This window comes from Manis pentadactyla, chromosome 8 (assembly GCF_030020395.1).
Source record: "Manis pentadactyla isolate mManPen7 chromosome 8, mManPen7.hap1, whole genome shotgun sequence".
NCBI lineage: Eukaryota > Metazoa > Chordata > Mammalia > Pholidota > Manidae > Manis > Manis pentadactyla.
The window spans coordinates 81,972,790-83,126,222 of NC_080026.1; the positions used below are offsets into that span (position 1 = coordinate 81,972,790).

Sequence of the window (1,153,433 nt, forward strand, 5' to 3'; positions counted from 1 at the left end):
TAACCCTATAGAAAAACAGAGTTTACAAAGAAAGAAATTTAAATGTCCCTTACATATATGAACAGAGGCTCGGCTCAACCTCACTCATGCTAAGAGAAATGCAAATTAAAACTCCACAAATAAACCTAAGTGAGTATCAAGTTAGTGACTTGGTCACACAGAAAGTAACATTGTCAAAGGACTGAAACATAATAATCTGAGTGCCCATCCTCAATAAGGTACCCTAAGCGTTAGGCAGAAAGACAGAAATGAACGGGATGAAAAGGAGAAAGGGCCCCCCAAAGATGACTCAGGGAGTTGATCAAATAGAACCAGAAAGCCAGAATGACTCAAAGAGTTAATCAGATGAAGCCACAGAGTCCAAGAGTGACTCAGGAAATGTCCAGGGTCCCCCAGATAAGATACATCATAGGCACAGGCACAGCACAGCCCCTGTCCCATTTCACCAATCAGAACAAGCTGAGAGAGATGATAGCTGTCAATCAAGGACCTCTCTGCCCTGCCAAAACCACATAAAAGAAGCCTCAGAATGAGCATCCACATCAGCCTGTCTTATTTGAGGCAGGCCCGCTCTGCTGCTCTATGCAGAGTGTATTAAAACTTACTTTGCTTTCTTGACTGTGGTCTCTCGTCTCACTATATCTGACTTCCTGCCACACCAAACTGAGTCCTTTCCTTCCAACATAAGGACATAAAGAACTGCAAAGCAATCTTAAATTGTTTCAGTAATCATGTTACTAGTAATAATATCATTATTTTGAAAATGTTGCATACAGGATAGGATAGGGAAAATATTATTATTAGAAAAATCAAGATTTTCAACATCTAAGAAGTGTTTAAATATAACATCAGTGAAGTTAGGTAAAAATATGTGATCCTCAATTTATATTAGAATTATTGATACTAACTCATAATGCATTTTCTATTGGAAAAAAAGCAAAAATACCTGTTTTGTAAAAACAGTCTCCAATCCACTAGCAATGAGCACCCCAAATGCCCAGACTGTGGTCTAAAAACCACCCACGAGCTCCTTGGAGGAATGGCTAATTTCAGACCTGGGATAGAAAATATACAAGATGAGCCTAAAACATCTTGTCATACCAGGAAGCAAAAAAACTAGCAAAACTACTGAGTGGTGTCACTAGGACTCAGGAGTTAGCTTGATGGGTAATTCTGATCATCAAAAAACAATTGCTGGAAACCCCTCATCCCCCTCAAATTAAAAATCCATGACTTTGTAATGATTTCTTCCCCCAATGGGATGAGAGGGTCTCATTGGTGAAATTTGGAGGCCAGAAAACCAACTAATTTTTCTGAAACTGGTAAACAAAGAGAAAGAATCAAATACATATCTTGGTTTCCCTGTATCCACTGTTACTGAGGAAACTGATAGTTGAAAAGGGGAATCTTCTCTTTAAAGAACTATGTCAGTCAATAGATGAAGAAGGAATGGTAGAATTAGAGTATCATGATTTTGCCGCCTCTATTATAATAATGAGCATAGGCAATGCTCCCATATAGCTGGAAAAGCCCATAGGTGAAGAAACCATTATGAAGAAATTTATAATGGATGATTATATTGGACCCACTGCTCAATCTTAACACACACACACACACACACACACACACACAAAAGGGAGACAACTAGACATTTAGAGCACCCTGATGGAAGTACACATCCACCAGTGAATTTTTCTTACCAAATAATCAACCCTGAATGTGATCAAGATATAACTACTACCAGTTTCCAGGTAGTACTGGGTCCAAAGAATATATTAAATGACACCAGGGGGGTACAATCAGCAAAATCCAGAATGTGGGAAACTCTATAGTACAAATAATCTGATGTCTTCAACAAAGTAAGCAAAGGAAAATCTTTAAATTAAAAGAGATGTAAGATTCATATCATCTAAATATAATGTGTAGTAGGAATTTTTAAGTATGTTTTTGGATGGCAATATCTAGAATAGCACTGCCCAATAAATATATAATATGCACCATATGTGTGATCTTAAATCTTATAGCCCTCAGTCCTGCAGGAAGCTGTAGAACTCGGTTGGTGCTTCAGGGTTGTCCCAAATGAGTCAAGGAGGCCATTCATCAGTCACTGAGGCCAAGGTCTCTGGCATCTGGCTTCCCTTGAGAAGGGAGTGTAATCCCTTTAGCGGTAGGCAGTTCCCGGAGCAGGCCTCAGCTATGAGCCCTCAGCAGCCAAGCTCAGCCTGTGGAGGACCAAGTACTTAGGTCCTGAAGGGATGTCTGCGGGGAGTACACCCCAGCATGCACTACAACAGCAAATGTATATACCTTTTTCTTCCCCAGGGCAATCTCATAGATAGAATAGACCTTAAAGCACAAATTCTAGAGTACCATGGAATCTACTTTTTGCTTGAAGAAATCACTTGAACACAAGGACTGCATTTGTTTTGTTCATCACCACTACCTCAGTGCCTTTGTGCCTAGTACAGGGGGTGTGCTAAATAACAATTTGTTGAATGAATCCATAAGTTAACAAGTACATTTTTAAAAGTGCTCTCTGGATTTATACTTAATTGAATAGCAATTGCTCCTACTGAAGCGTGAACTTCCTTGGGGAAAGAACCTTCCTTACTTTTTTTATATTTCTAGCATCTAGGATAGCCTCCAGGAGTGATTTGCTGCCCCCTACTACCACCACCACCACCAACACACACACACACACACACACAGACAATTGTTTGCAGAGCAATAGTTTGACAAAGGCCCACCCATTTACTAGTGAAACAAGAATCCAATTTACTATATATATACACATACCATTTTATCATATACCTCCTACTTTTTATGATATCAGGGTTTATATTCTAATATATCACTTATAAGAGCAGGAGTCCAAAATAATTTCTATTTTTAGAAACTACTACATGCTGGACATTTTGCATCTATTATTGCCAAACCTTCCCACAGTAAAGCTTGCTGATTACAAAAGTGGAGCTCAGGCAGTTTAACAAGCCCAACTAAGATTACCCATCTATGCAGATGGTAACACGGAGCTAGGAGGTCAAAGCCTGCTCTGTTGGACTCCGGATGCCAGGCTTCCTCCTCTGTGCCAGGCTATTTTCCTGTTACCTCCTACCCCTGATGCCCACCTCACCAGGCCCCAGGCACTTACAACAGCCTTCAGCACTCCATCAATGTCCTGGGGGTATGCTCCCACTCACGGAACTGTCCAGACTAACCAGGCTAACCAGACTCAACTGCCATTTCCTTTACCACCTAGAGCCATGCTCTTCCCGCAGATCCCTTGAGGAGGATGGGGGCAGGCAAATCCCTGTAAGGTGAAACCAATAACCCACAAAGGAAGTCCACCTCAAGCTTCTTATAGAAGCCCAGATGAAAGGAGGCTTCCACTTAACTAAACAAAACCCTGAGGTTTTCAGTTTTCAGGTATTTCTGCAAAGACTGTGATGCCCCAAGTCCTGAAACAAGGTTTTCCTGAGATGTTTCACAGCTGTTACCTCAGTAGCAGTAATGAAGACATATGTGTTCCTCTCCCTCTCCCTCACCCTCCCTCTCCCCATCCCCGCCCCTCACACACGCATACCTTCTCCCAGGTTTCTTGAGGACATCCATTCCCCAGTTTCATCAGAGTAGGCTGCCAGAGAGAGAGATGCTTCTGTTGTCAGCTTCCCTTGGTTCACACCACTTCCCAGGGCTTTGAGAACAAGTTATAGACACAGCTCTTGTCCCTGCTTATGCCTCTCTGCTAGTGACTGCTAAAATGCCCCTTGGTAGTTACAGATGTTTTCCATCTTGGACAGATGAAGGTCCCATATATTAGTGCATTTCACTGCACAAACCAACACTACAGTTCTCTCCAGGGACCTGGCCCATCCTGACTCTGGGAAGCAAGGCACATTCACTGGCGTCAAATGATTCTTCCATTGAGCCCTTGTTCCTGCTTGACCTTCAGGGAGATGCATTTTCTTCAGGAGGTGATCCTGCCCAGGAGTTCTCAGAAGGCACCCTCCCAGCAGCCTTAGAGACCATGGGCAAAGGAGCAGCTGACCTGGCCCATCACCTCTGAGAGGCTGATAGAGCCAGTCCCACCTGGTCTTCTCGCTGTTATGAGCTACTCTTAGAAAGGCCGATGAGCGCTGTACATGTTCACAAATTTTCTAATCTAAGATGGAGGAATAATGACTTGCCTCATCACAACAGGAACTTTTCCAGGAAGAAAAAAGAGGCATAGTTCTATGATTGTGTAGCTTTAAGTTGACCTACAGCAGGGCAGCACTTTGACCACCATTAATTATTTGTTATTGAAAACATACTGTTTACCAGAGATTTTAGACTAGAAAAAAATGGATTAGATTTTCAAAATATGTATGTATATATATTTGCAAGGAGAGAAAACAAAAAGTAATGACTCTTTAGGACAAGGAATGCATGTAGTAAATGTTAGGCTGGAGAAAGGAAAAACAAGGACATGCAAACAGAACAGAGAGATGCCATAGGGGGAGAACAGACCAGACCCCAAAGTCCATGCCGTATATGGAAAGGGGACAGCTCTCCCTGAATTCCATCCTGATGTGCCAACTAAGACCCGGATGTCAGCCTCCTCCCTCTTGGAAGGAAAAAAGTTTCTAGTTGTCTATTATGTCACCTTTAGCCAATCATACCTCTCCACACCCCCTAGGATAGCTTGCCCACTCCTCCCCCTCCTAATCCCTTATAAACCCCCCACCTCCCCAACCAGGTGTGACTTCTCTGGCCTCTGACAATAAGGCCACAGAACCTCACCCGGGGGTATTTAAATAAATTACCTGGCCCTTTGTTGCCTCTCTTTGCCTGTTTATTTCGGCTAGAATTCATCTTACAGTAAAAAGCAACTAATGTGTCTGAGAACTGCTAGAAATAGAATCCCAGACCTGGCAAGGAATTATACTCCTTCAAGAGTAAATCTCAGGCTTACTGGGAAGGCCTAAGGGCCCTGAGCTGAAGCCAATTAGTGCTCAGTAAACAAATAGGAGCATTTTGCTTTCTGCCCAATTTCAGGCCCAACTTCCAAGTAGCTCAGATGATGAGTTCTTAAGAAAAAAAATAAAAGTTCAAATTCCCATAGCAGTTTAATTTACAAAGTGAATTCTATTTGATTTGTGGAGGAACAGCATGTATTTTGTTTTTTGTGTCTGAATGGAAATTCCAGAAAAATGTGCTGAGTCATGAATCCCTAAGGATAAAAGATTTTGAGAAGAACACGCCTGGGGGAGGACAGGGGCTTTGACAGTTGTACAAGTTAGGGATGACAGAAGGCTCGTTATTCTTCTTCTAAATGAGGCCCTTCAATGCCAACATTTACCCCACACCTGTGCCCAGGAACACTTGATATCTCCCTCAGGTATTGAGAAGTCACACACTAAAGAAAAATGGCACAACAAAAAATAATAATGATAGCCAATATTTACTGGACATGATCCAGGCATACATATGCATTATCTTATTCAATTTCCACAATAGCCCTATGATGTGTTTGACAAATGAGTAAACTGAGACTTTGAGAGGCTAGGCTGATGCTCACAATCACCCAGCCACAGGCACCGGCCCAGGAATTACAATCTTAGCAAGTGTGTATACTGCATCTCCAAATATTACCCGTTTATTCATAAATCTCTCATCATTTTAACCAGTTGTGGTTAAACTCCTTACTTAAAAAGGCATCTTATTAACTGGAATACTTCAGATGCAATTGACTGTGGAGCAGAAGGTCCTTAGATTGTTATTAATGAGGGAAAAATTATATGGCACTGCTGATGTAAATTGCATATTTTATGTGTTTAATGTAACACTCCTTCTAAGTAAAAGAAAAATCGACATTCTTCCCTTCAAAATAGAGCCCTTCTATTCTTCCTGAAATGTCCTTTGTTAAGATAATCCTATACTGATTGCTAGAAGTTGAGGCTCCCTGAGGTCATGCGACTTCCAGCCAACGCACCATTCAGTGATGACCTCCCAGGGCTGGATCTTCTTGGGAATTGATCCCTATGGGGCCTTTAATGTTGGTGGCTGAAACTTCTCACCTGATGACATGGTCACCCTGGAGAAAATTAGGTCACCAGCTGGCTCCTAGGAGGCTCATCAGAGAGACAGAGAGAGACAGAGAGACAGAGGCAGGAGGCTGCAAGGAAGAGCGAGATGTGTAAACAGGGAGGAGGGCCTCTAATAAATTTACTTCACGTTTCCCCAATTCAGCCCCAGGCTGAGTTCTTAGAATGCTAAAAAATATCTTTGAGTCACAAAAGAAAGATTATATGCTAATCAATATCATTTCACTGTGTTGAAATTTTAACTGTGTTTAAAAATGCTAATTCTTAGGTAGTGGGCAATTCATGAATAATGTTTTATAAAAACATGACCTCTCTAGTCACTAAAGGATTTGTTTTATAGCCAACTCCACCTAGGCCCCATTTTCTAGCCATGCTAGAAATCAAAGGATTTACTGGAAACATTTCTCACTGTGCTTTTGGACATGTAAAATACTTTTATGCCTCACATATACATATATAAAGGATATGTTGTTCATATCATGACAGTTATGTTTTGTTCCATAAATGAGGATCATAATCCCCATCTCATGGGGGCTATTATGAGTGGCAAATAATATAATGTGCTTGGAACACATTAAGAATTCGGTTAATAGTTGGTGAGATCATTGTTAAGAATCTTAAAGAGGCGTTTGTCCCCTTTACTTCAAAAGGAATCTGTAGGACTGATATGTTAGCTTCTTGGAAGGCAATGGTCAAAATAATTTAGCAAACTGACTTTTGAATATGCTGATATCCAATCCCCAGATTCCGGGGTCTGAAGTGCACAGGAGGTAATTTATATGTGTACATTCATGTGAAGCATCACTGCAACTGGGGAGAAGGAGGCCTGGCTAAGAAGGGAAAAGGCAAACACACCAATGCAAAAGAAACTAAAAAATATTTTATTGTAACTTAAAATTCATTCCGTAGACAACAGATAATGCACACACAGGATGACATTAGTAGACTTTTGGGCAATTATCAACATGGATGAATGCGGGGATGTCATACATTTAAACTTTTTCAGGTTATTGGATTTCCTGAACATGTAATGGCAAAAAGGAACTTTCAACACAAAAACACTTACATTTTTATAAATGTCACACTGACTAACCTTGACAGTGACTAAAGAATGAGGTACAGAAAACTTTCCAGAAGTCTGAGTATGGAGCAGAAGTCCAAGGTGCTTTGGAGCCCCGTTACTGTGTTATTGAGTAGGATTAACGGTTATGAAATTCCCCACACTCCAGGTTTACTGGAGTAAAACATAGAAAAGCACTATTACCTACCTCACTGAGGTGTTGTGGGGATCCATGCTTATAAAGTGCTTCAGGCGCCTTCGAAGAAAGGCAACATAGAAGTATAAAATAACCTTACATATTTCAAAAGAAATGAAAAGACAATTTTGGCACAATAGGAAGAGTGCCTCCTATTACTTGGCTATTTATTAAAAAAAAAAAAGACAAAACCCTTATTGTTCTTGTGTTTTTCAGTGAAGAGAACAAATGTTTCTCTATTGCCAGTCTTAAAACAATCATTCTCAACGCTGGCTGTGCTATCAGAATCACTTGAAGAGTTTATTAAACATATAGATACTTGGCTCATAGCCTAGACCTACAGAATTAAAATTTCTAAGAGTAGTAGTACTCAGGCAACTATATGTTTCATAAGACCTAGAGGATTCTGATGCTAACAGTTTAAAAAACATTTCTTTGGAAAAATGTCAACTGATTAAACTTTGATTTTCTTCCTGGAATATTTTTCTTATGATTGAATAAAATTTGATCAGGTTATAAATTTCTTATTGCTCTTTCCCTTGCCATGTCCCACATAGACACACACGCAAACTTTTTAGTTCTGCCCTTGAATTAAAATTGATAGTGGTAAAAAAATCTGATAGTAGCAAGTAAATTCTTCATCATGAAGGTATGCAAGGCTTATAATTCATCCCCACTGTGGCCAAAGCAAATGGATGTTTCCCATTTGCCAAAATGGAATGGTTTAAATATGCATTTCCAATTTGGAAACAGGTAAAACCAGCACTTCATGGAAATAGCAACTGAGTAGATGCTGACAGACAAAAGTGAGCAGGTTATGCCAGCCAACCATGAAGAAAGGCTACAGAGGCTACTCTGCTTGGAGATTGCCTGCATCTCAGCAAAAAATGCCTTAGGAATTGAAATGATTTAATCTCAGTGGGCACCAAACATAGGGTGCTTCATCAAGGTAAACAAAATAGAATAATGAACTAGTGACTATGATTTAAAATATCTGTTTTAAAAAATGATCAGCTTGCTCCATGGCAATTCTTAATGCTATTTTAGTAACCATTTTCATTTCCTGGCTGGCTTGAAGTATTCTATTTACTAGCTAGTCTAACACAGAGAAGAGTTAGTCCTTCATGGCCTTCACACATATCATGCTGCTTGCATCAGTTTTAAAATAGATGAGTCCCCTCTGGTGTCTTGCAATGCAACTAATAGAGTCTGCAGAGAAATTCTATTTCTTTGCACAGAGAAAGTCTTCTGAGGCTGGCTGAGATGTTCACAAAGTCAAAAATCATGAATAATAGTAAAACAGAAGAATCCTGCTTCTCGGAAAAGGAAAAAAGAAAAAAAGAAAGGAGATAGAGGCTATACATATAATAGATAAGAAAATAAGATATGTCTTTTTAAAAAAATTCAAAGTCAGCCACAGTGAAATTGTGCTATAGGAAAACAGTAGAGTGTCTTCCAATATTCCTCTAAACATTAGAGGCAACTTTGTACAAAAAGGCCGTTGGAGCTGGCCTGGGAAGTTGCTTGTTGCATGTATTCCAGAAGGGCAAGGCTGCCAGCAGCAGAATAAAACCTCCCAGCAGGACGCAGAAGCCACTAAAATAAAAGGCAATGTCATAGGTCTGGGTCCAGTCATAAAACCAACCTGTAAAGAAAGGAAGAAAAAGTGAATTTGATAGAGCATGAAGATGAAGTCCACACCCTAATCTTATCAATGTGATATACTCTTAGGATTAAGATATACGTTATCCCACCTTTCTGAAGTGTCCTATTGGGGGTTAGCAGAGGAGAATTTCTCAAATATTTGGACAAGAATAAGCAGGCACTTGGAGTTTTTCCCAAATAAAAGAAGAACACAAATCCTTGAGCTTTTTCAACTATATCAAAGTGCTTTTGAATAAATAATTACCATGAGTTATCTATGCAGATTTATTTTGTGCTAAACTGTGCTACTATTACCATCTGAATTTCTATATACAGGGATGTTACAAAGAAGGAGAGTAAAGTGAGTTGACTTTAAGATAGCTTACCAACAATTGGTGGTCCAAGACTATTTCCAAGTCCAGCAAAGAACATTAATATCCCATAAGCATGGGCTAACTTTTCAATTCCCACAGTCTTTGTGGTCACATATGGGAAAATAGACCAGTTACCAGTAAGAAAACCTAGGATCCCAGAAAGTATTGCCAAGGTGACATAACTTTTGGCCAATGGAATTGCACATAAGGCCAGGCCCATGATTATTAAGGTAGTTATATAAAGATACAAAGTATTAATCCACTTGAAGTCAGCCAGTATCCCTAAAAGGAGTTTACCAACTGCTGTCATAATGCCGATAATGGAAATAAGAGGCATAATCGACTCTTCTTCTTTCACGTTTGAACTTCTTGCTACATCTTCCATAAGTAATGAAGGTGGAAACCCTCCAATGTCAAAAAGAAAGATAGCAATGAAAAGTGCTGAAAATACTTTGTTTTTAAAAAGAGACGCAGTTTCTCCACAGTAGTTTTTATATAATTGCCACTTCCTCTTGGCAAGCTGTTTGCAAAAATAGGTCTGTTCTGCAACTTTCTTTTTGTATGTTTCAGTCTCTTTCATGCGTGCCATTGTTGCTGGGTTTTTATGAAGCAGACTCTCCTGTTTCCAGTCACCATTGGCTAAAGTGCTTTTGCCTATTTCCTCACTACTGTAGTTCTTTTCAAGAATATTTATGTTTTCTTCCGGGCTCTTTTCTTTTTCATTGTAAATGGAGTATCTATCTGGTACATTTTCCAGAGCTGTTTTTTCAGGCAAAGGGCAATCAGAGGACTGGAGGGGTCGCATCAGACTGCCACAGGCTAATATATTTAAAGCTAAAGCACCCACAATCAGCAGGCATCCATCCAGTCCATAGAACTCAATCAGCAACCTCTGCAGAGCAGCATATATAAAAAGTCCAACACTTGAACCTAAAAAGGAAATGGGAACTGTTCAATCTTAATCTCTTATAATTTGGGGATCTCAGAACAAGCATAATTGGTACCACAATCCAATTTCTTTTTTACACTGGCATTCATGTATGCCTTCATATTAAAATCATAGCAAGAATATTGAAGACAGCGATAATAGCAATAACAGTAATACTGATAGAATATTTAAGATTCGCATTCATAGTTCAGGCACTGTGTTAAGTCCTTGCCATTGCACCATTCTGTTTAACCCTTACAATGATTCCTTTGGGTAGGTCCTATTATTATTCCCAGTCACCACATGAAGTGACCTGGTGCTAGAAAGGTTGAGAAATTTACCACAGATCACAAAGCTGTACATGGCACAAGGAGGATTCACTCTCAATCAGTCTGACTCCAGCAGTCCATATTCTTAACATATTCTTTCTGCAACTACTTTTTTTGCATTTCTTATGTGCCAGGCACCATATTATATATTTATTTCCATTTGAAAAGCAAATTTTCATATTTTATTTTTGAGATGAAGAGTATTTTAGTTTCAAGATATTTGTAATAGTTGGATAGTTGAAATCCATTGCTGAATCACCAACATGAATGATTTGCATTTTTAATGAATTAAGAAAACTGTGAGAAAAGCAAAGTGAATTTGGCCGGGTATTTAAATTACAAAGTATGCCTGGTTTGCACATCCATGCAACACCCTGAACATGCCAGCTTTTTAGCACAGATCATACAAAACACTCTGGAATGGCAAGTTATAACACACCAATTAATGTGCAGGGTTCTCATCTGGCTCTGATTTCAGTTTTTTAAAAGTTGAGTATTTTAAAATGTAAACATCATTGAGAAATGCCATGTGAAAAACCCAGAAAGAAATAAATAGATCTTAAAAAAAAAGTCTAATTAGGCTGATCATATCTTTTAAATGGTCTATACTAAATTGTATCACAAATCAAACAGGATGCCATGCTTTCAGTAAAAACCCATCTTATCAAAAATTCTTACAAATAACCAGATGGCTCTTTGAGTTGTAAGAAAACATTTTTCTTTGGGGCCACAGTTGAACCTTTCTAACATTTTAAAAGTTAATTCCTTCATTCCTGAAGACAAAAAAATATCAGTATGCAAATGTTAAGTAAAAACTAAGGTTAACATAATGGCAGCTAAAATAGTATCTTTTTGTGGCTACTAAGAGAATATCTTTTTTGCTGCTAGTACTTTTGAGAAATAATAATATAGACAAATCTAGTATTTCCCATAACTTTTTTAAAGTGGTGCATACTTCAAAAGTTAAAAGCACTTCAGAAAACAAACTGAAAGGATTGAACATAGAAAGACTACTTCATTACTTTTGTACTGTATGCACATCTATTCACTGTTATTTCATATTTTTGTCCACCATTTCTTTGTACAGATTCGAACTAAGTGCCATATCATTGGATACTTAAAAATACTGTTGGTGCTTTGAAAATTCTACATTTTGACCTTAAGTTGAGGAAATAAACAATATCCCCATTGCTCACCAGCCAAGTTTACCTGTCAACATCATGAAATATGAGGGAAACATATCTCATCAATCCAAAAGATGTTCATTGAACACCTACGATACGCTAAGCATATGACAGGGCAGCAAAATCAAATTGCATGTTGTGGACTAGTTTCCACAAGAAAGCAGCCACTGCTTAGAAAGATGCAGGAATTCCTTTGGGGCAATGAAGAGCAATTTAGAACTTTCTTGTGCAACTGTGTACCTATAAAACTATAATTTTCAATCTTCAAAAAGAAAGTCTCAATTTAAAAATCACCTGTGTAAAGGGAAAAGTGAAATAAAGCACTAATTATGCTTTCTATATGTCTAAATTACACATTATCACAAAGAAGGAAATTACTAATTGATTTCAGAGAATCTGAAACAGTAAGAGATACACTCATGCTTTGATTTACTCGTTAATACCAAAGGTCAATAAACTTTTCCTATTAAGGGCCAGAGAGTAAATATTTAAGGCACTGTTGACCATATAATCTCTGTTACAAATACTCAACTCTGCACTTGAAGCGTGCAAGTAGCCTGAGAAGAATGGTAAAGGAATGAGCATGGATGTGTTCCAGTAACACTTTATTTATGGCCACTGAAATTCTAATTTCATGTAATTTTCATGTCACACAATATTCTTCCTTTATTTTTTTTTTAAAATATACAAAAATGTAAAACTCATTCTTATCTCTTGAACTATCTAAAAACAGACAGTGACCATACTTGGCCCTTGGGCATTAGTTTACCAACCCATTCACCATGAAGCAAGACCGCACCCCTAAAACCTTTGCTTTATGCACATGTTTCTTTTTTTCAACTAGACCACAATATATCAAGTGTTTTTTTTAATTTTTGGTTTCTTTTCAATTAGAAAAATATAGTCTACTGTGAGTTTTGTTTTACATATCATCTCTTTCACTGAAGGTGGATGTTATAGACCGAATGTTGTGTCCCTGTCAAATTCATATTTTGAAACCCTAACCCCAAATGTGATGATATTTGGAGGTGAGGCCCTAAAGAGGCGACCAGTTCATGAGGGTGAAGCCTCTATTAAAGGTGACGCCAGAGAGCTTCCTCATCCTTTCTGTCATATGAGTCATAGCAGAAAGTCAGCAGCCTGCAGCCTAGAAGAGGACCTTCACCAGAGCCCAGCCATGCCAGCACCCTGATCTCAGGCTTCCAGCCTCCAGAGCTGTGAGAAATAAATGTCTGTTGTTTATAAGCCACCTCGTCTATGGCACTTTTTTCAAGAAGCCCAAATGGACTAGGATAGTGGATCCATGCTTCTCCCCGACTGTGCCTCACCTCGCTCCCTGTGAGGTGAAACTGCAAAATCCTTAATTCTGCCACATCTTGACTGTCCACAGGCAATCCACAGCCCAGGGCCTTATACCCTCCCTCCTCTCTAGAGTGAGTGACAGGCAAGCACCAGTCTTTTACCACACAATTTCCAAGATTTTCAGTACAGATAAATTGGGCATTAAGGGAAACCTAGGTGGCAGTTACAATGCTAACACCTGTAGAGTCCTTGCCACATGCCCTGCACATATGCTCCTTCAATATTCCCAGTATCCTGATGTGATGAGTGCTGTCCTTCATCTCAATTTGCAGTTCAGAAAACTTAACAGTTAACTTAACAGAACAGTGAAGGAACTTGTCCATCACCAGACAGCTAGTGGGTAATGCAGGCAGGATTCAAAACCAGGAGGGCTGGCCCCAGGGTTTGTGCTCATCACTACATTACAGTGTAGGTGCAGCAGGGGAAAAGCATCGCAGAGGGAGGACCTGTTGTCCTCTAAGCTGCCATGGCTGTTCTCGCTCTCTCTCCTACACCTGTGGGAGAGCCCGTCAGCTTCTTTAAACTGATTCCAACTGCTCTGGATTCTCCATCTTCTGTTTTTTTTCTGTTTCCTCTCCCAGCTCCGCATTTGCCATGTCCTTGGACTCTGGCCTTGTCCCCTCATAAGCCATGACTTACATTTCTTAAGTAATGGCATTGCTTCCTTAAAGTGCCTTGGGTAAATAGCCAGCTCAATTTAATGCGATCTGGAGTCACACAGGTGCCACTGGGTCGGCCTCAGGAACAAAGCATAGTTTGGATCCTGTGGCCACATATACCACTGAACATACTCAGCGCAGCTGACAGTCTGACTTCCCAGGAATAACTGTTCATAAACAAGTAGCAGAGGTAAACTTATAATACTTACTAAACTTGGCAGCTTTATCTCCTAAGCAAACTCATAAAATATTGGGCCACAGAAAATTTTGAGAAATTCTCTAAACAGCTTAGAAAAAAATCTATCTGAAAAGTGAAACACCACTTTAAACTATTGTAGAGAGTCCAGAAGGCTTTCATATTTACATTTCCTCCCACCCCAGAGATAATCTCTTGTTTATTAAGGGAATAACAAGACTAATCATGTTTGGATATGGCACCTAGGCCAGTGAGACATATTCATAAGTCAGTACTTCGGAAAAATTTAAAGTTCTACAATAAATATAGATGGAGAGATGTCAGCATCAGCCTTTCTGACAATGACCTTAAGGGTCTCCATTTTCCTTCCAAACTTTCTCCAGTGTAAGGTGCTCTCTGCTTCCCTTAGCAAAGCTTTCACTGCCATGTGCCTCTCAATTCACTGGGCCTTAAGCTTTCCTTTCCTTTATTATATTGGATATCTAATGTCCCAGATTTTTCATATATGTATCTTAGGGTTTTTTTTTAAGCTATGCTCAAATTTATAGTGGAAAACAAAATTGCCTTCTAGGAATAGAGTTAAAAAATTGTGCTGAGTGGTAGTTGAGGAATGGTTGGTTAAACATCTGTGCTTGGCAACTTTTAACTTTGATTAGAAGGCTGAATGGTGACAGTGCTGTACTTATTTTGAAAATGTACCTGTTGAAATCAGGCCAAGGGCAAGGCCTCGGTGGCTGTCAAAATACTGGCATGTAATGGTCACTGTTGCAGTGTATAATAAACCACATCCGAGACCTAAACATAAGAAGACATTGCATAAATTAAGACACACTATGTTATATTGCTGAAAAACAAAAAAAAAGGCATAATAAAGTATCTCCAATAGGACATTCTGTTACTGACTGGCTAAAACTCCTTCAGTGTCAGTTGTGCAGCTCCAGTGGACACATTTGGGCAGACTCAGCTTTCACTCACATACTCCCTAAAGTCAGGGTCAAGTAAAAAAAAAAAAAAAAATCCAATTCCTAAATCATGAATGAATACTGCAAATTTAAATTAAGACTTTATAGGAAAATAGAGAAAATGGTTAAATCACACACCAAATAGCAAAATTCAAACTTGCTCATTCAATACCTCTGTGTCTCTTCCAAGTCCTTGCCCTCAACTCAGTGTTTTCCTTCTCAAAGTCTTCTAAACAATTTTATACATTCTCTTCATCATTTCAAGCTATGTTGCTAGAGCTTGGAAGCTTGTAAAACAAAGGTGCTTGGGCAGGTCCTCTGGGGTTCTCAAATCACCCATCACAGTAAAATGTATATATATTTATACGTTTTATCTCTTAGGCATGCAAACTACCTTATTTAGGAGTAACAATGCCTTTAAGTATATTTGAAAAAAAAGGAGGAAACAAATACAATAAAATATTAACTGTTAAGTGTAAGAGGTGAGCATTTCGTTGTTTGCTATACTATTCTCTCCTTTTCTATAAATTTGAAATTTTTTTGTAATTAAAAAAATGCAACAAAATTTCTTTTTCTTAAGACTCAAGAGCAATATTTATTCCCAGATCTTCTCCAAGGCTTTTGTTTATTAATCTTTTCCTCCCAGTGATCAGTACCTGATAACCTCAGTTTGTTTTCACAAAATTTTCCTCTGGCTGTAACTCATAACTTTTTGCTTTTCTTTTATAACATCCTCTTGAGGATTTGAGGATCACTTTATAAACAACACATATAAAAATCACTCAGTAATCTAAAAACAAATTTTACTCATGGCCCCTTAGGTGAATTACTAAGATCATTTTCATTACTTTAAATTCATACTGGGACTAATTAGAAAGAATGCATGGGCTTAACAAGTATATTGCATAAATATTTTAGGAATTTAACATTTGAAACAACCCAGGACTCAGATACATTCGTGGTTACCAAAAAAGTTTTCTTAAAAAAATGAAATAGAAGAAAACAATTACATTTTTAAAAAATATTTTAAAATGAGCACACTTTTTGTATGATTTAGGGAAAAATACTATCTCATTAATTTAAACATGAATTGGATTGATTTGTAAGTTGTCATTATTTGTAAGGATACTTCAAGATATGAAATAAGAACTGTTTCTGAACTGTGAAGCCAAAACAATGTCACCCTTAACTGAAACTTCAGAACGCCTCTGGAGGGGGAGTGGATTTCCTTTCCTGTGGTTTGATTGTCAGGACTCTGTCAAATGTTAGGCACTGGGACAAGTAAAAAAAATAACACTCTGATCACTAAATGTCAATGCCAGAAAAGCTGAAAGAGCAACTTTTAAACTTTTAACCTTAGACCAAAAAGAAAGACATTTTTAAAAATTACTTCAAGGCCATGGGTTTCAGATAAGCTTATCTCATTTGTTTTTTAATGGAGCAAAAATTTGAACTGGCTTTTCCTCAAATATTTCAAAAACCAGAATGAAGCATCATCCATATCAGGATGACTTTAAACCAGAAGTTATTAAAGAATCCCTAGAGTTCCCAACATCTTTTACCAGAACCCATGAATTCAAAACTATTTTCATAATACTGTGGACCCTCCTTACTCAGTTTCACTTTCCAGAGTTTCAGTCACGCACAGTCAACCGCTGTCAGGAAGCAGACGATCCTCCTCCTGACATGTCATCAGAAGGTCAATAGTAACCTAATGCTGTGTCTCAGTGCTTATGTCTTTCAGCTCTTCTCATCACATAGGCATTTTATCAACTCAACGTTGTCAAAAGAAGGAGGGTGAGTGCAGTGCAATAAGGTATTTTGAGAGAGAGACCATATCCACCTAACTTTTATTACAGTATATTGTTACAACTATTCTATTTTTAGTTATGATTTTAAGCTACTACTGTGCCTGATTTGTAAATTAAACTTTAGCATAGGTATGTATGTATGTATGTATGTACGTATAACTTGGAACATATCAGTCATGAATAAGGGAGACTCTAATACTAACATGTTCTCTGCTGTTTTCATTGTGCTTACATTTATGAAGATGGTACAAAAGAGATAGTAAAACTGCAAGAGCTTTAGCACAAATCAAGGTATTGGTGCCAATCTTTTCACCTTAAATGCTTCATCACCACACTCTTACAGTAAAAACAACAAACTTTTTAAGAAATGTTTCATCTGAATTATGACAGTTGCAAGGAAAAGCACTTATGTGATTGTTTTAGTAGCCAGCTAAAAGAGACACTTTTTCCATGTGATCCTGTTTGTATTTGAAAGGATGCCTGACAAACAATGTTTACTAAGACTTAAGTTTTTGACAATATTTGCTTGAAGACACACTAACAAAGGAAACAACTGAAAGTACTTGTTACCAATGATAATTTTGAGTTTTCTACCAAAATTAGAATTTTGGAAAACTGTGTCCATCACCATGAATTTGACAGTTTTCTAATACATAAAGATTTTGTTGGTGATACTAACAAAAGTGACTTTTGACATATAAGGAAACAGCAACATTTTAAGTTCTTGCATAACTCAGTGAACCAACATTTTTCAAATAATCAATTCATGGTATCACAAAATCAGGCTTTAATGAAGATCAGTTGAAAGTACAAAATAAATGGATTTAATATAACAGAGTATCAAAAGCATATTGATGTGGCATCAGGTTCCACATTGCAATTAACCTTTGGAAAAACTACCACTTACTTAGTTTTGGTAGAATATCTACAGTTATCTGAAAAGGCTAGTAAGAACTCCTTTTCCAACTACATCTTTGTGTGAGACCAGATTTACTTTATACACTTAAATCAAAAAAACATATTGCAGCTGATTGAGTATAGAGCAGATATGAAAACCAGATGTCTTCTCTGAAGCCAGACATGACAGAGATTTGCAAAAGTGTAAAACAGTGCTGCTCTGATCAGTAAATTTTGTTTTGTTTTGGAAAATAATTACTTTTCATAGTAAGTATGTTATTTATATTAACATGTACTGGGCTTGTATTTATCTTGATGAATTACTAAACAAATATTTTTAAATTTCTCAGCTTTTAATACAGTACATTTTAACAGAGTAATATCAACAAGTATAATCCATAGAGTCAAAAGCATCTTGGGACCCTAAGTAAAAGAACATAAAGGGTCCCAAGAATTTAGAGGTTGGAAGCTACTGCCTTAAAGCATTTCTTGGTCTCCAATAATTTTTTATCAGATTCCTACTAGTGAAAAATTTCTAAGCATCAACCTCCAGTATAAGCATAATAATTTTTATACTATCTCTAACAATTCAAAGCATAAACAGTAGTAAAATACAATCTTTTCTCTTTAACAGGCAAACACTAGATATATTTGCATGTTCTAATATTTCCTTTTCACACCTTATGCTCCATTTCACACCTCTGGGTGAGACTGTTAACTTCAGAGGCCTCCCTTCCCTCATCTCCTAAGATCAGACCAGACACAAAGGTCTTTATCAAACCCACTGCCTAAATTATCAGCCTCCTTCTCTCTCTCTCAGCACTGGAACTGCCTCAGTTCACTTCCTCGTCTTTTCTGATCTGAACCACGGCCTAGCTAATCACTGTCTCAGCCACCACTACTTTTCTGCCAATCTGTCTCTAACCTGCTATCATAAAGTTCTAATCACATCACACTCCTGCAGTAAAGCCTACATAAAACCCTTTTTCATCCTGCCTCTGTAGCACACCATGTTTTGACATATTTGCAACTCCCTACACGACTTGGGCATTCCTTAACCAATTTTTTTTAAAAGACTATTATGCATTGTATCCCATGCCTCTGAGCTTTTGAGCTCCTAGAATGTCCTCCCACCAGACCCTCACTCCCTTGCCAACCTGTGCCCATCTGACCACTTCCTACCTGTTCTTCAAGACCCAGCTCAAGTATAAATTGCTACATGAAGCCTCCTTCAGCAGCCCTCTCACCCACTTGTACATACTATACCAGCACTGAACATTGGTTTCATTTTACTACTGCTATTGTTTTCCTGAATTGAGTAACGTATCTACCAGCATACTCCCCCAACAGGACAATAAGTGACTTGAGGGCAGGCTGTGTCTTACTCATTCACGTATCCTGGTTTCAGGTCTGAATCCTGGCACAGAGCATGTGTTTTTTAAAAGTCTGCTGTATGAGCCTCCCCAGAGAAGTCATTCTATTACCTTTTCCCACACGTCACATTTGACTTCCCCAGTTTTAATGGCTAATTTCAACCACTCCTATCTCTTTTTATTCTGTCCCTTTCTTGCATTTTTCTCTTTTTTGTATCTCATTTTCTCTGTGGATATAACAAACATACACACCCACTATAGGTATGTGTGCATATATGTGTGCAAATGTTTCCACATATTTTAAAAATAATATCTTTTGATCTGCTTTCCAATTAAATGATGCTGGTTCTTTACTTAGACCAAAAATTAAATCTTGCTTTAAAAATATTAAACTATTTTTAGTTTCACAATAATTCATGTGATAGGATCACATCATTAGAAATAAAGAATTAGAATTATATGGTTCGAAAAAAAGTTACAACGAATTTACAACTTCTGTGCCCTATAGGATGATGCTTTAAGCAATCACTCGGAACTGCCTCATCCTTCTCATCATTGTCTATAAACTAAAAAAAAATCTAGATCAATTAAGCTGATATGAGAGTTATAAGTAGATAACATAATTAAATTAAAACATTCTAAAAATATAAAATGCTTCTAATTCAGAATATATAAAGCAAGCATTTCTAAGGAACTAGCATATGAATAAAATCACACAAAATGGAATTTTGATTTATTTTAGGGAGACAAGCAATAAAATATTTGAAATCATGTACATATTTAAAAAGTGTCTGAATTATCTTTAAATATATTTTCATTACATACATATTTTTGTGTGTAATTGACAGACAACTTTCGAGCCCCTGTGCTTACATATGAAAATTTCTCGCTGCAGCAATATTCTTATGAAAAGGAAACATTACACTAGCAGAACACTCTAAGATGGCAATCTTAAAAAGTGATCAAGGTGAAGCTACAGACCCAGACTTTGTGTTGGGAAAGAGGAGGAGCGCCCAGGGCCTCTCCCTGTTTGGCCACTGGAAGTGGTTCACAGCGTGGAGGCCCCTTTGTCCTGGGCAAACCGTGGCAGCTGTCACTGAGGTGCGAGGACTTGCCTCATGGTCATTTGGGGGAATTCTCCTTCTGTATGTTCTAGAATAAGCTTTTGAACAATTCTTAGAAGAGCTGAGCCAATATGATTTATCATCCTAACCAAATTGCATATAGTATTCCAGAAATATCTATTTAGGAAATGAAGTTGTAAGAATGTAACTTAAAATGATGAAAAAGATAAGTAATTTTAGAGTATCCCAAATTAGGTACTGTATGTTTCTAGCTTAACACATCTGCATAGAAAGTTAAAAAGTACACCCAGTTGGCTAGCTTTTTGATTGGTGTGGCTCTAAACATTATATGCATAACGTGATTACCGTGAACATCACATTGACTTAAGAGCACAGGCTTGGGAATAGGGCAGGCTTTGATTCAACGCTATCACATATTGGCAGGGTGACTTTGGGAATTTGAGAGTTTGTTTAAACTCTCTAATTATTAGTTTCCTTATCTTTGAAATAATCTCACAGAATAATTAAGAATTAAGAGACATAAAAAAATACAAAAGATTTAGTATCTGTACTTGGAATATAAGTACTAAAAATACACCATTACATTGATATATTTTTTTTCCCTTTTCATCTGAGTACTATGGTGTCATGTAGATACAGCCTCAACTAATTAGAAAATCATAGTTCCTTATTATAACTGAACATCCATGAAAGATGAAAGACTATCTTTAATGATATAACCATTAAAAACAAAACAAAGAAAAAAAAAGGCTCATAAAACCCTAACTGCTAAAGTGAATGTACAGGAAAGGACCTTTGTCTCATCTGCCATACTTAGAGTAAGAGAACCAGATTATCTGTAAATGCGGTTTTTTCCCCTGATATCAATGGGTGATTCAGATACAGTCCATATGCAGATATTACCAAGAAAATGGAGGAGAAAATTGACTTCTTCCAAAAGTCAAGATGACAGTAAGAGAAAAGAAATCTGGTAGCTAAGATAACATCACACTTTCAAGATGATATTCTTTTAAATTAAATGATGAAACAGAATTATCCCAACTCTTTTACCATAGTATTCTTTTGATATTTCATGTAGTAATTAAACATACCATACAACTTTGTTTTCTTTTTCTAAATTCTAAATCTTCTATACAAATACTTCTCATTTTAAAAAGCTCATTCAGCAGCAAAAACTGCTGCTGTGGTCTTGAAATAAAAGATAAGAAAGGAATTTAAGGGGATGGGAACAAATATGTATTAAACACCTCTTTGTGCCTCTCTATATACATTATCTCATAAACATTCACAATATCTCTGTGAAGTCATTTTAGGCCCACTTCATAAAAAAGGAAAATGGAAGCTCAGGGAGATTGAGTATTTTTCTGAGGTCACAAACCTAATAATATTGGCTCTGCTAGCTAATATTTATTGCATTATCTCATCATCCACAAAATCCTATAAGATGGATGCTATTATTATACTCAATTTAAAAAATGACAAAACAGAAGTTAAGTAACTTGTCTGGAGTCACACAGCTGGCAGGCGGATCAGGTCAACCCTCATGGTCCCACCAGGAGACTGCTGGCTGGCGCTTGCTCCTTCCCTCTGCCATACTGTCTATCTTAAGAGAACATCTAGTTAACTCTAGACAAATCAAAGTGCTTAGAATACAATTTCGCACAGAACTTGTGCTCGATGAATGGCATCGTTAGACTGAATGTTTTTTGTTTTTTCTAAGGAACTCATAATACAGAAAGGAGAATGGGTTTAGATTATGTAATAGTTTCCGGTCACTTCCTTTTCAACTGGATACTCTATTTCAAATGGTGACAGAATGGAAATAGTATCCCATTTATTTATCCCACAAATATTTTATGAGCCCTATAGTATGAGTTTACTGATGAAATAAAACCCAAAAAAGTCAACCAGTCTAAGTTAATAACCTGCTAGCAAGGACTAATTTTCAGAGAATAATTACCAGAGTGAGCAATTTTTTAATTAATTGAAACCCAACTCAATTCTTTTATTTCTTTTATTTTTATTTATATTTTGCTTGACTTCATTTAGCCCTCACAAGACCTATCTTAGGTAGATTTGTTAGCCTCCCTTCACAGAGGAGGGGACAGTCATTCATGAGATCAAGGGGTTTGCTCAAGCTCACAGAAACTATGGGTCCTGACCCAAAGCCCTGTGCTCTCTTCATGAGCTGACAATTTCTTCTCAGTCACAGGGATTCAGGACCTATTGCCAAATCAGAGTTATCGATAGTCCTTGGACCTGAGCTCTTTTTTCTGTCCCAGACCCATTAACTGAAGGTGAGGTCTGGATTCCAGGAGGAAGGATATTACAACAAATGCTGAGACAAATATATAGACAATGAAACACTGACTCTTTCCCCAAAGATAACTACAGCCACTTATTTAGGTAATTGCACACAAGGGACAGTAGGACACCTTTTGAGCATTTTTGGATACACTGTTGGAGCCGGCTTGTTAACTCAGGGCCTAAAGCATGTACATGACCTTCCCTTAGTGTGGGGTCATATAGGAGTCAGGAATATATGGGATCATGGCCCAGGTCTGGCTCACAGTGGGTCCACATCCAATGGTCATTTCCCTGGTCCCTGATACTTAACTGCAGCACACGTACATGGTAACTGCCATAACCCTTTATAGTTGTTCCTTGGCCTTGGAGTATGAGTTACCATAGTAAGGAAAGCCCTGTAACCCCAATACTGCCAGCAGCAGCCAAAGAGTAGACTAAGACTAATATCAAATCCTATCTAATAATTGAGTGTCATGAGTTTATACAGGTGGGGAGGGATGGCAGGGTTAACTTTTAAAAGTTTCCAACAACATATCCAAATCAAAATCAGTTTCACAGGTTGGTAAAGCTCTCTTCATTGCTATAGAAATTTTGAAATTTAGTTATGGGAGTTAATTTTCTTTTTCTTTCTATATATATCCTTAATATTCTTCCAACACAATAAAATGTATGTAAATCTTAGACATATAGTATAAGATAATTTTTTTCTTTTTAAAAATTCATTTTTATCTCTAGGTAATGCAAATGCTATTGAGACAGGGACCATGGGCTTAGACAGAATAAGGTGAGGGCCTCTGAAAAAAGCAAGGTAGGAAAATCACAGTCACAGCAATGTAACTACATGCAAGGAAATCCCCTACCAAAACTCTAACATTAAGCTCTAAAGTCATTCTTCAGTCAGATCAGTTAATATTTCCCAGATAAAGAAAAGTAGCATTTGTTCATTTGTAATTATGTGTAAGATTCACCTTAGCATGCTAAAAGGCCCACGCCTATGTGCTGTCTTTCCTCCTTCAGACCTGATGAGGTGATTTGCAACCTGGGCAACTAATTTAACATGCAGGCCCAGCTGTAAACAACATAGTAAAAGGCAGGAAGAATTCCACTTTAAATAAGATTGCACTTTAATACCCAAGAAGTTAAGAAGTAGGATTCTTAACTTACTCTTTAGCAAACAATACCTCAGCCCACCTTGGGTGGCTGGGTAGGCAGCCTTGTTTGATATGCTCCCAGACCAAGATGCTGGTATCTCAGGGAGAAATCAGAGCAGGAAGTTGCTTGTGTTAAGTTAATTCTAAATATTCAGGGACCATTTAACAAGTCCACACCCTTAAGCCCTTTATAATGTTCTCAAAAATCCTCAACTCCCTATAAAACCCCTAGACAATGCACCACTATAGGCTCTCTTGTCCCCTCCTGATGTGACCCAGGATCTCTGTCCTCTCACTGTATCTCTCAATAAAAACCTCCCTGGCTCTCCTACATTGGGTGTTCCTTCTTTGACTCTGCAAACAAGAACCCCGGTATCACTATGGTATCACTCACTTTTCATCAGTTCTTAAGCCAGTAACAACTTGGATTTGTACTCACAAAGGCTGTACCTAGATTAACCTTGAAACCATGTGTAGGAGTAAAGTCCCTTGAAATTTTGAATGTGTAGTCCAGACTTTAGGGAAAATGCCCAAATCATACCAATGGGATAATGATTTAATTTTCTATGTACAAAGGGGCTTGTCCTAAAGGAATCAGCCATTGTTTTTGCATAAACCCAGATATCTACATTTTTATTTTTATGATTTTAGACAAGAATGCAAAATAATTATTCAACAAAGACTCTCAAATTTTAACAGGATTTGCATCTACAGATTCAAAACTGTATTAAGCAGGGAATAGAAAATATCAAACATATTCTACCTGTTCTCAAAGAAATAACATGTGAACTGCTTATTTAGATTTAGGTTTGAGTAGTATTAGGGTATATACTTAAATTTAAAATGAACTTTACGATTCTAAAAGCAATGAAAACAATTACAAAAAGGTAAAGAGGTCAAGCTCTACTCTGAGTAGATTCAACCCCAAGTGTCCTTGCTATGTGGCTTTAGTTAGTAATTTCAGTTCTCTTGAGTTTTACATTCTCTCTCCATAAAATGGATTCTTGTAAAAATTCAATGAGATCAGATAGAGCACTTAGCACATAGTAAGTACTCAATGAATATTCACTGCTATTATTTCTATAATCTATTATTAGAGAAATAGTCTCAAGTTAAAAAAAAAAAGATGAATATTGGTAGTCAACAAAATTGGACTCTTAGACACTATGAAAAAAACATTGAAAGCTGGAATCATCATTTTGAAATTCCTTATCAACAGCTCTTAAGAATATTGAGACTGGTGATGTTTAACATTGAATCCAATTAGCACAACAAATCACAAAAGCATCCACTGTACAACTGTCAGTGTTCTCAGGCCCTGAGCCCATTACTTTTCCTCCCCTGTAACCAAGAGTACCATCAATCGTTCCCACTACTCAGGCTTTAAAAAAGTAATAATAATTCCATGTCTTAAAATCTACTTTTTATTTCTGCTGTGACTTTGTGACTTGGGACCCTGGAAAAGCAGGATGTTTAGAACACAAACAGCTCAGAAGAGGGCTGTTTAACCACTCCCTAGGAAAGAGACCACTTCCTAAGTCAGTGAGAAGTGACAGATGTCAATAACAGATAAGACTCATGCTTCCCCCGACTGTCTTTCCCATTTCATGCTTTAGAGGCAAGTGCTGAAACGAAAAACCTTCCTGTGCCTTGCAAGAAATCATAATGTGCATTGTTAATACTTATTTATCCTTTCAAATATTTTGAATCACCAGGCAGACATCTTACTAAAGCAACAATTTTTGGTGAAATGGTCATTGAAAGTTAATTATAACTGAGGATTTTCACTTCTTATATTAACTGAATAACAAATCTAACATTGATAAAAGGATGTTTAACTCTTCGACTTAGAAGGTGACAGTGACCAGGTTTCTTACCTACTACAATGCCATAGGAAAAAAACAGAAAGTAGATATTGGGAGCAAAACTGCTCAACATCAGGCCTCCGGCTACCATAAAGCCACTGAAGATCGTCACTGGTCTTGCTCCAAATGAAGAAACACAGAGGCTGCAGACAGGACCTAAAATAATACATGAAACCTTCACTTACTTAACAATAATTTCCTTCCCACAATCATATGGTCTACCCCATTGTAAGCTTAAAATTATTCTTTCCATCATAAAATAACAACACTAATAATAAACATCTATGTGTTTACTTATACGCCAGACACTATGTGAGAGATACTTCCCATAAACAATTTCATTTCATTTTAATCTCACTGTAGCCCTGTGATACTATTGTTATCCTCATTTGTTGATGAGGAAATTAAACTTTCAGGATGGCAAGTTCATGCAATTAAGAAATGGGTGTTCTGGAGTCTTACTCAAATTTGAGCTCACCTACTTGCCAGAGTTTGATTTCAGGCAACTTATTTGATCCATCTGTGCCTCAATTTCTTCACCTGAAAATTGGAATAGTAATAGTACCCACCTCATAGTGTTTTTGTGAGGACAAATGAAGAGCACAGAGGTAACGCAGATCACAAGGCCTGGCCCAAGTAAGCTAGTCCTGTGGCCATGAGAGTGGAAGCAGCAGCCCCCAGAGTTGTGATAGAGGAAGAAGTGAAAACCCAGGCAGTCTGGCTCCTGAACCCACCGTCTTAACCGTCACACTATTCTGAGGATTTCTGTCTCCTGCACGTTCCGTCCACCTGCCCTACCCAGAGCTCCTCTCCAGCACAAGGCCGGTCATATAACTGGTGCGGATGAAAATGAACTTGATGATTGACTGAATACAACAGAGGAATCAGGTTGGGGTGAGGGGATTACAGCCTTTCTAGAGAATATTCTGACAGGGGGGCCACAGGGAGAAGGACCTTATCCATCCAGGTATGGGTCTGTCAGTAATAACTGTCCTGCATTCCACCCATAACCTGGAATTTTGGGGAAGTGTACTGGAGACTGACAGGTAAAAGTGACCATTCCCTGGATCTGTTTTATGCATACAAGTTCTATGCATCTGTTCACATGCATATACAACTGCTCACGTAACAGGACTTAAGTGATTGTGCAAGTTTTCCCCACTAGCCCTGTACCTGCGAAGTAGCTACAACTACAGAGTTTAGCATATTAGAAATAAAAGGACATGGAGGATTATTTATCCTAATAGTCTCATTTACATGGAACTCAGAGAGGTTGTCCATGTCCATGGTGGAAGAAAGAGCCCAGGATTTGAAAGCAAAGGAAAACACCCCTTCACTGAGTTGACAACAGCCTTCAAAGTGTGAATTACTATCCCCAGCTTTTCAAAAACACACTCCCCAGAATAGCTAAAGACAAATAGTGTTCGCAATAATGTGGAGAAACCACAACTCTCAAAAACTGCTGCCATCATCTCCTAAAGCTGAATGTAGCACACCATATAACCCAGAAATTTCACTTCGATGTATGCATCCAACAGAGACACATATGCCAAAAGTGATATACATAAATGTTCATAGCAGAACTCTTCATAGTAGGCCAAACCTGGAAACCCAGATGCTCATGAGCAGTGGAATATATAAATAAAATCTGGTATATTCATACAAGGGACAATTGTATGGAAACAAGAATGATCTACAACCACACATAGCAACATGGATGTATCTCACAAACATGTGGAGTGAAAGATGTCCAACACAAAAAAAGTACACACTGTGTAATTTCACTTACAAAAAGTACGAAACATACAAAGCTAATCTATGATTAAAAGTCAGGATAGTGGTTATCTTTGATAGCAGACAGGGAGTTACAGCCAGAAGGGAGCACAGTCCATCTTCCAGGGCACCACTCACATTCTGTTTCTTGATGTGAATGTGCTTATTATGTGGGTGTGTTCAGTTTGTAAAAAATTCATCAAGATACACTCTCATGATATGCACACTTTTCTGTATATACCTTTTACTTCGATTAAAAAAGATTTTAGTAACCTTGGAGAAATGATGTTAGTATCATTGTAAGTGGTAGAGCCAGGATCCAACTACCCCAAGCCCAACATTCTTGCCAATACCAGAGAATCTCTTAAGTGCATATTTAAGACCAGGTTTTGACCACTGAGACACCATAGGGGTCTCACCCCTGTGACTCTCCCACATTCCTCCCTGGTCATGAATTGGCCCCTGCCATTTCAGGCCATCTTGAGCAAGCTGGTATAGAAAAGCAGACTAATGTATTTTTACAACAGAGGGGGATATTCTGTGCCAGTGTTTTAAAAGGAAAATTCATTGAAAGACCAAATTTATCATCCAATAGTTGAACTGTCTGTACATCCAATGAGAATTACTTAGATACTCCAAAAATAAAAATGATTTTGAGTCATATTTCATAAATGAATATCTGACTTCATAAAGGCATGACCCTTCCTTCTCTATTGTTTACCAAATTGTGTTGACATTGAGAGTCAGTGTTGAGAAATTTAATAAGCACAACAGAATTGAAATACAGATTATTACTGGCATACTTGATAAGTTTCAAGTGCCATCTTCAAAGTAAGATTTTAATCTATGCTCATTAATACATGTTAACTCCTCGAGGAGACCCAGAGTTTGGGGAGCTAGGGGTGGGGAGGAAGAGTAATAATTTTCATAGCATGTACAAGCAAAACCACTATTTTATAAAACATGTAATATTATTATCAATTATTTGATAAATTCTTAAATAATTTTTGCCCAACACATAATTCTTTGAAAAAGAAAATTAAGCTTAAGGAAGATTTGAGCAGAAATTTATTGATAGATAAAAACAGCAAATTGAAACTGTTTTTTAAACTTCTCTATTTTCACAGTCACCTGCTGCAAACTTAGAGAAAAATAACTTGAAGTCAGAGATTAAAGACAAAGAATTCTACAGCTAAAGGAGGGCTTGGAAAGAGTCCCGAACACCTCATTTTAAAAATAATGAAACTGGAGCTCAGAAAGATCCTGTAAATTGGCCAAGAATCCATAGCAAATCAATGACAGCGCTAAGGCCAAAGCAGCCCCAAATTCAACCCAACTGAGTATTTCAATTGGCACCTTCATTTGTTTCCAGATATCAAAATATTAGTAAAGAACACCAACTACTTTTGTTAGTATTTTATGTTTAAGCAGTTTTATGAATTTATGACAGATGAAAACATAACACTTGTGCTCATTTTGGAGTTTAAAAGTTTAGAGCAAATTAGTTTTCTTTCCTCCTCAGAATCTAAATTTTTAGATTCTATTTACATGGAGCTAAAACCAAAATAGCTCCATATTTCATCAATAACTGGAAGTGACTGTTAATTCACAGCCTTAAAACATGACGCATTTAGGTGTGAGCTCTTTGTAATCACAGGCAAGTTTTCCAAGCTGCTAACCCATAGTTTTCTTCCCAGTACTGGACTAGCTTCAGGAGGTGAATTAAATGAAAGGACTACTCTCAGGGGAGATTTCTTATGCCTCAGGTCTTTCACTTTGCAGAAGGGACCTTGGAACAAACGTTAGTTAACCCATCATATGAACCAGTGATTCCACCCCTTGGGACTTATAAAATTTTAGAAAAAGGGAGGGGGAGACCTTTATCATTCAGTTGCCAATTTAATATTTTAACAAGTAAAGTCATTTTTTTAAATGTAAAACCATCATTTATTACTACCATTTCATTAAAGAAGAAGGAATATTTTAATAAAAAAGTGAGAAGGATAAAATTGCAGAATAAAATGTGATACATACACACACACACACACGATATCATTGCCTTTACATTTATTTCTCTTTAAATGAACATTTTTCTTGAACTTACAGTTGTATGTACATTGTTGTTTAGGATTATTACATTATTACTATCACTACCTTCTATTTGGGAGACTAATCTTGACTGGTTGATTGAACTAAAAATCCTGAACTAAATGGTAATTAGTAGAGCTGGCAGTCAGCACAGAAGAATGGTCTAAGGATGGCAGGTGACAGTGCAGGGCACTAAGCGGTGAACCACTCTAGCCTTTCTAGGCAATGGAACTCTGGGGTTAAAAGATGTTTTACTCTCCTGCATGGTGGCCTGGCAACATTTTTTGCATGATGCTGACACTTTTACTCAAAATGGTGAGAACCTGTGTATCAAAGAGAAAACCTATAAAACAAAGTGAAGAGTGAAGAAAGGAGGATAAAGATGGGATTTTGAGCACTGCAACCTCTTTACTACAAAACAAAAAATATAAAATAATTTTTTAATTGACATTTACAAATCAGACTGATTGATATAATTTTCAGCCAAGGAGAAAATGATAAAGGAATGAAAATGGAACTCCAACTGAAAATGTGTTTTATTATGGTCACTGGAGAATTCAGAAATGAGAAGAATAAGTTGTTTTAAGGAAGCAAGAAAGATCTACAAGAAAGTGATGAAATTGTTTCCTGTGGCCTCTAGGGTAAATTTAATATGATTAAATTTTGCTGTCTGTTAAATTAGTATGGAAGAAGAATATACTTCTTAAAATTTAGAAGTATGTTAGTAACATATTTAGGTTTGGGTTAATCAAACAACAAAGTAAATATTTGATCATTGTCACTCCTTTATTATTTACCAAGCATCCAACTAGAGTAGTGCTACACAATGGAAACACAAGGAGTCACCATGTGAGCCACATACAGAATTTTAAACTTTCTAGTAGCCACATGAGAAAAATTAAAAGGTAAAATTAAATTTCATAATACATTTTATCTAACCTAATATATCCCAAACATTATCATTTCAACATTCAAGAGCATTAATGAGATATTTTACTTTCTTTTGTTTTGTACTGTTTTACTTTTTTGTTTGAAGTCCAGGGGGAATTGTTACACTTAAAGCACATCTCAGCTTGAACTGGTCACATTTCAAGTGCTCAGTAGACATTTGTGGCCAGTGGCGACTGTACTGGACAGCACAGCACGGGAACCTCATATAATGGTAGAAGAGAATACAGAGAAGCACACGCAGCCCAGGACCTAAACCAGAAGGCAAAATAAGCACACACCAAGAGTTAATTTAAAAACCAAGGCCATGGGCATGAGGCACCAAAAGAAAGGTTCAAATCGTGTGTTTTGCAATTTCCCAAAAGGGGAGCCCCATGGGCCGAGGAACAGAGCTTTGACCTGGGCTATGAAGTATGGTTATGTCAACCAAAGTGAAGAAAACTTATTCTAAATGGAGGGAACAGAAATATAATGTGGCTTTCCAATTAGTTATTATACGGTAGTTTAGGGAAAGAAATTTGGCACTTTGGGAAATAAATCAACTTCCATGCACTTCTCTCTCCCAGAAAGTTTCAGAGTCCCAAGAGTAGTAGGACGGCAAGGCCTGCTGCCTTGAAGCTGAAGTGGGCTGATGATACAGTAAGAAGTGAAACAGGAGGAACCAGGCTCTGTGCCTGCAGCACCGTAAGGACTTCCTGACAGAGCAGGCTCGGCCCAGGAGAGTCCTGCCCCTCTACCTGCAATGCAGGGAGCCCGACAAACTGATAGGCTCCTCACTCCTTGCTCCTGCTGAGACCGGGAATCTCAGGTTCATCTCCCTGAGGAAGAGAAGGTCACGAGGACCTACACCCCTCCAATCCTTGCTCGCCTTGTCTACTGGTTGGTTTGGTGACACACAGAGATGGCACAAAGTTTACCCAAATCCCAGTTATTCTCACCAATCCTGGAAATGCCTAGCACACTGGGAGGCGGCCAACACAACAGAGTCCTTGTAGAAACAGAAATTCAGTCCTACTTGAAGGAGTTAAATTGGGGGTAAAATTGTTTATCTATGCTCAAACTCAGCTCCGCCAGCACTCAGAACCCACTCAGCAAGTCAGATTGGCTATACTGACTCACTGTACTAACCTGAGGATAGATTTACTGACTAATTATCAATCTGAAGCCCTTTGGAGAAATTTATGAGCAAAAAAAGGGAAGTGGGGAGAGAATTTTAAATCTGCTTGGAGTACAAAAATAAAGAACAAAAGATCTCCTGCTGTTTCAGCAACTCTACTCTAAAAAAACGGCCCCACCCTTCTTGAATTTGAAGAATGGTGACTAACCAAAGTGTGCTTTAGCTCATCTTAAAATAGTGCAAGGCAAGGAGAGCCCTCCAGTTCAGTCACCTTCCATTCCTCCCAGATCAGTCAGGTTCAACTAGAGAAACGTAATCAGGAGATATGTGTTAACGAGACTTATCAAAAGGAATTGGCTTACCCGACTGTGAAGCCTGGCTAGGCAAGCACAGCACCCATCCAGCAAGCCACAGGAAAGGCAGGTTGGAGCTCTGCGGCAGGCTGCAGCTACAGCTTGCAGGTAGAATTTCTTCTTCTAGGGAAGCTCATTTCTGCTCTTAAAGTCTTCTAATGGATTTAATGAATCAGTTCCATCCAGATTATCTAGGATAATCTCAGTTACTTAAAGTTAACTGATTATGGACTTTGAGCACATCTTCACAGCAACCCCTACATTAGCACTTGAATAACTGGGGGATATGTCGACACAGATCATCATACCTTCCAACACAACCCTCCTTCTCCAGCCAGAACACTTATCTGCAGTGCAGACCCCAGGCCTTCATATACAGAAACTCTGCCTGGACTGCCTTCTCTCTGATCATCCACCTTACATGGCTCAACCTCCTGTCTAGCCCACCTCACAACCTATCTCTGTAAAACTCCGGGGATTGCCTGGCCCTTGCTATTCTCCTTGTTATTTGCGAAGTCTCAAATAACCAATAATCTTTTTTTAAAATATCTGTCTCTTCCCTGCGACTGCAAATCCCTTATAAGCATGGATAATATCTTTTATCTTGGAATCCCTAGCACGGAGGAGACTTTATGGATATATGTTGTGATAGAGAGCTCATTTACAATGTAAAATTCAAAGAGGTAGGATCCATGACACCCAGTTTCATTCATGCCAAATATCATCTGGACAAATAATTCAGCCAAAAGGAAGAAGTAATTTCTCAATTACTCAAGTTTCAAAGGAAAAGAATTAATAATTACGATTATGAGGAATGTAAAGTTAAGAACTGCATGTCTTGCATAGTTCTAATATGCTGTGAGCTACTGCCCAAATCTAGGCTTGTCAGAGACGAGGTGTGGGCCTTCCAATTCCAATCTCCAGATGCTTAGGCACAATCTTGGCAAATTTCCAGTTCTCCTTCCTGCTGACCCCCCTGGAAATGTCTTTGTCTTTCTTATTGAAGGGTCCCTTTCTTTAGCAGGTTCTACAGCTGGGTTGGAACTGCTCAGGAGAATAATTTTATTTGTGGGTGATTCTTGTTCTCTAGTAACTAATATTGTTGTGTACCTACTATCCATTAAGCACCATCTCAATTATTCTACACAACAATCATATAAAGTTTTTCATTTTAACCTTTAAAATCTCCAATTTAAAGATGAGGATAGATCCACTCCTAGGAATTTACCCAAAGAAAACAACTTCTCAGATTCAAAAAGACACAGGCACCCCTATGTTTATCGCAGCACTATTTACAATAGCCAAGATATGGAAGCAACCTAAGTGTCCATCAGTAGATGAAGGGATAAAGATGTGGTACATATACACAATGGAATATTATTCAGCCATAAGATGAAAACAAATCCTACCATTTGCAACAACATGTATGGAGTTAGAGGTTATCATGTTCAGTGAAATAAGTCAGGCAAGAGAAAGACAAATACCAAATGATTTCCCTCATTTGTGGAGTATAACAATGAAGCAAAACTGAAGGAACAAAATAGCAGCAGACTCATAGAATCCAAGAAGGGACTAGTGGTTACCAAAGGGGAGGGGCAGGGAGGGCGGTTGGGGAGGGAGGGAGAAGGTGATTGTGGGGTATCATGATTGGCACACATGGTCAGTGTGGGATCACGGGGAAGACAGTGTAGCTCAGAGAAAACAAATAGGGACTCTGTGGCATCTTATTACACTGATGGACAGTGACTGCAATGGGGTATGGGGAGGGACTCGATAATAAGGGTGAATGTAGTAACCACATTGTTTTTCTTGTGAAACCTTCATAAGAGTGTATATCAATGATACCTTAATAAAAAAAAATTAAAAATTAAAAAAAAAAAAAAGATGAGGATAGATAGGTAGATGAGGTTAACAGGTTAGAAAAGCCAGACCTTGGGAGTCACACTTCTTCTTAGTGAATGTGCTTTATTTCAGGCAGGTCACTAAACCCTGAGGACAATAATGCCTACCTCAGTGCACTGTTACAATCATCAGCCAAGATCAAGTACGTGAAAGTAGCTGGTTCTGAGACAAGCACACAAGGGGATTTTCAGGGACAAGTATAAGAAATGTACAATTTGTATGTTGCCTGGCAAATGCACTTATTCTTCTGTACCTTGTTCAATGGTAAAGCTCCAGAGGTCAGATCTCAGAACTGAGAATGGCACCTACTGTGCCTTTTCTGGACAAAACTGGGTAAAGAAAATAACTCTTGTTTCTCAGATACGATAAGGCCTGCCTGCATCAGAATATTCTGGGGAGCTAGTTATAATGAAGACTCTTGGGGCAATGCTCATCCCTCCCACTGCACTGATGGGTAGGAAACTGGCATTTAGTCCAGCTCAAGTAATTCACACATACTCCTGAATGTAAGAGCAAATATATATATTTATATATTTACGTATGTAAAGCTCCCTTTTATCTAAAAGGTGTATGTATATAAATATGTATATTTATATGTATAGCTTACCTTTTATTTTTAAAAATGCAAAGATGTCTATTTATGTGTTTTTCTTCATCAGAACCAGAATCATTGGACACAATTTATTTTTCATGATTTACATGGCTTAAGCAGTTCCACATTGAGGCAGAAATCTACAATAGCTCCCTTTATAAGCAAGTCAAAACAAATTCTATGTTGGAGAATTATCAAAAAGTGCAAGATTGAAATGCAACAAAAGAGGGCTTAAGCCAGTGGTAGTTTCCAACTGAAAATCACTTTGGGGGCTTTAAAAAATGTCATGTATGTGGGTCCCATCAAAAACTGACTGAATTAGAATGTATGAGGATCAAATCCAGGCAACAATATGCTGACATTTTTCTAAAGATGATTCTATCTCCTGGCTAAGAACCACTGATAACCATCTGGGTCACCAATATGAGATACACTTTCCTCATTTCTAAGGTAGTATTGATCTGTTTGTTTCTCTGTACAACAAAGTTGTTAACAAAGTAAAGGGCTAATGTGGTTCACACATTGTTAGACCCCTCTTGCAAATACTAGTTTTCAGGATTTGTCCCTTAATTTTTGCTATGAAGAGCCCAGGTAGGCCAACATAACATATGTTTAGTGGACACCAACTGAAGTATACACACATACACAAACCATAAGTGGTAGCTCTTCAGCCATCACTTTTTTCCCACCACTTCCTCATTCTTGAGCCCTCCTTATTCTGTGTTCATCTTCAAAAGCTTTGATTAGCTGGTTCAATGCCACCTCATTTTGCTGATGACACTGCAAGTTAAGTGACTTGCATAAGATCACTCAGCTGAACAGTGGCAGAGCCAGAACTTGAATTAGCCTGACTTCAGTCTCCTGACGTCAGCCTCTGATGTCCCTCGCCAGAATGACAATGGGATGTGGGATGCTCTCTCTCCCCAGCTGCTGCAAAGCAGGGCTGGCTTCATAGGCTTACAACCTGTGCAGCTGCACAGGATTCAGCTCTTAGAAAGGCCATGCACTTGATTTACTGCTCTGTGTTGCTGTCTTAAAATTCCTTGTTTTCAAACAAGGGGTTCTGCATTTTCATTTTGCACTGGGGCTCACAAATTATGTAGTTTGTCCTGCCTATAAATTAAGGGGGCTGTACCTGTTCTTGAAACAGTGAAGCTGGAGAAAGCACAGAGCTACAGTTTCACTTTCATAGTCTCTACCTCAGCTTGGACCAAGAGTGCCCCATCAGTTTTTAAGGAAATCTCAGCTTTCCTGAACCCTCAACTTCTACCTGGACAGAATTGTGAAAAGAAGCTTTGTTCTCTGAGTATGTGCTATTTGAGATAGTGTTGCAATTATTCTTTGACCCTTGCTGGAAGGCAAGGTAATTAATTACACGTCTATTTATCTTAGTATTTGCTAATAGGAATGGTGATTACTTGGAAAACATTAAAAAAATTCTCTCCTCTTCATACCAGACCCTTTTCCAGAAACCAATATTTTCAAACCCCTTTATTAACCTATCAATTATCATCCACTGTACTTTGACAGCTTTACAAACAGTCCACATGCTTTCAAACAAATCTTAGGCAGACTTTTCCTGTTTATCTTGAACTCATAATGACAGCATTATTTTCATTTGTTTATGTTTAGTTATCTGACATGGCCAGATGATCCAGCATTGTTTTTCAAGTCTTATTTTTAATTCAACAAGATCAATTCAACAATACATCAATTAGAAGCAGTTGTTTTTGTTTTGCTTTGTTTGTTTTAAGAAGAACCTTGTAGTGATTAGGAAAGACAATATATTAAAAGAAGGAATAGTTAACACATTTTGTTCTCCTGAAATCTGAACTGAAAAATACTTTGCAAATCACCACATGCAATGTCCGTATTTTCCCCATAATAATAGAGATTGTGATTTGCTTAAAGAGTCATGCCAAGTTCACAGATACAGGAAGAGACCCCAGGCTACTGACCACATCAAGGTTACTATCTTAACACATCTGTGCTTAAATAGTTCCAAGTCAGTTAAATTGATGATCAACAAATATTATTGCAGAGTTCAAACTACAGTTGACCCTTGAACAATGTGGGTTTGAACTGCATGGGTCCACTTACACACAGGTTTTTTCAATAAATACAGTACAATACTATAAATGTACTTTTTTTTTGGTTCAATTCAGGTCTTCATTCAAAGTGGCGGGAGCCTCTCAATGTTCTATGATAACTAACACCTTAACCTCAGGATATTTAGGGAAGCAAGGAAGTTTGGTTTTTCTTAAAATACTAAACATTCTGGCTGACACAAGTACTAAGGAAAAGGCACAGCACCTGATGTGACAACACAAGGCTATGCCCAATGGGCCATCGTGGGCCTCAGGCAGGGGGAAAGGCCAGGGCCCATGGGGAAAAAAAGCAGACCAACCTGACAGACTCGCTCCTCATTTTAGGTGGCCACCGGCCCAGCAAAAGGGGGATTTGAGAAGAACGGGCCTGCGGCTCCCCTGAACTGCACCAACGCCTGTCTGCTCGTTGCTGCAGAGAAGGGAAGTGAAAGCAGAACAGCTCTCTGCCGGGGCAGGGGGGCGTGACCGGGCAGTGACGCCCAGGCAGCCACCACCGAGCAGGAGGGGTCACAGCAGCCCAAACCTTACCTAGCCCCAAACAAAAACCCTTCTCTTCCCTCTCGGCAAACAGCCTCACACTTCACCCGGTCAATGTCAGGTGCTTTCTTTTGAATGAGAGCTTCTGCACTTGCTCCACCAGGTGAACCTTTCACTTGTCCAGATCCTGAGCAGGACTCCTTGGCCAGGCTAAAGGGGTCCTCCTGCTCCTCCGTGCCGCGGCTCTGCCTGCGCCCCGCTGTGAGCTCTGCGATGTCAGGCCGGCCAGCGTGCACAGGAGGAGGGACCCCACCACCGCCTCTGCTCACCCGGGTTGCTCTGGGCCTCCAACCCACAAAGCAGCTGCAGTGGCCGAGGCCCGGAAGAAAACCCCCAGGCGGCTTCTTTAGGATTTTCTCAATAACATTTCCTTTCTCTAATCTACTTTATTCTAAGAATATATACTACAGATAACACAGTGTTAACGGACTATTGATGTTATTGGGTACAGCTTTCTGTGAACAATAGGCTATTAGTAGCTAAATTTGGGGGACAGTCAAAAGGCATATGCCGATTTTCACCTGTGCAGTGTCTGTGTCCCTAACCTCCTGCGTTGTTCAAGGGTCAACTACATTACTACAGAAATTGAAATGTCAAATGATTTTAATCCTTAAAAGGAAAATAAAAACCCCTCTACCATTCTCTCTATAAACATGTTAGGAATCACTGCTACGACATATGTCAACATTTATCAAGAATATTACTTTCAGAGACATTATATGAAAGTCAGACAAAATACATCATATATATGTCATACATAACACTGTATTAAAATCCTTAATAGCATCATCACTGTGAGATGGGACTACTGTTTGCCATGTCAAATATTCTTACACAGGTGACACAAATGCAGAACATGAGACTTGATCACAGTGTATCTGAATCAGAGAGGAGTCATTATGAATCGTATAGAAACTGCTTATAAAACTGCTGATCATTTGGTCCTTCAGTTATCAGAATTCATTGAACATACCTGGATCGCTGCCCTCATCTCCCTCTGTCCTTTTTACTCATGGGAGAATGTGTGTCTCTCACTAGACTACGAGCCTCTGAAAAGCAGGAACCGTGTTTTTGCTGCTCATCCTTTCATATCCAGCATCTAGCACACAGCCTGGCACATAATAGCAAATAAATGAATATCTTATAGAATTCCTGGATTTTCACATAGACTTATTACAGCGAAATGGTGGTTCTACAATCTCAATGAAAACAAGAAAATATGAATTATACTTTCTAAAAAAGGCTTTTATGCCTTGCACCATGTTAATGATTTAGCAAATCTAATTAGATGATTCATGAGTGAGAAGTATAGAGGTGTGCACTTACTTGCAAGCAAGCCAACTCCACTTGCAAGGGATCCAACCCAGGCTGTTTTTCCTTTCCCTTCACCAAAGGTGTCCAGCCATTCTATGTACAAGACTCCAACGGCTAACGGAGATCCGTAACACAGAAACTGAGTGAAAAAGGAGACAAGCACAATCACCCAGCCCCATCCACCATCTGGTGACTTTCTAAATTCCATTGTCAGGTGAGATCAAGGAGCTGTTTCTCTGTAGGTCTAAGCAAAAACAAACAAAAAGAAAAGCATATTTAGAGTGTAGTAGGGCACAGTATGTTGGATTAAAAATATCTCCTCATAAATTAAAACATAAAAAGTTCCTCTAAAAATATACATGGAAAAGTGTAAAATATCACTGATATATTAAGTTAACTTTAAAATTTTTATTAATGCTTTGAATAAGTAATACATCCATATAATTCACACACACACACACACACACACAAACTAATTATAAAAAGGCACAGAGTGAAAAGTCTCCTTCCCAACCTTGTCCCATTCACCAGGCTCCCACCCCTACCCAAGCACAGAAATCACTGGTTTGGGTTTCTTGTTATGCATTGGGCTCCCCAGGAAGCAGACTTAGTAAGAATGTTAATTAGGACTGCTCTCTTCCTATGGAAGAAGGGCATGGAAGAGGGACAAGATATGCAGCTATGCAATATTAGGGGAGGGGAATTCTAAGTCTAGATGACCCTTCAGAGTTGCTTGAGTTGAGCATGAGGACCTGGCCCTTCACATCCCCATGTTAACCATTTGCTGGATTCAGGCCCCCCAGGAAGAGGGCATGACCTTGGTGAGGTGGTTCTTTTCAAATCAGGAATCATCCCCCATAGGGGCTGTCAGCTGAAGGTCCTCTGCCAGCAGTCCTCTCAGCAGTTGGGCAAAGCATCTCATTCCTGAAGGGGGACTAGAGGGGAACCGATAGCACCACAGTGCTCACCAACTTGAATGTCTTCCCAGTTTCTTTATGCATATACAAGCAAAACCAAGCAAGCAGTCTTATATTTCTTTTTTGACAGAAAGTAGCATATTGTATATTCTATTCCAAACCTTGTTTTATTCACTTACCATCTTTGACATTTTTCCGTATCAATACATAGGGAGCTTCCTTAGTCTTTTTGAAATAAACACAAAGTGTCTCACCATTTGGCTGTTTATTTGTTTACTTATTGAATAGGCAAAACATGCATGTTTCAAAAGTGAAAGAAAGGATGAAAGGTATATACAGTCAAAATCTACCTATTTCTTACCTAACTCCCCTATCCTTCACAAGTAACCAATACTTCTTATTTCTTTCAAATCCAACTAGAGTTTGTTTATGCATACATAATAAGCTGACTATGACACAGATTTCCTCTAATTTTTATTATGTTATATACATTGGTATGTTTCTTACTTTTTTTCACTTGGCAAATATCTTAATATCTTCCACATCAAAGCATAGTGACCTTCCTCATTTTTTTTTTTTTTGCTGCTTTATGCTTCAGTATAGGGCTTTCTCTTAATTATTTCACCAGTCCCAGTGGTTTATAATGAGAAACAATGACCTTATATATATATACACTGCCTTTTTGCATATGTGCATACCTTTTAGGAAAAACCCATAAAAAGAATTGCTGGGTCAAGAGACATGTACATTGTAATTGTACTTAGTATTACCAAATTGGCTTCAAGGGATTGAACCAATTTACATTATCCCCAGAAATTTTGGATGTGCTGTGTAACTTTTGGGTTTTTGACAATTTGTTGGTTTGAAAACAGTGTTTCATTTCTCCTCATTCTCTGAATTGTGTTGTTTCATAGGTAAAAAGCTGTTTGTAATTCTTATCTAATTATTGGGTTTATATGGGTCTATTTCTGGGTTTTGGGTTTTCTATTCTGTTCCATTGATCTGTCTATTCACTCACCATTAATGAATACCTTAGTTTAATTAAGGCATTTTTTAAGTCTTTTCAATATATTTTAAGATCTAATGGGACTACATTCCTTCCCTCTCCATCACTGCACACCTTTTTCAATATTTTTTTGGCTCTTCTTGTTTGTTTACTTCTTTCAGTGTACTTCAGAATCAGTTTGTCTGGTTCTTAAAGAAATCTGATGGTGTTTTCAATTAGGATTGAGTTAAATTTATAAATTGATTTAAGGAAAATTGATCCTTTTATGATGTTGAGTCTTTGTAAGAAAATGGTGTGCCTTTCCATTTATTCCAATCTACTACTGTGTTCTTAATGTTGAAAGTTTTTCCTAACATTTCTTTTTTATTTAATCTTTAGGCATTTTATCCTTTTTCCTAATATTATAACTGGAGTTATTTCTTTGACTTGTCTTCTGTTTGTATGCATAAAAGCTATTGATATCTATCTGCTATTGTTATATCCTATTACCATACCAAATTCTCTTGTTTGCAAATTTTTGTGATTCTCTTAGGTACATACAATATATAACTCAGTACAGTTATATAATCATCTACAAACAGTGATAGTTTTACCTCATTTTGAATTTTAATACTTCTAATTTCCTTCTTCTGCTTTTGCATTTAACAAGGCATCCTGAATACTGTTAAATTATAAAAATAAACATCTTTGTCTAGTTCCTAACTTTAGCAGAAATGCCTTCAAATGCCACAGTACTGCCTCTGGGGTTTAGATAGATTTATTTCACCAAGTTAAGAAGCATTCATATTTTCTAATTTTGGAGTATTACTATAAAGAATGCCTATTATATTTTATCAAATGCATTTCCAGTGCATAGGGAAATGATTATAATTTTCTCCTTATAACTTTTAACATAGTAAAATCTATATTTTTTACTATTGAACCATCCTTGAATTATTGGATTAAATCTTTCTTGGTTCATGTACTCTTGATTATGTCAGTCTAATATGGGGAGGGGGGATTTTTAAATTCGTAAGTGAAATATGTCTGTTTTTGTTTTTAATTTTTGCCAGGTTTTAGTATCAAAGTGATATTCTAAGAGAATTTGAAAATGTTCCTTCCTTCTAAATTTCAAAACAGTTTACATGGCAATGGATTTGGAGGCCAAAGGCCTGACCTCCCTACCCACAACAGGGCCTCCCACTTAATCCTGCAGGTGTCTGTTCATTGTGACAGGTTTACAATCATGTTCAACAGTCTTCTTCACCCACAGATTTTGCCAAGTCATTCTCTTGGCTGTGATTTCATCAGATAATAGGTAAAGACGGTAGGAATATCATTCATCCATTCATGCACATCCCTAATTAGATGGTGAGGCACTTGGCTACCTTAAGAGAATCACAGTTACACCATCAATTTACCTGAGCTTCAGTGAATTTCTTTACTATGACACTCAGAACACTGAGCAAAAATCAGTCACCACCTGCCACAGGCACTGGTACAAATTAACTTTCAATATTTCTTTTTTTTTTTTTTTTTTTTTTAGATAATTATTTTTTATTGAAGGGTAGTTGACGCACAGTATTACATTACATTAGTTTCAAGTGTACAACACAGTGATAAAACATTTATATACCTAATTCTAGGTTCCAGCTATCACCCTACCAAGCTGTTACAATATCTTGACTATATTCCTTATGCTATACATTTCATCCCGGTTACTTATTTATTTTACCATTGGAACTCTGCCCTTTTTTTTTTTTTTTTTTTTTTGTGTGAGGGCATCTCTCATATTTATTGATCAAATGGTTGTTAATGACAATAAAATTCTGTATAGGGGAGTCAGTGCTCAATGCACAATCATTAATCCACCCCAAGCCTAATTTTCGTCAGTCTCCAATCTTCTGAGGCATAACAAACAAGTTCTTACATGGAGAACAAATTCTTACATAATGAATAAGTTACATAGTGAACAGTACAAGGGCAATCATCACAGAAACTTTCAGTTTTGCTCATGCATTATGAACTATAAACAGTCAGTTCAAATATGAATACTCATTTGGTTTTTATACTTGATTTATATTTGGATACCACATTTCTCTCTTTATTATTATGATTTTTAATAAAATGCTGAAGTGGTAGGTAGATACAAGATAAAGGTAGAAAACATAGTTTAGTGTTGTAAGAGAGCAAATGTAGATGATCAGGTGTGTGCCTGTAGACTATGTGTTAATCCCAGCTAGACAAGGGCAATAAAACATCCACGTATGCAGAAGATTTCTCTCAGAACGGGGGGTGAGGTTCTAAGCCTCACCTCTGTTGATCCCCAATTTCTCACCTGATGACCCCTCTGCGACTGTGCCTGTCTTAGGTTGTTCCTCCCTTGAGGAATCTTACCCGTCTCTGGCTAACCAGTCATCTTCCGGGGCCATACAGGGAGATGTAAAGTTGGTAAGTGAGAGAGAAGCCTTATTGTTTGAAATGGTTAGCTTTTTATTTCTTTGCATATTTATGCCCTGTAGCTTCTATGCCCAGCATTTGTCTTGAGGTGTCTTTACCACTTGGAAGAATTATGATACTCGGTAAATTTGATATGAGGCACGAATTCTATTTAAGGGTTGTAATTAGGAATCAATATTTCATAACTGAAAACTAAAAGATGTTACAATTTGTGCACAAAACTGCATAAAATTTAGTTTTAAAAGTCTGATCTCTCAAACCACATGATCATGTTGCAGACAGAATACTCCAAACTTCCAAAGAGCAAAATCCTTTGAAACAATCCAGTATGTCCCTTCATCAGAGTTTACCCTCTCCAGGACCTATGCTATTGTAAAAGTAAACAATATAATTCTGGCCCTTCTAATGACAGTTTAGTACTTTGCAGTATCTGCTCAAAATCCCTTTTAAAGAAAATACAGTCTTAATTCCCTAGACTAGATAATATATGATATCAATAGCCAAACATGTAATGAGACTAAAAGTGTGTAAAAGAACAAATGCATATGACATTGTCCTTCATGTAAATCTTCAAATACAGCACTTCAGGGAAAATAATATTTACATAGGCATAGCACCACAGTCATGAATAAAGCCAGTATTTCTGAGGAGGGGGAGGCACGAAAGGGTGAAGAGTATCTCCCTTGTCAGTTTTCAGATCTAAGTAGACAGAAATGCCTTTATACACAAAATACCTTTGCCATGCTTTGCCTTGGGTGACATTTCAACACACAGGACAGGAGCCAGAGAAATATTGCTCACGGTAAATATTTGGGAGAGCAAATCTTTGAAATACAAAGCTCCCATGTATATAAACTCTGACTAGAAAGACAAGTTTTTATAGAGTTGGCTAACAGCTTCTGACCTTTAATTTTCTCATAGTTTGAGATACATGTAGTCTCAATAGAACATAGAAAATGTCATTTAGTGAGTTTTTTGTCTTCTGTCAGGATAACACCTTTTTCCTTTAGTTTCCCCTTTTTCCTTAACTTTCTCACCTGTAATTTCTCTGACAGTCTATATTCTGGAAGGTGATTTCACAAGTAGACTAGCCTTCAATCCCCCCTTTTATAATGGTACCCAGTTTCTTTTGGGGATTTGGGTCTTCCTAATGGGTAGATGGCTGCTGCAGCTGTTAATCAAGTTTCCTTGATCTTGGTCCATAGAGTGGCACCTGACTGGCACAAGCAAGGCCAGCAGGACTCCTCTTCCAGGATCCTGAATCTTGAGTGAAATGTTACAAGGGAAAAAAAACATTTGGTGCTTATTGATCCCAATGGCAGTGCACTGAAGAGAATCTCTGTCAGTTCCTACTACTCAGCTGCTAGGGATACCCAAGCTGTTTCTCCAGCCTTCCATTTTACTCTGTAAGCTAACTCAGTAAGTTATTTTCTTAAGTTAGCTGATATTGGTTTCTTTAACTTGCAACAGAGCATATGGTGAGTGTGCAATAATTTTCAAATTGATTATTTTACCCCTCTATACCTGACTTGGTCCCATTTGGGCCAAAGGTTAAGCTTAGGAGTATAGTCTGACCACATAATATAGGAAATATAAATGTACCATATCTCTTTTTTCTGAAAATTTCTTATTATTCATCCTTCTTCATATCTGATAATCCAATATGGTAAAATCTCTTTTCTGGCATTCTTTTAAATAAAAACTCTAAATTAACTGAAATTTCCACTAAGCCGACTTATCCTAATATTTATAGAAACATAGCATTACAAAAAATGATCTGTATTCAAAAAAGTTTTTGATCACTCTCAATTTAAATTACATTGCACTAGATACCAAAGGAAATCAGAGGAAATACAGAACATGGTCCTTGCCCTCTAGGAGCTAACCCAATTAGGAAGGTAAGATATATATACATAAGAGAATATATAATTGAATGCCAAACAGATGGATGGATATGAAATGTTTAGAAGTCAGAGGGAAATGAAAGCAATCAATGTGGGAACAGGAGTGGAAGGCCTTATGAAGTTGGTTGATTCTAGAGAACAATGGGAGATTCATGAAAGGGTGGCTCGGGCAAAAGGAACAGCGTGAAGATGGGTGTGGAATCAGGACGGGCCTGATAGGTTTGGTGGAAAGTAAAGAGGGCGGGTCTTAGAGGACTCACAGAGGAAAATAACATTAGAAACGTGGCATTTCCCACTTGAAATTTAAGAAGAAGAAAGTGTCCTGTGTTTATAACCCCAAGATAGGGTACTTTTCCACTTTACATAATAAATCCTGGCATTAATGACCCATTTATATTACCTAAGTGGTGAATTTTTTTCCTAAATAACAGCAAGATCTCTAAGCAACAGAGAGTGTCATTTTATTTGGACGAGTGTTCTATGAGCATATTCAAAGTGTTAGGTTCTTATTCATATACCTATATGGAAATACACTACTAAGAAACGTACACATTACAGTATATTCTAGAACATTCTTTGAGAATTTGGAATCTCTTAACCAGACTATTAACAAACCCAGATTTTGCCCAAGACACCTTATAAAACTCAAAGTTAGAAGCCATTTTGAGAGACCATAATCTAGGGCAGTTTAGTCACACTACAGGGTCTAACAGAATGTCACAAAATTAACAGTAACATAATTTAAGTGTATTTATCTTACACTTAAACATTAACTATGTTCCACGTACCATAAACCTCCCTTGGAGAGGAGAGGAGAGCATAAAAACTAACCATAATAAAGTATCATTGTTCAACAAGTTAGATCATCTTCAGGATAAAGGAAAATTTATCTCCTAAAGCTAGAATTTGTTTTGTTAAAAGGAAAATAAAGTTGAGCAAACTCCAAGACACTTCCTTTGGAAAATAAAAAAGACTATTGATGAAAGTCTACATGAAATTCATGCTAAAGCTTTTAAGCTCCAATACCTTAGATTGCATTTAGTTCTGATCAAGTAACACCAATCCTTTGTTATTCCCTCAACTCAACACCAGCTGAAATGTGTGGTCTCCTACATGCAGGATGTTAGAATTGCATATTTGACATTTATGAACATTTAATGGTGACACAGAAGCTTTCTGTTCCTGTAATGTATACATATGTACTATACTATTTTTTGGCAAATTCCAAGAGATTGACAGCTGTTTGATTTTATTACCAGTTGACAGTTCCCACTTGGCCTTTGTTCCCCACAATAATCACTCCCTAATAACCCCTTGAATGTTATCTATAAATACTTCGATAATGATTCCTAGATGTATATTTCATTTGAATTATAGAAGGAGGTAAAAACAGAAAAATTTTATTTGAATCTCAATCACTGCCAAATTACTTGGTGCTGAAGCCCTCTATTTTAATAAGAGCTTAGGATCATTTGACTTCATCCTGGGAAAAAAAGGTTGATTCCAGGTTGATTTTTGTCTTGATCTGGTAATCTGTGAGGTATGTGAAAAGCCTAAGTCTTACCAGGCTTCACGACCTTCCTTCAGTTATATTTATGTCACTCATTATATGAAAGGCTCTAGACCACAGACCAGCATTGGGAGAATTGAAACCCTCATACACTGGCTGGCGGGGATGAAAAGGAAAATGGTTTGAGGGGTGGAAATGGGGAGTGACTATTAAAGGACAGAAGGTTTCTTTCTAGGGTAATGAAAATGTTTTAAAATTAGTTTTAAATATTTTAAAAGTAGATTGTGGTGCAGTTTACACAGTTCTTGAATGAGATTCACTGAACAGTACCATTAGATTGGTGAATCTTATCATATGTGAATTATATTTCAATAAAGTTGTTAAAATAAAACACATTCAAAAGCTACTGGAAATTGTTTCGGTTCAGTTCCAATACAGTTAACAAGCTTCATAAAGAGCAGACCTGCTCTGCCACATCAGCTCTTGTGTTAATACTGCTCTTTCCCTACTGTGGCTTCCCCCACCCCCAAACATCTATCATTTATTCTCCACCACTACAGTTTGGGTAAAAGGATTCTGGGAATCGAGAAAAATCATTTGGGAGTTCTCATAAAAACATAGGTAAATAAATCATTCTTTGGGTGTTCCAGTAAACATGAAGATAAGCAAATAATAATTCTTTGAAATTCTGGCAAGATAGAGGTGAACAAATATACTTTAATATGTATTGAAGCTCATAATTCAAACAAAATTAATTAAATTTCACTTAATGGAAGACAAGCATCAGAAAGGTAGTTAAGCTGTACAGTAATCATGCCTGTTTCTCATTCTGGATCTGCCTCCTATCTGCTGTCACTCCATGTTTCCTTTCACTTTCCTATTTCTGAGAGTTTCCTTTAACAATGTTTGAGAGGTAGAAAATGCAGTTATCTGTACTCATCAGTTACAAAAGTGTCAACACGCTTATGACTGATTTTGGATAGCATAAAGTAGCATGAAGCTTTAAAATAATGTAAGTTCCTCTGGATCAAAGACATAAACTTTCAAGCAAATCTGACCTTTTGTTGAATGATATATTAGCAAACATAGTCACATTAACACTAATGTTAGTCCTTTAAAAGTTCTAGTCACTGAATTAATTTTGTTACTTTCTATTGACATTTTGTAATCATGCAGTTTATGATTTCTTGTTTAAAGCAAAATAAATTTAGTTATATATCAATATCACATTTTGAAGGAAAAGAAAAAGAACTTGCCTTACCTTCTAAATAAACAAACTCCTTGTAAAATCATATTGAGTCATACTCATTATACACACATGCACACACACATACTTCTAGATCTGCAATTCTATAGGCATTTTCCACAATATGAAATAGATGTAAAAGGCAGTGAACTACAAATGATAATTTTAGTACAACTGCAAATCCAATTGTTGTGGCCTTAGTCATATTGTCTCAGAAGTCAATAGAAGATTAATCTGCTTCAGTCTCCTGGTGCATTAAATATTGAAGGGGAAAAAAAGCCAAAATGAGGATATAAAAAATACAAATACAAATCCTTATACAAAATGAGGATATAAAAAAAAGTTTATACTTTACAAGTTAATGCTACCAGCCAAAAAAGTGGAAACAACACAAATGCCCACCAACTGATGAATGGAAAGATAAATGTGGTATATCAACCCAATGGAATATTATCCAGCAATAAGAAGGAATGAAGTGCTGACATATTCTACAACATGGATGAACTTTACAAACTTTATGCTAATGAAAGTAGCCAGTCACAAAGACCACATATTACATGATTCTCATGGATATGAAACTTTCAAAATAGGCAAATGTAGATTAGTAGTTGCCCAGGCCTAGGAGGTTTGGGAGAAAATGGGAAGCAACCTGTGATAGGTATGAGTTTTCTTTTGGGGTGATGAGAATGTCTCAGAATTGATCATGGTGATGGTTGCACAAGTCTGTAAGTATACTAAAAACCATCAAACTGTAACCTTTAAATAGATGAATTATTGAGTATGTGAATTATATTTTTAAAAAGCTGTTATTAAAAAATCACTACAAATTCCAACTATATACATTTGTAAAAATTCATACTATACACTTATGATTATTGAATTTATTGTATGTAAACATTACTTTACTAAAGATGACTTTATAAAGAATAAAAAGTAATGCTATAAACACAAACATGGTTACAATGGCCATATATATGGCCTGATTTGGAGGTAAAATCATTATCTGCTTGAGGCCTCTCATAAACAGAGGTCCATCCCCCAGGCCAATGGTCCTTTCCCACCCATGCCCACACATCCTGCAATGCCCCCGCCCACATTTTTAACCTAGAAACAGGTTTATAGCAGGACAATAAAACCAAGAGATTATGTGTTGCTTATTTCATTTGCATTCTGGTTCCTCACACAAAAGAGTAACAGAGAGCAGAGCTTCTATTCGGGAGCCAGAATGACTACACATCATAAAAGAAGAATCTGTATGAGAACAAAACATAAATTCAGCAATGAGAACACAAAGCCAAAATAAACATCAGTGATCTTTGGCTGTTCTATGTACATATACAAGAAGGATGTAAAGAAAATGAAATGGAGCAAGTTAACAACATTTTCAATGGCTTAATAGCTTCCCTTTTCTCCTCTTAGTTTTTACCATAAAGATGGGGCAGAAAGAAAGAGGACATTTTTCTAGTCTCTGGTTCCAAAATGGTAGGAACTGAGTAATGGTTACGATGATGAGCTTCATTATTACATTATATCTGGGTTCCAATCCAGGCTATGCTACTTACCATATGTTTTTGAGCCAAATATTTAATGTCTCTGGGCCTCAGTTCCCTCATCTATAAGATGGGATCACAGTGGATTTAAAGTGCAAAGCTCAGTGCTTAGCACACAGTAAAAAAAAAAAAAAATTAATCAATGTTAGCTATTACTTTAATAACCATAAGGGACTTCTGGTTAACTTGATAGCCATTTTCTAAGCAGTAGTTACTAGTTAAACCAGAGTTCTACAGCACCAATTACTAAATCATTTAGAAATCTAGGGCTTCTAAGACGTTTTTAGTCTTTACTTATTTCTTATCACTTAGAACATTTAAACCAAGGCCTGGATATTGGCAGATTATAATTTGGAATAATTCAAAAGTGGTGTTTATGGCTAGGATTTGATACCCTTTCAAGTTTCAGGCCCAAGGACTAAGCATTGTCAGTGTGTTAGGAATCTCAAGACTGCTCTGGGATGGAGCCTGACCCTATCATTCTGATGTGCAGGCAAAGCTGAGAATCGCTACCGTATAGGATAGAAGAGCATCCTCTGACCAACTGTCCATCTGCTGTTCCACTGGAAGGACCCAGGTGAGGGAGGGAAGAAGAGAAAAGGCAGCTGGGGGCAAAGGGGGTGCCTGGAGTGCATGGAAACTCTTCTGCCCCACGCCTACGCACCCCAGTGCAGCAGCTGGCATCGGCTGTTCTTTTAGCTCTATCTCTTTACCTCTGGACTGTCAAGAACAAAGCAAAATCTCTCGATTATCACATCTAGGTTTCAAATAGACAGAAAAGCAAAAATTCTTATAGGAGTGATGACCATGGCAAAAACGTTTTTCTATAAAATGTTTGGGAAAATGTAAAAGGGGACCATTGTCCACGAAACAAAATTTAAAATATGACTACATCAGTTTATCTGCAGATTTGCAAAAGTATTTTTAAATGAAAATAGTGGAAGTGGTCTAAGGAAGTGTATCAAACAACTAAAAAAAACCCAACAACCTCTAACATGCTAATACACTGAGTGAATTGAAAGATTATGGAAAAAGTAAGCATCTCTCTCCTAAGAGTCAAAACTTGACAAAACAAGAGAGCAGAATAATTGGACCTTCTCAGGAGAGCATGACTTTTATTTTTCTCAGCACTCTGGAGAGCAGAGGGAGCACAAAGGAATGGCCGTTTGTCTGCCCCGTCTTGCCTTGTGATGTTTGGCTCTCTCCCCACTGGTGGTGGCCATGCTGTTAACCCCACACTTTGATGTGGCAAATACCCAAACTCTGTTGGCTGGTTTCTGGCTAGAGAATGAGCACAGTTTCACCCTTGCAGCTCCAGGGAAGTAAGTACGCACCATTGCCAGCCAGAAGAGAAAAGGTCTGTTCCTGCCTCTTTTCCATTGTGCCAATGGCCAAGCCTGGGCACACTGCCTCTAGAGAATCACTCTACCACCCAAAATGCCATCCTGCTGTACAGAAGCCCAGGGAAAGACCCGGGGAAGAGCAGCTCCAAGAACCTCCAGGCAGCCAGTGCCAAAAGGGCCGCCCCTCCTCCCTGGGTCCACGCCGCATGCCCCAGCCAGCCTCTGTCGTCCCCAGTAGAGCAGGCATGAGGTTGGCTGGTGAAACTCTGAGAAGATTCTCGTGGTGATGATAGCGCTGATGATGGTGGTGAGAATTTAAATAAAGCCATCAACCTAATGATGGAGTCACCTATTAATTTTGTTCAAATTAACAAAACAACCTCTCAGTTTGGGGAAGGTGGTTGGGGAGAAGCTGGGATCTTTTGGTGATGGTATTATGTGGTTCCAAAGAATGGTTGGTAGAATATCCACTTTTTTGGTATGTCAATAGTTAGAGTTACATGTAAGTACACACACACGGAGATTTATATCTGTACATACATGAAGACATATGCTCTAAAAAGTTTAGCATAATGAGTAAGAGCCTGGGCTTGAATCCTAGGTAACCTGAGTGCATATCCAGCTCTGGTACTGGGCAAGAAGGTGACCCTTAAATATCTCTGTGCCTCGGGGAAGGCAGTATAGCACAGAGAAGACTAGTGATTCTATAGCATCTTACTATGCTGAGGACAGTGACTGTAATGGGGTATGTGGTGGGGACTTGATAATGGGGGGAATCTAGTAACCACAATGTTGCTCATGTAATTGTATATTAATGATACCAAAAGAAAAAATAATTTCTCTAATAGTTAAAAAAAATCTCTGTGCCTCACTTTCCTCATGTATGAAGTAGGGGGAATGATAGGATTTACTTCATCAGACTGTTGAGATGATTAAATGAATTCGTGGATGTAAAGCATTTAGCCAAGCAATCTCAATAAAATTATTATTATTTTTTATCTTTTTGAATATAATTACTTGTTTAACATTTTTTTTATCTTGACATAGATCCCTCAAAATCTGAAAGTATTATCCCTATGTTCCAGCTGGCCGGAACATCCACACCTCCCCTCCTTACCTGCCAGAACTGTGCCCACACACACAGACACACACAGACACACTACTACCAAATTCCACCATCAAAAAAAATAGGATATGGAAATGGCATTTTTCAGCATCTCCGGTAATTTCCTGACAGTAAGAAAAAGCCAGCAAACAGGAAGAGGGGAGTGTCAGTGAGGAATGGCCATGGTGACAGGTCTGCTCCTAGGTCACCAAGAACGCTCAGGTCGCTGACGGCCAGGAGAAAACAAACAGGGACACTGCATCCAAACCAGGTTTGCTGGTGCTCCTTTCTTTCATTTCTTTCATTCTCTCTTTTCTCTCCATTTCTTTCCTTCCTTTTTTTCTCAACTCAGGAAGCTCCCTAGCTTACTAGCACCCCTTTCCCAGATGCTGTGGGACAGTTATTGTGGTACTGTTGGCATTAATCGTCAGAGCTAACAAGGGCTGCAAGCAACTTTAGAAACAGCAGCTTTGTCTCTAAAGCACTGCATGAAGTCATGGCTGTCTTTGCATTCTTCCCAGCCCAGTCCCCTTCCTTATTCCAAAGACTCCTAAGATCTTCCTTTCTAAACTAGTTCTCAAGAAAACTTGGTAACTCTATGTGCATCCAAAGGGCAAACAAATAACCCTATTTCAAGGTTGTACCCCACATGAGCATGTTTCAAATCAGCAAAGCACCCACGAAGACCTGCAGGGAATTTGACACCTGGCTGCCCAGCAGAATCACCTTGGAAGCTGAAAAATGACCAATGCCTGGGACTACTCAAGACCAATGAAAACAGGACCTCTGGAGTTAAGGCCAGGTTGTTAAAGGGATCCACATGGTTTCAGTGTGTGGTTACTGGGTAAAAGGAGCACTACAGGTCACTTTACATAGTTGTACGTCCTAGTGTGCAGGCATGAAATGAAAGACTTGACTGAGCCCCACCAACTTTCTTTAGCCTTATCGAAAGACTGCAGACATGCAAAAGGTGGAGTTTGAAGCCTCCATCCTCAAGCCTGAACCTCTCTTCAAAACTCCAGATTCACATTTCTAAACGATTTCTCACATTTTCTACATCAAGCTCTTACCTGGATGTGCTCAGACCCCTCACACTGAGCATATCCATGATTCTTCCTCCTGAATTTCATCTGGAAAACTAACATGATCATACTTCCATTTGCCCAACCAGAAAGCCTCGTCCTCCTCTGCTCCCTGCTCCTCCTTCCCATCGTCCCATACCAACCAGCAACAGGGCCTTCAGACAGAGCTCTGCAATCAGTCTTCTGCTCTGTCTGCTCTGCGAATCCCTGGGCTGTCCCAGCTACCTACTTATGGCCCCTCTGCGTACACTCTCCCTGCTGCACTTCACCTCTCAGGCTGTTGCCAGTCATCTCTCCAAACCATGCTTCTGATCGCCTCAAATCCTGCTTCCAACCTTTCCAATTTTTCCATGGTTCCTTATCACCCACACCTTATCCATTAGCAGAGCACAAGTTTTTGTTTAATTTATTTTTAAACCACTCAGGAAAGTCAAAGATGATTGTTCCTGTCCTCATGAAACTTACAGCCCTTCATCCATGAGTGATGTTATTCAAAAACTGTAAATAAAAATGAAAACATTAGTTTTATAAATCCATGTTTTGCCTGTATGATATTAGGCATTGAGATATTTAAGTATGCAACTTGTTACCTGATTCTGTTTTCCTCTAAAGATTTGCAGTGATCCAGCCCCCAGCCAAGACTAAGATGTCCCACAAACCTGTGCTCCCCCAGCCACTGTCACAATTCAGTCCTAAAGCCATACTCTTTCCCTCCTCTATGCCTTTGATTCCTTTGTCCCCACCAACTGCTATAGAGGGCTATAATGCCTCTCTCCAACTTGCCTACTGACAAACTCATGCTTTTCCTCCAAGATTTAGCCTAAATGTCTCTTCCTAGTTGCTGACATCCTGACTCTTCAATAGTTAGTCATTCCTCTTCTAAGATCTCACACCAATTCAGGCAATCTTACTATTATAACACTTATCACAACATATTATTATTTGTTAAGTTCTCTAACCCACATGGCTATCCCATATCCCTAGCACTAAGAATTGTGCTTGGCTCAAAATGAAAGTTCAACAAATCTTTCTGAAATCAATGAATGAATGCACAGAAATTCTACTTACCTAAACCTCCTGTATATTAAAATTATAAATCCAATATCTTTCATTCCACAAAATGAATTGAGTGCATTTAGAACATATTGTGCATTTAGAAGAAAATGAAGTGAGTGCATTTAGATGGTATTGTGGAGAGAAGGTGATATGGTGCCTGCCTCCACGGAGCCTAGAGCCTGCGTCCATCATTAAATCTGAAAGGCTAGCCAAATACATGGCTAAAAATCAAGAAATTGCTTTTCTAAATCAAAATTTTTTACCCATGTAACATCAGATGGTATGTCTTTAATGATTGGATTGTTAACTTACTCTTTCAGATCTGGTTTTAATGTTAAATATCCAGACATGGTTCACACACTCTGTGAAGTGCGAGGGAGGGTTGACTCATCGCTGGAGCCAGGACAAGGACACCTTGGCTCAGTACTGTCATTCAGAGCCTTCTGTCTGTCCTTTCACAACCAGCTCAGTCTCAGTGATATATGTGGTTTCCCTGAACATGCCATTCTTGTTGTATTTACTCACATACTTCTTTCCCATTGTCAGTATCTGCTCTGAACTTTTCAGTTACAGTCAGGCTCACTTGTTTGTAAAATAACTTCTTGACATAAATCAAAGAACACATCTTAGCCAGTTAAATCAAATAAACCAGCTTTAAAAAAATTCACTGCATAGTTATCCTAGGAACCAGAGATATTAGAAATGATTTGGGATCACAATCATACACAAATCCATTACATTTGTCTTCATTTTTATTTTGGGGGTCCATATAAATAAGCTTTTTAAAGAAAAATCTAAATCGCTGCTTTGATACAATTTCACTAAACTAAAACCCTTAACTTATTCACCTAGTTGCAATTCAAGGAGATCCCCAGATAGCTCTATGTTTAAGAAGAGAGACAGACTACATGGTGAAATCATGCCAGGATAATGATGATTTCTTTGTCTGAGTACCATAAAGTCAAACCTATAAATACACCTTGTCCAAGTGGAAACCAGGATCGATTCCCCAAGCTGGTTATCTCACACTGGGGTGAGAAGGAAGAGCAGGAAGGAAAATGTTTAGAAAAACAGCCCTGGGTCCTGGAATTCAACCACACTAATTGTCTCTGAAAAGGGATAATTAACACAAGTTATTAATTTCTGGGGCCTCTGAAGTATGTCAACAGTATGGCCATGGAAAAAGGATATTCTTTGAACTTAAAAGCCTTATGGATATATTATAGTCCAGCACTTGCCAAAGAGCTCCACCAAAGCCCTCCTAATTTAGATATGTTGAGTACTGGAATCTGTTCTAGCCAAGGAGAAGAAACGGGTTAGAGACAGCATGGGTGGAGGGGAGAATCACTGAAGCCTGAAGCCAGAAGGAACCAGGGAAGTCATCCAGCAAATGGCAGCTCAAGCCAAATCTGATCTCTGGACCTCCAGAGGTGTTTTGTTTGGCCCACCCAATTTTTGTTTTATTGTATTTTTAGCAATTTTGAGTGAATTACCATGTTGTAAAACTGGAAGCTTTCACATAAACATCTGAATTTCCGGATTCTCTGGAAAAGTCAGATCTGGCAACACCAGGCCCTCCTTCTTAGTAACAATTGGCTGGAACTGAGTACCTCTGGCCCTCACTTAATGGGCATGTTCTCTCCAGTTCCTTCCACTCCCTGACATCTCCCCGACATGGGATGGAGACTGACATGCATTTAGTTTCACCTGCGCTCACTGCCAAACCCCAGTCTGCTTTGCTCAGCTATGATGCCATCTCCCCCGGGGGAACCTTACAAACTTGCTGCCACCAATCTTCTCAATTCCTCAAATTTCCTCATGTGTGTGAGGAAAGTGAGCTTAGAGACGTCACGTGAGGGGAGAGACCAGTATCAAGACCCCTTACTGACGGAGCCAGTGAGCAGTCACTTATTTCCAAGCTCTGCTCTCAGGCTCCAGAGAGAAAACAGTAGAATTTTAAGCCAATCAGAGCCTGAGAGAAGCTGAAAAGATCTAGAGATTTAACAGAGTTAAGTATAGGCAAAATGAGGGCCAGACCCTTAGATACACGTTGGTTTAATCATCTCCCTGGATCCCACACTCAGATCATGCTCCCTATGCTGCCACCATCTTGTTTCAGCTGATATCTCGTCCACACATCCTATATCCCACAGAGCTTGGCCCAAGCAGTAGTAGTGTTCTGGTGGAGAAACCTATGATGTTGCTATCTACACTAGCATGTAGATAGCATGTTCTTTTGCTTAGTATACACTTGCATAATTTACACATGATTATTCAGAGTCCAGTCTGTTGTCTGAATATACACTTCAGTATGTCGTGTACAAACCAGTATATTTGCTATACCACTGTCTGAATAAAAAAACAAGACACAAGACAACATATGTGGGATGGTGAAATACAAAAAGATCTGATGCATTTGGGGGGTTTATTGGCAATAATGAGAAAAATATGTGAAATTGACACTCTTCCAGAGGATCTGGCAGGTCTGGTCTTTGTATTTAATGAAGTTACATTTGCTAATGTTTTTCTCATCCCATATCCCATCTTTTCCCAAAGAGCTTAAGAGTTTCTTTTCATAAAAGTCAAGATCATTAATAGTTTGAAGACGTGTTGAAATATTGAAATAGGTTCCATCATCATTAAATCTGTAAAGTAAAATTAATCAGAATGGGTAATTACAGCATGACTATAGTTAACATACTGTATTATATATTTGAGAGATGTTGAGAGGAGGTCTTAAAAATTCTCATCACCAAAAAAAAAAAAACCAAAAACAAAACTGTAACTTTATGCTATGATGGATGTTAACTAGACTTGTGGTAATCATTCCATAATATACACATATATCAAATTGTTATGCTATCGTATAAGTAACATAGTGTTATATATCAATTAAATATCAATTTTAAAAAATATAAAATAAAATCAGAATCATAGGAATGACACTGCAAAGAAAAAAATAGAGAAACACTCTTCCTCCAGGTAGCAGGCCCAGTTTCTAACTACTCTTAACAAAAGTTATGGATTATGTCATTATTATGTGATAGCACCATAGTTCAAGACAGACTTCTTGGGTTCCAATCTTGGAACCATTATTTACTTAGCTGAGTGAACTTATTAAAATTCACAGCCTAAAATAAAAATTATGCTGCCCTAGGTAAAATAAGGTATGTGGTTCACTTGAAATATCATGTTTAATAAACATTGATAATAATTATTATTGTTATTGGCAATAGAATTTAGAAAGTGGTTTTATTCAGATTATTGCCTCAAGATAGTGGACTATCCAAAGTCTTATTATTCATACTAAGAGTTGTTATACTGTAAGATTGCAGATATGGGGGGAAGAACTATTGGATTTAAATAAAGCATCAAAGAAGGCTATTTGGAACACATTGCTCATTTACAGTAACATTTATAGGAAGCAAATATCTTTTGAAATTTTATTCATTTACTTATTTTAGGAGGCAGCTTACAAAACTGAACCTTAAGGTGTAAACCACAGTTAAGGATGCTAACACTGTTGGTATAAGAATAAGAATAATATTCAATCACATTTTAATTTCTTAGCATGGTTTGTCATATTCTCCATAATCTAGCCCCATCCTACCTGCCATCCTTCCCTGTCTTAAATTCCAGGTTCTAGCCACTCCACACTGCTCTGCTTCCTTTGAACACGCCTGACCTCCATACCTCTGTGCTATTAATCCCTTGTTCCAACAGGCCTCCTCTCCATTAAGGAAATCCTCTTCCTTCTTCAAGTCCCAGCTCAAAAACTACACCTACCACAAAACTTTTTTCAGTTCTTAACTTTGAATGAATCTCTCCTTTTCTCTCCCCTTCAAGAGCACACTATTTATGTTGCTGCCATATGATTCCATTTATGCAATCTTGTCTTGCAGATATTTGTAAACATGCCTCTCTTCCCACTAGGCTAAACTCTTTGAAGGCAGGAATCATGTGTTCTTTCCTTGAACTCAGTTTTAGGTTATAGTTCATTTTATTATCCATAGAAATACTTTGATGCCTACAAAGACCCTCCCATAGAGAATGCCAACTAGTTCAAAATATATTCACTCTTGCAATCTTTAATTAAAATTAAAGCCACTAATTGAAACGTTCTTGGAAAGCTGCAGTTATATAAGCAAGACACTGTTTCTTTTGCACCTTCCCACTTTTTATACACAGTTGCATTCTATGAATTAAGCTCAAGAGCTATCTTACTTGAGACAAAGACTATGGAAATTGGGGGTTCAAAAGATTGTGGTGAGGAAATAAAGCTGGAAAACCCGGACACATCTGTCATCCTCCAGCTCTAGTTGCATGGCCAAATCCACCCCAGAAGCCCCAGGGTCTGCCCTGTTACAGATTCAGACACCAGCCATGCAGACCATCACCACCATCTCTTCAGAGTCATAGAAGTTAGAAAAGATTTTCTAGTGTACCTGCCTCTCCATATCTTTTGTCCTGCCCTGTATTCATCCTATAGATTTGAAGGGTCATTGTTACCCCACTCACCTACACACAAAAGTCAAGAAAAAGAAAAATGTTCTCAGTCAGTCAATGGTACTAAAAGCATGAGTTGTTGCAAAACTGCAAGTTCAACTATTTTATTATGTGATTTCCACTTCCCAGGGCCTAAAAAAACCAAAACAAAGTAACTTATTTCTGGAGATGATATGGGTATTAACCCTGTTACCTGCATTCACATGTTTTTTAAAAGAAGCAGTAATTATATAATGAACAATCAGGTGCTTTCACTTCGGAATCCTCTCTTTCTCAGGCCCGTGCCTGAACCAGCCAGAACAATGTCTCGGAGCTGAAGCCAACCCAAATCTAAGAAACTGTTAGGACATACCAAATTAACAGAATTTGATTGAACAACTGAAAATCTTACTTTGTTGGGGGGTAGGTGGTGGTGGTGAAAATCCACCTGCAATCTGAACTACTATCCAGGTAATTCAAATTTTTTTAAAACACCCAAACTTCCTTGACCCAGGGAATTGGTCAAAAATTTTTATATTACAGAACTTTCTACATAAATAACAGAGTTAGTGTAAATCCTGCTGAGACCTCCGGGACAGATTGGCCTGTGCTGACCTGACATCCCAAGAAACATTGATTTGTTTTTTGATGACCACGTTTTTAAGTGGTCATCAGCTCCTTGCAAAGCCTCAGGGCGCTGCTGAAGCAGTAGTTTACAGAAGGCGGGAGCTACAGATGGAGCCTTAGGCACCAAGTTGCCTGATCGATGGCCAGGCAGCCGAGGCGCGGGTACCTCGGGCGGCGGTCACGGATACTGGGCTCGCGCGCTCGCCCCGGGCCGACCCAACGGTGCTGCACCTGGCGCAGCAGAGGAGAATCCCCTAGCCCCGCGCCTCCTTCCCAGCCCGCGAGCTCCCGGGGCGCCGCAACTCCGACCCTCCCGGGGGCACCTGCGTGCACCGGCCCCCAATCGGGGCACCTGGCGGCCACGCTGCCCTCTGGGAATTTCGAGGGCACCGGGCTCCTCCGTGACCGTCTTACTCTCCTCTGTCTCTTTCTTCCAACGCCATGCAAAATGCCGCCCTCAGACTCCTGGGAACACTTGCCCATGACGGAGAAGCACCCATCAAAAAGGGGGTGGGTGTCAAGGGGTGGGAGCGAGCGCACCGAGGACACTCTTAGACTCCCCGCTAAAGAGCCCCGTTCCAAACCGCTTCGCCGCCTCCTTCTACTGGTCAGAGTCGGAGGAGTTAACCTCTCGCCTCAGGGAGGCTAGGCAGTTCGGGTGGGTGGCCGCCGACCCTTGGGACCCACCCCGCGAGCTGCAGCCCTTTACCTGGGTACCGGCCTCAGCGGGGGGCCCCGGGACGCAGCACGGGGCGCAGTGCCCCGGGCGAGCCGGGCGGTTGGTGCGGTGCGGACCGCGGCCGCCGCTCTCCCCTGCTGCTCGGAGCCTGCCGGGCGGCTATATATCCGGGGGCCCGGGCCCGGCCCCGGCCCCTGCCGGAGTATTGGGCAATCGGTCCCGCTACACGCGGCCCCGGAGCCGCCACCCTCTGCACCCGCCGAGCCGCGCTGCTGCGGCCGTCACAGGGAGGGAGGGAGCAGCCCCCTCCGCTGGGCTCCACCTCCTCCTCCTCCCTGGGAAGTTATTCCCAGTGTTTTTGCCCCCCTCTCTCTCTTCTTTGCGGGGCACCCTGGCCAGTCTGAACCGGTTGTGACTGCGCGGGTGGCTTGGGGGGAAGGAGGAGGAGGAGGACGAGGAGATGGAGATGGAAAAACAGGCTGTAGGGGCGCTGCTCCTGCTCTCGCGACTCGGGGCCGGGCCGGGCCGGGCGGAGGGAGGGCACTGCTGGGGCCACCAAGGCCGCGGGAGAGCCGGGCACCGCGGGCCAGGCGCCCCCTCGGTGACCACGCGCGCGTCCCGCGGCGCCGCTGCTCCCCTGCCGCCCTCCGCGAGCTCGCGCCAGCCGGCCCGCCAGGGACTGTGCGCTTTCGGGGAGACGAGGTCTGGAGATGAGTGCGAGTCGCCCCTGGTCTCCCAGGCTTCTGGGGCCGCTGGGCGCCCTCCTGGCCGGAGCTGTATACCCAGCTGGCAATGATCCCAGGGAAATGGGCACCAGAGCTCTGTGGAGTCGGGACTCCCGGGCAGTGAGGGGTGAGAATGCCAAGTGCCGTCCTTTGTGACAGCTCCACGGAAAAGGAGCGCGCCCCGCAGTGCGCACAGCGTGCAGGCTGAGCCTGAAGACTGGCGGTCTGTCGCGCAGGTGGACTGCTCTAGTAACACACTGACACTTCCGTCTTTAACTGAGGGGTACTGGGCGTGGGCGCTGTGATGGTGGGCACGGAATCCCCACAGAGAGTCACTGGAGCGGCTGGCGACGGAGGAACCAAGGGCGCACTGGGAGTGGGAACCCCCTAAAGTGACACGCGCTTTTTGTGTTCTTGTGTGTATATTTACTTCTGGGAAAGGTCCGCCTACCTTCCGCTAGCTTTTCGAAGGGGGCTAGGGCCAGCCATCACGGGGATGAGAATTCCCTTTATACATCGAACGCCTCTGGATACGACCGAGGCGAAGACCCTGCACATGGCAAAGGGTCGGTTTCTGAAATCCAGATTACGCTGCCTCAGTTTTCTCGTTTTGCTCGCATCATGAAGTCTACGTGAGATCAGAGTTCAAAAAAACCTATGGACCTTGGCCACACATGTCAAGTTTTCTTACAGATATTAAAACGTCTGCTCATCCTTTTTGCTGCACACCATTTCTTTCTACCCAATTTACTGACTTGTAGGTTATGGTGAAGAGAATGGCCAGTTCTCCTGATATTATTTTGTTTTGTCCTAAGGGGGATAAAAATGGGACTAAGTAACAGTAAGGATGGAGGATGGGGAGGAGGAGGTTCCAGGAATAGTTTGTGGAAGGAAAATTGGAGAAGTAATGCTGTCTACACCATCAAAAACTTATTTTCTGAGGAGAGGGGATACAGAAGGTGTTCTATTTTTGACCCACTTTGTGGTTACTCAAGTGTGTTTACTTTTGTAATAATGCCCTGAATAATTTATGTACTTTTCTCTATATGTTTTAATCAAAGATGTTTTCAGGAAGTTTTTTCTTTGACTTAAATATCCCCTAACGATCAAAGTAAATGTCACCTTGATAGTTGCTCAAACCAATCATTGTATAAAAAGTTATAGTTTGTGGACAAGGAAATCCTGCTTGAAAAATATTTCTGTGTTTACCAATTAGTTTCTGAAATTGCCATGTCCCTGTCCTCATCTTCGCCAAGTTTTCCCAGATTCGTTTACAGAATGTGCATGGCCAGCACTCCCACGGCTGCTCAGGCCAGCCTGCACGTCGCAACTCAGAACCGGAAATGAGCTCATTCTTCCCCACAGCATGGTCCCAACTTCAGCATTAAGACTGGATCCCAGGGGTCAAAAACTCAAGTGGATGGGGGTCCAGATTGATAATGTAATGAATGAAGTGGGCAGAAGGCAGCCTAGAGAATTTAGAGAGGATGGAAGCCAGCTCTGGGGGCAGTGGCCGCTGGCTTAGGGTATTAATGCCACGCTGGAATGTGAAAATGGCCCCCACCCCCTTGTGAAGGTTCATTGTTCAGTCACACCTTAGCAGAGCATTTAGAGATGCAAGAAAACTCAGAAGTCTACTCCAACCCTGACACTAGCTGTGAATGGAATTTGACCTAGAGGAGTTAGGGATGTGCTCCTAATCACCCCCCAGAGCAGCGGTAGGTGGAGAGCAGGCTGGCAGACACAAGACTAAAACCGCCTCCCTACCATCCAGAGTTTTTGTCCCCAGGAAATGCTTGGGGGGTGAGGGTCAGGTAAGTTTAGGTTGCTGGCTTTCCTGCTCTGTGCAGCCCGTGGCCTTCAGGTCTCTACTGGGCCCAGAAGTCAATGTGCCTCAGCAAGATGGTGAGAAAGAAAACGGCAAGTCATTAAATAAGCTGGATTTACATGAAAGTTCCTTGGGAAGAAAGAAACTTGAGGGAAAGTATTCAAAGGAAAATTGATACAGAGATGATGCCCTAAACAAAGGAGTGCTGTCTTTGCCTTGTGTTAGTGTATGGAGGATTGATTTATCAAGAGGTATGTGATTTGAGAAATATTCTAAGCACCCCCCCCCTTCCTAGACCATTTGCTGTCTCAGTCTTTTAAAGAATACAAAGGAGAATTTAACCTAAAATTGTTCTGTGATTCTTATCCCAACAAGGAAGCCAGAAACACAGATGGGAGGTGAAGGCATAGGTGGGTCGGGGAAGGATGGGCCGCTTGCACAGTACCTGAGTCACCAGCGCCTGCCCAGATGACCAGCCTTTCCTTCCTGACATATTACACCAGGGCAGGTTTCTTTTCTTTTGTACATGTTGTTCTTCCCCTGTTTATGAATGACAGCAAAGCTACATAGACACTACCCTTTACAATAAACACGATTAAAGAAAAGGGAATTCAGAGTTTTTATAGCAGTTATCTCAGAGATCTAAAGCTCATTTAATTAATTCCATTCCATTTACTCTAACAGATAAAAGATCAGGAAATAAAAGAAGTGATAAATTATTCCTTCTCATACTTATAGAGCTTTTGCTTAAAAGGTCACATTTTCAAATGTTAAAAATGACCTTAAAGGCATACTGTACCCTATTTTTATTTGCAGTTCTCTAGAATGTTGTTTTGTTTTTTTCTTGCCTTTACTTTCTTCATGCTAACTGGCTCAAGTGATTTTTAATCTTAGGAGCAGGGAGGAAGAGGATAAATGCTTTTCTTTGAGAGCATGGTGATTGCCAAGAATTATGCTGTCTCATTCACCCCTCAAAGCAATCTCATGTGGTTAAGAGTTGCTACCTTCATTTTACAGATAAGGAAACTGGAGTTCAGAGAGGTCAAGTTTACTGCTGAGCCACTTAATCGGTAAGTTATGGAGGAGGATTCAGGCTCTGGTTGGCTTATTGCTAAGCCTGTGATCTTCCCACTGCATCTTAGAAACTGATTGAAGACTAGAGCTAAAGCTAACACCAAGGACAGATGTCTCACATGTATTAACTCATCTAAGGCTCACAATCAACCTAAAAAGAAGGTGCTATTATTATTATTATTATCTGCATTTTGCAGTGTATCTCCATTTGTAGGACTTGTGATATCTATAATGTTCTCATTGTCTATTTGCACAGCAAAACTATAACCCCCGAGAGGTATCAGATCCATCCTGTTCATCAGTGTTCCCTAGAGCACAGGGGCACCAACGGAGTAGAACTTTGCTAAATGAGGTTTTGTAATGGAGTAGAACTTTGCTAAATGAGGTTTTGTTGAATGAATCAATGACCAAATGAACAAATGAATAAATGCATACTCAAACTGTCAATAATTTTTTTGCTACAGCAGAGCATTGAAAGTCTTCAGTTGCCTTAGTCAATCAATCTCTATTCTACTCTTTTATTTATTCAAAAAAATTGACATATCGTATCGTATTAGTTTTAGTTGGATATTTATATTCATTATGAAATGGTCACCAAATAAGTCTAGTTACCATCTGTCACTATACAAAGTTGTTATAATATCATTGACAATATTCTCTGTGCTGTACGTTACATCCCCATGTCTTCTTTATTTTATACCTGGAAGTTTGTACCTCTTAATCCCTTCCAATGATTTCACCCATCCTCTTTACCCCCTCCCCTTTGGCAACCATCAGTTTGTTCTCTGTATCTATGAGTATGTTTCTGTTTTGTTTTTAGATTCCACATATAAGTGAAATCATTTGGTATTTGTCTTTCTTTGTCCAATTTATTTCATTTAGCATAATACCCTTTAGGTCCATCCATGTTGTCACAAATGGCAAGCTTTCGTTCTTTTATGTATATATATATACCACATCTTCTTTATCTGTCAATCTACACTTTCCTGGTGTCCACAATAGTTTAAGGCCATTTCCCACACTTTAATTCACTGATGGAATCATGTATGTTACAAATTCAGCTCCTATGATCTATGATGTGAACATACTGATAACAGATTACTAGAGAAGGGTTTTCTCACAAGGGGTGTCTGTCAGGTTCAAATGTCCCAATGGCTTCAATTTCTTCTTGTGAAAATACAGGTGGAATTGATGAATATTATTTTAAAATAAACATAAGACCATTGAGTTGAATTTTGTTATGGAAATAGTGCCAATTTTTTAAATGGTCCTTTGCCTAAGTATCTGACTTATGCATATTACATAGCAAAGTTTCAGACAGTTCCAAACAGTATTTCAGTTCCAAACGGTAAGTTTGCCCCTTCTTCTCTTCTTCATTACATGATGTAGGAGAAAAGGCATGACCTTTGCCCTATGTACAGGGTTTTCTGTAGCCCCAAATCTGTGGATAGTCCAAATACTTTGCTCCATGGTTTCAGCAAGTAAGCTTTTTTTTTTTTAATATGGTCACCTAGCTCTGTTTAACATGCTGCAACTTTGGTTAACTGGGTATGATTCAGAAGATGTAGTTAACCCATGACACAGAAAATTACAAAGAAAATATACACCCTTGAAGGAAAAAAGATAAAGTCAAACATGTTCCATAAGAGTTTGAACACTAGACTGAAAAGTGGTTACTGCTCTTGGACCTTAAGTAATGAAGGGAAGACCCAGCATTGCCAATACCTGGGAGAGCAGTACCCGCAAAGGAGGGACCACCTGAAGGGTTCTAATTTTACTGCCAGAGACAGAGTGCCAAAATGAGCATGAGCCTCTCTCCCTGCTCCCAAATCTCTTGGTGTCACCTACCATTGACCAAAGCCAAGCAGGAGCCAGGCACTAACGGAGCCCAGGAAATGCTGCCCAGAGGACAGCCTCCTAGGCACAGGGCAGGGCACAGTGGGCAGAAATTGCACTGGGTTGGGGAGAGTGGCAAACAGAGAATGACTAGAACCACCAGGCATTGTGCTAAGCACTCCATGTATATGTGCTGTATGCCTACCACCCACCCCATTACCACCACTCTCTTTTACCAAGTTGTATTAAAAACATTTTGAAATTACTTACCTACTTTTTAAAAAAGCATAGTAAAATAAAGGCTCTGTGTTTGTCACAAGACTTGGTGATCATCAGCAACTCTACTTTGATCAATTTGCCTTAATCTCATCAGCAAGTACCTTAAAGTTAATCTCATGCATTTGTTGTTGATTCTATGACCTACAACTTGTCATCAATTTCTTGAATTCTGCAAATGTGTAACACCTGTGGTCTAGTACATAGATCCCCATGCATGAACTACAATATATACTGTCAATTCCTTTGTTCATTTGTCAAATGATCCTTAATCACTTATTTTGTGCCAGGCATTATATGAAAACAATGGGTCTTGCAGTCTTGGGAGGCAGATTGACAGGTAAATAATTACTAGAATGCACAAAGTACCTCAGCTGAGGTAACTGTGCTGTGTTAAGGGAACAGAGATGGAAAGCCTGCTTGAGTTGAGAGGGAGGCATCCCAAGACAGAGGAAGGAGGATTTGCAAAGTGTGATGTGGTATGATATGGAGTTACAAAGGATGATTACAAATGATTAAAGGTAGAAGCATTTGTGAGAAGTAGAACATAAACCAGAATAGGACTTTGATTGTGAGCAACAGTTGCCATCTCTTGTCAGGCTGGCAGAAATGGAGAACTGGACAGGACTCAAGTCCCTAGAGATCTAACTGGCAGGGGCTATGTAGCCACATCAGGAAATGAATGAGCTCTGACTATTTCCTCCATCCTTCCAGGATTTTCTTCAATATTCTAAGTCCCAGAAGAGAAAGTGTGACTGACCTGGCTTGGGCACTATAACCATCTCTCAGGGGGAGACAGTGTATTTTGAGAGTACTCACCAGGGGAGAGATAACTTTCCAAAGCAAACTGGGATGTTGACTGGCCAACACAAAAGCAATGTCCTCCACAATGAGTTAAGCCATGTGAGTTCTTGTCTCCATATGAAGGCTTTATCCACGAAGCAAACAGGAACCACTGAAGGATTCTAAATGGTGGGATGACATGATTGGATTTGTGTTTCAAAGTGATCACTCTTACAAACCACACTGGAGAATGTTTTGAAAAGGATACGAGTAGAAGTCTGATTTAATAGCTGAGGCAAAATTAGGAAGATGTAAAACCTATAAAATTATGAAAACATAGGTGGATCAGTTTGAGAGAGTAAGAAGCACTATGCAACTGATAGATAAAAAGATAAGTAAAGAAGAAAGATTTGGGATGACTTCCAGTTTTCCCACAAAAGCCTATAAAGAATTGCTGGACTGTTAAAGAAGTAAGTCTCCTACTGCAGGATCCTCTAACATAGTACAGATTTCAAATGTTGTATCTCATTGTTCCAATAAAACATAAAATATTTCAAGAAACTCCCTATATAAAATATATCTCCAAGATTGATTTTGCAGTTGTAAGTGGCACAAAATTCTTCTGTCAGATTCAAAGTTCTTTTAGACATGATCATTTAGATACGATCATAGGTGGGTGTATGTACGCAACAGAAGCAAAAAGTGGGAAACCTGGTCAATACCAGTATGAGTAGCAGTGCCTCCAAAGTAAACACTAAAATTTCACTGGAAATAGGCCTGTTCTAACCAAGAAAAATCAAGGTGGATTATTAAGCTAAAGAGACCTTAGAAGGAAGGGGCCAGATCCTTTTGGCAACAAGCAGCAAACAGCAATTAAATGTCAGATGTACAACAAGCTCAGACAGAGGCATGCCAAGAGCCCTGGCATTAATAATCAAATCCATCACTCTGTACTTAGAGAAAATCACTACACTTCTAAACCTAAATGGTACAACCTACAGAGCAAACACTTGGATGATCACACAGAATCTGGCACCCACCAAGTGAAAGCTGAATTAATTTTCATCATGTATAATGATAATTTCCTTCCATGGAGCCTGGTCCTCCAGACATCCTCGGGGGCTCAAAGAGGCTGCTTCTGGGTATTTCAACACTCCCGGGATACTTTGTGCCTTGATTATTTCTCTTGACCACACACGGTCATGAATTATTCTTTTGAGACTGCTGATATGAATCAGAATTTTAGAACTGGAATAGGCCTTGCAGATTAGCAGGTACAACCTCACAATCGATGTAGTATTTAATCTACTAATTTTTCAGATGAAGACACCAAAGCTCCAGTAGGTTCCATAAGAGGTAGAAGGAGTACAGGATAAGAGCACTCACCCTGAAGCCAGGAGTGCCTATTAGCTTTGTGATCTTGATGAGGTTCCTTATAGTCTCTGTGCCTGTTTCCTCACCTGTAAAATGGGGAGAATAATATCCATCTCATATGACAGTTGTGAAGAGTCAGTCAATTAAGCCATATAAAATGCTTAGAATAACCAGTGCTATGTCAGTGCTTGTTTTCAAAAGTATAACAAAGAATTTCAACTAAGGGTCTGATCCCACCTCTCCTGTACATAGTTGGAAAATTCTTCCCATTGACAAATTTTAAATGATTATGAATGTTTGTCACATATAATATCCTTTATGGGTATCTTGTCAAAATGCACGTCTGAATTCTTGAGATTCATTCAAGAAGAGTTTCTGTAATAACAGGCAGTTATGATAACCAGTCCAGGAAATTAGCCAAGTCCAGCAACCAACTAGGTCTAAAAACCAATCTTTTAACCAAGAAAGCTTAAGTCATTTCTCAGGTGTCAACTTGAGTTCATCTTCTGTCAACTAGGATCCGAAGGAGCTAAAGGGCTGCATTCTGACTCAGATGTAATTCTGGGAAAGGCTGTTAGTTCAACTTTACTTTGGCCAGTCAAGATGATTTTTCAAAAGGTTCTGTAGCCAAAAGCATCACAATACCCCAACAAACAAGAAATGAACATTGCTGTGGGGTGTGAAAAGAAATACTTAATGGAATTCCAATCACGCTAACAACTATAGTCTCCAACAAGTTTGAATCACTAAGTGCAGCCAGGACATTTTATAAGGAGCAGTGTGCAGCTAAGGAATACCAAAAGCCAAAAACTCCATCTGCTATGTTTATGAAAAATGAGCTGTAAGAATCATTTGTACTACACAGTATTTCTCCAATCACCAACTAATAAAGTGAACCTCCTAAAATATACAGCAGGGAGGAAAATACCCAGCCCACAACCACACCTGGCTTAGAGTATTATATCCAGTGAATATTAGTTGAATTCATCTAATCTCCATCAATGTAAAAGTATCTCATGTTAACTTGGATCTTTAGGATCTGACCTAAGGTATTTGAAGGAAATGTGAAGAATTTCTTAGGTAATTAACATTTTTATGTGCAAGGGGTAATAAAGAACCCAAATAATATACTGTGATTGCTAGGTAGCATGAAATAGAAATTTAAAGAAAATAGATGAAGGTCTTAAAACTCAAGTCAAATTAAGAAGAGAGCAAATGCTCTTATCTTTAACCTTTATTTCATAATCTACCTATTTAAAATTTGAAATCCTCAGGATTACCAGGGTGACGAAAATGTTCTTTTTCCCCTAGAGATTAAGAGAAAAGCTTTTCAAGCACTGTGGATATGGGGCAGCTGCTTTGTACAATGCCTGGCAACTCCTTAAAAGTTTACAAGCATAGATACCATAGTACCTGATGATTTCATTAATGAAATTAATACAAGATAAATGAAAACACATGTAATCACAAAATAATGTGTAGATAAGTGTTCATAGCAGCATTATTCATAATGGCCAAAAAGTGGAAACCATCCAAATGTCTGTCCACTAATGAACAGGTAACTAAAAGGTGGTACATCCATACAATAGAATATTATTTGTCCATAAATAAACCAAATTCAAAAGGCTATATATTGTATGACTCTATTTATATGAATGACCAGAATAGGAAAATATATAAAGACAAAAAGTAGATTAGTAATAGCATAGGGCTGGTACGGGTGGGAGGTTGGAGGGCTGGGGGTCAGGGATGGCTGGGGGAAAATGGGGAGTAACTGCTAATGAGTACCAATTGGTATGGGGTTTCTTTTTAGAGTGATGAAAATGGCCTGAAATTGATTGTGGTAATGGTTACAGAACTCTGTAAATATACTAAAAAAAATTGAATTGTACCCTTTAAGTAGATGAATCATATGGCATATCTCATTAATTACACTGATTGAATTATATTGAGTTAATTGAATTATATCACAATGAAGCTGTTATTTTTGAAACCACAGAAGATGCAATATTTGCCCTGCTTATGATTTTTTAAAAACTCCCCTAGAGAGAGGGTTCATTATTTAATGTAAGTTGTGATGTGTGCTGTTATGAAGAACACGGAATACCAGATGTTCTCACACTGTTTCCATATTTTGCCATGAGAGAGTTACCCTAACCATCCAGTTGCGGGACAAATGTCAAAGAAGTTATGTAGAAGCTGATTTTTATCAATCCTGAAAAATTAACTCCCCACTTGTTCACTAAGCTGTAATCACACTGGCTTTTCTAATGTTTTGCTGAGCTCTACCTACCTCAGGGCCTTTGCACCCGCTGTCCTCTGCATCTGAATTCCTCAGTCTTTCCCCAGGTCTCCACAAGCTGGCTCTTTGGCAGTTAAGCCTCTGCTCCAATGTCACCTTCTCAGGAAAGGTTTCTTAGATCCTCCTAGTTAAAATATTCTTCCCACATAAGATCTCTCATTGCTCTGTTTCATTTCCTCCACAGCACTTGGCACCATCGGAAATTCGCATGTGTTTATCAGTTTGTTTTCTGCCTTCCTCACCAGAAGGCAAGCTCCATGAGGACAGGGACCATCATATTTCCCTGTGCCTGCAATGATATCAGATAAGTAGTGAGTGCTTTATAAATATTTAGTGAACAAATAATCTCCGTGGTGCAAGTCATAATCGACTTTGTAAACAACCCCCAAAAGGTCAGTCTCTGTACCTTGAGATCACACCTTGTACAAGAGTCCAGGGACACGGAACCTCCAGAGAATAGTGTGTAGCCACCTCTTGGCTGAAAGGGCACATGGTTCAGGCTGGAAACCCAGTTGGCCACCAAGGACTTCCTGTGCTCTCCTATTAATCTTCTCTCTCGCCGTGGTCCCAGGTCAGATGGCAGAGCATGCCTTTCCTGTGGGACTATAAATAAGCTGGTGCTCCTTGCTGACCCCAGGCTGGCTTAAATGGCAATTTGCCTTCAGCTTGCTCAGTTAGTAGGACTGCTCCCAGTAAGGCCAGCAAATAAGTCATGCAGACAGCAGCCCAGAACAAAAACCTGGTGGGTGTGGTTGCACAAACTCCACACTTTTAAGACCCTCTCTCAAACCTGGACCCCAGTCTCTACAGAAGCAGTTCATCTCAGTCATGCCCCAGAGCTAGGAACTGCTATCTGGCTTATTTTTCTAAGTTAGCTCATTCAAGCGAATACTTAATCACTTAGTGCTTCATAAACTATAGAGTACTTGTCATTCAAAAGATGTTTTTCTTAAGCCCAAGCAATTGGCACATTTGCCAGAATGTCACTTGTGAGTTCCTTGGAAACATATAGCTCAAAATGGTATGTGAGAGTTTTCAATTATTAAAAAATTCACATTAAAATGATTTTATGGACACAACTTAAATTTCTTTGTACATTGACTAGAGAACAATGATCTGAGACTTCCTTTTATAAAGCCTGACTTCACATTTGGTAAAACAAAACAATGGGGCTCATGACTGAACAGTATGTATGCCATTTTATTACAGACTGATGTCTTAGAAAAGAGAAAGAGTTATCTGTAAACTAAATAGTCACATGCAAGATTTTGTGACACAATAGGGTATATACAGCAGGTTATATTTTACACATTGACTCCCTGAGTGTAGGATTAGGAAGCTGCTTCCTAGCGCAAATGTCCTGCCATCCAGTGAGGAGGGAGTGAGATAATTAACTTCCCCTGCTGGATATGAGGCAAAATGACTAAATGGGGAAGACCAGGGCTCTAGAGGCAGGCGGTTTTGAATTGAGGGTCTTGGTTCTCTCATTTCCTAGCTGTGTCACCACAATCAGGAAGTCCTGTATGAACTTGGGCATTTTACCTCATTCCTCTGAGCCTGCATCTCCTCATTAGCAAAATGGAAATGCTTCATAGGTTTGTTAGAACAGACTAATTTACCTGTATGCAAAACACTTAGCATAGTGCCCTCAATTCCAGATATTACCATTTATAAATAACAAGGATTCTAGCAGACATTTTCTGACCTCTCTTTGCAAATTCACAATAATTTCTTCAAGGGACCATAGAGTGGGAATGATGCACGGCCATCTGCGTTGATTCCAAGAGAGATTATGCAATTAAAAGCATGTAGACTCTTGAGCTCATGGCCAGATAATGCATATCTACTTGTGGCAAGTTAAGAAACCATCCAGTTCAGTTAGGGGGTTGGTTAAACCAACACATGTGGACATTAAATTCTATGAAAACCCACAGAAATCCACCTGAAGAAAACATATTACCTAACCTGGGTTGCATACATATATACATGCCATGGATATTGTTGCCATTTATGAAAACAATCATTTTTCAATTCTACTGAAGTTAGACACAGGTCCCTTACCACACAGAGCTACTCCTGTCTTCTTGATGTTTATAGCAAGGTCTTAGATTTCTGTAACTCCTGTCTGTTACATTTTCATGTAAGTTTCAGTCCAGTTCATTTAACATTCACAATATTTCTATATGACATGCAAAGCAGATAGTGTTAATGCCATTTTTGTTTTTTCTTGGTTCTGTTTAAACGGACAAGGAGTATGAGACACAGAGAGGTTAAGCAACTTACCCAGAGGTCACAAAGCTGTTCAGTAGCCAGATGGTAGGAACACTTAGTCCAGTGAGCTTCCCCTAACAGTGCTTCCCAAACTGTAGTGTGCGTATGAATCACTAAGGATCTGATTACCACGAAGATTCTGAATTCAAGAGTTCTAGGGGGAACTAGGATTCTGCATGACTAACAAGCTCCCAGGAGTTGCTGCTTCTGGTAGTCGTTAGAACATCCTTCTCCATACCCCTCATAACACCCCAACATGTCCATCCTAATACTTCCCCCACTTACAATTGTACCACTTGGGTGTTCATTCATTTTCCCCACTAGATTATGAACTCCATGAGAGCAGGAACTATGTTTTGTTCTCTAGTTTGACCTGGCTGCCTAGCACCATGCCTGGCAAAAAGGAACAGAACAAATATTTTTGAAGAGTGGGAAAAAAAACAACCTATTTCCAATTATAAAGTCACAACACTTGCATATTCAGACTCTGATTACTTAGTTAAAAAGAATATTTATCAAGTAGCTTTTGTTGTCTCAAGTCACATTATGATAGTTAAAATTTCCAGGTCCCAAAATAACATAACCAAAAAAAGGGCTGCAGAGCCCACCAGTTTAGACTTACATCTCCTACAGAACTATGCTGGGGGCAGTGGAACACAGATACATGCTTGGGCTGGGATGGGTTAATGTGAGGTCCTTTTAAGGGAGGACGTGTAGCCTGAGGCTCACTACCAGTCAGCTTGAAGCAAGCCTCACCTCCTCTGCTCCCACCTGAGGATGCTGGCAACTCGTCTGCAAGGTTATGGGTTTCCACATGCCAAGAATTGTGCTGAGTACTCTGCACTAGTCATCTCATTCTATCCTCTCTACAAACCTATGACACAAGCACTTAATTTATAGGTAAGGAAGCTAAGACATAGGGTTATTAAACTGTAAGGGGTGAAACACCAAGATTTGGCCCCAGGCAATCTGGGTTATGAGTCCATCCTTTTATTCAGTGTCTATCGCCTACAAGCACACAGGAAAAAGAAGCAATTGCCTGAAGATGGGTGTGACTTTACTCCCTTGTCAGTAACCTGACAAACAGAGGGAGCTGCGGAGAAACCCATCATGTCAATAGGAGGTGACCCTTTATCCAAAAGGAAGGATCTGACAATATATTGTAAAAAAAAAGAAGTAGGATTTTCTGTTACAGCAAATGTTCCAACAGTTTGATTCTGTTTGGCTTATGGGTAACTAGATAACACTGCTGCTGGCAGGCTAAGAAAGAGTAATTTAAGAAAGAAGTCTCAAAGGTCCGGGATTCCTTTCATCCTTTATTGGGCCTCTTATGAAACATTGCATTAATGATTGGGCCAAATCCGAGAAGATGGTCATCACGTGGAAGAAATCAGGATTTTGTGAAGCTTGTGTGTCCAACATAAAAAGTTGAAAAGTCTAAAGGACAGAGAGACCTGTCTTCTAAAAGGTTAAAAAGCAGATGTTCAACAGTTGTATTTTAACATTGTCAGAAAGCAAGGGAATCAAGAAAACAGGAAGAGACCTCATGATCAAACTGGATATGAGAAAAGGGTGCACGATCTCTCTCGTTAAAGATTTTTTAATGTGGAATAAGAAAATAAATAATAAAATGAATTCTAAAACACAGTCATAGGATCTCGAACAAAATATTATTGTGAAAACAAGTTGAGTTCTACAGATTGGTTTTTAACCACTCTTGTCTTAATATTTACCTTTGGGGGCAACATGATGTTGTAGATTGTAAAGCCCCAAGACCTGGTTCTGCCACTTTCTAGTTATGGTTTCAAGATAGCATAATTCTTCCAAGATTCAGTTTCTTCATCTGTAATATGCGGACCACTTGGTGGGATTATTATGAGTCCTAAGTTAAATGACATACTGTGAGCATTTAGTCCCTAATAGAAAACCAACACAGGTTGTGCCCTGTTTTCTCTCCACTCTTAAAAGTTCTACTTTCCTAAAAGAATCTCTTTTAAGTATTTCTATTCCTAACTCTAAGTTTCTGTTGGTAGAAACATAAAATCACCTAGAATTAAGAAAAACAATTTACCTACACACAGATGAAATATTATGTCTGAGTATAAACTATTGGTATGTCCTATGGAAAGATTGTCATATGTTAAGCTCATTGTGTTAAAAGTTAGAAACATAAAATTTCACATAGGTATGCATCCTTAAAAAATCAACTTCACTCATAATTATACCCTCACATTTTAGTCAAGTAACAATAATATTAAAAATAAAGAAGTTTTATGACTCAGTACTATAGATTTTGGGGGAGAAAAACTTCACTTCAATTTATGTGAATGTTTTATAAACAATATACAATATTGCTTTTATTGTAACTGTTGGTTTCTAGAGGAACTGGAGATGCCATCAAATTAAAATCACCCTATACATTAAGCTACAAGTTTTTATTCACTGGAATTCAATATGAAATTTACATGTAAAGAAAGGGATGTTAGCTTTTTAAGAAGTTATAACAACACACATTACAGATATTAAGTCAACAAATATAACAAACAGAATTTTTAAAAGTCTTCCCACAATTTCATCTTCCAGATTTGCAGGAGTAGTAGTAGAAATTAATATCCAGTTTTTACACATCATATCCAGAATGCTACTGCTCCCTAGGAAAAAAAGAAAAAAGAATCCTTAAATGAACATGTTTATAATTTTGGTTCTTTAATTTTAATCTAGTATTTTCACTATAAAGGGTGATGAAGAAATACCTTTCAAGCAGAACTCTGTATGTATTTGCAGCCAACCAATGAAACAAAATATTATCCACCATTCATCTTAACCACTTTAAGTTATAATAATGGATTTATCTACATGCCAAACTTACCTTTCTTTCTAAAAGAAACATTTTTGGCATCAGTGAAATTGCCATTCTTCTAACCTGTATAGTCAGTATTACCGGGACGTATTTGAAGACATGAAAAAAGGCAGGTAATCAAAAATTTTAAAAATCAAACAACAAAAAGTCTTTTCCATTTCCTTGATCTTGTCCCAAGAAGATCTCTTGTATTTTGGTCATTTAAGACATAAAACATTTAATTTCCTCCACAGTTTTGTGTTAAGCAGTTTTTAAAATAGTTTTTCTTTAATTACTATGGAATTTTAAAAAGTATTTATTTGTGGTCTGCTTAACCCGGTTGGAACGTTTTACCAAATGCTTGTCAGAGTTTACAACCATTCTTAAGTCTTTTTTTCAGGAAAGCAAAGTCAAATAAGTAACTTTCAAAGACTTACATCAAAATCCCTTATATATACTCAATCCTCTTTAAAGCAACAAGATGGAGGCAGGAAAATATTTTCTGTTTTCACTCAAAAACCAAAAAAGGCGGGTTGAGCTTTAAGAGAAAGGGGAGAGAGATAAGATTTATACTCCCACTTTTAGCAATTTTGATTCATCTCTGTAATAACTAGTCCCATTCCTGGAGGAGAGAATGACATATCCCAAATTATATAGCCATTGCTGGCAAAGTAAACACCAAGAATTTACCCCACATTCAACAGTTCCTTTTGCCTATGATTCACAAACAAGGGGTAAGAATAACATATGAGTTTGCAAAGTGCCCTTCCCTCCTCCTATAACCTCAGCCTCCAGCTTGGGCTTCTTTAGTCTGTACTTTGAAGGGTACCTTAAATTTTCTCCAACAACAATTAAGAGAGAGACTGAAATAGAAGTGAGAGAAAGTCCAGACAACTGGTGGGGACTGAAGAGTAAAACCCATTTCTCACCTGATTAATCCCACGTAGTGGTAGGTAAGCCTGCTCTTTGCTTTTCTCTCTGTCTTCTCTTGCTAGAACAAAGTACATTCAGCACAGGTGGTCTCTTAGCAACCTTGGTTCCTGTGTCAAAGCACATTAAATGGTTTTATTGGGTAGGGAGGTACTGTATGAAGTGAAGAGGCCAGAAGCCTGCATGGAGAAATTCTCAAAGAAGTCTGGAGGGAGATGCTGAAGAGTGGAAAATGTGATGCTTTACTTTCCATTTATCACAGAATTGTACAGCTAAAAAGTGAACCTTTAACAAAAAAGTTAAGCTGAATTCTAGGACTTTCCTGGCAGTGCGAACATTCACCATGTTTTCAAAATAATTCTTGAGGGGGAAGGGAATAGGAGAGATGTCTAAAGGTGCATGTTTGCAACTAGTAGATAAATAACCTGGAGATTTAATACATAGTACAGTGGTTACAGACAATAAAACTTTATTATAGACATTAAACTTGCTAAGACTAGATTTTAATTATTGCCAACTGGAAGAAATTATATTCATACGATGCAATGGAGGTGTTAGCTACTGTTACCATGGCAATCATATTGCAATATAAATGTATCAAATCAATGCAGTTGTTCACCTTAAACTTACACAATATTTCATGTCAAATATAGCTCAACAGAAAAAAATAATTCCCTAAAAGTTATTTTAAATATATTTGCTTCAATATCTTCCATGACAACGAGCAAAACAAATAAAACCTCTCTGTCTCCGTAAGACCATAACTCATGAGATTGTGTCTGTTATAAATTCTATACATTTTAAGATTCTTTATCACTTTCCCAAACAAATTAGAAAATGGAGGAGTGAATTTATTGCAAAAGACCAGGCTTAAAATTCAGTTGCAAATGGAAGATTATTTATCCAATAAAATGATGGTTATTACAACCCTGAAATTATAGAAATACTACTTACAAAATTACAATAAAATATGATTGAAACCCATACCTTATGACTACCCATTACACTCCTATGTATATACCTTAAAGAAATGCATGGATATCTGTACCAAGACACATATCAAAATATTGTTTGTAATACCCTCAACTTAGAAACAACTCAAATGCCCATTAATAGGTGGAAAGATGAAGTCATGTTGTGGAATATTATACAATAATGAAAATTAACCTACAGCTACCTATGAAAATGGGGGTGAATTTTACAAATATAATATTGAAGTCTTAAAAAGCAAGGCACAAAAGAAAACACACAATATAAATGTATTTATGTAAAGTAGAAGAACACAGAGTTAAAAGTGCATGGCTTAGGGTTGTGTATATGGTGCCCATGATGTAGGTAGTAAATTTACTAAGAAAAGCAAAGACATTGGCTACCATAAAATCAGGATAGTGGTGAATTTAGAGAGGGTAAGAAAAGGGATGTGTGGGGACAGGGAGCTCCACCAGTGCTTCATTTCTTGTCCTGACTGGGGGGTACACCAGCATTCACGTTTTAACTATTTGTTAAACTCCACATGAAAGTTTTATGTGCTTTTCTATATGTATGTTAGACTTCACAACAGAAATATTTAGAAAAGAAAGCAGAGAAATACCTACAAATATCAATAGTGGTCATATTGGTCGAATTTGGGTGGACTATGTGTGATTTTTCTCCTTTTTTCATTTAAAAGGATGTCACTTATGTAACTTCAGAAACTGAAGAAAGTAAGTCCTGTAACTGCTAGTCCTCTTCATATTTTTAAAAGTTATGTATGCTAATTTTGTCAAACCAATCACTTTAACAAAAGTGAACTCAGGAAGCTTAAATGATCATGTAAGTTACATATTTTCATTATGATGTTTCATTGATGAATTTAATTTTCCTTGAGTTCATATTAAGTCTCTTTGCAAAAGAAAATAGTTTATTTCATTCAAAATGTTCATGAGAAACAGGAATGTGGGTGGTTCCTACTTGGTTCTTCTCTCTGATGTTAGATATGTTTATAGATCTGAAAGGACACAGATTTATGTCACAAGTTCACTAACACACTCAGATTTTATTGTACATTAAAATTATGAGTGTCACCATACTTTGATTTACATTCTGCCTTATCAGTTACTTCCATAGTGAGAAGCTTGGTTTTTCATCGGGATTAAAGGGACATTCTTTTGTGGGGAAAATTATTTAACAGCAGCAATTTCCAGGGAAAAAAGTTCTTAAAGTTTTTATTGGATAAAATACACACCAAAAATAGAAATAAACTTCAAACAAGTTAGGACACTTCTAAAAGTGTGATAGGATGTATTGAGTGTGACTCTCTCAAGACTGTGGTCTTCTCTTGAATGTTGTATTTAAAAATCATAGCTAAAATACCAACTGCAATTTCTGATATAGCACATCCTAGGTTATTTTGGGGCAAATGTATTTCACATTGAAATTTCAGATGGCCGCAAATAATTGGCCTTCCCTTTTGAATGCCTTTGTTTTATTCCTTTTCCTTTATTTTATAGAATGTCTGAAAATAGAATAAATACTCTTATATCTAGTTTTTAAAATTCATCTTTGTTTTCTTTTGACTCCATTCAAGAGTGCAAATAATTGAATTCAAATTTGCCTGTTCAGCATTCATTGAATGGTTGAATAGTGGGATCCCACGAAGTTAGACAAATGCAGAGGAGGCAGTAACCTTTGGCCTCTGAGAGTGGAACTTCATTATCCTCTGTTCTTTGCCCTGCCGTCAGCTTGTAGGCCCTTGCCTTTAAAGGTTTTACACTTTTATACAAAACAGTGTTTCTCAAATCAACTCTGACTCTTGGGTCCATAAGAACAGTGCATATGCTAAATGGCTTAGTCCCTTGGCAAAAAAAAAAATGCCAAGCAAACCAAAAAACTTCTATTATATAGAAGTATTACTAGTACACCATTATCACAATTTCTCTCAACCTCTCTTATTTCTCCTTATTAGGTGTGGATTCTTGGCCAAGACAAAGAACAGAACATACTTTGCAAAGTCTCTTTTCCAATCAAAAGAAAAATACTTTTTATTGGATTCAAGTTTGTAGTCTTAAACACAAGTCACATTTCAAAAATATTTTCTTTTTCACAAGAATTTGCTTATCTACTCCTTGTTCCCTCCATATCTGATGGTCAAGATAATACTGACAAAAGTTCCGTAGAGACACGTGTTGCAAAGTGAGACATTATTGAAATTTGCCCATTTCTGCTTAACAAGTCACTTAAGCAAAGTGCAATAAGTACCGTTTATTGAGGGGTTTGGGTGTGCCAGGCGGTGACTAGCACTGCTGGGACATTCAGGAGCTGCCCGAGACTGCTCAGTATTCTGAGCTAGAGCTTAGATTACACGCACTCCAGACTCTAGTCCCCATACGCCATCCTCTTTCAACTGCATTTCAACTATGTGGATTTATTAACATTTTCAAATCAAAAGTTACTGTTGAAAAGATCTGTAATACAATGGAAATTGACTATACTGAAATGAAAAAAGCTACTCCTCCTTTTCAGTCCCGACTCCTTATTGCGTATGTGAACTGCTGGTTGAACAACAGGATAGACAGTCTCTCAGTCACCCCTCTGAGCCTCATAACCCTGAATTTGCCAGAATATCTCTACAACAGCCAGTGGTTAATCTATTCACATCAAAACAATCTAATCTTTGTACACAGAACAATCACAGGCTACTATTATGAACTTACTGTCTAGCAACCAGGTTTGCTCAAAGTCCAGTTTTTAAATCTACTTTTTATTAGTTTTTACTATCTACAGTTTTATTCTTGCTTATTATTAATCTGTCACCCACCTACAGATCAACTTATGACTGACAAGTTTCTCCTTGACCTCCTTAATATTAACTAGGCAGAGAAATAACAGGAATGTTTCCAGGACATGATGGGTGAGAGAGGGGTTTGGAATCAGACAGATGGGGTTTGACTCAGATCTGCTGCTTTTCCATGAGACCTTGGATGAGTTACATTAACTTTCTATGCCTCAGTTAGCACCTGTATAAAATTGGGATGATAATTATAGTATCTACTTCTTAGGGTAGTATGAAAATTAATGAGATAATACTTTATGTAGCAAGTAAACATTTAATAAATGTGACTATTATTAGTATATTACCTCCTAGATGGTAACCCCTTGAATGAATCATTCTCAGTTCTTCTTTAAGCACATCAACATGTAACTTAAACTGTCACATGTCTACTCATCCTTTGAAACCCAATATTACCTCCTCTGTGAGCCATCCTGACTTCATCAGGCAGAATTTATGGCCCACTTGTCTACAACATATTGCAACTCACCACTGCAATAAAGCAGAAGCTTTCTCCAAAGATGGAAAGTTCATTTTGTTCAAATGATAATTACAAGTCAAATACATATATTAAGCCTACGTTTCCCAGCAAATATTTTACAAATAAAATCCCAAGAGTTGGGTGCTTTCTGTTTGTCTCCATGTGAAAAATGTCTCTCCCATAAAACTTACGCTCAATAATTATCTTTTAGAAACTTGAGAAATCACTTGGAAATTATGTTTTGTTGATGTTTTTGTTTTTGTTTTGCTTATAATTAGGAAACCCAGGGAAGTTGTTAGAAGGCAACAAAACTTTGACACTGTCCCTGGGGGGTTTTAGGACAGGAGTGTCCTGGTGGGAAGGCTACTGTTTCTAAGGCATATTGGAGATTTATCCTCTTATGACTCCAGAAATGGATGCTGGTGGGCAGGGCAGTAGACATAAACTCCTCAAATTTGAGTCAGTCAGAAGTTAACTGGAAACTCGGGCATATTCAATGATAAATGGATTTTGTGTGTTCTGTAAGTTTCTACAATTTGAGCTCAAGTTCTGTTTTCTGGCCTAATTAAGGGTCCTTTAGATTCTTCTGAAAGCTGAATTATGTGAGAAAGGAAATTTAAAACATATCTGAAAAATTAATTTATTAATGATATGAGGCTTGTACGAGAGAAGCTTGAATGAGGATGATAATTAAATGGCATAGGATTTACACTTAAATGATTGCAGGCATGATGATTATACTGTGTTTCCTGATTAAGGGATGATTTCAAGGAGACTTTTCTCTTTGCAGCTAAGAAAAACAACAGTAGGAAAAGGTCTGAGATATTACAGAAATGTTAGTGCTGGGAAAAATACTTGACATTTTGTAAATGTCTTATTTGATAAGCAAGGCCCAGAGAACTACAGCGGCTTGCCTGAGGTTACACAGTTATTTTCCTGCAAAGCTACGATCATAATTGCCTTAGTAATTTTTTGACATTTATGACAAACTGGATTCTGCATTTCACTGGACTTGGCTATTTGGAGATACACTGATCACCTCCCAGCTGTTTGACTCAGGCCAGTGTAAAATAAAGAGAGAGTCCAGGATAAAGTCACAACAGAAAACTGGAAGACTCAGCAGAGGAGACTCAGGAGGCACAGAACTTGACCTAGTGGACTTCTACTGAAAACAAACACGTGTGCTTTGTTACAGATGGTCGGTCAGCAAGGTGAAGTGGGGAGAGACTACATGGTTTGGAGCCAAATGGAACTGGTTTTAGGTCCTGGTTCTGCCTGGTATTAACTCTGAAGCCTTGGACTAGGCACTTAACCTCACCTACTACCTCATCTGGAGAACAGAAATATCTGCCTTGCAGGGGTTTGAGAGGATTTATTCATAACTACCATTAAGAAGGACCTACATACACTTTGATCTGAATTTCATAAATTCTTGAGGGATGAGTTATTTAACACTCCAATTTCCTTAGTTGGAGAGACTTGAAGACCAGAGAGGTTAAGTAAGTGATTCAAGGTCACACACTGGGGATGACCAGTGATTTGAATGGAGGTCAGTTTGTGTCTCTGGATTGGTAAGAGCTATGGTATCATTGCAGTATCTCAGGATTGATAAAAAGGTAAGTCAAGATCCCAGCATGCTGCCTGGCAGGCGATAAAACAGCGGTTGGTACAATGAAGCAGCAGAATTGGAAGGATGGCCACTTCCCTGAAGCCCAACCACGGTGAAGAGAGATGAGTAACTCCGGTGGATGAGGACACCAGTGAACTTAAAAAATGGAAAGCACTGGAAAGTTACACAGACCTGTGGGCAGGAGGGCAGTGGTTTGCCTGGAAGCACTGAGGACCTTCCACCTGATCTTCCATGGGGCAGGGGGATCCCAGACCTGTGTGAAACCACTCTACTTCTCTTCAATTTCTACTTCTCATGCTTTCTTTCTATGTCAACACCTGTCCAGTTTGGGCCTTCCTAGGATGTCCATGACCATGCCTCAAATGTTTTAAGTAAATATTCTGGCCCTAAAATGAACTAATTTTCTACACATTAACAAACATCACCTCTTAATTATCTATTAACAAGACGCCTGAAGCTGAGATATCCCACTGCCACATTCCTGCTCCAAATAGGAGATTGAACATTGCCACTAAGATGAAATAAATTACTTGGTTACAAGCACTTAACATTAGGAAATATTCTAGGACCAAACTAATCAAAATATTATCTGCCTTCTCCCTGCCAAGTCCCCCAGCCTTCTCCATGAATCACAGCTGTAGTGCACTCTTATAAGGCCAGATGAACTGCCTGGAGCCCTGGCTACAAACCAGCTTTGCAAGATTTTCAAGAGGAAGCTTGAACACAGCAACACTGTCCACACTTGTCCTTCCATAGTATGAGGAAGCAGGAGTGGGACTGAGAGTTTATTTGTTAGACTTTTGTTTTTTATCTGCAGAAGTCATATATCCTAACAAGGTGGAGAACAGTGGAGAATCTCTGGACCTGACAGAGTTCTGAAATGCATTTGGCAAAATCTTTTCAACTACCTTCTTGGCCTGCAACACACTGCATAAATTCACTTCTGGGGGTGATTTTTTATCCATTAAGATATAGAGTTGATTTCTGAACCTAGCTAAATGTTATTAGAAAGTAGGTTGGAGTGAAGAATTTCAAGTTAAGTGAATGTCTGTAACCTCTTTTAAGGCAGAATTATATTTCAAGCATTTATTACAGGGCTTAGAACAAAATAGGTGCTCAATAAAAAAATGGCAGGGTGGGAGGATGAGATGCAACTTTAAGGTGCTGTTTTATGCCTCACAAGCACTTGAACCTGGGGAGGGTACTGAATTATTTTTTAAGAATGTGCAGCTTTCCAAGGGGAACTCTGGCCAACAATGCCCATTTTCAGGGAATAAGGTTTGAGCGTAAAGACCCGGTGGAATCCGGGGCCTGTCTGTACCCTGCCTGTACTTCTCAAACAAGCCTTTTCTGACATATCAGAGTATTCATGAAATGATTTATTTCTCCTACTATATTTAGAGCTTATTGACCCCTTACCAACCTAGTACTGTGTCTTGCACACAGTAGTAATTAAACAAATGTTTGCAAAATGAAAGCTTATAAAGGAAAACAAAATCTCACCCTACCTGCTGGGTTAAAGGGGAACACTTAGGGAAGCAGGTCCTCTGAGACAACCCTCCTTTCTGTCCGGTCCAGTTACAGAATTGAATCTAGCAAGGGTGAAACCAGCCCTTTAGAATCATAGAAGCACGTAACTGGAAGAAAAATCTTAGAATGCTGATTATAGTAAAGCAAGTAAGTTTATGAAAATAGTAGCTTATGCTTTGAAATTGTTTTGGGAGATCATCATTGATTTTAGCTGTAGACTAATGTCCAAAACTGTTAACTATATACCAACCTCAATGCCTCAAACCTCAGCATTCGAATGGCTTAACTGTCCTAAAGAAGAAGTTCTTAAAAGCAGTAAAAACCAATAATTGTGTCTACAGTTTAGTGTTTCCCATCAAAAATCACATTGGAACTTTAGATTTGAATTTGAAACAAATCAGAGATGATTAAGAAAATTCAGGACAAATTCAAATGAGGGATTTCAAAAATAATGTTACCATACTTGGCCACTTATATACATTATGAGTAAACCCACTGCCCTGTATAACAGGTTACAGTTCTCATTTTGCCAGTGAGGAAACAGAAGCTCAGAGAAGTTGAGCACTTGCTTAAGGGCACACAACTTGTTAGCAGTCCAAGCCCGGGCTCCACACCAGGCCAGCATCTGCCTCCTTTCAATTCACTGTAATGCCTCTCTTACACATTTTATTTTGAAGGCTGATGCACGTATTTAAGAGAATTGAACACACACAACAATGCAGAAAGCTATATAAGTCCCCTGTCCTCGCGAAGGACGGGAGTGTCAGGCTCCAGCTCTGCTCAGGGGGTCAAGCAGCGCACAGGCTTCCGTGGGCTTCAGGATCCTCCTTTTCCAGACAGAAAGCACAGTGACCTACTTTGCAGGACTCTCAGCAGCAACCCTCCTAAAGAAGGCTGCAAAGACACAGCCTTTGGCCAAAAAAGAAGGCAATGAATTGGTGGAAGACAACAGGTGCCCTCTCTGATCCAAATCTCAAACACGGAAAGCGACAAGGCCCAAGTCTCCCTGCATATCCTTTCCATTTGTGAAATTTCTCTTTGAAATCTCTGGACTCAACGTAGAGAGGAAATGCCAGGAGACAAGAATACCAAGTACAGCTACAAGGCTTGGTCAAGTAATTTAGATATTATTAATACCTGGCTTTTTTCCTCCTGCTTTTATTTAACCAGAAGGAAATGGAAGGAAGAGAACTCCAATTCATTAATCTTTCTTACATTCAGCCTTATAAAAATTGGAAAGATGTTGAAATGCAGGGAGGGGAAATAGGCTTTATGAGTCTAAGTTTTAACTTACTATATTCTCCCTTTACCAAACAGGAGTTTTGCTAAACTATTCTCTTACATAAACACTTAAAAATGCCACGTATTTTAAAAACCAAAACTTACTGTTTAGGGGTTCAATAAGCAAAGTCCAAAGTCAAGGAGATGATCTCTCTCTTTTGTGAAAAACACCATATGCTCCTAGGTGGAAAGGGAGACTCACTGGGCTGTTATTAATAACTGACTTACAGCTTTATGAAGAAACATGAGCCAGACTGTCATGGGAGGAGGCAAGTGGAAAGGAATTGACAGACACAGGTGGGATAAATTATAACAAAATATACTTAGGTTCACGCAGAAGCTCAAATAACCCATGAGAAGGGTATTACCCCTCTGACATTGATAGACCCTTATGTCAAATGTTCTAAATGTTTAACAATCAACTAACAAAAATATCCTTAATGTTTCACTGTCTTGAAAAATACTGTCACTCATTTCACATTATACTATCCTTTGTTCTTCTGAACAATTCTTTTCCATGGATATCTGAATCTCTTCAAATTTACACATTTTGCCTTGTCTACTTTGATTTCCCCTGTTTTAAAATATATAAATAAATGGATTTTCAAACGCACCTTCTCTATTTTTTGAGATTTGTTTACCTGTGAGCCTATCAGTCTTTCTAGAGCCCAAAACAATTCCTGGAAAAGTGTATGCATGTGTGTCGGGGGAAGAGGTGGGTCTTGGATGGTATCATACATAAAGGGAAACCTGTAGAACTGACGTGCGAAGAACGGAAGTATAATCATGACAGCTACTGGTTTGCAATAGGTCCCCTCTTTTGAAAAGCTGTATTTAAGTCTATGCCTCCCCACCCCTGACAATTGACATCAAATTGTTCAGATCATTAAAAGCATATCTTCAGACCTGACATATTAAACACTGGCTCTGTCTGTCTGTCTGTCTAAAGTGTTAAAAAGAACTGATGATCAGACAAAAGTTACTGAAATATGTAAAGATAGAAACTGAAGAAATCAAATGCTTGCCAAATTGCCTCATTTTTAAGGTTCTAGCTTCGGGTCACCTTGGCTCAAGCCTGGTAACTGTTCTTTTTTTCAAACTAACCCCTTTTCAACAAAATGCTGGGGGTCCTGGGGGTGCTGGGGGGCACTGGGAACACCTCACTGCGAATCTCAAACAGTGGAGTAGTATTCTGCTGAGATGATTATTAAAAAGAGAGGAACCAGTTTAATAGGTGGGTTAGGGGAAGTAGAGCAGGTACAGGGCTTTAAATTTTTTTTCAGAGTCCAGTTGTAAATTTTTGAGTATTCACTGAATATATATGTCTTTATAGAACATATTCATGTACTATGTAAATATATTACGTACATCATAAAACACAAATAGAAAATTGTAAAAGATGAAATTAAAAAATAAATGGACATTTTAACACTGTCTTAGCACTCCCAATGGGTCATTTTTACTGGTCCCAGACTCCACTCTGCAATGACTAGGGAGGGGTTCAGAACCCTAGCTCCAACACTTATAAACTGTCGTGGGTTGAATTGTGTGCCTCAGAAAGATGTGTTCAAGTCTTAATACCCAACACCTGTGAATATGGCCTTATTTGGGACTAGGGCTTTGCTAATGTATTCAAGTTAAAATGAGGTCATACTGGATTAGAGTGGGTCTTAATCCAATGACTGGTGTCCTTTGTAAGAGGGAAATTTGGGCACCAAGGCGCATACAGGGAGAACGCCATGTGACAGAGGAAACAGACACTGGAAGGATGCATCCACAAACCAAGGAATGCCAAGGATTGCCAGCAACCCCAAGAAACTAGGAAAAGACAAAGCCTCACACCCCCTTAGTGATTTCAGAGAGAGCACAGTGTGGCTGACATCCGAATTTTGGACTCCTAGTTTCCCTCATTGAGACAGTACATTTCTGCTGTTTTAAGCCACCAAGTTTGTGGTCATTTGCACAGCAGCCCTAGGAAACAATACATTATTTATGTGATGAACATTAACAAGATGATGTTAATCATGTGACTTGTACCTCAGTTTCTTCAACTGTAAAATGGCAATTGAAACCTCCACCCAGTGAATCAGGTGATTTTGAGAAATAAGTGACACAAGGCATGCCATGTCCCCACCATGATGCCAGGAACATACAAACCATAGCTCTCACTTATTGAACCTTTATGCATGAGGATAGTTTGAACTTCGGTGGAGCCCTCCTTCCAAAGCTCAAGGCACAGACACTTACTGTCAGGGTGAGGACTGCAGGAGCGGGAGAGAGCAGGTGCAGAGGGGTGATAATGTTGAACTTCACCTGCGCTTCTTGGAGGCAGAAATCCCCTGCCCCAGTGTATTCCAGGAAAGGGCTTCCTGCAGAGACCCACCCTTCCTTAAATGACTCAAGTAAGTCTGGTGATAACTCTCTTGACCTGTGACAAGGCCAGACACATATCCTCTAAATTCCCATTTTTGGTTTCATAAATGATCAGTTGAAAGTTTGCCCCCACTGACCAGTCTGGCCCGAATACCCACCACCAATCTGCCCTCATCAAACTCTGCTCAAGCTTCTTCCCTCCGGAATGTGCCCTGGACTTCAACACCCCCTTCAGTCTGAACCAGCATCGGAATACAGAACTGCCCTTCCTTCACGGGCTCTCCCAGGAAGCTGAGCACAAAGACATTCCCTGATCAGTGGTCCAATCCACTCACCTGTCTCCCAACTCTCAGTTCTTTCTAGCTTGGTTTACTCCTCTTTATAAAAGAAGAAGCACTTTCTGCCTGATCTCTGAGATGCTTAGAGATCTTGTGGTCAGAGTGTTCTCTGAATTGAAATAGTCACTCCCCAGTAGTATGTCTTTTCTTACAATATTTAAAAAAATTTTAATTGTAGCAAAATATATACCATCAACTTTCCCATCTTAACCATTTTTAAGTTCACACTTCAGTAGTGTTAAGTATATTTACATTGTTGAGCAACTGATCTCCAGAACTTTGTCATCTTGCAAAACTGAAACTCAGTACCCATTACACAGCAAATCTCCGCTCCTCCTTGCACCTCCCCAACCTTGTGCCTCCCCAGCCCCTGGCAGCCACCTACAATAGTCTTTTCAAATAAAGTCTCTTCTTACCAAAATCTGGATGTTTTTGTTTTTACAGTTTCCTGGTGCCATATCTCAGATGGAGAGCTGACCATTCTGGGGACCTTGGATCCACAATGGTGAGTCACAACGCCTGAGCCCAGTGCTCTAGTATTTGTCTGTTGTAAAGTGCTAAGCAGTTACATCAATTTTTTTTTTTCAGGCAGAGAGTTTCTCTGGCTCTTCTGCAAGGCCTCTTGTGTTTTCCCTTTGTTTCTCTAGTGGAGAGTTTCCAAGGCAGTTCTCTTGCTTCCTCAGTTGAGGACTGAGCTAGGGAGGATTCTGTAGATCAGGATGGTGCAAGGAGAGTTAGAGGAGAACTACAGAGAGTGTTCTCTCTCCTGCCTTCTTTAAGGACTTGTGTCTGACTTAATTATCTAGTCCCATAGCTTGCGAGCTAGTTTGTTTCCTAGGGCTGTCATAACAAAATACCACAAATTAGGCAGCAGAAAACAATAGAAATGTGTAGTCTCACAGCTCTGGAAGCTTGAAGTCTGAAATCAAGGGGTCAGCAGGGCCATCTTCCCTCAGAAGGCTCTAGCGGACAATCCTTCCTTGCCTTGTCCTAGCATCTGGTGATTGCTGGCAATCCTTGGCTTATACCTGCAGAGACCCTATTTCCAAGTAAGACCACATTCACAGGTACCAGAATTAGGACATCAACCTACCTTTTGCGGGGGACACAATTTGTTCCATAACAGTAATTCCCTGTCTTTCAACCCTCCCTCCTCTTCTCCCAATCACTACATGATTTGCCATTAGGGCATTAATCCAGTTTAATATTGTTGGTTTAATAAAAACAGCTGTCTTCAAACAACAACAAATGTTGGTGAGGTTGTGGAGAAAGGGGAACCCTCCTACACTGCTGGTGGGAATGTAAAATAGTTCAACCATTGTGGAAAGCAGTATGGAGGTTCCTCAGAATGCTCAAAATAGAAATACCATTTGACCCAGGAATTCCACTTCTAGGAATTTACCCTAAGAATGCAGCAGCCCAGTTTGAAAAAGACAGATGCACCCCTATGTTTATCGCAGCACTATTTACAATAGCCAAGATATTGAAGCAACCTAAGTGTCCATAAATAGATGAATGGATAAAGAAGATGTGGTACATATACACAATGGAATATTATTCAGCCATAAGAAAACAACTCCTACCATTTGCAACAACATGGATTAGCTAGAGGGTATTATGCTCAGTGAAATAAGCCAGGCAGAGAAAGACAAGTACCAAATGATTTCACTCATATGTGGAGTATAAGAACAAAGAAAATCTGAAGGAATAAAACAGCAGCAGAATCACAGAACCCGGGAATGGACTAACAGTTACCAAAGGGAAAAGGACTGGGGAGGATGGGTGGGAAGGGAGGGATAAGGGGCGGGGAAGAAAGGGGGCATTACGATTAGCGCATTACGATTAGCATGTATAATGTGTGGGGGGCACGGGGAGGGCTGTGCAACACAGAGAAGACAAGTAGTGATTCTACAGCATCTTACTACGCTGATGGGCAGTGACTGTAATGGGGTTTGTGGGGGGGACTTGGTGATGGGGGGAGCCTAGTAAACATAATGTTCCTCATGTAACTGTAGATTAATGATACCAAAATTAAAAAAAAACAGCGTCTTCTAAGTTATCAGAGTCAAATGTAATACAAACATACACTTTATTCTATTTGGATCTGTTCTTCCTAAATTTATACAGGTTCACTGACAGAGTAAAGTAGCATTATATCCACCCATTGTTTAAGATTATGAAACTGTCAATATGTGTTCAGCCAAATTTAATCCTTATTCAGACTTTACTTCAGTAATAATTATGTTTTCTAGAAGACAGTCTCCAGTATCTTTTGGTGACTTAAAACTTATGCTACATCATTTCTAATAAGATAAAAATACTGAAATATACTTATTAAGCATAATTTTAAGGCTCTATACATATTGGTCTGTGAATGAATGTGTTAATTTTTACCATGATGAGAAGTTGTACTGTAAGGATGTATATGGCTATAAAAAGTTGTGAGAGGTATATTTATGAGCTCTGCTACAAAATGTAGACAAATGACAGTCAATTAACAATTACCCACCTCATAGTTATCTCTGAGAAATAGAAGTTTGTGGTTAAGAGTTATGATCCACATATGTGAATGAGACTCTCTGGGAGAAATAATTGCAGAGAAAAATAACTTTGTATGCAAGGTATTCAGGGTGTGAATTTGTTAAGGGAATGGAGAGTAGCTCTGTCCTAAAGTAAAATGACCAGTTGTTCCAGAATGAGAAAGAGGAATGTGTAGGACAAAATCTGAATGGACATCGAAAGTTGTAGAAAGTTCATAAAAAGGGAATTTTATTTGTCATGGTCAATGCTAAGAGATGATGGGTTTATTTATAAAATTTTCTTTAAATGAACTTAAGAATCAAATATTACATTAATGCAAAACTAAACTCATTTCTCTCTGCTAAAAGTATTCTTGGATTATTGATCTGTTTCTTAAGAGGTTGTGTAAGGTTTTTCTTTGCCCTCTGAGAAATCTGTCTAAAAAGCAAAGATTCTGTGTCTTATCAGAATACTTCCCTTATCAGAATACTTTATCATGTCCTGGATTACTTAAAGCCTTCTTCTTTTGGAAGAAAAAATGTTCTTTACAGTCATGTTACCTCCTATTTTTTAAGTATCTTTTTTTGTCACTTTGATTTTAGATTGATTTTATTTTGTTTTGTCAACTGCATTTTTTTTTGTAATGGACTCATCAAATCTTTCACTTTTAAAATGATCGTTAGTAAGCTAAGCACAGCTGTTTTAAGTCTTTCATCATCTTCAGATAGTTTTTTGTTTAACCCTGATGCTTTCCTGAACGTGTCTGCAAATCACCTATAGGCCGGAGTGCTTTGACTTTAACCTAGGATGGTCTCCGAGCCACATCATGTGTTAAGCCATAAACCTTTGAAGAGGGTTAAGCCAAGATTACCACTGGACTGAGTCAGGATTTCCAGCACTCTGATGAGGAAGCTAATGGGTTCATGAGACTGGTAACTCAAGATGGAGAGGAACAAGAATTACATTAAACTGAATGAGCTGATAAGGGATGATGTGGGTTTTGTTTGGAATGTTGCTACTTTAATATTCTGTTTTCTGGATACAAGGAACTCTTTTCTTTTTTCCCTTAAGCTAACTATGACAATTTCAATGACTCTCCTTTCAAAAAATATACATGAAGCATTTATCTTTTTCTAAGCTCTTATTGCCTATTTTATTTTCATGGCAACATAATCATTTGCATAGGTTCAATAAGAATCTGACCTCCTTATTAACTGGATACAGTAGAAAATATTGGTTATACAACAAAGGCTTTGTCCAAAATGTAATATTTGCAAATGAATCAGATATGACCGGTTAGTTTTAAGGAACTTAGGTTGACTTTATGAAGCCAATACTTACAAAGCCCTCTTGGGAAAGCCAGCTTAATATCTGGCTTACAGGGTTCCCAGCCTTACATGTGATTAAAATGTTCTCTTCTTTGGCAGGTCCAGGAAACTTGGCTATATGAGGGACTTCTGGAAGAGAGGAATTCACCCAAATCTATGAGTAATGCAGGTGAGATCTGATGGTGAGTTCTTGGATTGGTTTCCCAGGCTCAAGAAGTTTTTAAAAATCCATTCTGAGATTCCTTATGAAAACTTGCAGCAAAGCAAACATTAAAAGGCCTATACATTAAATTGCCATTCCTTTTACTCCTGTGTAAATAATCAGACCATATCTAATGAGACCAGTTCATTTCATAATTAAAAAAAAGCTTTCTTTATGAGTATCTTTGATTAAAAGAGGGGTAACTGTAGAGACAATTTTTGTGTTTCAATGGAGAAGGATAGCATACTCCAAGGCTCCAAGGGTTATCAGATTTTGGCTCTGCTCATTGTTTTTGAGCTAGTTCGAGCCTCTTTGTAAATTACAAGTAACTGACAGATAGGAGCATCTGTAAATTGAATTAAATCCTATCACCCTGTACACATTGTCAAACCTTATTAAATTCTTGCATTTTTAAATTTTCCCTCAGTATCTGCCTACAACCATCCAAGCTAACATTTCCAAGTGTTTTCCCTTCCCTCTTGGTGGGCATCACAAAGAACTAAAATACCTGCCCAGATCTTTGCTGGTACTCTGGGCGGCCTTATAGCTGGTTTTTCCCCCGCACGGGAGGAGGTACTGCGATCTAAAGCCCCAGTGACTCAATACGTACCTCGCCCATCCCCACAGCAGCCCTTGCAGAGGCCAGATTTCTCCCTGGAAAAGGCACTGTCTGGGCTACCAAAGTAGTCTGGAAAAATGCTCAGGCCATGCATGCCCTTGCATGAGAAACAAGCAAGGATGTGTCAGCGCTGCCAAGGACACTGAATCTCAGCCTCAACAAATCCAGTGGGCGGTGGCGCTGCATTAAGAGATTTTCCTCATGTACCTCGGGAATCCGCTGGTCTGAATATCACCAGAGTCTAACTCCTCCTGACTCTTTACTTTGATAAAACCATTTATATGAATAGTTCTCTTTTTCATTCTAGTCATCCCTCTCATAAGGTGCCTAATCAGTAGGACTCTGAAACAACTCATCTTAGCCTCCACCTCTCAGCAGGTGGTTCAACTGATTTTACAGGAACAATACTCACAAGAGTCCTCAGGAGACTATTTCTTAGGTGCCCTTCCCACTCAGGAGATTTAAGATCACTTCTGAGTAACTTCCTGATGAATGACTTTTATTCATCTTGAACAGAAAGGCAGACTGACAGCAATTTAAAAATTGTTTTAATTGTGGTAAAATATATACATTAATTTACCATCTTAATTATTTTTAAGTGTAGAGTTTAATAGTGTTAAGTACATTCACATTGTTGGGCAATCAATCTCCAGAGCTCTTTCATCTTGCAAAACTAAACTCTATACCCATTAAAGAGTAACTCCTCTCAACCCCTGGTAACCATGACTCAGCTTTCTGTTTCTATGAATTTGACTACTGTAGATACTCATGTAAGTGGAATCATACAGTATTTGTCTTTCTGTGACTGGCTTATTTTTCTTAGCATAATATCCCCAAGATTCATGGTATTGTAGCACATGTCAAAATTTCCTTCCTTTTTAAGGCAGAATAATATTCTGTTGAATGCATATACCGCGTGTTGTTTATCCATTCATCCATCAATGGACAACAATGTTGAACATTACCTGAACACTATGCTCCCAGAAAACAGCACTTAAGCTATCTTAGCCTTATGTGCTCCAAAATGGCTTACGGCAAAGAATCACCCTTCATGTGACTTAGATAAGACCTGTAGATGCCTCCTTGTTTACCTAGGACAGGACCAGACACAGACTCTCCAAGTTCCCCTTCTTTGACTTATAAATGATTAGCTGAATTATCTGCACTGACCAATCTGGACAAATTCCTGCTAACATGACCTGACAAAATATTAGTTTTCTCCCCTCTTGAACTTTGACTCACCTTCAACCTGAGCCAGCATCAGAACACTAAACAGCTTTTTCCGACCACCCTTGTCTATACGAACTCTGGAGACTCTTGGAGATCTTCTGTTGGGAGAGTTCTCCCTATTGCAATAGCCCCCCTCCGTCTTTCCAAACAAAGTCTCTCCAAACCTTAGTCTAGATGATTTTTACTTGACTGGGGTTAGTGAGAAAGCACTTAGAGGTGCACCACTAGATTGATGGAAACCCTGAGGACCATGGATTTAGTAATTTCTTTGTCCCATTTTAAGGTAAGGAAGTAGAGATATAAGAAGGCTAAAGGTCTTACTGTCAAAATACCAAGGGCAGAATGAGGAATCCAGGTGCTATCTCTGAGCGCACAGAAGAGAGTGCTCTTTCCAGTACAGACATGCCCAGTCCTGACCAATGTTCAGCTGTGGTGAAAAACATCCTTCTAAGAAGAGGTAAATGGATCCAAGTGTGAAAAAAAAATAAGCAGAATACCCAGAGCATCAGGGAACCCCTTTCAGTCTGTGAAAATGAATGAAAATCACCCCAATGAGAACAAACAAAGGCTACTATTTACACAGAGCTTACTCGCAAGGGAGTTGGCCACCATTTGGGAGAGACTCAAAGGCAAGAAGGCTGGGGATGCTTCAGAGTGGATAACAGGAAAGGTTTCAGGTATGCCTTGATGTGAGGCTGTTGGCATGGGAGCATGTAGGCAGGCTGACTAGAAGAGGGGCAGCCTGTGTAATTGGCTAGGGATGTATATTGGCTTTCTCCTGTTGGTCATCAATTAGTAGTAGATGCAATAACTAGGGAGGCTGCTCATTATCAATCGAGATCTAGCTGTCTGGACCAGTCACAAAGGGGCTGTGATTTGGTTTCTTGGTTATTGTTGCTAGTAGGTTGGCTTTCTGGGCTCGTCCTAGGTCAGAATTCTGTTTTTATATATAGCCTGGCCATTGTATACTCCTCTCAGGTTTCTACAGGAACCCTGGCTTGTAAGAGGCTTTCAGACATCAGACCAACCTTGCAGATGATTCTGCCCTCAGGCCAGGAATGGTAGCAGGAGGCTTTCCTCTCCTGTAGGAGAAGAAGCAGACAGTGGTGAAGTTTGCTTTAACTGCCTTCCCTATCACCATCTCTGTTCACCAACAGGTGAAAATCAGGCCTGAGCATCATTTCTGGCTTCTCATGACTCTCATGCAATTCTAGACTGACATCTTCCTGTTCGGTTTCTTTTCTTAATGTGGTTCATAGAATTTCAGAGGAGCCATAGGATTTAGTCATCACCCCACCGCCCTTACACTTAACAGATGGTGAGACAGAGGCCCAGAGATTCCAGTATCTGGATTCCAGTATAATGTTCACTGAGACCTCCTTGAGTCAGGCAGAATAGATTTGACACCCCTAAGGAGTTCATTCAGCCAAGTGCGTGGGATGGTAAATAAACACATAAAGCAATTTTCTGAAAACTACCATGCATTGTCTTGACTCTGAGCTTATCAATGCTGTGCCTTCTGTCTAGAAAACCTTCCCTTTTTTTAATTCCTCACTGTGACTTTCTTTCCATCCCTGAGTTCCCAGCTGCAACACTATCTCCTCTAGAAATGCTTTCCCCGCATTCCAGGCTGGATTCCTCCACTTGTATGTCCTCCCAAAGGCCCTGGGCTTACCTGCCTGGACTGCTCATGCGAAGCTGCTTCAGGACTCTTGCCTCTTTTCCCCAAATTGATCGTAAGATCCTGAGAACCACTTCTGGATCTTGGTTTCCACTGTCTGTTCCATTCCTAACAAAAAGCAGCCCCTCAGATAATTGGAGGTGTGCACAGAGCACAAGGGCAACAGAGGGGCACGAGGTGGGAAGACTGGCTGAAGGAGAGGGGATGCCAGGGCCAAGTCAGAAAGGAGAAGTAGGAATTTGCCAAGGAGTCAATGGGGAGAGGCATTCCAGGCAGAACTAAGAAGAGGAGCAAAACATAGGGAGGACAGGGAGCTGATCTGGGTGGGCTAAGAATGGCATGTAGGATAAAATATGAGGCAGAAGTGGCCAGAGATAAAACCAAGACTAAACAGGGACCCATAGAAACGAACATTCTGCTTCATCGCTTTACTAGCAGTTTAACTCCAAACTAGTTATTTAACCTCTCTCTGCCTCAATTTTCTCACCTGTAAACTGATCATAATAGTCATCCTCATGTAAAGTTGTTGCGAGGATTAAGTGAGTTAACATGCATGGAATATTTGAAGAGCACAGAGTAAGAACTATGACAGTGCTTGCTGTTTTTATATTATGTTAAAGACTTCATCCTATTAGCAAGAGGGGCCTATTCTAAGCAGGGCAGGATACAGTCAGCTTTTGTTTAGAAAGATTTGTGGGAGAGAGGTTGGTAGAGCAGGATCTGAGGCCAGAAAATAAGGCAAGAAACCATCTCCTACAACAGTCCAAGGAACAATAAGGACTGAGCTGACTTGGAGTAGAAGTGCAGAGGACAAGATGGGTTAAGCAACATTTAGCAGGTAAAATTGGCCGGATTTAGTGTCTGGCTAGAATTGGGTAGGGAGAGACTACAAAGTCCTAGACACCTTCCACGTTTCTAGTTTAGGCAATTTGGGTGGGTCAAGTACAGAAAGGCAAGGATTTTGTGAGCTCATCCTGTGTGTCAGGCATGGAGCTAGACCCTTGATGCCAAGATATGCTGAGGATCTGGTCCAGGACCACAGGAAGAAAGCAAGTGGCTGAAGGAGACTTGAAACTGTCTGCTGATGCCCAGTCTATGCACTTTACAGCACACCCCAAATTGAAGAAGTGGGTCTTTCCCAGGGATATGATTTCTGCCTCTCACATCAAAGCCCGTAACCCTTAAAGAGGACTGACAAGGAAAATCAAGAAACTAAAGGAGGTGGGAGGGTGGGACTTTTGAACTCCTAGGGCATTCCACATAAAAAATATACGTGTCTTGACTTAAGTTGCTTCTCCCGGGAAAACTCCTTTTATTCCATTCATTTAGATGTAATACATATAACACAAACTTTAATATTTTGCCTCTAGCATCCATTTTTATTGCTGGAGGAGCATCTCACATTTATTTCTTAAATTTCAAAAAGGGTTGTAGTTTAAAACTGCAAATGAGGGTAAGAAATGAAAAAACAACATCCTATGGAGTTAGGTATTTAAGGTGTTTTCAAGTCTTTTTTCCCCCTAACTTCATTCCAAGAAGCTGGTTTGGATTTTTGTTAATATGCAGAGACTGGCTTGATAAATGTATGTTGAATGAAGGAGTCAGTGAAGTTGGTAAGAAAACTAAGCAAATCCTCAAACTATGAAATTTAGGAACCAACACACTTCCTTCTCATAAGCCCAGGGCCCGTCCAAGTGACCACAGGGCAGCAGTGGAAGGAGGCATTCATTCAACTCCAGGCTCTGCACATCCCTCAACAATAGTGTATAGAGCCTTGTTCTCGTTGTCACTCAGCAAATGCATAGGGTCCACGTGAGCACAGCTTTGTTTGCGTAAGGGAGGCAGGCTTCTTGTAGGAAGGCTTATCCAAAGCGAAGGTAACTGGCAGCAGGCAACTTAAGGGCTGTCCTTCAGTCCTTGATAATATTTACCAGGAAGCTAACTTCCTGTCGTTAATCAGCCCAGTATTTTTTAAAAGATGAGAATGGCTTGGGCATGATGGGGTACAGGGGGAAGGAAATGACAAAGAACAGTAATCAAAAACTGTTTCCAAGGTCTCTACCCCATCCAGCTCAATTCTGACTCAGTTTCAATTTCTGGGCAAGTTGGGGAAAAGTTGTATGGCTGATAAACAGGCCAGAGGAGGAGAGTTCTGTTCACTTTTCAGGACTGACTGATAGGTCATTGCATTTTCAAGGTGGAAACTTGATAAGAATCAAGCACAAACGTAATTCTTAAGAAATCACAGCATTCCAAAGGAGGTTACATAAAACTTGGAAGAATTCAGAAAGGTAATAAAATCTTAAATATTTTAGATGCAGCATTCATATACTACTACTGCCAAGAAAAATAAAATAAGTGGGTTTTGAAGAATACAATTGTCTTTTTTTAATTGCACTTTAAGAAAGTGAATCTTGAAAGAGAAAAATTTAGAGGTCTGACAAGCTAAGTTGACATCTATCATCAGAATTTATGACAATCCAGGTGCAGTAAAGCCATGGAATACAGGAATATATAATAATATTTCTCACATATTTAAAGGTTTAACTTGTCCTAACTTCAAAATGCCTTTTCAAAGAGCTTCATATATTGTGACACACTTATTCTACACAAGCCTATGAGGAAGATGAGAAATTGGACTATGAGTGGTTATGCAATTTATCCAAGGACCTAAGTGTTAGATTCAGAATCTGGAAGCAGGCACTTAGTTTCCAGGGCCCATTCTCTCACCTACACTCTCAAAACATACATAAAGAGCTACAACAAAAATATGTTTTGATGAAAAAAAAAAAGAAGCCACACCTAATCAAGCAAATAAGATATTCTCAGGAAATCACAGCTGGACTGTTTACTCTGGTCACTCTGCAGCCAGATTTGACAAGTGGGTAAATCTTGAAGTAAAATTCTCAGAAACCAATTAACCTTGGGAGATCAAGATGGCTTAGTGCTAGTGCCCTGTTTACATAGTGGCTGAACTTTGCTTCAGAGCCATGAACCCCCATCCAAGCTTACAGATAATTCCACTTGTCATGCGAAAACAAGCAAAAATGCAACTCAGGGTATGGGCTCATAGATATTTCAGTTCAACCTGGCTCAGAGTTCAAAATGTGGGTATTTTCTCCCTAACCTTTGGAGAGACTCTTGAGGCATAAAAAAGGCAAATAACATGGATAGCCTGCTCTTGGAATGGTGATTTATTTAAGAAAAAATGGTAACTTCTTTAACAATTGAGGCTTTTAATGCCAGTTTAAGGCTCTTGTTTTCCTAAAGCACAGAGAGAGAAAAGAACATAAAAAAGCACTTGGTTTTTAACTGGCTTACAAATAAAGTCCTTTTCTTCCAAGATGCTACAATTCCCATTGCAGTAAATTAAACTCTGGGTAGCTGAGCTGAGCTAATCTCTGAAGTATTCTCTTTATGTCCAGGGAAACCACAGACTTCTTTTCAGATGAGGGGATGAAATTTGAAGACAGAGTTCTTCAGATTAGGACGGTGGCTGGAAATCTGGGTACCCGTAGAATTGAATCAAACTTGCTAGTTCCATGGCTCCGTTTTCACTGTCCTAGACTATTACCCAGTCAAATTAACAAAGTCTACCCTTGTGGAGAAGCTAGGAGAGTAGAGAATATTAGAGGTTTCCTTCACCCTACATTTCTTTACATTTAGTTTTATTAAACCATTGGTTGAACAGCCAAGACTTAAGATGTGATGATCCTTTTAGAGAAGGTCTCAGAGTATGAGAAATGTGTAACCTATGTGGCCATTTAAAAGTTTTAAAATTACTATCCTTAAGTGCTGACCTAGGACTAGTGAGAAAAGCGAGTTAGAAGCAGCTCCCAAAGGTCTGAGTACCTTTGGGCATTGAGCACACCTCACAGCCAGACTTTCAGAGGACTGACCCCTTACTCTACATCCCACCTTGGTTTATGCCCGATTGTGTGACCCAGCCTGGGGTTACACATTCTATAATCTGAAAGGCTTATACAATGAGTCATGAGCACTAACATGACACAGAGAAAGGCCAACAAGTTAAAAAGCACCCCAAAGTTGAGCCTCATATTTCTACAAAGAGATTGAAAAGCCAAAGTAAAATAAAGCCCAATTATTTCCTCTGCTTCATCTCATTCTTAAACTCAGGCATACTCACGGGGGTCTCACCTGATACTCAGTTAAATATAGATGATTTCTGCAGAAACCTCATTACTAATGTACTTCTTGGGGACTCCCAAACCTCTTATGGCCCCGAAGTTCCATAAGATCATCCCAAAAGGTACTGATAGCAACATTGTATCTTGACTAAAAATTAGAACCCCAAGGAGGACTGCAAGCTGTGGCTCTTCCCAAGCCAAAGGGAAACCCTCAGGCCTGATTAGCTGTGGAAATGTGTATGTGGAGGGGAGGGGAACACAGTAAAGATCATTCTCTTGTGTTTAACTTTACTGGGATACCAATCACCCTGTTAGGTGGAAAGATAGACGAGCACCTGGGAGAGGGGGAGATAAAGTGCAAGGAAAATCTGCCCAAACAGCCGAGGTAGGTGGACCCACGTGAGGACAACACAGGCTTTGCAAGGAGATGACTTCTTGCCTATTGGACCAGGCCAAACTGGACTCAAGGCAGGTGCAATGGAACAAAACTAAGAACCACCCAAACCTCCTCATAATCTTGTTAAATAAAATTGTGGTTTTGCTCCCCACTCCCCACTTCCCCACCCCCCACTGCCCCATGGACTTTTCTGTGTGCATTCTGGGAAAAGACAAGGGCACCAAGGGGAATGGGTGTAGAACTAGAGCTGTCAATCAAATGACCTCACCCTCACTCAAAAGAAGTCCCTCCCAGCCAGGTGGTGATAAAGAGACCCTCCCCTAAAAGTTCTGTGTAGTGTCTACCTTGACTCTGGTCCATTCCTCTCTTGGAGTGTATTCAAATAAAACTTTCATTCTGCTTTGCTGCTGTGTCTCTGCCTTTCAATTCTTTGTTTAGGTGCGGACAGGAACCAGGGAGAATAAAATTAACCTGGAACAACTCCAGTCCAGTTACCCAGATTTCACAACTCATAAACCCATAAGCTGTGCACAGTTTGGAGCAACTTCTCACCATGTTTCTCATATTGGAGGGTTGTATAAAACATCCTGCCTTCCTGCAACAAATAGAATTTTCTCTGGTGGCATCTCTAGCACTCTTTCCCAAAACTCCCTTCTTCCTTTCCATCCTTGAAATCTCTAGATACCCTCCCCTTCATTTCTGAATATTTCACTATGAAAATCCTAGATGCACAAAAGTAGAGACTAGTATAGCTAACTCTCACCTAATTTAGGCAACTGACGTCCTGCCCATCTTATTCTCTCTGTACCCACATCCATTCCCCACCCCCATGAACAATTTTAAAGCAAACCCAAAATACGATATCATTGCCTTTGTAAATATTTTATCTTTGTCCTTCTAAAAGATGCATATCTTTTAGAAATACTGTTTTTATTTAAAGATAAGAAACAGACTGAATGCATCTTAGGCATCACTAAAAAGGAAAAAATAGCAAAGTAAGATTAAGAGATTTGGAGATTCCCATAAAGTCATGAGTCAGAAGAGGCTTCATCCACTTCAAGCCCGCATCTTCTGCTGCTTGTTCTGCTCTTTTCCAGCCGTACCCTGTGACGGCTCAGGCAACCCCAATCAGGGCCCTGCTGGCTCTGCTGAGGAAGCATTTGAACTGCTGCTTAAGGAAAAAGCTCCTCCAGATACATAATCTGACTAAAGCCCTGTTTCATGGTCAGCCTAGAATTTTCCCTCAATGGATTTTTGTCTCTGTGGCCTTCCCAGCACCTTCATTCCAAGGTCCTGGCATTTCTCATGGGTTTGGAGCCCAGATTCTCAGGAAAATTGCCATTGGCTGAGATAAAAACCTAAAAAAATAAAATAAAATGGAACTAGCCACAATACCATTATCATAACTGGAAAAGAAATTAATGATGATTCTTTAATACCTACTATCCAGGGAATGTTCAATCCATTTCTCCTTTGATCCAAGCATTGCTGGTCTCTCAGGTGCTCGGCTGAGTGTGGAGAGTGGCAGGCCTCTTTGCTTCTGAGCTCACAGTCCCCCAACACATATATACACACAAATAAGTTGAGTACCTGTCCAAACAAAGTTACAGACTTTCCTTCCCTCAAATGTGAACCAACTCCCTGTCCCACTTCTTTGCTCCTATATCCTCAGTCACATGCAGCAGGTTTTGTGGCAGCTGCCCATCACCACTGCTCTGGGATTCCTCGAGTTTGTGAGGACTGCTTCGCGATGATACACTCCCTTTGTCCCTGCCTTGCTAAGATCACACAGTCTAGAGCCAGATGTTCTGGCCATACCACTTATGGCATGATTCTGGGCAAGTCAGTTAGACTTTATATGTTTCATTCAGCTTACAGTCTGGCCAAGACAAAGAGGAACGAGATGAGGGGCAGCCAGCCTAGCCTAGACTGCCTACCAACAAGTACAGCCAAGCGGAAAATGGTCACCAGCACAATCCTCAGCCCCACTTGTAACATTTACGCTTCTGCGGAATGAAGTTCTGGCCTCCTGTCCTGGCTGGCAACTTGGGTGATGGAGAGGATGGTAGAGTGGGGTCCGGGAGAGGGGACTGCACTGCTTGAGGATGGCTGAGAATGCTGCATGCAACAATCTTGCACTTGTCACATGGGACCCTTCCCACAAGAGCAGCTGCCTCAGTTGCCCTCAGATTCCTGAGGGAGTCTTACCCAACCTCTTGTCCTTTGCCAAGTCCAGATCCACACTTGCTGAGCCTGCTCAGGGTTGAGGGCCCCAAAATCAATCATTCCCCACTGTCACCACTGCCCTTGCAATGGGGTGTACAAACACCACAGCCTTCTGATGTAGGCACATCTACTGACCCCTGGCCCAGAGGTATCCTACAACTGGTTCAAAAGGCTCGCAAGATCCAATTGCTAAATTTCCAGGTATTTTGTGAGCTGGTTTGTTAAATACAGACACTATGAAAAATTAAACTATATCAGCTTATATAATATTAAAAGTAATAAGTACTCAAATTACCCCACTTCCTAATTGTTCTACTACTATTATGCTTCTAAGGTTATTTACATCCAATATAATCTGCATGGTGGAAATACTATAAAATGGTGGGCTTCTGCACATCTCCTACTCCAAGTTCAGTGACTTCACATCGGTGGTTTGAAATTAGCCATGGTGGGGAATATTTACATGATGAAAATTGGCAAGCAACACAAAATGGCTTATTCTTCCCAGAGAGCAGATCGTTAAACACTTATCAACACACTTCTGTCTGACTTATCTTTTCTCTGATTCTAGACCCATGGGCAGGGCCATCCTCAACTCAGCCTGCTGAAACCATGCTACAGGTTGAATTGGGAGAGAACAAGGGACAAATGAGACATTATCACAGCGAAGAGAATCCAGAAACACTTCAATCCTATCTCAAATCTTGGCGAACCTTCCCAGTAAGGCTCACAAGAGATTTATTTGCCACAGTCCCTTGTGTGTCTACATACCACCACCAGCTTATTATTAGCTGGACTTGTGCCGGGACCTTCCGGTGCAGGTGTCACCAAAACGGTCAGTTTTCACCTCTCTCTCCCACACTCCTCCCCCTTCTCTCTCTCAGGCATACACACAAGCTCTGGTCATAGCCATATTCCTTCATTCCTCAAATACCCTATGTCAGGGTTCACAGACTCAAAAGCCTTCAGGGACCACACTGTGATAACGGATATGGTGGGCAGAGTGACCACCATGGTTCTGAAGAGGGGAAGGTGTTCTCTGCTCTCCAGTGCAGCCACTGCTCAGTCCTGGCTGATTGGGCAATGGGTGGGCCAGGCCCGGCTGCCATCTGATTTTTCAAGAGAAATTAAGAACTGAATTTCTTTAAGTAAAAATCCCCCTCACCTTAAAATAAAAATTATTTTAACTTTTCATAAATTGTAACTATGTGAAGTGATGCATGTGTTAACTAGCCCTATGGCAGTAATCATTTCATTTTATATATATATATATATATACTATCGTTACAATGTATACCTCACCTTTGCACAATGTTCTATACCAATTATCAATAAATCTGGGGAAAAAAAGAAAAATAAAAAATGCTGTATTTTTCTACCCCGGGAAAAAATTTGTATTTCATGAATACTTCAGGTCACAGCTAATGATGGAACATATTTACCCCTAGTCCACCTGTAGCAGACCCGATGCCACACACCACGCCCCGCTGGCCTGCCTGCACTCGCCGTGAACACTCATGCACCTTGCCGATGTGCCTCATAGAACACAGGGTGGGCCACTCTTGGCTCTGCTGCCTCAGGCTTTCAAGGAAGCCTCCTGTACAACCCAGAAAATCAGGACGTGGGAGTCATTCTCCCCAGGGGCACCTTTAACAAATAGGTGAAAGGAGCTGGTGGATCCTAGTCCTGGCATTCCTGTCCTTCAGTGGGACGGGTGTGAATGAACCACACTCTAAATTATTCCTTGGGGAGAATTCATGGGCTTGAACTCTAGCTGCCCACAACGCGCTAACAGGCTCATTAACACACTCTTCACTGGTCTGCTTTCTCCACATTCTCATTCTGCTTCCCGGAATCACCTTCCAAGAAAGCTCCCTGCACCCAAGTCCTTGTCTGCTTGTTTTCAGGAATCCAAATAGTCACCACTTGTATCCATGCCCTTACCTCCACGTTTTCACCCACAGCGCTCCCTCCGTCCCAGACACCCTTCACCTAATTCCTACTTGTTCAATAATCTACTTGAAGATCAGTCTCTCTGGAGTTTTCTCTGACCCCTCCTCTCCTCTAACGCTGTGCTGATCCCCGTCACACGTACCGCTCCTGTAAACCATAAGCCCCGAGAAGAAACGGCAGTCGTCTCTCCCCTGCAGTCCCAGCACTGTACACAATGGCTGGCCTAACTCCTAACTTAAAAGTATTTGTGGAATGAATGAAATATTAGAAGTAGTTAAGAAGTTATAATATGAAGAACCTTATACTCTCAAAGTTCGAACAATATTTTCATTGGATGCTAATGATCCCAACCTCATTCCTATTTTATAAGTGAGGAAACCACAGCTCAGAAAGCTGGACTTGGACCAGACTTGAACTCACAGGTACCTGGCTACCTTAACCTGAGGCCCAGTGCCCAACCTCAAAGTGCCTCATAGGAGCAGTCAGTCAGTTCCCAAGGTTCGTAATTCCTGGGGAGTGGGTCACTGGAACCCAGGCAAAGCTGTCCCCCTGCGAGGAGGGTCTGATGAAAGTAGGTCAACGAGGCTTATCTTGTATTTCAGGAGCTGCCTTTTAAAGGTACTTTTCAATAGCACAAATGCAGATCCATAAGAATTAAAGCAGGTATTCTTTGTTGTTTTGAATTTCAGATATTGTATTTTTTTTCCCTCTAGAAGTTCAATTTGGGTCTTTCTTATATTTTCCATTTTCCTGATCATGCTCATGCATTCTTCTGCCTTCTTGAATATGTGGAGAATGCTCCTAATAGCTTCGTTAGCTAATTAATGAGCATCCTTGTCTACTAATTGTCCTCTGCCTCACTTCTGAGTCTGGCTTTACCTTCTCTTTTTTTTTTTTAAGATGAAAAATTTTATGACTAGTTAAGTTCTCTTTTCGGTAATTAGTAATCTTGAAATTTGGACTAAATCATTAGGGTGTCAGAAAATACAATCTTTAGAGGAAGATGTTAATGTATTTAATTCAATAGCATTCAGTGTAATAACAGCATGAAGGGTGATAAATAAGACAGAACAGAAAACTTTAAAGGACAGGAATTCACTCTTGTGTCAAAATAACATTAGACATAAATCATAATTTACCAAACACTATTTTTTTCCTCTATTTCCTAAGAGAATGTTAAGATGTTTGGGTCTGGATTAGATATTAGTGACTGAATATGACTGCTTCTCCCCATGTATTTAATTTGAATAGTCTATACATTAAAATAATGACCCAGATTTACATAGTTTTACACAATTTTTTAAACCATTTCAATTTTAGAAGCACCACGTGGACACATAGCCTCCACAAGGTATTAAAAGAAAAAAGATGAGCACATGCAGCTTAAACTTTACTCACTTGTTGTTTAAGTGCTTTCTTTAGACCTGTTTACTTCAACTCTACGTGAAATAAGAATGGCTACCCCCATTACACAGAATAGAAAACTGAAGCTGGCAGATGGGAGTCAAGACTTTAATTCAGAGGTCCTGGAAATATCCATGGTCGACATTTTCATCAAATACTAAACCTAGCTGCCATGAGTAGAGAGGGGCATTTTGAGATTTTGGTCACTTAGCCAGATGAATGACCAAATTAGAAACTCTTCATTAACACTATTTAACACAGAATCTTGCTGAAGCCTGAGAGAGTCAAGGCTCACTCAAGGTTTATTTAACACTCTTACACAGAAAAGGGCCTAAACAGTTTTGCATTCATTAAGATGGTATCACAACAAGGTTCTTGAAGACAGTATTTCTAAGGCTATGCTCCTAAGATAAGATCCTACTAAGTACTTTGCTTTTCCCCACAGAAAATGGTCTCTGAACTGCTAAGGGCTTACTCAGTTCACCTAACAAGCCATACACTGTCCCCCAAACAAGTCTAAGATGCCACTCCAAATAGTCATTCTACGTTTCTTCCTAAACGAATGGCTATGGAAGGGGCTAGGCAGCGTCTTACTGTGTGTGAGGGACTGTACTTAGTAGAGCCTTTCATCTCAACTTCTCACTTTGGCAAGGCATATAATATTCTTATTTTACAGGTGGGGAGCTTAAGCTCCAGGGAGGTCAAGTAACTGGCCCAGCCAGAGAACTGGTATTCAAATCTAGAACTTATTCTAAAACCATGCTTCCTACAAAGTAGGAAGGGAAAATCAAGCAGAGGGAGTTTGAAACTTAAGAATAAGCTTACCTATATACAAACTATAATATCCAAAGACTGAATATAAGTGTGTGAATATGTACCATGAACATGTATATATATACTTGTTTTATATCTAAGATCAGAAAAAAAGAGAGAGGGTTTAAGGCTCAAGAGGTCCATTTAAAAAAATTATCTTTATTTAGGTTTCTGATTCAGCACATGTATCAAAGACTAATCAACATAAAGTAAATAAGACATTAATTGGAAGTCTTACATCTCTCTAAACTCTGACCAAGTATGTCAAGATTGCCACTATTACCAGAACTCCAACCTAGTCAAGTTGTAGACAAGCTATCATGAACAACATACAGTGTGCACGGATATGCAGAAGCAAAAGACATGCTAGCACTTGGCTCTCCTCTCTTCCTTGTTGATGTCTTTCCACTTGACAGTCCACTTTTGCTTTCCAAGCTGAGTTCCAAATATAGTCCCAAGAAAGCTCAGGGTCAACCTGATCAAATACTCTTTTGGAAGAATGCACTCTTAAACTCTTGTGCCTGCAACTTTGTTTTTGCCAGGATGAAGTTCAGATCGAGATGTACATACAATCTAGATGATGGTGCAGACCAAGTCAAGAATAAAGTTGAGCAGTAACCCGAGTTAAGGCATGAATGCACACACGCACGTGCACACACACAGCACCCACACTATCACGGACATAGGATTCCTTTCACTGCCTATGGAGAGGCAACCAGGGCTTGGCAGTTAAACCACAACTGCTGAGCATTCTGGAAAATGCTTCCCACAATTCTATGCTGACAGCTGTGTGTGTATGTTTCCTCAAAAAATAAAGAAAAGAAAAACTTGACAAAAAAAAAACCCTAAAAACCCCTTAATCTCTTACAATGGCTCTTAAGCATGGAACTCATGTAGCAGCGTCAATGGCTGGCTCTTTAATAATTTGGAAATAAAAGGTTGTTTTACTATGTATTTCTTTGGTAGTCATCACTACAAAGTTTTCAGTGTGGTTACCTATTAAGACAAGTACTAGACAGAAGATGGAGTTACACAGAAATATTTCTTCTGTACTGGAAAGATAAAAATACTGAGCTCTCAAAGCACAAGTCACTCTGCTTTTTCTTGCCTTATTGGGCACCCTCTACAAGCAAGGCTTCGTGCAGGAAAAGTTTGTGTCTACCTAACAAAGGGTGATACATGTTCTAGTTGAACAGTTAATAAAAATTCCTATTATCAATTATTTCTGCTCAAATCAGAAGCCACTTACTAAGGAACAGCAGCACTTGGTGTCAAAGCCACACTCTGGTTATACATTCATTCCATGGTTGTGGTATCTCAGGACCTCAGAACTTAAAACTCCTTTACATTAAAAAAGGAACAGGTTAAATTAAATCTTAAACACTTCCACCATCTGCCAAAATTCTAGGATTCTGTGCAGAATGCCAGCCTGTTTGATAAGAGAAAGCAGTTCAGAGCCCAGAGAGGTGTCAGGTATTAGGTAGGCTAATTTGGTTTTGTAAAAAAGGCATGGCAATCTGGCAAAGGAGTACTTATCCCATTAGCAGCACAGTGGTAGCCAAGGGTCTCTGTCCGTAAGACAGGAAGCTGAAGCTCCTGAAGCTACCTTTGCTCCCACTTGCCTTTGGAATGGCTACTGGTTCTACGAAGGCCTTTGGGGAGTCAGTTCAGGGTTACCCTGGCAAGTGGGCAACAGGAATGGCAGGTCAGCCCGTGAGAAATGCCCACAGAGTCAGCTTTCCATGGGCGAAGGGCTCATGCCTTGATGGGCTAAGGTTCTGAACCTTGTGGGTCCCTGGTAGCTAAACAATTGTCAAGAGATCACCCTAGCAGGTACTGCCCAGGTGTGACAGACTCCACCTGGGCTCATAAAACACTTTAGAAAGACATGGAACAGCATCAATTCAAAATAGTAGTGTTTGTTCTGTCAATTCTGAAATGTCTGCAGGGAGAGGTAACTAGATTTATGTTGGAAAAGGAGCTGTGATTTACTCCGAAATGAAAACGACTAGTTTAGGGGAAGCAGCACTGCATTTCTGCAGTCTGAATGCCAAGAACCTGCCTCGAAAAGGCATCTTCTCAGGGACTGTTTGCGCCAAGTGCTTTTTCGTTCACCATATGGCAATGTTTTGACTTTTGTGCTTTCAGGAGGTAACTAAATTGACGGAAGTGGAGAGATCATTACATAAGGACTTCCCTGTTTGAGTGCAAGATACTACCCAACAGCCCTTAAATCCGTCCTCTCGTAAACTATCCTTGTAAACATACACCGAATTTCTCCTATAAAAAAAACCAAGAATGCACCATGGAGGCAAAATGTGTTTGCCTACTCTCTGAATTCCTTGGACTGGCAATGTCCCCAGAGGGACAGTGAACTGCGAGTGAAATTCCCGGGTTTCCTATCATACCATCTGATTGAATTAAAAAACTAAAGTCTAAAGCTATAATTACATGTCAAACTTCTTGCCAATATGTGAGAACTGTACTATGATTACATATATTACATAGGTATTTTAAGTAAAATTTATAGAGACGTATGATCTCTCCCAAATGACTGAGGAGTGACATTCTCCATTTAGGGGTGGAAGTAGGAAGAGGTGAAAATCCTATTGTTGCTTTTACTCTCAAGTTCTTAAAATGCTAGCCAAACACTATTATCCAACAAGACTTTTTTCATTCTGTAACTCTTAAATATGCATTTGAAGGCAAAAATGGAGGTTTCTATACTGTACAATATCAAATATCTACAATGTTATGGTTCCTTATTTTTTAGGAGTGTGTTCAGTAAAGAGCTAGCTATTAGAGATGGTTGTCACAAAACATGGACTCTTAAAAATTACTGATAAATTAATTTTCAGTTCTCTGATTATATCCAACAGATACACATTCTCATCATAAAATATACATTCTCTAGTAAGTTATTTTCGTCCACAGCATATATAAATATGCAAACACAGGTGGTAAAAATCACTTTACTACGGAAGTACAAAACAGTAACTGCTGAAAAGCAAAAATAAAGATGTTGCAATTATGAAGAAAAGAGCGACTCACAGTGTTCCACTTCAAAGTGAAACCAAACAATTTATTTGTGCTAAATGAATGGAAATAATGTATTCAGAATATACTTCTTAGTACACTACACTTGCTTATACTGGGCGAAATAAGCAGTCATCAATGCTAATGTGCTGCTTTCCTCCACATGTCTGTTTTGCCAAGCGATAAAGTATTCTGTGGCCATTATGCCAAGATATTCCTATAATGTTCATTTCAAATAGTATTTTCTAATAGTATTTTGCACCTTTAAAATATTTGTTCGAACTTTATGTTAGAGGAACACAAAGAATAGAAAGGGAAAATAGCTGTTTTTTGTTACAATCACATTGCCTTCCGCAGCAGAAATCAAACAGCATGTTCTAATCAGCCATTGCAACCACTAGTGCGGAGGACAACATTAACTCAGAGGGGGCCAATATGGGTAGATTAACATTAAAGATAAAGAAAGAATGACGTCTTAATATACAATAATTATCCATCCCATGTATGCAGAAAAGGTACAGCCATACGATCCATTACCTTAGGCTATCTGTTTCATCAGAGACACGGATGTTGAGAGATACTGAAAATAACCTCTAAAAAGTGTATCTGTAGAAAGCTCTCTTAAACGATACATTGTCTTGGGCACTGATCCGTCTAACTTTCCAACCTACACTGAAAGCTAGATCTCCAAAGGTCTGAATTGTAGTGCTAAATTATTGGTATGTTTGGTAAACACCATTATAATGGGGGTGGTGGGGGTATATAATAACCCAGAATTTTTCTGCAAATTTATGGAAAAAAATATAAAAAAGATATCCCTTTTTATTTTACAAACCTAAAAGCCAGGAAAATGAAGCTCTGGGGCCAAGCAAAAATTGCCACTGTTGCTGAATTACCAAATATCGAATAGCAAATGTTCCAGCCAGGGAATGGATGTACATGTAGATTCAAGTAAAACACTGATGGAAAAAGTTGTCTGTTTAGTGTTGTAGACCCACAACACCGGCTGCGTTTCTGACAAACATTTACAACACAATTTAATAGTGAAGCCTAGATAACCTCAGTGCAAATAAGTCAGATCCAAATATGCCAGGGAAGGAAGCCTTTGGCGTTGAGTAGACGGCTCCGCTGTACGAGTCCCAGCGTGAGATTCAGACTAAGCACATGCATTAAGGCTGGGGCGCGGGATGCACCGGATGTTGCGGCGGCGCGGGCTGCGGGGCGGCCGCGGAGGGGCCCGCGGGCTGCACGGGAGGGGGCGGTGGCGGTGGTGGTGGCTGGACTGGAGTCTGTGTGTTGGGAGACGGAGGCGGTGTGGGCCGTTTGAATTTGTCAGGACTGCTGCTTCTCCGTGGTGAAGGCCTCTGTAGAGGAGACAGGATGCGTCAGTCTGGGGATGGGCAGCTTATTTCTAACACAGCCTGGCTTGGAGCTGAGGCTAGTGAAAAGCTGAACCAGTGAGGACGAGAATCTAGCGATTTCCTTGTCTATTCCTATGGGTTTCTGAACTAGAAATACACATTTCAACAGGGTAGAGTTTACACCTGCACCTATGAAAAAAACAACACAGAATTACTATGAAACTTGCTTTATGGGACTTAGGCCCTTCAACACCAGTCCTAAAATTTAAAAGCAGCAGTCACCTCAACCCTGTAAATCTGTCCATTTATGTCCCCAGTTCCTTCAACCATGTTCTCAATATCCTGAGAGCTACAGCTCAACCAGAAGCATTTCTGCTTTTACGTTAAGTCCATCAAGCTGACCCAAGAGCTTCAGAAATATCTTACATGCCTTTTGTAGAACAGGGGTCTTCTTTTAAAGATTTCCTTCTTGGAAAAACGCTCAATTTCTCTCCTATTCTCAAACCCTTACTTAGCTACATTTCCAACTGCTCTATTAGTCAACTAAATAACTGGCTCTAAAGAAAAAACTCCCCTGAGTAGAGTCTGAACCTGGTGCATCTGAGGTTTCTTCTTAATCCAGGAGAGAAAATTCTGAGTGAAACTAGAAACAAGGCTAATTTCAGGAAGTATACTGAAGTTCAGTGAACTGTGAAGGTACAGACAATAAATATTTTAGACATTATGGCAACAAACAATAATTCATGATGGCAAGTAGCTGGCCAGCGTTCAACTGAGGCATTAATCAGAGGTCCAATTACATTTCAAAAAAGGCACTTTTCACAGAAAGTGAAGTTGGAATCTTGCCTCCTGGGAGGGGTTTTAATCTCAACACTGGAACTCAGTGTCAAACTGTTGGGAAGTCACTACAGTTTCAAGGTAGACTGATGGGGGAAAGAAGAAGACAGGTAAACGTTCAAGTGCATCAGTGCTGATAGCCCAAAGAGGACCAGTTGCTACCACCATCAGGAAACCCCCTGAAGACTTACCGTGATACCATGGGATGCTCCCATATGCTGCACATGAAGACCTGGGGAATTGTAATAAGACATTCCGGCTCTAGTCAGTGAAGTCGGTGGCGTGAAACCAACTGTGTGACTTGCATATGAAAGACCTGAAAAAAGTATTATTTTGTATTCAGTTAATCTGGTGTCTTCAACCATCTATAAGGTTTTAAAATGCACAGGTTCTCAGTCACCCATAAAAATGAAATTGAGTAAGAAGAGTTGTGGGCTTGTCAAAAGGCCTGCTGGATAACAAGGGATATAAAAGTCAAGTCCTGGGACAGAACAGAAAGCCCAGAAATAAATCCAGACATAAATGGTCCAATGATCTTCAACAAAGGTGTCAAGATAACACAATGGGGAAAGTGTATCTAGTCTCTTCAATAAGTGGTGTTAGGAAAACTAGATACCCATATGCAAAAGAATGAAACTGGACCCCCTATTTTACACCATACACAAATGTCAACTCAAAATGTACTACAGACTTAAATGAGACCTGAAACCAAAAACTCCTAGAAGAAAACACAGAGGAAAAGTTTCATGACATTGGTCTAGGCAATGATTTTTCAGGTATGAAGCCAAAAGAACCACCACAGAAGCAAAAACAGACAAGTGGGACTACAGCAAACTAAAAAGCTTTTGTGCAGCAAAGGGAAACAGTCATCAGAAAGGTGAGCTCTGGAACAGGAGAAAATATTTATAAACCATTAATCAGATAAGGGATTAGTATCCAATATACATAAGGAACTCCTATAATTCAAAAGCAAATAAATAACCTGATTAAAAAATGGGCTAAAGACTTGAATAGACATTTCTCCAAAGAAGACATACAACTGGCCAATATGTACATGAAAAGATGCTCAACTTCATTAACCATCAGGGAAATGCAAATCAAAACCACAATGAGGTATCACCTTACACTTGTATGGATGGCTATTATTAATAAAAGAAGAAGAAAAAGATAGCACTGGCAAGGATGTAGAGAAATTGGAACTTTTTATGCACTGTTGGTAGGCATGTAAATTGGTGTAGTCCTTATGGCAAACTGTATGGAGTTTCCTCAAAACCTAAAAATAGAACAACCATATGATTTCAACAATCCCACTTCTGGGTTCTATCCAAAAGAATTGAAATCAGGATCTTAAAAGGAAATCTACACTCCCATGCTCATAGCAACATAGTTCACGATAGCCAAGATGTAGAAACAACTTAAATGTCCACCAACAGATGAGTGGATAAAGAAAACGTGGCATATACATACAATGAAATATTATTCAGCCTTTTAAATTATTTTTAGAGAGAACATGGATAAACCTAGGACATTATGCTAATATAAGCCAGTCATAGAAGGACAAATACTACATGATATCACTCATATGAGGTATCTAAGTCAAACTCATAGAAGCAGAGAATAGAATGGTGGTTGCCAGAGGCTGGGGGTAGGAGGAAGTGAGGAATTGTTCAATGGGTATAGAAAGTTTCAATTAATGGGTCTAGTAAGTTCTAGAAATCCGCTGTACAACATCATGCCTATAGTTAGTCATACTGTATCACATAGCTAAAGTTTTGTTAAGGAGGGCAGATCTCATTTTAAATGTTCTTCTCCCAATTAAAAAAACAAAATCATGCCTTGCCAGGAGTCCAAATGAGATGTAGTAAAGTAGTAGAAAGACATAAAAAGAAGAATAAGTAGGAAATAGAGTAAAGGGGTAAAAATCATATGCCAGTAAGGCAAAGTGTCAAAAGATGCATCAACAATAATGAGACAAAACTTTTATGCATGTATGTGCATGTAGCAGCCATAAAGGTAAGCAAAAATCACCACTGAGAACTTTGCAACTTCAGGATAGTCAATGAAGAAAACAAAAGCCCTATACATGTCCATATAAAAAGGCTGGTATTTAAGGAAAAAACCGCCCCAGCCCACTTCTACATAGTCTTCACCTGAGACCCTAGAATCATCTGCAAAGTGTTTTAAAGGCACACATGCCTAGACTCTACTTTCTATTATATTGTTCTCAGTGGGAATCCAAACAGCTGTATTTTTCATTCTAAAAGTGGTCATCACCCAGATGCTGCCTCAGCAGCCCTGGGCACCACTTATTTCTCACAATGTAAATGTAGCTATCGACACCTTTGAGTTCCCAGCATCTACCACGGTGTTTAGCACAAAGTAGTCCCATATGAATAAACCAACTGACAATGGAAATAAAGGAGCAATTTGGGGAGTCTGAATAGAACTATCTACTGTCAATCACTTTGCATCTCAGAGCAGCTGTTAGATGCCAAGCCATGTGAACTCCACTTACCTTTTGAATTGAAGATGCTTTTCTATACCCACTTTTGGCCTCCACGGCTGGGACATGCAGCCACTGACTACCATATTAGTTGCCCAGTCCCAGAATTTGTGCCCTCAACACCAGTGTTGAGTTTGTTTTATTTCTTGGTTTGACTATCAATGAGTGCTGCTTTCCATGTGACCTGTTTTCATTTCCAATTGTGGATTTTGGGTTTGTTACAAAATGGAGGTCTGGTGTAAAGTTCAAGTCTTTGGGAGCTAGGTGGTCATTTAGTGTGATGTTTATTTGTATCACAAGGACTTTGTTCAGCTTGGGGATGGAAGATGTTTTCTTCAAACAACTTTGGGAAATACAAACCTAATTCTATTTCTAAGGAAAGTGATGGCATTCAGAAAGGCTATGAAAGTGGATCCTTATCTCCAGATAGAGAAGCTCAAGGGGTTCAATTCATAATAAGAAAAACAAGATCTAGCCTATTTTCTAGTGCTTACAGGATTTATTATTAAACTGCTAATCAAAAATCTTCAAAGACTCCCTATTGCCTACCTAAATAAAGAAAAATTAAGAAAAATTTCCCTTTTTTTTGACTATCATAAAGGCTCTGCATTTGGCTCCAAACTATCCCCTCTATTAACATCTTATGGTATGGTCCATCCATCACAACTACCACATTATTAACTATGCAGGTCCACACTTTATCTGGATTTCCTGAGGTTTTACCTAATGTTCTTTTTCTATTCCAGGATTACAGTTAGGATACCCTGTTATACTGAATTGTCATGTCTCCTTAGGTGCATCCTGCTGAGATGGTTCCTCGATTTTCCTTGTTGTTGACTACCCTGTCAGTTCTGAGGTACTCTGATCAGGTATTTTGTAGGCAGACTGTCCCTCAATTGGGGTTTGTCTGATGTCTTCCACATGGTTATACTGGGGTTATGAACTTTTGGGAGGAAGACCACAGAGATCATCATATCAAAGGGTATGTATTACTGATATGTCGTACTGTTGGTGTTGACCTTATTACTTGGATTGAGGTACTGTTTATCAAGTTTCCCCATTGTGAAAGTACTTTTTCTCCTCCCTCTCCCTGTTGTGTTCTTTGGAAGGAAGTCCCTAGTACAGCCCACACTTAAAGAGTGGGGAGTTATTTTACTTCCTTGAGGGCAGAGCACCTACCTAAATTGTTTGGAATTCCTCTGTATGGGAAATCGTTCTCTGTGTCTCCCTTTTTTATTCAGTCAATCATTTCTATCAGTATGGACTCGTGGATGTTTATGTTTGGGTTATCATCTAATATTTCTTTATTTTACTGCTCAAATTGCTCCAATTTTGGCTTTTGGGAACTCTTTCATTAGCTTCTGTGTCTCTTTGACATGTTCTCATCTTTTTGTATTTTAAACACTCCTAACTCTGGCATTACCAGATTTTCTTTCCCAGGTTCATTTTATATAGTCCCTGTCTCATGCCCTATGAACATCCATTTCTCCAAGGATCTCTAGTTCTTTTTCACTAGAGAATGGAATTAGAAACCAAGATCTGGGCAATGGGCATGCTTGTTGCTTATGGGGTGTAGACCTTTTTTTTCTTAAATTTATTTTTATTAAGGTGTCATTGTTATACATTTCTATGAAGGTTTCATAAGAAAAACAATGCGATTGCTACATTCACCCATATTATCAAGTCCCCACAACATACCCCATTGCAGTCACTGTCCACCAGTGTAGTAAGATGCCACAGAGTCACTACTTGTCTTCTCTGTGCTACACTATGTAGACCCTTTTTTAAACTTCATTATTTCCCATTCCTGATTTAGGCATCAATATAAACTAATTTGGAATGTCTTTTTTTCTTAAGGCTACAGAAAATAATGGACAACCTGAAAAACAATCATTGAAAGTAATACACTCCCCATATGTAATCCACATACATAACTCCACATAAAATCCAGAAGAGCTTTCCTAAGTTTTAGGAAATGTATCTTTCAATCAGATTCTGAAATAGGACTTAAAATAGTTTTAAAAATTGGTAAAAATGCAAGACTGTCAATGTTAACCAAAAATGCTAAGAAGAAATGGAACAAGAGCCTAAATGCTTACAATGGAAATGAAAACTCTATTATCTAAACAACATAATTTTACTTAAGAAAGTGGTTTGATACTCTTAATACTGAGAACCACAAATTTTTCCAGTAAAAACTAAAGTGAAATGAAAACTTGAAAGTACAGGTTTTGCTTATGTACTATTACAGGGCTGCAGTGGACTGTTTATGGCTAAATGGGAGATAAAATCTACTTTGATGATATTACAGAACTTAAAATACAAAGGTTCTCACAAAGGCTGGCTGAAAGAAAAAGTCTATTACTTATCCTATAGTTTACAGGAAAACTGAAATAGCTTATCTGTACAAGCAGGCCCCACACTACAGAGAGAGGTATGTGCAAACCAAAATAATGGACAGAGAACATGTCTTCCTGCAGAATACTTGTTACAACAGAAGTTAATATTACCAATGAAAGTCTGACTTTTTTCTTTATTTAATGACCACATTACATTTAATGAATTGGAAAATACATTACCTCTAAAGATTTCTTTGGGTTTAAATAAATCAGAGAACATTACTTTATAGTTAATGTGAATCAGCATCACCATCAACTATAAAAGCTACCTTCCATCTTGCTTCTATTGCACACCTTCCTTTTACATTAATAAACTAGAAGGTAAAGAAGACCTTTCTCATGGTAAGGAAACCCAAGTGCCATTTGGGGAAAATGGAGAGGCAGCTAGGAAGAGAAGCTTTCAGAGAGACTTACAGGCCACTGGAGAGCAGGAGACACAGATTCAGGAACATCTTTTGAGCAGAAACAAGGGATGATGGTCATGCCCATGACCCACAACAGAAAGTGCTTTTCTAGTCTGCAAACATCCCCTCCACACCCTGCTGAATGCCAGGGAGCCCCAAGTGGACAAAAGCTGCCACGCTGTGTGAGGGACTTTGATTTCTCCTCTTAAGAAAACAAAGTCGGAGGGGGCGGAAGATGGCGGCGTGAGTAGAGCAGCGGAAATCTCCTCCCAAAACAACATATATCTATGAAAATATAACAAAGACAACCCTTCCTAGAATAAAGACCAGAGGACACAGGACAACATCCAGACCACATCCGCACCTGAGAGAACCCAGCGCCTCGTGAAGGGGGTAAGATACAAGCCCCAGCCCCGCGGGAGCCGAGCGCCCCTCCCCCCAGCTCCCGGCGGGAGAGGAGCAGGCGGAGCGGGAGGGAGACGGAACCCAGGACTGCCGAACACCCAGCCCCAGCCATCCGGGCCAGAGTGTAGGGCCCTCGATAATGGGAAAACAGGGCAGCAAGAACAGTGAGCAGGCACTGGAGGCTGGGCGACAGAGGACATAAGAAAAGCGCGCGACCATTTTTTTTTTTTTGCTTTTTTGCTGCTTTGTTTTGGCGAGCGCTGTTTGGAAGTCTTAAAGGGACAGGGACCCCAATATTAGGGAAACAGGGCAGAAAGACCGGTGAGCAGAGGCCTGAGGCTGGCACCGGAGAATAAAGAAAAACGAACGACCACCTTTTTTTTTTTAAATAAAAAATTTTTTTTTTTTTAATTAAAAAAATTTTTTTTCTTGTTTTTTTTTGTGGTCGTTGTTTTGTTTTGGCGGGTGCTTTTTGGAAGTCTTAAAGGGGCAGGGCGGGCCACTTAATCCAGAGGTAGGGAATCCGGGACCTCTGGGCACCCTAACCCCTGGGCTGCAGGGAGCAGGGAGGCCCCTTACGGAGATAAATAGCCTCCCAGCAGCTCCTGCTCCAACGCGACTCCACCATTTTGGAGTAGCTGCCCGAGCCAGGCCACGCCCACAGCAACAGCGGAGATTAACTCCATAGCAGCCGGGCAGGAAGCAGAAACCCTGTCTGCGCGCAGCTGCGCAGCACAAGCCACTAGAGGCCGCTGTTCTCCCAGGAGAGGAGGACCACAAACCAACAAGAAGGGAAGTCCTTCCAGCCGTCACTCGTCCCAGTTCTGCAGACTATTCCTATCACCATGAAAAGGCAAAGCTACAGGCAGACAAAGATCACAGAGACAACACCAGAGAAGGAGACAGACCTAACCAGTCTTCCTGACAAAGAATTCAAAATAAGAATCATAAACATGCTGACAGAGATGCAGAGAAATATGCAAGAAAAATGGGATGAAGTCCGGAAAGAGATCACAGATGCCAGAAAGGAGATCGCAGAAATGAAACAAACTCTGGAAGGGTTTATAATCAGAATGGATAGAATGCAAGAGGCCATTGATGGAATTGAAATCAGAGAACAGGAACGCATGGAAGCTGACATAGAGAGAGACAAAAGGATCTCCAGGAATGAAACAATATTAAGAGAACTGTGTGACCAATCTAAAAGGAGCAATATCCGTATTATAGGGGTCCCAGAAGAAGAAGAGAGAGGCAAAGAGATGGAAAGTATCTTAGAAGAAATAATTGCTGAAAACTTCCCCACACTGGGGGAGGAAGTAATCGAACAGACCATGGAAATACACAGAACCCCCAACAGAAAGGATCCAAGAAGGGCAACACCAAGACACATAATAATTAAAATGGCAAAGATCAAGGACAAGGAAAGAGTGTTAAAGGCAGCTAGAGAGAAAAAGGTCACCTATAAAGGGAAACCCATCAGGCTAACGTCAGATTTCTCAACAGAAACCCTACAGGCCAGAAGAGAATGGCATGATATATTTAATACAATGAAACAGAAGGGCCTTGAACCAAGGATACTGTATCCAGCACGACTATCATTCAAATATGACGGTGGGATTAAACAATTCCCAGACAAACAAAAGCTGAGGGAATTTGCTTTCCACAAACCACCTCTACAGAACATCTTACAGGGACTGCTCTAGATGGGAGCACTCCTAGAAAGAGCACAGCACAAAACACCCAACATATGAAGAATCGAGGAGGAGGAACAAGAAGGGAGAGAAGAAAAGAATCTCCAGACAGTGTATATAACAGCTCAATAAGCGAGCTAAGTTAGGCAGTAAGATACTAAAGAGGCTAACCTTGAACCTTTGGTAACCACGAATTTAAAGCCTGCAATGGCAATAAGTACATATCTTTCAATAGTCACCCTAAATGTTAATGGGTTGAATGCACCAATCAAAAGACACAGAGTAACAGAATGGATAAAAAAGCAAGACCCATCTATATGCTGCTTACAAGAAACTCACCTCAAACCCAAAGACATGTACAGACTAAAAGTCAAGGGATGGAAAAACATATTTCAAGCAAACAACAGTGAGAAGAAAGCAGGGGTTGCAGTACTAATATCAGACAAAATAGACTTCAAAACAAAGAAAGTAACAAGAGATAAAGAAGGACACTACATAATGATAAAGGGCTCAGTCAAACAAGAGGATATAACCATTCTAAATATATATGCACCCAACACAGGAGCACCAGCATATGTGAAACAAATACTAACAGAACTAAAGGGGGATATAGACTGCAATGCATTCATTCTAGGAGACTTCAACACACCACTCACCCCAAAGGATAGATCCACTGGGCAGAAAATAAGTAAGGACACGGAAGCACTGAACAACACAGTAGAGCAGATGGACCTAATAGACATCTATAGAACTCTACATCCAAAAGCAGCGGGATATACATTCTTCTCAAGTGCACATGGAACATTCTCCAGAATAGACCACATACTAGGCCACAAAAAGAGCCTCAGAAAATTCCAAAAGATTGAAATCCTACCAACCAACTTTTCAGACCACAAAGGCATAAAACTAGAAATAAACTGTACAAAGAAAGCAAAGAGGCTCACGAACACATGGAGGCTTAACAACACGCTCCTAAATAATCAATGGATCAATGACCAAATCAAAATGGAGATCCAGCAATATATGGAAACAAATGACAACAACAACACTAAGCCCCAACTTCTGTGGGACACAGCAAAAGCAGTCTTAAGAGGAAAGTATATAGCAATCCAAGCATATTTAAAAAAGGAAGAGCAATCCCAAATGAATGGTCTAATGTCACAATTATCGAAATTGGAAAAAGAAGAACAGATGAGGCCTAAGGTCAGCAGAAGGATGGACATAATAAAGATCAGAGAAGAAATAAATAAAATTGAGAAGAATAAAACAATAGCAAAAATCAATGAAACCAAGAGCTGGTTCTTCGAGAAAATAAACAAAATAGATAAGCCTCTAGCCAGACTTATTAAGAAGAAAAGAGAGTCAACACAAATCAACAGTATCAGAAACGAGAAAGGAAAAATCACGACGGACCCCACGGAAATGCAAAAAATTATTGGAGAATACTATGAAAACCTATATGCTAACAAGCTGGGAAACCAAGGAGAAATGGACAACTTCCTAGAAAAATATAACCTTCCAAGATTGACCCAGGAAGAAACAGAAAATCTAAACAGACCAATTACCAGCAATGAAATTGAAGAGGTAATCAAAAAACTACCAAAGAACAAAAAACCCGGGCCAGATGGATTTACCTCGGAATTTTATCAGACATACAGGGAAGACATAATACCCATTATCCTTAAAGTCTTCCAAAAAATAGAGGAGGAGGGGATACTCCCAAACCCATTCTATGAAGCTAACATCACCCTAATACCAAAACCAGGCAAAGACCCCACCAAAAAAGAAAACTACAGACCAATATCCCTGATGAACGTAGATGCAAAAATACTCAACAAAATATTAGCAAACCGAATTCAAAAATACATCAAAAGGATCATACACCATGACCAAGTGGGATTCATCCCAGGGATGCAAGGATGGTACAACATTCGAAAGTCCATCAACATCATCCACCACATCAACAAAAAGAAAGACAAAAACCACATGACCATCTCAATAGATGCTGAAAAAGCATTTCACAAAGTTCAACATCCATTCATGTTAAAAACTCTCAGCAAAATGGGAATAGAGGGCAAGTACCTCAACATAATAAAGGCCATCTATGATAAACCCACAGCCAACATTATATTGAACAGCGAGAAGCTGAAAGCATTTCCTCTGAGATCGGGAACTAGACAGGGATGCCCACTCTCTCCACTGTTATTTAACATAGTACTGGAGGTCCTAGCCACGGCAATCAGACAAAATAAAGAAATACAAGGAATCCAGATTGGTAAAGAAGAAGTTAAACTGTCACTATCTGCAGATGACATGATACTGTACATAAAAAACCCTAAAGACTCCACCCCAAAACTACTAGAACTGATATCGGAATACAGCAAAGTTGCAGGATACAAAATCAACACACAGAAATCTGTGGCTTTCCTATATACTAACAATGAACCAACAGAGAGAGAAATCAGGAAAACAACTCCATTCACAATTGCATCAAAAAAAATAAAATACCTAGGAATAAACCTAACCAAAGAAGTGAAAGACTTATACTCTGAAAACTACAAGTCACTCTTAAGAGAAATTAAAGGGGACACTAACAGATGGAAACTCATCCCATGCTCGTGGCTAGGAAGAATTAATATCGTTAAAATGGCCATCCTGCCCAAAGCAATATACAGATTTGATGCAATCCCTATGAAACTACCAGCAACATTCTTCAATGAACTGGAACAAATAATTCAAAAATTCATATGGAAACACCAAAGACCCCGAATAGCCAAAGCAATCCAGAGAAAGAAGAATAAAGTAGGGGGGATCTCACTCCCCAACTTCAAGCTCTACTATAAAGCCATAGTAATCAAGACAATTTGGTACTGGCACAAGAGCAGAGCCACAGACCAATGGAACAGACTAGAGAATCCAGACATTAACCCAGACATATATGGTCAATTAATATTTGATAAAGGAGCCATGGACATACAATGGCGAAATGACAGTCTCTTCAACAGGTGGTGCTGGCAAAACTGGACAGCTACATGTAGGAGAATGAAACTGGACCATTGTCTAACCCCATATACAAAAGTAAACTCAAAATGGATCAAAGACCTGAATGTAAGCCATGAAACCATTAAACTCCTGGAAGAAAACATAGGCGAAAACCTCTTAGACATAAACATGAGTGACCTCTTCTTGAACATATCTCCCCGGGCAAGGAAAACAACAGCAAAAATGAGTAAGTGGGACTATATTAAGCTGAAAAGCTTCTGTACAGCAAAAGACACCATCAATAGAACAAGAAGGATCCCTACAGTATGGGAGAATATATTTGAAAATGACACATCCGATAAAGGCTTGACGTCCAGAATATATAAGGAGCTCTCACGCCTCAACAAACAAAAAACAAATAACCCAATTAAAAAATGGGCAGAGGAACTGAACAGACAGTTCTCCAAAAAAGAAATACAGATGGCCAACAGACACATGAAAAGATGCTCCACATCGCTAATTATCAGAGAAATGCAAATTAAAACTACAATGAGGTATCACCTCACACCAGTAAGGATGGCTGCCATCCAAAAGACAAACAACAACAAATGTTGGCGAGGCTGTGGAGAAAGGGGAACCCTCCTACACTGCTGGTGGGAATGTAAGTTAGTTCAACCATTGTGGAAAGCAGTATGGAGGTACATCAAAATGCTCAAAACAGACTTACCATTTGACCCAGGAATTCCACTCCTAGGAATTTACCCTAAGAACGCAGCAATCAAGTTTGAGAAAGACAGATGCACCCCTATGTTTATTGCAGCACTATTTACAATAGCCAAGAATTGGAAGCAACCTAAATGTCCATCAATAGATGAATGGATAAAGAAGATGTGGTACATATACACAATGGAATACTACTCAGCCATAAGAAAAGGGCAAATCCAATCATTTGCAGCAACATGGATGGAGCTGGAGGGTATTATGCTCAGTGAAACAAGCCAAGCGGAGAAAGAGAAATACCAAATGATTTCACTTATCTGTGGAATATAAGAACAAAGGAAAAACTGAAGGAACAAAACAGCAGCAGAATCACAGAACTCAAGAATGGACTAACAGGTACCAAAGGGAAAGGGACTGGGGAGGATGGGTGGGTAGGGAGGGATAAGGGGGGGAGAAGTAGGGGGGTATTAAGATTAACATGCATGGGGGGTAGGAGAAAAGGGAGGGCTGTACAACACAGAGAAGGCAAGTAGTGATTCTACAACATTTTGCTATGCTGATGGACAGTGACTGTAAAGGGGTTTATAGGGGAGACCTGGTATAGGGGAGAGCCTAGTAAACATAATATTCGTCATGTAAGTGTAGATTAGTGATAGCAAAAAAAAAAAAAAAAAAAAAAAAGGGCAGTTCCTGTGTGGTAACCTCCAACAAGCTCTACACAAGGGTATAAAGGGCATATAAAAGTGTAGGCAAAGGGTCTGTTTGTGTTTATACAGAGGATCAAAGCCTAATTGGGCTACCCCGAAAATGAACTAAGATACGATATGAAAAAGAACTTCCAACATCTGCACCCTCTGGAAGACTCATGCCAGAAGATGATCATCAAAAAACCCCAACAAAGATCCACGCACTGCTACAGCTGTAGATGCACTCATCCCACCAGTTCCTGGACCTGCCATGGGAATGAGGAAGGAGATATCTAAGCTGGCCTGTGCATACAGTAAAACAACAAAATTGGACTGGATCTATACTGTTGGAACTCAACCAAGAATTTGGAGAAGTGCAAATTGTAGCGCTCCAAAGTCTTACAACTACAAACTATTTATTGTTAAAAGAACATATGGCATGTGAACAGTCCCCAGGAATGGGTTGTTTTAATTTGTCTGATTTCTCTCAGACTGTTCAAGTTCATTTGGACAATATCCACCATATCATAGATAAGTTTTCACAAATGCCTAAGGTGCCTAACTGGTTTTCTTGGTTTCACTGCAGATGGCTGGTAATTACAGATATGCTTTGGTTATGTAACTATACTCCTATTATGTTAATGTGTGTGTGCAATTTAAGTAGTAGCTTAAAACCTATACATGCTGAAGTTACTCTACAAGAAGATAGATATATCAAAGAAATAATCAATCTTCCCATGTTTTCTTCCGCCTGCTACTTCTATAGCTTTTCTTCTTCCTTCCTAATTACAACCCTTAAATAGAATTCGTGCCTCATATCAAATTTACCGAGTATCATAATTCTTCCAAGTGGTAAAGATACCTCAAGACAAATGCTGGGCATAGAAGCCACAGGGCATAAATATGCAAAGAAGTAAAAAGCTAACTTTTTCAAACAATAAGGCTTTTCTCTCACTTACCAACTTCACATTTCCCTGTATGGCCCCGGAAGATGACTGGTTAGCCAGAGACGGGTAAGATTCCTCAAGGGAGGAACAACCTAAGACAGGCACAGTCGCAGGGGGGCCATCAGGTGAGAAATTGGGGATCAACAGAGGTGAGGCTTAGAACCTCACCCCCCTGTTCTGAGAGAAATCTTCTGCATACGTGGATGTTTTATTGCCCTGGTCTAGCTTGGATTAACACATAGTCTACAGGCACACACCTGATCATCTACATGTGCTCTCTTACAACACTAAACTATGTTTTCTACCTTTATCTTGTATCTACCTACCACTTCAGCATTTTATTAAAAATCATAATAATAAAGAGAGAAATGTGGTATCCACATATAAATCAAGTATAAAAACCAAATGAGTATTCATATTTGAACTGACTGTTTATAGTTCATAATGCATGAGCAAAACCGAAAGTTTCTGTGATGACTGCCCTTGTACTGTTCACTATGTAACTTATTCATTATGTAAGAATTTGTTCTACATGTAAAAACTTGTTTGTTATGCCTCAGAAGATTGGAGACTGTCAAAAATTAGGCTTGGGGTGGAATAATGATTGTGCATTGAGCATTGACTCCCCTATACAGAATTTTATTGTCGTTAACAACCATTTGATCAATAAATATGAGAGATGCCCTCACAAAAAAAAAAAAAAAAAAAAAAAAAAAAGGACAGACTTCCAATGGTAAAATAAATTAGTAACCGGGATGTAATGTATAGCATAAGGAATATAGTCAAGATATTGTAACAGCCTGGTAGGGTGATAGCTGGAACCTAGAATTATGTATATAAATGTTCTACCACTGTGTTGTACACTTGAAACTCATGTAATGTAATACTGTGTGTCAACTACCCTTCAATAAAAAATAATTATTAATAAAAAAATAAAAATAAAAAATAAAAAAATAAAAAAAAAAAAAAAAAAAAAAAAAAAGAAAACAAAGTCACAGTGGATAGTGCTGGGTGGGATCCTAAACTCACAAAACAAAGCCATTTCTTCCTCATGCCTCACTGCAGCAGCCTATATTACTGTGGCACTTCTCCTTCATCGACCCGACGGGTGTCCCTTGTTTTTAATGATTGTGACAGACAGAATGAGATGTCATTCTAAACCTGAAGCTGTTTTAACTTTCCCAAACCACAAAACCTTCATTGCTGCCACCCTTCCACTCACCTCACTTTATTCTGCTGTGAAACTCCTCCTCCCCACCCCACCCCCACCATCCCCCCAACTGTTTAAAATCTGTTTACCAGCAAGCACAGAAAATCAGTCTCGTCATTTCAGTCACAAGACACGATCCTTTGGCCTGCTACCTTTTCTTTCCTCCCTCCACTCCACTGGCCAGCCCCCGACCCCTCCCGCTTCCTTTTTCTTCCTTGCTGGATCATTTACTTGCCCTCCTGGCCCGAGAGCCCCACGCTGCGCTGGCACTGAGCCAGAGACCCCGGGGAGAGAGTTTTCGGGGTCAAATGAAGACAAGTACGCCTTTGAGGGCAGAGCTTCTGAGGAGCAAAGCCAGATGCAGAAGCCAAGCCAGTTCCTTGTTGAATGGCCTGCCTACTAGGGCCGAGTCCCACTCACCAATCACTGGAAATACTGGGAGGCAGCTTGCAAAGAACACAGGTTTTGGAAACAAGACATGCCCCGCCTTGCCACTTCCTGGCTATGTGGCCACTCTGAATCGCTGCTTCCTCAATTTTAACTTGGGGAAAATGTTACGTGAATTATTCTGAGGAGAAAATGAGATAGTACACGCAGGACACAGGGAACCCTTAACAGCTGTGCTATGGTGCATCTTAGAAATCTACTCAAGGCTTCTTGGCAATCCACTGGCATTTTAAATCATAGTCAGAGACAGTCTTTTCAAAAAGGTTTTCTTGGAGTTAAATTGCTTTTAGGTTAAAAAAAAAAAAAGAAACAGAAGAAAAATACCACCTGACATTGTAACATTTGTGCTAAAAAAATTTCAAACCAAGATTCATTCTTGATAGTGATTTGTTTTTAATGTTTCTAAAAAACACATGGCTGTTCTCTGTTTACAAGATTTTTATACGCTCCTTAACTCTGGGGGATGCGTGTTCTCAGCCCAGGTAAAGCCAAGTAAGAGATTCTAGAAATACTGCAATTTTACCCACAGCTACAAGGAAACACATTGGGGATCACTATTAAACCAGTGACAGAAGTGGCCGAGAACACATACTCACCAGGCGATATGGGCCTGCTTGAACTCGGAGATGGTGTGTAAGGAATCGGGCTGGACACAGTGCGAGGTCTTAATCCTTGTGCAGACATCTCATTAAAATACCTAAGAGGGGCAGGGGGAAATGATCAGAACATCTGTGTGCCAACAGCTCTCTTTAGGGAGCTCCTGTGAGAGAATGTTTGGGGTTCATATCTTGAGGTCAAACTCCCAAATGTCCAGAGAGTGATGAGGCAGCCAGAAGACATGGATAAAATGGACTCCAGAGGCCTGCTGCTCCACTGCTTGGCAAACCTCTCTCCCAGGGGTACAGGTTAGAGAATCAGGATGTTCTAACTCAGGATGGAGGCCTGCTGACAGAGCTGCACCACACAGCCGGGAGGGCTGGGCTTTTCATCACTCCACACAGCTATGCAGAAAGGTGCCTCTGCTGTCCCAAGAATTACAGACATGTCCAGGATACTGGATACATTTAAACTGTTATTTGAAACTCAAACCCAAACAAGCCGTCTGAATTTTGTGTCATCAAATTAAAGCTTAAAGATACATATGCCCATGAACTGGATGTCAAGTGTTTACAAGGCAAGCCTTATTGAACAGTCACACATCAGAACGTAATTAAAGACCCCAGCACCGAACACTGACTGCAGGTCAAGTCACACCTGGCCACAACACATCGTGTCTGATTTCTCCTGGACTTGGAAGTCATATCAGACCTGTGAATCCTCAAGTGTGATTGACAGAAACATCAGCTTTCACTTTGTGAACAAGCAGAGGAAAATTTCTGCTTGAGAGACGTGCTAATAAGCTAAACTTCACCGGCTTATGGCCAAAGGGAGAAACAGCCGCATGGGGGGTGGGGGCATCTTTATCCCAGGGGAGATCTCAGCCCTGATAGTCTCAGTTCACAAGAGGAACTTTAACATGGCCATTTCTACACTGGTTTATTCGACTTAAAGAGAACCAAGCTCCCAAATTTGACATGCATAACTCAAGTAGCCTTACTGCGAAGGATCCCTTCCCTCTTTAGAGCAGCCCACCATACCCACATCACAGTGGCACCAGGCTGAACTCCTTGTATTGTACATCCAGCTAGGCAGCTAAGACCGCTCCTTGGTCTTAATTTAAGGAATAATCACGTTTGTAGATGCCACAAGAGCCTACTTGCTCTCTCTCACATGTGGCATCATTATTCCCAGCAGGTACAGAGGTTTTATTGGTTGCTACGCTCTATCTGAGAAATTCTGACCTTCAGAAGATGAGGCAAACCTTCTGGAGTGAATACCCACTCTGGAGAAAAAAAATTTTACCTGGAAGGTAGAAGTAGCTTTAGTATTGTCACTGGAGTAAGAAACTGTCCTTCAGAGCATGTCTTACTCAAAATGAAGTACAAGGTGCTATGGGGTTTAACACACAGTCTTCTATACTTGTGAACAAGCAGAGGAAAATTTCTAGTTGAAATTAGTATTCTAATTGATGGTTTTAGTCAAATGTTTTTAGAGGATAAGGCTTTCAAAGAAGATGGGACAGTATCAGAAAGAAATCAATGAAATTCAGAGTTAAAGATGATAGTTTTATAATACAAACAAAAGAGAAAGAATAATCTTTATTTTTTTTAAATGAAGCATATACACAACCCATTATTGTTTTTATAATTTTTTTGAATTATAAAAATATAGACCTTCATTATAGAAAATCTCTGATTTTTCTTGAAATGTCAATACCACTGTCCACAGCAAACTGATCGAAAATCTCGTCAGCCCCCTGGGTTTGTTTAGTAATAGGAACAGATTTCTGGCGTGCTAATACTGCCTGCAGGCTTGCAAACTGCGTTTTGGCATCAACAGCCAGTACCACTCAGCCCCACCATTAGCAGACCCTGGGCTCAGAGACATGTTGGACGGGCTCTGGAGGAAGCTTGGTCCCACTCCTCGCACTGAGATATCAGCTACGTAACGCCAGGGCATCTCTTCTCCAGGACAGAGAACCTCCTTGCACAAATGACCTGGCTCTGAGAAAGGCTAATTCTCCAACTGCTGTGTTTCTCTGCTGATTGAACAATGTTTTTCAATCTGGATTTGCTGCTTATCTTAATGATCACCTTACTACCAAGTATTGACTAGGTACAGGATAGGGGAAGGGTGGAGGGGGGTGGGGGGAAGGGAGAGAACCTGGATGGGAGAGAAATGTTGATAGTATTTCTTCTAGTTAACCTAAGGAGACTTTCCTGTTTCAGCCCATTTCTCAGTGGGACAATGAAGAGTTCTGATACTGAGGCTTGAGCAGGTAAATGTTTTTTTTACATTCATTTTATTTTTAAGAAGTAGCTGCAAAAAGGCTCCAAAGTCACCAATGAATTAGGCAAGGTATCCGGCTTTCCACCCCAACCAGCTGTCTCCAGCTGATTCCTTCGCTCTCGGTCTGTATTTATTTCCTCAGGCTGTACTATGGCTTCCTTATCTGTACCTCTGACTTAAGGTGCTCCCGTGTTTTAAAGAGACGTAATATAGGATTAGGCAGACTCACAAATAAATGAAAACTGCCTCTCTGCACATAACCCTGACTTCATCTCTGTCCCCACCAAATAACTTGGGAAAGGCAATTTTTTTCATCTTTTTGTGTAAAGGAAACTGGCCAATCTGCTTCCTTTGCCCTGTTGTCAGCACCTACGCTGATCCCGGGGTATTCACCAGCATGGCAGATCCACGTGTACGCCACCACCTTCCACATGCAACTGGATGTAAAGAGCCCTCCCGGAGCCTGGCTTTGTTTTGGTTTGGTTCTGGGTTTTACAAGGGCTCATAAGACACAGACACACCTTTCGTCATCCATTTCCAAGCTGGACTCGCTCTCGGAGAGTTGTCGACAGAGGGCTTCTCTTCTCTCCATCTCTCTCTGCAGCTTCCTCTGCAGCCTCAGGTTCTCTTCCCGCATGTGACGTTCCTCCTCCAGATACTGCGCCATTTTCTCTGAGTCTGAAAAGCCAGAGTTCTCAGTTATGTTTGTGCTTCACGCAGTTGTGCTTGCAACTCAGAGATGATGGTATCCAGCTCCCATGACTTGGGAGGCAGGATCCTCATGCTCTCACACAGAGATCTGATTTAAAGTTCACCCCTAGTATGAAAGTTTACCAATGATCTGCATTTAGAAAAAAATATGTAGAGTGGCACCGGGAGTCTGGGCCCCTTCACTCCCACTGATGTGCCTTCTAAAGTGCTTTAAGTGGAAGAGGGAATGCGGGAGCTGTAGCTAAGGGTGGACTGACCAGCCACTGGAGCCTCCTACACAGTTGGGGCTCCGAGGGGAGAGCCAGTCGGGGAAATCGGTTCTGCCCAGGGGCTCCCTCTAGGCAACAGACACAGGGCACCTGTCACACTCATCAGCTCACCCATGGGGCACTGCCAACAGTGAGCTAAAACACACTGAGCAACAGTTTCTGTTCACAGAAACAGGAACCAAATAGAATTCTGTTTATAAAAACATAGTAAACAACTTTGGATGAATACTTCCAGTAAGTCTAATTGTTGGCATGTGTGTGACTGTTTCTCTGCCTCTCCGAGCCAGACAGCAGGTAAGGACCCGTATGCAGTTAGGCACTGGGGGCAGCATCTTGCTTATGACAAACGGCGCCCCTTCTTCAGGAGCTGTGCTGTGTGTTGAGGTCTCTGCCAGAGCATCAGTTTCCAGGGCCACAGCTGGCTCTGGGCTAGACGCTGGACCTGGGCTGAGCCCGTCAGATTCTCTCTCCCAGGAATCTGGAATGTGGACGTGACATTTCATAGGAGTCTAGACGCTGTTGTGCTGGGTTCCCTACAGCTTTCACAAGGCCCTTCTGAGATTACCCTACAGGATTTGGTGGTAAACTCCAGCACCATTCCAATAAATAGTAAAACACAGTCCCCCCCACCCCCTTTCCTGCTTTACCTCAGAAACAATCCATTGTTACTAAGTAACTACAAAAACCGTAATACAAAACTTAGTGTCTACCCATCTTCCTGCTTCTTTCCTTTTCCCTGTCAGCCAATGAACCTGGGAAAAGCAAAATCTCCACCTACTTCTCTTCTGTAAAACTCGGAGTTGGCCATGACCACAATCTAAGAGAGTCCCACGAGTTACCACTCCATGTTATTAGCCTTACTACATTTAAGAAAAAAGGAAGGAGCTGAATGCCACACTGATCATTTCTCTACCATGAACTGACCCTACCTCAACTCCCAACTCCATCAAATTAGTTTGTTTTCAGCAACATTATGAAGGTCTGGTGTTTTAACGAATAATGACTTTTAATGATAAGTATTCAATGATCTCAAGACAGCATCATTCCAGAATATATAAAAGCTCTTATTTTAGAAATTCAAATAAAAATACCAAAACTATTAAAAACTATTATGTGCTCTAAACACTAAACCCTGCAGTTGTTTCCAATATAATCAGAAACCCTGCTGTCTAATCCAGATGCAAAAATCTCTTTAATTGAAGGCATGCTGGGAAGATATTTACAAAATATACTTTTAATACAAATGATTTAAATTATTTCCTCCCAAATATGCAAGCATGCAGAATTTTTCACTAGCTCTACAGGAAGCACTAGTTTGGCCCTTTGGAGTACTTATTGTTTCTAGAACTAGAAGGGCAGCTGTCAGAGCAAGTTGCCTTTCTTTTCCAAAAATAGGAAAGCTTCAGAGCACTGAGGATTCATGAAGCTTTAAGAATCACCATTTATGAGAAAACACTGTCTTTCAAAGAAAGTGGAAATCCTTTAGCATCTAGGGAAATCAGCAGAGATCCTTAAGCAACGATCTATAGACATGAATGTCAGTCACCTGGAGTAACGGCTGGAAGACTTGCTGGTGGTTGAGCAACTAACTCTGAAGCCAAAGGTATGAGCAGGCACTAGGCCTAACACCTCTGGGTGTTTCAGAGCTGGGCACAGATGGCAGGGCTGACACCATGGCATTCCTTGGCTGCCCCCTGCTGGCACACAGCTACACCTGATTTCCAGAGACTAGCGTCTTTGAAGCTCTTACCTTCTCTCACAGAGCCCCCTAGGACTTAGGGGCCACAGCTTATGTTTCCCCATCTTCAGCCATCTTGCAACATTTAGCCAAAGACAGGATCAACTGAGGGTGACTTCCAGACAGACTCCTGCGAGGTGGTTCCCACAGGATCCAAGGGTGGCCTATACATTTTGCATTCTCTTTCAAGTTTATGGTTAGAAATACTAATGCCCAGACCGCACCCCAAACCAATTAAGTCAGAATCCCAGAGGATGAAGCCTCTCCACTGGTATACTGAAAACTCCCCAGGGGATTCTAATGCTCAACCAGAGCTGAGAACTGCTGGGAGAAAAGGTTCAGTTCAAATTCTGGCACATCCCAAGGAGGCCCCGGTTATCTGACCGAAGGAAGAGAAAAAGCAGATGATGAGGAAAACTAACTAACCCATCCCCTAAACCCAATCCAAACCAGCTGTGAGGAGGTAAGTGCCCCCGCCCTCCCCGCTGCGTCTGCAGTTCAGCCTTCTCTGTCCTCACAAAATCAAAACAGCACTTACAGACACTCCTGTTGTTACCTGCGGTCTCTTCAAAGACCATAGTACAGTGGAAGGAATCAGTGGGAATGAAAATTTCTTCTAAAAATTTTGTCTGGGGCACAACAAGGCAAGTACACATGACCAAGAAAAATGTAAACTGACAGCATGGGGAAGAGTTCACAAAGGTGTGGCAAGAGACAATTATCCCACACAGAAAAAAAAACAAAAACATCCTAAAATAATTAATATTTAAGAACTCATTGATTTGTTTCCATGGAATATATGAAGTGGCTCTCAACCCAAGGTATACATCACAATTACTTGTATTAAATCAAAACTACAGAGGACCAGGCCCTACCCATCCCTAAAGCCAGCCCAGAAACCTATATGGGGTTAGACAGAATAACAGCAAGTCTACTTCCTGGAATCTATCCTAAAGGTGTTCCTGCACAGGTACCAAATGTTGTGAACAAAGAGGTTCATTGTGGTTGCATCAAAACCAAAAAGGGTCCTTTATATGGGACTAATTAACTAAACAATATGTGCAGCAGTCCCCCTTTATCACAGAATAACCTCCCCCTGCAGAACACCCACATTCTATTCCTTGAAGCCTGTGAAAATGTCACCTTACGTGGCCAAAAATGACTTTGCAAATGTGTTCAAGTTAAGGACCCTGAGATGGGAATTTATCCTTGATCACCTGCTGGGCCTGATGTAATTGCAGGGTCCACTTAAGGGCAGGCAAGAGGGTCAATGAAAAGGAGACGGGATAAGGAAGCCAAGCAGAAGTGATGCCAATGCAGGCAAGGGGCCCTGAGCAGAGAACGAAGGCAGCCTCCGGAGGCTGGCAAAGCAAGGCAATAGGTTTTCCCTTCTAGCCTTCTGCAAGTGGCCAGCTCTGCTGACACCTGCATTTTAGCCCAGTGAGACCTCATTTGGACTTCAGACCTCCAGAATTTTAAAGTAATACATTTGTGTTATTTTAAGCTACTAAATTTGTAGTCTTCTGTTACAGCAGCAATAGGAAGCCAACACCCCATGTTTTTTAAACTTTCTAAGGATAACCTTGATGTACCAGCCTAGATGCACTACTAAACTAGGACTTGCTATGAAATTTAGAGAAGATGTTAAGGTAAGAATCACTTAGGTTCTAAATGCACACTGTTTCACTCAGCAAGTCTACTTTCTGGAATCTATCCTAAAGGTGTCCCTGCACAGGTACCAAATGTTGTGAACAAAGAGGTTCATTGTGGTTGCATCAAAACCAAAAAGGGTCCTTTATAGGACTAGTTAACTAAACAATAGTGTGCAGCAGTCCCCCTTTATCCATGGGGGACATTCCAAGACCCCAGTGGGCACTGAGGATAGCACTGAACCCTCTATGTAAGGCCTTTTCATATATATATATATATATATATATATATATATATATACACACACACACACACACAACCCTATGATAAAGTTTAATTTATAAAGTAGGCACAATAAGAAATTAACAACAACAATAAAACAGAACAATTCCAACAATATACTGTAATGAAACTTAGGTGAATATGGTCTCTTTCAATATATCTTATTGTATTGTACTCATCCCTCTCTGATGATGTGAGGTAAAAATATGCCCACAGGATGAGATGAAGTGAGGTGAATGATGCAGACATGACACAGTTAGACTCCTACTGTCTCTCTGACTACATCAGAAGGAAGACCATTTGCTTTTCATCTGACCACAGGAGACAGAAACTACAGAAACTGAAACAATGGAGAATTTGGGACTGCTGTAGCCATTATAATTAAATATTCTACAGCCCTTAAAAAGGGGAGTAAGGCAGCTCTGTAAGTACTGGCAAGGAAAAAATTGCAAGATTCAGTAAGTGAAATAGAAAAATGCAACAGACCATGCTCATTGTGCTATTTGTAGGTAAGGAATACATACATGTATATCTATCTGGAATAATATATAAAAATGCATAACTGTGAGATCACAGGTGAGAGGGAGACTGCTTTTATCTCTGCATACCTTTCACTACATTACTGATTCAAATAAACTCAAGCAGCCAAGGAGACCCAAGCAAATTAGGCACAATGACCTAATCCAGTATTCAGAAATCTAGTCCCTTTGTTTCCCAACTCAACATCTTGACTTTTTCCAAAATATGTATACATTTCAAAAGCAGTTATTCCTCAAGTATCAGGAACATATGTCAGCTGAGGCTGAAATTTTATGGTAAGGAAATAAACACTCTGCCTGAAAGCCCCAATGGGACATTGAGGACTCCTGCAATATTTTTGTCAGCACAATCCTAGAGACAAACACAGGGGAGAAGACTTAGAATAATACTTGTGATTCTGCACCCTCCCGGCATTATATGAATTATTTTCTAGAAATATTAGAAGCTCCTTGCCCAAACCTACTATACTTTCCCAAAAAAATCTATTCCAGGATGATACATAAACTTACATAAACATGTACTGGTAATGGAATACTGTATGAATTTGATTCGTTCGTGCAAATTCAATGGTGAATATCCGTAAAACCCTGTATTTGGGAAATGGATTAATTCTCTGGGCCAGTGAAACCAGAGGCTACATACGTTGTAACTGAGCGGCTCTCAGTTGCTTCTTCAGCCTCTCCACTTCATTCTTTAAAAACCTGATGTGGCGCATCATGTTTTCCGGGGAATCGATCTCCATGGAGATGTCTCTAGGCGAAGGGGGAGCAGATACTGGCTGGTCTAATTTCTCCTGCAGGATTCTTCATTGAAAAGAAAAATTCAAACCATGAAAAACAGTTTGCCTTTAACAGACAAAACAACATACCAGCTGGAGGGTTGTTTTGATAGCAAGCTCCTGTTAATCGCCAAAATTCACAGGGTTGCTTAACTTTCTCTACCCCATTCTACGTTAGCTTCTGGTCCTCCTTACCTGGTATTCAGGTCAATGGGCAGAGCTGAGGGCTCCACCCTTCCTTTTGTCTTTTAAATGACTACTCGTAATTAAACATTACTGAAAACATGTCAAACATTTGCTTCTAATTAGTATGCCTGCTGCACAGTATGCAATCAGAATTACGTGATGTCTAAATACTTGATATGCTGTCTGAGGGAAAAGAGAGAGGCAGGAATTCCATTCTCACACTTTCAGGTGAAACTTACCAACTACATACTCTGAATTCCTTTGGAGGGTGGCATCATATGAAGAGACTCGACTTCTAAATTTCACTCCTGAAAAACCAATTCCAGGTGTGCAAACTGGACTAAAGGCCCTTTGCTTCTGGCCATTGCAAAGGTAAATTATTGGGTTAGTAATCAGTGGTGCCACTTTCTCTACCAACTTTCATTAGTTGGAAGCACATAAAATACTAATCCAACAGCTTTTAACCTACAAAATGACAATTTCATATCATTTAACACAGTAATTTGGTAATATACATAAAACCTCCAATTGCATTCTGCAAAGGAAGATGGGCTGGTGGCAGATCTCTACATCCCCTTTTATAAGCTGCCAGGGTTGGCTTGGTTTAGTTTCCGACTTTCTACCTTTGAGTCTGGCCAAGTGCAAACTGTGAATTTGAGGCCTGTCCTTGATGAGACAACTAGTATGCTAAATATTGCAATGGTCCCTATGTTTATTAGGTTAAGTAACCTTTCATACTTCTACTTAAAACTACCATTACAATAATGCAAAGCATAACTGACTCAAGTCCAGCTTGATAGATACACCTCTGATTTTCACTTTTCTTAAAGCCTGTGATATGACTGTATTTTGCAAATCCTGAGATGAACACCTATTCATCTAAAAAATTTATGGATGTGCATCCAAACCAAATCCTTACAGCAAAAGGACTCTGGCTAGCTATCTAAAATCCTGGTGAAGTAGATTAATGACCATTTTCAAGAAACTCCCTTTCTACACAGATACACCCATCTTGCATACAGACTCTCCCTGCCACCCTTCAAGCCCTGCTCCTCCCACCCCTGAAGTATGCAGTACTTTAAAATATAGGCCTGAAGGCGTCTTGCACAAAGAGGTTCAAGAAATGTTTGCTGTTGAATAACATTTCACATACACGGACAATATATTTAATACAAATAATCCTACCCTCAAGTTTGTACAAGTATTTCTTCACAGCAAGTTTAAAACAAACAGATGACAATTTTTGTTTAAATCATCTGTTAAACAGATAAACTCTCAGCAGCCTAAAATCTCCTAATGAGATGGGTAATAATTAACGATATATAACACATACCCTAAGCACTTCAGAAAACAACTGTGGAAGCCAGTTCAATAAGGTAAAAAGTTGAAACTGAGCAATTTAAAGGTGTGCAATAGCACATTAATTTCTTCATAGCCTTTAGTACAAAATGAAAATAAATTCTACTAAGATGGTAAGAGAGAAGCACAAAGAGGTGACAAACATGAAAATGGTTCAAAAGGCTCTAAACATTTTTTTCATTTGAAAATTTTAAATGATGTGAATCAACCGAGGAATTTAAATGTCCCATTGTTATTCCTCAGTTACACCCAGAATAGCACCCTTTGAATAAGCGTGCACACACACACACAAACACACACACACACACACACACCACATACTGAACAGCAAGACTAAACAAACCGCTTTTCAGCTTCAAGTTTATCCATCCTTTTCCAGAGACGATTAACAAGTGCTTCTTGTTCTTGTTCCAAAGTATTTTCAAGGTCAATCTTCTCTCGTCTCAACTAAAGGAAGGAAAAAAATTTTACTGAAAATAGTAGGCCACTTAGACTTTGTTAGATTTTTTGATTGGACCCCTAGACCACCTTATTTGAGAAAACTGCACAGAAATGGCTGATTTTCTGACACATATAATAAGTCCATGTAAGGTCTTAAACTTTAATGGAGAAAACCAAGTCAGTTTCTTTCTTTGATGTTAAAGCTTAATTGTTGTCTGGTACGTGAATCACATTGCTTGTTTCAGCATTTATTCAAGGACATGAAAACTCTTCTTTAAAAAAGGTTTGGGGGAGTTCTGCTTTCATCACACCAGAACTTACCTAGGTTTGTCCCCCTAGTCCTGCTTATAGTTCAACCTTAAACCAGAAAAGTTATATTACCACTTATATAAATAATTCAAATTCTCAAACACAATGCTATATACTGATTAATGGATGCACATAAATATGTCCTGAGATATAAAAACATGCACGAAAATGATAAATACCAAATTATAATACTGGTTACCTCTGGGAAGGTAGGAAAGAAGGAAAATTTGATTTGGGGGAAAGATACGTAGCTGCAGGGAGAACCCCAAACTGCATTCTACTTCACAAAAAGAAGTAAACATGGAAAAATTCATTTAATCAATCAGTACTGAGCAATATTAAAATATCAGAAGCAATGCCACACACTAGTTAATAGGGAAGAAGCAGGGAACCAAGGAGTCAGAAATTTTTGCACTCATGGAACTTACATTTTAGTGGAGTTGAGAACAAATGGAACTGATAAGTTATATACTTCGGTAAGGGTGAAAGAGATACAAAGAAAAAGAGGTCTGGTGAGAGGGATACAAAGTAGTGATAAATAGATGTCACAGTGACAGGTAGAGGTGTTATATCATTGTACTTGTCTGTATGTTTGAGATATGACATAATTTTAACATGAATTCTTTTTAAGAAATAGAGGAAGGCTATGTGACTGCCCCTATACTCTCTATTCAACCAATAGCAATTCACCTTTCCAATCACTGAGCCAACAAATTATCTTTGATTGCACAGCTGTAAAGATGCCAGCGTGGCAGACTTCACATTTCCATAGGCCACAGGGGCAAGCCCCTCATTGTCAAAAATCCCTGTATATATGCAGTAAAGGGAGACCAATACCATGTGTAAAATGTCATCTTTTAAAGCAACCAAAGCAGACTTCACTGAACAAGTGAATGAGCAAAGGGCACATCATCAACTGAAAATACAGCTTCAAAATATTTCCTTTGTTTGGGGTTTTGGGAGGGAGTGGGGAAGGGGTGGCAGGAAGTCAGAATTAAGTCAGAAGCATTTTGTGCTGTGACTGGGAGCACGCTAACACACAAATGCTCCTCTGCACATGAAACAGTTCCTACTTGCAGCACCAAGGAGACACCCCAGAGCACCTCACAGAATTCCTTTTAAACTTTGGGATGCTCTAGCTGAACACATTTTTGACCAAGTTTGAAATACGATCCACAGCCATTTTTTTTAAACAAAATTCCAAGGTATTTATCCTCTAAGGACCCTGTTTACCATGTTTAATTAAAAGCATTATAAGGGATACTTGGTAAGCAAGAAAAAACTCAAGCAAGGCAGCATTTTGTAGTAGAGATGCTAAGCAGAGAAACTTATGCCCAATTACTTTTAGAGTCTTGCATAATCCTAATCAATAACCCTGAAAAACGAAATCAAGACAAAGCTGCCCTTACCCATGTACAATGTGCTAGGCATATGGCTTTGAGCAGGTCCACGCCTGCTGTGAGCCTCCATGTCCCCATCTATGACCGTGACTTCTGAGGTCCCTTCCCTGTCATTCTTCGTCAATCTCGGATGGCAGCTGCCTTCACAGTCTGAGCTAGTTCAGTCACAGATTTTTTAGAGCAGAAGCAGCAAGAGAAATAATCTAAATCTATCCTTTCATTTCAGAGCTGAGAAAACCACTGGCCTAGGAGATGAGGTGATTCATCTGGGACTATGAGATGACAGGCAAAGTGAACGACCAGGGTAGGAATGGGTATCAGACACCATGGCAAATGCAGCAGATCTGGAAGGGCAAGCCAGATTTGGGGTAAATTACGCTGTGCTCTGTTCCTTTGCCAATGGCTCCTGGAGAAGCAGAGGAAAGGGTAGATTAGTCTGAGAGTATGCAGAAACACGTAAGAAAGCAAAAGAAATGGGTTGAAAATGTGCACGATCTCAGCTTCTTTTTGGCACCTGCTGGTAGAGCTACCAGCTTATCAACTTATTGCCCACTTCAGGGAACCAAGGCTTCCTGAAGGTGGAACTTGGGTTTACTGGACCAGTGTGCTCTACTCACTTCCATGAAGCAGACAACATAGGAGGCTCTAGCTTAGGGCATCTCACCACAGAGGCCAGTGGTGCTACCGGAGTCCATACGATCTTGAGCCTTAGAGCAGGGTTTCCTGTCTTATTTTATCAGTTTCAAAAACCTTAACTTTTCAGCATTGCTGAGGCTCTCACTGACATTAAAGGGCAGAGAAGTTAAAGGACATGGTATTAATTATGATTATGATTAACTCCCCCTTAAGTTCTTTATCAGAGTTGCCCCTCCACCTCCTTTCCTCCTATTTCCACAACCTATGTTTAGAGCCAAAATACACGTGCCAGTTCTGCCAATTCAGACAAAAGCAGTTTTTCAGTGCTTGCATTACCCTGGTATCAAACAGTCCTCAAACCCGATGATGTATGCTAAGTTTACAGAGCAGCTGTAGTTCTTACGTGAATGGAAACATCAGCACAGTGACACATGCTTTCCTTATGCTGGTCTTTATCTGTAATACTCTCCCCTATCTCCTTCCTAATAACTGATCACTTTTTTAATTCAATGTTCATGCAACAGGCACCCACTCACCCATCGCCAAAGATCAAATTTTCAGGCCAACCCAAGCCCCTTCCAACTGCCCCCTATGTGTGCACCAATGGATACAGCTGATTTGTAGAATATTCATTTGAAAAGACTGCTTTGTAATTAAGTCAGTAAAATGGCCTGTCAATTTTTTAAATTTTTCTTCAGTAGCTCTCCCTTCCATTGCAGGTGAATTAATGTCACACCAAGAGTTCATATTATGTTCCCAACATAAATACAGAACTTCTTCAATGGATAAGCTTGGTATATAAAAATACAGCTCGTTCATTTGAATTCACAGCCCATCCTAGCTGTGTCTTCTCGGTGGGCTGTTACTGACCACCAATAGGGGGCAGCCGAGAACCAGCTCTAGCGCTGCTACACTTCTCACAGTACCATTTTCTCACTTAAAGAGAACTATGACGCTGGGGTTCACCCAGAGGTGCACGAAAGGAATGCTTGGCAAAAAAGCCTGAGAAGAACTAAAGCCGAACCACTGTGCTCAACTATAGAATTTTGAATGGTTTTAATAGATCTCTTAAATCTACACTGAAAAGTTTTAGTCTGACTACCATATTATATTATCACCATTCACATGAGAAGATATATTTTGAACCCTAAACATCTGACTTTAAAAACAAACTGGGAAGGCAGCCCATTAACCAAGGTAGGGAACAGGAAAAATCCATGTAATCAGAGATATCATATAAACACAATACAGCCACAAAGTTTGTTACAACATATAGTAAAAAGCACTTAGGATGAACATGATATAAGGTGCATCTAGTGTCTAAAAGAAAACACAGTGGAGTCCTCTAAGACTCTAAGACCTACATTAACCAGACTCTTAGTTGGCTAGATTTTTGTTGTTGTTTTAAAGAAAAAGAAGTAAATCCTAAGAAAATAAATGGGTGTTGGGGATTAATAACAACAATTCCCTAAAAAACCTTCCCAGCTAGATAGTATCTGAAGGTCACGAGTAGTTCAGCTCAATTTCCTATCGATTTATTATGTAATGCCACAGATGTTCAAAGTGGCGACCCTGGATGTATGTCAGAATCACCTGGGAAAATAAAAAGCACAATATTCAAAATATGCCAAAATCAAAGTCAGGAAAATGAACAGTTTTTACAGTGTAGCGAATATGTCCCTCCGCCCACATATTGAATTCTAAATCCTCAAAGTGATGGCATTTGGAGGTGGGGGCCTTTAGGAGATAATGAGGCTGAGCTGATGCATGAGTATGGGGCATCCGGGATGGGATCAGCGTCCTCTCTAAGAGTCCTGAGAATCCATGCACCTTGCTCTCTGCTCTCCACCACAGGGGGCTCCAATGAGAAGCTGCAGTCTGCCACCTACCCGGAAGGGGAGCCTCACCAGAACCCATCAAGCTGGTACCCTGATCCTGGACTTCCGGCTTCCAGAACTGTGAAAAATAAATTTCTATTGTTTATAAGCCAGTCCATTATTTTATTTGTTACAGCAGCCTGGATGAGCTGTTAGTTTTTGTTTCTACAGCAAGAGACAATAAAAGAATCTTACCTCATTTCACTCTACTTTGCCAATACATCTGAGTCAATCAAGGTTTTACGTATACATAGGAAAGAAGCGACTCATAGGATTTCCCAGGGGGCTGTTAAAATGTATCATGTGCAACAGACATGAAGCAGCCAAGAACAACACACAGTGGTCCCTGCTCTGAGGCAAAGCCTTCACAGATCAATGCAACAGACACAGCAAGTAAAACTTAAACACTGCCTCTGTTGGTGTTCAGGCCATCAGTGGCACTCGCTCGACCCTGGCAATTCTCCTCCAAGGCTGGAAGACATTTGACCCTTGTCTTCTGGGAAAAAAAACTTTTTAAAAGAAGTCTGCTAATTTGTGTTACAGATGAGTTAAGACAGGTGCTCATAGATCACAGAGCCCCTGAGGTACCTCTTTGATTAATTAAGCTACAGCTGGTTTCAGAATTAAAAACAAGTTCTAGGTCATCACCATGGCTGGTATAATGCTGAGCACAGAAAGAGCCAATGGAAATTTGTCAGTGAGATCAAGAGAAAAGGAGAGAAATGTTAATCAATTCATATCTAGAAGGCCAAAAATTACAGTCAAAAGAAATGCATGTATGTACATCAGAAATATATTGATGGAGAAAAAAGAAAAACAGGCAAGAAAATCATAAGGAATTACATAATAAGATAAATAGGGTTGTCCCTCGAGCCAAAGTAATGTTGGTGATAATTTACCTTCCTATCTTTTCCTGCCCCCACCTAACTTTTTAATGACCGTTTACTATATTTGTAACAAAAATATTTAAGATATCTTATCTTAAAAACTGATGATTTCCTAATGTAATTTAATAGTATATCCATTAATTTAGGATGTTAGTTTATAGATATTAGAACAGAGAATGAACCAATAAACTCTTAGAGGATAAATGACAGTGAAAGCATAGCTACCTGGAAGGATTTTCCAGATAGCCCATGGTCAACCTGCTTTACCACAGCTTACAACTTTTTTCTTCTCAAAAATTATGTTCCCCTCCTACACTGCTGGTGGGAATGTAAATTAGCTCAACCATTGTGGAAAGCAATATGGAGGTTCCTCAAAAAACTACAAATAGAAATACCATTTGACCCAGGAATTCTACTCCTAGGAGTTTACCCGAAGAAAACAAGATCCCAGATTCAAAAAGACACACACACCCCTATGTTTACTGGAGCACTATTTACAATAGCCAAGATATGGAAGCAACCTAAGTGTCCATCAGTAGATGAATGGATAAAGTTGAGGTGGTACACATACACATGAAGTATTACTCAGCAATCAGAAACCAAATCCTACCATTTGCAAAAACATGGATGGAGCTAGAGGGTATTATGCTCAGTGAAATAAGCCAGGAGAAAGACAAGTGCCAAATGTTTCCCTCATTTGTGGAGTATAAGAACAAAGAAAAAACTAAAGTAACAAAACAACAGCAGACTCACAGAACCCAAGAAGGAACTAGCGGTTACCAAAGGGAAAGGAGATGGGGAGGGCCGGTGGAAAGGGAGGGACAAGGTGACTAAGGGGCATTATGATTAGCACACATAATGTAGGGGGGGTCATAGGGAAGGCAGTATAGCACAGAGAAGACAAGTAGTGACTCTATAGCATCTTACTATGCTGATGGACAGTGACTACAATGGGGTGTGGGGGGACTTGATATTATGGGTGAATGTAATAACCACAATGTTGCTCATGTGAAACTTTTGTAAGATTGTATATCAATGATACCTTAAAAAAACTGCATTCCTATAAAATTTAGAGTTGTTTGAAATGGATATAACTTAAGGAAAATTTTAGTATCTAATTAATATTAAAATGTGAAAATGACACTATTTCAGTTTACCAGCTCAATACATTTTGCTTTTGTTCAATGATGTTGAGAAACAAAATGTTTTTATGAAATAGACACATGTACAATTAACTCAGATTTATATGGTTTCTGGATCTTGAAGTTTTCATCACTTTGACATAAGCACAAATCTGCATACTGGGTTCATAATTCTAGGGGACCCTTTTACCAAATAACTACCATTGATGGAAAGCAGGCATCATACAAAGTATCAGGTATACATTCTTTGCTACACTAAGAGTAAGTAGAGAAATCCTTGGGAAGGAAGTGTGTATTACAAATACACTGCCACACCACTGGCTACCATTATTCCATTATCTCAAATAAGTTTCTTTAAGAAAGTAATGCTAGGGAAACTTCCCTTGATGTGCTTTATCCAAAAAGTTGCCTTGATAAAAGAAATTGTTTCTAGTCATTACCACCCCCACCCCCCACCCCCGTTTCCTTATTACAGAGAATTGGATTTCATTAGCTACTCATTCACTTGCCCTGTATGTTCAGCTAAAGGGAACACCTTTCCTAAGTCATCAACCAGATTCTTGTTCTGGTCATGAAGAAAGAGATTTCATGCATTTCAAAATTATAAGCAACTAGAATGTCCAGTACGGTATCCCTGGATTTTACTGCCCTTTCTGTAGCATACCAAGGCCCTTTGATTTCCCAGGCAAAGTCTTTCCCCCAGTGCATGATCAGAAACACACACTGCTGGATCATGATAAGGGGCTCTGCTCTTTACACAGTAAATACATTTTGAATTTCTGCCCTGCTATCATGTAACATCATCTGTACAAACTGATCCACACGGCGAGTGTTATCTGGTGCTTCAAAATGAAGTCTGACAAGATGGAACACAGTGAGTTTTTATACTTCACTGAAATGGGGACGAGGGAAGGAATTCTGGGCTTTTGGGTTTTTTCCCACATCTTGCAAAGAGACTTCTCTATGTCCCTGACAGAGGTCACAGTCTACTTTCCTAGATCTGGAGTTGGGGCCTCTCAGCTGGCTTTACAACATCCTGACTGCTCCCAGATTACAAAGCAAATCAACCGAAAAGAGAGAGTGCTGACGCTGCTTTTGATAACTTGAGTATTGCCGCTGGTTTGCCTGCTTCCAAGGCATAAAATCCCACTTACTTTTCAGCTGTGCTCTGAGGCTTTTTCCCAACCTCCCCAGGTAAGCACTAGGTAGAATGCTTGTATCCAAGTTTCTCAGGCAACCCAGACATTCTCAAGGATTTGCTACAATCAAGTCCCCACCAAGCTGACTTTAGGACAGACTGTGATGATGTCCGGCTGGGTCACAATGCAGCTTGTCTAATATGCAGACAGAGACTATAAGTGTTTTATTAAAAAAAAAGAATTAAAAGCAGGGCAGCAAATTATGATACATTATTGTTTTATAAAAAAGGAAAGAGGAAGAGAAAGTGAAGAAAATGTATGAATAGCAGTTCTTTGGTTGGGGGGGTGGGAATTACAATCTAGGTAATGTTTTTCCATTTTAGTACTATGTTTTCCAGATTTACTTGAAAGAGCAATGGATTATTTTTATAATACAAATGTTTATTAAAAAGGTTTCAAGACTTTCATAATTTGAGATTAGTATTTGAAATCAAACTTCAAAGTATGCATAGGGGTCACTAAATCTCATCTTCCTAACATAAGTGAATGCTCGAGGAACATGATTGTTCTTTGAAAAAAAAAAATGGCACATAGAAACCAGCAGATGCTAACCGGAGCTACTACATACAACAAATTCCTCCCGCTGCCAGAATCTGCAAGGGCAGCTGTTAGCATGAATGGAATTCTAACATGACCCAGTAGGCCTCACTACTCATGAATTTAAGAAATACCTTGTTCCCCAGTAACAAAAAAATCAAACAAGGATGCCACCAGCCACTCAGTTCACTGCTAAGATACAAGGACTCACATATTATCTGTGTAACTCACTAGCATCAGATATTATAGTTACTAAACAAGTAGCATCAAAATTGTATGTGGACTGGTTGTGATGTCAGTTTGGTTTGTATTTTGAATCAATTACCTTCTGGCCAAGTAAGGCAGAAAAGCCACCTTGTATCCTTGTCTAAGAACCATTGTTCTAAGAGATGGAAACCTAAAATTTTCCTTTATTTCTGATAGAACTTAAATGCTTCCTTGTTTTAAAAAGGAAAAAAAAAACCAAAAATTAAATTTTGTCCTGAGGATTGAAACTCATCATTCTAAACCCCAGCCTCTGTGATTTGCTACATTTATAGATGGTAAGAGATACTGGGATAAGTGGCTGTGACCGCTGCAGTTACCCTTGGAAGCTGAGGTCTTGTCCAGCCTCTGTAGCCTCCTGATGTTGTCTAGTAGTTAAAGGTAAGCACTGGGCACCATTAGCACTAACATGTGCCCTGGTAAGGCTATGCGGCTGCCTTCTATAAGCTACACACTGTAAAGACCACCTTTGGTCCTCAGAGACACCATATATGCAGATTGCTACAGCCCCTTCCCTTTCCCTGCCCAGTAACAAAGAGGAGGGACTCAGCTTCACGTCTTTATGAGCTCTTTTCTGTGTTCTCAGCATCTCCACTTCTGCAGTGTCTGCACCCACATATTCTGCGCATTGTCTCTCCCATTTCTATCTCCTTGAATATCTGCTTTTCTGCAACAAGGCTGGACTTAGATCTACTCAACCTGTGTGTGTCAATTAACAAGCAATTAAACCAGGTGCCAAGGAGCTTCAGGTCCTTCTCAGTCGGTCACAGGGGCAAGGGGCTCACCAAGGCGGTGACGCTGCCCTACTGCACAGAGCATCCCTTGTCACTGCCCACGGGTCCACAGCCCTGCCTAGACCAGGCCGCACAAGGCCAGGGACCTAATGCCATCCTCTTAGCAGAGTCTGTGGCAGACAGCAGGCACAAAACAAAGGTGTGCTGCATCACTGTAGGATGTGTGCCATTCAAGCACACTCACTGCACCACGGGCAAAAAAGAAAATCAACGGAGCCACGTCACCAGTGCCACAGGAACATAAATTGAAGAGACCAGGTCAAGGAGGGTGGAGAGACATTTAAGGCTCAATGCATGCTAATTTTCCCAGAAAATGTGCAAAGTGCCACAGAAATGAGATGGAAACTTTTCATTATTAATGGCAGCAGCTACAATTTTTGGACAGCTTACTAGATGTGAGTCACCAGGGATACTGTGATAAGGTCAACATTGTGCCTTCGCCCCTTTACCTTACAGGGAATTTATAAGGGAGAAAGTGTTTCCTGATTGGTTTTTGTGTACCAAGTGTACCATGAGAAGGACTAAACATTATGGAAATACTTTACAGCACAGACCCCTAACTGACTGGAGGAGAAAAGTAGGTAAGACTTGAACACAGATAGGGCAGAAGAAACAGAGCCATAGAGATCCGGGGGCAGGAAAACATTGGGCACCTCAGAGCATGTTTTCCAAACTGCAAGTCATCACCCATTACTGGACTGTGAATTAGTTGTGACCTCCACTTTGCTTAAAATGAAGTACGATTGCACAGAAAATCAGTGCAAAGCTTGTTTAATAAAACTTGTCCTGGTCACATATATGGTTATGAAACATCAGTGTACTGGGTTACCTTACCACATAAATGGACTTCTTACTCCTGCAGTTCACTTTGGAACAATTCTGCATGGGAGGGATGAAAGAATTTTAGTATGTATGGAGTGTGAGGAAAGGCAGGATGGAAAATTATTTCTCCCAAGAAACCTGTGAATTAGATATTATGTCTGTTTCACAAAGGTCAAATTGTTTGCCTGAGGTCAACACAGTTTATTCAGATGGAAGGGAGATTTGGACCCAGAGTTCCTCAACACCTGGGCTAAGGTAGTGTCATTATAAACGATGCTAATGAAGGAAATTACCATTCCAACCTGAGATCCAACTTTAGATGTGGGTGTCTGTGCTCTGGGAGAGGGGGATATTTCTCAGATAAGAGAAGATACCCCAAATTCCAGCAACAACTGAGAAAAGTACACTGGGCCAGAAAAAAATAAGGTGTCTGGTACATGGCTGGCAACCTGATCAGCATGTAAGTGTTAACTGAAGGACAGGACTAAGTCTCCACTGGTTTATTCCACTGTTTTTCTTTAGTACTATCTGTGGGTAAAATAGCAGTTATTTCCAGAATCTCTCATCTGGCCTTAGTTCATCTCCATATCAATAGGTGTTTCCTAGGGGTGGAGAGAGGTAGTCCATCTTCACATCAATAGGTAATTACAAGGGCAAGCAAGGACATACCTGGACTTGAGAGACTGAGTCGGGTCCCCCCCTTTTTTTTTCTACACCCAGGTCGCAAGAGACACTGGTAAGAAATAAATGGGTTTCTCTCACTTTATTTCTCCCTTGGACTGATTTTGGTTTCAAAGGTATTTTGCTCTGGGATTTCCCCCTGGAGTTACACTATCTAATAATGTTTAAGTATCTAGTCAATTGGTTTCCAGCCACTGTTTCCTTCTTTCCCACAATTTTCTGTACCAATTGCACAGAAGGCCCTCATATCTGCTGAGCTGAATTCCACTTAATAAGCCAATGTGTGTCTTTTAACGCTAGTTATCCTTCTCCAGAGAAGAAAATCCTCCCTAGTTGGCAGAAAACACTCAGATCAAAGTTTCCAGACAAAGAGAATACTCTTAAGTTTTAAATGTTCTTAGAATCACCTAAGAAAATGTGAATACCAAATAAGAGATAATAGGGACCACATGTTTAAACAAAAATCTTCAGTTAGGGTTCATGGGCAGTGTACACCAGTTTTGTTAAAAAGAGCGAATAATAGAATTACAATCATGTTGACTAGACTAATCCAGTTTATTAGACTAATACTAATTATTAGTGCTACAAAGACCTCAAAATTATAAATTCCTGAACATATTTTACACTACTTATAAGTTGTCTTTTGGAGCTAAGAATTCAGAATGCTAAATAAAAACCAAATGGGTAACTAAATAAATGGTTAGGAACTCATTAGTTGTGTGACTTGAGGAAGCCTACTGATCTCTCTCTGAATTTACATTTCTGAAACTGCAGTGTGAGCAGCCCGGGCCACTAACAAGCCAAACCAGTCTATCCCAGAGCAGCAGCCAGTCCCACCAGGCCCCTTCCTCTGCAGTGAGATCTTCCGGAAGAGGACACAGGAGCAGGAATCTGTTGTCCCAAACCCTGGAAGCAGATCTGATGTCCCTGCTCTGGATTTTCTCATGATTTCCCTACTGTCACATGTTCCCACTAGGGTCTTGGAGGCAAAGGTATTCTTCCCCACAACGAGGTACTCCAGCTCCCAAATCCTATGAATAGGTTGCGTATACTGCAAAACACCAACACAACTATTTTTGGCAGATACCCACTTAAAAATCATTACAACCCAAGCTAGACCTATGAAAACAAATGTGTTGTGGCCAAAAAATCCCTGGCAGAAGATATTTCAATATCCTTTCTGTAGGTTCAATCCATGAGGTTCAAAAATGGATTGTTTTTAAATTAATAGCAGTAGCTCCCTCATGTTGAGTGCTTATGCAGCAGAATTATGCAAACCACCTTACACTCTCTCACATTCATTGTATCTAACACAGGTTTGCTATCATTGCCATTTTACAGATAAGGAAACTGAGGCTCAAAATGAACTGGCTGGGACAACTGGATAGCCACATGCAAAAAAAATGAATTTGGACCACTATGTCATAACATATATAAAAATTAACTCAAAATGAATCAAAGACCTAAATTTACGAACCAAAAGTATAAAATTTTTAGAAGGATAAATCTTCATGACCTTGGATTTGACAATGGATTCCAAGATATGGCACCAAAAGCATAAACAACAAAAGAAAAATAGATAAATTGGAGTTCATCAGCATTAAACTTCTACACTTCAAAGGACATTATCAAGAAAGTAGAAAGAGCGCACACCAAACAGGAAAAAGTATTTGCAAATGATATATTTGATAAAGGACTTGTCTCTAGAATATACATGGAACTCTAACAATTCAATAATAAAAAGATCTCAAATGGACATTTTTTCCACAGAAGATACATAAATGGCCAGTAAGCCCCTGAAAAACAGCTTAACATCACTAGCCATCAGTGATGTGAATGTGAGATATCACTTCACACTCACCAGGATGCTATAATCTATAGTGTAGCCACTCTGAAAAACAGCCTGGCAATCCCTCCAAAAGATAAAACTAGAGCTACCATTTAACCCAGCAATTCCACTCCTAGGTATATAGACAAGAAAAATGAAAACAGATGTCCACACAAAAAATTATACAAGAATGTTCATTCATAATAACCGAAAGGTTGAAACAGCCCAAATGTCCATCAAATTTTGAATGGATAATCAAAATGTGGTATATCCGTACGGTGGAATATTATTTGGCCAGGAAAAAAAGCCATTGTGTTGCATGTACTAATACATGCAACACAATGGCTAAAAAGCATTACGCTAAGTGAAAGAAGCCAGTCACAAAAGATGACATACTATATGATTCCATTTATATGAAGTGTCCAGAATGAGCAAATACATACAGACACAAGGTAGAGAAGTGGTTATTTAAAGGGAATAGAGGACTGAGCATGACAGCTCAAGTGGACAGGGGTTTTTTTTGTGTGTGTGTGAGGCAATGAATTATTCTAAAAATTTATTGTGATTACAATTACACAACTCTGGATTACTAAAATTCATTAAATATACATTTAAAATGGTTGAATTTTATGGTGTATGAATTATATCTCAATGAAGCTATCCCCCCCACAACCACCCAACAAAAAAAAAAAGTAAACTAAGGTATTAAGCAGAGGAAACAGATCCACATCTGGTTCAAGTCCAGGACCTGAACACTATTCTGTACCGTCTTCTGCAACACAAATGACTGCTCTCCAGTCACCTGTCCAAATCCACACTCACGCTCCTCCAACAAAGCTGTGGCAGGCCATGAGACATGTAGGGTAATTGCCTTCAAACAGAGCTTAAAAAATATGGTTACTGGGTGGGGGAATAGGCAAAACAGGTGAAGGGGGTTAAGAGATATAAACTTCCAGATATAAAGTAAGTCACAGGGATTAAAAGTACAGCATAGGGAGTACAGTCAATGGCAGTGTAGTAATGTGGCATGGTAACAGATGGTAACTACACTTACCATGGTGACCATTCTGTAATGTACATCGATGTTCAATCACTGTGTTGTACACCTCAAACTATTAAAAGATTATGTCAACTATACTTCAATAAATGTATGTTTATTGCCAGACAGAAGAACAAGGCATGTACTACATAGAAATCATTATAATGTTTAGTGTACTACATGCCTTTCCTCTTCTGGTAATAATCTATAGTACAGGATATATACTATAAACTATGACACGGAGTATATAGTTCAGTTGATAATCCTAACAGATGACCACAAGAGAGGATCAGATCACATCCTTGGAAATGTCTAAAAAGAGAATTATTTCTATGGAGGAAAAATATATTCCTCCAGACATTAACTAAAACTATTTGTAGCTAAACAAAATGCAGAGTAAAATCTCCCAACATTTAATCATTCTGGACATACCCAAAACAAAGGGGGTAAATTTTATGCCAAACTTCTCCAACTTAATTAACATAGGGACTTGGTATCCTGGATCTGAGGCTTATTTCCAATATAACGTTTTGCAATGCACATATTCCATTATGAGAATGCATTTCTTTACTGTTGAGGTCTGAAGTACACCAAGAAAGTAGGGCACGAAATCATTATCTAGGAAAGAATATGTGTTTTGGACATCATTTTAAAGGGGTTCAGTTAACGCCTCCAAGAGCCTGAAGATGGTGCACCAACCCATCCTCTCCCAGGGACCTTAGAAATCAGACTGCGCTCCTGCCTTGATGCTAGGCCACTATCTCCACCTTGTGGCCACAGCTAAACCCTGGAGGTCACAGCCCCAGTCCCAAGGCTCCTTAGGAGCCTGTGAATAAATCAGAGAGAAACTATTTGAATTATTCACAACCGTCACCATAAAAGCCTTGGCCAAGGGAAGTTCTAGTAACACCAACCACTGTGAGAATTTCACTGGCCGCCTGGGTAACCCTTGACTAACAGCGTACTTGGTGCACCAGGGCCTTGAACAAGAATCTTCAGATTTAACTGGAACAGAACTGTTTATTACCTATCTTAGGAATTAAATAGGTAAATTTTGGAATAAAATGTTTTTAAACTTCAGGTGGGTGGAGAAGTCTTCTAAGTTTAGACATTGCATTTGAATACTGAAGGTAAATGGTAAGAACATATTACCCTGGATAGGTACAAAAAACAGCCAACCTTTGAAAATGGAACTTTTTTCTTCTTTTACCAGGAAGGGATGGAGAAAATTTTCAGGGTCATTATTCATAGTCTTAGAAAATGCAGTGACATTCCTCCCTTTGATATAGGTAGATGGCAAGGAAAAAAATGAAAAGGCAGTTAAAAGAGTTTCTAAAAAATCCTGACTTCCTCTCAAACTTGACATGCCCATCACCATTTCATTCTCAGGTACTATAATGAAACTGGTGATTTAAGAACTGGTCAGCATGGACTAAGATGCAAGAAAATATCCCAAAGTTGGGATAAATCAGATGACTGCACGAAAAGCTTAGCCAAATCATCAAAATGGCAATCAGGATCCAAATTAAAAACAGCTTCTCTCTCTGATTTATTCACAGGCTCCTAAGGAGCCTTGGGACTGGGAAGATCTTAATTAATATACTGAATTTCACATGGAAACCAGATAGCAAGCACTACACTATGGTCAGCCTATTAAAATTTGTCATAAGGAAAGTAAAACTTGTGGACATCAAGGTGGGTTAGAAGCATGAGGGAGCACCTAGGTCAGGGATAACAGGTACTTCTGACACAACACATTGGATGGACTGTTAATGGCTGCCCACAGTTGTGTGTGTCAAAGGAATATAAGAACTGGTCTGGACTCGCAACGCAAGGACCGTGCTCAAATGCCAGTGTCTGCCAAGGGTGACGGATGAAAGCATTGTGTGCTATTACTTTCCACCTTTTGCACCATTTTAAGCCTGCCATTCCTGATTTTAGTTTGTCCTTTTCTGTTTACAAATGGAAAACTTGGGCCCAGAGGAGTTAATGCCAGGTCATATAGCTACCTAGGTGCCTGAACCATGCTGAGCAACCCAGTCTACAACTCCACAGCTGTATCAACAAACATAGCTGGGAGAAGATAGCATTCATATAAGGTTGCTAGTAATTCAAAAACGAAAAATGGGATTTGTTCTGAAGAACCCTTGAAAGAAAAGTTTTAGTTCAACACTGTCTCAGGAACTTTCACAGAAACTATCCTGTGGTTAAAAACACATTCTTCCCCCTTTTCAAAAAGAACCTAACATTTCCTGCCCATAAATCAGCACATCACAACATACCTCTTGAAACTTTATTAATCGTGGTTAAAAAAAGAAAGGGTGTGAGAGGGTGTCAGGTGCGATGTAGACCTGTCAATGCTCACTTCAGAAATGAAGTCTCCACTGTGGGAAGAAAAGACTGAAAAATATTTCTCACTTACATTCCTCAGGGTATCATAAAGCTTGAAAGAACAGGTTGATGTGAGGACAAAATAGAGAACTGTAGATTCTTACCTGTTCTAATGTCAGCTGCTTAGAAATGGTATCATTCTCCAGTTTTTTAATTTTCTTCATCAGTTTATTGACCTGGAATTCCTGCTCCTGCTCCAGATGCTGTTCTAGTTCAGCTTTCTCATGCTGCAACTGAAAAATGAAAAAAAAAAGCAGATGTAGAAATCAAGACACTCAAAAGCCATAGAAATACTGGCTCCAAAAGCTTATTCAGACTGAGTTAAGAGATAGTATCACAAAAGTTAGATTATTCATTCCTGCTCATATATCCAATGTACCCCAGGTAACCTGCTCCCAGGGTCCTCTAACCTATAGCCAGAAATCATAGTATGTATACACAGGCACTTGAATTTAGCTAAAAGGCCGAGAAATGATAGGGCAAAACTTTTGAGTATCAAATTCTGATTAGACACAGGTGTCAATTTTTAAAAACATCTGAGTAGTGCCTCTGCAGGGAGGAATTGGGAGGTTAGGGAATGAGGTGAGGAAAGAAACTTAACTTATACATAGATTAGATAGATAGATAGATAGATAGATAGATAGATAGATAGATAGATAGATCTCCTTTGGTACTTTTAAAATTTTATACCATTGGACATAAAAACTAATAAAATAAACACAGAAATTCTGCACTATCAGTTTTTATTAAATAAATTACAGTTTACTCAGACTTACATAATGTAGGGAGGGAAGAGATGTTACAGTCACAGCATACACTATTCTGAAGGCTGTTTCTCAGTGTACTAGTAAGCATGCTTTGGCAAAAATTAGTACAATTAATTATCTCTCTGTAATGAAACCATACATACAGCACCTACATCTTTCCTAAAAACCAAAGGAGATGGCCTCTTGTTTGTGTACTTAAAATATAAGGTTATGTATGGTATCATTGGAAGAGGAAAAAAAATTCAATGTACTCCAACTTTCAAAACCAAAAGGGAATAAAGGAAATGCAGTAGACATATGACATCCAGGGTTCTCATTAACAACTGTGCCTTTTTTCCAACATTCTCAATGAGGGGATTCTGCTGATCCATAACAGGGGCTAGAGGGAATGACAGTCACAGGGTCCAGTGTTTTCAGAACAAATGGGAGAGGAAGTAAAAGCTATTAAAACCAATGAAGCTTACACGGTCTTTTTTGAGGTCTAAGATGACACCATTCCCTAATTTTACCTTCAAAACTGCTTCTTCAGGCAGACACTATGTACCAGATGTTAGGCAGGCATGGCCACCCATTATATATGTAACAGAACAGGTTACTGGACCAAGGTAATTCAACTGGGAAGCAGCAGGGCTTGAGACCCAGGCCCTGCTCTGAACCCAAACCAGGGCTCCCCCACTATCCCAAGCAGACCTAAGAGGGGTCATCTTCAGGCTCCTCTGCCACCAAGGCACCCTTGGCATTTGGGGAGTCAAATGATCAAACACAGAAAACAATAAGCTATGCGTGCTCACCTCTGTCTCTTTGTAAACCTGGCCCAGGGTGCGATGAATAGATAACAGAGAAGGCTTGACCCAGCCTGATCAACCCCAAAATGGCTACAACTAACACCTCCTCCTCTACAACTGACATAATTTCCACTGCTCTGAAAGCACTGGAACTCTTGGCCCCCTCAAAAAAGTTTAAAATCTGAACATAGTCTTCTAACACTGGAAATGTTGACTAAACAGATGCTATTTTTCCTCCAACTGTTTTTGATGTGCGACTCCAAAAAAAGCTGGTCAACCTTGCAGGGACCCAAAAAAAATGCAGCTGTGAGGAGGTGCTTACAGTGACAATCTATTTTTAGCTGGCTCTATAAACTCACGTTCTGCAAGACCACACAGTAATTAAAAGAACTGAAAGGAATGGACTGAGAACAAGAAGAGTTCTCAGCATTTCAGACGCAAAAGACCTCAATGGGATGAACATCACTTATGAGAAAAGACAGCAAAACCTGTACATCTTCATCTAACACTTAAATCTGTAAACATTACCTGTGTGTCTTACACCTTTGGGTACTATGTTAGAGGTAGGGGAAAATCTGCAGTTAACATATTATCCTTGTCCTGAAATAGTTTATGAACACCAAGCTTAAATGGTATCTACTGGTTTTAGAAAAATGAACTTTAGTGTTAAGTCCTTTAAACCATTTGCATAGCTTTTCTACATTAGCTGTGCTTGACTCTGATAGGTTTTCCATTGCTGCCATTTTACTAGAAAGAATCCCCCCTCCTTTTTCTAGTTTTAGCATTAGGCTTTGGCCCTGAGGTAAATTAAAATAAAGGATGCAATCCAACATTGAAAAATCACTTGCCCCAAGCAGTGTCTGTCGTAGAATGTTCTCTGAGGAAAGGTAATGTTCTCGCCAGCTTACAGGACAGGATTCCACATAGACAGAGGGTCTAATGCTGGGACTATCTGATTACATATTTCCTTTAAGAATATAGATCAAACTAGTAATAACATCTATAAATGTGCTCAATTTGAAGAGGCTCTTCCCCTCAGGAGCTATACCCTAAAAGGAAAGTGGAGGGCTGTAGAAAAGCAGAACTCAAGTGAGGCCCCTGGGTCACACTAACCCATTTGGAAAATAATTAAGCCACCCTGAGATCTAACTTGGTTCGCCGAAGATTTGTAATTTCCATTGTCCCCAAAAGGCAGGGCTCAGGCATACAGCTTTGCTGCCTGTTTTGTCTGCCAGCTCTCAGGTGACAGGTAATTTAGGGGCAGGGCAGTTTCCAAACAGACTATAGACAGAAAACAGGATTCTTCTTTGCAACAGAGAAACCACCAAAAAACGGGAGAAAGACAGAAAAGCAATATAGACCGCCCCCACCCAGACACACCCAAATAATCAGATGAGAATTCAGATGAGGAACCAGCAGAGCAGGGGAGGCATCTGAGGAACTAATAACCAGAGAGTCTGCCCCATAATAACTGCCTGAGAAAAATCCAGAAATTGTCTGTTATAAAGACATACCATATAAATTCAAGCCATTTGGCTCCCAGGGGGCTTGAACCAATACCACCAGTCCACCTGTCTGTTTTAAAGCTGTAGCTCATGACATGACAAACAAAAACCTAAACGGAAGCCTAGTTTATTAGGTTGACCCAAGACTAGCTATCAGAAACTCCAGTTTCATCTCTCAGGAGCATCTTCAATGTGGACATCAAATTCAAGGCATGATTTTAAATTTCTAATCAGAGGTCTTAATGCTTTATGAGCAATTTTAAATCTTCCAGTAAGGCCAGAGATTCTGAACTAGAACAAAATCATTCAAATTAAGAATAGTCAAGCAAATTCTATTAAGGTGTTTTTAAGGCAAAAGTGTGAATTTATTTCATATATCTAAAGCAAATTCCTTAGGTAGATTAATTTTTTTTTCAAAATATAAATTTTCTGAAAATATACTTTCTGTAAAGTCAATCACAAAGAGTATATCAGTTTTATAACTCTTAACTTGAGTAATATATTGTTAACATTAACAAAAAATAACCCTGTAGACTGAAAATTATATTATATAACAGATGATTTCCCCCACCTAGTAGCACATTTTCAGTGGAATTAAAGTTATATAAAGATTTGTTCCTTAGGATTCAGCATGAAAAATATAATAATTAAAAATAACTGCAAAGACATAAGCAAAGATAAATTCTGGCTACTAAAACTTGAGCATTTTCTTACTTCATCCACTCATTACACACGGACTCCCAAAGCAAACTTCCAGGCCACTAAAAAACACAAGTGTAGCATTAATTTAATATGAAACAAGCTAGCCTTAAACATCATTCAGTTACCAAAAATTGTTGTTTTTCTTATAATATACAAAGGCTTTCTGGAGCCACTTCTGTGAGCCAGCCTCTTACATAAGAGATTCAAGAACTCCTCACTGAATGACTTATTCTGGGCAAAGTTCTCTCTGGCAAGTAGAGGCGTTGAAAGCTAACCACCTCGACAGTCAGCACAGGTGCACATGTAGGCTGGTTGTGGAGTGAGGCCTCTTACCCAGTACACCGCAGATGTGCGAAATCCCAGGAGGGGCAAAGAGTGTTTCTAAGTCTGGGTGTTGTCAGTCCAACCAATGCCAAGAGAGGCAAGCCTTCGGGCACCAGCCCCAGGACTCAGCTTTCTCAGCGCAACTTGAGAATAAACCCAAGCTGACCCTACCTCACGTTTTCTAAGTCAACACTAATATTTCTGTGTACCACCCACAGTGCCACAAGTGACATCTCTGGTTTACTGACAATTACCAAGGACTAGTGCTCTCTGCATGGGGCCGAGTAAAGGCCACCATACGACCATCAGTACATTAAGCCATTGGATTATCAAAAACAATTATCATGTTATTAATACAGGCTTTGAAAAAAGGTTCAAAACCATCTCTCTCAACACTGAGTCTCTTAAGAACCAACTTTTTAACTGCTCAGCAGCCTGAGCAGAAGGTCAGTCTCCCACCTCAAACTCAGGTGTATACCACCACTAAATGCCTCTTGGGCTGACACTTATTCCCACCTCCTAACTCCCTCCTATTACTGGTACCTTTATTCTCCATCAACAACTGTCTTTCTTATATTTTTTATATATACAGTCCCTCACCAAACAGCACTACATCAGCCTCTGTAACACTTGTCAAACACACCCTTTTCTTGCTGTGCTCAGAGCCCCAATCTACTTTGAGTCTTTTATGGTTCCTCACTGGGCCAGTGCCAAAGCCTTCTAATGGAGCTCCCCAGACCCAGGGTTTCATCCTAGTAGGAAAGTCCTATGACTTCTACACCCTGCTCAAACCTTTCAACCTTTTTACTCGGCTCCCTACTACCAGCAGAGTTAAGTTCAAACTTGCTAGCATGACATTCACGTCCTTTCATGATCCAGCACCTAAGCAAGTTTCCCACGCTTTCCTTGTGCTATTTTCACACTCAGCCCAAATGACAGTCCAAGGTTTGCAAAATAAATTCCTTCCGGGTTCAGGCATCTAGCAAACAAAGAATGGATGGATCCAAGTACAGGGAGTGGTAGTAACTGTGGTTAAAGGCACAGCTCATGTCTCTTTCTATAGTCTTTTCCTACAAAAAATTAATATAAAATTGAAGCCCATCATGATAGGCAAAGACTTCTGGGGAGCACTCTGGTCCAGGGGCTTACAGACTGCAAGCCCTGCTGGTTATAGTGGGCCACTCTAAACAAACTGCCCACACTTCCTGCCCCCAGGTCCCACACAGCACCCTTTGCCTAGAGTGCTTGAATCCCTCCTTTCAAATTACTGAACCTGGGTCCAGCTCAAAGACCTCTTCCACAGCGCCTCCCCACTCCCGGCCTTTACGCCATGATGAGCATGTTGCACTTTGTGTGCATTTTCATTGTGTTTCTCGTATCCTTTCTATTAGTTACTTCTAAAAGCAGCGAATACCTAAAGCATTAAGTACTATGTACTAAGCACCTTGCATACATTAATGCATTTAATCACCATAACTCTATGGCAGATCTTACTGTGTGAACTTTACAAAGGACAAAACCACAGCTTAGAGAGGTATGATAACCTGCCAAAGTCATACTGGTAAGGGGTGGATCAGGGTTAAAAATCCAGGACTCTGGCTTCAAAGCCTCTGGCCTTATCCCTGATGTGTGTTGCACCTTTGAGCACCAGGGTATATTCTCAACCACCCTCAGACTGCAAGTCCGTGAACAGGAGTAACCAGGACTTATTTAGTAGTACACCAGCGCATCTTGAAAATGCCTTATCTCTGCAAATACTGGCTTGGGTAGGGGATAATAACCTCACTTGCTATGGACTGTTTCCCCCTAGATTAAGTCTCAGGATAAGCAAAACAAGTAGGCCAGTATAAAGGATACCATAAGTGTATATATGTACATACAATACTCTCAGGTGACCATCACCCAAATCAAGAGAGATGGCACTGCCAGCTCCCCTACAGCTTGGTGCCCTTCCAGATCAGAGCCCTCCACCCACTACAGGTAATCACTCTCCTGATTCTTACGGAATTCACTACCTTGAATCTTTTTTCTTAAAACATTGTATTGCCTATGTATTTATTTCCAACATTAACTTTGCTTGATTTTGTATTATTTTTTCTCTAGCTTTTTCTGTTAAATAATCTTGTGATTTCATTCATCTGTTACTGAATCTAATTCTGATTTGTATTTTGCTTGCCTTATATCTTGTTGGATGAGTGTATCGCATTTTATCCACTCTACAGATGAGGGAAATTTGGGTCATTTCTAGCTTTTGACTATTATTAACAATGCCACAAAGAACATCCTTCTACACATGTGCTGCACATGTACACACATTATGAAATACATCCAGGAGTGGAGCCAGTGGGTCACAGACAATGAATATTTACTTCACTCAGAAATGCCAAATTGTTTCAAAAATGTTTGTAACCATTTCCATTCTCTAACAGCATGCACAAGAATTCTCTGGTAATATCTTGCTGTGATTTTTTTCACCTTTCCTGATCTACTAGCAGGGTTGTGTACGTTTTCATTTGTTTACTGGCCACTCAGCCATCCGCTTATGTGAAAAGTCTATTCAAATCTCTGTCCATTTTTCTTATTTGTACGTTTGTATTGGTTATGAATGTTGCAAATATCTTCTCCCACTCTGGCTTGGAAGTGGCCTGTCCTTGCATTCTCTTTATGTTACTTCCTAGGACATGTATTTGATCATCTCCTCTAGGCATTAATTAATGACAACACTCCCCAATTTATATCTCTAGCCCTGACTTCTCTGTTTAGAGAACCTCTGTTCAGTTGCCTATTTGCTATCTCCATTTCGACGTCTAGACATCTTAACTGAACTTCTGACTTCCTTGATCCAAGGCCTGCACTTGCTGTTTTTCTGTTTTCCCCATCTTAAAGGATAGTAACTCTACTCTTCCAATCATTGAAACCTCTGAGCCTTCCTTGATCCTATCTTTTGCTCACACCTATCCTTCTAATCCACCCTCAAATCCTATAGGATATGTAAGATAAATTCTAGCCAAAATAAGTAGGCAAAGTGAGGCAGCAAAGGGCCAGATAATTTATTTAAATACCCCCAGGTGAGGTTCTGTGGCCTTCTTGTCACAGGCCAGAGAAGTCACACCTGGTTGGGGAGGTGGGGGCTTATAAGGGGTTAGGAGGGGGAGGAGTGGGCAAGCTATCCTAGGGGGTGTGGAGAGGTATGATTGGCTAAAGGTGACATAATAGACAACTAGAAACTTTTTTTCCTTCCAAGAGGGAGGAGGCTGACATCCGGGTCCCAGTTGGCACATCAGGATGGAATTCAGGGAGAGCTGTCCCCTTTCCATAAATGGCACGGACTTTGGGGTCTGGTCTGTTCTCCCCCTATGGCATCTCTCTATTCTGTTTGCATGTCCTTGTTTATCCTTTCTCCAGCCTAACAGTATATTCCTTCAAAATACACCCAGAATCCAATGGTCACCGTTTTCATTGCTATCATCCTAGAACAATCCACCCAGTCTTTTGGTGTGGATTATAGAGTATCTTTGTAATAGATTTTCCTGCTCTCACTTTGGGCCCCACTCCATAATCTCTTCTTAAAATAACAGTCAAAGCAAGATCATTTCACTACTTGCTTACCTGCCTCCCCAACCCCACATAGCCTCTTCCTGCAGAAATCCACACGGCTAGCTTCCTCTTCTCCAAAATTTTGCTTTGATAGTACCTCAGTGACTAACTTATTTAAAATTTCAACAGCTCCATACCCTTTATAGTGTTCTATTTTTTTCTGTAGCACTTAATACATTCTCATGGTTTCTGATGCTACCTTTTAAATATTTACATTTAACTGGTTGCTAGTACACAGAAATACATTTTTTAATTCTAATTATTTACCTGTAAGTTCTTTTAAAATTTTTTCAATTACACAACCATAAATAAGTGGAAATCTTAGTTCCCCCTTTCAATCCTTGTATCTTCTATCTCTTCCATGACTTTCTGTACTGGCTAGAATCTACAACGATGAACATGAGTAAATGTAGCAGGCATTCTTCTCCTGTTCTTGATTTTAAGTGGAAACTCACTAACTTGTTGGAATTAAACAGAATGTTTGGGTAAGCTTTTTGTAGACACCTTAGGTTTAAGTTCTATTCTTGGTTCGCTATGATTTTACCATGAATTGTTACATTTTATCAAGTGCTTTTTCTCCATCTAATAATAGATTATAATATTTTCTTTTTATTCTGTGAATGTGACAAATTACACTTACTGATTTTCCATTGTTAAACTAACCTTGCATTCCTTGTATAAATCCAACCTGGTGATACACTATTCTTTTAACATGTCGTTGGATTCATTTTCCTTATATTTAAGATTTTTGCTCATTGTTAGTATTTCACTGTAATTTGCATTTTCTGTACTGTACTTGTTAAGTTGGAGCATTAAGATTATGTTAAGATAAAAATAAGCTGGGTAGCTTCTTTTTTTAACTTTGAAATTGGAATTATTTCATCCTTGAATGTTTGGTACAATTTTTAGTGAAACCATTTGAGCCTGAAATTCTTTTGCTAGGAAGGGCTATTTATCCTTGATTCAATTTCTCTAATGGTTAAAAAAACTCATGTTTTCTATTTCTTCCCATCCAGTTGTAGAAGTTATGTGTTATTCTAAGAATTTGTCCATTTCATCTAAACTTTCAAATGTATTGCCATGTAGTTATTCATGAGTTATTCACTTACCTTCTGAATGTCTGCAAGAGAAGTTGTGACACACTTCCTGTTTCCTCACAAAGATTTCAAGCTTGGCTTTTATTTCTTTGAATGTGTATGTAGTAAGCAAGGCTGCTTTGTAGTTTGTGTCTGATAATTTCATCTAAAGTATCTGTGAAGTCCATTTCTGTTCTGTTGTATGTACTGGTCTACATTTATAAACTCTCCATGTGCCTGGGCCTCCTTGTGTGCTGGACAATGTATTTGAAATTTTTTGTGGCCTACGGTAGTGGTATCTTCCTCCAAAAAAATCCCATTTTCTTCTGCCAGGCGCCATAAATCCGGGTCTACCTTAATCCTAACCCAAAGCTTCATGTTCTCTAGTTCACCCAGACAAAGCAAAACTGGTTTACTGTCATCCTGAGGCTATATAGCCCTTCATGATTTCAGCTTAACGTGGGGGGAGGGGGTGTCCCTGTCCCCACCTTGGCCAGCCCCCAGCTTTGCCTTCTGTAACCCCAGCTCCACACAACTACCAAAAGCACAACTCAGTTTCCCAGCTCTTTTGCAGGGAACAGCAAGTGCTCTCCAGACAAAAAGCAGCCTTGTGGGGCCTGGGGTCTTCTCTCAGTTCCCTTGCTTCCCCGGATCTCCCTGCAACAGTTCCTCACTGTCTTGTTAGAACTTTAATGCTTTTAATAAAAATGTAAAAACATCCCACCTAGCTTTTATTCATTCTCAGTGAGGTTTATCTGAATCATTCTACTCTGTCATTTTCTAAAGGGGAAGGCACATAGAACTTTTGCGAGGGGGAAAAAATAGTTAGGTCCTCCCAGAAAATTATTTTTTAAATGTTATTTTCTTGTCAGCATTTTCAACACCGAGGCCAAGCCCTCATTTCTGCGCAGAAGGCTGCAGGACAACAACAACCTTCCCATCCATTCAGAACACCTGAATAAAGGGCTAAGTTTGAGTTTACTGGATTTCCAATAGCATGATGCTGCTTAAAGCATTAACACCCCTAAAGAAATATGGTTACAAGGAAGGTTAAGAAAAGATGCTTCACAAATAAGATAAGTCCTTGAGGCTCTGCAGTCAGCCTACTGCCTTGAAACAACATTTTGTAAAGACTAGCATTTTCTTCTTCTGAGACATAATGTTTAGCCCAAAGAAAGAATTCATTCTAAATGAGACATGACTGAAAATTAAAATAAAAAACCACATTTTTCTCATCTAGTTTATGAACAAAGAGGAGGGAAAAGGAATGTGAAGATAATTAGCAGCAGGATATAATTGCATTTTATAACTGACTGGGCTGACTATGAACTGTTTTGGAAATAAAAAAGACCCTACCCAAGAAATGCAAGACATTGCAACATTTGTAACTGCAAAGTTTAAAATAATTTGAAAAGCATTTTCAGGGATGGTAAAGTGCATCTACGGCAGAGCCAGTATCCTGCAATAACCAAGACTCACTTTTTCAACTAGAAATAACAAGGCTCACCCCTAACTGTGGTGAATAAAGCAACCTCTCACACCATCTTCATATAATTATTTCTAATTTCATTTTCATTTTACTTTTATTTTCTCTCTACCTATATTTTCCTACATTTTGTCAAAGAAGCCATCATGGGAAGATTCTAAGCCCTCACTCTTGCCCTTACATTTTTGGGAATTCATACAGGTACACCAAATCTAGCCATAATGTCAACAGTCACATACACACTGTGAAAGAAACTCAGTCAATTTCTTAAGACTAAGACCTGCGTAAAGATACTGTATTTTTCTGTCAATTATGTTGAACAGAGAGCTTTTTGGAAAATTCTAGCTTATAATTTGGCCTCTGGTGTTTGCAGCATTTAAAATGCATTTTAAAAAATCCCAGGAGCCCTTTGCACATGTAAGGTGAACACAATGTGTAAGCCCCTTGTTGCGCATAAAGAAACAAAGGTAACAGACAAAGCTAAGGTTCAGATAATTTGGAATGAAGAAAAAAATAGAAACAACAATAATTCTACCCCAACTACTGGATGAGAGCAAATTTTCCTGACCAGTATTAATAGCCCTGAAAAACTAAAAACCAGTGGCAAGAGGGTCACTGGTCTTGCCACATTAATGAAAAACATCACTTCAGGGCTTCTTCTTCCTGGCCATAGGGAGAAACAAGTTTTCATCTGAGTATCTGCAATAGCAGTCTTAGCCTACGTAGCCGTAAAATTAACTGAATAGTTTCATATGTATTTATTGCTCTGACGTGTGATTCTGCTGCCTGCAAAAATGTAGTCACTTCATTGCTATATCTCAGTGACTTGGAAAACTTGGGGCAAAAAAGGCAGCCTCAGATTCTGGTACATGCTTAAGAAGGGAACTGGGAGTCTACACTCACTTCTGATGCCTGCAGACACACCTGCTACCCAGAGACACAGTCCTTCTGGAGTTAGGGAAGTGTGCACTCCAGAAAACCAAAGACAGAAGATGGAACTGTAAGGAGAAACTACTCCAGAATTGAAGAAGGAGAGCAAGAAGGTAAATTAAGTGGCAAGCCTTAATGAACAGGCAGACTCAAGGACTTACTGAAAGTCTTCCTGTTTTATTCCTGTGCAGAGATGGAAAAATTAAGCTGTTGCAGGATATCCCCCTCTGAATTGCTCTGCTAGAAATCATTTGGTGGTGGCAGCTTCCTCCCAAAACTTCCTCCTTTTCCTTTATGTATCATCTTTCCAAAGATGCTAGGAAACTTCAACTACCTTAATCCCAGGTGGCATTCGAACCTCAGGGACCAAGTCAATAATAATAAAAATAAGCCACATAACAAGACCTCCAGAACACTTTTATTCCCTAAGTCATCAGTAAGAATGTGCTCCCTGCCTCCAATAAGCAGATGAGTATAATAATTTCTATTATAGCCATAGTAGTATTATTTTCTGAGGTCCATATCCAATTTCAATTGTGAATCAAAGTACAAAATTATGAATCTATTTGTTATTCTAGGATCTGAAATTTGAAAGTGGGATTAGACTGAAAAGAATCATATATATATATATATATAATACCCAATACTCTTCTTATCTCAGTCCTGTTTCAGAGTTTTAAAAAAAGAAAAAAATACTAACTTTTGGCAGTGGTATTAGCTGAGCAGAGGCAGCAACTTGAGCAGGGCTGCCCAAGAGCAGGAAGTGAACTTGATGCATCAATCAGGCTTACATACAAGCAAGTGAGAAAATCCAATTGCTAAAACCATTATCACTCTCAGCAACAAGTCTTCCAGTTGGCACTGGTGATTGGTGGTTAACAGGCAGAGGAACTAGGGATTTAAAAAGATGTTTCAAGACTGAGGGCCAGTAGAATGAATCTTACAAAGACTGACAAGACAGTCAAGCTCATCATTAGACCTTTCTAATTATACTAGGTCTTAATGATCTGGGCAGTCTAGAACTTTCTATCCCTGCAAATGAGCCTGACTCTGCAGGGGGCTTCAGTGTACTGCTGTCCATGACACACAGATGCAACTACCATTTCAGGTCTCTGAGCTCTCAATGTTAGGAGACACAGAGAAGGTTTCAAAAGATTAGTACAACACAAGCATCAGAATTTAAAACTTCCTTTCTAGGAAATAAAATTTTTTCTAATTACAAAAATAATACATGTTAGACTCATAGAAGTAACTGGTGGTTACCATGAAGGAGGGGTTAGGGTGGGTGAGTGGGATAGGTGAACAGGATAAAGGGGCACAGAAATTATCAATAATAATAATATAAGCTGATCACAGGGATGGTAGTCCAGCATGGAGAATACAGCCAATGATTCTATAACATCTTCCTAGGTCAACAGACAGTAACCGCACTGGTGGGAGTAAGGATTTAATAATGTGGCTAACTGTTGAACCACTGTGTTGTATACTTGTAACCAATATAAGACTGCATATCAACTATACTTCAATATCAATTTTTTAAAAAGTAATACATGTTTTACAAAATGAGAAAGGGGCACAAGAAAATTAAGGTAACCTATAAACTCTGCACCGAGTATAATTATAGCTAATGTTTTAGAAATAGTTTTAGGCTTACTTTCAATGTACATGGTATATATCAAATTCTGATGAAGAGTTCGCTCACAAAATATTTCTTGTATATTTTACTTACAAATTATGATTAAACTACAACCTCTCTTGAAGGTATTCCAGAGCTGAATTTAGTTCTGACAAGAGGCTGGTGTTGGACTTAGTAAGTCCTAGGACGTTCTTCTCAGAATAATTCTCACCAGTTAGATAATGAATCCCACTGTGTAGCCTTAGAAGGATGAAGATTTTTCACATTTCACAAAATGAAGATATAATTTTGTCCTCCTAGTGGATATATAGAAAAGCTGCATGTATTTTTTATTTGTTTCAGTGAGGATGAACATAGTTGGAGTTATTTCCTCCATCTCCCAAACTTGATCTGCTAAAAGGGCAAAGGGATTTCCTTAAATAAACTTGATTCTGTTTTTAAAGGTACTCGATACTAGCTTGGTCCTGTAGCAGATAGTAAGGGAGCTGTCTCCTCCACAGCAATAATCTCATTTTGTTCTCAGGCCCAAAGAATTCCTTTGAAATGCACATAAAAGCATTGTCCAATCATTATGAGAAACAACAGCTAAAGGCTAGTGACAAAACCAAAACTGTTCCATAAATAGCCTTTCAGGGGCCTTTGGGTGAAAAATGTTGAACACTCTGATGGTGAGCAGGTCAGCTGACTCGCACGTCACCAGTGACACCTGCAGCACAATTGTTCGTGGCAGGCTTTTCATAGCCAGGTCCTATCCAGAAGCAAACATAGTCAGAGTCATAGCAAAGTAATTACACAGTTGGGAAAGTCTGTTGGTACCAATCACTCTGAAGATCTTCCAGATGGAGATCAGTTCCTGCACACTGGGTGGCAGAAAATGTGAGCCTTCAACAAAGGACTGGTTGAAATCCTTGACTAAAGCCTGGGGGTTGGGCTGAGCAGGCCAGCAGCCCTTCCCTGCAGCTATGTCTGCAACCGGCTAAGAATAGAGGAAGGCTTCCTGGGGATTTACCACAGAATGGCATGTTGTGATACCTGCCCTCTCAACTGGGAGATCACCTACCATGCCACAGAACACATACAGCTCTAGAACTTGCCAGAGACCTCAACCTCAAACTACCTGCCATCCCTCTCCTTTGAAAAGCCTAAGAATCCAGAGCAGGGGGTTAGAAATGGGGGTGGGGATGGGGATATGGGTGTGGGGTAGGGGTGGGAAAGGCATGAGAAGTTATTGTTTAATGGGTACAGAGTTTCAATTTGTAATAGTTCTGAAATGAATAGTGGTGGTTGCACAATAATGTAAATGTACTTAATGCCAGTGAACTATACACTCTAAAATGGCTGAAATGGAAAATCGTATGTTTTGTATAACTTACTACAAAATATATACATAAAAAGCCTAAGGGCCAAGCTGGTATTGTGAGATTGTCTCAAAGATAGGCTAACCATCCATTTGTCCACATCCTCCAAGTTAGATCACTAACAAGCTACAGACCCACCTAGAGGTACCCAAAGGGTAGCATCATACCTTGATACTTGGTTTGATCTGAGGGCAAACCTAAGACTTGGCCACACCAAGTCTAGGGCTGCACATTCTATACTACTTTTGGAGAAGACAGTTTATTATGTTTATTCAGTTTGTGCATTATTCAGTCTCTTTGTAAAATCCATGCCCCTCAAAAAATTTTTAGTTTTTAATATATGAAAAGTTTTTTTTCTCCTGACCAAGTAAACTACTTTTTTAGATAGAAGAATTATGAAGAAAAATCACTATTTTTCTCCAGGTTACAGATTTATTTATAGGATGCTCAAAGTTTAAGTTTTAAGTTCAAACCCTCTTATGCCAAGGGTTGCACATAGCTCTTATGTTTTCACTTAGTTTCTTACTTTAAGGGACATCAATGTCTTTGGAAAATAGGTAGATTATGATAATAAGTAAATGAAAGGCTGGTTATAAACTACAAACTACAAGACTATGCATGATGAAGATGAGTCTTTAAAGGGAAAAGGAACATCACTTGCCTAGGTCCTGACTGCTTTATAATGTACTTCATACTCAGAGACTCCCAACACAAACAACCATGTAAGCTGAAAACAAAAAATGTTGCTTGTAGTTAAAAATTAGGGCACCTGATTACACACTAAACTGAGCATAACAAACCATAATTGCATCCCTATAGTTCTAGAAGCAAAATGCAAAATATGTCATCTAATGCTGCCAAGGTGAGATACAGTCAAAGGTCAAACTAACCTTCTCCCTCTAAATCAGAATGCACATGAATAAACAAAAAGGTTCAGTGCAGAAATTCTGCCATGAATCTCTTCTACACAATGCCTGGGTACCTCTATTCTTCACATTTCAACAGCTACCATGTAAATCAAAGTTTGTGCAAGACTGAAACAGTTTCTTTATTCAGTACTTAGAAAAACAAAAATAAAAGAAGGATGGGGTAAAAGTTGCCTGGACCATTTTATAGTCTCTATACCAAAGCGTCTGGTTTTCTCTTGCAGGATTACCTATTTTGGAAGGTAAGAAAAGAATTTAGGTAGTTTTTAAAAAAGCTTTAAATATCCTTTTATTATAACACTAAAATATATACTGTAGCCAAATTAATGAATGAAATTTTTAATGACACCAAGGAACAGAAAATACAAAGGAGTGTTTGTACCTTTCACAGCCATCTCACAAAATGGTGATCATGGTCCTCCTGGAATAGATTTATTCCTGCTCACTATTTTGGACAAGCTATGTTAAACAACGAAAATGCACTATCTTATATATTCTTAAGTTCATACTAGGTAACCCACAAAATATTGGCCCTCAACAAATTTTACATCTGAACTTTACCATTAGGGTTTGGGGAAGTTGGGGGAAAAGAAGGGGAGCAGAGACCCTCTGAATTAGAAAAACCAAACCTTCCTATGTTTTGTGTAGTGTCTTCTTCTACATACTAATAGCAATTAATATTAAGTTTTTTTAATGTTCAGTTTTAACAGCAGTCTGATATTTGTTCAGTAACATATCACCCATTTGACCACAATTGCTTGTAAATTTAATTATGGATCACAGATACTGGTATTTCCCCCGCCCACCCAAAAATTGACATTTCACTTTATATACTCATATTTTAGTAGAGCAGGCCCACTTCTGGCTGCCAAAAAAAATGTGTATGTATTCATGAGATTTAATACAAAAGGAGAAAGAAATCACACATTTGCTGTCAATCCTCGTTTTTCCAAAATACTATACCCAGCATTTACTTGTATGCTAAGGCCTCAGGCTCATCAGCAATTGCCTGACGTGCTCAGGGTATAAAAAATCTTACTTTAATTTGTTCTCCATGTAAGAACTTGTTCGTTATGCTTCAGAAGATTGGAGACTGATGAAAATTAGGCTTGGGGTGGATTAATGATTGTGCATTGAGCATTGACCCCCCTACACAGAATTTTATTGTTGTTAACAACCATTTGATCAATAAATATGAGAGATGCCCTCACAAAAAAAAAAAAAAATATATATATATATATATATATGTAATATATATATATATATATACACACACACACTTCTAATTGTAAAATAAATAAGTAACCGGGATGTAATGTATAGCATAAGGAATATAGTCAAAATATTGTAACAACTTGGTGATAGCTGGTACCTAGAATTATCATGTATATAAATGTTGAATCACTGTGTTGTACACCTGAAACTAATGTAATACTGTGTGTCAACTACCCTTCAATAAAAAAAAAAAATCTTACTTTATCTAAGCAGATGAGCAATGGAACCACAATCCTGAGTATTCACTGTTGCCATCTTTACCTGGTATTTTTAATCTCCAAAGAACTCAGCTACAGCCTCATCAGTGAATATCTCAAGCAAAGTGCTCTATCAAAGTCATTTTTTCCTGGAGAGGAAAACAGGCAGGGAAGATGAAAGGAGAAAAAAGATAATTTACCTGCATCAATTTTCTGGAGAGCTCATTAGTGAGGAATTCTTCTTCCTTCTCATAATTTACAGCCAGTGTTTCTTTCTCCTTCTGCAAAGCCTGAATTTTCTTGAATAAAGTGTTGCTGATGAATTCTTCTTCCTGCTCAGCCCTGGCTTGCTGTTTAAAAAAATACAAAGAGAACAAGAAAATATATATTAAGGAAACAGGAAATTTGCTAATTGAAATACAGTTCTTTTTTCCAGAGAAGGCCCCCATTTTAATTAGAGTTCTATTTTTAACTACGAACCAACACACCCCAAGAAGCATAAAAGGGAATTAAGTAGCAACCAGAAAAGCAATCTATTACTCTAATGGCTTCCCTGTACTATGTATGGACCCTCTTCTTAAAGAGATACTTCAAAGAAATTAACCGAGATTATTTGGCAGTTTTAGGGAGCAATCCCAAATCAATCACCAGAATACAGATATCTCCTTCTCTTATGGGACATAGATCCAAATCTGGGGTATGTGCATCAGTTCATGATAACTCTGCAAGTCATAACATCTCAAAGGTTTATAGCATAAGTATCTAGGCAACATAATTACTAGGGCAAAGTTCAACTAACTTTATTAAAAGTAAAATCATGTCATGTCCTTAGGATGTTACTGAAAGGGTCTAGACATGCAATGTGAAAAGCAATATGGATTCATTTACATGTTCATTGAATAGTTACTGGAAGGAAAAAAACCAAATGGCTAAGAAGTAGTTATTGCAGAATAGCAGGAATCCAGGGGTAAAGGGTAAGGGTGGATGAGCACAGTCACATTTTTTACTTTATTTACTTTTCTACTGGGAAATTTTTAGAGATGAGAGCAAAGACAAGCATTACGAAATTTTAAAAAACAGAAGAAACTGGGACCTGGCATAATTTAATGGAGATGAAAATATTTTCCTGTAGATCCTCCAATCCCCACCTATATTTTAACAGAATAAGCAGAAAAACCTAACCACCCGTGAAGGAAATTAATATTTTCAGAAAGAGAGTACTTGTTTCAAATAGATTCAATTCTATTCAAAGCACATTTTAAACCATGACATTTTGATGCATTAATCCCCCCAAAATGCATTCCTGTTTTATCTGCCAAATGGAGGGAGCTCCTTTAGTGCCAAGCCTCCAGGACCTGTCACTGTAATAATACAAGAGCCAGAAGGGTAGGAGACAAATGAACACCTGCCTTAAACAATTACCACCTTGTACTGTAAAAAGTCTGACAACCACTCCCAAGTCTGGTGGTTTAGATTTCTGTACATACTCACTAGCTCCCCAACACCCGGCCCCTAATAGCCGTGGTTTCTGGGGAGTCTCTCCTTCCTGCTCCCCATCACCATGGCCTAGAGGAAGTATGCCAATCTCTGGAACTGCTTACCAAGCAATTCTACAAGAGTGCCACATGTAGTACTTACAAAGAAAATAAGAGCTACATAAAAAATGGAAACTTTGGGAGAAGGTCCCACTTGGGATAGGCCAGCTGAGCTGAGCACCAAAGGACATCACGGCTAATAAATTTTTATTACCAGCCAAGAGCACCCGTGAGCACTCCTCAGGCCCCCAGTGCCAGGGACTGGGGAGTGGGTGGGTAGGGGGTAGGAATGACTGCTAATGAGTACAGGGTTTCCTTTTGGGGTGATATAAATGTTCTAGAATGAGTGCAACAGTTTATACCACTTTGTGAATATGCTAAAACCACTGAACTATACACTTTAAGAGGGTGAATTTTACAGTATGTGAATTATCCCTCGATTACGAAAAGGAACTCTGATAATTCCCTTACACCTTACTTACTTCCTTAGCACTTCTCATGTCTTACTCTTTCCACTATAATCAGGGAAACTGCTAAGGATTGATGCTCCTTCTCCCCCTTTAAATCAATCCTCACTCACCTTCAAAACTCACATACTTCACATCTCACACTAGGGCAATGGGCAGGAATCCAAAGTATTTATGAAAGCATACTTGGCATGTATCTGCATCCAGCCCCACAGTCTATTCAAATTACCTGTTTTTCTGGTTTTGACTGACAAAGTCCTATATGATTTGAATTCTGATTATTCTAAAAGTTACAGAACAAAAAGATCGAGAGAAACTCTAATGCTTTTGCTGGTGATTCCACACTTAGAATTCAAAAGGTGTTTGCCATAAATTAGTATCATTATCAGGTAAGACTCAACTTCTCACACATTGCCAGACCTTCAATATTTTAGACGACTAATAAATTTAATCCCAAGCAGTAAAAGAGAACCAGACTCAGTAGACTACCTTCCCCCTTGCACCAGGGCCTTGAAGTGCGAGGCTGAAAATAAGAGGCGAGGCCCTAACAGTTTATTAGCGCAGTTTCCGCCCAGCCCTTCCCTCCCCCATTTTCTCTAGCCATTAAGTTAGGGGTACAACAGATTTCAGTGCAACATAAAACAGAACTCTGAGACAGAAAGTAGATCAGTGGTTGCCAGGGACTGGGGAGTGGGTGGTAGGGGGTAGGAATGACTGCTAATGAGTACAGGGTTTCTTTTTGGGGTGATGAAAATGTTCTGGAATGAGGGCTAACAGTTTATACAACTTTGTGAATATGCTAAAACCACTGAACTGTACACTTTAAGAGAGTGAATTTTACAGTATGTGAATTATCCCTCGATTACAAAAAGGAACTCTGATAATTAACAGGGTCTGTTACTTCACAGAGCACCTGGTTTCCTCCGCAGTTCTTTCCAGCAAAAGCAGCACAACTGAGAAAGGATGGGGGCAGGGAGATGCTGAAGAGCACGAGGTCTGCTCTAAGTGCCTTCGGAAGTAAGCGACGTATCACCGGTTGCAAGGCTTGAGCAAACAAAATTATTCACCATTTTAGAATAGCCACTTATTTCTAGGCAAAGCCCATTAACAGAAAGTGCCACTCTCAGGACCCTGGTAACACATGAGGAATTGTTCTGTGGAAGCTTGTTAAAGCCTATCTAACTTAAAAAGGGTTAACAGGTCCTCACACAAGTCTCAGGCCTCCTTTAAGTCTTTGCTACTTCTCAGTTCTAACTGGGGCTGTTATTCTGCCTCCTACACCACCTGACCATGCACAGAAACACCATAGGAAAACAAGAGTACAGGTTCCCCAAAACATAAAACCCTGGTTCACCATTTTCCTAACTGGTCACAGATTTTAAGAACAAACATATAAATGAGGACAAAAGGCAAGCCTCTGAGAAAAAAATGTTTAAAAGATCAGATCCCGTGTACTGCCAGCGAGGGTACGATTATCAGAATACGAGCCATGCATCCCAGAAAAGCAGTCGGCATCCATGCTGACTTCTCCCTGCAGCTTTTTCCCCATGCTACGTGCACTATCAACTCAATCTTAATCCTGGTCCTGGCTTTTTCATCCCCTTACTCCAAAACAAGCCCTTTTATTCAAAGTGCACAACAAATCATCTTTCCAACTTATTCCCCCGAATGACACCAAGAAACTCGTCGACGGTGGCCTGGGAGCAAAGCAGCCAGCCCCCGTCACAGTCTGCAAAGCCCTGGCAGGTGGACAGTGGAAGTAAAACAGGCTACCTTACAAAATCTCATCAGTTTTATCAATATATTTCCCTACATTTTTATCTGAAATGCTCAAAAATCTCAACATACCCAAATATATCCAAATTCAAAAATAAAGCTGTCAATTTCAAAAGCTAAATAAAAGAATCAGCGTTTACCTGTAACTCTGTAAACTCTTAAAAGAAATTGTGAACCAAAAAATTAGGAACTCTTGGAAGGAGGAAATCTTTTCTTGGGATTTTGCATGTTTGCAGAGTTGAATTCCAAAAAATAAAAAAAATAAAAAAACAATTATATTTTTATATTCAATATGATTCTAGGCGCTATGTTTAGAAAGAGAGTGAATTTGGTACGACCTTATTCACTAATTAGTTCGGCTATTTTGCCCCTCACCCAGCAGTAATCATTCAATGTCTGTTGGACTACAGAATAAAGCATCTCTCCTTCATTCATTTCCCATCCTACCAACAGTCCAATAAAAATTAAAATTAAAAAAAAAAGGAAACAAAAAAGAAATGGCAGGGGGAGGGGGGAGAAATGTACCAAGTCCTCTGGGAAAAATAAAAACCAAAAAAATTATTAGGAAAAATTATTTTATCTTGAGTCACTACATACTTAGGCAACCATAATTTTGTGAGTAAAATTTTCTGTGGATAAGGAAAACAGTTCGTTCTGACCCACTGCTTTTATGAACAGGGCACAAAATTGATGAGATTCCAATATGATTAGTTAGTGTTTCTGTTCTTTATCGGTGACATTTTGGAGATCAAGGGTTAGTACAGAAAGGAGAATTCAAAAACTTTCAATAGCACTCACTGCTGACCAGAAAAACCAAGTGCCCGAATAACCAAAATCATGTAGGATGATGCAATTCATGATCTGTCAAGCATAAGAAAAAGGTCAGTTTCCCAAAGTAAAAAATAAAGCAGTATCTATTTGACAGCAGCCAGTAGGTAAAGGATATAATCAGGAGGAAATTCAAGTTACTATCAAGATAACACATTTGCATTTGTTTGCAGAAATTACTTCTAAGTTGATTGCTGACTTGTTTTAGTAATAAAAAAAAAATCATAAAACTAAGATACCCTGAAGCTCTAATGCTTCAGAATCCAGACAGGCTCCAGTTATTATTCTAATTATTTAAATTTAGGAATCTATTTAAATGTATTATTCTAATTTAAATTTACTTATTCTGTTCCCTCAGACACTTACAATTCAAATTTTAAGGATCTCAACATCTCAGTTTGAAATAGTATCTGAAACCAAATTGTTACAATGGCAGGAACCACCCAACACAAAGCCCAGCAACTAAAATAAACACTGTTCTTTCTCCAGTGTCATTTAGGAGGCACACCACTGCACATGTGGATTGTTCCGGGAGATGTTCCTCATGACCAATGGCTGGTGTCTCTTAAATATCCATCATCCTAATGGGTCTATCAACCCAAACCACTATCCTGCGTTGATTCTACACTGTCTGTTTAACATATAAATACCAGTGGTGCAGGGGTGGGTGGCAGGTGATACAGAAGACAAGCCCATAAAAACCTTCGTTTTCTTTTCTTAGAAGAACTAGGGAAATGATTATGATTTCAATTACATGCCTGAGAATTACAAGTTTCCACTTAATCTCTAGAAGCAGTAGTTTCTTTATGCACTTCCACATACCGCACACTAGCTTATAATAAAAGCAGTTAATAGTCAATAAATTAAAGCACTTGTTTATTCCAGTTCCAGTATTGCCAGCAAATCACGAAGTGCTAGGCCATTGTCACAGGACTGCAGAGCAAGAGAGACACAATAGCAACAATGGGTGACTTTCAGGACAAGAACTCAGAGAACCTTGGTGGTAAAAAGGACCCTAACAGTTACCAAGTTTCGTCAACCTGTACTGCCTCTCAGACCAGCTTAAGGGAACACCAGCCCTCACCACCAACCTACAGTGGAGCAACACACATATCCCTCTATGTGTGTATTATTACCCATGGCTAGAATACAGATCCTCATATATACCTCAGCACCTGAATTCAGCACCTAAACTGGTCACACGTGGTTCAAGAAAATGCATCCACTGATCCTTTAGTTGGATACAGAGCAATGAGAAACTGCTAGAGAGAAGTTGCTAAATGTTTATGCTGGAGCATTGATTATGAATTTATCTTTTTGTGGGCCCGGGAAAATGAGAATACTGGCCCATCCACCACACTTTGAGTATCACTGGCTTGGCATAGGATCATATACACTATCAGACTGCCTGGTTTAAAGGTGGCTGTGCCCACCTCTAGCTGTGTTACCCCAGGGGAGTCATGTGACCTCTCTGGGCCACTGTTTTGTCCTCTGTAAAGTGAAAACAATGGCACGCCCGTCTGGGTTGGTTGTGAAGATAAGTTCAAATAATTTACATAGTACCTTGCATGAGCAAGCACTGTAAAGACTTACAAAAAGGCATGCGGACGAGACATGTACAGGAGGATACAAAAGAAAACACTCAAGTTTTCTAGAATCTCCCCTCATTTAACTAAAAGGTGAAACGGGCAGAATTATGGCACTTCATAGGAAAAAATATAGTGGAACTACTTAAAAGAGTATGATTTGTATGTACTGTAATGAAAAGGTTAAATGAAGTATCAACGCTGGATATATAAATACACAGAAGGTGGAAGGATTCCATATTGAACTCCCAAATAAAACCACACATCAAGGACACAAACCATTATGAGTAAGTTAACAGAAACAATCTATTTACAACCCCACACAGATACACTACCTTCACCATCAGCAAAGGCTTCAGATATTCAAATTCTCTTAAACTATAAAGTGATTTTTATCTAAAACATTACAAAGAAATAAAATATGGTGGATGAGCAGCAAAAGACTAAAAAAATAGATCAGGCAGGTTTGAAAAAGACAACAGAACTTTCTGAAATAAATGTTTAAATTCACCTTTCAATTTCTATTTCAGTGCCAAATTCAACACAGCCAAATAGCAAAGTAAAGACTGCAAGAAAGACCTAAAAGTTAAATGAAACTGTAGCACAAAGATACAAGAAGATAGAAAATGTAAAAGACATTAATAGACACAGGAAGGAAAATAAAAAGATTTAACACACATCTAACTAAAGACTAAAAAGAACAGTAAAGGGAAAACAAGAAGGAGAATATTTAAAGAGACAATGGCTTTAATTCTACCAACAAACACAATCTGAGAACATCCCACAACTAATCAAAGACATGATGAATCTATAGACACAGGAAGCACAAAGAATGCAGGGGAGTCCATGCCTAGACACATTTTAATAAAACTGTACAACATTAAGACAAAATTTTTAAACAGTCTAAAAGACAGATGGTCCACAAAGAAACAAGTAGATAGACAACCATTTCTCAACATCAACGGGGAAAGGAGACAGTAGAATATCCTCAAAATGCTAAGAGAAAATAACTGGAAAACTATACTAGGATAACATGAAAAATTATCTTTTGAGAAAGAAGCAAAACCTACATTTCCAATATAATCCAAAATTGAGAGTTTATCACCAACAGACCTACATAAGAGAGCCTCTACAGGACAGACTTATCACAGAAGAAATGTCTACAATGCACAAGGGAATGGTTAGCAAGGACAGTGAAAATGTAGGAAAATCTAACAAAGATAACATCTAATCTGTGAAGTCAGAACTAAAAAACTGAACAATCATAGCATAAGTCAAAGGGGAATGGTGAGAATTAAAATATTCTAAGGCCCTTATATTTTCTAAAGAAAAGATCAAATATATTTAATTATGTGTGGCAAAATTTCAAGGACAACGTGCAAGAAGACAGAAATGGAGAATATTTAAACCAGAAGTAATTTTTAATTTAAAAAGGCACAGAAAGATGGTAGAAAGAAGAAAGACGTTATCAGTAATCACAAGGAACACAAGTAAACTAACACTGCCAGACCATGACTAACATAGATGGTTATAAGGATTAATGGTAAAGAAAAAAGATACACCATGCAAACAATAGCTATCCCCCCACATAAAAAAAAGGGGGGTTATATTAAATATCCATCTTAGAATTAAGGATTTTAGGAAGCTCTAGCCAGCACAGAAAAAAAAAAGGGAAAAGGAAAAACAGGAAGATCGGCAAGGAAGAAATGAACTATTATTATTAACAGCATTATTTAAAAACTGTAAAACTATACTGAAAATTCAGTTAATTAGAAAAAAGACCAAGACTAAGTGGCATTTTGTAGAAACCAGCCACAAATAGAACACAGATTTCAAAAGTTATCATTTAATAGTCACAGAAACTTTAAGGGTCTTGAGAATAAATCTACCAAAAAATGTCAAAGATCTCTAGAAGAAAGTAAGTCTTGACTGAAATATACTCACTATACAAAAACAAATGAACAGATATACAAACTTATTAATGCAGAGATGTCAGTTCTTCCCCAAACAGCCCTGAATTCAATGCAATTTAATCAAAATTTTATCAACAGTATTTTTCAAGACACTTGACAAGCTGATTCTAAAATCTGTGTTAAAGTACGAGGCCAAAAAGAGGCAAGACTCCTGAAGAAGACAATCAGGAGGACACTTGTCCTACCACAGACAGATGCTTATTATAAACTATAGCTATTACCTCAGACACTGCTGGGGAGAACAAACATAGAATGAGGCAACCACTTTGCAAAACGGTCTAGCAGCTTCTCAAAATTAAACCTGGAGTTGCCATCTGACTCAATTCCACTCCTAGGTATATCCCCAAGAATACTATATTCATGTAAAAACTTCTATGCAAGTGTTCATAGCAGCATTATTCATACAGGCCAAAAAAATGGAAACAACCCAAACTGATGGACAAAAATAAGATTCCATTTATATGAAATGTCCAAATAGGCAAATCCAAAGGGAGAGAAAGTACTTTAGTGGTTGACTAGGTTTGAAGGTAGCGGGAAATGAGAATTGACCACTAATGGGTGTGGGTTTCTTTCTGAAGTGATAAAAATGTTCTGCAACTCTGTAGGGTGACATAAACCTTTCTAAAAACTACCAAACTGTACACATTTTTAAAGCATGAATGTTATGGTATATGAATTCAATCTCAAAATAACAGGGGGGTGGGGTGTCAAGCCACTCTGGGAGAAACAGCAAATCCCCCAATCCCCAGGACCCAGGCTTAGGACAAAGGTCCACTGAGTGGGGGTGGGGGAAGGGCAGAGGGGATCCAAGTCAGAGATTGGCCACAGAGGAGGAACGGTGTGAGAAGACCATGTCTCCATGGTCCAGGAACACAAACCTTCCTAAGACTAGACCAGAGGGCCTGGGACCACCCTCTTCCTCTACAATAAGAACCACCAACAGTGGTCTATTGCTGATGGGCAAGGGCATGAAGATGACCTGCAGTCCAGGCATTCAGGCACTGCAAAAAGCTGAGAAGGTGGACAAGAACACTTTGGAAAGTGGGTTACCACAGGCCCCAGTCTAAGTACAAAGTGACAGCAGCCCATCGCTAAAGGAATTTCAAGCTTGTGGCACAATGACAAAAATAAAACCAACACAAAACTCAAACCTAGTTCAATTACTGATTAGACTGACTCAGTCCTGCACCTAACAGAAGAGAGACATGCTCATTTCTGGGCATAAATATTATTTATCTCAGTCTTCTATATACAATATCTGCATTCAATCAAAAATGACAAAAATCATAAAAATGCAAAAACAGAAAAATCTATTCAAGAGACAAAGTAATCAACAGAAGAGACCCCAAGATAACCTAGATGGAAGAATTATCATACAATTATTTAGAAGTAACTGATTAAAATGTTAAAGGATGTCATGGAAATGTTGGACAACATGCATGAATATACAGGGAATTTCAGTGAAGATGGAAACTGAGTTACATGGAAATGCTGGGAATTAAAAAAAACATGAATCAAAGATGAAGAATCACTTCAGTGGGATAATCAGTAGGCTTGGGCAATTTAGGAAGACTCATAAAAGTGAAGGTAAGCCAATAGAAATTATCCAAACAAATAAGAATTGGAGGGGAAAAAAAAAAGAATGGGAGGGAGGGGCAGACCATTCATGGAACAATATCAAATGGTCTAATAGTGTAACTGGCCTCCCAGGAGAAGAGAAGCAGCAAGCCAAAAGAATTATTTGGAAAGAATGGCAAAGAATTTTCCAAACTTCACAAAAACCAACTATAAATCCGAAAAGCTCTGAGAGCCCCAATCAGGACACATAGAAAACAACCACAGAAAACAGACACACATCCCTAATAATCATATCAAACTGAAAAATCAAAGAGAAAAAGAAAATCTTGAAGGTAGAAAGTGAAAAGGACTTCATAAAAGTAAAAAGGAGGGCCTCAAACTGCAGGATACTTGCAATACATGTAACAAACAAATGAATGGTATCTGGAATATATAGACAACTACTATAAAGAAACAGAACCTCCAAGAGAAAAATGACATAAGTAGGAATTTTAGAAAAATTAAGATCTGAATGGCAATTTAAAGATTTTCATAATCAACCTCATAATAATCAAAAAGGTACAAATTACAATCATTTTCTATACCCTAGATTAGCAAAAATTAAGAAGTCTGATAATATCAAGCATTGAGGAAGCAGACCAGTTAGAATTTTCATAGAATGAAAATGGAAGTGTCAATTGGTAAAGTATTTTGAAACATTAAATATTCTTATATTCTGCTATGTACTGATTCTACTACAAGGTATATGCCCTAGAAAAATCTGTACAAGGAGGCAGTTCAAAAATATTCATTGCATTTTTTTTCTTAATAAGTAAAATACTGCAAACATCCCAATAACCTAATCAGAAGAGAAATATATTCATATGATATATTAAAAAACATTCATTCACGTGTAACAAGCAGGTGAATGAATTCAGGAAACAATGGTGACTGAAAAAAAAATGTTGCAGAAAAATACATACATTCTTATTCAAACTAAAACAACAAGCCAAATAAATGATATATTGCATAAGGATACATTTGTGAGATAGGAATGAAGGTCCTGGGTGATGCAATGGTATCAGTACCATTCTTCTGCTTAAGTTGAGTGGTGGGAATCCAGGGTTTTTTTTTTTTTTTATCATGTTGTATAACTTACATGTGGTATATGGTCCATTTGTTATTTTTGTTTGAATAAAATTATTATACAATAAAAATGTTAAAAAACAATGTTTATATATCCATGGTGGATAAGTCATCTTAGTATTGATACATGCTACAAATGGATAAACCTCAAAAACATTGTTAAGTGATAGAAGACCAATGCAAAAGACTATATTTTATCTGATCTCATTTACATGAAATGTCCAGAATAGGCAAATTTACAGAGGTAGAAAGACCAATGGTTACATAACATGGGGGTAGGCGGGGAGGAATGAGGAGTGACTGGCAATGGGTACATGGTTTCTTTTTGAGGTGGCAAAATTTTCTACAAGATTATAGTGATGATTGCAGAACTCTGAAAATATACTAAAATCCATTAAATAATACACTTTAGATGGATGAAATTTATGGTATATAAATTATATCAACAAAGCTGTTTTTAAAAAAAGCATTCCCTTTCTCTAAATCATATTATTAGAAATAACTGCGAAAAAATGTTAAATGGCATTAGATAGAAACAGACTTAGAAACAAATCTGTATCATCATTAAACGTGAAAAAACCCTAACTTTATATCACTATAACAATTAACTGACTTGAAAATAATTATTGGGCATGTCTAATATTTATCACTTTGTTAAGTCTAGAAGAATTGCTAGCCCATTCTTCAAATGTCTGCTCTACTACAGGATATTGACCGGCCCCAACTTCGGTGCCCTAAAGTTATAAATGCTCTAATTTAAAAGTTGGTTGTTAGGATAACATTTGCTACTCCAGCAACGTAAATTGTGGTTAAATTCCCAAAACCAGTTTTCAAAAACTCATTCATATCAAGATGCAACTAAAAAGAAGTAGCCTGAATCTGGATTCTAAAACTGTAAGATCCTATACAAGAGGAATGAAGGGAGACGTTTTCCCCCTCCATATGGGGCCAATTTAAGACAACTTTTTTCAAAACCTTCTTTGGTATTTTCTCATTTTTCCTCTCAGAAATCTTCATCTCCTACTGCTATACTTACTAGATTGGTGGTATATTCAAATTGCTTTAAATCCCTACCCCAGTAGAGAATAACTCCCAATCTTTTCCCCAAAATGAATCATATCCCCAAATCAGCTACCTTCCTTCCCTTAAAAAACAAAGCTGTGAGCACCCTAACAGCCCTTTCAGCTGACAACTGAGAAGAAGCAATCGGATTGATCTAAATGATACTAAAATGCCAAGACTTTTTCTCTAACCTTGATTTTTTTCTTTTTTTAGAGGATGGGGTTGCAAATTAGGATCCCTGCCTGAGCATTTTTATCCAGAAGTTCATTCTACCAGTGATCTATTGTTATAAAACAAACCATTCCAAAATATAACACTTATCAACAACAGGAAATACTATTTTCATCAACCCTGGGTTGATTGGTGATTCCTTGGCCAGTTTCCCTGTGCTCACTCACGCGGCTGAATGCGGCCGGAGGTTCACCTGAGCCAGGTCATTCAGATCAAGGAGTAAGGAAATAGACCCCACCTCATAATGGGGAGGAGCAGTAAAATAGTGTCCCTGTGATTGTCAGTTGATCACATTCAACCAAGACACTTCCCTTTTTTCAAAACTTCTTGCCTTCTTTTGAAGGCACAGATTTCCTAAAATTTTGCAGGGTTTTTCTGTAACTCATCGGCCTGTGAGAGAAGCAACTCTAGAATTTCGTTAGTCCTTCAGGCAAGCGTGAAGTTAGGAGGACTATCCGCATTGCTAATAACCACATCGTGTAGAGTTAGAAGCTTTTTCTTTTTGATTTTACATAAAACATTTGTATTGCTAAAACTCATTTCCTTGCTTGTTGACAGCACTAAAGAATGAAGAGTCTCACAATGGAGTAACAACTCAGTTTCCTAAAACTGAAATCGGTCCTGCAGTGTCAGGTGGGTAACCTCCTCAAACCAGTAAGCAATATATAAATATGAGTTCAGACAAAAACTGTCTGTGTCTACGAGTCTCAAGCCACACATTTATAAGAAAGAACAAGTGTCACAAATTAGAACAGAGACAGACAAAGGAAGAAATGAGCACATCGGTTTTCTGTGTTTAGGATTCACAGCACTGGTTAACTTAAATCCATGATCTTCACATTGATGCAGTTCCTACCTCCAGGGCATGCCTTCGCTCAGAAGCCATGAGGTGAGCTACCCATCACTCTTGGAAGATGGATTCTTAAAACTGAGGCCTCATTTTTTCACAAGAAAACCACCGAAGCCAAGCCCTCTATTCCTCCATCTATCCCCAAACACCCTGAGGTTTCCAAACCTGGCGCCAGGGCAGTGACAGAGGCCTGGAGAACAGGAATGTGAAATGTCTGCAGTGGGCCATGCCTGGAAAGCAAGTGTTCCTACTCAGTTGCTGCCTGGGCAGAAGGGGTCATGCAAGCCCAGCGTACACAGAAGAATCAGTAGGTAAAGTGACCTCTATGGAACAGAAAGGCAGGCCACGCACAGGCAAAAAGACAGGAATCCACCTCTTCTGCTCTTCTCCCCACAGGTACATTCCCAAAGACAGAGATGAAGGAAATGAAAAACGACAGAGCAAAACAAAAATCTGAGCAAAGAACAAACTCACTGGCACTCGGGTTCACCCTGCAGGTAACACTGACTGCAAATGGATATCATTCCTGATTGAATACTGGCCATGCACCATTCGCCATGTGCCTAACTCGAAGTTTCCTACCCCAAGAACCCTGTTTTCTAAGCATATCCCCATTATTTCTGACATGGGTAGGGGTGAGCCTCAGCCCTACTCCAGAAGGCATCCCCATCTGCTTCCCCCGGAATAATAAATAAGTTTAGTGTATTATTAATAATAATCAGAACAGTTGACAAGTAGAAGCAGCAACTACAGTCATTAGATTTTTAAAATTTAATTCAACACATGGGACAGAGCATCTCCTACATGGGAAGCACCATTGAGATATGCAGTGAATACCACAGACATCGCCCCTACCCTGAGGGGTATATAATCCTCCTAGCAATTAAAGGAAAGTAATGTCATTAATCCATACATTTAGCAATTGGCCTTGGAATGATCTTGGCTGCATAAAATAGCCTGAAGAATCAAGGGATTCAAAATGAGATTATGCTGTACATTTTAAAAAGCTAAGCATTTTATCCACCAGAGTAACAGAAGAAATGGACTGGCATATAAGCACTCAAACACTTGCTGAATAATGAAGAACATAAACATATGCAAATATACAAACTTTATATTATATACATGTACATATATACATGTGTAAATACACACAAATATAAAACAATACATACATATGTGTGTATATCTATGTGCACACATGTATGTATTTATAAACAAATATTTAACTCTATGGACTCTATTCCTATAATAAATTATAACGGTAGTCAATGTTTAAGTACTGATTATATTTGTGGCATTATAGCAGGCTCTTCCATACATTTATCTCATTTAACCCACAAATTGGCTCCATATATTTCAGCCCCATATCATACTTGGGGAACAAGGGTTGGGGAGAGGTCCTACAAACTTGCACAAGGATCCAAGCTACTAAGTATCAAGGCTACCTACCATCAAACTTAAACCCTGGCTTGGCTCCAAAGCTCCTAGACCTCTATGCCCTCCCCACTTTTCCAATAACCATGCCTTCCAACAGTCCAGGGATAAAACATCACACTGCAGAAGCCAAACCCACTGACTTGCAGCTAACGTCAACATGATTTGCATGATTTGTGCTGTCACACAGCATCTCATCTTTGGGAGGAGCTACCCTATAATTTCCTTTCCCAAACACAGTAACCAAATGTGTGGTGACTGGCAGGTAATCTTTAAGAACTGCTGAAGAGCTCCTTTTGGCCAGTACCGTCACTGCTGCAACGAGGAGACTGCGTATGTCCTGACGGCACACACGCATATGTGTTGTTCGTGTATGTTGTCTGCAAGCTCTGGTGATTCAGCTGTACTCACCTGGTCTTCTCCCCTCCTCTTTCACACAGCAAATAAAGGTGTGACGTGTCAAAGAGGACCGTGGGGGCAGGGCTGCAATAAGGCCAACGAGGATGCGAGTTCACGTCTGCAAAGAAACTGCAGGACAAGGAGTCGCCCCCTCTGCATGAAGGAAAGCGTTCACATAGCAAACAGAACTGCCATCCTCCAAAGGCAGTGTACAAGGTTAGTCCTTGGCTGGTGACCGGGAACTTGGATTTGGGAGGATTCCTAACCCCTCATAAAAGTGGCTCAAAACTTGATACACAGTATGGCCTGTGACAAACACCTGCTTTCCCTTGGGAGTTTGGAACTGAGATACATGCTAAGCAGAGTGTCTACAGGTCAGTCCCGATGAAAACCCTGGGTGCTTCGTCTCCAGTGAGCGTTCCTGGTGGGCAACATTTCCCATATGCTGTCACATCTTATTGCTGGGGGCATTATGTATATCCTGGGTGACTCCACTGGGAAAGGACTCCTGGAAACTTGGGCAGGTTCTGCCAGACTTTGCTCCATGCACCTTTCTTTGCCCTGTGCTAATTTCTTCTGTAGCCTTTAGCTATAATAAACCTTAGCCATGAGTAAGACTACATATTGAGGCCTGTGACTTCTAGCAAATCATCAAACCTGGGGGTGGCTTTGGGGACCCTCGACACACCCTATATCTAAAACAAATGCCCTTTCATAAGTCACAGGACACCACAGAAAGAGCATACCTCACACCTATCATGACCTACTGATCTTAGTGTGGTGGTATAAGCTGTAACCCAAAGTCTTGTACTTAAGTACAACCTGATTATGAGGGTCACGAGACCACGTCGCCAGAATAATCTCCCCAGATGTCCAGATTCAACCACGTACCTACTTACCAGCTCCAAGTTCAGATCATAAAGGCACCTCAAACACAACCAGCCCCAAACACATCTCTTGAGTAAACCTTGGTTTTCCTTTACCTCATTGCTTTGTGCCCATCAATCCATCAGAAAGCCCTGTTTCTAACTGAAATAGATCCACAATGTTTCTTTCCATTCTCCTCATTGCCTCTGACCCAACCACCATCATGTCTTACCAGGCTTACTACAGCCACCTAACTGGCCCTGCTGACTCTGCCACTCTTGCTCACATAGAATCTATGCTTCACTCTGCACCCAAAGTCCCTTTAGAGTGTTTTTGGTGTTTCCCTGAAGAGATCAGAAAACCGATCACTTCAGTTCCCTGCATCAAGCCCTCTGGTGGCTTCCCATCACATTCAGCAATCGTGATTCCTTCCCAACATCAACCAGCCCTCCCATGATCGAGCCCCTGCCCACCTCTGCCCCCTATGCTCCTGGGTCTGGCCACCCCAGCAAATGTAGTCCCACACATGCCCAGCTCATGATTCCTGCTGTGGGACTTGGGCACTAGCTAGACCCTCTGCCACACAGAGAGCTGGTTACCTAACTTCCCATCTGCCCCAAAAGGCTGTCTCTGCCAGCAAAGCTGAAGCCAGCCCTTAGTCTCTTGTCATCCCGCTACACTGCATTCTTTCCATTGGAGTCTCCACTGCCAGAGGAGTTTACCTTTCTGCCTTTCTTTTCTTTTTTATTTTTTACTTCATTGTCTCCCTGTCACTCCTCACCAAAATGTGAGCTTGTGAGGCAGAGCCCATACTGATGCAGCTTCAGGGACTAAGAACCACACCTGGCATATGGCAAGCACTCAAACACTGGATAAATGGGCACTCGGTAAGATGTTAGAAAGCCTTCTCTTAATCTCCCAACCTTTGCTCCCTCTCCTCCTCTGCTGGTTAGCTGATGGTCAAAGCACTGGGTCAGGTTCTCAAGACAGAAAAATGATTAAGGTACTGTCACTGCTCTTGGAGGAACTACAGTCTAGTAATTACAGACTCTTCTCAGCCTTTCACACCCCCACATCAGCTTTCAACGATGCTGTCAATACCAAACCAGCCCTGTACTGGGCAGCTCTAACTTCCATTCTTGCACCCTATCACCACTGCGGGTAATGTGCGAACTGTAGCAGATGCTGTGTGACCCACCCCCGGGATTAACTTTCTTCTACCTCCTTCTGAAAGCAGGACCTGCTCACGTTCTAGCTGGACACATGACCAGCTAGACTACATTTTCCAGCCTCTTTATCAGCTAGGTGAGCCTATAAGATGAATTTCTGGTCAGTAGATGGGAAATGGAAGTGGCATGCCTGCAATTTTGGAGTCACAGCTTTAAAAAGGAAGCGGCTGTCATCCACGCTCATTCCTCCTCCTTCCCACAGGTTGGGATCAGACCTGGCCGCTGTGAGTCAGCTCCTACCACACAGGCAAGGTTAACCCCGCAGGAGACAGCAAAACAGTGAGACGGGAAGACCCCAAGGCCAGAGAACAACCTCACAGGACCTGCGGCTGCTAAGTGAGAGCAAAAGAAACTCGGAACCACTCAATTTTGGGGTCTCCTTTTCAGCAGTCTAGCTTCTGCCCTAATTCAATTCCTGAAATGCAAACTCATCAGTATGAGAGGAGAGGTAGAGCTAAGTTTAGAAATTAAAAGCTGCCCCAAGATACAGTAAATTAAAAAGGCAAAATGCTAGGGTATGTGGGGGGGACTTGGTGAAGGGGGGAACCTAGTAAACATAATGTTCTTTCTGTAATTGTAGATTAATGATACCAAAATATAAAAAAAAAATGCTAGGGTATATGTATTATGATCCCATGAGTAAAGTTTTAACAAGGATATATAAAACACATTCATTTAATAAAATTACTAGTTTATTATATACATATGAATACCATGTATATAAATATTCTTTAAATTAAGAGAACTGTGCCCAAGTAATGCTAAAAGTGCCCCCAAGTTGTAGGCAAGGGATTCCCAAAGCCCATTGTCAAGACTACATTAGCATCACCTAATATTCATTAAAAAAAAAAACATAAACTACTGATGCCCTGTCCTTCCCCCAACACGCTGGGCCAGCTCTGAGGGATGGTGCCTAGAAGCTGTGACGAGCAGCCCGGCTGGTGAGCCGGGAGCAGGCGACAGGACGTTGTGCTGGCCATCCGGACACCTCGGCTCTGATCCTGGCTTTGCTGTTAACAACTAATTAACCTTCGCAAGTTTCCTTCTTCCCTCAGCCACAAACTTTTCACCCTCCGTAAAATGTGAGATACTGTAAAGCCCCCTTTATGACACAGCAGCAGAGAAAAATCAGTCACATACTCAAGAGGAACTCTAGGGAAAAACTGCTGGCATCGGAGGACAGTGAGGCCAAGGAAGACAGCCAGTCAGTGGGGAAGTGGAAACTAAAACCCACTAATCTCCCTCTTCCCCATTCAGTGCTCTTCCTGTATTATCATCCTGCCCTAGAGGGCGGGGGTGGGTCTTGCCCTGCTTTGAACAGCAACTCCAATGAACTATTCCCCAATACAAGGGAGTACACTTCTACCCAAAAGTAAAGGGTCCCTGGATCAAGGGACTTAGAGGGTAAAGAGGGAGGAGTAACGATGAAAAAAAAAGAATAGATCACAGAAAAGTAGAAAATTCCCAAGTACAAAACAGGTAAGTCTATTATAAACTACTAACATTGTTATCTATCCCTTCTTAACTCTATGCTTGTACATTTGACAAAATTGGTTCACATTATAGGCACACTGTACCCCTTCACCACACTTATTACACTGTAAGTATTCCCTGTAACTAAATATTCCTCCAAAACTATTTTTGATATCACAAATAACCTACCTATCTCACTGATGTGCCCAAATCATCTTGACATTCCAGATGTTTCCAATACCTCTGCCATAAGAATCGTTACAAAGAACAGCCTTACACAATGTCTGATATATACTAGCTAGATGTTCCTTCCAGCAGATTCCCCAGCCTTGGGCTTCAGTATGGAGTTAAGATGTGGGATTCAGGCAAACTGCTTCCTACATTCACAGCTACAAAGCTGTGTCTGTCTCCCATACAGTTGGAGACAAGAAAGTGGAGCCAATTTTCTCCCTGTTCAATGTCTGCTTGCTCATTCAAAGGTGTCTAGGGGTTTGGCTCTATGCTGACTTTCTCTGGAAGTCAACGCCTCTGGAGAAGGGAAAGACATAAAGCTTTGGTTGAATGGGAAGACAGACTGTGATTTGGGAGTTGCTGATGTACAGAGATTCTCCGTTTTTCTGTGAGGGAGGAGGGAGAGAAGGTTTATCTTTCAGCAAGGGTTTAACAGACAGCATACGGTTTCTATTCCAGTAGGACATGTGGATAAAGCGATCAAACTACAATACTTCCTTGATACCCAGGGCTGAGTCTGTGCATCCAGTCACAGGATAACTTCCCACACAAGCAAAGTAAGAAAAAGAAAACATCAGATAGTACATGAGGAGTAACTCTCCCTGACAGAATTCCCAAGAAAGCTCATTAATCTGCTGCTAGGAATTAAGGTGTAAACCTGGCACAGGTCCTCAATCCTTTGAACGCAGCTCCAAATCCAAAAGACTCTGAAAACCAGAAGCTTGCAACCATTTGGCAGGAAGCCAACCAGCCTGACCAGAATTCTTTTGGTGGCAGGCCTAGTCTGAAATGACCTGAGGCTGTTTTGCAGTTTTATCATCAGTCCTAGTGTAACTGCTGACATGTTTCGCTGATGTGTTTGACGAGGGACTGCTATTCCAACCCACTGGAGGCGGTCTGTTATATGGGGCATGTGCTCTCTAGGACCTTCCACACCTCACCCAGTTAGGGATTGAACTGTGTCCCCCGCCCAAAGGGAATATTGAAGCCCTAACCCCAAGTACCTGTGACTGTGACCTTATTCAGAAATAGGGTCCTTGCAGATGTAATCAAATTAAGCTGAGGTCATTAGGGTAGGCCCTAATCCGATAGGACTGGTGTCATTTATAAGGGAAAGCACAGCTGCACACAGGAGATACTGTGTGACTAGAGGCTGAGGCTGCACAGCTGCAGCTGCAGCCAAGGAGGGCCCGAACCACGAGCTGGCAGAGGCACAGAAGGGTCCTGTCCTAAACACCTCCAAGGGAGCACAGCCCTGCCAACACCTTGACTCAGGTCTTTAGCCTCCAGAACTATGACAGAATAAAGTTCTATTGTTTTAAGCCACCCAGTTTGTGGTGTTCTGTTACGGCAGCCCTAGGAAATGAACACACCCCCATCCTAACTACCAAAAACCTTCATTCTAAAATACATCTGGCCCCATAGATAAGGGACTGAAGTGCCATCCATCTGAATGTAAACAATCAATTTATCAGTAACTGGAGACCAGCATGGACAGAGTGATGCCCCTCCACCAACCCACTGAAGATACCCACGTTCTAAATCCAAGACCTGGGAATACATTACTTACATGGCAAAGGGGAATTAAGAGATGGAAATCGAGTTGCTCATCAACTGACATTAAAATAAGGAGATTACCCTGGGATATGTGGGTGGGCTCAATGTAATGAGAGCAGCCCCTTAAAATGGAAAATGGAGGCAGAGAGGAGGTCAGAGTGATACCACATGAGAACAGCTCATCCTGCCATTGCTGGTTTTGAAGGCAGAGGAAAGGACCACCAGCCAAGGAATGCAGGAGACCTCTGGAAGCAGGACAAGGCAAGGAAATGGACTCCCCTCTAACGCCTGCAGATGGAAGGAAGCCCTGCTACAGCTTGATTTGGGCCCGGTGAGACCCATGTGGGGCTTCCAACCTACGCAACTATAAGATAATGAATTTCTGTTGTTTCAAGCTACTAAATATGTGCAAACTCATTACAGCTGAAACAGGAAATGCAAACAGTGATGTTAGCTGAGTCTAACAGTGGAATATTTATGCTGCCATAATTAAGAACAAGTGACAATTGTCGTGATATATGCTCATTACGACAGAACAGGCTGGGAGTAACAATATGATCCCAAATGTGCTTCCTTACAAGATTCACACCACCCCTCAGATGCATTATAAATGACTAAAAGCACACAAACCAGGGCGAGAGGTGGTTCTGAGGGATGAGGACACAGTCTTTGTATAGTGAACCTGTTCCTCAGTTTCTACAATACTTATTTATCATCAGAAAAAAAAAATATTTAAAGCCTTGGAGAGATCTGCTCATGTAGGGAGGCTGTGAAGGGCTCCTCAGCGACTCAAGCAGGTAAGACCTGGGGTGGACAAACTCTTTCTGAGGGATAAGGAAAAACACATGGAGGGAAAAAGGAGGTTCGAGAAGCACAGAAGTTCTAAGATTCCTGTCCAGGTGAACTTCAAGGACAAAAGCCTTTACCTTTTTCTGTCTCCAAAGGCTGTGTCCCGGGCAAAAAGCAAGCACTTCAGGAATTGGCAATTCATTTGAAAGCTGTTAGTCTGTTAAAAATTACTCCAAAGTCCAAGCTGTATCTCCCAAGATATCAAAACCTGTTGGTTAGTTCTCCAATTACAACAAGGCACAGTTTGAGTGAGTGGTCTGCACACTATTGTTTCCTCAAGCCTGAATATTTCTGGTGGGTGATTTTGCAGAATGCAAAATCTTTTGGGAACACATATATCATGGTAGGGCAAAAACCCTTGCACTCACTCTGATGTTTAAGACTTGCAAAGACACCAAATCCGCTGAAACTGACCACCCAAAAGCTCTGACCACTCTATGCCTGCCACATGGCATTCTGAATGCATCTGGTGTCATGCTAGGAACATTGCTATTTGGACAAAATCTGGCACTATATACTCCTACCAAAATACTAAAGTAAATTCTGCAATCCTGAAAAAATAATGGTTGCTTACAAAAGGAACAATTTCACAATGCCAAGCATGTGTGTGAGCTGTGGGCACACACAGACATGAATGTGTGGACACACCTGTCATGTTTTGAAAAGCATCACCATTGATGTGTGACATGCCCAGCTGCCTCACTAAACAGGTTATGTGCCACCACTATTCTCCCATCACGAAAGCTTTTGACATTTTTTAAAAGTGTCTCTTATATAGAAGGCATACCAGCCCCGGGTGTTTTGGGTTTTTTTGTTTGTTTTTTTTTACAGGCACATTCCAAACTTAAGATAAAGATAACTGCCATGTTATATAACTACACTTGTTAATTAAAAAAAAATATATCAATGAGAACTACCTGAAAATACCATGCTTCCAAAACTGTACAACAAAAGGCCAAACGCCACTTTTATATAGTATGTGCACAGAAATAAGCAGAATAAGTATGAATACAGTAATAAATAAATATAAAGGATTCCCTAGCAGGGTTTATCTCAGGAATACGTAGAGAGGTCAACACTAGATGATAAATTATTGTATTTCACTACACTAAGATTTTTTAAATATCATCCTAACAAATGCAAAACATTTGATAAGATTCTGTTCACACATGCTAGCAACAAAACAAACATCCTGTGTCCAAACTTCTCTCCAAAGCTTTCATCAGACAACATATTCAAGGATAAAACACTAGAAGCACTCCCATTAAAGTTGGGAACAAGAGAAGGATGCCTGTGGAGAATAAAATCAATGATTCTATAACATCTTCCTATGCTGACAGATAATAACCGCACTAGTGGGGGTCAGGATTTAATAATGTGGGTAACTGCTGAACCACTGTGTTGAATACTTGAAACCAATATAAGATTGTATATCAATGATACTTCAATAGAAAAAAGATAGAAGGATTCCTGCCTGCTATCATCAGTACTATTCAACATTATACAGAACATCCCAGATAACACAATCAACAGAAAGGAAATATGGGACGGGGAGAGGTGGTGCTTCTTATGTTCAGGTTAACTTCCAAGGGCAACATGTAAGTGGGAAATGGCATAAAGTTCCTTTGATTATGACTCAGTTGAGAGACAGTTAGGTAACGCTGTTCTATTAAAAAACATGCCCGGTGCAAAGTGACAAGGAAATATCAGTAGCCAACTGAGGGCAGGAAAGACTGAGCAGGGCCTGCAAATAAAATGCTCATGGAGTAAGAGAGTGGAGAAGCCAACACTGTTTAAACCAGCACTCTTCTGTTTGGTAGGTATAAACAGCTGAACATGTTACATCAGTATAAGTATGACCTCATTCTATGGTAAGAAATTGGAAGATACTAGAAAAGAGAGGACACAAATCTGTCATTCCAGATGTCATCAAGTGCAAGAGAATGAGCCAGTAACTGTTCAGCAGGGAGGTAGAAGCCAAGCAACATATCAAACACACACAAAAACATTTTTCCTAAATTTGAGAAAGCAAAATAGAAAAAAAATCCTACTCACAGTGGCAGGAACAAGGCACCTAAGGAAAAAGAATGAGAACCTGCAAATCTCATATGAAGGGACGTATTTTTAGAAACCTCACCAGAGGGTTTCTAAATAAAGAAAGAAATATGTACTTTAATAAATGGATAAACAGGAGATTTTTAAGAAATAAATTCTCCCCAATCCAAAATCCCCACAGGATTTAAGGGAAGTGACATGTGGGGAGAAAATCATAATGGCCATGACAATACTGGAAACAAGGCATCAGTACTCGCCATAGGGCATAAAGAAACTTACTGTAAAGTTATAATACTCAAAATAGAGGTATTAACACAAGGAACACAGAGATCAAGGTATCAGCAAAGTGTACATGACTAAATCTGGGTATTTTTGGAATTTAAATGCCAGTTCAAAGCATTTCAATGGGATAAATAGCCATATATTTCAATAAAAATAAAACTAATGCCTTAAAACATACACGAGAAGTACTATACTTGACAGCAAAAATATCTACCTTCTAGCTCCTCTTTTTTTTCACCCACTTGCATTGGTTTGAAGCCCTTATTCAACTCATCCAAATACTCCCCACTATCTTTTTCCCTTCCTTTTCTTGAATATTGTCAGTCTGCATGTAACAAGTTAAACTCACTGTTCTCACCAGCCAGTGTCACATTCTGCTCCATGAAACCAGATGAGAATTCATATACAGCTGCAGCTCACAGATAAGGCTACATTTACAAGAACTCCAGCAGCAAAAAGGAGGTGCCAGAAATCAAGAGGTTAAATGTTTGTTAGACAAGAAAATCAGAAAAGCATGTGCCAGTCAAGTCCCATTCCCAGCCCATGTGAAAGAGTCAGGAACCTACGGTGACCCAGCACGTGACACACAAGCCCCTCACTTTTCACAACCAATCAGAACACAGGGCTTGCCACAGTATGTATCTTCTACTCAAACCCTGCTTTAAAAAGCAATCACAATGACACCTGAAACCAACATAATATTGTATACCAACTATATATTTCAATTTAAAAACAAAAAGCAATCACAATGAGGCATTTCAGTACCTCCATGGGGCACCCCTGGATGAAGATTTCTTTAAAAAAAAGATCCCCCTCTCAGATAATTTTTTTCTTTGTATGCAAGGAGTTGGTTCACAACTGTGACTGCTCATTTAGGCCAAGCCATGAGGAAAGGGAGGACAAAACGTGGCTGGGAGTGCTCAGAGGGTAAGCACGTCAATGGTCTTGCCCACCTGGAATCCTCTTCGGAAGCAGGTGCAGTATAAATTAGCAGGTATTATCTCATTGTGAGATGGAACCACTGCACCACAAGGGGCCATTAAGAAATTTGGGTCACTGTCTTAATTACCCTCAGTCACCAGGTAAGAAGAGAAGGGCCAAGTTCAATTAAGCAACTGCCAAAGGTCCGTATGACTTCACAAGGATTACCTAAAACCTCTAAAAACCAATCCACCCAGAGCAACACTAGTCATTTAAGAAGCCTGAAAACAAGCACCTAAAGGGTAATGTTCTAAATATACTTTCTGCTCAGAAGCCCTCTTTAGTATCTTAAGGAGTAAGTATCTACTAAAGGTCAATCCTATTTTAAGAACACCCATATTATAAAATGTAGATTTATGAAAAACAGAAGCCTAGAAATTTTCCTTAAGGGAAAAAAAGAAAAAACATCAGCAACCCCTGATATTCAGGAGCTGATGTGCTGTTCACAGCTAAACCTCAATGTTATTACAAATGGATAGGACACTTAATAGCTAGGTCACGCTGTTCTCCTACAGGACATAAACAATCTCACAGAACATTCACATCAAACAAGGTCACTCTGAGACCACGACAATAAGACAAAACAAGATCACTGTGAAGCCCACAACATTCCCCTCTATAGGCTAAATGAGTGGCTTCTTTACCAATTAACAGCTTTCTTCTGACTAATCTCTCCTTTCTACAGATAAAAGTCATAGACATACCCACTCACAGACCTGCCCTGCTTTTTAAAAAATACCCAGTCTAGAGAGAACCTGTACTTTCATAGACCCTCCCAAGATTACCCAACCAAAACCCCAAAATTACAGCAGGTTCTTTTTAGTCCCTTCTTACACTCCAGGGGGTGTTCTTCCCTGCAATGAGTAATACACTGTATTCACGCAACGACAGGCATGTTCCCCATGATCTTTGGCTAAAGAACACAAATTTCACCTTGCAAAGTTCCAGTTTCTTTTCCCATCATGATTCCTACATGTGCTTGCATTTTGATAAAACCAAATTTAACTTCATTTCCAAACTAACTTTTCAAGATCCTAGTTATTACATAAAAGCACATTATACCTCTAAGACAAAACATCTCTGGCAGTGACTCTAAATGCATCCAGATTTTTACTCTATTCTTTTAAAAATATCAAGAGGCATTTCTCTGTTAACATAGAAAATCCTTTATACCAAGGACTCTGAAAATACAGACAACTTTTTCTCCTAAAGTTCAAGGCATAGCAAACTATGATGAACCTAACAGACTACATTTTCCAAACTGACAAGTTCTGAGAATACCAGCTGTACACTAAGGGGTTTGTACGGCCCTTTAGTATAAATGGTTTCTCTAGACATTCTAGGCCCTGAAAACCAGTCTCAAAAAGGAAGAGATCAACAACATGCACAAATCTCACAGACATAATTTTGGCAGGAGAAGTCAAACATGGACAGTATAAACTGTAGGATCCCAGTCACACAGAGTTCAAAGTCAGGGCAGTGGTTATTCTTGGAGGGGCAAAGACTGGAAAGGGGTGAGCAGGGTCCAAGTGTTAATAATGTTCGTTTCTTGATCAGGGTGCAAGTTATGCAAATGCCTGCTATCTGAAATTTCATAAAACCACACACTCAGCGTATACATAATTATGTAAGTTATACTTTTTAAATTTTTTTTTAAAAAGGGGACAGATGAAGATGTAGCACATCCCAGCGCCATCTCCACTTAACTGTGACTCTAGAGGTAGCACCTAAATGTCCACCAGTTAGGCCAGTTTTTTAACTGCCCTGGGCTCCATTTTCTATCTGTAAATGAGGATAACCGCTTATACCCAACAGGGCTCTTCTGAGGGTTACAGGACATAATGCTTGTCCCTAGCCTGGTGCCTGGTGCACAGGACATGGTAACTCAACCAGACGGATGACCTGCCCCCCAGTTTCTGTCCAGTTTCCTTTATACAGCTCGGGCAGGGTGGCCACCTCTGACATGATTGGAGGAGATGGCACAGCACAGATAAATATCAGACTGACCCCTTCCACACTGCCTTCATCTCCTCCCTCCCCACCCAGGGTCCTCCAGCCGCACACACCTTCTGACCACCTCCACATACCCAGCATTCCAGGTAATACCCACATCCATTCTGCAAACTCCAACAGCACTGTCTGTACCATTCAATCAGTACCCTTTCTACTATCTTCACTTTGTTCTCACAGATTTAACCATTTAAGGGGTGCTCACTTCCCACCACTGTCATCAGTCCCTGGTGCCCAACATCCCACCAGCGCAAAGCAGGCAGAGCTATTCCTCAGAGAAGGTCAGAGCGTCAACTACCCCAATGAGAAGGTGACACAGGAGCCCCCTCTGGGGCACAGGCGTGTGCCGGAATGTGACACATCCTGTAAGAATACAATAAAAATGCTTTCAAATGAGGGTCAAGGCAGAATATTCAAAAGAAAAAAGAAAGCACTAGGGTTTTAGGTGGGGGAAATTCCATCTGCTTTGTCTTGGTATCCCAGAAGCAGCATAATGAGGCAAGCCAATTCTGACCCATTCCTCTCTCAGGGGTCAGCTGAGGGCCAACTGCAATTTCAGATTCACTTTGAGCTCAATTTTATGTACCAATTCATTTTAAAATTCACCAGAGTTCTTTACATTAATATATAAGATTTTAAAAGTGGAGGAGGCATGGATGATGAGAGAGGAAAAAAACAAACCTAAGAGCCAAATAAAGCTACAAGTTACAGACATGCTCTTATACAGGTCCTATGCATTTTGAAAATCTAGTTCTGAGTGTCCCAGCTGTCTAGCAGTTTTTGTTGCCCAAACACCGAGGAGCTTTACTTGGTGTGAAGACCTAAGAAAACAATTTCTTCTGTGTATACCTATAAGGGGGACACTGGGTGGGCGGATGGCAGCCTCCAAACACTTCTCACTCCCACGTCCCTGTTCCTGGGAAGTGCACCCTGAATACTTAGGAATGAAGTGACCTGGTACCTGAAACCTGCTTTCAGATGGTTGGGCAAAAGGAAACAGAGAGACAGAGAAAGGGATGGAGGAAGGGATAAGTGTGTCTGATGTTAAAAACCGGTGAATTTAAGTGAGAAGTATAAGGGTTTTTACTGTAGCAATCCTTCTACATTTTAATTGAAAAAAAAAGTATTTAATTCAGTAGAAAAAAGAAAATAGGGAGGATATATCATTATTACTCATAAAGAACAATGAGTAACAGGGACTCAGAACATCTTTCAAGTTAAGTAATCAGCTGGGTCCACTGCCCACTGAAGTCTCTCTCATCTCCATTTCTCCTATTAGCAATAGCCCTCAGAATCCTAGTCTTTGAGATGAACACCATGTGTCTTTGCAATGACCACACAACATATTAGTTCTGAAAGCGTAAGCGTAAGTAAGTTAGTGACATGGGATACTGGAAGTTGGGGGACAAGGAGCTAGAATGGGAAATAAACTCTCCCTCTTGCGGCTTCCAAGTGAGATCATAGCATCAATACCTTGCAAACGATGAAAGGGTCAAAAATTAAGAGGTACTCGGCTGTAGCAGACCACCCAACTATCACAAGAGAAAACTTGAAGCGGTGGCTAGTACCTTTCATGAGAGCCATCACCACCCTTCCGAAGGTCTGTATTTAGAAATTCAAGCTTCCCCTTTTCTTCTCTTTGCTCTTCCCTATTCTATCAACTGAACCCACGTACACATACGGTGAACGATGGGGAAAAAAAAACAACTAATTAGTAAGTTCTATGCAAGTTGCTTGAATTATAAATCCTGTCCAACTGGACCACAATATTAAAAGCTGTGGTCTTTTTTATTGGTTCAACCTACCTAAATTGGGATGAACTCAACTGATCATGCACTTAATGAGGATATCCACCTTACTCTAAAACTCCCTAAAATAATTGAGAACATGGGGCTAAGAGTCCTATCATGTGAACCAATGGTGATTAGGGTAGAGCCTGTTTTAAGAAACTGAATTTATATACTTTGAACACAGTACACACCAGAAAAAGTTTAATGTGTTGTCAAAGTTCAAAACCTCAACAGAGATACCAAACTTTGAACAAATTTCCTAAAATTTCCTAACATTTTACAAAGAACCATCACCTTCTTATGTGACCTGAGGGAGTGATCCATGATGGTGGAAGACACGTCTTCAGTAGTACCCGAAAAAGAGTCTTGAAATCCCCAAAATCAACCAACTGCAGATTCTTACTAAAAGGAGACTTTGGTAATAAAAGTCATATATCTTTGTTCTCTCACCAACTACTAGGTAATTTAGGCAAAAGAAGAGAAAAAATTATATAATATGCACATGGCAGGTATTTCTAAGGGAAACCAGTCCTTTCAAAATTCAATAAAGAATTAAAAAAATGTTTCCACTTAAGGTAGAGAGCTCTTTGTTTCCAGCCCAGGGCTGTTACATCTCTGCACACTGGTGGGTTTAAGGCCATAGATGAAGACAAGCAGGAATATCCTACTGGCATTTTCCTCAAAATGTTTTCTCTGTTTTTTTTCCTCCCCATTCCATGATTAAATAACTGCTCATGTTTTAAAATCCAATGTGGCAGAAAGATTTACTGCTTGTTAAGGAAACCTCCTACTTGGCTGGTGACTGAGCAAGGAATGAAGGTGTAAGGACTATAGATACACAGTAAAGGTAACCAAAATGGATTTCTCCCTTCCTCCCCCTGGTTCACATTTCATTCTGTGCCCATTCTAAGTTGAAAGGTGAGTAGCCCATTCTTTGCTACTGTTATCAGGACAAGGGAAAGGCCAAAACAGACAAAAGGGTAAAAGATGACAATAAGCAAGAAAAGACTTAATACTGCCCAAATGAATACAAATGAGAAACAAATACTATTGGATAATCGTTGGACCACTGCATTGCATATTCAAAACCAATATGAGATTGTATATCAATGATACTTCAATTTAAAAAATAATGCTGATGCTCAGACCCTAGACAAATTAAATAAAAACCTTGGAGGCTGGGGCAATTGATATAGTAATTAGCTTGATTGTGGTGGTTATTTCACAACGTACACATACACCAAAACACAAGTTGTATACTTTAAATACATTCAGTTTTTCTATTTGTCAATTTTACCTCAATAAACCTAGACAAAAACAAAAGAAAAACAAACAAACAAACAGTATTTGAGCCAGGAATTCCACTCCTAGATATTTATCCTACAAATAAATACAAATTATTGCTAAGATTTCTGTTGAATTTTCTTTTTTTTAAAGGATGCTTATTGTGACTCTATTTATTGTAAGGCAACAACTGAAAACAATCAAAAGAGGAAGAGTTAAATCAGACAGTACTCCCATTTCATGGATACTTTAAAGGGAGCCCTTCGAAAGAATGAGGTAGCTCTATGCCCACTGACAGTGAAAAAACAGCAAGATACAGAAGAGCAATGGGAGCAATCTGCTCTCATTTCTGTGTACTTTTTTTTTTTCTGTGTACTTTTTAAAGGGGGACAAGATAGGCCCACACCTGTGCCTGCATAGAGTATGCCCAGAAAAGCCCAGAAAATGGCTCAGAAGTAATTAGTGGAAGACAAGCTGGGGTCAAGGATAAGAGGGACTTAACTTTCACTTTTGTATGGCTTGAATTCCAAATGCATAATTTTTTAAATGTACCTTTGCTGAAAATATAAACCTATTTATGTTTTTCAGTTTTAACACAGGACCTAAGCATATTGTATTGGTGAAATATACATCAGAGAGGATCTCCACAAAGTGAGCAACAGCAGAGGGTTCAGCGCTAAGGACAAGAGATGAGCAGTTAATAGTATCTAATGATGGAAAGGAGTAAAGAAAAAACAGAGAAGACATTCTGCCAGTAGGATATTCCTGCTTGTCTTCACCTGCAGACAGAAACCTACCAACCTGCAGAGATGTGACAGCCCAGGGCAGGAAACTAAGAGCTCTGAACCTTCAAGTTGCTAAGTAAGCAAGCCCTGTTCCAGCCCCTGTGACCTCTGCAGACCAGACCACGCCCTAGATAACCTGATTATTCTCTATTCACCTTCACAGGCAGCTGATCCACACAAGAGGGGTTTTTTTCTACACTGACCCCTGCCTATCCAAGACTATAGTATTAATTGTTCCTCTTCACTCAATTTAACCTCCTCTGGCCCCAGCTTCTGGCCCACTTCATTACCAGCAAATCCACCTTTTCTTTCCAGCTCCCTTTCCATCTCCAACATAAGCAGCCAGAAGTGAAATGTACACCAGACACTTCAGAGTTAACTACAACACAAAAATGCACAGGTTCCAATAAGGCAAGGTGTAGAGTCTGACTCCCTCCAGGTGTAATTTAAAGGACTCCTGGACACATTAGTAAGATACCAAGAAATCCCACTGAGGACAAGCAGAGTCTACCACCTATGGATCTAGGACTCTATAGATGTGAGAAGAACATACCTCTACCACCTCCCCCTTTTTTCTTCCCTTGTTCAAAAAAAGCAAAGAATGGGCTACTCACCTTTCAATTTAGAATGGGCACAGAACAAAGTGTGAACCAGGGGGAGGAAGGGAAATAGCCATTTTGGTTACCTTTACTGTGTATCTACAAGTCTTCACACCTTCATTCCTTGCTCAGTCCCCCAGCCAAGTAGGAGGTTTCCTTAACAAGCAGTAAATCTTTCTGCCACATTGGATTTTAAAACATGAAGACTATTGTCAAAACATATCCTAATGAAAAACTAAAAAATAATGGATTAAAAAAAAAGCCATTTTTGCAGGCCAAATTTATTCACCTGAAGAAAGTTCTAGATTGGAATAGTCACTGGAATGAATAAAAACCTATTTCTAACTTAAAAGGCACATATGCAAGCATTGCTCCTTTAATTAGATGTTCTAGATACTAAAGGATGTACAGAAGCTGTAGGATTATAAGCACAGACAAGGACTCAGCAGATCCCACATTCTAGAAGACACTGTCCCCTTTTGTATGGCACTTTGAATAAATGCTACTTCACAAAACTCTCAAGTAACAATTTTTATACATAAGATTTATCATACAAATCAGGGAAAAAACCACACAGAACATATTTCAAATTTTAATCAAAACACGTTTTCTGAGGGAAGAAACAGTACAGAGTACAAAGAACACAGCCTACACACCAGGAGACCTGCATTGAAGTTCTGACAATTTACGTCTTGCTACCAATGTGGACTTGGATAGGTCATTTGATTTCTCTGGTCTAGGACTTGTAAAAATGGGCATTAGACCAGCAGAAAGTGACATTTACGTTATTCACACCTCAGGCATTTAAGGACAGCAAGAGAGAATGCTAAAGAGTAGGTCTCTTCCCTTCAAATGGGTGTCCTACATATTTTATTAATGGTTCAAGGGTTTATTTGCAGTAAAACTCAGTAGAGTCAGAAGACTCTAAAACCCTATCAAAACTGGCCCCACCTACTCCCAGATCCTTCCTCAGGGCACATCCAGATGGTACTCTGACCACACTCACCTTTCAGTTCCTCAAACTTGCCTTGCTTCTGCCGCTTTCGGGATTTTTGCATGGCCTGTTCCCTTGGCCAGAACATGCTGTTACCAATCCTCTCTCTGCATGGTTAACTTTTATTCATCAGTCAGACGGTGGCAGCCTAAATATCACTGCAGGGAACTCTCCCTGGCTGTCCAAATTGAGTTCCATTTCCCCTATCATATCCCAAGAACCACCTGCATATCTTTCAAAGCATCATCTATCACAATTTGAATACTGTAACTTGAAATCTGTTGCCTGATGTCTTATTTTCCCCCCTAGAATACAGGTTCCAAGAGGCAGAGACTGTGCCCTAGACTCCAACACAGTACCTGTCACGCAGAAAGCCTCAGAAATACTACAAGAGTAACAAAGATGACTGGCTAGTTGGTTGATATGGAAGAAGATTAAATTTAAAGTTCAGAGCTTTAAACCTATCTTTGAACAGGGGAAATGGAAAATACTGCAGAGTAAAATAAAACCACCAGATAAACAGAGTCTGAAACCAACCAGGAGAGAAACAATTCCAATTAAACTTATGTCCATTTAAGAAATTCTAGAGAGAGAAAAAGGCTACAATAGTAGTGTCCAATAAGCTAATAACTCAGTAATTGATCAATTTATCAAAGTTGTGTCCTAATTCAAGATCTTATATAAAGTATAAAACGATACTGTAGAGAAAGATGAGAGGAAAAAAAAACAAATGTTCCTATAATACTCACCTATGAATTCAAGTAGTTTAATGCAATTTAAAAGAATATCTAGCATCATTACCTCTATGACTTCTGAGTCTCTTAAATACACTGTATATCATTTAAACAGAAACACAAGTCTGCCCTACATTCTTTTCAAAAGAATAAATACACAGCAAACTTTCACCACTAAGTTTACCATAACAGTATGTCCTACAGAGTAGAAGTAACATTAAAAAACATTAAGAACTTCATTGTGGCTTAAAAAAACCCACTAAAAACCAAGTCCAAAAATAAATGGTGAGTATGAAATTTTTCTGTGACTCAAAATTAGAAAAACAGGGCAAGTCTCTATGTAATATATACAATGCTGAGAAAAATGAGTAAGAGAAAAACCAACTCCCAATAGACCACTGAGAAATACTATGAACTAGGCATTTACAGAAATGGAAATACAAATGCTCTTACAAACATATAAACAGATGCTTGCCCACCCCACCCCCTTGAGAGAAATGCAAAGACTAAACTAGTGACACAGACACCATTTTTCATCTATCAGATTGGCAAAATCCAAGTTTGATGAAAATGGGATAGATACAGGGCCACAACAGTCTCTTACATTCTGCTAATGGAAGTACAAATCAGTACGAGCCCTGTTAAGGGGAATTTGGCAACATCTATTCAAATTACACATATATAGCACATTTGACCCAGCAATGCCACTTCCGGTAATTTACCCAAAAAGGCAGTATCGTCAAGGAAAGGAATGCCTCTACAGTCAACTTACCTGGCTACGAATTCTGGCTCTGCCACTCATTGGGATGTGACTCTGGGCAAGTCATCAATCCTCTCTGAGCCTCAGTCTCCTCTTCTGTAAACTGGACATATTAATACTGGCTCCCTCACAGATGAGGATTAGGCCAATACAAGGAAAGGACTTAGTAGAGTGGCTGGTACATAATATGCACTAGGTACACATTAGCAAATTCAATGTATCCCTTTAGATAAACTCACCCACATATAAAATGAATCTATGTTCAAGGTTACTGTAACACTGCCTCTGAGACCAAAGACAAAAAATTAAATGCCCAATGGTAAGCAACAGCCACACAATGGATTACTATGCAACTGTAAAAATGAATGAAGAAGTAATCAACATACTATTATGGGAAAATCTCCAAAATATAATTCAGTGGAAGAGAAGAAAGGCACAACAAAGAATCATTTGTACCATCTTTCATGTGAAAAGGGAAGAGTATACCATGAGATGCCCTTTCTATGCAAAAAATGCAATTAAAAAAAAAAAGAACATTTTAGGCAACTGTATGACATGCTGCAGGTGTTAATGCCATGGTAATCACTGCAATATTGTCTATCAAATCAACATCTTGTACAACTTAAACTTACACAAAGTTATGTTTCAACTGTATCTCAATAAAGCTGGAAAAAAATACTAATGGGAAAACAAAAAGAAAAAGGAAGCTTTTTTCAAGCCTCCAGTAAAATTAATATGTACTCACAAAAATATAGACCACTGATTCCCAAACTGTTGCTGGCTCACAAGCAATTTTAGAATTACCTGGAAATCTTTAAAAAATACTAATGCCTATAACAATGAAGCAAAACTGAAGGAACAAAACAGCAGCAGACTCAGAGACTCCAAGAATGAACTAGTGGTTACCAAAGGGAAGGGGTGTGGGAGGGCGGGTGGGGAGGGAGGGAGGAGGGGATTGAGGGGTATTATGTTTAGTACACATGGTATGGGGGATCACGGGGAGAACAGTGTAGCACAGAGAAGGCACATAGTGGATCTCTGGCAACTTGCTGCACTTATGGTCAGTGACTACATTGGGGTATGGGTGGGGACTTGATAATATGGGTAAATGTAGTAACCACATTGTTTTTTCATGTAAAACCTTCATAAGAGTATATATCAATCATACCTTAATAAAAAAAATTTTTTTAATTAATACAACCACACAAGCTTTATAATTCTTAGTAATGCATCCATTTAGTTTCAACCTATTGTGTCTTCATATTTAAAGCATGTTGCTTGTACTATCAAATAATGGAGTCTTGCTGTTTTTATCCTATTGGATAACCTCTGGCCTTTAATTGGAAGATTTCATTCATTTAGGTTCGATGTAATTTCTGATACTGTTGGATTTAAGTCTATTATCTTGTTTGTTTTCTATTATCCTCTTTTCTTCTTTATTACCCCTTTCCTGACTTATTTTAGGCTAACTGAATAATTTTATATTTTATTTCTTTTATGCTTTTTTTAGCTATAACTTTTCATATTGCTCTAGGGATTGCGATATGCATCAACTTTCCAGAGTGTGCCTAGAATTAATATTAATATTTTACCGCTTCAACTAAAAGGTAAATACTTCAAAACAGCGTAATTCCACTTAACTTCCTTCTTTGTCCTATCAATGTTATATATTTCACTTCTACCTATGTTATAAACTCCCAAGTACAAAATCATCATTTTTGTCTCAAACAGCTGCTTTTGAAAGAATTAAGAAAATAAAAGATGGTTTTACATCTAAAAAAAAAAATACTAATGCCTGGTTCCTATCTCTACATACTGAAGGATGTGACCCCAGATATCATGACTTCTGAAGTTCCAGGTGATTCTGATAGACAGCAAAGTCTGGGAACTACAGACTTTAAGGTGAAAGGCTACAGAGGCCAAATTATTCCCACAAAGAGAAATGGCTGCAAAAATAACCGAAGTCCCAAACCCTCAAGTCAGCAGCCCACTTTAAACACTAGTTGACATAGACAAGTGAGAACAAAGTAAAATAATCTGGACCATCCCCTGGAGGATAATTCCAACAGCTGGACTGTCCACATTTCTTTTCCTAGACTTGTCCCTGCCATAGCCCCCGCTGAGGCTTCCTTACCATGTGTACTGGCCCATTTTGCTGAGGCCCAGCAAGTATCTGGATAGCTTCTGGGAAAAGGAAATATGCTACCTGTCACCTCATTCTCCTTCATGAATTACTGTCAAAGCCATTACTGTCCCCTTTACTCACCAGACCCCTTTTTCCTTCTCTGCCAGGGAACCCTGGCCTGGGCATCAGGCCATCCACCTTGCAATCCCACCTGTCCCATTTTCCAACCCTGTTCCATGGCCAATAATTTAATAAATTCCAGCTGAGGCCCAGATCCTTTGTTTTTAAGATGAGGCTCCCACCACCTACCCCACAGACTTTCTGTAAGACTCAAGGGAAATAACTGAGTTGAAACCATTTTCTAGATGCTGCACAAGCTGTACATGTCAGAGCTGGAGATTCTGGTCAAACATGCTCATTTGTCTACCTGTCCAGAAGACATCGTCTGCACGCACTGCCCACAGCTTCCTGTCTGGTGCTCTCCAGGCCTGTGTGGCTTCACACACAACACTGCACCAGCCTTTTCTAGAAGCCCTAGATGCCAGCCCAACCTCCTACAGCATGATTCCTCCAGGATGCTCATCAGACATCTCCCAGCTAAAAGCTCCAAGAAATGGTTCACTTCGGATTTCCTTGCAGCAGAGCCACAAAAGCAAGGATTCTTACCCCACATGCACAAGGCGGTGACCTGAGCTTCATGCCACTGTGTGCCACTGGGCCCAGAAGCCAGTCAGAGAGCATACCTTCCCAAGAGCAGAACCAGCATGACTGATATGTTTGGGGCACTAGTATCAAGTAACAGGGCAGCAGGTAAAAGTCCCAAAGCCTGCTGTCAGCACACTGGTGGGGAAGAGGAGATTTAGAGCTGGGGCCAGCAGCCCCGGTGCAGAGGGGTAAAGGCTTACAGCAGAGGTGAAGTAAGGGTAACACATTTGATTCCAGAAACGCCTCTGCTGTTCACTTTTCAAACACAAATTCACTAGGGGACATATTACTGTTTTCTTAGATGTAGTGTGTATGGTGGTTATAAAATCCTTACCAGAGGTACAAACTGAACTATTTATGGATGCAACATTTTCAAGATGGATTGTGTGTTGACAGCGGGTGAAGCTGGGTAGTTTGTACATTCACTCTCCTTTTGTGCTTGCTTGAAATTTTCCGTAATAAAAAAAGTTTAAACAAAATCCTCTATCATCATAAAAATAAATTTCACAGCAGGGGAATGTGAGAAATATATTCTAACAGCATGAGCAAGTGCCAGACTTTCGGGGCTAGGATGCAAAGCCACTAAGCCACCAACCTGAGCAGCTCTCTCCTCCCCAAGGCATCAGCATCCTCATCAGAGCCCTGGGGCGTGATGAGACCCAGATGCCAAATGTCACCAGCACTGGCCATGAACTCCTTTCAGGGCTGGCGAGGCCTCCCAAGGTATTTACCAGTGGTAATGATACTGGGTCAGAAGCAGCTGGTCTTGATATTCGGGGTGCAGTGTCCCACCTTACCTCCCAGTTTCCCACTGTGGGAAAATTCGTATCAGCCATAAATGACAATAGGGCCACATGAGAAAGCATTTTATGGAAAGGGGCTTCTGAGGCAGAAGAAAGGGAAGGGAAAGGTCTCAGTTATCAGCTCAGCTCCCCATGGCTGCAGGGGGGACTTCAGGAGGAGCCTGCAGTTTCAGACGGCCGTGGCTCTGTCCATGCAGTTCCTTCTCTCCGGAATGCCCTTCACGCACATCCTCCTGGGGAAATGAATGCCTACAAGTCCTCCAACATTCTGTCATCTGTGAAGTATTCAACGTCTGCCCATGCCAAACACAGCTATTCCATTTTCATTTATTCCTGAGCCAGTCCTGGGTTAGTCTGGCCCGAGATCCCTCCACTGCCCTTCTGCTCTGCAAGGTAGCGGTGACCTCCACAAGATACATCTCCCAGCCCCCTGAAGTCAGCTAACTTCCAGCTGGGTTCAGTCAGGGAGGGGCACTGGCAAGAAACTGGAGGGTGGGAAGAAGGGAGAGTGTTTCCTTTCCTCTTCACCTTGGGCCGCAGGCCTGTCTCAAAGCCCGCTGTGGTTCCTGGGTGATGCCTGCCTTTGTGCTCTGCGAACACCACCTCCTCCCTCTGTCTTTGAGGTGAGGTGTGGGAGTGCTCTCCTGCTGTTTCAAACCCCTGGGCTGTCTCCATGCACCCCTTCTCAGCAACTTCACCACTGGGACAACCTATTCTCTGTATTAAATTCTCTCCCTCTCACTCTGCATGGTTTCCTGGGTGATTCCTAGGTGATCAACTTACCATCTTCCTTCAGCCACGGTGTGGTCATTGCTTACTCACTCGTCCCTCCTACCAGCCTGAGCTCCTTCACAACAAGCCCAAGGTCTTCTCAGGCTCTGGCCGCCCCAAGCCCAGGACAGGGCACTCGGTCTTCATACCCTGCCCTGCTCCTAAAGGACACCCCAACTATATACAGAGAGCTTGCACTTAGTAGGGAGCCACAGTCTGTTGAGTTAAATGAATGCCAAGGATACCTCATAATCTGTGAAAGTTAGAGGAAGTCCACAGGAATAGAAAACTCTTGGAAACATCTTTAAGGGACAGAAGGAGGACCCTTTTAAGGGGAAACTGATTATAAAGATTCACTACCCAAGGATTAGAGCAACTGCCCAGATGACAGGGCAAGGGATTGGACTGTAAATTTCAAAAAGACAAACAAAACTGTGTTAATATTCTGAACTTCTACAAGGAATTTCATAGGCCCTCACAGATACACGACACAGTGATTAAGAACAGGGCCTCCACAGGCAGGCTGGCAAACCCCGGCCCCGCCACCTGCCACCTGAATGACCCTGGCAAGCGAACTTCTCTGTACTGCCACTCTCTCAGTCTGCAGAGTTGCAGATAATTGTGCCCTCTGGTTTGGTTTCAAAAGCAAAACCAAACAGTGCACATTAGCTTCATTAGTCATTACCTGCAGCACCACTCCAGGGGTCTCAAGCTCAACGCCATCAGAACAGGAAGTAAAAAGGCGTGTAAAGCTGCAGAGGTGAGAAGCAACAGAGAGAGGGGATGCCCAACACAAACTAGAGTGTCAGGTCTTTCCTAAGACATTCTCTTTCAAAGGTCTTTGAAAACTGAAGACAAGCTACTTCCTTGGAGGCCAAATGCAGGCTTGCCAGTTTGCAATCTCTGAATTCTAAATGAGCCCTTGCAGTGAACTGAGGGGAAAACTGAAGCCTCAAACCAAAAGGATGGGAACTGTTGCCACACAAGGAGAGAAAGGCCCAGAAGCCCCATACCCTTGTGCCATTTCAGGCTCAGAAGAAAAGGAGAAATGAAACAAGGGCGTTGGTAACATGTGGCCAAAGAAAGGGAGACACCTGAGAGACAGAGGCAAAGATGGCTTCCAGAGAGGAAGAAATAAGGAAGTCGATGGTGTACGGGCAGAAAAAGTGAAAGCAATCTGAGAGAAGCTTGAGGAGGGAGAGAGGTGACCTGGGAAGACCCCGAAGAGCCACGTGAAGGAGAGGACACTGGGCTGGCTTCATGAAGGAGGAGAGGACAGAAAGGAAGAAGATGGGCAAGAAGCAGACTCATAATCACTGGGTAAGCAGGGAAAAGGAGAGTGTGTGCTCAAAGGCACCGTGAGGGCTTTCCTAAGTCGTATGGTTTGTCCCCTCACCTGAAAGCTAAGGTATCACGATTCCTTTTTAGAGAAGAAGGCATGGCGGCTTAGCAGCCAGGTAAGATGCCATAATAGCACAGAGCTAGGAGGAGGAGAACTGAGATATTTTTTTTAAGTCTTATGGGTTTGGGGATAGCCAGATATAAAACACAGGATACCCAGTTAAATTTGTATTTCAGATAAATAAGAAATAATTCTTTAGTATGCATAGGTTCCACGCAACATTTGGGACATATGTATACTTAGGAATTATTCATTGTTTATCTGAAATTTAAATATGGCTCCTCACCCTTTTTATTTGCTAAATCTGGCAGCCCTATCTGGATCCCATGTCTCTCTGCCTTACACTAAGTTCTCTCAAAGAACCCTGGGTGGAAAAACAGAAAGGAGTTAATCAACAGAACTCAGAGGAGGGATAATTACACAGAGGGCCTAATAGCGAATGCTAATTTGCAGCCTATAAAAGTAAAATTGTGAAAACAATAAAGGTGAGCAGTGTAACCCACAGGGATTTGGGAACTAGAGGAAGAATACACTGTACTTATGAAAAGCAGCAGAGCCTACTGGTTTTCATTTGTGGTCTAATACATGAATTCCATTTGCCTTTTCACATCACCCACCGGACACCAAAGGCCCAGAGCTGCAAGGCTTCGGGCCAAGAAAGAACCAACCAATAAGGGATTGAGAGCCATCAGTGCGGACCTTCCGTACCTGAAAAAGAATGGGAAGGCATTCCAAGTAGCACAGGAGGGAGGCAGAGAGAAACCGAAAGACACAGGTGACAGCAAATGAGGTCAGGGCTGCCCTGGGTTCAGGAAGGCTGGCTTTAACCTGTTTATTTACAACACCACCTGAGGCCTGAAGCACAAACTGTCCCCCTTGTCCCCTCATCATACCAAGAGTCATCCCACCAGAACAATAAAACCACAACAGTGTCCTGGTAAGAGTGTGTTCCTTCAACCTTCAGCAAGTCCCCAGCTACCATTTCTACCACTAGAAAGAGATCCAGAGGCAACAGGGAAAAAACGGGTCACTTGAGGAGTTCCCTGAAATCACAGACAACTGGCCTCCTATAGACCTGCCCCTGGCTCAGGAGCTGGGCTGTGCTTCCATCATTTGGGCCCTGCAAGTCTGCAACATCAGTCAATTTCAAAGACATTCAGGTTTTGTTTTCTGTTCTTTAGACCAGCAGTCAAGCAGGAGCGGCACCTGTGTCTCGCCATCAAAGTCCACCCTCTGGAATCCATACCCTCAGGGAACAAGGTCAAAAGTCACAGGACAGAGAAGCAAGCTTTGAGCATCTGCTGCCCAGTGCTACAGACCGAAACTGAAGAAGCACATGCTGGCTCTTTTTTCAATATAGAATGAAAACAGCCCTATAACCAACCTACGAGGAAAATGGATCTTTTAGGAAACGTGTTGGCCTCCTGCTCTCCTGTTACTTTTACATTAGCCACACAGGCTGGTTTAATCCTGACGCCCCAACCCTAGGACGTGGGCAGAGTTCCCAGGCATCCCCAAGTGCCAGAGAAATCACAGGCCCTGAGAAGCCAGGCTCCAGAACTCCACCGAAGCTCAGAGGCTCTGAAAGCAATCTAACTTAAGTAGTAAGGAAGCTAGACCCTCTGTTAACTGAACCCACATTCTGTAGGGCCTGGTGCCCTTTCACAGTGTCCCAATGCCCAGTGATCAACACTGAGACAAGGGGGTGGGGGTGCCCAGGGGGCAGACACTGAAGCCCAAAACAATTCCAGATACTCATGCAGTGGAATACTGCACAGCAATAAAAAAGAAATACCTCTATATGCAGCAACATGGATACTGTTTAATATTAGTAAACGCATATACTGGGATACCACATTACAGAATCCAGATACACAGGGAATACACTCTGTACAAAGTCACCTACACTAAGTTTGAAAATAAACAAAGGAATATGTAGTGACAGAAGCCAGAACAAGGTTACTTTTTGGTGGGTAATGATTGGAACAGAGTACAGGGAGCTTCAGGGGTGGAAGGTGCTGATAATAGCAGGTGTGATTCACTGGTGAATTTATTTGCAAATTCATTGAGTGTTTTTCAATACATTTGCACATTCAAAGTTTGTGCAATTTACTGTAAGCATGTTATACTTCATTAAAGTTTATAAAAAGTAAACCTGAGCACCCGCCAAAGTAAATTCCATGAACTTTATTGAGCAACTACTGTGTTAAGGCTGTGGGAAAATGAAGTTTCTTCAAATGGCAGGGCTTTTATGTGTCAGTCACGATGCAAGTTACCTCCAGATGGCCTGCGTTCAAGTCCCTGATCTACCACTTACTGCAATCTTCCAGGGGTTGCTGAGACGCCTGCACCCCCTTTCTCCATTTGGGACACAGAGATAGCAACACCAAGGGTTGCTGTGAGAATGAGATGAGCCCCTGAACATAAGGTGCTTAGCACTGTTCAGGGCACACAATAAGCTGGAACATGTAAGCTATTATCGGAATAAGACACATCATCTTATAGATGACAAATGATAAAGCACCCGTCCTCAAATAGTTTAGAAGAAAAACAAATGTCGGTGCTAAGCAGCCAGAGCAGATTATTAAAGTGCAGAGAGGCTCCTATGCTCCCCACTCCCTCTTCTCTAGTGAGCCCCTGGATGGCACCCAGGGAGCAGAGCCCACCAGAGTTGCCCACCAGGCCTGACTCTCCTCCCCAGTTTTTCTTCTTTCCGCCAAGCCGACTCTGCCCAAGTACAGGAGAAATGTCACCACCTCCACAGTCAACTTCCTCTAGATGAACTTCAATTTGCCCTTCATGTTTTAGCTTAAAAATATACCTCCTAAGAAAGGGATCCCTCCTCCAGTATGGTCCCCACTCCCAGACTGAATCAAGGCCCCCTCATAACCGACTTCTCAAATGCTGTTTTATAGGGCACACTGCCTGGCACACAGTAGATAATCAATATATTTGTTCAAAAAAATCCACTATTACTGTGCTAGGCAGACTATTTTTAAGTAGAGGTTATAACACAAGTACAAAGAGGCTGATTCTGGACTGGGATGGGGGCAGGTGCGGTGGGGAGGAGCCGAGATGACTGGGCACTGAGCAGGTGGCAACCTTCCAGGGCACACTGGACAGGGCATGGGATGCAACAGACAGAGCCCGGAACTGGAGGGCAACAGAGTCAGAAAGGGGTGCACAGGCTGGCCCTCATGCACTGAAGGCACCCTCCCCATCCCTGTTTATTTTCCAAGGCAGGGAGTTTGCCACCCTGGAAACACTCCCTGAGGCCTGGTATCCTGGGAATTGCCTGGTGATGGGGCAGCCCTGACTACTCTAACTGAAGGAACACAGCAGTGTACCAGCTACTCAGAGAAAAACACCCACAACTTAATGAAGATAAAACTGTTCCTAAATCTATATCCCACCCTCCCACAAGCTGTGCTTAAGCTCTTAAGACCCGCCCAGGTTCAAATTCCAGCCCCACCTGATAAGCCACGGGATCTCAGACAGGTTAAATAACCTGTCTGGGCCTAAATCTGCAAGTTTATAGCTATGTGTAACATAGTATTGATCACACAGGATGGTGGTGAGGATTAAATAAGATGATATATGCAAACCCCGCCCAAGAGTACCCATCCCACAGTAAGCAGTGGATAAACATCAGCTGTTAACACAGCAACTTAGAATGCTTCAGAAGTGAGGTGATGCTAGTAAATAAGAATTGTTTTTCGATTCTTCAAGCTTTCCTTGCCTTCAGACTTTCTTAAATTATGGTTGATTCAAAATGCTATCAAGGAACGTAAACACTTAACAATACATTTCATTAAAAAAAAGCAAAAAAGCAAAAAAGCAACCCTCATCTATTAAGGCCAAGTCCTTTCACTTTCATGGAGGACAAGGCTTCACTGCGGATTGTTCTCTCCCAATGTTCTTCACATCTGAATGCTGACTCTAAATGCAAATTAGGACAAACTGTACCAAGCCCATGGGCACGGGACTGAGGTGCCATACATGTTTGTTGAATGAAAGAACCTTATGCAGGACAGTCAGCAGGCAGTAAGAATTGAAGTTGGAGCAAGATATTAACAGCACTTGAATTATGCTTTAGGTCCAAATTCATAACTTCAACACCAGAACTATTACATAAAAAGCAGCTAGCTGCTTTTGTAGATAATAGCAAATTTTTCCTTTAAAAAATAAAATTGAAGTCACTAGGACTAGAGATTACTAGTGGCTGGAGGTAGGGGGAAATGGAGTTTCTATTTGGGGTAAAGAAAAAATTCCAGAAATGGACAGTGCGGATGGTTTCACAACACTACGAATGTACTAAATGTCACTAAATCTGTGCACTTAAAAATGTTTAAAATGGTAACTTTTACATTGTTTATACTTTACCACAAAAAAAATTGTGAAAAAAAGGTCACTGGAGTAGATGAATGGATAAAGAAGATTTGGTACATATACACAATGGAATACTACTCAGCCATAAGAAAGAAACAAATTCTACCATTTGCAATGACATAGATGGAGCTGGAGGACATTATGCTCAGTGAAATAAGCCAGGTGGAGAAAGACAAATGCCAAATGATTTCCCTCATTTGTAGAGTATAACAATGAAGCAAAACTGAAGAAACAAAATAGCAGCAGACTCCAAGACTCCAAGAATGAACTAGTGGTTACCAAAGGGGAGGGGTGTGGGAGGGCGGGTGGGGAGGGAGGGAGGGAGAAGGGGACTGAGGGGTATTGTGTTTAGTACACATGGTGTGGGGAATCACGGGGAGAACAGTGTGGCACAGAGAAGGGACATAGTGGATCTGTGGCATCTTGCTGCACTGATGGTCAGTGACTGCATTGGGGTATGGGTGGAGACTTGATAATATCGGTAAATGTAGTAACCACATTGTTTTTTCATGTGAAACCTTCATAAGAGTGTATATCAATCATACCTTAATAAAAATATATATATATTTAAAAAAAAAAAAGGTCACCAGCCCTCTTTTCTAGGTACCTAAAATATTTCTCAATAAGCTACACGGATTCAAGGTTCAAAATGATGGGAAACAGTTAAATACTTCCCAAAGGACATGGTACCTTACTAGGTAGTGATCTGGACCTGAAGAAGTCAAAATCTCTACTTTATGAAGTATATATTTAAAATCATTGTCTCTGGTTAACAAAGATGTTAAAAATCAACCAGCCGATTTTTTTTCCCTCTATCTTCAGTGTTTCTATAATCAGGAGCTACTACACAAAGCAGAGACATAATGTTTTGACTCTTAGCAAATGTCTTTGTTTAGATAAATTAAGGCCTGTCTAGTAAAGAACCCTGCCCCCCAAAAAACAATCTCAATAGAACAGAAGTTATTACTTGAGTTGGTATATTAAGATAATTGAAAAAAAAAACACACCACTTACATGCAAATAATTCCATGAGTTGAGAAGCTCTTTCTATAATTAAACACCAAATCAATTATTTTTTCTCAAAAGACTATTTTAGCCCTTCTAATTCAACCTAAAAAGCTGGTCGCTCAAAAGACTGTTTCACTTATGAAAGTAGTACATGAAGTGTTTAATGAAGATGGTACTAGATTTCTAAGAACTTTCTTTAGCTTAGCCACACACCATGATTTTATTCTTTCACCTTCCTCTTTCCTTCTATGGAAAACTTTTTTGAATTATGATCTACATCTGGCTGAACATCCCAACTCTGCTACTCAGTACACCAAGTGGCCTCAGTTGCTCCAGAGTGCCCTGAGATGCCCTGGAGGGTATTAACCAGATACATACCTGGCATCCACAGAGGCTGCTCAGATCTGGAACAGATGTTTGTAAGATTATCCTGTCAATCAACACTGTTTTTTTTTTTTAACTGGAATTTCAAATTGCCCATAAACTAGTATCCCTAATTAACTTTCATATAAGAAATCATTGCTTTTACATTTTGGATTAATGAGTTAGGAAATTCAGTCTATCCAGCAATATTCCATGAATTGAACATGGGTGGGCCCCAGAGTACAACAGCAATAGAGGAAAAACCAAATAGATCATTTTGATCTAAAGGCAAATTATGAAATTAAAGCATCAATGACATCTCTTTTCAATCATCACCATATAAAAAAGAAAATTAAGAAACAAACAGAAAGACTTCTGGTGCCACCCTGACATAGACAAATTGAGCAACAGCTCTCCCCAACTCTGCCTTACAAAATAAACTGCAAGCTAATTAAACTGAGAGTGAATATGACACATTGTTTCCCTTAAAGGTATTCCCCCAGCTAGGGGCATTTCATTTTGAAAGGTGGAAGGTGTAGCCCTCCCTGAGAACCCCTACAGCAGTCAGCCTGAATTTCCTCTCTTGCTCCCCTGTGTATGTTGCTTGTATCTGTGTCTCACAACTGTCTGAACTGACAAATATTGGAGAGGGAAGTACGGTTCCCTTGCTCTGAATTCCCTACAGCACGAAGCCAGGGCCAAGCTGAATGAACGTGTAATCCTTGGTAGGGTGCTGGAGAAGCCCTTACATTCCTTTTAGATATTTCAGAGTATCTGGCACACAGTAGGCCGTTCATAAGTACTGGGAGGTTGAATCCTGCCAATTTTAGGCTGTATTTATCACATGTCATTTCGTGCCTTACTGAGAAGGCAAAAGGGGGAAGGGAGGGGAATCACAAAAAATTCCCCAGCATGAAACAAGTGAGAATTATAATGAATTTTAATCACTAAACTGTGCCTCATACATCACATCTATGGACCAATAAAAAGGGGTGAGAGTTAATTCTAAATAACTGTAAGAAAATAACTTTTTTTTTTTTGATACAGCATTCTTCTAAAAGAGAAGGCCTACACAAACTGATGTTTGCAATTTACTGGTAGGAGCACCGGGAGAAAATGCACAGCTGTGGGCTTGACAACCATAAAAGATAAGAAAATCTGACAGTCTTGAGGAAGAAGGAAGAGTCTGTAAATTAACACCACTCCAAGATGCTCTTGATTAGAAATATTTTCCAGAGCATTAGTTGGCCTGTCAAGAAAATGTCAACCACCACTAAGCAGGAACACACTGAACCTATGAGCACTTACTTCACCAGCTTTGGCAATAATTCAGTCTATCTAAAAGCAACTACATTGTGATGGAAAACAAAAAGGAACACCTACCCACTGAGGGAAGGAATAACTATGGGAGGGAACAAGGAAGAAGACAGTTACTCCTTGCTCAGCCTGACTGCAGCTTAAAAAATCAGATTAACATTTCTAGGTGTAGAGACAATTACCTTTGCAAAGTGAGACGTAAGGAGAAAAAAAGAATGCAAGTACACTGTGTATGACACTGTATCACACACACCCCGCCCCTGCCAAACTCTACTGTGCAAGCCACACGTGGCCCTCTCCAAGGACTCAGCAAGTCTCCCCATCCTGTTTGCAGACACTGTCTCAATAGGAGCTTCAGGTCACGTGCACTGATGCATCTCCCCATAGGATGGTCCATAGTTGTTTCCCAGGAGGTGGCTGTGGGGCATTTCCACATCAAAGAAAGTCATAAGAAGTGGAGTGATCTCTCACACCAGTTAGGAAAGCCAATATCGAAAAGACTAGGAACAACAAATGCTGGCAAGGAAGGGGAACCCTCCTACACTGCTGGTGGGAATGTAAACTAATTCAACAATTGTGGAAAGCAATACGGAGGTTTCTCAAATAACTAAAAATGGAAATACCATTTGACCCAGGAATTCCACTCCTAGGATTTACCCAAAGAAAACAAATTCTTAGACTCAAGAAGACATATGCACCCCTATGTTTACTGCAGATACGGAAGTAACCTAAGTGTCCATTAGTAAGTGAATGGATAAAGATGTGATACATATACACAATGGAATACTATTCAGCCATAAGAAAGAAACAAATCCTACCATTTACAACAACATGGATGGAGCTAGAGGGTATTATGCTCAGTGAAATAAGCCAGGCAGAGAAAGACAATTACCAAATGTTTCACTCATCTGTAGAGTATAACAACAAAGCAAAATTGAAGGAACAAAACAGCAGCAGACTCAGACTCCAAGAAGGGACTAGGGGTTACCAAGGGGGAGGGGTTACAGAGGGCGGTTGGGGGGGAGGGAGAAGGGGGTCGAGGGGTATTATGATTAGTACACATCGTGTGGGAGGCTCATGAGGAAGACAGTGTAGCACAGAGAAGACAAGTAGTGACTGTGGTATCTCACTACACTGATGGACAGTGACTTCAATGGGGTATGGGGGAACTCGATAATATGGGTGAATGTAATAACCACATCGTTTTTCATGTGAAACCTTCATAAGAATGTGTATCAATGATACCTTAATAAAATAAATAAATAAATCCAATTTTTTTCCTGATAAAACTGAAAAAAAAAAAAAAGAGAGAGAAGTGGAGTGATCTGTCACCACTACCAAAACTGAGGTGTCAAATCTCAAAACTTACAACAGGGTCACTTTTTCCCCTAAACCTTGCTCAAAAACTTTTGTAAAGGTGAACGTGGAGAAACTTCGTCCCCTTTCAGAGGTGAGATGTATCATGAGCACCTAGATACATGTAACCTACATCATCATCTATGGTTAGAAGGGCTTGAGCACACACTGATTACAGTGGCTCCCCCAGCATGTAATAGTGTATCCATTCAGCCATCCCGTCAGCTTAACCAACTAGGGTGAAGATGGTGTTTACTGGGGTAAAGGGCACATGCAGGAAAATGGCTCTGAGCACAAGGTCAGGAGACAGTATTGGTGGCCACACCCAGTGAAAAACATAAAACATCTGATCACCCAAAGCCTCTGAAGTCAACCCAACATACCCCTGAGTGTCTACTGCATGCAAGGCACTAAAGAACAGGAGTCACCAAGGCAAATTCTGCCCCAAAAGGAATTCACACATCTACCAGGGAGACCTTTGTGAGGTGGGATTTGGGAAAGAGTGACGGATGGGTCCTGTAGGACCACATGAATGGGCACATAACCCAGTGTGTGGCTGGCAAAGGGCAAGTGCCAATGCACACTGGAGCAGGGGTGGGAGAGGGGGTACAGTCTACTGGGAGTTACGAGAGGAGTAGAGAAAACAATTTAGGGGCAGGAGGTACATCCTAGAGGAGCCAGGGACTCCTACTGAAATTCTAGGAACTAGCATTTGAGAATGTGAGAGGCACATCTGTGAAGCAAGCAGGGGCCAGATCATGCAGAGCCTGGTAAACCACCAGAAAATTTACTGGAGGACAATGGGGAGCCATTTAAAGTTTTTAAACAAGTAATAGCTATTTAAGAAACCAAGTCAGTCTCTCTGAATAAGAGTCACCACAAACCAGATACTAACGATTCTCTGAACTATTCCCCATCCCTGGCAAAATATATAAGGAGAACATTGTATAACACTGTCACAATCTCCTCTAAGGTTTTGTGGGGTTTTTTAATCAAATGCAAACAGATTATATGAAACACACAAATGTGAAGAACTTTATCTGCAAAATAAATCTAAGAATAGCTTCCTTAAGAAGACTGGACTTGTGTAAAATTAGACCTAACTGTGAGGTCATACTTTCCTCAGAGTTGTGTCTACAGTGGTGTTTCCATAAGAATCTAAGATTTTATTTTTTTTAACACAGGAAAAAGAGACACACACTACACCTCTTTACAAGGGCAATGTTGATCTGATAGCTTCAGAGAGTCTGCCAAAATGAAGTCTTTAGAAATGGAAAATAGCATATTAGGCTGCCAGAGTAAATAATAGAAAATCCACAGCATTAACTATAGAGTGGTTTTTTTATTCGTTACTGAAACCATTACACTATCGATGTTCAAAATAGCCAAGTTTTATAATCATGCCATATCAACATGTTGTTCTACTATAACTTCAAAACAACTTTGTCTTTCTCTATGTCCCTAAACTTCTCTAATGAAGAACTTGTAGTTAGAAAAAAGGCATTTAAATACTAGTGATTTATTAAAGGCCTTTATTTTCCAACCAACCACATGCTGAAGGCCTGAATCAGTCTAGAACAGGCACACTCCTTACAGAACTGGCCACACCAGCTGCAAGGCCCTGCTTACACTCTAAGAATACCAGCAGCTCGTGCAGAACTTTGATGCCATCCAATTACTATGCACAACTGCATTTCCTCACCTTCTCCAAGACCACCACCACTACCTCTCACTATACTGAATCAGATCATCTACTATCACATTTTCAGCCACAGTGCAAGCCAGCTCTATCTAGCCTAGCATCTAAAAGCTGCTCAACAGGATGACTGAGCATTTGGTTTTTGTTTATTTTCTCTGCTCCAAATAAGAAATTATGATCGATAATCAGCAGCCTGGTTCCACTGCAGTTTTACTGGGAGAAATTGGATCATCATTCAAACACAGCATTCCACTTCTACACCCCAAATAAAACACTCTAGGGGCAAGCTGTAACTTCCAGATGCACCGGGTACTTGGAGGAAGGGCCTCCCACAGTTGATTCTTGCCCACAGATGATGTTTACCTCTATCACACAGATGCTGAGAACACAGACCCACAAAACCAGTCCTTTATTACATGTGTAGCTTGATTGGAATATGACTTATATACCAAAAAAGAGACAGAAATGACCGTTAAGAGCTTCTACTGACCTTTGGACTTGGCTTAAAAAAAGAGGGCACAATGAGGTATCAGTACACACCTATCAGAATAGTCAAAATCCATCTACTACTGTCAGTACAACACCAAATGCTGGCAAAGTTGCAGAGTAACAGCAACCCAAGCTCACTGCTGGTGAGAATGCATAATAGCACAGCCATTCTGGAAAGACAGTTTGGCAGGTTCTTCACGAAATTAAAGATATTCTTACCATACAATCCAGTAACTGTGCTCCTTGGTGTATTTATCCAAATGAGCTGAAATCTTCTGTCCTCAGGAAAACCTGCCCACAGGTGGTTACTGCAGCCTTATTCATAATTGCCAAAAATTGGAAGCAACCAAGTCTTTTCAGTAGGTAAATATATAAATAAATGGTGGTCTATCCAAACAATGGATTATTATTCAATGTTAAAAAGAAATGCACTATCAAGCCATGAAAATACATGGAGGAAACTTAAATGCATATTCCTAAGTGGAAGAAGCCGATCTGAGAAGGTTGCAGGGCTGTACAATTCCAACTGTGTGACATTCCGGCAAAGGCAAAACTATAGAGACAGTAAAAAGATCAGTGGTTGTCAGGGGTTATGGACAAATGAAAAGGCAGAGCACAGAGGATTCTCAGGGCACTGGATCTTCTCTGTATGATGCTACAATGGTAGATATGCACCCTTAAACAATTGTTCAAACCCATAACATGTACGATACACCAAGAGTGACCCCTAATGTCAACTATGGACTTTGGCTGACTATGATGTGTCCATGTCGGTTCATCAGTTGTAACAAATGTCCCACTTAGGTGGGGATGTTGACAGAGGAGGAGGAGAGAAAGGCCAGGCAGAATAAGGGAAATCTGTACCTTCCCTCAGTTTTCCTGAAAACTTAAAACTTCTCTAAAAAATAAAGTATGTTTACAACAACATGGATGGAGCTAGAGGGTATTATGCTCAGTGAAATAAGCCAGGCGGAGAAAGACAAGTACCAAATGATCTCACTCATATGTGGAGTATAAGAACAAAAGAAAACTGAAGGAACAAAACAGCAGCAGAAGCACAGAACCCAAGAATGGACTAATAGTTACCAAAGGGAAAGAAACTGGGGAGGACGGGTGGGAAGGGAGGGATAAGGGTGGGAAGAAAAGAAAGGGGGCATTACGATTAGCATGTATAGTGTTGGGGGGGCATGGGGAGGGCTGCAACACAGAGAAGTCAAGTAGTGATTCTACAGCATCTTACTATGTTGAAGGACAGTGACTGTGAACTTGGTGACAAGTAGTGATTTTACAGCATCTTACTATGTTGATGGACAGTGACTGTGAACGGGGATGTGGGGGGGACTTGGTGAAGGGGGGAGCCTAGTAAACACAATGTCCTTCATGTAATTGTAGATTAATGATACCAAAATAAATAAATAAATTTTAAAAAATTTAAAATAAAATAAAGTATGTTTAAAAAGAAAAAAAAGGGGTGGGGAGCATTTCTCTCTTCTCCAGGGTGTGGCTAAATAGCAACATACCTCCCTGAACATGTTCTGGGAATACGAAAGACATCCGTATTCACCTTTAATACTCAAGAATATGAAAGTTAATATTATAATTAAAGGAAAAAATAAGAGCCAGGAAGGCAGTAGGCTTCTGGTGCCATCTTCTCTTCAAATCAACTAACATCATGAAATAGTTAGCAAGGCTTTCACTTAACTGAATATCCAGGCCTTGTCACAAACCTCCTAGGTAGCTACTAGGAAAGGGCTCTCCGCCAAGTTGACAGGGGTTGTGCAGCTTAACCCTGACAAACTACAACATGGTGCTGGTCAATGGACTCCTGACATCCACAGACCCAGTTCACCTAGTCACACACATTTCTCCTCCTACAAATGACATACCTGAAAAGTCAAACACCCCAACACAACCTGGGTCTTAGGCCAGTTAATAAAACTCACAGAAGCTTAAAGGAATCTCTTTTCTCTGAATCTGCCTTAGTAACACCTGCCAAGTCCTAGGAACCAAGTAAACCACAAGCATTCCTACCTGTCTCCCTGACTATATTAATCAGAGACTAAAGAAACAAGGCCTGTAGGCCATCACCTAAACAATTTTAAAACTTCACTCAGTAAGGCCACAGAACATTTCACAAAGTATATTTGGCTGGATGTCAGTTTTAGTGGAGAGCAAGTGCTAAGAAATAAAGCCACCACCTTACATATTCTTCAAATCAAGTGTTCAGAAGGCCTCTGATCTTATACACCAGGAATGAACATGTTTGTCCATGCAAAGCCAATGTGTCTGTGTACAATTTAGACCTACTTATAATATGGTCAAGTGTCAAACAGATAACCCTTTCACAGCATCCCCACCCCACCCCCATTCTCCCTCCCAAACAAAAAACAGCCCAAGCTGCTCACTGTGTGCAAGAGGCTAGAGATTCTCTTTTATATGTTTTAGTACTTGCCCGTAGTTCCAACCCTCCCATTTACTAACTCGAACCTTAAACAAACTGCTTCCACCAACTTCCCCCTCTACTTAAACCCCCACTCAGCAGAGATATCTCTCTCCACCAAGAAAGCTACAGAGGAGGCTTGGAAGTGTCTTCCTCTGCAAATTCCTCCTCCTTCCTACCAAAAGGGCACTTCAAGAACTTTCCAGTCTGGAAACAGGTGAATGCTGCTCCAATTCCATTCACCAGGACTGGATTTGAACATGCAAAGTGTCACCAGGATTGGATTTCAACATGCAAAGTGTTTTCCTACAATCAATTTCTATTTAGGCTGCCAATCACACTGAAACTTTGGTGGAAATGTGATTTCTAAGCAAATTCATAATGCTATCCAGTTCCCGTGAATGAGCTAGTACTGGGGGACTTTTTTCAGTCCTAGTATGCCTGAAGGGTGCGTCCGGAGTGTGGGTCCTCCTCCCCAGACGTGAAAAAGGAGAGTGGGTGGTTGTCCCAACAGCCCTCTCCCGCACCCCGTGAGGGGCCTGGACCCCCGGGGAAGACAGTACTAGCTCACACGTACACACTCCTCCACTGAAGATTTTTTCCTAGCACAGGGACACTCTAAACCTGCCCTATTTCATCTGTGGACTGCAATCTTTGACCCATCCCCAAATTCATGCCTTTTTGTCCATCTAAAGGTTCGGTCTAATCAGCAATTCTGCAGCAGCTACCAGGCCCCTGGAGCAATCTTTGACCCATCCCCAAATTCATGCCTTTTTGTCCATCTAAAGGTTCGGTCTAATCAGCAATTCTGCAGCAGCTATGGTAATTTATCCCCTTGATTTCTTGACATTCTCCTCTCTCGCCTGGCTGGGAAACTGTTTTGATCTTAACAGAGTTGTCTGTATGGGGATTCTGCATGTTAATAATGTGGTTAACTGACAGGGATGTTAGGTGAGAGCACACAATATACACTTTTTCCAGTTACGTTTAGCCTCATTACAGGCTACGGAGGCCTTTCAAAAGGCCTGATAGACTAGGAGGGAGAACTACAAATCTAATCTTACCCTCTTCGAGGGAGCCTCGGGGTCCAGGGGGAAACAGGACAGACTGCTCTCCCATCAAGTACCTGGACTCAGAAGCAAAATACCCCCTAGACACCCCATCAATGAAGCAAACACCGTACATCTTGGTCAGCAAAGGAGTCAGTCGATACCGTTAAGCCTGTCCAGGCTTCCATACCCCTTCACTCTGTCCAGGCCAGTGTAAGATACAGCATTTTCCCCGCTGTGTACCGCCGCCGCCATCCCGCCCCCAGGCAATGCACGGACTTCCAACCGAGGTGGGAACAGTGGCTCCGGTACCCGCCCTTCCATCTCAATCCTGGCCAGAAAACTCCACTTCCCGGATTCCCGGCACTCTCTCCCGCCCCCACCCCGGGCGATCCAGCGAGAGCCGTCCTGCTGCCAACGAAGTGCCCAGCCCAGCTGCGCACCCCCCGCACCCCAAGCCAGGCCCCTGGAGCAGGCCCCAGCTCCCTCCCTCTCTCCCAGCCCACAGCTCCCCACACTCCGGACGCACCCCTAAAGCATACTAGGACTGAAAAAAGTCCCACCCCGCCCCCCAGCCACACCGCCAGCCTCCAGCTACGCCCGGGAGGGGCCTCCTCGCCAGACGTGAAAAAGGAACGTGGGTAGTTGTCCCAGCAGCCCTCTCCCGCACCCCGCGAGGGGCCTGAACCCCCGGGAAGACAGGCCTGCGCAGCCCCAAGGGGACACCTCCCTCTCCCCCACCCTGCAGGAGCCGGCAGGGCTTGGCAGGGAGTGAGCTCGCTGCGGGTCCCTGCGAGTGGGGAGCCCGGGGGCTGCCCGGCTCGGGGTGCCGCCTCCCCGGAGGCGGGCGGTGGTCGGCGCTGCGGCGCACCCCCGGGGGCACTCACGATGGTCACGCTGGCTTTGCGCAGGTCGCGGTTCTCCTCCTGCAGAGCCTTGCACTTGAGTTTGTAGGTCTCCAGCTCGATCTTCAGCACCTTGTTCTCCTGCTGCAGCGAGGCCAGGCGGTTGGTGAGCTCCTCCAGGCGGAACGGCGAGATGACAATGCCCCCCGACTTCCCACCGCCGCCGCCTCCCCCGCCACCGCCGCCCGAGGTCGACGAGCAGGACGACTGCATGGCGGCCGAGCTGCCGCTGTTGCCCCCCGCCCCGTCCGTGTCGCTCTCACTGGCGCTGTCCGCCATGGCCGCGGCGGGCTGGGGAAAGGAGGAGGAGGAGGAGGAGCAGGGAGGCGGCGGCGGCGGCGGAGCCGGGCTGCGAATGAGTGGGCGCCGGGCGAGGACCGAGCAGCGCCGAGCTGGGCGCCTGGCACCAGGGCGCAGACTCGGAGCGGCGGCGAGAGAAAGAGAGGGAGCTTCCCGCTGCCAAGAGACCTCCTCTGCCAGAGAACAGAGACCCCGCCCGGGCTCGGGCAGTATTGCACTGGGGCTCGCTCCCGCCGGGCCTGCGCGCTCGCTAGGCCGCCTTGCAAAGCCTGCGCAAGGCTGTGGGACCCGCCCGCCGCCGCCGCCGCCGCGCGCCGTCGGCCAGCCGGCTGGGGACGCGCTGGCACTGCCGGAGCAGCGAGGCCAGGCCAGCCTCCGCGCCAGCTGCTTGCCGGCCGCACGTGTTCCGAGGGAGGGCCTCCCTGCCCCCTAACCTAAGCCCACTGCCGCTTAGCCTCTTCCGGGCTCGCGCTCGCCCCTGCAAAAAAAAAAAAAACCCAACGCCCGACTAGCTTCGCAGGTGCTGGGGACACGTGGAAAGGTCAACTCTGTTCCAGCGTCCAGCCCCCCGCCGAGTCCTGACCACCACCACCCTTCTTCCACAGTCTGTGTGTGCTCGTGTCTCCCTCTGTCTGTTTCAAATATACAAGCAGCCCTTTCAGATATATCTTCTCAGTGAGCTTGACTGGGAAGCTGTGGATAGCGCTGAAAGAACAGAAAGTTCCCCTGCAAGAAGCCGAGGTGGGTGAAACAACTGCAGTCACAGGTTAACCTTGTTAAGAAAGAATTTGCAGAGGAGGCCCGCGCTCTTTTCTCCTCCCACTAATAATCTAATAAGCCATACTGTACTCAGTTGTTTAAACAAGGTGCTACTGTTTTTCTTTCTGCACCTTGCAAACAGTGCCAGGACCTGTCACGCAATGGAATTAAGACACTAACATTTATCTAATCCAAAAAGAGAAACACTTTCTGTGGATTAAAACATCTCTCAAAATGCCGAAGTTCCAAAGTAAGTGCAGATACAGAAATAGGCTATATAAGTAATGATTAAGTGGGAATATAGTCACCCTTCTTTACTATCATCTTGCCCATTCCTAGAAAATATTAATAAGTGAGCAATAAAACATAAATTACTCTACTGTGGTCTAATTCAGGGTTCCAATTTTGAAGCATCAGAAATTCAAAATAAAAACTTATGTGCCTCCTCTCCTCTCCCAAAGAAAAGCTTTCAGGAAATTGGCCCAGCAGGTGAGAGGATTCTAAACATCTTTACACTGTTGACTCAAAACAGCTTTCACTTGTGTATAAAAATTGGAAAGTGAAACTGACCAGCTAGTTTTATTATCCAAGCTTAGTAAATAGGAGGACAAACACGTGGAAACAAAATAGACTAAAACAAAACAAATCCCCAAAAAAGATGTCAAATTGTTTCTATTCTTTTGAACTTTTGGAAAAGTTTCTATTGCGTTAGGAAGGATAAAGAGGAGGCTTTAATGATTTTTATTCCCACTCCTCCATTGTGTTTAAATCTCAACGTGATCTAATGATTAAGCTGTGATTAAATGGCTAATGGAAACTTGTTCTTGGGAATAAACTACCACTCCAGGTGTTTCAAATGACATCATCTTTACCAAGATGGCTGCTTCCAGCAGACATCCCAGAAAGGCCAACTGCAATTAAACCCCAAATTTCTCCTAGCTATTTTTCAGTTTAGTGCTAGAAGACTTCTGAACTTAGTAACTGGTGGTGTGGCAAGAGAAAAAAAAAAAAAGTTGGATTTGCCTTTCAGAACCATACAGCCAATGTAAATAATTCTGTCCGAAGTGATCCACTTTAATCTCCAGTGAAACTTAATTTGTATCGCTGACTTTTCCTTCTGGGTATCTGGTACATGAGACAAGCAGCTCATTAAATTGGGAACGCCTTCTGGAAAACTCACATGCTGGGTGAAATGGAAGAATAAAGCTAACAGAGAGCAGCACCACAGGGGAAACACAGATTTAACAGCATTCTTTCCACTTTATTCAGCACTGTGATAGAATCTTAAGAGCTGTCTGGTTTCCATACTTTACAAGTTTCTATTGTTCCCTATCCCATAGTATCTTAAAGACTCCACTTTTACAGCTATTGCAACAGAAACATTCCTTCCAGGCAAAGCAGGGGGAAAGTTAGCTCTCTCTCAACTTTATCATCAACTAACTGCCTGAGAAAGGCCACTTACTGCTTGAAGTCAGCAGAGGCGTGCGGTTTAAAGTGCCTGAGTTTCTTAAAGGGCACAGTTGCGGAAAGCTTTAAAATGTCTTGGTTTTGAATAGGATATGGAGGAAAACTGCATTTTGACATGGTAGTTGTAGGCAGCAGAACTTTAGGGTAAAAACCATCTCCTAAAGCCTCCCTGCTGATACAGATGGGAATAAACTGGAGAATATTTTTCACTGTGGTTTATATTGTTATTGCAAAGCAAAAGCATGTCTAATTTTCTACTTCTTGTAAAAGTGATTCCCCTTATAAACAGACCATTTATCACAACATTCGTTCAGTAATAGCATTACAATGGAAATACTAGTTACAAACCAATAATATCATTATAAAACTCCTCAGTTTTCTGGGGGAAATGAATCAGAAGAATTAATGGTAGTGTGTGCTGCCTGGAGGAAGAAGAGACAAATTTAGATAATCATTTCCATTGGAGAAATAATGAAATTTACCTTTGTCCTAAATTCAAGCTGTAGAAATATAACAACCAAGGAAAATAATATCTTATAGTCTAATTTAAAGGCCCAACATCAATATCTCTATCTAATGCCATTTCTGCAGCTGATTTACTCTATGGCCTCAGAAGTTTTAATAATAAAATTAAAATAATGCCGTAAGTCACAGGGAAATTTACTGTTTAATTTTTAATGGCTGTACATACCTAGTTACACTAATGTCAGATATGAGTGTTTCATTCAAACTCTAATGGATTTGGTGGTTGCAGGACTCACCACCACAGTTTTGAAAAGAATGGGAGTGAGCAGAGAATGAGCTGCTATCACAGAGCATCAGGATTGGGATAGAATCATAAGCCCACTTTGGAGTGGCTTTTCTGGCAGCACACTGATTACAGGCCACAGAACCATCACAAACCTCCGTCTGGTTTCATATTCCCAGTGTCAACTAGCCAGGAGATCCTGGATCCAAAGAACCACATCTATACTTCGTACTATTCCTTGTCTTCAATCATCCCATTTCCTTAGCATGCTTTTTTCAATATTTTACACTTACTAATATCAAACTAGCTTTGCATATGCAGTGTCCTACCCAGAAAAGAGATCATGACTACAAGATTAATTACATATCTCATCTCTATCCTCCCATTTGTGTTCACCCATTATTGGTTCACAGGAATCAAAACCATTTCTTACAAATAGGAGTCTAAAGAAGTAAGTCATCAGCTAAAGTAAACCAGATGAGAATCACTTGTAAGAATTGCAACAATGAAAAAATAAAACATGCTTTATGTATCTGGTGATTTGGCAGCCTACAAAACCAAAAACTTGTCTTGACACAGATAATACAGAATTGCTTACCAGGAAATGCTTTTTAAGTCCTACTAACTGCACAGTAGTGCTTGGAAGAAAGTGAAATGAAATCCCAGGCTCCAAAAGCAAAGAGGAAAACTGGAAACAACCTAAATATCCATCTACAATATAAATCCTGTTATGTTCATGCAAAGGAATAATATTCAGCAATAAGAATCAACAAACTACAACTACATGAAACAACATAAGCAAGCCTCACAAACATAATGATAAGCAAAGGAAGCCAGACATAAAAGAGTATGTGCTGTAGGATGGCATTTATATAAAGTTCAAATAATAGGCAAAATTATGATTCAAATAATAGGCAGAATAATGATTCTCCTTGGGAGGAGATAGTATTTGGAAAGAATACTAAGAGATTTCTAGCAACGTTCATTTTCTTTATCTGGGTACTTGTTACATAGCTATGTTCACATGTGTGAAGGTATTGAGCTATACATTTATGATCTATGTACTTTTCTATATTCAATAAAATGTATGAATCAAAAAGAGGCAGTGCACTATAAACCAGTGTAGTATACCTGGCAGCTGAAACTGAGGCAGCAGCATTGTGGGTCTTGTTAATCATGATATTTGTACTTAACATCAAGGATAGTACTTATGAGGCAGACAGATGTAACTAAGACACCCACAAAATGCCAGACCATCAAACAGCTACCCTGCACCAAAAAGTTGAACTCAGGGGTGGGGAGTCTTCCTACCAGCAAACAGGAAGACAAGGAAGCTTGTTTGCCTGGATTCAGAGTTTTTTTAAAAACTCTTTGGAAAAGTTATAATCTAGACCTAAGCCTCATGGAATTAGAGACTTTACATATATACTTCATGTTACCTATATGGTCCAGAAATCCCTAAGATGACATAATATGTTAAAAGTTGGACTGGCATGGTGTGGGGAAGTTGGGGTTCCTATGGCCAGGATCCTCACTGAACTTAAACCACCTGATGATGTAATTGGCCTCCTGCTGGGCTGCCGCTTCCACACCTTTAGGCAATAAGCTATTATTGTGCTATATAGAGAGCTCGGCCCAGTGCTCTGGGTGGAGGCAGAGACGATAGTGCTCGACCTACCACCGGAGAACAAGCCGGGTAATAAACCCTTTCACCCCAAAGAACTTTTGCTGTCAATTTCTTTGGTCACACTGAATCCATAGCAAACTTGCCCCTGGCTGAAACCCATTGGCAAGACACATGGGAACTCTGGCTGATGGAAATGTTCTTGATCTTGGCTGTAGTGCTGGTCACACAAATATAAACATTTGTCAAATATCATCAAACATATTTAAAAACGGTATTTGTACTCTATGTAAAATCCAACCAAAAAAATCAACTGACAAAAAATAGTTGGTAAAGGAATGGTAATGCCCCTAATGTACCTGGCAGAAGCTAGCACAAAGTCACTCTGGAAGCAGTCTCAAAATAAAGGTGAGATTACAATTAAAATTAAAAACACACAGAGAAATTCTCCATCTTGAACAAAAATTAGCAAACAATAAAGAACAGGATGTTATTCCTAGAACTTCAGTTAAGACAAATGTTGGGTAGAGCTGGATTAGATAAATTAATTATGTTTAAACTTAATTAAAGCCATAAGAGAAGGACTAGAAAGCATAAGACAGTAAAACACAGCCAGAATGAAGACAGAACAATCACAAAAGAACCAAACAGAACATCTGTAACTTAAAAATATAGTAGGTTAAAACCCATTAGCCAAACAACACAAATACACCAACAGACAAAAAAAAAAAGCCAGCTTTATCTAGCTTGCTGCAGCAAAAGGAGAATAGACATTAGAGCAATTGTGGGAAATATAGGATTTGTGCTTGCACTGGTGATTCTAAGCAGGGCTTAACAAAGCATGGGGCAGTTCTGGATCAGGTGTTCTCAAGAAGTGGAGGAAATTCAATGCTTACATATCTTGATAATTTTCATCTAAGAAGCATGATATTAAGCAGGGCTAGAGTTATCATTGGCAAAGAAGCAGTAAGCACTCATATTAGTTAAGAAGGATGTTTAGTTATTTTTGTGGCTACAAAGTGTCCTTTCTGTCTTGTTCTGAACACCGACATGGTGGAGTCTTATCTGATCATTGTTTTTACTCTATTAGCATTGTCTTCTTTCAGTTAGGAACACCTGAATTGCCACTTGAGCAGTTTTTTAATTTTATTAAGTCCTTAAATTTAAAAACATCTAGAAGTATATTAATTAGCGGATGGACACAGCTGAAGAGAGAATTAGAAAAGTAAAGGATAGATCTTAGGAAATTAGAATGTAGCACAGCGACTTACAGAGATATAAGAGACTTAGAGGATAGAATGAAAGGTTGTCTTGCCAATGGGTTTCAGCCCTGGGCAAGTTCGCTATGGATTCAGTGTGACCAAAGAAAATGACAACAAAACATTCTTGGGGTGAAAGGGTTATTCCCAACTTTATTCTCACAGTGGCAGGTTAGTCACTAAAATCCCATTCACTCAGAGCAAGTCTGCAGCAAGCCAGTCTCTGCCTCTGGGCCCCTCTGTTTGCACAGCTGTCCTCTGGGCTTCTCTGCACAGCCATCCTGCACAGCCATCCTCTGGGACTCTCTGCACAGTTGTCCCGCACAGCCATCCTCTGGGCCTCTGTCCTCAGTGCTGCCACCACTCCAGCCTCTGCTCTGCTCTCCTGCAGCCTTGCAGCCCTGCCACCATGTTGTGCCCAGAGCACTGGGCAGAGCTCTTTATATAGAGTCAACAGCCATGTATTGCCCACAGGTGTGCAGTAAGCTAGTTAACAAGGGCCAGTGAGAATTCTGGCCACAGGAACTCTCATTTTATCCACAAAGGTCCAAGTACATTTACTAGGTGTTCAGGAATTAGAGAATAAAGAGGAAGAATGGAGAAGCAATATTTAAAGTGATAATGGATAAGGGCTCTCTATACTTAATAGAAATATGAATGTCATATTCAGGAGGTAAAATGAGAATGAAATAGGAAAAATAGAAATAGAGATATGTCAAGAGAAATTCAAACATATACTGGTAAAAATTCTGAAGAACAAATGCAAAAAATAAAAATAATCTTATATAAAACCAGAGAGAAAAAAGAAAACAGGGATTACCTACAAGGACAATTACCTACAATTAGAGAATAAACACATTTCTTAATATCAACAATAGAAGCCAGAAGACAATATAGTAATAACACCAAATTTCTAAGAAAATAGTACTAGGAATCTATGCACAGCTATATAACTATTCAGGAATAAGACTAAATTAAATATATTTTAAGAAAATTACATTACCATTAACAAATCTAGCTGAAAGAATTTCTAGATGTTTTTCTAGAAGGAGCAAGATGTAAGAAAGAACTGTGAGCAAAAAAACTTGGAAGGAAAATGAGTACATCTAAACAAATACTGACTATATAAATATAAAATAATAATGATGAATAATGAGAGCTTTAAAGCTGACAATAGTTATAATACTATATCATGGAGAGCTAAAATACTGGAAAACAATAATGGGTAGAGAAGAATTTCAGGTAAAGCATTTTAAGGACTTTTTTATGTTCAAAAGGAGAGTAGAGATAATGAACCCCTTATGTTTTTTTAAGTTGAGTAATGCATGTTAAAATTTTAAAGTAAACTACTAAAGGAAGAGAAATGGAATTTTTAACTTTCAAATCAGTTAAAGGAATAAAAGAAAACAGCAAATACTTGCTCAACCCACTTAGAGGGTAAATAATATAAAAAAAGAAAAGAACTAGAAAAAAATCTGAATAAATAGAAAGCACATGCATACACACAAAGAATGTGGAAATTTATACAAATATATCAGGAAGCACAATAATTGTAATTGAACCTATCTATTAAAACACAGAGATAATCAGACTGGAAAAAAAGAGAAAAAAATCCAGTCATATTTTTTCAAGACTATAGGACATTAAAATGAAGGATTTACAAAATTTGAAAGCAAAGAATGTAAAAATTTACATTCTACAAATACCTACCAAAAGATAACTGGAGAAGCTATATTAAAATTGGCCCCTCAAAGAAATCAAAAGTGCTATAAGATATAAAAGAAAGTAGACACCTAATAATTAAAATAAAAACCAGGAAAATATAACAATTAAAAATTTTATGCACCTAGTAATATAGCCTCAAATATATGTATTAAAAATTAGCAGAATTATAAGGCTACATTGACAAATCCTCAATCATCATAGGTGATCATAGCACATCTTTCTGTTCAAAGATTAAGCAAATTAAAAACCAAAAAGAATGTGGAAGATATGAACACAATGAACAAAATTGATCAAATGTATTTCTATTTCTATTTTTATTTATATAGTCCTGCACCCAATTACAGAGTAAGTATTCAGGCACACAATTTACCAATTGACAATGAACTTGGCCAAAAAGCATGTCTGACCACATAATATCTCGTATTTATTAGATGCTTACTCTGCCAAGCACTGGCTAAAAGCTTTAGTGCATCACAGGCACTAACTTGTTTAATCCTCACAACAATTCTACTTGAGTTATTATCCTTATTTTAAAGATGAAGAAACTCAGGCTACAAGGATTAAGAAAATTATCTGAGTTCATCAACTGATAAATTGAAAGACTGGGGTTCAAAGTAATGCAGTCAGCAGACATGTGCTTTTCTTTGTTTAAAGAGAAAATTTTTAAAGTTTTTAAAATTTAAAAAGAAAACACATAGTCTTAACATCCTGAATTAGTAAGTTTTTCCATTTGGTCATATTTCTTCTAGTATTTTTCTTTTTTCTTAAAGATGTAGAAAACTAAGTTAAGTCCCCTTTAACAACCACTCAGTTTGATTTCCAGCCTCTTCTCCATGATAGATATATGTCCTTTCAGTTTATATTTTATACGTTTATAATGGCCAATACTTGCCACCATAAAATGTTTAATATTGGTTTTGGTGAATAGGCATATGCAAATGTGCACATTTCTGGGCATCAGTCTTAACAGTTAAATGGAGAATGCTGAGAAAAGCATTTGAGTAAGAAAAAAAAAAATAGCTCATGGTATTGACCAAGTAACAGTGAGAAATTTATTGAGGTCATATCATAAGCTATATGAGATCAAGTGACTAGAGATGTAATTTGAGACCAGATTTGATGCATTTTTTTTATACCACAGGAATGAGTTTAGATTTCATCCTGTAGGAAATAGAGCAGTTGTCTTTTTCTAAGGGGAGTCATACATTCAGATATTTTAAAGTAAAACAGAAACATCATGTTTCACCCCAAATAATTTTCCTACATAACCATGATATAATTACGTCTCTGATAAAATTAACAGTAATTCCCTTATTATCACACAATACCCTACTGATACAAAATCTTCCCAATTGTCTCCAGCATGTCTTTTATAACTGGCTTATTCAAACCAAAAGCAGCAATAGAGGCCAGATGGAATCGAAGACCACATATTTTTGCATTGATTTGGTTCTTTTGTCTCTTCAGCCTCTTTTATTTCAATAAAGCCTTCCCATTATTTTTTTCATGTCACTAAAATACTGGAGACACTTGCAGAATATCATTTCCAGATTTGCCCAATTTTTTCTTTTATATTGTTTTAACATGTTCCTCTGCCCATTGTGTATTCTGAAAACCAGAATTTAAGCTTATTAGATTCAGGTTAGACATTTTGGCAAGAATTTTTCATAGGTGATGCTATTGTTTCACACTGGATGACCTCAAGAAGGACATGATGTCTGGTTGTTGACTAAAAATATATGCTGAGGTTTAGCCACTGAATTGAAGTGATGACATCAAGCTTTCACCACTGCCTTTTGCTCCCAGCAAATAATTGATGGGATGATATCTTGGCAATGGACACATTGTCATTCTGTCTCCTGTTGAGACAGGGACCATGGGTTTAGACAGAGTAGGGTGAGGGCCCTTGGAAAAAGGAAGGCAAGGTAATTATAGTCAGAACAGTGCAACAATATGCAAGGAAACCCCCTATCAAAACTCTGTGTTAAGCATTAAGCTCTAGAGTCATTCTTCAATGAGATCAGTTAATATTCCCCAGATAAAGGAAAGTATCTCAGCACAGCCCATATTTGTATTATGCTAATCATTTGTAAGATTCACTTTAGCATGCTAAAAGGGACTTAATGTCTCATCAAGGACAAACATCCTAAGACCACTTTTAGCAAGTCCACACCCCTAAGCCCTTTATCACATTCCCAACAATCCTCAACTTCCTATAAAACCCCTAGACAATGCACAACTATGGGCTCTCTTGTCCCCTCCTGGTGTGAGCCAGGAGCTCTGTCTTCTCACTTTAGCTTTAAATAAAAGCCTCTCCTCTCCCTGGCTCTCCTACCTTGAGTGTTTGCTAAATTCATTCTTTGACTCCGCAAATAAGAACCCCAGTATCATTGTTATCACTTGCCCTACTGGTCTCAGCATACATGGATGGTCCCAGTTTCCATCAGTAATTTCTTGAAGTGTTGCAAAATGGTAATTGTCTAGTTCTATTAAGACAGGGACAGTGAGTGTAGTCAGAGTAGGGTGAGGCAGGGGGTATTCCTAACTCTCTCCTAACTTCATCAATTTCACGGAACCCAATGCTCACCACCGCAAGGTAAGAGACCTATGCTTCACTCATATTCCTGACTAAATGCTGTACTTTTTATCTCATAAAAATGTATCTGGGCACCCGTTAGCCACTTAAAAGATGATTAGCATCGGTTACCAGTCTTAAGTCTCTGGTGAAAGGTTTCCCGGTGTCTGCCGCTCCTTGATCCCCCGCCCCTGGACGGACGGAAATGTCGGGGAGTGGCTGAGCTGATTTCCTACTTTCCTATCCTAATCTGCGGACTCCGAGGGCAGACTGGACTAGTAGGCAGTAGTCCTGAGATCTTGGCTCCAGCCGATTGATCCATAGGGCTGAGTAAACCTCCGGCTAAGATGCTGCCTAAGCGAGAGTCGCAGATAAACCCCCCGACCTCTTGTTTCACAGATGAAATTTGTTATAGTGGGTGACTAGCTAAATCCCAAGCAGTAGCATAAACTGGTGTTTGAGTACAGACACCCCCTTCCATAACTGTACATGTAAATAGCCCCATTTAAATTCTAGCCATAGCTCTATTCTATTGTTCTCTCTTCCTTGGAGGCAGTCTTCCTGGGGCTATGGCATTTCCTTATCTGCAGCCCAAGTGGACTATGCTAAAGCCTGTGCAGAGAAACTAGGGTCTGGATCAGGACTCCTAGAGGCATAAAGTAAGAGCATACTGGTGAGGTTCCCACTAGATCCAGGGCTCTGAAGCAACTCTTGCTTAGTGGGAACGCAAGAAGGGAATCAAGGCAAAGTACAGGCCACGCTGGGAAGGAGTGGTTAAATCCTGTAGGCTTGGCAGAAGAAGTGATTGACCACTGTCACCCAGGCTCCAAGGTGAGGGGACGCCCTCACAGAGAAAAGGCTCACTAAGTGTCGCACACCTTGTCTTTCTCTCTTCCAGGTGGAAGCTTTCTCTTCAAGTTTAAAGCCAGACACAGCTCTAGCTTGCATTCTAAAGAACTGGGAGCAAATTTGATCCCCAGAACCTGAAAAAGTGCTTTATCTTCTGCACACAAGACCGGCCTCAATAAAAGCTCTCTAGTGGAAAGGCTTGGCTCCTGAGAGAAATATACAATATAAAGTTATGCAGCTAAATTTATTTTAATGCAAAGAAAGAAAATAGTCAAAAGTCCTATAAACTACTACAATATAAAACTAGTTTTCTAAATTATTTTGGTGGAAATCTATTCTACTTATTGGGTTCATCATCTTCAAAAATTGAAAGGTTTTTAAACTAGACTCCCTGAAACAGAAGAAATTTATCTTCTGCAATACAGCCTGGCTTTAAATGACTGGAGCTAGAATTGTACTTGCATTTCATTTCCAGCCACCTGGAGACACACAGTCCCTATCAGTTCAGAGCCTTCATAGGCCCGGTCAGTCTGGGGCCATCTAAACTTTACCCAGTGATATAAACTGCTCGCCCGTAGAGTGTATTCTTGAAAACTAAATTACTTTTAGTCAAATAAGCTAAAAAGAAAAGCAATTAGATATCAGTAACTGAAATCTCTGTATCAGTTTATCTGTCTGTGTATATGTTCTTTTATGAAAAATGTTGCTAACTGTAGTCATTATGTCTCAATCTGTATGTTTGTGTGTCTAAGCATGTAAATGAAAATTTTTTCTATCTCCAGATAGTATTAATAAAATTAATTTAAAGACAAGTGCTTGTGAAAATTACACATTCTAAAATTTCCAGAAAATTCTAATAGAAAATACTAAGCATTAATGCTAATTTAAGTTGAACTGAAACAGACATGTCCTTATGGTTATCAGCTGCCTAAGTTTACCTAAAGTCATTTAAGTTGATGTTATCTGCTAAATCTTTTAAGAATAAAATGCTTAGAAGCTTAACTTTGTCTAATATTCAGTGAAAGTTTTGTAAGTAAGCTGGCATAGTTGTTAAGAATGAGTGAACTAAATAAGTGTAGTAAGTGAACACCTTAATAATTGTGTTACAGTGTGTATACCTACTTACAGCCTGAAAATTTTTGTGATAACCTAAAACCTTAAAGTTTTGCTAAGTTAAAAATAAACGTTTGTGCTTAGTGAGAGATTGTGCTGTAAAGCTCATAGTTACAAAATTATAAAATGTATTCATAAATTTGTCAAAGATTGCTAGTGTAACAGTTTACAATAGCCTGCTTCTCAGTGTTCACTAAAAATTAAAGTACCTAATGGTTTTCAGTTCTAATTAAAACTACTTAAAATAATAAAGAAAACATTTCTGCATGCTAAAGAATGTATCTTTTGATAAAAAAAAGTAACTTTGTTCTAAAGTACAGCTGTTTATTTAGAGAGAGAACTCTAAATGTAAGAAGAAAGTTATAAAAAGTTCATAGAAAAATTTAATATAGTCATGCTATATAAAATTAAAGCAAATGAGTCTCAGTATCAAGCATACAACAAAATTAGAATTTTGTTTTCAGTTAAAAAGACAAAGATTTCTTAACTGTTAGTCTGCTCTTAATATTGAAAGATTGCAAAAGTTCTCTAATTGTTTTATCAAAGCAGTTTCTCATGCTTAAAGTCTCAGTAAGTTGTCAGAGTATTTTAAAAAATGAGATCTTAATATTAAAAGGACTAAAAGCTAAACTTTGCTAACAACTGTGTAACCTTCTTTATTTGCCTTTGAAGTATTTTGTTGTCATTCTAGTTAAATAAATAAGTATTGCTTCATAGCAACCTATAATCCTATTTAAGCAAGTGCCAAAGAAACTTTCTTCTAACAACTTCCCAAAATCAAATTCAAAAAAGTACTTTTATCTTTAGTTAACTCTGATATTTTCCAAAAAGCCCCTAGAACATGTCAGAAGAATTTTTTCTCATTAGAGAAAGTATTTAGCTAATTTAACTTATTTATCTAATATATAATTACCTGCTTAATTACCTGAAAAGCACTGTCAAAGAGAATAATGCTATACTTTGTTACTGAATGTTTTGTGTTACAGAAATATCCCCATTTCTTATGTCAACTGTCTTACAGTAAGCTCTCATCAGATCTTTAACCATTGTCATTTGTAAGTCTTTTGTCATTTATAGTCACTGTTTTATTACCCCTAAACTAGTAAAGAACTAGATTTAAGCAGAACAAGTATTAGTTACATAAAATTAAGTAAACTAAAGATGATTTTGTAGCTTTATGTTTCAAATGTTGCTGATAGTGTTTTAAGCTTTTTCTCTTAAGCTGACAACAGTTTATTAAATAACTATCTTCATAAGCAGAATTGAAACTTATCTTTCTCTCTACCTAATCCCTCCAGAATTTAAAAACTCTCAGTGACTATGTTCATATTTCATAGCAGTATGTTTATTTGCATAAGCTCAATAAAAACCTGCTTTCCTTGTAAGAAGACCAATTAAAAACACAAATTATACTACCAAAGCTTTGACTAGAATGTCATACCTGAGAAACACGTGTGTAAACTCAGATATGAACAAACAGCTTTAAGGAACTAAAGTTAACTTCATAAAGCCAACAAAGCCCCTTAGAAGAACTAGCCTAGTACCTTGCTTACAAAGTTCCCAGCAGCCTTACCAGGTGAGTAGAAAAAGTCACTTCCTGGTAGGTGCAAGAACCTCAAAAATATCTTAGAAACCTCAAAAAGAGGAGAATTTGCCCAAATCTACAAGTACTGCAAGCACAACCTAATAGCAAGTCTAGCTTAGCTTTCTAGCCTTGAAAAGCCTTTAAAAGTTCAATCTAAAATTCCTTACAAAAAGTTCCAGCAAAGCACATTTAAAAGAGCCTATGTAATCAATTGCTTTTCTTGCTGCACTTATGCAAATAATAAAGCCAAGTGTTGCTTCTAATAAAAATGGAAGTAATTTTAGAGAAAAGTATTGTTTCAATAATGCAGCCTTATCCATACTATATCCTAATACTAGTATTTAAGACATAAACTAAATCTAGAATTCTAGCTTCTTCAAAATATCTAGCTATAATTTTCCAGATGTTTTAATTTTCTATCATTTCAATTAAAGTTTTACTATTTCTAGTTCTCATATTCAATCATGCATTCTTAATCTCATCAAGTTTGTCCTTCCAAAATAAAAAATCCAACTCCAAATACTGCCACTTAACCTAATAACACAATTTGTTCTATCTTGCCTAGAAGCCTCAAAACTGCAAATAAGTAATAGAAATAGAACCTAGAATAAAAGTGCCAATCTTCCGAAGCCCTCTCAACTGACCACTGATGAAAACCTAACTGCACCCCTTACTGCATCCCCTCTCAGCATGAAGCAGCCAGAGCGGTCATCACCCCCTTTCCCTAGCAGCAGCCAGAGTCTCTATCTGTAGAGGGGGGAATAAGACAGGGACAGTGAGGGTAGTCAGAGTAGGGTGAGGGCCTCCAGGAAAACCAGGGCAGAATATCTACAGTCAGAGCAATATAACAATGGGCAAAGGAGTCCCCATTGAAACTCTGTTAAGCATTATGCAAAGTCAAAGTCACACTAATTCTCTAGGAAAAGATACCTAAGAATATAGACATCTTCAGTGAGATCAGTTAAAGGTCAAAAAGCCAGGAGCAACTTGGCCTGGAATGTTTGAGTGTTCTGCAAGGGTATCAGCATAATCCGTGACCCTACTGTCAGCCCTGGCAGTCAGACTATGACCCAGCCCACCTTGAGGGCAGGGCAGGTGATGCAAGTCCACACCCCTAAGTTTTTTTCATGTTCTCAAAAAATCCTCAACTGCCTATAAAAGCCCCTAGACAACGCACCACTATGGGCTCTCTTGTCCCCTCCTGGTGTGAGCCGGGAGCTCTATTCTCTCACTTTATCTCTAAATAAAAGACTGTACCTTGCTCTCCTACCTTGAGTGTTTGTGAATCTCATTCTTTGGCTTCGTCAACAAGAACCCTGGCATCACTATCATTTCTTCTACTTCTGTATTAACTATTATTCTTTTGTAAAGAAGAGCCTTTTCACATTCACTGAGATTATTTCGTTGCCCTGATAGACAATTCCCACTGGAAAGGGAAGATGCCTAACATGCCTTAACAACCATGATCTCTTTCCTCTCCAAACAATATCAAGCTATCTGATCATTATGCAATTTCAATGAGAAATTATTAACAAAATATAAAAAGATAATATGTGTACTTAGATATTTAAAATAGTTTCTAAGTAAATTGTGGGTCAGAAGTGAATTAAATATGAAAATTAACAGACATTTATAACAATGATAATTTAAAATCTACCCATCAAAAAAGTGTGTTGTAGCTAAAGTATCAAATTCCCAGACAGTGAGATTCAGCTAAAAAGAAAAAGATGAAGGTAGATACAAGCAATTTTATGGAAAAAAATTTAAAGATTGGACAAAAATGTACAATTTTTGTAGAAAAAAATAATTTTCCAAGAACAAATAGAGAACTTGAACGTAACCACTGAACAAGAATCAGAAGTTTAAAATGTTCCTCCAAAAAATAAACCTCTTCCTTGAGGTCTAAGGGATTTATAGTAGAGTGCTACCAAGCAATCAAAGAATAAATAATTCCTGTCATATACAAATTGTTCCAGAAAATAAAAAACAAGGAAATAACTCACAACTATTTTATGAGGATAATAAACCTGACACTCAAACCAGACAAGGACAGTGAACGCGAAAAAAAAAGAAAGGAGAGTTAAAGGCTATTAAACTGCTAACTATTCACCAAAATTGTTCTCTCCTTTTTTAGGCAAACAACCGGACAATATCTCTCCTTTGCAGTAGGTGTGGGCATATGACAATGTTCCCCAGAGTGGAATGTAAATGGAAGTGATGTACGTCAGCCACATATGGAGAATAAAATAATTCGAACACATTCCTCCATGCTCTTTTCCTTTATGACTGACTGTAATGGTGACTCCCTGGGTCCACCATAGAGGACCCAAGTTCAAAATGGCAGAGCCCCTGTCAGCCTGGGTCCCTGAAAGACTACACATAGCAGATAAGACATTTGCATCTCATATAATTGACAGAGGATTAGTATCTGGAATGTATAAACAATTTCTACAAGTGAATAAGAAAAAAGACAATTCATTAAGAAAAAAAGGCAAAGGATGTTGATCAGACAATTCAACAGAAGCAGAAAACCAAATTGGCAATAAATAACAGAAATTTCAATCCCACTAGTAATAAGCAAAATCCAAAATAATACTGCAGTGATACCCTTTGCATTGCCTTCAAATTGGCAACAAAATTTAAATCTAACAAAAGCAAGTTTTGGTGAGAACATGAAGCAATTAGAACCCTCTTCTCATTCATCAGTGATAGAAGTATAAACTGGAGAAGAATTTAGTAATATCTGATAAAGTTATAAATGCATATTTCTTATAATGCAGTAATTCAATTCTTTAGTATACATTCTAGAAAATAATCACACATGTACACAAGGAAACATTAAAAAGAATGTTTGCAGAATTGTGTGAAAGAGCAAAACAAAGGAACAAATGTTCATCAGTTGGAGAGTAGATAAACTCATTCTCTATAGCAAGAAAAATTAATTCTCTACAGCAATCTGTATCAACATGGATAATTTTCAAAAACATCAAGGGGAAACAAAACAAGTAGCAGAAACATAGTACCTGTGATACAACTTACAGAAAGTTCAAAAGCAGGCAAAACAATGATCATTTGTCAATACTTACATATGTAGTAAATATATAAAGGCATTTATAAACATTAAATTCAAGATAATAGTTGCCTCAAGGAAAGGAAAGAAGATAACAGAGGATTTCAGCTATATCAGCAATGTTTTGTTTCTTTTAAAAAAATACACACATATAAAGGATTGGATATTGTAAATGTAAAAACAATGTTAAGATTGACAAGGCTGGATTGTACGTGCCAGGCTGTTCAATACTTTTCTGTATGTTTGAAATACAATTGATCCTCTTTATTCATGGATTCCATATTTGCAAATTTGCCTACTGCCTAAAATTTATTGTTAACTCCAAAATCAATACATTGGTGCTTTTTGTGGTCATCTGCAGACACGGGCAGTGTTGAAAAACTTGAATTATCTGATAACTCATGCTCCCAGGGGAGGTAGAAGAAAGCAATACTCTGCCTTTTGTTTCAGTTCTTATAATATAAAAAGGGTCTGTTCAGGATCTCATGATTCACATTTTTGAGCTTTTTGTTGATGATTTCACTCTAAAATGGCCCTCCAGTACAGTGCTGAAGTGCTGTCCCCATTTTGTAAGCGCAAGCAGCTGTGATGTGCCCTAGGAAGAAAATATGTATGTAAGATAAGCTGTCTTCAGGCATGAGTTATACTCCTGTGGGTGAGTTTCGTGTTAATGGGTGAACAATATATATTGAATAAGGTGTCTTTAAAGAGAAACACATATAAAAAAAAGTTGTATAAGGGGCGGAAGATGGCGGCGTGAGTAGAGCAGCAGAAATCTCCTCCCAAAACAACATATATCTATGAAAATATAACAAAGACAACCGTTCCTAGAATAAAGACCAGAGGACACAGGACAATATCCAGACCACATCCGCACCTGAGAGAACCCAGCGCCTCATGAAGGGGATAAGATACAAGCCCTGGCCTGGCGGGAGACGAGCGCCCCTCCCCCCAGCTCCCGGCGGGAGAGGAGCAGGCAGAGCGGGAGGGAGACGGAGCCCAGGACTGCCGAACACCCAGCCCCAGCCATCCGGGCCAGAGTGCAGGGCCCTCGATACTAGGAAAACAGGGCAGCAAGAACAGTGAGCAGGCACTGGAGGCTGGGCGACAGAGGACATAAGAAAAGCGCGTGACCATTTTTTTTTTGCTTTTTTGCTGTTTTGTTTTGGCGAGCGCTTTTTGGAAGTCTTAAAGGGATAGGGACCCCAATACTAGGGAAACAGGGCAGAAAGACCGGTGAGCAGAGGCCTGAGGCTGGCACCAGAGAATAAAGAAAAACGAACGACCACCTTTCTTTTTTTTTTTTTTTTAATTAAAAACTTTTTTTTTTTTTTAATTAAAAACTTTTTTTTTTCTTTTTTTTTTTTGGTGGGCTTTGTTTTGTTTTGGCGGGTGCTTTTTGGAAGTCTTAAAGGGGCAGGGCGGGTCACTTAATCCAGAGGTAGGGAATCAGGGATCTCTGGGCACCCTAACCCCTGGGCTGCAGGGAGCAGGGAGGCCCCTTACGGAGATAAATAGCCTCACAGCCGCTCCTGCTCCAACGCGACTCCACCATTTTGGAGCAGCTGCCAGAGCTAGGCCACGCCCACAGCAACAGCGGAGATTAACTCCATAGCAGCCAGGAAGGAAGAAGAAACCCTGTATGCGCGCAGCTGCACAGCACAAGCCACTAGAGGTCGCTGTTCTCCCAGGAGAGGAGGGCCACAAACCAACAAGAAAGGAAGTCCTTCCAGCCGTCACTCGTCCCAGTTCTGCAGACTATTCCTATCACCATGAAAAGGCAAAGCTACAGGCACACAAAGATCACAGAGACAACACCAGAGAAGGAGACAGACCTAACCAGTCTCCCTGAAAAAGAATTCAAAATAAGAATCATAAACATGCTGACAGAGATGCAGAGAAATACGCAAGAGAAATGGGATGAAGTCCGGAAGGAGATCACAGATGCCAGAAAGGAGATTGCAGAAATGAAACAAACTCTGGAAGGGTTTATAAGCAGAATGGATAGGATGCAAGAGGCCATTGATGGAATTGAAACCAGAGAACAGGAACGCATAGAAGCTGACATAGAGAGAGACAAAAGGATCTCCAGGAATGAAACAATATTAAGAGAACTGTGTGACCAATCCAAAAGGAACAATATCCATATTATAGGGGTCCCAGAAGAAGAAGAGAGAGGAAAAGAGATGGAAAGTATCTTAGAAGAAATAATTGCTGAAAACTTCCCCACACTGGGGGAGGAAGTAATCGAACAGACCACGGAAATACACAGAACCCCCAACAGAAAGGATCCAAGAAGGGCAACACCAAGACACATAATAATTAAAATGGCAAAGATCAAGGATAAGGAAAGAGTGTTAAAGGCAGCTAGAGAGAAAAAGGTCACCTATAAAGGGAAACCCATCAGGCTAACGTCAGATTTCTCAACAGAAACCCTACAGGCCAGAAGAGAATGGCATGATATATTTAATACAATGAAACAGAAGGGCCTTGAACCAAGGATACTGTATCCAGCACGACTATCATTCAAATATGACGGTGGGATTAAACAATAACCAGACAAACAAAAGCTGAGGGAATTTGCTTTCCACAAACCACCTCTACAGAACATCTTACAGGGACTGCTCTAGATGGGAGCACTCCTAGAAAGAGCACAGCACAAAACACCCAACATATGAAGAATCGAGGAGGAGGAACAAGAAGGGAGAGAAGAAAAGAATCTCCAGACAGTGTATATAACAGCTCAATAAGCGAGCTAAGTTAGGCAGTAAGATACTAAAGAGGCTAACCTTGAACCTTTGGTAACCACGAATTTAAAGCCTGCAATGGCAATAAGTACATATCTTTCAATAGTCACCCTAAATGTTAATGGGTTGAATGCACCAATCAAAAGACACAGAGTAACAGAATGGATAGAAAAGCAAGACCCATCTATATGCTGCTTACAAGAAACTCACCTCAAACCCAAAGACATGTACAGACTAAAAGTCAAGGGATGGAAAAACATATTTCAAGCAAACAACAGTGAGAAGAAAGCAGGGGTTGCAGTACTAATATCAGACAAAATAGACTTCAAAACAAAGAAAGTAACAAGAGATAAAGAAGGACACTACATAATGATAAAGGGCTCAGTCAAACAAGAGGATATAACCATTCTAAATATATATGCACCCAACACAGGAGCACCAGCATATGTGAAACAAATACTAACAGAACTAAAGGGGGATATAGACTGCAATGCATTCATTCTAGGAGACTTCAACACACCACTCACCCCAAAGGATAGATCCACTGGGCAGAAAATAAGTAAGGACACGGAAGCACTGAACAACACAGTAGAGCAGATGGACCTAATAGACATCTATAGAACTCTACATCCAAAAGCAGCGGGATATACATTCTTCTCAAGTGCACATGGAACATTCTCCAGAATAGACCACATACTAGGCCACAAAAAGAGCCTCAGAAAATTCCAAAAGATTGAAATCCTACCAACCAACTTTTCAGACCACAAAGGCATAAAACTAGAAATAAACTGTACAAAGAAAGCAAAGAGGCTCACAAACACATGGAGGCTTAACAACACGCTCCTAAATAATCAATGGATCAATGACCAAATCAAAATGGAGATCCAGCAATATATGGAAACAAATGACAACAACAACACTAAGCCCCAACTTGTGTGGGACAGAGCAAAAGCAGTCTTAAGAGGAAAGTATATAGCAATCCAAGCATATTTAAAAAAGGAAGAGCAATCCCAAATGAATGGTCTAACATCACAATTATCGAAATTGGAAAAAGAAGAACAGATGAGGCCTAAGGTCAGCAGAAGGAGGGACATAATAAAGATCAGAGAAGAAATAAATAAAATTGAGAAGAATAAAACAATAGCAAAAATCAATGAAACCAAAAGCTGGTTCTTCGAGAAAATAAACAAAATAGATAAGCCTCTAGCCAGACTTATTAAGAAGAAAAGAGAGGCAACACAAATCAACAGTATCAGAAACGAGAAAGGAAAAATCACGACGGACCCCACGGAAATGCAAAGAATTATTGGAGAATACTATGAAAACCTATATGCTAACAAGCTGGGAAACCTAGGAGAAATGGCAACTTCCTAGAAAAATATAACCTTCCAAGATTGACCCAGGAAGAAACAGAAAATCTAAACAGACCAATTACCAGCAACGAAATTGAAGCGGTAATCAAAAAACTACCAAAGAACAAAACCCCCGGGCCAGATGGATTTACCTCAGAATTTTATCAGACATACAGGGAAGACATAATACCCATTCTCCTTAAAGTTTTCCAAAAAACAGAGGAGGAGGGGATACTCCCAAACTCATTCTATGAAGCTAACATCACCCTAATACCAAAACCAGGCAAAGACCCCACCAAAAAAGAAAACTACAGACCAATATCCCTGATGAACGTAGAGGCAAAAATACTCAACAAAATATTAGCAAACCAAATTCAAAAATACATCAAAAGGATCATACACCATGAACAAGTGGGATTCATCTCAGTGATGCAAGGATGGTACAACATTTGAAAGTCCATCAACATCATCCACCACATCAACAAAAAGAAAGACAAAAACCACATGATCATCTCCATAGATGCTGAAAAAGCATTTGACAAAGTTCAACATCCATTCATGTTAAAAACTCTCAGCAAAATGGGAATAGAGGGCAAGTACCTCAACATAATAAAGGCCATCTATGATAAACCCACAGCCAACATTATATTGAACAGCGAGAAGCTGAAAGCATTTCCGCTGAGATCGGGAACTAGACAGGGATGCCCACTCTCCCCACTGTTATTTAACATAGTACTGGAGGTCCTAGCCACGGCAATCAGACAAAATAAAGAAATACAAGGAATCCAGATTGGTAAAGAAGAAGTTAAACTGTCACTATTTGCAGATGACATGATACTGTACATAAAAAACCCTAAAGACTCCACCCCAAAACTACTAGAACTGATATCGGAATACAGCAAAGTTGCAGGATACAAAATCAACACACAGAAATCTGTGGCTTTCCTATATACTAACAATGAACCAACAGAAAGAGAAATCAGGAAAACAACTCCATTCACAATTGCATCAAAAAAAATAAAATACCTAGGAATAAACCTAACCAAAGAAGTGAAAGACTTATACTCTGAAAACTACAAGTCACTCTTAAGAGAAATTAAAGGGGACACTAACAGATGGAAACTCATCCCATGCTCGTGGCTAGGAAGAATTAATATCGTTAAAATGGCCATCCTGCCCAAAGCAATATACAGATTTGATGCAATCCCTATGAAACTACCAGCAACATTCTTCAATGAACTGGAACAAATAATTCAAAAATTCATATGGAAACACCAAAGACCCCGAATAGCCAAAGCAATCCTGAGAAAGAAGAATAAAGTAGGGGGGATCTCACTCCCCAACTTCAAGCTCTACTATAAAGCCATAGTAATCAAGACAATTTGGTACTGGCACAAGAGCAGAGCCACAGACCAATTGAACAGAATAGAGAATCCAGACCTTAACCCAGACATATATGGTCAATTTATATATGATAAAGGAGCCATGGACATACAATGGCGAAATGACAGTCTCTTCAACAGGTGGTGCTGGCAAAACTGGACAGCTACATGTAGGAGAATGAAACTGGACCATTGTCTAACCCCATATACAAAAGTAAACTCAAAATGGATCAAAGACCTGAATGTAAGCCATGAAACCATTAAACTCTTGGAAGAAAACATAGGCACAAACCTCTTAGACATAAACATGAGTGACCTCTTCTTGAACATATCTCCCCGGGCAAGGAAAACAACAGCAAAAATGAGTAAGTGGGACTATATTAAGCTGAAAAGCTTCTGTACAGCAAAAGACACCATCAATAGAACAAGAAGGATCCCTACAGTATGGGAGAATATATTTGAAAATGACACATCCGATAAAGGCTTGACGTCCAGAATATATAAGGAGCTCACACGCCTCAACAAACAAAAAACAAATAACCCAATTAAAAAATGTGCAGAGGAACTGAGCAGACAGTTCTCCAAAAAGGAAATACAGATGGCCAACAGATACATGAAAAGATGCTCCACATCGCTAATGATCAGAGAAATGCAAATTAAAACTACAATGAGGTATCACCTCACACCAGTAAGGATGGCTGCCATCCAAAAGACAAACAACAACAAATGTTGGCGAGGCTGTGGAGAAAGGGGAACCCTCCTACACTGCTGGTGGGAATGTAAGTTAGTTCAACCATTGTGGAAAGCAGTATGGAGGTACATCAAAATGCTCAAAACAGACTTACCATTTGACCCAGGAATTCCACTCCTAGGAATTTACCCTAAGAACGCAGCAATCAAGTTTGAGAAAGACAGATGCACCCCTATGTTTATCGCAGCACTATTTACAATAGCCAAGAATTGGAAGCAACCTAAATGTCCATCAATAGATGAATGGATAAAGAAGATGTGGTACATATACACAATGGAATACTACTCAGCCATAAGAAAAGGGCAAATCCAATCATTTGCAGCAACATGCATGGAGCTGGAGGGTATTATGCTCAGTGAAACAAGCCAAGCGGAGAAAGAGAAATACCAAATGATTTCACTTATCTGTGGAATATAAGAACAAAGGAAAAACTGAAGGAACAAAACAGCAGCAGAATCACAGAACTCAAGAATGGACTAACAGGTACCAAAGGGAAAGGGACTGGGGAGGATGGGTGGGTAGGGAGGGATAAGGGGGGGAGAAGTAGGGGGGTATTAAGATTAACATGTATGGGGGGGTAGGAGAAAAGGGAGGGCTGTACAACACAGAGAAGGCAAGTAGTGATTCTACAACATTTTGCTATGCTGATGGACAGTGACTGTAAAGGGGTTTATAGGGGAGACCTGGTATAGGGGAGAGCCTAGTAAACATAATATTCGTCATGTAAGTGTAGATAAGTGATAGCAAAAAAAAAAAGGGCAGTTCCTGTGTGGTAACCTCCAACGAGTTCTACACAAGGGTATAAAGGGCATATAAAAGTGTAGGCAAAGGGTCTGTTTGTGTTTATACAGAGGATCAAAGCCTAATAGGGCTACCCCGAAAATGAACTAAGATACGATATGAAAAAGAACTTCCAACATCTGCACCCTCTGGAAGACTCATGCCAGAAGATGAGCATCAAAAAACCCCAACAAAGATCCACGCACTGCTACAGCTGTAGATGCACTCATCCCACCAGTTCCTGGACCTGCCATGGGAATGAGGAAGGAGATATCTAAGCTGGCCTGTGCATACAGTAAAACAACAAAATTGGACTGGATCTATACTGTTGGAACTCAACCAAGAATTTGGAGAAGTGCAAATTGTAGCGCTCCAAAGTCTTACAACTACAAACTATTTATTGTTAAAAGAACATATGGCATGTGAACAGTCCCCAGGAATGGGTTGTTTTAATTTGTCTGATTTCTCTCAGACTGTTCAAGTTCATTTGGACAATATCCACCATATCATAGATAAGTTTTCACAAATGCCTATGGTGCCTAACTGGTTTTCTTGGTTTCACTGCAGATGGCTGGTAATTACAGATATGCTTTGGTTATGTAACTATACTCCTATTATGTTAATGTGTGTGTGCAATTTAAGTAGTAGCTTAAAACCTATACATGCTGAAGTTACTCTACAAGAAGATATATCAAAGAAATAATCAATCTTCCCATGTTTTCTTCCGCCTGCTACTTCTATAGCTTTTCTTCTTCCTTCCTAATTACAACCCTTAAATAGAATTCGTGCCTCATATCAAATTTACCGAGTATCATAATTCTTCCAAGTGGTAAAGATACCTCAAGACAAATGCTGGGCACAGAAGCCACAGGGCATAAATATGCAAAGAAGTAAAAAGCTAACTTTTTCAAACAATAAGGCTTCTCTCTCACTTACCAACTTCACATTTCCCTGTATGGCCCCGGAAGATGACTGGTTAGCCAGAGACGGGTAAGATTCCTCAAGGGAGGAACAACCTAAGACAGGCACAGTCGCAGGGGGGCCATCAGGTGAGAAATTGGGGATCAACAGAGGTGAGGCTTAGAACCTCACCCCCCCTGTTCTGAGAGAAATCTTCTGCATACGTGGATGTTTTATTGCCCTTGTCTAGCTTGGATTAACACATAGTCTACAGGCACACACCTGATCATCTACATTTGCTCTCTTACAACACTAAACTATGTTTTCTACCTTTATCTTGTATCTACCTACCATTTCAGCATTTTATTAAAAATAATAATAATAAAGAGAGAAATGTGGTATCCACATATAAATCAAGTATAAAAACCGAATGAGTATTCATATTTGGACTGTTTAGAGTTCATAATGCATGAGCAAAACCGAAAGTTTCTGTGATGACTGCCCTTGTACTGTTCACTATGTAACTTATTCATTATGTAAGAATTTGTTCTACATTTAAGAACTTGTTTGTTATGCCTCAGAAGATTGGAGACTGACGAAAATTAGGCTTGGGGTGGATTAATGATTGTGCATTGAGCATTGACTCCCCTATACAGAATTTTATTGTCGTTAACAGCCATTTGATCAATAAATATGAGAGATGCCCTCACAAAAAAAAAAAAAAAAAAAAAGGACAGACTTCCAATGGTAAAATAAATAAGTAGCTGGGATGTAATGTATAGCCTAAGGAATATAGTCAAGATATTGTAACAGCTTGGTAGGGTGATAGCTGGAACCTAGAATTAGGTATATAAATGTTCTACCACTGTGTTGTACACTTGAAACTAATGTAATGTAATACTGTGCGTCAACTACCCTTCAATAAAAAATAATTTAAAAAAAAAGTTGTATATTGATGGTTTGATGAAACTATTTTGACCCAAGGCTCACTGGAACCTAATTCTGTATTACCTTAAGAACAAAGAGAATAGACCACAACTAGCATGATAAGAAGAATCAGTTGTATTTAATTAAAAATATTATAACAGGTATTTCCAAGAAAGGTTCAAGCTGTGGTATCTTCCTGATAAATATATTTTTTAAAATATTTTTTGAGGAATGCAAATAGAAGAAAGAAGAGGGTTTTCAGGATGAATACAATCTACCTACAGAATGATTCAGAACATATTTCTTGTTCTAAAATGTATTTTTATATTTTTATTATACTTTTTATATTTTTGAAACTGGGGTGTAGTCTATAATCTATGTGTTCATTTAATATGGAAGTGTTCTTTTTATTCCCTTCAAAATGTTATTAAATTGATGGTAGATTTTACTATTAGTGGTGGTTTAGAGTATAAGAAATATGGTGAGTTTAATTAATGCTGATAAGCTTTCTTGATATCCACTGATTTCAGAGAGAGGTGAGCATATGGTTGGTGATTAAGGATATGCCCCGAATGTTCCATCTGAAGCCTCTGCCAATCTCTGCCTTATTTGGGCAGTGGATGTCATGAAGCTTCATCACAGTATTTCCCTCATCTCCTGAAGGAAGACATAGGAGGAAGGAGGGACCAACCTGTGAAGAATAATTATCTCAGGTAAGAAAGGCTGAGGGATGTGTCAGCATTGGGGAATATCAGCAGATTAGTGGAAGAAGGAGAATAGTTTCTTAAGAGGAAGAAGATAAAAAAAGGAAGGTAAAATGGCACGCAAGCCAAATCTTGAAAGGTACCTGGTTATACAACTTTCGATTTTGGAACCATGTAAATGTTTTGCATAATTAAAAAATAAAACAAAATGTTTTCATTTAAAACAAATGAATTCCTACAAATTAGAAGTTAACTCAAACAAAAGAATGCAGGAATCCTCTGTACTATCTTTGTAACTCTTCTGTAAGTCTAAAATTATTTTGAAACAAAAAGTGGAAAAAAAACAAACTGAAATAAAGAATCTTATTTATATATCAAGTGGATGGCACAACCACAGAGAGAAGAAATTTTTGAGTGTCTATATATAATAGGCAGAGCTATAGCCCCTCAAAAGATGTTCTTTCTCTAATCTCTGGAACATATGAATATATTACATTAAAATGGCAAAGGGGGCTTTGCAAATGTAGTGAAGAGTATGGACCTTATACTAGGGACATTATCCTGGATTATCCAGGTTAGTCCAGTCTAATCACACAAACCCATAAAAACAGATAACTTTCTCTGACTGGAAACAGAAGTGATGTGACAGAAAGGGAAGTCAGAGAGATTCCAAGTGTGAAAAGGATTCAGTCTACTGTTGCTGGCACTGAGATGGAAAGCCCATGTACATGAACTGGAAAGAGCCTTCTAGTAGCTAATAGTGGCCCCATGCTGACAGCCAGCAAAGAAATGAAGGACCGATTGTATACTTGCAAGGGATTGATTTGTACAACTGGAGTGAGCTTGGAAGTGGATTCTTCCCCAGAGTCCCCAGATAAAGAATCCAAGCCAGTCAACACTGGTTTTGCCCTTGTGAAACCTGAAGCATAGAAACTTGTCAAGCCATCTTGGACTGTGAGATGACAAATTTGTGTTGTTTTAAGCTGCTAAATTTATGGTAATATGTTATGGCAGCAATAGAAAAGTAATACACTATAAGACACAATATTTTGGCTGTGTATTCCTGGAGGGATATATTGTTAGGTCAAAAAGAATTACAATAAGTATGCAACTTCATACTAAGGAGACTTATTCTTAGTAATTACATTGGCATTATTAGTTTGAAACTATTAACAGATATGTCAGTCATAGTTCAGTCTCAACTTGGGATAATCTGAGGACAGTTTAATAAAAAACACTGTAGAGTGTAAAGAAGCACAAAGGAGTGCAAGGGGCCTACCACCCCTAGATCTGAAGGGAGCAAGGGAGTCAAACCTGGAACCTCTAAGGGGAGAGCTGTGGGGAGGCAGCACCTCACAAAAGCAGAAAATATTTGTTGAATGAATAAAATAATTTGATTAAATAGCAGATCTGAAAAAAACTGTTCATGTGAAATACATAAGCAGGAAAAACAAGAGCTCTATGGATCTAATGCACTTTCTCTAACCTATTCCCTAACTCCATCTTGATGCCTATATATGTATTTTTTTCTTAATTGGGCCTACTAGTCCCAGTTACTCATTCCCCTCTAATAAAAACATACATCCACTGCTTTAATACTTACATTTGCAATGTCATTATCCCATGAGCAGAATGTACTTCCTGTTACATTGACATGAGCAGAGAGCTTTAAAGGTATTCTCATGGTTTGGGCTTAGTTTTTCACTCCTGTGATTCACCAATCATTGGCAGCTATAGGTTCAAAGAGAATGTGGAGCATGTGGAATGGAACTAAACCCAAGTTGCATCCTTGAGTCTGGAGCCTCTATCCAGAGCTGGAATACAGCGAAACCCAGCTGAATCAAGCTGAACCCAGAAAAGCACAACCAGACTAAATCCTGAACAGAGCCAGAGCCTGCAGCCAGCACCCCTGCTCACCCTGTGACCCACCGCCAATCTACAAGCTCACTCACATCAACTCAGAAACATTGTGCTGGAGATTCTAGTCAGAGCAATTAGATGAGAACAAGTAATAAAAGGCATCTGGATTGGAAAGAGAGAAATTAAAACATGTCCATTCACAGATGACATGGTCTTTTATACAGAAAACTCTAAGGTATCCACTAATAAATTATTAGAACTAATACATTCAGTAAGTTTGCAGAATTCTAGACAGATATATAAAAATCAGTTGTATTTCTATACACTGGTAATAAACAAACCACAAATGAAATGTAAACTCCATGTACAGCAGCATCAAAAAGAACAAATACTTAGGAACCAATTTAACAAAGGAAGTGTAACACTATACACTAAAACCTATAAAACCTTATTGAAAGAACCTAAAAAAGCCCTAAGTAAATGAAAAGACATCCAACTGATTGGAAGACAGTATTTAGCGACACTCTCCAAATTCATCTGCGCATTCAATGCAATACCTAGTAAAATCCTAGTTGTCTCTTCCACAGAAATTGTCAAGGTGATCATAAAATTAATATGGAAATGCAAAAGATCCAGAATACCAAAGCAGTTTTGAAAAGAAAAACAAATTTGGAGGACTTGCAATTTCCAATTTCAAAACTTACTACAAAACTATAGTAGTCAAGGCAATATGGTATTGGCATAAAGATAGGCCTATAGCTCCATAGGACAGAATTAAGAATCCAGAAATAAACCCTTATATTTATGGTCATTAGGTTTTCAACAGGGGTGCCTAGAGAATACATTATAGAAAGAATTACCTTTTCTACAAATGGTGGTGGGACAACTGGATATCTATATGTAAAAGAATGAAGTTGGACCTTACCTCACACCATGAATTTGGATTAGACACTGGTTTCTTAGACATGACAACAAAAGTACACATGCCATAACAAAAAAATATACAAACTGAAATTCGTTAAAAATTTTTAAACTTTCATGCTTCAGAGACACCATCAAGAAAATGAAAGATATCCCACATAATGAGAGAAAGTATTTGCAATTCATATACTGATAATGGAATGAGTCTACACTATATAAAGAACTCATACTACTCAACAATAAAAAATAAATTACCCAATTAAAAAATGAGCAAAGGATTTGAACAGACATTTTTCCAAAGAAAATGCACAAATGGCTAACAGCACTTGGAAAGATGCTCAATATCATTAGTCATTAGGGAACTGCAAATCAAAATCATGAGCTACTATTTCATACCACTAAGAAATAAACAAACAAAAATACATAAAGTGTTGGTGAGGAGGTAAAGAAAGAGGTACTTTCATATATTGCTGGTTGGATTGTGGAATTTGCAGCCACTTTGGAAAACAGGTTAGAAGTTTCCCAAAATGTTAAATATGGAGTTACTATATTACCCAGAAATTCCATTCCTAGGTGTATACACAAGAGAATTGAAAGCATCTGCCCATATGTAAACTTGGAAGCAAATGTTCATAGCAGCATTATGCATAATAGCCAAAAAGTTGAAATAAGCCAAATGTGAAAGAACAGAATGGATAAATAAATGTGTTGTATCTACACAATGAATATTATTCAGCTATTAAAAGGAATGAAGTACTGAGACATACTACAACATGGATTAACCTTGAAAACATTATTCTAGTTTTTGACACAATTATGCAGTTGTTCAAGGTCACTTATACAAAAAGGAAGACTTCACAGTTTGTTTTTTAAATTCATGTCATGTGATGAACCAGTGATCACAAAGGCTTCTGTTGAGCCTGAGTAACCATCTCATACAGGTTTGTTATTCTCCCTCCTTCCCTCCTTCCCTCCCTCCCTCCCTCCCTCCCTTCCTTCCTTCCTTCCTTCCTGTTTGAAGTTTTCACTCTAAAGTTTTAAAACATTTAAAATAGACTGTACAATGAACTTCCTATTTATTTGCAAGTACAGCAGATGGTCAGACATACCCATCATCTACTTTCAACAGTTACCAACACATGACTACTTTTTTTTTCATTTATAGCCCCATTGATCCCTGTGCTAGGAATGGTAATCGGAGAAGTAAATGTGAAGACAGAATAAGATGGACAAGAGATATAATGAGGAAAATACCTCTGAGGGGAGAGAAGAAGGGAGCCAGAGGAGGTTAGGAGAGCTGTCAAACTACAATGCAAGATCTAACCCTGGTGGAGAAGAGAAGAGATGAGGCAACACTGGATACGAAAAATATCAAGTATTTTTAAGTTTTGCAGTTTTAAGAAATTTTCAGCAAACCTGATGGGGAATTCTTGAACCAAGGTGACATGTCAAATGAGTCCCCATTCTTCTAGGAATGGGCCTACCTTAGATCTCTGCCTCACTTAGTCTGGCTGGGAATACTCATTGGGAAGTATGGCCTCAGTGTAAAGTGGAGGCGAATAGATTTCAGAGCTCAGTTTAGTTGGTTGCAGTTTTCTACATTCACCTAGTGTTTTCAGAGACAAAATTACAGAAATAAGATGCAAATGTTGCATTATGCTTAAATCATTCCCTAATAAATCAATTGCATTGGAATAAATTCTTTTTTTCAAAACAAACATTTTAGCAGAATTGACAGAATAACAATGTTGGGAAGTCCAATCCAGGGAGACCTACCTGTGTCCTTGGTGAGACTTCAACCCAGGAGATGATTCTTGACTCTGATTAAGAAAGAATTCACAAAGAAATACCAAGTGTTGGTGAGGATGTGGTGAAAAAGGGACCCTGCTAGGCTGTTGGTGGGAACGTAAATTGGTACAACCACTATGGAGGTTCCTCAAAAAACTGAAAATAGAAATACCATACAACCCAGTAATTCTACTTCTAAGAATTACCCAAAGAAAACAAAATCTTGGATTCCAAAAGATATGTGCTTCCCTATGTTTATTGCTACATTATTTACCATAGCCAAGATACAGAAGCAACCAAAGTGTCCATCAATAGATGAATGGATAAAGAAGATAATGGTACATATACACAATGGAATATTAGTCAAAAAAGAAAGAAATCCTGCCATTTGCTCAACGTGGATGTACTTGGAGAGTATTATGCTAAATGAAATAAGCCAGGTGGAGAAAGACAAATACTATATGATTTCACTTATAGGTGGAATCAAAAAACAACAAAAAATGAACAAAACAGCAACAGACTCACGAACACAGAAGTGACTGGTGGTTACCATGGGGGAGGGTTTGGGGTGGGTGGGTGAAATAGATAAAGGGGATAAAGAGGCACAAAATCTCAATCATAGCATAAATTAATCACAGGGATAAAAATTCAGTATAGAGAATATAGTTAATAGTTCTGTAACATCTTTCTATGTTGACAGATAGTAACTATTCTAGTTGGGGGTATAATTCAATAATGTATATAACCATCAAATCACTATGTTGTACACTTGGAACCAATTTAATATTCTATATCAATTATAACATTGTAAAAAATATATCAAAAAAGAAAGAATTCATGAGCAGGTCGAGCAGGTACAAGCAGAGTAGTTTAATAAAGCAAAGTCCTCGAGGGAGGAGTGTGGGCTTGAGAGGTGAGCAGTGTGGTGGGGTTTGGGCTGGGTGCACTTATAGCTGGAGTTCAAGCAGAGGTAGGCTGTTCATCAGAGTAGGTGGGGTTTTTTCAGGATAGGGAGATGATTTCCAGGAAATAGGGGGGTGCTCTGTTTTTGTCCTTAGATGGTCTGCCTTGGCACTGTCATGGTGTCAAGGGGTGTGATTTTTAGCATACTAATGAGCATATAATGTACTTTGAGGTAAAGTCTGAGTCTACTTCTCTTCCATGTTGGAACCAGACAGTTTGGGCCAGTCTAGTTTTTATATTCTTGTTCTCCACATCCAGAGAGAACAGTTTACACAAAATGTTTAGAATGTAAACAAGCATCTAGTCGAATGCAAACACCAGCCAAATATAAACAATGGCCAAAGGCCCCCTTTCCCCTCCCTGCTCATGTCTGGCTACCTGCCTATTCAGGAGCAAAGGATAGATGTCTCCAACTCCCCTTCACGTAGCACTAAAAAATACATTGGAAAGCTATGGAAGACTGGTGGATGACTTGACTCACTCCCACCTACCACCATGATCCCCAACCTGGGAAAGAGTATGTGCCATGGATGATCCTGGGTGAAATTCAATCTTATTTCCTTGATGTGCATGCATTGATCAATTTTGACATGTCTGTCAGGAAGAATGAGGTAGAATCAAACATGCCTTTAATATTAAGCTTATTTGGTCAAAACTGAAAGGGAATTCTCTAGAGAAGTTTGTATCATCTAGATGTCACCTTTATCCTTTGGTGTTTTCAAGTTGTTCACTGTGAGCACTTTATTTTTTCTTGCTTTTCTCTTTCCCCGAAAGGATATCAGTTTTAAAAGAAATTTTAGTAAGGTCCTCAGGAATGGCTAACCACTTAGGAACACATTTATTTTGTCCAGGGAACTACGAACCCAAAGTTTTAAAGGCCTTGAGTTCCTTATTCCCCACAAGAAAAAAAACAACAACATATAAATATTGGCAAAATCAGTACAGTATTCCCTTATGAAGAAAGTTTCTTCATATTTCTGTGATTTGGGAAGTACAGAACAGATAATGGTATTGGGTATTTAGGTTTTAATTTTATTGTGATATGTATATAATTTTAGGTGCCATAACATTCCCTGGAACTGGAGCTTACTCCAATGTCATTGTAGCCTAGTTCAAAGTAAATTTTAGGGACAATATGTCTTCTCTACTGAAATTTTGATTTTTTGAAACTATATGAAGTGATGAATTAATTATTAAAGAAATACAGTTCATTTTTTAACCTTTGTATATATATGTATATATATATATATATTATTTTCTCCCACAATTCTTTGTGATTTGACTTTTTAGGTAAGGTGACTTTATTGGACTATGAAGGACAATAAATATAATTTCAAAGGTAACAATTTTACATCTTTGCAAATCAACCTCTACTTGTTCTAACTGGTTATTCATTCCTTTAATGAAGGATATCCTAATATGATTCTTAGAGTAATGTTTGCAGCAGTAGTATGTGATAATGAGTTATTAGGCACTTAATTACTGCTCTTTGAAACTGTTATTGAAGATGGTGAATTTTCAGTTTAATTCTTATGTAATGATATTATAATTATAGAAATAAATTACATTTTATAGTCAGTAATTAAAATTCCATTTTCCTCTTCTTTTATTGAGAAGATTAGAAACAGTTTCTTGCTTTCGGTTTGAGAATTTTTACTCTATTTCAAAGAGTATTTTTACTCTATTTCAAAGCCTCATTTTTTAATTAAAAGGAAAGAATTAGGCATTTACAATGCCTTTTTGAAGAAAATATAGTTCAGCCTCAGTTAATGAGGATAAATGCTCCTTTATAAAAGAATATCAGCTAATAAATGTAGAAGAGATGACATAATTAGAAAATCAGAACTCTGCATCTCCCCTGCCCCCATGAAATAACTGATGTAGGCAAGGGTCATCCATAGGTGTTAAGTAATTGGCTGGAAGGTTGTTAAAAAACAGGATTGTCTCATGATGCCAAAGCGTATCTCTCAAATAAAGGAAAAAAGTGCCTTTACTATGAAGCAACCTGATAGTCACCACCTTAACCAAGTAATCAAACTTGGAAACACAAATAACGGGATAGGCAGATATTGTATGTCTATTAATAGGGTGCAATATGACAAACATAGCACCATCTATAAAGCATATATACCACAAATGATTAACCCAAATCTCCACTAGGTCTTTAGATCTAATTTCCAGTTAATAATAAACACAGGTGATAGATGATCAAGTTGAACACACCATAAGGAAACAACAAATCAAATCCAGAAAGTGGATGTTCTATAATACAACTTACCTGATCTCATAAAATACTCAATGTCATCAAAGAGTTGGAACAATATTCTAGGGTAAAAGATATTTAAGAGACATAACAGCCAACTATAATGGATAGATTTGATTGGTTTCTAGTACAAAAAAACCCAGCTATGACGGAAGACTTTTTAAGATCGTCAGAGAAATGTGAATTTTAACTGGGTGTTGGATGATATTAGGGAATTGGTGTTAATTTTTTACATATGATAACAACATTGTGGTTATGTAGGGTAATTTTATTATTTTATTATTATTCATGCTAAAGTATTTAGAGGTAAATTGATATGTTGTCTGCAACTTCTTTTCAAATGGTTTAGCAATATATATAAATATAAACATTTAAAAAGATGCTAAGAGGGGCGGAAGATGGCGGCGTGAGTAGAGCAGCGGAAATCTCCTCCCAAAACAACATATATCTATGAAAATATAACAAAGACAACCCTTCCTAGAATAAAGATCAGAGGACACAGGACAATATCCAGACCACATCCACACCTGAGAGAACCCAGCGCCTCGCGAAGGGGGTAAGATACAAGCCCCGGCCCCGCGGGAGCCGAGCGCCCCTCCCCCCAGCTCCCGGCGGGAGAGGAGCAGGCAGAGCGGGAGGGAGACGGAGCCCAGGGCTGCCGAACACCCAGCCCCAGCCATCCGGGCCAGAGTGCAGGGCCCCCGATACTGGGAAAACAGGGCAGCAAGAACAGTGAGCAGGCACTGGAGGCTGGGCGACAGAGGACATAAGAAAAGCGGGCGACCATTTTTTTTTTTTGCTTTTTTGCTGCTTTGTTTTGGCGAGCGCTTTTTGGAAGTCTTAAAGGGACAGGGACCCCAAGACTAGGGAAACAGGGCAGAAAGACCGGTGAGCAGAGGCCTGAGGCTGGCACCGGAGAATAAAGAAAAATGAAAGACCACCTTTTTTTTTAATTAAAAAAATTTTTTTTCTTGTTTTTTTTTTTGGTCGTTGTTTTGTTTTGGCGGGTGCTTTTTGGAAGTCTTAAAGGGGCAGGGCGGGTCACTTAATCCAGAGGTAGGGAATCCGGAATATCTGGGCACCCTAACCCCTGGGCTGCAGGGAGCAGGGAGGCCCCTTACGGAGATAAATAGCCTCCCAGCAGCTCCTGCTCCAACGCGACTCCACCATTTTGGAGTAGCTGCCCGAGCCAGGCCACGCCCACAGCAACAGCGGAGATTAACTCCATAGCAGCCGGGCAGGAAGCAGAAACCAGAAACCCTGTCTGCGCGCAGCTGCGCAGCACAAGCCACTAGAGGCCGCTGTTCTCCCAGGAGAGGAGGGCCACAAACCAACAAGAAAGGAAGTCCTTCCAGCCGTCACTTGTCCCAGTTCTGCAGACTATTCCTATCACCATGAAAAGGCAAAGCTACAGGCAGACAAAGATCACAGAGACAACACCAGAGAAGGAGACAGACCTAACCAGTCTTCCTGACAAAGAATTCAAAATAAGAATCATAAACATGCTGACAGAGATGCAGAGAAATACGCAAGAAAAATGGGATGAAGTCCGGAAAGAGATCACAGATGCCAGAAAGGAGATCGCAGAAATGAAACAAACTCTGGAAGGGTTTATAAGCAGAATGGATAGAATGCAAGAGGCCATTGATGGAATTGAAATCAGAGAACAGGAACGCATAGAAGCTGACATAGAGAGAGACAAAAGGATCTCCAGGAATGAAACAATATTAAGAGAACTGTGTGACCAATCCAAAAGGAACAATATCCGTATTATAGGGGTACCAGAAGAAGAAGAGAGAGGAAAAGAGATGGAAAGTATCTTAGAAGAAATAATTGCTGAAAACTTCCCCACACTGGGGGAGGAAGTAATCGAACAGACCACGGAAATACACAGAACCCCCAACAGAAAGGATCCAAGAAGGGCAACACCAAGACACATAATAATTAAAATGGCAAAGATCAAGGACAAGGAAAGAGTGTTAAAGGCAGCTAGAGAGAAAAAGGTCACCTATAAAGGGAAACCCATCAGGCTAACGTCAGATTTCTCAACAGAAACCCTACAGGCCAGAAGAGAATGGCATGATATATTTAATACAATGAAACAGAAGGGCCTTGAACCAAGGATACTGTATCCAGCACGACTATCATTCAAATATGACGGTGGGATTAAACAATTCCCAGACAAACAAAAGCTGAGGGAATTTGCTTTCCACAAACCACCTCTACAGAACATCTTACAGGGACTGCTCTAGATGGGAGCACTCCTAGAAGGAGCACAGCACAAAACACCCAACATATGAAGAATCGAGGAGGAGGAACAAGAAGGGAGAGAAGAAAAGAATCTCCAGACAGTGTATATAACAGCTCAATAAGCGAGCTAAGTTAGGCAGTAAGATACTAAAGAGGCTAACCTTGAACCTTTGGTAACCACGAATTTAAAGCCTGCAATGGCAATAAGTACATATCTTTCAATAGTCACCCTAAATGTTAATGGGTTGAATGCACCAATCAAAAGACACAGAGTAACAGAATGGATAAAAAAGCAAGACCCATCTATATGCTGCTTACAAGAAACTCACCTCAAACCCAAAGACATGTACAGACTAAAAGTCAAGGGATGGAAAAACATATTTCAAGCAAACAACAGTGAGAAGAAAGCAGGGGTTGCAGTACTAATATCAGACAAAATAGACTTCAAAACAAAGAAAGTAACAAGAGATAAAGAAGGACACTACATAATGATAAAGGGCTCAGTCAAACAAGAGGATATAACCATTCTAAATATATATGCACCCAACACAGGAGCACCAGCATATGTGAAACAAATACTAACAGAACTAAAGGGGGATATAGACTGCAATGCATTCATTCTAGGAGACTTCAACACACCACTCACCCCAAAGGATAGATCCACTGGGCAGAAAATAAGTAAGGACACGGAAGCACTGAACAACACAGTAGAGCAGATGGACCTAATAGACATCTATAGAACTCTACATCCAAAAGCAGCGGGATATACATTCTTCTCAAGTGCACATGGAACATTCTCCAGAATAGACCACATACTAGGCCACAAAAAGAGCCTCAGAAAATTCCAAAAGATTGAAATCCTACCAACCAACTTTTCAGACCACAAAGGCATAAAACTAGAAATAAACTGTACAAAGAAAGCAAAGAGGCTCACGAACACATGGAGGCTTAACAACACGCTCCTAAATAATCAATGGATCAATGACCAAATCAAAATGTAGATCCAGCAATATATGGAAACAAATGACAACAACAACACTAAGCCCCAACTTCTGTGGGACACAGCAAAAGCAGTCTTAAGAGGAAAGTATATAGCAATCCAAGCATATTTAAAAAAGGAAGAGCAATCCCAAATGAATGGTCTAATGTCACAATTATCGAAATTGGAAAAAGAAGAACAGATGAGGCCTAAGGTCAGCAGAAGGAGGGACATAATAAAGATCAGAGAAGAAATAAATAAAATTGAGAAGAATAAAACAATAGCAAAAATCAATGAAACCAAAAGCTGGTTCTTTGAGAAAATAAACAAAATAGATAAGCCTCTAGCCAGACTTATTAAGAAGAAAAGAGAGTCAACACAAATCAACAGTATCAGAAACGAGAAAGGAAAAATCACGACGGACCCCACGGAAATGCAAAGAATTATTGGAGAATACTATGAAAACCTATATGCTAACAAGCTGGGAAACCTAGGAGAAATGGACAAATTCCTAGAAAAATATAACCTTCCAAGATTGACCCAGGAAGAAACAGAAAATCTAAACAGACCAATTACCAGCAACGAAATTGAAGAGGTAATCAAAAAACTACCAAAGAACAAAACCCCCGGGCCAGATGGATTTACCTCGGAATTTTATCAGACATACAGGGAAGACATAATACCCATTCTCCTTAGAGTTTTCCAAAAAATAGAGGAGGAGGGGATACTCCCAAACTCATTCTATGAAGCTAACATCACCCTAATACCAAAACCAGGCAAAGACCCCACCAAAAAAGAAAACTACAGACCAATATCCCTGATGAACGTAGATGCAAAAATACTCAACAAAATATTAGCAAACCGAATTCAAAAATACATCAAAAGGATCATACACCATGACCAAGTGGGATTCATCCCAGGGATGCAAGAATGGTACAATATTCGAAAGTCCATCAACATCATCCACCACATCAACAAAAAGAAAGACAAAAACCACATGATCATCTCCATAGATGCTGAAAAAGCATTTGACAAAGTTCAACATCCATTCATGTTAAAAACTCTCAGCAAAATGGGAATAGAGGGCAAGTACCTCAACATAATAAAGGCCATCTATGATAAACCCACAGCCAACATTATATTGAACAGCGAGAAGCTGAAAGCATTTCCGCTGAGATCGGGAACTAGACAGGGATGCCCACTCTCTCCACTGTTATTTAACATAGTACTGGAGGTCCTAGCCACGGCAATCAGACAAAATAAAGAAATACAAGGAATCCAGATTGGTAAAGAAGAAGTTAAACTGTCACTATTTGCAGATGACATGATACTGTACATAAAAAACCCTAAAGACTCCACCCCAAAACTACTAGAACTGATATCGGAATACAGCAAAGTTGCAGGATACAAAATCAACACACAGAAATCTGTGGCTTTCCTATATACTAACAATGAACCAACAGAGAGAGAAATCAGGAAAACAACTCCATTCACAATTGCATCAAAAAAAATAAAATACCTAGGAATAAACCTAACCAAAGAAGTGAAAGACTTATACTCTGAAAACTACAAGTCACTCTTAAGAGAAATTAAAGGGGACACTAACAGATGGAAACTCATCCCATGCTCGTGGCTAGGAAGAATTAATATCGTCAAAATGGCCATCCTGCCCAAAGCAATATACAGATTTGATGCAATCCCTATGAAACTACCAGCAACATTCTTCAATGAACTGGAACAAATAATTCAAAAATTCATATGGAAACACCAAAGACCCCGAATAGCCAAAGCAATCCTGAGAAAGAAGAATAAAGTAGGGGGGATCTCACTCCCCAACTTCAAGCTCTACTATAAAGCCATAGTAATCAAGACAATTTGGTACTGGCACAAGAGCAGAGCCACAGACCAATGGAACAGACTAGAGAATCCAGACATCAACCCAGACATATATGGTCAATTAATATTTGATAAAGGAGCCATGGACATACAATGGCGAAATGACAGTCTCTTCAACAGGTGGTGCTGGCAAAACTGGACAGCTACATGTAGGAGAATGAAACTGGACCATTGTCTAACCCCATATACAAAAGTAAACTCAAAATGGATCAAAGACCTGAATGTAAGCCATGAAACCATTAAACTCTTGGAAGAAAACATAGGCACAAACCTCTTAGACATAAACATGAGTGACCTCTTCTTGAACATAACACCCCGGGCAAGGAAAACAACAGCAAAAATGAGTAAGTGGGACTATACTAAGCTGAAAAGCTTCTGTACAGCAAAAGACACCATCAATAGAACAAGAAGGATCCCTACAGTATGGGAGAATATATTTGAAAATGACACATCCGATAAAGGCTTGACGTCCAGAATATGTAAGGAGCTCTCATGCCTCAACAAACAAAAAACAAATAACCCAATTAAAAAATGGGCAAAGGAACTGAACAGACAGTTCTCCAAAAAAGAAATACAGATGGCCAACAGACACATGAAAAGATGCTCCACATCGCTAATGATCAGAGAAATGCAAATTAAAACTACAATGAGGTATCACCTCACACCAGTAAGGATGGCTGCCATCCAAAAGACAAACAACAACAAATGTTGGCGAGGCTGTGGAGAAAGGGGAACCCTCCTACACTGCTGGTGGGAATGTAAGTTAGTTCAACCATTGTGGAAAGCAGTATGGAGGTACATCAAAATGCTCAAAACAGACTTACCATTTGACCCAGGAATTCCACTCCTAGGAATTTACCCTAAGAACGCAGCAATCAAGTTTGAGAAAGACAGATGCACCCCTATGTTTATCGCAGCACTATTTACAATAGCCAAGAATTGGAAGCAACCTAAATGTCCATCAATAGATGAATGGATAAAGAAGATGTGGTACATATACACAATGGAATACTACTCAGCCATAAGAAAAGGGCAAATCCAATCATTTGCAGCAACATGCATGGAGCTGGAGGGTATTATGCTCAGTGAAACAAGCCAAGCGGAGAAAGAGAAATACCAAATGATTTCACTTATCTGTGGAATATAAGAACAAAGGAAAAACTGAAGGAACAAAACAGCAGCAGAATCACAGAACTCAAGAATGGACTAACAGGTACCAAAGGGAAAGGGACTGGGGAGGATGGGTGGGTAGGGAGGGATAAGGGGGGGAGAAGTAGGGGGGTATTAAGATTAACATGTATGGTGGGGTAGGAGAAAAGGGAGGGCTGTACAACACAGAGAAGGCAAGTAGTGATTCTACAACATTTTGCTATGCTGATGGACAGTGACTGTAAAGGGGTTTATAGGGGAGACCTGGTATAGGGGAGAGCCTAGTAAACATAATATTCGTCATGTAAGTGTAGATTAGTGATAGAAAAAAAAAAAAGGGCAGTTCCTGTGTGGTAACCTCCAACGAGTTCTACACAAGGGTATAAAGGGCATATAAAAGTGTAGGCAAAGGGTCTGTTTGTGTTTATACAGAGGATCAAATCCTAATTGGGCTACCCCGAAAATGAACTAAGATACGATATGAAAGAGAACTTCCAACATCAGCACTCTCTGGAAGACTCATGCCAGAAGATGATCATCAAAAAACCCCAACAAAGATCCACGCACTGCTACAGCTGTAGATGCACTCATCCCACCAGTTCCTGGACTTGCCATGGGAATGAGGAAGGAGATATCTAAGCTGGCCTGTGCATACAGTAAAACAACAAAATTGGACTGGATCTATACTGTTGGAACTCAACCAAGAATTTGGAGAAGTACAAATTGTAGCACTCCAAAGTCTTACAACTACAAACTATTTACTGTTAAAAGAACATATGGCATGTGAACAGTCCCCAGGAATGGGTTGTTTTAATTTGTCTGATTTCTCTTAGACTGTTCAAGTTCAGTTGGACAATATCCACCATATCATAGATAAGTTTTCACAAATGCCTAAGGTGCCTAACTGGTTTTCTTGGTTTCACTGCAGATGCCTGGTAATTACAGATATGCTTCGGTTATGTAACTATACTCCTATTATGTTAATGTGTGTTTGCAATTTAAGTAGTAGCTTAAAACCTATACATGCTGAAGTTACTCTACAAGAAGATATATCAAAGAAATAATCAATCTTCCCATGTTTTCTTCCGCCTGCTACTTCTATAGCTTTTCTTCTTCCTTCCTAATTACAACCCTTAAATAGAATTCGTGCCTCATATCAAATTTACCGAGTATCATAATTCTTCCAAGTGGTAAAGATACCTCAAGACAAATGCTGGGCATAGAAGCCACAGGGCATAAATATGCAAAGAAGTAAAAAGCTAACTTTTTCAAACAATAAGGCTTCTCTCTCACTTACCAACTTCAAATTTCCCTGTATGGCCCCAGAAGATGACTGGTTAGCCAGAGACGGGTAAGATTCCTCAAGGGAGGAACAACCTAAGACAGGCACAGTCGCAGGGGGGCCATCAGGTGAGAAATTGGGGATCAACAGAGGTGAGGCTTAGAACCTCACCCCCCCGTTCTGAGAGAAATCTTCTGCATACGTGGATGTTTTATTGCCCTGGTCTAGCTTGGATTAACACATAGTCTACAGGCACACACCTGATCATCTACATTTGCTCTCTTACAACACTAAACTATGTTTTCTACCTTTATCTTGTATCTACCTACCATTTCAGCATTTTATTAAAAATAATAATAATAAAGAGAGAAATGTGGTATCCACATATAAATCAAGTATAAAAACCGAATGAGTATTCATATTTGGACTGTTTAGAGTTCATAATGCATGAGCAAAACCGAAAGTTTCTGTGATGACTGCCCTTGTACTGTTCACTATGTAACTTATTCACTATGTAAGAATTTGTTCTACATGTAAAAACTTGTTTGTTATGCCTCAGAAGATTGGAGACTGACAAAAATTAGGCTTGGGGTGGAATAATGATTGTGCATTCAGCATTGACTCCCCTATACAGAATTTTATTGTTGTTAATAACCATTTGATCAATAAATATGAGAGATGCCCTCACAAAAAAAAAAAAAAAAAAAAAAAAAGTATGACAGACTTCCAATGGTAAAATAAATAAGTAACCGGGATGTAATGTATAGCATAAGGAATATAGTCAAGATATTGTAACAGCCTGGTAGGGTGATAGCTGGAACCTAGAATTATGTATATAAATGTTCTACCACTGTGTTGTACACTTGAAACTCATGTAATGTAATACTGTGTGTCAACTACCCTTCAATAAAAAATAATTATTTAAGAAGAAAAAAAAAAAAAAGATGCTAAAATTACCTGTTTTTATATATTTATATTTTATATATTTAGATATATATATATACACAAAATACTTTTAAAGTACAAAATGTAAAAGAAATTGCTGAATATAAATAGTAGGTGTATGGATAATTATTGTACTATTCTTTCAACCTCTGCATATTTAAATTTTTCATAAAAAAACATGGGAAGCAGAGAAAGCTTCAAATTTTATTTCAATTAGCTGGATGTTATTTTCTACAACTAATGTAATCATATCAGAGACTTAAGAATATGTAGAACTTCAGCTCCAAAGAGATAAAGTGGAAGAGGAGTAAAAGATTTAGTTTCTTAGCATCACACACAACATGGATCAAGCTTCTTGCCTAAAACCAGAAACCTTATCTGAACTGAGATAGTTTCTGGAGTGCTATCTCAGGGCAGGTGCCCATGGGAAGAAAATAATTCTCCAAGATACTAAAATTATTCAATAATATAAGTTAAATAGACAGGAAGGAAAGACAGGCTCAAGACTCTGAGATGCCACCCTAAAATGATCCTACCGTCATGGTAAATACTGAAAATCCTAACCAGCTTTGATTTGAGAAAATCCATAGACATCATTAAAGTTTATTGAATCCCTGAGTGAAAAAAGCTTCGATAACATTAGGTTGAGTCCTATGAAATTGCTGGTATGTGACCATTTACAACCAACAAAAATGGAAATTTGCTAAGGTCAACTTATTACTTGACTCTCCTCTACGCCTGACAAAGGGTCACCCATTTCATTTGCAGCCAGCCCTCTTAGAATAGTCTTTTTTTACCCAGATGAAATTGCTACATAGCACCACATCCTCTCTCTGAAGCTGGTGTGGCCCCTGACTCTTCAAATTTTCAGGAGCAGTTATGCTTCCCCAAGTTTTCCCCTTCTCCATGTTAAGCAGTTATGGCTCCTTCAGCCATTCCTCATTTGCTACAATTTGGTTCTTTCATTACTGTCTTTGACTTTCCTCTGGAGAAGCTTCCATTCTTCAATGGCCTAGAGCTCCTCAATTTTGGAGCTGTTGACATTTTGGATCAGATAATTCTTTGTTGTGGGGGACCATCCTATGCATTGTGAGTAATTTAGCAGCATCTCTGGCCTTTCTGAGCTAAATGCCTGTGACACAACCCTGACCCCACTCCAGTTGTGACAAACAAAATCATCTATGAATGTCCCCTAGGGACAAACTTGCCCTTGGTGAGAACTACTGGCTCAGCCACTAAAGAAGAACAAAGAAGAAATTTCAAATGTGACACAGATTTAAAGTTCCTATTTGAAAAACAAAAGATGCTTGCACTTTGGGAAGAGCAGATTGCTGTCCATAATAAAGGAAGGATTATTAATAGTTCAGAAGGGAGAGGATGAGGATGAGAGTAGGGAGAGGAAGCTGTTAAAAAATAAAATTCAGCTGAGTAAATTTGAAGATCTAATTGGTTTTTTTCAATGATCCATGAGTTGGGTAACATCCCATCAAGCAAGCAGAAAGAAGCTCCCAGGAGCTATGCAAAATGGAAGACTTTTATAGGCAGAAATGGGGTGGGACAAGGAAGAATTAGTGAAAGAAAAGATTGTTTCAGGCAAGGTCACCTTCCTTGGGGGAAGTGTTTGTGTGGGGGTCTATCATGTAGATTATCTCACAAGCGCTGATCGGGAAATTCCAGATTCACTAGTTAAATATCGCATGCTTTCAATTAAGTCTTGGTTTGCTGTTTTTGGGAGCAAGTGTTTCCATTTTGGATCCATTCTTTTCTAATTTTTCTTTTTTTAATAAAGCATATCCAGTCCTGATATTTTGCTGCCTGAAGAGCTGTCTAGTTTGTGATTTTAGAATCTACTGCCACATTTAATCCGTAACAGACTTCAGTGAAATTTACTATGTCCCGGAAGGCTTTGGGTCAGGTTGTTTGATTTGTGAACTTCAGCAAAGGATTTAGCTCCTCATCTGGGTTGATGTAGTGCAAAATACAAACAATTTATGCACTATAGGAGCCTGGAGACAGTGGAATCAACTGAATTCTCGTAGATGACTGTCTTGCCAATGGTTTTCAGCCCCGGGCAAGTTCACTATGGACTCAATGTGACCAAAGAAATGACAGTAGAACGTTCTTGGGGTGAAACGGTTATACCCAACTTTATTCCCACGGTGGCAGGTCAATCACTAGAATTCCGTCCACTCAGCAGAGCGAGTCTGCATGCAGCAAGCCCGTCTCTGCCTCTGGGCCTCTTCCCCCACAGCAGTCTCAGTCTCTGTCCTCTGCTCTGCTCTCCTGCTGCCTTGCAGCTGTGCCACCGTATTGCCCACAGCATTGGGGAGGAGCTCTTTATATAGAGTCAGTAGCAACATATTGCCCACACATGTGTAGTGAGCTAGCCAACCAGGGCCAGGTGGAATCCTGGGCACAGGAACCTTCACTTTATCCACTATGACTTTGACTTTCCTTGAGATGTGGACAACAGTTTCAAACAAATCTGATCAGGTTCTTAAGAGACTGTGCAATCCCAGCTGACATCTGTGTATTGTGTATGTCCTAAACATCAGAACAGGAAAGGATGATAACCTCTCATGTTTTGGACATCTATTGATATACTCCAGTATTTCTCTCCAGCCACATTGCAATGGTGAGTTCAGCACCTGTGTAGTGTGTATGAAAGAGTAGTACTGATTTTTAGAGTTAGACTGCTTGAATTCAAATCATAGCATTGTCACTTTACCTCTACCACTAGGTTATGCTAGTTTACGTCTTTTAAACTTCAATGTCCTCATACTCTAAAATAGAATAATACTGTCTAGCTTATGGGGCTACCTGTGAGGTTTAAATGAACTTGTACATAGAGCATAGCAGAATCTGAAAAAGCATAAGCACTCAACAAATGTTTGCTACAATTAGTTAGTCCTTACTCATTTAAAAGCATATTTTCTTCCACATGTGTTAACTCTCCTAATTCCCTCATCACAGGCTTCTGTTTTTTGTTGCTGTTTGGATCTAATGCAGGAATTTACTTTCATCTCTGCTTAATTTCATTTTGTTGAGAATCTGGCACCCAGAATCAGATAACTTTGTTTTCAATTTCAACTCTACCTACCTCTTACCAGAATTATAAGAATTGAATAAAAACAATGTGTGGTCAACAACTAAATCACTGGTTCTCAACTGGAGGAGATTTTGCCTCCCAAACTTGTGTACAATAAGAGCCTGGAGACAGTGGAATCAACTGAATTCTTGTAGATGACTGTCTTGCCAATGGGTTTCAGCCCCGGGCAAGTTCCCTATGGATTCAATGTGACCAAAGAAATGACAGTAGAACGTTCTTGGGGTGAAAGGGTTATACCCAATTTTATTCCCACGGTGGCAGGTCAATCACTAGAATTCCGTCCACTCAGAGCGAGTCTGTATGCAGCAAGCCCGTCTCTGCCTCTGGGCCTCTTCCCCCACAGCAGTCTCAGTCTCTGTTCTCTGCTCTGCTCTTCTGCAGCCTTGCAGCCATGCCACCGTGTTTGGCATGGCTGTTTTTCAGTTAAATTTGGCAACATTTGGAGATAATTTTGGCTGTCACACTGAGAGATGTCACTAGCATTTAGTGGGTAGAGGCCATCAATGCTGCTAAAACATCTTACAATGCACAAGACACCTCCTCACAGCAAAGAATTATCCATCCCAAAATGTTAATGTCACCGAGGCTGAGAAACCCTGCATTAAACTGCAAATGTCAGTTGTTATCTGTGCTAGCACCAAACAAGCCTATTGAAATAATTTTGAATCCCAATTCTTCTACTTTAGCTCCTCTTTGCTGCTTTAGATTATGCTTACATTTGCTCAGTGCACCATTTGCATCATCATCCAAATTATTAATAAAAATTAATAGTCAATAGTCTAAAAGAATGAAGTACTCTAGTCAGGTTACTATTGAGGCAGTATACAGTATGCATGATGGTTAAGTATGAGTGCACAGGTATGGATCTGCTAGAATTCATGTCCCATCTCTATCGATTACTAGCTATGTGACCAACCATGGAAGTTCAATTAATGTGCACCTCAGCTCCCTCATTTGTAAAACAGAGAAATGGTAATAATATTCCCATAGAGTAGTGAGGATTAAGTTGGATTACAGTAGGTAAAGAATTTAGTCTGGTGACTAGCCCATAGGAAGTATTCAGTGTTAATCAATCATCATCACTAATTGAGTGAATATTCTTCAGCTGTACTTGTTCAGGAGTTACATATTCTCTGCTCTGTACCCTAGTCCAAACCACATTTCACCACTTTGTCAAAATAATATTCTGATACTACTTGTTATATGGTTTCTTGAAATTCTCTCACCATACACATTTTATTAAAAATATTAACTCTGATGACATTTCTGTGTTTCTTCTATTTTGCTAAGACCACTGTCAGTACTCTAGAAATCTGAGCTCTGATTACCTTAAATGTTCCCCTTGAATTGACTGTAGATGCTTTCTAATTTATTAGTTAAAATTCTGTTAAAAATTTGAGACAATGCATGTAAATCACTTATTACCATACTTGCCACATCCAATATTCTAAAAAATGCTAACTCATTGTTATTAATGATAAATCAAAAACTCTAGAGACCTGGAGAGCTCTGAAATAAAAGGGTTTATTGAGTCTTTACAAAATCTAGCCAGAAAAAGGACTGAGTCCTGGGATAGGAAATTTCTGCCTCACTGGCAGCAAGGCTAGTGAACAGAAACAACTTGCCTGCCAGACTCAAGAAGAGCATTTATACATCTTGTTACAAACAGACGTGAGTGCTCTTGGTGAGCTGAAATAAAAAGTCTTCACCAGAAGTAGCTGTCACAAAGAGTAACTTTTATTTGCCGCAAATAAGGAGACCATAGGGAATCATTTCCAAAGTCTCTGTCTTGCCAATGGGTTTCAGCTCCAGGCAAGTTCACTATGGATTCAGTGTGACCAAAGAAATTGACAGCAAAACGTTTCTTTGGGGTGAAAGGGTTATACCCAAGTTTATTTCCAGGTGGCAGGTCAGTCACTAGAATCCTATTCACTAGGAGCAAGTCTGTATACAGCAAGCCAGTCTCTGCTTCTAGGCCCCTCTGTCCTCACAGTTGTCCTCTGGGCTTCTCTGCACAGCCATCCCACACAGCCGTCCTCTGGGCCTCTGTCCTCAGTGCTGCCACCACTCCAGCTTCTGCTCTGCTCTCTTGCAGCCTGGCAGCCCAGCCACCATGTTGCATGCAGAGCACTGGGCAGAGCTCTTTTTATAGAGTCAACAGTCATGTATTTCCCACAGGTGTGCAGTGAGCTAGTCAACCACAGCTAGGTGAGAATCCTGGCCAGAGGAACTCTCATTTTACCCACAGTCTCTTTTATTGGAACTAGGATATGAGTATTAAAAGGAAAGGTTTTGTAATCACATGTAAAAGCAGGTGTGAGCTTGCAGAGGTGCAGTTTGAAAACATGTTTCTACATACATTATTGTGCCTAGCTTTGTGTTACAGCTGCCTCCTGGTCAGGGATTTTATTATGATTAAGAGGCAAAGGTAACTCTGCACACTTCTTGGTTTATCTGCGCAGGTGTAGCTCCTGTGGTGTGGACCAAACTGGTTTAGATTTCTTCCTGGAACTTAACTGAAAAAAACAACTTAGAAAGACATCAGGTTCTTTGGAAACCCAAGGGTCTTGAAACAGAAATGGATCAAAACAAACTTTTGAGCTGCTCAGGGCATTAGCCAATGACAGTCTCATGGAAAGAAAGTTGTTTGAATTTATATTGGCTATGAATAAGGAAAGCAGGAAAGGGGTATATGTGAAATGGGGAAAGTCCAGGGATTGGTGATTACCGCATAGAGTAGGCTTGTTTGTTAGGTGATGGTCAGGGACCGTTCACGTGTAAGAGGGATGTAGTGGTTCTGGGGGCCTTCTAGGTAATTGTTGAAATGACTTCATTCAGGAGCATGGAGTTTCTGATTAGATTGCAGCCCTTAGCTATTGACTCATTATCTTCCCTTGTCCCTCTTCCTCATTCTCCAGCCCTCCTGTCACTTAATTTTAGGATATCTCGTAATTTTTTCTTATCATTAAAAACACAGTTCATTGTTTATTTTTTAAAGATCACATTTGGTCATAGTGGATGTCTCAATCATAGATATACAGAATACCAAGTCTTCTTTTTTGGGAGGCTGTCAAAGTATTTTGTCCATATTGTTTGCATGAAATATCTTTTTCCATCCCTTGACTTTTAGTCTGTGTATGTCTCTGGGTTTGAGGTAAGTCTCTTGTAAGCAGCATATAGATGGGTCTTGCATTTTTATCCATTCTATTACTCTGTGTTTTTTGATTGGTGCATTCAGTCCATTTACATTTAGGATGATTATTGAAAGATATGTACTTATTGCCATTGCAGGCTTTAGATTCGTGGTTACCAAAGGTTCAAGGGTAGCTTCTTTACTATCTAACCATCTAACTTAACTTGCTTATTAAGCTATTATAAACACAGTGTGATGATTCTATATTTCTCTCCCTTCTTATTCTTCCTCCTCTATTCTTTATGTTAGGTGTTTTATTCTGTACTCTTTTTGTGTTTCTTTTGACTGCTTTTGTGAATAGTTGATTTTATTTTTTGCCTTTAGTTAGTATTTGGTTGGTCTGCTTTCTTTGGTGTGATTTTATTTTCTCTGGTGACATCTATTAGCCTTAGGAGTGCTTTCAGCTAGAGCAGTCCCTGTAAGATGCCCTGTAGAGGTGGTTTGTGGGAGGCAAATTCCCTCAACTTTTGCTTGTCTGGGAATTGTTTAATCCCTCCTTCATATTTAAATGATAATCATGCTGGATACAGTATTCTGGGTACAAGGCCCTTCTGTTTCATTGCATTAAATATATCATGCCATTCTCTTCTGGCCTGTAAGGTTTCTGTTGAGAAGTCTGATGATAGCCTGATGTGTTTTCCTTCGTAGGTGATCTTTTTTCTCTCTCTGGCTGCCTTTAATACTCTGTCCTTGTCTATGATCTTTGCCATTTTAATTATTATATGTCTTGGTGTTGTCCTCCTTGGGTCCCTTGTTTTGGGAGATCTGTGGACTTCCATGGTCTGAGAGACTATTTCCTCCCCCAGTTTGGGGAAGTTTTTGGCAATTATTTCTTCCAAGACACTGTCTATATCTTTTTCTCTCTCTTCTTCTTTTGGTGCCCCTATAATGTGAATATTGTTCTGTTTGGATTGGTCACACAGTTCTCTTAATATTCTTTCATTCCTGAAGATCCTTTTATCTCTCTGTTCCTCAGCTTCTCTGTATTCCTGTATTTTGATTTCTATTCCATTAACAGTCTCTTCCACCTCATCCAGTCTGCTCTTAAGTCCTTCCAGAGATTGTTTCATTTCTGTAATCTCCCTCCTGACTTCATCCCTTAGCTCTTGCATATTTCTCTGCAGGTCCATCTGCATGGTTATGACGTTTATTTTGAATTCTTTTTCAGGAAGATTGGTTGTATCTATCTCCCCAGGCCCTCTCTCTGGGGTTGTCTGGGTGATTCTTGATTGGACCAGATTCTTCTGCCTTTTCATGGCGATAGAGGTAGTTGTAGGCAGGTGGTGCATGTGTCAGCTGGGAGAACAAAGTCCCTTCCTGCTTGCTGGTCACCTTGCCCTTCTCCGCTGCCTGTGTTGGTTACATGCACACTGAGAGCAGCCTTTGGATTAATCCCCTGAGCTGCCACGGGCAGGGCAGCCCTCGGGGTAGCCTAGAGCCCTGCAGGGAGTGGCAGGTGCATCAGGTGTGCTCTCCTGTGGGAACGGTGACCCTTTGTGCCTGCCCCAGCCTCTCTGTCTGTGCCGGGCAGCTGTGTGCTGAGAGGAGACTCTGGGCGGTTGCTGTGGGTGCGGCTGCTCTCTGGCTGCTTGGCCACTGTGGCAGGGCAGCGCCGGCTAGGGAGAATGAATGGAAGGCTGCTTATCACTGTGAGGGGCTTCAGGGCTGGGTTATCCCCCAGGGGGTTGGGGCACCTGAAGTTCCTCAGGATTCCCAGCCTGCTGGGCTGAGTGTGCCAGGACGATTCCGTCCAGCTGTGAAGCCCCTGTCCCTTTAAAACTTTCAAAAAGCACTTGCTTTTCTTTTGTCCCAGGGGAGCTGGCTGTGGGGACCTGCTTGCAGGTTTTACTTTTCCATTTCTCTGATATCCAGTACACCATGTAATGTGCATCTGTGCTCCAAGCGCAGATTACTCCGGCTGTTTGTTTGGCTGTCCTGTGCTTCCACTCCCTCCCCACTCTGATTCTTTTCCTACTGCCAGTGAGCTTGTGTTGGGGGAGTGCTCAGGTCTGTGGCTTGGTATCTCATCCTTTTTGTGAGATGCTGAGTTCTCACAGATGTAGATGTAGCCTGGCTGTTGTGCTGTATCTTCTGGTCTCTCTGTTAGGCATAGTTGTATTTGTTGTATTTTCAAAAACATATATTGTTTTGGGAGGAGATTTATGCTGCCCTACTCATGCCGCCATCTTGGCTCATCCCATCAAAGTACTTTGAACCACACGATCACCAGCCTGAAGGAATTTCCTAGTTGAGAGAATTGCTTGCTTTAAGAATCCTTTAGGAAAGCAGCCAGGGTGTCCAAGGATCAGATAAGGTAACATAAAGCAAGGGTCACTGTCTAGTGATATAGCTTGCATGATGAAGAAAACAGGGGCTGGCAATGATGCCAGTCAGCCTAAAAGGGCCCCATGCAAAGACGAGATTAGGAGAGGTGTCAGGGTCAGAGTCCGAGCTATGTCTTGGAGCTCCCGTGACCCCATGTGGCAAGCAGCTCAGTGGTGGGAGAGTGGGGACGACAGCCAAGGCCCTCAGAGAACTGCGTAGGTGCAGGCCCGAGGGGCAGACCACTCCCAGAAGGCCCTGGGGCCCAGAGCACACCGGGAAAGATGACATTGCTCCTTCTCTGGTTCCTCACAGTTAGGCACAAAACCGCTTTCACCCGGGTACTGAGGTGGGAGAATGGTGAGTCACTACCTGAGTATACTTGCAAGTGAAAAATAGGCCACAAGGCAAGTACTCGAAATTCAGGCCCATCCCGTGAAACAGGCGTGGGGAGGACTGGCTGGCCTGCTGACTGCCGACAGCTGATCCCTCAGGTGCAGGTGGGACGGGGTCCGGGCGGGGAGCGTGGACACCTCCAGCAGTGACCGTGATACGCCTGATTCTGGCCTCCTGAAGAGCCCAATTTTAATTTTATTTTCTTATTGTGATAAAGTACGCATGATATAAAACATAATTCTAACCACTTTAAAATGTTCAGTTCTGTGTAATTAAGTATATTTACAACTAATTTTTATTTGTTAAAGTCAGTTTTAATAATGAACATCTCTTGAACTCTTACCATGTTGTAGAGCAGCATTAAAAATAAAACTAAGTTCTCACGGTGGATTACAAAGGAGTTACTTGGACCTTCAGGAAGGATTGGACTGTACTCATTCTTTACATAGGTATATACGTTGATCACCAGTTGGTCTACGGGCAATGGGGAAGCATATCAGTTGGCTCATGGAAAGTGAGAGTGTCTTTTTATAAAGAATTGTAGCATTGCATTAGGTAAGTTATTGTATGGAAGTTACATACATATAATTTTAAAAGAATTGGTAGCTGAGGGGCAAACAGTGCAGACTTTAAAATGCAGTTCTCAAGTAGCCAGTTTGTAAGATCTTAAAGGGCTGAGGAATATTTGAATATTGCCAAGTGTAGGCAATTAGTAAAACCAGGCTGAAGGAACTATAGGTAAAGACCTAAAGGAAGAGACGAAACATGCATGCAGGGTAAATATCTGAGGGATGGGGGAATGTGCCTTTCTGGCACAGCAAACAAGTGCAAAGGCCCCAGACATTACTGATCCTGTGTTTGAGAAATAGCTAGGAGCTAATACAACAGTGAGGGAGAAAGAAGTACAGTGAGGGCAGAGAGATGAGGGAGACCGAGAACACTTGTATGACACCGGAAGGATTTTAGGTTTTATTGTGAATGAGATAGGAAATCATTGTAGAGTCTGAACAGGGGTTACATTGCTCTGGGAAGAAAGTGGATGAGGATATAGCTGAGACAAGAATGGCCATGCATTGATAATTATTGAAGCTATTCTCCCTTCTTTTGTATTCGTTTAAAATTTCCCAGAATAAAAATTTAAAAAATCCCTTCAGCTGCTATGTAAAAGTAATTGGCAGAGGGGCCAATGCAGAAGCAAGGAGGACTAGTTAGTTAGAAGGCTCCTATGGTTATCCAGAGGAGAATTAATGGTGGCTTGGGTGGCTATGGTGAAAGTGTTGAGAAGCGGGTGGGTTCTGGATATATTATCAAGGGAAAGTGAAAAGGTTTGGTTAATGGGGTTGGATGTAGAGTGGGAGAGAAACAGGAATCAAGGATATTGAAGCAACTGGAAATAAGGAGTTGTTATCAACTGAGATGGAAAAGAATGAGGGATGCAGTGGATGATCAAAAGTTCAGTTTTTAGTCTTGTGAAGTTTTAGAAGCATATTAAAGTACAATTGACCCTTGAACTATGTGCGTCTACTTATGCATGGATTTTTTTCAATAAATATGTAGGAAAATTTTTTTTGAGATTTGCAGCAATTGAAGAAAATATTTTCTTTTCTCTATCTTTATTGTAGGAATAGTTGATAATACATATAATTGACTGTTTATATGTTAATTGAGTGTTTATATGATAGATAAGGCTTCCAGTCAACAGTACACTATTAGTACTCAGTTTTGGAGGGTAAAAAGTTGCATGTGGATTTTCAACTTTGTGGGAGTTGGTAACCCTAACCCCTGTGTTGTTCAAGGGTCAAGTGTAAGAGTAACTGTCAAGTGTCAGGTAAACAGATATAAGAATCTGAGGTTCAGGAGAGGTCAGGTCTAGAGATAAGAATTTGGAGCTAGCAGTGTGTAGATAGAATAAAAGCCATGAGACTGGATGAGATGATCATCTCTAATTCTTTAATTCTTTTGAAAAACAGACCTTCCTCCTACAAAGCTCACACACACACACACACACACACGTGTGTGCGCAAATTGGTCCACTGAAGGTAGAAACAATAGACTATCTAAAAAATGACTGTACTCGAGCTCTGAGTGCACACATATTAGTCACTTTTGTCGGGGTTTCAAAGTGTCATAATAAATTGTATGGTCCTAGGCCACACTAAATGGAGTCCACCTGTTCCGGCAGCATGAAAAGAAAGAATTTCACATCTTAAAGGGTACAGTGGAAGATAAATGAAGTCATTCTCTTTTTCGGTGTCAGTAATCTCAGTGGTTCTATTGAATATAAATTGTTTAGTTTATTAATATGCTAGTCACTCTTCTATTACTCTGCCAATGAAAGTGCCCACAATTATTGAAGCCAAAAACCATGTGTGAGGGCTAATGGAGTAAGATTGTGCTTCCTGACTGGGCATGCTAAGCATTATGCTCCATGGGGTCTTCTAGATTTTCCCCACAGATATTTATAGTGTTTTCCCAACTAGCTGATAATTATAATCAACAGAAGTGATTCTGGGGACTCTTTACAAAACTCTGAGTCAATATGTCTGAGGTGGAGCACAGAAATTAGTATTTTTAATAAGTGCCTGTGATTGGGAAACATGGCTAAGCAAACTATTTTAGTAAGCATTTGATTTCTTCTTTCTCCGTAGGTGTGCTTCCATGCCCCACTTTCCTGTCCTAGTACAAGGTGTTTTTTGCGTCTGCTTCTCTTTGGCAGTTGGCAGCAGGGAGCTAGAATCTGAGATGAGTTGCTGTGGGCTGTGGAAGTACTGGGTTCAAGTTGTGGAGACTCCTCTTACGCTGATCCCAAAGTCACTCTCAGTGGGGTCACTTGACATAAGGCTAAGTTTGTCCTTGAATCTAAGCCTCTTCAGTCAGTAGGCCTCCGATAAGGTTTAGATTTTAAGACTATATTAAGAGAAAAAAACATGAACACCGAAAAATAAGAGACTTCCTGTCTTGTTGAGAATTCTGCCACTGTGGCCCTCTGGAAATCAGAGAGGATCATTTTTATATTTCAGGAAAATGAATTGGAAGATAGACAAAATAGAACAATTTTGAGATTTTTACTTGTTTAAGGAACAGGGTCAGGTAATTTTCTCCCATTCAAGGTAATGAACCTTCTGAATTCTACCTATAGATTTGGAAGTGTCTGTGGACCTCAAGTTGAGAATGTCTGCTTTAAATATATTCTCCACAGTGAAGCCAGAGTAAAAATTTGAAAAATACAGATCAGAGCATATCACTTTCCTGTTTAAACTCTTCAGTGGCTTCCTCTTGTGCTTAAAGGCCAGGCTCTTGGCACTCTCCTCCCCTTGAGTGCTCTGTGATGGGTTCCAGGCTCATCTTTCCACCCTTACCTCATGACTCCCTGCGCTCCCACCGCGCTGTAGGGCCACACTGGCCTTCTTTCCGTGCTTACCTTAGGGCCTTTTGTTCCTCCCTTTTCCTGTTCTCATTATCTTCCCTCAGTCTCCACTAGGTTGATTTCATCTTCACAATTTAGTCTCAGATATAATATCGCCATCTTATTTTCTGTGTAACATTTATTACTAGCTAGTATTTTTCTGTTTATTCCCTCTGTTTACTTGTTTATTGTGGGTCTCATCTCACTACAGTGTAACCTTTTACCAAAGAAACTTACCAGATTCATTTACCAAAGAAACAGCTACGTTTAGAACAGTGCTTGGCCTAATGTGCCCACTCAGTAAATATTTGTTGAATCAATAAATGAACAAACAAGAGAGGCGGGGCTGATAAGGACCAGATCAACAAAGGGGTACGGCTTGGGGATGGGTTGGTGAGATTGGAGGGGAGGAGGACAAGGCTTGCATGTTTGCCTTTATACTCTTTCCCATGGAGAAAGGAAAAAAATGCTTATGGGTGATTTTAAGTTTACTTTTTGTATTTTTACATATATTCCATATTTTCTAAGCTCTACATCTTTTTACTTAGAAATTAGAAAAGTAAAAAAAATGTAAGTAGTGACTAGATATTTATCAAAAATTGCATTTTTGGAGAACCCTGGCCTCCATATTCTGGCATAAATACCATTGCTTTTGTTTTCTACAAAGGACTGAGTCATCTATTTTGGTGTAAAGCCATATTTCAGAATATTTCTGAATAGGTATCCGTGGGTTTTCTTGGCCATCACTAAGGAAAAGCATAAGATTTAGATGGTCTCTGTGGTAACTTCCTCAGAGCCAAGACTTATCCTTGAGGATAGCATCAGTGGCTATCCCAGCACTGTAAGGTTTTTGGATTTCCCTCTGGTTGGGGAGCACTCTGTGGGTTTGGTTAACCGAGCACCTGTTCCCAGGAACTGTCTTTAGCCAAAGACTTTGCTTTATAAATGTGCTCTGAATTGAAACTGGGGAAGAGTCTGTGTTGAAGCTGCTTCCTCGTTTGTAAGATCCTGCCCCCACTACACAAGTCCCCTCCTTTCAGAATCATACTCATTCCTTGCTCCTCAGAGAAGTTAGCCCTTACATGCAGTGAAACTTGAATCCTGCCTCTCATTAGCCCTATTTCATTCTGCTTTATAAGTATGATCTTTACATGTCTGTTCTTCTCGGAAATATTAGATATTCTTATGACCACTGTTCTACTGTTTTATTTTGAATCTACTGTTTAAATGTAGGAATACAAAGTACCACAGAAGTGAAGACATGAACTGTGCGTGAAGCAAGCTTGAATGATTCTGAGTTGTTAAGAACTTATTCTCTGCAATGAATGCATGTAGCTGAGTCTGTGTGTAGTGGGCTAATAGTAGAAGTGAAGTTCTTTGAATTAACTTCCACATAGAATAAAATGTTTTTTACAGAGAAATTAATAAAGATGTGCTAATTTGATACTTACAGTGTTAGCACAATTCAAGAATAATAGCAGTTGTTTAGAATAGAAGTGCTCAAACTTACTGGTCTTAGGACTTGCACTCTTCCAAACTGTTGAGCTCTTTGCTTCTATTTATGTGTTATATCTATTGATATTTACCTTATAATCAAAACTGAGGAAAAAATTAAACATTTATTTTTAAATTTAATTTCCATATTAGAAGTACTTAATAAATCCGTTGCACAACATACATAATACACATTTATAAAGATAGCTAATTTTCCAAAACAAAATCTAGTAGTAAGAGTGACATCAGTTTACATTTACGCAGCTGGAGTCTTAAGTGCGCTTCTACATCTAATCTGTTGCAATGTGTTGTTCTAGTTAAAGTATGTGAGAAGAATTTGGCTGCATACAAAATACATAGTTGAAGAAGAGAGGGTATCTTAATAGACTCTTTAAATAATAATGATAGATACTCTTCTTTGAAACTACACCAGAACTTGACAGGAAGTAGTTTCTTACAGGTTGGTTATAATGTGTTCTGAAACCACATAAATGAACTCTCATACTCTGTTATATTGAAATCTGTTGGTCTAGGTTACATTCTGAATGAATCCTTTTACTCATTCATGACTTTGTAGCACTATGCATTGGTGATTTGGAAAATATTACTTTCCTGAGTTAAAGCAATTTTTCTAAATGTTGACACATTTCCTTTTGTAGTAGCAAAAACACCACATTTGTTATTATCACCACTGATCTCAGAAGTCTGTAAGCTCACAGAAACTTCTGCAAGTTCACAGTAGCAAGACACACATTTCCAACATTCAATTTTGGTTTGAAAGTTCAGGTTTTAAGTAGCAAATTTTTAAGTTGTTTTCCCTGAAATGCTAGGCTTATTTTGTTCATTTTCAAATAACTAGGTCTGAACAGCTATAGACCATGAGTTGTATTTTTCATGTAAAACGGCATTCCAGACAAAACATAGCTAGATTAGCTCACAATTCAAATAATCACTAATGCACTTTTTCTTGAGACAACGGAAGTGCTTTATTTCCCTTTTCATTGCATAAGAAAGATGGGTGCTCAAGAGTCAAGATTTAGTAAAATGTTTTCTATTAGGGTTATTCTGGAATAAAACTAGTTTTTTGTTGTTGTCAGTAGCTGTGAGTGTATATAGCAGTGAAGAATTCAATGCGTACCCATATAGTTTGTGCCACTGCCTTGACTGAGGAGTAAGCAATTTTACCGACTTGTCTCTGGACCATCAGCACACATAGTCAACACAGTGAGAAAGCAAATCAGGTTTCGTATTATTTTGAAAGTATTTTTACCCCATAGATTCTCTGAAAGGGTCTTAGGTTACTCTCACTCTGTACATCATAATTTAAGTTCAGAACTTACACCAACAAAAGCTGTTTTTCCAGATGAATATTTTATTGTGACATTGTTTAGAATGTCCAGTGCATGGAAATAAAGTGCAGACTGACTTTTAGTCAGTTTTTTTATTGCTTTTGCATTCTCCACAGACAATACATCTTTCTATTTTCTGCACCCAAGGCAACTTTCCCGCTGCTCTGCCCTTGGTACGCCCCTGGATGGTTTTTGTGTGTGTGTCTATGTATATATAAAATGTACTTTTTCCATATTGAGTTCTTTATTAGATGTATTTATTACAAATATTTTCTTCCAGTCAGTGGAGTCACTGGTTGGTCTTTTCCTTCTTTCAGTGGTGTCTTTTGACGAACAGAAATTCTTTTTTGGAATAAACTTCATTTTAGAGTAGCTTTAGATTTACAGAAAAGTTGTGAAGATAGCACAGAGTCCCTGTATGTCTGTTTCCCCTAACATTAACCTTTTACATTACCATGGTGCATTTGTCACAACTAGGAAATCAGTATGGATCCATTACAATTAAACTCTAGACTTTATTAGAATTTTACTTGTTTTTCTAGTGTATAACTGACACATAATATATAACATTAATGTCCTCTTTCTGTTTCAGAATTCAATTCAGGACATATTGCATTGACTATCCTAGTGTCTTCTGTTCTGTGACAATTTCTTTATCTTACCATGTTTTCAATGACTTTGACAGTTTGACTGAGGAGTACTATTCAGCTATTTTGTAATATGTATCTCAGTTTGGGACTGTCTTGATATTTCTCTCATGGTTACATTGGTGTTAGTGGCTCTGTGGGAAAGGCCACAAAAATAAAGTGTTGTTATCACATCATCCAGGGGTATATGCTATCAACGTGACTTATCACTCCTGGTGTTAATCTTTATCACTGGGAAAGGTAGTGTTTGCTACGTTAAAATTGCTCAACATAATAGCATATTTATCATTTTGTAGACAGTCCTTTATATATTTTGGAGCTATAATATTAGATGTATATAGATATAATGATCTCAATGTATCTTCCTAATTAATTGAAACTTCGTTATTACACTATAACTATTTTCTACTTGGAAACTATTCCCTCCTCTTTCCTAGATGATTTTTTAAAGAGTAGTATTTTTTTCCTTAAATGGTCAGAAGAATTCATCCCTGAGACTATTTTGACTTGGTGTTTTCTTTGTGGGAAGGTTTTAAATTAAGGATACAATATCATTGATATTTAATTTCATTCAGATTTTCTATTTTTGTATTAGCTTTGGTAAATTACCTTTTTCAAGGAATTTGTCCATTTCATCTGCATTTTTCACAGCTTTATTGAGATATAATTAACATGCCATAAAACTCTTTCATTTAAAGTGTATAGTTCAACTTTTTAAAATATATTCTCAAAGTTCTGCAACTAATTTTATCACCACAACCTAGTTTTAGAACATTGCCATTCTCCAAACAGAAATTTCAGGCCAGTTTGCAGTCATTCCCATTTCCATCCCCAGGCAACCACTGAATTACTTTCTGTCTCCGTAAATGTGCCTTTTCAAGACATTTTGTGTAAATGGAGTCCTATAATCTGTGGTGTTTTATGTCTGGCTGCTTTTACTTAGTGTATGTTTTATAAAGTTAATATTGTTAACGTTCATTTACATTGAAGCATTTATTAGTACTATGTTCTTTTCTTTTTCTTTTTAAATTTTTATTGAACAGCATACATATACACAGAAGAATGAATATGTTAAGCATAGTAAAATTAAAAAATATATATAACATAATTTTAAAAATCTTGTTTAGTTGATATACAATATTATAGTGATTTCAGGTGTGCATTGTCCATCAGTGTAATAAGATGCTATAGAGTCATCACTTGTCTTCTCTGTGCTATACAGCCTTTCCTGTAACCCCCCTACATTATGTGTGCTAATTATAATACCCCTTAATCCCCTTCTCCCTCCCTCTTCACCCACCCTTCCCACCCCTTTCATTTGGTAACTGCTAGTACCTTCTTAGGGTCTGTGTCTGCTGCTGTTTTGTTCCTTCAGTTTTTGCTTTGTTGCTATACTCCACAAATAAGTGAAATCATTTGGTACTTGTCTTTCTCCACCTGGCTTATTTCACTGAGCATAATATCCTCTACCTCGATCCATGTTGTTGCACATGGTAGGATTTATTTTCTTCTTATGGCTGAGTAATACTCCATGTGCATATGTACCACCTCAGCTTTATCCATTCATCTACTACACTTAGGTTGCTTCCATATCTTGGCTATTGCAAATAGTGCTGTGATAAACATAGGGGTGCATGTGTCTTTTTGATTCAGGGATCATGTTTTCTTTGGGTAAATTCATAAGAGTGGAATTCCTGACTCAAATGGTATTTCTATTTTTAGTTTTTTGAGGAACCTCCATATTGCTTTCCACAACAGTTGAACTAATTCACATTCCCACCAACAGTGTAGGAAGAGTTCCCCTTTCTCTTCATTCTCGCCAGCATTTGTTGTTCCTTCTCTTTTGGATGTTGGCCATCCTAAATGGTGTGAGGTGATATCTCATTGTGGTTTTAATTTGCATTTCCTTGATAATTAGTAATGTGGAAGATCTTTTCATGTGCAGGTTGGCCATCTGAATTTCTTCTTTGGAGAATTGTCTGCTCAGATCTTCTGCCCATTTTTCAATTGGGTTATTTGCTTTTTGGGTGTTGAGGCATGTGAATTCTTCATGTATTTTGGATATTAGCCCATTATCAGATAAGTCATTAATGAATATATTCTATCATACTGTAGGATGCCTTTTTGTTCTGTGGATGGTGTCCTTTGCTGTACAGGAACTTTTTAGTTTGCTGTAGTTCCGTTTGTTCATTTTTGCTTTTGTTTCCCTTGCCCGAGGAGATGTGTCCAGGGAAAAGTTGCTCATGTTTATATTCAAGAGGTTTTTGCCAATGTTTCTTCTAAGAGTTTTATGGTTTCATTACTTATATTCAGGTCTTTGATCCATTTCGAGTTACTTTTGTGTATGGGGTTAGACAGTAATCCAATTTCATTCTCTTACCTGTAGTTGTCCAGTTTTGCCAACACCAGTTGTTGAAGAGGCTGTCATTTCTACATTGTATATCCATGGCTCCTTTATCATATATTAATTGACCATATATGTTTGGGTTTATATCTGGGCTCTCTATTCTATTTCATTGACCTATGGGTCTGTTATTATGCCAGTACCAATTTGTCTTGGTTACTGTGGCGTTGTAGTAGAGCTAGTTTGTTAAAGAATGCTGTTGGTATTTTGATAGTCATTGCATTGAATCTGTAGACTGCTTTAGGCAGGATGGACATTTTAACAATATTAATTCTTTCTATGCATGAGCATGGGATGTATTTCCATTTATTGATGTCTTCTTTAATTTCTCTCATGAGTGCCTTGTAGTTTTCAGGGTATAGGTATTCGCCTCCTTGGTTAGGTTTATTCCTAGATATTTTATTCTCATTGATGCAATTGCAAATGGAATTGTTTTCCTGATTTCTCTTTCTGCTAGTTCATCATTAATATATGGTAATGCAACAGATTCCTGTGTATTAATTTTGTATCCTGCAACTTTGCTGGATTCAGTTTTTCTAGTAATTTTGGAGTGGATTCTTTAAGGTGTTTAATGTACAATACCATGTCATCTCCAAACAGAGACAGTTTAACTTCTTCTTACCAATCTGGATGCCTTTTATTTCTTTGTGTTTTCTGATTGCTGTGGCTAGGATCACCAGAACTATGTTGAATAAAAGTGGGGAGAGTGGGCATCCTTGTCTTTTTCCTGATCTTAAAGGAAAAGCTTTCAATTTCTCGCTGTTAAGTATGATGTTGGCTGTGGGTTTGTCATATATGGCCTTTATTATGTTGAGGTACTTGCCCTCTATACCCATTTTGTTGAGAGTTTTTATCTTGGATGGATGTTGAATTTTGTCAAATGCTTTTTCAGCATCTATGGAGATGATTATGTGGTTTTTGTCTTTCTTTTTGTAGATGTGGTATATGATGTTGATGAATTTTCAAATATTGTACCATACTTGCATCCTTGGAATAAATCCTACTTGATCATGATGGTGATCTTTTTATGTATTTTTGAATTCAACTTGCTAATATTTTATTGAGTATTTTAGCATCTATGTTCATCAGGGATATTGGTCTGTAATTTTCTTTTTTCGTGGTGTCTTTGTCTGGTTTTGGTATTAGAGTCATAAAATGAGTTTGGAAGTATTCCCTTCTTTTCTACTTTTTGGAAAACTTTAAGGAGGGATGGGCATTAGGTCTTCACTAAATGTTTGATAAGATTCAGTGATGATGCCATCTGGTCCAGGGATTTTGTTTTTAGGGAGTTTTTGATTACCAGTTCAATTTCATTGCTTGTAATTGGTCTGTTCAGATTTTCTATTTCTATCCTTCCTTGGAAGGTTGTATTTTTCTAGAAAGTTGTCCATTTCTTCTAGGTTATCCAGTTTGTTAGCATATAATTTTTCATAATATTCTCTAATAATTCTTTGTATTTCTGTGGTGTCCATCCTAATTTTTCCTTTCTCATTTCTGATTCTGTTTGTGTGTGTAGACTCCCTTTTTTTCTTGATAAGTATGGCTAAGAGTTTATCTACTTAATTTTCTTGAAGAACCAGCTCCTGGCTTTATTGATTCTTTCTATTATTTTAGTTTACCCAATTTTATTTATTTCTGCTCTGATCTTTATTATGTCCCTCCTTCTACTGACTTTGGATCTCATTTGTTCTTCTTTTTCCAGTTTCATTAATTATGACTTTAGACTGCCCATATGGGATTGCTCTAATTTCCTGAGGTAAGCTTGTATTGCAGTATACTTCCCTCTTAGCATTGCCTTCACTTCATCCCACCAATTTTGTGGTGTTGAGTTACTCTTGTCATTTGTCTCCATATATTGCTTGATCTCTGTTTTTATTTGGTCCTTGATCCATTGGTTATTTAGGAGCATGTTGTTAAGCCTCCATGTGTTTGTGGGCTTTTTTGTGGGTTTTTTTGTAATTTATTTCTAGTTTCATACCTTGTGGTCTGAGAAGCTGGTTGGTACAATTTCAATCTTTTTCAATTTACTGAGGCTCTTTTTGTGGCCTAGTATATGATCTATTCTTGAAAATGTTCCATGTGCACTTGAGAAGAATATGTATCTTGGTGCTCTTGGGTGGAACGTTCTATAGATATCTGTTAGGTCCATCTGTTCTAATGTGTTGTTCAGTGCCTCTTTCTCCTTACTTATTTTCTTTCTAGTAGATCTGTCCTTTGGAGTGAGTGGTGTGTTGAAGTCTTCTAAAATGAATTCATTGCATTCTATTTCCTCCTTTAAGTCCATTTGTTTCACATATGTAGGTGAACCTGTGTTGAGTGCATAGATATTTATAATGGTTATATCCTCTTGTTGGACTGACCCCTTTATCATTATGTAATGTCCTTCTTTGCCTCTTGTTACTTTCTTTGTTTTAAAGTCTATTTTATCTGACACAAGTACTGTAACTCCTGCTTTTTTCTCCCTATTAGTTGCATGAAATTATCTTTTTCCATCCTTCACTTTTAGTCTGTATATGTATTTGGGTTTGAAGTGAGTCTCTTGTAGGCAGCATGTAGACAGCTCTTGTTTTTTAATCCATTCAGTGACTCTGTCTTTTGAGTGGTGCATTCAGACCATTTACATTTAGGGTGATTATCAGTAAGTATGTACTTATTACCATTGCAGGCTACAGATCTGGTTACCAAAGGTTCAAGGGTAAGTTCCTTACTATCTAACAGTCTAATTTAAAGACTCACTTAGTATGCCATTAGAATCACAATCTAAAGGTTCTTTTTTTTCCCCCTCCTTTTTCTTCCTCCTCCATTTTTAACATATTAAGTATCATATTCTGTACTTTGTCTATCCCTTGATTGACTTTGGGTGTGGTTGAGTTGATTTTACATCTGCTTAGTAATTAATTGGTCTTTCTTTACTGTGGTCTTACTTCCTCTGGTGTTAGCTATTTAGCCTTAGGAACACTTTCATCTATAGCAGACCCTCCAAAATACACTGTAGAGATAGTTTTTCGGAGGTAAATTCTCTCAGCTTTTGCTTATCTGGAAATTGTTTAATCCCTCCTTCAAATATAAGTGATAATCTTTCTGAGTAGAGTATTCTTGGTTTGAGGCCCTTCCGCTTCATTGCATTAAATGTATCATGCCACTCCCTTCTGGCCTGTAAGGTTTATGTTGAGAAGTCTGATGATAGCCTGATGTGTTTTCCTTTGTAGGTGATCTTTTTCTCTCTCTGGCTGCTTTAAATACTCTTTTTCCTTGATCTTTGCCATTTTAATTATTTTATGTCTTGATATTGTCTTCCTTAGGTCCCTTGTGGTGGGAGATCTGTGTATCTCCATGGCCTGAGAGACTTTCACCTTCCCCAGATTCAGGAATTTTTCAGTAATTACCTCCTCAGAGACACTTTCTATCCCTTTTTCTCTCTCTTCTTCTTCTGATGTCCCTATAATGCTGTTCTGTTTGGATTGGTCACACAGTTCTCTCAATATTCTTTCATTACTAGAGGTCCTTTTTCTCTCTGTGCCTCAGCTTCTTTGTAGTCCTGTTCTCTAATTTCCATTTAATTTACTGTCCCTTCTACTTATATAATCTGCTTTAAAATTCCTCCATTTTATGTTTCATTTCAGATACTGTATTCTTCAATGTTTGTATCTCATTCCTGAATTCCTCCATGAATTCTTGAATATTTTTCTGTAGCTCCAGAAATGTAGCTCTCTTTTCAGAAAGAGTTTTTGTTGATTTGTACTTTTTCTTTAAATGGGCCATATGTCCCTGTTTTTTTTGGAATGCCTAGTGATTTTTTTTATTGATAACTGGACATCTGATTTCAATAATGTGTTAACTCTGGAAATCAGTTTCTGTTCCCCAGGGCTTGCTGTTTTTGTTATTGTTTTTGTTGTTTTAATTGTTGTAGGTAATCTCTGTACCAAGAATTAGCCTGAGGTGTAAGCTTAAGGTCTTCCTCAGTCTTTTCTGAGTGGATACCTTTTGCTAGGCATGCACAGACACCTCCTAATTTTACCTGTATATACAGTTGCTTTTCAATGACCTTGTCTTTAATGTCTGCCACCCATAAAGGAAGAAGAAAAAATGAGTATGCCAGTCCTTTAAATTCCCTAACTCACTCAGAAGCGGTGATCAGTGATCAGAGCACAGATGCCTGATATTTGGAGAACTCGGCCTTTTATGCCCACTGTGATTCTTGTAAGCTGTGTGCTAGTTGATCTGAGAACATGGTCACAGCTACCTGCCATGGGGTTAAGTGGCTGCTACAATACTAACAGCTGAAATTGGCCAAAATTAATCACAATTTACAGTCCTTGGAAGTTGTAAGCCTTCAGTAGACTTCAGAGTTCCCAAATTGTTGTTTACATCAGAGAAATTCTGCCAGTGCAGTTATTGTTTAGGTGGAGAGACAGATTCCTGATGCTTTCTACTCTTCCATCTTTCTAGATTCCCCTGAAGAAGATATTTTGCAGTTGGATTTGTATGAAGGAAAGAGTATTTGATGTTTGAAGTAAGAAGTTTCTAATGTTTTAAAAGCTGTCTTTGTTTGAAAACATGCCTACTTGATGCATTACATACATAACTTAATCTTCACAGTAACATTGAAAGAGATTATTATTCCCTTTTATAGATGAAGAAATTGGGGACTGGATTTTGTGTGGGTGTGTATATGTCACTTGTGGGGAGGTCTTCTTGTGCTTGCTTTTCTCGTTTTGCCCACACTACCTACCTAGGATGCTGGATCAATTTACAGAGTCAAAATAACAGAGGCTCAGTCAGAATTAGTTTGTTTTTCTCTCACAGTGATGCAGTGGTAGGCAGATGGTCTTGGATTTGTAGGCAGTTTTGTTCTTTGAGGACATCCAGGGACCCAGGTTCCTTCTCTTTTGTTGTTCTACCATTCCCTGGGAGTTTACCCTCATCTACATATTTGAAACTGGCTTTCCAGCATCCATGGAAGAAGAAAAAGAGAGTAGAGGCTAAGTGGCTCCATTTTAAGATGTTTAAGAAGTTGCATCCATCCTGTCTACATCCTGTCTCCTGTTATTTAGGTCAGTCATATGGCCATGGCTATGTGGAATTAATGCTATTCTATGCACTCTTTAGCTGGGCAGGGGACTTATATTACAAAAATATAGAAGGAATGCGTGGATATTGGAGAGATATGTAGCAATATCTTCTTCTCTTTCAGTTCATACCTCTCCCCTCAAAGACATGCCCCATCATTCTCGCTACTTAAGAAGAAAAGTGAGTCTTTGTTGTACAAAGAGAGCTCATTGGACTTTGCAGAAAGGCATTGCTAATAGTTTGGGGTGGGTCTGATGGTGAACATCCTTGAAACAGTATGTAAGTCCTAGGAACACACCTGGAGGCAGGGTAGGTAGGTAAACTGAAGAGGTGCTGACAGCAAAATTTGGCTGCTTTGTAAAGAATTGCCTAGAGCAAGTTCTTTGTCTCAACCTTGGTTTAATTCTAAGTTTAAGCCTAAAACCATTCTGCCAAAAACGTATTGTTTTCACTCTAATGATATGAACATTTGAAGTCAATGCAATGCACTTATTATGTAGGGATAAGTGCATTATTTTTAAAAGTGACATTGTGCTTCATAAGGCAAGTTCTACTCCAGTATGTGCCAAAGTAAATAGTTCACTTGTTAGAAATAAAGAGCCAATATATTTCACCCTTAACTGAATTTAAGTGAAGTAAGCTAAAATTCCTTTGTTCTTGCCAGGACATTGATATGTATTTTAAACTGCTTTTCTGTGCTGTTGATATTTTGAGTGTGTATGACTCTTTAAACTTGTTTGCTCTTGTCAGTAAAGGTTGAAGCAGTCAAGCACATTAGCCTTCTCTATTAATCTTTCACATACAGAGGAGCAAGAAATCTAGAGACCATTTTTATTTCCTGGGAGCTTTATTTCTAGGTCTTTTATTTTATGTCTGAAAGAATGGTCTTTGATTTCCTCTAAATCAAAAAGAAATAAAGTAAGAAGTTTTGTAAAGGATTTAAATGCTACTGAAGCTGTGTTCGTGGCCTGTAAAAAGGCATGGGGAAAGAGCACTGATCAGTCTGAGTTTGATTCTGACTTTGCTGCCTACTAGTTGTGTGAATGGGTTGTTATTAGAATTTAACCATAGATACTGTATTCTTACTTTGTGGCCTTAGTGAAGTCACTAAAGCTTCCCATGCCTCAAGTGTAAGATGGGGTACTATGGAGGGATTTTGAGAGGTAAAAGTTTTTAGAACAGTGCCTGGCACAGTAAGCTCTATAGAAATGTTATCTGTTGCCGCTTTTTTTAGGAATATGTAAGAATCACCTCTATGCATTGGGCTTGGTTGTGACACTGGCAACATAGGAAGGGAATCAGCCTCCAGCCTGGCTGTTAGTGCAGGCTGGGATTCTTACTGGCTCCTGCAATTGTGGAAAGTGCTGTGGAGGACTACTCAGGCCGGAGCTACACTAGTAACCTTTTAAGGTAACTACTGGGGATGCATCTGAGAAAATAAGTGACACAAAGTTTTGCTGAAAAACGAAAAAAATAAAAATCTTATAATGAAAATGTCTTCTTAAGGGCAAAATGCCACAAATGTATAAATTGAAGCAATGACAGAAACAGATTCTGGTGAAATCTATTCAGTGATTAATTGTATCTCTTTTTTTAAAGTCTTTAATCATTTTGTTTATTTTTTGTTTTGAGTTTTATTTCTTATAGCCCTTAGTAATGTAAGCCCCATCCTCCTCATGTGTGTAATTTGTTTTCCTTCATCTGTGAAGAACTCTTCCTGGGATGAGGGGCTCAAACATGATTTTACAGTGATACAGCTCTGCATGTTAACAAGAAGTAGTAGACAAAAAAATTTCACAGGGAACTCATCAAAGATTCTCTCTGGGGAAGATTTCACTGAATACATTGCCCAGATATGATCAATTCTCTCTGATCCCTCCCCACCCCCTGCACCAATTTTTTGTGCTTTTCAAATTCAGCACCTTCAAGGACATTTAGTTCAAGAAACAGGGGCAGAATTTGATTTTAGAAAACATATTTTTAGCTCATAAAACTATGTCATCATTTCCCTTTTTAACTGTCTTTAGTTCTTTCCTTGATCCTTAAAGAAGGTGTAGATTTATCATTACATTTTATTTGTACTTTTCTTCATCACACAGACAATAAATTATTGAGAAGCCATTTGGTCTACAAAAATGAGTTACAAGACCCATCCCCTTCCAGCATGCTGCTTGGACTGACTCCAGTTGTTGTGAATTGATAGGGTCCTGCAGTCAGAAAAACAAAGCAAATTCCTTATTATTTTGTTCTTAGTCCTTTCTAGGGCGATAGGAAGGCCTGATGGACAGTCAGCTCTTGGATGCCACTGAGGGCCACAGATAGAGTGAGCTCTTTTTATCACCTCAGCATGATCATTTGTTCTTCTGGGTATTATAGTTCAGAGATTTAATATCTCTGTTTTAGCGAGTTCTTGTTTTAGACTCCAATCAGAGATAGTAATAGCTTCTAATAATTGGCAAGCTTTTTAGTTTTTCTCATACTTTACTATAGTCATTCTTTATCCTTGCATGGATCATGTACCTCTTTGAGACTTTTATGTTACAAACTCTCTTTGCTCTCCTCCACCTACACTTATGCACAAACACACAAAAAGACTCTAAGGTGTTCACAAATTCTCTGACAATTCAACTCTTCAACTCTTTACAGGTCCATGAGCCTCACTGATTAGATTTTCCCTGTAGTTTTTAAGCATATGTTTGATAATTTATTTCTGTCTCTTTAAAAAACAGAAGATTCCTTATTACACTGTGGCCTTTTATGTGGTGGTAAAATCAGCTCAGGATTTTTAAAAATAAGATATTATTTTATTTTAGGACACCTGTCTTTCTTAAATCTTAATGTTTTGGAACTCAGATTTAGAATTAGACACAGGTACTTCATACTCCAAAATCTGCAAGGTTTTTTTTTTTTTTTACATGCAGGAAATTCCAGGATAAGTTTAGCTTTTCCTAAATATAGATATATTTATTAAAAAAATTTTTTTTATTTGAATGTATTTGAGCTCATCTGTCTGCAATATAATATAATGCCAGTTATTCTGTCCACCTAATAATCTTCTAGCACTATATTAAGTTTTATGACAGCCATACCTGTTCATATGTTTTTGGTAAACTATTGCTAACTTGTTTGAGCTGAAGGTGTGAAGGATTGCTTCTCACCCATTATCTTGTATGTACTTCAGGTGACATTGATAGAATCATCAGTGTGGTTTCTAAAAGGTGCTTTGCATTGGCAGGCAGTTATGGCTGTCTAAATCTTGTTTTTCATTACCAGGCAGGAAATGTTTAGCCTCACAAGTGCTTCCACTTAGGTGCTTCATTATTCAACTTAATGTTTTATGTCTGAATATCATATACTTGGCTGCCTCCAGACTTTGGATTCTATCATGAAGATTGGCATCTGCTTTTTGCTATTGCTCTGTTGATCTGTTATAGGTCATTACCTCCCTTCTCTGTCCTTGCTGTGAATGGTGCCATCAGGGTTTGTTGACAGAGGCAGCAGGGCCTCGTCCTCTAGTGCATAATCATTATAAATGTAATGGTTACTATTCCTTTGGCACAATCAGGTTACCTAGTCACTCTGCTTTGTGTGATGTCAAGTTGATACAATTCCAGTTTTCTATGACCTAAAGATGTCTGTCCTTTCTGTGGTTGAACTAACCTAGTGAGTTAAGTCCATGGCTTAAGATTCTGGGCTTTGGGTTTAGGTAGATGTGAATTTAAATCTCAGCTGTAACACAAGATAATTCTCTGAGGCACATACTACCTCTCTTGCTGTGCTTTTCTAAGATTATAGATATTACCAGTAAAATATATCTTAGGTGCTTAATAAATGGTAGCTGTTCTTACTATTATCTACTGGCTATAATCCCTACCTCTGAAATACCGAAGGGAACCAAAATATTTTTCGTTTTGATTTGCACAGATGCAAACTAGCAGAATATTTGATGTTGAGCTGGGAAAGCCCATCATGGTGAGAGACAAAGAGAAAGAGAGAAAATAAGGGCCTCTCCAATTGTAAATGCAGTTCTCATTTGGAACAGTGCCTCTTTGGAAACATGCAGTACAGACTTATAAGCACTAATCATCCAAGGTGAATACTTCTGCTATTTAGAAAAAAGGCAAGTGAAGTGAGGAGATCATTAGTTATAAGTAGAAGTTCTCACTGGTTAAAAAACAAAACCCTCCAATCTAATGTACCCAAGAGTGCAAATAGACTGTCTGTAGTGGATACAGTTAAGGAGAAAATGATTTCTTAATATTTTGCAGCTTCACAGCAGACATAAGGAAAAGAATTAAAAATTTTTCTTAGTGGGGGAAAAAGTATACCATTCTTATCAGAATGCTGCCCTAATTGAGGTTTAGGATTGATTGCTTGGTCATTGAGATCCTGCTCTGCTTTAGAGAATTAGTAACAATCTATCCTGCACACATGGAATAGATGATGAAGCTTGTAGCTAGGCTTCATCAGACACACTGTTCGTATCATGAAAGGTAGACTCAGTACCACATCTTGGAAAGATTTGGGGCAATTCTTGTTAGAACTTGCATATGAGGAAGCTGTCTGAACCTGTTTTCACTGTGTCCCTTATCTGGAGGAGAAAGGGGCACTGTGGAATTCTGAGGGTTTAAATAAGGTCTAAGACTCTGACTCTGCTCCACTTTTAAATTAGGTCTACTAAGTTTTTATTTAATATAAATGGTCTCAACACTTTTGCCAAAAATCCAGGTGCCTGCTTGAGGAACAGTTTTTTTTTTCAGTGTTGCTTAACAGTCCCTGTTGAAAAGAGAATGTATGACTGGGGACTCAGATTAGATGGAATGTTGCATTAACATTGGCCAGGAATCCTGCCCCACACTTAGCTCCGAGGACTGGGACAGGTGGTTTCACACAGGCAGCTCAGCTGGCTTATTGCTGAAGAACTGAAATTCTAAAGCTTCTGGCTGACTGAGCTGTTGCAAATGGCTTCTTTTCTTCTCACCTTGCTCTATAGTTCACAGAGATGCAAAGTCTTACTGTCCTGTAGGGTCCAGGGATGCTAACGTTAATTAGTTAATTAGGGAGGGTCTGCCAGAATCATTGCATATGATTGTGCAGGTTGAACAGGGCACAGCTCCAGAGGGGTGTTTGTCTTGTCAGTGGGTTCCAGCCCTGGACAAGTTCACTATGGGTTCAGTGTGACCAAACAAATGACAGTAGAATGTTCTTGGGTGAAAGGATTATTCCCAATTTTATTTCCACAGTGGCAGGTCAGTCACTAAAATCCTTTCCACTCAGAGTGAGTCTGCATGCAGCAAGCCAGTCTCTGCCTCTGGGCCCCTTTGCCCACACAGCTGTCCTCTGGGCCTCTCTGTCTGCACAGCCATCCCAGTCCTCATCCTCAGTGCTGCCACCACTCCAGCCTCTGCTCTGCTCTCCTGCAGCCTTGCAGCCGTGCCACCATGCCACCCAGCATTGGGCAGGGCTCTTTATATAGAGTCAATAATGACATATTGCCCACACATGTGTAGTGAGCTAGCCAACCAGGGCCAGGTGAGAACCTAGCCACAGGGACCTTCATTTTATCTACACTGCTGTTCCTGTAACTTCAGTGTGTTTGGTGCTCCTGGAGTTGAGCACAGCAGAACTGCACAGAAGCCCTAGTATCTGCTTGAAATGCAGAGTGGCAGGGTTTGGGGAAAATTCTAGGAATTGTACTTTATTTCTCTTTTTCACAGCTGGTTCCCAGAAACCTTGATCAATCAGCAACAGTACGGTCCTGGCTCAGGGCCAGGCTGCTGAGATTCTGCAAGGTTCCTCACAACCTTTCCTTGGTGAATCAGCACCCTGGAGGAGTTGGATGGCTAAGGCTCCTAAACTACTAGCTGACTGAGTAGGAGTGGAGGATGAGGCCAGCTTGAGATCTGTGATCAGAGCTGGCCTGAGGCAAGGCTGCCCTGGGACTGGTTTGCTTCCAATAGCTTTCCACCTGCTTTTTCAAACAGGGTTCTTCAGGTTAGAAGAGATAGAAAACCACTTTAAATGGCTTAAGTAAAAGTAAGATCTATTGGCTCAGTTTACTTAAATGTAGGAGTATGGCTAGCTTCAGGGGCTCAAATAATATTATCAGAATCTTGTATTTCTCTCTTCTCACCTCCTCTTCTCCATCCATCTCTCAGTTCTACTTTCCTCTGTGTTGACCTTGTTCCTAGGCCTGTCTTCTGCATCTGCTGGTCTCTAGCATTTCCAGGCTTAAATCCTACAAGTGTAGTAATTCACTTGCAAGGGAACCCAAAAGCTCTAAGAAAAAAACCACCAAAAAAACAACTTATACCAAATCAAACATGTAAAAAAACAATGAAGGATTGTGTCTCCATGGTCTGGTTTGGGTTATAGGCTCATCAGTGAATCAATTGCCATAGCCAAGGAAATGGAATCCTCTGACAGACTAGGCCTGGGTCATGTGTCCATATGGTGGTTAGGGAATGTCCATCTGTGGATAAAATGCAGGTTCCTGTGGCCAGGATTCTCACCTAGCCCTGGTTGCCTAGCTCACTACACACGTGTGGACAATGCATTGTTATTGACTCTATATAAAGAGCCCTGCCCGGCGCTCTGCTTGACGTGGTGTTATGGCTGCGAGGCTGCAGGAGAGCAGAGCAGAGGCTGGAGTGGTGGCAGCACTGAGGACAAGGACTGGGCCCAGAGGCAGAGACTGGCTTGTTGCATGCAGACTTGCTCTGAGTGGACAGGATTTTAGTGACTGACCTGCCACTGTGAAAATAAAGTTGGGTATAACCTTTTCACCCCAAGAACGTTCTACTGTTGTTTTTTTGGTCACATTGAATCCATAGTGAACTTGCCTGAGGCTGAAAGCCATTGGCAAAACACCATCTCCAACCAAGTAGATTCTGAGGGATTGAGGAGTTTTCTCCGAAGAAAAATAAAGGTGTTATCACTAGAAGGAGGAGGAATGTATGTGTGAGTGCCAAAACACGAGTTATCAAATCAGGCCTTTTCATCTCTTCCTGCATCTATCATACAGGGACAGTGACCCTCTCCCCTGTGGCCTCTACTTATCTGTACCTTTTCTGAGATATATTTTCGTGTTTTGGGATAACCTCTACCATTCATTAAACTGGCTTTTACCAAAATGTTTAAATGCCTTGCAAATGCCAAACCTAAACAAACGTGTTTCTGCCTCTAACTTACCTGATCTTTCTATAATATTTCATACTATTGACATCTGTCTCTGCTTAAAATTGTCTCCTCTGTTGATTATTATGTGTGCACTATCCTTCTCTTCCTATCTCCCTGATTCTCATAAATCTCGTTCAATGACAGTGTGCTAAGTTAATTCACAGATGTGTTCTATTAAACCACTAAATTTTCTTAGCCTTACTTCTTTGATAGTCCTTAGATTAGCACCTGTCTCTCTACAGCTGTTTCACTCAGAGCCTCATCATCTCGCCTGTTGCCATCCTTCTACTAGCTCTCTTCCTCCCAGTTTACGCTTCTCTAATCTATCCAGGCAGCTGCGTCCAGGTCCTCTCAATTCCCTGTTTGAATCCCCTCTGTTGTTTCCCACTTGCCTGTTATTAGTAGTAACAGGACCTCCACTGATTGTTCCTTGTCCTCTCATCTCATTTCTTCCTTCCATCTGGATTTCATCACTTCACACATCTTGTAGATCCCATCACACAGTGCATGTTTTGGTCCTACATGCTTTTGCACATGATCTTCACTTTGCCTTAGATGCCCTTCTCCCACTGGTTTGCCTGGGAGTTTCCTACTGTTCTTTAAAACCTTCAGACACTATCTTCTCTTGGAAACTTTCTTCTACACCCTTACTACCTGACTGAGCAGAATAAATCACATAATATTCTGTATTAATTTGTACATACTTCACTGCATGCAGTATCCTGTATTTTAATTACTTATTTACATATATGTATTTTCTTAAAAATAGACTGAATACCTTTGGGTTGGACCTGTGTTTGGTGAGAGCCTGAATCAATTTCCAGCGCTCAGTACTGACAGACAAATAGTTGCTTCACAGTCTCTGTTGTCTTTCTGGCTGCTGAAGGCATTTGAGTTTCTGTCCAAACTTTAAATAAACTATGAGGATATAAGCTTCTTGAAGGTAGTAACCTGTGTTTTATTCACTATGCTTATCAGATAGTAAGATCTCAGTGAATAAATTGATGAATGAATAGATGAATTAATCCATTTGGTTGTCCAGAAGCACCTCAACTTTCATATATAGTCTTTTGTCACTCTAGCCACTTTGAGCACCAAGAGAGAATTTAGGGGGGCATCCTGTAGTCATCTCTAAGAGGCAAAACCTTGGACCAGAAAACAAGTTTTTTGATGACTCAGGCTAGGCTCATTCCTACCACAACACTTGAACTCAGTCAGTCAGTCATTCATCATTTCTTGGTGAGATTTTGGAGGCTTTTGCTTTTAGTACTGTCAGAATTTTCAACATTGTAGACTAAACCTCAAGAAAACTGATCCAGGCAGATGGGCAAACAAGTTCCAGAAGCCGCATGGGCTGGGAGTGCCTTTTTATACTTTTCACACTATTGGGAATGAAAGAAAATGCATAGGGAGAGAGGGAGAGAGAAACATAGGAAGAAAGATGTGAGAGAAAAGAGTAACAGAAACCATAGGTAACACTTTCTTCCTTTCTCTTTCTAGCATACCTCTCCCCAAATCTCCTAAGGCCTTTCTGGCCTTGTTCCATAGTTCGTAATTTCCTTTCCTTTGTTTCCACACACCCATTAAATCTGTGCCTTTTGTTGTTAGCCTCCTGAAATTCTGTGAAGGTGCAAAGTATATAAACCACGTCGCAAAAGAGCACCATCTGTGGGGAACCTTTGTATTTTGTGGGACCTTCTGTTTGATGAGTCCAGTAGGAGCTGGGGGTTCCATCTCCAACTGTGCAAACTGTAAAGGCTGAAATTTTTTGACCCTTGGCTACTAGGACGCAACCTGAATTCAAGCCTGTCAGACAATCTCACGCTGAATTTTGTATCTAGAGTGACTGTCACAAAGAAGCAAGGACAATTTTGAGCTCATCCCACTGCCAGCCTTTGGGTTGGACCTGCATAGTGGTGATGCTGGGTGTTGTTGGTGTTTGCAGGCTTCCATTTTTTATTCCTAATTGCTGCACCCATTCTTGTAACACATGTCCAATAAAGTGGGTGCCTTGATCACTCTCAGTCACCTGCAGCCAGCTGTAGGCTGCAAAGAGATGCTCTAGAGACCTTTTGGTCATTTGGTGATCTGCATGATGTACAGGAAAAGCAATCAACAAGCCAGTAACTGTGTCCACACAAGTAATAGCATACCAATATCCTTCTGATATGGGCAGAGGCACATTATAGTCTATCTGCCACCTGACAAGGGGTATCGGCCCCTTTACTATTGTCCCATGTTGCTGCGGGACTCTGTGTAAGTCCCTCTTAGAGCACACAAGGCACTCCTTCTGGGCTCTGCTGACCTCTTCAAAGGTCAATGGCAAATCCCACTGATGGCTACAGCCCACATTTTCTTTTGTCCCATGTACAACAAACACTAATGTAACCATTGGGCCACATCAGAGGCAGGCTTTCCTTCTAGCCAATGCACTTGGGCCAATGTGTTCGCTTCATTATTCCCTGGGGATGCCAAAGGCAAATGGCCAATCACATGATATATGGTAACAGTCTTAGTCTGGCCAGAGGCCCATAGGTCTTGCCACAACTCTTGCTCCCAAAGGGGTGAGTGACCAGCCACCCAGTTTGTGTGGTACCGTGTTGGTAGCCACAGGGTCAAGCCCTAATAGACGACCCAACTCTCAATACAGACAACTATAGGAGAGGGCTCCTGGGTGATCATGAGCCCTGCTGCCCACAACTCAGCCCATTGGCTGCTCTTCCCTTCTCCATCCTCCATTCATATTGTCTCAGTCTTAGGATGGAAAGCCACAGCCCTCCACTTTGGGGGCTTCCCATGACTGGAGACATCTATATGCCAAGCATCTTCAGGTATAGGGTCCTTTCCCTCCTGATAAGGACTCTTGGCTACCAGTAGCTCAAAAGCAAGTTCTTCTTGCTTTCCTCTGGTATATGTCTAGTAGAGAGGGCACTATGCTGCTGTAAATATGTGCCCCATTTGGTGTCTGTGTAGGCATCTGTGCCATGCCTCTCTGTGGCCTTTGGGTCCTGTCTTGCACCCACCTTGCAATGGGATAGGTGGTTATTACCTTGGTCAGAGCTGTTCCAGTGATGGGCTCCATAGCCAGGAAGGCATGGTACCCAGCAGCCAGTTGCTTCTCTATCAAGATGTACCAGACCTCTGCTCCTTTCCATAGTTGTGACCAGAATCCAGTAGGTTGCTGTGTCTGTTCAAGCTGCTGCCAAAGGCCCCATCCATAACCATCTTGTTACATGAACCTCTAGCTCACAAGCACGTGGTGAGTCCATTACACTCAAGGCCTGTGTGGCCTTGACTGCTCGCTTAGCAGCAGTAAAAGCAGCTGCATGTGTCTCATCCCAGATTCACCTGATGCCCTTTCAAACCAACTGGTATAAGGGCTTCAGAATTTGTGGCAAGTGTGGGATAAACAGTCTTCAGTAGCCCAAAAGACACAAAAACTCTTGTAATACTGCCACAGTGGTAGGTAGGGGTAGGGAAAGCCTGGACCTTGTGTATGACTGCTTTAGGAATAACTTTAGTTTTACCTGAGCAGACAACCCCCAAGAATTTTACCGACAAACCAGGTCTCTGAACCTTGGTGCTATTCACAGCCCACCCAAAGAGAGATGGGGGAGCTGTATGGAGCACCAGATTTCTCATTCCTTTGGTGAACAGCTCCTCATCAGGGCCCTGGGGGTTCATATTATGGACGATATTTTTCATGCCCAGCTCCTGTAACAACTGCTGGAGCTCAGCATACATTTTCCAGTTAGTGGGTAAGTATGGTAAATCACCCTGATTAGGCCAAACTGCCCTGATGGCTGCTGTCAGCCAATCCAGAAACACCTGATTCCCTGTGTGACAGGCACTTGGCAACCACTGCCGGAGGGAGGGGTGAGTTGTCAGGGAAGCCAGTCTACTCATATCAGAGCCCACCATGACAATGTTTTCCAACCCCATCTCTAAGAGATGCAAAAGCCACATAGGCAGAGGTTCCGGTGGCTTCTGCTGAAACTGGATGCTCATGTCCACCAACTCATTCTGGGTATAGAGGTGGAGCATGGAGCACTCCACAACCTGGGGAGTGAGTGGCTCCTCCCCCTGAGGAGCCCATGGTGGTTGTATTTTTATTTTTTTAATTACAACTGGCAGGCCTTTAATACAGGAGAGGCTGGTGCCTCGGGTGTTGATCTCAGCTACAGAGCAGCCCTTGGCCACACCCCCAATCCTCTCCCAACATCTCCTCCACCATCTCTAGGGCTCAAGGTATGGCTCTTTCCTCCACCTCCCCCATGGCCTCCTGCAACATGGATTCTCCAGCTGCCTCATACCTTGCTGCTAATGTATCTTCCAGGAGTGCAACCTGTGTTCTCAGTAACTGTCTCTCTTTCTTAAGAGCATCCCATCTCCTCCAAGTGATGCTGAAGTTTGTCTCTCTCTCCTGATGAAGTCTCTCTCTCTCCTCTAACCCTCTCTTGGGGAAAAGGCATCCCACAATTCCAGCTGCTACAGGGCCACTCAGGGACTCTACGCAGTCTTCTATCTCAAAGAGGGCTGATTCTGAAGCATCCGGTGTCTCCCCCTCTCCCAATTCTGGGGCAGGCCCCACCGCTCTAGGAGGTACTTTACCCTAGACCAGTTCCCCACTAGGGGCTCCCCAATTGGAAGCCCTACAGATAGGGGGCTCCCAAGTGAAGCTGCACCCTCTCCTGCTGCAGCCACTCAGGCCTCCCCACCGTCCACAGGGGGGGTTCTGGGCGTCTTCCCTCCATCTCTAGAGGCAGCCTGCTCAAGGGTTGCACCCATGTAGACAGATTTCAGGTTCAGAGCTCCTGTTGATTACTGTCAGATGTAACTCCAGGGAAAAGGCCTGGGGCAAAACATCTTTGAAACTGAAATCAGTCAAAGGGAGGAATGAAGTGGGAGAAACCTGTTTATTGCCTACACACAATTGTTCACTTCTCTCCAGTGTCTTGCAGGATCTGGCTGCAGAAAAAGGACCCCACCCAGCCTCTCTGGTGTAGATAAGCCCTCACTCACCCTTGTAATTACCTGTTGATATGGAGATAGACTATTTCTTTCCACCCCTTGGAATCCCTATTGATCTGGAGATGAACTAAGGCCAGGTGAGAGATTCTGGAAATGCTGCAATTTTACCCACAGGACCAATCTCTTTTTTTAAGAATGAGTCTGACTAGAGGATTATTGGTTTTTGCTTATCTTTTCAAAGAAGTAATTTTAGTTTCCTAAATCTTTCATATATTTTTTAGTCTCTATTTTAATTAATTTCTGCTCTGATCTTTATTATTCCCTTGCTTCTACTAACTTTGGGCTTTGTTGGTTCTCCTTTTTCTAGTTCCTTTAGTTGTAAAGTTATGTTGTTTATTTGGGCTTTTTCTTATCTCTTGAGGAAGGCCTGTATTGCTATGAACTTACTTCTTAGAACTGCTTTTGCTATGTCCCACAGATTCTGGAAAGTCATGTTTGTTTCCATTTTCACTTGTCTCAAGGTAATTTTTCATTTCCTTTTTAATTTTTTTTGTTGACCTATTTTCTATTTAGTCTCTATTTGTTTGTGGTTTTTCCAATTTTCCTCTTGTAATTTATTTCTAATTTCATACCATTGTGGTCATACTGAAAAAAATGCATGATTTCAGTCTTCTTAAATTTATTGAGATCTGTTCTGTGGCCTAATGCAATCTATCCTGGAGGATGTCCCATGTGCATTTGAGAAGAATGTATACTATGCAGTTTTTGGATGAAATTTTTTGTATATATCTTTTAAGTCTATCTGGTCTAATGTGTCATTTAAGGCCAATGTTTCCATATTGATTTTATGTCTGGATGTTCTATCCGTTGATGTAAGTCAGGTATTAAAGTCCTCTACTATTATTGTATTACTGTCTATTTCTCCCTTTATGTCTATTAATATTTGTTTTATATATTTAGGTCCTCCTATGTTAGGTACATGATTATTTATAAATATTATATTCTCTTCTTGGATTAACTGTTTTATCATTATGTAATGCTCTTTGTCTTTTATTGCAGTCTTTGCTTTAAGGTTTATTATGTCTGATGTAAGTATGGATACTTCAGCTTTCTTTTCATTTCCATTTGCATGGAATATCTTTTTCTTCTCTTCACTTTCATCTGTGTGTGTCTTTAGATCTGAAGTGAGTCTCTGTAGGAAGCATATAGATGGGTCTTTCTTTTTTATTCATTCAGCCACCCTGTGTCTTTTGACTGGAGCATTTAGTTCATTTACCTTTAAAGTAGTTATTGATAGTTACATACTCATTGCCATTTTAAAAATTGTTTTCTGGTTGTTTTGTAGTTTTGTTTCTTTCTTCTCTTGGGTTGTTCCTTTGTGGCTTGATGGTTTTCTTTAGTGTTATGTTTACATTCCTTCCTCTTTATCTATTTTATTGTCTCTATTTGAATTTTTGGTTTGTGATTACAATGAGGTTTACACACACACACACACACACACGCACACACTCACACACACATATTGATCTATACATATAGCAATCTTTATAAAGTTAGTAATCACTTAAGTTCAAATACATTCTAAACTCACTACATTTCTATTCCCCACCCTTACTTTTTATGTTTTTGGGTTCATATTTTACATCTTTTAATTTTGTGTATCCCTTGCTTATTATAGTTACAGTTGACTACTATTTTTGTCTTAGCCTTGTTACTAGCTTTTTAAGTGGATGATTCACTGCCTTTACTGTATGTTTGCCTTTACCAGTGAGATTTTTCCTTCCATATATTTTATGTCTAGCAGTGCTTTTCTTTTCTGCTTAAAGAAGACCCTTAACATTTCTTGTAAGGTTAGTTTAGTGGTGATGAACTACTTTTATTTTTTCTTCTCTGGGAAACTCTTTATTTCCCTTCACTTCTGAACTACCTTGTTAGGCAGTATATTCTTGGTTCTAAGTTTTCCCTCTCAGCACTTTAAATATATCCTACCACTCTTTTCTGACCTGAAAAGTTTCTGCTGAAAAATCAGCTGATAGTTTTATGGGGTTTCCCTTGTATGTGACTGTTTTTTTTTCTTGCTTCCTTTAAGAGTCTCTAAATTTTTCCATTTTAATTGTGGTATGTCTTGGTGTGTATCTCTGAGCCATCTTGTTTGGTACTCTCTGTGCTTCCTGGACCTGGATATCTGTCTCCTTTCCAAGGTTAGGGAAATTTTCAGTCATTATTTCTTCAAATAAGTTTCTACCCCCTTTTCTCTCTTTTCTCCTTCTGGGACCACTATAATACAAATATTAGTGTGCTTGACATTGTCCCATAGGTCCCTTAAACTATCTTCATTTAATCTTTTTTTCTTGTGCTGTTCTGATTGGGCGAGTTCCATTATTCTGTTTTTGATATCACCGATCTGTTCTTCTGTATCATCTAGTCTGCTGTTGATTCCCTCTAGTGTATTTTTAATTTTAGTTATTGTATTCTTTGGGTCTGATTGGTTCTTTTGTATATTTCCTAATGCTTTGTTGTAGTTCTCACTGTATTTCTCCAGTCTTCTCCTGAGTTTGATGGGCATCTTTATGACTATTATTTTTGAAGTCTCTATCAGATATCTATGTTTTATCAGGTCCCCTCCCCCTACTCCCTACCCCCACCCTCCTGCTGCCACTCATGTAAACATCCCTGGCTTTATCTTGTTCTTTTGTTTGCAACATATTCCTCTCTCTCCTCATTTTGTTTAACTTTGTTTCTATAAATTAGTCAAAACAGCTCCCTCTCCTAGTCTTGAAGGAGTGGCCTTGTGGAAGACATCCTCTGTGTAAATTGCATGTGCTTCATGACTTTAGCAGACTGGCTGGTGCTGGACTAGGCGTGGGTGTGTTGGGGTACATTGCAACTGCTCTAGCAGTAGGGGTCCTGGGTGTGCTCTACCCACCCTGGTGGTACAGTTGGAGGTGAAGTGGGCATGGGGTGGGAGAGTCTGGGGTGCACCATGCTGGGCTTCCCTACCACTGGTGCTGGAGTGAGTGCAGGCTGGGAGGGCCCAAGTTACACCACACTGGGGCTTCCTTGGCAATATGGCTGGAGCTAGAGTGGGCATGGGCTGGGGGGCACTGGGGCACTCCATACTGTGGTTGCTCAGTGGTATGGCTAGAGTTGGAGTGGGCACAGTCCAAGGAGTCCTGGGTGCACTACATCAGGGCTGCACTGGCAAGGTAGTTGGATCAAGGATGGGCTGGTAATGTCCGAGATTATGACAAGTCAGGGCTGCGTTGGCTAGAGCTGGAGTGGGTCTAGACCTCCCTTGGGAGGATGGCTGGAGCAGGAGTGAGCTGGGGGTGGTCCCAGGGTATGCTGTGCTGTGGCTGTCTTGGTGGGACAGCTGGAGCTGTGGTGTGTACAGTCGGGGGGGGCGGTTCTGGGGTGCACCATACTGGGGGGATGTCTAGAGCTGGTATGGACTAGGGTCCTAGGGTCATACTGGGGCAGCCCCACCATGCCAGTTGAAGTGCCTAGACCCTGTTCCCGTCTGCACTATCAAGAATGAGAGTGAATGTAAAATATGGTGCTCACCAGCACTTCTGATCCTGGAGAGAGTCCCATTAGTTCTCTGCTAGTTGGGCTGATGCTCTAAAGTTAGTAAGTGGATTTCCTTTACTTACGGTCTAGTTGTTCTTTAAACTGTTGTTTTTTCACAGTGGCCCAGGGCAGGTGAATCTGTGTAAGGGTCTCTTAAGTGATATCCCTGACCACTGTAAGTTGCTGTGTTGGGAGTAGAGTGCCTGTGGTTACAGTGTCTCTGTATCTATGTGGTTTCTCTATTGTTTGTTGTGCAAAAGCTGTTCAATCAGCCTTTAGTTCTTCTTTAGAAGGAATTGCTGTATATTAGGTATAGATTCAGTGTGTCTGTGGGAGGGGGTGAGTTCAGGGTCTTCCTATGCCACCGTCTTGGATCACCTCTCATCCCCTTTTTGAAGCAATTTAATTTCTCTATAAACAGTGTGAAACATATGTCTTTTATACAAGTAGTTTCAGAACAATTATAATGGGGCACATTTAAATATAAAGAATGTCTTTTACTCACCATCCACTTGTTTCCTGTTCCCCACATATCCGTTTTGTTACTATCCAAGCATGCTGTGTTCCTACGACAGCACAAGGAACCTTTAAAATTTTTCATTTGCTATGTCTTCACAGGTGTTCAGTCTGAGTCTGAAGGTCTGTAGTAATTTAATTCCTGGTTAAAACTCTGTCTGTGATTAAAATAATAATACCATTACTGGAGAAGGATTTTTACATATATATTGAGTTCTCAAATACCCTTGCAAGGTCGGTTAGTATACCACCTAAATATGGAAAGATAATTTGCATAAGATCACAGAGCATCAGGATTTGAACCCATGTCTGTTACACTGGGAAGCCTATACCTGTTTCACTTCACACTGCCTCTACTTGCTTGATGTCTTCAGGAGAATTTATTTTTTGAGACATAATTGACATATAACATTGTATTAGTTTGAGGTGTACAACATCCTGGTTCAATATTTGTATAGATTGTGAAATGATCACCACAGTAAGTCTAGTTAACATCTGCCATCATACATAATTACAGATTTTTTTCTTGTGAAGAGAACTTTGAAGATTTACTTTCTTAGCAACTTTCAAAGATGAAATTCCGTATTATTAACTCTAGTTTCCATGCTGTAAAATACATCCTCAGGACTTATATATTTTATAACTTGAAGTATACCTTTTGACCATCTTCACTCATTTTTGTCCACCTCCACCTTTGGCAACCAGCAATCTGTGAGTTCAGTTTTTTTTTATTCCACATGTAAGTGAAGTCATATGCTATTTGTCTTTCTTTTTCCTGACTTATTTCATTTAGCATAATGCCCTCAAGATCCATCCATGTTATCACAATTGGCAGGATTTTTTCCTTTTTATGGCTGAATAGTACCCCTTTGTATCTACATGTCATAGCATCTTTATCTATTCATCCATCAGTGGACATTTAAGTGGCTTCCATATCTTAGCTATTGTAAATAATGCTGCAGTGAATATGGGAATATAGGTATCTTTTTGAATTAGTTTTTGTTTTCTTCAGGTAAATATACAGAAGTGGAATTGCTGGATCATATGGTAGTTCTATCTTTAATTTTTTTGAGGAATCTCTATACTCTTGTCCAAAGTGGCTGTACCAATTTATAGTCCCACCAATAGGGCATAAGTGTTCCCTTTTCCAATATCCTTGCCAACATTTGTTATTTCTTGTCTTTTTGGTAATAGCTGTTTTAACAGTGATATCTCATTGTGGTTTTGATTTGCATTTCCCTGATGACTAGTAATGCTGAGGACCTTTTCATGTACCTGTTGGCCAGTGTATGCCTTTTCTGGAAAAATGGCTGTTCAAAATCTCTGCCCAATTTTTAATCTGATTGTTTGGGTTTCTTTGCTATTGAGTTATATGAGTTCTGTATGTATTTTGGATATAGATTTGCAAATATTTTCTCCCACTCATTAGATTGCCTTTTCATCATTTCCTTTGCTGTGCAGAGACCTCTATGACAACAGGAAAAATTCCCTTTAACCAGTACTTACATTTTATCACTCTGTTATTTTTAAAGACTTAAACCAAAAAACAAGGAAAATTTACAGCACCTGGAAGCTAGAGAATGGGGAGAGAATAAACTTTAGAGCCTAATGTCCCTTCTTGCTCCTATTGACTACATAGTAGCAAAGAAATAAAGGCAACAAAGCACTGAAATTAAGAATGCCTTGTCCCTTGGCCAAGATGATAGACACTTGTGAAAAGCAAACAGGCTTTGAATAATTCTTAATAAAGCCACCATTCAGTGTTAATGCAGTACCATTAAAACAACTTGTGTTGTTGAGGTACCTTGTGCTTGGCAGAGGACTTGTGTCTGAAACAGTGGTGCCTTTAAGATGCTCCTAGAGTAAAAGCTGCCACTTTTGAAGGTGGTATAGTAGAGAGAGGCCCAAGCTACAGAGAAAGTATTTGACAACAATCTTGAATCCAGTTTCCTGATTTGCCTCCTATCCCAACCAGGTGCCTGTTTGCCAACCTCAGCTTTGCCTCAAAGCCTCCCAGTGTCATGAGAATACCAAATTGCCAGTGCTGATGGTGGCCTGGACCTTGCTGCCTTTGTTGTGAGATGGTCTCTCATATATACCTGTAACTGCATGCTCCCGGCTTGGACTTCTGCCCAGCATGTACATGGAAGAAGCAGCTCCCCATTTTAATACCCTATTTGATTTTTGTAGGGAGTTCACTCTCATTTATGACTTGGTAAGCTTTGAACTTTAATATTATTTTGGATGATCAAGAGGTAAATAAATCATCCAAGAATCAAAATCTTTTTGTATTAATCTGTTGGCACAATTGTGCGCCCAACTCATAAAAGAATAGGTTATGGTCTCAAGTTTCCCATGACTCAGCCTCCACCCCTTACTCCAGATACACACATTTTATACCTTTGCAAACAGTAACAAAAAAGAAACTTCTCTTTTCTCGAGGAGCGAAGGAAGTGGATTTGGAGAAACAGGAATGAGATTGGAGACGATTGTGTTAAGGGGATCTTCTTGCTTTAGAAAAGGAGTTAATGACTGTCCAGAGAGAGGTGGGGCAGCATAGTGGAGATGGGTGGTTTTCCAGCAGGATGCTCGTTTTTCATCTCTGGGCTGGGCATGGAGGCCCCTTTGTTTAGGGGCAAAGGGGGGAGAAAGGGGGCTGCTTGGAGGCAGTGGGGATGGAGCTGGGACTACAAGAGTCCCCAAGTGGATGTCCCCTGGCCTCTGAAGCAGCATGTAACATTCTAGAGCATGAAGGATACTGTGACAGGCCTCCAACCTACACCACTGCTCTCAAGGGCCCAAGTGAAGTATTTTCCTCTGTTTTACCTCTCGGCATAATACATGAATAATGAAAAGCAGGTAGCATTTATGGAGCACTGTACTCTGTGCCAGATACTTTTTGAAGTGGTTTATGTGGGTGATCTCATTTCCACCATTTTGGGTTGATAAAACTATCATGCACATTTTCCAGATGAGGAAATATAGAGGTTAAGTAAGGGGCCCGAGGTCAAATAACAAGCACAGCATAAAATCATATGTGCACATGGAACTGCTCTGCATGTCCTGAATATCTAAAATTTGGAAACTAGTCTCTTCTTTGTCTGAGTAGTCATTGACTAGACTACTATCTAGAAGGCTGTGCAGAGCAGGCTTTACACTGAGCTCAAGTGCCTATTGTGAGCCACATGCAGTCTTGAGTGGCATTCAGGGCTCTTCATGGTGAGTTCATCTTTCTATCCTTGCTTCCTCTTCTTTTTCCTCAGGTTCCGACTGGAACCAACTTTGTCCAGTCTTCGAGGATGCCTTTATCCTTAGAGGCTCTTTGTTCCTTTTGCCTAAGTCTCTTTCTTCATGTGTTAAAATTTTCCTACTCATTTCTTAAGTCCCAACTCAAATGCTGCTCTTTCACCAAGCTTTCCTTCATTTAGCTGGTGTTTGAGTGCCTAGTTAAGTGCAAGACTGTCTGCTGGGCCTTCTCCAGGTCACTTTGTCAAGTGTGATCCTGAGATCATGATTATAATAATATAATAATACTATAGTATTACAATAGTCATAACAGCAGCAGCCAACACATGTAGCATTTACTGTATGTTAGGACTGTTAATGTGCTTTATACACACTTAATACACAGCATTCCCCATATTGTCTTATGTTCTATTTAAGAACATGTCTTGGTTTTCTGACAAAATTAAAGCTTTTTGAGTCCGTGGGTCCTGGCTCTTGTTCATTTTTATTTTTAATAAATAGCTATATCTGGGACATACATAGATATCTAAGACAGTGACTTGGACATAGTATGAACTAAATAAATAGCATTAGAGTTGAATTTGATATATACTCATACTTGAATATACCCATACCACATTTTTATCCCTCATATAAATTTCCAGCTTCTCTTGAAAAATCAAAAGAGCTGACAATTCTGGGCCTGCATTCCTGCATTGTAATGTTTTCTTAGAACTAACCAACCACTGTGTTTTTAGTTAGGGTATGTGAAGTTTCCCACAGTCCCTACTACCCTATCCCTTGCCTCAGGTCCCATAGTATCTGATTTTGTACCTTTGTGAAGCCAAAGGAGAATCTAGATTATAGTTTGCAGGTTGGCTTCTCCAGGGTAGGAAGCACTGCAGCCTTTATACAATGAAGCCATTTGGGCAGTCTGAGTAGCTCTTTTTTGTCACTGTTCCACCAGCAAGATTTGTGTTTCAGCCAGAAAGATGGCTCATTTTTCTGGCACCAGTTTCATGGCTGTGCTGTTTGGGTGATTCAAAGAGTCATTTGAAGATCTGATACTGTGATCCAGACCAAATAACTTTAAGCACCTTCCTATCACATGACCTTAGCACAAGATGGAAAAACACTGTGATGGTTCCTGACATCTCTATTGAAGCTCTCATAAAATGCTGTGGAGGGGGCCTTGAGTTAGGACACTCTTCTAAGGATTCTTCACTGGGGGGTGGAAGCACAGCAACCCTCAAGGCAAGGTGAACTCTTTCTGACACTTAATGATGAGTCACTGAAGATGTTGCTGTTTTTCCTGACATTGACAGATATAATCCTAAACCATACTGTTCGTGCTTGCCTCCATCCCTCATTTATTTACTCAACAAATGTTTGAGTGCCTACTAGTAACAGGCCTTGTGCTCAATGCTTAGGATATAGGATATGTATAGTGTTTATTGTCATTGAACTAAAGAATATGCTTAGTAATATAGTTTGTTTACATTCTGAATCAAGTTTCTTATCTCATTGCAGACAGGCAAGGAATAATTCTCAGATTAAGACCAGTCCATGGATTAGACTTTATCACTGGTCTGCAGTGTAGTGAGGGAGAATAAGATGGCATGAGATGTGGCTGTAGAGGTAGGCAGGAGCCATATTGGCCCAAATGCACAAGTGAAAATGAACTCTTCACTAGAATGTGGTAAAATTTGAGTTAAAAAGCCAAGTAACTCCTTCAAACCCTTGAGAGTTTCAGAATTTGAAATAGAGAACAACCAACCTGCACTGTGGTGGAATGCTGGTGGTCCTTCAGACTGACTCAGGAATTAAACTCTTTGCTTATGCACACCAGCTTCCGAGTGTGTAGTTAAAAATCACACTTCAATACATTTGTATAGCATGATCCAGGTATGTGTTCATTCTACAAAAGCCAAGGGCCAGTAACAGAGGTTGAAGACTGGTGGCCCATAGGCATTTGTTTGATCCACACGGTGTTACTGAGAAGAAAACCAAATTAATTGCCAGCATTTAAAAAACTTGAAAATCTGGCACGCTAGGCTTATATTCTCTTTGGGAAGGGAATGTGCTTACCCAGTACCCACCATCCCTTAATGTCTTCTGCCTGACTTGTATATTAATCGTGGGTTATGCTGTAGTAACAAATGAATGAAAAGTTTCAATGGCTTACTGGCAAGGTAAAATTGCAAGTCCATTGTGGTTTTGTTCCACATCATTTTTCACTCCAGTATCAGGCCAGGGAGCAGTCTTTCTGTGGAGCATCACTGGTACTAAAGTAGAAGGAAAGAGAGTGTGAAGAAAAATGTACTAGCTCTTAGAGCATCTGCACTTCTTTCATTGGCCAAGGCAAGTTGCACTGTGACTGCAGAGGGGCTGCGAAAGTGTAATCCACTTGCAGGGGGAGGCAGCCAATAGTATGTACAATATAGTCTACCACAACCCTTTTGCCTAATTTAATGGGCCTGCCTGACACCCATAGATATTTGAGAATATGACCACTTTGGCCCGTGGAACTTGAATATTCAAAGTCTGGTCATAGTCAAATACATGAGAGTTACTCTAAAGTTTACCACGGCTACAGCTGTCATGCCGTGTCTATATTCCTTCTCTTCCTTTCCCATCCCTTTCCCCCTCCCCTCCTTTCTCATCCCCTCCACTCTCCTCCCTTCTCCCCCGCTCCTCTTCCCTTCCCTTTCCCTTCCCATCTATATGCCCGTGAATGGGTTAAGATTTCACAGGTTGTTCCTTAGACACCCTTTACTTCTTACTTTAGATTCTACCCAGGCAAGGCGCACTGACCACGATCACAGTGTTAGTGAATCAGGCTGTGGGGCAGCAATGGCTCTGTTCTTTACTGCACCCAAGCACTGACCTCCAGCGGGTGAGGTGTGCACCCAGACTGAGCCATCAATGTGTAATGCAGCATAGCTGAAGTCTGGTGGGATTTAGCCATAGAGAATTAGTAAACAAATAGACATGTGAAACTGAGTGTTTATTACACCCAGTTCTGCTCTTGGGACTATGAAAACACAGTGCTTGTTCTTGAAGAGCAAGGAGATATTCAGAGAAACCATCAAGAATATAGACTTAAGTGCTCAATTGTATGATACTCACTTAATTTACCTGAGTTACCAGTGTGTCTTTGGCATCAGCAGAGGAGTCTTTGTGAAGAAGTCAGAATTATGATGGACTTGATGTATGGAAAGTAAAGTACATTATGCTTGTGTTCAAGGTTTCAACTCGTGTTACCTAAATCCAGAATCTTTGGAAGTGAGATGAGCAAAGTTTTCTATTAAAATTGACATTTTTGTCAGGCCTTGAGTCTCAGTTGTGAACCATAGGTGTGATTTGAAAGTGTAATCGCTGCACTCAGCAGCCCCAGGGCTGTTCCCTTCCATCCTCTTATCTTCCTTGGTTCTCAGCATGCATTACTTATGTGCTGCAGTAGTGTATTTTCCAAAAGTCATTCTAGGGTTTTCTTAATTGAACATCCCTAACTTAGATTTCACACAGGGGCTGTTTGTGTTCTCCTCACTTTGAAGGTAGTGGGCAGGGAACTGATGCATCATGTGTCTAGGAGAGCCCCTGAAAAGTAGCAGGCATTGAATACAAGTTGAATGAGATGGATGGATTGTGTTGGAGAACCACAAGATCCATCTTTCTCTTCTCAGTCATTCCTTTATTCCACTTTCCTGTTCGTGCTGAGAAACAGGAAGAAAATGAGATAGCCATTTGTTTTTTTTTTTCTTTTTTTAAATTAAGGTATCATTGATACACAGTCTTATGAAGATTTCATATGAGCAACATTGTGGATTCAACATTCACCCATATTATCAAGTCCCCCCCACACATCCCATTGCATTCACTGTCCATCAGTGCAGTAAGATGCTATGGAGTCATTACTTGTCTTCTCCGTGCTATACTGCCTTCCCTGTGACCTCCCAATATTGTGTGTACCAATTATATTGTCCCTTAATCCCCTTTTCCCTCACTCTCCACCCGCCCTCCCCAACTCCTTCCATTTGGTAACCACTAGTCCCTTCTTGGAGTCTGTGAGTCTGCTGCTGTTTTGTTCCTTCAGTTTTGCTTTGTTGTTAACCTCCACAAATGAGGGAAATCATTTGGTACTTGTCTTTCTCCACTTCGCTTATTTCACTGAGCATAATGCCCTCTTAGCTCCATCCATCTTGTTGTAAATGGTAGGATTTGTTTTCTTTTTATGGCTGAATAACTTCCCATTGTGTATATGTACCATATCTTCTTTATCCATCCATCTAGTATGGACACTTAGGTTGCTTCCACATTTTGGCTATTGTAAATAGTGCTCTCATATAAATAGGGGTGCATATATCTTTTTGAATCAGGTATCTTGCTTTCTTCAGGTAAATTCCTAGGAGTGGAATTCCTGGGTCAAATGGTATTTCTATTTTTAGTTTTTTGAGGAACCTCCATATTGCTTTCCATAGCAATTGAAACTATTTACATTCCCACCAACAGTGTAGGAGGGTTCCCTTTTCTCCGCATCCTCACCAGCATTTATGTTCTTGTCTTTAGGATGTTGGCCATCCTAACTAGTGTGATGTGATATCTCACTGTGGTTTTAATTTGCATTTTCCTAATAATTAGTGATGTGGAGCATCTTTTCATGTGCATGTTGGCCATCTGAATTTCTTCTTTGGAGAAGTGTCTGTTAGATCCCCACCCATTTTTCGATCACGTTATTTGGTTTTTGGGTGTTAGTTCTTTATATATTTTGGATGTTAAACCCTTATTGGATGAGTCATTTATTCTCCCATACTGTAGGGTGCCTTTTTGTTCTACTCATAGGGTACTTAGCTGTGTAGAAGCTTTTTAGTTAGATGTAATCCCATTCGTTCCTTTTTGCTTGTTTCCCTTGCCTGAGGAGGCAAATTTTTTCAGGAAAAAATTGCTCATGTTTATATTCAAGAGATTTTTGCCTATGTTTTTTTCTATGAGTTTTATGGTTTCATGACTTACATTCAGATCTTTGATCCACTTTGAGTTTACTTTTGTGTATGGAGCTAGACCATAATCCAGTTTCATTCTCTTACATGTAGCTGTCCAGTTCTGCCAACAACAGTTGTGGAAGAGGCTATTTCCCCATTGTATATCCATGGCTCCTTTATCATATATTAATTGGGCATATATGTGTGGGTTTATATCTGGGCTCTCTATTCTTTTCCATTGATCTATAGGTCCGTTTTTGTACCAGTACCCAATTGTATTGATTACTGTGGCTTTGTAGTAGAGCCTGAAGTCAGGGAGTGTAATTCCCAGCTTTGTTTTTCCTTCTCAGGATTGCTTTGGCTATTCAGGGTCTTTGGTGTTTCCATATGAATTTCAAACTATATGTTCTAGTTTGTTGAAGAATGCTGTTGGTATTTTGATAGGGATTGCATTGAATCTGTAGACTGCGTTAGGCAGGATGGTCCTTTTGACAATATTCTTATCATGAGCACAGGATGTATTTCCATTTGTTGATGTTTTCCTTAATTTATCTCATGAGTGTCTTGTAGTTTTCAGAATATAGGTTTTTCACCTTCTTGGTTAGGTTTATTCCTAGGCATTTTATTCTTTCTTATGCAATTGTAAATGGAATTGTTTTTCTGATTTTTCTGCTAGTTCATCATTAGTATATAGGAATGAAACAGATTTCTGTATATTAATTTTGTGTCCTGCAACATTGCTGAATTCAGTTATTAGTTATCATAGTTTTGGGGTGGATTTTTTAGGGTTTCTTATGTACAATATCATGTCATCTGCAAACAATAACAGTTTAATTTCTTCCTTACCAATCTGAATGCCTTTTATTTCTTTGTGTTATCTGATTGCCATGGCTAGGACCTCCAGTACTATGTTGAATAAAAGTGGGGAGAGTGGGCATCCTTGTCTTGTTTCTGATCTTAGAGGAAAAGCTTTCAGCTTTTCGCTATTAAGTATGATGTTGGCTGTGGGTTTGTCATATATGGCCTTTATTATGTTGAGATACTTGCCCTCTGTACCCATTCTGTTGAGAGTTTTTATCGTGAATGGTTGTTGAATTTTGTCAAATGCTTTTTCAGCATCTATGGAGATGATCATGTGATTTTGGTCCTTCTATTTGTTGATGTGGTGTATGATATTGATTTTCGAATATTGTACCATACTTGCATCCCTGGAATAAATCCCACTTGATTGTGATGATCTTTTTGATGTATTTTTTAATTCATTTTGCTAATACATTGTTGAGGATTTTTGCATCTGTGTTCATCAGAGATATTGGTCTGTAATTTTCTTTTTTTGTGGTGTCTTTGCCTGGTTTGGTATTAGAGTGATGCTGGCCTCATAAAAAGAGTTTGAAAGTATTCCCTCCTCTTCTACTTTTTGGAAAACTTTAAGGAGGATGGGTATTAGGGCTTCACTAAATGTTTCATAAAATTCAGCTGTGAAGCCATCTTTCCAGGGCTTTTGTTTTTAGGTAGTTTTTTGAATGCCAATTCAATTTCATTGCTGGTAACTGGTCTGTTCAGATTTTCTGTTTCTTCCTGGGTCAGTCTGGGAAGGTTGTATTTTTCTAGAAAGTTGACCTAGGTTCTTCTACATTATCCATTTTGTTAGCATATAATTTTTCATAGTATTCTCTAATAATTCTTTGTATTTCCATGGTGTCTGTAGTGTTTTTTCCTTTCTCATTTCTGATTCTGCTTATGTGTGCAGACACTCCTTTTTTCTTGATAAGTCTATCTATGGGTTTATCTATTTTGTTTATTTTCTCAAAAGAACCAGCTCCTCATTTCATTGATTCTTTCTATTGTTTTATTCTTCTCAATTTTATTTATTTATGCTCTGATCTTTATTATATCTCTCCTTCTACTAACCTTTGGCCTCATTTGTTTTTCTTTTTCTAGTTTCATTAATTGTGACTTTAGACTGTTTATATTGAATTGTTCTTGTTTCTTGAGGTAAGCCTTTATTGCTGTATACTTTCCTCTTTGAACTGCCTTTGCTACACTGCACAGGTTTTGGGGTGTTGAGTTGTCATTTTCATTTGTGTCCATATATTGCTTGACCTCTGTTTTTATTTGGTAATTGATCCATTGATTATTTAGGAGCATGTTGTTAAGCCTCCATGTGTTGTGGGCTTTTTGTTTTCTTTGCATAATTTATTTCTAGTTTCATACCTTTGTGATCTGAAAACTGGTTGGTACAATTTCAATCCTGAATTTACTGAAGCTCTTTTTGTGTCCTAGTATGTGGTCTATTCTTGAAAATGTTCCATGTGCACTTGAGAAGAATGTGTATCCTGCTGCTTTTGGTTCAAGTGTTCTGTGGATGTCTGTTAAGTGCGTCTGTTCTAATGCATTGTTCGGTGCCTCTATCTGCTTACTTATTTTCTGACTGGTTGATCTGTCCTTTGGAGTGAGTGGTGTGTTGAAGTCTCCTTAAATGAATGCATTGAATTCTATTTCCCCTTTTAATTCTGTTAGTATTTGTTTCATATTTAGGTGCTCCTATTTTGGATGGATAGATATTTATAATGGTTATATCGTCTAGTTGGACTGATTTCTTTATCATTATATAATGTCCTTCTTTGTGGCTTGTTACTTTCTCTGCTTTGAAATCTATTTTTTTCTGATATAAGTACTGCTACTTCTGCTTTTTCTCCCTATTATTTTTGTGAAATATCTCTTTCCATCCCTTCACTTTTAGTCTGTGTATGTCTTTGGGTTTGAAGTGAATCTCCTGTAGGCAGCATATAGATGGGTATTGCTTTTTACCCAAGCTGTAATTCTGTGTCTTCTGATTGTTGCATGCAGTCCATTTACATTTAGGGTGAATATTGGTAGATATATACTTACTGCCATTGCATGCTTTAGATTTGTGATTACCAAAGGTTTAAGGACAGATTTCTTACTATCTAAGAGTCTAATTTAACTCCTTTATTATGCTATTTCAAGCACAGTCTAAGGGTTTTTTTTTTTTCTCCTTCTTTCTCCTCCACTCTTTATATATATTAGGTGTCATGTTCTCTACTCTTTGTGTATCCCTTGACTGACTTTGTTGGTAGTCAATTTAATTTTGGATTTGCTTAGTAATAATTGGTCTACTTCCTTTACTGTGGTCTTATTTTTTCTGGTGACAGCTTTAGCCTTAGGAACACTTTCATCTATAGCAGTCCCTTTAAAATACATTGTAGAGATGGTTTATAGGAGGTAAATTCCCTCAACTTCTACTTATCTGAAAATTGTTTAATCCATGCTTCAAATTTAATTTATAATCTTCTGAGAAGAGTATTCTTGGTTGGCAGCCCTTCTGTTTCATTGCATTAAATATATCATGCCACTCCCTTCTGGCCTGTAAGGTTTCTGCTGAGAAGTCTGATGATAGCCTGATGGGCTTTCCCTTATATGTGATCTTTTTTCCTCTCTCTGGCTGATTTTAATACTCTCTCTTTGTCCTTGATCTTTGCCATTTTAATTATTATATGTGTTGGTGTTGTCTTCCTAGGGTCCCTTGTTTTGGGAGATCTCTACTTCCATGACCTGAGAGACTATCTCCTTCCCCAGACTGGGGATGTTTTCAGCAGTTATTTCCTCAAGGAGACTTTCTATCCATTTTTCTCTCTTCTTCTTCTGGTACTCCTATAATGTGAATATTGTTCCATTTGGATTTGTCACACAGTTGTCTTATTATTCTTTCATTCTTAGAGATCCTTTTTTCTCTTTGTGCCTCAGCTTCTTTTTATTCCTATTTTATAATTTCTATTTCATTTACCATCTCCTCTACTTCATCTTATCTACTTTTAAATCCCTCCATTGTATGTTTCATTTCAGATACTGTATTTTCAAATTTTCTCTTTCTTGAAGTCCTCCCTGAGATCTTGAATATTTTTCTGTAGCTCTGTGATCATGGTTATGATTTTTATTTTTAAATCTTTATCTAGAAGATAGGTTTCACTTTGCCCTCTTTCTGGCCTTTGAATTCTGTGTGTACAAAATGTTTTGCTGTTTCATTTTAGTGATTCCTGTGGAATAATAACTTTGTGAAGGCAAAACCCTCTAGTACCCAGAAGCTCTACTCTCTGGAGCTATGGAGCACCTGGAACAATGGTGGGGGTCACACAGTTGAGCAGCACCAGTGCCTTCCAGGAGGAAAGAGCTCTTTCCTGTTTTCTGGCTGCAGTGCCTGCCTCCATTGCCAGGTCCAGTGTGCTGTGCACACAGGGAGGAGCCTCTCCATTATGCTTCTGTAGCAGCCTTAGGCAGGGCCACCCTCCAGCTGACCTGGTGTGATGTGGGTGTAGCAGGTATGCAGACTGGTGCTTTCCAGGAACAAGGAGTGGCAGGCTTTGTATTGTAGAGTCCCCTCTGGGCTGTGTTGCCAGCCAGGAGGATGGAGCGCTTGAAGGTCCTAAAGGTTTCCAACCTTTTGGGATGAGTGTGCTGAGACAATTTTACCCACCTGTGCTTTCTCCAGAGCACCAAACTCTGTGTCATCTTTGCCCCTTTAGCAACCCTTTTGCTATTGGGGAGTCTTTCAAAGTGCCCACCTTTTTTTTTGCCCTTGGGGGCCAGTCGTGGGTACCTGTTCTCCACAAGTGGCTGGAATCTCAGTCTCTCCAAGTATTCTGCCTGTCTTTGCTTTTCAACCCTGCTAATCTCCAGAGCATCATGTAATTTGGGTTCGTGCTCACAGAGGTCTCCAGAGGTGGGTATTTAGCAGTCCTGGGCTTCTACTCCCTCCCTGCTCCATTTCTCTTCCTCCCTCTTGTGAGCTGGGGTTGGGGGAGGGCTTGGGTCTTACTGGATCATTGCTTTGCTACTTTACCCTTTTCTGTGGAGTCTTCTCTTTTCCCCAGATGTAGGCAATCTGTTTTGCAGTCTTCGGATTGCTCTTTCAGGATTATTTATATTTGCTGTATTTGCATGTTATATATGTTTTTGGGAGGAGGTTTCTGCCTCAGTTCTCACACTGCTTTTTCCCCCCTTTTTGCCATAACTGTTTTCTTACCAAAAAGAAGTGAAAATTTAAGCAGGATCATATTAGTTTGCCTTCTTCTTCTTCCTAGTCAGATCAGAGACTGGGAATAGAAATTAATAAAGTAGATTGGGTTCTACAGGCCAGAGGGGAAGGAGGGACTGTGGTGCACAATAAAGCACACACTTGTCCACAGGTGTCATGTATATGTTGTTTTGCTCCAGTTGGTTGTCATAAGGAGTTTCAGAAACAGTATTGTAATGTCTTCAGATTTAAAGAGAATTCACAATCCATTTTCTTCTAAGATCTTCTGACTAAAAAAAAAAAATGTGTTGGTTATCTTTCTTCAAACTGTATGTGGTCCAAACAAAGTATTTCTGCAGTCTGGATTTGGCCCAAGGGCATCAAGGGTATAATTTCTGGATCTTCTGGTCTTTTATGAATCTAGCAAACAGCAACACCATGGGTGAATCTTGAGGTAGTCAAAACTTTTGAAATAATTTGGATATCATGTTTAAAAGAGAGGACACTAAGGTGACTTGTTTCATAGAGATGAGGGTTTGTGATGGGTTCTCTACACTCCTGCCCGGTTTCTCTGTGGCCTGTCTGTGATGAGGATGAGGACAATGGCTGATGGCCATGGGAAAGATGTCAGCAGGGCTACTGAGGTGCTCTTTGTTCATGAGGTTTTGGTATATTCAAACACAGTTATTTAAGACTTTGTGGCTAACAAGGGGATTATGCAACTGGAAAGAGCCAGTTAAGTATGGTGGCACAAGTTTAGCTCTTGGTGATTCAAGTCATTAGAATCAAAAGCTGTGATTTCCTTTATATTTGCTGTATTTGCATGTTATATGTGGTGCTTTTTGAGTTGAGTAAACACCTCAAGTGTTAACATTTCCAAGAGGACATCCTGGGATTCCTCACCAATTCCAAAGGAGTTCTAAAGCAGAGATGAACAGAGGATTCTAAAGACAGTGAGAACCACTAGGCCACAGGAGGTACCCCAGAAGGAAGAACCGTCAGTACTTTTTCTTTTAGACATAGCCACTTTTTATATATTTTTTTATACTTTTATACTTATCCACTTTTTTCAAATATAGCTTTTTCAAGTTGTATTTCTAACTTGGTTTAGCCTGGAAACAAAATGGTGTACAAGATGGTGCAGAGAGGAACAGTTCCCATTTATTGTTCCTTGCCCTTTTTTGTTTGTTGATTGATTCATTCATGAATGCAGGAAATACTGGGTGCTTACATACATATATGAGGTGTCAGGCATTATTCTAGGTATTGTGTGTATAGCAGAGAACAAAACAAAGGTGCTGCCCACAGTAGTATGAGGATCTGGTGCTGTGCCTCACATGTTGGAATGCTTCTGGAAAGCTGGCAAGTCATCTTTCCCAGCTCTCAGAATTATTCCCTTGCTTGAGTTAGATGTCAGAAGAGAAGTGGCAATTGAGGTTGTTGGGGGAAATTAGGCAGGGAGATAACCTATATTTCTGGGGTATCAACTGGAAGTTCTAAGGTAGACCTGGAGAAAAAGTCCTAATGGTTCTTGCTTCTGGGGTACCTCCTATGCCTAGTGGTTCTTCTCACTGTTTTTAGAATCCTCTATGTTCATCTCTACCTTGCCTAAGAACTCCTTTGGAATTGGTGAGGAATCCCAGGATGTCCTCTTGGAAATGTCAACACTTGGGGTGTTTACTCAACTCAAGAAGCACCATGGGGTAAGGAATAGAATTTCTTCACTCTAGGTTCCCCTTGTTGTACATATTATTTGTTGCTATCAGTTTGAATGCAGCAGACATAATAAAATTTCATTTTGCACTATTTTGAACTGTCTGTATTTAATTCTATTATGTAAGTGAAGGCTTTTGGGCCTATTACCAAGGATAGGACTCACCAGAGTCCACACTGCTATTTATTTATTTTGTATTGGCACATGGTTAGCCAGGTAACCATGTAAATAAATTATACCATTGTCTTTTATCTCTATTATTAAAGATCTCTTGTAAAATTTGGCTCAAATCTCAATGTTAGAAATGTTACTCAATGTTACTTCTGGACTATTTGTCATCAACTCATGGAAGAGAAGCAGTGCCTTATGACTAGGAAACTACACCTCTTAACATGCCAGGACCTCTTTAACAAATCAAGAATACTAAGACTCACCCAGATAGGAAGTTAGCTTTTGGATAACTGGCCTCTTTAGACTTAAGGGATAAGTTATCCTTCTTATGATTTATATTTCTGGGCTTCTCACATATTCCTACAGCCAAATGTGACCTGATGCTCATAATAATAAAGGCAAGCAAACAGCTTTTTTGTTTGTTTGTTTATTTATTCTGGAGGAAAACCTTAGTCTTGATGGAACCCCAGGGTGATACCACAATGAACATAGTGGAACATCAGGATGCCAAGGCAGAATTTATTAGTAGAGGAAAGAAGGCTGGCTGCTTATGTGTTCAGTGAAGTAGATCCTTCTTAGAAATGGTGAAATAACCCTGCACAGTATATCGCCGTAACTTGGCAATAGTGATAATACATTTTAATTCCACAAACTCAGGAATTTTGTAGGAATATAAAATTGAAAAACAGAGCAAATATCAGGAATCTATCAAACACAGTTCCTTTTTTTTCTTTTTAAATCTTTTACAACGTTAATCAAGGAAAAGCTTAAATACATTTTTATGAGCCAGCAAGCCCAAAACTATATTAGGAATATATAATGTACACCCTCATTCAATCATGCATACATATATAAACATATACATATATACATATATGCAAATAAAATACTGATTATCCTATTTGGATACTTCTCTTTAAGTAATTTTATGAATTTTTCCTTGACCTGAAGCTTAGCCCATCATGATATATCCCTAAAGTCAAAATTTCAGTTGTAAAAACATAACCATTTAATACCCAGATAAGGATAATTCATTGAATTACTAGTTCAGTATAAACATCTTTTGTCAAGACTATGAGTCAGAAATTAGTAACTCTTAGATGGGAAGTTAGGATACCTGGGTTCTGATCCTTGTTTTCCAAAGAGGCTTTGGAGGTAAGTTTTTTTTTTAACCTTTTAGGGGTCTTAGCTCATCATATGACTTTGGTGCAGGGATAGGGCACGTTCCATTTACTTGGGATACCATACAAATGCAGTCTAGCTCCATTCTTTATGCAAAGTAGATTCATTATACATGTGTTCAGCATTGATATTGAATCCTTATTGGGAGTAAGTCATCCCATTTGGCAATCTTTAACAAACAGGCAATATGTGACATAGCCAAATGGCTCTAAGCACCCGCTTACTAAAGGGACTACTACCAAAGATAATACCTACCTCATAATGTGGTTATGAGGACTGAGTTAATAAATGTAATGTACTTAAAATAGAGTCTAGTGTAGAGTAGAGTAAGCACTACAGGGTCAGCACTGGTCATGATGGTTGCTACTATCACCACTACTTTGTGCTGGGCTCTGGACTTGAATGAAAATTAAAACAGCCACGGTCTTTGCCCCTGTTATCATGTAGTGTCTGACTGCAAACTCCAATGTCTACCATAAAACAAACAATTGCTTTATGGACTAAAAGGATCTGCAGGCTGGATGGCTTCTGGAGGTGCCTGTTGACAATCCCTGGACATGTGTCTGTGCCAAGTTCCCACTTCTGGGGGTCAGCCTAAACCTGATGTGGGCAGGGATCACTTCTCAGTTAACTCCTAATTCTTGGCTCCTCCACAAAATACACAGAATTTATATAAATTGGGAGTTCATGAGGCAGAACTGAATGTTAAGGACTGTCATCTGTTTAGTGACCACAGAGGCAGAATCACAAACAGTGAGGGCTCGTGTGGCCAGATAACAAGGAGTTAAGACAATTACCTTTTTGCCAGAGAACACAAGGACACTGTAAAGCACAGATAGGTGAAGAGTTTAACACAATTTATTTTATGCTTAAATAATTGACTAGGTCATCCAGTGTATGGTTTTTTCATACATATGTCATTAGAGCTATGTGTCAATGAATGCTGATTTTATATGAATATAATGAACAAGTAAAAGAATTTCACCAAAATCCAAATAAAAAAATGCCCTTTAAAACACAGCAGCCTTATTAACCTAATATGACACTGCTAGAATGATTACAAATGATTGGCTTACAGAAAGGTGTCTACATCTTATAGCCAGTACACAATACAGTAATAATTTTACAGCGTGCTGCCATTCTACCAGCTAAGGATTTCTGTTCAGTCCATTTTAAACACCCCAGGCAGGGGCCTCTTATGAGCACCATCCACCTCTAAAGCGGCAAGCATTACCCCCTTTTAAGTACTAACAGCAACCCCCCTACCCCCCAAAGCAACTACTGTATAGGTTTTTTTTTTTCTTTCATTTTTTAGGTCATTTCATTGAAAAATTGGCAATAGCAACAAATATTAGATGAAGGGCTTTGTGTTTACAGATAAAATCTTTTGTGTTGCAGTATACTGTAGTGTTTGCAAAATTGGAAAAGATTTAATCAAAATAAGGTGATACACATGCATCAAAATATTAGTATTCTGAAGAAAAATGTTTTTCACAGAACTACAGAATTCCTCATTTTGGGAATTATTTAAATTTGCAGATTTTAAAGATTTTTCTTTTAAATCAAGCTAGCAGTTTTGCATATACAAACATTATAATTGCTAATATACAAGAATCAGTGAAGAGCCCCCCACCCAGAACCCCTTCTTCCTCTTCTAGGCTGAAGTCACTTGAGACTCCTATTATGTTAAATGCATCTGCAATATTCTGTTTGTGTTCTAAGAGGCAGTGCCTTATCAACATTTATTTTATTTTTCTGTTAGAATTTATACAGTGTTATTATTTACAGCAAAACTATAGATGTTTTAAAAAAGAAACAAATAGTGTTTATACCCTGACAGTTTGGGTCCAAGAAAAATAAGGCGAGCTGTTGTGGATTTAGTATTTTAGTGTTTCTCCGTGATTGGATCATCCCATTTCCTTCTGTCACTTATGGCGGCAGGAATTTCTTCCTTTTTTAAGTGACACCAAATTACTTACAATAAACTGTTAACAGCATGGCTTCTTGGATATACACTGCATTGCTAATTGCATACACGCCAGTCCTGGGAATGAAAGGGAATTTCCATGCTCTGTAAATTGGCTCATGCTAAATTAAAATGTGGGTGCTTTTCTTTTTCTTTTTGCATACAAAAAATCATGCCACTAAAGTGTGGAAGCAGCAAACACACACCCCCGTCGCTGTGATTTTTACTTCCTGCTGACATATCATCCATGAATTTCTCAATACTGGCAGTAAAAACACGATCCTGTGGAAAGAGAGACAGCAGGTAGTGAGTTTAGCTTTCTGTCTTTTTCTTTCGTTGTTTCAAGAGAACTTTACTAAGCCTTCTTGCCTTTCAACAGAAAAGACTCAGAAAGTGGGTACTCTCTACTTAGTAAGGGGGTTGACAGAGGCTATCTGCTAGATTTCTTCAAGGACAAACCCTGGAGGTATTTAAAAGCTGTTTGATGGCAGTGACCTTTCCATGGGACCCTTTGATCTCCACAGAACAATATTTACTTATTTGTGGTTTTAGAGGTTGAGTCATAAAGACCCTCTTCTAGTTCTGTCTCTGATACTCAGGTACTCAAGCGAGAGCCCTTTACAGCCCTTTGGACTTAGTCTTGTAAAATGAGGCGGCTGACAGGTGCTCTTTGAGATTTCATTCAACACCAAAACATCAAGGGTCTGGCGTTTTCACGGGCACAAAGGGCCAGGGATATGGGGTCAGGATAGAGCATCTCAGTTATGTCTGCTATGCATGTTTTATAAAAAGTTCTCACACCCTCCCGGAATGCAACTAATTTTTTAAAAAGGGAGAACAATGTTATTACTTCATTACTATGAAGTTGCTTTTCCATATGCAAATTGAAATTAAAGACTATGTTCTACCATTGCAAAGGATACCTCCTTTCCTCTGCCCCACATCAGTCATGACAGGATAAGTTAATTTGAACTCTTTTATGGAAGCTCCACTAAGGTCATCTTGGCCTTACTGGATAATATCTGCATAAAGTATCTGTTTTATAACCACTCTTAATATGTCAAAAGCAATCAACGTCTTTATACATTTTTTTAAGCTTTTTTAAAATTAAGGTATTATTGATATACACTCTTATGAAGGTTTCACAGGAAAAAACAATGTGGTTACTACATTCACCCATATTATTGAGTCCCCCCCATACCCCATTGCAGTCACTGCCCATCAGTGTAGTAAAATGCCATAGAGTCCCTATTTGCCTCCTCTGTGCTATACTGTCTTCCCCATGATCCCCCCAACACCATGTGTGCCAATCATAATACCCCTCAATCCCTTTCTCCCTCTTTCTGCCCTCAACCCTCCCCTTTGGTAACCGCTAGTCCCTTCTTGGAGTTATACTCCACAAATGAGGGAAATCATTTGGTACTGGTCAGTGAAATGAGCCAGGGAGAGAAAGACAACATCTTTATACTTTTGATGAGTATTCTTCTTGGTATGAACTCCTCCATAAAACAGAGTTTTCCCCATATAGGCCTTCCTCTGTATTCAATGTGAAAATGTGACAAACTTGATTGCCTGCCTGAGAACAAGACATAGCCCCTACAGAAAACCCAAGTAAGGCACGAACAATTTTAGGAATAACCCTGTTCACTCACCTATAAGCAAAAGACACTTTTTGTGTGTCTAGAACCTTTAGAATTCTGCATCTGCTGGGGTCCAAGCATGTTCCCAGTGATCTTAAGTTTGTTTACTTGCCCCAGATAAGTTTCCTTCTCTTTAGATAGATCACCCAGGATACCTTGGCTTATATAAACATGTTAGGACAGCACTTCCTCTGTCTACCTCACTATAGTTCTGGCTTCCTTTTTTGTATTAAAAGTGCTACTGACCTTCATGCTCCAGGTCACTAAAACTTGGAGCCAAGAAAATCAAAGTATCAATTCCTTCTGGGGTAATTTCAACACCTCCCTCCCTCCTGTGACCATGCAGAGGTTCCAGAGAAGGAAAGTGACTCATTTGGGCAGACCATGTTCCAGAAGGTAGGCAAATCAGGGTAAGATAAGGATTTTCTCACCTCTGTTATTATCACTTACTCCTAATCTTTCAGGCACTAGGGTTCTTAGATGGTCCTCTGATAATGTTAGCCCAGTGCTCTCCCTGTTTCTTAGGGAGACTTCTCTGCAGTTTTCTCCAATTGAACCTATCTCCTTAACTTTGTACAGCTTAATTGATATATGTAAGTAATAACTGACATAGCTTGATACCATACAATCTCTTCTAAATATAGTTTGATAATTTTTTTTAGTAAATTTATTTAGATGAGCAATCATTACCATAACCCAGTTGAACTTTTTGTTTTGTGTCATATCTTCCAAAAACCAATCCAACTTCCTGGGTTAATCTTGCAGTAAAAAGCAAGGTTTTATCATCTCAATGCAAGTGAATGTGACCTTTCTAGAAAGAGTGGATATGCTTCTATAATTTAAAAAATGCTATTAATTATGCCCACTTACAGTCAGGTATGATTTGGGTGATAGTTTTTTTAAAAAGTTGAGTTACTTCCCCTTAGGATAACTCTCATTCTCGGTCATGTAATCAGAACGCGCTGGCCCCGACCACATGTGGTATAGGAAGGTCATTCACTGGACAGAAGACCTAAGGTACAATGTTCTACAAAAAGCATGAGAGCCTTGGCTGAGACTGTACGTATGCCTTATAAAAGTTGACACTCTGTATAAACTGTGATGAGAGCGCCATCTGATGGAAAGGTGTGAGGGCAGGAGCAGTCATGATGACATTTCAGGAATAGAATTTGAGTCCTCTTCCCTTTCTAGGTTTAGTTAAAGGATCTGAGATGGAAGCATCTGTATGTAGGAATCTATCTTCGGGTTTTGCATGCCTTTCAAACCCAAATGCAGTAGAAACCAACTTAGAAAATGGATAATTTGTTTTAGTCATTGACCTATAATTTTTAAATTTAAGAAACACTTAAAAACATAGAGAAACAGCTATTCAATGAATTTTCATGATGTTGATGACTGCTCACTGATTAGGGTGGTGGCTGCTGAAGGTTAGTGAGCTGTGGCAATTTCTTAAAATAAGACAAAAATAAAGTTTGCCCCATCGACTCTACCTTTCACTAATGATTCTTCTGTAGCATGCGATGCTGTTTGGTAGCATTTTAGCCACAGAACTTCTTTCAAAATGGGAGCCAGTCCTCTCAAACCCTGCTGCTGCTTTTCCAATGAAGTTTATGTAGTATTCTAAGTCCTTTGTTGTCGTTTAAACAATATTCATAGCATCCTCACCAGTAGTATAGTCCATCTCAAGAAACCACTTTTCTTTGCTACATCCGTAAGAAGCAACTCCTCATCTGTTCAAGTTTTATCATAAGATTGCAGCAAATCAGTCACATTCAGGTTCCACTTCTAATTCTAGTTGTCTTGTTATTTCTACCACTTCTGCAGTGATTTCCTCCACTGAAGTCTTGAACTCCTCAAAGTCATCCATTAGGCTTGGAATCAAGTTCTGAACTCCTCCTCCCATTAATCACAATTTTTAAAATTCATTTTTTATTGATGTATAGTTGATATACAATATTATATTGGTTTCTAATGTACAAGTGATTCAACAGTTATATACATTATTAAATGCTCACCCAATTAGTATAGTTACTGTTAACATAGATATTAAAGAATTACTATGTTCTCTATGCTGTACTTTCATCCCCATGACTAATTTATATTATGATTGAGATTTTGTGCCTTTTTATCCCCTTCACCTATTTCACCCACCCACCCCAAGCCCTCCCCTACAGTAACCACCAAGTCACTTCTCAGTGTCTATAAGTCTATTGCTATTTTATTTTGTTTTTAGATTCCACATGTAAGTGAAATCATATGTTATCTTTCTCTGCCTGGATTATTTTACTTCATGTAATACCAAGTTCATCCATGTTGTGCAAATGGCAGGATTTCTTTTTCATGGCTGAATAATGTTCCATTGTATATATGTATCACATCTTCTTTACCCATTCACCTATTGATGAGCACATTGGTTGCTTCCATGTCTTGTCTATTGTAAATAATGCGGCAATAAACATAGGGGTGCATATATCTTTCCGAATCAGAGATTTTGTTTTCTTCAGGTAAATTCCAAGAAGTGCAATTACTAGGTCATGGTATTTGTTTTTATTTTTTTGAGGACCCTCCATTCTGCTTTCCACAGTGGCTGCACCAATTTACATCCCCACCAACAGTGTAGGAGAGTTCCCTTTTCTCCACATCCCTGCCAATGCTTGTTATTTCTTGTCTCTTGGATAGTGACCATTCTGATTTGTGTGTGGTGGTGTCTCATGGTGGTTCTGATTTGCATTTCCCTGATGATTAGTGATGTGGAGCATCTTTTTATGTGCCTGTTGGCCATCTGTTTGACTTCTTTGGAAAAATGTCTGTTCAGGTCCTCTGTTCATTTTTTAATTGGGTTATTTGCTTTTTTGGTGTTGTCATATGAGTTATTTATGTATTTTTTATGTTAACCCCTTAGGAAATATATCATTTATGAATATATTTTCCCATACTATAGGCTGCCTTTTTTGTTTTGTTGATGGTTTCCTTTGCTGTACAGAAGCTTTTTAGTTTGATGTAGTCACACTTGTTCATTTTTGCTTTTGTTTCCCTTGCCTGAGGAGACATGTCCAGCAAGAAATTACTCATGCTTATGTTTAAGAGATTTTTGCCTGTTTTCTTCTAAGAGTTTTTTATGGCTTCATGTGTTATATATATTAGGTTTTCAACCTATTTTTAGTTTACTTGTGTGTATGGTGTTAGACAGTAATCCAGTTTCATTCTCTTGCATGCAGCTGTCCAGTTTTCCCTCCCTGCTTGAAGTGAGGGAGTGTGATACCCCCACAAATGTTCTTAATGGCATCTGGAATGGTGAATCCATTCCAGAAGGTTTTCCTCTTACTTTGTCCAGATCTGTCAGAAGAATCACTATATATGGTAGCTATAGCCTTACAAAATGTGTAAGACTTGAATGCCAAAATGACTCGATCCACAAGCTACAGAATGCATATTGTGTTAGCAGGCACAAAAATAAAAATCATTGTACATCTCCATCAGAGCTCTTACTTGATCAGGTACATTGTCAATAAGCAGGAATATTTTGAAAGGAATCTTTTTCTTTCTGAGCAGTAGGTCTCAACAGTAAGTTTAAAATACTGAGTAAACCAGTTGTAAACAGACGTGCTGTCATCCAGGATTTGTTGTTCTACTTAAAGAGCACAGGCAGAGTAGATTTAGCTCGATTCTGAAGTGCCCTAGGGTTTCTGGCATGGTCAGTGAGCACTGGCTGCATCAGTCTCTCATGACAGTCAGCCTCTCCTTTGAAGCTAGGCAGTGACTTTTCCTCTCTGGTATGACAGTCCTAGATGGCATCTTCTAACAATATAAGGCTGTTTCATCTACACTGAAACTGTTGCTTACTGCAGCCACCTTCATTAATGATCTAAGCTAGATATTCTGGATAACTTGCTGCAGCTTCTATGCCACCACTGGATGCTTCATCTGCACTTTTACGTTATGGAGATGGCTTCTTTCCTAAAATCTCAAACACCAACCTTTGCTAATTTCAAACTTCCCTTCTGCAGCTTCCTCACCTCTCTAAGCCTTCACAGAATTGAAAAAAGTTAGGGCTTTGCTCTGGAGTAGGCTTTGCCTTAAGGGAATGGTGTGGCTGATTTGATCTTTTATCCAGACCACTAAAACTTTTTCTTCATTCAGCAATAAGGCTCTGTTGCTTATCATTCATGTGCTCCCTGGAGTAGCACTTTTAAATTCCTTCAATAACTTTCCCTTTTCATTCTCAATTTGGCTAGCTGTTTTTTGGCCTAACTCAGCTTTCGACATGCCTTCCTCATTAAGCTTAATCATTTTGAGCTTTTGATTAAGGTGAGAGATGTGTGGCTCTTCTTTTCACTTGAATACTTAGAGGCTATTGTAGGTTTATTAACTAGCATAATTTCAATATTGTGTCTCAGGAAATAGGGGGGGTTCCAAGGAGAGGGAGGGGGATAGGTGAACTGTCAGAACACACAGCATTTATCAGTTAAGTCTGCTGTCTTGTATGGGCAGTTTGTGGCACCCCTAAACAGTTACAATAATAACATCAAAGATCAGTGATCACAGATCACCATAACTAATATAATAATAATAATGAAAAAGTTTGAAATATTGAGAGAATTACCAAAATGTGACACAGATAATGAGTAAATGCTATTGGAAAATGGAGTTGTTGAAACTGCTTGATGCAGGGTTGCTGCAAACTTTCAATTGATAAAAAATGCAGTATTTGAGCACAGTAAAATGAGGTATGCCTGTATAGAATTAGTCTGTTTTTTTATACTGCTAAAATATTCCTCAAATCTGCCCTCTCCTTTGCATTCTCTCTGCTCCAGTTCAGACCCTCATCTTTATCTCATAACTGAGGTCTTTTGTTTAAACTGTTCTCAACTAACTCCCACCACTACAGCGACCTAAATCACATCTGATCATATTACTCTTCTACCACAAGACTTCCAGGAGTACCCCAGTGTTAGCAGGAACCAAACTTCTGAGCACAGAACATATGCTCCTCCATACTGGTGTCTCAAATCCTACTCTTCCTCAAAACCCAGCTCAAATATGCGCTTCAAGAGGCTTTGCAAGATCTCCTCTGTTAGAGTTAATTACATCTTCCAGCGGATTCCCTAAGCATTTTGTAAATATTTCTTATTACAGGTACATATTTTGATGTGTGTTACTTATGATCATGTTTGCCTCTTGGACTGTTAAGTTATGGTGGAAGCAGTTCCCTCAAAAGAGTGGCAGACCCTTAGGATAATATCTTAAATCATTATACTCCCCTCACTACCTACATAATGTGTGTTACAAGCTTTGTATATAGTAGCTAAGAAGTAAAGGGGCTCTAAATGTGAATGGTCACATATTTACAAAAGATTATTACCTAATAAACAATAAAGGAAAGTTTCTTTCATCCACTGATATTAAATTGCTTGGATTAAAAATATTTTGAGGTAAAATTGAACAAATATGCTAGAGGGCTGACGCTGAATATGTAGATGATCTTAGATCAGAAGATACAGAACAGCTTAGAGATCTGTAGGAAAGAAGACAACCTGTGGGGTCTGTGTCCTCACCTGTTAAATGGGGATGATGAAAGACCTAACCAAAAGGGCTGGTTGTGAGAATTAAATGAAGAGCACCTGTGAAACACTTGGAAGAGTATGTAGAGTCAATATTATTGTTCCCTGTGTACTCTACAGTTCTTGGTAGTTTTGTCAATGCATTACATACTGATGTGTTTAGTTATGATTGGTTACCATTAAATCTCCAGCATGTAAGGTACACTGCCAGTGTTGTTTACCAATGATTTCTCAGTGTCTACGCAGAAAGCCTCACAAAGAGGAGGTAAAATAAATCTTTGGGTGAATAAACAAATGATAAGGTTTTTTGGGAGGGAGTAGTTAAGAATTTATCTGAGCCTTAGTTACCTCACATACTAAATTAGGAGCAAGAGACTAGATTTCTCAGTTCCTTACCTCAGCACTGCAAACATGAGGATTCTGGTAATTGGGGAACAGCAGGTGTATGAAAGTGAAAACTATAATCTGTTAGCTCCTTATTATTTTGACCTATGGGGTAAGAGAACTGTTGGTGAACAGCCCCAAAGAAATCACCTGACTTTACCTTACAGACTCACAGAGAATTTTCAAAGTGCTATCTGCTTTTTCCCCTCAAATGGCCTAATTGTAAATATGTAGAAAGGAATAGGACAAAGATTTAAGAAATGTTAAAGGAAAATATTTGTGAAGAAAAGTTCAGGCATATTTAAACAAAGCTCATTACACATTTAAGTAAAAAATAGCATGTTAACCTTCTATTTAATTTGTTTTAGTTTATATATTATATAAAGTAGTGTATAGGGTTTCAATTATTTAAACTTAGCAACCACTATATTTCAATTGAAACTATATTCTCAGATGCTGTTCTCCTAAAATGATGAAAGGCTGGATCAATACAAATCTCAGAGTACATTTGTAAGAATTATTTGTTGCCAAATAGTTTAGATTGTATGATGCTACTGCATTTCTTATACTCAAAAATTACTGCTTACATTTGATTTTGCAGACATCATTTACATTTAAATTACTGACTAATTTGTGAGGAGAAAGTTTGTGGACTGTGAACAGGGTCAATTTTAGTGTACATATGCATACATAAATATAAAACTACAAAAAATTTGGATATTAAGAGCTGGAATTCAGTGTAAAACAGGAGGAAGATCTAAACCACTTGTTTAGTGAAATTAGAAGTTTCACGGAAGTTAAGTCCTGTTACTGATGGGAGGACACTTACCTTGCCTAACCATTAACTGTTATGAGTGAGTCTTCTTTTCCACATACCGGATTTCTTTCTTTGTCTTCACCTTGTAACCTTCTCCCTGCTTTAAAAGGAACACAAACATTAAGATTTTGCAGTGAAAAGGTTTTAGTTTAAAAGCAGTTCTCATTCTGGTCCCTTGAGGCTGGATTAAGATAAGGGAAACACAGTTTAAAGCACTTTGTCACTTTATATCCAAAAATACACACCATCTATTTGGCTTAACCACATAGCCTAGCATCAAGGCAAGCTACAGAGAGCCCCATCAGTAGGAAGACAACATAACTGCACTCGCAGTAATGCAGTACATTAGTGATTAGTGATAAATAAAAAAATGAGCAGCCTATCCAGTCATATAGTAAACTAGAAGAAATTATCACTAAAACTGTCAAGACACTTCAACATTGATAATAAAACATATTAGTAATTTATGCCTTTTTAAGTTAGTAGAATTTTAAGTGATCTTCTATAATGAGACTGAAGTTTCTTAGTAAAGCACTGATCATGAACTTTATATCCAAAAATACACACCATCTATTTGGCTTAACCACACAGCCTAGCATCAAGGCAAGCTACAGAGAGCCCCATCAGAATGAAGATAACATAACTGCACTCGCAGTGATGCAGTGTGGAACTGTTGATCTGAGAAGACTTTTAAAAAGAATTCTGGAATTACCAAACCCCTCTTACTCCAGACCAAGCAAACACCCATTTTCCATAAAATAAGACCTCTTTTCCCTGAGCACCAGGAACACACTTCTCTGAGGGCAAAGTTGTACAAACACTCAAGTTTTCCCTATTTATGATGGAAAACACAGAAGCCTCTCCAGTTTTCTAATTTAGTTCTCCTGAGAAATTATCATTTCACTTATATAAACACTATGAAACTATGAAGTTTCCATTTTTAAAATGAAAAGAATAAAGATCTGAGAAAAGGAAAGAAATGAAAAGATAACCAGAGATGTTTTCTCTAGGAGATGGAGATTCGTTTGTTAAAGTACACTACTTAGTGATAAGTTTGGTTCTTTAATTGGACATTGGAAATGGGCTTTTATAAACCCAAAGAGGAGACCCCTCCTTGAGTCAAGATGGGTGAATTGGATTTCCCTGTAGAATATATTGGAAAGGGAAATGTATAGACTTGATATAAGGATCTTGAACTGAGCTTTTCGCCATTCTAACACTTAAACCCTGTGCATCTGCTAGAAATGACTGCTCTCCATCAAGTGCTGTGCATCAACATCCCAGGGAGGCACTTGGCTGCAGTTAAAGCACTGGGTGGGTGCTAAGACACTGTTGAAGAGTTTAGTGATGATAGTGGGTTTTTACTTTCTCTCATGTGCTCAAACCAGCACATTGTAATCTCTGTGGAAAACTCTGAAGAAAGTAGTAATATATAATGTTAAGAAATGTTAGGAAGAAAAGTCTGTCTTTGGCCCTGATCAAATGCATATCAAAAGCAGCAAACACTTAAAGCTGAAACACTGCAGAAGCCAGCCTTTTAACAGCATATTCTACAGAATTCACAAAGCTTTAATCTTCTACTTTCTCTTGGCAGTCCCTCTCCATTACCATGTCGTCACGTTTTCTCTCTGGTGGGGTAACAATTCGTCTTATTACTTTCCGAGTGATCTGTAGGAAGCAATAGTGAAAAGTACAGATTTTCCATTTTCTGTTTCAAGAGGTGACACTACAGCAAGCAAATAGTAGAAAATCTAAATTCCAAAAGAAGCATGAAATATCAGTGATGATTACTTTTCTTGTGATGAGATTGCCTTCTTCATCAGTAAACTGTTCTTCTGTCACAGATTCTCCAGGAATATTTTTTGCTTCCTCTCCCTAAAGGATGTGGCATACAGATTAGCAACATACTGAATAGATCACCACACCACGCCATACACCACACACATGCTCTGTGGAATTTTAGAAAAAAGAAGGTATAAATTCAACTGGCAATTCCATTGCAAGGGGAAGAGGCTGACTCCTCTGATAATTATTTAGCAGTCAATAACAGTCAAAGCATTAAACCTCAAGTATGTACAAGAATGATGGTTAGCAACAAACTCCAAGATGGAAGAACTTGAAAATATATAATTAGAGAAAGCAGTTACATATTTATCTACAAGTCAAAAATTTCACGTGTTGAAAAAAATTTTAGCCAAGAATTAGAGCTTTAAATAGATCATCTCATTTTGAGTATAGGGTTTCTTTGTTAGTCCTATCTTAAGTCATTTTTGGATTGTATTTTGTCTAATTTGAATTAAGATAGTACCTTAGTTGGGATGTTATATTTATCATGCTTTGTTAGTTTCATTTAAAAATGTATTTATTAAGGGTAATATTTACATTTTTTTGAAGGACTGTGATGATAAAAGTTCAGGCTGCAGAGAAAATCTTACTTTTTTTTTTTTTTTTTTTTAAAGGCTGAGCCTTTCATAGGTCTTTAATGAGAGTAAGTCTGATGAAGTACAGTTTCAGAATACTATCTTCAAGTGAAGGAATCTTACGTGATGACTGGCCATCCAATTTCCATTGCCAAAAACAAAACAAAAACACCAGTACTAAAGGAATGTAAGATGATGATATCCTTTTCAGTTTAGTGACTGTTACCTGACTGAGAAGAGGAAACTGTCAAAGATCTTCCTCTGGTGAGTTTAAGAAATGGAATAAATTCTTAACTCTCCAAGGTTGGTTCATATTTTCCTGCTCATAGGAAGCTTGGTAGGTTTACATGGCTCCTTGAAATCTATTAGTTCTATGATTGTGTAATGAGAAAAGCCACTCAGCAAAAATAGGACTGTATTTGCAACACATTTTCTTCCTCACTGGTATTCAGCTTTAGATTAGCACCACTTATAGTTAAGGGTAAAAAGGACAAACATCCAAGTGCAGACCTGTTCTAGAGACCTACTGACCTGTTAGACTTCTTGTTGAATAGGTGACCTGAATAATGCTATAGTATGGAGTACTATAGTTATTGCACATCTGTGTTTTATTTTTTGTTTTTAGAGAAAATGGCAGATCACAAAGAAGACAACTCATTTCTGAGGATTCTAATTTTCAGTATTATTGTCATGGAAAAGGTGAGCAGCTCTGATAATTTTATCAGTGCCAGCCAATGGTGAGAAAATCTGTGATTGCTTTAAGTCACAACCAACTGAAAGACTGTTATGGTTTAAAATGACAGTAACAACTAAAACACTATCTTGTTTTGCTAAAAAATTCTGTTTTCATTCTTTCATTTTACAAAATGACTCTGTATTTTTATGGATTGTGGGTTTAAAGGTCACGACAATGGGTGGGACATATTTATTTTACCTCACTGTGGTATAGATATGGGATGAAAATAAAATAAGATGTTACTTGCTGCTTATGTTGAGCTCATCTTGAATCTTGCTTATGATTAGTTTCAACTGGCCCAGTTAAGAGAGGGAAGGAAAGCGGAAAAATGTAGAGGCCTCATGCCTAAGCACACTCAACTCTGCAGTGAATTTTTGTGGGAATCTTATTTATATCTCCTGTGGTTGGTTTCAGATTTTTGGAAAAAAATATAATTTCCTTTTATCTTTAAAGTAAAGGAATAAAGACAGCAGAAAAGCCAATAAAAGGTCATGAAGGTTTTGCTATAGTTTAAAAATGAATAAATGAAATACTTTTGACGTAACCCTTGAAAAAAATTAATGTTCAGCTTTTTGAGTGTTAAGATAACTGGAGGATCCCAGGAAAATGCCAGTAAATTAGAATTCTATTGGGTATGTTTTGAATTCACTTTTTTGAGAAAGATGCCAATTAATGGGACAGTTTCTGAAAGGAATGTGAGATAGGTATATTTAGAAGCAGAATGAATACATATACTGATTTATACCAGTAGCCTTGGAAAAAAGCAGAGCTCTATTAGAAATCACAAGCTATACAAATTGTTGAGGTCTATTCTGGTATGTAGGCATTTTGATTTGTTTTTCTATTGAAAATTCATACACAGGTGGAGATACATCTCTTAAATGGCCATTAAGTATAGTCAATTAGTGCTTTAATAAGATCAAAATAAGTTATCTGATTATGAAGAAACATATAATGGAGTGGATAAAATAGACTGGAAAGACAGTAAGGAATCACAAAAAAAGTTTAAAAAAAATTCATCCATTTTTAATTCTAACGAATGTATTAGAGAATGAGTGGAACCAAGGAGAATCCTTTGGTGCCTCTCTTTAGTGAGAGAGCATAGTTTCTAAAGTTCTTGAAAATAGTTCATATTTTAAGTAAAAACACTCCGCTGGTCTTGGTGACATTATTTTTGACAACAGCCCCTCGCCCTTTTCTTTCCCATTTCAGAGGAAAATTAAAGCATATCTGGTCACCAGTGAAGACTAACTGCACTTCCCTTTGGATCTCTGCTGGGAGCACTGCCTTTTATGATTTTTATTCCTCTCTCCTAGAGTGGAATAATACTAGACTGTGTGTATAGTAAACCCCCATTTTTATATTCTGGGAAACCCACTTGCTGGGGATGTGTGCATGCATGTACATTTTATATACTATTTATATATGTATATAAGTCATCTGAAGCATGTGAACAGTGGTTACCTCTGGGAAACGGTAGACTGAACTCACATACTTTTGAAATAAGAGTTTACATGTACGTTTTCCCCAAATCAAGCAATCGAAAAGTTCAACTGTAGAAAAGAAATACAGTTTAGCTATAGAGTAAATATTCAGTTACTTCAATCTTACCAAAGTTCACAACAGTTTGGCTGTGAGATGGTTTAAAGTTTACCTTTGTAATCACTGAATTTGCTAAGCAAATAATGTAAACAAGCTTGCAGTTCTGGTTAAACTGCTTCCAAGCATTTGCAACCTCTGTGATATTATCAAGTTAAATGAATATGCTTATAGAAATCTAAAAATTTCCAAAACAAATGGGAGAGTTTGTTAATTTCACTCATTTCTCAAGGATTTCAAAATATTACTTGTAAAAAATAAAAGTAAAATGAATTTATCTACACATGAAATTAACGAGAAAAAGCATAAAATTGTACTTTCATCCCGTTCCTTATGCAAACTGAGTGGCTAAGAAGACTGACTTGTGGTAATGGAATCCAGAGCACTCCTACCTGCTTTCACTGAGTTCCCTGGGAGGGATGGGACAACCCCAAAATGGTTTTCAGCTCAGAGATTCTGAGTGCAAAGGGGGTTACTATGACAAACAGTATGCATATGCTGGACTGCCTCCATGAAGTAGGTCAAATTACTGGCATTCCGGCCAATCAAATAGTTTTCCTGGAAAGACAGGCAGTGCTGCTTTCTTCTCTGCTGCTGCAAGGGTCTAAATGGCCAAGTGTCTAATTAAGTCAAGGACAAGTTATTCCTTCTAGGAATGAGAAAGAATATACTATTGTGGAAAAAGCAGGTAGAAGATACTTCACTAGGGGGATATGGATTAGATTCTGATCCCAGAAATGCTATTGCCTTGTGTGATTTTGGGTAAACTGACTCATCTCCAATACTCAATTTTGTCATCTAGGAAGGCTAGTGATTTTAATATCGATGATCCTTTTACATCCTAACATTCTCATTTGATGTTTTGACATAGAGAGATGGTTTCCATGTCATATTTATCATACACTACTGCAGTCTCAGTTCTTCTTTACATTAGAAAGATACCAACATGTAAAGAGAAAGGCAACAGCTGCCCCAAAAATTTGAATAGAAAAATATTAACCAGAAAGATTCTTATTCATAAAGATTTTTTGTTATAGCTTCTAATTAACTCTAGTTATTATTTAGCTTTTGATTGCTCTGTCACATGTAAAAGACATTTCTCAAAGCTTGTTTGATGTTTATACAATGTTCTTCTCAGTTATAAAACCCATTCTCTGATGATTCCATTCAACTTCCCCAAAATTACAATAACTTCAAGAAGATGGGGACTTGGAGAGAATGCAGACTCCTCTGTTTTATGAAGCCTATAACATCATAATGTATTTTGGTCTTTTAAACTTAAGCTCTTAATAAAAATGTTAACACAGTATATACAATTAATCATATATTAAGTTCAAATGTATGTGTTTACACCACTACTTAAAAGCTAACTTGCTAAAGCATGTCTAGAATTTTAGGAGACCAAAAGAAATGACCCTCAGTGACCTGTGGGGGACAAGGATTGATGTTTTTATTGTTTTTGTATTCTACCTAGTAAAACTTCTTTACCCTCTTCCTCCCATATTTTTTGCAGGATTATGTTTATTTTGTCCTATATCTAGAGGAGCATCAACTTCAAAAATGAGCAGCTATTATAAAGGAATGAGGTGGATGCAACATGAATATGTCATAGGTTAAGCATAAATGTTGTATGTCTGTGCTTCTTCTAGATGTTTCACCTTAAAATATCATTTCTTGAAGACATAGATTCTGGAAAGAGCAAAGAGAATGGCTTTAACGCCTTCAGAAAAACTAAGTCAAGTATTTCTTCCCCTTAATCCCAGGGAACGTGTGGGAGTTACCTGAATAGTTGCAAATGTGCTAGATACTAATAGGTAATTGTGTTTGCCTGTATGGAATTTTCAAAGAATTAATTCATGCGTTTTTTGATAGCTGCCTATTGAACTCAAGGTTGATTTGGAGATGGTTTAAAATTTAGACAAGGACTTCGATTCTTCCTTAATGTTTCCAGAATCTTAGAAAAACTACTAGAGCAGATTTGTCAGATTTTCTTCTCATCTGATTTACATGAAAAGTACAAGCTGCAGGATTAAGAAACTTTGGATACCTAAGCCAACTTCTCTGCTCTCTTTGGGGTCTCCTGACACTTTAGAAATGGATGACAGATTTGATAAGTGATTTTCAATCAGTATGTCCTTCCTTTCTTTCTCTTCAGAGATGCCAACCAAGAAGCCTTAAGTTATTTGGACCACATTCAAAGGCCTGTGTATTGAAAATGGCTTCTTAGTTTCTGCGCTCAATTATTCTAACATCAAGAAAGATCTCACTAAAGACAGAGTAATGAAGACAAGCTGCAGACTGCGAGAGGCATTCTGCTGGACCTTACTGTGCATAAGGTCAGGGCTTCAAAAGGCCTTTGTCAGGGAAATCAAGATTTATTCACAGTGTTCAACTGTGTTGTAACAGGATGGAATTATATTTTTCACTTATAGTAAAAATTACTTCTTATACTTAAAAATACAGCCTGGTTTTGTTTGTTTGTTTGTTTTTGTATGTTAGTTAAATCTAACTTATTTCAGAAGGTTTTGCTTGATTTGCATTATGGCACTTATAACTGTGCCAGGCTGTAACTCCAAATTCTCACTCATTGATTGGTATGAAATGAAGAACTGGTTTTCATCTAAGGCAGTAGGAATTTGAGACTGAGAATGGAGCCTTTTAATTCTTTCATGTTCTTTCTTCTTCATCTTACCTTACACCTCATTATAGCTTCTGAGGTTTCAATTGAACATTTCATTTGATATGAACTGTTCTCTCACTAGAATCTTTGTTCACACATATAGTACCTCTTCAGGGAACACAGAATACAAATGCCAAGAATTCTCAGATAAAATTACAACTGCCACATGTCAAACACAGGCCTAAACACAATACTCACTACCATGCAACATGACTTTTTCCTTTTGGTGGCTGTTTTTATAAGCTTTCAAATGTGCAAGGAAACATATACAGAGCCATTTAGTTACCAAGCATGCTGAATTTTCAAAACCACAAGATAGGACTTCCTAATAATACAGCAGTGCCACACAATGATCTGGCTACGGGATACCTTTATAATCAAACGCCGGCGAATAACACGGGTAGTGACTCTCCGTTCTTCCTCTGAGCTTGCATCACTCTCACTGTCTTTCAAGTCCTGATAAATGCATTTTTAGTATAATTTTACCATCACATTTAAAATAAAAGATATTCTGAGAAGGGAAATCAAAAAAGAATTACTTTTACTTGTTGGTTTTCTTCCTTAAGGAAAATCATGATGTAGATTCATGAAAATCTTCAACAAATTTCAGTGGAAGAAAATTCTGAGGATGAGTTTAATCGAAGTTGCTCTGTGTATTGTATGTGTGTGTGTGTGTGTATATATAGATCAGGGTAATTAAATTACATATAAGTTTTAAAAAATAAAAATCACAGAAACTTTGGCATCAAACTACATACTATTACTAGTCTGAAGAAACATCAATATTCATTTTTAACTAAGTCTATATTTGACTTGAATGTATAGTTTGAGCCATGTTTATGTGATCTATAGAAAGAGACATAGTATTTCTGATTTTTATAAAATTTTGGTCAGATTTGACAACTTTGTATCAGCATAATTTGTCACATGGACTAGCTAGTTGGTATCTATTATATACTTGGTACTCAGTAAGAGTTTACTCAGATGAATGATGTAAAACATGCAAAAGCTTGATGTCTTAGAATTGTTATGGAACTAGAACAGAATAATCATTTGATAGATCATAATATGGTGGTTTGGACAGGAATACAGTAACTGCACAAAATGTTACTTTTAGGTAATAAGGATAGCAATAAGGAAAAACTGCTAACTGGCAAACTGTTTATAATTCAAAGGGAAAAATATCTTTGGGTTCTTCTTAAATATCATGGTGAAGAGTATTTACTGAATGATTTTATTTCTAAATTTTAAAGGTAGAATTCTGAAAATAATTCTAGAATTAGATTTGTTACCCAAAATCTGATAGTTCTGGAGATAGAAGTTATAGTTAATATCCACTTGAAAAAACACTGGAAGTATTGGTAAAAATAGGGGAGAAAAGTAAAATTATTACAGGAGGTATGAAATGTTAGTCAAATAAATAATAAAGTAGTCCATTTTCCACCAAAGGTAAACTTACTTTATTATTTTAAACTTATTTACGGTAATATCAACCTTAATTTGGTAGGAAATTTCATCTGAACAAAATACTCTAGTGAATAATATGTTGTCATAAGAAAATAATTGCCAAATTTCTTACTCCTTGCATATTGGCTGCTAACTTTCTTACTACCTTTAAATTTTTTAAGAAAAGAACTATCAATTTAGGACACTTAGAATGATTAAGTATTGTGAAAAGAGGCCCTACAATGGCCAAAAAGGCAGAAAAATGTATAAGGAATTCATATTGTTAAAGAAAAGAACGAACTAATCAGCATTCGGGGATTAATAGATAGATAAGAGAAATTCAATCTAAATTATCCATGCATGGAGCATTAAACAGGGGAAGTTTTTCACTTGGGTAAATTTAAAAGCAGAATAACATTTGTTATGCAAACACTAACAACAAACCAGATGTCAGTTATATCATCATCTTATCAAGAATCATCTGAGACCAGCCCCTTAATAGGAAAAAAAAAAGTGGCTATTTGGCCAGTGTGTCAGTTTCCACTCTCTCCCTGGAGTCACTGTAATCTTAGTGTAGGGTGGAGAGAAGATGGCAGTAGAATCTTAATCAGGATTCCCTTCAGAGTTCGCTAGGAACTAGCAAAGAGTATAACTAGGAGACCAAATGGAATTTTCTCAGTTCTCCTTGCCCTAGGTTGCTTCATGGAAAGACGTGGAAAATAGCAGAATTTTACCTTGTAACAGCAGGCAGTCATCCTTTTAAGAGCCGCACCCGGACTTTTGACCTGATTTTTTGGGGGACAAAAAGGGGCTGTTTTCTGAGATCACAGATCAGATGACCTAGATGATGCTACTGTATTATGGTCTAGCCACAAAAGACAACATCCTTAACATCTTTGGATTTTTCGTGAGGTCAGGCCCATATCTCCTAGAAATTTAGACTCCATTATACATTTTGATGCTCATGAAGCCATTTGCATTATAGGAACAATGACCAGTACCAAAGGCACAAACTCATTCATAAGAAATCTTGAACACATTTTCTAGTAATAATAGTTTCCCATTACTGATGAACTCAGCTGAATTTCCATTCAGGATTAAGATTTTTCATTTTCAAACCTTCTTTATGCCTTTTCCCTTATTCTGCAATGGCCACTATTTTTGCACATGTATCACATGGGAGTGTTTATTTATAATTTACTTTAAAAACTTCTCTACTGATTTTTAACAGGCTTATGCAGAATAAATTTTCATAGTTAAAACATCACTATGTTATTGCTTTTCCCTATATTTTGTGGACCCAATTTAAAAGGCAACATCCAAAGTCATACTGCTTAAATATGCTAGGAGTTAACTAAAAGACAAAAATCAATATTCAAAACCACATTTGTCAGGAAGGAAGTGAAAGAAAGGCCTGAGAATTTTACTTCCTCTCACTTTCCCTCCTAACAGGCTAGAAAATGGTCAAAAGGCAGCCTGCGGAAGGGAAAGGAAAAGATATGATTAACTGATAAGTCACTCCTGAATGATTGGGAGTTTACTGTAATTTTTTCTAAACCTCAAATTAATCATGGACTCAATAGTTTAGGTAAACTAAATGTTTTAGGGAAAACTGAAGTGCTACTATTCCAAAGACATGTAACTGAATCTACATATATTGAGTGGTTCATGAAAAGACACAAAAATTGAGAGAATAAAAAGCAGTCAAAAGCACAGGAAATAGAGCTGATTTTTATTATCTCCATCTATGAGTCATAATTTCAGCTTAAGATTTTTTTTTAATATCTAAAAATGACAAACCTCAAAGAATTAAAAAAAATCTATTAGACGATACCGCAAAAACATACAAAGAGCAAGCAAATTATTCTATGACACTAAGGTTTAAAAATTCCTAAAGTGACACTTTAAATTTCTAAGTGATATTAACCAACAGTAGTATTTACACACCTTATTTTAGGCTTGGGAACTGTTCCTTCAATTTTTAAAACTCACTTTCCGACAACAGACCCTATAGAACATTTTAGATGGTTCACATGCTATAAACTCTGTTATGCATAATAACCAAAAAGGCTCAGAATAATTCCACTTTTATTTTAGGCTTGGGAACTGTTCAATTTTTAAAACTCACTTTCCCACAACAGACCCTATAGAACATCTTAGATGGATCACATGCTATAAACTCTGTTATGCATAATAACCAAAAAAGGATCAGAATAATTCCACTTTCATAAGAAAGACGACAAAATTAATACGGGGCCTCAAGCTATTTGCCAAACATCTCTGTAGTTCTTTTCCCTCCTGAAAATGGCTACATGAGATGCTTATTCCTTCTTCTTACCCAATGAATGAAGGTATGATAAAATAGCATACATTTTACTCTACTTTGTTTACCTCCACCATTAGTGTTATAATTTTCAATCATGCATTTATAATTTGGAAATAGAAAAGAGCCTTGAACCCAGTGCTACAAGATTAATCGAAAGAAGTGAAACATCAGTACTTTGTTTAAATGACAGCCTACTGGGTAACTAGATGACATACCTTTTGTTCAGACCCACTGGATCCCTCTTCTTCATGGAGGTTAAGCCTTGGCTTGCCATCTGCAGGAGAAGTCCTACTCATCTTTTTCATACTGACAGGCACACAGGGTTTAGGCTCTTCTATTACAAACATGCTAGTTTCTTCCAGAGCTTTCTGATATGCTGCTAATGATGATGCTGGCTCCTCCATACGACCAGATCCATGTATTTTTGGTTTCAGAGTTTCCTTAGCACTCTGTTTTCCTATGTCATTTTGGGATTCTGGAAAGTAAGATTTTGTCTTTGCTTCTGGAGTGGCTTCTGCATGGCTTCCATTTGCTTCAAATTTTCCAGGTTCTCCCTTGAGATATGAGGTAATGGAATCTCTACACTGGTCAGGGCTGCAAATGATAAATTGTGGAAATTTACAATGGTAACATATGGCTGAAAATGGGCTTCATAAGCACTATATTTTAAACAACTATGTTTTAAACTGCTTTTGAAGGCATAAGATAGAAAGGCATGAAAAATACAGTCGCTGGATTTCAAAATCAGGGGCTTTCATGGGTGTGGGAGTGTTAAGGTGAGGAGGTGCTACACAGGTGCCAGGCATCCCCTGCACTCCAACTCCTGACCTGGCTGGCTGTGCTGTCATTGGCTTTGTTATGTCTAATTGTGCTTCTATAGCTATTTGCATTCTGTATCTTAGGAAGTAATCCTGAGAGATTCATGGACATATCCTGAGTTTTAGATCCACCAGTTCAAAAGGGAAGATATCTTAAAATGTTTTTATATTGCCAGTGAAAACATTGTTGACAGAGTAGAGAGTAAATTCTTGTGATTAGGGCTCTGGCATGCCTAGAACCCCAAATCCCAGTCTTCGTATACGTTCACAAGTGTGAATCCTGCCATCATGCTTTTCTAACCCTACTACCCTTATTTAGTTCTCATCTTTCTCCCCTCCTGACCTCTGCTGACTCTCACTGGTCAGGGTGTTGGTGCTTGCTCATTGCTCTTACTTCCTGTGAGGACTGTGTTCCTTCCAACTATTCAAAAACTTTGTCTTCCAAAACTTTTAAATTGATTTCTAATTTTTACTAGTTTCAGAATAGACTTTTATTTGTAAACTTTTTATTATTTTGTCAGATGTCTTTGCTTGTCATCTGTAGAGTTCTGAAGGTAATAACTACTGCAGTGTTTTATATGTGTTATACATATATATACATTGTGTATGTATTCTTGTAGATACAATTCTGATTAAATACATTTATGAAAAAAATTAACAGCATACCCTATTCTTTTTGTGGAAGGACAAACAGTCCCAGCATACTGTGAAGATCCTATAGCATAACTATATTTACCTCTATTTCTTACTTTGCAACTGTAAATTATGTGACTATATTGAACGTAGACACCAAAATTAGTACTATCTGTTGTCTTTGCAATCATCTTTTTGGTAGGATGTTACCGTTCCTCAAAAGGAGTCTTGCAAACTCTCTCTTTGGGAGTTTTTGTTGAAGAAGCTTATCAACAATATGAAAATATGGTTTTGAAATGACCTCAGTTTTTGCATCCAAATTACCACTAGTTGCCACCAAAGTAAAAAATATTTGTTTGCTGTGTGCATCAATAAAAGTAATGCTAACCATTATCAAGAGACTATTTGTACCAGTCATTTGGTAGGTATGCTACAGGCTTTCTTTTTCAATCAGTAAATCTGTTTTAGGGAAGTAGTAGTAGTTTTATTTTTAAAGCTTGGTAAATTAATGTTCTTTGAGCTTAGGAATTTATCTGAAGTCACAAAATGCAAACCTAATGGTGGTGAGAGTTGAACCAATGTCTGGAGGACACTAGACTCTCACCTTTCTAGAATAAGGCCAGTATGAAAAGAACAAGATTCAGAATCAGGGAATTATTTGCTAATAATCAGATTTCTTTCATGGCAATATTATTTGGAGTAAAGAGTTACATTTGCCATGTTGCAAGTTATGTAAAATGTTTATGCAGAAAAAAAGGATATATAAATGTTAAGTGTTTTTCTTAGTATGGTAAGAGGACAGATGACTTTTCTTTTTGCTTCTCTGCATTTTCTAAGTCAAAACATTTTAAAAAGTGTATGTAAAAGAAATCAACAAAATTGTAATGGTGATTATTGCTAGAGGATGGAGTTGCATTGATTTTTCAAATCTGTATTTTAAAATTTTACATAATAAGCATATTTATGTTTGAAGTCAGGCAACAGTAGAAATGTTTATATTTCTAAAAGACTTGGACTTTTATTTACTACATTATTTTGAATAAGCATTAAGGCTATGTGCAAAGAATAATATAAGAAGTAATAATCTAGAAAAGAGTAGTCTTCTACAGTAAAAATATTTGGCATGTATGTAAAAGTTTTTGCATTTTATTTCAGACTAAGAATTATATTTTAGTTTAATGGAACTTTCCATCTCCAGATTAGCAGAATGAACCAATCTTTAAAGCAGGTTATTATCCCAAAACTGGAATGGTAATCTAGGAAGAGAGTAATTGTTAAAAAGCATTTATTTAAAATAAATATTAACATGTAACCTGTGTTTCACTTTACTTTTTCTGAAGCAGAGCCATACCTGTCATGCAGTCGATCTAGTAACCCACCAGTTATTCTCCGAGCTTGAGCAGGGGACTCTAGGTTTCCACTTGGTATCTCATTCTGCCAACCTGTAATTGAAGACATTTCCAGTTCTGCTTGCTGAACACGTTTAAGAATAGCCTGTACTTTTTCTTCTGTCATCTCCTCAGACTCTACTCCTTCTTCAAGTTGAATGTCCTCAAACAGAGATTTGAGTGTTTCTTCCGTCATCTCCTCATCAGGACCAGATTTTCCTTTCTCTTGCTGCTCAGAGCTTACTCCTATTTTCCTAGTCTGTTTCATTGGCTCTGGTGGTGGGACCCCAGCCATACTTCCGAGGTATTGAGAATACTCACTCAGACATACAGTCTCCAAATGGCTCTCATCTACATCCACTGCTTCAGGCATTTCTGTTAAAGGCATTGAGTCATCAAGTTTGCTGTCTTCTAAGGAAGTGTCTTCTGCAGTTACGACTGGAGGTCCATCTGCTGAATGTGCTACGTTTCCCTGGGAAGGTACTACCCCATCACTCAGTCTACTGGGGGTTCTAAGGGGAGATTCTATGCTAGAAATATCACTAAAATAATCATCTTGCTGGAAAGGGGTGGGTGGTGTGTAGTGCAACCCTGTGGGAGTTTCCAGTTCCACTTGAAGGGAAGGATAACCTATGGAAGACAGTACATTTGGACTGACTGGAATGAATTAGAGTACATCAAATAAAAACACATGGAATGACTTAAATTATATCAGGTGTGAAAATGTATGATGAATTACAGAATGTTGATAATTAGTACAATTAAATGTAATACAATGAAATAAAAGACTAGTATAAACTATAATAAAATAGAATAATTAAGATATAAATAGTTTCTATCAGTTTTGGTAATTTTAATTATTTAATAAAATAAAATTTTAATAATTTTAATAAAAAATAATTTTTAGTATATTTGTCTTAAATATATAGACTAATTTAATCTGATATAAATTTAATTGTCATTATATAAAATACACTTATTCCATGGCCAAATTTATTATCTTTCTACTTTTAGCATGCAAAATCCATATTGTGGTGGACTGAATACAGCAAGGCACAAGAAACCAATTTTTATGATTACTTATAACTTATTCTCAAAACTGTATGTATGAGCAATGCTACCCAATTCTAATTCTTACTTTTCCACATGAAATTTATAGCAAAGCAAAATAAATTCAATTTTTGTAAAGAAATGATTATTAGATTTTAGAGCAGTAGCACGAGGGGAAAAAATCTAAAAAGATATTAGGCAAAGGATTTAAAAAGCAGACAAAGTAGGAAAGAATTCACTTGGTTTTCAGGCATCATAATGTGACAGAGGTGAAAGGGTTGTGGGGTACATGGAAGTCTTGGTGGACGTGGTGATAGGGGTCCACTCAGACCCATGAATCAAATAAAGAGAAAAAAATGATACACAACAGAGACAGGAGGAAAACCATCTGCACAGAGCTTCCTGCATGTTCATGGCAATGCTATGCAACACAGAGGTTGATTAACCAGCCTACACAGAGGAGGAGGAGGGAGCAATTGTCTTGTTTTAAACTTGGCTACATGGATGAAGGGAGTATTTTTCTCCTTCAGCCGAGAGAAAAGTCAACAAGAGTCTGGTCATGGTGAGGAAAGGAAGTTTCACGAAAGTTCAACGAAGAGGAGTGACGGGAAAAAAAGGCAACCAGGCACATTTTCTGAATTACCAGTCTACAAAACTAAAACGTCATTTTCCCATCGGTCCAAGATAAATACCAGTTTAACGTCTGTTGTAAATTCAAATAGCTATAGGTAAGTGAATGTTTCGTTACTGAAAAGTTGGCTAAGATTAGATGAGTTTTGCAATCTGTACAAGTGAGATTTGTTTCATTCACACATCACTAAATTTCCAGATTTTAAAACTAAGGAATATAAAATATTAAGATGTAGAAAAAAAAAGCCCTGGTGAATTTATTTAATGATATTCTGGTTTTAAAATGTTAAATGAAAATTTCAGACTTATTTCCATTATTTTCTCTTGATCTTATTAGAGCTACTTTTCTTAAAAAATATTTCCCATCAAAGAATATTAAAACATTCTCTAAACTGTAACTTGGCAATATTTCAGAATTTGATGTAATACCAGTCTATCTTTATTCAGATGCAAAGAGAGTTTGGTTACTGATATATGGTCTCACATACAAGACAAAACCTTGAAGAGAGCTTTTTTCCAGGGTTCTATGGTATATATAAAAAGAAACCACTTTAGCATTATAACCCATTATGTTTATGGTATATGGATAACAAGATATGCTTTAAAATTTCTGTTGACTTTAGTAACAGAAACTTTCTAAGAATTGTTCTTTTACTACATAATCTATGCAGAATCAGAAGTTATTTATTCTTGTTAATGTAACTTTGCCAGATTACAAATAGAAGAAAATCACTATAAAATTTTTCAAAACTTAGAAAAATTCCCTTAGCTCCTCTCCCTGTCTCCACACCATAGTCATGTTTTACTCAAAATTCGTTATAAGGATAAAGTTCCATTTGTGAAAGAAGGCAAGCATCTTGAAAAACATAGTAAGATATTTGTTACACTTTTCTTAATAATTTGATGAAAACAAACCTCAATTTACATAATGAAGAAAAGATGACATACATAAATTAATGTGAAAGAGGAATTATTAGTGACATCTATGCTCACTGAATTAAGAAGTTATGCTTTCTATATATGATAGACCAAGTCGGATTTTTCCAAGCAATAAATGGCAGCATATGAAGTTAAAATAATGCTAAATAACTAAAGCACTTTTTTGAGAGATACATTAGACTTTTTCAGTACATGCTTAAACCTGACCCAGAACCTTGCTTATGTAGTGAAGCACATATATGAATAAAAGAGTTCACTACATTTTTAGATTAACATGCAAATGACAAAAGTAATGCATTCTCTAGATACTAACTTTTCTTCCATTTGGTCATATAAAATATTTGAAATAACCAACTCAGTGAACTTCTGCTCTGCTACCTCATTGTATTTTATATGACATTTATCGTTTGTTTTGTCAGAGTGTTTATTTGTAGACTCCAGCAGATAAAATACTATGAAAATGAGAAATTAAGCAAATCACAATTTAGTTAGTTTTAAGTGACTGCCTTGTCCTACTGCACTTTCAAATTTTATCAAATGATTAAATAAATATGAACACTAAATTCAATTACCATCAACAGGGTCATGGAAAACATTGTTCTCATCTGCAAAACTTCTGGTGCCTGAAATATTTCCATAATCAAATATTGGTCCTTCTAGCAGAGTCACTATATCTATTCGATTAATTTTTGTCAAGACCGAAGTTAAGGCATCAGCTGAAAAAGGAGAAAAAAAGATTGGAAACCCAATGACATTAGTCACCATCACAATATCCACACACAGGCATGACTTTCTTGCCCCTCCGACACTTCTTTAGCTCCTCTGTACCACAGCTGTGCAATATCACTATCCAAGGGGCTCAGAAAGCTCACCACCATGGGAAGACATGTTAGGGTCAGAAAAATCACTTTGTGGAGCTGTGTGTGATGACAGCAATACTGATGCCATTGTAAGGTGCAGAGCAATTGGGCCTCAAAGTAAGTAGACTCCTAGTTATAAGGGGATCTGTTAAAATTTTTACATGTTCCTCTCCTTTTAGACTGTTAAAATAGGTCACCCACGTATTTGAGGCTTAGTATTTTAATCACTAACTAAGGCGTCAGGCTGACACAGGCAAACACCCACTTACTTACTCCACATTGTTGTGGGTTGGCACTTGTCATAGTATAGTACTGCCCACCCCACCCAACCTCACACCACCCAACCCAACAATATTAGAGAATTTCCTGCTATCACAGACCAGCTGCACAACATGATCTGAGCCTATTCTTCTTTCTCCACCTTCTTGTGTATCAATCTCTAGCTACAGAAGTAACTTCAGTTTTCTGACTACTGCCCTATGACTTAACTTACAATTATACATTAACTTATAATTCAGTTTTCTGACTACTGCCCCATGACTTAACTTGACTTATAATTAAAATTATATTTTAATTTTTGATGGTCACAGAGAGAACCACAGACAAAATGCAAAAAGTTCTCTACTACTTGCTTTCTGAAAAGCTTCCTAAAGACCTAAGTTTAGAATAGTAGCAAACAAATATAACTTCAAAAGACTTGCTATGAGCACTGTGATTTATCAGCAGTAGGCTCATCTAAAATATTGGATATGTGCAGTTTTGAAAGTTAAAGTAATATAATTTCAGCATACTTGTAGCATTTTTTCCGTCTCTGGTAACCCATTTTTTTAATAACATGAAGCTTTGAGAAATTAAAGAATTTGGATTTTCCACACGTATTTGATTGATTTCATCCACTGAAAAATTCAGTTCCCTTGCCAGTTCTGTGGAAAAGAAAAAGAGTTATTAAGATTTCATATTCTACTTTTATCACATGTATTTCATAATAGTAACACTCAACTGTTAAAAAAAGGGAAAGGAATTTTATAATAAAACCAAAGTCTAGCCTTGGGCATTCATCTTTATATACTTGATTTCACAGAAAAGTAGTGATCATACACAGCGAGTGACTAAACGCTCTGGAGGTAATTACTTAACTGCAATGAGAGTCCCTTTAGAGATTGTTTTATATTCTTGATATGTCAAAGAGCTGGGTTCTTTTAATTCAGCCAAATGATTCCCTGCAATGTGAGCAAACTTCATACAAGATAGGTAGGGATCTGCACTTCACAAATATGGCATAAGAGGTGCTGGCATGCTTTGCCCTAGGCAGTCTTCATCAAGTACATAGTATTTTACTCGGTATGTCTCTAAGTTCCCTGAACTCCACTTGGTAGGTTAAATGATGACTCCAGGCCAGATCACTGTTTCTGGTACACTGCCACTTGTGTAAAAAAGTAAAAGCAAGCTAGCTTTCTGTCTAAATTTATAAACCCACACACTCACTCTAGTTAAGTGCACAGTGTTTGTGTCCTTGGAAAGATACATAAGATAGGAATATTAGTGGCTGCCTTGGGAGAGGATAATTTAGGAGTCAAAGATGAAAGAAGACTTACTTTTTACTGTATATTTTTATGCCATTACAAAAATTTATTGGGTATGTATTTACCCTAAATGGTAAGAAGAAATGGGAAGAAATCCTTCCGTTGATAAGGAATTGGTTGAGATTCTATCCTGCTTAAGAAGTATTTCCAACAATTTGGCAAAATGCATTCAGAGGCTTAAAAAAGTCCATATCCTTTGACCAAGTGATTTCACGTCCAGAAATCTATCATGACAATACACAGGGTTGGACACAATGATTTAACACATGAGTGTTCATTTTAGGCTTGTACTAATGAGAATTGAAAATAATCCAGGTGTTGAATCAAAGGAGAAGAGTTAATTAACATAATGCAGTGACTTGCAAACTCCTGATGACAGCCTTCAGTTAGAAAAGACTGTATATCATGGCATTTAAATAATGAAACCAGATCTTCATAGATCAGAACTGCCTTATTACATGTAATACATGTTTTCATCTCCATTTTGTTCCATTTAAAAACAAAAAATATGAGCTGATTTCATGACTCACTCACTAGTGCACTGTGACCCACAGTTAGAAAAATACCATTGTAAAGTTATGTCTGTTGGATGTTATTTACCCATTAAAACCCAGATCAGAGAATATTTTGTAGAAATGTTGAACTACAAAGTAAAAAAAATTACATTGTATATATAACATTTTAAGAGCTTTTTATAAAAAAAGAATAAAAAAAAAAGAATAAAAGTACATTAAGATGTTAATGAGTGGTCCTGAGGGACAGATGTAAATTTTGGTTTTCTAAATGCTAAATTTCCTAATAATCTTCATTTAACATATTGTAACTCAAATGAGAAAAGCTAAATTTTAAGTTCTTCATTGCTTAGTGTTGCAAGAGACAATGCTCCCTACTACCCATAAAGCCCTCATGATCCAACTGTATTCTTTCTATAGAGACTCAATGAAGAGCAAAGACACACTGTCACTAAGAATTTTACAGTTTTATGGCTTTATGTTTGGGTATTCTCATGTCACATGTTCTCAAAAATTTAAGGACTGAATCTTAAATTTGGTTGATATTCTATCTAATAATCTAATCTAATAGTTTTATGGGCATATAATGTTGCAAAATAAAAATTTGTTCCAGTATATTTTCAGATTATACTGTTCAATGTTAAAATGTAATTATTAATTTTATGTTAGCAACATTTATACATAGTGAATTGCTATTAACTCTCAACAACCTGGAAAAGATTACTCAGACCGCCTGTCTTTTTAGAGCTCCACTATGCTCCCGTTTATTAGCATTATGCCTAAGAGGAGGATTTAATGTGTTCAGATGGGTGGGACTTAGGACATTCAAAGAAAAACAATTTAGCTGACCTTGTTTGCAATATTCTAGTTTCACATTCCCTTTTAATAGTGGAGCTAATTATTTCCCTAGAGTAGAATGTATGTTGCTGATGGTATGCCAAGATGACTTTAGAGAAAATGAAATACCTATTATTGTTTAAAAAAGAAAAAACCCACTCAACCTATAAAGCTTAAAATTTCTCTGATTTAGTTGATGTAGGAATTGGGGCCCCAGTTAACATCAAAACTACAAAGCAGAATTATCCAATTAACATAGAACCTTATTTTCACCTTTAAAGAAGCAAAATACTATCTCTGGGTAATATCAGTAATTATCTCTGGGTAGCTAGAATTATAGGTGATAAAAAATTTTTTTATTTGTTGCTTATTTTTGTCTTTTTCTTTTATAATGAGCCACTTGCGTGTAAGACAAAGAAATTAAGCATCTGCATTTGTTTCATTCAGGAGTATACACACTTACCTGTCCAACTAAGTCCCAGGTGATCGGCTACTATTGCCATCCTGATATCTGTCCGTTCACATGGACTCTGAGGACCTACGATTCACAATTTCTTAATTAAAATAATCATCAAGAAAGATACAATAATGGAAAATTACTTTTAGCAGTACTCAGATTTTACAGAGACTAATGCTAACACTGTACACTTAAATGTGTCCTAATCACCTACATGAACACTTCTTTTTTCACATGGCTCACTTGATTTTCACCTGCATCAGGCCAAATGTCAGACTACATGGATGCTCAATGTAATGGGATTGAACATGCTGACAAGTTAGCTACTTAACAACAGTTACAGAATTGTTGGGCTGGTGCAAACACTATGATGGGGTTTCAACAGCTGTGCCTGTGCTTTGACAGAATCATATTCATTAGCACATTAAAAAAATAGTTGCTCATCTTGAATGACATCAATATCTTCAGCATGCTTCCCTAGCTGTCTACAGTGTAGTTTTGTTAAAAGGAAGAAAGAAGAGTATAGCACATACAGATGACAATGACAGAATGAGAAACTACGGTTAAGTCACTCCACAGGCAATCACAACAGGTCATGCACTAGAGTCTACAAGTTGGAAAGTGTTTACAAACTATGGTCGTTCTCCAGGATGTGAGCAAAGAGCGCTCAAGAAACCTGACTGCCTTCATTCTCACCAGTCCGCCTACTGCTCCTTTTCTCACTGCCGGCCTTTTCACTCTTTGATTTTAAAGGCGCTGCCTCTGTTTTCTTATCTCTAGCAGACTTCGTTGTAACTGAAGGCGGGCCACCCCGGGAAGTCTCGGACAACGATGTGTTTCTTGAGGTACTGTCTTCCTCATCGGACAGCTCGGACTGCATCTTTTTGTCTTCTTCAGAGAGGCGGTCCACAAGCTTTAAGGTCTCACCACTAATGCCCTTAAAATATTCAATGGAATGTTTACATACTTCCTTAAGCTGACTCTTCTTAACTTTAACTGTTGTGGTGGTGGTGGTGGTGGTGGTGGTGGTGGTGGTGACACAGGTGGCTCTTACCTTTACTGGCAACTTGGATGGGAGCTGTTTGGCCTTGCCTTTTTCTGCCTGCCCTTGCTTTTGTGAGGCATATGTTTTTCTAACTGAAACTGTGTCATCCCTGTGTGTGTTTTTTACTGGGATTCTGGACTTTATATCTACACATGAAAAAGAGGTAAGCATTTTGGTTTTCTCAGACTGACTAACCTGCTTCATTTTGCTCACTTTAATGTTTGGCGTATGAGTTGGTGGGAAGATAACTTTTGGTGAAGTGGCCTTTATGGGAAGCTTGGATTTTTGCCTAATTCCTACTGATTGCTTTGTCTTTTCCTGCTCTCCAGGAACTTTCTGCTTATCTCTTACATAGTGTCCTTGTGGCACCCCTGTCTTTTTTCCTGATGAGCTTTTCACTGGAATAGCTTTCTCTGTGGTACAAGTGGGTGCAGAGTCAGAATGTTCTGTCAGACCTACATTACTTATAACACTATCTGTCTGCATAGTGGATGAATCCAAATTGTTGTTGTTGTTAAAGTTATCTTTTTGGAAATCATGTTTTTCTTGGGGCCTAGTGCCCATGTGGCTATTGGCTGCATTTGAAATCACTGTTGCAGCTTCATTCTCTAACCCCTGGCAGCTGGCCAGCACAGCTTCTATCTTATCTGCTACTTCTCCAGGGCCTTCTTTCTTCATGGTCATGGTAGATGCAGAAATTCCCATCTTTATAGGCGTGCGCAACTTGGGGTCAACTTTGGAGGTGTTACTGGCTGCTGCTTTCTCCAGGGAGCCACTACTGGAGGGGGCTTCCTGACACTCTCCGCTGGTCGGGGCGCTGGGGTTAGGTTCGACTGTAGGCATCTCTACATTTCTCTCTAGACTGTTTTCTACAGTGGTGTCCCCTGACTGTGGCTGTGGTGTGGCAGTGACCATACTTTTATCCCCTTCCCCCTGGTCCCCTGACTTCCCTTCAGAAGTATGCTCACCAATCTGGAAAAATTGGAGCCTTTCTTCAACAAAATCCCTCTTGCTCATGTCAATTGCACCACTGCGAGTCATCTCAAACATTTTTCCTTCATGAAATGGGAAGGGGTTAGGCTCACTAGTTGGGGTACTTTCATCAGTTGGTGTTCTGGCTGGCGTTGTATCAGGGGTCGTTGCTGGAGAATGGTCTTCCACAGCCAGACCAAATGGCTTAGTTTCATCTTCCCGGGATTTACCGTCAAAAACTTCATCGTCCCCTCGGTTATTAGACCAAGGGTCAAAATCTAGACCTTTGGTAGCTACTGTTTTAAAAGGAGTAGCAAATTCTTCATCTACTTTGTAACTGAAGTAAGTATCAGGAAACACTGATCTGTCGGGATGTCTGCCTTCTAATGTGAAAAACTGGGCCCCTGACTTCTGATCAGTTTTGTCAGGGGTCTTTTCAGACGAAGAACTTTTAGAAGGTGGCTTATCTTCATCTGGTCCCATCCTTCCCTCCTCCTCAATAACTTCAAGTTTGCTTTGGCTAAAGGAGCGATCAGCTGGCTTCAGAATACCCTCTGTGGTCCACACATCTTTCTTAATTTCCATGGCTTGACTTGGGAGTTTAGAATCACTCTCTGTCAAGCCGTCATCCTCATCTTGCAAGTCGTAGCCGTCCAGAGAGTCGATCTCTGTGGCATCTGTATCATGAGAAAACTCTGCCGTGGTAGCAATGGAGCACTCCGTGATGGACTGGTCATTGTTCCCATTCTGGGCAGTTTCATTCTGAGGTGAATCAAGGCTGAGGCCAAATTCGTTATCTTTTCCAGATCCACTGGTTTCCAGTTCTTTCTGGTCAGAAGGCTTGTCAGCAGAAGGTTTGGATTTTGTCATTTCTTTTTGTTCACTGTCTACCTCCTTTAATTTAAAGGTATATTTTTTAACTGGGACTGGTTGATAAATAGATTCATCATCGCTCGAATCACTGACGTCTGCCCCAGGAGGAACTGGTGAAGGTGGCTGCACTCTGATGACTGGTTCCGCCAGCTGGTACTTGTCATGCTCATCTTGCAGATTGACTTCAATCATGTCAACCTCTTTTTCAGGGACATAATGATGTTTCTTATCTGACTCGATCTGGTCTTCATCCAGTGGTGGAGGAGGGGGAAATTCAATATAGGCAACTCTGTTATTTTTAGATCTTTGGTTAGAGTCTTTGCTCACACTGTTAGGCATTTCACGCTCAACTGTTTCCTCCACTGTAGTCTGCTTTAAGGAGGCTGACTTGGCCTGCTCCTCCTCCTCAGATTCCTCAGAAACTTCGGGAATTGGGCTGGGTTTGCCTGGTATATAAGCTATGAGCGAGTCTGGTGTCTTAGACGTAAATTCATAACTCACTTCCTCTGAACTGGGTGTTTCTGGGGTTAAAGGGCTTTTCCCAGAACTGTCTAGAAAGGAAACTTGCTCTAGAGTATCATCTTCTGGACTACCTTGGGGAGAAGGAGGCTGCTTTTGCTGTCTAGTTGTATAAAAGGTCCCCCTGGTCTCTTGGACTGTCTTACATTCCTGACTTACGATCTTTTTTACACTTCCCTGTTGTATCTCCTTTTCATATTGCTTCCCCACCTGTACGAAACTGACATAAACTGGTAAAGTTTTTATCTCTTTCCCTCCCTCTGTCTGGGCTAGTGGTGCAACTTTTTCCAATCCATCAATGGGACTGTGGTCAAATACATCACTAGAGGGAGATTCCTTTCCTGGGCTAAACTCTAAAGAATCAGGAGATTTGGTGGGGGAGGTTTCCGTGTCATCGAGAGGTGGACATAAGCCTACATAACTCTGATGTTTGGAAACTCTGCTGATTTCTGAATAGGTAACTTTTTCATCTTCTATAGAATTAAAGTGCTGTGTCTCAACTGTCTCTTTACTCAGACATGATTGGGGTAACTTTTGTGATAGTTCATGTTTTGGGAATGTCGGCTGCTCGCGAAAACCATCAGGAATATGAGAAGACAGCATTTTCCTCTCATCTGCAGCTCTGACTGGGATGTGTGACATGGCGGGACTCTCACTTTTCCTGGAAGGTTGTTCAAGAGGTCCACCTGGGTGTTCTCCTTCTTTTACAACATATTCCCTGTATAAGACCTTTTTGGAGGGAGATTTTACAGTCATTTCCTTAATTTCTGAGAGAGAACCATTTGTTAACAATTGGTGTTCTCTCTCAGTCACAGACACAACTTCATTTCTTTGATCAACAGTTTTACTCTCAGGGTGACCAGTGTGATTCTCTCTTACATCATGAACAAGCACGTGTGAAAGTTTTTCTTTCTGTGGCTTATTGTTAATGGCTCCAGAACTTTCCCATGTTCTAAAGACCTTTCTGTCCCATGGTCCCTTAGTTGCTAAATCTGAGGTTACATGACATGCCAAGTCTTTAGCCTGTTGCTCAGAATAAGAGTCAGGCATTGCTTTACTTGACATCTCCGTTCTCTGTTTTCTCACATCGTCAGAGCCAGAATCATTTACAATAATCTCATTGCTTTGGGCACGCTCATCTTTAGCTTTCAACAACATAAAGTCATTTTGTACAGACACATTTTCTTCTGAGAGGTCTATGGCCTTCTGCTGTTTTTCTCTAGCAAAAACTTGGTAGACAGGTAGCTTGCTCTCCTGGATTTTCTTAACTGGGATTCTGGATTGGCCATCAGGCTTTTTGTCCTCTTGAGACATGTCCTTAATTTTTGCCTGTGTGCCTTGTTCAAATTTTAGTCTAATGGAACTGAGTTTAGACTGTTTGAGCTGAAACCCAGACTGGGGCCCTTCTGGTGCTTTGCTCTGTGAAGTACTTTCCTTGGCTTCCTTGGTGGACCTGCTGTCCTGAGTCTGCCGGGGAAGATCCTTGTTCTCCGGACTGCTGGGCACACTGGATGCCTTGCTCTCGCTGGCTGTGGGGAGGCCTTGTCTGTCACGGCCATGCTGCCTTGCCTTAACCCACTCATCACTGGGTGCCACCAGTCCTGGCAGCAGGGCTGTGTCAGGGCTGCTACCAGTAGAGCATGAAGGCGAGTACTCTTTGCCATTTTGAGGGCGTGGCTTTTTCTCTGGGGACCGCAGCTCATCGTTTAGCTTTTCAGTTTTGTCACGAAAAAACTGTGACACTTCAGTCAGTTTTTCTTCAGCTTCCTTCACAGTCCTGTCCACCCTATCTTCATATATCAATTTCTCTCTACCTCTGTCTAATCTGTCCTCAGTAAAGCGCATCCACATGGCATGTTTTGGACTACTAACATCGCCAGAATAGTGCAACACTGTCACTTTATCAAAATGCTCATCTTTAGACACTTTACCTACACCATTTTCAGATACATCTTTACAGATTTTGGAGAGAATTTCTTTTTTGGGGGCAGTGACTACTTTTTCTCTGGACCGCTTATCAGACCCCTGTAACTCTGAGCTAGGGGGTCCTGCATGGTCTGTAACTGATTCCTCAGTATCAGACTGAGATACATCTAGCTTTTCTGACAGAAGCATTTTCTCAGCAAACCTGTAAGACTCCCCTCTTAGTTCTGACAACTCATCGTCATGGTATTCTATTGAGTGTTGACTCAAAAGCTTCAATGTTTTGTAAGAGTCATCAGATATGAGCTGAGCAGAACTAGGGCGACTATCTTCTTCTTGGGACACAGGAGTGTTTACTCTGGAAGACTCCAGATAAGAAGGCAATGACTCTTCAGCGGTAAGTTCCTCTTCTTCTTGCTGACCCTGTTCCTCTGAACAAGGAAAAGCATCGTGTTTTTCTGGCAGAAAATCTTTTAGGTTAATATCTCCCCGGGATAAGTCTTTCTGATACACATACATTTCCTTTTCTGGATGCTTTTTGGTTTCTCTAATAATGACTTCAGTGGGCTCAGCTTGGTTACCTTTTTCGATGTGGACTTCTATTATACGCTCCAGTTTGGGTTTCATTTGGTTGTCCTTCTCTGCATGCTGGGCTGAGGAGTCAGCAGCAGACTTGGGACCATCTGGAGACACTGCTGACTTATGTTCAAACAGACCTGCTAGTTCTTTGGAAGGATCCCGCCCGGACTGAAAGGCCTTCATAATGTCATGGACGGACATGGTTTCTTCGATCCTCTCAGAGGCACCTTCACTGGCTGGTGGAGAATGATAAACCATTCTGGTGGTTGTGGTTATGTGAGTCTCTTCTTTAACACGCATGCCTTTGCTCAATACTCGATTGTGGTCATCTTCTTCACTATTGGCTTTCATCTGAAATGCTTTAACTTTTTCCTTAATACTGGAAGTGGTGGGCTTTGGTTCCAGTTCCATAAAGGTAGGTGGAGGTTTGGGTGACACAGGCTCCTCTGCCTGGGCCTGGGGAGCATCTCCAGCTGAGGGCTCATAACTCCTGATGACATGAACCACTTCAGTTCTTGTTTCTGTGATGACAGGAGGGATGGGGACTTCATGGAAAAGTGGCTTTGGACCAGTGCTTTCAGCGCTTTGGGGGGCTGAAGGTGTTTTTTCACTTCTTGTTTCAAAGCCACTGTCAGACAAGGGACTTTTATCTTGGTCATGTTGAGAAAAGTCGTCTGGAGACTCTAAAATGGTATCTGTTCCAAAAAAGGAATCAGCCATTTTGCATAACTCTTTCTCAGAGGTGGAAGGCCTCATGGAGGCTGGAGGCATTTTGAGTTTGTGTTCCTGCAAAGCGATCGCGGGTTTTAGAATTCTTTTCTGTCTCTCTTCACCATCCTTCTTTGCATCCTCAAACTTGTACTTTAAGTTGGTCAGCGAACTGCTCCCAATATCATTTGTCAGGTAATCAATAACTTTGGTCAAGTTGTAATCCTTTTCAGAGGTGGCCTTTGCTCTTCCTTGCACTCTCTCAGGCAGAGACGGAGAATGGCTCGCAGCGGCTTGCTGTCGTGCTTCCCTTAGTTCTTCTGAACTAAATTCTATCCAGTCATCTTCAGGAGAATGTCCTTTGTCACTCTTTGGTGATTTGGGTGGTCCTTTATTATCTACACACACATCTTTTTTAAGGATTTCACTGACTTTCACTAAGTCTTCCTTCACTTTCTCAACAATTCTGAAAGGTTCTTCGTCATCGATCCTTCCCTCCTTTGGGGGCTCAGGGCGGAAGGGCTTCTCCTCAGGCACATCCGTCTGCAGTATGGCAGTCATTCGCATCAGGTCCTCTTTCATTTCAGCCACATCTTTTAGTATCTCCTGACTGGAAGATAAAGAAGATGCTGTAGACAACTTAAGGGCAGAGGGTGCAAGGAACATGGATGATTTAACTGGAGATGAAGTTCGATTGAAATGGGGCTGAGGATGCGTCTCCGTAGTCAATGTTTTAATGGGTGACAGCAAGGCTGCTGCTGATTTTGTAAGTGAATTTGAGTCTGGAAGTTTCTTTAATGCTGGTTCTGGCAAAACATTGACTACAGAGTATACTGGTACTGTTATTATTGATGAAGTTACAGATGAGGTAGTTGCAGATATTGACGACCCAAGAGATGTATAGAGTGCACTTGCGGAAGGAGTTCTTAGAGACTGAAAAGCTGATGGTGCTGAAGAAACATAGGACCTGAGTGGGGAAAATGGCATTGCTGTTGTGGTAGAAAACACTTTCTCAACCATGTCCGTGGCTGCATTAACCACAGAGCTCACAGAGTTTGTAGCTGTAGAAATTTTTTCCTGTAATGTGGCAGTGACTTTGCATCCATTAATCAGAGTTGAAGATGATGGATATTTCAGAGGGGAAATAGATCCATTGACTAATGCTACCTCTGCATGTCCAGGCATCTGTTTCACAGGTGATGAGAGAGAAGAGGCCATGGTAACTTTAGCTGATGAAATGACATCAACTGCTGCTTTGGCTGGCGACGCCACTGACTTTAAAGGTGAAGATATGAGTGGTGCTGCTGATGTGATAATTGACTTAAATGGCAAACTTGAGGAATACATGTTAATGTTTGACTTGGGGGAGGCCGGGGGTGTCATAGTAATTGATGACCTCTCCAGGAGAGACCCTGCTGTAGTCACAGGAGAGGTTCGAGAGGAAAATGTGGAACTGGATGCCAGCCCTTTTAAAGGTGAGGCTTCCGTGACTGCGGGAGCTCTAACCAGGGTACCAGAGGGAACTTGGATATTGTACGGAGATTGTGACACCACTGTTTTTATTGGCGAAGAAATTGTCCGAAAGGATCTAATTGGAGATGCCACATCACTAATGGATTTAACTGAAGATGTAGTTGACGCGCCTAACGTGGATTTGATTGGAGAAGGAGTCGAAACAGACCATATTGATTTTAATGGAGAAGCTGACGGAGTATTAGAGGAAGAACTTGATAAGGAAGTGAAGCCCGACTTGGCTGGCCCAGGCACTGTAATCGGAGCTGCTGTCCAGGACTGGTATGGTCTTGTAGAAAAGAATGGCTTGTATGAGTAAGTGGTGGGGAGGGATCTTGTTGCTCCTGCACTCCGTTCAACTGTTTCTTAAATTTTAAAATGAAATCAAACACAAAATCAACAAAAATGGTTGAGAAACAGAGAGACCAGAGAAAAAAATTGGTCAGTAAACTTTGAAATATTACAGAAGCAAGTACAATTGTTTGCATGATTTAAGAGTGGAAGAGGCAAAACGAACAATTAAGTAAAAGAGGAAAAAAATTTTCTACATACATAACTAATCCAAGGTTAAAAATAAATTAATCAATAAAAAACAGAGCAATGTGAAATGAAAGACAGAAAAAGCACATTGCAACCAAATAGGCCAACAATGAAAAACAGAAAACATGAGGAAAGGATGAGAAAAATAACCACAATGGAAAACTGGTCCCTTACTTCCTATTGACTTTCTTATGTGCTGGTTTTGAAATATCAGTAGCCATTCTGTTTTGCCTGTACAGGTACGTGTTGGTTTTGTGCAACCAGGTAACTCTTGTTTTAGTAATTTCTAATGTTCCCTCTCCTTGAACCTTTAGGTGACACAGATTGCACCTACTTAGAACCATAAATTGTGAGTAGCTATACATTAAATATCTAAAACTGTTTTTTAGAAAACCACTCAAGCCTATTTCATGCAGATTCTAAAATAACTTTTAAGTGACAGGCAACTGATGTGCAAACTGTGAAGCCACTGGATTTTAAATCTGTATCTTCCATGCATGATTCGGTTATGCTTCACACCCATAAAAAGCCAATAAGAGCAAGAAATTTTCTGAGTCAGAACTTCAAAAGAAAAAAACAAAGAAAAGGAATGTTTGCATTTATCTTTTCCATGCAGTATATTCCTTTGGTGAAAAAAAAAAGTATGAAATGATTTTTAAAATGCATGTGTAAACACATACAAATGGGAAAAAACCCAGAAAATATGTTTCATGGTTACCATAATAAGCAAGCAAAGCAACTGAAAACATTTTTTCATGCACAATATATCATGGCAAACAAGCGATTGAAGTAATACAATTTTTATGCCATATTATGCACAATATATAAACTTTAAAAATACTTCCACAAGAGTATTCAGAAAGAAGAGTACATTTTTTCCACGAGATGTGGAGTCTTGGTACCTTTTGAGATTTTAGGAAAATATTTAATACTGCATATTAAAAAAAAAACATCTGCAACTAAATATATCCATGTCTGGTGTTTTTTTCATTATGCATGAAAAGCACATAGTTCATCTCAGATTTTTTTTCATAATCTATTATACTTTTAATTCTCAAAAGGTATCACAGGGAAAATCTACAAAGCACAATCATAATTTTAACACCCCATATTTAAGTGTCTGTAGCAGGATATAGTATATATCTGTATGTATGTTTATCAGTGGCAAAGGTGCCAAGTCTGGTGCCTTCCCAGAATATTCATGGGACTCAAGATACCCCAGACTCTGAAGCAGCCATGAGGCAGACCTATCACTAGGCAAGATGTATTTAATACCAGCATTCTTGGGCAATGGGACAAAAACCACACAAACGAGGTAAGCACATTGCCTCGGGAAGAGCAAACGCACACTCAATCCTCTCTACTTCCACAACGCTGACAGACAAACCGAGCTGGCCAGAGATCTGGGATGCCTGCCAAGGGCTAATGGTCTATGTCAAAGTTGAGTACAGTCTCACTCCCAGAAAGCACTGGTTCAGAGTAATAGTGAAACGCGAAGAGGAAATGAGAATCTGCTTCATCTTTTATGCTCCTCTTCATGCTCTGCTCGTGCCACTGCTACAATCCAGTCCTTGGATTAGCAGCTACTCCCACAAGGGTGAAGATTTTCATTCCTAGTGTACATTTAAATTCAAATATTCAGAACATGTCTTTTTCTAAACTTACATAATATTCTAAAGAAAAGTGGAAGAACGAAGGAAAAACCCATTCTTTACCCCTCCTAGCCATAATTCTCAACATTACATTGCTTAACTCCTCTGTAAACTCCACAATGCAAATGGAAGGTTTAGGGCTTCCTTCAATTCAGTGATTTGGGGTCAGTCCAATGTCTCAAGAGAATTTATTTTTATAACCACCAGAAGCTGGCAGAGCAGCTCTACTTTACCACCAAAGGCTGGCTCCATCAAGCAAGTAAGTGTTATGATCCATGTCTACAGTTTTATACTTGGTAGGAAGCAGCCAATTTACTGATCAGTTACACATTTTATGCTTTAATGACACATATTTTGTGATATACTTTACAACAAAGGGAATTTCTGGATGTCAGGCACTGAATTAAACCAGAATTATTTTGGGGAGGTTGGTTGGAAAGGACAGGATAGTGATAGAAAAGTCGTATTGACTTGGAGTTCTAACACCAATTCAGGGGCAATGACATTTCCTTAGGTGTCTTTTAGTCACTTCTTAGTCCATTTAATTCCTCTATTTACCACCATTATGCTGCCTTTCATGAAACAGAAAAGTACCCTCTTCATTCTGTCAAAAGTCAAGGAAGACAAGCTATATACACCTTAACAGAAGCTAACCAAAAATAGCAAAACTTTCATAAGGGGTAAAAATTCAATTGACTTAGCATATATCTGACCTTGCAACTGCCAAACAAATAACTTAGAGATCAGAATTAGATGGGAGCTCACCTACCCAGAGGTGCCTCTGACCTGAAGTCCATGGAGCCTGTCCAAAGCTTAAGGATGTTACCTGGGAGTCCCAACCAGCTACCTTAGGAGAGCCTTAGCCCTGGCGCAAAATAGTATCCAAGGATAACTTCTATCCAGGAGATTTAGTTGTATTTAGTATAAGTGAAAAACCATCTAGTTACACACAAACGAATCTTCCCTGCTTTGTAGCAGAATGGCAGTTAATTTTAGCCCTTACAGTCTTGGAAGGCATTTATGCTAGAGGAAAAACTTAAGATCTAGAACATTCATGCATATGGTAGGGTTTGATTTCTCTTATGCTTCCTCTTTTGCTTCTGAATATAAAAGCTTCCCTAGTAGGCAAGGAGCTATAGATTCTAGAAGATTACGTGAACATCATGTGAGCTAAGCAGTAGAGTCATTTCCTAGCTGGACATTTATTATGCTACGTTGGCCCACAGAAATGAATTCAGGAAAGGTGGGATAAACCAAAGTCATAGATCTTACTAATAAATGTCCAATCCTTCCTGAACTCAAGTAATTGTAACGGAAAAAATCTAGAAATGATTCACTAATTTAAAACTAATTTTTATATAAATTCTCCTCTGCTAGTTAGAGCAGCACCACTCCACATCAATCATACATAGTGCCTCTCTCAGTACTCTTAGTTCCTCCAGGTGGAGGAGTTATCCTGAGGACTGTAGTGATCACCAGAGGTGATATCCACAGGATGATGGAGGGGAGACAGAATGAATGAATATGAGCGAATGAATCTATACCTCGATACTTGTAAGCCAGTTAACAAATTAACAATAACAATTAACAATCATTGAGGGAAGAGGGTTTAACCAATCTAGTGAAGACTGGCTTTAGAACTGATATTTAATAAAGGGCAGGGAGAATGGGCAGAAGGGTGGGGAGGGACAGAGAGAGGAGGAAGAAATAAGAAAGAAGTACTACCTCAAGAAGGTAGAAAAATATAATTTTTGCAAAGTGGGAAGAAAAACAATCAGGACTAAGATATAATGACCTACCTATATTAAGAGAAATGAAATGACAACCAAAGTTATTTTATCATCCTTTCTACCATCTTGCACACATAAAAGTATTCTCTCTTTTGAGCACAGACATAAAGCAAAATTGGTACAATGTTAGCTCCCAGCATAGTTAACAATCAAAGTGAAGTCAAGATTTTGAAAGATAAGTAATAGATGTTTCTAAAAAAAAAAGACAGATAACAGTTTTAAGAAAACCTGTTTTGCTATGATTGAGGGGTGTTTGTATCTCCTGTTTTCAACTATATATAATATATTACTTAGATTTCACGAGAAAGTTTTCCTGCAGGCAGTTTTTCTTTTGCCATTAAGTTTTCAAATGATCCCCAAATGTATAGAAAAAAATGTCTCTTCTTATAAAAACCCACAAAGATTAGTAAATGTGTTAAGAAAACTCACTCATTCCAGGCTCAGTCAAGTAGCTGTAGCGCTTACGTAAAGCTAAAGATGCAAAGCTCTGTCTTCTATCTGTCTTCTCAGTCTGAAAAAGAAAACAAAACAAAAAAAAAAAAGGAAAGACTATGTCCAGCTTTCTTATGACATTTTCATTGTTTCGAAACATTTTGTAGGATGGCATGTTGGTATTCTTGTTTATCCATATTTTTCTTCCTATGGATTTTTCTTATGAAAATGTTATTTCTATTGTGATTCTACAAGCCCACCCCATTGTCTCAACCAAATAACCATCATTTAGCAAATATAAGAGCACCAACACAGCAGACTACAGGGAACTACAAATAAAAAGACAAGCATTACAGAGACTTCTGAGGCTGAGCAGTCAATTTTCCCAAATTCATTCATATTGAAAGCACATATATCACAATGTACACTCACTATATGTGAGTACATTCAAGGAGAAAAGGGCACACAAAGTTTATTCTAATTATTGCATTTGTATGTTCTGTATGTTAATAGGTATAAAGTGTAAATGAGGAAATTAAAAACAAGTTAATGGTTTTATCTGAAATAATGTTACTGAGTCTTAAGGTTGTTGATTCTTCTTAACGTTACTGAGGTGTGAGTTTTAAAAATCCAGTTATATAGCTTGGAGAAATATTAGAAGACAAAAGGAAAAATTCATTCAAAACTTACTTGTCAATTATGTCCTTAAAAAATGGCCAATTTCTTAAAGTCGAATATCAAACATTTATCAATAGCCATTAAGCATATATTTTTTAATTAAGTGAAGCAAGTGTTGATTTGTACAATAAAATTTCATATACTACCCATGATCTTGATTTAAAAGCTGTAACACAGTGGATACTAGGTTAAAATATGTACAAATGTATATTTATACATGCCAATCTACCACATTTTAAAATGTTTCAGGAACTTTAGTTCCTTTTAAAAAAATCATTAGCTGAATTATAATCTTATTGAATGTACTCAAGTCCTCTTATGTATATGTGTAGGAAGATGGAACCATTAATATATACTCTTTATCTCACTTAAGCTAAGATCTGCAAAAGTATACATTTCCCACACTTCAACCCTCTGCAACTTCTTTTATATACAGAGATTCAATTTCTATTCTATGTTTGATAGAGTAAAAGCAGAAGTGTTCATATTACCTCATCATCTTGATCTGACTCTGTCTCCTTTTGGTTCCAAGATGCATTGCAGAGACAAGGAATATTATAATGGACAGCAGGGAAAAGAATATCAGGATATGAAAAGGACTGAGTAGGGGGCACAAAAACGCAGGCTGATTTAAAAGAAAGCAAAGCAAATCAAAAGAAGCCAACAAAAAATATCAAGACCTGTACATTCATGGCAAATTAATGTGTGACATTACTGAAAGCATAAAAATCTGTGAACTACCAGAAGCAGAAGCAATATACAGAGGACTCCATTATACAAAAAACCATAAGATTTTAACAGCACGTAACAAGACTTAATTAATCTACACAAGAAGACTACTAAAAAGTTGTTTCAAGAGCTTTAATCATGTTACAAAGCATTCCTTAATTGTATATCAAGGACCCATACTTCTTCAAGATCAGGGAAAGAAAGTTAAAATAAACCAGTATTTAAAAATACCTTTTTATGTGCTGGCAGAGTGATATTTAAGTTGCAAACAGCTGTTTGAGGCAGTCCTTTTGTTGTCTTTGGTTCTTTCAGAAAAGACAGACGACCACAGGGCTCTTGGCTGGTGTCTCTAATCTAGAAGAATTTCGGTAGTTGACAGTTACAGAAAGAGACTTTTCAAAGGATTCCTGTCTATATATGAGTTAAGTATGCTTGCTTTATGGAGCCCTTCGAAAGGCAGGAAAAGTAAAAGATGATAACAATTACATGTCAATCAAGGTGGTCACATTTAAACTCAGCAAGATTTAGAATGCCCAACTCCTGGCTTCAATGCAGGATTGCTGTGTCTGTTTGCCCGATCCTGACAATCCATAGTCTCAGTTATAGGCATTTTCTTCCTGGCTAATAATTTTTTTTCTTCAAAGCATCAGTTTTATCAACAATAGTAACAATAATAAAACCCCATCCTATGTCCTTCAGTTCTCTGGGGAGGAAGATGGTCTCTCAGAACGTCTTGGGCTCCATCAGAGATGAAGATGACACTTGCATACTGAATCTGGATTTCAACCACGGTTTGATTACTGAGCATTAATCAGGTATGACACGTTTTATTATTCTAGACTGTTTCATCTTTTCATCTTACAAACATTGCTTCAACATAAACAATCATTTAGCTGTTGAAAAGGTAAGGATTCTATTAATTATAAAGCTTTCCTGGCTCAAAAGCACACTTGGGAAGAACTAGGATAGAATCTGACCTTGTGCCTGTGAATTCCAGTTTGGTGGTATATTTCAAACTAAGTAAATCATTAGAATATTTTCTTTATATTTCTTATTTCTTTGTATTTCATTAATAAAAAATTCAGAGTCTCTTTGAAGATGGTTTACCTTGATGGAAAATGGCAATCTGTTTTCTTTGAAAGCATAAAAGTTAAAAACAAGTTGCTGTCCTCCTTTGGTAAGTGGGGCCAGATTTCCATAACAATCAACATAAATAGGTTTTCCTTCCAGAACCTTTAAAGTAAACAAAATACAGAATTTAATGTTCATGTAAGTCAAAGAACTTTGAGATTTTAAGTCACGTAATATTAAAAGACTGACATGTTTCTGTGTGACATTTTTCTCCTTATTAGGAAACTACTCATATGGTGCTATTTGCCACAAAAAGAACTCTGTTGGCTCACAATTCATAATTGTGATAGAAAACACACAAGGCAGAATTACGTATTTATTTTTGTTCTAGCAACTTCAAACATTTTTGAGAAAGTGCCTGACATCCATCACTTAACATAGCCTATGAAAGCTATTTTGACTCACAGACACAGGTTTAAGAAAGGAAAGTCGTGGTAGAGTAGCACAGCCAGTGATCACGAACATAAGATGACTCCAGCAGCTACACGACAGTGGAGTCTATGACTTTGGTTCATCAGCACTACACTTGTTAACTAAGATAACCTCAAAGAAACACAAAATAGTTTGAGAATGAATCTATATCAGATTTTTTAAACAAAAACTGAAATCAGTCATGTCCTTGGTATTTACGGTTGAGTGCTATTATAGCCAGAATAAAATCCCATCTGGGGAATGTAACTGAATTAATTTATGAACAAGGTACCTCAATATCTTTGCTTCTTGCAACTTCCTCAAAATTCTCTTGCTGCTCTAAAGTTTTGTCCACTTTGTCATCTGTCATGCAGAAACATCGCAGGGAGGATTCTACAGGATCATTCATTTTGGCAAAAACAACAAACTTGGCCATATATGGAACACATATTAATTCTCTGTACAGTTGTGTGGCTAATCCCACAGTTTCTAAAACTTGATGGCAGTCTGCAAGCCAAAATCTGAGAAAAACAAAAACAAAACAAAGCAAAACCAAAAAGAAGTATGAAAATGAGGTGACTTAAAATCTGAATCTGAAAAAAGACCACCGTTAAAAAAAATTGGAGTATATAAGGGAAATGAACAAAACATTAACTTGTTCATTCAAACAATGAGCAAAGATGTTTACTCTTATCAAACACAGAAACCCTAAGTTAATTGTTTGCTACAATTTTGCTAAGAAAATGCCAAGGATATTTTTCTCTTTTCTTTCCCGTAAAGTTCTTCTTACATATACCCACGATAAGCCTTCCTTTCTATTCCTGCTTAAAAATTTAATCTATTATTTTACCATTGGAAGAAGCAAGAATTTTTATGGGAGACAGTGGGAGAGAAAGGAAAATCCTATCTGTTTTTATGAATTGCTAAGAACTTCTTATTCCTTAATGCCTTTGGAATCCTTTATTTCCATACCTGGCTGAAACATTGGTTGTAAAAGAGACACAATCCTTTATAAATGTCAAAGGAGTAGTTCCGGTGATGTCTTCCCACTGAGCAGGTGAGGTGCCCCCTGGGGAAAAAACAGCAGATATGGTGACTTTATTATAGGGAGAAGCTTCTTGTAAAATTTTCACTGTCATCCTATCTTCCTGCATACCAATGTTTTGTACAACTTCAACTTTCAATTAATGACATGTACTAAAGGTAGTTTTTCTTTCTGTTCTCCTTTTACTAGCTTACAGTTATCTGTCTCCTTGTAAGATACTAGATTTCTCAAAATTACTTTTCTGTTGGGGTACTAATGGATGGTTTAAACTTGGAGCAACCACAAGTTATAAGTACATATTATAAGTGCAGAGATTTGTTGTTTCAAATAAACAATATACTTCCTTTATTTTTTATTTCTTAAAAAGGTAAGAATATCAAGAATGTTAAGCAGCTCATTTTGTCCTGCCTGAGTCATTTAACTTTCCAAGGTAAAAGGGGAAATCCATCATTAAAAATATGCTTAAAACAAAACCAAACCAAAAAACAACGTATCTTAATCTTGGGCTTTCAGTTAAAAATCCTATTAGGTTTATCAAATGGTAAATTGAACTCTGGATTCCAGAGGCTTATCACAAAATGTGTTCTCCTAAGTCTTGCATATTTCACCTATTGGATTACACTGGTGAGTAAAATAGATAAGAATAATCATGTACTCTGCTTTTCTTTCCTCCTGGGGCTGTGGTGGAAGCAATGTTTTCCCCAAAGTCCATCCAATTTCCTAGTGTCTAAGGGTGTTGCTAGCTCTGCAACCTCCGTCTAGGTCAGAGAAATTACCTAGGTGCTCAAGTAGATTCAACAGGACTTCAGTAACCTTAAAAGGGTGCTATTGTTACTACACTTAATAGCAGGAAAAAATGATATCACTGAATTTTAAATGAGTCATGATATCAGCATGTTAAGGAAATGATTACAGGGATAATAGAGATGAGGTGACAGGGAAGTAAATTTTTTTTTCTAGTCTTAAAATGTTGGCATGGATGTTTCGTGGATTTATATCTTTGTACAGACATGCTAGCATCAATAGCAAACACAGAAACAACTTAACCAAACCTGTGATGCTGCAGAGAAGGCGCAGATTGGGAGTGGTGTCCCCTTTGTACCCATTGGCTACGCCTTCTCCTGAGGGCGGGGGTACCGGAATGGTCATTGTGATAGGTTTATGGAATTTCCTCCTCCTTGGTTCCACAGTGACGATCGGGCTAAATGTTGCTTTGTTTCCAAGGATTTTTTTCACAATTTCATCTGGAACAGGTTGGGCCTAGAGATGAAGAAAAAATCTTAAATGAAAGTGGACATTTTTCTCTCATTATAAAGTTGACTTTTTAAGTGAGGAGGAAAAATACTCAAAATTAGACAATAAGAACAAAGACAAGTCTTTCTTCTTCAGCCTTTCTATTTCAGGAAGGTGTTAAAAAACAAATAAACAAGACCCAAAATAGCCTAACACTGTAACCTGAACTAGTGAGCCCAACTATTTCCCCAGAAGAACACAGACAGCATGGCCTTGTCTAAAAGAGGGAATCAGATCTCACAGCAGAGAAGCCTCTTAGTCTAATCCTAAGTAAAGGGCAACAAATATTGGGTTCAGTGTGTTTTAAACTTATGCAGGACATTCAGTAAAACATTATAAAAGCAACCTGTACCCATGTAAAACTTGAAGTTTTTAGTTAGGTTAAAAAAAAAGGTGTTCAAGATTTCAGAGGATTTCCATTCTAGTCTACTAAGCCTAACTTCTTCCGTATGGTTTCTTTACCATTTGGTACAGTAATTAGTATGGGAGATGGCTGAAGGGAACTTCACACCACTGAAATGGAAGGTGGTTTCTGAAGGCCTTCCTAAGACTGGAGTGCTCGACTCTTGAGAAACTCAACTTCTCAGACAAGAGAGGCCAGTCTCACAAAAAGAACATAACTTTTGGTTAAACTGTTAATTACTTTATTAATTAACACAAAGAAAGTGGCTTTAGGTTATTTTCCTTATTCAGGAAGTAAAAAAGTACTGGTTAAGGTCTAACTGAAATAAATAAATGTAAGAAAGACCATTCTTGCCAAGATTTTCAGTCAGCTTTCCAAACCAAGTTCCAACTGGTATGGATAAAACTCAGTATTTATGGTTTACTTAAATCAAGCCAAAATTTGAAAGCTTGTACATTTCACTATTACTGATTTTTATGATATGCCACAGTATAAACCAAATCAAATATGGATTGTTTCTTTAATGGTATATTTGCTTTTTCATGCTTTTGCTGCTACACATACTGAGACCAATAATATATGGTTAAAAAAAAGACCTTTCATCAGAAACCAAGTGATCCAAAATCAACTTTTAAGCAAAAAAACCCTAAAACGTGTTCCTTATTTAATAAGCCACTAAATTAACTTGGTTCTTAAGGCTTTTTATTTGTAAAAGGGTTAATCATTCCCAAGATGGCCTAAGGCTTTGATTAGCAATGTCATTAGGATGAATTATGACAACAATTATCGAGAGTAGAGGATGCTCACATGCTTTCTACATGAACCAAAGAAAACAACTCTTTGTGAACATTACCTGGAGGCCCACTCGGATTCTTTTGGTTAAAGCACCCTCTGGGAAAGAGGCCTGGACGAGGGGCACAGTGGTGCTGCTCAGAATTCCACCTTCAGGACCGATCTGGTTGCTTTCCTGCTTAATCCGGGAAACCACTGCAAAATACTGGGGGAAATCCTTAGTGATAATCCTGCAGATACGCTTTTTCCCTAACTCTTCTGGGCTATCAAGTTCTGAAAAGACAAATGAGTGAAAAAGCCATTAGAATAAGCCTTTCTACACAATATCTTGAGATGAACTTGGGTAATTTTAATCATTAAAATTACATTCAGTCATCTAAACAGTTTTTATCATAAAAATTTGCCTTAAAATAATATCAACTTTTGCAAAAATTTTATAAAGATATTCACAGACAGGATTTACAAACAAACATTTCTACTGAAGAGGAACAAATATCTAAACATATGGACAACTTTCTACTCTTTAAGAAATGATACTTCCTTCTGCCTTCAAGCCACCAAAAGTAGGAATGAGGAAAGAATAGGACCTCACAAGAAAATGAATAGGGACTTAAGTATATCTGAAAAGTTCTGGAAGTTTACTTGAAAACCTCTTTAAAATATTTTTATATTACCCAAATGGTTAATATCATTACCAATTTCTGCATGCCCACTGTTGGCCCTCATACATCAAACTCAGCCTATCTACAAACGGACGCATCTTCCTCTCTGTCCATCTCCAAATCTATTCCTCCTTCCCTTGTAGTCCTAACTCTGAGAAGGGGTTTGCCCAGTCTTGTAGTCTGATTCCTTTGACTCAATTTCTTTGTACTTCATTCCTAAAAGTCAGAGTCCAGGGATTCTATTTTGGAGTGGCTTGCTCCCTTGCTACTCCTTATTCAGGCCCTGTTAGAGCCTGCCTAGACTACTGAGCCCACCTCCTCATCAGCTCCCTGCCACTCACCGCCCCTTATGCCAGTCCATGTCCCAGAGTGCAGCCAGGCAGGTCTTCTTTTAAAAGCCAGACTATATGCAGAATTATGGTAGGTTTAATTGAAATAAGTGATTTTAAAAATCATATAAAATAAGTATTTGAGACCAGCTAAGAGTATTTTGGAAATATAGATTTATGAGGGAGAATTTAACTTATAAGATTTTAAAACCTACTTAGAAGTATCATAACAGTTATATAGAGAGACATAAATATCTAAGAAACAGATATATAAGAATAGACAAATAGCTCAGGAAGGCAACAGAGAACCAAGACATAGATTGAAATTTAATATGTATACACACACACACAAATATATATATACACATACATAGTATACTGTAAGTCCAATATATTTACTTACATATATATTATCTTTTAAATGAATATATTTGAGTCAAAGTCATGTATTAAACTTCATATCAGTGGGGGAAAGATAGTTTATTTTAAAAGGTAGTGTCGACACAATTGAGATTCTACTTGAAAGAACAAAGCTAAATCATAAATAAAAATTCAAACTGGACAAGAGACTTAAATTACTTTAAAAAATAAAAATATTACAAGGAAACAAGAGAATATGTTTTAGCTTTGGTTAGGACAAATTTTCCTACTCAAAATTGGAAGCCCAGAAGCCTAAAAGGCAGTTTTGGCTATCTGATAATGTAAAGTGTGTATGACAAGAGAGTAAACTTGGAAGACAAAAGGCAGGTTGAGAGAGAGGACAGCCACACACAGCTCAGCCCCCACCATACCAACAGGGCCAACACCTGTTACAGAGATGACAGGCAAGCCAATAGGAAATGGCAAAATGTTATAAACAGCCAACCCACAGAGGCTGAAAAATGGCGAATAAACATACAATAAAATGTTCAAACTCGATAGTTAAATGGTACCTCCCTCCACACCCACCTCTTGGTAGGACTAAATACTGGTGACATCTTGTACAGAGAATGTTTTGAGAAGACAGGTGCTTTCAATCATTGCAGGTGGGGAGTGAATGGCAATAATCTTTGACAAGGTAATTGGGCATCACCTATTTAAACTGAAAATGCACCTGTCTTGGGAGCCAGCAATGCCACTTTTGGCGTCTCTCTGACTAACACATGCAAAGTAGCACTGCTTAGAATGACTAAAACTTGAAGAGCCTGCATGCCCATCAGTAAGGGAATAGTTAGGTAAGTCAGTACACATCCACACTCTAGACATTCCTGCAGCTAGTAAATAGGATGATTCTGATGCATTCACTTACCAACTATTCACTGAGGGCCCACTATGTGCAGCATTTGGCCTAGTCACTGGGGATACAACAGAGAACAAACTAAAGTCACTGCTCACACGGAGGTTACATTCTATCAGTGGCAGGACATACACCGCTAAACAACCATGAAGACAAAAATTGAGGGAAGGAAACAGAATGTGACCAGAGAGTGGGCATGGGCAGCAGAGGTTCTTATTTAAGTGGTATGGTCCAGAAACACCTTTCTGAGGGGTGACAGAGGAGAGGTCTGAGGGAAGGAGGGCACCAGGCAGGTGGTGACTGACGTGTGGAGTGTATAAAGTGAGGAGAAGCAAGGTGCAGAGCAATATGCACAGTGCGATCCTTTCTAGGGGAAAATGTGATCACATTTGTATTATTTTTGTAAGAGAATTGAACATTCTAGGCTATTAGCACTGGTTCTGAGGGATGGGAAATGGAGGTGAGGAGGGGAGAAGAGGGAAAGGAGCAAGAAGTATGACTTTTGGGTTTATGTAATTGGGGTGGTTTAACCTGTTACAAAATAAAGGGAAAATTCCCAAACTTCAGGGAGGGGTGTTGGTTTTATTTTTGTTGTTTGCTATTCACATAAGTCTCCCTTCTTACCTCAGATAGAATAGCACATGTCCTACCATCCCTTAACTATGAATATGTCTGCTCCTTAATCAGATATGTAGGGCTGAGATCATGGCTTATGCCAAACAGAAATGTGTACAGTGGTAGCCCGGATGTTAGGGAACTGGCTCAGTGACAGCTCATTTTAAGGATGAACCATCTAACTCTGAGATGGAAGCACTGAACAAACTGTCAGTTAGGAGAGAAATACAGTTCAACCCAGATAAAAAATGGAACTGGAATTTTGGTCCTTTTTGTTTCCTAACTATCTCCTTCCCCTCTGCTCTGTCCAAACCTAAATACTAAGTCCTTAGCAAAGGGGAAAATGTAAGTGAGTGAGTGAGTAAGTAAGTAAAAGAAAGAAAGGGAGGAAGGTTGGTATGGACAAACAGCAAAGACCCAAAGAGTTTGCTCAGAAAAATATTCTGGCTAAGTTTTCATTTATTCAGCAATTGACAGAAAATAAAAGTTTTCCATACAGAGCAGATATATTTCCCTTTCCACAATTTGGCTTATTTAAAAAAGTCTGAATTCTCAGAGTCATAACTCATGTCGCAACTGACAAAGTTTTGATCATTTGCCTAAATTGCTCTGCCACACATCAGCTGCAGCTAAGTAGACTTTTTTACTTCAGCCTCCAGCTGTGATTATGTTCTTATAGAGATGGCCTAGGACTCCACAGAGCACAAGCAAGCTAAGATGACTGTGCCATGAAATTAGGTCCTTCAAACAAAACATTTTTCCTAACTGCATGTAACAGGCTGTGTAACCTGTAAGTATGAAGTTTACTTGAGATCAGTCTGAACCTACTGGAGGGCCTGAGGCATCTTCTTAGCTGTGTGTGTGTGTGTAAGTGTTGTGGGTATGTGCACGTATGTATGTGAGGAGTCAGAGAAAGCTGTATCACTCCTGGAAACTGTAAGAGCAATGGATTGAGAAAAACTGCCACTTTTTATAGTGGAGGTAGCCTGGCCATACTTACATGACCTTTGATAAAGCATTAAAGCCACCCTGAGTAAAAAGCAAGTGTGTACAGCTCAGATGCAGATGAACAGGAAATGGAGCAGCTCAGATTTCTAACTATACACTCAACTGCTGACATCTTTTAGGACTTGCCAGTGTTTGGGGATTTTCTGTGCTGTATTTTCTCTGTGTTTCAAAGCTTTTAGCAATTTATCTGTCTCCATTAAAAATTTGCTTAATTATTCATCTTCAATATGAATCTTAACAGGCATTTTAAAGATAAGCCTCAACCCAGAGGAACAAATAATGTGAGAATTTTAGGCATTAGAATCCCCATGCACCATTCCTTAAACAGAACCATAGATGCATTGCCTTCTTGAATTACTTAAATTCCTAGACCTCTGCATGATGAAATGGAGAAAAGATAACTTTTTAACTAAGCTATATTCTTAATCAGGTTATATTGTGTTTGTGAACTTAAAATATTTTCACTTTTTTCCTGAGAATTTAAAGTCAACAGAAATGTAAAAAAAAAAACCAAAATTTAAAATACTGGCTTATAAAAAGCAGCATAATCTCTCAAAAGCTACAGCTGAATCTGCATAAGTAAAGAAACAGATGATGTAGGTAGTAAGTAAATGTAAGGAGGCAGACGAGGAGGTGAAAACCAGTTAGTAAAGTCACTATTCACTTCTTATGGCCTGACCTGAAAATCTAAGATCTTGTAATAAAATCATTAGCTCACAAGATCTTACTGGCCATCAATGGTACAGAGGTTTAATAAATTATGATACATTCATACTATGGAATATAAGGCAGTATTAAAAAGGATGGGCTCAAGGTATTGTTATACAAATCTCCAAAGCATATTAAATGGAAAAGTCAAAAATAATGTGATTACAATTGACTAATCACATCTTTACATTCCTATGTGTAAATTCATATAATTTACATAAAAATTAGGGAAAGGGGAAAGAGAAAAGGAAAATTATATATCATAATGAATGTATAGCCAAGCATTACTGCATGGGTAACAATACTAATGCTAGTATTAAATAATATATATAATATACATACATGTGATAAATAATACAATAGACTATTTAGTGTTTTAATATAGATTTAACTCAAGAATATTTTTTTCTCTATTTTTTACTTTCAAAAAAGGGAACTGAAATACAAAAATGAAATGATCTTAGTGGAATGTCTGAAAACAGGTAACAAGACTCAGCTGAGAAAGAGGGACTAAGAAAAGGGCTCTCAACACTCAGCTATGGTGGGGTCCCGACTTGGGGCACATCACCCATCATCACAAGCACCTTACCAAAGGCTTCTAATCCTATTTAAAATTCTGATAATGTGTATTAAAATTATATTTTTTCAAAAAATTTGAAGTAATTACGATCAAATTCAGAATTAAATAATGTTTGATATTGAGGCTTGGGACTTTGTATTCAACTAGTAGCCACTAAACAAAGAAATCAATTAACAATCAGACTCACATTTCATACCAAATAACTGCATAATTCTTTAAATATCTTGCTCTAAAATATATGCAGTAAAAGAGATGGTTGCTTGTTCTTTTAATAGATTTTTAATAAAAAAACCTTTTTTTAAGTTTTTATTTTTTTTCATTAAAAAGACTGTAAGTGAAAAGTGACTCTAGTTTCCCTATTTTTTAATCCACAGTAAAGTCTGTTATAAATGTCCATGTGTTTATAACTCAGAAATTACTGTTTACTTAGTGGATGTTTACCCAAACTGAATTAAAAACATAGGACAAAAGGTGCTCAAGACGGCAGGGTGAGTAGGGTGGTGGAAATCTCCTCCCAAAACCAAATATATTTTGAAAATACAGCAAATACAATTATTCCTAAAAGAGTGACCAGAAGATACAGTACACCAGCCAGGCTACATCTACATCTGCAAGAACTCAACATCTCAAGGAAAAGGGTAAGATACAAAACTGTGACCCGGTGGGACCCGAGCACTCTCCCAACCCAGGCTCACATGCAGGAGGAAAAGAATCAGAGTGGGGAGGGAGTAGATGCACAGAACTACTAAATAACCAGCCCTAGTAATCTGCACTGGGAGCACAGACACACATTGCACAGTGTACTGGATATTAGAGGAATGGAAAAGCAAAATCCGACACTAAGACTGCGAACAGGTTCCCACAGCCTGCTGCCCTGGGACAAAAGAAAAGCAGGCACTTTAAAAGTCTTAAAGGGACAAAGGTTTAACAGGTGGACAAAATTGTCCTGGCACACTCAGTCCAGCAGGCTGGGAACTTAAAGGAACTTCAAGCGCCCTAACCCCTTGGGTGGCAATGCCGCTCTGAAGCCCCTCACGGTGATAAACAGCCTGCCGTTCATTTCCCCCTGCTGGCACTGCAAGCAAACTGGCTGACCAACCATTGCTGCTGAGCAGCCAGGGAGCAGCTCCACCCACAGCAACCACACAGACGGTTCTCCCAGTGTGCAGCTAACTGGGCCAGACTCAGAAGCTGCCCCCTGCCTGCAGTTGTCCAGCACATACACCAGAGACTGGCACAGAGTCTGAAAGGCACAAAGGGCTTCATTCTCGCAGCAAAAATGTGCTGGTCACCTGCAACCCCCACCAGTGTCGAAGGCCATCCTGATGGCTGCCTGCCCATGGCAACTCAGGGGATTAACCCAGAGGCTGCTCTCTGTGTGCAGTTGCCCAGCACAGGCAGCAGAGACTGGTGCAGAGTCCAGAAAGCAAGAAGGGGCACTATTCTCATGGGAGAACACACGCTGCTTGCCTGTGACCCCACCAGTGCCCTGGGCCATCCTGAGGGCTGCGCTGCCCATGGTAGCTCAGGGGATTAACCCAGAGGCTGCTCCCTGTGTGCGGTTGACCGGCACAGGCAGCAAAGATGGGCAAGGCAATCAGCAAGCAGGAAGGGACTTTGTTCTCCCAGCTGACACATGTTCCACTTGTCAGTGATCACTTCCATTGCCATGAAAAGGCAGAATAATCTAGCTTAGTCCAAAATCCCTTGAATCCCAGAGAGAGGGCCTGGTGAGAACAAAATTACCAATCTTCCTGAAAAAGACTTCAAAATGAAAGTCTTAAGCATGCTGATGGAGCTACAGAGAAATATGCAAGAGCTAAGGGATGAATTCTGGAGGGAGATAACAAAAATGAAACAAACAATGAAAGGATTTAAGACAAGACTGGATGACGTGGAAGAGACAGTTAATGGAATAGAAATAAGAGAATAGGAACACAGAGAAGCTGAGGAAGAGAGAGATAAAAGGATCTCTAGGAATGAAAGAATATTAAGAGAACTGTGTGACCAATCCAAAGGGAACAATATTTGCACTATAGACATACCAGAAGAAGAAGAGAGAAAAAGGGATAGAAAGTGTCTTTGAAGAAATAATTGCTAAAAAATCCCCCAATCTGGGGAATAAAATAGTCTCTCAGACTATGGAAGTCAACAGATCTCCTAACACAAGGGACCCAAGGAGGACAACAGCAAGACATATAATAACTAAAATGGCAAAGATCAAAGACAAAGAGAGACTATTAAACGCAGCCAGAGAGAGAAAAAAGATCACCTACAAAGGGAAAACCATCAGGGTATCATCAGACTTCTCAGCAGAAACCTTACAGGCCAGAAGAGAATGGCATGATTTATTCAACGCCATAAAACAGAAGGGCCTTGAACCAAGATGACTGTATCCAGCAAGATTATCATTTAAATTCGAAGGAGGGATTAAACAATTCCCAGATAAGTAAAAGTTGAGGGAATTTACTTCCCACAAACCATCTCCACAGTGTATTTTAAAGGGACTGCTCTAGATGGAAGCATGCCTAAGGCTAAATAGCTGTCACCAGAGAAAATAAAACAACAGCAAAGGAAGAAGACCAACTAAATGCTAACTAAATGCAAAATAAAATCACCTATCCACTATACCAATCAAGGGAAACACAAAGAGTACAGAATAAAACACCAAACAGATAAAGAATGGAGGAGGAAGAAAAAGAAGGGAGAGAAATAAAGAATCATCAGACTGTGTTTATAATAGCATAAGTGAGTTAAATTAGACAGTAAAGAAGCTGCCCTTGAACCTTTGGTAACCATAAATCCACAGCCTGCAATGGCAATAAGTACATACATATTGATAATCACCTTAAATGTAAATGGACTGAATGCACCAATCAAAAGACACAGAGTAATAGAATGGATAAAAAAGCAAGACCCATCTATATGCTGCCTACAAGAGACTCACCTCAGATCCAAAGATATACACAGACTAAAAGTGAAGGGATGGAAAGAGATATTGTATGCAAATAATAGGGAGAAAAAAGCAGGTGTTGCAGTACTTGTATAATACAAAATAGACTTCAAAACAAAGAAAGTAACAAGAGACAAAGGAGGACATTATATAATGATAAAGGGATTGGTCCAACAAGAGGATATAACCATTATAAATATCTATGCACCCAACAGAGGAGCACCAACATATGTGAAACAGATATTAATAGAATCAAAGGAGGAAATAGAAGGCAATGCATTCATTTTAGGAGACTTCAACACACCACTCACTCAAAAGGACAGATCAACCAGACAGAAAATAAGTAAGGACACAGAGGCACTGAACAACACACTAGAACAGATGGACCTAACAGACATCTTCAGAACTCTACACCCAAAAGCAGCAGGATGCACTTTCTTCTCAAGTGCACATGGAACATTTTCCAGAATAGACCACATACTAGGTCACAAAAAGAGCCTGAGTAAATTTAAAAAGATTGAAATTCTACCAACCAACGTCTCAGATCACAAAGGTATAAAAGTAGAAATAAATTGTACAAAGTAAACAAAAAGGCTAACAAACACATGGAGGCTTAGCAACATGCTCCTTAACAATCAATGGATCAAGGACCAACTTAAAACAGATATCAAGCAATATATGGAGACAAATGATGACAGCAGCATAATACTCCAACTTCTGTGGGACGTATCGAAGGCAGTTCTAAGAGGAAAGTATATAGCAATCCAGGCCTATTTAAAGAAGGAAGAACAATCCCAAATGAATAGTCTAAATTCACAATTATTGAAACAGGAAAAAGAAGAACAAATAAGGCCCAAAGTCAGCAGAATGAGGGACATAAAGATCACAGAAGAAATAAATAAAATTAAGAATAAAACAATAGAAAAAAATCAATGAAAACAAGAGCTGGTTCTTCGAGAAAATAAACAAAATAGATAAACCCATAGTCAGACTTATTAAGAGAAAAAGAGAATTTACACACAAAACAGAATCAGAAATGAGAAAGGAAAAATCAAGACAGACACCACAGAAATACAAAGAATTATTAGAGAATACTATGAAAATCTGTATGCTAACAAATTGGATAACTTAGAAGAAATGGACAACTTTCTAGAAAAATATAACCTTCCAAGACTGACCAAGGAAGAAACAGAAAATCTAAACAGACCAATCACCAGCAACAAAACTGAATCAGTAATCAAAAATCTACACAAGAACAAAACCCCCGGAACAGATGGATAGACCACTGAATTTTTTTATTTTTTATTTTCTTTATTTTTTATTTTATATCATTAATCTACAATTACATGAAGAACATTATGTTTACTAGGCTCCCCCCTTCACCAAGTCCCCCCAACATACCCCTTCACAGTCACTGTCCATCAGCGTAGTAAGATGCTGTAAAATCACTGCTTGTCTTCTCTGTGTTGCACAGCCCTCCCTGTGCCCCCCACACACTATACATGCTAATCGTAATGCCCCCTTTCTTTTTCCCCACCCTTCCCACCCCTCCTGCCCAGTCCCTTTCCCTTTGGTAACTGTTAGTCCATTCTTGGGTTCAGTGATTCTGCTGCTGTTTTGTTCCTTCAGTTACCTTTCATTCTTATACTCCACATATGAGTGAAATCATTTGGTACTTGTCTTTCTCCACCAGGCATATTTCACTGAGCATAATACCCTCTAGCTCCATCCATGTTGTTGCAAATGGTAGGATCTGTTTTTTCTTATGGCTGAGTAATATTCCATTGTGTATATGTACCACATCTTCCTTATCCATTCATCTACTGATGGACATTTAGGTTGCTTTCACATCTTGGCTATTGTAAATACTGCAGCGATAAACATAGGGGTGCATCTGTCTTTTTCAAACTGGAGTGCTGCATTCTTAGGGTAAATTCCTAGAAGTGGAATTCCTGGATCAAATGGTATTTCTATTTTGAGCATTTTGAGGAACCTCCATACTGCTTTCCACGACGGTTGAACTAATTTACATTCCCACCAGCAGTGTAGGAGGGTTCCCCTTTCTCCACAACCTCGCCAACATTTGTTGTTGTTTTATCTTTTCTATGATGGCGATCCTTACTGGTGTGAGGGGATATCTCATTGTGGTTTTAATTTGCATTTCTCTGATGACAAGCAATGTGGAGCATCTTTTCATGTGTCTGTTGGCCATCTGAATTTCTTCTTTAGAGAACTGTCTATTCAACTCCTCTGCCCATTTTTTAATTGGATTATTTGCTTTTTGTTTGTTGAGGTGTGTGAGCTCTTTATATATTTTGGATATCAACCCTTTATTGGATCTGTCATTTATGAATATATTCTCCCATACTGTAGGATACCTTTTTGTTCTATTGATGGTGTCCTTTGCTGTACAGAAGCTTTTTAGCTTGATATAGTCCCACTTGTTCATTTTTGCTTTTGTTTCCCTTGCCCGGGGAGACATGTTCATGAAGAAGTCACTCATGTTTATGTCCATGAGATTTTTGCCTATGTTTTTTTCTAAGAGTTTTATGGTTTCATGACTTACATTCAGGTCTTTGATCCATTTCGAATTTACTTTTGTGTATGGGGTTAGACAGTGATCCAGTTTCATTCTCTTACACGTAGCTGTCCAGTTTTGCCAGCACCATCTGTTAAAGAGACTGTCATTTCCCCCATTGTATGTCCATGGCTCCTTTATTGTATATTAATTGGCCGTATATGTTTGGGTTAATGTTTGGAGTCTCTTTTCTGTTCCACTGGTCTGTGACTCTGTTCTTGTGCCAGTACCAAATTGTGTTGATTACTGTGGCTTTGTAGTAGAGCTTGAAGTTGGGGAGCGAGATCCCTCCCACTTTATTCTTCCTTCTCAGGATTGCTTTGGCTATTCGGGGTCTTTGGTGGTTCCATATGAATTTTTGAACTATTTGTTCCAGTTCATTGAAGAATGCTGTTGGTAATTTGATAGGGATTGCATCGAATCTGTATATTGCTTTGGGCAGGATGGCCATTTTGACGATACTAATTCTTCCTAGCCAGGGGCATGGGATGAATTTCCATTTGTGAGTGTCCTCTTTAATTTCTCTTAAGAGTGTCTTGTAGTTTTCAGGGTATAGGTCTTTCACTTACTTGGTTAGGTTTATTCCTAGGTATTTTATTCTTTTTGATGCTATTGTGAATGTAATTGTTTTCCTGATTTCTCTTTCTATTAGTTCATTGTTAGTGTATAGGAAAGCCACAGATTTCTGTGTGTTAATTTTGTATCCTGCAACTTTGCTGAATTCTGATATTAGTTCTAGTAGTTTTGGAGTGGAGTCTTTAGGGTTTTTTATGTACAATATCATGTCATCTGCAAATAGTGACAGTTTCACTTCTTCTTTACCAATCTGGATTCCTTGTATTTCTTTGTTTTGTCTGATTGCCGTGGCTAGGACCTCCAGTACTATGTTAAATAACAGTGGAGAGAGTGGGCATCCCTGTCTTGTTCCCGATCTCAGAGGAAGAGCTTTCAGCCTCTCACTCTTCAGTATGATGTTAGCTATGGGTTTATCATATATGGCCTTTATTATGTTGAGGTACTTGCCCTCTATTCCCATTTTGTTGAGAGTTTTTATCATGAATGGATGTTGAATTTTGTCGAATGCTTTTTCAGCCTCTATGGAGATGATCATGTGGTTTTTGTCCTTCTTTTTGTTGATGTGGTGGATGACGTTGATGGATTTTCGAATGTTGTACCATCCTTGCATCCCTGGGATGAATCACACTTGGTCATGGTGTATGATCCTTTTGATGTATTTTTGAATTTGGTTTGTCAATATTTTGTTGAGTATTTTTGCATCTATGTTCTTCAGGGATATTGGTCTGTAGTGTTCCTTTTTGGTGGGGTCTTTGCCTGGTTTTGGTATTAGGGTGATGTTGGCTTCATAGAATGAGTTTGGGAGTATTCCCTCCTCTTCTATTTTTTGGAAAACTAAGGAGAATGAGTATTATGTCTTCTCTGTATGTCTGATAAAATTCCGAGGTAAATCCATCTCACCCGGGGGTTTTGTTCTTGGGTAGTTTTTTGATTACCGCTTCAATTTCGTTGCTTGTAATTGGTCTGTTTAGATTTTCTGTTTCTTTCTGGGTCAGTCTTGGACGGTTGTATTTTTCTAGGAAGTTGTCCATTTCTCCTAGGTTTTCCAGCTTGTTAGCATATAGGTTTTCATTGTATTCTCTAATAATTCTTTGTATTTCTGTGGGTCCATCATGATTTTTCCTTTCTCATTTCTGTTTCTGTTGATGTGTGTTGACTCTCTTTTTCTCTTAATAACTCTAGCTAGAGGCTTATCTATTTTGTTTATTTTCTCGAAGAACCAGCTCTTGGTTTCATTGATTTTTTTCTATTGTTTTATTCTTCTCAATTTTATTTATTTCTTCTCTGATGTTTATTATGTCCCTCCGTCTGCTGATCTTAGACCTCACTTGTTTTTCTTTTTCCAATTTCGATAATTGTGACATTAGACTATTCATTTGGGATTGTTCTTCCTTCTTTAAATATGCCTGGATTGCTATATACTTTCCTCTTAAGACTGCTTTTGCTGTATCCCACAGAAGTTGGGGCTTTGTGTTGTTGTCATTTGTTTCCATATATTGCTGGATCTCCATTTTAATTTGGTCATTGATCCACTGATTATTTAGGAGCATGTTGTTAAGCCTCCATGTGTTTGTGAGCCTTTTTGTTTTCTTTGTGCAGTTTATTTCTACTTTTATACCTTTGTGGTCTGAAAAGTTGGTTGGTAGGATTTCAATCTTTTGGAATTTACCAAGGCTCTTTTTGTGGCCTAGTATGTGGTCTATTCTGGAGAATGTTCCATGTGCACTTGAGAAGAATGTGTATCCTGTTGCTTTTGGATGTAGAGTTCTATAGATGCCTAGTAGGTCCATCTGTTCTAGTGTGTTGTTCAGTGCCTCTGTGTCCTTACTTATTTTCTGTCTGGTGGATCTGTCCTTTGGAGTGAGTGGTGTGTTAAAGTCTCCCAAAATGAATGCATTGCATTCTATTTCCTCCTTTAATTCTGTTAGTATTTGTTTCACATATATTGGTGTTCCTGTATTGGGTGCATATATGTTTATAATGGTTATATCCTCTTGTTGGACTGATCCCTTCATCATTATGTAGTGTCCTTCTTTATCTCTTGTTACTTTCTTTGTTTTGAAGTCTATTTTGTCTGATACTAGTATTGCAACACCTGCTTTTTTCTCCCTGTTGTTTGCATGAAATATCTTTTTCCATCCCTTCACTTTTAATCTGTGTATGTCTCTGGGTTTGAGGTGAGTCTCTTGTAAGCAGCATATAGATGGGTCTTGCTTTTTTATCCATTCTGTTACTCTATGTCTTTTGATTGGTGCATTCAGTCCATTTACATTTAGGGTGATTATTGAAAGATATGTACTTATTGCCATTGCAGGCTTTAGATTCGTGGTTACCAAAGGTTCAAGGTTAGCTTCTTTTCTACCTTACTGTCTAACTTAACTTGCTTATTGAGCTATTATAAACACAGTCTGATGATTATTTCTCTCCCTTCTTATTCCTCCTCCTCCATTCTTCATATGTTGGGTGTTTTGTTCTGTGCTCTTTTTAGGAGTGCTCCCATCTAGAGCAGTCCCTTTAAGATACCCTGGAGAGGTGGTTTGTGGGAGGCAAATTCCTTCAACTTTTGTTTGTCTGTCAAATTTGTGTTTTGAAGGCTGTTCGAGACCTCGTTGGTTTGAGTGTGAGTATTGTATAGAAGGAATACAGCCTTAAGGTTTCGTAAGTGACGGTTTCTCTATGTAGGGTTTAATTTCTTATCAGGTGAATGTTCTGCTCAGCTTGCTTCTCTAAAAATGGAATATTTGATATTGAAGTGTGAGAAAAAATGGCATCTTAGAATGCCCTTAGAAGGGCAAGCTAGCTGGGTTAGGTCTGTGGTAAGTCATTGGGAACAGCTTCCATGGTTTCAAATCCACCTCTCCAACCAGTGAGCTTGGACCTGGGACAAGTTCCTAAACTCTGAGCCCTGTGTTCCTTATCTGTAAGATCTGAGTAAGAAGTTTCCTTTAGGGTGGATATGACAAATGAATGATAGAAAATCACTAGCATAGTCCTATTCACATAATTTAGGTTCCAGATTCTTTCCAAGATCACACAGCTTTGAAGTAGAGGAGAACTAGAGAGCCAGTGTGTGGCAAATATAAGGCTGGATTTTTTAAAGAACCATCATACTACCTGTTTTGTATCTCTACAGTGTATAAATCTGAGTTGCTTGTTATCATTTCAATTTCATTGTGTTTCTTAAAAGAAAACTTCACCACTAGAATATTTAATATCAGATAAATTGGAAATGAAGGATATAAAAGATAAATCTATAATATTCAACTCTGACTGCAGAATATGTGGACCAACAGAACACTTGTGATGTAGTCTCTGAACTATTTCAGCAACCTATAGGCATTCATTTCTTAGGAATTAAAGTTCAGGCCTATCTGAATAGGCAACTTTTGTAACAAGTCTACCCAAGATGTTATAGGGAAAGAGACATTTAAATGATATAACTTGACACTTCTTCAGAGAAACCTTTTCAAATTTTTTCAACTTTATTTTGAAATAATTATAGATTCATGAAACATTGCAAAGACAGTCCAGAGAGGTACCATGTGTATCTACAATTTTAGTAATTTAACTCATATTCTTACTCAATTTTGGCATCTGCTTTATGTCTGTCTGGATCAGTATTATTTCATATCTTTATCCAAGGTGGGAACCTTTTTTATTATTTAGATTTGCACAATGAATTGAGTGCTAATAATGCAGAATGACTGGAAACAATGATCTACCTGTTTGCTTTTCCCTCCAATTTTAGTAATCCATGTAATTTCTGCCAATTACGTAGCTTAAGGTTATTTTTAGAAAGTAATTTTAATCATTATGTACCCTTCCCCTGCCCCCTAGGCCTCCTCTTCCCATTTGGTTGTGATATCCCTTCCTTTAGAAAGGTGCTTTCTGTCTTGGGTATGGGTCACTGAATTATTTAGGAAATGTATCACCAAAAGTGGGGGCCTATACATGGATACAAAACGTTTCCCATTCATTCATCAAATCTTGATGAAGTGAAGAGCTGTTATAAGCAGCAGGCATAATGGCTGTCAACAAGCAGAGACAGTCCCTGGCCTCACGGACCTTACAGACATCAGGGAAGACAGCAAAGGGCAAAGTTACTTGCTACTGAAGACAGGTCAGGTGTTCTGGATGTATCTACCAGGTGGATCTAACTTAATCTGGGCTTCCTGGAAGAAGACAAGTGAGGGAGAGGATGTTTAGCCATTTTGGAATAATCACTCTTAAGGTTTTCCTTCATGACTACATAAGCCTCAAATTCTTTGCATCTGTTTCTTCATGCTTTTTCCAGAAAAATTTTCTTCCAAATTTGCTTACTTTACAAAACACTTGTGAAAATGAAAATAAAAAGGCATGGCTTTCAGGCATTGGCCCCATCACTTTCTTCAACTCTTTGTTTAAATCATTACTATTACATCCAGGCAAAAAACAGTATAATCCAATCTTCATATAATCCAGGATCATAAATAATGTCTTAAGGCTAAACACCATAAGTCAATAACACCGCATGTGGAGCAGATCACGTAAGTGTGAACTCCATGGGGCCTAGACCTGCTACACTGGCTATTCACATCAACACTAATGGTAATGGAGGCTTACGCCCCACCTCTTACACCTGCTTCACTGTCCTCAGAAGGCTAAGAGCCCCAGTCTGTTTGACATGTGGGGCAGGGTGCCTGATGTCATCACTTTGTACTACTAGTGTTTCATAGACACATAATTATTGGCAAATCCATATATACAGACATAGATGAAACGGCATTATTAAGGCTTATTTGCTTTTATCCCATTTTCACTTCTGACCATGAAGTGTGGGAGAATTAATTGTTCAGGTAGTTTCTTTTCCTTTTGCAATGTCATGGGCATTCTTCAATTGATTTAAAGAGACAGTTTTATGGCAATGAACTGAAAGCAAGTTAACTATTTTGATATGGTTTAATTAACAATTTTGGTGTGCTTTTTTATTTTATACTCCAACCACAATCCCAATTTGGTTAAGCAAAATTTTACTTTACCCTCCAGAATCTTTCAAAATTATTAATGGATTTCTCCAACAGATGGTGCTGTGTACAACATAAAGCTACAAATTTCACTTTTCAATGCTTTAGGCTTCTGCAATCTAACTTGACTCTTCAAGATTACTATTTGTCTCAAAGCTGATAAATTAAAAACATGTTCAAGTGAAATGAACCAAAGTAGCAATTTTTAACTGAGAAGTCTGTTTATAAACTATTATTTATATAGTTAGATAATAAATCATGGAAAATGTACTTTCTGTTACATAACATATAAGTATCAATTTTTCTTCCCTGCTTCAATTCAAAATAGCATAATTATTAAATCTAAAATGTATTATCTTAAAAATCTCACCTGTTCTCATCTGAAACTTAAGCAATGACAACAAGTAAGAAAATATTTTCCTAGCATTACAACATTGTTTGGAGAACTTTAGCAACTTTTTGTTTCAATGTAGTGATTGGGATTTTCAAACAATAGCATGACTCATATATTCTGAAAGCATTGTTGTGATACTTAGGTAGCAATAATTTTGATTTTAAAACCTACTAGATGTGTAAAACAAACTCTACCCACTGTCAAGAGCAGCGCTGTCTTAAAGAAATATAATGCAAGTCCGGATGTAATTTTAACTTTCTGATAGCCACACTAAAATCTAAAAAGGAACAGGTGAAATTTATTTTAATGTTGTGTTTAGTATATCCAAAATATTACCACTTTAACATGTATCCAATATAAAATTTTTACAATGTAAAAAACCATTTTTACAATGTAAAATCCATTATATATCCATTATATATATATATACGTATGTGTTTGTGTATATATATATATATGTGTGTGTGTATATATATATGTATGTATGTGTGTGTGTATAGATAGAGAGAGCTTTGTGAGTTTAATTAGGGTAAGGTTTTAATTGAACTTAAAAAGTGGATTCAGTCTGATGCACTTTAAAAATGGTGTTTTGGGCAGGGAGCCGAATGAGTATTTTCTGTTTTGTGCTGTGTTTTTCTCTGCTGAGAAAACACGAATTGAAAAGTGTTAGAACAAGATCTATGTCTGCTCTCAAAGAGAAAAGCTGCTCCTGCCACATGATACCTTGGTGGTATTAGAAGGTTCTTCACAAGACCAACTGTCCTGTGTCTTTCTGGTCTGCTTATTAGCATAATCATGATGCTTTGTCTCTGGGCTTGCTAGAGACAGAAAGAACTCTTAATTCTACATTATTTTGCAATGACAACTTTTCCTCAGCACATATCATATCCTTTTGAGTTATACAAGAACTAAGAGGGCACCTTGATTAGCAAAGGGAAGTTTAAATAGCCGCTGACATTTGTGTAACATTTCTGTTCTACACAAAGCACTTCCTTAGGCACCCTTCACTGCAGAACATATATAGACAAAGGAAAGGAGTATTGTAGCGAACAACGAGGTTTGGAGCTGGAGGTCTAGACCTATTTACTATTTCCTGACTGTTTGGTGGTGAGGTGAGTGTCACCATCAATAGCGACCAGGGCTGCCGCTAGCCCTGGTGATGTCTTTGTATGATTTGGAAAAGGGTGCTACTTGGGGCGGACACAGTCCTGCAGATACATGGCTTGGAAACTAGGCAGTAGCTTTGAGGAATTTATGTAGGAGTGCCCCTTTGTCCTGCAGAGTGGTGCCAGAGCAGAAATCTTGGCATGTGGAACAAGATTTCAGCTCTCACTTGCTGTACAAGGCAGCTGTGACTGTAACACTGAGTGGTTCTCATCTATCAGACATCATGCTAAGGCCTTGATATACATTAGCTTATCTGTTCCCCAGTGGTTCCCTATGAGGTATCCTCACTTGATAGATTTAAACTAAAGTTTAGACTAGAGATTGAATGCTTGGTTAGGGTCACACGGCTAGTAAGTGGTGGAGCCAGGATGGGAACTGCAGTCTATGTGATGTCCAGAGATCATGCCATAGATGACCCATAAGGCTTAATTGTTATGAACTAGGGAAATTAATAGGTGAACTAAAACAGTAAATATTTCTCTTTTTCTTTAAGGAAGTCTTGAGTAATCTGGTCTGATTTATTTTATGTACTATTTTTACCTTGCTAATTATAACTATCCAGGAGCAGAGTGGACAAGATGGAAAATAACATGGAAGCCCCTAAACTGTGCTTGTGCTTTTCTTCCTATGGACACTTTGACTAGTTGGACATTGAAGGAAAAAGAAACTTAGGATATTTTTCAGAGATAGATCAATTTTTATTTCTGCCTGTTTTTATACAGGTGATGTTCCAATAAGAATGAAGTGTTTTGGGGGACAGGAGAAGAGTGGTGCTAAGTAAAGCTTGAGCTTGATAAAAAATCTGATTGAGCTTCATTTATAAAATGTATGTAATGGTTCCTTCATTATTTTTATTTTAAAATTTAATACATGGAAAAACTGCTGTGCCATGAAAATTTAGTCCTCATTTTTGCTGTAGTGGCTTCCTGTGCTTGACTCTTTAATCCTGGAAGTATTTACATTTCCTTTTAATCATCTGAAAGGAAACCAAAGTTTACCTGGTCTTTAAAAATGTAGCGAAGAAACTGCCTACTGTTTCCAAGAAAACGCATAGAATCTAGGCCAAAGGGCTCTATTATCAGTTCTTAAAAACATCTGACAGACGTTCTTAGTATGGTAGCACCTGGGGCATCATTTGTCTTAGTAAAGATAGGACTAATTCCTATTTGAAAACTGGTTTCTTAAAAACAAAGTGAAGATGTGCCAGCATGAAATCATGGAAGTCCATTCTATAAATAAAACTTAAAATTAAAAAAAAATTCTTCTTCTGCCTCATAGGACATTCCATAATCTACAGTCACAAATGAAGGGGAACATACAATTATATTTGGTGTTTCTGCTAGAACTGCAGTGTCCAGTGAGGTAGTTAATGGCCACATGGGACTATCTGAAATCCATCAAAATTAAAGACAACTAAAAAGTACCTTCCTCAGTTGCATGAGTCACATTTCAAGTGCTCAGGAGTCCCATGTGTCTAGTGATTACTGTTGGAAAGCACAGGCATAGAATATTTCCATCACCATAGGAAGTTCTATTGGACAGCGTGGCCTTAGAATAGTCAATATTCTTCCTAGAATATTTGTTACTTCTGTAAATATTTCCTCAAGTAAATGCTCCTCTTTAACTTTTTTCTCCTGGAGATGAACATTAATGAAGTTTGGAGTCACACAGGAAACAGTCTAATGAAAGCTTTCCTCCACATATTCTAATGAGGGTCCCCCTTATGCCCACTCTCCAGGACTGAGTGCCTGAAAACCAGCACTGTGCCAGACACAGATGATTCCAGATGATTAAGCCACCTTGCCTCAGAAATTCAGAATATCAAGGTAGTTATCTGTTAAAGAAAATCCTTGTGTAGTAGATGCTACATTTTAAGAATGAGTAATGTACATTAGCATTTAAGAAATACTAGACTGGAAAGGAAAAGATGGCAGCATGAGCAGGGTGGCGGAAATCTCCTCCCAAAACCATATATATTTTGAAAATACAACAAATACAACTATTCCTAAAAAAGTGACCAGAAGATACAGTACAACAGCCAGGCTACATCTGTGAGAACCCAACATCTCATGAAAAATGACAAGATACAAAGCCATGACCTGGCAGGACCCGAGCACTCCACCTACACCAGCTCAATGATGGGAGGAAAAGAATCAGAGTGGGGAGGGAGTGGAAGCACAGGATTGCTAAATAACCAGCCCTAGTAATCTGCCCCGGAAGTACAGACACACATTGCATGGTGCTCTGGATATTAGAGGAGCGGAAAAGCAAAATCTGAGACTAAGACAGAGAATAGGTTCCCACAGCCAGCTGCCCTGGGACAAAAGAAAAGTAGGAGCTTTAAAAGTCTTAAAGGGACAAGGGTTTAACAGGTGGACAAAATCATCCTCCCATACTCAGCCCAGAAGGCTGGGAACTTTAAGGAACTTCAGGTGCCATAATCCCCTGGTTGGCAACGCAGCTACAAGACCCCTCATGGTGATAAGCAGCCTGTTGTTCCTTCCTCCCTGCTGGCACCTGCAAGCAAACCAGCTGTCCCTGCCATTGCTGCAGACCAGACAGAGAGCAGCCCTGCCTACAGCAACCACACACTTTAACACAGAGGCTTCTCCCTGTATGTGGCAAACCGGCCCAGAACCAGAGGCTGCTCCCTACGCATGGTTAACTGGCACAGACAGTGGACATGGGTTCAGAGACCAGGAGACATGCAGGGGCTTTGTTCTTGCAGCAGAACATATGCCGCTGAACTGCAACCCCTGCCAGTGCCCTAGGCCATCCTGAGGGCTGCCCACCCACGGCAGCTTAGGTGATTAACCCAGAGGCTGCTCCTTGTGCACAGTTGACTGGCACAGACAGCAGAGATGGGTGTGGAAACCAGGAGGTAAGAAGAGGCTCTGTTCTCATGGCAGAACACGTACTGCTGGGCGATGACCCCTGCCATTGCCCTAGGCCATCTCTAAGGCCGCCACACCCACTGTAGCCTAGGGGATTAACCCAGAAGCTGCTCCCTGTGTGTGGTTAACTGAGAGACAGCAGAGTCAGGCAAGGTGACTGGCAAGCAGGAAAGGACTTTGTTCTCCAAGCTGACACATGCGCCACTTGCCAGCAACCACTCCCATCATCATGAAAAGGCAGAAGAACCTTGTTTAGACCAAAATCCCTCAAACACCAGAGAGAGGGCTTGGTGAAACTAAAATCACCAATCTTCCTGAGAAAGAATTCAAAATAAAAGTCATAAGCATGCTGATGGAGCTATAGAGAAATATTCAAGAGCTAAGGGATGAATTCAGGTGGAAGTTAACAGAAAGGAAACAAACAATGGAAGGATTTAAGAGCAGAGTGGATGGGGTGGAAGAGACTGCTAATGGAAAAGAAATCAGAGAAAGGAACACAGAGAAGCTGAGGCACAGAGAGATAAAAGGAACTCTAGGAATGAAAGAATATTAAGAGAACTGTGTAACCAACCGAAACGGAATAATATTCACATTATATGGGTACCAGAAGAAGAAGAAAGAGAAAAAAGGATAGAAAGTGTCTTTGAAGAAATAATTGCTGAAAACTTATCCAATCTGAGGAAGGAAATAGTCTCTCAAGGCATGGAAATCCACAAACCTCCCAACACAAGGGGCCCAAGGACCCAAGGAGGACAACAGCAAGACATATAATACACATAATAATTAAAATGGCAAAAATCAAAGACAAGAACAGACTATTAAAAGCAGCCAGAGAGAGAAAAAAGATCACCTACAAAAGAAAACCCATCAGGCTATCATCAGACTTCTCAGCAGAAACCTTACAGGCCAGAAGACAATGGCATGATTTATTCAATGCCATGAAACAGAAGAGCCTTGAACCAAGAATACTGTATTCAGCAAGATTATCATTTAAATTCGAAGGAGGGATTAAACAATTCCCAGATAAGCAGAAGTTGAGGAATTTACCTCCCACAAACCATCTCCACAGTGCATTTTAAAGGGACTGCTCTAGATGGAAGTATGCCTAAGGCTAAATAGCTGTCACCAGAGAAAATAAAACAACAGCAAAGGAAGCAAACCAACTAAATGTTAACTAAATGCAAAATAAAATTAGCCACAAAATGGGTATAGAGGGCAAGTACCTCAACATAATAAAGGCCATATATTCCTTGATATCAGGCAAGGGAAACACAAAGAATACAGAATAAAACACCTAACAGATAAAGAGTGGAGGAGGAAGAAGAAGAAGGGAGAGAAATAAAGAATGATCAGACTATGTTTATAATAGCACAATAAGTGAGTTAATTTAGACAGATAGGAAAGAAGCTGCCCTTGAACCTTTAGTAACCATAAATCAAAGCCTGCAATGGCAATAAGAACATACATATTGATAATCACCCTAAATGTAAATGGACTGAATGCACCAATCAAAAGACACAGAGTAATAGAATGGATAAAAAAGCAAGACCCATCTATATGCTGCCTACAAGAGACTCACCTCAAATCTTAAGATATACGCAGACTAAAAGTGAAGGGATGGAAAAAGATATTGCACGCAAATAATAGGGAGAAAAAAAGCAGGTGTTGCAGTACTTGTATAAGACAAAATAGACTTCAAAACAGAGAAAGTAACAAGAGACAAAGGAGGACATTATATAATGATAAAGGGATCGGTCCAACAAGAGGTTATAACCATTTTAAATATCTATGCACCCAACAGAGGAGCACCGACATATGTGAAACAGATACTAACAGAATTAAGGAGGAAACAGAAGGCAATGCATTCATTTTAGGAGACTTCAACACACCACTCACTCAAAAGGACAGATCAACCAGACAGAAAATAAGTAAGGACACAGAGGCACTGAACAACACACTAGAACAGATGGACCTAACAGACATCTTCAGAACTCTACACCCAAAAGCAGCAGGATGCACATTCTTCTCAAGTGCACATGGAACATTTTCCAGAATAGACCACATACTAGGTCACAAAAAGAGCCTGAGTAAATTTAAAAAGATTGAAATTCTACCAACCAACGTCTCAGATCACAAAGGTATAAAAGTAGAAATAAATTGTACAAAGTAAACAAAAAGGCTAACAAACACATGGAGGCTTAGCAACATGCTCCTTAACAATCAATGGATCAAGGACCAACTTAAAACAGATATCAAGCAATATATGGAGACAAATGATGACAGCAGCATAATACTCCAACTTCTGTGGGACGTATCGAAGGCAGTTCTAAGAGGAAAGTATATAGCAATCCAGGCCTATTTAAAGAAGGAAGAACAATCCCAAATGAATAGTCTAAATTCACAATTATTGAAACAGGAAAAAGAAGAACAAATAAGGCCCAAAGTCAGCAGAATGAGGGACATAAAGATCACAGAAGAAATAAATAAAATTGAGAAGAATAAAACAATAGAAAAAAAAATCAATGAAAACAAGAGCTGGTCCTTTGAGAAAATAAACAAAATAGATAAACCCATAGCCAGACTTATTAAGAGAAAAAGAGAATTTACACACAAACAGAATCAGAAATAAGAAAGGAAAAATCAAGACAGACACCACAGAAATACAAAGAATTATTAGAGAATACTATGAAAATCTATATGCTAACAAGCTGGATAACCCAGAAGAAATGGACAAATTTCTAGAAAAATACAACCTTCCAAGACTGAACAAGGAAGAAACAGAATATCTAAACAGACTAATCACCACCAATAAAATTGAATCGGTAATCAAAAAACCACCCAAGAACAAAACCCACGGACCAGATGGATTCACTGTGGAATTTTATCTGACATAGAGAAGACATAATACCCATTCTACTTAAAGTTTCCCAAAAATTAGAAGAGGAGGGAATACTTCCAAACTCATCCTATGAAGCCAGTATCACTCTAATACCAAAACCAGGCAAAGACACCACAAAAAAAGAAAACTACAGACCAATATCCCTGATGAACATAGATTCAAAAATACTCAACAAAATATTAGCAAACTGAATTCAAAAACACATCAAAAGGATCATACACCATGATCAAGTGCGATTCATCTCAGGGATGCAAATTCGAAAATCCATCAACATCATGCACCACATCAAGAAAAAGAAAGACAAAAACCACATGATCATCTCCATAGATGCTGAAAAAGCATTTGACAAAATTCAACATCCATTCAGGATAAAAACTCTCAACAAAATGGGTATAGAGGGCAAGTACCTCAACAACATAAGAAAGGCCATATATGACAATCCCACAGCCAACATCGTACTTAACAGTGGGAAGCTGAAAGCTTTTCCTCTAAGATCAGGAACACGACAAGGATGCCCACCCTCCCCGTTTTTATTCACCATAGTACTGGAGGTCCTAGCCACGGCAATCAGATAAAACAAAGAAATACAAGGCATCCAATTGGTAAGGAAGAAGTCAAACTGTCACTGTTTGAAGATGATATGATATTTTACATAAAAACCCTAAAGACTCCACTTCAAGACTACTAGAACTCATTCTGAATTCAGCAAAGTTGCAGGATACAAAATTAATACACAGAAATCTGTTGCATTACTATACACTAACAAGGAACTAACACAAAGGGAAATCAGGAAAACAATTTCATTCACAGTTACATCAAAAAGAATAAAATACCTAGGAATAAACCTAACCAAAGAAGTGGAAGACCTATACCCTGAAAATTACAAGACACTCTTGAGAGAAATTAAAGAGGACACTAATAAATGGAAATTCATCCCATGCTCTTGGCTATGAAGAATTAATATTGTCAAAATGGCCATCCTGCCTAAAGCAATCTACAGATTCAATACACTCCCTATCAAAATACCAACAGCATTCTTCAATGAATAGGAACAAATAGTTCTAAAATTCATATGGAACCACAAAAGACTCTGAATAGCCAAAGCAATCCAGAGAAGGAAGAATAAAGCAGGGGGAATCTCGCTTCCCAACTTCAAGCTCTACTACAAAGCCAAAGTGATCAAGACAATTTGGTACTGGCAGAAAAAAAAAGACCAGTGAAACAGAATAGAGAGTCCAGATATTAACCCAACCATATATGGTCAACTAATATATGATAAAGTGGGGAAATGACAGCCTCTTCAACAGCTAGTGTTGGAAAAACTGGACAGCTACATGTGAAAGAATGAAAGAAAATTACTATCTAACTCCATACACAAAAGTAAACTCGAAATGGATCAAAGACCTGAATGTAAGTCATGAAATCATAAAACTCTTAGAAGAAAACATAGGCAAAACTCTCTTGAATATAAACATGAGCAACTTCTTCTTGAACATATCTCCCCAGGTACGGGAATCAAAAGCAAAAATGAACAAGTGAGACTATATCAAACTAAAAAGCCTCTGTACAGCAACAGACATCATTAGAACAAAAAAAAAGGCATCTTACAGCATGGGAGAATATATTCATAAATGACATATCTGATAAAGGGTTGACATCCAAAATATACAAAGAGGTTACCCACCTCAACAAAGAAAAAGCAAATAATCCAATTAAAAAATGGGCAGAGGATTTGAACAGACACTTCTTCAAAGAAGAAATTCAGATGGCTAACAGGCACATGAAAAGATGCTCCTCATCACTAATCATCAGAGAAATGCAAATTAAAATCACAATGAGATAACACCTCACACCAGTTAGGATGGACACCATCCAAAAGACAACAAATTTTGGCGAGGATGTGACGGATGGGTAACCCTTGTACACTGCTGGTGGGAATGTAAATTAGTTCAACCGTCGTGGAAAGCAGTGTGGAGGTTCATCAAAAAACTCAAAATAGAAATACCATTTGATCCAGGAATTCCACTCCTAGGAATTTACCCTAGGAATGCAGGGGCCCTGTTTCAAAAAGACATATGCACCCCTATGTTTATCGCAGCACTATTTACAATAGCCAAGAAATGGAAGCAACCTAAATGTCTATCAGTAGATGAATGGATAAAGAAGATGTGGTACATATACACAATGGAATATAATAGCCATAAGAAGGAAAAAATCCTACCATTCGCAACAACATGGATGGAGCTAGAGGGTATTATGCTCAGTGAAATAAGCCAGGCAGAGAAAGACAAGTACCAAATGATTTCACTCATCTATGGAGCATAAGAACAAAGCAGAAACTGAAGGAACAAAACAGCAGCAGAATCACAGAACCCAAGAATGGACTAACAGTTATGAAAGAGAAAAGGACTGGGGAGGATGGGTGGGAAGGGAGGGACAAGGGGAATAAGGAGCATTATGATTAGCACACATAACGTGGGGAGGGGGGTGCCATGGGGAAGACAGTATATAGCACAGAGAAGACTAGTAGTGATTCTATAGTATCTTACTATGCTGATGGACAGTGATTGTAATGGAGTATGTGGTGGGGACTTGATAATAGGGGGAATCTAGTAACCACAATGTTGCTAATGTAACTGTATATTAATGATACCAAGATAAATAAATAAATAAAGCAAAGCACACACACACACACACACACACACACACAAATAAGAAATACTAAACTAATGGGAATGTTTTTATATTTTATTTTCCTTAAAAAATTAAACTATCCTCTTTGGAAAACCCATTTCTCTTATCTTTGACATTTTTTATCTGCAGTCATGCATGTTCTTTTACAGGTTTTGAAATGCTAATACAATTCTTTCTCTTAGGATTTATTCTTTTTGAAACTTTTGATCGTGTCTTCTTATAAATTTCCTTATAAGGAAATGACTGTATCTCATGCTTTAAAATAAGTTTAGGTAATAAAAATTAGAAATCTTATTTATCATTGCATGTTCCTATCCATGAGAAATCAGAAGTTATTAGATGATATGTGATGTAAATATCAGTATTATGGATAAATGTTTAATGTATACTCATTTAAATTATGTAATAATGGAAGTCCATTCCATAAATAAACCTAATTTTTAAAAAATATACACTTAAAATAACTATTCTTTAGATAACATTTAAAATTATCTTCTAGATCTTTAAATCTATAGGTTTGTAGGAGTTTTCTTCTTTAGATTTATTTCCTTCTCCATAGGACACACATTACTAAAACAAGTGGGATACATTTAAGTCTTTGAAACAGGTAGAACTAGACCTCAAGCCCAGCATTACTACTTAGTCGGGGTGACCTTAGATAAGTTACTTGACTTTTTCTGAACTTCAGATCCCTATCTATAAAGTGGGATTAATACTACCTACTTTGTAGTACTATGCTTTCATTTAAAATGTTCATATGTAAGGGTATTTATCAGTGCCTCACGAATGCTGGACATTCACCAATTATTAGCTTCCCTCTACCTTGGTGTAAAGACATCTTTAAATTCTTGGCTGGCTGTGACTGTGTCTTAAACAAAACCTTTGATATGACAATTTTTTCTATAGAGTGAATAATTAGTGATAAGAGCTGATATTTACCAAGGGCTTACTGTGTGACAAGAGCTGTATATCGTGTAAGTGTGCCACATACATACTTATTTTTTCTCAACAGCAGCTCACTGAAGTAAGAAAAGTAATCTCCATTTTATAGAAGTAAAAGAGGCTCACAGGGGTCAAAGAGCTTGCCCACAGTCACCCTTACGCCTGTCTGGCTCTTTTGTCCACACTTCAAAGTAAGGAGAGACTATGTTGGATGCTCTTTAAAAGCCAGTGAATTAAATGCTAATATAGTAAATTTATTGTATGTGAATTTTACCTCCAATGAAGCTGTTACTTAAAGAAATTGCTGAATTTGTAGGGATTAGGCAGTATAAAGTAGAGATCAGTTTTATTTTATGTCAGGCTTGGTCTCTAATTATGTTTTAAGGAAAACTGCATCAAGTACTGACTCAAAACAAGTCTATTTCCAATGTCCAGAAAACCCTATGATTCTTAAGGTCAGAGAGCCTGGAGAATGTGTGTATGAGAAACTTCACACTCAGCTATGTATCCGTCTTGCTAGGTCAAAGAATAAGACACTGAGACACCACAAACTTCAATAATTAGCCTGAAACTTATTTTTTTAAACAATTGATGCTAGTCCAAGAGAAATTATGGATTCATTGAAGAATACTGAAATAAACCAGAGAAAATTGGGAGAAAAGAAATGGTCTGGGAATAATAATTCCCAAATGAAATGTGAAAGAATTTTCTTAAAAATGCCCTGGATGCTTTGCATACCTTCCATTATTATTTCAGCCCCCTCCTTACACATTTTTCTCATGGAAAACTTTCTTGGGTTTTGGAAAGATTGATATATTTGATTAAAGACTGAAATAATCACCAGTATGTTTGTAGGTTAGTATTGTGGGGAAAAATGTTAAGTAGAACTTCATGCCTTAGATACAGAAATAGTAATAAATGCTGAGGAACCTGATTCCCAGCTTAAAATACAAACGTGTGAAATTCAAGTACTGTTGCCTTCAGTGAAGTCACTGCTTTGATTTCTGCCTGTAGACATTTATAGAAACAAGGATTCATGGTAATTACCTTCATCCATTCCATTAAGTAATTCAGTTAAATCTTCATTTTTACTGTCAAACTGATGCTCCTTCCATGTTTCACCATTTTCGCTTCGAAGAACAATGAGTTCTCTCTCTTTTCCTCTCATAGACCCAAAGTGAGGGATTTCCACTATGACAGGGCTGGAAGAAAAATCCACATTATTTTGGCATCAAATTAAATATCTTTGTAGTATCATATTTTAAAAAACATTTCATTAACAGTATTCATTTGAAATATCAGAGGTGCCACTAAGGTTGGAAATGATTTCAAAGCTGCAGAATCATTTGCTAATTAAATAATATATTAGAAGCCCAAAAACATGCCATCATTCATTCATTCACAAACAATTCTTGAGGGCCTACCTTATGTTAGGCATTTGACTTAACAGGGAGGAAAATACTCAGCACATATGAACAGGAATTTTGAATCAAGGAAATGAAAGTTATTAAAATAGACCATAAGAAAGAAAGTTGGTCCATTTTTAAAAACACAATAGGTGTATATTATACAAAATGTTAATGATTTAAAAGGACACAGTCATTTCTCTAAAATGAAATTCTGTGAATTTCCTATTTTGAAAGACCAGTAATTTTTTTTCCCTGAGCAAACAAGCAATATAACAATCCACTCCCTCCAAGAGTCAGTTTTCATGGCTTGTATAGTTCAGTTTCTCTGGTTTTCAGTTTGCGAAATGGTAACGGGGCAGCTTAATTTCTAGCCCTCATTTAACCTGCAGAGAATATGTAAACTTCCTGAAAAAGCACTTGTTAGTTTGAAATTTTCATATCATGAGACATTAATTTTTGACAGTGTCCTTTTGCAAAAGAATGTGAAAGGATGGCAGCAAATTGAAGATTGCCCATGAAGCACAGGAATAATTTTGTTAAATTTTAAAATAGGATCAATGCTAAAAAAGATGGATGGAAGTAAGCAGACCACAATCACACACAGTTTATGTAGTTGGATTGTGCAGCTTTATTTTATGGCATTTAAGTAGACAGTATCGTTATTCTCCTACAGAGGTTGTATGTAACCTCATCTCTTAAACTCTCTGTTTATATATATGGGATGATAGAAGATACAGGCTTAATTAAATAGGTAAGAGCATAAAAAAAGGAGAGTAGTTACAGTGATCAAAATACAAAAACAGGACTTTGATTACCAACACGTTCAACCAAAATGGGATAAAGGATAATTTCATTCTCAATAGATAATTGTAACTAATTCAAATTAAGGATTTACAATCATTTTGATTGCCTTTACTTTTGACAGGAAGAAACAGGAAGTGTTAATAACTTCAAGAGTTATTAACATATTTACCATAGTTTTTAACAAGAAGGGTAAATCGTGAACAAACTGTCACTCATGACAATTAGACATGAAATTTGCAGGGAGGGGGAAGGAGATACAATCTTTGCAGGTTAATGCATCAGATACTGTCTCTGTAAATATTGAAGGAATGTGACTTCGTGTACGACATTCAGCAATACTGAGGCACAGACAAAGGTTTTTGACCAAGGTGGAAGCCAAGCATAACTTTTCATAACAGGTTTCTTCATGCAGACTGCCAGAGCGAACAACCAGTCAGACAGGCAGACAACAAAACCAACATGTTTCAGCTTAAACAAAACAAAACAAAACGAAACAAAACAAAGGAGTAATTTTAACAGAATTCTACCTACCACCTATTTGTTTTTTTATAAGAATATCTTGTATTCCCAAAGTTTTTCAAAATCAGTTTCCTTATCGATGATTTTTTCTTCTCAAAGACCATAAAGGTTACTTAGTACACGTAAGTACTTTTTAAAATAATGTAGCTTCACACACATACATGTATATATATTTACATATATATATACACACACATAGATATCATTTATAGCAAAGGTTGATTCAAAGCCTGAAAATACCTTCTCTTACATTGGTTTAAACTTAGACTATCAGTCGGTCTTTAAAACTGTTATATTCAGTTGAAACTTTTCAAATTAAAGAAAGGTTTTCAAAAGCACAGTTATGAAAGCAGAAAGCTTACAGTGATTTCCGCATGCTTGAAAAGCACAAGAGAGGCAGCAGTGCTACATTAAGTCAAGCCACTATGACTTTTTTTCCTTTCAGTGACACACATCAACTGAAAGCATTAAAAACTGAAAAAGTAAAAATTAAATTAAGACAAGAAGAAGACCATGGGTGTGACAGAAAAAAATTGAAAATGGGAAAAGAATTGTAGACATTCTGTATCTTGTCTATAAAGATCCTACCCAATAAATTTTGTTCCTTGAGGCCCAAGCTGCAGGATTCGGCTAACCAAGCTCTCACCCTCATTTACAGGGGGAGGATTGGTAGGAAGATGCAGTTTACTGAATAACATCCATGCAGCAGGAAGAGAAACAAGAAGGGGACATCGTGAACAAACTGTCAGTCATGACAGAGACTGTCTGATTTGCACCCAAGTGCCACCTCAGAATATGAATCAAATTGATTTTTCCTTTTTACCAAATACCGTATCACAATGGATTGGTTCTTTAAAAATTATCTTTAAAAAGACATATAACCCCATATAGCCATTTATTCAATGTGGTGATACAATTCCAGCATGTACACTGTTGCCTGAGAATGGTGCCTTGACTTCTATGGGGGTTCTGGGGTTCCGTGCGCTCACCGAGCAGAGAACATGCTTCTCGGTTAGTAAAAGCTTTGACCAGCAAGCTGAGTTAAGGAAGTATCAGCCTACTAGCTCTTCATAGAATTACATAGCTTTGTAATCTCTGATGCTATGGGAGAGATGTAGTCAATCAAAATGGTACTACTAAGTAGTTTAATAGTTAAATACTTGAGTTAAAAAGGGCAAAGAAAATCAAAGATGTGGTATGAAGGCCAAGATTAAAATTAACAAAATAACTTACCCTAAAAATTGTGCCCCTGCAGGACCCATTTCTACCAGCCTACTGGCTAATCCCTCTCCTTCCACCATGGGCGGTGGGTGGGCCAGTTTATGTCTCTTTACCAAACGGCAGGTGATTCGGGTGGGGGCTGTGCACTTGCGTGGGGGTATGATGATTCTCATCCCGTGGTGACGGCTTCCTCTCATGGAGCCGCCGCGTGCATCCACCATAAAGCTCACCAGAAACCTTTGGGGAGGAGATAGAGGCCAAATCAAGGGTGGAAACAGACCATCTTCACAGTAGGCTTTGAAACTAAATGTTTAAGTTTAAAGCAACAGACAAGGTAGATATCATTTCCTCTCTCTATAAATAAATTGGAAGCAAATACAGTGGAGTCACATCAAGCATGCATTTAACCTGGGACCTGGACAAAAACGGGAACATGACAACTTACTTTTTGGTGGGGCATGGCCCCTTGTTTTTAGTGGAACATGGCCCCTTAACAGAAGCCAATCACTCTGTCAGATGCTTAAATTGAAGGAATAGTGAATGTTTTAAAGTTGGAATAAAAACTGGCTTTAAAGGACTATCATGAATTTCAAAACGAAAGGAAAACCACTGTGTGTGGTCTCTGTGGGTTGTTGAATCTCTACTCATGGGACACTTCAACTGTGTTTTTAGCCATAGGCTGGCTACAGATCTCCCTCCACAACAAGTAAGATGAAACTCCACAGTACGTCTTCACATGTACAAATCATAAAATGAATGTATAATTAATCATACCAACATTCTAATTTTTACTATCACAAAACAGAATATAAGAATAAAAGCAGATGACTAGTTTTGCTAAGGTGATTTTGATGGAAAGGGATTTAATCTTTTTATCATAAATTTGGCTTTATAAACTGTTTAAAATAGTCTATATTTGAATACCTCTATACCAATACAAAAATGATAACTTAGACTTCTTAGAAAATGTCTTTAAATCACATGACTCTGTCATTGGCCTTTAGGGTGAAGCTAATGAGGAAAAATGATTTGTATGTAGATATGAAAATGTAAAGGAATTAATTGTGTCTTATGTAGGTAATAGCATATCAGAATTCTTGGAAATCCATGGAAAAAAGGCTTCCTTGGGTCCTCCTGCCGTGGTCAGCAGTACAAAGCGCTCTGGGAACACAAACCAATGAGCCCAGCACGTGCAAGAGTGCAAGTCAGACAAGGGAGCAGAAACACATATCTTTGTATTCTAATTTGCACATCTGAAAATATGCTTATTACTGGAACACTAAATGTTGTAACTAGAAAATTGTCTGAATACCTATAGCATTTTTTTGAAGGAGAAATAATCCCATCCATCAAAATCCTCTACTACTTATTCATCTAAAAACAATTCTAATATGCTTGCATGGAAGTCCTAGGTAGGGACCCTTTCCTAAAGAGTGATGTCTCCTGACCTTGGAAGAGTAACCTCTTCAACAAGGCAAACTGACCTGCCTTTCCCATGGAAAGAGCAATGCCATAGGGATCATCTTTCAGGCTATCAGATTTCCAAACCAATTCCGCTCATCAGGGAGGTGGAATGAACTTCACACCCTTTTGCTCATTTTGGATTTAGCCAGTTTCATATGGATTACGTTTCCTATGACATTATATGTATTTTGAGAGACTGGGACCACAACAATATTCAAAGTAAAGGGGAAGAGACTGACATCCTCAAAAACAAAACAGAAATATTCCACCCTAGTCAAAGACATCTGTTCACTTGCACAAGTGTCCAAAGAAATTGTCTCTAGTGCTAAATGATACAAAGAGCACTTGAAATTGATCTGGGGAGTCTACGTATTCTTAGATATGTACATGTTTATCAACCACTTCTACTCAATAATGAAGACAAAATGGATTATTACAAAGAAGCCTAAGACAAAATCTGATCCCAGCATTTAGTAGTTAAAATCAACTGTGATTGCAAATAATAGTAACAGAATGGATTAAAAATGATTCAAGATAAACTCTGGGCTTTGAAAATGCAGTTGTATCAGTACAAATAAACACTGGAGTGTTGCCTCTGGGAGGGCCATCTTTGCCGGGGCAGCTAACAGCCCAGGCTCAGTACAGACAGGGATTCAGATCAGGTCGGCCTTGGTCACCACTTGACCTGCAGAGCTGAGCACACTTTTCATACCCAATAAGCCCCCAGTAAATGTTTACTGAATAAACCTATGAACGAAATTATTTTGTTAAGTGCACTTAGAAACTGCCAGGTCAGACTTGGTTACTAATACTAAATATATATGTATATACATATATATATGAAAAAAATATGTATATGAAAAAATGTATATATAAAACACTTGTGGGGTGAGCAGAATGAAGGTAGAAGCAGTAAGGTTGTCAGTGTCAATATAAAAATGCCCCAGCTACAAAGAATATCAGAACCAAATGGAAAAAACATGGCTTAGGAGGTTTTATAGACAAACTGGAAGAATCTCTTTCTCTGTGCATAGCAACCAGGACATAGTTGGCGCTCATCACTGATCATTTATGGCTCTAAGGTTTTCGACCTTATAGAGCCAAGACACTGAGGACAGGTAGGAGTTCATGTTAAGCAGATTATGGGCCCTAGCATTCAACAGCATTATGAAATACAGTGATTTGTTTTCCAAATTTATTCCTTATTCTGTGCAAAATAAAATTTCATGCAATATGACTTTATAGAAACAAATCAAAAGGTGATGTTTAATCATACTTGTTACATTTTATTAATATTTAAACTAAAGCAGTAATTCTACAAATGATCCTAAAACTAACACATGAATGTTCCTAGTTTTAGGAACAGTGGGATGACAGATGCTGATACACTACAGACATTGACACAATCTAACTGCAGGAAAAAGTCACATAAATTAAAAATACAAAAAAGGCTGGTTCACATAAAGGACACAGTTATCACCTTGAATCATACTGAGGAAGTGGAGAAGAATAGCTGCAAAATAATTTAGAGAGCAAATGGAAAACATTAATGTCATATTAGAAGCAAGCAACAGAAAATGTCAATGATAAGCAAAAGAAAAATAAAACCTTCAGAAAATGAAACCAAGGCATTTGGCATCTGTGGGACAATCTGGAAAAATGCTTGCTTAAATGGCTGGATAATTGACTCCACAGACCTGGCCTGAGTGGATTACTTTCAGGTGTGTATCAAGTCTGCATTTGCCTTTCAAATAAGCCTACACTAGTGCCATTCTTTAGCTTTCCTGAATTAGTTTATTGTCTTCAAAAAATTCAAGGAGAAGGAGTGATAATTTGCATATTCAAATACCACATTGTTTCCAGGGTATGGGAAAGTTCATTTCTTATTATCCTTTGCTCCTGCAATTTCTCAGATTGCTAATTAAGCCCTAGTACATTACTTTTCTTTCCTATATAGAGTACTAAGTGCTGGTTCTATCCCTTTATAACATGGTGGCAATTCACAAACTTGATTCAAATAACTCTTCAATATGTCTGTCCATTGAATAAATCCCAAGCATTTTATATTTTCCTTCTCAATGCTGTTTTTCGCTTTTGCAATTTAGACTCAACACATATCCAATATTAATCATGTAACTATTTTAATCAGTTAAAAAATGTATTATAATTAAAGGTTTTACTAATTGAGTTAAAGAAATGTAATGTTAATGACCCAAAGACCCCATGTAGTTTAGTTTACAAAGCACTTTCATGCAAATTATTGCATTTGAATGATACTTAAGTGATTTGTTTTCCAGAACTGGGGTGTCACAAGCCACAATTTTCTAGGAATACTTTAAATAACGTGCATTACCTCGTGTCTTGGAATTCGAGTCTGCAAAACGGGGATAATGAGTAAAACCTCTCTCATAGTGTCGTTTTAAGTTTCAAAAAAGTATTAAATAAGATAATACATGGAGAAGACTTAGCACAATGCCAGGTACATGAAAAACACTAGGTAAATGTTAGCTATTACAATTTATTTTAACAAAGAACAGTGGAAAATACTTCACATAATGCATATAGCACTTCACAAATGTTTATTGCTATTCATTTATTTAATTCCAAATCAATCTGTCCCTGTTCTGGATCACAACTATTTATGGCCAGAATGCCAATTTCAGAGGTGAAAACACCTTGAAATTTTCATCATCTTAATGGACTATTTCTATTTCATTTGTATGGATATCAATTATCCAGTTTTAGTGATCTACAGATGAAAAAGTCTATATCCAAAAACACATTGACTATAAACTGAGTAGTCACAACATCACCTTTTAGTCTCCTGCCTTAGTGGTGCTGACCCACGGGGCAGCAAGCAGGAGCCTGTTTGAGGTGGTTTTTACCATGGCCCTTCTGGTTGACATATACTGGTACATTCACTTTTTAAAAGTGAATTTCACTATTTTCATTTTAAAATCCATTTCCCTTTTTCTAGTTGTAATCTAACACAACTTGAAAATCACACATAACAAATCATTTGTCAAATCAAAGTCCTGTATCATGAAAAGATAAATGACACCACAGTGTACTGCTTACTTAACAACTAAATATTTCAGTGAAATTCTTTTTCACTCAAAGCAAAGCACAAAAAGCAATCAGTGAGGCAAGTTAACAGAAATACCTGCATATTTCATTTTTTTAATTAGAAAGGAAAATCAGATACTCAGAAAAAAATCCATTTGAATAAAGTAAAATCAAGAGACATGATTATCTTTTTTTGTATGTGTGAAGGAAAATTAAAGACCTAAAAGTAACACCAGAAAAGCCAGGAAATTTTTATGTACCAATGCTTTAATTTCCTTTCTAACACAGTACTTTTATCAATAAAAAAAGAAGTACAGATTTGCTTATAAACAGTACTTACTTTACAACTATGTCCCATTTACAACTATGTCCCATATACTCACTAATGAAGTCCTATAGAAGCTCAATACTTCATACATCTGAAGCTTGTCAATATGAATTTAGAGCTACAGATAATAAATGCAGTGTTAACTTAATAGGATAAAGAAAACTGACTTTCAGGTTACTTACCCAGAGTGAACAGGACTTGAGACAAGATTAACATTGTCCAAGGTGTCTGCAGCCCAGCTGTAATGTCTAAGAGAATCTGAGTCAAATTCTCTTGTGAATGTTAGATGCTGAAAAATAAAATGATACATTGCATCAATAACTCCCACAAAATACTTTCTCTGCAAAACATACCTGTCTGCCTCTATTAAGTCCAGACAGTTCTAACATTCAAAACAAACAACATAGATATACTCCTCCATGGGCCCACATTGAAGTTTCTGGAATCAGACAATAATTTTTATTGATATGCTGTATTATGTGAGAAAGTGTCTTGAGTAACTGGCATGGCAAAAGGGCTGTCACAGAAGTAATTCTAATCATGATTTTAAGCATTTCAACACATCTCCAAATTAATCCTACAGCTCTAACTTTCTTTCTCAAATCTCATAATAATAATAAAAAAAAAATCCAATCTTAATGACTTCTGCTTCCAAGTGGAGGAGAGTAGCCAGCAGCAGCCTAGTGTTGCTAAGTACAACAGATAAATGTGGGGATCATCTCCCAAGGAGAACAGCTGAGGCACAGAGACCTGGAGCTAAGATCTGGAGAGGGAAGATCTTGAAGAGCTGAACTGACTTTCTGTTGACATTTTTATCTTGGGGGCATTTGTCAATGACCAGTACAGACAGAATTCAGCTTTGAACCCCCAGGGGCTGCTGCCGGGGGATAGAGAAACCAGAGGAGTTTTGGTGGAGGCCTGGGTAACCTCAAGCATGCTACAGATATTGGTTAAGAATATTTGTTGATTTCTAGGATAGGTTTTTTTTTTTCCAGAGATTTCAGAAAATCTCTAAAAGGCACAATGGAGGTTTTTGGCAGTTTCATGTGAAAAAGGTTATAGTTTGGGACTTGTAAGAGGAGGGATGTGAATATTATACCAGAATTTCAAAAAAGGACACTGAAGGCCCAGGGATAAACCAGAGATAGGCTGAGCTTTCCCAGGACTGCAAACCAGCCTCATTTCAGCAAAATCTTGATTAGATAATCTACCACCACTCTATTTGTCTAACAGAAGGTGGGTGAACCCTCTAAGGAGGAATATGTCATTATGGGTGTGTCATGGCAATGAAAAATGGCCAAGCACGGCCAGAGCACATGCACAAAAATAGAAAAAAATCCAGATACTAGAAACAGACTCCCTGGTCATCCTACATTTTGAAGTAAGTTAGTAAGAACCTTACACTAAGTATGATCAGCATGTTTAAGAAAATAGGGAGAAAGAGAAAGAAAATAAATGAAAATGTGGATAATTCAGCAAAGCACTAGAATATATGTAAGAAAGAATCAAACGAGCATTTGTTCTAAATACAATGTCAGTTCTTGATAAAATAAAAAATAGGATTAGTAAATTGGAAGCATAAATGGAAAAATACACAAAATGAAGGCTAATTTTGAAAAGTGGAAAAATACAGAAAATAAAGCATGTGAAACAGTGGAAGGCTTTAACATATCTGCAATTAGACTCTCAGAAATAGAAGAGGAGAATGAGGCAGAGCTATATTGGTAGAGACAATGGCTAAGAATGTTCTAAATCTGATGAAACATATTATTCCACAGACCAAAAATAAAATCAACCTCCATTTTTGTCCTGCTTAAAATCTGTTTCCTATTGCAACCCCAGTAAAATGACAGTCCAGTAACACATAAATACGGACAATGAGAATAAAATAAGGATTGGTTGAAAGTCTCTTTAAAAAGTGATCTGATCCCCATAATCCCCTCACTGGCATATCAGTTGCTAAATAATGTGCCCCCATAGTCATCCCTGGCAGAAGAATGGGGGTGTAGAGACCAGAGGCAGAAGATTAGAAGGTTAGAGGTGCCACAATGAAAAATGGAGATCAACTGAAACTTTATATACTGAATGTTCAGACCCCAAGCCTTTTTTCCTTTACTGATTTTCCAGGCAGTCCCTTAGGGACAGAGCCTCCAGGCAGAAAATGGCAAAGCTTCTCTAGTTTCCCAGTGAAATGCCCCAGGCTTATTACTTGAGTACATATCATGGCTGACAAGCCCTTTACCACCAAGCAAGCTTCCAATGAGCCCGCTGGTGAGCAGGGAGCAAAGAGTTACTGCCATAGCCAGTGAGAAAAGTACCTAATAGGAAGAATATAATAAATAAGCAAGTAGAACAAAGCAAAATGGGAAGAAACAGAGGCTTTCCAGAGAGAAGAAAACTTAAAAGTTTTTGTTAATATCCAGAGAGATGTGAGATCTTTTTATATCGATGAAACAAAATATTAAGGAAAAAAAAAAAGAACTCATAGAAAGTAATGATTACAATAATAGTAAAGTTGAAAACAAAAAAAGCCCAAAAATTAGGGGGAGATTTTTAAGAAAAGAAAGTAGGGGAGAACACTCAAGAAGGCAGAAGATCACTCCAGGAATTGCAAATCCTCCTCCTCCCCTCTCCAAAAAATCCCAGAGGAACTCAAGAAAGAGAAAATAGTGAAATGTAGAAGAGATCAAAGAAACAATTCAAGAAACTTTTCTACAGCTGAAGACCTGAGTTCCAAAGTCAAAGGACGCACTGAGTGACCAGCATCTCGGGGGGATACGAGCCCCACTACAGCGCATAGCATATCACCAGGGAATTTCAGAACCTAGAGACAAAGAAAAATCCTGCAAATTTAGAGAGGAGAAATGGTCACAGATGGCCAGACTTCTAACAGCAAAAACTGAAGTTAAAGGCAATGGAGCAATTCCTTCAATGTTTTGAGAGGAAATCACTTTTCAAGCCATTTCTATAATCAGCCAAACCAAAAAAAGTATGAAAATAGGATTAAGATATTTTCAGAAATATAAAACCTCAAAAAATGTATTTCTCATGTATTCTGTAAGGAAACTGTCAGAAAATGTACTCCACCAAAATGAAGGACTAAGCCAGGAGAAAGGAAGGCACAGGGTCTAATGTAAGAACATAGAGAATTTCCATGGTGATGAAAAAGGAAGACCCGGGAAGACATCTGTGCAGGGAGCCTACAAGGAACTCGACAAGCAAGAAAGCTCTAAGACAGGTGAACTAACTAGATGAAATTTACAGACACCTAATAAGTGTGAACATGTCAAGAAGAGAATTGCACCACTGGGGAGGAGCTTGTGGGCTGGACCAGCGAGCGCACAGAGAACACAAAGCAAATGAAAAAACTCTAGGGAAAGCAAAATATTAGCAGAAAAGAAAAAAAATGTAATCATAATATACTTCACATCTGTGAATAACTTTTACGTAAGCATATTAACAGGAGCACTAAATACTGTTATAAATAAAATAAAACACATCTGTTTTGGGAAAGTAGGGGGATAGGAAGTATGCATGACAGGAGAGAAGAAGTATTCAAAAATCTTAAAGCTTCATCTCCCACTGGGGGAGTCAATAAATCATTCCTCAAATGGAGAAAAGCCAACAAGCAGCAGCATATACACAGTAGTTAAAACATGACAACATGTAATAGGAGTCATCTAAAGGTGTGCTTAGCAGTTGTCTCTGGAGAGAAGAAATAGGGGTGGAAGGATAGGGGTATTTCTTTTTTTCCTAATGAGTATGTCTTACAAAATGACATGACTTTTCATTTGTATAACCTTAACAATAAAACTTAAATTTAAAAAATTACTGTGAATTATGAAGATTGAAAAATAGCCCTGAAATCAATTTGAAAAATAATTTGTAGATCATTCACGTGCAAGTCACTATCCTATCTGGGTCCTAAGAAAATGCAAAAAAATGAATGAGGAACAGCTTTCTCTGCATTCAGTGAGAGAGGACACACTCTGTGTATGCATGTGTGATCATGGGTGTTATAATAAGGGTCCACAGAACCAAATATATCACTTCAGAAAGTTCCAAAATTCTTCATGGATTAGCTGAAGAGTGAATGTGGGTTTTAGTCTGGCATTATTTAACAGTTTTACTGGCTTTTGGAGACCCCAACCAACCAACCTTCAGAGTATGACAAACTATTTAATATAAAGTGGCAGTTGACCCAGGAATTCCACTACTAGGAATTTAACCTAAGAATGCAGTTTCCCAGTCTCAAAAAGACATATGCACCCCTATGTTTATCGCAGCACTATTTACAATAGCCAAGAAATGGAAGCAACCTAAGTGTCCATTAGTAGATGAATGGATAAAGAAGTTGTGGTACATACACACAATGGAGTATTTATTTAGCCATAAGAAGAAAACAAATCCTATGATTTGCAACAACATGGATGGAGCTAGAGGGTACTATGCTCAGTGAAATAAGCCAGGTGGAGAAAAACAAGTACCAAATGATTTCACTCATCTGTGGAGCATAAGAACAAAGCAAAATCTGAAGGAACAAAACAGCAGCAGACTCACAGAACCCAAGAATGGACTAATAGTTGCCAAAGGGAAGGGACTGGGGGAATGGGAGGGAAGGGAGAGAGAAGGGGAATAAGGGGCACTGCTATTAGCACATATAATGTAGGGTGGGGCATGGGGAAGGCAGTATAGCACAGAGAAGACAAGTAATGATTCTATAGCATCTTACTACACTGATGGACAGTGACTGTAATGGGGTATGTGGCGGGGACTTGATAATAGGGGGAATCTAGTAACCACAATGTTGCTCATGTAATTGTATATTAATGATACCAAAATTATATATATATATATATATATAAAATGGGTGGTGGTGCTACTGATTAATTTTTAGCAAATTACAGTTCCTGCATTTGGGACCCTGAGGTTATTTTTCACAAAGGACCCACTTTTTAAATAAATAATATCACTTCTCCCTGGTAATTACAGCAAATTATTTACCTTTGGTACTCTTAGAAACATGCCCTGGTGACATTAATTATTGAAACAATGAATTATATCACACAAAAGGTATCATCACCATCATACAATATTTATCAAGGCCCGGGTGTGCCAGCACCCTGGGACTCCACAGACCTTGGAGTCCCAACTCCTTTACCCTCGAAGCTCCTTGCCACTCACTGAAACTTTGCCATAACACGAATGAATATGGACAAACACACTTGTTCAGAACAATGAGCTCTATGTCCCCATATTTGTCCCACTTTTTTTTTCATAGTGGTTTGCTTAGCAACCTAACCATTTTAATAACCTAAATTCAAACTGGTCTTCCTACAGTGCAGTTTACATGCACAGTTGTATTTCCTAGATCTAAATACAAAATAAAGCAATTCAACTGAACCTATGGTTTTTATAGAAAGAGACTGAATTAGTAGCTTCATTTCCAAGCTACCTGTCTCTGAACATGTATTTCTACATACTAGCATTTACTTAAAACTGAAATGGGAAATTGTAAAGAAACAATTATGAATTTCAAAGCATTCTGACATGTTATTGTGCATGGCACCCAGTACCAATAAACAGCTTTTTCTTCCTTTGATTAGTGAACAAATAATGTCTAAAATGATAAACAGAGCACCACACATGACGACAGTTAGAGAGGATGAACTAGAGTTGGCTCTTCAGTTTCACACAACATACAGGGCTGTTCCCAGGGTTTAATGGAAAAGCTTTGCTCTGAGGTTGACTCTGACTTGGATTTGAAAATTGTCTTTGTCACTTGTTAACAGGGAACACTTCTTTCCCAATCTTAAGTTTTCCATTTTGGAAAGGAAACTCAATTGTGTAAGCTTGGGCTTCTGCTTGTCCCTTTACATTCACTTTGGCCCTGGAAATGTGGAGTTATTTATCTAAGGGGTAGATTTGGGAAAGGTAGCTGGGTGGGCACTGCTCAGATCCAGTTTTCACTCTCCAGGTTCTGAGCTTGGTCAGAGAGAGAAGACCACCTCCTCTGCTCCCCGAAGCCTCCCTCCCTGAGGGGCCTGCCTGACCTGGCCGGGGATGCTGGCCCTGGGTAGAGGGTCTACTTCAGAGGCCCTGTGAGCAGGCCCACTTGGCTCAGACACCTGGCCACCTCAACCTGGCCTCCATCAGGAATGAAGGAAATACTTGCCTTTGGAGATGTCCCAACATTACTTAATGGTTTTATAATCCTTAGCATGTTTCTTAACTTTTCTCAGTCTCATTTTCCTCATTTTCAAATTGAGGATTGGTTGATATGGAGATTAAATAAAAACATGTGCCCAAAATCACTCACCAAGGTCAGTGTTGTCAAGGAATTTTAATAATGTCTCTTTATATGTGTAGTCATTTCTATTTTTCAAAGAACTTTCATTCATATTCACTCATTTATTAAAATCTTATTATTTGTGGGAATCACACAGGAAAAAAACATTCCTGTGCCAGCAGGAGTTCTTTATGGTTTTTACCCAGGATTCCTGTATCCAATCAACAGGGCCCAGTCATTAGAAGAATGAGCTTTATAAATGGCAGGTCTTATTTATTGACTCAGAGTGACTCAAAAATGTGTAAATTCCTACATTAGTAGCAATACCACAATTTACTGTTTATCAGCTCAATGTCAGGACTGTCCTAGGCCTTGACATTCATTTGTTCTGTGAATCCTCAGAACCTAGTACCCCAGGGAGGTAACATTATACCCATTTACAGATGCATAAACTGAGGTTCAGTGAGAGATACTTAAAAAATTTGACAGCTCAGGCTATACCCAAGCACCAGGTAGCTTTGGTAGTATGTTAAGGAAAAATTCATACCGACTTAAGACCTTTTACTCCCATGTTAAAAATATGAATAAACACCTAATTTTTCACCTTGGAAGGGATGTCAAAGATACTATTAAAATAAAAATGCACATTGTTCAATAGAGGTCAATGGCTGACTAGTGATGGTATCATTGTCTCCAGGAGCTTAATCCTTTCCCCCAAAAGCTTCTCACTAGCCCTATGTATGGGGGGAAAGAGGAGAACAAGTACCCACCGGTCTTCATGGGAGGACTCACCCAACTGCCGAGGCATGGAAAGAACTGTCCAGGGGCAGGGAAGAATAAGAAATCCCACTAACCCCACATCAGCTAGTCCCAGGCTGCCCACTGTGAGCCTGCAGTGCTGGATGACACCAGGTGAGGTCCTTCCCGGCCAGCTCCACCACCCTGGGGAGCCAGCAGGAGGTGGTCCTGCAGATGAACTGGCAGCCTGGATGTGCTGATGTTATGGCAGCAGGTAGACCTCACATAACAGGTCATGGGCAAAACCCAATGCACCTAATCTGGGAACCTGCAAACATGATTCAGTTGAGAAATGGCTGCATGATGTAACCAGAGGGGGAGCCCAAGAAAAGCAAGGCTTGTCCAGGATAACTTCACCTTGTGGCCGCTGCAGACAGGATCAGAGCAGGGGGCACATGGGGGCCAGTTCCCTGACACAAAGAACAGAGGGCTTAGTTTGACTTGGGCTGCATCACCTCATAATCCAGTGAACGGCAAGTCAAAAACTTCACTGAAACTCCATTTCTGTATTACGGTAGTGGGTGGATAATAGTAATTGTCCCAATTCATTGTGAGAATGGAATGATCCAAATAATGTGAGAGTGATTTGAAAATTCTAAATTGCTATGCAAACAAAAACACAGATCAATAATAAACCCTAATACTCCCAATTTTTTATAATTGAAGATAATTTACTTCTCAAATTTATGTAACGTTGCAGCTCTCTATGTAGCCTTTTTAGGATAGCCTTTATCGTAACAGACTATAGGGAGAGCAGCCTGCTGGAGTAACAAGCAACTGCGGTGTTTTGGCTGTGAAAACACTGGTCTAAATACTGACTTTTCCCATGGGGAATATGCTTTATCAGGCTGCCACCCTTCATTTGCTAGAGTGGTGCTGTGGCCTAGGGGTCAGCAGCAGAATGGGCTCCAGCTCCTCTCAGCCCCACTCTTTGTAAACTGGTAATGATAAAACCTAATCCATAAGGTGGCTGAAAACATAAAGTGAGATGATCCATTTAATAAAATGTGGCAGGCACTGCACTAAATATTGTAAATACTGTGATCTACAGTGGACATTGAGTGAAATGGCACTCCAAAATGGATGTGTTTGGTCATCCAACACAAGTTGGAAATACTCTTTTAAGAAATGAATTCCATCTCTGTTCACAGTAACAGAATAGAGTGGAGGCTGGCAGGTGGAGGAAAAGAGGAGATATTGGTCACAAGGCACAAAATTTCAGTTATAATATGAATAAATTCTGAAAACTTAATGCAACATGGTGATTGCAGTTAATAATGTGAAATTTGCCAAGAGAATAATTCTCAAGTCTTCTCACTACACACACATGCACACACACACACAATGTTAACTGTGGGAGGTGATGGTTAATTATCTTGAAAAAATCATTTCACAATGTATACATATATCAAAGCATCATGTTGTATGACTTATAAAATTGGATTCCATTTGAACTGATTGTTTATAGTTCATAATGCATGAGCAAAACCGAAAGTTTCTGTGATGACTGCCCTTGTACTGTTCACCATGTAACTTATTCACTATGTAAGAATTTGTTCTCCATGTAAGAACTTGTTCATTATGCTTCAGAAGATTGGAGACTGACGAAAATTAGGCTTGGGGTGGATTAATGATTGTGCATTGAGCACTGACTCCCCTATACAGAATTTTATTGTTGTTAACAACCATTTGATCAATAAATATGAGAGATGCCCTCTCAAAAAAAAAAAAAAAAGTACACACTTCCAATTGTAAAATAAATAAGTAACCGGGATGTAATGTACAGCATAAGGAATATAGTCAAAATATTGTAACAACTTTGTACGGTGATAGCTGGTAGCTAGAATTATCATGTATATAAATATTGAATCATGTGTTGTACACCTGAAACTAATGTAATACTGTGTGTCAACTACCCTTCAATAAAAAATAATTATCTACAAAAAAAAAAAAATTGGATTCCATAAAAGAAAGCCTGAATCAAGCAGCAAAATAAAAATTAAAGGCTTACTAAAGCAGGTCTTTCTTTTTTCCTGAAGTATTTATTGTCTTGAAGGTAACTATTATAACTCCTAAGGCTGATTTGAGACTAGAATACAAATCATGATGGAGCTGGTTTCTTTGGAATTTCCAAATCTGGCTGACTCAAGATAATTTAGCTACCAACTTCAATAAGAGGAGGTGAATCAAGGTCACTGGGAAGCTGAGCCAGTCAACACGTCAACATCCAGCTCAAGACTTCTAAATGAACTGTACTACCTTAAGTCAGTCTCCACACCAACTCCTCTGCCTTAAAAAAAAAAATCTGTAATCTTGCTGACCAATCTGTGAAAGGTGTTGAATGCATCCATCATCCAAGTACTGCTGGCAAAGCACTTTCAAGAGAAAAAGCAGCATATTAAATGTCACTAGTCAAAGGTGCTTATCTGCCAGGGGACTATCTCTAGCAAATCCTTAATCCCAGGCTGGCTACCTTCTGCCACCATGCATATTTCTAAGAACCCTTTAGAAACTGGCTTAAATGAAAAAAATTGTAAGGTTGATCTGCTGATCTGGGAAAGGGTGTGTGGGGGGGTGGGGCTGAGAGGTAGAGGAGAAAAACTATTAGCATAACCAGCCTTTTGGATTAGGCATTTTCTCCTTTTCCTTTACTAAGGGCACTGAGAATTGCCTAGGTCTTGAAAAAAATAAACGTGCAATTTCTCCTGAAGAATCCACCAATTTGCACATTACTTGCCAGTGTAGCAAGTAGTACATAGCACAATATATGACCAAATATACATGAGATCACCTTAGCCTCATAAAGACCAGGTCTAACCTAACAGATTTGAAATCCTATGCTGTGAAATAACAGAAGTGTTACAGGTGAAAGTGGACAGCTGCCTCCAGGTATGTGCACGCTAGACTGAAGCCTCCTATCTTGACTAGAGAATTATCCCCACAGTTCCTGTTCAAACAGCCACATGCAACCTTTTACACACTAGTTAAACCCAAACTGGTCACTGAAGCCCTGCCACTTATTCCTTTAGATATAAACCCTGTGGACAGATCTGGTCTGAAAGCGGGAAGCCTGCAAAATGAAGGCAATCTACTCAGAGAGGGACAGGGCTCTCAGCTACCCTATTTCTCTGCATACACAGAGCGCCCCTATACCAGCAGCAAGGAGAGGAAATGGAAGGTGCTCATTCCTTAGCAATCAGTTGGCAAAGAATGCCTTTCTAAAAGTTTCTGCTTGGAAACACCCAAGTTTATAGCTACTCTCCTAAAGCATAGATCATTTTCTTTTTATTTGGTTAAATGAGATTTATTTATTCCTAGAGAGAAAGCATAATAGAATCTCAAGGTTGAATGACACTTTAAGATGCCGGAAGACTTTCTACGGTGCCCCTGATATGTGGCTGTTCATGTCAAGTGTGACCACCACCAACAGCAAGCATGTTGGTGAGGACAGAAACCCACACTAAACTGGCTTAAGACACCTGGGTCCCAGGCGAAGGGGAGACTGAGGTTAATTTACTTGCTTATATGGCATGGAAATCTTGGGTGGTACTAACTTCAGGTGTGGCTGAATCCAGCCATTGGCTCAAAAGATGGTGGGAATCACCAGTCTTCAGGATTCCACCCCAGCATCTCTTGGCAGACATCACTTTTATAACTTAGCAACTTCCAAAGGCCAAAGTCTCAAATTTGGGTCTCACTGGACCAGCTTAGATTTTACATTTCATGCAAAAGTCATCTCTATAATCAGGAAAAGGAATGCTCTGAGTGGGCAGGTTTGGGGCCCATACTCAGAGAAGAGGAGGGATTTCAGCTCCTTAACAACACTGAGAAATGGAGGGGGATGGAGGTTAGACCATCAGATCCTGTCACTGCCATCTGAAGAAAGTGGAATGCGTGTATGCAGGCAGAAACAACACATTTTCCTAAGTGATTTCTGCTTTTCTCCCATCTTTGAATAACTATCAGAGGTCATGCTGAATCAAATGTTTCTGCCTGCAGCATACATCCCTTGGTCTTAAAACTACTTCTAGGTTTATTCATTCAAAAAAGTATAATTAACTGGGAAGCTTGCAGATGTTTTTAGAGCTTTATCATGACTTGTACCTCATATGATGTAAAGGACAAATATTTCCATTCTTTTAATGATGCTTCATAGGTCACAATTTTTAGCATAATTTTCTCCCTAACTTTTTGCTGAACATGTTGCCAGTTCCTTTTAAAGCACATTAAATAAGAATTTGTTAATAGAATTAAAAGCATAATGAAAAATACTTGTATAATACAATATCCTTCATGCTAAAAAAAAGTGGATAAAGATGATGTTGGCACACCCACATTAAGAACACTACCAAGCACGAGGTCTCATAGAGCAGAGTATAACATCCTCGGGCCCTCTGCAAGCTTCCTTCTCACACTGAGCAACGCAGGGGTCTACGGCAGTATGGTGTTAAAAGGAGGCAACCCGAAACCATATGGCCAGTGATCCTGCCATTTACCAGCTGGGTCCCTTGGAATAAGTCACCTACCCTGTCTGTGCCTCTGTTTCTTCATCTTTTTAATGGAGCTAAGAAATAATCTCAAAGGATTTTTGTGAAATGCAAATGAGTTAATACTGGTAAAACAGCTAGAAAAGTGCCTGGCACATAGTAGGAGCTCAAAATGAGCTGTTTCCACCACCATCACCATAAACCCCTCCACCAAATCTGCTGGTGCTTATAGTGTCTACTGATTAGGATTCTCTTTATGTAATGAGGACTGGCTGCTTTGGATTGTACACAGCCAATTACATAAGCCATACCAGACACCTGCTTTCAGGAATTATGTCAGAGGAAATGAAAGAACCAGCCTATCATATTCACCCTAGACAACCAGGCTTCAGTTCAGAGTCTTCCCTTTTCTTCACTTATTACTTCCCACTTGGAAAGGAATGTTTCTAACCACAGATGTTGCTGTAGACAACCTGACACACCCAAACCTGAGCTTATAACACAAATATATTAGATGCTGATGATCAATACACAAAAAGATCCCAGCCAGAGTTGCTTTAAATCAGTGGTTCTTAACTAGATATGCATCCAGAATCACCTGTAGGGCTTCAAAAAAATACACGTACCCAGGAACCAAGCCGAGGAGATGCCAATTCCATAAGCATGTTTTCCAAAGAGCCACCAGTAATTCCAATGTGTGACCCTAATTAAGAACTGTGACTAGAAATCAGTGGCTTTCTACTCTGGAGGCACTAAAAATCCCATGCCCAGGCACCTCCCAGGCCCACTGTCTCAGGCACTTGGCGAAAGTCTTTTCAGTAGTCTTCCAGGTGCTTCCCACGAGTGGCTAAGGGCCGCCACTTTCAACAAAAGGCCTTCTCTGACAAATGCGAGACATGATTTACATATACATTTTTCGAAGTATATCTGCAAGTTACTCTTGATTATAAGGTAAAGGAGTTCATGGATAACCCAGTATCACAGCAAGAACAAGTCCATTCTTGATTTTCCAGGGAACGAAGTGGTGTACAGGCTGATGATGATTAAGGCCCAGCCAGGAATGGGGATGGGCTTAGCTCTGCCAACCCCCTTCCCCAGCTCTGACTGACCGCCACACCTGCCTTCAGCCAGCACAGGCTCTCAGGAACACAGGAGAGTGGGTGGGGGACAGGCCTGTGCTAATTATCCTGTGTCTCAACTGTACTTTAACTGTGGTTAATGTGCAAACTGATTAGTCAGCAGCAGAATAATGAAGGGGCAGCTCTACTTTGTGTGGGTGAGGGGCTGCTGTTGAAAAAGGAAGCACATGGGAAGTTAATTTTTATTTAGTTCCCACCTTTCCTTGTCAACGCAACTTTAACAGAGCAATGACAGGGCAGTTTACAATATAACAGTACATGTACAGTTGCTTTAGGAATTCCAAATATTTAAAACTTCTTGCATGCTTTCCGACAAAATCCACACAGTGGAGAAAGTCCACTTCAAAATTTATAAATACCGACTTAGAGGCATGAGAGCCAAAAGCTAATCCTTTTTTTCATCACTTAATTCTTAAATAAAGTGTTGAAATGTACTTCTGAAGTAAATGCTTTTCATTAGTTTTGCACATTTACTGGACTCTTCTCTTTTAAAGCCTCTTTTGAGGAATTATTTTTTTTTCTTTTCTATAAGAAATGAGACATCAGTGACCAAGTAAGTTAATACCCTTCTCTCAGAATGTTTTCCCCTTTCCTCCAAGTTTTTATTTTGAAGGTGCTCATATAAATAAAAAAGTTGAAAAAACTGTATAAGGAATACTCTATACATCCCACCTAGATTTAACATTTAGTATCTTGCTGTAGTTGCTTCCTCTATACCCCCCATCTCTCTCCACACATACAGACTTTTTTGCCTGAACCATTTGATAACGCATAGCTTACTTACTGATTACCTCATTCCTAAGAGCTTCAGCACACAGGGTGTCCTGGAATAGAGACAGACCCCTGTACAACTTCAATCACTGCTCAGAACATCAGCAATAATTTCCTAACATTTTCAAATGCCCCCAGTTGTCCTTAAAATGTCTTTATGCCTTTCATATTTTTTCAAATCTCTGGTAAATTTATCATGACACTGTGTGGCCGTAAGTAATGCTATGTGCTCATTAAACATGCGAGTTTCACAGGAATGCCTGCCAGGCCATGGGATTCTCTGTAGTGGTTAAAGAAAGCAACTTCCTGCTTCTTTACTTACCAACGTAAGGTTTATTTGTGAAGGTTTCAAGGTGTCCTAAGCTCATCTGTCCTCTGACTGGTCTACAGAAGTGTTTGTGATGTCCACAGAGTGGCTTTTGAAATTGAAGCAGCCATATGCTGAACCAGAGAATGTCAGCTTTACCTCAGAAGTTCTCTTTATCCTTTATTTTTATTTTCATAAATCTTTCATTCTGTGTAAATACTGCCCTTCCATTCTACCTGAGTAAGGGGGTCTCAGTAGTCGCTAACAGGTAATGATGTGAGAATCCTCAGAAGACTGTTTGCAGCCTTGTGGCATCACAAACACTTATATTGCACTTTAAGGTTGATGTGCAGAAATTGAGAGGCAGTGTTACTATGGCAGTACTAGTGGTGCTGACAGTGGTGGAGGAAATGGTGGCAGTGATGCAGTCATGGTGGTGAGTCACAATGATGATGGTGATGGGCCCAATTTCAGGCCCCCCAAAGCACATATATTCAGAAATATAAACCAGAGCTAGGTTCAATCAATAATTTGCTATTTCATTATAGAACTAGGCACATGTTTTATATATGAGCAAAGTGTCCCAGATACGCAAGGAATCTCCTTCCACCTGCGATTTCGGCAGTTTGGGGGGGTTTCCTTAGGGTATGGAGAATAGCAGGCATTCCTATATTTGTGCTATCAATATAACCCCTAACATTTCATTTCAACTGGGGACATGAAGAGATCAGGACTGTCCGACCAGAATAATGACCACAGCAAGCCAAGCAGAGAGCTCTTCAGAAAATCTCAACCAACACCTGGCCAACAGCTTACAGCACAGAACTGAGCTACGACACTGGAGACAAGGGCTAACATCACCCACATAGACCATGACATGCTCTCGTACCTATAATCATTCCACAAAGGGCTTTTTGTCCAACCAAACGCTGAATAGACACTGTATTCACCTCTGTAAGGCCTGATTGCTAAGAATGTTCTAGAGAACATAAGGTAGTAAAATATTTATTTTAGGTCCTTGCGAAGTTCAATGTACACCTCTATGTCTGAAAGTCAGCACCTCCAGACATGTGGGAGTCCTAAAGCTCTGACTCCCAACCAGCTTAAGCTCTAACTTGGTGATTACTGAAAAGAAACAATCACTTATTCATCTGCTCCAATTTACCTTGATTGTGCAATGAATAAATAGGTCCATGATGATTTCATCAATTATTTACACTATTTAAATATCCTAAGCCACCTTCAAAATTAGTCTTACGGTCCAAACAGTTCCATCTATCATCAACTCATAACTGTGCATATTTAAAACCAGGTATTGTGTTTATCTAGTATAATGAGCCATCCTGAGCCTATGTGCAACAGGACTATGTTGCTGGAACTTCTTATATTTAGCCAGTATCTATTCAACCACAATCATTGAAAGAAATTGCACGAACAGCAAATGAACCCAGGAGACATCATGGCAGAAAACAATATTTTATCACATCTTGAGAAGGCCCATCACAGGCAGCTCTGAAACTAAGGGATCAAACACATGACCAATCTAATCTTTACTTCCTATGAACAGTTCTAGCAAATTCCAACACGCACAGTTTGTTGAGCAAAATCAAACATTCATTTGGATGATGTCAGCAACCAATTATTATTTTAAAAATTGAAATTGATTTGACCAAGAGATGAGAAAGGTATCCATGACTTTGTGAGGCCTTCCTGCATTACTCTCTGGGTTTTTAGGCACCTTCCAGCAGAAGAAAGGGCTACGGTTTATGGGGCTTACGGTACAACTTCTTTTTTTCTCAACTGGCAGTACAAGAAGATTTACAAATGCAAAATCAAACAAATGCAAGTTTGACAACTGAGGAGTATTTTAAAAAGAATACATACCTGCTCTTTAGATGGCACAAGGAGTTCCTCGATCATCATGCTGTCCCGGGCGTAGGAGCTTCTGTTCAAGGTGTAAGACCTATCCGAACTGAAGGAGCGGAGGCTGTTGTATTTACAGTTAACCATTCAAGAGTGGTGAATGATGATGAGATGAACAAAAGAAAATTAATGCATGCAACTTTAAGAACAGGCAATATGGCTAAAAATACCAACAAAAGTTGTTTTCAAGAACGTATCATCAAAAATAAAATCCCTTATATTTGAGGAGATCTCTTAAGCTTAGACAATCTCATGATCTGGTTTCATTTAAAATTTAGGCCAATTGGTGTTAAATCTGTGAGAAGATGAAATGCATGAAAGCTATGTATGTTTTGGTATGACAGCTGAACCAATGTAACAATTGTGAAGAACCAGAGACTCCAGATAATTTGATAATTTGAGAGATTTTCCTATGGTAAGACCTTATGTTAAGAGTCTCCTCTCTTTCTGGTCCTTGTCTGACTAGCTTACACTATCAAACAGAATTATGTGTGTGCTATAAATGGGTCTGTTATAGTCTTTGGGAACTAGATATGGGTTTGACCTACTGAGAGCTCTGGTTATAGTTGCCACTCGTGGGAAACATGAGCAAGGAAGTAGTGTTATGAGTGCAGCTTACATGATCTTTGCCACCTTTCTTGGCTTGAAAAATTCAAATTCCATGTGTCCTTTTGTCCTTCCTTGCTCTTTCTAGCCTCTCCCAAATCCTCTACAGAGACCCTGAAGTTCCCAGACTATAAGCCTCCTGAAGCGCCACTCACCACACTGACCTCTCAACTAAAAACCTATAGGGTGTCCAGGGGTAGGCTAAATGGGTTCAAGGGGTCCAAAGGTACAAACCTTCAGTTATAAAATAAACTGTAATGTACAGCATAGTGACTGTAGTTAATAATACTGGATCGCATATTTGGAAGTTGCTAAGAGAGTTACAAGTTCTTATCACAGGAAAAAATATTTGTAACTGTGTGGTGATGGTCGCTAGATTTATTGTGATGATTTTGCAGTATATAGATATATTGGATCGTTATATTAAATACTTGAAACTAATATAATATGTCAATTATGTCTCAAAAAAATAAACCCAATAGAGTAAGGGACCCTGGGAACCCTGCAAGCACCCACGAGGGACTGTGGATGATCCGAGCCTTGGCAGGCTGCCTTGTGATCACGCCTCCAAGGACACAGAGGACGGGGGCTTGTGAGGAGCTGCTTCGGGGCCATCCCCTCTGCCAGGGCCAGCTGTCCTACAGCGGCTTGGCTTGGCCCCCTGTTTCAAAGGAGGCTTCCTACTCCATCCTCCTTGGACAAGAACTGCAGAACGTGAAACATCATCACTGCAGTCTAGACTGGGCTCCACAGTGGTGGGGCAGCCCACGAGTGTGGTAGATGGGTCCTTCTGTTTTGTGTCATTTTTTGGGGGGAGGGTGGGTTGTGGGGGACAAGGACCATGGAAAGTTAGCACCTGCCATTACATAGGGTAAAATAATAAACTGTGAACTAAAAGTAGCTGCTAGAATTCAGCAGCATCAGACTTTGGCTTTGTGTGTGCTGGACAGAGAAGAGGGCAAAGAAGAGGGAAATCAGGAGTATTTTTTACTTTGCCCCAGTTTCTCTTCCCCAGTGCCTACTGAAGATGACTCAACAGTGGGAACTTTTATACCAAGATACAGAGGCCCCTGAATCACAGGTGTTATTCTCAGCCCCTACACACATGGGCAGGAATGCTCTCTAGAGGGTGGCTTTCACCAGAATCTCAGAGGCATCTATGAACCCAAAAAGACCATTCTACAGTCATTATTAGTGTATTCAGCAAATATTTACTTAGTATTATGAGCAAGGCACAATATTAGAGACTAGATATAGAAACAGAAAGAAAGAAAAAGGAAGCATGTGCCTGCACAGAGGAGCATACCTAGTAAGCCACATGTCTCTCACCCTTGCACAGTCAGGCCTTCCACACCCAATTATAGGATCCAGAACTCTTGCTTTTTTCCCCTCCTGTCTCGGCTGCAACCATTGTTTTCTCTTACTCCTGTTTCCAGCCTCTTACCTTCTCTCAAATGCAACATAAGCTTATTGTGTCCTAAAAACAGCAATTCTCTTTCTACTCTGCCCAACAGAACTTTTCGTAATGATGGACATATTCTAAATCTGCACTGTCCAATTTAGTGGCCACTGGCCACATGTGGCTACTGAGGACCTGAAATGAGGCTACTGTGACTAAAGAACTGAATTTAAGTTTACTTAATTTTAACCCATTTTAAATAGTCTTACATGGCTAGGGGCTATACTATTAGTGCCACTTCTAAGCTTCTGTAGCAAGGTTCCATTTTGCCCAATTGATTTGAGAGGCACTGGGAACTTCCGCTCTTTCCCTGGACATTTGTTTCTTTAAATTATGGCTTGTATGGTATACGTTAACATCAGTAGTACATGAGAACAGTTCTACTGTATATGTGAACAAAGACTTAAAAGTTTAAAAGAATTATTACATATTTATTTTAACTTGTTTTTAAATATATCTAAGATTTGCTGATATTTTTTTAAACATTCTTTTTTATTTTAACTTTTACATGAATGCCAACTAAAGAACAGAGCCTAGAATTGGGAGCTCTTAATGGAAAAGCCTAAAGATGTCTTCATTTTACATAATGTTTAAAGTTCCTACTCCTGTTCATTCCAGACCAACTTAAACTCAACAGATGGAGCCCATTAGCTCCATCAAGCTTCATTCTGAATCTTTAATCCATTGAAGTACTTTTGGCTACTAAAATTAGAGATTATTTGCATGGGGGTGTGGAAAGCATTTGATTGTTTTTAACTACGGTCAACTATATTATTTGTAGCCATCACTATACCCTAAGTGTTCAATACAGGAAGTGTTACACATGCCTCATTATACTAACGTATATTAATGCAACTACCACAACTCAAATAAAACAGCAACCAGAAAACAGCCTTCAAGTCAAGACTTTTTCTTTAAACCCATGAGATTTCTCTAGTTACTTCATGCACTATACAAACTTTGTTAAGGGAAAGAAATTCCTTAAGTATTCAGTCAATTTTTTGCATAAGTAAATTCTTATACATTTAGTTACTTGGTAATTTTCTCAGAATCACAAAACTTGATTTTCTACAGCCAAGCAGAAAAAAAAAAAAAAAGGCGCAATGCAGCACACAACACACAGTCCAATGCTTTAGAAAACAAAAATGAGAAAATGAGTCACGAAAGGGCAGAGAAACACTGCAAAAGTGCCGTAATTCTTACCTGATCTTGGGACTATTTTAAGTATTTTTAGGGAAAAACAGGAGAAGTGGAAAGCAACAAGATCAGACGGGGAAAAAAGAAAAAGATGTTATGGTTGAATGAGTTACACATTTAATGTATTCCTTTTTAAATGTTACACTCAGAATATTATATCTGTGATACTCTACCAGAGCTTTAAAAAAATACATTGGCTTGACAGATTTTAAAAGTATTTGCCTCTGAGCATAACATGAGTTGCCAATGTTAAAAAAATGAGTTACATATAATAGCAGCAGACAATACTGGTGCAGTCAAACCCAGAAGTGTGAAAGCTTAGCACTGCCTTGGAAAAAAAAAATGATACGAGACAATATGCTGGTTTCATCTCTCACTGGATATCTGTCAGTTGCTAAGAGTTTTCTATATATAAATGACTGAGTCACAAAATGCATCTTTTATATATTATCTGAGGAAGAGAATCAGCTCATTATTGGTTTACAAAAGCCATTAAGTCTCTACACAAAATTTTTTAGATCCTTTAAGATTCTGTATATATTCAGCTGTAACTAGTTGCTCTGTAATTACTTGAATATTACATATTTTTAAAAGTTATTTTCCTTTTCTTAAGGACACCTGCTACAGTAAGATCTTTAAAACCTTTTATAAATGCATTCATAACACAAACATTCTTCTGAGTTGCATGAGATTCCCAATACTATTAAAAAAAAGACCAGCATGAAGAAAAATCGATTCAGTATCTAAACTGGCCACATCAAGGACACTGAGAACAACTCCCAGGTTTACTTTGTGGGAAGTGCCATTCACTATTAAACAACAAAACTTTTTACAACAGATTCTTAAACTATAGGAAAATGTCCCCAGGGCTCTGGCTTAGAAGGTTTAATTATTAGCTTTAAAATAACTGACTGTCAGCAAACATGCTGTTAATCCAACCAGGGTAAAGAAGTTCCCAAATTCTGGACAAGGTCCTGTTTCTTTCAATCAGTGTCAGATAAGTTCGAACGAAGGTTTTCCACACATTAAAGTTTTAAGCAACGGGTTAGGCCTGAATTTGCTATCATTCCTGCATGTGTCTTTTTTTTTTTTACTGTTTATTACACTCCTAACATGACCCTTGTAAACAAACTTCTGGCATAGTTTTAGAAGAGATACTCAAACACTTGGTAGACAATTTTAATAAATAATATGTAATTATTTTTACACGAGTGCTCTCTTTTAAGTCTCAATCATGAATTAGTCTTCCAGCAAGAGAGAACAGTGAATAATCAACACAAATATTTCTAATTTACTGGAAAATAAGATCTTTCATTCAATATAGAACAAATTTAATTTTGAAACATGCAACCCAGATTGGTTCTCCCAGTTTTGCCAGTGAACTCTTTTGCTACTATGCTTGAAGCATGACTACTTGGAAAGGAGCATGACTTCAAGGTGGGAAAAGAAGAACAGACGATTAATACTTCCAATCACATAAAATTAAGGACTGAAAACCACGAGAGACAATAGTGGAGCATGTACACTGGAGATGAGAACATTTCACCAAATTCACATCCTCATTCCCAGAGCACACTTGGGGATAATGTGAACGATGAAAACGATTTTGGTTTATGACAAATCATGGTTGCTTGAAATGAACTATGAAAAAACAGCAACAGTAAAAATACCTGGCAGAACGAGCCCCAAGACTGAAGCCCATATAGCCTTCTGCAGGCAGAGAATCATCGCCCAGCTCCTTAAGGTCCTGTGGCCCAAGATATTTGTCAGTGTCCCCGGTCATTGCGTCTTCACCTGTGGAGGTACAGAGCACGCCCAAATCAGAAGCTTCCCTTTTGAAAAGGTGTCCCTCGTGGAGAAAACCACTCCTCTGGTCATCAGCAAATCACCCATTTTCTCATATTCATCTTCCCCTAGTCTCCTGGATAAGGTTTAGAAGTTAATAGTATAGGCAGAGGTTAGTTCATAATTTGAAGGGGGAATTTAGTAGAGGAGCTCCAAGTGTTAAATACCAATGTTAAGAAATGAAAACATTTCCCCATCTCCTTCCTCCCCTACAAGCCCTGGCTGAGTAGAAAGGTGGATCTTTTGTGTCACTCAGTTTTCCTGACCTCACCAGGATGAGGGCAGCTTGTTTGAATGGACATGGGCTACAAAATAAAAGCCACCTCTTCGTTACTGTTCTGGAAATTTTACGTGGGGGAAGGGAAGAGATTTTTTGTTTAATGGTCTCACACACAGGATTTCAGTTTGGAGCTTATGTAAAAAACTAGCAAAAAATTTAACCTGAACTCTGCTTGACTGGGGAACCTTGAAACACAACAGTTTTGAACTATTTCTAAGCCTATCAAATTAACAACTAAGTGCAGCTGCCCCCGCCCCCCCCCCCCCATCCCTGCTCAAACCCACTTTGGAAATGAGCTTTACCTTCTACAGAGATCAAATGAGGTCAGCAGTTTGGAAGGACTATAAATTGCTCTTTACCCATCAATACAGAGTTAATTATGTAAAATACTTTTACTAGCTACATATGTATAACATGACCTCACATGGAAAAACCACATTCCAAAAGTGACAGGGCAGGTTTCTTAGCTGCCTTTTGCCCTCTGGGATGTTTCCCATCGTTCTCAAAATGTAGCGCAGACTGTGGAAAAGTTCCTTTTGCAAACAGGCAAACTTGTCTCCTTTTCATCACTCTCGTTCTCTTTCTGGACACAAGCTCGTCTGGCCGAGAGATATTTCAAAAGTGTGTATGTTATGTTTTCTCAAAGGTAAGTGATTCATCCACTCCAGCTATATTTTCCAATTCCTTCATTCAGTACCATTTATAATTTCCATTCATTTAAACACAGGAAACCACAAGACCTCAACTTTTAAACTACCAATCAAGTCTAAAAATACACTGTCAACTACTGTTTTTGCAAATGTAAAAACTAAACAGATTAACTGTTTACAGCTACCCAGTACCAAGAGATTATTTTAAGTAACTATTTACAGCTGGGCTATTTGCACATTCACTGCCTGTGAAACAAAAACAGCACACACCAAGTATAACTTAAGGAAAGATCTTACTCTGTGGGACAGCCATTTCCAGCAGGCGGGGCTGATCAAATATTTTCCTGATGTTTCCAGGAATTCCTTAAGCAGTGATTTAGCAACTACCTCCAAATCAGCCCAAACACGCCAATCCCTGGGTGGTATCCACCTCTTCACCACCACCGCCAAGCTCCTCTCAGCATCTCTGGCTCCTCGCAGGCGGCTGGGGAGTCACACATCTTTTTCTACTCATCAAGGACCTTCAATATTTCGGACCAAAAAAAAGAAGGGTACACAAACTGACGACACTTGAGATGAAGATCCTTTTGATCACTCCGCAGACATCCTTTTAAAACTCCTTCTGATTGGATTGAAAACTCTTCTGACAGCCTCTAGCAGGACCGAATGGTGACAGAAATGCAAGCCCTTGAATTATTTGTATGTAAATATCGGGGCTGCTCCAGTGTAGACTTTCGGTAACCTGATACCAGGGCCCGGCGCCCACCCGGGTAACTCAGCCGGCCTTAAATCTAGGGAGAGCAAGAGGGCGAGGAGCTGCGCATATTTAGGAGGCACTTCTTCTCCAGCAGGAATGAAGAAACGGCCAGCGCAGGTAGAGAAAAAACAGGAGGAGAAAACAAAGAAGTGGCCAAGGCGGGGAGTGGCAGGAGCTCCAGGCAAACTTTCAACTTTGTTCTCTGCTGGGAACACGGGAGCCTCGGTTATTTATGGTCCCTGTCAGGTGGAAGGAGGGGGGAAAGGAGTGAGCGAGGGCCTGCCCTAGAGCTGAGGTTGTGAAACTGTGGGGCAGAGGGAAGCCGCAGGGATTCTGACTCTCCAAGAAGCGCTGGAGAATACTCAGACCTCTGCTGCTTTTTATTAAGGGTTGTTGGAGGAAAGAAGAAGTGAGACCAGCTGACAAAGGCGAGGGGATGTCTGTTTCGTTTTGGGGACAAGTTCTTTCAGGCCTTTAACACACTCCGAGGACCTGGTTCTCCCGCCTTCTGAGGTCCCTGGAGAGAGAGCAGGCGAGGGGCGCTGGGGCTGGGGGGGAGCGCCTGCCCCCCAGGGGAGAGGCCGACTGGGCTGGGGCTCTGTCACTTTGCTGTCACACTGTTTCCCTCTCTGGGGCTCCCAACCTCTCTTCTCCCTGATCCACCCTGTGTATATTGGCAGAGGAGGAAAAACTAGTGAGACTCCTGCATCCTCCATCTGGTTACGCTGGGGGGGCAATTGCAATTGCTTTTTTCTCAGAATAGCCAGAGAATAAGGCTAGAAAGTAAGTAAAGGGTTTTGAAACTGTTCTGCTGAAGTGGTGTGAGGCACTCTTTCAGGATGGTGCATCTCTCTCTTCGAGTGTTACCTAAATACACAGAATTTGAATCTGTAGAACTGATAAAGTGGGACAAAGATTTGTTTTTCCTGGATAAATGTGTAAATAAGTGAATAAATAAACGATTCATTTCATATTAAGATGATATGATGCCTGGTGCTTTAATTTGACCAGCAGGCCATAATCAACATTGTAAACATGCAGACATAGACAGGGAGCCATTTATAATGCTTTGTACATATTAAAAAATATTCCCAAGCAAAACAGTGATTTCCAACTCTGTAAAGAATGGAAGGGGAGGTCATGGTTAAAATGGAGAAAATACCTGAACCTTAACCTGTTTTCCGTACCTGCACTTAAATTCCAGATTACTGAGCAAAGCCTTACTCAATGACGGTTGTCACTCAAACTTTCTTGGCAGGACTGCACTGAGAAGGTTCCTTCTGACATCTTGGTCAGCCTCTCTCTGGCCACTGCTCTTGACATGCATCCTACCCTTCTGTTATACAGAATTGTTTCTGTTCCTAGAATTCCTGAAACTCCTTAGACTTTGAACCATTACACAGGGTGCACTCTCCTGATGAAACCTTTACCCCTCTTCTTCACCCGAGTGATTTCTCCAATCTGACTCTCTCCAGGACTCCTCCCAGCTTGGACTCACTGTCTTGTTAGGTGTCCCTCACATGAGCTTCCCTTATCTGAGTGAATTGCCAGTAAAAACATCTGCTTAGTTTCTCCCGCTGGATAGTGAGATGCCCTAGATTAGGAACCAATTTTTTTCTGGACCTGGCCTATTGTAAGTGCCCCATAAATACTTTTGGGATTCATGATTGCTTTAACTAAGGGAGAAGGTGGTGGTGTGCTTTTCCTCCTACCTACATGCCACAGCAACTTAGCACTCTTTTGGCATGTCAAGCCTGATGACTGGTATACAGCAAAAAGCCAATAAAATTAAGTTTCTATTCTTTGCTCATCCTTCTTAGACTTAAGAAATGGTAACTATGAAACCAAAAGAATCTTGGAGTTGGGATGGGAGTGGGAGCTGTCAATACATTTAGCCAAAGACTAATAAAAACAGCCTTATGACATTAAATAATTAGGCATTTACCACTTCAGAATGGTCAAAACACTTCTTAAAAGGCACAGAATTTAGAAATAAAAGCAACGGTACTATTCTAATGCAGTTTTTGCAAAGTAGGTACTCTGGATTCAAATCCAAGCTTCATCTTCTACTGATTAGGTGACCTTTGGAACAACGTTTACTCTGAGTCACAATTTAAACGTCTACGAAACTGGGATAGTAACTCTGCCTCTATCCTAAGATCTCTTTGGGGTAATTAAATGAAATAATGCACAACGTAAGGGCTCAATTAGCACTAACTGTTATTTTTAGTCTGTAACACAACTTTCAGTGCCCCAAAATAAACTCATATAGTTAGCATTTAAATTTGTTACTACTGATACTTGCAAGAGCAAAAATGCAACCACAGTGGCATGTCCCTGCTCTCTCTGGCCTAAGCCAGAGCCTGGTTCAGCACTCGACAAATATTTGCTGATTGAATGAATGAACAATAATAAGAAAACTCATTTTCCTTTCAATAAGCAAAATATTCTGTAATTATTGTATAGCACATCACACTGCTGTTAGGTGAATTATACTGAGTGACTTGTGAACTGCCTTTAAACCATTCTATAATCCAAAAAGATCTGATTAGTAGAAGCTTCTGACCAACAGGTACAAATGTGTGTAAGCCAATAAAGGAAATTCTATGAATCACAACACTCATACAACATCAGATATATTAAGTCAAAAAAATGTATAAACATATATATATAACCAAGAACCACAAATTTTCACTTCCTAAGAAGTACTTGTGTGGGTTTATGTTTCCTAGTATTTCACACAGTCGCTTAACAGTTGTATTATAGGTAAACTTGACTATTTTCTGGCAAAGAGGGTGTGGTATCTAGTGTTTAAATATGTTGTTGCTGCCCTTTCCAGTGAACCACATTTCCTTGTATTCATGGCCCAATGTACTACCCTTATTTGAATCTGGGTGGCTCAATTTTTGAACAATAAAATACAGGGGAAGTGATTTTGCATGATTTTTGAGTTTGATTTTAAAGAAACTTTGCTGTTTCTGCCTAAGTCTCTTTGGAACACTTGTTTCGGGGAAGCCAATTCCACTGTTAAGAAATTTCACTACCATGAGACCACCAGGCTGTAAAGAAAGTCCAGGTAGAAATACGGAGAGGTGGCATGGAAAGAGTAAGAATCCTAGTCAGTCCTTGGCTGTTCCAGCCATTCTAGAGGAGGCAACAGACCTTTGAATGAAGAGCTACAAGGAACATCCTGACATGTTACTTCTGCCTCCACTGCCATCTGACTGTAATCTCATGAAAGAGCTCAAGAACTCCGCTGAGCCCAGTTAACTCACAGCCATGGGAGATGATGGCAATAAATTACACCACTGAGTTCAGAAGTGGGTATAATAAGAAAGGAATGAAAAAGGACAAGGTTCAAAGGTAAGTCAAAGAGGTCACACACTGGATGCCTAATGCATCCCAAATAAATTAGAGTTAGTTCCATAGTGCATTATATGATTAGTATAGACAAAAGTCCAGTAGAAGAACACTGGTTAATGCCACTAGAAGAGGCCTCATCTATTTAGTATTGACTTTATGCCTTTCAAAATAATGAGTACTGATGTACTGATGTTATTATTGTTAACCCATTACTGACAATAAAATACCAGAGACTGGAAAAGTTTACAGGACAACACAATACACCCCAAATCTACCTTGATCCCATCACTAACTAAATAGTAAAAGCCATTCAGAGGCATTTCACTTAATTTCCCAACTATTCCCTCTTCTTAGTCCTCCTATCATGCCTAAGTTAGGAGAAGAGGTTTCCTGTACCACAATCAACCTTTCAAAGATCTATACACTTCGTCTACCAGGAAATAATACAAACTAGAATCAGGAATAAAGGAGAGAAAGACAGAGAACATATTACATGATTATCAGGACTATGGTTGGTCAAAAAGGTGTGCCTTCATTCTTTTTTAGATTCTAAGTCAAGGGTCCATGTCAGTGCATGGTGGAATATACCTGAACCAACTTTCTTGCAACCTTACATTATGCCCACTAATAATTCTTCTTATGCTGAATAAAGGAAACAGTTCTTGGCCTAATATTTAAAAGTGTTTTCATGTGTAATTTTTCTAATCGTCTCCCCCTTTAGGCCATAATCAAGGAATACTTTTGTTGCTTTTCCAGGAGTTGAGAGCTGTTTTCCCATCTGGCTGGAGACCAGAATCATAAAGAAAGTTCCTTAAGGTAACTATGCCATATTATATTGTCAGAAAATTTGCCCAGAGTGCTTAATTCCTCTGCTGTGAAATGCAGAATCTCCCCAAGTTATGTATTTTATAACATTATAAAGCTGAAATTAACAAAACACCTCCAGGTGAATTAATGGAAACCCTCCAAATTACACAGGATTTTACAAAAAAGAAAAACTAGATTAGAAAGAATAAAGAGGAACAGATTTCACATTAGTGATTTATTAGGAGTTGGTTTCTTAATAGAACTCAGCAAATCATCTTACAGACAAGCAGTGAATGATCAGAATTTAGAAGAATTAAATTAACTGTGCTTGTTCTGAAAAAAGTGAAATTTTTTGATTATCACACAGCAGAGAGGAAGTGAAAACCTTCAACCATTTATAGCTTACATTATAGACTAGTAGAATGAGATCACATCATTATAATCAATACTAGTATTTATTGAGCATTTACTATGTTCTAGGCACTGTTCGGTGCTTTATAAGTATTACTTGATGTAATTCTCACAATTACCTAATTCTCAGTTACCTAATGGCAGTATTGATAATAATGTTAAAAAACAGAATTGTTATCTCCATTTCAAGATAAAAGAAAACCCAGTTCACAGTGGTAAATAAGCCAGCATCACTTAGAATATGGGAAAAACTGGATTCAAAATCAGTAGACTTGACTACAGAACCCTACTTTTAACTACTGCAATATGCTGTGTTACCGAAAAAATATTTCAAGAAATTGGGAACCAAAATGTAAACTGATGACAGGGATTCTTGTCTGTTTTGTTCCATGTCCACTGTCCAGAACAGCACCTGGCACATAGCAGCTGCTCAATCAATGTGTGCAAGAAAGTCCAGTGATTGCCTTTGGAGATGGCTGTTACATTATGAAGTGAGGAAAGGGAGGGAAACTTACTTTTCACTGTAAACTCTTGTACTTTGGAAATTTTATACCATGTGCATCTATCACCTATTCAAAAAATGAATAAAATTAACAAAATAAAACAAAAACAAAGCAAAACACAGGGACTGAGATAACTCACATAAGCTGCGTGTTCCATACCCCAGAACAGGTATTTTGGCATACTCAGGTCTGCCAGGCAGATATTACGATGTATATTTGCACCAACAAACATCCAGAAAATATGGAAAGGAAACTCAATACTCCACAGTATTCGACCCTACTTCCCGCTTAAGAAATGGGACAGAAGAAATGAAATAACAAAGCAGGAAGAAGGAGACGCACATTTTTAATTTGGTACTTCTGGCAGCTCCCCAATGTTCCAAAAAAGTTATTCTCAACCTATAGGATGTAGTTGAATCTCCTGAAAATTTGCATTTTTAACAAGTTCCCAAATGACTCTGATGCTGTTGGTTCAGGGACCACACTTTGATGACCAAGGGTTTAAAGAATCCTTGCTAATCAAGGTCAGTTACCTAATGGCAGTATCGATTCTACAGAACTAAATACCTATTTTCCTGGAGAGAATTACTTGAATAATTAAAATACCAGCTTCAGCAACTGAATTCAATGAATCAAGAGCAATGTAGGACCTTGTTAAAATGCAGACACTGATTCCAGAGGTCTAGGGTAGACCCTGGGATTCTGCGTGTGTAACAGCTCCCAGGTGGCTGCAAACCACACTTTGAGTAGCGAGACAGTAGGGCACTGGGTTAGGACCTCTGTTATGATTAAAGCTAACCATTGCCTTTGAGGCATTTAGTTTCCAAAGAGGTTAAGACCAGGACACAAACAGAAATACTGCACTACTAACTCCTGCTTGCTACAATTTATTTAGTGCCTCATATGTGCTAGACATTGCACTAACTGAGCACATCTCATTTAATCCTCAACCCTATGAAGCTGGTACTATTATTTCCCTAATACAGATGAAGAAACAGATTCAGAGAGGTTCTGTTTTCAAAACTCATACATTAGTTAGTGGTCGAGTCTGGATTAGAACCCACAAAGTCAGGTTGCAGAATCCAAACTTTTAACCATGGTGCTATAGTGACAAAAGATGTGCTAGAGAATTTACAAAGTATCCTAAAAACTCAAAAGAAAGCAAAGGAGCTAAGCAACTCCCTGTTGAGTCATTAATACCTTTAGAGATGAGACAGATCAAACAGCTTATTTTGTTTTTTTGAAGGTCCAAAAAAGGGACATACAAATGCTGAGAACCTTGAAAATATATTCCATCAATTCAAAACTTTATACAAAAGATACATATTTTCCCTAATAGACAATAAATTTTAGACAATAAGTTTTTATCATGGAGAATCCAAGTGACTGTATGTGCTCAGATGTCTTTTTCCTCAATCCCCAGTGTTTTCATTCTCAGAAAAGTAAGGAAACAAGAGCAGAAAGGAATAGGAGTATGGTAGTGTGAGGACCCCATCCACACAAACTTTACTTTTTAAAGTCTTATTCTCTCCTAGGATTACACAATAAATCATGGGAAAAAGTTACTTCAATTCTAGATCTGCATATATTTCACCTATCATTTTGCAGTTTGGAGCAAGAGCGTGTATCAAGCCAGGTTCCCTGTGAATATCCTGAGAGGCTGATGAGAGGCAGTGACGTGGTGATGTGTCTACCTCAAGGGGTTCATGCGTGTAGTACAGCATTCCTGTGTCCAGCTGGGGGACCAGGGTGGCGCTCATGACTTCACTATCTTCTGGGATAGTTGGAGGCTCAGAGAGAGGCTGAGAGTCCCAACATCAAGAGGAAGAATGGAGGGAACTAGCTCTCTCCCAGCCCTGTGCTCTCCATGGGCCCTGCAGGCAGGAAGCAGCAGATGCTGGGCCTGAACTTATAACCCTCTGTTTTCCTGCATTTCCTGGTGGTAGTGGTTGTTCTTGCAAAAAATGAGTTTTAGAATATAATATTTTCTTGCTTTCCTTCTGAAGAGAATAATAGGACGAGTCGAGAAAATGGTTAGATGTACAATGTATGAAATAGGTGGTTTTCGGAAGGCTAAAGAAGTATGCATAGTTTTAAGGGATTCATGCCCCTCTGGTGGGAGGGCCATTGCTGTGTTCTTTCTTCCTTCCTCTAGGTCTAGGTGCTCATAAGATCCTTGCTTCATAAGGGGCCAAAAAAGGAATCAGGCTTGAATGGTAACCACCAACAAGAACAAGTTGCTGTTACCCCACAGAACAAAAGACTCTTTCTGCTCAGGCTGATTTTTTTTTAAAGAGAACAAAGTCAATTTGATTCTTTACTCATGTGTACATTATTCTGTTCTTCATGATTGGAGGTGCTTCTTTTTAAAAACTGGATAGCAGTTTACTGCTCCTTAATTCAGGCTACATATAGTTTCTAAAGTAACCATGTATGACTCGGTGTTGGACCTTTTCCAGATGCAGCAATGAAAAACATCCCCTGTGATCTCAGTTGGGTTAATAAACAAACCCATCTCAGAAAGGAAATGAATTCCATGTCTTTCCTGTAAAAGGTAGAAAAACACAACACTGAGACAGACACTATAACTTTTTCATGTTTTTATCAATCTCCTTAATCCTAACCCAGAAATTACCCTTAAATCATCTAAGTAAGATTGAATATTACACTGACTTGGTCAAATAAACACCTAGGACTAACAGAATGCAGGTAGAAAGGAGTACAAGGTTACTTACACTGTTCGCATTATCTAAAATCTATGGCACATATAAAGACTAGACAATGAAAAAATTACTACCCCTGTGAAATCAGGTAGTAAAATATTGGTTCTTAGATAAATCAGGTAGCTCAACGCAAGGTGGCAGTGCCATGCCAACTGGTTCTATTCATTCTTTTGTACCTATTCATCTAGCCTCATCCCCATTTCCAGATCTCATTAGTCTGGGCTCTTCATTACTTAGGTGTAAAAGGACTGAGTGTACTAAACAGAAGCAGGCTCGCTGCACTTGGACCGTGTATACTTGGTGGGTGGGATCTGACCTTTTCCTCCTTCCTTCTCTCCAACACCTTTCCTTGTGCAGGGCCAAAAAAACACCCGCCTGTTGGTTTGCTCTGTATTTCCCACCTCTGCCTAAAAGATGTGTACACACCAGGTGAAGACAGGCAGAGCCTGTGCCAGTTCACTCTCACCGTCCTCCTCGTCCAGGTGGTCAGCCCACCCTTCCCATCTGTGTCTTCCCTGGCTCTCTGCCCACCCAATGTCCACCTGTTCTCCATGCTGACACTGCACTTTCCTCCTCGTGTATAAGGGTCCCAGTGTGTGGAGGGGGAGGCTAAGGTGCTCAGATTAGGACCCACTTCCACATGAAGCAGGTCAGACTTTCTAGGTAGATGGGCAGGGACTAATTTGGGGATGAGGGAGCATATTCAAAATTACAACATGTTTTAGTAAAATGAAAAAGCAGCCTATTGCCCTTAGTCAATAGGCATGCTTATCACTCTGGGCCATCTCTTAAAGCAATCCCTGTTCCCATTCCTTCACAGGCCACTCCAGCTACTCGCTCTACCACAGCTGGGGAAAACAAAAAGCAAACCCCCCGCCTCCCCACTACATCTGAGCTACTCTATTCTGTGTCTACAGCCATGAGGCCATGGGGTCCCACACTGCCTGGCCCATCTGCCTGGGCCTTTCCCGGGAAGTTCTCAGGGGCCTCCGCTAGAACCTCTTCTGGTTTGCGTCCTCCACCGCTCACTTGCTCGCCAGATCCTTTGGCATTTCTCTTCCTCTTTGAATGTCACAGTGCCCAGAGCTTTCTAAAACTGCTTCTCTTCCTCGCCCTTCCCGGGTCCTCATCCAGGGCTCCTGCGACTCCCCTGCTTTGCTGTTTCTGACACTTTCACCAGAAAGTTTTCTGAACTTGCAACACTTGTTTCCAGTGTCTATACTTCTAGCCCTTCCAAAACTGTCCACTTGTCCACATTGTATCTATTAAACTGTTTCCTCTGGAGGCCTTTTTTTGAATTTCCTTGTCATTTTTACCTCTCACAGAGGAGAAAGTTGGAGCAAAAAACTAAATTCAAATTCCAATTTCCTTGGCTCTGAGAACCTAACCAGATGTCTTAAACTCTTTGAGCTCAGATTCCTTAATGCAAATTAGGACTAATAATACTTTATGGAGTGTGAAATTAGGACTAAGTATAAATTAGGAATGATAGTAATAGTAATGCTCTCAGCTACTTTGAGAAAAGTAAGCAAGCTGGGGTACCTTGTAACTAACATTTATTGAGATCTTTGGGCTAAATCCTTTATACATGATCTCTTTTAAAACTTACAATAACCCAACAGTTGTGAGACAGTTTTCTAAATTACCATGTACCATTGATGCTAGAGTAGAGGTTAAGGTCAGAGAGCTGACAAAATGGCCCTGCACTGACTTCTAGTGTTTATTTCAACTTTTTGGGGGTATCTGTATTAGAGGTGGTGGTTTTTTTAGCATGAAATGTAGCAACCATGCAGATGAATACATAAAATGCAAATGCACATTTTAACAAATGATTCTAAAATAAACATCATCTAGGTTAAGAACTAGATCAGCACCTCAGAAGCTCCCCCCTCCCCCCCATGCCCCCACCATCCTAACCACAGCCTCTGCTTCCCTCCTCATGGTAATCACTTTCTTTTTGATACTCTTTTCTTTGCTTTTAAAAAAAATAGCTCTATATCTAATTTTATAAATCCTAGTGTAACTCTTTGGTGAATTCTGTTGTCTTTGCATAACGTGCAACAACAGCTACTGTAATGCTAGGTCTCCACCCTACAGAAACACATGCATGTGAGTACCAGGAGCCAGACATAAGAAGGTTCCTAGGAGCTTTGTTCGCAAGAGCCCCAGATCAGAAACAAGCCATATCTCTATCAGCAGAATGGATAACTTAATTACGGTACAGGCATACAATGGAATATTATATAGAAATGAAAATTAATGCATTACAGTTATATGCAACAACTTGAAGGAATCTTAAAAATATATAAGCTTTGGAAGGTTTTAAAGTGGAGAAAGGAATGAACACGATCCAGTTTGTACTTTTTAATAGATTGCCAAGGATGCTGTGCAGAAAGCTGAGTCTATGGGGGAAGAGAAGTGGAGATGTGTGAAGAGGCTCCTGCAGTATGCTGGTGGGTGGGATTAGGCTGGTGGCAGTGGGGATGTGGAGAAGAGAGAAGTAAGATGTATTCTGGAAGAGGAGCTGACATGACTTGTTGATGGAGAGGATATGAGTGGTAAGAAAAGGGAGATCACATTTGGTGACCAGTTTTGGCTTGGGTGATTTACTGAGATGGAGAAGGGTGGGAAGAGACTGTTTTGGAGGGGTTTTAGGGCATGACAAGTTAATATATCTGGAGGACTTAAATGGAGACATGGCAGAGTAAGTGGACAGTATGAGTGAAAATCTCCAGACAATTCCAATTCCAAAGATAGGATACCGAAGATAGCACAGGCTCTGTTGTAGAATAAAGTTCCTCTATTACAGCCCACAGATGTTTTTCTTTAGCTGGAAATTCTTTTAAATTCATTAACTATTCCTTAAGATGTAGACACACCTTGGGAGAGTCAGGATAAAGCTGTTTATTATTCAGTACATAGCCTAGGCCTGCCTCAGTGAGATGGGGTTTAATGGAAGGAAAAGGGAGCACGGCAGGCAAATTTTCTCTATCCTTCCTGTTCTCAGAAATTTGTCAAACTGTCTTTCCTTGAGTCTCCCTCCACTTGAATGCAACTGTCCAAACATGCACTGAAGATCTGCTGTGTGCCAGGCAGTGTACTAGGATCTGGGCATATAACAGAGAATAATATTTGGTCTCTGCTTCTGGTATTTCATTTTGACTTTAGTGCTGAGAGTAGCATGCAATTATGTAGTATCTATTTGAAAGATTAATTGTAAGCAGACAAATGTCAGGCAAAGGCCAAATATTATTATTTTAACAGGTATTTGTAAAATAGTAAAATTTCAGGTGAAGAACGACTCCTGAGTAACAACCATGGCCACCTGGGGCAAGCTATTTCTCTAAGGCTTCCTCAGATCTACAAAGCTAAAAACATAATAGTCTTTATTTACCAGGATGAGGAGATTAGGACAGCAGGAGAGTAATTTGGTGAGAAGAGGTCCTTAGAGGCATTTGCCCAGTGGTTTTCTTGATATTCAGCTTTATGTTTCTCATAGTAATTTCTTCTACTTTTTCTGAGTTTCAGATTGTGCAAAATCAAATTCTGCTTATCCACTCCTAATTGAGAATACTCAAGATATGTTTACTACAACTATTTGCTTGTAATTCTTAAAACCTATTCTAAATTATGTTCACATTTACTTTACTTGAATTAGCACCTTTGGCTGCATATTTCTTTTGCCAAGATGGTCTGAGGAAGGTATATTATTTCTACTGTAGTCTTACCAAGGTCTTTAAAAAATAATATTACCTTGTGATAATTTCTAAGAGTATGATTTGTTCCCTTTCCTAAGCACATATTTTTTAGAAGCTTAAAAAAATACATTCTTTGGTTCTTTATATAAGGAAACAGATCATGTTAGGGTAGCAATAAAAGACATAAGCTAAAACCACAGACTGCCAGCTTTTGCCTTCTTGTCCGGCTCTGCGCCTACCCTGGTTGGGGAAGCCCCTCCACATGCATCTGGGCTGTGCTTCCTCATCAACACAGTGGAGAACATGGGCTACATGATGCTGACCTGCCCTTTCCATTCTTCGAAATCTGTGGATTTTAATTTGCTGTGACTTCCAAAGGGCACTGGATTTGGCACACTGGTGAGCTGAGCAGGACTCTCGTCATCCCTTACATCTCTGTAATATCTGATGAAATTTTATTGCTTCATTTTATCTCAAATCTGTATCTATCTGATAATCATGTGTCCTTCTGCCACATGTGTCCTTAGCCTCTTTTTTTCTTTTAATATTTAATGTCTGCATTTGAACCTGAAAGAGATTTTACAGCCCTATGAAAATGGTAAGTGGCTGAGAATTAAATAATTCTTCCTAGCAAGGGTTTGCCTCATCCGGTTGTGTCATAAACCTGTCCTATTTCACAGAGCTGCCCTTTTGGTTTTTACTCTCCATGCCTTAATTCCATTTCTCATTATGTCCCATCTATACTTATTTAAATCTTTTACTATAACCCAACCCACTAGAACTCTGCAAGCTAAAATAGCATGTTATAGAATTCTTAAAATTTACAAAATACTTTCTGTAGGAATTTGAACTTAAAAATCAGCATTGAACCAGTCAACTGTGAAATCTCCTGGAAGAGGGACCCCAACCAGAAGACACCTTGAATCTTAATCTCTATTTTCTTCTTTATTTCTTTCTTTCCCTCTTCTTCTATCTTTTCTTTCTCTCTCTTTCTTCCTTCCCTCCCTCTTCTTTTCTTCCTTTTTAATTACAAACTGAACTGTAAAATATTAAGAATCTAACTGGCACTAGAATCAATGTTAAGTTTGTATATATATTCATTTTACATGTATGCAATTTATTTTCTGGTTAAGAAGGCAGAGCACCAAGATACTTATGAAATCAGCTCTGCTTACCCCTTACCTGTATAATGTGTGGGCTTAAAAGCTGCCTAGGTAAGGCTGCTTTACCTCCTTTCATTCTGCATTGCTTTGCTGATTCTTTGACCTTTGCTCTACTCTGTAACTTGGCTCCATTGCTCCCATGGGTCCTTAATTGATATAGCACTGTCTACATTTGCTTTCCTTACATTTTTTGTGAGGAAGTAATCCAAGCATTCTTCCACCTATACTGATTTCTTATAGTGGACCAAAGAAGGAGGTGAAAGCAAAGAAGAAAAAGGAAAAGAGAAAGATGGGGAAGGAAAAGAGAGGCCACTCTTGGCATTGCTCTCTTAATATTTACTTGATTTTCATAATTTAAGATTATATTTTCCTATATTCAAACTCATTCTTCTTTTCTTGAGAAAAACTAACAGCATTTTTTTGCTTATTATTTTTATTTGCTTTTAAAAGCTGCTGATATCCTTGGCAGTGCAATAATCTCTTACCAGTTCTTGTTAAGACAGATATTCAAAACATCCTTGTGTTTCGTGGAAATAAACATTTGCCATTATTTCATGGAAATAAACAGTTTTATTGTCCATTGGGGCTTACTAAAACAGCAGCACCAAATTCAACTAAAGTAGCAAAAGCTTGGGCAAGACTATCAGGCAAATGAGTCAGAAGTAAAAACTATCATTAAAGTTGCAGGGGGCCTTTTAGAATTAAAATTTCAAAATGATTTGCTTTGGGATTTGGAGTAATATAGAAATGCTAGTTTATGCAGCAGAGAATCATGCAAATACGTGGTAGGGCAATGAGGCTTTTTATGAGAGCTCACATAACCAAAATTTAGGGACAAATTAAGTGGGCTTCATAACCTCAAAAATATCTTGATCTTTTAACAGATTTTTAATGTCTTCCATGGACAAGCAACAGCCCGGCAACATTCAGCTTTGATCAGACTATACCTGGACTTCTGTGTTCAGTTCTGGTCACCTCAATCTGAGGTGGATATGGGCACACTGAGATGAGCATAGGAGCCAGCAGTGACGGCGAGGGAACAGTGGTGATCATATAGCTCGAGATTTTAAAAAACATGAAGAAGAAAAATGAAGGTGTTTTTAAAGATCAGAGGATTGTCACATGAAGAGGCAGATTTTGTTCTAAATATTGCCAACTGTATCAGAGCTTTAATTAATGAAAAGAAGACTGAATCAGTGAAAAGGACACTCAATAAAATAAAGAATTTTTAAGGTCATCGCAGTTCATGATGGAATAGGCAGTCTGGGAATTCCCATCATTTGGACAAAGGGCCTCCCATCAGCAGAGGATTTTACAGAGGCAACTCCTGCACCAGATGGCTGTTGTTCACACTGAGTGGCCTTTAAGCAACCCCTTCTGACATTAAAGTCTACAACATTATGAGATCAAACGCCACGCGATTCCAAAAGCCCATGAGCACACCCACAAAGCAAGGGCCAAAGAGTCTAGAGAAAGATGGGTAAAATGAGAATTAAGTTTGCTGTTTAATTTCAAATTCCCAATCTGAGATAAATCTAAAGGACATGATTGTCATTTCTAGTTAAACAGCTAGATAAATTATTTTCAAATGAAGGGATTCAAAATTTCTCCTGTTTTAAAATTATTTTTCAAAGTATTGGTTTGGTTATTTGGTGACTACATATATAAGGCTGTTACACAGTCCATTCAAACTTGGCCTCTCATCTGTGCTGCAGTTTTTGGACATTTTGTTAAAAACTAGCATAGTTTTAGGTCTGTGAGTGTTTATTATATTTCACAATAATTTCATTTGAAAAATGTACTATTGATATGTTTTGTGTTTGTATACATCTATGTGAGAACATCACTTTTCTTTTACCTTCTACACAAAGAAATTGGTCTGAAAATGTTGCATAAGAAGGCATTGAAATGTAGTATGACAGTAAGGCATGTTATTCTTAAAATCCTAGAGATGAGACAAATATCCAATCAGAGACAGGACAGAGGTAAACATATAGCTGATGTTTTAGAAGAAAAGAAAGAAAAATGAGTAAAAGTTTTTAACATTTATCAAAACAACGAGACAGGTGCTTAAAGAATCTAGCTCTTCCTGGTATGCAGTCCTCAGCCACAAGACCCTTACATTAGGGACCTGAATTAATTTTAAAAAATTAAAGTGACTGGATCAGATATGCTTTTTTACTATGTAGGTTTGCAATGAAATTTGTGCAAATCAAAGAAGGAACCAATAATTAAAATAGGGAAGATTGCCTAAAAGTAGACAAAGACTAGCAGCACTAAGACTGATCCAAGTGGAAAATACTACATGAGAAATGGTAAAGGAGGGGGAAATAAGATAGAATGTGGTTCTAGAGAGACCAATGATGCATGAAAGAAATAATTATAAATACTATTGTAAGTAAAATTTCACTATTTCAGTAAAACTCCAAAATTTGCCATCTTTATGGTATTTATGCACTATGAAAATGCTAGCTTTCCAATAAATCTTTGAAAAATGTCATTCTTTAATATATCTGTCTGTCATGACATGGTCAAATGCACTGATTTTTAAGTAGGGCAGAAAATAAACACTTTGTTTTAAGCACATGAAATATAGCTACAATCATTTCTATTTTGAACTCTTATGAAATCAATATTGAAAATTCATATTTTGAAAGCAGTTTTCTTCAGGTTGAGTTTTCATTTTTCAGGTTCAAAACTACAAAGCTTAGAGTAAATTTTAGAATGTGCATTTAATACCTTATCTGTAAGGCTATCTTCTCTTATTTATTTAAAAAAATACTTCAGCTATAAACATTAATCCAATTTTCCTTTCTACAAATGTAAACAATAAAAACATAATCCAGATAATTAGTGACACTTGTATTTTCAAGTTGGAAAATAGGTTCAAGGAGGAGGATTCAAAGAGGTGAAAAGAAGACGGTATTACCAGATACATGTTATTTAAATGATACATCAATTAATAATTGCAAGATAAAATGAAAAGTTAGTAATTCAAGGAAGTGTTACATTTCAAAGATAAGAAATAGAAGATAAAGCTGGTAAAGTTTTCACCACAATAAAAATTCACAAATACCTTCTTCCACATCTGAGATATATTCGCCATCACTGAGCATTTCTGGGGCATTGGCTTTACGAACTGCATGATTTAAGTGAACAATGTGAGTGTATGAAAAATGCATACTCTTGATACTACAACAGAACATATCAATGTTTCTAAAAACATGTTTGCAATGAACTTTCTTTAGGAAACAAATACACAGTCACTCAATTACTATGAATTCAAAGCACGTTTTCATACCTTCATCATCGGACATATCAAGAACTTCATTCATTGTTTCTGGAACATTCATTTTGTGCTTCTCAATGATAGTCTAGTAAAAAAAAAACCAGGCATTTTAGTGTAAGCATACTGCACATTTTAATGAGACTATTAATTTCTTTCTAAATTAATCACTTGGCTTATTGTGGGACTTCTGTGTTGAAGACCCTTAAGTTCCCACATACAAAATGATATCAAAATTGTAGCTCTAATGTCCTTACCATGTACACAGCACAGAATGAATACAAGATGAAAGAATTTCAGCAGCAAAGCACACCAGCTTAAGATATTTTGGTCCCTCATAAGGCTTTTTCAAAGGAAAAGGGAGATACTGCTTCTCCTAGTCCACTGGTATATTTTTTCATGGTCTGATGATCCTGCCACCCCATCCCATCAAAAGTTGTGGCTAAAGATGAGCCACATGAATGGAAGAACTGTTTTCATTGCTTGTGTCAAGCCAGCCACTAATTTGTCTTCCCCTCCAATGTGTACATTTGAATTCCCAGAATAAATCAAAACATTAAGACAGCATAAATTCTGTAATTGTTAAAAGTATGTGTGTGAAAAAAGAATTTTAGAGATCATGCATTTGCAACATCATTTTAACCACAACATTTAAAGCATGGTATATCACAAAGGCCTTACTGAATCTCACCTGCTCTTTCACCTATATTGACTCTATCTGTCCCAAAGACACTGATGGCATTATTTGTTAGAAAAAATTAATGACTTAATGTTTTAGTTTTAAAATGTGTTCTCTTTTAATCCAAAGCATATGAAAGGTTAATGGTACAAAGTAAGATACACATTTAAATAAGCCAATTGAAAACAAGCTAGGCTCTTAAAACTAAGATACAGCACAAACTCATTGTTTCTCAGGGACAATATTTGGTAAATGTGATTTACATCCCCTGTCCTCAATTCTTGTGTTGTAATAAAGCATTATTTGGTATCCCTTCCAGCATGTAGTAATGCAATTGAATATTAAGAAAAATTTTTGTATTTTATATTAGAACAGATTTAGATTTACAGAAAAATTGTGAGTATAGTATAGCATGCTCACCAAGTTTCCCCTATACACAAATTACATTTACATTAATTATATACCTAATATAGTTACACTTACATTGGTATGGCATATTTGTCATAATTAATGAACCAATATTGATAAATTATTATTAATTAAAGTCTATATTTTATTTCGATTTCCTTAGTTTTTACTGAATGTTTTCTGTTCTAGGACCCAATCCAGGATACCATATTATCTTTAGTTGTCAGGCCTCCTTAGCCTTCTAGGGCTGCGACAGTTTCTCAGACTCCCCTTGTTTTTTAGTGTCCTTGACAGCTTTTAGGTGAGCTGGCCAGGTATTTTTCAGGAAGATCCCAAACTTGGGATTTGTCTCACATTTTTCTCAAGATTATACTGGGGTTGTATGTTTCCAGGAGGAAGACCACAGAGGCCAAGTTCTTTTGCATAACATTTTATCAATGGTACATACTATCACCATAATTTACCAGCACTGATGTTAAGCTTGGTCACCTGGGTGAGGCAGCTTTCTCCATTGTAAAGTTCCTCCAGTTCCCCCCACTTCCAGACTGCTCCCTTTGGAGGGAAGTCAGTATACTCAGCTCACACTTCTGGAGTGAGGAATTATGTTCTACCTCCTTGAGGCTGAAGTATTCCATAAATAATCTGGAATTCTTTTGCCTGAGAAATCTGTGTCATTGTTCCTATTTATTCAGTCATTTCTCTATATCCGTATGGATGCATGGATATTTATCTTATACTTTGCCTTATATTCTAATACTATTTTATTTCATTTATTCCAACCAGTCCAGATTTGGCCATTGGGAACTCTGTTGATTACTGTGTCCCTTTGGCAAATTCCTATTATTCTGTGTATGCATGGTTTTTTATTTACTTATTTGGTGAGGGGGAACTTTCTTGCTTTTTGGCACTACAAGATGTCCCAGGCTCATCCTGTATGTCTCCTGCCCCAGTTCTAGATTCAGCCATTTCTCCAAGAAGTCTTGGCTCCCTTTATTAGACAATGGATTAGAAACCAGTATCTGAGTGACAGATGTGCTCTGCTCATCACTGCTGGGGGAATTAAATATTTTAAACAGTGCAATCTAAATAGCTTAATTCATATCTATTGAATATCAGCTTCCAACTCTGATGTGATTGTAATGTCATGAACAAAAGTATCTTTCTCAGAATTGCCACATCACATATATACATAAGGAAGACACAGTCTTCTTTTTAGGGTTTTTGTAAAACAACTGTCTGACATACAGAGACAACGGCTGCTGGGGCTTTTGTAACTGTCCATGCAAAGATCCACCTGTGGTGGAGGCTGTGCTGTTTACTTAGCTTGAAATCAAGGCCTCCACCCTGAATTGTATCATCCTCATCTAAGCCAGAGAACATGGAACTGCTAAAGCAGAGCTGACAAGGTGGTGTCTCAGCTTGAAATAAAGTCCCAAATACCACAGTTCTGGGCAAGTCTTAGGGACCCTGAGGGACTCTTTTCTAATCAACGTGAGTACTTCATTTGGTGGAAGTCTCATTTACTTCACTTGGCAAACTGGACCTTTCCTGTTAGCATGAGCCCTGATTTCTCTGTCTAGTAGAAAGTCACCTGACCGAGTCAGCAATGACACTGAGAATGAAATGGCATGATCCCTGTACATATTCTATCTTTTATGCGGAACAGGAGCCTTAAAACCCTGGTCTCTCAGTAGATCTGAGGCTGTAACTTTACTTTCTCTGTCTGTAATCTTATTTTCTCCCAGAGCTTTTTTGATATCAAAGAAACATTTTGAATTTTCCTAAAAGGTGACAAAGTTGTTCACATTCAAACAAGTAAGATTTATATTTTGAACTAATATACAAGTTTCAATTCTCTAACTTGAAACAAAAGCTTTACATATTTATTACAGTGAATTCAAATCCTTCATAGCATTGTGACCCTTGACCATTGTTTTAATACCTTGTGCTTCTCCCTCTGCTTCCCATCCCCGAGTGAGCTACATGGGGTAGCTATAAAATTAATGTTAATGAACATTGTTTTAACCCTTTTCTCGAGAAAATAGATTTTAAGATAATGAAATGGTCAAGAGGTATATGAAAGCAATATGTGGGAATTTATCTCTATACAAACTATACCTTGAAGTTAGAAACGTGCTCTGTTGATAACCATTGCTCTAGTCCATTAAAGCTACTGTCTTTTGCAAATTATAAAATTTTTCTCTTGTGATCAGCAGGCTTATTTTTTAGATTCTGAAGACTGCACATAAGCAAATAATTCAACTGGTAGGTAGTTACAGAGTCCCTCAGCCCATGTTCTTTAATATGAAGCACTGTGTGTACAAACTGTTTTCAGACGCTAAGCCTTCTTCATGCTGGAGGGTGGCCGATGAAAAAAGGAGGCAGAGCTGGTAATTCCAAATGTCCCTGAGTCCTAAATTTACATTGTACAGAGTCAGTCTCCAGCCTGTGGGTTGAGTCATGGAGTCAGGAATAACCTGAATAAGCCTCTGATATGGTGCAATATCTGCTCTTGATTCCTAAGTTACCAAATCCCAATGCAGTTCACAGGCACCAGATGGGGTTCAAATGAAATGACTTATTCTAGAGGCTGTAGCTTGTAAAAGTTTCTGATGCAATAAGGCCTCCTGGTAAAGATTTACTTTAAGTTTTAATAAAATGTCCTATTGTTTTTCCTATGAAAGTTCCAGGAGGTAAGTGGAAGAGAAGTAAGAGTGGTAGTAAAAATCAGTTCTGACCCTACCTCTAAGGTTTTATTTTTATGACAATGTAAAATATTTTTCACAGTAATGATGATAATGTATTCATTATCAAAGCTCTGGGAAATCTGCAGTACTAGAACCACTCTCGGCGCGACGCGGTGCTCACCGTCGTGGTCGTGGTCTCCTCAGTCACCACCTTCAGGGTGTCCACCACTGAGATGTAGCCAAGCCGACGGGCGATGGCTAGGGCAGTGTTCCCATTCTAGCAAGAGGGAAATGTGGACAAGGAATCAAGGAGCCATTCCGCACATCTCAGTGCCCATATGTTTCCACACATTTCACTGTACAAAACGCAAGGTGAGCAGCTCATCGGCTTCATCCCAGGGCCACACACACAATGCTATTTCACTGGAGACATACCTTGCACAAAATCCACCTAACCTGCTCCTACTCATGCAGCAGAGTCTGGGCTGCTACACATAGAATCCAAGAGGCTTTATAATAGTTTTAAGTAATCAAGGAAACAAATATGTATTTCTTCTTATGTATGTCCTTTCTACTAGGTGGCAATGGATTAGTAGTTTTCAAGTGTGAAACACTAATCACGTCTCTCTCTCTGCACAGCCCACAATATAGCTTTGTCCTTCCCTTCTCCCTGCTGAATGCTGTTTAGGCCTATCAATGAAAGTAAAAAAGCAACACTGGTGCACAACAAAAGATGTAGTAGGAAGACACCAGCACCCAGGCCACTTCCCCCTCACCCCCACTTCGTTGGCCCTTCACTCTTACCACAGTGAGCTCGTTGGGGGAAGCACTGTTCTGAAGGAGGACGTTTATTATGTGCGTGTGTCCCTGTTGGGCTGCTTGATGTAGCGGTGTATACCCATTCTGTCGAAGGAAGATGGAAGAAATGCTCTTACTTCCTTGGGCACAAAGTCAATGATTTTGATGGATGCCAAGGAGAAAGGAGTTTACCTTTGTTTTGGCATTAACTTTTGCTGAATGCTGGAGCAGAAAATTAACGATCTTGATGTTCCCATAGTGGCAGCCCACGTGGAGCGGTGTGTATCCCATCTGTAATTATGTTTTTTGAAAAAAAGAAACCTCATAAGTATAAGTTTAGTCATAGCTATCCTAACAGGAGCACAGACGTTACATAACTTTTCTTTTTGAGCTGGCAAAAAGTTTTTTTCCCCATCTGTTAAAAAAAGTGCCCTTCTCAGAACTAGGGATAACATACAATACCACGTCAGCCATAAATTGTTATTTAATTTCCCAAAAGGCTCTCTTGCTTCAGCTCATTTTATTCTCATACTTACTTTTCAAGGTATGAAGGAAAGACGGAGCAATTGACCACCTGGACAGACTGATTGACAGGTTTCTTGTGGGTGGACATGAACAGTGTTACATGGACAGACTTAGACTAGAATTTATTGAACATTCTACTCTCTAGAGGCGCACAACCGAGGTAAAAAAAATTGTAAGTGGCTAAATGATAATGCCTGGCAGTAAATGATTATCAGAATGCATGAGAGAGACAGGAAGCATGGCAACACTGAAGTAGGAGGCTGGTGTGAGCTCAGGAGGCCGAAGAAGTTTGAACCTGATCTCGGTATATACGCTGTAGGTAAAGTCCTCTGCCTACCTAGCTGGAGTCTCACAGTTTGAAAACCCCTGATTTAGACAGAACAATGGAAGGTTGATCAAATTAATATCCACTGACTCCAGAGGGACTGTAAGTTCTACCTATAAAGAATGTAAAAATATAAAAAATATATGTTACATATATATGTGTGTGTATACTCATTTTTAAAAATAAAGATATTTCATGTATCAATGACACTTCAATAAAAGAAAATAAAGATATTTCAGATACCTTTCTAGATGGCCACATTGTAATAGACACCAACGTGCAACCTCGGTGCCCATGTTCAATCTCTGTTTATGACACTGGCAGCACCAGAGGGAGAGCACTGACTTTATAACATTTCTAAATGGTCATGGGTCAGGGGGTTGGGAGGTCTCATATTTTCAAGAGTCTGTATCCCATATCTGATGGCACTAATGTGTCTTTATGGTGACTCTACGCTGAAGACTAAGTGTTTGCATCCCCTGAAATTCATATGCTGAAAACCTCATCCCTAGTGTGATATCATCTGGAAATGCGGTCTGTGGGGGGTAATTAGTTCATGAGGGTGGAACCCTCATTAATGGGATTAGTGCCCTTATAAGAATGGGATTAGAACTGCTATCATGTGAGGATGCCATGAGAAGCTAGAAAATGGTCATCTGCAATCCAGAAAGAGCACCTCACTGGGCAGCAGATCTCCCTGCACTTGCTCTTGGACTTCCCAACCTCCAGAACAGTGAGAAACAAAGGGTTGACCCGTCTATGGTGTACTTGTCACAGTGGCCCTCTGACGAAGATGCTTCCACAAACGGATACAAATTTTAATTTGTAAAGGGGGTGACCCCAGACCTCAGCTGATTATAGAAGGTGATGCATCTCACCAGGGATGTGCTGCCCTAAACTGAAGACTCTGGTCAGATTCTGTTCTACAAACTGAACTGACAGTGCCCACCCTGCCCAGACTCCTGCTGGTAAGCTCACCAAAACCACGTATATATGAGCTCAGTTTACGACTCCTACAGCTACCTCATGCATGAGGGGGCTATGTTTTTGGTGACCAGAATCCACTTGCCTACTTGGCAGAATTTTTTCTTGATATTGGGGAACTCAGGATATTGCATTAGGAATCAGAATGCTGCTTAGCAAGGGAAGTATGAACATAGTTTTCTCCAGTTTTCAGTAAAATCAGCTTAACTAATTGAAGTAGCATTATTCTAACTTCAGCAGTAGAGGATTGATCACAAGTAAAAAAAATACAGAAATATAAAAAAAATCTAAATATTAAAGAATTCATGTTTTTAGTCAACAAGCCTAAGGAAAAATGCAACAGGTTCCAATAGCAATTTTGCTAAATGCATTAGATTTTTAAAAATAAATTTAATCATTTTAAGTATCTTAATGTACAGTTTCTATTCATCCACAAAGCTTCCCATTTCATTCCTCGTAAAACCTTAAGTCATTATAATAGACTATTAGGACCTGCCTGACTGGTCCCCACTCTACATCTCCCACCCATTAAATCTCTGAGCTTATTTCCTACTAGTCTCTTCCTTGTTTATTAGGTCAGGAAGCTGGTCTTGCTGTTCCACAAACAATGAAGTATTTTATTAAAAATACATGTGCATGGCCCATAAGATTCAGTTCACCTTTAGAGAAACCAAACAGAGGCTTCCATTCACAGAGGGGCACAAAATTCCCTTATTAAATGGCACTTGCACAGATATGCCCTAAGAGATGTGATTGGAGAAATTCTTTCCAAGTAGCAGTGATATATTTTGGAAAAACCAATCATTCTTTCTTGAATAGCTAAGAAACATAGTTCACATACTTTGCCTCCTTCACTATTGTCCACTTATACCACCATTATAAGATAAAGGTAAGTCTTTTCCTCCTTTAGGCAATACTGAAAGTTCTTTTTGTGTAGGAAGAGCAAACAGGTGCAGATGGAATATTCATGCTGATGTGTCTTATCTATGGTGTCTTAGCAAGGTATATTGTTGAGCAGTGGTTAGGTGTCTTACCACACAACATGGTTTGAGGGAGAAAGAGTGGGAAATCCATAATTATTCCGCCACCTCCTAAAATCTGTGGTTCTCTATGTGCCTGGCATAGTCTTCCTTTGTGAATACACCCACTCACAACTATAACTACTTCCTTACTTGGTTTATTTCAGTTAAACTTTTTTTCAATTTTTATGTTAATGCTATTGTTTTAAGAAGATTTCTCTACTTTCACATGTTACACTATTACTTGACAATATGGCAGGTAAAGATAGCCAGAAGACTAAGATATTTTTATAACTTTTTTGTAAATTTACTTCAGTATTGCTAATTGAGATAGAAAAAGTATATTTAGTAACAAATAGTAATTTTTTCTTTAGAAAATAAACCCTCAGTATTTAATACCCTAGAAGTAGTATAGTTGAAAGTCTCAGCTCATTAAAAGGAGAAAAAGGTTGAAAAGTTTCTCCCATGGTTTTTTGTTCACCTCTGAACTCAGAGAGGGGGAACAAATAACACCATTCCCCCGGATATCACAGAAGAGTCAAATATGGAAAGAATATTTTTGATAGGAGATAAGTAAGTAGATTGTCATCTCTATCTCTAGCCCACCCCCATCCCATTTCTGACACCCCTTATAATTTAACCTTTTTCTACTGGCACTGTTTTCTCAGTCTAGAAACATATTTATATGTTTCCAGTCTTAGAAATAAAAAAGCGCCCCTTTCAAATATTTGTCTTATTTCTAGGTCTGTATCCTCCCAAAGTTAAGCTTCTTGAAAAAAGTCATCTTCATTCTCATTTTCACCACATCTCATCATCTCCACTACTCCAGCAAAACTACTTTCAAATAACCCAAGTGTCAATCCAGTGCACGTTTTAGTGTTTCTCTTACCTGACATAGCCATCTGCACAGTCTTTCTTGACTTGGGGTCCATGACATATTCTTTCCTTATTTCCTGCCTACCATTGTTCCACCTCCTCCAACCATGTTAAATATCATTGATTCCAGGGATTTTGTCTTCAATTTCCTGCACACTGTTTCTCAATGATCACAGTTACATTCACAATTTCAACTAATACATTTATTCTGATAATTTCCCAAATAGAATTTCAGTCTAGACCTCCTTCCTATATCCCAGACCAAAACTTTAGTTACTTACTAGATTTTTCTACCTGGGTGGCACCTCGCTAATCTAAACTTCAACACATCCTTTACAGAATTCATGGACCTCTTTCCCCAACCAGCTTCATCTGCCATTTAGCTTAGGCCTTCTTTATTCTTCATCTGAATCTCAGTAATAGTCTTCTAACTTCTTCAAACTCTTTCCAACTCATTTTTTGCATTGTCTCCTATGATCTCTGTAAACCAGAAGACTGATCTTACCACTCTTCAGTTTAAAACCTTTCAAGTTTTTTTAGTGCAAACAGGAAAAAGCTGAATTTCCTTAGCCAGAAAGATTAAGAGCCTATGAGTTCATCCTCATTTTCCAGCAGTATTTTGGAAAATGCCCCAATTTTTTTTCATGTTCCCATGATCCAGACCCAGCTTTAGCTCCCTTCTACACACCCCACCTTTGCAAAGAATTCAGTTAATGCCAATATCACTAAAATTATTTATTTATATATGGAGGTCAAAGTCAGGCTTTGAATTAATGAGCTATGTGACCTTATACAACTAATTTCTTTTCTATGCCTCAGCTTATTCATCTGTAAAATAGGGACACTAATTTTACCAGCCACACAGAATGGTTGCAAGGATTAAACATATTAATAAAGGCAAAGTGAAACAGTATCTGACACAAAAGAAAATGGGTAATCAATTTTGTTTTATTATTATTACTGTTTTACGTTTTTGTATTTTATTATCTTACATCTCCTTCAGTGAATTCTGTGAGGGTGATAAGTAATATATTACCCAGTTAAGAATTTTGCAACTAGTAGGAGAGCTGTAGAAATGTATGTGAAATGAGTAAGCATCAAACATTTTTTCATGGTTTTACACACATTTAAAGAAACCTAATGTAGTTATTAATTTGCTAATCGGTACCACTAAGAATCACTGCTTCCATGTGTTTTGGGTGGTCTAAATAAAATGCTTCAGGACATTATCCCTTTAAAAAGTGATAGGAATGGCTTCATTTCAACTGAACAACACTGAACATTAAACCCAGTGGCCAGCAGTACAATTTAGTCTGAGCTCATTTGGTGGACTTCAAATACAAAGTGAGGAGGTGCAGAGGGTCAGCAAGACAGTGGGAGGGCTGCAAAAGCTGCTACCAGGATTTTCTGGTCTTTTCCCGTGCAAGAGGAAATAGCTCTGGATGTTTTTATTAATACTATTTTTTTTATTTAAGCCAATGAATTGAATGATATCATATATTCTACTCTAGGCTACTTGGAGATGTCATCTTTACCAGTGAGAGTTTAGAAATTCATAGGATACAATAAGCTTCTTATTCACAAGGTTAAGAGACAAGTCCAAACAACCCATCTCTTTTGCACTTCTGTTCTCTTCAACTACAGGATGATCATAGCCTCACTTCCTTTTGGTGCTGTGATCTTTGCTGAGAAGAAAAAGAAGGGCCAAGGATTTTTAGGAGCCAGAGAAGTGCTTTCTGAAGTGCACCACTTGTAAAGGGTAGGAAAAGGTATGTGCTTCAAAAATACTACACCAAACGCAAAAGTGATGACTGACTGTGAGTTGAGTGGAGTTAGGAGGAAACCCTGGGAGAGACCTGAGACTCTTAAACCAAAAGGTCACGAGTGCCAATCGGGAGCAAAAGGTTCACGGCACCATTTCCTCTCCTCCCAACGTGCCCTTGACCCTTTCTGACTGAAATTCAGTGTATGGCTTGGCCATGTTGGGGCAAAAAAGTATTGAGAAACTTAGTCCTGCCCTTCCTTTCCAGAATTTCTCATCTGTAAAGGAAAAGGTAAGTAAAAAGTGTGTAAGTCTATGTGCATGTGTGTGTGTGTGTGTGTGTAAATAAAACAACACAAGTGAATATGTGAATATGTTTACCATGAAATTGCACATTTTTAAAGTACAGATTTCTTTTTTGATAGAAGTATTTAAGCAAAATAAAGAGTACAAGGCTAAATGCAGCCTGATTTTTTTTTTCAGGATTAAAAATGCTTTTATTTTCTAAATGAAAAGTAACAGAAACCATTCAGCCACTACTATTGCCTTTATTGGTTTCTCTGTTACATACTCAGTTCCTGGAAGGCATTCAAGGCGAAGGACAATGAGATTTTTTTAGAATGAAAAGTCTGGGAGGGAAACACAGTGAAAGGATTGCTGGGCAACCAGGTCACCAAACAAGGCTGTGTAGACTTCAAGGGAACAAGTCATTTCAGAGCGGGATGTGGTAGCAGTGCCTATAGTGCCTACTTCATAGCTCTCCTAGGGCTATCCTGGCTAGGAACCATTATATTTGCTTTATTATTTTAACACAGAGTTTAAAGAACATAAAGGACCTTGTCTGATCAGTTCCCTTTCAGGCAACGTCTTTTTAATAGAGAACACAGTATGGGTGGAGTTGCCACAGCCGCAGAGAGCTGGAACAATGTCCAAAGGGTGTGGTCAGCTCAGGGCTGCTCCTTCTGTGCTTGTCTGATAAATCCAGTCTGGTCTTCATGTCTGCAATACCTTTTTCCTTGGCTAATTCCTGCTGATACTTCTATTCTATTACTATCTAGCTATATTATACACAAAAATGTCTGAATTAACAATATTTAATAAGCATTCATTTTTATGGCAAAAATGTGACATATAGAGAGGAGAGTTATATTTTAGAGTACATTCAACGAATTTGATATGAAGAGGTAACAAAGCTAAGCACCAAAAGAAAATGTTTAGAGAAATAAGATTAATGTGAAGTCGTATCTTTGATGAAGACACAAAACATCCGTTTTTCTTATCTGAGTTTGAAACTGTGGCATTGAATGACATTCATCAGTGATTTTTTTCCTCTTTAACAACAGAACATTTTGCCTCAAGAGAGAGACTGCATGTGAGCACATGCACCAGAAGAAATTTAGAAATTGAGTAATAATTGAGTAAAACTTAATTTACCCTCTTTTTATAGACTATGCCATGCCTGAACAAAGAGGTCACAAATTACTGAAAAGTTTTTCTATATTCACTTTTTTGTCAATCACAAAAACTAAGAAAGGTACAAGCTTCAACACTCTGCCCTTGAAGGACACGTCTGTTCTAACAAGTGTCAACAGTGTGAACACAGGAGGACATCTACACACAGTTAGGATAAAGCACCCAGGCCATTACAGAGAAAAGCATCTGAGACACTATAACCAGGCTCTGGCGTCTCTTACACAGATATGTGCTTGAAACACTGTATATAATAGATATGATGGAAGATTTGTTTTTCCCGATAAAATTGCGCTTCCTTCCATACAGGAGTCACCAAGTGACACTTTGTATGGGCACACTCTTTCTGTATACCTTTGTCTGGGCATCCACGTGTGCCCCCTGGTTTACAAGGACTTCAGCCACATTCACTCTGTCTTCTTGAGCAGCCAAATGGAGCGGGGTCAGGCCACTCTGCAAAGATTCAAAGTACAGTCACCTTATAGATGGGAATGTAGTACACACAGGCATGTTTGAGACACAATTTATGAATTCTAGGACAGTAAGCCTAGAATTTGTATGTCAAAAAAATCTACAGAATAAGTTTATATACTAGCATTATAGCAACCCTGTTATCTGCAGACTTAATGAAAAATTTTAAGTGTACTTAAAAGTAGAGGGAACAGACTGAACCTGTGAATTGATCAAGGACTTCCTATATTTGTTTCATCCAGCCCTCCTTTTTGTTCATTCTTTTCTTTGTAGAAGTATTTTTAAAGCAAATCAGACATCATACTGTTTTCTCCCTACATACTTCAGTATTCATTTTTTAAAAACAGACGCTTTTCCTTACAACATCATGCAGAAGTCTTAATATATTACTAATGGCACAAACTTCAGCAGAAATTAGTAAAACAAAAATTGTTCATAAATTGAATGACCTATGATGATAACATTTTCTCCATTAAGTATTTATACTTTCGGCTGACAAATACTTTCCATATGTTGCTCCTGGGTGGGAAACATGGCCTGGGAAATGTGGTATGAATGCTATATCAAGAGAATTTCCAGGTCATTTAGATTGTGTATGGGTTTAATGAGACTCAGTATTTAAAAATGACTCTATCACAGAATATGCAGGCTATGTGGTTGTTCTAATGGCCAAGAAAAAAAAATCACTAAGACTGTTCTCTGGTTTAAGAAAATCCTCTGTAGTTGTATGTTTTCACAAATAATATTTAAGAGAAAATAAATTTGTGTACGTGCTTCCAAATTCTTTTCTTTCACCTACTATGAGCACAGAAGCTAGCATCTTGAGTCCTGGGGGCCTTTGTTTCTTCTCCTTTAGCAGCTGTGCAATGATAACATCAGCCTGCTTGTCGGAGGACAGGAGTGGGGCCAGAGCAGCATCAGGAAAGGGTATAGAGCTCGCTGGATGCTGAACATGATTGACTTAGGGTTTGCTATTCTGTCAAAAAAATTATAGGACTTGGGAAGAGTCATTTGCTCTTGACTCTTTAATAACATTTGCAGAATTTTGGAGGAAGCTCAAACTGCATCACAAGGAAATATGGAAAGGAGGACTGATGTGCTCATTTGAAATCCAAGAAAAACAAGCCAGGGCCAAAACTGGTGCCACCCAAACACTGATGTAACCGTGGAGCAATGTTCCAAATTTTGCTTCAGAGGAAACAATATTTTCAGCCACAACGTTTTGCAAAAGTGTCATGAGCACCTATTCTAAGTTTGAGATTTTTCAAAATTTCTGAAGATACTCTACAGAGTGTTCCTGGCAGTTTGGGAAATGACTTCAGGCACGTGCCCACTCTCCCGGGTCCCCTGTCTGCAACTCATGCACCCCCACGACTTCCACCTCTGACTTGGAGCTGCACCAGCTCTCCTGCTTCCCCCTCCTGGTCTCACAAAAGGCCTCACTGCTACACCTACATGCACACCCTCAAGTGCTCATCTTTATTATGAGCACCACCATCCTGCCTTTAAACTGTTTTCTTGTCTGTGTTACTCAAACCACTGTGAGTTTGCTGAGGAAAATACTGTATCTTCAATCTTTATTTAACCAGGTGACTACTGTCTAGCATTTAATCCACCTACTAAGGCACTGAATCAGAGGAAAAAGCAAACAGTTTTAGGTACAACAGGACAGATTAAATAAAGAAAACTTATTTTTATATTCACAATCTTGATGAAAAAGATCTTTAAAAAAATAATGTGGTTAAAACAGCCCTGTTTGAATTCAAAAGTGATCTGTTAATCTCTTACAGTGTTTCACCCATTGAGGCATTTATTTCAAACAGAGATAATACCACCAGCTCAGAATAGCAACAGTTCTGTTTAATCTTCTGTTAGCTGTGCAAATCGTCTGCAAAATCTATGCAGGAAAGTAGGAACACCAAAATCAGAATCAAATCAAATCAAATACTAGCATTTCAGCAGTAACTTAGGTTCAAGGTCTCTTTTCCTTAACGCTACAGGGAACTGCTGGTGCCTAGTGAGGAAAGAAGTGAAAACAAAAAATGTTTAGTTCAACATAAATTTTCATGAAAGTTAAATCTTTCTTGTAACATATATATGTGTATATGTTATAATTTTTTTAACAAGGAAATAAAGTCTAGTGTTAAATGGTGGGAGAAGAACAGAGGGACAGTGACTGGTGTCTGAAAGGAAGTTCATGAAGAACTTGCAGAAAACTGTCAGAGTTCCTTATGAATAATAATGCCCTGCTGATTTTCTGTTTTCACATCAGGGCTTATTTAATGCTTTACACACAATATGACAACAGAGAATGGAAGCAAAGATCTACAAAGACTTCCTATTAGACTACTTCTAGGTTCTGTGAAGTTCTTGGGGGTTTCATAAGTACAGTGTGCTAATGGGAAGCCAGCTGATTTGCTTTTTAAAACCTCCTTGGAAGTGTCTCTGCTGATGTATCATTTATTCAGGAAGGTGGCTCGAAGTTTCCAAGTTTCCTTGGTTTACTGTGTCTGGTGGTCCTCAGAATTCCTTTGGAAATGGCCAGGCTACCAAAGCAAACAGTGGGAAATTCTTTCTAAAGTATTTTCAGCCAAAAAATGTTCTATGATTTTAAAGTAAATCCAAGGCTGGATATATATCGCAACCAGTTGACTAAAGGATTTTAAAGAAAAAGAGAAAGTCACATTGTACTTTGGTACCTACCCAAAATGTTTATCTTTTTACTAGTTTATAAGGTATATTTGGCTCTGGGAGAATTAATGGGGTACAATATTCTGGGCACATAAGAGCATATTTACTCTAATGGATTCCAGAATGTGCTTCAATTTTAGAAATCCAGGTCCTCTGCCTCATTAAGACAAGTTGAATTTTGTAGCAAACTAAGTTTGCCCTCTCTACATATTAGTACATGAACTTTAGAAATTCGAAGCTCAAACAAAACCTAATTACAATGATTATTTGAAAATGCTTTGTGATTCCCATTGATGCCAAGACATGTATTCCTAAAAGCAGTAAAAAGAAAGATAGGAGAAAATCAAATTGGTACAGCAGAAACAAATGAAAAATGTGTTTGCTTGGCAAAGATCATAAAGGATTTTCAAGATACTAAAAGTGAAAAAAGGTTTCCCTGCTCTTTTGAGCATCTTTTGGTCTACAGAATTTTGTAAATTACAACCTTAGGAATTCACACTGGTGCAGAGTAACCTTCTCCCAAAATAATTAGAAGTCCAAAATTAAGACAACTATTCCTTTGCTACTTAAAATAAGGTGCTGACAGAGATGGCACATAGTGGATCTGTGCATCTTGCTGCACTGAAGGACAGTGACTGCATTGGGGTATGGGTGGGGACTTGACAATATGGGTAAATGTAGTAATCACATTGTTTTTTCATGTGAAACCTTCGTGAGAGTGTATATCAATCATACCCTAATAAAAAAAAAATAAGGTGCTGAATGCTACCTCAGTTAGCCTTCATGACATCTCTCTGAAGTAAATGTTGTCTTCATTTACTAGAGGATGAAACTATACCTCAGAGAGGTCACATAACTTGTCCAATCAAGTCACATATCAAATAAAAGTCAGACTAAGGATTTACACCCAGGAGATCCAGAGCCTCTGTGATTCCAAAACATAGGCCACATAAACTAAAAATATTTAAAGTACTTATCTTTTGCTACCATAAAACTATTGTTGTCTTGAATCTCTACTCCAATATCTGAGCTATCGCGCAGAAATGCCGTGGCTGTACCACCCTTACCCAATAAAGGAGAAGCTAAATCCTGGGGAGTGTGGATTATCAACCATTTGGGAGTGCTTGCAGGCTTTGTGCTGTCTGCAGTGATGATTTACAAACATCCGTCCTGTGTTTTGGAGAGATCTGACTCAAACTCAGACTCAGGTATTAATATGCAGCTTAGCAGACCCAAATTTTTGGCTATAAGCGATGAGAGGCAGTTAACTACATTAACATGTATATCTCTGCTCAGCTATGGGTTGGACTTTCACTTTGCTTCACAAAACTCTTCACTAAAATAATGGAGATGTCGGATATGAGATCAAGGGAATCTGAAAAATTTTGGGATCACAGACTTTACAAGTTCCTTGGAAGTGTTAACTTACATACAAAGACTAGCAAACCAATCTATCAAATAAAATAGCTAGTCGAAATTACCCTTATTAAAATGAACTCTCTGAGGGCAGAACTGTCTCTTTTTGAAATACAGGACTTAAAACTGGGACAGGCAAGGAAAAGGTACCCCAAAAAAGTTTGTGGAATGAATGAATAGGCTAGAAAAAACAACTTATTTGCTATGTTTTGATGAAGTAACAATCTTGTTCTTTGAATTGAAACAAAACTTCATGTTACTAGAAAAACTTGGTGGACTTCATTTTTATGGCTATATGTTACCCAGTTGTATGACTTTGCAATTATGGACTTTCCATTCTCTTACTGATTCAACTGATTTTTTTCCCCAGTTTTTGCTATAATAAATTCTGATAAATATCTTTATGAAATATTACACTTCACACATTTTATTTGGTCAGGATTTTTCATGACTTCTTAGTAGCATTTCTGAGAGCTGAGGTTTTATTGTGTTGTATGCTTTATACAGAGAAAAAAATTACCTTATTGCTCAGGTTCACATTAGCATTTCTGCTGAGAAGCAGTGACACCATGTCCACATGACCTTCCTGAGCTGCAAGATGGACAGAAGCAATTCCTTGCCTGGTAACTGCATTTGCATCAGCCCCATATTCCAGCAGAGTTGTCGCTATGTCCATCTGGTTCTTTTTGGCAGCGATGTGCAGTGGTGTATAACCATTCTGTCAACACAAATCACTTGGTCACATGCCCAGCAACAAGATAAAAATGTGTACAGTGCATTTTCAAAAGGTATGCTTCCCTTTCTAGTGATTTTCTTTGAGGTTTAAAAAATCATGATCAAGTAAGCCAACACTAATAAATCAAGCCGTGTCATTAATGCAGTACCCTCACACCTCCCACATTCCTAAACAGGGAAAACACACTACACACAGGTCAGTGCAAGAGAGTCAGAGGACCACTAGTTTTATAAAAGGGATGCAGAGGTCCCTCTTACAGGTAGTTATGTTAGTAGGTGCTCAATAATACTTGCTTTATTTAAATGTGGAATGACAGAAAATCCAACTAGGAAACAACACCCAAAATGGTATGGCTGGGGCATGTTCAGAGCCATTATTCCACCTTTAAAACCCCTTTAATGGCCATCTGTGCTTATAAGTAGAACACTTTAACTCTCATGGTAGTCAAGATGCTTTAATCTACTCCCATTTGCCCCTCTGACTGCCTCTTTCAGGAAACTCTAGTTTTTATGTTACCCTTCAGCAGTACAGGTTCCCCAAACAACAGACAGCTCATGATTTTGCCTTGCCTCACCCTGCCAGGGATGCTTTTCTCCAACATGCTCTCAGGGCCAGCTCTTTCAGTGGAAGATGTAGCTCAAGGGTCAAACCCTCTTGAGATGTTTAACTTACCCTCTTCCTTCCTACACCTACCCCCAACTTGACTGACTCCAACATCTTGGAGATATTTATACATCTGTCTCCTCCGACTAAAATATAAATTTGCTGAGGGCAGGTACTGTGTCTTTTTATCCCTAGTGCCTCCTAATAACCAATGAGTCCTCAGGTGTGAATCAAGCTTTCTAGAACTTTCAGCATGCTGTGGGATGTTCCTATCTGTGGCCCTTGGTGCTGAGGCACAGGGAGCCAAAATTCCAATGACAAGTTGTTAATGAGCTGTGCCCAGGAGCCTTTAGAGTCCTGTGAGAAAAAAAGATTCCCTGTTTTAGGAGACTGGGTTCTGACTCACAGTCACTTAAGAGAAAAGCATTGTTTTTTTTTTAATAGACAAGAAGATTTAGAGAAAGAAAACAGAATCCAAGAATTACACTTGGGAATATGATACAGATCGAGACAACAGAGCAGTCATAACCTTTCCAAGTCATATGTGTGGGTCAGAAACACCCGTTGTACCACTCGCCAGGCACCCTACTGCAACTACCCTTATATTGAATTCACTGGAATGTCCTAATGTGATAGCATTTCTCACTTGACAGTTGCTTTAATCGACTGTAGAGAATTTAGGATGTTGGATATAAACCCATGCAATGGGAAATGCCACTTCCAGACTCTTATGAAACCAGTCTCTGCCAAACAAGATGCGCCAGCTTAGAATATTTTATATCCCTATTTTTAGTTTTGACCTATTACCATCTGGAAACCCCAGCTGACCCGGGAAACATTTGGCCCTCTACTCAGACACACCCTGAAGAGATTGCCTTCCAAGCCAAGTGCAGAGCTTTGGACTGAGCCCAGCTCTACTGTCAGTGACAGGAGGGGGTGAGCTGTTTCACTAACATCCCCACCTCTGTGTAAAAGAAAATTCAGAAAGCGGTGCATAAATAGGAAATCTGATTAGGCAATATGTCTAACATAGCTGATTAGAGTGGCAGAGGCCAGGTAAAGTCAGAGTTCAGCTTCTTGTCATCCATCTTACCCTTTTCTGCTTTTGCTACTTAACATAACCTTTGAGTTAGTCACTTCTCAACACCTAAAGGCAGGTCAGTATCCTCTGAGGTGTGAGAATCCTCTAATTTCCAATTCCACCAAAAATTCCAAGGTTCTAAAATATGTGAATGAAGAAAAGCTCTGGCCTCCTGGTAACGCATGTCAACTCCAGACATATTACTCGTGATTACTGAGGGGTTTATACTGAGCTCCTTACCTGAGATACAAAGGGAAGTCCAAAGCAAAAGAAAAAATTTATGGTATTAATTTAGAATGGAAAATTAATCTTAGAAAGACTTAAGAAATATTCCAAATAATAAACAAATAGTTCAAGCAATACACAGGATCTATAATGGAATTTCCTAAGTTACCTACCTTCTTTCTAATGTCTGGAAAGTAAAATGATTCTTTTTGTCACACTAAAGGAGACAGATTAATTCATCAGAAGAGAAATAAATAGTGAGAAATTTGACTGTAGTACAATCTTAATATTTCTGCCTCTTGATATAAAGGACAAAGTGCCTGCCATATGTGTTTTTGCATTTCAAGATGAAAAAAAGAGCAAATGTAATCTTAAATTATCAGAAGTAATAATACTTACATTATACCTTAATATCTTTTCCAAAAACTTTCACAGTTTCTAGTATTTGATATCAATAGTTACATTGCACATTTTATGGAGGAGAAATGTGACAAATGATAAGTTAAGGCTCACACTTCCTTCCATAATCAGTGCCCAGGTTATGCCTGAACTCAAGCCAATCCTCTTTCCAGCAGTGTCCTGCCTCAGGACATAGATCTGGCTAAAATGGTTTAGAGAAGCCCATGTAATTTTTCAGTACCTTCTCCCCTCTCCCATTACCTAAAATCATATCATGTTTCTAGGACATGTATGAGTAAGAAAATATGCTTGCAATTCTACAAAAGAAGAGAAAAGGAAAGATGAAAACATCATGTACTCTAAGAACAAAGTATGTGAACTGAGAGTTAACACTGAAGTCACTGCTGTCACATCCATATGCTAATCATGCCCTATTGTCCCTCATTTCTGACCACTGCCAGAATTAAAACTGGAGCTTCCCTGAAGTAAAGGAGACTTTACTCTGCCCACCCTATATGCATTTTTCTCCTTTCTTAATAAAAAAGAAGCCTTTGGCACTGTGTCCAGGTGAAAGCTACACTCCCCACCTTCCTTTGCAGAATAAGAAGTAGCCAATGAGATGTAAGGAGAAATAGTCGCTGGACTTTCTGGGAATATACTAATATCTGACTTTCTTTCCTGTGTATTGCTTGAAAAAAAGTGGACCTGGCAGCCAGAGAAAAAACAATCTCTGGATGGGAAGTCCAAAAAAAATCACAAGGAACTCTCCTGAACACTCTGGAAACAGTGAACCAACATCAACAACTGTTTACCTCCAGACTGTTTATGACAGGAGAAAAACAGCCTCATCAGTCGGAAACCACTGTGGGTAGCTCATTTTTCTAGAAGATGAAGCCAATCCTTAATGGACAGAACTGGCTTTGCTCAGTATCAGAGTCTAGAAAAAACTGACCAGGATCACTGCCTCAAAAAGTGGGGCTGGTTGGACACGTGGCAGAGACGGCACTACAGGGGCTCTTCATGGAGGCCTGCGCTACGGGAATGAAAAGTAATGTTCCATTAGAAAGACCGTGTTCAATTGACTATAAACGATATGCCTAAGGCTAAAAGACTGTTGTCTTTTCGATTCTTTGTCAAAAATGTTTTGCTGATATGGCACCATGAAGCCTTGTTTGATAAATATAAAGCTGGAAATGAACTGCAATGTACCAACTATTAACCTGTTTTAAAGAGTTATTTGTGGATAGAAAGGTGAATTGGACTCATTTTGCTTCACTTATTATTTTGTAACTTTTGTCAATTCAAACTGCTTGACACTAGTTGTGTCAAAATTATTATTCTCAGGTCAGGAAGGAATAGTTCACTAATTAATTATTTACCAGTTGCCTAGCAAAAACCTGGGGTCATTGATAATGTAAGTAAGTGGACCAGGCTCAAAAGGATGATGAAATGGACAATCATTACATTTCATTATAAATTTTCTTCTCATTTTTAAAATTGTAAAAAATGTATTATATAAAACTTGTCATTGTAACCATTTTTATGAGTATAGTCAATTGTGTTAAGTACATTCACACTGTTCTCCAACAGTTAACACCATCCATCTCCAAACTGACACTCTATCTATTAAACTCTAACTTCCCATTCCTTCCTCCCCTCAGGCCCTAGCAACCAGCATTCTATTTCCTATCTCTATGTAAGTGAAATCATAACAATTTTTGTCCTTTTGTGTGACTGGCTTGTTTCACTTGGTGTAGTGTCTTTGAGGTTCATCTATGTTGTAGCATGTGTCAGAATGTCTTTCTTTCTTAAGGCTGAGTAATATTCCATTGTGTGTATGGACCACACTTAATCTGTTCAATCCCCAGTGGACACTGGGGTTGCTTCTACCTTTTGGCTATCGTGAGTAATGCTATTCTTCTTCCTTTTAAGATAAAGTTTTATTGAAAGTCAAGGTATTGCTTTATGATAGAAAGAATGCATGTCAGAGTCAGAAATTATAGGGGGAAAGTCACAATTAGATAACAAACAAATCTGGGGGTTTGATTTGCAATTGTAGATTTCATTGGGTACAATTCTGGAGAGGATGGAAAAGGAAATGATTAAGAAATATAGGAAAAGAGGTACTGAGGAGAAATTCCTGCCAAAGATAATACACTTTCTAAATGGAGAAAGTACCTTAAAACGTTACCTCTTAAAATATCCTAAGTCATCTAGAACAGCCAAGTTTATTGATCTGTGTGTACAACAAATTTGATTTAAACACTAAGTTTAAAAGAGAGTACTGTAGCTGCTCCAAAATGGAAGGGTAAAACAAAGAGGTAAAAAGCCTTAGGAATGCTAAAAGTTCTTTCAGCCAATAGTATTTAGTGAAAGAATTAGACAGCATTTAAGTTGTGGTTATATCATTCCAGTGTTCTCTCATCATAGCCACCTGCTCAACAATAGAGATCTTATTAAACCAATAGCACTCTATTAACCTAGTTTAAAAAAAAACTCTTCTTTATGATTTGCCTCTCAAATCAGAATACCAGAGTATTAACTCCAGACATACTCTCCATGCATCTCTTTTCTGAGAAATCTAGGTTGTCTACTGGTCAAAAATGCCTGAACAATAAGAATAGAGATTCTCCTTAGCAACGATGAAAACACATAAGCAAAACCTCCCAACCTATTTTTCTGAAGCACAAATAAACAACTCAAAGGCAATGTTTTATGGCCAGGAAAATGTAACACATATTTTATAACTGACAAATCAGAACTTCTTTACTCTCCCTCTTCCTTACTCCCCCAGGCTGTGCTTATGTTTTTAACCTGTCTAAAGAGTACTTCAATTTTTTCCTCCCCAGGCCCCAGGATGTTTTGGGTTTTCAAGGAAAATTAATAGACAAATAAATATTTATTGAGCATCTACCACATTATTTGACTTAATAGCTGAAGGCGCAGATTTCCTAAGGAGCTTATACTTCTCAGATTTTTATGAGATGCCTAAAAAAGGACGATGCTACAGATGAAAACAAAAGTAACTGTACATATGGAGACTGCTGGACACTGCCTGCTACTCTCCTCAAGTTGGTGAATTACAGGTACCTTTGCAGCCGCATGAGGTGAGGCTCCTTGGTCCAAAAGCAGAAGAGCTACTTTCTGATTATCGTAATGTGCAGCTACATGCAGTGGAGTTAGCCCGCTCTGGAAACACGTGCAAAAACAACAAAAAAGTGTCTTAACATGAGAGGCCCCTTAGATTTAGGATATGGGATTAGATTGGATACAACACAGAGCATAAATTAAATTCGAGTTTGTACAATACTTGGACCCCAGCAGTCACCTCCTTTTTCCAAAGTGATCTTCATCCTACAAGACTTAACTATGTGTTAGTTACCATTTTGGTGCTGTTGGTGCATTAGCAAGTGCTTGTTTTGTTACCATGGAAGTGGCCTCTTATAGGGTGGCCCATGACCTCATACCTTCCCAGCAGCATCTGGAGATGCACTTTTCTGTAGCAGGAGATTGGCTACTTCAAGCTTCCCATATTTTGCTGCCACGTGAAGGGGAGTAAATCCTTTCTGAAAAAAGAAATAAAAAGTAATGAATGGTAGAAATGACACAAAGGCATTGCTTTTTTGGAACTGATAAATTATTCTAATGATGAAGAACAGTTAAGCCTGTATTTAAAGACCAAGATTGGTAGATAACAGAATCCCCTTATCAATAAGGAAGAGCAGGATATTTAATCTTCTCATCCTGTTGACTGAGCCACAACACATCACTAATTCTGGGACTAATCAGATATGTGACCAAGATAAAGTTAGAGAGCTGGATATAGGGCTTATTCTAGGGCCATTTTGGGATTTTACACTGTGGGAAGAATTGGTCACACAGTCGCAGACGCAATTTGGATTTGGAGACCTTGGGAAAATTCAGGGCCAATCTGGCCCTCTCATTATCTCCCATCACCAGACCGGTGCCTTTCTTTTCCCCTTTCCCTATTGCTGCATGTGTATACCTACCTTCATATATGCTCTAGTCCTTAGGAGTAAGAGTCAGATTCTCACACTTAAGCTACCTCAGGTGAACTGAATAATAACTCATGTCCAATAATAATAATTAGTCCAATAAATATGCAGGAGTTGGATATTCAGAGTTAAGTAGCTGCTTCCCCTTGCTACCTAGTCCTGCAAGGACCTGGGTATCAGCCAGTCAATCAACATGCACTCTTAGGGGAGGGTCCCAAGCATGAGTCAGCATGAGTCAGGCACTGGCCGGTCATCAACATATTTGACCTCATGAGACTATAGCCAGCTAGAGCCAGTGAGCAGCTGGCATGATGGAGGGACTAGGACACTCAAATTCTCATTTCCACTACCTGTTTCACATATTAAATGAGATCCAGGAACTTGCATCTTAACTATATGGGAGAACCTAAAGAAACATGGGGGCGGGGGGCGGGGAGTTTGAGTTAGTCACCAGTTACTCACATAGTTTTCTAAGTATTTGTCATTACTGCAATTATCTTGAGCATTGATTACACATCAATGCTTCTATTCTGCATCCAAAAAAAGAGAGATAACACCACTTTCTAGCTTTCCAGGGTACATCACAGCCCATCTTTCTATCACGCTCACTAGGTTTATATGGTATCACAGGAAAATGAACTCTGAATGTTGCATTCTGCACCTACAGAGCAACTGTGTGGTAGGTTATTACTCTAAGGCATCAGAGTTAAGATTAAAAAAAAAATCAAACCATTAATCAGGCAAGACAATAGCAATGAAAGAACAACAACAAGCAAAAATAACCCAAGAAACATTCAACTCCTGATTTGCAAGTATTATAAAAGCATTGACCAACTGAGCTCTGACAGTGTGGTTGGTACACTTGGCCTCAGCAAGAGAAATCTATGGTTCTGTTTTTAAACCACGATTTAATTCTATCAAATAACTTGTAAGAAACATCTGGCTCTAGATATCAATAAGGTTTCCTTAGAAGATAATGTACAGAGAAACTAAAGATAAACACACGTGTGCATGTACATACCAAACTACCCTATTGCTCCAGGGCTCTGCTGGCCATGCTGATGACCGCCCTGGAGTCCCACGTACAGATGCTGTCATACAACTTCTGTGCCTATCAGGATGTTTTTCCGGGAGACACAGAAGGATTCCGAGACTCGCCTTCATACCTTTGTTGTTATTGACAGAGATGCACCATGATCCAAAAGGAATGCGGCTACGTCCTCATGGCCCTCGCGGGCCGACAGGTGGAGTGGGGTGTACCCAGAAGTTGTGGCTGCATTGGGAGATGCTCCTTGCTGCAACAGCTGTTGTACTATATCTGCCTTTCCCAATCGGGCAGAAATGTGCAGTGGGGTCTGGTCATCCTAAACGATAAGGTAGAAGTGCAAGGCTGATGAGCTGAGAAAACAATGGTATCATCAACACACTTTGCTTAGTATCAAAGGCTGCTTTCAACTCTTTGATTCAATGCTACAAAGAATCTTTTATCTCTTTCTTTAAGGTCCAGAAAAGTAGAAACAGTGGATCCAAGTGCCTTAAATACCTTTAGAATAACCTGTTAGCATGAAAAGTGAAAGGCAGGTCAACCTATAAATTATCCCTACTACTGCCTGTCACATCCACTAATTTTTAACCTCTACTGACTCCTTTTTTGGGAGATAAGGGGATGTATCCTGGTAAAAGTCAAATAACTTGGAGGGCTACTACACCTCCCCGGTCATTATGCTCTCATGTGGACAAGCAGAGGCAGAGGCAGAGGCCGGCAGCACAGGGTTGTACAGGTATCCCTGCACAAAGGCCCGCCACCAAGAGGGCTGATGGGGCCGGAAGCCAGCCTACCCTCTGCTTGTCAAGTTACACATCTTGGCATGGTTTGCATCTGCCTGGAGTGGACGGGCTCTTCCTTACAGCTCACTCAAAGGCATGAGCCATTCACTAAGGCCTGCACCCTTAGGGTCTTATCCCCCAGTGGGAGGGGCATCTTTTCCTAAGTTACTCAAAGAAGCCCTATGGTGGGCCTCCGAAAAGAAATCCTCTACTGGAATGTGATAAAGTTCAGGCAAGTACTTCACATTGGGAAGGTAGAGAGAGAGGCTAGAGCACAGGACACTGCTTTGGAAAGCTAAATAGGCTGATCGTCAAGGTCAAAGCAAGGGGGTCTATATAACTGGCAGGAAGCAGAAGAGGAATTAGGGGAGATGCCACAAGGAAAAAATGCATATTCTGAAAACAGAAGAAGCTGCCAAAGAAAAATATCATAAAACTCTACGACTGCCACCACCACCACCACACATTTACTGGGCACCTACATGGCCCAGGCTCTAAGTACTCCACCTACATTAATTCATCAGTCATCACAACAATCCTATGAATTGCAAGGACCATTATTCCTATTTTCTATATGAGGAAACTAGAAAAGGAAGTATGGCAGAGATATTAGTTAACTGGCCAATGTTATACAACCAGTAAATGGTGGAGGAGGGTACAAACCCAGGCAGTCTGGCTGAGAAAGGGAGACTTAACCATGACACATACTGCCCCTTAGTGAATCCTATCCTCAACTTCAGCTTGTGAGTGAAACACAAGACTTGATACGTAACTAACACCACTCATAATGTCAGGTTTCTTGTAGTCCATGTAGAATACAGCCTCTCTTAACCACAATTTAGGGGCCAAATCCAGCTGTCACCTGTGTTTGTAAATAAAGTTTTATTAAAACACAGATATGCCCACTTGCTTATGGATTGTCTGGTGCTGCTTTTACTCTAGAATGGCAGAGTTAAGCAACTGTGACAGAGATGGTGCATCAGGCAAAGCCTGAAATCAGGCCCCTTACAGAAATGGTTTCCTGGCTTCTGTTTCTAGATCCTCCTTGAAATGCACCAACTGGTACCGGGGTACAGTGGGCACCTGAGGTTTGTCGCCTGCTGCGCAGAATGGCACAGCCTCTGTACCCATCTGTGAATTTTATGTTCTCAAAGCTCTAGTTGTGCTTGTTCACACACTAGTATGCTTGTACTAGCTACTTCACACTTGTACTGTATTTGCACTAATTATAATATAATGACACAATGTGTTAACAGGTAAAATATGAATGTGAAAGGAAAGGCTTTACTTTCCCAAAGTTGAACGCTTTGGAGAGCCTTGAAGAAGTTGATAAAAAAACAATTATGGTCAAATTAGATATGGTGAGGCAGCTATACACACTGGGGAAATTTATAAAAGCCTAGAAATATTCTATTGTCAAACTGCTTCACAAATGTCCCTTTTCTATTTAACATGAAACTAGAAAATTGCAGATCATGTAAACAGATGGCAAATCAATGCACATTTATATACTATAGGTTAAAATTAAATGACTGAGGCATTTATGTATTTATTCATGGTTCCTGACCTAAACTCCCATTTTGATAATGAGACCAGTTATCCATCCTGATAGTGACAGATAAGCACGTTTCTTCTGGAGGCTGAACATACAGCAGGGAATGAAGCATTCAAACTCAACCCTGACATTTTTCTTCCACGTAAAGGCAGATCCCTGAAACAACTTTGGTCCATGTCTCAGGGTTTATAGTTTCACAACTTTTAGAGAAAAAGTAAAAACTTCCTTTTCCCTTTTGTGGCTGTTACAGGTGACATGTAAGTCAAACAAAGGGGCTCAATTATGCTTCCAAACTGTGCTTGTTTTAGAAGCTTTGGGCATAAGCCCTTCTCCATAAAGTGTGAACAACACTGGACCAAGTCTAGTTTCTGTTCCTAATCTGTTAGGGACTAGCAATGTGCCAAGGACACAAAGTTCTTTCTGGCACAAAGGTTTTGTTCTTCTTAATTTTGTTAAACAATTGAATGGACAAATGTGTGGGAAAGGGGTGTTTTATATCACTTGGGTAGAGACTTCTGTGATTGGAGATTGTTCATTACCCAAAGAGGGTTTCTTAAAGAGAGCATGCATGTGTTGAAAGTTTTTTTTTAAATCAAGGGATTTTCCCTCAGTAGCAAACACTGCCATCTACTACACATACCTTAGCTTTAGCTTCTACCTGAGCTCCGTCTTGCACCAGATACCGCACGACTTCGGCTTGGCCGGACCGGGCTGCCATGTGTAGTGCGGTTTCTCCTCTCTGGGGAACATGAGCCAAAGGTGATTAAGTGCAGCTCCGAGAAGAGTGGTGTATTCTATTTGCATAAAGCTTATGATGCAGGTTTTTTTTTTTAATGAAAAGTAGTTGTAAGCACTTCCTTATTGAAAACTAGTAAAGATAGAAAATTAAATACACAAGGACTTCACAGAATCCTGGTTCGTGATGGAAGAACTGGTTGTAGCCCTAGGGAGTTAGTTACCTGCAGTGTCAGCCGTGTTCCTTACTAATCTACAACGTGGCCTCCTCAGGGGCTGAAAGACTAGTGCTCACAGGGCCCAGGCAGGAAGGTAAAGGAGAGAGTAGGGCAGGTGGGACGTGCTGGACAAGACGCCCTGCCCGTGAGAGGCAGCTGCTTGCTGGCCTCTGTGTACTGCTGCGGTGGCTGTGCTGGGTGCTAGCCACATCATGCCACACAGTCCTATTTGTCAAAAGTGGGGCAGTCTGGATATTTGTGTACACTTTTTAAAGGCTGACCACAAAATCAGAAATGAAAACAAAACAAAAACTCTTGCAAGGGCAACACAGACACACCCAAGAGCCAGGCTTGGCTTAACAGCTTTGGTCTGCATTCCCTGCTTTATCCCAACAGTTCAGTACATCCCAGTCTTTGGGTTTTATCCCAGGGGGTCATTTTCTTTGCCACTGGACTCCCCAATCACCCCCTCCCCCACCCAGTTTACCAAGGAGAATTTTATTCAGATTATTCATTCATTTAATAAAAATGAAAGCAATATAGAAGACATAGATAAAAACATAAAAAGTCATAAAACCCAAATACATTCTCTCACACAAGTGATATGCAGCTAAACACTGATTTTATAAACTGAACTTTGTTTTATGGGTCACCCACCTCCACGGAAGGATGGACAAAGACACATTCCACATGAACTTTATACTGTTTCCTGGAAAGATGTTGAGGATGTAGTTTATGGTATTATCCTTCTGAGAGAAAACATTCTCTTTCTGGTGTTAGTATCAGGGAACAGTGTATTTCAGTGGAGAGGCAGGTCTGTGTCTGTCTCATGGATGTGCTGACTTGGACAGCCAGAAGTCACAGGGCCTTCTGGAGGCCCAGCTCTGGGTGAGCGTGCATTTTCTATGCCAGAATGTTGCTTACTTTATTTTTAATTCTTTGGTGCTCACGAGCACAGCTAGTGTTTCTATCCTTGTGGCCTGATGTCTTATTATTACAATGATGTCAAAGTCAGAACCTTGTAAAGGATGTCGAATGCCCCATGCAGATCTGAGGTGATAAGTTACTCCTCTGATATTTACTCTGAAGCGAGTCTCATGGTTCTGCAGAGCAATGCTTAGTGTGGGAAAACAGTATCATCCAATAATCTGTGAACTGGGTTCCATGGGTTTGCTATAACATGGTCAAGCACACTAAAAGAAATTACTTTGAACTTACTTGAGATTACAGCAATGATACAGTTTGAATCACCTCCTCAACATGCAGCACTTTTTAAATCTTCCATTGCAAAAAATTTCTTTCCTCCACAGCAACTATTTTTAAAGAATAATATCCAGTAGTAATGTACCTATAAAGTTAATGGACACAGTCCATATGTCCTGACAATTTATGGTTAATTAGTGATTGGGTGGATCTGACCTTTGAAATAGAGGAAATCACAGGTAACCTCAAATTCTGTCCTTTTCAGTAGTCACATTAATAGTAATTAATCATAACAAAAAATAAGTAGGTTAGAGCAATCTTTGCCAGTTTCTTAAATACTCACCATTAAACCTGTGTTGGAAGGATACTTACCACATTGGTGGTATTTGGTGAGGCCCCGTGATGCATTAGCTGCGACACAATATTTACATGCCCCATGAAGGCAGCAACATGGATTGGAGTAAGGCCCGACTGCCGGGGTGGGGGGAAGAGGGAAGGTGATTTGTGAGCTTATGATAAGAAGGGTCTGTCTGCCCGCCTGCCCTCCATTCCTCTCTCCTACCCTTTTCCTCCCTCCCTCTCTCCATTTATTTTAACATAACTGTTGAGTGAACACATCAGGGGACAACTTACCACTGTCACAGATGCTATAGGCAAAATGTATCGATACATAATAATCATTTGCCTGAAGCAAGTTTTGCAATTATGAAAGGCCTATGTCATATCAATTAAAGATTTATCTCATACATTTTATATACCCATAAAAAAAAATTTAGAGAGAAATAACTTGAAGGTCTCTTTTTTTCACTCACTTTTTCACTTTGCCTTCCCTATCCATATGACTGTGTGTGTGTGTGTGTGTGTGTGTTTGTGTGTGTGTTGTTCTGGGACATGTGATTATATACAAGTTAGTAAAACATCAGCTTTTATTTTAGATCCTAGTCTAGGCTTTAAAAATGATTCCTATGCACTCAGAACAAACTGATTACACTACACGAGAGAACATGGAACCTAACACAAAACCATCCTTCCAAAAGATGAGCAAATCGGCATTAACTGTTTCATTTAATTATTTAACTTTATGAGTATTATAAATTAAGGTGATGTAATTAATGTAAACATGGTCACAAGAGTAGAACTTAATTTTCATGTCTGCTTCAAATCCCCCCTCACATTCCCATAACACCTGTACTTTTGATATGAAATGATTTCATGTTTAATTTTTCAGAATTTAATTCTGTTTACAACACAAACATCATAACTTGGTAAAAATATTGAACGTGGCTTAGAAAAGCTCACCTGCTTCTTAAAAAGAGAGTGAGAAGGAGATAACTAACCTCGACAGAAATTTGAGAAATGTCAAAACATATGCGAAAGGAATTCTACACAATAAAAGTAAGGTAAAAGACAGAAGAGGAAGAATCGGGGTGGCCCTGACTTCCAAGAAAGGGAACTGAGGAAAATGAGGAAAAGGAGAATCACATTATAATTTGGCATCATCTTCGATCAGCAGGGGGAGTCATTAAAACAAGTGCAAAGCAAAGCCCTCATCTAGGTCTGTACTGCTTTTAACACTCTTAGGGAGTACAGGGCTGGCAGTGGGACCTTCTCCTCACTGGCAGACCTCTCTGGACATTTATTCAAACATCAGTCAAAATCTTTTATTTCAGAGCCCATTCTGATCTTTAAAAAGGTTGCCATGTGCTGAGAATAAATTTATTATTTAAACTAATGGGGTGCCTACCATGAATCCATAAGACTGATAAAAGAGCAAATCAATATTTTTAACCATTTAATAGTTCAAAAATTGTATGCAAATACTTCATTTGCAGGTAAGAATTTGAGCCAGAGCAACAATCACTAGAGGGGATCATCTCAATTTTTATGTTTGCTGCAAATCCCACAGTGTTTATTGATGCATTCAGCAAGGCTTTATTGAATGATCAACAGGGTCTACCATGTGGTGGGCATATACAGACCAGTGAGAATCAGGCCTGTCTTCACAGAGCCTGCAGTTTCTCGGGGACAAGAGGAACAGCTGGCTAATAAGTAAACCACCTGGCTAAGTGCTTTGATGGAAATATGCACAGGAAGAGGAGAGGGTCCTGAGGAGGAGCTGCTGGACCAGGCTGGCAGTGAGGGGCGGCTTCCTGAAGGTGGCCCCAGGATGTGCCTGGTCCTGAAGGATGTGCCCTGTGAAGAGGGTGAGCCATGTGGAGGATGCAGAGATATGGACATGCACCCAAGGGTGCCTGCTCTAGGGAAATGCCAATGGCTAGAATCCAGAGGCTGGGTTGCTGTTAGTGAGGTAGGGCTGGGATGAGCCTGGAGGGTAGATGCCAGGCTTGGTTTGGTGTGTGGAAGGTTCACCCTGATCCTTATATAGAGTGTTTCTCTGTGTCATTTGTTCACCAAGAAACCTAGAGCTAATGCTTTATTAACTCGGCAACAATGTGTTTCATTAATTCTGAGTTTTTATAGAGTGTAATCCTCAGTTTACAAATACCCACAAGTTGTGTTATGCAGGGTTTCTCAACCTTGGCACATCTGACATTCTGAGGCAGATAATTCTGTGCTGTGGGAGACTGTTTTACACTTTAACATTTTTAGTAGTACCTCTGGCCTCTATCCCCTAGACAGTAGTGGCACCATCTACTTATGACAAATAAAAATATCTGCAGACATTGCCAAATGCCCCTTGGGCAGCAAATGGCCCCCAGGTGAGAAATACTGCATTATAGGAGTTCATATAAGTTACTCTTTCAGTGATGGTCCCCCTGGCCCTTGAGCATTAAGCATGTATTTTGGGTTATGCTTCCAGGCATGGTGATATATTTGAACTCACCAACCCATACTCCTGTCTGTTCTCCTTTGGACTCACAGCCTCTTGGGTGAAGGGCTCAGAAAGCAGTTGGTGACAATCACACACAGAGCAACATTAGCAGCCTGTTGGGGATGGGGCTGGGGCACTGGCTGCTGAGACTGACTATACTCTCAGCACCCAGGAGCGCCCAGCATCCTCCTCCTCTCACCTCGGTTACAGCTTGGATGGACGCACCATGTTTCAGAAGGAGCTCCATTACTTTAATTCGATTCTTCTTGCAGGCAATATGCAGGGGGGTAAAGCCATTCTGAAAAGAACAGAGACACATATCTACATGACTACATTCCACTGAAATCCAATTCCACTGTGCAGTGAAATATTTTTGCTAAAGTGATGTTCTGTAAAGATTTGGGGATGAGCAGAAACAATGAGAGGTTAAGCAGAATATAGATTCTTTTCTGGAAGGATAGTAGTCTGGCTGCTCTTAGCAACCCAAGGTACCCTGGTAATTGAACAGGAAGTGAATTTTTGTCACTATCTCCTGGTAGCTAAGGCAAAATGGTTATACATTTCCTCAGGTTATCTTATTTTGGAATTCATATGTCTGTCCTTCTACCTCATTCCAAACACAGATTAAAAACATCTGTACCCAAGTATTTGTCCTCACAGCCAAAACTTCACCAATACCCATTCTGACTTCTCGGCAGCATTTTAGGGCAACTACAAGATCAGGTCTAGAATGTTTTGATTCCTACCAGCTTTAAGATGCAAGTAGGTGCTTACTCCAAGGAAGCAGAAAGTCAAAAACCCAATGTTATTTGGACCACTTAGTTTAATATTTAATCTATTAAAAGAACCTGCTTTTTAGCAAATTACCTGCTGACTTGTGCTGCCTGATAATTGAGACCACAGAGCACATTTCAGTTGCCATACTGAACTATATTTGGGTCCACTACAAAAGCTCAGGTTGAACACATGGATGTTCTCAGACAAGTCACCTGGCCATAGTCCATCCCTTCATGGGCTGGCTACAAACTCCATGTGTTGTGAAATCTTCAGAGTCAGTGGAAAATGAGAGTGAGAGCCCACACCCTGTTTTAAGGCTTTTTTTTTCTTGTATGGAAAAATGATTCATGATCGCTAATTTCTTTTCCTCTTTCTTCAGAATTCAAAGAAATACACGAGGCAGGTCAACACTCCATGAAATGCTGCTCTGGTAAGAGCCCTTAGAACCACAATGGCAGCACGGCTGCCGGGGTCTGAGAGCTCCTCCCTCCTCTTCCCTGCCCTCTTGCCGTCCCCTGCCCTCCTGCCCTCGGAGCACCAGGGCGTCTGTGGGTCTGTTCCGTCTCAACACGGCAAGCGCGCCGGCTGGGTGGGAGCAGAGACCCTTCCTAAAATGGCTCATCAGACGACAGACTTTACCTCAAAACTGCCAGTAAACTCACATGCTTTCCCTCACATTTGGTGACTTATTTTTTTCCTAACTCTGAGTGTTTATTCTGAACCAAATTTAAACAGCTTACTAAATTGGAACCATCTATTTTTTGGAAGACAACAAACACCATCTTGTTAAGAAAACTAAACTATATATAATATAGCCAAAGGGTTAAAATAGCAAATCGTTGTAGGAGTAAGGACTACAATGAGATCAAAATTTTGTTTCAAACCAGTAGGAAAAGGAAATGACAGGCAATATTTCATTACCTGACATGGTTAACATAAAACTTCAATTCACAAATTCCTAGACCTCTCATATGTAATTAAGATCAAGTTTTTTGATCCTTTTGCCTCATGCTTTTAGAACTCAGAAAAAACTTTTACGTCACAGAACTATAAGTTTATCTATGATAAGATAAGGCTGACCACCTCGGTCTTTTTAGACTTGCATAATCCTTGGGTTTCACTTATACAAGAAAATTAGTGACATGGCCATAAAGAGGTTAATGATTTAGCTGCATCAACCTTGTTCATGTCAGAAATAGATTTTAGATTTCTCAGAGGGATATTTGAGAAAGTTGGCGAAATTCACTTTGCTTAACTAGAACTTCCATTTTCGCCTCTAAAGTAATCCCTTCCCGTGCAGAGGTAGTAGGCTGTCAGCAAGACGACACAGGCTGGCTTTGCCGGCTCAGCCACTCACCAGGGCTTTGGCATTGGGGTTAGCTTTTTTGTCCAAGAGCACCTTGGCGACTTTGTAATGGCCACAGTGGGCAGCCACGTGTAGGGCGGTCAGGTAGTCGTTGGTGACGTCGTCCACGGGCACGTTATGCTGGAGGAGAAGCTGGACGCAGTTTAAGTGATCCCCTTGCGTGGCCATGTGCAATGGAGACAGTCCATTCTGTAACGCATCAGAAAATCAGAATTTATTGTTTTACCTTTTAAACGCAAATATGCCAAACTCAAAATACAGCACAGATATGAACAGATGAAAACTCTCATTTTTCATACGGAAATACCCTCTTTTTGAAAGGTTCTGACAATGTGTTTTGAACTTCAGCTACTTTTAAAACTAGTCCTTCCACTCCTTATAGCAATCAAAAACCAATTTGCAAGATAATTCTTTTTTTTTATTCAAAAATAGTGTGAGTTGCATTAAGGTCCATTATTTACTGCATTCCCAGTGAATTGGAATTCTTAATATTTAAGTTTGAAAAGGATAAAAATAAAGGCAAGAACAGACTGGTATTCATTAGGTTGTTTTTTTATTTGTTCTTATGTATTACTAATACTTGATATTGAATACTGTTTTGACTCAATTAAAAAAGTAAAGGTCTGAATACAACACATTTCATTTTACATCAGTGTGGAACAAAAACTTTTCCTTGTCCACCAATCTGGTGCCCCCTTGTGTCTAAAATGAGGGAAGCTGAGGCTCTGACCAACTCAACTAAAAGCTTACCTCAGTTAGTTTAAATCAACTGGGGTCAGTGACATGGTTAATCACATGCAAAACAAATGAGTTAAAAGTTCATTTAGACAGCTGAGAGAAGATATGAATGGGGTCAAAGGTAAATAAAACTTTTAAAAAGGTTAGAGTGATATTTAGCATTCAGTGTATGTTTCCTAATGAAGGCAAGAACAAGCCTATTAAGGATGTTAGTCTATTCAAGCATGCTCCTTTAAATATGGAGGCAAGGGGGAGGATCCTGGGAAATTCCTAGAGAATCCAATTATCCAAAGAGGCTCTTTTAATTACCCTAACATATTTTGGGAGAAAAAAGTGACAGCAAATTCAGTTTCCAAAAGAGCTGTCATCAGTGAACTTTGGAAATAATGATATATTAAACATGCACTGAGGATCCAGGTGTTTCTGAGTCTTCCGAGCCAACATTTTTCCCATAATTAACCTATGAATGACTTAAACCTGATTTCAAGATAAGAAGAATCATGCAAGCCTTCCTTTCATGACTCTCATGGCCTCATTCATTCACTGTCATATGTTTTGATTATCTGTGTTCCTTGAGAGCAAGAGGTTCATGCGTTATAATTTACCCATGCTGCCCAGCAGAGAGCCTTGCATGTATAGAAAGAGATCAATAAATATTTATGTAAATGTAAAGACTTCATACACTGTCAGGATATTTCTGCCTAGAAAATTCCGCTCAAACATTCTGAACCGAACTAAAAACTAAAGTGCAACAAAGGATGGGAACATTTCTCATCTGAGATACTGCCACCCACCAGCATATGTACTTATTTATTTCCTGCCAAGACATCCCTTTGCTTTATGTTTTGATAGTCCTAGAGGAAAACACGAAGTAAACAAGGAAACAAAATCTGAAAGGACAAATGACTTAGTAGAAACGGAGGCAGTGTCAACAAAAGAAGGAGCTTCCCTAAGGACACACACAACAACCAATCTATGAGTGGGTAACTGTTAGGTCCCTGGGAAGGGATAGGAAGAGAGTGATGCTCATCTGCCCTGTAGAGAGGGGTCGTGTTCATATGGCATCCCCCTCATCAAGCTAAAAATATGGACCAAGGTGACGGGTTTTCTTGGCTCAGAAGAATGAAAGACTTGAAGACTTAGATGGTCTTAAAGTTAGAAATGTATTTGTTCACTTAGTTATTCATTCAACAAATATTCAATGAAGGTTTACTATATGCCAGCCACCACCACTTTAGGTGCTGGGGGTATTGTACTAAATAAGGCAAAATTCTTGTTGTTGTTTTTTTTTTACTGAAGAGAGAGATAGCAAACAGGTACATAAACCAAGGAGAAGGCCTCTCTGAGAGGAAGACATTTGAGTTGAGAAATGTACAGAGACTGTGAAGATCTAGGGCAAGCTGAGGGAACACAATCTGAGGGGATAGGAAATGAGAACAAACAGTATATTTGAGAAAGTGAAAGAAAGCTGGTTGGCTGGAAGACGGCAAGGAGAAGAATGAGAGCAGATGAGGCAGGGAGGCAGTCTGATCCTGGTAAGGAATTTCTTCTCAGTGCAGGGGGAAATTCCAGATAAACATGGTGGATGTGACGTGTATGTGTTTCCATACTTCCCCAAACCACTCTAAAGCTGAAGGAATTTAACGGGTAAAGTCCACGAGGGCACACACATGTGTGCATGTACACCCACACACCCACATGGGAAAAAAATTAAACAGAAACAGATGTGTGATGTCTACAAATTTTAGGAAATGAAAAGAGGATTTAAGTGCATTCACTCATCTAGCAGAAGAAAAAAGTCTGAGACTTAGTATCTCTGGAGGGGTATAATCAGTGGTGTGCTGGTAAATGTTGAACAACAGCTCTTGGGAACAAAAACCTTGGAGATGTAGCTTTTGTCAATTCCCATGGTGTACAGACGCCTACTATGACTAATTTCAAGTTATCAATATGAAGTTACTGAATATGAAATTGGGAAGACAGGCTCCACAATAAGCTCACCCAATCTGGGTCCAGCATACTGCTGGGGGTACTAAAGACAACTGGTTTACTGCTCAAATGCCCAAGGGGCCACGGCTATGGAAACAGTACTTTGGAAGATAAAGATGAGGTTTGGGGTTGAAAACAGGATTGGGCACCTGCAATATGGAGCTGTCAGGTTTCCAGGCCCGCTGACCCAGCAAAGCCAGGTGACTGCTCCTTCATACCTTGCAGGAAACCAGGAGTTTAGCCTCTGGAGAAAGTGAACCAGAGAAATTCTGGATGCAGGTAGTTAGGGCAGAGCAGAGGGCATTGGTGAGGCTCTGGACCAAGAACAGGTGCTCACAGAAAAAGGGAGGGCATTTTAGGTGCCAAGAGTATGGTCTCTAGACTTAGACTGCCTGGGTTCAAATCCTTGTTCTACAACTAGTGGACTTATCTTGAGAAAGTTACTTTCTCTCTTTGGGTCTTAGTTTCCTCATCTATAAATGTGTATAATAGTAATACTAGTACCTCATAGAGTTATTCTAAGCAGTAAACGGATGAATATATGAAAAGTGCTTAGAACTTGGTATGTGGGTAATCACTGTGTAAATATTAGTTAACATACTTCTGATTAAAGTATGCATAGAGGACAGGGAGACCGATAGCCTCATTTCATTTTTCTTACCCTAAATATATTCATACACACATACACTGCAAAAGACTGGAGGATTCATTGCTAAAAAACCTGAACTTTCCAGAGACATCAGAGGACTCCTCTGACCTGCTGTCACCTGACATATGAGTGGAGCCCACCTACACAGCTATAGAGCTGCCACTCAAATGTTAGTGCCTGACACCTACGGTCAGATACAGACATTGCTGGGAGACCTCCAATATGAAAGGGAGAGCCAAATCCAACAAAGAGAAAAAAGGAACTCTGAGGAATTAGGGACAGATGAGATGCAGAATAAAATTAAAGAAAAGGTATCTTGAATGTTCTTAGAAAGGCAATAGGATCTATTATATCCATAAAACAAGAATTGGATGTTTTAAGAAAAGAAGCTATCAAAGAACAAGGGACTGTTCTTGCATATTAAAAGCACAAAAGAAAAAAAATCAATATTTCTTAGGAAAAAAAACATAATAATGAAATGAACAATAGGAGATAAGGATGGGAAAACAACCTGACTTCTAAGTGTGCCTGTACTTTTTGGATGTAATGAAAATTAATTTTCAAGAGAACAATGGGAATTCATTGGTGGATGTTTAGGAAGGAGGCTGACATGATTTGGTTGACAATTATATGGCCACTCTGACTGCAAAATGGATTAGACCTGGACTGGAAAGGGGCCAGGGGGAGTGGAGGAGCAGTGAGGAAGCTCTGACAGTGGTTCAGGAGAGATGAGGTGGCGCAGGAGGTGGCAGTGGGTGGGAAGAAGATAGCTATGGACTGTGTGAAAGTGAAAAAGAGCAAATAGAGTGGTTTAGATGAGAAGTACTCAAAAGGCCAGATGTCACCTCATACAGTGAAAAACTGTGGCTGTTCAATTTTGTTGGGTAGCACCTCTCATGGCTCGATCTGAACCCCGCATTTCAAATGAGGGATGGAACTGCTCAGAGAGGCTCAGTGCCATCCAGCTTCAGCAGGGCCGTTGGGTCACCGCCGACCTGCGCGCAGCAGGAGGAACATGTGCTTCTATCGTATTGATCATGTCTAGGAAGTAAAGATCTTTATAGAGCTTAATACAGCTTCCAAACATCATGGGTTTGATTAATAAAAATAGTAGTGACTCTGAGGCAGTTCATATGTCCCAAGCTGTATACAAGTATTCTCTTTCAAATAGTGTCAAATGGTTTTGCCATTAAAAAACTTAGTAGAACATTAATTTTTTCAGGCAACCATCATAAGTTCCTTTCAGAGTATGTCAACTTCCCCAAAGGCCCAAACAAAGTGTAATCTTTCCAGTTTCTAGTTGTATCGGTTAAATTATATTGTTGACCTCTTTCCAATCTGGGAACAATCAAGAAATAAAATGAGGAATGGAGAAAGACTATAGCACCCACACTTGAGAGACTATAAATCTTGGAGGCTTTCCTTCCCTGATAAGCAATCATTTCTGAGCTGTGAAAATATCAGAGAGTAAAATCAAGCAGTAAGTGTTCCTGAAACAAACAAAAACAACCTAAGAAATGACTTGTGGTAGAGTCCATTCCATCTAAAGCCTTCATGAAGCCAAACTTATCTTGAGGGTCTCCAATGCTTTGGTGAAGCAGCCACTCTAATTGCTAAATTGAGACTCTGTCATTTTTCTACACGATTCAAAAGGCTGGGCTAAATAATCAGCACAGGGATGCAAAGCTAAATCCTGTCAATGTCCAAAAACTTGGAAAGAAATTACCTTGGTTTTTGAAAGAATGGGGGCAGCGCGATCGAGCAGCATTTCCACCACCTGCTCATGGCCACTCCTTGCTCCACAGTGCAGCGGCGTCAGGCCGTCCTGTTGGATAAAGACATCCTTCAATTAGAGACGTTGGGAAATTCTGTAAGTGTAGCATCCAGCCTTTTGTGGGCCAGTGAGTTTCAAACATCTGCTCACTTATCTCATAAAATAATTTCATATTTTCAACTAAAATTTTAATAATTTTTGTAAGTAATTGTAAGTTTCTACATTATCAGAAAACTGACATTTAAAAATATAACTGTTGCACGACTCTTTTGACTATCCCATGGAATCTAAATGCTATAAGTAATTTGGCATCCACCATTAAAAAAAACATAAAATAGGAAAATGTGTAATAGGCATTCCACATTGGCCCTTTTTCCTTCTGCATTTTTATTTCCATTCCACTTTTCCCACATTTCATTTTAATGTCATGTAATTTTACTTGGGTGTTTTTCATTGATTACTGTATATTTCTCTGCTATGAAAATATATAAATTTAAATTTAAAAAAGGTTTAAGGATTTCCTAAGAACATAAGACTTCAAATATCAAGAATATATCACCTAATTGGAGTTATCATATAATTATTCAAACACGATCAAAACAAAAATACAGATTTTATGATTAAATAAGAATTTATAAAGAATTCCTCTTCTAATGAGATGTATTTTTTCACAACCAGTTCATGTATCTGCTAATGCATTATTATTAGACTTCATTAGTTACTGCTAGAAAGAGACAGGGTTCAACATCACTATTCCAATTTTTGTTTTTATAAATGTTAGTACTGAGACATTTTGTCTGCGTAACTAAGTAGATGGACTTTTGTTATAGCAGTATCACTAATTCTCCAAACTCCCAGATTACATGCCAAAAATCATATAATATTTTAATGGTGATTTTTTTTGTCAATGATCCCTCATAAGACAACGCCATTAGGTCCATCATTTTTACTGGCAGTAATAGAATTCCTAAGCATCCAATATGCCAAAGAATTTGTTGTTCGATAATTAGAGTCAGGCAGTTCTTAACATGATACCAGTGTTTTAAGTTCCTCCCTTAGCCCCTCCTCACCTTCCCTTCCTGCTCAGAGGTTTTGCACCCTGGAGGTGGTGGGTGAGGGTGAGTTAGAGCTAGGGAGAAAGACATTGTATCACAGGTAAGGTGGGAAAGGAGAATCATCAGGGAGTTAAGGAGTGGAATGTTATTCACCTGACCTATCCAAGTGGCCACAAACCCTATGGGCAGGCTATCTCACACCCCAGTGTCTGTATCCCCCAACTTGAAGATTCCTCCAATGGACACTTAACACCCACCCTAAGGACAGTCACATTTTTAAATACATCAAAATGTGGTTCAGTGTATTCAAATCACTTTCTAGATTGTGTGAGATATTGAAAGTGAGCCTAATTGTCATAATGTATAATTTAATGGTATAACCCTATTTCTGAAGTACTAGCCAAATCTCAGAATTAAAATGCCTATGAAATTTGAATTGCAAACATTACATATGTTGATCTGAATATTCTTTGAGCATATTTAAATATTCTGCCTTTTATGCTGATTTAAAACATTAACTCTTCTAAACCAGAGTAAATCAATGTAATAGTCCTTGAAGTTGGAAATAGCATTTTGCTAATAAAATAGAATAAAATAAAATCAGAGAATAAAAAAACACTGTTAAGTCCAAATGTCTTCCCAGTAATATGAAACCTGAAAATATTTTTAGGACAAATAATACAACCACATCTATTCTCCACCACACACACACCCCCCACAGCATTTCACAGGCCCTGCAGTATAGTGATTGTCTTCTATGAACCAAAAGGTCAAATTTGTCTCTTTCATTTTTCTCCTACCTACTCTAAGATAAGAGGCAACACAGCATGTGTAGACATTTTCAACAGAACTATGTAGACAGAAAAAGTAATTATTTTTGCCCAACTCATTTATTCTTGAAAATTATCTTTCCCAAAGCAAAATGCTACATACTGAATGCAACATGGTTGGCTGTCTAAGAACAAAATCCATTTTAAACCATTAATCCTTTGGTGTGTATGTTCTTAACAGATGCACATTTTCACTGATTTCATCTTTTTTAAAAAAGCTTTAGTTATGGAAAATTTGAAACGTACTCAGACGAAAGTAGACTGAATGGTGTAGTAAGCGTCTAGGTTACCTGATGATCAATCTTGATTCATCTATATCCTAAATTTTTCTCCTTTCTTTTATGACTTTGAAGCAAATCCAAGGTATTATATCATTTTATCCTGACTACCTCAATATGGAAGGTATACTTAGTTCATTTTATACCTGAGTACACTAAGGTTCAGAGATGTTGAATTACTCATCCTAGGCTGCAAAGGTTGAATTCTGACTGTGTAAGACCACCAAGCATGTCTTGGGAAATAATACTAAGACAAAGCCTCTCTGCTCAAACTTCCAGTCTCTCTTAGCCTTCCTTTATCTACACGCTGCAGCTGCTATCTCTGATCTCTGGTGTTTAATTTATTAAAAATTTAAAGAATCTAAAGGCAAAGCTAGGAAAGGTGACTTTTTTTCTTCTTCAGTGCAAGAGCTGTGAAGAGCCATTGTTCTGGCTATTGTTCCTTTTATTACCTTGATTAAGTTGGCTAGTTCTCCAAGGTAGGGCCCAGCAGTTCTAGCTCACCTGCAAAGAGCTATTTAAAAAACACGGCTCTTGCAGCTGTAGTTCTACTCGTAGTAGTTTAAACATTGATTACAAGTGGCTGACTCCTTTGGAACTTCTGCAAACTAGCTCTGAAACTTTTAAAAAATGCATGGCTCTTCAAACAGCCAGAATCCCGACAGGAGAGATGCCTCATTAGGAAGCTGTACGAAGCTGTTGTGGCGGCCTGACTGTACAGGCAGTGCCTGCCTGGTGGATGGGACTTTCACAGGTCAGTGGAAAACTAGTGCCTAGAGTTAATGTAAGATCTTTAATTAGTTTATCATCACAGTTTTTACAGTCACAAAGGAGACTGAGACAAGACAAGCTGATCCATAGTGAGACTGAAGAATAACTCCCATGTAGTGATTCACACTTCATTCAGTTAAAAAAAGAAGAGAAAAATGGACAGGCATTGACTTAATACCTATGTTTTGGACAAAAATATTAAACATTTAAATTTGGAACTAATTTCTTTGGGTTTGAAATAGGTATGGCTTTCCTGAAGCACTGCTCTGATTAGGATATCCCTGTGCTCAGGAAGATCTTTAATAACTATTATTTATTCTTCAGTCAAGTCAAAAGTCCTCAGATTAGCATTCGGTCTTCCAAAATCAATCACTGCTGTACTTGGCCTGCTAATGCCTTTCACTTCTGCCCCAATTAACGTATGGCAGCTCTGGACCAAAGCCTCTCACTTTATTGTTCCCTTGCTTTGCCTACAGTCCTGAAAGTTCCCTCTCCACTTTCTCCTAGACCCAAACCCTTAATGTTTTAAAAGTACAGTTGGCCCTTGAACAATAGGGTTTGAACCACACAGGTCCTCTTATATGCAGATTTTCAAATAAATATACTGGAAAATTTTTGGAGATCTGTGACAATTCGAAAAAACCTGCAGGTGGGTCACATAGCCCAGAAATACCAAACATTTATGTCATGAATGTATGAAGTAGATGTAGATACTAGCCTATTTAATCATTCACTTCCATAAAACAAACAGGAGGCTATTAGTACAGTTTTTGGGGAGTCCAAAGTCATAGGCTGCTTTTCCACTGCATGGGGTTTGGCATGCTTAAGCTCCATGCTGTTCAAGGGTCAACTATAGTGTTTCTTTCCTTGTCCAAAACTAGATGTAACCATTCTACCTTCAGGACTCCTGCCTTATTTAATCTTAACCTCTTTTGGGGAACCTTGAACTTTTTCCCTGGTATTTTAGTTATTTATAGGCATGCATTATCATTTCAACTAGTCTGCTTCTGAGGACAAGGTTATTAGTTTAATGGATATTTGAATCTCAGAGACAGTAACTCAGTACCATGTCCATAAAAGTCACTTAATACAAATAACAAAGTGAATGGGACTTTTAAAAATGTTTGCTAATTACTTGGTTAGAAATTTCTTTCCTTTTTATCCTGTTTAAGTCTAATTTTGTACTTCATAAGTGCTACTAAAATAGCTTGTCTTTTCTACCAGAAGGAACAAAATTATCAATGGGTAACTGACTTGTATATTGGAATTAGACTAAAGAACATGACTTGGTCTTTTTAGCTCTCAGGATAGTAGGATAAGAAATATCAGAGTAGTTGCTCTATGTAAGATTTTTTTCCCTCTAGTTCAGAATAATATAAGCTTAAAAAAAAAACCTATTTTGGTTATTGTGCTTTACAACATGGGAGTGAATTCTGGAATACAATTTCCCTAAAATTAAAGCAATGCCTATTCCAATAAAAATAAGGATTCTTACCTACTCCCAACTCTAGGAATTCACAATATATGCTGTCACTTAGAATGGGTCCTGGACCAAAAGGCAGTTTCTTTAGCTCCAGCCTCTAGCTAAAAAAAATTGTGTCAACCTCCAGTTGAAAAATACTGGACAAAGGCAATATTGGGGGCTCAAGGGAGGGTGTCTCTAGAGGCAGCATATGCACTTGGACAGGAGAGAAGAAGAGAGGGATGCTGGGTTGCCATAGTAACATTATGGGAGGGAAATGAAATTGCATGGGGTTAGCAATTTTTTTTCCAATGCTCCCGGATTTTTAAAGCACCGACATAATGAACAAGTATTCCCCTGGGCAGAATTATGAAGCAACACAAACCGGTTAGTCCAGATCTCATCTTTCCTTTCAGTGACAGTAATCTTATTAGTGCAGTGGGGAGCTGCACTTTAGTGGCTGGACAAAATGCTCTCTTGTGTTAGCCTAAGAACAAAACCTCACACACCCGAAGGTCAAAAAGACTTTCTTTCATGTCTGGTTTTTCTGAAAAGCATGCAGCAGAACATTAAGGTATCATACCTAAGAATATTGAACCCCAAATATGTCTTTAACAGGTCAAATTTGCTCAAAGCCGATACTGAAATGACACAAATTCTTGACCTGGAAAGTACATTAAAAAAAATACTTATTTTGATCTGTATCCTCTAGTTCCTTTCTCTTCTTCCCCCTATATCATGGATGTAAACCAGAATGTGATATTTAATTGAAAAATGAAAACAATAAAGAAAAGGTAGACAGAGCTCAGCGGAGTTATAATATAGCCAGAGATAAATTAAAGGACATCAATTACAGTTTAACAGAAAAGCTATTCTCAGATCTGTATTTTTCATTAAAAATTCTGACTGTATCCTCATTTTGTGCATTATAGGCAGTTTTTAGATTTGGCCTAAAAGGAATTGAAATAACATTTTTTGAAACCCCTCTATTGTCACAGGCACTTTATATTTATGATCTTACCGATTCTCTACTAACTCATGAGAAAAGCATGAGAAGTTCCACTGACAGATGAGAAAGCTGCTCCAGAAGATTACCCAAGGTCACATGGGAGTAACTGGTTGGAATTAGAATTTACACTTAGGCTTGCCTCCATCAGAGGGACTGGATTCTTTCTATTATACAAGTAGTCTCCTTTTATTGTCAAGAATTCATTTCTGCCATTTATATATAGAGACAGAAATACCTCCTTCTAATTTCCTTCTTTGTTGTCCTGCCATACATTCTGTATGGTTAAAATTAAACTAAAATAAGGTAAAATCCTTCTGTTCTCTCTGCTTGGAAAACTACAGCTTTCTTGGAGTCTAGAACAAACTGCCTTATGCTATTTGTTGTGCATTTTTCTACTGTGTTGTTTGTGCTTTTTGTCCCTAGTATCTTGTCTTCTTTTAGGTTGAGTATTTAGTATTCTAACCATTGAATATCATAAATATCGTTGGCTATCTCTTCCTTTGGCTTTTAACTAAAACTTTATTTTTTTAGTGGTTGCTGTAGGGATTACAATACATTCTTATCAGTCTAAATAATGTTACATTATTCATTATATTGTTATATAGTAATAATATTAATATATTATGTATTGAGTTAGCACTGTATAACTTCATGTGTAATATGAGAATTCTGCAATATTATAATTTTTTATACAATTTACACTATTATTTCATCTTTGGGTTTTTTTTTTACAATGCATCTTTTTCTCTAGTTGCTTAAATTTTTTTAACCTGACATCCAGCAGTTTCAGTACGATGTGTGTCCGAGTGTGTGGTTTTCTTTTTATTTATCACCCTTGGGGTGTGTTAAATTGTAAGCTGGGTCAGGGGGTTGCAGTTTATGATTAAATCTGCAAATAAATAAAGACTTCTTTTCCTACCTCATAGCCTCTTGGACTCCATTGTATGTACTTAGCTTGCTATTATTCCGCAGACTGTTGCCATGGTGTTAAATTGATTTTTAATCTTCTTGCTTTCTGTTCTTCACATTGGATGATTTTCACAACATCTTCAAGTTTACCAATTCTTTCTTCCTTTGTATTCATTTATTCTGCTGTTTATCACATCCAATGAATTTTTAAAAATATTTCAGATATTATGTTTTGCAACTGTAGGACTTCTACCTATTGCTTTTAAGGTTTCCTTATTCCTCCTGAAATTCTTTTCTTCACCCATTATATCTATCTTTTCCGTCAGATTAACACTTATCATAAAGTCACTTAATTCAAACATCTGAGTTATCTGTGGGTCTCTATTATCTAACTTTTCTTTTGACTTTAAAAGTCACATTTTATTCTTTTCTCTAATTTTAAAAGTAATTTTAAAACTAATTTTAAAATCATGTGCTGGATGTTGTTAATAATACATTATTAAAAATTCTAGATGTATAGGGAGTTGGTTTTAAGCTTCCAAGAACAAGTATTTTTCAGTTTTGTCCTTATTCCTACAGATTCCTTTAGTCCTGGGGTCTAGGTAAAACTCCTAAAATGGCAGAAATTCTTCTGGAGTTCCAGTAAAAAGCCAAAGATGTTGCCAAGTCTCTCTGATATGCTAATTCTGTGTCTCCTGCACCGGATAGCTGCTGCACTTTCTTTTCAGCTTTCAATCTCTTAGCTGTCATTTCCCTCTGGCCTCCTTCCAGTTTTATTGTGCACACACATGTTCAAGGGTCAGCCAAGGATTGTGTGGAGTTTCTATGTTGACTTCAGCAGCCCCCTTTGTGGTTCCCTACTTGCAGTTTTTTGCCTCTAAATATCCAGCCATTCTCACAGCCACAAATTCAATGTTCTGTCCTCAAGACAAAGAACCTATGACTTTCTGCATGAGTTTCTATCCCAATTCACTGTGCTGCTAGGGAGTGCCTGCCATATAAATATAGATTTCATCCTGTGTTGTTTAATTCTTTCAAAAGTTGAATTCACTCAAAGTTACCCCTGCTTTTGATGGCTTTTCAGGGCCTCCAAACAAGTTTATGATTTTTCTCAGCAGGCTTAATTCACTATAAGCTATTGCACCACTACTTGAAGCCAAAGCTCTCAAACATTTAGGGAAAAAAATGAACATGTGGCTTCTACATACTACACCATCATAGTTTGTGTTTGGTAATATTCCTTTTATGAATAGATAACAGAATTCTTATTTCCAGTAGGTAGAAACTGAATAACCTATTATAAAATACAATTTCAGATATAGAGTTGCTTTTCATGTAGTTCTTAGAAAATGTTACATGGAGAAAAAAGACAATTCAAATTAAGGTTCATAATTAAAATAACAATAATGACTTATTTATTGTATCTTTGGGAAGGAAGATAAAGATGTTTATGGTTGATAACTATAGAGTACTTGACTACCTTATGGATGTAGAGTTACTTAAAAGAAGTGGGATGTGAGCATTACCAACATACATCATGGGAAAATAGGAGAAAAGTAGAGTACTTTCTGAGTACCAGCACTTGGAAACACATAGCAATTAACTAAAAAACTGCTGTCCTGAGCCTGCTTTGTAGATTCTTTAAGAGAACCAGGCTTCAGTGGCATATGAAGTTTACCCAGTACATTTAGATCTCTAGTCTGGAAAGGAAAAAGAGGTTTCTAATCTGGCATGAACTCACTGAGAGAAAGAGAGTAAAAAAAATCTCCTGTCATCTTGTCAGATTCTTTGCAACTCTCAAAAACATTCTTTACTTCAAAGAGACTTTCCTGTTTGGAAAGAGAAGGGCATTTCATGATGGCTCTTCCTTTGTTTTTTCTTACTAAGGCTTAATTTTTTAGAGAAGTTTAGGGAAAACTTGAGGGGAAGGTGTCCCTGGCCTTTTCTTTCTTTGAATCTAAATAAATACTTTCAATTAACTTTTAACATTTGTGATATGAAATAAAAAATTAATATGTATTTGAATGACAAAGGAATATTTTAAAATTAGTCTTGATGTATAAACTGAGTCTTCTGCATTATTTCAAATAATCTTGTCAACATGTCTACATTAGAACTCTAAAGAGGAAGGACTGTATTAGACTGCTTGACTGAGACTATTTTATGACCAAAAAATTTAATTTTTTTTTCAAGGATTTACTTTTAACCAAGGCAATCACACTTCTAGAACTATAATGGAAAGCAAAAGTCAATACCAATATTTCTTTTCCCTTTATGTTTAATCTGAGTACTATATAACCAGTTGCATTTCTGGGAAAGAATAGGCTAAAATTACAGGATATCCAAGTATCTTCTGACACTGTGCCAGAACAGTAAGAATTTAACAACATAGGCTTGAGGTATTCTGAAAAATCATTATCTACTTGAGCATAAATATCTCCTCATACTTATGAATCAATTAGATGCCATTAACTTCAGGGGGCAAAATTACATTACCACAGGACCATTATAAAGTCAAATAAATTAAGACATTTTGGCAAATGTAACACTAAGGAGTGTATCTTTTCTCCATATTATTAGCAAATACTTATGAAACACCTAGTATGTGCCAGGAAGTGTGCTAAGTGATACAGATGCCCACTAAGATGAAAGTGGGCATCTGAAGGTGAAGGTGTGACGTTGGCTGTAATGTTGAAGTTACAGATTGTATGAGGATATGGGCAGTGGCACCTTCTACAAAGGCTGGAAGTCGGGAGACACATGATTAGGGCCCTGTTCTGGGAATTACAGTATTGTTATTTCTGACTCTACTTGGAACTCCTGAGTCTTCTTTGAAGCACTAAATATAAGCATGGTTGCCTTTGTTACTGCATGGAGAAGAGTCAGTAAAAAGAGATAGAGAACTTGGAAGATGCCACAAAGTCTTAAAATGGTTCTAACTTAGGGTCCATATTGAGCCTCTGATTTGGCTGTGAACTGAGGCAAAAGAAAATGAAAATGACAGGACACCATTGGTTCCAAAGTATTTTCCTCAGTAAGTACACAAATACACATGCTAGCTGTGCCCAGAGAGTTAAATGAAAAGAAATAGAAGGTATCATAAGTAGCTTCATATCAAAGCATTTCACTCCACACAGGAACAAATAAAGCCATTCAGATCTTGTTGAAAAAATAAATTTCATAAATCATTTTAAAATGAGGATGCGGCATAGAGGCCAGATTGAAAAATTTGCCTTGATATGTGTTTATATCTGAGCACATTTGCATCATTATTAGAAATACTCTACATACTTTTGTCGTTCTGTAGGAAAATAAAATAATAAGCCAGTTGATATCAGTCAGCATCATAGGGCTAGGAAAATAGGAAAAGCTTTTTTGAAATGAGCTAAATAGACACAGAACCACAGCCTCTGGTTCAACAGATCCTAGCTAAACTGGTTCAGGAAGATTCATGCATAATCATCTTCCCCTGCCCCCCAGCTTTATTAAGATGTAAGTGACATGGAGCATTGTCTAAGTTTAAGATGTACAATGTGATGAATTGATACATGCATATGTATTATTAGCTCACACAGTCTTCACCTCATATAAATTTTGTTGTTGTTAGGATAAGAACATTAAAGTTCTACTCTCATAACAACTTTTAAGTATATACTACAATGTAGTTAACTACAGTCACCATGATGTACTGTAGACCTCTCCATTTATTCATCTTATAACTGAAAGTTTATATCCTCTGACTAATATCTCTCCATTGCCCCCCAGCCCTCAGCCTCTGGTAATCACTATTCCACTCTCTGTTTCTGTGAGTTTGATGTTTTTAGACACCACAACTAAGTGATATCATATAGTATTTTGTCTTTCTCTGATTTATTTCACTTAGCATAATACCCTCAAGGTCCATCCATGTTGTCACAGATGGCAGGATTTCCTTTTACTTTTATGGCTGAATAATATTCCATGTACATGAATATGGTCCATGTAATTTACGATGGTTCAACTTATGAAGCTACAAAAGCAATATGTATTCAGTAGACATGTACTTTGAATTCTGAGTTCTGATCTTTTCCCAGGCTAGTGACATGCATTAGATGTTCTCTTGTGCTGCGGGGCAGCCCCAAGCTGCAGCTCATCAGCCACATGATCATGAGGGTAAACAACCAACACACTTACAACTATTCTCTTTTTTCAATTTCTGTGGAGTATTCAATAAATTAGAGGAGACATTCAGTACTTTACTATAAAATAGGCTTTGCGTTACATGATTCCATCCACCTGCAGGCTAATGTAAGTGCTTTGAGCATGTTTAAGATAAGCTAGGCCAAAGCTACAATGCTCAGTAAGTTAGGTGCAGTAAAATGTATTTTTGACTTACAACATTTTAAATTTACAATGGGTTATCAGGACATAACCCCATCATACATCAAGAAAGATATGTATATATATATATATATATTGATATCGGTATAGATATCACACTTTCTTTACCCATTCAACCGTCAATTGTTGCTGAGGCTGTTTCCATGTTCTTGGCCATGGTGAATAATGCTGCAGTGAACACAGGAATGCAAATATCCTTTTGAGATAGTGATTTCATTTCCTTTGGATATAACCCCAGAAGTGGGATTGCTGGCCTTCATTGAAACGTTACAAAACATCTTTTGGAAATGAAGTTTAAATGCTATATTAAAGTGTTATTAATTAATTAATAAAGTTCTATTGTTTGTTTTTGCAAAAAGTCAGTAGATGCTTTTTAATATTTTTTTTTCTTAAAAACCTCCAATTTCTGTTCTACAGGGGCACCCAATCCTTTGTTTAGTCTCCTGCCCATGTTGATCCTCACAACTCTCCACATTGGGATGGTGTCATCAACCCAATTTATTACATCCCCAGTGAGTCTTTTTTCTGGGAATTCAATGATGGGAGATTGTTTTCATTCACTTGTCCTATAAGTCTTGTAGGTTTTCTTCATTCTTTTCATTCTTTTTCCTTTTGCTCCTCTGACTGGATAATTTCATATTCTCTTTTTTTGCTTGGTCTAGTCTGCTATTAACACTCTCTATTGAATGCTTCTGTTTAGTCATTGCATGCTTTAAAGCAAACTTCTGTTTCTCTTTTAGTGCTTTCTTTTTGTTGAGCTTTTCATTTAGTTCTTGCATTTTTTTCCTGGTTTAGTTAAACTGTTTGTAGATTTTTTTGTAGCTCTCTGAGCATCTTTAGGACAATTATTTTGAATCTGTTGTTGGGCAATTCCCATATCTGCATTTCTTTGGGGTGAGTTGCTAGAAGTTTACTATGTTCCTGGAGTCCTGTTTACCTGATTCTTCATAATCCCTGTACCATTGTATACATGTGTGCACATTTAAAGAAACAGTCACTTCTTCCAGACTTTATGGGTTGTCTTTGCAAGGTGGGAAGACCTTCACCTGAAGGTGGGGGCATGTTGTAACCCCAGGTCTAGTGGTGCAGGGTGGCAAATGCAGGTGCGAGGTGGTTCTGGATTTGAGGGGGTGTGATGTCTCATTTGCTCAGGCCATGAGGGGCCACGGCACTGACAACTGCATGTTCCTTGGCAAATACCACGGGGGTCCACAGTGGCACCTCAAAGTCCAGTGGTCAGGGAGTTTGGCAGACAGTAGTGGTGTCCTCAACTGGGGGTGTGCACACCCCTGGATGCAGGACCAGCTGCAGGTGCCTGTGCAGTGGCAGGGGCTGGTTTCAGACATACGCACCATAGTGGGGCCAGGGACAGCTGCAGGACCCTGGGCTGACTCTGGGAACAGTGGCAGCTGTGGGGGCTCTGGCTGCCAGAGGGCATTACCATGGCTGTGGGGTCTTGCCACGGTGCACTGCAGTGGAGGCTGCTGCCGGAAATCAGACTGTGGGCATGCAGGTGCCCAGCTGCAGATGAGCCCAGAGGTGCAGGCCAGGGACAGAAAACAGGCAGATCTAGCTTACAAGGAGCTGTGAGGGCTCTGGCTATTGGCGTGCATTCCTGTAGCTATAGGGTCTCCCTGTTGGTGTGCTCATGGCAGTGGAGGCCTGTTTTAAGGGTCTGGCTGGGCATGTGCAGATGCATGGCTGAGGAGTGTGCTGAGTGGTGGAGCCAGTGACTGGAGACAGAGCCAAATTAAGCCCACAAGCAGCTGGGAAGGCCTGGTTGTTGGTGTGTGCTCCTGGGGTAGCAGAACGTGGCCATGCACACACACACACAGTGGTGGAGGCGGGGGATGAGGGCCAGGCCGGGGCATGCAGGTGCATGGCTGGAGGGACTAGCCCCAAGCACAGGCACAGTGGTGGGCATCGGCCATGGGGTCCACTTGGTGTCTTGTACTTGTGCAGCCACAGAAGGCTGGGCTGGCTGCTGCTGTGGCTGGCTCCTGGGCTCCAGCAGCGGAGGGGTGGGTAGGGAGCAGGAAGGACTTCAGGTGGTTGGAGTCCCCAAATATGAGTATCTGTGGGGCAAAAAGCCAGTGAAATATGCAGGAGGCCCGTGGCAGCTGTACTGCCCACTGGGACTTCAGTGGTGAAAGCTGCTGGGGTCTTTGGCAGAGCAGGCCCCTGGGAAGCAGCCACTCCCACTGCATGGCTGATACAGGCAGCCCCTGCCTCTCTTCCTTATTCCTTCCCACCTCTATTCATCTCAGCTTTGCCTGTGTCTGGGTGGGATAAACCCAAAGCGGGTCCTTCATGCAGTGTCCTCAAAGGCTGGGGAAGTGGGCTGCTCCCCGCCTCTCTGTTTCATGGTGAGGGGAACTCTGAGCTGGAGAATCCCCTCAGCACTCAGTGGTGCCAGCCAGGAGACAGGTGATGTGGGTAAACTGAGGCTGCTCTTCCCTTCCTTTTTGTGCAGCTACTCTCAGGGTTTTGCCCACTATGTCATTGAAGATCCTTAAGTGGACGTCTGAGCTCTCCCAGAGATGTTTTTGTTCATGGTTAGCTGTCTAATCATTGAACGTTTTGGAGGGATGGAGGCTGAGGTCTCCTACCTCGCCATCTTAGTGACATCTCCCTGACATGTATAACCCTTTTAACTTTTACAGTACCTAATTATTCTTAAAGTTAGTGTCACTTGCTAGTCACACTTCAGACTAGAGACCAGGCAGTGGGATAAAATGAAATTTACTCTCATCCTGCTTTTCCAGCTGGTAAGATCTTGCTCAGATCCTACTTAAGTTACCCTGACCACAATTTAAGTTTACTTTCTTGCATGCATGGACTCTTAGAGTCTGCTTTTTAAACTGAATCCTTTATTTTATTAGGTCAGCAGCCCATGCAGGGAACAGAGCAAGCCAATGAGGTCCCTGTGTGCTGTCTGCTGTGGTAAAGTCCAGAGATGTCTTCCTGTCTCCAAACATGGGTGACTGAAGAGCACCAGGTCACTGTTGATGCAAAAGGTAGCCACAACAGTAGTACATACTTGGTAGGAGGCGGACAATACCTATTTTGGCAAGAGCTATGGGATTGAGTAGTTAAAACTTTATGAGAAATTTTGCATTCTGTTTTTAGGCTTGTCCCAAGGCTTTCTGACATTTTAGCTAGCTTTCCCCCTTTCACCCACATACCCAATTGCTACTCAGTCATTTCAGCAAGAGAAGGAAAGCTTTGATGAGGAGAACACAAAATAGTTTACATATTTTGGATCTGTACTGCACTGTCTTCCATTAGTCTGCCAGGAATTCAGTCTGTGCCAAACTGACACACCCATCCCCACTCCAGGCAGGACTGTGACAGAAGAATGACAGGCTTTTCTGTTCTCTGCCTCTCTGTCTCCTCCTTCACATTCACATGACACTCATGTAATGCAGGAGAATCAAGTTAAAACTGAATGGATGGTAAAAAGCAGTCTACATCTTGTTTGGAGTAAGAGAGCCCTTCAGAACAGGGAGGAAAAGTGCCACAGAAATCACTCTGCATGCTAAACATGCATAGGTACAGTATCCATATCTCTGAAACTTCTATCCAGAAGAATTTTTGTGCTTTGATCCCGGCCCTCCCCTACGACGTGATAAGCCCCAAAAGGACAGGGCCTGGATTTCCTAGGTACCCTTTTCTCCTCCCATTGTACCAAATACAGCAAGTGTTTAATAAATAAATGATGCAAAATGCCTGACAAGGACTTTTGCTATTCTGGTGGCTGATGACTATATCAAGAAAGGGAGAAATATGGTCATCTCTAATCCACACACCCTCTAAACACCCAGCTGGAGACCCAGGTATATCTCCTCAAGCTTCTCTTTCCCAATTGGCTCCAGTATCTCTCATTTCTCTTCACAGAAATTCTACCTATTTACAAAGGATCCTTTAGCTCTACATGGCAATCAGTGGCACAAGTGATAATTCTCTTTTAGTCCTCACAACCTCTTTAAATAGCCCACACTTAGTGGAAGTTCCATGTAAAGAAAGACTTCTAGCATCCTGGTAATTATTAGTTACTATAATTAATGATATATCAATAATTAACATATTATAATTAACATATTAAAAACACACAGTCAATTCAGTGAGACCTATATAGAATTTACTTCCCCAGGCAGGCAGTCCCTTAGGGGTTGACCTTCATCTTCCTTCACTCTTCCTTTCTGGAAAGCTTGCTTCTTCCGAGGTACGTACATGGTTTTCAGGTTCAATAGTTAGCAGGAAAAAGAAGTCTGGGTCTCCTGCCAAATACCCATGGCTGGGATGTCTTTGGGTCAGACTACAGGGATGAACTACCCATGAGCTTCAGGAGGGCAGGGTAAGCATCTCGTTGCCTTGCTCTATCACCTAGCTGAGTCTGGCTCCCAGTAGGCATGCGGTCATTGACTGGATGAGTGAATAAATGCAGGGAGTGATAAATAAATAGTAGGTCAAGGGACTTTAAGAATTGATTTCTGGTGAGCAGACCAATTTTAGAAACATGGAGATCAGTATTCTGGAAAGGAGGAAGCACAGAATTATAGGAAGTACAATTACGAGACAAGGAAAACTATCCAAAACCCTTAGGTAGGTGGATATTTGTGGCGAGACCACCTTTTTACCAGCCTTCCTCTTGCTCACACTTCATAACACACATATGAGACATTGAAAAAGAAAGTCCCTTAGCTGGAAGTTTAATGCTGATTGGACCTCTGAGTAATCCATTACAGCTAGGATTTATTTCTGGTCTACTTTATCCCTACACAGTTTACAAACAGTAGCTTGATCATTACAACAGCCCTTCAAGGTGGCCATTACTGTTCTTTATTTTCAGATAGAGAAATTACATGCAGGAGGTGAAACAGCCATCAAAGTCAACTAGCTAAGCCCAGCATCTGGGATTCAAACTTGATTGTGAGTCTGTTCTTTCTCTTACCCATAAAGCATCAAACCAAATAAGTAACACGCCAAACACCTAGCTAGACAGATTGGGCTTTAAAAAAAAATTGTTTGTGGTAGAAACACATACTATAAAATTACTCTCTTAACCATTTTTAAGTATTTAGCTCAGTATTGTTAACTATATTCACATTGTTGTGTAATATCTCTAGAACTGTTTCATCTTGCAAAATTGAAACTCTGTACCACTGAACAAAAACTCCCATTTCTCTGTCCCACATGGCCCAGCAAACCACCATCCTACTTCTGTTTCTATGAATTTACCTACTCCAGATACCTCATGTAAGCAGAATCACGGTATTTGTACTTTTGTGACTGGCTTCTTTCACTCAGCATGTCCTCAAGACTTATTCATGTTGCAGCATGTGACAGCATTTCCTTCCTTTTTAAGGCTGAATGGTATTCCACTGTATGTACAAATCACATTTTTCTTATCCATTCATCTGTTAATGGGTATTTGGGCTGCTTCCACTTCTTGGCCCTTGTGAATAATGCTGCAGTGAACATGGGTGTGCAAATAATTGCTCCGAGATTTTGCTTTCAATTTTTTTGAAATTGAAAATCCGGAAGTGGAATTGTTGGATCATGTGGTAGTTTTATTTTTAGCTTTCTGAGGAACCTCCATACTGCTTCCTGTAGCAGCTGTGCCATTTTACATTCCCACCAGCAGTATGCCAAGGCAGAGGGATCAGTTATTAAACAGAATAACCCTCAGGTTAAGGACAAAATACGAGTAGCTCCGCGTGCAGTGGCAGTGTGATCAAATTCTTAAAACTTCACTCAACAAAAACTCCAGATCTTAAGCCTTAGTTTCTATAATTAAAGCCATATACTATTTAAACATGTATTAAAGATTTATAACTATGAATTATCATCCCATTTTTAGAAGAACAAACTTACCAGTAATTTTCTAAGAGACTACAACAAATGAAACAAAAATAGAGGCAGTGCTGAGCCAATGAAAAGGTATTAGAAGAATTCCCATTTCCTGAAAATGAGTAGAAGCCGGTATATGAACTGCAGGCTTACCCTTGTTTTGGCATCGATTTTAGCTCCTCGATCAAGCAATAGTTTTACCATATTGGCGTTTCCTCTTTTTGATGCAACATGTAAAGGAGTGATGTCATTCTGTGAAAGAATAGAAAAAAAAAATAGTAGTTTTTTTTATCTTCAGGTCAACCAAAACCTTGCTTCCTAAACCTCACCCACATGTCCTCATTCTTTTTCTTTTTTTTAAACATCCATGGTGAACAGAATACTTCCCCACATTTCTCTCTGGCAGTAAGTTTGCCCAGAAGGAGACCCCAAAATGGATGACTTTTAAGGGACACACTCTGTGGGGTGAGGCCCACGTTTCTTTCATTTGATTGAGGTGGTGGATGGATAAGAAGATGGTTTTCCTTTGCTCTAAAATGCTGCACCTTCAACTCAGTGTGTTTTCCTACAAATTTGTGTGATGCATACAGGCTGACTGGTTGATGAAGAAGTGGCTGATCAAGTCAGATGAGACTCAGTTCAAGGGATACCATGTTACTCAGAGCCTGCTCTGGGTTCATCTGAGCACAAGTTGTCAAGGAGAAAGAATTCCTGTCAGTACATACTTAGCCACAGGACTTCCCATGTGTATCGGGCTAAAATGTGTTCCCGGCATTTATTATCAATCTGACAGGAAATCATGTTTTTTAAACTGCCATTGCAGAAGACATATTGTTAGGACAATCTGAAATTCCAATCATGATCCCCTTGGATACCACGTTCTTTTCCCCATGCATCTTATAGATGCTGTTATTATTGTCAGACTGACAAGGAAATACGTGTATATAGTGAAAACATTCTTTTATTTTGGCTCCTTATACCTGTATAGCGACAAAATGGGTTTAAGGTCTGTTATTCACAAAAGCCAAATATATGATAAATGAACTAGGCTCATTTTGTCATTTGATGGCAAATAACAATATAACAGCTCCCAGGTATTGACCATTCCCTATCTGTTAGGCACTGTGCTAAATTCTTCACTATCTCATTTAATTTTCATAATCTTTATAATGCTACATACAATCTGATTTACAATGCCCATTTTACAGATGTAGAGACAGTTAAGCAAAACTAGGATTAAAATTAAACTATGTTTCAAACTTGTTTTTTAAAAACACTTCATAATAGAAAATTTCAAACATACAAAGTTTGAAAGGCATGATGAGCTTAATCTACTCATTCCTCTGGTTCAATAATTATCAACCTTTTGCCAATATTATTTTGTCTATACTCCCTACTATATTTTTCTTGCTAAAGGAGTTTGAGGAAGAGAATAGGCATTATTTCACCCATAATATTGCAATTTAATTATCTCTAACAGGTAAGGATATTTTTAAACAAATAATGACAACACCATTATCATATTTAACAAAGTAAAAATAATTCTTTCATAACACCAAGACCCTGTCAGTGTTCCAATTCTCCCATTATCTCCAATTATCCCAGTGGGGCTGCTGAAATTAGAAGATCCCGATCTTGCAATAGGCTGAAACATCCCTTAAGTGTCTTCTAAGCTCCATAGGTGCTCTACTCTATCTTCTGTCTTCCAAACCTATATATTTATTGAAAAAAATGGGCAATTTATTTCTACAGAATTTTCTATATTCTGGATTTGGCTGATGGCATCCTCATGGAGTACTGTTATCATGTTCTTTTTGCCCTGTATTTTTACAAACTTTCCCAGTTTCCAGTGCTTTTAGCCATTATACATTCTCCCATCTGAACAACTCTTTATCTCGTTATTCTTAGGTGTGGAAGTGTAAATCAGTAATTAACTCATCAAATGAAAGAAGAAAGAGACCTGAGTAAAACAGATTTGTGTTGGCGATGCTGGTGGAGAGTAGACAGGGCTAATATCATTGCTGTGGGCCAAGGATAAGCAAACTTTTTGTGCAAAAGGTCAGACAGCAAGTATTTCTGTCTTTTTAGGTCATTTTATCTCTGTTGCAAATACTGAAATTTGCCAGTGTAGTGCTAAAGCAGCCATATGCAGTATGGAAACAAACGGGAATGGTTACATTCCAATAAAATGTTATTTACAAAAACAGACGGTGGGCGAGACTTGGCCTGGGGGCAGTAGGTTACTGACCCCTGCTCAACACCTTCCAGCTTATGGCTGAAGGTTTCAACTGTGAGTAACAAGTTACAAAAGATGAAAAAAACTAAATATGTTGTGTATTTTGTATGCTTTGGTCCTTTTGATGTGGACTATTTTTTGGTGTGAATGAAGTAAACTTTCTTACAACTTGTTATTGTCTTGCTTGTCTCTGTTAGGTGAGTAGAAGTGTGGGCCACTCTAACGACCCAAGCAGGATGAGTGAACTCTAGACCTGAGACAGTGTGGGGAGTGTCGGGACAGGTCTATAGGAAAACCAGTCTAACAGGAGAGCTCACTGTGCCCAGAGTGGGACCTGACACAGAGACCTCATCATTTCCCAGCGTGAGTCAGGGCTTATTTCCCTTTAAAAATGTGCCCTAGTCTGGTTGAGAAGAACCTAATTAACCTTTATCACAAGTAGGCTAATTTTAGTGAGAAGAACTCTATTTCTAATTTTGCTCTCTTCCATATTCATGCACTCTCATACGGTGATGTGTAGAAGTCAAAAGGGTGCCGTGAAATTCTGACTCCCACATTTTTGTACACCTCTCTAACCCTTCCTAGAGAAAACTTTGTATTTCTATAGCCCTTAAAAAGTGTTGTAAAGTGTAAGAAAATTATACTTATCTAATTTCATTTTCTCTACACAACAATCTACTGAAGTAATATAAGTAACAATAACCCTATCTGACAAATAAATTGAGGAATAGAACTGGTCAGTCATTTTATATTAATTGACAGATAATTAGAGGCAGAATGAGGATCAGAATTCAGTTTTCTCAACCCTTGGGCAGCTGTATTTTCAGTCGAGGATCATACTGTCTCTGTCTAAAGACCATTGTTTCTTATTTCTGTTAATTGGAACTTCGGAAGGAAATACATGCTTCTGCATTCCTGAATCGTGTGGCGGCTGTTTCTGTCAACTAGGAATAAATAAAAATGAAAGTTGTATCTTTGGACCACTCATGGCACATTTATATTCCAATTCCTCAACAAACCAATAAAAGCACTTTCTGCCCTCAGAGGCAGAGGCCTGGTGCTGCATTCTCACTGCTGATCCAGTAACAGAATCACGGGGTCCCGAATCATCAAAGGACACCAGTGAGGTTCCAGACAGAAAGTCTTGTTTAAGTGGATCCTCATTTGCTGCTTGTGAAATGTAACTTTATATGTGTTTCTGGGATGCAATTTGACAGCATATAAATCTACAGCCACTGAAACAGGACAGAGGTTGGCTGCCATAGCAGAAAGGGCAGGAATGCTGAAACAGACCCAGCCTGAAGGCCTAGACACACTCCCGATGACTGAAGCGGAACCAGAATCAAAGACCCCTCGGCCCAGCCTGAGCCTAACAGAAAGTAACATGCAATCACAGTCAACTGCCGGGTTAGGCAGGAGCTGGGAGAGGGACATTCTCCATGCTGTAGGCGAGCAGGGACAGCTGAGCAAGGAGCACTAACACCAAGTCAAAATATTGGCCTCCCTCCCCCACCCTAAGCATAAGGAAAATCACCCTCCTCTGAAGGAATTTTCAGTCTGTGGTGAAAACAAAATGTAAACTCAGTGCAACTAACTCATCTCTTGACTAAACTGTATTATAACCCTCTACATGTACTGCCTGACAGAAGAAGAGGCTTGCCCGTTTCCAGACAAAGATACTGTTTACCTCAGTCTCTCCTACTTTACACACAATATCCAGCATTCTATCGAGTAGAACAGGTAAACTACTGGCATCAAAATATAGGGAATTTCAATCAAATACAAACACTTGATACAAGAAACCCCAATATCAGAAATGAAGAATTCCTTTGGTGGACTCATCAGCAGACTTCATAAAGCTAAGAAAAGAATAGTGAACTTAAGATATGTCAGTATAAAGATCCCAAAAGAGAAAAAAAGGGTGGAAAACAAAAAATATCCCAGACCCGTGAGATGATATGAAACAGCACAGGAAAAAGACAGAGAATGGGGCAGAAGAAATATCTGAAGAGATAATAGTCAAGAATTCTCGCAAAGTAATGGAGTATATTATACCACATATCTAAGAAGCTCAAAGATATAGAGCATGGTAATAAACAAGCAAACTCCACTATTAAATACATTAGTTCAATTGTTGGAAATGAAAGACAAAGCAAAAATCTTAAAGAAAGTTAGAGGAAAAAAGGGCATAGTTCATAGAGAGAACAAAGACAATAACTATAGCATCAGAATGCAACGCAGAAAACAAAGTCACATCTTTCAACACAGAAAATAAACACCTGATAAATGAGAATTCTAAACTTAGTGAAAATTCTTTTAAAAATCAAGGAGAAATAGACTTTTAAAGAAAAACAGGAGCTAAGAGAATTCATTACCAACAGATTTGCAATATGAAAAATATTAAAGGAAGTTCTTTAGATGGTAGAAATATGATACCAGACAGAAACTTAGACCTACACAAAGAAATACAGAAAGGGCAAAAGAGAAGGTAAATATAAAAGATGATTATCTAAAACAAAACCAGTAACAATGGATTATGGGGTTTATAATAAACGCAAAAGTAAAATGCACAACACCAACCACACATAGATGGGAGGGAAGAATTATGACAATCCTGTTGTCAGGCTCTCGTATTCCATGTAAAGTGATAAAACATTTGAGGGTAGACTGTGATAAATAATAACAAAGGAAATACATTGTTAAGTAAATGCTCTCATTTTATTATGTAAGTCTCTCTCTCTCTCTCTCTCTCTCTCTATATATATATATATATATATATACACATTCAAAAGCTGTGGAGATCTTGAATGCAATGCTAGCCATCTATCTCTGGTGGTAAAATTAGATGATTTTGCTTCTTCATGCTCTTCTAAAAAATTTCTACTATGTGCATTTGTACAATATCAGTGAAAAACTAGTTTTATTTCTTTGTTATCAGTACCTAATCTGCAGCCTATCGCCATCTCTGCCCCAGGTCCTACCACTTGCACTCTTCACTCTGATAGCCACAGAAAGGTTTGCCTACTCCTAAACTTTCCTAATATTTGAATTGTGAAGGAATCTGTTGAGCCTGGAAATATCCTGAAGGTAAACATGTACTACTAATTCTTTCTCATTAATGTAGAAAATTAAGTATGGCTAGAGCTAAATATCTGTGTGTTCTAAGGAGAAACCTGAATTAAAGCTTGGATAAAAGCAAATTCAACCTGAAGTTTTGAAGTTTCGAATATAGTACAAACAAAAGTAATACTACTCTAATTTTGTCTAAATTAGCTTACTAATTGAATATTTTTCTTATACCAAAGACAAGGAAGAGACCAGGGAGGTTAAGAGAATGCCTGAATAACAGAGCTTGAGGCTTGTCCAAGAGTCAGGGTTTCCCAATTCCTAGGTATTTCTCCTTCCCTTTCACTAAGCTGTTTGGACTTACTTAAAAATTACTATTTTCATCTCCAGCACAATAACATCTTATTTCATTTAATTTTTCCATTTATCTATTTGATGTGATAACTATTCATGGTAAAAAAACTTAAGCGCAAATCTGACTAACCAAGGCTTTTCGCTCATATTTACTTTTCCTCAACCTTTTCTGGAAGATGGTGCATAAAAGCAAAAAAAAGCAATTACATATGCAGACACACACACACACACACACACACACATTATTGATAAACAAGAAGGAAAGAAACTGGCTGTAAAAATATTTATATAAAACATTAACAGGATTTGGATATTCAGAATTCTAACAAAACAAAGTTACAGTGCTCAGCAGGTTTAATTCTCCCAAATTTCTGGGCCAATACCCTAATCAAGTACTTTATGAAACAACACAGATCCTGCCGGATCCCCTATGTGTTGGTCTGTGTTCTCAATACCATGTGACTTCTGTGCTCTTTTCTTTAACAGTTTATTCATGTTCTGCTGTGCTAATTTCCTTCTATCATAATTTCCAAAAATATTTTTCAGCTACATCTTACACTTCTTGGAAGATACCAACCACTGAAGTTAGGGAAAAAAATCTCAATTCGGAAGAACAGGTTTTGGCTTCTACTTTCAGGAAAAAAAAAAAAAAGAAGTAAATCATCCAGTGAAGCTAAGATCTGTCAGGATTTCTACAAATTTGGTATATTCCATCATACTCTTATATAGTAATATATATTGTGGTATGTTATATAGTACCCTTGTAGTATATAACTATAGTTCATATAATAACTTACTTCTAGAAAGAGGTACTTTTTATTTTATAGGCAAGAAAACCAAAACTCAAAAAAAATCACACTAACTTGCCAAAGACCACAAAGCTGCAGTAATTTGACCCCAAAGTTCACACTTCTTTCCCTGGACTAGAGCATGCCGTCCCTGATTTCTAAGCAGTGCAAACATATCACCAATTCTTACTGTTAGTGCATTCTTGGAGCCCCTAATAGTGTGCTAAGAGATAAAGAGAGTTCTGTGGTCAGGTAGGATAACAGTTAAAAGCTAAAGCTGTGGAGCCAGACTGTTTAGGTTCAAATTCCAAGTGGGTCCCATCCTAGCTGCATAACCTCAGGCAAATTTATTTAATTTTTCTGAATCACAGATTTGTTATCTTTAAAATAGACTAATAATAATAATATCTATGTTACAGAATGGTCATGAGGATTAAATGAGTTAATAAGGGTAGAGTCCTAAGAATGGTGGTTGGCATTTAGTAAATACTATAAAAGTATTAGCTATTATTATTCTTTTTATTATTTACCATCTGAACATTTAAAAATGTTTAAATACAGGGACAGAAGTACAGCATAGGGAATATAGCTCATAATATTGTAATATCTTTGTATGGTGACAGATGGTAACTACCTTACCATGGTGAGCATTTAATAATGTATATAATTGATAGATTGCTAAGTTGTTCATCTGAAACTAATATTATATTGTATATAAACTAAATTTCAATAAAAATGATAAAAGATACATATAAAAATGTATAAAATGATCGCATTTCACAATGACATTATAAAACTGGAGAGAAAAGACGTGCAGACCTGAGATAATTAGTAGACTCTAAAAAAAGTGCCAAAGTGGGCAGTTCACAGGATGGATGCAAAAGGTGCAAAAGAAATGTGGCCTCAACACAGCTAACAGCTAAATCAGTGGAAAGTTCATAAGGCCTGTGGCCGGGGTAAGAGGAAGGGGAAGAAGGGGCAGAGCTGTGGCTGATTAACATGATAGATACATGTGGTGCATAGCAGGATATATGTGATAGCACATGATGGAATATGTGAATGCCATACTTTAAAAAACTTCCAGGGCCCTGGAAGAAACAACTACCTCTGCTGGAACTGCTGGCCTATTTCTTCCTGCTTAGTTGTTTCTGTGAACCCTAGCTGAGGCAGTAGTCGAGGTCCTTTATGAAATCATTGCCAAAGCACAATCGTTTCTGCAACTCCCCAAAGTGAAATCAGGGCCACTTTCTACTTTACGTGGGATAAATGGCAGACTTTTCTTACCATTTAAATATATAAAAGACAGTTGACTTCTTATTCCCTGAACCTCTTCATCTCTCTTCCTTAAAAATGGGAAGGTTATCACTAAGTAAAGGAGTAGTTGGATGACAGCACTTAAAATCTTCAAGATAATGAAAAAGCAAACAATGTGATTATTTTTGTATAGATGCTTGATACTACCTCAATTGAATACAAATTCTAAAGTAATTCAATGTTGAAAGGGAATCTTGTACCTTCTGTTAATTCTTACCACTTGTACGCAATATATTTTGCCTCTAAATTACTACTATGGTTTAAAAAGAGTTAGTCGAAGTGGCAAATCAAGAGGCTTGAAGAGGAAAACTTCAAAGTGTTAATGATTTGCATTTAAAACACACAAATATTATAAGGTTTGTATGCTTTCTCATTCTAGTTTCATATTTTATCACTATCCCTAGTATAAGCAGAAAAAATGACTAGTAAACAAGTTCATAGAAAGAGAGTACAGGGAAAACATTTAAGCAAGGCTTATCAGCATCTTTGTTTATCCTATAGATATATATCTTTTGAAAAGTCTTACAGTCTCTGAGAAAAGTGGTTGAAGATCAGAGTATGCCACCCAGTAATATGCCACTTTGACATAAAGACTGTTTTGAGTTCTGTTCTTTCCGCCTTCCTGTCTAAAAGCCGGGCATGCATTTCCCTTTGTAAAGATGTCTCCCTCTCCCTTGCCACCTAAAGGAGGATGATATTTAATGACTTATCAAGAGAGATGGCAAGACTTCAACCTGCATAACAAGCCTTGCTAAATAACACTTATCTTCTGTTAGCAACCCACCCATCATATATTTGTCTTCCCATAATTTATCATTCCTAGAAGCCCAAACTCCCTTGGTATATGAGCCCCTAGGGTCTAATTGCCTCTTTGGGTTTTCACTTCTTTTCTGTTAAGACCTCGGTATGCATACAAAAACCTTTCTTCTGTTAATCGTTGTTAGTTTAATTTGTAGCATCCCACAACAGAACGTAAGAGGAGAGAGGGAAAAGTTTAGATTTTCCCCTACAAGATCATATCTGCCAATCTTCAGGCACAGAGCAGTTACTCTATAAACATTTGATAATAATATTTAACAGTCATATAGATTTTGATACAATGTAGACAAATATAGAATTTATGTTCCCTTTAATTTCTTTGAGATACAAAAGCTTTTTTTCTGTAAATTTTGCTGTTTTCCACTACAAATCTTCAGACAGTTTGAGATATAATTCACATGGTAAAACTGATCATATTAATGTACAATTCAGTGGTTTTTAGTATATTTACAAAGCTGTGCAGCTATCGCCAGTATCTTTTTAGGACATTTTCATCATGCCTCAAAGAAATCTCACACCATTCAACAGTCACTTCCCAGCCTTCTTGTCTTGCCAGCTCCTGGCAATCACGAATCTACTTTCTGTCTCTGATTTGCTTATTCTGGCCATTTCGTATAAATGGAATCATACAATATTTGTCCTTTTGTGTCTGGCTTCTTTCACTTAGAATAATGTTTTTGAGGCTTATCCATGCTGTAGTATGAATCAGCAACTTATTTCTTTTTATGAGAATGCCCATTTTCTAATTCCTAAAAAAAAATCCATGAAATATATACACAAATATATGATTCTTGATAAGGATTTCACATTTCTAGGTTATACCCAGAAAAATTTCAAACAATAGAATATAACACCCCAGCCTTCAATCTGACACATATTAGAGCTTTTCTAAAAAAAAAAAAATTTAACATTAGATGCTCTATTATTAATAATAAAGTATAAAATAAACTCAGAAATTTCCCTTATAACAACTGCTATTAATATGTCCACCATTGATAGTAAACATCTCTTTTCTTCTTACTTCATGAGGCTTTAATTAAATGAAACTGGTCTTTTTAGACAGTCTTTTTTTCCTTCTGTAGTTTCATTAACTGCTGGCTTATTCCACACCAGCTTTTCTCTCTCTGTACTTCTGGATAAGGAGATTAAATTCACACAGGTCTTGCAGAAACTGACACTGAAGATACTGATGCCTGTGACACGTCCTCAGCCTCACTCCGCCCAGAGAGACCAACCAAGTCCCCCTGGACTGGGGACCCGACCGGGCTGGGCTCCCCAAGAAGCAGCAGCAAGTGTGCAGATATTTGATTTCTATGGTGAAATTAGGTTCTGAATATCTGGATCTGCTCTGCTCTAAACACCTAAAGTGATTTATTCATTTTAAGGTTAATATGAGGTTGCTTATCATTTATCCTGTCAGAGGCTTTCACTTGGGACTAATAGAGACTCACCAACAATTTAGATAAATCCCTGCCAGGCTTCTACTAGTTGCTGAAAGTGATTTAGCAGTGGGAGAAGAGAGAGCATATTTAGAGAAAATATTCTCCCCCCAGATGCCCTCAACTATACATAGTCCCAAGGGTTGCTAGAGGTGCAGGAAAACTGGGACTGAGGCCCGTCTTGGATCTCTCGCCTCAATTACAAACTCCTCTTCCACCTCTGCAGCATAGGAAGTTACAGCTTCCTGGGTTTTTCGGACATCAAGGTGTTTTCAATATGCTTTAAATTAAGAGTTTTTAAAAAATTGTGGTGAAATACATACACTATAGAATTTCCATTTAGTCATTTTTAAGTACACAGTTCAGTAGTGTTAAGCACATTCACACGGTTGTGGAACCAGCCTCCAGACCTCTTCTCATCTTGCTACACGGAAGCTCTGTACCCATTAAACAGCTCACAGTTCCCTTCTTCCCCAGGCCCTGGCAGCCACCATTCTACTTTCTCCTCCATGAATTTGACTGATCAAGGTACTTCATATAGATGGAATCACACAGTATTTGTCTTTTTGTGACTGGCTTATTTTACTTAGCGTCATGCATGTTGCAGCAGCATGTATCAGAATTTCCTACCTTTTTAAAGCTGAGTAATATCCCATTATGTATTTACAACATCTGGTTTACTCATCATCAGCAGACACGTGGGTTCCCTCCACTCTTCTGGCTGTTGTGAATAATGCTATGAACGTTGGTGTACAACTGTAACTTTGAGACCCTGCTCTCCATTTTCTTGTATATGGACCCAGCACAAAGTTGCTGGATCATATGGTAACTCTATATTTAACCTCTTGAGTAACCTCCACACTGTTTCTATAGGGGCTGTACCATTTTACATGCCCACAAACAGAGCAATTTCTCTAAATCCTCACCAGCATATTTTTGTTACTGTTGACAATAGCCATCCTAATGGGTATTCAGTATGTGCTTTTTCAATAATTTTTCAGTATACATTTTAGATTTTCCATGATCCTGTAAGCAATGAGGAATATTTGGCCATAGAAGACTGAAACAATTAACTCCTTTTTAACCTGTAAGGATTTGTTAGGGGAAAAAAATAGAGTTCTGCTAAGATAAAAAAAAAACCCAACATCTACTGATTTATATCAAGCAACTGTTTTACATGAGAACAAATGTAACTGAAATGAGAAAAAAACCTTATAAATTTCTAGGTTCTTACTTTGTACAGGCTCTATGAGACATATATCATCTCAGTGTCCACAGCGACACATGAAATAGATGCTGTTAACTCAAATTCACAGAAAGGGAAGCTGGAAGGCACCTTAAGTCACATGGTTAGAAATACCTGTGCTGGGATTTGAACCTAGGTTGCCTCTTTCCAAAAGCTGTGCTGGCTCTTTCCAGTGGGTCATGTAGGAGGAAATGTATGTAGAGAGTGATTCTCTTCTTAACTTTGGCCAGCATTTGCTCTAGCTCTAAATCCAAGTAGCGTAGTTTCTGTACTGAAAATGCTGTGATATCCAGTGTTCAACCAAAAGGAAACAGCATATTTTAAAGCTAATAAAAATATTCAAAGTCTAAACAAGAGGCCAGTTCAATTGTCATTTTAAATAAGAACTCATGGCTTCCATATTTCTTTCAAAGCGTCACTAAAAATGCTCATTCAAAAGGAGCTTGTGCTCTGTGTTACAGGGAAGAAAGCCCTTCCCAGCTACAAATAATCTGAGAAACATAGCAACTGACCTGACAGGGGTATATTAAACATTCAATTATAATCAATTTCTTTCTGTATACTTAGGAAAGTTGTTTACAATGTTTTTAATTCTTTAAAATGAGTTAATCTAATATTAGATTTCCTGTAATGTTTCTAATGAATGCCGTAACTTTAATTTTTTTTAAAGTCCATCCCTTTTTCTAATCTTCAAAAATTCGTAAAAACAAAAATATTACGTGGCTTTCCAATTGTAAATTTCCCACTCCTATATTATTTCTGATAAATCTGGAACTAAATTCCCATTTGTGTTGAATATATTTCCTTCCCATCCCCCAAATAAATCACTCTTACAGGCTCTTTGGATGTCAAGTGAACTTGAAACTTAATTTCTCACATATCCTGCCCTCATTTGGTCTTTGGGTAAATTGGATTCTTGAAGTATCAAACATGTTAAGGAAAAAAAACAATGCCTTTGGAGTTTCTAAAGAAAAATGGCTTGGGAACACAGTCTGGTCAAACTGCCTTACCCTGTGCAGTGCACCTGTGCTAAGGAGAGGGAGCTGCTCTTCCAGAAACCATGAACACCCCCCTATTCAGGGGCCAGCACCCCACACCCTCAGTTTCCATCGGAGCACTGCTGCCACTGGCTATTGGTCATGTGCTGAAGCATAATAACATGACACAGAAGGTCTAAATTCAAATCCCTGTTCTTCCATTTTCTTCTCAGCAGGCTCTGGGACAAAATACTTCTTGGTATCAGTTTGCTCATCTGTAGAAATGTCTATTCTCGTGGGTCTCAAATGATGCAGTATACATAAAAGTATTTTGTAAGCTGTAAAATACGATGTAAATTCAAGTTTATATTAAGGAGTTATAAACACAGAGACAGTTGCTATAAGCAAATGAGTTACTGGTCAGCTTTGGACAATTTATATAGAGAGAAATTTTCATAACATGGCCTCAGTCAGTATTTTCTAATTGTGACTGCACAGAAGGGCCACCTCAGGGACTTGTTAAAAACACGGATTGCAAGTCTCCACCACAGATGTACTAAATTTGAATCTAGGAGAATGCGAGGTTGTTGGCTAGCTGGGGAAAACTGGCGGCAAGGCTCCGATTTGAAGGCTATGAATAACTGGTTTTTAATTTTCAAACTCAGACAGATTCACTCCTTGTAGAGACAAGCCTGCCTTGTATTTCTTACATGAAAATGAATATCATACTTTTTTGTCATAATGCCCCTAAGTAAATATCAACAATCCATTTCAAAGCATGACCATTAGGGATTCCAAAATTACAGAACTGATGGAGACGAATAAAAGGTGGTGGAAATGCGAATACACTATATTTAGGAATAAATTTGATGATGCATCAGTTTTTAGGTTTACTGATCTATTAAAATATTCTTAAATGTGTAATGGATTTCTTGGCAAATTAAAAAAAACTTTGAAATCTTTTAAAAAGTATATAATTCATTTTACAACTTTGGCACAGGCAGAGAATGATTCGCCAGCTAGTACAGAGTCATCTATCTGTTGTGGTTTTCCTGTGATGAGCCTGGAATTAAGTCTAAAGCCCAGTACACATTGCCTCCAGCATTGAAATATTATGAACTACCCAGTCCAAGGGTAGTTTATTATTTTTTATTGTCTAATTTTACTCTACTTATTTACCTTACTGCTTCTTAGCTCAAGCTCCACCATCTTAAAGCTGTGTGGCTTTGTACAAGTCATTTAACTTCTTGCTTCCCAGTCTAAAATCAAATCATACCCACACCTTGGAGGGTTACCGTGAGGAATAAATGGAATAACCTATAGGAAAGTTGGTATAGTACCCAGTGATCCATGAACACTGTTAACAAATTAGCTTGGTGTGAATATGTCCACCTCATATTTGAAAGCTTCAGTAATAAGAACTAAAAGGAACTTCAGGTTCTTCTGGCCCAACTACTCTTAGGGGACATCCCTGGGGGGAAGCTTGATGCTTCCGAAGAGCAACCCCAGGCTGAGCGTGTACTTCAGGGCCCTCCACCCCCATCCTGGGACACCCCACCACTCCATCTCTTTGTTGTTCAATCCAGCATGTCTCAGTGGGGGCACTGCTGGCATTTCCATTGGGACATTGCTACTGACTTCAGACTGCCCCACACACAGAAGACAGTTTAGTACCTGGCCCTCTCCCATTACATGCCAGGCATGGTGGCAACCAAAAGTGCCTCTACAAATTCCCAGATCATCTGAGTGGTGCTCCCCCTTCTCCTGCTGAGACTAGTAGACCTAGTAGGACTCTGGAGAAGCCATCTCTAAGGAGAGGCGCATCACACCAGGTGTGCGACATGCTTCTCCTCGCCTATAGTGCATTTTCATATGTAACTGGGGCCTGCCACAGCTCAAGGCCAAGTCTCCTTATTTCTCCTTCATATGCATGGCATAATGCATCTTAAATATTACTGTCATCATTCCACATCTCCATTTAAGGACCCAAAATGACTGAAAAACACAGAGTAGATCAGTGGTAACTAGCAGTTGGTGGGTGGAGGAATTGGGGAGATGTTGTTTAAGGGCAAAAACTTGCAACTAGTAGATAAATATGCTCTGTGGATCTAATGCACAGCATAGTGATTACAGTCAACAATGCTTTATTATAAACTTTGAAGTTGCTAAGACACTAACTGTTCTCAACACAAAAAAAGGAATGATAATTATGTGACATGATAGATGTGTTAGTCAATACTATTGTAGTAATCATATTACAATATAAATGTATCAAATTAACATGCTGCACACCTCAGCTTGCACCATGTTACATGTCAACTATATCTAGAAACAAAACAAAACAAAACAAACCCTGCAATTACTCCTTCCCACCTACAGGTTGGAGGCCAATGCTCCCCAGCCCTGCCTCAGATTCAGGGAGCCACGTCCCTCTGGGTGGACTAACCTTTCATCTCCAGTCTCATTTCACATTTGCAAGTAGGCTGCAGTCTGCATTCCTTGGAGTTGCTTCTACTCCCTATATTTTGATTACAGCTTAGCTTTTACATTTTTTTTTCAAACTATTATAGTCCATGCTCACCTCTTACCTGAACTTGTTTTCTTGGAACGGCCCACATTGGTTTGGGAGAGAGCGCATAAATGACTGTGCACGTGTCCCAAGTGCACCCCTTTATGACAACCTTTTGGTTCTGCTAAGTCCTAACCTCCTTCCTCTTGGTACCCCTTCACCCTTCCGGAATATTCTCCTAACCACCAGAGGAAGAAGAGCACTGTTTTCTCACGGCAGAACCTGCAGTGTTCAGGAGAGTATCAGAGTGCACCTGAGCTGGTTCAAATGCGCCGTCTGCCGACTGTGAGGGTGAACAGTATTCTGAATGTCCAGCAGAGGGGCACAGTAGCCCTTTGCTGCTCTTTGCAGTCCCCAGAGAAAGTGAACATTCCACAGCTAATGAATAATTCTCTTTTAAAGTGCAAATAAATAAAGCGAGCTCTGCCAACTCCTACCTTAAAAGAACTTCATTTCACAGGATTTCAAAACAGGATTTATTTGGGTCATTTAAAAATGTTCTAGAGCAACAATTCCAGAGCAGCACAGTAGGAAGCATGGCACAAATTCAAAGAGGAAAAGTGAAACACAGAGAAATATGTACCTTCCAATTTCTATGATTTTTTAAATCAGAGTCCCTACTGTCCCAAACAATGTCATACTGATGGTTTCTTTAAGGCTGACCTCACGCTGACAAACACCACCGCAAACAATGACACTCCAGCATTCTGGGAAGGAGCCTTTCTGACTACCTCCAGAGGTACTCTACGGAGCTGCCAGGATGCTACTTGCTCGACATGTGTCACGCTTTGCAGGAATCTGTGTCTTACAGTGATGAGTCTCCTGCTGGATGAAAGCAATAATCATCACCACCACCACCACCAGCCAGGGCCCCTGCCATATGTTCTGAGCCAAACGCTGTGCTAAGCAGTTTATGTAGATTCTTCTATCCAGTCACAATGATGGTGCATTAGGTCTTATTGTTGGATCAATTTTATGGTTGATAAAGCTGAAGCATAAATAACTCACCTAGGAGAGAACAAAGCAAGCCGCAGGGCCAGTGAGGGACTCTAGCAGTCTGGCTGTGACGCTGTTTCCTTTGGTGCTGCACTAAAGCGAATCTCCACTGTGAAAGGGGAAGGGGGGGGCCAAAGGCTGCCTCTGTCACTGTCAGACCGGGTGGCGGGGCAGAGGGCAAGGGCATGTGCTTCGCTGCACTCTCTCTCCTCTGGCTGCTAAGGAAACGGTAGGCTGTGTGGTGGAGGGACCTGCCCTGGATCACATCAATGGCTAATGACACAGCCAGGGAAAGAGCCGAGGTCCAGCATGAAATCTGAGGACCTTTCTCTTGCCATGCTGCTGCAACTTAGAAACATCACCTCTTCAGATAAGAACACAGCTCCCATATCACATACCAAGATGTTGATAATATCAAAACTAATGGATTTAAAATAAAAATACTCCTTTAAAAATTACATAGGAGATTCTCCTTTGATGTGACATCCAGGAATTAAATGGAAAAGGCAGGAATAATATTGTATAGACCAATTCTTTATAAAGGGTACATTCTCCCCAACACTGCCCTCCACTCGCTGGTTTTGTTCCTCCTGAGATTTAATATCACCATGGATACAAGAATATGGTTAACACAGAAGCCACATGGCTACTTTCCCATAACTCACATTTTTGTGCTAGGGCTTCCAAATCCCAGTCTACATTCTGAAGGAGGTTAATATAACCCATTTAAATAATGCCTTTGTCTTTAATGCTGCTGACCCTATCCTAGGAGATAAAACTAATTTACTCTATATTTGAAAATATGTGTTGATAAAAATGAATGTGCTTATGTGTATGTGTTGGTCTTTGTAAGGATAGATATCTAAATGTTAAAAATATAATAGGACTGTTATGGGTGGTTTTTCTTTTTTGTTTGCTTTATTCTATTTTATTATAATAATAAATTGTAAAATGCAAGGAAATAAATTTTAAAAAGATATTTGCAATGGCACCACCATACAAGCTAGAGTTTCCAGAAGCCCTGCACCCTTATAAAACCATCACAAAGGTCACACTTACACTGAAGTGATGCTCACCTCGTCATCTTTGAGTATCTGACATCTTTTCTAGCACCATCTGGTTCCTGGATTTGGTCTTCACAGCCTAGAACCTGAGGCCCTACGTAAAACACCTTTATTGAGCAAAGCATGGCAGCAACCCTTTGTTCTGGGCTTGTCTTCCAAGGCCGTCTACACCACTGAACAACAAGACTCCCTGCTGCTCAAGCAGACTTGCCCCTCAGTATCTGACAGTCAATACTTGGGTCTGGTGCACTTGCCTAAAATCCCACCATTCGAATCCTATGGATTTCCTATCTCCTCTAATGAAGCTCATATCTGTGTGGAAGTAGTTCCCTAACATCAGGAAAGAATCAGCCTGGAACTCTAATAGGTCAGGGAGGGAACTGAGGCTGAAGAAAGTAGGCTTAAATAGGTGCTGGTGCTGAGGAGTAGTGGATAAGGAAGCTAGAAGTTGTTGTTTGTTCATCCATTCTTGAATTCAGTACATATATATTGAGTCTTTCCTAGCGGTAGGGCTATACCCTAGGGATTCCTAAATGTGTAATAATACACAGGTTGTTGCTTGAGGAATTCAGTTTTGCAACTGAGGTGAAGAAAAGGATTGGGAGATGTATTTCCAATCACATCCCTACTTCAGCCCACACAGGGCTGTTAAGAAAATACATGCAAAATGCTTAAGAAAGAAGCTGGAACTTCATCAATACTCAATAAATCATAGCTATCTTAAAAAGCATTATTACTATAAATTTCACCTACAGAAGAAAGGAAGAAAATAAACATCTACTGAGCACTTATTCAGTTACAGGCAGGGTCTCTGATATTTTCACATTGCAGCGCTCTGGCTGAATGGGATGCAGTTGAACACTCGTGGTTCCCCTGGTATGTCAATGGCACATCACTTCATGACATTGGTATGTCAAAAGTACCTTCACCTTTCATTTCATGAAAGACAAAAGGTTGTCAGGCAACAAAAACAAAGGTCCTTTGTTCGTATAGTACAGTTGGGACTTGTTCTCTAAAATAAATGCCTACCTCTTCTAAAAAGATCTTAATGGTAAGGAACACATTTTCTGTTGCTGAGTCCTTCACTCGAATACTGAAAGATTATGTTCATGTTAAAGTCACTGTCACAGAGCCAAACACATGGTGAGCACTTGGGAAGAGGTTATTTACTAGGCGAGGAGAGTATGTTCCCAGGGAGGAGCTGGAGCCAGGGACTGAATGAGGCATCTCAGGCTCAAGGCATCTGGGGGACAAAGTGTGCAAGGCAAACAATACCATGTAAATAATATTCACTGCCAACCAAGAGAGAGGAAGCACAGGGTGCGGCAAATACATATAGTGGGGTTGGGACAGCAACCTATTATAGAGAGTAGTAATCTATGATGCTGATTAAAAAACTGAGGTTCGAAGAAGTTAAGTCCCTGTGGCATAATCTCTTGCCAACTGGAGAGCTGTCTTGAGATTTATCTCAATTTCTGATATTTCCAAAGTCTCCATAGCAGGAACTGGGATGAAATTACTGTTTTAAAGTTTCCAGTAGTGTTTTTATTCCTCTTGGAAAGGTTTCAGTTTTACTGATGGTGGTGATGATAGTGGTTTCTGGTTACATAATGGGAAAGACAAGAATCTTCTTTTGGCAAGTCTATTAGGAGTAAAGTTGCTCTGTGCATATTTAAAGAATTATTTTCCTTAGAAGGAAAGTTATATTCAGAGATAGTTATTTTATTGATGGGGAGGACAGTCTGAGACTGGTGTTATCTCAGTTTTGTTCAAAAGAACTTTCTGTGATGATGGAAATATTATGTACACCGTGTTAATACGGTAGTCACTAGCCACATGCAGCTACTGAGCACCCAGCATGTGGTTCTCAAGAATAAGGAACAGAATTTTAAATTTAATTTAAATTGAAGTTAGTATGCAGTAGGGAGTGGCTACTAAACTGAGATAGCCCAGGTATAGAGGAAACAGGGCTTCCCCTCTCACTGGGGCCAAATACTAGGTTAAGGGGCTTGGACTCTGGCTAGAAGGGATGTAATAAAACAGGTTCCCACTGGTGGGAAAAGCAAGAACAGCCTCTGCAACCCAGTGGCCTCTGGGGGCTCAGGAGAGTAGTACCCAATGGTATCAGAAGGAGGGGGTCACAGTCTATGGGCTTTGGGGACAATGTTGCTCAGAACAAGTTATTCAGGTTTGCCTTTCTGATATGAATTCCCTTTGTAAATCCTTAAATTTTTAGAAGAGTCATGTTTGACATTAGAGCTTAGACGTAGTTGTGCCTTGAGGAATTCAGGGAGAGATGGGGTTGTATGGGTTAGCACTCTGGGGCCTCAACAAATTAGCAGAGTAAGGACAGTAGGTTATGCAAGCCTGAATTTCCAGGTCTAGCCCAGAGAAGCTTTTTACTATTTGGTAGATAACTGGATTTAATTTAGAACAGAAACTTTCAGATAATGTTTATCCATAGTCACTGGTTTGCTCAGGCACTGGCTGAACCATGCTGTTCTCTTGTTTGGGCAAAATACCAAGTCTGATGTGTTCATTTTTCTATCAACAGGTTTAGCAGTTCAGCTATCTGAAAATACTGCTCTCACTTTAACAAAAAGTTAAAATATTTTAAATAAAATAACCTTTCATGTAACTTGAGTTCTGACTATGGCCCAGCACATGGCAGAACCTTGTTCAAAACAGTCGACACTTGAGAAAGGCAGTCCAATGGACTTGTTGACTAGTCACTGATCTGAAACACACATGCCAGGTTCTGCCAGACACCATCAGAACACCACAAAGGCCAAGGACCTGGACCACAGTCCCCTCAGCTCCCTGGGCAAGGAGCCTTCACAGACAGAGATTTAGCATCAACAGGCAGTATGGAGCAGTAGGAACTGAGTCTTTTGAAGTGTAGTGACTGAAGATATTATCAACTATGAAAACTCACTGTTCTTAACAGAAGGATCACATGACAAAAAACATATTTGAATTATTATGTACATACACAAAACTGTCTCTATAGATAATTATAAGATTTCCTTTGTCAAAAAATGGAAACTGTATAACCTGTGCTTTCCTTTCCACTGCATACATCAAAGCCCTTAAGGCCTAACTTTATTCTCTAGTTATATTCATTGGTTCATTCATTCAATATTTACTTTTTCTGTTTCATCCTTACACGTCTTCCTTTGTGTATTAGTCTGTAATGCACCTGAAATTCTTTTGGAAACAATTGAGACCTAGCACTCAAACACATAAATTCCTCATCCTTTCAGAGCTCAAAACTAAAAAGTACTAAATAATAAGACCAATAAAAGGATATTTTATTCAATTTTCTTCCCCAAATGGGAAGTTGAATAATAGACAAGAGAAAGGCCAGTGACAAATGTGAAATTTAACTTAGGTGGTCCATTATATTTGAAGAAAAAATGCTTAGCCAGCAAAGTATTAACCTATTTTCTTCAATTAATACAAGGAACTTTGCAGGCATCCACAGAATACAATCAGGCCCTTAGTTACTCCAGGTCATAAATGCTCTTACTGGAATGATCACCAGGAGCAGCTCTGGTGTGTCTTTCATTGTCTTGTCCAAGAGAGTCAGAGTGATTTGCTGGGAGAGCAAGGGTCACCCATAAATTCTACAGTGTCAACACCTCAGCATACTCAATTCAAAGAATGAGGAATGTGGATGCCGCAGGGCAGCCTTCAGTAGCTACTCCCTGCTGTAGACCCGTGAGGCTGAGCAGGTCTTCAGGGAGAATCCAAAAGGAAATATTTAAGATGTCAGGATATTTCACATAGACATTGCAAAATTAGACCATACAAAAGTCAAAACTGACAACATAATAAAAACCTAAGAAAAGGTGTTAATAACCAGGGAAATATGCTGTAAATCAATTACCATAATTGCAACTTGGGGGTATATAATCGCCACTAGCTAGGATCTGCTTTATGGTTGCATAAATTAGCTAGCCCTGCAGAAATGCATAGGAAGCAATCCATTCTACTGTGCACTCCCTGTAGGCACCCTGCGTTTGTTTCTGCCTTGGCTCGGCTTTGGAAACGCACATCTACTACACGCAGGAAACCACACCAGTATGTTTTCCTTGCTCCTGTTCCCCAGCTCTCTTTGCTAGCAGGTCGCCATTCTCTAGGTCACATCCTCAGCCCACTAAGAACTACATGACTGTATCTGCCTTTCTTTAAGGATTTGTCACAGCCAGGAAACAGAAATCACAGCCCCCTAAGACAAAGGTGGCTCCTGTTGTTATTTTAAAGTTACCTCTAATCATCTAATCAATATCGCAATCTAAACCCGGTTCCTGAAACATAAGATTTATGGTGATGATTTGCAGCTAGTTTTTATCAAACATGGCTTAATGATCCTTCCTTTATTGTTCTGACCAGGTAAAATCTGGTCCTAACCATGTTCCAGGGCATCTTTGAACTGCCATTTTGGCTACATTCCTGACCTGGGAAGACCCCACTGAAGTTGGGAAGGGAGAGGCCTCTTTGGCACAGGAGCATAGATGCGGGATTGTTATATAATGGAATTACTAGAGATTTGGAACATAAAATGGGTTTCTTGGGCAATTAACAGTTGTCTCAGGTTAAGCACTTAATGAAGACCAGTTCTTTTCAGATACCCTACAGCAAGTCATCAGTCACCACCAGCTGCAGGGGGAAATGCAGGTTGCCGTGTGTAAGTGTGAGTAAAACTGCAATAATTCCAGAATCTCTCACCTGGCCTTAGTGCATCTCCGTATCAAAAGGTGTTTCTAAGGGGTGGAGAGAAGTAGTCCATCTTTATGTCAATAGGTGATTATAAGGGTGAGGTTGGCTGGGGTCCCTTTTTCTGCAGCAGGGTGGTGACAGACATGGAAAAGCAGAAGTGGATGACCACTTGTAAGAAATAAATGACTTTCTCCCACTTTATTTCTCCCTTTGACTTTGGTTTCAAAAGTATTTTGTCCCGGGATTTTCTCCCAGAGTTACCATAAGCTACAGCACAGGCCTCCTGTAAAGTGATTAAATGCCACCACAGCCTTCAGCTCAGGATGCTACTAGGCCTCATTAATTAGGAATTGTTGGAGGAAATGCTCTTGAGGAAAAGTCTGAATTTTAACATATTTAAACATGAGCACAATATGACTATTTTAAATCATATATGGTAACTCAGGTAAGGTTAACAACATGGATTTGAGGTCGCCACTGATCTTTAATAGATAAATCAGCATCACTACAATCACCATAGTCATTGTTTTAATGTAAATGTATGCTTCAGAATTGCTTAAAGGAATCTGAAAATGCTATAATTTGTCCACTTAAATTGCTTCAACCCAATCTTTTTGTTTTTCAGCATAAGGAAATTTCTGAAAATGGCACAAACTTCAAACACTACCCTGACAATAATTTTCCAAATGTCCTAATTTAGAAGACGTGACTTAATGAGGTTTTCATTATATTATAAATTACAGAAAGAAAACCAGAAAACTGCATCTTAAAGACAAGAACTTCAGTTTTAACACTGACACGCCCTGTTTATACTTGACTTAAAGAAGTGCTTAACTTTGTCCTTGAAAATACCAAACTAGGCCTCTGGTCTGCCCTGTCACTGAATTCTAAGGAAGCAATTAATGCAGTAAGAGCAAAGCTCTAGGGTGACATGAGCCGACTGGCATTCTTGAGACATTTAAACCGATAAAGGCTTTTAGCAAGCTGATGACAATAGGGTAGGAAACAGCTTTTATATAGGTACAATCTCAGTTTTTATTAATTTTATAGAACTAATGAATTATTAGAAGGCAGTGAAATATGAGCCCCTAAAGTTACCTAAGGAAGACAGAATACTGGAGTGGTTAAGAGCTGGAGGACTGAAATCCTGCCTTTTTAAATTTGCTAGCTCTGTGATCCTGGACCAGCTACTTCTTATTTCTACACCTTGGTTTCCTCTTGGGTAAAACAGGGATAAATAACACTTTTCTTGACAGAAGAATAAACGAGCTAAAAATGCTTAGCCTGCTATGGGCCACCCAGTAACTACTTCACAGATCAGTCACTTTTACTGCTACTGCTAGTACTAGTATTATGCCCTATCGCCTTACATGATCTAGTCCCATTTTTATCTCCAAAAAGTTAGGTTTTAGCAAAAATAATACTTCAAATGCTATGTCTAAAGCCCATGCTGAGGCTGCCACTGCTCCTGCTCTGTGAGGCCAAGTGCTCAGTGCTTCACACACACCCTCTCTCTGAATTCTCAAGTGACCCAGCGAGGAAGGTATTATTTAATTACTATTTAATTTCACAATTTACATCATTTCACCTCATGAAGGAGGAAACTGATGGGCACAGAAAGAAAAGTTAAGGCCAACATTTGAACCCAGGGAGTGTAAATCCTGAGTGCACACACTTTTTAGCTACTCCTCTGCTCAGCTTCCTACTTCATTTCTACTTCTGATGATGATGTTTCTGATGAACAAGCCGAGCACTAGACTGGTTTTTACATTCAGAGCAGTTCTCAGAGACTCTGCATGTCTGAGTTGCTGTCCAATGGTCTACATGATACCGTAATTCCTTTCTTTATGAATATGACCTTACTCAGGTTATAGACTCTAATGCTCATTAGGAAAGGCTGTAAGGACAGAGAATAAAAGCAAACGATGGTCTCTATTATTTGGGTTCTGAAGTTTGGGCCTCATCCAGATATTCTAGCACATTCCCACCTGTAAGGTCAAGACCCTGCTGTCCAGAGCGCCATTAGCGCCATCTGACCCACTTCCAGCAGTCTCAGAAATTTCAATTTGGGGAACAGTTTGTAGTTTCCAGTCATGATTACTTAAATATATAAGTGAATATATAGAAGATGCAATTACCCTGATCGTGGGTTACTTTTTCTACTAGGAAACAGGCACACCTATACAAAAGCAAGAAAACGCACTCGGATAAGGAGCAGTCACAGCCTTCACCGACAGAAGGCCCCTTGGAGGTTGCTGGTCTCAGCCTCCTCCTCATGCTGGGACAGGAGGGCTAGGAATCGTTTGCAATGCTTTACAGGCATGTCCGACGGCAGCGCTCTTACCCTTGCAGTGAAGTCCACAGCAGCCGCTCGGTTTAACAGCAATGTGGCTACATTGATATTTCCATAGTGAGCAGCTATGTGGAGCGGAGTGAAGCCACTCTGTAAAGAAAACACAGCAGATGTTCAACTGATTCCTGCTGGCCCCTTGTCTGACATGTTAATACCATGAGCCTGCCCAAATACAAATGAGGAAGCAAAATATGCTGAGGTCCACATTCCATTCTGTACTAGGTTTCTTTCAATTAGTGCCAATTGCTCATAGGGTTTCAAATAAATGCCAAACTCACAGGCAGAGGAATAGCCAGGAAGGAAACAAGGGTGGAGATTGAACAATTTTAGTAATCCAGTAGCAGAACTATACAGAAGCCAACATTGCCAAAAGTTAAAATAGGAATGATAAGAAAAATCTTTGTAGCTCATAGAAACTTCTATTAGCACCACTGTTTCATTATTGATGACAGACTTGCCCATTAAAACTCTGTCAAAATTCAATTAGTTTTAAATATTCAATATAGAGTAAAATTAACAGCAGTAAATGCCAATTTTAATGACAAAAGCAATTTTGGGGGAAGAGGTACTACTATAATTGGTCTTGTATAATGGGTGATTGCATCCTGTAAAGAATCCCCAAGTTCATCTTTTTATCAGCAGATGTCCATTCGATAACACATTTTTCTGGATTATTCGTACCAAGGTCATTTTACTTCCTTAGAAAAATGCTAAAACATGCAGCAATTCACTTAGTCCCCAAAGATTGAAACCTTAGGAACTAGATGCATTTCTAAGATGTTAGCAAGCTTCATTAGCCATGCTAGCTATCTCACTGACTCTAGTGGAAGGGTGGCTGATATTGGTACAGTTCTGAGGTACCTTTTCATTTTGCTGACACCACTGAGGCGAAGTGTCATGCAGAACTCTAAAGAATCAGTCCTGGATGAGTAGAATGACAGGGTTGTCTGCAGCTTTAGGTATAGGTGATAAGCATCTAAAGTACCCAAAGTCATCTCACACACTCTATTGCAAAACCCTTAAGCTTCAAGGACTCCTCATTCTTCCTTTCAAACATGAGGTTCAGCTGCAGAAAGCCCTGGTAATCAAACTACTATCTTCTCTGGCACATGCTACTTTGGGGGTGGGGGGAAAAAGCAGGTATCTAGCCTACGGAAGGCAATGCAAAGAAGAAGGGAAAGAAATGAGGCGGCCGCACTAAGAAATGGGGAAATGATGATGCAGATACAGATCACATGTATTTGTATTTATATATATATATATACCTCTGTTGTTCTATTCACCACCATCTAGGTTAACACATTTGGAAGCAAAGAGGAGGAAAAAATGAACGGTTAGTTTGCTATTGGTGATATGGATGCAGAAAGCTCATGACAGCTAAGTAATGAGGATGACGGCTCTGATGGAAGCACAAGAGGCACAGAAAGAAAGCTAGACTGAATGAAGGGCTACACTGATCGACTATTCCAAATGCCACGTTTCATTTGCAGAGACTTTCAAATAATACATGTCAAGACAATGGGAATTTTTGGCTGGGACTATGACTGCCAGCATGCTCTCTGCAGCTGATCAATATTCAGTGCACTGCCTGTCGACTTAGATATCAACCAAAGGTTTATTTGTGCTCATTATTGCTAGCATTTTGTCATTTTTCACCCTGCTTGAGCTGAAGCGTTAAATACATTAAAATGCATGCTAAAAGGAAGGAAACTAACTACCAGGTGCAGACACACTGATTTCTGGAAGCGGCCTCCCTGTTCGCATGCATAGGGCAGCCACGACAGGTTCCCCCTAGCTTTGTATGCTAAGGGGGTTGTACCTTCAAATGGCTGACAAGGACATGTATTCTTATTCCTTCTAGTGAATTTACATGTTTGGCATATGCTTGCCAAAAGGGAGACCAGGCGTTCTTAAAATCTGGGCACCTGACATGGGACAGTCGCGTGGCAGGCTCACTTCCCAGGGGCGCACCTTTGATTCCACATCGGCGTTGTTGTCGTTCTGCAGCAGAAGGGCGGCAGCCTTTGTGTCGTCTTTTCGGGCGGCGATATGAAGAGCCGGAAGACGCACTTTTCCTTTAGTGTCATTTTCTAGCAGGAGTGAAACCACTTGATCATGACCTTGTTGCAAAGCTACTGCCAATGGTGTGAAGCCATCCTGCAAATAAACAGATGGTAAACAGATGGGTTATGATTGGTCACAGTGGATATATTTTTTTTTTGATTAACAAATAATGTGACTAAGTGTCAATTTTTGTTTAGGGTTATTAAAGTTAACATATGCAGGTAGACACATATACAAAAATATAGTAAACATGTGTGTGTGCGTGTGTGTGTGTGTGTGTGTGTGTGTGTGTGTGTGTGTGTGTATACCAAAGCAGAAAGTAATAAGAAATGTGTAGTAAGTATATGTTTGTTTGTTTGTTTGTTTGTTTCTGTTAAAAAGTGATATGTATTCACTGGGTAAATTTTGGAAATGCACAAAAGTACTACATAAAGAAGAAACAGATGCTATAATTTCAATATCCATAAAATTATCTCAGTGAAAACAATAACATTTCAGGTTAAATCCAGGAATTTTTTTCAAAGGGGCTCACTTAAATAAGCTGTACAAATTTCCACTGACTTTTGGAATTGGGAGTATACCTGTCTGGCTCATCACTGTGCCCTGTTGCCTAGCCTATGTCTGGTGCTCATTCTGTATATGTGAAATAGCGAACTATAGTCATTGCTATTTTAAGAAAGGTCTGTATGAAAGACCCTTGGCTTTTCTAACCAATGAAGGGGGAAGACACAGGGATCATGCAAAATATGAGTAGAACAAATTCAGACATACACACATATCTGTATATTTTGAGTCTTCCCATTGCAGTGCCCTGGGACTTACAGAAAAAAATAGCAACAGACCCTTTATCTGCCTTATACAATCAAGGGAACATTTAAAAATTATTTTTTGCTAGAGAACAGGAAAGTAAATTATTTTATTTGGGTCATGGTATTTTATGCTATAGTCCTTGTGGCATAAAATTGAAGACTATTTTCAATAGAAGGGCTTTTGTAAGGGAAAATAAGAAAACTAGTTACTTGCATACCAATACCAATGTTTTGGGCTTTCTAAAAACCATTTTTATATCATTCTTTTCCTTTCTAGAAAACAGATAAAGGCTCCTACCATTTCTTTGAATGTCAATCAACAAATTTATGTGCAAATTTTGGATGCCCAAAACGCTGGCCAAAATCACAGAAGGGACAGACAATATTGCCTTGGCCTTTCACATAAATCCTTTCCTCCAGTTTCCTTTCTAATAATTGTGGACATGTAGACTATTCCTAACCTGGCATCTATACTCATGCTATATCCCTCACCCTGAAATGTTATCCTCCTTGCTCTGCAAATACAAATTCTATCTACTCTCCATGCTTCAAAATTGGGCTAAATTTCACTTGCTTCTTTCAACTTTTCCAAGAAGAACCAAAAGAGCAAAAGGATGAGCATTCACATGGCCAGAAGGACATTCCCTGCAGCCTTAAGAAGGATAACAAAAAGAATGGATACAACCAAGATGGCACCAAAATGATATCATAGGGGTAGCACTTAAGGAAATAAAGTTTAGAATATAATGTTATTTGATGTTATGAGAAAAGTAATCTACATAACTGTAAATATATGGTCTCATTTTCATAAAGATAAATATATGTGTACATGTACAAAAAATCTGGATGACTAAAGAAAAGATTATTGCTAGGGAAAATTAACAGTGTTTTTTTCTTCTTTTAGCCTTTTATTGTGCTTTCTCATTTATGCCATGAGAAAAATACATTTTTTAAAGAAGAGAGTGGTAAAAGGAAAACTGTATATTCAGAGTGAACACTGTATCTCACTTTTAAATTCTGAACAAAATCTAAGGGTAAAAATGATAGTTCACTTCCACTCTGAACTAAATGACTACATTTCCACTGACAGAAATTGTTAACAGGGCCTATACATAAAGGAAACTACTTTGCACCAGAAAAACTCAACTGAGACCACAGGCACCAACAAGAATGTGCTTCTCGCATAAGCCAATTAAAGACACAGGTGTTAATAGCTAAAATTAGGAGCTACAGATTTTGTTTCCAAACCAAATTTAAATCGTTTGGTTTGCTCTGTGTGGTTAATCTTAAGTGAAAAATGCAAGCCAAAAAACAAATGTGACAGAACCTCCCTGAGACCCTTGACTGCCTTGTGGAGTATCTGGTACATAATAGGTGCTTCATAATTACTTAGGGAGTAAATGAATAAATAAACTTACTTCATGCTGGAGAATCTTACTTAGCAGAAGAAGGAAGATAGATATGGAAAAGATACATTATGCAATACACAGTTAATAGAGAAAAGGTTTAAAAAACCACAATCATGCCAAAGACTTGATACATATATACAAGGTATATATGAAAGATGTACTGCAGGAACTTGGCAATATCATATGATTTAATAAATTAACATTTGCCATCTAAATGATTTTTCGATTGCCCTTTGTTCTGAAAATACAGATTTCCATATACATTACACCAAAATCAGTGTTAAGAAGAAAGTAATATCACAGAACATTGTGCGAATAAAATGTCTTAACTTCTTACTGTTCTTTTTTTCCCTAATACTGATAACCCAAAAGAAGAGAGAAAAATCCAAAGGTTCTAAAATCTGTAGATAATCAGATAGCTGTTTATGTAGTTATGTTCCAGCAACCCTTATGAAGACATAGATGTGAGTTGTTCTTAGAACATTTACTTATTGCTTTTTTCTTAAAACTACAAAAAAAGATAACATGAAATTAAATTAATATAAACAAGTAAAAATATTTTTTATATATCCTTTGCCAAAAGTCTGAATTAGTGGTTTGACGATCTCACATACTATTTTTAAGTTAGTTGTAGTGTCTCTTTTTGGACCAGGAAAGGTTAAAAAAATATTGGAGAACGTAGTGAATTATTGATGATTAATTTACAAGGTAATTCAGATCTATTAAGAGTAAGTTAGGCTCATGTTTGCTTCTAAAGGAGAGATACTTATTGATCTGTACATCACAGTCTAAAAAAATGCTATCTGTCCTTCACAAAGAAAATACTACGGAATCCCTTTCATCATGATATTTATATTATTTAGTATTTCCATTCAAAAGTGGTAATAGATTTTCTCTTATCTACCAAACCCCTTCCCATCCCCATTCTTCCTACACACCGTAACACAGTCTGCATGTCGTACTGAGGAAAGCCCTACACTCAGGCCAGCTCTTCCCAGGTGTGAAGTGAGAAACTGCTCTGCACCTACTACATGTTTGTTCTTTGTTATTAACCAGTAGTAATTTCTTAACTAGCTTTAAGAATATTATTATAAAAATAATACATCCTCATGACAAAAAATTCCAGCAGTACTCAAAGTGGAAAGTAAGGCTCCCTCCTAATTCTCAAAACAAACCACTGACAACCATACATACACTATGACTATTTTTCTGGATTAGTACATATGGTCTTGACTCACTTTTAATAATGCTGACTAGCATTTATTGTATAAGTATACCAATATTTATTAAACAGGTTTCCTATTGGTACATATTTAGGTCCTTTCCAGTTTTAAAAAATTGTTAATACTAATTACATTGATGAACTTCTTATATACTGTTCTGCATTTTCCTCTAGTATATCTTAATAAGAATTTTTAGAAGTTCAACTCCTAAGTGAAAGAGTGTATAAATATTTCTGATAGTTACTATTAAATGTTCTGCAAAAATGCTGCAACTAATGATCAACTTCACCAATATTGTTGAAAGGTTCCGATTTCTTCTGCCCCTCAAATTTTTTCCTCATCCCATGGGCAAAAGACTGGATCACTTTCAGTATATGATTAATTAATTTATCTGATCTAATAAATTAATATTTCTTTATAAGTGAAGGTGAATTATTTTAATACATTTATAATCATTTTTATTCTTTCTGTGTGAACTGCTTCTTTATTTATTTAATGGTTTCTTGGGAAGGCATGATCTCAAAAGCTGGGAGATGCTATATGTGATTCCTCTACTGCCATCATTCTTGTGTCAATCAGGAAACACACTGTAAAACAAGTGAGAGAAGCGATATTATGAAAGGGATAACCCTGCATCTATTCTAATTCATTATTTTTCTTAAAATAAAGAACACCCAAACATTGGTCCTTTATCATTAGCAACAGATTTCTAGTGATATACTTCACAAGGGATCTCAATGTTCCACCCAGATTAGTTTAAAGAATAAACTATATTATGTAAGATAGTACCAGTGGTTAAAAAACTTTTAACTTTTTAACTGTTCCAGACTGCATAGGCTTTTTCACAAACCACTTTTATCTAAATATTTAAAAACATATACTAGGGAGATGGGAGCCAAGATAGCGGTGTGAGTAGGACAGTGGAAATATCCTCCCAAAAACATAAATATTTTTGAAAATACAACAAATACAACTATTCCTAAAAGAGAGACCAGAAGATACAGTACAATAGCCAGGCTACATCTACACCTGTAAGAACCCAGCGCCTCACGAAGGAGGTAAGATACAAGCTGCAGCCCGGCGGGACCTGAGCGCCCCTCACCCCAGCTCCCGGCAGGAGGAGAGGAGTCAGAGCGGGGAGGGAGAGGGAGCCCAGGACTGCTAATCACCCAGCCCTAGCCATCCACACCGGAGTGCAGACACACAGTGCATGGTGTGCTGGATACTAGGGAAACAGGATAGTAAAATCTGCGAGTGGGTCCCTGCAGTCGGCGCCCCTGGGACAAAAGAAAAGCGAGTGCTTTTTGAAAGTCTTAAAGGGACAGGGACCTCATAACTGGACAGAAGCGTCCCGACACACTCAGCCCAGCTGCTGGGAATCCCAGGGAACTCGGGGCACCCTAACCCCCTGGGCAGCAGCGCAGCTCTGATGCCCCTCACGGCAATAAACAGCCTCCCGCCCGTTCCTCCTCTGGGGCTGCCCACCATACTGGAGCAGCAGCCTGAGGCTGGCCACACCCACAGCAACTGTGGAACCCAGCACAAGCCACTAGGGGTCGCCGTTCTCCCAAGAAAGGAAGGCCAGGAGCAAGTGGAAAGGGTCTTGGTTCTCCCAGCTGACATAAGCGCCAACTGCTTATGACTACCTCTATTGCCATGAAAAGGCAGAAGAATTTGATACAGACTATAATCACACAGACATCCTCCCCTGAGAGGGAATCTGAGGAGACAGATTTAAACAATCTTCCTGAAAAAGAATTCAAAATAAAGGTCATAACCATGCTGATGGACTTGCAGAGAAATATGCAAGAGCAAAGGAGGGAGAATACAGAAATAAAACAATCTCTGGAAGGACTTAAAAAGCAGAATGGACGAGATACAAGAGGCCATTAATGGAATAGAAATCAGAGAACAGGAACAAAGAGAAGCTGACGCAGAAAGAGATATAAGGATCTCCAGGAATGAAGAATATTAAGAGAACTGTGTGACCAATCGAAAAGGAACAATACCTGCATTACAGGGGTACCAGAAGAAGAAGAGAGAGAAAAAGGGATAGAAAGTGTCTTTGAAGAAATAATTGCTGAAAACTTCCCCAAACTGGGGGAGGAAATAGCCTCTCAGACCACGGAAGCACACAGAACTCTCAACACAAGGGACCAAAGGAGGACAACACCAAGACACATAATAATTAAAACGGCAAAGATCAAAGACAAGGACAGAGTATTAAAAGCAGCCAGAGACAGAAAAAAGGTCACCTACAAAGGAAAACCCATCAAGTTACCATCAGACTTCTCAACAGAAACCTTACAGGCCAGAAGAGAATGACATGATATATTTAATGCAATGAAACAGAAGGGCCTTGAACAAAGGATACTGAATCCAGCACGATTATCATTTAAATATGAAGGAGGGATTAAACAATTCCCAGACAAGCAAACGTTGAGGGAATTTGCCTCCCACAAACCACCTCTACAGGCTATTTTAGAGGGGCTTCTCTAGATGGAAGCACTCCTAAGGTTAAACAGATATCACTAGAGAAAATAAAATCACAGCAAAGAAAGCGGAACAATCAAATACTAACTAAAGGCAAAAAATAAAATCTACTACCCACAAAAGCAGTGAAAGGAAACACAAAAGAGAAAAAAAAAAACACAAAAAAAAACAACAACAAAAAAACACCTAACATACAAGGAATGGAGGAGGAGGAATAAGAAGGGAGAGAAATAAAGAATCATCAGACTGTGTTTATAATAGCTCAATAAGTGAGTAAAGTTAGACAGTAAGATAGAAAAGAAGCTAACCTTGAACCTCTGGTAACCACGAACCTAAAGCCTGCAATGGCAATAAGTACATATCTTTCAATAATCACCCTAAAAGTAAATGGACTGAATGCACCAATCAAAAGACACAGAGTAATAGAATGGATAAAAAAGCAAGACCCATCTATATGCTGCTTACAAGAGACTCACCTCAAACCCAAAGGCATGCACAGACTAAAAGTCAAGGGATGGAAAAAAGATATTTCATGCAAACAACAAGGAGAAAAAAGCAGGTGAGAAAAAAGCAGGTGTTGCAGTACTAGTATCAGACAAAATAGACTTTAAAACAAAGAAAGTCACAAGAGATAAAGAAGGACATTATATAATGATAAAGGGGTCAATCCAACAAGAGGATATCACCATTATAAATATATATGCACCCATTACAGGAGCACCAACATATGTGAAACAAATACTAACAGAATTAAAGGAGAAAATAGAATGCAATGCATTTATTTTGGGAGACTTCAACACACCACTCACTCCAAAGGACAGATCCACCAGACAGAAAATAAGGACACAGAGGCACTGAACAACACACTAGAACAGATGGACCTAATAGACATCTATAGAACTCTACATCCAAAAGCAACAGGATACATACTCTTCTCAAGTGCACATGGAACATACTCCAAAATAGACCGTATACTAGGCCACAAAAAGAGCCTCAGTAATTCTCAGACCACAAAGGTATAAAACTAGAAATAAATTGTAAAAAGAAAGCAAAAAGGCTCACAAACACATGGAGGCTTAACAACATGCTCCTAAATAATCAATGGATCAAGGACCAAATCAAAACAGAGATCAAGCAATATATGGAAACAAATGACAACAACAACACAAGCCCCAACTTCTGTGGGATGTAGCGAAAGCATATAGCAATCCAGGCATATTTAAAGAAGGAAGAGCAATCCCAAATGAATAGTCTAATGTCACAATTATTGAAATTGGAAAAAGAAGAACAAATGAGGCTTAAGGTCAGCAGAAGGAGGGGACATAATAAAGATCAGAGAAGAAATAAATAAAATTGAGAAGAATAAAACAATAGAAAAAAAACCAATGAAACCAAGAGCTGGTTTTTTGAGAAAATAAACAAAATAGATAAGCCCCTAGCCAGGCTTATAAAAAGAAAAAAAGAATCTACATACATCAACAGAATCAGAAATGAGAAAAGAAAAATCACAATTGACCCCACAGAAATACAAAGAATTATTAGAGAATACTACAAAAAACTATATGCTAACAAGGTGGAAAACCTAGAAGACATGGTCAACTTCCTAGAAAAATACAACCTTCCAAGACTGACCAAGGAAGAAACAAAAAATCTAAACAGACCATTACAAGCAAAGAAATTGAATCAGTAATCAAAAAATTACCCAAGAGCAAACTCCCAGGCCAGATGGATTTACCGTGGAGTGTAATCAGACATACAGAGAAGACATAATACCAATTCTCCTTAAAGTTTTCCAAAAAACATAAGAAGAGGGAATACTTCCAGACTCATTCTATGAAGCCAGCATCACCCTAATACCAAAACCAGGCAAAGACCCCACCAAAAAAGAAAATTACAGACAAATATCCCTGATGAACATACATGCAAAAATATTTAACAAAATATTAGCAAACCGAATTCAAAAGTACATCAAGAGGATCATAGAATATGATCAAGTGTGATTCATCTCAGGGATGCAAAGACGGTACAACATTCGAAAATCCATCAACATCATCAACCACATCGACAAAAAGAAGGACAAAAATCACATGATCATCTCCATAGACGCTGAAAAAGCATTCGACAAAATTCAACATCCACTCATGATAAAAACTCCTAGCAAAATCGGTATACAGGGCAAGTACCTCAACATAATAAAGGCCATATGTGAAAAACCCACAGCCAACATCATACTGAACAGCGAGAACTGAAAGCTTTTTCTCTGAGATCGGGAACAAGACAGGGATTCCCACTCTCCCCACTGTTATTCAACATAGTACTGGAGGTCCTAGCCATGGCAATTAGACAAAACAAAGAAATACAAGGAATCCAGATCCGTAAAGAAGAAGGCAGAGTGTCACTATTTGCAGATGACATGATTGTACATAAAAAACCCTACAGACTCCACTCCAAAACTACTAGAACTGATATCAGAATACAGCAAAGTTGTAGGATACAAAATTAATACACAGAAATCTGAGGCTTTCCTATACACTAACAATGAACTAATAGAAAGAGAAACCAGGAAAACAATTCCATTCACAATTGCATAAAAAAAATAAAATACCTAGGAATAAACCTTACCAAGGAAGTGAAAGACCTATACCCCGAAAACTACAGGACATTCTTTAGAGAAATTAAAGAGGACACTAACAAATGGAAACTCATCCCATGCTCTTGGCTAGGAAGAATTAATATTGTTAAAATGGCCATCCTGCACAAAGCAATCTACAGATTTAATGCAATCCCTATCAAACTACCAACAGCATTCTTCAACGAACTGGAACAAATAGTTCTAAAATTCATATGGAACCACCAAAGACCCTGAATAGCCAAAGCAATACTGAGAAGGAAGAATAAAGGGGGGGGATCTCACTCCCCAACTTCAAGCTCTACTACAAAGCCACAGTAATCAAGACAATTTGGTACTGGCACAAGAGCAGAGTCACAGACCAGTGGAACAGAATAGAGTCTCCAGACATTAACCCAAACATGTATGGTCAATTAACATATGATAAAGGAACCATGGACATACAATGGGGAAATGACAGCCCCTTTAACAGCTGGTTTTGGCAAAACTGGACAGCTACATGTAAGAGAATGAAACTGGATCATTGTCTAACCCCATACACAAAAGTAAATTTGAAATGGATCAAAGACCTGAATGTACATCATGAAACCATAAAACTCTTAGCAAAAAACATAGGCAAAAATCTCTTGGACATAAACATGAGTGACTTCTTCATGAACATATCTCCCTGGGGAAGGGAAGGGAAGCAAAAGCAAAAATGATCAAGTGGGACTATATCAAGCTGAAAAGCTTCTGTACAGCAAAGGACACCATCAATAGAACAAAAAGGTATCCTACAGTATGGGAGAATATATTCATAAATGACAGATCCGATAAAGGGTTGACATCCGAAATATATAAAGAGCTCACACAACTCAATGAAAAAAAGCAAACAATTCAATTAAAAAATGGGCAGAGGAACTGAACAGACAGTTCTCCAAACAAGAAATTCAGATGGCCAACAGACACATTGAAAGATGCTCCAAATCACTAGTCATCAGAGAAATGCAAATTAAAACCACAATGAGATATCACTTCATACCAGTAAGGATCGCCACCATCCAAAAGGCAAACAACAACAAATGTTGGTGAGGTTGTGGAGACTGCTGCTGGGAATGTAAATTAGTTCAACCATTGTGGAAAGCAATATGGAGGTTCCTCAAAAAGCTCAAAATAGAAATACCATTTGACCCAGGAATTCCACTTCTAGGAATTTACCCTAAGAATGCAGCAGCCCAATTTGAAAAAGACAGATGCACCCCTATGTTTATCGCAGCACTATTTACAATAGCCAAGAAATGGAAGCAACCTAAGTGTCCATCAGTAGATGAACGGATAAAGAAGATGTGGTATATATACACAATGGCATATTATTTGGCCGTAAGAAGAAAACAAATCCTACAATTTGCAACAACATGGATGGAGCTAGAGGGCATTATACTCAGTGAAATAAGCCAGGTGGAGAAAGACAAGTACCAAATGACTTTACTCATATGTGGAGTATAAGAACAAAGGAAAAACTGAAGGAACAAAACAGCAGCAGAATCACAGAACCCAAGAAAGGACTAACAGTTACTAAAGGGAAAGGGACTGGGGAGGTTGGGTGGGAATCGAGGGAGAAGCGGGGGGAAGAAGAAAGGGGGCCTTACGATTAACATGTATAATGTGGGGGGGAGCATGGGGAGGGCTGTGCAACACAGAGAAGACAAGTAGTGATTCTATAGCCTCTTACTACACTGATGGAAAGTGACTAATGGGTTATGTGGGGGGGGACTTGGTGAAGGGGGGAGTCTAGTAAACATAATGTTCCTCATGTAATTTTAGATTAATGATACCAAAATAAAAAAAATAAAAAATAAAGGAATGAAGTACTGATATATGCTATAGCACAGATGAACCTTGAAAACATTATGCAGTGTGAAAGAAGCCAGCAAAGAAGACCATATATTTTATGGTCTTATTTACAATAAGTTCCAGAATAGGAAAGTTTATAGATATAGAAAGTAGATTAGTGGTTGCCAGGGGCTGAGGAGGAAGGGGAATGACTGCTAATGAAGGAGGGGGTAAGGTTCTTTTGGAGATGATGAAATGTTCTAAAATTAGATTATGCTGATGGTTGCACAACTCTGCAGATACATAATAGCCATTGAATTTCACTTTAAATGGGTAAACCTTGTGTTATGTGAATTTTATCTTAATCAGTATGTTAAAAAAAATAAAGAAACTCTTTGGAAAAAAAAATACATACTAGGTTTTGCATAAAGTGTGAAATAAATTTAATTTGTTAACTTGAGAAATAGATAAATACAATCATTATAATTATGCTAACATATTTGGAAAGAAACATTTGAAATTTATGTTTTACCACAAAAATATTTCAAGAGTGTGTGTCTTTGAGGCAAAATTGTAAGAAACAGAAAAGCGTTCTCAAGCAAACATGTAAATATTAAACAGCTCAATTATAGGGTACAGCTAGACTTTTAAGAGCAGAAAAGATATCTGCAATGGAAGATTTTTAAAAAATAGACTTTTTAACGTATTTCATAAAAGCTTATTAAGCCCCACATTAATGTACGACTGCAACTGACCAATTGGACAAATTTTTAACGTCACTATTCCAGATTTACAAAATGCCCTTATAAACATGTGAACTTCCCCATAGAAAGAACCAGTGTCTTACCTCTGTGGCTAGGCTCTGGCTTGCACCATTGTCAAGAAGAAACTTGACAACTTCCAGGTGGTTTTCCTGGGCTGCCATATACAGTGGTGTGAACCCATTCTGCAAAATAAGTAAAATGTTTGCCTGTAGCTTTAGAGAATATTTTTCCATTGTACTGATATTGCATGTTCCAGAAAATGCTCATACATAATTTTAATAATACTATAATGTAGATGTTCATATTTATTTGAAAACTAATGTACAATAGTTTAAGCAGAATTTTTAAGTGTAATGCAAAATTAAACTTCTTAGTTTGAGCGTAATGCCTGTTAATGGTCTAAGTATAATTCATACCAATATATCCACTTTAGATAAGCATATTCATTTAGTCATTGGCCATTTATTGATTACCTTTCATGAATAAAGGATTTTACTAGATGATATGAGGATATGAAGAAAAATACATTTGGTCATTGTCACAGTGAATTTTTTTTATCCCAAGCAGTAACTATCTATTTTAAACAAAAGATGTAATACTTTCACATAAAATCAAGCATCTGAAATAGGTCTGACTTAAGAAAGAGTTAATATTAATTTCAAATAACTTCAGATACATCACAAATTGGGTGCTTACAGTTTATAATTTATAAACACCAATTTATAAAAGAGTATAACTTCAATTTCAAAGTAGAATTCACTTAGTGGTCTCTTTTTTGTTAGTTTCCTTCCTTGCGTTTTTTTTTTTTTTTGCAAAAACATGGTGTTTTGATATTCAGAATACACACACATACTTATACATACATAATATACATACATGCACACGTTCTGTGTTTGTCTGAAATGTGTCCAGTTGCCAAAGAACTTGGATTTAAGCAAATGAATGTGTATATTACATCTTAAGCTTCTTATGTTGTATATATGTCTTCGGTCTCTAGAACAATGCATTTCATATCTATGAAATACTGTAGTACTTTAAATTTTATTGCACAATATATACATCAAAACATGTATTTTTCAAAATATAACAAATTTTCTGTGAAAATATTTTTCAGAATGCACTTCTGTTTAACTGAATGTTCTGGAAATTTTATTGTAGGCATTATATACTTTCAAAGAATGAAAGTGTAAATATATTCTAAAGAAATTATTACCAAATATCACTCAAACTTTTATGATTCAAGAGGTTTAGCTTCATCATTATAAATATTAATTAGCATATGATTACCTTAATCATTCATAATTCAGACTCTGATGACCTCACATTTTTGGCTTAAAGGTGATAATCAGAAAGAAAATTAAAAGAGCCTTGAGCAGATAAAAGTGATGTCATGTAACAAATCTACCATAGTGTATATACTTTAGCCATCAGAATTTCCCCTATTTACTTACTCTATTTTACACATAATTGTAACAATCTAGGGTATCTGGTTGCCAAGCTCAAGATTAGAGACACAAAATTAGAGGGAGTAGAATACGACACAACATTTTAGCCTTTTCATTTTATATTATCTACTTAGTAACATCCCTGAAGTTCACTGTTACTGTTCTATCATGAAAGGTTTTATCAACATTAAAAATGGAATAACTGCAACACAATGTGTGTATGCATGTGTATGTGTGTGTGTGTGTGTGTGTGCATGTGTCTGTGCATGTGCCTGTGTGTTTCCTCTTTGTCACTCTTCCTAGAGAAACAGAAAGGTAGTTCAGAATGGCCCTATTGTATTGCTATTTTCTCATTTGACCAAAATAAAAGATAGTTTAATCCTAGGTTTATTTAAATATGCCTTAAAAACCAAGACAGAAGAAAAAACAACAATCAAACATATTAGAAAAGAAAGGTGAAAACCAGTGTGGACTTTCTTATAACTTAGTGAACCAGGAGTATACATCTTTCCTCATCAGCCCAAATTTCCAGACGGAAGGTTCAGATTTTAGAATTTCTTAAGGAAAAATTCCAGAAAAGATGTTATTCCCTCAAACATAAATATCAACTAGACAGTTTATGTCAGTGGATTCTCTAAACCTCAGGGAAGAAGTGTGCTATAGTTTGATTACCTGTGAAACACTGGTTTACCTACAAATGTCTACCTTCTATCCCATGTATGTCCACTGTTCCTAAGGTTGCCTTCCAAAATCAGAGTTCATGAGCCAGGAAGAAAATACAAAAATCAGGCCCTGAGATATAGAGGATGCTGTTTTTATAGATCTGAAGCTTCCAAAGAATGATGCGTAGAAGTACAACTTTTAAATCATTCCACAATGGCAGAGAGTGAAAAGTGCATAACTGCAATTACTCAGAAATAACATGTAGACAATAGTCACAGCAAGATGGAGCAATCTAGTTGTTTTCCACATGGCTCTTCTTCTTCTTCTTTTTTTTTTTTTTGAGTGCTTGCTATCCTCTGACTATAACCTGAAAGTAGGCATTTTCTGAGGTCATATTCTTTCATATTTTTTCACTTTTATTTTTATTGATATGTAATTCACATGCCATAAAACTCAACCTTTTAAAGTGAGCAATTAAGAGGTTTTTTTCAGTATATTCACGAAGTCGGGCAACTATCCCCACTTTCTAATTCCAGAACAGTGTCATAATTCAAAATTATTCTCAGCACAAAGAGGTTAAAAGCACAAGTAATTCAATGTATTGTCATTGGACAGCATACAGCTGGAATGATTTTCTATGAAAAACTACCTGCATTGGGGGAATGTTCAGATTTCAGAATGTTATATTTCTCCTAAGAGTAAAAAAGTATACCACTGTTTTTGTATTAATTTTCTAACTTAGGAAATTTCCAAAACAAATATCTGGCCAAAAAGGAATGTATGTGTGCACCCAGTTTACATTTTCTTTTCTGTAGCAACAATAGACTCAATTCTCAAAAGGCAGAGCAGCTCAAGATCGAGCCAGTATGCTCTTTGATGTCTGGTTTTATCCAAAATATCCAGTACCTTGCTCTGAATGTTTACTGTAGTGTTATTATAAGAATGCAAATCTGCAGACTTACAATTTTACAGATAGTACTGAGGCATGCTAATACCCACCAAAATAAATTAAAACAAGATAAAATAAGTCCTCCTGCTGTTTCATTAAAGGGCTTAAATTTCATCCAGGAAATTTTTTTATCCATCCTAGTGTCCTAGCTTTAGTACAGCTGCCCTTAATTAAACTGTTAAGGGCATGGTGATAGATTTGCACTGATTTCCATAAAATACTAATTTCTGGGAAGGTCTCTTAGATTAGAGGTATGCTGTAGGTTCAAAGATCAGAGAGACTTTATCTGGACCACATCCCAAACCTGCTGTTTGACTTCATCAGGGCCTGAACTCCCCACCACAGTAAACATTAAACATACAGAAAGACCAAGGAGACACTGGTTTTTAATCAAAGGGTCTTGTATTTGTTAACACCACTATGAAAACCTGTCCATTTAGAATATTTTAGTAATAAAAATATTATTCAAAAAATACTTTGCTTCTTTGTAAACGTAGTTGGTGTCTTATAAAGACAGAGAAGGAGAAAGAGTGTTATCATTTGATGTGGCATTTTGAGATTTTCCAATTGGAAACACTGTTAATTATTGTTGCTGTATTTAGCACAAAGGATTAAGGACTTAATCTTAGTAGAGTTCTTTAATATCACAATTTAATTATTGAACCTGATTTCTTTCTCAGGGTAGGCCTAAACGATTCCTGGAATGTTAAATAATAAAAGAAAGAGTTACTAACTTAGGAAGATATAAGATCAAGGCAGTGACATGAATCAATTAAAAATAACATCTACAAATTCATTGTTTACAGACCCTCAGTTTATAAGATTAGAATTTGGTATTGTCCCACATCATTTTTATTTTCAAGATAAGGAGAATTTTTATATTTAAGGAAGGTAAGGGACTCTCTCTACACTCTCTCTTGATTGGCTATTGGCTAAAATATTGCCTATAGGCTAAAATTTCACTTAGATAGGGATGCTACCCTTCCTGATTGTTATTATTCCTGTGATGTTGTATGTGCTGATGTCTAAAGGGAATATAAACTCATCTCACAGCATTTTGTTTGTTGTCCTTTGTAAGAGTTCCTATTCAAAGTTGCCATCAGGAGTTAGCATGGAAACTCCATGCTGCTGCAGGGCTACCTCAGACTCACTCTGCCACGGAATGAGGAGGCTCAGGAGGCACATGGGGCAGGTGTCCTGATGTCCAGGACACGCTTTACTGTGAACCGTGTGGCAGGTCATGCTGTGCGCAGCTATGCCAGACAGGGACTCCCACTGCCTGTGTTCGTCTTCCTCACTTCACTGTCAGGAGGGAATGTGTATAATGGAAATCATATCTGATTAGGGGTTTATTTCAATTCAGCTTCTCCCAGACACTGCCAACAAGGTCTAAAACCATGGCTGCTCTATACGTTAGTCAAGAATGTGTGCAACATTTAAGAGAAGGGGGTTTATTTTTTTCTCCCTTGGGTGGAAAAGAAATAGAAATGAAAATGGATTAAAGAGTTTTCCCACTATGTCAGAGCTTAACACTAGTCATTTTCCAGTAAAAAGTTACAGGGGCTTTAAAAAATTGGTTTAAAAGTGTGATACTTCTCTTATAGTCAGCTGGTGTATAACTCAAAGTACTATACTTGTCAATATCCAACCTTATATTATTCTTTTCTGGAAAAGCATTATTACTCCAAGTGAACTCTCATAGGGAACCAGAATGTAACAAAGGTCCAAACACAGAGAACTAGAAAAAATTAGAACAAATATACAAGAAATCATATGGTTGGAAACACTGTACAGTTTCTTTTCCATGACTCTGATATTTAATGGCATCAGAGGGATCACTGCTATGGCTGTAGTAATGAGAGAGAAATCACTGCAATTCTGTGGACCCATAACATTAGGAGGCTCCTGTTATCCAAAGCTAACCAGTTCTAAAAAGGCTGAGGGAATCAAATGCACTTAAAATGGAGATCAAAAGGCAATAGTCAATAACGCAAAATGTTACGCTAAGACTTCACCTTGGAAGGCAAAAATAGAAAGTACAGAAGCAAGTTGATATGATTTAACTAAATGAAGGTTATAACTGCATTCATATATGAGTTCTCAGAATGAACGACTACACCAAATATGATTTTTGTGGAGGAAAAGTAAACTTTTTCAACAGAAGCACGTAATAGCTTGACATCCTTCACTTCACCTTTTATTTTTATGGCATCAGCATAAACACAATCTCCTTTGCAAAAAAAAGTATTTGAGATCCCAAGGCCTCACCTAATTTTTTTTTTGGCACATTTAATCTTTTGATTTTAAAATCATTCTCATTTGAAACACTGATCAGGAAATCATCCTAATTCTTCACACACTGTCTGGTCTAACGAGGCCAGAAAGCCACATACCCACAGCTTAGCTATGTGCCCAGCGGTTCTCCAACATCACGTTCTCTGACTTCATGAAATCCTGTGTCTTTTGGAAAACTTGCAGTTTTGTTCTATGATCAATTTGTTCAATAACCAACACCATGGGGGTAGACACTGGTGAACAGGGGTGGGTGAAAGCACCCAATCAGGAGAAATGTTTGCGGAGGGGCCAGTTTTAAATGTGGTTGGGTCCATAGCAGATTTTTGTATGTTATATGATATTGGCCTTCCTATACAACCTCATTCTGTAGGGACTCAAATAATAAAAAGTTTAGATAAGGAAGACCTATATTTTTAAGCCACTAAAGTGAGGTTAGTGCTTTTAGATTCAAATTCTACCAAATGATAATCTACGGGTGCCCTTAGAACTTCATGGAAGACTCTGAAAACTTACAGGAGGACCCACTGAATGAATAATTAGTGTATATCCATTACAAAGAACCTGGAAATTTTAAAGTTTGGGGACTTTTAAAGTTTATTTTACTTGGCTTTTTCCTTATTAATCTGTTTCATGGAACAATGACATCTTACTAAGCAGGAACTAAGCAGCGTCTTCCTTTTTCAAACAGATAAAAGCACTGTATATTGTGAACTTCAAAGAGCATTTCCTCATTTCCAGGCATTCCCAGTTCTTTTATAGGTTAACAAATACTGAGACTAGACCTGAGCCAGCATCATAAAATAGTGTAAGATTCTGCATGACAGATATCCCCTAGACATCTGTGTTTACAACTACCAGTCAGACACTTTCATAGATGGACAACTAGCAAATCTCTACCTCTCCCACACATACATTGCAAATAAGGAGCTCTGTGAATTTAAATAATCTACAACAATGTAAGTATTAATTGAATATAGCTCTTAAGTATTATATTCTTAGAGGATATATGAACAAAGAAAGCACCTGACCCAGAGAACATTATTTGTAAAGAATAAAAACAAAACTTCTTCGCAACAGAATTGGTAGTTTACCTGAGATTGCGCATTGACATTGGCTCCATTGGTAACCAAGACCTTGACCACCTCTGCTTGCCCAGCCAAAGACGCTATATGCAACGCTGTGTTTCCTTTCTATAAAGTGAAAAACAAGATACATCAACTCACCCATCTTTCTCCATTTCCACATTTTCCAAACATCGAATCCTTTTACATTTTTAAGTTCCCCAAAGAAAACCACATTGATAAGTATCTCATGAGAAGCATGTCCTGATTCTTATTGAGGCCTAAAACTCTTCGAATTTGTCAAGTGATATAAAAGGCATTAAACTGTGTGATACTGGCCTTCGTTGCTGCATCCACATTGGCTTCTCTCTGAAGCAGTTCAGAAACAACTTCTACATGGCCTTCTTTGGAAGCAAGATGGAGAGCATTCAACCCATTCTGATGAAAAGTAAAGGGAAAGCTTTACTAATCAGGTTGAAAATAGAGCAATAAACAGCCTATCTAGGACTCTGCAGATAATATCCCACCAACAGTCACTTGCATGTGTGCAGTGCAGGAATTTGAATTAGGAATAAAAGTACTTGAAAAATCAGGTGGGTTGTTCTGCTTTCATTACCTACTAAGTTTCAGGACTCATTAAAAGATGCATACCTTCATTTCTGGATGCTTCTCTGACAAAGCAGAAAATAATTTGATAATTTAAGCTGGTGAAATTTAACAGAAAAAAAAAACTGGCAGTCCAGGAAAAGTCTTAGTAATATCTAACAAAAGATTTCATGAGTTTAAAGTCTGGATTTTAAAACTTTTAACTACAGAATTGAACAACGATAACCACAACTAACCTGATTGCAAATGTTGATGTCAACTCCATTTTTTATGTAGTCAAGAGCCTTTTCTAAATGTCCAGCTCGAGCTGCTCTTAAGTAACTTGCATTGGCATCAGACTGAAAGTAAAAAGAAAAACGTTTTGATGATCAATGAAACTAATATGTAGTTTCTAACTACTTGGTTTATAGTCCAAACTGGAATGAAAGTAAAACTGAGATTTTAAAATTGAACTATTATATTTCTAACATGAAAATACTAATAAAAGGTCTTTGTAAAGTCACCAGGAAATGGAGAAACTCTTTAAAAGTTAGTTTTAAGTATACAAAATTACCCCTTATGTGATGTCATAATTGGTTCTGAACTAAAAGAGAATTTCCCACAATGTTTTGGCACCCTAAGTCAACATACAATTTCCTAAGAGTAAAGAGAAATGCCACAACTTCCTGGTGATTTTATTATGAAAAGTTCACTCTTCTATTTTACCAGAAATGTAACGTCTACTGCATTCTTTTGTATTTAACTATCATGACCAATTTTTCAGTTAATAGCTTCACAAATACATTTACTGTTGTTATGCTAGTTTAACAGGAATTCGTGGGTCATAATATTCCTTTAGATTTTCCTGAAAAACAGTTATGGGTTAGAACACAAACTGCATTTGAAAAGCATTTATAAATGTCCACACAGATTGTGAAGTGTGCTTTCCATATATTCCAGCTAAGGCCACAACCTTAGGGTCAACTGCAGGAGCAAATAAATATATACACATAAATTTTAAAACAAGAAATACCAAATCTGTAATTCATTTACTGAAAGCTGAACTACTGCTAAACTCTAATGCCTACAGTTGCATAGTTGAAACCACCCACTATTGAAATCTTTAATAGAAAGAAGAGAGATGAAAGACTGCAAAGTTAGGTCTGCACAATTTGTAAAGGAGGCTCATTCAGTTTAGAACAATACAGAAGCAGGTTTTCCTCAAAGGGCAGCCCAAAACATCTCTTCTCTAGTTATAAGTGCAATCATGCAGGGTATGGCTTAAAAGAGGAAAGTGTCTTCTTTCAACCACTTTGCAAATACCTCCCTCAAAGCCCCTGTTCACATGCTCCCTCGTGTATAAGGCCTTCCTGACCTCCCAAGCAGAGATTAATTCCTTCACGCTCCCAAAGCATTAATTCCATCCTTGAGCTCTCTCGGTATTTATTACACACATCACAGTTTTCGTATACCTGTCCTTCTTCCTCCCTAAATGATAAGCCCCTTAAGAACAAACAAGCAGAAGCAGATTAAGGAGTAGGCCACTGGGAAGCTGCCAAGATGCCAGTCTTTGAGGAATGCTAATTCATCTCTGGACATGTAATTGAGAGGAAGGAAATCCCATCCCTCAGAAGGGTCTTTGGTTCTAGGGTGGGTCATTTTGGTTAAGAGCTGACTTGCTCAAACTCAAAGGAAAGAGCAACTCTAGGGTCTCCACCCTCCCAGGCACTGCAGTATGCCTCTCTGAAGGAATATTCCTTCCTCTAAACCAGGGCTTCTCAATCTCAGCTCTACCAGCATTCTGATCCTGCTAATTCTTTGATATGGGGGATGGTCCTGTTCAGTGTAAATATATGCCAGCGTCCCTGGCTTCTACTAACTAGGTACCAGCAGTATCCCCCAATTTCTGACAACCAAAAATGTCTCCAGAATTGCCAAATTTCCCTTGGGGTGGGGGCAAAATTTCTCCAGTTGAGAATCATTGCTCTAAATAAATAGCAAACCAATTTATTTAAAGATTGTACATCTTTGGCCTGCCTGGACTTGCCACATGCCTTGACCTAGCACAGGCAGTGACTACATTTATAACATTCACCTTTCTTTTTCCCCTGCAACTGGAAGCACCTTTAGCACACAGCAGGTACCTATAATTGTTCTATGAATGAATCAATAAATAAGTAAATCGTGTGGAAACTACTGTATTAATTAACATATTGCCTGGAACAATAACAGGAGGTTTTATTAAGGACAACAGCTATTTAACTTGAGAATCGACTAAGATGCAAAGCTAAATACGACGGATCATAAACTAAGCCATTGAGTCAGGTATCTGGAAACATATGTAGGCATTGCTAAAATAAAATTGGGATTTGAGTCAAGCATGCAAATCATTTAATCAGTGCATAGGATTAAGTAAGAGGAGGAAAAAGATACAGGTTAAAATCTAAGGACAAACTCATTTCCAGGAATTTAGAGAGAAATAAAGTCTTTATAGAGGTTTACTACTTTGAAAAGGTTAGTTTTTTGTTTGGTTAGTACATTAGAAATAAATTAGCTGTGCAAGGATGGCTCATTGTACTATAAAACATCATCTTTGTGCCTGTGCAGTGACTTATCAGTGAGCTTGCCCAGAGGGGCTCTGATCTGCTTTGAACAAGTGACATCAGCCTGACTGGATATTTCAACTGCCAGATATAATAACTGTGAGTTAAGCATCCCAAACTCTAACTTTGAGTACATAAAATAGCAGCTAAATAAGTTGAAAAAGAGGTGACATAATTCAAGGAAAGCCCCTGTATTGATTCCAGATCTGGAAAGGTGGCAATTTTATATACTGTTCATTTTCCTCCAAAATCTAATAATTTTTCCACCAGAAACTCTAAAATAAAACAGAATGTAAACAGTATAAACCAAATGTTCTATTACAGTGGTTCTCTATTTGGAGTTCAGATTCTTTTGAGGCACACAAAAATTGAGAATAAATTATTTTCCTTCAGCAACTGCACCCCAAATCTACAGAGACACATCAAATATGCTTATGCACACATAATTTGAGCACTATTTCATATGGCTCAGGAATGCAAAGCCTGCTCATAGATTCATATCTAAGAACATCTACTATAATGGTAGAGCATTCTCTGGTGAATGCCTTCACTATATCTACTTCACCCAATTACCCTGGCATCAAATAATTCTCTGAGGTGGTTTATCACCTATTTTATCTAGTTTATCACCCAACAACTTTAGAAGGAAGAGAAGGGGCAAATCTTATTTTTTTCACTTTTCTCAGTGCTCTATTACATACAGACATCATTAATACAACAAGACATAGGTCACTTTATACCACAAAGAAAAACAAGGGGGAGAAAGGGTGAGGAAAATACAAAGGAAAAGCAAGAAGAGGGGAATGAAGACTGCCTTGCAGAAAAACAACTTAGGAAGTGAAGTTATTAATGACCACAGAAGAAGAACCAAGAAGTCCCTCCTTTTATTTTCAACCACCTGCAAGAAATGCAGCCCCATCTTTCTTCCACAGACAGCTGCTGAGTACTGATCATGTGCTGGTTGTGAATATTGACACCTGGCTGGATGGAGGTGAACCAAACGGATGTGTCCTAATATAAGACTCACTAGCCTTTGTCTTAACTTTTACACTTTTTCAAATTATGTTGCATAAGTGGTAGGGTGAATAATGAAGTCTTCACTATTTGTTTTCAAATTCTGCCTAGAGAATCTATATGTTATTGTTTATTTCCTTAATATTAAATATGTATATATATATATAACATTTTGTATTAGGCTCCATATCAATGTGCTGCATTTCTTGGCTGTCTTTTCATCAAATAACTAGGGGCTACTCTTGCTACAGGCTACAGCCTGTTTTGTAAATCTTGAGCATTCTGTCTAAACAATGTCTTTTTAAAGCCAGCTGTAGGCAAATTACTGTGAAAGGGAATTAGGTCCCACAAAAAGCTGAGCTCTGCCCAGTGGAGAGTTATACAGAAGAGGTCACTGCCTCAGAAGCTGGTTGGCACAAAATTAAAGCACGCAAATTGGCCAGTGTTTTTTTTCCCCTAGATGATCAAAATCTGAAGGAAGAATTTGGAAAATGAAGGTTTCTTTCATCACTATTTAATGTTTTGTCTACTTAGTCATTTTACTAGACAGGAAAGAAATATGAACCATGTGAAATAGCTTCAAGGGCACAGTCAAGCATTATTATGGATTAATCTAATAACTCAGCATTTCCACCTGTACTGGAATATGGATACTATGCAGCAGAAAGCAGTGATCGGAAAGAATCATTTCCTGAGTGCCATCCTCAGTAATAACTAATGCTTCATACCCCTGATCATATGCTAGACACTATTACAAGTAGTTATATTAATAATATCAGTCACTTAATATAATATCTATTAATTGTATAAGTCCTAAAATTAACCTTGTCCTTATAATATTTCCATGAAGCAGTGAAGGGGGTTGACAGTGTCCGCCCAGAATTCAAGTCCTCTTGGAACCTTAGAACATAACCTTATTTGGAAATAAAACCTTTGTAGATATTAACTGAAGCCAAAGTGGATTAGAATGGGCCCTAAATCCAATGCATAATGTCTTTATAAAAGGATGAGAAGACATATAAATATTAAATCAGTATGTTGTACACTTGAACCTAATGTTATATGTCAATCATATCTGAATTTGAAAAAAAAAAAGAGACACCTAGACACATAAGAGAGAATGTGTAAAGATGGAGGAAGAGATTGCAGTTACATTGCCACAAGACAAGGAATGCTGGGAGCCACCAGAAGGTGGAAGCAGAAAGGAAGAATGACCCCCTGGGCCCTCTGAAAGGAAAGCGACCCTGGGGACAGCTTCATTTCAGACTTCTGGCCTCCAGACTCATGAGAGAATAAATTTCTATTGTTTTAAGCCACACCACTTATGGCAGCCCTTGGAAAGTAATACATGTGAAGCACTATTGCTAGTTCTATTTCATAGATGAGGAAACTGAGCTACAGAAGGGATGAATGACTTTCCCAGGGACACTAGCTTGTGAGTGGCAGGGATATAAACCCAGACAGTCTGACTCCAGAGTCTAGGCTGTTAATCACTACTTTAAGAAAGGGTTCATTAAGTGTCTGTCCTACAGTTTATGCTCAGTAACTGTTGGTTCATTCATTCATTCATCTTCCATTGATCATTCCATCCATTTATTTACCCATTTGTCAATCTACCAAACCATTGAATTAACCATTTATGTACTTTCAGATATATCCTTTCTGGGCCACAATTCCTTCACTGAGTTTATTTCAAGGCTCACGATCAGGCTATAACAGTGGATTTCCAGGAGAAATGCAGATTGAAGACAGTGAGTAACAGAGCTTTGCTCCATTGCTCCCAAGCCTCTGGAAACAATCTGTAGGGCCTATTCATACTTATCTACCAATTCCTTTATTTCATCTTCCTGACTATCTGGGAACCCCATGAAGGATAAGATGACCCTTCCTAAAAGCTGCAGGTTCCTTTTTCTGTCTACCAATATACTCAGGTGTTTCTTAAACATAAAAAACAAATGAGAAAAAAACAAAACAAATGAGAACAAAACAACCACCTCCCACCTGCTCCCAGCTCCAACTTTTCTTCCACTTTTGAAACTAGCCCTGTTTGCAAATGATGATCTCTATTTTTCAGCGTACTGAACTGGTAAATTGGTCTGTATCCCAGTTATGCAACTGTAACCTTTGGCAAGTACCTTAACATGACATGCCTCAGTTTTCTCAGCTGTCAAATGGGCACAAAATAATATACTATTAGGATGATATTAGATAGTTCATTGAAGGTGCTTATCTGTGAGTGCACTGCAAACAGTCAATAAATGTTTATTATTATTTTTTTAAATCACCTTGTAAAAATTAAACATTTTGAAGGATTGGTTTAGGTTAGTCTCACTGCTTCTATATTCTTAATACTAATTCACATTTGGGCCCCTGGTAATATGAATATGGCCTTTCTCACTAACGAGTAAAGCCTCCCTGTACAAAATCACTGATGACCCTCCACCAAACCCCATCACTTAATTCTGTCCCCTCCTAACGCTGCACCGTCTGATAGAACTGATGACCTCTTTCTTGAAGACCCTTTCACTTCTCTCATCTGCTCGCTCCTTTTTGTTCCATCCCTGAAAAATGGGCCTTTCCCACTTTCAGACCTCACATTTCTTTCCTTCCTGTCCTCATTCCCAAAGTGACCACACCACTACATGTTTTCCACCACTCTCTCAGTCTGTCACTCTACAGCACCAGTCCTACCTGTGTCCCACAACACGGCCACTTCTGCGTCCACAATCCCCGCACCTCAACAGTGACAATGAACATTTCCTGAGAACATGTAACGTGTCTGCCATTGCAACTAGGACTGGGATGTACTAATGCGAGGGATGCGAACAACAAATTCCCTTGTTTTTCTTATTTTGATTTAAAGGTCCCAACATTTCCTAGCCACTCAGGTATTGATATGAACCTTTTTTTCTTTTATTGAGGTATAAGTCATTATAATTATAAAACATTGCATTAGCTTCACGTATACTACATGATTTGGTATTTGTATATACTGCAAAGTGATCACCACACTAAGTCTAATAACCTCTGTTACATACATAGTCACAGATTTTTTTCATGTGATGAGAGGTGTGAGTTATGGATTATTTCTTTCATCTTCATTCTTTCCCTCAAACCATCCTCCGGAAAGTTACATGTATGTATCCTATCAAATATCCTATCTCTGGGGGCTTTTAATAACTCCCATTTCTTTAAAAAGTATTTATTATAATGCACACAATATGTACAAAAGAGTGCATAGAACATATATGAACAGGTTAAAGAAAAATCATAAAAGAAACACCCACACACCCAGTCAGCTCAAGAATGGAAGTTACAGGTAGCTCTGCAGACTGACAATGAGCCCTTCTTTGGAAAGCTGGTCAAGGTCCTAACATCTCAGCTTCTCTTATAGCTGGAAATATGCTTAATCTTTAAAAAAAAATTTCCCTCAATCCTACTGGCCCACCTCAGGCACTAGCCATATTCTGAAAACCTCCAGGAGGTTGAAATCAGCACACTGTCCCTGGCTGGGTACTGCAGAAGCACTGAGTACTGTTCAGGAGCTCATGAGGGACCACTGAGGGTCCTGAGAAAATCAGGACCAGGACAACAGCTGCAATGTAGTGAGTGACTGCTACACATAAGCCAGGGCCCTCACTAAGAGGCCTTTTATGTATATTATTACATATTATTACAAGGGCACTTGTGTTCCTTTCTTAAAAATTCAATCAGGATAGGAACCTTCATTATTCACTGGGTGTCATGGAAGTTAAATGGCTTGCTTGAGGTCACAGAGCTAATAAGTAAGCAGTAGGGATTGAAACCTATAACTGCTTGATAACAAGCCAAGGCTTTTTCCTCGACACCAGTGAAGCCCAAGGGTTCAAGAATACTGACAGGGAGAGTGAGGTTGATGAAGCAGAGTTCCATACACCTTTCTTTGGTTTCACCCCAAAGAGATCTATTTTATCCATTTTTTTGTATTGATGTTTGATGACATACTTCATTTATAAAAAATGTCTGTTTTTAAACAGTAATATTCAATCAATTTCTATGGCATAGCCTCTGAGGCTCTTTAAATCCTGCCCCAACACACACTTTCAGCCTGAAGCAAAACACAAATGCTGATATTGAAGGCAATACAGACAACTTTTATTTCCCAAAGGCTTATTATTTCTTGACAGGCCCCATAATTTCCTGACACTGTGACTTCACCCAGTATATTCCTTTGCCAGTAATGCTCACCGTCACCTCTCACTCCCCCTTCTCATATCAAAAGATTCACCTACTCAATCCTACATCCAGCTCAAATGTCATTCATCTCTGCTATACTCCCTGATGAACACTAGATATGACCCCTTCCCCCTCTGGACTCCTACGGTACTTGGGTTGTTCTGCTTATGTGCCAGCTATTCCATCAAGATGAACTGGCCTCTTTCAGGGTAGGTCCGTGTCCTGTTCGGGGCTTAGTTCTATTGAACAGACTCTCAGTAAGTGCTGAACAAAGAAATGCTGAGCCCTTTCCTAGCCCAATGTTCTAACCATTCCTGAGAGAAGCTAAAACCTACACCAACTTAAATGGGAACAAGAAAACCTGCTTTGTATCTTCCCCAGTCTCTCCATTTCACCAAAGAAAGATGAGTGTCTAGTGACAGACTCAGAGGTTCTTTCAAACCTCAAGAGAAGACAAAGGAGGGGCTCAGTGGGTCTGGGTTTATTTCGGTTTTCTAATTCACCTTGGGCACACTGCCTGATTTCTGTTACACCTACTAGGATCACCTATAGAGCACACACTTGCTTTAGTGGTAACTATCAAAGAGAATACGCAGGTATGGCCTGCATTCTGTTGCATTTAATGAGCCATAAGGCACTAAGAGCCCTGCTATCTAATACTATGTCAACATAACTAATAATTATTGAACACTTCTAATATGAGGCATTTTCCCATAGATTGCCACAAACTCACTTTCACAGATCTGAGAAGTCTATTTTATTACCATCTGCATCTTACAGATCAGAAAAGTCAGGTTCAGTAACTTGCCCAAGGACATTTTCCTAGAAACTGGCAGAGCCAGGATTAGAATTCACATCGGTTTTAGACCTCTGCACCTAATCCCCACTCTCAAAAGCCTCCCTTGGCTAAATGTTCCACTTAACACATAAAGTCACATAAAGGAAGAAAAATGACTTGTATTTGTTGAGTAAAGAAGGAAAGAAACAGCAGCAACATTTGTTTAGAGTCACCAGAATGGCAGGTAGCCTGCTAGTACTTTACACACACCACTGGATATGGTCACTGCTCTTTAACCAATCTCTCCCCTCACTCACCACTCCTGACAGGACGATGACCAAACGCAGACGATGTTTCCCCAGCATTCCTACACCCACCTGCTCCTGCTAGCAGTCAGCTGAGCTTTTGCCCTGATATAGTCATGACAGTGGTTCAGGTTGTTGTGATTACGCACTTTAATTAGGTATCATTTAAACTCTAAAATGGCACATAGAGAAAGGGTACTGTTTTGCAAACTAAATTAAATGCTTTGGAAAGACCTGTTAAAGAAGTTCCTAAAAATGTTGCTGCTGAATCAGAAAAGGATGAGATGACTAGAAAGGACTAAAAATCAGAAAAATCCAGAACAATTCTATACTCAGAACACGTCATGATTACTTTCTAACTTTCCTTTAAAGATACTGAAACTAGAACTCTCAGAAAAAAGCATTTATGCTGTGGAAGGACAAAAATCACAGTAAGAGGAATCCACGCTCAGAGAAAAGGTCTCATCTTTACATTCCTAGTTTGGCAAATGGATGCACATTTATGTGACTTAAGGTAAAAATCAGATATTTAATGAATTTATGTCCCTATTATGACTCCTGGCTGTTAACCATTTAAAAAATTAACGAATTGCTGATATAAATTTTGCTATATAAAATATTTTCTATTAACCATGCTTTCTACTTTTTAAGAAGTTAATTTAAAGAAGATTCTAAGACACCTCAAATAAAGCTTCTAATAAAAGTCTCCACAAGCATTATCTATGAAGCCCAAAAGAACACACCACATGGCCCAGTTTTCAGGTCACAGTTCATAAAATACAGCCCCGGAAGAGCACTGATTTTCTAACTTTGCATCAGATGTACTAATGTAATTGTGAACAGCAGAACCAAGGTATCTCTGCTGATACATCCAGAAAGCAAATAAATCTGTGCTCTTAGATCTACATTTTTCACTTTACTGTGGGGTGTGCTGAAGGTGAAATCACAAGTCTGGGTCTTGAAGTAATAAATATCTTTTCTAACTATTAAATTAAAACAAATCTTCAAAACGGATGTTAACATTATATATTCCATCACTAAGATTATGGCTTCACTATTTAGCCCCTAAGCAGCAGCACCCACCTGGCCTCGACTCTGAGGATGCAGTTATGGCTTTCAATGAATGACTTTATCACTTAGCTGTGCAGACTGGAGCCAGCACAGGGGATGAAAATTCATAGTACAAGAACCCCTGGAGGATGGCATGGCAAAGCCCATAGGCGCTCAGTGAGAAAAGTCATTTTCACATCCTGGATACAGCTGAGGAAACAGCTAAAAGGAAGAAGCAGGACTTAAAGAAGGGACTTGGTCAGTGGAAAGAAGAGAGAAGGGAAAGTGTCAGAGACGTAGAAATGGGAAGTGTTGAGGAACGGCAAAGATAATCTCTACTGAAAAAGAGAACCTGGGGGCAGTGGCGGGGGGCGGGGATGGGAGGGGGCAGAAAGGGTTAGTAAAGGAGAGGACCACAGAAGATTTGGTATGGCAGGTAAATCTGATTTAACTTCATCATAAGGATACCAGGAGACAGTGAGGGTTTTGAGGAGTGGGAAAAACATCATTAACCTGTATTTTAGGCCAATTAATTGATAGCAGATTTGTGTGGAGAAAATGAAAACAAAAAGATCTGGAGGTCAATGGTTGTCAATCCGCTATGTCTCAAGGATCTCCAGGGCAAGATTAAAAAAGAAAAAAAAGAAAAAAGAAAAAAAAAGACAAACACCCAGGCCCCACCCTCAGAGAGATTCAGTGAGTCTGAGATGGAACATTTGGGTGAACACAGCTCAAGCGATTCTAGCGTGCACGTCAGGGCTGAGGGCCACTGAATTAGGTGAACCGCCTCTTCCCACTTCCTCTTACTCCATGACCCTGCTTTTTAAAGAAAACTCTTATAGCCAGAAACTAAAGATATGAGGCTTTTCTTGGTAATACCAGGCAGTATCTTTAAGGGAAATAGAACAGATTTATAAATTATTCTCCATCAGGAAAGGGACTTACACTTATGGGAGCCTCCTTATCAAAATCCCAAAGTCCTCTATGACATTGCTCCTTAATTAGTGATTTCAAACAAAGTTTTGAAATATAAATGTAGCTTCTTTGCAGAACTTCTCAAAATCCAAGACTGTTGTGGTTATCTAGAATAAAATAATTTTCAATAAAAAAAAGTCAAGTGACATTAGAGTCACATTCTTCTGAGTTTAGGCTTTGAGATAGGACATGGGGCCATGTGCTGCCCAAGCCTATGAGGGGGGAAACAGTGACAAAGGAGGGATGTTTTTTCCCACCAGAATCATTGCTTATACCCTGGGACATGGCTATTTAGACAGTGCCAGCTCAGTGTTTCCAGATATTTTCGAGTAAGATATTATGTGCTGCTATTTTATAGATATCTTGCACAGTGATCTAACTTCTGACCAATTTCAAAAGAATGAGACCAACTGCACAACCTAAACAACTGTGACATTCATGCAACAATCTACCTCCTGTCAATAAAAACCTCAGATCTTTAAGGGACTGGGCTTTTCTCTTTTGCATTTCCTCAAAGGCAGATTGGGTCTTTATTTTAGCAAATAAATCCCTTTATTGTGTGTGTGTGTGTGTGTGTGTGTGTGTGTGTGTGTGTGTGTGTGTGTGTGTGTGTGTGTGTGTGTGTGTGTGTGTGTGTGTGTATCTTTAGCATAGCAAGTACTTGAAAATACTTGAACCCTTTTAGTGAGAGAAGATCTTGAATTAAAAAGATTCCATTCTTTTCTTATTTGCTACATAGTTATTGGAAAGAAACCAGTGTTTCCCCATCTATAAACCAGTAAGAGAAGGAGAAGAGGCAGGTGGGGACTTAACCAGTAAGAAAAATGCTTCTTGCTATCTTTATCTGTAATCATCACTATCAAAATCACTCCAAGTACAAGGGGCTGCCTCCACAGATTCTTTCCAATTGCAACAAGGCTGCCTTTGTTTGTAAGGATTTTGTTTGGAAGTAACCTCGGTTCATCCCTGAAAATGAGGTCACTGTCCCCTAACACATGTTAGGCATGGTTCAAAACTGTGCCCTGGGACTTGCGCCAGAAGGCGCCTGCTGTTGCACATTTCAAACCTGCCAGAGTGTCTGCACAGTGGCCCCTCTAGAGCTGAACGCAAAACAACATTCCCATTTTTATCTTCAAGTAGAGGAGAGTGGGAACCCATTAAAAAAATAAACAGTGCTGGCAGGCGTTTGTTTTATTAAAGGCATTGTTTTTAAGAGATTTACCTTGCCATGCTGATAAAACCCACTCTCATCAAGTCTGTCTACTATGATCTGGTTTGCATCAAAAGGAAGATCAAGAATCCAGGCCCCTTGCAATGTCTTCCCTCACCCAGAATTCAGAGCCCCCCAAACTCTACTAAAGACTGGTTAGAAATAAAAATAAATAGAAGAAAGATGCCCATTCCACCCCATCCCCAAGAAAGCGCATGTCAGGTGTTAGTGGTGAGTAGGTATGTCCAATATTCCTCAAAGTTGATTCTGTTCAGCTCCACAACAGAATTTGAGTTTGTCTGAAATTTTCTGAAAACATACGGTTTGATTTTAAAGAACCAGTTTTACCTGCTTCTTGGGAATATAAAACCATATGTATCAGGGGAGAAGAGTTTTATATATTTTAATGATATGAAGTCAATATAGGCATCTTTTGTTTTGATTCGTGTTAGCATGGGGCAGAATTTCAAATCATTTTAATTTAAATTTTAAGAACTTTGCTGACACCATAGACATTTCAGGGTATCTTAGGTACCTTGGACACAGCGCATGTCCTGACACTATCACATGTTAGTTAGAAAGCTGTAAATGATACTAGAAACTGAGGGAATACAGTGATTTGAATAAATGATAGGTGAGCTCCTCCCTCCCTAAAAACTCCGTTATTGTGCAAGGGCAGAGTACTTTTACAGCTAATGGTAAATGGTTTGCTTCCCAAGTGAGCAAAAATGGAAAACGGTTAATAATAGTTCTGTTGTAGCCAGGGTGCCTAACAAGTCTGTAGAAAGAGGTGTAGCTCTTTATCCAAAATATTTTTCAAGTTTAAAATGAAAACAAAATGAACTCTTTATTCCATTAGAGGACATTTCAGGACAGGGTGTGTTTGTGAAATTGTGCAACAAGGACATGCTGACCTCAAAATTCATCTAGTATTTATCTTTGCTTATTCTGAAACATAAAGACCCAAATAAGTAAGCCTGGAAAATAGTCATAGATGGAGCCACCATTTCTAAGCTACTTGTTTAGCAAGTATATTCATTACCAGGCATGTCTGAAACCTCTGCTGTGTTCAGACATGTTTCTGGTTATCTCTTGGGACAAAGACACATGAAAGAATGGTAATACACCACTGTGGGAAAAAAACAAGTCTCTCTGCAGCCCACTCCGTGCTCAGCAATTCAGAACATATGACAGCCCTGGAGAATTTTCTATTATTTTTTTCTATCTTAATCCACAAGATGGAATATTAATAATGAGGAAGATTTAGTGTTTTTGGAAGTTTTATTCATCTTTATTTCAGGGAACTAGTTTCCCCATTGAGTTAAGACAAGAATGCAAACGAAGGCTGCATAACATAGCAGTGAACATTGGTTTGTAAGGTGTACATTTCGTGGATGACAGCCTCTCCAAAACAAGACTGAAAGCTTTTTTCCATTTTTTAGGCAGAAGGCAAGTGCTGAACAAAAAAATGTAGAACCACTGGGGTCCTAAACTACCTCATTATCAGTCATTCCTTTCTCTTCTTCTGCTGTGCTCCGTCTAGTTCATATGTCTCCATTATTTCCCACTGTGTTTTAAGATATTCTCTTTTGCTTTCCCATGAGCAAGTCTGTCTATAAAATACTTGATGCACGTTCCAGACTCCATTATTTGCCTGAGGAAGCAGCTTATCCTAAGCCATCAGGTTCTCCCACCCCTGGGAAGATCACCCACATATGCCTCATTGCACCTTCATTTACATTGTTAGAGCATGAGACTCATTTATGTACAAGCCCTAGGTTTACCTCAACAGTATGTACTAAATAATCCCAGGATACATAGCCTTGAACTAGTAAACTGGTAAATGGTCAAATCTTAGTCTTAATTAAAAGCTTTGCTTTGTATTAACAAAAAATATACATTTCTTTTTTTGCACATTTTTTGAGGCAGGTAGATTGTATAAACAGGAAACTGAAGCAAAGACAGGTATGATTTGCTTAACTAGTTAGGAAATTGCTGAAAATAGAATATGGGATTCCTGAATTTAATGTTTTTCCCATTACCTCATGTTACAAGAACAAGAATGGATTAGTCCACAATGTTAGGGTTTGAACTAGAAAAAGGAGTTTGATGAAGATTTCTGTGACAGACTCCTAAGATGGTGGGGATCTCCAGAGGCAACTGGTCAACCTCTTTCCCCAGACTACCATCCATATTGTGACTCTACATAGCTACCCACGGATCCTGTGGGTCATAATGCATCTAAACCCTGTGACCCATGCCTCACAGGTGAAGAAGGCTAAAAATGACAGTTTTGTCTCTTTAGACATCAAATGAAGTGACTGAGCTTCCAGTGGGATAGTATTATACAGTCAAAATTTGGGAGCCTGTGGGCACCTTTGTTTATAAAACAAATACCAGGTTGTTGCACAGCTTGGTTAAACAACAAATTGTACAATCCCTTAGAAATGCACCTTGGAATACTAAGACCTTGCTATTTATAACTTAGGAAACATATATACCACAGTTACTTCTAGCATTATATACATGGTAGATTATATAAAACACATCAGCCATTTGGGATTTTTCCATTTATTCGGTATGTTATGAATCAGAACAAGAATGTCAGGGTTTCATGCCTAAAGACCCTTATTATGTAGGAGGTATTGGCATGAGTCCTAAAATATTTAATCCAGGGAACTATTCACATCTTAAATATAGTAACTGAAAACAGTGATAAGCTAAAATTGTTCTAGGTATCAGGAGAAAAGAGAGAGTATTTACTTGAGTAGATGAACACTTTCCCAACAGTTTTTTTTTTTTAAGATCAGGAAATAAATCGTTTGGTTCTTAATGTGGATAGACTTAATACTGCAAACATATCTATTTTCTTCCAGTGAATAAATATACTTTATCTAGTGGGAATGAGCCAGGAAATCACAGTATGCTGGACTTAGCTTCCTGGTCAGATAGAGGCCTGGGGCTGAAAGCCCAGAGGAACTGAAGGGTGAGGCCCACAGCACCAGAGGGAGAGGAGGCGGTAGCTGGTGAGAGGAAGGGTTCTTGAATTTATCATCCTAAAATGTGTGCCAGCTGGTGCCGCTGGGGCCTGGCTGTATATGAAACGATCTCCCTTTCTTCGGGGTGTGTGGGGAGGGTGATTTCATACTGACTCTTTTTAAAACCAATAAACCAAAATGCTATAGCTCTTTCCATTTTTCATTTTTATTTCTGTCCATCATCAACAAAGGGATCTTAGGGGACCTTGGTGAAAAAAATATATAGCTAAATGAGTCATTTGAATGAATAAAAAATGTATTTTAAAATAAGGTTAGGTCACTGGTAAAGTCAGAGACAGACAGGTATACAGATGGACTGACTGGGGAATCTTAAATAATCTTCAAGTGACATTTAATTTTTCGAGGGCAAGATTTGTAATTAAAAGACTTAACATTTTTATACTGAATGCAATAAAACGGAAGAGAGAAAGAGCAAATAGTGCCCAGAAGTGGGAGAGGTCATTTAAAAAGTACAATGAAAATATGCAGTAAAGATAAAGAAGGCTGTTATTTTTTATTACATAATGTGAAACATACAACAGTAGACTTTATACTGAAGTTAAGGTAACCATCAGAATGCACAGTTTTAAGCACTGGTGGTGACTTTGAAATGTTCAGCTCAATTACAGTATAACAACTAAGACCATGAGCATATTGAGAGTGAAGACTCAAATGTAAGAAGCTGCCCTTCATTTATGAACATAAATGCTAACTCAGGGTTAGCATATCATATGTGTTTTTTTTAATGTACAGAGTAAGTGATGGATCAGTTTATATCTATCAGCAGAACAATATATTTGACAATTGCAGAGTTCAGACTATGGAGCCAAAATGCTTCAGAAGTTCAAAACCTGGCTCTACAATTTACAAACCATGTGACTTTGGACAAGACACTTAAACACACTGTAGCTCAGTTTCCTCTTCTGTAAAATGAGAATAGCAGTACAATTTAACTTGTAGGGCCTCTGATAAGATTAAGGGGAGATAATATACACAAAGCAGTTAAAAATGGCCTAGCACACAGTCAGCCCTCAATTATCACTTGAAAATATTTTTTATTTTTATTTTTAGCTTGCTTGGCTAAGGTATGACTGTGTGGCACATAACTGGTCACACAGGGACTGAACTCATGAATTTGACTTTGACCGATGTTTTCAGCAACTACACTAAGCATACAGACCAGGCCAGAGAATGTTCACATTGCATTCTGTCTAGAATAGTGGTTCTCGAACTTGTTTGCTTATACTCTTAAATATTACTGAGGATCCCCAAAGAGCTTTTGATTAAGAGAGTTATAATTATTCCTACTTACCATTTAGAAGATAAAACTGAGAATTAAACAAATATTTGTTTTAAGATAATAATACACTCATTACATGGTAACATAAAGTATGTATCTTATGAAAAATGAATTTTCCAAAACAAACAGTAATGGTGAGAAGACTGGTATTGTTTTACAGTTTTGCAAATCTCTTCAATGTCTGACAACAGAAAACAAATTCTCACATCTACTTTTGCATCCAGTCTTTGGCCATGTGTTGTTTTGGCTGAAGTATGTGAAGGAAACCCAGCCTCAAATAGATAATGTAGTTAAAAAAGGAAGGATCTCATAGGAACCCTGGAAAGGCCTCAGGGACATCCAGGGATTCTTGGGCCACACTTTGAGAATGGCTGGTTCACAGCAAAGGTGTTAAAGACATACTTTATGGTACCAAGGCCTACCACCTTGTACCAGAATAATTTAGGCAAAGAGTCATGACTGAATAGGATGACAAAGTATGAATAAGTCCACTGCTGTTATTTTTGCAAAGTACAGACCAGGATCATTCTAGTCACCATCTGGTTATTGTCTTTTTGCTTCCTTGCTTCAGTCCTCTTCCTAGATAGGATCTTTCCCATTCGCCGTATCCACACACTCCAAACCCTTTGACTCTACCACACTTTTCCAGTGGATAATTCTGTCTTCAGAATGTTAACTTAATGTTCTTGGAAATGACATGTGAGAAATAAACAACACATCCCATTGCAAGTGGTGCCTCCGTATCAGAAAGATAGCATGGAAATTCTTTATAGACAACTTGTCACTGTTGTGTAAACACAACTATAGATACAAATCTTGTATTCTGGGAAACTTCTAGGCTGGAAATAAGTCTCATTTTGGTCACTAAAATGGACTATTAACTCATACAGTTTTTCCTGTTTAAAGTATTTTAAAATAGTATCTATTATAAGACTAAATGGTGTCTAGAAGCGCAAACATTATTTTAAACCTGATCCACTAACCAGTTTTGGCTCCTTTTCAGCTATATAAGCAATACCAAGCTTACTCCCAATTTCATTCAGATGAGATGCTATGCTCTTCAAAGATGAGGATTTGTTAAATTAAATTCTAACATGTATATTCATGAGTGCTTAATATGTGCCAGACTCTGGGAATCAAAACATGAATAAGGTACCTCAGTATTTAAAAAGCTATAGTAATCAAAATATAGTTTATCTTACTGATGCAAGTCTTTTCAAAATATATCGGAATTATCACTAAATTACAGAAACATGTAAATCAATAATATTAGAACGATGCTGAGTTAGAACACCATATATTCAAGAATTCAAGACTAAATAACACAGAAGCATATCCAGATTTTACAGGGTAATTTTTAACATTATTGAGTTTTTCTATTTTTTAATTTGGTCATATCACTCATCACTCAACCAAAGAAAAATGGCATTAACTTCCCAACATCAGTCTCTGGAAATGAGTATCTATCTTGAATATCTATGCAGATCTTTCATATAAGAGGAAAAAGGGACTCCTAAAATTAAAGAATTAAATTCTTTATAGATTTTTGTGCTTAAGAAATAATTAATAAGTAACTATAGATACATGCCTAATATTCTCTGAAATCTTGTTATGTAATCTAATGATATATTTATCAGTAATTTAATTAGAAGACAGTTTAATTTTTAGTACGAGCTTTTGCAATATATTCTGAGGACCATAGCAAAAAAATATATATAGCAAATATATATTTACATTAGGATTAAGAGCTGGCAAATATATTTTTATCTTGTGACTAAATATGCCTTCATATTACAAAGATAATGACTGTTTAAAAAGACATGACACTTGTATTTTAAGTTCCTTTTGTCTTTTATTTATCACTTCAACTTGATTTTTGCCCAAATTTATAACTGAGAGGCGGTAGTATCTGTGTATTTTCATCAGAAAACAAATGTAATTGATAAGTAAATATATTTACTACATAATTAAAAGTTTCCATTTCAAAACAAGAAACTGTATAGATAGTCTCAGCAGCAAAAAGATATGTCTTGTAATTCTTTTTTTGAGTTTGACTATATAAATTTTCCCACTTGCCCTAAGGTGAAAATCATCAACACTGAAATTAGGGATCCTTTTAACAGTTGAATAGGTACTTATTAATGGACTATTGAAAACCAGATATATAAAATAGAATACATCTGAGTTAAAAGATAGAAAATGAAATAATACCAAGAATTTCTGTTTGGTATTACAGAATTCTTTTATAGGATTTAAGAAACAGCTACTGAGAGATCTTATCATTAAGCTGACTCTAAAATGCACATTAAAATTGTACTAAATCTGAGCACTGTTCAATATTTTAGAGTCCAAGTTTTTATGAGCATTATTTAAAAGTTTAAGACTTAATTTTTCGTCATTTATGGCAAAACTAGTTCTTCCATAAACCCTTACTAGCGACCCATGAAAGTCTCTAAACTTGGCAAAAGCACACACACATCTACCTTTCTAAAAGGTTTCTGCCATTATTGTTTCACAAGGACAAGTCGTAAAATCAAAGATTCTCCCAAAACACAGAACAAGCCATCCTGTAAAAAATCTCTAAACAATACTATAGAAACAACAAGCCAAACAGAAGTAGAAGAAGGTATTAATGATCATTTGTGAAAATGTAATTATCTACTATACCCTTTTTGCAAGGACTTTATCCATAGTTCAGCTCATGCAGATAAACTGTTCGGTCTTCCATTCAAGCCACAGATGAAACCAGGAGATGAATAATTCTTATTATTCCATTCTTATTAAACTCAGTACAGTAACTGTATCTGCTACTCTATGTGATGGGACTTCTGTGTGACCTGTACTGGGTCAGTACCCTTCCAGAGTCACTGCTTAGGGCAGGATGCCTTCAAATTCAGGCTGTCATTTTATTACATGTTTTTTTAAACAGCATGCCCACCAAACTAGAAAACACTGCACATATGGGCTGAGATCAAATGTTTTCACCATTTAGTTGATATATTCTGACATGAGGCAGAAACAAGATGGTCTGCTTTCTGAGCCTTCCTTTTGGATCTCAGATCTTTTTTAAAAAAATTAACTCAGTTCATAAAAGGCCAAAGTTTTTCAAGTACATTCTCTAAGATTTATTATATTTCCACTTTGCTCAGAACTTCCTAGTAATCAGTGTTTCTCAAGGCTAAATCTCACTAGGTAATGAGTGAGTGTCATTATGATGATATATATGTGAAGTTTTCAGTTTCACAACTACCAGAATAGGATGTATGTTGGAAATTCAACCTTTAATACAGTTCCTAATTGTTGATGGCTGAGTTGATTATTTTTAGAGTGATGTAACCTGATTTTTAGAACTTATATGCCAATATGTTTATTACTAGAAAATTACAATTAATGCTTGGAATGCATGAACAATACTTATATCTTCATTATGAATCTCAGTTCAATCTGAAAAAGCCTTGCTCTGAGGCACACAGAATGTTTGCAAAGTCTCGCTCAGATTACATTCTCATAAATGTCTACACTAGCATATAGCAACATTCCATAAAGTTCATGAAATAATACTCTTTGATAAGAGATTAACCTATTTCTAAGAACACAAAAATTAAAACTGATTCCATTTAAAGTGAAGTTCAAAATTGTGTGAGTTCTCCAAATTGCCTTCTGTAACAACTACGAAATGACAGCTCTTTTCCGAAAACCATTAACATGTTTGTCTATCTGTTTGAAAAAGCACGAATGTCCTCAGTTTTAAATGTCTTCTAGTCATTATGACCATTTCATACAAATCATTCATCTTATACTCAAGATTTCTTATATAGAAAATACTACTCCCTTTAATTCCTAGTACACATGTGTTCACAGTTAGATGAACTGCTACTAACTGAAAAGATACTGGTAGAAACAGGAGAGCACATGAAATGTTGAACTATGCCATTATTGAAATAATATTTTATGAAGCCCTCAGAATCAAAATACTTCAAAATTTTATAAACATAAAGCAAATACTTACCTCCTTTTCCCATACAGTATCCCTTAAGGAAAAAATAACTTACTACGCTAATTCCTTCAAATGATTAAATGAGATGACATAGTTATATCTATGTACAATTCTACTGAAACAAATAAAATTAATTTTTAACATCCAATTACATCCCCCATCTACTATTTACATGAGTTTCAAAAATGAATTTTAACTCTATGATGTTTTCTCCTCCAACTATAACATTTCACATTCCCTTTGTGATTAATAAACCAGAAAAGGCTGAGTTTTAGAACCCCTCAGATTTCCCTTGAGAAAAGTGTGAACATTCAAATATTCTTACATTCTTGGGTCCACTGGGCCCTTCCTGCACACCAAATTGCCCACTATCTTTTTGCATTTCATTAAGCATCCTCTTAAAGCAGACCTGAGCCGAGTACACTCCAAATTACATCAGAGGCAAAACGTACCTAGAGTCCAGATCCAAGCAAAATACAGAAAGGGCAGCCCCCTGTCCTACACACACTGAACTCAGGAAATCCATGGTACCAAAAGACTAGCTTCCCTCCTATCTGGCAACACACACTTTGTGAAAGGTAAAACTATTCAGCCAAAACAGCACTCCTATAAGAAAATACATTTCATTCAGTAACTAAACGCTTACTTGTTCTGGGAAGCTTTCTCCCTCTTCCACTGCCATTCTCTGGGGCCAAGTATGAAACCTGATAACTCAATTAGTTAACACTTTGGACAGAGCATTGCGTCTAAAAATATCTGCCTTGGGAAACGTAAATGTTTCCCCAACCTCCTAGGAACAGGATAGGAACTGGTCAGAATTTTCTTAACTTTTGAAGCAGAGGGTGGGTGGGGGGCAGAGTATGGAAGGTGTCTGGGTCCTTACAAATAACACAGTACCTCCCAGAACTCCCCACAGACTTACCATATTTGTGGTCTCCAGTCAAGCTCTGTGTATTTAGTCATGATATGTGAATACCGAAAATAGCAGAGCAATCAGCTGGGAGTGAACCCTGGCTGTGTGGAATCGCTCATGAAACCAGCTTTTGTCCTTCTGCTTATCAGCACTTTCCTCCGTAAGCAGAGCTACTGTGACTCCTTCCAAAGACAATGCCACCATTTTCTCCTCTGTCTCTGGAATTCAGTCAGGCCTGCCCTTCACTATTGGGCTTCTCAAACTTTGAATTTCTTTTGCTATGCTAGCTCTACTATTGGATATATGTATGCATATGCATGTGTACACACACACACACACACACACACACACACACACACACAGTGAAAGCATACATATTGTACTGCCAAGGGGAGTTATTTTACAAACCTAATTTCCTTCCATCTGAGAAATACAATCAATGAGATCTGTAAAAATACAGTATGATACAAAGCTCATGTACAACCAGGAAAAAAAAAACAAATGAATTCACTGAATGCTTCTGGTTATTATTTTTTAATTTAGGGTACTTTTTTGAATTGTGTTTTTTAACTAGTGATTGCAGTTTTACAGATTTGGGGCACATAATATACTTAGGCAACTTTTTACTATTCTTACACTTGAGCTCAAAGTCAAAGCCCTAAAGCACCTATCAGCATAAGAACTTACATTTATGTTTTATTTATAACAGTTCTAGTCAACAGCTCCCTTGAACCTGTAAGGTTTGAAAGAAAGTGTCCGCAGTGGCTGAATTCAACTTTAGGAAGGCCAATGTCTATTCATTCAACATATATTTACTGAGAGCCTGACACTCTTCTAAGGTGCTAGGGTGGGATGGGCAGAAAAAGAGCAAGAATAAAATAGAGAAAATCCCCACCTTAATGAAGCTTATATATCAGCAGGGATGGGGCTGACAGACTATAAGCCATGAATATAAAAAGTTACCGAATACCATCAATTAGGATAACTGCTGTGGAAAAAATAGATAAGGGAGTGGGTAGGTAAGCTTAATATTGTTAATAATGCTAAAATAACAATAATATATACAGGGTAGGATTTTATACTAATATTATGTTGAGCCACATGAAACTGCCATTTTTATAGGTCAAATCCATGTGTGTGTCAGGAATTTCATATGGTTCAATTTAATAATAATACAATCATAGCCATCACCATTATTATTATTTAATAGTTACTAAGCACTCTGCATGCAAGGCACTATATTAATTTCTTGCATATGTTCTTTTAGACCTCATAGCTATGTTGTGAAGCAATCATTCTCTCTACATTTGTGAGAAACAAACTAGAGCTCAGAAAGTTTAAGTAACTGGCCAAAGTCACCAGCTAGTTAAGTAGCTGGGACTTGAATCTGTGTCGTTCTAAAGGCAAGGTCACACCTGGTCTATCAGAACACTGGGTGCCTGGAAGTGCAGGCCTGTGGATCTGTCTTTCAGGTCCTATAGGGGGTCCTTAGCATCCACAGTGGAAATCAGAGAGTAAGATGTCCAGATCTGGGTAGGGCATCAAAGCTCCCTAACCAAATATTCTAAACTACTACTGAGTTATCCCCCTCCATTCCAATCTTCTCTTCCCTAGCATAAATAATCCCAACTGATTCAACCTTTCTGTGGAGCTCTTCAGAGAAAAACACTCTATAATTATACTAAATAAGAAGAGTAATAATTCCCATAATTGTGTATTTCAACCCACCCTCTGGCCAGGACATTTTGTCTCCCAAGCTATCGTTGCTCATCTCACAGATACTGCAGCTGCAAAAGGAGAAGCAGGGACAGAAGTTAAGATCCTCAAATGGTAAGCATGGGCTGATGTGGGAGGCTGGTGTAGCCTGAACTGGGGCTCTGCGGGTCTACTGAAAACACTAAATGCTCCATAGTGGGTTATGATGTTACCACCTTCTACCTCATTTTATGAGATCAATTGTGCCCTATGTTAAGGAAACCCAATATTTAAAAACATACTTTTTTACACAAAAGATAAAGAGTAGAGTAAATCACACAATCTCAGAGATCATTTTAAAGACAAAGAAATGGAAGAACAGAGTGGTTCCATGAAGGTACACAACAATGATATGCTGGGCCTAGAATTCACAACAGGATTCCTTTAACAAGCATAAAGATTTAGGGTGTAATTTACAAAATGAGATTCAACTTGTGAACTAATACTGCTCAGTGAAGGACGTAATGCTCACGAAGAATGATGGTATGAGTGTCACTTCAGGTATTTATCAGGTAGGGGCTCAGACTAAGGGACAGAAACTTGCATCAGGCAGTGTAAGAAGAGCCACCAGCTCAAAGCAAAGCCGGGTAACACTTTTCTGGATGGGTATTTTAAAACAGTGCAGCTTAGAATTTATGGCCTTTCCCGTCAATCCATATTCCCAACTAGGAGCCAAGAATCCAGTACCTGCTTATGTCAAGCCACCCTGAATCATGAGTCATTTGGCTGGGGCTGGCCAGTGAGCAGAGGATGAAGTCTGGCTGGTGTAGACCTTCCCTGTGTGTGAGATCCTCCATGCACTTTGCTGGCTTGGCCTGCAGGCTGTGAATGCTCATGCACTGTCTGCATCTTTGTGTCACCAACCTCTAACCAAATATTCAGAATGTACCCAGGAGATGTTCAGGAAGGTGGGATGGGGCAGAGAGGAACCAAGGGAGAGACTGGCAGCATCTGCATATTTAGTGGATTTCAGGGATAATCCCAGTGTCAAAAACCATTTCCGGCAAGGGCAAGAGGATTTTTGTGCCTGCACCAGAAATTCCTAAAGTCCCATTTCTGCCTTAACCCTTTCAAGACCTAGCAGACAAATGCCTGGAGAGGTGGCCCCCTTCCTACTGTGTCCATTCTGAAAATGGGGAGCCCACAAACCAACTTCTTAATTATGAAGGTTTGTTTGTCATGAGATGTCACTGATACCTAGACCAGGAGTCTTCCAACTATAACCCAAGAGCCATAACTGAGACATCACCTGTTTCTATACAGCTCATGAATGAAAACAGACTTTTGCCTTTTTAAGTGGTTGAAATAATTTTAAAAAATAATAACATTCCAAACTAAGCACTCACTTCCATACAACCCAGACATTCCACTTTGGGTGTTTATCAAGAAAATTTTCCAAGAAAATTTAGAATACATACACTATGGTGGGCAGAATGGCCTTCACAGATATTCACACCCTAATCCCTGGAACCTGTGAAAATACCAAGTGGGTGGGGGGCTCAGGGCTTGAGGGGTGGTTGAAGATGTAATTAAGGGAGACTACCCTGTATCAGACAGGTGGTCCAAATCCAATCATACAAGCCATTAAAAGCAGAGAACTCCCTCCAGCTGGGGGCAGAAGAGATGCAGCAGGAGAGAAGTCAGATTCTGAGCATTAAGAAAGGTTTCAAGTATCTTTGACGCTTTGAGGTAGGTGGCCCTGTGCAAGGACCAGAGGGCAGAATCTAAGACAATAGGCTGGTGTGGGCTGGAAGCAAGCAAGGAAATGAGGCCTCAAGAAAACAAATGCAAATAAATGGCTCTCCCCACAGAGCCTGATGCCCAATACCTTGATTTCAGCCTTATAAAACTAAGCAGAGGACCCAGTTGAGCCATGCTGTATCAAGACTTCTGACCTAAGAACCCTGAGGAAATAAGTGGGTATTGTTTTAAGCACTAAAAAAAAGAATAATGACATTCCACGACATGTGGAGGTAATATGCAATTCAAATTTCAGTGTTCACAAATCAAATTTTACTAGAATATGTGGGAGACTGTATGGCACACAAATACTAAATACTAAAATAGTTATGATCTGCCCTTCTCAGGGAAAGTTTGCTAACCTCTAATCTAGAGCCAAGGGTTTGGAGGCTGTATCCCTATGACACATTTTTGAAAGGCAGTGATGTATCCCGCTGTGGATAAAGTGAAGGTTCCTATGGCCAGGATTCTCACTGGGCCCTGGTCAGCTAGCTCACTACACACGTGGGCAATATGTTGCTACTGACTCTATAAAAAGAGCTCCATGCAGTGCTCGAAGTGACACAGTGGCATGGCTACATGGCTGCAGGAGAGCAGAGACGAGACTTGAGTGGTGGCAGCACCGAGGACAGAGACTGAGATGGCTATGGGGGCAGAGAGGCCCAGAGGCAGAGACAGGCTTGCTGCATGCAGACTCATTCTGAGTGGACGGGATTCTAGTGATTGACCTGCCACAGTGGGAAAAAAGTTGGGTATAACCCTTTCATCCCAAGGATATTCCACTGCCATTTTTTGGTCTCACTGAATCCAAAGTGAACTTGCCCAGGGCTGAAACCCATTGGCAAGATACCCGCATACCTAGCATGCTGTCCTATCTTTGAGATTGAAACATGGCAGAAACCCCACAAAACCCCAGAAGAACACATTTAGACATTAGCTTTCCATGCAATAATTTAAAGGATTAATACGCTTTCTATCCTCTGTGTGTCACACACAAAATATTGAGCATAAGACCTAGATCCTACGTAATTTTCTGTTTAATATTTGGCAAAAGCATAAAATGTTTTTAAAAAGAAAACAATAATGACAGCATTTACATCACCAATATGACCCCAAAAACTTGTAGTAACAAAGTGTGCTCTTTTTCTTGTTTTCCCCTTTCTTTCAAACTGAGACCATGACATAGACATTATTCACAGAACACATGGAAAAAGCAGCTCATTGAGCTTTTAAGAAGGCCAATGATCTAATCTACAAGGGAGCTTTTAAATAGCAAAGTAATCTGGATGGGCTGTATTCAATATTTTCCATATCTTCATCAGAGCATAGTCTACTCTCCCTTTATCAGTAGAGAAACAGACAAAACAAAGGAAAAGAGAAAAGTTTAAAGACCCAGATTGCACAGGAGACCCTTGACTTTGGAGGGAGCCTGGTTCTGGATGACCCCTGTGGGACCTTGGGGTCAGAAACTCAACTTGAAGAGGCAGTAAAGTGGTGAAGGGGGTGCTTCCACCTTCCCTTTCTCCTCATACCCAGGGCCTCGAGCCTCCACCGTCCAAAACCTAGTGATACCCTATCTAGGCGAGGACACACCCCAGCTGTCTTGGGGGTTACCTTTACTAAAACAACAGACTCTATGGTGGTCATGACCAATTCACTGAACCCTTGATAGGCTTATAGCTACCGAAAGTAGCTACAAATTTCTCTCGCATTGGACGTCTGGGAGAATTTTCCTTCAGGGGCTGCTCCTGCCAATGAGTTCACAGCTTCGTACTCTCGTCCATACATACCCGACTCCCCAAGCCCCAGTACCACACTCCCTTAAAATCTGTACTCTGGGAGAAATAACATAGATGGACCCAACATGCCCTCCCTTCATTCCTTTTGCAAATGGCTTTATATGCAAACGAGGCAGTAGAATAAAAAGGGCTCGTCAGCAAAAACACAAGAGAATGAATGATGTGTGGTAATGTCTTGTTATTAGCACTTCATATCAATGTGCATTCTCAACACCTGCAAACTTTACATATGACAGATTATAAAAGGTGCTGCCTATTAATGATAAAGGCACACTGGATTTTGCAAGCCCTAATCACATTAGGAAAGGCAAGTTATTTCTAGACTACCAGAGCTGTGTTCAGGATAGCCTGAAGAAACAGACCAGTAAGGTATTTCTGCATTATTTTCTATGCTCTCAGACAGTAAACGTGGAGCAGGTACTATTCAGACCTGATTAGGAAATGACCACTCTTCTTCTTCCCCTTCTCTGAGGGGTTCCCTTGAATGTAAATATTCTTAGCTAGATGAAATGGACTATGTTTCACTGCCATGCACAATTTGGGCTTGATTTGAAAATATAATGAACTCTGACGGGGTTTAACTGTCTAAGAACAACATCTTTAAAGGTGATGAGCTTACAGCTGTACACCTGGACACTGACCATGACTCCCAGCAGGTGTTCAGAAAAGGTGATGCCCACGCACATTTCTGAAGATGAATTAGAAGGCTGGAATAACAGGCTTACGTAGTTTTCTCTGCATTTCGAACACTGACATACTCTTTTTTTTAATACTTAAAGTAAAGAAAAACACTTGCGGAAATATACTAACCCTTTACAATATTTAAACCATGAGAAAGGAAGACCAAAGATAAAAAGGGGGATTAGCGCTAGGTGTGTGAAATCAATCACCCCCACAATCCAGCATTTAGCAGCTTCCTAAATTGTGTTTTATCTGACAGAAATCAGTGTACCCAATTTCTCTAAAAATCTATAGCAGAGAGTTAAAATGCACATGTGTGTGACACACACACACAAAATAATCTGGGTTTCCAGGAATCTTCTACTCAAATTGCAATGCTCCCCTCCTGGGTTTGACTTAGGGATGACAGATTTTCATCTACAAGCAAAAGGAAGAAACTAAGATCCTTTTTCCAGGCATTGCTTTTTGTAATAAACACACACACACACATCACATGAGACATGTTAAATGTGGATAATTCTTTAAAGACAACTGGCTGTCTTTTATGAATGGGAAACACTAACTATATTCTAGAAATTATTCTTTGGAAGAAACTATGTAGGTTTGGACATGTTAGGGAAAAGATTAAATAGTAGATTAAATAGTAGTTTAATATTGGGGAAGCAAAAATGCATTCATCAATAAAAGTCCAAGAGATAGGAAGTGAACAATTTCAAAAATCAGTGTGACAGTAAGTTACTAAGAAGCCACTCTGGACTCAGGAGCCCCAGTGCCTGCCCCTGACAGATGTGCAATCTGCTATCATGTCGAGTCCCAGATTCTAACACAAGGAATGCCCAGTGTCTAAAACATGTAGAAATGATAGAATTATCGACGTTATCTCCTTTCTACTGAAAGTATTTTTTCCACAGAAACTTAAAAAGGGGGTAGAACTAAATATCTTCACACAGCATCCTATCTGCAGTGTCCTTTTCCTCAGCTCTGGAATTCAAAAGGTCAAGGGGAACCAGTCACATGCTGGTCCACTGCTCTGCAGAAACGACTGGCATTGTGTCATGGGCTCTGTCCTAAGGGGTGGGAACACTTAATGACCCAGCCTGCATTCCAACCATCTTTAATCTCTCAGGCAGCAGAGGGCAAAGGGGGCTGGGAAGCAGCAGTCAGTCAGCAGAGATGGGAGTAAGAACTCCTCTCATCACACTGCCAGACGCAGTAGAGAAAGGCCACCTTGTGGTGGTGGTGGAGGTGGAATATCAAAGACTTGTGGAAATGTCCCTGCTTCTTTATCTCTTAAACCAGATGAAGGACTGTTGGCCACTGGCTCAAAAGCAACATGCAGTCAAAACAGAACATGGATGGATGAGGAAGAAAGGGAAGGTCATTTGTCCTCATGTGGGTACTGCTGAACACAGCAACTGGACAAGAATGCACCCCTTCCAACCTCTAAGCTATTAGATGCACCTACTTTGAATATTCCTAAATCAGGCCACATAAATGAAATATGACTCTTCTTTGCCACACTAAATGGCATGTTAGTTCTTCATATTCAGGCAATTAACTAAATATTAACTAAGCAAGTAGGTACTGCAAAGTGCAAAAAAAAGATTAGTCCTAGTTCCCTTCTTTAAAGAAATTATACTCCAATTCAGGGAAAAGAAAACTTATTTGCATAAAACAGTTTTAAATAACCTACACCTAAACAAATCATCTGATATTGCCTATTACCTCTTCCTCCTCCTCCCAATTTACACTCTGGCCATGCAGACTTCTTTTATATCCCTCTAAATGCTAATTTCATTCCTGTCCCAGGGCCTTTGCACTTGCTGCTTCCTCTGCCTGGAATGCTCCCTTCCTCTAGGTCTCCCATGGCTGATTCCTTCTTGTCAATGAGGCCAAAGAATAAACAGCATCTTCTCGGATCAGCCTTCCCTGGCCACTCAATCTAAAATAACTACCATGTCACCATTATTTTTTATGTAGCACTATTTGATAAGTTTCTCGTTTACTAGTTCATAGTTTGTTTGTTTCTTCCTTTCCTCTCAAGCCCCCAATTTTATATTGTAAAAGTAGGGCTTTGTCTGTCTTTTTCACTGGTAGAACAAGACCAGGAATATAGCAGATGCTCAATTAATATTTTTAAGTGAATGAAACAACCAGAGTTCAGAGTTTGTGGGCAGGAATGAAAAAGGACAGACTTGAGCTAGCTTTTGAAGGGACTTAAAATTGCTAACAGAAGATGAGCATATCCCAGGCAGAGAGAAAAAGTCAAGCAAAATGACTTCTGGAATTATCCTCCATGGGATAGCCTCGAAGAAGGAGGAGAGGAAAGCTAACAATTATTGAATCATTATTCTGAGCCCAGCCAGGGGCTAAGCACCCTGCATTTCAGAGGTGGAAAGAACAGATCTCTTTATCCACATAAAGAGACCTAAAGGATGGTGCATGGCACAGGGCTTGGCACAAAGCCCCTCCATGAATGTCTGTAGAATGCTGGTGGGCACAGTTTCATTACCTATTGACCTTGTCATGTCCAGCAGTTCAGTTGTGGTCTCCAAGAGGCAAACACTGAATCTTAGACCTGTAAGGAGTCTCAGACCATGGCCCCAATTTTCCTGAGAGAGCAAATCTGTACAGGAAAACGGCCTGTCCAAAGTCACATTGCTTGTTAATGGGTTCCTCATTTTCCTTCATTAACACCCTCATTCAAAAAATTTTTAATTAAAAAAATTTTTTTAATTCCAATTTATTGCTGATATTTACAAATAAGGAGATTTCACATAAAAAGCCTGATTTCTGCCTTTTTAAAAACTGGATGCTTTGGCAAAACTAACCCTTTATTTCCATGTGGCAATAACTGGCTGCAGCTGAGCCAAAGCTGTGACCTTTAGCTGGGCCCTTCCTCTGCAGTTTGCTCCAGTTCCCTCACCTGACCTCAGCAGACAGTGGACTTTGCAGACAGTCAGGTCTGTGACTGAGAGCCCTCAATGAGGCCCCACTGAAAGTACCTGTTCTCCCCAAGGTGTAGAATAGCCCCTGCTGGGCTCCTGCAGGGAAGATCAGCCTCATAGGGGTTAATCTCCAGGGACAGTCAGCCTACTGCCCTTTGTACCTCTTTCCTGTAGCACAATGCCTAAATCTGTTTGCTGAACTGGCCAGAACAGAACTGAGCATGCCCAGTTTGGAAATAGCACTCCCTCCCTGGGCCTGGCAATGACACGCTCAGTCAACACTACTGTTGGAAAAATATCCTCAAGAGATTTTGGAGTCTCAAAGTTACAGGAAGCCAGTGACCTTGAGTAAAATGTGAGTCACAGGAAAGGAATAAGCGTATTTTGGTGGGACCATGGGTATACAGTGATATCCTAAAACATAGGACTGAAAAAGGAGAGCCTCACTTAGGTGGATAACATTTGGGGCAAAGAGGAAGGAAAAGTGCTGACTTCCCTTTATCATTGGCTGTCTTTACCACAGTGAAGGATAAGCTGGGATATATAGGTTTTCTCCTGCTGTGCAAAGCTTATCTCTTCTCCTGACCTCTGGGACCATTCATTTTCTCCTGAACTTCTTTAATGAACAATCACATGATTTTCTTGAATATTCAATTGCTCTTTCTTTGACCATGGCTCTCCCACGGCAACCTAGCACCTCCATAAAAATATTCCTTCCTCTAGTTTCAAACTGTGCTCTTTAAACTCAGGTATCATAACATGTTCCATATTTACAGAAATATTTCTACAAAAAGAAAAAGTCTCAAATAAACCCAAGAATAAATAATTCAACAGGTGACACTGAACACAGTTTATAAATCACCTCTAATTGATCACAGCATCTCAGATGTCACCTTGTCAGAGACATCTATCCTCAACATTTTAGCTATAAAATAGTAGTACTGATGCCAGGGTTCTTGTTTGCGGAGTCCAAGAATGAACTTAGCCAACAGTCAAGGTAGGAGAGCCAGGGAGACTTTTATTGAGAGATACAGTTAGAAGACAGACAGAGCTCCTGGCTCATGCCAGGAGGGGACAAGAGAGCCCGTAGCGGTGTGTTGTCTAGGGGTTTTATGGTTAGTTGAGGATTTTAGGGAACTGGATAAAAGGCTTAGGGGTGTGGACTTGTTAAGTGATCCCTGAATATCAAAAATTAACTTAACACAAGAAATTTACTGCTCTGATTTCTCCTTGGGATACTGGCATCTTGGTCTAGGAGCATATCAAAAGGCCGCCTGTCCAGCCCCCAAGGTGGGCTGAGGTATTGTCTGCTTGCTAAAGAGTAAGTTAAGAATCTTACTTCTTAAACTTCCTGGGTGTTAAAATGTAATCTTATCTTTAAGGTGGAATCCTTCCTGCCTTTTACTATGTTGTTTACAGCTGGGTCTGCATGCTAAATTACTTGCCCAGTTTGCAAAATCACCTCATCAGATCTGAAGGGGGAAAGACAGCACATAGGCCTGGGCCTTTTAGCATGCTAAGGTGAATCTTACATATGATTATAAATGAGTAGCATAATAAAACATTTGCTACTCTTCTTTATCTGGGGAATATTAACTGGTCTCACTGAAGAATGACTCTAGAGCTTAATGTTTAACACAGAGTTTCGGTAGGCGGATTTCCTTGCATGGAGTAACATTGCTCTGACTGCAAATATCCTGCCTTGCTTTTTCCCAGAGGCCCTCACTCTATTCTGTCTAGGCCCAGGGTCCCTATCTCAGTACCTCCAGCTCACCCCACCCATTTCTCTGGGCTCTGACTCTGTTTTACTTTTCTTACTGGTTCTTATCTCTATGTGAATTAATATGTATCTCTATTAGTTTATTGTATTTCTCCCTGCCATGTGTGAGCTCCTCCAGAACAAGAAGCTGCCTGCTGGTTACTGCAGTATCCCTCATATCTAGAACAATGCTTGCTCTTCAGGAAATAGTTCTTGAATAATAAGTAACAGCTACTTTAGAGGAGATTCTGGTTTAGAGGCTATCTTGAGAGAATCAAGTCAAAAAGCCAAATTTTTCTAATTACATACCTGTCATCAAGTAAGTATATTCAATACAGGCAGACATATATATATAATGCTAGTAAATATTAACTGAACACTTATGATGTATTCCAGGAACTGTGTAAGCATTGTGAAAAATTGTTCATTTTCTCAATTTTGTAACACTGTAAATAGTTGCCATTATTCATTCTGTAAGTACATTATGCAAGGTCTCAATCCCTGTGTCATCCTGGAGAGAATCTGCAGAGCACTAACCCCAAAAGGAGTTACCTGAATTAACCCTTAAAAATAGCAATTTTTCAATTGTGTTACATAAAAAGAACCTGGTCTAGGCCAGGCAAGAAATGCAAAAGTGGGCACAGTCCTGGGAATATGTGTCATATGAGTGATATGTGGCTCACCGGAAAAGGAATAAGTTCATTTCTGTGGAACAGTCACATGAACATAAAACTGTAAAAGCATAATCAGGCCTGAAAACATGAGCCGCACTTTCCTTGGGAGAATAACGTCTCATGCAGAAGTGTAGGTCCTGCTGACAGAAGGCACAGGCTACACCTGAACACGGAGGCCCCAGCTGGGTCGAGCTGACAGGGGGTGGCTGAGAGACCACCATGGAGTCACATATTTAACAGTTCATGAAAGACCGTGAATCTTTTTTCTGTTGAAAACTAATTTAGAAGTTGGGAGTACATGATGAAGGACAGATCTGAAAGGAAAACACTTATATTCCAGATCTGTAGGGCATGTCAAAAAGGTTCATGACTTTACGTCTAAAGGTAAACCTCCTCTGCTAGCTTTGACTTCCAATACCACACAATTATAAAAATGTAAAGAAAGTGATATGATTCATGTACTAATGGTAACTTACATTAATGCAGAATTTCCAGTTTTCAAAACCTATTATCTATGCTTTTCTTATTTCCTTGCATGGCCTAACAATATATATGATGGTGAGGGCTGGGGGAGGATACAGAAAAGTTGAAAATGTCACACCTCCTGGAAAAATACAACCTTCCAAGACTGACCAAGAAAGAAACAGAAAATCTAAACAGACCAATTACCAGCAACAAAACTGAAGCCGTAATCAAAAACTTACCCAAGAGCAAAATGCCTGGGCCAGATGGATTTACTGGGGAATTTTATAAGACATACAGAGAAGACATAATACCGATTCTTCTTAAAGTTTTCCAAAAAATAGATGAGGAGGGAATACGTCCAAACTCATTCTATGAAGCCAGCATCACTCTAATACCAAAACCAGGCAAAGACCAGACCAAAAAAGAAAATTACAGACAAATATCCCTGATGAAAATAGATGCAAAAATACTCAACAAAATATTAGCAAACCAAATTCAAAAATACATCAAGAAGAACATACACCATGACCAAGTGGGATTCATCCCAGGGATGCAAGGATGTTACAACATTCGAAAATCCATCAACATCATCCACCACATCAACAAAAAGGACAAAAACCACATGATCATCTCCATAAATGCTGAAAAAGCATTCGACAAAATTCAACATCCACTCATGATAAAAACTCTTAACAAAATGGGTATACAGGGCAAGTACCTCAACATAATAAAGGCCATATATGACAAACCCACAGCCAACATCATACTTAACAATGAGAAGCTGAAAGCCTTTCCTCTAAGATCGGAAACAAGACAGGGATTGCCCACTCTCCCCACTGTTATTCAACATAGTACTGGAGGTCCTAGCCATGGCAATCAGACAAAACAAAAAATACAAGGCATCTAGATTGGTAAAGAAGAAGTCAAACTGTCACTATTTGCAGATGACATGATATTGTACATAAAAAACCCTAAAGACTCCACTCCAAAACTTCTAGAACTAATATCTGAATTCAGCAAAGTTGCAGGATACAAAATTAATACACAGAAATCTGTTGCTTTCCTATACACTAATGATGAACTACCAGAAAGAGAAATTAGGAAAAAAATTCCCTTCACAATTGCATCAAAAAGAATAAAATACCTAGGAATAAACCTAACCAAGGAAGTGAAAGACCTATACTCTGAAAACTACAAGACACTCTTAAGAGAAATTAAAGAGGACACTAACAAATGGAAACTCATCCCATGCTCTTGGCTAGGAAGAATTAATATTGTCAAAATGGCCATCCTGCCTAAAGCAATCTACAGATTCAATGCAATCCCTATCAAAATACCAACAGCATTCTTCAACAAACTGGAACAAATAGTTCTAAAATTCATATGGAACCACGAAAGACCCCTAATAGCCAAAGCAATACTGAGAAGGAAGAATAAAGCAGGGGGCTTCCCAGCTTCAAACTCTACTACAAAGCCACAGTAATCAAGACAGTTTGGTACTGGCACAAGAACAGACCCACAGACCAGTGAACAGGATAGAGAGTCCAGATATTAACCCAAACATATATGGTCAATTAATATATGATAAAGGAGCTATGGACATACAATGGGGAAGTGATAGCCTCTTCAACAGCTGGTGTTGGCAAAACTGGACAGCTCCATGTAAGAGAATGAAACTGGATCACTGTCTAACCCCATACACAAAAGTAAATTCAAAATGGATCAAAGACCTGAATGTAAGTCATGAAACCATAAAACTCTTAGAAAAAACAACATAGGCAAAAATCTCTTGGACATAAACATGAACAACTTCTTCATGAACATATCTCACCAGGCAAGGGAAACAAAAGCAAAAAATGAACAAATGGGACTATATCAAGCTGAAAAGCATCAGTACAGCAAAGGACACCACCAATAGAACAAAAAGGCATCCTACACTATGGGAGAGTATATTCATAAATGACAGATCCGATAAAGGGTTGACATCTAAAATATATAAAGAGCTCACACACCTCAACAAACAAAAAGCAAATAATCCAATAAAAAAATGGTCAGAGGAGCTGAATAGACAGTTCTCCATAGGAGAAATTCAGATAGCCAACAGACACATAAAAAGATGCTCCACATCGCTCGTCATCAGAGAAAGGCAAATTAAAACCACAATGAGATATCACCTCACACCAGTAAGGATCTCCACCATCCAAAAGACAAACAACAACAAATGTTGGTGAGGTTGTGGAGAAAGGGGAACCCTCCTACACTGCTGGTGGGAATATAAATTAGTTCAACCATTGTGGAAAGCAGTATGGGGATTCCTCAAAAAGTTCAAAATAGAAATACGATTTGACCCAGGAATTACACTTCTAAGTATTTACCCTAAGAATGCAGCAGCCCAGTTTGAAAAAGACATATGCAGCCCTGTTTATCGCAGCACTATTTACAATAGCCAAGAAATGGAAGCAACCTAAGTGTCCATCAGTAGAAGAATGGATAAAGAAGAGGTGGTACATATACACAATGGAATACTATTCAGCTATAAGAAGAAAACAAATCCTACCGTTTGCAACAACATTTATGGAACTAGAGGGTATTATGCTCAGTGAAATAAGCCAGGCAGAGAAAGACAAGTATCAAATGATTTCACTCATCTGTGCAGTATAAGAACAAAGAAGAAACTGAAGGAGCCAAACAGCGGCAGACTCACAGAACCCAAGAACCGACTAACAGTTACCAGAGGGAAAGGGATTGGGGAGGATGGGTGGGAAGGGAGGGATAAGGGGGGAAAAAGGGGCATCACGATTAGCATGTATAACGTAGGGGGCGGGGACATGGGGAAGGCAGTATAACAGAGAAGACAAGTAGTGATTCTATAGCATTTTACTATGCTGATGGACAGTGACTATAATGGGGTATGTGGTAGGGACTTGATAATAGAGGAAGTCTAGTAATCATAAGTTGTTCATGTAATTGTACATTAATGATAGCAAAATAATAAAAAAAGGAAAAAAACAAATCAGCCATAAAAAAAACCCCCCCAAAAAACTCCATACAGCCCTGTCTCACGTACATCTGTATCATATATATTGTTTATCTATCCATCCATCCATCTCCATGTATTACAAGGGTTTTCACATGACAGGGCAAATTTTATCCATATATGTGCATGCCAACCTTTACTAAATACCTTGTATATGCCAGATTCTTTGCCTAGTCAGACAGTCCTAACCAAACAACCTTCATAACCACCCCCTGCCTAGCATCTCCCATCCTCCTTAGCCCACTTAGTTTTTTTCCAGGGCACTTATCACCTTCTATCATGTTATATAACTTACTTTATAATATGTCTACTAAAAAAACCCATTCACTGGATAAAAGAAATTTGACTTCATACAGCATTTCTATAAAGTATTACTAACCCTATCTGATAAATAAGTAAACTGAGGTGAGAAAGGCTGCCTGAAATACCATTATCAGCTACATAATGGGCTGTAGTTATGGCTCCAAACATCAGCTCATAAAAGAATTTTGACATAGTCATAAGGTCATAGAATCAATATACAAAATCCTCAAAGAAATATCATTTACCATGTGAAACTTATGCAAATAATTTGCCTTGGATCATCTGAACCTATTTCATATTTTTAAATCCTAGTTTTGAAGTGATCTACTAAACACCCAATTTTAAAATAGTTTTCAAAAGTACCTGTCTTTACAAATTAATATTGAATTATATCCTTTTACAAATTTAACAGCTTAAAATTTCTAAAATCAGATTCTCAAGTCAATGATAATAGATAATGAGATTGACTTTAAAAGCACAAGTCAACACAGCCCTGAGTTACTGTAGACCTTTTATGGCAATATGCAAGTTAGCTCAGACAAAAATTCTAGGGTAATATACCAGACCAGGAAGTCTTAACCTCACAGGCTTTTGTGGAACTCTGAGTACTGGAAAAGAAAATGCAGATTCTGCTTTTGCATATGGGCATTGGGAAGGAGTTCAGACTGAATAACTTAAGAACCACCATACCAGAATGCCAGGAAGAAGAAAAGGTTGCATGGCTGGTACCCCACCCCCAACCACTCATACAACCCCTCACACCCCGTTCCAGCCCCCTTTCAAAACACTCTCTCTTAATGCTAATAGTTATCTGATACTTAAATATCTGGTTTAGAAAATTACCAAATACTGATAATTTATGGAAGACAATTTTCTCAACCTAACAAAGACTGACAATTTCCCCAAGTGCCTGTGGTATTTAAGATCAGCATGATCCTAAGTACAATGCCATTTAATGCCTCCAAGTTCTGAAGAACACTTCACTCACCAGCAACAGGGCCTCACAGAGCCTTAGGCACTTGGTAATCAAGGACTGTGCTCTCCCTCCTTCACTATGAGGGAAAGTAAGAGTGGTGAGCCGTGATCTTAATACAAATGATTACTGATTATTGCAAAATATTACCAGACTGTTTAGAAAATTCCTATCCTACCTTTGGGAAAAAAACATAGACTGTTAGAAGTTACACATTTGCAAAGGATGTTTATAGTTCGAGTCTTTGTTACATTTATTGTTTCATTTGATTATCACTAGGACTTTAGGTATGACGTACTCTATGCATGTGCTATAATCCTTCTTTAACAGATCAGGAAACTAATGCTCAGAGGTAGAGATTAAAAATCTCTCCCCAGATCAGGTGGTTGGATCTGGGTGGACTAGAACTAGGTCTCTGAATTTCTAACATCTGCATGTTAACAATCTCCTATTATTACAAAGGAAACAATGCAATGAATGCCAGATGGGGAAAAATAATTTGATGGCATTGTAGATTTTTATAATGAAATCTGTTTTCGATTCCATACCTAATATGTAGAATATTAATGTATATTTTATTTAAGTCTTAGCTTGCTTTAAAGTGTATTCATTTAATGGTTCAACAAGTACATAACGAACACTTACCAGATGGCAGGCACTGTGCTCAGTGCTGGGCTATCCAGTGAGTGAATCCTTGCTCCCAAGGAGCTTATATTCTTGGGAATATGTTCTACACTCAGTTAACTAGCGAAGTGTTTGGAGACATAGCTATGCTATGAAGAAAATTTTTCTCTATTTGGCTACAAAAAACTATGATCTTCAATTAAAAAAAATTATATATTCGAGAGAGAGATAGTATACAGAGTAGCCTGAGATTACTACTTCCATCTTGTCTATGAATCATGCCTATTCATTATTGTAGATGATTACTAATAATCTAAATCTTCTATATTCTCTCCCCCTATTTGCTCTAACTTCCCAAGCTTTAGAGGAATTCCTGGAGAAAATGGACATTATTTTTCCTCAGCCTTCACTGCTTCCTCTTCACATAGATCACGCAAGGCTCTCCTTGTATAAATGCCTTCAAGTGAGTTTCTCTCCAGTTCCAGTTGCTTTCTTTCCTGGACTAGTAAAGCAGCCAGCTCTGTGCCTGCCTTTCTGACAATGGCCCCACCACCATCTGTAATTCCCCTTTGGAGAGGCCTAGAACTGTTTGTATGACTGCATCCCAAGTCTGTCCCACATGCTCCCCACTGTCTGAGTCAACTCTTTAAGCAGAGAAACATAGGCTGGCTAAGGGACAGAAGCTCACAACTCAGCCCTCCTTGGGCTGGTACTCCAAGCACCAACCTGCCTGAAGGCTGCTTCGCACACAGCATTGCAGAGTCTCAGTGGTTACAAAGATCTGAAGGGAACAGACAGGATGTGGCAAAACCTGTCCACTCTTGGGGCAATGTGAGTTGAGAGAGAAGGTTTATTTGTTGCACACAAATGTGAAATACCACTGAACAGGGTGTATTCAGTCTTTGGACACAATCTGTCTCCATTTCTCTACCCTCCACCCCCATTTGTAAGAGTGGCCTCGTGTGGCAGGGATTCGGAATCTCTGGTATGTGTAGAGTGACAAACTCCTCCTAGCAAGCTCCTCTGCAACGTCCCCAGCCGTACTATAACAAACTACAGGGAAACTTGCTACAATTCCTAAGTCAAGATAATAGTACATACTCTTCTGATAACAGATGATATTTTGAACATTAAATGTGGAAAGTATTAAAAAATGTGGAAGGCATTATAAAAACATAATAATGATGCAATGTGAAAGCACAACTTATATCTTGGAACTTACAGCGTTGACTGGGACATATAACAGGTAAATACATACACCAGAGAAGGACATTTCACACTTACTCAGGGCTTACTTTGTGCCAGGCACTCTGCTCCAAACTGCAAGCACAGGGCTGAGCCAACTCTGTCTAGGAGTACCCTTCAACCACCGACTAAAGGAGGTGGATAAATGCTCCAGCTCCCTCACTCTCAGGGGCCTCATTAGGTAGGCACTGCTGTTAGCCCCCATTTTGCAAGTGCAGAAGCTGAAGCTAAAGAGGTCATGTAACCTCTCACAGTCATGCCAATAGTGAGCTACAAAGCTCGGACTGAAACCGGCAGGACCCTAACCTCTACGCCACAGTGCCTCAGTCGCCCCTTACTGATCATCAGGGACATAAGGACAGTTCATTTACTGACCCTGGGAGTAATTCGCTTACTTAAAGTAATCCTGGTGATTGCAAATTTGTTCTCAAAATACCCACATGAATAGGGGTGTTTCTGTGGAGCTGAACAAAAATGTAAACCTGCTTGGGCAATGGAGGTGGGAGGAGGCAAACTTCTTCATTAAAAAGGATTCATTAGTCATTCTATCTCCCTACCTTTGGAACACAGCACCTTACTGTCATAAGATCCCTATAGTGTAAACCATGGGTACCTGAGATTCCCCAGAGGATTTTTTTTCTATTTGTACAAATATTTTAACAACCAAGATGTCTGGTTTAGAAAAAAACTGGTTTTCAAGCATTCTGTGTAGTGTCCTTTTACCCTTTCATCCCCAAAGCCTTTTCTCACTAACTGTTTTTTTCAGCATCCATGCAACTCATTCAGCAAATATTTTTTGAGGGTTTACTGTGTTCCAGACCCTCTCCTAAGCACTAAGGGTACAACAGGTAACAACACAAATGCACATTTCTTTCCTCATGGAATAACATTTAATTGTCTGGAGACAAACACTTATAGAAGGTAGAATATTGTGCTATGCCAGAGAGTGAAATCCTACTGAGAAATACAAGTGTTTGAATTTCGAAGGTAGATGGGCTGACTGGGTATGAGGTGTAAGAGGAAGACAAATGTCAAAGTTTTTGAACTATACCTGGGAGAACTACTTGATTACTGAGATAGGCAAGACTATGGGAAGAGCAGGTTTGGAATGAAGATACTGAGCTTTAGTTTGGGACATTTAGTTTAGTTGTCTGCCTTAATTTGAGATTTCTCTACAAGCAGACCCTAAGCCTCAAATAGGTTATTAGGTTGATGACCTCAGGAAACACAGGAGGGGACTGGAGAGAAGAGACAGGTATAGGAAGGATTCCATATAGAGAGAGTAATTACCAAGCCAGCTGGCAGCTTGGTAAATGGAACTCAGTCTCTGTGGAGAACTCTCTGAGAAACAGAACATATCTCTATGCAGGGGTAGAGAGGTCCCTATGAGTGAGGGAGCTGGAGCATTTACCAACCTCCATTAGTCACTGGCTGAAGAACACTCTTAGAGTTAACTCAGTCCTATCCATGGGCGAAGCAGGCTATGTAGACTCTAGCAGACAGAGAATATCTTGCAGCAGTCACAGGTATTTACAATTGGAAGTCAGGCCAAATGCATGGAAATCATGAGTCCTGAGGCAATATATATATGGGGGCAACAACATGTCTATTCCAACATGCATATGGAGAGTCTGAGTAGGCTACTTGGGTTTTAGAGTGGAATATATAAATTTGGGAGTTATTAATATATTGACAAAGGTTTTGTGTTTTGATGCCATGAAACTGGATAAGATGACCAAGAAAGAAAGAAAAATGGAAAAGGAATGTCATGTACAGATGGAGTTTGGGGATATGCCAACATTTAGAAGCTGGAGAGAATGAAGGTTAAGTCAGGAGAATGAGTAAAAGCAGCTAGCAAGGTAGGAGGAATTTGGGGAGAGAGATGTCCTAGAAGTGAAGAAAATGTTCCAAAGAAAAGGAAGTGATTGTGTGTCAAATGCCAGGTCAAGCAGGATGAAGACTGAGAATTGACCATAGGCTTTGGCCATGTAGAGGTCTTGTGCGTCTTTGGTGAGAGCAGTGCTGGTGGAGTGGCAAGGGAGCATGTGTTCACAGAGGGCTCATGAGGAAGGTGGGGGAGGCTTGGCGGCAGGTGAACATGAACAACTCATTAGGGAATTCAATCACAGAGGGAGACAGAAGTGAGATGGTAGTTAGCAGAAGACGGGCAAAGAGAGTTTTTTGTTGTTTTTTTTTTAATTAAAGGAGAAATTACACATGAGAATGCTAACTGGACTACCCACAAAGGAGAGAAAAACTGTAACAGACAGAGAAGGGAGAAATGCTGGAGCGAGGACTCAGAGTTGGCAAGAGCAGAAGGATCTAGTGCATGGCCTCGGACAGGAGTACGGACAGTTCTCGCCGGGATAAAGTGCTGGCAGTGGGTAAGGAGATGTGCTGCCAGGGATCCCTGAGGACATCATGACCTCAGAGTGCCCTATGGCTCTCCAGTTTAGGATTCTATTCCAGATGGCCTATGGAGTCCTCTCTTACCAAGATGAAATGTCTCCTTCCTGATGACAGTGTTGCTCAAACTCTCTCATTCCACATCTGTTTCCCAAGAACGACTTTACAATACTTGCAATAAATGGCCAGTCAGCTGCAGTTAGAAATCTTCCAGGAATGAGGAACACAAAGACCCTTAAGCCTTATAAAACCTGTTTGGTTTTTTTGCCTTCACTTTGGCTGCCTAGACCATATAATATTTTCCTGTCCTCACAATAGCAGAATATTCTCCACACCCCCCAACAATCCACCACCCATGATTATTTGGCCATTACATAAGCTCAGTGAGAGGGACTTTTTGCCTATTGTGCTCCCTACAAGAGTCATTGTTCGTAGAAGAGCACACAGTAGGTCGTCCATAAATATTCAGTGAACACTGAACCGAGTGGCCTCTCAACTGAGATGGATATTTTTACTGTCTAACAAACACCTCATAGTCATATGCTGGGCTGCTTTCTAATAGTATCTTGATTCCCTTTTGGTTTAACTTTGTTTACCATTGTTACTGCCCATGATGTACCCTGCTTACACAGGTGAAATGGTAAGCACTTCAAACTAGCTAGGCCAATCGGACATCTCCCTGGCATGTGAAAACCTCACAGACAGTGACAGAGTCTTGGGTATGTTAAGCTGCCCCTCTTCCAGCAGAAGTACCAAAAGAAGACCAACCAAGACAAGACTCCTGGGCCTTGCTTCTGGTCACCACAGAGCATCAAACACACACCTGGATCTGGTTTTCTTCTTTTTTTAATTTTATTTATTTATTTATTTTTATGTTGGTATCATTAATATACAATTACATGAGCAACACCACGGTTACTAGATTCCTCTCATTATCAAGTCCCCACGGCATATCCCATTACAGTCACTGTCCATCAGTGTAGTAAGATGTTATAGAATCACTACTTGTCTTCTCTGTGCTATACTGCCTTCCCCATGCCCCAACCCCTACATTGTGTGTGCTAATCGTAATGCCCTTTTCCCCCTTATCCCTGCCTTCCCACCCATCTTCCCCAGTCCCTTTCCCTTTGGTAACTGTTAGTACATTCTTGGGTTCTGTGAGTCTGCTGCTGTTTTGTTCCTTCAGTTTTCTTTTGTTCTTATACTCCATAGATGAGTGAAATCATTTGGTATTTGTCTTTCTCTGCCTGGCTTATTACACTGAGCATAATACCCTCTAGCTCCATCCATATTGTTGCAAATGGTAGGATTTGTTTTCTTCTTATGGCTGAATAATACTTCATTGTGTATATGTACCACCTCTTCTTTATCCATTCATCTACTGGTGGACCCTTAGGTTGCTTCCATTTCTTGGCTATTGTAAATAGTGCTGGTTTTCTTGTTTTTCTGTGCTTGTGGGAGGATAGCATCTCCTTGTCACCTTTGAAGGACACAAGACTAATTTTGGCCAATGGACTGTGGGTGAAAATTACACATTATTTTCTGACTGGGGCACTTAATCACCAGAATATGACCCTCCAAAGCTTTCTTTCCTTGCTACAGTGAACCATAATCATTGGTAACTTATTTTGAGATAAATCTGAGGATTTTCACACTGGTCACTGCTGACATGTAGCAGGACAATACAGTTTCACTGATTCTGTTCTCCAAGCCTGGTTCTCCAGTTCTCTTCTAGAAGAGAGCTCCAGGATCTTTCTTTTGCTTCAGAAAGCCCAAGTTGGTGTCAGGCTGTTGCACGGCCAAAGCTTCCACACTTCATCTCACTCAAGATCGAGGATGACATTCTGATTATCGCCTTGAGAAATTTCCACAAGGAGTCTGTACTCCATTTACTTTTAATTTTAGATCCTTTGTCTATCATGTCTAAGTATCTGGACTTCATAAAGGAATTTTTTCCTCCATTTTCTATTACCACACCCTCCTTTTCTCCTTTCAATCACAGAGAGAGAGCCCCAGAAGCAGTCTCCTAACATCACCACCTGTGCTCTGAGGATCAGCCAAATCACAGAACCACCTCCCCTCCCTTGACCCTCTTGTTGATGCTGTTAAGTTGTACACATGAACAGGAACAGAGAAACCTTGTTTCACTGTGCTTCACAGATACTGCGTTTTTCACCTATTGAAGGTTTGTGGCAACCCAGCATCAAGCAAGTCTACAGGCTAACTTTTTTCAACAGCATTTGCTCACTTTGCGTCTTTATGTCACATTTTGGTAATCCTCTCAATATTTCAAACTTTTTAATCACTATTATATTTTTATGGTGCTCTGTGATCCTCGATGTTATATTGTAATTGTTTTGGGGCACCATGAACCACACCCTTATAAGACAGTAAACTTTGTTGATAAATGTTGTGTGTGTTCTGACTGCTCCACTGACTGGCTATTCCCCTGTCTCTCTCTCTCTCTCTCTCTCTCTCTCTCTCTTCTTGGGCCGCTCTATTCCCTGAGACAAACAATACTGAAATCAAGCAGATTAATAACCCTATAATGGTCTCTAAGTGTTCAAGTGGAAAGAGTTGCATGGCTCACTTTAAATCAAAGTGAGAAATGATTAAGCTTAGTGAGGAAGGCATGTCAAAAGCTGAGATATGCTGAAAGCTAGGCTTCTTGTGCCAGCTAGACAAGTTGTGAAAGCAAAGAAAAAGCTCTTGAAGGAAATTAAAAGTACTACTCTGGTGAGCACATGAATGATAAAAAAAGCAGAACGGTCTTATTGGATAAAGTTTTAGTAGTCTGGATAGATCAAACCAGCCACAATATTCCCTTAAGCAAAAGCCTGAACTGGGGCAAGACCCTAACTCTTCTATTCTGTGAAGGCTGAGAGAGGTGAGGAAGAGCAGAAGAAGAGTTTAAAGTTTAGCAGAGCAGAAGTTTATTCATGAGATACAAGGAAATAAGCCATCTCCATAACATAAAAGTGCAAGTAAAGTATCCAGTGCTGATATAGAAGCTGCAGCAAGTTATCCAGAAGGTCTAGCTAAGATCAGTAATGAAGGTGGCTGCACTAAACAGATTTTCAATGTAGACAAAAAAGTCTTATTTGGAAGAAGATGCCATCTAGGACTTTCATAGCTGGAGAGGAGAAGTCAATGTCTGGCTTCAAAGTTTCCAAGGACAGGCTGACTCTCTTGACAGAGGCAAATGCACCTGGTGACTTTTAGTTGAAGCCAATGCTTATTTACCACTTAGAAAATCTTAAAGAATTATACAAACTCCACTCTGCCTGTTCAGAATAAAAAGAACAACAAAGCCTGGATGACAGCACATCTGTTTACAACATGGTTTACTAATATTTTAAGCCCACTGTTGAGACCCATTGCTCAGAAAAGGAAGATTCCTTTCAAAATATTGCTGCACATTCACAATTCACCTGGTCTTCCAAGAGCTCTAATGGAGACGTACAATAAGATTAATATTGTTTTCGAGCTGGGTAACACAATATCCATTCTGCAGCCCATGGATAAAGGAGTTATTTCAACTTTTAAGTCTTATTGGAGAAACATGTTTCATAAGGCCAAAAGTTGCCAGATAGTGATTCCTCTGATGGATCTGGGCAAAATAAATTGAAAATCTTCTGGAAAGGATTCACTAATCTAGATGCCAGTCAGAATATTCGTGATTCCTGGGAAGAAGTCAAAATATCAACATGAGCATGAGTTTGGAAGAAGTTGATTCCAAACCTCACGCATAAGTTTGAAGGGCTCAAGCCTTCAGTGGAGAAAGTAGCTACAGATGTGGTAGAATTAGAAGTGGATCCTAAGATGTGTCTGAATTACTGCAATCTCATGCTAAAACTAATGCATGAAGAGTTGCTTCGTATGGATAAACAAAGAAAGTGGTTTCCTGAGATGTTATCTACTCCTGGTGAAGATGCTATGAAGATTGCTGAAATGACAACAAAGGGCTTTTTAATATTACATAAACTTAGTTGATAAAGAAGTGGCAGAGTTTAAGAGGGCTGACTGCAATTAGGAAAGAAAGTTCTACTGTGGGAAAAATGCTACCAAACAGCATTGCATGCTACAGAGAAAGCATTCATGAAGAGTCACTTGATGTGGTGAGCTTCATTGTTTTCTTATTTTAAGAAGCTGCCACAGCCACCCAGACTTTTTGTAACCAGCACCCTGACCAGTCAGCAGCCATCAACATTGAGGCAAGACCCTCCAACAGCAAAAAGATGATGACTTGATGAAAGTGCAGATGATTCAGCATTATTTAGAAGTATTTTTAAATTAAGGTGTGCATCTTCTTTAGATATAATGCTATATTGTATACTTAATAGACTATTATGTAGTTTAAATGTAACTTTTATATATACCAGGAAAACAAAACATTTATCTGTCTCGTTTTATTTTGGTGGTCTGGAACCGAATCTACAATTCTCCAAAGTATACCTGTAGCTGTGGATAGCTTGACTGTCCTCTCCCATATTAAAAAGTAAGTGTCATCATGGCTGGGATTGAATATATTAAATTTTATCTGAGTATGTGGCTTTCATATAAATGTTTATAGAATGGCGAAGGATAAAGGGAGAAGCCAGATCAATTGGTTTAATTGTGTGATTAATGGAGTGTAAGATGTCAAGTTATGATCGCTCTCACGTCTATGCCATTCTTTAATAGGTGCCCGGGGCTGCTGATATTTAGTGCATGCAATGGGTTTAGTAAATAAATATTTAGGGAGATTGTCCTCTCTTTTGTGATATGCAGGGGGCAAATAATTTTTTCTTGGATAAGACAACAAGCTCTGTTTTTTTTCTTTGTAAGGAGATAGATATAATACATATTAGTGTGTAAATTTAGAACAATAGGATGGTTGGTAAATACTGCCTTGTGCAAAATCCTTTCTGCTTTTTTTTGTACTGACTCCTACATTCTACTAATCTTTTCTTCACTTCATAAGTGAAGCAAAAATAGTCTGTAAGAGTTACGCAATCTTCTAGATCTGGAGTCCCTCATTGTACCCACTAATGATCCAGAAAAGAATATGGGTGAGGATATGGGAGAGTTTGTAAGATTTCTTGGAAGTAGAAGAGAGGCTCAAAGACTGTGTGTCTTAATTCATGGAATACCCTGGCACTTACCTACCTCCTTTTTGTTTAATGTCTTTTTTAATCTAAAAACATCATAGCATATGGGCTAAAAGATGGCTCTATAGGTCTCCACCCTGGCTGATCATCAGAATAAACTGGTTAGATTTTTAAAATACCAATTCTCTAGGACCACCCCATGGGTATTCTGATTTAGTCGGTCTGGTAAACTGTATTGTTAAAGCACTCTTCAGGCAACCTAGATCCTCAATCAGGTGTGTAAACAACTATTTCAAATAGTTGTACACTGAAGAAGGTATACATACACTGAAGTTTGGTGAATTCAATTATATTTTAAATATACTTGGGTTTATATCAATGAACTGTTTAGTGACTTTTCTTTAAAAAGAATCTTTTCTAAAAGGTGTGCAATCATTGTTAAATTTGTCTGTTTTGTCTATTCAAATTTAGGCTTGAGTCATTTAAAGTAGATATTTCCAAGATAAGAAACTGAAGTCTATGTAGCTGTGATACTTTGGAAAGAGAACAGTTAATGAAACAATGTAAAGGAATATAAGAAATAAAAACAGTGACATTTTTCAATGGTGTATTATTCAGCCATAAGAAGAAAACAAATCCTACCATTTGTAACAACATGGATGGAGCTAGAGGATATTATGCTCAGTGAAAGAAGCCAGGTGGAGAAAGACAAGTACCAAATGATTTCACTTTATTTGTGGAGTATAACAGCAAAGCAAAACTGAAGGAACAAAACAGCAGCAGACTCACAGACTCCAAGAAGGGACTAGCAGTTACCAAAGGGGACATGTTAGTGAGGGCGGGTGGGGAGGGAGGGAGAAGGGGATTGAGGGGTATTATAATTAGCATTCACAATATAGGTAGGTCATGGGGAAGGTTATAGCATGGAGAACACAAGTAGTAACTCTATAGCATCTCTTATGCTGATAGACAATAACTGCAATGGGGTGTGGGGGGGTGACTTGATAATATGGGTGAATGTTGAAACCACAATGTTGCTCATGTGAAACCTTCATAAGATTATATATCAATGACACCTTAATAAAAAAAAACAGTGACATTTTTATCACCACATATTGCTTCCATAGACGTATATAGGCTTATGAAATCAGTTATTGGGTGGTATCAATTTTAGATCATGGGACAAAGATGGAGTTAAAAATGTTATTGTGACAAGAATATATATTAAATGTGGACAAAGATTTACCAGTAAATGTTCATTGCAACATTATCTGTAAAAAGGAACAATTAAAAGCAATGTCTAATAACAGAGTGTGGTTAAATAAAAGGATTATATATCTCTGTTGTAGAATACAGTGCAGGCACTAAGTCAGTATTTACAAAAATGAGAATGATTACTTCTGTAAGTTTTGTAAATAAGATGTCGAAAAAGTAGACAAAAACCCTACCATTAACTTAAACCAGCTTCATTTAAAAAGAAAAAGAGTAAGAGAAAGAAAAAAAGATGGTCACTGGAGCTTCCATACAGGTCATTCATCAGTCTTGCTTGTGATTCAGAATCTGTGTTTTGCTCACCTCTCTTCCACTGTGAACCCACACAGGTCATTCTTTTCAATAAATACATTAGCCTGTCCTTGAGTTACCACAGGCTAATAAATAAGCCAAATTAATTTTTCCAGGAGATTTAACAAGAGTTAACATTCTAAATTAAAGATATACCATTTTATCATGAGAAGCAATCAATTAAAATTAAAAGGTGACCTGACTCCACTCAGATATGAATATTAGTTATAGCTTACTTCTGCAGAGAAACTATCCTAAAGAGTAAATCAAAAAAAGAAGTTGTTGATTCATCTTTCCTGTCACCTCAGGGTCATTACCTTCTATTTTTTAATGAATTACAGATCTAGTCTCTTAACTCATTTGAACAACTCACTGCATCAGGGAATTTTACCATGTATGTAACTTGATTTCTTTTTGTTGCAGTCTAAGCTCTTCTACTGTGCTAAGCTCAGCAGAAATGGAAGTCATCTAGTTACCATTCTCCTCATGATTAAAACTAATTAAGACTCCTCTATCTCCACCATTACAAACACACACAAATGGTATGTTTCCTTAATGTGCTGTTCCTAAATTGAGAAAAGCAGAAAGCAACAATTCAGGGCTTTATTCAGAGCAACTAGAGATTTCCTGCTGAAGACATATGCAGCTTAATTATATGCAAAATACTTTAATACAATTGGAGAGAAAATGGTACACAGTGCTTTCCTTTAGAAGCTTACCTTAAATCAAGTACATATTCACCTAATTGCAACTACGATTTTTGCAAAGGCTCTTTCTGCAGATGTTGGCTCCATCGCTCTAACGTAGGCATCATATAATGAATCTTACTTTCTAACTTTTGGAACAATATTTACTAATTTCTGCCAGTTGTACCTCTTTGTAGTTGCCTCATAGTTGGCCCAGCTAGAGGGACACATGGAGGGGGAACAGAAGGGAATAGAAAGGCTACATAAAGTGGCAACTGTCAGTATTGCCACATTTGCTTGGCAGTAGTTACTGAGGGGAAAAAAAAAGGAACACAGGCAGACACTCAGGAAAGACCAAAAACAAATATATAAATAAAAGCACCCTGTTCTAAATTCTAAACCATATTAAATGAAGGCTTCATTCTATTTTGATAATTGCCTTCTACAAAGCACATTTGAGATGCGTGGCTGTGTGCTGCCTCTGGGGTTTCTGAAATGCTGTTTAATTTCCACCCTCCTGAGAATCAGTGTGCTAAGATATGATCAGAGAAATCACTGAGCTGTGAAAAGTGATTACAACACACAGAAAATGGATGTGCTGGGGGGATAAACAGACATAAGAATAACCTATACCATTCCAGTGTTTTAACTGAGCAAGTTGTAGGCTTATTTGGCAGGGAGTTATTTACAGTTAAAATATACATATGTGTCCTTTTCAGGAGTTGAAGTATTAAAAACTATACAGCTAAAGATTTCTTTAAAGTCTCTAATCTTTTGATTCTGATGAAGAACTCTAAAATGGCTCATGTGGATATACATTTACAGTCCCCAAATTGCCATAGAATATTTAAATTTTCTTCTCTTTTCTCCAGAAGGGGCCAAATACCACATATATTCTGCTATTCTGAATCTTGGATACTATTTAATTTCTAATTGTATTTTATTTTCTTTATTCCTATTAATTGTGCACCAATGATATATTTAGCTGTGTTTTGTTTTCACTTCCTGGCTAAGTGCTCATTGGAATTTCAAAATAGCAGAAATTAGCACTAATCTATAAAAGGTTAATAAAACAGGTGACAGCAATTAGGTTAATTTCTATTAGTATTCATAGCTCTTACACAATGTTTGTGGTCTTGGGCATGCTGGGTACCAATTATTGTACTTTGTCACCTAATAAAGATATTTACCCACACTTAATAAAATTAACATGGCTTCACATACTTATCATTTGACCACATTAAATAATATTTATAATTTAATTTGAAAGTGTACTTCAGTGAAAAATACATCCCCTGATAAAAACGCTCTACACAATATAGCATCCCAAAGCCACTGTAATTCTCCTCCCTTCCCCTATACCTTCACAAAATATTTACTTGTGTAGTTAAATTTTTATTCTTAGCAATCCTGTATCCCTTTTCTTCATTAGATATATGCCAGTCAGAGAAGCGGCAGGAATGGAAATACTGCTTCCCATCCCTGGCAAGTTCTCTAATTGGTGCAAAGGTTTCTGGGACAGGGACGCCCCTTGCTCCAGCAGGGGAAAGGGAAAGTAACCACATCTTTTAACTTTGCCACACGTTTTTTATGTCAGATGATGAATTTCAGAAGTCTTTTGAGATCAGTAAAATGTACTTATCTAAATTAACTAGGGAAAACAGGAAGTACTTTATCCTAAAATTGGAAAGAAGGCCAAGGACCATCACCATCCCCTCTAGTGATGAAGATGTGTAGAAGTTAGTATTTTATGGGTATAGAAAAATAATCACCTGAAGTCAAAATTTTGTATTTATTAAGTTGGACTCCATGGGCCAAAGTCAGGAGTTTCAAGAACCCTCCAAATTACGTGTCTATTAGGTGTTAAGGTACATCTGCAGATGGAAGACAGACTCTTACCACTTCCCTCAGGTTCTAAGAGGTTTGAAATACTGACCTTCTAAGGCCTTAAATTTCCACTGTTAGTGCCATTTTCCAGGCAACACTTGGATTTTTATGAAAGATAAAGTCCTGGAGATTGGTCATCTATTAAAACTTATGTCACCATGAGAAAATGGAACTTTAGGAAAGGGTGTGTGTGTGTGTGTGTGTGTTTGAGCATTGCTAAGGAAAAAGAGCACATTCCAGAGCACAGGATGTTTCTTAAGTTGGCATTAGGGGTCCTTAAGCAGCCAGGACCAAGCATGAGGTTTTAAAGACAAAGTTGTCTACTTCACATCCAACCTTTAAGCAGCTAAAAAAAGAAAGTTTTTGTTTTCTCAAAAGATGATGCTACTATAGGACATGAAATGCAAACACACACACACACACTAAATTATTTCTGTACAGAGGAATGAAGTTTTTGGGCAGCAGCTCAAAAATATACTTTGGTGGGAGCAAAGTTTTTATACTCTCGGAGGAATGATAAAGATACAAATATATATTTAATATAAACTGTATATATTTGTATATAAAATATGCTTAAATTATAAATATAAATTATGTATAAATATATAAAGTTTATATGTTTATGCATACACTCTATAGAACAAATTATTTCTGTATAATGGAGGGAATATTTTTTGGCAGCACTTAATCTGAGTTATACTCTTCCAGGTAATCTATAAAATTCTATTCCCTGCAAATGAGAAAAGTCAACTTGGCCCATATCTGCTGTTTGGCAGAGAGGGTGAAGAAAGTCAGCCCATCAAAATATCAGCCTGTACAAACAGGTATAAAGTAGCAAATAAGGACAAAAGTCAAAGCTGTGTAAATCCAGGCAATAAAGACAGTTCTTGGAATCTAGAATTTTGAGTATGGAATGATCAGAATTTTAATGAACCCATTAGTCTTGATTCAGAAACTCATCAGTATGAAATGAACAATGGAGGACATCATTATTATTTCTTGAGGTAGTATTCTAATTTGTAAGTTTTAGTTCATTTAAACCTTATAATAATCCTATGCAGTGGGTTCTATTATTATCCCTAGTTTACAAACAAGGGGAAAAAAATCACAGAGGTTGAGACACTTGCTCAAAGCTGCACAGCTATCTCTAGGTGGCAGAAATGGAATGTAAACTTAGGCTCAGCCACAGACAGCACAAGACTATAATTTTAAGATGCAATTTACAGATTCAGTACAATCCTTATCAAAATACCAACAGCATTTTTCAATTAACTAGAGCAAATAATCCTAAAATTCATATGGAACCACAAAAAATCCCAAATAGCCAAGGCAATCCTGAGAAAGAACAAAGCTGGGGGTATTATATTTCCTGACTTCAATCTATACTACAAAGATGTAGTAATCGAAACAGTATGGTAAAGGCACAAGACCAGACCCATTGATCAGTGGAACAGAATAGAGAGCCCTGATATAAACCAATATAAGATTGTGTATCAACTACACTTCAATTAAACAATAATATATTGCCAAATTGAAAAAAAAAAAAAGGATACAGTGACCCTAAATGCCCACTGCAACGGAGAAGCACAGTTAGCAAAGAAGCAGAAAATTTCTTTTGGATTTTGAAGATTGATCATCACTGGTGTATTGTGGATGATATTTATAACAGTTTTGTGGGGCAGGGTACCTGAGGGCATAGACAGGCAAAAGTCACATTGGGCAGGTTTGGGGGGAGGGCTGTTTCCAGAGAACTCTTGCAAAAAGTTATGTTAAAATGGGGGCAGGAGGCATTGGATAAGGTCCTTCAGCAACCCAGGCTTAATTTAGATTGCAAGAGAATTGGGCATATTTGCAGATGGACATGAAGAAACTTGAGAGGAGAAAAAAGATACAAAAGAGGGAGCACATGAAAATCCAGGATCTCACTTCCTCATAATGGATCCTTCATTCAATAACTTTACAGCAGCTGATAGCTCACAATGCAGAACACGAACAGTAGGGCCAATATGCTATCTCAATGCATTCTTCTCAAGGAACACATTTACTTGTTTAGGACACACACACACACATACATACAAACAGCAGTGTCATGATGGTTATTTCTAGTTTGGTGGAACTTAAGAGAAATTTTTATGTACACTTTGCTTACCTACATTTTCTAAAATTAACATGTGTTTTAAGGGGAAAAAAATAACAATAAAATATTTTTAAAATTTACAATGCATTTTGTTTAAGACAATTTAAAATGAACAGCTTGCTTATCTATTGATAGCAACTGATGCTTTTGATCTCCTAGCTCAGGTGCCTCTGCACCATGGGAACGAGCAGAGAGCACCTCCAAAGCAGGAACAAGGTATGCATTGCACAAAGTACCCCAGGCTGAAATAAACAGAAGGAATCCTTCCTTGGACCAGTTTGGCACACATCCAGGCTCCTTACTGTCAGTCCAGGAAATGGGAGATGGCTCCAGAATGAAGCCCACGGGCCCTTCACCTTTGGTTTTCAGGGACCTACTTAACAAGCCCGAAGAAACAGATTGCTGCTCAGAGGCTCATCATCAAGAGAAAGCCGCTAAAACCAAGTGAAGAGAAACAGTATTTGTTGCCATGGACAAAAATATCCAGTGGAGGTTCTCAGGGAAGAAGAGAAGGCAGTTGTGGGGACACTGACAAATGGCTTTCTTGTGTGGCTTGGACTATCCTTTGATGATGAAGCAATAAGACAACAATGAACTTTAAAGTCCTGAAGTCTAGCTGATTAAATAAAATATAAAATTTTCACTCCCACCTCCTTCCCCATGCTGTTTATATCCTCTCCTACCACTCCTGGTATTTCATATCTTCCATCCCATCTTGTCTTTACCACCCCCGTCCTGCTCCATTCTGTTTTTGAACATTCTATTCTTGTCAAACACTACAATCTGAGTTCTCCTCTTCATACACAACCCTCTCTGTTTTCCTCTAAACATCACATTTTCCCACCACTTCCTTTCTTTTTCTTTTTCAAATCCAGTTTCATACTCCCAATCACAGCATTTTCTCTTATCAGGCTCCCACTCTTCTCCCTGTTAAGTTGCATGCTGCCCCTCTGATCCCACAATCTCAAGCTTTTGCCTAGTTTGTGTTCTTTGTTTCCCTTCAACTCTCAGTGACATCACACTTGGCAAGCATGCAGCTGTCCCGAACAAGAGGTGCTTGCCCCAGTTCAACAGAAATCCATCGAGCACCTAATACATATTAAGCATGTATTAAGGGATATCAAAAATAGATGACTAATGTGTGTCACCCTTTGCCTTCACAGAGTTATGGACATAGGTTAACAAGCAATTCCCATGAAGCATGGTAAGGGTGACAGCAGGTAGGTATATGTATTCTTGCAGTGGTACAGAAGCTAAAAGCAGATTGCACATAACTGTCAATAAAGTAGCACTGGATTTAACCCAGTACCTGCTTTTATATTTGACATTCCATATGATATTTTGCCTAGCCCCATTTTTTAATCTCAATCCTATAGTTAAAAATGCTTCAACTGCTGTTGTGAGCTGTTGGGAAGAAGGCTGGTGTCTGACCTCTTTCACCTCTGTACTAAGATCCAGGTAACTGTTCCCTTCTTTCTCTCTCCATTTCTAATTTCTTTCTGAGTCTTGGGTTTCACTTCTCTGCACATTAAGGTTCAGTACAGCGTCAAAACAGAGTGCTGACTGACAAAGTACAAGGGAACACAGGTAACTAGCGTAAAGAAGGGGCAGTAGGTTATAATTAACTCCACCCACCCAGGAGGCACACAAATAGTACTCAGGTAATTCAATACTTTGGTCCGACTTAGACCAGTAGTTCTCAAATGTCCATATGCATCAGACTCACCTGGATGGGTTAAAAAAAAATTATAAAAACAGGTTATTGGACACCTGTCTCAGAGGTTCTAATTCAGTAACTTTGAATCAGGGCTTAAGAACATGCATTTCTATCAAGTTCCCAGGTGATGTGATGCCTCTGATCCAGGGATATTGAAAGAAAGATATGCAATAAACTAATTCCTCAAACTGAGCAGCATATAGAATCTTTTTGTTATTTTTCTGTATTGTTAATGGCATCAGGACACTTCCACGAAATATCAACTTATGCCAAGCAATGGCATACATGGTGTGTCTCCAGCCCTCGCAGGATCTACTGCCAATTTTTACTGTCTGCTATGGCGAATCTATAAGGTAGAATTCCACATCCTTTGTTAAAATCTTTGTTTCTTTTCTAAATGCCTGATATAGGCTTGGTCTCTGACCCTTCCTAGAAAAGTTTTTCCCATAGGAGTTTAACGTAGAAAATGTTGAAGGTTCTATTTGTTTCGTTTGTTGTCTCCAAATAAACTGGAGTTGTATTTAAGTCTGGAAGCCATCGAGTTTGGGGGAAAAGCTTCACAGATGTTTGGTGAATTTCCAAAGAGAGAATTAGTATATACTCCAAAAGCTGAGTGAAACAGAATGTGTGCTTGTTTCTTTTCTTTGTTAGCACAAAAATAGATTTGTGTTTATTTGCTAGAAAAAAATTTCTAGCATGATTAAAAGGTTCAGACATTAAGTGGTACATTTTGAAAGTGCTGCACAGCTTTATGGCTTCCATTAACATCTGTGGGAGTTAAATCCTCCGCATCGCTATGAAAACGCAATCTACTCAGAGGCCAAGAATATTTCTGGGCTGTGGAGCAAAATGAAAACACTAGCAGAGAAATAAAACATCAGCGAGCCTTCTTTGAGTCCCAGGATCTCTCTCTTGGGAGACTACCTGTGGCTTCTACCTGCTCACGTTGATGCGAATTTCTCTGCAGCACAACTTAGATTATGAACATGTCACCATTTCACATTCAGATACTTATTTAGCCATAATCTTCTCACATGGTGTTGGGAGACAGTTCTCTGTCATTTAAAGCAAAGACGGCCATTTCATTTGAACAGGCTCTATCTGTTAATGGAAAAAAAATAATCAGATCAGGGTTATCACTCTACCACTTGGGGGCCATAGGCCTTTCAGCAAAAAGCAGAACATTTTCTTCTTCTATAAGATGCAAAACACAGTATTAAGCCTACACAGTTCTTGAAAATATTAAATGAAATAATAAAATCAGAGCAGTCTTTCTGATTTGTCCAGACAACTTTCTCCTTCCTAGACAGAGTTGAAGCTTTGGGAGTGGGGAACATGAGCAGTAATAGATGTAAAAATACTAGGGGTTCTCAAAGTGGCCCCAGTAGTAGCAGTGTTAAGACTAGCAAGTATTTAATAAGCACTCACTGTTTACCAGCCCACTGCTAACAAATATGATGACTTTATGCAAATTGGGAAGATTCGCTCCCACCTCAAGAAAACGTACTGATAACTAGACCTCTCTCTGTTAAGAGTGAGGGGATTAGTTCCCTCTGGAGATATGCAATGCATAAATTGTATGACAGTAAGCTGTAGTCCTAGGTTAGCATTTGCATGTTTATGTCATTTAATTTTCACCAGAAAAGCTATGTGAAGGTATTATGACTATCCTTTTCACAGACGGAAGACTGAAGAGGTAATGGTAAAAATGCAAGCGGCACTGAGCAGTCAACATTAACTAAGCACTTAGTCTGTGTAAACCCTGTTGTACACACTTCCTGTGCAGTATTTCACTTGATCCTCACAAAGACTCTATAAATTCTATTGTTATTCCCATTTTATTAATAGGGAAAATGAGATTAAGAAACTAGCCCAAGCCTTCAAAATGTGTGAAGTAGTAGACCGGGGACTCAAACTCAAGATTTAGAAAGAAACTGTAAATCATTATTCTGTTCTGTCTGCTTCTTATTCCGTCTAGCATCTGTTCCAAACCAGTAGCTCTGCTCCTGAGAATTCTGACCTTCTCTCTCCAGCCTTGACATGGGCTGCTCAGTAATACACTTTTCTTACTTTTATTATTAAACATCTGGGACATTCTGCTTTCTTGAGGAAGTATGTAAGACCAATGGGAAGCCAGTAGGGAGGGTTTTTGAAGTGCAAATTGATTCATCTGGTAATTATCATTTTCTGCTTTATGACAGCTCATATATCTTTCTTACATTGGTTACCTCTTCTATTATTACCTAAATTTTTGCATTCATGGCTTGTCTCGTGATCAAGTGTTTCAAGGACACAGACCTGGTTTCATGTTTCTTTATATTCCTCCCAGCAACACCAGTTGGGATGCATCATTAATGCACTGGATAATATCAGAGATTCCATGAAAATAACCTAAATATGATTATTATATTAAGAGAACTACCTACCTCCAAAAGGACTGTATCTGTGGTTCTGTTATATGACATGCCTCTGCTTTGCATTTTATGTACCAATGTGTATATTTAATGTTCTCAATTAAAGAGTGGGCACCTAAGGGTAAGGGTAATGCTCTCTCATCTTTGTGTTCCGCTCTGTGCTTGACACAGTGCTTTAAAAGGAATAGGCATCAACTGATTGTTTGCTGAATGAACAGTTAAGCAAAATACTCAGTTTAGTTAAAGGAAACAGGAAGTACTAATTTTAGGTTAAAAATATCCAGATTGGTTTTTAAGTATCCCATTACTGGGTTAATCACAAGAGGCACAGGTTTCCTTTGAGAATGTCAGGCTCTAGGGTACTGTGGTCAGTTTTACAAAACAAAGAGTCTCAAAGGTGGGTTAGCTGAGGACACCTCCAGAAAGATAAATATAAACTTGTTTCTTTCTGAGTGACAAATTACATATTCATGAGAAAGGGGAAAAAAAGGAACTGAATTGGTAGGAACAAAGGAAGGAAGCTTTCATAGATTCAAAATTGATTAGTAAATATTTTTATTAAACATACACTCTTTGTCAAATATATTGTGCTTGACTAGATTCTGCAATATGACAAGGCTTTTGTCCCCAAGAATGGTATAATTTATCCTTAAAACATGAATCAGACTGAAATGTTCTCCTACATTGCCATATTCCAAAACAGTCCTTTCCAAAATAAAGGACTTTTTATTGAAGCAGGTAAGAATTCAGATATTGAATTATGAAATACTGAGTCAATTGTTTTATTGTTAGATGTCCCTGTTTTCCAGAAAGAAAATATCTTCTGAGGAGTGGGTTGGTTGTGGTCACTACCTCTAGGGTAAGCTGGAGAAGAACAAGAGAAACCAAGCATTTAGGAAGCATGAAAATCACAATCATATTATTGGACAGTGAGTAAACAAGCTCTCTGCAGAGGCAAAATGGTACTGGCAGTGCTTGCCTAAATCATTGGTCATACACATGGAGCTCTTACAAGCTAGTACACAAGCTGAGGAGAAAGTGCTTTCTTGGGTCCAAGTCAGGACTAGGAACTTGGTGAATAATGGTTTGCTAAGACTGAAAATCGAACTGGATGAGTTAGGTAATAGGCAGGGTGCTGAATCTAGGCAGAAAGGAGGTCTTCTGGATCAGGAGACCTGTGGATCTAATAAGGCAGCACTGTCCACAGTATATTCCAAATCAGACTAATTCCTTGAGATGCCTTATGAAAAAAGGGGTTCCCACAGAGAAATGCTACGTACCAATCTCTCTCTTGAAGATGAATGATTTTCATTAGAAATGAAGGGCTTTGGAGAGAACTACAGTAAGTTTAGGTGTTTCCCAGGCTCACTATGCCACAGTTTTGTTTAACACTTAAAGAAGACACTTTGGGAAATGTTATCATGGGATAATATAAGACAGAGGTAAAGGCAGATCCTAATACCCACTTGCTCTAAACCAACCCCGTAAAAGCCAATCCTGCTTGCTCTTTACTGCCATTTCCACCTAGATTTATCTGCTTTCAACATCCAAAACCCAACAGGTAATGATTTGAACAGATGGAAAGAAAGCATTCAAAGCAACTAAACTGATTTCAGGTGTCTGATATCATGTCCACAGCTTCATATTCCACATGGAAGCCAAGTCAAATGTCATCCAGAAAGGCTCTCCTGTGGGAGCAGAAAATGAAGAATAAAACTGAAATATAGCTAATACAGCTAGTAAGCCAGCTTGTCCTGATGCCAGAGATGACCTGGATTTGATGGGGGATGTGAGCAATAGAATTAGCAGTGCAACAGGCACGGTTTGAGGAGCACTGCAAGGACACATGGGAAGGAGGCCAGAGAGGTCTGTGCACCCATGGGAATCACATGGATGCAGTCCATCACAAAGAATGCTCCTCTTAAAAATGTCATCACTCCCCACTTACCCCCCAAAATATATTATATCTTTCACATTTGCTATCAGTACTAAACACAGAACTTTAGAACTCTGAACAAATTTTAGATCACAAGTATATAGCTAAGATATTTGACCAAAAATAGGATTTTACTAAGCATATCCAACTTAAAAAACACAGTTCAGAAATGGATAATCATCCTACAGTATGGGAGAATATATTTGTAAATGATGTATCCAACAAGGGGATACTCATTCGCCTCAACACCCAAAAAGCAAATCACCCTATTAAAAAATGGGCAGAGGATATAAACAGATACTTCTCTAAAGAAGAAATTCAGATGGCCAACAGGCACAGGAAAAGATGCCCCACACTGCCGATCATCAGGGAAATGCAAATTAAAACCACAATGAGATTATTACCTCACACCAGTTAGGATGGCCAACATAGAAATGACTAGGAACAACAAATGCCGGTGAGGATGCGGAGAAAGGGGGAACCCTCCTACACTGCTGGTAGGAATGTAAATTAGTTCAACCAGTGTGGAAAGCCAATATGGAGGTTCCTCAAAAAACTAAAAATAGAAATACCATTTGACCTGGGAATTCCACTCCTAGGAATTTACCCATAGAAAACAAGTTCTCAGACTCAAAAAGACATGTGTACCCCTATGTTTACTGCAGCACTATTTACAATAACCAAGATACAGAATCAACCTAAGTGTCCATCAGTAGATGAATAGATAAAGAAGAGGTGGTACATATATACAATGGAATACTATTCAGCCATAAGAAGAAAACAAATCCTATCATTTGCAACAACATGGATAGAGCTAGAAGGTATTATGCTCAGTGAAATGAACCAGGTGGAGAAAGACAAGGACCAAATGATTTCCCTCATTTGTGGAGTATAACAACGAAGCAAAACTGAAGGAACAAAACAGCAGCAGACTCAGAGACTCCAAGAAGGGACTAGTGGTTACTAAAAGGGAGGGGTGGGGGAAGAGGATTGAGGGGTACTATGATTAGTGCACATGGTGTGCATGGGGTCACGGGGAAGACAGTGTAGCACAGAGAAGACAAGTAGTGACTCTGTGGCATCTTAGTACACTGAGGGACAATGACTTCAGTGGAGTATGGAGGGGGGACTTGATAATATGGGTGAAGGTAGTAACCACAATGTTTTTCATGTGAAACCTTCATAAGACTGTACATTAACGATAACTTAATTAAATAAAAAAAAAGAAGGGGCGTAGTGGAATACATATACATGTATGTCCTTTCAAGTGCATAAAATATCTGGAAAGATACACAAAAGATGTAAGGATGGTTATCACGAAGGAGGAGAACTCAAGGAGACTAGTTTTTAAACATCTGTTTTTAAACTTATGAGCTATTTGTTATATTTATTTACTTTCCTTTTTTTTTTAAGAAATAAAGCTTACTTGAAGACCCCCCAAAAAAGAAATGGATAATTAGCAGGAGGCAGTTCATGCTTTCTTATTTCATAGCCAAGAAAGAATCTACAGGTAAGTGCACACAATCTGTCTAATCTGTAAATTCAAGTTAAATGTTTGGCTAACTGGAAAAACAAAGGGATTTCAATAAAGAGGTTTGGTGTGCAAACAAACCATAGAAAGTAGACATCACTTTGGACTTCCTCATTCTCAAAAGGTTAGAACTTTTGACATCTGTATAGGTGTGTCTTCAATAAAGTATCCTGCTTATGCTTACAGATGTCACTTTGTTTTACCCATTTCTCTTTACGTAAAGCTCAACATGTTGAATCAGCAGCTAGTATTGTGAAACAATACCCAGTTAAGGGTGTTGTATGTGTGCCTGTGCCTCAATCAAGCATTAAATTAGATTTACGATGCTATTTAATTACTACACAAGCAAAAGCTGGCATTATAAACATTTTGAAAAATAGGGGAGTAGAGTCCCATATGTCATTCCCAGTACAACCAATCATTTTGATGTTGCTCATTCAACACTTTTACCATAAATGCATACACGTATTTTTTTTTTTAGTTGGTATACTGTATCCTGACTTTGCTTTTGTATTATATTTCAGCAATTTCTGTTATTGACCATTTTGGTTACTTGCTATCAATACTTTGCTAATATACAGAGTAGTACTATAAACAATTTTTATACATGTAATTTTCCTCTTCCTTTCTGATTTCTTTCCTTTTGTTAGAAGCTTAGAAACAAGTTTTACTTGGTTAAAGACTATTAAAACTTTTACGGCTTTTGACACATTGTACCAAACCCAAAATAGCTGAAACATATCCATTTATGTATATTACTTCTTTATCTGGATGAAGTATGTTAATCTTTCAGAAACTGAAGAACAGTCATAATATGATAATATTAGAGTTCCAATTCATACACACACAAAATTTTTATGGAGAATGTATACTTTTCTAGGCATTGCTCTGGGCCTTCACAGGCCTTACATTCTTGGAGAATCTGTCTTTAAAAAACATAAACCTCATATTCTTGCTGAAAATGCCCTTTACTACTTTTACATCTCACCCTTTCTCTATAAAATACACTGGAAGCACGTTCATGGAAAGCGTTTTCACAAAGTACTCTCCCTTATTAAGTAGCAATTCACTCTAGGAGCACAGGCTAAATTGAGAAAGACATTAGAAAGTCTGAAAAACTGATTCAAAAAATAATAAAATCACTCAAGCAAATTTGGAAGCTTACTATATAATAGAGACAGCTTACTATATAATATACATGTATGTCCTTGGATTTTGTTCCCTCCTTAGAATGTCCTACTTCAAAACTATTAAAATGGTCACGTAAGTTTTCAACTTGTTGTCTTAGAGTGTCTTGGATTTGAATTCAGTGGATTATTTATACTGATTGGATCTAGAGTATTTGGTTGGCCATTAGAAGAAAAAAAAATGAAGGTAGGTCCCTTCCTCATTCTTTCCACCCAGAAAATTCAGACTTCTTAAAAATATGTGTATGAAATAAAACTAAAAGACAACTAGTTGAAAACTTATGTGACTATTTTAATAGTTGTGAAGAAGGACTTTCTGAGAGAACAAAATCCAAAAGTCACAGGCACCAAACTTTATACACTAGTGTACAAACTTTTAATTTTATAAAATCTAACGTTTCTATACAGCACACAAAAAATGTAAGGTTGAAAAAAACATAAGGAAGAAATATATGCAACTCATACAAAGGGCTGTCATCCATATAGCACAAAAAATTCTTACAAATAAGGAAACCAGTGAAAGATAATAGGCAAAGGACATAAAGACAAAATAAGCATATGAAAAATGACCCAAACTTATATTTAAATAAGCAAAAATAGTATTATTTTGCCTACTAAATTGGTAGAAATAAAGAATATGGATAAACACCCATTGTTGAGGAAGAAAAGGAGGAATATTATCATACATTGTTAGAGAATGTATAGATACATCTATTTAGGGAGGAATTTTGCAATTATTGTTCCAATTTTACATGTAAATAACTACTCTCACAAATGGAAAATATGTATGCAAATATGTATACATACAAATAAACACTTTCTGTCTCTCATTTACTGAGAGTAAGCTAAGCATGCCTCTTTGCCCTATGCTTATAGTGACAGGCTTCAAGTTGCTGATTATGTAACATTTATTCTCCTAGAAAACACTAGCGGGTTAAATTAGAGAAAATGTTATGTTCTGACCCTCGCTGATCTCACTCCTTACCCAACCACTATTACATCATATCACTTAGGCCCTGACATTCTATCTTTTATTATTTTCTAATGATTTCATACAAAGAATCTTTTAAGTGACTTGGGACCATCTATTTTTTTTTTTTTAGTTTCTACCCAGTGCCTAATGCAGTACTGTACAGACTAGATATGTGTTTACTGAATGAATTTGCCTACTAGCAGGTGTTCAAAAGCTTCATGGATTTAAAATATAGCCATTTACATAGTGTTCTATGATTATAAACTGTAGACAAAAAGACTATATACTTTATCTCTTTACCTTACCTCTTGTTGAGAAGGTTTTTTGTGAATTTTTGTTTTTTAAGAGAACATTAGCTTTGGTTAACTCTGTATGCTGAAAAGGTTAATTTTACTACCATGAGAAGACACAGAGGTAATGGGGTTTTCTATCTTCTGCTTTTGTATTTGTCTTCCTCCTTGACCATGAGCTCCACAGAGTGGGACATCTTGTCTAATTTTCAGAGTATGGTCCAGAAACCTGGGTCAAATCCCAAGACAGGTATGTGCTGTGTGGTGTTGGACAAGTTACCTAACATCTCTGAGCCCCTATTCCCTCATCTGTAAGGCAGAAGTAAAAACATTTTACAGGGTTATTGTAAGGATAAAATTATTGAAATCTGTCAAAGTGCTTGACAATAAATAGTGAATAAATGAATGATTAAATTACCACATAGGGGAATTGGTACTATTATAAATCAACTCCTTTTGCTTCACAAGATTTGCAATGTTGAAAAAAGGTATAGCTTAAACCGTGATTGTCACACTTTACTGTGCATCAGAATTTTCTTGTTAAAACATAAATTGCTGAGACTCGCCCCTGAATTTCTGATTTAGTGGGTGTGGGGCTAAAAATTCTTATTTTCATCAGGTCCCAGGTGATGATGATCCTGCTGGCTTGGGGACCAAACTTTGAGAACGATTGCCTTAAACATTTAATGTCTGACTGCTTTGAAACCCAGCTTCTTTTAACCTAAGTGAACAATGGGCTCTGAGGTTTCAGGTGTGACTTTAAACTTGTAAGCAAGTTCTCTTCCTTCAGCCCCTTCATGAACACTGAGCTATGCTGTGCTTGTTTCCCCGGCATGACAGGTGTCAGTCAGGAAAAAACTTGGTTTCCTACAATGATTTAGGTTCTTATATTCTTTTTAGCCTCATTGGCAACAGAGCAAGGATGGACTACAAATTCTATGAAGGGCAAAAGAGGACTCCTCCATCTTGCTTTCTGGTATTCCCTAAGCAAACTCTCATATATTAAGTCTTCATCACCCCAGCTAGTTCATTCTGAGTCTGGGTAGTACAAGAATACTGGATCCTCTGGTTTTAATTATTCATGTACTTGTCTTATCTGCTGTATGAAAGTCCAAGAACTAGCCAAAAGAGCACCTGGCTGCTTCAGGTAGTATTGGCATTTGATGACCCACAATGCCTGGTACAGTGTGACAGGCATACAATAAATTCTCAATAATTGCATGGTGAGTAAAAAGGAACATGGATAATGCTAAAAGATCAGCTAAAAGATCCTTGACTATTATTTTAAAGACAGAAGGGATGCCAAAGCAAAGTGCACATCTCCCACACATATTTACAGCTCTCTACTGCCATTTCAGTCTCCCTAGCATGAACTGGTTTCTGAAGAAGCCTTACTCCAGGACTGAGTAAGTGATGACAATATGGGCTCATGAGAGAAACACAAGAAGGGAGATACCACCAGTACAACTTAGCTGAGCAACAGTTGCCTTAAGGAGAGAAACGCAGAACATTTTTGGTACAAACTGTTTGGTGTTACACTTGGCCTTTTATTTGCTAGTTGAACTTTAACCTTTCATTTAACTTGTGATCTCATGAATTCAATCAAAGAAATCAGAAAAAGATCTCTTTCTGCAAGACATCTATACACACAGTCTGAATGCTGGATTTCATCAGCTTCTGGAGAAAGAAGTACAAAGACTTCATGTGTTACAGCTCTGGCAGGCAATTCAAAACTAAAGGAAATATCTTTCAGTTCTCATGAAAACAGTAAGCAAAGATTAGTTAGGGATAACTGTTTGATGCTGAGGAAGATGGGTGTTTAATAAACAAATTCATGAAATATTTAGTGCATCTAAAATCCACCCCCCCAACAAACATTTTTTTAAACACACCAAAATACTCCAAAATATATGAAAAATTTAATCCTCTTCACATGCAATCAGTTCTTCACATAAATATGGACTCAGATTCTTTGGATACAAACAATTCACATTATCTGCTAAAAGCTCATGTAAACCTTACTTCTTTCTAAGTACAAAAAAAAAAGCAGAAAATATAAAAATTGCAGCAATCATTAGAAAAGGAGCTAGAATGATTTTAGAAGTAGGGATTCCCACCCTCTCTATTCTCCTTTCTAATAGGCATAAATAATCAGGGAAAATAAAATAAAAAAAATAAGCAACATGGGTCTCTGGACAAGTCACATCTCTCAGGGTTAAGTGAAGGGAACAAGCGATAAGACAAGAAAATAGCACAAGTAAAAAAAAAACAAAACACAAGAAACCAATACAGTTTATATGCATTTTCTTGGAACAAATGGAGTAGGGCACAATAGTGCTCACAGAACATTCCTAATAACTAACATTGTCTATTATTTACATTTTTTCAGATTGATTGAAAACCATCTTGCTGGCCACATTTATTCAGCATTCACTATGTGCAGCCACTATATTGGGGAGAGTCAAAGACTGATAGTGCCTTGTCTTTGATTTTAAGTAATTTATAATCCAGTAGGGGAGATAAAACAATGCACACAAGTATCTGTAATATAATATGCACAGTAGAGCACATAGTAAATATCCAGTAAATATAGGCTAATTAATTATGGAGCTTAGGTGGTAGCTAAAGGTTCTGGCTTTAAGAAGAGACTGAATAGGTATGGAGGGAGTGGATTAGGGAGGGCTCAGTTTAAAGGAACAGAGCATACAGAGCATAGAAAGAGCTAAAGCTTTAGATGAATGTTTTAGAAAAATGTTAGAGGATGAAAAGATCTTCACTATACCATGAGCAAACACTATTGGGCCTTCTAACTCTCGGTATGTTACAAAGGAGGGAAGACAGTAAGATAGATATTAAGTAATTTGTAGAAGCTATTCTAAACGTGTCTCTCAGTAGATGAAGCAGGACCCTTAGGATGCTCAGGCCAATCCTCTCAATCCTACTTCTCCAGGAAAGAGAATTTAGGAATCTAACCCAGGCTATCTAAAGCCACAGCTCCTACCTCTGAAGGAAAAGCAGCTGTGGAATGTTACAAATATAACTATTACCACAAGAAAATGGAGAGGGAAAGAATGTTGAAGGAACAGGAAGAGGAGAAACATTACAGTGTAAGAGCAATTGAGGTCAGTGATCAAGAAGCATCTCGTGGACGGAAGTGCTAGAAAAGTTGAGCTGGGTTCCTCGGGGTCCTTGTAGTTGCAGAAGCCCCTCACCAGATGGGAGAAGATAACGATGCTGCTGCCCAACCTGTGAGTCCCTGGTCCCTGTGCCCTTCTGTATTTCCCAGGCCATTGACCTGGCTGTTCTCCAAGAATAGTTTAGCTCCAATTACTGAAGCTGCTTTATTGGCTTCACATAGAAAATCCCCTAAGTTGACTTTCACAAAAGCAGACAATGCCATTCAGAGGGCATAAAAGTTACTTCCTCAAATGCTTTTCTTTTAGAAACAATTAGAATTTAAACAGTGAAAAAGACCAGGCTTACTTTTTCTCTTCAGTGGAGACCTCCAATCCAAAAGCTTCCTGCAGTTAACAGGACAACAAAAATTAACTATAAAACGTTTGTTTAAAGATTCAGACTCAGAAGATTTTTCTTTGGGGACAATCACTCAGGAGATACAGGATGAGGGAGAAAGTCCTCAGTTCCCCTTCTTTCAACATCCCCCACCCTCAAATCTGCCAATAACTGGTAAATAACTCCCAGATGCACACTAATGGCAGTCACCCAGAACGTACATCTGCTGCGTTTCCCAGACTTGCTTTGACATATAACTGCCAAATATAGAATTACTCACTTCAGTGCTATCACAGACTGCTCTACCCAAGGGCAGGAGCATTTAGGAAGTTCCCTATCTGAAGAGAGGACATAAAAGATCCATTTGCATATTGTAGTCCAGGTAATCCTGCTAAAATATGCAAAAACTATATAGACCATGTCAAGATGTTGGTTTTTAATTTGAACTTTATTATCTTGAGGTTTTAGCAGAAAACTGTATGACTGATAAAGTAAAGAGGCAGCGAACTACAGTTCTGTAGAGATCAAGGTGAGTCAAGGAAACAAGGGGGAATGGAGATTCAGAGTTAGGCAGGAGGTTGCTGCTCAGCTCAGCAGGGGCCCACAGAACAGCTGGGCGAGCATAGGAATGAAAAGGTACATCTCTATTGCTTTAAAAACTGCTTTCTAATGAGGGTTATAAAACAAAAAGCTCAGATGTCAACGCTTTAAAAGCAGCCAGAAATGCATTTAAAATGAAAAATAATAATAAAAATAATAATACTTCATAGGGGCACAATGGCAATTTATTTCTCATATGCATTTGAATTATGGATTATAATAAGTAGCAAACTGAAAAAAGTGAGCCCGAGTTAAAAGCCCTCCCACTGTTGATAATAATAATAATGGCTACACTGAAAGTCACCTTTGGACTTCATTTACACACCTACACAAACAGAGGTGAGTGACCTGGCTGAAGGAAGAATCCACATTTAGACAAGCGCAGATTCTCTAATTACACAGTAACTGCAGGACTTGGAAGTTCAACTTAGCAAGCACCTGTGCCAGTAAGGCACCAGATCCCAGGAAACTATGGTCCGACATTGACTGATAAAATAATGGCCCTGAGAGTCCAGGTGAGAACCTTCTTCCTATAATGTGCTTATGGAATAACCCTACATCCTCTGGATCGCCTTCAATTCTTTCAATACTTACCTCACCTCCTTCTTTCTCTTCCTAAAAGAGAGAGTGTGGGATTGTCAGTTAACAGAAAAAGCAAGTTTATAAACCATTTACTTTTTCATTCAGCTAAAATTTCCAAGACTTGGGGAAGGGAAGTACGGTGTTGTTATAGGTATACATGCACAGTGCCATTGAATTAGGCTCATATTTAACTTAAATTGTACTGGATTCTCTTGGTAGAGGGAAGAAGGAAAAGAGGGTGAAAAGGATGAGGAGAGAGAAAAAAGAGAGTATGAATAATGAAAAACAGGCACTGTGAATCTTAAATACTTCAATTATTTAGTCCACATGACTATTATAGCATGAAGTGTAATAAGCCAGGGTTGGAACACCATCTAATTACATTTCTATTTATTTCAATTTCTTTACATATAAACTCCTTTGTAAAAATATTTTGATTTCCCTTGCCAAGCATAGCTCCTTGGAGTCTCATAATACTTACTGTGTATAGGATTTCGTGCCCCACAATCTTCCTTTTATCATTAATTTTGCAGATTGATTAATACAAACTGAGACAACTCGTGTGTGAGGGAGCTGTTTTGAAGATGCTATGTGTTCCTGGCACCTTTGGCCCACTGCACCCAGCTGAGCAGCCTGGGCAGAAATTGACCAGCACCCATTCTAGCTTCTATGTCCCTGCATCATCTGGGGGAAGATGGAAATCAGGAATACTCAACAACCACTGAAAGAATACAAGACCACAGGGGCGATTTTTAGAATGAAGACCAATTCTAAAACAAAAGCTGCCTCAGAAACCTACTGTTTCATCCCATGAATCTTTGCAATCGTCTCTTGGGATTTTCAGGGGGGACCTCAGCCTGTTAATTCCTCCCAGTAGAAGTCAGCAGGCAGGGCCAGGAGAGCCATGTGCGTCGCGGCCATCCTCCGCTCAGCCTGTCACCAGGCACGGAGTGGCTGTGCTTGGCTTCTGCATCTCCTCGCCACGTGCACTCCATGGTGTCATGGAGCCTGTGTTGTTTCCTGAAGAGCACTGTATATGATCTAACACAATCTAATAATCAGCCCAGTTTTCAGTTCTATTGAACTGTCTACAATCAGCTAGACTTGTCCACTGAATTCTTTGTGAATTGTGAATTGTTCAATGATTGCAAAAACAAAGCATTGGGATTTAAGCCATTCTTCCCCTCCCCCCAGACTGATGACATATTTGCTAGAAGATATGTGAGAGAAGATGCGAGAAACTTTTTTTTTTTTGAGAGAAGTGACAGTGCTTCAAGCATTTTAGATTACTAAATGGTTATCCAGGAATTATAGGTTTCTTTAAAATGAGAGACGGAATATGCCTTCACTTGCTTGAAAAATTGTTCTCACTCATAAACTGCCTTCATTACCACTTCATTATACAAAAAAAGTCAGATACAATTTTCAAATTCAGTAGAAAATTGAATTTGACATTGTTTGGTAAATCCTTAATGAAAAATAACTAGAAGCAGTATTATTTTTTAATAACACTTTCCAAATAAACGGGTTAAGAACAGCAGTTAGGAAACTCTTTGCTATCATTTCTCCTGCAAATACCAGAAATAAAGAACATGAAACATAAAAATAGCTCCTTGCCCCAGTTCTTCTTGGCTCTTGCCTAGATACTGATTAAGAGAAGGGATGTGATACAAGTTGGGTGTTAAATGTTAATTCTTTGCTTTTATCTTATTTTAAAGGAGTCTCCCCACGCCTACCCCGGGCAAAATGCTATTGTATAAAAAGTGGAAACTTTTATTATAATACAAGTTTATTTTATGCTTATGGATTTTTAAATTAAAAAGATACCCTTCCTTTTATAATAATTTTGAGATACTTAATAGCTCCATGTTCTCCAAAGGGAGAATTCCACATTCAATATTTCTACTAAAGAAATAGCCCTGAATCTGATAATCTTCAAAATTTTAGAACTGTAAGATCTTGTATTTTGTGGCTTGATCTAAGAACAGATTTCAAATTAACCTATTAGGACTGTTTTTAGAAAAAAAGTGTTTACTTAAAAAAGTGGGACAACTAAAAGAAGACTGTATAAATAAAAGAGAATACGCTACATACTAATAAGAGTTAATTTTGGGTGTTGAGACTGTTCACAATTAGTAGTTTTTTTCTTTTTACAATCTGTACTTTTTATAATTTTCAATAATGATTTTGCAAACAAAACAATAAAAACAAAACCAACTATCTCCCCAAAAAGTTTAACTGAAAACAAATCTGGTCAAGAAGGCAGTAACTTTGTTTTCCCCCCAAAGACATTAAAGAGGATATTTTTATCCAAGTTTGGCTTTTGCCAACACTAACAGCATGTTGAATCATGTCTTGATAGCACGTTCTCTCAGGGGCCTTTCCTGGCATAACTAGTTCATATGTGGGTTATTACTGCCCATGCTCTTGGGTAATAAAACTGCAATGGGCAAGGGCTTTTCCTATAACTTCATCCCATTTGGTGCCTGTGAGGCATTGGACGCTAAAGGTAGTTCAGAAAATATCACTCTAACCGAGGGGCAGGACAAGCCCACTGAACGACTCCCCGAAGGCTTATCTCCAACATGCTCACAAAAGACCACAAAGCAATAATACTATAATATTTCTTTCCTCACAAATTACAGCTGCATTTTAAGATCTTTTCCAAGATCACCTTCCGGGCTCCTTTCCTTCAGATGCCTACATTTAGTCAGGGCCATCTTGCCCTCTGATAACGTTAAGCAAGTTAAAACATTTGGGGGGAATATGCGACCTATAGGTTCCTCTTCCTTTTCCATTTCTCCTTCCTGTCTTCCCATGATGCCTTTCATGCACTCCCAGAAAGAACAAGAGCAGAAACGAGGCGTTTCAGAGGGCTTGTTAGGCAGTGCACTGTGGAGATGATCATATAAATGATTCTGGCATTGCCTGCCTTCAAATACCTTACAGGCTAGTAACAGCAACAGATACAAAAACAGTTCATAGGCAAGAAGGAAATACATGCTGAGCAGCTTATATGGGAGCCCAAGGAAGTAGCACTGAACAGAATGCACTTTTCCAACAGAAATGACCTAATGGATGGTGAGCATTACAGTCTCCTTAGAATTCTGGCTTGCCCATCTTAAGTGTTACCCCAAATTCACAGACTTCCCTGAGAATTTTATGCCTCTCTTAAAATTCATTATACAAAAAAAGTCAGATACTATTTTCAAATTCAATAGAAAATTGAATTTGACATTATTTGGTAAATCCTTAATGAAAAATAAGGAAATACATTCTTAGTTCATATATATAATTTATAGTTCTCTGAAGTCATTTGGGAGTTGAGTATTCATGCTTCTGAGCATGTATTTATATGCTGTCCATGTATTTATATCCAGCATACATATAGTCAGTGGTATTTCTACTGTCAACAGAAAGATCATATGTCCAGAGATACCCTCTGGCTGCATGTTCCCAGTGGGCAAGGCATCTACTGGCTTGAGGAGAATAACCACCCCAGTTCCTCTCTTGGGTACCCCAGCTCAGTTACCTGCCTACTAGAACAGTTCCCTGAAGAAGCCCATTTACCCCCATGTCCAGGGGCTGGCGGACAGAACATCTGTGAAGCAGCCCCAGCTAAATGCTCTGAGCGCTACTGGATTACCAATTTTCCACCGGGAGACCCCCAAGTGCAATCCCACCCAGCCTAATATCCCCAGTCACCTTGGTGACTTTGGAATCCAAGTATCCTACTCAGTGCATTTTCTGATTGCCCTATTCTTTTTTTTTATTAAAGTATCAGTAATATACAATCTTATGATGGTTTCACATAAACAACATTATGGTTTCAACATTCACCCATATTATCAAGTACTCACCCCCTCTATTGCAGTCACTGTTCATCAGCGTAGTAAGATGCCAGAGTCACTACTTGTCTTCTCCGTGCTGTACTGCCTTCCCCATGACCTACCTATATTATGACTGCAAATTATAATGCCCCTTAATCCCCTTCTCCCTCCTCCCCTCCGACCCTCCCCCAACCCCTTTCCTTTGGTAACCACTAGTCCCTTCTCAGAGTCTGTGAGTCGGCTGCTGTTTTGTTCCTTCAGTTTTGCTTTCTTGTTATACTCCACAAGTGAGTGAAGTCATTGAAGGCCCTATTATTCTAACAGAAATGAGCTGTCTCCCTTCGCTACTTCTGTAATCCTTTCACATGGGATCTGTTTTACTTCTAAATTTCACACACTTCAGAGCTTGGTAGAGGAAGTAGGTGTCCTTGCTCACTTTTGCAGCTTCCCAAATATTTCTCCTCCTTCCTCCTTCAAAAACCCAGACCCTCTGAGGCCTCAGACTATCTCCCACTAGCCTTCCTTGTTGCATTCATCTACTGGCATCCTCATCACATCCCCTTCATCTCTGAGGATGGCATCCCATGGCCCAACATAGTTCTCTCATTAGTGTTCCTGGCAGTTGTCTTAGCAGCTTCAATATTCATGCACTTACTTCAAGGCTCTGGCCTCTCATCTCCTTGACCTCCCGCACTCTCCAGTCCTCTTCAGGCATACATTCATGAGGTCATACACTGCACCATATGACCAACACTGCATCGCATCCAAAGTAAACACTGTAAGCCTCTCAGTCATCCACCTCCACCCTGTCTCTCTTGGCTCACTTGCTGTAGTACTCCACTCCATACAAGCCTCCAGATCCACAGACATTCCTATTTTTTCACAATCCATCACCCCTATTTTATCTTCCATTTCTTCACCAGCTTATATTCCATTTCCAGGCATTGCAACCACTCCCTTTATATATTATGCCCTCAGCATTTCAACCACATCTTTCTGGAAAACCCTCTGGACATGTTTAAGCAAATCCAGTTGCACCTGGATCTGACCAACTGAACAATCCAAGAGAAAACCACCTGACCTTACAAACTGATTTCACTTCAGATTTGTTGCTAAAATCTTGAACGAACTCTCCATAGTGACAGATGGGCTTATAAAACTTTCTTAGCAAATTTGCTTTCCTATTGAAAAAAAACGATAATTTCACTCTCAATCACCTGTCCATTCTCCAAAACCTCCTTCATCCCACATTCTCAGTTGCCTCTTACTTCATAGAGAAAACAGATGGGATGAGTACCACATCATCTTCTGTTCACCACTCCCAGCAACCTTCCTGAATCCATTCCAGGTACTCTGCTTTTTCTATTTCTGCAACAGAACTGGTAAAGGGGAGCCAGTGTCCATATGGCCAACCCTACCATATGGACACTGGCTCCCCTTTATCATTCAGAGCTTCTCTTGATTTCTTAGGTACTATTATTATACTCTCTCTGTTTTGCCTTGCCAATTTCTTCATCTCTACAGTTCCCCTTTTATCAATAAGATGCTTTTCCCATACCTACCATTCTTCAAAACAAAATATTCTCTGTTGGCCCCACTTTTCCTTAAGCTATTACCTCATTTCTCTAATCCCCTTCACCATAAAATGCCTCAATATAATGTCCTTTCACTTCCTTATCTCTTCTCTCTTTAACTCACTTAGTTAAAGAGGAATCTACACCTAGCATGGGTGGCAACACCCTCCTTCATAAACCACTTTCCTTGCTAGACAATCATTCGAGTTTACGGGGGCTTCTAACCTATGTGTTGCTTCTCAGTCTCTTTGGTTTCTCCTCGTGGGTAAAACTATAGTATTTCCAGAATCTCTGGCCTGGCTTTAGTGCATCTGCATATCAATAGGTATTTCAAGGGGTGGAGAGTAGTGGCAATCTACATATCAATAGGTAATTACATGGGCGAACTGAAGGCTTATCTGGACCAGAGAGGTTGGGTGGAGCTCTCTCCTGCTGCAGCCTGGTCCAGAGATAGGATGACTGCTGGTAAGAAATAAACAGGTTTCTTAACTTTATTTCTGCCTTTGACTGATTTTGGTTTTAGAGATATTTTGCCCTAGGATTTTTCCCCTGGAATTACACTCCTCTTCTTCTAGATCTCTAAATATTGGGGTGCTCTAGAGCCCTGTGCTTGGTCATCCTCTGTTCTCTAGTTACCCCCTAGTTGAGTTCCATTGGTTAGAAATCACTCAGACACTTAAAGATGACTGTCTCATGTCTCAAGTTTGGACCTGTGACCGTCATACATGCAGGCATGTCTGACTGTCTTGCTGATGTAGCTCAGTTAGCTGTGGAGCAGGCATATCAAGGTTCAATTTAACTCCACCCTCTACCACTCTTTTTGGTTGACTTAACTCCTAGAACTATGTAATGAAGAAATAAGAAATTAACTAACTCTGAAAAAAGTCCAAAACACCTACTTTTTTCAGAATCCAAGAAAACGGTTCTGATAATTACAGAGTTTTAAAACCTCAAGTTTAAATCTCAGTGTGTCTGGCACTCTGTGCCTGCATTCCCATGGAGTGGGGGCAGGGCAAGAGACAACTGCAGCTTTGGGCTTACTCCATTCACCTGTTTTGACCACGAACTTAAGGAATTAAGTGCCGATCTACTTTTAGTAGCAACAACTGGTTTATTCCAGGGAGCTGAACAAATAAGAGTACTCAGCTAAGAGGTCAAGAAACTTGGAGTGTGCTATTTATTTCATTTTAATAAAGCAGACATAAAATATTTCTTACCATGTGTGGGTAATACTGCAATATTTCCAGAATCTCTCACCTGGCCTTAGTGCATCTCCAGATCAATAGGTGTTTCCAAGGGGTGAAGAGATGTAGTCCATCTCCATACCAATGGTGATTACAAGAGTAGGGGGAGTAAGGGCATATGGAGAGGTAGGGTGGGGTGCCTTTTTACAGCCAGGTTGCAAAAGACACAGGTAAGCAGAAGTGGATGACTGCTTGTAAGCAATAAATGGGTTTCTCCTAGTTTATTTCTCCTCTTGATTGATTTCAGCTTCAAAGGTAATTTGCCCTAGGCTGGAAACTTATTTTCCCCTGGAGTTGCACCATGTAAGGAGCAAATGAAGGGTACTATCTAAAATATTCCTTTCCTTTTTAGTGTCAGGAAATCCAGGGAGGTAGGTAGCTGGATTTATAGAAGCTAAAAGAAATCTTTTGGAAGAAAAATAACTGAATCTAATTTTTCAAAACACTATCTAAAAAGAGAAACTCAGAATTACTTTTATTGGTTTCTCCAATGATCTATCCACAAAAGAAAAAGGAAGTTGACATTTACAGAGAGAGATACTTACTAAGATACTTTCTAAGGAAGATTAATGATAATGAAAAATACCACATCCGTTTAAACTATTAAAGACAAACTATTAAAAACAAATTAATCAAATACAAAAGTCCAGGTAGATTTACATGATCAATTAATACATTTTTAAACCTTTCGTCTTGTCTTGCTAATGGGTTTCAGCCTGGGCAAATTCGTTATGGATTCAGTGAGACCAAAGAAATTGACTGCAAAACACTCTTTGGGGTGAAAGGGTCTTACAAAACTGCTGTCCGGCCCATCTCTCTCTCTCCTACTCCAGCAGCAACCACACTGGCCCTCCCCCTCACCTCTCAGGTACAGATAAGCCCTGATTGTCCAGGTAATCACCCACTGATATGGAGATGAACTTCTCCACCTCTGAGGAAAGATGCAGATGCACTAAAGCCATACTTCTTTCCACTTCTGAACGCCTATTGATATGCAGATATACTAAAGCCAGGTGAGATATTCTGGAAATGTTTCAATTTTAGCCACAATCCACCCTTCTAGAAATCTTGCCTTACAATTTACTCGATCCCCCTCTTCCAACCAATCTAGTAACATGCAATAGCAACAGCAATAAAATCTTGATAATCCTCAAGTCAGAGGATTCAGACTATGCAGATTAAGTCCAAAGCTTGTCCATTGCAGCCATCATGTGGCAGCTTTAGCCAGGGGGCGCATCCAGGACACAAAGACCGTAGAAGCAAATAACCATGATTGTTGGGGGCCAATCTGCTGTTATTACAGAAATACACAGAAGGCCAGCTTCCAGGCCTTTTCCCCAAGGTGCCAGAAGAGCCAGCCATCGCAGATCCATGTGTTGAAATGTCCAGGGCCACGTCCTTTTTACTCCTAATTGCTGCACCCACCCTTGCAACACATGTCCAATAAAGTGGGTACCTCGATTGCTCTCAGTAACCGGCGACTGACCATAGGCTGCAGAGAGACGCTCTAGGCCCCTTTTGGTGGTTTGCTGATCTGCACAATGTGCAGGGCACTCCTTCCAGGCTCAGTTGACTTCTTCAAAGGTGAAAGACAAGCCACACCAATGGGCCCACATTGTCTTTTGAGGTGTCTGTGCCACGCCACTCCATGGCCTTTGGGTCCAGTCTCGCACCCACCCCACGATGAGATAGGTTATTACCTTGGTCGGAGCCGTTCCAGCGATGGGCCCTGTAGCCAACAAGGCATGGTACACAGCAGCCAGTTGCTTCTCTATCAAGGTGACCCAGACCTCTGCTCCTTTCCATGGTTGTGGCCAGTCTCCGGCCGGCAGCAAGAGCAGCAGCAGTGGCAGAAGCAGTAGCCTTAGGCTCGGGTCATTGGCTGGGGTCGGTGTGGTCAGCAGCGGTGGTGGCGTCTCCACGACCACACGAGTGTAGACACATGTCCCTCGGCGCAAGTGCCACTTCTCCCCATCATTTCTAGGAGCGGCCCTCCCAAAGGTCGCACCCATTATAACAGATTTCGGATTCGGAGGAACCCTGCCGACTGCGCCAATTGTCTTGTTAATGGGTTTCAGCCCGGGCAAGTTCGCTATTGATTCAGTGTGACTAAAGAAATTGACCGCAAAATGCTCTTTGGAGTGAAAGGGTTTTAACAAAACTTCCGTCTGGCCCATCTCTCTCTCCTACTCCAGCAGCAACCACACCGGCCCTCCCCCTCACCTCTCAGGTACAGATAAGCTCTCTGTTGCCCAGGTAATCACCCATTGATATGGAGATGAACTTCTCCACCCCTGAGGAAAGATGCAGATGCACTAAAGCCATACTTCTTTCTACCTCTGAACACCTACTGATATGCAGATATACTAAAGCCAGGCGAGATATTCTGGAAATGTTTCAATTTTACCCACAAGTCTTTAGTCTGAAAACTCTACATTCACATGCAGGCTTTTATCAACAAGAAGATGAGTGATACTGGACATAATCTAGAATCCAAAATACTGGATCAATTCTGGTTTTTGAAATCTTTCTTCTGGAACCTTCTTTTCTTTCTCAACTACCTAAGAAAGTTATTCAGTATTTCACAGAACTGATGTGTGGCCTTATCTTTTCTAATATATTTTCTACTTGAGTCAATAAGAATTTTGTTACTAAAGATTATGCTACTTAGAAAAGTAGAATAATATAATAACATAAATGAACTGCTCTTGGAAGTTTTCACATATATTTGTGATCCTTAGTAATAGTAATGTGATATATTGGAATTTTTAAATCACTTCAAAGTTTCTATGATGAATGCCTTATTAATTGGAATACTTATTAATGGGAATGGAATTATGAATTTAATTTTTGGTTTAAGTCAGACTTTCCAGCATATAGTCTTCATTTTGTCCTTGATGTTGAAGACATTTCATAAATACATTAGCCCACTTGTGTAAATATAGTTCAGCCACCTTATTCAGTAAGAAATGAAATGGCAGTAGTTCAGAGACATGGATATTATTCATTGTAGTAGAATAAGGTATTGGGGGAAATTGAGATATATTTCAAGACATTATTCTGAAAACTCTATTTCAGATATGTTCCTAATTATAGTTCATTTTGTCCTGACTTTCCATTCTTGTGAAGATAAAGAGAAAAGGGTCTGTTAATTCAGGTTTGTTGTTAAATATCTGGTTCTGGTCAGTAGAGGTTCCATGTATGCTAGGTACCTCATACTATTTTTTCTATCAACCAAAAGCATATTTTTGTGAAATTTTTGCAAAAACTGTATTTTCTGATTATAATACAAACACACAGCATTGTTCAAAAACTTAAAGTAAACACAATCACCACATAGAGATAATCATTGTCTACCATTCTGGTGAAAAACATTTACGCATGCATAAAACAGCTTTGAAAACAGAGAGGATTATGCCTCACATACAAATAACCTACTTGATATACTCAGCAACATTTCTATGCTATTAGGATAGCCTATGTGATAATTTTTCATGCTTTCATAGTGTTCTTATCTGTTAACCCAACTCCTAATGATGAGTTGGATTGCTTCCAAATTATACTATAAAACACAGCTGTAAAAATAAAACAAAACTTCTGTACAACGAAGGAAAACATCAACAAAACAAAAAGGTAATGAACTGAATGGGAGAATGTTTGCAAATGACATAGTCGATAAGGGGCTGATATCCAAAATACATAAAGAACTCATTCAACTTTATAACAAAAAGAATCCAATTAAAAAATGGGCAGAGGAACTGAATAGACATATTTCCAAAGATGACATAAAGATGTCCAATGGATACATGAAAAGATGTTCAACATTACTGATCATCAGGGAAATGCAAATCAAAACCACAATAACATATCACATCACACCTGTCAGAATGGCCAATATCAAAAAGACAAGAAGTAACAAGTGTTGGTGAAGATGTGAGAAAAAGGAAAATCTCCTATACTGTTGGTGGGATTGTAAACTGGTACAGACAATATGGAAAACAATATGAAAGTTCCTCAAAATATTAAAAATAGAAATACTACATGATCTAGTAACTCCACTTCTGGATATTTACCTGAAGAAAACAAAAACACTAATGGAAAAAAGATATATGCAGCCTCCCATGTTCACTGCAGCATTATTTACAATAGCCAAGACACAGAAGCAAACTAATGTCCATCAATAGATGAACAGATAAAGAAGATGTGGCATATATACATGTACACTGGAATATTAGCCACAAAAAAAGAACGTATCTTGTCATTTGTGACAATATGGATAGACCTAAAGGGTATTAAGCTAAGTGAAATAAATCATGAAGAAAAAGACAAATACCGTATGATTTCACTTATATGTGGAATGCAATAAAACCAAAACAAATGAACAAATAAACAACAATCCAGAAACAGACTCATAAATACAGAGAACTGGGGATTACCAAAGAGGAGAAGGGTGGGGAGATGAGCGAAATAGGCTGATGGCAATCAAAAGGTACAAACTTCAATTTATAAAATAAATAAGACATGGGGATGAAAGGAGGATACAGCTTGGGGAATATAATCAATAATATTGTGTTAATTTGAGAGGGTGACAGATAACTGTACTTACTGTGGTAAGCATTTTGTAATGTATATAAATATCAAATCATTATGCTGTACACCTGAAACTATTAATATTATGTTAAGTGTACTTGAATTTTTAAAAACCCCAAAATGTCTTGGATATTGTCTTAGGATAAAGTCCAGTAAGTATAAACTATATCTTAAGTATACGTCTACTGAAGCACAACCCAGAATACTTTCTCCAAATAGATATTCTGTACAATTTCTCATTTCAATAGTTATGTTGAGCTAAGATTTAGGTCATCAAGAGACGAAACTTAAAACTGTACATAAAAATTCTAGGAAGACAGGAAGCCTAGTGTCCCAAACTAGAACGTTCCTATCACCTGTGAGCCAGCAGGGCTTTGGCACAAAGCTCCCCATTGTACCTTAATGAATACAAGCGGCCAGACTTATGGTTTCCCATTTCGTCAGGGGTTGCCCACGGACGAGGATGGAATATCAGGTGGAAGCAAGATTTCCTCATTCAGCAATTTCTGCTCACCTCCAGCAGCTGGCTGTAGGCAATGTCCAGGGGATCCGCACAGCCCACACATTCATTCATTCTTCCAGAAAACCTCGCTGAGTACTCTCTGTCAGGTGCCATGTGTGGTCTCTGGTCCTTGCCCAGGGAGCACACTCAGTCTAGCTGAAGACAACTACAGGACCAGGTGGGTTCAAAGGAAAAAGCTCTAAGAAATTCAGGAAAGTCTTCACACAAGAGACACGAGAGCTGGTCCTGGGAGGGTGAATGCATGGGGTTACCTTGGGCAGACGTGGATTTGTTCTCTGGTCACCACAGAGTAGACCATCTCCCCTTCTTTTGCTACCTCCATAGTAGAAAGGCTAACTACTCCCTTTTCTAGCCTCCCTTGCAGCCGGTGACGTCTAGAAGATGCAGTTCTGGCCAGTCAGACAGAAGTTGGCAAGGTGCTTCTGCAAATCCTTTTTCTGGTAAGGGCACTGAAGTAACTGGTCCCCCCAAATGCCTTCTTTTTATACTGAAGGCAGATGGAAGGCTCAGCACTATGCAACCACAGCGTGAGTGACATCCCTGCACCTGTGAATGAGCTCCAACAGCTAACCTTCAGGCTGCTTGCTTTGTGGGAAAAAGAAGCCTCTCTTCACTTACTCCACTGTTAGCCAGACATACCACTATTGGTTGCTGAAGGCATTCCTAACAATACATCACTCCTCCAGCCAAGATGGTCTCTGGGTAGAGGCAAGACTATTCATGGAGAATAAGGGACCGAGATAGGGCAACATAGGAAGGCCTGCACAGGTTTAGAACATCAGACTTCAACAACTCCCTTATGCTCTCAACATATGGCCTTGCAAGTTCAGGAGGCATGGGAAGGTATACAGGGCAAAGCTCTCCAATGCGTAAAGGCTGGACAGGGCACATGAGTGCATTCTTATTAATAAAATATGTTGAGACTATCTGATAATGAATTTGAACCACTATGGTTTCTTTAAGATGCACAAACTTCAAAGTACCAAAAACAAAACAAACAAACCCAAGCAGGAATTGCAGAACCAAAGATACTATAGGAACCAAACGTGAGAGTGAAGAAGGCAGCACAACCAGGCAAAGGGACTGTATGCATCTAATGTCCTTTCTATAGCCTGTGTCCCTGTGACAGAAATATCAGAAGTTTATATGAAAATATAAGACCAATTTTTTTTTTTAAAGCTAACTAGCCAAAGTGCTATCAGCCCACTGGAGTTAAAAGGAAGGAAGTTTTTTTTTTTTTTTAATTTAAGAGAAAATAAAACAACAGCACCTAGATTATGTATCTTGGCCAACTGAATAGTCAAAAAGTAAAGGTATTCAAGGCTACTCAAGTGATCTAGAAATGATATAAAAAGGTGTCTCATGAGAAGAACTAATGGTAAAATATGCATATAATTTGTTAGAAAAATAAGACAACGAATGTGCACACTATCGTCTAACAAATCAAATGGTCCAGTAAACTGTTTCTCAAGGTAATGAGAAAATAAGGCAATCATTTTTAAAATGGACAATTTATAAAATCATAAACAAATGGGGAGGGACCATGTATTTTGAGGAATATAACAAAAACAATGAAACACAAATACAGGGACATTTTCTATACTCTCAAAGAATGAGGAACAATATCCCAGCAGGTGCTATTTTGTGACTCTATTTCTCTAACAGCAAATAACCAAAAATCATTACATATTTGAGTGTGAAATAAATGTGTAAATTTCAACGTGTGAGAAGCAGACTTTACAACCTAAGAAAACAATGGGTTGATTGATATTTACCACTACATCCCAGAATCTGTCAGTACATTGCCTGACAAATAGGAGCTAAAATATTTGTTTAAAAAAGGGAAAGAATAGAAAGAAAAAAGAAAATGGAAAACCTTTTGTATAAACAAGATGTTCTTTATAAAGGACTTAGCTTTTTCAAATCATAGGTATCATTCAATATAAAACACATGTAAATTGCAAAATGATACTAATGAGCTCCAAAACAATAGAAGATACATTCTTAGGAAGTAGATTGTAGATGAAAGCATTTGAAGATCACTCAAATCACTCAAATTCCATTCTCTATTCAATTAATCAAAACCGATATCTATCATCATTTCCACTGAACAATTTTCAACTATTTGTTGTAGAATAAATCTTTAAGACATAGGGCAATCTGCTCCTAGAAGGGAAGATTGTATTATGCCATACTGAATGAGGTTATAAGCATTTACCACTTGTTAGGAACATTTCTCTCTTGGTTGCCTAATGTTTAAGAGATACTTTCTGTTGGCTAATAATAAAAAGCTTAGGTATGAAACTCTCAACCAAGATTTAATCTGAAGTACTCTCTTTAATGAAACTATAAGAAAGCATCAGAGATTTACTTAGCACTTCTGAAACACTTTACATTGACCATCCAGGAAATTTTACCAACAATCACCTTGCAAGAGGGATTACTAGTGTCCATGTTTTTTACAGATGAGCAAACAGGCTTCATGAAGTTTATTAATGAACCCAAGGTCACGCAAGTTAGTAAGCAATGGAAATAAGGGAATCTGGGACTCCGACTTCAGAGCTGACCCTTAACAGCAGTGAGGGTGATAACATAACTGATGATGCTACTAATTCCAAACACACAGCTGCTGGAACAACTTCATACACACTTAATCTCTGTTAAGAAGCACCAAACCTCAGCTGTCCATCTCCTGCCAAAGGCGAAATACTTAATTTATAAGACCAAAGGATTGTATCACTGTACTTGGAAATTCTTTATCAAAAACTAACTGTTGTCTCCCCCTTTCTACCTTAGTGCTAAGGATTCTGACAAGAGGGGACACTTTCAGCATCTCCTCCAGGCCTGCGGGGACTAGCTGGGCAGGGCTAGATCTTTCATCCCTGCTTTCACCACAGTTATGTGCCTGAAATAGCCATATGCCCAAAGTTGTTCCTCTGATAACATAGGAGAGTAGTTATTGAACTATTTCACTCATTTGGTGCCAGAGAGAAAATGAATAGCTACTCTAACTGTATTCTGAGTGTATAGTTCAGAGATATCATCTTGGTTTTCTAATATAAATTATATGGAACCAGCAAAATAGATATGTTCATTCACTTGGCTTAAAGAAATTCTGGGAACAGTTATTCAAAGCAGGTTATACTCTGTGCCTAACTTGGTCTTGTGTATTGTATTTGAAATATTAAATATCAGTACCTTCTGGGTTTCTACAATTGTAGTTCACTAATTAGGAAATCAGTTATTTAAAAATAGATCTTAGTTTTAATGTCATGTTGATACGGACTCAATCTCTTCATGTTCATGGCATGTTACGGTAATATTATAACCATGTGAACTGGACTTCCTAGTTACTGCTGAACTGGAAGACAAGAATTGTTAAAAATAAATAAATAAAAGACAACTGTAGGAGACATGTGAGTTATGTGAGCAGGCAATCCACAATTGAAAAATGCAAATGCCTAACAAACATGAAAAAAAAGCTCATTTGCACTAATCATGTGTTGCAAAATGAAACAAGAATGACATGAACACTGTTCAACTGTGAAGTTAGCAAAGAAAAGAAAACATTAACATTCACTGCTGGAGAGGCTGTAATGGGGTCAACACATTGCAGAAGTGTAAACTGGTTCAACTGGTATAGAAAGCAAGTTGGTGATATGGTAATCATCAAGGCACGAAAATTTCCTTTACTCTCTAGTTTTAGTCCCATATAGGAGATATCCACAGACACAGACACACATGCACACACAATATTTATACTTTAAATATGGGCCCAAATACCACTCCTTTGTCTCAAGGCTTAAACTGTTCTATGGAGAAACACAGGACCCTAAGGACTCAAGCTTGCCTAGCCCCAGGATGGCCACATTCAGATGAGGATTTTCTATGCTCCAACATGTAGAAGGAAGGAGGGAGGGAGGGAGACTATCACTCAGGATTCAGAATAACCTGGTAGCTTAACTGACCTTGAACAAGTAATATAACTTCTTGGAAATCAGAGTATCCTTTTTCACAGTTACAAGGACCAAATGTGATAATGTATTTGAAAGTCTTTTGTAAATAAATCAATACACATCTTTTGAGATCTCAAAACCTTTATTTTTCCATCATTTCCCTCTTCAGTGTCCTCAGATGTCCCTCTCAAAGCACTCTAGTATCCTATCACTTCATCTCGTGGATTAATGTGCTCTAACATCATTTTTATTCTTATTAAATTTACATATATATGTCACTGTATGGACACAGTATTTTACCCTCCAGGGTAAGGACAACCCCCTACACCCCACCCCTCACCCTGGCCAATGTTGTTCTGAGACAGTAACGTTATTAAAATTTTCCATTACACTCAAGTTAACTGAGGCAGAAAAACCATAATCATGAAGTCTTCGGGGAGAGACGAGCGAGCATTAGAGCTCTGGACTCACGATAGATGTCTATTATTTAGAAAGATGGCACATACTGCCTTATATAACTGTTCCTTCCAAAGGGGAGCTTGGCGTGACAGCTGACTGAGACTTGCTCCTAAAAGAGTGTATTTAAATTTTTCATTAGCCTGCCTTTATAAAAAATTGAAAACAGAATATGCTCCAAGTGGGGTAACAGTTTGCTAAAAAGAAGATTAGAACTTACATTTTTAAACATCTTTTTCAGACTTCATGCTTTCTATGCCTAAAATGTCAAGCAAGTATTTGGCTTTGAAATTAGGGAAAGAAAAGATGAATTCTTCCTCTAGCGGAGAAGGAGGTTTTCCCTTTTACATGCCGTGGAATGGCAATTCCCCATTATTAAAAGCTTTTGTCCCTTCTGGCAATGGAGAAAAATGTGCTAAAATGACAATGGGCGCCTCACTTCTGGACTAAGCATCAACACACTGTGGAAAAAAATGCCTTCTGTTTTCCTTCTCAAGGTGATCAGGCTGGTGAAGTGAAAAAAGTGAACTACTGAGCCGGGAGCTGTGCATTTATTTCCCTCTGCTGCACTGCAGAGCCTTTCCGGCCCAAGTCCCATGTCCTCAGTGACATTTAAGTACAGAAGGCAAGCTTCTCCTTTAAAAGGGATGCAGCAATCCCTTTTAAATCCCTCTTTCCCAAGGAAAGAGCAGATGAGATCCATCACTTTCAGAAATTAAATATGACCCTGTCGGTCTCCAATATTAAAATGTTTCAGTCCTGGGTGTTTGGGCTGGGGCATGGGGATTCTGTGTCTTGGACAGTGGGAGCCTGCTGTGAATGCAGATGGAAATTTTATGGCTTGCCTAATTCTTGTCTGTTTTAATAAAGAGAGTAAATTACAACAGCAGCACGATTTCATTCCATACTCCATGTGCTGCAATATTGAAATAATGGTAGTCCTCTATCCTGGAATCTTTTCGCCCTCTGCATTGTTCAGTTTACTCCACCCTGACTCTGAATTTTATTTATCAGGAAGAGCACATTAGCTAAAAGGAGGGAAGGGAAAACCTCTAGGGGCAATATAGAATGCCACACACACTCCCCTCTCACTCCCTTTCTCTCCAAAGAGAGAACAGAAGTACTCTTTGTCTGGTTACTATGAGAACCAAAGGCTAGAGCCTCACCTTGGAGGCAATGGTACAAATTCACGGAGAAGAAATAGATGCACAGAATATTTTATTTTTTCTCCTATCACCCCACGAGGCTCAGAGGATACCAAAGGAAACACTTGCTTCTCTACATTTAGGGGAAAAGCTCATTTACTGAGCTTTTCTGCTTCATCCATGACATCTCTTGGTCATTCTCACTAAATTTCCATTAATTGATCACTCATTTCACTCTGCACAAGGTTGGACACACCACACAAAGTTAAGGTATTAGCACAAAGCACTGCTGGAAATTATCACCAGAAGTGGGAATTACAATAGAGCCAAATTAAAATACAACAAGAAATAAAATTACTTGAAATCTTTTTGACAGGCTGGTAATGGCCCTCTCCTCTTTCAGCAACAATCTGACACAGAGCGCTCTCATGTGCTTCAGAAGCAATGTGCTGAAATTCTACATGGCTGAATTTTAGATCCCTGTTCTTGGCCTATCCTTGTACTTCTCAATGATTACCCAAGAGGGAAAAACTCCTTAAAAGGAAAATAGTTTTAAATCCTTCTTTAAGAATTAACATTAAGATTCAACAATGGTGCTGGAAATCCTAACACTGGCTACTTCAAGGGGAGGAGGGATACTGACTGAAAAATGGCACAGAGGAACTTCCAGGGGCCGTGAAATGTCTTATCTCTTGTTGGAAGAATGGGTTAAACTATGCATTTGTCAAGACTGATTAGATGTACGCTTAGAATCATTACATTTTATTCAAGCAAATTGTAAGTCAGTTTAAAAAATTCTCCCTGAAAGCATTAAGCCACACTAAGATTCTAAGCACAAAGTTCCTTTCAGAATTTTCTGGAAATATAATTGTAAGACAAATAAAAACACTTTTTGCTCAATGTTTATATGAAAGTCAAGGGATTCCTGGTGCCACACTTGGCTAAAACATGACCGTGAAGAGTTTATAATTAAGAGATGAAAGGAAATATCACTGAGAATGCAATTAAAAGCCCTACATTAAATTGCAAGTTCAAGCTAAAATTCTGGGTTAGGCATTCCTGCCACATTCCCCATTATGACACAAGGGACTTTGGGACTTTCGAACCATATCTGAAGTAAATGTTCCAGCTGTGGTCCACAGTACAAAACATTGAGTGTAGGAAGACCTCTCCCCATAGAATATGTGTGTTCCTCATTTTACAGTAATTGGATAGCAGACATCAAAGACAGACACATTAAAACACAATTATTCTGATATAAAAGGATTCCTTTAAATTGTCAAGTGTTATCATGTATTTTACATCATTCTATCCAGGGAACTTCCACATAACAAAACTATATATTACATTGAGCAGTAGATATCTGTTTTAACTTTTAAAAACCTACGAGCTATAGATTGTTTTCCCTCATTTTCTCTACTTTGACTCTTAACTAAGCTAAATTGTTTTATTAGATTATATATCTGTTTATTTCTGAGAGAACTAATAACTGCAAACACTAATATACAGCTGTCAGGCTAATGAAATAAAAAATGCAAACACACATGAACAGAAACATATAAGAATTAGAAAAAAATTAATCTAAAATTCTGGGGTAATGACACTCTTTCCTGATTATTTGGGCTTTAATATTAAAACAATATTTTTCATCAAAATACTATGTATACTTCCCAAAACTGTTTTATAAAAAGTCAACTGAATGCATTTTAATATTTTTGCATAAGTCTTTAAGATGCAGTTTCAAACTTGAACTATTTTTTTAGTAAAAATAGGAATTTAAGAAGAGTTATATCTAATGCATGTTAAAACAGCAGTAGACTCACAGACACTGAGAAGTGACTGGTAGTTACCACGGGGAAAGAGCTGGGTTGGGGTGGGCAAAGGTGAGGGGGATAAAGGGGCACAAAAATTCTCAATCATAATATGTTGGTCATGGGGATACTAGTAGAGCATGGAGAATATAGCCAATGATTCTATAATATCTTGCTATGTTGACAGACAGTAACTGTATTAGTGGGGGTGAGGATTTATTAATATGGTTAACTACTGAATCACTCACTGTATTTTATATTTGAAGGCAATACAAGATTGCATATGAATGATTCAATAAAAAAACATGTAGTGCATGCTATTAGAATCAGTTTTGCAGACTCGAAAGGCATTATTTTATCTCAAGTGTAATTATGCCTACTTTTGTTAATGAACATATTTGTAAGAAAAAATTATTCTATTAAATTGTTTTTCAAGATATTTTTTCATATCTCTTAACTTCTTAAAATTAAACTTAACGATGTTATGTAAAAGAAATGGATAATAAATTGATAATGCAATTTATAATGGATGACTTTCTATTTTTTTACTTCTCTTTAAAATCAGTATGAATAAATTGCTCAAAAAACGGAACACATTAAAACATGTCACTGTTTTAAAAGGTTTATTGTGAATATATCAAATACTTAAAGTATATGAGAGAGCATGAATATAATATCACAGTTCTTGTCATGAGATTGTCATAACCTAAATCTGAGAAGCCTTTAAACTAGGGTTTCTAAATTCATCATGCCCAATGACAGCCTAGACAAAAGCAATGATTACAACAATTCTCCAAATAATTTGGTGATTATTCTCCAGGTTTTTAATTTATCAGCTCAGTGTATTCCTGGTCTCTTGGGTGTTCCAAGTATAGAACTTTGGCATTTCTGAACTAGTACTGAAAACCCAAGTTAAAAGTCAAATCAACATAATATTTTTTACTTTGTAGAAATACTATTAAGAGTTGACAGGAATAAGGGAAAACAGGAGGAAGGAAACAATGTTTCTTACACAAACATTAAGCCAATCCCTCTGCATTCCTTTCTTAATACAAGGTATAACTAAACTCATGATGGACATCTCTGACATATCCTTCTTCGCTCCTTCTTTCCTCTTCCAACCCACACTGAGTCATCACTTCTGACCTCCTAGAAGTCTGTCTAACTGTGCTCTCTACACCATCTGCCCATACTTCTCAGTCTTCAATGTGTTTCAATGTGCACATTTCCCTGCCCTCTGCCCTGGCAGATATGCCCCTTCATATGGCCTCTGTCTCACTTTATACATTTTCTGTATCAACTATAAACCTATTTCAATTATTTCAAACTTATCGGTCTCTCTTACATAAAACTACCCAGAGGACTAGAAGCATGTCTTATTTACTTTTGTATCCCAAAGCCATATAAATATTTGTTGAAATGAAATGTTGTCAAATCAAAACAATGTGTTTCATATTCACAGCACAAAAAATTTTTCAGAATTTTGTTTTCATGCCCTTATTATTGGCTAATTTTCCTGTCAACATAGTTCCACATACTTTAGTTTCTAAGGATTCAGTCCATAAAAGTTTTTAAGAAGCCAACTGTTTATCCATTAATTTGGTTGAGACATGAAAAATCAACCTTTGATAAAGTTTAACATGTTACGTGATTTGTTCCTGCCTGGTATGCAACTGATATTGAAGTATTCCCATCTGTTCTAGTGAATTCTAGTGACTACTTTTATGATATAGAAGCAAAGAAAGCAGAACCAAAAATAGAAGGGCAGAAGCCAAGTAGGAAAAGAAAGAACAATTCAGGAAACATGGCTGGTACTTAATAATTACTGAGCAAATAATTTCTAAGTATGAAGAACAAAGTAATGGGAGACATTACAATGGAAAATACAGGAAATAATGTATTAGAGGGCACAACACTTTTGCAACTTTATAAACCTATACTTAGCTGCTGTTTATAAATGTTCCAATGTAGTTACAAATCAGTCAAATGTACATATTTCAATGCTAACCTAGAGACAAAGCTAAAAGTTAAAGAAGGATAAAATCCACATGCAAAACAGAAAGTTCCTGCAAAAAGGGACTGAACAGGCTCTCAACTGTCTTCTCCCTGACATGACTGTGACCTTCACCCCTTTTACATATTGTGACAAAAGCTGAGGCTGTGCTATGTCAATATATTATGAGCTGGAAAATCCACACATGAAATACCATGTCAACTCAGAATACCATATGATGGCTAAAGGGGGAATTAAGGAGACTTGCAACCATGTCTGATGAGCATTGGCTAAATAAACAGGAAGCCGGAGACATGATGCAGCTTGGAGAGAAGATGCAACACCTACATATGAGTGTATGGGTGGACATAACACCCATGGGTGCCAGATTTTGTCTCAAATAAGAGGCTATACTCTAACAATAAGAACTGTGCAAAAACAGGTGGACTATGTTTAGAGGCAGGACATTCCAGTCACAGGCAATTCATAAGCAGAGACAGACAAGCAATTCATAGAGCTATTGTCAAGGACAGGAAAGCTCTGCAGAGGCCTTGGCTAGTGACCTCAAAGGTCCCTTCCACCTCTAAGATTCCACGGCTCTAGACATTCTCTGGGAATTTTCCACACAACCCTGCCCTTCAAAACTGATATATTTGTTCTTTACAGAAGTCTTACAGGTTTAGCTGCAGATTTCTACAGCTCTTTTCATTTAAATGAAATGAAATCATTCACTCATTCTAATGAAGTGATGAGTCATATATTTTAATCTGTAATCCAGGAAAGTCATTACTAATGTATCAAATATGATTTGAGTGATTGGTATGAAAATGGAGGCATAATATATATTTTTTTATATCCAGTTCATCGTAAAACAATTTGAAATTGTCTGTTGTCTCAATCGTGTACATTGAGTAAAATATGATTCTCTCATGCACAAAACATTTTAGTCATGTAGCTTTTTAGTGGCCTGCATCAAAACGTTTCCTAATAAAACAACAGCAAATTCCCTCTGACTAGGACATGAGAAAATAAAGTAGAATTAAATTGGAAAACAATAAAGTTCTTTATGCGTATGTCCAACCCCCCATTGCCTGATGGGAAGTGGCAAACAGGCCAGGGGGCCTCCCCAGGGATGAGACTGGAAGAAGGTTGACGTGTCTTTCCGTTGGCTCAGGTGGCGCAGGAAGGAGCAGGAGGAGGAGGGGAGGCAGTTCTGGCAAGTCAAAGCTGGGAATAATCAAAACAAGAAGGTGAATGTAACACACAATTCAGGGAGTTAAAGGGTCAGTGAGATAAAAACAAAGCAAAAGAAATCGGATCTTAGATGGGACCCTATATAATGAAATGAGGAGTTGTCCAAAGCTAAGTATCATGCACCTTCCTATACATGCTATGTCATGGCATGTGGGAGGGTCCTACTGTGCTTAAACAATCAGGAGATGACAGAAAATTCAGGAAGAAATAATGTCCACTGTTGACACCGGACATGAAAAAATGGGAAATGGACTTTTACAGGAGAAAGAGAGGCAGTGTAATCACAGATGGAAGGAAGACCCTCGAAGACCCTCAAAGCAAAGCTGACAGTTTTAGAGACAGATGGCAGAGGACCTCTCCTTTGCTCCCCTCCACCACCACATTCCACCCATTTTAATATACCCTTGGGGAGAGGGGCAAGATTGCCGATTTTTAGCCCAGAAAGTCCCACATCCTGGGAAACCCATCTGGACAAAAGCAGGCTGGTTGGTCACACTATCATCAAGTGAGAATGACACCACCTCTTCTCTTGATGGTTGAGAGCCACACACTTCAAAAAATTTCAGATGAGCTAATGAAGGCTGGAGGAAAAGCCCAGAGTCCCGGGCAGAGAGATGTGTAACCACTCTCATTAATTCATTTAACAGGACAGAACTCAGGGGGCCTAGAAGCGAACACACCAGAATCAGCAGCGTTCCTGCTCCAAGGAATCTGTAGTACATGTGAGCCTGAGAGAACTCCCGGAGCTAGGAAGGACTCCCCATGCCACTGAATCGGGGGCCTCAACAGGAAACAGACAAGGAGAAAGCAGCTGAAGTCACAAACTTAGCTCCTTGCCAAGATTCCAAATCAAAACTTGGGACTTTTTGCATCTAAAAGTCTTCATATCCAAAGACTCTAAATCCATGTAGAGTGTCTTAAGCTTCCTAAGAGGTACAAACAGTTGTAATAGTTAGGAGGAAAGAGATTATTTCCACCTGGGTAAACTGGTGTCTCAGGAAGAAGATGAGATTGGAGGTGAGCCCTGACAGTGGGAGGGAGAACAGGGAAGGAGGTAACTGCAGGCAGAGCCACGCAGGCCAGCGGTGGGCCCATGGAGTGAGCTCTGGGGACAATGGAAGGGAGAGTCATTACAATGAGAAATAAGATCAACTAGTGGATTTGTGGAAAATGAGGTTGTAACTGATGGCTCTGGCTTGAGAGGAGGATCTTGAGTGCTATGCTAAGGAATCAGCAGAAAGAAGGAGAGCAGAAAACGAGAATGCGGTTTCAGTAAAAGGTGAAGCTGAACTGTTCATTGCACTGAATGGTTCATTGCACTAAAAACAAAATTTGTTATAATTTCATTATAACAAAAATGGAAATGAACTAAACATACAAAAATAAGAGATTAGGTGGATACGTTTTGGTACACAAAGAAGAATATAATAGATCCATTAAAGATATTACAGAAATATATTTATTGACATGGACATATGTTCACATTATATTTTTGAGTGGGAAAAAATGAGGTTACAAAACAGAAGGTATTGCTATTACCTCACCTCCATTAATTTGGGGAGAAAAAGGGAAAGAAAAGGTCAAAGAAGGAAAGGAAGAGAAGGGAAAAAGAGGAAAGAAAATATATATGCATGGAAAAATATTGGGAAAGCATATTTCAAAATGGTAACAGTAATGCTTTCTCTGGGTGATCTTAGCTTCTCTGTGCTGAACACTGTGTATACAATGGACATCAATTATTTACATGGTGAGAAAAACTAAGGTAAAAGAACTCACAGAGGGTCCTAGTATATTACATGTTATCAAGCAGGGAGTAAAAGAGGCAAAACAGGTATAGTAAATGCCATCAAAAGCTCTGAAAGACACCTTCTTTGATTGGACAGCAGTATTTAGCAAGAAAACCTGTCTGCCCATGGTTTGCCTACTTCTCTTTACACGTCCCTGGGAAACGCCTATGAGGGACAGCCTTGGAAGCACGCTTAGCAGGGTCACTGAAACTGGACTCTTGCTGACTAGTTTCTTCCAAATGGATTTCACTCTGGGCATCAAGGAGCAGCTTGCAGTGGGAGACCTTTACCTGAAGGCAAAGGTAAATCCGCTTGGGCCTACCCAGGGAAAGAGGACTGGCTTATCGCTCAGCTGAGAGAGCTTACGAAGCAGACCCAGGCAGCTGTCCTGGATGCAGTGACGGCAGAGTAAGCTACAGCTGTACTGAGAGGTCCTGGGAAGGCCACTTGCTCCTCCACAGGACCCAAGTGTTCCTACCCCCAAGCATGTTCAGTGCTGTCTCCAGAAAACACATTTCTTCCTAACAGATATTAACAGAAATTTGGCTCTGGGTTTAACTATCCTATGTGGAATATAATTAAACAAATAAGAAATATATATATATGAATAAATATTTGAATACATATGTATATATAATTACATTTTATATAAGTATATATTTTACTCACACATATGCATATACATTTATTTTTTACTCCCTGCTTATAATTACCTTTAGCAAATCTACTTTCCTCATTTTAACCGACAGTTCTCACTATGTAAGCTTTACATAAAGCAAACTCATTTCTTCCAAATAGGAGAAAGAGGAAAGGAGTCAGGAAAAGGGAGGAATTAACATGTGTTGAATCACTGTTCTGCACTGGACACTTCAGTTTAATTTTGTCTTCCTAACATCTCTTTGCAATCGGCATTATTGTGGATGAAGGCACAGAGGCTCAGAGGTTAAAGTAACCGACTTGAAACTGTGCAGCAAAGTGACAGTGACAAGACTCAAACCCCAGCCTATGTGACTCTACAGTGCACACCCTGGACCATTTGCTTATTCCATAGAGCCTCTAAAAATCCATTTTTCCTTTTATTTCAGAGATCCCTGTCATCACTTAAAAAAAAAAAGCTAGATTAAGCTCTATGTTCAGATACAGCACAGATCATGTTAATAATTTAGTTTCTACTAAAGCTGAAATGAAGCACTAGGAAAGCAGGTCAAAAACCAAGGATGCCAAATTGCACCTAAGAACACCTTCCCTTCCTGATGTTGCAAACAAAAATCCAACCTAAAGATAAAGCTTATCAGATGTCAAGAGGATGGCTATATAGCTATTTTAATCTTATCCCATGGAAAAGCCACTGAAACACACTACATAAAATCAAATTTCAAGTGGCCAGTGAAGACAGGGCTCTTCTATGAAGAACCTGGAGAAAGACCAGGATCTGGACCCACACATAGTGGAACAAGAGAAAGACAGGCTGCCTCAACCATGCTGAACATCCGTGGAAAATCAAGACCAAGGCTCACATTAGCCAGTTAATAGCACAGTCAACAGAGAAAACACATATATGATTTAAATGTGTTCATAGTCATCCTCAAAGATCCAATTTCAGCTAAGATGAGGCACAATCAAAACCTTTGAAACAAACCACAGATTGGAACTGAGAAGGATTATCAGGAGCACTAATTTTATACTAATGAAGGTAAGTGAATATATGAGTTTCATATGCCTGAATTACCAGTATTAATATAGTACTTCTATTTGGTACAAATGGGGATGGAATAAATATGCATAATGAAGCCATTTATTTTTAGATAGCAAAGAATGACTTCTGCTGAAGAAACACAGTAAAGCAGGGATCATTAACACTGGCTGTTTTTCAAAGGAAAAAATTAATTACATTCAGCATTCTTAAACATCAATATGGTTATCTTCCTGTTAAGGCCAAGCAAATGTATTTTGAGTGTTGACAGAACTAAGTAAATACACTCATTATGTTACTGAACCAGGTTGCAGTTGTCAACCCGTCGCACAGAGGGGCAGCAGGTCTTTAGAGAAAAGGGAGGAGCAGCAGACAATGTGGGGATTCAGTGACCTAAGAACATTCCAGCACATCCCCCCTCTTCCACATTGAACCAGTCAGGTAATAGGAATGTGGTTAGGAATTATGATACTGGACATTTGGGGGATTTACTAATTGAAAACAAAATGCATTACTCAAGGTTAAGGCTTTGACAAATGTTGCTTCCCTAGATTACTGTAAATTCACGGTACCAAAGTCAGTCATTTTCACTTGATTCAAAATTTATCTATTTTGCAGTGCTACTTAACATCCCCATGTAACATGTGAAGATAAAAATACAGAGCTTAAGTGATGCATCATTATTTAAAAAGCACTTCTTATCTAGTATTTAATCACATAAAATGAATGAACAGTAACATTGGTAATGAAGAGAGAGGCATAAAAATGTTTTAAAAACTGGTCAGAAAATAATTAAAGTAAAAGCCTTCTCCAAATGCAAGAAATTTATATGACCAGTGAATAATCTGCAAGCAGAATAATACAATGGGGTGAAAGGCCTTGGTCTAATAGCCATGGTTTCAAATTCTACTATGCTTTTTGCTGTTACTGATAAACTCAATTTCTAAGCCTTAGTTTCCTATCTGCAAAATGAGAATAACATGATCTAACTCAGAGGGTTCATTGAAGTGTTAACTCAGATAACAGCCTTTGGCATCTACCAATTATTTTACTGAAAATGGAACCTAAGTTTTGCTAGCAGGTTTCCTACTGACTCAAACTGAGGCTTGCTAGTAAGGTCTAAAGTTACTCTGAATAATAATTTTTTGGGACTCCAGTTTTTGCCCACTTCCCTCCCCAAGTTAAGGTTTTTCACTCATTGTTCTAATTGTCAAGGGAAAGAAGAGAGTATCACTTCACAAAGGCACTCATGCATAGGAGACAATAATCTATTTCAAGCTCTCAGTTGAGTTCCTGGACCACTGTAGTTCCTCAGTGAAATATAGCTCATACAATGAAAGAAAGGTAAATTCAGCTCCATATATTTCTGCTGTTAGGTATCCCACTACACTATACTTCTTGCTAAAGTGAAAAGTCACACAGATCCTATAATCAAAATGTCTAAGGAGAGATGTCCAAGTTTCAGATTCAGTCTATTTGGTTTAAGGTGAATGGGAATGTTTAAAGACACTGATAATCCTACATGGCAGTTATTGAAGTGGGCCGAATTAGTCGGGAGCAGGGTAACTTGCTGTGTCTGACTGAAATTTTTGTAGAGAACCTTACAAACAGCAGTCTGAGGAATAAGAGAGAAGGGTGCTGGTAAAGAAAGATAGTCAATAAGCCCATGTGGGCTCTAAAACCAGGTATAAACGGTGATAACTCTATAGTGGTCAGATTATTCATTCTTCCCGCAGTCCCCAACTACTCTGTAAATTAATAACACCACTTCAGTGGTGATATCACCTCAAGGGGGTGATAAATTGGTTTGTAATATATATATATATATATAAAATAGACATACTGTATAGGTTATATTTGTTTCTTTTCAGTAATTATAATAAAGTTTCTGTTGAAGATTGTTTCATTCAGCCAAAATAAGTACTTTTTCTCTTATAAGTATTTCAACATCTATGCCAAAATCTGCAAAATAAAGTTTGTTAAAAAGAATTATACTTCTGCTATCTTTACATATGGATCTTAGGCTTTAATATCTACCTAGGATATCATTTAACTATCGAGAGAAACTAATTAATAATAGTGTTAATGAATGGAAAATGTTATTTAACATATGAGTCTTTGTATTTCTCAAAATGACAGATTTAATTCCCTGAGGTCTGTGGCAAAGTTTGCAAAGAGCTGAACTACAGAACTCAAATGGCTGTTTGAGGACACCAGCTTATTAGTAAAATTTCATTCATCAAATAATTTTCTGAATGCTTACTAAATGTATAAAAGTTCTTAGAAGAATCTCAGTTCCTCTACCTCCTTCTCAGCTACAGTCAGTTGATTACATTTAGAGCCCAGACTCAGAAGGGAAGCTGGAAGCCCTTGCTAAGTACTCCCTTTATGCCAGGAATCTGGCAAAATGCCTTTATATTATTTCTATTCCTTACGATATCAGTGCAAGAATTAATCTTCCCATATGACCAACGTGGAAACTGAGGCCCAAAGAAATTTAGTTCAAATGCACACAGCAGACACAATATGAACTCATTCACATCCAGACCCAAAGACTATTCTTTCCAATTCCATGGATTATAATACTTAGCTTCCCCCTCCACCCCAACACACACAATTTTCTCTTCTTGCTTGCCTGCTTTATAAATGTTTTAAACCTTCTACTAAACAAAATCTACCATGTTTTCATACCCTCTTCAACTGTACAGACCTCTTAGAGAACTGGTATTTCATTAGGATAAAATAATGCTGCTCATATTGGTGAAGTCACCAAGTTTTTAGGGCTACCTACCTGCAGATTATAAATGTTTCAGTGTCACTGGCTCCCAGCTGCTAGATAATCTTGAACTTCCCCCCTGCCAAGCCTCTCTGGCCAAGTTCAGTCTCCCCATTCTTTTCCTTGCAGTCCATATATACTTTCTCTGAATGGTGATGGTACTAGTTGGCTTTTGTTCTGCCAAAAGGCAATCTACAGACCTGGCAGACATAAAAGCTAGTCTCTCTACTCAACCCATTCTAATGGGCTTCATTTAAATTCAAACAGAACTGATGATATGATCCTATTTAGTAGAAGGTCACCTATGACAGAAATAATTTAATGGAACCAATTAAATCTAAATTGAAATCTATACATTTTAAAGGTGGCTCCTCTATTTGACAATGATGGACCATCCCATTTCATCATGCCACTTGGGTCCAGGGCAGCATAATCTTGAATGAATGGGATAAGCACCAGAAGAACTGATTTCTATGCAAAAGATTCAAGCCTGATGTCCACTGCTTTGCTTTCAACTCCTCTAATTCACATAAACTAGAAGCATCAATTTGGGTAAAACTGTAGCAGATTGCTTGTTTTTAAATGCTACCTTTCCATACAAGTATTTCTTTAGAATAATATTTGGATTATGTAACTGATAGTGTACCATTGTTTTGACATTTTTCTTCATTATTTCATTTATTAATAAAGCAACAGATATAGCTAATGATTCTATTGCTTTTGAGTGACTAGATTCCTTTTCATTATTTGAAATGCAGAAGTACAATGATTTATACAATATTTAGCTTTTACGGTTAAATTTAAATTTATAAAATCTCCAATTATAAAAGAACTTAACTTTCAACATTGCAAAAGTGATAATTCTTCTCTTGATGTAAGAATTCACCAGAGATGTCTATTAATAAGAACCTCCCTTAAAAAGTCTCTCCTGTAGAGGTTCTGATAGTCCAAGTAAGGCACTCAGAACCACAGACACTGGCTCCAAACCCAGGTATTTCTATGACTGAAGCAAGTTACATACCAAACCTAAGCTTAAGCTAATGCCTCTGTACATTGCGGGTAGTACTATGGCATAGTGTTAAAATAAATTCAAATAAAATAAGGAATGCAAAAGGCATCCCATACATAGGTGTCCCACCAAAAGTTATTCATATTTTCCCTTCAGTTATTCATCTCTACCTGTGTAGAGTACTACAAGCAGAATCTAAAAGAAAGCAGATGGATGGGCCCACGGGTCCCATCCTTTATATTACCAGTCTCCAGCACGGTGACAGGCACTATGTAGGGGCATAATACATTTTTATTAAGTGAATAGATGCAAATAAAATGTGATATGATTAATGTAAACTTTTCTAATAATTTAACTAGAAATAAAATAAAACATTGCCATATTCTTTTTCCTCAAGCATAGCTATGAAAAGCTAATATTTTTCCACACTGGGATTCAATAAAAACATACATACACACCCAATAATATATCCTCTTGCCAAAGGAAAACTAAGAGACAGAGAAGATTAGGGGTTTGAAGAGTAATGGAGAAATAGTTCAACAGCTATAGTACATTAGTGACGAAACCAAAAATTCTAAAATAACATATTCATACATTAATAAATGCATAATCTATATCTAAAATGATCATGCACTGGTTATAATGGTAATTAATTGATCAAGAGCAGGAAAGTTTTAATTTTTTTTAATGAACAGGTGACTTTATTGAGAAAAAAGATGTACCATGACAGTAACAGAGAACACAGAAAACCAATCAACTGACAATTTTATTTACTTGCTTTTTTATTCCTAAATACCATGAAACCACCAAAGGACAAAGGTTTACAATCTTTCCTATGAGTGCACTAAGCCTTCTTCCATCCACTTTCCAAATGGTGGGAGGGTGGAGACTGGGCAGCAGCCAGTCAGGCCCCTAGGGAGCTCACCTGCCTGGCGGCTTCAGCGACTGACAAGTTGGCAAAATCTTTGAAGGCTCAGGTTGGAAAAAGTCTATTCATGCTTCTGTTCATCTGTCTGTTCACTATGAAAACCACCACCACCACACCAACTACCACTATATGGGTCTTTGTGCCAAGCACTGTTCTAATACTAATTTACTGAAATCTCATTACAGCACTGTAACCAAGTACACACTAGTACTATAGTCATTTTGCAGGTAAAAAGACAGAAGACCTGAGAGTTTAAATACCTCTCCCAGAGTTAGCCCAGTTAAGGGGTAGTGCCAATGCTGAACTCAGGCCATCTTACTCTACAGGCCACACTCCTGCCATTCCATGACACTGCCTCTTATCCAGCAACCTTCAAGACCACCCACCTACTCTGTAAGCCCCAGTCTGGCGGTAGGTGCTTATGACAACACTTCTGCCCTCAAGGAGCTCACAGTCCCCAGAATGAGACACATAGGTAAACATATAATTACAGTGCAAACTATTCAGGGTGCTGACAGAGAAGCCAGGCTCCCTAGACATCTGGGATCTATGTACGCAGAGCAGCGAACAGGGCAGGTTCCCTTTACCTAATTAGGGTCACACAATCCCCTCCCCTAGAAGTCCAGTTGCCGCACTACAAATCCTCACTCTGCCTGCCATCTTACGTCACGGGTGCCAGAGGAACCTAGGTAACGAGACCAGGGGAAACCCTCTAAAATGTCAGGAAGCACCAAGCTTCGTAAAGCAAGAGGTAGTCCTCAATAGTTCCTGCCTCCTGAAATCCTCAAATCTGCCAGTGCCTTTTAACCCCTAAAGAAACTGCTCTATTTGCATGACAATAACCCAGTAATTAAATAGATTCCAAAGTCCTATGACCCAAATTTAAGTCTAGGCCCACCTCTCACAAGCTGTATGACCTCAGGCAAGTTACTTATTTTCCTCAAGTTTTGGCTTTAGCTATGAAAAATGGGCATGAAAATAACAGCTGCCTCATAAAGAAGTGAGAAAAAAGTGGAATCATCCACGGGAACCACTCTGCACACTGCTTGGTACAGAGCAAGCACCTAAGATGGTTGTGTTATTACAGCAGCGTGTCTTTGAGGGTTTGAGGTCCTGGTGTTGGTGAATTTTCATTTTCCAAATTAAAAAAAAATCCTTAAGGTAAAACATCAAAATCAACTGCACAGGGTAAGAAAAACAGACATACTACAGTACTGGATTACTCAGAGACATAAAGCTTGTTATTTAAGGTTCCAGATGTCTAAGAAATAGCTTATATTTAGAAGAATCTCTGAATTAAGTCCACTTTGCTATGTAGCTCTGAAAATATTAACTACCTATGCTGTATAGTTTGATAGTTAAAAGCACAAGCTAGAGAGTTAGACTATCCAAATTGGAATTTCAGCTCTACTACTAATTAGTGTGGGAACATTGAGGGAACAGTTTAAAGGCTCACACCTCAGTTTCCTCATCTGTAAAATGGGGATAATAAAAATTCTTTGTGGGGCAGTTGTGAAAATTTAATGAGCCTCCCCCTATAAACCCTACCTGGTGCATTTTAAATGGTCAGTAAATTTCCTGGGAGAAAAGACATGAATCTGGAAATTTAATTCTTCATCTTCCGTTTCATGCCAGGAACTTGGCAGTCACCCTAGAATCTGATCTCTCCCTCTCACATCCTACATACAATCCATTGCCAAGTTCTATTGAGTCTTTCCTTAAATATCTCTTGTATGCAACCCCCGCTCTCTACTGGCACAGTCTCCGTCCTAGTTCAGACCCTCACCATCTCTCATGCTTACATCACCATTAGTGCGTCCTGACTGTTCTCTCAGCTGTTGTCTGTAACACTGAGGCTTGGCTGATGGCTCTAACCATAAAGCCACTCAGTGCCCTCTTCCTACTACCACCATTAAAGTCCTTTCAAGTCCCTCTCTCCTTTGAGTAGGATAATTGCCAGTCCTGTAAGATGGCATACAAAGGTCTTCATGATCTGGCTCCTGGACATTTTTCCAAGACTCTTTTTTTCTGACATACAGTCATGTCCCCTTTGTACCCAAATTATGTTTCTCATACACTCCAGTGTTCCGTACTTCCATCATTTGGGCATGTGATTCCTGTTTTGCTTTTCTATCCCAGTCACTCCTTCAAGACTCAGCTTCACTGACTCTTCTCTGAGCCCACCTGAGTTGAACTGGGTAACTTCTATAGGCTCCTGAGGCTCCCTATTCATACTTTACCTTAGGGTGATTAACTGTGCTCTTATCTTTCTGATCCCTCTGCAGGAAACTACTGCACTGTTGCCAGTATGCCTTGTTTACCTTTGTTTGCAACATTGAATGCAATGCCTGATCCACAGAAGTCACTCAATGAATGCTTGCTGAATGAATGTACGAATGCAAAAAATGAAGCAATGAATATTCATTCCTGTACTGCCAATGAAGAGCTCTATGAGTTTGACATCAATAATTAGAAAAAATATTAATCATAGGTAGAATTGCCCCTTTATCCCAGTATATTCCTGTGACAGTCTTACATATACATTTTTTAAAATATAAATTTCCTTAGGTTATATCAAATTTTTTGACTGGAGATAGTGAATATATACAAGTATACAGGCATACATCAAAAAAACATTTATTGAATAAATTAGGGTCAGTTCTCCTAATGCTCCTCACTGTTGAATTGTATTTTGTAGTTTATGTAGAGAGAGTACAAAACAACATAGGTAACAATACCACAAGCCAGTGTCCAAGAAAAGTGTCAGGCTGAAGAGCATCTGTGACTTCTAGCGCTCATGGGTTCATGGTAACTGGGGCCACCTACCAACTGCCACCTGTGGGCCAGGGACCCCACTGGGCACAGGAGATATAAAGAGTTCCTCTCTTCGAGTTGCTTAGTCAGGGCATGGATCCAATATTAACCTGCCCAAAGGCACTCTGTCTACCCTTGGGATGTCTTCCACTTACAGCCAACCAAGGCTGTCATCAGGACAGGAGAGTCAAGGGGAAAAATACATCAGAGGAAAGCAATGGGAAGGTGTGAATAAGGGAGATTTGTAAATGCAGTAGTAAGAAATTTTAAAACTAGATACTCATTGAAAAAAAAAATTTTTTTTACTTCAATCTAGAAAAATTGGTGATAAAAGATTAAAGGTTCATCCACGTAGATGTATTCCTTTTTAACAAATAGGAAGATTTCCCTTTTCTTGACACTAATGTTGTTGTGCCAAGAATAAAACACATCATTATTAAAATTCAACTAATTATAAATTCCTATAAGTTTCTTTTATTTTTGGACTGGTAATCTCTTATTCATGGTTATCAATATTCCTAATAGACCAAATATATACCTCATTGGATTTTTTTAAAAACTGATGAAATGTGAATCTGATGTTATTTTTACATATTATGATTTGATAATACGACTTAACAATAGCCCACACTGTCGATGCTGTGTCATATTGATATAATCAGGAAAGGTTCACCTTGGGCTTGTTCAAACCTAAACTGCAGGGGTAGCGTGAACCAAATTCCCTAGTTTATAAACTAGAAACACCTTAAGTTTTTTTTTTCAAGCTTTTCTATATTGTGATTTGATTTCATGAGAGTACTCAGCATTACTTTTATATAATTAAAAGATCCTGGAGGATAATTTTGCATATGAGCAAGAGCAACAATCTCCATAAGAATCCACAAAATTGTTAAAGGGAGCTTTTCCAAATGACATGGAACCTACAAAATGGAGCAACGTAACCCACAAGCCTTAATTAGGACCTCAGAAAAAGGCGGAAAGAGAAACTCAAAGTTGAATCAATTCACTTTGCAGATAGTGTTACATATGCTATACCACTGAAAGAAATCTAGATTGTGCCTTCAAAGTAATTTAATCTTAACTTTGCCCATGAAAAGTAGTCCATGAAATCACTCTATGAATATTAAGTCTCTTTTAATAGGGAATATACATATTATACTGTGTTAGGAACTAACAAGTACAACATGAGTCACTTTTTGGGTCTACTCTGTGAGTGTCCTGAGAACAAAACGTTTAACTCTGCTTGCACAATGACATAGTGATATTGATATTTCTCTATGTTCCCTTCAGGTTGCTAAGAGATTTACATTGGACAGACTCTGTTGTACTCATAATAAAGCATTTTGGTCCACAAAGCATTTGCTTCAGCTCAGTGAGTCCAGAAGCTCCCTTTGCCTCACCCCTTCCTTATTTGTGTTCCAAGTCAAACAAGGGCCCTGGCCCCAAGGCAGCAGGCTGTCATTGCTGCCATACAAAATGCTGTGGGTAAGCCCAGCTCAGCTTACAACTCCTAGATAGGGTATTGACAGCAATGAGGACATTGTGTCTTTGTACAAATTGATGTACCTTTACCCTTGTTTCTGGGAAGCCAGTTTACTGTGGTGGGATGGGTAAAGATGTGTGGAGAGGGAGAGGGCGCAGTCAATAGTGACCTACCCACAGACAGACTTAATACCATTAGACCAGAAGCAGAATATAGCAATTTCATGACAACTCTGCTGTGCAAGACTTTGAAATGTGCTTGCATAGAATTTCCTAACTTTAAATTTTTACTTTTGGGAAAATATATTCAAGAGGTTGATTTACAAGAATACTGAAGTGAGAACTATCTATACTTAACATAATGCTGCAAAATAACAGTAGCCCTCCAGACTTGGTCAATCTCATAAAGTCTACCATGCAACAAAAGGCAGTGAGGCTTCCCTTGTATGCCTAAACTCTGAAGAAAAGGGCAAAGGCACCCAAAATATTAGTGATCACTCCTGAGGAGAGGTACATGTGGCGGATGAGATCTGCATGCCATTTACAAAGCACATGCCTCACTGCTCAGAGCAAATTAAGAATATCTTTCCCTTGGGAATTCACACAAAGAGACATAAAATTGCTTTATGTCCTAACTTCTGTACTCAGATCATAGAGTTTTAGTCAATTTTTATTAATTGTCATGGAAGCAAAGTGTTTTGGGGCCTCACTCCCATGTGGGTACCTAGGAGTCATATTTAAGGGCACAGTCACCAAACACATAGTAAGTACTTTCAGGCTGTAATAAAACACAACTGACCTAGAATATTCCTCCTGTTTGTTTCCCCAGCATTAGAGTATCAGTAGGAGATAGTCAATGCTCACGCTTTGCTCAGAAGCAATCAGTGTTGAAGGTTGCAGGTCCCTGCTATGTCATGGGAATTCCTGCATTCAGGATCACCACTCTCACCCAACAGAGAAAAAAACAAACCTCTGTGATTTTAGCTTTATTTAACAAAAGAAAGTTATGTCTAGCAGCTTATTTCCATGGCACAACCTAAGTAAAAGCATCTCATCGAGATAAGAGGCAAAAGGAGAGAAAGAGGGAAAAAAGAGCTAAGCAGGAAATGACTTTTCTGCTATGTCTTTAAGGTCACAGATCTGCCTGAGAAATGCACACATGTGACACAGTTCTAGCACAAAAGCTCCTTTTCCACAAGACGGACCTCTCAGAAGTACAAAATCTGGCTCTCTGGCCTCTTACCTCAAACCTAAGTCACCGCAGTTCATTTAACCTTGACTGGGCTGGGAAGAAACTACTTTTGACTCCCTTGCAACACCTTTCCGTGTCATGGAAACCTGCCCACGCCTGTGCAAAGTAAAAGCAGCCCTTCCGCATCGGCACTGCAATCACCCCACAGGACACATCCCCTTGCCTAGCCCATCCGATGGCCATGCTCTGCCATAGGGTTTTTATCATCTGTTCCTAATTCACACACCCCACTTACACCCCATGTGTCCTGTAAAAATAGCCCCTTCATTCTTCTACCAGATGCCAAGAGAAGATTAAAACAAAAGGAATCCAGGCAAGATATATGCTCTGGCATACATAGCTACCTTTTTCTTCCGATCCCGGGACCGTTTGCGGTGTTTCCTTTTTTTCTCAGTCTCTTCTTCAGCATTGATTTCTAAATCCCTGTTTTTCTTTAATTGTGAGGCTGCATGAGCCATAATGCGTTTAAAAAGATCCTCTCAAGCACGCAGGGCTTCCTTGTAAAAGGTGATATCCTCAGGCACCTTTAATCAGGCTTACGGCAGCATTCCAATCACTGGAGAAACCTTGGACTAGAAGCAGGAAGACATTCAAAAGGCAAAGAGGCTGTAGAAGCTGAAGCTTTAAAAACCCAAATGATGGTGTCGAGACTTCATCCTATACTTTCCTCTACCTGAACCTTTACATGAGAGTGCAGCCATCGTAATGCATTTACCGTAGTGAAAAAGACAGCTGGGACAGAGGAAGCTGTATTATGGCTGTATCCCCGGCCACCAGCTGGAAGTGTCTAAGTGATTCCTCAGAAGGGGGAATGCTGCAAAGGATGCTTCTCTGAAGGGAAAAAATCAAGAGTCACCACACAGGCAGGAGCAAAAATCCAGCACTAATTCTGAAAACCTATTTTAGAATCCTTCAAAAAAAAAAAAGACAGGACTGCAATTTATACATCGCCACTAGATCTGCACAGAGCATAATTTAACCCCTAAGAGAATGGAGCAGCTCCTACTGTAGTTTAACTGCAGATGGTGACAAAAATATATAAAATAAGGTTTCACAAAATACACTAAATTTTGCTGTAGAGATCCTGACTGCATTACGGGGAAGACAATGAACGCATTGCCGGTCTCAACAGTGCGTCCTTTATGCTGAACTATCAGCCTAAATGCATTTTGTGGGAGAGGACTACAGAAGGGCCTGTTGTCTTTTAAAAACAACACGCTCATTACAACACATTGTACAGAAAGACGTGAGCACGCTGGCGTACGGAACAGATGCCTGATTCATAGGAGTTCCCCAGGACTCTCCTCTCATGTGGTCCAATGGCCCGAGCACGGGGAATCTGGGCTGTTATCAGGGTTTCTGTCCTGCTGAAATGTACACTTGGGCTTTCATATTAGGGTTTGCTTCAATCACCTTACTATTTTTGCCACCTGGGTCCTCTGACTGCAGCCTCTGAATATTCATGATGTGAAGTGAAGTGGCAGTGCCCAAAGCCTGCTGGGGTATCTTCTGTGAGGATGAACGCACTGGAAGAAATTTATGAAGTCAGGAACACTTATACACAGGTGGTAGTCATGCAGCTTTAGTAAGAAATGGCTATGATGTTAGACTGGGCCTAAAACAGCCAGTATAACAGGAGGGCCCTCATAAGAAATCCTAAATTCACAAAGAAAATGAGGAGAATAAAGAAAGACCACATTCTCTTGAGAACACTTAGTACATATGCTTCCAAGACAAAAGTCCGTAACTTCGGAGATCCATGCATTTGGCTTTGCAGGACTGACTGATGAAACGTGTGAAGGCAGGTTCAGAAAGTCCACCGTGGGCACCCACTGATTTAGGTGGGGTCTCTGGTGCTGCCGTCCTCCTGCCTCATAAAAGCCCCTAAGTGTGAGCTGCTGCAAAGGATATCCACTCACCATGTTTCTGATTTGGAAATCAAAGACCTTCCCCCTCCTCCCGTCCTAGGGAGCTTTACAGTCTCTGTCAGGAAGTGACAGACAGTAGAAGAGGAAGGCCCCGCCAGGGACTTCCGGTCCTACCACAGGAAGACGCACACCCCTCTCGGCCTCACCGTGAACCACGTGAAACACGCTCCGGCCAAACACCTCCCCAGGGCCTCCCGCGTACTCGGATGCGCATGCGCCTGCTTTCCCACAGACCGTCTTCTTAAGGAGGAGTTCTGGAAAGGGTCTCCGCTGCCCGCGAAACCATCATCTGACAGAAAGGAGGCCAATTAACTGCAACTGTTCCAAAAGTGATAAATCATATTTGGATCTTAGTAATAAAATTAAGTGTTTTCTACCAGAAGAATTTTTATTGTAATAGGTGGTGGAGAAAAGAACAAAAATCAAAACTTTTGTATGCTCTCTCTTTACATAAACCATCCAGGACTTTTGAGGAACATTCGTAAGTTTCCTTCATTTATTCTCAGCAAGTTGAAGAGGACAGCCAGCTGAAAAACTGGCTGGTTTCCCACTGGCTCCTGGACCTTTTTTGTTTTTCCCCTTTCTTTATAGGCGCTAATGATACTTGAAAATGTATTTAAAAGTACACTTGATCAAGGTAACCTTCTCTTTCCAAGGCTGGCAAAGGTATACTTGCCCATTGATCTTTATCAGCAAGAGCAGAGTTGGAAATCAGGAAAACAGGCCATTTGTGTTTCTCAATGCATTTCTCTCTAGAACAACTTTTTGCTTCCCAAAAATGTTCCAAAGTCGAGAATTCATCATGACTTTTGTGCTGCCATAATATAATTTTTTTGTCAATTTGGGTTTTGCCATAAAGTAGTTAACCCATCAAAAATAAATTCTAAGGCATGGCTAGTTTAGATTTTGTTTCTTACAGCAAAGGTGGGCTTTTGTTGTCCATTTCTAAACTAGAAGAACTTTTAACAATGCTAACACTGCCAAGTCAGGCAACCCTGTGGGTCTGAGACTGTGATTTTTAAATTACTAAAGTCTTAGCCCCTCTCTCCATACCCAGTGCACACCTGATGGGTAACTACCAAGCTTCTTGTGTACTTACTCTCAACTAAAGGTAGCCACAGTATTAGGGCTTCATCCCTCCCAAACGGAATTGACACTTCTTTCAGTAATTCTAGAAAACATGTCCTTTACAGCCGAACATGAAAACAACCTTTAACAACTTTATTCTTTGGTTGAAGACTTATAACACTTTTCCAAATAAGGTCTCAAGATTTGCTCTCTTCTGGGAGATTACACAATTAGTACGAATCTGCAAAGTAAAACTGGTTGCAAAGCTAGTACAAATGCCTATCTCTGAGCTGAGTGGCAGGTCTCTGACCGCAAGAGGGAGATACAGAAGTAACATTCTAGCAGACACCCCATCTGAAACAGTAATGCAAAGGGTCTCTCCGATACAGGGGACTTTTCCAGTCCTACTCCCAGACCTTGGCCATGAGGGTGTAATGGTCAGGACTTACACAGGATAGGCTGGCCTGTGCATGGAATGTCAAAGCTATTGAAAGCTTAAGGAAAAATAATTCTCAAGCTACTTCTCTCAAGGAAAAAAAATCTGTTCTGGTTTTATAAAAGTCCCATGTATAAGAATTCCTAAATCAGCAATGCAAAAGATTGTCCCTAAAAGAGTGATCTTCAAAACTTTGATTAGCTGCAGAAATCTTTCTCTGAGTAAGCCCTATAGGAAAGGCAGTTATAATAAATATAACAGTGGAGCTGCTTGGCTGAACTGAAGGAATGGTGTCCTAGAGCCCCAGCTCTTTGGCCCCCTGACCCTTAACTCCAGAAGGCAGCTTGAGTGAGCACAATTTGAAAACCATCACACTGTGGCAAGGAGGGGCCCTGGTCTTTCCTTGCTTGTACCTCTGTTACCAGAAGTCATGTCAACAATATGTCTCCTCCTGTTAAAAGCTGCCTCATGATTTTGTTAAAAATTCTTTTTTTTTTTTTACCAGAACTGACATATTTCATTTAGAGTACTTCCTGTCCATGCATTACTACAGCATAAAAGCTAGCACAAAGGAAGCAAAAATCACTGGAATAACATTTATACCCTAAATGATTTCCAATTCATGAATCAAAAACCTGTGATTAAATATTGCATTGCAAACAAAACCACATCAATTCATTGGGATGTTTTAAGATATCACAGCCTGGGAAATTTTTCTCCCCAATTTTGGCATACACCTTGCCAGGATTCCAAGGCAAACTTGGACTATTACTTCAGCCAATTAATAACCTGACTACTCTCAGCTGTCATTTTATACTGTGTCTCCACATTGTTGAGCTGAGTCGACACACAGCATACATGATTTCTATGGAGATGACACTGCCACCTGGTTCATTTGAGGTTACGATAGCTGCACATTTTGAAAATATATTAGTGATGTAGAGAAGTGGAAACTAGTAGGCAGGAATGAAAAGAAAAAGAAAAATGGTTCTGCCTGCCAGTGAGGCTGCACTTCCCCAACCCTAACCCCCGGCTCTTGGAAATGAGCAAAGTGTATGTTTTGATGGGATGAAAACTATTCGTGCTGCACCCACTTCAGTTTTCTCAGAAGCAGAGCAGCCTCACCATAAGGGAGTCAAAATATTTTTCCTTCACAAAGAAAAAATGGATCTATCATCATTTCATTAATTTTGGCATTCTAGATAAAGATGATGTCAAGAGACCTTGAGGAGGTGCTGAACAACATGGGGAACAAGCCAAGCACTAAACCTGTCAGTGGTTGTAAATGACAAAGAAGTGCCCTGGGTAACTCTCAACTCATAGTCGCATAGTATTCTTCATTTTCAGATGAGACACATGAAATCCATTAAAAAAAAAAAAAAGCCAGACTGGCTGGACAACACTGAGGGACTGTTGGTCCTTCCCATATTCCTCGTAGGGGTGGCACCTTTGGATAAACAAGCCCTGCCCGCAGCTCCATCTGGCTCAGCTCTGCATGTGCCTCCATCCCTAGGGCACGCTGGCCGTCCAGCTAACAGGCCTGACCTCAGTGCTGAGAGCCAGCTGCTTCTGGCACCTCACATGTGCAGCTGGGGACAGGCACACAGGACGGCTTCCCCAAGTCTCTCCATCACACCCACACTGGCCAGCAGAGAGAGGAGTCTCTCACTGTACATGGAAGCCCCCAAAGTCCCTGATCTCTGTCTGATCCCAAGGAGGAGGCCGGTAGAGCCAGGCAGAGCACTGAGAGCAGAGTCAGCCCCAAGAGTGGTAGGCAAACGCAATGCACCGGACAAGCCACTTTCCCTCTGGGCTCCTGTTCCTATGGGAGGAGGTAGCTAGACCGACTGACTTGGAAGCCATCTTCTCATGAACCCAAAATGCTGTGATCTGAGGTGACAGATGGTTGTAGGTATTTGGATATAAAGAAAGATACACAGAAAAGGTTTAAGAAGAGTTATAATCTGTGTCGGCCAATACAGTAGCCACTGGTCACATTTAGCTACTGGGCACTGACATGTGACTAGTGTGTTCGGAGAAGGGAGTTTTAAGTGTTATTTAATTTAAAAAATAAATTTAAAACTATAATGAATTTAGATATTGGAACTCATTTAAGTGTGTTTGGAATAATTTGGATATAGGAATCTACCCTTAACTTTAAATTTTATTTTAAAAAGTGCAGATTCAGTTTTTCCAGTGATATGATAATTAAGCATCCAAATTGAGATATAAAATAACACTGGATTTCAAGACTTTGTATGAAAGAAAGCAATGTAAAACATCTGTAATACTTTTATATATTGAGTCATGTTGAAATGAGGCCATTTTGGATATGTTCAATTCATTAAAATATATTAAATTTCACTTTCTAAAAACCTTTCTAAATGTGGCTATCAGAAATTTCAAATTATATGTGTGGTTCACACTATACTTCTGTTGGACAGTGACTGTCTGTGTAAAGAGCTTATATTAACAGCAAGACAGTCTAATTTTCCAGAAAGTATCAGCCTGAAGGCAGGTATTTCTCCAGACAAGCACTGGGAGACACTTCACTGTCCCTTGTCACACTTTCCTTCTACTGGAAGAGGTGAAGCGCCAAAGCCATACGCGCTCAGGCCCGTGGGCTGGAAGAAGCACTCAGGCACGCACAGGCCCACTCACTCCCTCCGCTGTGTTCGGTACTGGGCCACAGAGGTAATGAGACTTGGTCCCTGCCCTCAGGTCATCAGTGGGAAGGAGAGAAAAATAAACCAACAGTTCCAACACATGCATGGGTGCTGTGGAAGCAGGGACGTGGCATCTAAAATAGAATGGGGAGATCAGCACTCAGAACAATGCTTTCTCGGGCAGGTAGGAAGTCTTGTTCACCATCCACAGAATTTACAATTTCACAAGTCAACCCCTCACACTCTAGCCCAGCTGGCCAACTGCTTATGCACTGAACTGATGACATGGAATTCCCTTTACGGCCCAGGTACTCTGATGGGTGCTGGTGATACAATAGTAAGACGGATGAGGCCCTACTCTCCAGCTTCATTCTTGTAAGAATGGGATGGAGGGAGTAAACAAGATAAATAAATGAAGAAGTCAGTTTCAGATACTACCAAGTTATGAAGGAAACCAAGCAGTATGACTGAACTGAAAGTGAGTGGATGGGGAACAACTGTTCATGGACTCCCTTCTTCTTTCCATTTTTAGATTATCCAGGAAAAATAAATCAAGATAGTGAGGAGCCAATTGAGTTGAGTCTCCTACTCTATTAGGGTAGAGATTCCCCCAAATGGCTCTCTAAAACAAAACGCAGATTGCAGTAGCTGATAGTGAGTGTGAATTCTCAAGTAATACGCTTATTTCAAATGCATTATTATAGAAGATAAATGATAGGCAATGTTTTTGCATCACTCACCTCCTAAACTATCTGGATAATTGTAGCTTCCATCACCTTTTATTAATAGATAATTCAGTAACTATTCCAATAAGCTTAATGGAGTAAGACCACCAAGGAATGGGATAAATTTTCCTAAGCATTTTTGTGGGGATACATCTCATTGTTTCATAGCCAAACATAACATTACATACTTTATAAAATGACATTTTTAGATGGTTCATTAAACCCTTGTTATCTAATGTTTATATACTAATCATATTTAAGATGGTCCAAAGGAAAGACAATGAAATCAAGCAAGACAAAAGAGCTCTTACTCCAACTTTGCTACAAACAGCTCTCAGACCTTAGAGACATCACTCTCCTTCCTCAGTCCTTGGTTCCCTATGTGTAAAAGGAAAGGAATTATAAAGCATCTCTCCCAGAATACACTCTGTGATGCTGAAATGCAGTTACAGTAAGGATGCAATGACTGATGTAAGCGTACTTCTTGGGTTAGTGTGTGTCTGATCAAGATGGAAGGGAAGAAAGTTCACTTTCACAACATTTCTTTTAAGAGGGTAACGAAAAGTTAAAGGTGTTAAGAAGGTAAGATCTGAAAATTCAGGAAACTGCTCTCCTACTCAGTGATCATTTGCTGACCCTGTTTATAAGGGATAGAGTGGCACATACAAGAAAGCAAAGGTTTTTATTTTAAGAGAATGAAGTATCTGATTAGTTGACTCATGAGGTCATATTAAAGTGGCCAAGGATAGGTTAACAACTAAACACTATGCCAGGTACTATAAAGGAAATCCATCAGCTATTCACACTAAAACTCAGGCCACAGTTTTCTAATCATATTGGGCACCATATCAATCATGCACAGATATAGATTCATGCCTGTCAGAAAAGAAAAAAAACACTGATTTTTTTGTATTTGGCACTGACTTACTGCCATAGGAAGAGCTACACGGAGAGTTTATCACCTCTTCTTTCTGTAAAATGGGAATACCAACACCTGCTTCTTACCAGTATGTTTAAAAAGCTAATGATTATGAAACAATGTAATCCCTACAAAAGACAAAAACATGTAAACATGGGGCATTATCAACTTGGTGCTGGCTGTCCCATAGACGGGCACTCAGGCGCATTTAGGATTCCTCTTCTTCCTACTTGTCCTACAATTTGTTAAATTTTGGTAGGTTTTCTCTTTGATGTTGCTTCAGAAAGGCAACAATCAATTAGACTAACTATAAACTTTCTATTATGTGTCCACAAATTTGCACCTTTTTATTTGCCCTTCTATTTTATCATGACAGGATATAATCACAGGAGTTAGTCAAGTTTGAATAGTCAGAACATCCTATTTGGGGTACAAGGTTTTATGTTTGGGAAAAAAAGTTATAAGGCCCTTTAAAAAAGGGGTAAAGTTGAGACCTATCTCATTCTTTTCCAATTTTTCTTTAAAGAAAAGGATAGAGTGGGGAGAAGGCCTTTTCAAATACTGTGAGGAGTGGCTTGACTCAGGAAGATTTCATCCTACTCATTTTTTGGATTTTCTAAGGTAGGGGTCAGCAAACATTTTTGTAAAGGGCCAGACAGAAAGCCAACTGATCTGTGGCACCTGCCTGACTTTGCTCTTGTAGTGCAAAAGCAGCCAGAGATAGCATGTAGCCAAATGAATGTCGTTATGATACCATAAAACTTTATGTATGGATACTTTAATTAGAATTTCATGTAATTTTCACACATCATCAAATATTATCCTTCTTTTGATTTATTTTCAACCATTTAAAAATCGAAATATCATTCTTAGCTTAGCTACACAAAAAACAGGGGAGGATTTGACCCGAGATCCATAGTTTGCTCACCTCTCTAAGGTTGTTGGTGACGTATTGTTCCGAGGGTCTCAGGTTAAAGTGAGTGGACAGTAAGATCAAACCTGATACTTGGAATATTTACATGTATATACACATACATGTATATTCACACATGCATATGTATGCATACATGTAAGTATTATGTGAATGTGTGCATATTTGGATAATACCTATGGAAATCTATCCTCTGATTTGAACATAATTGTCATTTGAGTGATGAAAAGACGTATGTTTCTATGGGGGCATTTTCTATAATATGTATAGACAAGTCAATTTTTAAAATTAATTCTCTCATTGACAAATATTTATTGGGCCTTTATTGAAGTAGCATAGTCTTACACATTTTTTAAGACACCCAAATTCAGCAAGTACTCAGTGAAGTGAGAGCAAGTACGAAAACAATTTTAAGTAGCACAGCTAATTGCATATGCTATTCCATTTGATCAGCATCTGCCCTGGAGTGAGCCTCCAACAGCATATTTATATGATAAATATGATACTCTCTATGCAATGAATAGGATATCTAGTTTACTATGTATGTTCTATTTCTTCCCCTGGGGTGGGGGCGGGGCAGAAGAAGTTCTGATCCTTTATACTTTGTTTGTAATTTACTATTATATTGTTTTTATTTCCTAATAAATGACTTCAGTTCCTTTGTATAGCAAAGGACCAGAATAAACACATATTTATGGAGTTATCTCATGTATTTCTAATACTGTACTAAACCTAATGGAAAATTAAAGAGAGAATGAATAACTCTTTTAAAAATATCAGAATCATGATTACAGACTCAAATGCTTTCTTTTGGCATTATTTCATTAAAAGAACAAAACTTGGATGTCTGTCAATAGTTAATGAATGGTGCAAATTTCAAACAACTATCTTGCTTTTAAAATGTGGAAACTATGGAAAGGACACACTTATGTCTATGATCTAAAAGAAATTATCTGAAGGAGACTGGATTGTCCTTTAAAGGAACGTAAGATAGGTTTGCTCCCCTTCTTCTGCCCCCATCCCCAGCCCCTAGCCCACTTAACTGTCATTCAGAGAAAGGGGAAAGCCAGATTGTTTGGGGGATTAGCAATGAGGAAAGGCCCAAGTTTCACCTCAAGGTTGTTATTAAATTCTAGTGCACGTTGGCAGAGAGACAAAATTCGGGCCATCTGAGAGCTCTTCCGGAGTCTTGGTCCAGTTCCTAATGAGCAGGTGTTGACATGGAAAAAGGCTGCCTAGGAAACGGTGCAGGCCTGGGGCAGCTACAGTTAGCAAGGTGTGTGGAATCTTCCCAGGGCTTCCTTTTACCCCAAGAAATGGTGCACTCACCTCTGCATGCCCAGGCAGGATTTTTGTGTCTTCCGGAAGCAAACCAAATAATTCAGTAAAAATGTTTAAATTGCGGTTTATTTGGCAGATGTGGTGATTTTTCACATTTTGTCCCATGTTAAAAATTCTCTCCAGCCTAATTTAAATCTAATTTAATATGGGCCCCAGAAAGTTTCAATATGCCCTCATGGACATGCTTCTGCATTACAGATTGCATGCTACATTCACTATTTCCTAGATGGAAACTGGCCTGAACAGTCTGTTCAAGGGGAATAAAATATACATCAACATCTCCAATCCAGGGTTTTGTTTTGCAGCCATGGTACTAAAATCTAGTGAAATTGGCCAAAGTCTACATTCCACCATTCCACTACATGACAATAGTGAAAATAATGGGATTTGCTAAATAGAAATACCACTTAACTACATACATGTAATGTGTGTCACCCTGCCAGGGAGTTCAGTTAGACTGACAAGATGAGCACAGAATTATGGCAGTAGTTTATCACAGATACAATACCTGTGGCTATTTTTAACAATAATTTTCCAGCCAACCGGTTTTCTTAAAGTCTCCTACGAATATTCAAGTTATAAGGAAGGAGTAGGAATGCTGATTCTGCTTCCAATCCAACCTTTTACAAGTCTTTTTCTCAACCGTGATGCTTTGAAATAAAACATAATTCTTATTAGAAGAGAATTTCCTCAGTGTTTATGAATACTGGTGAATGTTAATAGCAAAAACAAAAATCCTGAACTAACTACTGCATTTCAGAATGCCATGTTCTACTAGATTGGCCATAAAACCAGTCTGCTGCCTAAGTAGATCATCTCAGGTTTTAGGTAACTGTAGATTTTATAAAGCATAATAGCTCTTATTATCTGGAAAATATTTTTAAAAATACAAATAATTCTGAGAACTGTAGCTGCATAGACCTTTTTCAAAAAAGTCATTTTTATTTTCCCTATGTCTTCAGTGTGTATTCATCCTAAAAATTTCAAATCACAGATTAAAAACAGAAAAAAATCGTATTTCCATCACCTCACATCTGTTAGAATGGCTATTATCAAAAAGACAACAGATAGCAAGTGAGAAAGTAGAGACAAGTGAACCCTTGTGCACTGCTGGTGAGAATGTACACTGGGGCAACCAGTGGAAAACAGCCTGCAGTTTCCGCAGCTACCACGCGATCCAGCAGTTCCACTTCTGGGTCTATATCTGAAGAAAATTAAATTAGTCTCTTGAAAAGATATCTACACTCCTGAGTCCACTGCAGCATTATTTACAGCAGTCAAGATATGGAAATGCCTTCAGTATCCATCAAGGGATGAATAGATAAGGAAAACATGGTGTATATATACAATGGAATATTATTCAGCTCAGCCATAGAAAAAGAAGGAAATGCGGCCATTTGTGACAACATACCATAATGCCCTCAAGGTTTATCCACGTGAAATAAGTCAGGCAGAAGAAGACTTATATGATCTCACTTATATGTGAAATCTAATCAAACAAATTCAGAACTCAGAAATGGGCTGGGTGAAATGAGTGAAAGTGGTCAGAAGGTACAAACTTTCAGTTATAAGATAAATTCTGGGGATCTAATGGACAGCATGGTGACCAAAGTTGACAACAGTGTATCATATTTAAAAGTTGCTAAAAGTAGATCTTAAAAATTTCTCATCACAAGAAAAAAAATGTGTAATATGGGAGATACTGGTTATTAACTAAATTTATTATGGAAATCATTTTGTAATATGTATATATACCCAATCATCATGTTGTATACCCAAAATAAAACACTGTATGTCAATTATATCTCAATAAAACTGGAAAAAAGTCATATTTCCATCATTCAGAAATAGCCACCATTAAAATTTTTTGGTATATTCTGCCAAGCATTTTTTTATATATACATATTTATATATAACTATCTTACCAAAAATATAACCTTACAAGTAGCATCACAATATGCTTTTAAATATGTATTATATATTAAATATATAAATATATTTACTTATATATTATTTATAGATTATATATTAAATATAAATATAAATATATATATATATATATATATATAAAATTACCATCCAGTGCAGGTCACTAAATACTCTTCTATAACTTTTAAATGATTGCATAATATTACAGGTGATGAATATGCTGTATTTTTAAAATATCAATCCCCTCTTATAAAACATTTAGATTGACTCCGATTTTTCTGTGCGAGAAGCAATGCTGTAAATGACTACTCGTCACCACGAGTTCACACATCCATAATGTAACTTAGAATATATTTCTATACATAGGTTTTCGTAAAGGTGAAACAAATTTGACCTAATAGGTAGGCTTAAATATATACTTAGGGTATTAAACTACCATTTCTAACATCCTATTCTCAACTCTACTTACATTTTCTGTGCCCAAGAATTGTTCTGTTGACAAACAGGATGAGAACCCTAGAGAAATATATTACCTATGCTAAGGTAAATAGCTTGCCTTTTATTTTACCTACAATTTACCTGATTCATAGCTAAGAATTATTTAAGACTCAAGCTGTATTTTAAGCCCAAAGTCACATTTTTTACAGTGTCACATTATAAATTTTTAAAGTATTAAGGACCAAAAAAAAAAAAAAAAAGGCTTGAATCTTTACTGCTTTGGGATTGTATAAATAACCAAAATACATAATGATTTATAAAACAAAAACATTAATCAGAATCTTTTTATTTTTTTTTCTAAGTATACTTTATTTTTTAGAGAAGTTTATAACTATTTTTTAGGGAAGTTGCTAAAAGTTTATAGTAAAATTGAGGAGGAAGTAGAGAGAGCTCCCGTATGCTCCCTGCCCCCACATATGCATAGACTCCCCCATTATCATCTCCCCATCCCCCAGAATGGTACATTTGTTTGTTAAGATGATGAACCTGAATTGACACATCATAACCATGCAATGTCTATAGCCTGCATTAAGGTTCACTCTTGGTGTTGTACAATCTTTGGGTTACAAATATGTAATGACAATTATCCATTATTATAGTATACAGAGTATTTTTATGGTCCTAAAAATCCTGTGCTCTGATGGTTCATCCCTCTCTCCCTGGTAAACACTGATCTTTTTACTGTCTACATTGCTTTGTCTTTTAAATTTGTCATATAGTTGGAATCACACAGTGTAGCCTTTTGATATTGGTGTCTTTCACTTAGTATAATCCATTTAAAGTTCCCATGGCTTCCCATGGTTTGACAGCTTATTTCCTGCTAGTTCTGAACAATATTCTGTTATCTGGATTTATCACAGTTTATTTATCCATTTATGCACTGATGACATTTCAGTTGCTTCCCTGTTTTAGCAATTATGAATAAAGCTGCTATAAACATACATGTGCAGGTTTTTGTGTGGACATAATCAGCTCATTTGGGAAGAAACCAAGGAGCATAACTGCTGGATCATATGGTAAGAGTATGTTTAATTTTGTAAGAAACTGTCCAACTGTCTTACCATTTTGCATTCCTATCAGCAATGAATGAGAGTTCCTGTTGCTCCACATCCTCACCAGCATTTGCTATTGTCAGTGTTCTGGATTTGGGCCATTTTGATAGTTATGTGGTGGTACCTCACGATTTAATTTGCATATGACATACAGAATCTTCCTAAGTATTAATAAGAGAAATGTTGATACTTTTGATGAGATGCCAAAGAACTTAATGTTCTGTAGAGTCCAAAAGCATGAAGACTATTGTGTCACACTATTGGTAAGATCACACTACACAAAATTGCCAAATTTGTAACTAATGGTCTATAATAATATACCATAATATGCGGTAGATTGCAAAAATGATGTTAATTCTCCCTTGCCCAATACACGGTAATTTGGAATAGGTGGTGAAGTCTATTTTTCTACCCTGTAAATTCAGGTTGTTCTTGTGACTTATTTTGGTGAAAAGAATGTGGGGGAAAAAAAGCAATTATATGCTATCCCAAGCCTAGGCCCCAAGAGGGTATGCACACTTACATTCTTTAGCAACATGGCTGAGTCACCATGTAAATACGCCTGGGTTAGCCCAGTAAAGGATAAGACACATGTGGCCTATCATCCCCAATGCCTCAGCCACAGCCCCACAAGCCCCCAAGTAGAGCCATCTAGCAGACTGGCAGCCAAAGACCCCCCATGTGAACCTACCTGGGCCCCAAGAACTGCCTAGCTGATCCTAGCCCAAATGGCCCACCCACAGCTAAATAAATGGTTGTTATTTTAAGTCACTAATTTTGGGATGGTTTGTTGTTCAGCACAAGTAACTGATACCAACAGGATCAGAGAATACAAATTATAAATGCTAGGAATAAATACTAGGGACTATCACTAGAAAGCTTACAGATATTAAAAAGGTCAGTGAATATTATGAATGACTTTATGCTAGTAAGTTGAAAATTTAAGGTGAAATGGACAAGTTCCTTTAAAAAATGAAGTTATTATCAAAACTGACACAAGATGAAAAGGAAAATCTTAGGGGGCTATTTTTCAAAAGAAATTGAAATAGAAAACCACCCCACAAGGAAAACTCTACACCCATGGGGTTTCACTTGTGAGTTTCCATCAAATATTGAGGGATGAAATATCAATATTATACAAACTTTTTCAGAAAACAGGGGAAGTAGAGACACTTCAACTCATTTTGTCAGGGCAACATGATCTTAACACAAAAACCTGACAAAGAACTTAACAAAATATAAAAGAGAATGATTTTTCTCATCAAGATAGGTCCAAAATACTTTATAAATTATTAACAAAAATCAAATTTAGCAATAGAATGGGCTTTACCCCAAGAATGCACATTTAACATTCAAAAAAAATCAAAGACAATGCATCATAACGAATAAAGAAGAAAAATTCCATGTGATCATTTCAACAGGTGCAGACAACTCATTTGACAAAATTCAATCCATTTACTTAAAAGAAAAACAAAACACCTCATCAAATTAGGAATAGAAGGAAATATCCCCAGATTTATTTTTGAAGCTACCATACACAGTGAAAACCAAATGCTTTCCTACTAAGAGTAAAAACAAGGTAAGTATGTCCACTCTTACCACTGCTATTCAACATTATAGAGGACATATTAACCAGTGTAATAAGGCAAAGAAAAGAAAGTCATAAATATTGGAAAGGAAGAGATGACATGATTGTTTACATAGAAAATCCTAAGAAATATACCAAACAAATTCTAGAACTAATAAATGAATTTAGCTTGGTTTCAGAATATGAGAAGGACATACAAAAAAATCAACCATATTTTATATGTTAGCAGCAAACAATTGGAAAATAAAATTAAAAAAGAAAAAGAAAAACCCTGTTTTTGAAAGCATCAAAACCATGAAATACTTAAAAATAAATTTAGTGGAAGTCATGAAAGACATCCACATTGAAACTATATTGAAATCATTGCTGGGAGAAATTAAAGATCTAAATAAATAGACATGTAGCACATTCATGGACTGAAAGTCCCAATTATTAAAATACCCCTGTTCTTTAGATCTACAGGTTCATTGAAATCCCAATTATAATACCAGCAATTTTTCTTAATAGACAAGCTTGTTTAAAAACTTGAATGAGATTGTAAAGGACCTAGACTACCCAAAGCAATCTTGAAAAATAAAAACTAAGTTGGAAGACATATATTACCTGAATTTAAGATTTATTATAAAACTACCATAATTAAAAGAGTATGGTACTGGTGTTAAGATAGATAAATAGATCCAGAAATAGACCTACATTTATATCTTTATTTATAATAAAGGTACAAAGCAATTCAATAAGGAAAAGAAAATCTTCTGAACAAACTGAACAACTGCATACTTATATGGGTAATAATGAATCTTTATCTCTACTTCACATCATGTACTAAAAGTAGTTCAACCTTACCAGATGTCTACAAATGGCCAAGAAGTGAATATTTGCTCATCATTATTAATTATCAGGGAAATACAAATTAAATCCACCATGAGATCCACCATCTACCAGAAAGGCTAAAATTAAAAAGACTGATACCACCAAATGTCAAGAATGGGAAACCAACAGAACTCTAATACATTGCTAGTGGGGGTGAGAAACTGTATAACTACTTCAGAGAAAAGGTTTGGCAATTTCTTATAAAACTACTGTGACCTAACAACTCCACTCCCAGATGTTTACACAAGAGATTAGAAAACATATGTACACAAAAGACTTAAGAATATTCACAGCAATTTATTCATAATAACTAAAAACTGGAGACACCCTGGGTGTCTATCAACAGATGAATGGATAAACAAACTGTGGTGCATGCATACAATTAATGTTACTCTGCAACGACAAAAAAAAAACAAACTACTTATACACAACAGCATATTGAATCTCAAACACCATTAGGCTGAGTGAAAAAAAAAATCTGAACAATGGCTGTCTCTGGGAAAGGGGTAAGGTGGAAACTGACTGAGAAGGAGCATGAGAGAATTCTCTGGGGGGATAGTGATGTTTTATATCTCAATAGGGATCACTTGTAAAAATTCATCAAGGTTTAGGTTTTGTGGATTCCACTGTACGTACATTTTGCCTAAAAAAAAACAACATATACTGACCTCCAGTTAATTGTATTGATGTCTGTACCTTACTCTGAAATTCTGAAATGCATAAAAAGATGATTGATGGATGGAGATTGGTTCCTGGATACATAGGTAATAAAACAAATACAGCAAAACATTAAATGTAAACTCCAGGTGGTAGGCATATGGGTGTTCGTTGTTTAATTCTTTTCACTCTTTTATGTATTTCAAAATTCTCTTGATAGCATGCTGGGAGAAAGAAACTGATGCTACATGGTAGACCACTTTTGTTTCCATACAGTTTTCACTACTTTCTCACAAGAACCCTGTAAAATAGACAAGGATGGCATCATTAACAGTTTTTAGTTGAAAAAACTGTCTCATACAGGGCCTTGCCCAGTGTCAGAGCAGTACATGGCAAACTAGTAGTTCAGGGGACACCAAACTTCTTCATAAAGGGCCCTAGAGTGAGTATCTTGGGCCATATAGTCACTGCCACAACTATTGCACACTGTTTTTGTAGCATGAAAGTAGTCATAGACAATTTGTAAATAAATGGACATGGCTGTATTCCAATAAAACTTTATTTACAAAAACAGGCCTGGGCCAAATTTGGCCCATGAGTTGTAGTTTGCTCATCCCAAAGTGATAATCCAAATTTTTTTCCTTACAGAACTTATAGATAAAATAACTGATTGAGTCAGTCTGACCTGTGCTTTACAAACATGGGATTATGTCAATTAAATTAGATAATCTTATAAAGTAACTGGCATAGTGCCTGTTTTATAGCATATATTCAATAAATGTTGTTTTTTTCTCATTACCTTGCTTCATTCTCATTTGCTTTTTTTGCCTCTACATGTCATGGCCTAGTATGAATTATAGCAAGAAAAGAATCTGCTTAATGTTATCCAATCAAATTACTCAACCATAGTAGACCTTTTTTTCAGTAAATCTATAACAGTTGCACTGTAAATGGAAATGCATGATTGTCCCTACACTTCTTAGGCTACTTTCCCACATCAAGTACCTGTCAGATAGAAATTCATTGACAGCCCCCCACATTGTCTACTCTGTTATATCACATGGAGGTCCGTTACTCCTCATCATTCCCCTGCTGAGTAAACAAAGTGATTCACTCCAGCTTTTGAGTTTTTCTCCAGCCACTTCTTTAATGTACATGAGTTCACTTACTTCTGGGCACCAAGCTGTGTGTGTCATATCCAAAATCCCACTGAAAATTGCTCTTTTCCTTAAGTGTGTGGCACCTTTACACTCTTTTATCTTTGGCCTCCACCAAACACCTTGAAGCAACTGAGGCAGCAAAATGCTAGTGATAATTCTAATGTATTCCCTTCTGCAGAACTGTGAGGGTACAAATTATCCAAATCTCTTAATTAATATATCAGTGGGCAAAGTTGTAAGGGTATAGCCAAACATCAGGTGATAAAGGAAGAGACTTCTTCCACCTTCTTCAATAGCTTACAAAAGAATACCATAATAACAACAATAGATCCATTAAATGAACATTTATTATGTCCCAGCACTTTGTTAACCATTTCATTTGTTCATTCACACATTCATCCGTATGTATGACTTACCTACTGTGTGCCAGGACTTATATAAATTATCTATTGAACCTGCACCCAAATCCCAGAGGGTAGGTATTATAATTCTTGTTTTAAAAATTGTGTAAGTTGAGACTAAGGAGGAATTACTTTCCCAATGTGCCAAGGCTGGGGAGTGGAAGAGCCACTATCTAGTACAGATTGAGTATTGCGGAAACTTTTAATAAATATTGCGAATGTACATTTGATGTCCCTTACTTCATGTGTTTCTGTATTCCTTTGCCTTTTCCATACATCTGTCCTATCTCTGCCACTTAGTTACTTCTCTGTGAAGGATGGAGCCAGGAGGCTCATTTCCTATAACTTATCTCCCATACCTCCTGCACTGCTCTGTGCACAGTGGAAGATCAATAACTTTTGCTGATTCTTACCCTCAACCCCCACCACCATCTGATCAGTCAACTCATTTTCCAACACACCCACTATATGATATTTTTTCTCATTTTATTCCTAGATTCTCTAGAATTAATCTGTGGAAGGAAGGCAAAAGAATTAGGGACTCCTTCTCTTATGAAACACTCTTTTAACTTTTAACTTCTCTGTTAAGCTTTAACAGTCAGTTATGCTGCTCATGATATCTGTCATTGTAACAAGGAAGAATGACTCCGGAGGACTGACTGGAAAGAGAGCACCAGTCTATAAACTCCTTTACAGAATAATGTGCAATCGAAGAGATACTTCCTCCCACTGCGTATGTAGAAAACACATCAGTCACTGGGCCTGATGTTGGAGCATTCCTCCTATGGCTGGGGTTTCTTCTTTATCCCCCTGTCCCTTCCCCAGTCAGGCTTTTACACTCACTCAGATCCTTCTGCATAAAGATCCCACCTTCTCAGATGTGCTTCTGAGATCAGTTAGCAACACTGGGTGCACTGACTAATTAACAACCATAAGGAGTCCAGAGAACAGACAGGTATGGAGCAATGCTATTTCATGTGGCTTCTGCCTGACACTCTTGTCCTAATTAAGCAGGAAGGAATGTCAATATATTTAGGAAGGAAGGCAAAGTAAAATCCTTACTGCTAGTTGTCAGCTGAGATCAAATTCCTTCTTCCTGAAATTATAGGCATAGCTTCCACTATAGTAAGCATTATGGCTGATTTCTCCGTAGCCCTCTTTTCTTAGTTTAATTTTTTAAGAAAAGTCTCCCTTCACTACTCTAGCCAGGCGGCCTCATTTTGTTTTGTATGAAAGTTTGGTTTATGAAACTTCTCAAATAGCAATGTCTCCAGTTCTAGAAAGGCCAGGAAAAAATGACAGTACTCATCTGTCTCATTGACTCCTTTCTGAAATGAACTTAAGGCAAACATTCCTCATCTGTCACACTGCAGAGAGTATGTTTACTTGCATGTAACTTTTTTTTTTTTGAGTTCTCCTCTGATCAAGTAAAAGATGAATAGAGAAAGCTTCGGCTGATTTACTTACCCCTTTTTAAAAAAGAAACTGAAGCTTAGGAAGTAACTTTTGGGAGTTTGGCCCCTCTGTCTCTTTTGCAGACCCAGCCTGCTTGCCCAGTGACCAGCAGGGTCCGTTGCTCTCCATCCTGGGCCTTCTCTCTTCCCGCTCTGCCCAGCCCAGCTCATCCACCTGCACGGCTTCAGTTACCACCTAGATGACTCACAGCTCAAACCCTCTTCTGAGCTCCAACCCCAAAACTCAACTGCCTATCTGACACCTTCCCTTGGATGTGCCCAACTCAACAATATCCCAAAGGAGACCCATCATGTTCCCTCAGAGGTCTACCACTTCCTCGTCTTAGCAAATGGCCCCGTCATCCAGAGGACAGAGGCTTCTGCCACCTCTCTTCCACCACAGACCATCTGGTCCGACCCCTCCCTCCCTTCCTGCTTCATCTGGCACATGTTGCCCTCACTCCTCAGGCTCTAGCTACTCTTGCCTCCTGCCGGTCCCCTGTTAGCCCTCCTTACCCGGATGATGCCTCCTTACCCTCAGGTACCAGTAAGGTATCATATCCTTGACAGTCTGACAAAGTAAACTCCTTTCATAGCAGATTTTGTAGAATCACACACCTCCCCCCAAAGCACCAGGTACAAGGGCAACCTTCCAGTTTCTGTGTGTGACTGACTATCTGATGGATGCCTGACTTACTGACCCCAGGCTGGAAGCACCAAGAAGAAGGCGCAGTGTTTGTTTTTGTTCATGAGTATATTCCACAGAGTTCAGAGTGCCTGACACTTAATAGGAGGTTCTCATATTTGTTGAATGAAGGCAGGAAGAAGGAAGCGGAGGAAAAAGCAAACAAACAAGAATATTTGTCCTTATCAAACAATTATGTCTCAAAATACTAGGGGGATAAAAGAAAAGCACCACAGTGTACCAGGGACGAGCCCAGACTCCAGGATCAGACTGCCTCGGCTTGACCCTGGGGCTATCTGCCACCTACCAGAAGAATGGCCTTAGACAGGCAGCCTGTTCTCTCTGGGCTTCAGTGTCCACACTTCCAAAATGTGGAAGGAACTACTCAATATTTTTATGAATATAAAATGAATTCGTATGTGTAAAGCAGTTATTCCAGTAAGTGCTATATCAGTGTCTGATTAAAAAGTAGACTAAAAGCTGCCAGGGCAATTAATCGGAACTGTGTACTACCCACTTATAATGGGTCCTACACCTTTTCTTGAGGAGCAACTACTTTTGAATATCGAAAAGGCTTATGAGCATCACAGAACCAAGAGAGAAAAGAGCCCTACAGTGACACTGATAAGGCACGTGAGAAGGGGGAGTCCTCACTGGCTGTACTTAGGAAGCATTTGGCAGAGATTAGCACAAGTACTAGGTGGATAAACTATTCAAGTGTTAAAGTCTCTTTGCCAGTAACTACCCCAGCTGTTGGGAAGGCAGAGCTGTAACAGCTCCCTGAGAGCTGGTATTGTCTATCATTTTCATTATGGTATCCTCATTGCTAGTTATTGCACCCAACACAGAGAAAATATGCAACAAATACTTGACTGATTTCATTGTCATTTGGAAGGTTAAAATCAGACTTTCTATTCAGAATTATGATTATCTTAATGCGCATATCTTATCTCTCCCTAAAGTCACTGGAGGGCAGATTCTATACTTCATTTATTTATTTTTATTCCCATTTAGCACAGTGTCTTGTACATAATAAAGATTCAATAAAAAATTGAAAGAACTAATGAATTAATATAAGGATGGATCATCCACTAAGTCTATTCATTAATAAACTTTCTCCCAGTTTGTGGATGAGTAAAATCTGAGTGCAAAAAACTGAAATATGAAGTACAAAATAATTATCACCTTTCTATGGTACTAATCTTGAGCCCTTTTATAAAAAAGGATTGTAGCAATTCTAACCACTTCTTTCTCACTAAAGTTTTATGACCTTGAATGAAAACCTTATTTTGACCAATTTACTAAAAAGACATCATAAAAGATGTCTTTTTCCTCTTCTGATGTTATACCGCATAGTACACAAGTGAAGAATTCATGATATGTAGAAGTGGTGGCTACCATGTTATGTTTTTAGCACCTGTAACACTTCCACGTCACATACCTGAGGTAAAGCTCTGCAGAATGAGGTTTGAAAAGATGACATATAAGATCTTTACTATACTGACAATCTTCTCATCTAGCTCCCAGGGTAGTTACTAATTTCTCTTCTCTTTTGAGACAGTGTAAAAATCTTTAAGGCCCATAATTTGAATTCCAAAACAGTATCATTCACCATCAACTAACACATTAACTTTAGGGAAATCTATGAGGTTCTGTAAAATAAAGTGAGTATGTGATCCCACAAAGGCATGGAAGAAAAGCAGTTTTATTAGAGAGAAAAAGGAGAAAGATTTTATTCATAATGATGCTGTTTTTAATGAATATACACTAAACTAAAATATACTCTCAAGTGCTATATAATTCATAATAAAATCACACAAAAGGAAATATGTAATATAGGCATGGTTATTTTGCCCCAATTTTTAAAACATTTGCAATTTGAAAAAGATGATTTCTATTATCCTCACAGCACAGATATAATGGCACTTTAATTTAGTAACATTTAGGTTCATCATGTAAAACATGCTTACAAGAGATCTGTTCTGCTAGTAGAGATTAAATTCTATTCTCAGTAAATTCCCAAACCTACTTCCTGCTGGGCTATAGAAGGCACTCCCCATTCTCACGTTGAAGAGACTCCAGAACATAACAGGAATACACAAGTCTGTACTCCTCAGAAGTGTACAAAGTTATTTATATAATAAAAATCCATCTTCAGACAACTCACAAACACAAGGCACATCCAAAATACAGAAAAATACTAGATCTTATAAATAATTACAAAAAGGAAAGGTGGTACGAATAAATGGCTGAACAGTTTCTAGGAGAGATGTCCTTTGGAGATGAGAGAAGGAAGCCACTATTAAAGAATGGGCTTTGGAGGGAGGGTAGGGTTGAAATGAGTATGTCTTGTCTTCTCCATGCAATGGACTACAGGGAAAAGATCAGAGGTACAATGCTGGCAGTTGCACACATCAAAACTGTACACGATTAACAGGATGTTGAAATGAGACTGCTCAATCTCCCTTTCTAAAGGTGGTGCAGCTGTGTCTACCTTTCAGGGTGAGATGTCAGATGCCTAAACAGCATTTGCAGAGGGAGTATCAGCCAGCCAGTTTTGCAACCTTCCCTTCCCTCCTCACTTTCAGACTCTAAGTGGTTAGAAAGGCTGAGAGTAGCCGCTGAGGACTGGAGAGAAATCACTCAGAGATGTCAGCATGCTCTGAAGAATCCTCACCTACCCACAATGACTGAGAGGGCAATCAACAAATTTCATTGGGAGGCTTCTGGAGTTCCAGGGGGGCTGAGTGACCCTCTGTGTAAGAGGCAGCAAAGAAGAAAAACTGCCTCCAGGGTTAGAGAAAGTCATAAACCTGGCCAGGGCCTGGAATCTAGAATAAAATCATATATAGAAGCTCATCTGTTTGTCAAGCTAGTATGACTGTGCAGGCCTGCTTCCTGGGAACATGGGAATTCTATACAGCGTTGGTGTTTTATGTAATAGTTTTAAACTCAAAAAACAGATGCCTAAATTTGGAGGATGTTGAGGCCGAACAATGGATCCAGAAAAGGATATAAAGGTTGATGTGTCGACTATGACATGGTCAGCATCCTGCAGAAAGAGTGGCTGAGAGCCCTCATGGACATCTGTGGTGTGCATGAAAGCTTGTTGGTACCACTAGAAGGGAACACAATGGCAGGCAGATGGTGCCAAAAGGAGGACCAACAGAAATAAATTAGATCCTACTCCCTATACAGAATTTGGGGGAAGGAACATTGCAAAAATGAGTACAAGTACAGTGTCTTCTTGAATACTCTTAGACCACTCTCACCACCTGGTAAACAGGTACTCATGTATACACACCATCAAGATAGTTACCCAAAAGAAAACTAATGCACTTACCAAAAACAATGGAAATAATCTTTTAAAAATTGTATGTGCACATTCACAATTCTGCAGTCCTGAAGTGAAAACACCTATCCAGGTATCACCTCCTATTGGTGAGGCCCACATCGAACTAATAAGCAGGGACTGGTGATTTTTCTTCTGGAAGATTTAGTCTGTTCCTTCTCCTTCAATTTCTGACTTATCATTTCTGAGGCAGATTATTGCAAGAGCCTCCAAATTGACCTTCATTCCTCCAATCCCATCCTCCTGAAAGGCACCCTCAGCTCACACCACAATGGTCTGTCTGAAGCACAATCCTGACCGTGCTTCAAGCTCTATCCACTCTTTGATTTTCGCTAGATCCTCAACAAACACCACACTATGCTGATTCATGCTGCTTAGCTTTCACTACACCCTTTGCTTTTGCCTGAAACTCTTGGTTTCATCATGTGTTACCTTCCCTCATCTGTTAAGCCTGAGCCCAGGTATCATTTTTGGGGGCAGCCTCTCTGAACCACTAGGTGGCGGTGCGCCCTTTCCCTTTGCCCTCAGGGGTGCCCTTAGCACAATATTATCATTTATTCAGGTCTTCTAACTATTCCTTGAAGGGAAGATGTGTTTTTTAATTTCATAACACCCAGGACCTAAACTGTTGACCTAAATATAATAAGAAAACCTAAAAATATAGTAAAGTCTAAAAATAAAATAATTGTCATAAATTTTAATAGAAATAAGGCTGCCAGACTTAGCAAAGAATGCACAGGACTCCCAGTTAGTGCTGAATATCAGATAAACAAAATTTTTTAGTGTAAGTATGTCCCAAATATTGCACATACTTATACTAGAGAAAATTATTTATTATCAGACATTAAAATTTAGCTGTTAAATCCATTAAAATTATGGATATTCCATAATTTACCTGGCACCTCTAAGTAGAAACTTTCAGAACTTAAAAATTTTAGTCCTCTATAAAGTTCCATTTTTTTAAACTGACAAAACTCAGCATCTAAGTTCATGTCTTTATTAAGTCTTATAAGGGTAATGTTAGAGCTGTATTTACAATCTCTATGAAGAGAAATGAATTATCTCCTAAATGTTTTTAATATGAAAAATAAAGTTCAAGTCTTAAATAAAAATTCTCAATTTGATTATTTCAAAGAGGCTTATGTGTGAAATCAATCTTCTACTGGATATAAACATCTATCTATGTGCTCAAATGAAGTTTAAGGTTTTGGAAACATTTCTATGTTCCACAGGTTCTAAAACATCTGTAGAGATGCATTTAATATAAAAAGTACTGGGCCAGGAGTTGGAAACCTCAGCTCATCTCCGCCTTAGTTAGATTGAAATGTGAACTTGAGCATGGAACGTGAATCATTTTTCTCATCTATAAAATGAAGAGGGGTTTTTACATGCTCTCATAGGCCCCCTTCTCTGACAGTCTATACCTTGAGGAATCCAAAGCCGTGGGACCTGGCAGGAAGGAATGAGCCCATGAGTGGGTCAGTGGACCTGGGTCTACCATGGGAGGCCTGAGTCTGTTAGGAGGCTCTCATATCTAAAGCCCACCTGCCCTCCAGTGCTGGTAGAAAATCTCCATACCCCCCAGTCCTTCTGCCGCGAAACCTCACATTCCTCCCTGGACTCGTCTCACTTTTGCTAAAATAAGACATCTCTAAAGACAAGAGTGTGTCATAAGAAAGGAGAGTCTCCACCGGGATGGTGCGTGCCTCCTGGCCTGCCCCATGCAGGGGGAAACTGAGTCCCTTCTCCTGCCTACCCAAGCCTGCCTTCTGATTTCAGATTTTTGGTCAGCTGCTTGCTTTTTTCAAAGAAAACAGACTTCTGGAAGGAACACCTACATTCTGGTAAGACTAAGCTGTCACTGAAGATTGATGTCAGTAAAATCACAGTATCAGAGCTGTGGGGAAGTTGAGGTTCCTATGGCCAGGATCCTCACTGAACTTAAACCACCTGATGATGTAACTGGCCTGTTGCTAGGCTACTGCTTCCACACCCATGGGCAATAAGCTATTATTGCGCTATATAGAGAGCTCGGCCCAGTGCTCTGGGGGGAGGCAGAGACAATAGTGCTCGACCTACCACCGGAGAACAAATGGGGTAATAAACCCTTTCACCCCAAGAATGTTTTACTGTCATATTCTTTGGTCACACTGAATCCGTAAGTGAATTTGTCCGGGGCTGAAACCCACTGGCAAGACAGAGCACAACACAGTAACTCCAGCATTCATCTGTGTGACCCCTCTGACCCTTGCTTTTCTCCATCCATCCTAATATGTATCTTCTGACAGCCATTACCTTTGCTTTCCCATCAGAATTTCAGTCTCAGATGTAGTAAATCAGTTAATGACCTCTCACTAACTGCCAAAAACTGAACTTCTGGACAATCTCTGACTAACATATCTGCCTTGACACCAGTAAGCAAAAGGTACTGGCTGCTCCTGATGGTGGAAGCTCCAAGCACACACAGCAGGGAAACCCAAACAGTAGCCCCAGATAGTCGCCCTAAGTGGGTTGATTTCGAGTACCAGAGGCTTATTTTATCACCCAATTTATTAAATGTCCATGTGAGGCTGTTTGAAGACAGAACAAAATGCTTTACAAATCACTCATCCTATTCACCAGTTCTTGACTCTGCAAACACCACATTCAGGGTCTGACCCTTGTTAAAAGTCTGGGATACAGAAAGTATGTGCCCTCAGGATGGAGAGAGTTGAAGAGAGAAGGAGCTTCGTGAGTAAGCATCAGAAGACAGAAAATAAACCCAGCTGCCTTACCACTACCTTTCCTCTTCAGAGCGCAGGTGGCACAGCCAGAGGTACAGTCACTGCTCAGCTGATTGTATGAATGCAGTACAAACTCACCCAGAACCAAGAAAGTGTATGTCCCATAAAGTAAGCAAATATGAAAAAAATATTTCCAGGGCAACCTGTGCCTTGTATTAGTCTGGCTCAAAATGAACTACTACCTAGACCTGACATTCCCTGCACCCTGCCCCCAGCCAAATGAGCAGTATTTACACATAAGATACAGATTCTGAGATAAAAACCATAGCAAGCTTTAATAACACATCTGGCCATCTCTAGACTTGGAGAGAGGTGGAGATGGTCCCTTTCCCAAAAGTGAACCAAAAGATTGCAGTTGGTGTTTTCTCAAGAAGCTCAACCACAGATTTACCATATAACCCAGCAGTTCCCCTCCTAAGTATATACCCAAAAGAAGTGACAACAGGGAGTCAAACAGATACTTGCATGTGAAATGTTCCCTGCAGCATTATTCATAATAGCCAAAGGTGGAAACAGCCCAAAAGTGTCCATTAATGGATAAATGGATAAACATGTGGTACAGACATGCAATGGAATACTATTCTGCCATAAAAAGGAACAAAATTCTGATTCATGCTACAACATGGATGAACCTTAACATTATGCCCTGTGAAAAAAGACATAGTATGATTTCACTTACATGAAATATCTATAACAGGCAGATTCATAAAGATGGAAAGTAGACTAGAGGTCACCATGGGCTTGGGCAAGAGTGGGGTTATTGCTTAGTGGGCACAAAGTTTATCTTTGGAGTGACACAAGGGCTTTGGAAATAGACTGTGGAGATAGTTACACAACACTGTGAATATAACCAATGTCATCAAACTGAACAATTAAAAATACTTACTTAGGCAAATTTTCTATTTAATATATTTTACCACAATTAAAAAATGGGAGGAAAAAAAGAAAAGTCCTTAATAAATATGGACTGGGGGCTAGGTTACAACTTCTCAGCATTCCAGGCAAAACACAGTGACCCTGATGAAGAGTGAGGAGGAGGCATTTGTGTCAACTACCAGCCTGTGGGACTGGAGAAATCAGGTGTTGATTTCTCAAGGGGACATCAAGTAAGAGGCAATGAGTGGAGAACTTGCACTTCTACCAAAGGAGTCTCTCAGGACTAACAGCAATAAGGTCCTGTGACCTCCCCTTTCTCCCAAGTAGGGGCTCATGAAACCCTAGCTCTTACGTTGGGCTGACAGGCACTCAGAGTGCATGACCCAGGCACAGACAATCCCAATAGACCTTTTAAAATACCGGGTTAAAATCCAGCCATACACTGACACTGCAAACAGAGCATTTGTCCTGAAACTCCAACTGTTGTAATCAAGTTGCATCAGTCAGGTCCTATGGTTAAAACCCACAGGTTCAATTAATGTAGAGGACATGCCAGTGGCCAGAAGGAGAAAGTTTGTTGAAATGTGGCTTTTGTTGGGAGGGCCCAGAACCCAAAATGGATTGTTAGAACTAAGTAGTATAAAAATAAAAGGCCTTCGACAAAAGTTCAATGCAGACATGATGTAGCGGGGCTTTGGGAATGAGTTGGGTTTTGCTGATGAAGTTCATTTTCAGGCTCTGATTGATGCTTGGAGAGTATTTTTTAAATGTTGACTTAGTCAAGCCTTTTAATTTTGAATAACTTCTACCTGAGTCTTCCCTAAAACAATTCTACCTTTATTATTCTTGGTTATGGCTTAGAGCCACAGAATCCTGCTTGCTAAAGTCACCAGGAACATTCATTCATTCATTCATTCACACAACTGCTAACAAGTATCTATTAAGCATCTCCTACCAACAAAATTATTCTGCTTTCACATGTGATTAGCAATGTAAATTTTAATTAAGAAAGACTGCTCTAAACTTTGGTGGTTTGCCAAGAGATCCAAACCCTCTACTGCTAACCAGGTTGAAATAATCATAAATATCTGCCTAAAATCTAAGCTTCTAGAGACAAGAGGTAGAATATCTTTTTATAAGATTCTTACCTTTTGCAGTTCAGTTCAATTTGGGTTCAGCAACCAATTATTTTATTCATTTCTAGGTCACAAAGCTTGAGCAAAACATTTTCCTTTGCCTTTCATTAATTTGGTTCATAAATAGGGTCTCTTTCTTCCCTCCTAATCTGCAATGGCTTTTGTACAGCTGTTGCAATAGTGGGAGTTTTAGAAATGCAAATGTGCAGAAGGTGGACTGCAACAGCTAATAAGGAACTCTGCCAAAATGAAGCCAGTTCTTGGTCAAATGATGACACCGACTAACGGAATAAAAAGCTCATCCAGGAGTGACTTAAAGTGACTTTAGAACCTGAAGACTTTGTTTCACATACAGAGTATGTGGCATCCAAATCAGAAAATACAGAATATATACTCTCCAAGGCATTGCAGAAAGAGGCGCCATCAACATGTGGTGAAGGGCACTGTTCTACTATGCGGGACAATTCTGTCTGTGCAGGTTATTACTGTCCCTGACCTCCATCCACTAATGCCAATTTTGCCCCTCCAGCTGTGTGACACCTCCAAGTAATTCCCAAAGAACTCTAGGGGGGTAGATTAGTTCACATGAAAACCAGTCTAGCGAAAGTCGCCAAAGGTATATGGCCTAAATTTATTTGTAGACCAAGAGGATAACCAATGAAGATTAATGTTGAGAGAGTCTGAAAAACTTGTTTGTGGTCTATTTTCATCTCAAGGAGCTGCACATAACCTTCATTATTGACAAAGGTGGTTTAAAAAAAAAAGAATGTCCACAGCTCCCTCTGAGTCAGAAACATCTTAATACAAGGTGGGACTGAGCAGTGTGGAATTCCTACTTTGCAATAGTGCCTCTCAATCCCTTTGTTTTCACAGCACACTCTAGTATGGCTACCAGAACTTGTGGTAATCAAAGTATAATGATACAGTATTTATAAAAGTGCCTGTGGTTGTGCCAGTCTTCCCATGGATACTCTTCAAGCCTGAGTGACAATTGGAGGACAACTGCCTTACTGTATCTCCCATGTACCTGCAAAGCAAAGCTCCTGTATATTCCAGGAAAAAAACACTTGATCTTTGCCAGTGGCTTCATGTTACCAAACAATATCTCTCTTAATAGTCATTTGGTCCCTATTCTCCATTGCATTTCATGACCCATTATGTGAGTCAGGATGTCACCAGACAGGCATTCTAGTAAAGGTACAAAGACTCAGCATATACATTTGATGTGATGATCTGAATTCAGCAGTTTTCCTATGGAAAGCTTACAGTCAACTTGAGTTTTATAGCACTGCTTACAAACAACTCTTCCATAAAATTACCTCTAGTGGTGGTTTTAATAAAAAATAAACTTCAAGTTCCATGCAAGTATATTAATATTAGCAAGTACCTATTACTTCCTTGGCCATTCCAGATTTCTTCTGGGAATTCTGCATTTTGAGAAGGTGTGCTAGACTGCTGGAGCTTCTTTTCTACAACTTGGGGAACTCAGAAGACAACGTAAGTCTGATTTACGGGTTTGGCTGAAAGCACTGGATTAAGTCTCTTCTACCTGTGATTCAATATACTGAGGGTGACCACACGTCCTGGGCTGCTCGGGGCAGTTCAATCCCACCTGTTCTCTTGGTGTAATTATTTATAGCACTCCCCTTCAGTTTCAAAAGTGTGATCAATTATATGGCGACTCTCATTATACTTAGTCACTGGGGGATAGAGGACAAGGTCACCAGTAAGAGGACTAGAAAACTAATTTTAGGGAAAAAACAGACTTTTTTGAATGTCAGCTGTAAAATAGTTTGAATATATACTGAAGAGTCGTTATTTAAAGACAGAGATGGGCCCTATCTCCAAAATAAAAATAATGTAAAGGGGTATAAGAAGAGAATTCAGGTCAATTCCATTGGACATTATTAAACATGTACTATATTAATAGGCTGGGCTTTAGGGAATGAGAAAACAAAAGCTATCATTGTATTTGGGGACCTTAAGTTCTGTCCTTACAATTTGGCAGAAGAGAGAGAAATTCAGGCAGAATTTTGGTATGCAGTGTGGTATAGCAGGTAGCTCCCTCCCCCATTTCCTAGTTGTGAACCTTAGGAAATTAGTGAATCATTTTGAAAAGGAATTTTATCACACAAAAAATCTAGATAATACTTCTATCCTAGGTTCATTGATTCTATTTAATAAGCCTTTTCTGATTGCTTCCCACATGCCAAGTATGAGGTGGTTACAGGGATTGCAGAGATTTTAACACAGTGATGACTCATGGTGAACAATGAGACATGAAGATGTTTTTATTTTCATGTATTCTGTGTATAGTTTCAATTATAAAAGAGTACACACAAAGGGCTGTATGGCCCCCAAGAGTGGCCTTTAGGCCAACTAGAAAGAGGTACATTACAGGGCCGACTTCTTAGATGCGACAGGCACTGAGCTGGAATCTCGAAGGATGAGTAATTGTTGGTCGTATTAATAATAGAGATGAAAGATATCCTGGCAGAGAGAACAGAAGAAGTAAAGATATGAAAAGTGCATGTTTCATAGGGGGCTGGTGGAAATACAGGCAAGTGGCAGTATATTTCAAAGTAGATGAGTGCCAAGGGAACCCAGAGGGCTGGCTGGAGGCCAAGTTGGGGTCTTTGTATGTCCAGCGAAGAACTTTGGGTTGTTCCTTTAGGCAAACAGGGAGCTACTGAAGGGTTTTAGCAGGTAAATGACCTAGTTTTAATCGTGGCTAAAGTGCTTGCTTAAATAACCAACCCTAGCAATAGAGTATGTACTTATGTTTTTAAGTTTTTGTCATAGCAAGTAGCTCATGAAAGATAATGAAGTTAAGTTGGGCCTCTCTGTCAGGCAAGGGAATGACTGAGGTGAGTCAGCAAAAGCCATTTAAAGGACTGGGTCCTGTGTTGCAGTTCAAATAGGCTTATAGATAACAAGGGTCTGAAGAGAAAGAATAATTAGTGTGAGTTACCAGCAGATTAGGAGAGGTGAGATTTATTTACTCTTTACGATTTACCATGTAAGTTTGAGAATGCCCCATCTTTGAGCCTCAGTTTTCCCATCTGTCTAAATGGGTACAATCCTAATCATCCAAAGAAGAAAAAGAAAAAGAAGGGAAGGGGAAGAAGGGGGAAAAAAAAGAGTAGACTGTCAGACTGAGAACAAACCTTAGAAATTATACAGAGAGGTAAAAATACTTTGAAAAGCCTGAAGTGGTAATACGTTTGTAACTAATGTTCTTCCTCTTCAGGTGATCTGGGTTTTAATCTTTGCAGCCCACCACATTCTCTAAACTTCTCCCTTGGTCTCCCCGTGCTTGCTGCTTTCAGTGTGGCCAGTAAAACTCCCTCTGTACCACTGATGCCTTGTTCTCCAACATAAACCTGGTTCTCTCCTCTCTGCCAGCTCCTTGCTTTAGTATAAGAGTCTATATTCCAGCCCACTAGCTCCCAGCTGGGTGTCCCCACATTTAGTGGCTACCTCCAAACTGTCTTCTGCAGTGACTGTACAGAGCCTGCTGATGTGTCTCATAATGATCTATCTTATTATGACAACTAGTCGAATGCCAGGACTCTGCCTTATAATTTCTTTAATCCCAACAACTTAGGTTTGGTTTATGGGCATAAGTGGGTCATTCAACAAAAGCTTGCTCAAAGTTTTGTTGAATCATCCAGATAATCAAATCTGTCCCTGTAATTCCACAAGGATGGAAGATTAATGTACTAATATGTAAGAGGTGCTTTTAGCTCTTGTAAGAAAGAAACTCTACCAATCCAAGAGATTATTATTTCAACTGAAAGGCCATCAAGCATCTTCCCACAATTATTTATTTATAGCTTTAGAAGCTTTTAGCTAAGCAAATATCAGCATCTTCGATTGGTTGCCCAAGTTATACATTTATGAAGTAAGGAAGCCAATACGTAAAGAACAGCTGGTGCAAATAGCATCTGTGAGAAACTGTAGGTGCCATATAATCATATTAAGGGAGAGGCTTCAGTTTAAGCAAAATCATTATGACTGATTTCTGAGAGGCTCAGCTGTAGTGAACTTGGAGCCTCAGTTTTGTCATCTAGAAAAACGAGAGGGTTGAATGTGACGCTCTGAATTCATGTCCAGTTCTAACATTCTATGCAACCAGGCCGGCAAAATAAGTGATAAAGGATGCATTACCACATGGAAAACAGCATTTGACGAAGGGTCAATCTGAGAATAATTCATAGACTAAGGGCAATATTTATACCTAAATTCCAATGCAGATAACCAAATCAATACAAATGAGACATCTAAATTAAGTAAGCAATCAGAGATTATTAAAGATGACTGCAATAAACAATTCTTTCTGGTACAAATTAGCCAGTATTGAGAGAGAGAGGCAGGGAGGCACACCCTGATTCTGAACTATATGTGTGTGGGCATCTGATGGGAAAGCCCAGGGCAGTTCATACCCAAAATAAAGTAAATGGTAAAGTGAGCTTTCTTGATATTCTTACTGATGAGGCACAGAGATAAGAAAAGATAAGGTGGTTCTTTTAAAAGCACTTTTGTATCACTGGGTCTTATGATACAGAATGTTCGGTTTTAGAGCCCTCAGATACCTCTGAGGTTCAAACTTGGGAAATAAAAGATACAGCATAGTAGAACCGAGTGTGTCAAATATCTTTCAAAAATAATTTATTTAATACAATACTGTTCATAGTCACCATGGGCATTTTGTGATTTTAAAAAACAACAAGGGCATGAAATTTTAATGTTCTACAAAAAATTCATGGGTTAATAAAAGAAAAAAAGGTGGGAAAATACTGATGGCATCAAATCTTCATGCCCAGAGAAGCCAAGTGACTTTGCCAAGGTCACCAGGTTAGCTGTAGGCTGAGATGTAGAGCCACACCAGAATCCAGATTTTCTGCAAATGCCAGGAGTAGGTGAGCACCATGCAGATTCCTTCTGGGAGAAACACATTTGCATAAGTGTTTAGACAACATGGTGACTAATGACCACTTTGGGCCTCAAGTCTGCCAGGCACCCGTGTCTCTTTCTTGAGGTGGTGGCCAGTGCTCAGTTCAGAGGGCAATCAGCACTGCTATGGCCTCTCCAGAGCAGGAGCCCGGCGGACCAGCTATGCATCTCTTTCTCCAATGCTTCGTCTCCGCCAATGTCCAATCCTTAAGACTGACTGAATCGCATTTTCATGTAGTGAGTCTAGGCAATGAACTCTTCATAGCTGTTTATAAAGTCTCTCGAAAACCTGTTTGGACTATCGCTGAATTAAACAAGCCTATAGAAAATTGAAGTTGAAATAATGAAGCTGTCTGAAACACAACCAAGCACAAGGAATACTGTTCCGTCAAGTCCTGAGAGTGGGGAACCACTCCAAGATTCTGGCTCAACATTCCTTTGAAATACAGTTAGCTCTGCAAACACAACTCAGCATTTTTCAGGGTACTATTACTTGCTTTAGTGGCTCAGTACCAAGACAGAAAAGCCTTCAGAAGCCGTTTATCTAAAATGTTCTCAAGCTGCTCCCCATGGTTTTCCTGGTCCTCAGTTAACCTTTCAGTGACTTGATTGCTTCAGTACTGTACTGTGGCCTCATTCTTTGTGTGCCAGACTGTAAGAATGACACACAATCCTGAGAACACGGGCTTACTGAGTGTCACGTAACACTTGTTTCCAGAAACTCCATCAGCATGGAAATCACATCGTAAGACTTAAGAAGGGCCTGCATATGAGACATGATGAGCTTCCCTGAATAAATCAATACTGTCCCCTATTCCCACTTTGTAAGTTCAATAGAAAGGGCTTGGGTGGATTCCAACCTCGTTTCCGTGGGTACAGAATGGGTTATGGCGTTTTGGAAACAGCATCTAGTTGCACTAAACATGCACGGGCAAAGGAGAAACTCTAACAAGAGAGATTTCCCTGTTTGGTAGGAAGACATGGCTTCGCTTGTGTTCTGTTTTGTGTGGAAGGCAATTCAGTATCAATTCCTGCCCAATCTCCAGGAAAAGCTCTGCTCTTTATGTTTAGAATTTGTGTGTTTTACTGGGTAACAGTGACAACAAATACATTTGGCAGCTCCAAAGTGTAGTATTAAAATCTGGCTGTAATTCCACTGCCAAAAATTAATGTGACTACATGCTCCAAGGCCCCCATCTTTGGTATGAAGCCATGGAGTTTTGGAGTTATGATCCTGAACCTCCCAAGTCCATCAGATCCAACTAACCGACAACCACTGAGTCACTTGTCACAACTTGAGGTGCTTTTTGATTCTTCTTCTTCCAAGCAGCCAGTATTCCTACCTGCTTCTCTGAAAAGCTAAGAGAAAAACTAAGAGGATGTGAAAGAGACTTCTGTAATGTGATGTTGACTAGAACGGAAAGACAAAGGGGAAAAGGGGAGTAACTACTCCACATAGAAAAGGGTGCCCTCACTCCAAATAGAGTGGATATAATTTTCTTGAGAACACTGTTCATAGATTAGTATTTTCTTTTAGTAGGAAAAGCAAGGAGAGAGTAAAATTAAAGTAAGCTGATTTTTTAAGCTTTTTGCTCAACATGCTAGTGAAATGGAAATGAATAGTCAAGGCTTTCCTTGGTCTGGAAGGACAGTTTCCAGTTTGGGCCTTGGATTCAGCTGCAACTGGCAGAAAGTCACTTGGCCTCTCCCCACCTCAGATGCTTCTGCTACAAAAACAGATAAAATTTCCTGCCCTACCTTAATCACAAAAGTGTTAGAGGATCAAATAAGGTAACAGATGCAAAATTCCTTTGAAAACAATGAAAACCATATGCAAATGCTATTAAGAGTATCCATGTAATACTTCTTCCCTTTTGAGTTAAAATGCAGATAAAGTGAAACAAAACAAAACAAAATAACTACCATGACTTAGATCCTCATACTCTTTTTCTCCAAGGCGAAACAAAAGTTTGGAAACTGCTAGTCCTACTTGACTGTGATGACTGGTAAAATATGTTTATCCTACGTGGTTCCAAATATGTGTATGTGGACAATCATATGAAGTTGTATTTCTAGAAATGTTACTTATCTCCTTTGGTCCATAGAATATAATGTTCACTAGAGAGGCAATTATTTAAAGTTTTACTGTTGACCAGCACCCTTAATTGGACCTAGAGTGGTTAATGGCTTGTGGGCTTCAAAGTCTGGACAGAAAGTCTGACACGGCCAGAAGACTGGCTACCAAGAAAATAAAGGTGGGAGAACCGAAGTGTTTAGATACAATAGTGCAAGGGAATACGAGCCCAGAATTCACAGAACTGCATTGGTACTCAAGACAGTCCAAAGGCTAAGTCATCATTCCTCTAAAGATGCCTCAAGTGGGATGGGCTAGGCCATCCATGGGAGAGCAAGAGCAAAGGGTAGCTATCTGCTCAGACTCCAACCTAACAGGTCTTTTCTGTTCTCAGATCTGCTTCAGCAGACATGAAGTTATATATAAAGTAACCATGTAATTTGTTGTCCTAATTGAAACACTATTGAGAGTAAAGAGGGGGCTACCAGTAATTGCAGGGCAACACTGGTAAGTGAACAGAGTTTGCCCTGGGGAATCTATGGGAATAGCATCCTAGTTACATACAGTACTGTTGTTTTGTTATGGATTGAATGTTTGTACTTTCCACCCCCCGAATTCCTATGTTGAACTTTAACTCCCAATGTAATGGCATTTGGAGACCTCATGAATGGGGTTAGTGCTAAGGGAACTAAAGAAGTGGCCTGAATGCTAACCAGCTCTTGTTCTACCACATGGGGGCATAAGTCAGGAGTCAGACCTGGAAGAGAGCCCTCACCTAAGTGTGACCATGCTGGTGCCCTGACCTCAGACTTCCAGCTACCAGAAATGAGAGAAATCAATTTTTGTTGTTTATAAGACATCCAGTCTATGGTACTTTATTATAATAGCCTGAACCACATGTTTTTTTCCCCAGATCATTTATGTATTGTAATAGAATATATAGTCAATCAATTTGGAGAAAATGAGAGAAATATAATGAACTCTTGTTCCCATGTTTCTTGGAAGAATCAGTATTAACAGTTTCAAAAACATCTTTCATAACTCAAAACCTTAAGTTTGGAATCAAAGATGTGGATTTGAACTCTACTCCATGCTAGTTATTGACCCAACACTAAAGGAATATAACCTCTCTGAGCCTTAGTTTCCTCATCTATGAACACAGGGAAAGAAATGTGAGCCCTATAGATTTGTTTTTATGATTAATGAGTTAATGCATGTAAAGGATTTATCATAGGTGCTAGAACCTAACAGATTTAGATTCTAGAAAATTCTAGAATGATAACGGGTATAGAAATGCCCATGTCCAACCATATATTTAGTGATTCTTCATGTGTCTCTGCCCTTTTGACTCAATTCCTACCCAACTGCCTGTTAGCCTGTTGCCCCAGACACCTGTATGGACCACACACTGTCTCTGTCATATTCTATCCTATCTTATCTCATATATTGACACAAAAAATCAGAACGCTCAAAGCAGCCCAAATTATGTCTAAAGAGGTCATCATTAAACACTGTTCTGATGCCATTTGCAAAGTGCATATTGATAACTTCACAGCAAGTAGGCCTAATGTTCATATGAGGCAGAAGGGCAGTTCTTCTGTGCTGGGGCTCTGGGGCTACAACTGCTATTAACATATGAATGCTGATTTTTCTTCAAACCAGCTTTTCTCTTGCTTTATTTGAGGGCCTTGAGAATTAAGTGTCCTAACTGCCCGGGAAAGAGTTGGCCTATAAGGTATTTTGTATTTTCTTGAGGATAAACTTACAGAATTGACCGAAAGGTCTTCTCTGAAGGGCATCGGCTGACAGGATCCCAAACACTGTCACCAATACATCCTCGGCCCTCCTTTGATTCAGGGTGGCACCTGCTAACACTTATAAAGCTAACCACCTTCACTGCACTCTTCATCAAAAGACATCTGATTTATTCCTTATTAACTAAAGGAACTGACTAGACACAGAAGAATAGGATATTTCCCTTCCCTAATAATGAAAAAATAATGGACAACTTTTAAAACTTCTGATTTGCCTTTACAAAAGCTGAACAAGCATGAGACCAAATATTGCAATTCTCATCTATTAAGGTTGAGGCCTGGGAGGAGGCCCTGCATGAGTTCGGGAATAAAGTGTTCGTCAGCATTATTCTAAGATCTTATAGTAATAAAGAGAGCACAGTGAGTTCTTGCCAAGTGGAATTATCCCAGTGTGACTCCACCACCATTCTGAGGAAGTCATTTACAGGACGAACTATTACAGCCTTATGAACAAGTTAAAAATTTGCCCTGGGCTTTTCTTCCTGTGTCAGGCCACTACACCATCAAAAATCCCCTTCTTTTTTCTAGCTTCAGCTAATGACTAGCCATGGAGATGGAGTTTCTTTTAGTTGGACAACATGAACTAACCCCACTGCTCCTTAAAAAATTACCCCACTTGGAAGGCTGTGTGTATCTGGGGTCAAGAAAGTATGTGGGAAATCTCCATATATTCTGCTCAATTCTGCTATGAATCTAAAATTGCTCTAACAAATAAAGTCTACAATGAATTTTTAAAAAAAAGTTAAATGGTACTTTTTTTCAAGTACTAATCAGAGCCTAACTGTCCAGGAACCATAGGTAAAAAATAAAGGTTAAAAAAAAAAAAAAAGACAAAGCAAGAACACTAAAAAGAAAAACGTAGAGTGGTAACAAACCGTTAAGTAACCTGAGGGTGAGTGGAGGGCACAGAAGGGACCAGGAGGAAGGTGTGTCATTACCTGATTATGCTTCCCGACAGTTTCAGACAGACATTCTAGCATCACTGATATAATCACCTGGAAAATATCCAGGTTCTTGATCTGTCTCCAAATCCTCAGTAGACATCACGTGTAGCTCAGATGAGCACTGCCCTCCTCGTCAAGTGCTGCCAGCAAGAACTGCATGAGCCACAGAATAATTCTCAATCTTATTATTCATTTTCTCAGCTGGTAAAACTTCCTAAACTTGACATATATCAAATGCTCTTTGTAATAATTCACAGAAATGTCAACTACATTTGTTGTTCATTAAGTTAAAAACACAGTCAACTGTTTCATAAAAGTGACGCAAATAAGAGTGTATAAGCAAATAATTAAAAAATGTCTTTAAAGATATGTACAGTAAGTAAGGTCTTGGTTAAACATTCCAAATCTCTATGGACTATCAAAACACACTTCTGTGCTCACTCATATTTGATGAAACTCTAGTTTAACAGAGGCCAGAGTGTTCCAAACAGCAGGAGTCGGCACAGAAACTGCTCAGCCAGCCGTGTGCGAGGTAGAGCTGTGCCCTGCTCAGCCACACACTGCCTGCTACATTCCCGCCTCACTCCAGCTTCCTCCCTGAGACTACAACCCACTACACCACTCCCACCCAAAAACTGAGCATGCACCCCTTCGTCTCCTGTCTTTTTATGGGAATGGATAAACTAACGATTTGCCTTCTCAAAAGCACTTGTGCTGACATCTTCTCTCCAGTTTTCAAATTGAATACTGTTCAATATTGAAAAAAAATACTTGTGAATATTCAACATGTAGACACATGGAAGAGCTCATAACTTTGGTTTTTGAAAGTATATTTTCCTATCTGTGATTATTACAGTCCATATATGCAATATTAGAAGCAACATGGTCCAATTATTACACTATGGAGATATTGGAATGTGGCATATAAATCAATTCGTCTATTTAATAAAATACATGAACTCACTGTGTAAGTAATATCTGTGGATTAGAAAACAAAGTTCCCCTCTCCCAAACTGTAGATGGATCACCTTCCATCTTTTATTTTAAAAATCTCATCTAGTTTATCATCAACTCCTAGTTCAGAAAACAGTCTTGTGTAGGTATAGTCTTAAATTCTTTGACAGGCCCTATTTATATGCCAGAATGTTCGCCTTGACTAGACTTGTTAACAGTATACGGCTTTCCTACACTGCCATCCTGTGGAATATTCAGAGAATACAATCAGACTTGAAAAAGCATGACTTAATAGGAACCTGTCCTCCCCATATTTGACCTTTCATTATTTTGTACAGTACATGCAATTTTTGCAGATGCTCAAATTAAATGGTTTCAGAATCTACATATTTACAATGACTTTACACTTTAGAATTTCTCACTCTCTCCAAATGACTAAGGAACTCACTGATGTTCTGTATTTGATTAATGTAAAACAAATTTCAGTTTCATGTAGATGTGGGTTCCTTTCAACCATGCTCACTGTGTTTCCAAACAGGATTTTATTGTGAAGCCCTATGATAACGTCCATCAGAAGTAACTGAGGGAGTGCATGAGGCAGTGCGCTATAGTTAAACCTTACTGAAAAGGGGGCTGGAATCACCTGACTGACACCATTCCTACGGCCCAACCTCACTCCTGAGAATTATAAGTATTAATGTAATGGTGACAATTGAAATAGCAGAAGAAACATGGCTTGTCACAGAAGGTCATAATGCCTTGCTTAAGATTTTAAAAAACATATTGTTTTCTGGTATTACAAGACATAGAATTGTGGGTTAAATCTTTTTTTGTGTTGGTTGTTGGAATGTTTATTTTTGAAAGTTTGTAAACAAATTTTATTTTCTTTCTGGCCTGATATCAACTGGAAATAATGATCCATTTATCATAAAAAATGCATACTTTATACCTTGAAACCAGAGTAGTTCTGTCAGCCTATTAAGTTCTTCTTACTTCAAGCATTTTCTTTCCTTATACGATCTTTTCTCTACATGACTGTTAGTAACCAAAATCTTTGCCTTTATCAAAGATCTTCCTCAGCTAAAAATTCTAGAATACACACACAAAAAAATTGTTACAATTCAATAGAAAGATAATCCAATTTAAAAATAAGCAAAGGATCAGAATAGACAGTTCTCCAAAGAATAGATACAAATAACCAACAAGGATAAGAAAGATGCTCAACATCATTAGCTATCCAAGAAATGTAATGAAAACCGCAATTAGATACCACTAGGACCTAAGCTAAAATTAAAAAGATATGCAAAATAACAGTTGACAAGGATATGGAGAAACTGGACGCCACACACAGTGCTGGCGAAAATGTAAAATGTTACAGCCCTTCTGGAAAGCAGTTTGGCAGCTCCTCAAAAAAATCTGACAAAGAGTTACCATATAACTCAGCAATTCCACTCCTGGGTATATTCCCAAGAGAATTCAAAACATATTCCACACAAATGTTTGTAGCAAATTACTAAACAAAAAGTAGGAACAATCCTAACATCCATCAACTGATGAATAGGTAAATAGTATGTGACAGATGTATATTCCTTTTAATGGACAAGTAATATTCCACCTTAGAACACTCATACCTCCTACAACATGGAGGAATACTGAACCATTATGCTAAGTGAAAGAAGCCAGACACAAAAGGACAAATACTGTATGGTCCATTTATATGAACCGTCCAGAGCAGGCAAATCCAGAGATACAGAAAGTAGATTAGTGGTTGGTAAGTGATAAAGGAAGGAAGAAATGGGAAATGACTACTGACGAACAGGGTATGATTTTTTGGAGTAATAAAACGTTCTGAAATTAGATGACAGTGATGATCGCACAGCTTTGTAAATATGCTATTAATGATTCATCAAGTGATTTACAAACATATCTCCCCTGTATATTTTCTTTTCACTTTCTTGGGTCTCTTGAAATGCAAAGGTTAATTTTGAAACGTCTAGTCTATTTTTTCCAATTGTAATCCACAACTGTTGTCTTGGACTTAGAAACATAACAACAGACATAACCATGGTATTGCAGAAAATCTGCTACCACACAGCACCAGTCTAATCTTGATTCAGTCAAATATAGACTGGGGTCAAAGTGCACAATCCTCATAGCACCCAATAGTCAGAGGTTCCTTCCCTTCACCTGGAACACTGTTCCTTCTAACAGAACTTCTTTTCACAGAGCTACAAACTGCCTTCAGAGTGTGCTGAGACATTTGTTTATTAGGCATCAAAAATTCACATTATCTAAAAGTAGCCAAAAATAAATGTAGTCTTCAAATGCATCACACCAGGGAGACAATCCTAATCAGAAGTTATTGCCCTAGAGGACTCAACATTAGCCAAACTGTAGATGGGGCAGGATTTCTGGGTGACAAATGTTAAGGAAAATAAATAATAAAAATGTAACCAGATGCTGGTGGACAGGCTAGTGAGAGGCTGGAGACCACAGTAGGATACACTTCTAGGGAGAAAAGAGGCAGGGAGAACATGAGGATGGTCCTTTCTTAGCCAAAGGGCTGCCAAGTGGGGACCTTGCGTTGCTGCAGGGACCAGAGAATGGTCCAAGTGCATAAGTTAAGGTGATACTGATTCTGAATTCAACATAAAGAAAAGACTTCTAGCACAATGCCGGGCTCAAGGAGGGGCTCAGTAATTACTTTTGAATGCAAGAGCGAATAAACACACGCAAGCCCTCACACTATGCAAACAGCTGCTGAAAGAATGAATGAACTGTCTGTCCCTGGAAATATTCAAGCAGGAGGAGATGGTGGAAATGATTCCTAGATTGAATATAAGGGGTAGGGAGGAGCAGAGATATTAATTTATTAATCTCTTCACCTATAACAAGTACTCATAACAAGCTTACATGTTAGGTCGCTTCACCTTAATTGTCCTGTCAGAAGAAACAGATTTAAAAGGATTATGTATCTTTATCTAGGACTACACAGAAAGTGAGATTTGATTTGACCGTTTGCCTCCAGAATGCATATTTTCCCACTTAACCACACTGTTGTGAGTTAGCTCTGAGATTCTTATGAACTCCAAGATTCATTGCTGCTTTTAAATTTGGCAATTATTATATAACAGCAAGACACTATTTACTACTTTTCAAAATGGAGAACCTAAATTATCTAGTAAAGCTGACAGGCGACAGAAACCTGCCTAGGCCAGACATTCATAGCGACCCCCGTACGTGATGACCGTGTGTACTTTCCACTCTCTGATTCTTAAGTTAACTAGTGCTGGGTGAGCCTACCTAGCTTAAAAATAACTGGATGCAACAGGTCGTTCTCCTCCAAAGTTATATGCACACATGAGTGGTCTGAGGAGTGAGGCTGGGGTGGGCAGGGAGACAGACATATAAAACTCCAGAAACTCTACTTTCTGAAGTAGCAGCTCCAACTCTGCCTGCCATTACGTGGACATTTCAAGGACAAGATGGGAGCCTCCAACCGAAATTTATTCCAACTTCCTCCTCTCCTCTGTCCCTTTAAGCACCTACCCTAGTTCCTGACATTCCAATAACTGGTGCTCTATTTCTTGAAATAAAGTAATGAAAGCCTAGTTTAAAGTTAAAGTAGGGGGAGAAAGATGGCAAATGTGAAGGTAGAAGCCATTTTCAGTCCTTAATGACCACACAATGATGGGTCTGACTGGTGGCTAGATTAAGGTGGGCTGTGGGGGAGTACCTTGTAAGACAGGAAGACCAACAGGGCACCACCTCTGGAGAGTCCTGAGCAGCCAGCAAGTACCACCCAAGGAAGGATCTGGGGAGGAACAACGACTCTGCTCTCCGTGATGCACCACGGGGAAAACCCTGGCAGAGCTGTGGGCTGTTCCCCGTGGCGACACTTTGCTTCTGCTCCACCCCCCCCCACCCCGAGAGCAAATGAGTGGGTCCTCCGCTGCTGGGAGAGACCCACTGTGAAAGTGTGGAAGAGGTCTTTGGCCATTCCACAGAATGAGTGTATGTTCCCTCCCCACCCTGATTAAGTGAGCAGAGTCTGCTGCACCCTCCCAACACCTCAGATCTCCGGGATGTGGGAACCTTTCTCTTGGGTTGAAAATACAAGCAATTCAACCAAAGAAACAAAGATATAATCCAAAACTGAAGGAAAAGTTGAGAGATGATATATTACCTAAGAGCTTTTTAAGGTTAATTTTTATATGCCTTGACTTTACATGTTAGCCAGTGAATTGCTATAGTAAATATGATTCAATGTGGTGGTTTAGTAGAGCTATTTCTATAAAGTATCAGGGAAGGGAAATTCTTATTTATCAAAAATGCTACTCTAAACAGAGTCCTATGGTAGAGATTAGCATTAAAAACTTTTACTCAAATAATGTATAGTAGACCTTGTTTGAGAATTTATATTTGCAAAATGTAAGGTTTGCAAAACACTGAAACCATATACCATGGGGGTTTGTTATTAAACCCTATGAGCCTCAGCAATGCTGCCCAGTCTAGGGTAAGAACAAGTACTAGATAGAGTGGTGCTCTAGGACGAAAAACTAAGTTCTAGATCTGATTCTGACCACATAACTTTCTGGGTGGGCTTGGACAAGACACTACACCTTCCTGGGCTTTAGTTGCCTTCTCCATGAAATACAAATATTGACCTCTGAAGTCCTTGCAGCTCCTACAGTTCACGATTATACTTTAATTTTTTTCTAAATTCCCACCTTAGCTGGACATTCCTCCTTCTGGCATTTGTGTAACCTGTGTGAAAACCTAAACAAATTGCCGCAAATTTCACTTCACAGGAAAAAAATCATTTAATTAACACATTCCACATTCTGGATTTTTTCAATCTGTATAAAGTACATTTCAATATGTCCTTCCCTGCTGAGCCATCCATGTTATACAGAACACTCAAGCTGTCAGGGGGTATTCGTAAGTTTGGCTACTCCAACAATTTCTTTGGGGGGGGAGAAAAAGGGTGGGAGTGGTAGAAAGATAAAGACAACAACAACTTAAATAATGTTCACTTGCTTGTCCTTGACTTTGTGTGGAGCTTCTCAAACTGCAGGCTTGAGACCAGCTGTACCAAACTGCATGGGAGTGGGGGGGCAATCTGGGAAACAAAGCAGATTCCTGAAAGTTTACTCAAAGACCCACTGACTCAGGATCTCCCGGACTGGGGAATAGGGATTGGCATTTTACCATGCTCCTTGGGTGACTCCCTTGCAGAGTTTGAGAGGTCCCAGTGTTTAAGAGATTTATGTAGCAAAAAATACATAAGTTTCATCCAATAACCTACATTTATGTAGGAAGTATAGTGTATGAGTGGATTGCCTCAACAATTGTAACTAGCATTAGAGACAGTGTATAAGGAAACATAAAAGGAGATGGTTCTCCATAAACTGGTTTTAAAATAGTATTGAGTTTAAGGAGGTTGTGGGACATTCGAGTGGCCCTCAGGAGATGGATCTGAGCTGGCAATGTTGACTTAAGCGTTGTTGCCTGTTGGCAGGAGGGTGGGCAACAGAGAGACAGCGGAGAAACAGAAAACAGGAAAAAGTTCAGAAGAATATTCACCAAAGCATTAACAGTGGCCACGTCTCAGGGGTAATATGGGTTGTGGATGATTTCCCCTCTGTAATCATTTTTCTTGCATTGTTTAGATTCGTTTTTCAGTGAACACTGCTATTTTTATAATCATTAATCAAAATATCATTACTGATATTACAGAGATGAGAAAAATCACTAAAAATAGCCTGAAAACAAAATTTCTTGAGAATTGAAAACCCAAGAGTACAATCCTAATATACTTTTTTGAAAATCTAAGTAAAAGCATTACTTTTATTAACACATAATGAATTCATACCAGTGATCCCTCCAATTCATATTAAGAGCTACAGTCTTTTTTTCCTCTGGATTTCTGCTAATAAGTGAAATTTCTGCAGCTTAATCTCTACTTCTTAAACTTAGTATTTTTTTTCTTAGAAATGCTATATGCAGGGTCCACACACATATACAAAGGCAATTACATGAACGAAAAAATATGTATAGTGCTTAAAAAATTACTCAGGTTTATAACATTTTATATCTAACATAATAAAATATATATAATTTTATGTTTATAGTAAGTGAAACAAGATCTCTAATTCCTATCCATTTGCGTTCATTTACTATTCACACTACTTCTCCCTAGTGGCTAACTGGAGGAAACACATAGAGATAGGGAAACAAAGGATATTGTTTAGAATAAACTGTGTACGTGTGTATGCGCGCGCGTGCGTGTGTGTGTGTGTGTGTGTGTGTGGTGTGGATTAAGGCAGGGGAGCAGGGTGAGGACGGATCATTGGTGTCTGATGCCCTGCACCTGATTCCTTAACTAGGTCCCTTGAAACAGCGATCGGAGTGAAGAGATTTTATACGTCTTTCAAACGTAACAAACCACAAATTTCCAGAGTCACATCTTTCAATGCTCACTCTCAATCTGAGCTCCCTGATTTCAGAATCCCCAAAGTTATTCTTAGCAATTAACACCAAGTTAAAACTATCCCTTCTGAGGAAAAGTGCCCTGAAGAGAAGCTTAAAAATAAAAGCCCTGAAATTTCTAGGAGAATGCTGTAGTGATACCTACAGAGCTTGGGGGCAATCAGAAAATAGATGTCTCTATTGGTTTAGTATATCACAAAAGCCCTGCTCAAGTTAGCTTATTCCTACCCTGCAAAGCTCTGATTTAATAGTGAGGCTATCTCTCTCACCCTGTTAGCAAACATTTACTGAGCCTCCTGGTATGTGTCACACAAGATGATAGCCATTGTTTATTTTGGGGTCCACATCCATCTCAGAGGTACTCACATCACAATTTACTTGACTTTATATTTTACCAGGATATCTTAAGCCCTTGAATCACTTTCAGTTCATCAGAAAGCCATCTCAATGCTTTGTATGCACTGACATTTAGCATGAAAATATCAGAATTTTTTATAAAAAGAGAAAAATACATATATATATATATATATATGTATACATACATATACATATACATACACATATATCTCTCAAATGTTAACAATGATATCCTAAGTACAGGGATTATAAGTGTTTATTTTCTTTTTTTTTTTTCCATCTACCTTTTATCCATGTATTGTGCATCACTAGTAGGGAAATTGTGGCAAATGATTACAGTATCAGAACTAAACTATTTAACCCTAAAGAGTAAAACTGAGTATTACTTAAGTTAAAACAACACGAAATAGCTCCAACTCAAACGCCAAGCTTGTACATTTTAACTCATTCACATGGCACAATGCTTCTAAAAAAAAAAAGGTAACTATTAAGAAGGTAAAGACTAATAATAAAATGAAAGGAGAGACAGACTGAATAAGAAGTGGCTTAAACTTAAAAACACAAAATAAACATTTTCCAATTAACCACTTTTCCACATTTTACTCTCTGTTGATTTCAACCACAATCATCCCAGTGTTCAGAATTTTAATCAAATGTTATTTCATTGCTAATTTATAATTTGTCACTAGAGGGAGTGGTTGCTCTTTTTTCTTTTAAAGCAAGCTTTTAAACTGGTAAGAAATAATGTTATTTTTTCTTTAATATGCTTAATAACATATATTTGAGTTTTGAAATGTGAATGTGTCATAAAGGTCATGGATGGTCATGTGGTATCTAGAGGATATAATTTTCTGTGTTGTTTTGGTTGCAATTTTGTATCTATTTAAATTGAATCCAGCACAATCTTGATGCTGATAAATCTCTAATCACATACAATTTTTTTGCATTTACACTGTTTTGAAAATGAATCCCTTTTGCTAACATCACAATTAGATAGCTGTGCAAGTAAAAGTAAGATAAGAGAAAGTCAGTGTCTTGAGAGGTAGTTTTATGCTTTAGTAAACTTGACTTCAAAGCAGTTTTGAAGCACAAATTAGTGCAATGCTGCAGATTACAAGAAAAAATTCATTTGAAATTCTATATTTAGGTAAAATACGAAACATGGTGCTTGGTACATACTAAGATCACAATAAATGCTTTTTAAACTGGAATCGCTTAAAAAAAAATTCAGGGTTTCAGGGTTAGTCTCTAGTCTGCCTGCTCCACTTTTTACCTTAGTACAATGAGAAGAGAATTTCAGATAAAAACACAATTAATGTTCTTACATGTCTCACTCTAAAATGCAGGCTTCACACATCATCAGCAAACAAAATTTTCTAAATAACTGCAGTAACAGCTTCAAATATGAATTTTTGGATAACTTCCAATCATCAGAGTAACCTAAACAATGCACCATACAGTTATCAAGCTTTTTGGTCCATCCAGGTTATAAGGGAAATTGCTGAAGGGGCTGATGCAGGGTTACATCTTGTTTCCCAGGGCTTGTCATTAGCACACTAATCAATGACAAGAATACAGACATTGCGGGTGGACAAAGGTTCTCTCATATGAACATGGAATATGAAGGGGAGAATGCAAATCCAGAAAGCTCATGTGTTTTATATCTGCCTGACGCAACCACTGACAATTATCAACACTTTCTCTGATAGTGCTGCTCTTACCCTCTGTTCAGAGGAACAAGACAGAAAAGAAAGCAGAAGTAATCATGGCCCTTGTGAGCCCAGAAAAACCAGTGTCTAGGTGCTTTAATGTCATTTAGCATGAAAATATCATGCTTGTGACAATGGCTAGCCATTTGGAATTTTAAACCATGGAGAGGTATATTTTAAAGAGTGATTTTCCTTGCCTGCTGTGAAGGAAAACACTCCCAGGAGGCAAATATGCCATCAGAATGGATACATCCATCGAGGGCCAACTGACTGAGAAAATTGCCTATCAGGGTGTGTGCTCCATTACACACTGGGAACTCATTCATCTCCAGCGCTTAAGCAGTTTTACTTGGGATCAATTAGTATTAATTCTGGGTAGCATCTAATATTCTCGGCATGCTTCCCTACCCTCTTTATCTCTGAGTTCCTACAATTAGCATGAATTAACAGGAGTTCCCAGTTTATAGATGAATTAGAGGCTTAGAGAATTTTTGGTCACTACTTTTGGTTCAGAATGATGTTCAGTGACAAAGCTTTATCAAAACAAGGTATTTTATTCTCCCTTTATCCCACAAAATATTTGTTCTTTTAAGCTTTTCTATACAACCAAGGGTGGATAACAGGTACAGGCTATCAAGCTTGATGCTATTTTTTCAAATAGCAATGGCAAGGCTGTTTTAAAAGCAGCTTCCACTTCAAAGTTTTATTTGGGGGTTTATCTAAGGAAGAGAGACTAGGATACAGCAAGGTATTTTTATATCATTAAGACAAATTAAGCCTTGCCCCTAAACTTCCATAACCAATGAAAACACCTTTGAAAAAACTCACATGACAAGATGCATCTGAAAGTACAGTGCCACTTAAGATTAATTTCCTTGGCCTTTTAGTCATTCTATTTGATCCTCGGATTACTTTGTGTCTTGTAGATGAGAAGTGCTGCGGAAGCAGGAAGTGGCTGCTTAAAAAACAAACCTTCATGGGTTAGCAAAGGTAACAGGGAACAAATTTCACAAGTGGCAGGAAATCCCAGCAGCGTGTGAGACTGGGCACTCTCCCACGTCAACCGCCCTGCCAAGTGCCACACAACCACATCCCAGGCATCTGGGCACAGTTATGTGTACTTGAGGGCAAAGGGAGACTTGTGTGTTCAGAGACTAGGGGGCTCCCCCGCCACCCCAGTTGGAAAAAATCGCCAAGAAAATGAGGCATTTTACTGTAAAGTAGTTTAAAAATGTCACAGCCTGTGCACAGGACAAAGGGGGAGTAAAGATAAAGTATTCACACTGAATACGTTGAAAGGATGGTGATGGTTCAAGAAAGACAAAAATAGAAGCACTTTTATGACAGGTAGAAAGGATAATTCTCCCCAAGGAAACATACTTTTTCAAGGATACTAAAGTTCACTTTTTTTTTTTTTCAACAAAAAGGAGAAGGGCCTGTGTTGTCCAGTAAAAGCAACTTGGTTCTTGTGATCCATATTAACTGGCACAGATGATACCAGTCTCTGAAGCAGATGCAGCAGGGAGTTTCAAAGTCCTTGTGAGACTAGGTGTTCCCTGGGCTAAATTCATCAAGCATGGATTTTTACATTTAATGCCAAAAAAATAACAGCCACTTATTCCTGACCTTGATTCCAGGTTCTTGCCCTCCAGTTTATTCCTGTGAATAAAATGAGGACTCAGAAGTTGTGTAGTACAAGAGGAGGGACCAATATGGTGGAGAGGGTGGTAGGCTAGCAGCAGGAAGACCTGGATGTGTGACCCTGCTTGAGGGATGTAATTTTGCTGGGTCACTTACTTCAAAAATTAGGGAGTGACATTAGATGATTTTAATAATCTTCACCATCTCTAAAGCTCCGTTGTTTTGTTCTCTTTCGAGTAATGATAGCGATACATATAGGGACCCTTGAAATCAACATCACACCCTGTAAATGAAGAAGGAGCAGATGGGTCATCCCACCAGATGAAATCCTCGCTGGCTTCCTTTAGCCCACTCTTTCAACACACAGGAGTTTAGATAGAATTCAGTTCCATGCACTGGGGAAATCCAGACAAGCAATGCAGGAAAATACCTCCTGGCACATTGTGCAACTGCGAGTCAGAGAGCCATAAATAGCCCAGCTTGGGTACAAATGTCTACCTAGGCTCTGTGCCTGCAAAATCAGGGAGATTCATGATGTATCTGGGGGCTGACAATCAGAGACCATTCGAGCACTGAAGAAAATCCGAAATAATTACATGAAATTACAGCACTTTGGACAGGCACGAAATGTCATGATAACATTTTCACAATCTATTTCTTCATTAGAAAGGCAGGAAAATTAGGGCTTCTGCATCTTATCATTCCTCTTTCAGACTGCAGCGTTTTGAGAACTCCTCTGGCATAGAAACAAAAATTAGGGAGGCCAGTGGATTCACTTACTGGTGATCCATTTTCTGTTTTCCAAAGATTTGACCTATCTGTACAAATCATACATCTTCTCTTACTATTTGCCTCCTGGGATAACCCGGTGGAGATAGAATGACTAAGTCTTAATTACCTGCTCTGTGTATTCTCTCTACTCATCTGTTTGGAAGTGACTCCTATCTCTGTGACCTCAAACTGCTAACTGGGGAGAGCTGTGGGATTTTTGCACGGCCTATCTTGTGTTTCCTGGGAGCAGCTTCCTGCCCTCCAAAGGAAGAAAGGAATTGATTACTAACTCCTTTGAAATACATTCTTTTGAGTTGTGGCTCCCCTCCAACTGAGCAGGCACAAGATTTATTGTAACTGATCTTCACAGATTATTTGGAGATAATATTCCAGGCAATGGCTATGACCTTGTTCATGACTCCTTGGCTGCCCGAACTTTTCATAAGATGCCAACTTGACTGAAGTCCTCATCTTTATCACTTTTCTATAACAAATGCCTGGTCTCAAAGGCCAGTGAGATGACCAAGAGGCAAATTTCAGAGGAGGTTAGGGACATGTGGAACCATCTCTGAATTATCATTTCTTGGCCCTACACTAAGACTGATCTCTTTGGATACATGAATGCTAGTATAGTAATAGAGCAACTTGAGTTCCCAGGTCCTAGGAAACAGCAGTTTGTATTTCTATAGAAATATAATGGAGCCACATTAAAAAGGTAAAAATTAATATATCTTATTTAACCCAATATATCTAAAATATTATTGTTTCAATATTTAACATTTATTTTTTTTCATACAAAGTCTCTGAAATCTGCTCTGTGCTTTGCTCTTCTCAATTCAGACTAGACACATTTCAAGTGCTCAATAGCCATCTGTAGCTAGTGGCTACTCTATTAAATAGCAGAGGTCCGGGATAGGAAACTTCATTTTATTCAAGAAAATATTCAACATAGTATTTAAGAACTTAGGCTATGGAATCAGACTTTGGGATCACCTACTACTAGGTGTATGACTTTGGACAAACTACTCACCTTTTTAAGCCTCCCTTACTATCTATAAAATGGGTCTAAAATAGTACCTGCTTTTCAGAACTCCTGGCACAGAGGAAGGGGCCAAGAAATGTTGGTTGTCATTACTCTCCTCTTTGTTTATTTATCCTACTCAATTTAACAAACATTTACTGAGCATTTTCTATATGCTGGGTGCTATATTAGACTGCATGGGCTACTCTAACAAACCACCACAGACTGGGTGGCTTAAACAACAGACTTTTATTCTCAGAGTTCTGGAGGCTGGGAAATCTAAGATCAAGGTGCCAGCCAATAGGCTTCTGGTGAGGGCTCTCCTCCTGCCTGCTTACTGTGTTCTTGCATAGCAGAGACGAGCATGAGCTCACTTTCTGGTGTCTCTTCTCATGAGGACACCAGTACTACTGGGTCAGGACCCCACTCTTAAGACCTCATTTTACCTTGATTACCTCCTTATAAGTCCCATCCCCAAAATATAGCCACATTGCAAGGGAAGGCTTCAACATATGAACTTCAGGGAACACCATTCAGTGCATAGCAGGTGCTATGAGATAAAAAAAAAAAAAAACCCTCTGCAGAATACAGGACATTCCTTTGGACTTGAGGAACTCATAATCTAGCAGAAGTGCTAGCTAGTTAAAAACTAAGTATAATACATAATGTTTAAAATGCTAAAATGGAGGTAAAGACAGACTCCAAGAAGGGACTAGTGGTTACCAAAGGGAAGAGGGTGGGGAAATAGGTTGGGGAGGTAGGGAGGAGATTAAGGGGCATTACGATTAGCATGTATAATGTAGGGGGGGCCACAGGGAAGGCAGTATAGCACAGAGAAGTAGTGACTCTATAGCATCTTACTTGGCTGATGGACAGTGATTGCAATGGGGTGTGTGGGGGTGGGTTTTGATAATATGGGTGAATGTAATAACCACAATGTTGCTCATGTGAAACCTTTATAAGATTGTATATCAATGATACTCTAATTTTTAAAAATTGCAAAGAAATGGAGGTAAAGACAACATTCTATGGAGGTGCAGAGGTACAAAAAATTCAGTCATGTGCTGGAAAAAAACAAAACAAAAAAGCTCTCATTTGTAGCATTTGCCAATTTCCTTGGTGTAAATACTCCCACTATAGCTGATTTCAAACTGACAGAGTATTGCTGAATATTTAGCCATCAGTATTCATCTCTCCACTCAGTGTGAGCTTGCTCCAGCACTCTCTTGGATAAATTTCAACTTAGGGGAAGAACAGCTGGCCAAAGAAGTGGGTATTGGCCCAGCCTTGAAAGAAAAGTAGGAAAGAAAAGAGCTCAAAGTTAGATGGAAAAATAAGTGGGAACAATTAAAAAGGATGAAAGTGCATGGTTATTCCAAAAATAATCTCTTGGGGCTGGAGTATAAGATACATCAGGGAATATGACAGCAAATGACTCCGGAAAGATAGTGTAGGATCAGATCATCATGGAAATGGAATACAAGAACAGGAGAGGGGCATTCTTCTATAAAATGAGGCACTTAAAGGTCTCTGAGTTGGAAAGTAACAAAAATAAAATGTAGCATTTCACCTTTTACATAACACTTACATGTGTGTTATCTCACTTTTGTTTAACACAGGCCTATTGGTAGGGAGAGTAGAGATTAGCACTCCTATAGTGCGCTGAGCACAAAAAAGATACACCCAACTCAGACCTTTAGAATGTGACCTTATTTGGAATAGGGTCTTTGCAGAGTGGACTAAGGATCTTGAGATGAGATCATCCTGGGTTAGGGTGGGCCCTGAAGCCAATGAATACTGCCCTTATGAAAGACAGAGGAAAAACACAGAGACACACAGGGGAAAGGCCATGTGAAGATGAGGCAGAGATGGGAATGACGTAACAATAAGCGGAGGGCTGCCAAGGGTTGCCAACAGCCGAGAACAGCTCGCAAGCCGGAGGACACGGAACGGACTCTCCCACTCAGCCGCCTTGAGGAACCAACTCCATCGACACCTTTATTTTGGACTGCTTGCCTCCAGAACTGGAAGAAAATTAATTTCTGTTGTTTAAGCCATCCAGTTTGTGGTGATTTGTTACAGCAGCCTCAGAAAACTCATAAAATCGCTAAAAAGAGATTGGCCATAAACTAAGGCTTCAGAGAAGGCAAACGGTTTGTTCAAAACTACTGGTCTAGAACTTGGTGAGGGCTAGAGCTGAGACCCAGCCCTTTGGGCAGCTGGTCCAGTGCTCAAACTATTGTTTCACATAGCCTTGCCTTTAAGCAATACATGGGGGTCCAGTAAAAGTATAGAAACTGCACAAGGCTGCCTCACAATGGGGAAAAGCAAAACAAACTTCACCCCCACCCAGAATGTGGAATCATGTTTTTTTTTTCCTGTTCTTCCTTATATCCCCAACTGCCTGACCCATGAGTGTGTTCATGAGCACAGAGCCTGGCCAGTCTGCCGGGCACCCGCAGGACTGGCTGGCCTCACGGTCATGTGGGGCCTTGGGCAGCTCCGAGCACCGCTGTCCCCAGGCCATTTGCCCTCAGGACTCACACTCTGCTGGTGTGTGCGGTGCCAACCTTCAGCCTTGCCTAAGAGAGAAAAGTCACTTAAGGAGCTGAGTGATTTTTGCCATCACTGAAGGATTTGACAAGTGTATTCCAAGGGTTTCTACCATCTTCTAGGACACTGAGCATAGAGTGGCCACCCTGTGGCAAGGTCACATCTAAAAACAGTGTCCTAGAAGCACACAGGTGTCAGACACTGTCTTGCTCCATAAACTCTCAAGTACTTTGCTTTCTAGGGGAAAAACAAAACCAAAACCAGAATAATACATTTCTGCAAATTCATTGAAAATGTTACCTTTAAACTTACAGAAATCTTGATAATCCTGGGGGTAAGAGAAGTGACCTCTATCCCCTAGCAGAGAGCACAGTGCAGATCAGCAGAGTGAACTGATCAAACTCTGAAACACTCTTAGCCACCCTTTTTCCAGGAACAATCTTCAAGTAACTGTTTCGCAGCCATCACGCTGCCAGGCACATGCCCTTACTGGTCTTAATGTAGCCACCAGGGCTCCGTACACCCGCAGCACCAGTGGTTCTTCTTTTGTGATTTCCTCAGAGCAACCAGGGTGGCTTCTTTGGGATGAAGGTCTGGCAGGATGTAAGAATGGCTGCTCACCATCAAGAGCAACGGTGATCTTGTTCACCCAGAGAAATGTTTGGTGAGCATCAGAAGTGACATCTGGCAGCGCGTCCTCTCCTAGTGGACAGGATTCTCCTAGAGATGTCCACCTTCTGACAGGGGTGCTAATAAGAATGGCCATCTGAAGCTTGTGAAGAGGAACACAGGAATGGCAAAGCCACCTTGAAGAATGGCCGAAGTCCCAGCCAGTACTCTCTTATGGTCTTTCAAAGGAAACATCACTGATAACGTAAACCCAGTAAAATGGAGAGGGACCACAGGGAATATTCTTTTGGCCTGCAATGTCTTAGAAGTCTTAAAAGCAAGGACAGTCCTTGTAATGAGTCTGCCTAACATCAAAGAGTGATGAATGCCAAGTACCATTCACAAAACCAATCTTCTCATTTTAAGTCCTTCAGAACTTTATATGGGTACTGAGAAATTCAAATGCAGTCCAATTATGAGATTTCATATTTAAATTTTTCAAATATTTTAAAAATTGTTTTGTGACTATTGGAAAGTTTCACATAAGCTAAATTCAAGTGTTTATAGCTTTTGAGGAAGAGTGCCATTACATATGCCTGGACACAAATCATCGTCCACACATTTCCCGTGGTACTCAGGGAACTGCTCACCATGTGAGCTCAGCAAGTTAAATATGGTATCTGCCTCAAAGAAAACTGAACTAATGACCATTCTCTCTAGGAAAAGCTATACAGTAGGGTGGTTAAAGAGCATGGCTTTAAGACACAGAAGACATGAATTTGAATCCTGGCTCCAGCATTTGCTAGCTGTGAAGACCTAGGTAAATTACTAACCGCTGAGTTTGTTCACTCCTACGTAAAGTATCAGTAATAATATAGAGTCTACAAAGTGGCTGTGAGGATTGGATGGAAACAACCCTGGCAAGATACTGGCACACAGTAGGCACTCTTTACCCTCCCCATCCCCCCTTCCCCCACATTCCACACTTCACCACTATGCTGCAGATGCTTTCTGGAGAACACATGCTATGACCTACTTAGAATAATCCATTCCAACTCCTTCAAGTAAAGATTTCTGTTTAATTTGGTAACTTTTCAGCCATTTAAATTGTTCTCACTGTGTTCTGTTCTCAAAGGAAATTAAAATACGTCTCAAGTTTATGTCTCTCTCTGTATGCTGCTACCAAATTCTCCATGTCTTATAGACTTTAAAGCTAAACAGTAAATGACCTTGGGATTTGGACAGGATTTAAAAGATTTACAAGAGCAAATGGCTACACAAATGTTTGAGAAAGTTAAACAGTCCTTTCCAGCTTTCCCTGTTTTCTCTTTTACTCTGACTGAAGATGTACCTTTTGTGACACTAGACCCCAGCAACAGGAAACAGCTGAAGAAAATATAAATAGGAATTCCCAGATTGTGATCATTTCTGAAATAGCTGTAACATAATTTTTCAAATTTTATGCCTATTCATAATTATCTGGGATATTCCTATTATACTGATTTATGAGAATCTGGTTATCTGGTTACTGTTAACCAGATACTGAAAACAAAGGAAATATAAATTTTCAGCCAACAGAACATGACAGGTTTACTGGTTTCTCATCATTTAAGTCTAACAATGAATCAAACAGCTGGCATGTTTTCTTATATGCAAATTAGGTCTTTTTAAAACCATTTTTATCCACCATTCTCTTCCCTTCTTTTTTGAAAGTGTGGATTTAAATCACAAGGAAATGGATGCTTCCTTTGTATTTTTGTTCCATCTACAAAATCTTAACAGCAGCTGGAATTATAACTACCGAACCGTCATGTTGAGTCAGGGTAGAAACATCTCAAGGACTACATCTTTTGATAACATCAGCCTCGGTCTTCTCTGTCATTAAAATGTACTGTTTTATATAAGCCGGTAAATGAGAGGGGGGTGAAAAAGCACAATTTACAGAAAGTCAGCAGAAGGCACACTCTGAATGACATGTTTTCCTTCTCTTTCCTGTCCACACAGTGCCCTCGGGCTCGTTCCTTCAGTTTCTATTCATGCCCAGACTCTTAGGATCGCTCATGTGTCTCATGGTTTCAGAGCCCCTTAAAACTGTAACCCCAACATTGATAAGGACAGGAAGAGTACTTCCTTTAAAACAGGGAAGAGGGCCAGGGACGTTGGTTTACGGGGTGCCCCTTGCCAAAGAGAAGCCCCATTCAACACACCAGGATGAAAACAGGCCACTCTTTGGCTCTGCCGGAAGTAGGACACCCTGGGATGACATTTTTATTACACACACACACAAAAGGGTTCCTCTGTTCTGCCTGACTGTACCTGAAAATCAAAGATAAAATAATCTCTCTCTCTACTTGAGGTTGTTTGAGTTCACAAATAAGCTTTCAGGGTCTGAAGCACTAATTGAATGAGTTATTACTGAGAAAATTCAGCCACAAAAGAACCTAATGTTCAGAGAGTAAAACCTTATACAGCACTAAGTCCGAGTGTGCAAATAATTTTTTAGTTACCCAAAACAAACTGAAAAAGTGGAAAAAAGAAGGCCACATTCTGAAATTAGAAAAAGTTGTAAGTCATTGTGAATATTACATTTCTGTATGTTACAATAAGTAACACTCTTTGGTATAGTGGGTCCAAAACATCATTGCTGAAATGTTTTTAAAGCAATATAACCATTTTCAAACAAAATCTTAATATGAAGCCCTCAATGCATAGGATAAAAGAAGTTTTTAATTATTAAAAATAATTTACAAGATATAATTTTGCTATCTATTACTATAAAGTTAATAGGGGAGAATAATGAGGTTACTTGGATTTACCCCAAAATCTCAGATGAGCATTATAGATAATAGTATCTGTTTCAGGATTCAAATTATGTCTGTATTTTCTTTTAGGTTGTACAATACTGAATAACGCCAACTACAAACAAGCAGTTTCAAAGAATAATAGTTTTACATTTTTTTCACCCTGATGTGTCAAAATAGTCTTCGTTTAAACACAGATGATACAATCTGTAGTCAATGCAATCCAATTTAATTCAATACAAAATAATTCCACAAGGCAACAAAAGTTAATGTGCTAGAAGGCTCCAAAGCACTAACACTTAGGAGTGCTTCATTATGGTTTTTAAATAGTTAATAATTGGTCCCTTTAACACTATTATGTTTATTGTTTAAACACAGTTTAAAATTTATTTCCTTTACTTTTAAACTTTGTCCACTTCACACTCGAAAATTACTTTGATTTTAATAAAATACCTACCTCTGTAAGTTTAGTTATGTGCCTGTCTCAATACATATTCTTTTAATTCCCTACATTTGAAATACTGTGACTGAGTGAATAGACTGACACTGTCTCAGGCTCTGGCACCCGTCTTGGCCCTCAGGAGGCAACTGTCAACTCAATCTTGTTTGCTGGTGTAAGAACAAACCCTCCTTAGGTTTTCTTAATGGTGTCAATCTTTTTTCTACTCTAACTTCCTTTAAGAGTCACTCCTCTTGGGAGGCTTGATGATGATATGGGTGAGAGCATCTGTGACACAATTTTAAAACAGTTCCCTCCTCAATCTATCCAAGTTCTTTTTGTCCAAAGGTGAATCTACTTTACGAGCAGCCTTGGCAGGAAATGCCAGGTCTTCACAGCTGGTTTGGCTCAGCATGTCATCTTTTTAAAATGTCAAGCATGCAACATAATTTGGAGGTCCATCTATATTAAAAAGCCTGAGTCAACTGCCCTCTAATTAGTGGAGGATACCTGCCAGGCGTTCTTTACAAGAGCACACCCTTCCTTCCTGTGTCTAACCAGGGAAGTAAATGCCTGTGAAAGCCGTAAAAATGTCCAGTTAGAAGCCAAGCCACTAGTGCCCCCTTTGGATAAGCAAAAATAGCTCACTTTCCCTCAGAAATTCTGATTCACTTCCTTGGAGTGAATCACTATTTCCTATTACTAGCCAAAAAGATCCCATGGAACTTTAGTTTCTATATTCTGTATTACAAACATAATACTAATAGGGCTGCTTTTCCAATGAGTAAACAAAATTAAAACCATGATCAATATATATTTTTTTCAAACTATCTACTCCTAGCCTGATCTCACAGAGAGGAAATGTACTCTAGCACTTTTCCCTTCCTCCCACTGCTTCCCGACATTATTTACCTAACTGAACTAACCAGTGATCAAACTGTACATGATAATGAGACTGAAACTGACCGTTGTAAGTCTGACTATGTGTCTCCTTTCCACGTATCGTTCTGATACCCGCATCAGAGGCACCATGGTCACCAACAGGATGACCTCGTTGCAGGTGCTGGAACCACTGTTGGCCCTCTGCAGCCAACATCATCACCCCAGTGTTAGCTGCTGGCCTCCTTGCTTTGATCCTCCACCCAAGTTCCTCCAACACTCAAGTCTTGCCTGGTGAGAGTTAACTCAGAGATTGGGGTCTGACTCCCAAACCCCAATCTGCAAAACTAGATGTCTGTTTCCTGCTCTGTCAGGTTCCTAATGTTAACCCACCTTAGCCTATGGTCTGACTGTCCACCACTAAATAGGACTCCTCTTCCTGCCCCTCTCTATCCTGAGTCTGGGCCTTGTACTAATTTTCCTTCAACTCTAAACTCTAGTTGGGATTTTTCTCTTCTAGCCAACAGGCTACCAGTTGGGCCTTCACTCTTGGAGGCAATCACTTGAAAGGGTGTATCTCTAAGAGGTTGGACCTATAAAACAGCCTTAGAGAAGAGACAAAGAGGGCCTTCTCCACCTTCACCTTAACCATGGTATGTGACAAATACTCAGGAGGGGCTCTGAGAAAAGGGTGATCAGACAGTACCCTCTACCACAGAAAGCAGCTAAACATCAGAACTAAACTGTGGACACCAGAAAGGAGTAGAAATGACAAGCCTAGCAATTACAAAAGGCCAGCAAATTTACATGTGTAACAAACATCATCTGTACACTAAGTAAAGAAAAGTTGTCTTTATAATGGAAAAAAACAAACCCTAGGACTCACCATGCATATGGGTATTGAAATGGGCAGAAAGAAAAGGATCTCCTAGTCTTGAAGGAAATGGGCAGAAGTTGAAGTCAGATAAAGCAGAAGGTTGGAGCTTATAGACTAGATGGCTAATGTGCTTTTAAATTCTGTTTCTGTCAGTTTTGTTCTGCTCGGCATTAGCAGGTTCCAGTGGTCTCAGCTATGCTAACAGAGCCAAAGGAGAAGATCGCCCCACATCACCGGAGTTGTCGGGTAAAGAGATCACCAGCGACTCCTTGGGGCGAAGGTGCCTGAGGGGAAGGAACTCACGGGGAAGGGGAAGCTGGGAGGAAAAGAGGTGGGGCCTCATGGCTTCCTCCTGCAGGATGACCTCCTTGAAGGTCTGGGCTCTGAGGGTACAAGGAAGCAGCTCTCCCCTCACGCCTGCCTGATCTCTGGGTCCTCACTCTTCCTCGTCTGCTGTATCCTGCCAGCAACTAGATGAATCTAAGAAGGAATCAGTGGTGGGATGAGGTGGGAGGCCGTGTGATATAGTTAAGAGAAGATGTGATCTGGATCAGAAATAGGCCCAAGCATGCGTCTGTACTGCTCTTTCTAATACGATCTTGGCTAAGTTACTGAACCGCTCTTTCTATGTAGGAGAATACACAATCTTTTTCATAGGGCTATATAAGGATTAAAGGAGAGATGGAGAGTACCTCTGAAAATATCTAGCACACAGCATGAAAAAAAAAATCATAGGTTCCTATTATTAGTTCTCATATGTAAAAATTTTCTAGGCAAGTTGTACTATTCTATATGAAAACTGTTGTCTCTGAATTGACTTCCTTTGCGTAAGGAAGGAGATTGCTGGGAAACGGAAGAGTACTCTTTTCTGTCATATTCTCTCATTAAACTAGCTTCTTCCAAAGATCTCAAATTGCCATCAAAGTAACTTGAGAAAGTGAAATTTTTTTTAGCAGCCCAGGTGATCCATATTCCATAGTTGTGCTCCATTCGTCCCCTTAAAGAAGATACAATTTAACATTTACTAGGGTGCTACTATGTGTTTGGTACAGCTCAGGCCACTGTGATGAAAAATGGTAAGACACCCACACCCCTCAAAATAGGAGTTCACAACCTAGAGAAAGAAACAGACAAATGCCAGCTGATTATGACATCACATCCAATTGTTGTATTTTGTAACAGCTGTACTGAGAAAATTCAACAAGAACATGAGGGAGAAGGAGATTGGTTCTGGCCTTTGGGAGCAGAGAGATTAAAGCAGAAAGCTTACTCTTCCTTATGAATTTGCAATACTCCTCAGAGTAGATGAAAGGGAAATGACAAAAACATAAGCTTAAGTAAAAATATTTGCCACATAGCAATGAGTAGTCCAAGGGAATGGTAGTAGAAGAAAGTTAACATCAGCTAGAGGTACATGAAGGTCCCAATCATTTCACTGGAATTTTGGCTGCATGAAGATATGAAAATTGGACTTATATTTTTTAGGGTCTATAAATAATGTAGCGAAAATAAGAAGCCCATTATTCATACCTCAGAAACAAGGAGTTTGTGGATATGCATCTCATTTATCAAAGAGGCTTGGATTGGCTTTAATGCTACTGGCAAAAAAATGCAGATGACATATCTATTCTTCTTAAAATATGGGTTAGGCTTTTTAACTATGAAATCAAAGCAAACTAAAAGGTATCACAAAATACAATATATCCAAATGAGTGATGGTGCATATATCAGAGGGAGCCTAAACTGAGAAGTACTCAACATTACCTTGGGGCTGGTTTACAAAGGAACAAATCCATTCCCTTTTTAAAGGACAGAACAATAATACGGGATTATGGTACATGTGCTCAGAGGAACTGGTGGTATGCTCTGCACTGGCTTTTATTTTTAGACCTATTTCAGGAGTCAGAAATATGAACAATAATACAGGATTCCGTTCCTGTGACATTTAATGGACTTTTAAGTTGCTTGTCTGGGAGTCAAAAGTCTTTGCCAATATTTTCAGTGTTTCCATCTAAAAGTTGTCCACATCTGTAATGAACAGGACATCTGCCAGTCTCTTTCACCATTTTCCTCACTTCAAAACCCCATATGATCTGGCAGGTTTCAGAAACCACTACTGGGTCCTGTACTAACTAGAAATTTCAACCTTACAATCACACACCTGGATGAGATGGGTGAGATAGTGTGGACTTTCCCAAATCCTGAAGCCTCAGCTATTTTTGTACTTACCTGGGACCCTCCTCTGTCTAATGATAATATTCTGCTTTCAAAGCTGAAGCACTGTTCTAGAACTTTTCTCTTTCTGACCGATTGCCTCTTTTGTCAGCTCTTAATGATGCACGATGATGTTTCAAACTGTTTCCATAAAGCTTTCCCTGACTATCACACGGAAAGTAAAATGTCACTTTAATGGAATATGACCCTAATTAACCAAAGTGATTTCAGATCAGTCACCTTTTCTTTAACAGACTGTTCAGGTGAGGACATGCCCAGTAATCTACTGCTTATAGAAACCTATGTACTCTCTTAGTATGCTTAAACATTCTTAGATGTTTCCAATTAGTCTTTGTAAAACTCCCTGCCCTGTGTCTTTGAAATACATGCCTCTGGTGGCAGGAGCTTCACTAGAGGAATTGAGTGCTAAGACACAAGCTTGAGAAAACTGAAACCAACACCTCAAAAGAGCAAATGGCAGAACATTTTTATGACTGTTGCCCTCTGACTCCTGAAATAGGTCTAAAGATAAAAGCCAGTGCAAAGCATGCCATCAGTTCCTCTGAGTACATGTACCATGAAATCACCTATTCCTGGGCTGAGCTGTATACTTGCTCTGCAGCAACCGTGATTTATCTAAAAAGAAGCCAAACAGCAGAAATACCTAAGCTGCGAATATGTAGGTAATCACTTCTCATCAGGACTGAACCGTCTGGGAAATAACTACATGTCTCCCAGAGGCATAGGCAATGATTCAGCAAACTAAAACCTGAGAGGCAATGTTTAAGAAAGCAAGAATCATTAGAAACCAGGGAGAAAATATGACTCTGCATGGTACTTACCTAAGCAATTTAAAAGCACAAAAAGGTAACTGCCAGGAAGTACTGTGTTAGAACAAAGAAACAAACACATCCAACTAGAAAAGGTATGATCTTTCAGAATTCCTTTGAAACAGCAGCAATCACCACCACCACCCAAAAAAGAGAACATCTGGGTAATTTTGTCAATTGTCCTAGCTGGATACAATCAATGCAAAATTCTTAACCAATTTTCACAGAATTAAAATTGGCATCCCAGGAGGGCAGGAGCCTAACATTCAAATATAATAGAAATCATGTAGTTTCAAAAGATACATCATTTCAGTTTTCCTACTGAATATTTCATAAAAACTGATATGTTGTCTCCTGTGGTATTTAAGTTAGGCTGGCTGGTGTTTCTAAGCCTTTCTGAAGGGGGCTATTCAGACTGCATTCTTCTAGGTTATCTATTTTGCATCATTTTATACCTGTATTTATGTTGATACATAAATTCTCACTAATATTTTTAAAAGTCTATAAACTTGAGGGGAAAATGTTTTAGTTTTCCTGATTTTGAAAATACTACCTCTCCCCCGAAAAGAGTCCTTATTGCCCATAATCCTGATAATTTACTTTATACATTTTCCCAACACAATGCAAGAGTAACAGCAAGTTTATAATATGGATGAACATCAAAATTACTGCTCAGTCTTATTATAATACAACTCTATGGCATAATACTATGCATAAATGGCACACGGCTTTATAATGATGATTCCACAGAGGTTTTGAGTGAGAAGAGATTTTAGAATTATTCTGGTCAAACACTCTCATTTTACAGAGAGACACTGAAACCCAGAAGAGTCGTAACTTCTCAATGATGGGTCAGAAGTGGGACATGATCGGAGCCCAGGTCACAGGACCCTCAGTGAGTGCCCGTTTTTACCAGTGCATGCATCTACCTTAAATGGTCCCACTACCCTTTGTTGTATGGCTTCTCCCTAGCATCACATCCAATCATAGGCTGCTAACAATTCATTAAAATTAAGGCCCTGATTTCCGACCCTTCCCTTCAAGGAGTTGAACATCCTCTCCCTGACTTTATCATGTCTGAAGGAGGAAACTCTTTTCTCAAACCTGAACAAAAATGAATGAATGCTATACTTTCTATGGTACTTCTTTGCCCTGATAAATAATAATTATAATTAAAGTTACCAACATGTTAATAAATAATGCTTTACAGTTACTAAAATAGAGTCAGCATAAAAATAACTGGATCCAAATGATAATTTCAGTGCATAGATGGTTTGCTAACAGACAGGAATGTCCGAACATCTGTTAGGGAGAATTCTACCTGCTGATACTGGAGACACATCAACAAAACAGGAAGAATAAAGACTGTCAGGATGGGTCCAATACAGATTTGTCTAAAGTGAATTCTAAAATACATTTGGGTAGACTTCCTAGTGTAGGTATGTGTCCTGACTCTAACATCCCATCAAAAATCACAACAAAACTATCCTCAGAAAAAAGCAATCAATGCCTTGAGGACCAGTTAATAACAGGGCAAGTATATCTATTGTGTGAGTGGCTCAATATCAATACAAATGTTTGAAATGACTCCCCTGCAAGTTCAGACTAGGCAAGGTCAAGAATCATGCAATCAAATATAAATTCACACATTTCAGTCCTGACAGAGTAAAGAGATTGAAGTGAAAATAGCCTCCTCTCACATTATTCCCTTTCCTGCCATCACCAAGGCGGTCCCAGCTGCCTGTCTACCTCAAGACAGACAAGAAAGAGGAGGTGCTTTAGAATACTGCTCAGCTGGGAAAGAAGTCCTCCGCAGTCTGGGTGCCCAAGGGAGTCCAAGGAAGGGCAGCAGCGGGAGTGCTGGTTTACGGCTGTGCCATCTGATTTGGCTTCAAGAAGAAAGAAGAGATTTACATTATTCACTAAGGAGGGGCATGCTGTGAGAGTTGGTCAAGAGCTGGCAGAAATCAATGGCTTTCCATAATTGGAAGGTCAGACTTCTACATTCTAGTCTGTTGATGTAGATGATGCATGTGCACAACCCGAGCCGTCAAAAGATTCATTTTAGCAAGGCTCCTATTTCTTGCAAGAAAGTCTGTAATATTCTGATTCTCTATAGACAATCCAGCCTAATATTTTTTGTAACATTCCCAGAGCAGTAATCCAGAAGGCTTCTCCTTGATAACCATGAATATAAAAGTACACACACTGAGATGTCTTCTTTAAAGTGTTTACTGCCTTATGTGTTTATTTTAAGCACCTAAGCATTTACAATTTCATAAGCGTTCTTCAATAAAACCTTTTATCATTTCACCATTTTTGTCTCGTTCTTCTGATTTTTATATGATACTCTAAATGAGATCTGATCAGTCAAGAAAAATTTTACTTTTTAAGAGACAGTATTATCTTACTGTTAATTCCTTACTGGGTTTATAATCTATCTATAAAATAAACAAACTCAGTGGTTTTCTACCTCAGATGCACAATAAAACCACCAGGGGAGATTTTTTAAACATTCTAGTACCTAGACCTCACCCCCAGAGACTCTGACTTAATTGGCTGGAATGGTGCCCAGGTATTGGCATTTTTTAAAAGCTCCCCAAGTATCCACCCAGGTGATTCTAATGTATAACCAAAGCTAAGAACTGCCCTACATTCTTTACCTTAGGTTCAATAGCTAAGAAATTTTTCTCTTCTTTTAGATTTGTTTTGTAAATTTTATTGAATCTCACATTCATCCCTGTTAAAATTCATCTCTTTGATCTACTTTTCTAGATCTTGTTATATATATATTTTTGTCAATGTATTTCCTGCCCTCCCAGATTGGAGGGAATGTACATTACAGAGCACTTTGTCTTGGCCACTGACAAAAATGGTGTCTAGGTCAAGATCCAAGACAGAACACTATGCATGTTTTTATAAACTTCCATCTTTAGGTAAGATCATTCAACTATTTGCCATGCTCTGTCTTCTTAGCATTTCTCCATCTTTTCCGTAAGAATATCAAAAGTGATCTTATTGAACATACACTGTAATCCCCTGATCTATCAGGTTAGCAACCCTATAAAAGGAAAGTCAACATAACCAAACTATTCCACTTCATTCTCAACTGTAATTGTTTTATAATCTTGCACTAAAAAAACAAGAATTTTCTATTTATTTGAGACAGCTGATAGAGTTTCTTTGCAAATACTTTCCATTTCTATTTTTTTCTGAGCCTAAATTTAATGAGCAAACATAATAGACTTGACTCCTCCTCCTTGAGGAAGACTTTATATTTGTACAGAGGAGAGGAGCCCTACATGTACAGTCTCCATGAGGAATGTGGCTTCATTCCATCAAGAAGACACTGTAATTCTCTGCTGAGGATTTTAAGATTCCTTCTTTTTTGCCAAGAGATGCACTCCACTGAAAATTTGAAATGACCCAGAAACACAGGATATTAGCATTGTTTAACATGGACAATTTATCTCCATACTGCATTAAACTTTGCATTTCTCTTGCAGGGACAGCATACACATTAAGGAAGAAACAACTAGAAATCTGCTGGGAGATGAAAACGTTAGCAGTTGGGTGTGCTAATTGGTGCTTTTGTCACCATTAATTAGAACAACTTATATCATTGAGCTAATTAAGAGGTGAGCACAATATGCATTACTTTTTCAGGGAAAAAAAATCTATATAGGAAATTACTGGGGGGTTTTCTTCCATGCTTATATATTTTTTTGTTGGTTTCTTGCTTTAAAATGTGGCACTACGAATTAACAAGCACTTTTTCCTTAGCAATTTTTCTGGGAACTGATGATAGTGGACCAAGAAATAGCCTGCTAATTATTCTAAGATTTCTGACATAACTGTCAAAGATTCATAAAGTCTTATCTTATAAGGACAGGGAGATAGGTAGTCTTTACCAGAGTCTTCTCTGACTAAAGCATTTTAAACATTATCTAAAAGTGATCCATGCTGCATAGAACAAACACCCTAACATCATATACTGAAGAGCAACTGTTCAAAGTATCTTTGTTTCTCTCCTTTATCATAATAAAGGTGGGACATTTTTGCTCTATTTCTTGTCTTCAAAATCTCAGTATATTGTATAGTGTTTAACTCTACTTGGTATCCCCTAATGTCAAACTACTTCATGGCAAATATTCAACAAAACTGTAACACAAATGTCATTTATAATTTGGTTGCAATGTGTCAAAATAATTTTAGAACCACAATACTGAAAAATGCAAAATCTCCACCCTAAAACATTTTAAAAATTAATGCTTATAAGAAAGTTCCTTTGCTGGCTGCAGCTCATTCTCTCTCTAGAAATCAATGGGCCACACCCTACATCTGTTAGGCCTCCAAAGTAAATGTGCAGGATTCTATTTTCTTCCCATGTTTCTATGGTAAACTAAATTCTCAAGAGAAGTTCTTCATTTATTACTGAGAACTGCAGAGGGGTTTACTAGTGAGTTTCAAAATTCCAGGAAGCATCTGAAGGAATATTTCCCTTGGGTCTAATTGGGAAGAAACTCAATTTCTTGAGGATGTGTGGACCATAAAAATTCCTATGAACCCTGCACAAAACTGCAGAGCAATTTTTAAAATTTCTAGGTTACTTGGAATAACATATAAGTTCACATCCATTCAATGTCCAGTAAAAATATATACTTGATTAGTCATCATTATGGTACCTACAGGGCAGGAAACTTTTGAGTGTAGAAGAAAAGACACTTCTTTAGAAGAATTTTGGGACATAATTAAACCAAACTCAAATGAGCAAAAGAGTAGAAATTAGCTGAAGAAGTAGAGGGAGAAGCTAGGCTGCTTCTGCTCTCTTGGCCAAACATTCCCTCTGTATTGGCAGGCAAGGATAGGCCTTTGCAAATGACTTCTGGAATTCTAGAATTCAATACTGAAACATGACAAAATGCTTTACAGCAATGAAAGAGTTCCTAATGGGAACATAGTTTTCAGTAGGGAAAAAAAAAAGACCTAGATAAAAGGTTAGGGTATTTCATTGTGAATACTCCAGATATTTGTATTTTCTGGCCATATTAGAATACAAATATTAAGTAGAACTGGAAGCGACCGCACACACCATCTCATCTGAGTCTTTATTTTACAGAGATACAAAGGAACAATTCATTGACTCACAGTGGCAGAGATGGGAGCAGATCCTAAGCCAAGAGCTCTGGCCCCTTCATTATACTAAGGGTCACATCATTCACTCTTCAACTGTTCTGTAATTATGTGAGAAAGAATATGTTAGTCTATTTATGTAAAAGGTAAAGTTAATTGGGGTAAGATTGAACTTGTTAAGACAGTCTTTGACAAAGAGGACGTAACTGTCTCCAGCATCTGAAGGGCCAGTTTTGGCAAAGGTAGTAGATTTATTCTGTTCGTCTTCATTTGAATTCTAGGGCCTTAAGATTTTGGCTCAGGACAAGAGAGGTCTTCCTAATGTTGATAAGTCAAAGAAAGAAACGTTTATTGAGCCCTCACTATGTGCCAAAACCATCCTAACCACTTCCCATATGTTATCTTATTTTATCTTCAAAACAATGGTGAAATAGGTTTAATTATTCCCTATTGCAAAGACATGGGAATCCTTATACACTGTTGGCAGGAATGTAAAATGGAGCATCAGCTTTGGAAAACAGTCTGAGAGTTCCTAAAAAGGTTGAATATAGCATTATCTCGGGACCCACCCATTCCACGCCTAGGCATATATCCAAAAGAATTGAAAACGTAGGTCCCCACAAAACTTGTGCGTGAGAGTTCACAGCAGTATTGTTTCCAAAAAGTTGAAACAATCCAAATGTCCATGAATTGTTTAATGGATAAATAAAATGTGGTATACCCCTAAAGTGCAATATTATTCAGCCCAAGAATGAAGTACTGATACATGTTACAACATGGAAGAAACTTGAATACATTATGCTAAGTAATATGAGCAGGTCACAAAAGGTCACAGAACGTATGATTCCATTTACATGAAATGTCCAGAAAAGGCAAATCTAGAGTCTGAAATCAGATGATGCCTAAGGGAACCATCATTACACCATCTACAGAGAAGATGGCTCCAATCCTTACAGAAGATATTGAAAGTAATTGCCAAATGAGTCTGTGCTTATTACATTAAAATATCAAAATTATTAACAAATGTATATTTAGCCACAATCTGGCATTATCAATCTTTCATGAGATTTTTCACCTTAATATTTATAAGAAACATTTAAAACATACCTTACATTCAATTTTTACATATTTAAAGGTAAAAATGGTTATCTTGTAGTATTTTTTAAACTGAAATATTTCCCAGTAAGTCATGTAAAATATCTACTCAGACTGTTTTTCATAGCAGAGAACAACAGATAACTGAAGGAAAAGGAAACCAGTTTAGAAGCAAGAATATAATTTTATTACTTGGAATTTTTATAAGCTATTTGTGAAGACACAAGTTTGGGGAATCTAATACAGTGCTGCTAATCAATAAAAGATCAGATATACCTAATGTTGAAATTAGTAATGAAGAAAGTTAAAACAATTATATTTATAGATAAAATGGAAACAAATACAAAAATTACATATATATAGGTAATCTAATACCAGATATATTTAAAATGGTTATTACCCATTAGGCTGTGGGGAAACTCTGATTAGTGAATTTAACAAAATAGATTTTTGTATATCATGTTTCTGAAAGAAAAAGGAATAGCAACAATTTGGCTCTTCTAAGTATGGATATCTGACGTTCTACAAATATTCTAAAATAGCAAAACCACATTATAAATACCAGACCATCTCTCTTCTATTCCATTTCCTGTAGTCCCCTAACCAATCTCATTTACTATGGTTACTGACTCATCCACAAGAATATGCTGGCCTGGTTTCAAATCCCAGCTCTGCCACTTACTAGCTGGATAAACTTTGGTAGAATTATTTTCCTTTAAAATGGAGCTATGATACGGCCAATATTAAGGTGAAAATGAGCCAATTGCAGCATAAGTAAAGCACTTTCACATACCTTATATGGCTCAGTAAACACTCGTTAGTATTATTTGTAACTACATACCACACATTCATTAAATAAAAGATAATCTTAAATGAAATTCTCAGACAGACTTGTCTTGATCAACATATTTTTTTTAAATTTTTGTGGTCATCATCCTGTATACTTTTTTTATTAAGGTATCATACAATCTTAAAAATGTTTCACATGAGCAACACTGTGGTTACTACATTCACCATATCCTGTATACTACTTTTAACTCACACTGAACATAAGCTGAACATAGTATTTCTTTTACAAGTGTGTACTTTTATTAGTATTTTTTAAACCAGCTATAAATACATTATCAATGAGTCCCATCCTTTCATCTACCAGCTTGGAAAATCAATCTGTACCAGTGTAACCAAGTCTCTCATCTAATCATCTGTGACGCATATATGGACCTGAGGCATCCTAGGCATCAAGCTTTTAAATTAGATTGAATAGACACAGATAAATGCTATGATAACCTATTTACTCACATGTAATTCTTTTCCCTAAACTCTTAACTTTAGACTTAGTGACACAGAAAAGCCAACAGGGCCCTGAATTAGAGTTGAATACTGTTTTCCTTGTATAGATATGGAAATATTTATAATGATCCTCCTTATTGGAGAGCAAAGTACTTTGGATTTTCTTTGGTTTACCAACCAGTCAAGTAAAATTTAAAAAAAAAATCACAGAAATGGTGGGATATTAAGTATTTGGGCATTGAGAAACACACACTATCACACGGGGGGAATGTGCATTTTATAGCTTGATCTTGTTTAACTGGATAGGGATTAGTCAGTGTGGGTGACTGTGTAGGGCTCAGCTGTTCAATTATACCACCGCACAGTAGGGGAGCTATTGCTTGGTAAATTAAGTTAGATAATCATGACAATAAATAAGACACAGCGATTTCTTGCAAGTCAATTTTTTCTTCTACCATGAAATCAATACTTCACACTTTCCAATAATATCAATGAAATACTTTGATTAAGCACTTTCATAACCGATTTTTGGAAAAAAAAATCCAGCAACCACTGTCTCAATATAAGGATAAATCAGAATTAGTTTTGTTTAATAAGGACAAGTATACACATTTTAGGACGTTTACAAGTTAGGCTATTGTGCTGGAAGGCATCAACCATCCAATCAGCTAGTAGCAAGCACATAATAAATGCTGATGTTTACCTAGTAATACCTCCCAAATCCCTGCTCCTCACTGCAATCCTCACCTGGAGTGAAAACGTAAAGACCTACACGGACCAATGCTTGGGAGTGGGAGAAAATGCAAAAGCACAGAGTAGAGAAGTAATTCAATAATAAAGAAACCAAAGAGTAAACAGAAACACAACTACAAAGTGAGATTTACAGAGAGAATAAAGCATAGTTTTTAAAAAAATATAATCAAGTTAAGAACAGCCACCCTTTTTTCCCCTTACACTTCCAAAGAAATCTCAAATCTCTCCCCAGATTTCTACTCTTCTGACTTCCCATGGCGTATTCTCTTTCAGCTCCTTTGGCCCTTATTATTTCTGAAACACCTGTTTTAAAAATAATATCAGTGTGCCATTGGAATGAAGAAGGAGATATCTAAGCTGGCCTGTGCATACAGTAAAACAACAAATTTGACTGGATCTATACTGTTGGAACTCAACCAAGAATTAGGAGAAGTGCAAGTTGCAGTGCTCCAAAATCTTGAGACTACAGATTATCTACTGTTAAAAGAACATATGGGATGTGAACAGTTCCCAGGAGTGTGTTGTTTTAAATTGTCTGATTTTTCTCAAACTATTCAAATTCAGTTAGACAATATCCATCATATCATAGATAAGTTTTCACAAATTCTTAGGGTGCATAACTGGTTTTCTTGGTTTCACTGGAGATGGCTGGTAACTGCAGATCTGCTTTGGTTATGTAACTATACTCCTATTATGTTAATGTGGGGGCGCAATTTAATTAGTAGTTTAAAACCTATACATACTTAAGTTACTCTACAAGAAGATATGTCAAAGAAATAATCAATCTTCCCATGTTTTCTTCCGCCTGCTACTTCTATAGCTTTTCTTCTTCCTTCCTAATTACAACCCTTAAATAGAATTCATGCCTCATATTGAATTTACCAAGTATCATAATTCTTCCAAGTGGTAAAGATACCTCAAGACAAATGTTGGGCATAAAACCCACAGGGTATAAATCTGCAAAGAAGTAAAAAGCCAACCTTTTCAAACAATATTGCTTCTCTCTCACCAACTTTACATTTCCCTGTATGGCCCCGGAAGATGACTGGTTAGCCAGAGACGGGTAAGATTCCTCAAGGGAGGAACAACCTAAGACAGGCACAGTTGCAGGGGAGCCATCAGGTGAGAAGTTGGGGATCAACAGAGGTGAGGCTTGGAACCTCACCACCACCCCCCGTTTTGAGAGAAGTCATCTGCATCTGTGGATGTTTTGTTGCCCTTGTCTGGCTTGGATTGATACTTAGCCTATGGGCACACACCTGATCATCTGCATTTGCTTCCTTACAGCAGCACTGAACTATGTTTTCTACCTTTATCTTGCATCTACCTACCACTTCAGCATTTTGTTGAAAATAATAATAATAATAATAATAAGGGAGAAATGTGGGATTCACATATAAATCAAGTATAAAAATCAAACGAATATTCATATTTGACCTGATTGTTTATAGTTCATAATGCGTGATCAAAACCGAAAGTTTCTGTGATGACTGCCCTTGTACTGTTCACCATGTAAGAACTTATTCACTATGTAGGAATTTGTTCACCATGTAAGAACTTGTTCGTTGTGCTTCAGAAGATCGGAGACTGATGAGAATTAGGCTTGGGGTGGATTAATGATTGTGCATTGAGTCCCCTGTACAGAATTTTATTGTTGTTAACTGTTAACAACCATTTGATCAATAAATATGAGAGATGCCCTCTCAAAAAAAAAATAATAATAATAATAATATCAGTGTAACACTGCTCTGGGTTTTAAAAAAAATCTCATTTAATACTTACAAAAAAGACCTCAAATTACACCATGCAGATAACCTCCAAAGGAAAAAAAAAGTAATAAATGTAATTCATTATGAATTTCAAATACAGGAAAATATAAAAAGCAAAATAAAAGTCACCCATGCCTATCCCCAAAGGAAAACTGAGTCAACAGTTGCATGTAGCATGAACTTGAACAAAAAATCCCACCTATATACATACATACCCATGTACATATGTGCAGGTATATGTATGTATAACCTTTTTGTTAGTGCTACTGTTTTTACTTAAAAGGTATTTTCTGTATAAGCCTCATAGCATCTTGCTTTTATCCACTTTCTATTACATGCTGGAGATCTTCCCATGCAGAGGTATTTATACTTCTTAAAGGCTGTCTGGTGTTCAATTGCATGGATGTAATGATATGCAATACCTTACAGGAAGACAAAATTGAAATAACTATCCTTGATCACTATCTTGGGGGCATCTTTTTATGAGAATATTCACTGGATAAATTTCTAGGAGTCAAGGTTTTCCAAGACTATATACCTTTTAACTATCGAAAAAATTGCCAACCTGCTTTTCAACAATGTTAGGATAATTTAAAGTTCCCATCAATAGGAAAAGAAACTACTAATTTCCCCATACTATGTATACATCAAAATACATTTTTAACCATTGCCTGACATTGTTTCAGAAACAGGACACATTCTGAAACACCGTACCCAGAAACACACAGGGAAACCAAGTAAGTACAGCTGAGATGGAAAACTGACTTATAAACACCTGCCAATGTTGTTTTCATTAAATGGTGCCCCCCTGAATACTGGAGCTTGCCTGTACTACTATTAAAGGTTCTTGAGGAAAGAGTTACAAAAAGTAGCCAAAACCAAATTAATAATACTATTAATATTTGATAAGAAGTCATTCTCAGTGGAAGCCCTTGCACTCTCAGAATTTATTTCAGAGAAACAAAAGAAAAGTTTTAGACAAGGAGATGTGAGACCTTATCAGATCAGGTGGCTTCTAATTCACCATTTCAAGTCATACTTGTGACAGGCTTATAAAGAGAGATCTTCAGAGATGCAAGGTAGAGACCAACTGACCTATCTTCAAGCAGATATGCCTGGTTAAGAACTACTGCAACCCTCTGTGCCATTATCAAGCAGTCCTGAAATATCAAGAGAGCACATTGGTATTGATGGTCCTTATGCTACTGAAACTAACTCAAAGCAAGGAAAAATGTCCATTGGTATTTTATACCACCCACACTGATTCATTCTTCCAGGAACAACCCGACCTCCAACCCAGACCTAAAACAAATACATGATTTCATAAATAAAAACAATCCAAAGTATCGTGGCACTAAATAATGTACTACACCCACTAGAAAAATATGGGAGAACCCTAGTGTGCTGGGATAAAGAGTTCTGACAGTAGATAGGTTCAACAAATGCTTGATTTAATTAAGCTGAATAGAGAGGGTGAGGGTTTTCCTAGACACTTAAAATGCAAGACTTTTTGATACTTAAGCTCTGTGAGTCTGCAACAGTGGGATATAGTTGCAACATTTACAAACATCAGACCAATGAATATTTCTCCCCCTAAAATACTCAGTAATTCTTAAGCAACAGAATTGTTACTTTAAACCAAGATTGAAGCATGCAACTGCACATTCCTTGAGGATAGGACTGTGTCTTATTCTCTTCTGACTGTTTACATACTCCCCAGCATGTGGTAGAAACTCATGAACTAGTTGGTGAATGAAAAACCTATCATTATAATGTGAGAAAAACTGAGGTTTCGCATTTACCTTGTATTTGTAAAATCAGAGCACTCACTGCCAGCGAGTACATTCTGTCTTCTACACCATGCACATAAAACTGTAGGAAAGCAACTTGAAAACCCTGATAACAGGAGCAAGAACCATTTACCAAGCCTACAATACACTGTGGGTGAGATTCCTCTACCCTCTGCCCACACACAGCAGTAATGTAGGTTATGATTTAATGTGTAAGTAATAGGATGCACAACTGAGAATTTTTTAGCACAACTGAAGAATATTTAATGATAATAAATGTTATAATATCAAAAAGAGAATACAAAACTGAATTAAAAAAACAGGATTCCAATTTTATAATACCCACAGACATGTCTATACACACCCACAGACATTCACACTCATATATTGGAATGGAAAAAAATCCGGTAGGAAATACCTCGAAGAGTGATTTTTTGGCTGAGTAATGGGAGTGCCACTGATTTTTTTCCCCTTATGTTTCTGTTTTCCACATTCTTACAAATAACAACTACATTAAGAGTCTACAGCTATTCATTTTATAAAGAAACACCAGTATACAAATCTACTTCATAGTACTCAAATTTCCAGATGCCTATGTATTCTCTGTCTACTTGTTAATTCTATATTCAAATATAAAATATATAACTTAAGGGTTTTGTATTTACTAATATGAATAAAAATTATTGAGGCAACAATGCTCTTGTCTCCAATGTGACCTTACCACAAAAAGAGCAAGAAGGTGAGCGTGAAGGTCTGCTGAGAAAGGGCATCACTTTCCCATCCTATTACTAGATTTCAATGAATGACTGACTTTGGTGGCTTCTTAACCTCAAGTACCCATGCTGGAGAAATGGGAGTCTGAGCGCCCAAGGATAAAGGCAGGCATCTCCCTAGAGTGCATGTTTAGCCTAGGAAGGAGTGGGTGGTAATGGCCTGCCATACCCTCCTCTCAAAACAAATGGTGACGTATAGATGGAATGCCAAGTTTACATAACTTCTAAAATAAGAGAAAAAGTTTCAAAACTTCCAAAGCAATCTTAAACTTTCTACAGTTTGGAACAAATACAAATTTGGTGTCTAAAAGGAGCTTTTCAAAAAGTCTTGAGGAATACAAAAAAAAGGAGATGACTACATACCTAGAGGGATGGTGGTGTGCAAATGTCTTTATGGCTCCAGCGCTCCACCTGCCTACCTCCCCAGGGCTCCGGACACAGTCAGTTAGAGATCTTTCAGGCACCCCAGGGTCACATAAGAAGGAAAAAGTTTCTTTAAATTGCTTACATTACTCTGAGGAGATGGCAGTCACTGACACAGAGCGGGCTAATGTGACTTGCTCTCTCTGAAAGCAGGAGGGCCGAGGACAGAAGCAGTGGGTGTAATCAAATGAAACACACATTTCCCAGCATTATACTAAAAATTTCAGGGATGTGCCATACAACAGTAAGGCTAGATGATTTCAGGATTGGTGAATTCGTACTTTGGCCTCCAGCAATTATGGGCTTTCAAAGGGCTTAGAACTGAATGTTTCTTTTGGGTAAGAAAGAATATGACTTAGTAAGAGGCTCCGTAGGATTTAGGGGGTTTTCAAGTATAAACTTAAAATTAATTATAATGTACGCAATTATATTGTTTTAAAATATTCCATGCTTATTTTGAAAGAAACATGTGTGTATGTACTTGTTTAGTACATATATACTACTATGTAGCTGGTAGTTATTTCTACATAAGGGAACATGGGAGATTTTCCTTTATATTTTCTACATTTAAATTTTTCTACAAGATTTTTATATCTAAAATATCTGAAAGAGAAATATAAACATATATTTAAAATGTAATACATAAATATATAAGCTTACATATTTATATATTATACTTATATCTTACATATTTATATATTATATACAGTATATTTTATTTTATATATAGTGTATGTATACATATACACATATAAAATCTAAATGTTATTTTGTTAAATAACTCCAAGCCTTCATTGACTTATCTATTGAAATATGTGTCATTTAGAAGCCACTGTTCAAATCTAATCAGAAATTCAAATAAAAATTCATAAACTTGATAGTAGCATTGACTCATTTAAAAGTATTGAGGCATACATACCATTATATACCAATGCTGAATGAAAATGAAACCCTGAAAACAAATCTTAACTTCTTTTTTTATAAAAGCAAATGGATCCCACTGATACTCATATCTACCAACTATAATCCTTCTTTGAAAACTCATATGGCATAAAACATGGCAAGACAAGCTTTATCATCTCTCTGCTATAAAATAATCCAAGATGAAATAAGTCCAATGAATAAATCCAAGTTGAAAATAATAAACACACAGTAACTATGGTTACCAATTACAGGTAAGAGTTGCATTTCCTATTTACTAGTGTTAGCTGTGCCCATAAATTTTGGCTTTGGTTTGTCATATCAGTTTTGCAGACCTGTTTTAGTCCTACTTCAGAATTGACAGAACTCAGATTTTACCTTTTTAAGAGGGAAAGGTATCTTTATTTTTATATTACATATAATTTTTCCTAGCCCAAACAAATGTATCACAAAACTATTTTTAAAAAGGAGGCCATATAGTTAATTTTACCAGCTCTGTAAACAAAACCCAGTTATAAAGTTTAGTAATGATATTTTTCTCCTCATAGAAGAAAAAATGTTAGTAAGTGATCATCACTCTCAACTATATATGGATGCATCTTCACTGATCCATATCTCAAAGACTCTGGCCATATCTATCACATGTCCATCTTGCCACATTTATTTTGGTTTCATGGCATGCAATTGTTATTTTTAAAAATCTGGTTCCATTGTAGCCAAGAAGCACTGAAGACATACACAGCATGCCAGTAGATACTCTAGCTCAACCTAAAAGCAGCAGCTTTAAGTGTAAGCCATTAGCTGGACAGCTACATGCAACAATAAATTCAAACGGATTTAGAGACTTGAATGTAAGACCATAAACTAGAAAACTCCTAGAAGAAACCATAGGCAGTAAGCTCTTTGACATTAGTCTCAGCAATATTTTTTCAAATCAATCTGTCAGGCAAGAGCAATAAAAGCTAAAATAAACAAATGGGACTACATCAAACTGAAAAGCTTTTAGCAAAAGGAAACCATTAACAAAATGAAATGGCAACCTAGTGAATGAAAGGAGATACTTTCAAATCATACATCTGATAGGTTAATATCTAAAATATGTAAAAAGAGGAAATACAACTTAATATCAAGAAAAACAGACAACTTAATTAAAAAGTGGGCAGAGGACTTGAATAGACATTTTCCCAAAGATATACAGATGTCCAATAGGCACATAAAAAGATGTTCAACATCACAAAGCATCAGGGAAATGCAAATCAATACCACAAAGAGGTATCACCTCACACCTGTGAGAATGACTACTGCCAAAAAAGACAAAGAATAACAAGTGTTGGTGAAGATGTGGAGAAAAGTGAACACTGTGGTGGAAAAGTAAAGTGGTGCAATCACTATGGAAAACTGTATCCACAATTACACTTCAGGTACTTATCCAAAGAAAATAAAAACAACAGTCTGATGAGATATAAGCACCCCTATGTTTATTGCAACATTATTTACAATAGCCAAGGTATGAAAGCAATTTAAGTGCCCATTGATAGATGAATGAAGATGATGTGGCACATACATGAATATGCATACACACGTACACTATATAACAAATTAATCATAAAAAAAAAAGAAATCTTGCCACTTGTAACAACATAGATGAATCTAGAAGGCTATTTTGTTAAGTGAAAACAGTCAAAGCCTGACAAATACCATATGATTTCATTTACATGTGGAATATAAAATACAAAAACAAATGAACAAACAAAAGAAAACAGAAACAGACTTGTAAGGTCAACTGTTAACCAGAGGGAAGAAGGGCTGGTGGGGTAAAATAGGTGAAGGTGATTAAGTGATACAAACTTCCAATTATAAAATAAGTCATGGGGATATATTGTACAGCACAGGGAATATAGTCAATATTGTAATAACTTTGTATGGTGACAAATGGTAACTAGACTCATCATGGGGATCATTTCATAATATATACAAATACTGAATAACCGTGATATACATCTGAAACTAATAGGATATTGTATGCCAATTATACTTCAATGAAAAAAGTAAGTGGTTATAATCCCACACATATCTCTGACAGATGTACAGAGAGGAAAGTAACTGAAAGGAAATTTTTCCTTAATTCAAAACAGGACTTAACAGAAATCTCATCTTCATGGTTTATTGTTGTCAATATTTTGTCTTCAGCTGTGAGAAGCTAAGAGAAACATGATACCTAGATGTTTGTTATGAACTGTAACAATCTCCAAACAAAATAAACAAAACATTTTAAAAGAACTTGAATGGAGGAAAAGAGATCAATGGGGCTCTCGATATGCTCTCCAGAACATTTTTCATAGAAGAGGGAGACAGGTAGAGTTCAAGGAACCAAAGGAGTAACCACAAGACCCATCAACATTCAAACTATATGACAGCCCACACATGACTTCATCACATAGAGTGTCTACTTCGGAGATAAACAGTGACGTAATTTCTCCAGGCATTGCTGATTATTACATCCCTTCTTAAATTATTTTAACTTGTTCATTGAACAATGAAAGTAGAAATGGTTTTGTCCCAATTGACAAAGAACTTCATATAAAATTATAGATTCCTAAGGGTAATTACTCTGCTACCTTAAACTATCTTATGCAATGCCAAAAATTACATATAGACATTTACCATATGCTGATGAGGTTTATGGTGGCAATTTCCAAAATCATTGGTCTACTCTAATGGAGAGAACGCTAGATTTATACTCAAAGTCTGTATGCAAATCCCAGATCTGTTATTTATAGACTGTATCAACCTGAACTAGTCAATGAACATCTGGATTCAGTTTTTTCATCTCTAAAATGAGTCCCTCACTTAAAAATTAAGTTGGATTATGGAGGCAAAATGAGTAACAACAACCATGCACTTTCTAGCTCTAGTTGGTAACTTAATACTACCATGAATGCAAAGAATTTTTTTCTCCTATGTTAATGTGAAAGGTTGTTTATGAGCATTCAGTTTCACAACTGCTAAAGGTAGCCCACTAAAGGAAATCAGGCCAGCAAATATTCTTTTCACAACACTCACCTAAAAAAGTCACTTCTATTCTTCGAGAAAACTCCCTTTTAAAAGCATATGCAATTCTACAGTTCTGCATGTCACAGAAAATTATTTAAGATACACATTTTAATTTCAACAATGAGCAGGTACTTGGGATGAGTTGGTAATAGAGGGCCTTTGATGCTATCACCTTTGAAAATAAACTTTCCCCCCTGGATACTTCATAAATATGGGATTTAATTTGCAGAGAATAATATGGCAACAAATGAGAAATGTAAGGGGAATGGCCAATTTGTGCTCAGATAAGGGAAAGATCATAATGCTCAACTGGAATTGGAATGAGACCTCTCAAGACCAAATACCTGGATTAAATAGAATGAGTAGCAAAATGCAACAAAGGAAACACATGAAAAAAATCACAGACACCATTTTTTCTGTACTATTAGGCCCTGAATTATGTTCTAGCTTCTAAAGAAAAAAGATCTTGAGACACAAAGTGCAGGTAAGTGCAAAGCATCAATTTAAGTATGCACGTCACACACACGGTAGTATGAAGAAGAGCAGAAAATATGAAGGGCTCTTAATACCAAAAAGGGCAGCAAGACATTGAGTGCTGGCTCCAGTTTGGTCACTTCAATCAAAAAGAAAACACACAAATGTAGAAAGCTCTTGGAAAGGAAATTCTGACATACAAATTATCAAAATGACTGAGAAAACAGGTAAGTGACAAAAGATGGTAGAATCATTTTGAAAATCATTTAGGGAAGTCTAATGTATGTCCCCACTCTTTCCATAGTATAAAACAACAAGATTAAGGAAGAAGTTGAAAATGGACAAGTTGAAGCAGTTTCATTCCATTCATAATTATCCCACAGGAAGGACACCCCAGGATAATACCAAGACAGGTAAAATTTAAAATTTAGACTCAATAATTACATAAGACATCAACTATCACTGCCCGCCCGCTTAATTAAGATTTTCTTTTAATGAGAAAAGAAATAGCAGTCTTCATTTGGGAAAAGAGATGAGAAGTTAACAATGAGCTCATTCTCCAAGAGGTGGGCTTCTCTCTTGTAACATTTATGACAGGACATTTTCCAAAGAGTCCAACAATCAACATTTTTAGCAAATGAATCTGGATATGTCATTAGTCTGATCAAGGGATCCTTTTGGTGGTCCTATTAAAAATTCAAATTCAAAACTTCAGAAAATTGACCTTTCTCAAATTTTCTGATGCTGTTCATAAGAGTCACACATTTTCAGCAATGCTTAAAAATCCTATAGCTATATCATTCTTTTTCATGTTAGAGATTATACAATGGTAAAAAACATAATCCAAATGGAATAAAAGTGACTAATAGGATTTCGTGACATTACCATTATAGCTCTAGGTTTCAAATTTGACATCAATATTTAAGGAGAATTGATGATGGAAAAAATGGCAGTTCTTTCAAGTATATACAGATCATTTTTAATATGAGCAAATTATTTCTGGGACAAAAAAACATATAAGAAGAAATATAAGTTTCTGATACTTGAACATGCCCTGATAATAATGTTCAGTCCAGTATTCAAATCAAAAAAGTTCAGTCAAATAATTGTCAGTCCGGTAAGTATTAGGAAGGTGAGAGGAGAAAATAATGCTTTGGAGCTAATCATTGTCATTAATGGAACCACTCTCATTAAAAGAAGCAAAACTTAATAAAGTTCATTAACACAAATACTGAGAAACCAAATAGCCATGTTAGCTGTTAAGAGGTAGGGATCAGAAGACTGGGATTACCAACTGTCTGAAACTTAATTTCCTTACTTAGAAAATAAGGATTATAATATCTACTTTGTAGTGTTGTTCTGGGTGGCACATGAAAAGTACATAATACTGGTCTTGGCATATGAAAATGGTTGTTTTTATTGTTATTAACATTGTTGATGTTTTAGAAAACACAGCTATTCCTCAACCAATACCTAAAGTGTATTAAACAAATGTTTCTAGATATATGCAACTAAGGTCATTTTCAATATTTATTTTATTCATCAATTTTTAACAAGCTGAACTAAAATTGTGATTGGTTGTACTAGCAATTGTTTGACATTTAATAAATGAAAACAGATCATAGCAACTGAATGACTGTTCTCCTTTTAAAAAAAAGCGTATTTTGAAAGGATATGCTGACCACTTCCTTTCCAGGTTTTAAGGGTTTTAGAAATCATTAAGATCAAATTACATTATTATACACCAGCTAAATATTTTTCAGTCATCAAGTGAAATCTATTTCCATACTACAAGGCAGCAGTGGAACTGAACAGCTCCAAAGAGGTGGACATACTCCTATTTAAATATCTCTTTTTAGAGACTGGTGACATATATGGGGACCTTGCTAACTATGTTAATCAAAATTATGTTCTCTGAGGCTCAGTTCTCATACAATCATCTCCCTGAAACCTTTTAATACCAGCCAAAGCTAACCTCCAGGATCTCACAACGCTTTTAATTACTACACATTGACTTGTTTCCAACATTTGCATAACATGTCTTTCTCCTTTGTAAGTTTCTTGAGGGGAGGGGCACTGTCTTTATCTTTGATTTCTTCCTCCACATTACCTTTAGTACATCTGGAGATTAGCCATAAACACAAAAAGATGGTAGGCATGGTCTGGATGAAATAAGACTGTTGCTTAGAAAATGAGGCTGCTTTTGAGCATTGCCACACGGGTTGTGATTAGATGAGTAGAGACTGTAGGAAAACAGGGCTGCTTCTCAGGTTCCAGCATGAGCACCTGCGTCATTACTGAACCAGAACCCTACAGCGGAGCGTATCTGAGGAACCACGCTTGAGTTCAGTCTGAAATGGCCATGATAGCTCAAGACCTCTAGGCTTACAAGTAGGAGTCATCAGCATTTTAAAGGTATTCAAAGCCATGGGAACAGATGAATTCAGGTAGAGAGAATGTTTAGAAGGGAGAGAAGAGAATGAAACCTGAAAGATCAATACTTAGTGGACACAATTACAAAGTAACCCAATTTGTCACCCAGAGATTTGGGACCATTCGACTGCCATCAGAAGGGACAAAAGAAAGAGCAATGTGGAAACTAAAACAAAACTGATTGTAACTCCATTTCAAGAAAATCCCAGTTAATATATTTGCACCTACCTTTCATTCAATTATTCACCAAATATGTGATAAGCGCTTCGCTAGAAATTGGAGATGCAATGATAAACAAGACACTTACTATAAGACGATGAACATGAGAATGAGGCAGGGGAAATGTGATCCCAAGGTCATCCAGTTTGGATCTTCAGTGATTCTGGTGGGTAGGTCCCTGAACTATAGGTGATAACTACAACTTGATGATACTGGCCAAGAAGGTCATCAACTATTTCCCCAAAGTCCATGCAAGCTCTGACAACAATGGTCTTTCCTGGTGAATTTTCCTTTGGGCAGCAAACAGTTGACAGAAGTCTTGAGTCCATTCATACGTCTCATTATAAAGTATCATATAGGTTTATATGTAGTATCTTGTAGATTTGGTTTGTTAGGAGCAGTTCCCCTGAACTACACTGTCAATTAACATACTAACAAATGACGCTTCTAGTCTCCCAAGCTAAGCGCCAGATTTCAGAAGCTAATAACCTCGCCGAGATACTGCTGTCTGGTGAAGCCCTGCCTGAGGAGCTATCTGGTATCCCTGGTTATTCATCACTATGAAGTTTTCCTTTAAAGGTTGCTCAAAGTGACCTTAATAAGCCTGAACAACAGGATATTATTTACCAGAGTAGCAAGTAGCTTTTCTACCTACCTATGCCAACCTCAAGTTGTCATGATGAGGATTTTTGGAAATTCTGCAGAAAGACTGGCACCAGGCAATGTAAGGACAATGCTTTTAAAGCATTCTAAAAATGATTCCATACCTGTCAGCATGACTGATAAGGCATCTAGCCCAAACCATGTCTTATATTCTGCTGCCTGGCTATTAGGTGAAAATCCATGGTTTTCACTGGCTACAAACACAAGCCACAAATATTTGAGACTCCTATTAAACATGAGAGCAAAAGCCATCACAATCACACCATACTCCCATTTGCAGCCTAGCAGACACCCAAATATACTGTATCTCCAGTGAGGGAGACACAGGGGTTCCCCAGAACTTGGGTTTATAGTCCATACTCACTGAATGACATTCCCTAAAGAAAAGGAAAAAAATGAAAGAGAAAAAGTACCAGGAGCACTAGCAGCCACTGCTATGAAACCTTGGCATGGCTCAAAAAAATTTTTTTGTAATTAAAAAATAAAAGTCCTGGCATCACTTTCCTTTTCCGTTCAATTCTCTTATGTCCTCCCACTCCCATACTGCTCCCTTCATTCTGAAAAGTAATGCCTTCTGTCATCTACTGTTGTTCCTTCACTCTCAACTCCCACCCATTAGCCTTGCTTCTGTGTTGCTCTTTCCAACTCAAACGGTGAAGCTCTACTGCGCAATCATCAGAGAATGCTGGAATGCCCAACAGTAGTTGTGCGAGGCTGGAGCCTGAAGCCTCTGCACCATCACCTACTCCAAACGCCTTCATAATGGAGGACACTGGTATCTAGAAGTTACGCAAATTGCCTGAGGTCAGTACACTGGTTCCTGGCAGCACCCAGACCTTCTAATTACCAAGCCAAAGGTTTTCCCAGTCATTTAATCACCAACCACGTTAAAATAAAATCTCCTTCATCAGATTTGCAAGTGTTCTCAGAAACCTAATCAAAACAAACTACCCTCTACCAACCTCAGATGTCTCATTTATTAAAGAAAGATAACAAAAACACTTACGATTTTATCAAGAAACCAATCCCAAGAAAAAAGAAGCACAATACAAGAGATTATGAAACAGAACCATGCTTATCAAGAAAAATTAAAGAAGGAATAACAAGATTATCCTAAATTTTGAGTGTCAAGGAAAGACATATAGCAATGCCTGTCTAGTGCTCGATGTGGATGGATATCAGCACTAATCTCTTTAATCCTTGCAACACTTTATAGTAATTATTTTTCTCTATATTTTGTACATAAAAAACTTAAATTTAGCAAAGTTGTGTATCTATTACTTCCAGGAAATGTTCATATGTCACAGAGCTGGGATTTGAAACAATGTCTGTTTTACTCCAGGAACCAGTCTTTCAATCACCCTAAAGCACGAATTCTTCCTGCAAGGGGAACTATGAAAAAATTGTGATTCATGGTAAGCAAAGTGACTTCTGCCTATAATATCTCTATCACAAAAAGTTAATTCTGAAAACGAAAATACCTAAGTAATATTTCCAAAAAATTTTCACACACATCCCATATAATATCTCTAGTATAAGTTAGTGAATAATATGCTCTTTGCCATTTCTTGACCTTCTCCTTTCTTAAAGATAACTTTCAGCATAGCGAGATATGGAATAAAACACAGCTTTGATTCCATGGGCTCCATTCAGCTCTTCTTGTATACTTACAAAAACAAAAAGAAGAAATGGCAGTTATCTTTTACATCAAAATGCCATAGCAATTTGTAAATTAAAGTACATTTTGTTACATTTCTGCTTTTAGTGACACAAGCTTTTCAAGTCTAAATGTTTTTCCATTCATTTCTCCCTTCAGCCTCCCAGGAACCATTATGGATGGAGGCCCTCTCACGACAGACCCAGGGCAAATGTACATTCTAAATACTTGTCTATATCCCTGACCATGAATTTAGAAGAAGGAGAAAATTTGTAACTATGCCAGGGCTTAGGCCAAAAAGGGCTTGTGTAGAATTTCAAAAGATACATGTAGTAAGATAAAGCAATGTGCAGTACTCTCCACACTTCACAGATAGGGACTCAAAGTGACTAGGAGACTTGCCTAAATTCACACCGTTAGAGTAATCCTAACATGAGGACCCTGGGTGGGTTTTTACCTCCTGATGCTATATGCATGCTTCTAGAGATATCTTTTTTTTCCCTTTATTAAACTAACATCCTAAATAAGCAATAAAACATACAGCTAAAATTCACTACCAATGGTATTAAATATGAAGTTATTAAAAATGTATAAGACATTCAACAGAGATGCTGGATGGGACAATTCAGAAAGAGATCACAAGGAAAACTAAAAGTCAATGAGGAGAATAGAGAATAAAGAGAACTAACTGCAAGTGATATCTCTAACAGCTAGGCATACAAAGCACAAAACAATGTGAAGCTTTATCGAGTTAATAAAAGCAGGAAGCCAGTCAAGGGGATTCTCTATTGAAATCTTCAAATCCAACTGAGGAAATCTGAATGGATGGGTATTAGATGATATCAGAGAATTGTTTCTTATATGAAATAATAGTTTTCAAGAAATACTGTGAGCCCTTATCTATTAGAGATACATACAAAAAGTATGTATGGATGAAATAATGTTTAGACATCACATTCACATTAAAATACTCCAGCAATAAATAAGTAAATGACATGTGATGAGAGAGACAAATGAACTAAGAGTAGCAGTGAACTGATGACTGTTGAATGATGTGTATGTAGAGGTTCATTACTTTATTCTCTTAAAAAAGAAAAAGTCTAGGCTGTTCATTATCACAATTAAGCAAAGGGCTTAGGTAACACACATAAAGGAGAAACAGTAATGTGTAACGAGTTAGAAGGACTAATTTCTTTACCCCTGAGGATAGACTCAGTGTTACTGCTGTGCAAATAAAAACACAAAATCCAAGCAACTTGCAGCTCTCACACATTAAGCCACAGAACTGAGACTCTCTGGCTGGACTTCCACAAGATGGTAGAACAGGAGGCTCCTGAACTCACCTGCTCTCATGGACACACCAAATCTATAGTTAAGTATGGATCATTTCCCTCTGGAAAAGATCTGAAAGGTAGATGAACTGGTTCTCCACAACAAAGGATTAAAAGACCACATCTTTTAATGTGGTAGGAGAGGCAGAGACAGGTCTTAGCAAAGCCCCACCCTAAGCATGGGACACAATAGGGTGAGACCTCACCGGTCCTGTGATTCTACAAGAGGATAAAGGGATTGGTAGCCCCCATCAGGCACCCCAAATCACAGGATCTACAACAGAGAGAAGAGCCTTCAAAACATCTGGCTTAGAAAACCAATATGGCTAATGTCCAAGGGACCAAAAATACTGTAGGAAACTATGCTCTCTTCCTAAGATCCAGTGGAAAAAAAACAGCAGTTTGAAACATGCCTCAGTTATAGGAGATTCATTTACTAACTTAATAGCACCTGCTGCAGGTGCAGGGGACAGCTGAAATTCTCCCTGGAGAGGAAGGCACTGGCAGATGCCATTTTGCAGTCTCTCGCTACCTTGTTAGCATGGCAGATGAGCGCTGACGCACAACCTCCCGTGACCTTGCCAAGAAGGCAGGGCGAGCAGCTGTGGCTCTGTGTGGCCTTGCTGGGGTGGGGGAGTGCGGTAGGAGCATACTTTCCCGCTCCCTGGCTGCCAAGTGCTAACAATCACAGTTTCCTCCTGCTCCCAGTGCAAAGCTGGTGCAGATGCACAATCACTCGCTCCTGAAGCATTCTTGAAGCCCAAGAGTACATGCAGTTCAGACATTTTCCCATTGCCTTTCTGAAGCAAAAGAACTTGCCTCTTCCCTCACAATCTCCAGCTGCCTAGCTAAAGCAAGTGGGTCACACACAAACCACAGAGTATACCCTTTGATAGCCTGGGCCTGGTAGCCAAGGGGACTGGTATTCCTGAACTTCACATGAAGGTAACAATTGGAAAGAAAGTTCTTGCCCAGCTGCAACTCCCAGAGCACTGCTGACAACAGACCGAAACACAGTACTGTGTAACTAATTAGTCTTCCTATGAAAAAGGTCTATTTACTAACCCCGAAGACTGAAGAACAGGCTTCAGTTTTCACACTCATCAAGAGGCTAAGGAGGTACTTCCAGGGAACGTAAGCAGGGAGACACCATCCTTAAACACCCCCTTGGTCTCACTACAGCTGAAGGAGACTTCTTAGAAATAAATTTATACACTCATCTGGAGTCCAGATTTTTGCAACTGTTGCCCAGGGTACACCTCCAGAACTCCTGGTCTCGGGGCCAGCAGGGATTACAAGTGTATCCCCAGAGGACTGTGTACTTTAAAAGCTGCTGCCTGAGAGCCTGGCTTCCAATCACCCTGAAACTAGGAGCTAAATGAGATTCTTTCCCTTAGATCACTACAGGTCTTGGCACACTTTTAACAATGGGGGCATATCAAAAATAAATCAGGTGATTTAGACAACCACAAGAACTCAAGAGACAACCAAGATCTAGGGAAAGGCTGAATGAGAAGCTTCATCACCTACACAAGGCCACTCCCTCAAACTTGAGAGGCAGCTGTTTTGCATAATACTTAGAAACAAGCAGAGAGTAAAGCAAAATGAGGAAACAGAAATATGTTCCAAACAAAAGAGCAAAACAAAAACCTCAGAAAAAGACCTTAATAAGACAGAGAAGTAGTCTGTCTGGTAAAAAATTAGAAAGAATGGTAATAAATATATTCATCACACTCAGGAGAAGAATGGATGATCACAGTAAGAACTTCAACAAAGAGAAAACATAAGAAAGTACTAACAGAAGTTACAGAGTGAAGATTATAATAACTGAACTGAAAAATATACTAGAGAGGTTCAACAGGAGACTGAATGAAGCAGAATAGTTCAGTGAGCTGGTAGATAAGCAATGGAATTCAGCCAGACAGAGCATCAAAAAGACAAAATGGATTTTTAAAAAAATGAAGATAACTTAAGGGACCTATAGGACTACATCAAGGAGAATAAAATTCACATTAAAGTGGTCTCAGAAGGATGATTAGAAGATAAAGGGCAGAAAACTTATTTGAGGAGATAATGGCTGTAAACTTCCCTAGCTTAGAGGAGGAAAGAGATATTACGTTCTAGGAAGCCTAGAAAATTCCAAATAAGATGAACTTAAAGAGATCAACAACAAGACACATTATAACCAAAATGTCAAAAGTTAAAGAGAGAATCTTAAAAGCAGCAAAAGAAAACCTGTTACATACAAGGCAAGCTCCCTAAGGCTATTAGCAGATTTCTCAGCAGAAGTTTTTTTCAGGACAGTAGAGAGAGGCATGGCATAGTCAATGTACTGAAAGGAAAAAAACTTCCAACAAAGAATACTCTACCTGGCAAAGTTATCACTCAGAACTGAAGAAAGATAAAGAATTTTATAAACAAGCAAAAGCTAAAGAAGTTCATTACTTTTAAACTGATCTCACAAGAAATGTTAAAGGGATTTAAGCTGAAAGGACAAGCCCCTAACTGATATGAAAGTATAAATATCACTAGTATAAAATGTTAAGTATGAGTATGAAAGTATGTGAAAGTATAAATATCACTAGTAAAGGTAAATGAAAGTCTAAATATTAAAGTAGTAAAGGTAAATATATAGTAAAGATAATATATTTGCCACTTACAAAGCAACTATGAAGGTTAAAAGACAAAGATGATAAAATTAACTATGACTACAATAATTAGTTACATATATAAAATAAAAAGATGCAAAATGTGGCATCAAAAAGAAAACATGGGAGAGGGAAAAATGTTGAGTTTTGGAATGTGTTCAAATTTAAGTTGCTATCAAGTTACCATAGACAGTCATATACGTGGGAATTTATTTGTGAACTTCATGTTATCTACAAAGAAAAAATGATAGTAAATACAGAAAAGGAAAAGGGAAAGGAACCTAAATATAACACTAAAAAAGTCATGAAACTGTAAGGGAACAGTGAAAGCACAAGAAAGTGAGAGCAGAACTTCAAAAACAGCCAGAAAACATTTAATAAAATGGCAACGAGGACCTACCTATCAATTACTTTAAATGTAAGCAGACTAAATTCTCCAGTCAAAAGAAAGAGTGGCTGAATAGATAAAATAAAAACAAGACACATCTATATATACTGCCTACAAGAGACTCTGTGGAAGTAAAGACACTCAGACTGAAAGTCAAGGGATGGAATGAGTCTCCATGCAAGTGGAAATGAAAAGAAAGCTGATGTAGCTATACTCATATTAAGCAAAAGAGACTTTAAAACAAAGACTGTAATAAATGACAAAGAGGGATACTACATAATTATAAAGGGGTCAACCCAGCAAGAAGACATAACAATTATAAATATATATGCACCCAAAATAGGAGCACCAAAATATATTAAGAGACCTAAAGGGAGAAATAGCTATATAGTAATAGTAGGGAAGTTTAATACCTCACTGACATCAATGAAAAGATTCTCCAGACAGAAAAGTCAATGAGAAAACATCAGCTTTAAATGACACATTATACCACATGGTTCAATAGATATACATAGAACATTTTATCCAAAAGCAGCAGAATACACATGGAAAATTCTCTAGGACAGATAATTTTTTAGGCCACAAAACAACTTTAACTTCATGAAGATTGCAATCATATCAAGCATCTTTTTGGACCATAATGGTACAAAATGAGAAATCAACTACATAAACAACACTGGAAAAACTACAAATATGTGGAGATTAAATTACATGTTACTAAACAACTGCTGGGTCACAGAAGGAATCAAAGGAGATTTCCACAAGAGCCTAGAGACACGAAAACAAAAATATGACATACCAAAATTCTATGAGAGGCAGCAAAATCAGTTGTAAAAGTGAAATTCATAACAACATAAGCCTACTTCAAGAAACAAGAGAAAATTCAAGTAGACAATTTACTTTTATCTAAGGGAACTAAAAAAAGAACAAATGAATCTCAAAGTTTTTAGAAGGGAGGAAATTGTCAAGTCAGGGTGGCAATAATGAAATAGAGACTAAAAAGATAAAAGATCAGTGAAACTAAAAACTGATTCTTTGAAGGGATAAACAAAATTGGCAAACCCTTAGCTAGACTCACCATGGGAAAAAAAAGAGGGACTAAATAGATACAATCATAAATGAAAGAGAAGTTACAACTGATACCACAGAAATTCAAGGGATTACAAGAGACTACTAAGAACAATTACATACCAACAAATTGGACAACTTAGAAGAAATGGATAAATTCCTAGATATTTACAATTTTCCAAGATTGAATCAGGAAGAAAGGGGAAAACTGAATATACTGATTACTAGTAAGTAGATCGGGTCACTTGATTAAAAATCTCCCAACAAACAAAAGTCCAGTACAGGATAACTTCACTGGTGAATTCTACCAAATGTTCAAAGAAGATTTAATACTTACCCTCAAATTCATCCAAAAACTTAAAGAGGAGAGAAAGCTTCCAAACTCATTTTATAAGGCCAGCATTACCCTAATACCAAAACCAGGTAAGAACACCACAAAAGAAGAAATTACATGCCAATGTCCCTCATGCATTGATGCAAAAATCCTTAACAAAATATTAGCAAAATTCAACAATACATTAAAAGGATCATATTAAAAGGATCATAACCATAATCAAATGGGATTTATTGGGGGATGCAAGGATGGTTCACCATCTGCAAATCAATCAGTGTGATACAGCACATTACAAAACAAAGGATAAAAATTATATGATCATCTCAACAGGTTCAGGAAAATCACTTGACAAAATTCAACATTCATTTATGATAAAAAATCTCAACAAAGTGGATACTGAAGGAATGTACATCTATGTAATAAAATCCATATTTGACAAACCACAGTAACATCATACTTGTTGGTGAAAAACTGAAAAAGCATTTGAAGGTCAGGAACAAGACAAGGATGCCCCCTCTCCCCATTTTTATTCAATATTGGAAATATTAGAGGGGAAAAGAGAAGAAAAAGAATAAGAAGTAAAGGCATATAAGTTGGAAAGGAAGAAGTGAGACTGCCATTATTTGCAGATGACATGATACTATATACAGAAAATCCTAAAGACTCCACCAAAAAAACTGTTAGAATAAACGAATTCAGTAAAGTTGCAGGATACAAAATCAATATACAAGAATCTGTCACACTTCTTTCTATACACTGATAATTATCAGAAAGAGAAATCACAAAAACATTACATTTATAATCACATCAAAAAAATAAAATACCTAGAAATAAATGTAGCCAAAGAAGTGAAACACCTATACTCTGAAAACTGTAAAACACTGACAAAAGAAACTGAAGATGACACTAGTAAACTGAAAGATATTCCATGCTCATGGACTGGAAGAATATTATTTAAATGTCCATACTACCCAAAGCAATCTACAGATTTAGTGTAATAGCTATCAAAAATCCAACAGAATTTTACACAGAATTAAAACAAATAATTCTCAAATTTGGAAAGAACCACAAAAGACTCCACACAGCCAAATGATCTTAAAGAAAAACAAAGCTGAAGGTATCACTCCCTGGTTTCAAACCATACTATAAAGCTATATTAATTAAAATAGTGTGGTATTGGCATAAAAACAGACACATAGATCAATGGAACAGAATAGAGAACACCAAAATAAACTTACTCATGACAAATGAGGCAAGAATATACAAGGGGGAAAAATAATTTCTTCAGTAAATGGTGATGGGAAAACTGGACAGCCGCTATCTTACACCACATACAAAAGTTAACTCAAAATCAATCAGACGTAATTGTAAAACCTAAGACCACAAAATGCCTCCAAGAAAACTGAGGTGGTAAGCTCCTTGACATCAGTCTTAGCATTACTTTGGATCTGACTCCAAAGACAAGGGACACAAAAGCAAAAACAAACAAATGGGACAGACACATCAAAGTAAAAACCTGCAAAGCAAAGGGATCCATCAACAAAATGCAAAGGTAACCTGAATAGGAGGGGTGCAAACCATACATCTGACAAGGGGTTACTATCCAAAATATATTAAGAATTCATACAACTTGATAATATTAACAATGAATCCAATCAATTAAAAGATGGACAGAGCATCTGAATGAACATCTTTCCAAAGAAGATATACAGATGGCCAACAGGCACACACACACAAAATTACTAAGCATCAGGGAAATGCAAATCAAAACCACAATGAGATATTATCTCATACTTCTCAGATTGGCTATTACCAAAAAGACAAGAAAGAAAGTGTGTTGGCACGAATGTCGAGAAAAGGGAATGCTTATGGACTGTTGCTGGGAATGTAAATTGGTGCAGTCACTGTGGAAAATAGTATGAAGTTGCCCCCTCCCCAAATTAAATGTAGGACCACTGTGTGATCCCGCAATTGTACTGCTGGGTATATACTCGAAGAAAATGAAAATGCTATTTCAGAAAGATATGTGTAACCCTTTCCTAACTGCAGCATTATTTACAACAGTGAGAAATGGAAACAATTTAAGGGTCCACTGATGGATAGATGAATAAAGAAAATGTGGTTATGTATACATATATTCCACAATGGGAAATACTCACCATAAAAAAGAATGAAATCTTGTCATTTGCAACAACATGAATAGACCTTGAAGGTATTAGGCTAAGTGGAGTCAGAGAAAAACAAATAGTGTTTGATTTCACTAATATGTAGAACCTAAAAAATAAAACCAAACCCAGACTCATAGATACAGAAAACAGATTGGTGGTTACCAGGTATGGGGCAAAACTGATGAAAGGGATCAAGGAGTACAAACTGCCAGTTATAAAATAAATAAGTCAAGGGGATATAATGCATAGCATGGGGAATGTGGTCAATAATACTGTATTAACTTTGTTTGGTGACAGATGGTATCTAGACTTATTGGGGTAATCATTTCACAATGTACACAAATATCAAATCAATGAGTTGTACAGCTGAAACTAATACTGCATGTCAATTATACCTCAATTAAAAAAAAGAGAATTTCTAATTTATAATTCTAAGTTAAATGTTTCAGAAGTTACATGATTATATTTAACAATTAATTTAAGATGACCCCAATGTTACTTTCCCCTGTGTATTAAGTAAAATAATAATGAATACATACACATATGTGTGTATATATTTTTGCATTTGTAAAAAAGACATTTATTTAACCATAACATTGATATAGTTAAATCTGGTGATATAACCCATTATAATAAAAAATTAAAAAGGGCCACTAATTTCAGAAAAGTAGTATGGTAGAAGGAAGAGCACTGGAATAAGTGATGAATGAGGAGACACAGGGTATCGTGCGGGATATAACTCGTACTATGTAAATTCAGACAAGTCACACTCAACTTTTGAGTCCCAGTTTCATCATCTGTGCTGTTACTGGATTCTATTACATGCCATCCATGGTTCCCGTAGTTTTAACATCTTACAGGCTGAAATCTGTTTCTCTGCAATTCTACACCTGTTCAGGAACCCTGTGCTCACCATAGATTATGACACTTCCAATTTTAGGAAGGTCTCAAATCTCAACAAATCTGATGGAACAGCAAAAAGAAGTCTATTTCTGGCCTTTCTCATCGGATATGAATGAGGCCATGCAAATAGACAGGGAATCTCAGAGTCATGTGCATAGACAGGGAATCTCAGAGTCATGTGCAAGGGATTATCCTCAGGGAAGAGTGCACCAATGAACTCAGTTCTGTGACAGATTTGTGTAAGGGGATTCTAGGGACACCGACAAGAGACACAGGACTCCTAGGGGAAATGGAGGGAGGCAGGCAGGTGACGAAGATGCTGCTGATAAATCAACCCTGAGCACAGATCTCCCCGAGTGGGTTAGGTGTTCCCACTTAGTGTTCCCATTGTCCCCGTGAACAAATCTCTGTGCTTTTCCTGTACTGATTTATAATTAGACGCGTGAGCTGTTGAGGCAGAGCCTGTGGCTTTCTGATTCATAGTGTTATCTCCAACATTCAGAACAGTATCTGGCATTCTCAGCTTGTGCTTGCTGGGAGAGTAATGGTAACAGAATGGTGTGGAAAATACGAGCACAATTGGCATGTTGAGAACATTCTATCTAAATCAACTGTAAATTTTAGCAGTACATTTAAAAAAAACTGGCTTTTGGATACTAATTAAGAGATTATAAACAGGATTTGGCAAAATGAAGGAGAAAAAAGAAAGAGGAAACTAATAGAGCAGGAAAGAGGCTTTGAAGTAAAGGGTCCTACTCAGATTTAAAAGTAAAACTTAACTCAAGAATGGAGTCTCTTATCTTTCTAGGCCAACACTCCAGTTGCCAGTTGTGCAAACGGAAAAGCTTTACCCACACACTGGAAGCAATCTTTCTGAACAGCAATTCCCTGGTAGTGGTATAAATACATGCAATGGGAAGCATACTTCTCACTCATACTTTAATTAATGAAAGGAATATCCAACAAGAGTTGTATATCCTTTTGAAATACATTAAGCTTCAATTAAAATTATGGTTAATAGCAATAAAAGTATGAACAAATTTTATAAGCATTGAATTTCAAACTTTATTTTATTCTGGAATCCATCCGCAATCAATAATTTATTCTTAAAATACTACAGGTCATGGAATATCACAGTAGAACAACTTTATAAGATGCTTTTCAAAATAGTTTAATCCCTAAAAGTTACATGGCAAATGTTAGTCTTTACAATAACAAAAACAAGTATTTTTTTACTAGAATTCCATGCTATCTATGTTCAATGCTCAATTTTTAAGCTTAGGAGTTGCATGTATTTCTTCCCAAAGTTTATGCAAATACGTTACTTGTTCTGAAAGTTATAGCTATGAGCAGTTGGGGGCTGGGAGGAAAAACCTAAAAGACCTAACTCTTTGGAGGGGAGAAAAACTGAACCATGTAGTAAGAAGTCTATCCTGGAAGTCTTTGAAGGCATCAACTATATTGTATTCATCGTGGAATACCCAGAAAATCTAGTATTTAACATATCACTTAGAATCACCCAAGATGTACTGAAAGAAGAAAACAAGTAGACATACAAAGAAAATTAAAGAAAAAAGGCATGTTAGAAGTCTTCAAGAGGAAGTCAAGTATCTCAGATAAGCATTTGGCCCAACTCTTCATGAAGCAAAGGCTAAAGCAAAGGAGTTTCCTAATACCCAGAAAAATAAACCAAATGAGACAGAGCAGACATGAGCAATAGCTGAACGTGATAAATGGAACTTTAGTCAAGTAACAGTGATTCTCAAATTTTCATGCACATAAGAATCATTTAGTGGAAGAGGGAGGAATAACTTGGTAAAATGCACATATCACCTGCCAGCCAAGAAACTCTGATTGGTAAAGTACATTTGGTGACTCCCAAGAATCTCTGGAACTTGGACTTCACATCTGCTTTTGCTAATAAATTCCCAAGGAAGTTCTGATGCTGCTGGTTCATAGGCTATCCTTGCAAAAAGACATCTAATCAAAATTTCTGGGCATCTGATCAAAATTTCTTTTTATGGGATGAGAAAAACCGTACATAGGAACAGAATTCAGGTTGAGTGCTCTTTCTACTACACCAAAAGTCAAGCACAGGAAAAAATAGCATATGGGAGGGAATAGAGAATTTAAAATAAGTTTTATTGTGTTTAATTATATGAGATAGATACCATCTGGATCCTCCTTGCTTATCAGCTAATTAAAGTGTTTGCCCAAAGTAACTCAGTTTAAGAAACTCCCTTTGGCCAAGTTCTCTTTCATTGCAAAGTATAAATGCTCTGAGATAAGTTTACACATGCCTAGAAAGGAGTGGGAAGGCCAGCAGGAAAGGGCAGTTTAGGGAAAGTCTGTGGGAGTGCCATAAATCAATCACCCAGGGAAGGATAAGATGCAGCACACTAAAAAAAGAGCTCCTAAAAAAGGTTGAGAAAATTTTAACAACTTTTTATAACAGTTTTATTGAAATTCACATACTGTACCATTCACCCATTTATGATGTATAATGAGTATATTCACAGAGTTGTACAAATGTCACAATTTTAGAACATCTTATCTCCCCTCAAAAGAAAACCTCATGCCCATTAGTAAGTCCCTCCTACTCTCTCCCTCCCTCCACCCCAACCCCAGGTAACCATGAATCTATTTTCTGTCTCTAGTGATTTCCCTATTCTGGATATTTTGTATAAGAAGAATCATATAACATGTTAGCCTCGTGTATCTGGCTTCTTTCACTTATGTTTAGTTTTCAAGGTTCATCCACACTGGAATGTAGCATGTGCCTCATTCCTTCTTATTGCCCAAAAAATATTTTTAAACCAAAGGTTTAGAAAAAAATTCTTATATAAGACCTATTTATTCACATGTAAGATTAATATGTCATATGCTGAAGGCTGTTAAATTGTTTAAATCAAAGAGTTGATCCTACTTGATATAATCTCACATTACCAAACATGGTTGGTGATTTTTTGCTCATATTTATGAAGACTCCAATGAGATAGTAAATACTACATTTTTATACTAAAAAAATGCATTTAACAATTTATTCTAAGCAAAATTACAACACTTCCATTATAGGGTGTTGTTTTTGAAACAAATGAATTTGTACAATGGCCATAGTCCATAACCTTGAAATTTATAATCCAAATGGGGCACATTACACAAACTTGAACAGTAGTATTTCAAACCAAAATGTAAATGTGCAGTCACCCCATACAGAAATATCCACTACAATCAATAGCTTCCACTGCAAAGGGGTGAGTTTAATCACTGACATCCCAATGTATAAATTCTGAAAGGACAGGGATATTTTATTTGTTCATACATAATATCCCAAGACCAGTGCCCTAAAACTTAATTTTAATGTTTTGTTCCTGTGTTATATGTTATTAGTTATTATGAATATGGTTTTTAAATAAGTCATGAAAATAATTTATACTCATTTTAAAAGCATTAACATAGAAAAATTAAATAAAAATCATCTCTGATCACAAAAGGCATAGCTAATATTTAACACATTTCCTTGTAGCCTTTTCTGATGATAATAAACAGGCCTATTAACTGCTATACCATATGCATAGTTCAAATCACATTTCACCATTGCTTTTCAGTGGAATTTATATGTATGAATATATGTAATTTAAAAGTTCTTTCAATATTAATTTCATGGGCATTATTTTTATAATCTCATTCACATGATCTTATTTATAATATATAAGATATATAACATATACACTAGGTCCAAAGGAAAGCATGTACTTGCAAATGAGATACTCACCTTTAAAAAAAAAAAAATGTAATGTCTACATAATGAACTTCCTAAAGCAAATCTTATACAGGTAGAACCCAACCAAAACAAAGCCCTTCTGTAATCCAAAGCCGTGCTCATGTATGCTGAACAGGGCAAATTAATTTTCTTGCTCACATTTATTCACCAGGGCACAAGACACAGAAAACCAAGGTGACCCTAACAAGGTTTGTTTTAGTAATCCCAGCTTCTCCTTTTCCAGCCCTGCCCTACTAGTGCTCACCTCTATTTCACCTTTGGCATCCATTGCTTTTCACTGCTTTCTCTTGGTGAAATCAGAGGTTGCCTAGGATAAGCCTGGCCTATTTACTCACGCCAAAAGAAACCTCACACCCCTTAGTTAACCAAAGTTTTAACACCTTAGATAAATCATGCTTTATTCAAAGCACACCTATGTTGGCAATTAGGAATGAAAGCTCTACACTAGTGGTTCTCAAGACCAAAGTTTTGTCTGGATCAGCATCATCTAAAAACACTGGCACATTCTGAGTCTCCCCCAGACCTGCTGAAACAAAAACTCTGGGGCACAGCCCAGCAAATTTGTTTTAATGTGCATGATGCTTCCACCAACTACTGCTCTACACTTCCTCAAACCTCCTGCACCTCCTCTTTCATGCTCACTGTGAACTACTGCTCTGGCTTCCTACTTCTCTGAGAAGAGTCGAGCAGAGGACTTGGGCAGGCTCAGAACAATACAACTAACCGTCTCCCATCATTTGCAGTTATCTACCCTGCCTTGTCCATGGCCTTTCTAACGCTAGCCCCTCCACTTGTGCACTTGACTCCACTCTTCCTCCTACTCTGGCACATCATGTCACTAGTTCTCTATTCTCTTTTATTCATCAATATGTTTTCTTCAACTGAATCATTCTTATTAGCATACAAACTTGCTGTTATTTCCCCATCTTAAAATCCATTCCTCTTGCTACTTCCACCAGTGTTAAAAATTGGGATATGACTAATATACAAATAATGTGCATAGATTCTAAGGGTTCAGGTTAGTAAGTTTTGATAATGATCTAAACCTATGGAAATACCACCCAAAACAAATTGGAAAGCATCTCCATTTCCCAGGTAAGTACCTTTCTGCCCCTTTTCAATTGGTTCCACGTCACCTTGTCAGACCACCACTGATCTGATATAGGACTAAAAATTTTGCCTATTCTACAACTTCAAAGAAATGAACTCAAACAGTATGTACTCTCTTGTGTCTGCCTTCTTTTGCTCAGTATAATGCATTTGATATTCACCCATGTTCTGGCATGGTGTCAGTGGATGCTTTATTCTTTATTGGTGAGTAGTATTCCATCACATGGTCACTGCACTATGTCTGCTCATTCTTCTGTTGGTGCATCTTTAGACTGGTTCCAGGTTTTTTTATATTATGACTAGGGCTACATACTACATACACATACATTCATGTATTTGTGTTTTTGGAGAGTGATTTATGTTTGATTAAGAAACATATATGGTGAGGGAACCTGGGTTATGTGTACCAAATAAATTATCTGTTCCTAAGTTTCAGACTCAGCAAAATGCAGGAAGACATCTTGCCTGAATATACTAAAACAGTTCAATCAAAAACCCTTCCACTACAAACACAAAGCGAAATAACAGTTTTAAGTGAGAGAAATGTATGACTGATTTCTTTATCTATAAATACTTATCAAACATTCTTTCCCTTCCTAACACTACTTTGTGCCTACCGTGTTTAGGACTGGATGTGAATAACTCCAGCATTCAAGGAACTTCTGGTATAGGTTGAGAAATTAGACAGGAAAGACAGTGTAGTGAAAGACATTAAGTGCAAGAATAAAAATACACAGTAAAATACTGCCTAAGAAGAAACCAATCAAATGATGGAGATAGTAAGGTATAGTGACTAAGAGCACAGATCCAAGAGCCAGACTGTCCAAGGTCAAATCCCAGTGTCACTGCTTACTCTCTCTGTCCTTGGGCAGTGGCTTCATCTCTTTGAGACTCAGTTTCCTCATCTATTAGTTAGAGATATAACAGTTCCTACCTCATAGTGTTTGTATGGCTTCATATGTATAAACCTCTTAAAACAGTGTTATATACTATACTATATATATGTACTTCTATATAGCAAAATATGTATTAGTCATTGCCTCCCTCTCCCCCTCCTCTTCCACTTCTGTTCTCCTGGGAATTAAGAAAGGAGTAAAAGAGTTTTGAAGTCTTTAATGAAGGACTAATGATTGAGCTGACATATAAAAAGATAAGGAAATGAAACAACATGAACACAGGCACTATCAGGAATTGCACTGCATGTTTGGGGGAAAAAATAAGATAAGGTTACAAATGCAGGCTCTGAAGACAAGGTTACGAGGAATGCCATGGCACAGATGAGGTTAGGATACAGAAGACGCTGATATGTCATGGTAAGGAATTTGACTTCACAAAGAACAGCTGGCTGTAAATAGGAAACACTGTGATCAGACATAACTTTGGGAAGTTGACTCAGTAGATGTGAAGAAGAAATTGCAAGGGGTGGTAGCAAGGGGTGGAAACTGTGAGATTAACCAGAAGACAACACTCCTAACCCGAAAGGACAAGAACCCAAAGTGAGGTAGTGGAGACACAGGAGGAGGGACATCAAGACAAGGGAGAATAAAAAAACTGGTTACTGACTGGTGAAAGATGACGCCTGAGGTTTTCGGTTAAATAATTTGCCAAGTTGGGAATAGAGGAGTTATTATTTTTTGGACTATACTGATTTGAGACTTTGTTGTCTTTTCAAGATGAATTTTCCAGCAAGAAGTTAGATGTACAGTCACAAAATCCTAAAAATATTTTGTGTTGAATATATAGATGTGGGAACCATCATCACACACAAGTGGGAGCTAAGCCATGGGAGTGGATAAAATTACACAGAGGGAATATAGTGAGAAAGGAGGAGATTCTCAAACACAGTCCTTGGGAATATAACATTTCAATATTGGCAGAGAAAGAGGATAGTGGACACACTGTGACTGATGGCCCACATCCTATCTACTTTACCACAAATGATCAGATCAATCATGATATTGTCATCTCTCCTGATAGTAACTAGGATAGATAAGGACCCAATTAAGGCCAAAGATAGTATGGTGGGAGACTTCTGGGAAATGTTTCCTTGTTTTAGAAGAGGAAAGAACCTGACCTTTAATGAAATTGCTGCCCTAATATATCAACCAGATCTAACATCGTGCTGCTTCTGCACTTGTACTGAATGTGAGAAAATATTCACAGAAACTATGTGAGAAAAATAGTTGTCTTTAATATGTGAGCTAGACTGAGTCAGGTTTCTATTCCTTGAAGTAGAAAACATCCTGACTGATAAAAGACGTCCACACTGGAGTTGGAAGGAAATCATTAGATGGGAAACAGGAAAAGAATGCTATTATTGACACCAAGAGAAAAAAAACTTCAACATGGAAAGACAAGCATAAAAGACATTATCCAATCTATGAATTATGTGTCTGTACATATACTTAAAACATTCTTTATGTTGATGTATGTTTTTGAAAGCCTCGACATAGGCATTCTTTTCCTGACATCCTGCATCATATTATTAAAAAATACACAAGAATAAAACTACTAAATATTTAGCTGTTTTCTCTCCAAAGCCTAATCTGATGGCTGGCATATAATTTGCAGTAAATATTTGTGGAATAAATCAAAGTTGGTTCTAATAACATAAATGTCAGATTTTTAAGAAGAAGCATAAAAATCTGATTGGTAAGTTTTATTTTTAATTAGTTACTATGGGAGATGGTTTCTCCACAACATTCAATAAATATATACTTTAAAACATAGGAATCTTGACACTTTTATGCCACAATTTGATATTTTTAGAGTATTACTAAAAATTATTATGTATAACATAGATTTGATGGCATAGCTAGATAAATATAGTCTAATGCAAAAGTGACTGTTTAATCTTTCCAAAAGATCACTACAGAATAAGATGAATTCTACAGGGATTAGCAAGGACATTGATGAACCAAGATAACAATAACTTTAAAAGAACTGAGAAATCTAAAATTGCCCTTTCTACCAAAGTGTCAGATTGATAGAAGGCAAGAAAAAACAAGTAAATCCTCATTCGTCATTCTTTGTAAAAGAAACCACTACCTCCTACAAGAAATATCCATGAAGTTGCAAAAGGTTCAGATCAATAGCAACTCACAATTTTCTTATAGTGTTGACTAAGAGAGCAATTTTCAGAAGTTCCATCCAAAGCTTTATAAATCAAGACTAATAGTTCAAGGTCAAAATCCTATAAAATTATGTGAAGATCCCTGAGGTTAAGACTTATGCCAGGGTTGTTGAACTTTGCTACTCAAAGTGTGGCCCATGGACTGGCACCTTGCCACCAACTGGGAGTGTGGGAAAAGCAGATTTGTGGGCTCCACCCAGACCTGCTGAATCAGAATCTGCATATTGACAAGAAACTTAAATGTTTGGTCGACATATCACAGTTTGAGAAGCGGTCTTCTAGAGTATTTTCCATTTGACCTCTTGCTTAAGTTCTACACTGAAATAATACAGAGCCCGTGACTCATGATAGCTAGTCTCAAAATTCTAGTGCAGTGGCTCAATTATTCATTGTGCACATAGCGAAAAGCAGAAGGCCAACAGTCTGATTCAAGACCAAACAATGACATGACCACTGCCTTCTTATGAAGTACTGTGAAAAGCACTGGATGTAATTTTTAATAGTTATTTTAGAAAGGAAATTTGTATAATCTTACTACAAATTCCAGTCTAAGAGAAGAAAAAGAGTATATTTTCAATTATATAATTATAATATGAAGTGGGACAAAGAGTTAAAAAGACATAAAGCATCAAGCAGAGAGGCAACCATTAGTTATGAATTCTTTAGAAGACTCCAGAGGCTTATCTTTAATAATTAACTTATCTTTGCAAATCCCTATTCCAGAAGGCATTTAATAGGTGTTCTTATAGCTGATGTAATCTAAATTAAGGACAGCTCCCTGGTGTATGTGCATTTCACTGTTCCTTTTGTCTTTCTTTCTTCCTCATCCCCTAGACATTGGATTTTAAGAGCAAAACAACCTGCTCCTAATTTATATACCCAGGGTCAGCAGAGTGACTGGCACATGATGGAGCTCAATATTGAATGAATAAATACAAACAAGAATGAGTCTTTGCTTCTCCTGATGAATAATTTATTATTTGGGGAGGGACCAATACACCACTGAGGTTCAACATGGAACTCTTCCTGCCAAACTCTCTAGTCATCTATTGACCCCAAGAGTTTCCCTGAGTAAATCCCAAGTGGTGCTTACAGGTTCTGTAACAAGTACTGACATTAACATGTCCTTCCATCTCTCCGTGTATTCAACCAACATACTCTCAGAAGACTCCCACTACATTCAGAATGGAAGAATCATGAAGGAACCCTTTCCTTTGTTTTGAGCAACTTGGTTGCTACCAAATAATTGAAGAAAAGCTCAAAACAAACCATTGTTAAAACAAGCAAGGAAAATTAAATGCATTGTGCTTACATCTTTATAATTATTATTTCATTTGAATTAGAAATATGTGTGGTATTCCATCTCTGGGTAAATGTAATCTGATCACTTTTCTCCAAAATGACAGTAAGAAGGAAATCTTTCATATGAACATTAGCTTTCCTTTTTATTATTACGGCTCAATTTAGTCTACTCTAATTACTTTATAAGGTGAGAGAAAGCCTTCTAAGGTAAGAGACAGATTGAACTCCCATTTGGTATTCCTTGAACAATTTTTTTTTTTTAGATAAAATGTTATTTATGTGAAAGAAAGACACAGATCACCCTAATGTATAAAAGAGAAAAACACAAGGCATGGTGAGGATAAACTGCTTAGCGTGGAGGCCATTTAGAGGTAGATGGAGGAACAAGGCCTGGGTCTCCTTTTTTATCACCCATTTGTATCTAGTCTTTACCTCCTTTTAATTTACCAACTTTCACACAGACTACCATTGATGTTCAGTTCTCCCTGAGAAAGGGCTTGTTGCAGGAAGAATTTTGTTTTTAATACAACACACAGTTTGGGGGGGAAAAAAGTAGCACAAATGTAATAAATGTACAGCTGGTATCAGTCCTCTTAGTGGGCATACTCAGAGGCTGGGGTTGCCCTGGAAATTCCTTACATTTTAAAATGCTCAATTCCAAAAGCCAACACTATATAACACACAAATTGAAGTCCTAGGAAGCCATGTGTGCAGATTTTGCTCTGAGTTTGCAATATGAAGTGAACATAAAAGTGCATAAAGCAAAATCCTACAGGGGAACTCAAGTCATGCCTGATTGATCCATTAAGCTTTTGTTCTCTGTTTTGGTATTTGCATACATGGCTCTGGCTGTTCTCATAATGAACAATGAGAAGGCTCTTTTGCTTGGGATTTTGTGTAATAATATTCACCTACTAAAAATGTTTAATAAATAGAACTGTGCCATCTATGTTAAGCCAGATGCTCAAGTCCCCTTCACAACTCTAACAAACTGCTTAGGCGATTCTGATGCCCAAAGACAGAAAGGCACTATCCTAAATCATAATATGGGGGATTAAGATACATCATGTGAAGTACAGACTCGGCAAGACAAAAAATATGGTCTCTCTAAGTCCCCAATAAAATTTCACCCCTGTATCTCTGGCAATAGAGCTTGCAGCATCTCTCAGTAAAAGCAAATGTTTTCTGAGGTTTTACCTGCAGTTGTGTGTTCCCTCCATGGGAGCATCCATTATCACTGTCAGACACCTGACGGTCCACCCACAGTTCTGCCTCCAAATTGCCTCTCACACTCTTTTCTCAAGCTTTTTCCTAGGCCTCTTGCCCATTTCCACCTCTACCACCAGACATTTTATTTCTTTCTTTGTCCTTGAATTGTACTGGGTATTTCACCTTCCATATGGGATTAAAACAGTGCCCTTCACATATTCCTGAGCTTTTGTAGATCAAAGAGAATTTCATAAGAGAATAAATTCCCATTTACAAAGCACTGTTTCTTGATGATGTGCAGTTCTTTAAATATGTTGAATCTGGGTATGTTACTGGTTAGGAGAGAATATTTACAAATACAATTGCAAATCTGAAGTTAGGTTATTTTTACATTTAACAACTTTTGTAATGTATGCATTCACTTTCTTTTATTCAATGTTCTATACCCTTCCATTGTCTTTAACTGACTTAACTGATTTTTGCCACATAGACTGCCATACAAAAAATTAGTACTGCATGCCATTAAAATACCAAATTTCAGTGTGGCCAATAAAATATATTTGTACAAACATCAATACTGCCAGATTAAGAAAAAGATTAGAAGCACTTCATACTAACCCAGTGAAAATGATTGATTTCAATGGATATATGCTTGTCATATCAAGTGATTGATTAAAACTATCCAGTCACATTACCTTCTTAATCACAGTATGATAAAGTGGCAATTCTTTTAACCACTTTTCATTTATTCATTCTTACAGCCAGAGTCCCTGTTATACTGTCCTCCAGGATGTTGCATGGGAAGAAAGACAGATGAAAACATGCTCCTTCCCTCCTAGGGTCTAGCAACCTAGATATGTTCATAAAAATTAATTAGTATCTTGGTTACTCGACAAAAATATGCATTCCCCCTCAATTGTCATAAATAAAGCCATATAAATCATTTCTGAAAAGTCACAGGAAATCTTACTTATACCATGCAAAAAGAAATATAGATAGCTCATATTCAGCTTTATTTGGGCACCTACGAGTAGCAATTATCAGTCTTCAATAAAGTACATAGTTTATAGTGCTAACTACATATGCAGTATTTACATAGTTAAAAAAACTAAGAAGTTTACCTCTTAAAAATTATACACAATTCATAAGACATTATAAAATGTCACAATCAAGGAATCAAATATCATAACATCAATTTGGTTTGACCTTTTCTGTTCAGATTAAAATGTGAGATACAGAGGAAAAACATCACTTTAATAAAGGCTACTCAAAACAAAATGTGCCCCCAAATGCTGGTACCTCTCCCCCTTCCTAGGCTCCTGCAAGGTGCAAGCATGGCCTACAGAGGAGCCAAACTTTGAGAGAATCAGAAAGCAACAATTCCAAGTGACTAGTTCAAAGACAATAAAAATTGAAAGCTTGGCCCAAGTTTAATGGATATTTTGAGCTCATTTTAATTTAATGCCTTATTATTTTTCAAAAACCTCAAACACAGTGTAGAGAGTTGTGTAATTAACTACCACGTACCCATTATTTACCTTCACTGGTTATCAACATAAATGCAATCTTATTTCAGCCAGACTATTCACAATCCCTCCTACCCAGATACCAACTGGATTATTTTAAATTCAGGAACATCTAGGTTAACTCAATGCCATCCATTATAAAACAAACAACTATGGCACTTATCAGAAACCAGAGAGTTTGACGAATTACCTGAGCAGCTGCTATATCTGTTATTGACAAGAAAAGGTACAATCTAGTTTTGGTTTATTTACTGATAATACAGCACTACAAATAAGATTCATCTTACTTCCCTAAGTGTTGTGTGATTAGAGTAGTTCCAAGAAGAACGATTTTTGACCCCAATCATTTCTGCCCCCATCTGTATCCCCCAGATCTGTCTTAACTCTCATGGCAAAAATCTAGGTATTCATATAGGTTTTCAAACTGAACTTCAGGGATGGATGACATATTAAGCAGCTGTCAGTCACACATAATCAATCTCAAATTAGTCCTTTGGTTTTTTTTTGGAGACAGGTAGCTAAGCAGGATGAAGAAATAAAAGTTTCAATTTGTAGAAGGAATTGCGAATATAGGCACACACACACACACACACACACACACACACACAGAGTTGTGGGGGAGGAGGCAATATACAGAAATGTTGGGAGGCTTCTAAGAGCCATTTAAATGCTTCATGCCTTCCAGGCCCTACTGTACCAGTAAGTACAGGTTCTCTGAAACAATGTTTGAAAACAGAGTTAAGGTTTTGAGACAACAAAGAAACCCTAGAGCCATGATTCTCAAAGTGGGGTAAGAGGATCATTAGCACATAAGCAACTGGGATGCGGTAAACAGTTTCCTGGGCACTGCCCCATACCCATACAACCAGAATCTCTGCCAGTGAGATCTAGGAATCCGCATCTTGTAACAGGTACTTTGGTGATTCCTACAGTGCCCAAAGTTGAGAACCATTGCTCTAGAGGGTTATAACACCTTTTTTTGAAAAACCAAAGTTGTCACCTTGAAGCATGTCACATATGTAAAGCTTCTCAATTAGGTAGTTTTACACCTTTATTAAATAAGTATTACTATTTGAAAATACTATCTACCTTGAGAAATGAAAATAAGCCATATAAATATGTGCCTTCCAGGACTTTACAGTCTCAACCTAATTATGTAATCATTAAATTGGGTCATTAAGAAGTAGAAAGGGAGGGGCAGAAGATGGCGGCGTGAGTAGAGCAGCGGAAATCTCCTCCCAAAACAACATATATCTATGAAAATATAACAAAGACAACCCTTCCTAGAATAAAGACCAGAGGACACAGGACAATATCCAGACCACATGCGCACCTGAGAGAACCCAGCGCCTCGCGAAGGGGGTAAGATACAAGCCCCGGCCCAGCGGGAGCCGAGCGCCCCTCCCCCCCAGCTCCCGGCGGGAGAAGAGCAGGCAGAGCAGGAGGGAGACGGAGCCCAGGGCTGCCGAACACCCAGCCCCCGACATCCGGGCCAGAGTGCAGGGCGCTCGATACTAGGAAAACAGGGCAGCAAGAACAGTGAGCAGGCACTGGAGGCTGGGCGACAGAGGACATAAGAAAAGCGCGCGACCATTTTTTTTTTGCTTTTTTGCTGTTTTGTTTTGGCGAGCGCTTTTTGGAAGTCTTAAAGGGATAGGGACCCCAATACTAGGGAAACAGGGCAGAAAGACCGGTGAGCAGAGGCCTGAGGCTGGCACCGCAGAATAAAGAAAAACGAACGACCACCTTTTTTTTTTTTCTTAATTAAAAACTTTTTTTTTTTTTTTAAATTAAAAAAATTTTTTTTTTCTTTTTTTTTTTTGGTGGGCGTTGTTTTGTTTTGGCGGGTGCTTTTTGGAAGTCTTAAAGGGGCAGGGCGGGTCACTTAATCCAGAGGTAGGGAATCCGGGATCTCTGGGCACCCTAAACCCTGGGCTGCAGGGAGCAGGGAGGCCCCTTACGGAGATAAATATCCTCCCAGCCGCTCCTGCTCCAACGCGACTCCACCATTTTGGAGTAGCTGCCCGAGCCAGGCCACGCCCACAGCAACAGCGGAGATTAACTCCATAGCAGCCGGGCAGGAAGCAGAAAACCTGTCTGCGCGCAGCTGCGCAGCACAAGCCACTAGAGGCCGCTGTTCTCCCAGGAGAGGAGGGCCACAAACCAACAAGAAAGGAAGTCCTTCCAGCCATCACTCGTCCCAGTTCTGCAGACTATTCCTATCACCATGAAAAGGCAAAATTACAGGCAGACAAAGATCACAGAGACAACACCAGAGAAGGAGACAGACCTAACCAGTCTCCCTGAAAAAGAATTCAAAATAAGAATCATAAACATGCTGACAGAGATGCAGAGAAATACGCAAGAGAAATGGGATGAAGTCCGGAAGGAGATCACAGATGCCAGAAAGGAGACCGCAGAAATGAAACAAACTCTGGAAGGGTTTATAAGCAGAATGGATAGAATGCAAGAGGCCATTGATGGAATTGAAATCAGAGAACAGAACGCATAGAAGCTGACATAGAGAGAGACAAAAGGATCTCCAGGAATGAAACAATATTAAGAGAACAGTGTGACCAATCCAAAGGGAACAATATCCGTATTATAGGGGTCCCAGAAGAAAAAGAGAGAGGAAAAGAGATGGAAAGTATCTTAGAAGAAATAATTGCTGAAAACTTCCCCACACTGGGGGAGGAAGTAATCGAACAGACCACGGAAATACACAGAACCCCCAACAGAAAGGATCCAAGAAGGGCAAAACCAAGACACATAATAATTAAAATGGCAAAGATCAAGGACAAGGAAAGAGTGTTAAAGGCAGCTAGAGAGAAAAAGGTCACCTATAAAGGGAAACCCATCAGGCTAACGTCAGATTTCTCAACAGAAACCCTACAGGCCAGAAGAGAATGGCATGATATATTTAATACAATGAAACAGAAGGGCCTTGAACCAAGGATACTGTATCCAGCACGACTATCATTCAAATATGACGGTGGGATTAAACAATTCCCAGACAAACAAAAGCTGAGGGAATTTGCTTTCCACAAACCACCTCTACAGAACATCTTACAGGGACTGCTCTAGATGGGAGCACTCCTAGAAAGAGCACAGCACAAAACACCCAACATATGAAGAATCGAGGAGGAGGAACAAGAAGGGAGAGAAGAAAAGAATCTCCAGACAGTGTATATAACAGCTCAATAAGCGAGCAAAGTTAGGCAGTAAGATACTAAAGAGGCTAACCTTGAACCTTTGGTAACCACGAATTTAAAGCCTGCAATGGCAATAAGTACATATCTTTCAATAGTCACCCTAAATGTTAATGGGTTGAATGCACCAATCAAAAGACACAGAGTAACAGAATGGATAAAAAAGCAAGACCCATCTATATGCTGCTTACAAGAAACTCACCTCAAACCCAAAGACATGTACAGACTAAAAGTCAAGGGATGGAAAAACATATTTCAAGCAAACAACAGTGAGAAGAAAGCAGGGGTTGCAGTACTAATATCAGACAAAATAGACTTCAAAACAAAGAAAGTAACAAGAGATAAAGAAGGACACTACATAATGATAAAGGGCTCAGTCAAACAAGAGGATATAACCATTCTAAATATATATGCACCCAACACAGGAGCACCAGCATATGTGAAACAAATACTAACAGAACTAAAGGGGGATATAGACTGCAATGCATTCATTCTAGGAGACTTCAACACACCACTCACCCCAAAGGATAGATCCACTGGGCAGAAAATAAGTAAGGACACGGAAGCACTGAACAACACAGTAGAGCAGATGGACCTAATAGACATCTATAGAACTCTACATCCAAAAGCAGCGGGATATACATTCTTCTCAAGTGCACATGGAACATTCTCCAGAATAGACCACATACTAGGCCACAAAAAGAGCCTCAGAAAATTCCAAAAGATTGAAATCCTACCAACCAACTTTTCAGACCACAAAGGCATAAAACTAGAAATAAACTGTACAAAGAAAGCAAAGAGGCTCACAAACACATGGAGGCTTAACAACACGCTCCTAAATAATCAATGGATCAATGACCAAATCAAAATGGAGATCCAGCAATATATGGAAACAAATGACAACAACAACACTAAGCCCCAACTTCTGTGGGACACAGCAAAAGCAGTCTTAAGAGGAAAGTATATAGCAATCCAAGCACATTTAAAAAAGGAAGAGCAATCCCAAATGAATGGTCTAATGTCACAATTATCAAAATTGGAAAAAGAAGAACAGATGAGGCCTAAGGTCAGCAGAAGGAGGGACATAATAAAGATCAGAGAAGAAATAAATAAAATTGAGAAGAATAAAACAATAGCAAAAATCAATGAAACCAAGAGCTGGTTCTTTGAGAAAATAAACAAAATAGAGAAGCCTCTAGCCAGACTTATTAAGAAGAAAAGAGAGTCAACACAAATCAACAGTATCAGAAATGAGAAAGGAAAAATCACGACGGACCCCACGGAAATGCAAAGAATTATTGGAGAATACTATGAAAACCTATATGCTAACAAGCTGGGAAACCTAGGAGAAATGGACAACTTCCTAGAAAAATATAACCTTCCAAGATTGACCCAGGAAGAAACAGAAAATCTAAACAGGCCAATTACCAGCAACGAAATTGAAGTGGTAATCAAAAAACTACCAAAGAACAAAACCCCCGGGCCAGATGGATTTACCTCGGAATTTTATCAGACATACAGGGAAGACATAATACCCATTCTCCTTAAAGTTTTCCAAAAAATAGAGGAGGAGGGGATACTCCCAAACTCATTCTATGAAGCTAACATCACCCTAATACCAAAACCAGGCAAAGACCCCACCAAAAAAGAAAACTACAGACCAATGACCCTGATGAACATAGATGCAAAAATACTCAACAAAATATTAGCAAACCGAATTCAAAAATACATCAAAAGGATCATACACCATGACCAAGTGGGATTCATCCCAGGGATGCAAGGATGGTACAACATTCGAAAGTCCATCAACATCATCCACCACATCAACAAAAAGAAAGACAAAAACCACATGATCATCTCCATAGATGCTGAAAAAGCATTTGACAAAGTTCAACATCCATTCATGTTAAAAACTCTCAGCAAAATGGGAATAGAGGGCAAGTACCTCAACATAATAAAGGCCATCTATGATAAACCCACAGCCAACATTATATTGAACAGCGAGAAGCTGAAAGCATTTCCTCTGAGATCGGGAACTAGACAGGGATGCCCACTCTCTCCACTGTTATTTAACATAGTACTGGAGGTCCTAGCCACGGCAATCAGACAAATAAAGAAATACAAGGAATCCAGATTGGTAAAGAAGAAGTTAAAATGTCACTATTTGCAGATGACATGATACTGTACATAAAAAACCCTAAAGACTCCACCCCAAAACTACTAGAACTGATATCGGAATACAGCAAAGTTGCAGGATACAAAATCAACACACAGAAATCTGTGGCTTTCCTATATACTAACAATGAACCAACAGAAAGAGAAATCAGGAAAACAACTCCATTCACAACTGCATCAAAAAAAATAAAATACCTAGGAATAAACCTAACCAAAGAAGTGAAAGACTTATACTCTGAAAACTACAAGTCACTCTTAAGAGAAATTAAAGGGGACACTAGCAGATGGAAACTCATCCCATGCTCATGGCTAGGAAGAATTAATATCGTTAAAATGGCCATCCTGCCCAAAGCAATATACAGATTTGATGCAATCCCTATGAAACTACCAGCAACATTCTTCAATGAACTGGAACAAATAATTCAAAAATTCATATGGAAACACCAAAGACCCCGAATAGCCAAAGCAATCCTGCGAAAGAAGAATAAAGTAGGGGGAATCTCACTCCCCAACTTCAAGCTCTACTATAAAGCCATAGTAATCAAGACAATTTGGTACTGGCACAAGAGCAGATCCACAGACCAATGGAACACACTAGAGAATCCAGACATTAACCCAGACATATATGGTCAATTAATATTTGATAAAGGAGCCATGGACATACAATGGCGAAATGACAGTCTCTTCAACAGGTGGTGCTGGCAAAACTGGACAGCTACATGTAGAAGAATGAAACTGGACCATTGTCTAACCCCATATACAAAAGTAAACTCAAAATGGATCAAAGACCTGAATGTAAGCCATGAAACCATTAAACTCTTGGAAGAAAACATAGGCGAAAACCTCTTAGACATAAACATGAGTGACCTCTTCTTGAACATATCTCCCCGGGCAAGGAAAACAACAGCAAAAATGAGTAAGTGGGACTATATTAAGCTGAAAAGCTTCTGTACAGCAAAAGACACCATCAATAGAACAAGAAGGATCCCTACAGTATGGGAGAATATATTTGAAAATGACACATCCGATAAAGGCTTGACGTCCAGAATATATAAAGAGCTCACACGCCTCAACAAACAAAAAACAAATAACCCAATTAAAAAATGGGCAGAGGAACTGAACAGACAGTTCTCCAAAAAAGAAATACAGATGGCCAACAGACACATGAAAAGATGCTCCACATCGCTAATTATCAGAGAAATGCAAATTAAAACTACAATGAGGTATCACCTCACACCAGTAAGGATGGCTGCCATCCAAAAGACAAACAACAACAAATGTTGGCGAGGCTGTGGAGAAAGGGGAACCCTCCTACACTGCTGGTGGGAATGTAAACTAGTTCAACCATTGTGGAAAGCAGTATGGAGGTTCCTCAAAATGCTCAAAATAGACTTACCATTTGACCCAGGAATTGCACTCCTAGGAATTTACCCTAAGAACGCAGCAATCAAGTTTGAGAAAGACAGATGCACCCCTATGTTTATTGCAGCACTATTTACAATAGCCAAGAATTGGAAGCAACCTAAATGTCCATCAATAGATGAATGGATAAAGAAGATGTGGTACATATACACAATGGAATACTACTCAGCCATAAGAAAAGGGCAAATCCAATCATTTGCAGCAACATGGATGGAGCTGGAGGGTATTATGCTCAGTGAAACAAGCCAAGCGGAGAAAGAGAAATACCAAATGATTTCACTTATCTGTGGAATATAAGAACAAAGGAAAAACTGAAGGAACAAAACAGCAGCAGAATCACAGAACTCAAGAATGGACTAACAGGTACCAAAGGGAAAGGGACTGGGGAGGATGGGTGGGTAGGGAGGGATAAGGGGGGGAGAAGTAGGGGGGTATTAAGATTAACATGCATGGGGGGGTAGGAGAAAAGGGAGGGCTGTACAACACAGAGAAGGCAAGTAGTGATTCTACAACATTTTGCTATGCTGATGGACAGTGACTGTAAAGGGGTTTATAGGGGAGACCTGGTATAGGGGAGAGCCTAGTAAACATAATATCATGTAAGTGTAGATTAGTGATACCAAAAACAAAGCAAAAAAAAAAAAAAAAAGGGCAGTTCCTGTGTGGTAACCTCCAACGAGTTCTACACAAGGGTATAAAGGGCATATAAAAGTGTAGGCAAAGGGTCTGTTTGTGTTTATACAGAGGATCAAAGCCTAATTGGGCTACCCCGAAAATGAACTAAGATACGATATGAAAAAGAACTTCCAACATCTGCACTCTCTGGAAGACTCATGCCAGAAGATGATCATCAAAAAACCCCAACAAAGTTCCACGCACTGCTACAGCTGTAGATGCACTCATCCCACCGGTTCCTGGACTTGCCATGGGAATGAGGAAGGAGATATCTAAGCTGGCCTGTGCATACAGTAAAACAACAAATTTGACTGGATCTATACTGTTGGAACTCAACCAAGAATTTGGAGAAGTGCAAATTGTAGCGCTCCAAACTCTTACAACTACAGACTATTTACTGTTAAAAGAACATATGGCATGTGAACAGTCCCCAGGAATGGGTTGTTTTAATTTGTCTGATTTCTCTCAGACTGTTCAAGTTCAGTTGGACAATATCCACCATATCATAGATAAGTTTTCACAAATGCCTAAGGTGCCTTAATGGTTTTCTTGGTTTCACTGGAGATGGCTGGTAATTACAGATATGCTTTGGTTATGTAACTATACTCCTATTATGTTAATGTGTGTGCGCAATTTAAGTAGCAGCTTAAAACCTATATATGCTGAAGTTACTCTACAAGAAGATATGTCAAAGAAACAATCAATCTTCCCATGTTTTCTTCCGTCTGCTACTTCTATAGCTTTTCTTCTTCTTCCTAATTACAACCCTTAAATAGAATTCGTGCCTCATATCAAATTTACCGAGTATCATAACTCCTCCAAGTGGTAAAGATACCGCAAGACAAATGCTGGGCATAGAAGCCACAGGGCATAAATATGCAAAGAAGTAAAAAGCTAACCTTTTCAAACAATAAGGCTTCCCTCTCACTTACCAACTTCACATTTCCCTGTATGGCCCCGGAAGTTGACTGGTTAGCCAGAGACGGGTAAGATTCCTCAAGGGAGGAACAACCTAAGACAGGCACAGTCGCAGGGGGGCCATCAGGTGAGAAATTGGGGATCAACAGAGGTGAGGCTTAGAACCTCACCCCCCCTGTTCTGAGAGAAATCTTCTGCATACGTGGATGTTTTATTGCCCTGGTCTAGCTTGGATTAACACATAGTCTACAGGCACACACCTGATCATCTACATTTGCTCTCTTACAACACTAAACTATGTTTTCTACCTTTATCTTGTATCTACCTACCACTTCAGCATTTTATTAAAAATAATAATAATAAAGAGAGAAATGTGGTATCCACATATAAATCAAGTATAAAAACCAAATGAGTATTCATATTTGAACTGACTGTTTATAGTTCATAATGCATGAGCAAAACCGAAAGTTTCTGTGATGACTGCCCTTGTACTGTTCACCATGTAACTTATTCATTATGTAAGAATTTGTTCTACATGTAAGAACTTGTTTGTTATGCCTCAGAAGATTGGAGACTGACGAAAATTAGGCTTGGGGTGGATTAATGATTGTGCATTGAGCATTGACTCCCCTATACAGAATTTTATTGTCGTTAACAACCATTTGATCAATAAATATGAGAGATGCCCTCACAAAAAAAAAAAGGACAGACTTCCAATGGTAAAATAAATAAGTAACCGGGATGTAATGTATAGCATAAGGAATATAGTCAAGATATTGTAACAGCTTGGTAGGGTGATAGCTGGAACCTAGAATTATGTATATAAATGTTCTACCACTGTGTTGTACACTTGAAACTAATGTAATGTAATACTGTGCATCAACTACCCTTCAATAAAAAATAATTATTAAAAAAAAAAAAAAAAAGAAGTAGAAAAAAAGGGCCCCATCAAAAAGAGACTTCTGTATTCAAAAATACTCTTTACCAATAGGTGATTCTCTACCAAGTCTAATTTAATATATGTCTAAGACCTTTTGACTTTACAATAACCCCAAGAGGACAAAAGAGGTGGGGAGGGCAGGGGGTGAGAGCAGACAGGAGGGGGAAGAGGACAGAGTTCAGACAGGAGTGCTCATTCTTATCTGCATCCTACGAGGACGCAGCCGACATGACAAGGAACTCATTTTCCCAAGGGGAGGGTTTTTTTCTTTCCATATTATAAACCAGAGCTGCCAATGGAGATATAGTTGCTCATGTGGTGGTGGGGGGGATGGGGGGAGATACTTAGAAAAGTAGCCCTTAAAAAGAGGACACATTTCAAACCTTCTCTTACATGACTATAGAATATCCTAATTTCAACAAAAGATAAACAGAGCTTCTGTATCTAGAACTTCTGACTAGCTAGAAAAGGCTTCGCTAAAGCAACAGAGCTGACTGAAGCCTCAGGGATGAGCTGACTGTAACCAAAGCACTGGAGCTGCAGTGACGATGTAGGCAGTCGCAGCCATAAGCAAAGCTCTCAGACCACCAGATGCAAGCGTTTACTTTTCCCTCACGGTAACAAATCACACAGGCAAACCAAAGCCAATAAGAAGCCCCTCAGTTGATGCTGGGTTCCAGAAAGGAGAGAGTGCATGCAGAAGACAACTAATGGCTCCAGAGTCAGACAGACCTAAGTCATCCCGGATCGTCCATGTTCTAGCAGTGGGACCTTGGGCCTCAGTTTTCTCATCTTTGAAATGGGACAAGCTACACAGTTGTTGTAAAGATTTAATGAGATATCTACATAACACATTTGGTAGACCGTTTGGCAACAAAGAAAGCTCTGGTTCACTGTTGAAACTACAACTTTGATGGTTCATCATACTGTATTAGAAAAAAGGAAAAATTAACATAAACACTTAAGTATATAGCCTTATATATGCAACTTTCATATATATTTGAAAATTCCTATCTATTTTTACTGAAGTACATAAACAATCAGGGAACAGGCTGTTTGTACTTCTGTTGACATACTGGTCTTTAAACATTTTAAGTTTAGTTTTTATTATTGGAGGACTCTGGCATACAGAGGGCAATTTTTAAGATGAAACTATCATTAGTTAACCTAAAAACTAAGAGTGCAACTTATAAATATATTTCTCTGCCATGATTTGCAATGAAGTTCTTTATGAGGGTAGCAACTATTAGTTACCATCAATAGAACAACAATGTTGATATTTATTAGTCATTTTCTTATCTGAAAACTGTATAGGACTTTTGTGGGTGTCTCACTAAATCCTCATAAAAACTCTAAGACCAAAATCTACCATTATCACCACTTAACAGATTAGAAAACTGAGGTGTCTCAGAAAGTCAAGTAAATTTCCTAAGGTTACATGTGCAAGAGCAGCAATATCAATCCACACAGTGCAAATCTGGAGCCTGCGCGCTTGACCACCAAGCAATACTGTTTAAAATACAGGATTGGAATTCAGTATCTCTTTACTTCTAATCCACTTTTACTTCCACATGACACAGAGCCTGGGATAGGCACTAGCAACATAATTGAGCTTATTAGAAACCAGAGGCAATAATCCTATTAGATTTTACATTCTCCTTTTGCAGTTCTCCATTTCTACAATGAGACTACCTTCACAAGCTATTCCCTCCAAGTTTCCAAAGCCCCAGGCAGTATTTTCCAGATGAGATATACATCCAAGATTAAAACATTCCTTGGATGGTGCCCATGGAACCATCATCTTGGTTAGGTGACAGTGAGACTTGTTATCCTTCCTAGGTAATGTGTACCTTAACTGCATTCTAATAACACACTTAGAGAAATTCCAGAAAGAATGACTTTAACAATGAGAATTTCACACATAATGACTAGAAGTAGGTAAGAAATTTAACTAAAATGTCAAAATACAAAGGGAACAAAATACATCTAGCAAAGTCTGCAAACAAAAATTTATCATCATGATTTCTTGTGATTTTCTTCTTAAGTGACACATGTTTGACACATTAGATGTTTATCAAAACCTGAAAACATGAGCTTTTAAAATAGGGATGTGAGTAAAACCTTGATGGACATCAAAGACCAAATGGCATGTCTATCTCACTAGGAACTCTCTATAACATGAAGATACATGCTCCCAAGAGGGCAGTATGTAGGCATTGGGTTCTACCTGGCTGGTCATTTACAGTTTATGACAGATACAGGGGAATGCAGCTTTCTTTATGCATGACCAAACTTGGAAACAGTAAGAGTCCACTTTGTTTTGGTATTTCATGCATCAATTTGACTATTTAGTCTATATGATTTAATTACAAGTAAGATTTAATGAGCTTTTTTCTGGAAAAAAATTACTTTTAAACATTGTAGTAAGAAGTCCATTTGAAGAATGGAATGAAATTACTTACTAAAAAAAAATGTGGTTGGGATACTGAAAGGATCTATTAAAGCCTCACCTATGAAACTGAAAATTGAAAATACTAAATAAGTATTCTTAACAAAAATACTAAAAGTGAGTATAAAAATTAGATTTAACTTCTAGTGTACCAGTATGGGCGATGGAAGAACAAATCAAAGGACACTAATAAGATGGAATAAGAAAATTGAAGAATGCAGAATATTCTGTAGGATACCTGACCAGGTTTTGTGAACAAGTCAATGGCAAGAAAAAAAATGGGAGGGAGGGAAGAATGGACAATTGTTCTAAGTTTTAAAAACCTTGAGTGACATAGCCAAATGCACAAGTAGAAACTGGTTTGGACCCTGATTCAAACAAACTAGCTACAGAAAGTCATTTTTGAGGCAATGAACAAATTTCTGTTTGAGTATAGACTAGGTATTAGAGGGTATGAAGGAATGATTATGAATTATTTAGGTGTAATAATAATTGTAGTTATGTAAGAAAATGTTTTTTTTGACATGCATGTCAGTATTTTGGAGTAAATAACATGTTATCTAAAATTTGTTTTAAAATACATCAGCACCCCCCCCACACACACAAAAGGACAGTAATTATGACAAGATGTTGATAACTGATAAATCTGTGGTGATGGTATTTATTAGATAATTCTTTTGCATATGACAAACTTTTTACTATGAAAAAGTCCTACTTAAAGAGAATCCAGAACTCTAGAAGTACAAAACCATTGTACATAAAATTTTGTTATCAGCATTATAAAATGCATGATCTTTGAAAAATAAAAGATTATGTTTTAGAAAGAGCTAACAATTTATGTACAGAATTTAAAAATGCATTTATGTTATTTGACTAAAAGTTTGTTTAAATGTTAATCTTGTTTTGTCCACCAAGATATTAAAGACAAACTAGTGGAAATATATTTTAATTCACAAGGGCTAATTATTGTTCCAATTAAGTATTAGCAATTCTTCTTGGAAAGTTCTTCCCTGTTAAGACTGTGAGTTAAAGCTCATATCTGCTGACATTTCCAGACTTAATGGTAGCTATTTATTATGTAATACGCATAGTTACTCATGATACAAAAATCTGTTAGGACAGGCTTCAGAGCTAAAGCAAGGCTCTTCACGTTCCCACTGCAATTAACTCACAATCTTCCAGTGTCTTTTGAACCCCCCAAATTTCTAGTATTTATATCAGAAAACTCTGAAATGAATTAGGAATTTTAGAAAAAACTTTCCTTTTAAGAAAAGTTCAGCTTTGTGTTTTCCAAACACAGTAAAATCTCTATCTGTATCTGTCTACAGATATAGGTATATTATAATCCCAAACTGATCAGTTAACCCATAATTGTTTAAACAGTGAAAAGGTGACTATTGCCATGTGGGGCATATCACTTGTCCAGTCAACCCTCAAAAACAACCTGCTTCTATAACCACCTGATCAAGTTTCCTCATCCAATTAGGTAATAATGCATATTCATACTAAACCCCCAAATCCATTTCCTCATAAGAACCCAACAGAAAAGGAACTGGGTGATACTTTGTTTTCAAATGTAAACAATAAAACCGATTAGAACTACTGACATAGGAAAATATGCAAATACAATTATTTCTTTCCTGTCCAGTGGCATTATTTTAATAAAGAAAGGCACTGTCTTGATATAAAGGCCACCAAAATGAATCATCCCCTACAAGGAACGCAGCTTGGTCACCATCAGGACGGTTCAGAAGACAGTGCAGATGACACAAACTGCCAACAAAGTAACTCGAGGAAATGCCAAAGCTCTAGAAAGCTTACCCGAGATCAACAACCACGGCTACTTTTGAACTTCTGTTAAAGAGAAAGACCCGGCTGGAGCATCGTCTAGAACTTAACAAGATGACCCGGTATGAACCATATATTCCAAACAAATTTACCAAGTATTTTAAGTTTCTCAGAGGGCTTTAAAAAACCCTTACTTCCCCAAGATAAAAGGCTTTGGATTTCAGCAGTTCAGTGATAAAGACAAGACTTTGAACTGAAAAATTGTGTGATGAAGAATACCCCAGTGAAATCCACAGTATTAGAACTGATAAGATGCTTATTGGGTCAGAGCATAAGCTGGCTGAGAACTTTATTGGAATAAACAACTCCAAATTTCAAGGAAAAAAAAAAAAGCAGAAGTGTCACCAGACTTAGCTTGTAGAGAATTAACAATGGAAATATTTAAAGGATTTCATTATAACAGTCCTATAATACTAAAAAGATAGTTAAAGCTTTAAAGCTTTTAATGATAGTGTATCTTTTCAATAGTGAATTGAGTAGGAATTTGCATTCCTATTTAGCTTAAAATGCTTTTAGATCCCTTTCTAAATATAGGTCTAATATTTGAATATTCACATAGTAAATACAGTCTTAATATTTAAAAAGGAATTCCAGTTACACTTTGAATTTACAGTTCTAAATCAAAGAAAAAGATCTAATAATACTCTGGTCCCTAGGAAACTATTAATTTAGAAATGTTTTACTTTAAATGGAACTTCGGACCCTTCTCTTTCAGCCTGGACTTTTTCTTTCCTAAGCTACACAGCCCATTTCATGGCAATTATATCACTAGTATCACAATATTCTAAGTTTCATTCCAGCCTGGCCAGATGTGAAATCTAATGGGCTGTGTTCAGATTCATTTAAAACACAAACAACATCAGAAGATTTCAGGGTTTTGGTAAAGCTTGCACTCCAGAAAACACATCCAACAGGCCTGCAAAGTGAGTCTCATTTTTCATTCTTTCAGCTGTGCCAACATGAGATGCTTACTAAGCCAACAGAGCCACTTTCACTGGAAAGAGGGGGAAAGGAAGCCCAGCTTGTTATCATGAGGTACAGTTCAAATGGACAACACACACTTACCATCTCTCTTGGAACACACATTCCGATAGTAGGCACAGGCCCTGCATATCAGTAGTTGTTTAACTGCTTTGTTGAGTTTTAGTCCATAAAATGGCAACACGAGTAAAAGCCAGACGGGAACCCTATTGAGCAACGCCCAATGCCATGTTCACTTACCTGTAAAAGGAAAAGCAACTGTTTAAAACTCTCTAATCATGTACGCACAATTATCTCCTCACATCTCTACTAATTAACTTTGACTTAAAGCAGATTATGTGATACAGAAAAAGACAAATATAACCTTGTAGACTGTAATAATGTCATTTGGAAACAGAAGGCCCCTTCCCCCATCAACAAACTGAATTCTTAACAGTTACAAGGTGCAAGTTAACTGGATACAGAAGTAGAGTCAGCATTTTCTTTAAGATGAGTTGATAAACAATCCCCTAGAGTGGGTTGAGGAGCAAATGTGATAATATAACATGCAATGGAAATAGAAATCTCTTTAAATCGTGAGGGTGTTTCCCCAGAAAGTCTCTTATAATTGTCACTAGATCAGTTGCAGCTCTGTCTTTTTGAAATAAAATGGTGCTAGTTATTGCTGGAATTTTGCCAATGATCTCCTAGGCAACCAACAGCTAATGGAGCCATAAATAGAGCAAACGCCATCACTCTGAAGTATCTTGCCCTTACATACTTCAGTGTGCACATCTGCAGAGGTGTGTTTAAGCATGGAAATATCTTGTCTCAAAGCATAGGAAATATTCAAAATGGTGATGCACCAAGGACATATAATGAGCAAAAAAAAATCCCACAAGTGAACCACCTCTAATACCATAACAACAGCTAATATTTGAGCTTGTCTCATATGCCAAGAACCAAAGCCTTTTACATGTGCAAACTCATTTTGTTTTTAAACAACTCCTTAAAGAACTACTATTATTCTCATTTTCTGTAAATCAGGAAGAAACAGGGACATCAATGTTCAAAGACACATGACCAGGAATGACAAAGCTAGAATAAAGATACATACTTTTTTAGTATTATCAAATCAGATTTCACAGACCTGCAAGACATTAAGTTCTTTCCTCATGGGATTCATTTTGACATGTTACTGAAAGACTGTGTAGTCTATAATTGTGCACTTCAAAAACCATCAAAATGACAATATGGTTTTACAGTGGTTTTCTGTAAGACAGAAGATTATTCCCTTAAACTACTAACAGTAAGTGCCTGATAGAAATAAAATGCTTCAATGGATCAAAGTTTGCAAGTATCCAATTATTATTTGTCCTTAGACTGGTTCTACAAAACTAGCCTCACATTAGTTCCTTCAAGGATTCTCCCTAGGACTGATACCTGGTAATATAAAATGTTAATGAATGTACATAGCAGAACCTTTTATAGACATAGAAACCTCTTTTCAAAGCTCTTCTCTCTCCCTTTCTCCATATATATGAATTCTCCCGGAGAATGGTCCCATTACTTTAGAGTAACATTTTATTTTGGGCTAAAAACCATACTACTTAGTTGGAATAGCCTTTCACGTGGTGTCAAAATTTTTTTAAAAAGCAAATCTACCCTTACATAACCTTTGCATTCATTAAGGTTACCACATAGATCTCTGACAATTAGATATAGCTGTATATATGCATCTATATTAAGACAAGTATCTCTTGAATATGCAAAGAACTTTCTAGACTGAAGACTCCAAAGAGCAAAATATTCCTATGTATGTTCTGGCATGTGTTTTTTTCATCCACGAATATCGTTCTCATTGAAGGCAATAACAGAAAGGATCTGATTAAATTAATAGTCATTGATTACCTAATATGTGCCAAGTACAATGCAAAGCATTTCTGCATGTCAGCTGAATTACATTAGTAAAAATCCTCTTAGGATTCATTCCAAATGGGGTATCATTCCTATTTTACAGATAAGGAATGAGTCTTAGAAATGTAGCATTTCTACATGTCATGAGAGTCCCAAAGTCAACATGGCTTATTCAGTGGGATTCCAGCCCAAGTGTTCAGACCATAAGACATTCTTTGGACCACCTGCTTCCAGCTAGTTCTTTATAAGGATAATGTGAGATACGTGTCTACTGAGTTAGAACATTTTTCTTTAAAGGCAGAAAATAACATTCATCAGGCCTAGTCACCTTCTTTTCTATGATCTATACCTTAGGTCTCTGTCCCATACACCTGGACTCTTCTGGATACTGAAGGGGTTCAGAACAAGCTTCCTTAAAATATGCCACTTAGGCATACAGACTATTTTGAGCTGAAGGCAACTGAGACCTTGAAGGCTCAAAAGAAACTTTGCCCCTCCCTTAACTACCAAAAAAAGTCTAAACTGGGATCTTTCCTAAAATAAGGGTTATTATCAGAGATAAAATTTATCTGAGTGAACTATCTGTATGGCAGGGCAAACATCTAATTATCAAACATCTGCTGTTCTTACTCCCTGTGAATTACCCTTCTCCCCTTTGAAGACCCAGACCTCTATCCCATTCCTAGCTCAGGATGGCATATATACCTCATTTTACCTTGTCTTTGAACCTCTCATGTATCTGGGGTTCCCGTACACACAAAATCAAATTTGATTTTCTGTTAATCTGTCTCACATGAATTTCATTCTTAAACCAGCAAGAAGAATCTTGGAGGGTAGAGAAAATCTTTCCTTCTAAGCAATAGCATCTGAACTCTTTGCAGAGAAATGAAGCATGTATGTTCACAGGCTGCTTTTAGCATAAATAAAAATGATCAAAGTTGCCCAAACTGTGTCTTGTCTCCTCTCTTTTCTGCCCTAAATTTGTTAGCAAGAGAATGCTGGCCAATGAGAAACATGTCTGGGATGGGTATTCTGTTTCTATGGCCAGAACTTTTAGTCAGAGAATTACAGAGGGAATATGACATGAAAAGGAGTCACACTAAGGAACAGAAAAAGCAGGTTAGGAAGTCCTTGTGTTTTTCATGCATTACAGAAGATTATAAGTAATTATTGTGGTAGAAGAATAGCACTAATACATCTATGCTTTGTCCTACTAATGAAGTTCCATCCAGAATTGCATAATAAAGCTATTAGCAGCTAGAGGTAAAATGCTTAATTCATCTGATGGAGAGTATATTTAATACAGGAGTTATTTTATGCAAATAGCTATCCATGTGTCTCAGAATATTTTCAGAGCATTTACAGATGGCTGCACATGGCCTCCAGCTTATTATACACATTCACCCAAGGACAAGACCTCCACTCTCTGTAGAAAATTGAGATGATAATCCCAGTTCACCCCAGTACCAGACTGCCCCCCAGATTTTTAACCTACTAAGTACCCAATCACTTCACACAACTGTCAGGAGGACATTAATAAAGTACATTTTTTAAATAGGAGACTTCCAAATTGAGTGGTATACAGAATATTTTTCATTTTAAACAAAGATTCAAAAGTCCCTGGTAGTGACAGAATTTCTGAAACATTTAAAGATCTCAACCCCCAATGTAAAGAAATCTCTGGCACAGGCCCATTGAGTCAAGACTGAAGCAGCCATCCTGGAATTTCCTGTTCTGGAAACATGAGTGGCTCTCCATAGAGCGGAGAGTGCCCAACTTCACTGAGCAACACTGAAGGAAATCACCTTTCATGGGCAGACGTACATGATGGTTCCTGAGAAGTTTTACCTTTTCCATCAATTAAAAGAAGTACAACATGCAGACATCAGTCTGGGTCTTATTCTACATAGAAAAAGGTCGCCTTAACCTTGCTAGAGATAGGGAAGTAAATGAAACAAAAAACCCATAAAACCAGAGTCGAAAAGGGTCATTTTGCATCAGTTGTCTTAAGGCAGTCATTGAAAACCAACACTGACAGATAATAACTGCACTAGTGGGGTGAGGATTTAATGTGGGGTAGCTGTTGAACCACTGTGTTGTATACTTGAAACCAATAAAAGATTGTATATCAGTGATACTTCAATAAAAAAGAAAAAGAAAACCCACACTCTCTCATATCTTGAACTCTTTTTGCCCCCTGTAACAAGCAGTGCTAATATTTCTTGGAATTCTTTTTTAAACTAATGAATAAAGAATTCTGAAAGGAAATGTTCCTCCAATTAGTGAAAAAACCCTACTGGTTTTAAATGTTAAAAGTTACCACCAAGTGGGAAAGTATTGTATATATGCCAGCGATTATTTTCATGCTGCAGAAATAGCAAAAAGATATTTCTGAAGGAGAAAATAAAATTCATAAGCAAAATCAATTATTCATTGCAACACAAGGAAAACGATTTTGCAGCTGTCATAGGATGCTATCAATAATTTCCTGGCTTTAGACATTCCTACTCTCTTAAATTAATGGGAAGATGATTCTTACAAAAAATTTAAAAATCTGAAAAAGTTGTTCTTGCAGGAATAAAATTTTATATATTATTGACTATGGTTTTGATGCAAAACAGTATTAGGTATAAGAAAACGATTTGGAATATGAATGTATATATATATATATAAACAAGTACAGATAAGTAAGGCATGGAAATAATATTAGTAGGCTGTGTTGGGGGAGATCTGCAGAATTCACATAAGGTAAACTAAAAATAGAAAAAAAAACAACGATTATTTCCATAATTTAGATGATTCATGCTTATTAATTTTTCACCAAAAACCTGCAATAAGGAATTTTCTAATCATGAACCACTTTAATGTTAAAAACAATAACTGTATCTCAGTTCATGGGATAATGTATAAAAACATCAGACAAAGAAATCTGGATTTAAGAGGTACACACTTCTGTTGGTGTTTTCCTCACTAAACCCTGTGTCTGCCTCCCTTAGGAAATTGTTAAGAGAGAGCAGCTCATTTACCTCTGTCTTTCCAGTATTTAATGAAGGACTTGACCCATAGATTTTGCTCAATAAATAATGATACGTCTAGTTGTGAGGTGTTCTGGCAGACAAAGACTATAGATGTGGCTATCGCTCTCAAGACCTTAAAAACTAGTTAGGGATATTTAAACATAAAAAGCAAGGTTTGGGGATATTTAAAAAGCAGAGTTTCAGGATTCCACTTTGTAAGTGGTTAACTACTTGTTCTACTGTAAGTGCTACCATCCAAGGGAGTTCAGACAGGAGGGGACCACTTTCAGTTGGCAGAGGGAACCAGCGAGGCTTCCTTGAGGAAGGGAAACAGGAGGCGAAACCCAGAGAGAGAGGAGTCTTTGAAAGCTAAGGGATGTTTGGCTAGAACAGGGATTAGTGTTGAATGGGGTGGGGGGAGGAATAAAGGTTGAAAATGAAACATGGGTCCAAGGGTGAAAGTGAAACGGCTTCAAATCGGTAACATAACAACCTCTCCCTACATATACTTTACTGTTTGCCTTCTACATACTTTGCAAAATTAGAAACCCCATTTGTGTATTTTTAAAGTAGTACAGAGAACTCATGGGAGGGGAAATATTGTTTTAAACAGACATTCTTAAATATAGTACCACAAAGGTACAGTAAGAAGTAGTTAATAAAGAATTAGATTTTTTAAAAGTGTATCTAGATCAGTCAGCAGGTTGATAAAAAAATGAAAATTTCCAAAAGAGAAAAAAAAACTCCACAATAATCAGGAGTGATATTCACGGTTTAATAAAAAATAAACAAACTGTCAGGTTCAGGTATTAAGCAATCAACATGGGTCCCTGGGGTTCACCTGGTTGATTATCAGCCCTAGTTCTAACACTTCTTTGCTCAAAATTGCCTATGAGTGGCAAGATCAATTTTTAAAACATCACTTTAAAAAAACAAATGCAAAAAAAAAACAACAACCGAGTATCTAGTTACCTGCCTAATTAATTGCATGCATATGAATCAAAGTCTGGGTTAGAGGCCGTGGAACAGTACAAGGATCAGGGAACTTGAATCCCATGTCTGCCAGCTACAGAGGTAGTGCCCTGAAATATGCACTTCACAGAACTGAACCTATTTTCTCACCTACCAAACCAGGATACAAATCCCACTGCACTGCTCCAAGAACTAAGTGACGTGGGATATAGGAACATTCCATGTATTCTGTAGTGATCTATTCAGATATGCATTTTTGAAGACTAGAAATTACTAAAATGATCAAGGAGAGTCAACAATAAAAAAGAAAGCTGATCTTTGCCTCTCTGTTCTCATACATTTCATAGAGAATCCGCCTCTCCTCCAGGCCCTCTTGGAGAAGTGGGCTTAGGCAACTATATTAGTACTAAATGCCCCAAACCCTACCCAAAACTGACGGAAACAAAGACACCTGATCAATCCTAGCCCAATCACAACTAAAATTTTAACTAAAAATGCTGAAACCAAGCCAGCAAGCCAATCAAGGCTGAGGTGGCCATTATGGGAGGCTGTGCAGGGCCACTAGAAATAGATGAGTGACAAAAAAAGTCTGTCTGTCAAGAAAAACCAAGGCAGATGAACAGGAAAGTTGAGTTGAAAATCACAAAACTCAGACAAAAGAGGAGACACATAATATCAGCCTGAAGATTCCTCAGTAGTGCTACAGAATAATGCTACTTCTTGCAGTTGGATTCCCCAATATCCATTTCTTCAATGCTTTAAAGTTAAGTCCTTCCTATTTGCGCTTTCTTGTGTGGATTTATCTTCCTTCAAGTCCAAATTGAACAAACAAAATACAAAGCAAATTAGAGTCCTCTGTACTCTCCCTCACTGTCTATCAGTCTTACACTGTGACTGTCTTTACAGGGTCCTATCTTCTTTGAGATCACCCATGAAAACTCTCCAAGAAGAAAACAGAGTCACTAGAGCATGAAATATATCCCTAGTCTAGCAACTGGTTTCCAAGTTCTTATAAATATGTCAACCTACCCTAATCAAATTTTAAAAAAACACAGCAAAAAGTGTATCCAATGAGCTACTTCTCTTAGATATTTCAGTAAAATGTCAGTTTACTGTTAAGAGTTGGATCCTTGGTTGATAAACTAGATCACTAAACAGGCTTTAAAATAACAAGACTGCTAAGTTTTTTTTATAAGAAAAAAAGACTACTGCAATTAAATAGGAATATGAACTTAAAGCCACATAGGCTTAGTGATAAATAAAAATACTAGACAAATACTATTTATTCATTCAAAACATTCTGACCAGGAACCTACAGTGGATAATATATTATAATGTACTACGCTACACATTCTGGAGTGATGCAGATATGAATATTTCCAGAAAGAAGCTGACATCATAGGCCAAATAAGGCCAGAAATGATTAAATCAACTTATCAACTACTTTCCACTTTTCTTATTACTTAGGGAATAAAGTGTGACTGCAGGAAGCACAGGCAATAAATACTCCCCAGTGGTTCCATCCCATGAACATTAAGCAGGGTCTAGTCTGGTCTGGCTTGAAATGAAGGTAAAATGAAGATTTTAGGGACATGCTTATGGTTTGCTTTAGCTTGCATGTCCCAGTTTGCAATATTTTGCCATTCCCAAATAAACTCATTTTATTGGTAAAAAATAAAGATTTTATAAGAAGTGATATATCTACGGAGGATCATGTTCATATAGATTTTTTCTGCCCACCAGAAGGAAGGAAATAATTTTTCTAAGTAAGTCCATGATAGATAAGGCCCAGAATGATGCTTAATTCACTTTTGTAAAATGCTTTGATGTAAGTTATTAAGATAGCAATGCTTGAGATTTTTATGAAGGTGTGTGTCTCCCAGTGCTCACAGCCAGCAGGGTGTTTCAGAGCCACTACCATCCCTTACCAACACCAACTACTGTTTTCAAAAGGAATGGTGGCAGGATTCATGATTATAGCACTGGGACAGAAGAAATTCCTTTGCTCAGAGTGAGAAGTCAAAGAAAGCAGCTTAACGGAAAACTAGAAGACCAGTTCCTGAACACGGAGAACAAATACCATATCATTACATGGGTAAAAATGATTCATTTCACTGCTGTCTCTGGGGCCACGTATGTGCCAACACTGCCTTAGCACCAGGGAGTAAAGTGTGTCCTCTGACCTCAGGGAGTTGTCATTGTCTTCCCCTTAGGGGGAATCAAGTGAAGAAGCCAACAAATGAACCAGTTAGTACCAACTACGGTGGGTGCTTGAAGGGAAAGGTGCAAGGACAGGGATAACGTGATGCACATGATCAAATGCGTCGGAACCTTGGAGCCAGCCACTTAGGGTAGCCAACGAGGAGGTGGCATTGATGTACTAAATTGCCTCAATCCAATAGTCAATGGACTGGATTCCACACAACACTGAAGAAGACCAACATGTAGAGAGCACTGCTTTGTCTTAAAAGTTTATACAAGTGGCTCTGACAAAGAGAAAAATATCACATTTTGCTTAAGCAGGAGGAAAAAACTACTTCTAACACAATTTCATAAGACTGAGAGAACAGCTTTTGAAAGCCAGGATAAATCTCATTCAGTCTTCACAATTCTACCCATTTCACACATGAGGAAATGGAGGATCAGGGTAGATCAGAAAATATGCCCAAGATCCCACACAGCTGGCAGCTCAAAGCCTGGAGCAGCTCTATTCCAAGCCTCCTCCAGTTGGCTGTTTTCAGAAGGTCTGCAGTTATCAGAGGTGTAAGACCAGCATTATCCACCTCTTCAGTTTCCTAGGAAAGGAAAACTAACTGTGATCAACTTCAGTGACAGCTAAACTGACACGTTTGGAGTGTTGGTGCCTGGTGGGGGCAGGGTAGAGACGGTGTGAAAAGACTTGCCAAAGCAAGAGGAACCACGTTATTTTTTTACATATAGGAAGACACTGCTACCGCCTGTCAAACTACTAGGTGCCTGACTAACCCAACTCAAACTTTGCAGGGAAAACTGCAGACAGAAGATTACTGGAATCGAGCTACACAGCAGTCGGGGAGTCACAGGACTGCGGTCAGCAGCCCTGGTTTTGCCTCGAGGAAAGGAAACGCAGTGACTGGGAAACACAGAGGGGCAAAGTGAGGGTGGCTTTTACACACACCTTACATACCATTTCGATTTTGTGCCACGTGTATTTGTTACCTATGCCAAAAGCTTAACTAAGCTTAGAAGATGGTCAAAAAAATAAAATAAAAAGAAATAACTCAAATGGAAACTCATCCCATGTTCTTGGCTAGGAATAATTATCATCAAAATGGCCATCCTGCCCAAAGCAATCTACAGATTCAAGGCAGTCCCTATCAAATTACCAACAGCATTCTTCAACAAACTGGAACAAATAGTTCTGAAATTCATATGGAACCACCAAAGACCCCGAATAGCCAAAGCAATCCTGAGAAGGAAGAATAAAGTGGGGGGGATGTCACTCCCCAACTTCAAGCTCTACTACAAAGCCACAGTAATCAAGACAATTTGGTACTGGCACAAGAACAGAGCCACAGACCACTGTAAGAGACTAGAGACTCCGGACATTAACCCAAACACATATGATCAATTAATATATGGTAAAGGAGCCATGGACATACAATGGGGAACTGACAGCCTCTTCAACAGGTAGTGTTGGCAAAACTGGACAGCTAAACATGTAAGAGAGTGAAACTGGATTACTGTCTAACTCCATACACAAAAGTAAACTCAGAATGGATCAAAGACCTGAATGTATGTCATGAATCCATAAAACTCTTAGAAGATAACATAGGCAAAACTCTCTTGAATATAAACATGAACAACTTTTTCATTGAACGTATCTCCCTGGACAAAGGAAACAAAAGAAAAATGAACAAGGGGGACTATATTAAACTAAAAAGCTACTGTACAGCAAAGGACACTATCAATAGAACAAAAAGGCATCCTACAGTATGGGAGAATATATTCATAAATGACAGATCCGATAAAGGGTTGACATCCAAAATATATAAAGAGCTCATGCACCTCAACAAACAAAAGGCAAATCATACAATTAAAAAATGGGCAGAGGAGCTGAACAGACAGTTCTCCAAGGATGAAATTCAGATGGCCAACAGACACATGAAAAGATGCTCCATATCACTAGTCATCAGAGAAATGCAAATTAAAACTACAATGAGATATCACCTCACAACAGTAAGGATGGCCACCATCCAAAAGACAAACAACAACAAATGTTGGCGAGGCTGTGGAGAAAGGGGAACCCTCCTACACTGCTGGTGGGAATGTAAATTAGTTCAACCATTGTGAAAAGCAGTATGAAGGTTCCTCAAAATAGAAATACCATTTGACCCAGGAATTCCACTTCTAGGAATTTACCCTAAGAATATAGCAGCCCAGTTTGAAAAAGACAGATGCACCCCTATGTTTATCGCAGCACTATTTACAATAGCCAAGATATGGAAGCAACCTAAGTGTCCATTAGTAGATAAATGGACAAAGAAGATGTGGTACATATACACAATGGAATATTATTCAGCCATAAGAAGAAAACAAATCCTATCACTTGCAACAACATGGATGGAGCTAGAGGGTATTATGCTCAGTGAAATAAGCCAGGTGGAGAAAGACAAGTACCAAACGATTTCACTTATATGTGCAGTATAAGAACAAAGAAAAAACTGAAGGAACAAAAGAGCAGCAGAAACACAGAACCCAAGAATGGACTAACAGTTACCAAAGGGAAAGGGACTGGGGAGGATGGGTGGGAAGGGAGGGATAAGGGGGGGATGGAAAGAAAGGGGGCATTACGATTAGCATGTATAATGTGAGGGCTGTGCAACACTGAGAAGACAAGTAGTGAATCTACAGCATCTTACTACATTGATGGACAGTGACTATAATGGGGGTTGTGGGGGGCACTTGGTGAAGGGGGGAGTCTAGTAAATATAATGTTCCTCATGTAATTGTAGATTAATGATACCAAAAGAAAAAAAAAGAAAAAAGAAAAAAGAAAGAACTGCAACCCTGGACAAGGCATTACCTTTTTCAGACTCAGTCTTCTCTTTTACAAAACTTGCCTCTCAGCATTGTTGTGGGGATCACACTTTTTGCATTTGAAAGTAATTTGTGAATTGTAATATATATACATCAATATAAGACATTTTGTAACAAGAAACAGAGAAAGGTGCAGTCTCTGGAAGACAAGACTACTCCCAAGGGACCAACCCCTGGAGACTTCTTCCCCAGCATTGAGTAGAGGATTCTAGATAGGAACGAGAACCCGCAAACCACATTAGCTGACTGTGTAACCTCAATCAAACTGCTCAACCTCTAGGGCTTCCATTCCTGTCTCATCGTAAGAATAGCGCTATGTCTCAGGGAGGTCATGAAGCCTCGATGGCATAGTTCATTTGTTTACTAATGTCCTGGAACATGGTAAAAGTTAACAAATGTTCGCTGTTAGAGTAGCCCAAATAAATACCTTAGTGTCACACCTCCCTAGAGATCCCTTGAGCCAAATCTAAATCTAAAGCTTTGGGCAAGAAAGAAATCATAGAACTTATTCCATATTGCCAGAAATTTCTGGTGTAGTCATCAAATAATTTATGTGAAATTCACTTACTTTTTCCATCATCAAATAACACGATGCATATCAAAAAATGTCAAAAGGGAAAAAATAGCGAGCTCCTGTTTCCCAGATGAGGCACTCGGTATGACATGTAAAAGGGCTGTATCCCTGCTGCTCAGGACTCCCTCTGAGCCGCACCCTCTCTGGTATAACCCCCGCAAACCAGCTTCTTTAAATACCAGGGATAGGCACTCAGCACGTTGTCTCTCGCTTCCCATCATTAGAACCACCTGGGGCCCTTGTTAAAAATCCAGATTCCCATCCCCATGGCAGAATCTGAATCTCCAGGGGAGAGCCCCTAGAATATGTGCCCCAAATGAGTCTTAAAGCTCCTCCCTGTTTGGGACCCTGAACACAGTGGTCTAGCTGAGCACTACAGACTAACCAGTATCTGGTCACCACCTTCCCCTCCCTCCCAACCCCAGATCTCATTGCTGGTGAAACCACTCTCTTCAGCCTTTAGATACTAAACACATGCACACTAATTAATGTTAATGTCAGGCAGTATTTTCACCTGAAGACTACCAATGGCTTGAATACAAATTTGTTCATGGAAACAGCTTTTAATTATCCAAGCCATTGTACAAAATCTGGTTTACAAAGCCTGTAGCATTTTGATAATTCACAGCTGATCCAAAAGGATCAAAAGATCCTGGCTCATGCGGGAAGCAGTGGAGGCTTCCCCGGTCTCACCCTTGGCTCACTTCCCAGTCTCCTTTCTATGGGTTCCCTCCTGCCTCAGGTATGGGAAATTAAGGGATTTTTCCCTTCATCATATAAAACCTTTTCTGTAGATATGCTAGAGACACAGTGTGAGAGAAACTTACCTTTGCTTCACTCCTAGCTGTAGGCATATGGAGAATAAAGAAAAGCAAAGATGCAGTATCTAAGGAGCTGAGAGGGCCTTGTCCCAGACCCAATGCCCTGGGTAAGAATAAAGAACAACAAGCTCCAGCAAAGAAGCTGACAACATCTCTTGTGTGCTTCAGGGCACTTTTTGCAATATAGACAGTCTGCCAGCTATCCAAACAACTCACCAAAAAAGCCCGAGTATCTTACATATTTAAGGCTCCAGGCAGGTGCTGTAGGAAATGCAATCCATGTTCACACGAAGCCCTGCACTGCAGTTCAATCATGGTTGAAACATTAATAAAAAGGAAGGATAAATTAAAATATGTTCCAAAGGTTTAGAGGAGGGAGAAAACGTTTTCCACTAATTGAGCTGCAAAACATCTTGGAGAATTTATCTTGCTCCAGCCCTTCGTTTCACCAATGGCAAAGTTACTTCTCATTCTCAAATGTTTCTAAATGGATTCTCAGAGAAGATGAGACATGACAAGTAGCTAAGAACAAGCCTGGGCATTCATCCCAGGTTTTCTAATTCAAGTAAGCCAGCAAATGTGTATGCAATACTTACCATGTGCTAGGCATCATTCTAGGCACTGGGATACAGGGTAAAAAAGACTGAGTCACTGCCTTCAAAGAGCTTATATTCTGGGTGTTACTTTCATACCTCACCACAGTAAGAACAAAGGCACAGAACGTAGAGGTAACACCGGGAAATACGGATGACATCAAAGCCCAGTGTGTATGTAGGATCAGAAAGATGGTTAAAAGGTTGGTTTTGACATTGAAATGTCTTTGTCATGAAGCGACAGGCATCGTGTTCTGACCATGGGTCTCAATTTAAGCAATGTTAATATAAGTACACACACATGATCAAATAATGTGATAGAAAATGTGGGCCTAAGATTCAAACTCAGGTCTATTGGTTTTAAATCTTATTCCATCCCAAACTATGCACAGGGATGGAAGGAAATCATGTAATTAAGATTCATTTCAAAGGACTAAAACAAATGAAGATGAGAAAATTTTTCGACAAAAACATCTTCTGAGAAGCCTGCCTGCCCCATCTGTATGCAAATTCCAGTATACTAACAACCCTGTAACATTTTTCCTCTGTGGAATGTTTTGTTCATATATCCTGCCTTGCCATCTAGGTCAGAAACTACCCCAGTAGAAGCACAGGCTTTTCTATTTCCTCTATGACTCCCCGAGTACTTATTATAGCGTTTCAGCCCACTATTGTCACTTAAATCATACTGACTGACAAACGGAAAGCTTGTCCTGAGAATTTGTATGACACGACCCCTTGGCAAAAGTAAAAACTGAAAACAGCTTTTCGATATTAAGAGACCAATTAAATGTAGAGTGACATGTTTGAAATTCTCTGAATTCATACCTGACCCAAAAGTCCTAATCATCTTTCCATTTTGCAATTCTGTCTGAGATTGTTTTTCAAAATTTGACTCACAAGCTAGCTCGACACTGTATCATGAGTACTGTTTCAGCAGTAAACCAACCTTTCTTTTCTACAAAACCCATTACTTCAAAAATCAAAGGAGCTATAGCCCTTTGGCTAGTACAGTCAAGTTTCATCTATATGGGGGCAACAAAAATCATGCCTGTGAATAATCACGGACTTCTTTTCTTTGTATATCAACTATAAGGGGGGGTTCTTTTCTTCTTTGTAGAAGATTGCCAGTGTGCTTATATCCCGAGTTCTAAAGACTCTGCCTTATTAGTTAAGTCACAGTTTATTACTTAAAAAATGAATTATATCATACTGCAAATAACTTTTTAAAATATCAAGTACAGAAACTTCCATCATAGAAAGGAAAGTATTATATATTACATATATTACATAATGCAAAAAGCTAATGTGTCTACAGCAAAGAAGTACTCTACTAATTAGCTTTTAGTTACTTTGGTTGCTGATTAAAAAAGGCTGGGGGAAAAAAATCATACTTGTATTAAGGATCTTGGAGTTTAAATAAAGCCCAGAGTTCTGAGCAGAGGTTAAAGTCTGCGTGCAAAAAATAATTAGCTAATTCATGACAGGTCTGATTAAAGTTCATTTGTAATCATCATGAGTTAACTTTGCAAGATCTCAAAGTTAAAATTAGAGATTAATGAAAACAGTGGCTGCACCACTGGGTAATGGAATTACCATTATGGAAAGTGACTTGGGTGCTATATTATGGAATAAAGCACCCAAGTCACTTTAACATCTTTCATTTTAAACCATCCTTCACAGTTCCTCACAGTGACACAGGGCCTGATCTGGAATCATTTTTTTCCTTTGTAATGTAACTGATCTAACCTGTGAGAGGTTTGCCTTAATCTGAAGATGGTCCTACCCCAAACAGAAATTACAAAAAAACCCACATTTCCTAAATTACTTCCAAAACATCACCATTTCCTGATTCTCCGTAGCAGATAATGAAAGCTACGGAAATACCTACCTTGCCTCCTAATTAAAATGGCAGCAAACATAACTTCAGGAATAATTTAAGTAGGGGGGAAGAAAGACCAGGTACCAGCTAACCATTGCTACCATCAAGAGACTAAGGATAGCTTGGCCAGAGAAGTTTCTTCACTTTGAAAATAGTTTGATTAATCAGAGTGGTGAGAAAATGTCAGCTCCACGGGGATTTGGGGAATGTTCGCAGTTTCCTGAAATAAACCACATGGCTTAAAAATCAATGCAATGCCTTGCAGCTGAGCCCAGCTGAAGGCCATTGTCATCACCCAGCTTTCAGGAGTCTCTGCCTGTCTCAGCCCACAAGCACCTCCCCTGGGCCAGGTGTTTCCAATTACATGCTTGGTTGAAATGCCCATGCTGGGGCTGTTTCCTGCTGACACAGGACCATATAATGGCACTGACACAAAGGAATTCCAAAGGCACCATATCAAGATAGAGTTTTTTGTAAGCAACGTATGCTTTTTGGCCAGATTTCTGCTTGGATCATGGGCTCCTTACTGTCCTTTGCTGAGTTTCAGACTTTTCAGCTCCTCTATCCTGTATCCTACAACTCCTGTTTGTTTAAATCTTGCACACTTTACTTTCCACCCTTGATACAGACTTTGGATTTCTGCCTACTGTCTGCCTTTGGCCTCTCTGAACACCCACTCTAAACTGCTGAGTTCCAAATCCTCTGGTCCAACGTAACCAAAAGTTCCTAAGGATTCCTTCACATCATCGGGATGATTAGGGGTTCCTAATCCCATCCACTGGCTGAATTTTTCTCATCTGTTAAATGAAGATAATAGTGCCTATATTATATGTCCTCATAAGGCTTTATAGAGATGATATGAATTAAAGGATAATCTTTTTAAAGGTTAAAATGATGATTCTTATATGAAGGTAAAATGAACAAGTTTCAAAAATCTTATGGAAGTCATTAAATTAATGAAGGAACCAGGAGGATGTTATGACCAGGTCAAAGAACAGACACATATATAAGCAATCTGAATGTTGAAATGAATTAATGATACTAAATTGGCCTCCCCCACAAGGCAAATGGATGGTGTCAATCGAGTCCCCATAAAACAAAATGTATTTGACTTACTATCAGTTTTCTGTAACCTACCTGTAAAAGATAATGAAAGACACACACCTCTAGAGAATTAGATAACTTGGAAGAATACTGTAGACACTATGCAATATTCTACTGGAAAGACACTTAGTAATCATTTTGCCCATTTCAAAGTCTTTCACAACCTTGCCCAGTGTACACGTAAGTAGATTTGTACAAAAGAGCTTTGTAAGTTAAAACATTTTCTTACCAAAAGTAATTTATCAGATATACATATATATTTCAATTGATAAAAGATGTGGTCATGTACTCTTTTTGTTACCACCATAAAAAAAAAAATGTAGTAGCATTAGATGACACAGTGCATGGGCGCAACCAGGCGCTTAACAAATGGCAGCTATTTAGAAACAATAAACATGTACCAATGCACACATATGTACAAACACACATGTGCTACTCAAAAGGTATATAAGGTTTTGACCCAGTCTTTTCTTGTATTAAATCAGAGGGATGCTCTGGAACTATATCCACAAGGGAATGAGAAATCCAGTTCTTTCTGGGCCTCCCCTTTCCTTTTCCCACCCCTACCATCTTGATCTTGGTTATCTCGAGGTCTACTAGCCTCCTGCTCTAAACATGATGGTATAACTAAGGGTAACAAGAATCGCCTATTCTATAACTAAAATCCTGTCTCCAAGCAAAGGTCTTGGGAACTATAATCAAGCATCCCTGGTAATTTTAGTGATCAGGCAAAATGGAGAAACACTCTACTAGGCAGCATCTTGGAGCCTAGCAATGCAGAGGGTAGTCATAAGAGTATAAACTTGGCTGAAGCTCTTAGACAAGCAAGCCCTCCATTCATCCTTGGCAGAAAACAGACAAAACTGAGACCACAGTCAAGCAAAATTCTATTCACCTCAAACTCCTGTGAGTCCACTCTCTCAGGGTCAAAGGGCAGAACCACAACAAAGGTACGAAGAGTCTATGATCCTACAGTTCACATGACTAACTGTACCCATTAAGTGAGCTGTTTTGTCAAGTAACTGGCCACTACAGTCTGAATCAATAATAAAGCACACATTGTCCTTTGTCAGTTTTTATTCATTTATATCATTGTGATAGTCAACACCTAAATATATAAAATTTAAGCACTTTATTTTACAATAATTTCACCTGATATTAGCAGTACCCCACCCCAAAGGGCAACTCTTTAATGGGAAATTATAGGAGGAATTGGTTCAGTTTAAATTACAGTGCAATTTATATATGTAAACAGAAGTGCATTTTGAGCAAAAATCTCAGAAGATTCTGCTATAAACATAAACATCCATCTTGAAACAAAACTTAATCTAGTAATTAAGTTTTGGGGGAGGCAAATACTATATGTGGATATTTGACTGTGTGGGGGGTTGGTACCACAAGCCCCTGCATTGTTCAAGGCTCAACAATATATAGTATTTACACTGTAGAATAGTTCTAAGTTCATTTTAAAAAATGAGATAGCCCTATATCTTGCCTGAGGGTTTCAGCTCTGGGCAAGTTCACTATGGATTCAGTGAGACTGAGAAATGGCAATGGAACATTCCTGGTGTAAAAGGGTTTATACCTGCTTTTATTTATCACTTCTCACCATGTAAAAGTTTCAAATCAGATTCCCTATATTAATAACCACCACCATCCTTCAGCAGCTCAGGAAAGCCATGCAAATATTGTACGAAAATTTGAGACATGGGTCCTGTCCTTTGTAGTTGCAAACCTTGTTTGAGTGGTGACCTGTTAGATTTTGTCAACTATTGGAGCCAACAAAAGGGTTTTTTTCCTCCTTTACTATGTCTTTTGGCTCTATCTGTATAAGCTATGTGAATCTGAACAATTATTTAACTTCCTTGAGTTAGGGACATGGAGAGTATAGAATGCCTATATCACTAGTGTTGCTGTGGGGAGCAAATGGGGTAATGCATTTTTTAAATATCAAGTACCTCACAAATGCTGGTCACCATCATTGAATTATTCAACACAGTTATGAAATCTGTAACACTAATTGTATAAAAAAAGGAACTGGGCCAGACTGCCTGTGCTGGGTCAAGGAAACCCAGGTCAAAATGATCGAGCTATTTCAGAGATTGCAGGAAAAGGACATTTTAATTTTAAAGAGCAAAGAGAGAAGACATAATATGAGCTAGCCCATGTCATATGGGATTTGTCAGAAACTCTTACTGTTTTATGATAATATGAAAAAACAAGTCAGCATGAACAAATTCCCTATCCTAATGGTATTTTTTCACTTGTAAACCTACCTTAGTTATCAGAGTCCTCTCTGAAATCAAGAGCAATCATCACTCTACATAGAGTGATAGGCTTTTGAAACCTTTAGTTTCCTTGCTACACAACAGATGTACTTAATTGTCCTCAGGAATACTGTGAGGTGAGATCCTTAGAATGATTACATTGATGTTATGGATCATGAAATCAGACGCAACTGTACAGACAGGATCAAACTCAGCTGAGGGAATTCCTGACACCCTGATTCCATGCACTGGAGTTCCTTTTATTGTGCATTCCATCACACAGACGTTCTTTCCATTTTGTGGTGACTCATAAAAACGTCAGTAGTGATAATTCCAGCCCATTGAGATAAACAACTCTTTATGATAGGCTTGCCTATAAAGAATTTGAAAAAATAAAAAAGGCTTTGTGATAGGAATACATCAGAGTCTTTCTAAAGAGGCTAGTCAGCTTTTTCCCAATGCCAAATTAGTATTTTCTTCAACATATTTCCAAAGAAATTACGTCAGTGCAGTGGAAAAGGAATGGGAGGTCTACAGTGGAGTACTTAGAAAAAGATTAATATGAAGAAATAAAGAAAACTATCACATAAAAAGCAAAATATAAGGAAGAGCCATACTAAAACAAATGAAAAATACATCATATAATATATACAACGTACAAAATATGTGTAAATTAACTGTTTATATCATAGGTAAGGCTTCTAGTCAACAGTAAGTCTATAAGTAATTAAGTTTTGGGGGAGGCAAATACTATACGTGGATAATTGACTGTGTGGAGGGTTGGTACCCCAAGCCCCTGCATTGTTCAAGGCTCAACAATATATAGTATTTACACTGTAGAATAGTTCTAAGTTCATTTTTAAAAATGAGATAGCCCTATATCTTGCCTGAGGGTTTCAGCTCTGGGCAAGTTCACTATGGATTCAGTGAGACTGAGAAATGGCAATGGAACATTTCTGGTGTAAAAGGGTTTATACCTGCTTTTATTCTCATGGCAATAGGCCAGGCACTAGAGTCATGTCTGCATCCAGCAGTCTGCAGGTCCTTAATCCACCTCCGTCTCTGCCTCCATCCAGAGCACTGGGCAAAGCTCTTTATATAGTGACTCAGTCAATAACAGTTCATTGCCCACAGGTGTGGAAGCAGTAGCCTAGTAGTAGGACAATTACATCATCAATAGTTTAGGGTCAGGTGAGGATCCTGGCCATAGGAACTTCCATTCTCCCTATAACTTATTAGAACTAACATAGAAAGCTGATCATATCTTCTAAACTCCAAATCCCTAATACAATCAATGTTAATACCATCTAAGCAGTAAAAATATTATCTCATTATAATTTTAATGTATATAATTAGGTGTCATTTTCATGTCCTTCTCTGTGTACCAGAAATGTATACTCTATAGGCTAGGATTTTATCTTTTCTTAAATTTAGATATAATTGACATGTAATGGGTTTTTTATCTTTTATGTTCATAAGTGGAATAGTGACTGGCACTCAAAAACCATTAAATAATATTTGTTGACTATTTTTAAAAAGAATGTAGGTTAGTAAAACTGCCATTTGTTGTTTTGCTCTTGTCAAAAATATGATCGTGGGGCAAAAAAAAAAAAAAAGTAAATTGAGTCTCCTTTCCACACCAATCTCCAAATCCCACCCAAGGGATAAATACTTAAAATTATGGTGCATCCCTTCATAAATTCTTTTCTGAATAAAGGTATGTGTGCATCCATTTCATATATATATATATATATATATATATATATATATATATATATACGTATGTGTGTGTACAACCACATGTATATACATACAATACAGACCCATATCTTGCTTTTATTTCCACTTAAATATAGAGATATTGGACACCTTTTACATAAGGTGCTAGATAGGCAATTATATTAAAAAAGAAGTTGCAGGAAACAAATGGTATTTAACTTCTACATCGGTGGCTATCAGCTCTGACTGAAAGCTAGAATCACCTAAGAACCATTTAATTCAAACAGAATGTCCTCTGGAATTCATTCAAAAGAGCATCTATTGAGCAGCTACTATGTGCTATGTACTGAGGAGACAGAAAGGAGATAGGCCCTGTACGTCAGAAGGTTACTGTCTGGTGCAGTGGTTTTCAAAGTGTAATTCTGCCTGTTAAGCCCTCTCTTCAAATGCAATCTAAACGGAAACTCGGTAGCTAAGCCTTTGCTGGGGAGAGTTTTCTCATCGAGGTGCCAAACAAGATCAGAGCCCAGGTTCCTAAAGGTCTATCCTACAAGCAGCAGCCAGTCATGCTAGATAACAGCAAAGAACCCCTAAAGAACCCTCACTGGACCAAAGAGCACAATATAATACACTCCAGCCTAGTAAATCAATGGCAGACACATCAAATTCCAAATTAAACCAAAGTCCAGGGTAGTACTCTCCAAAATGGGGTACATGCAAATGATCCACAGGGACATAAGAAGAAAGGAGTAGAAGGCTCTATATATTTACTTTAATGGCCTCTTCAAAAGAGGCTATTTTGTTAATTTTATAATATAAATAATTTATTAGTAGAGCATTCATACTATTTATATTTATACATACTGTGTTGAAATGTATAAAACTGCCATTTTGTGAATAAAAATTGATAGGATATCAGCAGTTTCATATGGTTCAGCCTAACATATATAATTAGAAATTATGTACAATTTCATATGGTTCAACCTGTCTACCAGCATTGCTCAACTAAAGCACTATCAACATTTTAGACCAGAGATCCGTTTGTGGGGCGCTGTTCTGCATCAGTCCATTCAGCAGCATTCCTGGCCTTACCCACCAGACATCAGTAATACACCCCCCCCCTCCACAGTTACAACAAACAAAATGTCTCCAGACATAGTCAACTGTTCCCCAAGGGGGCAAAATCATTCACTGTTGGGAACTACTGCTATTTACTGAATGCATGTGACTTTTTACTAATGAAGTAGATCAAAATAGTGTGGACACACTGGCCTAGAGAACAGAGATGGCTGCCACGAACATTTATACTAATGCCAAGCTGCTGCTCCAATAGAGACATTTTCATGAGTTCCACATTTGAGCCATCTGTTAAAGATAAGACAGGTTCACCAACATCAGGAAGGCTGTAATCTACCACCCCACTGAGGATACGAGAGCAACAGGCTGTGTACAGAAGGGATGTGCACAGGGAATGCAGAAGCAGCTGCTCTTCCAAGATAAACTGGTGATAGACAATAAAGGGAAGAGAAGGCACCGAAACGCAGTCACAGATAGGCCAGCATAGCATGCAATCAGAAGGCCTATGTATGCTTTTCCCAAGCCAAGGCTTTCAGAAGGCCCTGAACACTGGATCACAAAATATTCTCAAATGACGAGTCGTAAAAACGAGAGTCACAGCCAGGAGCCAAAGGACTGTCTTCCCAGATGTACACCATGGAAGAGGCTGTTAGTCATGAACTGATATTCTGTGCACCACCCCCATACACTGATAGAGGTTTAATCGATACAATTTACTTTTGAAAATGAAGATTGATGACATTTGGTCTCATGTGCACACACTCCAGGATAGGCACTTTTTATCCTCATAAAGTGCTGAGCTCACTAGACTTCTATCAAAAGCAAAAATGGCGAATTTCAAACACATGTTCATCTGCTCATGTAGTCTGAAAGCACATTCATTCTTCAAAAAAAAGGAAAAAAACGTGCCTTGAAAACATCAAACAGCTTTTAATCATGAACCAGTTCATCTTGGTTTCCACTAAGCATTAGCATAAATTAGACGTGACAATACAGCTTTTAGATATCGTCACAGTGTATACACAAACACCAGCCTTGTCATTTTTTAAATAATTTACAAATATATAAAGATACGTGACAGACATTTCTGAAGTACTTACTTAAAAGAAGTTGCTTTCTTTCTCAGGCATTAATATTTTTGGGTATTGAGTGGGAGTAAGTGTGGGAAGGAGGGAATTCTCAAAAGAAACTGAATAAAAGCGGGCATTAAATAGGACTCGGGATTTCCCCATCCCACTGCCTGCCTCTGAAGGGGAAGAAAACAAAACTTGAGTCCCAAGAAAGCCTGCCCCTGGCCTGACCCCCAGAGGCAGGTCGGCATTTGCCAGAACCCTGCCATTCAGCCCCCACCTGAGACAGAAGTCAACCTCGAGGCCTAGACAGTGGCTTCTGTTGGGCAGATCCTTAGGCGATGAACACTTAAAAGGGGATGTCAGGATCTTCCTACTTAACTTAGATCATGAAAGAAAGCTCATGGAAAGCCATAAAACTATTCCTTTGTTCTTATAAAAAAAAGTTCTTAGCCTTCAGTGTCCCACTTGTAACTAAAACTTATAGGCCAGGTACTGATTTAAATACTTTGTAAATTCTGTTAATCCTCAATTCCATTAAGACAAGCACACCCACCCACACCCCCCAACACACAAACACCCTATGAGGTAGGTGCAATTTTTATCCTCATTTTATAGACGAGGAAACTAAGGTAGAGGGTCTGACTGGGACACAGCGAGCCAGGCAGGCAGGACAAGAGTGTGGGACTCAGAGAGCGCCTCCTCCTTCCCTGGGGGTCCGCAGAGCCTCATTCACCTCCCCTGGACCCTGGTCCTGCTAAGGAAGGTGCGGAGACCACACAGACCAGGAGGGCAGGTCTGGAATGGGATCCCCACAGTCCTACGCACACCACCACACTGAGGACAGTCATGAGAGTATGCACAGAGTACTGGAGTTAGTAAGACATGAGTTAATACCTTAGCTCCACTATTTACTAGCTGTAAGCCTTAATTTCTCTAAGCCAGAGGCTCCACTTCAGTGGAGAAACATGATAACATCTACCAAAGTGTCACCTCCTAGTGACTGAACTTGAGAACTCATTAGTCAGAAGGCCTGGCTGCCAAGGAGCACACAATAAATATTACTTTCCAACCTTCTTTACCCACTAGAACTCTTCATTTAATATTTTCATGGCAATTTTTAAAAATTCTACTTTACACTGATCAAAACCAAACTTTGTTCTTGTTTATTTAGAATCAATGGGATCATAATTATAGGACAATGCCAGAAAGTGATCTCTTCAGAAGCTAATGGAGAAAATGAGGCAATTTGCTCAAACATGAGGTGTCAGGATGTAGGGCATCTGCTCTTTAGTTTATTTGTGGACTCCATGACAGGAAATTCAATTGTCCCCATCAGTAGGAGGCTGTTTAAGTAGATTTCAGACAATCATACAGTGAGTACTACACAGCCATGGTAAAGAACCAGAGAGCCCTCCAAGTACTAAAATGGAAAGATTCACACAATGTATTATTTAGGTGAAAAAAATCAAGGAACAGAGCAGCAAATGGTAGCATTTTAATTAAAAAGGATGTTCACTATGTGTATATTTATATATGTGTGTGTGTGTGTGCACCCATGTAGACATAAATATCTCTGGAAAAATAAACAATGTACCAGTAATATTAGCTACCTCTGATGAGGAAAAATCAGTGGCTGTTGGCTAGAGGAAGCACACTTCAGTATATATTCTTTTGTACTTTTTAAATGTTTATTTATGTGAATATATTAGCTATTTCAAAAAATAAGGAAAATAATAATAAATAGGAGACTTGAAGATTATTACATCTTAGAGTGAGCTCATGCAAGTCAGGTATGACATCTATTTGGGAGCTCAGGAGGAATCGTTGCTGCATTCTAGATCAGTGCTGTCTGAGGTCCAACAGCCAGCATTACCTGGAAGCCTGTTAGAAAAGCAGATTCTTGGTTCCATCCCAGACCTACTGAAAAGGAATCTCTGGGAGTAGGGCCAGGAATCTGTTTAAAGAAGCCCTCCAGGTGACTAGTGCTCACTCAGAAGCACAATGTCCAGATCGGTGATTCACAAACACTTCTCAGACAGATTGTAGACACACCTGAAGAGTTTATTTAAAACAGGTTCCTGGGACCCATCCTATTCTGAATTACAATATCCTGGATGAAACATAGGATGTGTATCGTTTAAAAAGCCTGAATCTGACGTACAACCAGCATTTAATAATCACTCCCTAAAACCAAAGTCTGACATGATCAATACAAATGCTGTACTGAGATTATTTTGCATATGGCAGTCTAAAGAGACCCTCTCCCATGCTTACTTCTCACAGTTGGTTAAGATTCTAAGATGAGTGCATGCACGTTATTAATTCTCTTTGTACAGCAGATCTTAAACTTCAGCAGGCCTCAGAATAATCTGGAGGGCTTGTTAAAACACAGACTGCATTATCCCAACTGCACTTTCTCATTCAGCTAATGGGCGATGAGGAGCTGATAATTTGTATTTCTAACAAGTTCCAGGGGCTATAGCTGCTCATGCTGTTGGTCTGAGCACTCTGAGAACCACTTCTCTTTCTAGTCCACTCATTCTCAACCAGGAGGCTGCATGTCCTTTTCAAGTATGCTCCTAAATATAGTCACTACATGTAAAAATTTTTTCTAACTTAATATACAAAATTTATGTGTACAGGTGTGAGACAGAACTTTGAGCTGAGCAGGCTGTGCTATGCAATGTTTGGGAGGGCACACCTGGTGAGAGTAATTCATAAGGGGTGTAGCCAAATGCCAACAGCTACCCTGAGGAATGTGTAAGAAAGCTTGGCCAGGGCTGCAAACAGTTCTTCTCATCCAGAAGAAAAGGTGTAAAATAAAGAGCGTAACATGTAGGAATGCAATTTAATCCCTGAAGATGTTCCGCCAACATTTCTTGTATGTGAAATTGAACTCTCAAGGTTGAAAATCAGCACAACTCCTGTCTGTTCTGTCCAATGACCTTACTGCCCAATTTGACTGGGCTACAAGACCAGATGCAGATGGCAGCAGCTCCCTGGAGTGACCAAGTAACAGAATTACTATGACTCACAACTTTAGAGTTGGACCGGGTATGTGGGATCCAGGAAAATCCCACCATGTTTTAGCTGAGGAAGCTCTGAACCACAGCAGGGAAGGTGCTCAGCAGCTGCCCACAGTCAAGAAGAACCCATTTCTCCTCCAGCACAGGGGCTCCACGCTCCCTAGCTGGGCTCTTCTGCAGTCCAGCCTAGGCATTCTCCTTGTCTCATCCACTAAAACACTCTCACACATATCAAGAAGTGCTTCTCTGGAGCAAGAGGTAAAGCTAGAGGATAGTAAGGATTTACTAGCATGACAGGAGTTAAGAAAAAAACTTCTGTGGGTTCTGGGGGAAGTTTCAGTGACATTGGTAAAAGTAACAGGAGCAGGAAGTAAGGAGGAACAAAGCACAGGGCAAAACTGAATTTGTTTCTGATCCCATTATTTGTAATGCATGTTATTTTTGTCATGAGCTGACTGAATTACATTTAGAAAATGGCCATTTCACATTCCAATGGTAAATTTATCATGTAAAAATACTAATTAGCTGGTGGAGGAGAAAACTGGAAAGGAGATAGATTGTTCTCAAGCCTCTTTACACCATTCTTCTTTTTTTCACCTAATTGCAAGAAAGACTTAATTTAAAAAAATCATTCTATCAACCACTTAGATATCAACAAGATTTCTTGTGATATGGTAACACTGGACATACGAAAATGTTTAATAAAGAATTAAGGGTTCTTATTTCTATTGTTGTATTTCAAGCCTCATTCAGCTTGGTCTCTTTCCTCAACTTCTTTTTCCTACTTGACGTACCGGAGGTTTTTATGCCACAACCTATCACTATGGAAGTGATTCTCTGGAGGGCCGTATTAAACTCTCCTGTTAATGCTAAGAATCATTTCCCTAATATCCCAAAATAGTAACAATTACAATAGAGTGCTGATATGTAAAAGTAGAGAGACATCTATAGCTCTCCAAATTTACAGATCTCCCCAGCATAATAATTTCTTCCACATGTGGATGCAACAAAGAATACACAATTAAGGTGCAATGGGCGGCCGGCCCTGAGTGGACAGATGGACTTGCTCACCAAGCCCCTTGCTTTTGTACAACAGCCTTCTGGGACTCCAGACACATCCATGTCTCAGCAAAAATACAGATCACACTCCGGACCACTTGGGAAATGCTAGGACTATGCTGTTAAAGTTGCATAGGTCAAGGGTCATCTATACAATAAAAGATAAATGGGTCTAAATTGCAATAAAAAGTCAAAGCAGTCTTTACCATGTACTTTTTTTGGTATTTGAAATTGGTTCAAATAGTCCTATGTGTAAATTACAGAAGCACTCAAGAAAAATAATACATCTCATTACAGTAGATCAGGGCACTAAATTTGCAATAACCTGAATTTCCACTAAGGTATACACAGTTTCCATTTCTCAGAAGCTTGTCAGTGCGACCTGGGAGTGTAATTATTAAAAAATTCTACATTAGAGCTATTAGTATATGTGAGAAAACTGTAATTAGTCTGAATTCATAGCCATAAGCTGGGCATAACAGTTAAAATGACAACTTCCTCTCTTCAAGTATGGGGAAAATGTATGTGTCTTATTACTGCACTTGGGGAACAACTGGCTTGTGATAAAAGTCCCCATGCTGTAGGATGGAAAAATACTTCCCTAGCCTTTCAGCAAAGTACAAACTCAAGAAAAGAACCCCAGCAGGATCAACCTATGCCAACCGGCCTCCACTGTTAAGCCTGCATAGCTCCTCAAAACCAAACGCCATTTCCTCACAGCTGGGTAAATACTCACACAACCGCCGGAGGCTGGCCGCGCTCACCACAGCTAGGGCTGCACAGCTGCTACCTTGAGACACATTTGTCTTTTTGTCAAACCACTGAGCATTGCCCCTAAGAATACAGGTCACTATAGACTGGTGACCGTAAGTTATAGCATTTGTAGTTTTAAAAACAACAAAGCTTTATTGGGCTCTGATGGTAGCAGTTGCATAATCGCACAATATTAGTGGGCTTTCCAATTTAGCCCAGATATTAAATTAATAAGCTACATGAGCCAAATCCAGACTGGGAAATTCCTTCCTTTTCACGTCCCTAGCTTAATAGCAGTAGAAGAAAGATAAGGTCGTCTGAAATTTCTAATTCAATGACCAATCAAATTAGTCGTTTCTGCCTACAGGTTCCCTTTACTTCAGGAGGCTCTGAAAGCCCCTTATCTGAGCAGACCACCCTTGTTTTCCCTTTGACTCATAAGCTGCAAATACTTATTAGCTATATGTAGTGGAGTAACATGACAAGGAAGCCCGATGCTTTAAGTAAGGCAATTATGTGTTCCCCACATTACTTAGTAATAAAGGGCAGGAGCTGCGATTTCTTGGCTTGAGTGGACTCTGCTCTAGACCACACATTCTCATGGGGTGATACTGCTCCCAACAGGGAATATACTGGTTCTTAGGGAAGAAGAGTGAAATAATCTTAGACATTAGACATTTTTCAAATTATTTGTTTGTTTTTCATTTTAGAATTTTACGGAAGGTGGCAATGAGAAAAAAAAGTAAAGCAACTCCTTAGGTGGGCAATAATGAAATAATGGTAGGGAAACACTGTTCTAGATATTAGCAAAGCACCTGTTTGAAACCTCCAGCCAAAACAATCACAATTAATATTCTGGAAATACCAATTCGTTATTTAAATTCAAGCTTTCAATGACAAATTATTTTGTTTTTGCAAATAGCCATTTTAAATTGTTAACACTGCAGAAAAGAATGCTACATGGTTACCAATATTTTTACAAATTGCTGTGATCTTGATAGGAATGACTAAAAACTACTTTTACCAAGGAGATCACATCATCTTTCAGGAATTCACAAACTATTTCTCTCGCTTATCAAATTTATCATAAAAAATATATAATTATCTTTTGTCAAAATCCTAATCACAGGTAATTTTATATGAAAACTTTAACAGTTATCTTAAAGATGTAATAATCTGCATCCCTTCTGTTAATGCCCAGAAAGTTTGTTTTGCAGAATAATGCACAAATTTCAAAAGCATGCATGAAAAATTGAACAAGTTGTGAACAGTTACAATGATAACCAAAAATGACACAAAAGCCACCTGCAATTCATCTGCTTTCCTCCAAACATTCTCTCAAATAAAATTCTGTAAGCTAAACATAAAAAGATTGCTCTCATTAAAAAAAATCTAATAATAGGGTAAGCTTCTATAACATTCCTGTTCAAGGAGAGTGACATTCATTTCTGAATATCCTAAAACATACCCGAAACAACTTTATGCACAAAATTCCCTTTTCTGGGATCTTCTTACACCACTCAAAAAAAGGTGAATTTTATAAACAACAATAAAAGGCCACTTATGCCATTGAAAGGAAGGGTAAGCAAGAAGCTTCCAACCAATTAGCTGCAGATCAATTAGTAACAAAGATTTCCACAACAGAATCTGTCTCATCTGTAATGATAAGTCATGTCTCCTTTCTTCCAGTTCCTTCTTCTTGAAGAAATAGTGCATCCAAGAATTAAAAAGCCAAAAAGACAGGTCTGCTGGCCATAAAATCTTTTAATTTGATTTAAGCAAGAATAAATCATGTTCACGAAAAGGGACTGGCACTTTTCTAAATTAAAGTAATGCCAATAATTACAATCAAAGTTCTTCAGTTGGCTGAAACAAAGCCAGCAGAAGCATTAACCTAAATGTCTGCTTCAGCAAGAGCCAGAAAATGCTAATGTTGACATTCAGCTTCAAGAAAAATTATTCAGAAAAAAATGGCACACAAAAAAATCACATATCAGTGGAAAGACTTGTAAGAAATGAAAATCTGGGGAGAAGATCTTAAACTCCACATTGAACTAAACCAGAGTTTTGTTTTCACTACAGGACTGTCATTTTGTAGAATGAAAACAATTATCTTGTTTTCTGAAATGGCATTGTTATACTATTCATCTTTTTAACAACTGATTTAGGATTTGGGGAAAATATTAAAAAGTGATGTATTAAACAATTTAGCAATTTAATGCAAATGTAGTTTTAGATTTTCCATGTATTTCTTGAACATACTAATTATTTTAAGATTATGGTATAAAAGTACTTTCAAAGGGAACAATGGAGATCATCTTTAACTGAGTACCTGTCACATAGATATCTCATGTACAGAAGACAGATGAAGTGACGACATTGAGTACAAACTTCACCACATAAACCACCAGATTAATCATCACTTTGAATATACACTACTGTATAATATTCATAATACCCCAAGTCACTAGCCTAAATGAGAAGTTTAATTTTGAAATTTACAGAAGAAAATGAAAATTAATATATGCTATGGAAACAAAATGTACTTATGACTTTTTATATTATGAAAATAAAGTATTGCTCAAATGGTAAATAAAAATTATTGAGCAGCCTTATTTCACAGAAATAAAAAAAATCTATATTTGATTTTCAAAAATATGATGAAATTGTAATTGCGTGAGCCACATGATATAACCTCAAATAAAATCTGAAATACAGCCACACTTACCATCATGGAACAAACAAGGTGACATTTCATTTTCTTTTGTGTCACCATTTCATTTGTGTATAATGACTAAGATGCTCCTATAATGTGTGATTCATGATGAGTCATTCTTATATTAGAATAAAGTTAAAATGTATCAGCGTAATGGACAAATTCAAAACTCTTTTTTAAAATAACAGTAACTTTCAGAAAAATGCTATTTCATTCTGAGCAGTGCAAACATGGTTATACTTAATTTTATTTTATTCTTTAACCATGAGGCCACCAATCATGGTGTCATATTTGAGTAAGGTCACATGTCCTTTGACAGCTGCTTTTAGAAATAGAGTAGATATTTCTGGATGATGATTAAAATTGAGTAAGGCAAAAAAAAGAGATGAGTGGTGAACAAGAGTAAGAGATATGGGGAAATTTATTCTACAGAAACTCAAATTAAAACAACCGATTGTGTACCACTTAAGAAAAGTCTGGTACACTAGTCTTGTGGTCTTGTGCACAAGATTCTTAACTGCCAGCTCCTCACAGCTATGTGTTTGTCAGCAGATTTTATGCCATAATACATTATCTTTTGTTTCCTTGGAAAAGGAAATCATTACTCACGTTAATTCCCTATGCCTGGAATACTCACCTTCCTGGCCCTGCATTGCCTCTTAAAAGCCTACTGCTTCATTGGGCATTTTTCTTTAATCATCTGCTTGGAAGTTTGTTTAATTATTCAATCACCCATTTATTTAGTCATTCAACAAACATTTACAGTCTGTTCTATATGCTATGAAATCCACTAGATACTGGGCCAGATACAAAGAAGCAATGTTCATATACATTTAACATACAGATGGTTCTGCAGTTATTTTTCAATGTGACTTTTCCTTCTGCATTTAAAACTTCCAAAGGCAGTGATTTTCCTTCCCTATAGACAGTAATATACATTTTTTGTTAATGAGTCACATACCAAGAGTGTCCATTATGAGCATGTTTACACTTTCTCAAAAAAAGTGATATGTTTAAAATTATAATTTCTGTGTCATGGTCACTGAAAACAATTACTAACAAACTTTTGGTGTATAGACTTCAATTTGGTGTTTATTGTTGGTTCTGTACATTTCACTGGCCCCAGCTGTATTCATAAAGTTCCTTATACACAACACACAGTACTCTCTCTGCTAACTGTGAGGGAATGAGTAGTGGCAGAAGCTAAATGCAAAGAGGATGTCAGGACCACAGCATTTGTTCTCTGGGAGTACATCTTCAGATATCCATGACCAAGGAAGCATAAAACAGGCCAGCAATACAAATATGAAACCAACACATTGATTTACAAGTGAAGTACTGCAATTATATTGGCAGTATATTAACATAGAAATTTATGAAAATATGACTCTTACTATAAGAAGCTTCATGCATATAAAATCATTTCATAGGATTTTTTTTAAAGGCATATGGTGTGATACCAGTGATTTCTGTGACATGGTCCCTTGTTTTACCTTATTAAGAAATAGTACCTTTGGGTCTGAACTAAAAGTCCTTGTTAATTTCAAATTATTAATCCTAGGAGCTAGGGATTATTGAGATTAACCTTAATAGGACTCAGAAGCCCTGTGCTCTAGAATGAGATCCATTATCTATTAGGTGTTTGGCTTTGAACAACGTATGCAATTCTCCAGCATCTCAGTTAATGCTTCTACCAAACAAAATGATACCTGACTTACTCATCCAGTATGGTTGCTATGAAAATTAAATTATACAGCTGTAAGCAATTTGAAGCTTGCAAACCCTATTTAAAATGGGAGGTTATGAAATACAGTGTTCTCCAAATCAGAGAAGCAGTCAAATGTATTATAGGAGAAAACAGCTCTCGGAGAAGCTGAAGTGCAAAATTTCACTATCCATTAAAAATCCCCCAGTGACTACTTCTGCAAGATAGAGCACCATCTTTTGGGTCTGTCCATCTGTGTCTTCATTCAACATGTATTTGAGTGCCTACTGTGAACCAGGCACTATTTTAGTCCCTGGGATTATAGAATGAATACAATGAATACGTTCCCTTATGCCATAAAGCTAACAATCTAATGGGAGAAAAAAGACAAAAAATAAGTAGCTCAAGATCAATTGTCACAAAATAATAATGCATAATCACAAGAAGGAAAGTAGTGGAAAGGGGCACACTTTGGGTATATAGGAAAGCACTCTGATATACGACATCTGAGAAGAAGGAACTGAATAAAAAGAAGAAACCTTCAAGCTTGATGATGCTTCTTCACCTAATTCCCATCCCCAGGAGTGAGTAGTGACTAAGTCAACCAGTAACATATTCTGTCCTAGGAATTTGGAGTTAGGACTCCAAGACTGTTATCTTTTAAACTGCTTGAATGTGGCAGTGACATAAAGATGGCCTGGGATGGCTTGTTTCTGCTTGGTGAGCCAAGATCACTGATCATCTGGAGAATGAAGGAGACGAGCACAGAGAAGTAGAGATGAGAAACCCACCCTCCTGGGGAGATGGAATGACCGCAGTTCTGCACGGCTTTCCAGTTTCTGGCTCTAGTCTCTTCTGAGGTCCAGCTGTGTTTGAAGCCCACGTGGTTCACGAGGTCAGGCTAGATCCTTCTGATAAATTCCATTCTTTTGCCTGAAGTAATCTGAATGGGTTTATCTTTCTAAAACATGGTTATTACAACTGGAATAAATTGCTAGCCTAGCTCCCTCTGGAAGCACATTACGAATCCGTTTATCAAATTAATCCTGAACACTGTCAGTTAAGAGAGAGTATGGCAGATGGTGAGAAAGGTACATGGCATGGAGATGTGATGACAGCAAGGTAAAGAGGCAGCAAGATGAGAGCTGCAAGGAGCAACGCAAAGGATAGCTTAGAATGGCCCTGAGACTCAGCAGATTGGGTGGACTCGGGCACCATGGCACTCTGAATGGAAAGTTGATGGGACCTATCATCAATGTGGCCACTGGCTGCAAGTTCTACCTGGTTTCCTAAAATAACTCTACCTTTAAAAGCCTGCCATGAAAGTGCCAATTTGCTCATTTTAAAGTCTTCAGCTTTTTTTTAACGTGCACATCGAAATTTCACTCCAAATGCATCACAGAAGCCTTCGCTTGGGTACACACTCTTACATGTACAAGGATATTTGCTGCAGTAGCCTCGGATGTAAAAAATTGGGAATGACATAAATCTACTTTGAAAGTCAATTGGTTCACTAAAGTATGGTATAGTATAACAGAACATCAAATAGTTAAATATTAGGTGTCCTACATGTAGGGGCATGTAATGATGATCAAAATAGATTGGCAAAAGGATGAAAGCAAAGCATCAGGAAAGAACATATAGTATCTTAGTTTCATAAATAAGCGTGCCTGTGTATACTCTTATACATGTAATCAGAATATGCAAAGAAAATCTCTTAGGCTCTCTTCCAAGCTCTTCATTGAAGAGACTTCATCAAATCAGGATTAAAGGGGGATTTGCATTATCTGATTTGTCATTTTCTACACTGTTAACATTTTCTACAAGTACATATCACTCTTTTAATCAGTGAACCAGTAAAGGTATGACACTCAATTCATGCTTGTGCAGAAAGTACAAGATATGTTCAACTATATGAAAGCTATAAGTAAACTCAGGTTTGGAAATGAGAGGGAATATACATTTTCTTTGTTTCTCTCTCTTTTAGCTGCACTACAGTCCTGCAAAGAAAGAAACCTAGTGATTTTACATCTTGCTCATAGAAGTCGGCAGTTTTAGAAAGGCACAAAGTGTTGAAAGTACTAAAAATAACCCCCTCCTTCCAGCACAGCACCCAGCTTTCATTTAACTCCCTTGGCTATAAATATCTTAGGAATAACACCCATAAGCTCTAGAGTACTCCTGAAAGTGCAGCTAGAGAGGAAGTAGTGCTACTTTCTAGGCTAGAATATGGCTTTGGGAAAGGAGGGAGCTCCTTTGGGGAAAGAAAAATATGGTTATCATACCTCCCTGACATGCTTTCCCCAATAGGCTAAATTGGGAGATCACTGTACCCAGGTTAAAAATAAAACAGAGACTTTTCTTCAGAAACAGGTGACTGGAGTTCTGCCTTCTTTGTGAGGATTCTTTTATCTGGTAGTGCAGGCAAAGCTCCCTGGGGGAGCCTTCCATTTGTGAGCATGCAACCCCAAATCCACTTCCTTGGGAATAAGCGGTGTAGACTCGTGCACTCTTAATTTGTAAACACATTTGTAGTTTATTTAGGAATGTGACAGCCATGCCAAGAACCGTCCTCTCACTTCCCCTCATACTTGTGAACACCACACACCAATCACCAACTGTTTGGCTGTAACTTTTTTAAAATTTCTCTTCTCCCCTTCCTAAGAATTTTGGACTCATTTGCTTGCTTAGAAAAATATAAGAGTCCCCACCTCACCCCCAGCAACTGTCTAGTTATTTTACTGTGTCTGAGGTCCACATCACCATTACAACAGCAGATTTCCGCCTTAATCCTTCCTTTGGGGACAGCAGCCCCTGCAATACCCGAATCCACAACATGAAAAAAGACTAAAAATGTTTCAGTTGGGTGTATTTGCCCTTGTAAGCAGGGTTTTTCTTTTTCTCAACTAGGCAGATAGACCCTGCAGCTTTATTAAGTTACAAAATGCCTCCTAGCAGGTCTGGATATAAAGAAGAGGGTGGGAACCACACAAAGAAACAGAGACATTTTATCTACTAGTACATTATTTATGATTTCAGGACACCAAGGGTAATAAAATGCATGTTCCCGCATTCTGTCCTTGACTGATCTTCAGATAGAAAGAATTAAAAAAATTAGATGATTAGAAAATAAACTGGAATAGGAAACTTGTCTTTTCAACCTTCGAAATCTCACCTTTCTAAAGGTTAAGATTCCCATTCATGTACTTGGTCATTCATTCAATTGAGAGCCCCTCAGCACTAGACTGAGGTGTGAAACACTTTATTTCCTTTTACTGATTTTAATGGGGTTTAAAACTGTGGAAACCAGAAAAATGTACAGGTAATTTGTACCCCACATACCCAATATGATTCAGTTTGCCCTCAGAATGGCTTTTTTTAGCTCTTATGGAAACTTTATCCAATGAGTAATCCTTCTAGTAAAATATTAACAAATCTTTTTAAAATGTTGTGTTTTAAATAGTCCATGAGGAGCCACACTATTTGTATTACTTAAAGTCTCATGAAACTAAGAAGGACAAATTTAACTCCAGTGACCTACATTTTTCACCTTTAGTATTGACAAATATCAACGTCTGTGAAGGCAGGGCTGTGGGGAAACAGGAACTCCCATACATTATTGATAGGAAAGTATGGGATAAAATAGTAGGTACTCTGTGGAGGCCAATGTGGCCCAACCTGTACATTTTTTTGCTCCCAGAATTCCATTTCTAGGAATGTATCCCACTGACACACGCACACAAGAATAAATGCGCAAGATATTTACTACAGCAGCATTTGCAAAAGCTAAAGGTTAAAATGAAGCCCAATGTTAATTAGTAGGTGAGTGGTTAAAGTACTTACGGGACACACTTCCATACAATAGGAGGAGCTACAGCAACAAGGTATATCTGTGGAGAAGTCAGGTCCAGGAAGGAAATACAGACAGATGAATAGACACAGACACACAGACACACACACACAAACACACACACACACACACACGAGTACACACAGACTGTCTCTGGAAGGACTGGTAAAAGTGCCTCTTAGGAAAGGGATTTCCTTATCACTGTGGATATACCCATTATTTATATATTTTGATTTTCATATCATCTACATATATTACTTATTCTTAAGTTTTTTTATCTTAAAATTTTACCTTAAAATTTCCAATTGTTAATTCAACAGTTTTCAATTGTTCATTGTTGATACAAATTCCATTTTCTCACAATGCCTACTTTCTCCCACCAATGTATTTAAAACTGTCAAATCCTTGAAGGTTCGGTTCCAATCCCAGCTCCAGCATGCAGCTTTCCCTACCCACTGGACCCAGACTCATTCCCATCTCTCCTAAACAGCTGTAGGACATGGAGTCCATCCCTCCATTTTTGCCTGAGAGGCTACTGGGTTTATTGTTATTGCTTAACCTCCCATCTGCTCAATAAAAAGGTAAATTCCTTGAGGGTAAGGAGACAAGGCAGGCAGACGGCTTTGTCTATACCTCTATTGGTGGCCTGCTACGGTGCAAAACATACAGTAGGCTCTAGCTATATGTGAGGAGTATGCCCAGAAATGGACAGAAAGCAGACTGTACTGGGTAAGAGGCAACACCTGAAAAGCAACCCAACGAATAGAATGATGTCATTAAATACCCAGGCACACTTTACTCTATCAGCCCACTCACTGTGTCCTAGCACAAGAGAATATTAGGCTTGTAATATTTCAACCCTTTTTGAGAAATGACCCTTTAACTCCATAGACTATCTGATTTTGATGCAGTTATATTAGAATTCAAGATTAGGACATCATTATAATTTCTGAGAGGTAACAAAGAGTACTGAAAAGATGATAACTAAACCCTAAACTATTAAACTTACAATATAACAGTCTCATTTGTTACCTTTGTGCATTCCTACATTTTTCAGGACTTCAGTTGAAATACTGCTTTCCATTTATCTCTTATGTTTAACCACCATTAATAATTTTTACCTCTGGCAGGTTAACCAATTCTTCCTTTAAAAAATAATGACTGTGCAAAAACTTCAAGCTACCTCTAAGTGGCAGTTACAAACATGAAAATATTATTAGAAAACTCACTCAAAAATGACAGACTTAGATTTTAGTCTAAAGCAACACATGCAAAAACCAAAATAACATAAAATAAATATACTAACCACTTTTCTCCTCATTGAGAAGGCTATCTTGATCATTTTCTTTGTGTTAATCTAGACTACTGCCTAACTTGGGAAATCTGAAGCAGTTTATATATTCATTAGAGATGTTTACAAATTTCTATGTTGCTTCTGTATTGCTTCCATGTTTCAACAAATAATATTTTAACACAAATCCATTAAAAAATCCTCAAGAAATGCAGTGGTAGATGCAGAGTTATCTGATTTTCTAATTAATTCAGCAATAGAGGGAGTAGATAAGGTTTTTGAAAGTGCCAAAGAGGGAAACATTCTTTTGCTTAAGACTGTCCCTTCTTGATTCTTCCCCGGGAGGCTCTCTTAATTTACCTATAAAAATCTGTACTTTAAAAAAAAATTAAACAACCACATCACAAGTCTAAAATATATATAAGGAAGTCAGTATCATGGTGAATAGTGATGGCGCTGGGGTGGGAAGAAGGGCAATCAGAGTATAAAGAAAATCTGTGGTCCTAGAAAGAGATCAGCAAGGTCAGAGGGAATGAGAGAAAAATGGAAATGAATTGATACAAGAAAAAGATCAATGTCATAGGAAAGGACCGAAAAGTAAGATTAGAGAAATAGCAGCCTTAGAAATTATCTGTTCAGGGACAACAATTTTTCTCTTGTGTTTCAACTCTGACTCTCTGGAAAGTATTAGTGTCTTTACTGAACAGTTTTGTTTTTTAGATACTTCCAAGACTGAAATTCTATGGTTCTAAGTCTAATCAAGAAAAAAATAGGTCTAGGTAACTGGGGCTTCTGGTCAATTTTGTGCTAGCAAGCGTTAGAGACGTTGGTTACAAAACCTGAAAAACAAATATTCAGGAGCCATCAAGCCTGCAAGTATGATGGCAAGAGATGTCCTTGTGATTCTCAGAGTAAGATTTTCAAGGGACTGAAAGAAACAGTAGATTTAATCTACAGCATTTATCAAGTCAAAGTACAGGAAATTGTGTATCTGTGTAATCTCACAAGGTCAGAGATCAGGACAGACAAAGGCAGGGCACTACAAATTAAAATTTCCTTAAGGATGTTGCACAATAGCAATATTACCTCAGTTTATACCACTAGAATATTACAATTGGCACAATCTGAGGTCTGTGTTATTATCCACTTATAAGACAAGATAATGCTATGAGTTTTCATATGGAGGCCTCAGCTCAGAGACTGAGCGATAACAGGCTCTGCAAAACAGCATGCTAAGCCTTGCGATGTCTTCTTGAAAACAGAAGGCAAAAGATATAACAGATATAATAACTAACATCTTGATGTCTTTTTATAATTTACCAAGTAATATTGGAATATATTCCCTACTGACTGTAACTTGGCAATAACTAACATTCTGTTCTATTCAACTGCCTCTTTATTCCTGCACTGTCTTTCTAAACGTCCAGTAATGCAACTGAGCCTAACATCTGCAGTGGTAAGTGGTAGAATACATACAAACAGGAAAAACTATCGTTTTTGAAACAATACCAAGTGATATTTTCACTCATGTAATCCTCATGACAACCTTATAAGGTATGTAATATTATTCCCCATTTTACAGAAGATAAAACTGAGTCACAAAGAGATGAACTACTTTAAGGTCACGCAGCTGGCAAATACCAGAGCCTGGGTTTGAAACCAGACATATTTTTAACCACTGTATTTGCATATGCTGCCCTTTTTTAGTTTATTTTTAATGATATATAACATTGTACAACTTTCAGGTGTACAACATAATGACTTGACATATGTATATATCTGTGAAATGATTACCAGAATGTTTAGTTCATATCAACACACACAGTTTTCTTTTCTTACGATGAGAACTTTGAAGATCTACTCTCTTATCAACTTCCAAATACACAGTACAGTACCATTAATGATAGTCGCTATGCCATACATTATATCCCCAGGACTTAACTTATAACTGGAAGTTTGTGCATTTTCGTCCCCCTCATCCATATGTTCACTTTTCTTTGTCACCTTCTTCACCAGTTCCTTCATTGAGATTCTTTTAACTTTTTTAGATGACCAGAAAATATGTATTATTTAGAAAAAAAGGGAAAAGGGAATTGCCCTTATTAAGTAGGTAAGTATGTAAGTTTAAGATTAATCTATTAATTAAGTAGATTAAGAATGTGTTTAAGAACAGGACAGAGAGCAAAAGGTAGGCTTTCATCTATTCAAACTTCTAAAAATATAAAATTCTGTTTTAAGAATCACAGGCAATAGGGAGTGGTGGGGCCATCTCAGCATCAAAGTCCTATGTTTTATTTAATTTCTAAGAAAAAAATTTATATGAAAAGAAATTATTAGTTAAAATTACAAAGCACTGCAAAGGAAACACACAACAAATCTCAATGGCATAATGAGCACCTTTGCCCTATGGACAGGTTCTCATTTTTTTCTACCAAAGAGGAAAACTTCCCAAAGTTAAGTTTTTAAAGACATTCACAGGGATATCCACAACATCCAATAATAATACACAGTTTCAGAAAATACCAAACCATCTGTTTTACATGATCAATGAATGTCAAACCCAAGTCTCAAACCCATTTTTACAGATCTACCAAGTAACTTTAAGTTTGATGGTTTAAAATGATTTATTAACATCTTTCACTTAAATACTTAAGTAGTTAAACATGTTGTACTAGTTCCCACTGCTGTAATATTTTATCACTCCATTCTTCATATATAGGTAATTCTTAAAATACCTTAGTGTAGGATTACAAATGTAACTTATATTATTGTTCCACAATTATAAACCACAGAACACATTCACATCCACAATCTCCTTTAATTATTAAAACTATATCATAAGACAGACAAGACATCACTTTATCCCTATTTTTATGGATCAGGAAACTGAAGCTGAGAGTGAGTAGCTCACCTCATCTACAACTTTATACTTAAAGCCCAATCACACAAATAACAGAAATTATCACTGCCCAATTTACAACTGCAATATCATGGGTATTCTAATTGCAAAAGAAATTGAGTAAGAAACCAAGTTTTTATTATCAGTCCTTCTAAATTACACAGTTCTCTAGGAAACCAATCTCATCAACATTGCCATGCATATGATCAAGAGAAGACTTGTTCCAAATACACACACACACACACACACACACACGCATGTGCAATAGGGAGTGGTGGGGCCATCTCAACATCACAGTCCTATGTTTTATTTAATTTCTAGGAAAAAAAATTTATATGAAAAGGAATTATTAGTTAAAATTACAAAGCACTGCAAAGGAAACACACAATAAATCTCAAATGGCATGATGATCACTGGCATGTTCACAGAAACATCATGGTTTTCCAAGAGGTGTCACTAACCATGAGTCTAAAATATTTAACAATTTTGAAATAGGTTTCAAAAACTATAGTTTAAAACATCAATAATTAATAATTGGCTTACAGCTTATGATTCAATAATGTTATTGTGTTCTGGGATGTCATTAAAGTGTTCTTACTATTAATTTACTATTGCTTAATATTTTATTCTTGCTCTTAAGAGTATGAATACTATAATGCAACATTTCTCTTACAACTATGTAAATGCTGTTCAAAGACCAGAACTCTTTTTCCTCCATCAGGGAAAAGACCTAATAATTCTACCTAAAGTACACGATTAGTTGAACTAATGCTTACAATGTATTTTAAAACTCATTAAAAATTTTATTCCAGGTACAAAGTAGATTATGCCCAGAATTCCAGACATTTTGGTCATTTAACCTAGAATCTATTGAAGACTATCACATTTCTTATTAAGTCAGAAGGATAGAAATTTATGTTGAAGTTTTTTCTAAATCCAATCCCACTATTCCTGCCGTAATTGACATTTGGGGATATAAATTAAAGAGAAGATCCAAAACAATACACATACGTGTGTTGTTCAAAAGTATTTTCATAAAGATATGTACTATGAAAGGTTTCAATGCATGCTGGATTGCTGACTGAAAAATCGGAATTCTTAATGGGATCACTAGGTGGCATAATACTCTGGGTTGTCTACACAGGTACCTATAAGGAGCATATTATCAAGGAGAGTAGTAGAGGATAGGAATGCCTTCAAAGAAGTAAGCAAAAGCACTTCAGTATGCTTTCATAAAAAAACTCTGTGTTGATGTGAACTAGATTATTCAAACCCAAACAACAGAACTATTTGGTAATCTGCCATATTTTGTAAAAAAAGGAAATTATTGAAACTAAAAATCATGACAGTAAAATCATGTGTGACTTGTACCATAACATTTTAAAAAATAATAACAGGGCTATATAACATTATATGTATACATATTTATATGTATATTTATGTGTTATACAAATATAGTTAGTATATTTATAAGTTGAATACTTAATTTCATATTACAAAAACATTCTGTGTGCTAAAGAAAAACATGTTTTATTAAAGATATACAGCAGCTTTTTTTTCTTAAGTAGATTTTAATTATTTCATTAACAGATGCCTTTCCTGTAAGTAAAAGAATAAAAGGCATTTACTTGATATAAAATGTATTCTAAAAATTTCAGGCTAATGTACTACTTTATAAAAAGAAAGAGAAAATATGTGTGTTTAGAGTTTTCTGAATAGTCTAGATAGTCATTCCTAAAAAGTCTAAAACATGAAACAGAAGTTTTAAAATATTCATACAGCTTTTTCCATTTTTTTTCTTTTTTGTATTTTCTGTCATTTCTAAGACAAATCGTATTACTTGTATTTTTAAAAGGCAATAAAATATGTTCTCTAAAAGATAAACATGAGATAAAGTGGCAGACTAAAAAACAGTAATATAAAAATATAAAAATAAATTATTTTAAACTCTACCATTATGTGTCTACCTTTCATATCCAGCAGAAAAGCATTAACAGAGCTTTTTTTCTTATTATTATGGTACCATTAATATAAAATCACATGAGCAACATTGTGGTTACTAGACTCCCCCATTATCAAGTCCCCACTACATACCCCATTACAGTCACTGTCCATCAGCATAGTAAGATGCTATAGTCACTACTTGTCTTCTCTGTGCTATACTGTCTTTCCCGTGACCCCCCAACCTTGCTACATTATGTGTGCTAATCGTAATACCCCTTTTTCCCCTTATCCCTCTCTTCCCACCCATCCTCCCCAGTCCCTTTCCCTTTGGTAATGGCCAGTCCATTCTTGGGTTCTGTGAGTCTGCTGCTGTTTTGTTCCTTTGGTTTTTGCTTTGAACAGAGAATGTTACAGCAGCTAATCTACCTTTGGTGAAGTTATTGCTGTAGCGAAGTGACCTTTTCTTTATAACGCTGTGACATTTTCATAAACTGGCAAGATTTTTAATGTTTCACTTATAGCCCTGAAAATTGTTCCCTTTCATATTTCTGATTAATGTGTCAACCACATCAGTGCAAATATTTTTGACTGTCTCCTCAGAAGTGAGGTCACATCACTTCAACATATCCACAGTTTAAGAGAAGATTTAATAGTTTACTTATTAGTCATTTCCTACACACAAAGTTACTTAAACATTTACTATTTCTTCAATAATAGATTTTGCCAATATCACGATCCTGGTTCTCTTGTCAGTGCATCACACAATAAAAAGGCTGCTTTGGATTTCTTTGCTTGTACTTTCAACTTAACAATATTTAATACATGAGTTTAAAAACTGAATATACAAGGATATCTAGCACTGAAATACTTTTCAAACATGAAGATGAAAATGTATGGCCAATATATTAAATAACAGAGGAGAAGACAACTACATTTAAAATAAAATACAATTGAAATAAGGGCTATTACTGATGAAACTGTATTTACTGAAGAAATTAGTGAAAGCCATTCAACTTCCAGGCTATTCAATTATGTTTTTACATTTAATTTATTCTTATTTACAAGTTTAAGTTGGTGTACACTACAGACCCCTGGGCTGCCATTTATAAATTTAAGTGAAAGAAATTGAAAAGAAGATTATATACAGTCCTTATGTTTATTTTGAATTTGGCTTAACTTTGAAAAAAAATTTTTTCTCATCCAGAATTAAATAGCATTTTAAAAATTATAATTTAGTGGGACAGTATTATTATAGCCTATAGCTGAAACTTAATTCTACTAAGTTTCTAATTTTAGTCATGGCAACACAAACTATTTCTAAGCTTTGCATTTCAATTTGAAAAGTTAATTATTCAGTATAGTATCTCATCAAACCTAGATACAATTGATTATGAGATGTGCCATTTTTCATATAACATAAAGAAAAAAATTACTGTCAATTAAACTATGATGCAATGCAACATCACATGTACTTTCAAACTTACTGGTTTTGAAAAGAATTATTTGGATTCATTTATTTATAGACTTTTATCATATATGACCCTATACATGCTGACAGGAAGATATCAGTGAAATAAACTGATTAAGGTATATTATTAAAACTTCTGCACATTCCGAGCCTTACTCTTCTGTATCACCAAAGCCTTGAGGTTGAGTCATCAATGTGTTTTCACACTCAAAATCGACCTCTGTGACACCGAAATGGTGGCTGATGCAGCATTTCTTAAAGTGCTCCACAGCTGTCTCTGGGATGCCCTCCCAACCCACTGTCACCTTTTCTGCAAATTCTTACCTCAAAGGATCCTTAGTTTGTTGACTGAAAGTTTGAGGCACTGCAGTCATGTCACTGGGGCTAACAACCAAGTTTGCACATGTAGGTAATGACAATTACATCATGGCTGCTGTATGGACAGTGACAAGGATTAAGAACTCATGGACTACATATACCCCAATTTCAGAGACACTGACATGTGTAAGATACTGTGTTGCCTAGAACTGAGGAAGTATGATATTAATATTCATTTCTTGTTAACCTGCAATTAGCAATAGGAGTCTTCATACATCTCCAATCCTGTAATTATAAAATCTAAGTTAATTTTTGTGCTCTCAACAAAATATTTAATAAGATTAAGTATATAACACTTTTAAAATATTCATTTTGAGCTTTCCCAACCAAATAAAATATACTTATGTTAGTTTTCAACAAAATGCCTTTATTCTAACAATAAATATAAACATTATTGGATTTAAAGTTTTATATATAATGAAAGAGTACAAACATATGTTTTGTTAAGATCTTGGACACCTTGTGAATTTGCTTCAGTACTTTAGTGAAAATAGATTTACTTGCTACTATCAGTCATGAACTCCGAATACATGAGATTTAGACTGTTTTTATCAATCTAGTTTGCTGCAGAATCCTAGAAATTTGCTGTATGAAGTAACAAAATGTAAAGAACTGAATAATTTTGTTAAATCTAACTTTAGTCTAAAATTCGTACAGAAGAGGGTAAAAAATAAAGAGAAAAATGAGAAGAATAGAAATTATAAAAATTCCCAGTTACAAATAAATTTAAAACAAGAAAAACTTTTAAAGCATTCCGGTATGACCGCCACATTTTATTTTGTATCTGAAGACCATAAAACAGACTTTGAGTGGCCTTCTTGAATAGTTCATTCTAAATCTTCAGTATGCAACACATGTCATGATTAGAAAGGCCCTATGGGATGAGGAATGTGGAATAACTTGGCTAATTGCATATTTTCATGAGGTTGGGTATCACCAAAAAAATAAAAAAGAATAAAAACCTACTGCACCTAGAAGAAAATCTACGAACCTAGTATCTGGGGAATTTTCCTGCTTCTTCTGTAAAGATCATGGGACTCATAAGCAAATTATCTTCCGAATACTTTTCTTTCCTGCAGTGTCTACTGTGCAACAAAGTGGTTAATACTTGGTTGCTTTGATATGTGATTACAATCACATGTTCAATGGCTCTTAGGTGTCGCTCACCTAGTTCTGCCCAAAAAAAGGGAAACAAAATAGTGGCTACAATTGTCAGTCACAGCTCATATGGTTCGGAAACCCCCTTGTGACATTGCACAGGGGCATCTTCTCACTCTGGATATTAAAAATGATACTCATATTCATTCCTTGTTAATCTGCAATTAGAAACAGCTGAGGATGATGGAAGCTACACTATGAAATGAGAATTATAAACTACTTGCTTCATCGTTAACGTTAACCATAAACATATGCACGACACAGAGCATCTGATATTTTAAGTCTCAAAATTACCTCTCTCTGGGAGAAACCTTAAGCCAGATGTGACAAAATGCACCATCTATTTCTCTGGCCTTGAGTAAAGAACACAGTCCATTCCATGCACTCTGTTCTGGGATAGTCAATAATTTATGCTATTGGATATAACACAAATTGCAGTTTTCTCAGTTCTGCCCATCTCAAAGTTCATATTTCAAGTTGAAGTCCTCATAAGGAATGTTGCCACAATACTTTTACTTCTTCTCTCTAGTCTAAGACAAAGCTGCTTCCATTCATTAAAAGCTCTCTTTCTTTGCATCACATTAGTGTCACAGTCTTTCTCCATAAGCCCCTTCCCACCATCTCCATCTCTCTATGATGAATATATACAAATTTTCACTATATTTTACCCAAAGAATATTATCATGTGACTGGATGAGTAATAAGATACATAAATAAGAATTCAACAGAAATCAAACTATAAAAATCATCAAAGGAAAACATTCTGGCAGTTTCTCAATAAGTTGTATAATGTTTATAGAATTACTGTATGACCAAACAATTCCATTCCTAGGTATGTCCCCTAAAGAACTAGAAACAGGTGTTTCAACAAAAACCCACACAAATATGTGCTGCAGCTCTTGTCAGAAGAGTCAGAAGGTAGAAGCAGCCCAAATATCCCTCATCAGATAAATGGACAGACAAACTGGAGAATACCCATGCAATGGAATAGTACTCAGCTAAGAAAAGGAACAGAATACTGATATATGTCCCAACATGAATAAACACTGAGAATCTGCCAAGTAAAAGAAGCCAGACACCAAAGGACACAAACTATTTACAGCCAAATCCCATTCATATGAAGTATCCCATATAGGCAAATCCATAGGAAAGGAAGCAAATCAGTCAAGTGTTGTCAGGGGCTGGCAGGAGAACAGAATACGGAATGACTGTTCACAGGTACAGGTTTCCATTCAGGGTGAGGAAAAAGTTCTAGAACTAGACAGTGGTGATGGTGGCCAAACATTGCGAATGTAGTTAAGACACTGAATTGCACTTTAAAATGGTTACAATGCTAAATTTTATGAGAATTTTACCACAGGAAAAAAAAATCAAAGTGGCAAATTGTCTGTGATCCAGATGTAAACAAAGCACAGACTGTCCCTGAGGGCACTTCTAAGAAAGGCCCAGAAATTAAAGATTCCAAATACTTACTCTGCCATTAAACAGGGTATTCTTTCTAAAATTACTTTAGATCCCATACTTTTATGTGGCACTGGTGTTTAATATAATAATAGAATGGCAACTGGGATTCTACTTGAAAGGTGAAAAGATTAGGAAACGTTCCTTATCTTCTTTATACTTCGATTGTGAAAATAGAAAAAAAATGAGACTGCAAATTAGTAAATAAGGTGGCTGCATTGTGAGAGACAAAATAACATTAGAGATGTTGAACAGAAGACGACAACTACAAAAAGGTTCTTGTACACCTTTGTCTCCCTTCAGCAAACATACAGCACCATCCAAAAATCTCACCTATTACACTACTGCTTTGAAAATATGAGTGCAACATTGTTGATAGGAAGTAGTGTCTCAAACACCCACGAGTCAAAGATATCATCTGGTTCAAGCCCATTTCAGATATTAGAAAATGAGGGGGTGTCACACAGATAAACTCAATGAACATTTTCGTATTTTCATATATACTGTCATGTCTTCAGTGTGAATGTCAGCTGATCTGTAATCTCTTGTTCCTTGTACCACAGTCTCTTGCCACTATGCCACAGTCAAAAAAAAAAACACAACACATCGTCCTTTCTTATGTACCACCTTGTTCCCTCATCCTAAATGGTTAAATAAAATACAGAGTACAACGACTTCTAGAGTAAACACAGAATTAAATAGACACTACCATGCTCATACAATAATGTCAATAACCCAAATCCTACCCAACATGTACCATCAAAATTTTTTTGTTAAGGTATCATTGATATACACTCTTATGAAGGTTTCACATGAAAAATATTGTGGTTTCAACATTCACCCATATTATCGAGTCTCCCCCAACCCCAATGCAATCACTGTCCATCAGTGTAGTAAGATGCTATGGAGGCACTACTTGTCTTCTCCATGCTGTACTGCCTTCCCTATGACCCCCCTACATTACATGTGCTAATCATAATGCCCTTTAATCCCCTTCTCCTTCCCTCCCCACCCATCCTCTCCAACCCCCTTCCTTTGGTAAACACGAACTAGTCCCTTTTTGGAGTCTGTGAGTCTGCTGCTGTTCTGTTCCTTCAGTTTTGCTTTGTTCTTATACTCCACAAATGAGTGAAATCATTTGGTACTTGTCTTTCTCCGCTTGGCTGCTTTCACTGAGCATAATACCCTCTAGCTCCATCCATGTTGTTGCAGTAGGACTTGTTTTCTTCTCTTGGCTGAATAATATTCCATTGTGTATATGTATATCTTTTTTATCCATTCATCTACTGATGAACATTTAAGTTGCTTCATATCTTGGCTATAGTAAATAGTGCTGCAATAAACATAGGGGTGCATATGTCTTTTTGAATCAGGGACCTCGCTTTCTTAAGGTAAATTCCTAGGAGGGAAATTCCTGGGTCAAATGGTATTTCTACTTTTAGTTTTTGGAGGAAACTTCATATTGTTTTTCACAATGGTTGAACTAATTTACATTCTCACCAGCAGTGTAGGAGGGTTCCCCTTTGTCTGCATCCTTGCCAGCATTTGTTGTTTCTTGTCTTTTGGATGTTGGCCATCCTAACTGGTGTGAGATGATATCTCATTGTAGTTTTAATTTGCATTTCCCCGACCATCAGAAGTTAATTTAAGATTACACAAATACATAATAATACCATCTCTGTCACGTTTTATGATTATAATGCAGTATACTCCATAAATCTATTTCTAAATCAAAATCTTAGAGATATGGTAAATATGTAATTTTCTGAAACAATTTAAAAGAATTTTTTAACAGATTATTATATTTGAAAGACTAATTTCTAATTTTCTTATTAAAGAGGAAGCAAGTCGACATTACAAATGAGTTTTATCATCATGGAACAAGCTATTCTGATTTATGAAAGAAATAGAGCAAGTCATATTAAAATGATACACAAACATTCAGATTTAGAGAGACAATGGACTATAATTATATTCCTCAAATTTTGCTCTTCTTCATAGGAAATAGGTAGTAACAAAACTAATCTTATACTAGCAATGCTTTTAATACTAATGACAACAGCTGCTCTATGCTGTATGCCTACCTTTGGCCAAGAGCTATGCAAGCCATTTGACGTATACTGTATCTAATCCTCATGCTAGATCTCTACATAATCAAAATATCCTCATTCTACAGATTAGGAAACAAGGGCTTAGAAAATTTAAGTAACTTGGTTAACTTTGAATAATTAAATGGTAGAACAAGGATTCAAACTCTGGTGTATGACTCCATTCTCAGTTCTTGCCGGTTTACCATGCAGAGTACCTTCCTTGGACGAAAGCCCATGGTCAAAATATTTTTAGAAGAACCTCCACTTTAAAGATTACAGAAAAGCTTCAAAAAGAGAAGACAGAAGTTACATGTTGATACATTAATTTGATGCAGCTACCTTAGTACACTTATTTCTTTTTTTTACTTTTTTTTTATTAAGGTATTATTGATATATACTCTTATGAAGGTTTCACATGAAAAAACAATTTGATTACTACATTTACCCATATTATCAAGTCCCCCCCCTCATACCCCAATGCAGCCACTGTCCATCAGATGCCACAGATTCACTATTTGCCTTCTCTGTGCTACACTGTCTTCCCCGTTAGTACACCTATTTTCTAAAGACAAAACTATAATTGGCATATTTATATTTATACAAAGTACTGTAACATATTGCCTAAAAACTTATCTCCAAAGGAAGTTTTATACAAAGATAAGGGATTCATTAGTGTTAAAACCCTTTTATCAGGTGAACTACTGAGGTAAAATCTGTCATTAATTTAAATGATTAAAAGTTATATTTTGTAGTTTTTATACTTTGGTAATATAGAGGAATTTCCTTCATTTTCAGAGCTTTGGTCTAAAGACTCCTTAAATTAGTAAAATTCTGTGAAAGATAGTGAAAATTTCTCAAGCACTAATGTGTTGCTGCAAGTCACTAGCACCTATTTCAAGCACAGTCACATAACTGAATTCATCAAAAGCTTTATCCAGCAAATTCTTAAAAAGAAAGGCTGGAATCCTGGAACCTATTATTGCTATTCTAGCTTCATAAATGCCCTGTGGATTTTTTTCTAATTTTAAGACATAAAGAACATTTGAGGAGGGTGTGCCCTGCTTAATGGGTCAGAACAGGGAATTTCAAATATCTGAAACCAAGCTGTTTCCTGTGCTTCCTTATTTGTCCAAAACAACAGATTGAATGAAATAATCCCACATGTACAGTAGGAAGCAATCCATTAAATTTCTGATAAACATCTCAGTGGGGCAGTAGGGTGAAAAATCCATAAAATCACAGATGCAGTTATGTTCATTTTTAAAAAGAAATTTGGAATTATTCATATATAATTATTTCAATACATGAATCACTTAGTTAGACCTGTAATTACACACGAAATCTTTTTCATCAATATTCAGACTACTGTGGTTCAACTTCTTTATGTATTTTTGATGTTCCTTCTATGTTAAAATGAACTAGGTTAAAAAGTGGTGAAGCCATCACTTAAGATAACATGATAAAGTTCCAAAGATTTTTCACTTATGAAAAAATGCCAAGGTAAATTATCTAGTGATGAAACAACTGCATGTAAAGAATAAACAAGCCAGGATCATGAAAATAACGAACAAAAATTATGCAATGTTCCCAGATAAATTATCTAGAGGTTAAGCTTTGTGTCAAGGAATAAATTAGCTTGGTTTGCCATAATTATTATTTAATTTCTCATTATATACTCACAAAATGCTGGCCTTAAACATGACACAAATGCTTGGAATTATGCAGCCTATATTCTAAGGCAATGTATATTTTGTAGGCTACCTATATGCTACTTGCAAAGATTATTGTATACAAACATCCTAACAAGGTCTATTAAATTGAGTTTGTGATGTGTGCATTTGTATTTCTATCAAGCAGACTCTGTACCAAGAGGGAAAATAACCGTTAATAGAAGGCTTAAGAGACATGGATTACTTCAAGAAATTTTTTAATGCTTTGGTGTTCTTAAGTCACATGGTTAACAATGAATAGCATTAAAGGGAAAGTGAAAAGCAGAATAAAAGTTCATCATTCTCACAAGTTCACTGGGTGCTTCACTGTTCAGGTACCATGTATACCCAGCTGACTCCCTAAAATATCATCCTTACCCTTGAAACTCACAAAACATTGACTTCTGGGAGGAAATAAACATTTGAGAGCTGTGTGCAGAAATCTTTAAAGTTCATGCCAACTGGGAAAATCCATTATTGAAGTGATGTTCTTTCTTTCCTTAAGACCTAAGCACCATACAGCCTTTTCCTAAGCGGTTCCTACTGCCTAAAATGTCATCCTTCCACAGCTCACCAAGTGCCTGATATGCCTGAATTCACCACTCCTGGGTCACGGCTCAGCGAGGCCTTCCCTGCCATCCTGGCTAAAGGAGTTGGCCCTTCTTTGAGCTCTGGTATTTCTCCATTACAAGAGCCTCTTGTACAATTTTTATATTGACTTACTGCTAGTCCTCCGCTTTATGTTTTTTGTCTATCCTGTCTCCTAATGAATCCCTTGTACCTAGAATAAGAAGTGCTCAAAAAATATTTGTTGAAAGAATAAATGATATGGTATTGGGGCAGAACTAAAACGATTAACTAGATCTATTAAATAGCTTTGCATGATCATACTTTCACACACACACACACACACACACACACACACACACACACACACACACACACATGTTCTGAGGTTCACAATCTAAACTCCATTCAAGCACCAAGACTTCATAAATGATTTAGAGTTTTGTTTTTTCTTAAGGACACTGTTATAGCCATATATCCACCGCTATCTCTAAATATTAATCAGATGTCTTGTGACAGCATGTTTCAAGTATGTTTTGCTTCTATTAGTTCCCTAATGGTGGGAGGGCCAATGGATTTCAGTGACTAAAGTTATAAAATTAATGGAGGAATTAAGAAGTTGAGCGAAATTTGTAGAGTTTAAGCTACTATCATAGGCACGTAACAAATTATATTTACTATTATGTGTATCAGAGAGGAAAAATAGAATGAAAAGTTTTTAAAACCAAGTTGGATAAAAAATATACCCATGTTGTAACCACAATGTTGCTCAGGTGAAACCTTCACAAGACTGTAATGTAAATGATACCTTAATAAAAACATAAATATATAAAAAAGTATATATATATATATACCCATAAGTGGCAATTTTTAAGATGGACAAGAAAGTCATTTTATGTGCTAATTGCAGGAAATTAATTATCCCTCATATGATTAACATTATTTTCTTGGCAAGTAGGCACAATGATTAAATCAAATGGTAATTTCCCCAAAGTCTATATCTTTTGTTTCAGAAAATACACACCAGTCATTTTATATGACAACATCAAATGGTCATGGTCATGGTCATGCACAACAAAAATTAAGAATTTCCTAAGCAATGTATCAGGACTTTTTTTCTTCTTATTGAGAAGCCACAGTGCACTACTTAAAAGAGAAAAGAACACCAAGCTTTATAAATATCATCTTTAAAACCACCCAGTCCAACTGTTCAGATTTATTGCCAAGCAAGCATTCTGTTAGAATGCTCCTGGAAATGATTTTTCTTTCAAGGCTGAAACTGCATTAGGGACCTCTGAAACAGCGCCCAGCATTACACAGAACCACCTTATCTGGAACTTATTAAGGACTAAAACAAGCCCCTTCCACCCTCACCCCAAGCTAACCTTTGGCCGTACTGGCTCATCAGCAATACCAGCTCAGAACTCAGCTCAAAGTAACAATCCATTACCTGAAATCCTTGCAGCCAGAAAAGCTTTGGAACTCAGACCTTGGCAGATTTTAGAAAGGCATATACTAAATTATGGACTCATCCCAGCAGTGTCTTGGAACGGCAGCCCATAAGCAAAGAATGGTTACTTCTGCAGCTAAACCTAGGGATATTCACACTAGGTAGGATAAATAAAAACTATAAATAGCTTCACATAAGGTCAGAACAGGTTTTGCTGCCCAATTGAGTTCAGGTCAGGTCAGACTTTTGACACTACAAAAGTTAGCAAATATTTTCCATTTTCATTTTGAATTTTGGAATTATGGAGAAGGGATTGTAAACCTGTGCAATATCGGTGCCTCACTTTAAAAGTCATGTCCAGATTCCATGCCCCAAAGCTGCTAAGCATAAAATAAATTTATATCAAGTTTCTTCTGCCCTCTTTCTAACAAAAAATCGAAGAAAATCTCTAGGTAACCTACCTCACTAAATTTGATTTTTAAAGGGTGGTATTACATTGAGGGTTTATTATTTTATGAAATTCTGAAATCAAGAAGTAGCCTCCCAGGTTCTTGTAATCCATTCAGTCACTCCCTACAAAAAGAAGTTCCAAATGCATAAATACCTTGAGCAAACAAAAAGAACAGGGAATCTGCATACAAAAATAAGCAAACTCTAATGCTAAGTTCAAGAAAATACCACTACAACTTAATTATCAGAAGAGTCAAAATTTTTGCTTCATGGATATGGATGTATAAGACATTTAAACATTTTAAGTATCTATTAACTATAAAGTTGGCAGCATTTAAAAAAAAAAAGTTGGCAGCATTTGTGAAAATTTTAAAAAGCGCTGGGAAAGGATATTAAGAGAATAAAAAACATTAAAAATATTCTACCTATCCAAAACGAAGAGGAAAAAAAGTATTTGACAGTGATGTATATAATGAAATGGAAAAAGATATAAAAGCCACTTGATATGAAGGGTATCATTAGCTCCTCAGAAGTTACAAAACAATGGACATGTGATCATGCTCGGTGAATCATAACTCGGATAAACTCATCCTGCTCACCAACAAAAAGCTTCGAGAGGTTATTTGCTTGTAGAGCAGCAGTGCACAAGTTGAGCAATATCCAAACACATTTTAAATGAAAACTATATGTCAGCACAGCTACCGTGGGCTTCAAGTGTGCCGGCTCACAATCACCTTAGTTAAGAGGGCACCATGCAGTCAAGGCACCCTAACTAAACACCCTAGAATCAATGAAGAATCCAGCAGCATTAGAAATATTGAATGAAAATCATAAATGGACATTCCCTTGATGCTCCCTCAAAAAATGGATATACATTTAGATAATTTAAGCTTCATCACAGAAGAAACAAGTACAGCTTTTACACATGGGGCAAGCTCATGGGAAAAAAAGAGAAAGAAAGTTATGAAGTCCACACTCAGAAGAAACACAAACTATAAAACTCACTCAAGTAAAAATAAGTTACTTTGAATTCTTAAGACAGAAATGGCAACTGAACTAAAATTGTGAAAATCCCTTTCTTAAGTTCCCTAGAAAATAAGCAAACTCCTTGCAATGGGACTCTTTACATAGTAAGATCTATATAACATTTTTTATCCAATCTGCCACCAAAAAAAAAAATCATTGAATGAAACACTGAAGGGACCAAGTCCACAGTAATCATTGGCAATACACCATATGACATTTATTCCTACCAGATGGAATGGTGGTGTAATAAACACCTAGCATTTCTGCCAAATACTAGGGATGTTTTTCTAAAAAGCAAATTTGACATCAATACTCATATGCTCAAAGCCTTTCAGTGAACACCAGACAAAAAAGAGATTTTTAGTCAAACTCCTTGAGACTGTCCTTGTCTTTTTCTCTATTCTCATATCTTGCAAAAAGACATCCCCAGATTCTACAGCCCAACCACACAAACAAATGTTTAGATTCCTAAAGACATCATGCAACTTCAAATCTTTCTCTTTTATCCCACACGCTATCTGGAAGACTCTGACCCTCTGGAGAACACTTGGGAAACCTATCTTCTTAACATCAATTCAATCATGCCTTCCTCTGTTTATCCTTTCCTAATATCCTCAGATGGAATACACCACTCCCTCCTTTCAGCCATCAGTGAACCTGAATTCAGTTTTATTTGGTCCCTTAACACTGTCGACACGGATTAGTTCACCACAGTAATTGAAGGCTCTCCACTACATAGCATCTGCCAAATAACTAAATTGACTGAAAAGACTTCAATCACCATCACATATTTAGGTTGGGGATCCTGGACAATACACTCTTCCTTGGATGCTCCAATGGATTGTACAGCATCCTCCTAATTTCATAGGTTGAGCCCTAATCGCCAATGTGACCATATTTGGAGATAGGACTTCTAGGGGGTAACTAAGGGGAAATGAGGTCTAAGCATAGGGTCCGAATCCAGCAGGGTTGGTGGCCTTATGAAGAGAAAACTATCTCTCTCCCTTCTTGTATAACCAAGGCAAGTCTATGTGAGCACACAATGAGAACTGCCACCCACATGCTGGGAAGAGCCCCCTCACCAGGGCCCAAGCACACCAGCACCCTCATCTTCAACTTCACTTTTCCAGAACTCTGAGATATATGAAGTTCTCTTGTTAAATCACCCCATCTATGGTATTTTGTTAAGGCAGCCCAACCTAATACAGATGCTAAATAAATAAAATAATTAAATGTCACTTTTTACACTTAAATCACTGGTGGATGGTCAAGCTAGGCAGGCCCTCCGGCAGTGTAACATCCCATGGGGCAGTATGTCCTCATCTGTCTTTCTTTCTACCGAATCAGTCACTCCAGAGCAAGTCTGAAATTCCTCAGTGACAACCATTTTAAGTCTTGGTGTTATCATTTTAAAATCTCTTTTGAAACCAACAAACAAATGAAACAGAAATAGACTGGTAAATAGAAAACCGACTGACTGGTGGCTGACTTAAGGGAGGAGGAGAGTTGGGGGATGGGTGAAATGGGTAAAGGAGATGAAGAGGTACAAACTTCCTATTATAAAACAAATTAGTCATGGGGAGGAAAGCACAGCACAGGGAATATAGCTTATAATAATAGTTTATAATATTGTCTATGTATGTGGACAGATGGTAACTACATTTATTGTGGTGAGCATTTAGTAATGTATAGAATTGTTGAATCATTATGTTGCACACCTGAAACCACTATAATATTGTATATCAACTATATTTCAGTTTTTAAAAAAGTATACTAAGATGTCAAAAAGAAAAACAAACTCTTTGAAAACATGGTCTTATTATTTCTATTTTACTTACATAATATCTCTGATAGCTGTGTCAGCTACATGAGCCCCATTTTGTAGATAAGGAGTTTGACTGTTCTAAGTTATCAAGTTAGAAGCAGGACTACATAAGAACTCAGGTCTCCTGACTTTCAGGAAATCCTTATTTTGTGACCAGCAAAAGAAGAGATAAGTAGTTACAGGATATGGATACACACACACACACACACACACACACACACACACACACACACACACACACACACAAACCTCCTCACATTTAGAACAAAGTATAGAAATTATTAGAACATTTCCTAATGTCAGTTTGAATCCTTATATTCCTGAGCAAAATATAAAATATTTACTATTCCTAACAAAGGAAAAACATAATGATTCCATCACATTTATCTTGCTGACTCCAATATTAAATATGTCTCATGAAGAGACTTTATACCCAAAGGCCCTATGCATGTGATTTATTCTGAAAACACTCAGTGCAAACACATAATTTTTAAGGCTATTTTGAGATACATTCCTTACAAAATGATTCCACATTAAATTTTATATTAAAATAATTTCATAAATAATTAGGTAATATTTACTTGAAGAGCTTGTTGCCACAGAATTTGGCAGGTTGTATATATTTCCCCCTTAAAATGCTTTCATTTGACCACACCCACCAATGCTGCAGTATAGGTCACCTGGAACACCCAGAGACCTTCTGGAAAATCTGGATCAGAAGGAAATGGACACACACACATATACAAAGATATATATGTATGTGTATATATTTTTTAAGAAACAATAAAATTTATTATATTCTTTATCCAGAAAATATGGGGAGAAAAGATCTTTTCATTTAAAAGATATCTCCTACTTGATATGTATCTTCTCTTAATACTGAACATTCTTGGTGAAGACTGGTCAGTAAATGACAGAACAATCAATGGGACACCTATTTAGTGTCAACTGCATAGAGGGTGCATGCTGAGTGCCTCCTGAAGTGAATACTGGTAGATTCAATGTGGACAAGGGAATAGAATAGGTTCAAGAAAAAGCACAATGTTTTAAGTGTCCTGGAAGTACAAGGTACCATGTCAAGCCAGAAGACTGGCTGACTTCTAACCAGTGTGAATCGACAAATTTCAAGAAGAGGACAAGATCTGGGTTGAACCTTCAAGGATGGATAGGATTTCACCAAGAGGCTGGCACAGAAATGCTTTCTCCATGGACAAAGGACAAACATCAGAAGAAATGGATTAATTCAGGAACTGGAGTTTGGATGGATTCAGATATGAATTAAGTTAATGGTAAAGAGGGGAAAAGCCTGGGACGTGGGTGCAGGTTAGACTGTGAAGGGCCTCAAGCTCCATGATCAGGAATTTGGACTTCACTAAGCAGTCAGTAGGGCGTTTGGAAGGGACTGGGGCACAGTGTGATGTTGAAGGCTGTCATAAAAAGTACCCTGGCAGCAGCTGGGAGAGTGGAGAGTGGAAGGGAAAAGGGCTCAAAGCACCTGACTTAACACTGTGCTCTGAGTAGGATAACCCTGTATGAGGAGAAATGGAACACAGATGGGAAAATTTCAAGGAAGAGAGAAAAAAACACCCATGTTAAAGGATTCCACATAAAAGCTCAGTGATTTGTAAGTGACCCAAGCTGCTGCTCACTTTAATCTGGATTGCACTGTCGTGGCTCATGATGTCTGTCTGGGCTCCCTGTGACACTCTGTGTTCAGAATCATGGTGGAGCCTGTCAGACACTAAGGCCATACCTCATAAACATGAGCAAAGCTGACAGCTTTCCTTGAAACCAGCACCACTATGCCAGGCATTAAGCAAATCATTTGTGCTGTGCAGCTGCGACCTGCTCCCCTGGGAAATCAGACTAGCACCTTTGCAACACCACCAACCCCTGCTGAGACAGTCTACAAGAAGTCAAGGATGACTTGAAGCCAGTCTGCAAAGCTTCACCATCTGTAGGGTATTGAACCACTGCCCTAGAATATTGGCATGCTCATAAATGTGTCCTCAGAGTAGTCTGCTGATATTTCCTTTAAGAGCAGCATATTCAAATGAATCTTTTCACAAATAATAGAGAGATTATGAAAAAAATTTTAAGTGCCTGACAATTCAAGAGTAATTGAAATTTTCATCTTCTCTACTATAACCATTCATTTACTGTGTGTCCATTGGCTGAGCATACATAACATTGGGTCAAGGAAGCACTTCAAAGAGTTACAATTATATATAGCAGACCTATATTCAATTATACAGTAATTAAAATATAATATCTGAAGATCTTAATTGTACACTAAAATATATAGTACATATTTTCCTTAAATAGCTATGAATTATAATCCTATTTTAGATTATTTGTTTTTCTTTGTTACAGATACACAACTGTCTTATCTATCAGTGGCACGCCCTATGGAATCCAGTTTATAAACCACAATGGATCAAAAGCAAATGCCAGAGCTAGGGAATTACCTCCCCTCAACCCCAATTCAAAATGTATTCAAAAGTTAGAGGCATATTTTAAGATTATACATTCAAGAAAACCAAAATGAATCTACAGGTTTGCAATAATCATCTATTGATATTTTGAAGATTCTTCAATTTACACTGAAACAAAATTAATTTTATAAATTATAATGGACAAATCAGGCATACAGCTATACAACTGCAGAGTCTATTGCAAATCTGAGATTTGTCAGCCATAAACTGATCAATAATTAAAATGGAGTTCACCTCCATGCTGTAATTTTAAAGTATAACTACAGGTTTCCCTAAGTTGGCCTAAAATACGCGTTAAAGCTAAACATCTATACCATAATAATATTCATTAGTAATTGTACCCTGTTGATTAACAAGCATTCTGGAAAATTTAAAGGATAAAAAACACACCCACCCACATAATTAGGACATGTGTTTACTTAATAATCCTGAATATCACTATGAAAAAACACACCACTTCAGTGAAATCTAAATGACTATATTTAACTGTTTAAATATTTTAGCAATGTATCCGAGTTGTGATGTTTTTTCTCCAACACAGAACATATCCATGAATAGACCAGAAAAACAAAAGCACTCGGATTCTAGCAGCTTCTTAAAACCCAATCTCTTAAAAATCCACCCTGAAGATTACTTCCTCCCCAGAGCCAGAGAACAATACAGAGAACATGTTGCTTATTCATTTCTTACCTTTTTTCCTTTCCTTTTCCTATGAGCAGGTTTTGCATTTTTCTCCTTTGGTTCTTCACTCATCTTTCCTCCAAATCAGGTGAGTTTGTAAGAGACAGGAGATCACCGCCCGTATTCCAACATCCAAAACCACGACAAAGAGTCAAAGCAGTGAGACCAAAGTCCATTTACGGGTGCTCCCCAGGCAAGCAGCCGCTGCTGAAACCCAGCCCCTGCTGCTGTCAGAGAACCGTGGGCTGCTAATGCAGCCCCGTGCAGCCTTCCTCAGGAAGAAACTGGGTGTTCTCTACATCAAACACTCAATTATTCTTCTAACGAAAATCAATATTTTTAGCCTTTCATTTTTAACTAATCATTACCCTGAGATTAAATCCTGACAAGACTTTGCTGCTTGTTCCTCCACAGTGATTCCAGCCGGTAAATGGTGAGAGAGAGACAGACACACACACACACACACACACACACACACACACACACACACACACACACAGAAATAAGCTACAGACTGCTGACAAGTCTCTGAAGCCTTCCCAGAGGGTGATTTGCTGCTCCTCACAGGCTGGGAAGCCGAATGTAAATTGCTCTCAGTGCTGCTAGCCTCCCATGTGAACTCGTGTGTCGAATGCATCAGGGCATACCAGAGGAGGAGGCAGTCCGCAGAGTGATAAAAGATCGGGTTACCAGTTCGGAAAAAACACTCAATGATTCAAACAACAAAAGGTACCTACTACTACTAGAGAGAACAGAGGCTACACTTCCTTCGTGATTACTTTTTTTATGTGATAAGCAAAAAAGATGGGCAAATTGCCAGTCTTCAGATAAAGATTTCTAATGAAGGACTAATCACAGCAGGCCCTATACCCAATTTGCCATCATTCACATGTAATCATTGGTTTCATTCCATGAATATACCAACTGACCAACCATCAAACGAGAGGCCCTCCAGAATATTCCAGAGATACTAAGAGCAAAGCTGCTATGTGGCAGAGACATTCTGTGCTTCTTGACCACGTTTAGGGCAGTGTCACTCAGATCATGTCCCTTCACACTGCTTTAAGTATCTCTTGAAGAGTACCAGATATATTTGGACTCATGAAAGACCAAGGATCCACAAGCTACCACAGGTAACCACAAAGACTGGTCTCTCTGAGCAGATAACTGACATGAATATAGAGCAGGAAGAGAGGAAAAGTAGAAAAGGGAGAAGAAAATGGGGAGCAGGGTCAGATCTACCCTTAGGGGACCAGAAACCAGAAATTCAAACATTTTTATTCAGAAGAAATTGGATTGAAATAATATAAAGTACAACAGACTTACAGGGAAAAACACATCCCAAGGACTAGTTGTCAGTGATATGGGGGGGAGGATTAGCACTGATTTGAGGAAATGATGCAGTTGTCCCCATCCCCCAGAAAGACCTGAGTATGAGGAATGCTTGAGATGGCTTCCCCAGTGACAGGGGTACAAGTGACCCTGCAAAGCACAACTTGGATTTTATAAATTGTAGGCTAGCTACTCAGGCTACTTTTCCACTCTGTAAGGTTACACATTATTTAATTACAATGATGCCCATCTCAGTCTGGTGTGGCCAGAATTCCAAATGGTGTCAAGCATCTAACCCCCATGTATCAAGTTTCTCCTCAGACTTTGAACGGCTACCTACCAAGTTTCCACTTTCTGCTACAATTTCTCAATGTTCTTCTTGCCATACAAGGTAGAAAATTATAATATGGCAGAATAAACCTTTCAACTTGTGCTGTGATTCAGCCCTTGCTTATCTTCAAAACACAGGCAAATGTGGATAACTGGTAGTACCCTAACTGTCTCTGTCCTTCATTAACTTTCATCATGTAAGCTTGGGTTTGTACAGATATTTTGAGGGACAAGGATGAGATAGTGTTTTATACAAATTCTATACAAGCTAAAGGATGTAAGCAAGTGGACTGAAGTCAGATGATCTAAATCTTTGCAGTCTTCACTGGTCAAGCAACCAAGATAGTGTATCCATTTATAGTAGAATCCTGACATTTTGATTCCTGGTGTCTAACTCACCTCCCCAGAAAAGCATTTGTCAACAACTATTTACTGAGTATCCAGACTATTAGTATGAGGCCTCTTAAAAAAAAAAAAATCAAAGGTGTACACCAATTGAGATTAAATTTAGTCCATTCTTGTAAAAATGTACAAATTAATTAGGATTATTAAAAAAAAGGCAACTAACATGAAAATTTCTGGCCAGGTAAACATCCAGGAATTGTGTTTGGTAAAAATGTCATTATAATAGCTTTTTTAAATTATAAAAGTGTATTTATATTGATGGAAAGTTTAAATTTGATAGAATGAATGAAATAAACTGGAATTGACAGGAAAGAATGAGGCTGTGACTGAAGATAACTGCCCATTTCTTTTCTAAAGCATGATCTTAACTATTGACATACATACACAATGCTTAAATTACAAGCTGAAGTGCTCTCTGGTGGTTGGGTGGAAAAAAAACAAGACTCTTAAACACAGGATTATGTAGCAAAAATCTACAAAAAATCATGTTAGAAAGGAATTACCCTTACTGATAAGGAACTCATAAATCTATTTCAATATATTTCAAGATGCCATATTGCATAATCAGGTCTGATAGGGAGCCCAGTTTCAAAAATTAATTTTAAAATGTCACATTGTATACTTGACTAACAAAATTGTCAACTATTTATTGAGAATCCAGATTATGAGTATGAGGCCTGTTAAAATATATATACATACATATGCTTTAATAATAAAGATATGTGATGCATAACATGTTTTATGTTCATTTTCTGTTACTTTATAAGTTCCAGAATTTTTTTAGATGAGCAAATCTCTAAGCCTACAAGGGAAAAAGTTCCTTGTCAAGGCCTTAAAAAATCACAAAATCAATAGAAATTTAATTTCTAACAATATGAAACATTTTCAATTTGTAAAATCAGACCATCAAATTTCATTTAAAGGTTGAAAATTCAAACAACTTAGACTTAATAGATAAAAAGTTTATTTCTTATTATTGTTTAATGGAGACTTTTACACTTGTACTCTAGAAATTTGCATTCACAGAAATACTGACTGTTTTTAATATGCCTGAAGGTGTACCAAAACATTCTAAATTAAAATTGCTCTGGGTACAAGAGTAATTTGATTGATCAAAAAACAGTCTAGGGGGGACTACTTGTTCCAAAAACGTAAGATGTTAACTACTTTCCAATGGTAATCTCTTTTTCACCCAAATTGTAAGATTCCCTCAGCCCTTCAGGAATTTAAATTTAGCCTAAGAAAAAACTTACAAGTTAAATTCACCAAAATTATCAACTTGGAAACAAAATTCTTCTGTCAAGTCACCAAAAAGGAAAACACAATTGGATTATAACGCTCCCAAACATGGCTCCACAGAACTGACTGCCTAACAAGAGTTTACTCCAGATAGACATGATCGTACACTAGTTGATACAGATCTACTGAGATAGTTCTATTTTTAAATTGAATAACTCGCATAAGAGGACAACAACCAGGGCCAAGTTAAGTCTTGTAGAACAGATCTATTTTTAAAATGAAAGTGGCTTACCATGGGAGAAGGAAGGGAGCTGGGATAGCAAGTTTTTTCAGTTATGTTCTGCACAAAATGCATTTGAAAACACTAACACTGAATATCATTTCTTGACTAAAATTAAAGTACATCACATTTAAAATTAAAAAATAAAATCTTTCCATTTACGTTCAGCAGGAATGCCTATATGAATAGACTAGTTTTATTTTTAAGGCTGGGATGTCATGTACTTACTGTAAGTTACACTGTTAGTTGGCAAGCTAAAGTAGTTGCTAAATCTTACTAATGACATTCTCTTGATAGAATTCATTAGTCCACAATGTTCAAAATACTTATAAAGCAAAAGACAAGACTGCAGTCTAAATAGTTAGTTTTTGGAAACTCTGGAATCTTTAGAGCCGACTGAAATGTTGAGATGCTGTTCTCTCTCCATCCACCTGTAGCCCTGACAGGTCTTCCTTGAGGTCACCCAGCCACTTACTAGCAAAACTGGGATGGGAAGCACAACTCTGATGAAGGGCCTCCTTTCCACTACACCAGGACCTGCCAGAGAGGGTAAAATGGACCCACAGTGAGGTCAAAGAGACTACTCAGAGGTAAGCAAACTAGTCCTCAAAGGTCATGCATGCACTTTAAATTAAGAAAGAAATGTAACTAAGGGTAACTGGGTGCATCTCACGGAAAGTTCACGTGGCGTTTTGGTATTCACTTTGCCCTATTTGATGTGAATGTTGAGAGACAAGGAAACAGGAGAAAAAGTATGACAGGAAATAGGTGGTTGTCTCACAAGCCAAGCTGCTCCTTCTTCTCGGACATGGGGCTGCTCAGCCTAAGGATAGTCCTTGGAATGCCTTGACCATCACACCACTGCTGCTCAATCCTCCAGCCTGCCCACTGCCTCAAGCAATGTGCCACAGCTCCCAAACTTCTGGGCCACTCCTAGTGATGACTCATAAATATGAAAAGTATCATAGTATAATTTTATATATCAAATTCATTATGGCTTTTTTACTGCAAATACTAATTTTATTATATTATTTTTCATTGTGGTAAAATATGCATAACATAAAATGTACCATCATAACCATTTTTAACTGTACAGTTAAGTGGCATTAAGTACATTCACATTGTTGTACAACCATTACCACCATCCACCTCTGAACTTCTTTCATTTTTTCAAACTAAAGCTCTGTACCAATTAAACAGCAACTCCCCACTTTCCTCCTCCTCAGTCCCTGGCAACTACACCATTCCATTTTCTGTCTCTTTGCAAAGTCATTATGTTTTACACAACATCTCGATATTTCTAATGTGAGTAAAAACATCGGGAGAACCATGCTTTGCATATTCAAGTTTCTAGCCTTGACTCCTCATATTGAAAAACAACACCCAATGACATCTTTAAATCTGCTTAAAGCAACTGAACATTCCGGAAGTGTGGGAATGAAGTAAAGTAGGATAAGACCATGAAGTGAGTCAATTTTCAGTCCATTTTCAAATACCCATATGCTTTTTACCATATCTAATGGTCATCTGTACTACTCACTAATACCTTTTTTAAAAAAATTAATGTTTTTAAACCTAGCTTTGCTCTAAGTAACATTACCTGTGAAATTATAGTTTTAATATACTCATTCCATTTTTGACAATACACCAGAACCCTTCAGGCTGGACCATAGCAGGATTTTCCTGTTTTGTTCTGGGTGTTCTTTCTTTCTGACTATTCAGCTGTGTTCCCATTAAAATATAATGATATAATCAAAGGGGATTAGTAAAACACAGAACGACAGAATGTTCCAAGAGATATGGCCTGAAAAGGGGTGGTTTGCTTGTTTATTCTCTTCCCTGAGCTTTTGCATTTTCATTAGTATGATTTGCTGGGCAGGGTAATCTTCTTTTACAAGGCTAACAATTCTCCTTAGAGGCCAGGTGATATTTACATGCCATACATACATCTTTTTTGTGAGCTGACTGAATGATGAGTCATTCTTTTGATCTTCCCTGAATTCATGTGTTTTACTTAATACTAGAGATCCGAAACGATTTTAAAAGAACGATGGTCACAGATTCTAACAACATTCCCTGGCTTTGGAAAAGATAATCTCCTGCAATGCTAATATTCAAATGATTAAGAACTAAGGATGCTGTGTTTTGGTTCACACCCCAACGGGGTCAATAGCTCTGCTGGATTTTCTTTTACTGCTGTGGAAAGCTATGCAAAAGATGGCCAGATATAACTCTACTGGTGTCTTTTTTCATTAAATGTTCACTGAAAATAGCAGCTTCTTAATTCTTCACATTCCAACCAACAGAGTAGTATTGAGTCCCTTATTCTTTCAAGTGCTAAAATAAAAGGGATTAGGAAAAAAATCAGATTTTTAAAAACTTTAACTTAAGCCCTATCTCAATAGTACCTTAACATTTTACTAATGTTAATGCTACCTTGACTAAAACCATCATGATATAGTGATGAGTATATCTCACACCTCTTACCTGTTATTGCATTTTGCTTCATAATTTTTGGCACAAATGCCTGAAATCATTTGTTTGGGGAACAGGAAAAGGAATGGGATTGAGAGATTTTTCTAGCAGCAACAATAAAATGTAAAAGAGAAGCTACAATGAAAGAGGAACTGGTTATTGAAGCAGGGAGTTTGTAGAATGAAGATCACCGCAGCTGCTCCAGAAGCCTCCTGCCTCGCCCCTTCCCACATCTGTGTCCCCAGGATGTTGCCTCATTTAGCCCCTTGGTCAAAGATGATGTTGAAATTAAAGGCAGGTCTAGCCTCCAGCCAATGATGTTTGTATCATGTTATTATCAGGGTAAGCAGTAAGAATGACATCCCTCCAGAGTTTATCATTCATTATCAATCTAAACAGTCCTCAACAGTGATATAGACATGTGTTTACTTCTTACACCTTCGTCAGCATAAGTTAACATCAATCTTTTATTATATTTATGAAATTGACAAGAGAAAAATATTATGCAGGGTTTTTAAATGCACTTATTTGATAAAAAGTTGAATCTCTTCATGTTTACTAATCACTTTGATTTCTTATTTCATTAATTTTATTTTCGTGACTGTACTCAACTCTATCAAGATAATCAGTTAAGATAATTTATATCTAGGCCTAAGAATCAGAGAAATGAAAAATCACAGTCTCTACTCTGTATCAAAATGAGCAATGAGTAAGTGATTAGGGAACCACAACTGATATCTAAATCAGTTTCTAAAAAGTCCTCTTCAGATAACAGCCCCCATACAAACACCATTTTTCGGAAAGCCATCTTTAGTTAACTTAAACCCAGCATTACAATAATAAACATGTACAAAGTCTGCTCCTTCTTAACCCTCTCCATAAAGATTTTTAAAAGAACAAGATTTTTAACATATAAATTAGGGTTAGCTTGACACAATTAATCTATATAGTATGATTCTGCATGAGAATTTATTCATTCTCTGGAATATGTTCACTACAACATCATACAAAGTTATTAAGAAAGTGTTCCATACAATTAACCTCAGTATGCAGTCTTTACTACTCAACTTTGTTGTTAACAGAGTCTGTAAAAAAATTTTCACAAAAGCAGATTCAACTTTTACACTGACTTTGACTTAAAAATGAAAGATAAGCTCATCAGAAAAGTGAAAATGTCCTCAAATAAGTGGATAGAACACCTTCTTTTTACACTTTTATTTACCTCAAATAAGTGGACAGAACACCTTCACAAGGAATCTGACCTACCCCATCAGGCTTGAAAGATGGAAAATATCCCCAAAGAAACTGACTTCAAGCTTGTCCTCTCTATCTATGTGGTATAAGGTAGAGTATAGGCATATCTCTTTACCTCTTTCTGTTGTACTTCACTTTATTGCAATGCACAGACAACTCATAACTATGTTATCAAAATGTCCTTAGCATTTTTATGAAGGTTAAAAACATGAAAATACACAGATACATAAGGAAGTCATATAGGTCTTCTAATCTATACCTTCCTTGAGGCAATTTCACTGAAGCTTTAGTTGTCTTCCTGAATTTTCTTTCCCTTTTTTCTTTTTGCCTTAGCCTGAGTGATGCCCTAACAGAGTGAGACTTTCACATTTTCAATTCATTTCAAGATATTTACTAAGCATATGTGCCACGCTGAGCTAAGAGCTTAAGGAGCGAAGATGCACAGATCAGCAAGGCCCAGTCAGGCTGGTAACAGTACAGCCTCCAGGTCACTGTGGCTCTACGCAAGTCTCAACTATATTTTGTCTTAGTTTCTCATTCTTAAAACAAAGAGGACATGGATGTACTACATGATCTCTAAAGTTCTTTTTTAGTTCTAAAATTTTCTACTTCTAGGACAGTCTCTATTACACAGCTAGCATTACACTAGCATATACAGAGATTAGTACCTTCAAACGAGGTGCTTACGTAGAAAACATCTAAAATCGGCCTAGCAGTCAGGCAGCAGGCAGCAAGGAAATAGAAACCTGGAGATCCCTAGTGAGTGCAGTGGTGAAACCCTTAGTAAATCTTAGTAAAACTTGGGAGTCAGACTGCGTGCTTGTCCTGCCCTGTTATGCTTGCATGTGTTAGTTGTTACTGGTAGCATTTAGCTAGGTCCTGGAAGAAAAAGATGAGCTTAGGTAAAAATTATGAATAAAAAAGAATGGGACAAATGAACTCCAGAAATCTGGGGACTTGCAAAGGAAGAAAAACTGAGTGCCTCAAGACCCCAAAGAGTAAGACAGAAGACTGAGAAAGACTTTAAGGACAAAAGCCCATTAACACTCTGCCTTGGGGCAACAATCAGATTAAGAATATGGCCTTCTCTAGTACAGCATGGAGAGTATAAACAATGATTCTCTAACATCATCCAATGTTGACAGATGGTAACTGCACTAATTGGGGTGAGAATTTTAAAATGTGGGTAACTGGTGAACCACTGTGTTGTACACTTGAAACCAATATAAGATTGTATATTAACCATTGTGGATAAAACTGCAATATTTCCAGACTCTCTCACCTGGCCTTAGTGCATCTCCACATAAATAGGTGTTTCCAAGGGCTGGAGAGAAGCAGTCCATCTCCATACCAATAGTTAATTACACAGGGGAGTGAAGGCACATCTGGACCTAGGGTGGGGTCCTTTTTGTAGCGAGTAGGGAGAGACATGGGGAAGCAGAAGTGGATGACTGCTTGTAAGCAATAAATGCATTTCACCCTCTTTAATTTTCCCTTTGACTGATTTTGGCTTCAAAGGTAATTTGTCCCAGGCTGGGAACATATTCCCCGCCAACCTCGGAGTTACACCTGGAAGTAGTTGGCAGGACCTCCAAATCTGAAATCTGTCTTCATGGGTGTGATGCTTGGGCAGGCTGTCCCTAGAGATGGTGGGAAGATACCTGGAACTGCCCCTGTGGATGGTGAGGAGGCCCCAGTGGCTGCTGTGATGGGAGGTGAAAACTCACCCTTACCTCTGGCAGCAGTGGAGGGTGTGGCTTCACCCAGGAGCCCCCTATCTGTAAGGCTTCCACTTGAGGAGACCCTAGTGAAATTTTCTAGGGTAAAGCACCTCCCAGAGAGGTGGGCCCTTCCCAAGAATTGGGGAAGGGTGGAGATACCAGAAACTGTAGAATTAGCCCTCCAATGGACAAAGACTGCTTAGAGGCCCTGATTGGCCATGTAGCAGCTGGGATTGTGGGATGCTTGTTTCCCAAGTTAGTGGAAAGTGTTATCAAGGAGAGAGACACACTTCGGCATCGCTTGGAGGGGCTGCACAATGATCTATGGGATGCCCTTAAGAAAGAGAGACAGTTATTGAGAAGACAGGTCATGCTCCTGGAAGATTCCTTAGCAGCAGTGAGGGAGGAAGCAGCAGGAGAAGCTGCATTTCAGGAGGTCATGGGGGAGGGGGAGGAAGGAGCAGTGCCTTCAGCCCCAGAGATGGTAGAGGACATGTGGCAAGAGCATGAGAGGGTGCAGCTGAGGGTCAATCTGTTGCTGAGGCCATGGCCTGAGAGCCTCTCCTGTATTAAAGGTCCACCCAGCTGTAATTAAGAAAATAAAAATGCAGCAACTGTGGGCTCCTCAGAGTGACAAGCTACCCCTTCCCCAGGTTGTGGAGCACTCCATGCTCCATGCCTATACCCAGGATGAGCTGGTGGACATGAGCATCTGGTTTTGGCAGAAGCCATGGTTACTTCTGCCTATATGGCTTTTGCATCTCTGGGATATGGGTGTGGAAAACATTTTATGTCAGGTTCTGAAATGGGAAGACTGGCTTCCATGATGACTTACCCTTCCCTCCAGCAGTGGTTGCAAAATGCCTGGCACACCTCAGGGAATCAGTCACTTCTAGATTGGCTGACAGATGCCATTAGGGCAGTGTGACCTAATTAGGGTGACTTGCCATACTTACTCACTAACTGGAATATGTAAGCAGACCTCCAGCAGGTGTCATGGGAGCTAGGCATGAAAAATATTATGTATAATATGGACCCCCAGGGCCCCAGTGTGGAGTTGTTCACCACAGGAAGGAGAAATCTGGTGCTCCATACACCTTATACTAAGTAGTATAAATTGCCTAGGGGACACAAGGAAATTGGAGAAACTCTACAAGAGTTGGAGAAGGTGGGCAGCGTAAAGCCCATTCATAGCCTTTTTAATTCCCCAGTGTGGCCAGTGAAGCCAGATGTCTCCTAGTATATGACTGTGGACTACAGGGAGTTGAATAAAGTCACACCCCCTTTACATGCTGCTGTCACCTCTATAGCAGCCCTTATGGACACACTCAGTCATGAACTAGGGTTGTAGCATTTTGTTGTGGACGTTGCTAATGCTTTCTTCTCTATTGACATAGCACAGAGAAGTCAGAAACAGTTTGCCTTCACGTAGGAAAGCCAGCAGTGGACATTCACTGTCCTTCCATGGGATACCTCCACAGTCCCAGCATTTGTCACGGACTTGTAGCCAGAGATGGACATGGAAGAAATTGCAAACAATGCGGCTGTATCACTATATTGATGATATTATGCTCACATCTGATTCTCTTGCAGATTTAAAAGGGGTAGTTCCTAGACTGCTGCAACATCTACAGAAGAAAGGATGAGCTATGAACAGCACCAAGGTTCAAGGACCTGATTTGTCTATAAAATTCTTGGGGTTTTCTGGTCAGGTAAAACTGAAGTTATTCCTGAAGCAGTCATAGACAAGGTCCAGGCTTTCCCTACCCCTACCACTGTAGCAGTATTACAAGAGTTTTTGGGTCTTTTGGGCTACTGAAGAGTGTTTATCCTGTACTTGGCACAAATTCTTATACCGGCTGATACAAAAGGGCATCAGGTGGGACTGGGATGAGACATGTGCAGCTGCTTCTACTGCTGTTAAGCAAGCAGTCAAGGGTGTACAGGCCTTGAGAGTAATGGACTCAGCAAGGCCCTGTGACCTAGATGTACATGCAATGGAAGGTAGTTATGGATGGGGTATTCCGCAGTGGCATGAATGGACACGCCAACCTACGGGGTTCTGGTCACAACTATGGAAAGGAGCAGAGGGATGGTACACCTTGACAGAGAAGCAACTGGCTGCTGTGTACCATGCCTTGCTACCTACAGAGCCCACCACCAGAACAGCTCCGACCAAAGCAATAACCATCTATTCCATCACAGGGTGGGTGTAAGACTGGACCCAAAGGCCATGTAGTGGTGTGGCATAGACACCTACACTGGCCAAATGGGGCACATGTTTACAGCAGCTTAGTGCCCTTGTTACTAGCCCCTTAAGTGGAGAACTGCAATGCTTACTGGGGCCAGTGACCTATACTAGTAGAAAGAAGGAAGAACTTGCTTTTGAGCCACTGGCAGCCGAGAGTCCTTATCCAAAGGGAAAAGCCCCTGTACCTGAAGATGCTTGGTATACAGATGGCTCCAGTCGTGGGCAGTTCCCAAAGTGGAGGGCTGTGGCTTTACATCCTAAGACAGACAATATGGGTGGAGGATGGAGAGGTGAAGAGCAGCCAATAGGCTGAATTGTGGGCAGTATGGCTCATGATCATTTAGGAGGTCTCCCCTATCATCTGCACTGACAGCTGGGTGGTTTATTGGGGCTTGAACCTGTGACTCTTGAAATGGTTCCATGCTAACTGGATGGTTGGTCAGTGGCCCCTTTGGGGGCAAGAGCTGTGGCAAGACCTATGGGCCTCTGGTCAGACTAAGACAGTTACCATATATCATGTGACTGGCCATTTGCCTTTGGCATTCCCAGGGAATAATGAAGCAGACACATAGGCCCAGGTGTGTTGGCCTGAAGGAAAACCTGCCTCTGATGTGACCTAATGGTTACATCAGCAACTGCTGCACATGAGGCAAAAGACAATGTGGGCTGTAGCCCATCAGTGGGGCTTGCCATTGACCTTTGAAGAAGTCAGCATACCCTGGAAGGTAGGCTCTAAGAGGGACTTACTCCAAGGCCTGCAGCAACACAGACAATAGTAAAGGGGCCGATACCCCTTGTCAGGTGGCAGATGGACTATATTGGGCCTCTGCCCATATCAGAAGGATACCAGTATACCATGACTTGTATGGACTCAGCTACTGGACTGTTAGTTGCTTTCCCTGCATGTCGTCCAGATCAGCAAACAACCAAAAGGGGCCTAGAGCACCTCTTTGCTGCCTATGGCCAGCTGCAAGTTACTGAGAGCACTCAAGGCACCCACTTTACTGGACATGCATTACAAGAATGTATGTAGCAATTAGGAATAAAGTGAAAGTTTCATGTACCATATAATCCAACTGGGGCAAGCATGATAGAGAGGTACAATGATTTGCTGAAATCTGGCCTGAAGTCAGATGCCAATAGTCTACAGGGCCAGTCAGTTCACTTATGGGCTGTGTTACGGTATTTGAATGTGAAGCCCCGAAAAGGAGCCTTGAGCCCTGTGGACATGCTAACACACATTGCTGCCCCTTCTATACAACTGTATGTGTAAACCAAAGAGGAGTTATTGAAGCCAGAATATGGCCAGTGAGCAACATCCTGATGCCAGCCCCAAATGTATTAAACCTTGGAGACTCTGTTGAGTGGACTTAGCCCTGGGCATCTCAGTACATGGACCAGTGATGGCTGGAACTTCTGGTACCTTGGGGACAAGGCCTGGAAGCTGGCCTCTTGTATGTTCCTGGAGTAACAGCAGAATGGCCCCCAAAGATCATGGTAGTGTACCCCAAATGTCTGGGAGATAAGAGCATCTTATAGAGTATTGCTTTATCTTTATGCCCAGTGCACGGACCTCCCATAGCCCTATATACTGACCTATCTGTAACTCCCACAGGGAGGGGATGAAGGTCTGGCATACTAGACCAGGATGAGATCCCATTCCTGCCTCTGTCCTATTATAGGACCACTCTCTTGCATACATCCTACCTGATGGACAAGATTTGCCTATGCTAGTGTCAATAAAACATGTATCTTATCACCCTTAAGGTTATTTTCTTCTACAGTCCCTGTGGCCTGGACCTGTCCTCTGGCTACAGCTGCTGCATGATGACTGCTTTAAACTCCCTACCATTCAGCTACTGACTGCCTGTGGAATGGGTGAGCTGTGGACTTAATCTGCATAGGACTTTAAACCTAGCTGAATCCTCCAGCTTGGGGATTATCATGATTTTATTGCTGTTGTTACTGTATGTTATTGGTCTGGTCACAGCACTCAGTTTTCTCACAAAGGGCCATTGCAGAAGATGGGGAGTGAGTAGATTGTTAGGTGAGTTTTCTGGAGGGGTGGGCTGTGGGTAAAACTGCAGCATTTCCAGAATCTTTTGCCTGGCCTTAGTGCATCTCCATATGAATAGGTGTTTCCAAGGGGTGGAGAGAAGTAGTCCATCTCCATATCAATAGGTGATTACACAGGGGAGTGAAGGCATATCTAGCCCCAAGAGGTTGAGTGGGGTTCCTTTTCTGCAGCTGGATTGCAAGAGACTCGGGTGAGCAGAAGTGGATGACTCCTTATAAGCAATAAATGGGTTTCTTCCACTTTATTTCTCCCTTTGACTGATTCTGGTTTCAAAGGTAATTTTCCCTAGGCTGGGAACATATTTTACAGTTACAACCATATAGTGTTATAACCATACTTCAATTTAAAAAAAAAAGAATATGGCCTTCCCTCTACTTTTTTAGGTGGCTTCTCAAGAGGTACTCCTAGATGAGGAATGGAAGCCAAGATAACAAGATCTGACAGTTAATCATTCACAGATGTTTAGATGAGGTTACCAGCATACGGAACTAACTGGAAGGATATAGATCATGACCCTTCCAAGGTTATGAAAGAATTGTATTGCTAAAGAAATCAAAGCCTCTTCTGAATAAACACTTAGGAGACTTTCAGCCTTAAAAAAAAAAAAAAAAAAAAAAACTTCAAATCTCCTAAGTTACTTTCCAACTTTTAAGAATAGGAAACCGACTGAAAAACTGAATAGCTCCCAAGATGGCACAGTCTTCTATAACCACTTCAAATGTGGACAGGTATGAAAACAAATAAGGATGAACCTTCCAGGGACTGGAGGAAAGAGCCACAGAGAGCAATGGACAGGGAACTGCTTGAAGCAACTGAGAGTAGAATTGGAACATAATCAAGGAATTTCATCCAATATCAGAGCAGAAAGACTAATAATATATACCCAACAGTATTCCAAACTTTCTATGGGCAAGTGACCTATGCCCCATCTCCTTCTTTTCTTTTCCAAATGGGAGTGTTGCTGTGGTTTTCCTATGCTGTAGTGTTATCAATTTGGGTTGGGGCAAGATGCTATACTTCAAGGCAGATGCAGTAACTGACTGAGACTTTGGATTGTCTCTTTGGAGGAAGTTGGAGAGAACACATGATATTGGACGGCAAAAGGGTTGGCGTCTGGCAAAGATGACTTGACATTTAATGAAGATGTGTGGTCTGCTACACTGTAGAGTTCCCTGGCCAGGAGTAACCTTTGATATTATGATGCTTTGAGGTGAGGCCATATGACTCGTTCTCACCAACAGAATGAGAGTAGAAATAATGTGTATCATTTCCAGGCCAAAGTGGTTAAAAAGTAGGTGCCTTTCCACTTTTCCTTTTGCATCTTTCAGCTGAAAGATTTTTAGTCACTACACCTTGTTGGAGTTACAAGAAGATCCTGGATCCCTGGGTCACTGCATGGAGGATTTCCCAACAAATAGGCAGAAATACACTTAGATTGCATCAAGCTGCTGCAGTTAGGGTACTTTCAATGGAGTTCTCCTAACACAAGCTCCAAATTGAACATTCCTTAAGCTTAAAACCTAAGGTGTACAGGTGTGTTCTCTAAATACCTTTTAGTCACTTACAGAAACCAGAATTCCTTAGAGAAGTGGCTGATCCAAGAGCTGGAGCAGAGAAATATTAAGATGAGCCTGGAACATCTTGGCTTCCCAGAAAGCAAATGAGCTATAGAAGTCCACGGGGTCACATTAAAGGGACTCAGAGCCTGACTCAAAAAGGCTTCCACTAGCCAGAAAGGGAACATCAAAAAGAAAAATAAATAGACTAGATTGGAATTTTAAAAATGTTTAAATCCATGAATTATGACACCAAAAAAAACTACTTGCCTCTGGAGGATACCTTAGGGAACAAACTCATTCTGAAAACTACTAAATGAAGGAAAAGTATCAAATATCATTCCTGTCTTTACTATACAAACTTACCTCAAATTAACAAAACTGTTGATAAAGAAATACTCCTCTATGTAGAAATATCTTAGCTAATAAATTATGGAGGAATGACAGGAGTTGAATATCATTATTTTGCAATCTTAAATGAAGTGATGGATCAAAGCAATGATGATCAATGGCTGCTAAAATCATTTGCTGAAAAGTCAATGGGGAACTTTACAAAGGCTGGATGGTTCAGGCAGATGACACATGAACATGTTCATCAGTGTTGACATAACAAAAAGAGAGATAGCCAGACATTATGTGCTTCCACATGAAAATACACAAGAGCACTTACAATATATTCTTACCAATATAAATAAAAGCTAAAATTGGTCAAAACTTTTGACCTTAGTACCATTTTACAAAAAAACTCAGGAGATAGAGGCACATGATAACCAACATTTCAAGGATACAATCAGCAAAATCCAGACTGTGAAAAACCTACGGGACAAATTACCTAGTTCTCTCAACAGATATGTTACTGGGGGTGGGGTTGGAGAGGAAGGATTGGAAGCGACCAATGGATTGAGTCTCTCAACCAAATGCAATATGTACATCTTGACTGTATCTTTGTTCAAACAAGCTTACTATAAAAAAAAGAAAATTGTGGAAATATAAGCATTGACTTGAGTGTTTGATTATATTAAAATTATTAAACTTCAGGTGTGATGTGATGTTTCACTTAAGATACTAAAATTACTGGTGAATTGTCAATGATTCTGGAACTATGCCTTGAGGTGGTTAGGGACAGAGCTATAGATTAAAAAAAAAATTAACCATTAGATAATAATTGTTCAAGCTGAGCTAAAGGTTTTACATCAATGTCCATCATCCTATTCTTTCTAATCTTGCACATACAGGAAATTTTCATAATAAAATGTTTAAGCATAATTTGAAAATTAATCTTATGTATTCTGATCCCAAACTCAGATGTCTAATAAATTAAATGTCTGTTCTTCTTCTCTATGTAATGACATCACGTAAGCATGGTCTATGTGACTGTTGTAATAAATTAAGTTATTGAGAGACTTTTTTTAAGTTTCAGATGGCACAATGACTTAGATCACAACCACATGGATGACAACTGAAATCACAGATGACTGTGGCCTGAAGCATGATAAAACTCTGGCAACAGATGGTGTGAAAGAAGAGAGGAGTGCCTTAATCTCCACGCAACTGAGTTCATACCACAGTAGACCACACAATTAGTTTTGAGAAAAAAAAGACATTGATACTTCTAATCAGAAAGAAAAAATCCTGTAATTTCTCCCTTTGAACAAATATGTTCTGACTCAAAGGTCTCAGATGGAAGAACTATAATTATTATGGGTAACATCACACTCATTTTTTTTTAATTTACTATTTCCACCAGCTTCCTTTCAGCATCACTAAATAGCTATTGATTTCTTCCCAACTAATAATAACTAAAGATATAACCTTCCTCTGAGTTTCCACAATTAACCTCTTCCTTGACAATTGCTAGCTGCTACTTGGATTTCTGAAACTAGACAACACTGTCTTTGCTCCACCAACTTTTTTTTATGTTTACCATGGATGAGCTTTAGAAAAAAGGACATATTGAAAATACACGTTGGATAACTTCAATTCATTCTTTCTCTTTCTGTATTTCTCCTTCCAGATGAGGATCTGGCAATAGTCCAAAGCTGTTTCATGAAGAAGTCATGGTTAACTCTTGGAACCTGGTAACGTAATTTAGCCCTGTTCATCCACTATAGTGGCCACTAACGAAATGTGGCAAATGATTACTTGAAAGGTAATGAATGTGAAAAGAGATGTGTGTAAATGTAAAATGCACACTGGACTCCTAAGATAGTATGAAAAATAAAGAACGTAAAATATCTCAATAATTATTTATATTACATGGAAATCATACTATTTTGGATATGTTGATGAAATAGACATATTATTAATATTAATTTCATCTCATTCACCTTACCCATTTTCTTTATGAAGCTACTAGAAAATTTTAAATTACATAGTGATATTTATGGCTTACATTATATTTCTGTTGAACAATGCTGATTTAGTGTTTGAAGATTTTATGGAGGCAAAACTTGAGTGCATTGAAGAAGTCCAGATAGGAGGGAACTCAGATAGGAGGATAAAAAGGGACAACTTTTATGTGCCCAGTGTTTTACTAACATAGCTTTCCACTATTCAGTGTCCTCTCACAGTGGCCACGTAAGCAACCAGAGGTCAAGGTTAGCATGCTCTATAAAAATCAGTATAGGGCCTGTGAAGGGGTATGTGGGGGAGACTTGGTGAAGGGGGGAGCCTAGTAAACATAATGTTCTTCATGTAATTGTAGATTAATGATACCAAAATAAAATAATAAAATTAAAAAAAAATCAGTATAGGGTCTTGCTCATAGTAGATATTTAAGAAATATATGCCAGATAAATGAACTCCTATGGAAACCAGAAGCAGTAACAATCCAGTATGGAAGTTAAAAGCATTTACATTTAGTATTATTACTTTTGTTGCTATAATTAAAAATTTAATAAGCTTTTAAAAATATATTAGCTGATATTATTGAATGCATGCTATATGTTACAATTATTATCTGATTATATCCCATATTATAAGCCTCTGAAACGTGCACTATTTCCTCCATTTTACAGATGAAGAAACAGGATTAGAGACATTTTTAAATGATTTGTCTAAAGTCACAAAGCTAGTAAGCAGCAGAACTGGTGCTCAAAGCAAGGCAGTGCAGCCAGTTCTTAGCCATATGCAATACTGCCTCTCAAATCTAAGGGTTTAGAGTATGCTGATAATAAGTAAGTAAATAATAATAAATCAACATCATGCAGGTGCAACTCAAAAGAATTAATCATAAGACAGCATGGCAGTTTTCCATCTCTTTTATTCCTAGTTTCTTGTCCATTTACCAGGAATGGAGAGCACTGCCTCCCTGGAAGATAACAGCTACCGATCTATGTGAAAGAAGGGAGGGAACAATTAAGTATATAATTTCTAAACTTTCCTAGACTACAGTGAAAATAGATCCCTATTAAAAACTACCTGAAAAGAAGATTGGTCAAGATAAATGGAAATGGCAGCCAATTCACACGAATAACTGGGAACTATGTATTTCAGATATAATGGTTCTATTTTACTATATTTTTACGGTCAACCTTAAAATGATGAAAATCTTAACAGAAGTTTTATATATCTTCAGTGACATCATAAATACAGTTCATGAATCTGCTGTCTAGTCTTCCTCAAAGGACTCTGTGGCCATTAGCAGGCACAGACATTGGAGGAGGGAAAATATCCAGGCCTCTTAGGAATTACTGGGCACTGACTCTGAGCCAGAACTAATGGGCACATAGAACTGCTGTCTTAACAGTCAACGTGGAGGTTTCTGGGGATCAAGTTTTAAGTGCAGTTTTGACCCAATCTGCCTTACATAAAGCCCAGTGGCACCACAAACCCATGCTCTGCTAACTTCCTCTGTTCTCAAGTGCAGAGCTGATAGAGATGTTCCTAAGAAGAAAACCTACCGAGCCATGAGACAGGGGTTATTTTGGTGGTAACAGCCCAGGGGAAGCCCTTTTCCTTGTGATCAAAATCATAATCAAAGTAATACAACAATCCCTGAAGGAATGGCAAAGATTAATGACAGCCTAAAAGACCTAAGAGATGCAGAGATGGTGATTCCTAATTTGTGCAGAAAACAAATGGATCTTGAAGAGCAGCAGCAGGTTATCATATGTTTAATCAGGTGGTGAACGGACTTCCACCTGCCACTCCAGACATGGTCTGCTTAGCAGAACAACTTGATCCTGGCCCTGAAACCCATTGTGCAACCACTGACTACAAATGTTACATCCCCAGATGCAGAAACATGAGACGCAGTCATCTTTACCTAGCAGGGATGGCTACAACACACTCAGTGTCTTGCCTTAGGATCACATCCACTTTGGCCATGTTCCACAATTTAGCCTGCAGGAATGCTGATCACCTTTCCAAACCAAAGGGTATCACAAGAGGAAATGATTTTGAGGACATCTTACTGAGGGTTCCTGGAGACCCAGAAGCTATCCTTGAGTCTCATAAGGACACATGTGCACAGAGAATAAGAGATACAAAGCATAGGGGTAGTAGCAGGTTAGTCACAGAAGGGCACACAGGGTTTAATGTCCAGCAGCAATCACAGCAAGTTCCATGAGTGAAGTCCTAACCAGAACAGTTTCTATGGCATGACTTGACTATATTACTTATCTTGCCCATACTCCCCTGCTTCTGCCATAATTCCAAGCCTTGTTTTCTAGGCTCCCATTCAATTCTGCAAGCTGTCCAATATGCTTCAACAGATTCTTTTTCTGCTTAAGTTAGCCAGGATTAGGTTGCTGTTTGTAACCAAGAACAATACACTTAAATGATTTTAATTGTAAAATTTATAGGGCTATGAACTAGAAGGTAAGCATAAAGATGAGCATTATGGTACCTAAGCCAACAATAATCAGTTAACGTGTGAAAGCACAGACAGACTGGAGAAGAGCTCAGTGAATAATGAAGTAGCTGAGTTACTCAAAGTTTAGATGGAACTACTTTAAGACAGACTAGAGTTTGAGAATGTTCCCCTTACACATTCCTCCCAACCGTTCTGGCAGGCTTTCTGGGATGTTGGCTGGCTCAAATGCTACAGAAAGCTATATGTGAAGATAACATTCCACAATGAACCCAAGGGAAGTGCCCCCCAACCTTTTCTCCAAAGGCATACATCTTGGTGGAGAGAAAGGGGAGAAAGAAAAGGCTTTCCCATTGCTTCCCTCTCTTTGGAAACTACTCAGCACTTCCGTTAGTTAAGCAGTATGAATGAGCCCCTATGTCTTCACTGAGAGCAACATCACATAGAAATCTTTAGAGTTGCCAAGGGCTTACGCAGTACCTAGACAGACAAAAGTAAACACAACAATTCATCTAAAGGAGACTTATGCACCTATTCATTAACTCTCACCATTCTAAGTACCCCAAACCTAAGGAACTGATGACAATTTTTTTCCTACTCCTTTAAAACATTTTGTGCCTGTCCTGCAGCTAGGAAGTAAAGAAATGTGTTTTCATCAAAACATATAAATGACTGCCTTATGAAAAATGTTATTCCTGGATTTCTCCTCAGAATGTCTTGCCTTGATCTCTAAGAAGTCACTATAAAGAGAGTCAAGTACTTGAGGATGCTATAGAGGTGTCCCATGCAGCTGTAGGACAAATAGCTCCAAATCTTTTTCATCTAGGAAATAAAATTCTTTAACCCATAATCAGGAAAAGGAAAATGATTCAAAAATCATTATTTTTTTTTAGGTTCCTCTTGCTTTCTGAGCATTCTCAACATTTTCACAAGTATGAACTGTGTTTATTCATTTCCCTTAGGATCTTTAAGGATGGCTGGCTGGCCAAACTTGGATTTAGTACAAGAAAATTAAGTATGTACTAAAGGTAATTTTGATGAAAGCATTCTAAGAAAAAATACTACTGTTCAGGGAACTCTAGTGAACTGTAGGTTTTCCTCTCAAATTTTAAGCCATTTATTTTACTTTTTTTCTTTGCTGACATAAAACCTAGATGCTGAAACAAATATGAAGGTGACTGACTGTGTTTCTGTGAGTAAAATGTTTGTAACCTTTGACCCAAAAGCTATTATAGTGAAAGCACTTACTTAGTGCTTTACAATATATATTAATATTAATTTTCCTGGAACCAATAGCTATTTTCCACATGCTCTAAAATTCAAATTTGAATAAGTCACATGTTGATATAGTCCCATTGAAGCTTTCTTCCCTACATCCTGGCATTGGTTAAATGCCCCAATACCCAGAGAGGAGATTTATAACTCAAGTTTATCAAGGAAGTACCACAGTTTTTGTCAGTAACACTAGAATAATCTAAAATAATCAGTTTGTCCTCTCTCTGTCTCTCTCCCTAACTTGTCCAACTACCTATATAAACCTTTCTGCCTACCTTTCTGACCTTTGCCCTATAACCCCCTCAATCTTTCTATTTGAAGATAGTGACAGCAGTGGCTACAGAAATGGAAAAGTGGCACAATCTAAGGCTGATCTCTGAACTGCAGCTTTCAGTTCTATCAGACTAGGCAACATTTAATAATCATGTTCCCAATCATTTAATAATCATTAAATGACCCAATATATATGCTGCTAGGTCCTTCAGGCACGTTCTTCAAACACGAATCTTTTTTCAGTTAAAGACTTCATTAACTTCTAAGAGAATGGGTCACGTAATTTTTTTAGTCTCATTCTTTCAAAAATGTCAAGTCATTCATTATTACAAATTTTGCAAAACAATATTACTAACTTATTCACTACTTGCATTTTACCTAGAATGACAGGAATATATCCCTCTGTGACATAGATATGTATCTAAAACTAATATGCAAGTACAGATAATTTTTTTGCAGCTTTTTGCCATTTTGTGGCCTGTATTTTATCTACAGAAAATTTATATTCACAAGCCTATGTTTATTCAGGTATACTTTTGTTTGAAGTAGGATGACACAGTGACGACTTCACTATGATGAGGTCTTTGGAACTTAACAGGGAGAGTCTAATTTTGTCTGAGAAATACGTGCTCTCTGGGTGCTTTGCAATCACCTTACAGGACTGGTAATTGCCCCTTTAAGGTAATCATTAGCAACTGCACGCTGATTCTGGCATAATAGAATCTTTTAGATTGTTACTACTTCTCCCAAGGTAAAGGACCTTACTGATATCTCTGGCATCTGACAGAATAGAATAGTCCAGAGAAAAATTAAATGTTCAGATCTTGATATTAAGCACTGGGCCTGCCAACTCAAACAAATCCTTGAATATCAATTCTTTTTAATGGCAGGTAAAAGAGCTCCACATTTTCCCCAAGATATTGCTAACAAGGAAGTCAAAGAACCTAAAAGGCAAGAGAAAACAGATTGACAGTTCATGCTGAATCTTTTCTTTTTCACATAATTCTTCAGAGTAAGGTTCTTAGCCTTTGTAATATTTCTAACAGCAGGCCTGCAACATCATGTGCGGCAGCCCTGCAAAGAGGTTTAGTGAGGAAGAGAAGAGAAATTTGAGAGAAATACATGGATCTCATCCAACATGAAGAAGACCATAAAGCAAGTAAGAATCTAATACTTGTAGGACTGTCAGTTTTGCACACGTGAATTTGTTCTACATACTATGTTTTCTTGTAATAATGAGATACTGGGAAACTGTTCATAAGGAAAAACAAATGCCTAAAATAGATCTTTAACAAGCTGTGAAATGGCTGAACACTCAACATAATGAAACACCAACACAAATCAAAATCTGCCCCCAAAAAACCACTGTTATGATCATTAATAAGAGCAGTATTATATATGTCAAAAATGCTTGTTCTAATCAAACATGGAAACAAATTTAGACTCTTTCAGTCATTAGCTTATTGTGGACTCCATTTGAACAAACTCGTACCTTTATATTGGGTCAAAAATAGTATCCCAATTATTTATCCTCCAAACTTCATAGGATATTAGAACAAAATGATGACAGGTACCCACATATTTTTCCTTTGGATGATCTAATGGTCTAATATGAAGTCAACAGCATATTGAACAAGTTCCACTTTACACAAATCCAATATACAAAAGTACGACAATTTTGAAACCAGTAAATTAAAGGAAGACTATTTAAGTAAAAAAAAAAGAATCTATATCATATGAAAGCATTCACTCTGAATATGTAATTCTTCTGACCAAAAAAAAAACAAAGCTATTTAAATGTACTCTTTGAAACTCTTATTATGGTCCCCACCACTAAAGTAAGCCTCAAATACAAGAAAAAAGCAGCAGAAAATAACTGTTCATTCATAGACACCTAGCAGATGAGACTAGAAACCCCAAACTTAAATCAGATACATAAGAAACAAGCTTCTGAAAACAGTAAACTATAAAAAAGACTATTTACAGTTTAAAAAATTGACTCCATATCATATAAAAGGATTTCCTCTGAATATGGAATTTTCCTGATTAAGAAAATACAGCAACTTAAATATATTCATTTAAAATTCCTAACGTGCCTCTCCACCAAAGTGAGCTCCTAAATGTTGGAAAATAGAAACACTAAAAGAACTGTCTTTTTACAGACTCCTAGACCAGGAGACTAGAAACCAAAAACTCATCTCAGAGACGTCCATCAACATTTATCCCGAAAAATCCTTATGAATTCTTTCTGCTACTAAAGATGTTCTTTCTCCTTCCAGTTTATAGCAACCAAATCAGGAACTGCAAATGTGATGTGAAGGGAACAGAACAGACTGCCAAGGTATCATAATGTGAATATAGTTTATGTGACTACGTTAACCTGGTTTAACTGATTTAAATTCAATGACTAATCTGCATACTGTCAGTGTATAAATATGTTTTCCACAGATGAGAGTGTATTTGTGCAACAGCCTCTCCGTGCAGGGCACTCTGTGCAGTGAAGTGGCAGGCACAATCCCTGCCTGAACAGAGGGACCAGGGGGGGAGTGTGGTCAGTTCCATCCTTAGCGCCTTTTCTCAAGCTCTTTGTCATTTCCACCTATTTAAACTCTACACCTCCCTCGAGAATCAATTCAAATGCCAAATTCTGTGGAATCCTTCTGGCTGAACTTAATCTGTCTTACTGTATGCCCTTCTAGCATGTCGTGTTCTGGGCATGCACAGAAGGTGTTCCAGACAGAACATGAGCAGGACCCTCACTCCACAACTAGATTTAAATTCTTTATGGGAGGATTGCTGAATTGTCATCTTTATATTTATCATGACACTTTCTGCAGAGCTTTCCTCTCTGCCCAAGTAAATTTCATCAAAGGGTCAACATCATTTATAATGGCAACTGTAGGTTTGGTTTGGTTTTTTACTGGGCTGCTTTAAGAACAGAATTTCATTATGCTCTGAGAACCACAACACAACTCTTTCTTAAGAATAACCAGGTGAAATATCAAAACATTCTTTCCTTAGAAGAACTGAAGCAATTTTCATACTACTTCTGTATTTTCATAATTCTTAAAGTGTATATTTTAAAGTAGCTCTCAAAGCTTAGTTCCTATTACTAGACTTCACTCATTAAGATACTCCTAAAATTTTCAGTGAGATAATAGGAAAAAATATTCCACACAGATGCAACAAAATTACACTCCAAATGATAATAAATTCAACACAATTGCAAACCAAATAATACACTTGGGCAGAATTCTTTGTTTAAACTAATTTACATTCTGATAGGGAAACCCATTTCAACTTACAGTATCTTATTCTTAAAAAAAAATCAAGCACCCAGTGATGCAGGAATTCCTGGTACACTGTGACACAAGTTAACTAAATGTTATTCAAATTAACACCTGCCCTAAGAACAGACAAGAAACACAAATCCATAGATAGTTAAAAGATCAACAAAACCCATTTGTTTAATTGTGGTGGCATCCATTCACTTACATGGTGCTTTTTAAAAAATTATTGAAGAGGAAAAAATTTCCCTTCTCTTTATCTCATCAGTTTCTCAGCAAACCTGTATGTCTAGAATACAAAAGTAAATTGCCCCTATATTGCTTACTTGACCCAAAAATACTAAATTGACCTCAACTAATGAGGTTTTAGCTACATGAACAATAATGGTCTTCATACAGCAAATAAATTATTACCTCGAAATTTTAAAACAAACCAACTCTTACAATAGTAAAGTCCAAGTCCTCATAAAATGAATTTTTATTTGATATAAAAGTCAAAATGTCAAAACTGTGACTACATTTAGTTATTCATGCCAGAGAAAGCTTTGTAAAACCTTTTATCAAAAGGCATTTTTGCATGTAAGTAATGCTACAAAAATGAAAAGTTTTCTCAGTGATTTCAAAGTTCAACATCAATATATGATTGAAACAAGTTCTGCTTTGCTAAATATTATCACCATTGTGACATAAAAGCAATTTACAGTGACCATTACATCAAAAATGTTATTACTAAGATGAGCATCTCCTGAGGAGTAATGACCAAATAAATGGGATGATTAACTCCCTTAGTTTGTTAGTAATCCCTAAAGACAAATTCTTACTGTTGTGGACTTGATGGTTAGAGTAGACTTACAAGATAATAAAAATTAAGAGCTCATTAACTTGGTAACCAAGTTTCCTCTTGTTTCTGACGTGTGAATTAAGTTATAGTACACATGGTTCCTTAACTTATTCCCAGTATGTTAATGTAGATATTTGACAATTGAAAATACAATGTGCGCAACACTTTTCTTAAGCCAATTTTTTTTAGCATTAGAGTCACACGGAAGATGATCTGTATTTGAGGACATTTATATGGCATCACACCTTACCTTTCTTGTTGATTCACCTCTACTGTAATAATTTAATGCAATTTATCCACAAATCCTGGCACCTCTAACCCCAAGATATATCCCAATATTTTGTCCTTCACACTGCTAGTCCAAGCCATTATCCACCTTTTCCACGAACTCTTACAATGGCCCCTAACTATATTCTTGCTTCCCTTATTCTCCCCTGCCATACATTTTCCACACAAGTCGAAAGTTCTTTTAAAACAGAGGTATCAGATCATGTCACTCCCCTGCTTAAAGCCATCCTGAGACTTTCCATAAAAGGCAACTCTGCCTGTGAAGCCCTGCATGGCCTGGCCCTGCCTCCCCCAACAGCGCCTTCCTTCCACCTCTGTCCTCGCTTACACCTCTCTGGCCTTCCTCCTGTTCCTGGAACTCGCCGAACCCCTCCCAACTCCACATTTTGCTGTAATGTTTTTCTCCTAGATTTGAAAGTGTCTAGGCTTCCTGCATACTTAGACTTCAGTTCAACTGCCAACTCTTGAGGACTTCACAGGCCGCAAAACCCAAAGGAGCCGCGACACAACTGTCATCCTGACCAAGTAATTCGCTAGCACTTCATCTTGGTTATTTTCTGCCAAGCACTTACCACTCTCTAAAATGATCTTTTCCATGAATGTTTAATGTGTTTATTGTCTGTGTCTCTTACAAGACACATGGTCTGTCTCACATCACGCACGTGATTTGTCATACTATCAAATCATGGCTAAAACATGGCAGAAGCTCAATCCTTGCTAACTGAATAAAGAGCCCCCAGATATGTGAGTGTCATACTAAAGTTTTATGTTACAACCTTACATGTCACTTCTGATATGACAGCAGCATCCCTAGACATTGATAATTTCAAAAACAAAGCTCTATGAAGATCCATCTGCTCATTTGGACACCTGGAGCAAGTAATTTGCTGTCAGATAAGCAGCTTAGAAATCATAATCTATGACTATCAATAAATCCTATAAAGTAACCATTATTTATTTTTGAATTCAGCTCTTGGTACAGGCATGACAAAAGAAAAACTAGGACATTATAAACAAAGAGATAAAAAGAGGTCTCTGGGCAGCTAAAGACAGGTATCTCAAAACAAGAAATGTATATGGAGGGAGAGGACAGATTTGGGGAGGTATCTTTTAGAACTCTAGACCTGATTTTTATTCTAGGGAGAATGAATATGGGAATTCCATTCTATCTTTGCAACTTTCCAGTATGTCTAAAATTATTCTGAAATAAAAAGTTTATTTAAAAACAAGGCAACTCTATAAATAACTATCTCAGATATATTATTTATTGATAGTGCTCAAGTTGAAGTACAGTGTATAGCATGCACAAAACTTGTACACATACGTATAAAATTTCCCTTTAATGATGAATCTATTACTTTTATATATAAAATATTGCCTCTGGGAAAGGGACCTGGGTGGCTGGGGTAAAAGGAAGCAAAAAGGATTGACTTTTCACTATATATACACTTTGTATATCTTAAAGATTTTATATAATGTTCATGTATTACCTATTCAGAAAATAAGTTAAATATGTCCCTGACATCCTCCCACAATCACGGGCTGATAAGGCCCTAATTATCACTGTCACATATGTAAATACAGTTCTTTGAAATAAGAAATAAAGCTTTTTGGCCTCCACAACAAATTTGTAGGAGTTAGTAGTAGTAACTTATGTTAGAACAGTAATAATAGCACTAATACAGATTTACCATGTGTCAGGCATGACTCTAAGTGTCCTTAACTCACAAATACCTGAAATCAGTGTTATTATTTGTACAAAAGTTTGTCAGTATGACTACTGGCATTATTCACTAATGAACGGGGCATTTTCTCTTGGCCTCTTACAGGTGGGTTAGATTAAATTTTCCCATTTAAACTATGACTTTATTTCTTGTGCTCCTTGAACAATATAATTGAAGAAGAGCAAAGGGCCCAAACTTTTGGCATCTTCTGTTCTTTTATATTGATAATCAGGCCACACAGATAATACACATTTGAAACTCATCTGTTTCTGCTGTTATACATGCTTAATATAGCTTGCACCACATATATCAGCTGGAATATCCACAAGGATTCTAATCCCAGAGAGCTTGTCATTTGGAAAGAATATACCATAATCCTATATTAATATTATATTTTATACTTTGTTTTTAAGATAATTACTTTTGTGAACATTACAATTACAGTGGTGAACAATTAAATAGGGGTATTTTAACTGGGGTATGTGGCTACTCCCCTCACTAATGGGTCTGTGAATAGACTCTTGGATGGGGAAAAACCTATCTTTATTTTCACTAACATCTAACTGAAACACAGCATCTCTTTGTATTGTAAACACAGGCACGATACAAGACACACAGCATTAACAGTACCTATCACTTAACCTATTTCACCAAGAGAAATAATACTTTCTAACCATACTATAGCTAGGCAGTATCTCATGTTATTGCTTAAATTGTCATGATTTCAAAAATACAGCTGATATTAAACCCTCTGCTAGATGGTATTACCTAATGTATTAATAAGTATATATATTGCTTACCTATTACTTAATAAAATTTTTAATCTTGGTAACTCTTTTAACATAATTAACTTGTTATATTCTATTTTTCGTATTTAAATTTTTCCTTCTAAGAAGGGGTTTCATAGGCTTCATAAATTGACCAAAAGGGTCTAAAAAAGCCCAGTGTGAGATTCTAACACGTGACAAGAATGCATCTGTCCCACGTGTCTTCAAGCCAATGAAGGGGACTATTCAGCACGTTGTAGGCCGAAGAAATAAAACAAATCAGCACTCCTAGCAACTGTTTTATGGGTTGATTTAAAAAAGCTCACTCTCCACTTTTCTATAAAGAATTCAAAGGGAGAGTAGAAACTAATATGAGTTAAACCAAGCCTTTTTCCAATAGCATGGATACTCCCTCTGCAGAACCCCAGCAGTGACAAAGACAGGAACTGGAACTCCACCTGCTTTGGGAGGCCACAATGCTTTGAGTTGCTCTATCCTAAAATGCGAGCATGAGTTCATGCAACAAAACATCAAATATTGACTTTAAAAGATAAAAAGCAAAATTTTTTGCCACAGTAGGCCAAATACACGGGGAAAATGCAAATGGTAATATCTATATGCAAATGTTATATCCCTGAATTTCAAAACTGTATCAGTTTTAATGTTCTGTTTAATTTCTTCAAACAATTTATACAGAAAGCCATTTGCAGGAAAAAAAATGCTAAGTACTATTTTAAAGCATAGTAGCTAGGGACTACAGAAATGAAATGTTGATTATCATAAGAAATTTCATCAAATATGTTACTAAAATCCATATACAGTGGCTATAGTGTTACATGAATCACCAGCATAGTAAAATCATCAGAAAGAAAGCAGGTTTAATTTCACATGAGTTTTCCTAGTGAAATCATCTTGGCTCCTAATTATCACCACTTCTTAGTCATCACAAGCTATTAGTTCAATATGCCAGACTACAATTTGACAGACATCAATATCAAGCTCATTGATATGCGGTTTCTACAATCCATCTTTTCCTCCTTCAGGACACTGGCAGAAGGTCTGTATTGTGTGTCTTCCCATCTCCTCTCCTCTATGTGGAGGGGTACTGTGAATAGTTCTGAGGCACACCCCTCAGTCTCACTCAATACCCATCAACGGATAATAAAAATGGATAAATGAAAATGTAAACATTGGTTACAAGCACTTACCCAAGCATTTGTTTAATAGCTGTTTCATTAGTATTTGAAACACAAAATTTGTAAAGGTCAAGAAGGATTTACATAAAACATGACTCCAAAGAATTCAGTCAGAATAAATCCTGATTACAAAGGTTTAAGTGGTCTTCCATTCAGAGGTGACTTCAAGGACAAGAGAACTGAAAGTATTGCAGATTCAAAGCCACTGATTTATGTCAGAGAAGCACACATACCATAAACAGAAACTCAAAGGAGAAGAATGCAAAGCTACATGTGTGTTTTCTCAATAAAAGAACAGTTAAAACAGTATTTGCCTCTATCTTGTTTTTGTAAGAACTATTTTATCTGCTTCAAGACCTAATTTCAACACCTACTGCCTATGAGGTGGGGCTGACCTTTTTATCTTACAAGATCAAACCAAAATGCCTTCTTCAGCGGATAGAATAAAGTTCTTCTGGAAAAGGCATTTCTACAAAAGAAAAACTCTCAAGAGGGTGTAAATACACAACACCAAAAACAAGAGATGACAATAAAAAAAGAAATACATAATCAAAAGAAAATGTTGTCTCTCTTTTGATTGCTGGTTTGTGACAAAGCTTGTGAACTCTCCTGGTTGCATAGCAACCTATCTAAGCAGCAGTTCTAGCCTGTAAGAAATTTCCATGCCAGAGCCATGGAAATAGAAGCTAACAACTCAGTGTATTTTTCAAGGTTACCTATACTGGCAAAAGAAAAAGGGAGGATAGAATAATGTACTTGGGATTTCTAGCACCAAAGATCTGGAAGGAAGTTCTCTCAAGCTTTGAGCCCCTCTACAATAATTCCTCACCACCTATGCTCTAAGTAGACAACCCCATGGTGGGTGGGGAGCCTCTAACACCCACACAAAATGTACCTTATTGAAACAAAATACCCAAACCCCACAAAACTAAGTCACTAAGGTCAAGGGTTAGAAGGTAGACAGTGAACTTCACTCTATGAACACCACCATCCACAGTCCAATCTCTATGCTGTTCCCAAGATCGCTATTGAACAGAACAAGATGTATTTCCATGTTTTGCTGCCTTAGTTTTCCAATAAACACATTATTATAACTTATTCCTTTAGTGTCTTCTACCATCCTTGAATATGGCTGATCACAGCACCAGATAAGTCCCTAAAATGAGCGATCCATTCCCAGAGGGGCTCATTGTGAAAGCTTGTGCCTGTTAAATATTATCAGTAAACCTATTGACATCAGCACAACTGAAAGGCAGAGACTAGCTTTCAGTCTGTCTCCGTCTAAGTTATGTTATGCAGAGGAAAAAATAAAACCACACATTACCAGGTGTGATGAGTCTGGACTCATCTTAAAGAAGGGGAAAAGCAGACACATACACAGAAGGTTTCATATACACTAGTGGACCGGTGATAGTCTCTCTATGCTTCGTTACAGCTTCCATCCATTAACGTTTAATATCCAGACTACCGAGGAACAGGGCTTGACTGCTTCTCACAAGAAAATGATGTGACTGGGGGCATGTGGTCTCATTAATGAGGGAGTCAGTGGAACAAGCCCGGGACCAAAGTCCGGGCTCTGGTCACAGGAAGATCAATTACGGGTGGGACTTTGCATATGTCATATAAGTTGAGCTTCAGTTTCTTTGTCTATAAAGTTGTATTAAGAAGAGCTTGTCTGCCCATTTCATACTTGATTTCTAAAAACCAAACAGTATCAGATAAAGGAACAGACCATACACAAACTTCTAAATACTTTCTGACTTTATGCAACACTTCCTGCTTTCTCAAGTCACATTGTAGGGGTGGCCTGATTATCTCCAGAGCTCCAAACTATTAGTAGAGAGTGACATCTTATTTCTGTCTATAAAGAAGTGCTTGGGGAAATAAAAATGCAGCTTTATAATTAAGAGTAAAAACCACCAGAAAATGTAGTGCTAGTTTTTGATGGGCAGCAATATTGATAATTAGAAAAGGAACATAAAAAATGAAAGGCAGTCATTCTTCAATTCCCTATATTTCCTGATTTTAAAAAAACAGGAATCTCTTAGATTTTCAATGGCTGAAAATAAACACAATTGTAAACTGGGCTGGGGAACATTTTCTTTTGGAACATCAATAACAGTGTAACACTAAAAATAATTTTAAAAGCTTTTGATTAATCAAATTATTGGTCTCATTAGATGATTTAGGAAAAATACACATCATCCTTTCTAAAACATGTATTTCTGTAGAGAGAAAAGTCTTCCCTCATTTAGTGATTAAAATATTTACTTTTTCATTAAAAATATATAAATGGCACTCATATGTGCTGAATTAGAGGTGAAAGAACAGTTGCCATTTTTAATTCTAGGTACTGGGGAGTATGTCAGATAGTTTCTTAACTTAAGGTGAAACCTAGCTAGCTTCTTCTCATAAACTGTTAACCTTTGGACATATTTGACATCGTTTGCAGAAACTGTTGAGTTTACGTAATGTAATAGGGCAGATGGAAAAGGCCAGCCCTTATCAGTGAGAGAAGAGGAGCCTGAGATGGAACACAGCCCTTACCCAGCTGAGGAGTGTTTTCTCCTATGGCTGTAAGTCTTGACCTGCCTCATATATTAGTCACTCCAGCTTCCTGCACAACTTCAAAATTATCACCTATTATCACAATAAATGTGCTGCAATAATCCACAGCTAAGTCTGCCAGTAAAATGTGACTCTCAATTCCCTGTACCCCAAATCTGGCAGGAAGAACACTTGCACATAACAGACGGACGGAATACACCCAACAAGCTGTCGTACACTGAGTTTGAGTTTTATCTCACGCAGAGGTATCAGGAAAACGAAAGAGCTGAAAGATTTCTTTGAAATGAAACAGATATAGAATTGTAAAGGAAATACAATTTCCCCATATACATGCATTCACGGAAGGCAATACCTTTCAGGTCACGGTGCAGAGAACCCATATTTGCTCAGTGATGCTCTACACTAGGCACCGTACTGGGCGTTATAAACAATTCTAGGAGGCAGGTATCCCATCTGCTTCCTAGATGGGTATGCAGAGCTCCAAGGACAGTGACTTGCCCAGGACTTGCATTGATCAGAGACTCTCAAGCTCATCACTTTTCCTTATACCACTCACTTCCTCCCTTTCTAAAAAAAAAAAAATCTTATTAAGAAAGGCTGAATTCAGCCCAAAATACCTAAATCGTTGTGAGAGGGTGCCTATTGAATCCTGGAGACTTTCCATTCAAGAGCAACATATTTACATGCCAGGAGGTTTTAGCATATGCTCTATCTATATAATTTCCAAGTACCTATCATCACAGTGCTCAGGAATCCTGATAAGGCTGACATCTTAATTGCCAACTCTTTTTCTCAGGAGGTTGTACATGTCTCAAATTATAGCCGGATATTCTAAACACTGGATCAAAGTGGAAATAAATAAGTGAAGTAAGTATCTGTCACCGATATGGCTTTACTAGTTACAAAGCAAATTTGGCAAACATTCAAAGTTTGGTGGGAGGTAGGAGGCAGGTTAGATATCAGATGGCCCAGGTGAGCAGCAAAGAGCAAGGCAGTACCCCAAAACCAGAGAACAGAGAGAGGAGGAACTTAAGGTTGAGGTGGAAACCTGCCTACACAGTTATTATTTTCCACAGCCACTACCCTCTGCCTTCCCTGGGTGGGGCCAGGCAGGGCCCATCCTTGGTATGTCTGTTACACATGGAAAACTTCAACAGTTTTTACTGGTCTCCTTTTTAGAATCTGACATATCAGCAGACAGCATAGCCCTGGAAAGAGCAACATTTTGGGGGATCAGTTGGATCTGGGTTCAGAGCAGATCTCTTCTATTTACCAATTACTTCAAGCCTCAGTCCCATCTGTAGACTGGGGTGATTAAACCAGCCTCAGAGAGTCACTGGAGAATCAAATTAGCTCACATCACATGGCACATGGTGGCCACTCAGTAAGCTTTAGTTCCTTTCCTTTTCTTTTCCTGCACCATCTGAGGTACTTATCAGCAGTCGGGTTATAGGTTCAAAAGACAAACTACAATCAACTCCATCAGGAGTCATTTTCACTTTTGTGAGCCCAAGAAAGAATACATATGTGTCCTATTTTCTTTCTGGCCTGAAACAGAATCACTTTTTATTCCAATAACCTCTTGAGTTGGAAGTTATAGACTGAGCAGTGGATGGCATGCATTATACTCTATTGTGAAGAAAAGAACCCATCATTGTAGCTTAAAGTAAACAGTATTTATCACAGTAAAGCTCCTCCCCAGGTCCTCCCCCTGGGATGAATTAGCAGAGGAACTCCCATCAAGAGGCTCAGCAGGAATCTGGAATTATGGAGATGTTTTAGCGGCTCTTACATCATTATATATATTAAACAAACACACACTGTGTGTATGTGTGTGCACATGTTTGTGTGTAGATGCATACGTATTACATACAGTAATACTATTACATAGAGTGATACACATATTAGAGATAGATAGATGATCCAAATATATATGATAAAAGACCACTAGGAGATCAGCATTCTCTAACTCTGTTCATCTATTTTGGCCAACTTTTAGAATATTATGAATGGTATGGAGGCATGTGACGTGGGTAAGGGACACATCCACAGGAAGAAACTTAGGCCATTTTGAAGCTGGATTTTAAAGCATCATTTCCTGGCTCAATCACCAACTTCTTGTCTACCGCTTCATTGCTATGCTATTAGAAATTGTAAATCCTCATATTTCTGGGTTTTAGCACCATTCTCTTAAAACCTACCACATGGAAGATAGCCTTAGAAGGTCATTGACTGATGAAAAGGGAAGAGGAGAGGGTATGTACATGTTGATTGGTGGTGATATTTCACATTTATCAAGCACATATAATGCACCAGGAACTCCTTAAGAATGATGCATTCTCACTGCATTTTCATAACAACTCTACCAGGTTAAGTACCTGCTGTTATTCCGCTTTAGAAATGAGAAAATTAAGGAATAAAGTGGTCAGAATGCTTGTTCACAATTCCCGACTAGTACCAAGTAGCCAGACTCCAACCACTAGGATATACCACCCTCTGGTTTGTGACCAGGAACCATAATATTACCCCAGTTAGGATCACACCTTTCATTAAAAAGATTAGAGCTGAAGAACAAGAATTCACCTTAAGAGTCCTAGAATACTAATTTGTGTGTTCTAGAGACTCGGTTAAGACATGTTCACATATTAAGCCTTTTGGATGAAATCACAGATTCAGTCATGATCATGGGTTGGATGTGATCTGAATAAATCCGTAAAGGTCTGCCACAAACGGGACTTCATTGTTGGTCTCTAAATGTATTGTTGGAGATAAAACTTTACCAACTACCGAAATCCTGAATCTAGTAACTAATCCTAACTATTTGTATAACCATCACATTTTTGTCACTTTACAGGGCAAATATAATGTCCTAACCATCGACTTGAGGAAAGCATGATAAACCTACAGGAAGAAAACAAAACAGATCATTCCTCCCCCTTCAAGGAGACAGTAAACAGATGGCATCAGATGTCTGGGAGAAAATAATGTGATATCAGACTTCATTTCTGAAATTTTTAGCAACTTTGAAGTGATATTGGAAAACAGGGTCAACTGAAAAATCAGATTTTTCTCATGGGCAGAGGGATATTAGACATTATTTTGTGAGAGCATGAAATTAACAATTTCTCTTTATGGATCTTTCAGTCTCCTGAGCCAGAATTCCAAGCTTAGGGGTTCTAAGTTTGAATCAGTTACTTGTATGTGATAACTAGATATTAGTTAACTAAATATTTGTCATTTATAAGATGATTTCTAACATAGGTAAACTGTATACTTTCATAACTATTGTAAATGATATTATTTTTTAATCTTCCAGAATCTCTCTCAATCTCAATCTATCTCTTACATGCACACACGCACGCACACACACAGTTACTTGCATCTCTAACACATTTTTTTTTTTGTAGATAGTTATTTTTTATTGAAGGGTAGTTGACACACAGTATTACATTAGTTTCAGGTGTACAACACAGTAATTCAACATTTATATACATGATAATTCTAGCTACCAGCTATCACCATACCAAGTTGTTACAATATTTTGACTATATTCCTTATGCTATACATTACATCCTGGCTACTTATTTATTTTACAATTGGAAGTCTGTACTTTTTTTTTTTTGAGAGGGCATCTCTCATATTTATTGATCAAATGGTTGTTAACAACAATAAAATTCTGTATAGGGGAGTCAATGCTCAATGCACAATCATTAATCCACCCCAAGCCTAATTTTCGTCAGTCTCCAAACTTCTGAAGCATAATGAACAAGTTCTTACATGGAGAACAAATTCTTACATAGTGAATAACTTACATGGTGAGCAGTACAAGGGCAGTCATCACAGAAACTTTCGGTTTTTCTCATGCATTATGAACTATAAACAATCAGTTCAAATATGAATATTCATTTGATTTTTATACTTGATTTATATGTGGATACCACATTTCTCTCTTCATTATTATTATTTTTAATAAAATGCTGAAGTGGTAGGTAGATGCAAGATAAAGGTAGAAAACATAGTTTAGTTCTAACACATGTTTTAAAGGGCCTACAACAACACTATTCTCTTTAAAACAGAAATCAAAGCAAACATGTCTTCCTTGAATGTCATGAAAAGGTGTTTAGGGACTGTTATTTCCAAACAAAAATGGGAATCTTTTCTTCCTACTAACCACACACATTCAAGAAGGGCCCACCTGAAGGAGCAAAGAGGAAGGATATATCTGAACAGTCAGATCAGTCAGAGGCCAAGTGACATGACAACAGATGCAGCCAGCACATTCTCACCTCTGAACCTGATGTAAGTCAGTCTCTTCACATGGAGACCTTCTGGGTAGCATCAGGTCTGCATTGTGGTAGCTCTGATTTGTTCTGAATGTGGAATGAAAACCAACTTTTGCAAGTAACAGCAATCATCCAGGTATTTTTAGTCAGCTTCATTGTAATTTATACTCTTAAAATGGGCGTAAGTCAATTCTGACAGTTCTTAGAATTGTGTCATCAGGATTAGACTTCACTTGACATGATGCAGCGTTGTTCCTGATTACTCATATTTCACAGTTCAAAGACAAAAGAATTCTATCAGAGAGGCTCATGCTTTCCTTCACCCATCCTATTAAGTAAACCGAACGTTCTGACAGCACACCTATCTGTAGATGACAAGTCACATTTACAAACATCTAAATCAAACACTTGCCTTTGATAAACAAGATTTAAAAAGTGACCTTGGTTTCTTAAATGACGCCATCTGATTCACATTCTATGAAAATACATCATCAAAGTAGTGGGGGAAAACCGGAGAAAGAATCAGATACCAGACATAATAAATGGTTTTCCTTCATTTTTATTGATGTTCTTCTTACTTCATTAAACTCAGAATTCATCCAAGCCACCCCTTCAATTTGTGTACTAGGAAGTACTATGTCCTCATTCTCTAATCCCAGGAGGACTTTAATATTTTAACTGGGTGAGAGGATTCAATAACGAGAACTCTGAAAAAGGATTCTGTGTTGCCTCCTGAGATCCCAGACATCATTTTGCTGGCAAAGTGGGCTAGACGATTAATGACCAGAGCTGGAGGAGCTAGAATGGGTGCCAATCAGTGAGGTAGCTCATTATAGTTCAGACCTCTGTCTTCTGGTATGTCCTTTGAAATGGTGGCAAGCAAGCAAGAAGGCAAATGGAGCTGACAGGCCAATCAGGGTTCCAAAGCAATGAGGCAGGTGAGTTTATATCCAGAGCAGACAAGAGGTCAAAGGAGACACAGCCAAGACACCAAAAATGTAAAGCAGAAGAAACCCTTGACTTTAGGGATAAAAGGCATCAATTCCCAGCCTCCTTTTGTCTCAGTCAGTTTCAGTTATTCACCTACTCCATTCCTGGTGGTGTTGGAGCCTCTAGAGAAATCATTTTTGTGGCATTCCCAATAGCTGTCTTCTAGCACCATGGGCACAGAATCAGCACTTCTGTAAACTCAGCTTTTAAACCACAAAAAAAGGTTACTACAGAAGGTAGCATAACCACACATTCATTCCCAAAGTGGCTAAAGGCTAAGTAAAGGAGGCTGATCTGTGCACAAATACATAAGAAGGACAAAACAAGAAAACCCTAAATCCACACATGAATAGTTGTTTCATTCTCATATAAGGTTTCAGAAAAATTAAAATATTTCAAGTTTAAAATATGATGACATATATGTTTGATCTCATCAGAGTATAGATGAAATTTGTGTTTCATTCATTCTACAATGGTATCAGTTATTAAATATACTTATTTAAAATTCTAAAACATGGTCAGAGAATGCTTTTGAGCAACCACAGAATCTTAGAAATACAGTAGGAATGGGGGAAGCAGGAAGATCCCCATTTCTGTCTTGATTCTGCCTTTATTATTTCAGATAACCTCTCAAGATTTTTATTTAGCCAACTATATAACATGAGAATTTTAGGCGAGAGTTATAAAAGCCCATCTTAGTGTTGAAGTTATGAAGACCTCTGTTCAACTCTGTATCCAGAGATCTAGATCTATGCTCATGGCCCAATTATTTAACATATAATTCAGTTTTTTAATTTTAGAAAATGAAGATACACATTTTGTCCTCAAAATTATTGGAAAAGGAAATATACCAAAAAATGCAAAAGTTCTCCAAGAGGTCAGACACACTATACATGGGTAAGATGGAATTAAGAGTAGGACTCAGAGGGATCTGGTTTTGCTTATCACTAGCAACACAAATAACACTGACCAGCAACATGACAACATCCTGGAGAGCTGTGACCCTGCTGGTGGTCCGAGGAGAGGAGCCTACTGAACCACTACAAAAACCTCAACAGACTATATTATCATTCTTCTGAGTAGTTCATGACAAAAAGTCAGTATGACTCCATTTCAATGAATGACAACAACAACAAAAACATCATTTAAGGAAGATAATTCTAGTGCACTTATGTTTCAAAGGTTGAGGGTAGTGATATGTGTTAAAGCAAAATAACTAACGGTTCCATAGATAGGAAATAGAATTATAAGTTTATTATTGGGTTTAGCTATATGAATATTCTTAACATATCAAAATGGCAGTTACACAAAACTCGACCTAACAAAATTGGTACATTTGAGTGCAGAAGTCACCTTTGAAAAACAATAAGCCATAATGATATGAATTATATGATCTGATATTTATCAAGTTCTTATGTCACTGAGTTAAATGTTTTATGTCACTGCAAACCTATGGTTAGGTGTTATTACTAATCTCTTTTCCTGTGAGAAAAAAGAAAGCATAGAGTGATTCAGTAGCTTGTCCAAGGGCAAGGAAGCAAGTGGAGTTGTCATTCAAATACACTGTGTCCTAACCCTTACCTTAGCCTGCTGGTTTATGAGAGACCTCCCAGACTAAGCAGAAAGACCAATGGATGTTATGAGCATACTAAAAGATGAACAGGGGGGACTCCAAGAAGAAGAGAAGGTGAGGCAGAGAGTTGAAGCATTTACTCATCTCGATGTGGGGAAAGGGCCTACACAGCTCAGTGAGTGAAATACCTGTTCAAAGTGTAATGGACACATCAGGTTAGGTTATTGGGTCTTTTCACTATTGTAATCATCAAACTGGCTCTCCTTGCTCTAATTCAGATCTAGACACAAATGACTAATCATAATGGGATTTCCAAGTAAGCTAAACCAAGCATTTGGTTTTCATGGCAATTATAAATGGAGAAATTAATGCTCTATCAGTCTCCAGGGGACATGACCACTCCTAGATTCCAGAAACTCAAACCTCAAACTGCACAGCTGAGGACCACATGTGGAATACAGTGGTCACCCTCAAGGTACCATCCTCCAATGATCACATGCCCAGGTGACCAGGTGGCCCTGCTAGGTGAAACTACAAAAGCCATCAAATTGTTCTCTAATTTAAAAAATAACAATAAACTAGTTAAAAAGTAGCATCTTATATACATCATTTGAGACCATGTTTATAATTATAACAAAGAAGAGAAATCAAATATATTTGAGTTCAGTGCTAATTTTCTTTACCTGTCTAGGGCTTTGTGAATAGTAGAATCCATAGTCACCCTAAAACAAAGAAATAAACATTTAGCAAATGTGAAAGAATTTCATATATTTACCATGATAAGGGTTTACAAATGCCTATTATTAATGGGCTTAAACATACATGAAATGCCTTAAAAAGGGACACAAAGGAAGACAGAAAATTTGATGAAGTATATAGCAAAGGAACAAGTCCAAAGAATATGCTTAGTTAACTATGCAATAAAGAAAACCTCTCATGTATGCATACACACCCATGGCATCAATAATCTGAATAGAATTTTTAAAAACAAAGTTATGCTGAACACTTAAAATGTATAGCCTTGAATTTGACATGCCCATGAGATACAACTTCAACAGTTATAATAGAGATAATGCAAAACAAAATAAAAAAATGTTCCTCTGTGTGAAAATGATGGCATAGTAACACATTTTCTTCATGGCTATTAAGAGAAGCCCATTTTCTCTTTCAAACTTCATTATCCCAAATATCATTTACTGAGGACCAGAATAAACAAGACATGTAAAAGTTAAAAGCCTCCTTATGCAAGAGATGACATGGCTCCTATAATATTATTACAACCTCAAAAGAGAAAACTAAGGACCCACTCTGAGAACAGGCACTCCAAAGGGCTGACTTTCTGCTTTTACAAAATGCTAACTGAAAATAGCATTTAATTCTGTTGCAAAATGCAACAGAAAATAAATGCATTTAGCTAATTTCCTATTAGGATAGAATAATATGTGCAAGATACTAATTATTCTAACTGGTATCAGGGACTAAATATGCAGAATGTGAAGAAAGGAACAGTCTACTTTGTACCTTTAGCTCTAATGATGCTTACATGAGTTTATTCAACTCTATCAAAAGCTATCCAAATTGATGCCACAAAAGTTGACTTTGTCAGTTTTTAAAAATCCTCTATCAAATCATAAAAATTAAATCTGAAATTTGAAGTTTCCATCTGCGGTTCCAATAAAGGAAAATAGAAGGAATTAACACTTCTAAATCCTCACTTTATTCTCAGCCACATCTTATTTAATCTTCATAACACCTTCTTAAACAGTAACTTTAATAACTTTCTATAATCATAAAAGTGTTATGTATTCATTGTAGAAAATATGCAAAATAGAGAAAATAAAAACCAATCATGATCTCACCACTTAGGATAATATCGTATTGTTGTTCCATTTTAATATACACATACACACACACACACACACACAGCATTTTAGGTAAGATTAGGAATTATACCACGAATACATTATATATTGCTTTTGTCCCTTAATATTGAATTTTTACATAATAGTCTCTGAAAACACAATCTTAATAACTGCATCCTAATCTTATTAATCACATGGCAAAATTTGTTCAGACATTTGCTGATATTTATTAATCTGACATTACAGTAATATCCTTGCACAAAAATCTTGATGCTATATCTGCTAATTACCTTGGTGAAACTCCCCAAAATGGAATTTCTGAAGAAAATGCATACACTTTTCCCAAGGCACTTGCCTATAGTTTGTACACCCAAAGCACAGAATCTATAGATCACCCGCTGAGCAACAATTCAGTGTTGCTCAGTTACTGTTTCTCAAAAGGTTCACAAACTTACTTTAACATTTTTATAAAATACTTTTTATTTCATAGTGAACATAGTTCTACTTTTAATTTTAGGGTTTTTCTTTTGTTGTTACTTCTGAGTAATTTAAAAATATTATGGTTAATTCTGCTGTTTATTGCCTTTGACCATTTTGACTTAGGAAATTTGTGGCTTTCTTATTGGTTTGTAAGAGCTCTTCATACAATTCAGATATTAATCATTTGTATATCATAATTGTATAAATATTTTCACTTGCCTTCCCAGTTGTTATTTGCATTTAGGTTTGGTTTATAATGGGTTTTGATGCAAAGAAATTTACATTTTATGTAAGAAAACATATCAATCATTTCTTTTGTGGTTTCTTCCATGGTTTCTGCTTAAAAAGTTCTTCCCCAGTCCACCATCTTTTACCCTCTGCTCCTTTTCAATCCGTGTAGAATTTGTTGGAGCTACATTGTGAAGCAAGCACTTGATGTGATTTCTGCTAAGGTCCTCTCTCAGCCTCTATCCCAACAGCACTGGTAAAATCACTCACTCTTGTGGTTCATTTGCAAAGATTTCACTTTGAGAGTAGTTGCTTTGAAGTACAATTCGAACTCTAATGTCAATTTTGACCCTTGGGTATTTTTTTTTTTTCTCTAAATCTTAGTTTCCTTATTTGTAAAATGGGGATAATTATACACCTATGTTATAGCTTTGTTGTAAAGATTAAACTAGATAATTTACAGAAAGCATTTACTTTGGTGCCTAGCACAGCATACATGCTCAATAAGTCAATGGCTAGACACCAGATTCAGTGCTACTTCTCTTCCTCTGATCCATCAGTCATTTTTTGAACTCAGTGTAAACTTTATAGAACATATAATATTTGACAGGAGAAATATCTCCAATCACTTTTTCAAGATTTTCTTGGCTATTCTCACCTGTTTGTTCTTTACATACATCAACTCACTTTTCATTTCAATTATTCTTAGGATGCCTTTTCTTCCCACAGTTATCTCTTTTTTTTTGGCATGCCATATCACATAGGCCAAAACTTCCCAAACAGTATTTAAAAGTAATGGTGAACACAGATATCCTTGTGTTTTAACTGGTTAAAATACAGTTGAACCTTAAACAACTTGAGGGTTAGAGGTATGGACCACCACCCCACTCCCACCATGAAGTTCAAAATCTGCATATAACCTTTGGCTCCCTAAAAGCTTACTACCAATAGTCTACTGCTGATTTCATGGTAGCAAATAACAAAATAGACCAGTATCTACATATATTTTATGTACTCATGACATACCTTTCTCTTAAATTTTTTCAGTATTTCTAGGCTACACTGTTTGCACATTTTTTCAAATTATCACAAATGCCCAAAAACTTTTCCAATATTTTTATTGAAAAAAAAATCTTTGTATAAGTGGACCCACACCATTCAAACCCATTTTTTTCAAGGGTCAACTGTATTAAAGGTTCTAGGGTCTCATAAGTGAGTTTGATATTGGTTAAGGGTTAAAAAACAGGTATTCTTTATAACACTAAAGATACTTATATATATATAAGTATATATATATATAGATACTTATATATATATAACACTATAATACTTCTACTCCTGGCTTTTTTTTTATTAGTTTTATTTTGGTATCATTAATCTACAATTACATGAAGGACATTATGTTTACTAGGCTCCCCCCTTCACCAAGTCCCCCCCACATACCCGTTCACAGTCACTGTCCATCAACATCTACTCCTGGCTTTTTGAGACTAAGTATTTTTACATCCATTCCACAGAGAAAACTGAGTTTTAAAGGGTAACATAAGTTGCCCAAAGTTGCACAGCCAGTACAAGGTGGGGCCTGAATGCACACTTAAGTTGTTTAATTTAAATGCTTTTCTTTTCCATTGCAAACATGATATCCTATCATGGTGAGTCTCCAACCCAGCAACATGTTTTTGTCCAAACTTACCCATATACATTTGTTTAGACTTTATAAAACCTATTCTTATAAAAGTAATACACTAAAAGATGGCTAACTTCTCAGCTGATATGAAGAAATGCAGATCATCTGTTATTACTTGCAGAAATATTTCAATATTCATTAATGTTCATAAAGAGAATTTAGTAGGAGATACCAGACCTGACTCCTCCCTAATCATCCTCTAGGCAGACAGAACAAAGAATTTTGCTAGCTTTGGGCCTCTAAGGGCACAAACACTGAGGTAGAAAAGGTAGGACTGTGAAGAAAAATAGAAACTCTTGAAGGAAGAGAATTGGGAGTTAAAAGGTGAAATGGGGATGGTAGTAGGAAGTAGAGTAGAAGGAGAGAGCCAGAGTAGAGGGTTTGAGTGGCACCCTCAGACCTCCTCCTCATCTGTAGGCCATTAAAATTGAGGATGCCTGTTCAAGCAAATGACAACCACAAATAAGATCTGGCCCACCTGCTTTCCCTTTCAAGGTCACTTGCCAAGCTGGGATTTGAACTTTTCCCCTCCCTCTGACCCACAGCATTTTGGAAAGGAAAGTTTTCCTTCTAACAGGCCGATCCAAAATAAACACATGTCTTTCTGTGCTGCTCTAGAATAGTGTAACTTTAGCAACTACTAATAAATCTACAGGAAATTAAAACTGCAGATAACAAATTTGCAGTTTCAAGAAACCTCAATCAAAGTTGACCCTCGCTTTTCCTAGTAGGTAATTAGCCAGGCCAAACTCTCTGTTGGTCGGTTCTGCCCCCTTGTGTGAGAGCTCCTTTACTGGGTAGGCTTGCTTCCTTCTCCTAGACAGCGACCCTGGGTCCTGCCCCTTCTAAACCTCCCTGTACACGAAAATATACTGGTCCTAGCAACTTATCCCTAATTCCCCTCCCAGAGGAGGTCTGAGAGTCTTATTAAAACTTCATCTAGAAGACAAAGCCTTGAAAGACTCATCCACACCCACCTTTTCCTGGTAACCAGCTTCACACCAAGACCTTCTCATCTCCCTTAACTCAGCCTCCTCTCAGTTAAGGGGGCTGCCCCTGTTCTCATTCTGCCAAACAGGTCAGAATTGTACACAGTGAGGAAAAATGATCTGTTTAAACCGATTAAAATAAATCAAATAGAATTGAATTAATTATAATTGATTTAGTATAATGGAATTTAAATAGAAAATATCCCTTCTGCTTTCTCTACATATAGCCCAAGCCAGGGATCCACAGTTCCATTGAGAAACAAAATGCTTAGTTTTTCACCTTTGTCTTGACACTAATAAAAATGTAAGGCAGAATCACATTTCCAGGAATTTCACATGTGGTATTACTTGGGCTACAAAACACTCCCATGACAACAGCAGGGTAGACACTATCACCATTATTTTATAAAGGAGGAAACTGAGGAGCAAAGAAACAAGTGGATTGCTAGGTTTATATGCTCAATACATGGCATCAATAGACCTTAAACCCAGGACTTCTGTTGTCAGATCTAATTCTTCCTGCTTTCTGAAACTGATTCCCACAGTCTCTAGAACCACTGGTTATTAAATTTCTGTTGTTTCTATTAAAGCTACGGAGGCAGTCAAGGTTCGTTTCTCAGCAATTGTTCAACAAGACTAGTCTAAAGTCCATGGTAATTATTTTGAGACTGTCCTACACAATTCTTGTTTCTTTTTTCACTGAATAAGCTCCTAAGGTAACAAGCAGGAAAACATAGGCCAAATATGTCTGAATTTATAAAGGCAGGATTGGAGGTTATTATAGTGCTACAAATGCTAAATGACAAAGATTAAACATAATTTACAATAACTATACACAATTTTACATAATGACTCTATTTCCAAGGAGATCTTAAATTTTGACATATTTCTTATGTATATTTCAGCTGGTCAATATCTACAATAAAAAATTATTCCATCCATGATCCAAAATGCATATCCATCAATGCAGCTGTATGAAAATCAAGTTTGGCTGTGTTAGTACCATCAGTATAAAATAATAAGAGTTAATCCTTATATGGTTCTTTCTATGTGCCACGTACTGTTCTAAAGGCTTTACTAGTATTATTTTATTCTCACCTAACCACCCAATAAGTTAGGTATTTTTATTATCTCCATCTTACTAAGGAAATGAGGAACAGAGAAATAAGTAACATACTTAAAGATACACAGTAAATTAGCAGTAGAGCTTAGGTTTGAATCCAGGTTGTGTGGCTCCACATTCCATAGAATTTCAGTAACTTGTAGTTTCCAAAAGATTTTCATTTAACACTAAGAATTAGATATTAATTCAAAACTCATATGTTGACACTAGAATCAACGAAGATATCTTGAAAACAACCCTGCTAAGAGACCATTATTTACTTTGTAGCTTTTTGATCTTCTTTGCAGTGGCTGTTTTGTTTAGCCATAATGCTAATCACCGAAATCATTTATTGTTTAAGAGGGGTTGTTTCTTTTAAGAAATAAAAAGAAAGAAAACAGTTTCTCCTACAAAAATAAACAATGACGAGCCCTTTCGAGCTAGTGGGCTTTTAATATATGCTCAGCATAAAACACATTTAATCCTTTAAACAAAATGACGAAGGAGTTATGATTGTTCCTATTTTACAGATAAAGAATCTGACACTTAGAGAGATTAAATTACCCAGTTACCAGCTTATATGTAGTGAAGGCAACATTCAAACCCAATTCCATCTTCAGTGCCCTACTTTTAACCATTCAATCTATTCTATTGAAATAATATTGGCTAAATTAGAGAGCAGTTTGAGCAAATATATCTCCAACACAGTGAAATGTGTTTACTGACATCCACAAATGTACCTGCCAATATGTTCAAGAGAAGTGCCTGCTGGAACAGAGCACCCTTGAGACCTTCAGAGGACAGGGTGCTGGAACAGTAAGACATTTTTAAAGAGCAACACTATCTCCCTTACTCATTTAGATAATTAAAATTTAAGATTGTTTTTGTCCTGTATTTGACATTTTTATTTCCTTTGAGAAATAGCTTGTTATTGTGATAAAGCTCAGAAACTATAAAACTCCAAATATATCCTTTCAAATATACTTGAATAAATATACTGAGATCAACAATCTTAATATTCTTGCATTAAAGAGTAGCCAATTCACTGACAAGCCAACATTCCAGACCTCCCTAGAATCATGTAATCTGTTGCAGGTTTGAGTTTAATGTCAACCAACTTTTTGAGAAAAGTCATAATTCTCTTGTTGCACTCAGACCAACTAATGCACTTAGAATGAAATACTAGAAAATTCCAAGTGGCACAATTATTGCTAGCAACCTGTAGATAGTTTTAAAATATTTCTAATATTACCTATTTGTTCTGTCCCAAGATGATAGGCAAGAAATATAAAAACTTTCTGTAAAGAAAAGAACAAACATAAGTACAACTGCTATGAACAGATAATGTATCTAGATTCATTCCTTCAGCTGACAATGTAGTGGCAACTCAACGCATGAATTTTAACACAAACAAAAGCTATGTTTGATCACTGGGCTAGCCTAACAATGCAAGATCAAAGTCAACTGCAGCAAAAGGCAACAGGCTTACTGAATCTAGTAGTAATCTATCACACAGAGGAGAAAAGTACAAGTTTTATAGTAGAAAAACCTGAAACATAACCTCAGTTTCCTCAGTTGTGAGGATTAAATGAGGTAATGGATGTAGAGTACTTAGCACATAGTAAATGCTCAATTAATGTCAGCTACTGCAGATGTTGCCCATTTTGGTCTCCTGTTTCACAAACATGTTAGGAAACTTAATGAGTTAGAGGTTAACTAAACTAACAGAAAAATGTGTCTTAGGCTTTATAAATCTCTTCTAAGGGAGAAAATGAGGGCAAGAGCTATTTCTGTCTTGATCACTACTCTATCTCCAACATCTAACATAGTATCTTATAAATACACACTGAATCATGATATGAATGTATATATTAAAAGAGTTGGCTCAAGACACCACAAAGAAAGAAAACTCCAGACCAATATCCCTGATGAACATAGATGCAAAAATACTCAACAACATATTAGCAAACCAAATTCGAAAATGTATCAAGAGGATCATATATCATGATCAAGTGGGATTTACCCAAGGGATGCAAGGATGGTACAATATTCAAAAATCTATCAACATCATCTACCATATCAATAAAAAGGACAAAAATCACATGATCATCTCTATAGATACTGAAAAACCATTCAACAAAATTCAACATACATTTATGATAAAAACTCTCAACAAAATGGGTATAGAGGGCAAGTACCTCAACATAATAAAGGCCATATATGACAAACCTACAGCAAACATCATACTTAACAGTGAGAAGCTGAAAGCTTTTCCTCTAAGATCAGGAACAAGATAAGGATGCCCACTCTCCCCACTTTTATTCAACATAGTACTGGAGGTCCTAGTCACAACAATCAGAAAACACAAAGAAATAAAAGGCATCCAGATTGGTAAGGAAGAAGTCAAACTCTGTTTGCAGATGACATGATATTGTACATAAAAATCCCTAAAGAATCCACTCCAAAACTACTAGAATACAGCAAAGTTACAGAATTCAAAATTAATACACAGAAATCTGTTGCATTCCTATACACTAACACCGAACTAACACAAAGAGAAATCAGGAAAACAATTTGATTCACAATTGCATCAAAAAGAATAAAATACCTAGAAATAAACTTAACCAAGGAAGTGAAAGACCTATACCCTGAAAACTACAAGACACTATCAAGAGAAATTAAAGAGGACACTAATAAATGGAAATTCATCCCATGCTCTTAGGTAGGAAGAATTAATATTGTCAAAATGCCCCTCTTGCCTAAAGCAATCTACAGAGTCAATGCAATTCCTATCAAAATACCAACAACATTCTTCAATGAACTAGAGAAAATCATTTTAAAATTTATATGGAACCACAAAAGACCCCAACTAGCCAAAGCAATCCTGAGAAGGAAGAATAAAGCTGAGGGGATTATGCTCCCCAACTTCAAGCTCTACTACAAAGCCACAGTAATCAAGAAAATTTGGTAATGGTACAACAACAGGCCCACAGATCAATGGAACAGAATAGAGAGTCCAGATATTAACCCAAGCATATATGGTCAATTAATATATGACAAAGGAGCCATGGACATACAATGGAGAAATGATAGCCTCTTCAACAGCTGGTGTTGGCAAAACTGGACAGCTAAACATGTAAGAGAATGAAACTGGATTACTGTCTAACTCCATACACAAAAGTAAACTCAAAATGGATTAAAGACCTGAATGTAAGTCATGAATCTATAAAACTCTTAGAAGAAAACATAGGCAAAACTCTCTTGAATATAAACATGAGCAACTTTTTCATTGAACGTATCTCCCTGGGCAAGGGAAACAAAAGCAAAGATGAACAAGGGGGACTATATTAAACTAAAAAGCTTCTGTACAGCAAAGGATACCATCAGTAGAACAAAAAGGCATCCTACAGTATGGGAGAATATATTCATAAATGACATATCCAATAAGGGCTTGACATCCAAAATATATAAAGAGCTCACCTGTCTCAACAAACAAAAAGCAAATAACCCGATTAAAAAATGGGCAGAGGATATGAACCAACAATTCTCCAAAGAAGAAACTCAGATGACCAACTGGCACATGAAAAGATGTTCCACATCACTAATCATCAGAGAAACGCAAATTAAAACCACAATGAGATATCACCTTACACCAGTTAGGATGGCCAACATCCAAAAGACAAACAATAACAAACGTTGGCGAGGATGTGGAGAAAGGGGAACCCTCCTACACTGCTGGTGGGAATGTAAATTAGTACAACCATTGTGGAAAGCAGTATGGATGTTCCTCAAAATACTCAAAATAGAAATACCATTTGACCCAGGAATTCCACTTCTAGGAATTTACCCTAAGAATGCAGCAGCCCAGTTTGAAAAAGACATATGCACCCCTATGTTTATGGCAGCATTATTTACAATAGCCAAGAAATGGAAGCAACCTAAGTGTCTATCAGTAGATGAATGGATAAAGAAGATGTGGTACATATACACAATGGAATATTATTCAGCCATAAGAAGAAAACAAATCCTACCATTTGCAACAACATGGTGGAGCTAGAGGGTATTATGCTCAGTGAAATAAGCCAGGTGGAAAAAGACTGGTACCAAATGATTTCACTCATCTGTGGAGTATAAGAAAAGAACAAAGCAAAAACTGAAGGAACAAAACAGCAGAGACTCACAGAACCCAAGAATGGACTGGCCATTACCAAAGGGAAAGGGACTGGGGAGGATTGGTGGGAAGGGAGGGATAAGGGGAAAAAGGGGCATTACGATTAGCACACATAATGTAGGGTGGGGCATGGGGAAGACAATACAGCACAGAGAAGACATGTAGTGACTCTATAGCATCTTACTATACTGATGGACAATGACTATAATAGGGTATGTGGTGGGGACTTGATAATGAGGGGAATCTAGTAACCACAATGTTGCTCATGTATATTAATGATACCAAAATAAAAGAAATAAATACAAATAAAAAATTAAAAGAGTTGTCTGTCTCAGTGTAAGGCATCCTGGAATTCTGGCAGGAGAGAGGGAGAGGGTTTAATAGGGAAGAGAGAAGAGGGCTTAAAACTGAAGTTAAATGAATTCTCTAAGATTATTTTTCACACTGGCACCAACATAACTCAAACAGATCCTGTAAATTAGATTCCCCAAATACTGATCTACCAAAGGTGACAAATGCTGCAGACTAACCAGGGAACACAATGCTAGTGTTTATCAGCTCATGTGAATTCAGTTCTTTAAAACACTGCCAAATCCTCAAAAAAAGGTCCCTAACTACCTCAACCCACTAGAACTTTAAGAGGGCCTATTATCTGTAATGTTCATTTGGCACTTAATAGAGAAGCCACCATTTTAAGGCATTTGTTCCAGTGACATTAAGTGTTTCTTGGATCTTCTCCAAAAGACATGAATTAAATTCTGCACATATTCTGTCCCTTTCAGGTTCCGAACACTGTCTTAGCCTCTACAGGGAATATAAAGAGAAATAAGGCACAATCCTTACTCTGAAGGAATAATAAAGAGAATATTGTTTTAATGAAGAAAATAAGACAGATCCAAAAATACTTCAATGCAAGGCAGATCTTAGCAAATGTCAAGGTGATGTCAAGGAAAGGCATTCAAAGAGGAATCAAATAAACCCACTTCAAGCAATGAAGGCTTTATGATAGTGGGACACATGGGTGAGAGCGTAAGAATTTTGCATGAGCAAGGGCATTACAGGTTGAGAAGACAGCAAGGGTATAGACAAGTTAGCCAAACATAGGGTGATTAAATAATTTGGTACCACTTTGGTATTTTACTGCTTTATGGGACCAGAAAAACAAAATATTTATTATTAAAACCACCTTAAAAATATGGAACATAGGGACCAACGTATAATAAGAAGACATCATGAGTTGTTGAGCAGGAAAATCACATGACTAAGACTACTCATTAGAAAGATTTATCTGACAATAGCATGTTCAGTGCAGTGGAGCTGGAAAGAGATAAAGTACCTCTGCAAAAACGGACTAACTTTGCATGTAGAGAGACTTAGCCTTTGTTCTGCTCCTGGAAAGTGGCCTCTAAGGCAAGGAATATCCTGCCCAACAAGTGTCTTTGTTTACCTTGGAGCTTTGGGCCACACCCCATATGCTATAGTAACAATGTGATTTATGGTGGGTACTTGTGGCCATGTGCTATCAGCTCAGTCTCAGGAGGAACTGGAGACAAAGGTTAACCATGTGAGTAGTCAACATCTGTGTGACCAACCAAGTCTATGCAACTGAACCTGAGTGAAAACCCTGGACACACCGGCTCAAGTGAAGTCTCTGTTTGGCAATACTCCATGTTTGTTATCACTGGGAGAAGTCAGCGCTGTCCAAAAGGTTCCACTTGGAGAAGACAACAGAAGCTCAGACCATAGAACTCTTCTAGGCCCTGGTCTGTGAACCTCTTCCCTTGACTGATATGAATCTGCATCCTTTCACTGTTAATATTCCATAACTGTGCATAGAACAGCTTTCAAAGTTTCTAGGAATCTTTCTAGTGGACTATCAAACCCAAGAACGATCTTGGGAACTGCGAGGTAAACGGCAGAATTTCCAGAATCTCCTGCCTAGCCTTAGTCCACTTATTTGTCAATGGTTGTTTATCACTGCAGAGCCTTGTAGCTTCTGGGGCAAGGGGTGGGGAGAAAATGGCCATTCTCTCCTCCCCTCTGTTCCTGGTACTGTAAGTGATCTGGCATCTGCCAGTCACCACGGACCTGCCCACGGAGTTCCTGCCAGAAGGGGCTGGTGGAAGAAAGAGCACATGCCGTGGCTGCACAGCGCGAGCAGCAGCCAGGGAAGACAGTGCAGGACCTGGCCGGAGAATTTGAGCAAGGTATAAAAAACAGTTTTTCCCAACCTACCCTTTCCTTTGACTTATTTTGGTTTCCCCAGTTGGGAACACTCTTCCCCTGAGAGCTACAGGAACCCAAACTCGCAGATGGAGCCAGAAGTGAGGGTGGTCTTGGAGGCTTTCAAAATGTGAAACCAATAAGACAGCCCTCCATAACAGTGCATGGGAAAGGTACTCAGCCTAAAAAATAGCAGTGGCATTGAAGAAGTGTTGATGCTATAGCTCTACAGATTAAAAACAAAAATGGATAGAGACCTGATCAGATACAAGAATTTAAAAAGAGTTAGTCTTGGAGAAAGCAATCAAAAAAGCATTAATAAATAAAAATTAAGAATTAGAAGGGAGAGCTAGTTTAAGGAGGAAAGCAATGAGAAGTACAGAAAATGAGAACTTGGGTGCCTTCAATTCCTTCCTTACCTGTGCATATGAGCTAATACCCCCCATCAAGAGGTGAAGTCTGTTCCTTCACCTCCTGGAATCTCTTCTTGCCAAGAAAATATGGTACAAATGATGTACTCTGCCCTCTATGGTCCTGGCTTTAGGAGGACAGGCAAAGGCTCCATTTCCTGCCTCTTGGCTCCTGAACAACCCTAGAAAATGGTCCAGGCTACTCTGCTGAGAGGATGAGCACAAGGGGATGCACTGAGGCACCCAAGGTGTGAGAGAAGTCACCTGGAGCAGTCAGAGCAGGCGGCCTCTGGATGACTGCAGCCACACAAGACTCCAGGCAAGAGCCCCTCAGAGCCATGAGAGATAAAAACAGAGTTCTATTTAAGCCACTATGCTTTGGGGTGGTTTGTTATAAAGTAACAGATAAATGAATTGCAAGACAGTAAATACAATTCAACCAAATCATTTTCCCTAGCTAATTGCTTTATTTAGAAGGTATATGATCCTTCAAAATAATGGAGGTCAGGAGTAAGAAGCATAACTAATTAAAATCTCTAGATGACCCAAAGAGCTTGAGAACACTTTGCTCTATGACTACAGATTATCAAAATCAGTTTATTTTCCTAAGTACCTAATTTATATGTCAGGAGCAGCTAAGGAGAATGTGCTCAATCAGGTCTCTGATTATACCTGGCTCATCCTCCCACATCACATCCTATCTCCACTTTTTACCTTATTAATACCTTCAATCTAATCCTGGTTGATAAATTGCTGGCAAGTTTGCTTAATTAATTCTGTGTTATCTGCAATCACAGTAGAAGGTAACACACACACATATACAAGCATGCCCAAATTAACCTTTCTCTTAATCTTTATTGAACTACATTAAAAATTCTTCAATAGAATCCATAGTTTTTATAAAATTATGGCACTTTGGTTATAAAAACTTAAAGTAGTAGTTAAAATAATACCTGTGACATAAGTAGGCATTTTTTAAATGCTCAATGAAAATAAATAAGTAGTACCATTCAAAGCCTTTAGTGGTTATCAAATTTTGTATGAGGACATGTTACAGGAAAAAAGGAGTTCTTAACCATCTTTTGGACTGTGGACCCTCACCGACCTTTAGCCAATTGATGAAGCCTCTGGAGTCCTTTCTTGAAATAATGGTTGTAAAAGCATAAAATAAAATAGGACTGTAAAGGAAAGCAAACATAGCTAAATACAGTTTATCAGAATGTTTTTTTAAAAACAAATTTATGATAAAATAGTGCTTCTTTATTAATTTATTAAGTATTTGATCTAGTGACAAGTCTAGTAACAAGTGTAATTTTGAAGTGGTTGATGAGTATAAATGATATTTCAAGATATCAACAACTATAAAATGAAAATATCCATAATTACTAATGGTGACAAATTCACAGGTACTGTTAACACTACTGTGGCTTCTTACCTATATTCACAGTTAAATGAAAAGCTAAATTTTGACTTAGAGATTAGTGAGATGAAATACATTTTCTTTCCCATCCAAATTTAGGAGCCTTGTAAATTCTACTCACAGCCAGATGGCTAAAATCCCCTGCAGTAAAGTATTGGGCATCTGCCTATTGCTAATTATACTGAATTCACAGATCTTCCAAAACACTGAGGCTTGGTGCCTGGGAGATGCTAGAACCCCTGACAGAATTTCAAGGGTTAGAGAAGGTTTTAAAAGACAGTAGAAATGGGATTAAGAGGTAGAGCTGAATAGAGCTAAAAGGCACCAAGGCTTTGGGGTCACACAGCCATTTGAAATTACAGCAGGGCATTCATGCATAAATGCTAGCACACAGTCAGACTGGGGGCCAACGAAATGAAATTACAGCAGGGCACTCACGCATAAATGCTAGCACACAGTCAGACTGGGGGCCAACGAGATGAAATTACAGCAGGACACTCACGCGTAAATGCTAGCACACAGTCAGACTGGGGGCCAACGAGATGAAATTACAGCGGGACACTCACGCGTAAATGCTAGCACACAGTCAGACTGGGGGCCAATGAGATGAAATTACAGCAGGGCACTCAAGCGTAAATGCTAGCACACAGTCAGACTGGGAGCCAACAGAAAAGTGACCCAGATGATGACAGGACAGGTGTCAAGATATACACACAGACAAAAAGTGGAGCCATAAGACTGGGTGAGGGAAACAAAAAATCTGGAAAAGACAGGAGAGAGCAGATCAGAGCCTTGAGATTTACCAAATTTATGGAGAAAGGCAAAGGACTGAAGACAGAGATAAAAGTCATGAATGAGGAATAGGAAATGGTTCATCCAGTCCAGGGCCATACCCAACAACAGTCAAGAGCTTGAATCAGGGCTGTGAACTAGCTACCTGATTTAAAACAACAGCTTTGATCCATTGCCATAAAAGGAACTTAACTATAGCAAGAAATTACATATCAAATGAAACTGCAAGTTCTAAAAGGAAATATATTTATCTTCTGTTTAATTTTCTGTTAAGTAGTGACTCAAAATCCATCGAAAGGGGAAAAAAAGGCAGGTATGGGAGGGTATCATGATAACAAATTCTATTTTACCTCATTTTCTTCTGCCATTAAAAAAAATGAAAAGCACCTGTATTCTGCTGCCAAAAACCTCTCTACAGGGGCTGAAGTTCATGAAGATCAAGGTTAATAAATCCTTTTGAGTTTGCGCAGGCTTGCTGCAAATAGAACATGGCTATACAGTGTAGAAGGCTACTAATGTTATGCTTATGTCTTGCATGTCATTCTAAGTCTGAAAAAAATTAACAAGCTTATTTTTTGTGTTATTGTTTATCTGACTTCTTTCACATGAATTAATCTTTGATTTGGTCTAGATTTCACCCTCTCATCAGCTGTCATTAGCAAGGTGACTCTGAACCTCAAACTTCCTACTTTTTCCCACCTTTATTAACATATACCTACATAGCACTTTCTGTGTACCAGGTCCTGTTTCAGGCAGGTTACAAATGTAAATCCATTTATTCATCATAACAACCTATAACATAGTTACTGTTATTATCCACATTATATGAATGAAGAAACTGAGGCCCAGAGATGTTAATTTGCTCATTCAGTGTCATAGAGGTAATAAATCATCAGGCCAAGAATAATACTCAGGCATTCTAACACCAAAGACCATGCTTTTAACTACTGCTTTCTATTACTACTGCTCTGAGATATGTGACAGAGAAAATAAATGCACACAATACTTTGAATAAATTCTCAACAATAAAACCTTAATTCACTAAGTGCTAATAATTTTATTCTATTCCTAAACTCAATACTTCCATCCTATACTTATAATATCCATTAAGTTACTAACTACCTCATCTGTAAAACTATAAGGACTATGTGTCAACTGCCACTTACAGATGAACATCATGATTTGAGAATGCCACAGCTTGACAACTCAGAGTATTTCACTCTCAGTTTTACTTGAAGCTCGTCCTTGCAAGAGGATTACATGATTCAGCAACATCATGAATTAGAAGATCAGCTTTCTAACTCTACATACCTCCTACATACTTACATATGATCAATTCTACAAGCTTCCTTTATGCAAACTGCACCTGATAAAACTTGGTTTGGTTTTACACTTGTCTCTCAGCTGCCCCCTGGTTATCCAGGAGCATTCCATATGCTCGCCCATTCTCTGAAATGCTGAATTATGACCCTAGGATTCTGTGCTGAGCCTCTCCTCTGCTGTAGAAAGGGCTGCCTTCACATCCCCATGAGAAAAAGCTTTCGGGGAAGATTGCTGGAGACCTCCAACACTACCCAGCTTCAAGAAAACAGAGACAAGGAGTCCCAACATCACATCTTCCCACAACTTCAGGGAAAGGCTTAGCAGTTGTCTTACTCCATTCAGGCCAGTATAACAGAATACTGCAGAGTAGGAGGCTAAACAACAAATGTATCTCTTGCTGTTCTGGAGGCTGGGAAGTCAAGATCATGGTGCTGTCAGATTCAGCAGCTGGTGAGAACCTAACTCCTAGTTTATGGATGCCCATCTTTTCTCTGGATCCTCATATGGGAGAAGGGGCAAGGGACTCTCTGGGGTCTCCTTTATAAGGGCACTAATCCCATTCTTTTACAAGGGACCTAATCACCTCCCAAAAGTCTCACCTCACATTTGGGCATTAGGTTTCAACATATGAATTTCGAAGGGACACGAACAGTCAGACCATAGGAGCAATTAAAAAAAAAAAATGTTAAGCCAGATTGTAAAACTAAAACTGTAAAACTTGAAATTCACTCATCTTTTAAAAATCTCTTACACACATCTAATTTGCTGAATTGTTAATATTTTTTTTTCTACTTGCCCCTGTGACAAAATCGTGGTGTGCCTCTCTATCAAGGTGAACATAAGAAAGGTTACTTGTAGACAACGGCCATAATATGCCTAACATTTGTCATAGGTTAGGAATTTCAAAATGATTGCTAAAGGGTTGGTTTTTTAATAGTATGTTTAAAACGTGTCTTCAACCAAGGGAATTGCTATTTTATTGAAAATAGTTGCTCTGCTTTTTTTTTCCTTTGAAAAGCTACAGTTGAGCAATGAGTCACCAGGTGATTTCCTTTCTTTATTTCTGAGTTCCATTTCAAAGACAAAAACTACTCTTCCTCCTCTTTGTCTTCTCACATGTACCTGAACAGCTATTGTTCAAGGTCATAAAGGAGTCAGTTAAAACGAAAACTTATGCTTATCTGACAAGAAGCTCTATTGCATGGGAGTTTATATGCACAGCAAACATTTAGGGCAATTAAAATTTTTACAATCTCCAGAGATTACAAACTAAATGGCTGCTAAAAACTAGCTTTTAAAGCTTTCATTTCTGTTTAGTTTATTTGAATTAAGAGTAACAGGCATCATATTTTAAATATCTGTTGGAGAACTAGGATATTAAGATATTGTTTGTTTTATTCTTCTTTATTGGACTCCTAAACAAATACTCAGATTCACTGTCATCTCCATCTAGCTGATACTGAAAAACACATAATGGCGACTGTTGCCATGGTAACTCCTCTACAACTACACATTTTCTATGGCAACCCAGGCCCCACGGAATACTAATGAAAACCCTTAGCAACAGAGAGTTAAAGAGGTGATGTCTAGAAACCAGAAAGCTCATGTAACATTTATTACAAATGTTATGGATGCCTTTGCATATTTAACAAATAATATTTGTGTTCAAAGACATTAACTAGAAAATACAAATGACATATTTGAAATATTTTCTGAAAGAAATGCATATGGTACTTAACTCAAATCAATGCAGAATTAATGTGAAAATATGAAACTCATACTTAAAACTACAGAATCATAACTTTCTTATTAAAATAGATATATTTCCTAGTTGCAAAAGACTTACATGCTATAATGTAAAGTGAACTCTAGAAGCAACTCAGAAGCACTTTGTTTAATCTTATTCTTTTCCTAGTTCCTATTCAAGAGTCTGTGATGTGTAACCTTGATCACTTAACCTCTAAAAGCCTCAGGTTCTGTTTCACAAAAGGATGTTAAAAGACATTAAAGCATCTATGATTCCTGTTCTATCATTTACCAGCAAATGAATGCGCACAAGTCATTTAATCTGAGTGTCGGTTTCTTATCTGTCAAAGGGAAGTATAGCTGCCTCTTCTTCGTTACCAGTTTTCTACAAAATGTGCTAGATATAGATGAGCATGCTGGGGAAAAAATTAAACTTATTGCCTTAGCTAAAGAAAAAAAACTAAAATGCTCCTTTTTATATTTTTATTAAAAATCATTGAAATTAATAAAAACACATGTATATTACAGACTACTTTGATGTACAATTGTTTATTGAGCATCTACTGTGCTACCAGCTATTGGTGTTACAGCAAAGAACAAGACAGATAGGGGAGGGTCCCTGCATTCACAAAGCTTATGTTCTAGACGAAAACGTCAGAAAATACATGAGTAAACAAAGGAGTGAGAAAACAAGGACTGAGAAAGTGACACAGAGGAAATCACTGGGATGACATGATTAGAAAGGACTTGCTAGTTTAGAGGTGAGCTAGTTTAGATCAGGCTGAACTCAGTCCTCCTGAAGGAAGGGATGAGGCACTAGGAAGAGACAGTGACAGTCAGACTGAGGGGACAGCCATCCTAACACCTTACCAAAGAGTTTAATGTGTTCACAAAACAGCACAGAGTTCAATGGGGATGAAGAGCAGAGAATGGGGAAAGGAGAAATGATATGAAAACTGACAGGGAGGCAGGACTAAAGCGAGGTTCTGGAAGAATATAAATGTTGCTACTGACACAATGGGCTTTCCCAACGGAGGCACATGTTCTTATGGCTGTGCAAAATAGACCAGACAGGGAGACCAGAGAGGAGGCCTTAATGCTGCCCAGGCTAGAGATGACAGCATGACTTGTGTTATGGGAGTGCAGCGGTAACAATAAGAAATGGATGTTGATGAGATATAGTTCGGAGGTAGAGAACACAGATTTGCTAATGGATTCAGGTACAGGGATGAGAGGGCATCAATTTTGACTCCAAATTTCTGACACAAACAACTACGAGGCTGATGATACAACATCATCTACTATGGGAAATCCAAAGGGGTAAACAGGTTTGCAGTGGTGGAAAGGAATGCACAGGTCAATCAGGACTCAGTTTTGTACTGATTTTCCTATTAAACATTTTCCCAGTCCACAGTCATAGATGCCCTTAAAAATACTTACTACTATTTCATCAATTGGTGCCCATTATTACAAAACTTATGAAAATCCAAACACAGACTCTTCTTTGCATGCATCAAAATGATACCTAAAAACTGTAGAACACCATATATTTCAAATTTATATGGTCTAAATTATAGTTAGACTAACTATACCTGTGTGATAATGGAAAAACACAAAGAAGAAAATGTATCTAAATAAATACATTTTGAAGTAACTCTTTTCTATGGTAAAGCTAATGCAAGATGCATTGTAGAAATTTTGGAAAATAGGGAAACTTTAAGAAAAAATAACAATTATCTCTAATCCTATCATCCAGAGATAAATCCTGTTAATAATTTGGTGACCACACAAGTAATTTTTTAATCTTTGTGTTTTTAACTGGTTTTGGTAAAGCTGTAGACAATTAAAATTTACACTTCAAAACTGCCTAAATGAACCAAGGAATAACACTATGTTAGCTATCATCAAGTGCTTCAGAGTCTAGTCTTGGCCATGAATCTCATTCTAGATGTAATGAAGGACAAGATCCTTGGACAGAGGATCGAGCCAGCCTTTTGTGATGTCCGTCTTCCCCATGACCAGTTCCCACCACCAACTGCCGCCTTCACACTCTGTATGTACCAAATTAAACCTTCAGCTCAAAGAAGGTAGGCTTTCTTCTTTTAAACATCATTTAAATGTAGTGTTAGATTGTTTTGTAATTCATATACCATATATTCATTTATATGAAAGCCAAACTGTTCTACAGCTGCAAGACACTGACCCTTCAATTATGTTTCCAATCTCTTCTAATGTATTTATAACACATATAGTATTTAAGATTCTATGTCACAGTTCAAAAGACTTCAGAACATTTGCTTTTTAAAAACCTTGACTATTAATAAAAGGCTTAAAAACACTTAGGACAGTATATTTAAGTACACATGATGCTTTCATAGCCAATTTTTATTATATAAAATTAAAGCTCTGGGAATTTTGTAAGTTATCTTGGAGTTTTCATCTCTATTACTTCCAGACAGAAGAGTGTATGTAGATTCTGCAGTAAGCCCAAGTTTAATATATTCAAATAAAGTCATGTTTAGATGTTTAATATTCACATCAGGTTTAATAACAATAAAAAATTAAATGGGATTTCTATGTAGATTAAATTCTAGTTTTATCAGGTATACAAAAACAATGTAGTCATCACAATACCCTTTTAAAATAATCATTAGCATGACTAGTAAAAGAACAAAACACAGCAAGCTTAATATTATTTTATCTAACACCATAACTGCATATTAAACAAATGCTGAAAATATACTCCCCTGATTTAAAAAATGTAAGTCATAAAGACTCCATTAAGGTTATTTTTAAATGCTACCCTATGGTGAGGAATAATTTATTTCTAACAATAGATTGCTGAAGTTTGGGTTTTTGTATTACTGTATAATGAGGTAAACTTAAAAAACACTAATGCAGATTGTACACTAGTGATTAGATAATTTCAAAGCACATAAATACATGCAATAGACACATTTAAGCAAATCTAAACAAATACATAATTTGGATATAGACCAAAAGATTGTCATGACTTGTTGATTTAAATTGTAGTTGGACAGTCCAATGAAACAGAACAAGGAAAAAGGAATTGAGCTTGGGTGGGGATGGCAATGATGTTATAGTTTTTTGATTTTCTAGGCTAAGTACAGGGGATATTTACAAACATAAACCATGGTAAAAAGTAGTTCTGGCAGACCAATATCCTAAAAGTCCACATCACCTGTAGCACCCAGGTCTCATTCTCTCTCTATCTTTTCCTAACCTTCAAGTGCTCATTTACTCTTGGGTTGACAATGCTCAATATTCCACTGAATATCAGCTGTTTTTGACCAACAAATCCAGCCAAAGTTCCAGCCTAAGGGCCAAATACAAAGGGGAAGATAGGATGAGCAAAAAAATAGGACATAAGTCTCAGAGAACTTTGTGCTTGAATCTACAAAAGAAATATATATTTCAATGATAAAACAATCTGCACTGAGTTCAATTATAACCACTGGAAAGGGGAGTGGTTTAGCTGCAATTTACTCACTCATTCTGTTTAACAAGCTATAATAAGCTTTACAATGACAGAATAATTAAATCTTTGAATCTTAGAATATTTGAAATTACTTTGGAAGTTCTTTTGCCTGTTGTTTCTGTTTGGGTTTTGTTTGGTTGGGTGGAAATTTCTAAAGGCACGTGATAATTCACCAAGAAGAGGGAAGTAGTACAAGATGGTCAAGTATCCCAAAACTCTCCCACAAAGCAACTTTATGATTTACACCCTGAGTAGATAGAGTGGTTAGTAAGAAATCTAATTACTTGAATATTAAACAAAGTTTTACTACAATTATGGGAATGCAGGTATTTCTAAAACCTTAGTTACCCAGTAATCATACTTCAGGCATACCGCAGTTTCTCCAACTTTTCACTCTACTCCACACCTCCAGATACAGTTTTGGTGGAAAGATCTCTCCCATTATACAAAACGGTGGTTACACTGAAATTCTATTCACCTATCTGTAAAGGGTGGTCTAAGATTCCCTCAGATTCTACATCTGATTTCCTTATAATATGAATAAACTCCAGTAACTAGAAAAACAGCACAAATCATACGAGAAGTAGTCCATAAAAATATGAGAACAGCAAACTACATAATGGAAAAATCTAAAAATTACATAGAAGTATAATACTCTAAGGCTGCTCCTTTTAAGGATGGATAAATCTAACCTCATCAATTGTTTCTGAACACCTTATCAGTTTATAACTGCTTTCATACCAGTGGCTCCAAATCATCTGTAGGATATTTCAAACATTTCTATACAAGAACTCTCCAAACTATAAAGAGATATTTGCCCACACCCAAGCACAAGTCGTTTATTTAGGACTCAAAATATTCCTAGTCATTAAAAAAATTCTTTTAGTTTGTGCCCAAAATAGCACACAAAAAAGCTTCTGTAAGCCAAAAATAACTGAAGTATCAGATTAATAGTACTTGAAACAAAAATTAAAATACACAGCTGTGGAGAGCCCTTTCTCTCGTCTCACACTGCAAGGCAAGGAAAAGCCTTAGAATTACAGCAGAAGTAGAAATGCGAAGAGGCTGTGAATGTCCACAACCAGATAGCTATTCTGATTTTAACTCCTGTAACTTGAAGTATCTTAAGGAAGTATCTAACACCCATTTAAGCACTTTAACTACTCATTAAACATCTGCTTTAGTTTATTCCTAGTGAAACATCTGCTACACATCTAAGATAAATGAAAAGCAATGCAAATATTTTGCTCAGGAACTAAGTTGACACATCATGGTGAGAATATAATTAGTTAAAAAATTAGAATTGTGTTTATTAAGTTCTTTGGTAATCTGGAAACTCCTATCATCATAGAATATAGCTAACCACTGCTTTTAGTAAAAAACACAAACTTAATTTCTATATCCACAATGAACAGCTACCCTTTTAAACATCTTTTTAACACTTGATTATTTATTCAGAGTTCAGAACTGGTAGAGAATGTACAAGTCATTTCTTTAATCAAGAAGAAGAGGCCCAAAGAGCAATACTTGCCCAAGATCATTTAACCTATTAGTCACTCAGCAGGCTGTAAACTAGGCCTTTCTCCAAAGAAGTCTCAGCTCAAATCTGTTTTTGACATTTTTCCACTTTCTCCTTTTTGGGTGATGGCTAAATTTTGCATAAAGTACACTGATTTTGAAGTACAAAACACCTACAGTTTGCTAACATGCTAATGGGGCAGAAAGCCAAGAAGAGACCTTCACTCCGAGAAAGCCTGAGTCAGTAAGAGGTAAATGAGTGAGCATGCTTGTCAAGGAAAAAAAAAGCAAATCTTATGTTCAGCTCAAGGAAGACTGCTCCAGGCAGGGCCATGCCTGCACAGAGTGCAATGTATGCTATTTAGAAGAAAGAATCAAGCCTACTGAGCAGACAAGGCCTCAAGCTATTCTCTTAAAAAACAAACAAACAACGAGAAATAGTTGCTGCAGTATCTGGATGCTGTGTGTTAACTCTCAGATCCAACAGGACCCATGGTATGAAAAGACTTTGGAAACCTTTGTACGGAGTAAGAAAAACAAAGCCAATGGCAAGAAGTTGAATTTTACTACATACAAGGATTTAGTACACTCATGAAATGTAGAAGACTGGAGTGCGTATTTCACTTGCTCAAGACTAGACAGAGTCTGCTTGTTGCCTCCAAACCCTGCTTTATTTCCTGCTACATTCTCAAACACACCTTTAGCATCAGGGAATTATTCAATGAATATGCCATGCTGCTTCACATTTCAGTCACCTTAAATGTCCTCCTAACCCTTCTGACATTTTTCTCTCTGACTTCATTATAAACTGCTTATCCTCAAATACTTAATGGAAACTTCCTTTGTGGGGTTTTCTTAGACAGAATTTGATCACTCCTTCCAAAATTTATCATAATCTGGTGATTGGTTTACTATCTCTCTCCATCACTCACCTATAAGCCCTCTGGAGAAATAGGCTTTACTTTATTCTTCCTGGCAATGGACCTCAAACTGTAATTGCATTCAATATGTGTTCATTTAAAGAATGTGGCAAAATAAGTATTCTCATACAATGCCAATGGGAAATTGGTACAATCTTTCCAGAAAGTACTTAGCAATACATCTGTAGTGCATTAACACTCAACTCCTTCAACCTAATATTCAACTTTAAGAAATATATCACAAAGACAAAGCTGGACATAATCAAACAAAGATTCATATCCAAGTATTTTTAACATAGCTTTCTTTGAAGTAGTGGAAAACTGGAAACAAGTATAATATCCTAAAACAGGGCAATATTTAAATTGTGGATCATTCTCAAAATGGAATAATAGGAAATCAAACTTGATGACATGGGGGAAATTTTATAATATTAAATTAAATAAATGTTTATAAAATGAGCACAATTATATAATTTTTTTTTGAATTTCTGCTTCCACCCTTATAGGATTAAATGCTATAGGAAGTTCCTTTATGCTGTAAACTGGACAAAATACATGGAATAATGCTTTTCAGATGTTGGAAAATAAGCAGTGCTGAAATGTGATCCCTGAGTAAAAGCGGGGGAAGTGAGGTCAGCCCTGTGATTGCCCAACTCACTCTCTGGGTGTAGTTTCAGGCCACAGTACAGGAAGAGAGAACACAAACACAGCAGAGCAGATTTACTGACTAGAGGAAACAGACAACTGCAATAAAGGCTACTTAGGACGCATCCTAACAAAGCTTAACAGCAACCTCAAAAGATTAAAGTGATTTGCAAGTTACCTAATTACATGACAGACAAAAGGACCAATCCCTTTTAAATAAATACAACAAAATCCAACACTCAACAATGTGAAATTCTTGGTGCCTAGTATCTAGTAAAAAATTATCAGGCACACAAAGAAGCACAAAAATATGACCCCTTATCAGGGGAGCAAAAATCAATCAATAGAAACAGACCCAGAAATGACAGAGATGAAGGAATTAGCAGACAAAAATGTTAACAAAGCTATTATAAATATTATTAATATTCCAAGGACATAAGAGAAAATATAACAATAAAGAAAGAAATGGAAAAGTATATAATAGGCAGATAGAATTTATACAGATGAAAATATGCTAGATGATTTCTAAAGTCAAAAATATACTAGATGAGATTAAGAACAAAATAGACACTGAAGAAGAAAAGATCAATGAACTTGAAGACAGAAATGGAAACTTCCAAAATGAAGCAGAGAGAGAAAAGACTGAAAAAGTGAACAGTCCAGCAGCAACCAGTGGGACCATATCTAGTCTAGCATATGGGTAACTAGAGTCTCAGGTAAAGGGGAGAAGTGCAAACATATTTGAAGAAACACTGGCTGAAGATTTTCCAGATTTGTGAAAACTATTAAGTCTACAGGTTTTAGCAGTTCAATGAATCTCAAAGAGAAATAACATAAAGGAAAGCACACAGGGGCACATTACAATCAAACTGCTGATAAAGAATGATAAAGTGATAGAGAAAATTCTGAAAGCAGCCAGAGGTTAAAAAAAACAACAACACACAAACATTAAGTTCAGAGACAGAAGAATAGGAATGGCAATGGACTTCTTGTCACAAACTAGGCAAACAGAAGACAGTGGAATACTAGCCTCAAAGTTCCAAGAAAGGAAAACTATCAACACAGAAGTCTATATCCAGCAAAATATCTTTCAAAAATGAAGATGAAACAAAGATATTCTTAGACAAAGATAAAAGGTTGAGAGAATCTAACACCATCAGATCTTTCCTAAAAGATGAAAATTTATACCTAACCAAATGAATGAAGAGTGTACAAAGTTGTAAATATATGAGGAAATATAAGAGATCGTTCTTAAATATTTCAATATATTTTAAAATATAAGTGACAGTTTAACATAAAAATAACAATGATATAGTATGGGGCTTATATCATAGGTAGTACTAAAATGTGTAATAACAAGAGCACCAAAAAATGAGAAGATTAAATGAACTTCTACTGTTGTAAGTTTCTACACTGGCAACAAATTATTTTTTGACGATATACTATTATATATTAAATATGCATACAATAATTCCTAGATTATGATCACTAAAATAAACCAATAAAATAAGGTAAAAAAAATAAAGAAGTATTTCTAATAAGCTAATAGATGAAACACAATCTTAAGAAATACTCAAATACTCCCAAAAAAGAAAGGAAAAAAGAAAAAAACAAATAATATAAGAGTCAAATACTAAACACACAGCAAAATGATAATCAAGCTAATCTGAGGGTGGTTTCTCTCTATGGAAACCAAAAAAACCCTAATACAAAATAGTGTAAAAGGGTTACTTACCTAGCTTCCATTTTGCTTACCCATATTTTCTTTTGAGAAAAGAATAATGAATTATAAAACGACTTCCCTTTAGTAAAAATGAGGTCAGTCTGTGCCCATCACACTGGAAGTGGGTATCAGGCATGACCATTCTCTTGCAAGAAGCTTCCAGAGACAATAAACCACCACTAAGATGTACACAGTAGGATGTATCATAAAAAGAACATGGCATCTACCACAACCAATAAATATGTAGATTCTTCAAATGTTATTTCAGCTTTTAAAATAAATTTCTACTCATTTTTAAAATGCTTTTATGTAGCATGAAACAAGATTTTTTAAATTTCCATTACAGAGCCACAAAGAGTTTTTCCTCCATGCTATATAGATTTCTAAGTGAATAAATATGCTGCTGAATAAAAGCCAGAGGCTTGAAATTATTCTCTGAACCAAATGAAAGAATAATTATCTTTAGAAGTACTATGTTTATTGGTGAAAAATACAGCAAAGAGATTTATGAGTCTAATCATCAGAAAAGAGTTCTCAAACATCAAAGCTTGGTTTATGGGATTGATTATACTATTCTTAGCAAATAATTATCATCACACACTGAACCTCTTCACCCACCCATCCCCTTCCTCTTCTCCTAGATTAGATAATGGAAGAGATCATCTATCTTACCAAAAAAAGTGTAATAATGAGTCATGTAGCAGTAAGATATTCAATACTTATTATGCTGACAGACAATTTCTAAATCAATAGGAAAAGCTCTCCAAAGAAGCTGATTTAGGAAAAAAAAGAAAAAAAAAGCTCTCACACTGAGGCCTGAATTATCGCTGGTTTTTAGTTTAAAAAGAATAATGATGAGTCATTGCTGATCTTCCTCGGTGTTCACATTTAGACATAAATCTTAGGTGTATTTTTAGAAGTAATTGTGGTCTACAAGGTTGATTAGGACTAAAATTTTCTTTTCTTTAAAATGATGGAGCTTTTATACAATATCTTAATGGCTTTTTAATTTTAGAATACACCTGGAAATGTAAGCCAGTATGTATATAATTCTCATATAACCTGAATTTTAAAAAGTTCCTAATGAGGTTTCTTTGAAGCCGAGAATTTGAAATCCTTTTTTATCATCTAATCTATATGGTCTACAGTTACAGGTTATTACACAAAACAAAAACACACAAAAAATAAAATTAAAATTTGTGCTGTGTATTCTATAGAAAAAAGTTAGTAATTAACCCAAAAACAAACAAACCACTACACCACTTCTTAAAATACACTTGGTATTCTAAATAGTTCACTTTGACATGAATTATTTTAAACAAATTTAAAGTAACAATATTCTTACCAAAGTTACTGGTCTAATAAATTGATATGTAATCCATGCTTTAGAAATAGAGAATGAAATTATTTTAGAAGCATTAGAAGCTTTAGAAATTGAGAATGAAATGATTCTGAAGTTCCTGAGGCTTTTATTAAATGCTGTTTATCATGTTTATACCAGCCTGATCTGTTCCAGGAATTCTGTTATGAATGAGGATGCAACAGAGAACCAGGTGGTGACAACTGAGTCTAGGAAGGAATGCATGACTACATAAAATTTCATTTACAGAACTGGGATAAAGGATCTGAAATAAATGCAACACGAAATGAGAACTTAACATAGGAGTAATTCCTAATATGGTCTGTGGGGACAGGGAAGGTATTCTTGAATAGAAGTATTTAACTGATCCTGGGCTGGGGGCCCTGAAAGAGAACCAGAAAATAACATGCTCTGAAGTCTGCAGGCAAGTAGCCTAGAGCTTTGGTGTAAATTAAAAATAAGGTTACCGTGGCTGGGGTGCACTGAGGTAAGGAAGATTACTCAAGATTGAGCACAAAATGTAGGTGGGGCGAGAATATACAGTGCAGTTACTAGGACTTGAGACTTCATTCTTAAGAGCAATGAAGAGCTTCTGGAACATTCTCACTAATAGAAGTAAGATTGCTTTTGAAAAGCTCTTTCTGGAGAAATGGAGAAGAGATTGGTGGAGGGCAAGTCTGGACGTAGGAAAACCTATTAAGAGACCACTGGCTGATCCAGGTGTAAAGCCCCGTGTCTTGACCTGGGGTGGGGACCACGGTGAAGAAGAGAAGTTGGTGGTGTGACTCAGGGACACAAGAGAAAGATGTCAGAGGTGACTGTGCCCTGAGGAACTGCAACATTTAGTTCACACAAAAGATGGGGAAGTCAATGAACACTAAGCAGTTGCTGCTGGAAAAGGAAAGGCAAAGAAGAAAATGTAAAACAGTACATTTTATGTCCAGGAACCCCAGTGTGTGCAGCTGCTGAAAGCAAGGAAGTGCATCCCTTGGATTTAACTACATGGAAATCCCTGGTAACCTTAGCAAAAGCAGGTTTGGGGGTGTGGCAAGGACAAAGCCAAAATGAAGTGATGGCAGAATCAACAGTTGACGAGAAGTATAGACAAGGGTAGGCAGACATCACTTCTATTAAGTCTGGCTGAAAGCAAAAGAGAGATGCGGTAGAAGCAGATCACGAAAGGCTCACATATTAAAGTCTGCAACATAAAATTATGTTATGTTTGCATCATGACCACTGGAATATATTAGTGCGTGTCGCACATATGTGTATGTCTTTCCAGACTAATAGAACTCTACAGGACTAAATTTTGAATAGAAAGAATAACAGTAAAACATTTGAATTCTTTTTTAATTCAAACACTCATGACCAAGTAGTTAAGCAATTATGTGCCTAGCGCTGTGTTGAGAATTGTGGAACAATAAAAGGTACAGCATGTTATTCCTAACCTTGGGACACTTGCTATCTACTAGGAAAAGCAAATACAACTAAAATGATGTAATAAAGATTAAAGCAAAGAGGAAATTGCTTGTTCAGAACTCGACTCACTTAAAATCTGGTTGTTGATTAAAATGTAGTTTTCTAAACGAAATATGAAGTCACTGCCTTAATAATAGCAAATTGCAATACAATAGCGGTGGAGCTATTTCAAGTGCAATACCACACTGCCATCTACTGGCCATTCCTTAAATTTTCTTTCAGTTTTTAGTAATTTCATTGGACAACTCCACTATTAATTGGGACAGTAAAATATTTGATAAATACCATATAATAAAACCTAAACATAATACAAATACTTAAATATTACAGAAGGAACCCAATTTTAATAAATTTCCAAATTCATAGTGTTTAAAAGTAGTAAAAAAAAAAACTGCCTTGTGATATTAAATTTTATAGCATGTACTCTGTGGACTTTAAAATTTCTAAGGAAGAAAGTTATATATATCTTTACAATTGCTCATAATGATCAGTTGCACAAAATAAAAAATTATGGTATAAGAATATATCAAGCTCATTATTTATCATAGGATATTCCCCTTTCACTTGAAAACAAGTTTTAGAAATTTTAAAGAAATAGGTTGCCTTTGAGGAACAGTTTCTTTAAAATTTTTGTTAGCAGGATTTAACTATGGGGGGGAAACTATGTTCACAGCCTGGGGTAAATTACCTTTAAAACTGAAATCAGTCAAAGGGAGAAATAAAGTGGGAGGAACCCATTTATTACTTATAAGCAATTGTTCACTTCTGCTCATCCATGGCTCTCTCGACCTGGCTGTAAAAAGGCACCCCACCCAACTTCTCAGTTCCAGATATGCCCTAACTCCCCCATGTAATCACCTACTGATATGGAGATGCACTAAGGCCAGGTGAGAAGTTCTGGAAATACTGCAATTTTACCCACAGCCCACCCCTCCAGAAATCTCACTTCACCATCTACTCACTCCCCATCTTCCACAATGGACCCTGTGAGAGAAAACTGGAGCACTGTAACCAGACTAATAACCTACAATAACAACAGCAATAAAATCATGATAATCCTCAAGCCAGAGGATTCAGATAGTTTCAAAGTCCTATGCAGATTAACTCCATAGTTTGCCCATTCCACAGGCAGGCAGTAGCTGAACATGTAGGGAGTTCAGAGCAATTATCACACGAAAGGGGATAATTGCAGCCAGGGGGTGGGTCCAGGCCACAGGGACTGTAGAAGAAAAAAACCTTAAGGGTGATAAGAGACATGTTTTAATGACACCAGCATAGGCAAATATTGTCCATCAGGTAGGATATATGCAAGAGAGTGGTGCTGTGATAGGACAGTGGCAGGAATGGGACACCATCCCAGTCTAGTATACCAGACTTTCACCCACCTTCCTGTGGGAGTTACAGATAGGTCAGTATAAAGGGCTTTGGGAGAGGTACAAGCACTGGCCATAAAGATAAAACAAAACTTCCCTGTAAAATACTCTTACCTCCTGGACATTTTGAGTAGACTACAGTGATCTTTGGGGGCCATTATGCTGTTACTCCAGGAACCCACAAGAGGACAAATTCTAGGCCTTTTCCTCAAGGTGCCAGAAGGACCAGCCCTCCCTCTGAGGAACCCATGGTTGCTGTGTTTTTATTTTCTTAATTACAACAGATGGGCCTTCAATACGGGAGAGGCTGGTGCCTCGGGCAGTGGCCTCCGTAGTTCAGCCCTTGGTCCCACCCCCACATTCTCCCCCAACATCTCCTCTACCATCTCTGGAACTGAAGACACTGCTCCTTCCTTCCCCCCACCTCCCATGGCCTCCTGCAATGCAGCTTCTCCTGCTGCCTCCTCTCGTGCTGCTAACACATCTTCCAGGAATGCAAACTGTCTTCTCAATAACTGTCTCTCTTCTTTAAGGGCATCCTGTAGGTCATCGCCCAGTTCCTCCAAGTGATACTGAAGTGTGTCTCTCCCCTGCCGAAGTCTTTCTCTCTCCTCCAAAACCCTTTCCACTACCTTGAGAAACAAGATCCCAGCTGTCACATGGCCACTGAGAACCTCTAAGCAGTCTTTTGTCTCATGGAGGGATAATTCCACAGCTTCCCGTGTCTCCACCCTTCCCCAACTCTGGGGAAGGGCCCACCCATCTGCAAGGTGCTTTACCCTAGACCAATTCCCCAAGTGGGAGCCCCACGGATCCTGGGAGAAACTGCACCCTCTACTGCTGCGGCTGCTGGGGCCTCCCCACCATCTACAGGGGGTCCTGGGCATCTCCCCACCATTTCTAGGGGCAGCCCACCCAAGGGTCACACCCATGAAGACAGATTTTGGATTCACAGATCTGGCCAACTATACCAGGTATAGCTCTGGAGGGGGAAATAGGTTCACAGCCCGGAGAAAATTACCTTTGAAACCAAAATCAGTCAAAGGAGAAATAAAGTGGGAGAAATCCGTTTATTGCTTACAAGCAGTCCTCCACTTCTGCTGGCCCCTGTCTCTCATGACCCAGCTGCAAAAAGGGACCCCACCCAACCTCTCTGTTCTAGATATGTCCTCACTCCCCCATGTAATCATCTATTGATATGGAGATAGCCTACTCCTCTCCCCACCCCCATCCCCCGCTTGGGAATACCTATTGATATGGAGATGCACTAAGGCCAGGGGAGAGATTCTGGAAATATTGCAATTTTACCCACGGAGGAGGTACTCTGTTTGCCCTTCTTCCCAATCCAGATATTCATCTGATCCAGCTTTGGCCAAGCTCTGCCTGCTCCCCTCAGTCAGAAGACTTTGCTAATTTTGTTGGCCAGAGCCCAGAGCAATCATAACCAGGCAAGGTTAGTGTACCTTAAGAAGGTACAGAGCATGCTCTTATGTTTTTTTTCTTGGCTCTGTGCATCAGGGAGTGTAATGGGACTCAGTGTTCTTAGGAAGTGGGCATTCCTGGCTAACTTTCTATTTAGAACATCTAACACTGCTGGTCCCAAAACACAGATTCAGGCTACTCTAACACAGCCTCCCAGTTATTGAGATGGCATTTTGCTTGTCCAATTGCCATTTTTCTGGCATATGCTGTCTCAGGAGCTCCATGGGGAGGAAGAGCATAGAGCAAGCCAGGATTGGAGAATTGGTGAGCCGTGCCATCAAAGTACCATCCATATCACCATCAACCTCTAAAATGGCAATTAAAAGATATGAAGTTACAGTCATACAAGAGGAAGAAGTTCCAGAGGTCTGCTGTACAACATAATGACTATATTTCACAATAAGGTATTGTACACTTAAAATTGTGTTAATAGGATAAAAAAAGAAAAACAAAGAACAACAAAGACACAAGGAAACTTTTGGAGGTAATGGATATGTTTATTACATGCATGGTGATGGCAACACAAGTGTGTACATATGCCCAAATTCACCAAATTATATACATTAATTATGTTCATTGTACATACCTATTGGGCCTCAAAAAAGCTGGGGAAAAGTACACTATCAAAAAACTAAATTAAAAAAATTTTAGCACACTATCTCCACAGTTCTTTTAATAGTGTAATTATTTTACCATAGTAATCATTTAATATATTAAAGCATAGATAACATCAATATTTTTATAGTAATAGTACTTTCCATAACATCCTAGGTGCAGCTCTTAAGATGAAACACCAAGGGTAAGAATACAAAAGTTCAATAAGGTCAATAAATTGATCCAAAAATAAGAATATCTAATGTGATATCAATTCAGCTCCATGTATTTTTAGTACACACCTTTGAAATCTAGTTCTCCCAATTGTTAGGCTGGTGGTTTTCTTTAAACCAGAGGCTTTCCAACTATAATCTACTGAACTTCAGGAGACCCCTGAAGGTGATTAGGGGGAAAGGTTTTTAGCTACTCTGTCCAAGCTTCAACCTAAGCAACTCGCATTTATATGTTTTCATGCTATTTTATATTCTGTTACCATCCACATAAGATTTCTTGGGCTATTCACAAATATTCCATTTCTCTTCCTTACAGGTTAATGATAGGATTGCATCTCCCTATTCCCTTTGAAGTTAGATGTGGCCATAGGACTCATTTCAGCCAGTGAAATGTGTCACCTCCAGATGGATGCTTTAAGTCAGTTTATGATCTGACACTTTCCACTTCCTCTGCAGGAGAGATGCACATGTCCAGATGAAGACCCACCAGTCTGGGGACCTGAGTGTCTAGAATGAGCAGAAGTTTCCTGCCAATTCCCATTGGACAGGAGCTATGAGCAAAAAATAAACTTTGGTGTATAAAACCCACTGAGGTGATGGGGGTTCTTAGTTACCCCAGTACAGCCTATCTCCCTGACTGTTATATCTGCTAAATAATTTACTAGACCTTTGCTCTAAGGCACCATCAGCAAACAATGGCACACCGGCCAAATCCAGCCAGCTATCGTTGTAAGCAGAGTTCTGTTGGAACACAGCCACACCCATTCATTTACATGTTGTCTATGTCTACTTTGCAGCTATACCTGCAGATGTGGGTAGTTCTTAACAGAGTCTATGGCCCATAAAGCCTAAAATATTTACTATCTGGCCCTTTACAGGCAAAGTTTGCCAACCCCTGCTGTAAAGCCCCATCCTAGTTAGCTACTGCTAAGAAAAAATGAGTAAGACAAGTAGATCTGAAAGGGGTTCTAGGTCTGCAAAGATGAACCTAAGGCAAAATGTATTTACAGAGTGAAATACAACAGCCCACTAACACCTATAGTTTTAATATTCATAGTTGTGACTATTGTCTGGTATCTGTTAAGGACATTGTGAAGAACTAGAATTTTATAGAGGCAAGACTTTGGACTATAATTCAAAATTATTTTAATTCTCTTTCTGATTTCTTGCTGAGTGAGATATTTAATTTACAGGCATTTTGTCCTCCCCAAGATGTTTTATTGTTATTGGTTTTTAATTAATTCCATTGAGATCAGACTACATGTTTTGTAAGTTCTCAATCTTTTGAAATCTATTGAAACTTGTTTTATGGCCTAAGTACATCTATCTCGGGGAAGATTCCATATGCACTTGAAAATGAATATTCTGCATTTGTATATTGTGTTCTATAAACATTAGTTAGATTTAAATGGCTAAGCACTGCTCTGATCCTCCATATCCTGATTTTTTTTTTTTGTCTAGTTGTATTAGTTACAAGATATATGACTCCAACTATGATGTATCTATTTCTCACTTTAGTGTGTTTTGCCATTTTTGGTTTCACCTATTTTGAAACTCTATTATTAGGTACATATGCATTTATAATAATCACATCTTCCTGTTGTACTGACCATTCATTATGAGATATCCCTCATTACCTCTAGTATTACTTCTCTTGAACTTTATAGTCATTCCAACTTTCTTTTGCTTACTATTTGCATGGTACATCTTTTCCAGTCTTTGACTAATAAGTATATTTGTTTAAAAGAAATTAAATGTTTTAAATAAATATTGAAAATGCATCTTTTATACAAGGCATTATTTAGCCCTTATTTTCTTATTTTAGCTAATCCGAAAATCTCTGCCTTTCAATTGGTCCATTAAAACTTAATGCAAATATTGATACAATTATTTTTTGTTCTTTTGTTTCTCCTTTCCTGCTTTCTTTTCTATTAATTAAATGTCTTTATAAAATTCAACTGTATTTTAGCTGTTGACTTTCTAGCTTTATTTCTTGTGATATAAAGAGTCATAACCAATACATATTTGGTCATTCAGATGACCAAATATATATTTCCCAGGTATATTTGGTCTTCATCCACAGTTCTTGAAAACATTGAAGTCTTAAAGGTAAAACAGGTGTTTTGTCATGCTAATGAGAGACTTTTGGATCCCCACCCAAGGGCAGCAGCTGGAGGCTGAACCAGCCAATGGCCAAAAATATTTTATCAGTCATGACTGCAATGAAGCCCTCACAAAAACCCTGAGAAGAGCTTCTCACTCTCTGCACTGCTTGGTTGCATCCTGCTTCTTGGTCGAGGACAGCTTTTATGCTTGGGGAACCAGAACACCTCCATGTGCCACTGAGCCAGGCCCCAAGCTCCATGAGGCCAGAAGGTCCTTTATTTGGGACCTTACCCTATGTCTCCTCATCTGGCTGTTAATTTGTATCCTTTACAGTATCCTTTATTAAACTGGTAAACATTAAGTGTTTTCCTGAGTTCTGTAAGCTGCTCTAGCAAATTCACCGAACCTAAGGGGATGGTCATTGGAACCTCCATCATGAAGTCATAGGTCAGAAGCACAGGTAACTGCCTGGGGCCTGCAACTGGTGTCTGGAGTTGGGAGTGGAGGGCAGTCTTGTAGGAGGGAGCCCTTAACCTGGGGAATCTGTGCTGTCTCCAGGCAGATAGCATCAGAATTGAGTTGAGTTCTCAGACACCCTGCTGCTTTTCGAGAATTGCTTGGTGTTAATATGTGTGGGAAGATGCCCTCCCACATACTTACACACGTTGGAATAGGGTCCAGGAACCAGAATGGAGTTATACTACTATTACTGCTGTGTATAATATTGTTATTGCTTTATATGTATGTAGGAAAAAAAAGACACCACAGCATTTCTGCATTACTTTTGTAGTTGCTCTGGGAATTAAAATATGCACCTTTAAAATACTCCTTTCTAATTATAGTCAATAATGAATTCATTTGGATAAAACACAGCAATTACACAACAGTATATTTACCCACTCGACCCCATCCTTAGTGCTATTATTCTCATATATATTTTACTTATATACACTATAAGGAATTAATACAGTTACAGTTTTGCTTTAAATAGTCATTATCTTTTGTATGTCCCCTCATATTTACTATTTCTGCTGCTTTTCATTCTTTCCTAGATCCAAGTTGCTTCTGAGGTCATTTCCCTTCTTCCTGAAACTTTTTCCTGAATATAGGTCAAATAATCTTTGTTTCCTTACATGTCTAGTAGGATACTTTGTAGCAACTCTGGATTCTGTTATGTTCCTCTAAAGATTATTGATCTTTTGTTCTAGTAAGCAGTTAACTTGCCTGAATCCCACCTGAAAACTTGTCTCCTACATGACACATGGTTTGCAGCTGCTGATAGCTTGAGTTGTTCTTGTGGTTTCCCAAAAAAGTTTATTTTTTGGTTTTGGGTTTTGTTTTTATTTTTTTGGTAAATACTGAGGATCTCACCTATGCTGGGTAATTTGTAAGCAAGCCAAAGATTTGGGCAAAGACAGGGCTCAACTTCTCTGATTTTCTTGCTTTTATGACATCTGCTCTAATTTTCCAACTGCTTTGCTGGCTTGGTCTCTCTGTTCTCTGATATTTCAAGCCCATAAACTTTAACACAGTTCAGAAATACAGTCAGTTGAAACAAACAGGAAACTCACAGATGTGGTATCTCATAGCTCTATATTTTTTAAGAGGAAGGTCATTTCTGTCTAGTTTTTACCTATTTTTTAGGAGTTATTTTGTCCAGGATCCCTGGAGTCTCCCACAGATATGTGTGCATTTAGCTACACACTCTCTAATGTTCTGTTGTTGCCAGGATTCTCCTTTAAATTTCTAGGTGATTTTTCAGCCCTGATCTCTGATCTCTGTTACCTTTAGTCAATAAGGCTGTAGTGTCCAACTGCAGTTATGACAGGGAAAAGGGCTATGGGGCCAGAAAGCTACAAACTCACAATTCTGACCCCCTCCAATAAGCTTTTTGAGATTAAATTTGCCCCTACTTTCTGCCTGCTCTGTGATATTTTCTAGTATTTTTAGATAATTATGATTTCTTCTTTTTAAATTATTATTTTACTCTGTTCTTATTGTTATCTGCAGGAGGATTTGTGTGAGCACCTCTCTCCCTCTGGGTTAGAAACTGCTGGCTGTAGTACAGATTTAAAACCCAGAAATACATGATAACTATTTGGCCTTATAAAACTCACCAGAAAGTCTATACATATAAAATGATGTAAGCAACTTTAGCAAAAAAGAGTATATCCTTAGTTTTCCATAAATACAAAAAAAATATGATAATCATTAAAGTGAATGGGGAAAAAGGCTGCCCTTTGCTTTGTTGCACATTATTATATATACAAAATAAGTGGGGAATGCTATGGTCAGGAAAAGACAACTGGATGCTGTGTACACAAAGTCAAATTAAGAGCTATAAAGTTTATAAAGGGAGCAGGAGATAAAAAGTAACCTGATATTGGGCACCTTTTATTTACAGATGACTTTGTAACAAGTAAGAGAAAATTACCCCAAATCTCTCTGCTAAACTTTTAGGATTTGTTTCTACTTTATTAATTTAACCAGTGATCTGCTTGTTCTTAAAACTTAGTCATACCAGAGATTACTTTTGTTATACATATAGAAAAGTAGGTAGGTATGTAGGTAGGTAGGTAGGTAGATTGGTGTATTTCTCCTTCTGCAGTCCCTGGACTTATAGTTAATGTTTTTTCTCTGGCATCTATTTTTCTGAATAGATGATAGTTGTTTGTATATTCAACTCTGAGATGCTTCAGGACAGGGACTATCTTTCATTTGCCTTCCTGTCCACTCCTACCACATACAGGCTCCAAAACATTCCTTGAATACACATACCTCTGCATATCAAATTTATATTTTAAAACCTATGTGCATGTTACACTGTTCTAGGATGAAAATATTCATCAACTAGCAACACCTCTCCCCTCAGTCTGATGAGTGACACTGTCATACTTACAACTAACTAAACACCTGTCTAGTCATGCTTACTACTGTAACAGTAGTCATATTTTCATTTGCCCACATACTTACCATCTCTGGTGCTCATCATTCTTTCCTATGGATCTAAGTGGCCTCTGATGTCATTTACCTTCTGCCTGAGTATAAGTCAAATGTTTTTATTTCTTTGCACACCTAGTGGGATTATATATTGCAGCAACTCTAGATTTTGTTGTGTTCCTCTGAGGATTATGGCAGAAATGCCATGGAGAATGTTTTTATTTTAATATTGTGATAGTTTCAGGTGTACAACATAGTGATTCAACACATATATACATTACAGAATGCTCACCACTATAAATTTAGCTACCATGTGTCACCATACCAAACTATTACCATATTATTGACTATATCCCCATATTGTACCTTCCATCCCTTTAACTACTTATTTTACAACTGGAAATTTATACCCCTTAATTCCCTTTACCTATTTCATATATACTTTAACTACCCTCTCCTCTGGCAACCACCAGTTTGTTCTCTGTATTTATGAGTCTGTTTTAAGTTGTTTGTTTGTTTGCTTATTTGTTTTGTTTTTTAGATTCTATATGTAAGTGAAATCATATGGCATTTGTCTTTCTCTAATTTATTTCCCTGACCATAATGCCCTTTAGGTCCATCCATGTTGTTACAAAAGGCAAGATTTTATTCTTTTTATGGCTGAGTAATATTCCATTGTATATAAACACCATATCATATTTATCCATTCATCTATTGATGGACACTTAGGTTGTTTCCATATTTTGGCTACTGTAAATAATGTTTCAATAAATATAGGGGTGTCTATATGAGGGGAACAGCCACTAATTTTCACCCTGGAGTAGAACATCTTTACTCCACAGCAAAGATGACGTTTAAGTAAGATTCCTCTAGACAGAAAGTAGAGCACTGGAGACCAAGAAAATGGTATGAGCTCAGCAGTGTGAGAATTTAAGTTACCCAGGAATCAGGAGTTGGTCTTTCCTCAAAATCTTGAGAGAAAATGAGCAAACACCTCAAAGTACTAAAAAAACCATATACACACACACAGCCCACCACACACAACTAACCATCTTGGGAAGTGTACTAAGGAGTTAGGGCTTAGCGCTGTAGAAAATAGGAAACCACTAAGAAAAGTTACTGAAAAAGAGTAAAATAATCAGAAAGACAATTCTGGTGTCACTGTGAAGGAGGGTTATGAAGGGAGAAGTGATATGGGTGGGGCAGGGAGAGGGAAGGCATTTTTTTCTGGAAGATGACCTACAATGGAACTGCAACCAGTGTCGAGATTACAGTTTTACGTTCACCTGTCAAAATAAAATATAAATATGCAAGTAAATATTACAGAAATAGTATACCTAAACTTTGAAGTCCTTAATCATAAAACTAAAGACACAGTTTCTTGGAAAGTGAAAGAACAAGAGCCAGACATAAAACTGCTGTAATTTCTTGGCATTCCTTTTTCCTTCTACCAGGTAATGCTCTTTAGGGAGCCTCTCCAGTTTATAAATGACACTGTGCCCAGAGATACAGATAATAAGGACCTATTACTTTACCCTTCTAGTTTCTTTTTCCTTAACCTATGAAACGACATGGTTTTCAAAACCTATCTATTCTATCACTTTAGTTATAGACACCAGTCAATTCCAGGGAGATTCTAACTTTTATCCTCTTTTATCTGTACCTGTTGTCTTTTAACTTTGGATTCTGAACTCCTAGCACAGTAATGACTTGTTCACCTTATGTAACCTTGCAGATTTAAAAGAATCAAGTAGCCATTTCCCAGACGAATGACAGTGTTTCCAAGTGTAGCTGTAGTAAGAAAAGGCATCTCAAAACAGTATCTACACAAACCAAACACCCTGTCACCCACTGGGAGGCCCTCTTCACCCTCACCTTCCATCTGGTTCAATCGGACTACACAAGCATTATTGCATCTAAGTTCAATTTTTTGAGCTGAGTCTAACACCAGCGTGCACTTATATCCCCCAAAGCCAGACTGGGATTTGAACTAGGTCATCTGGTCCCAGTCTTAGCTCTAAACTACTACACCATACAGGCTGTCAAGAGTAAGAACCAAGTTAAAGAGACTATCATAAATCAATCCAGTAAAATTTTTGGGTGAAATCAGAACATATTCTAAAATAATATGAATCATAAGCAAATCAGGAAAATTATGAACATAATTTTTTATTGGTATTTTGAGTTTGAGAAAAAATGAAAATATAAAGGATTAAGAAAACTGATGATATGCTTGTGGAATTACTCTTCAATGAAAAGGAATGCAAAAATGTTTTCAACTGTTCCACTGATATACTGAGATGTAAAATTAAATTACTCTGTGCTTAATTCATATCTGAATGAATGTATTTGTTATGCACTAAAAGATAAAAAAAAAGATAAATGGACATGGAGATCATAGACAAACACAACAAAACCTTTATCTTTCTGCCACAAAATTCTGCAGAGAATTGAAAAAAAGCTGTTCCCTAAAACTAAATCCTAACAATCTAATTAGTAAATACATATATATATTTATATACAATTATCATCACTTCATGAAATGTACTCTAAGTATTAAGACAAATATATAAAGTGTGCTGACAATTTCCTCAGCAGGTTGTAATTAGAATAAACATCTTTACCAATGAATTCCTTCTAAATGTTTATAACTATGTTTTTAAACTAAAACATAAACGCAACCTCCAAGAGGATAGGAACCTGTTTTGTCTCTGGAACAATATCTAGCACATAGCTAGTACTCAAAAAAGTATTTGTTGAGTACATTGATTTGTTGAGTGGATAGATATATTTAGAGTACAGCCACTACTAAACTGGCCCTTGAGATAAACTATTAAACAATTCCAGGACTTTCCTCTATGTTTTATTCATTTGGTCACTCAGGTATTTACAGAACACCTGCGTAGGGCCTTGAGGGTTTATACAAATATGCCTTACATAAGGTCCTTGAAAAGTCCTGAAGAGCAATGTACATGAGGAAATAAGTCAGGTCAAATAATGTAGGAGTGCATGACAACAGCGAGCCTTCCGGTCTCCCTCCTCTTTCCAGTAACTCCTGCCGACTCACCCCCAAATAAATAAGCAATCCATGTAAAAGTAGTGTGTTTGCTATGCAAATGCACACATTTCCCCCATCAGACTGCTGCCATAAAACCCCTCTTCTGTATGTATGCTTGGCCACCAGGAAGTTTAAAATTCTGATTCAATTAAGTTACTGTAAGCATCATATGGGGAAAGGGCACTGGGTTACTACTGTTTCTGAAGCAGTCATAGGAGAGGGAAATTCTACTGAAAATGGCTCCAGGTTTGAAGCGGTTGGTCTCTGAATTCCTTGTCCTTTGCTTCAACTCAAGCAACTCTATTTACATACATTATAGGGCTCAGCTAAAAGGAGATAGCATGCAACCAACAGGTGATGACTTTCTATTTTACCTATGCAGAAGCAGGAAGGGAAAGCAGGTTGGGGACAGTGGTCCTGGTCTGGAAAGAACCCCCAGGGTCTTAACCCCAAGTCTCTGACCCTAGAATTTCAGTCAGTGCACCAAACTCCTCAGTTTCCTTATTCCCAGAAAAGCTCTGACAGTATCAGCATTTCTTACTGCTTCACAATGGTGTTAAAATGCTCAAATGAGACCTATATGTAAAAACAGTGTGAAATTGTGGAAATATGATTAACACAGATTATTTTAATTCTTTTATCTTCAGCAGACTGCACATTAACCCATTTCCCCAAATTAATACATAAAAAATATTTTTCTATAGGGCTTTGAATTTACAAAGCCTTTCCAAATCTTATTTATCCTTGCATCAGTAAGGAATGAGGTAGTTAGAACAGGGCAGATGCTACTATTTAAAATAAGGACCTAAAAAGAGATTAAAGGGCTTACTCAAAACCAAGTGCTCCTCTAGTCGCCTGCCATCTAGTGTAGTGGTCTTCCCCCATTATGATTTGCCCGGCTCATGAGGCCACACACACAGCCATGCTGGGAGCATCAGCACAGTCTCACACGCGCCCACCCACCAGCTTCCCACGGTGGCTGGCAGGGAGAAAGGCAGAAATAGGACTCATGAGGCAGCATAAACCCTGACAGTAACTCAGTCCAAATGCCAATCTGGCACTTCCAAGAATTTCTAACTTAGGTATTTGGGATTAATAAATGAGAGGAGTTTAGTGTCAAACTACTTGTACTAACACTGGCAAGTTAGGGCAAAGTCCAAAAGAGGTTTCAGGATGGCATGACTTTATAATTGTGCCTGAAATGACAGTCATCACATTCTTTGAAACAAGGAGCCAAAAACTGAAAAGCAATGGCCTTCCTTTAAATGCAAGATATCCAGATAAAGGTACATGTGTGTGCACAGAGAAAGCAAAGAACATTTGAGAAAGAAACACTTAATCAAATGAGTTGAGAACAGGTCACCTTGATACATCAGACGGTCCTTGCATAAACTGGTTTTTTTGCAAAGGTAGCCATTTAAATTCTTAAAGCACAGAGAGAAACCAGAATAAATTAGCTTAAAAGAAACTGCCACAGGCCAAAATGGTTAGCAGAATGTTCATGAATTCACATAGACCTAAAATCTAAAAAAATAATTGGCTACAGTGCCCACTTAAAAGCATAAAACTCAAACTTCCAGTAATGACCACAACTGAATAAGGTACCTATAAAATATTTTCAAAAGGTGTTACAGAGGTATTTGCTTTGTGCTATATATATATGTATATATAATGCTTAATCACAAATAATTAATTTTGAAATAAAGTTGAAATATTTTCAAGTCTGCAGATGCCAAATGTTGATTATCAGAATGAAAGAGGAATGAAATATGAAGTTAAATTACTTTTATATCCAATATGCAATTCACTTAAAAAAGAATAAGCCTTAAGACAACCATAGAACCAATGATAAATTGTTACAGGATTGTGTTAGAAAACGGGAAAATGGAAAGTGTTTCCTATCCAGAAGGGAAGAGTGAAAATCTTGATTAGAATGACTTAGTAGCTCTCCCAGTCCAATCAGGTGCTCAGGTTAAGTCTCTGTGTAACATACATATGAGTAAAAAGCTTCTGTCTCCTCACCAATGAAATGAGAGGGTCCTTCCCTGAGGAAGAATGGAGGCTATAAAACACATGAGGTTTATTATACTGAAAGAAACAGACATAGTATTGTTTTTATTTTATTAACTACTGGAGGTAGCACAAATCAAGAAAAATAACAAAATGCAAGTCTATCCAAAAGCATTTCCTGAAAACCTAAAATGTGTTCATCTTCATGCCTGATGAATACTGAGTGAAATCAAAATGTGTCGACTCTTTTTTGTGTCAATACCGAACATGGTGTGTGGCATGCAGTGGACGCTCATTAAATATTGTTTTAACAAATCTTTTGAGACTTGAATCCTGTTCGAGGCCATGATGCTGTGACAGTGGGAAGGGCTATATTTCAGACAAAACACTCATTTCCACACAAGTGTGGATTGTGTCCTTAGTATTTGTTTTAATATAAAGACAGTTGAATTCAGGAAATTTATGAAAAAGAGAATTAAAAAGTCATTTTCTTAGGAGTATCGAAATATTCTGGAAAAGGCATCAGTTTCTCTATCCTAATCCCAGAGTAAATTTTCCTGTCGACTCAGAAATCACAGAAGAGGACAACAGTTCTCAACAACCAAGTAACAACATACCAGTGCAGCTGGATCAAATAATACTACCAATAATGAAGTACTAAATTTCTTAGAGATTTATTTATTTATTTATTTATTTTTCCCCAGAATTCTTTTTTTTTCTTTTTTTTTTTAATTTTGGTATCATTAATCTACAATTACATGAAGAACATTATGTTTACTAGGCTCCCCCCCTCACCAAGTCCCCCCACATACCCCTTCACAGTCACTATCCATCTGTGTAGTAAGATGCTGTAAAACCACTACTTGTCTTCTCTGTGTTGCACAGCCCTCCCCATACCCCCACACACTATACATGCTAATCGTAATGCCCTCTTTCTTTTTCCCCTTTAGAGATTGATTTTTTAAAAATAAGAGGTGCCTACCTCATATGCATTAGGAGGCTACTACCAAAACAACCCAGAAGGTGACAAGTGCTGTTGAGGACGTGGAAGAACGTTTTTGCACTGCTGGTGAGAATGTAAAATGTTGCAGCTGCTACAGAAAAGAGTCCAGAGGTGCCTTAAAAAAGGTAAATGGAATTACCATATGACACAACCATTTCCTTTCTGGGTATCCACTAAGAGGAACTGAAAGCAGGGTCTCAAAGAGATATGTGTACATATACCTCTTCACAGCAAAAAGATGGAAGCCACCCAAACACCTAGAGCAGTCAAATTCCTGGAAACAGAAAGTAGAATGGGGTGGCTGCCAGGGGCTGGCCGGGGGGATAGGGAGTTACTGTTTAATGGGTATGGAGGTTCATTTTTGCAAGATGAAAAAAATTCTGGAGCTGGATGGTGGTACTAATTGCCCAATAGTGTGAATGTACTTAATGTCACTGAACTGTACACTTAAAATTGTTAAGATGGTAAAGTTTAAGTTATGTGTATTTCATCACAACTTTTAAAAGTACACCAATGGGTCACTTATTATAAAATTAGAGAACCTGAGAGGAAAAAAAAGAAGTGTGTGTGTATTATCTATTCAACAATTATATTGTAAAAAAGGTCTTCAAGATTATCCCTATAGCAGTATAGCATGGAGAATATAGCCAATGATTCTGTAGTATCTTCCTTTGTTGACAGATAATAACTGCACTAGTGGGGGTGAGGATTTAGTAATATGGGTAACTGCTGAACCACTGTGTTGTACACTTGAAATCAATATAATATTGTATATCAATGATACTTCATTTAAAAAACAAATATTATCCCTATAATCCTGAGTTATCCCTACAAGTCTATCACCCTCATTCACTGCATTCTAATGTGATTTCTTGAGGAATTGAAGAGTGAGATCCCTCTAGTCAGGCTAAAATTGCACATAGCCCACAGCCAATCTCAGCTAAGGCCGTAACTATTTCAAGAGTCATTTAGTTAATAACTGGGACAATCTCGAATGACTATAATGCTTAGACACTATAATTTTAGAATTACTGATTTAGGGTCATCAAATTAAATACAGGGCACCCTGTCAAACTTAATCTCACATAAACAGTGAATAATTTTTTAATGCAAATATGTCCCAAATACTGTATGAGACACACTTATACAACAAAAACCTATTCATTGTTTATCTGAATTCAAATTTAATTAGGCACCCTATATTTTTATTTGATAAAGATAGCAAACCTACTACAGTTTCTTCTTAATTTTATCCGGGGTTAAAAATTTTAATAGGAAAAGACTTAAAAATTAAATCATCTATGTTGTATCTGAAAATGATGTGTGTGCTCTTAACACATCAGTCAACACTCAGCAAATCAAAGTCAGCAAAGAGATGATACAACAACTCTCATATTACAATAAGGAAATATACAAATGCTGTGTGTTAACAGTAACATTAGCTTACTTATGCATATTTCTTAAGAATGCATATTTTTCATTATGTTATTAGCTACGGATGGGATTTCTGGGTGTAAACTTAGGGTTTATTTTTAAATTTTTAAAATACCAAACTGGAACAAATAGTTCTAAAATTCATATGGAAACACAAAAGACCTCGAACAGCCAAAGCAATACTGAGAAGGAAGAATAAAGCAGGGGGATCTCGCTTCCCAACTTCAAGCTCTACTACAAAGCCACAGTAATCAAGACAATTTGGTACTGGCACAAGATCAGACCCATAGACAAGTGGAACAGAATAGAGAGTCCAGATATTAACCCAAACATATATGGTCAATCAACATACAATAAAGGAGCCATGGACATGCAATGGGGAAATGACAGCCTCTTCAACAGCTGGTGTTGGCAAAACTGGACAGATACATGTAAGAGAATGAAACTGGCTCATTGTCTAACCCCATACACAAAAGTAAATTCAAAATGGATCAGGGACCTGAATGTAAGTCATGAAACCATAAAACTCTTAGAAAAAAACATAGGCAAAAATCTCTTGGACATAAATATGAGCAACTTCTTCATGAACATATCTCCCCGGGCAAGGGAAACAAAAGCAAGAATGAACAAATGGGACTATATCAAGCTGAAAAGCTTCTGTACAGCAAAGGATACCATCAACAGAACAAAAAGACATCTTACAGTATGGGAGAATATATTTATAAGTGACATATCCAATAAAGGATTGATATCCAAAATATATAAAGAGCTCACACACCTCAACAAACAAAAAGCAAATAATCCAATTAAAAAATGGGCAGAGGAGCTGAACAGTTTTCCAAAGAAGAAATTCAGATAGCCAACAGACACATGAAAAGACGCTCCACATCGTTAATCATCAGAGAAATGCAAATTAAAACCACAATGAGATATCACCTCACACCAGTAAGGATGGACACCATCCAAAAGACAAACAACAACAAATGTTGGTGAGGATGTCGAGAAAGTAGAACCCTCCTACACTGCTGGTGGGAATGTAAATTAGTTCAACCATTGTGGAAAGCAGTATGGAGGTTCCTCAAAAAACTCAAAATAGAAATACCATTCAACCCAGGAATTCCACTCCTAGGAATCTACCCTAAGAATGCAGGAGCCCAGTTTGAAAAAGACATGTGCACCCCTAGGTTTATCGCAGCACTATTTACAATAGCCAAGAAATGGAAGCAACCTAAGGGTCCACCAGTAGATGAATGGATAAAGATGTAGTACATATACCCAATGGAATATTATTCAGCCATAAGAAGAAAACAAATCCTACCATTTGCAACAACATGGATGAAGCTAGAGGGTATTATGCTCAGTGAAATAAGCCAGACAGAGAAAGACAAATATCAAATGATTTCACTCATCTGTGGAGTATAAGAACAAAGAAAAAAATGATGGAACAAAACAACAGCAGAATCACAGAACCCAAGAATGGACTAACAGTTACCAAAGGGAAAGGGACTGGGGAGGATGGGTGAGAAGGGAGGGACAAGAGGGAAAAAGGAGCATTACGATTAGCAGACATAATGTAGCGGGGGCCATGGGGAGGGCTGTACAATGCAGAGAAGACAAGTAGTGATTCTATAGCATCTTACTACGCTGATGGACAGTGACCATAATGGGGTATGTGGTGGGGACTTGATGATGGGGGCAGTCTAGTATCCATAATGTTGCTCATGGAATTGTAATGATATCAAAATGAAAATAAAAAATAATAAAATAATAATAATAATAAATAAAATAAAATAAAGAATGGGAAGAAAGAAAAAAAGTTTTCAAATACACTGGCCAATTTATATTTTGACATGGTATTGAGATCTTTAAAGATCTAATTTCACTACTATGCACGTTGAAAATGCTGTTAGATAACCCACATGCACCCCTCCTCCCTGCCAAAAAAAAAAGTTGCAGCTCCATTTGTTATGCCCCCTGCGTAACTGGAGTGGGTTTTAAATCTGGTTGCGCTCACGCACACAGGACCTGCATGTGGCTGTCATCGTGTAGATGAGGAGAGGGAGGAGAGCACTCCACTCCAGGGATGAGGCAGATGCCAGAGATATAAATGCATTCCCCTTTCCACTAAGGGGATGCAGAAAGGTCCCCTCCTAAGGGTCCCCACAGTCAAACAAGAATGTTTGTAACTACAATAAAGAAAACCAAAAATGTATTATAGATTTTTTGAATTGAATAAAACATTAATATGTTCAAAACAATTTTTGCTGAACAAAAAAGGATTATTGCCATTTTTGAGTATTAAAAAAAGGAAACCAAAGCAGTGAAATGACAAAAATTTCATAAAAATTAAATATCTCAATCTCTAAAGACACATCAGTCTTACATATGAAAATGTGGGCCAGCTTCTGGAAACGTCTTTAATGTACATTTTTATGTGACAACCCTGTCCTTTTTCTGTTCCCCTTTATGACCCTAGATGTCTTACTCAAGTCATCTCCATTTCTACCACCCCAATTCATATTCTCACCATGACTCCCTCCCTTCTCCCTTCCTTCCCTTCCAGCAAGCACATGGGTAGACCAGGACATCTCTAGGGCCTCCAAGGGTGGGCCCAGAACCTGTAGATTTGTACTACTATGCAACACAGTCAACCTGAAGCCCATTTCTATCCCCAGGAACTGGTATATGTTTCCCTATTCTGGAATTGCCTTGAATCTCTCTCCTTCTTGGTTAGGTAAGAGTTTCTCAACCTGCAGCTTGCAACAGAATCATCTGGGCTCCTTAAAACACAGATTGTTGGGAACCACCACCCACTTTGGATACAAGAGATCTGGGTCAGAGTGAAAAACAAAAACTGCATTTCTAGCAGATTCCCAGGTGGCTTTGATGCTGCTTGTCTGGGGATCACACTTTGAAGACCACTACATTAGGGAATATGTACAATCCTGCTCCTTTACCTATTCCAAATAACCCTATTTCACTTCCTAAAGAGAGGGAGCCGAAGGAAGCTCAGAAACATCTCCCTCTTCTCCAGAGCAGGACAGACTAACAAGAGGAGTCAGAAATAACTCATCAGATTAAGAGTCTAATTTAGGGTCTGATCTTCTGTTCCTCTCCATTACTCATGACAAAAATGAGATTCTGAACAGAGAAGGTATCCCCGAAACGTATGTTGGAAAGTAACTATTCATTCATAGGAATGGGGACCACTAGAGTGTGGCTTTGATTATAGTACTTAAGGGACCCAACAATCCAGAGAGGCCGACTGACCCACAGATATGTAAGAACCAGCTTTACAACATAAGACCTGCTGGACCATTTTCACATCATTGGCACCAGGGGGTGGGCTCTTCTTGCTGCCAAGTGCCAAGATTTTATTAATCATAGGATGTTATTCCTGCTGAAAAGACGATATGTGAAGGCAACACTGCAGACCCTCTCTTTCTGCAAAAAACAGTTTCAAGCAGGTGCACATCAGCCAGGCTCAGCTTGTTATTATCAAAAAAACCTTGTCCAAGATTCTTACAAAAAAAAACAAAACTCTTCTAACACAAGAAATGATGTCGCACTAGCTTTTGGGGCCAGCAATTTTTCCCTTATGCTCTCCTGGTGCGAGACGAGGTCTAAATGATCAGACTTGTTTTGTTGCCACATGCACGTCAAACAGGTTTTTCTCCTTTCAGGTCCTGTTTAAATTGACTGCACTTGTGAGCCACAAGCATAGAAGAACCCATTTCCAGTACAGCTTCCTCACAACCATTTCCATGTCTAACAAATGTTGGCACAGAAGGTGCCAATCACAGCATTCAGTCACTTGACAAGCTCTTCTTTTGTTCCAAAAGTTACTCTTCAGCTGTCTCATAGCAGGCAGCAGCTAAGACCCATTTTTCAGGCTCTATCATGCCTTTTCCAAAAATCTACTGAGGGTTTTCATTTTCCTGTAGAGATGAACCCTGTTTTTCAGAGGCTTACACTCTATAGGCAACAGTTGTGTGCTGTTGGGTCACCACTCACCCATTCCCATCTGGCTTCCATCCTTACCACTCCACTGAAATGTTCTTTATGAATTCCTGAATACACAGTCAACAGCTTACTTGACACCCCTACACCCACTCCTTCCCAGATAGCTCTGTCCTAACATACTCAAAGCCACCCTCCTAATTGTCCCTCCAAGCTCAGTCCCTGGCTGGTCTTCCTCATCTCCATAAATTGCACCTATTTCTCCATAGTTACTCAAACAGGAAATCTGGGTTTCATTCTTGATTCCTCCTATTCCCTCAGATCTTGTCACCAAGACCTGGAGATCTGAGCTCCAATATTTAGCCCGAATCCAGCCACTTCGGTCACTACTAGCTGCCACCTAGCCCAGGTAGGCCATCACCTACCTCCTGAACCACTGCAACAGGCTCTAACCCCCCTTGCTTTTACCCTTTCCCCCGCATAAGCCATTTCCACCAAGAGCCAGAGTAACCTTTTTTAAAGCATCATGTTGCTCCTGATTTGAAACCCTTCAGTGGCTTTTCTTTTGTGGCACAGGCTGCTGGTTGCCTGCCCCAATACCCATTTTCCCTTCCCCCTAAGTAATAGGGGAGTAAGGACATTTAGTTGGGTATTCTTCACCCAAACTACACCCAAAGAAGGGCATGTGAATAAATTCTAGCCAACTGACTCTTAAGTATTATGTGGGACTTCTTGGAAGGCTACTTAAGGGAAATCATCATCTGGAAGGAGGACCCATTTTGCTCTTTAAACTCTCCTTCCTCTGGGCCACATCAAGGATGTAATGACTGGAGCTGTGGCAGCCATATTAGGCCATGATGGAAGCTTCTGGTTGGAAGTCATGCAACAGGACAGTGGAGCCAAAAACAGCTGAATAAATAAATGACTCAGTAAGAAGCCTGGGTCCCAGATTACCCTGGATTTTCTACCATAAAACTGCTTTCATGAAAGCAAGGATAAACTTTTATCTTGTATAAACCATTCTTTTGTGGGGACTTTGAGTTGTCTGCAGCTGAACCTAAATGCAAATATATCATGACATTTATATTAAAATCCAACTTCTTACAATCCACCAGACCATTCAAGATTGGGCTTCAGCCTAGCCCTCCTACCCTCCAGTCCTCCAGGCCAAATGCTTTCCTTCCTTGGGGCCTTCTCACAGGCTCTTCCTGTCCCTCCCACCCCCACAGCCCATCTCATGACTGACACTTACCTATCTGGTCTCAACTTAAAGGTCACTTTTTCACAGAGGTCTTCCCTGGCACTCATCTAACTGGGTCCTCCCAGTCACACTCTGACTCAGTATCCCATTTGTCCTCGTAGCAGCACTTTCTGCCTTTGTAAACACCCCCTTTTTAAAAATTTTTTATTAGTTTTATTTTGGTATCATTAATCTACAATTACATGAAGAACATTATGTTTACTAGGCTCCACCCTTCACCAAGTCCCCCCCACATACCCATTCACAGTCACTGTCCATCAACATAGTATGATGCTGTAAAATCACTACTTGTCTTCTCTGTATTGCACAACCCTCCCCATGCCCCCCCACACACACTATACATGCTAATCGTAATGCCCCCTTTCTTTTTTCCCACCCTTATCCCTCCCTTCCCACCTGTCCTCCCCAGTCCCTTTCCCTTTGGTAACTCTTAGTCCATTCTTGGGTTCTGTGCTTCTGCTGCTGTTTTGTTCCTTCAGTTTTCTTTTGTTCTTATACTCCACATATGAGTGAAATTGTTTGGTACTTGTCTTTCTCCGCCTGGCTTATTTCACTGAGCATAATACCCTCTAGCCCCATCCATGTTGTTGCAAATGGTAGGATCTGTTTTTTTCTTATAGCTGAGTAATATTCCATTGTGTATATGTACCACATCTTCTTTATCCATTCATCTACTGATGGACATTTAGGGTGCTTCCATATCTTGGCTATTGTAAATAGTGCAGCGATAAACATAGGGGTGCATCTGTCTTTTTCAAACTGGAGTGCTGCATTCTTGGGGTAAATTCCTAGAAGTGGAATTCCTGGGTCAAATGGTATTTCTATTTTGAGCATTTTGAGGAACCTCCATACTGCTTTCCACAATGGTTGAACTAATTTACATTCCCACCAGCAGTGTAAACACCCTTTTTTTGTCATTGATCTTGTAGAGATGTGTGTGTACATGTTCTCTGGCTGGGCTGTAAGTTGCAAGGTCAAGAATGTGTGTATCTATGTGCTTCTTGCTCACCTTTATACCCCAGTATCCAGTCCAGCCCACAATACTGTGAAAATGAAGGAATGTGCCTTATGAGGCCAAGTCATAAAAGACATTGCAGTCCCCCTCTTACTCTGTCTTGGCTCTGTCACTTTAGGGGAAGCCCACTGCCATGCTGTGAGGACACTCAAGCAGTTCAACGGAGAGGTCCACATTGTGAGGACACTCAGGCACCCTAAAAAGTTCCCACGTGGTGAGGAACTGCAGCCTCCTGCCAACAACTGGAACTAAGTTGCCAGACATGTAAGTGAACTACCCCCTCAAGTTTGCAGACAACTGCAGTCCCAGCTAAATACTCAAATCAATTCTCAGAATATGAAAATTCTTATTAAAATATATTTTTATATTCTGAGAATTGATTTGAGTATTTTTTTAATCCAGTCTTAGACTCCTCTTATTATTAATCCAGTATCAGACTCCTCTTATTATCTTATTAAAAAATACTCAAATTGATTCTCAGAATATGAAAATTCTTATTATAAATGTTTTAAATTCTGTCTTTATACCTAATATAAATTTTTTCTTTCTTAAGGTAAAATTTACTTATTGTGAATTAAGGCATATAATTTGAAGTTCTGATAAATGTTATTCACCCATGAAAAAATACTCAAATCAATATATAACAAGTTTCTATCATCCCAGAAATTTCTCCTGTGCCCATTTCAAAGCCATCTGCCTCTTAGAGGCAACCACTGTTTTGAGTTATGTCACCATACCAATCGAAATATCTCACAAATTAATACAAATACCTTCTGAATCATCTGGATAACTTACAACTGAATACTCTTCCAATTTATGTTCACTATCAAGTTGACATCAGGTAGCAGTATTTCAGATAATTGTGAACTGATTTTTTAAAAAAAGGAACAAAAGCATAAACTATATGAGTCCTGGGAGCACAGGCATGCTGAAACTGGAAGAAGCCATATGCCGAAAAGGCCAATGGCCAGTACTGCGTTTGCACCGGAAGCTGCAATTTATTTGCAACAACATATCATTACATTATTTGTGTTCTTTTGTTTGTATGGTATCAGTTTTGGGTTTTACAGTTGCACAGGAGTTAGAAGCATAAAGTATTCAGGCCAAGGTGTGAGCTTATACATATTTAAGTAACATTAGATAAAAAAACCTAAGTCAACACAGGCCACAATAATTATTTTTTCTTTTAAAAGGAGTCATCACATTCTTCAAGTTGTAAAGACATTACTTTCATCTACGTATCCATCCTGACAGGATCTAACTATCTCCCTTTGAAGATACAAGGCTTCAAGGGTTTGAGGCCAATACTAAATCTTTGTGGCCAGGCTTGCATGACCCATTTCTTTCATCAATATTCCCAGTCTTCTTTTAAGCCTAACGCAACCCACGTGCCCAAGAATATTCCAGCTCACACAATCAGTCTTTTTCTAAATTTGGGCATCAGACAGTACAAATTTGCTCCCCTGAAAATTCCTGGCTTCTTCTCAACATCTAAATTCTATAACATGCACAAAATTGATAATACTTTCAAGTGAATACAAAGTAGTTCTGTAGAAATGGGAAAATAACATATACTAAATTTGGGTACTTAACTTCTGAAATTAAACAGGAATAGTGTCTAGTTATAGGATAGGGCTTCTTAAAGGGGAGTTCATAAAATGATGAGAAATGTATTTAAACAATGAGTTTAGAAACACTAAACTTTGTGTTTTTCTCAAGGGGAGGTCCATAGCTTTCTCCTGATCTCAAATGGAACTTTAGTTCCAAAAGATGGTAAGAAATCATGAGGATATGCAAAGGTCAATCAGCTCTCACATTTCTCTACACATTTGGGGCCACCATTCCCCATAAACACTGTCAATGAAGAAAATGAAATAATTTGGGGAAAAACAAAAACAAAAACCAGAATCTACTTTTGGAACAGTAACCTAAAAGTTCCATTGCACCATTTATATATCTAAACACAAATTCAACTCGAAAATAAAAATATTCCCTTTTTTTACCTCATCTATATACTGGAAATTATAAAAATATGACTACCTCAAAAGGCAAGACTTTTTTAATTTTGATATACAATAACATAAAGTAGTCAATAAAATAAGTGAAAATCCTATAACAAAGCAAAATAGTATTCTAATTTTAAAATGAAAAAATTTAAATTACTTGCTCCACTTAACTAAGAGTAAATAATTCTCACAATTATAAAATGTTTTACATTTCATCAATAAAAGAAAATGGACAAACTAATATAAATAAACTTAAAAGGGTGTGTTCATATGCTTATTAAATTTTGAAATATGGATTAGATAATCACTTTTACACACAAGCTTATTCTACATTTTAACTCACTACTAATAGTACTGAATATGGTGCATGCTCATAGAATTATAACTTAACTTCCATTATGTATTTTCAGTAACCTACTTTCATGACATACACTAGCAAGTCACTATATTTGTTAAAGAATCCATCTCTGCATTTCTTTAGTAAAAATAATACTCATTAATTGTAAAACACTGATGTTAAGTTCCAAAACTCAGGCTATGATATGTTTACAGGATCATTAAGGAGCAAGATTCCTTCAGTGTCATGTTGAAAAAGGAAACTAGACGGAGTACAAAATGTTGAGAAGCAAAGGCACCTGACTGTGATGAAAGAATACAAGCACAGTGATGCCTTCTCTGTATCAAAAGTATCTGAGGGCTAAGTGAGGTCACTATGTTGCTTGCTTATGGCTGAGGACAGGTGTCTGGTGCAGAGACTGGATGAGACCTGTGCAAAGGTAAAGGTTATTGTCTAGAGAAGAGGGCTCAGCAATACTAATATTCTAATCATTTTTGTTCCTTCAAAGAACTGACTGATTTCAGTGTAACTACTGACATACACCGGAAGTGAGGCAGTTAAGTGGAAGAGGAACCAAGACACATAAAGAACAGAGAAACTACATATGTTTGTAATTACAGTATTAAAACATATCATTTTTCTTCTAGATTTAAATCAGTACATGTTACTGTCCAAAGGTATTAGTATACACTGTGTCATGTAAATGTTTAAAATTTACTGAAAAAGAAAAAATCTTTGGAGACGGCAGTGGTATAGTTTTTTTAATTGATCTTAAATATTTCATTTGGTTTTCCTACTCAAATAAGCAGCTGGCAGTTGCAACCATCCTAGCTTTCAAAGAAATAAGTGTATTTGGAATGTCCAATTGCCTTAGATTTGGAAATGCTTATGGAGGATTTTAAATTATTTATGAACGATGAAAGCACCAGCTTTTTCAATCAAGCATTGTTTGGTCTCTCGAGACTCTTGAGTTCCAAGCTGTTTCTCACAAGCTCACCTAGAGACAGAATCCCAAACAAATCCTTTTCCAGCTACAAAAAAAAAAAGACACTAAACACTACCAGTTTTTCTTACATGATGAAGCACAATACTCCTTCCAAATGCCAGACTGAACTAGGTTCCCAAGGATCCCTCGTCACAGAAGTACGTTGCTTCCCAGCTGCCCAAAGCCACCCAGACTGCCCTACTTACAGACAGTAGGGAAATGTCTTAGTGTCCTTTGCACATTAAGGGAAGAAATGGAAGTGAAGTAGTTATCTGTGAGCTAGTGGTTTTATCCTCAGAGACAGGGAACAAATGATGTAAAATACGGACTGGGGAAAAGCAATGTAACTTTAAAATAATTTTTTCTTACAGTCCATGAACACAAAGGCATTAATAAGACCTCAAAGGGTTAGTTTAAATATTTCAAAAACCCTGAAGAACTTGTATTACAAAGTACATTAAGGTTGCAGAATCCAACAAGAAAATAAAGTGATAAAGCTTTTGTGAGTATTACATTGTCAGCTTAGTAAAACAGGATCTCTCATGCTGACAGTTATCCTAGCTTTAACATGGGGGGAAAAAATGAAGAAACAGATTATTGCTTAAGAAACAATTTAGTGGGCAAAATTTTTTTTTAAATGGGTCAGAGGAATTAAAAAAATAAAGTCTGGAGCAGCCTTAAACTACAAAGTGTAATATACATAAGATATATATTTAAGCAAAGCACAAGACTTACTGTCTAGCTTAAACACTAAATATGGCTTTCTTCTCCTTAGAATTTAAAGTATATTTAAAATATTTAATTTATAAAGTGCTTTATATACTACAGTATATATCTCCAACATCACTGATAAATGAAATCTATAAAAGCTATGATGGATAATGCTATCAGGCTACTAGCAAACATTTATTTTATTCTGCTTTATTCAGTATTTGTGTAAATTATTTATCAATTACTGAATATTAAGACAAAAATAAAAGACATGATTAGCACTTCAAAGTTTCAGAAATATAAAATGCTTTTTGGAGGTGGAATCAATGCAGGTCTGTGATTTTTTTTCCATAATGTTCTGAGACCCAAAAGAAGAAAATATAAGAACAAGCCTAATCTAATGCTGGGACTTGGACATGGACATAGTAGGCTAAGGAGAGGAGTCAAAGACTGGATTTCAAAGGGCTGGGTGGCTATAGAAAAGAGGCTGAACTGAAAAATAAGGATGGAGATCACAGAGCAAAGAGTGGGGGAACAGGAGGGAGGGCTGGTAAGGGCAGTGTTCCGGGAAGGGAACCACAGGGTCCCCAGTTCGATACAGAGTAAAACCACAGGTCTTTGACTTATATCACCAGGGAGGGCAATAAAATGGATAAATGCCATGGACTGCATGCATGCTAAAATACCCAAACTGACTCAAGACACAAGGCAGACAAAGAACTTGATCTGAGAGATGGAAAAATCCAATAATGTGCAGCTGGGGGCTGATTAGAAGGCACCACCTCTATAGAAGACAGGAGAAGAAAAAGGGCAGAGCCAGGAAAAAGGCAGTGAGGGCTCATAGGATCCAGTGGCTCCAAGTCATCAAGGGGGTGGGAAGGGGTTACTAGGGTCTTTTTAAAACCAGTTACCCCATGGCGATATCACTGAGTACTAGCCCGTACTCTTCTGCTTCTCTTCCTGACTCTGCAGTCTTGTCTAATCTCAATCTTTCGGGAATGACTATAATGCTGGTGTTTCCAAGAGACCTTCTTCTCCTCTTTCCATACCACCTTTTCTTCCTTTACCATGTACAGGTATGTTGCCCTCCAATAATATCCTATTTTTACCCTCATTGCTTACACCACCAAATCTACATCTGTGCGCTAAATTTTTTTCTCAACTCCAAACCACTGGGTGGATCCATATTTAGATGTCTTGACGGTGCCTCAGACTCAGCAGGACCATAACTGAACTCTTCTTCCCCACTCCTAAGACACAGCAGAGGGGAGAGGTTCAGAGCCAGGGTTCTGGGCCCAGATGGCCTGGGGTGAATTCTGGCTCCCACATTTTCTGGCCACATGTCCTTGGGCAGATTGTTCATCTCTCTATGCCTTAGCCCCCTCATGAAACAGGGACTAACAGTAGTGCCTACAATATAGAGCCGTTGTGAGAATTCAACAATGTATTGTGTGTAAAGCACTTAGAGCAACGCGGCACACAGGAAGTGTTTTATCTGGGGAGTCAGCAGTAATACTAGTCTCCTCTCCTGGCCTTCTCTAACTCAGGAAAAGTTACCACCACCCACTCAGCTGTTGACCAAGCCAAAATTCTGGACATGTTCAACTCCTCTCCTCCATTTTCCACATCCAGGTCTGCCATCTGATGATACTTACTTCTTCCTAATTTTACTACCTCTATTCTAGCTTGGGCCCCCCCATCTCTTGTCTCCAAACTGGCCTCCTCCTTGACCTTCTCGTATCTGTTTTTCAGATAATAACCAGAGTACAAACCTTATCATTTGGCAATGTCCTTAAATTCCTTCAGTGCCTTCCTACTGCCCTCAGAAGTCCAAAACCCCAAACATGACTAGCAAGGCCCTTCATGAGTGCCCACTGCTACCATTCCCATCTCAGGTATTGCCACTTCTTACAGGGGCACAGAGTGAATTGAATTTCTTTCAGTTCTTGGAAAACACCATGATCTCTCATATCTCTCAGTTTTTGCAAATACTGTTTTCTCTTCCTAGAACATTCTTTTCCCCCCTCTTCACTTGGCTAAATCCTAATCATCCTTTAATATCAGCAGCCCAAGAACTTCCCTACATCTCCAGCCCCATCAGTCTCAGGTGCCCCTCTTTTGCCCTCCAATCATATCCTATTTTTACCCTCATTGCTTACACCACCATATTATAAGTATCCTCACTAAACTTTAAATTCCATCAATGCAGAGAGAAGGACTGCCTTGTTCAGGAGTGTGTCCCCAGTGCAGAGCGGACTGGCTGGGACATGTTAAAACCTCAGTAATGATGATGGCATCTGGAAGGAAAGAGCAAAAGGACAGGGGTCTAGAAACTGCTCTTAAGAGAAAAGCATTACCATCTCCATGTTCTTGATAAGAAAACAGACTTAGAAAGGCTAAATAACTTGCCCAAGGTCAAGGTCACAGACCCAAGGAGCCATATTACCAAGGCCAACTCATAACACCTTCCAGTGGAAGGCACATGTAATTCTGCACCAGACACCCTGAGTTCTAATCCTGATTCTGCCGTTCAATACATGTAGATTTTAAGTAAGCAGCAACTCTGTAGACTTATTTTTTTTTTTTTACATCAGTTAAGTGGTGATCATGCTATCCGAAGGTCATTTGTAACATTTAAGAAAATGACAAATGAGAATTTTGGGCCTTCAGTAAGTGCTGAACTATCCACTATCCAGCAGTATCTGAATGGCTGTCGGCCGTGACCAAGCACAGGCCCTTCTGGCAGGGACTCAGAAACAAGAGAAACCAAACCAAGAGCACCTGACTTGCTGATTAGTACTGGGTGAACTGCAACCATATCACTCACCATCTGACACAAAAGAGTGCCCTGTCCTTCTGCCCAAAGGGAAAGATGAACTAGAAAGATGTTCCTCAATTTCACTCTGAAGATATTTCACAGGTGGAGTTTCCTTTTAGGAACAAAGAGTTTCCCTTTTCCCAAATTCACCTTAAAAGCTAGAAAGCTATAAGAAGTCATTTTTGAATTTATAGAGGGCAAAATCCACAAATTGCTCTCATTTTATACTTTTCTAAACTTCTTTATACTCATTTAGTTCCCATAAGCATCAGCCTCATTTTCCAAATTAACATATTAAGGTTCAGAGAATAAAAGTAAGCAGCCAAGCCAAAACTACACACCAGGCCTTCGGCAACGCCCCATTCTGTATGCTCTAACCACAGAGGTATTTGTTTTAATTTTTTTTTAAAGACATGATATACTTATTTCAGATAAACTTTCTCATTAAAATTCATGGAAATCCCCTAAATGTCTAAGAAAATATTTTAAGTTATGTGTCCTCAATAATTTTTGTTTGTGTGTTTAGTCAATGTTAACCAACAGAACTATATTATCAAGACATTATAAGGGATTAAAAAAATATGCACTCATAGATGTAGCAGGAAAAGTGCTAACACATTAAATTTAAGAGAATTAACAATCACTCTCTTGGAAGGCAGGTGGAAGCAGTTTGACAAACATGATAGATCTGCATGTTGGTTAATACTCATCCTCATTACTAAACCGTCATTCTCTCAGTATTGCCACAACAAAAAGCTCAGAATGTTGAAAGATGTGGCATAGCTTTTAATGTCCCTCCTTCAACTATTAGAAAATGCTTATTGACATTCCAGACTGAGAATGTGTTTTAAATCATTTAGATTTTTCTTGGCAAGACTGCTCAAACCCTTATGGAGAAATGTAGCTATTTCACTCACTTAGACAAGCCACAGCTGCCTTAGAAAGAGCACAAAGAAGTTCTATCAGCTTGAGCATGGACACACAAATCATGGTCTAAGTAGACTGTATTTTTCATTAATGCAGAAATTCAGAAATGGATCTGAAAGTCTAATCTGTTTATGATGCATAATAGCCAAACACTCTTTCTAAAATCAATATACAGGCAAAATGGCCAACATTTGATGTCAGACTGCTTTCATTTCCCTTGACAAAAGACCTTGTAACTGTACCAGATTTAGTCTAAGAGGCTTTGAAGTATAGTCAAATCTTAAGTTATTAGCATTGGCTAGAGATCTACTACGCTTATTATATAGAAAGGACCCACACTAATGAAGAGAAGCTTGGCAAAACAGCTAATCTTAAAGCATACATTTTAGAACGGATGTTATTTGTAATTGAAAATGGGAATGCCAAGTAAGTGCCTAAAATGATAACCTAGAGCCTTAAGAGCAGGACTAGATAAGCTATGATGACAGACTAAGGATTACTTACGTAGAGGGGAGAGGTGGGACCAGCTAGTGAGGTCTGTAGAGGAGAATATGTGAAGAAAGAACAGCAGACATCTAGGGAAGACATGAACCCACCAATTAAACACATCTGCTCCAAAAATATAAAAATGGAAAGTAATATATAAACAGAATTTTTAAAATACAGAACAAAGAAAATTATAGACCAGGGCTAATATAAATAGAGCAAAAAATATCCTAAGCAAAATGTTCTTATGGAAAAAATCTAATGCCATTATCAATTTGCACCAAAATTAATCTGTAATTTCAAAAACAATTCCAATCATAATCAAAATAGAATTTTTCATTAAAATTAACAAAGTAATAACAAATTTTGTGGAAAAACATGAATAGCTTAGCTATTTTTAAATAAGGAGGGAGAGTTTGCCTTAGGTATAGAGAGTATTTATAAAATTATAGTATTGATAAAGAGATAAACAGGCTACTAAAACCAGACAGAAAGCCCAAAAAAAAGACCCAAATACATATACATAAACACCTGATATGCCAACAAAAAATTAAAATGAACAAGAAAAGAGAACACACAGTAATACTCCCTAGAAAAAAATATATATATATATTATATATATATATACACACACAATTAAATCCCAACTTATTCCATAAATAACAGTCAATTCCTGGTGGATTAAAGACTTAAATGTCAAAAGAAAAACTTATAATACTTTTAAAAGGTAATAGAGCAGATATATTTGTGACCTCCAAGTAAGAAATGACTTCGTAAGCTAGATTTTTTAAAAGCACAAAACAAAGAAAAACAATTTAAATCAACCATATTAAATGTTAAACTTCTACTTATCAAAACATACTATAAAAAAACCTTTAACTAAATATCACAGATTGAAAATGCTTATGTGCACGCCAAAAAGAGAAAGGATGTAGATCCTGAATATATACAGATGGCCGGCAAATAATGAGAAAAACACAAAGAACCTTACAGAAAAAAAGCGAGTTACAAATATAATCAGGCAATTTATAAAGTGGCCATTAAACATATAAAAGTACTTCAACCTCATTTGAAATCAGGGAAATGTGATTAAAACCACAGTAAGATTCATGTCACAATCCAAAACTGACAGAAATTTTGAAACCTCACAATTTCAAGTGGTGAATGATTGTGGAGAAATGTCATCTCTTATATACATTTGGGGGCTACAAACTTAATTAGCACCAATAGTTGGAAAACCAATCTGGCAATATCTTGTAATGTTTATTACAGCAAAATATCATGTTGTATACCTTAAAGATACAAAATTTTTTTTCAACCACGCCTCAGTAAAGTTGGGAAAGAAAAACCCTCAATAGCTAAAAAATTAAAAATAAAAATGTGCATACTCTTTGACTCACCATTTTACCTCCTCCTAGTTACATATCTTTGAAAAAGTCAATCTCAAGTATCCAAGGAGATATTTTTCAAGACCTTTCAGAGCTGTATATTATATTTTTATAACAAGTATCTACAAAGTACTTAGAATGTGCCAGGCACTATAGTGAAATTTTTTATAAATATTAACTCATTTAATACTCATTACTCTATAAATTAGGTACCATTATTATCTGCTTACTTTTTTATTTCATTTTGGGACCTCGTGTACACAATATTGAATTAATCAGTATCCTTTGTCCATGTCTTCAGAGATCCATGCAGGGCCGAATTTTACCTAGTAGTTAGTTTGTTAATTTTGTTAGTGATGTGACAAGTATCTGAACCAGAAAAGACTTCCTGAGTCTCTGCTTTTAGCCACTACAGGATGCGAACTCTCAGTATCTCATGTAATAGGCAGACAAAGAAAAACAAATGAAATGTTTATCAACAGAGAATGGATGCATATGTAAAAGTGCATTTATAGAAAGAAATCATTTACAGCAATTAAAAATGAATGCACTAGAAGCATACATATAAATATAAATAAATTTCAAAATAATGAGCAGGAAAAAAGTTCAGAATCATATGTAGAGCATGAAATCACTTATATGGAATTTGAAACAATTCTATACATTCTTTAAGGATGCAAACATGCCATAACAGTATACAAACATGCTTGAGAATAGCAAACACAAACTTTACGATATAGTTATTCTAGGCACGCAGTGAGGAAGAAATCAAAAAGGGGATTAGAAACAGGGATAAACAGTATTCATATGTTATTTTTAAAGAAGTATGTAGGGTAAATATTGCCCAAAAAAAGGTAAGATTTAATAAAGCTGATTAGTTGATTCACAGGTGATCATTATAATACTCACTGTAATTTTATATATTAGAACTTTAAAAATGTTTTTTTAAGTTGGAAAATGGATTAGTGTGATATATTAAATATTCACAACCCATCTTAATAATTAAGGCAGGTACGTTACACAGACCTGAACTGAGAAGTGATTTTATAAGCTGGATATTCTCTTCTACCTCCCCAAGGGAGATGGTTACTTCTCCAGTGCAAGATTTTAGTATCCCTCCTTTGTAAAATAAGCAATTCAAATTAAAAACAATCCTGAGATATTAGCCTAAAGAAATCCAAAGTAGTTCTGATTTTACCTGTAACAATTACATAAAGTTACACATTTGAGTACTTACTTACATGACAGAAAATGTAGTTTTCTAAAACTAATCTGTTACTTTCTATGAGATATGAAATGAAATTTCCCAAACAAATTTTTCCAGTAAGGAATGAAGGAATGAGTATGTTGTTGTTTTGGTTCTCTTAACTGGCTGGTGCCAAGGCTTGTTTTCAATCTGCCTATTGGATACGTCGGGCGTTGTTGACCTGATCCTCACCAAACCTCTGATGAAAATAACCAAAAGATGATTCATACAGCCTACCAACTATGTATGATCTACCACTTCCTTTGAGTGATTTAACCAAGAGCTGCACATTCAAAAGCCCTTGAAGCCAGGTGGGTAAAGTGTGAAATTTCTAGATATACAGTAGCAGTAGGGACTATGAGTGGGAGTGTTTCTGGCCCATTTATGTGCTAGTGTTCCCAGCACACAAACTCTAGTTTTGTTTGAATACTGTACTGGGCTACAACTCAAGGTGGTGGGTGTATAGAGACTCCCAAACGGATCTATCCACAAACTACTACTTTATAACCCCTGATTAAAATCCACACAGATTTGCTCCACCATTCAGACAAACTATATTAATGAGTCCATTCAACTGGTCAATGTGCTGTTTTTTAATTTCTTTTTAGTGGGCACCCAGTGTATGGCATTGGCCGCAGACACTTCAGATAAAAGTCAGCTCTTCTAAACTCTATGGCAGAGCTTCCCCAAATCTTTTCCATTTCTAGACACATACAGAAAATGCTACTGAGACTAGCACCCCAGTTAGTAAGAAAAGGCTGCTTGCTGCCATAGTGAAATTGGCCTGGGAGCTCCTGCCAACTCTGTGACTGAGAGGATCCAGATATCTGAACCCCATTCATTATGCTGTGGCACAAAGATTTGGAAGCTCTGCACTGTGAGGTTTTTCCCGAATATTCAAGGCAGCATAATAAGGTTAAGAGTAGAGATTCAGGAGTTGAACAGTCTGTGTTGAATCCTTACTCTACCACTCACGAGTATGTGTGTGACCTTGTGTAAACTATTAATCACACCAGACCTCAGTTTCCCTATCTGTAAGATGGAGGGGATAAAACTAAGTATGAACTCTATAGGGTTACTGTAAGGATTAAATGAAAGGACCAATGTAAAGTACCTAGAATTGTATTTGGCAAACAGGGAACACGCCACTTTTCACTTATTTAAATTGTCAGCAGACCAAGAGCAGATTTTTAAAGAATGTTTTTTCCCAATAGAGGGAGGTTTCTGCTGTTCTCAAAAGGTGAAGTCAGATGACCATTTTTCCCAACCAAAATATAAGTTACTCTTTGACCTTTCAATAGAAAATGTCCATATGTCTCTTGTAGGCTAACATAGATTGCTTTACCAACATACCAACACCAAATATAGTATTGCACTTTAATTCCTAACTCTAGGCCTTCATTTGCTATTCTTTCTCTCAAGAGCCTGTCTGAGGTTTTGAAATATTTAAGAATAAATAATTTAAGGTAGTGCATTCTGAAATGTTTTCTGCCAGAACACATGAGTACAGAAACTCACATACCTGTACTACAAACTCATTCCCACCAGGAAAAAAGCTCACTTCTCTCTCTTAAGCCCAATAAGATTGGTTATTAGAAATATAAATTCCTAATACGGGTTATTAGGAATAAGTAGCCTCAGCTTTATGGAATATGCTAAGGAGCCCTCTATTCCTCATAACTAGCTAAATTCAAGTGGTCTTCAAATAGACTGATGAAAGTTACCTTAACTACATTAAGATCTGCATAGACAACGTTCAACAGAATTAAAACTCAACGTGTGATATTTTTAAGACTTTAATTTTTAGAGTAGTTTTATGTTCACAGTAAAATTCAAAGTACAGAGATTTCCCATATCTCCTGCCCCCACACATGCATAGTTTCTCCCATTATCAATATTCTCCAACATTTGTTACAACTGATTAATCTACACAGTAAATCATAACCACCCAAAGTCCATAGTTTACCTTGGAGTTTACTCTTGGTGTTATAAATTCCATGAGTTCTGACAAATGTATAGTGATATACATCCATCATTACACTATCACACAGATTATTTTTACTGCCCTGAAAATCCTCTGTACTCTGCCTTATTCACCCTTTGCTTTTGGAATCATACAGTATGTAGCCTTCTCTGATTGGCTTCTTTTACTTAGTAATATGCACTTAAAGTTCTTCCATGTCTTTTTATGGCTTGAAAGCTCATTTCTTTTTAGCACTGAATAATATTCAATTGTCTGTTTATACTAGTTTATTTACCTATTCCCCTACTCAAGATCATCTAGGTTGCTTCCATATTTTGGCAGTTATGAATAAAACTGCTATAAACATCCATGTGCAGGTTTTGGTGTGGACATAATTTTTCAACTCCTTTGGGTAAATACTTAGGAGAGCAATTGATCATGGATCATATGCTAAGAGTATGTTCAGTCTTATAGGAAACCACCAACCTGTCTTCCAAAGTGGTTATAACATTCTGCATTCCCACCAGCAATGCATGAGGGGTCCTGTTGCTCCACATCTTCACCAGCATTTGGTGGTGTCAATGGTCCAGACTTTGACCATTCTAATAGATGTGTAGTGGGATCTCATTGCTGTTTTAGTTTGCATTTCCCTGAATGATATAAGAAGTGGAACATCTTTCCATATGCTTACTTGCCATCTGTAATCATCCTTGGTGGGGTATCTGTTAAATGCTAAGGGTTTTTGTTTTGACTGACCACATAGTACCTTGTATAAAACATCCTGTGAAGCCAGTATCAATACACTGGGCAGTGCCCCTGTATAAGCAATACAAGCATACATTTTCCTGAGCATAGTTGCACTTCCTCTGTTGACCTCCAGCTGTTGTGCTTCTTTTTGTTAGATGAGACCAGGGTAACCCAGCTATCTTCCCTTCTCTCATGGGCTGCTCAGAATAAGGGTTTTCAAACTGGGGCTACATGTACTCCGCAAGGTTCAGGATGACAAACAGAAACGTGGATATTTTTATATATCAATTTCCAGATTCTCAATTTCCATTTCTATGCTTTCCTGATATTGAATATATGACAGTACCAGTCCTCCTCCTCTTCCTCTTCTCTTCTCATAAACCCCAATTTTCAAAAAAAGGGACAAACCCTTTCCCACTCTCAATCTTCGTAGGGCGCATAGCTCCAGGGTACAAAAATCAATGGAATTCCAAGTATAAGGACTGCTCAAGTTTTAATGCAGTCAATTTGAGAAAGTGAAGGACCTTATTGTCTGATTGTCAAATTATTTTGCAATTCGGGTGATTCCCAACTCTCTGCTTTGAACAAAACCAAACAAAGGCATAACCCGGTTAGCAGGTGATTTCTAAAAGTAAGTTTTGATAATAGGTTGCTATGCGACTTTTGACATATGATGTGGAAGCAGGTCAAAGAACTGAATGATGCAATTATAATAAAACTTTTTATTAGCATTTACTATTCATGTGAACCAGGTTTCTGAAGATTGTAGCTATAAAAACAAAAATAGGAATGGAATTGCTCTGGAACCCTGTTTAATTCTGGTAATAAATAATATTCAAACAAGAAAACAAAAAAAAAGCCCATCCATCTCTTGAAGAAATACAATTACCTGAAATTTTGCTTTTCAAAAACATAATGCTTCTTAAATATTCTAATATATTTGTGCTTCTTGGGTAAATTTTATACTGTTAATAATTGCAATGGCAACAATCCTGGAAAATTTCTTAGCATTTACAGCCTTATAGTTAGAGAAAGCTTTTAAATAATTATTTTAAATGTACATATATTTTTATTGTCAAGAACTGTGATAGAATGACCAATAAAAAATTAGCATAAAATTATATTCCATTACAATGTAATTCTGTACAGGAATGGGAAGGAAATGCACATTTAAAGAGGAAAAAAGAGAAATGTAAAACTTGGCTCTTAAAGATCTCATTTATATTTTTTTAAAGGACAGCCGACCAGAGGTCTTAAATCTACTATGTTACTTCAGTTTCATTGGCTACATTCAAAAGAATGATGTAATGGCATCATTTTTAAGTCACAATGTTCACCATAAACAGTGTATCACATCATTTGTAACAGTTTAAATTTATGGTAAAAATGTCAAATGTCAATTAAAAAATGTACAAAGAGGCAAATAGCTTTTCAAAATTCTTTTAGGGGATACAAAGCTACAAGCTTAGGAGTTCCTATAAATGTACTTAAATGTAGACACATCCACAGGTGGGTTTCTGTTCAGCTCTCTTTCTCATGTCCACTCCCTCTCCCAGTCAGTGTTTGTTTTTTGTTTTTTTGTTGTTCTTTCACTGGATCAGGATGTAGGGCTTTCTGATTCTTAAAGACAGATGCACTAAAAATGACTTAAAGAAACTAAATACAAATATAGAAGTTATACTGTAGACACTACCAATGGCATAAATAATTCCAATATAGAGAAAATGCAACTCACAAAAGCAATAATCGTCAATTTTTCTACTTAATATTGTTTTATAAAATGTCATACTAACTTAATGTCTTCACATAATTTAAAACTTCCAAAATTTAACTAATAAAATAATATAAAACACACTTTAAAGTCACTAAAATAAACTTGAACTAGAAATGGAGAAACATACCCTGATTAGGAAGACTCAACATCAGAAAAATGTCAGATAAAATTAATTTATTAATATAAAACAATCCAAATAAAAATCCCATCTTGTTTTTCCCCTGAAATTAGACAAATCAATTCTGAAGTTCATCTGAAAAAACAAACATAACAATAAAGCCAGGAAAATCCTACAAAAGAAGATGGAGTTGGGGTAGAGCTGTAAGAGATATTAAAACATATTACACAGCTTCTAATATTAAAACAGTTTGGTATTGACACATGAATAGGTAGACCAATCAAGCAAAATATTAAATCCAAAATGAACTCCAATTACAAACATAAATGTTTTGAATAAGACAGATTCTCACAGGATACGGAAAGGACATTTTAATAACTAACTAGAAAAAATATAAAATTGCATCCATTCATCAGAAATTTAAGTGTAAAAAAATGAAACTACATAAACACTAGAAGAAAACCTGAGTGAATTCCTGTATAACCAAGGAATAGGAAAAACTTTTCCAATTATGACCCAAGCCCTAAAAGTAGTGATGAAACTGATTACTAAAAACAAAAAGAAAAACCAAATGGCAAGAAAAATCACAAGTAAAATGACAAAATGGAAAAAGTATTATCACAAATGATGAGAATATCAGTTATAGGTAAGAATTTCTTCACAATAGAGGGGAAAAGGACCAATAATGATATGGAAAAATGACCTACAGAAACAGCTCACTGAAAAATAAGTGAAAACAACTATTGATCATATGAAAAAAAAGCTCAACATTCCACACAAGAGAACTGAAATTAAAACTATGCAGACATGTGATTTTTTATCGATTAAATCAGTAGAAAATATGTTTGATGACATACTCTGTAGGTAAGGCTGTGAGGAAACCATCGTAATTACAGAACAGTATAGTCTCTACAAATGGGAGTTATTCAGCAAAATCACATATTCATTTGCCCGCTGACCCATCAATCTCATTTTAGACATTCATTTCAAAGATAACACTAGCAGAAACATGAAAAGACATACATTGCTCACACAACAACGTGAAAAGACAAGGCGATTCATGGCAGGACTATTTACGGCAGCAAAAACTGGGAACAATGAAACATTCATCAAGTGACAAACTAAATAAAATTATGGTACCTTCTTACCCTGCATCTCTGAAGGAATCTCAGGGATATCTTGTTAAGTTAAAAAAGATAGGAGAAATGTGTATAGCATGCTCCTATTTATTTTGAAATGAAGGTTGCAAATATATATATACATATATGTATACACACACACACACATACACACATGCATACACATACACCAAAAATGGCCTATTATGTTAAAAACAATGAAAAGGTTAAACTATAAAATTAAAAATGGTTAATTAAAGGGGAATAAAAGGAACAGGATAGAAGGAAGATAAATAATTTACACACTTATAAAATTAATTTTTAATTCAGAAATTCCTAAAAATCAAAAACTAAACAAACTTAAATGTGTGGCCATTTGGAGACCTAACTATAACGAGAGAGACTATACCAAATGATTTTAAAACAAGTAATTCATATATCTCAAGTGAAATACACACAAAGGTGAAAAGAATTGGGGGAATAAACACACTTTACAGTAATCATATTGTCAGAAGTAGTATTGATATTATCTTGAGACTGTTGAAATGTATGCTACGCAATAAATCGATAGAGTAGTTATTTGATAACCTAGTCCTATCATTCTTGGAGGCCTAAAAAACTGATTCTTGGTGAGGGAACAAAGAGATACAGCTGTAAGATACTAGCAGACAAGGGAACTAGCTCATTATTCTGATAACTTCCTATACTAACTATACCAAAAGAAGAGCGATTAGGGACTGTAAGGATTTTCTTTTTACAGAAGTATTTCTGCTAACAAAAGAAAACAAATTATATATTTAGAAAAGAAGAATGAATTCAACAATCAGATACTACCATTTTGCACTTCCTAAACTTAATGGATCTGTGCATTCTTCCTCAATCAAGAGACAACCAAGCATTCATTAGTTTGCCTCCACCTGGAAAAATGTACCACACAACCTATAAAGTTCTACCAAAAAGAACCCACCAATTTATGGGAAATAAAAGAACATATTCAACATCACTGAAAGTAATTCAATCAGGGTACAATCAGCAAACAAAGGACTTTGTTTCTTTAACAAATAAATTGAGAAATAAAGGAGAAAGCCATAGATAAGAGATTCATGACACACATCAACCAATCACAATGTGTAGATCTTTTTAAGTTCTTGATTTTAAAAAGCAAACAATTTTTTAAAATTTTATGTTATTTAAAAGACAATTGGAAATTGAACTTCCTGGTTATTTGATAATATTTAAGGAATTACTCTTGAAGGTTTAGGTGTGACTGAGGTTTTAGGTATTATTTAAGATTTAGATACTGTGGTTCAGGTGAGACTTAAAAAAAAAAACTATTCTCTCGAAGATACACTTGAAATATAATAGAGCTGAAATGTTACATTTTTAACTCGCTTCAAAATAAAGGGTGGAGTATAGATGAAACCAGATTAGCCATGTGCCTGTATTTGTTAAGGTTGGGTGATAGGTAAATAGGAATTCATTCCACTATTCCACCTAATTTTGTATATGATTAAAATTTTCCACAATAAAAAGCTAACTGAAGCTTTCATTTTCTACCTCCAAAGAGAAAATTTATTTTTGATGCTAAGTATAAGCTCTTCTTTAAAACTAAGATGCTACATCTTTTTTTAAGTATATGATTTTATTATGAAATATTTAAAAAACACTAAAAAAGTATGATAAATAATAGAACCAAGAGCTGTGTATCCATCACCTATTAAATATAAATGATCAGAAATACAGAATTTCCCCAATTATTTTTCCCCTCTGTCCACTTCTCCCTACCCTCTCCAAAGGTAACCACTGTAAATGTAGACAAATGGAGCTAACACTGACCATGAGAATAAACTAAAACAGAGTCAGGGGGCAGATAAGGAAATAGGGTCTATGCACATCCTCTTCTTTGAAACTGTTCTCAGAAGATGTTTGAATTCTGTATTCTGTCAAACATACACATCCTGGACAAACATCTGCTACCTGCAACAAAATGGACTTTTTACCTCTGTGACTAGGCTTAGCAACCAATTATGTATAGCTAAATGCAGGTTACAACACCTCTAGCAATTGTAATTCTTTCAAAACACATGTACGCCCCTTTGGAGTTCCCCTTTTGCCTTTAAAAACCTTAAGCCCTTTCCTCTCCTCAGAGCATATCTTTGGGTTTCCTCCCAAATCCATGTTACTGGACTGCAATCCCTAAGACCCCAATAAACATAACTGTTTTGCAGCTTCACCTTTTTTTCGAACACCACCATTTTGAATGCAAATAATAACGCAACATATGGTAACTAGTCTTCAAAGACAACTCTCCAGTAAACACCTTTAGGTGTTTGTGTGCTTGTGTAGACCCCGAAATTGGAATTAGCCATAACTCTTGTTTTTGATAAATAGAATGTGGTGAAATTAATAGTATGTGACTTCTGAGGACAGGTCATAAGAAGCCTTGTAACGTCTACCTGGGTCTCTTGACCGGCTCTTAGGGGACTCCTTCAGGAAGCCCAGCTGCGGCACTGTGAGAAGCCTGGACCTCATGGAGAAACCACAGGTAGACAGAGCTGCCAGCTGAGAGCCAGGTCCAACACCACCATCAGCCACCGGAGCCAGTTACTGGAAATCCAAGACAGCTGAGCCTTTAGGCGACTCCAGCCCAGCCAGAGCCCAGCGGCTGTCTGCATAAGGAACTAAGAGGGCTGAACAATGTCTACCAATAGCACTGTGAGAAATCAGCAAAAACTGATGTTGTAAGCTACTAGGTTTGTTAATAACTTTTTATACAGCAATACATAATGGGAACACCACATATCTTATACTTTTGCTACCTATTAATAAAGTAAAGTACTTTAAAGGATCAAATACTCACAAATAATAATACATATTATGTATGGACATGTTCCATCGCTGCACTTGTCACAGAGATGAGATACCAGACCAAACCACAAAGCAGGCACCAAATCAGCCTGGCTTTGTACATACTGCTCAACAAAGTAAGAGTAAGTTTATGTTATTAAATGATTTTTTTAAATCAAAAAGACTATCTCATGACACACAAATATTATTTGGAATTCAAATTTTGGTGTCCATAAGAAAACTTCTTTGGAATACAGGCACACTCAATCATTTATGTATTATCTATGGACATCGTCTTTGGCTGTTTTCAAGAAACAACAGCAGAGCTGAGTAGTTGTGTCAAAGACCCTGTGGCCTGCAAAGCCTAAATATTTACTATCTGGCCCTTTGCAAAAAGTTTGCCAACCCTTCTCATAAACTTACTTACCATATGCATTCATGGAGCAGAAAAGTAGGTGAAGAACAATACATGGGAGACCCTAAATGGGCCACAGGAACAAGGCAGAGACTAGCCTGTAAAATACCACCTAAAACAAAGTCTGGTAAGAAAAAAAAAATTATTACTCTATCAGATAAAAAGAAAGATTTGGGAAAAAGGAGAAAATAGTTTCAAGATCCTTTACATTCTCCACTCATGAGAAGATAATAGTTAAAATGAGTCTTAAAGAGTATTTTTAGGTAGGGCTTCACCCTGGGATAGAACAAATTCAAATTAAAATGGAGAGGGGGCAGGTGAAGAAAGTGCACCAGAAATCAGTTACATGTGGAAATCACATTTTAAACATGCCTTCTACACTATACAAAATGGTAGCACGCATGAAGTACTCTGGGATGAAGAATATGAAGCCCATAAATGCCAGTAATTTTCCAAACATTTTTTTCCACTCTTTCCATATAACTGTTGGATACATGTTATCTTTAGTGTTTGATTGTTCCTTCATTATCCGAGGTTGACATTTCCATCTGAGCTCTCGTGACGTTCAAGCAAAGCCCCAGAACAGCTTTGGTTTGGGAATTTCGTCTGCAGATTGCTGAATCCCAAGGAAATGAATGAGGTTATAAAAATTTTAAATAGACAATAGTAAAAACTGGAATACTATTACCTCCATTTTATTGAGGATTAGCAAAGGTAAGTAACTGCTCAAAGTCACAGAATTAAACACATGGCAGTGCCTGGTTTCAATCCCAGAGTCTGATTCTGTGTTCTCAACCCCGGAACCTTATTGCCTCACCAAAAGTTAACTGTGAATAGACAAATAAGTATGAGCCTAAAAATACAGAGCGGAAACCGAAATCAAACAATATGCTGTTAAGCTTCCAAGAAGTCTTATAGTTACTACAGATAAATGTCAAGTACAGTATTTTTTTCATTTGATCTCATACCAATATTAGTTTTGTTCCTCTTTTTACTGTACCTCAATTTAATACCAATTGAAATAAAAACCTCAGCTCTACAATACATCTCAATCAAGGCTGACTGACTAGTCTGCCTAAATAGCAGCCATCAACATATGACTAAACTCTGGAAGTTTAGTGTAATTACACACAAAAAAAGTATTCAAAAAACAGGGCTTTTAGAGTATAAAAGGACTTTATCCTGAAACCCAAAAAAGTAAAGATAACCTCAGAAAAAGCAATAGATTATGGTGGTAAAATGAGAGATCTAAAGAATTTTAATAACATTGTCCTCTTGACCTTTTCCGACAAAGAAACTCTACAAAGAGGAAACACAAAGGTCATTCGAGGAAATGAGTGTGAATTAAAGAAGGAATCCAGATGTATAAGATATCTATTGTTCCACTCAGGCTAAGAATTCATTTTAATTCGGGGTGGGGGGGTGCATTAGGGGGCTGGTAGAAGAGGGTGTGTCGTTAGTGACTAGACACGTATTTCCCCACAAAATATGGAAATACAAAGAACATCAATGCATCCTTGGAGCGAACAGCACATGCGTAAGCAAATCTAGGGCAGGGAAAAGCAATCACAGAGCCTTCATGGAGCATGATTTTTAATCTCTGATTAGTACCTTCCCAGTTTTGTTTTCTACTAGAAGGTCTTTGTTTCTGACTCCAAGAGTTTGAACACTGCTTTACCCTCCCTTATATTTTAGAGTATAGTGTGGATGTAATTGGCTTAATAAAATTTTGGTGTTCGTTGACTGTAAATGCAGTTTCTTTCTATGGACTGTTTCTTCTCAAGATTGCCACAATCTGCCATTTTTTATGGTGGACAAATTGTTCAGGTTTACTAGACTTAATTAACAAAATCAAGTCAACAACTTGTAGAACACATGATAAATACTTAAGCACAATAAACTCAGATCTGTATAATAACTTGTACTTGATACTCAAAATATTTTTAACATAATTTGACTATATTTTTGAAAGCAAAGAAAATAAAAATTGTTGTGATACTGGGGAGACATAAAGGCAACATTTGTAGCAGTAAATATTCTTGAGTGTGAATACATGCACACACACACACATATAGGCATATCTTGTTTTACTGCACTTCACTTTATTACACTTTGTAGTTTGCACTTTTTACAAAAAGAAAGTTTGTGGCAACCCTGCATTGAGCACATCTATTAGTGCCATTTTTCCAACAGCATCTGCTCACTTTGTGTCTCTGTCACATTTGGGTAATTCTCAAAATATTTCAAACTTTTTCATTATTATTATATTTGTTATAATGATCTATGATCAGTGATAATCATATATGATATATATTATGTAGTAATAACATATGAATGTGTTTGTGCATTGTTCTAGGAGTTCACTATATGTTCTAGGAGTACATGATTAATATTTAATATAATGCCATTTTTTCCAAAAAAAAACACTAACTAACCTCTAACCTTCTAGTCAGAAACAGTATTTCAAATAATTTAGATAATGTAAAATCTAATTTTAAATTTCTAATATGAAATTTTTAGCAGGTTACATTAACTTATTTCACTTTTGGAAACTGCAACCTAAGAAGTCAATATGAAACCCTGTATTTAAAAGAGCATGTTTCAGCCATTCACCTTTAAACCCAGGTTTTCACATTTCAAATGATTTAAGAGATTACTTACCTTGAGTTAGTATATACACAAGTATTCAGTAGGTAGGTAAAATTAAAGCCTCAATTCTAAACTTGCTAAAGTGATATAGGTCTAAAATCACCATATGAAAATGCTACAATAATTATTAAAATGTAACAGAACTGGAGATACCCTGACTTGGGCCATCTCAGAAAACTTTCCTGGAACTTTGCAAGACACAATTCTGATAAATCTAGATATGACTATATAATTTTAAATGCCAGTTAAAAAAATTCCAGTTGATTACAGAATAATTTCTGTGCATATTGAGTTCTTTTTTAAGGTTAGCAATTTGTACATTTTGCTGTTATATTTCTTCCTTTCCCAATCAAAAACTCCATCCCAAAAGCTGTATTATATTTAACTCTTACCATACCAAGAAACCCAAGCCTTGGTCATGTCAAGAATTCCAATAATCAGCCAAGGCTTAGTTTTCCATCTGCCCCAAATTGCTTTGCTGCTATTATGCCTTACAATCCAGCCTACCTATATAGGAATCCCCTCTTTAAGTCAAAACTCAAAAGAGGATTGTAATTCAACACATTCCATGTTTTTAGAATGCCACAGTTGTAACACTAAATGAGGGAAAAACAAAATCCATGGTAAGGATTAAGAAACTCTTGGGAAGAAAGCATTTGAGATAAGCCCTGAAGAATGAAAATGTGAAAGTTAGGGATAGGGCCAGAACTGAACTTTGCAATCAGAGATAATGACATGAGCTAGCATTGCTGAAGACATTCCTTCTTTCTTGCAGGGAGCACAATTATAAAGACAGCCAGCACTGATATACAGCTTACTGTCCTGGACCCCATTCTTAATGCTTTCTATGCATCCAATCATTTAATGCTCACAATGACACCCATGAGGTAAATTGCTATCCCAATTTGATAGATAAGGGAGCTGCAGTATGGAGACATTAATAATTTCCTCACAATTGTGTGGCTACTAACACACAAGACCAGTAGGAGAGATACTGCAGGGGCAAAGTGGCTGAGTGAGTGAATAATGAAAAGTGGAGAGAGCACATGCTCATTATTCCCCCAAGAAAGCCTGTGGTCAAATTAGCCATGGTCACTTCTGAGTGACAGGATCACTTTTATTTTGCCTATACTTCCTGTATTTTCCATAATGAACATATGTTACTTAAATTATCAAAATAAATAAATGTGCATTTTTAGATTGTTTGTGACTAAAGGAAGAGAACAGCGTGCTAAGATCACAGTACTGGAAACAGCACTCCTGGGTCTTACCTGCAGCGGAAGTGGTCAGCTCCCTCAGTCCTTATCTTATATATATCTGCTCATGCCCTTTCCCCATTGTCTCATTAATTCCAGGTGGTGCTCTATCAGCAGTGCATAGTAGTAATAAATAGTTTAAGAACTTGCAAATTTTCAAAAAAAAAAAACTGGGAGCGTTTAAGGTCTGTTACTGTTTTTTTCATCCAAGAGAGAAAAAAAATGAGGGTCTCTGGGGGTAGGTTAATCTAAAAATAAATCCTAAAAAAACTACTTTTAAAATTCAGTCCCTATTCATAACAGGATATGTGGATTTTAACAATTACAGTTAACTACCATTTACTAAATAATCTTTTTATGCATATGTGCCACTGTACTAGAGGCTTCTTATGTGTGATGAATGATACACAGATACATTTTATAAATGAATTTAACAGGAAATTTACCCACAGTGAAACAGAAGGAAAGGGGCTTATAAACAATGATTCACTTAGGGGGGAAATTTTCAGTTTCTCCCTTTTCAACTTCTCTGAATCCTTATTACATCAAGAAGAAACTTAGTGTAGTTTGGAAACTAACACTTCAACTAGAGCTAATCCTGACTTTCAAAAAAGAGAAAGCAGTTCTTGGATCAAAGGCTTGAGCAAGCTACACAAAGGCAAAAGCACAGACTGAAGACACAGAGCAAGTATCAGATAGAGACTCAGATATGACAGTGATGCTGGAATTATTAAACAGGGAATTTCAAACTGATGAATACACTAAGGACACTAATGAAAAAAGTGAATAGCATGCAAGAATAGATGAGTAGTATACGCAGTGAGATGGAAAGTCTAAGAAAGAATCAAAAGGACATTTTAGAAATCAAACACACTATAACTGAAATGAAGAATACCATCAGTAGAGTGGACATGGCAAAGAAAAGAATTAATTAGTTTGAAGGTCTCAGTAGAAACTTTCTAAATAAAATGTAAGGAAAAAGACAACTTAAAAAAATGAAACAGAGTATTCAAAAACTGTGGGACAATTACAAAAGGTGTAATACATGCAAATTGATAATGCCAGAAGGAAAAGAAAGAATAAGGAACAGAAAAAGTGCTTGAAGAAATAAATAATAGCTAAGGATTTTCAAAAATTAATGAAAGACACCAAAACATAAATCCAGGAAGTTCACAGAATGTTAAGCATGAAAAATACCAAAAGTCCACACCTCAACATACTATATTCAAACTAAAGAATATCAAAGACAAAGGGAAAAAATCTTGAAAGAAGCCAGAGGAAATAAATGCCCAATCTAAAGAGAAAAAGGAAAAGAATTACACTGATTTCTCTTCAGAAACCACACAAGCAAGAAGAGAATTAAATGAAATATTTAAAGTTCTGAAAGAAAAAAACCTATCAACCTAAAATTCTTATCCAATGAAATTATTCTTCAGTAAGAATGAGAATAAAGACTCTCTTAGACAAACAAAAATTAAAGGTGTTACCAGTAGACATGCCTTGCAAGAAACGTTAAAGGAAGTTCTTCAAAGAAATAAAAATAGAATCTTGGACCTACACTAAGAAACGAGTGTTAGAGAAGGACTAAATTAAAGTAAAATAAAAATTTTCACTTTTCTTTTCTTAACTTACTTAACAGGCAAGAATTTACTCAATAACAATTCTCATTCAGTAATAACAGCAACAACATACTCAGTGATTTGATATGAATCAGAACAACATTATAGGAGATGAAGGGGAAGAATTGAGAAGATTATAAATTACTTGCACAGAGGATGGTGTTATTTGAAAGTGGACTTGGGATTACTGTAAATTTTTATAAGTTGATATTGTAAACTCTATAGCAACCACTAAAAAGATTTTTCAACAGAGCATAATTTATATGCAAAGAGAAGGGAGAGAAAATGAAATCACCATATAAAATTCTCTTTAACATTAGACAAGACAAAACATTTAAAAAGTGGAAAACAAAACAAAGTACAGGCAGGGCAACAAAAACAGTTAAAAATATGGTAGATATTGAATCAGTTATATAAATGATAACTTGAAAATGAAAGGTCTAAACACAAATTACGAGACGGTCAGAATGCATTAAAAAAAGTACTATATGTTGTCTACAAGAATCCCATTTAAATAAAAAGACACACATAGATTAAAAGGATGAAGAAAGATATCTCACAGCAACATTAATTTCAAAAAAGTGAACATCAAACAAAGGGAAAATATCAGCAATAAAGAGGAGGATTACATAATGATTAAAAAGAAGGTAATATTCCAAAAAATATAACAATCATTAATGTGTATGTCTCTAACAACAAAATGTCAAAATATATGAAGCAAAAACTGCTAGAACTACAATGAGAAATAAATTAATCCACTATTTTAGGGGAGACTTCAAAACTTTTATCAGTAATTGACAGATCTAGCAGGCAAAACATCAATAAGGACACAGATGAACTAAACAGTACCATTAAACAACTGGGCCTAATTGTCATTTTATAAAACATCTTATCCAACAATTACAGAATATACATTCTTCTCAAGGTCACATGGAACATTCATCAAGACAGACTATATTCTGAGCCATAAAACCTTAACAAATTTAGACAACAGAAATCATACAAAGTATGCTCTCAGATCACAATGGAATTAAAACTAGAAAGCAGTAACAGAAAGCTAAAAAAAATCAAAATAGAGATTAAACTACACACTACTATATAACACATGAATCAAAGAAGAAATCTCAAGAGAAATTTAAAATATTCTCAACCAAATGAAAATAAAAATGCAACATATCAAAATTTATAAACTGCAGCAAAAGCAGTGCTTCTAGGAAAATGTATAGCATTGAATGTACACGTTAGAAAGAAGAAAGATCTAAAATCAATAACCTAAGCTTTCACCTTAGGAAACTGGAGAAATAAGAGTAATAAATGTCTAAAATAAGAAAATAAATAATAAAAGAGCAGAAATTAATGAAATTGAGAACAGGGAAAAAAACAAAGAAAATCAACAAAACCAAAAGCTGGTCTTGGAAAGACCAATAGAGTTAATAAAGCTCTATCCAGGCTAACCAAGAAAAAAAGAGAAGACACAAATTACTAATATCATATATGAAAGAGGAGCCATCACTACAGATCCTATGGAAATCAAAAGAATAATAAAAGAATATTATGAACTGTTCTATGCCCACAAATTTGACAACCTAGAAAAAATGGACCAATTTCTTGAGAGATACCTTGAAATCTACCAGAACTCACACAGGGGAAATAGTTCATCTGAATAGGCCTACATCTATTAAAGAAATCAAATCAATAATAACCTTCATAAGGCAGTACAGCATGGAGAAGACAAATAATGACTCTATAGCATCTTACTACGATGATGGACAGTGACTGCAATGGGTAGGGGTGAAGACTTGATAATATGGGTGAATGCTGAAGCCACAATGTTTATGTGAAACCTTCTTAAGATCATATATCAATGATACTTTAATTTTTAAAAAATTCTTAAGTTGTAAAAACTCTTACAGTGAAGAAGACAGACAATCCATGGAAAAAGGAGCTAAGAAGTTCAACAAAATAATAATAATAATAATAATAACCTTCATAAACAAAAATAATTAACCTTCCGGAATTATTCACTGATGACATCTACAAAACATCTGAGAAATAAATCATACCATTATTCTACTCTCTTCCAGAAAATATAAGCAGAGGGAATACTTATTGTTTTTACAGAGGGAGTATTTCTTAACTCATTCTATGGAGCAACATTATTCCAATACCAAAACCAGACAAAGAAATTATGAGAAAGGAAAACTACAAATCAATATTTCTCATGAACATAGATACAAAAATCCTCAACAAAATTTTAGCAAATCAAGTCCAACAATGTATAAAAATACTTATACCTCTCAAGCAAGTGAGATTTATTCCAGGGAGTATATCTAGTTCAACATTTGAAAATCAAGGGGATGCGTCACATCAACAGACTACAGAAGAAAAATTATGGTATCAATAAGATGCAGAGAAAACAGTTGACAACTGCCAACACTCGTTCATGATAAAAACTCTCAGCAACCTAATAGACGGGAACTTCCTATACTTAATAGTATTCCAAACGTTTTCATTATTATACTTGTTATGGTATTCCATGATTAGTGATTATGACACACTGAAAGCTCAGATTCTGGTTAGCATTTTTTAGTAGTAATTTCTAACTAAGGTATATATACTGTTTCTTTAGACAGTGCTATTGCACACTTAATAGACTACAGCATAGTGTAAATACAACTTTTATATGCACTGGGAAAGCAAAAACTTCATTTGACTCACTTTATTGTGATATTCACTTTAATGCAGTGTCTGAAACCAAATCCACAATATCCCCAAGGTATGCCTGTATAGGACATTATGCAAAAGTCAAAAACTACAGACGGAGAAACATTAGTGGCTGCCAGGGGTTGACGGAGGGGAAAGGGGTAAGTAAGTGGAGGACAGGGGATTTTTAGTATGATAGTGCTATAAAGAATCCAGACATTATACTTTCATTAAAACCCATAGAACTGTACAACACAAAAAGTAACACTAATGTGAACAGTGGATTTTAATTAATAATAATGTACCAGTGTTCACTCATCAATCATAAAATATGTACCATGCTAATGCAAGATATTTAGGAGAAACTGTGTGTGGGGTTGGGAGGGGGGGACTACGTGGGAGGTCACTGTTCTTTCACTTCAATTTTTCTGTAAACCTAAAACTGCTCTAGAAAAAAAATCTATTAACTTTTTAAAATACATTGGTACTTGAGATCAAAGACAGTATTTCCTCTGCCATTGTAAATCCAGTTCCTGCAGAATGCCTGGCACAAACAGCTGTGTCAATGTCAGATAAATGAAAAGTATAATGCATAAAGGTTTGCAAGCACTAAAACACACACCTCTGGTAGGAGAGAAAGGGGCACAAATTCAAGAAGCTTTATAAAATCGGTGATATTCAAAGGTTTTGTAAAATACAAAAACCTCTCCTGGGTAGACAAAGATAAGAAATATGCAAAGAGAAGAATTTGAACAAAAGCAGAGAGACAAAGAGGGGGTGTGTGGTTGGGTAATGGCAAGAGAATAAATTCTGGGAGCTTTTTGTTGTACTTCCTTGTAAAGCCAGAATAAAAGGTATTTTAGGCACTACAAATTTCAAAGAGCTGCCCCAACAGTTTGCAAGATGTATTCTTAAATACTTATTTTGTATATTTGCAACTCTGTTCTAGCATGAATGTTATATTTGTTCTCATGATTTTTTTTTTTTAATTCAAGCTTTGCAACAGCATTTGGCCAAAAGATATTAAGGTTCTGATTTGAAGATCCCAGGTTTAAATTTGAGGACCATCTCGACCAGATTAGTTTGACTCTATTCCTTAACACTGAATTGTCCCCAGTACAAGAAAAACTAGAAAAGTAGATATACAAAATAAACCTAGCTCCAACATCAGGAAATTTCCTTGAGATGGTGAGTTAGGAATGTTATATTTTCCTCTGAAGAATCATCATACAATATTGCTATATATAATACGTTTTGTGTATTCAAGTTTTTTTGCACCTATTACAAAAGAATATGACATGAAAATAATATTCTCTACCAAGCATCATTAACACCATATATCCCATACAAATTTTATTTTAATGCCAAAATCCAAGGAAGTTAGAAAATGTCATTCTAAGTATTAAACTTACTTTTTTTTACTACTTTTCTTGCTGTTTCAAGAAAAACTGATCAAGGGAAAACAAAAAAAGTAGTCAAAAGAAGTGATTGCTGTAGTATAAGTAGATTCTCATAAATAAAGCAAGCATTTGAAGAAACAAACTTTGTATTGCCAAAGTAAGCTATGTGATTAAATGTTACTAAGGAAGAAATTTCAAACATAGCAAGGACAGTTCTTTGGATCCTAGCCAGGAAAGTAAGTTTCAACCTTCCTCTCACATCATGGATTGTCCTCCATAGTCTCCCGCAATTTCAAGTTCGTCAATATTAAAGGGAAAAAAAAGTTCAGAATGGAGATTTCCATGTAGAATTCTCAATTTAATAACAGATCACACAACTGTTGGGAGAAGCACAAGGTGTAGTGAAGTAATGTGAACGGATGAGCTCCCAGGACAGCTACAAAGCGAAGACCAGTCACTACCTTCTTACCCAAACAGTGATTTTTAAGGCTGACAGGTAGTAGTGCCTCAGTATTTTATCCCTTGAAGATCTTTCTTTAAAGCTAGTATTTCATATTTTACTTTTATGTTGATCAAAAATTTATAGTCACAAAGTAAAACAATGATCATATTGGCAAAGGTAAAGAAAAAAATAAGAATATGGTGCCATGGGAAGTTCTGGCCCTCTTGTATACTTTGGTGATATATGAATTGGTATAACCTATAATCTGAAGGAAGATTTGGCTGTCCTCAAAAAAATAGAATTTTGGTCCTCACAAAACTGTCCACATCCCTTGTCATGTTCTACTTCTGGTAACATATTGTAAGGTCTACATGGGTCCTGGAAGTGGGAAGTTATTGATTCTTCGGTCTTTAAGACAATGAAAAAGAGCCTAGGGTGGCCACAGCCTTGTAATGATGGCCACACCTTCATCTAGGAGCAGCCTGCTCCTTGGACCCCAATATGCCACACTACAAAAAGGTTCAGAAGCACAGTGACTGATGTCTCTATATTGAACATGTATAACTTATATAATAAAAATAATACTATATGAAACCTCTAACCATAGCAATAAAAAGAACTTATTATGAACCAAACACTGAGCTTTACAATTTAGTGCTTGTAACAACCCTCTATTAGGCTAGTACTATTTATTATGTCCATTTTCCATATAAGAAAACTAAGATACAAGTCAACCAGCTCTAGCAATGAAAACTGCAATTTGTCTGTGTATTGCAAATTTTTTAAACTTCCTGTTTCCTGATGCCACAACAACCTGATGAACAGTTCATGAATACCCTGCCTGGGTGATGAGGCATACTACTGTGATAAGGCTGGTTCCGGCCACAAGTTCCTCTTCCTGACCCTCAACTGAAACTTAATGACATTTAGTCACACCAGCGAAATCTCTTCATGCATATTCTACCCTGACCCCTTGGAGTTCCTCCTACATGTCCCTCTGCATGTCATGCCATGCTCCACTCTCCTAGGACCTGTGAATGTAATCAATCTCATTTTCACAGGCCTGTGCTGTCATTTCACACCCATGCCCAACTGATCATCAGGAAAAAAAAATTTTTTAATTTTTAATTTCAGATCAGAACATAACAATTATTTCTTACAATACACCCTATTAAAGCCCTTCACCCTCCTTACTACTCTACAGAAAATATTTGCAATGAAAAGCTTGAAAGAAAGTTACCAATGGGTTGAAAGACTGGCAACAAGTGGAATTTGCATGGTTTTTTGCTTTGGAAGACACAGAGTTGGGTTTATTTGGCATTTTGACTAGTTTTCTGATTTTTCAGGAATGAACATTTGCTTTCTTAATAAAAGAAGATATTTTTTAAAATCTAAACTTTAATCAAAGGCAAAGCAAAAATGAAAAGTGGGAAGAGCCAATAAGTCAAAGAATTTACTTAACTGGAAATAAAATGGATGAGGAAAGGACTACCTCAATTTTGGACATGAAACTAGAGGAAAGGAGCATTTTTTATTCTGCCCTATAAAAACATGGTTTAGCTATTAACATCCAAACAAAAATTCCACATTGCTCCAGCTGAGTTCCAAATGCAGAGGCCTGTACACAGGGGCCAAAAAATTTAATCAGCACTGAGAAGACTTCCACAAATATACATACCAAGCCATTTTAGAGAGTGGAATTCTGTGACTATGTGAATAAGAAATACTCATATGATCAGATACAGAGTAAATGACAGTACAAATATTTGTGCAAGTAAAACATGTCCAAGAGAACAAGATTTTGCTTTTCCTTTAACTAAAATTTTTCTTTCCTTGATTTTCTTTTGTTTTATTGCATTTTTTTAACTACAAGATACATGCACATTTTAACATATCAAACAAAAAGAAAATCTAGTAATTCCCCTCTTCCCTCAAGGGAGGTAACCAAATCCATCAAGAATCTATGCTTATGTACACCTAAAACCAATATATTACTATATATCAACTATACTTCAATTAAAAAAAAGAAAACCTATGCTCAAATACGAATGTCCTTTTCTTTCTTGTTTTCAAAACTGGATCATGCTATACTCACAATTAAAAATGCACCTCCTACCAGTGTCCTATGTGTGGCTCTAACTATTTGATAAATTATCTTTAAGAGAAACTGTAAGACATTCAACCAGTCCCATTAAGGTAAATTAAGTTTGTTTCCAGTGTTTTTGCTTTACAAAAACCACAGTGATAAACATCCCTGTAAATATATCCTTACATAGTGCACATAAGTATTCCCCCTGAGCCAAAAAACAAATTGTACAATTGTCACTCAAACCAGCAACACTTGGAAAGGCCCATGCCCTCAACATCCTAAACAGGATGCTTTTTGGGTTCTTTTGCTAATCTAAAAGGTAAAATATTACCAAATAGAGAAATTAGCCATTTTAATCTCTTATGACTTGTGACCTTAAAGTTTCTTCACATATTTATTGGCCTGTTGCTTTTCCTCTCTCATGAGGTGTCTGCTCATATCCCCTGTCCATTTCCTTTTGGTACTTTTCTTCACAATGTCTAAGAGCTCTTTGCACACTAGATAAGTAATATCTTGTTATGTTACTATGATTGTGTTCTCCTAACCTTTCTTCTGACTTTATGATTCCATTTGCCAGATCACTTGGTTATAAATGTTACAAACCAATCAAAATAATTATAGCATTGGTTTGGGTTCTACAAGAATTAGACAATGGTGCTTTTTGCTAAATTTATGCATAAGATCTCTGTAATGTTCATAAGCTTTAGCTGTTACCTATCATAAGCAAGAAGAACAGAGATTAGTTTTATTTTATTATCAACTGTTTATATGAGTAACCTCTATTTTAAAAGATCACTTTAAAGGAAAATGTTGGACAAATTCCCACCATTATGTAATAAGAGGAAGGGAGAAGAGGAATTTTAGGCAAAAGAATTTACTGGTTATTTTTGCAAAAGAGAACAATCCCTTGCTTACTAGGATAATAAACAGTGGAAACTCATATTGTTAACACACATTAAAACAGATATTACACACACAGTAAACTCAACATTATTGGTAGATGCCCGCATGTAGTAGCCATGTGCCAGGCAATGCATTAAGTGCTTTCCATTGAGGATCTTATTTAATTCTCTCAACAGCTCTGTGAGACCTGATTCTTCATTTAAAGATGAAGAAATGAGTCCCTGTGAAGTTAATTTCAGTTGTCCAAGGCACACTGCTACTACAAAACCCAAACCTTACACTGTGCTACCATTAGTATAAAATGGTTGCAAACTCACACCTTCCAAAAGATAAAAATATTGTTAGATATTATCATCTATGTATAACCTTGGCAGATTTCAGAAACATATCTAAAATCTTATCATGTATCTACTTCTGACATGAATATAAATATTTTTTAAGGTTTTTGAAGGTAAAGTAACCTTAACCTCCTGTACTACAGGAGACTATGTAGGCAAGCACTGTCCAAGTGCCAAGTATCTTTTTGTTCAACAGCCGTAACTGAGCATCAGATGCGCGAGACCCTAGATGGGGGAAGGCAGACACAAAAATGGTGGGAAAACATCAATCTGCCCTGTAAGTGTACATTGTCCAGCTAGTTAAGGAAGACAAAGTAAATCAATAATTCCACTACAATGGGATAAATGCCATGACAATCAAATGTACATGTAGTTCTATGACACTATAGAAGATAGAGTGACTGTCACTATATGCAGAAGTCTAGGATAAAGTTGCCTAAAAGAGGGGACATTTGAGCTAGGTACTGAAGGTATTGTAGGGAGTTTCCAGGAAAACAATAATGACAGCAGCAAAAAAATAAGAGAGAAAACTTGTACAAAGACCTGGAAGCAGGCAAAGGTACAGTCCATTTGGGGAAAGGTTGGAGAAGTATAACATGGTCACAAGGACAGATGTTTCAGAAAAAACAAGGTAAACATGGTAAGTTGTACTGGGACAGATGGTAAAAGACCTTCTGTGGAGTAAAATACCTATGAATAAACCTAACCAGGGAAGTGAAAGACCTATACTCTGAAAACTACAAGACACTCATGAGAGAAATTAAAGAAGATACCAATAAATGGAAACACATCCCGTGTTCATGGATAGGAAGAATTAATATTGTTAAAATGGCCATCCTGCCTAAAGCAATCTACAGATTCAATGCAATTCCTATCAAAATACCAACAGCATTCTTCAACGAACTAGAGAAAATCTTTCTAAAATTCATATGGAACTACAAAAGACCCTGAATAGCCACAACAATCCTGAGAAGAAAGAATAAATAAAACGGGGCATTATCCTCTCCAACTTCAAGCTCTACTACAAAGCCACAGTAATCAAGACAATTAGGTACTGTCACAAGAGCAGACCCATAGACCAATGGAAAAGACTAGAGAGCCCTGATATAAACCCAACCATATATGGTCAATTAATATATGATAAAGGAGCCATGGACATACAATGGGGAAATGACAGCCTCTTCAACAGCTGGTGTTGGCAAAACTGGACAGCTACGTGCAAGAGAATGAAACTGGATTATTGTTTAACCCCATACACAAAAGTAAACTCGAAATGGATCAAAGAGATGAATGTAAGTCATGAAACCATAAAACTCTAAGAAGACAACATAGGCAAACATCTCCTGAATATAAGCATGAGCAACTTCTTCCTGAGCGCATCTCCTCGAGCAAGGGAAACAAAAGCAAAAATGAACTCATGGGACTACATCAAACTAAAAAGTTTCTGTAAGGCAAAGGACACCATCAACAGAACAAAGAGGCATCCTACAGTATGGGAGAAGATATTTGTAAATGACATATCCAACAAGCGGTTAACATCCAAACATATGAAGAACTTACACACCTCAACGCCCAAAAAGCAAATAACCTGATCAAAAAATGGGCAGAGGATATGAAGAGACAGTTCTCCGAAGAAGAAATTCAGATGGTCAACAGACACATGAAAAGATGCTCCACATCACTAATCATCAGGGAAATGCAAATTAAAACCACTATGAGATATCACCTCACACCAGTAAGGATGGCCAGTATCGAAAAGACTAAGAACAACAAATGCTGGCGAGGACGCGGAAAAAGGGGAACCCTCCTACACTGCTGGTGGGAATGTAAGCTTAACCATTGCGTTAAGCAATACGGAGGTTCCTCAAAAAACTAAAAATAGAAATACCATTTGACCAGGGAATTCCACTCCTTGGAATTTACCCAAAGAATACAATTTCTCAGATTCAAAAAGACATATGCACCCCTATGTTTATCGCAGCACTTTTTACAATAGCCAAGATACAGAAGCAACCTAAGTGTACATCAGTAGATGAATGGATAAAGAAGATATGGTACATATACACAATTGAATACTATTTAGCTATAAGAAAGAAACAAACCCTACCACTTGCAACAACATGGATGGAGCTGGAGGATATTATGCTCAGTGAAATAAACCAGGCAGATAAAGACAAGTGCCTAATGATTTCCCCCATTTGTGGAGTATAACAACGAAGCAAAACTGAAGGAACAAAATAGCAGCAGACTCAGAGACTCCAAGAAGGAACTAGTCGTTACCAAAGGGGAGGAGTGTGGGAGGGCCAGTGGGGTGGGAGGGAGAAGGGGATTGATGGGTATTATGTTTAGTAGACATGATATGGGGGATCATGGAGAAAACAGTGTAGCACAGAGAAGGCAAATAGTGAATCTGTGGCATCTTACTACACTGATGGACAATGACTGCATTGGGGTAGGGGTAGGGATTTGATAATATGGGTAAATGTAGTAACCACATTGTTTTTTCATGTGAAACCTTCATAAGAGTGTATATCAATAATACCTTAATAAAATAAAATTTTAAAAAGACCTTCTGTGTAACCCCTAAGTTGTCTGAACTTTACCCTACTTATAATAGGTAACCATAAATGATTTTTAAACAGGGAAATGACAGCCTATCTTTGTTTGGTAAAGATAACTGGACAGCCAGCTGTCCCTTGGAAGACAGTGTGGAAGCAAGGAGACAATTTAGGCAACTGTTCAAATGGCTGAAGTGAAAGATGGTTAAGGGTGGCACAGAATCAGAGAGAAAACTGAATTCAAAAAGCCATGTATGGCGTAGAATTTAAAGAATTTGTACCTTGTTACATGAGAAGGGGAGAAATGTCTCATTACATACGCAGATTTCTGACTTAAGCAATGATCACAAACAGATAAAAGGCTCGTTCAGGAATCCATGCAAATGTACATTAAGTATTTACTCATTACCAGAAGACATCTGGCAACTCGGGAGTCTTCATCGATTTCTGGGAAAACCTACAGCTCTGAATAAGCTCACTAGGAGGTTCTGCAAAACAGCATATAGTAGATTTGACTGACAACCTCACCATGGTTTGGATTTCAGAGCATGGAGAATCTTTGAGTAGGGAGAAATCTTACCAGTTAAGAGGTTACTCTCTGTACAAGTTAACTGATTTGACTGAGCGCATATGCATTCTGAATACTAGACTGAACTCAAATTTCCCACGTTGGACAGCAATTCATTACATTGATTCCTCAAACACCTGGATCAGGTTCATCAGTTCCACACATTGAGAGACTCAATGGTGACTTAAGTGAACATCCACACAGATCTAAGTCATGCCATCTCATACCCAGTAACATCTTTGCAATCCAACTAGATTTTGCAAAATGCAGCACAAAGCTACAAGGAGATTTAATTACTGCATAAGTATCTATTCTGTTGGACCCAGTAAACTAAAACAGCACAGTTTCTTGGCATACTTAATAAGATTTAAGCAAGATTATAAAATTGTCAAAACCTCAAAGAGATGCTAAACATTCCAGATCTCTTAAGGAATCAACTTAAAAGTGTCTCATCATCACCAAGATATTATTTGCTACTATTTTTCATCTTTGGCAAGATGTTAAACTGGTTCAGTGGAAAAGCTATCAGACTGAAAAAGAGCAGTACATTGAAAAAATGTCTGTAAAAAATACTAATATGTTCATATAGTACTAATCAATTTGAATTAAATATATTACCTAATAATCATACCACTTGATCCTTCAAACTGTGAGATGGATAAAGTAGGCATTACCATTATCCCCATTTTGTAGATGAGAAAACTGAGTTGCAGAACAGTTTAGAATTGCATCTATGAACCTCATTTTCACATATTCTCTGAATTTATATCTCTTCTACCAGATAGCAATACTTTCCCTGTCTTACTATTTCATTTACATTGTTGTGAAAGATGAAACACAGCATTAAAATCCATTCTTTGTTGTCAACATTTTATTGCATGGTACTGTAGATAAAACTCTTACACAAGAGCTAGGCCTTCCTCTGCATATGATGGATTAACCTGAAATTCTCATCTGCACACCACTCACACCAAGTGGACACAGATTCCTAAGGGTGAAACCAATTTATCTCCAACTTCCATACCTATCATTAAAACAACTGGGCGACCTTGTCTTAGCAGTTTGCTCACCAAGTACCAGCAACACTTGACAGTCGTGATCGATGAACATTTTTAAAAGGCTGGTCATTTTGAGTTGAATTTTTAACTACTATGACTTTTTTTAAACAGGATGTTTAAATTGTTAAACAGCTGTCATAAAATTGTACAGTATACACAAAATGTAACCATTTTACATAACTCTCATTTCACAAGGGTCACAAACAGTGAGTAGAAAGGGAAGGTCAGTTAAAAAAGCAATCTATTCAGTGACAGCAACAGAGAGTGAGTGAGGACTTGAATAATATGAGTGAATGTTGAAACCACAGTGTTGTTCATGTGAAACCATCATCACATTGTGTATCAATGATACTTTAATTAATTAATCATAATGTTTTTTAAAAAAAATTTTAAAGTAATCTATTAAAAATGATGATCAAAGCAGAGGTCTGAGTGATGTGAAGGCAAGAACCAAGAAAAGCAGGCAGGGTCTAGAAGTTAGAAAAGGTAAAGAATTCTCCCCTAGAGCCTCCAGAAGGAACAAAGTCCTACCAACCCATTTTGGACTTCTGGCCTCCAGAACTGCAACATAAACCCACATTGTTTTAAGCTAACAACAACAACAACAAAGGGATCTATTTACACTTCAAATTTAACTTGGAAAACAAACACTACAATAGAAGAGGCTACATCTGCCACAAAAAAAAGTCACACATTTAGATCCTTTAAGAAGAACATGCAGACAACTACTGCTAGATATTATAGGATACTGAGCATTTTCTGAATCCATGAAGAATGATAAAGACAGTTGGAGTATCATTTTAGAATTAAATAGTATATTACATTCTAACTCTGTAAAAAGCAATAAAATGGTATGACACATCAGTCCCTATTATCCAAAATGCAAAATTAAAAAGGAATTTAATTTTTAAATTATAACAACTCAAGCGCACCATATTGTAAATGTTTTAAAAAGAAAAATGTGTTGCTTTCTATGTGAAATTTCACTTGACTTTAGAAACCAATCCAAATTTTATTTCACTCGAAACATCCATCCCATGTAGCATTACGATATGAGGGTCTCTGGTTAAGCCTGGGGTAACATAGCTGATCACATTAAAAAGTATTCAAATTATCACAAGTTATAATGTATTGTTTTACCTTTAGCATTCAGTGAGCTGAGTTACCTAGACTTAATGGCTCATGGCACATTATCATTATTTTCTTTATTTATTCCTTTTTATCTCCATAACCTACTCCCATGCACTGGGTCTCACAGCCATTCTAATGTGTTTAATGAGTATTTTACATAAGTGTTCTTACAGGATGTGTACTGTGCTATGCTTATGAATTTTTAAACCACATAAATGATAAATATACCTCTCACACTGTTACATTTTCCACCAAGTACTATATTCTTAAGACCCATTCATTTTGCTGTTATTTATCTAATCTAATCAGCTGCTTCTAATGGCTGCAGATAACTCTATGATGTGCACCCACCATTCTACTGCTCCCTCTACTAGCAACCAGCAATGGTCACAACATTACCTTCCACTCCCCTCAACCACGAATAACCCATCAGGGAATAATGTTGGGCATGTTCTTTTAGGGACCTATGGACACATTCCAGTGTCCACCTGTAGGAACAAAATTGCCTGGACACAGAGTAAATAACTAGTTAATTGGCTTAAGTAATGCCAGACTGCTTTCCAGAACAGCTGCCCCAGTCTGTGCTCCCGCCAGGAACACCACACAAGGTCTCCTATTTAACCTTCCCTTCTCTCATTTAGCTTTGCCTCTTACTAGCTCCATAAGGACAATGAACGAGTCCACCTCTGAATCTGCTTTTTCTTTTCCCTGAGACTGTTTACTCCAATTTACTGATAATGGTTGCTGTGAGACACAAATTTAAAGAAATAACATGAAAATACTTAAAAATACACAGTTGTCTACAAATTAAGCAATATGGTTGTAATTTTTATAATTTCTAATTATACTGTCATTCTCCCCCATCTTACCCTCCAGAAGAAAGGAGATAAGTAGATAAACTTGAAGCTTGGAAAATGAAACCTTCTCTTGGATACCTAAATATTGGAGGAAACTGAAACAGAATTAGGAAAATACTTTCTCTTCTTTACTGACTCATCTATGTATTTTTTAACCAAATATTTCATTAAGGACTATGTATCTGGCACTCTACTAGGACTAACATATAAAAATTAATACAGCAAATATTCACACAGTGCACAACCAAATTTTCCATCGATGTCTTGAATTTTGTACATTCATTTTATTCCTAGATGTAATTACTTCAAAGATGGTAGCTTCTGATAGCACAGAATAATAGCTCCTTTTATGCAGTACCTACTATATCAACATGTCATGTATATTTCCTCAAACATTCAGAACAATCCTGCAATGTGGATGTTGTTACCCTACTTTCTCATATAAGGAAACAGATAAAGTTAAGTTATTTGCCCAATAGAGCAATTAAACAGTAAAGCTAGAAAACCTTAGTACATTATTCTAAGAGTTCAGGCTTTCTCTTTCCGCTCCACCATATTTCCTCTTAAAAGATACGTTCAAAGATATATTTAGTAGAGGGCAGACTATTGGAGGGGCTATCAGGATATTAACAAAGTAGAGAAATTAAAAAGATGCAGATATAATTCAACAATAAACAGTACCATTTATTTAATACTGATTATGTCCCAAGTGTTTTGTGTGCATTATTCATAATCCTTATAAAAATATTGAAAAGGAGGTGTTCTTATCCTCTGTTTCAAAGGCGTGGAAACAAAGATTTAGCTTACCAAGGTCACCCAGTTGTTAACTAGTAAAACTCAGGCTAAAACACAGGTCTTCCTAATTCTAAAAGCATGCTTTTTGATTGTAATGAGTACTTCTATAAGAGCAATGGAAATGTTCTAAAATTAGATTGTGGTGAGGGTTTTCCAACTTTGTAATTATTCTACAATTTACTAAATTGTACGCTTAAAATGGGTGGATTTTATGTATATACATTATATCTCAATAAAGCTGCTTTAAAAACTTGTAGTTTTCTCTTTTCAACTTTCATCCACAGTTAAAATCATATTTTCAAAAATTCTCAGATTAAGTATATGCCAAGGAACAATTCTCTCACAGACTTCTACTTCCCTTCCATTCAGACCTGAGATCATTCATTCCTTAGAGATGTGAGGTACAAATTATACCTCAGTAAACACGCACACACACCAACCATAACTAAGGGCAGAAAAATTTATTATGCCTAACTTAACCTCCATAGAAATAGGGTTTTAAAATCCTGTTCTCCCATTGTAATGTCTAAAAAACCAGGTACAAACTTCAGTTCTCTCATTTCTAATCCAGGCATCTGAGAGTCTACTTGATATTTATTTTGTTGTCAATGGAAGAGAACTGATCAACTGTTCTGAATGCAAGAGTCCTTTCTTAAAAATTCATTTAGATAACCTGATAAATTATAACATTCTGGAGAGTAAAAATTCATTATTTTTTAACCATGCTTTCCCTATGTGTGCCTGATATCTGGAAAGTGCTAAATATATTTTGGATAAATAAATTACTGATTGAGCTAAAAATATTCAGTGCATTTCACTGTTTGTAAGTGGTGTGCTAGAACTAGCTGATACTAGCTACCAAGAGAGCCAAATCTTTCCATCTCTTCCCAACTCCACGTTCACCTTCCATTGGCAGCTTGAAATCAGCCATGATGGAAGTATTTGGTGATACTGTGCTTTATAATAAGAAATTTATATTTGCTCTTCAACTCCATTCCTGGCAAAAAAACTCCTAAAACCCTTGGAACGTCCTAAGTGATGAGAGTTGTAAAGGTGCCTTGCTATGTTAATGAGATTTGGAGGGAAGCTCCTAAGGGCAGGGGCTGACTGCCTGTGGAGCCAACCTATGTGATCAGAGGGTTGGAATTTTCAGTCTCAGCCTCCAGAAGGCCAGGAAGAAGAAAGAAACTGGAAGTTGAATGATGCCCAAAAGGTCAATGATTTAATCAGTCTTGTCTGTGTAATGAAGCCTCCATAAAACCCCAAAATGATGGGGTTCGGAGAGTTTACAAGTTAGTGAACACATGGATATTTGGGGAAAATGGCATGCTTGTAGAGGGCTCCAAGACCCTTCCCCATACCTTGCCTATACATCTAGCTGTTCCTGAGTTATACCCTTTTCTAATAAACCAGTCACCTTGTAAGTGAAATGTTTTTCTCAGTTTTGTGAGCTGCTCTAGCAAACAGAACCCAAGAAGGAGGTCCCTGAAACCTCCTATCTATAGCCAGTTGGCCAGAAGCCCAGGTAATAACTTGGGCTTGCAGCTGGCATCTGAAGGGGATGAGGGGGCAGTGTGGTGGGACTGAGCCTGTAACCTATGGGATCTGGTGCTACCTCTGCTTGCTTATTGTGGGGAAAACCTTACCCCCAAACATTCATGTTGGAATTGGTGACCAGAATTCTTGCACTTGCACAAAAGAAATACATACATGCTATAAACAGGGTTTTGTTTTTTTGTTCTTTTTGGAGACCCAGTTTACCAACATACCATTGATACCTCAAATTTAAGAAAAAGAAAAGATGAAAAACTCAAGGATTCACAGAAGTCCAGAAGCTATCCCAATGCTCTCCATTTACTATGTTAGGTTGTCCCTCTTTTCCAGTCCATTTGAATCCCTTGTCTTTGGTGAGTGTTCAATTACCATCCCAAACTCAGAGAGTCCTCTTGCTATCAATCCCCTTGGAACTAATAAATTTTTTATACTTTAAGATGTTATCAGTGGCAAAGAATCCACTTGAATACTACAACTAATATCTGAATTCAGCAAAGTTGCAGGAAACAAAATTAATACACAGAAATCTGTTGCATTCCTATACACTAACGATGAACTAGCAGAAAGAGAAATCAGGAAAACAATTCCATTCACAATTGCATCAAAAAGAATAAAATACCTAGGAATAAACCTAATCAAGGAAGTGAAAGCCCTATACCCTGAAAACTACAAGACACTCCTAAGAGAAATTAAAGACTAATTAAAGAGAAATTAAACACTAATAAGTGGAAATTCATCCCATGCTCTTGGGTAGGAAGAATTATATTGTCAAAATGGCCATCCCGCCTAAAGCAATCTACAGATTCAATGCAATCCTTATCAAAATACTGACAGCATTCTTCAACAAACTGGAACAAATAGTTCTAAAATTCATATGGAAACATAAAAGACTCTGAATAGCCAAAGCAATCCTGAGAAGGAAGAATAAAGCAGGAGGGATTACACTCCCCAACTTCAAACTCTACTACAAAGCCATAGTAATCAAGACAATTTGGTACTGGCACAAGGACAGACCCATCAACCAGTGAACAGAACAAAGAGTTCAGATAATAACCCAAGCATATATGGTCAATTAATATACAATAAAGGAGCCATGGATATACAACGGGGAAATGACAGCCTCTTCAACAGCTGGTGTTAGCAAAACTGGACAGCTAAACATGTAAGAGAATGAAACTGGATTACTGTCTAACTCCATACACAAAAGTAAACTCAAAATGGATCAAAGACCTGAATGTAAGTCATGAAACCATAAAACTCTTAGAAGAAAACATAGGCAAAAATCTCTTGAATATAAACATGAGCAACTTTTTCATGAACATATCTCCCTGGGCAAGGGAAACAAAAGCAAGAATGAACAAGTGGGACTATATCAAACTAAAAACTTCTGTACAGCAAAGGACACCATCAATAGAACAAAAAGGCATCCTATAGTATGGGAGAATATGTTCGTAAATGAAATATCTGATAAGGGGTTGACATCCAAAATATATAAAGAGCTCACATGCCTTAGCAAACAAAAAGCAAAAAAATGGGCAGAGGAGCTGAACAGACACTGTTCCAAAAAAGAAATTCAGATGGCCAACAGGTACATGAAAAGATGCTCCACATCGCTACTCATCAGAGAAATGCAAATTAAAACCACAATGAGATATCACCTCACTCCAGTAAGGATGGTCACCATCCAAAAGACAAACAACAACAAATGTTGGCGAGGATGTCAAGAAAGGGGAACCCTCCTACACTGATGGTGGGAATGTAAATTAGTTCAACCATTGTGGAAAGCAGTGTGGAGGTTCCTCAAAAACAGAAATACCCTTTGACCCAGGAATTCCACTTCTAGGAATTCCACTCCGAGTTTGAAAAAGACATATGCAACCCTATGTTTATCGCAGCACTCTTTACAATAGCCAAGATACGGAAGCAACCTAAGTGTCCATCAGTAGATGAATGGATGAAAAGATGTGGTATGTATACACAATAGAATATTATTCAGCCATAAGAAAAAAACAAATCCTACCATTTGCAACAACATGGATGGAGCTAGAGAGTATTATGCTCAGTGAAATAAGCCAGACAGAGAAAGACAAGTACCAAATGATTTCACTCATCTGTGGAGTATAAGAACAAAGCAAAAACTGAAGGAACAAAACAGCAGCAGACTCACAGAACCCAAGAATGGACTAAGAGTTACCAAAGGGAAAGGGACTGGGGAGGATGGGTAGGAGTGATAAGGGGAATAAGGAGCATTAAGATTAGCACACATAACATAGTGGGGGACATAGGGAAGGCAGTATAGCACAGAGAAGACAAGTAGTGACTCTATAGCATCTTACTACGCTGATGGTCAGTGACTGTAATGCGGTATGTGGTGGGGACTTGAGAATGGGGTGAATCTAGTAACCATAATGTTGCTCATGTGATTGTATATTAATAATACCAAAATTAAAAAATAAATAAAAAGATGTTATCAGTGGCAGAAAAGCCAATTTCTTTAAAGTCAGGTTTTTTGGGAAATACAAACAATATAATATAAAGTAAGAAGTTCCCAACATTTGTAAAATTATCCTAACATCAGGAATGCCAAAATATGATGGAAAAAATTCTTCTGAGAAACAAGGAAATGTATCACTTTATTACTAATTACATCTCTCTTTTAACATTTAAAATAGTTTTAAATTACATAGATAACTATTTCAGCTGGAATAGAACTTAGAATCAGTTTATTCCAACTCTTTCCTTTTTCCAGTGGAGAAGCTGAAGCCCAGCTGGTGATAAAATTCTGAGGTTACAGAGCAATTCTGAGGTTACAGAGCTATTTAGTTGGAGAGCATGGCCTCCATTCCCAGGCTCCTGATTTCACCATCATTGTTCTGACCACTACTCAAGAGGTTCCAATTCAGTTTCAGCCCTGAACTGGTTCAATAGTGAACCACAACTCACATAGCCTTCCTAAAGCTCGGTTTGTTCATGTACAAAATAGTCGGGTAATAATACCTACCCTATGGTGTGTTTTGAAGCATATACCATCTACCAAGAGAAACACAAGAAATCACTACTGTTATTATTAAAGATGCATATGTCTTCTCTATCCAGATTATCATGGACTTTTTTTTTAATGTATAAGGATATTTATTTGCAGCATTATCTGTAGGGTAAAACCAGAAACAAGATAAATATTAATAGGGAAATTAGTAAATAAATTATGGTCTCTCTATATTATGAATATTTAGCAACCATTAAAAAGAATAAATTGCAGCACCTTTCTAAACAGTTCTCTGTGCCTTTCTGCAAATGTTTTCATCTTGTGGCATTTTTCAGTGTAGAAATTATAAAGTATAAGTCTATTTCATGATGCACCTCTCCTTAAATTTTAGGTGACTTTGCCAACATTTCCCCTTCTTGATTATACACTAAAACCCAGACTAAATTTGAGACATATGATTAAATGATACCAAAGATCTAGACATGGCAAAATATTGTAACAACTTGGTATGGTGATAGCTGGTACCTAGAATTATCATGTATATAAATGTTGAATCACTGTGTTGTACACCTGAAACTAATGTAATGTAATACTGTGTGTCAACTACCCTTCAATAAAAAAAAAAAAAAAAGAATAGTAAAAAAAAAAAAAAAAAAGATCTAGACATGGAATTTTACGAGAGTAAAAACCAAGTACTTTTCACGTGTTAGGAGCTCAAAAATATTGTTCAAATTGTTAAAGCTGCTCCTAAATATGAATGCCAAATTCTTGCTGTCATTTATTTTATCGTTCATTCAACATTAATTGAAGGCCTACTGTGTGTCAAGCCCTGTGTTTGATGCTAAAGAGCAAAGTGGCACTCAGATTTTATTTTGCCAGATTCCATGTAAAATGTCATGACATGAAAAGGGAAAAAGAGAAGCCCCACATTTGTATGGCAGATCCTTGGCATTAAACCCTGGGATTACTCAGAGAGGCTGTACAGGGCAGAAATGTGGTTCAATGCTGGAGGGACAAAATAGCTACTAATGAATCACCTTAGTTATCTTTAAAACACTTTTAGAAACACCATTCCAATTCAGCAGCACATAGTTCTTTTTTTTTTACAGTGGCTTTTAAATTCATTTCCATTCTGCCTCTTTCCTCTACCAGGTCAGATCCAAATATTCATGCCCTGCCTAGAAAACAAGATGTACATTAGGGCCCCAAATTTTCAATATTTCTCTTTTTTTTAATATTATCTGAAAATGGAAGTAATTAAGCACCATCTGATGGCAGAAATATCAAAATAATTTCTTTCACATTTTAAAGCTCTAACTCTAATATTAGTTCACTTAATCTGTTTATTAATACACATTATCAAGTACCAAAGACAGTGTATTCTGAGAAAAATACTATCATCTACTCAGATCTGAAGACATATAACTTTCACGTGACTACTTTCTTCTTGCCCAACATAAGATACTTGCTAATAAATCCATCTAGGAGCTCCTCCAAGAAAGGAAACTCTGGAGTAATTTTCATAAGACATCAAAGAATTGGTATTATTTTGGTGCCATTGGTCTCATGTGCATGGTCAAACAGGAACCTGATTGGTTCCTGAAAAAATCCACTGAAAGACAGACAAATCCATTGAAAGATACAGTTTGCCCACTCTCAAACATACCAGAACAAGTGTCCAGGGTGTATTACAGTCATGACTATGGCTTTTGAAGACGTTGCTATCCTTTAGGGTTTAATTAGGAAAGAAGATACCCAAACAGATCCTGCACTTAACTTTGATAGCACTTTCAATCTATAACCACAGCTGGGCTTCTAACACTTAAAAAACATATATAATGGAAAATAGACAATGTTAAAATAACTTTAACAATTATGTCATCCAAAAGATAAATAACAAGTGTAGGCAAGGAGGTAGGGAAATGTGAACCCTCCAACAGTGTTGGTGGGAATGTAAAGTGGTACAACCACTGTGGAAAGCAGTACGGAAGTTCCTCAAAAAACTAAAAACAGAAATACCATATGATTGAGTAATTCCACTTCTAGGAATTTACCCAAGAAAACAAAACCCCTATGTTTATTGCCACACTATTTACAATAGCCGAGATATGGAAGCAACCTAAGTGTCCATCAATAGATGAATGGATAAAGAAGATGTGGTTGACATATACAGTGGGATATTATTCAGCTATAAAAAAGACAGAAATCCTGCCATTTGTGACAACATGGATGGACCTGTAGGATATTATGCTAAGTGAAATAAGCCAGGTGGAGAAAGACAAATACCATACAATTTCACTTATTTGTGGAATATAAAAACAAAACAAAACAAAATGAACAAAATAGCACTAGACTCACAGGCACTGAGAAGTGACTGTTAGTTACCATGGGGGAGGTGTTTGGGTGGGGGGGGGAGGGTGAGAGGGATAAAAGGACACAAAAATTCTCAATCATAATATAAGTTGGTCACAGGAATGGTAGTACAGCATGGAGAATATAGCCAACAATTCTGTAACATCTTTCTATGTTGACAGATAATAGCTGCACTAGTGGGGGGTAAGAATTTAATAATATGGGTAACTGTTGAACCACTGTATTGCCATACCTCAATAATACCATGGATAAAAGGCAACTTTAAAAATCCAAGGTGTTTTCACATATTGACATAGGATGAATATGAAACATTAAATGGCCCTCTTGTTCCAGGTACCTTAGCATTAACCTAACCTCTCAATGACATTCATATTTGAAAGACTCAAGAGTAGAGTTATGTGAACAGTCCAGTCAATATATACAGGGAAAGGTTACTTCAGATCTGATTAGATCATTAGTAACCTTGATTTTTTTCAGAAGGGTAGACTCTAATAAGTTTGGAGACCTTGTATGAGGGCTAAACATTCCAATTAAAATTCATTAATTCAGAATGTTCTTGAGTGAAAGTGTCAAATAGTTGGTCTCATCAATTTCAGTTATTAAGTTTATTCAAAAATATAAAAATGCCGTAAATACCATTTATATAGGCTAGCATCTCACATGAACTCCAATTTAGATTATAATGATTTCCTACAACTACAGCAACATATTCTAAAAGTATACACTTGCTCATTTTAAAAAATGGGTAACTTAAATTTAAAACTTACTAATTGGAAATCAACCTAAGAACAAACACTGAGAGTCCAAAACAAGTATATTCTTTTGAATTACCAAAATATTATTCTAGAATTAGGCAGACTCACTTGCTCTATAAACCCATTAACACTGCAAAAGAAAAAAAAAATTAAATACGGAATAAAGGAAAACCACAGTTCTAATGCAGCACTGCCACACGAATGCAAACAAATTCAAAATCCACAGTGTTTCCTTGGATCCCAAAACACACCGTTGGTCTTTCTATTGTCTGAGGACATTGAGCCACACATTCTCTACAGATTATGAAACAGATATTTATTTATGCTTTAACAAACAGAACACAAAGAACCATCATAAATGGTTCACCATAAATAAACATCCATAGTCCAGATTCACAACCCAACTCATCCTCTACTGATTTTAGAACTAAGAGAAACTGGCCCTCTACTTATTAGCAGCTGTATTGAAGAAACTCAATGGATCACTTTATTTCAGTTCGTTTCTGTTTCAGAGTGAGTGATTTTAATGTTACATTCACTTTCAATATTGAATATGTGTTTCCTTAAAGATGAACCCGTTTGAGCCCAGGTCAGCAGATTATATGGATGCCAGAACTGCAAAGGCAGCAATCTGTGTCCACTCTGAGACGTTCTCCCCCCAGTTTTCCTACTAGAGCCTTCCTGAAGGGGCCTACCCTGGTGGAATAAGGTCTGGTTATAACCCTAGCATGACTCCTGACAGCGCTTTTAAGAAAAGGTGGCCTCTTTCAAAATCAGACAAGCCATACATTCTCAAACAAGCAAATTTAAAACTCACAAACAAGGCAGCAATGAAAACCACCAATAAAGTCTGTCAAGACCGAAGAGTCTTATTTTGAAGGCTTCCGTTTGATTCCCTGAGGATTTCTAGAGTGACAACTAAAGGAAAGACGTAAGGGCCAGGAGAGTTGTATGCGTCAAAGGCAATTCTACATAATACGAAACTAGGTAAATTACTGTGTTCACAGCTACTCAAATGTGCCTTATTTTAAAAAGGCAGTATTTTTTTTTTTAATAGATAACGCATGCACACGGTTTAAGGGCAAAAACAGAATTCCCAACAGGTTGGTGAAAATAAGTCTTCCTCCCGCCCATCCCGCAGGTCCGTCACCAAGGTCAACTACTGTTTCTTAGTCCCCCTCTTGACATTCTATGCACATACGAACATACGCGAGTGTTTTCAACCAATTACCCTGTATTATACACACAGTGGCAGCTGCAAAATTGCTACTGAACGCTTCTGGGCTTCAAGGTGGCAATCCGCTGGGGGCTGGGAAGAAGGAGACTTGAAGCTGCAGTTTTGCATATCATGTACCGGTTTTTACTTTCTGTGTGTTTTACTTAACATGTCTATGCAAATTAAAGCTCCCGAAGATTAGGGGAGAAAGTAAACCCACGGCAAGCCACCACCTCCTGGCCCTGCACGACATCCTCACTGGTCTGCGCTTAGACTAGGTCCAATCTTTAAAGCATATTTTGTATTCTCACTGGATTAAATGGAGTATCTCGACTCATCTTTAAGGGAAAAAAAAAACTTTTTCCCGAAGGTTAACTCTCAAAACCAGGTGATTTTCTCCGCGCCAAACACATAGCCTATCTGGTCGTGTCCTAAGGAAGGGTCCAGCCTGGCAGTGAGCTGGAGGGGCGAGCCAAGACCGGAGAAGCCCAAAGACGGGTACCCCGAAGAGATGCGGGAGCCCCGAGCGCTGGGCCGCGCTTTTCTTCCAGGCAAATGTTGCGAAGCACAAGCCCCAAGTCCTTGCCCTTGCGCCCTCCCGCTTTTCTCGGGATGCTCTAGAGCTGGGGCAGCTTCGAGCTCACGCCTCTGCCCGGGGCCTCAACTTCAGTCCCTAGCCCTGGACGCCCCGGACCCGTCGCCCTGCGGGGTCGGGGCCCCCTCCGCTGGCCTTCCCGGCGCCGCCCGCCACCCCAAGAAGGCAGGGCTCCAGGCAGCACCCCTGCGCGCCCCGGCTCCCGGGCCCCCGCCCCCAGCCTGGGGCCCCCGTGCGCCCCACCGCGAAGGAAGCTACAGGTAGGGGGGCGGAGCGGCGCGGCGCTCACCTGAGCCGGAGGGGTGCTCCCGGCGCCCGCTGGAGAGGAGGAGGTGGAGGAGGCCATGTTGTGGTTCTGAAACTGCTGCTCCTTCCAGGATCTCCGCTCTCCCCTCCCCGCCCCGCTCCTCCTGCCCCCAAATGTGGGACTTCTTAGCAGAAAGTTGGGCTGCGGCGCGGCAACGCCAAGCGCGGCCCTGCGGCGCCAGCCCCGAGCGGCGTCTCGCGCCCCGACCGTGTCCTCGGCGCCCGCCAGGTGCCCGCCCGGGCCGGTGTGCGGGGGGCGGGCTCCCGCTCAGGTAGGGGCGCGGCGGCGGGCCGGGCCCGCTGCCTTCGGGCCGCCCCTCCCGGCGAGCATGCCCAGTCGGCCGGCGCGCGGGGTCCGCGCCGCGGCGGGGCGCAGGAGCAGGCGCTGAGGGGTGGGGGGCCTTACCTGGGGAGGTGGCGAGCGGAGGGAGCTCTAGGAGGTCAGGGAGAGCAAGTGCTGTTCCCTGAGGGCTGCTGAATAGAGTTGCATTAGCCATCTCCATTATAATAACAAACTTTTAAAAAGGACAATATTCTCTGATTTGATTAATTGATGCTTATTGAAGTTTAAGTGAATAAAATCATTAGGCAATTTCGCGTTTGCTTTTTTGTTATTAATCCATAGTATCTAATCCACGTAAAAGCAGTGTTTGCAGGCCGACAGCTTCAAAACAACTTCCACAGCCTCCCACCCCACCCAGGTCCCAGCAGCACCCAGACTGGCTCCTCTACCCTGTCTAATTAAAAAATAAAATCTGTAGCCATCCTGGGTGTGAGGCAGGCATTGAGCCTCATCCAGCAAGGACCTCTGAGTGTCCTTATTCCTAGGAGCTCAAATGGCAAGGCTTTGCGGAACTCCAATCCTGCCCAAGGCTGGCAGACAGCTGCGTTCAGGATGCTACCCTCACAGAATTTACAATTCAGGTGTGGATACAGAGGGAGGCAACTGCCCAGCACATGATGCCTCCCAACAGGAGAGCCTCTCACTTAATCAGTGCACCAGGCAGGCTAGGGCATTAAAAATGACAGCAAACACATTGGTAAGAAAGTTACTCACTTTTCAGTTCTTTCAGTTCTGCTGATTACAGTATGAAGAAAGTGTTCTCTCTTTAAACATTTGCTAACCTCCCTATTTATCAAAGAGCAGCCCCCCAGGCTCATGCCCTAGGAAAGCACTGGGATATCTAACTGGGATTTATAGCATTGTTAAGTTTCCATTGTTTAGTTTCATTGTTCATTGTTACTGTTACTTTCTATTTACGGCAAGTGAAAAAGGTTTTCTATTTAGGGTTGGGATCCAAAGTTTCATTTTCAAGTAAGTGTATGTAAGTTTTTAAAATTTAAATAAAGTAGAGACAGTAATAGTTCAGATGGGACTGAAATAAAGCAAAAATTCTAGAGGTAGGGAATGACTGAAATGTGGGAAACTGACAATTTTTCATCAGCTAGTGATAGCTAAATGCCAGAATAACTCTGTAACCAGAGAGCAGTGACTTGGCTCTGCCTCCAGTTTAACACCTACCTCACTTCCTCCATAACACATAAAGCTGAAATAATATCTAATGGTATCAGCTCTGTGTTAGAACTCTGTACTAAGTACCTTATTCATATTATCTCATTTAGTCCTAACAAAGTCCTTGCACAATCTGGAAATCGAGCCTCAGAAACTTCATTTTAGCCAAGGTCACAAACTAATAGAGCACCAATGACTCTATAGTTTGGACATTCTTGAGTTTTAAAAGCCAGTTAAGAATTTAGCAAGTACACAAACGTCCTGAAATTCTATGTTAAATTCTGTGTGCTGTTTCATAGGAGAAGGTACATAGTTGTCATCAACTTTTCAAAGAGATCTGTATGTCCCTCAAAAGTTTAAGACCCACTATTACCATTACTTACAAGACATTTCCATGCTGTGGATTATAAGGTCCATGGAGGCAAATGACCTATCGTATTAGATGTTTACATGTCTAGCCTGGTGCTTTATCTGCTCAGCTGCTCACAGGCCTCGGCTGGGCTAAATCAAAAGCAGACAATACAGGCCACAAGAATGGGGCATGGGGTGGAGGTTGGGAAAAGCATCACCTTGGTAAATCCTACACAAACAGGTACTATACACACCAGCTGCCTGGCACCCATACAGACATAAAAACCATGTCACACAAGTGACAAGCAGCCAAGCAGGTAGATAATAGAAGGAGGAAGGGACAAAAACTGCCCTGGTAGTGAGCACAAGAAGCAGCCCCCGGGGGATGAGCCCAGGAAGACATGCTTTCCCGTGGAATTCTCCCAGGCTTTCAAGATGGCCGTCTGATTCTGAGAAACACTTGTGTGCAGGTTAAACAGACTTTCTCCAGAGGCAGGCTGCAACACAACCAAAAAAGCTGACTACACAGCATCTCCCCTATTTATAAAACTAAAATTAAACCAAAACCTTTCCATACAGCCCTTAACTGCATGGAAATTTGTCCCCCTCTCTATCCCTCCCTGCACAGCCAAGTGTCTTAAGAAGACAGTAGTCAGCACAGTGTCCCCACTTCCTCACTTGCACACTCCTTTAATCATTGTTTCAGGGCCTCTGCCCCTCCTCAGCTACTGAAACTGCTCCTCCCAAATCACCATTGACCTCCTATTTTCCCTATCCGGTCTTCATCTAGGTTGATCTTTCAAGGGCACTTAACACGATTGTTGGTTACCTTCCCTTCTCCTTAAATATTTTCTAGGATTTTGACCTCAGTCTTCCTCACTTCTCATACCCTATTCGGTCTCTCTGTAATCTCATCCACACTGAGGCTTCAGCTACCACATGCTGACTCCCAAATCCAGCTAAGACAATTTCCCTGAGCCCCAGGCCCAAATTTCATCATGTCCAAAGTGGAATGCCATGCAACACAGAACTTGAAGCCAGGACAGGAAGCTTGGAAATCCTGGCTCCTATCAGATCCTAATTCCTAAATAATTCTTTATCCCCACTATGTTCCTGCCTTTGCCCTTCTACTTGCTAAGATTTACTGAGCAATTGCTACGTGCCAAATCTGCCAACTTGCAGTTTCTCATCATCACTCACCTAGACGACTACAATCTCCTCAATTTTGCGCAGAGGATCAGCTCTGTCATCTAATATTATGATTTCCCTGTAAGTTCACATCTGCTCTCATGCATACACACTGTTCAAACATTTAAATAGCTCTCTTTATCCTTCAAGACAAAGGTTAGATCTAGCAACAGCCTCTGACCATTGCTTCAACCTGATCTTGGCTGTTCTCCATCAGCATTTCCACCTCCGTGCCCTTCTTTCTCTATGTCTTCCTCAGGTGCACCACACACACATAGCCATTCTGAATTACTTGCAGCCTCTCCAGATGCCAACCCTGTTGTCTTTCTGCAGACTGTCCCTACTGCCTGGAATACTCTTCTTCCCATCCTCCAGTTCTCTGCCTTCTCCATCGTCGCTGTGAATTTAACTCCTATTCATCCAGCAAGACTCTATTTAGAAAATACATCTTTAAGGAATCCTTCCCTGACCACTTTAATATTAAAATATGGTTCATTACCCTTTCTTTTTTTTCCAAAACACCCTGCAGCATACTTTTAATTATTTTGAAAAATAGGCCCACACTTTTCTGCAATTCAGAAATCTTAAAAGTTAGGAAAATCAACAACCTACGCTCAGCTGATGTGAGGCTTTTTATAGTCTTTATTCCATGTAATGTGAATAGGATATGTTTTAATTATGGGGCACTGCCCCAAACCCTTCTATGTGTGCTATATAATATACAGTTTGTGCACCATATTAACATTCTAGAAATTCAGAATTGTGAAACACTTCTCCTTCAAAGGGTTTTAGAAAAAGGGTATAGACCTATATAACCATTGCTTTCCTTGTCTGAGTCCCCTTGTAATCTAAATCTTGAAGCTTCAGCTGTATCTTTTTCATGCACAAATCCCCAGTATCTAATGCAATGTCTGGCTCAATGGAAGTTTGTTGACTAAATTAAGGATATATTTATGAACTGGGACTGTATTTCATAGGACTGATTCCCAAGGTTGAAACCTGATACCTCTCCTTGCTTCCTGCATGGCTATCCCTCTTCTGGGCTACAGTGTACTTTGCACGCACATCAAATTTCTCTCTGTATAATTCTTCTTTGTATATCTATGTCTCCACTGAGACTGAGCAAATTGAAAGTAGACGATAATATGTTAATCTTTATATTTCTGGGTTCACAGTGCCCAGCATGTTGTCAGACATGTTACATACTGGTTCAATACATTTTGTAGAATGATGGAGGGCAGAAAAGAACAGAGGGGAGAGAGGGAAGAATGGTAGATAAAAAAGCAGGATGGAAGAAATCTGGGTAAAGATGATTTCGTCTCTTTTGAGAGGACTCTAATGTGAGTGTTCCAAATTCATCACTTCATGATATTTGTCATATTGTACATCACCTTTATTACTTAATATTTTTATTTAAATTAACTCATCTAAACATATTCATTTCAAAAGAAATATTATCTTATGATGTTAATGGAAAACCACTTTCACTTGCACTAAACAGATATGATGAAAACAAAATATTGTTAATTTTTTATCTTATTCTGTATTCTGCCTGAGGCCTTCTCTGTTAAAAAGGAAACTTAGTGAGTGTTAAGGGGGCATGAGCAGTGGCACTAGATGCAAACTGTCTCCTAGCTGTTAACAGAAGGAGTGAAAAAGAACTAAGAGGTAATATCTTATTATATGGTTCAGTATTATTTAATGCGCTGTCTGTAAGCCACCTAATGTTATCTCCAGAACCACAGTAGAAAGATTATGTGAACTTTCCTCTCTTTCCCTCACTCTGCTTCTACACTTACAGTATTTCTCCACAACTCCAATTAGACACTCTATTCGTTCCAGAGTACTTTCTACTATAATTAGACTCTAACTCATGACTATGTTTAAACAGTAGGAATTTCCCACCTGGCCATTTGCAAGAGAAAAAAAAAAACTGATTTCTTACATGATGTCTATGGAATCTGCAGTAAAAAAAGGAAACAAGCGTTAGTACAAAAATTTTTACCTGTGAGGAAAAATTGTTTAAGTTCAGATTATGGTTAGTGAATGTGTGTTTATTTCATAAAATTAGCAAGTAATAGAAAAAACATTTCTCAAATAAAAGAAACATATCTTTGGTCACTACTACCAATAGGGATTATGGTTGAATGTAGAAATAAGTCCCTTAATTTGTAAATTTTATGAGGGAAAACAGCTCACCAAGCACAAAGTTGAACCAAAATATTTTCTGTCTTGTGGCTTTTGGACTTTCTCCCACTTATGGTCTCAACTGGGTGGAAATTCATACTTCTAAATATACAATAAAGATCATGGTTAGCAATATTTTTATCAAGGACAACTGGAATAAGAGTATAATGTTTATTAAGTTTTTCAATCCCATGTAGCATATAATTAAGTTATTCATTTTAGTGTCTATTTCTATTACTTAATTCCTTAAATTTCTTAAATATTTGAAAGAAATAGAGATTATTCTGGTATCTCCTATGTAATGAGAAACACTATCTAAATCAACATATCTGAGATAACTAATTACTGATTTAAAAAACCCATCAGGGTGAAGTCTATGAAATGGGTAATAAATTTCATAGTAATAATAAACTTCATAATATTAATTAGCTTCATAGTAGAGTCACAGAAGAGAAAAGATCAGTGTGGTTAAGTTTACTTTATCTCCATACTTTGATTAGAATAACTTTTCCTCAATTCCTCCTACTCATTCAGGTCTGTGATTTCAAAAACTATATATAAAGGGATGATAATATATCAATAATACCAATATTAATCCTCAAATGTATATATAAAAAATTGAAGAATTAGGAGAAGTGCAAGTTGCAGTGCTCCAAAATCTTGAGACTATAGACTATCTACTGTTAAAAGAACATATGGGATGTGAACAGTTCCCAGGAATGTGTTGTTTTAATTTGTCTGATTTTTCTCAAACTATTCAAATTCAGTTAGACAATATCCATCATATCACTGATAAGTTTTCACAAATGCCCAGGGTGCCTAACTGGTTTTCTTGGTTTCACTGAATATGGCTGGTAATTGTAGGTCTGCTTTTGTTATGTAGCTGTATTCCTATTATGTTAATGTGTGTATGCAATTTAATTAGTAGTTTAAAACCTATACATGCTTGTTACTCTACAAGAAGATATGTCAAAGAAACAATCAATCTTCCCATGTTTTCTTCCATCTGCTACTTCTATAGCTTTTCTTCTTCCTTCCTAATTACAACCCTTTAGTAGAATTCGTGCCTCATATCGAAAATTACCGAGTATCATAATTCTTCCAAGTGGTAAAGATACCTCAAGACAAATGCTGGGCATAGAAGGCACAGGGCACAAATCTGCAAAGAAGTAAAAAGCTAACCTTTTCAAACAATATTGCTTCTCTCTCACTTACCAACTTTACATTTCCCTGTATGGCCCCAGAAAATGACTGGTTAGCCAGAGACGGGTAAGATTCCTCAAGGGAGGAACAACCTAAGACAGGCACAGTCACAGGAGGGCCATCAGGTGAGAAATTGGGGATCAACAGAGTTGAGGCTTAGAACCTCACCCCCCCTGTTTTGAGAGAAATCTTCTGCATCTGTGGATGTTTTGTTGCCCTTGTCTAGCTTGGATTAACACATAGTCTACAGGCACACACCTGATCATCTACATTTGCCCTCTTACAACACTAAACTATGTTTTCTACCTTTATCTTGCATCTACCTACCACTTCAGCATTTTATTAAAATAATAATAATAATAATGAGGGAGAAATGTGAGATTCACATATAAATCAAGTGTAAAAATCAAACGAATAATCATATCTGACTTGATTGTTTATAGTTCATGATGCGTGATCAAAACCAAAAGTTTCTGTGATATGACTGCCCTTGCACTGTTCACCATGTAAGAACTTATTCACTATGTAAGAATTTGTTCACCGTGTAAGAACTTGTCCGTTATGCTTCAGAAGATTGGAGACTGTTGAAAATTAGGCTTGGGGTTGATTAATGATTGTGCATTGAGTCCCCTATACAGAATTTTATTGTTGTTAACAACCATTTGATCAATAAATATGAGAGATGCCCTCTCAAAAAAAAAAATTGACATAGAGCAAAACTAACTAGTTAGCAATGGGCATTGAATTGACCTTTCAGCCACGTATTAATAAGGAAAAGCAAACCTTTGCCTGAATTCCCAGTGAAATGAAAGAAAGGTGCTTTGGAAAGAAAAAGAAAGAGAGATTTTGGTTTGTTCATTGACATGGCATCTGAGATGCGGGGAAGGAATAAACGTGACACCTTGAGAACAAGATTTGGGAGAGTAAAAAGGAACAGATTTTGTTTAAAATATTTTCTTCCCACCCATACACTCTTTTTAGTTCTCTCTTGTTTCCTTTACTCTCCCCCATCCTGATTCTGCTAAACCAGAACCAAGCTCTCTTAATTCACATAAGTTTTATCTTCATCCCAAACAAAGGGGAAAAATAATCATCAAGTTCCCTGACCTACTCCAGATGCATGAAGCTCACAGCTTCAATGGAACTGCCTGTTTCAGTCTTTGTGTTCTGTAAAGCTGTTTCTAGTGGCCTTATGTGGGGGCTTCTGCACCTACGAGTCCTAACTGTATACCACTAGATTATATAAAATCTTGAATTTCAAATCAGAGTTGTTAAGTTCAAACTAGAAAAAATTAAATAAATAGCTAGGTAGCTAGATAGATAAATCAGATTTGATGAAAGTGGATGCACACCAACACAGCTCCCCAGGCCTGCCCCAAACCAGCTACACCCTCACAGCGTACCAAACATTTCTGAGCACTTAGACATCTTGTAACTAACAATTTCACTTTGCCCACTCTTCCCCTTGTCCACTCTTTCAAATATAAAATATGGCTTCCTTAAATTTCACACTGAAAGTTTTAGAGAGCCATAAGAAATTCTTGTGGACACTGTGAGGATATTGATATAACCAAAATTGGGATCACTGGCTTAGTAAAAATTATGAACTAGAGAAAAAGTCTTCAGAATCTTCATCCCAGGGCTATCCTTTCTTTATAATAGTACCATCGGTTTCTCTTCTGAACATACCCCTGGTGCTTCCACTTAATAACTGAGCAAGTTTCTATACTGCAAAAGGGTGCCGTATCCAAGCTCCATGTGCATCACAGTTACAGGAGAGTCAACTGTTTATGTTGAACTTTTTGGCAGATGGCCCTAAGAAAATCAGTATTTCGCAAATGTTTCCGACAGATGGAGATAAAGTGTCTTAAAGAAGGAGAGGGTCGTTCTTTATTCACACAGACATCCACCTGTGGTCCCCAGAAGGAAACATTAAACTGAAGGCCGTGAAAGCAGGGTTGGCAACTGCCACGTCTACCACTACATATCCCACCACCTAGCACAGGACCTAGTACCTACTTCTGCTGAGTTGTTTGTTGACTGCCAGACTGAACTCTGTATTTTATGTATGGCTCTTCCAATTTATCGATACACATATTTTCTGTTACTTATCTTCTCTTACACTGAATTCATAAATCTATAATGAACTATTTTAGCAGAAGTATTGACAAACAGTGGAAAGATACAAGTACCATACAAATATTACATTTTATTGCTTGGTTTATGTGCCAATGACATTTGAAGTTTATTTCAAATGCTTCCTTTTATTAATCACCTCTTTACAGCTTCCTTTTGGAAGAGCACTTAAAAATTATAGTGCGTGACATGCCACTGATATTTCTGTGAATGCACTGCCTCTGAGGTATATAGATCAGTACATCTGTCTTACATTCCTGCTACTCTTCCTTATAATCTAGACCTGGGGTTAGCCAACATTTTCTGCAAAGGGCCAGAGAGTAAGTATTTGGGTCTTGCAGACCATATTGTTAGTTTTACAACTACGCAGTTTCACTACTGTACCATGAGAACAACTATACCTAACAAAGGGACATTTCTATGTTCCAATAAAACTTATTTTTAAAAACTGGTAGGCCAAATGAGCAATAGTTTCCTGACTCCTGATCTGGATGCCAGCTTGCTTTCCTTTGGCTTTGTAGAAAGTCACTTAGTATATGCTGGACAACCTATTTATCTCATTTAATCTCTGAAACAAATCTCCAAGATGGATCTTTTTATCTACTTATTATGGGTGAGGAAATTAGGGCTTAGCAAGCTGACTCTGCTGGCTTCACTTAGCTAGTGAGTAGCCAGATCTGCCTGTGTGATAGCCCCACCCTTGTTCAGAGGACCCCACTTCTGGCCTGGAAAGCAGGTTTCCCTGCTTCCCTTCCTCCTTCCTATCTCAGAGCATTAAGAATGTTCTTTTTAAAATGTAAGTTAGACCATGTGACTGCCCTGTCTAAAACCCTCCAGTGGCTTCTACTGCCTTGGATTTAAAACCCAACTCCTTATCCTGCCTGCAAAGCCTGGCCTGGCCTGGAGCCTGCCTGCGTCTCTACCCTCACCCCCTGCCCTATCCCGCTCCTCCAGCCTAACTTCTGTTTCTGAGAAGTTCCCAGGCTCTCCTGGCCTTATGGCCGCTCCACAGGGTGCTCCTTCTGCCTGGAGCATCTTCCCACACTTCCGCCAGGTCTTTCCCAGGCACCTCCTTCTTGTCATTCAGATCTTAGCCGCATGGTCATTTTTTTCCCAGAAGCCTTCCCTGATCTTCCTATCTATGCTTTGTCATCAACCACTTTTCCCTCTGCATATTCTCTGGTCTATTGTTCATTGCCTGTCTGAACCACTAGAATGTAAGCTCTACACAAGCAGGGATCTCTTTCCCTCTTATTCATTCTGTATCAGCAGAGTATTCAGTAGTACTTGGTATATACAAAGGACTCAACAAACATTTACAAATATCTGCTGAATGGATGTTTATTAACAAAAATTCCACTCTTTTCATCACACTTTACCACTTCCCAGGACTGGCTGGGGTCACTTCTCATGAGACATATCATCGCAATTGGCTGCAGAAATAGTTGGTTTGTGTTCTCTCCACATTTCCTCAACTTATAACCCAAGGACATAAGTAAAGGAAAACAAAATACACCTACTATGTTTGGCTAATTAGCTCAATACAAAGATGATGATACGCTCCATTTAAAGAACTTTATAATGACGGCCACATCGTGGTGGGTTAAAATTCTGTTGTTTAGATGAACAGCCTTGCTGAAATTACCTCACTCTTAGAATGCCATTCTTCAACAGTCTCAAAAAATGAAAAAAATTATGGCCTAGAAGGGAAAAAATTTTATTTCACACTGAGTTCAGAGGAAATCCATGGGCTTTTCCCCATAATCATGCCCTGCCATGAATATGGTCATGTATGTTTTTCCTTGAAACTAGATTAAAAGTTCTTTAATAGTGGGGATCATGTTTCTTTGTAGTCTCATGATGTCGAACTCACAGTCATTTAATAAATGCTCAATGTCTTAAATAAAAAAATAAGGGAGGAGAGGAAACTGTAGAAGTGATTGATTTCAAGAGCCTGTTAAGAATCTGTACAGAGAAGTACAAGCACCAAATGATTTCTCTCTTTTGTGAAGTATAACAATGAAACAAAACTAAAGGAACAAAACAGCAGCAGACTCACAGACTCCAAGAAGGGACTAGCAGTTACCAAAGGGGAGGGGTGGGAGAGGGCGGGTGGGGAGGGAGGGAGAAGTGGATTGAGGGGTAGTATGATCGGCAAACACAGTGTTGGGGAGGTCACGGGGAAGACAGTGTAGCACAGAGTAGACAAGTAGTGACTCTGTGGCATCTTACTACACTGAGGGACAATGACTTCAATGGAGTACTGGGGGGACTTGATAATATGGGTGAATGTAGTAACCACAATATTTTTTCATGTGAAACCTTCATAAGAGTGTATATCAATGATGCTTTAATAAAAAAAAGAATATCTAAACATTTGTTTTGTAATACTAAAGAACATAGTTGTAGTAAGAAGTCAAGATCAGGAGTTAGAAGAGTTACTCAGGGGCCCTTACAATAGCTTCAACATTTTCAGTCTCCGTTTCCTTATGCATTAAAAATAGAAAAGGATTGAACTAGGTGATCTTAGGGTCTCTTCCAATGCTAAAATTCTATGATTTTACCAAGACATTAATCTCAACAGCTGAAGAGATAAGCCTGAAATTCAGTTAAGTAAGCCACATCGCCATTAACACCATTAGTACAAGAAATACAGAAAAAGAGCAACAAGGATATTTGGAACTACATTCTTCATTCACTCACTTTTCATCCATTTATTCAAGAATACATTTTTTAATTCTCACAGATATTTTACTAGATATAATGAGAGGTATGAATTTAAGGGATATTTTTTAAGTACCCAGTGCATTCTGAGTCCTCTAAACAGGAGAACACGAGGCTTGGAGTATATATACCTGGTTCTAGTCCCAGAGCTTGGAAAGGAACATTCCTGACTCGATGTCCCAAGGAATCCACCCAGTTTCCTTTGTCAGGATGTGATGAGTCAGCTCTAATACTTTTAGATATTTAGATGCATTCTTCCTAGAAATAAAATTTGATGATATGAAGACATTGAGGACAATCTGATCAGTGAATGTCATCAATTATGATTATTTCTAATTAGACACTGTATAGAAAATTTGAAATGCTCTGAAATCCTATAACTTATATATGAAAGAAAACTGACAGTTTTCCCAAGATAGAGAACATCCTGAAAATTTACATAACATTAGAATTAATTAGTATGAAACCCAAACAAACTTTTTTAAACAAATTCAGATCAACCTAGAGGGAAAACTGAATTATGTTTCCATTTTCTGTATAGAAATATTACAAAGCTGTTGTCAAGTTTCTAGTCTCAAGTTTCTAGAGGAATATAGGAAAGAAAAACGTCAATGTGGTTGGGAAAGACTTCCCTGAGTGGGTAGGATAGAACTTGAATGGATGGATAGAATTCAGAAGTTGCTAAGTGAATTCACAATTTAGGAAGAGTTCACAAAACACATCATTTTCAAAGCCATACCATATTCCGGGCATGCCAAATAATTGTCCTGTAAAACATAATTTCCAATTGATTGTCCTGGGCTCAGTGGAGAAGAGTTCCATGATAAACTGTTGATGTCTGCCACACATTAGAGGTGGGGGAAAGAAACCTTGTGTGCCAGCCGCGAGCTTGCCTCCCCTGCTCAGATCTCTTAGGAATGCATTTTTCCACATCATAATAAGAACATTTTGTCCCATTTCAAATGTTATGTATCTTCACATGAAACTACCTTCTCCTTAAGTTATTCTAATGCTAAGGTGTTCTAGTATCCGAATGGGAGAAGAAAATAGGAAAAGCCTTTTGTTTTCAGGAAAGGGTTCTCTTACTTTGTCCCCAGATTTCACTGCCCTCAGAGCCTCGGCTTCTCAGACAAAAGTAAGTGTGTTTGAATGTGAGAATGCGGATGTTTCAGCACAGTGTCAACACAGTCATAGAAGCCTTTTGGGGGCAACTTTAAAGGGAAAAAGAGAGGGAATCAATTTGACAGGATGTCAGGTGAAGGGACTCAATCTAAGAGGACCTCTCTATGCATATATTCTCCCCACTTTTTGGCTACAACTCCTTTATTTTCTCACTTCTAGAAACAGTGGGATATATGGAAGGAGGGAGATGAAGAAGCGGAAGAGCATCTGTGCCACTTTGAAGCACTCCAGGGACATGGGCCATGGAAGGGCCAAAGGAGCCCTCTCCATCTGCTGGGATTTAGGCCACTGTGTCTGTGGGGCTGCTGTGCTCCATGTACCCTTGGCCTGGCAGCCATAGTCATAAACATAAATATAATGATAATTATAAAAGCTAATATTAATTAAGGCTTTTCCATATGCCAGACACTGTGCTAAGTACTTGGGGTGCCTTTTCTTTTGTTCAGAAGCAATGTGACAAAATGAAAAGATTTTGGCATCAGGCAGACCTTGGTTTGAATCTGGGCTCCATCACTGATCACCTGTATGATTTGGGTTAAAATAGTTTATCTCTCTGAACTTCAGTTAACTTGTGTATAAGATATTATAATGCTATCTGCTCTGCACTGATACTGTAGTAATTAGAGACACTATATAAAGCCCCTGTCATATAGTAAGGCCTCCATAAATATGTACTGATGGTCTGATGATTATTATCACTGGGACCTCCTGGTGAGAGCCTGGAGTGAACCCCTGGAGCTGCCACTGACAGCTAGGCTGAAGAAGGTACAAGGTCACAGAGACAGGCTGTATTTGGAAGTGTTGGTGTATTGCTATGGCTAGCGGGAGGAATGTGGGCATCAGGAATGAATGATCATGGAGCTTCCTCTGCAATAGCAACAAACAAAAATGTCCTTCTGGGGCTTTGATGACATGGTGTGTATCTGGTCCTAGGATGCACTTGGCAGGAACACGGGGAACTAAGTGAATAAGTTTAGACAAACGCTCTACATATTCCCAGATAGCTCCCTCTCCTCTTCTACCAGCTAAGATCTTGTTCTCAAGTGCCTTTTGCAAACGTGGCTGTTAAGTATTAGTTGGAAGCACATTTAGGAAGCACTCACAATATGCCAAGCCTTGGGCTAAACCTATTGGCTATCAGGCAGACTGCCTGTCAGAAATATTGCAATTTGAAGAGAGAAATATGAAACTCTTTATGATCTAAAGAAAGGCAGCAGTAATGTGTTGAAGGACAGTCAATACAATTCACTGGAACAAGCCTCCAATTTGCCACTTGTAACCAGCCCCATCCAAAGCTTCCACTCTGGAAACTAGGAGAATATCATGCTGTTCTAAGGTTGGTGTATTAGTCTTTTACGGCTGCTGGGACAAATTACTGCAAACTTGATAGCTTAAAGAGCAGAAATTTATTCTCTTATAGTTTCAAAGGGCAGATATTTGAAATGAGTTTTATGAAGCTAAAACCAAGGTGTCAGCAAGACAGGTTTCTTCTGGAGGCTCTCGGGGATAATCTGTCTCTTGCTTTTTCCGACTTGTGCAGGCTGCCTTATTCCTTGGTTCATGGCCTGACATCACATTCCCTTTTCTCCCCCTGCTTCTGCCACCACATGGCCTTCTCCTCTCTGTCTTCAAATCTCTCTCTGCCTCCCTCTTATACGGACGTTTGTAATTACATTTAGGGCCAGCCTAGATAATCCAGGATACTCTCCCCATCTCAAAATCCATTAACTTAATCATATCTGCAGAGTTGCCATTATCATGTGAGGCAACATTCGCAGGTTCTAGCACTTAGAAGCTGGATAACTTTGAGGGCCATTTCCAGCCTGCCCCAGTTGGTATGTTAAAAAGTGGTGAACTGACTCATTTTTAGGAGTAATGGAGAAGACACACTTGAGCCTAGCAAGGGAAACCAAGCAGATCCCTTGGCACATCAAGTAGGCATTGTTCCCACTCTAAGGCCAGGAAACCATGTGTTTCCTTCTTAAGGAAGTATTTCTAGAATCAAATCACTGCAAGATCTCTCTGAGAACAGATCTAGGTCCTTCACCCTAGAGATGAGAAGACAGTATTTGCAAAATTCCATGAGGTAATTTGCCCAGGTTATTCAACCGAACTAAAGCCCGGGTGTTCACACTCCATGCCTGTGCTCTCTCTCCTATTACTTTAGAGAACTCTGAATGTAATCAGTTACTTAATAAATAGCCAAAATTTTCTGAGCTAGCAAATGTTATCTCTTTCATGGAAGAAATATGCTAAAAACACCCTTTGGAAAGCCAGTGCAGGTGTAGATTCACCTGTGGGTGGAACAACTGAAGTGCATATGAACTGCAGTACAGTACTTTTTTGTTTGAGGCCACCTTTGCTCCCTGAGGCCTGGGAACTTTCTCATAGCCCTTTTTAAACTAAGCTGGCATTGTTGATGGGATGGAATTTATCAAGAAATATTGATCTTTTGGGAAAAGGGGGAAATTATTCTGCAGTAAGTGGGCACCCTCCCCCAATCACATTCTCTTTGAGGGCTTGTTTTCTCCCATCCTATGTTGTGGTGGATGTGGTTCTCAAGGTGTGGTGTCTGGAGCAGGAGCATCAGCATTATTTGGACCTTGTGAGAAATGCAAATTATTGGGCCTCACCCAGTAGGTGAGAAGACCAGACTTTAGATGATAAATCTGTGTTTCAACAAGCTCTTATTTGATTCAGTGTAAACTTAAGTGTAAGAACTACTTCCTTAAGATAATGCCAGTCTTCTTGGCTGAAGGGGGTGGGTGAGAATGACCATGGGAATAATTATGGTTAAGGACTTGTTTTCTTCTCAGGTGTGTTGGAATGGAGAACTCTGACCTACACTATGATTGACAGGACAAAAGTGACCAAGGATTACACAGTGTGGCTAATACTATGGAAAAAATTCAGGAGAGTTCAGGAGTGTGTTCAGGTGACAGCAGGGAGAACATTTTCCACAATATGATAGGGATACTTGGAATATATAGCAAAAATGTCTTGATTCCCAGTAACCCAGAGACCTGAAAACGTTTTTAAATTTTTATCTTTGAGCAAAAGAGTAAGGAAAAGAAGATGGATTCCCAAAAGAAATGGACAACTAAGTGGGTGACATGGGCAGAGATTTGCTAAACTGGGGAAAAACAATTTTGGACCCTCCTATTGGTAACTGACTTGAAATCAGTTTAGCCATGGCGGGGTGTGAATTACTTTCACCTCTTGAGGCAAGGTGTGAAATATGGAAAGAGATAGGTACAGCACTCTGCAGACTTAACCAGAGAGCAGACATTCCTCCTCCTAATAAGACATGGAGCTAGGGCAGTGGTTCTCAACTCGGGGGTGCTATTCATCCCCCAGGGCACATTTGGCAATGTTAGGAGACATTTTCTTATTCATTTATTTGGAGACGTTTTTCATTCTCACAACATGCAGGGTTGCCACTGGTGTCTAATGAGTAGAGGTTGGGATGCTGCCAAACATGCTACCACGCACAGGACAGACCTCCACACGAATCATTCTGTTCCAGATGTCAACCATGCCAAGACTGGGAAAGACCGCTCTAGGGTAAGGCGACCTGGCAGCCCCATCTCAATCACGCATTAGGTATCGGTCTTCCTAGTGAAAACCTCATGTCTGAAACCTTTGAGTATTCAGACCGAGTCAAAGTAACTGAGAACAATTATACGTGGTTGGGAGATCTGGAGGGAATGACAGAGAGAGAGACATGAAGAAGAGAAAATCAAGTGAACAGGTTGAATAGACAACCCCCAATCATCTCCATCTAAAGGACCTAGCTGTCCAAAAATCCAGTCACCTTCTCCCAGTGCTGAGAGCAATGGCTGTCTTCACATCAACAATTCCAGCCTTGCAAGGGGGTGGTACCAGAGGATACATATAGCTTTGGGATGGAACATGTACTATTTAACAAAACACTCTGAACATCGAACACAAATTACACCCATCCTTAATCACCAGTACCGCTTCATCATTTAACTAGCGAAAATAAAACCTACTCATTATGAAAGGAGTCCTGTAATGAACTTCTCCATGACCTTGTGTGATGAGAGATCCAAGAGACTAGTGTTTTTCACTTAATATGTGCCAAGGCTGCACTGTGTATTAAATATGAAGTTCTATCTACTTCTTGTCCAGAATTGCCCAGGGGTACCAGATGTTCAATTAAGAGAGTTTTGAATACAATACACTAAAGGAACAGAAGAAATAAAAATCTGATTTTACCCATATCAGACATCTTTTCCCCACATTGTTCATACTTAAATATGATCTCCCCCCAACACACTTTTGGGGGTTCATTTAATTAGGTAGTGATGATGTAAAAGTCTGCAAGTAAATATAAATTTATTGGATTACTTTGTTGATTTTCACTGCTCTTCTAATGAGAGTTGAGTAACACTTCTAAGTTAATTGTTTTTTAACCCTTTAATTAAAATTGCCAGAATTTAATTAACTTCCAATTAATTCCTCTACTTATTCCTCCACTTCACAAGTGAGCAAAGTGATTGAGATAAAGAAATTTGGGGTACAGTTTTCAGTCTGTAAATTGGAATTAAGGCAGTTGTAAGTTTTTCTTTTTTTTTTACTTGGGTAATTTGACCAGATAAACTCCATCTTTTTTCAGGATTTTTTTTCCATGGGTTTCCCGGTCACCTGTCAGAGCCATTGGAGGAAATTTTGCTTTGACCCCCAGACCTCTGGAGACCAGGAAAGATGAACCCACTTACTTTCCTTGTTTAAAAAATGTTTTTAATTAGAAAGAAGAAATGCCATGGATATACTTGGTCATATATTTGTTTGGTCTGATGCAATCAAAAGGGTTAAGATTTTCTCTGGATAAAAAAATAGACATACTTTGAGCTTGTTAATTTTTTTCTGGTCACTGAGTTGTGAATAATAATGAGGAAATTACTCTGACTCTGCACAGGCTACCAGAGTTAGGGAAAGGAATTTGTATGCCTAAGCCAGTGCAGAGGAGGCTGGCCCAGTCACAATTACTCCAATGACTGTTGAGAATGTCAGAAAACAAAGATGTGATAAGAAAACAGATTAAGTTTTCTATTAAATATAACTATTCCTTTTTCCTCTGAACTTGCACCATCAGAGACCTACCAATAAGCACACACACACACACACACACACACACACACACACACTTCTCCTTGCACACAATTTCTAAAGTGCCACTCTACTGACTACTTTAATTGACCCATCCACATATAAATTATTAGGATTCTTATCAGAGAAGTCTTTTTCAGAATTGTAAATGGACTTGCCTTGACATCAAGCTCCTAAGAGTAGTACCTAGTTTGCCTTCCTTCTTCCACCTCTTACTTATTAGCTTCATGCTTACTCACCCTTTCACACTCAGCTCCTGGGGAGATGTCATTTATTTAACAAGTTCCTTAAAGTTGGCTCCCTACTCTAATCCCCAGGATATGTTTGGATGAATTGGACCTCACCCTCTCCACCTTACCATCCTCTCCTCACTTTGTATCGTCAAGGATAGGAATAGGACTATGCAAGGAAAGAAAATAAAATGAAAAGAGAGTGCCCTGGATGAAATCTTGGCAAGAAGCAAACTGCCCAGATGGTTCAAAACCCATGGGAGGCAGTGAGTGTCTACCATTTCCCCAGTTTAGGTTTTTGACTTCTGGGGTTTCCTTCCAAACAGAAACATGTGAATAAACTGTAAGAGCTGTTCATAACCACATGCCTTATTAGTTTACACTGACTCTGACCAAAAACAGTAGAGAAAACACAGGTGTATGGTACCAGAATTCTCTTCCCCAAGCACAGGATCAAGTTAATCCTGTGTATACATAAACCGGTTTCTTCCCTCCATGACTTCATTCTTTGTTTACAGCACAGACTCCTCCCAAAATCATCCCCTGACTTTCTTCCAAGGCATGCTAACTAGTCCAAGATCCCTAATGTTTTATTCTTTCACTTGCATGTAGGTTTTCTCATTATGGTATGATTACCATAAGATGACAATCCCATTGTCAGTCAATGAGAACTGGATAGTGGACAATGAAACTTGAACTAATAGTTCTATTTCCTCTTCTTGCTACCCACACCATCCCCAGAACGCTTCTCTCTCCGTGTCTGTCTCTCTCTCTCTTTCTCTGCCCCTTGTGTTCTGGCTGACTTTCAATTTCTCTTGCATTTACTGAATTTATTGCTTCCACTTCTACCACTTAAACTTGAGAGCTTTGTCCCTTTAGCCAGTACATTGGCTGACCCTTCTCATGCCATAAAATGCAGATAAAGTCCAGATAAAGAGAATGCTATATGACGTGTCTGAAGAATCACACATTGCTTGAACCTGTAGGAGCACTAAGTGAAGAGTCAGTGTGGAATCAGGAGATATGGTAGATCAGATAGACTGGGACTATATTGCACAAAAAGTGGAATAGTATGCTAATAGTCACAGGCTTTATTATCTCTGTGATGGAGAGCTCCTGAAGAGCTCTCATGGCTGCAGAAATTGAGGAGAGATAGGATGGAAGCCAATCAGTCAGGCAGTTATTGAAATGGTAGACTTGACAACTGATTAAAGTCTAAACTAATGAAAAAGCAATGACAATGGAAATAAAGGAAAAGGTAAAATGGGCATATTGAGACAGATGTGGCTGGGGAGGAATACTGTCAGTCAAGATCAACACTGAAACTTCTGGAGTAGGTGGAAATGGAAAGACTATACTTGGTTGGGGAGAATATCTGAGGTTAAGATGCCCGTAGGAAGTCTAGCTGGAGGTGTCCAGTAGATAGTAAACCAGAACACAAAAGTGAGGTAAGGCTATGAAATGTGCATGTAGACATCACCATTATAGAGGTGGTACCTGTAACCTTGGGCTTCAATGAGACTATGCAAGGAAAGAGAATAGAATGAAAAGAGAGTGCCCAGGATGAATTCCTGGGAACCATGAGGGAAAGAAAGAATTCAGCCAGAGAAGGAAGGCAACCAGAAACCAGTGGTAAGAGGAAAATCACTTACCACAAAGAGGCTGGTGTTGGGAAGGATGCATCTTTTAGAAAAGAGTTTCAAAATATAAAGTTTTACCAACAATATCAAATGCCTCATAGAGGTCACACAAAATTATGTATATGTAGAAAAATAAGAACTTCTTGTCTGATGTTTTGTGTGTATTAATAACAAACTGAATAACTTTTATTTCTATAAAATACCCTAACAAACTTACTTTTTTTTCAAATTCCCAATAAAGCCTTACCTTCTGTCTTCAATCTATATTAAATAGCCAATATATGTTTGTAATCAATATGTAAATACCTTCCTTGTGTACCTTTATCCAATTTATCACTATTATCACAAAATTATCTATTGGACCATTACCACATGTTAGAACCTGTTCTGTGGAAACCCCAGGGCAAAATACCTTTGAAACCGAAATCAGTCAACAGGAGCAATAAAGTTTAAGAAACCTGTTTTTTTCTTACAAGCAGTCGTTCCATCTCTCTCTTGATCTGACTGCAGCAGAAGAGAGCTCCACCCAACCTCTCTGGTCCAGATTAACCCTCCTGTCCCATGTAATTACCTACTGATATGGAGATAGACTACACTCTCCACCCCTTGGAAACGCCTGTTGATATGCAGATGCACTATAGCTGGGCTAGAGATTCTGGAAATATTGCAATTTTACCCACAGAAGGAGACGAAATCTTCAATTAAAGGAAAATGAAAGACCTAGAAGCAAAAGGCCATTAAAGTCACAAAAATAATTTAAAAAAAAAGAGAGAAAGACTTTTCCTGGATCTACTAAGTGAACTTTTAAAATATCAAATCAAAAATTCTAAAATCTTGCAGAAAGATGAAACGTATTTTTTTAAAAAAAGGAAAAAGATTCAGGATCTAGACTTTTTTTATACACTTGAAATATAAAGGCTTGGTAAAAAATATTCTGATATGTAAGTCCTCAGAATATTTACAACACAAAGACCCACCCTGAGAACAGTTTTAGATAAAGCACAAATAAAAGGAAACAAGTATAAAAAGTATGCAAAATACATAAAGATACTCAAATACTTGGTAAAGTTTGAATTTATCTTAAAATATGTGTTAGTTTTCTACTGCTGTAACAAATGTAGTGGCTTAAAACAACACAAACCTGTTATCTCACAACTCTGTAGGTTACTGTCTAACACAAGTGTAAAAGCATTACCACCTATATGCCAACAATTTGGAAAATTGGAGCCAATGGACAAATTCTTTGAAAAATATAACTTAACCAAATCCTGACCAAGGATCTACTTCCAACCTTCCACACAAGCAGAAATCATTCACTGCTGGCTCTTGGCAGGAGACTTAGTTCCATCCATGGCCTGAGTGTCCCCTAAGGCATGGCAGCTGGAGGAGGGGAATTGAGATCCACCCCTGGAGCAGAAGAGTATCAAAGAATTTGTGGACATATCTTTAAAACAGAAGGAGCTGAAAGTCATCAACTAAATAAAAATGGGAAACCTGTATCAGGTCCCTCTTGACAGGATGCAACGTGAAGTGCACAACCTTGCTATGAACTATTCTCACCAAAAACGTTTAAACTTAAATGTAATCAAGCCTCTAGACATAACTTCCAGTTTCAGAAGATAGTTGTGTACAATTACAGGGAATTTTGGAGCAAGGTAAATGACATCATGAAGAAACATTCAGATGTATCATCTGGGCACTGTCTCAGGACAACTGGCTTAAAACTATATGAAAAATAAATAAAACAAATGGCAGAAGACTGTTAAAATAAACTAAACGGACATAAATTCAATCCCTGTATTCAGAGTGTATCTCAGATTTTATGTACTTTTAATCTAGAAAAGACATTTTTTGGAAAATAGTGGATATTTGAATATGTTTAGGATATTAGAGAGTATTATGGAATTAGTGTTACTTTCCTCAGGTGTCATAATGGTGTTTTGGTTATGTAGGAAAACGGCATTCTCTTTTTTTATTGAAGTATAATTGACATACAATCTTATATAATTACAGGTATACAACACAGTGGTTCAACAGTCACTCACATTATTATATCCTCACCCTCAACTACTACAGTTACTATCTGTCAACATAGAAGGATGTTACGGAACCACTGGCTGTATTTTCTATGCTGTACTACCACATCGCTGAACCAATTTATAATATGATTGAGAATTTTTGTACCCCTTTTACCCCTCTCACCCTCGTCACTCACCCACCCACCCTAACCTCTCCCCCATGGTAACCACCAGTCATTTATCAGTGTCCAAGAGTCTACAGCTATTTTGTTCATTTTGTTTTGTTTTGTTTTGTTTTTATATTCCACAAAAAAGTGAAATTATATGGCATTTGTCTTTCTCCTCCTGGCTTATTTCACTTAGCATAATATCCTCTAGATCCATCCATGTTTGTGCAAATGGCAGGATTTTTTTCTTTTTATATGGCAGTAATATCCCATGGTGTATATATACTACATCTTCTTTATCTGTTCATCTATTCATGGACACATAGGTTGTTTCCATATCTTGACTACGGTAAATAATGCAGCAATAAATATAAAGGTGCGTACATCTTTCTGAATCAGGGATTTTGTTTTCTTCAGGTAAATTCCAAGAAATGGAATTACTGGGTCATATAGTATTGCTATTTTAGTTTTTTGAGGAACCTCCATACTGCTTTTCAGAGTGACTGCACCAATTTACATCCCACCAACAGTGTAGGTGTGCTCCCTTTTCTCTACATCCTCACCAACACTTGTTAAGTCTTGTCTTTTGTATAGTGGCTGGGAAAATGTCATTCTTAAGAGATGCATGGTGAAATATTTGTGGTGGAGTCTGCAATTTACTTGAGATAGGGAAAAAGGGAGGGATGAAAGAAAGGAAAATATAAGATAAAGCAAATTGGCAAAATGGTAACAATTGGTAAACATAGGTGAAGACTATGTGGGTTTTTTGTTACTACGCTCAACTTTTCTGTAGGTTTAAAACTTTTAAATAAAAAGTTGAGGTAAAACACACATATTCTTTAATATGATACAGATAAGACAAAACTTAATCATAAAACAAGCAGAGGAATGGTAATTCAGGATGGCATTTACCTAGGCTGGGGTGGTGGAGGAATGAGATGGTGCAAAGAAGACCATGCATATGTAAGATACTGTTAAGGTCCCTCTTTTAATGTTGGGTTATGGTTAATGAGTGCTTATTACAGTATTACTATAAATAAATAATTATATGAATAAAGATGGCAATAAATGCACCAATGATGACAGTGTGTCATTGACTCAGGATTATATATTAATCCATTTCTGTGTTCTTAAGGCACCACCCAGCCTACTTCCACAAAAACACTGAAAATAGCCATTTATCTTTAGTGGAAAATTTTAGTGATGGGAGAAACGCTGGACCTACAATGAACTCTGAATTTTTTCATCCTTTTCATCAGAAGCTAATAATTGTGGTGTTCCAAGAATAATGAACAACTATTTTAAATACTCTACTATTAACCAATGATTCAACCCTGTTTAATCACATTCTTATTTAAAGAAAATGATACACTTCTACTGTTCTTTGAGGAGACAATAGTGAGAATGAAGTTATTTTTCAGGTACACAGTAAAAGAAGACTAAATATATAATTCCTATTTACCAAAAGTAATGCTAATAATATTCCAATAATTTATCATCTTAGAGTGTTGTATTCAGTCTATTGCACCTAAGTGGGAAGACTGCTTGATGGTAGAGAATCTGGGTTTTGGAGCAACAAATCCTAGGTTCAAGACTCCATTCTGCCTCATAATAGTTGTCTAACAGTGGGCAAATTAATTAAAGTCTAGATCTATCTTGGTTTCCTCATCTGCTGCTGAATTGCATCAGTGGGATTGTTGCATCCTCAAAATAGCTCATTTAAAAGTTATTAGCACAGTTCATGGCATAAGTCTGAATGTTATAAAAAGATAGCTATTATTACCATAATGTAACACTTTAACTGATTTATTTCATTTATTATTTATCCATGCACATACATATATTTATATACATAATATTTCCTACATATCAGGAACTTAAATAACAAAAGACTATGTGAAGCTCTGAAAATAGGGGAAATGTAAACAATCTCAACACTCTTTCCATTTTTCATTAAATGATCTCCAAGCCTTCATTGACTCTAACATTTTACTACTCTATAAATTCAATGATCAGTGCCTTTGCAAGTGTTTAGACAGTTTATTTTTAGTTTTGGAGTTCTATTTTTAAAGATGGAAGAGGAAGCTCAATCTATACTTCCTATACTATATTCCTATAGGATATTCAATCTATACTTTTTCACTTCAGAACAAGTTTACAAAGCTGCTTCTTCTACACTGGGGCATGCCTGTTTGACACTTAGTAACACACAGTACTGCTGGAATATGAACAAATTCCACTTTAGATTTGTTTCCTTTGCTGTTCTTTTTGCATTCTTTTTCCATTTTCTCAAACTCTTAAGGAAGGTATTTATAAATCTTTTAAAATACTATATTTTACTCCAGAGATGTTTTGCATGTAGATACAATAGCACATGCATTCTAAGAGTCTCAATTCCTTCCTCCTTTCTTCCCTTCCTTCCTTGCTTCCTGCCTGTCTTTTTCTTTCTATTTTTAACAAGATAATTGAAGAAAATTATTCTGATTAAAGTTTTAATATGCAGTGATTTTTCACTATGAAGCCCTGAAAAGTGTTAAATGGCAATATCTTGAAATTGTAAGTAAAATATTAGCAGCAGCACATTCCCTTTGGGTGTGTGGTCATTGCAAAAACAACATGGCACTTGTTGGGTGGAAGTGTTTTTAAACGCCCACAGATCCCATCACACTAAAAGAACAATTCTGTGTCTATTTCCTTCTGGCATAAGTTCATGCTCTTATAAACTTGAAATCACAGTGCATGTGTCTGGGTGTGTGCTATTTGGCTAAGAGAAATACCATAATTTACCTATCCTAAACATTTCCCTGTTAGACTTCTAGGTTGACTCTAAATTTTTTTATTATAGAAAATGTTATAATACATTTTTTCAACTATATCAATTTTATTCATGTAGAATTATTTACTTATGATAAAATAATGTTAGAGGGAATACTAACAAAATAAGTTAAAAAAACTGATATGGGCATTATAACTCTTTACTGCTGTTACTTTCCAAAAAGGTATGTGTATATATGTGCATAAAACATAGCAATATATATTTTAGGATTTTATCTGTAAATGAATATGCCAAAGATATGCTTTTTATTAACTTAAATTAATTACCTAGTCAAGCATATACACACCAGAATTAACTATTACCAATCTCTTCTTCTTCTCCTTCCTTACCATAATCAATCAAGAGGCATGAATTTAATGTTCAGGGTTCAATTTAAAAGAAAAGCTTCCATTCAAGGCCATTATGAGTTATTGCTTATGGTAAAATTATTAAATGGCCATTAGTTCCCAGTCTTGCCAGTTAAGCTTTATTGCCTTCTAAAAATGGTTTCCTTGAATTTACTAACTTGTCTAGAGCTACAACCCACTAAATGTACTTGTCATATTTTTCTCAGTCATGGAATAACTGAATTAAGCATGCAAACATTATAAAAAACAGACAAGAAAATTACTTGTCTTGGACCAGCTGGAGAGAACATCGATATCTAGTGTACCAATTTGTCTCTACTACCCTCTAGTGGATTCATAGTCATACTATCCTTACAGCATTGCCTCCAATTAAAAATACACACATAACAAATGCACACACAAGTATACAGAGATTTATAAATTTCAGCTTTTATTGAGTTGTCCCTGCCTTAGATATGAAGAACTCACAGAAGGAATTGCTGTTTAGCTGGCATTCTTGCTCCTTTCTCTTCCCACATTAATCCTTCCTAAAACGTACTGTAGGATTTATCTGTTTAAAGCAGAATGTTATCCTATCACTCCCCTGCTCAATCCAGTGAAAAGCGTTTAGTCCCTCTATTTGGATGTCTGAAGTGCTGCTGGTAAACTTTCCTAAGGTACTTCCAAAACTCTTCACAATAGGAATCCAACTCTCCTTTCTGCTCATCCCTTTACCTCCTATTCCCCTCTCCCTTCAGCCAAATCCTGGCTTCATGTTCTCCAAGCTTGTGCTATGTTTTTCCTCCTTCTGCCTAAAATGCCACCCACCTAGTCATATCCACCCCATCAGCTTCCTTCTTCCATTTCTGTTTGCAAATATTGTGTTCACATTTCAAGAGTTATTTCAAATGCACCTTTTGTTCAGCTTTACCATGCTCCCTCCGTCAATTCCACACAAGCCAGCTGCCTCTCATATTGCAGTTCTAGTGATACATCGCCTTTGCCTGGATGCTCTACGGGGGCTCCTTTCCTTCAATTCCCATTTACATTGACATCGGCTTTCCCTCCCAGTCCAACACAAGGGGCGCATCATTAATGAAACCTTATCTGCCTCCTCCAGAGCTTTTTTCCTCTCTCCCCGGTGACTCCGTAACAGTTACACAAGTCTGCGTTCCAGTACCCATCACCAGGGCTATTTCTGTGAGAGACAGTGATCAACATGATGAGGAAATATCGTATGTGTGAAGTGCTTATTGTGGGCTAGGCATTGGTCTAAATAAATGTTGCATGGATGACCTCATTTTATGCTCAAAACACCACCAACTGGATACCATTATTATTGTCATTTGACGAAATGAGGCATAGAGAAATGAAGTGACTAGCTCAAAGTCACAGATAAGTTAAGGGCAGGAGCCAGGATTTAAAAGGATTTGAGCCCAGACAGTCCCCGGACCCTCAGCTTGTAACTACTGAGATGGCACAGCCATGCAAAGAGCTCTTGGTCAGGATTGCACTCGCTGCTTGAATGGCTCTCCTTCCTCCCTTCTCATTTTGAGTCTGTGCTTTGGGAGTGGCTGTAAAAAGAGTCAAATATGATTCCTGGGTTAGAAAGAAGTTTTTGTTTTGTCTTGTTGAATAAAGAGGTCTGCTTTTCTCTTTGAAATTTTTTTCTTTCTACATGTTTTCCCATCTAGATTCTGAAGCTTTGGAGGGCAGGCTTGTGTCGGATTCTTGTTCATATGCCCATTATTTAAACTAGTGCTTGGAACATAATAAGGGCTTCATAAAGTTACCAAATGTCATTGGAACAGCAGATAGCTTTCCCTTTTTGTCTTACCAGCATGTGATATTACTTTACAAGTTGATACTTGTTTTAAAGTACCAGCTGAAGGCAGATACTAAATTAGCATAAAAGAAGTATAATCATTTGGTGTATTTTTCTTATCTTGGCCCCTCATCTCAATCTCAATGAGGACAGATAGTCTAATCTATCTCTGTATCTTTAGTAGCCCCCAAATAATGCAAGGCAAACAGAAGACACTCACATATTTGGTAAGTGGAACCAAAAGAGCTTTTCTGTCATACCTGAGTATGACATCACTGGTATAGAGTGATACACAGACAAGATCCAGATAACTCATGCGTCCAAGGAGGCCCTCAGGAACTACAAGACTCTGAAGTGCCCAGTTTCATTTTTGAGGAAAGAGTAAATTATGTTCTGTATCATTTTAGCAGTAGGAGGATGTTATTGCAGCCTCACTCCTTGGAATTTGTCAATTATAGCAAACATTTAAAATGAAGCATAGTATTTCATAACAGGAAACCCCAGGCCTGTATCACTCGAGATGACAGTTTATTGAGTTATTAGAACTTCATTTGTGTAATACCACTGGCAAATGAAATTTTATGTTAATTCCTTAACTTACTGATTAAGTAAATTACTGTAGATGCCTTAACTTATTTAACATTGATATCTAGTTAAAATCCATTGTCCTGGTTCACTGGGCTGACTTTATAAAGAAAAAGATTTAAAGAGTTACTTCTCACTATAAATTTTTATTTCTGGCAGAAGGGCCTATCTGAGGGATAACCAGTATTGTGATAAAATTTAAGGGACATTATAAAACCACAAAAAATATAAAAAAATACTTCAGAGATTCAACTAAAACAACAGTCCTGATAATTTCAACAGCCCTATTATTTCTCCTGGCTCCAAAGTTTATAATTGTCTGCAGTTTCAAAGTTAGATTTGCTATGAACCTAATGAAGTACCAAGGTCCTGCCTTTGCAAAGGCCTCTTCCAGGGCTCTGAGCGTGTGTTCACATGGTCATATGTTCTTGTAAAATGTATAAAGTAAGACATATTAACCACACTTTCTTAAGGCTGTTTCTTTCCACTTCAACTCTCCTCCAGTCACATTTCCCCACCTGTGCAGTGATACTGGTGGGACCATGACATTGCTGGGATTTAGCTCTGGAGAAGTTGAGTCAAGGATACATTTTGTTTAGAATTAGTGATATCTATTAAGTATTTATTCATAGCACTTCCATATTATCGCCAGTAGTCCTAATACAGGAACAGCTTCTGGAAATACTCCTTCCACCCACTCTGATTCTCCTGACATCTGGAAATGAAGGTACAGGGTCAGAGATCTTATCTGAACCACAAGTGAGTGAGTACTAGGTAATAGAGGAGAAGTTAACCTGCAGGAAAGTCTTCCAATTATTATATGTATAAAATCATACCATTACCTCATCTAACCTGAACTTCCCTTGTATCAGGAAAACACTTGTCACACAGCATGAACAATCATAAATGAATCAAACATTTTTGTGTTTTAAAGAACATTTAAAATTCTGAAGTGAAATATTAAAAAATTTAAAAATGTAAGATTTCGTTTTAATTTTTAAATAAAAAATTTAATATAAGAAAGTGAAGAAAGGCAAAGTGCAGTATACATACACACATTTGGAAAGTTTTCTTCATATTGTTGAGTTTTCCATTATCTACTTAAGGTAACTGAAATGTGCTCCTTCGGCCCAGCCAGAAAATCACCCATTTAGAAAAGAAAAATACACACTAGCTTTAAGTACTTGCAGTTAAGGTAATGGAAACTGGATGTAAATGTAGTATCACTTTTGTGATGAGCTATTTTACTTCAATAAATCTTAACTGTGCCAAAGCTGGGAGGGAAAAATCCCAACCCAGCGCGAACAGTAGATTTTCGGCGGCTAGAAACAGTAGGACGACGTCCTCCGGAGATAAAAGAAAGCGCTTGCGCTCAGACTCAGTTGGCGCCCGTCCTTCTGCTTTTTCTCCAGCCGCCGTTTCCTCGTTCTTTCGCGCTCTAGCCACTAGGGAAGTCCAGCCCAAGCGTGGCTGAGCTCCGATTGGAGCCTTTGAAAGTGTACGGGCTATCTGATTGGTGGATCGAAGCCCCTTTAGCGCGGCGAGTTTGAAACTGCTCGCACTTAGCCTCGAAGCTGGCTCTCGGAAGTATAGAGAGAGCGACGGGGACGTGGTTCGCCGGCGCTGCTTTCGCCGCGGGATAAGAAGCCGGTAGAGTTGCTAGAGGCAGAGTCGTGCCTACGGGGCAAGGGCCGTATGGGGGGCCTCGGCGGGGGAGTTTTTAGGAACCGGTTATTTTTAGGAGGCCACGTTGGGCTGCAGGGGTCTGCATGGGGCCAGGCGGGCCTGCCCCTTGGGTCCCGGGCCTGGGCGTGTGAGCGATGCCGGGGCCCGGCCGCTGAAGGAGGCTGGGGGGAGCCCAGACTTGGAGGGTTTACTCCAGAGAGGGCTGGGCCCGGCTTGGCCGCGGAGTTGCTGTCTGTGGTTGCGGCCGTCTGTGTTCGGGAAGAGGCGCCGACCTGGCAGAGGCGGCTGTCCATTCGTGGTTGAAGCAGGTGGGTGCACCGGCTTGACTCCGAGTGCCTGCAGAGTGTCTAGGCCCTGCGGCTCCGGACTGTCTCCTGTGCGCTCTCCTCTCGCCTCCAGCAATGGAAAGCAAGACTGCACCAGGGCCAGGTACCAGGCCAATCCCCAAACCAGGCGGTCCCGGAAAACCCATGCGATGGAACTAACCTGGGGTCCATCTCGGGCTTCTGTCGGTGCCCATGGCCCTTGTTCACCGCGATTTTTAAAGAACAGTCATAGGCAAAGGGAACTTGAATTGTTTCTCGTTTTTATTTTACGCTTGGTGGTTCTTACATATATGGAATTGGCAAAAAGTAGAAAGCTAAGAAATGCAGATACGTATGTGTGCGTCTTAATATCACTTTAATAAATTTTTATTTAATATTAAAGTACTAATGTACACATCTCGTTTCCTACAAAACTACGGAGGTTTCCGTGGGCAGATTAATTAAGCCATTGGTATCTTAATCCGCATCTAGTAATATTGAGCCCCAAGAGGCATTCAAAGGCATTCTAAAGCTGCATCCTTTACTTAAAATTCCTTGTCACAGGAAAATGGAAGGAGGGTAATTGAACCCAGCTTTGAAATCGAATTAGCTTTCAGCTATTTGTTCAAAGTGAGCACAACAGTTTAATTGTGCTTTAGGCATATTAAATAGGGATATTGAAGAAAAGATAATCATCCTAAACGTCCAATGCCATTTAGTAAAATAAAATATTTTTAAGATTGGCAGTGTAGTGCAATTTTGCTAATTTAAAAATATCTCTTCTTATTTCTGGAATGATTTTGAAGATGAAAGGAAATAGAACTTCAAGGTCAGTGACTCTGACCTTCTTACCGGCAAGGGGTGTGTTAGAAAGTCAGGTAATTATGCTTTGGGCTTCTGAAGTTGTTTCACAGGCAAACTTACCAGGTGAGGAAGGCTTGAGTGTTTGGTTCTCAGCATTTCAGCTCTTTGTAAATATTCTTTGTGATTCCAGCATATGGTTTTTTATCTTGTTCTTGACATTGTGCAGGGTCTAATTAGAATTCCATCTGTGGAATTTCACCTTTTCTTTTAGGGTGCTAAGTGATAGTTCCTGCTCTTTCAAAAAGTACCTTGAAGGTAAGGTCTTCATGTTTGTGTATGTGACTGCTAAAAGCAGGAGAAAGATTAAAGCTGTCACTGAAGCAAGTTTAAACACTCAACATTCTTTTGCTACTTTAAACAATCTTTCTAATAGGTGAGCAGTGTGACCACATTTTAGCTCCCTACTCTTGTATTTAAAAGTTGTTTCTTTTGAATTAGCTTCATAAAAATATGATAAAGCAGTACGAATTCAGTCAAAAACCATTTTTTGGAATATTTGGGTATAACTCTGGCACACACTGGTGCTCCTTAGAAGTGTTTGAAGAGTTCATTCTTCTGTTGTTTGGGAAAGATAAATAACCTAATGTCTGAATTTGAGGGTTAATTTGATTGTAAGAAGCTAAATACTAAACCAGTATAGGATATACAAATATATCCAATATTTTAAGAGTTAAGGAAAATGGGAAAATTTTTTTGTGTCTTTTTTCCCCTTGCAAGTGTTCTTTTAATATAATAGCTAATACTTATGGAAAATAAATACTACTCTAGGCACTGTGGAAGTGCTTTGCATGTAGTATTTCATTAACTTAAAACCACCCTTTGAGTTAATGGCATGTAATCAGATTAATTTTTCCTCTCATTTTAGGGTTTACTATACTGATTAACTATGGAAGACTATACCAAAATAGAGAAAATTGGAGAAGGTGAGTGGTTTTAATAAAACTTTTAAATGTGATTTAATGTTGTTATAAAAGGTCTATGAAATGAAGAAATGTAAATATTAAAATCCAAAGTTTAAGGTGCTTACAATAGTAATGTGCATTAATATGTATGTTCTTTACATAATAAATACAAAAGTATTCATATCTCAAGAGAATGGAAATTATTCTGATAAGACTTCCTGACAACCCTTGACCCCCATAGTCTTACATTCTTCTAATACTAAACACTTAAAGCAATGTTTGTAGTTTGAAAACTATTGATATCTTGTATGTGTTGGGGTAAGAAAGTAGGTTAAACCTTAGGTTTAAATGACCTCTCAATGTATACATGTTAAAGATGGTCTAAAACTAGTAACTCTTCTATGTAATCATTCTAAGTGGCATAAATGAGGGCTAAAAATCCCTGCACCTTTTTTGTTTTTTTTCCAACAGTATCAAAGTTTCTACCTATAGGAGTCTTGATACTATCCTTCTGAACTCTCCAGAAACAAATGATACAATTTATAGGGGTCCTCGTTTATGTAGGCTCAGTTTGAGGAACATTTCCAACTTATTTTTAGTGTGCTTCAAACCCTACTTGTACAAGGAATACTACTAAAAAACCAAGGGAGGAGTACTGGAAGGAATTTAGTAAGATAGTAATGACAACTGTGGGTGGTGGTTGGGTTGGAGATATATTCTTTTTTTGTTTTTAATTTACAAGTTATACATGATTTCTTTTTTGGAAAAAAAGATACTGTGTCACACCCATTCAACTAAGCTAATTTTGCTAGTGAGTTAAGTATTTTAAGTTTAATAGCATATCTAATGTCTTCTGCTTTGTAGTTTTTCTTCAATCCCCAGAGAATTTAATGAGTTGATTTTAGTTTGGAACAAAAAGAGGCATTCTTCAAGTGTAAATGCCTTTTCCTTTAAAACTCTGAAACTTTAAACATATCGGACACTACAGATTTGACTCCTGTACTCTAATAGCTACAACAAATAGAAGCAATTAAGAATATAATTTCAAGTACATAGAATGGAGTCACAAGACCCCCATTCTTCTTCAGGGGGATGGCCGTACACCTTTTAACTTCTCTGGATCTCAGGTTCTGTCTCTGCATATGGAGATAATTGTGCTTGCCAGACAAATTATGATTATACAGTTGACCCTTGAACAATATAGAATAGAACTGCAAGGGCCTATATATATACAAGGATTTTTTCCCATAAATATGTTAGAAAAGTTTTTGGAGATTTTGCAAGAATTTGGAAAAAAGTTTTTCTTTAGCTTACTTTATTATTGTAAGAATACAGTATACAATACATATAACATACAAAATATGTGTTTGTGTTATCAGTAAGGCTTCCGGACATTGGCAGACAATTAATAGTTAAGTTTTGGGGAGTTAAAACTGCCTGGGGGTTGTTGAATCTATCCCCAGGTGGTCCAAGGGTCAACTATAAAATGATAGTATTTGGAAAGCATTTATTTGAGTGTTTGAACTCAGAAAGCCATCAGATATTAACTATTTATTATTTCTGTGACTACTGTTTGCATAGCTATCAACATTGTAGCTCTCTTACTAGTCTCATTTAATGCCACAGAACTCTAAATGTGGATTTCTTTGGTGTCCTTGCATGTATGCTCTATTCTTTGACCTGTGGGCCTTTGACAGTGGCTGTTCTTTCACTGGGAAAGCCACCTTGTACTGGCTTCATTTTTCATCTCCTTGCTCTAGTCCAAGTGCATTTTGCAGCTCCCTTTTCATTATTATCCTTAATATCTTTTTTCCTTTGTTAACAGTGTAAACCCCAATAGGGTTGGGATTTTGTCTTGTTCACAACTGTTTAACCAGGACCTGTCAGTAGTGTCGCCTGCATAGGAGATGCTCAAATGTTTAATATTAACATTATCTGTTTTTATTCTTTATGTGTTTTTCTGAAATCTGTTGTTGCTTCTGTTTTTGGTTTATTTTTTGTCTTGGCTACTCTGATGCCTGGCTGTTTGGATTATGTGTTGGACATTGTTTTTGAAAAAGTAACTTGTAGAAATAATTTAAGGCCTAGATAAGTTCCACATAGTATTTTCTTTTGCTTTTGCTGGGTGCTTGGTCAAATTCTAGCATTAAAGTACTGACTTTAAAAGTTATATTTTTCTCCCTGAACTTTTTATTTTGAACATTTCCAAACGTACAGAACAGATGAAAGATTTATATAAGGAACCTATATCAAGATGTTAGTGTTGTGTCACATTTACTTTATTATCTCTGTGTGTGTGTTTTAGCATTTTGTTTTCCTTTTGACCCATTTAAACTAAGTTGTAGAAATGTGCTTTATGTCTAAATACTTACACATAAACCTTCTGAAGATCTAGCCAAGGTCATGTATTTCATTTGGTGGTTAATGTCTCCTTAATTTCTTCTAATTTAGAATAGTCCCTTGACTTCTTTTTCCCTTGGCAGTTTTTTGACCACCCAGTTCCTTTATTTCTTAAATACATCCAGACTTTGCTTATTTAATTACTACAAAGTTCTCTGGTTTCATCTGAATTACAAAAATCTGAGTGTTGTCACATTAGTCTTTGAACTCTTTCTTGTCTTAAGAAAATTATGCAAATTACTTATCTTTACTGTCTTAAGAAAATGTCGTTTTGAATCAGAGAGTAGCTATATCTGTGATGTGGAACCTTACTTGTCATTTGGCAGGCACTCTAACATTTGTTGATTAGAGGTTTTCTGCTTACCATATAGTCTCCATAACCTGACCGTATCTAGCAATATTTTTAAAATTTTATAGCGTTTAGTTCATTTCAGAGCACATACCATGAACCAACATACCTCAGAGATATTGCAGGTTTGGTTCCAATGAATATTTTGGTTTTCCAGTACATATAAAAGTTATGTTTGTACTATACTGTAGTCTATTCAGTGTGCAATAATAGCATTATGTCTAAAAAATATGTTTATACCATAATTAATATATTCTTTATTGCTAAAAATGCTGCTCATCATCTGAGCTTTTGGCCAGTTTAGTCACTGATTACAGATCACCATAGCAAGTATAATAATAATGAAAAAGTTTGAAATACTGTGAGAATTACCAAAATGTGGCATAGAGACATGAAGTGAGCACATGCTGCTGCAAAATAGTGCTAATTCAGACTTGTTCCATGCAGGGTTGCCACCAACCTTCAATTTGTGAACAGTGCAATATACGTAAAGCGCATGTTTGTACCTCATAAATAATTTTTGGATATTAGCCAGTAGAACCATACGGCTCTGTTAAACTCAAGCTCTGTTCCAGTAGCTCAGTGAGAAGTGGTAATGGTTTAAAAAGATTTAGAAAGAAAAGAGGTATATAAAGTCCTTGTGACAGTGAAATTCAATTCAATATTGGGTGTTGGCTGTAAGTTAATCAGTTGTTATGAGTAAATTTTAGGACCTGATGAGGTTGTGCACTTGAGGCAGGTAAAGAATACTAGAAAGAAAATTAGTTCTGAGTTTACCATTAACTGCTTATTTTGAGTGTATTATGCAAATTACTTATCTTCTTGAGTGTTCTTAACAGTGCCAGATTGGAGTGTGCTTACTACCTACTTTTGCATTTTGTGAATTATACATTAGAAAAATGTACAGATTTTAAGGGTACAGAAGGTTACCTACTTTCATGGATGGTTGAGATAAAATAAAATCATTGTTTTTTAATCTGGAATAGTTTTCATTATCCAAAAGTCAGTTAATCCAAATTTAATCAAAATAATATAAAACCTACTTTATGTCAAATAATATCTTTAGAATGATACCAGTATTTAAGAAGACAAAGATTATTGTAGAGAACAGACTCTCTTCCTAGAAAAATGTACTCTAATAACTTCTATACAATGTCATGGAAAAATAGCAAAAGCTTTAATTTTTATGTGTAGTTAAGATATTCAACATCTCCCTACATTGTCTAACCCTAATTTAAAAAGCACTTACCTAGGGGATAAAGTGTATGATGTATATGAACTTGTGTTAGCTAGCTAGTTTAGTGCCCTTATCGTTGACATTTTTATTCCTTGTATCTACCCCGATGCTTGTATCCATCCCTTATATTGACATTGCTCCATATCTGCAGTCCATATGTGAGAAATGGTGTTCTCATCAACTTCTGAATAAGTGTAAGGCTTTGCTACCATGTAGTAGATAATGTGAACTTTAATATTTAATAAAATATCCCATTTTTTGAATGAGGATTATTGACTATATATTTGAATGTATAAAACACTCTATACAGTTTTCTGAAAGTGTCACAGTGTGATTTTTTTTTATTAAGGTATCATTGATATACAATCTTATGAAGGTTTCACATGAGCAACATTGTGGTTATTACATTCACCCATATTATCAAGTTTCCCCCACACCCCATTGCAGTCACTGTCCATCAGTGTAACAAGATGCTACAGTCATTATTTGTCTTCTCTGTGCTGTGTACTGCCTTCCCCGTGAGCCACCTATATTATGTGTGCTGATCATAATGCCCCTTAATCACTATCCCTTTGGTCAGTGCTAGTACCTTGGAATCTGAGTCTATTGCTGTTTTGTTCCTTCAGTTTTGCATTGTTCTACTCCACAAATGAGTGAAATTATTTGGTACTTGTGTTTCTCTGCCTGGCTTACTTCACTGAGCATAATACCCTGTAGCTCCATCCACATTGTTGCAAATAGTAGCATTTGTTTTCTTGTGGCTGAATAATATTCCATTGTATATATGTATCACATCTTTATCTATTCTTGCATGTACTGGTGGACACTTAGGTTGCTTCTCTGTCTTGGCTATTGTAAATAGTGCTGTGATACACATAAGGGTGCATGTCTTTTTGAATCTGGGATCTTGTTTTCTGTGGGTAAATTCCTAGAAGTGGAATGCCTGGGTCAAATGGTCTATTTTTAGTTTTTTGAGGAACCTCCATATTGCTTTCCACAATGGTTGAACTAATTTACATTCCCACACAGTGACTTCTTTTAGTATTATTTCCTGAGCCCAAATATTTACATTATATTTTATGTCTACCTTATTGTCAGGTATGATATTTGACAGGAGATATATTCCAATTTGCAAAGGATACATTTTCTTTTCTAAATTGTGCTAGCAATTTAAATGTATCAGAAACTGATGACTACATGAATTTTATTTCTAAACTACAGACGTGATAGGTTGTAGTTACCCTCAATTTCTTTCTGGAAGTGATGAGGGTATAATTATGAGAAAGATACATCCTATATGGCAAGTTTCCATATAGGAAGTATCTTACATATCTTATTTCTATCATGTGACATCCTATGGGATTCAGTCACTTTTAAAAATCTTTTTAGTTTGTGGAAGGTGTCACATAGCAGACATGTACTTTGTCTATTTCAGGTACCTATGGAGTTGTATATAAGGGTAGACACAAAACTACAGGTCAAGTGGTGGCCATGAAGAAAATCAGACTAGAAAGTGAGGAGGAAGGGGTTCCCAGTACTGCAATTCGGGAAATTTCTCTTTTAAAAGAACTTCGTCATCCAAATATAGTCAGGTATAGTATAATATCTGAATTTAAACCATTTTTCACGTAACTATTTCAAATGTGAATTTCAATGTGGAAATTATTTTGTTTACTTTCTGGTCTAATTTTGCTGAGCAGACTAGAACACTTATCTTTTAGTGTTCATTAATTGAGAATGCTGGGCATAGGAAAAATAGGCTGTTAAAGCAGAACAGAGTTAGAGGAGCTTGGTGATAGAGATTTGGGGAGCTGAAAAATCAAAGTCACTGGCTAAGGGAGAAAAGGAAGTCCTTTTCACAGAGCTTTGTCACCTCTCTCACTGAGAGCTCTGGTCCTTGAAGACCCCTTAATCAGAGTTTTAGGACAGGTAGCTAGGTCAGATAAAAAAATTAAATATTTTTCTTTCTTTGAAGTATTTGGACTGGTGTTTGCGGGGTTGTTGGGGTGTGTTCCTGACAGTCCAAGTTAGAAAATCCCATTTTTCAGGGGCTGGAGATAGTGAACAACTGTTAAGGTCAGATACTACTTTAACATTTATTTCTATAATTTACTTCCATGGAAAGGAAAGCTCTGAGCAACAAGCTGTCAACCAAGAAATTCTTTTGGAATACATGTGATTTGAGAGCACCTCCTGTATAATAAGACTTAATTTTCAATTGTTGCCCTGAGATTGCTTGTTCAGATTCTAGTTTAGTAAGGACTAAGGTTTTCATTACTAGTGAAGCTACCTTCTCTTCTTTCTGAAAACATTGTATATTTGTTATCATAAAAGATTTCTTATGGCCCCACTTTTTGTGATAGCCACTGTGAAATTTATGGAAGAACTTTTTGTTGAGAGGTCAAAATGTTTATTTCATTAGATTTTTTTTTCTCGTCTAATTGTTTTATTCTTCAGTCTTCAGGATGTGCTTATGCAGGATTCCAGGTTGTATCTCATCTTTGAATTCCTTTCCATGGATCTCAAGAAATACTTGGATTCTATCCCTCCTGGTCAGTTTATGGATTCTTCGCTTGTTAAGGTAAAAAGCTCACCTAATTTTATTTGTATTTATCCACTGTGAATATAAAGGGTCTACTCTATGGAAGTCCCTGTTTTTTGTGTAAGAATGCTTGGAAAAAGTGTTGGAAAGTAGAATGAGAAAGGAAAGAGTACTTCATTTTCTTCCTCCACAGTTGGTTTGCAGATTAGATTAACACTTACCCCATTTTATTACTAGACAGTGCTTCTAGTTGTAAAGTGAGAAGTAGTTCCTGAGATAACATAAAACTAATCAGCATGTATTATTGTTGGAAACCTAGGGTATTAAGGTCTTTTCTTGGCAGTCAGATTTATGTAAAGCAAAGTAAGTAACAAAAACTTGGGCAGGATGATGGCGGCAAGTGGCTTTATTTTCTGGTTTTGAAGTACAGAGTGTATAGAGAGTCTTATCCTTAAACCAACTTTACCAAACACCCCCAGATGTAGCCATTGTTAGTTTTATTGATGATCTTACAGATACTTGTATGTCAACTTTGTGTTTATACATACACTATTTTACAAAAATGGGGTTATTTATAAATATATGTATCTCCATTATTTTTCCTTCTCCTATGTAAACCATTATTCCGCATAAGTCTGTCTTTCTTTTTGTTACAATGTTTTAAAACAGTTACATACTGAAGGACATTGAAATACTTTTCCACATTGGCAATCCTTGCTCTAAATGAACAGTGCTTCAGTGAATATCCTTACCTTTATATATATATCTTACATATATATATAAAATTATTTTTTAGTAAGGTATCATTGATGAAGGTTTTACATGAGCAATATTCACCCGTATTATCAAGTCCCATTGCGGTCACTGTAGAGTCACTACTTGTCTTCTCTGTGCTGTACGGCCTTCTCCATTAGCCACCTACATTATGTGTGCTAATCACAATGCCCCTTAATCCCCTTCTCCCTCCCTCCCCACCTCCTTCCCTTTGGTGTAAGCGCTAGTCCCTTCTTGGAGTCTGTGAGTCTGCTGCTGTTTGGTTCCTTCAGTTTTTCTTTGTTGTTATACTCCACAAATGAGTGAAATCATTTGGTACTTGACTTTCTCTGCCTGGCTTATTTCAATGAGCATAATACCCTCTAGATCCATCCATGCTGTTGCAAATGGTAGGATTTGTTTTCTTCTTAGGGCTGAATAATACTCCACTTATGTATTTATCTTCACATGCAACTTTGTAGGATAAATTCTTATAACTGGATTCCATGGGTTGAAGATGTGTATTTACATTTCAAATCCTGATAGACAGTGCCAGTTGACCTCTTAAAAATTGTAGCAATTTACTCTTAAACATCATGGTGTATAACAGTTATTTTTTAGTACATCACTGCCCAAACCTGGTTTTACCAATCTTTTAATATTTTATCAATCTATTGTGTGAAAAAAGGCATATTAATATTTTGCATTTCATTTAAAATTTTTCATCTTTAGCCATTTTTAGATAGACTATACATGTTCTTTACTGATGTTTCTGTTAGGATATTGATTGTCTTCTTGCAGTAGTTTCTAAGATCCTCTTAATTGTAACATGTTGATAATCTTTTTTGGGGGTTCTTTTGACTTGTTATTGTGTATGCCATTAATAATTTTATAATATATTTAACAATCTTGTAAATGACTTTGGACTTTAAGCCTTTATGTCTTATTTAAGTCTCCCTCACTCAAAGATCATATATATTAGAACAATACATGATAATATTTTTCTGGTAGGTTGCCACACCTTGTTTTTGTTAACTTAAATTCTGGATGGATCAAAGGTTTATTTTGGTGTAAGGACTGGAGTTTTTAATTTTTTTCCAAATAGCCAGTTGTTCCAACCTGTTGATTTTATATACTATTTTGCAATATTGAGCTTTGTGAGTCAAAACGGTTACTATGTGTACTTTATATTTCTGTAATGTGTTTCTTCAAGTATCACCTATATTGTCTTGGCAACAAGTGTTTTGTAAGATACTTTGTCTAAACTATTGAACATCATTTTAATAATTTTATGTATTTAAATATGTAATCATAATATCTTCTTTGTCATTTCTTTTGGAATCTGTGACCAATGTTTCCAAAGAAGAAATGAATATGTAAAGATACAAGAAATAGGAACGACCAATTGTATTCAAGATAGAAAGAGAGTTGTTATGAGTACATAGAACATAGCTTTAAAACTTTCTATACAGAAATCTAAGTGATGACTTAAGGGTCAGGGACCAAAATAAGTAAAAGAAGACTGAGTACATAGGTTATAGATGTGTCTACAAGGTGAATGTTTTTGTCTTAGTATGCAAACATGGTACTGTATAGGGCTTCCCAACTCTAAATGCTTCTTGTTAGTCTCAAATGGCCTACAACCTTTTTTGGTAGTTAATTTATTTCCCAGCATTATAATTTATTATATCTTTGAAACAAATCCACCAAGGTTATTTAGAAAATCATTATTCGGTACAGTTAAGTTTCCAACTTAAATTTCCTTTTTTCAGAGTTATTTATACCAAATCCTGCAAGGGATTGTGTTTTGTCACTCTAGAAGAGTTCTACACAGAGACTTAAAACCTCAAAATCTTTTGATTGATGACAAAGGAACAATTAAACTGGCTGATTTTGGCCTTGCCAGAGCTTTTGGAATACCTATTAGAGTATACACACATGAGGTATGTAAAATAGTGTTTGGTGCTTTTCTGGGTGTGTGTGGTTGATGGATTGTTTCCTGTTTCTATAAGTCAAGAAAGAAATACTCAATAAAAAAGATTTCCAGTCTGTGCCAGTATCTTTTTATTGCCTATCAGCTCTAAACTCACCCTTCCTTGCAAAGTATGTGAAAATGTAACAGAACCTTTAAATATTTTGCCTTTGCCAGCTGGTGTGATGTTAAACTTTGTCAATAGAGGGTGCTGGAGAGGCATTGTGTGTGGAAGTTTTATTTCTTACTAGTCAATATTTCATTATTCCAGCCCCTGTCATAGTTAATAATCTTTTATAGTAAACTTTATCCATTCAAAACACTGTGTGGTTTCTGTCTCATGATCAGATCCTCTCTGATACACAATCAAATTGGTTAAGAGACAGGTTTTATTGTTTAAGTGGTATTGTTTCAGATACATTTAGAAGCTACTGAATATATCGAGTTTTGTCAGTGTTAATATTGATGAGTTGGAATTTCATTTGTTATTTCTGGAAGGAAAGGGAATGTTGAATTACATAGGAAAGGATTATCGGAAAACATTGTGTTCTGTGCAGTTGTCTACCCTTGAGCCCAAAGACTCTCCAGATCTCTTTATATCATACCTCTTTGTTGTTTTTCCCATGGCTGTATGAATAAAGATTATTTGGTTCCTGTTGGCTTAAACAGATGCTATTGACCTCAGTAACTTTAAGTTAAAGGTGATATTTTTACCATTCTAGTAAATTACATATATTAAAATAGTAACTTAGTTCTAGACCACTAATAAACTGTTATTTGACTTACTCATATTATTAGCATGCAAGTGGTACATGCACTTTGTAGTGTCACCCCCAAATCCATTATCAATAGGCTTTTTTTTCTTGAAAAGTAAAGTCTGTCTTAACTATTTTGATTCTTACACTTGAATGATATGAAAAGCAGGAAAAAACTTGATATGTTCTTGGCTTTTTTTAAAAGTAGAACTTAGAAGTGAAATATTTATCTTCCACTTAATATTTTATGTAGAGTTGATTGACTTCTAAACAATACCAGAGACAGTCATGCAGGCTTCTAAAACAGTTCTGATGAAATATAAATGTTTAGATAATTTAATGGGATACATTTATTCATTGTAAAAATTTGCTCTCTAATAGGTAGTAACACTCTGGTATAGATCTCCAGAAGTACTGCTGGGGTCAGCTCGCTACTCAACTCCAGTTGACATTTGGAGCATAGGTACCATATTTGCAGAATTAGCAACTAAAAAACCACTTTTCCATGGAGATTCAGAAATCGATCAACTCTTCAGAATTTTCAGGTATTTTTGTCTTCCTAAGCTGATAAGAACATTTAAGCAACATTTATATAACAAGATTATATTTATGCTTTAGTAATTTTTTTTTTTCTTTGGCTTTTTAGAGCTTTGGGCACTCCCAATAATGAAGTGTGGCCAGAAGTGGAATCTTTACAGGACTATAAGAATACATTTCCCAAGTGGAAACCAGGAAGCCTGGCATCCCATGTCAAAAACTTGGATGAAAATGGCTTGGATCTGCTTTCGGTAAGGAGTGTCCCTTATGCTGACTTAAACATTATTGATAATTCTGAATGTATTCAATCCTTTCTTTTATCTGGGAAATAGGAAGAAAGCCAGCATATTGAACTAGGCACATAATTATCGTACCTGTTATGCTTATTATATTACTAACTCGCTTTTAGATACCAAGAAACACTAGTGGTTTTAAGAGGATGATTAGTATTAGTTGTTTGTTTAATACATAACTATAGATACTCTGTGAAGGAGAAGCCAGGGTTAATATACCTTTATTGTTTTTAAGTTGCTGACTCATACTGCCTTTCCTTCCCAGCTTTTTTGTCCCAGTATTGGTTGCTTTTTAACAGCATCCCAGTCCTCTGCCCTATAGATGCTAGTAGCACATTCCTCCTAGTTGTGACAACCTAAAATGTCTCCAGACCTTGATGAATGTCCCTTGAAGGGTAAAATCTCAGTCGGTTGAGAATCATTACCAAGACCTGGTTTCAAATTTCAGCTTTATTATCCTTTAGGTCTATGACCTTGGGCAACTTGCTTAACCTCTTTGAGTCTCAGTGTCGTCATTTGTAAAATGGTACTAGTACCTACCTTTTGTGAGGATTAAGTAATGTATGTGCAAAGCACTTAAAAACTAGATACACAGTAAGCTCAAAATGGTAACTAGATAGTAAAAGTAGTCTGCTTATTGGTTTGGTTTCTTTAAGATAAATTTAAGATCAATATTAAACTTTTTTCAGCTTTTTTTTGGTGATGTGCAAATTAACTAGTGTTAGACTGTCTGACCATAATTCATTTAGTGATTCATTTTAACCATGTTTCTAATATATTGTGCTCCGGTTTTGTTTTTATTTGGAATTTTCTAGAAGCTGCATTAGAAACCACTATAGTTAATTGCCACCATTTTAAGAATGTTGTAAATAACTCAGATGGCCATTTAATTTTCAGAGTAAATACAATTATATATCTGTCTTAAATTTATATCTTGGTTTTAAAGTTATATCTGCATGCTTGTATCTTAAACCATTTGTAGCAAAAAGAGGTGAATTAAGATATTTCATTTAAGGAATAAGTTATTCTAGAGCTAAAGGGTGAAGTATGGAGGATGAGACATTTATGTAGTTTGGTATTGAACTAATGGAAATGTTCGTTTAGTAGTTACTAAAATTATAAACATATGGCTTATTGGTAAGAAGGTTAAGGCTTTATGGAGATATTTTGTTTCAATGGTTCATTTCTTAAATGAATAAAAACTTTCTTTTATTCCCTCCCTGCCTCCCTCTCCCCCCACCAGAAAATGTTAGTCTATGATCCTGCTAAACGAATTTCTGGCAAGATGGCACTGAATCATCCTTATTTTAATGATTTGGACAATCAGATTAAGAAGATGTAGCTATGTGACAAGAGTTTCTACGTGTTGTTTGAACAAATACTTTTACTGTTAACTCTGTTTTTTTGTGTATTTTTTTTGTTGTAAAACTTAAGCTATACTTCATCTTCAAATTTCAAGTGTAACTTAAAAATGTAAATATTGTTCTATATGAATTTAAATATAATAATTCTGTATATGTTTATAGATCTCACTGTAGCAACTATTCATTACTATAATAAAACTATAAATCTAGTATTGATATCAGGAGTCAGGAAAAATTTGAGTTAGTTTAAATCATCTCAAACCTTATAGTGGTCTGGTTACCCTATAGTTGGAAATACTAAAATCTAGGGAAGTGTGCTAGGTTCAAAGTTTTATAATACTTTGAAGTATTTTTATGCCCTGAATGTTTAAATTTTGTCAGTTACTTGCCATGTGGTAACTATACAACCTGCCTTAAGGTGATTATTTTTCTACTGGTATTTCAGTTTGTGACCTAAATGTTTAAGCATTCAGAATGAGACACCTATCCAAATTTGAGAAACAATGTCATATTTATAGAGGTTTTTCAGTAACTTGGAGAGTGTGCCAAAGTTTGCTGAATTTTACAGTCAAAGATCAAGCACTGTCCACAGCAGGAAAGAACAGTTTAGAAAATTTATGAACTATCCTATTTTTAGGTAGGTTATGAAAGATGTTTGTCTAAGTGAATTCTTGTGCTGTGGTCAGAGGTAACCTTACAAAGGAGTTACTTAACATGGCTTTCAGGTCTGACTTAAAAATTCTATTTGCAAGTTTTGACATAGTTTTGTTTAATTAGCAGCCTTTTAGAAGTTTCTAATGGGCAAGTATTTAGCTAAAATCACTAGCTTTGGGAATTGTTTAATCAATAATGCTGCTCATTGTGAGCCTAATTTAAAATAACTTTTTACAGCCAAGAGAAATGTCTATAAAAATAGTGTATCGTTAGTGTACATCTATTCATTGTCTAACCACATACCCTCTATTTTCCCTCCTGGTTATCTGTGGCTAGAATGGGCATTCCTGTTTTTTGATTATTGATCCTTAGGCTCAATTGATTGTATATGTAATGGGTGATCTACCTAACGTATGTTATCTTGGAATTTTTGCACAAAGTGTGAGTCACTTTGTTTGGCAATGGGACTTGCAGGGTGAGAGGCTTGGTGGCCTTGTTCTAGGTCCTTTAATGGAAGCCAGCCTGCAATGAGAATGCAGAGCCTGAAGGATGAAAGTCATCTGGGGTCATATTGTAGAGAATTATTAAGATTTTTATGGTGGGAATTTGGTAAATGAAAAGTCACACAGAGGATTTCACTGAGATGGACTACAGACTTGTGTTTTCTTACATATGAAGTGAAGTGTTAAAGTGGGCCTGTTTTTCAAATTGGATTGCAACCCTTTAGTGGTTCCAGACCTGCATTAATTGCCAGCCTCATTCTGCACACCATATACCCCCCCACACACACTGCCATGTAGAATAGAAAGTATTAGTGTCTTCTATAATTATTTCTTGGTACTTTTGTTTCAGTAATATGTAGATTATAGGTGTGAAAAATAAGGCCTTGTGGATTTGGTAGAAGCAGCATGCAACCTCAGTGTCATTGCTACATGGAATTTAATTGGAAAGTCAGTTAGTCAACTTAGAACCTACCTGATGGGCCGGGGAAATGAGATCAGAGAGCACTCAGTAGTAGTGATAATGCGGGACCTATTGTTAGTCCTGCTCCACATATTTGTGTAGTCTTATATGAAGTGTTTATGTCAGCTTCAAAGATTTGGTGAAAAGCTACTTTACTGGGTCCATACCTTATGCATATTTTTTAATTGGCCTGTGCTGTGGTGCTTCTGATTATTTTAGAAGCTTGTCTCTAGGCCAGTAGTTCTTAATCTGCTAGAAACACCGGAGATTAACTCTGGACCTACCCTGAACATTTCAAAAATTAAAAATTGAGAAATGTATCCCAGGAAACTATTTTTTCAAAAGTTCCCCAAGCTGATCCTGATGCAGCCAGTTCTCACCAGTTGGTGGCGAGTTTAACAACTTTGGACCTCTATCTATCTAATTTTAGATGTCTTAAAACTTCATGGCATCATGTAATATCTTTACCTTGTTCTATTTGTGTTCCAGTCTGTACTCTTTAGTGAGGGGAGAAGGCTATATATTTCATCACTAATGTGACTTTTATATACTTGAGCATAGCACTGTGACAATTGCTCTGTCTTAACGTTGTCTTTCGAGGAGGGTTTAAAATTTTTCAATTTAAATGTAAAAGTAATGATGCTGAGAAGTTAATACATAATATACAATAAAATCATAATTTATATGTGGATGTGGCATATGAACTAAATATTTTGAAAAATATGATAGTATTTTAGAGTTGAATTCATAAGATGGTCCAACAAAAGGTCTTTTGGGGACTTGGGTTAACAGGCTAAAATAACTTAATAAACTAATAATTTTTAAAGTGCTTGAGAAGAGTTGAAAGCTCTGTTGGATGGAACAAAGACTTTACATTAGTGCTGTTAGCAAACTGCAGTTTATAATAGGTCAACTTCGGTCCCATCCCTATTTAGTTTCCATATTCAAATTGGAGTCAGTTTGGTTCTCAGGTTCTGCAGAACCATAGGATCATTTTCCATTTTGGTCAGAGCAGAGAAAATTAGTGATGCTTGTGGAGTGAAGAGAACAGTGGGCATTGTTTTAAGTAGGTTTGGGACAAGATGGGTAGTGTATTGAATGACTAAAGGAAAAGCAAAGGATGGAAGGATAAATTAAAGACCCTGTAGAGGGGGAGGCATTTCTGACTTGAAAATACCCTCTAGCACATATATGGTCAATTAATATACCATTAAGAAGCCATGAATATACAGTGGGGAAACGACAGCCTCTTCAATAATAGGTGTTGGGAAAACTGGACAGCTGCATGCAAGAGAATGAAACTGAATTACAGTCTCACTCCATACACAAAAGTAAACTCACAAAGGATCAAAGACCTGAATGTAAGACATGAAACCATAAAACTCTTAGAAGAAAACAGGCAAAAATCTCTTGAACATAAGCATGAGTGATTTTTTTTTTTTGGGACCCATTTCCCCAGGCAAGGGAAACAAAAAAAAAAAGAACAAGTGGGACTATATCAAACCAAAAAAACAACCTGATTAAAAAGTTGGAGGACCTGAACAAACACTTCTCCAAAGAAGAAATACAGGTGGCCGGTAGTCACATGAAAAGGTGCTCCACATGGCCAATCATCAGGGAAATGCAAATCTAAACCACAATGAAATATCACCCTCACATAAGAAGGGCCAGTATCCAAAAGACAAGAAAATGTTTTGGTGAGGACGTGGAGAAATGTGAATCCTCCAACACTGTTGGTGGGGATGTAAATTGGTACAGCCAGTGTGGAAACCAGTATGGAGGTGCTTCAAAAACTAGAAAGAAATAACATGACCCAGTAATTCCACTTCTGGGAATTTACCTGAAGAAAACAATTCCTGATTTGAAAAGATACACACCCCTATGTTTATTGCTGCTTTATCTATAGTAACCAAGTTATAGAAGCAACCTAAGTGTCCATCAATACAAGAATGGATAAAGAGGTGGTACATCTAATACACAATGGAATATTACTCAGCCATAAAAGAATCCTGCCATTTGCAACAACATGAATGGACCTAGATGATATGCCAAGTGAAATAGGCCAGATGGAGAAAGACAAATATGTGATTTCGCTTATGGAATCTAAAAACAAAATGAACAAAATAGCAGTAGACTCAGACACTGAGAAGTGGCCAGTGGTTACCATGGGGCAGAGGTTAGGGTAAGGGGACTAAAGGGGCACGAAAATTCTCAATATAAGTTGGTCAGTGGGATAGCACAGCACAGAGAATACAGCCAATGACTGTAACATCTTCCTATGTTGACACAGTAACTGCCCTGGCAGGGTGAGGATTTAGTAATATGGGTAACTGCTGAGTCACAATATTGAATTTCTGAAACCAATTTAAGATTGTATGTCAATGATATTGTAATAAAAAATAGCATTTAGGAGAAAGCAAAGGTGGGATAGAAGTGATATTGACAAGGGTTCTGACTTTAGTCCATTTGGAGAAAGTGGAGTATTTGGAAACGAGTAGACACTTTCAGTCTCATGCCATAATGTAAATACCAAGTTTCTAAAGTAAAAAGCTTCAGAAGAAATGTTTTGAGTGATAGACTTGGTTGTTTAAGAGGAAAGGGTGTTTTCACAGTAACATCATTCCCTTAGAATACTGAGGTCTGATTTTCAAACTTGAATTCGGACCTCCTTGAGGGACTGCTGAAACAGATTTCTGGTACATCCCCAGGTGTTGATTTAGTAGGTCCTGTGTGGCCATGAATATATATGCTCTCTTAAGAAGTTCCCAGGTGCTGATGCTCTCGGTCTAGGGACACTTTGAGAATCACTACCTGGATAGTTCTCAGAATACTGGAGAACTAAACAGAAGCACATCTATTTGGTCAAATTGTTGGGTTTGTAGAGGAAGCACAGAGATGCAGAAGGAGAGATTCACCTAAAACCAGACATACAGTTAGAGGTTGAACTAGAATTCCAACCTAAATTTTCCGTTGTCATTGTTGAAAGTGAATAGTGTAAATATAAAGATTCTAGGCTCTAATTAGGGTTGCCATTTCTGTCTAGCCTTGAACAAGTCATTCAGTGTCTCTGACTATACTTCAGTTGTACATTGGAGATAATGAATAGGACTTTATTTACATAAATACAAGTCAATATATATATATATGTATGTAATGCATTTATATAAATAAGATTGTAGGATTGTTGTAAGAGATGGAGATGGTGTTGCCAGGTATCCTACCTACATAGCACATAGCCTGTTTTTGCCTGGATGCCCTAAATGTCCTTTTCTCAGTATATTACAAAAATTGGGTAGTTAAAGCTATTTTTCTTCCATAGCAATTGGTCCTTAAATACATTAAACGGCAACACTAGATGGAGAATATAGGTAAAGTTCCTGACATATGCTACTTTCTTTCTCTTTTTAACTCAGCACTTTTTCCCCTTATTTCCTCTCCCCTACTGGAGCTAGCTGAGCTGAGTAAGTGATGACTAGGAAAGGTTCCTGAGAGCATGTCTCCCGGCTCTGGTGCTAAGGCTCTGCTACCTGCAGTGCTGCCCTAAAGTTTGTGAGCCTACCTGGTGTTCCTCATAGGTATAGGAATTGTGTTATTTTTTGTTTTGCTTAATCTAGTTTGATTTGGGGTTCTGTCACTTAAATCTCAGAGCTTGATTAATACAACTGTCAATATCAACACAGTAGTTGGATAAATAATTTTAAAGGAACCCTAAATTTCAACACCCTTAGAGTTATAAATCCTTGCATAATTGAAAGTCTTCCTGTAAAAGCTCTTTATTGCTCAAATCATAGTTTTCATTGCAGATTCTAGTATTGGCTATGTAGATTGGTGCTGATAGAAAAGTCTTGTATGGCTATTGACCTCTCAAAGAATCTACAAAGTTCCATAGAATGCTTATATATAGGTACTTACTCTTTATCAGTCGAGTAGAAATCTGTAAAATATGCTTTTCTGTAGGCAGTCATTCCTTGCCTTGAGATAGGATTTCAAAACCATGCTATAATTCTCTGTTAAGGAAATAATGTGATAAAAGCAGAATGTATTGGGAAAATTTATTTGCTAATGAGTATTAGTAGTTCTTTGTATTTGTAAAGAGGTTTATAGTAATTAAGTAGCATATGCTATTTCAATAGACAGAAGCTTCCTATACTATAAAAATGCCCTGCACTGTAAAACCACAAGAATAATTACATCATAACACATTCTTTATAATACAGAGAGAAAAGATAGGTTTCCCAGCAGAACATAGCCGTTTGTCTCAATGGTTCTGGTATCATGACAAATGTATTTATGTGCAAGAAAATATAAATGTATTCTTCATGAAGTTTGTTCACTGCTTCAGGGATACAGATAGGAAGCAGAGCATTTGTTCCATCTTAATCTTCTTGCTAGAATTTGAACATAGTTTTAGAAATGCTTTTTGGCTTCCTGTTTGAAATACTCATGCACAAGTACTAGTGGGAAAGGGCTTGGAACATAAAAAGATAGTAATTTTCCAGGTGAGCACAAAAGATTTTTGACCAACATAAATCTGATGTCCCAGAAAATGGATGATACAGTGTTATATGTTGGGAGCTCTTAATTACCCATGCTAAAAGGAGGTCATAGCAGTTTAGATAACCATAAAGAGCACATATCTTACCTCCCTTATCCCAAATTTTGACTTCTGCTATGTTGTCCACCCACTTTGGCAATAAATCTCATTTCCTAGTTAGAGAAATCATACAATTTTAGTTTGAATGGGATCTTGGCCATCATTCTTATTTTCCAAGGGAGTCATGGATTTCAGCAATATACTGAAAAATAGAACCCAGGCTTTCTGACTTCCAGTTTAAAGAGATGTCCACCTTTTAGCTCGGCTCTGATAGTGAAATTGGGAATCAATAGAGACAAGAAATAAATGTATTTTAAGGATAAAACATTCAGGCTGGAGAGAACCTAAGTAATTACAAAAAGTCAGATTAGAGAAAGTTTCATATATTTTTAGTTCCTAGAAGCTAAAAGGTGAAATAGTCAACAATGTAAGTAGCACATGCAAAACAGGAATTGAGTGTGTTCTTTGCAAGAGCAGTGCAGATTTTCATTCTCTACTTCAGAGGATAATCTGGGGTTTAGCTCATATGATACAGATACTTTTAAATAGCTACAGTTAAGAAAAAAACCAAACTTTAAGGACAATTTAATTATGTGTCAGATAATAAACATTGTGATAGTTAATGATACATATTCATCAGGTCTCTGGCATTGGAATAACTAACTGAAATACTACATATTCATAATGTCTCTGGCACTGGAATTGTATTTATAATACAGGAAAAAAGCAAAGAGTTCACAACTTCATATCTTTTATCCATTTTGAAGAGAAATAATCTCATGTGTTACCACATTTGGAGTATTTTTGAGCATGGCCAAAAAGTAAGAAATAAAGCACAGTACAGTGTGCCTATGGGCAAAAAATAAATTTATCACAAACAGAAGACTGGACTTTTGAGCAGATGTTTACATAAATACAAACAGCAACTCCCTACTTTTCCTGTTATCTCCGATTATGTGATACAACATATTTGCCAGAAGAGGCGCTTTTTAAAAACAGCCTTCCAGGGAGTGAATAAACAATACTATATTTGGCTGACAGCTGCTTTTGGAAAATGAGATGTCAGCAAAGCTGAATGTTGTTTAAAGAAAACTAATTACCCAGCTACCTTTGACTTGGATCAGAGTAAACAAAGCACTTCCCTATTTGCACTAAAATGTTTTGTCTAGGATTTAAATATTAGGTATTAGTCATATATTTCACTTCCTCCATCATTCCCATGTGGAACAAATGAATTTAAAGATATTCCTGTTTGATTTTGCTGCCAAAACCACTTTAGGTCATCTGGTGCTCCACAAATTGTTGCTTCTTTTGCTTATACACCATCCATTATTTACTGTGTTGAGTTTAAAGCTGTGTGTTTATGGACATTTTAAGCCCAGATAACCTAGTGACATGCAGTGTAGATGCATTTGTGTGAATTTAATTAAGCAAATGTCTAATAATATAAAGTTTATGTTTAAAATCATAGAATTTGAAATAAGGCAAATAGTTTTTGACAATTCATTTTAAGGTTGGCCAACCAGGTGAATCATATAACTGGTTTATGTTATCACTGCACAGTACTGTGGCTGGTAAAACAAAAAAAATTCTTGGCAGCCCTTTGTCACTTGTGTGAGCCAGGCTGTGGTTTCCCTGAGTTAACGGGGGAGTGGCGCCTCTGGGGATGACTCTACTTACTTGAACATTTACTGTTCTGTAATCTGAAGTAAGTTTACATTCTGAAGCAATCTCATCTGAACATCCATTAAATTTGGGTGACAATGGTAGTGTTGAAAATGGGCCCCAAAATGAGGTATTTGGGAGTGAACTTTAGATGAGCTGTAATGTCACAGAGGCCAAACAAACAACTTGCATGGTACCTTCTGGAGTGAGAACTCCATAAAATGTTAGCGATGATCTTGAGAAAATAAAAAAGCAGCATTAAATCAAAAACATGCAATAGTTGTAGATTTTGAGAAAGGATCTCCCTACCTTACAGTTATTTCTGTGGAAAAATCAGTATTGTAGTAGGCAAGTTTTTCAAGAACACAACCTCTGTATAAAATCTGGTATATGATTTTTACATAAACAGTTACTAGAAAACCATTCTGGGACAAGCAGAGGTTTAATGATTCTATAAATATTTGTTTGCCCAACAAATATTTAATGAACAGATATGAGCCAGATACTGGATTAGGATGTGAGGACACAGTTCAACTAAACAGACTAACAGTTCTTATCTTGGTGGATTTTACCTCCTCTTGTAGGGAAGACAGATTATAAGCAAGTAAGTAAATGTAATGAGATGTTAGAATGGGACTCTTCCTGCCTGTTTTGACTTAGGCCAATAAGACAGTCATCAGCTATCAGTAGTTATCAGAATTCTGTATCTGATATGCAGATTTGTAAGGACATGGCTCTAATAACCTGTCCTACAACCTGGGATAAGCTACGTGATTGCCAAGGCCCAGTGCAAAATGAAAATGTGGGTCCTCATGTTCAAAAATAGTACACTAAGAAACTCCAGACCGCAACACCAGAGCATTAAACCAAGCACAAGGCCCTTCAAAATGCCAGGTCCTATGTGACCACACAGGACACAAGCCCGTGAGGCTGGCCCTGCATAGATCCTTTAGGCAAAGAAAAGTGAAAAGGCTTAGAGTAGAGAAGACAGATTTTGGGATGGTGATCTTTGGAGAGCTGTGCCATGCTTTGGGAATGCTATCATCTAACCCAAGTCTAATGGGGGCAGTTCAAAGGGACCCCTTGAAGAACTCTGAAGTGTGTTTCATGCCTTTGTGAGATGCAGAACCAGTGCCTGCATGACATCTGAGGAAACTAAGCTGGCTGATGAGGACTGTAACTCCTACCCACTACAGAATAGTCAAGAGAATGCTACTGTGATGAGACTCACTCGCTGCTGGAACTCTGGGGCAAGGGATGATTGCTTGCCTTATGGGACTGGGTCCAAGAGGAAGAGAGCTGGAAGGGGGTCTCTTGGGCCCATCTGCACTTGCCAAATGCCATCAGCCCTGCCTCAAAAACAAAGATAGTGGAGTCCCTTCCTATCATTTAGAACAGCCAGGCCTATATCACTCATACTCCTCTAAGGCCTTTTGTAAAATTAAAATTTAATGTAGTTTGAAATATTCTTTATATAAACTATAAATATACACTGCTCTCATGTATCCATTACCCAGTGTCATTATTACTACATCTGAGACCCTCAGTGTATTCTCTTCCTATGATCATCTTCCTTTCTCCCCATAAAAGATATATTTCTTTATGCTTTTCCAAGTTTTCTTTATGCTTTTAAAACCTATATCTTCATTATTATCATATTGCATGCTTTTATGCTTTATATAATTACTAAGGATCTTGACATTTATTTATTTTGTTGGTTTTGTGAGATCCATCCCCATTGACAAATTTAGCTATAGTTGATTTGCTTTCCTGCTGTAGAGTATCCCATGGTATGACTCTACTGCAATTTACTCATCTCTTCACCTATTAATAGACACTTGTTTTGATGATTTGCTTGTAAGAACAACGCTGCTGTAAGTTTATTAAGTTGTATTATATATGCCTCCATTTGCTTGTATGCAAGGGATTTTTTATTTTTTGATGTATCCATCCTTGTTCTTACCCTGCTCTGTTGTGTATCTCAGGGAGCTGACCCACATAGCTTGCATTTCCCAAACTCCTGTGTCACCTGCCTTGCCTCCGGACTTAGCCAAAGAGAGGCAGTGGTGGGAGAGCAAGGAGAAAGGGGGAGAGAAGTCAGAGTGCTATCTTGGTCTCGCTCAGATAGTGTCACTTCTGCACCTCCAGCTGTCACTGCACAGGTCCACCCTGCTTCTGGCTTCTGTTCAGAGGCTCCAACTAACTCCTGCTCTTTTGGAGCCTCACTTGTTTGTCTCAGTGGACTGGGGTGGTGGTGGGTTCCTGAGTGGCTAGTCCCCGGTTGCCTCCCTGTCCATTATTTGACTTCTCAGCAGTTTCAATCCCCAAGTAACCAATTCCTCAGATTGAATTCCTTCTGTCTCAATATTTGGAACATTCTTTGCTTTCCTGTTAAATTGTATATATAGGTTGTGCATATTTTCAACTCCAAATTGCTCTACAAAGTGGGTACACCAATTTCTATCTCTACCAACAGTGCACATGCTCCCATTGTTGTGATCTTAACCAGTAGTGAGTATTGTCAAACTTCTGAAATTTTGAGAATGTAATGTTGTGAGACAACATTTCACTGAATGTTTTAGTTTCCTTTCTTGGGACTGAGGGTCTTTCTATACTCCTGTGATGTTCTTTCTTATACTCCACAGATGAGTGAAATCATTTGGTACTAGTCTTTTTCCACCTGGCTTATTTCACTGAACATAATACCCTCTAGCTTCACCATGTTGTTGCAACTGGTAGGATTTGTTTCCTTCTTATGGCTGAATAATATTCCATTGTGCATATGTATTACATCTTCTTTATCCCTTCATCTACTGATGGACACTTAGGTTGCTTCCATATCTTGGCTGTTGTAAATAGTGCTGCAATAAAAATAGGGGTGCATATGTCTTTTTCAAACTGGGTATAGTTTATATTTTTTACACAAAAATAACATACAGATTCTTTTGAAAATTGTAGACTTAGGAGATGTTTGATCAAGAATTTAAAAATCAGGTTTTAGTTCAGGTATTTCCTATGAACTGACTGTGTATCACTTTGATAATTTTTTCCTTACCTTCTCTCCTACCACAATTTAAATCTTTTCTTAGAAGTTTCTGGTCAGCCACAGGTCCAAGGCAGAAGAAGAAAGATGGATAGAAAAAGTAATTTTTTTCTTCTTAATATTTCAGAATCAGAAAAAAGATTGTATGCTGTGTTTACTGGAGAAAATGTGGAGGATAGAGAAAAGCACAAAGAAGAAAGTAAAATTTAAGAGTAATTCTACTACCCAGAAATATCCCACTCATAAACATTATAGTGTTTAGGATCTAACATTTTATAATAGATATATTACATGTCCCAGTAAAACACACAGAAACAATTAACATATATTTTACCCTGTAATGTGGAAGTGCATTTATCAATACTTGTTTATTTACCCTAAAATCACAAATGTTCAAAATTTCCAAGCTTATTTGTGAAAATGTGATATCTTGATGTATGTGTTAACTGGCTCTCATGCTATTGTTTTTCTCTGTGTTCTCTTTATATATGTTATCTTTAAAAGGAGTCTCAAATAGTGGCACAAAGTCATTCTGTACCTAGTAAATGTATTTCAACAAGTATTTATGTGCCTCTTTAATTGTAATTCCTTATATTTGTATATAGTACCACAGTTTGCAAGTCTCGTTTGCTCTTCCTAACATCCCTCTGAGGGAGGCAGTACTATTCTCACTGGTGCAGGAAGAAACCTGAGCATCACGGAGGTTAAGTGCCTTGTTAAGGCCATCCAGCTAGTGAGGTGGAGGATTTGCAGGTTTGGGCTCCAAGTCGAGTTCTTTTTCCACCAAACTACGTTCCCAGAATGTAGAATCACTACATTCCTAGACCTTTTTGGTTCACAATGTAGTTGATGTGATGACTCCCAAAACCACAAGATGCCCAGATAAGAAAACAAAGCCTAACCCCATGAAAGTGGTCACCGTCAGCAGACCCCTGCATGCTCCTTTCCGTCAGGTGACGCTGCTTCTCCCTGTTGCTGTACTTGGTGCTCTTCAGGCGTCTGCAGTAACTGCCTAGACCTTGAAGGCATCTTAAGAAGAACTGATGAGATACTAGAAAGAACTTGAGCTGTGCATTGTTCCAGCAATGGAGATTTTTCACTGACAAGTGAGAATTACACTTGGCTTGTGTTTTCCTTGTGAAAATGCTTTCCACACATTCATTTGATTGTTCAGTCAGTTGGGCTCTTTCATGTTTCAATTCCACAGGTGTCACTGAGGACCGGCGATGTCCTGGTGTCCTGGACATGTTTAAATTCCACAGGTGTCTCCTGCCAGCCCTGGAAGAGAACAACAAAAGTAAAACATGAGTTATTCCTTTAAAGCTCCATTTCCACATTATTCTTCTGGTTATTCAGACAACAGACTTCAAGTGCAGCATTATTAGATGACACGCAATCCTCACTTACAAACTAGACCGCAGCTGGGGAGCAGGCTCTCTAAAAGTATCACTTAGCTAAAGCCCAGGCCAAGTGTTTCATCTCTTTTTGATACCACAGTCGTGGTTGTGGAGATAAGATCTCTATTCTAGGACCAGGGTTGAAGGTAGTGGTGTCCAGCGTGGGGTGTCCAAAACAACCCATTTGGAGCACAGGAAGAAAATATTTTGAAGTATCCTTATAACACTTCTTTTACTGGGAATGTTTTATATGATTTATAATAATGTTAGTATTATATGAAGTAGTGTACTTATATACTTTAAGAATCAATAAATACACATGTTATATACTCCATAATATTTCACTGTTGGGGTGGACAATCAAGAAATTGGTGTTTACTGCTCGAAAGCTATAGCCACACTGATTCTCCTTTCTCAACAGTATATACAACTCTACTGAAAGGCTCATTTGAAAGCTTTCCAGAGTCATTGGGTTCAGATTAGGCCTGATGGCTGGGAGAGAGTTATACAAGGTTCCTAGAGTGAAAGTTCAAGTAAGGTCATACAACTGGGCCAGATTTTCTCTGTAACACAGACAGACAGAAGACAGATTTCTTCTTAGCTCAATAAGCCCCTGCTTCCTGTCAGGATCCTGAGTTTTAAGAGCTTAACTTTTTCCCCTCATAGTTGAATTCATTTTGTTCGTTGCTGTTGGAGCTCTCCTACAGAGTTACTTTTCATCTATTTTCCCGAATAAGTACCATACTTTTTCAACTCTTTTCACTCCTTGCTTCTTGTCTAGCTGGTGTTGGAGGAGCATCAGTTGGGGTCCTGAGTTTCCATCTTTCATTGCCAGACATTTACATTTGGCAATAGATGTCCAGGAGGGCCCCCATTCATCATTTCCAGAACATTCTACCAACTTCACTGACAAGTGTAATTTCTTCTCATTAACCCAGTGTCTGTGCATTGAACATTCTTTGCCTATTGAGCATTCTTATCCAGGTGTCCTTTCTGTCTTACCATAGTGGATTTCTGTATTGAAGATTTTTTTCTGCTTTCATCTAAGTGTTTTATTTTCTTTCTCCATTCTGCCTCTGCTCATATCTCAGTGATATCACTGAAATCAGTGATAACTTCTGCAAGGTATAGGTTGTGTTTTACTAAAAGAATTACTAGTCTATGATAAATCAAAATGTACTTAGGGAATGTGAATTGTGATTATTTGCATTACAAAAATATCTTTAGAAACATTCTTTTTTATTTTCTTGACATATGATCAATTTGATAAAAATGTCATTTTTAGCTGTTTCAGAAACCCATCTGTAGCATAATGTGAGTTTTACTTGAAGCATCCCTTTCTTCCAGTTCAAGTCTTTACTAAAGTCCTTACATGTGGTGTCCATGTTTTGAGATGGAATTTGCAAAAATTGCTCATCTTCATTAGAGATAAACTGCAAATATACATACCTGGCTTCAGATAGGAAGTCTGAGCTTATCAACTCCTAGGGCCTCCTGGGGGCAAAGGCAGGCTGGCAAGGTAGTGTTTGGGTAAGCTATTCTGGAGGATCTTTTCTTCCAAAGCAAACGAGGGATTACTGTTCTTGATGCTAAAGTGTAATGACATGTGAATGGCATCTTTAATTGTATAAGGAAGGCTAACTGCTGTAAGAAACAGACCCTATTAATATATAATGGCTCAAACACAAGAGAAGTTTATTTCTGGCTCTGATGACAGCACTGCATAATGAAAAGGACGGCAGGATGGTTCTCCTCTAGGCAATCATTCAGGGACCCAGATGGCGATGCTGTCGCATCTTCAACTCATGGCTTCCAGAATTGCCCCAGAAGTCATCTCCATTCTAGCCATCCAGAAGGCACATAAAAACATGGAGAAATGAAAATACGGCCAGGTGTGGGTGTGGTACACCTTACTTATGCTCACCGTTGGCTAGAACAGTCACATGTGCTAATAAAAATAAAAACATGGCCACACCTAACTGCAAGCAAGGCTGGAAAATGAGGGCTAGTTGTGCGTTACAGAAGAAAAGGAGAATATGGGTACTAATCTTTGCCACTCCATATTTACTCTTTGGTTTATGGAAAAATTTATTCCCAAGTTCCCCTTTGCCAAACCAGGGAGACTCAACTGTACGTTCAGAGGTAGCTCTGGGATCCCTTTCCAGTCAGGGTGGTGCCCCATCACTTTATAGAGGAGAACACCCCGTTTTCTCTTACAGTTAAATGGCACAGAGTAGATTTTGGGTGTTTCACAAAAGGTTTTCAAATAATACTGGAGAAATAAGCAGGAGTGACCTCTCTGGAACCATACACATGAGTGTAGCATCTTATCTCCTTGCTGGAGCCTGTGATCCAGGGCTCCCAAGTGTCTGAATATCTGATATACACTGCTTTTTCATTTGATCAGGGGATGTTCTGGTCTTTTCTTTGCAAATAAAAATTGTTATTCTGAAAAAATTGCCTACTCGTTATCTGGAAAGACAGCAGGAATTCCTAGCAAGAAAGGCCACAGCAACCTGCCTCAAACATGGGCCAATAGATGGTCTGGGTAAATGCTGGGAGGCTTTCCGCTTTTGGAGAAACTAGTATATAGGGCATCAGCTGAGTTTCCATTTCAGTGCAACTTAAGTCTGAGTGATAAAGGCGGCAGTGTTCTCTGAGCCTTATATTACATAACCCTCATGTGATTCAGGGCTGCTATTTGTAGTTTTCCATTGTGTGTAGCGCAAGGAGGCAGCTTCCTTCTCCAGTGTTCCAGAGGAAATGAAAATCACTCTGCATTTATCCTGAGTTTTGACCTAGCCTAGGTCTTCAAAACTGCTCCTGTTTTATTGTCAAAAATAATTTTGTCTTTACCTTGCTCTCAAGTTTGATCATTCATTCATTTAACAAAAAAATCAGTGAGTGCCTATAAGGCACAGGTGATAGAAAGTTGAACAAAGCACCTTGAGTAGAAGTAAGGGGTTGAAAATACTGATTCCTAGACTCCATCCCACACCAATTAAAAAAAAATATGGGGGTGAGATGTAGTGATAGGCATGTTTTAAAATCTCCCCAAAAGGGTCCAATGTGCAGCTAGGATTGATACCCACTAGAATTTGTAGACACTTAAGTCAGAGGAATGTATAAGGTTTAATATGCCAAGGAGGAGGACTAGAAAGAGAACCAAATAAAGATGGAGTCTTAAATTGGTTTGAAAACAGTGCAGAGAGAACTGGAAGTTGCTTGATACAGAGAAAGAGAAATAACATTGGTGTCTGATCAATCTGTGGTGGAATTTCAGCCTTTCTGCTTTTTAGTTTGTGTGACTCTTGACAAGCATCTAACCACTCTGAGAATCTGCTTTCTCACTTTAAATATGAGGATAATAATAACCTTACATCCTAGGATTGTTGTGAGCATTTAATCAAAGTGGCTAGTGTGTAACTAATCTGTTATTTTTGTTATTATTTGGAACTCAGGAGGAAAGATCAAGCATAAAAACATGATAGTTAAAGGTGTGAGAATGCTGGTAAATTTGACCAAACAGTCAAAGGAGATTTAATGCCTATCTTTCTCAATTTCTTCCAAAAAATTTAAGGGGAGGAATACTTCCAAACTCATTTTTTCAGGCCAGCATTACACTGATACCAAAACCAAACAAAAACACCACAAAAAAAAAAAAAGGAAAGAAAGAAAAGAAAAAATTATAGGCCAAATCCTTGAACATAGATGCAAAAATCCTCAGTGAAATATCAGTAAGCTGATTCAGCAATACATTAAAAGAAACATATACCACAATCAAATGGGTTTTATTCCAGGGATGCAAGGATAGATCAACATCTGCCAATCAATCTACATGATATGCCATGTTAACAAAATGAAAGATAAAAGTCATATAATCATCTTAATAGAGGCAGAAAAAGCATTTGACAAAATCCAGTATCCATTTATGATAAACATTTTGATAAAATGGGTATGTATCTCAACATAATAAAGATCACAGATGACACATCTGCAGTTAATGTCATATGCAACAGTGAAAACAGAGCCTTTTCTCTATAATCAGGAACAAAATAAGGATGCCTATTCTTGCTACTTGTATTCAATTTAGTATTAGAAGTTCTAGCCATAGCAATTAGGTAAGAAAAAGATATAAAAGGGATCCAAATTGGAGAAAAAGAAAATTGTCACTATTTGCAGATGATATACTATATATAGAAAACCCCAAAGACTCCATCAAAAAAACTGTTCATAAATGAATTCAGTAAGATTGTAGGGTACAAAATTAATACAAAAACCTATTGCACTTCTATACACTAATAACAAACTATAAGAAAGAGAATTCAAGAAAAAAATCCCATTTACAATTGCATCAAAAAGAATAAAATACCTAGGAATATATTTAACCAATAAGGTAAAAGACCTGTATATTGGAAACTATAAGGCATTGATAAAAGAAATTGCAGAAAACACAAATAAATGGAAAGATTCCATGCTATGGATTGGAAGAATTAATATTAAAATGTCCATATAACCCAAAGCAATCTATAGATTTGAGGCAATCTCAAAATTCCAATGGCAGTTTTCACAGAGCTATAACAAATAGTTCTAAAATTTGTATGGACCCACAAAAGACCTTGAATAGCCAAAGCAATCTTGAGAAAAGAACAAAGCCAGAGATATCATACTCTCTGATTTCAAACTATACTACAAAGCTATAATAATCAAAACAATATGGTATTGGGATAAAACCAGACACAAGTCAATGGAACAGAACAGAGAGTCCAGAAGTAAACCCATGTGTATGCTGTGGATTAGTTTATGACAAAGGAGGCAAAATATACAAGGGGAAAGGACAGTCTCTTCAGTAAGTGGTGTTGGGGAAAATAAATCCACTCTGCCTGTGGAGTCAAGTGAGTCATGAGGAAGAAAGGCACCAGAAGCATTTAGCACTCTTTCCTGGGGAGCTGAGCAGAAAACATGTCCTTCTATGAACACATGAGTATTAGGTGGGTAAAGGTGTTCACTGTAACAGTGGAAGCTCCACAGAGAAGGCACCAAAAAACAGGACAGTCCTTTACATTCCTGGAATTCTAAGCATTTCAAGCCTTGCTGAGTGACTTTGCTCCTGATCTGTGGTTCACTTGGTTTCTGTCATCTCAGTATATTATCATGCATCTCACTTTGCAGGAATTTTTTTGTTTCCATGTCACCCTGAAATGGAGATATTATACATATAACCCTATAGAAGCTTAATCCTTAAAAAAAAAGTGCTGAGTATTTAAAATTTTTATTTTAATATACAATCATTTAAGAAAAAAGAGAAAATTGAGAAAAACATATGAAAATAAATATTAGTTATAATCCTATGAAAAAGAAAATGGTTTTTAGCATATATTTCTTTCTGGGCTTATTTCTGTGTCTACACCCTCCTCCACATGGACATTTACATCTACACTGTGTAGACATTTACATCCATAAATGACCATTAGTATGTATATAGGATCATACCGTATGTATAATTTGGTGCCTTGCTCTTCTAACATTACATCCTACTTCCATGTTTTGCAAAATTTCTGGTAAGCCTAATTTTTGTTGCTTCACAATACTTGGTATATGTCAAGAACTATGCAAACAGATTTTCTCTCCACTGACACTAGTTAGGGAGAGGAAACAAAAAATGGAGAGTTATTATTTATACATTTACACTTAAACACTAAACAAGTGAAGTAAACAAGCCATTAGTTTCTGAAAGCTTTGAATTAGAGTTATGAATGAAAGCCCATTTAGAATCATTGTTTCCTATCCCTTTTCTTAGGGAAAAGATTTGAATATTTTTCAGAGTTATTACTGAGTAAGTTGCCTAACACTGTTTTTACAAGGGGCTCAACAAAAGCTAAATGCAAGAGTTATATCCTTCCTTTCCTTTCCGGAAAACAATGTTTATCCTCTCTATAGGGGCAAAGTTGAATATTTTCTATAAAGCAAAACAACATGGAAATCTAGAGTGATTTGAGCCAAATGGTAAATAAAAAGTAAATGAAGTAAATCAAGAAACACTTGTGGGAGAATGAACTAGAACTTTATCACTTCGGTCACCCTACACTTTTTTGAGGATGCTTTTTGCTGCATCTCTCATAGTTGACCACAAGATGTCACTATGGCATCTTTAATCCTAATAACCATGTAGCTGGCTGGGGGAGGGGAGAGAACAGGGAAAGAAAATCCGTTTTTTGCAAAATGGAATAGTATTTTTTTTTCTGGCAGGCAGCCAGACTAATAAAAAAAAATTTTTTTTTAAACAACACTGAATTGAAAAGGCTTTCAAGAAACATCTGCACAGTGAAACTGTTAACTCCAAAGAAGTCCAACATCGTATTTATGCTGTATAAATTAAAATGGAAAATAAAAACCTATTTGGGCCAATGGACAAAATCCCCAAAAGCAAGAGAAAAATACATCTGAAGTCAGTCCATTTTCAAAACAATGGCATTAAATATGGAGGATATAATAGTCATAAACAACTGAAATCCTGCCTAATGAAACTTTATATAATCCATTTCCAAAAACAAATATTGTTAATTAACCAAATTTCCCTTCATGGACTTAAGGCTTAGGCAGAGGCACAATAATTTTTTTTTTTTAGATAATTATTTTTTATTGAAGGGTAGTTGGCACACAGTATTACATTAGTTTCAGGTGTACAACACAGTGATTCAACATTTATATACATGATAATTCTAGGTACCAGCTATCACCATACCAAGCTGTTACAATATTTTGACTATATTCCTTATGCTATGCATTACATCCCGGTTACTTATTTATTTTACAATTGGAAGTCTGTACTTTTTCTTTTTTTTTTTTTTTTTGTGAAGGCATCTCATATTTATTGATCAAATGGTTGTTAACAACAATAAAATTCTGTATAGGGGAGTCAATGCTCAATGCACAATCATTAATCCACCCCAAGCCTAATTTTTGTCAGTCTCCAATCTTCTGAAGCATAACGAACAAGTTCTTACAAGGAGAACAAATTCTTACATAGTGAATAAGTTACATGGTGAACAGTACAAGGGAAGTCATCACAGAAACTTTCAGTTTTGCTCATGCATTGTGAACTATAAACAGTCAGTTCAAATATGAATATTCATTTGATTTTTATACTTGATTTATATGTGGATACCACATTTCTCTCTTTAGTATTATTATTTTTAATAAAATGCTGAAGTGGTAGGTAGATACAAGATAAAGGTAGAAAACATAGTTTAATGTTGTAAGAGAGCAAATGTAGATGATCAGGTGTGTGCCTGTAGACTATGTATTAATCCAAGCTAGACAAGGGCAATAAAACACCCACGTATGCAGATTTCTCTCAGAACAGGGGGGGTGAGGTTCTAAGCCTCAACTCTGTTGATCCCCAATTTCTCACCTGATGGCCCCCCTGCGACTGTGCCTGTCTTAGGTTGTTCCTCCTTTGAGGAATCTTACCTGTCTCTGGCTAACCAGTCATCTTCCGGAGCCATACAGGGAAATGTAAAGTTGGTAAGTGAGAGAGAAGCCTTATTGTTTGAAAAGGTTAGCTTTTTACTTCTTTGCATATTAATGCCCTGTGGCTTCTATGCCCAGCATTTGTCTTGAGGTATCTTTACCACTTGGAAGAATTATGATACTCGGTAAATTTGATATGAGGCACGAATTCTATTTAAGGGTTGTAATTAGGAAGGAAGAAGAAAAGCTATAGAAGTAGCAGGCGGAAGAAAACATGGGAAGATTGATTATTTCTTTGACATATCTTCTTGGAGAGTAACTTCAGCATGTATAGGTTTTAAACTACTAATTAAATTGCACACACACATTAACATAATAGGAGTACAGTTATGTAACCAAAGCATACCTGTAATTACCAGCCATCTCCAGTGAAACCAAGAAAACCAGTTAGGCACCTTAGGCATTTGTGAAAACTTATCTGTGATATGGTGGACATTGTCCAACTGAACTTGAACAGTCTGAGAGAAATCAGACAAATTAAAACAACCCATTCCTGGGGAATGTTCACATCCCATATGTTCTTTTAACAGTAACTAGTCTGTAGTTGTAAGATTTTGGAGCGCTACAATTTGCACTTCTCCTAATTCTTGGTTGAGTTCCAACAGTATAGATCCAGTCAAATTTGTTGTTTTACTGTATGTACAGGCCAGCTTAAATATCTCCTTCTTCATTCCCATGGCAAGTCCAGGAACTGGTGGGATGAGTGCATCTACACCTGTAGCAGTGCGTGGATCTTTGTTGGGGTTTTTTGATGATCATCTTCTGGCATGAGTCTTCCAGAGAGTGATGATGTTGGAAGTTCTTTTTCATATCGTATCTTAGTTCATTTTTGGGGTAGCCAAATTAGGCTTTGATCCTCTGTATAAACACAAACAGGCCCTTTGGCTACACTTTTATATGCCCTTTATACCCTTGTGTAGAACTCATTGGAGGACACCACACAGGAACTGCCTTTTTCTTTTCGTTTCATTAATCTACACTTACATGATGAATATTATGTTTACTAGGCTCTCCCCTATACCATGTCCCCCCTATAAACCCCTTTACAGTCACTGTCCATCAGCATAGCAAAATGTTGTAGTATCACTACTTGCCTTCTCTGTGTTGTACAGCCCTCCCCTTTCTCCCACCCCCCCATGTATGCTAATCTTAATACCCCCCTTTTTTTCCCTCCCCCATTATCCCTCCCTACCCACCCATCCTCCCCAGTCCCTTTCCCTTCGGTACCTGTTAGTCCATTCTTGAGTTCTGTGATTCTGCTGCTGTTTTGTTCCTTCAGTTTTTCCTTTGTACTTATATTCCACAGATGAGTGAAATCATTTGGTATTTCTCTTTCTCCACTTGGCTTGTTTCACTGAGCATAATACCCTCCAGCTCCATCCATGTTGCTGCAAATGGTAGAATTTGTCCTTTTCTTATGGCTGAGTAGTATTCCATTGTGTATATGTACCACATCTTCTTTATCCATTCATCTATCGATGGACATTTAGGTTGCTTCCAATTCTTGGCTATTGTAAATAGTGCTGCGATACACATAGGGGTGCATTGGTCTTTCTCATACTTGATTGCTGCATTCTTAGGGTAAATTCCTAGGAGTGCAATTCCTGGGTCAAATGATATGTCTGTTTTGAACATTTTGATGTACCTACATACTGCTTTCCACAATGGTTGAACTAATTTACATTCCCACCAGCAGTGTAGGAGGGTTCCCCTTTCTCCACAGCCTCGCCAACATTTGTTGTTGTTTGTCTTTTGGATGGCAGCCATCCTTACTGGTGTGAGGTGATACCTCATTGTAGTTTTAATTTGCATTTCTCTGATAATTAGCAATGTGGAGCATCTTTTCATGTGTCTGCTGGCCATCTGTATTTCTTTTTTGGAGAACTGTCTGTTAAGTTCCTCTGCCCATTTTTTAATTGGGTTATTTGATTTTTGTTTGATGAGGCGTGTAAGCTCTTTATATATTCTGGACGTGAAGCCTTTATCGGATCTGTCATTTTCAAATATATTCTCCCATACTGTAGGGTTCCTTTTTGTTCTATTGATGGTGTCTTTTGCTGTACAGAAGCTTTTCAGCTTAATATAGTCCCACTTGTTCATTTTTGCTGTTGTTTTCCTTGCCCGGGGAGATATGTTCAAGAAGAGGTCACTCATGTTTATGTCTAAGAGGTTTTTGCCTATGTTTTTTTCCAAGAGTTTAATGGTTTCATGACTTACATTCAGGTCTTTGATCCATTTTGAGTTTACTTTTGTATATGGGGTTAGACAATGGTCCAGTTTCATTCTCCTACATGTAGCTGTCCAGTTTTGCCAGCTCCATCTGTTGAAGAGACTGTCATTTCTCCATTGTATGTCCATGGCTCCTTTATCAAATATTAATTGACCATATATGTTTGGGTTAATGTCTGGATTCTCTAGTCTGTTCCATTGGTCTGTGGGTCTGCTCTTGTGCCAGTACCAAATTGTCTTGATTACTATGGCTTTATAGTAGAGCTTGAAGCTGGGGAGTGAGATCCCTCCTACTTAATTCTTCTTTCTCAGGATTGCTTTGTCTATTCGGGGTCTTTGGTGTTTCCATATGAATTTTTGAATTATTTGTTCCAGTTCATTGAAGAATGTTGCTGGTAGTTTCATAGGGATTGCATCAAATCTGTATATTGCTTTGGGCAGGATGGCCATTTTAACGATATTAATTCTTCCTAGCCACGAGCATGGGATGAGTTTCCATCTGTTAGTGTCCCCTTTAATTTCTCTTAAGAGTGACTTGTAGTTTTTAGAGTATAAGTCTTTCACTTCTTTGGTTAGGTTTATTCCTAGGTATTTTATTTTTTTTGATGCAATTGTGAATGGAGTTTTCCTGATTTCTCTTTCTGTTGGTTCATTGTTAGTGTATAGGAAAGCCACAGATTTCTGTGTGTTGGTTTTGTATCCTGCAAGTTTGCTGTATTCCGTTATCAGTTCTAGTAGTTTTGGGGTAGAGTCTTTAGGGTTTTTTATGTACAGTTTCATGTCATCTGCAAATAGTGACAGTTTAACTTCTTCTTTACCAATCTGGATTCCTTGTATTTTTTTGTTTTGTCTGATTGCCGTGGCTAGGACCTCCAGTACTATGTTAAATAACAGTGGAGAGAGTGGGCATCCCTGTCTAGTTCCCGATCTCAGAGGAAATGCTTTCAGCTTCTCGCTGTTCAATAATGTTGGCTGTGGGTTTATCATATATGGCCTTTATTATGTTGAGGTACTTGCCTTCTATTCCCATTTTGCTGAGAGTTTTTATCATGAATGGATGTTGAACTTTGTCAAATGCTTTTTCAGCATCTATGGAGATGATCATGTGGTTTTTGTCTTTCTTTTTGTTGATGTGGTGGATGATGTTGATGGACTTTCGAATGTTGTACTATCCTTGCATCCCTGGGATGAATCCCACTTGGTCATGGTGTATGATCCTTTTGATGTATTTTTGAATTCGGTTTGCTAATATTTTGTTGAGTATTTTTGCATCTATGTTCATCAGGGACATTGGTCTGTAGTTTTCTTTTTTGGTGGGGTCTTTGCCTGGTTTTGGTATTAGGGTGATGTTAGCTTCATAGAATGAGTTTGGGAGTATCCCCTCCTCCTCTATTTTTTGGAAAACTTTAAGGAGAATGGGTATTATGTCTTCCCTGTATGTCTGGTAAAATTCCGAGGTAAATCCATCTGGCCCGGGGGTTTTGTTCTTTGGTAGGTTTTTGATTACCGCTTCAATTTCGTTGCTGGTAATTGGTCTGTTTAGATTTTCTGTTTCTTTCTGGGTCAGTCGTGGAAGGTTGTATTTTTCTAGGAAGTTGTCCATTTCTCCTAGGTTTCCCAGCTTGTTAGCATATAGGTTTTCATAGTATTCTCTAATAATTCTTTGTATTTCTGTGGGGTCCGTGGTGATTTTTCCTTTCTGTTTTCTGATACTGTTGATTGGTGTTGACTCTCTTTTCCTCCTAATAAGTCTGGCTAGAGACTTACCTATTTTGTTTATTTTCTTGAAGAACCAGCTCTTGGTTTCATTGATTTTTGCTATTGTTTTATTCTTCTCAATTTTATTTATTTCTTCTCTGATCTTTATTATGTCCCTTCTTCTGCTGACCTTAGGCCTCATTTGTTCTTCTTTTTCCAATTTCAATAATTGTGACATTAGACCATTCATTTGTGATTGTTCTTCCTTTTTAAAATATGCTTGGATTGCTATATACGTTCCTCTTAAGACTGCTTTTGCTGTGTCCCACAGAAGTTGGAGCTTAGTGTTGTTGTTGTCATTTGTTTCCATATATTGCTGGATCTCCATTTTGATTTGGTCATTGATCCATTGATTATTTAGGAGCGTGTTGTTAAGCCTCCATGTGTTTGTGAGCCTTTTTGCTTTCTTTGTACAGTTTATTTCTAGTTTTATGCTTTGTGGTCTGAAAAGTTGGTTGGTAGGATTTCAATCTTTTGGAATTTACTGAGGCTCTTTTTGTGGCCTAGTATGTGGTCTGTTCTGGAGAATGTTCCATGTGCACTTGAGAAGAATGTGTATCCTGTAGCTTTTGGATGTAGAGTTCTGTAGATGTCTATTAGTTCCATCTGCTCTACTGTGTTGTTCAGTGCTTCCATGTCCTTACTTATTTTCTGCCCAGTGGATCTATCCTTTGGGGTGAGTGGTGTGTTGAAGTATCCTAGAATGAATACATTGCAGTCTATTTCCCCCTTTAGTTCTGTTAGTATTGTTTCACATATGCTGGTGCTCCTGTGTTGGGTGCATATATATTTAGAATGGTAATATCCTCTTGTTGGACTGAGCCCTTTATCATTATGTAGTGTCCTTCTTTATCTCTTGTTACTTTCTTTGTTTTGAAGTCTATTTTGTCTGATATTAGTATTGCAACCCCTGCTTTCTTCTCGCTGTTGTTTGCCTGAAATATGTTTTTCCATCCGTTAACTTTTAGTCTGTACATGTGTTTGGGTTTGAGGTGAGTTTCTTGTAAGCAGCGTATAGATGGGATTTGCTTTTTTATCCATTCTTTTACTCTGTGTCTTTTGATTGGTCCATTCAGTCCATTTACATTTAGGGTGACTATTGAAAGATATGTACTTATTGCCATTACAGGTTTTAGATTCGTCGTTACCAAAGGTTCAAGGTTAGCCTCTTTAGTATCTTACTGCCTAAGTTAGCTCGCTTATTGAGCTGTTCTATACACTGTCTGGAGATTCTTTTCTTCTCTCCCTTCTTATTTCTCCTCCTCCATACTTCATATGCTGGGTGTTTTGTGCTGTGCTCTTTCTAGGAGTGCTCCCATCTAGAGCAGTCCCTGTAAGATGTCCTGTAGAGGTGGTTTGTGGGAAGCAAATTCCCTCAGCTTTTGTTTGTCTGGGAATTGTTTAATCCCACCATCATATTAAAATGATAATCATGCTGGGTACAGTATCCTTGGTTCAAGGCCCTTCTGTTTCATTGCATTAAATATATCATGCCATTCTCTTCTGGCCTGTATTGTTTCTGTTGAGAAGTCTGACGTTAGCCTGATGGGTTTTCCTTTATAGGTGACCTTTTTCTCTCTAGCTGCCTTTAATACTCTTTCCTTGTCCTTGATCTTTGCCATTTTAATTATTATGTGTCTTGGTGTTGTCCTCCTTGGATCCTTTCCGTTGGGGGTTCTGTGTATTTCCGTGGTCTGTTCAATTGTTTCCTCCCCCAGTTTGGGGAAGTTTTCACAATTGTTTCTTCCAAGATACTTTCAATCCCTTTTCCTCTCTCTTCTTCTTCTGTTACCCCTATAATACGGATATTGTTCCTTTTGGATTGGTCACACAGTTCTCTTAATATTGTTTCATTCCTGGAGATCCTTTTATCTCTCTCTATGTAAGCTTCTATGCGTTCCTGTTCTCTGGTTTCAATTCCATCAATGGCCTCTTGCATCCTATCCATTCTGCTTATAAACCCTTCCAGAGTTTGTTTCATTTCTGTGATCTCCTTTCTGGCATCTGTGATCTCTCTCCGGACTTCATCCCATATCTCTTGCGTATTTCTCTGCATCTCTGTCAGCGTGTTTATGATTCTTATTTTGAATTCTTTGTCAGGAAGACTTGTTAGGTCTGTCTCCTTCTCTGGTGTTGTCTCTGTGATCTTTGTCGGCCTGTAGTTTTGCCTTTTCATGGTATTAGGAATAGTTAGCAGAGCTGGGACGAGTGACGGCTGGAAGAACTTCCCTTCTTGTTGGTTTGTGGCCCTCCTCTCCTGGGAGAACGGCGACCTCTAGTGGCTTGTGCTGGGTAGCTGCGCACAGACAGGGCTTCTGCTTCCTGCCTGGCTGCTATGGAGTTTATCTCCGCTGTTGCTGTGGTCCTGGCCTGGCTCGGGCTGCAGCTCCAAAGTCATGCAGTCGCCTTGGAGGGGGAGCGGCCGGGAGGCTATTTATCTCCGTGAGGGGCCTCCGTGCTCCCTGCAGCCCAGGGGATTAGGGCACCCAGAGATCCCCGGATTCCCTACCTCTGGACTAAGTGTCCTGCCCTGCCCCTTTAAGACTTCCAAAAAGCACCCGCCAAAGCAAAACAACTTCCACAAAAAAAAAAAAAAAAATTTTTTTTAATTTAAAAAATAAATAAATAAATAAAAAATGGCCGCTCGTTTTTTATTCTCCGGTGCCAGCCTGAGGCATCTGCTCACTGGTCTTGCTGCCCTGTTTCCCTATATTGGGGTCCCTGTCCCTTTAAGACTTCCAAAAAGCGCTCGCCAAAACAAAACAGAAAAAAAGAAAAAAAAAATTGGCCGCTCGCTTTTCTTATGTCCTCTGGCGCATGGCCTCTGGTACCCTCTCACCGTTCTTGCTGCCCTACTTCCCCAGTATCCAGGACCCCATGCATGCACTGTGTCTGCACTCTGGTCCGGATGGCGGGGACTGGGTGTTCAACAGTCCTGGGCTCCCTCTCCCTCCTGCTCTGCCTATTGTTCTCCCTCCGGGAGCTGGGGGGAGGGGCGCTCAGGTCCCGACGGGCTGGGGCTTGTATCTTACCCCCTTTACGAGGCACTGGGTTCTCGAGGGTGTGGATGTGGTCTGGATGTTGTCCTGTGTCCTCTGGTCTTTATTCTAGGAAGAGTTGTCTTTGTTATATTTTCGTAGATATATGTGGTTTTGGGAGGAGATTTCTGCTGCTCTACTCACACCGCCATCTTGGCTCCACCCCCACAATAATTTTTTAAGAATGCAGTTTCTCTCATGTTACTTAGGTAAAATGATTTTCAGATATGGCTGGCAGCATCTCCTCCATATGACACCTGATAGAGGTTGATAGAAGAGAGCTGGTGTTCTGGATCACAATTCTGAAGAACGGTAAGTTCCCAAGTCATCAAAAAAATTGTATTTCTTTATTCACAAAGAAGGCAAGAAAGTGCTTTAAAAAAACAGCGGAACACACACAAAATCGTTGAACAGCTGTCTTTTGGATGGCCTGCCTAACTCTCCACCTGTGTGAGGGTGTCCATGACGCATCGCCTCATCCACATGGCCCAGGGCGCCTGGCCTACAATGTTACCCTCCCACGTCCTCAATAGCAGCTAGTAGCCCAACCAAATCCGTCCCTCAGATATTTGAAATTGAGTCAGTTGAGTCTCCAGCTGCCTAGACAGTGCCGTACAAACTCTGAAACTGTTGGTCGCCATATTCCTCTCCTTGCCAACCAAGAAGCAAAAACACTGGTCTCTTGGGAGAGAGGAAAATGAATGGAGTGCTGAGGAGCAGGGAAAGAGAGGAAGCCGTGTATCCAGTTTTAATTTGTCCTTGTCCTTGAGGCCTGGAGTCCTCCATAATTTGGTTTCAAGAGAAAGCCTTGTATCCTCACAGTAAATAATCATTTTGTTTAACCAAACCATTCTGGTGGGTGCAATTTATTGCAACCAAGAGTCTTAATTTATGACTTTTCAGGATAATCTGGAGCTTAAGTCATTGTCATTTATTCTCTGCACCACAAGTCTTCTCATTCCCCAGATGTCCTTGCCCCTCATCATTTATCCAGACATTTAGGTTATAAATATCTTATTGGTCTTCTGAACCAACTCTCCTGGCTTGTTGGGGGACAGTAGGAATAATCTAGAAAGCCAACAAGGGAGGCTTTGAAAGATGACTTTCGGTCTCCATGATCTATGGGTGAACTGGATCTGTAAATTGGGATTCTACAAGAGCACTTCCTAAAATCTGTTCCTTAGAACATTAATTTAAGGTGCTAAGAAAACAAAGTATTCCACAGTAAAATAAATTTGTGAAAAAATGCAAATACGTCTACCTTTTGGAGACTTACATTTTATGTTGATGTATTAAGACTCTGATAAGTCCTGCAGTAAAGAAAGTAATCCAAATTTGTTTAACTCAGGATTCTCTAAATGTATGTGATAATGGATATTTTTCGGGGAGGTGTTAATCCTTACTGGCAACATTTTAGAATGTTCCTTAAAATGGTTGTTTAGCTCTGCTTTATAGCTTAATTGAGTTTGAGGTAGGCTCACCTTGGGAATTTAGGTAGGGAAGGCCCTTGAAAATTCTCAGTCCCTCATCCTCCTACCTCACAGCTCTTAATTAGTCAGGGAATTAGTTCGAAGGCTAGGGAATGACTCAGGCAGCCAGGGCTGTGGGAGAGATTGACTTTAAGCTTTCTTGCAGCTCTTACATTTCCCAGAGTCCTGACTTTATGCCTTCATTTTATGCCTTTTTCAAAATATAATATACACAGAGAAAAGTGTATAAATCACAAGTGTACAGCAATGAATTTTTACAAACTGTTTCACATGCTACTGTAACCAGCCCCAGATCAAGAAACAACACTGCAGGCTCCCAGAAGCCACTGCACATTCTCTTCAGTCACTTTCCCTCTCAAGGGTAACCATGCTCTGACTTTACATCTTTTTTAAAAAAATGGATATATCCTAAGGGGCAGGGTTTGATCTTTGATCTCCTTGCATCCCTGCAGTGTAAACCAGGATTTAGTGAAGGATAGTTAGCTGGGCTCATCTATAAGTATGAAACATAAAAGTACAGGTGCCCATCAGACTCCCATACATGGTGGTGGAAGGGCCCTGGAATCAGACCACTTGGGTTCAAATCCTCCATCTACAACTCCTACCTGTCTGACCATGGGCAATCATTCCATCTTTAATTTCCTGATTTGCAAGATTAGCCTGGATTATCTGGGTGGGCCCTGAATGCCATCACAAGTATCCTTACAAGAGAGAGAGGGAGGGAGATTTGACAGCCACACACAGAAGGTGATGTGAAGACAGAGAAGAGAGATATGTAGATGTTCATCTTGAAGACTGGAGTGATACAGCCACAAGTTAAAGAATGTCAGCAGTCACCAGAAACTGCAAGAGACAAATTACCGATTTTCCCCTGAAACCCCTGGATAGAGTGTGGTATAGCCAAGATCTTGGTTTTGGCTTAGTAAAACTGATTTTAGACTTTTGGCCTTCAGTAATGTGAAAGAATACATTTCTATTGTGTTAAGCCACCAAGTTTGTGGTAATTTGTTACAGCAGCCACTGGGATTCTAATATACTTACCATGTGGTGGGTGTTGAGGAGACAGCAGTGAAGAAAAAAAAAAGCCTTCACAGAGCTTATATTTCTAACGTGGAAGACAATGAACGGATACATAGATGCACAATCTAATGTCAGACACCAATGCCTTGCTGTATACGAAAAATGAAGCAGGGTGGCGGAACCCCACAGAGCCTGGGAGAATGGTAGGAACTGAGTTGGGCAGGATATGCAGGGCTCTGCAGGCGGTGCAAGGTAAGGGATAAAGCTTTGTCTTTTCTTCTAAGTATGGTTTTGGGAACTTTTCAGTTTGTTTCGGAAGCCAGTGGATTCCTCTTCAAGTTGTCCTAGGAGGGGCTCTGCACGGGGGTCAGGTGGTTTCACATTCCTGTTCTGGTTTAATCCTTAACGTGCTTTGTCCTAGACAGATTTAACCTCCCTAGATTTTAATGTCCTTAACTCGCGTTAAATTAACTAATTTACAAGGCCCTTGCTTTTAAAATAATGAACCAACTCTCATAACCAATTCCTGAACAGGGAAGCCATGGTCAGAAACACAGTGGCTGCTCCGTCCATGGCGATCCTACTCAGGACCGCTAGAGGGAGGAAGGAGAGGCTACCTTCGCAGAATTGAAATGTTAAGACTGAGGGCGTGATGTTTTTTTTTTTTTTCTTTAAAAACAAATCCTTTGCTCACTGCCAGAATCTGCTTCTAATTATACCTAGGGCTAGACTTTTAACCACACACATTTCAGCCAATCCCGGATGGCCCCCGCTCCTCTTCCACCCTCAAAGCAGTGAAGCCACACGCGATACACTTTCAGACCAGAGAAGTGGAACGAAGAATCACTGATAGTGCCCCACCCCCCTCCCCCTGTCAGCAAGAGCCTCCTGGAATTGAGAAGCAGCCTATGTTAACATTCCCTACCATCTGAGTGCTAAAGCTAAGATAACACAATTGCCCTTCTAAATTCCAAGAGTGATTTTGTAATTAATTCTCTTCTATTTCCTGTTCAGTGTTATAAGCTGGCAAATGATCCTCTTTCCCCACATCAAAATAGAAACAAAATGATTTGGAGTTCATGTAAGGAAAACCTCAATTTTAAGGCTCTAAAGGCCCTCTTAAGAAAAATTACAAGGGGAGGTAAATTTTGGAGGCACTTTAAGCACGCATGGTTAATGCATTATAAGGATATAATAATAACCATTAATGGAGTTTTCTTTTTCCTCTGTTTAATCTTTCTAATTTCTAAAACCGGGAGCCAAAGAAGGTAGAGTACCTAGAAAAGATTCAGTCATGTACTCATTTAGTAAAATTCTTTCCTTTTAAGTCATTTTGACATAATCACTGAAGAACAGAAAATTTGCACAAATAATGCAAAGAATTTCTGAATTTCCTTTTCCCAGATTCCAGATATTAACTGTTTACCAGGTTTGCTCTCTCCTCTTTCTTCTGCTCTCATGTTGTTCTCTGAACCATTTGATAGTAAACAGCAGAAATGATACTTTTCCCCTATTCATTGTATATTTCCTAAAAACCAGAGCACTTAACTGCTGTACAATGATCAAAATCAAGAAATTAACACCCACACAATATTATTTTCTAATCTCCAGAGTTATTTCAGGTTTTTCCAATTGCTACTAATTTTTTTAATAGGAAAAGAACCTTCCAGATATGTGGCATTCAGTTGTCATGGTTCTTTAATTTCCTTTAAACTGAAACCATTTCTTTGGTTTTGCTTTGTCTTCCTTGATACTGACATTTTTTTAAAAAAGTACAGCAAAATATTTGGTAGAATGTCAGTGTTTGGGTTTGTCTGATGTTACTTCATGATTAGATTCAGGATGTGCATTTTTGTTAGTTATGCCATAGAAATGATGTGTCTTTCTCAGAATGTTACATCAGGAAGCACATGTTGATTTGTCTCATCACTGGTGATATTAACTTTGGTCACTTGTTAAGGTGGTTGTAAACATATTATGAAAGCTATGATATATGTTACATATTAACATGTGTATTGACAATATGTAATATAAAAGCTAAATACAATATATATAATATAATAGGAAATGTAGTAGGCTAGGGTACTTAAGCTTCTGGTTAAGGGAATACTTTCTACTCCTAAAAAATTACTGAGGTCTCAAAGAGCTTTTGTTTATTTTAGTTATACTTATCAATATTTACTGTCTTAGAAATTAAAACTGAGAAACTTAAAAGTACTGACTTAATAAATTTATTTAAAAGTAACAATAATAAACCTATTACATAGTAACATGAATGATGCACATATGATGAAAAATAACTGTATTTCCCAAACAAAATAATGAGTGGACAGAATGTCAGTATTTTACATTTTTGCAAACCTCTTTAATGTCTGGCTTAAAGTAGATAGCAGTTGGATTCTCCTATCTGTTTCTGGATTCAATCTGTTGCATATGTTTTTTGGTTGAAGTATATGAAGAAAAAATGTATATGTAATTGGAAAAGGAAGGGGCATTTTATTAGCCTTTCCAGATGATTGTGCATAATCTTTGACAATATACCAAAGCTCAGTAAGTGATAGTTTCTTAAAGATTAGTTGCAGTATAAAGTCTGAAACCATATCAATGAACACTTTGTTCCGTTACATTAAAATCTACTTGATTATCATGCAGTTTGCATGGATCTTTTACCCATGCATGATTTTGTTAACATATACATTGGTTATTTGGAAAATATTGCTTCCCTGGTTATATATATCTTCCAAATGTTGCCACTTTTTTATATAATAACCCCCCCTAAAAATCACATTTTTAGTATCGCCACTGACGCTGAGTGTTTAGGTATTGAGAAGCTGTGAAATTCACAGTGGTGCACACAGATTCTCCAAAATTTGAGTTTTCACTCACATTTTTATTATTGGCAATATTGTCAGTTGTTTTCTTTGAAGTGACAGGTTTACTTTATTTTGAGGAAGTACCCACTAATTCCCAACTCTATATAACCTTAGTTTGTCAGTTGTTCCTTCAAGTAAAAACTAGTGTCACATGAAAAAATCCACTAGTTCAGCTCACAACTCAAATGTACAAGTGTTTTTCTGGAACAACAATACTGTATGTGGCAGAAGTGCTCTATGCACGCTCCCCACTTATCACACAGAATATTACAAAGATGAACAGAAAAGGGTCAAGATTTAATAAAATTAATAAATTTCACTGCTTAACCAAAGACATTTAAAAATGAAACTTGCATTTTTTTACAAACCAAAAGTGCATAGCATTGACGATTTCAATGACTACTAGTGTAGTATCTGGCTACAACCTTGATTTGTGCTAAGGTGTCAGCAGTTTTACACACCACTGCTTTCATAATTTGTGCAAATGTCAACATCGTGAAAAAGACAAATAATATCTTAATATTACTATAAAAATAGTCTGACCTAAAAGCATCTTAGGAACTCCCAGAGTCTGGGGACCACACTTTGAGAAGATAATGAAATGTATGCATAGATAGATATGTATATCTGTAGGTAAAATTGCAAGATTTCCAGAATCTCTTGCCTGACCTTAGTGCATCTCCCTATTAATAGGTATTTCCAAGGGGTAGAGAGAAGTAGTCCATCTCCCTATCAATAGGTAATTACAAAGATGATCTGAGGGCTTATCTGGACTGGAGAGGTTGGGTGGGGTCTCTTTTTCTGCAGCCAGGTTTCGAGAGACATGGGAGAGCAGAAATGGAAGACTGCTTGTAAAAAATAGGTTTCTCCCACTTTATTTCTCCCTTTGACTGATTTCAGTTTCAAAGGTATTTTGCCTTGGGATTCTCCCCCAGAGTTACAGTATCTATATAATATGCATGTTCATGTCAACATGAACTTAACATCTAGTTGAACCAGCAGACTAGCTGACAAGAAGCAGCCTGAGAGAAAAGTCTATATAGGTAGACAGTATTATATTTCAACCAATTATGTGCATATGAGGTAAAGGGCAAAAAATAACTTTATTTAAACTTTATTTAAACAATGTGATTATTTAAATCATTTGATAAAAACTCAGATCGCTAAGGGATTACATAGGAGGGGCAACTAACCCAATCTTGCAGAGATCATACAAAGATTTTTTCCTAGAGAAGTGGATGTCTCAGCAGCAACTAAAAGTAAATTAGAAATTGTCCAGGTGAATGAGGTACAAATAGGGAAGAAGGAAGGGAGTACTCTAGGGAGGAGGAACAGAATTTGCAAAGACTAAGAGACTTTTCTTAATGCCCACTTGGAGAACTCCAAAATTTATAAGGGCTATTATAATACTGCTACATCACCACCTGCAGCTATTTACATAAAGTTCTATTTTCCCTGAGGCACTTGCCTATAAAAGAGAAGATTTATTTTCCTTTCCTACATTTCTCAAAAGAATTGTGAATTTAAATTTATATATTTTAAAATCTGGGAAACATCCCAGGCTCATACTAAGAGATACTTTGGAATTACTATTTAGTTTTATAGATACACATGGGGTTTTGCTTATCCACATCTTGTCAAAAATGTGACCTTTCATGTCCAGGATAGTAAAAAACCTGACTCCTTTATACATAGAACTGCACATGGCTCTCAGCAAGAGAGAAAGTAGAAAAATAAAAGCCTGCAAAGACGTAAAAATGATATTATGGTTAGTTCTGCAATGACATCACACTGTTATTTTGGTTAACGCCAAACTGAACAGTAGGATCCCAGAGTGTCAGGACCTTGATAATCAGCCATCTTCTAGCTCAGTTGCTGCCATGTCAATTAAGAGAACAGGCCCCAGTGCATGGTGGAGACAGGACTTACCTGGTGGTTGGATTTCTGACTTGACCTTGCCCCTTCTTAGATGAAAAATGTGTCTGAACTGAAGTCCTCAATCTTTCAAAAAGCTGGAGACTAGAACATGTTCAGTATGAAACTAGCATACTCAAACCTTCAAGCCAACTCCCTGAGCTCCTGGATTCACCTTTGCAGCCACCTCACTTAGGCAGTGCTCTGCAAACATGGTCCTGATTCTCTGCCCTGACTTGTTTATGGTCCACTGGAGTGGAGGTGCTATGAGAACCAGGCCTCATACTCTTTGTTTGTGCCTGTAGCCCATGTGGCAACGAAGTTGGGTACCCGGGCTGCTCAGAAAGTAGGTTTTCTGGTGTCCTGTTGCTTAGCTCCCCTTGTAGTGTCTTTTTTGACTGGCAGTCTACCCAGAAATTGTTCCTTTGGGCATCATTGAGAACAATAATGTGTCTGCTTAACTGTGATGCCCCAGGAGGCCGAAAGAGGATGAGGCCTAGTACCCGGTGTTCAGTGGTTAGGCCGCCCACAGCACTGGAGGAGCAGGAACTGGGGGTAAAAGCTGTTCCATGTCTCTCCTGGCCCCTCCTGTCCTCTGCCTCTCAACAACTTCCATGGACTCAGTGCCTCCTCTGTGCTGGGTTGCGTGCTTCACAAACATTATAACTAGTCCTTACAAAAACCCTGCAAAGATGGTGGTTATTAATATAGTCATTGTCTCCATTTTACAAATGAACAAACCGAGTCCGCTTGCCCAAGCCAAGTGCATGCTTTTCAGTGCCAGTGGATTAGCTGGTATTGAACCCTGCTCGGATTTCACCCCAGAGTCTGGCCTTCCTCTTCCATCCCATCTGGCTTTAGGTTCTGGAGTGCCAGCAGCTGATCCAGTGTCTCTGGGGCACTCAGAAGGAAGTGAAAGTGGAGAACAAGTAGAGCTGTGGTCTAAATAACACTTCCTGAGCCTGGCCAGGGCCTGCCCTACACCAAACACATGACTGGTATACCTCAGTTACCTTTGGATGTGATTTTTATGGAGAAAGGAATCTCAGACTTGGAGAAGCCACACAATTTCCAATTTTGTGCCAGGCCTTGGAGCTAGTGGGTGGCAGAGCCAGAGTTCAGACTTTCCTGAATTCAAGGTCCATGCTCCTGTTAAAAAGACTTTCTTTGCCCAGATAGACATTAAATCCATGTTGTTCATAAATCAAAAGAACATTCGAAGATACACAATTAAAAAGTTTGCTATTGTGTCCAGCACCATGCCCTATCTTTCTGTAGGTAACCATTCCCATTAGATTGTCATATCTTTTCTTTTCTTTTCTTTTCTTTTTTTTTTTTAATAGGTGAATTTATTTTTTATTTTTTTATTTTGTGAGGGCATCTCTCATATTTATTGATCAAATAGTTGTTAACCACAATAAATTTCTGTATAGGGGGGTCAATACTCAATGCACAATCATTAATCCACCCCAAGCCCAACCCTCGTCAGTCTCCAATCTTCTGATGCATAACGAACAAGTTCCTACATGGAGCACAAATTCTTACATAGTGAACAAGTTACATGGTGAACAGTGCAAGGGCAGTCATCACAGAAGCTTTCAGTTTTGTTCATGCATTATGAACTATACTTGTCATATCTTTTCAATGCTGCTTTATGCAAAGACAAGCTAATACAAATACGTGTTATTTTCTCCCATTTTCTAACATAGAATTATATCTACCATATCAGTAAATAGAATATTATATGTCTCCAAACTTGGCTCTTTTCACTTAGTGGAATATAAAAGTAAGTAATATATGGTGCTTCTCTATTGTGTGCCAGCCCCAGTTCTAAGCATTTGATACATATAAACTCATTTAATGTTCTTATCAACCTGATGAGATAAGTACTACTATTACCTCCATTTTGTGGACGATTATATGAAGACACAGAGAGGTTAAGTGACTTGCCCAAGATCACACAGCCAGGAAGAGGTGGAGCCAGGTTATAAACTTAGGTAGGCTGGCTCCAGAATCTGTGCCATTAATCTCTAGCCTAAGCTGTCTTTCTCATATTCTATGTGAAGAAAATACATTATGAATATTTAATATAGATTACTTACTATAAAAAAATTATTATCACTTCCTATATTCTCTTTTATATTATATGAATTATATATCTTCTGTATATAGTATTATACCTACCATATCAGTAAATAGAGGACTTTCTCACTTTATAAATATCTGTATAGTATTCCATTATGCCAATGTATTATAATTTACTTAACCAGTCTCCTACTGAAAGATATTTTTGTTATTTCTGTCTTTTGCTATAATTAAAAAAATAATAAAATACAGAATATAATATATATGTATTTATAATATACAATTATGATATAATATATAATTATAATGTATAATAAAATAGTAATGTAAGTGCTACCATGAATATCAAGGACATGTCCATTTCTTACATGTGCAAGTCTATCTGTGGGATAAATTCCCAGAAGAAAGACTATTGAATCGCAGGCTCTGTGCATTTGTAATTTAATGGACAACACCAAATGCCTTCTAAGGGACTTGTACCCTTCACCATCCCCACCAGTCCTGGAGCAGAGTGCATGTTTCACCATGGCTGTACTTACACAGGCTGCAGACATAAGGCCCATGCTCTTACCTACTGCACTACATTGTCTCTCAAGGACAAATTTGTTTAAAAGCAATGTGAATCCAGGAAAACTAAGTTGTGTAAGGAAAGGTCAGAACCTGACCTGAGTCAAATGTGTGGCCAGAAGAATTACAAACCAGAAGCAAAGCAGAAGGCACTTGGTAATTATGCTGAAGGGACACAGTATAAAGACATTTATGTCAATAATTGAGTTTCCATTCTCCAGCACCTGGGTTTCTAAACTGTTCCCTTCCTCTGCAGAGAAAGGAAGGTAGTTGAATGCCAGGAAATTCTGAACACAGACAGGAAGCATGCTATCTCCTGAGTGACAAAGGGGAGAACTGCTGGTCTGAGCTTCCCAAAGCCCTCTGAGCTTACATGGGATAAAATTGCCTTTTCTGGTTCCAATTCTGGTGACCCGAGAGAATACAAATTTCTGGGAGCTGATCAAAAAGGAACAGGCAGGACCCAGCTTCTCCCATGGGCTGCAGACTCCACGGGAGCTCAAGTTGAGGGTACAGGGTGTTCAGCGGCTTCCAAGTGAATGTGCTGAGTAGATGATGCAATCCTGGGTGATTTTAGTTTTTTTCTTAATTCTTTGGGAGCTAATATTTTCCAGATTTTTAATAGGGAGCATATATTACTTCTACAATCAGGAAAAAATAAACAAAGTTTATTAAAACTAAAATAATTCTTGCCTTTCCTTCCTTCCTTCCACCCTCCCTCCCTTGCTCCCTCCTTCCCTCCCTCCCTCCCTTTCTCCTTTCCTTCCTTCCTTCCTTCCTTCCTTCCTTCCTTCCTTCCTTCCTTCCTTCCTTCCTTCCTTCCTTCCTTCCTTCCTTCCTTCCTTCCTTCCTTCCTTCCTTCCTTCCTTCCTTCCTTCCTTCCTTCCTTCCTTCCTTCCTTCCTTCCTTTGCCTCTCTCTCTCTCTTTACTTCTTTCCTTCATTCCTTCCCTCCTTCTTTCTTTCCTTTCTTTTCTTCTCTCTAAAACAATTCTTTCAAAACAGATCAGCAGCTTTCTATGTGGTGAGATTCAAGGGCCCCAAGAAGTTGCTGTCTTCCAGCTCCTGGAAATATTGTGAATGCAAATATTTTCTAAGATTAGTACATTTCCCCTTTTAACTATTTCTTCTTAAATCTGGTTCCAGCAATTAGCTTCTCACTGGAGTCTGCATGTCCAGCAGGCCTGAAGGGGGAGGGGCTATGGGGAGGCAGGGTAGAGGTGGCTGTAGGTGAGCAGGATTGGAAGTGAAAAGCAAGTGATGTAACACCAAGGACATTCTTCTCTAACTTCTCCAGATTGTCTACAGCCAGCCCTACACATCATAGTAGAAAAGAATCCAGAAGAAACAATATTGATTGAGAATGGATTGGTGAAACCCCATAGCTGGTAGCAGAAGAAATCAACCCAACCTCTCCAGAAGTTTGGTAATACAGGTGAAGAGTTTAACAATGTAATTCTATTCTTGAGAATTTACCTTAAGGACACAATTTAAAATATGAAACAGAAAGATAATTGCAACATTATTAATGAATCTGAAAAGTAAGACAAATGTCTAATAATAGGGAACTAGTTATGTAAGTTAGGGTATGTACACACAATGCAATATTATGCAGCCATTTACAATTTTAAGTTATGATTTTAAATGGGAAGCAATGTGTAAAAGTGATTTATTTTATGATTAAAATTATGCAAAGAAAGAAGACTATAGGGAAAGGTACTAAAATATTAAATGTTAGTCTGGGTGGCTGGGATTATGAGAAATTTAATATTTTTCTTCTAATCTTCTGTGAGTATGAATATTTTAAAATGTAAAAGATACACTCATCTGAAAACATTATTAGATTAGGGATTTAGCTTACATGTGTATATAATACATACATGATTAATTGTACTTCAGTGTATGTAGATGATTAATATAATAGTGTGTGTAAAAGTGGGCTAATTTTCTTCATCACCAATGAATTAGTGAAGGGTTGACTTCGAGTTCAGTATATAGTCACTGAAGTCAGTACCAGGTGCCAATAAAATGCTGTAAGAGGGCTTATTGGAAGTAATTTAAGTAATTGAAGATTCATTTTAATCAGTATAATTTGCATATAAGCAATAATAGATTCAATAAAGCCCTTAATTTTTTCTTTCCTGCTAAGTAGGTTAAACAAACTCAAACAAATTCCATTTATGCTGTTACTTTGCTTGGCAAAATACACCTTAATAAGAAACTCATAGGTCAGACTGGTCCTGACTGGATAATGAAAATTAGTAAAGCTTTAACATTTACATATATGTACTTTGTCTAAAGCTTACAAAACTCAAATCTTTTCGAGTCACTAGACTGGGGATCCAACTCTATAATATGTACACCTCTACTTACCTTTTGTTAATTATGTTTGGTATGATTTGCTAATGGTTTTGTAAGTGAGATCTTACCTCTCATTGTTTCCCTAGAAGGCTGGGATTTGATCTTGGCTGAACTGATTTCAACCAAGTGCCCAATTCAAGGCTGTACTTTGGGGATTTATTAGCTGGTAAAATGAAAAAAAAAAGTGTCAGTCAAGATATACTCAGAACATCAGCAAAGTAACAGTTCAAGGTTATTCACTGTGTCTGGCTACTTAACAGGTGATGTCTAGACATTACAGGGATACAAAGATGACTAGGCCATGGTCCTTGCACAGGAGCAATCATTGCTTACTAGTTATCATGCTACCTTGAGCAGGTAGCTTCAATTAAAAAAGTGAGCTAAATATGAGACAATGGAGTGGTAAGCACTGTGGCTTGTTAGAGAGGGCTTCTCAGATTTAAAGGCTTTGGTCAAATTTTATCGTTAGACCCTCTGAATTTCAAGACAGGTTAGCAAAATGGATTTTTTACACAAGATCTCCAGATTTATTAAATGTTGTCAACTAATATAAAGTTTTGAAAGATATTGTGACTTTGGATCAAACAAAAATTTTCCACTGGCCCACATTAGACCTGTGGGCCTCATTTCTCAACTTCCATCTTTGAGAAAGTCCTGTTGAATGGCAAAGCACTTAATAATGTGTCTAATTGCAAAGTGATATGATAATATGTAACTCACAGTTTTGTTGAAAATATTAAATAAGATACTGGGCATAAAGTACTTGACCAAATGATTGCTCTCAATTGTTATAAACTGGTGATAAAATTCATGTGCCAAGGATAGAAGTAATTAGAGGATAGAGTTACAGACCGTGACCGTGCAGGGAAAATCGGAGTTTCCCAGAGGTGGTGATGCCTGAGCACTGATTTTTAAACATGTTTATTGAGAGAAAATTCATATGCCATATAATTCACTCACTTAAAGAACACAGTTCAATGGTTTTATTGTATTCACAGATATGTACAATGATCACCATGGTCAATTTTTGAACATTTTAGTCACCCTTAAGAAATAACTCTGTATGCATTAGCAGTCACTTGCCATTTTCCCCAATCCTTCCAGATGTAGGCAACAACTAATAGACTTTCTGACTAGATTTGCCTATTCTGGATATTTAATGTAAATGGTAAATGGAATCTTATAAGATGTGGACCATTTTGACTTAGCATAACTTTTTTCAAGATTCACACATATTGTAGTGTGTGTCAGTACTTCATTCCTTTTTCCTGCCCAATAATATTCCATTGTATGGATATACGAAATCTATTTAGCTTTTTATCACTTGATGGACAGTTGGGTTGTTTCTACTTTCTGGCAATTGTGAATAAAGCTGCTATGAACATTCATGCACCAGTTTTTGTGTGGACATTTTTTCACTTCTTTTGAGTATATACTTGGAGTGGAATTGCTTGCTAAGTATTGTTTTGAATGATAAATAGGGTTTTAGGCTGAAGAGGTAGGAAGAGTCAGAGGAGGGAGAAAATATGGGTGAGAACTGGGAAGCTATTTTGCGTTTTAAGCAAAACCCTGGAGGTATAGAATAAAAGGTCATATGCAAGAAATGTGACATGGTTATATGTGGAGAAAGTGGTGAGAAATAAGGTTAAAGAAATATTTCAGGCCATGGAGGGGCTTGTTGGTCTATACTTTCTTCTGCAGCTACCAAGGAGTCACTGAAAAGCTAAAAGCAAGGCGGGGTAAGGTCACTCGGAGACTTTGTGGAGGATGGATTTGGTTTCAAAGCTGGGATCCTACCTGGCAGGCAGCTATGGTCAACATTTTGCTACCTCTAGAGAATTCTGCTCTTCAAAGCTATGCTATCCACATTAAATATTTGGGCTGGCTTCTTGCAACCAAAATAATGTGATATGGATTTGTGATATGTGATATATTTATCATATTGTTAAGGGAGTTTTAAGATAAACCATTTTGTTGTCTTAAAAGACATTGCAAAATTGGGCAAGGCTTATTTATGTTGGTACCAGAATGTGTTTGGATTAAGTTTCTGAGAGTGTGCCAATTTTCTTGGATTCTTTTTTTTTTTTCCTGCAGTAAGAAATATTCAGTTTAACCAATAATAAGTATACCGAATTGTGACTGAAACGGAGATGTCTCATGGTTTGAACTTGCATCTTCTGAAATTGAAATGCCTGCTTGCATTGGTAGCTCTTAGCAATAGGACATTCACAGGGTGCTTCTTGTTTATTCCAGGTTGAAGGACAAGAACCTGAATTGAGATGTCATTCAGAATGAGTATTTTTTGTGTCCCTACAATATGGGAATGATTAGATATTATTCAGAATGCAGTTATGTATTTCCTCTTTCAAAGCTGCAAATATCAGGCCATGATTGATTTTCTTCTGAGTTTTATTTAATATATTTTCCAGTCCTTTCAGTTAAGGGCCTTCAGAAATAATATTTTTCTGTGCAGATTCCAAATTGAATTTAAGCATGACTATTAAAACAGCTTGTAGTTACTTTTTAATTTCCTTATTCACTTGGTAAACAGCACAAGAGGAGCAATATGAAAGGATTTGGAAAAGTTGTGCAGAGTCTCCTAGTTTCCATTTGCTAGCATTTAGTTTATTGGATTTGCTTTCTCCCTTTTGAAATTAAATATAAGTTGAGAAAGTTTAAATTGCTGACAGTATTATTCAGTTCAAAAATATTTATTAAATGCCTACTCTGTGTCAGACACTATAGGAGATTCAGGGGAGAAGAGGACTAAGATAAAGGTCCCTTAAAAAAGTGTTTGTGACCTATGGGAGGAGGTGGAGATAAGAAACATACAGGAATGCTTCTCTAAGGAGACAATAGGGATAGCAGCCCACGAGTGGCACAATTGAAGTGCATGGGATGTAGCCTACTTTATGGGTGATTTAATAAGAATTGTGCAGAAAGGAGGCCTGTGATTGAATATGTTAGGAAGCCCTGGTTTAAACAAAATCACATAGGCAATATAGTGCAATGGGTAAGTGTCTGAGTTCAAAACTTAGATCTTTCACTTAACTTATTGTGTTATTTTAATCAAATTATTTAACCTTAGAATTTCCTCATCTGTAAAGTCAATGTATTCTGTACAGTTAGCAGTGAGGATTAAATGAGATATGACATGTAAAGCATTTAGAACAGCCTGATAAAGAATAAGCTCTCTGTAATGTTTACTCTTTTAGGGCTGGACTTCTCAGAACCCAAAGGGCTAATATGCATTTTGAATTGAAAGAGAGAGAGAGAAAGAGATCATGCAACTTCTCCAGTACCTGTTTGATCACAGAACTATTTTTTCTTTTAATAGAGCATCTCAAGGAGCTAGCATTGCAAGGGACAAATTTTGAAAGCCCAGGGACAGGGTCCTCAGAGGTAGTTGGGCCAGGCCTTGTGAGTTGGTTGTGGCTTGGTCAAATAAAGCTAGGGTATAGGGTAATATAGGCAGAGCAGAGCAAAAGTGAAGAGCGAAGTGTTACTAAAATTGAGGACAGCAAATTCTTTTGTAGAAGACATAGTTATTTATAGGGGAAAAAGTTGATTTACTGATGGAAAGGATAAAAGCCAAAATGATGGCCGCAGACAGCTACAGTTTTGGCCTGCCGGAATCCATTCCCCTTTCTTCAGGAAACAGCATTAGAATTTTCCTTGGGGAACCACTGGGAGTGGATATACTGTGAGGCTACTGAAGCCTAACCCTTCAAGTCTTTATTTGCACAGTCCCCTTCCAAGGCCCTGTGAGGGGCCCTAGCAAGGTACCACAAAGTTATGCACATTGTAAAATGTGCAAAAAATGAGATATTTTAACTGCAATTGGCTAAGACCAGTGTCTCTTTCCATTCTAATGTTTCTCATTCACATTCCCCCTGTTGTTTGAGCATTAGAAGGTATGTAGGCATATTTTTTAATCCAGTTAAGGAGATGTTGCATTGGGAATATATTTAGTTCATGTTTCAGTAGATATATTTATGTGGCTCATCATCACTCATAGTTCAGTGTTTACTAGCACCCTTATGTGGTTCCTGGCTTCCAAGAATACTGTGGTGGCTGATGTCACAAGAAGACACTACAGCAAACTGGTTAGAGTGTCATCAATTTAGAATATTTAAGATGACTCAAGGTTGGACAAGTAAACCTGAAATGTCCTGAAACCATCCAGCTCATATGTAGAAGAAATATGAGAGTAGTCCTCAGTTTGGCAGTGTGGATAAAGTGAAGGTTCCTGTGGCCAGGATTTTCACCTGGCCCTGGTCAACTAGCTCACTACACACATGTGGGCAATACATTATTATTGACTCTATATAAAGAGCTCTGTCCAGTGCTCTGGGCTACTGCACATCTGCACAGCTGCAGGAGAGCAGAGGCTAGAGTGGTGGCAGCGCCGAGGAGGACAGAGACCAAGACGGCTGTGGGGGTGGAGAGGCCCAGAGGCATAGAACGGCTTGCTACATGCAGACTCACTCTGAGTGGACGGGATTCTAGAGATTGACCTGCCACCATGGGAATAAAGTTGGGTATAACCCTTTCACCCCAAGAACATTTCACTGTCATTTCTTTGGTCTCACTGAATCCATAGTGAACTTGTCCGGGGCTGAAACCCATTGGCAAGGCAGGTAATAATCATAAAAGTATGCAGAAAATCACCAGTAACACATTGTGAAGCTAAAAGAACATACATTTTAAAGCTATCAGTAATAAAAAAATAGATCAACCATGGTAGGACCGAATTATCTTTATGTTCTCCTTAAAAAGATATTTTGAAGCCATTGTTACATGAAGAAGTGACTGAAGAGTATTCAGCCAGAAAGTGTAGGGAAAACAAATTATAGAGATATGTCAGACAGGACTTTGTGATGACTGTATTTCTTAGCTTTTCATGCTTTGTGATTTGTATTTCTTTTCTCATTTGAAATATTTTCTTTAAATATCTAATTTTGAGTTTGTAATTTTGTCTTTTTCTTAAAAATTCCCCTCCCCACCCCCACCCCAAATTGAAAAGTGTCAGAACTCAAACACTTTGATCTGCCTTTGGGAATGATCCTTCTTATCACATTCACTTTATGGCACTCAGGTGGAGCTCATTCTATCCCAGACTCTAGAAGGGCAGGTCTTTCCAGGCTGGTCAATAGCACATTGAATTCAGCTGGTGGGAGAGACATAGTTCAAAGACTTAGGGTCACATGACCCAATCAGAACCAAAGAGACTCCTTCTTTGGTTTATGCTGGGAAGCCGTGTGGGTGGGAAGCAGATTTTCTCCTAACATCCACAGGGTTGTTGTAGCAGATGGAGGCTACATACCATATGTCTAAAAATGATGAAGTTATAAATCAAGGTACCAAGATGGTTAATAAGATATATTCTGTCCTTCCGTCATGACAAATATGCCTTCATAATGACAAAATAGAAGCATGTTTAAAGCAAAGGTTTCTATATGATTGAAAATTGTCAAATACCCAAAAACAAATGAATTAAATTTTCAGTCAGCATTACTGCACATTTGATTAGTAGCCTGGTGACAGATAATACAATAAACAAAGACACATATGCCATAAACAATTATGTATTTATTCCATACACTTTATTTCCTTTCATTAATGTCAGCAAAAATCACTTATAACCAAGGTTTCCACATAGTTTATGTCCTATTGAGAGTATTGATCCAAGGGATTAAAAAAATGAACTTTGGGTATATTTTCATCAAAAAATATAAATCAATGTTTAAAATAATAATGTTTAAAAATAATGTTAAAAAAATAATGTTTAAAAAATTTTAAACATTAAAATAAAAAATACATATTATAGTTGATATCAAAAATTATAAATCGAAGATATATAAATTTAGTTTAAATTTTAAATTAATTTTGAAATCTTAATTTACCTCATTAAATAAAAAGTCTATTCACAGATCTAGTGTCCAATGTTCCAGTTGCAAATGGATTAAATTAGGGTCATAGTGCATACAACAATGTAGACCCAAGTGTGAAAAATTTGAGTAATATGAATTCTTTAATATTATAAAATATTTCTCAGCACCATGTGCAAAAACACCTCTCTAAATGTTGCCTTTCTCTATACCTAAATTGGCACATGAAGAAATGCAAAAAAAAAACAATGCTTGACACTGCTGGGAATCAATATTTTATTTGCAAGATTAATTACATTCATACCAAATGAAAGAAAGAATTTGACAAATAAATTGTCTTTTCTCTTAAATTCTTCCTCCTCTCAGATCCTATCTGTATTCCCAGGCATATCCATCTCTGACACTGTCAGTAGGATAACCCACATAATTTCATTGCGTTAGGATGCAGATCATTTGAGGAAATAGAACAAGAGATGGGGAGAATTTAGCTGGGGCCTAAAAGTTGTCATCTACAGAGCGGCTGTTTAGAATGTTCTTTAATTAATTTAAAGGTAGTTATGTGTGTGTGATAAGTGAAATCCTCTAAGCCATGGTGTCCAGGACAGGGATACCTCTTACCTCTAGGGAGAAAGAACTGCCTACATGATTACTGTTCGTTCCATACTACTCAGGATTCCTGGGAATTAGTCTCCTAGATACACTTCTCTCCAGAGTTGGTGCGGGAGGGAGGTGAGAAGAGCTGTTGAGTGACAGGAGGTGATCTTTCCCGGCACTCTCACGTCTCAAAAACTATTTTCTCCTATCTCTCTCAAGATCTATTTGTATCCCTAGTGACTTAAGTGCTGAAAATGACTGACTTCCAGAACTTCTGAAGCCTGGGAGGAGGTAGAGGAGACAATTCCCGAGGCAAAAAATTGCGAAGGGTTTGGCTATCTGCTTGAGGGATGGCTACAGGAAAAACAAATAGAAATTAATGTCTCAATAAATTATCCTGGCTATTTGCTCCTTAGGTGGTGGGAAGATAAATCAATTCTTACCTTCAGCCCCTGAGTTACAGTGGAGGCCATTCTGGAAATCAGGTTAGAAAAATGGAAACAGATATTAGAAATAAAACGTGCAAGTCCCACCACGTGAGAGTGATAGAAGCTTCAAGGGCCAGCTCACGTGGGTGGGCATGGGGGAGGATTGGGAGGCTGCCAGTCAGTGAAGGGCCTTTCCCGGAAGCACGGAGTGACTGTCTCCAGGAACAGGTAGTGTTAAATAGGACAGTGACTAGCCAGGTTGTATTTTAGTAAGCCCAGCATGAAAGGGGGGTGTTCTGCATCAGCCTGAGCAACCATACTTACAATATAGGTTAGACGAGTGATAAAAAAAAAAAATTAGTCCCAGAGGAAAAATATCAAAAGTAAAATAAATTGTAATTTTATGTTGTGAACTAACTGGAAACTTTAAACGGCAATCGAAATTCTTTCTGGGCCTCAGGGAGATGAGTCGGCCTTCTTCAGGATGTTTGAACTTAATTACCAGGTACAGCAAGAACGGAATGGATTTTGTAAAATTACTTAAAGTAATAGTGTTGGGCACCAGAAATAGTTATATTTATCTAAGGGCCTTAGCACATCTTTCAAGTTGAAAGATAATTTGTATCATTGAAAATTTAGTAGCACTTTAATACATCTACAGATGAGTGGGAGAATGTTTGAAAAATGTGCTCCGTAACCCTGTCAGAAATTCACTGGGGTTTAAAAATGTATATGGATGATACTTCTTTAGTGGTATAAAGGTACATTGACAGCAAACTCTTTTTATGTTCTTAAAAATATTTTGAACAGGTGAAAGTAATATTATAACATTACAAAGTTTTAGAGAAACAGAAAAAAAGTCTATAATTTTACCAAACCTACTTACTATAAGAACTCATCTTTTTATAATCTTTGGTGGCATATGGTTTACATATTGTTAGGCAATTTTGTATCATGCTTTTTTTCCTTATTATACAATAAGTTTTTTCTTATGTTGCAACATAGCCCACATTTTAATTTAAGATTTTAGTGGTTGCATGATATTCCTTCTAGGAGATGTGCCAAAATTTACTTAACTGTTGTCTGTAGGCTAAATCATTTAAATTTTCCCCAATTTTTGCCATTAAAAATACAAATGCAATGAATGTATTCATGTGTGAAATGCCCCTCTGCATCTCTTGTCTAGGTTCCAGACTCAATTATTTCTAAAAAGTGGGAGTAATGGGACATTAATTGGCCCTGAATACATATTGTTAAATTATTTTACCAAAAGGATAGCCCAATGAAATAAAATACTATAGAGTATCAGACTGGCACATTCGTGGTACTCACCAACATTTTGTCTTTTGCTTTTTGTAATTTAATAATAACCATCTTTTAATTTTTTTCTTGAACTGTGAGCAGAGCTGAATGTTTCTGCTTATGTTTGCTTTTCCTTAGGTCCATTATGTATTTAGGACTTAACAATTAACCCCTCTCATGTGAACTAAATTCAGTTGATGACAAGGTCATTACAAGTTTCTGAAAATTTGTTCGAAGAAAGTAATTATATTCCCAACTCAAGTGAATGAATGTTTTAGTTATATTGGAATTAGAAATGGAATGTTTTTAATGAAGTTTCTTTAATACTTTTAGAAAACAGTTTTCTCTGGCTACCTCAATCTCAAATTAACTTTCCTGAAAATGTTAATAAGGATTCACAGAAAAAAGTTCCTTGATCAAATAAGTTGGGAGATAGCACTCAAGGGGGTGGTGGGCAAAAGGAGACCCCTTCCTCTGATCAACACTAAGAGAGCCTAGACAAATTAAATCATATAATCTCATATTCCCAGTTTGTAGGATTTCCAGTCTCTGTTCCAAGGGAAGCCGACTCCAGTCTTCTCCTGGGGCTTTGCAAAGCACATTGGTGTATTAGTAGCTCTGTGAGGTCCTGTGCTACAGCAATGTGTTTGCCAAACCACTTGGTCATTCTATTTACATTTTTCATGGGTATGATCATGAGAGGTACCCAGAACCTTCTTCCCTTTGAAAAGAGGCTATTTTTCCTCCTTTGACTCTGTCCCTTCCTACCAAAGCCCAATGGGTAGCAAAGGGGTGTAGAGACTGGGGTTGCTTACCTGGGTCTTAGGGACAAACCTTCATTGCTTTGGATTCATGTTTTCTTGCCCTTCTTGTCCTTGGGTGGCAAGGTCTATGGCTGTGGTCTTGGTTGAGGATGCTTGGTGGTACATTAGAATGTGTCCATTGGAGCTTTAGAAAAATGTAATAGAACCTCCAGTTATGTTTATTTTCAACTTATCTTTTGGATATTTCTATTTCTATGCTGTGTAATGTAGAGTAGTATGTTTATAATAAATAAATGCATATGTTGCTCTGGGAGGAGGGGGTTCCCCATGAAGTTCACTCTGAATTTGGTGAGACCGAATAAAAATAACAGAAAGTTGGGGGTCAAAAGGGGCTCAAAGCAAGTGTATTTTCACGGTGGTCACCCGGCCATGTACAAAACAAGCAGCTCTGTCTCCCGGCTCTGCCACTGCCCCCTCCTGCTCCCCAGCATGGGGCTCTTCTCCCTTCCTAGCACAGGACTGTGCATCTTCTCCCCCCTACTTCCTCTCTCTGCCCCCTGAACTCCCCACTTCTCTGCTCCCACTGCCCTCTCCGGCTCTCCTTCCCCACCCCTGGCACCAGGAGGAACTCTGTGGGTGGGTCTCTATGGTGACTGGCAGACGCCTCGCCAGTCATGTACTTGTGTACATATTGGCTTGTGTGTTCCCTGTCGGCCCTTGGCCTGGGCCGCTGCTTCCTTGGCTGACCCATTCCTCCAGGTGTCTCTGTCAGCCCGTAAACATCCTGCTGCCCATAGATATGCAAACAGGCTCCTTCATGTACACAAGGGGCTTTTTTAAAACCAGGTGAGAATCCTGGTCATAAAATTTCCGTTTTCTCAAGTTTGGATATTAGTGATCTAAAATGGCTAAGAATAGGTTGTGAGCTTGAAATAAAGAGGCTGTTGATTCATTGTTTCATTCAAACAAATTACTTCTTGAGCAAAACCCTATTAGGTATTGAGGATATTATAATAAACAAGGGTCCCACCTTCAGAGAGATATTAGACTCAGGCCAGAGGGTCAAAAGGTTTGGGACCTCACTTGTAATGAATATAACTCATCAGATAAGAACATTAGGATTTGGACTGAAGGGGAGCACGATTTGCCACCCCACAATATGCCTCTTTAGCATAAGGATTATTTTAGGCTGATTATTTTCAAGAAACAGCAGACACTGGAGCTCTGAAAACCAAGTTGAAGTCATCCTTTTGTAAGAGACATTTGCATTTTTAAAAGGGAAATCTCGATTTGATAGGGTGTCTCTCTCCCATTACCAGGATGAGAAGGATGACCAAATCTCTAGAAAATTTATCTGTGGAGAAGGCAACTGACTTAAATCCCGTAACAACCACATCCTTATTTCTTGTGCTTCTGGTAGCCTCCTATAACTGGTCTAGCCCCACTTCCAAACATCTTTTGTCTTTAGCTGGAGATGGTATTTAAAATGGTGGCATGGGCCATTTTGGGGGGTTACTCAGTTTTCCTGGGTCTCTCTCACACATATATAGAAAGTATACATGTTATTAAATTTATTTTTCTCTTGTTAATCTGTCTTTTTATTACAGAGGAGTTTCAGCTGAGAACTTGGAAGGGTAAAGGGAAAACTATTTTTCCTTTCCTACAGTTGCATCCTTTTATCTGGAGTTTTTTCTCTGCACATATCCATCACCAAACTGGTAGCAGCCAATTGCTCATTAAGAATTTAGAACTGCTATTTCCTGCCTATCTCTTTCTTTCAATGTCTTCCCTTACAAAAGATACGATGCACAGTAAGCTTAATTCTAAAATCTGTGATTCTCAAAACTGGGTGCTCTTTAGAATTAATACAGTTAAGACATTCATCATTATATGAATTTTCTAGTTGATTGGTACCAATGGGGGAGTCATGTGAAGGTGTATTAATTTGTTAGGGCTGCTGTGACAAAGTACCACAAATGTAGTGGCTTAAACAACAGAAATTAATTTTCTTATAGTTATGGAGGGTAGAAATCTGCGATCAAGCTGTTGATAGGTTTGGTTCCTTCTGAGAGTTCTGAGGGAGAATCTGTACCATCCCTTTCTCCTTGTTTCTGGTGTTTTCCTGGGAATCTTCGGCATTCCTTGATTTGTAAATGTATCATCTCTATCTCTGCCTTCACTTTCACATGGCATTCTCTCTGTATGTGTCTGTCTCTGTGCCTAAATTTCCCCTTTTTATAAGGACATCAGTCATGTTGGGTTAAGGCCCACCATAATGATTTCATCTTAACTTGATCATCTGCAAACACCCTATTTGCAAACAAGCTCACATTTACAAGTTCTGGGGGTTAGGACTTCAACATCTTTTTGGGGGACACAGTTCAACCCATAACAGATGGTTAGAATGTGCTGGCAAATGGAAAGATGGCTTGACAAATGCCATCATGATGTACAATAATTTTGTATTATAATATTTCATGTGTTAGGTTTAATCAACCTGTCCTCTTTACAGGGACCATTTTGTTAAATATATAATTCCAATCTACTTAGATAACAAATGGGTGTTGATGTGATTCCAGTTAACACTGTGCCATACTTTGGAATTGTACCTGTTTGGTGCCTACAGTAAGGCAAATGGCTGAGTAGTAGCTGAGCTCATGGCTCCTACATATTAACATTCATGGAATATGGAGTCTGATCATTGTGGGGGACCACATGTCTGATCTGATGCTACCAGTCTACTCCAGCCCCCTGTAAGTCCAAGCAACCAGTTCTGATAGTCTTAAGTCTTGTTCCCTCAGGGGAATTCACACTAATTTCTTCTACTTCCTCTAACCTGGCCTCTACATTGTACCCAAATCTTCTGAGACTTTATGATATGCTTGAAAACAAAAGAAAAACAGAAATACAGACTGTGATGTAGTCTGATTTTTTTTTCATGCATTCCGGGAGTCCTAAAAGTTTAGATTCTAGACTCCTATTTGTAGAAGGAGCTGAGAATTCTCAGAGTGCTAGTGTGGTGTAATGGTTCAGAGCCTGAGCAATGGGTTCTGTCAGTGACTAGCTGGGTGACTTTGGGCTTAACCTTTTTGGGTCTCAGTTTCTTCATCTATAAAAAAATTAGATCTACTTCATGAATTTGTGAACTTTAAATGAATTCCTATGTGCAAAGTACTTACAGTGCTTGGTATGAGGCAATCTATCAATTTTACTAGTACTGTGATTATTATTTTCCTTCCATCTGGGGTTCCTGTCTCAGGAGCTACCTGTTCTTGGGAGGCTAACAACAGGAATGACATACTTGAGTTGAAATCATAGCTCTTGCCACTGGACAAGTTAAATTACCTCTCTATTCCCTATCCAGGATATGTAGACTTGTCCCAAAGCAGTAGAATATATACCAGAATACATAAGGTCCTGTATCTATAATTTCAGTACAATTCTTCCTCATAGCTCCAGGGGTAGAGTCCTGATTTAGTGTGCAGACCTGTAGTGACACCCTGGAGACAAAGCACTTGGGTGAGCTAAGGCCTTTTCCTTCTTACTTAATTCCCTTTTGTCCAGTGCATAGCACTGGGCTTCGGGCTCTTCATTTGCATGCCAATCTCATGCTGGATCTGGGGCCCAAATCCAAACCCTGCTCATGCGGCCGAACTTGCGTCACACACCTAGTCTCTGTGGATCATGCTCTCTAGGGTGATGGATCCTATATTTCTCATCCTGGCACCAGTTCTGAAACTACTGGAAAAAATGTGATAAGGATGGGGAACTGTGTTAATGAGGAACTGCAGAGCCTTGTTGGTTCCTCAAGAAGTTTAGGAAGCTGTGCATCATTATATGAAAATGTGACAGATATGGAAAATGTCAGAAAAATACATAGAGGTGGCATAAGACAAAACATATGTCTAACTGACTATGATTTTTATCTTAGAGGGGACATGTTATTCACTACTTTCTGAGCTCTCTGGGGAATCTTGCTATTCGCGACTGCGGATTCTCTTTTCATACCCTGTGCATCCCGTTACTGCCAGCCTCCCTGCAATACTCTGCATTCATTTACCTACCTGTCTCTTTGCAAGACTGTGAGGCCCTCAGTGAGTCACTGTATATTCTTACCACCTGGCCAAGGGCTTGGAATTTAGTATGTGCTCAATAAATGTTTGTTAGATGGATGAAAAGTTTAAGTAACTTTTTATTAAACCACAAGATAAAGGTATTAAAAATTAAAAATAGCAACAAACAAACAAATAACAATTCAAACCAAAAGGAATAGTCAACATCAGGGAGTGGCTAAATAAATTATAACCAGAGCCACATGACAGAATTTCATGTTGTGAATAACTTTGTTTTTTAAAAAATTTTAATTAAACTATTATTGATATACACTCTTATGAAGGTTTCACATGATAAAACAATGTGTTTTCTACATTTACCCATATTATCAAGTCCCCACCCATACCCCAATGCAGTCACTGTCCATCAGTGCAGCAAGATGCCACAGATTCACTATTTGCCTTCTTTCTGCTACACAGTTTTCCTCATGATCCCCCACACCATGTGTAATAAACATACCCCTCGATCCCCTTCTCCCTCCCTCCCCAACAACCTCCCACACCCTTCCCCTTTGGTGACCACTAGTCCCTTCTTGGAGTCTCTGAGTCTGCTGCTATTTTGTTCCTTCAGTTTTGCTTCATTGTTATACTCCACAAATGAGGGAAATCATTTGACACTTGTCTTTTTCTGCCCAGCTTATTTCACTGAGCATAATATCCTCCAGCTCCATCCATGTTGTTGCAAATGGTAGGATTTGTTTCTTTCTTATGGCTGAATAGTATTCCATTGCATATATGTACCACATCTTCTTTATCCATTCATCTAGTGATGGACACTTAGGTTGCATCCATATCTTGGCTGTTGTAGATAGTACTGCGATAAACATAGGGGTGCATATGTCTTTTTGAATCTGAGAAGTTGTATTCTTGGGTAAATTCTAAGGAGTGAAATTCCTGGTTCAAATGGTATTTCTATTTTTAGTATTTTGAGGAACCTCCATAATGCTTTCCACAATGGTTCAACTAGCTTACATTCCCACCGCCAGTGTAGGAGGGTTCCCCTTTCTTTGCATCCTTGCCAGCATTTGTTGTTCTTAGTCTTTTTGATGCTGGCCATCCTTAGTGGTGTGAGGTGATATCTCATTGCGGTTTTAATTTGCATTTCCCTGGTGATTAGTGATGTGGAGCATCTTTTCATGTGCCTGTTGTCCATCTGAATTTATTCTTTGGAGAACTGTCTCTTCATATCCTCTGCCCATTTTTTGATTGGGTTATTTGCTTTTTGGGTGTTGAGGCATTTGAGTTCTTTATATATTTTGGATGTTAACCCCTTGTCAGATATGTCGTTTACAAACATATTCCCCGATACTGCAGGATGCCTTTTTATTCTGTTGATGGTGTCCTTTGCCATATGGAAACTTTTTAGTTTGATGTAGTCCCATGAATTCATTTTTGCTTTTATTTCCCTTGCTCGAGGAGATGCATTCAGGAAGAAGTTGCTCATGCTTATTTTCAGGAGATTTTTGCCTATGTTGTCTTCTAAGAGTTTTATGGTTTCATGACTTACATTCAGGTCTTTGATACATTTCAAGTTTACTTTTGTGTATGGGGTTAAACAATAATCCAGTTTCATTCTCTTGCATGTAGCTGTCCAGTTTTGCCAACACCAACTGTTGAAGAGACTGTCATTTCCCCATTGTATGTCCATGGCTCCTTTATCATATATTAATTGACCATATATGGTTGGGTTTATATCAGGGCTCTCTAGTCTGTTCCATTAATCTATGGGTCTGTTCTTGTGGCAGTACCAAATTGTCTTGATTACTGTGGCTTTGTAGTAGAGCCTGAAGTTGGGGAGCATAATCCCCCCAGCTTTATTCTTCCTTGTCAGGATTGCTTTTGCTATTCAGGGTCTTTTGTGTTTCCATATGAATTTTAGAATGATTTTCTCTAGTTCATTGAAGAATGCTGTTTGTATTTTTATAGGAATTGCATTGAATTTGTAGATTGCTGTAGGCAGGATGGCCATTTTGACAATATTAATTCTTCCTATCCATAAGCATGGGATGTTTTTCCTTTTATTGGTATCTTCTTTAATTTCTCTCATGAGTGTATTGTAGTTTTCACAGTATAGGTCTTTCATTTTCTTGGTTAGGTTTATTCATAGGTTATTTTATTCTTTTTTGATGCAACTCATTTCTCTCTCTGCTGGTTCATTGTTAGTGTATAGGAGTGCTACAAATTTCTGCATATTAATTTCCGTATCCTGCAACTTTGCTAAATTCTGATATTAGATCTAGTAGTTTTGGAGTGGATTCTTTAGGGTTTTTTATGTACAATATCATGTCATCTGCAAACAGGGACAGTTTAACTTCTTCCTTGCCAATCTGGATGCCTTTTATTTCTTTGTGTTGTCTGATTGCCATGGCTAGGACCTCCAGTATTATGTTGAGTAGAAGTGGGGAGAGTGGGCATCCTTGTCTTGTTCCTCATCTTAGAGGAAAAGCTTTCAGCTTCTCGCTGTTAAGTATAATGTTGGCTGTGGGTTTGTCATATATGGCCTTTATTTTGTTGAGGTCCTTGCCCTCTATACCCATTTTGTTGAGAGTTTTCATCATGAATGAATATTGAATTTTGTCAAATGCTTTTTCGGCATCTATGGAGATGATCATGTGGTTTTTGTCCTTCTTTTTGTTGCTGTGGTGGATGATGTTGATGGATTTTCGAATGATGTACCATCCTTGCATCCCTGGAATAAATCCTACTTGATCATGATTAGTCATCTTTTTGACGTATTTTTGAATTCGGTTTGCAAATATTTTGTTGACTATTTTTGCATCTATGTTCATCAGGGATATTGGTCTGTAATTTTCTTTTTTTGTGGTGTCTTTGCCTGGTTTTGGTATTAGAGTGATGCTCGCCTCATAGAATGAGTTTGAAAGTACTCCCTCTTCTTCTACTCTGAGAAACTTTAAGGAGGATGGGTATTAGGTCTTCACTAAATGTTTGATAGAATTCAGTGGTGAAGCTGTCTGGTCCAGGGATTTTGTTCTTAAGTAGTTTTTTGATTACCAGTTCAATTTCATTGCTGGTAATTGGTCTGTTCAGATTTTCTATTTCTTCCTTGGTCAGCCTTAGAAGGTTGTATTTTTCTAGAAAGTTGTCTATTTCTTCTAGGTTATCCAGTTTGTTAGCATATAATTTTTCATAGTATTCTCTAATAATTCTTTGTATTTCTGTGTGGTCCTTCATGATTTTTTCCTTTCTCATTTCTGATACTGTTTATGTGTGCAGACTCTCTTTTTTTCTTGTTAAGTCTGGCTAGGGGTTTATCTATTTTGTTTATTTTCTCAAAGAATCAGCTCTTGCTTTCATTGATTCTTTATATTGATTTATTTTTCTTAATTTTATTTATTTCTGCTCTAATCTTTATTATGTCCCTCCTTCTACTGACTTTGGGCCACATTTGTTCTTTTTTTCTCATTTTTTTGTTAATTGTGAGTTTAGAGTGTTTACATGGAATTGTTCTTCTCTCCTGACGTAGGCCTGTATTGCAGTATACTTTCCTCTTAGCACAGCCTTGGTTGCGTCCCACAGATTTTACAGTGTTGAATTATTATTGTCATTTGTTTCCATATATTCTTTGATCTCTGTTTTTATTTGGTCATTGATCCATTGGTTATTTAGGACCATGTTGTGAAGCCTCCAGGTGTTTGTTGGATTTTTCATTTTCTTTGCGTAATTTTTTTCTAGTTTCATACTTTTGAGGTCTGAGGAAATGGTTGGTACAATTTCAATCTTTTTGAATTTACTGAGGCTCTTTTTGTGGCCTTATATATGATCTGTTCTTGAAAATATTCCATGTGCACTTGAGAAGAATGTGTATTCCGCTGCTTTTGGGTGTAGAGTTCTGTAGATGTCTGTTGGGTCCATCTGTTCTAATGTGTTGTTCAGTGCCTCTGTGTCCCTACTTATTTTCTGTCTGGTTGATCTGTCCTTTGGATTGAGTAGAGTATTGAAGTCTCCTAGAATGAATGCATTGCACTCTATTTCCTCTTTTAATTTTGTTAGTATTTGTTTCACATATGTAGGTGCTCCTGTGTTGGGCACATATTTATAATGGTTATATCTTCCTTTTGGATTGACCCCTTTATCATATAATGTCCTTCTTTGTCTCTTGTGACTGTCTTTGTTTTGAAGTCTATTTTCTCTGATACAAGTACTGCAACTCCTACTTTTTTCTCCCTTTTAGTTGCATGAAATATCTTTTTCCATCCCTTTACTTTTAGTCTGTGTATGTCTTTAAGTTTAAAGTGAGTCTCTTGTAAGCAGCATATAGATGGGTCCTGTTTTTTTATCCATTCAGTGACTCTATGTCTTTTGATTGGTGCATTCAGTCCATTTACATTTAGGGTGATTATCGATAGGTATGTACTTATTGCCATTGCAGCCTTTAGGTTGATGGTTACCAAAGGTTCAAGGTTAACTTCCTTACTATCTAAGAGTTTAACTTAACTCACTTAATATGCTATTACAAACGTTCTTTTTTTTCCCCTCCTCTTTCTTCTTCCTCCATTCTTTATATATTAGGTATCATATTCTGTACTCTTTGTCTATCCCTTGATTGACTTTGGGGATAGTTAATTTAATTTTGCATTTGCTTAGTAATTAGCTGTTCTATTTTCTTTACTGTGGTTTTATTACCTCTGGTGACAGCTATTAAACCTTAGGAACACTTCCATCTATAGCAGTCCCTCCAAAATACACTGTAGAGATGGTTTGTGGGAGGTAAATTCTCTCAGCTTTTGCTTATCTGGAAATTGTTTAGTCTCTTCTTCAAATTTAAATGATAATCTTGCTGGATAAAGTAATCTTGGATAGAGGCCCTTCTGCTTCATGGCATTAAATACATCATGCCACTCCCTTCTGACCTGTAAGGTTTCTGCTGAGAAGTCTGATGATAGCCTGATAGGCTTTCCTTTGTATGTGATCTTGTTTCTCTTTCTGGCTGCTTTTAATAGTCTGTCCTTATCCTTGATCTTTACCATTTTAATTACTATATGTCTTGGTGTTATCTTCCTTGGGTCTCTTGTATTGGGAGATCTGTGCACCTCCATGGCCTGAGAGACTATGTCCTTCCTCAGATTGGGGAAGTTTTCAGCAATTACCTCCTCAAAGACACTTTCTATCCTTTTCTCTCTCTTCTTCTTCTTCTTCTGGTACCCCTATAATGCAAATATTGTTCCATTTGGATTGGTCACACAGTTCTCTCAATATTCTTTCATTCTTAGAGATCCTTATTTCTCTCTGTTCCTCAGCTGCTTTGTATTCCTCTTCTCTAGTTTCTCTTTAATTTATTGTCTCCTCCACCGTATCTAATCTGCTTTTAATACCCTCTATTGTGCTCTTCAATGATTGGATCTCCAACCAGAATTTATTCCTGTGTTCTTGGATATTTTTATGTACCTCCATGAGCATGTTAATGATTTTTATTTTGAAATCCCTTTCAGGAAGATTCATGAGGTCGATGTCTTTTAAATCTTTCTCAGGAGTTTTATTCATAATTTTACTTCGAAGTAGGTTCCTTTGGTGTTTCATTTTTGTTTATGGCACCCTCTAGTGCCCAGAAGCTCTACTCTCTGGAGCTGCTCAGTCCCTTAAGCAATGTTGGGGGCCACAGGGGAGTGGTATTGGTGCCTGTGGGAAGGAAAGAGCTTTTTCCTGCTTCCTGGCTGCTATGCCTGCCTCCACTGCCTGAACCAGTGGGCCGAGCACACAGGGATAAGCCTCTATGCTTTGCATTTATAGTTGCTGTAGACAGGTCTTCCCTCTGGCTTGCCTAACACCAGGGTAGGGTTTGCCATTTGCAAGCCAGGTGGGGCTGGCCGGGAGAAAGCTGCAGTAGGCTGTGTATCATGGAGGGCATCCTTGGAGCTGTGTAGCAAGCCAGGGAGCTGGAGCGCCTGAAGATCATGAAAGCTCCCAACCTGCTGGGCAGAATGCACCCAGACAATTTTGTCTACCTGTCCTTTCTCCTGAGCAGTAAGCTCTGTGCAATCCTTGTCCCTTTGGCAGTCTTCTTGGTGTTAGGAAGTCTCTCAGACTGCCCACCTTTCTTTTGTCCCAGAGCATCTGGATATGGATCCCTGCTCTCCACAAGTGGCTGGAATCTCAGTCTCTCCATGAATTCTGCCTGTCTTAGCTTTCCCACCCCCTAATCACAAAAGTACAATGTAAGCACCGTGAAATGTAGGTTTCTGCTCCCAGAGCAGATCTCTGGAATTAGGTATTCAGCAGTCCCAGGCCTCCACTCCCTCCCTGCTTGGTTTCTCTTCCTCCCGCTTTGAGCTGGGGTGGGGGAGGGGCTTAGGTCCTGCTGGGCCATGGCTTTGGTACGTTATCCTGTTCCCTGAGGTTTATTCTTCTCTCCAGGGCTGTGCAGTTTGGCACAGCCCTCTTTCCCGTTGTTCTTTCAGGATTAGTTGTATTAATTATATTTTCATATTATGTGCAGTTTTAGGAGGAAGCCTCTATCTCACCTCTCATGTCACCATCTTTAATCCTAGGTATATCCAAAGTAATCTAAATAATTATGTTTTTAAAGACTGTTTATGACATTCTTTGATAGAATGTAATGACATGAAGTAGTACTCATACTAAGTTAAAAAGCAGTTATAAAACTCTATGGTGTAATCCCCATTTTATAGAGGATGTTATACATCTCAGTATGTACATACATAAAGATATAAAACAATTGATATGTACATATAATATATAATTATATATATAATTAGACATATATGTATATGTAATAATATATGTAATAATAATATGTAATAATATATATAATTAGACATATACATACATATATATATTAGACATATAGGACTAAGGATGGAAACTGACACATGAATGATCTGTGATCATCTCTGCTTGGTGTACTAGTTTTTATTTTCTTTGATACAAATACCTATTTATATTACAGATTTTCTGCATGTATTTTTATGTTCTAAGAGAAATTGATAGACTGGATTAAAAATAAAAATACTAACTAAGGAGCCCTCATCAAGGGCTGTGAAGGCTGTTCTCATGGGGAGTAAGAAGGAGGGAAGGATCTATTCATTACTCCAAGGTTAAGTTGGAAATTTATCCTCAGACCCTCTGGGCCTTAAAGGAACCCTCTGCTGACTCATTTCTAAAAGTGACTCTGTGAAATAACCACACCTGCCCTGAGATGACCTGGGTCAGCCTGGCTGATGCTTCATGAGGAACAGTAGCTGCTTGGAATTTTTCTGTGTTTTCCACTACAATCTATGGTGCTGCAAGGACCAGAACTCCACCGTAAACTGTCCCCAGGTGGCCTCCATCTTGTCCCAGCAAGGCAGACTCCTTCTCCTGGTGTATGCCTTGGTGGGCAACCAGGGGACAGAGTGGGCAACATCACACAACCATGTGCCTGTGAGAAGCAGCTTGTCTGACCACAGTTTCAATCCTTCAGGCAAATGATTTCTTATTTAGAAGAAAAAACTACCACAAAGATAAAATGAGGGCTATGACAATGGGTGCTAATTTAAGGAGGGTGTAGGGTTGCAGAACTGGCCCTGATAGAGGAAGATGAGGAATGGACTGCAAGCATCTAAAAGGAGAGGTAACCAAGGAGAGCAGGAGAGGAGGCTAAATTTATACTTGGTATCTAGGCCATGCTGCCCGGCTTGGGAGAGGGAAGTTGAGATGGGGCCTGAGTGTGAACCGAATACAGAAATAGAGGTGGCTTAGGCCAGTGCTCCTCAGACTTTAATGTGCACACAAATTGCCAGGGGTCTTCTGATTCAGTTAGTCTGCATTTCTAACAAGCTCCCAGGTGACACTGATGTTGCTGGTCCATGGACCACACTTTGAGAAGTGAGGGCTTCTAAGACAGGACAGAAAAGGGGCTCTTTGGGGCAGAGAGGAAAGTGTCCTACCTCACTGAGCATGGAGGGCAGTAACTGATCAAGTGGGAGGCCATCTTTCTGCAGCAAGCGGTCTTTGGGAAGCACAGAGTGTGGTGGAAATGAGATCAGGATTTTGAGTTGTGTTGACATGGGTGTGAATCCCAAGGAACTTGGTGTTTATTTTGTAGAAGATGGGGAAGCTTTGCAGGGTTTAAGCTTGTCCTGGTCAGCTTCTTCCTTGGCCTCCTGGCGAAGTGCCTCATTCGTGTGTGAGACATGGCCGGCCTTCAGTGGAAATTGCCTATTGCCACCATCCTGGACAGGGGCAGGGATGCCTCCTGCCCAGAGTCACTTGCCCAGAAAGGGGGAAAGGATCGAAAGGACAGGCCTCTCACTGCAGCTGGGGACACACTGGACTGGCAGGACCCCTTACTATAATACAGTTGGCTTCTTGGTCTGTTACCTGTGCCTTACGCCCCCCTTACTGAACCTCTGGCCCACAGACCAGCAACATCTGCACCAAATTGTTTGAAATACAGAATTTTTTATTGCATTTCAGACCTTTTCAATCAGAGTCTACATTTAACAAGATCCCCAGGTGATGTGTGTGTACATTAAAATTGAGAGGCACTACCTTACCTAAGTCTTCCACTGGCACCCTTCAATTAAGGGAAAGGAACTCAATAAATTAAACAAATGCTTACATAGCCTTACTGTGGGCCAGGCAACATTCTGAACACCTTTCAGATATTACCTTTTCTAATAATCTATTAGCCATGATACTGCACTTGTCTCTTGCCTGATGCCTGTGCAGGGCCACCACGCATCATGTGGGAGGGCAGCAGGCATGCTGTCCTTTGCAGCCCCTACACTGGCCTGGCCACCTGGGAGATGACTGGGACCTCTTTCTCAGGCTTGGCAAACAGCAGAGTCTAGTGCAGGAGAGATCTGTCCATGAGGAATCACTCTATTTCCAATAGTGAATGTAAGCATCTTGGAAGCCTCCTGGGCTCTGACAGTGCTTGCATTCTGCATTCTGGAAGTGGGGTTGGTATGAAAGGAGTCAACATACCACCTTTCTTTAACCCTCTTCAGCCTCCAGAGGTGGGGAAATGCCTGTTTTAAATCTCACATCATACCTATGGGGTGCGTCTTTGGAAGGGAGAACCTGAGAGGCTCTTCCTGCACCTCACTCTCAGGCTCTTGGACATTTTGCTGCATAGTGCAGTGGTTTGGAGCTTGTCCTCTGATGAAAGCCTTCCTGATTTTAAATTTGCCTCCTGACACTTGCCAGTATCAGGATAAAGTACTTAACATCTCCATGTCTCAGTTTCCCATCTGTAAAAGGGAGATACAGAGTGCCTGTGTTACAGAAGTGAGGATTAAGTGAATTAATAGGTGGAGTGAACTTGGAAGCACTCAATTAATATTACCTGTTGTGATGGTGGTTCTATCCCAAGTCAGATTAACTTCCCCTCTCCTTCATCCAGACAGGGCTGGGTGGCTGTGCTATTCAGCAGGGCCAAAACCAAGCTGGAAGGTTCCAGCAATCTGCCAAAATATGAGGAGGGGCTGGGCAGGTCTTCTATGGTGAAAAGGGAGGAAGGGCAGTATTAGTTTCCTATTGCTCCTCTAACAAGTTACCACAGTTTAGTGGTTTAAAACAACGAAAACAAATTTATTACGTTACAGTTCTGGAGGTCAGAAGTCTGAAACGGCTTTTACAGGCCAACTCATGGTGTTGACACAGCTGAGTACCTTCTAGAGGCTTAGGGGAGAATTCATTTCTTTGCCTTTCCCATTTTCTAGAGGTTACCTATATTCCTTGGTTCATAACTCCTTCCTCAGGCCTCAAAGACAGCAGCCTGACATCTGCCAGTCTGCCTGGCAGCCTTCTGACCCCTGCTTCCGTCAGACCCTCTCCTCTGACCTGTACTTCCCTGCCCCCTGCTCTCACCTATGCCGTGGGCTCACCTGGGTGATCCAGCCTAAATTCCTCACTCACAATCCCTAATCAGATCTGCAGAGTCTCGTTTGTCATGTCAGGTAACATCCAAAAGACCTGGGGATCAGGACATGGATATTTTGGGGAGAGAGGCATTATTCTGCCTCCCTGAAGGACCAAAGAGCTTCAGCTGCCGTTCCCTTTGCTGAGGAAATGAAGAGGACCCTTGTTAGTGCTCAGAAGAGGTTAGTGAGGAGCGCTTGGTGATCAGAGGGCACGACCAGGATTGGGGGCATGCATACGTGCCAAGCCGCCTGCTGTAGGTGCGCCCTTTTTATTTTTTTTGCATTATCATTATTTTTATTTAGATAAACATTTCAAATACCAAGCTAAGTTCAATGCTCTTACGTCTTATAAATGTTTTTTGTTTTATTTAAGGAAATAGCAGTTTTATCTACTTTATCTTTCATTTCATAATGTTGCTGCTCCTATGGTTTTTACCATTTAATTTGTACACTAGCCCATTATATTATGAGGAAACAAAGGTTGGGATCTATGGGGTCACTTCTCTAAGCTGCAGGGTTGGTGTTTGAATTCAAGTGTATCTGGTCGCAAAGCCCATCCTCCTCACACTGCACCGTGCATTTTATTCAGAGTAAATTGAGTCTGCTGAGGCTTGTCTATGTCCTCAGTGAAATCCATTTTTTTACAATACTGCTTGCATATTTCTATAGCTGGGATCTGGCCAGAGTAGAATTTGGCAGTAGCCTTTGGAGCCTCATTATCAGATTCAGGGAAGGACATTGAGAGCCCCTTGGGGAGGAAGTCCATTTGCTATGGGCCCCCTTGGCCTTATTTCAGAGTTCCATGGTTTCCAAGTCAATGTGGCCCAGAGACCTGATGCCCTGAACTGCTGGCTCAGCCTGATGCTCGGCCCAGGGTGGGGTCCTTTCAGGTGAGTAAACTAGTGTATCTTTTAGTGTGCAACCACGCCACAAAATCAATTCTGCACCTCTGGCAGCAAAGCTTTTGGCATTAAGAATATTGGAAGAGTTCATGAATAATGGAGATCACACTAAATGGCAGGGGAGAAATATTGCTTGGTAAAAATGTTGTTTGTTATCACAGCCCTTGGAAGTGGAACATTCAAGAGAACAAGTAAACCTGGGCAAAGCCCCTCCCTGATGGGGTCATGGGCAAGGGGAGGAGCCCCGTGGGTGACTGATGGGGGTGTTCTTGAACTGACAGGGGCCATGCTCACTCCATGAACTGTGGAGCATCCCTGTATGGCTTGAAGTGGGAGCAGTCCTGGCAAGTCCCGGTGTGCAAATGGTCTAGCAGGGGAAATGATAGAGAAACAAACTTAAGCTTATGTGAGAAGGAGCTTTCCAGCACCTGGAGCTGCCCCAGAATGGAATGGGCTAGCACAAAGAACAGTGAGCTTCTTGAACAGTGTGCTCAGAATCTGAGAGGTCACATAGAAACCTGTTAGGTAGCCTAGCAAAGTCCCTCACTTGAGGGTCCCTTAATCTTTAAGTCCACGTTTGATTGGCTTATTTCCTCGGTAGAGGTCTCCTAGGTTATTCCCGAGAGTCTCCAGTTGTTTTTGCATATGGTCATATCAGTGCTCCGGTTCTTTAGAATCACGCTGCTTGTCGATGTCACCCAGCTACCAGCTGTTGAGGAAGGCACCTCGTGCCCATCACTGCTGCTGGGGCACTCACAGTTATGCCGCTGATGGCTGAATCCTTTAGGTGCCAAGTGCACTGTATTCCCCAAGAATGGGAAGAAGGCAGTCAGGTGCTGATAAATGTTTAATAAATGCCTAACCAGAAATAAAGAAAGGCTCTGATTTGTAGTGTTTTCCAATTTCCATGGTGTAAATACTTCTGGCATGGCTGATTGCAAGCTACCAACTTGTCAGCTGGTTTGCAAAATTCCTGGACATTTAATAATTGGTTCTTCTAAACGGGTGGGGGTCAGCTCTAGCACACCACTGGCAGAAAGTGTCCATTTCTGTCTACATGTCACTCCGAGCCCCTACTGCTTGTGACCAGAGTGCATTAGGAAGGCAGCTACTTGCTTCCTGCTTGTAGCAGAAACCCCCATTTCCACAGGGTACAGACCAAAGTTCTTGGGGGATGCTGGGGATCAAATGCTCTCCTTACCTTTTCTCATCCCCACAGCACAATGTTTTCCTGACTCCAGGCATCGGGACACTAACTCTCCATTTCAGGAGGAACCTTCCCACAAGCACATCATTTGTGCAAATAGATACTTCATAAAATCTCCAGATCTCTTCCAATTCAGGTTAAGGTTAGCTGGTTCCCCAAAGTGGCTGATCATCAGAATTTCAGGGAGAGACTTCGAAAATTGGAGAATCTGGGCTGTCCTTTCCTCCAGAGATTCTGATTTGGTAGATAAAATATGGGGCCTGAAATTCTTATAATTTCAGAAGTTCCCTGGGCAATTCTAATGATGAGACTTGTTTGAGAATTACCATGCATCACGCTTTGGGAAGGAGGTTAGTTGGAAAGCATAACCCAGAAGAGCCCTTCCAGAAAAGGCAAAGCCCTCAAATCTGTCCATGGGGGTGATGTCCTAAGGAGGGAAGCAGTGAATCCAAGGGATATGACTGTACCTTCTTTCGGCCTGCAGCAGAGGATGCTTGGAAAGCCAATGGTCTACGTGCCGTAATCTGGAGAGTGGCTGAGCAGAAGCATGACAGCTGCCTAGTTAAGCAGCTGTGATCCATGTGTATCAGGATGTCAGACAAGATACTCACCACACCCCCATGCCAGTGGGTGGTGGCTGGACTACTCCTCAAGCTCTGCTAACCCCGCCCTCCTCCCTTTTCCCTTCTCCCCAAACCATTCGCTACAGGGGAGGCAGGCTTTGTGTACTGGATTTCTCCAGAGAGCAGAGGAATTTCCTTCTCAGCCCGGCCTAAGAGAGAATGATCTCAGAGACAGGAAAAAGAAGATAGAAAGAGTAAAAGAATGAAGGTGGCTGTAGTGGGAAGAGAAGAGGGATTCATGGATCTCACTGACGTCTGCAGTCCGACCACGATGAAAGCAGGCACATCTACTTTCTGTTGCTGCCTGCCTTGACTCCCATGATTCCCACAGAATGCTTTCTACTGGAAGTGAAGTTGGTTGTTCTCCTGACCCTGGTGGCTGGAGCTGAGGACTGTCATGAGAACTGAAAAGCAAATAGCCTTGGGGCAGAGGAGGTTGGCTATGCTCAAGAGAGGTATCCTGTGCCTGGTGGTACCTAACCAGACTCACATTCTCTTTCAGGGAAGGAGAAATGTAGAGTGGTCAACAGGAGGCTGCGTCTCAGCTTGGGAGTCCCAAGTGCTCCTGTGCCCCTTCCTATAGGCTGGGAACCTGCCTTGCCCCCCAGCAATGGGAGAATGGAGACTTGGGATGACTGCACTGATTTCCCTCCTATATCGTCTGCATAAGGACCTTTGCAGGAAAACCCTCATTGCTGTGATCTGTAGGCTCTGTACTTCTGCCTTATGACCTTCACCTCAAGTTTTAACTCACTATTCAAGTATCAGAATGTCAAACAAGATACTCTCCGATTCTCCAACATCACAGCACTTGAGGGCACGTTTGCCTGGACTGTGGTGGGGGGTGGGGGTGGGTATGAAAAGTCTCAGAGTCTTTACCTAAAGTGACAGCGCAGATTTCAGGGCCTGCTGTGAGCCATGAGGGCTAGAGAGCCATGCTGTATGCTACCAAGGCAAGAAGGCTTAGGGCTGGGGGTGCAGATAAATGCTGGATGGAACCTGCCTAAGACTGTCACTAGCCGTGTGTCTTGGTGGTGTGGATGGAGCCTCAGTCATTCTGCCTCTGAGCCCACCCTTCTCTGAAGGCCAGCAGGTTCTGTGCTGCACACACTGGCTTTGATTACCTAGGATTTCCTCCTGGGTTACACAGATGCCTCCTGAAAGACTTGTGGTTAGTTTACATGACCTCTAAGGCTCCTTCCATCCTCTTAATTTCTGCATTTGTTGCCAAGACACTTGAGGGCAGGGAATAGGTTTTCTGTGTCATTGTTCTCTCTACCAATGAGGTGCCTGCTCAACAGAGGTTACCAGAGAAATACTGCATCTCCCTGGCCTCCTGCCTCTCTGGGGAGCAAAGATGCAGCCACAGAGCCCATGTCTCCGAGGCTTGGAGTTCATCTGTGACCTCTTCCTGCAGATTACAGCACTGTGAACTTTGGACGACTTCAGAATCCCATCATAGGTTAAACTTTAGCCGACTAGTGAAGTGGAAATGAGATGCACTTTTCATCAAAGGACCCTGGAACCTGACACCGTGGCTCTGTGCACATAGTGATAAGAGGCCTTTTTAGGTGTGGGAGACCATTTGCAGATCTGGACTCCAGCAGAGAACAGTATGTTATCAGTAGTAGGAAGGAATTATGGTAAGCAGCATCAAGAAACACCGGAGAGAGGAAAGCCGCAGAAGCTGGCCCAAGCCTCAGTAGCTCCCACCCTAAGTCTGTGTGCCCTAGGGATAGTCACTCACATTCTCTGGCCCTCAGGATCCTCATAATGAACTTCTGATTTTAAATTGTTGAAACTATCTCTTTCATTTCTTTCCTGAAGATCTGAGTCAGACTCATATATGTCCCAGTCTCAAGAAATTCACCTACAGTTTTGTATTAGTTCTATGGTTGTGTTTGTTTTATACTGAGATCTCTAAAGTTAAACATGATATGAAAGTATGTATGCATTTTATTTTTTCTTTGAAAATGGCATCCAGTTGTCCCAGTACCATTCATTGAAATTTCGTCTCTTTCCCAGTTGTGTGAAGTACCACTTGAATCACAGGACATATGTACTGTGTATATGCCTATTTCTATACCTCATTCTACTTCATTTCCCTATCTATTCTTGTGCAAGAACTAACTATGTTCATTGTAAAGGCAACTTAGATATTTCAACATCCAACAGGGCTAGCTGTCTCCTATTTTTTTTCTCCTTGTTTTTTGGAGTTTTCATGGTGTTTTAGTGTGCTTTATAGCATAGCTGCCAAGTCTAGTTAAAATCCATCACCAGGCATACACATTTTTTTTTTCTTGTGATGGGAATTTTTACTATCTACTAGCAACTTTCAAATATACAACATGGTATTATTAACTAGAATCACCATGCTGTACATTACATCCCCAGGACTTATTTTATAACTAGAAGTTTCTTTTGACCACCTTCACCCATTTTGTACTTAAATGGTATTCTTGGTTCTTTTTTTTTTTCCTTTTTTCCTTCATATTACTTATCTGGAAAAACATATTTACTTGTTGGTTTTCATTGCACGCCTTCCACAATGGAAGATAAACTCCATAATGATAGGGGTATTGGTATTTAGAAAGGTGCCTACACATATTAGACAGGTATCTGCATAATAAATATTTGTAGAATAAAAAACCCCGACAATTATGCTGCTAATTCATTCTCTCAGAGTCACATCAGTCACTGTTCAGCAAACTCAGTACTCTTTACCCTGGAGCCTGGATTATGCCTTAGAATAACTCACAACACAATAATACATTACTGATCTGAGCAGACAAAATGAAACCTGTTTTCCATACCTGGTCTGTAGCATTAATTTTGGCATGTTCATTTATTGTTTTATTGTTATTGTTTGCATGTATCCAACCAGATACTAACTAGATGCTCTCTGGGGCCATAGACTGAATCTCATACTATTTCTGGCACACAGAAGTTCAAAAAGTTCTAGGTGAATTGAAATGATTTGTGATAATGTTCAGATTAACCCTTCGGCAGAGTAGAAGGAGGACTAAATCAACATATGATTATGAGGCTTCCCAAGGTAAGAGGTGATAATTTGTTCCACCCAGTAGAATAAATTTTCAAGACTGAATGAAATGAAGTTATTTCCTGGAAAAATATGGAACATGAGAAAGTCAGTACTGATGCCAGAGGTTACAAGGTGGTCAGTATGAACTTCTGTAGGATTTGAAGACTGGACCTTTTCCACCTATTCAACCACAAAGCATCCAGACTTTCACTTGCATCATCTGCTTACATGTGGTGTGATGATGGTCAAATGGAATTTCTGTGATAGGCTGGTGACAAGACTTGGAGCATCAGTCTGTCCCAGTTGGGCACAGTGAAGAAACACTTGAATAAAACTACATTTATGGGTATCATCTTGACCTACCAAGCCTGGCTATCTATGCATATGTAAGCAAAACGAGAGCAAAGGTAACCAGCACTACAGAATAATGTGGACTATCTCCCTAGAAAATTTTGTGCTTTTATTAGGTCTTAGGAGGAAATTGGGGAGGATTGTTATAAACAAAAATTCTTGGGAGAAAAATAAGAGTTTGAAGTTGTGGTGGTTTCTCACTGGCTGCAAGAGGTGGTTAGTACATTGTTGCTGGGGGCAGGGAGGGACCTTGCTTTTCTTAAAAGCAAGAGATGTAATTCCTGTGTGCACAATACCTTCCTTGTCAAGACAATTCTTATCTTCCTTCTTCCTGATGGTTAGGCAGGCTGCAAGAGAGGTACATGCATGTGTGAAGGCTCCCCCTTCAGGGGTTCTGATTTCATTTTAAATGAAGTTTCCTTAATTTATTTTCCCAGTTGGTATCCAAGCAGAGAGAAATGAATCAAATTCTTTCCTCATTGATTGCCTGCAAATTCTAACCATCTTGTCTTTGGGATTGAAAATATATTCAGACTCCAAGAATTTAATATTTTTTTATTGAAGTTTTGTTGATATACAATCTCATATTGGTTTAAAGTATATAATGCAGGAGTTCAAGTTACCCATATTATTAAATCCTTATTCCAGCTAGTGCAGTTACTATCTGTCAACATAGGAAGATGTTACAGAATCATTGACTATATTCTTCTTGCTGTATTACCATCCCTGTAACCAATATATATTGTGATTGAGAATTTTTGTGCCCCTTTATCCCCCTTGCCCTTCCCACCCACCCATCCTGACCCTTCCCCCATGGTAATCACCAGTCACTTCTCAGTGTCTACTCAAGAGTCTACTGCTCTTTTGTTCATTTTGCTTTGTTTTGTTTTTGGATTCTACAAATAAGTGAAATCATATGGTATTTGTCTTTATCTGCCTGGCTTATTTCACTTAGCATAATACCCTCTAGGTCCATCCATGTTGTTGCAAATAGCAGGATTTCTTTCTACCTTATGGCTATATAATATTCCATTGTGTATATAATATATATATATATATATATTATATACACCACATCTTCTTTACCCAGTCATCCACTTACTGATGAACACTTAGGTTGCTTCCATAACTTGGCTGTTGTAAATGATGCAGTGATAAACATATGGGTGCATTTATCTTTTTGTTTTTTTTTTGTTTTTTTTTTTGTTTTTTTGTTTTTTTTAATAATTATTTTTTATTGAAGGGTAGTTGACGCACAGTATTACATTAGATTAGTTTCAAGTGTACAACACAGTGATAAAACATTTATATACATAATTCTAGGTTCCAGCTATCACCCTACCAAGCTGTTACAATATCTTGACTATATTCCTTATGCTATACATTACATCCCGGTTACTTATTTATTTTACCATTGGAAGTCTGTCCTTTTTTTTTTTTTTTTTTTTTTTTTTGTGAGGGCATCTCTCATATTTATTAATCAAATGGTTGTTAACGACAATAAAATTCTGTATAGGGGAGTCAATGCTCAATGCACAATCATTAATCCACCCCAAGCCTAATTTTCATCAGTCTCCAATCTTCTGAGGCATAACAAACAAGTTCTTACATGGAGTACAAATTCTTACATAGTGAATAAGTTACATGGTGAACAGTACAAGGGCAGTCATCACAGAAACTTTTGGTTTTGCTCATGCTTTATGAACTCTAAACAGTCAGTTCAAATATGAATACTCACTTGGTTTTTATACTTGATTTATATGTGGATACCACATTTCTCTCTTTATTATTATTATTTTTAATAAAATGCTGAAGTGGTAGGTAGATACAAGATAAAGGTAGAAAACATAGTTTAGTGTTGTAAGAGAGCAAATGTAGATGATCAGGTGTGTGCCTGTAGACTATGTGTTAATCCAAGCTAGACAAGGGCAATAAAACATCCACGTATGCAGAAGATTTCTCTAAGAACAGGGGGGTGAGGTTCTAGCATTTATCTTTTTGAATCAGGGATTTTGTTTTCTTGGGTAAATTCCTAGAAGTAGAATTACTGGGTCATATGGTATTTCTATTTTTAGTTTTTCGAGGAACCCCCATACTGCTTTCCATAGTGGCTTCACCAATTTGCATTCCCACCAACAGTGTTGGAGGGTTTCCTTTTCTCCACATCCTCACCAACACTTGTTATTTCTTGTCTTTTGGATAGTGGCCATTTTAACTTGTGTGAGGTGATATTGTGGTTTTGATTTGCATTTCCCTGATGTGTGGAGCATCTTTTCATGTGCCTATTGGCCATCTGTATTTCTTTTTTGGAGAAATGTCTGTTCAGGTCCTTTGCCCATTTTTTTTTTTTTTTTAGATAATTATTTTTTATTGAAGGGTAGTTGACACACAGTATTACATTACATTAGTTTCAGGTGTACAACACAGTGATTCAACATTTATATACATGATAATTCTAAGTACCAGCTATCACCATACCAAGTTGTTACAATATTTTGACTATATTCCTTATGCTATACATTACATCCCGGTTGCTTATTTATTTTACAATTGGAAGTGTGTACTTTTTCTTGGTTGTTGTTGTTAGGGCATCTCTCATATTTATTGATCAAATGGTTGTTAACAACAATAAAATTCTGTATAGGGGAGTCAATGCTCAATGCACAATCATTAATCCACCCCAAGCCTAATTTTCGTCAGTCTCCAATCTTCTGAAGCATAACGAACAAGTTCTTACATGGAGAACAAATTCTTACATAGTGAATAAGTTACATGGTGAACAGTACAAGGGCAGTCATCACAGAAACTTTTGGTTTTGCTCATGCATTATGAACTATAAACAGTCAGTTCAAATATGAATACACATTTGATTTTTATACTTGATTTATATGTGGATACCACATTTCTCTCTTTATTATTTTTAATAAGATGCTGAAGTGGTAGGTAGATACAACATAAAGGTAGAAAACATAGTTTAGTGTTGTAAGAGAGCAAATGTAGATGTTCAGGTGTGTGCCTGTAGACTATGTGTTAATCCAAGCTAGACAAGGGCAATAAAACATCCACATATCCTTTGCCCATTTTTTAATGGGGTTATTGTTTTTTGGGGCATATGAGTTCTTCATATATTTTATATGTTCTGCTGATGGTGTCCTTTGCAGTACAGAAAATTTTTAGTTTGATGTAGTCCAACTTGCTCATTTTTTATTTTGTTTCCCTTGCCCAAGGAGATGTGTCCAGGAAAAACTTGCTCATGCTTATGTTCAGGAGATTTTGGCCTATGTTTTCTTCTAAGAGCTTTATGATTTTGTGTCTTACTTTAAGTCTTTAATCCATTTTGAGTTTACTTTTGTGTATGGAGTTAGACAGTAATTCAGTTTCATTCTCTTGCATGTAGCTGTCCAGTTTTCCCAACACCAATTATTGAAGAGGCTGTCTTTTTCTCATTGTGTATTCATGGCTCCTTTATCATACATTAATTGACCACATATGTGTGAGTTTATGTCAGGGCACTCTATTTTGTCCCATTGATCTATGGGTCTGTTCTTGTGCCAGTACCACATTGTTTTGATTACTGTAGCTTTGTAGTATAGCCTGAAGTCAGGGAATGTAATATCCCTAGTTTTGTTTTCTTTTCCTCAGGATTTTTTTGGCTATTTGGAGTCTTTTGTGGTTCCATGTGAATTTTAGGTTATTTGGTCTAGTTCATTGAAAAATGCTGTTGGTATTTTGATAGGGATTGTATTGAATCTGTAGGTTGCTTTTGGCAGCATGGCCATTTCGACAATATTAATTCTTCCTATCCATGGGCAGGGAATGTTTTTCCATTTATTGGTGACTTCTTTAATTTCTCTCATGAATGTCTTATTGTTTTCAGAGTACATGTCTTTTACCTCCTTAGTTAGGTTTATTCCTAGGTATTTTATTCTTTTTGATGCAATTGTAAATGGAAGCATTTTCCTGATATTTCTTTCTGCTAGTTCATCATTAGTATATAGGAATGCAACAGATTTCTGTGTATTAATTTTTTATCCTGCAACTTTGCTGAATTCAATTATTAGTTCTAGTTAGTTTTGGGGTGGATTCTTTAGGGTTTTTAATGTGCAATATCATGTCATCTGCAAACAGTGACAGTTTAACTTCCTCCTTACTGATATGGATGCCTTTTATTTCTTTGTGTTGTCTGATTGCCTTGGCTAGGACCTCCAGTACTATGTTGAATAAAAGTGGGGAGAGTGGACATCCTTGTCTTGTTCCCAATCTTAGAGGAAAAGCTTTTTTGAGAATGATGTTAGCTGTGGGTTTGTTGTATATGGCCTTTATTATGTTGAGGTACTTGCCCTCTGCACCCATTTTGTTGAGTTTTTATTATGAATGGATGTTGAATTTTGTCAAATGCCTTTTCAGCATTGTGATGATCATGTGGTTTTTATCCTTCTTTATGTTATGTGGTGTATGATGTTGATTGATTTGTGAGTATTGTACCATCCTGGCATCACTGTAATAACTCTCACTTGGTTGTGATGGCTGATCCTTTTGATGTATTTTTCAGTCTGGTTTGCTAATATTTTGTTGAGTATTTTTGCATCTATGTTCACCAGGGATATTGGTGTAAAATTTTCTTTTTGTAGTGTCTTTGTCTGGTTTTGGTAGTAGAGTGATGCTTGCCTCATAGAATGAGTTTGGAATTATTCCCTCCTCTTCTAGCTTTGGTACTTTAAGAATGATGGGTATTAGCTCTTCTTTAAGTGTTTGGTAGAATTCAGCTGTGAAGCCATCCAGACTCAAAGAATTTAAATACTTTTTTCATGGGGCCACATCTGTGTATCACTCATTTCATCTACATTCTACTGGAAGTCCATGTCTCTAAGATGTTTTTTTCCTAGAGAAATGGTGAGCAACAGGAGTGAGTTGCTGGCAAGTCACTTCATATCTCCTAGTGTTGTTTCTAGCACTTTCATGTCTCTGGTTGTGCAGCTTTTTGATTGGTTTCTACTGAAGACTTAACTGCTTCTAAATTGCTTCCATATTTTGTAGACTGTAGTCTGTAAATATTTAATTTATAAGGCACATGCATATGAACCCAGTGAAAAACCATGCATCTAAGTAGCTTAAGTAAAAATACCCTATTTAAAGGCACTGTCAACACAGGGTAGAATTTTCAAATGCAACTGAAGAGAACAGCATTGCTTTTCCAGAAGCGCTCCTTTTATAGAAGGTCACCAGTGTTTCCACACCAGTGTCTTCTCATGTTGCATACATCTCCTGCCTCCTAATTGAAATTCAACAGAGCTAAGTCTTCATTTGAAAGTAATGAGTAATGTAAATTTGAAAGTAAATTAAGTAATGAGATATGGAATAAACTCATAAATTAGTGTTTTGAAAGAAAGAGAGACAGTCCATGGCTCAGAGTGCTTAATTCAACTTCCATGGCTTTGGTCAGTGGCCATTCTTCCTCTTTCTTTCTTTTCTTTTTAAATTGCCATTAGCCCTTTTATTTTTTTCAGTACTTCACTATGCTGTTCTTAGTTACTTACATACATAACACAAACATATTCTCTGCAATGCACAGTCTAGAAAAAAGGAATTATTGTTACTTGTCAACTAGTATCCAATTAGGGCATTTGATTAAATAAATACCTCATATACTCAATTCCAGAAGAAGCCTGGTGAGTCTTTAGCTTGCATAAAAGCATTCATTTCAGAAAAGCTGCAGTCATAGAAATACTTTCCATACTCAGAATTCACTTAATTTTTTTCTCTGACTAGTAAAATTCATTCTACTTAGCCAATATCACAGTGATGAAAAACCAAACTTTGACAATTGATATAGATCATACAGAGGAAGTAAGTGTGGGAGAAAAAAAACCTAGAAACATTGGATTCTTACTTTTGAGTGTCTATAATGAAAATACTTGTTACTTTTAAACCAGCAGGATTTTGGGTTCCTAGAATGCCAATGGCAGGTTGGTGAAATCCATAATGATTTGCCAGGTATTGCCCTTGGAGAAACTGAGACCAAAACTTTCTATAGGTAAGACTCTACTGGTATGCATTATGTAAAAGATGCCATGATCTGGACCACCCACCTTTAAAAGGGGTGGGAATGTGTTGGAAATCTGTCTTCTTTCCACAGTTATATTTCTTGGTTTTCAATTTTCCATTGAATTATAGGGACTTTGTCACTCAGAAGAGTCACTCTATGAGATCTCATTGGAGACCTTTCTTCCCTCTGAGGAGGGTGCATTGCTGGGCCTCTCCAAACTCTTGTACCTAGTGTGTTTCCACTGCCAATAAAAATGCCCATCTGTAATCTGGATAGATTTTCAAATGCATATACATGACTGTCAGCACTGGGATTTGGACTTAACTCAGTTTGAGTAAACATTATACTATGTAGAAGTCTAGAAATTATATATTTTCCCAAAGGCTTGTGGAGAAAAGACTGATCTTAATGAACCTTCCAATCCAACCTTTCACTTAATTGCTGACAGAATTGACCAAACCGAGATGGTAAGTCCATTAAGGTAGAGACATCATTTCTGCTTTTTCCAAGGCTGTACCATGCCTAGTGACATAATCATATTAGCCAAGAGCCAAGAGCCAGACCCTCATTTACATCAGGGCATTGGAATCCCTCTGGCAGTCCTGAAAACAGAGCTGAAAGTCATTCAAATTGCTTTGTTACTGCAGCACACACAGCTCCCATTTAAAGTTTTGCTTCTTTACAGTCTTGATAGTTTTTAAAAAAAACTATCACAGGTATTATCACACTAATGATTTATTATCACATGATAATGCTGATGGTCTTTAAAAAAAAAACAGGAGGCACGTCATAGCTAAACAGTTTTATTGGCTTTTTGTGAAATAAAAACACAAAACAAACCACCATGGTTAAAGGCCATAATCAGCATCAACCAAATGAACCAGCCACTTGGTTACAGTAGCTGATAACAAACACTAGTGGATATTATTGCTTATACCTCAGGTTCACTTATATGTCCATTACATTTTGGCAAGATTACAGTAACAATCGCATGGGAGCTTTGGTTGTATAAATTCAACTCTGACTACCACTGAAAACTCAGCTTCTACCTTTTTTATGATGAGAAATATGCCAATTCTTCCTGAGTGTTGAGATTTATTCTCTCATTCTGTCTCTTTTCTCCTTCCATTAATGATTTACAACCTGACTGACCAAAAATTAAAGTAGGTGCATTTACAACCACCCACCCCTAATCTATGGCCCCCTCCTTTGTCATGAGGGAGGGTGCATTGCTGGGCCTCTACAAACTCCTGTATCTGTTGTGTACCCACTGCCAATAAACATGCCCATCTGCAATCCTGATAAATTTTCAAATGCACATATATGACTATCAACATTGGGATTTGGACTCAACTGTCTTTTTTCCAACTTCTGAAAGCAAGGAAAGACAATTAACAGCCTTTAGCTTCAGTAAGTTGACCTCCCAACAGAATAAGCCCTGCCCCGCCATACAACATCCCATAGCAGGTATGGAACTGTGACCTTAAAATGCTCTGTATAAGTGCTGCAACATTTTAATTTACAGAGAAGCAATGACTGACTGCCTCTCAAAAGCTCCCCTGCTCAACACTTCCTATTTTAACACTGAAAACTCAGAATGACAAAGGGTCAGAACTAACTCACAATAGCACCATTTCCTAGACTCTTGGAAAAAGATTCCTGTCTGCGTTGGAGAATGCAGGGGGCCTAGACTACCCAGCCTCCAGCTTTGCGCTTTCACAGGCCCTGGCTGAATTTCAGCAGGGCTGGGTGGTCTGCCTTAACCTATTTCTGCAGCGTCATAAATTTTCCCTGGGAAGAGTTAAAAATACGTGTCTTAGAAAGAGAAGTTGGCTGCAGGTGAGAGACCTGAGGAAGCCAATTTTGGGTTGTGAGATGTGACACGCCTATAGACAGTGGGACAAGTCCGGGGGACCTTTTCCCTTGCCCATCTCAGTTCAAGTTCAGCAGAGAATCTGCATGTAGAAGCACGGCAAGATCAAGGAATACTGAGAGATATAAACCCTAATGCAGCAATCCAAACACCAATGCTTTACGGTATCTTTTGTATTCAGGTCCACCAGTGAGTTTGCCCTGATAATGCTGGGATTTAATAAGCCCTTCTAGTGATTATAAAGATTATTCTCTTGAATCTAGACATTTTAGACAACAGAAGATTTGATATCACTATATTTTACATGGCACATATAACCATATAATTACTAGCACTTACACCTCAAATATTTTAAATACACATTCTTGGAGTTGACTTGGTAATTATACCGATGTTATTTGGCATAACAAAGATTAAACGGTCTCTAACTTGCACTTAGGGGAATTTCATTCCAACCCTTTACTTCACAACAAAAGGATAACCCTCTAATTATGAAATAATGCGTGGTGGTCATGTGGGCAGAGAGAATCACAGGGTGACTTCATCGTTAATTTGTGGCCTGTAAAATAAAGTAATACACAGTATTTTCATTTTAATAAAATACAAGAGACCATATAAAAATATTTTCCAATTTGGAATTTGAAACATCAAAGTTGGATTTTTTTTTCCTTTGTATAAAAAGAAACAAGGTAATGGACAAAATTTTATTTAGCCTTCTAACAAAAAATGTAAGTTTAAGGAATGCAGTGAGCATCAACTTCCCTTTTTGTCCAGGCGCATTGATGGGGATTGTGCTTTGATCCCAACAAAGATAAATGCACAAATGTGGAGGAAGATCAGTGCCTGAAACCTGAACTACGACTTATTTCTAATAATAAGACTAATTTACAGTAGTGCTTTTAAAAGTGGTGGGTCAGATTACTGGGTTTTTCCTCTTCCTCCTCAGGCGACTGCTGGAGATGAATTCCAGAAGCACCACTTTCGTCTTGAGTGATGTTTATTCAGTGCAATATCTTCCTTCTCTCGTTCCCTTTTCACACGCTGGTAGTGGTCCTCTTCCTTCAGGTACCACACGGGGGGCCAGCGGTGCCGCTCAAAGTATTCCTGGTTGTCTGGTGAAGGAAAGATGTGGGTGATGATACCTGCTGTTTGCCGCTCCTATATGCCCGGTTCTGTGCTTAATGCTTCTTCTATATGATTATCTCATGTTATCTTCTCAACAACCCAATGTTCAGGGACTATGAGTAGGAACATTTGCAGATTGTGACACTAAACCTTGAGACAATCACTTGCCTAAAGTCATGTGGCTGGGCACAGGGAATTGGAACCCGGGACCACTTGAGTTCAGAGAGTGAGCTTGCTCCCAAGCATGCCTGCCTGTACAAGGGTGGGCCAACCGCCTTCGCATGCTCAGCAGCAGGGCACCCTGAGGCCCATTCACCCAAGTCCCCCAAGCATAAGGTTCTCCAAAGAGAATTCCCAACCTACAATTCCTGCATCATGTTACACCGGCCATTGACAAGAATTCTCCCTGAGCTGCCTTCTCAAGGGCACAGAGGGGAAACACCTGAGTCGGAGGTGATGAGAATTGGGCAAATGGGGACCCCAGAGTCTCACCTGCAGATTTCGATTTGATTTCCTTGCGGAACTTGGAACAAACACTGTTGTAGTTGGTGCAGATATGGTGCAAACACCAGGCGGCCAACTGGTGGGCATTGTGAAACTGCAGGGAAGTGATCAGAAGGGGGTCAGACTCTGTTTTCTAAAGTGGGGCTACAAAAAGATAGGAAGCCATTGTAGGGGTGAAAGAAAGAAAGGGCCTGTGTGACTAATTCCATAAACCTCTTGTTTGGCTACAGTGTTTTGACTTTGGCTATGGTTCCGGCGCCAGCCAAGTATATATAGCATTTGGCACACCCCTCTCTTATCCCATGTGATAGGTGTGCCAAAATAGGCACTGTATCAGATCAGGAGTTTAGAGTATGCCTTGCCCTCCCATCCTCCCCTGCCACCTGGCTGCCTAGTGATACATGACGGTGGCTTCCGGAAGGCACCAGCCAACAGCAGAAAGCAGCGACATCATCTCTGTTTAAGGAAGCCTTGGCAACAGAATATTCCGGGTCGCATGTCTGAGCTCAGCTTGCTGGGGCCAGAGATCTGAAAGAGGAGACTGTGGAATGCGTGACTGTCCTGTACCTGTCCTTTGGTTGCATAAGGAGAGCAGTCAGAGTGGGCGGGGCGGGAGGGATCCTGGCACTCCACCTCTCCTTTCTGAGCAGATGCTCAGGGAGGAGGCAGCTGAGGTAGCTGTCACTGAAAAAGCCCTGACGCTCAAAAATCGTCTCCCCACTCTCTCCCCGAATTTGGCAGGGCTTCCCCATCCCTCATTCTTTCTGCTCATGCCCTTCTCAAATATCCATTCTGTTTGTTGCTCTTGAAGTTTCTTTGATCAGTTGAAACCCTGTAACCTACAGTGTGCTTCCTCTGGGGTCCACACCTCCACTGTGAACAAAACTCAATGGAAAAGCCAAAGTCCTCAGAAAGTAACTCAAGAAACTCTCTGCAAACCACAACTTCAGTGTCATGGATAAGTTTAGCTGGTGCTTCCAACTTCTCATGATACTAGATTTCTTTCTGAAAGTAAGATTAGGGTAGTGATGTACTGGAGTTGGCCTGGACCTGCCCAAGAGAGTCAGTTGTGTGTATTGCTTCCCTACTCTGAGTTCAGTGGTTTCTTATTGTTAAAATTGACCAGGTGGGAGTATTTACACCATGGAGATTGGAAAAATGTAACACATCAGGGTCCCAGTTGTCTCAAGCTATTGTTAAATATTTACTAGCACACCGCAGGGCTAGGGCCTAAGATATGGGAGCCTCCATCCTAAATTCTTCCTGTCAAGTCCTGTCAGGGCTTAACAGTGATGGTATTATTTCCTTGTAGGGTGTATGTGTAGATTGGATTAGGGGAGGGGACAGGGCAGGGACACAGAGCAAACAGACACAACTGCAAATCCTTCCCTCAAGTGAACCAGCCTTAAAAGAAACTGAATCATTTCATTTTTTCTCTAGAAGAACATTTACTGGAAAGAGCACAGGTCATAAACAGGCCTCCTACCACCCCCCAGGCCTGTTTCAAAAGACCCCAAACTCCAAGTGTGGACAACCAATTGGGAGCTTGCTGTTCCTACTGCAATTGATGTCTGTTCCTGGTTTTGACTATACCCTCCATTAGGTTCTTTTTCACGTTGGATTTCAATAATTTGTGCTTATGTCTATTTCTGTTACTTGCCTATGTTTGCCTCAAGGGTAGAGAATCTACCTGTCCTTTTGAGTATCTATATGTCCTTTTGTCTAGGGTGGTGCCTGGTGCATGGGGAGAAAATACTAAATACTTGTTGACTGTTAAGTCAGAGTGAGTCGGTTGCCATAAAGCCCTATTCCACCTTTTCCTCTTTTGAATTGGTATTGTTTCCTATGGCCACAGTTGGAATGGCAACTTGGCCTGCGCATGCCTCCCTCCTCTTCCTGAAACCACCTCCTCTTCATTGAATGAGAAATATTGACTTAAGTTCCTTGATCTAAGTCTTAGTAAAACACTGACCTGAGAGAGGGAACAAAAAAAGCCAAAACCAGTAGGCTGAAGAAAGGACTGAAGAACTTTTTCTTAGTTTCTTCAGAGTATAAACTCATTGTCAATAATAAGTCTATGCCAGGAACTAGACATTCTTGCATATGTGCTTTGCATTATGAGAGGGCTTCCACTCTTCAATGCTCTTTCTTGAATATTCTCTCCCACTTGATTCTCAGAATTATCTGTAAGGTTGATAGGGTGTGAATTATCAGTCCCATTTCTTACAGATGAGGAAACTGAGGTAGAGTTTAGCTTTGTGCCTTGAGGCAGTTATTCGTGACAAAGCTAAGGTTGGACTAGGTACCCTCTCTAGGAGAAGTATGCAAGTGTATATTGGGATTATGGAATCACAAAATCAATGTTAACAGCTACTGATTTTAGAAAACCCAAGGAGAGCTGCAGTGAGATGTAGGACATTACAGGGCTTCATGGAATTCTATAAACTATTGGATCTTGGCCAATTCATGTCCAAGAATTCAAAAAGGAAAGAGAAAACCTTCCCTTATCATGCCTAAGGTTATTCTCCCACATGTGAAGCTGGTGCCTTGGGGGACAGTGGGGCTGGCATGTGGGTGGGGTCCTTGTTGTTTTTTCAAATGAAGCCCAGCAGGATGAATGATGCATGAAGTGTAAAACTCTCAGATCTTCCCAGTGTACACAGGGGGCCTCAGTGACTCAGTGGTGACATCTTTATTTAGACAGATGCAACAGTGGAATGTTTTATCAGCATTAAATGAACTGGTTGAACGCACTTAAAGGTGAGAAGCAGGTTGTTACAAACCTGGGCCAATTCCAAATAAGAGAGCACTTCCCCATCAATGCCCACGCCACTCATGGCGGCCTTGGTCAGCTCCTGAACAGCATGTTGCTCTGGGGAAGAAAGAGAACAGAAGAAAGGTAAACCACACTCTGCAAGGCAGCTAGCTTGCTTAGAGGGTGTGGGACCATCTGAAAGGGAAGGAAGTAAGGGATGCAGCTCTGGCCACCACTGAATTGAATTCAGGGCCCATCCTGATGTGTGGCCTTTCAGTACATGGACTTCTGGCCTCCAGCCATTACACCAACAACTCTGGGGACACTTGTTCATACTTAGGAAATAGCCAGAGTCTTTCAGGCCTTCACTGTTCAGTATGGTAACTACTGGTCACAAGACTGAACTTAATTAAAATTAAATAAAATTAAAAATTCAGGTCCTTAGTCACCCTAGTCACATTTAAGTGCTCAGCAACCACATGTGCTGTGGACCACGCAGACACATTCCCATCGTGCAGAGAGCTCTACTAGACAGTGCTGCTCTAGATAGTCCAGGCCCTTCCTAGAATTTTCTAGATGGTCTAGTATCTTCCTGCTTAACAGCTTCCCCCCATTCTAATTCTGAATAATCTCTGAGAGTGGAGAGATTAACAGAGGAATGAATCCATATGGGGAATCAAAAATGTGTGTACATCTGTCTGTCTCAACAGCTGCAGGCCTCTTAGATTCTAACGGCTTGGGAGACCTATAACCAGAAGTAACAAAATCCAATTAAGAGAGCTATTTCTGCTTGGGAGCTATAGCCAAGACTTGTAAACTGAATTCAAACTGTGGTTCTGGGACTGCACTGTCTCTTGCATGCATCTGGGCTGTTGCCTGCATCTGGGCTTGACCTGTGTGGGTAGAGTTTAGGCCTGCATTTCTAGCTCCTTGATGTTGATGTATTCTTTTTTCATCTCTAGCATTGCATCTGTTCTTCTAATCCAGGACAGTGTACAGATCATGCTTACCTTCCATTCTGGAGCTACATACTTGTTAGTCGACATGCCTCTGGTCAATGTGATATCTAGATTTGAATGGCTTCTTTGGAACAACCTTCCTCAGCTGGACTGGCATAGAACTATTTGGAGCTAAATTTCTCTGAGAAGTCATTGGGCCTTTCAATTTTAGGCAATTGCAACATTTCTTGTTGTTCATTTAACATATTGGCTTGCAAAGCATTCTCACACCAGAAACTGATTTTTAAACACTATATTCTAAACAGTATACATCAAACACCATACATGATTAAAGGAGTCATCTTAGGAAGCTGTATATTAAGTAATCATAACAGTAATTACTGAATTTAATAACAGAAGTAAATATGCAGAAGTCTGTAGTACACATAAGAAGCTTTCTTTGGGTCAGTTTCTTTCATGGAGAAATCAGTCCCATATTTTCATCACCAGACTAAATATTTAAGCAAAATGCAACTACTTAAAGATTGATCACAAAGCTTGTTCAACATATTTGACTATCTAAAAAGAGTTAAATTTATCCTCAAAGGACAAATACTTGTAAAAACTATGGATAGTCAGATGGATCGGAACTCACATTTCAGAAACAGGAATTTCCCATTGCAGCCTTCTAGAGTTAGTAATTAAAAAGCTGTACACTCATTTAAATCTATAACTTTAGGTGTGTAATGGTTAAAAACAGTTTCTTAAAAAGTCAAATAGCAAGTCTTCAACTACCTCTTCCTGTCCAACTGAGAAAGAAGTAAGGAAAGGCAAAGACTTTGAGCTCCAGTTGGGCGAGTAGAAACCTGGAGTACAGAGAAAGAAATCTTTTTTCTGAAGACACTGCCAGAATGTTAAGTGCAGATATGACTGGCTGGTTTGTTCATACCTTCATTTTCACTTATTTAGTGATTCAGCATGTATTTACTGAGAACCTAATGTGCTCAGGCACTTTCCTGTGCAGGAGACAGGCTAGTGAACAAAACAGGCATCGTCTCTGCTTTCATGGTTAACAGGAGTCAACTAATGTAGCAATAAACATCCAGATTGCTAACTGACACCTCTGGGGAATGAAACTGAACATTTAAATGTAAGGAAAAGGTATTTGAATGCATATATCCTATTTAGAACTGCTTCAGCCTACCCACTGGACAAATCTAGACATGATACATAAGGTTTTGTGACGTTAAGCCAAATCTCCCTTTTTTCTTTCTCCCAAAATGATCTTGACAGTGTCAGAACATTTTCTAAACTAGCTTAAAAAAAAAAACAACACTTACATAATGCTTACTAGGTGCAAGACGCTGTTTTAAGGAGACTTTATGTACATATATATCTTACCTTGTTAATCTACATAACAACTCAGTGGTAAAATATTACCATACCATTTTAAAGAGAAAGAAAGCTGAGATGCATGGCAGTTATGTCAAGTATAAATTCATCCAGTCTGTAAAGGGTGGACTTAGGCTTGAACCCAAGCAATCTGGCTCTGTTCTGAACCATTGCCTCTTACTACCTATTGATGAAAGACTGTGTCTGAGCATACATGATGGGGAAAACACGGGCACAATAGTTTTCTTTCAAATTTTGTGGTCCACAAATGAGGCAGAGTGCAAAGGGCAGGGGCCTGAAGGGCAGGGGTCAGGTATCACTACCCTTCATAGCTGTGTCATGTAACAGGGCCTATCACAAAGTGGGTTCCTAAGAAATGTGTGTTGAATTGGGCTCTCTGATAGATTTAGTCAGTTCATATCACCCTGCATGAGATAGTCCTTTATTGGGTGATAAAAAATGTTTTATTCCCTGAAAATTTTGTTTCTGTTTAAATGTGATTTTGATAAATATGACAGACAGACATGGTATGGCGTCATGTCATCAGCCTTACCTGCAAGTGCAACCAAGTGTGGCAGGCAAAATCTGTTTGCCAAGGCAATTAATTCCAGTGGGTCCAGGTCCAAGTTAGGTGACAATTGCTTGGTATAGAGATAATCCAGTACCGCCTGCATTGACATCTTGTTTATGTTTGGGAGATATACCTGAAAAATTATTTGAAAAGCTAAATTCTGCTGAAGAAAGCAGTGAACACATTTTCAGAACATATTGTGTATAAATGACCCAATTGTGTGATTCGATATTGGCAAGTCTGGGACACCTGCTTTGAGACTGGGTGTAGAAGTTGTTCTCTATTTACAGCTTTTAAACATACAGTTTGATTTGTGGATGACAAAAGAGTGGGGCTGCCTGACAAAGCCTGATTTGGAATTTTTAAATGGCTATTTGGACATATAAATCAGACAAATGGGCTGTAAATGTATGATGACATTATGGGCTCTCTTTGCCAAGTACTTTATAATACTCTATTGTGGGGAAAGAAGTCTCCTAGCAACTGACAGGTGTTGGGGGGGTCTGCAAACCATGCTGCTGCTGACACACGCTGGAGCCCAGCTCTCTAGGATGTCAAAACAGGAGCAGCGGCCACCCTGCTGCCGCCGTGACTGCTTGGTTCCAGTGTTCTCTCAGTATATGCTAACATGATATACACACTTTAACATTTGTCCTTTGGCACAATCACGTAGATTTGGAACTACTGGAACATTACCTGTAGCATGAGATTCAGAGAATCTGGAGAAACCCTTGCCTGGGACCTCTGGGAATAGTTGGTGGGGATGGTGGATTCTTCCCTGCAGGATCCCACTAATTCCCCTCCTGACCTGTAGTTGTTGCCAATGTAAATACACGCTAGAGTTTGCCAACGAGCCAGGGAGTTTTGGGTAGCTGGGAATGGATCAAAGGGGATGTACACTGTACAGCTGCTCTCTGTTTTAGGTCCCAGACTAGCTCCAGAGATGGGCCCTGGTTTAGTATAGAATGGTGCCATTGGTATTTGCTATTTCCATGATGATGATTATAAAAATTAGCCTTAATTGAAGGCCTTTTATGCACAAGATACTGTTCTAAGCTTTCCACACACATTATCTAATTTGATCCTTATATCCTCCCTAGGAGGAAGAGGTTATTATTTGTGCCGCTTTACAGATAAGGAAATTAAAATTCAGGGAACTCAAATCCCATATTCAAGGATCCACAGCTAGGAAGTAGTGACCAAAATTTGAACAGAAGGAGTATAATTCTAAAGTCTATGTTCAGAACTACCATGTAGTACTAGAAACCCTCATGGTGAAGAAGCAAAGGTTTGGGTTATATTACAATAAAGCACCATATTTCACTAATCATTTTTAAGCATTATACTTCTAAGTTCAAAAGGAAAACAGTTATAAACTTTTTAATTCTGATATTTAGGAAATCTCTATACAGCATAGAAAGATGTATATCTATATATTATATGATTGTATCTGTACTATATATGATTACATCTATATTACATATCTAATCCCTTTCTCTCTCTACACACACACACACACACACACACACACACACACACAATTACCTCCACAGTCTACACAGGGCTCATGATCAATGCATTCCAGTGGTGTGGCTCCAGAACTGTTAAACCTTCTCGGTCATTCTCCTGCATAGCCATCTCAGAAAAGGTATATCCTTTCTGGCACTTAGAGTTTTCCCTTTATGCATCAAAGTGAAGGCCCAGAAAATTCTTAGAAATATTAAGGAAATCACTCCCACTTTCAGACAGAGTGAATGAAAACAATTATGATTCCATAAATAAGCTGAGTGGGTTAAAACCACCGGTGATTTGACAAGTGTGATCATTTCAAGTGGGTAGCACAACCTCTATAGAAGAACTTGGCAAGTAGAAACTATTACTGATATTATTTTAAAATAAGGAAGCCATTGTAACTCTTTGCTATTGCAGTGAATCTACCACTGGCTATGCCTCTGTGTATGCGCACATACATGTATGTTTATGTACATAAGCATTATCTTACACAGACAGGACTTTATTTATAGATACCCACATAAACTTGTTCCTGTATGTTATCAACACATGGCCGAACTTCACTTCTTTAGAATGGTGTTTGGATTAGTACAATTTTCTAGAAAACTGAAGGTTAGTTAAGTTATGAAATTGTAAAATTTGGGCCATCGTGAGGGTATATTCATTTTACATAGTGAAATTATATATTCAGTGAAATTACATAGCCAGTGAAAGTACATTCATTTTACAATGTGCAAAGTGCTATAAACTATGAGTGATTATAAATATAAAAAGTCCTAGAGTTTCTTGTTTTTTCTCAGAGATGAGGATGTTTGCTGTTTCTGAAAATAATGGTTTAGAGGACAGGGCAAGAAGCTGGGGCAGGCCCTGATACTCCTAATATCTTTGGAGTGTCTTGACATTTTTCATCATCCGTGACTTGTTGTTTCCATCTTGCTTAATATGATGCTAACATTTTTTGAAGTGATGGCTCATTTTGGCAAATAAAGTTAGGGACCCTTAGAAGTAATTGCAAATGAGAGTAGACTAAAAACACTTTCAGAAGATGCATTTTTTCCCTCATTGTTGATTCTTTAAAGCCTATTTCTGTGATCTCAACAGTCATAGTTAACTCTATAACTTTTATAGAACTGTAAAAAATAATATAAATGAAGCTACATAAGAAATGGAATTAAGAATTTTGAATCCTACCTGCTGGAGGTAGCTTTAAAGAAAGAAAAGAGTATGGGGAATATAGTGCTAACCTAAACAACGCCCTGTATTCCAGTTTAGTTGGTTTAAAATTTTGATTGTGATGCTCAGCTCAGACTATTAGGCTTATAATTAGAGAATGGTCTCATAGAGAATAAGAAAGCATTCAGATCCAGAGCATTGCTTACTACAACCCGGGCATGCATTTTTAATGAACCTCTTGCTGATACCTCTGGGGAGAGAATTATGCTTACTGCTACATTAAAAGTAATGAGAAAAATATATGTAAAATACAGTGTTTTCTTAAATATTAAATGACAAAAAAAGTTAAAGTAATATCAGTGGGCATATTTTATTCCTTTATGGATATGCATATGAATGCAAAAAAAAAAAAGCTGAATTTTGTGTGGTAAGTCAGATTTTCATAGGAAAACAGAGTTAAAAGTGGCCTAGAAAGAACAAATCCCAAGTGATAATATAGGTCTAAATCAATCATGGAACATTTATTGAGAGTTTATCTGAGTGTTCTTCCCTCCACATAATCATCTTTATCACACTTTGCTAGTTTAGGAAGGGAGTTGGGAACTTTTTAACTTAGGGCTTTCAGGGGACAAATATCTTTAGCCCTCATGGAATGAATTTAATAGAAATCCTTCAGGATAATTGTTACCAACATTTCCTAAGCATTTGTATGTTCTAGGCACCAAATTCAACATTTTACACATGTACTCTCACACCTTCCTTACCCTTTGAAAAAGGTTCTCTTATCTCCATTTTACAGATGAGGACACAGGTTTAGAGAGCGTTGGTCATTTGCCTGAGGTCAAGCTAAGACTAGAGCTCATAGCTACATAACTATTATAATAGTCCCCACTGGGCATAAAGACAAGGGGCAGAAAAGGGCAGAAATGTCAAGAGCTTATGGCATTCTTGATATATTGGCTCAAGGAATTTTGGCACAGACTTTCTGTTGCCTGGTGCCATGGTCTTTGTCTTTCTGAGCTGGGTTGAACCTATGCACACCTATTAGAGCCTCAGGTACAGTTCTAAGTGAAAAGTGACCTAGTCTTTCTGGGCAGGGAGTGCTAAACAGGGGGCCACCTCCAGGAGAGGCTATTAAACAACCACATATGTGGGCCGTCACCTTTGCTGCCAAGTTTATGTTTTGGTCACCTCTCCTGCACATTTTAATCTGGAGACGATTACAGTCCATTCTGGGAAGGGATAAAGGGGATTAGCATTTGTGAGGTCAGCTCTGACAGTGTCCCTTTGTGCCTGGGTTCCTGACCTTGATCAACTTCTCTGCTGGGTTAATAGCAGGCGTTCTGCAGCCCAATCAGCACACATCTCAGTGAACTGGAAAAGAAAGGGAAGCATGCCTCGGGCTTTTTATCTCTGGAGATTATTGAAGTTGGTGAAATGCTGTTTGAATGAAGTTTATTAATTGGTAGCTTACCCAAATTTTAGTGGAAGTAAGAGGGAAAGAATAGCATCAACTCATACTCAGAGCAAAATAAGACTAATGGCAGCTACCACCTATTTAAGATCAGGAGGTGCTTTGAAGTATTAACTCTTATACCTCACAACCACACTACAGGTTGTTACTGTGTTCTCCAAATGGGGAGACTGGAGCTTAGGAATGTGGTTGCTTGCCCAAGGCCACATAGCTTGTATGTGGAGGGATTTGGATTTGAGCATCACCACCCCTTCACTGGGGGGTCTCCAAGGAGCTATGATGGAGCTCTGGAACACCCCTGATGGCATGGGAAAGGCATTGTTTAGTTACAGATGAAGACCACAAGGAGAGGTCATCAGGATAATTCTTAACATCTGTTCCCCAAACAGTAGACAGCCTTTTGCTGGGATTGGTTTAGGAGCATCTGCAGTTTGTTCTGGAAGCAGGCGGGTGGCCTAGTGACCTTCTCTGCCCCAGCCATCCCAGCCATCCTTGCTAGTGATTCTAAGATTGTTTCTCTACTTAGGAATGCAAATTCAGGCTCCTGGGACACAACGGGAGAGCTGATTTCTGTTGAGAGTGTCCCCTTTGAAAAGTTAGCTATTGTTTTCTCTGTTTCATTAAAAAGTTTAGAGAGATGTTGAGATAAGCAAAACAAGCCTCTTAGGACAATAAACTTGATGGGGTGTCCCCTTGTTTTTTAAAAAAAGATGGTTGGAAAATACTGGCAAAACTCAACAGAAATGCACCTCTAAAGTTAAAAGTGCTTGAATGAAATTTTTCTCTATTTTCAACAGAGTTGGAAAAGATGAAGATACAGGGTCTCCAAGATACTGTTTGCTTTGCTCTAAGAATATCTTTCTTATTGAGATAAGGCCAGTGTGACAAGTGACCCAGCACTTCCATGGGACCATGGCACTTTTACAGATACGTTCAGAGGAGTAACTTTTTGCTCCATAACTGTTCCCCTCCAGCTAACAAACCCTTAGAGAAGACAAGTCAGGGAAGAACTGTGGAGGGTTGCCAGCTCCAGGGGACCTTGAGGGCTATCGAGTGCACCCTCATCTTGCAGATGACAAGACTGAAGCACAAGAATGTGGCTTCTTATGGTCTCCCATCTGGTTGGGGCTCAGCTGAGCCCAGGATGTAGGAGACAAGGAATTTTTTACTGTCTTGAACTTCTGGAAGACAGGCTCTGCTTCTCTTGTATGTGACTTTGATGGTCTCTTGCTTGGTCACAGTTGTTAAAAAGTATAGCTGGTCATGTTTTCATGGATAAGGAGAGCAGTGAGGATGAAAAGATGATATATGCATGTACAGCACTTAGATACTAACACATACCAAGTGAACAATAGACAGTAGCCCCCCATAATTGCAGAATTAAGGAGAGGATGACCTAACACTCAAGCACTACCCAAGGAACTCTTTCATGCAAGTGGGTAAAGAATCAAAGTCATCTGGCTCATGTTTATATATACTTTTTATAAATACACATGCACATTCATACAGATACTACTTAGGTGTTCCAGGAGGCACATACCTCACTGTTGGCACTTTCCACGAACGACCCTCCAAACATGGCAGCCATCCACCCGCAGCTGCAGATCAGCAGTGGTTTGTGGGCACGGATGGCTCCATCATCCAGCTTGAATGTCACATCTGCCCAAGGATTGAGGAAGCACAACCATGAGCTAGCCTCACAGAGTCCCACCCAAATTCATCTATCCACATCTGTCATGCTCTTTCTTCTGTATCTTTACTGATTTTGGGTCAGCCCCCACCTCTGACCCATCCAGTTCTCTCTGGGTTACCTAAGCATGCACAATTACACATGAATCACAACACAATTTCTAAGAACCATATGGTAACATAAAGGGAGGAATTATGAAAAACTTCAAACATACAGAACAGTGGGAAGAACAGTACAATGATAACTCATTTATCACTTTGTTAACATTTTGCCATGTTTGCTTTAGCTGTGTGTATGTGTATTTATGTTTCTATACATATTTACATATACATAGACATTTTTAACAGATAACATGATACTTCACTCCTAATTACTGTATCAAGAGTTTTCTAAAAATAAGAACATTTTCCTAGATAATCAAACAATTATTACCCTAAGAAAATGGCAATAACTCACTAATATCACCCATTATCTGTTTCTTATTCAAATTTATCCAGTTATCCCTAAGTTTATTTTATAGCTTTTTTTTTCTTAAAAAGAAAATCCAAATGAAGCTCCCACATTGTATTTGGTCATTATGCCTCTGCAGGAAGAAAAGGGTGATTTCATCAACTTTACTTAAAGTCCATTGTTTGATTTACTGCAGGTTTGTGACATTTCATTAACTTCTAAGATTGCTTCTAATATCATGATGGCCAATGTTGGGAGTAAATATTATCATAAGACTTAAAATTAATGAATAGACTCAATAATGAATTAATAAATATATATTACTAAATGCATATTACCATGGGAGGTATTAGGAAAGATAAAGACAAAAATAGAAGTATCCACATAAATGGAAGTCAGGAAGTCATATTTTTACAGTGAAACACACACACAGAGGACAACTGCAGAACAAAAACAGTGTAAGTGTGTAAGATAGTACAATCCTAGGTTAATAATCCATCTTGGGTAGAGGCTGCCAGTGTGCTTACGCAGTTATGTAAGGGTGCTGTGGTCAGCATATAGCATAGATGGTACGAAAAAAAGAGGCAAGATAAACAGAAGATCAGGGTAAAGGCATGTGAGAATAGAAGAGGAGAAGGAGAGGACAGATGAGGCACCCCTGCTGGGAATGAAGAAGGTGGCCCAAATCACCTCAAGGATTTCAGTGGCCACAGGACCAGAGGTCACTGGCTTTTGTCATGGCTAAGAGCTGAAGGGTCAGTGGCGAGCAGACTTGGTCAGGGAAGGGATCCTGATGGGGAGGTATAAGCACCAAGCTGACCAGCTCTGGCTCACACTCAGGGGTAACTTGACCTGCCCTTCAGAAGCATCATGATGCCAGGGTGCTTTAGGGGGCAGCTTGGGTTCAAATCCTAGCTCTACAATTTACTACCTGTATAACTATGGGCAAGTTACCTAACCTCTCTGTCCCTCAGTTTTCCTACCTGCAAAATGGAGATGAAATATTTAGCCCTTAAGTCTGATAAGAATTAAGTATATCAGTGCACATAACCTAGAAAGGTACATGGGAAACAAATGAGCACTTACACATGTAAGCAATAGTTATCCCTTCCCCTGCCCGTGTTTGATAAGCTGCAGACAAAAGGAGCGATGGCTCTGCCTTTGGACTCACTCACCCGAGAAGGTCCCTTTGCTGAGGCACTCTTTAATCCGATTGGCTTTCCTGACATGAAATGCTTTTGTAATCTCCTGGTTCATGAAGGCTTCCTTGTTCATGATGTTTTCTACCATCATCCTTAAATCGAACATCTCCAGGACCTCTGCGATCTGCGCTAGGCCCATCAAATCCTTTTCCTTTTCATCCAGTTGCCCTGTGTACAGAAACTGGAGCAGGGTCCGGAAGGGGGCCGGCTGGACTGATGAGTCCATCCTGACCACAGTGATGGGACCCAGCCGCTTTGAAATGGGATTGACTTGCATTTCTCTGTGCATGCCAACAAACCCCTTACTCCAGCCGAACAAAGTCTGCGTCTCTGGAGTCAGGTTCGCAGCTTCCAGCTCCAGAGTCTCCTGCTGGGACAGGTTCTGGCTCGAGGACTCCCACTGACTGGCCTGCGGTGTCCTCGGGGAGCCTTCCTGCCCTTCCTTGTCTGGGTCAAGGCTCACTGCCCTCCCCTCAAAATCCTTGCTCTGCTTCTCTCTCTCACCAGCTCCTTCACTCCCATTTGGGGTTTCTTCACATTCCGTTAAAAAAAGATCATAAAATTTGGAAGAGGAGGTAGCGAGGTAAATTCGGTGTGCGAAGATGTGCTCCTGGTCTTGAAGAACGAACAGGACATCGGCACACAGAGGATTGTCCAGTAAACGGGCAGCTTCATTCGTCCCCATGGAGGGACATTCTGGAACTTTGATGACTGGTGGAGGTGCTTTTGGAGGTAGGAATGGTGCCTGAAGTAAAGGCTTCTGAACTTTCTTTAAGTGGGATTTCCAGAACTGCAGGTGCCGGCGGGAAATCAGCGCTGCTCTGATTGCATTATCAAACACATCCTTGATTCCAAACTGGTCAAATACGCTTGTCTCATAGTATGGTATGCCAAGCTCCTTTGCAACCTCTCGCCCTTTTTCTGGGGGCAGAATATCCCCTCTCTTTATGGGTCTGAAATAAAATGTTAAAAAAATTAGTATCAGCCTTATTTTAGGGGGGAAAAAAGTAATTAGGGCCTATCTAAACACCTAATTGAATTATACATTTAAAATTTTATTAGGCTTTTGATAAGGTTCTTGAAAAAAATCTACCAGTCCCTAGTCATCCAAATAGAAAGGACTTAAAACTGCAGGAAAAAAAAATGCTTTCAGTGGTAACCACAACAACTGAAGTGTCAGCCATTTACTAGCTATTTGATCTTGGGCAAGTTACTTAACCTCTCTAAGCCTCAGTTTTCCCATCTGTAAAATGGGAATAATAGCAATGAGTCGCTATATCTTGAAGGACTACTGAGAGGTTTACATAAGATAACATGCTTAGCATAGTACCTGGTCCACAGTGAGTGCTTGATAAATGTTAGCTGTTACCATTCTCGCCACCACCAGCAACTTCATCTTTATCATCATTACCTTGTGCTTAAGTTTTGCTTTACGACTTTAAAATGAATCCAAATGCATTTCTCACAATAGCCCTGTGGGTGTTATTTTCATTCTATATTTTGAAGAAACTGAGGCAGAGGGTTTAAAGGGTTTGCCCAAGGTCATATTTGCAAGTTGCTGAGAAACCTCCACCAAGCAATTAGAGTCTAGAACTCCCTAGTTCTAGACTAAGAGGTTCACATCCAGAAGCACATTGAGTTTCTTCTATTAGATTTGTGGATCTTCTTTCATATCTTACCCCTTCTCTCTTCTTCTACTCCCTTCAGTCAGGCCCTCACCATTGTTGCTGGGACTAGTGCATTAGCCTTTTAACTGACTCTCCACATTTTAGCCCACAGTTTTCATTGTGGCACAAAAAATTCTTATATAACACAAGGATAAGTTAGCTGCAACTCCTTAAAAATATTTCCTCTGGTTCTACAAAGCCCATGGAATAAAGTCTATACCTTTTAGGCTGGCACACAGGTCCTTTTACAATTTAATCAAGCCTTAGGAAGCAGTATAAGCAGAATAATACTGTGATTATAGCATAATCATAGTAAGGACACAGATTCTAAAACAATAGGCAAGATGTGATCTGTTGTCACACTGTTCACAAACACTTGATTCTGAACCATACTCTTAGGAATTGATCTTCCTGTATAAATATTTGGCTTTCCAAGAAGTATGGAGGTTCTTCAAAAAACTAAAAGCAGAAATACCATATTATCCAGTAACTCTACTTCTAGGAATTTACCTGAAAAAAAACAAAATCTCTGATTTGAAAAGACATACACACCCCTATGTTTATTGCAGCACTATTTACAATAGTCAAGAAATGGAAGCAACCTAAGTGTCCATCAGTAGATGAATGGATAAAGAAGATGTGGTACATATACACAATGGAATATTATTCAGCCATAAAAATGAAAGTAATCCTGCCATTTGAGACACCATGGGTGGGTCTAGAGGGTATTATGCTCAGTGAAATAACTCAGGTGGAGAAAGACAAATACTATATGATTTCCCCTATTTGTGGAGTATAAAAACAAAAAGTGAACAAAATAGCAATAGACTCACAGACACTGAGAAATGACTGGTGGTTACCATGGGGGAGGGGTTGGGGTGAGGGGTAGGGTGGGTGAGAGATGAAGAGGCACAAAAATTTCAATAATAATATAAGTTGGTCACTGGGATGGAAGTGCAGCACATAGAATATAGTCAATGGTTTTGTAACATCTTTGTGTGTTGACAGTAACTGCACTAGTTGGGGTTAGGATTTAATAATGCGGTAACTGTTGAATTACTGTGTTGTATACTTGAAACCAATGTAAGATTGTGTATCAATGATAAAATACAGTTAAAAATTTAAAAAAATATATATTTGGCTTTCTAGATCAAAGGTAATGTGTGTGACAGGAAGGCCTAGATGGGAAAAGAAGACACACTGTTGGGTGTTGCAGAGGTGAAGGGAAGTGTGGGGAAGAAGGTTTAACTTTGAAGTTTGCCACTGTGGGCATTTTGGGCTCCTTCCTTATTCCTGGGACTGACGTGAAAATCAGTAACTGATGAAACTCTTCAGGACTTAGCTCATATGCCACCTCCATGAAATCTCAGAACTGCTCTGTAGAAGTAACTGTCCCCTCTGCTGTCCTCAAGAGCTCTGTAACTCTCCTTCAGTCCTCCACACCCACCATTGTGAGGCTCAGGTTATTTTAATCTATTCTTTTACGTGGCAAGCTCTGGGCACTGGGTCAGTCTCTTATTCACCGTGAGTCCTCTTTCCCTCTGTGGCTTCTAATCTTCAATTCCTAGTCTATGCAGTTAAGAATAGAAGAATTGTGAAAGCAGAATGTGAAAAGTTTTTTGGCAATTTCTCCCAAATGCACCAAAAATATCAGAAATTGTTTAAAGAAAGTACCATTTACTTTTGTTGTCAGAGCGTACAAAGTTGTATCCGTATAAAAATTTTTAACAAACCTGATAGGCAAATATCAAAGGAAGGTATTAATATCAACATTTTTGAAAAAGCTATGTTCTCCAGCAAAAAATGTTGTTAAACATAAAACAAATATAAAATTATTTTTTGTAAAGAGAATATATTGAGGGAGCACAGGTTTTTAAAAACTCCCATTTCCCCCCCAGATTGGTATCCACATTTTATATAGAGTGAAATAAATCCAAATTGATTTTTAAATTTGTAACACTTAAAAAATATAACCACAGAAGACATTTAAAGAACAGTTGAGTGCACCTATAGCATATGATTTTTTTAAACGGGACACTGTTAGCTTGGGAATTAAATATTCTCAGAGGTTGAATTGAGGAAAATGAAAAGATTGAAAACACTTGGATATGCGTATTTGTATGAATCTGATGTTCCTGGGGCCAAGCGTTGTGGCCAATCATTCTGAATGTTAGTTAACTCTATTTATAATAATGATAATTCCAAGAATGCCGTTATTATGAGTAGGTAACATTGAAAAATTAAAAAAAATTTTATTGAAGTATCTTTGACATATAATCTTGTATTGGTGTCAAATACACAACACAGTGGTTAAATAGTTACCCATATGTAGGTAACATTTTGCTTAACACTTTACTGATTTCGAAGCACTTTTATACAGACCATGTCACAATTAGAGAATTCACTTCAAGCACTGGCCAACCATTTTACAAAAATGGGTTCCTACCTAAAAGGTGATGGTGAGCTCACGAGAAGGGTCAGGATATGCCCCCTGATGATTAACGAGCTAATTTAAAGCCTATGGCTGATTGACGGAGTCCCAGAACCATTGAAGAACACCACCTTAGGCTACAGAGACATCTGTTACCTCTAAATTTTAATTTGGCCAGCACAGTGAAACACCGAGTCCCTTGGCTTACCTCGCTAAAGGGCGTCTGGCTCGATTAACAGCTTCCAGATCAGCATAGCGGAGATCTAGCTGGCAGCCAACTAGAACAACAGGTGTTCGAGGGCAAAAGTGCTTGATTTCTTGATACCACATGGTTTTCACATGATTTAGGGAATTGGGATTAGCGATTGAAAAACAGAGGACCACAACATCGGACCTAAAAGGAGATCACACAATCAGCTGTAACGCCTTTTGACTTTTTTCCCCCTATTATTATGGTTGCCCCCTTCCCCATCCACCTAATGCCATACCATAACACGATTAAAGAAGAAGATCAGATACTAAAATACATCTCGGAGTCATGCAAACAGCAATAAGCCCCCACATTCCAGCGCCAACACAGCCTGAGTTCATTTCCATACTGCCCTGCAGAATGCCGATGCATTGAAAAGTTTCCAGTGAAGTTACTTCAGAATGTAGATGGCTACCCAAACTTGACTCAGTCCTGGAACCACAACATGCTGAACTATTTCTGTTCATCACAAGAAATAGTTTCAAAATAAAAAAAATAATAAAAACTACCTTGTACTAGTCTAAACATAAAGGTGATGATGACTCAACCCGATGGGATAAAGCAAACACTCTAAACATTACTGCAGATGTAATAGGTATTTGCTGTGCAGGGCCGGCAAATACACAGAAGGATTCTGCCCTTCTTCCCACTTAAGCACATATGTAGAGAGCACAACCACTTATCTGTTTCCAAAAAGAAAAAGTCCTTATGTTGCAGGAATTCTGACTACGAGGTGTAAGGCAAGAAGGTAGTATTTAACATAAAACTAGCGAGAATTACATGGATGGCTAATAAGATGTTGGAAGCAGATTTCTCAAATGTTATATATGACATCTAGCAGGTATATGGGGAAAAGAAAAATTGCTTTACAGTCAATTTTGACATAGGATCTTCCATTTTTACATAACAACTTACCATTCTGGAAGCCAAAGAACTGTTTCACAAAGCAGTTGTTCAATTATGGTGTTTGACAGCTGCTAAGAGGTATCTTTAATAAGAATTATAAACCATCATTCCAGGTTAAAATATGCTGAATGATGACTTTGAAAACATTGAGGCAGAAGAATATAAAGAACAGGAAATGTTATGCCCAAGGATTCAAGGCTGTCTTGCAGCTAAATTCAGAAATAAACTCTTACAATTTTATTAGATGTTGATTTATTGTCTTTATTGTTTATGTAATGAGAAGAATCAAGTCAATGAATCAAAACACCTTCTTTTTAAATCATTAATGAGCTTCCTCCGCTACATATCAGTGAAGACAAACAAATATATCCAGGCAGCCATAAAATTTCTAAAAATAATCATTTGCAATGCAGAAAACTGCAGGGTGCTTACATTAAATGTAATTTACAAGTTGAGTCTTTAAATTTATATCCAAGAAAAACTGCACCAGACCACAACAAATAGAATGGAAAATCCTGAGATTAAAATATTTACAAATTCTAAGAGAGGACCTAGGACTCAAAGCAGATGAATATCTTAATCTGCCAGTCTTAGATTGTCCTTGAAATAAAGATATTATCAAAGATTCTTGGACACTGGAGAATATAGTGTAAAAATATGCATGAACATAAATGAAAGGGATTCAGTCCTGTCTTTGGGATTCTGATTTAGTTAGTAGAATATTCTGTGCACAGTCTTTCTTCTAGTCAGCATAAATAATGGTACCCCGTAAAGCCAAGAATGCTTTGTATTTTACATTCTTTAGGAGCTGAGTTTTCTATTATTCATAATCCTATGTATATAGGATATCTGATGCAGCTCTGCTATAAGCTTCACCCTGATCATGAAATATAGCCACCATGAATTTTGGCACAGTGAGAATAATACAGCAATTTTTGAGGTTCAATATTGTAGAGGAAGAACTGGGGAAATGTATCCAGCACCTAAATGTGGACTAGTATGTTTATGTATAAAATGGTTCTAATTGGTGCCTTCTATTTTCATATTAAGGCACATGGCTGGAAAGGAAATATTCTCGGAGCTTAATTTATGACAGACATGTAGCTAAATGTCAATTCTATTATCTAATTTTATGAGACAGGATGTGAGGTTTTGAAATCAGAGCTAGTTTAGTTGCCAAGGTTACAGTGATAACACTCATGCCACTGATCATATACTAGTTACTATTCAGATGACCTGTAAACAAGTACAAACAGGACCGTGGGGGAGGAAAGTGGAATTTCCTGATGATAGTAGCACAATGGATCACACAATACAGGTTCCGAGGGCCCAGCTTGTATGTCGCATCAATATCTCAATGCATGAAGTGCTGTTGGAAAGTTTGAAAAATAATTAGATGCTCTGTAAATATTTTGCTTCAAAAGATGAAGAGGCTGTTATGAAAGCAACACTACCTCTGAGGCTAAAATAACTTATTAAGTCAAAATTCTATTTGTGTCTTTGGAATAAAGTTATTCTTTTTTCCATTTTTTATGCATATTTAGGTGCCATGACAATCTGTCTCCATTATTTTACATTGAAAGCAGTTCAAAAATAAGATCATATTTTAACTACCAGCTTGCTTAGCTGCTTTTGATTTAACTCTTGTTGATTCAAATACAAAGGCAAGTTAAGAAAAACATTATATACAGATTATACAGAATCCTATTCTTTAGACCTGCTGTGTGACTGTAGTACCCTAAACTGATTCTAACCCAAAGGCTGAAAATCAATGGACACAGTGATAGAGCTATAGGAAGGTGAGGTTTTGACACATTCCTCCTTATCTTCTTTTCAAAATTCCTAATTCTCAACACAACAGTATCCTCTGTGATAGAAACACCTATACAATCAAGTAACTATTTTGAGAATGCCACTTATTCCCTCCAGATTTTGAGCCATTTTTCTATCTAGTCAAAGCAAGCACAAGACCTGCAGCTAAGAATATCTCCAGCGTTAGGCAGAATTCCAAGGAACTTGAGATATTAAGTAACTTTTAATCAAAACATTCATTCCCGTGTGGAGACTGTTCAATGTCTGACACAAGCTCGTGATTAAAGATGCCATTCCTATGAAAGATAAGAAGAAAAAGGCAGGTCCTAGCATTTTTACTTCAATGGCTCTGTTACATTTTTTTACTTTGAAGAGTTGAGTTTAAAAATACTTGTAAGGGGGAGGTGTGATGAGGACATTCTCACATATTAGGCAGCAGGATTAGCCTAGAAGTGACCTCAGCGTTCCTATTTCAGCTGTAAAAAGAATCGGATAGGATTTAAATGGAGTCCTACAGCTATTTGGAGTAGAAAGCACAAGAATTTGAGAATGCAGAGGCAAAGCACAGAGCAGACAAAACTCAACTCCAGGACTTGAATATTGAGAAGGGGTACGAAGAGGTTTGGCATTTTTTTTTTGACTGTACTTACTGGCCTTATTAAAGACAACCAGGATTGCAAAGGACTTAAGAGCCAGTTGGCAACATTTATTTTTGGGAGAAAATGTGATTCCTTGTTCCTCAGGGGAAAACATCAATATAAAAGTTTCCCTAGGGTACTAATACATCAAGTAGTGCCCATGAAATAATGTTTTGGTTAGTTAAGTATAAAACCATCCAAAGTAAATCTCTGTGTTGAAACAATTGTGAATCTCGTTTCGTGGAGGGGTGGGAGATGTGAGAGAGACCATGTCATCTGGAAATGCTTGAGCTGGTAAAGCCAGTCTCAGCTGTATCTGTTTTTCTTCAGATATTAAACAAAGCATATTTTTTTCAGATATCTTTCAAGGCACTGGCCAAATGTTTGTGAAAGATGGCAAAGATATTCAGATAACATAAGGAGTGCGTGCAAAGTTAGGATCCATCTTTGTAGGAGGCTTCAAGAAAAAAAATCTGAAAAAAGTGTGTCTTACCCACATATCTTGGCCTGAACTAGACTTTAGACAGCAAATGCCACTCATGTTCTCACGGCCTGCCTTTATGCTGTCTCAAGCCTAGTCAAATACAGCAAACTTGGTGGTAAAAGCTGAGGCTGAATTGCTTTTCCAATCCGAAATCCCAGTTTCATCCTTTGATGAAGTGGTTGTACAACGGAGGGGTAATCACTGTAAAATATTTGGTGTTAGGAATGAATTTTCCCAGTTCTGTCCTATCACAAAAGTGCTCTCCCTCTTCCTAGTTTGTTTTCCCTTTTCCAGTCCCATCTACTTTTTCACTGGTGTCCAGCTAAGGAGCTTCGGGCCTGGGCATGCTTATTTGGCGAAATGAAGAAATAATTCCTAAACTATCCTTTATCTAAGAGCCTAAAAATCAGGCCAGGTTGATGGGCAATGGGAAGGTCAGCTGTGAGCGGGACAACCCAGGCCAGTGTGCCAGTCTCTTGCTGACGAGGACTCCGGGTGACCAAGAGGAAGCTTGTGTTTACCTGAGTCTTACTTGAAAGTATCTCCTTTTTAACATGTATTTTTATGCCTTTTGTTCTGTGATAAGATTCCACCTCTTTATATGTCACACTGCCTGCTACTATTTTTTTAGTAGAGACGCCCTTATCTTTTACACTGGTAGAGACCACGATCACATTTTAATGGGCACATTTTCTTTGTCAATGTGCACAAGTCCCCTTCTGGCAAAGATTCCAGTAGAAGTCCCTGACCTCTGTCTCTGGGGCTCCAAGCCTCCTTCTCTTCACTGATAACCTGGGTGGGCTCTTTACAAAAACATTTTCAGAACCATTCTTGTCAACAACACACCTTTCATGCACACAGTCTGACAGTACTATGCAAACAGATCAAAACAGCACAAAATAGCTGCGAGCATGGCAGAGAAAAGGAATATGTAATGTGGGGCTTTGGAAAATTTTGGTATGAAAGCAGCCGGTGTGTATGAGATGCGCAGGGAGCCGTTGGTGATGGTGAACACGAGCTTGGAGATGAATGGCTCTGTAAGCTCATACTCGTGAGAGATGGAAAGGCCTGTAGGGGAGCACCTGGTACGGGGTTGGGGACAACAGGGCAGTACCATGCAGTACCCTGGATGTGAGCAGAGAAATCAAGTCAATACTTTACCAATAGTAGTGAGGCTTCTTAAGTACAGATGTTATGTGGGGAAAATTGTCAAAATGCCCTGAAATATATCCAGATTTGGGAGTGATTAGCATGTGCAACTATTTCTTCCAAGCCCATAACTACATGTTTAGTAGGAAGCAACATTTTAAACCAGTTTTCCCCACCCTCCAGAAATGGGGCCAAAGCAGGCATGCTCTTAAACGTAGGAGAGTCATGTCAGCATCCCACCAATGCCACCAGACCTGAACTAGATGAAACATGAATCTTAAAAGTGGTTGATGCTAACTTCATGGTATAAATATCACAGGGGCAATGGTCTACCATAGAAGGTTGAGGATTATCTGATGGAAATAGGCTCTTTTTCACTTGAGATCCAATTTTCTATATTTAGCTATCTATGTTCCTTTTAGTATATTCTTACACCTCATACGATCATCAGAAAAAGTTGAGTGCATGTGAAATTGGGTAAAGCACGGTCATTTATTAAAAGAAATAGCTTAAGGATCTCATTTAAGTCCTGGTCAGTGGCAGCAGAAAGCAATGACATAAAGAAGGCTTGTTTAACAGGAGAAGTGAAAATCATGGTAATAAGTTTTCTTCCAGCTCCACCTCTCATTCTCATTTCTCTTTGGCTTTCCTTGAAATTAAATGGCTGAGGAACTTCCTCCTACACTGGCAATGTTTTCTCCTGAAAGCAAGACTAACTGTAGATATAAGAAAGCCTCTGTGTCAGCTAGAATGTCAGATGGGAGGTCTCTGGGACTAACCTGACTCTTTGGAACAAAGCTATGTAAAACAGCAAGATAACCCTCCCACAATAAGAAAGGGCATTTACTCAGGCCTCTCAGCAATCTTCTTTGAATAGATAAAGATACAAGGAATTTCAGGTGACTTATCTAATATCAGTAAGTACTTATTTGATCATTTCCTCAGAAATGTTAACTGACAACCTACTGTGTACCAGGTAGTTTTCTGGACTTTGGGGATATAGCAGTTAAAAGGCACAATCGCTGTCCTTGTGTCTGTCTAAACTATGCTTACATTCTAGTGGAGGAGAGAGACAATAAGCAAGAAAAAAGTGTAAAATATGTAGTGTGCTAGGGAGTGACAAGTGCTAAACAGGAAGAAAAGCAGGGAAGGGGGGCAGAAATGATTGGGGAACAGTTGCTGTTGAAATGAGGTGACTGGGGAGCAAATGACATTTCAGTAAAGACTTTAAGGAAGTGAGGGAGCTGATGTGATGATATCTGGGAGAACACTGTGAAACAGGAACAGCTGGTGCAAAGGCCCTGAGGCAGGGGCATGGCTGGGGTGTCTCCCTGAGGGCGAGGGGAAACAGGAGCAATGGGATGATGAGGTTGGGAGAAGTGTCTGGCTCTTATTTTGTGTGAACTGATAGACCATTAGGGGTTGTGTCATGATAAGACATAATTTATGTTTTAACGTGATCACTCCCCTGCTATAATGAGGAGTGACTAACTGGTGGTGGTGGTAGGACTGTTAGGGAAGAAAAGGCAGAAGGATGAAAACAGTTAACAAGTAATAATCCAGAGAGAAATAATGGTGACTTTGGCCTGGGAGCAGTGCAGATGGTGAGAAGTGGCAGTGTTCTGTGTGTCTGTGGAGGGCGGAGAAAACAGGGCTTGTTGATGGAGCAGGTGTGGGGTAGGACCAAGGGGAGTCAGGAAGGATGCTAGAGTTTTTGCAGTGAGCAATTCTTCCTTCCCTGTCACTGCTACTGACACCTTCAGTTCAGCATTTCTAACACACTTGAACTGTAATTATTGATGCTGCTGCCTTCCCCACTATGCTATGAGTTTCATCTTGAAGGATTCTGTTCCGTTTCTCTTAGTTTCTCTCCCATTGTGCACAACACAGTGTTTTTAACAAAAGAGGTCCTCCATTACTGTTCATCAAATAAGAAGGCCTTATAGATATTGGGGGATAAAAGACATAGATGCAAATCTGTCTGTAGGCTTAAAGTCTAAAAGAAATGAATATAGGCCTAAAATAAGTTAATTAGGGGATGCATTAGAGTTTTAAAGAAGAATGAAAATAGTATGTAAGTATTATGTTTGTCTTGACAATTATTGCTGAAAGACAGCCATATAATATTTCTGGTATATAGCACAGATTATTCAGTTAATATACTTTTTAAATTATTTGGATTTATCTAAAAAAATCCATTTATCCCAACTAATTGGATTCTTTCATAACAACAGAATAATAATGGACTGATGATCTCTTCTAGAAATTAGATTATCTCCAGGAGCAATGGAAATGTAAAGAAATGAGCAGGCTAATTTCAGGATTAATTCTGGGTTAGTTACACAGAGTTAAGGCTGAAGGGAACATCCTCTATTTCACGGCCATATTGTTTTTTAAAAAACATACCAGAAACAAGCAAAAAATCACTAAAATAGAAAGCTAGCTAAGGTAATAGGTTTAAAGGAGAATTTGCTAATATGCTTTATATTTCTGTAATTCAGTGCTTTTGTCCTTCTGACTATAGGATGGAGGCAGAGTTGTTTCAGAGAGAGAATAAAGTGGTGGAAGAATTTTGGAAACCTAATCAATGGCCAATATTAAAAGTTACTGATAGGACTGCTGTTGAGATTTACTGAGAAAAATATCTCTGGAAGTGTTCTGTAAACTGTAATGTACCAATTATTGTCAGACAAATATGATTATGGGTTCAAAAGTCACCTAGGATGTATCTTGCATGTTGCAGCTAATAAGAATGGTATATAGCATTCTCATCAAGAGATTTTTTCATGGGTTTACGAGCTTGTGCCCTTTATTGTATGGAATTACTGAAAGATGGTAACAGAATTACCCTTTGAAGGCGCTGCAGCATTACTCAACAGTCTCTTTCTTCCCACCACCTAGTTTAAAAGGGAAAACTGTATGGGCTGAAGTGTATTTCTTCATCAGAAGATTCCGTATAGGGACATCACACACTCAACTATATTTGACTCAACTTGTCCAGTGTGCAGTTACCAGGTGGTAACAGAAACAGGTAAAATGAAGGCAGAACAGAAGACGTTAATGCATCCAACAGCGTGTATTTTCCTTACTCTCTTTATCTGCCCCAGTGGCCTCACTGTTGGTATTTCTGTGGCCCTGTTGGGGGTCATCAGTGCTTCTTTGGGCTGAGGCACACAGGACTGTCCTCCACGGCCATGTGGCCAGTGTTTGGAAAGCAGCCAGCATCCTTCCAGGTCCTGGAACATGCAGGACCCCAGTCATCCGTCAAGCCCTGTGCTATCTCATTTGGCACTGCTGCTTCCCAAGGACAGTTTCATCCTGGGGACAGGGCTGGGTTGGGCACAGGAATCCCAGCTCTTCTGATGTTTTGTCTTCCAGTCACAACACAAGAGGCACCAATTCAGATCAGAGACAGTGGGGGACAGCAGGCCACAGGTGGTGCAGAGTATGGCACAGACCTACTCACTGCGGGCCACATGACTCGGTGGCACTGCAATCCTGTGAGTGCTAGAGTACAGAGCCCATGAATGTACACCACATTTAATTTTTTGTATTATTTGTATGCATTTAGTCTAAAGTGTTTTTGTTTGTTTTGGATGAAAGCAGTAATAATTTACCTTCATTTTTTTCTACATAACACCCTCATCTTTAGGGAAATGGATTAAAAAGATACATAATTATTTTTTGAATAATTCTTATAAAGATCTTGGAAATGATACCCAGAGGAGAAACAACCTATATTAGGGGAAGCATTAATTTTAGTACAAGTAATTCTCTGTTTAAGAATACTCATTCAAATGAGGCATTACCAAAAAAAAAGAAAAGTTAAAAATCTAAAAATTAGGGAGAAAAAGGAGGTTTTGGGATATGGCTGAGCGTAATCTTTCCTTCTTCTCCTGGCCTCATGGCCTCCTTTTTCATTTGTTGACTCATTAAGGAGGTGTGAGGCACCAGTATTTTTCATCTTCATCCTCTTTAGGTTGGTACATGATTTGTTATTCTTACTATAAAACTACAAGGATAAAATTTAACCTAGTGAAATAATTTGGAGTTTGTTATAATGATATTTCCTTGTACATACCTTAGAAGATCCTGGCATGTATGAAATCTGACCAGTAGATTCATATACTCATTCAACTAACATTTATTAAGCTCCTATTATATACCAGGCCTAGGCAATGGGGACATAGAGTAGAAGGCAAAATCCCTGCTCTAAAGACAGGAGGAGTAGGAAAAGGGAAACAGGAGAAGATGATTAAGGGAGCAATTTCCAAACAATGTGATCATGGCCATTGCTGATTCGCCCAGGCATTCTATGGGAACATGAAGGCAAAACTTCACCTGGATTCTAAAGGTGGCAGGGAGAGTGAGAAGAGTAGGGTGAGGACTTCTGAGACTTTGTGACCCTTGTTCTGAATTCTGAGAATATTAGTGGCAATTAACTAGGAGAGAATGAGTGGGGCATAATTTCTATGTGAATGTAAATACATGTTTCTAAAGGCTGCAGGGGTCATGGAACTACAAATACTTTGTTGTGTCTGAAACAAGAGATGAGGCCTGAAAGGCAGGCTGGGACTCAGTCTGCAGGAACAAACAAGGGTAGAGCTGCACCCCCATCATGAAGCTATAAAACCCAGGGAGAGGAAGCACCTGGTAACTTGACTCTGCCCCCATTTCCCAGGGGAACTGAGGACCAAATGGAGAAGGTCATTTGTATCCTCCCAGAGGTTACCAATGCACTGTCCAGTTCCAGAAGGAGCCAACTATGAAAGATAAACTTGGTACTACCTGACAGAGATGTCAACTCTCACCAGAGGACAGTGTTCTCTGTTTGGCTCTCACAGGGCACCTGGTCAAATGTATCTTCTTAGAAAAAGATACAAACATAGCCACAGCCAAAGACACAGGCCCTTGGTGAGACTATGATCCACACAGTGGAGAGCTTAGGTCTGGGAAAAGGGAACCAGATAATCTGGGGACAATTTGATAGCATCCCATTATTAGCTTTGTGATTCTAGAACAGTTTCCCATATTCAGCTATTAAGGATCTTGTCCCATTTTTTTCCCCTACGTTCACACAAATGATTTATGTTTTTAATGAGAACTAATTTTAAGCTCTATAAATAATTAAAACATATATTGTCTACCATGCAAATTTCCTCACATATCATAGACTACTTTAATTGTCCATAAAATATTTCTATTTAAAAAAAATGTATTGAGATGAAATATGCTGAACTTTGCATACTGTAAGTGTCCAATTTGGTTCGTTTTGACATATGTATGCATCCTGATACTATCATCCCAATCCAGGTAACAAAACGTTTCCATCACCCGAGTTTCCTTGCGTCCTTTTGTACATCCTGCCTCCCCCTCCATCCTCTTTCCTAAGCATCGAGTGATCTACTTTTTATCACTATGGATTAGACTGCATTTTCTAGAATTTTACAGAAATAGGATCACACAGTGTATACTCCTTTTCCCTGATTGCCTTCACTCAAAAGCTCCGTCTCTGATCTTCAAGAGATCCTCCCTTTTGCTGATGTTCAAGTTAATGCTATGGCAGTGTTTACCAAATCAAGGCCTGAGGACTGCCTGCTTTATCATCATCCAGGTACTGGCTAAAATGTGCTGATTTACCTTTTCCCAAAACAGCAGAATAACCATAATGCATAAGCATACTCAAGCATAAGAACTATTAGTTTTCCTCTAACCAATTAAGGAAACAATTATTCCTGTCCCTTGGTCCAACTGGCTGCTCTTCTTAGGTCTTTTTACAATTTTCCATAACCCAGGCAAGTCTTAGCCCTTTATGCTACAGCAGTACACAGGACTAAATATCTTTAGTACACAAGGTGTCATAATTTTCCTAGCTCCCTTTGTACCACACGTTTGGAAGTGTGGTTTGGATTACTTTTCCATAAAATACATGCACTGCCCATTTTCCTCCCTTTACTACTTTGCTCTCCATTTATAAAATTCCCCATGAAGGCCAGGCCTTGGGTAAATAGAGTGAAGTACAGTGCTTGCCTCAGGTGCAAAATTTAAAGAGGTGCCAAAAGACTCAGTAATCCACATGAACAATATATATTTAAAAAATCAACATTAAGACAAAAAAACTCCATGATGAGCAAAATAATAAAATTTTAAATCAAGTCAAGACCAGTAACAGTGATATAACCAGCCATACTGAGCCTGAGGCAGAAAGAAAAACATCAGTAATAGTGATCCTATCTTTAAAAAAATTATTGTTAATTATATTTTATACTTTATGTGAGTGCCTTTCTCACTTCACCCTAGTCCTGGCCCTGGTTCACTGCTATTTGATATGCTTCACTTCCCAACAGGCCGTTTGCCATCCTGAAATCACCATTAGAATGTTACTTCTGGCCCAGCATTTAGAATGTGCCATGGACAATAAGAGCTAATTCAAAACACTTCAGACGAATTAGTTATTTCTTACTTTTTCCCTTGCCATTAACCGCAAGTACAGCCAATCCCAGACAAACACATAAACACAGCTCACCCGTAGTCCTGAATTTTTAAAAGGGCCTCAGCCAAGCATTCAAAATGGGATGTAGTCACAGTGTATCTGATTATGTGTGCCTTCAGCGTGAAACTAGACATATCTTATCTGAACAGACACACAGAAACTATAGATCTGATTAATGTTATCGTTAAAACATGTACTGTATTTCTCATAGGAGCTAACAACATTTGAAAAAAATCCATGTGCAAGAATAATCTATGTAATAAATGAGTTACAACTGGACTGAAATATGCCCAGAAACTGTTGGGTGTAAAGAGCAAATACAGTGATTCTGCATGTTTAAGTTGAATTTTGGGGAGAAAACATGTCATATAAAGTACTGAAGATTCCTACTCATTATCAAAAAGTTCACTGAGATGTATCATTTGCTGAAAGTGAAAGGACTCATGTTTAGCTACTCCTGGAATAAAGAATTAAGTTATTAGCTAGGTATTAAGGAACTTAAGAGGAAGAATAGAATATTAGAGATGGTAATAGATGGTGAATGCTCGTCTTCAGTGTCCACATAGAACAGTATAAGAATTAGACTGGACCAGGAATAAATTTAAAGTAAGTTTGTCATCAATCATTATCATCAGCCACAAAGGCATGGTGGAAAGGGAAGAAACAGGCTTTCGAGTCAGACAGAACTAATAGGAAAAGTTCAGTTCCATTCTTTCCTTGCTGACTGACCTTGATGCCTTCCTGTGCCTGTTTGCTCAACTGTGAAATGAACCTACTTTGCAGGGTCACCACAAGAATGGAGCACTGAGCATAGGCCTGGCTCACAGGGAGCCCTGATTAAACTGCAGTTGTTGTTATCATCTCCTCCAGCACCATAGGCTTTAATAAGTGTTTGAAGGTTATCAGACCCTGACGCAGATCAACGATGGACGTTGTGAAGGAAAGGAAACAATCAAGTTTGTAGTTGTTTCTATGTGGTGTGACTACAGGAGAAGGGCGAGGGGCCCAGATGTCCTGTTGAGAGGCAGAGCCCATCCTATCTGCCCACACTTTCAGTGTCAGATACCTAAGTGTGTACATTTCATTCTTAGGATAGTTTCAGGAAAAACTCTTTCGTTGGTTGATACCCCTTTAAAAAGAGGCTCTTTTTGTGCTGAAAAAGAGCAGCTGATCACAGTCATGGTTACTATGTACAGTTTTGTTCTTGACATTTCAAAAGATGCAGAAAAGCACTTCAAAAGTTCATCCGAAGTGGACAGAAAGTAGGTGGTGGGAAGAAAGGCTCCCAGAGTTGGAGTCATTCACTCTGTACCAGAGAGGGTTTCACAGATGGCAAATGTGTGGGGTGTTAGGACCCTGACGCTTTCATTTCCATCGACTAGGACTCCTGTCAATGCTTCTTGGATGGATGATATCCTGTTCTGAAGAAAAGGGGTCAACCAGATGACCTTTTGGGATCTCTTCTACTTCTCAGCATTTGCACAAATGTGGAAGAGCAAATATATTTGCTCACCAGTGAGGGGTGGTTTTCAGTGGCAGCTTGTTTAAAATCAGGGTGAGGTAGCCTGGCACAGGAGCAAGAGTGGGAGCTGGGAGCCAGAGCTGGGTGTGAATCTGCCTCCGAAACTCACTATGTGGCAAGTTATGGTAGTAAAAGGACTCAACTCTCTACTTAATAACACGGAGATAATCTCTGCCTCCTAGGGCTGGTGAAAGGATTAACTAAAGTAACATTGGCAAAGCACCTAATATTTTGAATGGCACATTATAAGCCTTTGATAAATTGGAACTATTATTCTAGTTGGCTAAAGGATGGGTTGAGTAGTTGCCTTTAAATTATGAGAAGAGCGATGGCATTCTGGTTATATTTATACAATGGTAGGAAAATTGCATCTTCAAGTTAGCAGCTGACACCACCTTGGCCTACGAGAACCACTCTACAAACTGAGCTTGTCCACGCCCCAAAATGTTTGAGGGGGCAACTTATTAACTAACTTGGTGCTAAGAAGCAGAGGGAAGTGAATGTGAGGTCTAAGGCATTTTGGTATGAATCTGGTTTCTCTCACTGTCATCATAAGAATAAAATGAATTATTTAAAAAAGATTCTAAATACATTCCCAAGGCTGACATCACATTTCACTGACTTGTAATTCACACCAAGTATAGCAAAAACATCAGCCAAAAAACAGGTTTGCAAACCAAACTGATTATCAGACACTGTAATTAGGAATTTCCTCCTTCATGAATGATATGAAGCTAAAAATAAAGGTCATAAAGAAGTTAAACAGCTCTTGCCCAGCAATGAATTGCAGTGGTCAGAGCCCTACAGCTGAATAAAAGGAACTCCTACTACTATCAGACTTAATGTAATTTCTTGGTGCTACATCAATATAGTATTATATATTTAGCATTTACAGAAAGATGCTGGAGTCCAAGACAGGACGGCTCTGGCTTTTGTTCTTTACCAAAGAGGTGGGGGCTGTGGCAGGATGCCTGGAGGCTGTGGAGAATCAGGAAAGACAGACGAAATACCAGGTACAAACAAATATGCACATAAAGGGAGGCCCACGGAGAGCTCAGCCAGAAACACGGGAGTATTTCCTGAAGCCCCCTATGTCACTTGGAGAATCAGACTTGGCTTGGAGAGCACATCCTGTTTCCATCAAAAGGGGAATGGGTTACAGCTGATAGAACCAAACATTACAGACAAGAGAGCAGAACAATGCACTTTGAACTGATGGAATCACATGAAAGAGAGCTTATTTTTGTTTGGAGTGAACAAGAACAGGCAAGGCATGTTGTAAAACAACTCCAGATAAATTAGGAAGCTGGATGAAGCCCAGTGTAGATGCCTGTCAATACTAGATCTATGAAGGCTGTTGCACCATTAAATCAATCCTAAGTGGGAATCTCACATAGTAATGAAGCAGCTCTTATATTACCAAAACACAAGTTTTACATTGTGGGGCCAACTTAAAATTCATTATTTCAAATGCATAAACTTCAAGTGGCAATAAACCACTGAGCTATTGAGATGGCCTATCAAAGTTAAACACAGATACCTCAGTAAGCTTATCTTTAGGCCCATCATTTTCACAACACTTCTTTAGAAGTGAGGGTACAAACCACCTTTGACATGTATTGCATTCTATCTTTACTTTGCTTAAAGTCATCATTTTATTATGCTTCCTTAAAAACCATACATATTATAAATCTGACTGTATAGTACTTACAAGCATGCTCATTTATTGTTATTTTTGTGTTTGTGGAATGACTGGACAGAAGAAAAAACCAAAATGGAAACTAAGATAAGAATTAAGAATATCACAGAAAGAAAAAAAATATAAAACAGGAACTCCAAGGAGAAGAAGAGTTTCTCTGATGCTGGATATTAACTTCAAAAGCCTTTGTTACTAAAGGGCATTAAAATCAGTGCTTTACTTCCATATGTCTCTTTCTGAGTCCCCGTGAACAAACCTGTCTAAATCACAGATTCTTTCAGTATGTGAACTTCTCTGCTGGACTAGGACAAACCCTTCCAGCAGTTTATTCAGATTTTAGACCACTTGGATAAATGCCAGTACAAGTCTGTCCAGAGACTGAAGAGAGCTACTGGCTTGAAGAAATGCAGGTATTTTCAGAAATGCTTATCTCAGTACCAAGGAGTAACTCATGTACTTGGAGTATCTAACTAATCCAATCCTGTGAGGGAACATGGTGTTTGATGTGAAGGGACAACTGATCCATGAGACCTAAATTCTAAACTTGAAATGAAGTGCATTAATTTACAAGTAAGGAGTAAGAAAATCTCTTTACCTGGATTTTGATAGCTGTAATACACCCACCGAGAGAGACTTTCAGTTATGGTGACAATAAGTTGCTAAATATTTTAAGGCGCTTTAACTATGTTCCTAGTCATATTAATGTCCTTCTAGATTTACTAGAAGGATTTAACTGGATTTTTCCCTCTTTTGGATTTTCCCTGGATTTTTTTTAATTAAAATTTTTTTATTAAGGTATCATTTATATACACTCTTATGAAGATTTCACATGAGCAACATTGTGGTTACTACATTCACCTATATTATCAAGTTCTCCCCATACTCCATTGCAGTCACTGTCCTCAGCATAGTAAGATGCCACAGAGTCACTACTTGTCTTCTCTGTGTTACACTGTCTCTGTGACACCCCACACCATGTGTGCCAATCATAATGCCCCTCAATCCCCTTCTCCCTCCCTCCCTACCCGCCCTCCCCAACCCTTCCCCTTTGGTAACTGCTAGTCCCTTCTTGGAGTCTGTTTTCAAGGGATTTTTAATGAAAATAGACAATAGTGCTTCAGTTCATCTTGGAAATGTGCCTTGTGAGTGAAGGACTTCAGAGATATTTTTCTTTCTTTTTAAAAATGACCTTCAATTAACAATAGTCTTTTCAGATAACAAAGCCAAAAGCAGATAACATCAGACTCTGCTAACATGATCATGAAAAGACCAAAGAGACCTCCTGAAGTGGGGTGGCCAAGTGCTAAAGTCACTTAAAATTTCCTAACAGAAAGCAAATAAAGTATTATTCGGGAAAACAGCCATCAAAGCAGGCCCATGGCTGGAGGGCACAACAAAATCTTCCTCTAGCAAATGTCCCAGTTTAAACAGCACTGGTTGTTTAAAATAAAGGGTTTTTGGGAGGAACCAATGGCAAGGTAGACTGCTTCTTTTGACATCAGGAAACAATGTCGTTTTTTCTTTTCTCAGACACAGTGCAGAACCAACATTTTAAAGCCGTATGATGTGGGTTTTGTTGATTTATGAAGCAGCTGTGGGTTTTGGAGAGGAAATTGCACTCAAGCTCAAACCACACTGTACCAGTCTTGGTTTACCTGCCATATGCAAACCGCCTGTCTTTGTGATGATCACCAAAAGTATCCCAAAGCCTGAGAGAAACGCTCACTTCATCAACAACATCCCGGGAGCGCTCCAAGACCTGCAGGAGAGAGAGAGCATCCATGCTCAGGGTCCTTCAGGGGCTCCCCGGAGAAGGATGTCAGGGTCAGCGCCCCTCCGTGCCCACTGCACTCACTTGTATTTGGTTTTCTTATTCCATCTAAAGGACTTAAGCTAAGTCCTAATTCTCTCCCTGGAATCACATGACTCAAGCCCTCCTTGCTCGGGATACTATAGCTATACCCTCGGTTTGCATTTTCTTTGCATTCTCTTGTGGCACTAAAAACGTTAGTTTTATTTTGAATGTACAAATTACTCCTCCCCCCTTTTTAAGATGAAACTGGCAATAGCAATCATGTGCTCTTAGGATTCGAAAGAAACGCTACATCTTACCTCCTGGCAGACCCGGTACTGGTCAATCGCCCACACGGTTGGTACGTGGGTGGCCAGTAGCTGATACTGTGTTAGGGTCGTATTACATGCTCTGGCACAGATCAGACGTGTCTTCCCAACAGCGTTGTCTCCCACGACCACACACTTGATGGTTTCAACGTTGGGTCTTTCGTAGTCCATGTCAGTGTCCATTTATAAAACTCTGTAAGAGAGTGGACACCACGTTAAAGACACTGCGCTTTCCAGAGCAATCAAAGACGTGAGGGGCTCAGGCAGCTTCCCTTTGTCCAGTCACTTCTTTGGAGGAGCCTAAGCATAAGCAAGAAGTTTGGAAGTCCATACTAAGCCTAAGTGAAACTGAAGCTTTCTTTTTATATCTCACACAAGTACAAAAACACAGGATTGTTCTTTTGACTCCAAAATGGGTTATTCTGGTTAACATGTTATTTTCTCTTTGGTTTTCTTTAAACACAACCTGCCTACTGGAAATCCATGCAGGCAAGTCAGGACTGCTGGCACACATTTATAGCTAACTAGCTACTTATGTTGACCCACCATAAAGAGACTGGTTTCCTGCCAGTTTAACTTCAGACATTGGGGCATGAATTCCTTGGCAATACAAGTATCCATACCATCACAATACTCCAATGGTCCAATATCTCTCCTTTAAAAGCAGTTTGCTATAGGTTCCTAACTATCCTGGTGACTTAGAGGAGAATCAAAAGTGAAGCAGAAAGGACTACCCAACTTTAAAGAGTCAACTCAAAGCCTGAATTTTGATACATTAATAAAATTAATTTATATTTATATTTAATCATTTATACCAAATTCATAAAAGATGTTCACAGAGGAGCACCATGAAACAATATTTAAAAAATCCTCTCTGTGTTTTCATCACAAAGTCTGAAGCATGTGGCAAAGAATGACTACCAGGATGAGGAGCTACCTTTGGAATCTTCCAGAAACCACCAAAAATGGTTTAAGGAGGGTTGCTGAGTGAGGGGTCAAGAGGAAGAGGATAAGCTCCTGCCAGCTCTGCTTTCCAGGGACGGGACCCTCCACAAACTGCAGAGCTGACTGCTTCATGGGAGCAGCTGGATGGGTAACCAACCATGTAAGACTTTAAGACTTTAGTGAAATGTAATCGTCCTTTTGGGGAAGTCTATTGATGAACTGAGAAAACTGGTTAGATGGTCATCTTTAAAGAGTCGATAATGGTTTCAATGGTCATGACAGTAAAGAAACTGTTCAGAGTAGGGCTTAATCTGTAATTAGAACTCAACTGTCTAGTTCAACTAATTTGAGAGAAATGGTAATTTGGATACTATGAGATTAAGAATAGAGAAGGAGAGAGGAGGAAGAATATTAAGTAGAACGAGGGCCATCTGAACATGGAATTATCTCCTGTTACAGCATCACAAGAAATGTTAAACCCGAGGCTGGAGAACTGTTTGGCAGGAATGGGGTGGAATGATCCAAAGAACAAGTAGGTGTGTGAGGAGGTTAGGGTCTGATCTGTGTTCTACATCATGGAGAGGCTTAAAATAGACAGATATCTGTCCCCTACCTGGCCAGTGCTGATTCTGTAGGTCTTGGGTAGGAAAAGAGAGTTTTTAAGAAAATCTCTAATTCTGATAATCAACCAGCTGTGGTGACTCCTAAAACTGATCTCTTTAAAATCTGGTCTTGAAAGTCTATGGTTTTATTAGTTTCCTATTTAATATTAAAACATGGCAAAAGCATGACTTTGGCATTGGATCAGTGGCTCTTAGATACCCACCAGAGAACGTCCGGCAATGTCTGGGAATATTTTTGGGTGTCAAAGTGGGGTCAGGGGAGTGCTACTAGCTGATCGTGGATAGAGGCCGGAGATGCTGCTAAATGGACTACCAAGCACAGGACACCCCTGCAGCAAGGAATCACCCAGCTCCAAATTTTAAAGGGCTGAGGCGAGAAACCCCTGCCTTAGATGGATGTGAGTTTGAATGCTACTCTCCCCATTTCCTAGTTGTTTGACTTTGGTCAAGTGATCTGTAGTATCCGAGCCTCAGTGTCCTCATCTGTTAAGTGGGAATTTCAGTACCCATCTCCTAAGGTTGCTGAGGATTAGGGGCACTGCTGCTTCAGTCCCTGGTACAGTACCTGACACACTGATGACTTCAAAAATTACAATCATGATGCTGACGATGAACACCTTTGGATGACAATAAAGGTGAATCAGATGGAAGATCAGCATTATATACAAAATCATAAACTGAACAGTCAAAGACTTCTATAAAAAGGATGAATTTTAGTAAAACAACTAAAGGGCAATTTATTGAGAAACAAAGAACATAAATACAAAAGGGAGCATAGCTGACCGTTTGTAAAGAAGGCAGAGAAAGGTCTGGGTTGGGAGGAGGATAGAGTTAACTAATTAAGAACAGAGTTGGAAAAGTAGTCTAAAAAATTTTTTTAGGGGCATTTCTAGATTCTGGAACAAAAATAGTCATGTTATTACTGATAAGGAACTTGGTGAGTTCTGGTGATACCAACCACGAGGCAGCCTCTGTCAGAAAAACAGGTTCCATTGGAGCCTTACAACTCTGGAGCTGGAGGTACATTATTTTAAACGTCCTAAGCAGGGAAAACTTTACTTTCCCGAGAGTGAATTTTATTTTACTTTTTTAGATAGGTAAAAATCATAAAGAACCAATTCCCTAAAATTTGGGGGAATGTTTGGATTTAGTCAACACTGAGAGATGACAGAAAAAAAAAATTGGGAATTGGGTTATTGTTGGCTTGCAAACCAGCTCCTTCTCTCCAAGAGGAGTCCCCCAAATAATATGGATCATGGCAACACTGGCAGAATAGCTGTATAGCTTTCACAGAAGACTACTTTGAGGAGGACAAAAGCCCTCCTCGCTGTACATTAAGGCTATGATTACAAAAAATATCACTACTCTACTTACTTACAGACATATCTCATACATAGTCCTAGGAGGGATTTCTGTGTCAAAGGGGAGAATAACCTCCGCAGGTCCTTGAATGTCTGGCAATCTGCTTGCACCCCAAGTGACTGCTACCAGAGGTGCCGAGCCTTGCGCAAGGGACAACATGTACAGTAAAAGGCAGGGAATAATTAAATACTCATACCCAAGATCACTTACTTTAGACAGAATTTCCTGGAAAGGTTTTCTGGATTTCTAGATATTGAAAATATTTTCTTTTGAGTAGAAATCTGTGGTCATCTCAAAGACATTTTAAGAGTATGAAGTCACAGCCAAGGATGTAAACTCATGCTACAAGTATATTTTTGTGAATCAATTATTCATCTGCTACACATAAATAAGTAAACATAAATTATGGTAGTAATTACAAAACCATGCTATTTTATCCTTCTTTACTTGTTATGGACCCTAATCTATTCATATCTTGCACTAGTATGGTTGAATGAGCTCTTAGGGCCATATGGATAATTACTATCTGGTTTCTGATTTTTTACTTACCAAGAGTGAGAGCAATAAATACTATTCATTTAACACTGTTAATAAGTTTTGCCACCATGAATCCTGCTGACCTTTGCAGATACCCTTCTGCCTTTAGACATATATCTGAGGAGACAAGGAAAGTATAAACAGCAAACACCAGAAAGAATAGCCTTTGCTAGCCTGTTACTATAGTAGCTTTGTAATCTTCTTACTGAAAACTGACTTGAACTGTATTTCCTACTTTGACTGAATCTCAGGACATGGGTGCTGATAGTTAAAATGCTGAAGGATCTGCCCTGTACACTCTGGAAGTCTGAAGCAGTCAGTTATTTAAAAACAGGCAAGTCAATGAGACAATGTGGAGACTGGGAAGTGCAGGACTCGGTGAGGTGGGACAGGGTGGCTGGTGCACCATCCAGAGGCTGTGAGCATGACCTCTTGGCTGTCCCATGACCCCATCTGCTTGATTGTCTCACATCTGCCTAGGCCATTGTTACTGGTGTCTCCTGGACTCAGGGCCCTCCTCCACACTAACTGCCAACTCAGCCTTCTTGTTGAATCCCATGGGATGATGCACCCCACACCCTTGCTTCACTGTTTCTTCACCTCCTTTAATGCCAGTGATCTTTGCCACACACTACTGGAGCCACTGACCCTTTGGTCATGTGCTGGATATTGCTGTCATCCAGAAACATTTTACTTCTGAAACCTCAAATTTAAAAATCTTATTCTCAGAGCAAAAACTCCTATCTTTATAGTCTCTGATAGATGAAATATGGCCACTGCAACAACTCCCACTGGGAGATGGAATCTCTTTCCCTTCCTCTTGAATTTGAGCTAGTCTGGGACCACTTAGCTCAACTCAAAAGATAGTGGCGATGCTGTGAGAGTTCCAGAGTCATGGCCTCCAGAGACCCTGCAGGTCCATGCTGTTGGGTAATACAGTCCTGACACTGTCATCTAAGGCAGTGAACTTAGCCTAGGACAGGATGAGAATCCACACTGAGAACAACTGAGGCCGCCCTGCTGATGGCCTCACCATGTGCCGCCTAGTGTGAGGCCATGTTGGACCTTCAAGCCCAGCCAGCATTCCAGCTAAACACAGCTTTATGAGGGAGCCCAGGTGAAATGAGCCAAGGATCACCCAGATAATCTACAGCAGCATGAGAAATAGAAAATCATCATTTTAAGCCATGGGGTTTTGGGGTGATTTGTTACATAGCAATAGTAACTGAAACACACCCATTATACCTTAGGAAAATCCCCAGAACCCCAAATTCCCCATTTAAAGAAGACACCAGATTATAGGCCACTTACAGGTGGATGATCTTTTCCATCTCCAATTGAAGGGTCAGGCAAGCTTTTCTCTTTGCCATCACCCTGATCACCTTGTATTGCATGTGTCATGGGAGGAATAATGGTTCTCAAAGATGTCCATGGGGCCTGGGAATATGTTCTGTTACATCTTACAAAGATGGGGGAACTAGGGTAGCAGATGGAATTGAGGTTTTAATCAGCTGACTTACTGTAAGGAGGTAATCCTGGATTTTCTGGGTAGGCCCAAAGTGATCACAATGGTCCTTTACACGAGGGAGGAGGAGGCAGAAGGTCAGAGTCAGAGAGAAATGTGAGATGCAACACTGCTGGCTTTGAAGATGAACGAAAGGGCCAGAAACCAAGGAATGCAGGTGAATTCTAGAAGCTGGAGAAGTAAGGAACAGATTCTCCCATAGAGCCTCTGGAGGGAACACAGCCTGCCAATACCTTGATTTTGGTTCAGCGAGACCCATGTCAGACTTTTGACCTCTAGAATGATAAAATAATCAATTTGTGTCTTAAGCCATTAAATTTGGTAATTTGTTATAGCAGCCATAGGAAACAAATACAGCATGCTGTAGCCACACAAAATGGCTTCCCAAATTCTAGGGGTTGTTCTTGGCCTTAATACATACCATTTCCCTGGTCAACCCTCTACTATTCCTTGTCTGCTTGGTAAATTCTATAATTCTGTTCATTTCTTAAAACCTTAATCCGATATTACCTTCTCTAAAAATCTTTCCTAACTGTGCTGCCTCCACACAGACCAAGGTACTTCCTCCTCTGTACCAAAAATGGTTCTAGGAGCAGTGATCACAAACAAATACATACACACTCAATTTTTCCTATATTAGCAAATCATGGAGTGGTGGCTTAGGAACCTCTGCATTTTATTTTTTCTGTGGCAGTACCTTCAAAGTGCCCATCTCATGCACTTAATGTGTCATCGGGTGTTTTTGGGATCCTACTATGTGCTGAAGTCCTTGGAACATATGCACTTACCTGCCCTTCTTCTGTAAAGTTTTCTCTGACTACTCACTTGGGTACCCGAGTTTAACTGTGATTCTCTGTGAGGGCCAACCATGGCCAAAATAGTGACATAGCCAAATGCGACTGTAGATGCCCTGGTCTACTCTTCAAATCATTTCCCGTCCATGGTGGTACCCTGTCCTTACCTCCAGTCCTTGAGATGATGGCCTTCATGGTGTCCTCTCTTAAGAAACAGCTTCTCAGGAAGTTTCAATTACACTACAGCAAAATAACTGTCAGAGGCCTATCTCTATAATTGAACTATTCAGGGCACTGTGGCTGATGAAACTGCAGATATTCCTGTTCGCTTTGGATATGTACACTTTGGTATATGGCCACTATTTGAATCAGGTGAGTTGTGAGTCTCTCTTAATATTGGAAATTCAAATATTAGAGGGAGTGCAGGCATCTCCTAATTGTCCTGAATCACCTCACCATCAGCATGTGCTGCCTCTTACCATCACTTTTGCTGTGTTTCTTGCTGTATTTGCTATTTCAGGGCATGGTGAGTAGTCTGCTTAAAGACAACAAAAGGCCTAGCCTTTAGCCACATTCAGCTGTTCATGGGCAGTCTGAACAATGCTATTACACAGCCACTAAATTTTCTTGTCTTTTAGAAAGGTATATAATCGGAACCATATGAAATAATTTAACTTGGTTATTACAAAATAGTAGTGGAACTAATTTAAGTATATTTGAAGAGTGAGCTCTGAAGGGAAAACTGAGAATTTTATATTATTGACAGAAACAAAAGGGAAATGTTCAGAGTTGCATAATAACTATAGCCAACAGCCAAGTTTCAGCTATGCAGATTTCATTACCCTGAGCTCTTATCACTAGTCCTAGGCAGAGAGGAGCTGCTCTGTGTATCATATAAACATCACAGCTGGAATACAGAATGGGTCCAGAGCCAGGAAAGAGAGAGTCAGGTCTGGGCTGGGCTGGACTTCCCCAAATCAAAACTTCACAGGAATATGTCTCCAGAATAAAACAGCCTTTCGTTATTCGAATCAATTATTTTTTCAATCGAAAGTTTTGATTAAAACAGGAAAGATAAGAGATTAAGTAACGGATGGGACATTGTGTAGAAGTCCAGGAATACAAATAACGACAGAGGCACTTTCAAAAAACATCCACTCATTATCCCCGCCAGAGCCCTGTGATAATGGAGACCTACGCAAGATCATGTTCTCTATGTTTTTGAAACTTGTTGTCAGTGGGGAAGATGAACCAGGATTAGAAATAAACTTTCTATCGATTCATTACCCTTAATAAACCCTACCTCAATGAAAAAATAAAGAACAGGTTAAAAACTTAAAAGATGCACAATATTCCAGGGAAGTTTTCAAAACCACCACAGGTAAATTGTGTGTTATGTTCTAGACACACTGATCTGCTTTCATCCACAAAAATGTCGTGTAACCTCTTCTTTGACAACTCTGCTTTTGCCATTACTTTTGCTCAGACACCCTTTCTTATGTCCCTGATTCACCCTCTGAGGCTCTTCTCCGCTTTTAGGGACTCAGGCAGTCTTAATCAGCTAAAGAAATATAGGCTGTGCACCTGGTGAGTGTGAGGCTCATAGGTGTACAGTAGTAAACAAGCCAGGTGTGGTTCTTGCCCTCACAGACTTTATAGACAGGTGGGGAGAGACAAGTAAACAGGTAGAGGTAATCATAAATGTGGTAAGTTCCTTAAAGAAAAAGGAGAGGGTGTTAGGAGAGAAAATATTGTTTGGGAGGTCTGCAGGGAAGGCATGGGAGCCCTCTATGAGGAGGCCCTGTTTTCGTTCTATCTGAAGAATGAGAAGGGCCCAGGCATGGGGTGGGAAAAGCCCCAGGCCTGGAAATGCTAGGGTGAGGGGAACTGGTGAGAGAGAAGATGGGAAAGACAGGCAGGGCCAGGTCATATACTGCCTTTTATGCTAAAGTCAGGAGTTTGGACTTTATTCTAAATATGATGAGAAGCCACTGAAGTGCTGGAGGCAGAGGAGTAGGTTCTGATTTGCTTTTTACAAGTATCGATGATATCACAGAGGCTGTTGTGTGAAGGAGATGCTGTGGGGACTACAGGCATGGGCGGAAGGACCAGTTGGGAAGCTCCTAAGTTCTCCTGGCAAGAGAGGATGGTGGCGTGGACCAGGGTGGAACTGGCAGAGATGGATTCAAGTAGACACAGAACACATTTTGGAAGATGTACTTACAATATTCTTCCTTTCTACCCCACCAAGATTATAAATTTTTGACAACAGACACTGATACTCAGCTTTAAATCCTCAAATCTTTTCACAGTGCCTTGGGCATATGCAACTGTCAATAAATATTCGTTCAATACAATAGAAAAGCACAACCACTCCACCTCCACCTTCCTTAGGAAACCTTCCATGAGGCTGGCAGAGAATTTACACTCGGCTTATCTCTGGTGACTGATCATTAAACCTGTGGCCTCAAAACAGCAGCATGCGGCTAAGCCTACAGTTAGTGAGAACAACACCTTGAGGGACATCTGTGTGGCCCATCATGAGAGCAGTATTTGACAGATGGTGTCACTCCAGCCATGGTTCCCCATCAGGAAGAGCATCAGTAACCATGGGAACCACCAGGGACCAAGGACCAGGCCATTCCACCACGGGTAGGGCAGGAGACCTGGGGGAGCCCGAATACAGGGAAGCAGGAGTGGCTTACGGCTGTATTTGATTTAGGAAACAAGCAAGGAATATAATCACCTATTGTGCTTTAGTACCTACAGCCCAATTATTAATCTTAATAATATTTACATACAGTGATCTCATAAAATTCTCATTCACTTTTACACTTTAATATCTTAATTCAAGGGATTCCTAACCCTCTTTGTTGAGTCACTACTTGGCTGGGAAAGAAGGGGAAAAGGGAGGCACATGTATCCACTGCATATGGAGAACAATTTATAATTGAAATGATAGAGTGTTCAATGAGGACGTTCAGTCTATGCCTAAAAGAGCCACATTACAAGAGGAAATTAGGTGAGCTTTAAGGCAAGATGGCATTGGAAGAATAGAGGCCTTGGATCCTGCCTACCCATGTCTCACTAAATTAACATTATTCTATACAGATAGCAGACTCCATCACAGTACCAGAAACTAAAGATAAGGAGTCACCATATACCAGAAATTAGAAGGATTTCTGCCAAATTCACTTCCATGGAGCCAAATGAGGAAGGCACTGAAGACTAGCAGACACCCATTTCTATGGGGAAAGAATTGGCATGAGAGGTAAGCAGGACGCTCTTTGCCACAGATGCCCACAGTCTGGAGTAATGAGATCTGGCCTGATGAGGGCGGAAAGAATAGGTTGTGGAGCCGCTGAAAAGCCATTAGGAACTGGCATGCTACCACGGGCAAGGGGTAGTCCTAGTGATTGTCCCTTGGTGAGGATGGACCAGCTAGCAGCACAGAGCATAGAAAAATTGTTTTGTTTTTGCTTCCTCCAGTCTGTTCAGCCAGGATGTTTCAGTTTTGACACCGCAACAGAAATGATTGATCTTGTGTTGTTAATGTGAGAGGGAGTGGACTCTCTAAGACTGAACATGGGTATATCTTCAGCAGTGATATTCCTCACCATTGTCCTTATGTCACCCTCACCAAGTTCTCCCAACCCACAACATACTGAATGGCTTTGTCCACTATGGAACTGGGTGGGTTCCTGGGCTGCTGTAGAGCCCTGCCTTGGTCACTGAGAGAGCCTAAGGTTACCCAAGCATCTGGAACATAGTTCAGTCCTTGGCCAGCATGAATTCTTTTTTATATGGATGGCATAAACAGAGACCATTCAACATATATGGCCTATTAAAAACACTGCCACATAGAAAAGGAAAAGCAATCAGCTAAAGACATATAGGAAAGGTCTTCTGCTGAGGTAGATTTCATGCTATAAGAAACAACAGGAGAACATTTAAAAAAGTATATATCTGAACCATGTACTTGATCATGCACAAGAAGATAATGCAGGTATAAACTAACAGCAGATGAGGCTATAAGTAGGCCACAGGACAGGGTAAGTAAAGGCTATGTGCATATGAAATACAAGATCACCAAATTAAAAACCACACTGGCAACAGAAAACTGCAGCCTTGAAAATATAGGAAAATGGATTAGTAAGGTACATGAAAAACTCTCTGTAAATATAGAAGCAAGGCCATCTGAAAATTATGTAACAGAAGATAATAGGTAAAGGGGTTGACTGTCTCCGACGCAAACCCTGGATAGTATGGGTTCTTGAAGAACTAAGGGAGCAGAGTGTGATTTAAGAGAACAAAGTTTTTTCAGTACAAAAAGAATATGGGGCAGGGAGGAGAAGGAGGAAAAGAAAAGACTCCACATCCATATTTTTCATTAAAATGTGTAAGTATCAATGGAAAAAATAATTGTATAATAAACCTGTGTTTTAGCAAAACATCTTCTAAAACTAATGGCCAAAAACATTTCTTTCAGTAAAGAAGTAATAACAACACTTTACCAATACACTATTTTAAGACAATAGAAAGACATGTACAGAGCCTTCAAAGAAAAAGAATATGATAAAAAATTTCTGAGTTGAGTCAAATTAATATTTATGTGATAGTAACATAAAGTTGTTTTTAGATATCAAAGACTCAGGGCAAAAACACGTTTTCCTTTAAGGAATTAAAATGCTCAAAGATACTTGACAAAATACCTTCAGATAATTCAAAATTCAAAATTTTAAAAATGGGCATTTTAGTTACAGAACTTTGGAAACCAAATCCAACTGAAAATATTAGACCACCCTACATAGTTATTTTTATTTCTGTTTCAAAAATTCAACCACTTGGAAATTTTAAAAATACTGAAATATCCACCTAAGGAAATAACTTTATAAAAGGAAAATGTTTTCAAAGCAAATACATTTATCACATCTTTATTAAGAATATGAAAAAAATGAAAACACCTAAATCTATGACAAATGGGGGAATAATTAAGGTACTTGCTATGTGATTTTGGTCAAATTAGCCTCTATTTCCCTATCTGTAGATGAGTAATAATTGCCTCCCTCAATGGGTTGTGGTAAAGATTAAATAAGATAACACTTTTAAAATATTTTAATCTCCATGACTGCCATCAAAAGAACACTCAATAAGTCCTTCAGTTAAGATTGCCATTACTTAAAATTATGTTTACATTGAGTTTGCCATAATATAGAGAAATGCTAATGCTACACTATTAAGGGGAAAGTGCAGGATAGTAGTAATCTAAAATATAGTTAATGAAAATCACATAAAATGAACATATATGTATAACTCAAAATTGGGCCTCCTCATTCTCTCACTTTGACACATGTAAAAGAAACACAAATGTGGCTTTTAGAAAGTCGTGAAAACAAGATGGTATTTAAGAATGCAGAGGTGTGATTTACATGATGTAACAGGCATCTTGCAGCAAAACTCCTAAAAAGTCTTTGGAATCTATCTCTGAAGAGTTCCTCTTTCATGGCAACTGTCAAATCTGTCTTTCTGCCTCTCAGGACCCCAGATCTTTCCTTCAGATGTTTAATCACCCCCTCTTACAGGGCTAGCCATTGTTGTCTGTTCTTATATGCATGTCCATCCATTATCATCCTCACCAACCAAATGGATTTTCCTTAGGACCCATACTCTTTTGGGGGTGGGAGAGGGACTGGGGAGTATTACTACTTAAAATGTAATAATTGGGTCTCTGTCTTCTAAAAGGGACGCAATACCAACCTCCTCTTCCTGCAACAAAAATACATGGGAAATAAATTGGAAGGAAGTATACTAAACAGGTAACAGTGATTGTTGCTGGATAATGGGGAGACAACTTACCACCATTTTCCTCCTTTAGTTACCAAATTTTATATAGTGAAAATATATTACCCTTTTTTTGGTAAATTGATAAAATTCCCACATAATAAAACTTATCCTTTTAAAGTATACAAGTTTTAAAAAATCACATTCACAAAGTTGTACAACCATTCCCACTATCTAATTCTAGGACATTTTCATCATCCCCAAAAGAAACCTTGTGCCTGTTATCAATCATTCCCGTTCCCTTCTCCCCCTCAGTTCTGTCCTTCAAATCTCTATGGATTTGCCTATTCTGGACATTTATTATAAATGGAATCATACAATATGTGGCCTTTTGTGTTTGTCTTCTCCTTAGCATAATGTTTTCAAGTTCACTCACGTTGTAGCATGTATTACTACTTCATTACTTTTCACGGTACTTAAATGTTTTCTATACTGGGAAAAATATTTTAGCTTTTTAAAAAAAGTAGTGAGTATATAAGTATGACCCTTGATTGTTAATTCTACTGAGTACACTGATATAATCCAAGAGTAATAAATGATTTTTGTTGATGCATAAATTGTTTTTTAAAACCATATATTTATGAAGCGTAATCAGTGCATTAAACCTGTTTTTTTCTGACTCAAAGCTCTTAACTGAAAAAAAAAGTGGAATCTAAATGGTATCTTGCTGAATATCAGACACAGAAATTAAGCCATATAAAGAGACAGCTGTGGATACCCCGGACACACAGATACAATTTTGTTTCAAACAGAGGATGAAAAATTCTTGGTTGTCAAATTTTGCGTGTTCAAAGGGAATACTTATAGTAACTGAAATGAGTAATTTAAAGAAATTAGGAACATACTATATGAAATGTCCTGTGGAAATTAATCGTAGTAAAGATATTTTAAGCTTGGATCAATATAGTATAATGCAGCTTTTCATTCATTAAGAAAGAAGTTCCAAATTTGTTTATGTGTATGCTGAGTATGTATTTGTATACCTGCAAATCACAAACACATAAACAGTGATGCACAGTCAGTGCACAAAATTTAATGTTATAATCTTTATTTGGAAAGACAGATTCTATATATTTTCAATTACAAGGGAGATAGTTCAATCAAAGCTGACTACAGCTAGCTCATACAAAGCAAGGGTTAAGTGAAAAATCAAATAATGTAAATGAATGACCTAACCCAGGACATATATTTGGAGCATTTCAAACATACTAAGGGTGCAGTGGGGGTGGTGACCAGAAGCAGGGTGCTGGTGATGTCTGGTTTTTGATCTTGGTGCAGGTTACATAGGTACGGTCAGTTTGCAAAAATTCAACTGTGTATTTGTGATCTGTACATATTTCTCTATGTACGTTATATTGCAATACTTTTTTTTTAAAGTTAAAAAAAAGCCACAAAAGGCCCTTTACATTGGTTTTGGAGGACCTGTAGTTTTCATGTGGGTAAGCCTTAGTTTAGAGCCGGTTCAGGAAGCTTTGTTAAGAATTAATAATTAAAATATCAGTCAAGTCTTTAAAGAGATGTGAAATTGTAAAAGCTCATTTGAGAAAGCTAATATCAAGTCTGTAGACTAGATGTGCTTAGAACTCCATCTTCAAGAGAAGTACAGTGCTCTGTAGTAACTCATTCATTGGAAGCATTCTCTAAAGCTGTCATTGGGTCAGCTTCTGTAGTACCAGAGAGACCACTTGCTGTGAAACCTTCAGAGAGAATGACAAACAGTTGCATTTAATCATTTATGAGACCATAATATGTCAGTTAGGATTAGGTTATCCTCTAATTCAGGCAAATGAAGAAAATTGTTTTTTTTTCACCCCAGGATTTCTTACAGAAGTTAGACCACAAGTACAAAAATACTAGTGGACAAAAAACAAGAGTTCTTCAAGATCTCATATTTTATTTAGGATTATGTCTGATATCAATGTATAGATTCTAGCTAGAATTTTCAGGACACTTTCCTATACCCTTCAACTCTAAGTAGAAGTTATTACATGGAAGATTGTACATTCTTTAAAAACAAGATGAGGTACTATTTGTGGGAGTTGAAAATGATACCATTATTCTGGACTGCCACTGGCAGTCAAAGGACTTTAAAATGTCCATAACTTTCATCCAATTATAAGACTTTATTCCTAGAAAAATAATTAGGTATACAAAAAGATTCCATTATGGAATGTGCATCATTTCACTATTTGTGGAAACAAAATAATGGAAACAACTTAAGAAATCCAGCCACAGGGGATTAGTTAAAAAATAAAAAAACAACCACCCAACCATAATGGGAAAGCATATAGCCATCAAAAATGTGTGTTATAGTTAGATGTTCATGATAAGTCTTTAAATGAAAAAAGATTATAAAAAAACTTACAGAGTAACACCATTCCTTAAAAATTAAGTAGCTAAATATAATATACACAGAAACACTTGGGATAGAGTACATTAATATATTAGTGGCACCTAGGATGATAATTGACTACAATTTTTTCTTATCTCTATATTTCGTATTTTCTATAATGAACACATATTATATTATAACAAAGAAATTTTACAAAAAGTGAGGGTGGGGAGGTAGAAAAACCAGGGACTGGAATATTTATGTGTGCGAGAATACATTCTGTTTTTATCATGTAGATTAACGTCTGCCCTTCACCTTCTCTCTGCTTACCTTGAAAGCTTTATGTGAAGTGCCTTTCATATGTCAGGGAACAGCCCTGCTGCTTCTGGCACCTTGCTTTCAGTGCTGAGCAGCCATCTCACATGTCAACAATACCATCTTGAAGCTCCTGGTCATTCAACAATGTTGACATATATTAAAGGAACTAACACCTTAATAGGTCCAAACACAAAAACACTATGCAGCCACTCAGCCCAGAACAATATAGCAAGGATACACCAGCTGAATACCAGGTGTAGGAACAAGTCAATGGGAAAAATTCCTCTAATCTTTCCAGATCAAGTCATCAGAATTTGAGAGATTTCAGTTCTCTTTCAGAAGAGAGGCCCTGGTCTATTTTAAAAAATATTAGACTCCAAAATATTCTGAGGGTTCACTGTCAATTTTTATTTGATACACACAAAGAGAAACAATTTCCCTTCCTCGAAGCCTGTTTCCAGGAGCCTTAATGATTAGCTGCCAAATTTAGTGTTGGCTGCATCTCCACCATGTCTATTATTCCCCCATGCTATTGATGTGAGGCCAAATCTCATCCCTATTTAGAGTGCACGAGAGCCATTGTCTTGATGAAATGGGGAGTTGGTGAACCTATATTGAAAAGAGCCAGGAGAACATACTGTCATGAATGGAAGCACACAGCCTCATGGCTTATGGTACTAAAAGTACATTCACACAAAAGAATCAACAACCTTGGTCATATTATAAGAGAAATAAAAGAAGAGGGAGTTGTAGGGAAGGCAGTCAAGAGATCCACTGTTCATTAGAATCACTGTGGGAATTTGTTTTGCTTTGTTTTAAATACTGCTGTCTGTCCAAGAATGTTCTTAACAGCACTACTCATAACAGCTAACAACTGGAAACAACCTATCAGGAGCAGACTGTATAAATAAATAATCAACTGAGGTCTAGTCATATGATGGACTACTACGTGGAATTAAAAAAGATGAACTACTGCTATATATGTTATGGATGAATGTTGCAAACAAAACAGAGGGGAAGAAGTCCGACATACAAGGGATTTTGTTTATAGAAAAGTTCAAAAGCAGGCAAAACTAATACATGGTATTAGAAATCAAGATAGTGGTTACCTCAGTTAGATAGTAATGAGATAGGGGCCTCAGAAGATTTTCTGGATGCTGGTGAGGTTCTGTTTCTGCCTTTAGGTGCTAGTTATGTGGGTGTGTTCAGTTTTTGAAAACTCTTTTAAAGTTATATACTTATGATTTGTGTATTTTCCTTTCAATAAGATACCTTTCAATAAAAATGGAACTAAGTATAGATTGGTAGGCCCTAACATGGGTCTACTAAGATTGTAGGTTATAAATTTCCTGGGGTATTCCAATGCACAGAGAAGGTTGAGAATTACCACACCAGATGATCTGCATGTAGTATTGTGCTGGACCCAGTTCTTACAAGCCCATGAAAACCAGTTGTTCAATTTTTAGGACTTTGCAGGCCTGTTAAAATAAGGCCAGTATTAAAAATTAAATTATGTAAAATTTCAATTAACTGAATTATACTAAAAGAGAGGTACTAAATACTCAAAACTCACCCCTTTCTAAATGATTTTACTATATTTTACTGTACTCTTGAGTTTAGGACAGCTTATGTGTAGGATGGAAACTGTAGAGTGATGTGCTACGTCTCTTCCCAACTACATGCTCAGTCACAATGGCAACTTGAAAGTGGCCCTTGTGGGAGAATTTACACCATAGAATTTGGCAATCACTACACATCAGGGCTTGCTTTATTGTTCTATGGGTTTTCTTGACTTAAGAGAATGATTTAAAAATGTAAATAATGCAGATTAAACTTCAAAGTGTGTTATATGTGCAGCTGTTGCATTGTGAATAGTCCATTTAATGAATTATACTTATGGCATTTAAAATCTATTTTCTGGTTCAGCAAAAAAGTCATTCATATCTTTGACAAATGAGTAGAGTTCTGACATATGTCTTTGTTGTTTCACTTTTGTCTTATTAATTAGCATAAAGAAAGATATCAGCCAATATTTAAATGGGTATTCTACTCCTCAGTCAGTTGTACCATAGGTAGGCTGTGGGTAGAAGAGTTCAGCAAAATACAAGTATTCTGTGAAAACCAACTGGCTCTATGGAATTTACAATAAAGAGTACTGTATATTTTATTATCAGTTGTAAATTGTGTGCTACACACCCTCTTTATATCAGTGACATTTATAATCAACTTATATATGCACATAAATGCATTATTTTTTCCCAGAGATTTACCAGCACACCACTGTCTGCCTCACTGCCAACTTTAAGATTCCAGGACTATTATGATTTAAGAAACAAGAAACAAAACAAGGTAGGAGTGTTACTGCCTATAAGGCATGAATTTCAGCATAAGATACAGTAGTGACTAATACTTTTGACCCTCACTACTCAAAATGTGGTCTTCAGACCAGCAGCACTGGCATCAATGGGGGCCTTGTGAGAACCGCATAATCTCAGGCTGCACTCCAGAACTTCTGAATCCAAATCTGCATTTTATCAAGATGCCCAGGTGCTTTGTATGTATATTAAAGTTTCAGAAGGACTGCATTAAACTCGTTGGTATGAAGTGAAACTTTCATAACCAGTTTGAAATTAGTAGTAAGTTAGTACTTACTAACTTAGATTAGTAGACAATCTAGTAGTTGGTGATCCTTAAGCATCTAGCCCCAGTGGAGTCACTTCACAGTATGGCAGAAAACACGTAATTGTTCCCCCTAAACCTGAAGAGGACATACAGCTTGCAATATATGTTTGCCAAATACTGAAAAGGAAACTTCATCATTGGGAAAATGAAGGCTAGGCTACTTTGACTATTAATTTAAAAAGGGGAAAAAGTACCAGTAAGAAAAAAATAATTGTAACAGTATCTTCCCCCTATGTATGTGATGAATAGGACATGTTGCCAAACACTTGGTTTCAAAAATCCAAAGCAGGGCAGCAAGTGCCACATGATGCAGTGTGGCAGCTGGGAGAGAAGTGCAATGAAACACTTCCTGGAGATGTAATTTAGGACAGAGTAGTTATCAAGTGCTGAGGGTAAAGGGGGCAAATTGTAGTGCTTACACTTCTCTTTCAGTTAATCAGTCAGCAACATAGGGCAGAAACAAAAGTCAGGGCCAGTCCACAGAAAATTCTCAATACCAGAGTTAATTGAAATGATGGTAGGAAAGTCTTGTGTTTTGAAATTGAAAGCAAAATGTTCTACTACTGGCAAAAATATCTTTGGAAATATTTCTTAGTTATTTGGCTGAAAATATTGTAGTTGCTTTGTGATGCAAAAGTCTATGTGGAAAACATGTTAGATACTTAAATAGTGTCTGAAAGGAAATAGGAGTCACAAATATCCAAGAGAAGCATGGTATTAGTTTGAAGGAAAAACTGAAGCAATAAAATAATTCAAGTAAATCTGAAAGTTTTTGAGTATGAAGAAAACAAAGGTAATTATGACCAGGCTATTGATACTCAGAGAGAGACTGTTTTATCCAAGCAAAATGGTTATTGTAATCACCCCTTGCAATATCAGAATTCAAATGATTCTAAGTACACTTAGGGGCAAAATGATATGACTGTCCTAATGTGTTCTAGTACTTTCCCTTGAAATACTCTAAGAAGGCTAAGAAGAGAACTAATCCTTATTGAACACCTACTGTGTGTTTTACATGTGTGATTTCCTAACATCCTCATAAGCCTGTGTGGGAGATGATGTCCCCATTTTACAGATGAGCAAAATGAGGTCCAAAGAAGTATTTCATCCACTTCATATAGTTAACAAAAAACCAAAGCTCACAGACAAGAATTAAATTAAAAACTGCAGACCTGATTAAAACAGCTCACTCAGCAAAGACAGATTGGAAGGGATCAGAGTATAGGACTATTAACATTTCAAATAAGAGGAAGGGACTGTTCTGTAGCAGCATCCATGGTGATAGGTTTCTCCTAGCACCCACCGTAACTTTACACTGCTGGAACCCTCCTATCACCCATTGCTGGATATATCTTAGGTTTCAGATATATTTCATACTTGATAGTTGTGATTTTGGCTAAATTGGAGAGTTTAGAAGACCTGGCACTTTTTAGGCAGTGTTATATAATAGAACTGATTCTTGAGCTGGGACTTGGAAATGTGGGTTCGGTTCTAGATGTGTCACTCATTAGGTATGAGGTGGGTACGTTATATCATTTCTGTGGGTGGCAGTTTTTTTCACCTACAAGAAGTTGGATTAAGTAGCCTTAAGGACCTTTCTGGATCCATGGTTCAACCCTCCATGATTCAGTCCTTTAAGATCATGACTTCTGTCAAAATAGAAATGACCTGAAGAATTAATAAATTTGTTCAGGCAAGCCTGTTCTGTGGTCGTTTAACCTCAAATGAAATGGTTTATGTATTTTTTTTTCCCTAGGAGCTTGTTTAAAACAAATATATATTCGAATTCTTAGACATATCTGGGTGCAAATTCAAGCTCTATCTTCTCTTAGCTCTTTGACTTAATATATCTGAGTTCTATTTTTTGTTTCTGTAAAATTGGAATTGATAATGATTAGCTGTAGTGCAGTGAAGTGTCTGGCATCTAGTAAGAGTATAATAAGTGCTGGTTATTCCAATAGTCATTATGGGTTTGAACTATAGTTGGGTAACAATTCAAAAGAAATTTCTCCCCAGAGAGATGGAGCCTGAGATGGTAACCTCATTAGCACTGGGAACTTGACATTAACCCATCTTTATGCAAATAAACAGAGTGTAAGAAGGTAATTGCTTCTTCTACACCTATTGGCATCTCTTTCTTTCTTCATAAAACTCTGTAATTCACCCCTTAGTGGATAAAATCTTGTCAGAGACCTGCCGATGTACTTGACAAAACAGCTGGAGGGAGTATTTGAAGACAAGAGTGTCATGGGACACCTGGGAAGAGCGGCTGTCATAGCCACATTTCATTTCAGCGTCTTTATTTTCAATTTCTGCCCTGTGTGCACAAGTTACCAAAGATTCTAAGAAGAGGAGGAGTGACTTCATTTTGTTATAAAAAATAAAAAAAACACAATATTTATGTTGACATATAAATAACCAGTCGACCCACACCCCCTCGGTTTGAGTGACTGCCTCTTGCCCTCCCCACCAAAGCTTTCCCTTCCCCCTCTTGATGCCCCCTCCACTCTCCCACCTCCTGCCCCTTGCTACATACACCTCTTTTTAATTTTTCCTTCCTTCTCCAAGTTTTGTTTTGGTGTTGTGAAGGTGGAGAAAAGATGAACACAAGAACCAGCTTCAAATCATCTGTACTCTTTGAACCCTATTACCCGAAGCTAAGGTGAGGCCTTCAAATAATGAGATTGAGCTGCCAGTTTCTAAAATGAAGACCAATAGAAAGATTAAAAAAAAAATTCATCTGTTTTCTACAGGTAAATTTCCTGAGCAAAAAGCATAGTAAAATTTCATGTTTCCATGTAAATAACCATATTAACCCAAGCCTTCTAAGCCTTCTGAAGTTCAAAAAAGGAAACAAATGACTGCTAATTAAGTAATTATTAGAGATACCATGCTAATTCTGAAGTCTCTTTTGGTGCTAATATGATTGAGAGTATAATTTTACTCTATAAGTACTTATAGGTTTATAGTTGCTCTACTGACATTTTTATGACATACCATTGTCACAGCTAACCAAATATCAGTTGATGGAGAGGTCTTAACCTGTAATGGGATCTTCCAAGTATAATAGTGCTCTTAGGATCTACTTGTAATGACACGCTATGTAACAGGACAAAGCTGTTACAGGACAGCTTAAAACAACCCCTTAAATGCTTAAAAGTATCTCTTAACTAATTAAGCTATTAGCTAAATAGGGTTATTAGCTTGAGTTGGGGGTATCAGTATATTAAAAGAAAGGTGTATCTTAAGGTTTTCTTTAGTAAGTTGTCCCCCATTTCATTTTTTATTACCCCTTTAGATAATACTCCCTAAGTAGTATTAAGAACTGTTATAAATTATTCTCTAAAAAGTAGGGAAGAGGGGGAAAGAGAAGGCTGTCAACACAGGCAAAAACTGAAAATGTCTTGCTTAATCTTTAAATATTGTCCATTTTCAGGACTGTGGTTGGGATTTATCTATTATGTATCCAAATATATCTATGTGGCACATTTCAGACAAATGGAGATTCCGAAAGGAATTAAGTACTTTGAAGCATCATGTTTTCTCAAAGATGCTGTGCAGATTCAAAGAACTCACATTTTGTTACTATGCTTTCCAAGCAATAACACCTTTCAGTTTGAGATGCTGTAATTTAGTGGTTCTAGATGACTAGATAATCTTTCCCTGTTGGGCTGAATTTCTACATTCTGTTGTTTCCTAAACTCACCGACTTATCATCTATCCAGATAAAATATATGTTTGGAAATATTTTTCCCATGGATACATGGAGTTGCGATGTAATCCTACAGAGTGGAAAATGCTGATCTTCTTGTAAATGTACCACTGACCTCCCAATTCAGTCTTTCGGCATATATGACCTTAATTTCTTCTCTAATTTTTCATACATGAATGTTTAATATCTTGCTTCTTAAATCTGTCTGTAAGATTCTTAAGACAAGAGATCCCATGATAAAAACTTTCTTAAATCTTTGACAATGCCATGCCAGAAAGTGCACATGAATACAGTTATTGTTTCATTCTTTTACTTGAAATGAAATTTGTTTTTTTGCAACAGCTAGGTCACTGAATGTCATTATATGAGCGGTAACTACCAAATTATCTTAGGCAAGTCACTTAACCTTTCTTGTCCCTAGTTTCCCAATTGGAGAAGAATTTTTCATCTGGAGAGTTTAGTTTTAGAGTAAGAATATTTTTGCTTTTAAAAATCCTGTTATTTCTATTTATAGGAAGTAGTAATTGTACATATTCTCTAACCTGTCTGAATTTCCAGTTCCTCACCTGTTGTTTGGGGATCCAGACAGTGGTTTCAGCTCACAGGGATTTTTTTTAGATGCAGAATGAGAACACAAATGTAAAGAATGCAGCATATTACCTGAACTTTGGTTAATGCTCAAAAAAGTCAACTATTATTATATCAAGTTTCTTCCAGTTCTAGAGTGCGAAGATTAGGATAAAAGTAAAACCTTAATTGTCGAGCAACCACATTCCCAGTATCCTCCAACTATTCCAGTACCATGTTGATCCCCCCCTCCACCACAAAAAATCTTATAAAGGACAAACTGATTCAAGGCCCATTTCACTCAGAATAGAATAATTTTAATAATCATTGAACTTGTGATATTCACGATTGAGTCCAGAAAAAAAATGAGAAAGACAAATTGTTTTAAGAAAAATGACTAAGAAACCTGTTCTGAAATGCATGCTCAGAATTAGACACAGGATGTCATCATTCTATGATCATAAGTTTGCACAAAGACACTAACCTGGCTTGCTGGAAGTGAAGAACAGAACACCCTGCTCACAGCTGGACTTACCTACATAAAAGAGAGAAATACTTTATGAATCCTACTGCTTGCCAGGAGCACATGGTGAGCCATTAGATTTTTTAACATATATTGTTTCCTTTTTTTTCCTTCAAAAGGGCAGAATCTGCTATACTTTTGCTAAGTGCCAGTGTTAAAGTGGCATTTCTTTGGGTTCAATACATCCTGAAATAGCTAAGTTAACATTTTGTAGCATTTGTCAAAATATATTTCTGAGCATTTGGGGATGATACAAAAAAAGCATTTGGCCACAAACCCATGGATGGGAACAAGGAAAACCTTACAGGCATTTTACAATACGGAAGTTAACAGAAGTGCACATGCTATTCCTCCAAAATTACATTTTAGACAATATTATCCCAAGTAAAAGAGCAAATGATTCTGACTTTTCCTGTTTAATTGTATTTGTATAGTTAATAAGTTGTGTAATTGAGCCAACGACATCACAATACCTGTGTTTCTATTTCTATTTCCACTTCTATGATCACAAACAGCCCTTACGTACTTAATTTATAGTGCCTTCAATATTTGGGAAAATAATCAATGGGCAAGTTTAGAAGAATATTGACCATGATTTTATTGCTTTCCTGTGATTTTTCAGTCTTCTACTCTGGGATGAACTGGTTAAACCCCTTTCCCACAAATACGTCCAAATAATGATACAGGACTCTCAGAGGAAACCTTGTTTAACGTAATAACTTACTGCCCACTCCACCTGCAGAGCAGTAGGCAGACATTATTTATACTGAAAAGAACTTGTGATTATTTTCTAGCAACCAGTGACTCTCAGGCATCTACAAAGTTATTGGAAACAAAATATAATTCTAAATTTCTAAAGAGTGTTTGTAAACAAACTTATCAATGTATGTTTAGAAAAGGCCAGAGCTTGCAGAGATCAAACACAGTTTACTGGCTATTTATTTATACCTGCTGATAGTGACAGGACGTCATACAAAGATGAACGCTACAATTTTTTTGCGGTTCAGAGGTACACCAGTACAATGTAGAAAATGTAGCCCAGCCCAGTTCGGGGATGGGAGAGCGCCATACTAGTGAAATCTCAAGTTGAGCATCTGACTGGGGTTCAGCAGAGCTGCGTGAACAACATGGGTTAGAGAAGTTCAAGGTCGAGGAGACTCTTCTGGTCTTAACTTCCTAGACCTTCCTAGGTCTGGGGTGCCTTTGTGTATATATCAACCTTCAGGCATTTTTTTTTTTTACCCCCAGCAAGTGTGTAGTCAGCTCGAAAGGCACAGCTTGTGTGCTGATGAGCAAAGCCAAGTCAAAACCCTGCGCTTGGCGCTGCCTTCTAACTTTTTGGCTTGTCCAAGTCTAAATATTGACATTGCTCCTCAGTTGAGATGTTTGATACTGCTGAGGGTAGAAAGGGAGCAGCTAAAAGTAAGCTCTAATGATTTATATGGTTGTGACTTCTTTCCACCTTTTTGGGGAGGGGGTTAGATTCCCTTGCCTGCAGTCCCCACCCCCCCACTGTTCTCCCCAAAAGCTGTGCACACAGAGACAAGGTAAGGTGTTTTCCAAGCCCCTCGTGGCAGCTCCTACTGTTGTCACAGCAACTCACAACAGACTCCACAGACACGGGGTTTGGGGGTGGGGAGCGTTAAACCGTGGGCTGACCCGTCAAGTCCCGTGAGAGAGCAATCACCAAAGGGGCTGGAGTATCCCCTATTGAGCTCCTCCGGCTCCCACCACTGTTCTTCGAAGGAAAAGAACCCTCCTGTCCGCGCGCCACCACCCGCTCCCTGGCGCAGCCAGCCCGCTAAGGGTGCCTGTTGTACATTTTCTTAGCTCCAACTTAGGGGTGCGGCTGTGCAGGAGCTCCTAGAAATCTCTTTTGCTGGCCTCTGCTGTGAGGCTTCCTGGCCTCGCAGAAAGGCGAGGGCGGCTCCGATCGCGGTGCAGTCCCACAACTCTCTCTCGGGACGCTGCTGGCCGCGTGGCGCGGCCAAGGGGTCCCAGATGCCCCCCGCTGGGGCCAGGGCGGAGGGGGCTCTGCGGCGGCTGTTCGGGGAAGAAGTTTCATACCATAGCGCACTCACGACACGAAACCTACCCTGAAGCCGAGCGAGACGCGAGCTCTCTCCGCCTTCAAGGATTGGGGGAGCGGGGGGGCCCCCGCCACTCAGCAGCAGCCACGACTGCGCGCGGTCGCGGGTGTGCCGGGCCCCTGCGCACGGCGTGCCGCCCGCCGCCCAACTTTGCACAAAGGCAGCATGGCACTGCCTCGCCTTGCCGGCTCGCCTCGCGCCGCGGCCGCTCTTCCCGGTCCGGGGCGAGAGGGTCTCGCCCCTTTCCCCCGCCAGCCCTCCCCTTTCTACTCTGCCCCCACCCCGCTCCCAGGCGGGCCAGCCAGGCGGAACAGAGCGCCGGCACCGAGCTCCGCCGCCGTGGCGGCCGCGGCTGCTCTGACGTTAGCAGCCTTCGCGGCTATTTATATACACACGATTGGATTTCATTCATGAAACCCGGGCCTGGTGTGTCTGTGCGCCTGGGCGCGGTGGCAAAGGTGCCTCAGCTTTAGGCAGACCCGAGAGGCCCGGGCTCGGGGCGGATTGTCCGGGACAAACACGCGCAGAGCACGGGGGACCCTGGCCCTCTCCCTGATGCCGGGAGGGGAGGGTGAGGGCGATCTGTGCCCCGGTCCCCTGTGCCCAACATCCCACCCATACCCGTACTACTGCTGGCCCTTTGTCCCAGGCTCTGGAAAAGTAAGTTGGGCCACTAACCGGCTGGGCAGCATGGCTTTCTTCCCCCTAGAAGCTGACCGGCCGCGGACTCCGAGGGAGGACATTGGCTTTTGTTTCAAAACCGAGCCCAGCTGCTGAGTAAGGGCTGCGTTAGCCCAGCCTCCTCTTCCCTTGGGAAGCTGCACGTGCCGGCGGGCTCCCTCCTCTGAGTTACCTTCCTCTGTCACTCGGTTCCTGGGGCCTCCGCAGGGGGCGTAGGGACACCCCCGCTGTCATTTCCTCCCCCACCTCCCCCGGGAAGGGGGCGATTTATGACCTCCTACAAATGGCTGAGTGAGGAAGAGAAATGAACTTCTGGCCGCTCATGGGTTGTCAGAATTCCTGGGAGCCCACCAGAGTCCATCCCTTCTCATGAACTCTTCACTTTTCCAGGCTGACTGTGAGCTTGGACGACAGGACCAAAGGTAGCTTTCGTGCATTCACATAACAAATACTGAGGACTTACAGTAGTATGTTTAGGTACCCTGCCAAGCTCTAAGGAGGTGAGGGTGAACATAACCAACCTGGTTCGGGTGCTCACGCAACTTTTCGTCAGCCTGCTAAAATTAGTGCGTCCTAAACTTCTTCACTCTTAGCCTATCAAGAGGCAACTGGGGATAAAAACTTTTATGTGTTCAGCTGCCTTAAGGGATTTTTTCATTTAGGAAACCTTTAATGAGGAGGCTATGTACCAAGGGCTTGGGGATACAATGTGTCCTTAGTGCTCAAGGAATTCTCAGATAATGAGATACTAAGGTTTTGAAGGGCATATTTTATCATGAGGGTTATCTCTTTGTGTTATCCCCCAAGAAATACAATATTATAAAAAATTCTAATTGAAGATAAACCCCTGTTTCTCAAAGGTTCTTCCAGGAAACCATCTTCTGTTTCCTATTTGGAATACTTACTCTTCCTTCCCAGGAGTCCTACAGGAGTTTTAGTCCACTGCATATTCATATTCATACTCTTTCTCACTAGATTATATATTCCCTTCAGAGATAAAGTCTTGCCTGGTGGTCTCAGAATCCCCCAGAGGCCCCAGAACATTGTGAAATTCAATGTTTTCATAAAGAAAGGTATTAAGGGCAACCTACTTTGTTTAGGCCAACCTCACTGAACTATCTTTGGAAATTGACTTACCTGTCCCTAATCTTTGATACGCAGAAGAGACAGTAGTAAAAATCAAGTATGGTGGTTTACTCTAAGAACTTCAAGACAGATACACGAGAGGATGATCATTTACTTGGCACCAAATGGACTTCCTTTAGTCTATTTAAAAATGACTCTATTTTGAAAATACAGTCTTTTCAGTAACACATATCTCTGGAAAAGTTAATTAACCCTGTTCACTCTTAGCCATCAGTTCTCTTTATTGAAAGCCATTTCTCTTCAAGCTGCTCTGTTGGCCAAGAAACAGGGTAAAAACTCAAGAGAAATGGGAATCAACGTGTATGTGGCCCTCATATGAGACAGGCAATGGTCTATGGGGTTTAAAACACATTTTCTCAATTAATCCTCCCAACAAACAACGAGGGTATTATCATAACCATTTTATATATGAGGACACAAAGACATACAGAAGAAAGACTTTTTCTGAGATTTTGACAGTTGCACTTGTCCTGGAATAGCCTGTGCCAAGGCCTTCTTGTATCATTAACCTGCTTTTTGACATCTTGCCTTTCCTCACTTTCATTTCATTTTTATAAGTTAAAAAAAGTTAAGTGGCATGCTTAAGCAACAGGTAGGCACTAGGACCAGAAAGACACCTACACAAAGACCTCAGGAGACTGGCTACCATCTAGGTGTTGCCATCCACCCCCAGGGGGCACTTAGGCTTAGTTAGACTTTCCAAAGGATACTTTTTCTGTAGGAGGTAAAGAACAAACAGTCATCCTGGAACTACCCAGTTGTATGACTAAATCTGAGGCACACTGATCAGAGGAAAATAAATTGGTATAAATGGTAATTCAGATATGGCAGAAGGAAAGTCACTGTTCCAGGAATTCCTTCCAAACAAGGGCAATAATCTGAGGAAGATGTTGCCACAGTGGGGCTACAGCCCCCAAATTTTTACATATGAAATCCCTGGTTCTGGAAAAGTTAGAGAAAATGAGCAAGGAATACAGACTACATTTTGCCAATAACAAAGAAGGAAAAAGGAATAGCAAATAATCCCCTCAGTTACTCTCATGAATATATCACTTCTTATTACCACAAAATAATCCACACTTGTATACTAAAATTGTTGCTTGCTAATAAAATCAATATTATTTTCTTTTAATATATATAAAAATTGATACTTAAGCTTAATTAAATCAATACTGTGTATTTAAACACCTTCAGGATTGTACTGCACAAAAGTAGTATAAAACTTTTGAATAGTTTTTTATGGTAAATATTTACTAAGGTCAGGATTTAAAAAAATCCCTACGATCAAAAAACGAAAGTGTTCTGTTGTCACAAATAAACTTCCTCATGTAACCTTTTTGTATTTGCATCCCCCAACAAACATTAATCTGTTTTCTATCTCTAGAGTTCGGCCACTTTGAAACTTATATTAATGGGTAACATAGAGTATTTAATATTTTGAGATTGAATTTTTTTTTTTTTTTACTAAGCATAATGCCCTTGAAGTTCATCCAGGGTGTTGCATGTATCAATACTTCATTCATTTTTATTGCTGAGTAAATTTCTATTGTATAGATGTACCATCATTTGTTCATTTATTTATCCATTGAAGGACCTTAGAATAGTTTTCAGTATTTTGCTATTACAAATAACACTTCTGTAAACATTTGTATATAAGTATTTATTATGTATGTATGAACATAAGTTTTTATTTCTTTGGGATGAGTGCCCAGGAATGCTGCTGCTGGGTCATATGCTAAGAATCTGTCAAACTTTGTTCCAGAGAAGCTGTACCATTTTCCATTTCCACAGTAATGTATGAGACATAGTTTCTCCATAACCTCACCAGCATTTGGTATTATCACTGCTTAAAAGAAAATTTCTGTTGTTCAAGAATTTTGTAGGGACAACTCATTGTGACCTTAATTTGCCTTTCCCTAGTGGCTAACGATGCTTAGCATCTTTTCAGTGCTTATTTACCATCCGTATCTCTTCTTTGCTGAAATATCTGTTCTTTCAGGATTATTTTATAAACCTGCATTTCAGCAGTCGGTACCAGACACCCACAGAACGACCCGCACGAGGCCGGCCTCAGCGCAGGTGCAGATGCCTCCTCCCGCAGCCAGGGAGGCCACGTCATGTCCACGCCCGTCAGGCTGCCTCCGACACCGCCTGAGGTGAGGATCGCTCTGCGCAGTCCATCTCTTCCTTCTTGGAGGTAGAATTTGGTGCAGTTTTTGGAAGGTTAGAGGATATTATCCTGGGTGACGGGTTAGAATTGTTACAGAGAGATTTCATGGACAAGTACTATAAGGATTTGAAGTCACAGGAGAGAATAAGCTCACCCATGCGCCTGGTTTTAAGAATAATGTGTTTGGTAGAAAGATATAGAAAAACAGCTTTTGGAGCAAATTCCTAGAGTTAACATTGGGCTTTCACAGCAGCCAACAACTTGGCGGTACAATAAAGATGAAGTGGCTGCTGATTGTAGTTGGCGTGCTGGTCACATTTTCAGGTTTTCCGGCTTTGAAAGAAATGCTTCAGAACTACATTGCAGAAAAAGGACTCAGGGCACTGGACGTTATGTACTGATTTAGTAGCAGCTACTTCGTACAAGTCATCCTGCATGCCAGCTTACCAGAACTGAGGCTTTAGCTCCTACCTCCAGATGGTGGGGTTGGCCTGGACAGCACGGGCCCAAAAGCCTGGATGCAGCTGCAGCTAATGATGACAGGTAAGACTGGCCCTATTCTGGGTTCTTTGTTAATGCTAAGTGTTGAAGGATTAAAAAAGAAAATGACCCAAGCCTCCTAGGACCTCTGTATTCTCCTGAAACACTTTCTTATATTCAGGGACTCTAATACTCCCGCCCTAGTAGATGCTTCTTTAAAATGTCACACTAGTCAGGTGCCACATGTCCATTCTATTTGGGTGATCCTGTCCCCAGCTTTCATGAGACTGATATATCAACAACATGGAATAACCCACGAACATGAACCCATTCTGTCCCAAGTACTAAAGAGGCAGGCTTTCCATGAATCCATGTATTTATAGTGCTTTTACCTGGGTAAGAGTGAAAACCCTTTAGTCCAAGTGGCCCAGCTGTGTGGGGTTTTGACTACTTGGGAATTTTTCTCAGTTGTTACTCAAATCAGCTCTGGAGATCTATGAAGCTCCTATTTTCTGTGCTCTGTTCTGTGGAAACCTGACCTAGTTTTGGCTGTGGGAATCAACTGAAAGAGATGTCCTTTATCTAAAACTACAAGTGGCAATTAACCCCTAGTCTTGGGTTTGTAGTCCAGTTATTAACTGTTGGTCCTGATGTAGTTTCTAGGAGAAGCTTTAAAAAAAAACATTAAAATATTTATGTATATATGAATACATGAATACTCAAGCTAATCTAGTGGATCCAATTTTGGAGTTTTCATAATTACCCAACTAAAGATAGAAGCATAAGTACTGTTTGCATTTTGTTAGTTGTATGAAAGCAAATAT

At 38.5% G+C, this 1,153,433-nt stretch overlaps 6 protein-coding genes and 1 long non-coding RNA gene across 31 annotated transcripts; 2 read left to right on the top strand and 5 right to left on the bottom strand.

Moving 5' to 3' along the window:
• Nucleotides 1–7,518: 7,518 nt before the first annotated feature.
• Nucleotides 7,519–69,646, bottom strand: SLC16A9 (solute carrier family 16 member 9). Of its 4 annotated transcripts, XM_036895080.2 has the most exons (8): nucleotides 69,340–69,646; nucleotides 67,059–67,132; nucleotides 65,709–65,854; nucleotides 38,214–38,445; nucleotides 25,482–25,625; nucleotides 14,718–14,813; nucleotides 9,373–10,290; nucleotides 7,519–8,987 (listed from the first exon to the last, which is right to left on the bottom strand). In XM_036895080.2, exons 4-8 carry the CDS (start codon nucleotides 38,407–38,409, stop codon nucleotides 8,809–8,811), a joined length of 1,533 nt encoding a protein of 510 aa, XP_036750975.1. In that variant the 5' UTR covers nucleotides 38,410–38,445; nucleotides 65,709–65,854; nucleotides 67,059–67,132; nucleotides 69,340–69,646; the 3' UTR covers nucleotides 7,519–8,808. The 4 variants fall into 4 exon arrangements, with proteins under 4 accessions (XP_036750975.1, XP_057361869.1, XP_036750976.1 ...); XM_057505886.1 differs by lacking the exon at nucleotides 65,709–65,854; XM_036895081.2 differs by lacking the exons at nucleotides 65,709–65,854; nucleotides 67,059–67,132; nucleotides 69,340–69,646 and adding an exon at nucleotides 59,181–59,315.
• Nucleotides 69,647–73,203: 3,557 nt separating this feature from the next.
• MRLN (myoregulin) lies at nucleotides 73,204–84,381 on the bottom strand. 9 transcript variants are annotated; one of them, XM_036895125.2, is made up of 6 exons: nucleotides 84,224–84,357; nucleotides 82,816–82,920; nucleotides 75,388–75,498; nucleotides 74,896–74,996; nucleotides 74,373–74,496; nucleotides 73,204–74,270 (listed from the first exon to the last, which is right to left on the bottom strand). In XM_036895125.2, exon 6 carries the CDS (start codon nucleotides 74,248–74,250, stop codon nucleotides 74,110–74,112), a length of 141 nt encoding a protein of 46 aa, XP_036751020.2. In that variant the 5' UTR covers nucleotides 74,251–74,270; nucleotides 74,373–74,496; nucleotides 74,896–74,996; nucleotides 75,388–75,498; nucleotides 82,816–82,920; nucleotides 84,224–84,357; the 3' UTR covers nucleotides 73,204–74,109. The 9 variants fall into 9 exon arrangements, with proteins under 9 accessions (XP_036751020.2, XP_057361871.1, XP_057361872.1 ...); XM_057505888.1 differs by having other exon boundaries at nucleotides 73,204–74,294; XM_057505889.1 differs by lacking the exon at nucleotides 82,816–82,920 and having other exon boundaries at nucleotides 84,224–84,381.
• A 21,108-nt stretch (nucleotides 84,382–105,489) lies between these two features.
• CCDC6 (coiled-coil domain containing 6) lies at nucleotides 105,490–222,937 on the bottom strand. The gene is made up of 9 exons (XM_036895034.2): nucleotides 222,322–222,937; nucleotides 168,392–168,541; nucleotides 151,732–151,860; nucleotides 135,724–135,827; nucleotides 133,700–133,860; nucleotides 128,389–128,545; nucleotides 125,575–125,675; nucleotides 110,776–110,900; nucleotides 105,490–109,750 (listed from the first exon to the last, which is right to left on the bottom strand). The coding sequence occupies exons 1-9, from the start codon at nucleotides 222,616–222,618 to the stop codon at nucleotides 109,556–109,558; spliced, it is 1,419 nt and encodes a 472-aa protein (XP_036750929.2). The 5' UTR covers nucleotides 222,619–222,937; the 3' UTR covers nucleotides 105,490–109,555.
• A 25,849-nt stretch (nucleotides 222,938–248,786) lies between these two features.
• Nucleotides 248,787–338,600, top strand: LOC118917348 (uncharacterized). 3 transcript variants are annotated; one of them, XR_008998910.1, is made up of 4 exons: nucleotides 248,787–248,965; nucleotides 300,783–300,929; nucleotides 334,601–334,674; nucleotides 338,466–338,600. It is a non-coding gene; the product is annotated as an uncharacterized LOC118917348 (long non-coding RNA). The 3 variants fall into 3 exon arrangements; XR_005026773.2 differs by lacking the exon at nucleotides 300,783–300,929 and adding an exon at nucleotides 334,015–334,239; XR_005026774.2 differs by lacking the exon at nucleotides 300,783–300,929.
• ANK3 (ankyrin 3) lies at nucleotides 321,180–652,722 on the bottom strand. 5 transcript variants are annotated; one of them, XM_057505891.1, is made up of 46 exons: nucleotides 649,948–652,722; nucleotides 545,831–545,932; nucleotides 545,328–545,426; nucleotides 545,019–545,117; nucleotides 538,659–538,757; nucleotides 527,344–527,529; nucleotides 526,638–526,661; nucleotides 525,364–525,462; nucleotides 501,583–501,681; nucleotides 484,835–484,933; nucleotides 479,724–479,921; nucleotides 477,789–477,887; nucleotides 475,129–475,227; nucleotides 473,241–473,339; nucleotides 470,385–470,582; nucleotides 468,670–468,768; nucleotides 468,293–468,391; nucleotides 462,679–462,876; nucleotides 457,935–458,033; nucleotides 450,812–450,910; nucleotides 450,626–450,724; nucleotides 450,003–450,098; nucleotides 446,063–446,135; nucleotides 445,838–445,900; nucleotides 435,190–435,243; nucleotides 428,232–428,355; nucleotides 423,261–423,363; nucleotides 407,768–407,874; nucleotides 402,740–402,964; nucleotides 399,822–399,976; nucleotides 371,558–371,769; nucleotides 370,061–370,268; nucleotides 368,936–369,032; nucleotides 368,256–368,484; nucleotides 367,529–367,654; nucleotides 366,653–366,775; nucleotides 366,184–366,210; nucleotides 365,012–365,093; nucleotides 353,166–360,965; nucleotides 352,476–352,550; nucleotides 349,872–350,003; nucleotides 348,793–348,936; nucleotides 345,565–345,655; nucleotides 342,978–343,356; nucleotides 331,568–331,655; nucleotides 321,180–323,435 (listed from the first exon to the last, which is right to left on the bottom strand). In XM_057505891.1, exons 1-45 carry the CDS (start codon nucleotides 650,059–650,061, stop codon nucleotides 331,587–331,589), a joined length of 13,200 nt encoding a protein of 4,399 aa, XP_057361874.1. In that variant the 5' UTR covers nucleotides 650,062–652,722; the 3' UTR covers nucleotides 321,180–323,435; nucleotides 331,568–331,586. The 5 variants fall into 5 exon arrangements, with proteins under 5 accessions (XP_057361874.1, XP_057361875.1, XP_036750948.2 ...); XM_057505892.1 differs by lacking the exon at nucleotides 435,190–435,243 and having other exon boundaries at nucleotides 545,019–545,113; nucleotides 545,324–545,426; XM_036895053.2 differs by lacking the exons at nucleotides 353,166–360,965; nucleotides 366,184–366,210; nucleotides 435,190–435,243; nucleotides 526,638–526,661 and adding an exon at nucleotides 345,923–346,231 and having other exon boundaries at nucleotides 649,948–652,716.
• A 344,970-nt stretch (nucleotides 652,723–997,692) lies between these two features.
• On the top strand, nucleotides 997,693–1,014,428 carry CDK1 (cyclin dependent kinase 1). 4 transcript variants are annotated; one of them, XM_036895116.2, is made up of 9 exons: nucleotides 997,731–997,811; nucleotides 999,228–999,271; nucleotides 999,882–999,939; nucleotides 1,005,340–1,005,496; nucleotides 1,006,362–1,006,485; nucleotides 1,008,972–1,009,142; nucleotides 1,010,308–1,010,471; nucleotides 1,010,573–1,010,714; nucleotides 1,012,000–1,014,428. In XM_036895116.2, exons 3-9 carry the CDS (start codon nucleotides 999,903–999,905, stop codon nucleotides 1,012,096–1,012,098), a joined length of 894 nt encoding a protein of 297 aa, XP_036751011.1. In that variant the 5' UTR covers nucleotides 997,731–997,811; nucleotides 999,228–999,271; nucleotides 999,882–999,902; the 3' UTR covers nucleotides 1,012,099–1,014,428. The 4 variants fall into 4 exon arrangements, with proteins under 4 accessions (XP_036751010.1, XP_036751011.1, XP_036751014.1 ...); XM_036895115.2 differs by lacking the exon at nucleotides 999,228–999,271 and having other exon boundaries at nucleotides 997,693–997,811; XM_036895119.2 differs by lacking the exons at nucleotides 997,731–997,811; nucleotides 999,228–999,271 and adding an exon at nucleotides 998,141–998,276.
• A 72,809-nt stretch (nucleotides 1,014,429–1,087,237) lies between these two features.
• RHOBTB1 (Rho related BTB domain containing 1) lies at nucleotides 1,087,238–1,148,956 on the bottom strand. 5 transcript variants are annotated; one of them, XM_036895074.2, is made up of 11 exons: nucleotides 1,148,811–1,148,956; nucleotides 1,146,004–1,146,054; nucleotides 1,124,273–1,124,474; nucleotides 1,123,816–1,123,919; nucleotides 1,107,416–1,107,601; nucleotides 1,103,083–1,104,062; nucleotides 1,101,308–1,101,426; nucleotides 1,095,591–1,095,741; nucleotides 1,092,736–1,092,824; nucleotides 1,089,941–1,090,046; nucleotides 1,087,238–1,089,435 (listed from the first exon to the last, which is right to left on the bottom strand). In XM_036895074.2, the coding sequence occupies exons 3-11, from the start codon at nucleotides 1,124,462–1,124,464 to the stop codon at nucleotides 1,089,266–1,089,268; spliced, it is 2,097 nt and encodes a 698-aa protein (XP_036750969.1). In that variant the 5' UTR covers nucleotides 1,124,465–1,124,474; nucleotides 1,146,004–1,146,054; nucleotides 1,148,811–1,148,956; the 3' UTR covers nucleotides 1,087,238–1,089,265. The 5 variants fall into 5 exon arrangements, with proteins under 5 accessions (XP_036750969.1, XP_036750968.1, XP_057361879.1 ...); XM_036895073.2 differs by lacking the exon at nucleotides 1,148,811–1,148,956 and adding an exon at nucleotides 1,148,138–1,148,274; XM_057505896.1 differs by lacking the exon at nucleotides 1,146,004–1,146,054 and having other exon boundaries at nucleotides 1,148,811–1,148,928.
• Between the last annotated feature and the right edge of the window lie 4,477 nt (nucleotides 1,148,957–1,153,433).

Coding starts and splice junctions, on each gene's coding strand:
- SLC16A9 (XM_057505886.1), bottom strand. CDS start 38,409: ATGGAATTTAGAAAGTCACCAGATGGTGGATGGGGCTGGGTGATTGTG. Junction 25,626..38,213: donor TGGAGTTGGCTTGCTTGCAA/GTAAGTGCACAC, acceptor GTATTATTTTAG/GTCCTGTCTGCAGCCTCTGT. Junction 14,814..25,481: donor TTCCTATGGCATTGTAGTAG/GTAAGAAACCTG, acceptor TCTTATGTTTAG/GTCTCGGATGTGGTTTATTA.
- MRLN (XM_036895128.2), bottom strand. CDS start 74,250: ATGATGTGTAAAAACTGGATATTAATTTCTACTACTACTCCTGCAAAT.
- CCDC6 (XM_036895034.2), bottom strand. CDS start 222,618: ATGGCGGACAGCGCCAGTGAGAGCGACACGGACGGGGCGGGGGGCAAC. Junction 168,542..222,321: donor GCAAAGCCAGCGTGACCATC/GTGAGTGCCCCC, acceptor TTTTTTAAACAG/CAAGCCAGGGCTGAGCAGGA. Junction 151,861..168,391: donor TCTCCAGAAAATTGATGCAG/GTAAATTATCTT, acceptor TTCATTTTTCAG/TTGCAGCATGAGAAAGCTGA.
- ANK3 (XM_057505891.1), bottom strand. CDS start 650,061: ATGGCTCATGCAGCCTCACAATTAAAGAAAAACAGGGATTTAGAAATC. Junction 526,662..527,343: donor ACGCCGATGTGGAATCAAAG/GTGCGCCCCTGG, acceptor GTGTTAACCTAG/ATGGTGGTGAATAGAACAAC. Junction 369,033..370,060: donor CCTTCTCTGCAGCATCACAG/GTTTGGTTAAGT, acceptor TTTTTTCCCCAG/GGGGCACCTCACCTGCTCAG.
- CDK1 (XM_036895115.2), top strand. CDS start 999,903: ATGGAAGACTATACCAAAATAGAGAAAATTGGAGAAG. Junction 1,006,486..1,008,971: donor TGGATTCTTCGCTTGTTAAG/GTAAAAAGCTCA, acceptor TCCTTTTTTCAG/AGTTATTTATACCAAATCCT. Junction 1,010,472..1,010,572: donor CAACTCTTCAGAATTTTCAG/GTATTTTTGTCT, acceptor TTGGCTTTTTAG/AGCTTTGGGCACTCCCAATA.
- RHOBTB1 (XM_036895074.2), bottom strand. CDS start 1,124,464: ATGGACACTGACATGGACTACGAAAGACCCAACGTTGAAACCATCAAG. Junction 1,123,920..1,124,272: donor AGTACCGGGTCTGCCAGGAG/GTAAGATGTAGC, acceptor TCTCTCCTGCAG/GTCTTGGAGCGCTCCCGGGA. Junction 1,092,825..1,095,590: donor ACACTTGGTTGCACTTGCAG/GTAAGGCTGATG, acceptor TTTCTTCCCCAG/AGCAACATGCTGTTCAGGAG.